The 984,558-nt window shown below is 38.9% G+C and overlaps 1 protein-coding gene and 1 non-coding gene across 9 annotated transcripts; both read left to right on the forward strand.

Annotated features, from left to right (window-relative positions):
- The first annotated feature begins 79,618 nt into the window (after positions 1-79,618).
- Positions 79,619-966,714, forward strand: ARHGAP24 (Rho GTPase activating protein 24). Of its 8 annotated transcripts, none has more exons than XM_060417388.1 (10): positions 79,619-79,669; positions 492,366-492,565; positions 663,257-663,344; positions 898,739-898,861; positions 920,751-920,958; positions 948,753-948,885; positions 949,932-950,005; positions 952,482-952,603; positions 957,526-958,603; positions 965,968-966,714. In XM_060417388.1, the coding sequence occupies exons 2-10, from the start codon at positions 492,386-492,388 to the stop codon at positions 966,209-966,211; spliced, it is 2,250 nt and encodes a 749-aa protein (XP_060273371.1). In that variant the 5' UTR covers positions 79,619-79,669; positions 492,366-492,385; the 3' UTR covers positions 966,212-966,714. The 8 variants fall into 8 exon arrangements, with proteins under 8 accessions (XP_060273371.1, XP_004010016.1, XP_012035684.1 ...); XM_004009967.6 differs by lacking the exon at positions 79,619-79,669 and adding an exon at positions 390,034-390,436; XM_012180294.5 differs by lacking the exons at positions 79,619-79,669; positions 492,366-492,565; positions 663,257-663,344 and adding an exon at positions 743,907-804,282.
- On the forward strand, positions 867,839-867,910 carry TRNAC-ACA (transfer RNA cysteine (anticodon ACA)). Its single transcript has one exon. It is a non-coding gene; the product is annotated as a tRNA-Cys (tRNA).
- Positions 966,715-984,558: the final 17,844 nt, after the last annotated feature.

Here is a 984,558-nt window from a genome sequence, read left to right on the forward strand (position 1 = left end):
CCATACATGACCACAGGAAAAACCATAGCCTTGGCTAGATGGACCGTAGTTGGCAAAGTAATGTCTCTGCTTTTGAATATACTATCTAGGTTGGTCATAACTTTTCTTCCAAGGAGTAAGCGTCTTTTAATTTCATGGTTGCAGTCACCATCTGCAGTGATTTTGGAGCCCCTCAAAATAAAGTCTGACACTGTTTCCACTGTTTCTCCATCTATTTCCCATGAAGTGATGGGACCAGATGCCATGATCTTTGTTTTCTGAATGTTGAGCTTTAAGCCAACTTTTTCACTCTCCTGTTTCACTTTCGTCAAGAGGCTTTTTAGCTCCTCTTCACTTTCTGCCATAAGGGTGGTGTCATCTGCATATCTGAGGTTATTGATATTTCTCCTGGCAATCTTGATTCCAGCTTGTGTTTCTTCCAGTCCAGCGTTTCTCATGATGTACTCTGCATAGAAGTTAAATAAGCAGGGTGACAATATAAAGCCTTGACGTACTCCTTTTCCTATTTGGAACCAGTCTGTTGTTCCATGTCCTGTTCTAACTGTTGCTTCTTGACCTGCATACAGATTTCTCAAGAGGCAGCTCAGGTGGTCTGATATTCCCATCTCTTTCAGAATTTTCTACAGTTTATTGTGATCCACAGAGTCAAAGGCTTTGGCATAGTCAATAAAGCAGAAATAGATGTTTTTCTGGAACTCTCTTGCTTTTCCATGATCCAGCGGATGTTGGCAATTTGATCTCTGGTTCCTCTGCCTTTTCTAAAACCAGCTTGAACATCAGGGAGTTCACGGTTCACGTATTGCTGAAGCCTGGCTTGGAGAATTTTGAGCATTACTTTACAAGCATGTGAGATGAGTGCAATTGTGTGGTAGTTTGAGCATTCTTTTGCATTGCCTTTCTTTGGAATTGGAACGAAAACTGACCTTTTCCAGTCCTGTGGCCACTGCTGAGTTTTCCAAATTTGCTGGCATATTGAGTACAGCATTTTCACAGCATCATCTTTCAGGATCTGAAATAGCTCAACTGGAATTCCATCACCTCCACTATCTTTGTTTGTAGTGACGCTTTCTAAGGCCCACTTGACTTCACATTCCAAGATGTCTGGCTCTAGATTAGTGATCACATCATCATGATTATCTGGGTCGTGAAGATCTTTTTTGTACAGTTCTTCCGTGTATTCTTGCCGCCTCTTCTAATATCTTCTGCTTCTGTTAGGTCCATACCATTTCTGTCCTTTATCGAGCCCATCTTTGCATGAAATGTTTCCTTGGTATCTCTAATTTTCTTGAAGAGATCTCTAGTCTTTTCCATTCTAGGTCACAAACTCCCATAATTGGGATTTTGGGCATATTTTTTCTTTGAAGGATGTGGCCTAAAAATAGGAGTGAGATAGACTCCCAAAGAAATACTGAACAGCTTCTCTTCCTATATTTTACATGGTATCCCTGTGCACTGTTACCACATCTCTTAGCATCTTTATGTTGATACCTTGCAAATATTGTAATTCAAGTGAGCTTTTCCTGTAAAGCCATTGGAAAATTAAATGGAGCTAGAGTTACTGGTCTACATGGTCCTTATGAGGAAAGCTCAAGGCACAGTGTCCAAGGCGAATGCCACATTCATGCCTGGTTTGTAAAGTATTTCTGGATTCCCTGGTGACTCAGATGGTAAAGAATCTGCCTGCCATGCAGAAAACCTGTGTTCAGTCCCTGAAGAAGGACATGGCAACCCCCCACAGTATTCTTGTCTTGAAAATCCCATGGACAGATGAGCTTTGTGGGTTACAGTCAATGGGGTTCCAAAGAGTTGAACACGACTAAACAACTAACACTTGTCATTTTTTACCCCGAACTGTCAAATGAATGAAATAACTGAGTAGGTATGTATTACTCAAATCCAGGTATACTTGGAGAACTTCTTTCCTGTATCATCAGGAAGCCCACCTAAGGCAGGTGTGAACTAGGGTCTGACCCTGAAGCTGAGGAAAGGCTGGGAGGAACTAGATGGGGCTTCAGGGCCCTTTTCAAGAGGCTGGTTTTCAGTTTTGACCTGAGTGCTAGGGACAGACTAGCAAAGCATGTAGATTCACTGGGAAGAGCATAGGATGGTGGCAAGGAGGAGTCCAATATGGAAGGGACAGTACAGGTGGGGATGGAAACTGGGTAAGCAGTGACTTGGAGTCTGCACCCAGGGCTTATTTTTGCATAACAAGTACCAGGTGTGGTTGAAAGTAAAACTTTGCTATAAACCCAAAATATTGTGAATGCTCAAAGGCAGGCTTTTGTGTACCTCTGTTCCTACCAGTTGCATTTGCATTTTCCTCTTTGTAAGGACTGAATCACAAATAAAACAACTAGGTTGAATTAACTAATTCTGTCTTCCCAACTGTACAGGCATCTTCCCGATTATACAAGTCTATAATCCTAGGAGTATTCAAGAATATAATGAATAAGTAAAGGCAGAGATTTTGTCTATTTTCCCGCCATTAATTCATTAACCTAGAATAAATGGCACCGTGCACAAAATAAATATGTGTTGAATTTGAAAGAATGTTGTACATGGAAAAAATAAAATGTGGGCTATTTCTTTTACTCTCTCAGAATGAAAGAATATTAAAAAACATTTTTTAAAAAATCTGACATGAAAGGGGGATGCTAACAATTTGACTTGAAACTTGGAGAGTTTATCACTGTTATAAGAAAATTGTGATAGAAACAGGTCAATTACTGATGTTACTTTTCGAACAGGTTTGCCTTCAATTTACTTGAATAGTTCTTGGACTTACCTTAGAGAATAAAGGATAGATTCATGTTTTTATTTTAATATTTAATTTTAGTTAGCTGTAATTCTAAAAATATCAAGACTTTATCTGGTACCATTCTGTGGAAGACTTTTAACAGATGATGGCATGAGGTGAGAGGTTCTCTTAAAATCATTTCAGTAGGAAACCAAGAATTTCAAGTTGTCTTTTTCAGAGTTGGAATCATTATTCTTGCTGTTGTCAAGTTGTAAGACCGAATTATATCACTAGGTGGCATAAGTTGCAAGTTGAAAGGCCATAGTGTTACCAGATATGAACTGTAATAGCTGATACATTTACTTGCCCTCTAGTTCATTTTTGTATGTCGGTATACTCCCTGGGTCAGGAAGATCCCCTGAAGGAAGTCATGGCAACCCATTCCAATATTCTTGCCTGGAGAACCCCATGGACAGAGGAGTCTAGCATGCTATATAATCCATAGGGTGACAGAGAGTTGAACATAACTGAAGCGACTTAGCACACACATATGTTAATCTTGGAAACTCTCACCAAGGAGAATATAAATTTTGTTTGGATGTTTACTTAAATACATATAATATAAAAAAACAGGCAGCAAGCTCTTAGTTTAAAAACAATTAAAGAAAAAGAGAGCTATAGTTTTTATTAATTGAAGCCATTCACTTTTGAGTTAAAAACATGAGGGGGCATCACGGGGTAAGTAAAGTCATCCCCAGGCAAAACTGCAGGGTGGCGGATTAATCCCTCTCTCTGTATCCTGTAGGCACCAAAATAGATAGCTCTCTATTTTCCCCACTTGCTCTTGGAAAGTCCCTTCTCCCAGCTGCTGCTTTTTCTGTTTCCCCAGCTGCTCTGTGGTCACCACCGTGGACACTGAGCAAACTCTCTTTACTTCTGCATTCGTCAGAACATGCCGGTTCGGTGTTTCACCCTCCTGCAGTCAGAGCTTTGCGTTCTTTCCTTGTATTGGCTAATTCAGAACAAGCCAGTGCCCATGTATGGATGGGGATCAGGATTTAATGGGAGCACTAGCTCAGCTTTGTTTCATTCTCCTCTCTCAGATAAAGTGTGTTTGCATAGAGGTTCGAATGATCAGGATTCGAACAGGAAACAGAAGGCCTACTCAGTGGGGTAAGTGAAGAGAATGTCAATCAGTGGTAGGAACCCACCCTGGGACTATTGACAGTGATGCCACCATCACTATTCCGTTTGCCATGGAGTAGGGCCTCTCACAGGGAGCTTCAGACTTAAATAAAAGAAGGCAGTTACTATAAACTCGAGGCTCCAAACTGCTGCTGCTGGTGTGTATCGGGGATGACCAGGATTAAATATTCTGGTTTTCCTTTCCTTTCTTATTCTGGCTTCCTGGAGTTGCTTCTCACTGAGGAGCCTGTGAATGCGGTGCATAGAGATCAACATCCCAAGCTGCAGAATGGGGCAGAGGAATTGGAACATAAATGTGGAGGGGCAAATGAAAGCATCCAGCACAGGGAACTTCTGAAATCAGCATTTCTTTTTCTAGGTAGAGCCTCCACGTTGGGAATTTCAACTAACCAGCTTGTTGGCAAATGGGGTCTTAATGTATTACTCAAGTTCCAATAATATACTATTATCATTATTATTATTTTTGGTCTTGAACTATACTTGATGGATATCACATAGCTAGTATCTATTTATTCATGATTGTCTTTGTACATCAACAAATAAGTAGGTAATTTATCAGGATATTTTATTCCCAAAGGAGATCTCTTTGGATGTGTTCTCCTCCACCATCATTAGTAGTTCTAGTATATCAAAGAACGTAATGCTGTATACTCCCATCTTCTAAATAGTCTTGAGAATGCAAATATAAGCACAAAGCATGTGTTTTATACCACAAAGATTTTACAATTCCAGTTTTTATATAATATACCCCAAACCTTTTATTTTTTTAAAAATATATTTATTTATTTGCTGTGTTCGATCTTAGGTGTGGTTCCTGGGCTCCAGAACACAAGGGCTCAGCAGTTGTGGCACGTGGGCTTTGTTGCCCTGCAGCACGTGGGATCTTAATTCCCTGAAAGTTAAAGTGTTAGTCGCTCAGCAGTGTCCGACTCTTTGTGACCCCATAGACTATAACCCACCAGGCTCCTCTGTCCATGGGATTCTCCAGGCAAGAATATTGGAGTGGGTTTCCATTTCCTTCTCCAGGGGATCTTCCCAACCCAGGGATTAAACCTGGGTTTCCTGCACTGCAGGCAAATTCTTTACCTTCTGAGCCACCACCTGAGTCCCCAGCATTGGAAGACAGATTCTTAAACACTGGACCACCAGGGAATCCCCCCAAGACTTTTAAAGTAAGAAAACTTCAGACCTGAACGCATTATATATATATGCATATGTGTGTGTGTGTTACTTCCTCAGTCATGTCCAACTCTTTGTGACTCCTCGGACTGTAACTTGCCAGGCTCTTCTGTCCATGAAATTCTCCAGGCAAGAGTACTGGAGTGGGTAGCCATGCCCTCCTCCGGGGGATCTTCCTGATCCAAGGATCAAAGCTAGGTTTCTTGCATTGCAGGCAGAGTGTTTGCCTTCTGAGCCATGAGGGAAGCCCGTGTGTGTGTGTGTGTGTGTGTGTGTGTGTGTGTGTGTGTGTGTGTGTGTGTGTGTGTAAGTATGCTCATGCTCTTCAGTTGTGTCCGACTCTCTGCGACCCCATGGACCACGGCCCACCAGGCTTCTCTGTCCATAGGATTCTCCAGGCAAGAATACTGGAGTGGGTTGCCATTTCCTTCTCCCATGTATATGTGTGTGTGTGTGTATATATATATAGACTTCCCTGGTGGCTCAGAAGTTAAAGTGTCTGCCTGGAATGCAGGAGACCAGGGTTCGATCCCTGGGTTGGGAAGATCCCCTGGAGAAGGAAATGGCAACCCACTCCAGTACTCTTGCCTGGAGAATCCCATGGAGGGAGGAGCCTGGTAGGCTACAGTCCATGGGGTTGCAAAGAGTCGGACCCGACTGAGCGACTTCACTTTCACTTTCATATATATATATATACACGTATGCTCAGTTGCTCAATCATGTCTGACTCTTTATGACTCCATGGACTATACTTCACCAGGATCTTCTGTCCATGGAATTTTCCAGGCAAGAATACTGGACCAGGTTGCCATTTCCTACTCCAGAGAATCTTCCTAACCCAGTGATCTAATCCGAGTCTCCTTCACTGACAGGAGGATTCTTTACTGCTGAGCCACTTGGGAAGCCCTGTATATATATATATATCTATATGAGAGAGAGAGAGAGAGAGAGAGAGAGAGAGGGAGAGAGAGGGAGAGAGAGAATTTCTACTGTGCTAACTCAAGCTTGCTCAGGTGACTGGGTTGTGGTTTGAGCCCCTTGATGAACTGACTATTTTTTCTCTCCATGCAAAATAGTCCTGGCACTTTTACAGTGAGGAAATATCGCAGGCCATGACAGAGATTGAAACAGGGACGAATTTGCCTTGGACATCACTCAAGATTGATTTGGGAGATTCCGCGAAGGATTGAGCCCAAGCGCAGTTCGATATTCTGCATATAATATATTGTTCCACTCTGCCGGGTTTTAAATAAAAATAATTAAAATACAAAATGGATTTTCTTGCTCTTTTTTTTTTCCCTGGCCCAGACTGTTTTTCTGTGAGAAAAGATTAGCATGCCCCCAGAGAATCTGGTAGCAAAGATTTAGAAATGCTTCACCACTCCAGACTGCTTACTAATTTATGGAGAGGAAACTTTGCAAGTAATTAGCATTTTGGTCACCCTCTGACTTGGACCCTTAGATTCTCGTGGTATTAATACTTACTACCAGGTTGCCAAGCATCTGAGGTAAAACTAGGCCTTCCTTGGCACTCTTATTTTTTACTCTAAACATTCTCCAGGCAAATTTACGTACGTCTATTGCCCCAGCTACCAAATATACACAAATAATCCTCAGTTAAAAGGTTCTCCTGAAATTCAGACACAACTGCTTCATAACCTACTTTTCTAATCTCCTTTTCGGATAATGCCACTACAATCTATCTGTGAATAATCCTGCATGCCACCTCCTTCCTTCCTTCTCAGTAAGTCACTGATTTCTGTTGGAAACATGGTCTTCTCTCAACTCTTTACCACTTCCCGTGGATCAGATCATCATTTTCCCACATGGGTCCTGTGCTCTGGTCACTCTGAATTATTCTGTCCATAGACCCTCATGCTTTTGTGCTGGCCTCCCAATCTCTTCATTTTATCTACTCTCACTAATTAGTTCAGTGTCTCTGTGATAAGTGTTGGTTCCTCAGTGATATGAAGCCATGACTGAAATAGCTTCTTTCTCTTGGTTCTTATGATACTCTGTGTATACAATTTCCAATATGTTATAGCAGTTACAGTTGCACAATACTTGTTCATTTCTATATGCATCTTCTCAAAATCCTGAACCTCTTTGAGAGTTAACACTTGGTCTTAATATCTAAGTATCTCTAATAATCATAATCAGTGCTAAATAAATGTGAATTACTAAATAAATGATTTTATGTGGCATAAGAGCATCCTCTTGTCATGTGAATGAAAGACTATAGTCTGTTGGTGAGGTCAAATGGCCTCACCTAACATAGAGGAGACTGGAAAATATAGTCCAACTATTGTGCCACATTTGTGAGTAACTGGCTTGTCTGCCATAGGAACTGTGTTTTTGGGAAGACATATATTTGGAAATATTAGATGCTCCTTTAAAATAAAAGAAACATCATTATGTAGTGAATCCTGATTATTATTATTATTATTAGTCTTAATTTTGTCTTTGTCTGATACTAATATAGCCTTACTAGACTTCCTTTGAGTGATTTTTATCTGGAGCATGCTCATTATTGTTAAAAAACTATCTTCATATTGGTCATATTTATGTGTCTTGTAAACAGCAACTAACTGAACACTTTTTATAAATCTAACATGACAATCTTTGTTGTCAAACTTAAATATTTAAATTTGAATTTCATGCCTAATGTAATTTATGACATGTGTGCTAAGTTGCTTCCGTTGTGTCGACTCTTTGAGACCCTATGGACTGTAGCCTGCCAGGCCGCTCTGTCCATGGGATTCTCTGGGCAAGAATACTGGAGTGGGTTGCCATTTCTTCCTGCAGGGTTTCTTCTTGACCCAGGGATTGAACCCGTGTCTCTTAGCTCTTCATTGGCAGACAGGTTCTTTACCAGTAGCAACACCTGGGAAGTCCAATTTATGACATATTTGGATTTAATTCCTCCATGTTACTTTATTGTCTTTATTTGTCTTTATATGATTCTTTTCTCTTTTGCTACCTTCTTTTGAATAAATAAAGATTTAAAAAATCCATTTTCTTTCAATCAAATTATGTGCATCATTACTTCCCTAACTGATGCTTAACTGTTTTTCAAAATGACTTTACCAATTATGTTCTCACCAGCAGTGCATGAGAATTTTCTTTTCTTTACACTCTCACCAGCACTTGGTATTGGTTAGCTTCTATTATTTTTGGTCATCTGAGAGGTATGCAATGGTATTTCAAGGTGTCTTAATGTGCATTTATCTGATTGCTAGTGAAGCTGATTTGGAGAAGGCAATGGCAACCTACTCCAGTACTCTTGCCTGGAAAATCCCATGGATGGAGGAGCTTGGTAGGCTATAGTCCATGAGGTCACAAAGAGTCGGACATGACTGATGTGACTTAGCAGCAGCAGCAGTGAGGCTGATTATCTTTTCATATATTTAGCGGCCATTAAGATGCTTTTTTTTTTTCCTTCTAAAGAAAAAGTGCTTTTGTCTTTAGCCCTTTTTTTTCTATTGGGTAGTTTGCTTCCTTCACATAGATTAGTAGCAGTTCTTACGTCTTCTTTATGCTAGTCCTTTGGGGCTTCCCTGGTGCCTCAGACAATAAAGAACCTGCCTGCAGTGCAGGAGACCTAGGTTTGATCACTGGATTAAGATCCCCTGGAGAAGGGAATGGCACCCCACTCCTGTATTCTCGCCTGGAAAATTCCATGAACAGAGGAGCCTGGTGGGGTACAGTCTATGGGTCAGAAAAAGTTGGACGCGACTGAGTCACTAACACTTTTGTCAATTATGCATGTTACAATCGTCTTTTCCACTTTTTTGCTCATTTCCTTCTCTCTCTATGGTGTCTTTTAATGAGTTTTTAGTTATAATGTTGTTAAACGTATCCTTTTTCTTATAGTTAGTATTTTTTGTATCTTAAGATGTCTTTCCCTTCCCTGAAATCTTGAGGATATTTTCCTATATTATCTTCTGAAAGTTTTATAGTTTGTTTTTCTCAAAGATCCTAACTTATTTTGAAGTGACCTTGGTCTGTGGCAGGAGGCAGAGCTTTTTAAAATAAAGATACCCAGTTACCTTAGACGATTTATTTATAATAATACCTTTGTCATAAAAAGGAAACACCCATTTCCCTCAATTTGTAATAACCTCTGCCCTGACTTGTAATAATGCCTCTGTCATTTGTATTTTTGTGCTAATTTCTGGATACGCTTTTCTACTCCATTGATAATCTATCTGTCTCTACAGCATTAACAGTTGTATTTATCTAGCTGTATAATAAAAGTTGCTTTCTTGTGGCAAATTTATTTCAAAATCCATCCAATGTAGCTTAACACATAAGGCTCTAAGTTCCAGGGGTCAGCATGTATCCTCAGGGCAGAAGTCATTTGGGTACCAATTTATCACACTGTATTTCTGTTTACTTTTTAGATTCTTGGCTATGTATTAAAAGAATCAGTAGTGCAAGTCATATCATATTGGTGCTTTGTCTGGGAAGACCTCCCAGGGTGTCTTCTCCAGGTTGCCAGAGGCCAAAACCTCTCATTTGGCAAGGAGAAACAATCTTTAATGAGCATTTCCAAATTTTAAGAGGAGAAATTGCTGTGAAATTTCTGTGTGAGTATGAACAGGGAGAGGAGGATGGAGAAGTTTAATTTTGTGACTTATCCGTGTTGTCATTCAGTCAGTTATTCTCAGGTCTTAATAGTCTCCGTGAATTAAAATATTACATTTAGAATGAGATATTTTCATAAAGATACTTAGTAGTCTTAGTAGTTTACCAAGACTTTTTTTCTATAACAAATACTGAGTAAATTCTTCTTGGCTGACAGTAGTATTTCAGAAAACAACTTAAAAAACATTTATGTAATCTTTGCCATGTACCAAACACTATTCTAAATGGCTTATGAATATTAGCTCACTTGATAACTCGTACAACTTGGTAAAGTACATAGTGTTACACCAAATGGATGTACTAAGATATGAAGTAATTAACTGGGTTGCCTAATTCTAACAGCTCATAAATGGTGGAGCAGGAATTTGAATCCAGACAGCCTGGCTCCAGAGTTAGCACTTTGACCCACAATACTATGCATAACTCATCTCATGTTCCTATGGAGTTTGTTGCCTCTCACAGGTGAAAGTGAAAAGCGAAAGCCTAGTTGCTCAGTCATGTCCGATTCTTTGCGACCCCATGGACTCCAGCCTACTACGCTCCTCCGTCCACAAGCGATAGAAGTCTTAATGATAAAAAGATGATAGTAAACTCTGAAAAGAGAATAACAAATCATCTAAAGTTATTTCACTATCTATATTTGACATGATTTACAAAAATTTGGCAGTGAGATGTCATGTGTAAGCTTGAGGTGGAGATAGCATACCCACATTATAATTTATTCATCAACATTTTTGAGTACCAATTGTATGGCAAGGATTTTGCTACATGCTGAGGTTAAATATATGAATAAGATATGCCCATCCTCTTTCAATTCTCACTTCTAGAGTCTAGCCGAAATTTCTCCAGAATGGCAGAAATGAGTTCCAGTGAACAGAGATACAACTCTGTAGGAACTTTCTTAGATAAGTATAGCTGGGGGGTGGGATGTGTAAGAAATAAAAGGTAAATGATATAAAACAAGAAATAAAAAGAAGCAAGCAGGAAGATGGATAGTTATGATCACTGGAAGACTTGTTCCTGTTTTACCTGTACTAGTGGCTTATTTCTATGTCTCTGGGATAGGGCCCAAGGAATTTTTTTACCTCTTCTTTGAACATTGTAGATAAGATATGTATATGATAGGTAACTTTGAGCATGGTGGTTTTCTTCCTGTTTAGCGAGGAAGGAAAAAGAAAGATGAGAAATCTCAGAATTCACTAATTGTCATTTTTCCTGGAACGTGAAACAGGGAAAGCAAAATTGCAAAATGTTATAAGGTAATAAGGCAAAAGATTATCTGCAGTGTGAATTGGAGAAGGAAATGGCAACCCACTCCAGTGTTCTTGCCTGGAGAACCCCAGGGACGGGGGAGCCTGTGGGGTTGCACAGAGTCAAACACGACTGAAGCGACTTAGCAGCAGCAGCAGCAGTGTGAATGTGGCTGCTAAAACTTCTCAGTCCAGTTGAGTAATCAGTGTATAGGTGACTTTGAACAATTAGTGCTTGGGGGCTTTTCACTACCTAATTCTCAGAACTGTAAAAATAAAAGTAATACCAAAATGAAGTCAATTAAAGTATCAAAAGCTAAAGTTGATAACTAAGTACAGCTTCTCTGAGTTAAGTTTTTGTTTAGTTGTAAATTTTGTATTTTTGTACTGTTTTGTGAATAGTTTCATGTCATGTAAATACTTCCAGAAAGATCTACATAATTTGCTCATTATATAGAATTGGCTCTACCAGTCCATAATTGGTAATATGGTATTATGGTTAATAATTAGTTTCTTGGGTTCCTCTTCTAAAGGGGGGATAGCTTTATGCTATTTTTTCTGCCCTTTCCTTTCTCTTGGCTCCCTTTCCCTCTGGGACAAATATCACTTAGAAACCATTTAGGAGGTATTCTTGTGAGATAAAAACATTCATGCAAGTTGATTTAATTAGAATATAATTACATTATTCATTTTCATACTAAATAAAATGTGTTTATCACTGCATTTGTTATATCTCATATTAGAAACCACATAGAAAACTAGTAGAAAAATGAAGAAAAGAATTAAACCAAAGCTTTCAAAGAAATGTATATGAAAATAGTTCTTAAAGGGGATATTAGTAACAACATTTATAGGTGAGACGAAACAAAAAGAGATCAGTAGCATCTTTTTTTTTTTTTTTTGACTAATAGCATCTTAGTGATCAGGACAGTGGATGGAACTCAGGTACGCATCATTATAAAAGCCCTTCAAAGGGTCAGGAACTTATCCCACTTGGAGCTTCATTCTAACCTTATATGACAGGTATGGTAACGAAGCATCAGCAAAGACAAACACAATGATAAAAGATCTTTAGGTCAGAGCTCCTTGTGGAGACTAAAAAAATGAGGTCAGTGCTCATTCTTGAGAAGCAAATGAAAGGTGAATATGACTAATGCAGATAAAGTTTTGAGCATAAAAAGAGTATATAAAAGGAAACTCTTCAAGGATATAGTAGTTCAAAAGCAGGAGGGCATGAAATAGAACAAAGAAGGGACTGACGTTTAAAGAATATTGTTAAGAGAGTGTAGTTCAGGTGTGGAAATCATGGCCAAAGCACCCTTTTCCATTTAGGGAGAAGGAATTTTTTAGATAATTAGGTAAAATCATGGAACAAATTGGAGGGTGTTACAAGTATTACCCGGATGGTCTTTCATGAAGAATTTTTATTTTATGTCTTAGAGCTTATCTTATAGTTTGCTCAGAGGTAAAAGATCACATCCATGGGGCAATTGATAGTATGTTATATGCTACATTTAATTAGCTGCACACAATCAGTTATTGTATATATGAAATTCTATTTTGAAGGTTTTATTTACAAGCACATTTATATTCTAGTGTTAAAGAAAACCTGCCAGTGGTGAAAGCTGTATTTTACTAATAGTAGAATGAATAGGAAGACATTCACAGAGGCTACTCAGATAGATCTGGGAGGAGACCAAGGTCAGTGTATTCCATTTCAGTAATACTGCATCCCAGATGGCTCAGTGGGAAAGAATCTGCCTGCCAATGCAGGAGCCGCAGGAGGTGTGAGTTTGATCCTTGAGTTGGGAAGATCCTCTGCAGGAGGAAATGGCGACCCACTTCAGTATTCTTGCCAGGAAAATCCCTTGCTACAGTTCATAGGGTCACAAAGAGTTGGACACAACTGAGCACACACATATGTACCTGAAACTTGTATTTCCCTGAGTTAATCCAGCTTAAGGGTACAAACCTACTTAAGTTCATTACAGTAAAATATGCTTTCTTTTGATATTTTACTATTTACTTTTTCATTATTTCCATTGCCCCTCATATTTTGTCTATACATTTTTGGGCATCAACAGAGAATGTCTCCTGTGATCTCAGTTATTTCTTTTTATCAGTAAGTGGTGCTGCTTATGTAAAGGTATTTTGCTAGCTGCTTCCCGCGTCCATGGCCTCATGCTCGGCACTGTCACTGGGCACCACCACCAGGTCCCGCTGCTGTCGTGGTGGCAGGGTGTCTCTCTTCCATGTTGGGTTTGTTTAGTCATGTAGATATCAGACCAGTGCTTAGAGGTTTTGGTGAAGATCATGCATGAACGTAAACATGACTGGGACTGAGTCAGTGGGTCACGACAACGGCTTATAGTATACACTTTGCTTTCTCTGTCTGTGACTAAGGTTTTCTCTGTCTGTGACCAAGTCCTTTATGTTCTTTGAATATGTTCTTTCTCAAGAGGCTTGCTTCTCAGTCCTGAATGTAAGTGGGTTTCTGTATATCCCTCCTTCACTCATTTCCCCAACTGTCAGAATGTTTAGTAATGCCTGAAGTCTGAAAATGAACCAGTCAGTTAAGAGCTGGGTGATGGGATTGAGCGAGGAATCTTAAAAACACCACATACATACACAGATACAAAATGATAAGGAGGAAAAGAGATGAGAAGTAGAAGGAGAAGCAGGAAAGGACAAAAAAGAAAAAAAAATAGGAAAGTGAAGATTAAAGGCAAACAATAAACCAGTTTCGTGCTCGATTTTCCTTGCTTGTTCTGCACTTAGTCTTTCATTTATAATCTGACTCTAATGTTTCTTAGTTTAATATGCAGCATTTTTCTTCTATTGGTATCAACATCTGTTGTTTCTTGTCAGATAGATCCCAACAAAATCTTCACATTTTAGACTTTAGATAGTAGATGCAATTTCATGGTTCAAACAAAATTCAGTTTTCAGCAGTGGCTACCTTACCATCTAGCTTGATTCTCTTTTTATTTCTGAGAGAATGCTAGAAGTACACTCCTTTGGTTACTGAAGAGAAAGAAATTCTCTTTACAGCTATTTCCAATTTTCATTACCCACTGCTTTCTACAATAATATTTTGGTTGGTGGCTAGCTGCATCTTTTTCACTTTGGTGTAAAATCATTTTTCCTTGGAAGTAAGTTGCCATTTCAACCCAGTTGAGCACATGTTTCAGTGACATCAATAGAGCTGTGAGCCACCAAACACTGGCAGGGCATGACGTGTGAACTTGGATTCTTTTAATTTCTGGAAGGTAGGGCTGCACAATTTCACAGGCAAGGTGGCACAAGCCTCAAACTGATATAAGCAATTTCTAAGGCCAGTATATCTTTCTGTTCTCAAAGAGTAGGAGCAGGTCACATTGATTGGCTGGTGACCTCAGCTGCAGAGTCAACACTGACAGCAAACGGAAAAATTAGGAAGGCAATGTTTAGTTTCTGTGGCATTAATAAAACTTACTGAAGTATTTGGGCTTCTTTGGTGGTTCCAACCATAAGAAAATCTGCCTCCAATGCAGAAGACCTGTGTTCAGTCCCTGGGTTGGGAAGATCCTCTGGAGAAGATAATAACTACCTACTCCAATAGTCTTGGTTCAGTTTTAAAATTGAGATAATTATAATTCACATATAGTTATAGTAAATGATACAGAGTGATCTCTTGCACACTTGTCTAGTTTCCCCGGTGGTTTTAGAAAAGGCAGAGGAACCAGAGATCAAATTGCCAACATCCGCTGGATCGTGGAAAAAACAAGAGAGTTCCAGAAAAACATCTATTTCTGCTTTATTGACTATGCCAAAGCCTTTGACTCTGTGGATCACAATAAACTGTGGAAAATTCTGAAAGAGATGGGAATACCAGACCACCTAACCTGCCTCTTGAGAAATCTGTATGCAGGTCAGGAAGCAACAGTTAGAACAGGACATGGAACAACAGACTGGTTCCAAATAGGAAAAGGAGTACGTCAAGGCTGTATATTGTCACCGTGCTTATTTAACTTCTATGCAGAGTACATAATGAGAAACGCTGGACTGGAAGAAACACAAGCTGGAATCAAGATTGCCGGGAGAAATATCAATAACCTCAGATATGCAGATGACACCACCCTTATGGCAGAAAGTGAAGAGAAGCTAAAAAGCCGCTTGATGAAAGTGAAAGAGGAGAGTGAAAAAGTTGGCTTAAAGCTCAACATTCAGAAAACTAAGATCATGGCATCCGGTCCCATCACTTCATGGGAAATAGATGGGGAAACAGTGGAAACAGTGTCAGACTTTATTTTTTGGGGCTCCAAAATCACTGCAGATGGCCACTTCAGCCATGAAATTAAAAGATGCTTACTCCTTGGAAGGAAAGTTATGACCAACCTAGATAGTATATTCAAAAGCAGAGACATTACTTTGCTGACTAAGGTCTGTCTATTCAAGGCTATGGTTTTTCCTGTGGTCATGTATGGATGTGAGAGTTGGACTGTGAAGAAGGCTGAGCGCTGAAGAATGGATGCTTTTGAAGTGTGGTGTTGGAGAAGACTCTTGAAGGTCCCTTGGACTGCAAGGAGATCCAACCAGTCCATTCTGAAGGAGATCAACCCTGGGATTTCTTTGGAAGGAATGATGCTGAAGCTGAAGCTCCAATACTTTGGCTACCTCATGCGAAGAGTTGACTCATTGGAAAAGACTCTGATGCTGGGAGGGATTGGGGGCAGGAGGAGAAGGGGACGACCAAGGATGAGATGGCTGGATGGCATCACAGACTTGTTGGGTGTGAGTCTGAGTGAACTCTGGGAGTTGGTGATGGACAAGGAGGCCTGGTGTGCTGTGATTCATGGGGTCGCAAAGAGTCGGACACGATTGAGCGACTGAACTGAACTGAACTGAACACCTATAGTGTAATGGCAACCAAGGCATTGACATGGATATGAGTTGAAAATCTTAGATTTCCCCAGTGTTATGTTCACACAGAGACATGCCCTTGTATTGAGTGAATGTGTATGTATTAAGTTCTATACAGTTTTATCACCTCGTAGGTCCATGTATCCACCACCACAGTCTAGGTACTGAGTAGGTCCAACACCAGAGAGATCCCTCGTGTTGTCCTTTTAAAACACATCCACCTCCCTCCTGCCCCCACAGCCTTCTTTGTTGTTGTTGTTTAGTTGCTAAGTTGTGTCAGACTCTTGTGACTCCATAGATTGTAGTCTACCAGGTTTCTCTGTCCATGGGATTTCCCAGGCAATACTGACATGGGTTGCCATTTCCTGCTTTAAATGGGGAGTCTTCCTGACCAAAGAAACAAACCCTTATCTCCTGCATTGCAGGCAGATCCTTTACTGCTAAGCCACTGGGAAAGCCCGCAGCCTTCTTAAACAACCACTAATATGTTCCTTATCTCTATGTTTTGCAATTTATATAATGTTATACAAATGGAATAATAAACTAGGTAGCCTTTTAAAAAATAGACTTTTCTATTTTTTAAAATTTTTATCCGAGTATAGTTGCTTTACTCTGTGGTTAGTTTCTGCTGTACAGCAAAGTGAGTCAGCTGTACATATACATATTAATATATTTCCTTTTTAATGGTTGGAAGACCTAAGCACACATTTCTCCAAAGAAGACATACAGAAGACCAAGAAGCACATGAAAAGTGCTCAACATCACTAATTATTAGAGAAATGCAGATCAGAAAACTACAGGGAGGTAGCACCTGACATTGGTCAGAATGGCTATCATCGAAAAATCTGCAAATAATTAACACTGGAGAGAGTATGGAGAAAAGGAAGATCTTTTCCACTGCTGGTGGGGATGTAAACTGATACAGCCATTATGGAGAACAGTATAGACTTTATTTTTTATAACAGTTTGAGGTTCATAGCAAAATGGAATAGAAAATACTGAAAGTTTCCATATACCCCCTGCCCCAATATATGCATAGCTTCCCCCATCACCAGTGTCTCCCACCAAAGTGGCACATATCAATACATTACAATTGATGAACTTATGCTAACAGATAATTATCAGCCAAAGTCCATAGTTTATAAGTCCATAGTTTTTATATTTTACATAGCATTTACTTTTGGTAGTATGGATTCTATGAATTTGGAAAAATGTATAATGACATATGTCTACCATTAGAGTATCACATAAAATAGTTTCACTGTCCTAAAAATCCTCTGTGTTCTGGCTCTGCATCCCCTCCTTTTCTCCAATTCCTGCAACCATGGATCTTTTATTTTATTTTTATTTTTTATCTCATTATTGATTTATTTGGATGCATTAAAAATTTTTATTGAGGTCTAGTAGACTTATTAGTTTCAGCTGTACAACAATGATTTAAAATTTTTTAGTGTCGCCACAGTTGTGGCTTTTCCAGTATATTGTATAGTTGGAATCATACATATCACAGTTGGATTTAGCACTTGGATTTTTTCACACTGTATAATTCTCTGGAGATGCATCCATGTTGTTTCATGTATGCACAGTTTCTTTCTTTTTTTTTTTTTAATTGCTGGCAATATCCCACAACTTATTTAACCATTTATTTGCTGAAAGACATCTGAGCTGATGTCATTTCTGGCTGTTATAAATAAAGCTGCTTCATGTTTTTATGTACAGGTTTTCATGTGACTGTAAATGTTCCTTTCTCTGGGATAAAGGCCAAGGAGTGTAATTGTTGGATTGTATGATATTTGAGTGCTTAATTTTTAAAAAATTAAACCTTTTATTTTGTATTGGAGTTGACTGATTAACAACGTTCTGATAGTTTCAGGTGAATAGCAAAGGGGTTCAGTCATACATATGCATGTATCCATTCTCCCCTAAGCTTCCCAGGTGGCTCAGTGGGTAAAGAATCCACCTGCAGTATTGGAGATGCAGTAAATGCAGGTTTGATTTCTGGGGCTGGAAGATCCCCTGGAGGAGGAAATGGCAGCCCACTCCAGTATTCTTGCCTGGAGAATCCCAAGGACAGAGGAGCCTGGCGGGCTACAGTCCATAGGGTTGCCAAGAGTCAGACACGACTCAAGTGGCTGAGTTTGCATGCATGCACACATTCTCCCCTAAACTCCTCTCCTATTCAGGCTGCCACGTAACATTGAGCAGAGTTCCCTGTGCAACACAGTAGGTCCTCTTTGGTTACCTATTTTAAATATAGCAGAATGTACCTGTTCATCCCAAACTCCCTAACCAGTTTTATAAGAAGATGCTAAATTGTTATCCAGGATGACTGAATGATTGTAATCCCACAAACTATGTATGAATGATCCAGCTTCTAGCCTTTGGTGTCACTTTTTAAATTTTTAGCCATTGTGATAGATGTGCAGTGAAATTACCTGGTAGTTTTTTTTTTTCTGTATTTTTTTTCATTTTAAAATGGAAATATATTCGACTTAGTTAGTTTTAGGTATACAGCAAAGTGATGGCAAAAAGAATCTGAATAAGAGTATGTATATATATTCTTTAGCCATTATAGGCCATTGGTTAATATAAGGTATTGAATATAGTTCCCTGTGTTATACAGTAGGTCCTTGTCGTGTAACTATTTTATATATAGTAGTGTGTATCTGTTAATCCCAAATTCCTAATTTAGTTTTAATTTGCATTTCCCTAATGGCTGATGATATTGAAAAAATTTGCCTCAGTTCAGTTCAGTCACTCAGTCGTGTCCGACTCTTTGTGACCCCATGAATTGCAGCACTCCAGGCCTCCCTGTCCATCACCAACTCCCGGAGTTGACTCAAACTCACGTCCATCATGTCAGTGATGCCATCCAGCCATCTCATCCTCTACTGTCCCCTTCAATCCCTCCAAGCATCAGAGTCTTTTCCAATGAGTCAACTCTTCGCATGAGGTGGCCCAAGTACTGGAGTTTCAGCTTTAGCATCATTCCTTCCAAAGAACACTCAGGACTGATCTTCTTTAGAGTGGACTGATTGGATCTCCTTGCAGTCCAAGGGACTCTCAAGAGTCTTCTCCAACACCACGGTTCAAAAGCATCAATTCTTTGGTGCTCATCTTTCTTCACAATCCAACTGTCACATCCATACATGACCACAGGAAAAACCATAGCCTTGACTAGATGGACCTTTGTTGGCAAAGTAATGTCTCTGCTTTTGAATATGCTATCTAGGTTGGTCATAACTTTCCTTCCAAGGAGTAAGCATCTTCTAATTTTATGGCTGCCATCACCATCTGCAGTGATTTAGGAGCCCCCCAAAATAACACTGTTTCCACTGTTTCCCCAGCAATTTGCCATGAAGTGATGGGACCGGATGCCATGATGTTAGTTTTCTGAATGTTGAGCTTTAAGCCAACTTTTTCACTCTCCTCTTTCTATTTGCCATTTATTTATTTTCTTCTCATGGGCTTTCATAGAGCAAAATTTAAACTTTGGTGAGGTCCAGTTTATCAGGTTTTCTAAGGACTTGTGCTTTTGGTACCAATTCTAAGATCTTCGACTACCTCTAGATTCCAAATAATTTCTGTGTATTTTTTTCCTAAAAGCTTTACAGCTTCAGGTGTTATATTTAAATCTGTAATCTCCTCTCAGTTAATATTTGTATACTATTATTTACTTTGAATTAAGTTTTGTATAAGTTAAAATGTTTAAACAAAGGTTTACTTTTCGTTGTCAAGGGATGTCAAATTATTGCACAGTCATCTGTTACAAAGGCTATCCACTGAGTTGCTTTTGTAATTTTGTCAAAAATCAGTTAAGCATATTTATGTGGGCCCGTTTTTGGGTCCTCTATTTTGTTTTATTGGTCTATGTGTTTATTACTGAAAAAGTCTCTTTTCGTGATCTAATTTGATGAGTGAGTGTGCTTTAAATGAGTTCACAATGACTTATTTTTAAGATCAATAGTTTACGGTCAAAAACATTTTTCATGTTTTTAAAAATTAAACTGGTAAATCCAAAAAGCTGAGAAAATGAAAATAACTAAATTTATTGGGAGTGTATTATTTGCCAGGAACTACTCTAAGTAATTTTTTCTTGTATTATTTAAGTTGCTCAACAGCTCTAAGCTGTAGGTACTATCCTTATTTTATAGATGATGATACTGAAGCACAGAAGAGATAAAGGTTATATAACTCTCCAGTCACAATATGCCCTGTGATTCTGGAGATAGGACTGTTATTCACAGGGCTTGACAAGTTCTTACAGAGGGTACATATTTATACCTTGTAGGATCCCTGGTGATATTTCTCATGAAATCTATCTTTTAATGCTGTTATGAAAGTTTGCACTTATATTTTGCTGACAAGCTGACTTACCATAAGAATTAGGATGTAGTTTAAAAACAAAATGTTTTTAAACATTTTTGTTTAAATATTTTGTTTAAATAATGTTTTTTTAACCTAATAATTTTCTGAAAGATATCTTTGAATTATGTTTAGAGACTTAATTTCCCCTTGCTACTTGATGAACTTTAGTTTGATAATATCCACCCATTTTTATACAAATTATAATCAGAAGCCATAGAAAAAAAGCTTATTATCTCTGGGACTCTACACAGCATATTGACCTATTGGGGTTACTCCATGGTTTTATTTGAATTACACCTTGGATACACAGGGCTTCCCTGGTGGCTCAGACATTAAAGCATCTGCCTACAATGCGAGAGACCCGGGTTCAATTCCTGGGTCAGGAAGATCCCCTGGAGCGGGAAATAACAATCTACTCCAGCACTCTTGCCTGGAAAATCCCATGGACGGAGAAGCTTGATAGGCTACAGTCCATGGGATCGCAAAGAGTCGGACATGACTGAGCAACTTCACTTTCACTTGGATACATAGAAATTGTTACATTAATTTTTTTGAAAGGTTCAGTTCAGTTCAGTCGCTCAGTCGTGTCCGACTCTTTGCGATCCCATGAATAGCAGCACGCCAGGCCTCCCTGTCCATCACCAACTCCCGAGTTCACTTAGACTCACGTTCATTGAGTCAGTGATGCCATCCAGCCATCTCATCTTCTGTTGTACCCTTCTCCTCCTGCCCCCAATCCCTCCCAGCATCAGAGTCTTTTCCAATGAGTCAGCTCTTCGCATGACGTGGCCAACGTACTGGAGCTTCAGCTTTAGCATCATTCCTTCTAAAGAAATCCCAGGGCTGATCTTCAGAATGGATCGGTTGGATCTCCTTGCAGTCCAAGGGACTCACTCTCAAGAGTCTTCTCCAACACCACAAAGGTTAGACTTTTTAAATAATGAAAAGAAAAGTGACTTTTCATTGAGCGGATGTTTAGTAAAAATTTTATGAAACTCTTTAAATGAATTCAATGAGTTGAATTGTCAATATTATTGTCAAAATTATTGTATTGTAAATATTGTTGTTGTTCAGTAGCTAAGTTGTTTCCGACTCTTTGTGATCCCATAGACTGCAGCACACCAGGCTTCCCAGTCCTTCACTATCTCCTGGAGTTTGCTCAAACTCATGTCCATTGAGTCAGTGTCTAACCATCCATAACCCCCTTCCCCTCCTACCTTCAATCTTTCCCAGCACCAAGGACACCAAAGTATTGGAGCTTCAGCTTCAGCATCAGTCCTTCCAATGAATATTCAGGGCTGATTTCCTTTAGGATTGATTGGTTTGATTTCCTTGAAGTCCAAAGGACTTTCAAGAAAATATTGTTATTTTCTTAAAAAATAACTCTTTTAATTATTCTTTCTTATTGTTATCAAAATATTTTCTTTTACTTTCATGGTGATGCTGACATAAGACATTTTTCTATTATTTTATACTAGGGATTGTGGCAGACCAATTAATGACCCCAGCGATATCCATTTCTTAATCCCTGGAGCCTGCTATCTTATATGGCAAAAGGGACTCTGCAGTTGTGATTCTGTTAAGCATTTGGAGATGGGAAGATTATCCAGGTTATCCTGGCTTATGTCAGAAGGCCCTAATGTAATCACAAGAGAGCTCATAAAGAGAACGTGGAGAGGGACATCCCTGGTGGCTCAGTGGTTGAGAATCGGTGGCCTATGCAGGGGTGACAGGTTTGATGCCTCTGGGAAGATCCCATATGCTATGGAGCAGCTAAACTCGTGCACCTAAACTATTGAGTTCATGCTCTAGGGCCCACAAGCTGCGACTGCTGAGCCATGCTCTGTAACAAGAGAAGCCACTGCAATGAGAAACCCACACACTGCAACTAGAGAAAAGCCCACAAGCAGCAATGAAGACCCTATGCAGCCATAACTAAACAAACAACAAAAAAGGACTGTGGAGAGGGCTTTGTGAAGAAGTAAGTGTAATGATGGAAGCAAGAGACTGAGGTGATTCAAGGAAAGAGTCATGAGTCAAGGAGTTCAGATGGCCTCTAGGAACTAGGAAAAACACAAGAAAATGGATTCTCTCCAGAGTCTCCAGAGGAAATGAGCCTTTCCAACCCCTTGACTTTATTCTATTTATTTATTTTTGAGGTTTTACTATTCTTTTTTAAATTAATTAATTAATTTTATTGGAGGCTAATTACTTTACAATATTGTAGTGTTTTTTTTTTTTTCATACATTGACATGAATCAGCCATGGGTATACATGTGTCCCCCATCCTGAACCCCACTTCCACCTCCCTCCCCTTACCATCCCTCAGGGTCATCCCAGCTCTGAGCACCTTGTCTCATGCATCAAACCTGGACTGGCGATCTATTTCACATATGATAATATACATGTTTCAATGCTATTTTCTCAAATCATCCCACTCTCACCTTCTGTGGGTGGGATGTCCAAAAGTCCAAAAGTCTGTTGTTTACATCTCTGTCTCTTTTGCTGTCTTGCATATAGGGTTATCATTACCATCTTTCTAAATTCCATATATATGTGTTAATACACTGTATTGGTGTTTTTCTTTCTGGCTAACTTCACTCTATATAATAGATTCCAGTTTCATCCACCTCATTAGAACTGATGCAAATGTATTCTTTTTAGTGGCTGAGTAATACTCTATTGTGTACATGTACCACAGCTTTCTTATCCATTCATCTGCTGATGGACATCTAGTTGCTTCCATGTCCTGGCTATTATAAACAGTGCTGTGATGAACAATGGGGTACATGTGTCTCTTTCAATTCTGGTTTCCTTGGTGTATATGCCCAGCAGTGGAATTTCTGGGTTGTAAGGCAATGGCACCCCACTCCAGTACTCTTGCCTGGCAAATCCAGGAGGAGCCTGGTAGGCTGCAGTCCATGGGGTTGCTAGGAGTTGGACATGACTGAAGTGACTTAGCAGCAGCAGCAGCAGCATGGCAGTTCTATTTCCAGTTTTTTAAGGAATCTCCATAGTGTTCTCCATATGTGAACAGAATCTCCACTGTTCTCCATAGTGGCTGTACTAGTTTGCATTCCCACCAACAGTGTAAGGGGGTTCCCTTTTCTCCACACCCTCTTCAGCATTTATTGCTTGTAGACTTTTGGATAGTAGCCATTCTGACTGGCATGAAATGGTACCTCATTGTGGTTTTGATTTGCATTTCTCTGATAATGAGTGATGTTGAGCATCTTTTCATGTTTGTTAGGCATCTGTATATCCTCTTTGGAGATATGTCTGTTTAGTTCTTTGGCCCTTTTTTGATTGGGTCATTTATTTTTCTGGAATTGAGCTGCAGGAGTTGCTTGTATATTTTTGAGATTAGTTGTTTGTCAGTTGCTTCATTTGCTATTGTTTTCTCCCATTCAGAAGGCTGTCTTTTCACCTTGCTTATAGTTTCCTTTGTTGTGCAAAAGCTTTTAAGTTTAATTAGGTCCCATTTGTTTATTTTTGCTTTTATTTCCATTACTCTGGGAGGTGGGTCATAAAGGATCCTCCTGTGATTTATATCAGAGAGGGTTTTGCCTATGTTTTCCTCTAGGAGTTTTGTATTTTTTGGTCTTACATTTAGATCTTTAATCCATTTTGAGTTTATTTTTGTGTATGGTGTTAGAAAGTGTTCTATTTTCATTCTTTTACAAGTGGTTGACCAGTTTTCCCAGCACCACCTGTTAAAGAGATTGTCTTTTCTTCATTGTACATTCTTGCCTTCTTTGTTAAAGATAAGGTGTCCATAGTGAAGTTTCTTAGTCTTGTCTGACTTTTTGCAACCCAATGGACTGTAGCCTACCAGGCTCCCCCTGTCCATGGGATTCTCCAGGCAAGAATACTAGAGTGGGTTGCCATTTCCTTCTCCAGGAGATCTTTCCAACCTAGGGATCGAACCCTGGTCTCCTGCATTGCAGGCAGACGCTTTACCATCTGAGCCTCTGGGGATTTATCTCTGGGGTTTCTATTTTGTTCCATTGATCTATATTTCTGTCTTTGTGCCAGTACCATACTCTCTTGATGACTGTAGCTTTGTAGTATAGTCTGGAGTCAGTCAGGTTGATTCCTCCAGTACCATTCTTCTTTCTCAAGATTGCTTTGGCTATTTGAGGTTTTTTGTATTTCCATAGAAACTGTGAAATATTTGTTCTAGTTCTCTGAAAAAACACCATTGATAGCTTGATAGGGATCTCATTCAATCTATAGATTGCTTTGAAAAGTATACTAATTTTCACTATATTGATTCTTCCTATCCATGAACATGGTATATTTCTCCATCTACTGGTATTATCTTTGATTTCTTTCATCAGTGTTTTATAGTTTTCTATATATAGGTCTTTTGTTTCTTTAGATAGATTTATTCCTAAGTATTTTATTCTTTTCATTGCAATGGTGAATGGAATTGTTTCCTTAATTTCTCTTTCTGTTTTCTCATTGTTAGTGTATAGGAATGCAAGGGATTTCTGTGTGTTAATTTTATATCCTGCAACTTTACTATATTCATTGATTAGCTCTAGTAATTTTCTGGTGATGTCTTTGGGTTTTCTATGTAGAGGATCATGTCACCTGCAAACAGTGAGAGTTTTACTTCTTCTTTTCCAATCTGGATTCCTTTTATTTCTTTTTCTTCTCTGATTGCTGTGGCTAAAACTTCCAAAACTATGTTGAATAGTAGTGGTGAGAGTGGGCACCCTTGTCTTGTTCCTGACTTTAGGAGAAATGCTTTCACTTTTTTCACCATTGAGGATTATGTTTGCTGTGGGTTATCATAAATGGCTTTTATTATATTGAGGTATGTTCCTTCTATTACTGCTTTCTGGAGGGTTTTTATAAAAAATGGGTTGAATTTTGTCAAGGCTTTCTCTGCATCTATTGAGATAATCAAATGGTTTTTATCTTTCAATTTGTTAATATGGTGTATCACATTGATTGATTTGCAAATATTGAAGAATCCTTGCCTCCCTGGGATAAAGCCCACTTCCAACTCATTGATTTTAGCTATGTGAAACTGATTTCATAATTCTGGACTCTAACACCATAAGAGAATAAATTATGTTGTTTCACTTTGATCACCTAGCAGACAACTACGTAAATTAGGTCCATCAGAAAAGTACATAAATGAATGTATACAGTTACCTGATGCCTCCCTTGTTCCTGAAGGGTCTGCCACCTAGCCCCTGTGATCAATGTTGCCCATGGGGAATCTGAAAACCACCAGTTCAGAGGAGATGTGGAGCCTCAGACTGTTCTCTGCCTTTCAAACACTTAGTCTGAAGATGGAGACATGATAACATCAGTGGTCCACTTACTGCTAGTAAAGACATTCTTGCCTGTGCCTCAGTCATATATTTTTGTATTTTATTTTTTGTTGTGTTGTGGGCCTCCAGCAGACCTGGATCTGACCTGCCACCTAAGACTTCTAAGGGTTAAAGAATAATATTTAATATAAAATCCATTTTACAGTCACATTTTAAAAAACAATTGAATAGGAAGCCCAGAGATAAATCCACACACATATGGACACCTTATCTTTGACAAAGTAGGCAAGAATATACAATGGAGTAAAGACAATCTCTTTAACAAGTGGTGCTGGGAAAACTGGTCAACCACTTGTAAAAGAATGAAACTAGATCACTTTCTAACACCGCACACAAAAATAAACTCAAAATGGATTAAAGATCTAAATGTAAGACCAGAAACTATAAAACTCCTAGAGGAGAATATAGGCAAAACACTCTCCGACATAAATCACAGCAGGATCCTCTATGATCCACCTCCCAGAATTCTGGAAATAAAAGCAAAAATAAACAAATGGGACCTAATTAAAATTAAAAGCTTCTGCACAACAAAGGAAAATATAAGCAAGGTGAAAAGACAGCCTTCTGAATGGGAGAAAATAATAGCAAATGAAGCAACTGACAAACAACTAATCTCAAAAATATACAAGCAACTCCTGCAGCTCAATTCCAGAAAAATAAATGACCCAATCAAAAAATGGGCCAAAGAACTAAATAGACATTTCTCCAAAGAAGACTTACGGATGGCTAACAAACACATGAAAAGATGCTCAACATCACTCATTATTAGAGAAATGCAAATCAAAACCACAATGAGGTACCACTTCACACCAGTCAGAATGTCTGCGATCCAAAAATCTGCAAGCAATAAATGCTGAAGAGGGTGTGGAGAAAAGGGAACCCTCCTACACTGTTGGTGGGAATGCAAACTAGTATAGCCACTTTGGAGAACAGTGTGGAGATTCCTTAAAAAATTGCAAATAGAACTACCTTATGACCCAGCAATCCCACTTCTGGGCATACACACCGAGGAAACCAGAATTGAAAGAGACATGTGTACCCCAATGTTCATCGCAGCACTGTATAATAGCCAGGACATGGAAACAACCTAGATGTCCATCAGCAGATGAATGGCTAAGAAAGCTGTGGTACATATACACAATGGAGTATTACTCAGCTGTTAAAAAGAATACATTTGAATCAGTTCTGATGAGATGGATGAAACTGGAGCTGATTATACAGAGTGAAGTAAGCCAGAAAGAAATACACCAATACAGTATACTAACACATATATGTTGAATTTAGAAAGATGGCAATGACGACCCTGTATGCAAGACAGCAAAAAAGACACAGATGTGTATAACGGACTTTTGAACTCAGAGGGAGAGGGAGAGGGTGGGATGATTTGGGAAAATGGCATTGTAACATGTATACTATCATGTAAGAATCGAATCACCAGTCTATGTCCGAAGCAGGATACAGCATGCTTGGGGCTGGTGCACGGTGATGACCCAGAGAGATATGGGGAGGGAGGTGGGAGGGGGGTTCATGTTTGGAAACTCATGTACACCCGTGGTGGATTCATGTCAATGTATGGCAAAACCAATACAGTATTGTAAAGTAAAATAAAGTAAAAATAAAAATAAAAAAAACACATTAAAAATGAAAACAAAAACAAAAACAACTGAGTTCATTTGGTTGTAGCTTTCCTACTTTATTTACCCATGAGGGGACGGGGATCCACTCACTTTTGAACTTGTCTGGAGTTCTTTTCAGGTCAAAAAGGAAAGTTGAAAACCCTCTGTTATGGGTTGAGAGGGAGAAGAAGACAGAGCAAGGAGTACAAGAATGTCTTGCTTCTTCTTTTCCAGGGTGTCCACGGGGAAACTAAGTCCCTTCTCACATTCTGCTTGGTACCAAACTACCATGATACCGTTACAATAGATTAGACTTGGGCCTGAGGATGGAAGGTACTCAGTGTAGTACTAAGAGAGCAGCCTGACATTATCAGGCTTCCTATGGAGGATAAGGAAGTCTACTTAGAAGAGCCCCATGGTTGAGGCCAAGAGGATGCAGTGTGGGGCCTAGAGATGCTTTAGAAAAACAGTGGTATTTTATCAGATACCAGTGCAGCAGACCTAGGATATCAGGTGAAATAAAGGACATTTTTTAAGGAGGTGAGGAAGATTTGAAAAGCAGAAACAAGAGTATATCAGATATCCCTTATCTTGGTGCCGCAATAATAAGAAAGGTCCCCAAGATTTAGATCAAGCAGAAAAGGGAGGAGCTACACAAGCGGTCCTTGAGAACACACCCTGAAGACTAATCAGAAAGAGCTTGCAGCATTCTTAAAGACTGAGAAAACATCAATGGTCAAATGAAGGTTTTCGTTTTGTTTTGCTACTGAATAGGAAGGAGGATCGAAAAAGAATAAAGTCAGTTATAAAATAAATTTACATTAATTTCTTTTTGCACAATTGAGTGGGAGGTTGCATATTTTGACCTTTATCACCCAAGGTTAGTCCTGTAATTTGTGTTTTTAAATCCACTTTATCTGCTCCAGGACTGTATACTTTACTCTCTGCCTTCTCTCTTTCCTCTCTGTACTTCTTAGTTATCTCAAGATTAGTCATCATTGACTTCATACTTGTTAAACCTAATATTCTTTCTATAGTCCTTTTATATATGATTTCTGTGTTGGTCCCAGGACTAACTGTCCCCAGATTGCTTCTCATTCATATCCTGATCTGTGTTGTAAGCTGGGTCTGAACCTTCTCTGTGGTCTGTGTTTCCTGGTCTCCCATATGACTTACTTATGACTGGGCTGAGACAAAGGGAGGAAAGGGCTGAAGACTATATGGGAACTTTTATGCTAATCCCAATATATGAATCATCTCTGGGTCTGATTGTGTTTTTTATTTCTTGGTTTTCAGACACATTTTATTGTTTTTTCCAAAGGTCTATACATTGGATGTTTGCATTATGTTACAATGAAATGTCCACTGTCATCCTTAGCACCAACCTAAAACATGTTTCTTAATGACTGCATAGCACTTCACTTATAGAGAACAGACTTTAAATGTTGATTGAGTAAGACATGGAAGCAAACTAAACATCTATCAACAGATAAATGGATAAAGAAGATGTGGGCTACATACACAATAGAATATTACTCAGCCATAAGAAAGAATCTGCCTTCAATGTGGGAGACCTGGGTTCAATCCCAGGGTTGGGAAGATCCCATGGAGGGGAGAATGGCTACCCACTCTAGTATCCTTGCCTGGAGAATTCCATGGACAGAGGAGCCTGGCAGGCTACAGTCCATGCAGACTTAACTGAGCAACTATTACTATCACTATAAAAAAGAATGAAATAATGCCATTTGTAGCGACCTAGATGGGCCACATCTCTAGATGGGCCTAGAGACAATCATAGTAAGTGAAAGGTCAGAAAGAGAAAGACAGACATCATGTGATATCATTTATATGTAGGATATGTACACAAATGAATCTATTTATGAAACAGAAACAAATTCATAGACAGAGAAAACAAACTTACAGTTACTGAAGGGGAAAGAAGGTGGGGGAGGGATAAATTGAGAGTTTGGGATTAGCAGATACAAACTATATATAAAATAAACAACATGGTCCTACTGTATAACACAGGGAACTATATTCAACATCCTGTAATAAACTATAATGGAAAAGAATATGAAAAAGAATATGTATATATGTGTATAACTGAATCATTTTGCTGTACACCAGGAACTAACACATTATAAATCAACTGTACTTCTATAAAAAAATGTTGATTGGCTAAATGAATAGACAGAAATATGGGATGAGGTAATAGAGACACTGTCTTCTGCAGGAATGATTAAAATCAGCTTTTTGCCAAGATTCTGACACCCTGTTGAGAGTCACTCTCTGTGTTACTTATAGAAGAGTGTTATATACCCAGGTGTATTCATGTAGAAAAATTGTGAGAAGCATTGCACTGTGAAAAAGAGAGCTTCCTGTACAGATCTGACTCTTGACTCACTGGAAGGAGTAACAGGACTAGACTGAAAAGTAAACTCATCCCCAAATAGTACAATTGTGGAGATAGTTTCTCAAAATTTTCCTTCTAAGTATCCATCAGGGCAGAGGAGTGTAAACATATACATCTGGACCTGAACTGGACATAACAGTGATATGGTTCAGGAAGCTAATCTACCCTACACTGAGAGTTTATTTTTAGAATGAATTTAAAAGCAGATACTCTGCTTGTGTACTTGTTTTTCCAGGAAGGTCTTTTGCTTTGAATCATGTTGTTGTTCTCAACGTGTGGCCTGAGTTTTACTCTGAGACTGTCTATCCATAGCTGCACTGTTCCCCAGCAGCTGCTCTACCGTTTTCCTGGTTCTTCCTTGAAAAGGACAGGACTAGAGTATAGGTGGACAATTTGCTGACAGCAAATCTTCCTCTAAGAGAACATTTTGACAGAGAAAGAGAGCTTGAGGCCATCCGCTAAGTTCAGTTCAGTCTCTCAGTCATGACAAACTCTTTGCAACCCTGTGGACTGCAGCATGCCAGGCCTCCCTGTCCATTACCAACTCCCACAGTTTACTCAAACTCATGTCCATTGAGTCGGTGATGCCATCCAACCATTTCATCCTCTGTCATCCCCTTCTTCTCCTGCCTTCAATCTTTCCCAGCATCAGGGTCTTTTCAAATGAGTCACTTCTTCACATCAGGTGGCCAAAGTATTGTAGTTTCAGCTTCATCATCAGTCTTTCCAATGAATAGTCAGGATTGATTTCCTTTAGATTTGACTGGTTTGATCTCCCTGCAGTCCAACGGACTCTCAAGAGTCTTCTCCAACACTACAGTTCAAAAGCATCAATTCTTTGGTGCTCAGCTTTCTTTATGGTCCAACTCTCACTTCCATACATGACTACTGGAAATACCATAACTTTGACTAGACAGACCTTTATTGGCAAAGTAATGTCTCTGCTTTTTAATATGCTGTCTAGGTTGGTCATAACTCTTCTTCCAAGGAGGAAGCGTCTTTTAATTTCATGGCTGCAGTCACCATCTGCACTGATTTTGGAGCCCAAGAAAATAAAGTCTCTCACTGTTTCCATTGTTTCTCCATCTTTTAGGATTTGAAATAGCTCAGTTGGAATTCCATCACCTCTGCTAGCTCTGGTTGTAGTAATGCTTCCTAAGGCTCACTTGACTTTGCACTCCAGAATGTCTGTCTCTAAGTGAGTGATCACGCAATCATGGTTCCCTGGGTCATTAAGATCTCTTTTGCATATTTCTTCTGTGTATTCTTGCCATCTCTTCTTAATATCATCTGGTTCTGTTAGGTCCATACCATTTCTGTCCTTTATTGTCCCCACCTTGGCATAAAATGTTCCCTCGGTAACTGATATTCTTGAGGAGCTCTCTAGTCTTTCCCATTCTATTGTTTTCCTCTATTTCTTTGCCCTGATCATGGAGGAAGGCTTTCTTATCTCTGCTTGCTATTCTTTGGAATTCTGCATTCAGCTGGGTATATCTTTCCTTTTCTCCTTTGTCTTTAGCTTCTCTTCTTTTCTCAGCTATTTGTAAGGCCTCCTCAGACAACCATTTTGCCTTTTTTTGCATTCCTTTTTCTTGGGGATGGTCTTGATCACTGTCTCCTGTACAAAATCACAAACCTCTTCCCATAGTTCTTCAAGCACTTTATCAGATCTAATCCCTTGAATCTATTTGTCGCTTCTATTGTATTATCATAAGAGATTTGATTTAGGTCATACTTTAATGGTCTAGTGGTTTTCCCTACTTTCTTCAGTTTAAGTTTGAATTTTGCAATGAGTTCATGATCTGAGCCACAGTCAGCTCCTGGTCTTGTTTTTGCTAACTGTGTAGAGCTTCTCCCTCTAAAGCTGCAAAGAATATAATCAATCTGATTTTGGTATTGACCATCTGGTGATGTCCATGTTTAGAGTCATCTCTTGTGTTGTTGAGATGTTACAAGCATCTCAGGTGCTTGTAATTAGGGACAGGAGAGAAGAGTTTGTATCTGGATGGGGGAGGTCATTCTAAGATTAGCATGGATTCTCATGGATTTTCTTCTTAGTCTCATCCTGATGTCTTATAATTTGGGATGATACTGCTTTTGATTAATATGAGTCAGGCTTCCATCATGGCTCAGCGGTAAAGAATCCACCTGCAGTGCAGGAGCCGCAGGAGACATGGGTTTGATCTCTGGGTTGAGAAGATCCCCCAGAGGAAGAAATGACAACCCACTCCAGTATACTTGCCTAGAGAATCCCATGGACAGACAGACAGACTGACTCTACAGTCCATAGGGTCACAAAGAGTCAGACCCAACTGAAGTGACTTAGCAGCAGCAGCAGCAGCAGCAATATGTCACAGCTTTCCCCTTCAACATTCTAAATGTCTCCATCATCCTGTTATGATACTGCCAGAAAGAGAAAATAGGATCTTGCTAGGTAACCTGTGTGTCCCACCCTCAAATAGCAATTGGAAATCAAATTGCAGCTTCACCATCTGCTGTGATGCTGTTACAGTGGTCCCAGAGGACAACAAAATGTCACGTATATGTTCCTTTTATTAAGGCTGATATTACTTGCTGTGCACATCAACTTTGCTCTTACCAGCTATGTACAATCTCGTTTAGGAGAGAAGTGCTGAGATGGGGGAAATAGAAGCATGGAATACACTGTAAATCTGATATGCAAATTTTATCACAGTTGCATTATTTGCTAAAGTTCATTTTGAGGCACTCTGGGATGTGATTAATTTTAAGGGCAATATAGGATGTTGTCTACTGAATTTAGAGGCCCTGTGGGATAAATGAACTTGCCTGTTTTCTTATTACCAAGGGAATTTTTAATGTAAAATGGAAGCATAACAGTTAGGGTAGAACATTATAGTGTCTTATTTTTACAGGGGCATAAACTATACTTAGAGATGAGCTTATAGCATTAATGGGCCTCCTGCAGCATAGGTCAAGCTAATAAAATAAAAAGACGTTAAGTTTTGTCTATTTGTACTTTTCAGTGCATTACAAGAGTGCCTTGTACATTTTGGGTAGAAGATTCTCTTTTTTATTTCTTTCTTTCTGTATATCTATCTTTTCAAACTCTTCTAGATTTCCCCAGCAATAACTTACTATTTCTTTATCAAAATTTATACTCCATAATCTGCAACAATTATTTGGCAATTGGTCTTATGTTATTTTAAAATCAGTATTTAGATTATATATTATTGCACAGCTAGTATCTTTTCTTACTAACTGGATTATAAGCTTTCAGAGAGCAGGGACTATGGTTTCCTTTTGTATTACCCAAGGCTTCCCTGGTGGCAGACCCAGGTTCAATCCTTGGGTCGGGAAGATCCCCTGGAGAAGCAAATGGCTACTCACTCCAGTATTGTTGCCTGGAGAATTCCATGGATGGAGGATCCTGGAGGGTTACAGTCCATGGGGCTGCAGAGTTTGACATGACTTCCACACTTTTACTAGTGTTGTGCTCAATAAATATTTGATTGAGTTTCAATTTTAGACATAGCTCACTTTATTGCACTTTTACTTTCTTGCACTTCACAGATAGTGCATTTTTTCCAAATTGAAGGTTTGCGCCAACCTTGCATCGAGCAAGTCTATCAGTGCCATTTTTCCAATAGCATTTGTTCACTTCACATCTCTGTGCACCTTTTGGTAACTCTTGCAATATTTCAGACCCTCCACCAGCAGAGATTATGGCTTGGTGAAGGCTCAGGTAATGATTAATATTTCTTAGCAATAAGCCATTTTAAAATTGCTTTTTAAAGACTTGCACATTTAATAATGTACTTTTATATGCACTCAAAACCCAAGGCATTCATGTGGCTCATTTTATTGCAATATTTGCTTTATTGTGATAATCTGGAGCTGAACCCTTAATAGAGAAGGGGCATGTATATGGCACATTTTTAAAAACCAATACAACAAAATGGAGTTTCAAAATATAAAATTACTTAGGAGCCAGGGGTATGTTGTCAGATTATTTTCTTGTTCACGGATAACTACCCATGCCAATTCATTTCTTGAATATTGCTGAGAACTTAGCTTTTAAGTGCTTTTGTGTATGGTGGCAGAGAGCATGGGTAAATTTGTTTTTTAGTTCATGAAATTATTTTATATTTACTCTGGACACACAGGAAGACATATTTCCCAGTGACGCCTTGAACCTAAGCACTGTGTCACTGAGCTCTTCTAATGGAAAGTGAAAGTGAAGTTGCTCAGTCATGTCCGACTCTTTGCGACCCCATGGACTGTAGCCTACAAGGCTTCTCTGTCCATGGGATTTTCCAGGCAAGAGTATTGGAGTGGGTTGCCATTTCCTTCTCCAGGGGATCTTCCCGACCCAGGGATTGAACCTGGGTCTTCCACACTGCAGGCAGATGCTTTGCCCTCTGAGCCACCAGGGAAATGATATACCACTTCCAGGCCTGGAGGCAGATGATTCCCTGTGCAGTCTTCTCTGATTTCCTCCCCTAACTAGATAGTGGGAAAGGGAGGCTTTTGATATGGTGGAACACACAATAGCCATGTCCTGAGTCCTGAGCTGACTGCTTAAAGAAGCAGCCCAAGAGATCTTATGGCCAGGAACTTTAGCTCTGGATTTTGTAAGAGTGAGAACATTGTATTATTGTATAAAGCTGATGAGACATTGGGGTTGTCTGTCACAAGTTAATGTTGGATAATACATGTAGAAAAATCAGTGATAGGCATTGAAAGGTTAAGAGCTAGAACTAAAGGAAAGCAAATGAAAGGAGAAAGGAAGGGAGATTGGAACCAAAAAAAGTGGTCTTCAGTTGGGCTCCATGGGAAGGATGATCAGAAATAAAATGTTACTGGAGGTGTTAATGGCAGTGGGAATTTTAAGAATGAAGGTGCCAAGTATTTTGTAAAATAATTTTTTGGAATGTTAATTGGAGGATAATTGCTTTACAATATTGTGTTGATTTCTGCCATGTGTCAACATGAATCAGCCATAAGTATCTATCTACCTCCTCCCTCTTGAACCTCCCTCCCACCCCACCCCCTACCCCATCCCTTTAGATTGTCACAGGGCTCCAGGTTGAGCCCCATGCATCATATAGCAAATTCCCATTGGCTATCTGTTTTACAGATGGTAATATATATGTTTCAATGCTACTTTCTCAGTTTGTCCCCCTCTCCTTCCCCTGCTGTGTCCACAAGTCTTTTCTCTATGTCAGTGTCTCTATTGCTGCTCTGCAAATAGGTTCATCAGTACCATTTTTCTAGAGTCCATAAATATGCATTAATATATGATATTTGTTTTTATCTTCCTGACTTACTTCACACTGTATATAAGCTCTAGGTTCATCCACCTCTGTATAACTGACTCAAATTTATTCCTTTAAATGGGAAGTGCCAAATATTTCATTAAACTTTTTATTTTATAATGTAATACTTGATCCATATAAAAGACTATATGTTGCTATTTAGGCACTAAGTTGAATCTGACTCTTTTGCAACCCCATGGACCATAGCCCACCAAGTTCTTCTGTCCATGGGATTTCCCAGGCAAGAATACTGTAGTGGGCTGCCATTTCTCTCTTCAGGGGATATTGCTGACCTAGGGTTTGAATTCAAGAGTCTACTGAATTGGCAGGTGGATTCTCTACCTCTGAGCTGCCAGGCAAGCCCAAAAGAATATATAGTTTAATTTTTGAAGTGTAATAATAAAATGAGGCCTGTGGACCTATCACTCAGTCTAAGAATAAAAACAATATCATTGTTGAAGCTGCATCTGTATGGGTAACATGAAGGAAAAAAGCGAGTCTCAGGAGATTGTATACTAAATGATAACATTTTTTTTTATAAAGTTCAAAAAGTTGTAGCAAAATAATCAGATATTTAGGGATACATACATGTCTAGCTTTTCAGTTGGCATGCTATGGTATTTTGCCCTAAATCTTCAGCAAAACCTTTTTTGAATTTTGTTGGTACATTGGAGGATAAGTTGTGAAATTTAACAAGGGAAGAGTGATACATAAACATTGGACTGTGGCCTTACTTCTCAAAGTGTGTTCTGTGGACCTGCAGCTTTGGTATAACTTTGGATCTTGTAAGAAATGCAGAATTTTAGCACCAAGGAGGATACTGAATCAGAATCTTCATTTTAACCAGCTCCTAGGTGATTAATGCACACATAGTCATATATTGAGAGCTCATATTTGAGAAGCTCTGGACTCCAACATACTCTTCAGAATCATTTTTTCTCTTCTCCTGAACTGGCTCCATATATGCTCCATAGATGGTACTCATCAGATAGTTCCACGTGGGGACAAAACAACAGGGTAGGAGGAACTCTTGTCTTTGGAGCACCTACCTAGAAATACAGATAAATTTATAGTTAGCCCTCTTTTCTTGGGGCTTCCCTGGTAGCTCAGAATCCCCCTGCCAATGGAGGAGCCACAAGAGACGTGGGTTTTATCCTTGGGTGGGGAAGATCCCCTGGAGGAGGGCATGGCAACCCACTCCAGTATTCTTGCCTGGAGAATCCCATGGACAGAAGAGCCTGGCCAGCTATAGTCCATGGGGTTGCAAAGAGGTGGACATGAAGGAAGCAACTCAGCATGCAGGCATCCTTCCATTCTCATCCCCCACTCGCTGATTCTCTGTTATAATCAGGTTTATGGTAGCAGGAGTTACCAACTGAAATAAGCCCCTAACTCACTATAATTGCCGTTTAGCCACATGTCAATGGCATGCCTACTTCCAGGGAAATGGCAGTTGGAGTACCTGTTATTGGTTATACTCCTGCTGAATAAAATCATGTGTCAGACCTGGGGTTGGGGTGAAGGAGGGGTTGGAATGAAGCAGTAATGTGGTCCCTTCTCAAGGAGCACCTCTGCCTATTTGAGATGCTGTGTGTATTTCTCACACTAACGAATGGCCTTCCTGGCTGCTAATGCATGCCAGAAAGCATGAATTTGATCCAAGTTTTACCATGTGCCAGTGGATCCTGTTGGGAAAAGGGCTAAAAGATGAGATAAGACCTTTCTTTAACTAGATTTCAAAAAAGGACCGTCTCTTTAGTTCTGTAAAATGAGTTGACATGTGGTATTAGATTTACGGCTCCTATCTGTCATGGGCTTTTCTGGGAAGAATAATGAATGCTAAACTTTATTAGGAATATAACTCAATCTTAATATCACCAATGTGTTGGTAGATCAGAAGGAATGTAATTGTTTTATCAGAATGACTTTGGTTTGTGAAAGTATAATTAATGGAAGGGATAGCTTATGCTATCAGAATTTCCCATTTACATTTTAAAAATCTAACAATGAAATATAGTAAAAATAAATCATACTTCAGAAGGTAAAAAGAGATTGAAGAATAAATGAGGCAGTTTCTCATTAAGCATGATAGATAGCATATATACATTCACTACCATCTGCACTGAAAACTTTGTAGAGATCAAAAAAAAAAGTTGTAAGTCACGAGGACAAAAGGACTAGGAGAAAGGAGAAGTACAGCATATTAATAGTTTGGAAGGGGAAAGCAGATTGTTCGGGTTATCTATAGCTGAACAACTAACTATTTTAAAAGTTAATGGATTAAAACAACTATCTTACCCTTCACAATTTTTACACTGGAATATCATTGCTTTACAATTGTGTTAGTTTCTGCTGTACAACTGAGTGAGTCGGCTATATGTATACATATATCCCCTCGCTCGGGTCTCCCTCCCACCCCACATTCCACCCCCACAGTTTTTTACAGTCAAAAATTTGGGCACAGTTCAGTGGAGTGATTCTTCCATTTTATATAGCATGACTGTGATCCCTCCGGGGTACTTATCTGGCAGGAGGGCTAATCTGGCAGAGGACAGAGGATGAGGTGGTTGGATGGCATCATCAACACGATGGACATGAATGTGGGCAAACTCCAGGAGACAGTGAAGGACAGGGAAGCCTGGTGTGCTGCAGTCCATGGGGTGTCAAAGATTTGGACACAACTTAGCAAATGAACAACAACAGGACCAATCTGGACCATCCAAAATAATTTACTCTTGCACCTTAGCAGAGGCAGCTGGGATTTTGGGCTCAGCTGGATCTTTCCCTTACGTGCATGTTACCTCTCCTGCAGATGGTTGACTTGTTTACCTGGCATCTCAGGACACCTACAATGAGTTTCCAAGAGAGAGGACATGGAGGTGTCACTGTGTTAAGGCCTGTAGCTGACAACTGGCATATTTTCAATTTCTGCCATATTTTTTCTCTTTTAAAATATTAATTTATTTTAATTGGAGGATAATTACTTTACAACATTGTGATATTTTTTGCCATGCATCAACATGAATCAGCCACAGATATACATGTGTCCCCCCATGATGAACCCCCTTCCCACCTGCCTCCCCACCCTATCCTTCTGGGTTGTTCCAAAGCACTGCATTTCTGCCATATTTTGTTAGTCCAAGTAGTAGCTTCAGTATACCAGTGAGGCAAAAATTTATGACCTTTGTTAATCTATTACCTAGACATATGAATAATAACAAACTTAGAAGATAGGAATTTGAAACCCATGCTAGCAGTGAAGGAAACACAGAGGTTAACTGAGCCTGCCACATAACTCTACAAAGGCTTAGGAGTTTCAGCTACTTCTGAAAAGAGGGAGAGGGTACAAGAAGGGCTGAAAATAGAAGGATTGGTTAAAAGCCCATACAAAAAGAGACCTCCTGATCTTCTTCCACACTGAGCCCTTCACCATGCTGATAGAAGGCTAGAGGTTTAATTTCTGGAGACGTTGAACCAAACAGACTCTGGACGTGGGCACAACTCAAAGCAGGGCAAGCGTTCAGAGAAATACACCAAACTAAAACCTAAATGTTGTGCCATGACCTTCCCTTCCTCTCATTACCTAAGTCAGCGCTAATGATACTGCCAGACTCTTAGTTGAACTGGCAGTTCTTCAACTAAAATTTACCAGTCCAAGAGAAAATGTCTGCCAACAGATGTTGACAGTTGCAGGCCCGGTGAAATGGCAACGTGAGATCCGCATCACTCATGCAGCCAACAGGTCCCGTCTAAGTCAAGAGTGTCTACTCAGCTTTCAGTTTCTCACTCTTAAAATGAGATGAGCAGGCAATCAAAGACAGAAACATTCAAGGCAGCTTCTTAAAATGCAAAGGCCAAACCAAAGAAGTAGAAATAGTGTAAATAAAATTATAAAAATGGAAAATAAGAAAGCTGCAGTTAATATCCCTAAATAGATGGGAAAATATCTTCCATACATGAAACAAACAACAACCAAAAAATTGAGTAGACAAACTAGAATTCTTAGAAATAAAACCTATGAAATTTAAAAATTCAATAGACTGCTAGAAAAGTATATTTTATTTTAAAATTTTAGAACCTTTATCTTTTTAAAATTGGAGCATAGTTGCTTTACAATGTTGTATTAGTTTCCACTGCACAAAAAAGTGAATCAGCTGTATGTACACACATATCCCTCCCCTTTTGAGATTCCCTCCCATTCGCCACCTCTCTAGGTCATCACAGGGAATGAAGCTGGATCATTTGTAGTCATACGGATGAACCTAGAGTCTGTCATACAGAGTGAAGTAAGTCAGAGAAAAACAGACATTGTATATTAACACATATATAGAGAATCTAGAAAAATGGTACTGATTAATCTATTTTCAGATCAGGAATATAGATGCAGACATAAAGAATGGACTTGTGGACATGGGGTGGGGAGAAGGAGAGGGTGGGATGAACTGAGAGAGTTGCCTGGACATACATGGACTACCTTGTGGAAAATAGATAGCTAGTAGGAAGGTATATTTGAGGACATTTTTTGAGTAAAACAAAAAGGTGGGAAATAGTTGAGAGAGTATAAGAAAATGAAAAAGTAGGCTCAAGAGGTCCCATGTCCAGATAATAGGATAAACAGGGAGAACAGAGAGGACAGAAGAGAATAAACAATTGGGGAGATACAAAAAATATATCTGAAGGATATAAATTACCAGTTTGTTTAGGGACCCAGGGAGACCTCAGAACAAAGGGTGAGGCGAGGATCCACACTATGGTACATCAACATGAAATTTCAGAAAACTTGGACCAAAGAGAGACTCCTAAAATTTTCCATGGAAAAAAATGTTGTTCAGTCACAAAGTCAAGCCTGACTCTTTGCGATCCCATGGACTGCAGCACACTGGGTTTCCCTGTCCTTCACTAGCTCCTGGAGTTTGCTTGAACTCATGCCTACTGAGTCTGTGATGCCATCCAACCATTGCATCCTCTGTCATCCCCTTCTCTTCCTGCCCTCAATCTTTCCCAGCATCAGGGTCTTTTCCACTGAGTAGGCTCTTCACATCAGGTGGCCAAAGCATTGGAGCTTCAGCTTCAACATCAGTCCTTCCACTGGATATTCAGGCTTGATTTCCTTTAGGATTGACTGACTTGATCTCCTTGCTGTCCAAGGCACTCTCAAGAATCTTCTCCAGCAGCTCAACTCTAAAGCATCAATTCACTGGCACTTAGCCTTCTTGATGGTCCAACTATCACATCACATGACTACTGGAAACACCATAGCTTTGACTAGATGGACCTTTGTTGGCAAAGTGATGTCTCTGCTTTAGAATATGTTGTCTTAAGTTTGCCATAGCTTTTCTTCCAAGGAGCAAGTGGCTTTTAATTTTGTGGCTGCAGTCACCATGTGCAGGGATTTTGGAACCCAAGAAAATAAAGTCTGTCACTGTTCCCACTGTTTGTCTATTTAATTGCCCTGAAGTAATGGGACTGGATGTCATGATCTTAGTTTTTTGAACACTGAGTTTTAAGCCAGCTTTTTCACTCTCATCAAGAGGCTCTTTAATTCTTTGTTGCTTTCTCCCATTAGCGTGGTATCATCTGCATATCTGAGACTGTTGATATTTCTTCCAGCAATCATGATTCCAGCCTGTGATTCCTCCATCCTTGCATTTCGTATGATGTACTCTGCATATAAGTTAAATAAGCAAGGTACCAATATACAGCCTTGATGTACTCCTTTCCCAATTTTGAACCAGTCCATTGTTTCATGTCCAGTTCAAACTGTTGCTTCTTGACTTGCAATGGAAACAAAAATGGCTAGGATTCAAAATTGCACATATCATCTCATGAACAACACTTGATGCTAGAAAATAATGGAGTGACATATTAAAAATTCTGATTGAAATGATTTCCAGCCTGTAATTCTGTACTCACCTAGGCTATCAATCAAAAGGGCAGAAAAAAGGCATAATACTTTTAGTTGGTTGAAATGTGATAGAATGTATTCAGGATCTCCAAAAGTTGAAAGTGGTCATTTCTCTTTATGCATTTGTTTTCAATTAGACTTTACAATTCCCAAGGCATAGGATTTTAATTTTTAATTTGTCCTATATAACATCTGCATAAGGTAGGCATTTATGAATAGTGTTAATGGATGCATGGACTCTGCCCTACTTTAAATCATAATCATTTGAAGTGCTGAATGCTGAATAAATAGCATTGCTTTGAAATGCATAAAAGTAACTTATTTTCTTAGTTGTTATTTCCTATTATCATATCTAGAATTTATTCTCAGATTTTTTTTAATAACATGTCTCTATTTAGGAAAAATAAGATCTTTTGTCTTTTTATTCTCACTTGGTCCAATTGTTTTAAGGATTTTGTTATTTGAATGTTTAGGAGGAGGAGTAGAATGTGAGGCTCATATTTGTTATAACAAAATAATTTCAGACCATTTATGATGATCTTGACCTGATAACATTGAGTTTCAATAAATTAAAGACAATGTATGAAATTTTCCTAGTGTAATTACTACTCAGACCAGTAAAATATGGTGCTTAATTACTCTCAGCATTACTGTTGGTATATATTGGCATCTATGCCAATAGGAATATATATAACTAATAGCAATAGGAGCTGGTAATGAATAAAGGAATAAACTGATTCATTTGTACAGTGGAGAAAGATGGCTCTTGTTCCTGGGAAATGGCTCAAAGAGAACTTAGGGATCTGTAGGAGGGTCTGGAAAGCAGAAAAGACATTTGCTAGGATTGTCCATCATAGCAGAGATCAAGAGGGACAGGAAAGGAAAAGTAGACTTGGATCAGATGTAGAAATATTTGGGGTTTTGAGAGACTACAGACTTCAGAATGGTAGGAAGGAAAAACTGACCTCAGGTGTCTGAGCAAAATCAAAGAAAATAGGAAACCACTCACTAACCAATGCTTACCCATCTGTTTTTATTCTGCATATAGGTAACTGTGTGTGCTTTCTTCTTTTTGTAGTAAAGTTATTTATTTTTTCTTATGTGCTTTTAATAAGCCTTGCTTATGAATGTGAGATATATGCTCCCCATTGTGGTAATTACAGGGTATGTGGCGCAAGAATTTTATAGCACCACCAAGAGTCCAAAAGAGAGCCTTCTGTGACCTCACACATGCTAATTAACACACAGCCATATGATGGAGGGGTTTTATTACTTACACTCCCAAGGCAGTCCCAAAGCTGATTGTTACCTCTGTGCATTCACCTCTGAGCTGATCTTTGACGCCTGCTGTGGTGTGTTGGGACCTGTCCAAGTACAAAGACTGGAGCATGTGGGACCATGAAGAATGAATGCCTTTGTGGTAGAGATGCCAATCATCCTTCCCCTCCACACACCCTTTCCTTAGGGAGTCTGCCTTCCTCTAATCCCTGGAAGGGGGCAGCCTTATGTACTGCAGTATGACTTCATCCTCCGTGCTGTGGCTGACTGTAACATCGATGGACCCCTGACCCAGGCTAAGCCTGGAATTTGGATTTGGGATGCAGAGCTTGATTCAAATAAACAGTGGTAGGCATCGGACCCAGGAGATCATGTAAGCTTGAGACTCATGGCCTTGCTGGCCACATGCAGTCATGGAGAGGGGGGAGCAGAGGAAAGAAGGAGAGGCTGAGCTAATGCGTATCTGACTGCTGCCTCACGGCATATGTGATAGTCACTGGCTTTCAAGTCCAATTCTTATTGTTGCCGCTGCTGCTGCTGCTAAGTCGCTTTAGTCGTGTCCGATTCTGTGTGACCCCATGGACGGCAGCCCACCAGGCTCCACTGTCCCTGGGATTCTCCAGGCAAGAACACTGGAGTGGGTTGCCATTTCCTTCTCCAGTGCATGAAAGTGAAAAGTGAAAGTGAAGTCGCTCAGTCGTGTCTGACTCTTAGTCATCCCATGGACTGCAGCCTACCAGACTCCTCCATCTATGGGATTTTCCAGGCAAGAGTACTGGAGTGGGATGCCATTGCCTTCTCTTATTCTTATTGTTAGGTAGTTAAAATAGGAAAAAGGAGTCCAGAATGATGGTGGCTAAAAGACAAGGAAGGGAAAAGCCTGGAAGGGAAAAGCAAGGAAGGTCTGAGGACTGGAGTGAGAACCTCAGGTAAAACAAACAGCTCTCCTGGCTAGCCCAATTTACTAGGGCAGGCCCAGGGTGAGGAGAAAAAAAATATAAAAAGAGGAGCCAAAATTGGGCCGGGGGCCTCTCTTCTCTTTGGGGTCTTTTGGGTCGGCCCGCCCTCACACCTCGAGGATGTATTCTCCTTTGCTTTCTAAATAAAACTGAGCTGTAACACGGAGCTGTTAACACTGGTCCATCTGAGGGCTGTAACTCTGGTCCGTCTGTCTCTTCAAGTTTTTGTTGTAATGAGAGAACTGAGGAAATCACAAACTCCCCAACATTATTCATAGGAATCCTGACTGACTTAGATCCTTTGAGGATGTCATCTTAAACTCTCCACTCCCCATAGCTTGAGTAGGATCTGCCGTTTTAACAGTCAATTCACATTCACTATTCCATTCAATTTTTCTATCCCAGCAACAAGGCTGACTAACCTGATGACTAGTTAAGCTAAAATATTGGCATGGCCAAAAAATTTATTTGAGTTCTAAGCTCTTATGGAAAAACTTGAATAACATTCTGAACAGCCCAATATATTTGGAGAATGCCCAGCTGATTGAAATCACAGTTTCATGATTACTTGGATTTTGTCTGTCTCCTTTAGAAGATTGTGAACTTCCTGAATTTTTAAAGAAGGAATCTACCCTGATTTGTTTCATATAATAGCGGGACAATTACTTTTTGAAATTGGCTATTGCCTGAGCTGTAGTAAACTCAGCTTATGAGAAACATGCTTGACAATGCTCTAAGAGAACAAGATTCCTAGAACTAACTTTTGACATGTCCTCAAGAAGTTCCCTTTATAGTTTATTTATAGGAATATCTAGGGGGGTGTGTGTGTGTTACAACCAGAGCATCCTTGGCCCAAACTATTGACTGTATTAAGGATATCAGGTCCTTTGTCACTTAGAGAAGAATTAGTTTTAGGGTAATCAAACTGCCTCTCAACAACAGGAGAGAGGAGGTGAGCCTGGCAGTGTGTGGGTAGAAGCCTTTGGTCATTATGATTCCCAAATAGCCATTCTAATTCCAAACGGTGTGTAGGGCAGATGGTGGGCTTTTCCAGCTTAAGTATATCTGGATGAGCATGTATCACCTTAAATATAATTATTTGGCAATTGATGACTAAAATCATTTAGAAAATAAGCTGTCTTTAGAGCTAGTTTTCACATTTCCAAAGCTTTAAAACATTGCCTAGACAATAACACAAATGTAATATCATTTAATTAGGCTGTCCGTTTGACTTTCCCAAAAGACTTTTTTCTGGCTTTTCCTGTAACATGTTATAATAACATTACCATAATGGAATTTAATTATTTATTTTCCACATGCATTACTCTGATAATTGGAAAAAGTCAGAAAATTCAGCTATTGAAAATGAGTGACCTTTACATCTGGAAAACAAATTCATTTGACATAAATATAGGAGTTTTCATCATGTCACTTTAAACACATAGAATTAATGGTTAATTTTTTTATGAAAGGAAATTGTTTACTTAAAATATGCATGCCATATTTTCTTTCCATCACTCATTTTATTTTTTTGCCTCCTCCTACCCAAAGTTAATACATTTTTTGATACTTATTTTTGCATTTGAGATTTTAAAGATCCTAGATATCAGGCCCATGGATGGAGGAGCCTGGTAGGCTGCAGTCCATGGCGTCACTAAGAGTTGGACATGACTGAGCGACTTCACTTTGACTTTTCACTTTCATGCATTGGAGAAGGAAATGGCAACCCAATCCAGTGTTCTTGCCTAGAGAATCCCATGGATGGGGGAGCCCGGTGGGCTGCCGTCTATGGGGTCGCACAGAGTCGGACATGACTGAAGTGACTTAGCAGCAGCAGCAGATATAAGCAATATAAGTAATCAATGTTCAGGAAATTAGCAACAAATGGGTCATAATTGATACATGATTTATTCACCTTCCAGCTCAGATTCCTCCAAGATTTACTATTCAAGAACAGCCTAGGGCTTTCAGTTCAGTTCAGTTCAGTTGCTCAGTCTAATCCAACTCTTTGCCACCCCATGAATTGCAGCACACCAGGACTCCCTGTCCATCACCAACTCCTGGAGTTGATTCAAACTCACGTCCATCAAGTCAGTGATGCCATCCAGCCATCTCATCCTCTGTCATCCCCTTCTCCTCCTGCCCCCAATCCCTCCCAGCATCAAAGTCTTTTCCAATGAGTCACCTCTTCGCATGAGGTGGCCAAAGTACTGGAGTTTCAGCTTTAGCATCATCCTTCCAAAGAACACCCTGGACTGATCTCCTTTAGAATGGACTTGTTGGATCTCCTTGCAGTCCAAGGGGCTCTCAAGAGTCTTCTCCAACACCACAGTTCAAACGCATCAATTCTTCGGCGCTCAGCCTTCTTCACAGTCCAACTTTCACATCTATACATGACCGCTGGAAAAACCATAGCCTTGACTGGATGGACCTTTGTTGGCAAAGTAATGTCTCTGCTTTTGAATATGCTATCTAGGTTGGTCATAACTTTCCTTCCAAGGAGTAAGTGTCTTTTAATTTCATGGCTGCAATCACCATCTGCAGTGATTTTGGAGCCCCCCAAAATAAAGTCTGACACCGTTTCCAGTGTTTCCCCATTTATTTCCCATGGAGTGGTGGGATCAGATGCCATGATCTTCATTTTCTGAATGTTGAGCTTTAAGCCAACTTTTTCACTCTCCTCTTTCATTTTCATCAAGAGGCTTTTTAGTTCCTCTTTGATCAATGCAAAGAAATAGATCTCTTCAAGAAAATTAGAGATACCAAGGGAATATTTCATGCAAAGATGGGCTTGATAAAGGACAGAAATGGTGTGGACCTAAAAGAAGCAGAAGATATTAAGAAGAGGTGGCAAGAATACACAGAAGAACTGTACAAAAAAGATCTTCAAAACCAAGATAATCACGATGGTGTGATCACTCACCTAGAGTCAAACATACTGGAATGTGAAGTCAAGTGGGCCTTAGAAAGCATCACTACAAACAAAGCTAGTGGAGGTGATGGAATTGTTGAGCTATTTCAAATCCTAAAAGATGATGCTGTGAAAGTGCTGCACTCAATATGCCAGCAAATTTGGAAAACTCAGCAGTGGCCACAGGATTGGAAAAGGTCAGTTTACATTCCAATCCCAAAGAAAGGCAATGCCAAAGAATTTTCAAAGTACCACACAACTGCACTCATCTCACACACTAGTAAAGTGATGCTCAAAATTCTCCAAGCCAGGCTTCAGCAATATGTGAACCATGAACTTCCAGATGTTCAAGCTGGTTTTAGAAAAGGCAGAGGAACCAGAGATCAAATTGCCAACATCTGCTGGATCATTGAAAAAGCAAGAGAGTTCCAGAAAAACATCTATTTCTGCTTTATCAGCTATGCCAAAGCCTTTGATTGTGTGGATCACAATAAACTGTGGAAAATTCTGAAAGAGATGGGAATAACAGACCACCTGACCTGCCTCTTGAGAAACCTATATGCAGGTCAGGAAGCACCAGTTAGAACTGGACATGGAACAACAGACTGGTTCCAAATAGGAAAAAGAGTACGTAAAGGCTGTATATTGTCACCCTGCTTATTTAACTTATATACAGAGTACATCGTGAGAAACGCTGGGCTGGAAGAAGCACAGGCTGGAATCAAGATTGCCGGGAGAAATATCAATAACCTCAGATATGCAGATGACACCACCCTTATGGCAGAAAGTGAAGAGGAACTGAAAAGCCTCTTGAATAAAGGGCTTTAGGAGGTCTCATTCTCTTCTTTTTTTCCTTTAAATTGCGAATTACATCGATTTGTGCATTTAGAAAGCACTAGGAGATCCAACCAGTCCATTCTGAAGGAGAGCAGCCTTGGGATTTCTTTGGAAGGAATGATGCTGAAGCTGAAACTCCAGTACTTTGGCCACCTCATGTGAAGAGTTGACTCACTGGAAAAGACTCTGATGCTGGGAGGGATTGGGGGCAGGAGGAGAAGGGACAACCGAGGATGAGATGGCTGGATGGCATCACTGACTCGATGGATGTGAGTCTGAGTGAAGTCCGGGAGTTGGTGATGGACAGGGAGGCCTGGCGTGCTGCGATTCATGGGGTCACAAAGAGTTGGACACGACTGAGAGACTGAACTCAACTGAACTGAACTTAACTGAACTGAGTGTCCTAGGCTGAGCGACTTCCCTTTCACTTTTCACTTTCATGGATTGCAGAAGGACATGGCAACCCACTCCAGTGTTCTTGCCTGCAGAATCCCAGGGACGGGGGAGCCTGGTGGGTTGCTCTCTATGGAGTCGCACAGAGTTGGACACGACTGAAGTGACTTAGCAGCAGCAGCAGCAGCAGCAGTGTCTTAGAACTCATTCCTTGGTATTTCCTTACTTCTATTTCAGCCCCTAGGTTATTGCCTTGTTTGGTTTTCAGTTTTTGGCCCTTTTGAAGAAAGAAAGACAGCGTTTATCTGTAAACGGACAGCCAGGCCTGAAGACATTAGTACGATCTCTCCAGCTGTGGGCAGGAACCGCTGCATGCTCCCAGAAACCAGCGTCTAAGTGTCAAGACCAGTTCCAACAAGCCTTACTTCCTTGCTTACCTTAGAGTTTTACCATTAAACCACAAGACCTCCCAAATTACCCATCATTTCAAAACGATTCTCCTCTTCTTCCTCAGGACACACCCTGGTCTGATGGCATCTCCTGCCTCTCCCAGTCCATCCAAACCCTCCCCCTCTTCTCTCAGGAGCCCAGGGTCTATTATCTGGAAACTGCTCAACATCCTCCAGCCCTAGTCTCATTGTCCCCATCATAGTCTTGTTCAAGTGACATCAGCTTGCACTAATATTACTTTCTCTGCATCACTCCATGGGCAATTGCATTTTCTCTTATTCAGTGTGAACTTTAGGGCCTGGAGGTAAGAAGGCAACCTCTTTTTTCTCTTCACTGCCTACAAACCTTTCTTTCTTTCTCATTTCTTTTTTAGCTCCTGACTTCAGTGTACCATGACTCTCCTTCTAGCTTTTCCTCTCACTCTTGGATGAACATAACCACGTTCACTCCTTTCTCTCCTCCACTTCTCTTACTGCTCTGTTCAGTTGATTTTGACTTTCTTAGTTCCAAGATCTCTCCTTCCTCTCCACCTTCCTGACCCATATATATGTACAGTTATATCCTCCCTGGGTACCACTACGGACTGCACCTCCACCAGCATCCCATCCCCTCTGTCTTTTCTTCCCAGCCTCCTGACTCCCCACTCCTGTACCTCCACTTGATAATTCAAACTCTTAAAGACTTATTAACTGACCCTCCATGTTTTTGTTATTCATAACCCCTTAATCTCCTCCCTCTCCCTTTAACCCAACTTAAATTCCATATTTTGATACCATAACCATGCCCTTGCTAACATTTAAATTCTTTTGACTTTCTAACCCCTTGCAATTGTATGCACCTGACCAAACTTTAGCCCTCCTTAAGCCCAGTTATTTGTGTATCCTGGCTCTATAAACCAGAGCAGCTGAACAGTGTTGGATAACGTCACACTACAATGCTGGTCAGCTTAGCTTCAGAGTTATGACCCCAGATTTCAAAAGCACTGAACGCTGCAGAAACTCCCATTTTCCTTCTGGTAAATTCCCCTTCATCCTCTTTAGATGACTATCTGATACCTTCTCTTCCCCTTGCCAAACTCGACATACTGCTTATTCTTTCTTACTCTCAATTGATGACAAGGCCTTATCTTTCCTAGAGAAAATAAATGCGGTCAACAAGAACTACCGAATTTTTCTACTACTTGCCTGTCTTTATAGACACATATACTACCTTCCTCCTCTATTGCTTGTGACTTGTATTTTTGATCAGTTTGCTTTCTCAAATTGTTCTTAGGTTTGTCACTGCTGGAGAAGGCGATGGCACCCTACTCCAGTACTTTTGCCTGGAAAATTCTATGGATGGAGGAGCCTGGTAGGGTGCAGTCCATGGGGTCACGAAGAGTCAGACACAGCTGAGCGACTTCACTTTCACTTTTCACTTTCATGCACTGGAGAAGGAAATGGCAACCCACTCCAGTGTTCTTGCCTGGAGAATCCCAGGGACGGGGGAGCCTGGTGGGCTGCCGTCCATGGGGTCGCACAGAGTCGGACACGACTGAGGCAACTTAGCTGCAGCTTAGCTTGTCACTGCCATTTCTTTAGCACATCTCTAATGTTAGAGTAATGTTACAGTGCCCCAGCGTTTTTCAGCTTTCTTATCTTCTCTGGCTACATGTTCTCAGGAGAGTCTGTTTGGTCTCATGGCTTTAAATAATATCTGAGTGCTCCCAAATTTTCAGCTCCACCCTGAACTCTGCCCTGAAAATCAAGAAAAGGAAAAAAGACACAGATGTGTATAACGGACTTTTGGACTCAGAGGGAGAGGAAGAGGGTGGGATGATTTGGGAGAATGGCATTCTAACATGTATACTATCATGTAAGAATTGAATCGCCAGTCTATGTCTGACGCAGGGTGCAGCATGCTTGGGGCTGGTGCATGGGGATGACCCAGAGAGATGTTGTGGGGAGGGAGGTGGGAGGGGGGGTTCATGTTTGGGAATGCATGTAACAATTAAAGATTTTAAAATTTAAAAAATATAAAACTAAAAAAAAAAAGTGCATCTGTTTACTTGATGCTTACTCAACATTTTTACTTGGGTATCTTTTAGGCTTCTTTAACCTAACCCAGGTGGCTCAGTGGTTAAGAATCTGCCTGCTAGTCCAGGAGCCACAGGAGACACTGATTTGATCCCTGGGTTGGGAAGACCCCCTGGAGAAGGAACTGGCAACCCACTTCAGTATTCTTGCCAGGATAATCCCGTGGACAGCAGGAGCCTGGTGTGCTACAGTCCACAGGGATGCAAACGGTCAGAGGCTACTGAGAGACTGAGCATGCCTGAACCTAACACGACCAAGACAGAAGTGTTCATTTTCTTGGGGGGAAAAAACTATCCTCTCGCAATCATTACACATGTTAGGAAATGGTACCATCATCCACCCAGTGATCATTCAGACCCAAACCATGGAATTTATTTTTAAATCTTCTCTTCCCCTCTCTGGCCACATTGAACCCATCTGCAAGTCCAGTTGCCCATGTTTCCGAGTTATATCCTGAATCTGACCACATCTCATCATTTTAGGTGTTACCAATCGAGATCAGATTGTCACTATGCACACTGAAAAGGTCCCAAAGTATTGTAATTAATTTTCTATGGTTACCATTTGCTTCCCCACATTAGAATGTAAACTCTTCAAGGGCAGGGACTTTATCTTACCCTCTGTTGAGTCCCCAGCACCAGTACCTGGTGCACAGTAGGATGTCAATAGATATTTTCTTCTGATTAATATTGCAGCCTATGAAATTTTTCAGTCATTATTAAACTACCTGTGATTTATTAAAAATGTCTATTCTGAAAATCTTACAGATCAAATTGTCAAGTTGCTGCTTCCAGTTTTAAAAAGCTAATCAATCATTTTGGTTCTTAGCTCTCAGCTAGAAACTATTCAAATGGCACGACTATAAAGAGTTCATTTATAGGCTGAAGGCTATCTGCACGTTCACATGTAGATTTTGCCTGCTTGGTCTCCAAAGTGGTTGTAAAAATGGGAGACAGTCCAAATGTCTGTCAACAGAATAGTGGTAAATACATTGTCATAGTATTTACAAAGAAAGTCAGTATTATAAAAATAAAGAAATATATACATTTGTATGTATATTAAATATACATACACACAAATATTTAATTATCTCTGTGCACAGACAAGCTTCTGTTTTACATCAACAGGGTCATATTATTAGATGCAGTTCTTTTCCTTTCTTACTTTTCATTTGCCTTTCTCTTCTCTACTTGTTCTTTACCCTCCACCACATGGTTTTCTGAATCCCAGAATAATAATCTGCTGTGTTGTCTTCAGCATGCTATTATCATTATTAAAGCATATGCTGCATATGTGTTATACTTATTCAAAAACATAATTACAGAGGAACACTTTATTATGGATTGTTTTACAAAATGGCATCACATTATGTTTAGTCAAGTGCATTTTACTATATAAAAAATACTTTTAGTAATTTGTCTCAAATCCTTCCTCTACAAATTGTACAGGGATTCTTGCCTATTCTTGCCATAAAAAATTTAAGAACCCATTAAAATACTCCTGTGACAACAGTGCCACAAAAATGAGAAGAGAGGGCTGAAGAATTGTATCACACTTCCAAATAGCCTTTGATCAGTAGTTCAGCAAAGAACCCAAAGTTTAGTAATGCGATTAGTATTGACTTTCAGACCAATTACAGGGACAGAAAGCCTTAAGATATTTGTAAGTCTGAGGGCCTCTGCAATATTGTCAGAGTGGTAAGAGCTCTGGCTTGGGAGCCAAACCCATTTTCACTTACATTCTGCCGTTGTCATGCTGGCTCAGTGAGTGAAGTCGCTCAGTCGTGTCCGACTCTTTGTGACCCCATGGACTGTAGCCTATCAGGTTCCTCCGTCCATGGGATTTTCCAGGCAAGAGTGCTGGAGTGGATTGCCATTTCCTCTCCAGGGGATCTTCCCGACCCAGGAATTGAACCCGGGTCTCCCACATTGCAGGCAGACGCTTTACCATCTGAGCCACCAGGAAAGCCCTTTGGCAATTCATTTAACCTCTCAGGGAAACCTATTTTCTGGATAAAAAACAATTGGGGTTCAAGTTAGTTATCAGGATGATGCTCTAACTTAGAAAAAATTTAAGATATTATATTCTGTGACCTGCCAACTAGAAGTAGTATTTGTCATACCAACACCATAAATTATTGTTTTGGGTCCTAGGAGTTTATAGTTCTTAGATTTATAGTGTGATTTACAAAAGCTAATTGTCATTGTTTTTGTTTTCTCATATATCAGTTGAAGGATAAATTAGGCATATTTGAGTGACGGTTCATCTCTGCACTGTCCAGTGTGGCAGCTCCTAACCACATGGGGCTATACAGTACTTGAAATGTGACTAGTCCAAACTGATAGGGGCTGTCAGTATAAATACACACAGCATTTCATGACAGAATTAAAACAGATAAAATGTCATTAATTTTAAATATTGATTATAAGTCTAAATGATACTTTCTCGGTATGTAAAGTTAAATAAAATATTAACGTTAATATCACCTTTTAAAACTAAAGATTTTATATGTATCAAGAGCCACTCAGCTGAAGGTATGACCTTAGTGGTATTTTTGTACCAGCAAAGCATGCTGCTGACCTTCAGCTGACACCGGCCGGGATTTGAGAGCACACAGTATTCCCCATCCACCAAGGGCTCCTGTAAGGTCATATTCAGCAAAAGGTCAAGTCTTTCCATGTCAAGTGAATTATTGAACACGCGTGGTACTAAAGGGCTAGCAGGCTGAAAATACTCTGCTGGTTTTCTTAATTAGTTGTGGTGGTTTATGTTTCTTAAAGCAGATAGTTTATATCATGGAAATTCAGGATGGCTCACACACTCTGTCTTGTTCTTTCTTTGATCATCCTGGCCAGTCGTCAGCTGTAATTCCTGTCTGATTTCATGTTCCTGCTTTCACGTCTTTAGCTAAGTCTTTCTTGTAATGACCTTTTCTTAAATCCTGCTCTAGCTGTGTCTCCCCAAGCCCACCTCCTCACTGAATGTGCCATGTCCCGTCCCTGCTGGCTGGTCTGATTTTAACTCTTAAGTTGAGTCCAAATGTTAATAGCCTTTATTACCACAGAAACTGAGCTCTGATAAGTATCTTGTCTTTTATTTATTAATTTTTACTTACCTAGTATTAGACTTTACAGTTACTATACCATACTATTCCAAAAAGATATGACATACCTTTTACTATATAAAGTTATGTTTGGTATAGTTACTATACCAAAAGGATAGGACACTGAAAGATGAACTCCCTAGGTCAGCAGATGCCCAATATGCTACTGAAGAAGAACAGAGAAATAACTCCAGAAAGAATGAAGAGACAGAGTGAAAGCAAATACAGCGCCCAGTTGTGGATGTGACTGGTGATGGAAGTAAAGTCCTATGCTGTAAAGAGCAACATTGCATAGGAACCTGGAATGTTAGGTCCACATAACAAGGTAAATTGGAAGTGGTCAAACAGGAGATTGCAAGAGTGAACATCGACATTTTAGGAATCAGTGAATTAAAATGGGCTGGAATAGGTGAATTTAATTCAGATGACCCTCATACTTACTACTGTGGGCAAGAATTCCATAGAGGAAATGGTCTAGGCTTCATAGTCAACAAAAGTATTGAAAATGCAGTACTTGGGTGCAATCTTAAAAATGACAGAATGATCTCTGTTCATTTCCAAGGCAAAGCATTCAGTATCACAGTAATCCAAGTCTATGTCCCAACAACAAATGCCAAAGAAGCTGAAGTGGAATGGGTCTATGAAGACCTATTAGACCTTCTAGAACTAACACCAAAAAAGATGTCCTTTTCATCATAGGGGACTGGATTGCAAAGGTAGGAAGTCAAGAGATACAAGGCAAGCTTGCCCTTGGAGCATAAAATGAAGCAGGGCAAAGGCTAACAGAATTTTGCCAAGAGAATGCACTGCTCACAGCAAACACCTTCTTCCAACAACACAAGAGATGACTTTACAAATGGACATCACCAGATGGTCAGTATACTAATCATATTGATTATTATCTTTGCAACCAAAGGTGGAGAATCTCTATACAGTCAGCGAAAACAAGACAGGGAGCTGACTGTGACTCAGATCACGAACTGCTCATTGCCAAATTCAGACTTAAATTGAAGAAAGTAGGGGCAACCACTAAACCATTCAGGTATGACCTAAATCAAATCCCCTATGAATACACAGTGGAACTGACAAATAGATTCAAGGGATTAGATCTGATAGACAGAGTTTCTGAAGAACTATGGACAGAGGTTCGTGACATTGTACAGGAGGCAGTGATCAAAACCATCTCCAGGAGAAAGAAATGCAAAAATGCAAATTGGTTGTCTGAGGACGCCTTACAAATAGCTGGGAAAAGAAGAGAAGCAAAAGGCAAAAGAGGAAAGAAAAGATATATCCCTCTGAATGCAGAGTTCCAAAGAAGAGCAAAGAGAGATAAGAAAGCCTTCCTCAGTGATCAGTGCAAAGAAATAGAGGAGAACAATAGAATGGAAAGACTAGAGATCTCTTCAAGAAAATTAGAGATACCAAGGGAACATTTCATGCAAAGATGGGCACAATATAAGACAGAAATAGTATGGACCTAACAGAAGCAGAAGATATTAAGAAGAGGTGGCAAGAATACACAGAAAAGCTATCCAAAAAAGATCCTCATGACCCAGATAACCATGATGGTGTGATCGCTCACCTAGATATCCTGGAATGCGAATTCAAGTGGGTCTTAGGAAGCATCATTACACACAAAGCTAGTGGAGGTGGTGGAATCCCAGTTGAGCTATTTCAAATCCTAAAAGATGATGCTGTGAAATTGCTGCACTCAATATGCCAGCAAATTTGGAAGACTCAGCAGTGGCCACAGGATTGGAAAAGGTCAGTTTTCATTCCAATCCCAAAGAAAGGCAATGCCAAAGAATGTTCAAACTACTGCACAATTGCACTCATCTCCCACTCTAGCAAAGTAATGCTAAAAATCCTCCAAGCCAAGCTTTAACAGTACGTAAACCACGAATTTCCAGATGTTCAAGCTGGATTTAGAAAAGGCAGAGGAACCAGAGATCAAATTGCCAGCATCCGTTGGATCACAGAAAAAGCAAGGCGTTCTAGAAAAACATCTACTTCTGCCTTATTGATTATGCAGAAGCCTTTCACTGCGTGGATCACAACAAACTGTGGAAAATTCTTCAAAAGATGGGAATATGAGACCACCTTACATGCCTCCTGAGAAATCTGTATGCAGGTAAAGAAGCAATAGTGAGAACGGGACATGGAACGACGGACTGGTTCCAAACTGGGAAAGGATTATATCAAGGCTGTATATTATCATGCTGCTTGTTTAACTTGTATGCAGAGTATATTGTGCGAAATGCAAGACAGGATAAAGCACAAGCTGGAATCAAGACTTCTGGGAGAAATATCAGTAACCTCAGATATGCAGGTAACACCACCCTTGCTGCAGAAAGTGAAGAATTAAAGAGCCTCTTGATGAAAGTGAAAGAGGAGAGCGACAAAATTGGCTTAAAACTCAACAACAAAAAAATGAAGATCATGGCATCTGGTCTTATCATTTCATGGCAAGTAGATGGGGAAACAATGGAAACAGTGAGAGACTTTTTTTTTTTTTTTTTTTTTGCTCTGAAATCACTGCAGACGGTTACTGAAGCCATGAAATTAAAAGATGCTTGCTGCTTGGAAGGAAAGCTATGACCAACCTACAAAGTGTATTAAAAAACAGAGGTCTGTCTAGTCAAAGCTATGGTTTTTAGAGTAATGTATGGATGTGAGAGTTGGACTCTTTTAAAGAAAGCTTGAGTGCTGAAGAATTGATGCTTTTGAACTGTGGTTTTGGAGAAGACTCTTGAAAGTCCCTTGGACTGCAAGGAGATCAAACCAGTCTATCCTAAAAGAAATCAGCCCTGAATATTCATTGGAAGAACTGATGCTACAGCTGAAACTCCAGTACTTTGGCCACCTGATCCAAAGGACTGACTCATTGGAAAAGACCTTGATGCTGGGAAAGATTGAAGGCACGAGGAGAAGGGGATGACAGAGGATGAAATGGCTGGATGGCATCACCAACTTGATGGACATGAGTTTGAGCAAGCTCTGGGAGTTGGTGATAGACAGGGAACCCTGGAGTGCTGCAGTCCATGGAATTGCAAAGAAGTGGACATGACTGAGCCACTGAACTGAACTGAGTTGTTCTTACTTCTGGAGCGACTTTAATAAATGTTCTGCTTATCATCAGAATGCGACTCTTAGAGTTGCTGTCTTTTAATTCCCTTCTCTTAATGAGAAATTGGAAAAGGGCATGGCAATCCACTCCAGTATTCTTGCCTGGAGAAGCCCATGGTCAGAGGAGCCTGGCAGCCTATAGTCCACGCGATCGCAAAGAGTCAGACACAACTGAACAACTAACATGCATACTAATGGGAAAACAATGCTGTAGGTTTTTGATTTTGGAAACATTCACAAAGGTCTTAGGATGGTGACTGTCATGCTACCACTGAGTATAGTATAGTAAAAGTGAACATAAATCTCCTATGACAACCGAGGCACAATTTACATTTCAGAGCCCTTTTATGAGTTCCATAAAATTACAAAGGCTGCTGCATATTTCCTCCAATGCTGCACTGAGATTCTGTGAAGGAATTTCTCGAGGCCTGCAGTTTGAAGCAATTTGAAGAGCTTTTTCTTAAATTCTTTACATATTTTTATAAGACTAAAGAGAATACTAATTTCACCATATGTGACATACTTGAACAATACTGAGAACTGTAGAATTTCTCACGTATAACCTTGATGATACTTGGCACCCAAGGTTTCCAGTTATTACAACTGTTAGACCAATGCTCTGTAAATATATGTGTAATTTGGAATCTTCTCTATCTGTATTTGTATATTTTTCTTTCAAGTTTCTTTCTTTCCTTTTTTTTTTTTTTTTTTTTTTTTAGTTTGTGATGCTTTTTTCCCCCAGGCTGACCCTCATTTTGTATCATTTGGTCTAGCCAGAGTCTGCACTCATATATTGATTGTCGTAATTGCTTCTTTAGCTCTTTCATCTTACTTCTGAAATAGATATGCTCATCATTCTTATTTGTCAGCTTTATTTACTTGCCTGTACTGGGTCTTGGCGGTAGCCTCCGGGATCTTCCTTGCATATGCTGGATCTTCATAATGGTGCACGGTGTCTCTAGGTGTGGCTTGCAGGCCCCAGAGCTGGCGGGCTTCAGTAGTTGCAGCACTCATGTTTTCAGTTCCTCCATAGCATGTGGGATCTTCATTCCCTGAGCAGGGATCAAACCCACGTCCCCTGCATCGCAAGGCAGAATCTTAACCAGTGGGCCACTAAGGAAGTCCCTACGCTCATCACTTTTGCTGCAGTGACTAGTACTCTTAGATGGCCTGTAGCCTACCAGGCTGCTTGGTCCATGGGATTTTCCAGGCAAGAATACTGGAGTAGGTTACCAGTTCCTTCTCCAGGAGATCTTCCCGACCAAGGGATTGAATCTGGATTTCCCCCATTTTAGGCAGATGCTTTACCGTCTGAGCCAGACTGGGAAGGAAGGGAAACTAGTTCTAGGCATGCTTATTCCTTAATAATATGAAATGTCAGGGAAAAGTACCCTCCTGAAGCTTGAAGTATCCTTATTGACATCATCAGATTGGGGATTAAAGACAAAGATGCCACTCATCAATGTTATTGTCTGACTTTTACAGTCTAGTTGACATGAGAAGAATGTCTGGGATTTCAGTTCACTTCTTCGCCTTGACCTCTGGCAAAAACTTCAGAGGAGGCGAGAGTGAGTTAGCAACTATATTTTTAGTTATTATCCAAGAGTTAATATCTGTGCCACCTGGCCCATGTAAAAAAGAATGCAGTTCCCCCAATTTTGCTCCAAGTACCAGTAAGGTCAATGCATTTTAATGCATGTATGCTACTCATTGAATCATGGCTCACTCATATGTCAGAAATAAGCTGATGCTTTTCAGAGGTGGTACCACAGAGTACAGAAAGTCCAGCCATTCAAATCAATCTTTGTTGGTATGGTTTTTAACATTTACCTTGTACTTCAGTTTTTTCATGTTTAAGATGGGAAAATATTCTCCTTCTAAGTTTGTTGTGCTGAGTGGGATGCTAAACGTAAAGTTTCTAGTGTAGTATTTGGGACAGATGAGTTTTTTACTAAGTCGTATTACTATTGGCTTGATGTTGTGGTCTGTTATAATTATCATACATCATTATCACCTCCATCAGCACTCTTGTCTGGGAAAGCACTGTCCATCTTTGCCATTCTTCCCCAAGGGAAAACCTAACACAATGGCAAAACCCCAAGTAGTTTATAACGGATCCGCAAAATGCTTTAGGCTCAGCTGTGTGACCATCCTGTAACATGGACTGAGAAGGTTAATAGAAGTTGATGTCTTCGCTAGAATTGTCTCTCATATTATTTATCCCAAACACTTTCTCATCTAGAAGCTAGCAGAAGGTATTCATCACACACACCCACCTTTTCTTGGTCTGTCATTTAAAGTTGAACTCGTGCCCCCAAGAAGGTCTCTTGCTACAGACAGTGTTTAGAAACTGTCCTGAATAACTGGCTCCAATCCTGAAGAAAAAAAACAAAAACAACTTTATAGTTCAGAAAAAATGGTCTAAACCATACATCTGCATGTCTTAAATGATAAGCTGATAGTCTGTTGGGTGGTCATGCAAACATTTGAGGAGATTTATTATTATTAAGTTAACTATGTTCTCTTTGAATACTGAAACTTTTCCAAACTATTCAACACTAGAAGATTAGATTGGGGTGATGGGTATTTGGAGAAAGATGTAATGTACTATTTTCATCACATCACATTCAGGGCTGCCTACTATCAACATAACTTATTTCTGTTGATGGGGAACTTGATTGCATGTCTAAGGTAGGATTTGTCAGGTTTATCCCTTGTAAACTGCTCTTTCCTCATCTCCCCCTTCCATGTGGTACTATTCAAAGAAGGTTACCATGTGCAGCCGACACTTAAGAGGTGGAAAGTTAGACTCTACTGCCTCGAGGACAGAGTATCAATATATATTATTTGGAATTTTTCTGCGTGGGAGATTTATCTAATTTCCCACATTAATTTGTTTATTCAGTTGTTTATTCATACTGGTATTGGTGTGTATTATAGTGAATTTTTACATTATTGGGAAGTAGAAGACCCAGAATAAAGCACGAAGGAAGAAATTAAGAAATACCTTGTCTTGCTGCAAGTTTATTTTCATTTTAAATACTCATGAGCAGAAGTTCGAACTATTCTCTTTTCCTTTACTAGTCAGGGTGATGTGTATAGGTGATTTCCACAATTTTACAAAAATAAAAATATATGTAAGGAGTTAGAGTTTGTGTTGTAAAATAAAATATGTTTGTGTCTGAGAACTCATCTCCTTAGACATTCACCGTCATAAAATATTGTGAGCAAAAGACACCAAAATATAGAAAAATATAGTTTGTATCAGAATCTTAGCAAAGACATTAAGTTTGTTCATCACTAGGTACAGTAGATAATTCAAAGCAAGGGAAATTTGCTAAATTCTCATGAAACAAAAATCTAGCAATGGCTTCATAATTTTTCTTTATAGCTAAATCTCTTCTTAGAGGGGGAACTTACAGTTCTCATTGCATATTTTCTATCTCAAATAGGGGACTTATGCTTCTGATTCCATGATGATGACTAAGAAGGATTGTATCTGTTTTCAAACCTGTTTTTACTGGTTAAACTTATGTTTTTAAATTCTATGCTTTAATTAAGTATTATAACAATCTGGTAGGGTGTGCGTGTTTCATCGTGTCTGACTCTTCCCAACCCTAGGACTGTAGCCCTCCAGGCTCCTCTGTCCATGGAATTTCCTAGGCAAGAACACCGGAGTGGACTGCCATTTCCTTCTCCAGGGGTCTTCCTGACCCAGGGAACAAACTCACATCTCTTGCTTCTTCTGCATTGGCAGATGGATTCTTTACCACTGTACTACCAGAGAAGTTTCATAAAAATGTACCTGAGTGTATTAAAACAGTAGTGGTTCCTAGGAAAGCTGAACTTAATATTGTGGAAAGACTTGCTAAATTCAATTTGCTGAATTGGGTAAAAGATTGAACTGGGTAAAAGATTGAGAGGAAAACTGTAAAAAGAATTTATAATTCATGAACTGCAAAAAAATTATGCATTCAGATTACTTAAAAAGTACTTACTTTCTACTCTGTTTAAAAAAAAAGCGCAAACTGAAAATCATAGATGTCATATTATATATAAGGTGACTACATATTTTGTATTGCCTGAAACTGCTTGCTTTATGATTGGTGATCCAGTGTCCTATTTATTTAGCACTTCTACCAAAACTAAGTACTAACAGTAATATTTGCATCTAAGCCTGGAGTGGGTTAGACCTCTATTTTGTGTTGGAAGCTTCTGCCATGGCCTTTTTACTGATGTGTGAGTTGCGTATGCAATAAACAGAGATGACTTGTTGGACAAGTTTTATCTTATATAAATATTGACTGAAGAAAGGCACCCTGAAGGAAGGTAAAAAAGCAATACTCTGAAAATACTGTGTTGAAACATTTACAGATTTCTAAGTGAAGAATTACTGTCTGTAGGGAGTAACAATATTTTTTAATTTAAAAAACATACCTACACAGAAAAGTTCATTGAATGTATCAATATTTTAAACTTTATCAACTATAAAATGCAGTTTTGAAGATGATTGTAAGCAATTTTGTGAGATAAAAAACAAAATAAAACAAATAAGCCAGTAAAAGCATATTAGAAATATTACATTAGTTAGAAAAATACCAGTGACCAATATTAAACAGATACGGCTAAGAAACCGCTTGAAGCATGTGAATGCAAACCAAGACAGTTTAGTTGTTCTGTTTATTGTTTTAAAACATTAGACAATTACATTGAAAATTTTTAAACGTTTGCTTTAATATTTGTACACACATTACTTTTTAGCAAGAAATAAAATTTTAAAAAGCTACTTTTCAAAGTCTGTCAATATGTAAATATTTCAAAAAATCATGCAACTTTAATTACTTTAGTGACCTCTTTCACTTTCAAAAGTCCTAATCTGAATGATAAATGACATGGTTACCCATAATATCGATGTGAACTCCAGTAAGTGATTCCATAATCGAAAAAGTCCTTTGGTCCTCATTTTGTAGATTGCAGAAAAATCATACAATTTTATTTTGAAACAAATATATGTTTAACATATCTATGCATCCTTTTTTTTTTTTTTGCTTGTAATTATCTGTTTCATTGATTAATGGACTCGGTTGGAATCAGTTTCAGTGTGAAGAACAAAACCAGTTAGAAACTGGGTAGAAATTAATCTCAGTATAAAAAATGGTATGTAGTAAGGCTAGGATTTGACTTAAAATCTGTGCTGTTATTCACAAATCTGCATGGTGTATAGCAGTTATAATGCATTCCTCTGTAGTAACTGTACAGCATATTATCAGACATGCAAAATGAGTCTTCTATGGGGACATACACAATTCTGTTTGAACTTCTTTTATTTAAAAAATAGCCTCAATTCTCTTGGATAAGTTAGATACATGGTCTACTTATATAGTCAAAGAAGACTCTCGAGAGTCCCTTTGACTGTAAGGAGATCCAACCAGTCCATCCTAAAGGAAATCAGTCCTGAATATTCATTGGAAGGAAGGATGATGAAGCTGAAACTCCAATACTTTGGCCACCTCGTGCAAAGAACTGACTCATTTGAAAAGACCCTGATGCTGGGAAAGGTTGAAGGTAGGAGGAGAAGGAGACGACAGAGAATGAGATGGTTGGATGGCATCACCAACTCAATGGACATGAGTTTGAGTAAATTCTGGGAGTTGAAGATGGACAGGGAGGCCTGGAGTGCTGTGGTTCATAGGGTCGCAAAGAGTGAGATGTAACTGAGCGACTGAATTGAACTGAACTGAACTTCTAAAGTGTTAATCTGAATAAATTTTATCAAATAACCTAATATATGAAAAGTAATCCATGAATTATAGTGGAATTGTTGTTCAGTCACTAAGTCATGGTCAACTCTTTGAGACTCCATGGACTGTAGCATGCCAGACTCCTCTGTCCTCCACAATCTCCCAGAGTTTATCCAAATTTATTCCCATTCAGTTGGTGATGCTATCTAACCATCTCATCCTCTGCTGCCCCCTTCTCCTTTTGCCTTCCATCTTTCCCAGCATCAGGGTCTTTTTCCTGTGAGACTGGCTCTTCACATCAGCTTTGGCTCTATCTCTTCATTCTTTCTGAAGTTATTTCTCCACCAATCTCCAGTAGCATATTGGGCACTTACTGACCTGGGGAGTTAATCTTTCAGCGTCCTATCTTTTTGCCTTTTCATACTGTTCATGTGGTTCTCAAGGCAAGAATGCTGAAGTGGTTTGCCATTCCCTTCTCCAGTGGACCACGTTTTGTTAGAACTCTCCACCATGACCCATCCATCTTGGGTGGCCCTACACAGCATGGGTCATAATTTCACTGAGTTAGACAAGGCTGTGGTCCATGTGATCAATTTGGTTAGTTTTCTGTGATTGTGGTTTTCATTCTGTCTGCCTTCTGATGGATAAGGATAAGCTTATGGAAGCTTCTTAGTGGGAGAGATTGACAGAGGCTGACTGAGGGGAAAACTGGGTCTTGTTCTGATGGGCAGTGCCATGCTCAGTAGATCTTTAACCCAATTTTCTGTTGATGGGTGGAGCTGTGTTCCCTCCCTGTTGTTTGACCTGAGGCCCAACTATGGTGGAGGTAATGAAGATAATGGTGACCTCCTTCAAAAGGTCCCATGCACACACTGCTGCACTCAGTGCCCCCAGCCCTGCAGCAGGCCACCACCAACCCATTCCTCTGCTGGAGACTCACGGGCAAGTCTGGGTCAGTCTCTTATGGGTCACTGCTCCTTCCTCCTGGGTCCTGGTGTGCACAAGGTTTTGTTTGTGCCCTCCAAGAGTCTGTTTCCCCAGTTCTGTGTAAGTTCTGGTGGCTCTATGGTGGGGATCATGGTGACCTCCTTCAGGAGGGCTTATGTCATACCCAGGTTGGCTGCATCCAGGGCCCCTGCCCCTGTGGCAGGCCACTGCTGGCCCGTACCTCTGCAGGAGACACTAAAACACAGTTCTGGCTCAGTCTCTGTGCGGGGGTCTCTAGGTCCTGCTATGCACAAGGTTTGTTTGAGCCCTCCGAGTATCTCTGGTGGGTATGGGGTTTGATTCTAAACATGATTTTGCCCCTCCTACCATCTTTATGGGGCTTCTCCTTTGCCCTTGGATGTGGTGTATCTTTTTATGGTAGGATCCAACATTCCCCTGTCGACGGTTGTTCAGCAGTCAGTTGTAATTTTGGAGTTCTAGCAGGAGAAGATGAGCACATGTCCTTCTATTCCACCATCTTAAAACCTGAACAACACTCAGTTGTGGATGTGACTTGTGATGGAAGTAAAGTCCCATGTTGTAAAGAGCAATATTGCATAGGAACCTGGAATGTTAGGTCCACAAATCAAGGTAAATTGGAAGTGGTCAAACAGGAGATGGCAAGAGTGTATATTGACATTTTATGAATCGGTGAACTAAAGTAGACTGGAATGAGTGAATTTAATTCAGAAGGCCATTGTATCTACTACTGTGGGCAAGAATCCCATAGAAGAAATGGAGTAGCCCTCATAGTCAACAAGAGAGTTCAAAATGCAGTATTTGGATGCAGTCTCAAAAATGACAGAATGATCTCTGTTCATTTCCAAGGCAAAGCATTCAATATCACAGTAATCCAAGTCTATGACCCAACCAGTAATGCTGAAGAAGCTGAAGTTGAATGAGCCTATGAAGACCTACAAGACCTTCTAGAACTAACACCCCGCCCCCCCCCCCCCCCCCAGCCCAATGTCCTTTTCTTTACACTGCTGCTAAGTCACTTTAGTCATGTCCGACTCTGTGTGACCCCATAGACGGCAGCCCACCAGGCTCTGCCATCCCTGGGATTCTCCAAGCAAGAATACTGGAGTGGGTTGCCATTTTCTTCTCCAACAGAAAGAAAGTGAAATCGCTCAGGGTCTGACTTTTTGTGACTCCATGGAGGATAGCCCACCAGATTCCTCCTCCTTGGAATTTTCCAGGCACGGGATAGTGAAGGGGTTGCCATTTCCTTCTCCAGGGGATCCTCCCTACCCATGGATTGAACCCAGCTCTCCTGCACTGCGGGCAGACTCTTTACTGTCTGAGCCACCAGGGCTTTTTATAGGGGACTGGAATGCAAAAGTAAGAAGTCAAGAGATACGTGGAGTAACAGGCAAATTTGGTCTTGGAATACAAAATGAAGCAGGGCAAAAGCTAACAGTATTGCCAAGAAAATGCACTGGTCATAGCAAACACCCTCTTCCAACAACAAAAGAGAAGGCTCTACACATGGACATCACCAGATGGTCAATACTGAAATCAGATTGATTGTATTCTTTGTAGCCAAAGTTGGAGAAGCACTATATAGTCAGCAAAAACAAAACTGGGAGCTGACTGTGGCTCAGATCATGAACTCTTTATTGCTAAATTCAGACTTAAATGGAAGAAAGTAGGGAAAACCTCCAGACTATTCAAGTATAACCTAAATCATATCCCTTATGATTATGTGGTCGAAGTGACAAATAGACTCAGGGGATTAGATCTGATGGACAGAGTGCCTGAAGAACTATGGACAGAGGTTTGTGATATTGTACAGAAGGCAGTTATGAAGATCATCCCCAAGAAAAAGAAATGCAAAAAGGCAAAATGGTTATCTAAGGAGGCCTTAAAAATAGCTGGGAAAAGAAGAGAAGCAAAAGGCAAAGGAGAAAAGGAAAGATGAATGCAGAGTTCCAAAAGAATAGCAAGGAGAGATAAGAAAGCCTTCCTTAGTGATCAGTGCAAAGAAAGAGAAGAAAACAATAGAATGGGAAAGACTAGAGATCTCTTCAAGAAGATTAGAGATACCAAAGGAACATTTCGTACAAAGATGGGCACAACAAAGGACAGAAACACAGAAACAGAAGATATTAAGAAGAGGTGGTAAGAATACACAGAAGAACTATACAAAAAAGATCTTCATGACCCAGATAACCATGTTGGTATGATCACTTACCTAGAGCCAGACATCCTGGAATGAAAAATCAAGTGGGCCTTAGGAAACATCATTATGAACAAAGTTAGTGGAGGTGATGGAACTTCAGTTGTGCTATTTCAAATCCTAAAAGATGATGCTGTGAAAGTGCTGCACTCTAAATTTGCTGCCAGCAAATTTAGAAAACTCAACAGTGGCCACAGGACTGGCAAAGGTCCATTTTCATTCCAATCCCAAAGAAAGGCAATGCCAAAGAATGTTCAAACTACTGCACAATTGTACTCATTTCATATGCTAGTAAAGTAATGCTCAAAATTCTCCAAGCCAGGCTTCAACAATATGTGAACCATGAACTTCCAGGTGTTCAAGCTGGATTTAGAAAAGGCAGAGGAACCAGAGATCAAATTACCAACATCTGTTGGATCATCAAAAAAGCAACAGAGTTCCAGAAAAACATCTATTTCTGCTTTATTGACTATGCCAAAGCCTTTGACTGTGTGGATCACAGCAAACTGTGGAAAATTCTTCAAGAGATGGGGATACCAAACTACCTGATCTGCCTCTTGAGAAATCTGTATGCAGGTCAGGAAGCAACAGTTAGAACTGGACATGGAACAACAGACTGGTTCCAAATTGGGAAAGGAGTATGTCAAAGCTGTATATTGTCACTCTGCTTATTTAACTTATATGCAGAATACATCATGTGAAATGCCAGTCTGGATGAAGCAAAAGCTGGAATCAAGATTGCCGGGAGAAATATCAATAACCTCATATATGCAGATGACACCACTCATGTCTGAAAGTGAAGAAGAACTAAAGAACCTCTTGATGAAAGTGAAAGGGGAGAGTGAAAAGTTGGCTTAAAGCTCAACATTCAGAAAACGAAGATCATGGCTTCTGGTTCAGTCACTCATGGAAAATAGATGGGGAAACAATGGAAACAGTGTGAGACTTAATTGTTTTTTTTTGTGTGTGTGTGTGTGTGGGGGGGGGGGGGGGGAGGGGGGGCTCCAAAGTCACTGCAGATGCTGAGTGCAGCCATGAAATAAAAGACGGTTGGTCCTTGGAAGGAAAGCTATGTTCAACCTAGACAGCATATTAAAAAACAGAGAGATTACTTGGCCAGCAAAATTCTGCCTTGTCAAAGCCGTGGTTTTTCCAGTAGTCATGTGTGGATGTGAGAGTTGGACTGTAAGGAAAGCTGAACGTTGAAGAATTGATGCTTTTTAACTGTGGTGTTGGAGAAGACTCTTGTTGGAGAAGACTCTTGGACTGCAAGGAGATCCAACCAGTCTATCAGAAAGGAAATCATTCCTGAATATTCATTGGGAGGACTGATGCTGAAGCTGAAGCTCCAATACTTTGGCCACCTGATGTGAAGAACTGACTAACTAGAAAAGACTCTGATGCTGGGAAAGATTAAGGTGGGAATAGAAGGGACTGACAGAGGATGAGGTGATTTGATGGCATCCCTGACTCAACGGACATGAGTTTGAGTAAGCTCCCGGAGTTGGTGATGGACAGGGAAGCCTGGCATGCTGCAGTTTATGAGGTTGCAAAGAGTCTGACACAACTGAGCGACTGAACTAACTTCACATCAGGTGGTCAGAGTATTAGAGCTTCAGTTCCAGCGTCACTCCTTCCAGTGACTATTCAGAGTTGATCTCGTTTAGGATTGACTGGTTTGATCTCTTTGCTGTCCAAGGGACTCTCAAGACCTTTTTTCAGCATCAGTTCTTCAAAAAAGCATCAATTCTTCTGTGCTCAGGCTTCTTTATGGTCCAACTCTGATATTCACATATGACTAATGAAAAAATCCTTTTTTGACGATATGGACTTTGTCGACAAGGTGATGTCTCTGCTTTTTAATACACTGTCATAGCTTTTCTTCCAAGGAACAAGTGTCTTTCAATTTCATGGCTGCAGTCACTATCTGCAGTGCTTTTGGAACCTAAGGAAATAAAATCTGTCACTGCTTCCACTTTCCCCTTTTTATTTGCCGTACAGTTTTGAGACCAGTTGCCATGGTCTTAACTATTTGAATGCTGAGATTTAAGCCAGCTTTTCCACTCTCTTCTTTCACTCTCATGAAGAGGCTCTTTATTTCCTCTTCACTTTCTGCCATTAGAGTGTTATCATCTGAATATCTGAGTTGTTGATTGAGTTGTATGATTCCTGTCTTTAAGTATCTTAGATTACAATAAGCTTAATGATAATTATTGTCATTTAGGCCTATGACATAATTTTATTTTGTAAGTAGAAAATGTTTCAAGAAGCATCTAGGTCTATGGGCCCATATTCCCCTGGGAAGCTAAGCGTCAATTACATAAAAAATTTAAAAATTCCGATAGTGTTATATCCTTTTTTACATTTAAAATAAAATCCCATGAGTCTGTTCTCTATGTCTATGTCTCCATAGCTGCCCGGCAAATAGGTTCATCAGTACTGTCTTTCTGGATTCCATATATATGCGTTAGTATATAACACAGAGAACAGACATACAGGCATGGGGATGGGGGGAGGAGAGAGGGTGGAAAGAATGGAGAGAGTAACATGGAATCATATTGTTGTTGTTCAGTCACCCAGTTGTTTCTGACTCTTCGTGACCTCATGGACTGCAGCATCCCAGGCCTCCTTTTCCCTCACCATCTCCCGGAGTTCATGTTCATCGCATCTGTGATACCATCCAGCCATCTCATCCTCTGATGCCCTCTTCTCCTTCTACCCTCAGTCTTTCCCAGCATCAGGGTCTTTTCTAGTGAGTCGTGTGTTTGCATCAGGTGACAAAATATTGGAGCTTCAGCTTCAGCATCAGTCCTTCCAGCGAGTATACAGGGTTGATTTCCTTTAAGACTGACTGATTTGATCTCCTTGCAATCCAAGGGATACCGCTCTACTGGAAACATATACACTACCATATATAAGATAGATAGCCAATGGGGATTTGCTGTATGGCTCAGGAACATCAAACTGGGGCTCTATAAGAATCTCGAGGGGTTGGATGGGATAGGAGATGAGAGGGAGATTTAGGAGGGAGCAGACTTATGCATACCTATGGCTGATTCATGATGTATAGCAGCAACCAACATAATGTTGTAAAGCAATTATCCTGCAATTAAAAATAAATAAATTAAAAAATCCCAGTCCAAGTTTATTTAGTAAAGATGCTATCCTAATTAGCAGCCTGTCTGGAAGAAAACAAAAATCTTCTCTCCACAATATGTATTAAATTCCAGATGGAACAAAATTAAAAAAAATATTAAAGAAAATAGGAAACATGGCAGAAATAAGATAGAAAACTTAAGAGCATAAAGAGAAGAAAGGCAATGTAATTCATCATATAAAAATAAATATAACAATATAACAAAGGACACAAAATGATAGTGTGAAAAGAGCAGGATGGAAATCACAGATCAAGGGTTATAGCCAAAATATAAAAAGATTCCTATAAATTGTTACATATGCAAGTGCTCTTCTGCACTATACAACTAACCTGTGCAGATTCCTGGAAAGTTTTCAAGTCTGTGTTTAATTAGTTCAGTTTGTGGAGGGGGTGTCTGTCTCTCATACAGAGCAGGTTAGCTTCCTGTCTAGGCAAAATGCCAGGTAGGCTGGTACATTTTTTACAACATAATGAACAACTTACCTCTATTTTCTCTGATACCTAAAGCATATATTTTTGAACCTTAGCCAAAATTACAGTCTAGATGCCACACAAATGCAGTTAGAGAAAACATTTTATGCTGACCAGAAAGCTGCTTTGAATCCAGTTCTTTTAGGACATCTGCTGTTTGAGAAAGAGTTCATTCCATTCTCTGGTGGAATTGTCAGGGAATAGCCTTCCTAGGCTACAGTATCTCATCCGCGTATTCTCTTATGCCTTTCTCTGTCTTTATTGAGTGGGTTATAATTGAAACCTGCATGTGAGCATCATTTCTGTGCCATTTATAAAGCTGTAATTGATTAAATGACACATTTGTACCATGTCAGCCAGACTCTCTATTATAGAAAGGAAATGAATTAATTCCTATTCCTATTTATTTCCAGAAATAAGGTTGTTTTTGCTGGTGACTTTGTTTTTCTTTAAAAAAATTATTCTCACCAGGAAACTTTTTAATCAAACACAGTACCCCAATCTGGAAATAAATTTCTCTCAGAAATCCTGTAGCAGCTAATCCCATTTATCTTTTTACATGGTCCATCTTTTGGGCTTTGAATTTTTTTAAACTTGAACTCTCAAGTTTTACAATGTTTTTAATTTATAAAGTCATGCAAGTAATTTTCGGAGCAGAAAGCACACATCCCTCATCTTATATGCAACAAAACTGATGCTCAGAAATGATAATTGGCAGGTCTATTGTGCTAAAGTGAACCAGGACCAGAGACCTAGTCCTTTGACTATGAGTATAGAACTCAGCCCAGGTTGCTTTCTAACTTTCTGGCCAAGCTTTCATGAGCTATTATTCCAGAAGCAGGCCAATTGGAGACTAAGGTTTGACAGCAAATCTCAATTTCTAAGTATGTCTTAAAAGGCATTTTTAATTTTTAAAAAGTAGTTCCTAATGTGTTTTGATGTTTTTTTAAAGGTATATAATAAGGACAAATAGAAGTACATTTAGATTTCTAATTGTATTTTTATGATTTTGACTTTGAAAAACCCAAATGTAATATGTGCTTATAAATTATAATATATAGGATGTCACATAACATTTCTCTTAAGGTAACTCCAGAATCCTATTTTGTCAAGTGTTCCTAAAAAACAGAAACACTCGATATATAACCAGTGGAATATGTTTTAGGTTTTTCCTCTGTAACCTCTTCAGCTTCATCTCCATTTGATTCTCAGACTAAGAGTTCTTAAACATGGCAGGTGTTCTCCAGATTTTCACTGTTCTCTATTGAAACCAACCAGTTTTCCATGATTTCCTTTTTAATGGTACTGTGTGTATTGATATAACCACTGATATCTGGGTTACTAGTCTCCCAAAGGCTGTTTGCAGCTGTAGACAGCATTAGGCTGTAGACAGCCTTCAAATATTTGCCAAATCAAAAAAGTATTTCCGTCTGAAGATTGCACCAAAGGAAGCTCTGCTTATCCATAGCTGCCAAATTGGCTGACCACTTCTCCCCAGTACTTCCTACTGCAGCTGAAGCATCTGAACAGGTGCACTATCGCCTTTCCCTAAAGAAAAAAAAAAAAAAGACTTTTCAACGAACATACATCACCAGTTATGCTAAAATAAACATTCTTGAAAATACAAAGGCCAACTTATTGAGGTATATCTTTTTCTTTGTCTTGATCCCTTTGAAACTACTGGAAACTATATGTGGAAGAAGTGAATGAGAGCCCTCGTGAAACACTGCCAAGTTCATAGTGATTCATCATAACCCCCACCGACAACTGTTTCCAGAGCTTCCCGCAAGCCTGAATGGCACTGGGTGGTTGCTATGGATACAGTGTTTTAGTTTCATACTGCGGTTCAGAGTTATGGGTGACAGCAGGTCACAGGTTTGTGGCAGGAATAGGGGCTACCTTTCCATTGCCAACCTCAGCTCAAGTGGCAGGTTTTCAGCTGTGAGACGCATGAGCAAAGTGACATAAAGTCTTGCCTTTTTATTCCCTTTTTTTTTCCCCAAGAGGTAGAAGGTGTCTGTGCTTCTGCTCAATATTTCAAAAAGGTCATTTAGGTGAGAGGATGTGTAGTTAATAGATCTGAGAAAAAAAGTGAAAGTGAAAGTCACTCAGTTGTGTCCGACTCTTTGCGACCCCATGGACTATAGAGTCCATGGAATTCTCCAGGCCGGAACACTGGAGTGGGTAGCCTTTCTCTTCTCCAGGGATGTTCCCAATGCAGAAATTAAACCCTGGTCTCCTGCGTTGCAGGAAGATTTTTTTATCAGCTGAGCCACAAGGGAAGCCCCCCAAAAAGAGAAAAAAAGGTGACCGCCAAAAATCAATAGGGATAAAGATTGGTAGGCAAGGTTTAGAAGTAGGCAAATAGCGGGAGGAAAAAAAAGTGTAAGCAGTCCTGACTCTAGGTTGAATTTTTAAAAATTAATTTTTATGGAATATAGTTGCTTTACAATGTTGGGTTAGTTTCTGCTGTACAGCAAAGTGATGTGTCATCATATGCATATATCCCCTCTCTTTGGGACTTTCTTCCCATTCAGGTCACCATAGCACATTAACTAGAGTTCCCCATGCTATATGGTTATGTTCTCATTAGTTATCTATTTTATTCTCAGTATCAGTAGTGTCTGGGGCTTCCCTGGTGGCTCACTGGTAAAGAATCCGCCTGCCAGTGTAGGAGACACAGAAGATGTGGGTTCAATCTGTGGGACGGGAATATCCCTTGAAGAAGGAAATGGCAACCCACTCCGGTATTCTTGCATGGGAAATCCCATGGACACAGGAGCCTGGTGGACTACAGTCCATGGGGTCACAAAAGACTTAGTGACCAGACAATAACAATAGTCAATAGCGTGTATATGTCAATCCCAATTGCCCAATTCATTCCACCCCACCTTTCCCCCTTGGTATCTATACATTTGTTCTCTGTGTCTGTGTCTCTATTTCTGCTTTGCAAATAGGATAATTTATACCTTTTTCTAGATTTACATATGTGCATTAATATACAGTATTTGTTTTTCTCTTTCTGACTTACTCTGCTCTGTACCACACTCATCCATCCACGTCTCTACAAATGACTCGGTTTTGTTTAAAGGCTGAATAAATGCCATTGCATATATGTGGGAAGCCTGTACCAGAAATTTATCCATTCCTCTGTTGATAGATATTTATATTGCTCACAGGTCCGAGCTATTGTAAGTAGTGGGCAGATTGAATTTAAGGGTCTCAGAGGTGAACAGTGTTTAGGCAGGTTAGGTAGGTTTAGGCACTGATCTTCCAAATGTGACAATGTGGCCGAAGGCACAGATTCCTCCACACAGATATTCCAAATATTCTTGCCAAAGGGAGACCAGTATGATAGCTAAGAGGTAGTGGTATATGTAAGATGGAGGATCAATGTGAGACTTAATGAATGAAAAGGAAGAAGGATTTCATGAGGACCAGAGTCAGCCAGTGTATCTGAGATAAGAGGAACTTTAATAGTGGTATAAAAACATTACTCCAGGAAGAAATCTGTTGTGTTCTTCCAGTCATGCTGTGCATGAGCTTAAGTCTGGATTTCTAGGGATGGGGACATAGCTGGTTATTGCGGTGCTACACCTCACTCTTCACAATGCCTTGAAAATTCATTTTATGTTACTGAGATACCAAGTTCTCTAAAAACTTTATTAGGTAATCTCTTTTTACCATTCATTGTGGAAAACTTAAAAACAGAAGAGAGAATAGTACAAAGAACCATCAACCACCTTCAACAATTATCAGCATATGGCCAATTTTATTTCAACTGTAATCTTTATATTTTCTGACCTGCCCCCTCCCCATGGAGTATGTTGAAGTAAACCTCAACATAATAGCCTATTATTTTATTGGCTAAAATTTGGTGTGTATTGTAAAAAATAAGAACCACTCATAACATCACATCCCTCAGAATTAACAACCATTTCCTAATATCACTAAATATCCATTCAGTATCCAAATTTCTCTGATTATCTTATACATTTCTGTTTGTAGTTGGTTATTATTTAATCAGGTCCCATACAAAGTCCACATTGAGAGCACATATAAAACATATAAAGAACACATTAAGACTCTTTAATAACAATTCTTCCAACCTGTTTACTTCTTTTCCCCTTGCCATTTACTCGTTGAAGAAAGCAGGTCGCTTGTGTTTAGAATTTCCTACATCCTGGTTTTAGCTGGCAGCATTCCAGTATGTTACTTATCATGTACTTCTCACCCCTTGGCTTTTCTGTGAAAGAATGAGTGGGTCTAGAAGCTTGATCAGGTTCACATTTGTTTCTGTAGCAAGAACATTTCATTACTGGTACTACGTATTTCTTATTGAATCACAGCAGAAAATTCATAATGTCTGATTCTTTCTTGTTGTGATAAGATTGATCGGTGGTTTCAGATGACCTCTGATCTACCATTTTAAATTCCCAAATAACCTTTCATCTAATTGTTTCAGTAGTTGTTAGATGGTTATAGATTCGTTGTTTTATTAGGGTTGCGAAAGGGTTATACCCTCATCCTATCATCCCATCTGTGTTTATGTTACCTAGAATTTATCCACAACAACATTCTAAAATATAGAAAACCATTCGTATGGGTAAGGCAGCTATTTGACTTTTTATCTTCTTTCTGTTTTCCTTTATTTGTTGGTTTAGTCATTTAGTTGTGTCCAACTCTTTGTGATTCCATGGCCTATAGTCCACCAGTCTCCTCTGTCCATGGGATTTCGCAGGCAAGAATACTGGAGGGGGTTGCCAGTTCATTTTGTTTATCTTGTTACAATTTTGAGGAAATTATTAAGCCCTCATCCTAATATATCATAAGATATACACACAAATCAGAGAAGTGACATAATACAATGGGAAAACAAGGGGTCTAGACACATGAGGACCAAGGACCCTCATCTTGCCATCGAATGGTGTGTTGTGGTCGGTTTGTATGTGTGACATTTCTGATACATGCAGTTCCTCTCTTGGCTAAAGAAACATCTTTAATTATGAAGTTCATGTTTCTACAGAGAAATTTAGCTCTTTTATTCCCATCATTTCTGGCATTATCAGACCTCTGTCTGCTGCTTTTATTGATACATGCATTCTTAGTTCTGATAAATATGTTTGTAATTCCTCTTGCTGCTCATTCTATTATCTGTCATCTTCTATTGTTTATTACAGAAAAATCCACTGAACATCTGGCTCCATTTTATAGAAATACATTTCCTGTTTTGTGTCCTTTATCTCACCCTTCAACTCAGCCAATCTAGTGATACCTCCTTTCACTGAGTCATCAAGTATTTATATCTGAAAGAATACTTTGTGTATTTACCTACTCTCTTTTTTTCATTTTGATTCTGCTGTTACTAATTATGAGAATGGGAAGCTCATCCCTCTAGACTGTTTCCTCTTTAGTAAAATTGAGATCAATAAACTCAACTCTAGTGGTGTTCTGAAGATGAACAAAGATAATTTATGAGAAATCATCAATCAAAGGAACATTTTTATTGACAAATTCTGATCTGATGAGTATTTAGTGAACTTTTTACAGTAAACACTGTGCTAAGTTCTAAGAATATGCCAACTAAATTAGATATGGGCTTTGCTCTGACAGAAATCCAGTCTAATGGTGAATACCAGTGGTCAAAATATAATTGCATTTATTACATAGATTTTCTGCAAAAGATTGCTGAATTTGACTATTTTGTCTATCTGTTGGGCTTCCCTTGTAGCTCAGTAGGTAAAAAATCAGCATGTAACCCAGGAGACCTGGGTTTGATTCCTGGGTTGGGAAGATCCCCTGGAGAAGGAAATGGCAACCCACTCCAGTATTCTTGCCTGGAGATTCTATTGGTGATTTATGTTTTTTATGTCTTCCCACTTATTAGAAGTTGATGTTTAGTTTCACTGCTATTTTCATTATGCAGATGTCATCTTGAGAGTTTTATTTTCTGGATTCCAAAAGTTAATATAATACAGTGTCTTCCTGTAGAACTTCCTAAGTATTAAATATATAAGTATTATGCAGTGAAGCAGGAAATTTCCATTGTATTCACATATATTCAATGAGACTAAAATAGGCAAAGTTATTTCAGAGAAGATAGAAATTGCTCAACCAATTTGTTTTTATAAGGCCACAGAAATGAGTTAATCAGAATTAGGCAATGCCTCTTCTGTGTTTGACTGGCCATTATTGTCTGAAAATTGAATCAAATATTTGAGATGAAAGATTTGGATTGATATGTCTGATTTCATATACTGATGATTGACCATATTTTTAAAAAATAATTTCCTTAAAAATATAGGTAGGACTATGAGATAAGGAAATGAATAGAGAATGTACTTGTAAGAACTGAACAATGACTTCCTGTTTGTGCCTTTATAAGCAGAGTTGTACAGTACTTCTCTCACTATCCCCACCCTTACCCCTATTTCCATTTTAAAAAGTTTATTAATTGACAGATGGCTTAGACTTGGTTGTTTTGTGCACTCAGTAACATATTCTTCTTGTTAACAGGAGTTATTCTATAATCTATAGTTTAAAATGTCTAAATGTGTGTGTGTATATATATATGTTCTTGTGTGTTTAAGACATTCATTGAGATGATTCAGAAATCTAATTGCTGTTCTTGTGAGCTAGTTGGATTCAAGTCATATCTTTTCCTTGAATTCTTAGCTTTATTACGTTTGTTGGTGGTGATCAAGGAGAGTATATAATCTCATTGATATTTTGCTTCTTTAACTCTTCTTTCATGATTTGGCAACAATCCCTGGTAGCTCAGTCTGTAAAGAATCTGCCTGCAATGCAGGAAACCCTGGTTCAATTCCTGGGTCAGGAAGATCAGCTGGAGAAGGGATAGGCTACCCACTCCAATATTCTTGAGCTTCCCTGGTGGCTCAGCTGGTAAAGAATCTGCCTGCAGTGCGGGAGACCTGGGTTTGATCCCTGGGTTAGGATGATCCCCTAGAGAAGGAAAAGGCTACCCATTCCAGTGTTTTGGCCTGGAGAATTCCATGGACTATGTCGGAAAGAGTCGGACATGACTGAGTGACTTTCACCTTTTCACTTTATCATAACTTTGTCATGATACTCTCTTAATATTTAGCTTCCAGGAGTGAGGTAGCCAAATATATTATTTCTCTCAATTATTTTTTCCCTTTCTGTTTGAGGGCTATACTTCTTGACCCCACCGATATCGGATTTGGTCAATTGACTCGCTGAGCCAATGGAATGCAAGTGGAGGTAACACTTAAGAGCCATCGTGTAGTTCTCCCATATAGGCATACCTCAGTTTATTGTGCTTCTTACAAACTGAAGATTGTGGCAACCCTGTGTTGAACAAGGATTTCAGCACTATTTTTCTAACAGCATTTGCTCATTTGGTATCTTTCTGTTACATTTTGGTAATTCTTGAAATATTTCAAACTTTTTCATTGTTATTACATTTCTTTTGGTGATCTGTGATCCATGATCTTTGGTGTTACTGCTATCACTCACTGAAGTCTCAGATGATGGTTAGCAGTTTTCAGTAATAAAGCATTTTTGTTTTATTTATTTTTAGTAATAAAGCATTTTAAAATTAAAGTATGTACACTGGGTTTTAGACAAAATGCTATTTCACACTTGATAGGCTGTGTGATAGCATAAACATAACTTTTATACACACTAAGAAACCAAAAAATTTGTGTGACTCGCTTTATTGCAATATTTGCTTGATCATGGTAGTCTGGAAATGAATCCAGAATGTCTCCAAGGCCTTTCTGTATTCTTTTTCTTCTGCTATGACATCAGAATAAGGGTTGCTCCCTTAGCCTGGGTCCCAGGATGAAGAAGGCATTCATCAGGAACCAAGGCAGACACAGACAAAATGATGTTATTATTACAAAAAGCTCAGATTTTCAGCATCATTTGTTACTGCAGTACCTAACTAAACTGGTTATTACAAAGGAACTTAATAGTTTCATTACTATTAAGAAGCAGAGGATAAACTGTTAGTGCAGAATTAAGGACTAATATGTTTCAGAATTTGAGTTATGGGTTTGACTCAGGTTTGAATTAATTAGTTGTGAATACTTGGCTTAGCTATTAAACTATTCAAACTTCAGCTTTTTCCACCTGTAAGATGGAATCAACTCACATAAACTTACAGCTTTGCTGTGAAGATTAAATAACTGCATTAAGGCAATGCTTACTGCTGTACTAACAATCAAATGCAAAACTGCATAATGACTCAGAGTGTGGAGAAGTTTGTTTCTAACTCACTAAAACTGCAAAATGCATGATCCTGATGGTCAGATATATTTTCTCCAAGTAATGATTCAGGAATGTTTGTTCCATTTTGTGGCTCTGCTGTCGGCAATACATGGTTTCCAAGGTTGCCTGGGGACTGTCTCCATTCCCATCATCCAGAAAGGGCAAAGGACCATGGAGGATCTCAAGAGGGAGGTTTTCATGGGCCAGGTGTGGAGGTGTTACACATTGTTTCTGCTCATTTTCTAATTGTTAGAACCCAGCTGCGTGGTTGAATCCAAGCACAATGTAGGCTGGAAATGTATTCTTAAAAAGAATAAATAAGTTTGATGAACTGTTAGCAGTCTCTGCCACAGTGATATATGAGAAGGGAAAGGCTTCCTACAAGGGACTTGCCTGATGGTCCATTGGTTAAGACTCCATGCAGGGAACACCGGTTCAATCCCTGGTCCAGGAAGATTCCACATGCCCCAGGGCAATAAAGCCTGTGTGCCATAACTACTGAGTCTTCACGCTCTAGAGCCCATGTTCTGCCACAAAAGAAGCCATTGCAATGAGAAGGCCACATGTCACAACTAGAGTAGCCCCCACTCACAGCAACTTGAGAAAACCTGCATGTAACAAGGAAGATTCAGTGCAGCCAAAAATAAACAGACTACCTGTGAGAATCTCAGTTCAGTTCAGTTCAGTCGCTCAGCCGTGTCCGACTCTTTGCAACCCCATGAATCACAGCATGCCAGGCCTCCCTGTCCATCACCAACTCCCGGAGTTCACTCAGACTCATGTCCATCGAGTCAGTGATGCCATCCAGCCATCTCATCCTCTATCGTCCCCTTCTCCTCCTGCCTTCAATCCTTCCCAGCATCACAGTCTTTTCCAATGAGTCAACTCTTCACATGAGGTCGCCAAAGTCCTGGAGTTTCAGCTTTAGCATCATTCCTTCCAAAGAAATCCCAGGGCTGATCTCCTTCAGAATGGACTGGTTGGATCTCCTTGCAGTCCAAGGGACTCTCAAGAGTCTTCTCCAACACCACAGTTCAAAAGCATCAATTCTTCAGTGCTCAGCCTTCTTCACAGTCCACCTCTCACGTCCATACATGACCACAGGAAAAATCATAGCCTTGACTAGACGGACCTTAGTCGGCAAAGTAATGTCTCTGCTTTTGAATATGCTATCTAGGTTGGTCATAACTTTTCTTCCAAGGAGTAAGCGTCTTTTAATTTCATGGGTGCAGTCACCATCTGCAGTGATTCTGGAGCCCCCCAAAAATAAAGTCTGACACTGTTTCCACTGTTTCCCCATCTATTTGCCATGAAATGATGGGACCAGATGCCATGATCTTCGTTTTCTGAATGTTGAGCTTTAAGCCAACATTTTCACTCTCCTCTGTCACTTTCATTAAGAGGCTTTTTAGTTTCTCTTCACTTTCTGCCATAAGGGTAGTGTCCTATGCATAGCTGAGGTTATTGATATTTCTCCCGGCAATCTTGATTCCAGCTTGTGCTTCTTCCAGCCCAGCATTTCTCATGATGTACTCTGCATATAAGTTAAGTAAGCAGGGTGACAATATACAGCCTTGACACACTCCTTTTCCTATTTGGAACCAGTCTGTTGTTCCATGTCCTGTGAGAATCTAATAGATGCTTAATAAACATTTTTTACAGTTTGCTTTCTCTAGGTTTCTTCAAGTCTTATGTAAATATCAAGAACGTTTTATCTACTGGGGATCAAATGCATGGCTTTAAGATGGAATATATAAGTCCTGCAGCCATGAAAAAATGATTAGTTCAGGAGTCTTTCTTGCCTGATAATTCTTGGTATTCATAGAGCAGCTTGCTTAGTGAAAATATCTTGGTTCATTACCTGTCAGAACTAGAGGGAAAACTAGAGGCATTCAATAAAAATGTTTGTTGGATGCCTAATTGAGCAGATATACCTCTTTTGATTTAATGAACTATCAGGACTGAACAAGTGTTGTGCCCTTTTGTAAAGCATATGGTAAAATGTGAGAATTAAACTGATTCTCTAGAAATTTGCCATCCAAGAACTGGTACTTGATTTTTATTTACTGTGGAAAATGGCTGTATTTCTAACATAAAATTAACAGACTTTACATAAATTTTCAGTTTTTTTATTATGTTGTTGAATAATTTCTTTGGGTTTTACTCTTTCATGATTCCAGATACATGTGAAAGCTACTGGTAATTTCTGCTTGTCAAAATCAGGTTTGTAAGAATATTTGCAAACACATAAAGATAGGTTTGAACTTTGTTTTTTTTTTTTACTTTTTCTTAGGTACTTGACTTTGGGCAACTTACATTACATATGTGGGCCTCAGTATTTTTGTCCATCACACAGGATGAGGATAAACCAAGGTTATGTATTTATAGTGAATTTTAAATGAGATAATACATGCAAAACAATGGTTTTTTTGGGCATTATTTACTGTATTCCAGAATGCATTTTCCAATATAGTAAAGTGCATTTTTATTAATATTAACAGCAATGATAATATTACTATTATCAAATTATAATAAAGTATTACCAGGAAAGGTATATTTTTTTCAGAGGTGCACTATATATATGAAATAGGAATGATGTTTAAACATATTTTCCTTTAAAAGCCACATTCCTAGGGAAAACATGGAATGAGTTTCGCATATGTATCCTATAAGGCTCTTAGCAAGCTTTTGTTCTCACCTGTTTTGACATTGCATAATTGGATAGTAAACAATTATGTCACACGCTTGGCATGTACTTAATAATTCTGAAAAGCCACTAGAGGGTGCTACTTTGTTAGGAAAATAAAAGCACCTCCCAACAGTAGCATTCAGTCTGCAGCGGCGACGTCCGATGTTAGGGGCCAGAACTGAGCTCTCTGCTGTGAGTATCCGGATAGAATTTATTCATTTATCATTTATATCGGAAGTAAATGGCAATAGTGTAGGCAAGCCACAAAAGTTGATACAAATAAAATCCTAGTCTTTTCTTTCAGTGAAGATTTATACCAATTCTGTTATGCAAAAGCTGTATTTCTTACCAAACAAAATTCTGAGGCTATATGAGTTTCTTATGAGAGATAAGCTGGCTTTACTATGTGTGCTGTGTTTTGACAAGATATCTGTTGCTCTAAGTTTGGCATAATGATTTTCTTCCATCTTTGATACCTTTTATTATAAGGATGGGTGAAAATGAAGAGCCTGCATTATTTTTGCCTTCTGAAAAATCACATTTCAGTGATCCAAAGATCACAGGTGTGTTCAAGTGGGTGAGCTGCAGATAAACTAAGTATGTGACCTTCATTTTCGTTTCTCTGGGTTTAAAGTGAATGTTGTGCTGGTGAGAGGTTGCATGAAGCGTCAGCCTCAATTATGAATAACAGTCTTTAGTCTATAGTTCATAATCAGTGGCAAGAGCATCTTTGTGAAGCCAATTATCTAAGGATAAAACACAGTCAGTCTGGGCTTAGTCAAAAGATTTCTGCAGATTAACTCTTGTCTTTTCAGCCAACCATGAGGTAATGACAGAGATGGAGGAAGATTGTCAGTAGTTGGACAAGAGGAAGAAATGAATGGGGAAATCTAAAAGAATCCTAATTCTCCAATAGAAATGAACTATGCAAAAACTGGGTGTTCTTAGGGTGTACATTTTGGATCCCTGATAGAAGAGTCAGTTTCTTGAGGATTGTTTTTTCCCACTCCATATAACTTCTGAAGTACTAGTTGGGGAAAAGTTTTTATGTTAGTAAAAGGAACAGCTAAGAAGTTTCAGACTAAACTATCTGGAAGAGTCTAGCTCCTCAAGTCTTCTGAGCTCTTCAGAGCCAAAGTAACTCATTACAAGTCTGGATTGGACTTGATGATTATACAAAATATAGTCAGTTTACTGGCTCATGGTAGGTGTGTGTGTCTTTGTGTGTGTGTGTGTGTTCCCCATAGAGTCACATACACTTGATCACAACTTTTAAGAGGTCATGTCAGTCAAGAGCTTAGTGTTACCCTACCCTAATTTTTAATGTTAATCCAGCTTCTTTAGCTTGTTTATCTTTTGGAATAGCTTTAGTGAGTTAGGTAGTTATTGGTAGTGGGATTGAGGACGAATCAGAGGCTTGAATTATTATTCACTGTTGAGATGTTTTGAATTCCATCTTCCAATCTTTTGCAGAGAATTTGAGACTGGCAACATTTGGGTAGCACTAGAATATGAAAATAAATTTTTTAACCAGTTTTTCATAAATGTAGATCATGTTTATCTTTTTTGTAAATTCGTTTGAGAAAAGTAAAGAAATGAATGGGGTTATCTCATTGTCCATGTTAGGGAAGTAAGGAAACTCTAATTCACCCTTCTCTGGTCAGAAAGGGCTGAGTTTTTACTGAGAAAAATACCTCTAACTTAGCAGCTGTGTAAAAGCGGGGATTACAGAAAATAATATTTTATTAGAAGGAAGATGAGGGTTTTAAGCTCTCTGCTTCTGATGTGCCATTCTTAGCTGTGGCAAATGGGTTTACCTTAAACCATGAACATCACTAAGCTTTAGTTTATTTATTTATTTTTTAATGAAAAAGATTTTTACAAGAAGTAATTCAAGAGAATTGCTGGGAGTGACATAAAAAAGTGCCCTCCAGACTCTAAAGGCCAAATAGAAGTGTTGTCATGGTCTGTAACAATATGGTCAAATTGAGCCTTACTAGGTGAATTGAACACTAGGGAAGCCTGGCGTGCTGCAGTCCATGGGGATGCAAAGAGTTGGACATGGCTGAGCAACTGAACTGAAGAAAATACCCTGTTTGTTTTCCCATCCCTTGATTTTCTATAGCATTCCAATTTCTCATTCTATACATTGCTGTCTTGCAAATAACCATATTGAACGTTTCAGCCTGACAGCAGATGCTAAAGGTGTGATGACGAGGGAAGTAAAAGAAAGTAGTTTATCTTCTTGTGTAATACACGGTGTCACTGCCAATAGCTGTGCTTTTGCTCTTGATTTTATCATGTGAAATATGACCCTATTCCTGCTTTAAGGCACATTATACTCTTGCCCTCTTAAGCTTAGGTGCTCAAATAATTCCAAGAAATCCCCTTTACTGACTTAAAACCTGAATGGATATGAAATTTAAAATATTGTACTTGGAATTTTGCTCAATTTTCTCATTTGGAAACTGGAGGGGACAAGTTTTCTCAGTAGCTTTCTTTGGTATCGCTTCATGGTTCTCAAATCCTAAATCAAGGCTTTTCTGTATTACCTCACTGGACTGAATTTTGTGTGGGAGTCCTCTTCTCTCACTTTGTATGTGCTTAAACCTTGTTAAGTAAAAAGTAAGTTAGTCTTGATTTTCCTGCTTGAGTTAATAATATACACACACCTATATGTATGGGGTAAGACAGATGGAGATCAGATGAATAAAAATATTCCCTTTGTCCTTTATGACTGATAAAACTAATATTAGAGACTGTGACTTGGGGAAGTGATGATAATCTTAATACCAAACTCCGAGCTCAGGCAGAGGCAGTCAGTTGGGAAGATCCTGGGTGGAAGTTGGCCCTTGTTCCACTTAAAGACAGGTGGAGTATACCTGTATACCGTCTCAGATTAACTGTCTCCCTCCAGGATGTAGGCAATAGGGATCGAACTGCATCTTTCTAGTTCCTTTCTCAAAATCATCAGTCAGCTCACTGACTTTCTGGGATGAGAAACTTTGGAAATGCCTCATTACAGAAACCCAAGGGGAGGAAAGAATGTCCCAAGACCACTACCACTCAAAATATTCTCCAGGAGTGTGTGTGTGTGTGTGTGTGTGTGTGTGTGTGTGTGTGTGTGTGTGTGTGTGTGTGTGTGTGTGTGTGTGTGTGTGTGTGTGTGTGTGTGTGTGTGTGTTAATTTCATGGAGCTTAACCAGTAAGGCTATGAAAAGAAAGATGGCTGCTATTGTCTTAGTTGAGAAACTCTGTAGTCTATCAAGACATCCTGCCCCCACTGCCACGAGGCTGTTGTCTTACTACTGACCTCTGACTTGTTGAGGACCTGCCTGGGAAACCAGTGAGAGAGAGAGAGAGAGACCCTATTCCCTCAGAAGTGTCCAGAAGGACAGTCTGTGCTGCAGCTAAAAACTCTCTTCTTTTTATTCCCAACTCAAACTACTATCTAGCTACATGGTCCAAGTTTTTTAGAAGTTTTGCAATAATATCAAATGACCGAATGGAGCTATTCCAATAATAACACACCAAAAAACTAGATGTCCTAAATATAAATCTCTGCCCACTACTAAATTCCTCAACAAAAATTAAAGTACAAATATAAACTCCCTTGAATTTTACTGGTCAAATGAATTAGAGCTCAGAATCATATTATGTGGCCTTTGTGATTTTAGAGAATTAGTGAAAATAATTGTCCTTGCCAATATCTCATTCTGTCTAGCCTCGACAGAGATGTCTTACTGGCTGGAGAGAGTAAGTTTCCTTCAACAGCTGCAGCCTGATTTGTTTCTCATGGGATGGGTGTAACTTCTTTACAACTTCAGAAATAACATTAATTTATTGCCAAGTTTTTGATGTACCTAATTTTTTCAGAAAAGGGGGTCACAAGATTATTATGGCACTGACCCCATTCTCACCAAATTTAGAAAAAAAAATAACAATCCTTAGCTCCTAGAATAGTTTTTCCAGAGAAAATTGTGTCCCCCAAACTCAATTTTTAGTGATATTAAAGATTCTAGAAGAGATTCATTGAGTTCTGAGAATAGCATGCACAGTCTTGATTTTGGTCTGACTAGGATGCCAGATTTTCAGAATCGATGATTTGAAAACTTGAATTCAACTGGGAGAAATCACCTATAAATATATTACCTTTGGCCCTAGAGAATTACCAGGTCTTGAGGGAAAATGTATTTATGAACACAATCTCTTTTCCAAGAAAGGGATGCTTGAGATGTGCTGAGCAAGTTTAGGACTTTGCTGGGCTCTTTCCATTATTATTTGGCATACTCTTGAGCCTTTTTTTGTGTGTGTGTGGGGTGCATTCTGATGGTGATTTAGTGTGGATTCTGTTTACTAATATGTCCACCACTCTCTTTTTCCATGGTGGTTGATTCTACTGCTCTGGCTATGAAGTTGCTAGAAATGAAATGAAATCTAGAGAAAATGTCTCCTCTTTATCCTTCCTCCAGCTGGAGAAACATATTCAGCAGATCCTAAACTCACACTGCCATTGATATTTTTTAAAGCTTGTAGCCTTAAAAGTGTTCAGTTATAAAAGGTATCTCCCTATGTTCTTCAAGAAAATGCTATTGGATACAAAAATTTTCAACTCGAACCTCACCTATGTGCAATCCAAAAGTGCTCATAGAATTTAGGTATGTGATTAAAGACAATGCCTATATAAAAAGTTGTTGTTGTAGTCGTTGTGTTTGACTCTTTTGTGACCTCATGGACTGTAGCCCTCCAGGCTCCTCTGCCTATGGAATTCCCCAGGCAAGAATAGTGGAATGGGTTGCCATTTCCTTCTCCAGGGGATCATCCTGACCCAGGGATCGAGCCTGCGTCTCCTGCATTGGCAGGCAGATTCTTTAGCATGGAACCAACAGCGTTCCACTGATATGGTTGAGAAACATAGTAACATAAACAAAAATTGTTTCACCTGTTGTCCACAACGAAAGATAGTTCAAAGTCATGCTATAGCAGTCAGCTTCTGAAGGTCTTTGTGGCCCACACGGCATGATTTAAGGTGTGGAAAGCCCTGCTTGTGTAAAAACAGCCTCTCACTCCATAAAACACAGTCACACATCTGTGGACAAGCCATGGTAAGCTGCAGTCCTCCACCAAATGTAAAACTGCATAGTGATCTATTCCTTTAAAATACAAGACCTAAAGCTGCCACCAAGCCTGCACTGATTATAAGCACACCACACAACTGTGAAAGACAGTTGCCTGGTGCAATGTAAAGCCCCCCCAAACCACCAAGAGTCACCCACAGACAGAGCCTGACTTCACCCAGTGCCTCGTGGCTCGATATTGTTTTCACTTGCCAGATTCCACGCCATGTCTATTTCTCAATATTCCTGGCTCAAGGCACCATATCCTAACACTCGCTTGACCTGAACTTCTAGATCCTGGGTAGAGGCAGAATCTGCTGTGTAAAACAGGGGACTTGGAATAACAGAACCGAATGCCTACACTCTGTAGTTAGCTCCATCATAGGGGAGGGAGAGGCCGAAGGAGCTGGGCTAGTCATGTCCAGTTCTTCTCTGAAATTCACCAGTTGGGTAACTTACCCCATCTTTGTGCACAAAAACCTTGTGATATTTAGGACATTTAGGATGTTTCTTCTCATGGAAAACAGGAGTCGAGAGGCTCTTTCTCCCTTAACAGAACTTGATTGGCTCTCCCCGCTATGGCCTCCCTTGATAGCTTGTTCTTGAAACTAGTTCTACCCTCTAGAATGCAAAACCAAAACCAAACTAACACAAAAGACTTACGTCTTCTAAGTAATTGAGGAGCTCAACAGTTGAGTGGCTCATCTGATGCATCATCAATTTCAATTCTGCTGCAGGTTTCCCCAGGTGCTTTACATATGTTAGCTGGAACTGATCTCTTCAAACACTTGATGTAACATATTTCTGGAAATGCTTGGTGAAATCTTGTTTTCCATAAGTGGGTTGGGTAGATTTCAAATAACACAGATGAGAAAGAAAAATGGAATGAATAGGAAAAGGATTTAAAGTGTGCAACTGATACAGGGAGAGATAATTACACTAGGTTAAATGAGGTAATAGTTTTGTGAAAGCACTTGGCAAACCTGTAACACCATATGAAGGCAAAATTGTAGCTTTTACGTTCTTTGCAAATGGATTGCAATTTGAAGTCCACAGTCCCTATGATAAGAGTTTTGGGAGGAACTCTGAAATCGAGTTTTGAACTTTCTCTTAGAAAAATGCCTTGAAATGATCTCTGTAAGCCTTAGAGTCTACGGTCATGGTCACCCACTTAATGAATGGCCAAATGGAACCAGAAGACCATATGGTTCTCTTAATGACTGGTGCAAGGGCTGGTGTGTGCCAAGATGGGTGTGAAATGCATGGCTGACAGGGCATGAGATGCTGACAGATAAAAACTTGACCATAAAAAAATGTTAGTAATGTCGACTCTAAATATGAAGAAAAAAAGAAAAATATGAAGGAAAAGAGATATGTATATTTTAGAATCTAGCAAATTAATTCCCTCTTTGCTTTCTTATTTTATAATGTCAGAACATGATTTGACCAGTCATGGCTTCTTTAAAAAAGAGCAAACCAATATTAGAAAGACCCCAATCTATGTTCTACTTTCCTATAAGTTTAGTGTATATAAAGGTTTTATCCTGGGGACTAATTAACAACTTGTTATTGTGCATTTTACTTAAATGATTAGTTCAAAGATGTATTATGTCTTAATGAAATACCTCCTTTCAATGAAAAAAAAAACAAAACCTTATGGATCTTAACAACATACGGTAAGTTCTGCTATAATCCGTGTTTTGAAAATGTGAAATTGTTCCGACACAGTTGATGTTTTAGGAAACTTTGAGCACAACATAGATTTTGTCTGTGCTTCTGAACAGTTTTGTTTGTAAGAAAATACAGGTGGATGTGATGAACTGCAGTCAGCTGAATCCAGGTGCATAGGAATTCACACAACACACATGCTTGCATCTCAAGTTCTACCAGGTGTGTATTATAAGCCACACTCACTCACATCTGATGTTAGAACTTTCAGATCCATTTCAGGCAACCCTCCTTCCATCATTTTACAGTGACTCACAGGCGCAACTCTTCTGTAATCTTCATATGTCTTTTTCAAGGTAAAGTGCCATGTTTATAAAATTGTGCTACCATTTTTATTAGGTTTCAATCTTTAAAAACATTTGTCACTGATGAGGTTTCTGAGAGTTGTGTTCCAGGACTCATTTTCTCACGAGCCCCGTGGCTTTTATTGTGTGATTTTGCAAAGCAAGGTAATTTTAAAGAGTGTATATGTCATGTTCCAGCAGAACTGACTGCATTTTAAATACAGTTTTTCACTTTTATTTGTATTTTGTAGAAACAAGTAATACTGTCTCTGTTTTTCTTCTTCCATCCCCCTAACTTTGCTGATAGTGCTGTTGGCTTATTGCAAGATTCCTTCATAGTGTCTGTTGGCTAGCTTCTAGGGGAAGCAGATTTGTGTTCATTTCGACTGTGAACAATGTTGTGAAGAGATATACCTTTGAAACCAGGCAGAAACCTGTAGGAATCTGACTTTAGGCTCAGAGATATTGACAACATATATTCTTGTATTTTATTATGCTCTGATTTTGAGACACACTTTGGCAATCAACAAGTTCCATGTTTAATAAATGTGTATGCTGCTGCTAAGTGGCTTGAGTCGTGTCCGACTCTGTGCGACCCCATAGACAGCAGCCCACCAGGCTCCCCCGTCCCTGGGATTCTCCAGGCAAGAACACTGGAGTGGGTTGCCATTTCCTTCTCCAGTGCGTGAAAGTGAAGTCGCTCAGTCGTGTTTGACTCTTAGCGACCCCATGGACTGCAGCCTACCAGGCTCCTCCGTCCATGGGATTTTCCAGGCAAGAGTACTGGAGTGGGGTGCCATTGCCTTCTCCAAATAAATGTGTATAAAAATATGCATAAGGAAAAACTTTTGGAGGGTTTTATTTTTATTTTGTGCATCTGTCTCAGGCTACGTGAATACTGTCACATAAATGGTATATGCATCTATTCTACTCTGATATTTATTGTTTGTATTCAGAACCCCCCTTTTCTCTTCCTTTTCAAATATTATTGAAGTATAATTGACAAGTAAAATTGTAAGATATATTAATAAAGCATCAGTTCAATTCAGTTGCTCAGTCGTGTCTGACTCTTTAGGACCGCTGACGCAGCACGCCAGGCCTCCCTGTCCATCACCAACTCCTGGAGTTTATTCAAACTCATGTCCAATGAGTCGGCGATGCCATCCAACCACCTCATGCTCTGTTGTTCCATTCTCCTCCTGCCCTCAATCTTTCCCAGCATCAGGGTCTTTTCAAATGAGTCAACTCTTCACATAAGGTGGCCAAAGCATTGGAGTTTCAGCCTCAATATCAGTCCTTCCAATGAACATTCAGGACTGATTTCCTTTAGGATGGACTGGCTGGATCTCCTTGCAGTCCAAGGGACTCTCAAGAGTCTTCTCCAACACCACAGTTTAAAAGCATTAATTCTTCTGTGCTCAGCTTTCTTCAGAGTCCAACTCTCACATCCATACATGACCACTGGGAAAACCATAGCCTTGACTAGACAGACCTTTGTTGGCAAAGTAATGTCCCTGCTTTTTAATGTGCTGTCTAGGTTGGTCATAACTTTCCTTCCAAGGAGCAAACGTCTTTTAATTTCATGGCTGCAATTACCATCTGCAGTGATTTTGGAGCCCCCCCAAAATAAAGTCAGCCACTGCTTCCACTGTTTTCCCATCTATTTGCCACTAAGTGACGAGGCTGGATGACATGATCTTAGTTTTCCGAATGTTGAGCTTTAAGTCAACTTTTTCACTCTCTTCTTTCACTCTCCCAAAAGGCTCTTTAATTCTTCTTCACTTTCTGCCATAAGCATGGTGTCATCTGCATATCTGAAGTTATTGATATTTCCATCCTGGCAATCTTGATTCCAGCTTGTGCTTCTTCCAGCCCAGCATTTCTCATGATGTACTCTGTGTTTAAGTTAAATAAGCAGGGTGACAATATACAGCCTTGACGTACTCCTTTTCCTATTTGGAACCAGTCTGTTGTTCCATGTCCAGGTCTAACTGTTGTTACACGACCTGCATACATGTTTCTCAAGAGGCAGGTCAGTTCGTATGGTGTTCCCATCTCTTTCAGAATTTTCCACAGTTTATTGTGATCCACACAGTCAAAGGCTTTGGCATAGTCAATAAAGCAGAAATAGATGTGTTTTTTTCCTGAAACTCTCTTGCTTTTTCAATGATCCAGCAGATGTTGGCAATTCGATCTCCTTTTTCTCTGCCTTTTCTAAAGCCAGCTTGAACATCTGGAAGTACACGGTTCACATATTGCTGAAGCCTGGCTTGGAGAATTTTGAACATTACTTTACTAGTGTGTGAGATGAGCACAAATATGCAGTAGTTTGAGCATTCTTTGGCATTGCCTTTCTTTGGGATTGGAATGAAAACTGACCTTTTCCAGTCCTGTGGCCACTGGTGAGTTTTCCAAATTTGCTGGCATATTGAGTGCAGCACTTTCACAGCATCATCTTTTTTTTTTTTTTTTTTTAGTTTTTTATTTTTTAAATTTTAAAATCTTTAATTCTTACATGCATTCCCAAACATGAACCCCTCTCCCACCTCCCTCCCCATAACATCTTTCTGGGTCATCCCCATGCACCAGCCCCAAGCATGCTGCATCCTGCATCAGACATAGACTGGCGATTCAATTCACATGATAGTATACATGTTAGAATGTCATTCTCCCAAATCATCCCACCCTCTCCCTCTCCCTCTGAGTCCAAAAGTCCGTTATACACATCTGTGTCTCTTTCCCTGTCTTGCATACAGGGTCGTCATTGCCATCTTTCTAAATTCCATATATATGTGTTAGTATACTGTATTGGTGTTTTTCTTTCTGGCTTACTTCACTTTGTATAATCGGCTCCAGTTTCATCCATCTCATCAGAACTGATTCAAATGAATTCTTTTTAACGGCTGAGTAATACTCCATTGTGTATATGTACCACAGCTTGCTTATCCATTCATCTGCTGATGGACATCTAGGTTGTTTCCATGTCCTGGCTATTATAAACAGTGCTGCGATGAACATTGGGGTACATGTGTCTCTTTCAATTCTGGTTTCCTCGGTGTGTATGCCCAGAAGTGGGATTGCTGGGTCATAAGGTAGTTCTATTTGCAATTTTTTAAGGAATCTCCACACTGTTTTCCATAGTGGCTGTACTAGTTTGCATTCCCACCAACAGTGTAGGAGGGTTCCCTTTTCTCCACACCCTCTCCAGCATTTATTGCTTGCAGATTTTTGGATCGCAGCCATTCTGACTGGTGTGAAGTGGTACCTCATTGTGGTTTTGATTTACAGCATCATCTTTTAGAATTTGAAATAGCTCAACTGGAATTCCATCACACCCACTAGCTTTGTTTTTAGTGATGCTTCCTAGGGTCCACTTGACTTCACATTTCAGGATGTCTGGTTCTACATAAAGCATACCTCATGATAATTTGATATATGTATATATTATAAAGGGATTCCAAGTGGCTCAGTGGTAAAGAATCCACCTGCCAGTACAGGAGACATAGGAGATGCAGGTTCCATCCCTGGGTCAGGAACGTCCCCTGGAGGAAAGAAATGGCAAGCTACTTCAGTATTCTTTCCCAGAGAATCCCACAGATAGAAGAGCCTGGCAAGTTACAGTTCACGGAGTCACAAAGAGTCAGACATGAGTGAATGACTTAGCACATATGCATACGTTATAAAAGGTTTCCTCCCATGTAGTTAATTAACATCTCTATCTCATCACACATTTACCCTTTTTTAAGAAACTCCTTTGCTTTTCTATAATCCCTCTCCCATTCATCATGTCCTATACCCCACACACAGTCATAGTGCATAAAACATAAGTTATAGACCAAAAGTTCAATGATGTGAAGGAAATGTGTGTGTCCATAAAAGCTGAAAAGAAATATTAATATTCATTAAGTTCCTTCTGTGTTCCAGGAAGTTGGCTACCTTGTTCACTGATAATGTATTTCATTCATTGATGCTGATGTTTTCTTCTCTACTGTCTGTCTTTAGCACTCAATCTGGTTTGAGGCATTTTGATCTAACACAGTAGTCGAGGGGTTGGAGTTGCAGTCTTGAAAGCCAACTAGCCTGGTTGTCTCTAGATTCTTAAAATAAAAGTGGAACGTTAAAATGTATCTCTCTCTCTCTCTCTCTCTCTCTCTCTCTCTCTCTCTCTATATATATATATATATATATATATATATATATATATATATATATACACACATACACACATATATATATCATTCAAACTTCACAGAATCCCTTATAGTTTTCACTCTCCATTTTAACAGATGAAGAAACTAAAGCTCATGGAAGGTTATTAGCTGTCCTAGTATCACGTGGTGTTAGAGTCATAAGTCCATCTGTGTCCTCTGATAAGTGAACACAAAGATGAAATTCGATTTGTAAGAGATTTATTGAGGGAAATGCCTGTGGAAGACAGGGAGCAGAAGAGTCTTCAGACAATGATGCAGGTCTGACACCCAGGAAAGGAGAGGAAAGGAAGCAATAGTCACAGACTGAATGGAATTCCGGGGAAGTCTCAGCCAGGGCAGTGCCTCAGGGAATCCCTGGACAAAAGATGCCCAGTAGAGGTGTCCTGCACTGGGGAGAAATGCCAGGTTCTAGTTCTCCTGCCCTCAGTCTTGGATTGGGAGCAGCCCAAGGGAAGCATGGACTCTCTGAGCCCTGAATTGGACCCAAAGGTGTAGACAGCAGGGTGCTGCCAGTCAACTGTGATCCCATGAGCAGATTCTACTAAAAGGAGATTTGAGCAGCACACCTCTATGGCCACCCAGGTCATAACTCAAGCTGAGATCTGCCTGAGTACAAAGTTCTTCCCCACAAGGATAATAATGGCTCAGGGGCAGGGGTCGTTTCCCACCAATCCAAATGACATCCTCTAGCTTTTATAAGATGGTAATGATGATTTCTTAAAGAAAATAGATCAAAATATTATTTTATTGTGAAATTTGTGAAATTTATTTGTGAAAAAGAAGGAAAGTGAAAATCAAAGAAGAAAAGGAAAGTTATACCCATTTGATTGCAGAGTTCCAAAGAATAGTGAGGAGAGAAGAGAAAGCCTTCCTCAGTGATCAATGCAAAGAAATAGAGGAAAATAACAGAATGGGAAAGACTAGAGATCTCTTCAAGAAAATTAGAGATACCAAGGGAATATTTCATGCAAAGATGGGCACAATAAAGGACAGAAATGGTAGGGACCTAACCGAAGCAGAAGATATTAAGAAGAGGTGGCAAGAATACACAGAAGAACTGTACAAAAAATATCCTCCTGACCTAGATAATCATGATGGTGTGATCACTCATCTAGAGCCAGATATCCTGGAATGTGAAGTCAAGTGGGCCTTAGGAGGTATCACTACGAACAAAGCTAGTGGAAGTGATGGAATTCCAGTTGAGCTATTTCAAATCCTGAAAGATGATGCTGTGAAAGTGCTGCACTCAACATGCCAGCAAATTTGGAAAACTCAGCAGTGGCTATAGGACTGGAAAAGGTCAGTTTTCATTCCAATCCCAAAGAAAGGCAATGCTAAAGAATGCTCAAACTACTGCACAATTGCACTCATCTCACACACTAGTAATGTAATGCTCGAAATTCTCCAAGCCAGGCTTCAGCAATAGGTGAACCATGAACTTCCAGATGTTCAAGCTGGTTTTAGAAGAGGCAGAGGAACCAGAGATCAAATTGCCAACATCTGATGGATCATCAAAAAAGCAAGAGAGTTCCAGAAAACCATCTATTTCTGCTTTATTGACTATGCCAAAGCCTTTGACTGTGTGGATCACAATAAACTGTGGAAAATTCTGAAAGAGATGGGAATACCATACGAACTGACCTCTTGAGAAACATGTATGTAGGTCAGGAAGCAACAGTTAGAACTGGACATGGAACAACAGACTGGTTCCAAATAGGAAAAGGAGTATGTCAAGGCTGTATATTGTCACCCTGCTTATTTAACTTCTATGCAGAGTACATCATGAGAAATACTGGCTGGAGGAAGCATAAACTGGAATCAAGATTGCTGGGAGAAATATCAATAACCTCAGATATGCAGATGACACCACCCTTATGGCAGAAAGTGAAGAAGAACTAAAGAGCCTCTTGATGAAAGTGAAAGAGGAGAGTTAAAAAGTTGGCTTAGAGCTCAACATTCAGAAAACGAAGATCATGGCATCTGGTCCCATCACTTCATGGCTAATAGATGGGGTAACAGTGGAAACAGTGGCTGACTTTATTTTTCTGGGCTCCAAAATCACTGCAGATGGTGATTGCAGCCATGTAATTAAAAGACGCTTAGTCCTTGGAAGGAAAGTTATGACCAACCTAGACAGCATATTCAAAAGCAGAGACATTACTTTGCTAACAAAGGTCTGTCTAGTCAAGGCTATGGTTTTTCCAGTGGTCATGTATGGATTTTTAGAGCTGGACTATGAAGAAGGCTGAGTGCCGAAGAATTGATGCTTTTGAACTGTGGTGTTGGAGAAGACTCTTGAGAGTCCCTTGGACTGCAAGGAGATCCAACCAGTCCATCCTAAAGGAGATCAGTCCTGAATGTTCATTGGAAGGACTGATGCTGAAGCTGAAACTCCAAAACTTTGGCCACCTGGTGCAAAGAGCTGACTAATTGGAAAACATTGAGGAGGAGAAGGGGATGACAGAGGATGAGACGGTTGGATGGCATCACCGACTCAATGGACGTGAGTTTGGGTGAACTCCAGGAGTGGTTGATGAACAGGGAGGCCTCAAGTGCTGTGGTTCATGTGGTCGCAAAGAGTCAGACACGACTGAGCAACTGAACTGAACTGAATGATGATTTCTTAAGGAAAATAGATCAAAATATAATTTTAAATTAATTCAAATTGAAGAAAAAGCAAAATGTGTTCTGATTCTGTTTTTGATTGACTTTACCTTTAAATAAAATGTTATTAAAATAAAAAATAATATCCTCACTCACCTCCAAATAATATAACCTAAGTAAAATTTGTGGGTTTGATGTGCAGACACAGCTTCAGTATATGTTTCTAAGTCTCCTAGCTTTCAGCAGCTTGCTTCACCCAAGACCTTCCTAAAACTTTGCAGCTGCCACTCAAGAGCCAAGAACAAGGAAGCAATTTTCTAGAGCAAATGTTCTAATGTTGGTAGCATATTAGAATCAGGGTGAAGGGATAGTTAACACGTCCTATGGCAGTTCTCCACCTCCAGCCAATTAAATCAGAATCTCAGGGTGGAGTCTAGCCATCAATGTTTATCAAAGGTTTGCAGATGATTTCAATGTGTATTCAGGGTTGAGAGTTACTGTTATAAAGGATATTTGCTTGAACTAAAAGAAAATATATGTCTTTGAACATTCTTCTAAATATGCAATCTCTCTTCCATTTCCACTCATATCTACCTCAGAGAGTTACCCAATTAGTTCAAGAATGTCCCTAGAGGCCACTAAGCTTAAATTCTTTTTTTGGTTTCTGTGACAGTAATCCTATACAAAATTTTCCTATCAATGCAAATATAAATGCAATTTTTTTTTATTTTTTTTTAAAATTTATTTATTTTTTTTAATTTTAAAATCTTTAATTCTTACATACGTTCCCAAACATTTTAAATTGCATTCACATTTCTGTTTTCACTGTACTTTAACTTGAGCACATCTGTATATTTTTATACAGTCATGATACAAATCATAGTAAGAAGGAATCCTGTTTTCCTGGCTATAGTCAGCAGTGTGGCTTTCAGAAGTGCCCAGAATTCTAACAAATGCTGGAAGTAGTGGTAAATAGGAGACTTTCTGTCTTTACATGGCAAAGCGTATTGCCACATTTTCTCAAAATTTGAAAGAAAAACAGGAAGAGAGTTAAGAGTATAGACTGAATGGAGAGTTCAGATTAGGTGTGTTTTATTTATTATATTTTTTTCTCTTAAATGAATATCAGTGAAAGCAATATATCTGTTGTAAAACTCTGGCAAAAGACAATGTACACAGATGAAAATAATACATTTAATATTAATATTAGGTATTTGTTCAGAAATCTAAGTTGGTCAATATATTTGCCTCCAGTGAGCTCTACTTGTTAGATTAGGATGAATTGATCAAGGTGCAGTGTTGGTACCTAACTTCCATTGTGGTATTGATTTTTCTCTATTATCAAGAAGAATCAAAATCCCCACCAGTATATCTACCCACCTGAAGATGGAGTGCTGGAAGCTACCAGAAACAGGCAATAAGGGGATGCATGGTCTGTAGAAAAAGGTAAAAACTAATAAAACTAACTGAAATTTAATTTTTAAAATATCATCATGCATTGGCAATTCTAAAATGATGTCAGTGATGAAAATACTCCTCCCTAAAAAAATACATTTTCTTGGTCTAAGTTCTAAATTTTGACTCATTACTTTTTAAAAACTTACTTTAACATAAATGTTGTATTCTGCCTCTTCATTGTAGTCTCCATGGAATATTCCCATTTATGTAATTGACCCCTGACATGTGAGGTCAGTTACATGCCATGTTTCCAGAGCTTGTTTGTAAAGGTTTGGTTTCCCTCTAGCTTGCTTAGGGCATAACTTGTCTCTAACCTCTGTCACAATGTATAGTCCTGTTTAACCTTAAATAATGGGTTAAAAAGAACAACAGTGGCACAGAAAGTGTAAAGATGAACCAGAACCTGAGTTACTTCAATTTTGTCTTTCTTTGTGATTATTTGGCGCTTTCATTTGTGTTTACACGGTGAAATAATGTAGACTGAGAGACGTAATTTTTTGGTAAGTGCAAATTTTAGTTCTTACATGAAATATTTTACTGAATTCAAGTAATGTCTTTAAAATTGGAATTTACTCTTCTTTTTATATTTTAATTGCTTTAAAACTAAAGGTCTACCGGGGAATAAAACATCATGACAGTATGATTTAGTAGGTTTAGACATCTTGGTATTATTAAACTTTACTTTAAAAACTGGCATGATTACATATATACAAAATTTAATAAAAGGAAAAAGTCACTGTCTTCATATCTTTTCTGGCTATTACTCATTCTATGGCATGATTTTTATTGAAAATAATTCTGTTGTATAGAGCAGGATAGTAGTGAGAAATGCTTTGCTCTCAGGGCCAAATAATCCAGGGATGCCACTGCTCAGCTGCTTTTACAAAGAGCTTAAAGTCATTTAACAGACCTTGTATTTTTTCATTCATTGTGTCAGTTTTCCCCTTTTCTCCTTTCCTACCTCCTCCTTTGCCTTCTCCTATCATCTAGGAAATGTCTCCTAGAAAAGTAGAAGGAAGTCATTAATTAAAGTTACAGTTCTGGTTTTCCTGTGTTGTCGAAGAAGCTTAATGTAGTCCTGTCGCAGACCTGGTCAAAGATTAGCTGAGAAAGCCTGAAGAAATCAATGAGATTGATTTGTCCAGCCCTAAGGGAAGTGTGACGACTATTCTGTTGAGAAAGGTAATCTAATTTGGGCCATCCAAAGGAAACTGGTCAGATTAAATGGTCACTATACAATCGAGTTCCATTCAGCAGAAATGTTCACACATTTAATTGTTGTTTAATGGGTAAGCAAAGCTGACAACTTCTCTTTGAGGTGTAATTGGAAGGTGAAAGGAAAAAATGGCTCTCATAGCTCTAAATAGATTTAGACTATAAAATTTTGGAATTTGAAGAAGTGTGAGATTGGAAGAATCACTGCCCCTGTACTCCTGCTTCCAATGAGAATGACATCAAAGTACTCTTGAGGAATAAAGGCAGTGTCTATCAATGAGAAAATGTGGAGCTGGTGTTTGTCTCTACACTAAATAACTGCATGAACAGGTTGAATTACATACAATCTAGGTGAAAATGGAGAGACTAAGTAACAGGATCTATTTAAGCCACCCTTTTGGATTAGCTTTAACGGTGTCTTTGAGATTGATTAGAGCTAGAAATGTGCTAAAAATAAGTATCCTGTTTTCTTTGGTGTTTGTCAACAAGAAATAATTCTTGAAATCATATTGAACTTTTACAAAAATAAACTAGAGGAAAGTATCTTCAACTGAAACGTATGACTTGAGGACTCAAATACCTATGGCACATTCCTGTATCAGTAATAGGATTAGTATCACTTTGATGACCATAGATGTTTTAATTTCTTGAATTTTATTTATTTTAGCTATTCTTCAAACATATAAAAAGTTAAGAGAGTAGTATAGCAAACACCCAGGTACTTAATACTCAATTTTACACAAGTGTAATATTTTGCCATTTTCCTCTCAGAACTCTTTGGAAGAAATAAAAATGATGGTTACAGATGCATCTCTGTTCACTTCTTCTTGATATACTTTCCTCTCCTTCTTTCCCTAGGAGTAAACACTAGCCTGGATTTTGTGATTATCAGTGTCATATGTGATGGAGGTCACTGCTTCCAAATAGAAGCTCAGTAGAAAGTGGCTTTAGCTCCGTTCACTGCTTTGCATCTCAAGTCCATAGAGATGACATCAGATGCCTGTTAGGCATTTCAGACAGTTCAGATCCTCTCATCCTAACTTGTCTCTGGCAGCTGTGGTGACTCATTTTAGCCACACATACTGCTGCCCTGAACAATTATCTTTGGAGAAGACAAAAATCTTCACGTGTGTATAAGTAAATAGCGCTTGCTGTCTACACTCTTACCTCCTACCCCCTGCTCCTCATTGATAACAGGCAGGTGATGCTGTGGTCCAAGCATGTACCACCCAGAAGTGTGTGTGTGAGAGGGGGTGGATGGGAAAGAGGTAAACACTTATGTAGTTAAGCCTTGACCAATGGGAGATGGTAGCCTGCAAATAAATTCTTCCTTTCTTCCATGGATTGGGAAGTTGTTTATATAGCCTCTCAGAAGACAGTTTTATGAGATGGTCTATCAGTCATGCTTAATACCTTGAACTGGTTTTTTCTTCTTCCATGACTCATTCATCTTTCCCTTAACTTTTACTCCATAGGTCTGTACTATCTAATAAAGTAGTTAGCCTTTTCCCAAGGCTATGCATTCTTGGGAGGCCAGGGCCAAACAGAGATGCTTATCTTATTCCATTTCTGTCTCTTTGGCTTTATCTGTCTATATTTTATCCACCATTGCTATGTGTTTGGAGCAGAGGTAGTATATCTTACTGTTGAATCTTGACTAGAAGTCATCAATTCTATCTTTGCAGTTTTTCTGTTTTCCTTTTTTTAATCAAAGTATTACAATATTATATTAGTTTCAGATATATAACATAGAGATTAAATATTTTTTATATATTACAAAATGATCATCACTATAATTCTAGTTACCATCTGTTATCCTCCAAAGTTATTACAATATTATTGACTATATTCCCTATACTGTACATTGTATCCCTGTGACTTATCACTGGAAGATTATATTCCCTAATCCCTCATACTTATTTCATGCATACCCCTACTCTCTGGCAGCCTCCAGTTTGTTCACTATATCTATGATTCTGTTTCTGCATTTTTTAAAAAAATAATTTTATTTATTTTATTTTTTATTTATTTATGGCTGTGTTAGGTCTTCGTCACTTTGCATGGACTATCTCTAGTTGTGGTGAGTGGGGGCTACTCTTTGTTGCAGTGCTTGCATTTCTCATTGAGGTGGCTTCTCTCGCTGAGGAGCACAGGCTCAACAGTTGTGGTGCATGAGGAATCTTCCTGGACCAAGGGTCGAACTCGTGTCCTCTGCGTTGGCAGATGTATTCTTATCCACTGTGCCACCAGGGAAGTCCTTGTTTCTGGGTGTTTTCTTTTTTGTTTGATCATTTGTTCTTTTCTCTTACATTCCACATATAAGTGAAATCATAGAGCATTTGTCTTTCTCTAAATTACTCACTTATAATACCCTCTAACTCCATCCATGTTGTTGCAGATGGCGAGATTTTCTTCCTTTTTATCTGAGCAATGTATCATAGTGTATATATCCCACCTCTTTATCTACTCATCTATCATTGAATGCTTAGAATGCTTCTGAATCTTGACTGTTGTAAATAATGCTGTGATGAACATAGGGGTGCATGTATTTTTTTGTTAGTTTCCCGGGAGTATAATTTCAGGATCATAGAGTTCTATTTTTAATTTTTTGAGGAACCTCCATACTGTTTTCCATAGTGGCTGTGCCAATTTACTTTCCCACCAACAGTGCGTGAGGGTTTGATTTTATCTATACCCTGATCAACACTTGTTTCTTTTTTGTTGTTGTTAACAGTTATTCTGACAGGCGTGAGGTGATATCTCATTCTGGTTTTGATTTGTGTTTCCTTGATGATTGTGACCATCTTTTCATGTGTCCTTTGGCCATCTGTATTTTCTTTGTAAAAATACCTATTGAGTTTCTCTATAATTTTTTAAATGTTTGTTTTTTTAATGGTGAGTTGTATAAGTTCTTTGTATGTTTTGGATAGTAACTCCTTGTCACATATGCCATTTGTAAATATCTTCTTTCATTCAGTCAGTGGGCTTTTCATTTTGTTGATCATTTCCTTAACTGGAGAAAAACTTTTTAGTGTGATGTACTCCCATTTGTTCATTTTTGCTTTTGTTGCTCTTGCCTGAAGAGCTGGATTAAAAAAAAAAATTGTTAGACTGATGTCAAAGAGTGTACTACAAAAAAAAAGTGTACTGCCTATATTTTTTCTAGTTTTATAGTTTCAGAGCTCATATTTGTCATTAATCTATTTTGAGTTCATTTTTGCATATTATGTGAGAAATAGCCCAGTCTGATTCTTTTTCAAGCAGCTGTCCTGTTTTTCCAACATCATTGACTAAAGAGGCTCTCTCTTCCCCATTGTATATTTTTGCCTCCTTTGTCATTGACTAACTGATTGTGTATGTAAGTGTGGGTTTTTCTTCTGGGTTCCCTATTCTGTTCCATGGATACATGTGTTTTTGTGCCTGCACCGTGCTCTTTAGATTACTATCACTTCACAGTATAGTTGGAAATCAAGTAACATAATCGCACCAGCTTTGTTCTTCTTTCTCAAGTTTGCTTTGACGGTTTGGGCTTTTTTGTATTTCCATAAAAATTTTAGGATTTGTTCTAGTTCTGTGTAGAATGTCATGGGTATTTTGACAGAGATTGCATTGACTCTGAAGATTGTCTTGTGTAGTTTGGTCATTTTAACAGTATTAAATCTTCTAATCCATGAATATGGACTATCATTCCACTTATGTATGTTTTCTTCAATTTTTATTTATTTAAAATTGTAGTACAATTGATTTACAGTGTTGTGCCAATTTCTGCTGTCTGTGTTGTCTTCGATGGGTAGGTTTGTCCCTAGGTGTTTCTATTCTTTTTGATATAATTATAAATTGAATTGTTTTCTTAGTTTCTCTCCCTGCTATTTCATTGTTAGTGTATAGAAATGTAACAGAGCACTAACAATGAACTAACAGGAAGAGAAATTAAGAAAATAATTCAAGTTACAATTACATCAAAAGGAAAATCTGTATATTAACTTTGTATTCTGAAGCTACTAATTTCACTTATTCTAAGAGCTTTTGGTGGCATCTATAAGGTGCTTTTGGTGGCGTCTATATATAATACCATGTCATCTGCAAACAATGACTGTTTTATTTTTTCCTTTCCAATTTCAATTCCTTTTCTTTCTCTTTACAGTTTGATTATTGTGATTAGGACTTCTAACACTATGTTGAATAAAAGTGGCAAGAGTGAGCATCCTTGTCTTGTTCCTGATCTTAGAAGAAAAGTTTTTAGCTTTTCACAGTTGAGTATAATGTTGGCTGTAGGTTTGTCATATATGGCCTTTATTATGTTGAAGTATGTTCTCTCTACACTCACTTGGTTGAATTTGTTGTTGTTGTTATCATAAATGGATGTTGAATTTCGTTAAATGCTTTTTCTACATGTGTTGAAACAATCATATGATTTTTATCATTCAGTTTATTAATGTAGGGAATTCCCTGGTGTTCCAGTAGTTGGGACTTGGTGCTTTCACTGCTGGGGCTCTGGGTTCAATTTGTGGTTGGGGAACTAAGATCCCACAAGCCATGTGATGTCAAAAATAATTTATTAATGTGCTGTATTACAATGATTGGTTTGTGGTTAGGACTGTGGATGTTGAACTATTCATGCATCCCTGGAATAAATCCCATGGTGTATAATATTTTTAATGTATTATTGAATTTGGCTTGCTAATATGTTAAGGATTTTTTCATCTTTGTTCATCAGTGATATTGGCCTGTAATATTATCTTTTTTGTGGTGTCTTTGTCAGGTTTTGGTATCAGAGTGATGGTGGCCTCATAGAGTGAGTTTGGGAGTGCTCCTCCTGTAATTTTTTGAAAGAGCTCAAGGAGAATAGTTGTTAACTCTTCTCTAAATGATAGTCCTGGATTTTTGTTTGCTGGGAAGATTTTTAATCACCGTTTTAATTTTGTTACTTGTGATTGGTCTGTTCATATTTTCTATTTCTTCCTGCTTTGGAAGCTTGTATCTTTCTAAGAATTTGTCCATTTCTTCCAGGTTATCCATTTTGTTGGCATATACTTGTTTGCAGTGGTCTCTTATAATGCTTTGTATTTCTGCAGTGCCAATTATAACTTCTTTTTCATTTCTAAGTTTATTGATGAGTCCTCTCCCTTGCCCCATATTTCCCCAGGAGCTGCTCCAAGATCAGTAAGTGGGTCTGGCCCAGGATCCTTTCAGACTACGGCCTCTTTGCTGGGTCCTGGAGCATGTGAGATTTAGAATGTGACCTTCAAGAGTGAAGCCTCTATTTTCCACAGTCCTTGTGTTCTCCAGAATAGCCCTGGTGGACTTCAATGCCAGATTATTCTGAAGGCTCATCTTCCCAGGACAGGACCCCCAGGCTACCCTTCTTTGTGGTTCAGTTTTTGAATTTTTAATTGTGGAAAATATTTTCTGTTAGTCTTTGCTCACTCTCATCAATAGATGCTCTGTAAATGGGTATAATTTTTGATGGAGGAGATGAACTTAGGTCTTCTTACTCCATCATCTTTGCCACACTTCCCTTTGCAGTTTTTCATGCTGAAAGACATCAGTATTGCTTTTATATTCACCAAGAAATCTTTCGCATTAGTTATTCATTCATTTCCTGTTACATATAAAGCAATATCCCTAGGATGGGAAGATCCCTGGGAGAAGGGCATGGCAACCCACTCCGGTATTCTTGCCTGGAAAATTCCATGGACAGAGGAGCTTCGTAGAGTACAGTCCATGGGATCGCAAGGAGTCAGACACGCCTGAGCAACTAACATTTTCACTTTCACTTTTCTCTAAAATGTTATTTTCAAGGGTTTCAGTTCTTGCTCAGCATTTATAGATACTTATGTTGAATTTTTAAAAAATATATATCTTTCAACCAAGACTATGAACTTGAGGGCAGGAATTATAGCTCTTTCATCTGAGTGAAGAGCCCAGTGGTTGGCCGAGTTGATTTTCAATTAGTGGTAGTGAAATGGACCTACTGTTTGGTATGTACATAAATAAACAGGCATAAACATTTTAGATACATAATTGCTTTTCTCTTGATTTCTCACCTAAATATAGAGAACTATCAGTAGTTTGTTTGCTGTTCACTGTTGTGATGGCATGTGTGATTCTTGCTACTATGTGCAACTAGTTGAGCAAATGTACTCACTGATGTAATAGTTTACCTGGTAAAGGGAATATTCTGCAAGTAGCATACTCCAGGTGTAGCTAGCTCATAATGAAGATTCTATAATATCATGAGACAAGTGTCTCATTAGCAATAAAATCTGTTAATGTCACTGTTACTAATGAATGATTAAATAGCATCCTTCATTAGAATAGGAAGAACAAGAGTGATATAATCAACATCATGGATGGGAGTGTTGGTGAATGTTTGGATGTTGAGGGTGAATTAAAGCTATATTTGAAAATGATTCCAAAGTTTAGAATTTCAATAGTATGTTAGAATGGCTAGGTCGTTTTATGAGTAAGAAAAGTAGGAAGAAAGAAAAATGTTTAAGAAAATAGATGAACTTGGGTTTTAACAGATTTTAATATTAAGGAATATTAAATACTAAGTCTATTATTTATTGTTGAGCTTCCCTGATGGCTCAGTGGTAAAGAATCTGCCTGCCAATATAGGACACATGGGTTTGATCCCTGGGTAGGGAAGATCCCCTAGAGAAGGAAATGCCAACTCAGTATTCTTGCCTGGGAAATCCGATGGAAAGAGGAGCCTGGTGCGTTACAGACCTTGTGGTCGCAAAAGAGTTGGACATGACTTAGAGACTAAACCACAACAATAATTATATTTCTTTATCAAGAAATGTTCATTATTTCAAGAGTTAATATAGTCTGTTTGTATCAATTGCCTTTTATTATCACATATTGTTGTAAGCTCTGAGCACAGAAATGATACTATCAGGCACCCCCTTAAAGAACTGTTTGTCAACAGATTATCAAGTGACTCAAATGCAGGTGGAATAACAATTCTACCAGGTGAAATAATATGAATTTAAAATTCACATTATGAATTGGAAATGTTGGTACAAAATTAAAGAGACGAAATTTAATGAAAGTAATTCTGTGTGGAAAAAAAATCTTGGTGTGTCTTACTAGTATGAAATGGCTATGTTCCAAAATTGAATATATTCTTAAGGTATATCAATACAAATGTACAATAAAATGAGGAATATAGTACATGCTTGTAAAATGAAAGGTTCATAAATGAAAATCAACTGTAAATTTTTCAGATCACATTCAGGGTATTGTGTTCAATTCCAGGTGCTACATTTTAAGGACTAGTCAACCAGATGAGCTTAATTCTGTCATGTGAAAAAGCATTAAAGGACCTAATCAGAATTAGGAGGAAAATGGCTTTGCAGTGTTTGGTCTGTCTGCTGAATGTCAATGTAAAAACTGAGGCTATTTATGTAGCAATACTAGGGAGGAAGATTTGATGCATTATAAAATGTAATGGTCTAATACCTGGAGTTATCTAGAATGGATGACAGCTGTTCACACCATAGCTGGATGAAGGAGAAATAGTAGAAGCCACTTTTGTTAACAGGAAATAGACTTTCATTATTTTTGCATGAGGTTTATAGCTGTCATTAGCGGGCTAGCAGCCAATTGTCTATTCTAAATATAAAGAGAAAGAAAAAGAGGGTTCAATATAAAAAAAAATTATTGAAGTATAGTTCATTTACAATGTTCTGTTAGCTTCAGGTATGCAGCAAGGTGAATCTATTATGCATATACATATATCCACTCTTCTTAGGATTCTTTTCCCATATAGGCCATTATAAAGTATTGAGCAGAGTTCCCTGTACTATACAGTAGGTCCTTATTAGTTATCTATCCTATATATAGTAGTGTATTTATGTCAATCCCAATTTCCCAATTTATCCCTCCTCCCTTTTGCGGTTGTGGTTCAGCTACTAAGGCATGTCCAACTCTTTGCTACCCCATGAACTGCAGCATGCCAGGCTTCCTTATCCTTCACTATCTCTCGGAGTTTGCACAAACTCATGTCCCTTGAGTTGGTGATGCCAGTCAACCATCTAATCCTCTGTTACCCACTTCTCCTCTTGTCCTCAGTCTTTCCCAGCATCAAGGTCTTTTCCAATGAGCTGGCTCCTCTTCACATCAGGTGCCCACAGTATTGGAGCTTCAGCTTCAGCCTCAGTCCTTCCAGTAAATATTCAGTGTTGATTTCCTTTAGGATTGACTGGTTTGATCTCCTCCTCTTTAACCCTGCAGAACTATAAGTATATTTTCTACATCTGTAACTCTGTTTCTGTTTTGTAGATAAGTTCATTTGTACCCCTTTTCTTTAGATTCCACATGTAAGCAATATCATATGATTTTTTCCCTCTGTCTAACTTGCTTCACGAGGTCCATCCATGTCGCTGTGAATGGCATTATTTTGTTCTTTTTATGGCTGAGTAATATTCCATTGTATATAAGTACTACATCTTATTTATGCATTCCTCTGTTGATGGTTCCATGTTCAGTTAGTTAGTTCCATGTTCTATGGAAGATAGAATATAAAAATGATGCAATCTGAATGACGGGAAATAGACCAGACAGACCAAGCAAACCACCAAGAAGCTAATCATAGGTATCTGTTTGACTATAACAAATGTTTGACTATAACAAAACTTAAAACATTTATATACTTAGTATCCCCAAAGGAAACTAGAAAGAGGATGGAGTTGAAAGAATACGCAAAGAAATAATAGCTAAAACTTTCCAAATTTGGCAAGAGACATAAACCTACGGACTCCAAAACTGAGTGAATCTTCAAAAGGATAAAAAAATTGAAGACCCATTATAAACTTCTGAAAATCAAGGCAACGAGAAATCTTCAAAGTATCTAAAGCTATCTATCTATATAGGAAAAAAAAGCAAGTAAGCAAAAATGATAGTTCATTTTTCATCACAAACCATGGAGGCCAAATGAGTAAGGCATACTATTTTTCTGGCTGTGGGAAAAAAAAGAAATTTCAACCCAGAATTTTATACCCAGCAAAAAAAAATTCCCCTGAATGAAGAGGAAATCAATATATTTTCAAATGATGGGAAAGAGAATTTGTCACCTGCAGACTTACCTTAATAGAATGGTTAAGGAAGTTCTCTAAAGAGAAAAGGAACAATAAAAGAAGGAGATATGAAAGATTATAAGGGAATAAAGAACATGATAAGTGAGAATATTGCTAAGTAAAATAGCCTTTCCTTCTCCTTTTGGGTTTGCTAAATTTTATGATTGAAGCAAAGCTGTAATACATCTGATGTTGTTTTAAATGTATATAGAGGAAATATTTAAAGTAATTATAGTATAAAAATGGAAAAGAAAGGAATGTAAAGGTAGAAAAGGTCTCTATACTTGAAATGATAAAATGACACCACCAATAGACTGTGAAAAGTTGTGCATAATAACATAATATGTAGAGAAACCAGTATAAAAGCTATATTAAAAGATACATTAAAATCACTATGAATAAATCAGAATAGAATTCTAAAAAAAAGTTGAAATAATGTTTCTGTTCAACAGAAATCTATGAAAAAACATGAAAAATATGAATGTCAACAAAAAATGTAGAGCCAATCCCTAAGATATCATTAATTATATTAAATGTTAAGAGGCTAAATGCTATGGTTTTTCAGTAGTCATTTATGGATGTGAGTGTTGGACTATAAAGAGACTGAGCATTGAAGAACTGATGCTTTTAAATTGTGGTGCTGGAGAAGACTCTTGAGAGTCCCTTGGTTGCAAGGAGATCAAACCAGTCAATCCTGAAAAAAATAAACCCTGAATATTCATTGGAAGGATTGATGCTGAAGCTCCAATACTTTAGTCACCTGATGCAAAGAGCCAACACATTGGTAAAGCCCCTGATGCTAGGAAAGAGTGAAGGCAAAAGGAGAAGGGAGTAGCAGAGGATGAGATGGTTAGATAACATCATCAACTCAGTGGATATGAATTAGCACAAACTCCAGGAGATGGTAAAAGACAGGGGAGCCTGGCGTGCTGCAGTCCATGGGGTTGCAAAGAGTTGGAGAAGACGTACTGACTGTACCACAATAACAGCATGCTATCATGTCAATGTATGGCAAAAACCACTATAATATTGTAAAGTAATTAGCCTCCAATTAAAATAAATAAATTAATTTAAAAAATAAAAGAGGTTGGTAGAATGGGTTAACAAATGGCAAAACTGTCAATATGGAACTGTCAATAAGGAACTCACTCCAAATGTGTGGTAGGAAAGTGAAGGTGTTAGTCACTCAGTTGTGTCTGACTCCTTGCAACTCTAAGAACTCGGGCCCACCAGGCTCCTCTGTCCTTGGAATTCTCCAGGCAAGAATACTGGAGTGTGTAGCCATTCCCTTCCCCAGGGGATCTCCCATATAATACAGGAAGGTTGAGAGTAAGGGGCTGGGAGATTTTCTAGTGACCCAGTGGTAAAGAAGCTACCTGCCAATACAGGAGGCACAGGTTCGATCCCTGATCTAGGAAAATCCCACATGCCTCGGAGCAACAAAGCCTATGGGCCACAGCTATAGAGCCTGTACTCTAGAGCTGGAGAAACATAACTACTGAGCCCACATACTGCAACTTCTGAAGCCCGAGCACACAGAGCCCCTGCTCTCCAACCAGAGAAGACATCACAAGAAGTCTATGCTTTGCAACTATAGAGTAGCTCCCGCTCGCCACAACCATAGAAAGCCCACACAGCAACAAAGACCCAGCACAGCCAAAAATAAATACATATAATTATTTAAAAAAAAAGATACAAAAAGATACATCATGGAAACATCAAAGTAAAGTAGGAATGAGTGCATTAATATAAGTCAAAATAGACTTGGGAGAAGGCGGATTATTAGAAACAGAGTCAATCCATGAAAAAACCCAACAATGTTAACTATGCATGTACCAAACAGTAGAGCTGCATATTAGATGGAGAAAAAGCTGATAGAACTGAAAGGAGAAATAGATAACCTCACTATTGTAGCATGATTCAGTTGGTAAAGAATCTGTCTGCAATGAAACAGATTTCCCGCAGTGCAGGAGATCTGGGTTCTATCCCTGGGTTGGAAAGATCCCCTGGAGAAGGAAATGGCAACCCACCCTAGTATTCTTGCCTGGAGAATCCCATGGACAGAGGAGCCTGGCAGGCTACAGTCCATAGGGTTGTAAGAGTCAAACGTGACTTAGCAACAAAACCACCACCACCACCATTGTAGCTGGGGATTCAAGACACGTCTTTTAATAATTGATAGATAAGACAGAAAGTCAGCAAAGGTATAGAAGAGCTCAGTAACACCATCGCCTAACAAGATCTAACTAACATTTATAGAATATTTCATTCAACAACAGAAGATACACATTCTCTTCAACTGCTTACGGAACAGTGAATTTAAAACACCTGAAATCATGCAGAATTTGCTTTCTAACTACAATGGAGCCAAACTAGAAATCAGTAACAGAGAGATAAGAGGAAAATCTCTAAACACTTGGAAACTATATATTACACTTCTAAATAATGCATAGGTCACAGAAGAAGTCTCAAGGGAGATTCTTTGTCAAAAATTGTGGGGCACAAAAATTGTACTTTAGCTAAAGTAGTGCTAACAAGAGAAATTTATAGTAGTAAATGCATATGTTCAGTTCAGTTCAGTCACTCAGTCATGTCTGACTCTTTGCGACCCCATGGACTGCAGCACACCAGGCTTCCCTGTCCATCATCAACTCCCAGAGCTTGCTCAAACTCATGTTCATTGAGTCGGTGATGCCATCCAACCATCTCATCCTCTGTTGTCCCCTTCTCCTCCTGCCTTCAATCTTTCCCGGCATTGGGGTCTTTTCCAGTAAGTCAGTTCTTCGCATCAAGTGGCCAAAGTTTTGGAGTTTAGCTTCAGCATCAGTCCTTCCAATGAATATTCAGGACTGATCTCCTGTAGGATGGACTGGTTGGATCTCCTTGTAGTCCAAGAGACTCTCAAGAGTCTTCTCCACAGTTCAAAAGCATCAATTCTTCAGTGCTCAGCTTTCTTTATGATCCAACCCTCACATCCATGCATGACTATTGGAATAACTATACCTTTGACTAGGTGAACCTTTGTTCACAAAGTAATATCTCTGCTTTTTAATATGCTGTCTAGGTTGGTCATAGCTTTTCTTCCAAGGAGCAAGCACCTTTTAATTTCATGGCTGCAGTCACCATGCATACGTTAGACAAAGTGAAAATTCTTAAATTGATAATTTAAGATGTTTTCTCAAGAACCTAGAAAAGAGCACAAAATAAACCAAAAGCAAGCAGAAAAAAAAAGAGCAGAAATCATTGAAGGAACAGAAATTGTTTAGTTATAGACACCTAAATGCAGTAGCAACATGCAGTATTATTAAAATGGCAGTGTGTTCTCCATGGAATTTCTTTTGTACCTTTGTCAGAAATCAATTGGGTGTATTTATGTGTGTCTATTTTTAGATCTCTGTTCTTTGACTATTAGTCCTCTTCTGGTTGTTTGTTAATACTCATTACCCTGGAATTAAATTAACCTCTTGTAGATACTAATGGTTATAAATAGAAAAGACTGTAAAGGAAAATATATACCTTTGGAAAAAATAGGTGATTCATTTTCTAGATACTGTTTTTGTCCCCCTTCTATGTCTTGTGTAGGATTCCTATAGATATAGGACACCTTTTTCTCCTTGTTTAATACAGAATGGTAATTCTATAATAAGCTTTGAAGGTTGGTCATATGGCTGTTAGATATCAAACAGCTGATCACTCTTTCTAGAGAGGACTCTGATGGGTGAGAATAGTTAATCCTCATGACCCATAAATCAAGTGACCTCTAGAGAGAAGGAGCAGAGAAGGCAATGGCACCCCACTCCAGTACTCTTGCCTGGGAAATCCCATGGACTTTGGAGAAGGAAATGGCAACCCATTCCAGTGTTCTTGCCTGGAGAATCCCAGGGACGGGGGAGCCTGGTGGGCTGCCGTCTATGGGGTCGCATAGAGTCGGACACAACTGAAGCGACTTAGTAGTAGTAGTAGTAGTAGTAGTAGTAGTAGTAGTGGAGAGAAGGAGAAGCACTTCAGATATTTCACCCTCCATCTGAAGCCAGGAGGCCTGAAGTTTCCCTGGCACACTTAACTCTCATCATCTTTTGTGGGATCGCCATCTGAACTGTGCTCAGTGAATGTACAAGAATAGAATTCTATTTATGAAAGCATTCTGAAGCCTTTCCTTCAGTTCAGTCTTCATTTCTTTATCTATTTTAAAAAAATTGTTTTATTTTTATTTATTTTTGACTGTGCTGGGTCTTCCTTGCTGTGTGGGGTTTTCCTAGTTGCTGAGAGCAGGTGCTGCTCTCTAGTTGCAGTGCACAGGCTTCTCATTGTGGTGGGTTCTCTTGTTACAACTTGCAGGGCCCAAGAGCACAGGCTCAGTAGTTGGGTGCCTGGGCTTGGTTGCCCCATGGCATATGGAATATTCCCAGATCAGCACTCAAACCCATGCACTGGCAGGCAAATTCTTTACCGCTGAGCTACCAGAGAAGCCCAGATCTTCTTTATCTCTTTCCCAAAGAATGCTTACTTTCTCTTCCAGGGACTTCAAAAGGTCAATATTTTTTGAAACCAGATTTTTTTGAAAAAATTATTTTCTAATACATATTTTTTAATGGTGTAAGCCTATTGCCATTCTGTAAACAGGCAAGATGGAAAACATGTTTGGACTGGACTGATAGATGACATAAAAGTTTCTTATGATTCATTTTTATCTTTGGTATCTAACCAATTAAATTACCTTTAAGCCAAGGAATTTCACTGCTTGCCTTTCAGTGTTTGCTAGTGCCTTATAGATCATGGTTGTTAGTGATGCCTTTGCTGTTTTCCCTTGGGGCAAATGCCCATACAAGAAACAGGAGTCATGTGGATTTTCTCTCCCTTATTCTTTCTAGACAGACAGATAGAGGACACTGTCATTTGTTCCTAGGTTCCTTTTACTCATCTTCTTGACAAGGGGATAAATGTGGCAGTTATTGTGTTTAAAGAGAAATCTAATATAATCTGTTTTATGTTCTTTAATAAAAAGGAATTCATTTGGGATAAAGACAAAGTCTTAAAAAGTAGCAAAACATCCCCTTTCATAGTTTATCATTAATTCATCCTCTCAGTCTTTCTTTGTAAGCTTAGAAGCCTTTACTTCTTAGTCTTATCCATCTCTGATAAGACTTGCATAAGTCTTATCCAAGATTGGGATTACTTGTTTCAACCATTGCAGTTAGAAAAGACCACACAAATAGCCACAGCTTCTGAGTGCTGACAGACTAGTGAAGAAATCAAATGGTATTGATTTTATGTCCCCAGGGTGCATAATCACAGACAGCTTCTCTTATTTTAAATTTCTTGGCCAGTGTTGTAAATATAAACTATTGGCTAAAGGACAGTCCAGCTGAAAGTGTGCAGATAACTGTACACAAATTTGCTACCAGTGTCGGAAAAAGAACTGAAAATGCATATATAATAGTTATATGGGAATGTAATGTCGCATCTCATAAAACACATGATTATCTTGTATGTTCCCCAAATCAATGCTTAGCTTTATTTCCCCCAAAGTCGCATTGTAGGGAGAGAGATGTGTCTTTGGATAGTGTGTATTTATTCTACTAAATTAACAATAGTATAAGATCATTTATAGACCTTATAGTATAAGGTCATTTTTAATAACACAAGTGGAAAAATGGAATAAAGATGAAGTTAATGTTACTCAGTCATAAGAAAGAATGAAATAATGCATTTGCAGCCACATGGATGGATCTAGAGATTACCACACAAGTGAAGTTAGAGAAAGGCAAATATCATATGATATCACTTATATCTAAAAGTGAAATCTAAAAAATGATACAAATGAACTTATTTAAAAAATAGAAACAGACTCACAGACATAGAAAACAAACTTATGGTTACCAATGGGGAAGTGAAAAAGGGATAGATTGGGAATATAGGATTAACAGATGCACACTACCATATATAAAATAGATGAACAACAAAGATTTACTGTATAGCACGGGGAACTATATTCAGTGTCTTATACAATAATGGAAAAGAATAAAAGGAATATAGATATCTGCAATATATATGCACAATGGAATCACTTCACTGTATGCTTGATACTAACACAACATTGTAAACCAACTATACTTCAATTTAAAAAAAGATGAAGTTAATTTGGTTTTCAATTTCTTATATTAACATGGCTATTTTTCTGCTCAGGTTTTGGAGTTGACTGAAGGGTGCTTGGGTTTTTAAAAATGCAATATGAGTGAATCAACATAATGATTAATTTTGTACTTAAATATAAAGCCGTTAACGGAAACGCACATACATTTGTATTGCTTGCTTACCTTGAGTTAAAACCAGTGCTTATTGGTGGTGGAAAGAGGGAGTTGTGTGTTAGAGCTGTCCTCCCTTGAGAGCTATGTGTGGGAGAGCAGAAACTTATTTTTAAAGCTTTCATCTTGGTTCTGTCTTAATGTGCTATCTCTTGGTCACATGGACGTTTGATTTCCTGGTGTGCCCAAGCTCTGGGTGGTTTCAGTTCTTGCACCCACACTCTCATCATCAAAAGCTACCTGTCCCATGATGCCCTGTTTTAACTGATTGCTTTCCTCAGTATCCAAAGTAGTGGCTAATCAGTTCAGTTCAGTTCAGTCGCTCAGTCGTGTCCAACTCTCTGAGACCCCATGAATCGCAGCACACCAGGCCTCCCTGTCCATCACCAACTCCCAGAGTTCACTCAGACTCACGTCCATCGAGTCAGTGACGCCATCCAGCCATCTCATCCTCTGTCGTCCCCTTCTCCTCCTGCCCCCAGTCCCTCCCAGCATCAGAGTCTTTTCCAATGAGTCAACTCTTTGCATGAGGTGGCCAAAGTACTGGAGTTTCAGCTTTAACATCATTCCTTTCAAAGAAATCCCAGGGCTGATCTCCTTTAGAATGGACTGGTTGGATCTCCTTGCAGTCCAAGGGACTCTCAAGAGTCTTCTCCAACACCACAGTTCAAAAGCATCAATTCTTCGGTGCTCAGCCTTCTTCACAGTCCAACTCTCACATCCATACATGACCACTGGAAAAACCATAGCCTTGACTAGATGGACCTTTGTTGGCAAAGTAATGTCTCTGCTTTTGAATATGCTATCTAGGTTGGTCATAACTTTTCTTCCAAGGAGTAAGCGTCTTTTAATTTCATGGCTGCAGTCACCATCTGCAGTGATTTTGGAGCCCCCCAAAATAAAGTCTGCCACTGTTTCCACTGTTTCCCCATCTATTTCCCATGAAGTGATGGGACTGGATGCCATGATCTTCGTTTTCTGAATGTTGAGCTTTAGGCCAACTTTTTCACTCTCCTCTTTCACTTTCATCAAGAGGCTTTTGAGTTCCTCTTCACTTTCTGCCATAAGGGTGATGTCATCTGCATATCTGAGGTTATTGATATTTCTCCCGGCAATCTTGATTCCAGCTTGTGTTTCTTCCAGTCCAGCGTTTCTCAGTGATCAAAGTGGGTGTGTACACATGCCTTCCTATGCTTCCTTTATATTTTATATATTTTACAAGTCACCTTGGGGAAGAAAACTTAAGCCCCAGGAGTAATGGCAACATAGGAATTTCAGGCATTGTGGAAAATATGCAGGTTGGTTTTGGCTTTCTTGACATCATGCTCTGTGAATAGCTGCCTACATTTTCATAGGGTTCAATCTATACCTTATAGATGAACATGTTATGTTATATTAGGTTTTTACTGCAACAATTAAGGTCATAATTCTGAAATTAAAAAATAATGAAAAGTGTTAAATTGATGACGTTTTCACTTAATTCTTTTTTTTTTAGTTGTAATGTAAGTGTGGTAAATATATCACAAGTAGAAATGCATGTAAGATAGATTATATTTCACAATTAGAACCTCAGTTTTGTGGAATATTCATTAGTACACTGAAAATTTTTAAATAATTGAAATCATTTAAATATTTGGAATAGGTCAGCTAATATTTGTACATGTTTTTGAACATTCATTTATTTATAAATTCTGTTTTTTTTAATTTTTTTTATTTTTTTTTGCTCTTTTTTTTAATTTTTTTTTTATTTTTAGTTTTTTATTTTTTAAATTTTAAAATCTTTAATTCTTACATGCATTCCCAAACATAAATTCTGGAACATTCCTTGAACTCCTATTGTGTTGCAAGTTCAGAGTTAGTCTAGGGAACATGGACATTTTCATGAAGAGAAAAAACCAGATCACTTGGGATTGATGAGTGATAACTGGATTATAAAATCTTATGTAACTTACTTGTTATTGAAATGAAAAAGTGGGAAAAAACAGGCACCCACACACAAACAACAAAAAAGAAGCATCAGCAAAAATTTAATTCAGAGTGTATAGTCATCAGCTCTCCAAATTCCAAATCCCAAGCCTGTCCTCTTTCAGATAACCCACCTCTGCCACATCGCTTTCTCATTTGCAAGGTCACCTTACATACCTTTTTGAACAAGACTTTCTCAGTGTGTTTAACCTATTTCTCACCAACTCTGCAAGGCAGATGTCGAATTTGCATTTAGCCACACTCTGGAAAGCAATTTTTTTTTTTTGGTCTCAAGACAATGGTTTCATTTTAATAGTGAAACAGAATGAAGAACCTCTTAATTACAATGAAGTGATCATGCATGCTCTGTCATTAAAGTCATGTTCATCTCTTTTGTGACCCCATGGTCTGTGGCCCACCAGTCTCCTCTGCCCATGGCATTTCCTAGGCAAGAATACTTGAGTGGGTTGCCATTTCCTACTCCAACAATGATGGATAACCCTGTTTTAGTTTTAATTATTTCCCCTTTTGAAGTAGATGTCATAATTTCAACATGCAGCATTGTGAAGGATTTCAGCTTACTGGGTGCCTGCAACCGCAGCATATACATTTCCTACTTTCCGTACAATGTTGTATAAAACGTAAATCTCCAAGGAATGCCAAGCTTTTGATGAGCCAAATTTGTTTTCTTCTCTGTCTAATTAAAAATCAAAGCCCATGAAAATACAGATATCCAGACAAATATGTTATCTAATTTAGAATAAAATTAGGCTAAGAAATAGAAAAATATTGCTGTGTCTACAAAATTTTTACCACCTTTCAACATTTACTAACAATATATTTAAAAAATTTGTTTTCCTGTGGTATTAATGATGATCCTTTATGTATAGTCAGTTTTGAACTTTCAAAGGTATGAATAGAGCTATGTTCCAGGGCAAACTGTTTTAGTTCTGCTCACATAGTATTAATAGTGGTCTATAGTCATTTTTGAAGTGAAAGTGTTAGTCACTCAGTCGTGTCCAACTCTCTGTGACCTCATGTTCTATGTGTTGTTGGTTACTGTAAGGCTTTAGTCATAAATTGGTGTCCCTTGGACAGCAGATCGTTTTATCTTGACAACCCAGTGCTTTCATTTTTTTTCGGTTGTTGTTCAGTTTGTATGGGCTTCCCTGTTGGCTCAGATGCTAATGCTTTTAGGTAAACAAGCACTTTTCAATTTTGCTGTAAACCCCAGAAAACCTTTTTATGTGTAGCCTATTCATTTTAAATGCCTATATTTAGCTGGCATTTAATGGCATTTAAGTGTGTCACGTTGGCTGTGTATGTGCTCTCAAGAGAGATGAGGGGTAAAAATTGAAAGTGGCAAAAACAACAGGTAAATGTTGCATGTAAATATAGCATATAGGATGAATTATTTCACAGCAGAAATAGAATAAGCAGTGTTCATCTATTTTTGAGAAAAGTGCTCAGTGGGCCTCTGCAATTGATAATAGGAATACTGATAGACAAAACTGAAAATCTTTGAGAAGCTAGAGGATCAAAGTTCAATGTTTACTAGCTTAATGTACATTCAGAAGATGTCTAGGAGTTTGCTGGAAGAACTAAAATTCAAGCATGGTGAAAATGAGGTTGATGAGATTATTGCTGCAAGCTATGGCTGGTTCCAGAGGTTCCAGTCTTATTTGAATCTGCACAACATCAAAGTGAAGAGAGAGGCTGCAACTGCTGATAATGTGATTTTTTAAGAAGGAGGAGAATTCTTCATCCAATGAAGATGAAATTGTTCTATATTTGGGAAAAGATGCAGTTAGAATATATATAGTGAGGTGGCTAGTAGTATGCAGGATTTTAAAACTGAAGGACCAATGCAAACTGCCATTAGGAGAATGCATCCTGACATTACAAACTTAAGCCTCCTTTTCTTCAAGCAACTTTTCTGATTAAGAATATTTCATAGTTCACAGTCTTATCTGGTGGCTCAGTTGGTAAATAACCCACCTGCAATGCAGGAGACATGGGTTTGATCCCTGGGTTGGGAAGATCTCCTGGAGAAGGAATTGGGTATTTCCTTCTTCAGGAATTCTTGAGAAGGAAAAAAACAAAAACAAAAAACACTCCAGTATTCTTGCCTGGAGAATTTCATGGACAGAGAAGCCTGGTGGGGTACAGTTCATGGGATCGCAGAGTCAGACAGGACTGAGGGACTGACACTTTTACTTTCATAGTTCACAGTGTTCAAGAACAGAGGGATGGAGGGATAGAAGATTTGATAGTTTTGACTATACAGACCTCTGTTGGCAAAGTAATGTCTCTGCTTTTTAATACACTCTTTGTATTTGTCATTGGTATAGTTTGAGTGTCATCACATATGAAAGCCAAAATGAACATCTATGACTTACATCTTAAGAATGATTCAGTTGTGTTTTTGGTATAGGTTAAAATTTATTTTTTACTTTTAAGTTGTGATTCAATATAAATAACATGAAGTTTACCATTTTAACAATGTCTGAGTGTACAATTCTGTGGCATTAAGTAGGATACATTCACATAGTTATGCAACAGTTGCCACCATCCATTTCCAGACTTTTACATCTTTCCCAAATGAAACTCAGTTATAGACTAATTCCCTATTCCTGCCTCCCCTCAGTCCCTGGCAACCACCATGTTACTTTCTGTCTTTATGAATTTGTCTATTCTCGGTACCTTACAACTGGAATCACATATTTGTTCTTTTATGACTGGCTTATTTAATTTAGCTTAATGGACTCAAGGGTCATCTATATTATAGCATATGTCAGAATTTTCTTCCTTTTTAAGCCTGATTAATATTTAATTGTATGTATATATATCACATTTTGTTTATTAATCTTTCTGTGAACTCTAGCATTGTTTCCATATTTTGGCTATTGTGAATAATTCTGCAGTGAACATAGGTGTACAAATATCTATTTCAGTCTCTCCTTTCAGTTCTTTTGGTATAGACCCAAGAGTGAATTGCTGAATCATATGATAATTCTATTTTCAATTTTTTGAGGAAAAACCATATAATTTTTCATAATGGCTGTACCACTTTATATTCCTATTATAAATGCAAGTTTCCAATTTCTGCATATCCTTGCCAACAGCTGCTTCTTATTCTTTCTTTTTTGAGAATTGCTATCCAAATTGGTATGATATCTTATTTTCATTTTAATTTGCCTTTCCCTACTAATTAGTGATGTTAAGCTGATTTTTATTTTTTCATGTATTTATTGTCCATTTGCGTATCTTCCTTGGAAAAACATTCAGGTCCTTTGCATATTTTTGAATTGTCTGTCTTTTATTGTTGAATTTTAGAAATTCTTTGTATATTCTGGATACTAATCCCTTATCAGATAACTGATTTTCAGCTGTTTTCTCCATTTCTGTGGGCTGCCAGTTCATTGCGTAGATAATGCCTTTGGTGCACAAAAGTTTACAATTTTGATGTAGTCAATTTGTCTATTTTTTGTTTTGTTGCTTATGCCTTTAGTGTCATCTGTAAAAAAGTATTATTATATCTAATGCTATGAAGATTTCTCCCTTGATTTGATCATTTTATTTCTTACTTTTAGATCTTTGATTCATTCGGGGTTAATCTTTGTATAGGGTGTAATGTCAGCATTCACCTTCATTTCTTTTATCTTTTCATGTGGATATCTACCTTTTCCAACAATATCTACAGAATAATTTTCATTTTTAATGGAAAATCCTGATTTTTATCATGCTGTTTGATCTACAGTTAATCTTTGCTCATGTTCATCACCTTTATTTATTAGTTTAAAGTGAAAAGAGCTTAGTGCATTTACTGCAGGAATGTCTGGATAAATGCACACACAGATACACAGACACGTGCACATCAATAAATTATAAACTACATGAGTTCTGTGTGCATGAGACCCCACTAGACTGCTTGGGAAAATTATAGCAAACTATACAGGCATCACTGAATTTTAGAGAAAGAGTTTTACAACATTTTGAAGAAAATTAAAGATGAGATTTTTGCCATATGGTTTAATTTCTACTGTGTGTTTTTGTGATTACCAGTGAAAAAGATTACTTAATCACAACATACTTCAGATTTTTAAGAACAATGGTGGTGAAACATGTAATAGCTTACGTCTAACCACTGCCAACTCTGATGCACACATTTTATGATTAATATATAATTTATTTGAAGTAAATTCATGACAATTGTAACTTTGATAGTTTTTCTTTAATAATTTCACATATGTGTGCATGTATGCTGTCGCTTCAGTCATGTCTGACTCTGTGCGACCCTATGGACTGTAGCCCACCAGTCTCCTCTGTCCATGGGATTCTCCAGGCAAGAATACTGGAGTGGGTTGCCATGCCCTCCTCCTGGGGATCTTCCCAACCCAGGGATCGAACCCGTGTCTCTTTTTGTCTCCTGCATTGGCAGGTGGGTTTTTTGATACTAGTGCCAATATTCCTGATTAAAATTTTTATTTTTAAAGTAAATTTATAATTAGTTATAAGTAAATATTTTGATAGATTAAGTATTCTGTAAGTACAAATGTAAACTTCTAGCAAGAAACTTCAGGTCAAATCTCATCAGATTTACTACTGTTGTTTTGATTTCCCGTGGAAGGTGAAATTTCTAGACAATCATTCATTAATAAAATAAAGTTTTTTTATTTGTGAGGCTTTTTATCAGTAAGTACAGCTCAACATTCAGAAAACTAAGATCATGGCATCTGGTCCCATCATTTCATGGCAAATAGATGGGGAAACAGTGGAAACAGTGGCTGACTTTATTTTTCTGGGCTCCAAAATCACTGCAGATGGTGATTGCAGCCATGAAATTAAAAGACGCTTATTCCTTGGAAGGAAAGTATGACCAACCTAGATAGCATATTAAAAGCAGAGACATTACTTTGCTGACTAAGGTCAGTCTAGTCAAGGCTATGGTTTTTCCAGTGGTCATGTATGGATGTGAGAGTTGGACTGTGAAGAAGGCTGAGCGCCGAAGAATTGATGCTTTTGAACTGTGGTGTTGGAGAAGACTCTTGAGAGTCCCTTGAACAGCAAGGAGATCCAACCAGTCCATTCTGAAGGAGATCAGTCCTGGGTGTTCACTGGATGGACTGATGTTGAAGCTGAAACTGTAATACTTTGGCCACCTGATGTGAAGAGCTGACTCATTGGAAAAGACCCTGATGCTGGGAGGGATTGGGGGCAGGAGGAGAAGGGGACGATGGAGGATGAGATGGTTGGATGGCATCACCAACTCAATGGACGTGGATTTGGGTGGACTCTGGGAGTTGATGATGGACAGAGAAGCCTGCTGTGCTGCAATTCATGGGGTTGCAAAGAGTCGGACACTGTTGAGAGACTGAACTGAACTGATATTTAAAACATTTAAATAATGTAGTAGAAAAATACCAGAGTAATATCATAGGAGAATTCCTCTTTTGAATTTACAAAATTATAAATAATTTATTTCTCTTTCAAGAGAGATGGACTATGAATTTTGAATGTAAATGGCTGAAAAAGCTTATAAATGAAGAAAGTGATACTTATTAACCTCTATCTGGAGTCAGATTTTAGCAAAAATAGAACAAGCCTACACAATTTCACAGGCTGGGTTTCATATTTTGTATCGTATCCTTCCCACTTACATGACATATAAAATGAGTTTTGAATAATAAAATATCAGGAAGAGTATCAGTCAATCAAGAGAATTAAGCCATTCAAATATAACATTTACCTTGAATTAAACCATTCAAATATAATATTTAACATTTGTGTTGGAAAGTCAAACCAAATTATGTGTTTTGGAAAATAAGTGAATGAAAATATTTTGAAGATTTTTCACTAGTATCTGCCTGGAGCCAGTAGCTTCCCTTTATTTTCAGATAATTACTATGATACTTCATTCAAATATTAAATTGTTGACTATTTCTAGAAGAATGAAATATTCAGTTGCTTTTAATAGGAATAGCACTTCATATTTGCCAAGTTTCAGCCACATTTCTTTATTATTTCTCAATACATTAAACATATCTACTTAGTGTATGGTTATTTTGGTTGTTCCTACAAAGGCTTGTTGGATTATAACAGTTTGTAATAAAAATTTTAAGCTCACAAATAAATGCAAAAATGAAACTCCTCATTTATAAGCTGGACTTCCCTGATGGCTCTGCAGGTAAAGAATCCACCTGCAAGCCAGGAGACACAGGAGAAATGGGTTTGATCCCTGGGTTGGGAGGATCCCCTGGAGGAGGAAAGGGCAAACCACTCCTGTATTCTTGCCTGAAACATCGCATGGACAGAGGAGCCTGGCTGGCTATGGTCCAAAGAGTTACAAAGAGTCAGACATGACTGAGCAACTAAGCACAGCACACCACAGCACAGACTATGTCTAGCACAGCAGTTAATTTGTGAAGCATCTATATGCCAGACACTCTAATTCTTTGGTATATAATGGTGAGAAACTTGGAACTTTGAGATGAAGACAAGAAAGCAGGCATTAAAATATAAATAATATAAATATAAAATCACATCCATGCCAATATATGTATTGGATAGCAAAGAAAAAATTTTTGCTGTAAGAAATTAAGGTCGGAGTTTGTAAGGAAAATTTATAGGATTACACATCTGTCTTTGATTAAATGAATTCTGCTCAATAGCTGTATTTGGCTACCTGTAAAGTGATCAGAGCAAGGACATTTATTTTATAATGTGGTAGAAGGTTTTTGTAGTTTTTTAGGATACTGGTTTTACTTAGTTTATTTAATAGTTTTCCTTTTGTGCCTTTCAGGAATATAAAGAAAATTAAAATGGAGTATTGAAAACTTCATATACCTTCTAGTAATTACATAGCCAATCTAGGTTCACAATTTAAAAGAAGAAAAGAACAGAAGAATAAGTTAAGGATCAGTTTATTTTGTTTTCTGTAAAATAGGTAAAGTTTATTATAGGTTAACTCCAAGATTCCATATGCAAAGGTAAGCTGGATAACCTAACACCCAAAACAAGCATATAACAAAAAATTTTATAATCCTAGAAAATAATTACTTGAAATAGAAGAAATGTTTTAATTTTTAAAATTCAGAGCAATGAAAGAATAAACCAGTGTTTTAGGATTTTAGGATCTTATAACTGAGGTAATGAGATAGAAATCTGAATTATAAATTTAAAGATTATCAAATCTGATTTAGATGTTATAAAATTTCTAGTTGTGCTATAGAAAAACAGTGTGATCTTGCTTTCTCTCAGTTGAGTCATTTATAAAATAAAAATCATACGTGCTATGGCTGCTAAGAAATGAAAATAAATAGTCCAGTCAATTCTTGATCTCAGTAAAGTAAAGGTGTTAGTCATTCAGTTGTGCTCGACTCTTTGAGATCCACGGACTGTAGCCCACCAGTCTGATCTGTTCGTAGGATTCTCCAGGCCAGAGTACGGGAGTGGCTTGCCATTGCCTTATCCAGGGGATCTTCCACACCCAGGGATTGAATCTTCATGTCTCATGCGCCTGCATTGGCAGGCAGATTCTTTACCACTAGTGCCACCTGGAAAACCCTCATTTTCACTTAATCTGTACTTAGTATCTTCTAACTATTTTCCCATTTGTTATTGACTATATTAAAGTGAAAGTGAAAGTGTTAGTCGCTCAGGCATGTCAGACTCTTTGAGACCCTATGGACTGTAGCCCACCAGGCTCCTCTGTCCAAGAAGTTCTCCAGGCAAGAATACTGGAGTGGGTATCCATTCCCTTCTCCAGGAGATCATCCTGACCCAGGGATCAAACCCAGTTTCCCACAAAGAAGGCAGATTTTTTACTGTCTGAGCCACCAGGGATTAAGATGGTCATTAATAAAGAGAAACAATATCTAAAATATTTTTTCTCATTTTATCTTTATCTATTTTTGTGTAGGTTATCAAAAAGCATAAAATTTGAGGCTGTTGGCAGGTTAGGGCTGTTACTTGGGGCCATACAATGGTTGATGTCAGAGGGAACTAACCCAGGTTAGTTGGAGAACTCAGGTTAGATGTTACTTCCATCTCCTACAGATGAACTCTTCTTCCTGGCTTACTGGTTTGGAAATTTATACATTCAGCTTATTGTATTTCTGTGATTATTATTACTTTATAACATTTACATGAAACAAATGAAAACTGTGTCAAGAGCTCTACCCTCTTCCAAGAAATATAAAGAAATTACTTTTTAACTCTAAACTTTCATCTTTCAACATCAGGGCTATTGCTGTTGTGAATTTTAGTTCCATCTTGTTCTCTGACATCCTACAATCAGTGATAATTATTATTATTTTAATAACCAGTATTTATTTAAGTTTGCAATTTAAGAAATTGCATCAGGTTAAGCAATATCTTTTTGGTTATTTAGTTTTGATTCTTGCATCTGAAATTTTCCTTCTTGGCTCAGTATATATTGTGAGTGAGTGAAGTCGCTCAGTTGTGTCCGACTCTTTGTGACCCCAGGGACTGTAGCCTACCGGGCTCCTCTGTCCATGGGATTTTCCAGGCAAAAATAGTGAAGTGGGTTGCCATTTCCTTCTCCAGGAGATCTTCCCAACCCAGGGATTGAACCTGAGTCTCCTGCATTGTAGGCAGATGCTTTACCATCTGAGCCACTGGGGAAGTCCCAGTATATATTAATCCTATTTAAAAATCCAATTTTACTGTTCTACTATTTTATTTTATATAGAAGTATGCCTATCTAATTTTATATCTGTAATTACTTATTGTCTTTATGCTCCCTGTCTCCACAAGTGTAGAGCCTGTATCATAGGCTAAGCATACATTGTGTGTGTGTGCTTAGCCATGTCCAACTCTTTTGCAACCCCATGGATTGTACTCTGCCAGGCCCCTCTGTCTGTGGGGTTTTCCAGGCAAGAATAATGGAGTGGGTTGCAAGGGGATCTTCCTGACCCAGGGATCAAACCTGTGTCTCTTTCACCTCTTACATTGACAGGCAAATTCTTTAACATGAGAACTTATGATTCTATATTCTGATGATTGAAGAAATTTCATGCAAATTAACTTCTGGCTTCATACATTTCAAACCTTGATTTATTCCATAGCACATGTTCACATCATTGGGTCACCTCTGGCCCTCCACCTTTGTGTCATGATACTAGGTGAGTTGGCACAGTGAATGATGGGGGAAGCCTGGAAGCCATCCCTGCACTGGGTAGCTGGCAATCACTCATACACAGATCAAAACGCCTTTGACCATTCCAGTGCCTCACAGTATCAGGGGAAATTAGACTGGAAAGAGACAGTGGCCTTAACTAATTGTGTCTTTTTCTCTTGAAAATTTTACAAAACATAGAAGAAAGATGTGTACAAGTCCTTGAAACTTAGCTTCATTCTGTTCAAGATAAGCATGCTGCTGAAAGCAAAGCTGCCCGAATTGAAGTGGGCATGCGTGGGATTGGGGGCTGGAGCCAGACCCAGTGCACTGCACTAATTCTACCTTTCTCGTTGCTACATAGACCCAAAGGCATTTTGACCACATTATGTTGATGTATGGCAAAACAAATACAATACTGTAAAGTAATTAGCCTACAATTAAAATAAATACATAAAAAAAAACTGCCTGTACCATCTTACTTTCCAATGTCAGTTCCTTAAATATGTGGCTTAAGAACCAGACTTGCAGTAAGAAACATGAATTTTTCAAACACAGGGAGAAAGCACAGTTTCTTTCAGCAGAGAAGTTATTTCTTGTTGTTAAGACTGGTCCTGTCATTTACTATCAAAAGGATAATTCAAATCTCTACTCCTGATCTCGTAGAAAATAGTCAGACTTTCAAGATTGTATCAAAACAAAGCAGCAAAGACCTTCTTTTGAAAAGGAAATGATGGAGCAGAGTGTTGCTGTGAAGGCAGCGAGGGGTGGTGCAATCAGGCTGTGATTATAGGTGTATTACCTGTCAGCCGAGCCATCAAACCAGCAGTAGTGATTAGGTTGCACAATATAAATTCCTACCCATATGAATACAGTTTGGTAAGTAGTACATGAAAGTTTCCAGCCATAACCAAGTCATATTATTCAAGAAGAGATGATTTCAAGACTCTCCATGCATGCTATAGGCCCCTTAACATGGAAAATGTTTTCAGATTCAGTGATATTTGGCTTCCTGCTGAGCCCTCTCAGGCACACAGACAAAGATTTCAGAATGCAGCTATCATCCAAGTATGAAGATTCTTTTATAACCAAACTGTGGCAGGTGGTATACAGTTTAATCCTTGAAAAGATAATCCCTACTTTTTTTAGAATAAAATGGAAACTTTAGTCTGATATTTGTGAAGGTTTGTTAGAGATGATGACAGAATAAAGCACAAACATACAGTTAATTTTCCACAGTTTATTGTGATCCACACAGTCAAAGGCTTTGGCATAGTCAATAAAGCAGAAATAGATGTTTTTCTGGAACTCTCTTGGTTTTTCCATGATCCAGTGGTTGGCAATTTGATCTCTTGTTCCTCTGCCTTTTCTAAAAGCAGCTTGAACATCTGGAAGTTCATGGTTCATGTATTGCTGAAGCCTGGCTTGGAGAATTTTGAGCATTACTTTGCTAACATGTGAGATGAGTGCAATTGTGTAGTAGTTTGAGCATTCTTTGGCATTGCCTTTCTTTGGGATTGGAACGAAAACTGCTCTTTTCCAGTCCTGTGGCCACTGCTGAGTTTTCCAAATTTGCTGGCATATTGAGTATAGCACTTTCACAACATCATCTTCCAGGATTTGAAACAGCTCAACTGGAATTCCATCACCTCCAGTAGCTTTGTTTGTAGTGATGCTTTCTAAGGCCCACTTGACTTCACATTCCAGGATGTCTGGCTCTAGGTGAGTGATCATACCTTCGTGATTATCTTGGTCATGAAGATCTTTTTTGTATAGTTCTGTATATTCTTGCCACCTCTTAATATCTTCTGCTTCTGTTAGGTCCATACCATTTCTGTCCTTTATCGAGCCCATCTTTGCATGAAATGTTCCTTTGGTATCTCTAATGGACAGGGAGGCCTAGCGTGCTGCAATTCATGGGGTCACAAAGAGTCAGACACGACTGAGCGACTGGACTGAACTGACTGATACAGTTAATTTATAGAGTGCCGAGTAGTGAACTTTATTTCTGGTGCCAAAATGCAGGAATCCAATGAAGCATCTTCCAGGAACTTGAAAATGTAGATTGTCTTCTGAGAGTTAGACTAATCAATCCAAATGCAAGAGATGTGCTTATCTGTAAGAACAAATATGCGGTCAAATTTGTGGCAAGTATGTGTTTTAGTTGGCCAACAACTAAAATACCAACAAAAGTGAACTGGACAGAGTCATTTATGGGAGAAAGTAGGGGAATGAGATTGCAGTTGGGGAGAAGAAACCTCATCTATGATTTCATGCTCAGTTTGGAGAACATGTGACAGTGATAGGCCTTGGAGACCCTAACATAGGACAGTCAGAAGAGCCAGTGTTGACAGTGCCCATCTAAGCACTATTCAGTGGTGAGAATGGCTTGACCAAGTAGATATGGGTCTCTCAAGATGAACTCCATGAGAGCAGGAACTCTGCACTAACATATTGAATGAAGTTGTGAAGAAATAATGGTGGCAAGTCTGCCCTTTCATTGAGTGCTATATCTTATCAACTTGTGCCGATTGTTTTGAATCTATGCAAATTTATGGTAATTTGCATTCTTCTGTAGCTTGTTTATAGGGAAAAAGCTTCTGACATGGTCAAATTGTCATTCTAGTCTCTGAGAGCTTAGTTAATGTGGTCTGCCCCTGAGAACCTTTGTTACTCTCATTTGCATTCACAAATTCAGTGATCTGGCCTGCATAGTTTGTGCCAGGAATGAACTTATGATGGATAAACAACCATTTTGGGAGTCTTTTTGAGTGGTTGTTGGTCTTCCTAGTTGTCGGTCCATTTCCCTGATACTGCCTGAAAATGTACAATACTTTCTATTAATATTAGCTTTTTGAAGACCTTTGTGATTTTTAAAGATGTAGGGTTTATTATTACAAGAAATATTTTCATTTTGTGTCCATCAGACCTAAAGCATTTCCTGTTGTTGTTGTTTAATTGCTAAATCATGCCTGACTCTTCGCGACCCCATGAGACTGTAGCCCCGCAGGCTCCTCTGTCCAGGAGATTTTGCACATAAGACTCCTGGAGTTGCCACTTCCTTCTCCAGGGAATCTTACCGATCTAGGGAGTGAATCTGTGGCTCCTGCCATGTCTTCTGCACTGCAGGCAGATTCTTTACCACTGAGCCACCTGAGAAGCTGAAGCATTTCCTAAGTAGAATCAATTATACTATTGCAGCAGAACCATGCCAAGGTGGTTTGAAGCTAGTTTCTACAACAGAAATAGCTTAAGGATTAAAAAAGTTGTAGATCCTATTTGTTATTCCTCTGTTTATTAAAAAAAAAAGCCATGTTTCCTCATTATTTTAAGAATGTGATACAAATATCAACAAGCCAAGAAAAAATAAATGGACTAGCAAGATGTCCACGCCTGGAAAGTATCACTGTTAGAAGGAAACCCTGGCTTCTGATCATGATTGCACCATCAAAGTATAAAGATTTTATTTATTTATTATTTTGGCTGTGCTGGGTCCTCGTTGCACCGTGTGGGCTTTCTCTAGTTGTGGAGATTGGCCTTCCCATGTGGTGTGGAGCAAGGACTTTAGAGTGCAAGGGCTCAGGAGTTGCAGCCTGTGGGCTGAGTTTTGTAATGAGAGAATATGCAAGGTAACACACTATCTTGGTGAACATCAGAGGTTATTATTGTGTCATTGCTCAAGTGTAAAAACATTGGTAAGATTGCCGTCATGATTTTACTTTTTTGCACAGCAAATTAAATAAATAATGGCTGAGATGATTAATTGCCTCATAGAAATTCAGTATTGGGTATTATTTTTATTTTCAGTAGATTGTGAAGGCTGCTTTTCTAGTTTACTCTTCAGTTCATGTTCAGTTACATAGATTCTTATGCTGTCGTTTTTAATGTAGTTACAAATTGACTTGAGTTTTGACCATGTTTGAATCCATTCAAATAATTCAGAACAAAGATACCGCTTAGCAGTTTGGATTAGAAAAAGTGAATATAGTTGAACTCTGGGATACATGAAGAATCTCCAAAAAAGAAACAAATGAAATTAAAGGCATTTAATAAATATTTTTCATTTTGGAGTTTAGCATGACTCATTTTCTTTCAAGTAGGAAGAATAAATGTGCTAAATTTTTAAAGTTAGATGGAATAACAGACTGGTTCCAAATAGGAAAAGGAGTATGTCAAGGCTGTATATTGTCACCTTGCTTATTTAATTTATATGTAGAGTACATCATGAGAAATGCTGGGCTGGAAGAAGCACAAGCTGGAATCAAGATTTCTGGGAGAAATATTAATAACCTCAGATATGCAGATGACACCACCCTTATGGCAGAAAGTGAAGAGGAACTCAAAAGCCTCTTGCTGAAAGTGAAAGTGGAGGGTGCAAAAGTTGGCTTAAAGCTCAACATTCAGAAAATGAAGATGATGGCATCTGGTCCCATCACCTCATGGGAAATAGATGGGGAAACAGTGGAAACAGTGTCAGACTTTATTTTTTTGGGGGCTCCAAAATCCCTGCAGATGGTGACTGCAGCCATGAAATTAAAAGATGCTTACTCCTTGGAAGAAAAGTTATGACCAACCTAGATAGCATATTGAAAAGCAGAGACATTACTTTGCCAACAAAGGTTCATCTAGTCAAAGCTATGGTTTTTCCAGTAGTCATGTATGGATGTGAGTTGGACTGTGAAGAAAGCTGAGTGCCGAAGAATTGATGCTTTTGAACTGTGGTGTTGGAGAAGACTCTTGAGAGTCCCTTGGACTGCAAGGATATCCAACCAGTCAATCCTAAAGGAAATAATTCCTGAATATTCATTGGAAGGACTGATGCTGAAGCTGAATCTCCAATACTATGGCTACCTCATGTGAAGAGTTAACTCCTTGGAAAAGACTCTGATGTTGAGAGGGATTGGGGGCAGGAGGAGAAGGTGATGACAGAGGATGAGATGGCTGGATGGTATCACCGACTCAATGGACATGAATTTGGGTGAACTCTGGGAGTTGGTGATGGACAGGGAGGCCTGGCGTGCTGCGATTCATGGGGTTGCAAAGAGTTGGATACTACTGAGAGACTTAACTGAACTAATCAGTTAATATTTTTAGTTTTTAAAAGAAAATGTGAGTTTACTTTCATTGAAATGCACATTGTAAGTTCAATGAATTTGGTAAATGTGCACTCCACTGTAGTCACACTTTTATCAAGAAAGTGAAAATGAAAGTCACTCAGGTGTGTCTGACTCTTTGTGACCCCATGGGAATAGTCCATGGACTTCTCCAGGCCAGAATACTGGACTGGGTAGCCTTTCCCTTCTCCAGGGAATCTTCCCAACCTAGGAATCAAACCCCAGGTCTCCCACACTGCAGGCAGATTCTTTACCAGCTGAGCCACCAAGGAAGCCCGAGAATATTGGCGTGGTTAGCCTATCCCTTCTCCAGCAGATCTTCGTGATCCAAGAATTGAACCGGGGTGTCCTACATTGCAAGCAGATTCTTTACTAACTGAGCTATCAGGGAAGCCCTTCTGTGAAGCACGCAGAACTTTCATACATTGCCTGTGGACATATAAAATGGATAATGATCTAACATAGAGTGGGAATATATTTAACTTTACTAGAAATTGCTAAACAGTTTTCCAAGATTATTGTCCACTTTATACTTATATGTCCACAGGCAATGTATGAAAGTTCTGGGTGTTTCACATCTGGGCAACATTTGGCACTGTCAGTCCGTAATTTTTCCCCCCATTCTAGTGAGTGAATGGGGATGTCTTATGGTGCTTCTAATTTTCATTTCCCTATAATTAACACTGCTGCATATGCTCATATGTCTATTGTCAATTAATATAACTTATTTTTAAAATTTTCATTTAATTTTTAAAATTTTTATTGGAATATAATTGTTTTATAATTGTGTTAGTTTCTGCTGTATAATGAAATGAATCAGCTAAATGTGTACATATATCTCCTACCCCTTGAGCCTCTCTCCCACCCCTCATGACACACCTCTCTAGGTCATCACGCAGCAGTGAGCTGAGCTCCCTATGCTATACAGCAGCTTCCCACTAACTACCTACTTTACACATGATAGTGTTTGTATATGAATGTTACTCTCTCAGTTCATTCCATCCTCCTCTTCCCCTCCCTCCATGTCCACTCTCCATTCTCTATGTCTGCATCTCTAATCCTGCCCTGCAAATAGATTAATCTGTACCATTTTTCTAGACTCTGTATATGTGTTAATGTATGATATTTGTTTTTCTCTTTCTGACTTGCTTCATTCTATATGACACTCTCTAGGTCCAGCCATGTCTCTGCAAATGGCATGTTATTTCCTTTTTGTGACTGAGTAATAGGCTATGGTTTTTCCTGTGGTCATGTATGGATGTGAGAGTTGGACTGTGAAGAAGGCTGAGAACTGAAGAATTGATGCTTTTGAACTGTGGTGTTGGAGAAGACTCTTGAGAGTCCCTTGGACTGCAAGGAGATCCAACCAGTCCATTCTGAAGGAGATCAACCCTGGGATTTCTTTGGAAGGAATGATGCTAAAGCTGAAACTCCAGTACTCTGGCCACCTCATGGGAAGAGTTGAGTCACTGGAAAAGACTCTGATGCTGGGAGGGATTGGGGACAGGAGGAGAAGGGGACGACAGGGGATGAGATGGCTGGATGGCATCACTGACTTGATGGAGGCAAGTCTGAGTGAACTCCGGGGGTTGGTGATGGACAGGAAGGCCTGGCATGCTGCGATTCATGGGGTCGCAAAGAGCTGGATACGACTGAGCGACTGAACTGAACTGAATATTCCATTGTGTGTGTGTGTGTGTGTGTGTGTATATATATATATATATATATATATATATATATATATATATATATGCGCCACATTTTCTTTATTTCTCTGTTAATGTACATTTAGGTTGCTTCCATGTCCTGGATATTGTAAATGGTACTGCAATGAGCATTGGGATCCATGTATCTTTTGGAATTATGCTTTTCTCTAGTTATTTGTCCAGGAGTGGGATCACTGGGTCATATGGTAACTCTGTTTTAAGGAACCTCCATAGTCTTCTCCTAAGAGGCTGGATCAGTTTACATTCCCACCATCAGTGTAAGAGAGTTCCCTTTTCTCCACACCTCTCTAGCGTTTATTATTTGTAGACTTTTTGTTGATGGCCATTCTGACCACTGTGAGGTAATAGTTCCCTATAGTTTTGACTTGCATTTCCCTAATAAGTAGTGGTGGTGAGCATTTTTTCATGTGCCTCCTGGCCATCTGTACATCTTCTTTAGAGAAATGTCTATTTAGGTCTTCTGCCCATTTTTTGATTTTTTTTTTTTTTTTTTTTTTAGTATTAAGCTGTATGCACTATTTGTATGTCTTGGAGATTGATTCCTTGTGGTTATTCTCCCACTATGAGGGTTGGTTTTTCAACTTATTTATGGTTTCCTTTGCTGTACAAAAGGTTTGAAGTTTAATTAAGTCTTGTTTGCTTATTTTTGCTTTTATTTTCATTACTTTAGGAGGTGGGTCAAAAAAGATCTTGCAATTTATGCCAAAGAGTATTTTGCCTATGTTTTCCTCTAAGAGTTTTATAGTGTCTAGCCCACATTTAGATCTGTAATACATTTTGAGTTTACTCACACATCTTTCTTTCATGAGAATTTCCTCTTTGGCATTTAGTTATTCCATGTGTTTTAGTGTCTATTCCCAAGTTCTAGCTGATGTAATTTCTCCTATAGTACATATCTTGACAAGTGATTCCTCCAAAATGTTATGAGTACTATACACCGATCATTAATTCTGGGGCAAGATTCCATCTCCTGAACAGAGTTATCACTTATGGCCTTGCCAGTTTTGCTTCTTTTTTCTTATTTTGTCCATCTGGCAGCATACTCCCAAGCTTTTACAATTCATGAATCACTGAAAATATTCACACCCATTTGTCTATGAATCACGAGGAATCTTTGCCAGATTTCTCAACATTTAAAGGATATTTTCTTATTTTATGTGCTCTTGTTTTAACAGGGACAGTTGGCACAGATGCTTCTTTATACTGTAATTTCAAAAATGGATGCCAGGTTGAAAATGGTTTCCATGTTTAAATCATTTACACATGTAGCCTCTTGTTCTAAAAACTCACAAATTAAGACCTCTTTGGGGGCTGCTTTAAATAAGCATGGGTGTCAAATTTGAACAACGTGAAATTCTCTAGGTGAGATGTTAGACTGAATAAAAAATTATTCCAGTTCTGTAGTAAGATTAGAAACGTTCATTCTCTTCGGTAAATTATAATTTCCAAGAATTTCTACCTTGTTTCAAGTAATGATAAAGGCATAGATGCTATCACTCACTAGCTATGTGATTTCAACAATATATTAGTAGCTTTATGCATGTTTCCTCATTTATAAATATTTGTATCTGTTAGATAATCTCTTCACCATTTTAAGGAAGTCTTCACATGGGATTTGTTTCTTGGAAAATATTTTTGTTAATTAGAAGTAGTATAGAAATATTTGCATAAAAGATGAATATATGGAAGGAAGAATTTAATATATAATTTTTTGGACATGGATATACCCAACCATAATCATCTCACCTTGTTTTTTTTGTGGGGGAGGTGAAAATATCATTATTATCTTAAGTATAAGAAGATAGTGTATAACTTAACAGAGAATAATACCATATTACTATAAAATGCTAAAAATGAGTGAATAATTCATGTATGGGCAAATACAAAAATTGAAGTTTGATTAAAAAACAGGTAAATATTCAGTTTCCTTAGTGATCAAAGAAATGCCAAGTATTGTTTTAGAAAATGGACATTCTTTTTTTTAAATTTAATTGAAGAAAGAATAGCTCAAAACTTGTGATTTATTTCAGCAGTTCTGATATAAGAAAATGGACATTCTTATGCACGGGTACAACTGCAATTATATTATTTCTAGAAGTGAATTTGGCATCATGTCTCAAATCCTTAATATATTTCTAATGCACTGGTGAACCTACAGTTTCTTTCTAGAAATTTATTCTATATAACCAGAAAAACCCCTACACATATGTATATTACATGCATTTACGAATTGAATGTTGTCATTAACAGAAGGAAATCAAAATAATATAAATTCCCATCAATATATTTCTTCTGTCACCAAGAAAACTTCCTTCCTTGGTTTTTCCATTTTAGTCAGGGAAATTACTCAGATAAAAAAACTATTCTTGTTTCTTCTTCTACTCTCACTTTCCATACAGGGTCAGTCTCAAGTCCACTTCTTGATACCCCGTAAAATAGCAAAGGGGCATAATTTATAAGCTCATTTTAAATAATGTATGACTTCACGTTAACAGAATCGGAAGAATAAAAAGGAGTACATACATCTGTGCATGTACATTGTCTCAGAGAGAAGAAATACAGACCAGAGAGCCTGGATATAATTTCTTTTTAGATGCTTGACTGGTGTAAATATTTCTCTCTTCAGGGCTTCACTCTTTTTTAATACTAAATTTGGATTTTGGGTGATAGCCTTATTCCTTGAGAGTAGCTTAGGAGAGACTTTTTTATAAGGCACAAAAACAAGGAAGATGAAGCTCTTTCTAATACAGTTATTTACTGTCTGAAACAGAATAAGTGAGAGTGAAAAGTGAAAGTCCCTCAGTCGTGTATGACTCTTTGTGACCCCATGGACTACATAGTCCATGGAATTCTCCAGGCCAGAATGCTGGATTCAGTAGCCTTTCCCTTCTCCAGGAGATCTTCCCAACCCAGAGATTGAACCCAGGTCTCCTGTATTCAAGGCAGATTCTTTACCAGCTAATCACCTCTCATAAATAACTTTCTTGTTATTTTTTTATTATCCTTGGATTTAAATACATTTTGACCTAAATCAAATCCCTTATGATTATACAGTGGAAGTGAGAAATAGATTTAATGGACTAGATCTGATAGACAGAGTGCCTGATGAACTATGGACAGAGGTACAGGAGACAGGGATCAAGACCATCCCCAAGAAAAAGAAATGCAAAAAGCAAATGGCTGTCTGAGGAAGCCTTACAAATAGCTGTGAAAAGAAGAGAAGCAAAAAAGCAAAGGAGAAAAGGAAAGAAATATCCATTTGAATGCAGAGTTCCAAAAGAATAGCAAGGAGAGATAAAAAAAGCCTTTGTCAGCGATCAATGCAAAGAAATAGAGGAAAATAATAGAATGGGAAAGACTAGAGATCTCTTCAAGAAAATTAGAGATACCAAGGGAACATTTCATGCAAAAATGGGCTCAATAAAGGACATAAATGGTATGGACCTAACAGAAGCAGAGGCTATTAAGAAGAAGTGGCAAGAACACACAGAGGAACTATACAAAAACAGTCTTCATGACCCAGATAATCATGATGGTGTGATCACTCACCTAGAGCCAGACATCCTGGAATGTGAAGTCAAGTGGGCCTTAGGACGCATCGCTACAAACAAAGCTAATGGAGGTAATGGAATTCTAGTTGAGCTATTTCAAATCCTAAAAGATGACACTGTGAAAGTGCTGTACTCAATATGCCAGCAAATCTGGAAAACTCAGCAGTGGCCACAGGACTGGAAAAGGTCAGTTTTCATTCCTGTCCCAAAGAAAGACATTGCCAAAGAATGCTCAAGCTACCGCACAATTGCACTCATCTCATACACTAGTAAAGTAATGCTCAAAATTCTGCAAGCCAGGCTTCAGCAATACAAGAACCATGAACTTCCAGATGTTCAAGTTGGCTTTAGAAAAGGCAGAGGAACCAGAGATCAAATTGCCAACATCCATTGGATCATCAAAAAAGCAAGAGAGTTTTAGGAAAACATCTCTTTCTGCTTTCTTGACTATGCCAAAGCCCTTGACTGTGTGGATCACAATAAACTGTGGAAAATTCTGAAAGAGATGGGAATACCAGACCACCTGACTGCCTCTTGAGAAATCTGTATGCAGGTCAGGAAGCAACAGTTAGAACTGGACATGGAACAACAGACTGGTTCCAAATAGGAAAAGGAGTATGTCAAGGCTGTATATTGTCACTTTGCTTATTTAACTTATATGCAAAGTACATCATGAGAAATGCTGGGCTGGATGAATCACAAGCTGAAATCAAGATTGCTGGGAGAAATATCAATAACCTCAGATATGCAGATGACACCACCCTTATGGCAGAAAGTGAAGAGGAACTAAAAAGTCTCTTGATGAAAGTGAAAGAGGAGAGTGAAAAAGTTGGCTTAAAGCTCAACATTCAGAAAACGAAGATCATGGCATCTGGTCCCATCATTTCATGGCAAATAGATGGGGAAATAGTGGAAACAGTGACTGACTTTATTTTCTTGGGTTCCAAAATGACTGCAGATGGTGATTGTAGCCATGAAATTAAGACACTTAGTCCTTGGAAGTAAAGTTATGACCAACCTAGATAACATATTAAAAAGCAGAGACATTACTTTGTCAACAAAGGTCCGTCTAGTCAAGGCTATTGACTTTGTCTAGTCCAGGCTATTGGAGAAGGCGATGGCACCCCACTCCAGTACTCTTGCCTGGAAAATCACATGGACAGAGGAGCCTGGTAGGTTGCAGTCCATGAGGTCGCGAAAAGTCAGATACGACTGAGCAACTTCACTTTCAGTTTTCACTTCCATGCATTGGAGAAGGAAATGGCAACCCACTCCAGTGTTCTTGCCTGGAGAATCCCAGGGACAGGGGAGCCTGGTGGGCTGCCGTCTATGGGGTCACACAGAGTCGGACACGATTGAAGCGACTTAGCAGCAGCAGCAGCAGTCAAGGCTATTGTTTTTCCAGTAGTCATGTATGGATGTGAGAGTTGGACTATAAAGAAATATGAGTGCCAAAGAAATGATGCTTTTGGACTGTGGTATTGGAGAAGACTCTTGAGAGTCCCTTGGACTGCAAGGAGATCCAACCAGTCCATTCTAAAGGAGATCAATCCTGGGTGTTCATTGGAAGGACTGATGCTGAAGCTGAAACTCCAATATCTTGGCCACCTCATGCGAAGAGCTGAGTCATTTGAAAAGACCCTGATGCTGGGAAAGATTGAGGGCAGGAGGAGAAGGGGACAACAGAGGTTGAGATGGTTGGATGGCATCATCAACTCAATGGACATGAGTTTGAGTAGACTCTGGGAGTTGGTGATGGACAGGGAGGCCTAGTATGCTGCAGTCCATGGGGTCGCAAAGAGTCAGATACGACTGAGGGACTGAATTGAACTGAGCTATCATATATAACCTGTTCTTTAACAGAAACTGTCTTTGATAGCAACATGTGACTTTTTACTTTCTACTGATAAATGCTGTATTGATAAAAGCTCATTCTAGATGTTTAGGGATTTTTTTAAATAAAATTTTTAATTCATGTGAAATAGCACATACTAGCAGCAATTATCTACATTTTTAAAATTGGAAAGATGTCATCCAAGGTGGTTAAGTGAGTGGCCTGGGTAAATTTACTTAGCAAGAGTATCAACACATGAAAAATGAAAGCAGATATACTGAGTATTTTTCAATAATAAATGTTACTTATCCAACTGATTTTCCTCTAGCTTTAAATTTTAATTCAGCTTCCATAAAAAGAGGCTGCAAGCAAAACAGTGTGCTGTCTAAATGTAGTTGTCATTGTGGCCTCACAAGTGTGAGTAGCTCCGTTAGTAGCTCCCTGCCTTGCAGGGAACTTTAGGTAAAAAGCATTAAAACTTGGATTGTCAACAAATGCTTAATTCTAGCTGAGTCTGGTAGCCAATTTAGAAATTGATTATCTCAAGCAATTAGATTTGCATATCTGAACTCTGCATCTTTTTATTTTTTAAAATGTACTTTATTTTTTTTCTTTCTTTTTAGATACATGTAATAGACCTTCCACTGTCTTTCTCATTATTCCATTTCCATGGGTTAATCTGGGTTCCCATTGAACGTGTAGTTTGGCAATGTGAAAAAGCATTCGTTATAAGGTGCAGGATATAGCCAAAAGGAGTCCTTTGCATTTTTATTGTTAGTTAAATTCATGAAAACTTCTCAAGGGAAAGGGGATAAAATATTTCTGCTCATGGTCAGTATCATATTCTGATACTTATATTCTTTGCTTTTTTTTTTAAGTTAATGCTTTGTATGTTAATGTGCTATATATAGAAGTCAAAAAGAATCAGATTGAATTTGGAGAAGTAACACTGCTTTCTTTGTACCATTCTCTGGTAAAAGCATTCCAGAAATTATTATAGGCTATAATTTCAGATGTACACATGATTTTAAAAAACTGCTTTCCCATAAAAGTTTTATTTGATTTATAATGTGATTCTACCCAGATTCAATCAGAGGTTTTCTTCCCTGTCTTCAGCATTCAGATTTCTCACCACACTAGTGACAGTAACATTTCTTCTGTAGAGTTCTTGAATGGACCAAATTAAATGAATGTGTGTTAATCATCTGGAACAGAATACATGCTCAATACTTTAAAGAAGAGAGAGAGAGGCCCATTTATTACCATGCCTTTCCCCCGACCTTGAACCAGTTCTCCGTTTATCACAAAGTATCTTTTGTACCACAAATAGACACTGAATTAAACTCTCAAAGTAATCTTCATTAAGTAATGCTGTGAAAGACTTCTAAATAATCCAAATAAACTATAGATTATTTTCTTTTTCACATGCTTATTTATTCACTTGTTTGCTTATTTCTTCTCCCTCCCTTCCTTACTTCCTTCTCTCTTTCCTACCAGGAATAATGGCAGATTAGTTGGGCATGAGTATTCTCTAAAATCTTGTAGCCTTCCCTAGTTAGTAGGTCACTGTTGCTTAAATGTGCACTTATGTCTTCTCTGTAGCAGACTTCATCAACTTTCCATGTCGGAAATAGAGACTTGTTTTGTTTTAAGGGGAGGGTAAAAGACTCTGATGCTGGGAGGGATTGGGGGCAGGAGGAAAAGGGGACGACAGAGGATGAGATGGCTGGATAGCATCACTGACTCGATGGGCGTGAGTCTGAGTGGACTCCGGGAGTTGGTGATGGACAGGGAGGCCTGGCGTGCTGCGATTCATGGGGTCGCAAAGAGTCAGACACGACTGAGCGACTGAACTAAACTGAACTGAAGGCAAAATGTACAGAATCTACTGTATTGCACTGAACTTACTGTATTATATATTGATTTCATAACCCAGAGGAGAGAGAAGTTAGGTTCTTTATTGCTTTCCTTTAGAGTTTTGTGTATTCTGAGTTTGTCTGCTCTGAAAAGCCTGCTCTGAGCTAATTTCCACTAGTTTGCTAAGTAGCAAGCGCAGTCTCCCAATTTGTGTTGCAGCGGTTCCGCAACATGTGAGTCTCTGGTTTCTGTGACAGCTCATTTTGTTCCCATACCTTTAATATCCTCATCTGTCCTCTCGGCTGTTGACCTGTCTCCTGATTTCAGAGGTCCCGGGCAAATCTCTGTTCCTTCCTAGGACTTTTCTACCCATTCAAGGCTTGGCAGTCTACCTTTGCTCTGAACTTCTATGGCACTGGGGACTGTGTCACTTCTTTGTCATATGTCATTTGCTACCTCACGTTGCTAATGTATAGTTTGAATGTATCATGTTTCACACCAACTCTGTTCCTCTGCCAGGATTTCTATCATGGTGAGTGATTGAACTCTACCCAAGCAGGTGTTCAAGCACAAACTGGCCATCATCTGTGACTCTCCCATCTCTCTCCTCAACAATAAATATGAAGTCCTGTGCCATCTCAATATCTCTGTCCCCTGTCACTTCTTGACAGCTTTCCCTAGCTCTAGGTCTGATCACCTCTTTCCTAGATTACTGCTACAACTTTCCATAACTGGTCAAACTCCAGCACCGTTCACACTGAATCCATTCTCCCTCATGCAGCCAGGTATTTGCTAAATGCAAGTAGGACCTTTTCACTTTCCTGCTAAAAACTTTTCAGGTGTTCTGAAATATTTTCAAAATAATGTCCAAATTTCCTAGCATACCATATGAAACATTTTATTAGGTTGGTGCAAAAGTTGTTAAGGTTTTGCATTGTTGAACTTTGTGGTTTAACAATGGAATATATTCTTAAATAAATGTTTCTATGTTGTACGTCATTTTAATGTATATGTTACTCATATGTTTTCTCACTTTATTTATTTATTTTGCTAATGACTTATTACTTGCTGTTTGCATGAGTGCTAAGTTGCTTCAGTTGTATTTGACTCTTTGTGACCCTATGGACTTCGGCCTCCTAAGCTCTTCTGTCCATGGGCTTCTCCAGGCAAGAATACTGGAGTGGGTTGCCATGCCCTCCTCCAGGGGATCTTCCCCACCCAGGGATCGAACCCATGTCTGTTCTATCTCTTGCATTGATTGGCAGGTGGTTTATTAGTGCCACCTGGGAAGCCTTTACTTGCTGTTCATTTTGTATTTATTTGAAACTAGGAAAATGATGTTAGACAAAAAGCAAATTTGAGCAATTTTCTTATTTACATTCAAACTGGGTCGTAAAACAATGGAGGAAGATAACTTGCAACATTAACAATGAGTTTGGCTCAGGAACTGCTAATGAATGTCCAGTACAGTGGTGGTTCAAGAAGTTTTGCAAAGCAGATGAGAACCTTGAAGATGAGGAGCACAGCAGCCAGCCATCAAAAGGTGATAGCAATCAATTGAGCAGATCATTGAATCTGATCTTATTACAACTACATGCAAAATTGCCAAAGAACTCAGTGTTGACCAGTCTATGTTTATTCAGCATTTGAAGCAAATTGGAATAATGAAAAAGCTCAATTAGTGGGTGCCTCTTGAGCTGACCAAAAAATTAAAAAAAGTCATTTAAAAATGTGGTCTTCTTTTATTCTACACAATAAGAAGCAAATCATTTCTTGATTAGATTGTGATGTGTGATGAGAAGTGGATTTGTTACAACAGCCAACAACAACCAGCTCAGTGGTTAGACTGAGAAGAAGCTCCAAAACACTTCCCAAAGCCAAACTTGCACCAAACAAACCAAAAAAAAAAAAAAAAAAAAAAAAAAAAAAAGGTCATGATCACTGTTTGGTGGTCTGCTGCCTGTGCAATCCACTCCAGCTTTCTGAATCCTGGTGAAACCATCAGATCTGAGAAGTATGTTCATTAAACCGATGAGATGCATTGAAAATTGCAAGGCCTGCACCCGGCAGTGTTCAACAGAAAGAGCCCAATTCTCCTCTATGACAATGCCCAACCATGTGTTACACAACCAATGCTTCAAAAGCTGTATGAATTGGGCTACGAGGTTTTGGCTCATCTGCTATATTCACCTGACCTTTCTCCAATGACTACTATTTCTTAAGCATTTTGACAACTTTTTGCAGCAAAACTGCTTTTCAAGAGTTCGTTGAATCTTGAATCATGTATTTTTATGCTACAGGAATAAACATTTCTCAAAATATGTTGATTGTAATTGTTCCTATTTTGATTAATAAAGATGTGTTTAAGCCCAGTTATGATTTAAAACTTATGGTTCAAACCCACAATTATGTTTGCACCAACCTAATATGATCTAATCCCTACATAGCTATCCAGCTTTGAATCTGGAGCTCTTTCCACTATCCACACAAAGCTCCTTGCATATGAGGTGAACACAGATATTGCCTATATTGATGAATGTAGAATGGGACTTTTCCTTTTTGTCTTTGGATTTCTGCTAAAGCCTCAAAGTGAAGGACAGTAGGCGATTCATATGTACAACTTCTAAAGAGAGCTACTAAATATTTCTGTAGAACTGCCTAAAACATAATTATTTTCCATTACCCACATCCAACCTGTACAAAAGAAAATTGGAAATTCAATAGACAATTTGTTGGAAAGTAGGAGAGTTACTAGTGGTAGATGGCATCATGGAAATCAGATTACATCTTCTTCCCCAAAACACATGTGGTGTCATTGGAAATATCATTTACAGGGACTGGAGTTGTGCGAAAGAGGGGAACTCATATCTCTCAGTGAATGTTTACTATATTGTGTGTTGTTTGCTTGGGCTCTGGTAGGTATTGGAGCAGAGAGTCAAGAGATCATAGCACATCTAGGAATAAGCCTGTCAGTATCTGTGTTGCATAAGGAAGGTCTGTTTTTCTTGTAATGAGGACCAGACACTTGATAGTATTAGACAGACAGAGTGCCAGTTCCTATAAATACTGGAGAGTTTTTCTACTGATCTCTCTCTGATCTCTGTATACAGCACCACCAAGGGGGTGGGTGGGTGGTGGTGATGTAGTCACTAAGTTGTGTCTGACTCTTGTGACCCCATGATCTGTAGCCCACCAGCCTCCTTTGTCCATGGAATTTTCCAGGCAAGAATACTGGAGTGGGTTGCCATTTACTTCTCCAGGGGATATTCTGACCCAGGGATCCAACTCGGGTCTTCTGCATTACAGGTGGTTTCCTGCATTTCAGGCAGATTCTTTACCGATTGAGCCAAGCTTTATGAAGATGACAAGATTTGTTGAGAATGACTGAACCAGTGTTCTTAAATTCTTAGCTGTATACATTTATGTTATGTATAAGTTATGATGCTACTGAATTCTACGCTAAGTATTTCTCACTGACTATATATATATCTCCAAGTTAACATATATATATATACAATAAAAAATATATATCCAATAAATATATATCCAAGTTAACATCTTTTTTTTCTGATCTGTGCTCTTCTTTTCCTCAAGTATTTCCAATGGTGTTCACTTCTCGCATTACCGTCATACAGGTTCTGTGCTGGGATTGTTATGCTATGGTTCAGAATTAGGTGTAGCTCAATAGTGCAAGCATGTGAACTAAGTTGCTTCTTGACATCCAATTCTTAGTGACACTATGAACTGCAGCCCGCCAGGCTCCTAGGTCCACAGGATTCTTCAGGCATGAATACTGCAGTGGGTTGCCATGCACTCCTCCAGGGGATCTTCTGGACCCAGGGATCGAACTCACATCTCTTATGTCTCCTGCATTGGCATCCAGCTTCTTTACTACTAGTGCCACCTGGGAAGCCCATAGCTCAATAGTATAGAACACCTAAAGTAACAGTTACTTAAATGACATAGTTGTTCATATTTTAACATCAAAGGAATCCAGAGGTATATAGCATAGAGTGGAATTGGTGTCCCCATAGCCTCTAGGGACTCAGGCTTTTTTTCCCCTCCCCCCTTCAATTTCTGCTTCTCTGTGTGTCTAGCATGTGCTTCCAACTTCAAGGTCAACTCATAGTCTTAAGGTTTTTGATGCACCAGTCATGGTGTCCATTGGAAAGAAGAACATAGGAAAAAAGGGATAATGGCAGGAAATTTCCTTTCAGAGGAGGCAGCTACGTTTACTCAGCCTTTCCAGGAGTCCCACTCAACACTTCCATTTACGTCTATTTCCCTGGCGTAGTCACAAGACAACTTTGCTCTAATACAGGCAAGGAAAAGCTGTCTTTTAGCTAAAACCGGGGTTCTGTTCTTTACAAAGTGGGACTTGGTGGCGACTGGAGAATGCGGTCTCTGCCATGGCCATGTTCTAGTATCAGGCTTACTGTTTGCTTCTTTGTCCCTGACTTTACTCCGTGTCCCCTCAAATATAAAATCTTTACTGATCGATTTCCACAAAATGCCACATTTCTCTCCAATCTGCTCGGAAAGGTCTTGGCTGACTGCTTTGTTTGCAGGGGAGTAGCTTAGTTTGGCCGGCCTGGCCCTGCGGCTCTCTTGCTGTCAAGACCCTGTCCTGCATCTGTGTTCTTCTTGGAGAGCAAGGACAAACAGCAGGACTTTATTTTGCTTCCTTTCCATTCCAGTCATCTCTTTCTCGTCAGGATCTAAGCTGAAAATCACACCTTGGCTTTGCAGTATTTTAATACTTTCTGTGGCCAAAGGGAGCTTCCTGGTGGCTCAGACGGTAAAGAATCTGTCCATAATGCAGGAGACCTAGGTTCGATCCCTGGGTCAGAAAGATCCCCTGGAGATGGGAATGGCTACCCACTCTAGCATTCTTGCCTGGAGAGTCCCATGGATAGAGGAGCCTGGTGGGCTATAGTCCATGGGGTGGCAAAGAGTCAGATATAACTGAGCAACTACCGCTTTCACATAGCCAAAGGATGAGTGAGTAGGGAGTCTTACTGTGACCTGAAATGGCAGCAAACTTGCTCAGTGGTGTCAGGTACCCTTCTTAGCTGCTTCCAATTCCTAGGTAGGCACTAGATGTGTCAGAAGGGGACAAGCAGGGAAGGAAGAGGTGGCCCACCTTGGAGTGGACAAAGAAACCTGGCTTAATGTGTCACAGACATTTTTCACGAGTATTTTCCTTGAGTGGAGAGTGGTTTGCAAGGTCTAGGAATTTTGCCAGGTGTGACACATACATTCCATTCTTTCTTTCAACAGTTTGTTCACCAGCTCTGTATGGAAGAATAAGGTTTCCAAGTACTGTTTTAGGCACTGGAGAGAGAAGTGAGGCAGGTATGGATGAGGCCTGAAGGAGCTTACAGTCTAATGGGGGAGCTAGATTTGTGAGTCAGCTGCAGGCATATGTTGAAGATATTTCAAGTTTGGTTCCAGACCTCTTCAGTGAACAGCAAGATCAAACCAGTCTATCCTAAAGGAAATCAACCATGAATATTCACTGGAAGGACTGATGCTGAAGCTGAAACTCCAATACTTTGGCCACCTGATGCAAAGAGCCAACTCATTGGAAAAGACCCTGATGCTGGGAAGACTCAGGGCAGAAGGAGAAGGGGGTGACAGAGGATGAGATAGTTGGATGGTATCACTGACTCAATGGACATGAGTTTGAACAAACTCTGGGAGAGAGTGGAAGACAGGGGAACCTGGCGTGCTGTAGTCCATGAGATCACAAAGAGTTTGATATGACTTAGTGACTGGGCAACAACAATTGCAGTAAGGTGAGCCACACAAAGATTTCAGTTTCCCAGTGCCTATAAAAGTTATGTTCATACTATATTGTAGTCTATCAAATGTGAAATAGTAGTATGTCTAAAAAGCAATGGACATACCTTAATTTAAAAAATGCTTTATTACTAAGACATGCTAGCCATCTTCTGAGCCTTCAACAAATCATAATCCTTTGCTGATGAAAGTTCTCACCTCAATGTTTGTGCTGCTAACTGATCAGGGTGGTGGTTGCTGATGTGTAGGCTACATGTGTGTGTACTCAATCACTCAGTCGTGTCTGATTCTTTGATACCCCATGGACTGTAGCCCACCAGTCTCCTCTGTCCACAGGATTTCCCAGGCAAAGGAGTCGTTTGCCATTTCCTCCTTCAGGGGATCTTCCCGACCCAGGGATCAAACCCTCATCTCTTGCATCTCCTGCATTGGCAGGCAGATTCTTTACCCCTGAGCCTCATGGGAAGCCCACAGGTTGGGATGGCTGTGGAAATTTCTTCAAATAAGGCAGCAATAAAGTTGGCTGCATTGATTGACTCTTCTGTCATAAATGATTTCTCTGTAGCACACAGTGCTGTTTGATAGCAATGTACCCACAGTAGATCTTCTTTCAGAATTGGAGTCTATCCTCTCAAACCCCAACACTGCTTAACCAACTAAGTTTATATAATAGTGTAATTCCTTGTTGTAATTTTAACAATGTTCACAGCATCTTCCCCAGAAGTAGATTTCATCTCAAGAAACCACTTTCTTTGCTCATCCGTAAGAGGAAACTTCTCATCCACGAGTCTTATAATGATATTGCAGCAATTCAGTCCCATCTTCAGGCTTTACTTCTAATTCTAGTTCTCTTGCTATTTATACCACATCTTCATTTACCTCCTTCACTGAAATCTTGAATGCCTCAGAGTCATCCATGAGGGTTGGAATCAGCCTTTTCCATATTCCTGCTAATCTTGTATTTTGACCTCTTGCTATGAATTATGAATGTTCTTATTGGCACTAGAATGGTGGATCTTTTCCAAAAGATTTTTAGTTTACTTTGCCCAGAACCATCAAAGGAATGCTCATTTATGGCAGCTATAACCTAATGAAATATGTTTCTCAGATTATAAAACTTGAAAGTGGAAATTATTCCTTGATTCATGGGGTGCAAAATGGTTGTTGTTAGGAGACATGAAAACAACATTAATCTCATTGTACATCTCTATTGGAGCTCTTGGTTGACCAGGTACATTGTCAGTAAGCAGTAGTATTTTGAAAAGAATCTTGCTTTCTGAATAGTAGGTCTCCACAGTGGGTTTAAAATATTTAATAAACCATGTTGTAAACAAACTCTCTGCCATCAAGGCTTTGTTGTTCCCTTTATAAAGCACAGGTATATTCAGCATAATTCTTAAGGGCCATAGGATTTTCAGAATTGTAAATGAGCTTTGGCCTCAACTGAAAATCACCAGTTACTTTAGGCGCTACCAAGACAGTCAACCTGTTCTTTGAAACTTGAAGCCAGGCATTGACTTCTCTTCTATCACTATGAAACTCTTTATTTATTTATTTATTTTAGTTTATTTTACTTTACAATACTGTATTGGTTTTGCCATACATCAACATGAATCCGCCACGGGTGTACACGTGTTCCCAATCCTGAACCCCCTCCCACCTCCCTCCCCATACCAAACCACTATGAAACTCTTAAATGGCATCTTTCTCCAATAGGAAGCTGTTATGTATGTGTTGAAAGTCTGTTATTTAGTGTAACCAGGCAGCATGATCTTAGCTGTATCTTCTGGATAATTTGCTGCAGCTTCTACATCTTGCACTTTTATGTTGTGGGGGTTCTTTTCTTAAACCTCATAAACCAGTCTCAGCTACCTTCAAACTTTTCTTCTGCACCTTCCCTCTCAGCCTTCCTAGAATTGGTTAGAGTTAGGGCTTTGTTCTGGAGTAGGCTTGGGCTTAACAGGCATGTTGAGGTTGGTTTGATCTTCTAACCAGTAAAACTTTCTTCCTATCAGCAATAAGGCGGTTTAACTTTCTTATTGTTAGTGTGTTTACTGGAGTAGCATTTTTAATTTCTTTCAAGATCATGTCCTTTGAAGTCACAGTTTGGCTAACTGGTTGGTGCAAGAGATCTAGCTTTTGGTTGAACTTGGCTTTGGACATGCTTTTTCTCACTAAGGTTAATAATTTTTAGCTTTTGATTTAAAGTGAGACACATGAATCTTCCTTTGAATTGAATACTTAGAAGCCATTGTAGGGTTATTATTTGGTCTGATTTCAGTATTGTTGAAATAGAAAGGCTTGAGGAGAGGAAGAGAAATAAGGGAATAGCCAATCAATTGAGCAGTCAGGACACATACAGTATTTATTGATTAAGCTATCCATCTTATATGGGCAGGATTCATGGTTCCCAAAACAATGATAATAGTCACATCAAAGATCACTGATCACAGATCATCATAATGAACATGATAATAATGAAACAGCTTGAAATACTGTGAGAATTACCAAAATGTGACACAGAGACAGGAAGTGAACACATGCTCTTGGAAAAATGATGCTGATAGACTTGGTTGATGCAGGGTTGACAGAAACATTCAATTTGTGGGAAAAAATGTAATAGCTGCAAATCTCAATAAAGTGACGAGCATTAAACAAGGTGTGCTTGTATTATAGTCCTACGGGATGAAGACTGTATGAGAGGCATGCCCCATGAGAACACGAATCATATGGGAGCAAGAGGAATTCTGGAAGGGTTTCAGAAGTATGCTGCCTTTGAGTTGAGTTCTGAAAGAGGAAGTAGGAATTAGCTTGAAAACAGAAATGAAAAAGGCATTTGAATGGGGGAAAGTCTGAACAGTATATACATTTAAAGCATTTTACATCTATAGATGTGGAATAAGGGGAAGAAGTATATGAAGGAGTGTTAGTAGGTAAGTGGGGCTTCCCTGGTAGCTCAGATGGTAAAGCATCTGCCTACAGTGCGGGAGACCCAAGTTCGATCCCTGGGTCAGGAAGATCCGCTGGAGAAGGAAATGGCAACCCACTCCAGTACTCTTGCCTGGAAAATCCCATGGACTGAGGAGCCTGGTAGGCTACACTCCATGGGATCGCAGAGAGTCAGAAATGACTGAGCGACTTCACTTCACTTCACTTAGTAGGTAGGTGCCTGGTCATGAAGAGCTTTGTGTGTAAGCGAAGAAATTTTTACTCTAAGGTGAAAATTATGGGGACATACAAAAGGAATTTTAAGCAGAGGAGAGAAATGATATTTATATATTAGCAACATCATTCTGGCAGCAGTCATGGGGAGCAGAGGAAGTAGGCCAGACTGAGGGAAGCCCATGTAACTGTGACTCTACTGCGATATCCAGGGGAAAGGAGATGAGGCCTTTAAGGAGTAGAAAGGAAAGGACAGATTAAAGAGCCATTAGACTGATGTCTCTAGTGTATCTTATACACCCCTGGATGAATGTGTGAGTTGGTGATGCTAGTCCACAAGAAAGGAAATGCAGAAAAAAGAACACGTTTTAGGGGAGAGATGGTGTTTTATATTAAATTAAATATATGTCTTTGAAGCCAGTAGAGGGTTCTGAGCTAAAGATATGGATTTGGGAGTCATCAGTATATATGTGGATACTGAAGCTTTGGTGTCAGTGAGGAAACAAGACTTCTGGGAAATCCTGATGTTTCTGAGGCTTGTGGGAGATGATTTTATGTAAAATATTGAAAAAAATAGCTTAGTATGTCATGTTGTGCCTTTACATTATCTTTGTGCTCTTATTTCATAAATGGCAAGTTTGCAGTAGAGTTTTGAGAGAAAGAGTTGGGGGAAGAGGAGGCAGGGTGGAAGGAAGAAAGGTTGGGTGTAGACTGGTATCTTTAGAATAGAACAGTTTGTGAAGCTACAGCACCAAAGAGAGGACAAGATATCACACTTGATCCTTTTCCTGTAAGCCTTGGGATCCAATCTGATTTACTTTAGGAACATCCAATGGTATTTCATGTTATCTCTATTGTATGGTTGGGGATGGATGGTGTGTGTGCTCAGTCATGTCCAACTCTGCAACCCCATGGACTGTAGCCTCCCAGGCTCCTTTGTCTATGGGATTCTCCAGGCAGAAATACTGGAGTGGGTTGCCATGCCATCCTCCAGGGGATCTACCTGACCAGGAATTCAACCTGCATCTCAGATGGGGAAACAGTGGAAACTGTGACAAACTTTATTTTCTTGGTCTCCAAAATCACTGCAGATGGTGACTGCATCATGAAATTAAAAGACACTTGCTCCTTGGAAGAAAAGCTATGACAAACCTAGATAGCATATTAAAAAGCAGAGACATTACTTTGCCAACAAAGGTCCATCTAGTCAAAATTATGATTTTTCCAATAGTCTGAATGGATGTGAGAGTTGGACCATAAAGAAAGCTGAGCACCCAAGAACTGATGCTTTTGAACTGTAGTGTTGGAGAAGACTCTTGAGAGTCCCTTGAACAGCAATATCAAACCAGTCAATTGTAAAGGAAATCAGTCAATCAGTGAGTTCAGTTGCTCAGTCATGTCTGACTCTTTGCAACTCCATGAACTGCAGCAGGCCAGGCTTCCTTGTCCATCACCAACTCCTGGAGCTTGCTCAAACTCATGTCCATGGAGTCAGTGATGCCGTCCAACCATCTCATCCTCTGTCGTCCCCTTCTCCTCCCACCTTCAATCTTTCCCAGCATCAGGGTCTTTTCCAATGAGTCAGTTCTTCATATCAGGTGGCCAAAGTATTGTAGTTTCAGCGTCAGCATCAGTCCTTCCAATGAATATTCAGGAGATCCCAATCCCAAAGAAAGGCAATGTCTTTCTTACAGGGAGTTGGTAATGGGCAGGGAAGCCTAGGGTGCTACAGTCATATAGAGCTGGACATGACTGAGTGACTGAACTGAACTGAGATGGATTCTTTACCACTGAGCCACCAGGGAAGCCTGGGCATAATCGAGAACCCTTAGAAATACTATGTAGATGTAGCTATTGACTTTACTTGGTGGGGTTTATTTTTGGTTCTTAACATTTATAAATAAACTTGTAAAACCTTCCAGCTCTTCCTCTTAACAAACTTGTGAGAAGGAAGGATGAGCCATGCTCTGCTAAGATGGGTAGTTTTAATAAGAAGAAATAGCAAAGGTTTAAAAAAGCTAATTAAAGTAACACTCGTGTCTTTGGACAAGACAATTGAGAGAAGACATGCAGAAGGTGGAAATGGTTCAGTGAAAACGAAGGCTCGAGGCTCGAAATTGGAAAGTGGCATTTACTCTTACTTCTGAATTTAATCCCATCAGACAGTCTCCTGGGCAAAACTGTCCAATAAGCTGTCAGCAGCCAACTTCACACATTCTTTCACTGGCTTAGGCTTGCTTTCTTGTTTATGAGCAGCAGATGGAATGCTCAGTTAATGGTAAAGCTATTAATACAATCATGGGGGGTAAAAAGCTGTCCAAAGACTAAAGAAGTCCCTTGAGCTCTAATAAGGAAGCAATGATGGATGTCCAGGCATCACACACATCTCACAATTTTTTGGAACAAGATTTATTGATTAAAATTCATGGAGATAGGAATATTATCAGGAGTGGGTACCCCGGCTCCGCTTGCACTTTGGGGAAACCAGTGGATCTGGCGCATCAGATATCAGACTCCAGGACAGGGAGCCTGTTTGTGAGTTTATAAACTGTCTGCTTGGGGAAAACTAGCCCTGCCCTGGCATAATTAGAGGCACAGAAAGGACTAGCTACTATATATTTGGTGTCTGGCCCTGTTTTTTTAATATTGACTCCAGACTGGGAGAGCATCCACCTTTTCCTAGACCTCATCAAGCACTGAGGCTCCAATTTGGTGGTGGCAGCTCTGTGCTTTGGTGGCCCCTGGGCCCAATCCACTTGCCCAGTATACAGTGGTGATTGCCTTTAGCACCTGTCTCAGATATTTTTCACTGCTCTGAAACTTCCTCTCTGAATGGCCAGCCTGTGCCTATGAGTCTTGAACAAATTAACCCTTCCATCTTATGTATCCTTCTGTAATCTCTGTAAGTATTCAAACACAACTGTACAGGAGGGGTCAAGAGGAAAGAAATTTGGAGCGTCACCGTCCCTTCTATGTGGTACTGAGAGTCACAGTGGGACTGCCTTACAACATAAGAGAGACTTGATTTTCAAAGAAATTTCGTGCTTGTTTTAAAAATGCTTCTTTAATGAAGTGTTTGTATTTTTCACTTTGTAGCACTCAAGAGCCCTAGTTCTTAGCAATCCATTTGCTAAACAATTTAAAGTGTATATAACTAACATTTGATGGATGCTTCTTACCTGTGAGGCATATAATAGGGGCACGGTTATTATGTTTATGTCACAGATAAGAAAATGGAGCAAGAAATTAACTAACTAACCCAAGGTAACAGCCAATAAATGGTCAAGTTGGGATTCAAGACCAAGTAGCTGTATCTGGATTCAAAGCTTGCTAAAATAATGGCTTGCGAAATTGCAAAGCCTCATGCTTCAGCTTATGCAGATTTTTAGGGGTCTTATATTGCAGTGGCTTTTTACTTCCTCTTGATTCCTAGAATGTGTTATCTCAAATTGACCCACACATGAAATTTGCATCTCTTTGACTTTTACCCACAATCACTCACAGAAAACTGATTAGTAAACAGAATTTATGGGGGATTTCATGGAGGAGTCAGAAAAGGATTTATATTACTGTGACACAGATAGCTTTAATTTTCAGCATAGGTGTTGCCACTGCAAAACATTTACTCTTGACCTTGCCACCTTGAAGAAGCTCTGCTTATCCCAGCCTCTCTTGTGATATTACCCTCTTCTTTCATCTCTTAGCTTCTCTCCTTTCTGCAACTCCCTTTCAAGAGTAAGCAAGCAAGCAAAACAACTAACCAGAGAGAAAGCAAATTTCTCTTTCTTTTTCTAAATTTTAAACAAAGCAACTCTCCTTTTCCTCTGATACTTTTGTGTCAGCTGAATAATTGATGCTTTTGAACTGTGGTGTTGGAGAAGAATCTTGAGAGTCAAAGAGATCCAACCAGTCCATCCTAGAGGGAATCAGTCTTGAATATTCATTGGAAGGACTGATGCTGAATCTGAAACTCCAATACTTTGGCTACCTGATGCAAAGAGCTGACTTATTTGAAAAGACCCCAATGCTGGGAAAGATTGAAGGTGGGAGGAAAAGGGGAAGACAGAAGATGAGATTGTGGGATGGCATCACTGATTCAATGGACATGAGTTTGAGTAGACTCTGGGAGTTGATGATGGACAGGGAGCCTGGTGTGCTGTGGTCCATGGGGTCACAGAGTCAGACATGACTGAGCCATTGAACTGAACTGAAATAAAAGCCCTCAATATCTTACCTTTTAACTCAAGTAATTATGGATCTATGCTCCTCCCTTCATTCCTCCCCCTAAAAGCATTCACATTCTAAGATGACTACAAACTATCTTTTTTCAAAAAAGTAATCAGTTTTTTGCAAAAAGTAAGCAGAGGCTACTCTTTTTTGTGTGTGTGTGTGTGTGTGTGTGATGCATGGGCTTCTTATTGTGGTGGCTTCTCTTGTTGCAGAGCACAGATTCTATATTCACTGACTTCAGCAGTATGGCCCATGGACCATGTGAGATCTTCCTGGGCCAGGGATCAAACCTGTGTCCCCTGGAGGGAAACAGGTGAGAGGGAAGGAGATTTCATATTTTGAGGGACTTACTTTTCCTATAGACTTCTGAAATAAAAGATATTAATACAATTTCTTCTTAAAGATGTTTGTCCCCATTCACCACATTTAAACTCCCTATCGCTACAAGTTTTTCTTTTCTTTAACTCAAATAATGGCCTCAAAAGATCAAAGAGCAAAGATAAATGGCAAGGGAGGAGACGCTGGGGTAAAGGAGCAGTGGTAAATGCTCTCCTTGCTTCCTTGGTGGCTCAGTGGTAAAGAATCTTCTTGCCAGTGCAGGAGATGCAAGAGATGAGGGTTTGATCTCTGGATCAGGAAGATGCCTTGGAGAAGGAAATGGCAACTCATTCCAGTATTATCGCCTGGAAAATTAAGAGCCTGGTGGGCTACAGTCCATGGTGGGTCTCAAAGAGTCGGACATGACTGAACACACACGCTTGCAAACATATGGTACAATGTTTTCTGTCAGTTCAGTTCAGTCACTCCGTCGTGTCTGACTGTTTGCAACCCCTTGGACAGCATCACACCAGGCTTCCCTGTCCATCACCAACTCCTGACACTTGCTCAAACTCATCTCCATCGAGTCAGTGATGCCATCCAACCATTTCATCCTCTGTCTTCCCCTTCTCCTCCCACCTTCAATCTTTCCCAGCATCAGAGTCTTTTCCAATGAGTCAGTTCTTTGCATCAGGTGGCCAAAGTATTGGAACTTCAGCTTCAGCATCTATCCTTCAATGAATATTCAGGACTGCTTTCCTTTAGGATAGACTGGTTGGATCTCCTTGCAGTCCAAGGGACTCCCAAAAGTCTCCTCCAACACCACAGTTCAAAAGCATCAATTCTTCAGCACTCAGCTTTCTTTATAGTCCAAATCTTACATCCATATATGACTACTGGAAAAAACATAGCCTTGACTAGATGGACCTTTGTTGGCAAAGCAATGTCTCTGCTTTTGAATATGCTGTCTAGGTTGGACATAGCTTTTCTTCCAAGGAGCAAGAAACTTTTAATTTCATGACTGCAGTCACCATTTGTAGTGATTTTGGAGCCCCCCAAAATAAAGCCAACCACTGTTTCCCCATCTATTTGCCATGAAGTGATGGGACCAGATGCCATGATCTTAGTATTCTGAATGTTGAGCTTTAAGCCAACTTTTTCACTCTCCTCTTTCACTTTCATCAAGAGGCTATTTAGTTCCTCTTCACTTTCTGCCATAAGGGTGGTGTCATCTGCATATCTGAGGTTATTGGTATTTCTCCTTGCAATCTTGATTCCAGCTTGTTTCATCCAGCCAAGCATTTCACATGATGTACTCTGCATATAAGTTAAATAAGCAGGGCGACAATATGCAGCTTTGATGTACTCCTTTCCCAATTTGGAACCAGTCTGTTGATCCATGTCCAGTTCTACTGCTGCTTTTTGACCTGCATACAGATTTCTCAAGAGGCAGATCAAGTGGTTGGTATTCCCATCTCCTGAAGAATTTTCCACAGTTTGTTGTGATCCACACAGTCAAAGGCTTTGGTGTAGTCAATGAAGCAGAAGTAGATGTTTTTCTGGAATGCTCTTGCTTTTTCTATGATCCAACAGATGTTGGCAATTTGATTTCTGGTTTTCTACTCTTTCTAAATCCAGCTTGAACATCTGGAAGTTCATGGTTCACGTACTGTTAAAGCCTGGCTTGGAGAATTTTGAGCATTACTTTGCTAGAATGTGAGATAAGTGCAATTGTGTGGTAGTTTGAACATTCTTTGGCATTGCCTTTCTTTGGGATTAGAGTGAAAACTGACCTTTTCCAGTCCTGTGGCCACTGCTGAGTTCTCCAAATTTGCTGGAATTTTGAGTGTAGCACTTTCACAGCATCATCTTTCAGGATTTGAAATAGCTCTACTGGAATTTCATTACCTCCACTAGCTTTGTTCGTAGTGATGCTTCCTAAGGCCCACTTGACTTCACATTGCAGGATGTCTGGCTCTAGATGAGTGATCACACCATCGTGGTTATCTGGGTCATGAAGATCTTTTTTGTATAGTTCTTCTGTGTGTTCTTGCCACTTCTTAATATCTTCTGCTTCAGTTAGGTCCATACCATTTATGTCCTTTATTGATCCCATCTTTGCCAAGAAAAGTTCCCTTGGTGTGTCTAATTTTCTTGAAGAGAGCTCTAGTCTTGCCCATTCTATTGTTTTCCTCTGTTTCTTTTCACTGATCACTGCAGAAGGCTTTCTAATCTCCTTGCTATTTTTTTTGGAACTCTGCATTCCAATGGGTGCATATTTCCATTTCTCCTTTGCCTTTTGCTTCTCTTTTCTCAGCTATTTGTAAGGCCTCTTCAGACAACCATTTTGCCTTTTTGCACTCTGTTTCTTGGGGATGGTCTTGATCACTGCCTCCTGTACAATATCACAAACCTCCGTCCAGTTTAATGTTTTCTATAGGGTTAGAAAATAGTTTTCTGAAACCTTACATGAGAGTAGAGGAGAAAGAATAACCAAATTAATCTGGAAGTCATAGATTACTAGTTTTTTTCTGTTTTTTTTTTTTAATGTGATTTTTTTACGTCCTAGAAAGAGTAGTTCAGATTATTATTTTATAAAAGGACATTCATTTATAGGCTTGTAGGCTTCCTTTCTTATTAATGATAGGACCATGATCCAAGGCTTTTACTGTCTATAGATAAATTGGGCAGTAACCATAAAATTAGCCATGTTCATCCTTTAGATTCAATTTGCTTGTCAGTTTATAAATGGATTATATTTGGTTTGATTGGGTCTGGCATTGTTTTTCTTTTAGAGTTAATTTTAAGTGAATATTCTAAACATCTTTCTGAGTACCCTATACTAGACTCTGTTATTAATCATAATTATGTAATAGGGAATTTGTAGTTCATCAAATGTTTTAAGTAGTTGTTGCCATATATAAAACATAGATTACTGATTTTCCAAGAGATATAGTAAGTTCTTTTAAACCTATGTTATACTTAAATATAAAAGTTAAGTATAACTTCTGTGAAAACAAACTGGGTGCTTACTATGTTGTATTTTAGATTCTTAAATGAATGTACAGTGTAATAGATGTGACTCTTGCCTGCAGGCCACTCGTAACCTGAGGGAAACATAAAGTTCATCTCATTTACATGTACACTGGTGCATGAAGATGCTCTGAGAGCACTGAGGACTAAGGGATTCATTTGGCTTGAATGGTTTTGAGGGGTGATGACCATAACTTGCAATGTGAGTAGTGTGTCTTTGGCAGAGAGAAAAAACAGGCATGGTGCATAGAATGGTTCAGTATACTGGTGAGAAATGTTAAGGGGAATATGTATAGGAAACAGCAAGTAGTCTAATGTAGCTGGGGTATAGTTGTGCTGGGGTTGGTGGTGGGAAGTGAGGCCAGGAAGGTAGACCAATGCCCAGTGGCAAGGTAAGGAGACTTTAAAGACAATGCTAAGCCACTGGCACTTTATTGAGCAAGCCAGTGCTTCACCTATATAGGTGTATGTAGGTGTTCGGTAGAGTTTAAAAATTTCCCTCAAAAGACTATAAACAAACATGTTTTAAAAATCCTGCATGTATCCTTCTCTCAGGCATTCATAGTACATGATAACAAATTAAAGGTTCAGGAAAATCCTGCAGTAAAGACTTATTTTACCTTGTTTAATATAGTGTTTCCCAAACTTACTTAACCATGAAAAGTTTGCTTCTGAAATCTTTATTAGTATGTTGAAGGATACCTATGCTTCATGGAACACACTTTAGCCTTTGTTGATAGCAGTGCATTAGAATAAAAAGTGTTTAAGCCAGACAGTGGCATGATCAAGTCTATATTTTAGGAAGGAATAAAATATAACCTTGCTTTGATTCAGATTATTCTTATATTTCAAGATATTATAGCTATTGTTATCTATAATTATCAACATTTCAGATATGTTCCGAAGTATGGCTTAATAAATCTTACCAGTTAATAGTATGAAGGGCAATAGAACCCAATGACTCAATACATAGGACTTCTCTGGAGGAATTCATCCTATTCACGACAAAATTAAATGCCTGGCTATCACTCCAAACTGGTATATAAAAGTGGCTGGCAATCAGATTCTCTGACACATTCATTAACCAAAGACAAGGGAATAGCAGAATTTGCTTGAAGAAATGCAAATAGATCCCATTGTCCTTAAGAGAGAAGGCAACACAGAATAAGGAGGATGTTTTGGTACTTTTAAAACAAAGGTTCCTTTTCTGTGCAGGAAAATGTCTTTTTCCACTGAATGATATTGAGGTTTCTATTTTGCTTAAATCTTACTTTAGTAGTATATGTGCTTTAATTCTGTCAACATAAGGACAGTTTTTAAAGTTTCACTTGAGACATATAAATCTGTTTTTTAAAATGACCTTTTACAAAAAGGCAGATCAGTATATCATGATGTCCTGCATTCTAACAATCACTGGTTTTAAAAATGAAATTGGGGCAGTGCTACTGAGCAGTCCTCTATTATAGTAAGCCTTATTAAGAGGAATTGTATGTAACATTAGTGAAAAACTATTACCAAAAACATAAAAACTACATATAACAAAATCCCGAAATAACATGTTTATGAGGTGATCATGTCTTTAATCTTTACTTGCAGCACTAACATTTTGAGCAATCCAGTGTGTCTTTGTCATGTTTTTCTGGGAAGCCTCTTTTCCCTGCTGTCTTCATCCTGGCTTATTCCTCTTCTTTAGATCTTCAAGAGGAGATTATCAACTTCGCTTAGGTAAGGATATTCATGAGCTGAGTCATCAAAGATAAGTAGGAATGTAACAGTGGTATAAAATGGGAGGGTATGAAACCTCCTGTGGTTGGAGTGTAACGTGTATGTATGTTAATGCAGGTAACTGACTTAAAGATTGAACCATAAAGGTAAACAGGCTTTAGGGAGGACTTTGTGGACAATTCTGCTGTGTATGTCATGGGCAAATAGTCTGGGGAAAATGATTTGAATTTTAGAAAGTGTGGAAGAGCAATGACAGGGGAGAGTGGGGCAAGCAGTGGTAATTGTTAGTATGCTATGGTAATGGTATGAAGAGGAAATTATAGGGAACTATGTTAGGACAATAAAAATGGAGTGTGCTGACAGATGAAATAGATACAGTTGACCCTTGAACAACATGGGTTTGAACTATATGAATCCACTTATGCATTTTTTTCCCCAATAGTAAATGCTAGAATACTAGAGGATCCATGGTTGAATTAGTGGGTGTGGAACTGCAGATATGAAGGAACTGAGAATAGGGAGGCCTACTATTACTTATAGTGATAAGTTGTACTCAGATTTCTCAACTGCATGGAGAATCAGTACTCCCGTTACTCATCAGTACTCGCTTTACTCCTTTACTCAAATAGTTTAAGGGTCAACTGTACAAGTAATTTCACTGAGATAAGTTAATAGGGTGAATATGATGTTAGTGGGAGAAAATGGAGGACAAAAGAGATTATTACCTAGTGTTTTTTCTATTTCTGGTCATTCCTATACTTTGATGAGTAACTGGATTATAGTGTAATCATTCAAAGTAAGAAATGCAGATGGTTTATTGAATTTTAGGGAAAGGGTTTTCAATCAGGATATGTTCAATGTGAGTTTAAGGTGCTGTGAAGAGTTGAGATAGGTTAGTGATTTTCAAAACATGGTCCGTTGATGCCTGGAGTCTTTAAGACACTTTCATAAGAGTCATGAGGTAAAAATGCATTCAGTCATTTCAGTCACTCAGTCATGTCCGACTCTTTGCAACCCCATGAATCGCAGCATGCCAGGCATCCCTGTCCATCACCAACTCCCGGAGTTCACTCAAACTCGTGTCCATCGAGTTGGTGATGACATCCAGCCATCTCATCCTCTGTGGTCCCCTTCTCCTCCTGACCCCAATCCCTCCCAGCATCAGAGTCTTTTCCAAAGAGTCAACTCTTTGCATGAGGTGGCCAAAGTATTGGAGTTTCAGTTTCAGCATCAGTCCTTCCAATGAACACCCAGGACTGATTTCCTTTAGAATGGACTGGTTGGATCTCCTTGCAGTCCAAGGGACTCTCAAGATTCTTCTCCAATACCACAGTTCAAAAGCACTAGTTCTTTGGTGCTCAGCTTTCTTCACAGTCCAAGTCTCACCTCCATACATGACTACTGGAAAACCATAGCCTTGACTAGATGGGACGTTTGTTGGCAAAGTAATGTCTCTGCTTTTGAATATGCTATCTAGGTTGGTCATAACTTTCCTTCCAAGGAGTAAGCAACTTTTAATTTCATGGCTGCAGTCACCATCTGCAGGGATTTTGGAGCCCCCCAAAATAAAGTCTGACACTGTTTCTACTGTTTCCCCATCTATTTCCCATGAAGTGATGGGACTGGATGCCATGATCTTCGTATTTTGAATGTTGAGCTTTAGGCCAACTGTTTCACCCTCCTCTTCCACTTTCATCAAGAAGCTTTTGAGTTCCTCTTCACTTTCTGCCATAAGGGTGGTGTCATCTGCATATCTGAGGTGATTGATATTTCTCCCGGCAATCTTGATTCCAACTTGTGCTTCTTCCAGCCCAGCATTTCTCATGATGTTCTCTGCATAGAAGTTAAATAAGCAGGATGACAACATACAGCCTTGACGTACTCCTTTTCCTATTTGGAACCAGTCTGTTTTTCCATGTCCAGTTCTAACTGTTGCTTCCTGACCTGCATATAGGTTTCTCAAGAAGCAGGTCAGGTGATCTGGTATTCCCATCTCTTTCAGAATTTTCCACAGTTTATTGTGATCCATACAGTCAAAGGGTTTGGTATAGTCAATAAATCAGAAATAGATATTTTTCTGAAACTCTTGCTTTTTCGATGATCCAGCGGATGTTGGCAATTTGATTTCTGGTTCCTCTGCATTTTCTAAAACCAGCTTGAACATCTGGAAGTTCGTGGTTCACATATTGCTGAAACCTGGCTTGGAGAATTTTGAGCATAACTTTGCTAACGTGTAAGATGAGTGCAATTGTGTGGTAGTTTGAGCATTCTTTGGCAATGCCTTTCTTTGGGATTGGAATGAAAACTGACCTTTTCCAGTCCTGTGGCCACTGCTGAGTTTTCCAGATTTGCTGGCATATTGAGTGCAGCACTTTCACAGCATCATCTTTCAGGATTTGAAATAGCTCAACTGGAATTCCATCACCTCCGCTAGTTTTGTTCCTAGTGATGCTTTCTGAGGCCCACTTCACTTCACATTCCAGGATGTCTGGCTCTAGATGAGTGATCACACCATCATGATTATCTGGGTCATGAAGATCTTTTTTGTACAGTTCTTCTGTGTATTCTTGCCACCTCTTCTTAATATCTTCTGCTTCTGGTAGGTCCATACCATTTCTGTCCTTTATTGAGCCCACCTTTGCATGAAATATTCCCTTGGTATCTCTAATTTTCTTGAAGAGATCTCTAGTCTTTCCCATTCTGTTGTTTTCCTCTATTTCTTTGCACTGATCACTGAGGAAGGCTTTCTCATCTCTCCTTGCTATTCTTTGGAACTCTGAATTCAGATGCTTGTATCTTTCCTTTTCTCCTTTGCTTTACTAAAAATCCATTAGTATTTTATAATAAATACTAAGACATTATTTCTTTTTAAAAAGTATGTTGACATTTACGTTGATAATGAAAAGCAGTTTGGGTTAAATAGCTGCTGATACAGCATTAATTACTAAGTGCTTACTAAGGCAGGTTATAGTCCTGTTGTCATCATAGTCTTTACTGAGAAGCACTTGCAGCTTAAACAGTCCCCAGATTCATTTAAGAATGTCCTTGATGAAACCCTAAAAATTATTAATTTTATTTAATTTTTACCCTTTCATGTATATCTTTTTATATTACATTTAGCAAAACGAGAAAATAACACACATTGACTTACAAAGCTTGTCTGGGGGTGAATCACTTGTGTTTGAGTTGTGAGCTGAACTAGCCACTTTTTTCAAAAGAAATATCAATTTTGCTTAAAAATAATACTGACAGAAAACTATAATTATTCAGAGTAGATTCTTTGGAGTCTTTAAATATGAATGAAATGAGCTGTCACTTCAAGAAAAATATCTGGTGGTATTTGTTGCTAACGATAAAATTTGAGCTTTCAAGCAAAAATGATAATTTTGGAAAACTGATATTTATTACTGTGACTTGATGGCTTCCAAATACTTACAGATTTTTTCCATTGAAATTGGTAGTAACATTAAACACATGTTTCAAAAAATACTGTGTGATAAAACATGCCAGCATTTGGAAGATCTGTATAATTAAGTGAGCCAATATTTTAAAATGACCAATTTCCAATTTTACAAAAATTTTCAAGAAAGATCAATACATTTTCAGTTTCAGTGATTATTAGCTCTATCAAGTCTACTGATGAGCCTTTCAGTGGAATTATCTATTTCTGATATTGTGTTTTTTAATATAATAAATTCAAATGTTTCTATTTGTTTTTTTCATTTAGTTTTCATTTCTTTGCTAAAGTTCATATATTCATGCATGCTGTTACCTTTTCACTATGTGTTTTAGCATCTTAATTTCATTTAAGTAGGCCAATGTTGAGTCTGTGTTCCAGTAAACTAAGTGAACTGGTAGAAACACTTCTAGCTACTCAAGCTAAAATGCTGACTCCAGCGTTATTTGTTTAGGATGCTCTTATCAGTATATTTGTTTCCCTGAAATGCTGACATGTTTCAGCACTTGATTCCAAGCAGAGACTTAATATGTGCAGCGACTTTTGCTACTGCATTCCATGAACTGTCATTGCTCCAGTTTTTACGGATGATGAGGTTATTATTACTTCCTTTATATCTAATCAGCCTAGACATTTGATTCCAATTCCTATTTTCTTGAAGTTCTATTTTCTGGTATCAAATGTAAAGCCACTCTCCATGGCCCAGATGTGAAGGGTTTTAGGATAAAGAACCTGAGGATCCTAATACTATTGTAACAGCCACAGAGTAAGGGTCAGGGAAGCTGCAGTTGACCATCTTAACATGAAGCACAGATAGAATACATCTCAAGGGTTTACTTGGGGACCTGTATGTGAGTGACTGCACGTGGCTAAACCTGCTTTTGCAGAATAATGACCTCTTCTTCCTCCAGGTTTCAGTGAATGACAAGGTCTAACTAGGAAGCAGAAGGAAAAGGATTTTGGAAAGCTTATCTCTCTTCAGTCAAATAAAATTTTAAAAGAAGGAAATGGTAATACTGCTGTTGTTGCTGCTGCTAAGTCGCTTCAGTCGTGTCTGACGCTGTGCGACCCCAGAGACGGCAGCCCACCAGGCTCCCCTGTCCCTGTAATACTGAGTTGACCATAATTCAGCACGGACATGAAATGTTGGATCATACTGTGAAGTCTAGTAAGATTCAGAGGCTGAGAAGATGCACTGGAGTCAACAGTATGGGTCTGAAACCAAGCCAAAAGACTTGGGGAAATGTTACGGCCTAAAGACATGGGTGTGTGTTGAAGTTCAAGGCAGGCAAAAGGCAAAATGAGTCATTATTAGCCATGCAGGACTTCCATGGCAAATATTCCAGAGCTATTGTTCCATTCTTGGCTCGATGACCTGCTCTAAACACTCTGTGTTCAAGGCCTTCTTTTGTTTTTTCAAATGTTAAGCCTGATGTTCCTTTTGCCTAGAATGCTTCACCCTCATCCTAGCCTATGACAGTTGCCATTTTTCTTTTAGATCTTGAATCAGAAGCTTTTCTTTCAGAGAGACAGTCTCATGTTATAACTAAAGTGTTTCTCAGATTATTCCCTCAGGACTTCTAGCACAATAGCAATAACAATCACTTTATTTATTAGTAAATTGTTACTTTAAATGAGTTTGCCATTAAATCTAATACAAATTAGCAAAACAGCCTTCAGGGAGAAATTTATCAGTGGTTAGCAGCTCAATGGGCTTCCCAGCTGGTGCTAGTGATAAAGAATCCACCTACTGTTGCAGGAGACATAAGAGAAATGGATCTGATCCCTGGGTCAGGAAGATGCCCTGGGGGAGGAAATGGCAACCTACTCCAGTGTTCTTGCCTGGACAATTCCATGGACAGAGGAGCCTGAGGGCCACGGTCCATGGTACACGACTAAGCACACAGACACACAGACAGACAGACACACACACAGACACACACACACAGACACACAGACACACACACACACAGACACACAGACACACAGACACACAGACACACACACACACACACACACACACAACAGGTCAGCAGGGGAACTGTTTGAATCACTTGACTTTCAAGGCTCCAGCAAATCATAGCATTTTGGTAGCAACTACTCTGGTTATAAATCACAGAAAGCCATATGGAGTAACAGTTTCTTCCCTTCATCCATATGTATGTATTTTTGGTGTGTTCTTAGTTTGGAATTTCAGATAACTGCCATAAAGCCTGGTACATTTGGATATGTCAATGACCATGTGGTCAAAGTTCTTAAGCTGTTAATTTGTTCGTTAGCTCATCTCACAAATATGTTATGTGTATCTAATAGCTCTCCAAAATCCCAAGCTCCCAAGCTCCCAAGCCACTTTGGTATTGAATTTTCATGGCAAATAGATAGTGGTTGCCATCCTCCTTTGATGCCCCTTTCCACTAGGCTACATTGACTATGATCATAGCTATGGGCTTCCCTGGTGGTTCAGACTGTAAAGAATTTGCCTGCAATGCAGGAGACCCAGGTTCTATCCCTAGGTCAAGAAGATCCCCTGGAGAAGGGAATGGCTACCCACTCCATTATTCTTGCTTGGGAAATCCCATGGACAGAGGAGCCTGGTGGGCTAACATGGGGTTGCAAAGAGTCAGACACAGCTGTGAGATTAACATGATAAAATAGTTCATTTTATTTACTTTCCATTTGATGGAAGTAAGCACAAATAAAACCACAGAGGGAAACTGTTAACCTGTAGATTTATTTAAGGAACAATTCCTTATTTGTCAGTATATATTATACTGCCTAGGTTGGTGGGAATTTGGTTTTTAATCTTAGTGGTGGGGACAGAATTTCCATATATGTTACATAGTAAGAATTTCAGTATGTGTGTTTCTTTCCAGAGACAATACATGGTAGAACTGAATCCATGGGATAAAAATTCTCCTTCTGTAAAGACTAAGTTCCACTTTTCCTTATTAATTGGCACTCTATGTTTATTTGCAGAAGCATCTGTTGTTTGTGTGTCTAAACACACAGTACAGTATTATTTGGTAATGCAGGTCTTGTGTAGCTATTCTTTTTCCTTTATTTTCCTGTGCTTTCATTCTTAATTCCTTTATCTAATAATTCACCAAGCCCTGTCCTTTCTCCCTCTGCCAAATCTCCCAGACAAATCTTTCATATTTATATCTCCGCAATATCACTTCAAGCTTGATGATCTTTTTCCTGGATGGTTGTGACAAATTTTAGACTCTTCTTTGATTTGTTTCTTTCTTTGATTTTGTTTCTGAGCTCTGGCCTTACTAGGTACATAACCTGGGGGAAGTTACCAAGTCTCTCTGAGGTTCAGTCTGTGCTTTTGGAAATCAGCTCAATCATATAAACTCCCAAATATAATCTCTGCAGAAGCCAATCAGACTCCTCATTTTCCCCTAAATAACCCCTGTGTTCACTTGCTGCCATTTTTCTCCCTGTCTGCAGAAATTTAGCTCAGGGCTTAAAGCCAAGCTCATGTGTCTCCCGAGCCCCCAGCCTTCACTGATCCTAACAGTTGGCAGTAATTCCTTCTTTCCCTGTATTCTGACAGCTTTATCTTTTCCCTAACCTTTCCCCATCCTTGGAGAAGGAAATGGCAAACCACTCTAGTACTCTTGTCTGGAAAATTCCACAGATGGATAAGCCTGGTAGGCCACAGTCCATGGGATCTCAAAGAGTCGGACATGACGGAACAACTTCACTGGTTCCCCATCCTAGTTATTCTGGATGTCCCCTAGGTTGTCTGCAGTCATTTTTCTCTTCCTCCAAATTAGCGGGTAACAGAGGAACACTTTTAGAGTCATCATCCTGAAGTTGAAATAGAAACAGACCACCCTTTGCTGACGGGTGGAGGAGCATGCACTTCCAAGATGTAATTCTGTGAAGACTGCCTATAGAACCCTGGATAGCACTTACCTTATTGTTTAGAGCTTTCCTGGTCTACATCGAATTTTATCTTTTGCTCCCTTCGTGCCCTGTCTACTATTCTTTCAGCAGCTCCTTAGATTCTTTCTGGTCTCACTTTAATTGAGGCTATCTTTCCCCCCTGGGAATAGAATGGGAATATAAAGGTCTATTCCCATTTAGATCAAACTACTGGGTGGTGATTGCAGCCATGAAATTAAAAGACACTTACTCCTTGGAAGGAACATTATGACCAACCTAGACAGCATATTAAGAAGCAGAGATACTACTTTGCCAACAAAGGTCCATCTAGTCAAGGCTATGGTTTTTCCAGTGGTCATGTATGGATGTGAGAGTTGGACTGTGAAGAAAGCTGAGCACTGAAGAACTAATGCTTTTGAACTGTGGTGCTGGAGAAGACTCTTGAGAGGCCCTTGGACTGCAAGGAGATCCAACCAGTCCATCCTAAAGGAGATCAGTCCTGGGTGTTCATTGGAAGGACTGATGCTGAAGCTGAAACTCCAGTACTCTGGCCACCTCATGGGAAGAGTTGACTCATTGGAAAAGACCCTGATGCTGGGAGGGATTGGGGTCAAGAGGAGAAGGGAACAACAGAGGATGAGATGGCTGGATGGCATCAGTGACTCAATGGACATGAGTTTGAGTAAACTCTGGGAGTTGGTGATGGACAGGGAGGCCTGGCATGCTGTGATTCATGGGGTCGCAAAGAGTCAGACATGACTGAGCGACTGAACTGAACTGAACTGAGTCAGTAGTTAGTAATAGCAAGTGCTTTCTATTATGGGACTTCTACTTGACTTTATCAGTTAGAATTTCTATCTAAGGGAGTAATACACATAACCCCTAGCATTTAGTTGAATCTTTAATACTGTTAGTTGTTTTTTCTTGCCCTTGGACTACCTAATTATGTCCCAGAGGTTTACCTTTCCTCTCCTTCAATTAAATACTCCTAAATAGAACTAGGCTTTCCCTTTCTGCAGGCTCCGTCTATTCTTTAATCCCATTATTCTCATTCAAGTAGGAATTCTATGCCAAAGGTTTGAGAATAAGCAATCTTTATACATTTCACTTTTCATGTACCTGGTATTTATCATAATCCGTCCTTATTTATGGAGAGTAACAGGGACTTTTTTGGCCTTTCCTGGTGGCTCAGATGGTAAAGAATCTGCTTGCCATGCAGGAGACTGAGGTTTGAGCTCTGTGTTGGGAAGATCCCTGGAAGGGAATGCAACCCACTCGAGTATTCTTGCTTGGAGAATTCCATGGACAGAGGAGCCTGCTGGTCTGCAGTCCATGGAGTCACAAAGACTTGGACTTGACTGAGCAACTAACACTAATGAATTTTTAAAATAACTTTTATTTATTATAAACTCTTTGAAGATAGGGACAATATATTAAACACCTTTATATTTCCAAAGTATCCTCCTTAGTGCTTTTCAAATAGTAGGTGTTGAATAAATGTCTAATGACTGAAGAGAAATGATTATGATTATGATGTCATGGCAAATAGGGGAAAAGGTGGGAGCAGTGACAGATTTCCACTTCTTGGGCTCTAAAATCACTGCAGAAGGTGACTGCAGCCATGAAATTAGAAGATGATTGCTTCTTGGCAAGAAAGCTATGATAAACCTAGATGGTGTGTTAAAAAGCAAAGACATCACTTTGCTGAAAAATGTCCTATACTCAAGGCTATGTTCTTACCAGTAGTCATGTTACAGATGTGAGAGCTGGACCATAAAGAAGACAGAGTGCTGAAGAACTGTTGCTTTCAAGCTGTGTTGCTGGAGAAGACTCTTGAGAGTCCCTTGGACAGCAAGGAGATCAAACCAGTCAATCCTAAAGGAAATCAACCTTGACTACTCATTGGAAGGACTGATGCTGAAGCTGAAGCTTCAATACTTTGGCCACAGTTTGTGAAGGACTGACTCATTGGAAAAGATCCTGATGCTGGGAAAGATTGAAGGCAAGAGGAGAAGAGGGCAACCGAGGATGAGATGCTTGGATGGCATCACCAATTCAATGGACATGAACTTGGGCAAACTCTGGGAGATGGGATAGAGAAGCCTGGCATGCTGCAGTCCATGGGATTTCAAAGAGTCAGACATGACTTACTGACCCAACAACAACAATTTTGCATAACTTGGAACTGTTTTATTTGTTACTCTCTTTTTTCATTTACTTTTTTTCAAGTTAATAAATATTTGGTTTTGACCCAGAGGCTTTCAATATAAATACACAGACTTTGAGGGCTGAGAGAAATGGCTCATTTTTCAAGCACCAGATAGGAAAAATCCATACTTGGGATATAATTTTATTTCTACTTCTTATATGCTAACACTAATGTAGATTGTGTCCCAGCGGTCATGAAAAGCAGATTGAGGGTTATAATACAGTGATATTAGGGAAATGTCAGGTGACTTCTGAAGTCATCTTCAAAGGAATCCCTGGGCAGGTCCACACATATTGCAGATAATGCTTGTCCTTGCTGCTCTTGCAGTCACGATATAACTGCTCCTTTTAGTAATACTGAGTAGTTCTCTAGAGAGATGGGCAGTGTTAATTTGTCAGGTTTCATAAGAAAAATGCTTGAAACTCATGTCAATTTTAGCTAGCTTTGTAGCTCAGTGGTGATATCTACAGTAACAGGTAAATTAGGTGGAATGGAGAGAAGATTATAGCCAAGAAGTGATCACAACACTAATGAAAACTAATAAGGGACTAAACAACTTAGTGTGTTCTTATTAAAAGAACTTTGCTTCATGAATTTTAATTTATATCCTTAGAGAAATCTTTGAAGACAGTACACCCATAAAGCAAAACTAGCTTTTATGGAAAATGATCATTAGAGACTAGCAGATGTTCTTGGAAATTAAAAATATGATTAACAAAATAAAATCCATAGAATATCTTAAAAGTGAAATGAGTGAAAAATTTCAGAAAGCAAAAACAGAAAACTAGATAGCAGATTAAAGGGACAAGAAATTATTACTCTAAAAACTCTAATATGAATCTTAAAAAAGACTAATAAAAAGAGGAAACATGAGAACATATCTTGGATCTGAAGAAAGACATGTGTCTTCAGTTTGAAAGTGTCTACTGAAGTCAGTCAGATTGAATATATTTTAAGAAACAGAGGCATATTTCTGTGAAACTTAACAACAAGTATAAGTAAAAATTTCTTATTGCAGAAAGTAAAAAAAAATGCGTGTAAAGTAATAATCAGATTCTTTCTCTTTAAGTCTCTTAACAGATTTTCTCTTTAACAGCTACTGTACTAAGAGTTTTGTTGAAATGTGATTTTGCACATAGAATTCCATTCTACACTCTGAAAGGATTCAGATACTCTTACTACCACTAAAGTTTTCTCAGGAGTGGTAAAGGAGGAACTACTTGAGTGTTTTTCCAGGAGCAGGAAGTTAAAAAAAAAACCAAAACGAAACAGGAAAAAGGAAGAGTATGTGCCAGGGAACAAAAGAACTACTCAAGAGAGTAATAAAAAGAAATCCCAGGATAATAGATGTACAGCAGCTATAGAAAACAGTCAGTCTAAATTAGAAGAAGAGGTCAGAAGGCTCTTTTAAGATTATCTTTTAGAAGAATAGGATACAATTTGTTCCATGGATAGTATGATTAAAAACTGAAAGTTCTTAATAATATTGCAAAAGAGAGGAAGAGCAAATTGAAATTAAAACAAAGGAAATAAATATACAAGAAAGTCATAGCCCAAATGTAATACAAATGAAAATTGTGAGTGATTTTGAGTACTTGAAGGAGTAACAAGAAAGAGAATTCATTTGATCTTGATGTGTCTAATATTCTAATAACAGCTGGGGTTTAGTGCATTTTCCTTTTCTATAGGTCTATTCAACTGAAGGGGCTTTTTAATAGTAGTTGCATAATTATGTAGTAAATACTGTTTCTTAGGTTCTAAATGTACAATAAAGCACTGAATTTTAATTATTCTTATAGAATGGGATGTATAAAGGTTATAAACCTTGACAATATGCATGTGATGATGAAGCTGACAGATGTTAGAAGATGAAGAGAGAGAATTAGTGGAATAGTGCTTTAAAAATGTTAAGAAATAGTACCTAAGGTTAAAGATCAAGAAAAAACTCTAAGTTTATAATTTTACAGGGCTAATCAGAGGAAAAACTGAAAATAAAACCAATACACCTAAATCATGAGGACTATGGGGAAGATGAGGGAAAAGAAGACTGATATATGGGAACTAGTTCTTCAGTATAGTTCGGTTGCTCAGTTATGTCTGACTCTGCAACCGCATGGACTACAGCATGCCAGGCCTCCCTGTCCATCACCAACTCCCGGAGTTTACTCAAACTCATGTCCACTGAGTCGGTGATGCTATCCAACCATCTCATCCTCTGTTGTCCCCTTCTGCTCCTGCCTTCAATCTTTGCCAGCATCAGGGTCTTTTCAGATGAGTCAGTTCTTCGTACCAGGTGGCCAAAGTATTGGAGTCTCAGCTTCAACATCAGTCCTTCCAATGAATATTCAGGACTGATTTCCTTTAGGATAGACTGATTGGATCTCCTTGCAGTCCAAGGGACTCTCAAGAGTCTTCTCCAACACCACAGTTCAAAAATATTAATTCTTTGGCACTCAGCTTTCTTTATAGTCCAACTCTCACATCCATACATGACTACTGGAAAAACAATAGCGTTGACTAGACAGAATTTTTTTGGCAAAGTAAAACATCTCTGCTTTTGAATATGCTGTCTAGGTTGGTCATAACTTTTCTTCCAAGGAGTAAGCATCTTTTGATTTCATGGCTGCAGTCACCATCTGCAATGATTTTGGAGTCCCCCCAAATAAAATCTTCCACTGTTTCCCCATCTATTTGCCATGAACTGATGGGACTAAATGCCATGATCTTAGCTTTTTGAATGTTGAGCTTTAAGCCAACTTTTTCACTCTCCTCTTTCATCAAGAGGCTCTTTAGTTCTTCTTTGCTTTCTGGCATAAGGGTGGTATCATCTGCATATCTGAGGTTATTGACATTTCTCCTGGAAATCTTCATTCTAGCTTGTGCTTCCTCCAGTCCAGGGTTTCACATGATGTACTCTGCATATAAGTTAAATAAACAGGGTGACAATATATAGCCTTGATGTACTCCCTTCCTGATTTAGAACCAGTCTGTTGTTCCATGTCCAGTTCTAACTGTTGCTTCCTGACCTGCATATATGTTTGTCAAGAGGCAGGTCAGGTGGTCTGGTATTCCCATCTCTTTCAGAATTTTCCACACAGTCAAAGGCTTTGGCATAGTCAATAAAGCAGAAATAGATGTTTTTCTGGAGCTCTCTTGCTTTTTCTATGATTGAGCGGATGTTGGCAATTTGATCTCTGGTTCCTCTGCCTTTTCTAAAGCCAGCTTGAGCATCTGAAATTTCACGGTTCATGTACTGCTGAAGCCTGGCTTGGAGGATTTTGAGTATTACTTTGCTAGCATGTGAGATGAGTGCAATTGTGCAGTAGTTTGAATATTCTTTGGCAATGCCTTTCTTTGGGATTGGAATGAAAACTGACCTTTTCCAGTCCTGCGGCCACTGCTGAGTTTTCCAAATTTGCTGGCATATTGAGTGCAGCACTTTCACAGCAACATCTTTCAGGATTTGAAATAGCTTAACTGGAATTCCATCACCTCCACTAGCTTTGTTCATAGTGATGCTTTCTAACGCCCACTTGACTTCACATTCCAGGATATCTGGCTCTAGGTGAGTGATCTTACCACTGTGATTATCTGGATCATGAACATGTTTTTTGTACAGTACTTTTGTGTATTCTTGCCACCTCTTCTTAATATCTTCTGCTTCTGTTAGGTCCAGACCATTTCTGTCCTTTATCGAGCCCATCTTTGCATGAAATATTCCCTTGGTGCCTCTAATTTTCTTGAAGAGATCTCTAGTCTTTGTCATTCTGTTGTGTTCCTCTTTTTCTTTACATTGATCACTGAGGAAGGCTTTCTTATCTCTCCTTGCTATTCTTTGGAACTCTTCATTCAAATGCTTGCATCTTTCCTTTTCTCTTTTGCTTTTTGCTTCTCTTCTTTTCACAGGTATTTGTAAGGCCTCCTCAGACAGCCGTTTTGCCTTTTTTTTTTTTTTGCATTTCTTTTTCTTGGGGATGGTCTTGATCCCTGTCTCCTGTACAGTGTCACAAACCTCCATCCATAGATCATCAGTCAGTCTGTCTATCAGATCCAACTCCTTGAATCTATTTCTCACTTCCACTGTATAGTTGAAAGGGATTGGATTTAGGTCATACCTCAGTGGTCTAGTGGTTTTCCCTACCTTCTAGAGGCAATTGGTATCACAGCTAAACTGTAGAGAAAGTACATTGATAGAGCTGATATTAATAATTCCAGTGTGATGGTTAATTTTATGTGTCAACTTGACTAGCCATGGAGTGCTCAGATATTTGGCCAAACATTCTAGGTGTTTATGTGAGATGTTTAGGTGTTTAGGGATGATATTAGCAAAGTAAAGAGATTGCCCTCTCTAATGTGGGTGGGCCTCATCCTATCAGTTGAAAGCCTGAATAGAACAAAATTGCTGATCCTTCTCTGTATAAAAGAAAATTCCTTCTGCTTGAAATAAGACTTTGGCTTTTTCTTCTTCTTCTTTTTTTTTTTTTTTTTGCCTTTGCACTCAAACTGAGACATCAGCTGATCCTGGGTCTTGTGGCTGCCAGCCTTTAAACTGAAAACAAACTATCACTCGTTGACTCATCTTGTAGATCTGGGGACTTCTCAGTATCCATAATTACATGGATATTCCTTATCATAACAGGAATTCCTTAATATTCCTTATCATAAAGGAATCTGTCTCTCTATCCATCAAGTTTATTGGTCATGTTTGTCTTGGGAATCAATCAATTTAAGAAGAAATAGAGATATTTGCATATCTTTTATGCAATACTAAGGTATACTTAGGGACTACCACCATAAGGTCTACAACCCAGAAAGAGAACTTCTATAGGATAGGACTTGAAGAAAGGGATTTAAATATGGAGACTAGATTTGTATGCCATTATAATTTTACTTTCTCTTGTGAATGCATTACCTTATAAAAATAGAGAAAATCTCTTTTGAATCTTATTGCTGAAATTTTTGAAATATTGTTTTCAACATTTTAATGAAAACATCACATAGACAGCCAGTCATAAGATGTCAAAGAATATACTGCCTGTATTTTCTTCTATGAGTTTGTGGTTTCATGTATTACATTTAAGTCTTTAATCAGTTTTGTGTTTTTGTAAAGGTGTAAAAAGTAGTATATTTTCATCTTTTTTGTGTAAGTTGTCCAGTTTTCCCAGTATCATTTGTTGAAGAAGTGTATATTCTTTCCTCTTTTCCTATAGGTTAGTTGACCATATAAATATGAGTTTATTTCTGGGCTCCCTATTCTGTTTTATTGATCTACATAGATGTGTCTTTTATTGTGTTGGTACCATACTCTTTGGGTTACTGTAGCTTTGTAGCATGGTTTAATATGATGTCTATCTCCAGCTTTTTCCTTCTTTCTTAAGATTGCTTTGGCTATTCATGGCCTTTTGTGGTTCCATACAAATTTTAAGAGTATTTGTTCTAGTTCTGTGAAAAACGCCATGGGTATTTTGATATGGATTTCATTGAAGCTTAGATTGCTTTGGATGGTATAGCCATTTTAACCTTTGTGCACTGTTGGTGGGAATGTAAATGGTGCAGTTACAATGGAAAACAGTGTGAAGGTTTCTTAAAAAATTAAAAATTGAAGTACTATACCACCCAGCAATTCCACTTCTAGGCATTTATCCAAAGGAATAGAAAACACTAATTAGAAAAGATATTCACTCTGCTGTTTACTGTAGATTATTTACAATAGCCAAGATAAGGAGCATTATTTACAATAGCAAAGATAAGGAAGAAATCTGTGTCCATTGCTGCATAAATGGATAAAGAAAATGTGGTCTACAATTCAATATGTATATTGAATATATATAATTCAAGAGAATTGAACCTGAGGAAATACAGATTTCAGGTTGTTTTTGCTATATCACTAAGTGCTATACATCACATTTAGCATAGTAATATGGTTCGTAGGTGATTTCCCTGGTGGGTCAGAGGTTAAAGCATCTGCCTGGAATGCAGGAGACCCGGGTTTGATTCCTGGGTTGAGAAGATCCCCTGGAGAAGGAAATGGCAACCCACTCCAGTACTCTTGCCTGGAGAATCCCATGGAGGGAGGAACCTGGTAGGCTACAGTCCATGGGGTTGCAAAGAGTCGGACATGACTGAGTGACTTCACACTTTACACGTGGTCATGTATGCCCAGAGTCTTCAGTTGGGTCCAGCTCTTTGCAACCCCATGAACTGTAGCCTGCCAGGCTCCTCTGTCCATGGAATTCTCCAGGCAAGAATACTGGAGTGGGTTGCCATGCTCTCCTCCAAGAGATCGTTCCAACCCAAGAAATGAGCCCTTGACTCCTGCTTCTCCTTCATTACAGATGGATTCTTTACTCACTGAGCCACCTGGGAAGCCCCCAGTAATATGGCAGATTTGAATAAAAAAGCCAATATGAAACTGTTAGAAAAATATGGGTTAGCAATATACCAGTAAGTATTAGAATAGGATGCATGAGTGGAAACTGAAATGCTATAAAAATGTGCAGTGAGCTGTTAATATGTGTATTTCTGATGTGGTACTTCTGTATTCAAGTCCAGAATAATTGTTGTCCTAGAGGTCATGGAAAAACTAGGAAAACTAGCTCCCTTGTGAATCTGGAAATCCTTAAATAATGTATTCCTAGTACTACCTGAGTAAGTCATAATATCTACTGGAGACATGGGTCTGCAAGTAATCTGGGGACCTCTTAGCCATTTTAGGCACCCAGGAAGCACATAATGGATTTCCATAAGAAGAAATATCCTCAGGAAAATCCCAGTGTCATGCCCACCTTAGGAACTTGAATTTGTAAGGAATATATGTGATCAGATCCTCTAATGAGCCTGATCAAGAAACCTACTCAGAAAGAGTTAATTGTTCATTCTCCCTAATTAAATGGGCAGTTCTGTAATTAGGTGTTTTTTTTTTTTTTTAATACATTGCTTCTCCTATTAAGCCACATTATATCCAAGTGCTATAAAGCAATGACTACGTGGGGCTGGGGAGGTTTTGACAATTGCTATCACTGTGAAGAGATATCTGTTAGGAACATTTCACCTTAGATCCCAAGATTTAGGGTTGAAAACTTGCCAAGCTTCATGTGAATGGGATTTATTAAGATCTTGTCTTGTACCCTTGATTCTGCCTGTCCTGTGCTAGCATTGCTTCATCTTAAAGCTCTTACATAGATGTCTAGTTTTCTTGCATCCAACCACCATTCCATTAGCCGTGATCTCAGGGAGTCAGGTATTAGAAGTTGTGTTTAAACCATTTTTGAGGATGGTACTGACTTCCCTGTAGCAAGAGGCCATGAGATTTGGGGTGAAAAGATCATTGTAAATATAAATAATAATATCTGACTTTTACTATACAAGTATAGCATTGGGTAGCCTTCCTGGACATGGTCACCAATTATGTACGCCATATGTTACTGTTCATGGTATTAATTCCTCACATCAATCACTTTACTCCCAAATTTCTCCTTACAATGTTTTCCACTCCTGTAGTTAAATTTGTGTGCCCTTTCTTATTTTATGGGACAAGGTGAAATTGAATATGGAAAAGAAGGCTGTTTGGGTAGGCAAGCATGGCAACATTGATTTTCCTTCATGGTGATATATCTGTTGTAGGTAGAGTGGTTACATGATCTAATCAAAATTCAAACTGAATGCCCGATCTTTTGAGAATTCAAGAACTATTGTAAAGAAAAATACTGCTTGGAAACTATCACTATTTCAGTTCCCTATTGTGTTCATAAGTTGGAAAATATATTTAAGAAATAGAGTAAATAAGTGTGAAATTTGCCAGGTGAATCCTATTTGAACAGCCATATTTTTTTTCTTTGGTACTAGAATGGTTCTCTCGGAGAAGGCAATGGCAAGCCATTCCAATACTCTTGCCTGGAAAATCCCATGGACGGAGGAGTCTGGTAGGCTGCAGTCCATGGGGTCACTAAGAGTCGGACACAACTGAGCGACTTCACTTTCACTTTTCACTTTCATGCATTGGAGAAGGAAATGGCAACCCACTCCAGTGTTCTTGCCTGGAGAATTCCAGGGACAGGGGAGCCTGGTGGGCTGCCATCTATGGGGTCACACAGAGTCGGACACGACTGAAGCAACTTAGCAGCAGCAGCAGCAGAATGGTTCTCTAGCACCCCCTTTCCAGCCCCTCTCATTTCCAAATTAACCATGGCATCTCATCTAGACATAGGACAGCTTTGACTCTTATCCCCAAAGTAGGAGCCCAATTTCTTTGATACACTTGGCATTTTTCTTATCAATATTTCTCTTCTTCCATCTTTTAACCCTTTTTTCTTTTTTATCCATCCATCATGTGCTCAGTAATGTCCAGCTCTTTCTGACCTCATGGACAGTAACTCACCAGTCTCCTCTGTCCATGGGATTTCCCAGGCAAGAATACTGGAGTGGGTTGCCATACCCTCCTTCAGGGGATCTTCCTGACCCAGGGATTGAACCCATGTCTCCTACATTACAGGTGGATTCTTTACTGCCTGAATCATCAGGGAAGCCCCAGTCTTGTTTCATTAATGGTGCAAATATCCAGGGGATATAGCTCAGGAATAGAGCATTTCAGTGCATGATGCAGGTGTCTAGGCCTGAGACCAAAAATATCTAAATGACATAATCAACCAACTCCTATTAATCAAGCAACTACTAGATGTCTATTAGTGTCTATCCCTAAAGCATTGATTTCCATGCTTGAGTCTTGGGTCTATGTGTGTATGCTAAGTCACCCCAGTCGTGTCCTACTCTTTGTGACCCTATGAACTGTAGCCCTCCAGGCTCTTCTCCAAGGGATTCTCCAGGCAAGAATACTGGAGTGGGTTGCCATTTCCTCCTTCAGGGGATCCTCTGGACCCAGAGATCAATCCCATGTCTCTTTTCCTCTCCCGCATTGGCAGGCAGGTTCTTTACTACTTGTGCCACCTTGGAAGGTTGGCCAAGAGCCAAGGAAGCCCCTTGGGTCTATCAGTTCAGTTCAGTCGCTCAGTTGTGTCTGACTCTTTGTGACCCCCATGAATCACAGCACGCCAGGCCTCCCTGTCCATCACCAACTCCTGGAGTTTACCCAAACTCATGTCCATCGAGCTGGTGATGCCATCCAACCATCTCATCCTGTCGTCCCCTTCTCCTCCTGCCCCCAAACCCTCCCAGCATCAGGGTTTTTTCCAATGAGTCAACTCTTTGCATGAGGTGGCCAAAGTATTGGAGTTTCAGTTTCAGTATCGGTCCTTCCGATGAACACCCAGGACTGATCCCCTTTAGAATGGACTGGTTGGATCTTCTTGCAGTGCAAGAGACTGTCAAGAGTCTTCTCCAATACCACAGTTCAAAAGCATCAATTCTTCGGCGCTCAGCTTTCTTCACAGTCCAACTCTCACATCCATACATGACCACAGGAAAAACCATAGCCTTGACTAGATGGACCTTTGTTGGCATAGTAATGTCTGCTTTTCAATATGCTATCTAGGTTGGTCATAGCTTTCCTTCCAAGGAGTAAGCGTCTTTTAATTTCATGGCTGCAATCACCATCTGCAGTGATTTTGGAGCCCCCCAAATTAAGTCTGACACTGTTTCCACTGTTTCTCCATCTATTTCCCATGAAGTGATGGGACCGGATGCCATGATCTTAGTTTTCTGCATATTGAGCTTTAAGTCAACTTTTTCACTCTCCTCTTTCACTTTCATCAAGAGGCTTTTTAGTTCTTCACTTTCTGCCATAAGGGTGGTGTCATCTGCATATCTGAGGTTGTTATTTCTCCTGGCAATTTTGATTCCAGCTTGTGCTTCTAAGTAACCCTAAAAATAACATTGTGCACAGAATAGCTTTTTATACCTCAAAATGTTTATTTGAAGCAGCACAGTTTCCTATGATAAGATTGTACAGGCTAACTAAAGCATAATTTATTTTCAGCTAGAGATAAATATATTAATTCTAGGGGCAACACAAATGATCTCATATAAATCACAAGTCCAAATTGTATGAATTTGGGGCATATCTTATTGCATATTTCATTGATTAGGCCATGTATAATACAATAAAAAAGGGAAAATGCATTAATCATTACTTAGCATAAATTTGCTTATATGTTATGGAGACTATTCCAAGGCCATTGGACACTGAAAAGCAGTGTTCTAGAGAGCTTTTATGTGTCTTAGCTTCCCAGATACAAGGGTACATACAGCCTTTGAACATGGGCTATTCTGTGGGCAGTGGTTTCCTCCCTGATTCTGTCCTCAAACGCTTATGGGCAGATGGTTTTCCAAACAGTATTTCTCAAAGACCACAATTCCATATTAAAAATGTAGATGGATCTAAGAAAATGGCATAATGATGATGTGATTTATTATTTTTAAGAAAATTCATGCTTTCATAGAAGTCTGCTTCAGATGAAGCATAATTGTGGTTCATTAGACACTGAGGAAACTATTGTCACGGGGTAATGGATGGGCTACTCTGCTCCCATGTTATTTTTAGAGCATGAACAGAGATACAAAATATAAAAGAATAACTTCTGTTCAGGGAACTTTTGCACTTTTATATAGTCTTACACTTTTACTATGACATTTCTGCTATGCTTTCTTTTCATTTACTAAGATTTCTGCTATGCTTTTCTTTTCATTCTTTTCTGCATATTAATATAAAATAAACATTTTGGAAAACTGAAGTTCTTTGTACAATGTAAAACACTGTGGTAAGAATGCCAAAGCTGAAGCTTCTTATATGTCTGTTTCTTTTCATTAGTGTTCTTTGAAGCAGTGGTCATCTTTCTAAATTTAACTCTAAGCTTAAAATGAGGAAATATTGCTTAGAAAGAAAGTAATAATGGAAACAAAAGGCCTGCCTCAATATATAACAACTGTAACTCCTAAGCACATGATCACAATCTATACATCAGCTAACTTGAAATTTCAAAGTGTCATCTCTTCTGTGTGAAACTAAAATTATTGGTTGTCTTATGTTCTTGTTTATAAGCTTTTTATTTTGGGATAGTTCTATATTTACAGAGAATTACAAAAGTACAACAGAGAGTTCCAATATACCCTTCACCTAGCCTCCTCTAATGTCAATATTTTACATAACTATGGTACATTTGTCAAAACTAAGAGATTAACATTGTTATATTACTATAACTAAACTCAAGAGTTTATTTGGATGTCCCAGCTTTTCCACTAATGTCCTTTTTCTTTTCCAGGATCCATTCAAGGATACCACATTGTACTTACTCATTATGTTTCCTCAGCCTTCTTTAATCTGGAACAGTTTGTTTTTCATAATCCTGAACCTCTAATGGAATTTATTATGTGCTATATTTAGTTGGCTTATAAGCTTTTTATTTACCATATATTCAAAACAGATTTTTTTTTGTTTTTGATTTTCAAACCTTTCTTTCTCTCTATAGATCCAAATGCCTTTGTACTCATTTAGATCAATATATTTGTTTATATGTTTTATTGTATTGTTTGGGTATATTCATTATTTCATTCTCAGCCATGCTCATCCTCCCCCCATCCCCATAATGTTTAATAATTTGCACCCTATAAAATAGTCGGAGGCTGTCTTCTGTTTACAGTTGTGGACCAAAAGAATTTCTCTTCAGAGAGAAAAGCAGCTGTATCCTGGAAAAAAAAAAAAAGGGACAGTTATTAAAGTCTACCCCAGAAAATAGTGAACAATAGTGAATACTGTAAGTGTGACAATAAATTTCCATTCCAATGAAAAGTTGATGTAAATCAGTTTGAAATTGTCCAGAGATCTCAGATATTGCCTGACTCCCTTCGAATAGCATAAAGGGCACATGTGGTGATATTTATGCACAGAGCTATGGTATTTTCATAAATGCTCTCAGTAGGCTCCTCTGTATTTTGGCTTGTATTTGGCATATTGTAAACCAGTTATTGCAGACCACATGTGACATGCAAGATGGGGAAACTGAGCCTGTGGTTCTCTTTCTTTCATGAAGTTGGCTTTATTGAACCTTTAAAGATATCTAAGGTTTTAAGACCATCGTCATTACTATTTCTCAAACTACAGTTAGTTTTTTTTTTTTTTGAGAAACTACACAAAAAAAGTTATGTGACTTTTTTCATGTAGTTTAACAGCAAGGAATTAGTTTCTTTCTCCCACCCCACCCTATTGCAGATGGACAATATTATTATTAGCATTAAACCAGTCATTGATTTGGAAACACTCCATTGATGATAATATGACATTTTCCTCAGAAAAAGGCACCATTGATTTCCTTAATGAGAACAAGAACAGATAAAGTCCTGGGTCAGAACCAATCAATAGGACATTTTTTGTTCATATGTGGTCCAAAGCAAGAGTCAGTTGAACTTGGCAATACTTTAGCAATAATTGAATAATAAGAATATAATGCCAGACAGTATTTTATAAGATGCAAAATATTTTATCTTAATAATTGTTCTCTGATGAGTACATCTAAACGTTTTACACAAACAAATTGATACAAAGAAAACTAGGAAATCATGTCTTCAAAAACATTGTATTTCAGGACCCTTTTGTTTTCAATTCAATGAACACACATATCCAACGACTTTGATTCCTCCTTGAAGCAATTTCCTTTTAGGAGGTATATTCACTCTCCATTGTGCCATTCAGTTCAGTTCAGTTGCTCAGTCATGTCTTACTCTTTGTGACCAAATGGACTACAGTAAGCCAGTCTTCCCTGTCCATCACCAACTCCTGGAGCTTGCTCAAAGTCATGTCCATTGAGTCGGTGATGCCATCGAACCATTTCATCCTCTGTCGTCCTCTTCTCCTCCTGCCCCCAATCCCTCCCAGCATCAGGGTCTTTTCCAATGAGTCAACTCTTAGCATGAGGTGGCCAAAGTATTGGGGTTTCAGCATTAGCATCAGTCCTTCCAATGAACACCCAGGACTGATTTCCTTTAGGATTGACTGGTTGGTTCTAATGGCAGTACAAGTGGTGCTCAAGAGTCTTCTTCAACACCACAGTTCAGTACATCAGTTCTTCGCCATTCAGGTTTCTTTATACTCCAACTCTCACATCCATACATGACTACTGCAAAAACTGTAGCCTTGGCTACATGGACCTTTGTTGGCAATATAACATCTCTGCTTTTTAATATGCTGTTTAGGTTGGTCATAACTTTCCTGGCAAGGAGTAAGCATCTTTTAATTTCATGGCTGAAGTCACCATCTGTAGTGATTTTAGAGCCCCCCCAAATAAAGTCTGACACTGCTTCCACTGTTTCCCCATCTATTTGCCATGGAGTGATGAGACCGGATGCCATGATCTTTGTTTTCTGAATGTTGAGCTTTAAGCCACCTTTTTCACTCTCCTCTTTTACTTTCTTCAAGAAGCTCTTTAGTTCTTCACTTTCTGCCATAAGGGTGGTGTCATCTGCATGTCTGAGGTTATTGATATTTCTCCCAGCAATCTTGATTCCAGCTTGTGCTTTTTCCAGCCCAGCGTTTCTCATGATGTACTCTGCATAGAAGTTAATAAGCAGGGTGACAATATACAGCCTTGACATATTCCTTTTCCTATTTGGAACCGGTTGTTCCATGTCAAGCTCTAACTGTTGCTTCCTGACTTGCATATATGTCAGGGATGTTTAACATTCCCTGTTTCTCACAAGTCCTTTGTTTCTTTTTAAGTGCAACAGCACGCTGCTCCCAGGAATTGGGGTCATTGTATGAGACAGACTTGACTCTCCTTTAGTAAACATTCCCTTTATGACAAACTGCTTAGTCTTGAACCCCTTTCTTGAGATATGGATTGTCTCCTGACCTTGTGACCATCATTATCCCTTGTTCCCTTGGTAACGGTTACTGTACGTTTGGTTTTCTGATCTTTATCATTGACGAAAGAAACCTCTTGTACTACAGCCTATATATACTCACAGAAAAATCATTAAACACCTTTGCTCCATCAGAGCTTAGGTCCCGGTGTTTTCCTTTCTCTCTCTCTCTCTCTCTCTCTCTCTCTCTCTCTCTCCTCCCCTCCCCTCGGCTGATTCCTTGGAGTGCAGAGACCCATCTTGCTCACTCTCCTGCCTGGGCTTGCTCACTCAGCCTCTTTTTCTCTTTCACGTTCTTATCGTCACCTCTGGATGGCCAGGTCCCGGTCCATTAAAGGACCCCAACACATACAGATTTCTTTTTTTATTTTATTATTATTATTATTTTTGTTTTTTTAATTTTAAAATCTTTAATTCTTACATGTGTTCTCAAACATGAACCCCCCTCCCACCTCCCTCCCCATAACATCTCTGTGGGTCATCCCCATGCACCAGCCCCAAGCATGCTGTATCCTGCGTCAGACATAGACTGGTGATTCAATTCTTACATGATAGTATACATGATAGAATGCCATTCTCCCAAATCATCCCACCCTCTCCCTCTCCCTCTGAGTCCAAAAGTCCGTTATACACAGCTGTGTCTTTTTTCCTGTCTTGCATACAGGGTCGTCATTGCCATCTTTCTAAATTCCATATATATGTGTTAGTGTACTGTATTGGTGTTTTTCTTTCTGGCTTACTTCACTCTGTATAATCGGCTCCAGTTTCATCCATCTCATCAGAACTGATTCAAATGAATTCTTTTTAATGGCTGAGTAATACTCCATTGTGTATATGTACCACAGCTTTCTTATCCATTCATCTGCTGATGGACATCTAGGTTGCTTCCATGTCCTGGCTATTATAAACAGTGCTGTGATGAACATTGGGGTACATGTGTCTCTTTCCATTCTGGTTTCCTTGGTGTGTATGCCCAGAAGTGGGATTGCTGGGTCATAAGGTAGTTCTATTTGCAATTTTTAAAGGAATCTCCACACTGTTCTCCATAGTGGCTGTACTAGTTTGCATTCCCACCAACAGTGTAGGAGGGTTCCCTTTTCTCCACACCCTCTCCAGCATTTATTGCTTGCAGATTTTTGGATCGCAGCCATTCTGACTGGTGTGAAGTGGTACCTCATTGTGGTTTTGATTTGCATTTCTCTGATAATGAGTGATGTTGAGCATCTTTTCATGTGTTTGTTAGCCATCGTATGTCTTCTTTGGAGAAATGCCTATTTAGTTCTTTGGCCCATTTTTTGATTGGGTCGTTTATTTTTCTGGAATTGAGCTGCATAAGTTGCTTGTATATTTTTGAGATTAGTTGTTTGTCAGTTGCTTCATTTGCTATTATTTTCTCCCATTCAGAAGGCTGTCTTTTCACCTTGCTTATATTTTCCTTTGTTGTGTAGAAGCTTTTAATTTTCATTAGATCCCATTTGTTTATTTTTGCTTTTATTTCCAGAATTCTGGGAGGTGGATCATAGAGGATCCTGCTGTGATTTATGTCAGAGAGTGTTTTGCCTATGTTCTCCTCTAGGAGTTTTATAGTTTCTGGACTGAACCAGGAAGAAATAGAAAATCTTAACAGACCCATCACAAGCATGGAAATTGAAACTGTAATCAGAAATCTTCCAGCAAACAAAAGCCCAGGTCCAGAAGGCTTCACAGCTGAATTCTACCAAAAATTTCGAAAAGAGCTAACACCTATCCTACTCAAACTCTTCCAGAAAATTGCAGAGGAAGGTAAACTTCCAAACTCATTCTATGAGGCCACCATTACCCTAATACCAAAACCTGACAAAGACACCACAAAAAAAGAAAACTACAGGCCAATATCACTGATGAACGTAGACGCAAAAATCCTCAACAAAATTCTAGCAATCAGAATCCAACAACACATTAAAAAGATCATATGCCATGACCAAGTGGGCTTTATCCCAGGGATGCAAGGATTCTTCAATATCCGCAAATCAATCAATGTAATTCACCACATTAACAAATTGAAAAATAAAAACCATATGATTATCTCAATAGATGCAGAGAAGGCCTTTGACAAAATTCAACATCCATTTATGATAAAAACTCTCCAGAAAGCAGGAATAGAAGGAACATACCTCAACATAATAAAAGCTATCTATGACAAACCCACAGCAAACATTATCCTCAATGGTGAAAAATTGAAAGCATTTCCCCTAAAGTCAGGAACAAGACAAGGGTGCCCACTTTCACTGCTACTATTCAACATAGTTCTGGAAGTTTTGGCCACAGCAATCAGAGCAGAAAAAGAAATAAAAGGAATCCAAATTGGAAAAGAAGAAGTAAAACTCTCACTGTTTGCAGATGACATGATCCTCTATATGGAAAACCCTAAAGACTCCACCAGAAAATTACTAGAGCTCATCAATGAATATAGTAAAGTTGCAGGATATAAAATCAACACACAGAAATCCCTTGCATTCCTACACACTAATAATGAGAAAGTAGAAAAAGAAATTAAGGAAACAATTCCATTCACCATTGCAACGAAAAGAATAAAATACTTAGGAATATATCTACCCAAAGAAACTAAAGACCTATATATAGAAAACTATAAAACACTGATGGAAGAAATCAAAGAGGACACTAATAGATGGAGAAATATACCATGTTCATGGATCGGAAGAATCAATATAGTGAAAATGAGTATACTACCCAAAGCAATTTACAAATTCAATGCAATCCCTATCAAGCTACCAGTGGTATTTTTCACAGAACTAGAACAAATAATTTCAAGATTTGTATGGAAATACAAAAAACCTTGAATTGCCAAAGCAATCTTGAGAAACAAGAATGGAACTGGAGGAATCAACTTGCCTGACTTCAGGCTCTACTACAAAGCCACAGTCATCAAAACAGTATGGTACTGGCACAAAGACAGACATATAGATCAATGGAACAAAATAGAAAGCCCAGAGATAAATCCACACACATATGGACACCTTATCTTTGACAAAGGAGGCAAGAATATACAATGGAGTAAAGACAATCTCTTTAACAAGTGGTGCTGGGAAAACTGGTCAACCACTTGTAAAAGAATGAAACTAGATCACTTTCTAACACCGCACACAAAAATAAACTCAAAATGGATTAAAGATCTAAATGTAAGACCAGAAACTACAGATTTCTCAAGAGGCAGGTCAGGTGGTCTGGTATTCCCATCTCTTTCAGAATTTTCCACAGTTTATTGTGATCCACACAGTCAAAGGCTTTGGCATAGTCAATAAAGCAGAAATAGATGTTTTTCTGGAACTCACTTGTTTTTTCGATGATCCAGCGGATGTTGGCAATTTGGTCTCTGGTTCCTCTGCCTTTTCTGAAACCAGCTTGAACATCTGGAAGTTAATGGTTCATGTATTGTTGAATCCTAATTTGGAGAATTCTGGGCATTGCTTTACTAGCATTTGAGATGAGTGCAATTGTGCAGTAGTTTGAGTGCTCTTTGGCATTGCCTTTCTTAAGGATTGGATTGAAAACTGACCTTTTCTAGTCCTATGGCTATTTCTGAGTTTTCCAAATTTGCTGACATTTTGAGTGCAGCACTTTTACAGAATCATCTTCTAGGATTTGAAATAGCTCAATTGGAATTCCATAACCTCCTCTAGTTTTGTTCGTACTGATGCTTTCTAAGGCCCACTTGACTTCACATTCCAGGATGTCTGGCTCTAAGTGAGTGATCACACCATCATGATTATATGGGTCATGAAAATCTTTTTTGTACAGTTCTTCTTTGTATTCTTGCCACCTCTTCTTACTATCTTCTGCTTCTGGTAGGTGCATACCATTTCTGTCCTTTATTGAACCCATCTTTGCGTGCAATGTTCCCTTGGTATCTCTAATTTTCTTGAAGAGATTTTAGTCTTTCCCATACTATTGTTTTTCTCTATTTCTTTGCACTGATCACTGAGGAAGGCTTTCTTATCTCCTTGCTATTCTTTGGAACTTTGCATTCAAATTGGTCTATCTTTCCTTTTTGCCTCTTTTCTTTTCACAGCTGTTTGTAAGGCCTCCTCAGACAGCCATTTTGCCTTTTTTGCATTTCTTTATCTTGGGGATGGTCTCGATCCCTGTCTCCTGAACAATGTCCCAAATCTCTGTCCATAGTTCATCAGGTACTCTATCATATCTAATACCTAAATCCATTTCTCACTTCTAAGGTATAATCATAAGGGACTTGATTTAGGTCATACCTGAATGATCTGGTGGTTTTCCCTACTTTCTTCAATTTAAGTCTGAATTTGGCAGTGAGGGAGTTCATGATCTGAGACAGTCAGCTCCTAGTCTTGTTTTTGCAGACTGTATAGAGCTTCTCCATCTTTGGCTGCAAAGAATATAATCAATCTGATTTTGGTGTTGACCATCTGGAGATGTCCGTGTGTAGAGTCTTCTCTTATGTTTCTGAAAGAGGGTGTTTGCTATGAGCAGTGCATTCTCTTGGCAGAAGTCTCTAGTCTTTGCCTGGTTCATTCTGTACTCAGAGGCCAAATTTGCCTGTTACTGTAGGTGTTTCTTGACTTCCTACTTTTGCATTCCAGTCCCCTATAATTAAAAGGACATCCTTTTGGGGTGGTAATTCTAGAAGGTCTTGTAGGTCATCATAGAACCATTCAACTTCAACTTCTTCAGCATTACTGGTCAGGGCATAGGCTTGGATTACTCTGATATTGAATGGTTTACCTTGGAAAGGAAGAGATCATTCTGTCATTTTTGAGACTGCATCCAAGTACTGCATTTTGGACTCTCTTGTTGACTATGATGGATACTCCATTTTTTCTAAGGGATTCTTGCCTGCAGTAGTAGATATAATGGTCATCTGAGTTAAATTCACTCATTCCATTCCATTTTAGTTGCTAATTCCTAAAATGTCGATGTTCATGCTTGCCATCTCCTGTTTGATCACTTCCAGCTTGCCTTGATTCACTGACGTAACATTCCAGGTTCCTAAGCAATATTGCTCTTTACAGCATCCAACCTTGCTTCCCTCACCAGTCACATCCACACCTGGGTGTTGTTTTTACTTTGGCTCTCTCTTTTCATTCTTTCTGGAGTTATTTCTCCACTGATCTCTGGTAGCTTATTGGGCACCTACCAACCAGGGGAGTTCATCTCTCAGTGTCCTATCTTTTTGCCTTTTCATACTGTTCATGGGGTTCTCAAGGCAAGAATATTGAAGTGGTTTGCCATTCCCTTCTCTAGTGGACCACATTTTGTCAGAACTCTCCACCATGACCCATCTTCTTGGATGGCCCTACACAGCATGGCTCATAGTTTTATTGAGTTAGACAAGGCTGTGGTCCATGTGATTAGATTGGGTAGTTTTCTGTGGTTGTGGTTTGCAGTCTGTCTGCACCCTTATGGAGAAGGAGAAGAGACTTATGGAAGCTTCCTGATGGGAGAGACTGACTGAGGGGCAAACTGAAAGTCTGTACTTCAACATAAAAGCCCTATTATTGTCACATTTTTGGTTATTACCTAGGAGCTCACAAGGAAAGACTAAGACTGAAGTCATGTATGAGAATGGAGGCTTCAGGGGATATAGATGAGAGGAAACTAGGAATTGAGAAAAGGTAGGAATTGATTTTTCACATTTGCAGAGTGTTTGCTAGTTTACTACCTGTACAAGATACACATTAAGATAAAACTAAAAGACCAAGAATTTTATCAGAAATGACTGTGTGAGAGAAAGTGGAACAGGGAGTTTCAAAAGCCTGGTGTAGCCATTAGATTAGATGCAAATCTGATCCTGGAGGCAAAAGGATAAAAGGTTGGGAAGAAATGCCTTAAATTGTCATGCATCCTAATAAAGGTTTTACAAGGCTGTTTGAGAATCACCATCAGTGTCAACAATATGAAACTGGATATTTCTCATAAGAGGGATTCTGCCTCATTATACTATGCCTACTATGCTCAGTAAGAGCTTGTGGGAGAGCATGGCCTTGGTACCTGTGTGGCAATGGATTTTAGAGGACAGCAACTAAGATTCTTAGTTAATTGCTGTCTCTGTAGTTGGAGGACTAAGAAGTACATCGTTATGACCACCTCAGTGTGTTTCATCAAAGTGACCTGACGCTCACTCTCAAACCATAAAACTGACTCTGACTTAAATTAGTTTTAGACTCTGGGAATGGAATTGATTCTCTAAGGAGGAATGAAATAATCTACCATGGGAAGGGGAGAATGAATGTGGAGGTTAGAAACAAGTTTGAGTTTGACAGCTACATAGGACTGTCAAGAGTTTCTTAGTTTTAGTTTTTCTGTGTATATAGGCAGTTCCTATGTTAAGTGATTTTGCAGCTCATTATCCAGTATTATTTAAGAAGATGAAAAAGATCCCTTCCTGTTTCCTTTTTTAAAAACTTTCGCTTCAATTACCAAGGTATTCTGTACAACACCTTGTATGTGTACACCTCATTTTATGTATTCCCATAAGATGTACATTTCAGGCTTACATTTTCCTATAAAAGCAGACTCAGAATTTCACAATATACAGTGAGGGGAGAACACTATTCTTTATACTGGACTCGTCACAAAGGCTTCATGATCAAAGTATAACTTAGTTGTATTAGTAAATTCTAACAAATCATTCAGATGGCTATTATAACAACACATTTATGCAAGTTACTTCAGTTCAGTCACTCAGTCGTGTCCGACTCTTTGCAACCCCATGAATCACAGCATGCCAGGCCTCCCTGTACATCACCAACTCCCGGAGTTCACCCAAACTCACGACCATCGAGTCAGTGATGCCATCCAGCCATCTCATCCTCTGTCATCCCCTTCTCCTCCTGCTTCCAATCCCTCTCAGCATCAGAGTCCTTTTCAATGAGTCAACTTTTCGCATGAGGTGGCCAAAGTTCTGGAGTTTCAGCTTTAGCATCATTCCTTCCAAAGAAATCCCAGGGCTGATCTCCTTCAGAATGGACTGGTTGGATCTCCTTGCAGTCCAAGGGACTCTCAAGACTCTTCTCCAACACTACAGTACAAACGCATCAATTCTTCAGCGCTCAGCTTTCTTCACAGTCCAACTCTCACATCCATACATGACCACTGGAAAAATCATAGCCTTGACTAGATGGACCTTAGTTGGCAAAGTAATGTCTCTGCTTTTCAATATGCTATCTAGGTTGGTCATAACTTTCCTTCCAAGGAGTAAGTGTCTTTTAATTTCATGCCTGCCATCACCATCTGCAGTGATTTTGGAGCCTCAAAAATAAAGTCTGACACTGTTTCCACTCTTTCCCCATCTATTTCCCATGAAGTGATGGGACTGGATGCCGTGGTTTTAGTTTTCTGAATGTTGAGCTTTAAGCCAACTTTTTCGCTCTCCTCTTTCACTTTCATCAAGAGGCTTTTAGTTCCTCTTCACTTTCTGCCATAGGGTGGTGTCGTCTGCATATCTGAGGTTATTGATATTTCTCCCGGCAATCTTGATTCTAGCTTGTGCTTCTTCTAGCCCAGTGTTTCTCATGATGTACTCTGCATATAAGTTAAATAAGCAGAGTGACAATATACAGCCTTACCGTGCTCCTTTTCCCATTTGGAACCAGTCTATTGTTCCATGTCCAGTTCTAACTATTGCTTCCTGACCTGCATACAGGTTTCTCAAGAGGCAGGTTAGGTGGTCTGGTATTCCCATCTCTCTCAGGATTTTCCACAGTTTATTGTGATCCACACAGTCAGAGACTTTGGCATAGTCAAGAAAGCAGAAATAGATGTTTTTCTGGAACTCTCTTGTTTTTTCGATGATCCAGGAGATGTTGGCAATTTGATCTCTGGTTCCTCTGCCTTTCCTAAACCAGGCTGAACATCAGGGAGTTCATGGTTCACGTATTGCTGAAGCCTGGCTTGGAGAATTTTGAGCATTACTTTACTGGCGTGTGAGATGAGTGCAATTGTGCAGCAGTTTGAGTGCTCTTTGGCATTGCCTTTCTTTGGGATTGGAATGAAAACTGACCTTTTCCAGTCCTGTGACCACTGCTGGGTTTTCCAGATTTGCTGGCATATTGAGTGTAGCACTTTCACAGCATCATCTTTCAGGATTTGAAATAGCTCAACTGGAATCCCATCGCCTCCACTAGCTTTGTTCGTAGTGATGCTTTCTAAGGCCCAGTTGACTTCACATTCCAGGATGTCTGGCTCTACGTGAGTGATCACACCATCATGATTATCTTGATCATGAAGATCTTTTTTGTACAGTTCTTCTGTGTATTCTTGCCACCTCTTCGTAATATCTTCTGCTTCTGCTAGGTCCATACTGTTTCTGTCCTTTATCAAGCCCATCTTTGCATGAAATGTTCCCTTGGTATCTCTAATTTTCTTGAAGCGATCTCTAGTCTTTCCCATTCTGTTGTTTTCCTCTATTTCTTGCATTGATCTCTGAAGAAGGCTTTCTTATCTCTTCTGGCTATTCTTTGGAACGCTACATTCAGATGCTTATATCTTTCCTTTTCTACTTTACTTTTCACTTCTTTTCTTTTCACAGCTATTTGTAAGGCCTCCTCAGACAGCCATTTTGCTTTTTTGCATTTCTTTTCCATGGGGATGGTCTTGATCCCCATCTCCTGTACAATGTCACGAACCTTCGTCCATAGTTCATCAGGCACTCTATCTATCAGATCTAGTCCCTTAAATCTATTTCTTACTTCTGTATAGTCTTAAGGGATTTGATTTAGGTCATACCTGAATGGTCTAGTGGTTTTCCCTACTTTCTTCAGCTGAAGTCTGAATTTGGCAATAAGGAATTCCTGATCTGTGCCACAGTCAGATCAGTCTGAGCAAGTTACTTAAATATTAATAAATAAATCTACAATATCATAAGAGAAGGTTCTAATAAATTGTACTTTAAAGGTTATCACCTTTTTTTTTGCTCCATCTCCTTTTATCATCTTAGGGGAAGAATAACAGGAAAAAGCAGTTTCTTAAACACAAGGAATAGCCAAACTGGCATAGTAATATCTGAAATTGCCTTGAGTAATACTGAAAGCAAATGAACTTCTACTGATTTTTTATTTATTGACTCCAATACTGTATGTGAAAATCCTTAAACTGATGAAGACTTGTAAGAACATGAGGTTAGGAAATATGTCATTCTTGTGATAATGTTCCCACTGACACTCATATTGTTCAGTTAATTTTTTTATTTAATGAATTTTCCTATTTGAAACTTTCTCTCTGGTCCTTTTCAATTGGTATAGTTTATTCTCTCTCTCTCTCTCTCTCTCTCTCTCTCTCTCTCTCTCTTTCTCTCTGTGTTTAAGCTAAAATAAGTCAGATTCAATTAGGCAGTAATGAAGTTTTAAAAGTTACCAGCCTCATTTTTAAAATGCTTAGGATCAGGTTTTCTTGGTGATGTAGCTGTTGCTGAGGGAGCAAGAAAGAAGAGTTGCTGGCAAAAGGTGTGAAAACCAGGGTTGGTAAGTTTTAGTTGACACAGACTCCTTACTGACGTTATTCCCTAAGCTTCCATCTAAGGTATAGGCCATCTGTTCATGCTTTTCTCTTTTCTCAAGTCAGAGTTATAAGGAATAAGAATGATAAGAGATAGCACCAGAGCAGAGAATACTAAATGATTATTAGTGAGTAAAGATCTAGCCTGCCATCCTCATCTACTTGATCCTCCCATCGAGGTGTACCAGAGATAATATTCTGTTTCTTTGTTTTTGTTTCCAGTATATTTGTAGGACGAAGGATCAAAAGAAAAATAGCATATTGATGATTTACATGTTTAATGGTCGTTGAGAGTTCTATCAATCACAAAGTTAGTGCTTTCTGACTTAGAATTCATTAGATGTAGGGTTTTCAGCTTCTCCTTCTCTTCAGAGAGCTTAGCAACCACCCACATTCTTTTTGACTTTGCCTTTACTAAAGACAACATCTGTGGTAGCACAAACCTTTCCTGTGTTGGCCTTCCTTCCCAAACTGAAAATAAAATAAGGTTTTAGGGTATATTCCATTCCAAATAATTAGTGTTCCTTTCACTTAAGTGAAGGATGTGCATTCTTAAGGCCTTGCGAAATGAACAGCACTCAGTTCACTAGAGTATGCTCAATTCACTGAAATTCCCCAGAGATTATTGCAGTTATAAATACAGTGAATCACAACTGTCAGCATACATATACATTGTGAACTGGTTGCTCTTCTCAGTGAGGAGTAGAGTCTATTTCTATACACTTTAAGTTCAGGCTGGCTTTGTAACTTGCTTTGATTAATTAACTTGCTTCGAGTGTGGCGCAAGTGACTGTGCAAATTCTTGAGCTTCCTGTAGCTTGTATTCATACTTGTTAGAATCATCCTTTAAAGAAGTGAGACCAGCCTCTAGAAAATAAGAAGTCAAATGAAGGAGAATTAAAGCTTCCCAAAAGATAGACAGCACTATGTGCCTCACATGAATGAGGCTGCCTTGGGCTCTCCAGCCCCAGTTGAGCCATCAGATGACTGCAGCTATATGAGAGATCGCAAATGAGACTGCAAGAATGGCTCACTTTGACAACCTACATAATTGTGAGAAGTACATAATAAAGCATTATTATTTTAAAGTGCCAAGCTTTAGGGTGGTTTTGATAACTAAATGATCCAGTATAGAGAACAATCAAGGAATATGGCTCTCACTGCCATAGTTTAAGATTAAAACAAAACACAGACGGCTGCTCCATAGTTATAAGATTTCTTTGTTTCATGTTTCCTCAAATGTATGTAATTTTGAATTCTGTTCAATGATACACTTATTTTGATCCAGAAATAAATAAAAGAAATGGATGTTCAAGAAATATATGTTTTATTTACCCTGTGGCAACATAACCCCAGGCATACCTCTTTATCTCAGTTTGAACAATACAGTGTTTCTAACATATATCTATTGTGATGTAAAATATTGGAAAAGAAGATATCCATCCCTTGTAGTTTAGCCTAAGTATTATTTCTCTCATCATTTATGTGTAAAGCTCTCCCTCAGTTTCTTCTTTGTATCCTAATTATTATCTCGTTATTGTCAGTGTTCATAAGAGACCTCAGTGACAGCCTCCAGACCTGTTTTGGTCTGTTCTCTACAAACCTAAGGCTTTTTTTTTTTGGCTGAAAAAATATGTGACCTGTTCATTTCTGTTGTTATTACAAGAAATTAGTTGTTGCCTGGCAACCAGTTAGCTTGTAAGCTTCCTAAAGCAGGAGGGGTTGCTAGGTATTAAAGATTGCTTTACAATTTTTTTTTTTTCAGAAAAGGTTAGACTTATCCAAACATATTCTAGGTTTGGAAGTTACCCTGGAAGCATCAGAGAAACAAAGAGAAAGCCAGGGGATGACCTGATCTTACAATAAGCAAGTGGCCCCAATTCTGCTATCACATTATTAAAATGCACCCATGAGTCAGTCAGTCAGTTCAGTCGCTCAGTTGTGTCTGACTTTTTGTGACCCCATGAATTGCAGCACGCCAGGCCTCCCTGTCCATCACCAACTCCCGGAGTTCAATCAGACTCATGTCCATTGAGTCAGTGATGCCATCCAGCCATCTCATCCTCTGTCGTCCCCTTCTCCTCCTGCCCCCAATCCCTCCCAGCATGAGTCTTTTCCAATGAGTCAGCTCTTCTCATGAGATGGCCAAAGTACTGGAGTTTCAGCTTTAGCATCATTCCTTCCAAAGAAATCCCAGGGCTGATCTCCTTCAGGATGGACTGGTTGGATCTCCTTGCATTCCAAGGGACTCTCAAGAGTCTTCTCCAGCACCACAGTTCTGGTTGGTAAATAGCCACTGCTCTGATTCAGATGGGTGTTCCCATCCCCAGTCTACTCACTTCTTCTGAAGTAAAGTCTACCCTCTGCTTCCAAAGAGTTAGGGTCTGGAACCATAAGACTCTCCTTCAGAACTCTTGCTTCAGCCATTCTTATTAAACATTTTTAATACCACCCTGGAAATGACCATATTATATAGTTCAGTATGATTTTTATTTGAGTAATTGGAAAACAGATAAAGGAAAGTACGAAATAGTAAGAAGAGCATGAGACTCTCAATAAAGGGTCAGGTTATATCATGACTTTACCCCACTCCAGTACTCTTGCCTGGAAAATCCATGGATGGAGGAGCCTGGTGGGCTGTAGTCCATGGGGTCGCTAAGAGTCAGACACGACTGAGTGACTTCCCTTTCACTTTTTACTTTCATGCATTGGAGAAGGAAATGGCAACCAACTCCAGTGTTCTTGCCTGGAGAATCTCAGGGACGGGGGAGCCTGGTGGGTTGCCATCTATGGGGTCGCACAGAGTCGGACATGACTGAAGTGACTTAGCAGTAGCAGTTGAACTAACCAACCAAATAACTGCAATCTGCTCTATCATGTTCACTATCATGCTCTATCTGGATCATGAAGGAGTTGATCTATATGATCCCTAAAGCCATGATCAGTACAAATATTTTTATGAGTCTTGGTAACAATCACTATATTTCAAGCTGAATTACATCTTAATTTAGAAAGCATGTAGTATTTAACTAAAATAAAGCTCAAATTGCAATGCCAGTGTGGCATAAAAGACAAGAAAATAACCAGAAGGATTCTGCTAGTAGAGATTAATTATAACCCTTTGAGAGAAAATCAGGAAGCTTCACAGGCAGTAGAATAAAGAGAAAGAAATGAGTGTTTGTTATTGTATATTGGTTTTATTTTTAGGCATATGGCTCTGAAGTGAATTTATAATTGAATTTATTATAAAGCTAATTGTAAAATGACAGGCTTTATTATAAGAGTTTAATCTAGTAATAGTAAATAACTTTTCCAGAAGAGTGAGATGATGCATTTAATAGCTACTGCATCCTGACAAAATATTTGGAAATAAAACTGTGTCTTGCTTATTATGAATATTTCATTTAGAGAATATCTTTTGATTCATCTACATAAAATAATAGTGATAACTAAATGGAGTTTTATTTAAAAATGTTTGAGGCTGGATGTCAGCAAAATGGCAGGCTAGGAAACTCCAAGTCCTTGTTCCTCCTTGGAAACATCAGTAAACAACTAGAAATCAGAGAACTAACTTAATAGGAGTGCAAAAAGCAAGGTCACACAAGGAGTGCACAGAAGCCAAGTGAATGCTCCATTAAGAAAACCACTCAATGAAATGGTAGGAAGTTTCATGGCATTTTTACTGAAACCTATCTCACCACATCCCATGGTAGGGTTTTGTTGGTTTTGTTCTTGAGGAGGTGACAGCTGAGTTCCCAGTTCCCTGCTTCATTGATTCAGCCATGACCAAATATCATAGACTGGGAGGCTTAAATAACAGAAGTTTATTTTCTCTCAAGTTTATTGGAGGTTAGGAGTGTGAGATCAGAGTGCCAGCATGGTCAGGATCTGGTCAGGACTCCTTTCTTGGTTTGCAGACAGCCGCTTTCTGTCTGTGTCCTCAGATGGAAGACAGAGAGGGAGCAAGTTCTCTGGTGTCTCTTCTTAGAAGGGCATTAAGTTGGCTTAAAGCTCAACATTCAGAAAACGAAGATGATGGCATCTGGTTCCATCATTTCATGGGAAACAGATGGGGAAACAGTGTCAGACTTTATTTTGGGGCTCCAAAATCACTGCAGATGGTGACTGCAGCCATAAAATTAAAAGATGCTCACTCCGTGGAAGAAAAGTTATGACCAACCTAGATAGCATATTGAAAAGCAGAGACACTACTTTGCCAACTAAGGTCTGTCTAGTCAAGGCTATGGTTTTTCCAGTGGTCATGTATGGATGTGAGAGTTGGACTGTGAAGAAAGCTGAGCGCTGAAGAATTGATGCTTTTGAACTGTGGTGTTGGAGAAGACTCTTGAGAGTCCCTTGGACTGCAAGGAGTTCCAACCAGTCCATTCTGAAGGAGATCAGCCCTGGGATTTCCTTGGAGGGGATGATGCTGAAGCTGAAACTCCAGAACTTTGGCCACCTCATGCGAAGAGTTGACTCATTGGAAAAGACTCTGATGCTGGGAGGAATTGGGCGCAGGAGGAGAAGAGGACGACAGAGGATGAGATGGCTGGATGGCATCACTGACTCAATGGACGTGAGTCTGAGTGAACTCTGGGATTTGGTGATGGACAGGGAGGCCTGGCATGCTGTGATTCATGGGGTCGCAAAGAGTTGGACATGACTGAGTGACAGAACTGAACTGAACTGAACCCTATTATGAGGGCCCCATCTCTAATTACCTCCCAAAGTTCCACATTCAAATGCTATCACTTTAGTGGTTCCGTTTTTGCCAACTAAATTTGGGAAGAATGCAAACATTCAGTCTATAACACTGCCTTGAACTAGAGGGAGTAAAGCATAACTTATTTGCAACCTTCTAACTTGTCTGGGGACTGACTGAAGGATTGGTCTCTGTCTCTCCTAATTTGGAAAATAGCAGTGAGTACCGCTAGTGAAAGATGCAAAGAGACTATAGATCTGCAGTCTCCAAGGACTAGAGATTAGAGATAGGGACATGAATAGACTGGCCCTGAAGAGAAGCTGGAATGAGACTCTCTTGGAAATTCAGTTCAGTTCAGTTCAGTCCCTCAGTTGCGTCCGACTCTTTGCGACCCCATGAATCGCAGCATGCCAGGCCTCCCTGTCCATCACCAACTCCTGGAGTTCACTCAGACTTGCGTCCATTGAGTCAGTGATGCCATCCAGCCATCTCATCCTCTGTCGTCCTCTTCTCCTCCTGTGCCTAATCCCTCCCAGCATCAGGGTCTTTTCCAATGAGTCAACTCTTCCCATGAGGTGGCCAAAGTTCTGGAGTTTCAGCTTTAGCATCATTCCTTCCAAAGAAATCCCAGGGCTGATCTCCTTCAGAATGGACTGGTTGGATCTTCTTGCAGTCCAAGGGCCTCTCAAGAGTCTTCTCCAACACCACAGTTCAAAAGCATAAATTCTTTGGCGCTCAGCCTTCTTCACAGTCCAACTCTCACATCCATACATGACCACTGGAAAACCATAGCCTTGACTAGACGGACCTTAGTTGGCAAAATAATGTCTCTGCTTTTCAATATGCTATATAGGTTGGTCATAACTTTTCTTCCAAGGAGTGAGCGTCTTTTAATTTCATGGATGCAGTCACCATCTGCAGGGATTTTGGAGCCCCCCCAAATAAAGTCTGACACTGTTTCCACTGTTTCCCCATATATTTCTCATGAAGTGATAGTACCGGATGCCATGGTCTTTGTTTTCTGAATGTTGAGCTTTAAGCCAACTTTTTCATTCTCCTCTTTCACTTTCATCAAGAGGCTTTTGAGTTCCTCTTCACTTTCTGCCATAAGGGTGGTGTCATCGGCATATCTGAAGTTATTGATATTTCTCCCAGCAATCTTGATTCCAGCTTGTGTTCTTCCAGTCCAGCGTTTTTCATGATATACTCTGCATATAAGTTAAATAAGCAGGGTGACAATATATAGCCTTGACATACTCCTTTTCCTATTTGGAACCAGTCTGTTGTTCCATGTCCAGTTCTAACTGTTGCTTCCTGACCTGCATACAGATTTCTTAAGAGGCAGGTCAGGTGATCTGGTATTCCCATCTCTTTCAGAATTTTCCACAGTTGATTGTGATCCACACAGTCAGAGACTTTGGCATAGTCAATAAAGCAGAAATAGATGTTTTTCTGGAACTCTCTTGCTTTTTCCATGATCCAGCAGATGTTGGCAATTTGATGTCTTGTTCCTCTGCCTTTTCTAAAACCAGATTGAACATATGGAAGTTCATGGTTCACGTATTGCTGAATCCTGGCTTGGAGAATTTTCAGCATGACTTTACTAGCATGTGAGATGAGTGCAGTTGTGCGGTAGTTTGAGCATTCTTTGGCATTGCCTTTCCTTGGGATTGGAATGAGAAGTTTTCCAAATTTGCTGGCATATGTAGTGTAGCACTTTCACAGCATCATCTTCTAGGATTTGAAATAGCTCAACTGGAATTCCATCACCTCTACTAGCTTTGTTCGTAGTGATGCTTTCTAAGGCCCACTTGACTTCACATTCCAGGATGTCTGGCTCTAGATGAGTGATCACACCATCGTGATTATCTGGGTCATGAAGATCTTTTTTTGTACAGTTCTTCTGTGTATTCTTGCCACCTCTTCTTAATATCTTCTGCTTCTGGTAGGTCCATACCATTTCTGTCCTTTATTGAGCCCATCTTTGCACAAAATATTCCCTTGGTATTTCTAATTTTCTTGATGAGATCTCTAGTTTTTCCCATTCTGTTGTTTTCCTCTATTTCTTTACATTGATCACTGAAGAAGGCTTTCTTATCTCTTCTTGCTATTCTTTGGAACTCTTCATTCAGATGCGTATATCTTTCCTTTTCTCCTTTGCATTCCGCTTCTCTTCTTTTCACAGCTATTTGTAAGGCTTCCCCTGACAGCCATTTTGCTTTTTTGCATTTCTTTTCCATGGGGATGGTCTTGATCACTGTCTCCTGTACAATGTCATGAACGTCCGTCCATTGTTCATCAGGCACTCTATCTATCAGATCTAGGCCCTTAAATCTATTTCTCACTTCCACTGTATAATCATAAGGGATTAGACCATTCAGGTATGACCTAAATCAAATCCCTTATGATTATACAGTGGAAGTGAGAAGTAGATTTGAGGGCCTCTTGGAAATTAGGACATTCAAAAGCATCTGGGAACACAGGGGACTTGAGATACCACATATAGGCTCAGGTAAGATGCAAACTTGGGAAAGACCTGAGCTAATTCCAAGGTTTAAGTCCTACCTGAATGGGTGCCCTGAAACAGAGCCAATTTGCAAAGGCTGAAAATGGTACATGTTTTTTTTTTTTTCAAATGCCCACTTTTCAACAGCAACAACAACAACAAAATCACATGGCATAGAAAGAAACAGTAAGATCTGATCCATTAAAATGAAACAAAAGCAATTGACAAAAACCATCCCGGAGAAAGACATATTAATATTTACTAGAACAAATAGCTAAAGTAAAATATGGATAAAGAAGTAAACAAAATCAGGAAAATGATATATGCAGAAAATAGGAAAATCAACAGAGATAGAAGTTATCAAAAGGAACCAAACAGACATTGTGGAGCTGAAAAATAGTATAAATGAATTTAATTATTCATTACAGAGGTACAAAAATAAATTTGAGTAGGTGGAAGAAAGAATTAGCTAACTTGAAAACAGAGCAATTGAAATTATTGAGTCTGAAGAACAAAGAAAAGAGATTGAAGAAAAGTAAACAGAGTCTAAGGGATTTCCGAGAGAAATCCCTCAGAATCAAGGAAAAGAGACAAAAGGATGGAGAAGCTATTTGAAAAGAAGTGGCTGAAAATTTCCCAAATTTGTGGAAACACATGAATGTACAAATCCAAAAATTTTAATGAACACAAAGTAGGACAACTTAAAGAGACCCACGCTGAGACACATTATAATAAAATTGTCAAAAGCCAAGGACAAAGAGAATGCTGTCAACAGAAAGAAAAAATCAACTTGTCACTTATAAAACATTCTCAATAAAATTATCAACAATTCTTAGCAAAAGTTTTGAAGGACAGAAAACAGTGGGATATACTAACAGTGCTGAAAGAAAATAATTTCAACCAAGAATTCTATGTCTGGCAAAACTATCCTTCAAAAAATGAGAAAATTAAGATAGTCCCAGATAAACAAAAGCTGAGGGCAATTTATTATCACTAGATCTGCCTTATCAGAAGTGCTGAAGATACCATTCAGTATCTCATAGTCATATAAAATATAAAGATTTCCAATAAGAGTTAACTGTATGCATAAACAAAAAACCCCAATGTTATTATAATTTTGGCTTATAATTTCACTTTTTATTTTCTACAGAATTTAAAATACAAATGCATTAAATAAATTATTAATCTTGGTTAATGAGTACACAGTGTATGAGGGTGCAATTCCTGCATCAGTAATCTAAAGTTGAGGTGGAGCTATGTTATGAACAGAGCAGACCTGGCATCCATTCAGATTAGATTGCTATAACTTTAAGATTTTATTGATTTGTGTAACCCTCAATGGAACAACTAAGAAAATATCAAAGCAATATACATGAAAAGAACTGAGAATCAGATTTTCACCTCTGTGAAATACCTAAAATAGTCAAATCCATAGAGACAGACGTAGAACAGTGGCTACCAGTGGTGGAAAAGGGGGTTATATTATTATTTATTAAGTATGGGATTTCAGTTTGAGATTATGAAAAAGTCCTGGAGATAGATAGTGGTGATGCTTGTATACCAAACTGAATGTAGTTAATACCACTGAATTTCACAATTAAATATGGCTAAAAGGCTAAATTTTGTTATATGTGTTTTACCATAATTAAAAAACTAGACAAAAGTCATAAAATGAGTAATCTACAAATGAGAGCCATTATTTTTGGAACATTTATTATGAATGCCAGTGGCTTCATACTTTTCATAGTACATTTTTATGCTTCAGTTCAGTTCAATCACTCAGTCATGTCAGACTCTTTGCGACCCATGAATCGCAGCACGCCAGGCCTCCCTGTCCATCACCAACTCTCATCTGGTAAATGTTTTATCATAAGGAAAAAGATCAGTAAATCAAGCCTCAAAAACTTAGCAACTTTCACTTTCAAGGGAACATTTCATGCAAAGATGGGCACAATTAAGGACAGAAATGGTATGGACCTAACAGAAGCAGAAGATATTAAAGAGGTGGCAAGAATACACAGAAGAACTATATAAAAGAGATCCTAATGACCCAGATAACCACGATGGTGTGATCACTCACCTAGAGCCAGACACCCTGGAGTGCTGTGAAGTAAGGTGGGCCTTAGGAAGCATCACTATGAACAAAGCTAGTGGAGGTGATGGTATTCCAGTTGAGTTATCAAATCCTAAAAGATGATACTGTGAAAGTGCTGCACTTAATATGCCAGCAAATTTGGAAAACTCAGCAGTGGTCACAGGACTGGAAAAGGTCAGTTTTCATTCCAGTCCCAAAGAAGGGCAATGCCAAAGAATGTTCAGACTTCCACACAATTGCACTCATATCACACGCTAGCAAAATAATGCTCAAAATTCTGCAAGCTAGGCTTCAACAGTAAATGAACTGAGAACTTCAAGATATTAAAATTGGATTTAGAAAGGGCAGAGGAACCAGAAATCAGATTGCCAATATCCGTTGGATCATAGAAAAAGCAAGAGAATTCCAGAAAAACATCTGCTTCTATTTCATTGACTATGCTAAAGCTTTTGACTCTTTGGATTACAACAAACTGTGAGAAATCCTTCAAGAGATGGGAATACCAGACCACCTCATTAACCTCCTGAGGAATCTATATGCAGGTTAAGAAACAACAGTTAGAACCAGATATAGAACAACGGACTAATTCCAAATCAGGAAAGGACTATGTCTGTCAAGGCTGTATATTGTCACCCTACTTATTTAACTTATATGCAGAGTACTTCATGAGAAACACTGGGCTGGAAGAAGCACAAGCTGGAATCAAGATTGCCAGGAGAAATATCAATAACCTTAGACATGCAAATGACACCACCCTAATGGCAGAAAGCAAAGAGGAACTAAGGAGCCTCTTGATGAAATTGAAAGTATAGAGTGAAAAAGTTGGCTTAAAATTCAGCATTCAAAAAACAAAGATCATGGCATCTGGTCCCATCACTTCTTTAGAAATAGATGGGGAAATAATGGAAACAGTGAGATACTTTATTTTCTTGGGCTCCAAAATCACTGCAGATGGTGACTGCAGCCATGAATTTAAAAGATGTTTACTCCTTGGAAGAAAACTATGACAATCCTAGACAGCATATTAAAGAGCAGAGACATTACTTTGCCAACAAATGTCCATCTGGTCAAAGCTATAGGTTTTCCAGTAGTCATGTATGGATGTGAGAGTTGGACCATAAAGAAAGCTGAACGCCAAAGAACTGATGCTTTTGAACTGTACTGTTGGGACTCTTGAGAATCCCTTGGACAGCAAGGAGATTCAATCCTAAAGGAAATCAACCCTGAATATTTATTGGAAGGACTGATGCTGAAGCTGAAGCTCTGATACTTTGCCCACCTGATGTAAAGAACTGACTCAATGGAAAAGACTGTGATGCTGGAAAAGTTGAAAGAAGGAGGAGAAGGGGACGATGGAGGATGAGATGGTTGGATTGCATCATGACTCAATGTACATGAGTTTGAGCATGCTTCAGAAATTGATGATGGACAGGGAAGCCTGGTGTGCTGCAGTTCATGGGTTCGCTGTGAGCTGGACATGACTGAGTGACTGAACTGAACTGAACCAAAGTGAACTTTTCATTGGTCTTATTAAAAACCCACTCCTCCTTTAACTTCACTGAATAAAGAAAGAAATTAAAGGGGAGTGTGTTTAGGAAATTCATGGTAAACTATGAATTTAATATGTGGTTGGAATATATTTAGAAACAAATCACAGCATGTGACTAATAATTCTAAATATTTGCATATGAAATAATTACTATTGTGAAATATTCAATTTATTTCCAGAAATCAAAAGAATTTATTAATATAACTGGCTTTACTCAAGACCACTCTAATTCATAATCTAATTTTTGCTTAAATGGGAATTAGCCTCTTGACTGATGTGGTGGGGCTCCTTACCCACGTAAGTGTTATTTTTCCTGTGTGCACTAGATTGTACCTCCTAGCTTCTTTTGTGATTGGAAGTAATCATGTGAAGAGTTATAGGCAATAGATTGTACGAAGTAGAAAATATTATGGTCTGGCCTCTAAAATCCTCCTATTGGTATATCCCATCTATTGTTTTCTTGTAGCTGTCAAAATAGAGATGATGTCCAAAGTGACCTTGGAAACCACCAAGGTGGCAGAACCTCTGTTACCATGCATCTGTGAATGACTGTAGAATAGTATTTTCCTACTCACTCATTCACCCATCCAGTACTGTCTCTGGATCATGAAATACACTTCCATTGTGCTTGAATATTGTAAATTTGTGGTCTTATTTGCATAGAACTTAGTCTATTCCAACTAACATAGTTAAAATAATAATACCAATAAGAATTACCGGTATTCTACACGTTATTGTTAATACCTATTATTGTTAATTATTGTTACCAATAATTGTTAATTAATTGTTAATTAATGTTTTATCCTATGTTGTTCTTAAAGCAAAATTATAATGAGTATTGATGGAGAAAATAAGGTTATAGGCTCTTTTGAAGGATATGTCAGTTAGGATGAAAATGATAAAAGACAAAAGTATAAAATCCATGAGGTTTAATTTTTATTTACATCTAATTTAACCACTGGGATGTTGTCTTAGTTTGGTGAAATTATTCTAGACTGGGTGGCTTAAACAGCAAACATATTTCTCACAGATCTGGAGACTGGGAAATCGAAGATCAAGGCAGCAGCAGATCTGGCGAGGACACTTTTCCTGGTTTGTAGATGGCCTTCTCCTCACGTGGAGAGCAGAAAGAGGAAGCAAGCTCTCCTGAGTTTATTCTTAAAAAAGGCACTAATCCCATCATCTGAGCTCGACCCTCATGACCTAATTACCTCCCATAGGCCTCATCTTCAAATACCATCACACTGAGGATTAAAGTTTCGACATAAATTTTGGGGAGACGCAAACATTCAATCCATAGCAGATGTCAATTCACAGATGGGGTGGTCTTTTTATTTAGTTAGTTATGTTGCTTTAGTTCTTAGCAGAATGCCTTGTATGTGGTGAAGTTGCTCAGTCCGGTCAAACTCTTTGCAACCCCAGAGACTGTAGCCTACCAGGCTCCTCCCTCCATGGGATTCTCCAGGCAAGAGTACTGGAGTGGGTTGCCATTTCTTTCTCCAGGGGATCTTCCCGACCCAGGGATTGAACCCTGGTCTCCTGCATTCCAGGCAGACACTTTAACCTCTGAGCCGGTAGGCTTTAATAAATATTTGAATGAATAAATGAACAAACAAATGAACTCTTCATAGGACCTTGGGATAGAATTCTTAGCTTTTTGATACCTTAGGTCCTCTTATTTGAAAAGTTTCTAATCACTTCAAACTATGGTGATTACAGTGAGACAATATTATTTAACCATGTTCTACAAAGCATTTTGTTTAGAGCTAAAAACCTTCTAAAGAAACCAGTTTTAAAATAGTCTAGAAGGTGCATGTAATTGTGTTCATACTTCTAAATTATAGTACTGTCTATTTGTCATTGTAGATCTTTGTAAATCATTATTTGATAAAATAGAATACTCTTTCCTTACAACATCTTTGTTATACGCTAGAATACTTCTTCTTGGAGAGGTTACTGTTAATTTTATTTTCTTTATAATGACATTTGATATCTTTGCCTCCTTAATATTTTATAATCAGGTAGTTTAAGGCTATGTAAATCCATATGCTTTGCATAAAAATTATAAATCAAGATTGATGAACCATGAAATGTCTAGTTTTGCACAATGTTTATGAATAATAAAGGGAAACTGACTCACTTGTGTACATTCAGCTTGCAAAACATCTGCCAAAATGTCACACAAGGTGTACTTCTGAATAGATATTAGGTTTCCTAGTTCCACTGAATTCTCTTATTGAAAGCTTTCATAGGATGTGAACAGATGCTTAATTTGCTAATCTATTACAAAAAAAAAAAACCCCACTAGGATTATGAGGTATTGAGTTTGCCTCTATTGTTTTTGAAAAGATCAATGAGAAATAGTAGAAGCAAAAACTTACTATTTTGTGAAATTCTGAAGAGTTACATACTTATTCTTTTAAATTAGGCAATGCCAATTGATGTATTTTTGGAATCTTTTTGGAGAATATTCTTGTGCTTCTTACCATTTGTCCAGTTCCCTTGTGGTTTATATTTCAATAGGCTCTTCATTTCTAAGTAGTATTCTGGCAGCTGCTTGGTTCTTGTTAATGAATTTATTTGGATGCATATTCTTTCTTCAGTTAACACACTCAGAGCTTTCTCTTTGTGAAGTAAATCTTCTAATTTTATTTGCTTCTCTTGGTTGTTAGATGTTGCTGATACAGCTTCCTGAAATATGCGGCCTGACAATTTTGGATTAATAAAGATCGAATTGCATGTGGTGACATTTTCAGTCATCTTACAAGCAGCTCATATTTACAGTTTTAAGCTGGTAAGGGAATAGTCTATCAGATTCCAAAGAAATTGTGCTTCATTTTAAGGCTTTCTTACTAATATCAACAAGAAAGATTTTCAAATAGTTCTTTGGTATTGCATCCTGAAGCCAGCACTTTATTTTTGTAGAGTCTTAGAGGTGTCTGAATAGATGGCTTTTTCTTTGTGTCTGGACTTAGTTAACTTCTACTCATCCTTTAAGAATCTGTTTGCAAGGCAGGAGACCTGGGTTCAAGCCCTGGGTTGGGAAGATATTCTGGAGAAGGAAATGTCAACCCACTCCAGTATTCTTACCAGGAGAATTTCATGGACAGAGGATCCTGGCAGGTACAGCCCCAGTTCAGGTCAGTTCAGTTCAGTCAGTCAGTCGTGTCCAACTCTTTGTGACCCCATGAATCGCAGCACGCCAGGCCTCCCTGTCCAACACCAACTCCCTGCGTTCACTCATATTCATGTCCATTGAGTCAGTGATGCCATCCAGCCATCTCATCCTCAGTCATTCCCTTCTCCTCCTGCCGCCAATCGCCCCCAGCATCAAAGTCTTTTCCAATGAGTCAACTCTTCGCATGAGGTGGCCAAAGTACTGGAGTTTCAGCTTCAGCATCATTCCTTCCAAAGAAATCCCAGGGCTGATCTCCTTCAGAATGGACTGGTTGGATCTCCTTGCAGTCCAAGAGACTCTCAAGAGTCTTCTCCAACACCACAGTTCAAAAGCATCAATTCTTCAGTGCTCAGCCTTCTTCACAGTCCAACTCTCACATCCATACATGACTACTGGAAAAACCATAGCCTTGACTAGACGGACCTTAGTTGGCAAAGTAATGTCTCTGCTTTTGAATATACTATCTAGGTTGGTCATAACTTTTCTTCCAAGGAGGAAGTATCTTTTAATTTCATGGCTGCAGTCACCATCTGCAAGTGATTTTGGAGCCCCCCAAAATAAAGTCTGACACTGTTTCCCCATCTATTTGCCATGAAGTGATGGGACCAGATGCCATGATCTTCATTTTCTGAATGTTGAGCTTTAAGCCAACTTTTTCACTCTCCTCTTTCACTTTCATCAAGAGGCTTTTTAGCTCCTCTTCACTTTCTGCCATAAGGGTGGTATCATCTGCATATCTGAGGTGATTGATATTTCTCCCAGTCTATGGGGTTGCAAAGAGTTGGACACGACTGGTAACTAACTCTCACATATTTGCCCTTTGGGTTGCAGTTCAGGTACTATCTTGTCTGTAAAGACTTCTCCAAGCCTATGCTGAGGGCCAGAAGTCCCTCTTACACCACTCTCTAGTGTTTGCCTCATCGCAGCATGTTACCCACCACAGTTACCTCTTTCTATGTCTAATAGGTCCGGTCACTAGAAACTAGATTCTTGAGTGACAGTGATATGTCTTTCTCATCTAGGGACTCCAAAGCTTGATACCTGGCAAGCATTTAATAAAAGTTTACTGAATAAAGAATAGTGTGATTACAATTGTTTGGTATCTATGCCTCTTTTGTGTATAATATGTATAAATTATGTTTCTGATTATTGAGTGTTTTAGTAGAGTTGATTGGAAAAAAACTTTTTGAAAGAGTTTCTCAGGTTGCTGGTTAATCACTTTGGGCCTTTTTTCACCAACATACTAAAATCTTTGGGTGAGGAGGTTCCCCTTCTCAGGCTAACTCTGTAAAATTATTCCTGTTGTGTCTCAGTTTACTCAAATGGCTTTGAAGGGTCTCCTGGGTTTTAGAAGTTTTATAGTATGGAAGTGATAACTTATAACCTGAAAGGTGTTTTAAACATACGAAATCACACTGTATACCTTTTATGGAACTAGTATTCCTCAGGAAATGGTATATATGTTATAAGGTTGATGTCCTGAAATTGTTTCCAATAATACAATGTATAAGACTCAAGTTACTGAATGAAAGCATTATTTTAATATATGTTTGTGACAGTAATGACCCATTAAACTTAACTCATTTGATAAGATTAAACCATTAGCTGAAAGGAAAATTTTAATTCTTTCATTAAAAATAATACTGGCTGATCTGGTCTGCTGCTTATAATACTGAACAGTGAGATAAGAACATTAGTTGAATATTTATCATACCAAGCATCTTGGTACATACAGAGGTGGTGTGTTGTGGTGAAGAATCCACCTTCCAGTACAAGAGATGAAAGAGTGAGACACAACTGAGCACAGACACACACACACACACACACACACACACACACACCCACACACCCCCCCCCCCCACACACACCAATCATCTTACATGTTCTTGTTGTTGTTTAATTGCTAAGTCGTGTCTGTCTCTTTTGCAACTCAGTGGACTGTAGCCCACGAGGGTCCTATGTCCATGGGATTTTCCAGGTGAAAATACCGCAATGGGTTGTCATTTTCCTTCTCCAGGGGATCTTCCTGACCCAAGAATCAAACCTGAGTCATTTATGTCTCCTGCATTGGCAGGTGGATTCTTTACCACTGGGCCACTTGGGAAGTGCACACCTATGTATATCATCTAATTTAAACCTTACGATAGAACTATGATGCATGATTTACTGTCTCCATTTTATAATTGAGAAAATTGAGCATGATAGAGGTAAATTTCGTGTTGAGATTTGCAGAGTTAGTCAGTAATACAGTGTGACTTTGAAACCAAATATGCTTCAGAATAATTGGCAATAGATTTGATACAATAGTTGCTCTTGGAATTTTAGACACTGACCAATTTAATTTGTATACTAAAATTCCTTTTGATAGTCTTATAAAGCAAAATAATATATCATTGTTAAAAGAGTTCACAGGCGCCATAAGGGAGATTATAACCTTATTATGTATAACAAGAGTTTGTGCAGCTTTGTAAAGAATAATTTAACATATTTCTTTTGTGTTCTTAAATTTCTTTTTTCTCTATTAGTTTTTTTTTTTTAAGAAAATGACTCACTTAAGCACAGATACTGCTTCTCTTGTTGGTGCTTGCACATGGATAAACTGACATCTCTAATTAGGTTTTCTTGAATATAAACAGGGTTTTTTTTTTTTTTTTTTGCCAGTAGAGTTTATCATGAGATAAAATACAAAGAACATTTATACCATTCTTCACTGGATACATGTGAAAAATTGAAAGTAAGAAGTATCTGATCTGATAATGAGTGACTGCTAACAGTTTGGAAGGCTTCTAATAGGATACAAAGTTACTAAATGATAGGGAAAGATATCTTTTAATGAAACACCTGAGTATGGATAACAGTGCACATTTTCTTTCTTTATGGAAAGCAGTTAACAGTAATGCTGTATATAATGAATATTTCCAAAGATGCTAAGGGAATGTAAATTAGCTACAACTACATAAATGGGTAAAGATAGCCCTCAAGTTATAGATGAAAAATGATCTGCTGGATTAACCCATCTTTCCACAGCTATTAGAGCCAGGAGGAGGAGTCACTCTAAGCATTAACAATTTATATCTCATCCCGTTTGCAAATCACAAGGTTACCAGTCACCATCCCCCAATTATCTCTACAAGTGGTGCACCAATTTGATATTCAAATAGGATTTATAGAGCAGTAGTAAATAAAAAAAAAACAAAAATAAAAATCTAAATAAGGACTCTTCATTGGAAGAGGGGAGCCTTAGTACTAAACCCTTTCTTCAGGCCTGATCTAGCAACAGTAATCCCAGTGGCAGAGTTGTACTTCATTTAAAATTTTTAATTATTTTTCTTTTGAAAATGTAAATTGTTCACATGATAGTTTCCAAGCATATAAAAGTCATGCTAAAAAGTAAACCTTTCTTCCATTCTCTTGTTTCTATTACCCAGAGGCAACACCATTACAGGTTTGAGTCTCTTCTCAGATTATACATTTATTTTAAATAAGGGAGTGTTTCTGAGTGCTCTGTAATGTATATTTCCCCATGGAGCATATTAAATGCACTATCCCACACCTTTAGAGTATACGTGGAATAAAAAATTAAATTTGCCTAGCTATTCTGTCATCATATGCTTAATATGATATGTAAATTGTTGGCATGTCTGCCCTTTGTGGCCTCAGCTACCTGAGAACTTCCATACCAGCAGTGGAATGAATGACAGATCAGATCCAGCAGTGTGTGTTTAATTAACTTTCAGTGAGCTAACATGAGAAAAAGAATAAATCTTTGTTCTTAATAAAGCCTCAATTTGCTTATCCCAGCATTATAGTACCTTTCTGGCAGCTAGGTGATTTAGAAAGAAAATTCTGTCATGTATGTGGAAAGATTGACGGCTCTATCTCATGAACTGATTACAGAATTTTCATAAGACTAGAGAAGCAGAGACTCTTGAAGGGCACAAAAATACCTTGTGGGCACCAGGATCCAGGGGAAAGGAGTAGTGACCCCACAAGAGACTGAGCCAGACTTTCCTGTGTGTGCTTAGGAGTCTCTGATGGAGGTGTGGATTGAGAGTGGCCTGCTTCAGAATCGGGGCACTGCCAACAGCAATCCTGGGAGGCACAGCATGCTGGCATACGTTCTTTTGGGAAAGGTCACCATTATGTCATTACTCCTACCATAGTTTGGCCTCAGGCCAAACTAGAGAGAGGGAGCACAGCTCCACCCATCAGCAGAAAATTGGATGAAAGATTTACTGAGTATGGCCCTGCCCACCAGAGCAAGACCCAGTTTCCCCCCCAACCCCCCAGCCAGTCCCTCCACAATCCTCTTATCCTCATCCATCAGAAGGCAGAGAGAATAAAAGCCAAAATCACAGAAAAATAACCAAAATGATCACATGGATCCCAGCTTTGTGTAACTCAGTGAGACTATGAGCCATGCCATCTAGGACCATCCAAGATGGACAGGTCATGGTGGAAAGTTCTGACAAAACGTGGTCCACTGGAGAAGAGAATGGCAAACCACTTCAGCATTCTTACCTTGAGAACCCCATGAACAGTATGAAAAGGCAAAAAGATATGACACTAAAAGATGAACTCCCAAGTTGGTATGATCCATTATGCTACTGGAGAAGAACATAGAATTAGCTCCAGAAGGAATGAAGAGGCTGAGCCAAATCAGAAACAGTGCCCAGTTGTGGATGTGTATGGTGGTAAAAGTAAAATCTGATGCTGTAAAGAACAATATTGCATAGGAACCTGGAATGTTAGGTCCATGAGTCAAGGTAAATTAGAAATGGTCAACAGGAGATGGCAAGAGTGAACATCAACATTTTAGGAATCAGTGAACTAAAATGGACCTGAATGGGCATATTTAATTCAGATGACCATTATATCTACTATTGTGGGCAAGAATCCCTCAAAAATGGAGTAGTCCTCATAGTCAACAAAAGAGTCCAAAATGCAGTATTCAGCACAAGCTCAAAAATGACAGAATGATCTCTGTTCATTTCCCAGGTAAACCATTCACTATCACAGTAATCCTAGTCTATGTCTCAACCACTGATATTGAAGAAGGTGAAGTTGAATGGATCTATGAAGACCTACAAGACATTCTAGACATAAACCAAAAAAGATGTCTTTTTCATTACAGCGGACTGGAATGCAAAAGTAGAAATTCAGGAGACACCTGGAGTAATAGGCAAGTTTGGCCTTAGTGTACAAAATGAAGTAGGGCAAAGGCTAACAAGAGTTTTGCCATGACAGTGCACTGGTCATAACAAGCGTCTTGTTCCAACAACACAAGAGATGACTCTACACATGGACATTACCAGATGGTCAATACCTAAATCAAATTGATTATATTCTTTGCAGCCAAAGATGGAGAAGCTCTATACAAGAAAAAACAAGACCAGGAGCTGACTGTGGCTCAGATCATGAACTCCTTTGCCAAATCTAATTGGCAAATTCAGACTTAAACTGAAGAAAGTAAGGAAAACCACTAGACCATTCAGGTATGACCTAAATCAAATCCCTTACAATTATACAGTGAAAATGACAAATAGATTTAAGGGATTAGGTCTGATAGAGAGAGCGCCCGAAGAACTATGGATGGAGGTTTGTGACATTGTACAGGAGGCAGTGATCAAGACCATCCCCAAAAAGAAGAAATGCAAAAAGGCCAAACGGTTGTCTGAGGAGATCTTACAAATAGTTGAGAAAAGAAGAGAAGCAAAAGGCAAAGCAGAAAAGGAAAGGTATACACATTTGAATGCAGAGTTCCAAATAATAGCAAGGAGAGATAAGAAAGCCTTTTGGACTTCCCTGGTGGCTCAGAGGTTAAAGTGTCTGCCTGGAATGCAGGAGACCAGGGTTCGGTCCCTGGGTCAGGAAGATCCCCTGGAGAAGGAAATGGCAACCCACTCCACCACTCTTGCCTGGAGAATCCCATGGAGAGAGGAGCCTGGTAGGCTACAGTCCATGGGGTTGCAAAGAGTCGGACCCGACTGAGCGACTTCACTTTCACTTTTCTCAATGATCAGTGCAAGGAAATAGAGGAAAACAATAGAATGGGAAAGAATAGAGATCTCTTCAAGAAAATTAGAGATACCAAGGGAACATTCCTTGCAAAGATGGCCACAATAAAGGACAGAAACAGTATGAACCTAATAGAAACAGAAGATATTAAGAATAGATGGCAAGAATACTCAGAAGAAATATGCAAAAAGATCTTAATGACTTGGATAACCACAATGGTGTGATCACTCACCTAGAGCCAAACATCCTGGAGTGTGAAGTCAGGTGGACCTTAGGAAGCATCACTACAAATAAGGCTAGTAGAGGTGATGGAATTCCAAACGACCTATTTTAAATCTTAAGATGATGCTGTTAAAGTGCTGCACTCAATATGCCAGCACATTTGGAAAACTCAGCATGGCTACAGGACAGGAAAAGGTCAATTTTCATTCCAGTCCCAAAGAAGGGCAATGCCAAAGAATGTTCAAACTACTGAACAATTATATTCATTTCACATGCTAGCAAGGTCATGCTCAAAATCCTTCAAGCTAGGCTTCAATAGTACATGAACCAAAAAATTCCAGATGTACAAGCTAGATTTAGAAAAGGCAGCAGTACCAGAGATCAAATTACCAACATCTGTTGGATCACAGAAAAAGCAAAGGGAATTTCACAAAAACATCTGCTTCATTTACTATGCTAAAGCCTTTGACTGTGTGGATTACAACTAACTGTGGAAAATTCTCAAAGAGATGGGAATACCAGACCACCTTACCTGCCTCCTGAGAAATCAGTATATAGGTCAAGAAGCAACAGTTAGAATGGGACATGAGACAATAGACTGGTTCCAAGTTGGGAAAGGAGTCTGTCAAGGCTGTATATTGTCACCCTGCTTATTTAACTTATATGCAGAGTATATCATGTGAAATTCTGGGCTGGATGAAGTTTAAGCTGAAATCAAGATTGCCAGGAGAAATATCAATAACCTCAGATATTCAGATGGCACCACCCTAATGGCAGAAAGAGAAGAAGAAGCAAAGAACCTCTTGATGAAGATGAAGGAGGAGAGTGAAAGAGCTGGCCTAAAACTCAACATTCAAAATACTAAGATCATGGCATCCATAACAAAGATTATGGCATCTGGTCCCATTACTTCATGGAAAATGCAGAGAAAATGAAAACAGTGACAGGCTTTATTTTCTTGGGCTCCAAAATCACTGCAGGCAGTGACTGTAGCCATGAAATTAAAAGACGCTTGCTTCTTGGAAGAAAACCTATGGCAAACCGCAATTCAGTTCAGTTCATTTCAGTCACTCATTTGTGTCTGACTCTTTGTGACCACATGAACTGCAGCACACCAGGCTTCCCTGTCCATCACCAATTCCTGGAGCTTGCTGAAACCCATGTCCATTGAGTCAGTGATGCCATCCAACCATCTCATCCTCTGTTGTCACCTTCTCCTCCCACCTTCAATCTTTCCCACCATCAGGGTCTTTTCCAATGAGTCAGTTATTCGTATCAGGTGACCAAAGTATTGGAGTTTCAGCTTCAGCATCAGTTCTTCCAATGAATATTTAGGACTGATCTCCTTTAGGGTTGACTCGTTGGATCTCCTTGCTTTCCAAGGGACTCTCAAGAGTGTTCTCCAACACCACAGTTCAAAAGCATCAATTCTTCGCCATTCAGCTTTCTTTATAGTTCAACTCTCACATCCATACATGACTACTGGAAAAACCATAGCTTTGACTAGATGGACCTTTGTTGGCAAAGTAATGTTTCTGCTTTTTTTAAAAAAATTATTTTTACTTTATTTTACTTTACAATACTGTATGGGTTTTGCCATCCATTGACATGAATCCACCACGGGTGTATACAAGCTCCCAATCCTGAATCCGCCTCCCACCTCCCACCTCTCTGGATCATCCCCATGCACCAGCCCCAAGCACCCTGTATCCTGTATCAAACATAGACTGGCACTTCGTTTCTTACATGATAGTATACATATTTCAATGCCATTCTCCCAAATCACCCCACACTCTCCTTCTCCCTCAGAGTCCAAAAGTCCATTCTATACATCTGTGTCTCTTTCGCTGTCTCGCATACAGGGTCATCATTACCATCTTTCTGAATTCCATATATATGCGTCAGTATACTGTATTGCTATTTTTCTTTCTGGCTTACTTCACTCTGTATAATCGGTTCCAGTTTCATCCATCTCATTAGAACTGATTCAAATGTATTCTTTTTAATGGCTGAGTAATACTCCATTGTGTATATGTACCACAGCTTTCTTATCCATTCATCTGCTGATGGACATCTAGGTTGTTTCCATGTCCTGGCTATTATAAACAGTGCTGTGATGAACATTGGGATACATGTATCTCTTTAAATTCTGGTTTCCTTGGTGTGTATGCCCAGCGGTGGGATTGCTGGGTCATAAGGCAGTTCTGTTTGCAATTTTTAAGGAATCTCCACACTGTTTTCCCTAGTGGCTGTACTAGTTTGCATTCCCACCAACAGTGTAAGAGGGTTCCCTTTTCTCCACACCGTCTCCAGCATTTATTGTTTGTAGACTTTTGGATCACAGCCATTCTGACTGGTGTGAAGTGATACCTCATAGTGGTCTTGATTTGCATTTCTCTGATAATGAGTGATGTTGAGCATCTTTTCATGTGTTTGTTAGCCATCCGTATGTCTTCTTTGGAGAAATGCCTATTTAGTTCATTGGCCCATTTTTTGACTGGGTCATTTATTTTTCTGGAGTTGAGCTGCATAAGTTGCTTGTATATTTTTGAGATTAGTTGTTTGTCAGTTGCTTCATTTGCTATTATTTTCTCCCATTCAGAAGGCTGTCTTTTCACCTTACTTATAGTTTCCTTTGTTGTGCAGAAGCTTTTAATTTTAATTAGGTCCCATTTGTTTATTTTTGCTTTTATCTCCAGTATTCTGGGAGGTGGATCATAGAGGATCCTGCTGTGACTTATGTCTGAGAGTGTTTTGCCTATGTTCTCCTCTAGGAGTTTTATAGTTTCTGGTCTTATGTTTAGATCTGTAATCCATTTTGAGTTTATTTTTGTGTGTGGTGTTAGAAAGTGATCTAGTTTCATTCTTTTACAAGTGGTTGACCAGTTTTCCCAGCACCACTTGTTAAATAGATTGTCTTTACCCATTGTATATTCTTGCCTTCTTTGTCGAAGATAAGGTGTCCATAGGTGTGTGGATTTATCTCTGGGCTTTCTATTTTGTTCCATTGATCTATATGTCTGTCTTTGTGCCAGTACCATACTCTCTTAATGACTGTGGCTTTGTAGTAGAGCCTGAAGTCAGGCAAGTTGATTCCTCCAGCTCCATTCTTCTTTCTCAAGATTGCTTTGGCTATTCGAGGTTTTTTGTATTTCCATACAAATCTTGAAATTATTTGTTCTAGTTCTGTGAAAAATGTGGCTGATAGCTTGATAGGGATTGCATTGAATCTGTAGATTGCTTTGGGTAGTATACTCATTTTCACTATATTGATTCTTCCAATCCCTGAACATGGTATATTTCTCCATCTATTAGTGTCCTCTTTGATTTCTTTCATCAGTGTTTTATAGTTTTCTATATATAGGTCTTTAGTTTCTTTAGGTAGGTATATTCCTAAGTATTTTATTCTTTTCATTGCAATGGTGAATGGAATTGTTTCCTTAATTTCTTTTTCTACTTTCTCATTATTAGTGTGTAGGAATGCAAGGGATTTCTGTGTGTTGATTTTATATCCTGCAACTTTACTATATTCATTGATGAGCTCTAGTAATTTTCTGGTGGAGTCTTTAGGGTTTTCCATATAGAGGATCATGTCATCTGCAAACAGTGAGAGTTTTACTTCTTCTTTTCCAATTTGGATTCCTTTTATTTCTTTTTCTGCTCTGATTGCTGTGGCCAAAACTTCCAGAACTATGTTGAATAGTAGCGGTGAAAGTGGGCACCCTTGTCTTGTTCCTGACTTTAGGGGAAATGCTTTCAATTTTTCACCATTGAGGATAATGTTTGCTGTGGGTTTGTCATAGATAGCTTTTATTATGTTGAGGTATGTTCCTTCTATTCCTGTTTTCTGGAGAGTTTTTATCATAAATGGATGTTGAATTTTGTCAAAGGCCTTCTCTGCATCTATTGAGATATCATATGGCTTTTATTTTTCAACTTGTTAATGTGGTGAATTACGTTGATTGATTTGCGGATATTGAAGAGTCCTTGCATCCCTGGGATAAAGCCCACTTGGTCATGGTGTATGATCTTTTTAATGTGTTGTTGGATTCTGATTGCTAGAATTTTGTTGAGGATTTTTGCATCTATGTTCATCAGTGGTATTGGCCTGTAGTTTTCTTTTTTTGTGGCATCTTTGTCAGGTTTTGGTATTAGGGTGATGGTGGCCTCATAGAATCAGTTTGGAAGTTTACCTTCCTCTGCAATTTCCTGGAAGAGTTTCAGTAGGATAGGTGTTAGCTCTTCTTGAAATTTTTGGTAGAATTAAGCTGTGAAGCTGTCTGGACCTGCGCTTTTGTTTGCTGGAAGATTTCTGATTACAGTTTCAATTTCCATGCTTGTGATGGGTCTGTTAAGATTTTCCATTTCTTCCTGGTTCAGTTTTGGGAAGTTGTACTTTTCTAAGAATTTGTCCATTTCTTCCACGTTGTCCATTTTATTGGCATATAATGGCTGATAGTAGTCTCTTATGATCCTTTGTATTTCTGTGTTGTCTGTTGTGATCTCTCCATTTTCATTTCTAATTTTATTGATTTGATTTTTCTCTCTTTGTTTCTTGATGAGTCTAGCTAATGGTTTGTCAATTTTATTTATCCTTTCAAAGAACCAGCTTTTGGCTTTGTTGATTTTTGCTAAGGTCTCTTTTGTTTCTTTTGCATTTATTTCTGCCCTAATTTTTAAGATTTCTTTCCTTCTACTAACTCTGGGGTTCTCCATTTCTTCCTTTTCTAGTTGCTTTAGGTGTAGAGTTGGGTTATTTATTTGACTTTTTTCTTGTTTCTTGAGGTATGCCTGTATTGCTATGAACTTTCCTCTAAGCACTGCTTTTATAGTGTCCCACAGGTTTTGGGTCATTGTGTTTTCATTTTCATTCATTTCTATGCATAATTTGATTTCTTTTTTGATTTATTCTGTGATTTGTTGGTTATTCAGAAGCGCATTGTTCAGCCTCCATATGTTGGGATTTTTAATAGTTTTTCTCCTGTAATTGAGATCTAATCTTAATGCATTATGGTCAGAAAAGATGCTTGGAATGATTTTGATATTTTTGAATTTATCAAGGTTAGATTTATGGCCCAGGATGTGATCTATCCTGGAAAAGGTTCCGTGAGCACTTGAGAATGTCTCTGCTTTTTAATATTCTGTCTAGGTTGGTCATAGCTTTTCTTCCAAGGAAAAGGTGTCTTTTAATTTCAAAATCACTCATCATCTGCAGTGATTTTGGAGTCCCTCAAAATAGTAATATCTCATTAAAAAATTTTATTTTTCTAATGAGAGTTGATGTTGAACATCCTTTTATGTACTTGTTTGCCATTTGTAATTCTTCCTTTGATGAAACGTCTGTTCAATCAGTCATTTTAATTAATTAATTCAGGGTTTTTTTATTGCTACGTTTTGAGAGGTCTTTAGGCTTCCCTGGTGGCTCAGACAGTAAAGTGTCTGCCTGCAATGCGAGAGACCCAGGTTTGATCCCTGGGTGGGGAAGATGCCCTGGAGAAGGAAATGGCAACCCACGCCAGTACTCTTGCCTAGAAAATTCCATGGACAGGGGAGCTTTGTAGGCTACAGTCCATGGGGTCGGCAAGGAGTTGGACATGACTGAGTGACTTCACTTCACTTCTAGATATTCCAGATACAAATCTTTAATGTGATCTGTGATTAGAAAATATTTTCTCTGGGAAAATATTATCTCATTCTGTAATTTTGTTTCCATTTTGTTTATAATGTATTCTGCAGAGCAAACATTCTTAATTTTGATTAAGTGCAATTTATCAATTTAAAGAAGTGTTATGGATTGTGATATGCATGCCATATCTTAGAACTCTGCCTAGTTCAAGGTTACAAATATTATCTCTAGAAGTTTTATGATTTTAGGATTTAAGTTTAGTTCCATAATGTATTTTAACTAATTTTTATACATGGATTGAAGTATTGAGCAAAGTTTACTACTTTGCCCCCAGTACTGCCCAGTCTTGGTTACTGTGGCTCTATAACAGTTATTGAAACCCCAAATCTAAGCCAAGAAAAATTGTTTTAGCTACCTTAGATCTTATTTGCATGAGAACATTAGAACCAATGTCTGAATCTCTATAAAGGTATGCTATAATTTTGTTGGAATTACATTGAGACTATAAATCAATCTGGGGGAACTGACATATTTCATTCCACGCACATAGTAAATTCCCCCATTTGCTTAGGTCTCAGTCTTTTCTCATTGTCCCTGCACAGGTCTTTTATGTCATCTGACAGATTTATCCCTAAGGATTCTTTATTTTTAGTGTTACTGTAAATGGCATTAAAAGTTCAATATTGATTATCCTTTGCTAGTATATAGAAATATAATTTGTATTTGTATATTTCTTATATCCTTCAGCCTTACTAGTAGCTTTCTTTTACATTCCATAGCATTTTCTACACAGTCATTATATAGTCTGCAAATATAGTTTACTTCTTCCATTTATAAACTGTAAACCATTTATTTATTTTTCTTGTTTCCTAAACAAGCTTAGAACCTCTAATGTGAATTTCATTTGAAATGCTGAGAATAGTGATGCTTGCCTGTTCCTGGTCTGAGAGAAAATGTGTTCATTTTATCTAACTTTTTTCAGCTGTAATGATATTTTCATTTTAGTTTGGCGATATTTTAAACAAGTCATTCCACCATCTTCTGACTTGCTATGGAGCTAACCTACAGTCATTTCTATCTTTGTTTTTCTGTACCTATTTCATCTTTTTTCTCTGGCTGCTTTTAAGATTTTTCTTTCTCACTGTTTTAAGCAATTTGATTTTGATGTGCCTCACTAGTAATTTTCTTTATTTTGTGTGTTTGGGATTAAAAGAGCTCCTTGGATTTATAGGCGTTTCATTTTCATTAAATTTGGATATATTTGAGTCATTAGTTCGTTGAGTATTTTTCTTACCCCATCCTTCCTCTTCAAAGACTCTCGTTACAATTACATGTATATACTCCATCAGTTGTCTTACAGCTCACTGACTTTCTTTCTTCTACCCTGGGGAACTTTTATTCTACTTTGATGGTAGGAAATTTAGTTTTAACTCATTGATTTTTTTTCTTTGCCCTAATTCCCCTTATAAGGGGGAATTTGAAACTTTTGAAACTTAAAAAAAACATGTTTTTTATGGTAATCAATAGTTCTTGAAGTTTGTATGCTACATCAGATTATTACATAAATAGAGAGGAGAGTCAGAATTATTTCTGTGAATTTGTTTTCAGCCTCTTTTTCTCTCTGATTCTCTTTTTCATAGTTTTCTATTGTTATGTCTTCAAGTTCACTAACCTTTTATTCTGTAATGTCAAATTCATTGTCCCATACTAGTGTTTTTTTTTAATCTGTGTTTTCATTACCCTACATAATCAAACTAGAAACTTGATTTGTATATTTTTAATATCTCCCATGCCACTGCATTTTACAGATGAGGAAATGGAGACACAGAGTAGATAAGAAATTTACCCAAGATTTGAGCAATTAAGAAGCGGATACCAGGATACAAATCAAGGATACAAACTGACTTTTAATCAGTACTGGTATCCTTATTTTAAATGGCGAATCTCTAACTCATACTAATTTTTTCTAAAGCATTTAGACAAGTGCTTGGTGGATAAAAGGATATTTTAAAATGCTCATGGTTGTTATCAGTGTGGTAAACTATTGACAAGCCACAACAGTTCTTCATGATAGAAAACTCACATTACGATTCTTCTTAAAAACCCTCCTGATCCTTTATCATCAACACAGGCTTTTCCATCCCCTTTGTTTTTCCTTCTATAGTAGAATTTTCTAACTGTATGTGTCCTTGAATAATGAGTGGAAGGTAGGTTGGATGGTGGGCCAAGTAAAGTTTTAAGGTACAGATACCCTGCTTGATGGGCAGTGGGTGAAATGCTGCTGACAACCATCAAAGAAGTTTACCAGATACCAGTAAGAATACATATTATGACCTCTTGTACCATGGATAAGGACTGGGCAGTTTTCAAGGGCTTCTTTGGCTCCATGAGGTTTCTAGAGTTGTTGCACACAGTGACACAACCCCAGATAGTGCCGTTCTCATCAGTATCTACATGAGTAGTAACACCCTAGAACAGTGGAATTTACAACCATGAGAAGCAGCTGCCCTTTGGGGTTACCAGGTAGGTTACAGAATGATGGTTTAAATTGGAACTCAGTTGAGGGCAGGGTGGCCTCTGCCTACTAATTTTTCTCACTGCAGCAGGACCTCTTAAGGTCTGGCTATACTATCTTAAATGCTACCAAAATATCACCTCTTATAACCCCTTCCTCCCTTCCTGTTTGCTTAATTTCTCCTCTTTCTACACTGGGGAACTTTTATTCTATCTTGAGGGAAGGAAGTTTAGTTCTAACTCATCATTTTTTTCTTTTCCGTAAGTCTCCTTAGAGAGTAGATTTTGAAACTTAAAATAAATACTTATATTTCCTTTGGTGAACAGTCTTTTTTGAGGGTGTATGCTACAACATCATTATACAAATAAAGAGAATCAGAAATAATGAAAAGGGGAGAAAAGCATCAGTTTTTATTTCAAATATATCTGTCTCCCCAGCTAGACCGTGAATGCCTCAAGGATAAGGAGCGTGTTTTTAAAAACAAAGGGAAAAATAAAAAAATTAAAAAAAATAAAAACAAAGGGAAAAAGATTTGAGTGCATATAGGTTTACTCAAGATAAATTGTCAGTTCTCTCCATTTCTCATTACTTGTTACTATACTAGAGGAAAGTCTATTCTGTTCATGCATCCTGCACAATTTTATCCCTGAAAATTGTGTACTGGACTAATAATTCACTTCTGTGCTACAGAGGTAATTTATTTTATAAGGCTAATATTTGTTTCCTTAATTTTAGGAACTGGTATATTAATTTTTCCCCTTTAACCCTGATTATAACATATAACTATTTATATTGAATCTCATTGTGTAAGCCTCTTAGAATCATATCTCTGCATGCTGTTAAGTTGGCAACCTGTCTCATTTTGTGGTTGTTCAGTCACTCAGTCATGTCCAACTCTTTGCCACCCCTTGGACTGCAGCATGCCAGGCTTCCCTGTCCTTCACCATTCCCAGGGCTTGCTCAAACTTATTTCCATTGAGTCAGTGATGCCGTCCAACCATCTTGTCCTCTGTTGTCCCTTTCTCCTGCCTTCAATCTTTCCCAGCACCAGCATCAGTAAATATATCTCACTGTTTACTGTTAAATACCAGGATCATCACACTTTTTCTTGTGTTTAAAATATCTGTTCCATATTTTCAGATGTGTATAGGCAATTATATTTAAAACACTATTGGAGATTTAATGAATTGGTAGACATTTTATGTTGTATATTTGGACTTACAATTCATAGCTAAAATGTAGTTTAAAGTAAATAATGTACAAATTAGAATATGTAAAAATTATAATTAGTAGCCTCATCTGCTGTGTATAGACACAAAGCAACATTAAAAAAAATCTCATTTGAGCTTATTAATTTCAGTAGTAAGAACTGTGGATTCACATTCTGAAGAATCACTTAGTAATGTCAATTGAATACGTTCATTTTGTGGTTTTGAGAAAATGTGTAACTTCTGTTACTGAACCAAAAATAAACAGGGTGATAGTGTACAGCCTTGAACTACTCCTTTCCCAACTGAGTGCCAGAATAATTAATGCCTTTAAGTTGTACTGCCAGAGAAAACTCTTGAGAGTCCCTTGGACAGCATGGAGATCAAATCAGTCAATTCTAAAGGGAATCAATCCTGAATATTCATTGGGAGCACTGATTCTGAAGCTCCAATACTTTGGACACCTTATGTGAAGAACTGATTCATTGGAAAAGACCCCTATGCTGAGAAAGATTGGGGGCAAGAGGAGAAGGGTATGACAGAGGATGAGATGGTTAGGTGGCATCACTGACTCCATGGACGTGAGTTTCAGCAGACTCCTGGAAATGGTGAAAGACAGAGAAGCCTGGTGTACTGTAGTCCATGGGGTCTCAAAGAGTCAGACATAACTTAGCGACTGAACAACAACAACTAATAAACTTGGGTCCACTTGCACGAAGTAAAACCAATCTATTGACACAGGGTTGTGGTGAAGGAAAGTGTAGTGTTTTTCACAGGGCCAAGCAAGGAGTCAGGGACCGCTAGTGCTTAAAAAGACCAAAGTTCCCAGTGAGTTTCAACAAAGCATTTTTAAAGGCCAGGTGAGGTAGGACATCCCAGGGTATGTGATCAGCTTGTGTACAGTTCTCGGATTGGTTAATTGTGAGATAGCAGGGTGGTGTCACAGGGTTTAACATTATCAATCCTTAACCAGTAGGTCTGGGGGCTAAGCATTCATGGTCATCAAGTAGTTAATTTCTTCCATTTGCTGAGGGTTCTGGCATCTGTGGCTCAGATGGTAAAAGCATCTGTCTACAATGCAGGAGACCTGGGTTCGATCCCTGGGTTGGGAAGATCCTCTGGAGAAGGAAATGGCAACCCACTCCAGTACTCTTTCCTGGAAAATCCCATGGATGGAGGAATGTGGTAGGCTACAGTCCATGGGGTCTCAAACAGTTGGACAAGACTGAGCAACTTCACTTCACTTCTTAACTGGCATCCATAAAGTAACTCAGAAAATGTGCATCAAATACTATTATCAAGTTGTTCAGAGAGGAGCTGCTGCTGCTAAGTTGCTTCAGTCGTGTCTGACTCTGTACGACCCCATAGATGGCAGCCCACCAGGCTACCCCATTCCTGGGAGTCTCCAGGCAAGAACACTGGAGTGGGTTGCCATTTCCTTCTCCAGTGCATGAAAGTGAAAAGTCAAAGTGAAGTCGCTCAGTTGTGTCCGATCTTAGCGACCCCATGGACTGCAGCTACTGCAGAGGAAATGGGGGAGGGATCTGGGCCAGGAAGACCCCATAGGATCCTGCTGCTTTAACTCCTAAGATACCTGTTTTCTTGCCTTTATGGTTGGGGCATTGGATTGGATCAATTGTGGGCTCACTATTTTGCATGAATATTAATACAGGAAAATTATCCTTTGAAACAAAATAGAAATTTTATTAGTTATGTTTATTTTTTTTTTAATCAGAAAATACAATAGTTGTCTCTCAGTCATGTCTAACTCTTTGCAACTCTATGGACTGTAGCCCACCAGGCTCCTCTATCCATGGAATTCTCCAGTCAAGAATAATTGTGTGGATAGCCATTTCCCTTCTTCAGGGGATCTTCCTGACTCAGGGACTGAACCCAGGTCTCCTGCATGGCAGGCAGATTCTTTACAGTCTGAGCCACCAGGGAAACCAGCTGTCACTATATGTAAAATTTATTCTTTCTCCGTGAATAAAGAGTTTCCTTTTTGAATTAAATTTTAGAAAATACAATAAAGCATGATCATGATGGAATGTTGAGACTAAATTAGAATTTGTTTTTGAAACTGGTGTGTTTTGCCTCCTTTCTAGTCTTCTAAACAAGTTAACTGAAATCACATAGCTGCTCTCAATATTGTATTCTTCAAAAGATTTTCCCAGTGCAAATGGGAAAAATCAGTGATGTTTTTAATCTTAAAAACATTATTCCCCAGGCCTTTTATGTTGGAACAGATGATTTTCATCAGCCACTTTTCTCCTCTTGGTAGTGGCCATAGATGTATCTTGTGTTTTATTTAGAAAACAGCCTGTTACACACACATTGCCACCTGCTGTTTCTTTCCTCCTATATACCACACCAAACAGATCATTTCTTACACTGCTTGCCCAGCAATTTCAACCAAGTTGTTTTTTCCTAATAACCAGACCTAAGGAGTAGAGCTGCAGAACATTGACCAGCAAAGATTTCTAAGGGTTGGAAAACAGTAAGTAGAATTTGGCGCTTTCAGGCCTCCTTCCTGAACCACACCAAAGAGTGAGAAGGGACAAATGCAGTTTGTAGATCCCAGAAGCACATTAATGCACTTTATCATCTCTAGGATTCCTTCCAGCTTGAAATATCTTATTTCATTATGAAATACTGGTGGCAGGGTTTTTACTGTTGTTGTCTTTTTTTATATGTAGGCCCTTTATTTTCACCAAAATCTTGTGAGATAAATGTCTATGGGAATCACTTTACCATGAAATTCACTCTCATTGGTTACCACCTTAATGGTTCTCTCTGTTTTTTGAGATTGGAAAATATTATTTTAGTGCTTCCAAGAAGTCTATTACTGGTTGGCAAGACTAACTAGTCCCAGAAATAGAATGTCAAACCAGACTTCCAGCCCTAATTGAATTTAGAGACCTCAGTTCAGTTCAGTTCAGTTGCTCAGTCATGTCTGACTCTTTGCGACCCCATGAATCGCAGCACTCCAGGCCTCCCTGTCCATCACCAACTCCCGGAGTTCACTCAGACTCACGTCCATCGAGTCCGTGATGCCATCCAGCCATCTCATCCTGGGGCATCCCCTTCTCCTCCTGTCCCCAATCCCTCCCAGCATCAGAGTCTTTTCCAATGAGTCAACTCTTCACTGGAGCTTCAGCTTTAGCATCATTCCTTCCAAAGAAATCCCAGGGTTGATCTCCTTCAGAATGGACTGGTTGAATCTCCTTGCAGTCCAAGAGACTCTCAAGAGTCTTCTCCAACACCACAGTTCAAAAGCATCAATTCTTCAGCGCTCAGCCTTCTTCACAGTCCAACTCTCACATCCATACATGACCACAGGAAAAACCATAGCCTTGACTAGGCGGACCTTAGTTGGCAAAGTAATGTCTCTGCTTTTCAATATGCTGTCTAGGTTCGTCATAACTTTCCTTCCAAGGAGGAAGCGTCTTTTAATTTCATGGCTGCAGTCACCATCTGCAGTGATTTTGGAGCCCCCCAAAATAAAGTCTGACACTGTTTCCACTGTTTCCCCATCTATTTCCCATAAAGTGATGGGACCGGAAGCCATGATCTTCGTTTTCTGAATGTTGAGCTTCAAGCCAACTTTTTCACTCTCCTCTTTCACTTTCATCAAGAGGCTTTTGAGTTCCTCTTCACTTTCTGCCATAAGGGTGGTGTCATCTGCATATCTGAGGTTATTGATATTTCTCCCGGCAATCTTGATTCCAGCTTGTGTTTCTTCCAGTCCAGCATTTCTCATGATGTACTCTGCATATAAGTTAAACAAGCAGGGTGACAATATACAGCCTTGACGTATTCCTTTCCTATTTGGAACCAGTCTGTTGTTCCATATCCAGTTCTAACTGTTGCTTCCTGACCTGCATACAGATTTCTCAAGAGGCAGGTTAGGTGGTCTGGTATTCCCATCTCTTTCAGAATTTTCCACAGTTTATTGTGATCCACACAGTCAAAGGCTTTGGCATAGTCAATAAAGCAGAAATAGATGTTTTTCTGGAACTCTCTTGCTTTTTCCATGATCCAGCAGATGTTGGCAATTTGATCTCTGGTTCCTCTGCCTTTTCTAAAACCAGCTTGAACATCAGGAAGTTCACGGTTCATGTATTGCTGAAGTCTGGCTTGGAGAATTTTGAACATTACTTTACTACCTAAGTTGACCTAAAAAGGATGTAACTTCCTTAGAACTTAGACCTACATTTATACATTTTTTCATATAGAAAAGTTTTAAAAAGACAAGTACACAGATTTCATAACTATAATATAACTACAAGCAAAACTTCTCTGGTAGTAACTATTGGTTCAAACAATAATAGTATTTTTATGACAATGGACAGTCTTACACAGATGTAGCAATATTTGGAGGTACAGGTCACTAACATCTAGTTCAAAGTATTGTTAAATATCTGAGAAATATCTGAGAATAAGCTAAGAATTATTTATTGGTAGTAAATTAAGTTCACATTTTCAGTATGCATCACCATGTCATCCTGTATGAGCCTGATGTGCTACAGAAATGTTGTACACAGGTATACCTCATTTTATTGCACTTTGCTTACTGCAAGTCACAAATATTGCATTTTTTATATATTAATGGTTTGTGGCAACCCTGCATTAAGCAAGTCGATAGGTGTCATTCTTCTAATAGCATTTGCTCACTTCATGTCTGAGTCACATTTTTTGGTAATGCTTTCAATATTTCAATAATTATTATATTTGTAATGATGATTTCTGGTCACCATGATAATCTTTGATGTTACTACTACAATTTGCTGAAGACTCAGAAGATGGTTAGCATTTTTAACCAATAAAGTATTTTTGAATTAAGATTTTTACTTTTTTCTTTAGACATAACTCTCAGTTCAATTCAGTCACTCAGCTGTGTCCGACTCTTTGCAACCCCATGACTAAAGCACGCCAGGCTTCCCTGTCCATCACCAACTCCCGAAGCTTGCTCAAACTCATGTCCTTCAAGTCAGTGATGCCATCCAACCATCTCATCCTCTAATGTCCCCTTTTCCTCCTGCCTTCGATCTTTCCCAGCATCAGGATCTTTTCCAGTGAGTCATTTCTTCACATCAGGTGGCCAAAGTATTGCCATTTAATAGACTATATAATGTGGGCTTCCCAGGTAGTTCAGCTGGTAAAGACTTGCCTACAATTCAGGATAGCTGGTTTGATTCCTGAGTTGGGAAGTTCCCCTTGGAGAAGGGATAAGCTACCCATTCCAGTATTCTTGGGATTCACCGATGGCTCAGATGGTAAAGAAAAAAAAAAAAAATCCACCTGCAAAGCAGGAGACCTGGTTTCAATCCCTAGGTTGGGAAGATCCCCTGGAGGAGGGCATAGCAACCCACTCCAGTATTCTTACCTGGAGAATCCCCATGGACAGAGGAGCCTGGTGGGCCCATACTCCCCACATCTCATTTCACTTCTCTCTTAGGCACATAGGTAGCCTATTCTTGCTACTCTCTCTGGCACCTGGGAAGCATGGTCACATGACTGAATTCTGACCAATGGAATGTGGACAAAAAATACAATATGGCACAAACAGGCCGTATACATAAAATTCTATCTTTCTTTCTTTCCCCATTAAAACGGCCCTTGAAGGAGGATTCAGTATATGATTTCAAGGCTACAGGAAATATTTGAGAGACTAGACTGAGAAAACCAACTGATTCCCGAATGGGAATAGGAGGGTGAAGCCCTAGAGCCCCTTGGCCATTTTTATTAGGACTATGAAGTGAATAAAAATTAATTTTTATAATATTGAGTCAAAAAGATTTTGAAACTTTTTTAAAAACAATAATTAGCTTACCTTGAGCAATACAGCTCATTAGTAGATTTACAATTCTTCCTAAATATTATACCTACCGTTTAGAAATCAACTGTGAGTTTTGAAGTCCACGGTCAGGCAAAAGTGGCAAATGTTTTGACCTCCTTAGACAATTATGGATTTGACTGTGGAAAGTTTGAAGGGTAAACCTTAGCACAATTTTGAAGTTATGTATAAGTTCAGTGAAAAACAGAGCCCAAATTCACTAGTGATTTTTGTCTCAGTCAAAAGAGAGTATGGATGCCATATATTTGAAATCACTGGGTGGGACAATGAAGCCTTTTGAAGGCACAGATAATGGAGAATAAGCTCAGGTGCAGTCTAAGTTACTTTTCTTATAATAATGACATAATTTAAAACTACAACTGTATAGTTATAGAGTTACCTCTAAATCCTAGCATGAAAGTGAAAGTCGCTCAGTAGTGTCCAACTCTTTGTGACCTCCATGAACTATACAGTCTATAGAATTCTCCAGACAAGGATACCCAAGTGGGTAGCTGTTTCTTTCTCCAGGGGATGCTCCCAACCCAGGGATCAAACCCAGGTCTCGTGCACTGCAGGCAGATTCTTTACCAGCGGAACCACCAGGGAAGCCCAAGAATACTGGAGTGGGTAGCCTATCCTTTCTCCAGCAGATCTTCCTGACCCAGGAATCGAATTGGAGTCTCCTGCATTGCAGGTGGGCTCTTTATCAGCTGAGCTATCAGGGAAGCCTGGAAATCCTAGCATATTGCCTAGATCTTAAAGGCTATTTGGTAAGCTTTTGTTGAATGAATAAGCAAAAAACCAAATAAAAATTAAAGGTACCTGCCTATCAAGAGAAAATTCTTTTGATATAAGTTGCAAAGAAAGATACACACATTCACATGTGTGTGTCAACTTTCTCATGTGCCATCTTGTTAGACTGAGCTGCATGGGGATGGAGGCCTTCGTCTGTTCTGGTCACAGCTGTACTCCAACCCCTGGAAGAGTACCCAGTGTATTGTGGGTGCATGCTCAGTCACTCAGTTGTGTCCCACTCTTTGTGACCCTATGGACTGTAGCCTGCTAGGCTTTTCTGTCTGTAGGATTTCCCAGGCAAGAATACTGGAGTGGGTTGCCATTTCCTTTATCCAGGGGATCTTCCTGATCCAGGGATCGAACCCACATCTCCTGAGTTTCCTACATTGGCAGGTGGATTCTTTACCACTGAGCCACCTGGAAAGCACCTGATACATTGGAGATGTTCAATTCAATATTTGTTGACCTGATCGAAGGTAGTTTATTTTAATCTTATTCTGCTTCTGTATTGTTTTGTAGCAGAAAAAGCCTTCCCCTTCTGTGCTTATAGCTGACTGTACTTCTGTATTTAACACTCCAGCTCTTGGAGACAGTCTCAGTTTTATTAACTATTTACCCATTTCAGAGTAAGGTGTTATTCTTAACATGGAATGAGCTCTACAATCATATTACAGAGGCTACCACTCACACTTCTTAATATCTGAAGTATTCAGTTCTGTAAGCAGAAAAATGAAGTATTTGGGTAATAACATTATCAAAATACATCACTAACTCTTCCTAGAAATTCATGTGTGTGAATTCAATAAAGAAATGTGCAAAAAATGCAAACACACAAGCTGCCAGTGAAGGGCTTGGTTGCCTTTTCCTATTATTTCATAGTTCCTTAAGCATTCTAAATGCACATTAATCATTTTTTCCACCCTGAGAAGAGTAATGAAGTTTCAGTGCTAATGTCCCATGTGGGGCTGGTTTCATGAGCATGCAGTGTGTCTTACCCCTGGTTAGTGAATTCTTAACAAATTTCGTACAAAAGACTTTATATTCTTCAATTTTCACTACACCCACAAATTATGTACTGGACCTGATTGTGTGGCAACTTCTAAAACACACCTTATAGGTATCAGAACATTCCTGGCACAGACCAGGTGCCCGATAAAAAATTGCTTTTTGTGTGAATATATTAGCAAATTACAGAGAAGGCAATGGCAACCCACTCCAGTACTCTTGCTTGGCAAATCCCATGGACGGAGGAGCCTGGTAGGCTGCAGTCCATGGGGTTGCAAAGAGTTTGGACAGGAATGAGCAACTTCACTTTCATTTTTCACTTTCATGCATTGGAGAAGGAAATGGCAACGCACTCCAGTGTTCTTGCCTGGAGACTCCCAGGGATGGGGAAGCCTGGTGGGCTGCCATCTATGGGGTCACACAGTCAGACACGACTGATGTGACTTAGCAGCAGCAGCATTAGCGAATTAAAAGATTTAGATAGCATATCATAAAAATACAAATATCTGTATTTAATGCTTAAGCAGAAGAGGTTCTTTTTGAAAGAAATAATTTTATTTCTTTCTTTTTGGCTGTGCTGGGCCTTCCTTACTGCACAGGCCTTTTCTAATTGTGGCAAGTGGGGCCTAATTTCTAGTTGTGGTGCACTGGCTTCTCATTGTGCTGTCTTCCCTACTTGCAAATTATGGGCTCTAGAGTACAGGCTCAGTAGTTGTGGCTCACAGGCTTAGTTGCTCCAAATCATGTGGGATCTTTCGGATCAAGGATTGAACCTGCGTTCCCTGTATCTCCTGCATTGGCAGGCGCATGCTTTACCACTGAGCCACCAGAGAAGCCTCGCAGAAGATGTTCTTATTCAAACTAGAAAATGGAGGCAGAAAGAGGAAAAAAAAAAAAAGGGCAAGTAGTTTCTTTTCCCTTCAAATCCTTGAGAATTAAAAGCTGAACATAAATTCCCAGCCTATGAAGCCAAGTAAAATAAAATAAATCATTACTTGGAAGAGTAACTTACTATCTTTTAATTTTTGGTATCGTTTATGGAGCATTTGCTGCAATATATTCAGAAAGATTCAAGGGTTTATTGGCTAATCCATGGAAAGCCATTTTCTGCTATCAAATTTAGATTTCAGTGTGTATTATTTCTCTTCTGTTATGATACTATGAATAGTAGTACTTTATTGGTATTTTTATAGACCCATTTTCTCCATGAAGCTCAATGTTTGAAAAATTTCATCTTCTAACCTGCCCAGTATTTGGCAACATATTGGCAGAAAATAAACCTGAAACTCGGGAGGTTGACGGATCAATAAAGAGAATGAAAAGAAACCTCAAGGTTTTCAGTCTAACTCCAGAAATTTAGATTCAGCCTGTAGATGCGCTGTTTTCAACACAATCCCATACATTATTTTATGCAAATTATAGTTCATACCAAATAGGTGAAGCCTTGGCAGACTCATCATCAAGGGCTTCGCACAGCCACTGAGTAGAGCACTGACCTAAATATCATGGATTTGCTTAGCTTGGGTTGTGGTCTGTTTGACACTTATTCAGCCACAGGGAGACTGATAGCTCTGCAATTCTGATTTTGCTGCTACTACTATTGAGGTGACTTAGGTAATGGATTTGGTCACATTTCAAACCTATTATTTCTGTCTGGTATAGAAGCGGCTGCTAAGTCACTTCAGTCATGTCCGACTCTGTGCAACCCCATAGACGGCCTCCTACCAGGCTCCTCTGTCCCTGGGATTCTCCAGGCAAGAACGCTGGAGTGGATATAGAAGCACATTTCTGCAAAAGCACGCTTGCATGCATATGTGCCTAGGTGCTCAGTCATGTCTGATTCTTTGCAACACTATCGACTGTAGCCTGCCAGGCTCCTTTGTCCATGGGATTCTCTGGGCAAACATACTGGTGTGGGGTGCCCTAAATTTAGGTTTTATGTATTTAATTTCTCAGAAATTCAATTAAGGCTGAGAAAGATGCATCTGGTTACTTTTGTTAGATGCTTATTGATAAATTGTATTCTCACTAGAGAAATATAATTTCTTCTGGAAGAAATAAAAGATCTCTTCAAACTCTGACTTCACTAACCTTCCAAAAAATTCTCAGTCCATTCTACTGGCAGACATTATGCTTTCAGAAAGTAGCACTTTCAGATTAAATTGAAATATTGGTATGCTGGCTGACACTCGCTACTAATTTCACTTTTAATGGGAAAATTTAACTAAAATGGGATATTGATTTGATTTTTGAACTGTATTTCCTTGGAAGAGGTTTGTTTCATTTATTACAAATTAGAAGTTATTTGTCTGGCTTCTCCACCTATAAATTTCCTTTCTGATGTTTTAGAAGAATTAATCAAACAAGAATGCTAAATTTCAAGTTTGTGATATACTTTAATAGATCATCCCCATGGAAAAGAAATGCTAAAAAGCAAGCTGGTTGTCTGAGGAGGTCTTATAAATAGCTGGGAAAAGCAGAGAAGTGAAAAGCAAAGGAAAAAAGGAAAGATATACCCATTTGAATGTAGAGTTCCAAAGAATAGCAAGAAGAGATAAGAAAGCCTTCTTCAGTGATCAGTGCAAAGAAATAGAGGAAAGCAACAGAATGGGAAAGACTAGAGATCTCCTCAAGAAAATTAGAGATACCAAGGGAACATTTCATGCACAGATGGGCTTGATAAAGGACAGAAATGGTATGGACCTACCAGAAGCAGAAGATATTAAGAAGAGGTGGCAAGAATACACAGAACTGTACAAAAAAGATCTTCATGACCCAGATAATCACAATGGTATGATCACTCACCTAAAGCCAGACATCCTGGAATATGAAGTCATGTGGGCCTTAGAAAGCATCACTACAAACAAAGCTAGTGGAGGTGATGAAATTCTAGTTGAGATGTTTCAAATCCTGAAAGATGATGCTGTGAAAGTGCTGCACCCAATATGCCAGCAAATCTGGAAAGCTCAGCAGTGGCCACAGGACTGGAAAAGGTCAGTTTTCATTCCAATCCCAAAGAAAGGCAATGCCAAAGAATGCTCAAACTACTGCACAATTGCACTCATCTTACATGCTAGTAAAGTGATTCTCAGAATTCTCCAAATCAGACTTCAGCAATATGTGAACCGTGAACTTCCATATGTTCAATCTGGTTTTAGAAAAGGCAGAGGAACCAGAGATCAAATTGCCAACATCTGCTGGATCATGGAAAAAGCAAGAGAGTTCCAGAAAACATCTATTTCTGCTTTATTGACTATGCCAAAGACTTTGACTGTGTGAATCACAATAAACTGTGGAAAATTCTGAAAGAGATGGGAATACAGACCACCTGACCTGCCTCTTGAGAAACCTATATGCAGGTCAGGAAGCAACAGTTAGAACTGGACATGGAACAACAGACTGGTTCCAAATAGGAAAAGGGGTATGCCAAGGCTATATATTGTCACCCTGCTTATTTAACTTATATGCAGAGTACATCATGAGAAATGCTGGACTGGAAGAAACACAAGCTGGAATCGAGATTGCTGGGAGAAATATCAATAACCTCAGATATGCAGATGACACCACCCTTATGGCAGAAAGTGAAGAGGAACTCAAAAGCCTCTTGATGAAAGTGAAAGAGGAGAGTGAAAAAGTTGGCTTAAAGCTCAACATTCAGAAAATGAAGATCATGGCATCCAGTCCCATCACTTCATGGGAAATAGATGCGGAAAGAGTGGAAACAGTGTCAGACTTTATTTTTTGGGGCTCCAAAATCACTGCAGATGGTGACTGCAGCCATGAAATTAAAAGACGCTTCCTCCTTGGAAGGAAAGTTATGACCAACCTAGATAGCATATTAAAAAGCAGAGACATTACTTTGCCAACAAAGATCTGTCTAGTCAAGGCTATGATTTTTCCAGTGGTCATGTATGGACTGTGAAGAAAGCTGAGCGCTGAAGAATTGATGCTTTTGAACTGTGGTGTTGGAGAAGACTCTTGAGAAGACCCTTGGACTGCAAGGAGATCCAACCAGTCTACCCCAAAGGAGATCAGTCCTGGGTGTTCTTTGGAAGGACTGATGCTGAAGCTGAAACTCCAGTACTTTGGTCACCTCTTGCGAAGAGTTGACTCATTAGAAAGACCCTGATGCTGGGAGGGATTGGGGGCAGGAGGAGAAGGTGAAACAGAGGATGAGATAGCTGGATGGCATCACTGACTCAATGGACGCGAGTCTGAGTGAACTCCAGGAGTTGGTGATGGACAGGGAGGCCTGGCATGCTGAGAATCATGGGGTCACAGAGAGTCAGACACGACTGAGCGACTGAACTGAACTGAACTTAATAGAACCATTAAACATGTCTTTTACTTGAGATTTTTACTACCATAAAAAATTAAAAACTGTCATGTATCTAATTTAAATTTAATGCAATTAAATTTTTAATATTTGAAAATACGTGCATGCAGTTTCCTCTTATTCTTCCCTTATTTGTTTATTATCATTTATCTTAATGCTCAATATTATTTCAAAATGTGAAAAATACAAAAAATGAATTATTCTTACTTGATCTATGTTTATTGCTTTGTAAATATATTATTAATGGCATTATTCATTTCTAAGAACTAATAAGAGTCAATGTTTGTCACTAATCCTGTATTGAAAATAAAACCTAAAAAACTGTGGAACTAAGAATCAGAAAAGAGAGCAATATGGTATTAGATTTTTGGAGAATGCTCGCCATGGACTGAACCTTCAGGCACTGATTATATCGTGATTCAGTGGCATCCCTTTTTATAGAAACAAAGAATAATAATATGTGACAACTATTATTAAGCAAGGTAGGCCAACATGAAGCTTCCCAGATGGCATTAGTTTTAAAGAATCTGCCTGTCAGTGCAGGAGATATGGGAGATGAGGGTCGGAATCCCTAGGTTGGGAAGATCACCTAAAGGGGGGCATTGCAACCCACCCCGTACTCTTGCCTGGAGAATCCCACGGACAGAGGAGCCTCACTGGCTTAGGTTGCAGACTTGCAGAGTCAGACACAACTGAGCAACTAAGCATGCACAAGACCAACATAACTCTTACCTTTCCCCTGCTGCTGCTGCTGCTGCTGCTGCTGCTGCTGCTGAGTTGCTTCAGTCATGTCCGACTCTGTGCGACCCCATAGACAGCTGCTCCCCAGGCTCCCCAGTCTCTGTCACTGGGATTCTCCAGGCAAGAACACTGGAGTGGGTTGCCAATTCCTTCTCCAATGCATGAAAGTGAAAAGTGAAAGTCAAGTCTCTTAGTCTTGTCTGACTCTTACAACCCCATGGACTGCAGCCTACCAGGCTCCTCCGTCCATGGGATTTTCCAGGCCAGAGTACTGGAGTGCGGTACCATTGCTTTCTCCAAAATATATATTAAGGGATAAGAAATAACAAGTAAATCCTTTTATGAGACTCCTTTTTTTGGAAACTCCTCTTTTAATAATCCCACTGGCTTACCCTTTTGATAAGTATGTTTCTCTAATTTTTTTTAGGGAGAGAGTAGGTTCTTTGCAAAACAATTCAAAACAAGAATGTAATGTTATTCTTCTATGGATCAAATTCTAGTGGGATTTTATCATGGTGAAGTAAATGTAAATCATTTTTAACAAGGCCCCTGAATCATATGCCAGGGAAAATAAAAAGATTCAACATATTCTTTTGTTCCCAAGCAGGAAATGTTGGTTAAAAATTCTCCAGAATAGCTTAGCTACAGTCAGGAAACCCCCTTTCTGTCATCTATCCTTAATTACCAAGCTAGATACTTCAGTTTCAGGTCCCAGAACCATTTGCATCACTGATGTTTCCCATGTTTGGATGGAAAGTTCAAATGAGTGTGTAAATGTGATAACTCAAAATTGTTTGAATGCTGCATTCCATAGGAAAGTCAGCATATGCAAAACACTTTACCAGTTGTGTCTCTTGATTATCCTGAAATTTCCATTTCATTATTATTTTACAAATTGGAGTAGGGACTCTTCCCTTCCCTACCAAGCTCAGTGGATACACATGAATGTTGAGGATCCAGGGTGGTGAAGGGGTTTGTGGAGCCAAAGGCTGAGTGACTGAGGCTATGGAGAGGTAAATGGTTTTAAGACCAAAGTATGTAACCCATATCACAGCACTCATCAGTGATACTTGGTAAAGTGTAATGCTTCAGGGACCGTTTATTCAATGCCTAAATGAGCTTTATTGAGGGCACTGGGGAAACATTCAGTAGACGATACCCTTCTAGGTGGCTCAGCAGTAAAGAATCTGCCTACCAGTGCCTGCCAATGCACTGGTTGTTAGACTGGGGTTCGATCCCTGGGCTGGGAAGAGTCCCTGGAGAAGGAAATGGCAACCCACTACAGTATTCTTGCCCAGGAAATCCCATGTGAACAGTCAGTGCATCAGAAAAGATCCTGATGGTGGGAAAATTGAAGGCAGAAGGAGAAGAGAGTGACAGAAGATGGGATGTTTGGGTGACATCACCAATTGAATGGACATGAACTTGGGCAAACTCCAGGAGATAGTGAGAGACAGGGAGGCCTAGTGTGCTGCAGGTCCACATAGGGTTACAAAGCGTCACATACGACTCAGTGACTGAACATCACCACCAGGTGGCTCAGTGGTAAAGAATCCACCTGCCAACGCAGGAGATGTGGCTTTGATCCCTGGGTTGGAAAGATGCCCTGGAGAAGGAAATGGCAATCCCCTTTAGTACTCTTGCCTGGGAAATCCCATGGACAGAGGAGCCTGGTGGGCTACAGTCCATGGTGTCCCAAAAGAGCTGGATATGACTTAGTGACTGAAAACAACAACAAGAACCCTTATTTCCATCGGGATTCTGAAAAGGTTGAGGAGGGGAAAAGGTGCAAAGGGGCATAATTTCTCTCTCTCTCTCCTTTTTTTTTTTTTTTTCCGTGATAGTGGCTAAGTTGAGCATGTGACTTTAGTTTTGGTAGTCAAATAAGTTCATTAATTCTGAAGTTTTAATGATCAGATTCCTTTGCCCAATCAAAGGATCAGTTCAAAGACACAGAGACTCAGAAGAGGAGCAGGTCATGTTTCCCACGAGCAGCTACCTGCCTGGAGTCTGGGGGAAGAGGGATGATGCTCACCGTTGCAAACTCCAGTGTGTTTTCCCTGAATTTATCAAACATATCCATCTCCATCTCCTCAGGGGTGGATTTAATCAAAGGTGGAGAGAGGCCACGCTTATTCCTTGTGCAAAGGAACAATCTGTCCTCAATGAAAACTCACGCCATGGAAATTAGATCATGTAATGACTAAAAGTACAAAAATGCAACAAGCAGCTCTTACCATCCTGAATATGTCAAGTAGAGGCATCATTTGTGGCAGACGCGTCACAAAGGAAAGTGCTTCTCAATTCCTGCAGCATGAGGGAAAGACTGGGAATTTGGGATTAGCCAATGCTAACTATTACATATAGAATGAATAAATGACGAAGTCCTACTGTAGAACACAGGGAACTCTTTCAATATCCTGTGATAAACCATGATGGAAAAGAATAAAGATGCCTATGGGGGAGACATTTTTTCTCTTCTAAAATTCATTTATAAAAAAAGGAGAAAACAAACCTTCTATGACATGACAGGGTTTGATGTTACAGGACAGGCATTTGGTCTTTATTAAAGAATTTTAAGAATAGAGTTAGAAAAACTGATTTGACTTTTAGAAAGATCATTCTGAATGGCATACACCATAGCTATTGAATAGGAATGAGGTTTGAGGAAAAGAACAGATGTGAAGAACAGGAAGGTCATTGTGGAGGGTCACCCCAATCTTAGAATTCTGAGGGTCTCAAGCAAGAAAATTGCTTAAAGATTAAGAAAATTATGCTTATTTGGGCATCTACAATGCAACTAAAAGATAACAGCACTCATCAAAATACTTGTTGTGAGTTTTTAACCTCTGTGCTGAATCTTTTTTTGTAAGTGTGGATTAATGTCAGAGTGTGACTATTTCTACGGACGCTTCAGTTCCCTGAATAAAAAAGTAGCTAAAGAAAGAAAAATGATCCAGTGTACTTCAGAGTACTGTGTAAGTGACTGACTAGGAAGGATTGATGCAGCAAATATTTGTAATCCTCACTTTTGATAGGTATAGAGAGTAGACACATGAATTTCCCATGTTGCCTTTCACGTGATGTGCTTCTTAGAGTGCTGTTCTCTGTATAGGGCCCTCAGTTTACCTATTGCCTGCAGTCATGACACCTGTCAGCAGACACTGATGGACACATTAAATATGTACAAATTGTTTATTTTTCCTCAAGAAAGCATTTCAAGTTAACTGTATTTGTTAACACACAATTGCTGTTTTCATATTTTGTTGCAGATTCAAGCAGTGTAGAAAAGTATAGGGTAGAAAGTAAAGTTAAAAAGAACATTTTCAAATTTCACAACCCAGAAATAACCAAATACGAATGCATCATTTCAAACATCTTTCAACCCATATGTGGGGAGAGAGGTTTTTTAAAGGTAATTTTAGAAGAATAATGGAGAACAGTTGACTGTGCACACCAGGTTGCTGCAGTCATGGTTGACTCTTTGGACCCAACGGGCCATAGCCTGTCAGGTTCCTCTGTTGATAGAATTCTCCAGGCAAAAATTCTGGAGTGGGTTGCCGTGCCTTTCTCCAGGGGATCATTCCAATCCAGGGACTGAACCCGCGTTTCTTACGTCTCCTGCATTGGCAGGTGAGTTCTTTACCACTAGCACCAACTGGGAAGTCCAACAGTAGACTACTTTCAATTTTTAAGCTTTAATTTTAACTACATTTAACAAAAGTACAATCCTCTGAAATAAAAAGGCTTGGCCAAATCATCTGAAGGAAAGATTTAGATAAATGTTTCTCTACCACAAGTAAGATTGATTGGGTCTTTTAAAATCTCCCTAAAACTAAAGAAATAAAGGTTAAAGCGTTCATTTCTGTCTTTGTTTATTTATATTTAACTACATGTTTCCATTTTAGACAGCACAGTAAAAAGTGAAGAAATTAAGCGTCAAGTTCATGCTTTATCCTGCTTCCTTGCTTGGTTTACATGCACCTTGCCTTTTTTCCCCACTAAGTCCCTGATGATTTGTTTTTTAATCTTTGTAATTGTGTGCCTTTCTCTAAACATATCTTGATATTGCTCATTTTGCATAAAATATTTTTGTCAGATTTCCCAAGGACTCATCCTAATTTTGATAACTATCTGCTTTTTTCCCCTGGTACATGAAGAGCCATTTCAATCTTCAGTTTTAATTTTTACCTCAATAACATTTTCCTCAATGATATATTTGAATATTTCCCCCGTTCCACTTGTTCTGTTTTCTGCATTATGAACACTAGGTATGTATCAGGGAACTTTATTTCTTTTCCTATCTATCATATTCTTGATAATTTCTATTTTATATTTGTGATTTTCTTTTATGCTTAGTTCTTTGTCCCTAGTTTTCTTCCTCTATTTTTTGAGCACCATCAGCTCAATTTTTCATCTTAAAATAGATCTTATGCTTTATTTTAAAGTTACTTCTAAGTTACTTTAAAGTCATTTTTAAAATAATTGAATAACTTGCCTAAACTCTTCATCTCTGTATGGATTTTTCATCTCTCTTCTCAATCATTTTTGTAGTGTTTGTATATAGCTCCTAGAATAATTCATTTCTGTTTATTACTTATTTTTGATGAAACCAGTTAATTTTTGAAAAAACGAGGAAGAAAGATATAGAGGAAAAGTACACTGAAGAGACACATGCATTTAGAAGTGATACTTTTGCTCTACTGTTCTTTGACCAAAAGGGGAATTTGGTTGTTTCCCTGACTGTGTGTGTGAACCATGGTTCATTGATCTATTTTCTATTTCCTTGGTTTCACCTACAATCCAGTGTTGTCCACATAATAGATCCTCAAATAGTTTATGAAATAAACACTTTTTGAAACTGATAAAGCCAAAAATTAGATTTCACCTACATTGCTCTGAACCATTAATTTCAGACGGACACACACAGTCACACAACAGTTGTGTCATGGCTCACGGAAGGCTGGAAGAAACAGTGGCAGGTGGGGGAGACATCAACATGTTTTCTAATTGTTGTACTGTTTTTAGATACATATTTATCCAATTTGCTGCCTAGAAGCTTTTCCTCCATTCAGTTTAGGAAAAATCCTTTCACACTGGCTGAAAAGACTGTAACTTGGACGCCTATTCCCGCTTTCCAGGGCTCTGTTTCTGCGTCTTGTGTAATGTGGAGTTAATGAAGTCGTACATCTGAGACCAGCAGTGCCTAGCAACCACATTGCTCTTTAATTCCCAGAGAGCCTAACATTCTCAGGGCTGGCAAGACAAACTAATAATGGTCTGCTTTAGATTCAGTGTTACCAAGACCATCAGGAGCTTGATTGACATCTTGAAGGAGGTGAGAGGAAGCCAAAGATCCCAAGAGGTAAAGCCTGGGATTGTCTTTCACTGCTCCGGGAGGAAAATTTCTCCTCCAGAATGGTCGAGTTACCCCGGAGTGTCATGACAATCAAAACTTGTTTTAAATAAAAGATGTTTGAGGAGATCATATTCTTCAGTTTCAGTGTTTTTTCTCTCATTTCCACAATCACTAATTAACTTTGGGGAAAATGTCATTAGAGAAGCAGCATTGCTTCAAGATAAAAAGCCCAGAGAGTGACTTCTCCAGGAAATAGTTACTGACAACTTTATAAGGAAGTAAAGTTTGTTTCTGTTTCCTGCCAATAAAAACAAGATTTGCCAACGGTGAAAAATTTTTTTACCAATACCAGAATGTATAAAGTAGAAAAGAGCACTTATGTATTATCTCACTCTTTAGAAATACTTTATCATTTTGATATGTTTCTGCTCAGCCCTTTTCTGTGTGCCTATGCCTTTGTACATTGAGATTATACCCTCTGTACCATACTGAATTCAGTTGATTTTCCCCCAAACATTATATCAGAAACTTCTTTCTACATTATAGGAAAGGAAAGATAATTTTTAATCACTGAGTAATAGTCTGAGTAAATGGAGTTATAAATGTATTTGATTTCCCTATTGTTGGATATTTATGTTACTCCTAGTTTTTAAAAATTACTGTAAATAACATTGCAAGTAAAAAAAAAAAAAGGACATAAACATTTGCCTGCATTTTCTACTTTTTCCCTGAGTCAGATTTCAGACTAATTTGTTCAAAGAGTATAAATATTTTAGGCCTTTTGGGCAAATATTTATTATTCAGGCTTGGCACACATTTATTTCCTCTTTCTAACTTGCCCTTGTGATTTAGCATTCGTTATTAGAAAGATTTGTGTATCCATAAAATGTCATTAGACTCCCATATATTAGGCCATTCCTTAGTACTATTTAGAGATATGAGTGTGCCTGTGCCTAAGTGTGTGTGCATGTGTGCCTCTAATGACTGAACTAGTGTTTGTGGAAGTGTTTTTCATGAAGCATTTCATAAAGCATGTTCTGTGAGATGTTAAAGCAGGTGGTGAGGGGCAAAATTGGTTTATGCTCAAATCATGTATGAGCACTGTTCTCAATGCTATTTATATTTTTTCTACCAAACTATGGACATCAGTGAATTACATGAAATGGAATCAGTCAGATTCTCTGGTTTACTATCAGCAGACTCCTGTGCCATGGGGTTGGCAATTCTTGTTTCCAATATGGAATCTTTTTCAGGATCTATTGAAATTCAGATGGCAAGCAATAGTTCTGAAACTCTGCCTCATCTGAGATAGAGATATGAGATGGAGAGAAATGGGTGTAAAGGCTACTGTAACCCTTTCACGTCACAAGGGAATGTGGGCTCACTGAGATGAACTGGATCCAGCCTCAAGGGCCTGGGGCTTCTTGATGAGATACAGAGACTCTCTGTGTTTTCTTCATATTCTTTTTTCACATATTAACTGGGAAAGAACCATAGCTCTACCTAAGGTAAAAATAGATGTTAATCAGTGGTTTCATAACCGTGTTTTCCCACATAGTAGTAGGGATTTTCATCCTATGCAGTTAGGAGAGAAGATCAAGGGTGCCGTCTGTTAACAAGAGAATTTTTGTCATTTAGTAATACTTTTACCTCTTTTTGGTTCTTTAGAATGGTGCTGCTGCTGCTAAGTTGCATCAGTCGTGTCCGACTCTGTGCGACCCCATAGATGGCAGCCCACCAGGCTCCTCTGTCCCTGGGAGTCTCCAGGCAAGAATACTGGAGTTGTGAAAGTGAAAAGTGAAAGTGAAGTCGCTTTAGTCTTGTCTGACTCTTCGCGATCTCATGGACTGCAGCCTACCAGGCTTCTCCGTCCATGGGATTCTCCAGGCAAGAGTACTGGAGTGGGGTGCCATTGGAATGGTGCAGTTGTACATATTTTGATGTGAGCATATATAGGTCTCTATTACTGTTGTTGTTGTTCAGTTGCTAAGTCATGTCTGACTCTTTGCGACTCCGTGGACTATAGCATGTCAGGCCTCCCTGTCTCTCACTATCTGCTGAAGTTTGTCCAAGTTCATGTCCATTGAGTCAGTGATGTATCCTCTAATATAGATCAGTGGTTAGAAAGGGTGACTGTTGGCAGCTATGATATTTATTTTCTCAAGGGACCAGTTGAGGCATTGTTCTTGACTATTTACAAAAATTTTACATTCATGGTGGACTGCCAAGAAATCAAGGGCACAATTACTTACTGAGAGCACCTGTTGAATACTTGTGACACATATTGTTTTATACTTCCTCAAAGGAAAAGATGACTATTCATTAAATAATGTAAAATTATACCCATTATAAAAAACATTGTAAAATTAATCAGATCTTTGTTTTAACCAGCGATCCATCTTTCTGATTTAATATATACTTGCATTGCTATAAAACCTGAAAAAAAATTTTTGCATTGCCAAATTAATTTCTAAGAAGTTCAAGCATCAAGGAGGTTGAGCAAGGAGGTTAATAGATATGTCATAAGAAGGGGAACTAAACTGCAGTAGAGATGACGGAAAGTCCTCAGAGAAAAATACAGGAAAGGAAATTTACTTAATATTTTAGAAGGTTATTCTCTTCCCAGGATTGAGATTAATTTCCCTTTAATTTCACTCTTGATCCATCTCTACTCTTCAGCTCTACATTTTTGTCGTTGTTTAGTCACTAAGTTGTATCTTGACTCTTTTGCAATCCCATTGCCTATAGTATGCCAGGCCCCTCTGTCCATGGGATTTCTCAAGCAAGAATAATGGAGTGAGTTGCCATTTCCTTCTCCAGGGGGTATTCCTGACCCAGGGATCAAACCCACATCTCTGGCATTGCAGGAGGATTCTTTACCACTGAGCCACCTGAGAAGCCTTCGGAACTACACAGAACTGGTTTAATTCACTTCCTAGTAATAGCCCTTCATCAATTAGAACAGCCATCATTATTTCCAAGAGTGTCTAGTGTTGTCCATCCACATTTGAATTCACATATTTCCTCCAATATTTATACATACATATAAAATTTGTCTTGAGGGTTTGTATTTATGTGCATTTCAGCACTGTGTGTTATTTGCCAAATGATATCATTTTTAGGTAATTATTCTTCTCTTTTCTCTTTTGACCCTTCTCAGTAATTAGGAGGACATAGATGTATACTCATTCTCACCCACGGCTGAGAGCGAGAGTGTAGTTATAGGGTCTGGAATAGAAATTCTCCTAAAGGCCCTTCTTCTCTGATGGCTCCTAGAAACCAAACTGTTAACCTCCTCCTCAATCCTGAGAGGCATCTTGACTCATGAGATCCTCTTTTGATATTTGAAGACTGGCAGGACCCAACACCATTATCAGCTCTGTTGGCAGATCCTTCTACCTACGTGGGCAATTCAGTTCCTGGAGGCTCAGGCAATAATTATCGATTGTTTCAAGAAAGCCCAGCCCTGTCAAATACAGGTCAGATCTCCTCTTCTCTACCCACTGCTTGCATTTTGTTGTACTAAAGCCATTTACAATTTTTAGACCTCTCTGGATTTCATAAAACTGCAGCTGGTGCTCATCTTTAAAACAGGTGGTTTTTGAAGGAAATTTTAGCTCCTAACCACTTTTTGAAGTTAAATAATACATGTAAGGCATGAGGTTTTGTTGAATAATTTATATAGTAATATTCAAAAGGAGGATCTCATTTGCATAAGAAGTAGAGGTCAGCAATAGCTCAAACACCTATGAATTGAAATGGAACTTAGAGAATCAGATGAGATCAGGGATGTTCAGGGTGGTATGGCTGTAGACCATACTGGGCTTCCCTTGTGGCTCAACTGGTAAAGAATCCACCTGCAGTGTAGGAGACCTGGGTTCAATCCCTGGGTTGGCAAGATCTCTTAGAGAAGGGAAAGGCTACCCACTCCAGTATTCTGACCTGGAGAATTTCATGGACTGAATGAGTCAGACGTGACTGAGCAACTTTCAGTTTCACTTTAGAGAATCAAGCTGTTTGGGAAAATTTTATGTGATTGCAATTATCAGTGTAATCTTATGTTACTCTATGTACAAAATATTGAGAAGGCTGAATGTGTAAAAAAAGACTCTTATGTAAGGATGTAACAACTTTGTAAAATCAGTGGAAACTTCTTAAATCTGGGGGGAAACATGCTGTAAAGTCTGAGGCATGAGGAAAAACTACTGGAGATATTGCATACTTAGCATTTTATACATAGAACATTGCCTTTTAATTATGTTGACCCTTTCTCCAAGGTACATGCCCTTTGAGGAATTTCTCATGGTAGTAATTATCTAAGCCTCTTTATCACTACTTTGCAAGTAAGGACTTTTTTTTTCTTTCTCAGAAGGTCTTAAAACCCTTAGTTTTAAAATTAAGCATATTTTATCAGCCTTGAAAAACACGAGGAGAGGGGGTAGAGGAAGAAATGACTGGGAGTTTGGAGTTAGCAGATGTAAACTATTATATGTAGGATGGATAAACAACAAGGTCCTGCTGTATAGCGCAGGGAACTACATTCAGTCTCCTGTGATAAACCATAATAGAAAAGTATATAAAAAAATGAAACATATATGTGTATAACTGAATTACTGTTCTGTCCAGGACAGATTGGCACAACATTATAAATCAACTCTACATCAATAAATTTTTTTTAATTAAAGTAAAACAAAACAAGCAAAAAACATCCCATAACACTAAAGAGGAATGAGTGAGGTGAGAGAGGAAAAACAAACAAAAAGGAAACACACCAAAAACTTCACTTATAGCAAAAACAGAAAAACATGAAAGACCAGTAAAGTTAAATCCTTTAGACTTTTTTGTGTTTCTACTCTTCACAGTGACTATACAAGGAATAGAGTATGTAATAATTAAGAAACAAAGTAATAAGAATTAATAGACTATAGTTCTGGCTCTGAAAAAATTTTTTCTAATGCAGTTGATGAGGCTAGCACAAAAACTTAAGAGTGTCTTGCGATAGCTTCTGTAATAAAGTTACTTAACAGGGACCTGGAGAACCACAGAGAACCAAGTTACGCTTTCCCGGAGGCAGTATTTGAGCTTAGCCTTGCAGAATGACACATACCAAGGACAGATACAAAAAGGGAATATTATGTACAAAGGATAGAGATGCAGAGCACACTGGATTTTTGTGAATGAGGGTTGGCTCAGTTTTTAGGGAAAGCGGAGGTTAGTTGGGTAATGAGATACGTGGACGGTAAAGTAGGATGAGTTTCCCTGTTGGCTCGGTGATAAAGAACCCGCCTGCCAAAGCAGGAGATGCTGGTTTGATTCCTGGTTTTGGAAGACCCCCCTGGAGAAGGAAATGGCAACCCACTCCAATATTCCTGCCTGGGAAATCCCAAGGACAGAGGAGCCTGGCAGGCTACAGTCCATGGGGTCACAAAGAGTTGGAAACAACTTGATGATTAACAAAAATGACATAAAATTAGGATGGAGTTAGAATATAAATGGTCATGTACTTCCATAGCAAAAATTATCCTAGAGGCAGTGGGAAGGCCATAGAAGTATCTTATCATGTAATAATTTATGAAAAAGAAAATTCAAATTGTAGAGAATTAACTGAAATTTTTCCCATGATACCTCTCAGATACTGAAGGTAGCCATGCTTGTTTCAGAAAAATATTTTTCATATTTAAACTGTCAAAGAGAAAGATAGGGTACTTTTTGCAGGCTATGTTTGAAAAGATCATTTTACTCATGTCTTCAACTGTGTGGATCACAATAAACTGGAAAATTCTGAAAGAGATGGGAATCCCAGACCACCTGATCTGCCTCTTGAGAAACCTATATGCAGATCAGGTAGTAATTGCTGGGGTCCAGCCCCAGTGGATCCAGGGTAATTCGAAGCGGGGACAGCATGGCGAGGAAAAACTTATTTATTTAAAAATATAAGATTAGATTAGGAAAAAATAGTATAGTAGGAAAATTTAGTGGAGAAAAAGAGGCTGAGTAACTTGGTTTACGTGGAAAACCAATAAAGTTCCAAGACAAGGAACTTGCAACATCTATGTTAGGCCACCGGTGTCCTCTTGAATAGCAGGGGGTGCCCCGCCTTGGGCTCCCTCTTGCGTGGATCTTAAAAGCTGGGGCAAGTAAGGAGACATGGTGAGCCTCCACGCCCCAGATGGGAATTCAGCCAGAAAATAAAGACATGGGGGAAACCAGTCCAGTGACTGGCCCCTCCTCTACTGTCCAGAAAGGCCTTTTATACCTTTCTTTGTACATAGAGATCAATGGATAATATAAAATTATGCAGCATCAGCAGCCCTGACTCTTATCAAAACCAGGCTTTCTTTCTGCATACCTAGTTGTATACACAAGTCTTAGGTGATTTACATCATCTTCTGGCCAGAAGGCCAATTAACATTTTATGGCCCTTTTCTGATAAGGATTTGTCAACCAGAAGACTTATTTGTGTTGTTCTTCCCAAAGTCTGGTGCCACTCTCAGAAAGCACTAAATAAAGTTACATTCTTACATAGCAAAGATATAACAATTTATAACAATGAAAAGAAATACAGTGATTTATAACAAAAGAAAAGTAACTCAAAAGTCTAGTGTAGCTAACATCAAAACTACTATATTCGTATTTTTGCATCCCATTTACATTGATTAATATCCTCCCAGGTGCCTAAAAGATAAAGGATATGGAGGCCTGGTGCCAATCATTGACTCAACAGTGAAACTCATCACCAATATAATTTTTAGCTCTTTAGAAAAGGCTCTGTATCTTTGAGATGCTTTAAGCTTTGTGCCTCTCGTGGTTGGGGGGCTGTAAGCAATTCACAAGTTGTAAAAATTCCGGGGGAACCTGTCAGGCAAGTTAGAGAGCTATCAAAGGGGGTTTGAGCTGAAACATTCCTTTCATATCCAGGAGACTATTAACTGGAGCCCTAAGTTAATTCCCATTAGAGGCAGAAGAGTGGAAAGCACAGTACAATAAGGCAGGCAGACTCTGGTTTTGGAGGGTAGATGCAGCAGCAGCAGCAGCTCAGGCAGAAGACCCCTTGAGACCTGATTCACCTTGCCCATCAGGTCTCTCTGCATGACCTTGTCATGGGTGGGATCTCCTGTGCTGGCTCCCGGCAAGCAACAGTTAGAACTGGACATGGAACAGCAGACTGGTTCCAAATAGGAAAAGGTGTACGCTAAGGCTGTATATTGTCACCCTGCTAATTTAACTTTTACGCAGAGTATATCATGAGAAACGCGAGGCTGGAAGAAGCACAAGCTGGAATCAAGATTTCCAGGAGAAATATCAATAACCTCAGACATGCAGATGACATCACCCTTATGACAGAAAGTGAAGAGGAACTAAAGAGCCTCTTCATGAAAGTGAAAGAAGAGAGTGAAAAAGTTGGCTTAGAGCTCAACATTCAGAAAATGAAGATCATGGCATCTGGTCCCATCACTTCATGGGAAATAGATGGGGAAACAGTGGAAACAGTTTCAGACTTTATTTTTCTGGGCTCCAAAATCACTGCAGATGGTAATTGCAGCCATGAAATTAAAAGACGTTTACTCCTTGGAAGGAAAGTTATGACCAACCTAGACAGCATATTAAAAAGCAGAGACATTACTTTGCCAACAAAGGTCCATCTAGTCGAGGCTTATGGTTTTTCCAGTGTTCATGTATGGATGTGAGAGTTGGACTGTGAAGAAGGCTGAGCACTAAAGAATTGATGCTTTTGAACTGTGGTGTTGGAGAAGACTCTTGAGAGTCCCTTGGACTGCAAGGAGATCCAACCAGTCCATTCTAAAGGAGATCACTCCTGGGTGTTCACTGGAAGGACTGATGCTGAAGGTGAAACTCTAATATTTTGGCCACCTCATGCAAAGAGTTGACTCATTGAAAAAGACTCCGATGCTGGGAGGGATTGGGGGCAGGAGAAGAAGAGGACAACAGAGGATAAGATGGCTGGATGGCATCACCGACTCGATGGACATGAGTTTGAGTGAACTCTGGGAGTTGGTGATGGACAGGGAGGCCTGGTGTGCTGCGATTCATGGGGTCGCAAAGAGTCAGACATGACTGAGTAACTGAACTGAACACATGTGTAAATACAGTTTTTTAAATTTTAAAAAATTTTAAAATAAATTTATTTTAATTGGAGGTTAATTACTTTACAATACTGTATTGATTTTGCCATACATCAACATGAATCCACCACAGGTATACACGTGTTCCCCATCCTGAACCCGTCTCCCTCCTCCCTCCCCATACCATCCCTCTGGGTCATCTCAGTGCACCAGCTCGAAGCATCCAGTATCATGCATTGAACCTGTACTGGCGACTCATTTCATATATGATATTATACATGTTTCAATGCCATTCTCCCAGCAATGTTGATAGCTTCTAATTAAATATGTTAATTTAATAAGTTCAAATATATTCAAGGGGATTTTTAAAATTTTAACTTTAAAACATTTGCTTTTTTTATTCTGGAAGAAGAAATTATTGTTTGCCAAATCTCTTAGATCTCTAATACAAGAAAGATAATTTGTCTCCTTCCTACTGACTATTGTACTAACAGCTTGACACTGCTACTTGCATTTCTTGGTTTTAGTAATGCACAGTCAATAAGAATCCTACAAACTTCTTTGCCAAGATGAAGTTATAAATTTTTATTCATTTCGGGAGTAAGTAGTTAGGGAGTTACAGTTATGTTTTTATCCTGTCTCCATTTTCCAGAGTTTTACTTACAGCAAACACTAAGTAAAAAGTGGCAAATTCATTGTTGCATCATTTATTGTATCCTAAGTAATTCTCCATAGCTATGCAATAGAGCTCATAGCTAATTGCAGGTCTTTTACTGATCTGCTTATGGCTCTCATTTGATAGTGCTAATGTCATCATTTTAAGGCAGTTGCAAAACAGTCTAGAAGCTGGTGATCCTATTAGAAGATATCACCTGAATAGAGTTCACAGGGCAATGATTTAAAGGAATAGTAGTGTTATGTGTAGATTTCTATTAATTATAGACTAGCAGGGTATCATATTCAAGGTTGAGCAAATATCTAATGATTTGAATGTACAATATGACTCAGAAAAAGCACAAAAAAGGTAGTGGATTACTTTTTCCCTTTGATTTTTTTAAAATCAACTTTTTAAAGATATAATTTATATACACAATAAAATCCACTAATTTTAAGTTCATGATTAGATGAGTGAGAAATGCATACTTTTGTGCGTCCACCACCAAAATCAGCCTAGAGAACATTTACATCACCTCATTCTTTCATGAACATTTTCAGTTATATTTCTGCTTTCAGCTCTAGTCAACCACTATAACTAATCGCTATAGATTAAATTTACCTTTTGTAGAATTCTCTTTAAATGGGACCATAGAGTCCACTCTCTTTTGTGTCCAGCTTCTTTTTCTTGGCCTATTTTTGAGAATCATCCATTTGTGAATCAATAGCTTCTTCCTGTTTATTGTTGGGTGGTATTTAGTTTTATGGCTGTACTGAAATTTGTTAACCTATACACTAATTCATATTGATGCATATTTGGGTTACTTCAAGTTTACCTTTGCAAATAAACCTCCTATATTATATGCCTATATAATTCTTTGCGTGGACACAAGGTTTTATTTGTCTTGAGTAAATACCTGGTGTTTAATCTTATAAAAAAAGTTTATTATTTTCTAAAGTAATTGTATAACTGTACCATTTTATGCTTCCAGAAATGTGTGAAAGTTCCAGCTGCTTCACCTCCTTCACAATATTTAAAATTACCAATAGTTTAAATTTCAGTTATTCTAATAAGTAGTGATATGTTATTGTGTTTTTAAATCTGCATTTCTCTGAAGGCAAATAATTTTGAACATATTTTCAAACGTTTACTGGTCATTTATATTTGCCTGCTTTTCCATTAGGTAGGCAGAAATCTAGTGCCCTACTTTTGTTGTTTAAACCAATTGAGTGAAGCACAATGTCTGATCCAGCCCTCTCTGGATGAAGTAAGTGAAACACAGCATGAATAAAGCGCTGGGTAGTTTTTTCTAGCTGAGGAGCAATATGTGCCTTCTTATTTGAAAGAGGCCATCAATAGGCATCCATTCATCAGTTGGACAGTCACTGAATCCAAAGCCAGTTTGGTCAAATGACAAGGCTTAGAAACATGACTGAGATCCCTTAAGAACTGGCTATATATTTACTTAAAGATACAGACATTTAAAAAAATGATAAAAGAGTTTTGACTCATATATATATTTAAAATCTAGTTAGATTTATTTAGGACTTCCATGTTGGCTCAGAGGTAAAGAATTTGCCCACAATGTAGGAGACCTGGGTTCGATCCCTGGGTCAGGAAGATCCCCTGGAGAAGGAAACAGCAACCCACTCCAGTACTCTTGCCTGGGAAACCCCATAGACAGAGGAGCCTGGTGGGCAGTTCATGGAGTTGCAAAGAGTCAGATGTGACTGAGTGCCAAACACTTTAGATTTATTTGAACATCATTAGTTTGCACCTTCATAAATTCCTGTTGTTCAGTTGCTAAGTCATGTCTGACTCTGTAATCCCATGGACTTCAGCATACCAGGCTTCCCTGTCCTTTGCCATCTCCTGGAGTTTGTTCAAACTCAATTCCATTGAGTTGCTGATGCTATCCAACCATCTCATCTTCTGTTACCGTATTCTCCTGTCCTCAATCTTTCCCATCATTAGGGTCTTTTCCAATGAATTTGCTCTTTGCGTCAGGTGGCCAAAGTATTGGAGCTTCAGCTTCAGCATCAGTATCAGTCCTTCCAATGAGTACTCAGGTTTGATTTCCTTTAGGATTGACTAGTATTATCTCCTTGCTGTCCAAGAGACTTTCAGGAGTCTTCTACAGCACCACAGTTTGAGAACATCAAATCTTCAGTGCTCAGCCTTCTTTATGATCCAGATTTCACAGCCTCATGACTATTGGAAAAACCATAGCTTTGACTATATGGACCTCTGTAGGCAAAATTATGTCTCTGCTTTTTAATATGCTGTCTAGATTTGTCATAGCTTTCCTTCCAAGGAGGAAGTGTCTTTTAATTTTGTGGCTGCAGGCACCATCCCCAGTGATTCTGGAGCCCAAGGAAAGAAATCTGCCACTGTTTCCACTTTTTCCCCATGTATTTGCCATTAACTGATGCCATGATCTTAGTTTTTTGAATGCTGAGTTTTAAGCCAACTGTTCCACTCTCCTCTTTCATCCTCATTAAGAGGCTCTTGACTTTCTGCCTCTTCACCTTCATAAATAGTACATGAATAAAGACCCAGGAAAACTCCTAATCTGGTTGGATTTATGAAATACAATTTTATATAATTTTAACAGTAGGCCTCAGTTAGGAGTGGGGAGAAGAACTGAGATCGTATGCTCTGAAAGTGGAACACTGCCACATTATTTTGTGGGCTCAGAATATTAACATCTCAATTGATTCAATGAAGTATTATAAAAAATGAAACTGATGATTAACATCATGAAGGCATATATATTTTTCAATCATGATTTTGAATTATGGTGAAATTTATACTACTTATTCATACCAGATTGTCTATTCCCTTTTGTGACTAGTAATAAGCAGTTATAGAATGATAGCCTAACGTTAGAGTTTAGCACTTAACCATAAACTACTGAAATGAACTGGACTTTCAGGAAGTCAGACAGTTGACTTCAGCCTCTGATAACAGAGTATGCTACTGCTGCTAAGTCGCTTCAGTCGTGTCCGACTCTGTGCAACCCCATAGACAGCAGCCCACCAGGTTCCCCCGTCCCTGGTATTCTCCAGGCAAGAACACTGGAGTGCGTTGCCATTTCCTTCTCCAATGCATGAAAGTAAAGAGTGAAAGTGAAGTCACTCAGTCGTGTCTGACTCTTAGCGACCCCATGGACTGCAGCCTACCAGGCTCCTCCATCCATGGGATTTTCCAGGCAAAAGTACCGGAGTGGGGTGCCATTGCCTTCTCCGGATAACAGAGTACACCAGCCACTAGTTATTTTATGTATTACTGACATTGAGGTAAAATGAGAATGTAGTTTGAAAATGACTACTGTGCTTTTTTCTTTTACCTTTTTGAATATAAGACTTTTGCCCTAGTTCCCCAGGGGTAGACATTGCCCAGAACTATTTTAGGAACGGATGGTGTAGAATACAAGGAGAAAGATTTAGTTGATATTCACCTTTTTGATATGCAAAATAAAAATCATACCACATGTTAGCCTTTCAGATCTTGCCGTAGCCTTGAAAATGAGTTTTCCAAATTCTTTATTCCCTGCTTTAGCAAATTAAGTTTCAAGGACTCTCTTCACAGTTTTCTCCAACAGTGTAAAGAATACACTCTATCCTTCTATGACAGGTCTTCTTGATAGGAGGAAGATATGATATAAGGGAAACAGGAGAAATCTCTTTCCCATTAAGATTGGCCCAGGTATTTGTATAAGAAGGTTGGAAAGAAAAGAAGATGCTAAAGCATTTAGCTGTGTATGTCTCAGTTTCTTTCTGGGGCTTTGGTTGTAGTTAACTTGGGGCATCGCTAAGATTAGGGAGCTTAAGAAAATTAGGGCTCTTGAACTAGTACTTATCTGGGTCTCCAGAATGAGGCTACACACATTAAAGCTGGGGAACACTATTGATCAGATGGATACTTTAAAGTTTAAAAATTCTGGGCTAAGAATCAGGACCATTTCAGGAGGCAAGGCGATCCCAACAGCACCAGGTAGAGTGAAGCACTCTGCCTGGGGCCAGGTGAATGAGGAGCTTTAGACTCAGGAGGTGCAGCCATCAAAGACTCAAAACATACTGAATAACAAATGACTGATGCTGTGTATGAGAGCTTCTAGAGTCAAAACACTGAATCATGAATTATTAACTCTAAACTGCAGCGAAAGAGGCAGGTAGTACTCTTGCCTGGGGAATCCCTTGGACAGAGGAGCCTGGTGGGGTACAGTCCATGGGATCACAGAGTCGGATATGACTGAGCGACTCACACACACACACACACACACACACACACACACACAGAGGGCTCATAATGTTAAGGTGGATGAAGGCCATCATAGCCCTTTAGGACAGTGCACAGCAGGGAGCACACATCTGAGAATTAGCATGTCATCATTTCTATCTATGCTTTGGAGGCAGGGGGGCCCATAATGCCCTCAAGGACATCTGTGTTCTACATTCTACCCTTCTTTCTCTACCTATGAAGATTCCTTAGGAAGTTTGAAGGAAGAGGAGAATATTAGAGGCACTGAGAAATATTATCCAGAGAAAATGAACCAAATACGATTTAATCCCTAATCTATTGCTTTAACCCGAAGAATTGATGCTTTTGAACTGTGGTGTTGGAGAAGACTCTTGAGAATCCCTTGGACTGCAAGGAGATCCAGCCAGTCCATTCTGAAGGAGATCAGCCCTGGGATTTCTTTGGAGGGAATGATGCTGAAGCTGAAACTCCAGTACTTTGGCCACGTCATGCGAAGAGTTGACTCATTGGAAAATACTCTGATGCTGGGAGGGATTGGGGGCAGGAGGAGAAGGGAATGACCGAGGATGAGATGGCTGGATGGCATCACTGACTCAATGGACATGAGTTTGGGTGAACTCCAGGAGTTGGTGATGGACAGGGAGGCCTGGCGTGCTGCAGTTCATGGGATTGCAAAGAGTCGGACACAACTGAGCAACTGAACTGAACTGAGAGGATCAAGCCAGGGTCAACTAAAGGGGCTCCCCAGGTGGCTCAGTGGTAAAAGAATCCACCTGCAAATGCAGGAGACTCAAGAGATGCAGGTTTGATCCCTGGGTCAGGAAGATCCCCTGGGGTAGGAAATGGCAACCCCTTCCAGTATTCTTGCCTGGAAAATCCCATATATAGATGAGACTGGTGGGCTACAATCCATGGGATCACAAAGAGTTAGATTTGACTGAGGATAAACGTGCATGCAGAGGGTCAACTACAGGGATTCTTTGTGGATAGGAATTTGTTGGAACAAGATTAAAAGTCTTCATTTCCTCTGCATGTTTAACCTGAACTAAAAAAATCACTTTAATTAGTGGTTTGTAATTTTGATGTAAATTTAAACAAATTATTTTCATTTATATGAGTTATTTTCATTGAACATGGAACTCTAAAATGTACAAAGTTCTATTAAAGTACTCTGACAGGTTCAGCACACATACACATAAGTACTATCATTTTCTGCCCCTCCTCTAACTTCTGTTTTCATAATTCCACAATCATACCCACCACAGAATCACCAATTAATAAAAAAAATTGAATTTTTTGCTGAGACAGGAAGCAGATTGTACAATGTGCAAGCAGGTTGTTCAGTGTGGCACTCTAGGCAGCAATACTAATTGCTCAAAATTGGCAGGAAAGAAGAAATGTATTTTGCAGCTCTGTACAATGAGGAACCCAAAGGTCTTTGAGATATCATCTCCACCTTCAGATGAATAATCAAGAACATAAATCATGTGTAGAAGTTGACTAGTAAACCAGGTAGCATGTGATGTAGGATGTATTAGTGTGGAATAAAGGAATGATCTAGAATTTCACACAAGGAAGAAAAAACTGGAGTCTGGGAACATCAAAGCAAAGTTCATCAGAAATGTAGTCCATCAAGTACACTATAAAAGCAATTTGGAGAAGACACAGGAGGGAATTCACTGATATTGTGAGTGGCCCTCAGATTCCTAAGTAAACTGGAATAAGCCAAGTATGCATTTTATAAAGCATGTATGAGTTTGGGTTCAAAACCTCGCTCTACCACTTACCGACTGCGTAAACTTGGATGAGTGACCTTGACTCTTTGAATCCATTTCCTCATATATAAGGTGGACAATAATGACCAAACACTAGCATTTTTTCCCTTGAAATCCTTTGTTGTTTATTGCTTATTTATTTCATCAAGCTTTTTTAAAAAATTTAATTACTCATTGTAGTTGGAGGACAATCACTTCACAACACTGTGGTGTCCCCTGCCACACATTGACACCAATCAGCCACAGGTACACATTCACCCTCCATCCTGAACCCCCCTCCCAACTCTCCACACACAACTCCCTCCCCTCTGCCCCCCAGCCCATTGGGTTGTCCCAGAACACCGACTTTGAGTGTTCTGCTTCAACAGAACTTGCACTGCTGCTGCTGCTGCTGCTAAGTTGCTTCAGTCGTGTCCAAGTCTGTGCGACCCCATAGACGGCAGCCCACGAGGCTCCCCTGTCCCTGGGATTCTCCAGGGACTGGTCATTTATTTTACAAATGGTAGTATACATGTTTCAATGCTATTCTCTCGTATCATCCCACCCTCACCTTCTCCCACACAGTCCAAACGTCTGCTCTATACATCTGTGTCTCTTTTGCTACCTTGCATATAGGATTGTTGTTACAGTCTTTCTAACTTCCATCTATATGCATTAATATACTGTATTGGTGTTTCTCTTTCTGACTTACTTCACTCTGTATAATAGGCTCCAGTTTCATCTACCTCTTTAGAAGTGACTCAAATGTGTTCTTTTTTATATCTGAGTAATATTTCATTGTGTATAGGTACCACAACTTCCTTATCCATTTGTCTGCTGATGGACATCTAGGTTGTTTCCATGTCCTGGCTATTGTAAACAGTGCTGCAATGAACATTGGGGTATATGTGACTTTTTCAATTCTGGTCTCCTGGGTGTATATGCTCAGCAGTGGGACTGTTGGGTCTTATGGCAGTTGTATTTCCATTTTTTTTTAAAGGAATCTCTATGCTCTTCTCCATAGTGGCATCCCACTAGTTTGCATCCCACTAACAGTGTAAGAGGGTTTCTTTTTCTCCACACCCTCTCCAGCATTTGTTTGTAGACTTTTTGATGGCGGCCATTCTGACTGCTGTGAGTTGATACCTCACTGTGGTTTTGATTTGCATTTCTCTGATAATGAATGATGTTGAGCATCTTTTCATGTGTTTATTAGACATCTATATGTCTCCTTTGGAGAAATGTCTGTTTAGTTCTTTGGCCCACTTTTTGATTTTTTTTTTTTCTGGTATTGAGCTGCACGAGCTGCTTGTATATTTTGGAGATTAATTCTTTGTCAGCTGCTTCATTTGCTATTATTTTCTCCTATTCTGAAGGCTGCCTTTTCATCTTGTTTAGCATTTTTAAATGTGTTTTTTATTGTGATAAAAGTCATGTAATATGAAATATGCTATTTTAACCACAATTATCTCTACAGCTCAGTGGCACTAAGTACATTCACATTGTTATATAACTCTCACCATCATCCATCTCCCAAAATTTTCACCTTCCTAAACTGAAACTCTGTCCCCATTAAACATGAACTCCCCATTCCCTCCCCCTTCCCCAAACCCCACCCCTTGACATCTACCAATGTACTTTCTGACTCTATGAATTTGACTAATCTAGGTACCTCGTATAAGTGGAATCAAACAGTATTTTTCTGCACCCAATATATATTGGATTTCATTTTTAGGGTTAATTTAATACATCAAACAGATTATACCTTCTCTTTTTCCCCCCTGTACTATACAGTAGCACAATCAATTCTCATTAGTTATCTATTTTTATACATAACAGTGTATATATGTCAATCCCAATGTCCCAACTCATCCCACCCCGCTTTCCCCACTTGGCATCCATGTGTTTGTGTCTATTTCTGCATCTCTCAAATACTAGTATTTTTGAGGATTAAATGAAGTAACTTAGAAGGCACTGAGTTCAGTATCTGGTACATAGCTCAGCAACGTAATTTAACTCTATTTCCTTCCTGTTCATCATTGCCTTTCATCTACTTTGACTCAAAAGGTTGTTCTTATGGATGATTTTGTTCCACATAGAGTCTTTCTATTTCATTTTTTCTTCGTATGAAGGGGAGTGAAGTGAAAGTCGCTCAGTCATGTCTGACTCTTTGTGATCCCACAGACTATACAGTCCATGAAATTCTCCAGGCCCAAATACTGGAGTGGGTAGCCTTTCCCTTCTCCAGGGGATCTCCCCAACCCAGGGATTGAACCCAGGTCTCCCACATTGCATGTAGATTCTTTACCAGCTGAGCCACAAGCTGTATGACACCCTTCCAATTCCTATTATGTTAAAAAAATCAGAAAGGGCCATTAAAATAAATGTTCCCTAAAGGAACTGCAAAATCGAAGTTTTAAACTGCTGCAGATTTTAAAAACTTCGCTTTTCACAAGCTCTACCTTAAACCCCAAATATGGTTTGCCTTCTCTTGAGAAGAATAGTTAAAATGGTTGCATGAGACTCTGTGTTAAGAACATTACATTTGCTCATCATATTTGAATATGGTTATTATAGTTTGTCTACTATTTTCAGTTCAAAATGGACCGTGTAGCACATATGGGGTCTAGATACATGGTCATTTAGCCACACAGCTCTTATTTCACTGTCAGGGCAGAGAAACCAGAGCATAGCTATTCCAGTGTTTGCTTCCTGTCTTTCTAGACCTCAGGCTAAAGTAGAACAGTTATGTACCTGTAGCATTACTAAACATTCAGAGATCTGATTATTATTAATTAGGTGATATAATTCTACATAATCAAATTTTCTGCTGGAAATAAGAGTCCACCTGCATTCTGAATGCCTGTATCCTTAAATGGTAAAACATGATTCCTATGTGTTTTGCAGAATGGTCACAGAATTCAGTGACTTGCCAAGAAATGTAACTCTCATTTTATAGCTAAGGTGTTGTGTACAGATTGGGCTGGAGATTGACAGGGACAGAACATCTTGCTCAATATCTATCTATCTATTTATCTCCCTGTCTCTTTCTGTGTCTCTAATTACTACCCAGGATATGGGACCTAAATGAAATGAGATAGCTACACAGAGCAAAAATGAGGGCAATATTTTTAGTAAGATTTTTCTCCTGACTCTAGATTCTTTATGCTTCTGACATTCTTGGATTTTGGGGATCCTGCTAGGGTTGGGAAAGAGGCTGAATTCTTACTAACTCCCTGCTCTTTTCTACTGAAGTTTACATCTCGTTATTGACAGACGTAATCTACATGCTTCTGTATAAAGGATTGTTTGTTGTTGTTCAATCACTAAGCTGTGTCTGACTCTGCAATGCCATGGACTGCAGCATACCAGGTTTCCCTGTCCTTCACCATCTCCCAGAGTATGCTCAAACTCCTGTCCATTGAGTCTGTGATGCTATCAAACCATCTTATCCTTTGTTGCATCCTTCTCTTGCTCCCAGTGTTTCACAGCATCAGAGTCTTTTCCAGTGAGGCTCTTCACATTAGGTGTCCAAAGTGATTGGAGCTTCAGCTTCAGCATCAGTCTTCCCAATAAATAATCAGGACTGATTTCCTTTAGGATTGACTGGTTCAATATCCTTGCTGTCCAAGGGACTCTCAAGAGTCTTCTCTAGCACCACAATTCAAAAGCATCAATTCTTTGGTGCTCAGTCATCTTTATGGTCCAACTCTCACATCCATATATGACTACTGAAAAAAATGTAGCTTTGACTATATGGACCTTAGCAAAATGATGTCTCTGCTTTTTAATAACTGCCTAGGTTTTTCATAGCTTTTGTAAAGATTGTTTATTTTTTATTAAAAAATTTTCTGTGGTGGCCACACTTTATTTATTACTTTTTATTGGGGCATAGTTGCTTTACAATGTTGTTTCTTCTCTACAGCAAAGGGAATCAGCAAAGCGAATCATCTATCCCCTCTTTTTAAGGGTTCTTTCCCATTTAGATCACCACAGAGCACTGAGTAGAGTTTCCTGAGCTATAGAGTAGGTCTTTTATTACTTATCTATTTTATTTTATTATTTATATCTATTATATATCTATCTACATATATTTGTGTGTGTATGTGTATGTATATATGTATATATGTATATATGTATATATGTATATATGTGTATATATATATATATATATATATATATATATATATATATATATTTGGGCTTCCTTGGTGGATTAGTCAGTCAAGAATCTACCTGCAATACAGGAGACTGGGGTTTGATCCTTGGGTTGGGAAGATCCTCTTCGAGAAGGAAATGACACCCACTCAAGTATTCTTGCCTGAAAATTCCATGGACACCAGAGCCTGGCTGGCAGGCTACAGTCCATAGGGTTGTAAAGAGTCAGACATGACTGAATGACTACCATATATATGTCTATCCCAACCTCCCAATTCATCCTACCCTCCCCTTTCTCCCCCTGGCGTCCATATGTTTGTTCTCTACATCTGCGTCTAGGGGATTGTTTAAATACACCAGGTTCTTCTGGTTCACGAAACGGCTTCAGAACTCGCAACTAGAGATGGAAAAGAGAGTCAGTGCCTGAATGTCTCTTAAAAATATCTCTGCAAGTGGCTTCCACATGGCCCAGAATATCTGCCTTCCCAAACCATGTGAGACATTTTCCTTGTTTATCAATGGCTGGGGCTTCCTAGGAATGGTAGGATGAGGGACACCTACTGAGAGAATGGTACAAGTTATGAATACCACTAAGAATTTGCAGTTTGTCAATTGATTAATGTTAGTCATTTTTTGAGAGCAAAGGCTCAGAAACGCCTTTTGGTCTCCGGGCTCATGTGCAGTTGTTGGAATTTTTCCTCTTGGTATCAGTAAGACCAAGGCCTTATTTCTGGAGTAACATCACAGGCTCAGGATGGTTATTTGTTCAGCCATTTAGTCATGTCTGACTCTTTGTGACCCCCATGGACTAGCACACCAGGCTTCCCTGTCCTTCACCATCTCCTGGAGTTTGCTCAAACTCATGTCCATCAAGTCAGTGATGCCATTCAACCATCTCATCCTCTGTCATCCCCTTCTTCTCCTGCCCCCAATCTTTCCCAGAATCAGGGTCTTTTCCAATGAGTTGGCTTTTTTGCATCAGGTGGCCAAAGTATTGGGGTTTCAGCTTCAGCATCAGTCCTTCCAGTGAATATTCAGGGTTGATTTCCTTGAGGATTGGCTGGTTTGATCCCCTTGCAGTCCAAGGGACTCTCAAGAGTCTTCTCCAGCACCACAGTTCAAAAGCATCAATTCTCTGACCCTTCTTTATGATCCAACTCTCACATCCATACATGACTACTGGAAAGAGTTTTAGCATTATTCCATGAACCATTGTCTCCCAAGTGCTGGTCCAAAGACAATGCCAGTCAGTAACAAGGGTTCCAGTGTTCCAAAGTGAAGTGGAAAAAATGTTGGTTTATGGGGGAAAACTTTAGGGGTCAATGAAATCTGAAAGTCAGGAAATTATTGTCCCATTTTATAATAGGACAAATGAATAAAAAGATTAAAAAGAAGCCAACAGCATTTTAACTCATCTACTACAGTAGCTGAAGAAAGCAATTAAGGCAAATTCTAAAATCAGCAGCTACTTAGTTCTTTTCTTAGCACAGAGTAAGCAAGTAAAATATTCTATTAAGTATTGGAATGTCAAATATTGACCAGTCACATTGATCACTGTCAGGTAGAAGAAAAGATGGAAGGTAAGTTAGATCATATTTTATACTTTGTTTATGTAAAAATAAAGATAAGTGACCATGTGCTCTTGCTCAATTCCTTCAGTCCTTTCCGACTCTTTGCGACCCTGTGGACTGTAGCCCGCCAGGCTCCTCTGTCCATGGGATTCTCCAGGCAAGAGTACTGGAGTGGATTGCCATACCCTTCCACAAGGGATCTTCACCACACAGGAATTGAACCCAGGTCTCCTGAGTCTTCTGCATCGCAGGCAGATTCTTTACTGCTGAGCCACCGGGCAAGTCCTAAGAGACTATAGCTAACTCTATTTAGAGAAATTGAGAAACTTACCTAGAGGAAGTGAACTCTGGGGATGGATTTACAATGGTAGTTGTTTTTTTTTTCAACTTTGATACTTTTATATATTGTAATATAATTCCCAGTGTAGCAATATTTGTCACATTATATAATGATAGTACAATATGATTTCCTATATTCATTGTACTGCACGTTAGATCTCTATGGCTTATTTACTACTTGCTACAAGCATGTACCCTTAATATCGTCAGTCTTACCCCCACTGCCCATCTGTGGAAACCACCATTTTGCTTTGGTTTTTACACATTTAACTTTTTTAGGTTCCACATGTAAGTGACATTATCCAGTACTTGTCTTTTGTCTGACTCATCTCACTTAGTGTAATATGCTCAAGGTCCATCACAGTATCACAAATGGGAAGACATATTCCTTTCTCCTGACTGAATAGTATTCTACAGAGTATATGTATCACATCTTTTTTGTCCATTCACCTGTTGAAGTGCATTTCGTTTGTTTTCATTTCTTGGTTACTGTGAATAAAACTACCATCAACATGGAAGTGTACATATCTCATTGAATCCAATTTTCATTTGCTTTGAGTATACACCCAGAACTGGAATTGCTGGATTGTATGATAGATCTATGTTTAACTTTTGGAGGAAACTATATTTTTTTTCCATAGTGCTTGGACCAATTTACATTCCCATCAACAACATATAAAAGTTCCGTATTTACCACATCTTCATCAGTACTTGTTGTCTCTTGTCTTGAGGATAGTCGTTCTAACATGTGTGAGTTGATTTCTTATTGTGGTTTTATTTTGCATTTCACTAATAGTTAAAATTGAGTATCTTTCCATGTATCTGTTCGCCACTTTGATGTCTTTTTTGGAGAAGTGTCTATTTAATTCTTATGCCCATTTAAAAAATTGACTTGCTTGTTTTTTGTTGTTGATTTGACTGAATTCTTTATATTTTGGATATCAATCACTTACCAATATATGGTGTGCAAAATTTTACCATTATGATCATTTTGCTAATTGTTTCTTTTGCTTTTTAAGTTTTTGAGTTTGGTATAATCTCATCTGTTGATTTGTTTTTCTTTCATTTTTTCTGTTTTTGGTGTCGTGCACATAAAATTATTGCTGAGATGGATATGAATGAGCTTAGTCCTCTTTAATTTTTTTCTAGGAGTTACATAGTTTCAGGTTTTATGTTTAAATCTTTGATCCATTTTAAGTTAAATTTTGTGAGTGGTATGAAATCAGAATCCAATTTAATTGTTCTGCATGTGTTTCTCCAGTTTTCTCAGCATCATGAGCTGAGACTGTCTTTTCCCAGTGAAATGTTCTTGGCTCCCTTGTTGAAGATTAGTTGACTATATATGGAAGAGTTTAATTCTGGGCTCTTTAGAGTATTCTTAGAGGTCAGTTTTTATCTTTCAATATTTTGAATATGTCATTTTATTCTCTCCTGGCCTATAGAATTTTTGCTGAGAAATCTCTGATAACCTAATGGGGTTATCTTCTCAATTTACTATTTTTTTCCCCTGACTGCTTTTAAAATTCTTTCTTTATTACTTACTTTTGACAGTTTTAATATAATATGTCTTGGGGAAGGTCTTTTTGCATTAATAGGGTGTTCTAGTATCTTCATGGACTTGTATATCCAGTTGCCTCCACAGGTTTCAAAATTCTCAGTTATTACTTCTTTTTTAAAATTATTTTTTATTTTTAAATGGAGGATAACTACTGTACCATGTTGTACTGGTATCCACTGTACGACAATATGAATCAATGATGTGACCTGCTTTATTTCTAATGCATTCTTCATTTCATCTTGTGAGTTCTTCAGCAGCAGAATTTCTATTTGGTTCTTTATTGGGATTTCAAATTCTATAGTAAAGTACTCCTTCTGTTCATTAATTTCATCCCTGAGAGTATTGCATTGCCTTCCCAAGTTTTCTCATAGCTCTTTTAATTTCTTCATAATAGTAATTGCTAGAAAATTGTCATTTTTTTGTATGATAGCTTTATTATTGTGATTTTTCATGGTGTTTAATGAAAAGTACTTCTACCATCACATTTGAAATAGTAAATACTTATTTAGACAAGGTTTTATTGAATACAATTTTAGTAATTCATAGACGGCAGCGCACCAGGCTCCCCCGTCCCTGGGATTCTCCAGGCAAGAACACTGGAGTGGGTTGCCATTTCCTTCTCCAATGCATGAAAGTGAAAAGTGAAAGTGAAGTCGCTCAATCATGTCTGACTCTCAGCGACCCCATGGACTACAGCCTACCCGGCTCCTCCGTCCATGGAATTTTCCAGGCAAGAGTACTGGAGTGGGGTGCCATTGCTTTCTCCGAGTAATTCAATAGGTTGGTAGTTAGGAGCCTTTTGTTTTCCAGAAGGTGGCGCTACAGCACACATTTTTGGTTTCTCTTAGGTGCTAACTTTGAGAAGCTGAACATTAAGAAACAAAAATAAGGGTGGCAGCGGAGTGGGGGGAGGGGTACGGGGAGGTGTGTACTTAGCACTTAGGGCTTTGGATGTACCCATGGCCTGATAGTTCAGTTCAGTTCAGTTCATTTCAGTCGCTCAGTTGTGTCCGACTCTTTGCGACCTCATGAATCGCAGCACGCCAGGCCTCCCTGTCCATCACCAACTCCCGGAATTCACTCAGACTCACGTGCATCGAGTCAGTGATGCCATCCAGCCATCTCATCCTGGGCCGTCCCCTTCTCCTCCTGCCCCCAATCCCTCCCAGCATCAGGGTCTTTTCCAATGAGTCAACTCTTCACATGAGGTGGCCAACGTATTCAAGTTTCAGCTTCAGCATCAGTCCTTCCAATGAACACCCAGGACTGATCTCCTTTAGAATGGACTGGTTGGATCTCCTTGCAGTCCAAGGGACTCTCAAGAGTCTTCTCCAACACCACAGTTCAAAAGCATCAATTCTTCAGCACTCAGCTTTCTTCACAGTCCAACTCTCACATCCATATATGACCACTGGAAAAACCATAGCCTTGACTAGATGGACCTTAGTCGGCAAAGTAATGTCTCTGCTTTTGAATATGCTATCTAGGTTGGTCATAACTTTCCTTCCAAGGAGTAAGCGTCTTTTAATTTCATGGCTGCAGTCACCATCTGCAGTGACTTTGGAGCCCAAAAAATAAAGTCTGACACTGTTTCCACTGTTTCTCCATCTATTTGCCATGAAGTGATGGGACCAGATGCCATGATCTTCGTTTTCTGAATGTTGAGCTTTAAGCCAACTTTTTCACTCTCCTCTTTCAGTTTCATCAAGAGGCTTTTTAGTTCCTCTTCACTTTCTGCCATAAGGGTGGAGTCATCTGCATATCTGAGGTTATTGATATTTCTCCTGGCAATCTTGATTCCAGCTTGTGCTTCTTCCAGCCCAGCGTTTCTCATGATGTACTCTGCATTTAAGTTAAATAAGCAGGGTGACAATATACAGCCTTGATGTACTCCTTTTCCTGTTTGGAACCAGTCTGTTGTTCCATGTCCAGTTCTAACTGTTGCTTCCTGACCTGCATATAGGTTTCTCAAGAGGCAGGTCAGGTGGTCTGGTATTCCCATCTCTTTCAGAATTTTCCACAGTTTATTGTGATCCACAGAGTCAAAAGCTTTGGCATACTCAATAAAGCAGAAATAGATGTTCTTCTGGAACTTTTGTTTTTTCGATGATCCAACGGATGTTGGCAATTTGATCTCTGGTTCCTCTGCCTTTCCTAAACCAGCTTGAACATCTGGAATTTCACAGTTCATGTCTTGCTGAAGCCTGGCTTGGAGAATTTTGAGCATTACTTTTCTAGTGTGTGAGATGAGTGCAATTGTGCGGTACTTTGAGCATTCTTTGGCGTTGCGTTTCTGTATTGGAGTATAGTTGATTTAAAACATTGTGTTCGTTTCAGGTGTACAGTAAAGTGAATCAGTTACACATATTACACATATACATATATCCACTTTTTTTTAGATTCCTTTCCCATATAGATCATTACAGAGTACTGAGTAGAGCTTCCTGTGCTATATAGTAGGTTCTTATTAGTTATCTATTTTATGTATAGTAGTGTGTATATGTCAAACCCAGTCTCTTAATTTATCCCTCCCTACCCTTTTCCCTGAAGAAGGCAATGGCACCCCACTCCAGTACTCTTGCCTGGAAAAATCCCATGGACAGAGGAGCCTGGTAGGCTGCAGCCCATGGGGTCACTAAGAGTCAGACACTACTGAGCGACTTCACTTTCACTTTGGTGCATTGGAGAAGGAAATGGCAACCCACTCCAGTGTTCTTGCCTGGAGAATCCCAGGGACAGGGGAGCCTGGTGGGAGGCCGTCTATGGGGTCGCACAGAGTTGGACATGACTGAAGTGACTTAGCAGCAGCAGCAGCCCTTTTCCCAGCAACCATAAATTTGTTTTATACACCTGTGACTCAATTTCTGTTTTGTAAATAAGTTCATTTGCAACCTTTGTTTTAGATTCCTCATATAAGTAATATCATATGATATTTGTCTTTATCTGACTTCACTCAGTGTGACAATGTCTAGGAAAGGACCTAATTTGAAAAGAGGAAAATAGCAGACTGAAAGATACAGAACTTCTGGACTGCATAAATGAGTTTGGCATATGTATTCCTCCACTAGTATTTCATCATCGCTGCCACCACCATTATCATCATCAACAGCACATCATTTCCATAACCAAGTGGAAAATGTTCTCCCAAAGTAAACACTGTATTATTGACTAAAGAGTACTTTCATCTTCCTATGTATACTGTTTCACCAAATTTTCTTTTACATAGAAATTTGTTACTTGGCATTGGATGACAAGGAATATTCAACTCTGTATTTAATTTTTCTAAAGTTAATTTCTGAATGTATCAAATTTCTAAATTTTATTTTCAAATTTTCACTAAAATTCAATAAATTCATTAAAACCAAAATACCTGGTATTAAAGTACCCTGCTTCTCATTTATTCAAAAAATCTCTATTTAGTTGAAGAGTTGTCTTTTTTGTTGTTGTTGTTAGTTTATCATATTGGCCCCCAGAACAAAGTGCCTTATGTTCCAAAAGTTTTTTTCCCCCTTGATTTTGGGATAGACACCTTATTAATATGTAATTATTCTTTTTTTTTTGGATTGATCAGTAATCTTTGATAGATGTTATAGCAAAATTTGGGCTTTCCAGGTGGCTCAGTGGTAAAGAATCCATCTGCCAGTGCAGAAGATACAGAAGACGTGGGTTCAATCCCTGGATCTGGAAGTGCCCCTGGAGAAGGAAATGGCAACCCATTCCAGTATTCTTGCCTGGGAAATCCCATGGACAAAGGAACGTGGTAGACTGTGACCCAGAGAGTCACATAGAGTCAGACACAACTGCACAAGCACACACACACACACACACACACACACACACACACACAGAGGGGAAAAAACCCCAAGTTTTATTTGTTCATGTTATACAAGGTTTATTTTATTATTAGAAAAAAAGTAATTCAGTACTGTCTCCATCACAGTGCTTGCATTGGTCCCAGCCGATTGACAGCAGGGCTCTCAGCTAGAAATGCTTAAGGCACTGTTCCCACCAGGCTCTATCGACATTATCACACTGGGGCCAGTGTTGTGGCTGAGTCAGGGCTTGTGTTTCTAATAATTATGACCTCGGGGCACACTTCAGCAAAAAACCATCAGGGAACTTGGAAGAACAACATTAAATATTCATATCCTGGAAGGTATGGGGCATACTGGAAAGCCATGCAATATGGTCACAGGTATATAAGAGAAAGGACTTCATGCTTTGCTCTCATCAGGGTCTGAGTTGGATGTCTAGGGTTTTGCAGGGTCATTCCTTATTGGCTTTTGAACTGTGGTGTTGGAGAAGACTTTTGAGAGTCCCTTGAACTGCAAGGAGATCCAACCAGTCCATCCCAAAGGAAATCAGTCCTGAATATTCATTGGAAGGACTGATGCTGAAGCTGAAACTCCAATACTTTGGCCACCTGATGCAAAGAACTGACTCTTTGGAAAAGACCCAGATGCTGGGAAAGACTGAAGGCGGGAGGAGGAGATGACAGAGGATGAGATGGTTGGATGGCATCACCGACTCGATGGAACTGAGTTTGAGTAAACTCCGGGAGTTGGTGATGGACAGGGAGGCCTGGCGTGCTGCAGTCCATGGGGTCACAAAGAGTCGGACACGACTGAATGAACTGAGCTGAACTCCTTATTGGCTATTTGGTGCTGGAGAGTGAAGGTAGGGCCACTCAAACAGTCAATTATCTAGGTTGCCCAGGGTTTCTGAAAGGGCAACTTGGTGGGTGTGGGTAGCCTAGTTCTTTACCCACTTAATTTGCTAGTAGCTGCGTCTTATAACTGGCAATGTGTTTATTCATATGTGAGTCTTTTGAATTGAATGCCTTGGCAATCAACAGTTTAATGTCAGGCATTCACAATGTCAGGCACTCACAACTTTCTGCCTGAATAACAAAGCATTTTAATCATAGGCCTGTAACTACTTCTTCCTCATCCTACCCTCCTCCATTCAGGGCAAACCTCTCAACCCAACTGGAAGAGAAAAACAACTTTCAGCAGCTTTATAGCTACAATGAACTGAAATGGCTAACTCTACTTCAAAAGATGAACATTTATTTCACTTTTATTAGTAGTATCAGGGTCAAGAGACAGAAGTTTTAACTCCACTCAAGATGAGACTAAAAATTTGTTTGATTTTATGCCATTTAATTGGTATGTCTTGTCCCACAATGTAGTTATCATTTAAGTCTTCATTTGAATCTATAGTGTCTCTCCTCTCATCTCCTCTGATGACACTTTAAATCAAGTTAATTCTTCTAAATTTAATGATTGTACAAACAAAGCAAAACAAATCTCCTGATTCATTTCAGAGGTGATTAATCATCCTGCGAAAAAGTTGTACTTTCTCTCATGCTGTAGTTGTCTGAGAGAAATGCCCAGTCAAGGGTATATTTCTCAGTCCTTTTATGTCTAAGCAGGTCCATAACATTGGTTCTTGCCAATGGAATATGAGGGGGAATGAAATCTGCCAAATTCTTCTTTAGGCAGTTTTCTGTAGATGAGCACAGTCAGGTATTCCCCATATTGGAAGCCAGGTTATAAAGATGGCAGAGCCACGAGACACAGTGAGTCTGAATTCTTGAGTCAGCACTTGAAAGAAAAAAACTGACCAGGAATACACAATTGGCATTTTAAATGAAAGAGAAGTCAACTTCTATTGTATTTGAACATTATAACTTTTTTTAACCTTTTTATTTTATATTGGAGTACTGATTTCCTGGAGGAGGGCTTGGCAACCTACTCCAGTATTCTTGCCTGGAGAATCCCATGAATAGAAGAGCCTGGTGGGCTACAGTCCAAAGGGTTGCAGAGTTGGACACAACCGAAGTGACTGAACACGCACACACGCACACATTGCTGATTAACAATGTTGTGACAGTTTCAGGTGGACAGCAAAGGAACTCAGCTGTATGTATACACGTATCCATTCTCCCCCAGACTCCCCTCCCATCCAGGCTGCTGCATAACATTGAGCAGAGTTCCTTGTGCTACAGAGTAGGTCCTTGTCAGCTATCCATTTTATATATAGCAGTGTATACATGTCCATCCCAATTAGGTATCTGTTGTGAAATGATATGCCACAATGAATTGGGTTAACATCAGTCACCACTGATCTCTAGTTCTTCATCCCAAAGTTCATGTGTATACAATTTTCATCTTAAAATCCTTTTAAGATTGGACATTTTAACTTTTAATTTTATCTGTAGTTAGCACCTAAATGTAGAATATACTTCAGCTTCAATATCTGATTTAACACCCTGTTACTTATTTAGTCATCAAGTATTTACAGAGATGTTACTACACACATACGTACATATACATACACATATAATACTTACAGAGAACTCAGTGTCAGGCACTCCGGATACTTGAAAAAAGAAGACAGATACTTTTTGGCCTTAACTACAGTGAGGCAAAAAATCCTCCTCATGGTAGATTTGTCTTTTCATTCTTTTGATTTATGAATAGCAATCTTTTTCAATGCTCTGTTCTCTTATTCTCTGTAATCAACGCATACATGCATGCTAAGTTGCTTCAGCTGTGTCTGACTCTTTCCAACCCTATGGAATGTAGCCTGCCAGGCTACTCTGTCCATAGGAGTCTCAAGGCAAGAATACTAGAGCAGGTTTCCATGCCCTCCTCCAGGGGATCTTGCTGACCCAAGAATCAAATCCTTGTCTCTTACATCTCCTACATTGGCAGGTGGGTTCTTTACCACTAACGCCACCTGGGAAATCCCCATAATCAATACTTTTACTCAGTTATCACCTCTATGAATAACTTCTTAATCCAAATTTCTCTGATCATGGCCACCTAACTATATTCTAGTTTTTCTTTTCAATTATTTATAGGAAATTTTCACTTGTCCACCATAATTTTAAACTCAACTGCTACTGCTACTGCTAAGTCACTTCAGTTGTGTCCGACTCTGTGCGACCCCATAGAAGGCAGCCCACCAGGCTCCCCCATCCCTGGGATTCTCCAGGCAAGAACACTGGAGTGGGTTGCCATTTCCTTCTCCAATGCATGAAAGTGAAAAGTGAAAGTGAAGTCGCTCAGTCGTGTCCAACTTCGCAACCCCATGGACTGCAGCCTACCAGGCTCCTCCATCCATGGGATTTTCCAGGCAAGAGTACTGGAGTGGGTTGCCGTTGCCTTCTCCGTTAAACTCAACTAAGAGGCAATATAAAATTATGGTTAAATAGCATAACAAAATGGAGCTTAAATTATGATTAAAGTCAAATTTTCTATAATAAGTCAACTATTAATTGAACAACTACCAAACTAATTCTAATCATTAGCTTATATTGTTTCTATCAAAAATTTTTTTTTCTAGAAGGAAATGCAAAGTGCATGCCAACTGAGTTTTATTCAAATTGAGTTTGTTTCTGTGTCTCTTTCATATACACAACAATGAACTGTATGCCCCGATTAGAGTTGTAGCAATAAAAATTTGAAGGTTTTAGCCTTCACTTTTTATTCTGACATAAAACATATTCAAGCACCTCTTCATGAGGGAAAACTTTGTAGAAGTGTTTGTCAACTTCAGCCTCTTCCAAATTCTTGATAGAATGAGGGCAACAAGGCAAGGGTCTAAACTTGAAAACACTTGTGACTTAGTTTATTGGAGGAGCTGATGACCTAGTTATCAAGATTTCATTTTGATTGTGTAAAAAGCGAAGACTGGACATATTGGAGCCCAATGGTTGCTGCCTCTGTGACCCTACACTGAAACCCCTAAGTGATTAGATCACAAGAGCTGCCCTTAATCTGTCTAACAGTGTGATGAGCCTATCGACAGAAAAGAGTCAACTCACTCAAGCTTTGGGGGCTATTCTAGTTGGGGATCAATGAGGAGAGAGACTTTTAGACATAGCAATGAAGCATCACTGAACCTCTGGCTCTGTCCCAGGGAATCAGTGACAGATTCCTAGAGGCACATTCCCAGTGGAATAGTGAGGCACATTCAAGAGTCAAATGAAAGGGGTGTATCATGATAGGTGTGTTAGAAAGGGAACACAAGGCTTCTAGGCTTAAGGTTTTATATATTTCATTCACACTCACATCCTTCCACAACTGTTCTTTAGAGAATAGCAAAGGAGAAACTCAACAATATGACAGGATTGTACTACAGCAATGTGACAGGAAGAGCTTGTGTGGATCAAAAGGTCAGTAGCAAATTGAGAAGTAGGGGTTATGTTTGGGAAGGCTTAAAAAAATGGATGCCTGAATCTGTCTTCCGAGAAAATTCCCAGTGCCTTCATAATGTCTTTCACCCTCCCTTCCCCTTCCCTCTTCACCTCCTCCCTTTCTTCCTTCTTTCTTTCCTCCTTTTCTCCCTGCCTTCCTTCCTTCTTCCCTTCTTCCTTCCTCTCTTCGTCTCTTTTTAAAATGCCATTTATTGAATATATATGTGCTAGATATAATGCTGCTGCTGCTGCTGCTGCTGCTAAGTCGCGTCAGTCGTGTCCGACTCTGTGCGACCCCATAGACGGAAGCCCACCAGGCTCCTCTGTCCCTGGGATTCTCCAGGCAAGAACACTGGAGTGGGTTGCCATTTCCTTCCCCAATGCATGAAAGTGAAAAGTGAAAGTGAAGTCGCTCAGTCGTGTCCGACTCTTAGTGACCCCATGGACTGTAGCCTACCAGGCTCCTCCACCCATGAGATTTCCCAGGCAAGAGTACTGGAGTGGGGTGCCATTGCCTTCTCCGAGACACAATGCTAGGTATTAGCAATACAAAATCATTTCCTTTAAGGGTTTCACGTTCTCTTGTGGACGTCAGCAATGTAAAATCCTCAGTTATAGAACAGTAGGGAAATGCTGTGATAACTGTATTAAAAGTCTGCATGCAAACCTAGAGGCAAATAACCTATCATGGCTGAAGAAGTCAAGCAAAATTTCTCAAAGGTGAGGGGACTGCACTGACTCCTAAGGCTGGGAAGACTAGATGGAGAATAATGTGCAAGGGCAATCCTGATAGAGACTTCAGATCAATTTAATAATGACTGGAGTTGGACAACACAAACAACAGAGTTGGAATGTGTGAGTAAACAAAAGTCTGTGCTTGGCATCCAGGCAGCAACAAACGTTGATTCATCATAGAATTATGGCCTCACTAGTGCTTAATGACATGGACATGGAATAGGGAAGCTGAATATTTAGATTTGTCTAGAGCTGAGCTTTTGCAAGGGAAACAGCACTGGAAGGAGGATGGGTTATAGAGAAACTGCAATCTGGGAGCCCTGGATGAGGAGGGAGAAATTTGCAGACTGGTTGTGTTTCTGGCACCAATGCAGAGACCGCTGTTTTATTTATATTTTCAGAGCCTTTGACTGGGCCTTCCCAGGTGTCACAGTGTTAAAAGAATCTGCCTGCTAGTGCAGGAGATACAAGAGACATGGATTCGATTCCTGGGTCCAGAAGATCCCCTGCAGAAGGAAATGGCAGCCCCCTCCAATATTTTTGCCTGGGAAATCCCATGAACAGAGGAGCCTGGTGGGCTACAGTCCATGGGTTCTCAAAGAGCTGCACATGACTGAGCACACAATTTTTGAGTCTTTGATAAGACCCCTAAGCTCCTCCTGTCTGTTTTCTTCCATTTAGTAAATACCATTGTCTCTGGATACATAAGTAAATAAGCTAAGAGGTAGAAGAATATGCAAATTCTTTATTTATATATTTCTTAAAATTTTTGGAAATGTGTCAAGATTTTTTTGAAATTAGATATTAGAAATAATATCTGTATGGAAAATGCCAGCCTGGAAGGGGACAGAGGGAGAGGCAGGGAGAGTAAAATCCTGAGAATTGTAAAGCTGGCTGGTTGTTCAGTTCAGTTCAGTCACTCAGTCATGTCTGACTCTTTGTGACCCCATGGACTGCAGCACGCCAGGCTTCCCTGTCCATCACCAGCTCCTGGAGCTTACTCAAACTCAATTCCATCGAGTTGGTGATGCCATCCAACCATCTCATCCTCTGTCATCTCCTTCTCCTTCCGCCTTCAGTCTTTCCCAGCATCAGGGTCTTTTCCAATGAGTCAGTTCTTCATATTAGGTGGCCAAAGTATTGGCGTTTCAGCTTCAGCATCAGTCCTTCCAGTGAATATTCAGGACTGATTCCCTTTAGGATTGATTGGTTGGATCTCCTTGCCATCCAAGGGACTCTCAAGAGTCTTCACCAACATCACAGTTCAAAAGCATCAATTCTTCTGTGCTCAGCTTTCTTTATAGTCCCACTCTCACATCCATACAAGGAATCGAACAGGGGTGTTCTGCACGGCATGCAGATTCCTTACCAACTGAGCTATGTGTTACCCTTAACTATTATACCAGTCTTATGATTGTTTTGAAAGGTAGTCCTGCTTATTTCCAAATTCTTATCTCGTATTTAATTCACAGTGCTTATTGGTCCATGCACAGGCAGACTTCTAGTTTTAGCATGTTGGAATAGTGAGACCTTTTCACACTCTGTCCTTATTCTGTGTGTGATCCTTAGTGTAAGAGCACACAGAAGATAGAGAATATTTCCTAGAAGATGGTCTGGTGAGTTGGCTGTCAGTGATGGTAAGGTTCTCTCTCATGTCTGTCTTTTAGACATTGCATCTCTGTCTAACAATATATGTTAATTCTTCAAGTAGTTCAAGGTGGGTAGTTCACGCCTTATAATTCTCTTCAGTGTATAATAACCCACATTCATTTATGTGCCTTGACCCAATCAGTTCATTACATAGCCTCTTACTGCAGGAGTCCCAGTGCCTAGCTTGTGACCCATATAAGGGTTATGTCTGAACTTGACTTCTCCAGGAGACCATTGAATCCATGGCATGATTCATGGCCAACTGGAGGTAGTGTTGACATCTTCCTAGATTCCTCATTTTTCTCTCTCTTTGCTCATCCTTTGACCATGTCCCAGTAGAACCACTAACTCAAATGGTGCCTTTAAATGAATTGTAAAAAAAAAAAAAAATTGAATTAGGAAAAAAAATCCAACTGAATTGGAAAAAAATTTTTCCATCTAAATTGGAAAAAATACAACTATGTTTCTCTTTCTTTGAGAGATGTATCTCTGTGCCAGACCAAATGTCACAGCTTGACTTTGGACTGTAACTTGTGTTTCAGTTCTTGTTTGCTACCTCAGCTAGGTGTTCTTGTGTGGGGCGCAGGCTTGATGCTCACACATGGCAGTCCTGAGATTTGCTGTTCATCTCCCAAGCCCTGTGGCTCAGCACTCTCAAGATACAAGCTGATTTCTCTCACCAGCAAGGTCACTATAGGTGAAGGCTGTTAGTGAGCTTCCCAGGTGGTGCAGTGGTAAAAAATCCACCTGCCAATGCCGGAGACACAGGTTCAATCCTGGGTTGGGAAGATCCCCTAGAGGAGGAAATGGCAACTGGCTCCAGTATTCTTGCCTGGAAAATTCCACAGACAGAGGAGCCTTGGTGGCCCATAGTCCATGGTGTTGCAAAGAGTTGGACACACAAGCACATTAGTGTACCGACCACCTTATAGTAAGTGACATTGAATTCCTTGCTTCTGACATGAGGGGAAAAGGGTGGAGGAAAGATTGTTGCTCCCAAAACCCTGCGTTATGCTGAAAGCAATCTCTTGCAGGCCCTCTCTTATAGCTCTGAATGGTAAAACTCTCCAAATCAGTTATTTCCCTTGGCTACTGAGAGCAGGGGAGTCACATGACTTCTTTGAAGTCATCTTTAGGCCAGTGGTTCTCAAGTTGGGAAATTTTGCCCCTCAGGGAATATTTGGTTATGTCTAGAAACATTTTCAATGGATGTGAGTCTGAGTGAACTCCGGGAGTTGGTGATGGACAGGGAAGCCTGGCGTGCTGCAATTCATGGGGTCACAAAGAGTCGGACATGACTGTGCGACTGAACTGAACTGAGAAACATTTTTGGTGTCACAACTGGAAAGGAGATGTTACTCCTGTCTAGTGGGTACAGGGCACGTGTGCTTAGTCGCTCGGTCGTGTCTGACTCTTTGCAACCTCATGGATTGGGGTCCACCAGGCTCCTCTGTCCGTGGAGATTCTCTAGGCAAGAATACTGGAGTGGGTCACCATGCCCTCCTCCAGGGAATCTTCCTAACCCAGGGATGGGATTGAGCCCAGGTCTCCCACATTGCAGGCAGAGTCTTTACCATCTGAGCCACCAGGGAAGCCCAGGTAGAGGACATGGATGTTTCTAAACATCCTCCAGTGTTCAGAACAGTCCTTCTTCTGCCCCACAACAAAGAATGTGTGTGTTCAACTCTTTTGCAACCCCTGGACTATAGCCCCCCCAGACTCCTCTGTCCATGGAATTCTCCAGGCAAGAAAAATAGAGTGGTTGCCATTTCCTTCTCCAGGGGATCTTCCTAACCCAGGGATTAAACCTGCATCTCCTACATTGGCAGGCTGATTCTTTACCACTGAACAACCTGGGAAGCCCAAGACAAAGAATAAATCCTGTCCAAAATAGAATTAGTGTTGAGGTTGACAGATCCTGTCCTGGAACACTCCTGAGCATCTTGTCTACTCACTAAGCCAAAGGTAGAGAAATGACTATACCCCAATTTCTCACATCCAGGGACCAGGAGAACTAAGTTCTTATGTTTGATTTTTTTACTTAACTTCGACTCTGGACAAATCTTTGCTTCAATATCCTCTGTCAAATATGATGAAAGTATCCGTTGTACTGTCTTTGTAAGGTGGTGATGAGAATGAAATAATAGAAATGAATGGTCTTTGAAAAAAATTTCAAAAAGCCACAAAACTCATTATTTCTGCCAAGTTCAGAGAGTTCTAGACACAAAAGCATTCTGGCTGACTATGGAGTGGAATTACTCCCTGCTTTATCCCTTTGCTTAACTGTAACATCAAGCAGCTGAGTTTAGAAATATGTCACTTGTTTAAATATAGGCTAGGTTATCTAGATGAGAGAATTTGCTTGACGTTATTGTCTTTGGTGTTAATCTTCTCTTACACTCGATTAGTTCCCTTGTCATCACTTCTTTTTTCGGCCCAGGTTGCATAAGATCTACATCTGTGAAGAAATTAAAGTTGGGCTGGTTTGTAATTAGTAGTATCACCAAAACACCTAAATTTTGGCATCACCTAAAATTTATTCTCAGAGTCTGAACTAAGTCTGTGTTATTTTGAACATGACATAAATGAAATAAACACAGTGACTTTGGGCATGCACAATCATTAACAGATACTAATGCATTAAATGGGATGAAATGTTACAGAGAACCTATGCACCTATGAAAATGCTTCTGTTGTTAGATCCTTACCAAAGCAATGCTAAAGGTAACATGAAAGGGACTTAATGTAATCTTATTATCAATAGTTGGCCATTTACCAAAACAGCTTGGTACCTTCTTAGAGTGAATCTCTCGTCAGCAATCCAGTTGCAAAGCTTCGTTTTCAGAGTTAAGAGGGATAAACTGGAAAATGCTGTGAAGATTCTGCATTGAAATATAAAATGTTACAGGCTGAGAAGAGCAGAATGGATAAAAGGCTTTTAGTTTGCTCCCTTTGAAGCACTGTTTAAAAGGGGCATGCTTGTTTAGATCGGGTCAGAGTGATATAAGCTACGTTGTAGAAGCAACATATTAGTCCTGAGGAAAGAGGTAGCACAGGTGAAAGAATGCATCCCAAATTCTTTTTGATGAGTCCACGATCACACAGAAGTGACACAGCTGGCTTCTCTGTGTTTATCTGGAATTCTGGAAAGGAATCGCAAGCATGAGTCGTGACTCTTTTCCTTCTTTAAGATTGTGATACTAGCTACGGTTATGCTTGAATCCATGATTCCTTTAAACTCTTAGTACTCTACCATTTGATCATTTTTGTACTAAGCTCTCTAAATCGTGCGTTGCTACTCTCAGGAGCTGCTTGTGGTAAAGAACCCGCCTGCCAATGCCGGTTAGACATTGGACATGCCAGTTCGATCCGTGGGTCTGGAAGGTCCCCAGGGAAGGGAATGGCACTCCACTCCAGTATTCTTGCCTGCAGAATCCCATGGACAGAGGAGCCTGGTGGGCTACACAGAGCATAGGTTTGCACCAAGTCTAACATGACTGAAGAGACTTTGCATTAGCACTCTCACATTTGCTGAGTTCTGAGGTGGCCCTAGTGGTAAAGAATCCACCTGCAATGCAGGAGACTCAAGTTCGATCCCTGGGTTGGGAAGATCCCCTGGAGAAGAGAATGGCAACCCACAGTATTCTTGCCTGGAGAATCCCATGGACAGAGGAGCCTGGCAGGCTATGATCAATAGAGTTTCAAAGAGTCAGACATGACTGAAGTGTTTTGGCTAGCATATACTCATGTTGCATGGAGAAACAAAGAGCATGTGATGCTTTAAGTGCTCTTCTTGATTTTGCCAGGGAAGAAGACTCAACATTGCAGGGCATATCTGGGGTACAGATGAGTATGTAAGGAATGGGTATTGGATAGAGATTAATGTATTTTCATAGAAAATAAACATGGTTACCAAAGGGGAAAAGGTGGAAGTGGGATAATTTAGGAGTTGGGATTAACAGGTACATACTCCTATGTATAAAATAGATAAACAACAAGGCCCTATTATATAGCACAGGGAACTATATTCAGTATCTTACAATAGCCTATAATGGAAAAGAATCTGAAGAAAATATATATCCGAATCATTTTGCTGCTGTATACCTGAAACTCAAACTGCATTGTAAATCAGTAATGTGGGTGCTTAGTTGCTCAGTTGTGTTAAACTCTTTGCAACCCAATAGACTGGGGACTGCCAGGCCCCTCTGTCCATGCGGATTCTCTAGGCAAGAATACTGGAATGGGTTGCCATGCCCTCCTTCAGGGGATCTTCCTAACCTAGGGATTGGGTCGACCCCAGGTCTCCCACATTGCAGGCAGAGTCTTTACCATCTGAGCCACCAGGGAAGCCCAAGAATACTGGAGTGGGTAGCCTCTCCCTTTTCGAGGGCTGGGTAGCCTATTCCTTCTCCAGGGGAACTTCCTAACCCTGGAATTGAACTGGGGTCTCCTGCATTGCAGGCAGATTCTTTACCAGCTGAGCTACCTGCGAAGCCCCAAATCAATAATTCTTCAATAAAAAATTAAAAAATAAAGAGTACCATTTGAGGTATATGTACAGAAAAGGTAAATGTCTTTTGAGTTCTTTCCCCACAAACGTTTATGAATCCGCTTTTTTTTTTTTGCCATTTCTTTTTAGTAAACACATTTTACACTCCTTCAGAGTACCGTAGGTTGGGCAGATGAGAAGCGGTAAACTGCTTGCCAGTTTGTAAATTGTGACTTCAGCTCATCTCCTTCTGGGTACACAGAATACAGATATCATGAATCAAAGTGAAGATATCCTAAATAGGAACATAATCAATCAAGCAGTTGCTAAGTTGGCTTTATGAGAGTGGTGTAGTTCTAAAAAAAGATATAACAAAGCATTTGCAAACAATGGCCAGAATTTAAATTGCTACTGAATCCAGGTTGACAGATAGTAGTACTGATGAAACATAAGGGCTTTGGCTTATCACAGCCATTCTCAGGACAGTATGGCATGTTACTGCCTTGTTCGGGACCATGCCAGGCCGGCCCCTTTCTGGTGCTCAGTGAGCGTTAAATAATACCAATACTGACAAGTACTTCTTATTTTTCACCCGGGAACATTTATAATTCTCTGCTTCGTGTACTTTCTAATTCTTCATGCTCAATGATGGGAATGAAAATTAATTACGCTGGGAATGTGAATGTCGCCTTGACAAATCATTCCTATTCTGTTAAATAATGTTTTCATTGGTGAGCCTAGGAGGTCCCTGGACTCTGTTTTCTCGTCCTCGTCCTCTATTCATTCCTCCTTCCTCTGCCCTAAGATCTTTTTAGAAATGCCAAAACTCAACAAGAGTAACAGCCTTTTAATTGAGGTCTGGGATTTAGATGTGAGTTAGTTTAAAACCTTCCTAAATGTGGCATTTAAGTCTACTTGAAATTCCCAATTCTATTCTCCTGTAGCTCAGCCAAAGATGTCATTTTGATTTCTGAGCTGCACATTCCTAGGGGTATGGGTCTCATTTGTCTGAAAAAGAGAGATGTAAGCTCATTTGAAGTTTCAGTTGACTTATTGTTCTGTTTTGACCTTTGCTACTAATAGTTGGCAGAGAATAAAACCAGACATGTCAATCATTGCCTAGATTTTATAAACTATTGACTGTTTCTTGAAGGATTGTGATGCTTATTTTATTGGCCTGTTGTATCATAGGAGGAGATTTATAGAGTGCCAAAACACAACAACTGTGGCTGGCTAGCATCATTCAGACCTGCTGGTAATAAAGTCATTACAATTAATAACTACCAATTAAATATAAATGACCAGAATCACACCAGGGAAAGGAACAAAAGCATCTTAATCCCTACATCTCTTATGGCCTCATCATATTTCATGCTCTGTGAAGAGTTGAAATAACTAACTTGCCTGATTTTTCTTAAACTGAACACTTTCTCTTAACAACTTTGTTCAAATTTTATAACTTCTAAAGGAAGACTCTACAAGTCACCACTCACGTGTTCTGCTATCCAGGAAACTTATCCCTTCTCTGTTTCACTCACCCCGGCTTTGTATATTTTTAGCTCTGCTACACACAACCATTCTCTTTACCACAATTCCTACTATAATTATCAGTGATTTCCAATACTCTGGCCTCTCATTTTTTTTCAGCTTCTTTCCTCCAACCATTTTGTCTTACATCCTGCCTCAGACATTCCACTGTCTATGCTCTAAACCAGCAGTTCTCAAAGTGTGGTCCAATGTACCCTGAGGTGCCCAGACACTTTCTAGGGGCCCAAGGTACAAGGAGGGAGAAGGGAGGGAGGAGGGAGGGGGTTCAGGATGGGGAACAGTGTATATCTGTGGCGGATTCATGTTGATGTATGGCAAAACCAATACAATATTGTAAAGTAATTAACCTCCAATGAAAATAAATAAAATTTAAAAAAGAACTATTTTCATAATATTGCTAAAATGTTACTCTCTCTCTCATTCTCTCATGAATATAGTATATTTTCCAGAGGCTGCATGACCTATAATGTAAAAATAAGTTAAATGTAGAAGCAGATTCAAGAATCCAGCTGTCTGCTATTTGGGGCGATATTAGAGAGATTTGCATAAATGTAAAACAATGCCACTCTTTGCATATTTTGTTTTGGAAAACAGTTATTTTTTTAATAAAAAATAGACAGGTTAACATTAAATGGGTTTATTACATTTTAATGGAATTAAATATTTTAATAATTCCTGTTAATACAATGAATATTAACTGATATAAACTCTACAAAATGCTTTTGCCATCAATAATTTTCAAGAGTGTAAAAGGGTCCAGAAATCAAAAAGTTGAGAAGTACTGTGTGAAACTGTCTAGGAAGTTGAAACCCTCATTCTATATTGTTGGTTTTTGTTGTTTCGTAATGTCTAACTTATCGTGAACTGATGCTTTTGGAAAATTTTAAAACTGTTAAAAAGTACGTAGATGCAAAGAATGCAAAGCCACAGTTAAATGTCGTGCAGAGGCACCACGACACTGTCAAGCTGTCAAGGTTTCTACTTTTTATTCCCAGTTTCTGCAATTATCTTATTGTGGACCCATATGAGGCTCACAGATTTTGATATCGCTTTGAGGGGCTCTGCTCTAGATCTTGTCACCAGAAACAGCCATTCTTGCATAGAGGGAGCATCCATGCTCTGGCCACAGCCTCTTATTTCACTTCACTCTCTCCAGTAACTCAACTCCAAAAATCCTTTGACTCCCAACCAAGACTTTCAGTCTGTTTCCCCTAATACCTTTTCACTCTTCCTTAGTGCCCTCAACTCCTTATTTCTTACTTCAATGTCATGCTTAATTATGATAAGTACTTCTTTGTAACATTTAAAATCTCTTGCTAATTTCTTCTTTATACAGTTTAATGATTCACAATCCTGCTTAAATCAGCTCTACACACATGCCATGCCTGCCTCCATGCAGATGAATGTGGTTGGGAATAAACCCATAGCCATGCCAAGAAGCCTTACTGTACCTTCATGATGGTACCTTTAAGTGGGCCCTTAATTTTGCTCATGGCAGCCAGCTTTGCCTAGTTGTGCTATAACACCAAACAATTTCAAAGTCTCAGTATGGAATGCAATAAACGTTTGTTTCTGACTTAAATGTGTGCTGTGGGTCACCTTTGACTCCTTACTCAGGGAACTGGGCTAATTTGGAACTGCTTCTTCCTGGGGGTGGGGGGATTGCTGCACTTATGACAGAAGAGATTTTAGAAGCATATGATTTTCTTAAAGCTTCTCTTCTAAAGTGGTGCATTCCACTTTTACTTCCATTTCATTGGTCAAAGGGAGTCATCTGGCTAAGCGTAATAGCAATGGGGTGAGAATTATCATCATCCTGCAGGCCCTCTTTAGCTTCCCTGGTGGCTCAGATGGTAAAGAATCTGTCTGCAATGTGGGAGTCATGTGTTCGATCCCTGTGTGGGGAAGATCCCCTGGAGAAGGAAATGTCCATCCACTCCAGTATTCTTGCATGGAGAAGACCATGGACAGAGGAGCCTGGTGGGCTATACAGTCCATAGGATCACAATGAGTCAGACACTACTGAGTGACTAACAATGTGATTGAATATTGCATTGTTTGAAAACTTTTGGCTTACAGATTTTCATACAGAGATTTGAAGATCTGGTTCCTTTTATTTGAATATTTGTTTTTAACTTCTTTCACAGGTTAGAGATATCTCACCAAGATAACCAGATGCAAATGGAAGGAATATGGTGTTAGCTATACTTACTAAACCATGGCTTTCATTTTCATCCCAGATGCTGATCATGCTAATGTTTTTTATTAAAGTCTCTGGCTAGTAAATTCCCTGATATTCATTATTAAGTTTTCTTTCAAATTACTTGGAGGATGATGCAGTTTGTATATTTAGTGTATGAGTCCACTGCCATATTTCGTTTGAAAGATTTATAAATGGGTTAAAAAATTCTGATTACATGTTTTGTAAAAATAAACTTTAGAATATTTTGAGTTACAGAAATGATGCAGAGTACATTGAGTTCTCATGTAGCATAGCCCTGGTTTCCTAACTGTTATCATCTTACACTAGCAGGTACATTAGTCACAACTAATGAACCAGTGTTAATATATTACTATTAACTATAGTCCAAACTTTTTCTGATTTCCTTTGTCTTTACCTAATGTCCTTTTTCTACTTCAGAATAGGATGTGACTCCTCAGGCTCTCCAGACTGTGACAGTTAACTTTCCTTGTTTTCTCAGACCGTCTTCATTTTTGATGACTTTGGCAGATTGGAGGAATACTAGTCAGTTATTTGACAGAATGGTCCCAATTTTAAAAGTGTTCAGATAAAAGTTTTTCTCGATGGTACAAATCATATTTCTTTGTAGCAAATGCACATAAGTGTAGAAATATTTAAGAACAGTCATTTTAACAATTCTCTTTTCACCACTCTTAAAAAACATCTTTTTAGTTTTCATTATTGAAGCTTCACTTTTAAGTGGAATGGACAGGTTATGTACAGTTCTCACTATTTTTTGAAATTTTCTGTTAGAGGTTATACTACCAAGGGCTTCATGTTCCATGGACCAGGTCAGCACGTTTAAACACTTTTTTAAAAATTGATTTTTATTGGCGTTATAGTTGCTTTACAATGTTGTGTTTCTATGTTCAGCAAAGTGAAACCGCCATACATGTATATGTATCCTCTCCCTTCTGGATTTCCTGTCCGTTCATGGCATTAAGTAGAGCTCCCTGTGGTATACAGTATGTTCTTATTAGTTATCTGTTTTATGCATAATAACAAGAGTGCATGGGCTTCCCTGGTGGCGCAGTTTGAAGAATCTGCCTGCCAAGCAGGAGATGCAAGTTTGATTCCTGGTCTGGGAAGATCCCCTGAAGGAAGAAATGGTAACCCACTCCTGTATTCTTGTCTGGGAAATCCCATGGACAGAGGAACCTGGCAGGCTGCAGTTCATGGGGTCACAAAAGAGTTGGACATGACTTAACAACTAAACAACAATCAATAGTGTATATTTGTAAATCACAAATTCCCAGTTCCTCCCACCCCTTCCTTCCCACCTTGGTTTCCATCCATTTGTTCTCTACATCTGTGTCTGTTTCTGCTCTGCAGAAATGCAAATCAAAGTAACAGTGAGGTATCATCTCGCATTGGTCAAATGGCCATCATCAAAAAAACCGAATCTACAAACAGTAGATGCTGCAGAGAGTATGAAGAAAAGGCAAGCTTCACGCACTGTTGATGGGAGTGTAAATGGATACAGCCACTGCGGAGAACAGTATGGAAGTTCCTTGGTGGTGGTGGTGGTTTACTCACTAAATGGTGTCTGACTCTTGTGACCCTATGGACTGTAGCCCACCAGGCTCCTCTGTCCATGGGATTTCCCAGGCAAGAGTACTGGAGGGGATTGCTATTTCCTTCTCCAATGGTAGTTCCTTAATAGACTAAAAATAGAACACATGTCTTCTTTTAACAGAAAAATGTACTGCTCATCTTTAGTTCAACGACTTTTCAAAGGTTTTGATGCAAGATAGCGAGCACAGTGCAAGAGCTTCACACGACTTAGTGACCAAACCACCACAGCAACAAATACACGTCTGGGCTGTGCAGCAGCTTCTCTTGCGTATTCCCCACCTCATTACACTGAGATTTTACATGAACTCTATTGTATTTTCAAGGTCTTTTAAAAAATGAATTGCATCCCTGACTTCCTGAAGTACTCTGTGTACTTCTATCATTTATTTTGCTGCTGTAGTTTGCTTATGAAGGATGATGTGAATGGATTCAAAACATGGCCCCATTCCAGTGACTTCTCCTTATAATCTTCTCTTTAGTCTTTAGCCAAAATAATTGCTCCATTAATGTTTTAATGTAAATATTGTCGGGAAAAAAAACATCATTTTTTAAAAATTAAAGAGCTCACTGCCAACAGTATGTCTTTTATGATACATCTTCAATATCATCGTGTGCAAAAAGTTAGTTTTAATATATCTTATTTTTGAAACAGAATCTAGCAAGCAGAATGAATTATATTAGAAATATTGATATTTCTAATTGATAAATATCAATATTTTCCTCCAGCTTTAGGGAAAACATATCGTCATGTGCAGATTATCATTCCACTTCTTGTTTCTTCCAGTCTTCAGTTGCATGTTTCTATGAAAAATGAAAGTATTAGACACTCTGTTGTGTCTGACTTTTTGCCACCCCATGGACTGTAGCCTGCCAGCCTCCTCTGTCCATAGAATTCTCCAGGCAAGAGTACTGGAGTGGGTAGCCATTCCCTCTCCAGGGAATATTCCTGGTCCTGGTATCAAACACAGGTCTCCTGAACTGCAGGCAGATTCTTTACTATCTGAGTCACCAACATGTTCTATACATCTTCCAAAATGATTTACTCATAAAAAGGCTTATTAGGTATACTAGCAGGTACATTAGTTTCCATTTTGTGTGGTGTGTGTGTGTGTGTATATTCTGCTAATTTTTACCCAGAAAACGAACAAAGATTTTATGTGGCTTTAAAACTTTTTTCTCATCGTGAAAAACTTCCAAAGATGATTTTATGTCTATTGTGTGACTGAGTAATGTTGTAAAATTAAGATGATTTTTTAAACATGACTGAAAAAATTGTGGAGTTTTGTCTCTATGTTGAGTGTTTAATTTTAAAATGAATTACTAATTGTGATGATATCATACCAAAATTAAAGTCTCAAAGATTTATTGTTGATGTTAGCAGATGTCAATCCATTAACTTCCTGGTGATGTTAACAATTTTGGTCTACTTTGGTTGTGTTAGGTAAGGTTATGTTACTGTAGTTTTTTGTGGCTGATAAAGAACTCATACATAGGATGGAAGAGGTATCTTTCTGTATTCTTGATTTTTTTCAATGGGGTTATATAATTCTTATGTTTAATCTGTTGGGTTTTTTTAAGCTGAAGAAGTTTGATCCACTTGTCACTTTGTGAAGATTAACTTGTTTAAAGCTAGATGTGATATATATATCCACCTAGACATGCAAATGAAAGGTACTTTTTTACTTTGAAAGCAAGGTAACACTTTGGGGTCATAGAGTGGTTTCAGTGGTGGCCCTCCAAAATGTATGTCCATCTAGAACTTCAGAATAGCGTATTTGTAGAAGTTACTGAAATAAGGATCTAGAGGTGAGATCCTTTTGGGCTAGGGTTAGTTGCTAGTCATGTCCGACTCTGCGACCCCATGAACTGCGACCCACCAGGCTCCTCTGTCCAAGGGATTCTCCAGGCAAGAACACTGGAGTGGGTAGCCATTCTCTTCTCTGAGGGAATCTTCCCAATCCAGGGATTGAAACTGGGTCTCCTGCACTACAGGCAGATTTTTTTTACCATCTGAGCCACCACTCTTCAAAACATTACTAACTGGATATTATAGTCTATGTATATAACTTTACCAGCTGAGCCACAAGGGAAGCTAAAGTTTTTCTATTCTTTAGACCCTCTATGTGCAGTTCTTGGGTTGGAGAATGTCAGTATTCTTGTCTCTGGATGCTTTATGTTTAAAAATTCCTACTTTGAGCAGCTTTTTTTTTTTTTCATTTTTTAATTAAATTTTTAATTTTGTTTTGCAGTGTAGCTGATTAACAATATTGTCATAGTTTCAGGTGGACAGCACAGGGACTCAGCCACACACATATATATATATATCCATTCTCCCTCAAGCTCCCTTCCCATCCAGGCTGCCAAATAATATTGAGCAGATTTCCCTGTGCTATACAGTAGGTCCTTATCTGTTTTAAATATAGTAGTGTTACCTGTCCATCCAAAACTAGCTGACTATCCCTTCTCCCCATCCTTCCCTCCAGCAACCATAAGTTCATTCTCTGAGCCGGTGAGTCTGTTTTTGTTTTGTGAGTAAGTTCGTGTGTATCATGTCTTTTTAGATTTCACATATAAGGGATGCCATGCAAAATTTCTGCTGCTCAGTCTGACTTACTCAGTATGACAATCTCTAGGTCCATCCATGTTGTTGCAAACATCATTATTTCTTTCTTTTGATGGCTAATATTCCATCGTATATGTGTACCACGTCTTCTTTATCCATTCCTAAAGTGGACATTTAGGTTGCTCCCATGTCTTGGCTATTGTAAATAGTGTGGAGCAGATGTGTTTTAAAGGAGTCCTCTCATTGTACCTTGATGATTAGGCTTTACAGTTAACTAAAAATGTAGCTCATTTCATAAAATCATTAAATTTGCTTTCTGTTATTCATCATGGTAGTAAGATTGTGTGAAATTTATTAATTTTTGAATGCTGCCAGTTAGGTTGATGAGTATTTGGTTGATGAACAAAGAAATGTGGTCCCTATGAGAAATACTCTACCTTTCTAGAGATCATCACTCCAATCTGCCCTTTTTCCCTATGCGACTTTATCAACTCTTTGCTAATAGAATTTGCTTTACTTTTCAATTTTAACACTGATAACCTGCAGAGTTTCTTTTTACTCTAGATAAACTACTAAGACAATTTACAAATATTTTGTAGCGATATGTTTTCCTTTCACTGAATAAAAAAACCTGCGCTCAGTACAGTCTCACAGAGACTGAAAGAACCCTTCATTGGGTCTTTATAATATATTATGTGCCAAGGACTCAGTGGGGAGAAATGAATGGGCTGGTGCTTTGGTGCTGTCAGGAGGAAAAGCATATTAATCAATGCCTCCATGAATAACAACTTGCTAATATCATAGTATCATGCCTTAAAATAAACCATCCCACAGGCAGTGTGTCTCAAAACAAGCCTCTGTCCTTAACATGATCTTGCTGGCTAAAATTTGTCTTCAAAGGCACTGACAATTCAGTGCCAAAGGGAGTCTTTTTTTTTCCCACTCAGGAGTTTAAAAAAAATAACTAAAAGACCAAAGAAAAAAATCCCTTCTAAGGTTAGTTACTTATATGTAACAGGACTAGATTTAAAAGTTCAGGAACAGGTTTATTGGGTCTTTTAGATCATATGAAATATTCTTTGGTATATTTCAGGTATCAAATTCTGTCAGCCCAGACTCAGAGCAATCATCATACATGTATTGAGATCCACAAAAATTAATACTTTATTCAGTTTCTTGAAAAATGATAAGATGACAAAAAACAAACAGACATGTCTCAAATCCATACTGCTTATATTTGTGGTAGAAGCTGAACAATTTTATAGAAGCTGTAATATAGGAGAAATTATTATAGTTCATATTTTATCCCTTAGTAGGTAACTTTCATTCAGTTAATAGTTATCTACTAAGATCCTACTAGAGCTGGATTCTGTATGTGACACTCAGGACATGACAATCAACAAGAATAAATCCTGCTGCCAGAAATTCACAAGGTAGATAAATGAAGTCATAATTATGTGACAACTGTTATTGACAGAGAAAACAAATCTGTCAATACCAAGGAGCAAAGAGGAAGAACTGGAAGATTGGGACTGATGAGAACTGATGGGAACATACTGCACTGTGTTGACCTAAATGGGAAGGAAATCCAAAAGGCAGGGGATATATGCATATGTGTAGCTGGTTCACTTTGCTATGTGGTAGAAGCTAACACAACATTGTAAAGCAAGTATATGCCAATAAAATTAATTTAAAAATGACAGCTGCTATTAAAGAAGGGGGCTTCCCTTGTAGCTCAGTTGGTAAAGAATCCACCTACAATGCAGAAGACCTGGTTCAACTCCTGGGTTGGGAAGATACCCTGGAGAAGGAAATGGCAACCCTCTCCAGTATTCCTTCCTGGAGAAGCCCATGGACTGTAGCCTGCCAGGCTCCTCTCTCATGGGGTCACAAGAGTTGGACGTGACTTAGTGACTAAAGCAGCATTGAAGGATGTATGGAGAAACACTTTGGAATGGAAGCAAATCCCACTTTGTTGAAGACAGGTAATGCAGGCAAAGGTCAAGGAATGAGGCTAGAGCAAGCAATATCTGGTCGAAGTTTTAAATAGAAAAACTTGAGTCTGGAAAGGGGAAAAGAAGAGAAGTTCAGTGGGATGACATGAGCAGAGATGGGGAAGGATGTCTTTTGTCATGTGCAGGGAGCTGCATGCATTGGGTAAACTGCATGTGTAAGTGAGTAAGGTAGGGGAGGTGAGAAAAAGCACGCAGAGTTTGCATGCACCTGGCATAAAGTTCAATTTCAACCACAGGCAATGGGTATACATCCAGGGTTTTAAGCTGGGTGGTATCTTGATCAGTGCAGCCTAGAAAATCAACTACATAGTAGGACAGTCATGTCTGATGTAGAGAGCCTAAAGCTTTTGTTTTGGCTTGCTATGTCATTTTAAAATAATAATACTGTGAGATTGTGCTCAGCTTGCATTGGAAAGAAACTACTGTTTCTCTATTATGGATTGAATTGTGCTCCTCTCAAAATTTATGTGTTGAAGCCCTAACCCAGATACCTCAGAATGTGACTGTGTATATCTTTAAAGAGACAAGTTAAAATGAGAGCCATTCTGGTGGGTCCTAAACCAATCTGAATGGTGTCCCAAGAAGATGAGGAGATGAGAACATATGAGAGATGCCAGGGATGCAGCGGAATCCCACGTGAGCACACAGAGAGAAGGCGGCCATCTGCAAACCAAGGAGAGGGGTCTCAGGGGAAGCCAGCTTTGCTGACACCTTGATCTTGGACCTTTGGTTTCCGAAACTGTGAGAGTAAATTTCTGTTGTTTAATCCACCCTGTCTGTGGTATATTGTCATGGAAGCCTTATCAGCCTAAAACAGATGTCCAATATGGGAGAGTGGAGAAGGGCCTATGACCTTGATTCACCAGGAAAAGAATTATGTAGGGGGGGTCCCTTGTGCCAGTTGTGGGAGAAGAACTCTTGCCTTTTCCCTTCTGTCCTTATTTTCTTGTATATCATTCAGGTACCAATCAAGAATTCAACCAGACTAATATTCTGTTCTGTGTAGAGGGAAGGTAAGAGTGGAGGTAGTACCCACTGTGGTTCAAAGCAAGGGTTTTTGAATGAGGAGGACTTGTGTCTAAATCTCAACTATACCATTTTGAACGAGTTATGTAATCAGTCTTGTGAACTGATTTAAACCAATTTGATTACTTGCAATTCTTTGGTAAATGTTAATATCCTCCATATTGCCAATTAACAAAAGCTCTGTTAAGTTTTTTTCAAAGATAGATGAAAAAATTAGAGTGTCAGTCTGTAGATTGTGGCTTTCAACTAGTCTTGCAATGTGCTAAGTAACCCTGCAATGTTTGCCCAATTAGGTACTTCCGATGTTTACTAATCACTGTAGGGAATAAAATAAAACTATATATCAAAGCTATATATATATATATGTATATATATGTATGTATATATCACATTGTCCAATCTAAAGAATTTTAAGATAAATGAGAGATAATATAAAACTCCCTAAGTTGACTTGCCCTACTGTAAATTTCTTATTTCTTACTGGATTAATTTCACTAACACCACATGCATAATTCAAAGATTAAATCATGTCTGTAATGCATAGAGCTCCATTTCTGGCATATAGTTGGAACTTAAAAGTAGTTGGTTATTTTGCCTTCAAAATAACATGAATTAAGTGGTTTTATGAAGAAAATAGCCTCCATTCTGTTGCTAAAGCAATAACTAGGAAATCTGACCTAAAGAATTTACTGATTGGTAGCAAGTACTATTTTACTGTACAGATCATATTAGTCAATGGATTGCTCTGGTCTTGAATAAATTTTTAAATCAAATATTTGTTAAGCTTCTGTTCTTTTGAAATCCAGAAAAACAATTTTTCTTTTAACCTTTACTCATTTCTGCTAAGAAGTATAAATTTATACGCAAATAACGATGAGTGAATACTTCTATAGATTCAGTTTGAATTGTGAACAGTTTACACAGTAAGTTTGCCACCTTCGTGTAAGAAAGGTGAGAGTTATTGAAAGAACATTTGAGGTTTGATATAGTCTTGTGTCCACTGAACCAGGAGAGCACAGAGCAGCCTATTAAAGTCTATTTTGTTACTGAGGGCATATATAACTTAGGATATTATTTAAACTTCTGAAGATACTTTTTTTGATTTGTTCAATTGTCTCTTTTCCCTTCAAATAATTTCTTGATGTCTTCATGTACAACTGTAAATATTGGGAGAAAAAAATTCAGTGTCATAGCTTTCAGAAAAGCTGTGTCTACTATAAAATATCAACTGTTCAATGTAAACTGAGGAAGTCAGGCAAAAATGTGACCCTTTGGGCTGTGTGATAATCTGCCCCATATTTGGAAACATTCTAAATGGGGTAAGTTGAAAGAAGGGAACTGATGTTATTACAACTCAATTTATAAACAATGATTGATCGTTCTCATTTCCAAAACTGTAATTTAAGCAGGAAAACATGTTGCCTTAGCCATTGCAATATCCTTCAGAAATAAGAACAGCTGTTTTGCCAGCAGTGTGGATTCCTTTTTCTATAATGTAAGTAGCATTAGAAAGAAAAGTTTTTTTTTTTTTTCTGATTTCAAAAGGACCAGCTGCTCTGATGTTTTGGGAATATTCCCATATGTTCTGAACGGGAAAAACTAAGTGAAGCCAAGCCAAAGACTTTTGACTTCATAGAAGAGACAAAGCTTTTTAAGACTTTCTCAACCAGAAAGTTTATAATTAGAGTATTAATTTCCTGGAGGGAATTTTTGCTTCTTTGTGTAACTTAAAGGACAATATTTTTTTAAAAATCCCATCTCTCATAAGATTTTGTTTGGTACCCAAAATTAATAGTCCAGTGAGCCCAAAATAGACCCTAATGTTTGGGTGAAAAGTTAACTCAAGAGCAACTAGCAATGTATTAAATCATGAATTAGTACTCAAAGTCAGAGTCTTGCAACCCATTAGAGAAATATGTGTATCTGCTTTACAAATGACTAATATCATATTTGTGTTTAAGCTGACTGACACTGCTTTGAAGACATCTGTTTTATGAATACTAACATTTAGACTCCATAAAGAAGAACAAACAGATACTCCTCTCCCGAGGAGTCCCTTGCTGAGACACTTAATGGGCTACAACTTGTGAATCAGCTAGAAGAGCTTGGCTTAAAAACCAACCACCATCCCTCACATCTATAGCACTGGTCTTTCATTAACCTGTAGAGTCTCTATAGCTTATTTGTGGCAAGAGAGAAATTGCAATCCCTTGGTCCAGATAATTTCCATGAAGGAGGCTGGAAAGTGGATCCATGTGGGTAGATGTGAGCCAGGATTTTCTGATTAGGTTGGGCCTGGAGGTGACCCCTCCACCTGGAAATTTTACACTATCTTGGATCTAATAAATGTGTCTGTTCCTTTAAGTTTGATAAGTGGATAACCTGAACTAGTTGTTTGTGTTAAACAAGGAAATTTGGCACAGAAAAAAAAAAAAAAAAAAGAAATTGCATTTCTTTATTAAGTTGGTGGGAATGAAGGGCTTCTGGTTTCCAGTTCCAAGGCTCATATTTGTTCTCTAAGCCACCATTTTTAGCCCATGCTATTGTATTTCTGCAGTCCTTTTATCTTCTTCAGACTGTTGACCTACAAGACAATTTGTCATATGTTAATTTCTATCATTTATGTTGTAAAAACAGTAGGTATATTAATCATACTTTTTGTAAAAATATATACATTCTTTTTCTCTCAGGAACTTCGTTCACTATCACTTGACTCTGATTATTTGAGAATCAATATCCAAGTGTAAAGAATTTGTCTGTTTATGCAGTCAAGCACATCACTTAAATCTGACTTAACTTGGGTAAACTGACATCTATTAATTATGTTCTGGACAATATAGTGTAGTGATTAATGATGCTAATTAAAAAATAACATCCACTGACATTTAGAGAACGCTAACAAGTTCCACTTGCTGATCTATTCTATCATTCTATGTTTTCAATAATCTTTTATAGCAAGTATTTTTAAAAGATGGTTTTTTTTGTGTGTGGATCAAGAAACTTAAGCTCAGATACATTAAGTATCTTTCTTAAGGTCATCTAGCTTAGAAGAAGGAAACTAGGATTGCAATCCTACGTTGCTAACTCTAGATCCAAAACATGTGCTATTTTCATTACATCATGCTGCTTTCTTGACTAGACTCTCCTGAGGCACCATGAGGAGGCATGAGCCATTAAAAAAAAATTTAATTGGAGTATAGTTGCTTTACAATATTGTTTTAGTTTTACTGATTAATGGACATGAGTTTGAGCAGATTTCGGGAGACAGTGAAGGACAAGGAAGCCTGGTGTGCTGCAGTTCATGGAGTTGCAAAGAACTGGGCACCGCTTAGAGACTGAATGAGAACACAGTTGCTGCGTTGTGCTGGTTTCTACTGTATAGCAAAGTGAAGCAGTTATATGTATACACGCAGCCCCTTTTTAAAAGATTTCTTCTCCTTTAGGTTGCCGCAGAGGCCTGAGTTGAGTTCCCTGAGCTGTATATATATATATAGTAAGTTCTTATCAGCTACCTATTTTATACATAGTAGTTTATGTATGTCAGTACCAATCTCCCAAATTACCCCATCTTCTCTTTCATACCCTGATATCCATGTTTGTTCTTAACATTTGTATCTCTATTTCTGCTTTACAAAACGTTCATCTGTACCATTTTTCTAGATTCCACATGTAAGTGATATTAGATGATATTTGTTTTTCTGACTTACTTCTCTCTGTATGACATTCTCTAGGTCTATCCACATCTCTGCAAATGTCACCGAAAGAAACCATAAACAAAATGAAAAGGCAAGGCGTGAGCCATTTTGATTTCATAGATAGCTAATGTCTCCAGTACATTGGGCTTACTTTTCTTCATTTTATACCCATTCATTTTTAATCTTCCTCCCTTTTACCACAGGTATCCAGTTCTCTCATGCTGCTCTAGACCTCCCATGTGTAAAGTTATTAGACTATTTTTCTTGGAGATGGAAACATTTATGGCAGTTTTATAAAAACATAGTCAGCAGGCGATACTTACTACAAATGAATGAGTCACGAATTACAGCATTTCCACTTTTGGTTCAGGTTTTAGGAGAACTGGGGACTTGCCTAAAACACTCTGTTGTCTTTTGGTTAATTTCCCACATACAAGGTTGACTGTGGAGGGATGTGTATATCTGGAAAGTTAAAGCTGGGCCGGTCCCCTTCCTTCCCACACCCTCACAACCCACTACCCCCAAGTCGGGATGCTCAGTTCCACTGTGGTTCAAGATCCACTAAGCCCTGTGCTTGTGAATACTTCCTTCATAGTTCAGAACATTGGTTTTTGTGGCTAGTGCTTCTAAAACGATGATGTGAGCTAGAAAAGCAAGAATGGTAGCAGATGAAGAATTAAGTCTTCTGGATCCGATGAGATCGTTCTTTGCATGAGTATGACTTGTGGCTTGTGTTTCCTATTATGATTTTTCACACTAAGGGAATTTGCTGACATATGCCACATCTAAGTAAGGAATTTACTTACGGAATTTAGCATCAGTTGTGGATGTGACAGGTGATGGAAGTAACATCTGATGCTGTAAAGAGCAATATTGCATGGGAACCTGGAATGTTAGGTCCACAAATCAAGGCAAATTGGAAGGGGTCAAACAGGAGATGGCAAGAGTAAACAAAGACATTTTAGGAATCAGTGAACTAAACTGGGCTGGAATGAACAAATTTAACTCAGATGACTGTTATATCTACTACTGTGGGTGAGAATACCATAGAAGAAATGGAGTAGCCCTCATAGTCAACAAAAGTCTGAAATGCAGTACTCGGATACAACCTTTTATACAGAGTGAAGTAAGCCAGAAAGAAAAACACCAGTACAGTATACTAACACATATATATGGAATTTAGAAAGATGGCAATGACGACCCTGTATGCAAGACAGGAAAAAAGACACAGCTGTGTATAACGGACTTTTGGACTCAGAGGGAGAGGGAGAGGGTGGGATGATTTGGGAGAATGGCATTCTTTCATGTATTTAGAATATTAAAATTTAAAAAAAAAATGAGAGTGATCTCGTTCATTTCCAAGGCAAACCATTCAATAGCACAGTAATCCAAGTCTATGCCCTGACCAGTAATGCTGAAGAAGCTGAAGTTGAATGGTTCTAGGAAGACCTACAAGACTTCCTAGAACTAACACCCAAAAAGGATGTCCTTTCGTTATAGGGGACAGGAATGCAAAAGTAGGAAGTCAAGAGATACCTGGAATAAGAGGCAGATTTGGCCTTGGAGTACAGATGAAACAGGGCAAAGTATCATAGAGTTTTGCCAGGAGAACACACTGGTCATAGCAAATACCCTCTTGCAACAACACAAGAGAACACCCTACACATGGATATCACCAGTTGGTCACTACTGAAATCAGATTGATTATACTATTTGAAGCCAAAGATGGAGAAGCTCTATACAGTCAGCAAAAACAAGACAAGGAGCTGACCGTGGTTCAGTTCATGAACTCCTTATTACCAAATTCAGACTTAAAGAAAGTAGGGAAAACCACTAGACCATTTAGGTATGACCTAAGTCAAATTCCTTATGATTATACAGTGGAAATGAGAAATAGATCCAAGGGATTAGATCTGATAGAGTGCATGATGAACTATGGACTATGAACCATGGAGGTTCATGACATTGTACAGGAGGCAGTGATCAAGAACATCCCCAAGAAAAAGAAATGCAAAATGGTAAAATGGTTGTCTGAGGAGACCTTACAAATAGCTGAGAAAAGAAAGGAAGCTAAAGGTAGAGGAGAAAAGGAAAGATATACCCATTTGAATGCAGAGTTCCAAAGAATAGCAAGGAGAGATAAGAAAGCCTTCCTCAGTGATCAATGCAAAGAAATAGAGGAAAACAATAGAATGGGAAAGACCAGAGATCTCTTCAAGAAAATTAGAGATGCCAAGGGAACATTTCATGTAAAGATGGGCACAATAAAGAACAAAAATGGTATGGACCTACCAGAAGCAGAAGATATTAAGAAGAGGTGGCAAGAATACACAGAAGAATTATACAGAAAAGATCTTCATGACCCATATAACTGCAATGGTATGATCTCTCACCTAGGGCTAGACATCTTGGAATTCAAAGTCAAGTGGGCCTTAGGAAGCATCACTATGAACAAAGCTAGTGGAGGTGAAGAAATTCCAGTTGAGCTAGTTCAAATCCTGAAAGATGATGCTGCAAAAGTGCTGCACTCAGTATGCAAGCAAATTTGGAAAACTCAGCAGAGGCCACAGGACTGGAAAAGGTCAGTTTTCATTCCAATCCTAAAGAAAGGCAATGCCAAAAAATGTTCAAACTACCACACAATGGCACTCATCTCACACGCTAGCAAAGTAATGCTCAAAGTTCTGCAAGCCAGGCTTCAACAGTACATGATCCGTGAACTTCCAGATGTTCAAGATGGATTCAGAAGAGGCAGAGGAACAAGAGATCAAATTGCCAACATCTGCTGGATCATCGAAAAAGCAAGAGAGTTCCAGAAAAACATCTACTTCTGCTTTATTGACTATGCCAAAGCCTTTGACTGTGTGGATCACAATAAACTGTGTAAAATTCTTAAAGAGATGGGAATACCAGACCACCTGACCTGCCTCCTGAAAAATCTGCATTCAGGTCAATAAAAAACAGTTAGAATCAGACATGGAACCACAGACAGGTTCCAGTTTGGCAAAGGAGTACGTTAAGGCTGTATATTGTCACCCTGCTTATTTAACTTATATGCAGAGTATATCATGTGAAACGGTGGGCTGGATGAAGCCCAAGCTGGAATCAAGATTGCTGGGAGAAATATCAATAACCTCAGATATGCAGATGACACCACCCTTATGGCAGAATGTGAAGAACTAAAGAGCCTCTTGATGAAAGTGAAAGAGGAGAGTGAAAAAGTTGGCTTAAAACTCAACATTCAGAAAACCAAGATCATGGCATCTGATGCCATCATTTCATGGCAAATAGATGGGGAAACAATGGAAATAGTGAGAGACTTTATTTTTTTTTGGCTCCAAAATCACAGTAGATGGTGACTGTAGCCATGAAATTAAAAAACACTTGCTTCTTTCAAGAAAAGTTATGACCGACCTAGACAGCATATTGAAAAGCAGAGACATTACTTTACCAATAAAGGTCCGTCTAGTCAAGGCTATGGTTTTTCCAGTGGTCATGTATGGATCTGAGAGGTGGACTATAAAGAAAGCTGAGTGCCGAAGAATTGATTCTTTTGAACTGTGGCGTGGAGAAAACTCTTGAGAATCCCTTGGACTGCAAGGAGCTTCAACCATTCACTAAAGGATATCAGATCTGAATATTCATTGGGAGCACTGATGCTGAAGCTGAAACTCCAGTACTTTGGCCACCTGATGCAAAGAACTGACTCATTCAAAAGACCCTGATGCTGGGAAAGATTGAAGTCAGGAGGATCAGGGGATGACAGAGGATGAGATGGCTGGATGGCATCACTGATGGCACGGACAGGAGTTTGAGTAGGCTCCGCGAGTTGGTGATGGACAGGGAGGCCTGGCGTCCTGCAGTCCATGGGGTCGCAAATAATTGGACATGACTGAGCAGCTGCACTGAACTGAAGTGTATGGGAAGATGCACGTCTCTGGGCTCATTGATTCATCCCTTTCATATGCATCTCTCGTGTCTGGGGCCAATCCTGTTTTCTTATTCACCTTGCTTCTTGCATTCCCCCAGCTCCTCAGCAGTCAACATGGGGGTGGGGGGCAGCATCTGCTGCATCTGTTTTGTGAGCTCTCATTCACATTTGGAGGCCAGAAATTGCTGATGGCTGTGACATTTCTTGTTTATTGATATGGCAGGAGATATTTTCATTTCACAGATTGAGCCCAGGCCTCCTGCATTGTAGGCAGGTTCTTCACCACCTGAACCACCAGGGAAGCCCAGTTTTCTTCTACAGTTTCTATTTATTGGTATTGTTTCTCCTTCCCAATACTCATGCTATGCTATCGCCTTGCATTTATGACCAAAACCAACAGAGGAAAATGTCCAGTCTGTTAGTTCCGTAGTCAGTTTGGATCCATTTTACAGCTGACCTGATCATTTGTATCCACATTGATCAAAAACAAGTTCCAAAAATCCCTACTAGAAAATTCTTTCCCTCAGAACCAAGGCTTGAGGGAGAAAAGTAAAACCTGACTGCCTGACTAGGGGGAAAGCCACAGTAGGATAGTCAGGATCTGAGGCCTCAGAGCCCCACTGTAGTTCTAGAACAAACACTTGAGTCAAAAGAGTTAGCTGAGCATTGGCAAGTTTGGCAGCTATAACTAATCGAGGGAACTGGATTAGAAGAAAAACGTCGTAAGGACTGGCTTCCCAGTTCTCTCTGCTTGGCCTTGACCCTATGCCCACTTCCCTTCCTTTGTGGCCGTTCTTGGCGCTGCATTACCCAGAACCCCTTGCTAACTGGCTCTCACTGGGAGGCACCAGTAGTGACTGAAGGTTGGAGGGGAGGGAAAGTAGGGGATTTCTTTTCCATGCCCTTGTTGGGCCATGTATCTGGCAGTGACTCAGACCTTCCATAAGCGCAGCTCCAGGACCTTTTAAGAACCCTTCCTCCACAGCTCCAGTTTTCACTGAATTCTGGGGTTTCAGAACTAGGTGGTAGTGGCTTCCCACTGCTGTTAGTCTTCAGGTGCCTCAAAACCTCACAGTGATTATCTTAACTTGTGCCCACTGCTTTGTGAGTTGAACTTCATTCATTTTGCTTATGGATTCTCCAGTGGCTCAGCAGTAAAGACTCCGCCTGCAATGCAGGAGATGTGGGTTCAATCCCTGGGTCAGGAAGATCTCCTGGAGAAAGAAATGGCAACCCACAGTATTTTTGCCTGGGAAATCCCATGGACAGAGGAGACTGGTCGGCTACAGTCTAAGGGATCCCCAAAGAGTCTGACAGGACTTAGTGACTAAATAAGTCTCTTAATTATTTTGAGTCCATTTCTATTTCCTACTGATTCTCTGACTGATAGAACTAGAAAAGAAAGATGGGACCCTAGTTTCAAAGGATCCAAGAAAATAGCCAACACCCATTAAGCCATTGAGCTTCCCAGGGGTCTTGTCCTGTAAGGCAGGAGACAGAGGAGACACAGGTTTGATTCCTCAATTGGCAAGAACCCCTGGAGGAGGGCATGGCAATCCACTCCAGTATTCTTACCTGGAGAATCCCTTGGAAAGAGGATCCTGGCGGGCTACCGTCGCAGTCAGACATGACTGAAGTGACTGAGCATGCTTACCCATGTTAAGCCATTAGTGTGTGTTTGTTTAAACCTCACAGCAAAACTAGGAGGTAGAAACTATTACTAGCTTCATTAGGCAAAGAAACTGGAGCACAGAAATCTGGCAATTGCAGGGAGCATAGACTTAAACCCAAGCAACTGGACTCTAAGGCCCTCACCAGTCACACCACACATTACAAGTCTCATGGCCAAGGTCAGACAGTGCCATGCTCCACTGTGGGGTGGAGGCTTAGTCAGAATAATCAGAGGAAGAGACATGGGACCGCTGAGGAGGAATAAGGCAATAGTGAGATGATAACAACTGGTGTTCAGGATTAGTGTGGGATCAAGAGCAAGCTGTTTTGCTGCTGAATTACTGGTGCTTTAATCTAGGACTAACATCTAGGACTGGTCCTACATCAGAGGCCTGGATTGAATCCAGTTTTTGAGGTTAAGACTCTCTAGCCATGGGAGGGATGAAGGACCACATGGCCAAGAAGTCAAGAGGAGGGCTATTGCCATATCTAAGTTGAAAGCTATACATTTACTTGTCCTTTGTAAATAGACATATCCATGTAAGAATGATAAAATACACTACTGAATGAAGACAGCAACTAGTGCCATTCAAAACCAACTGGAGTGTCAAAATACTTCAAAAAACTGTTATATGTTAGTAAAATGAACTGAACTGTGTCAAACAGAAGGAACAAAATAAAACTAGCATTTTTCAGCTGAGCAGTCATCTGACTTTCAGCTTTCTGGCACCATTAAGTTTCCAAAACAACAAGGAACATGAAAATAAGCAAAAAGGCTAATAATCCAAAGCAATGAAAATAGCTCATAACACATTTCAGAACATTTAATGGCAAAAGGAAAAGCATTATATCTGCGACAAATGATTACACTAAAACTCAGTTCCCATTGACACCAAAGCCCAGAAGACCTGGAGAAGTAACACAGTAAACAGTGAAGAGATTGATGAAAGCGTATTTGGAAATATCCATACATTAGTTTGTCTCAGAAAGTCAACTGGCTAATCTCTTTGCAAGCGCAATATGGCCAGAAGAGAGAAGGAAACAATGACTAGTCATGAGGAACCGTGATAAGAAGTGACAGGCAGTATCAGAAATCGTCATGAGGGAGGAGGCAGAGGAAATATCAGTTGAATCCAGCAGCCAGAGATTACTTACTGTGCTGGCGAGCAGTGCTCAGCCTCTAGTGACACCATCACCCAACTTTCCATTCAGGTGGTCCACCCAGCACACAACAGCAGCCTTGGTCACTTGACAGCTTCAGTTCCCAGTAGAGCCTCAGCTTCGCCACCTCCGTTATTACTCTCCAACAGTCCTATCTGGACTCTATCCTTGTAGTTCTGGCCACTCCTCTGGGGGGTGGGTGAAACAAAATGTATGGAATACTGCTCATACATTTTCTCCTCTTAGTGATTCTGAGTGAACATTTGTTTACACACCAAGGATGTGTGAGATGCTAAAATAAGAATGTGGCTTAATTTTGCTAAATCCAGCCTGTCAAACTCATTGAACATCGAAACATTTTAATTTCTGGTTCAGAAAACAACCTTTGGGAAACGCCGGTCTAGTCACTCCAAACCAGACATAGGTGTATTCTGGAGTCACCTGTACCAATCAGAATTAGGTAATCTAAGGGGAGTTTAACAAAGGGACTATTTGCAAAGGTGTGGGATCAACTTAGGTAAAGGAACAAAGGAGACTCAGGAACCTGGGTAGTGACATTTGAGAGGCATTGCTGCTCCCCGGGTGCTGAAACTGCAGAGACAGTGGAAAGGCAAGAGGGGGCCTCTGGGAGAAAGATGCAGCCAACCTGAGGCACAAATCCCTGACCTTCCTTTCTTCCCTTCCTTTGCATTTGCTGTTGCCTGTTCTGTATGCCAGGGGCCGCCTCACTGTACCCTGGAGGGCAAGATAACTCCCCGGACAATCTGTGCAGGCCAGTCGCCCAGGATGGGGAAGGGGAGCAGGGATGGCTGGGAGGAGCAAAGAGAAGACACTCGATATCACCTCCCCCACCTTCAAGTCAAAACTTCCTAAGTTAACAGGCAAATAGTCTGTGAAGTCTGTGTAATAAAGAGACTCTCAAAGAGATCCCTCCAGAATGTAAAGAACAGAAATGTTTGGATGGATCAATGCAGTGTTGCTCTTCCCTGCCATGTAACACAGCTCTGTATTACCATATAATACAGTAAGGATGGCTTCTGGTAGATTTAAAAATAATTTTTTTAATTGGAGGATAATTGCTTTACAATGTATTGATTTCTGCTGAACGACAACATGAATCAGCTATAAGTATACATATAACCGCTCCTTCTAAAACCTCCCTCCCACTCTCCCATCTCACCCCACTAGGTCATCACCAAGCCTTTTGAATGAAATTAAGCTGTTGACTACTGTGGTTCATGCATACAGCAGAATTAGTCTCAATTCTGTTTCATGCAAGTATAGATTTTCTTTTTTTGGATATACTCCCCATTGGTTTTCAAAGCCAAGTGTTTTGAATGCTTGTCTCTCCCTTGTAGAATTTAAAGGTTGAGGTGCCTGGCCTGGAGTTCGAATCTCTTGCTCCTCAGGGAAAACATCCTTTCTGCAACTTTGTAACCCCTTCCAACTGTGGGCTGCCGACACTGAAAGTGTTAGTGGCTCAGTCTTTGCCACCCCAAGGACTGTAGCCCGACAGGCTCCTCTGTCCATGGGATTCTCCAGGCAAGAATACTGGAGTGGATAGCCATTACCTTCTGCAGCGGATCTTCCAGGGAGTGCTTTTTTATTTTTTTGAAGAGACTGTTTCTCTGCCTCTCTACCCATCCTAATGCTGCCTTTGTAAACTTTGCTGTGGAGGTTTTGTTCATCCAGTTTTCAGATCCCTTTCCAAGGGAGTTTATTTCATAAGTGTTTGCAGATTTATTGTGTCCATGGGAGGAGGTAAGATCAGGATCTTCCTAGATACCGTCTTGAACCCTCCCCCAATAGTTCTTCATTTAAATGAAACACAACAGTGAATTGAGGGTGATGAGTTGTCTACAAGTGGTATTTTTATTGATAATGTTTATACTGGATACTGTCAGTAATAAAGAAGAGGGTAAAGAAGTGTCAGTTTGCATCTGAGTTCTTGGAACCAGTGAATTCTCCATAGAGCAATCCAGCCAGTGGCTGAAGAGACAAACACTTGCTAAAACAATAAATTTTTAGAATTGCATCTAATAAATTGTTTATTTGAATTGATGCTTTTGGACTGTGTTGTTGGAGAAGACTCTTGAGAGTCCCTTGGACTGCAAGCAGATCTAGCCAGTCAATCCTAAAGGAAATCAGTCCTGAATATTCATTGGAAGGACTGATACTGAGCTGAAGCTCCAATACTTTGGCCACCTGATGTGAAGAACTAACTCATTAGAAAAGACCCTCATGCTGGCAAAGATTGAAGGGAGGTACAAAAGGGGACGACAGAGGATGAGAAGGTTGGATGGCACCACCAACTTGATAGACATCAGTTTGAGCAAGCTCCAGGAGCTGGTGATGGACAGGGAAGCCTGGAGTGGTGCACACAGTCCATGGGGTCGCAAAGAATTGGACACGACTGAGCAACTGAACTGAACTGAAAACAGTAAATAGAGCTGACTCACTGGAAAAGACCCTGATGCTGGGAACTACTGAAGGCAAAAGGAGAAGAGGGAGACAGAGGATGAGTGGTTAGATAGCATCAATGACTCGATGCACGTGAATCTGAGCAAACTGCGGGAGTTAGTGAATGACAGCAGCCTGGCCTGCTGCTGTTCTTAGCGTTGCAAAGACATGATTTAGCAACTGAGCAATGACAGCAATAAACACAGAGGTTTTAATTTTGTGGTGGAGGTTCAAAGAAGAGAACTTGTTATTTTTTTTCTAATCCAGAGACTTTATTAGTTTGATTTCTTGATGAACACAACAGTTATTTGGAGAAGTGATTTTTATTTTTTTAAATGTAACAACTGAGTGTGTTTTATAATATCTTGCCTATATCTCTATCTATAAAGTGGATGTTATCCACGAGCTCTTTGTTACCCCCAAAATTACTGCCTTATTTAGGCTTATTTTAATAGACATTGCCCAATTTCCCACTTTCTTTTTCTGACTGTTTTCTATAAGTAAATTCTACTATCTTTACTTTTTTTTTTTTAATAACATGTGGTCTTCAACAAACTCATAGGCACATTTTTGAATCTGAACTACAAAAATCAACAAATGCTGAAGTTATTTGTCCAAAATGGATTCTCCCCCTTCACATACACTGTTCATATCAATCATCTATTGTCTTTTCTATGTTCCTGGGTATAGCAAATAATTCTTTCAAGAACACTCACTCACATGATATTGTGTGAGAATGAAGCATTTATGGGATTTCATAGAGCTTCCACAGAAAGAGCAAAGTAATATTCTGGAAGTTGTCATTTTAATTTGTTTAATTTTGTATAATTTGCCTTCTCAGCCAGATGTTAGATTCTCAAAGAACTAAGTGGTGCCTTTTCAGCCCTGTTTTTATCCAATGCAGTGTTTAATGCTACGCCCAAATGCCTGAGGCAGTGCCGGATCTAATCTATTCTCACTGAATGAAGGACTAAGTCTGGAGTTGATATTCAACAAAATCTGAGAAATTCGTTTTGCAGTTCACAAACTAAACGTGTTTCAAGTTAATCAATGACATTTTGCTTATTTTAAAAAAGCGCCTAGGAAAGCTTATTGAGATCATTATTTTCACTTTTGTTAAGTTTAGAGAAAATTCTGATTCTCATTGAATTCTCTATAAACAACTATGCTTTTTACACTTAGAGGAATTTAAGTCAGATAGATCAGAAGATGCTAATGAGCACATAAAGCCTAATGGGTGAATTTCTACTCCCTTCCCATACTTTGGACTTCCCTTGTGGCTCAGATGGTAAAGTGTCTGCCTTCAATGCGGGAGACCCGGGTTCAATCCCTGGGTCAGTAAGATATTCTGGAGAAGGAAATGGCAACCCACTCCAGTATTCTTGCCTGGAAAGTGGGGTTGCAAAGAGTTGGACACGACTGAACGACTTCACTTTTACGTTCATTTTCCCAAACTTTGCATGGTGTAGCATACCATGTAAGTGATGCATAAATATCACCTAACTGGTAGGATACCCCATTGTTATCATTCTTATTGATCCTGTAATTATGTATAATGTTTCTTTGTAATTATTCTGCCTACAAAGATGACCGTAAATGTTCAATGCTCTTGTCTTAGAAATGGCTTTAGTGATTTCCGTTTAGGGTTGTTTAAAATGAAGTTATTTCCTTGTGTATCCAGTGCAAACACTTATACCCATCACCCTTTCGTGATAATGTTCTGAAGAAATGAAGTGAAGTTGTTCAGTCGTGTCCAACTCTTTGTGACCCCACGGACTGTAGCCTACCAGGCTCCTCAGTCCATGGAATTTTTCAGGGAAGAGTACTGGAGTGGGTTGCTGTTTCCTTCTCCAAGGGATCTTTCTGACCCAGGGATCGAACCCAGTCTCCAGCATGGCAGGCAGATGCTTTACCATTGGAGCCACCACAGAAGCCCAATGTCCCTAGAGCAATCTAATTCAAATTTTACTAGAAGTTTACCCTGTGTACCAGACTTTTCCAAGCTTGCCAAGTTCTTCCCAAAGATACCCAATACTCTTCATAGGAACTTTTTGTTTCCACTAAAATTAGCACTGCTTATTGATGGTGCTGCTGCTGGTGGCTTTCTATGGCTTGTCTGTAGACACGGATATACACCATCCATGCCATTGATTTGTCGTTGCTGTTGTTCAGTCAGCAACAAAGAGTCGTGTCCAACTCTTTGCGGACTGCAGCATGCCAGTCTTCCCTGTTCTTATATCTCCAGGAGTTTGCTCAAACTCATGTCCATTGAGTCGGTGACGCCATCCAATCATCTCATTCTCTGTCACCCCCTTTTCCTCCTGCCCTTGGTCTTTCCCAGCATCAGAGTCTTTTCTAATGAGTTGGCTCTTCCCATCAAGTGTCCAAATTATTGGAGCTTCAGCTTCAGCATCAGCCCTTCCAATGAATATTAAGGGTTGATTTCCTTTAGGATTAACTGGTTTGATCTCCTGCAGTCCAAGGGACTCTCAAGAGTCTTTGCTAGCACCACAATTTGAAAGCATCAGTTCTTTGATGCTCAGCCTTCTTGATCCAGGATTTTATAAACAAAATCCTTGCTTCTGTTGTCAAGGCCAGGAATCTGTTATCACTGGTGTTCTCTGAACTGGAGGTATACATCCACTGCTTTGTTTTCTGGGCGGTGTGGTAACCCTCCCCTCCACTGAGCAGCACCCACTGCCAGTGAGGGCAGCCAGGCTGATGACTTGGGTCACCAGTGTTCTCATCCATCCTAGGGTCAGTTCCTCTACTTAGAGTGGACATGGGGATGGTATCCTTCCTCCAAAATGTAATTGATTACAGGGATTCCTTAGCAAGGACCTCAAGATGTTAAGAGTTTGTGAAATTCTTCCTTTAATTAGCAAAATTAGCCCCTTTCTCTTTAGGGTGTATACAAACCAACCCAGAATCTAGGTGGGAAGAGGTTCTAGTATTAGTTGTGTAGAAGGATCTATGCTTTTCAGGTGGCTCAGTGGTAAAGAATCCACCTGCCAATGCAGAAGATGCCAGAGATGTGCGTTCAGTCTCTGGGTTGGGAAGATACCCTGGGAGAGGAAATGGCAACCCACTCCAGCAGTCTTGAAGGGAAAATCCTATGGACATAGGAACCTGGCACGTCATAAAGTGTCAGACAGGACTGAGCGACTGAGCTTGCACACACACACACACGCACACATGGGACCACACCTCTCCTCTGACCCTCAAACTCTGTGCAAATTCTCCTCGGCCTTTTCATATCTTTTCTTTGAGATTAGTTCTCTCTCAGTGCTTCCCTGATAGCTCAGTTGTTCAGTTCCTGGATTGGGAAGGTCTGCCGGAGAAGGGATAGGCTACCCACTCCAGTATTCTTGGGCTTCCCTGGTGGCTCAGCTGGTAAAGAATCTGCCTGCAATGCAGGAGACCTGGGTTCAATCCCTGGGTTGGAAAGATCCCCTGGAGAAGGGAAGGGCTACCCACTCCAGTATTCTGGCCTGGAGAATTCCGTTGACTTTATAGTGCATGGGGTCACAAAGAGTCGGACATGACTGAGCGACTTTCACTTTCAATTCTCTCTCAAACCCCTACACACCCCACTTGAAATTTGACTTCTGTTTGCCTAGTTCTCAGTTTTCTAGACACATTTATCTACAATGTCAGGAGTTCCTCAGCATTTGTGTAAATCAACTGATGCATCTAGGTGTGGGTTTGAGGAGAAATATGATGCAAAGGGATTATATAAGTCAAAAATTCCAACTCTGCTGGAATGGCCTTTATATGTGAAATAGTGAGCATTTATTGACTTTGATTCTTTAAATCTGTGTGTGGACAGATGTAATTGAAAAGATTCCTCATGTGATCCTGATACAACTTTATGTGAAGACAGAGAGGGTAGAAATGAAGAGGTGTGAGTATTGAGGCAGGGGGCCGGGTGCATTATAAATCTCAAGTTATAACGTAATGTGCCTAACTTAATTACTCTTGGGCATGGATTAAAATCAGCACAACAGAATTCTTAGAATGGGTGTGAGAGATTTGAGGAATAAGAGCCTGGGAAACCTTTGCTTATAGTTTCTTCAGGGTTTTAGTTTATCCTAATTTTATTATGCTCTCTCCTCCGGCTCCTCCAAACATCGTGATTTAATTATATACCCGTCAGCTTTCTGAGCTCATGTCTCAGGTGGGCTTTTATATTTTTCTCATTCTGTAAGAGTGGTTAGTGTGATGATTTTTTAACCTCTTACATTGTTTTTTTTTCCCTGATATTTTAGAGAATATAGCTGTAGCTATATGTGTAGTCCAGTGTTACCTTGGCTATGTGGTCAGTAGAAAATGCCAAAATCAGCTCACAAGAGAAGAAGAGGCCACGGGAGATGGGGCAGTGACCTTCTGGAAACGTACATATTCTTCAGAATATGCTGATAAGGAACACATTTGGTGCTTGACGCTGTGGTAAAGCAGGAGCAAATCTGGATTAGTTAGCATCATGTGGTGACTTTCAAGGTCAATAGCAAGTCAGGTGAAATTACAGAATTAGAGCACTTTGGAACTAGAAGAGGTTTTAAATCAGTGGGTTTCTGGCTATGTTAATGAAAACCTGCAATAAAGAATTCATTTTACATCACGACTAAGTATCTATATATGAATGTCTGAAACAAGTTTCACACAGATACACGTACAAAAAAATAAGAATAGTTGCATTTACTGCAGGGAAGCACTTATTCTCTATTCTATTGTTAAAAAAAGTAAAAGTTGCTCTTTGTGACCCCATGGTCTGTACTGTCCATGGAACTATCCAGTCCAGAATATTAGTCTTGACTCACTGAATTAATTTTATTTTTATTTATTTATTTTTAATTTAAATTTGTTTATTTTAATTGGAGGCTAGTTACGTTGCAATATTGTATTAGTTTTGCCATACATCAACATGAATCCACCATGGGTGTACATGTGTTCCCCATCCTGAACCTCCCTCCCACCTCCCTCCTCATACCATCCCTCTGGGTCATCCCAGTGCACCAGGCCCAAGCTTGAATTAATTTTATATTCCATATGATATTGTAAAATATTATTATAGATCATCTTGAATAGCCTTTCATCTTATGGAAGAAATTAGTCCTAGAAATTAAGTGAATTTTTCATACTCTATGGATAGGGGTCCTTGGTAGTCAGTGGTAAAGAATCCGCCTGCCACTGCAGAAGATATAGATTCAGACCTTGGGTTGGGAAAATCCCCTGGAGAAGGAAATGGTAACTCCATTCCAGTATTCTTGTCTGGGAAATCTCATGGACAGAGGAGTGTGGTTGGCTAAAGTTCGTGGGGTTGCAGAAGAATCAGACTTAGTGACTGTGCTGTGCTAAGTCGCCTAAGTTGTGTCCAACTCTTTGTGACCCTATGGACTGTAGCCCACCAGGCTCCTCTGTCCATGGGATTCTTCTGGCAAGAATACTGGACTGGGTTGCCATGCCCTCTTCCAGGGGATCTTCCCAATGCAGGGATCGAACCTGTGTCTATTAAGTTCTCCTGTATTGGCAAGCAGGCTCATTAACCTTAGTGCCACCTGGGAAGCCCAGACTTAGTGACTAAAAACAACAAATGGACAGGTCAGCCCAGAACCCAGATATTTTTCTTTTGCTGGTTGTGATCTGTTCTCAATACTGGTATATAATTATTAATGTAGGGCATTAATTTTATATGCAAATAAAATTATTTGCATAATTTAAAATGCAATAATAATAATATATGCAAAATCACTCACTTTTAGTATGCTTGTAAAGAAGGAACAGGCAGAGGCTCCCTAAGAGGAATGAACTTGGGAGCTACTCTTAGCTAGAATTTTGGCTTTTTTGTTCATCACTGTAGTTGGACTTTCTTGATTCTACAGTGAGTAGAATCGCTGCCCTGCATGGCCTTAAGAAGAATTAGCTAGAGGATATCTTTTATATGAGTAGCAAAAGGCCTTCCCTTTGGAAAGAGGCTTTGAACATTCTTGACTCCTACCTGGTCTCTTGTTAGGAGTTCAGTTCAGTTCAGTTCAGTTCAGTCGCTCAGTCATGCCTGATTCTTTGTGACCTGATGGACTGCAGCACACCAAGCTTCCCTGTCCATCACCAACTCTCAGAGCTTGCTCAATCTCATGTCCATCAAGTTGGTGATGCCATCTGACCATCTCATCCTCTGTCATCCTCTTCTTTTCCTGCCTTCAGTCTTACTCAGCATCAGGGTCTTTTCCAGTGAGTCATTTCTTTGCATCAGGTGGCTATAGTGTTGGAGTTTCAGCTTCAGCATCAGTCCTTCCAATGAATATTCAGGACTGATTTCCTTTAGGATAGACTGGTTTGATTTCCTGCAGTCCAAGGGATTCTCAAGAGTCTTACCCAACACCACAGTTCAAATTCTTCGGTGTTCTGCTTTCTTTATGGTCCAACTCTCACATCCATACATGACTACTGGAAAAACCATAGCTTTGACTAGACGGACCTTTTTTGGCATAGTAATGTCTATGCTATCTAGGTTGGTCATAGCTTTCCTTCCAAGGAGCAAACATCTTTTAATTTCATGGCTGCAGTCACTATCTGCTGTGATTTTGGAGCCCAAGAAAACAAAGTCTCTCATTGTTTCCATTGTTTCTCCATCTATTTGCCATGCAGTTATGGGACCAGATGCCATGATCTTAGTTATTTGAATGTTGAGTTTTAAGCCATCTTTTTCACTTTCTTCTTTCACTTTCCTCAAGAGACTCTTCAGTTCTTCACTTTCTGCCATAAGGGTGGTATCATCTGCATATCTGAGATTATTGATATTTCTCCTGGCAATCTTGATTCCAGCCTGTGCTTCATCCAGCCCAGCATTTTGCATGACGTACTCTGCATATAAGTTAAATAAGCAGAGTGGCAATATACAGCCTTGACGTACTTCTTTCCCAACTTGGAATTAGTCTATTGTTCCATTTCTGGTTTTAACTATTGTTCCATGTCTGGTTCTAACTGTTGTTGTTAGGAGTTAGTGCCCATCAGACAACCTCACCTCTTTAAGTGCTGCCCTGACACTCTCTCTGTCCTCATTGGCTTGACTTTGTGACTAGCATGTGGTTCATATTTTGAATTGCTTTCCCATTAGGTGGTATTGAGTTGTAATGAACTTATGTGCTTCCATTTCAACCCAGTGGCACACAGTACAAAACCTGTGACTGACCAAGTATTCTGCAAGGGGTTGTCATCATACCATTAGTATCAGGTACTTGGTGTGTTTGTTGGAAATGCAGAATTCTGAACACCACCTTGGATCAACCAACCTGGACTCTCAGAGATGAGCCTGAGAATCCATATCTTTGACAAGCTTTTCTTTTGTGCACACTGGCTGATATTGTGAGATCCATGTGGGCAGGTGTAATTTCTGTTTTGCACACCATTCCATCTTTAGTAAGTGGCACTATAGACACTTAAAAATGATTTGTTAACTGAATAGCCTACCTCAGACTTCATTATCTCCAGTATCTGAGGTGTATGACTCACCAACACTTCAGGAAAGCTTAGTGAGCTAGCACTTAGGTTCTAGAGCCTGGAACAACCACTTACCAGTTGTTTAACCTTGAACTAGCTGCTTAACTTAGCTTAAAAGTCCTTATCTGATGAAACAGATGACAACACTCACCTACCTGGAATTTGCTATGAGGATTAACTCAGTTAATACATTAAAGTGCTTAGAACACCCAGACAGATAATAAGAGGCCCTGAAATATAAGCCATGTAATTGTTAGAATGTGTTATTTATTTTGTTGGGCATTATCTGTTCTAGTCCTTTAACCACCCTGTCAGATTGTTTTCACAGATGAGGAAACTAAGCGACGTTTTAGTGGCTTGGCCAAATTACAGAGTTGTGTAAATGTGAACCTAGATTCAAACCCAGGTGTACTGTGAAGCAGCTCAGACTCTCTTCTCAACAGTGAGGCTCTTTGCTCCCCTTCCCACTAGGTCTTATGACGCCTCCTCTGTATGGAGACAATTGTGCTGTTTCCTGCACATTAACAAAATGTTTTCAAGACTTGTTTTACACAGTCAAGTTGGCCAGCCCCAGTCATTTACAAGTTACTTTCTGATCATCACTGCTGTAGTATGCAAGGAAAAATGGAAATAATTCATACTTCTAATCCTGATTTTCTCAGTTTAGGCAGTATTAACATATGGAGCTATATAGTTCTTTTTTATGGGGACCATCCAGCCCATTGAAGAATGTTTAACAGCATCCTTGCCCTTTACCTACTAGATTGCCACTCTGTTTAACAACCAAAATGTCTGCAGATATTGCCAAATGTCTTCTGAGAATCAAAATCTTGCCTCATTGAAATCCTGCTTCAATTTGCTATACCTCTTTCTGTCTCCCTCTTTTCAATCACCTCCATCTAATTTCCTCCTATTGGTTAGCCTCTCAGCTAGCTTTCCACTTAACCCTAACACAGACAGAAGCAGGGATCCCTTTCAAAATATGTTCTTTCCTGGTACCTGAAATTCCATCATTAGAAGTTAAAGGATAGCTTTGAACAAACTTAAAGCATGAAAATCTCTGGGAAAAAAGTTGTGCCATTGATAATTGAAAATTTTAATGATTTGGTTTTAATAAATATTTTTTGTGGCAAATAAGTGATGGCATAAATACAGAACATGATTATTTAAGTATTTTTCTCAACAGCACTTAATACATGCATTATATATAGTATATGCTTAATAAATATTTGCTGAATTAACGAGTGGATAGATGAATGCATGAATAGATTAATGAATGAATAGGGGAAGTGGAAACTCCAAGCATAGACTGTTTTTCTAATAAATATGAGAGATAATACTGTTATAAGTGGTTTCACCTTTTTTATACAAAAGAGGAAATCTGGATATGTTCAAATAAGTTGAAAAAAAATGGGAGCTGCCAGAGAGAGGAAGATATTATAGAAGATAATGAACTACTTATTGGAAGGAATCAGGTCTCAGAGGACTGTGATTAAATTCCCAGTTGCAAGAGTTATCTTTGCAAAGGGATTTTTGAGGTGACCTTTTCCTTTTCTGAATAAAAATTATCCATGGGCGAAAGCAAAATCTTTTGAAAGTAAATGAAAATTCTAGCAGAAGTGTAGTGCATAAATTTCTTCACTTTATTTATGTTCTTTAGTCTTGTGATGTCTTGAGTTAAATTGATTCATTTTCTCGCATGTGCCACCTGAAATTAAGGATTATTCAGCGTCAGCCATCAGCACCTGCTATCTGTCTTAGGTTTTTACCCGACACTGTTTTCACAGGTTCTATTTCTAAATTACAGCTTTCCTTTTAGAAAGACACAGCCCTGCAGAAGGGGATGCTGTGCTGTGTAAAAAAACAAAAGCTGGCTTGCGAATTGATATTTCAGTTTTCAGTTCTGTGCATGACAATAAAACCTCCATGGAAAGGCTCCCAGTTTCTGTGTTAGATGAGGACATGTTCCTTTGCCAAAACATTAGCTCTTTGTTGGTTGCTGAAATTGGGAAAATTTTGAAAGCAATTTATGCATTTGTGTGAGACCATCTACATTTAATCTGTTTGACAAGGATACATTACAAATGACTTGTTTAATAGATCCACTATGTGAGATGAAATGCAAATGAGGGCATGATGATTGCAGGGGTAAGCCCTCTGTTCTTTGCCAGTAGAAGAGATGGGGGCTAAGCAGAGTTTGAGTATACTGGCTGGGCCATTTCAGGATCAGATTAATAATACTAATGGCAGAAAGGGTAATCCTCTGTTATTATAGATTATAATTTATAAGGCACTGCTAGCATTCAAGTGTAGCTTGAGAGTGAGTAAGAATGTCAGAAAAGAGTTCCACTGCTTTCTTGTAGCTGAAGGGTTCAGACTCCAAGTGCTTCAGCAGATGAGCTCCTTGTGGCAGAGGGTGAACTGAATTGGAAACAGCTGCAGTGGCTTTGCCCACATCCTTATGGGGACACCTCCAGAGTGCCAGCTCCCAAGTCTACTGCCTGGATTCCAAAAATCCAGGGTACCTCTAATTGCTAACTGATCTGCCTTGCATGACTAATTGCTTGAGTGCATGCTCAGTCGTGTCAGACTCTTTGTGACCCCATGGACTGTAGCCTGCCAGCCTTCTTGTCCCTGGGATTTTCCAGGCAAGAATACTGGAGAGGGTTTGCCATCATGGTACCTAATTAGTGGAAGTTCTGTGAGGATGGAATGAGGAAATCCATGTAAAGAGGCAGCATAGTGCCTCAGAATAGACCCTCCGTGAATGTAAGCCATCATTGTTCTTGCTTTTAATCATCAGAATTAGAAAACATGAAAGTGCAACCCACATAATGGAGGGAAACTCAGGAAATATTTTTAGTTATAATTTTAGAATATCTGCCCTCATCAATCTCTGAGATTAAAGAAATGACCAAGTAAGCAAGTTGGCAAGCAAGCAAACAAAGGCAGCAGCAGAAACAACAGTTATTTTAAGAGCTTAAAGGCTAGACAGACCACAGTCCATCCAGCTGGGAGCTCAGAGCTCTAATAGTGGAGGGCTCTGTGCACTGTAGGATACCCGTGGCTCGAGGTTTATCAGGATGTTTGCTTTACCATTTTCACACCACGATTTTATTCCCTGTAGTCAGAGTACCATGGGAGGGGGTGGTCGTGGCACCTAGGAAAGAGCCTGGACAGTGTCTCTATTCTTGCCCTGTCCATTATTGATTTGTTGTTAAGTTATTAAGTTGTGTCTGATTCTTAGTGATCCAATGGACTGTAGCATGCCGGGCTTCCCTGTCCTTCATTGTCTCCCAGAGTTTGTTCAAATTCATGTCATTTGAGTCAGTGATGCTATCAAACCAGCTCATCCTCTGCTGCCCCTTCTCCTTTTGCCCTCAGTCTTTCCCAGCATCAGGGTCTTTTCCAGTGAGTCGGCTTTTTGCATCAGATGGCAAAGTATTGGAGCTTCAGCTTCAGCATCAGTCCTTACAGTGAATATTCAGCATTGATTTCCTTTAGGATTGATTGGTTTGATCTTGCTGTTCAGGGGACTCTCAAGAGTCTTCTTCAACACCACAATTCGAAAGCATCAATTCTTTGATGTTCAGCCTTCTTTATGGTTCAACTCTCACATCCATACATGACTTACTGGAAAAATCATAGCTTTGATTATACAGACCTTTGTCAGCAAAGTGTTGTCTCTGCTTTTTAATACACTCTTTAGGTTTGTCAGAGCTTTTCTTTCAAGGAACAAGCATCTTCATGATTCAAGTGTACAAACTGCAAGCTCCTTAATTTCTAGACTCTTAAATAGCTTCTGGTATTTTTTACTTTGTATTTTTTATTTTTTTCTAATATATTCTGATAATACATCAATTTTTGTTAATCTCTTGATGAAAGGTCTCCTTCTTTCAAATAATATGGTTCTAGAATTGGTCAAGGTGTGAACGCTACAGTGGAAAATGACTCCATCTATAAATGGGCCAAGGTTGCTTTCACATTAGTAAACCACCAACCTAGGCAACTAGTTAAGCAAAGAATATCTACCAGAGAAGATCACAAGTGAATGGACAGTGTCCTGATGTCTTCTACTTCTTCACAAAGGACTATGCAAATTTCAGTGATCGCTTCTGCTTAAGCTAGTGGGAGATGATCATTTTGAAGGAGCTCAGAGTATAGTTCAAAATCTAGGCAGGGTACAGCACTGTAACAGTACTGGAAGGCTTGATCTTTCTGTCTAAGCCTTAGATTCCTTGCCATGCCATTAATTCTACATCTGAGACCTCTTTCTTACTGATCACTGATCAAAGCTAATTTAATGGTGACCTCACACACTGTGCTAATGTGTTCAGTTGCTCAGTTGTGTCTGACTCTTTGCAGCCCCATGGACTATAGGCTGTGTCCCCTGCATTAACAGGCAGATTCTTTACCGCTAGCACTACCTGGGAATCTGCCTGTCAATGCAGGAGACACAAGAGACACAGGTTCAATCCCTGGATCAGGAAGATCCCTTGGAGGAGGAAATGGCAGCCTCTCCAGTATTCTTGCCTGGAAAATTCCATGGGCAGAGTAGCCTGGTGGGCCACAGTCCACAGGGCTGCAAAGAATCGTACATCACTGAGCTCACACACATCATCTAAGAACTAAAACAACATATGGTAATGGCCCTCAGAGATAGTGTTGTGAATTTCTGTTATGTTGCACTGGCCAGTTGGGATATTTTAACTGCCCTGCTGACACAGATGCTTACTTTATTAACTTAAGAAAAACTCTTAACAAAAGCCAAAGGAATCATTTTATGTTATAGTTCAATCACCTAAAAGAAAAGAATGCAGACATTTTGCCTTTGATGACTCACATACCTTGCTACAAAGAGAATTGACCAGGAGGTACAAATCCATATTTATAGAAGTCACATATTGCTACACGCCCCTGGAAACTGGAGCAACAACACAAGAAATCCACCATTGATCTTCAGGACTCTTGAAGATTCTGTAGCTACAACCACTGACAAACTGTTCTGATGGTTTGAATTATTCACAGCCCTTGAAGTACCTCCCCATAGAGTGGGAGGGGTGTACACCCGCACCCCACTGACTTTAGGTTTGGTGACATGACGTTTTGGCTGGCGAAATGTTAGCAGATGTTACATAAACTGAAGTTCCAAATGCGTTTGCATGGTTAGGTGTGGTTTCTTGTCCTTCTGCCATCTAGATGGTCTGGGAAACCACTGGTCCCAGTAGGAGAGCCATGTGGAGCAGATGTGAAACTGAACTTGACCAGCAGCTTGAAGCAGATGCATCCTGGCCCATCTGATGACCAACAAGAGAGAAATAAATGTCTGCTGTTGTTAGCCATTGAGAATTTTGGAGAGTTATGATTTAGATAGCATTTTCGTAGCTGGCTAATATATCTAGATCATCATTTTCCATTTTGAACTAATTTTTCTATGAAGTTGGTAAATAGCAATGCACATATCTAAATATATGTGGTGAGGTTACTTCTATAAGATTTCAATAAAGTTTTTTGGGGGGTAGGGTTTGCGTTTCATTTGGAAGTATCCCTGTATTGAGATGAGTTTCAGAGAAAAAAAGCAAGAACGCTTATTTGAATGATTATTTGTTCTCACTCTCACAACAATTTTAAAATGGTATTTTCAGTCTCAGGGTAGTGCCTGACATATTGATTTGGAAATACAGACTAAGATCTGTTACTTTAGATACCTGAGCACTAAGAATGCAGAACCTGCCTGCCAAGACAGGAGACAAAGCAGACATGGGTTTGATCTCAGGGTCAGGAATATCCCCTAGAGCAGGGCATCGCAACCCGTTCCAGTATTCTTGCCTGGGAAATCCCATGGACAGAGGAGCCTGGCGGGCTACGGTCCATGGCGTTGCACAGAGTCGGACATGGCTGAGTGACTTCCCACGCACGAGAATGCAGAAATGTGCAGTAACGTTTTAAATTCTTTTTCAGGATGTAGAAAAGGACAATTTGAACTATATAATGCGATTTGTCATTTTAGAATAGCTTGCTGCTTCTATGCTGTGTCTTTATCTCTCCAGTAGACATTGCTAGTCTTTTAATTAAAAACATTGTCACTTCCTGCCTCTGACCGGCTTGGGTCAAGGCAGTTCCTGAGACAGCTCTGGCAATATAGGCCCTATGGTTGCAACCTCTCACGTCTACCAGCAGGTGGGGCTATAGAGTTAGTCATGTCCCAGCAAGGTCAATCAGCCGGCATTTGCTATGAAATGACTGCTTTCCCGCAACCTCCATTCAGCTGACTCAACTCAGTCGTCCAATGATCGAGCTGTTTGAGTGACTGAGCCTTCTGGTTTCCATGTGGGGTTTGACTATCTACGGTGACACTGGTCAGCTTGGTTGAAACTCTTATCCTTGCTGGCTTTTCAAATCCTCTTCTGCCCCAGGAACTGGACACTTCTCCATACCTACAGATAGACATAGTCTACTTTGTATATCTAGCATCATGAATAGGATCCCACCCACCTGACTGTTAGCATCGTCCCATGATTGTGACTCTGCCAATGCTGAGGTTCTCTACATTTTAGACTGGGCCTCTTCTTTGTGGAAGATGGGTCTCTTGGTCACACTTTAGATGTCAAATGCTGGATTACTGATTGATGCAGTTGGATGTTAGTCCTTCACCAGGCTTGGTTATCTCTAGTATTTACCCCTAGTCTGTTGCCTCTAGGTTGTGGCTTCATTCTCTCATTCACCAGTCTATATTGCTGATGTTTCTGTTGATGTGTGTTTATAAAATATTGACTTTTGTTTCCTTATTCTACTTTTAAACAAAAAAACAAAATCCCCTATGTATTACTTTGGTATGGCTGCTGCTACTGCTGCTAAGTCGCTTTAATCATGTCCGACTCTGTGTGACCCCATAGACAGCAGCCCACTAGGCTCCTCTGTCTCTGGGATTCTCCAGGCAAGAAAACTGGAGTGGATTGCCATTTCCTTCTCCAATGCATGAAAGTGAAAAGTGAAAGTGAAGTCGTTCAGTCGAGCCCGACTCTTAGCAACCCCATGGACTGTAGCCTACCAGGCTCCTCCAACCATGGGATTTTCCAGGCAAAAGTACTGGAGTGGGGTGCCAGTACCATAACAAAATAACACAAATGGAGTGACTTAAACGGAAGAGACTTATTTTCTCACAGTGCTGCAGGCTGGAAGTTTGAGATCACGTGACGGCATGGTTGATTTCTTCCGAGGCCTCTCTTCTTGGTTTGCAGATCTCCACCTTCTTGCTGCATCCTCACACCTTTGTCCCTCTGTTTGTGTTGTCTGTGTCCTTATTTCCCATCCTTATAAGTTCATTCATAGTCATAGTAGAGTAGGGCCTACTCTATTGACTCCTTCTTAAACTTAATTGCCTCTTCAAAGGTACTATACCCGAACGGTCATACTCTGAGGTATAGGGGGTAAGGCTTCAACGTAGGGATTGTGAGACAATACAATTTTCAGCTCACACATTTTTATTTCCCAAATAAAAATAATTTTTGTTTTTTGGTATTTGATTAAATCAGATTTGTTTTGAAGTATTTTGTTTCAGGGCTTCCCAAGTAATGTCATGGTAAAGAACCTCCCTGACAATGCAGGATACGCAAGAGGTGCAGGTTTGATCCTTGGGTTGGGAAGATCCCCTGGAGTAGGAAATGGTGACTGACTGTAGTATTCTTGCCTGGGAAATCCCACGGACAGAGGAGCTTGGAGGATTACAGTCAATGGCATCACAAAGAGTCAGACACCACTGAGTGTACATTGCCCACATTTTGTTTCAACTTCAAATCGTGGTCCTGTGGCATGTAGTTATTTTTATTTTTTAATATGAATTTATTTATTTTAATTGGAGGTTAATTACTTTACAATCATGCAGTTATTTTTAAAGTTAATTTTTATTGGAATATAGTTGCTCTACTATGCTGTGTTAGTTTCGACTGAACAGCAAAATAAATCAGTTATACATATACATATATCCCCTCTTTTTTGGATTTTCTTCTCATTTAAGCCACCACATAGCCATGAGCAGAGTTCCCTGAACGAACAGCAGGTTCTCATTAGTTATATATTTTATACATATACATGTATGCATGTATACATGGTCGCAAAGAGTCAGACACAATTGAGCAACTAATGGTTTTGCCTTTGGTGTATATATGTCAGTCCCAATTTCCAAATTCATCGCCCTCTTCCCCAGTTGGTGTCCATATATTTGTTCTCTACGTCGGTAGTTTTATTTTTAATTCTTCAAGATACTGACAAGAAGATGGAAATCATTTGAATGTCCAATGATGGATGTAGTCTCCTGTTCACTTATTTTGATGAATTTCCAGAATTGTTATAACTGGATTATCATTGCATAGCAAAGTTACTGAGGAAGCAGTTATTTAAATTAGGTGTGATATTTATCATTAGGTAATTCAGAAATGGATGGAGAGGGAAGAATGTGGTGATAAAAGAGGTGTGACTGGACATAGAGTCTCTTAGCAACAGGATTACTTAAGAAGGAATCAATCGAAGCTTTGCCACTGTCTTCACCCTGACTCATCTCTGCATTGTGAATCTGAGTCTCCAGGCTGTGAATTCTCCCCCTTGATCTCCTGTCTCCTTACATATAAACTCATTCTGTCTACATCTATTCCTCCACACTGACTGAAATTTCACTCTTTCACACCCTGTTTTATGCCTTGCTTTGTTATCTCTTTTCCGAATTCTCAGACTCTCCCTTCCAGAGCAGCTTCTCATTTATTTGTTTACATGACATAGGTTTGCTTGCATATCAATTTTGCTACACGAAAGTCCACCCCGAATGCAGTAACTTAGCACCATTTATTCAGCACGTGAGCCTGTAGGTGGGTTTGACTGAGCAGTTCTCTGGTCTCAGATGGGCTCCCTGCCCGTTGATGGGCTCTGGACATGACATTCTCATCCCTTTGCTTCAGCTCATTATTGTCTGGTGTCTTGGCTCCACCCTTCCCCAATTCCACAGAAGCTGATCCTACTGAGAACAAAACGACCAACTTAATTGATAAAACCAAGGGAGGGTTTTAGGTCTAGTCCTACTTGACTGTCCTTCAGCCTTGGTACTAATGATAGCCTCTATATTTGCGAAATAACTTTTCCTCCGTTGGCTTCCAAGAGTTCTTAATTTCTTCAGTTTTAATTGTTTTAATGTCCTCTCAGTTACTCTACTTTTCTCAGTCCTTAAGTACTAGTTCTTCCCAGGGCTCCACACTTCAAACTTGTCTCACTCTAGCTTCAATACTTTGGCCACCTGATTAGAAGAGCTGACTCACTAGAAAAGACCCTGATGCTAGGGAAAGACTGAAGGCAAAAGGAGAAGGGGGTGGCAGATGATGAGATGGTTACATAGTATCACTGACTCAATGGACATGAATCTGAGCAAACTCTGGGAGATAGTGAATGGCAGGGAAGCCTGACTGCTTCAGTCCTTGGGGTTGCAAAGAGTCAGACATGACTGAGTGTTGGATAACAACACTCTCTTTAAAGAGTTGTGTTCACTCCCATGGCGTGAGTCACCAGCCTTACTGTCTGAAGCAGACTGAGTGATAGTTGAAGGCATAGATCCATTATGAGAACTGGTAAAAAAAAAATATGCCTTACCTAAGACAGTTTACAGATCCATAATTTAAGGGGGAGGCAAGGCAGATAAGCTAAAGGGGTCACCAGTGAAAGAGGAAGATGAAAATAAGGCCTTGAACATGTGAAAATAGGCTCTGAGATCAGAGAGGTAGGGATAACTATAGAGCAAGGAAACAGACAAACAGAGAAGCGGGATGGGTAGAGGCTGTAAAATGTGTGTGAATGACAAGGACAGACATTATTCCATATGGCTCATATGGAAAACGTGTTCTATATTGCAGGGGGGGATCAGTTTTATTTAAAAAGCCAGAGATGTAGTGATTAAAAATATATTTACTATATTAACGGGCTAAACTCTAGGCACTGGGGATTTTTCCTCAATAAAGGAGGAGGAAAGGATGTGTTATAAAGTTTAGATTTGGGGTGGGTAGTGGGAACAGACCATAAACAATTAACATAGTAAAAAAATGGAAATACCTTAAAAAGTGATACTTAACTATGGAACAAAGCAGTATGAAAAAATAGCAAATGGAATCAAGAGTGCAGGAGGATGTTAAAGTTTAAAGGGTGATTGAAATTGGCTTATTAGGAAGAAAACATTTTAACAAAGAACCAGGTGAGCCTCATGGAGAACCATGTGGATATCTTGCAGGGGTGTTCTCCAGACATAGGGAAGAGTCCGTCCAGATGTCTTAGGTCTAAGGTTTTCAGTGGCTGGAACATAAAACTGAGTCCAGAGTACCTACAAGTATTACAGAAAACATCTGAAGTGCCCATATATCCCCGAAAAGGCAAGGTAAGCTGGCCATGGGCTGGTGGTCCAGGAGAGAGCAGGAGGTTGAAAATAAGAGGCCGCAGAGGCATATGCCTACCAATTAGAGGTCCTTCTGGTGCCAGTGGTGCAGATTCAGAGGGGACAGTCTTACAGCCATGGCTGTAGGTGAGGATAACTAAGCCTCATTGTGGTCCAATGAAAGCAAAGGTCAGCATCCAGTTTTCTTCCGAGGATGACATGTAAGCCTTTTAATAATTTAAATGATCTTAAGAAACCAGTCCATTCTGACAGAGATCAGCCCTGGGATTTCTTGGAAGGAATGATGCTTAAGCTGAAACTCCAGTACTTTGGCCACCTCATGCAAAGAGTTGACTCATTGGAAAAGACTGTGATGCTGGGAGGGATTGAGAGCAGGAGGAGAAGGGGATGACTGAGGATGAGATGGCTGGATGGCATCATGGACTCGATCGATGTGAGACTGAGTGAACTCCGGGAGATGGTGATGGACAGCGAGGCCTGGCGTGCTGCAGTTCATGGAGTTGCAAATAGTTGGACACGACTGAGTGACTGAACTGAAATCTTTCTATATGAATTTACTTTTTTTGTTTGTTTTGTTTTCTGGTTCTTAATTTTTTTAAATATAATTTTATACCTGTGGCAGATTCATGTCGATGTATGGCAAAACCAATACAATATTGTAAAGTAATTAACCTCCAATTACAGGATGCTTGGGGCTGGTGCACAGGGATGATCCAGAGAGATGATATGGGGTGGGGGGTGGGAGTTGGGAGGGGGTCTCAGGATTGGGAACTCATGTACACCCATGGCTGATTCATGCCAATGTATGGCAAAACCAATACAGTATTGTAAAGCAAAATAAAGTTAAAATAAAAATAAAATAATAATAATATAAAAAAAAAAAGAAACAAGGGAATAACAGGGAAACTCCGAATTTAGTGAGTATTTGCCCCCAGGAGACTAAATTCTAAATTAAAAGGAAATGGAGTTCTCTCAAATTGGGAACATTATGTTTGTTTGCTTTTTCAATTTTTAAACAAAACTGTAACTTGAAAGCCAATTTAAATTGAGTTATATGCTTAGACATATGAGAAATATTATACTTGCTATGCGAATGGTTTATAGATGCAGAAGAAAGAAACCAAGAGTTAATTAAAAATGCTATTTCAATATTTGATCATTGAAGGTTACACACCAGCTTGTTGACAGTATATTTGACTTTGCATCTGCTATTTATCAAATATTTATTGTGTTCCTCCCACATATAATTACTTTGCCTCAAATTACAAGCAAATTATGAAGCTTTGTAAGACTCTAATCCTATTCTAAGGTGACTGACAATGTATAATAAAAAAATATAAACATAAAATTTTTGTTATTGGAAATGTATTGTGGTACTTGAAAATGTGCTTCCAGAGGGGCAGAGATAGATTAGAAGGTGAAAATTGTTTTTTTGAGCAATTTACAGAAAAATTGAGTGAAAGTACAGAGTTCCCATAAATCTGTTCATCTAACTCAATTTCCGCCATTATTAACATCTTACATTAGCCCTGCATCTTTGTTACAATTGATGAGCCAGTGTTGTTATATGATAATGAACTATAGAGTCTCTTAAGGTTCACTTTATATTTTACACATTCTATGGGCTTTGACCTATGTATAATGTCAAGTACCCACCATTACACCATCATAGAGCAGTTTCCTTGATCTAAGGGTCTCCTGCGCTCTGCTTATTCATTCCTCCTTCCCCCTTGCCCTGGCAAACACTGATCTTTCTACTGACTCCATAATTTTGCCTTTTCTACAATGCCATATACTTGGAATCATATAATTTGTAGCCTCTTCAAATTGGCTCTTTTCTCTCAATAATATACATATAAAGTTCCTCCAAGTCTTTCTGTGGTTTGACAGTTCATTTATTTTTATTGCTGAACAATATTCTATTGTATGGATGTACCACAGTTTGTTTATCCATTCTCCTATCAACGGCCATCTTCATTGCTTTCACAATTATTTTTTTTTAAACTTAGTCTTTCTTCTCTTCTAAGATTGAATCTTCATATTTTTAACTTAAATTTGATCCTTCTGTGTTTTAAATGGAAAAACAGTAATATAATGTTGTGTTAGAACTTGTGTGGGGGGAGGAGAGGGAGGCTTAAGAGGAAGGTGAATATATATATATATATATATATGTGTGTGTGTGTGTGTGTGTGTGTGTGTGTGAAATAACTGATTTGCCATATTGTATGGCAGAAACCAACACAGCATTGTAAAACAATTATCCTCCAATTAAAAAAAAGAACCTGTTAAATTATAAGTGACAGAAAGCAAAATTGAGTCAATTTAAGCAAATAGTTTAATTTACTCTAAGGGTACAGTGAAAATACATGGAGCTCAAAGACAGGAAGAAGAAAGAAACTTGGGAACAAGTGAAACTTGTCTGAGGACATCTCATCTTGATTGTGAAAGCAGATTTTATGTGTGTGTGTGTATCAATTTATACTGACACACTCCTTCTCTCCACATAACAAAGTCTTTCCAGATATGTTTTTAACAATGTATAGCTCTAGCCAATGGGAAGAAACTAGTCTGATTTTCACTTTTGATATCAAACTTAGACTTCTATGAAGACCCGCATTGGTCCTGCTCTGGTGCCCTCTTCTAGACTTACCAATCATGCCTTTGAAGCAGGATCAAAAGAAGACCACTGTTTATGCAATGACCATGTAGAAGGATTAATTGAAATGGGATTGATGGTATATAGTACATGATCAGAAGAAAACAGTGCATCTCAAGCAACTATAAAGTTAAAAGCAGAATCCATGTTTTAAAAACAACTGTGCTTAAACTATAGAAAATATCTTTGAATATAGAAGAAACACACAAAAATAGCAAAACATTTTAGTGGTTATGTTTTATTTCTACTCTTCCAGATTTTAAAAAATTATTTTGCTGTTTTCATCATGAAGAGATATATTAAAATTAAATCCACATCTAGGTATTAAAATAGTATTTATCACAGAAAATAACTTTACTCAGTGTGTTTTTGAGATCATTAATTCAGAGTACATCTTTGTGTTTTCTTTAGCTTGCTCCTGGGAACAGAAGAGTAAGAAAGACTTGACTATTCTTGAATATTGAATATATTACTCCCTTCATTGTCAATAAATACCCACCATGGTTTTCTGGCACTTAGTTTATGAACTTGTCATTACAGTCATTTTGCAGTGACTGAAACACATGGAGTTAACTTATAGTGCATCTTAAATTATTAGTAGCATTCACTAGCTGATTAATTTAGCCAGAAGTATCAATGACAGTAAATATGCTGTGGCTTTATGTTTCAATATTGAAGGGTAGAAACCTTAGACAGGCTGAAATGATGTTACAGCAGCCATTCCTTGTCTATTTACCATTATCCATCTATTCATTCAATCAGTGTTACAGAGTGTTAAGTATGAGTTGTCTGTGAATCTTTTACTAGTTTGAACTCCTTAAGGACTGACCCCTGTTTTCCATCGAATGCCTTTGAATCCTCAGTATATGATACTACACTTACATTAGAATACGGTCACAGTAAACATGTGTTGATTTAAACTGAATTGGATTGCCTGGTGCTGGCAAATTAGAGCAATTAAAAGGTCCCTTGCTTATGAACCTCTGCCCAGTGGGGTAGTAATTATCGATGGAAAGTAAACAAGACATGAAGGAAATGCGCTCCCTTTAATTGAGTACTGTTTTTTGCTAAGTACTTTTCACATACAGGATCTGTAGACCTGACAACAACTCTGTGTGTGTGTGTGTGTGTGTGTGTGTGTGTGTGTGTGTGTGTGTTGGGGAGATCAGGAGAGGGTACTATATGCTGAAATTAAGACAGAGTGTGTTAAATATCTTGTCCAGTGATACCTGCTAATAAGTGTCATAACAGATTCAAAGCCACACTTTGTGTTTAAATTCATTACTGGCTCACATGCTGAGCGTGGTTAGCCTGTTTATGTTTTCATTTTGAAACAGCTCCTTTTCCTTTGTATATGATCAGAAAAAATAATGCTATTGATTTTCAATAATGTGCTTGATTTGTTTTTCCACTGGGATTATGGAACTCATTAAAATGTTCATGCTGTCTCATTTGTGACCAACAGCAGACATTTCAGTTTAAGGACCAGCATTTCCTTAATTAGCAACCTCTTCCTCTGTAGGGGTGGGGCCAGTGACCTTGGCATCAGTAAAGCCAGGCTTTAGTCAACTGACTTCTCATACACTATAAACTCATGATTTCCTACAGCATCTCTTTGATTTGTGTAGCCATCAGCGTCCAGATTTTAGTATTCCTTCCTACTAATAATCTGACTCTCAAAACTCGTATACCAAAAATCACATTCAATATTCTTAAATATTGTGCTTAATATTTTTGCTTAATATTTTTACACATATGTTACTTTCAAAGCATATCTAGTTAGCAATGCAATAACATGTTTAGGAATGTATCTTGCAGTTGAGAAGGACTTCCTTACAGAAAAAGAGCTTTGGATCAATTCATTCTTACAGGCAGCGAGAACCTGAGGCATCCATGACCAGACTACACAGGATCTTTATCAGTCTTCTCTGTCAAAATACTCTTTACCACTCAGAGATGTGAGCATTAACAGGACCTGCTATTGAGTAATCATCCCCTTTGTTCCCTGCAATCACCAGCATTCACCACTACACTATTTAGCAATGACAGATTTTTCTTAATAGAGAAGCATGAAGGTACATTTGTCCCCAAACTATTGCTCAAAGTGGGTTGAAAAACAAGAACTCCAATGAGGTGGTATGAGGAAAGAGAAAAATAGGTGTTCTTAGGGTTCAGCTTCTTGGGAAAATAAACGTCTTTAGACATCAAACAGTATCTCTTAAGCAGCATGGACAGAAAGCACTACTGCTTTTGCTAAATAAAAAGCCCTGCTTCTTGAATTCAGTATATAATTCACGATCTTATGACATTAAGAATAGTCTTCATTCTTAGTAAATAAAGTTTTCTCTGCATCTTAACGTTTTTATTTATCTGTTTCTGGCTGTGCTGGGTCTTTGTTGCTGCACAGGCTTTCTCTAGTTGCAGTGAGAGGGAGCTACCCTCTAGCTGTGGTGCTCAGATTGTCCTCACAGTGGCTTCTCCTGTTGCGGAGAGCAGGCTCAGCAGGTACGGTGCACTGGCTTAGTTGCCCCATGGCACGTGGAATCTTATCAGACCAGGAATAGAATTTGTGTCCCCTCTATTCGCAGGGAAATTCTTAACCACTGGAGGAAGTCTTCCCCACCAGGGAAGTCCCTGCAACTTAATTTTCATTTGCTTTTGCTAACGATTTTGAAGTGTATCCTTAACTTAACAGAGACTTTGCAATCCTAATGTAATCATCAGATTGTAAAAATTCAAGTGCTAGGGTGAGTTGAAAAAAATTCAGACTTGAGGTTTTTATTATTAGTATGCCTGTATTAATGTTTGAATATTTAATATTTTAAATATTTTATTTAAAAGTTTAAATATTTTCTAAGAGAGAACAGAAAAAATCATGAAGGTTTTTTTGAACCCAAATCAATGGAAAAATTAAAGGAATAGTATTCTAAAAATAGGAATGAACTGAGGAAGTTTCATAAAAGGAAACAATAGTCCACTAAAGACTCAGTTTCCTTTACAACCATGTTTATATTATTCCTGTCTTTAAAATGAAAAGTAAATATGTGAAAGGTTAGGAAAGGCTAAAAATATATATCCCATATGTGCAAACAACTGATTTTCATTTTAAGGAAATCATTCTTGAATATATCTTCATATGACTTGCATTTATAAGAAGGAATCCATTTTTGATCATTTTGGGGGATTTTTAAACATTGCAATCTTTATCTCATCTCTTTCTTCTGTTAACGTCTTCTCTGTGCCTTTGATCATGGCCCTCTACTCTGATCTTCCATCATAACTGTCCTTCAGTCCTCATTTCTACCTAAGGGTCCCTGGCACCAGGGTTGAGATAGTCTACAGGCCAGATAGAAACTTTTCTTAGGATATCAACTTAATAAAAAGCATTTCCTTAGACAGCAGGATGTTGCCACCTGAGGATGGCAAGATATTAACTGCTCAGTAAATACTCGACTAGGGCTTCCTTTGTAACTCAGTAAGAATCTGCCTGCAATGCAGGAGACCCGGGTTCAATCCCTAGGTTGGGAAGATCCCCCTGGAGAAGGAAACATTATGTGTCAGACCCTATTGGATTTGTGAAGTGATCAACTAGATAGAAATAGTCTCTATCAGGGGAGAGTCAAGTAAAAAAATCCCCAAACAAAAACCAAAACAGTTTGCAAAATACTACATTAAAAAAAGAAAATACAGGTTATTTCAACATAATTTCAGTGTTAGAGCTACTGAGCCTACAGGCATTATAGTAGCTAAGATTCATACTCAGAACATCACAAAGAATGACTTAGAAAACATACCAAATAAAATACAATTATCCTGTATTTTATTTACAGGAGATGTGCGCTGACTGAAACAATGAACTATGCTTCTCATTCTAGCTGAACACCAGAATCATCCATGAAACTTTAAAACAAAGCAGATGTCCAGCAGTTCTGAGTAGGGTAAGGCCTGAGTGATACTAATTTTTAAAAGATCTGCAGGTCACTCTGACCAGAGCATTCTGCAAGTGAGAACACCTGAGAACATGATCAGCAAGTGCAGAATGATTAAATGGGTGAAGAGGCACCTTGGGATTATAAATTCTTCATGTGCATGGACTATGTCTTGTTTTTGTATGCTAGCCTCCAAAGTGTATTGTAATGAGTGAATAAATGGATGAATGAATTATGAAAAAAGCTCAAATTGTGATTTAAAAAAATGGGACTTACGTGATAGATTGTAAAACAAACTAACGAAAGGGATTTCCATCTATTTGTTCACTAGGTGCATCTGCAGGAGCAACAAAAGAATCTGACACCCAGAGTCTGCAATAATAAAATTAGTTGACTAAACCCAGCAAATAGCAGGAGGGGGTTGGATTAGTGGGGTGATCTCAGAAGAAGCGTGTATCAGTATCTTACTGCAGCTGTAAAAACTACCACAAACCTAATGGCTTGATTTAAACTATACAAACGTATTATGTGACACCTTGATTGTTCTGAAATATGTAAATTGGGTCTTAGCTAAAATCAAAGTGTCATGAGGCTGCAACTCTTCTGGAGACCTCAGAGGAGAATCTCTTTCCTCCTCCTTTTCTAGCTTGCAGGCAACTCCATTCCTGGCTCACAACTCTTTTGTACCATCTTCACAGATGCTGAGTCCTTCTCATATTGCCATCTCTAGGGTTCTGTCTTCCATAGTCCTAGCTTCCTTTTCCACTTTTGCAGACTCTTGTGATTGCAGTGGAAACATCAAGATAATCCAGGATAATATTCTTATTTTAAACCAGCTGATTAACAACCTTAATCTATCTGCAGCCATAATTCTCTTTTGCTGTGTAACCTGTTTACTGGTTTTGGGGGTTAGGCTGTAGACATCTTTGAAGCACCATTATTCTGTCTGTCACAGTTTTCTCTGAGTACTGGTGCTGTGGGAGATTTGAAAGAAGTCAGGCATGTAAGATATATGTGTGTATGTTTGTGTGCATGTAAGCTGCTAGGGCAAAATGGTTGTCTGAGGAGGCCTTACAGATAGCTGAGAAAAGAAGAAAAGCTAAAGGCAAAGGAGAAAAGGAAAGATATACCCATGTGAATGCAGAGTTCCAAAGAATAGCAAGGAGAGATAAGAAAGCCTTCCTCAGTGATCAGTGCAGAGAAACAGACAAAAACAATAGAATGGGAAAGACTAGAGATCTCTTCAAGAAAATTAAAGATGACAGAGGAACATTTTGTATAAATTGGGCACAATAAATGACAGAAATAGTATGGACCTAACAGAAGCAGAAGATATTAAGAAGTGGCAAGAATGCAAAGAACAACTATACAAAAAAGATCTTCATGACCCAGATAACCACGATGGTGTGATCACACACCTAGAGCCAGATATCCTGGAATGCGAGGTCAAGCGGTCCTTAAGAAGCATCACTATGAATAAAGCTAGTGGGGTGATGGAATCCCGGTTGAGCTAATTCAAATCCTAAAAGATGATGTTACTAAAGTGCTGCACTAAATGTGCCAGCAAATTTGGAAAACTCAGCAGTGGCCACAGGACTGCAAAAGGTCAGTTTTCATTCCAATGTAAAAGAAAGGCAATGCCAAAGAATGCTCAAACTACCACACAATTGCACTCATCTCACTTGCTAGCAAAGTAATGCTCAAAATTCTCCGAGCCAGGTTTCAACAGTACATGAACTCTGAACTTACAGATGTTTAAGCTGGATTTAGAAAAGGGAGAGGAACCAGAGATATAATTGCCAACATCCGTTGGATCATTGAAAAAGCAAGTGATCTCCAGAAAAACATTTGCTTTATTGACTATGCCAAAGTCTTTGACTGTGTGGATCACAACAAACTGTGGAAAATTCTTCAAGAGTTGGGAATACCAGACCACCTGACCTGACTCCTGAGAAATCTGTATGCAGATCAAGAAGCAACAGTTAGAACTGGACATGGAACAATGGAAAGTTTCCAAACTGGCAAAGGAATACGTCAAGTCTGTATGTTGTCACCCTGCTTATTTAACTTTTATGCAGAGTATATCATGTGAAATGCTGGGCTGGATAAAGCACAAACTGGAATCAAGATGCTGGGAGAAATATCAATGAGCTCAGATGTGCAGATTATACCACTCTTATGACAGAAACCAAAGAAGAACTAAAGAGCCTCTTGAAGAAAGAGAAGGAGGAGTGTGAAAAATTTGGCTTCAAACTCCGCATTTAGAAAGCTAAGATCCTGGCCTCTGGTCCCATCACTTCATGGCAAATAGATGGGAAAACAATGAGAGACTTTATTTTCTTGGGCTCTGAAATCACTGCAGATGGTGACTGCAGCCATGAAATTAAAATACGCTTTCTCCTTAGAGGAAAAGCTATGACCAACCTAGACAGCATATTTAAAAGCAGAGACATTGCTTTGCTGACAAATGTCCAATCTAGTCAAAGCCATGGTGTTTCCAATAGTCATGTATGGATGTGAGTATTGGACCATAATGAAAGCTGAGCACCAAAGAATTGATGTTTTTTAACTGTGGTGTTGGAGAAAACTCTTGAGAGTCCCTTGGACTACAAACAGATCCAACCAGTCAATCCTAAAGGAAATCAGTTCTGAATATTCATTGGAAGGACTGATGCTGAAGGTGAAACTCCAATACTTTGGCCACTTGATGCAAAGAATTGACTCATTTGAAAAGACCCTGATGTTGGAAAAGATTGAAGGCAGGAGGAGAAGGGGATAACAGAGGATGAGATGGTTGGATGGCATCTCTGACTTGATGGACATGAGTTTGAGCAAGCTCTGTGTGTTGGTGATGGACAGGGGAACCTGGTGTGCTGCAGTCCATGGCTTCACAAAGAGTTAAGACTGAGTGACTGAACTGAACCGACTGAACTGAAGCTGTTAGGGAGGAAGTGGTTGGAGAGATTGGAGACAGCAGTTGGAGACAAAAAAAGAGAGACTTTTCATATAATCTGTGATAAAGAGTTAAAAATTTATTCTGGGTACACTTTATTTATTTTTTTTTGGGGGGGTTTTAAAAATTGTTTTATTTGGGAAAAGTGCGTCTTACAAAAGGGCAGCTGCAAAATACAGATAAGATAATGTTAAATTGTTAGAAGAATTCCTTGATCTGAAATTTTAGCTTTGCGTTTTGTTGCTCTTTCCTGAAAATAACTTGGAGGTGCCCCGGATGTGTCCATCTACTGCTCTGATGCCTCGGATATCACTCGTTCTTTTCACTTAAAAAAAAGATGAAAACAGTAATTGTTGCAGAGGTCTCTGTATTCTGGGTACGCTTTAAAAGCTGGCTTCCCAAGTGGCACAGTGGTAAAGAATCCACTTGTCAATTCAGGAGATGCAATAGATGCAGGTTAGATCCCTGGTTCAGGAAGATTCCCTAGAGTAGGAAATGGCTACCTACTCCAGTATTCTTGCTTGGAGAATTCCATGGAAAGAGGACTCTGGTGGGCTACAGTCCACTGGGGTCACAGAGTCAGACATGACTGAACACACACATACACTTAAAAGCTATTGGTTTTAAGGAAAAAAAAATCTTAGTTATATTTTAAGTAAGTCATTTCTAGGAGGAGGAGAAAAGGGAAGGATACATCCATAAAAAAGTGTATATATATTTAACTTCAGGATCCCTTGGTGGCTCAGACAGTGAAGAGTCTGCCTGCAGTGTGAGAGACCTGGGTTTGATCCCTGTGTTGGGAAGATCCCCTGGAGAAGGAAATGGCAACCCACTCCAGTATTCTTGCCTGGAGAATCCCATGGAAGGAGGAGCCTAGGAGGCTACATACAGTCCATGGAGTCGCAAAGTTGGACACAACTGAGTGACATCACTTTCCTTTCTTTTTCAGGAACTGAGAAGTGTGATGGCTGGATTTAGGAGGCAGGACAGCTGGGCTGTCTTGGGGGCTGAGGTCATGGACCTGGGGGCTGAGGAATCTGCTTGGGGTGGTCTGGGGCCCATCACCCTTGGTCAGTTGTAGTCTTGGTCAAGATAGAAGGCTTGGAGGGAGATGGGCAGTGGGGAGGATTGAAGGGGCCTGAGCAGGGGGCAGTTGTTTACTCTGTGAACATGTAAGTCTTTTCTAGTTTTTAGATGAAGCAAGGGTGTCTTGATAGTAAGATCTGTCTCTATGTCTGATTTTGGCTTTTAAATTCTAAAGAGTATAAATGAGGAATCAAGTCACGTAAGTGGAAAAGATTCCAAGATCTGAGAAGCTGATAAACTTGTGGCCATGTAATCGTGGCCAAATGTGGAGGTGCATAATTTTTGGAGTCTCTTACTCAAAAGTTTTATGGACTGGGAGAGTTTAGATAAGAAAGTGGGCCTAGAAAATTCTATTTTAAGGACTTTTTTTTTTTTTTTGGTAACACTTAAAGGAGGAAGCACATTTTGTTATGCTTTGTTAATATCCACACAAAACTCTGGCCCCATGAAAAAGGTATGGAGAAAAATCTTTGTTTCCTTATGCTAGGGAGCAATCTTGGAGGGCTAGGAGAAATAACTGTGGTGTGTTTTGAGATGCCCAGTGCAGCCCAGGCCCGTGGGGGTGTTCATTCAATGCTGGAGCTCTGGATGGCATCTGTGTTTGTTTTATAACTTCCCATCATCATCATCATCTTCATCCTGTATGATTTATTACAGCGCCTGCTGGTAAAGCAGTTTATCAGTGAAGCAGTACATATGGCGCTCTGTGCTGTGCTGTGATATTCAGGGATTACTGTGGAGACTGAAGCAAACTGATGCTGCCAGTACCTTCTGCTATAAAGATATCTGAACCTGCTCACTGTGCCAAGCGTGGCCTAGAACAGGTGACTTGGCAGACGCCCAGCCAAAAGCAGATGTTCATTTGGATGCTAATTAAAATTTATAAACCACCTATCTTTTTTTTTTTTGGTTACACACTTTGATAAGTTATATCTTTATCTTCCAAGTTATTAAATAACTTAATAACTGATTAAAATTTATTAAGCTGATTAAAACTTATTTTAAAAGAATTTAATAACTGATCAAAACTTATTTTAAAAGAATTTATTGTTTTAGAGTGAATTAAGTCATAAAGAAAAACAAATGTCATGTACTAACACATATATATGGGGTCTAGAAAAATGGTACAGATGAACCTATGTGCAGGACAGGAATAGAGACAGAAACATAGAGAACACACACACACACACACACACACACACACACACACAGAGTGCTGTGCCTAGCCGCTCATTGCTCAGTCGTGTGTTCGACTCTGAGAGCCCATGGATCGTAGCCCGCCACGCTCCTCTGTCCATGAGGATTCTCCAGGCAAGAATACTGGAGTGGGTTGCCATGCCCCTCTCCAGGTCTCCCACATTGCAGGTGGATTCTTCACCATCTGAGCCACCAGGGAAACCCAAAAATACTGGAGCGGGTAGCCTATCCCTTCTCCAGGGGATCTTCCTGACCCGGGAATCAAACTGGGGTTTCCTGCCTTGCAGGCAGATTCTTTACCAGCTGAGCTATCAGGGAAGCCCATATATACACTGCCATGTGTAAAATAGATAGCGAGTGAAGCTGCTGTATAGCACAGGGAACTCAGGACAGCGCTCTGTGATGACCTGGAGGGGTGGGAGGGAGGTCCAAGAGGAAGGGGATACATATATGCAGACAGTTGATTCACTTCGTTGTACAGCAGAAACTAACACAACATTGTAAAGCAATTATATTCTATTCTGTTTTAAAGCCAGAAAAAAAGGGTTTCCTGTTTTAAAAGGAACGTATTGTTTTGTATGTGCTAAAAAAGTGAGCCAAGTATAAGGAAATCTTCTATAGCGAGATATTTAGCATGAGATTACCAAAAATGAACAACACTCCATGCCTGAGCATTTCAGATATTTGGTGTTGAGAAGGTCAAATGATATGCCAGCTCAGGAACCTGTAGCTCTATCCACTCTCATAGGTCTGGGTCTTGAAGTCACTGGGAGGACTCTGCTCTCTGCGACAGTGGAATTACAGGGTTCAATTTCCCATTCAGCATTCTTGGAGGAAGCCCATCGGTGCATAGAGAAATATCAAGACTGTCAGGAGAGAGAGAGAGAAAAAACCACTGGCAACAGCAGGCATACAGCAGAGTGAGTAGAATTGCTTTGGGAGTAACGGCAGAGTGTTTCTGTAGCATAGTTTGGATCTGCAGATGGCGGAGAGAACTCCTGGAACCACTGGAGTCTCTCTGCACCGCCTCGTCCCTGAGAAATGTGAGCAGGCAAGCAGAGATGGAAGGTCTTTGGCTCAGCTCACAAGGGTCTGGGATTGGCAACAAATGAGCATGTATTTTCCTTTCTGCTCTCCTTGATCCATGTTCCTTTCTTTCAATATTTTCCTGCAATGCTTATTTTTAAAGTAAAGAGGAAGTGACCATCTCCTTAGTGCTGGAAGGCAAAGATGGAAAGAAGTTGCTCACTGTGGATGAAAATAATGAACTTCTTTGGGATTTTCATACAGTGAAGGAAACAGAGAAATAAGAGAAGGCTGGTGGTGACTGCCAGAGAGAAAATCCTGCTTAGAGAGATCTATGGGGGAGTAAAGACCTAATAATGATCATTTTAGTTATTGGGCCAACTGTGAATTTTAGCTCAAGTAATAACCTGAGAATTCTCTCTGCCCAATCTAGCTCCAAGGCATCCTACAGAATTCTTTCATTTATTAAATCGACAAAGATTTGAGTCTCAGGCACTGGGTTTTAGTGTTGTGTGTAAAATGAACAAAGGATATGGGGGCCCCAGCACTCGGAGTCAGCACTTCATAACCCAGCCTCAAGAAACAACTTCGCTCAGAACTGTTTTCTAGGCAGAAGAGTTTCATCCTGTCAAATTTGGAACTATATGGATTTTACTGACCAAGTCAGTAATCATTCATTGAATCAAAATTATTTTTAGTGGCAGAAGTACCCTTCATCCAAAGCCATCTCCCAAAAGATGTTAAATGAGCATCTATAATTATAGAGTGAACTTCACAAGCTTGTAGACCATGACATAAAATGTGCATAAGAGTACTATGTATATATTGTTGTATTTTCATTTCAGAGAGTTGTTTTTATTTTAAATTTATGGTTGGAAACATTTCATTTTGAGAATACACTTTTTTTTTCCGTAAAGAGAAATCTCTTTGCTAGTATTTTATTGATTATTAAAAAATAATAATTGCTTTAAAACATATAAGAATGCATTAAAGAATAAAAAATGATAAATGAGAATATCAGCAAGGTTTAAATGATAAAAATATATATGTTACCTAAAATTCTATTGATATGATGAGTATACAAGTTTTATGTATATCCATTCATTCAATAACTCTGAGCATTTACTATACTAGGTAGTGGGAGTCACAGAAAGATATGATCCTTGCCCTCAAAAACCTTACACGCTAGTTGGAGTCAGATCCAACTACAAGGAAACAATTATAATGTAATATGATGCATGTCATGATAGAGGTTTTATGACCTTCAAATAAAGGGTTTATATTTTGGCTGAAAAAGTAAAGGAAGGCTTCACAGAACATTTTAGGCACTAGGAAAGGATAGATATTTGCTTGCTGAATAATTAGGGGATGAACCATTGAGGCAGAAGTCACAGATTTTAGAAAGAGTATGACATGTGGGAAATTAAGAATGTCATACTAAATAAAGAGCAGAGTCCTCTTAGGTAGAGCGGTGGCTGATGAGTCTGGTTAGACAGGTTGGGGCTGAGATTACAGAACTTTATGTGATATACTAGTTTTTATTTAATCCTGAAGAAAGAAGTTAAGCAGAATAATAAAATCCAATTTTCAAATAAAAATATGCTCTTCTTGTTGGCAGAGAGAATGAACAGGAAGGGTATGGGAAGTGTGAATTAGTCTTCTATTGCTGCCATAAGAGTTTACTACAAAGTCTGTGGTTTAAAATGATGCAAATGTATTGCTTACAGTTCTGAAGGTCAGAAGCCCTAAAATTAAAATGCTGGGAGGACCACTTGCCCTCTGTAGGCTTCATGGGCAAATTGGCTCCTTTGTCTTTATCAGCTTCTAGAGGCTGCCTGCATTCCTTGACTCATGGCCCCTTCCTCCATCTTTGTTCAAAGCCAGTGTAGTATCTTTGTAGTATCTTCAAACCTCAATCTTTCTCTCTCTCTCTGTCACACACACACACACACACACACACACACACACACACACACACACACTTCCCTCTTTAAAGGACTCTTGTGAGCACACTGAGTCCACTTGGATACTCTAGGATAATCTCCCCATTTCAATATTCTTCATTTAATTATGCCTGCAAAGTCCATTTTGCCATGAAAGGTAACACATGCATAGTTTCCTGAGATTTAGGCACAGACATCTTTTTTTTATTATAATTATTACTTATTATTTTATTGAGGGTGATTGCTTTACAGAATTTTGTTGTTTTCTGTCAAATCTCAACATGAATCAGCCATAGGTATACATATATCCCCTCCCTTTTGAACCTCCCTCCCATCTCCATCCTGACCCCTCTACGTTGCTACAAAGCCCCTGTCTGAGTTTCCTGAGCTATATAACAAATAGCTGTTGGCTATCTATTTTACATATGGCAATGTAAGATTCCATGCTACTCTTTCCATACATCTCACACTCTCCTCCCCTCTCCCCATGTCCATAAGTCTATTCTTTTTTTTCTTAAATTATTTTATTTTCTATTTCTAAAAATATAAATTTATTTATTTTAATTGGAGGTTAATTACTTTACAATATTGCATTGGTTTTGCCATACATCAACATGAATCCGCCACAGGTAAACACGTGTTCCCCATCCTGAATCCCCTCCCTCCTCCCTCCCCATACCATCCCTCTAGGTTGTCCCAGTGCACACGCCCCAAGCATCCAGTATCATGCATCGAATCTGGACTGGCGATCCATTTCATATATGATATACATGTTTCAATGCCATTCTCCCAAATCATCCCACCCTCTCCCTCTCCCACAGAGTCCAAAAGACTGTTCTATACATCTATGTCTCTTTTGCTGTCTCACATACAGGGTTATCGTTACCATCTTTCTAAATTCCATATATATGCGTTGGTATACTGTATTGGTGTTTTTCTTTCTGGCTTACTTCACTCTGTATAATAGGCTCCAGTTTCATCTACCTCATTAGAACTGATTCAAATGTATTCTTTTTAATGGCTGAGTAATACTCCATTGTGTATATGGACCACAGCTTTCTTATCCATTCATCTGCTGATGGACATCTAGGTTGCTTCCATGTCCTGGCTATTGTAAATGGTGCTCTGATGAACATTGGGGTATACGTGTCTCTTTCAATTCTGGTTTCCTTGGTGTATATGCCCAGCAGTGGGACTGCTAGGTCATAAGGCAGTTCTATTTCCAGTTTTTTTAAGGAATCTCCACACTGTTCTCCATAGTGGCTATACTAGTTTCCTTCCCACCAGTGTAAGAGGGTTCCCTTTTCTCCACACCCTCTCTAGCATTTATCGCTTGTAGACTTTTTGATCGCAGCCATTCTGACTGGTGTGAAATGGTGCCTCATTGTGGTTTTGATTTGCATTTCTCTGATAATAAGTGATGTTGAGCATCTTTTCATGTGTTTGTTAGCCATCTGTATGTCTTCTTTGGAGAAATGTCTATTTAGTTCTTTGACCCATGTTTTGATTGGGTGATTTATTTTTCTGGAATTGAGCTGCAGGAGTTGCTTATATATTTTTGAGATTAGTTGTTTGTCAGTTGCTTCATTTGCTAGTATTTTCTCCCATTCAGAAGGCTGTCTTTTCACCTTGCTTATAGTTTCCTTTATTGTGCAGAAGCTTTTAGGTGAGGCTTCCCTGGTAGCTCAGATGGTAAAGTGTCTACCTACAATGCAGGAGACCTGAGTTCGATCCCTGGCTTGGGAAGTTTAATTAGGTCCCATTTGTTTATTTTTGCTTTTATTTCCAATATTCTGGGAGGTGGGTCATAGAGGATCCTTCTATGATTTATGCCAGACAGTGTTTTGCCTATGTTCTCCTCTAGGAGTTTTATAGTTTCTGACCTTACGTTTAGATCTTTAATCCATTTTGAGTTTATTTTTGTGTATGGTGTTAGGAAGTGTTCTAGTTTCTTTATGTCTGTTTTTTCATTTAGTTCAGTACAGTTGATCAGTCATGTCCGACTCTTTGCGACCCCATGAACGGCAGCATGCCAGCCCTCCCTGTCCATCACCAACTCCTGGAGTCCAACCAAACCCATGTCCATTGAGTCGGTGATGCCATCCAACCATCTTATCCTCTGTCATCCTCTTCTCATCCTGCCCTCAGTCTTACGCAGCACAGGGTCTTTTCAAATGAGTCAGCTCTTCAAGTCAGGTGGCCTAAGTATTGGAGTTTCACCTTCAACATCGGTACCTCCAATGAACTACCAGGACTGATCTTTAGGATGGACTGGTTGGATCTCCTTGCAGTCCAAGGGACTCTCAAGAGTCTTCTCCAACACCACAATTCAAAAGCATCAATTTTTCAGTGCTCAGCTTTCTTTATAGTCCAACTCACATCCGTACATGACCACTGGAAAAACCATAAGCCTTGACTACATGGACCTTTGTTGAAAAAGTAATGTCTCTGCTTTTTAATATGCTGTCTGTGTTGGTCATAACTTTCCTTCCAAGGAGTAAGCATCTTAATTTCATGGCTGCAATCACCATCTGCAGTGATTCTGGAGCCCAGAAAAATAAAGTCAGCCACTGTTTCCCCATCTATTTGCTATGAAGTGATGAGACCAGATGCCATGATCTTAGTTTTCTGAATGTTGAGCTTTAAGCCAACATTTTCACTCTCCTCTTTCACTTTCATCAAGAGGCTCCTTAGTTCTTCTTCACTTTCTGCCATAGGGTGGTGTCATCTGCATATCTGAGGTTATTGATATTTCTCCTGGCAATCTTGATTCCAGTTTGTGCTTCTCATGATGTACTCTGCATATAAGTTAAATAAGCAGGGTGACAATATACAGCCTTGACGTGCTCCTTTTCCTATTTAGAAACAGTCTGTTATTCCACGTCCAGTTCTAACTGTTGCTTCTTGACCTGCATACATATTTCTCAAGAGGCAGATCAGGTGGTCTGGTATCCCCATCTCTTTCAGAATTTTCCACAGCTTATTGTGCTCCACAGAGTCAAAGGCTTTGGCATAGTCAATAAAGCAGAAATAGATGTTTTCTGCAACTCTCTTGTTTTTTCGATGATCCAGCAGATATTGGCAATTTGATCTCTGGTTCCTCTGCCTTTTCCAAAACCAACTTGAACATCTGGAAGTTCACGGTTCATGTATTGCTGAAGCCTGGCTTGGAGAATTTTGAGCATTACTTTACTAGCGTGTGAGATGAGTGCAATTGTGCAGTAGTCTGAGCACTCTTTGACATTGCCTTTCTTTGGGATTGGAATGAAAACTGACCTTTTCCAGTCCTGTGGCCACTGCTGAGTTTTCCAAATTTGCTGGCATATTGAGTGCAGCACTTTCACAGCATCATCTTTCAGGATTTGAAATAGTTCAACTGGAATTCCATCACCTCCACTAGCTTTGTTCATAGTGATGCTTTCTAAGGCCCACTTGACTTCACATTCCAGGATGTCTGGCAGTAGGTGAGTGATCACACCATCATGATTATCTGGGTCATGAAGATCTTTTTGTACAGTTCTTCTGTGTATTCTTGCCACCTCTTCTTAATATCTTCTGTTTCAGTTAGGTCCCTACTATTTCTGTCCTTTATTGAGCCCATCTTTGCATGAAATGTTCCCTTGGTATCTCTAATTTTCTTGAAGAGATCTCTAGTCTTTCCCATTCTGTTCTTTTCCTCTATTTCTTTGCATTGATTGCTGAGGAAGGCTTTCTTATCTCTCCTTGCTATTCTTTGAAACTGCATTCAAATGGGTACACCTTTCCTTTTCTCCTTTGCTTTTCACTTCCCTTATTTCCACAGCTATTTGTAAGATCTCCTCAGACAGCCATTTTGCTTTTTTGCATTTCTTTTTCTTGGGGATGGTCTTAATTCCTGTCTCCTGTACAATGTCATAAACCTCCATCCATAGTTCATCAGGCACTCTGTTTATCAGATCTAGTCCCTTAAATCTATTTCTCACTTCCATTGTATAGTCATAGGGATTTGATTTAGGTCATATATGAATGGTCTAATGGTTTTCTCTACTCTCTTCAATTTCAGTCTGAATTTGGCAATAAGGAGTTCATGGTCTGAGCCACAGTCAGCTCCTGATCTTGTTTTTGCTGACTGTATAGAGCTTCTCCATCTTTGGCTGCAAAGAATATAATCAATCTGATTTCAGTGTCGACCATCTGCTGATGTCCATGTATAGAGTCTTGTGTTGTTGGAAGAGGATGTTTGCTATGACCAGTGCGTTCTCTTGGCAGAACTTTATTAGCCTTTGCCCTGCTTCATTCTGTACTCCAAGGCCAAATCTGCCTGTTACTCCAGGTGTTTCTTGACTTCCTACTTTTGCATTCCAGTCCCTATAATGAAAAGGACATCTTTTTTAGGTGTTAGTCCTAGAAGGTCTTGTAGGTCTTCATAGAACTGTTCAACTTCAGCTTTTTCAGCGTTACTGGTTGGGGCATAGACTTGGATTACCATGATATTGAATGTTTTGCCTTGGAAATGAACAGAGATCATTCTGTCATTTTTGAGATTACATCCAAGTACTGCATTTCTGACTCTTTTGTTGACCATGATGGCTACTCCATTTCTTCTAAGGGATTCCTGCCCACAGTAGTAGATATAATGGTCATCTGACTTAAATTCACCCATTCCAGTCCATCTTAGTTCACTGATTCCTAGAAGGTCGATGTTCAGTCTTGTCATCTCCTGTTTGACCACTTCTAATTTGCCTTGAGTTTTTCCATTGCTGCCTGGTGAATAAGTTCTTCTGTACCATTCTTCTGGATTCCATATATATGTGTTCCAGTTCTAGTTGCCAGTTCAGTTGCTCAGTCGTGTCCGACTCTTTGCGACCCCATGAATCGCAGCACGCCAGGCCTCCCTGTCCATCACCATCTCCCGGAGTTCACTCAGACTCACGTCCATCAAGTCCGTGATGCCATCCAGCCATCTCATCCTCTGTCGTCCCCTTCTCCTCCTGCCCCCAATTCCTCCCAGCATCAGAGTCTTTTCCAATGAGTCAACTCTTCTCATGAGGTGGCCAAAGTACTGGAGTTTCAGCTTCAGCATCATTTCTTCCAATATATGTGTTAGAATATGATATTTATCTTTCTCTTTATGACTCATTTCACTCTGTATAATAGGTTCATGCACCTCAGCAGAACTGACTCAAATGAGTTCCTTTTTATCTGAGTAATATTCCCTTGTGCTTATGTACTACAACTTCTTTATCCATTCATCTGTCAATGGACATCTAGGTGGCTTCCATGTTCTAGCTATTGGAAATAATGCTGCAGTGAACAATTGAATACATGTGTCCTTTTCGACTCTTGTTTCCTCAGGGTAAATGCCTAGCAGTGGGATTGCTGGGTCACAGGGTGGTTTTATTTTTATTTTTTTTATTTATTTTTTATTTATTTATTTTTTTTTAATTTTAAAATCTTTAATTCTTACATGCATTCCCAAACATGAACCCCCCTCCCACCTCCCTCCCCACAACAACTTTCTGGGTCATCCCCATGCACCAGCCCCAAGCATGCTGCATCCTGCGTCAGACATAGACTGGCGATTCAATTCACATGATAGTATACATGTTAGAATGTCTAGTTTTTTTTAAAGGAATCTCCATACCGTCTTTCATAGTGGCTATATCAATTTACATTCCCACCAACAGTGCAAGAGTGTTTCTTTCTCTCCTCACCCTCTCCAGCATTTATTGTTTGTAAACTTTTTGATGATGGCTATTCTGTCTGGTGTGATGTGATATCTCATTGTAGTTTTGATTTGCATTTCTCTAGTAATGAGCGATGTTGAGTATCTTTTCATGTGTTTGTTAGCCATCTGTATGTCTTCTTTGGAGAAATGTATGTTTAGGTCTTTTCCCCACTTTTTGATTGGGCTCTTTGTTTTTCTTGCATTGAGTTGTATATGCTCTTTGTATATTTTGGAAATTAATCCTTTGTCTCTTGTTTCATTTGCTATTATTTTTCCTGTCTTTTCACCTTGCTTATAGTTTCCTTTGCTGTGCAAAACTTTTAAGTTTAATCGTGTCCCACTTGTTTACTTTTGTTTTTATTTCCGTTACTCTAGGAGGTGGGACATAGAGGATCTTGCTTTGATTTATGTCATTGAGTTTTCTGCCTATGTTTTCCTCTAAGAGTTTTATAGTTTCTGATCTTACATTTGGGTCTTTAATCCATTTTGAGTTTATCTTTGTGTATGGTATTAGGAAGTGTTCTTTTTTTTTTTTTTTTTTAAGCTTATCAAAAACAAAATTTTATTTTTATTTTTATTTTTTTTTTTAAATTTTAGTTTTTTATTTTTTAAATTTTAAAATCTTTAATTCTTATATGCATTCCCAAACATGAACCCCCCTCCCACCTCCCTCCCCATAACAACTTTCTGGGTCATCCCCATGCACCAGCCCCAAGCATGCTGCATCCTGCGTCAGACATAGACTGGCGATTCAATTCACATGATAGTATACATGTTAGAATGTCATTCTCCCAAATCATCCCACCCTCTCCCTCTCCCTCTGAGTCCAAAAGTCCATTATACACATCTGTGTCTCTTTCCCTGTCTTGCATACAGGGTCGTCATTGCCATCTTCCTAAATTCCATATATATGTGTTAGTATACTGTATTGGTGTTTTTCTTTCTGGCTTACTTCACTCTGTATAATCGGCTCCAGTTTCATCCATCTCATCAGAACTGATTCAAATGAATTCTTTTTAACGGCTGAGTAATACTCCATTGTGTATATGTACCACAGCTTTCTTATCCATTCATCTGCTGATGGACATCTAGGTTGTTTCCATGTCCTGGCTATTATAAACAGTGCTGCAATGAACATTGGGGTACATGTGTCTCTTTCAATTCTGGTTTCCTCGGTGTGTATGCCCAGAAGTGGGATTGCTGGGTCATAAGGTAGTTCTATTTGCAATTTTTTAAGGAATCTCCACACCGTTCTCCATAGTGGCTGTACTAGTTTGCATTCCCACCAACAGTGTAGGAGGGTTCCCTTTCTCCACACCCTCTCCAGCATTTATTGCTTGCAGATTTTTGGATCGCAGCCATTCAAGAAAATTGAAATCATTCCAAGCATCTTTTCTGACCATAATGCATTAAGATTAGATCTCAATTACAGGAGAAAAACTATTAAAAATTCCAACATATGGAGGTTGAACAACACACTTCTGAATAACCAACAAATCACAGAAGAAATCAAAAAAGAAATCAAAATATGCATAGAAACTAATGAAAATGAAAACACAACAACCCAAAACCTGTGGGACACTATAAAAGCAGTGCTAAGAGGAAAGTTCATAGCAATACAGGCATACCTCAAGAAACAAGAAAAAAGTCAAATAAATAACCTAACTCTACAACTAAAGCAACTAGAAAAGGAAGAGTTGGAGAACCCCAGAGTTAGTAGAAGGAAAGAAATCTTAAAAATTAGGGCAGAAATAAATGCAAAAGAAACAAAAGAGACCATAGCAAAAATCAACAAAGCCAAAAGCTGGTTCTTTGAAAGGATAAATAAAATTAAAAAAAAAAAGGAAGTGTTCTAATTTCATTCTTATATGTGGCTGTCCAGTTTTCCCAGGACCATTTATTGAAGAGTCTGTCTTTGCCCCATTGTATATTCTTGCCTCCTTTGTCAAAAATAAGGTAACCATAGGTGCATGGGTTTATTCCTGGGCTCTCTATCTTGTTACATTGGTCTATATTTCTGTTTTTGTGCCAGTACCAGACTGTCTTGATGACTGCAGCTTTGTCGTATAATCTGAAGTCAGGAAGATTGATTCCTCCAGCTCCATCCTTCTTTTGTAAGACTGATTTGGCTATTCAGGGCATGGATATCTTTAAGGGGACTTATTGTCTACCATAGAGTGGGAGGAGAAGTAAAGACGCGTGTCAACAAAAGTGCTTGTGGCAGCTTATTTATCAGCTCCAAACTGAAGACACTTTAAGTGTCCTGCCAGGCTTCTCTGTCCATGGGATTCTCCAGGCAAGGATACTGGAGTGGGTTGCCATTTCCTCCCCCAGGGTATCTTCCTAACCCAGGGATTGAACCTACATCTCTTATGTCTCCTGTATTGGCAGGTGGGTTCTTAACCACTAGCACCACTTGCGAAGTCCAAGTGTCCATCACTAGGAGGTTGGATAAAGAATCTGTGGTGTGTTCATAATGGAACACAGCCTACCAATAGAAAGGAATAAATTTATAATTCTAGTAGAGCATGAATGAACTTCAAAACAGTCTGTTAAATGAAGAAAATTAGACAGAGAGAAATAAGAGCATATGATTTAGTTTGTTTGAAGCTAATCTATGGTGAGGAAAATGAGAACAGTAGCTGCCTCATGAATGAGGCCAAGGATGACATTATCTGGAAATGGATATGAAAATTCTACAAGGGATGATGGGACTGTCCTATATCTTGATTGAGGTGGAGATTACTCAGTTTGCTTACTAATAGACTAAAACTCACCAAACTGTACACTTAGAACCTAAATATTATAGTATTTATGAATTATGCATTAAACTAAGATTTAAATATATTAAAAATATAGTAGTAGCAGTGGGACTAAAAATGCAAAAGACCAAGAGCTATTTTGAAACTAAAATTGACTATAATTTGTAAGCCACTGAATGCCAGTGGAAGAAGAAAGAGAAAATGACAAGTAGGTGTGAAAATAAATTTCCTAGTAGCGTTAAGAAACCAAATCAACCAACGTGGTTGTTAGATGCAGATTTTAGTTGTGTCAAGGCTGTGAAAATAAGACACAAATGTTTGTTCTCTACATCTACATCTCTGTTCTTGCCCTGGAATTAGGTTCATCTGTACCATTTTTCTAGATTCCACGTGTGTGAGTTAATATATGATACTGGTTTTTCTCTTTCTGACTTACTTCACTCTGTATGATAGGCTCTTGGTCCACCCATATTTTGATGAATTGAGAGGGTAGCACTGACATATATATATAAAACCATGGGTAATATAGATAGTGGGAAGCTGCTGTATAGCACAGGGAGGTCAGCTGGGTGCTTTGTGATGACCTGGAGGAGTGGAATGGGGTGTGGGGTGGGAGGACAGTCCAAGAGGGAGGGGATATATGTATACATGTGGCTGATTGACTTTGGTGTACAGCAGAAACTAACAGAACACTGTAAAGCAAGTATATTCTAGTAAAAAAATAGGACAAAGCTTTAACTGACAGAAAATAGTAAAAATGAAAAGCATTTAAGATTTATTTCTTATTCTTCTCTCTGCATTTTAATTCAAAGGGCTAAATGTTAGTTATTAACCTCAGATGGGAATAGTGATTGAGTTGGATCTCTGGTGTGAACAAGAGGACTGATGGGATTGAAGCTTATTTGCTAAATGGAAATATATATATATAATTAAAACCGACTCTGCTGTATTCCTGGACCAGTTTGTGAGGCAAATAAATTCAGCAATTAGTGTTGTTTACTCTGCATTGAACAGAAGATATTTCTTAATGTTTCAAAGCTTTTGCCTGCTGTGAACATTAGCATGGTCATCAATACACTTGAACTGATTTAAAGAATAGTTAAATTTAGTTAAGCTGCAAACTGCTTTTAAAAGCTGTTATACTCAGTACCACCATTTTGAAAATAAAGGGGTTGCTATAGAGAATCTGAATAATTATTTTTGGAGTTTATTTAATACGAACAGACAGGATCTGAATCACTGCTGTGATAATCCCACTGGTTATATAGCTCCAGGGTTTTTCCCTGTACTCTCTCCTCTCCTCTCCTCTCCCCCAACCTTTTCCTTCCCCTTTCTCTTTTCTAAGCCCCTTTTCTCTCTTACTGACTTTATAGATAATATCCAGTTCTACATACTACCTATATGCTGATAACTCTCAAATTTGTACATATTTGTACATACATTTGTCCACCCCCCTCAACCAAATCCCAGATTTATATCTCATATTATCCAGTGCTAAGTAGCTTCAGTTGTGTCCCACTCTTTGTGACCTATGGACTGTATAGCCCACCAGGCTCCTCTGCTCATGGCATTCTCTAGGCAAGAATACTGGAGTGAGTTGCCATGCCCTTCTCCAGGGGATCTTCCTGACCCAGGGATTGAACCGACATCTCTTACATCTCCTGCATTGGCCGGTGGGTTCTTTACCACTAGAGCCACCTGGGAAGCCCCATATTATCCCTGGCTGAAGCAATTCAGAGGTTTGCAGCCTCAAAGAAACTCTGACTGCATCTGTTGTCTATGGAGTTCATGTTAGTCTACAGATTTCAGTCTGGAAATGGTTTGAACCTCTGATTATATATGATATGATCCTATTTCTCTCTACCTTTTCAAACCTTTCCAAGATTTTCCTTGGGAAGCTACAGTAAAATTAAAAAAAAAAAAAAGATTGTACTTCTCTCCTGACCAACTCTGCCTGAAGACCCTGATTTCTTAGCTGACTGTATTTAATCATCAGTATTACTACTAGCTTTTTATTTGTGACCTTGGTAGTTTACTATTTTAATTAATGAATTTTTATGTGTATCTGTGCCCTGAGGCAACTTAAAGCAAAGGGCATAGTTTCTGAGCCTTTGCAAATAAATTCATAAACACAAAAGCCATTTTCAGCCAGGCTAATAAAAACACATCGACGTTAATTAACTCTGATCCATAGTTCAGGCGAACACTCTCTTCATATCGACCCGGTGAAGTCTCTGGTGAAACATTTTAAACTAAGAGCCAAGCAAAGTTTTACACACTTTTGTTGGAAGCTGATGTTTCGTTCAGGTTTATAAGAAAGCTGAGAAGAGAAAATGGATTTAAATGGAAGGAGTGAAAGTCACGCCTTGTCCATCTGGAAAGTTCTTTTGGCGCTTCTACAAAGAACCATGATTCGTGCTTTCACAAAACCACTCATGAAAGAAAGAGTCATAGCTTCTACAAATTTCCCGTTATAAACTCGAGAAATACCCCATTTTTGGTGTCAGCTTGAGAGCAAATGGTTTTGAGAAATCAAAAAGGAAAATTCTTTATGCCATTAATTTGAACTTTCACTGAAGAATCTGGCTGGAATGGATGAAATGTGAGAGGTTCTTTTTTCTTCCCATTTTACTAAAACCTAAGTAAAATGACAGGTTTTAGGAAGACAGCTAAGTTGCCTGGAGATTAAAATTTATTGTCTCAAATATAGTGTCACATGACCTAGAGGCATTATTAAATCCTGAGGATAAATCAAAGACCAAGAAGGTAAAAGCTGCCACTCAAGAATAAACTCTTCTTTGAACTTGCAGAGAATTTCTCTTGTTGGTCATCTGTCATTTACTTGGTGTGGTACTCGAGCACACTTCTTCATTTCTCTCAAGCTTCTCACTTGTGAAGTGAAATTAACAATAGCACCTTTCTTATGGAGTTGTTGGGAAGATTAAATGAGATAAAATCTGTAAAATACTTGGAAACAAGTCTGACATATGGTGTCAGATAAATAACTTCACCTTTGTGCCTTATTTCAGAACTTAAAGTTCCTTTAAAAATGTTTATTGCTTGAAGATATCAGCTTAGATTTTAATGTTGTTATTCTATCAGTCAGGATTTTTGTGTTAGTAAATGGTAGAAGACCCAATTCAAACTCGCTAAAACACAAAAAGGAAGTGTATTAGCTGATAGCTGAAAAATCCAGGGATAACCTTGGTCCTGGCTTGATCTTGTAGTTCTAAAGATGCAGACAGAATGGAGTTTTTCTTGGAAGTTTCTCTTGTGCTGTGTAGGCTTTCTTCTCAGCTCCCTGGGGGTTCAAGGCCCTTATTTCTTGTCTCAAAGTTTGTGGCAACACAGTAGATGCACGATCACTGTTGCTGCCCTAACCTCTTTCTTTTTCACTCTGTAAACCCTCTCTCTTCTCCTCGAGTCTAAATCCTCTTAATGGCATTTCTCTCAGCTCCTTCTACTCTAGAGATCACTTTAGATTCTCTCTCTTTTTATTTTTTTCCTGTTGGCTTCCAGCCTGTCTTTCTAAGAAGGCTGCTAGGCTCTTCATGGCTTCATCAGCTCTTGCAGCCCAGCTTAAGGGTCCTGCCCCCAACAGCTGGCCCGCAGTCCCTTCTTTTCAGGAATGTAATGTATATGTCAACAGGTTTAAGACAGTAACCATCTAATCCTCGTAAGTTCCAATTTTCATCTGTTAAAGCATTTTAAATACGTAAAACCAACATGTTCTTTAATTTTATACTACAAATTCTTATTTTAAAAAAAAAAAGTTCTCCAGGGGAAGTTTGAAAAACAAAGCAAAAAGAAAGATAAATCAGAGAGTACAAAGACGAAAATGCCTACAGTCCTACTGTACTGGAAAAGGGAAGTGCTACCCATTCCAGTACTCTTGCCTGGAGAATTTCATGGATAGAGAAGCCTGGCCAGCTACAGTCCATGGGATTGCAAAGAGTTGGGCATGAGTGAATGACTAACACAGTCCTCCTCCCTAGAGAACTGCTGTTGCCTTCTTGATTTGGTTGCTTCTTTTCTTCTTCTTTCCTGCCGAACCTCCTTCCTTCCTTTCTTGTTCCCCTACGTCTCTGTCTTGCTATTTGTGCTTGTATATGTATCTAAATGATCCTATAAAGTTCTCCTTATACACTCTGGCTATTTGCTTTCAGTTTTCTCTTCTGGATCACCCAAAATGTCTTTCTGACTCTAGATATTAGTGTTCTCATAAATCAGTCATCAGACATCTTCATCTATAGTCACTTCCAAAGTTATTTCATCTAGTCCTATGGCTTTAAATCCCACCTATATGGTGATGACTTTAGCTTAATTCACCTTGAATTTCAGTCACATATATTCGAGTACTACTTGGCATTTCTGATTAGATGTCAAAAAGGCATGCCAAAAGGGAGCTGATTTTTGTTATGTCCTGATTTGCTCTAATAGCTTAGTTGGTAAAGAATCCACCTGCAGTGCAGGAGACCCCAGTTTGATTCCTGGGTAGGGAAGATCGCTAGAGAAGAAATAGGCTATCCACTCCAGTATTCTTGGGCTTCCCTGGTGGTTCTGCTGGTAAATAATCTTTCTGCAATGTGGAAGACCTGGGTTTGACCCCTGGGTTAGGGAGATCCCCTGGAGAAGGAAAAGACTACCCACTCCAGTGTTCTGGCCTAGAAAATTCCATGAACTGTATAGTCCATGGGGTCACAAAGAGTCAGACATGACTGAGTGACTTTCACTTTCCATTTTGCTCTAATTGCCTCTTTTCCATCACAGCAAATGGCAGCTCTATCCTTCAGTTACTCAGGTCCAATAAATAAATAAACTTCTTTGGTGTCATCCTCTCTGCTATTTCTTTTGTACTATGCATCTAAACCATCAGCAAGTTTTGTTTTCTCTATCTTCAAAAAGCTTCCAGAAGTCTAACTCCTTTTCACTGCTGACTGCTACTACCCTAATCACAGGTTTGTTGCTGTTGTTGTCTTTAGTCACTAAGTCATAGATTATTGCTTGTGTGATTATCACAGGCTCTCTGCTTATACACTTGTCCTTCCATGGTGGTCTCAGTGATTCTTGTAAAATGTTATCGATCCTTTAAACAGTCACAACTCTCCTTGAAACTCCTCAGAGCTTCTCACTTAAACAGAATAAACCCCCCAGTTTTTATTATCACCCCAAACCCCTGCTCTGATAAAACCTGCCTCCCCAACCCAAACCTCTCTGACTTCATCTACTATTTTCTAATTCCTTTAGTCTATTCTAGCAAGAAACTCTGCCTATTGATTTCAGTGGTCTCTGAGACAGCAGCTAAATTTTGCACTTGGACACCCTCCTGAGAGTACATCACGGGCCATTTCCTATGCCCATGTTGTTATTGTTGTTCAGTCGATAAGTCGTTTCCACCTCCCATGGACTGCATGCAGCATGCCAGCCTCCTCTGTCCTCCACTCTCTCCCAGAGTTTGCTCAGATTCATATCCGTTGAGTTGGTGATGCTATCTAACCACCTCAACCTCTGCCACCCTCTTCTCCTTTTGCCTTCAATCTTTCCCAGCATCAGGGTCTTTTCTAATGAGTCAGCCCTTCACATCAGGTGGCCAAAATATTAGAGCTTCAGCTTTGGCGTCAGTCTTTCCAATGAATATTTAGGGTTGATTTCCTTTAGCATTGGCTGGTTTGACTTCCTTGCAGTCCAAGAGATTCTCAAGAATCTTCTCCAGCACCACAATCTGTAAGCATCAATTCTTTGGTGCTTTCAAAAAATTTCAAAGAACTCAGCTTTCTTTATGGTCCAACTCACATCTGTACATGGCTACTGGAAAAACCATAGCTTTGACTATATGGACCTTTGTTGGCAAAGTGGTGTCTCTGCTTTTTAATATGCTGTCTAAATTTGTCATAGCCTTCCTTCCAAGCATCTAGTGTCTTTTAATTTCATGGTTGCAGTCACCATCTGCAGTGATTTTGGAGCCCGTTCCAATAAGTTGTGCTCAACCCCACAGATGCCCAGGCTCTGCCTCCTGGTGCCAGTTTCCTGAAGATTTCTGTCTTCCCTCTTATCTTTCTTACTTTTGTTGGGTTGTATTACCTGCCTCTCCAAAGAAAAACTATTCCTTGGTCCCATTTGGTTATTTTTTTACCCCAGAGTAATTTCTGCCTACTTGGTCCTTTAATATTTCTCCCTTCACTCCGTTTAGAAAACATACTATTATCGTTGTACTTTCAGGCAGTCTGTTTGTAAAAATAGTTATTATACAATTATAGTCATAAAAAAGCAAAATCGTGTTTCTATTACTCTGATCCCCGCATTCTGAAGAAACTCTGCATTGTCTGGAATTCCTTCCAGATTAGCCTAAGGGAAATTTAGGATGGTCAGAGTTGGGAGTCTAGAATCAATGCCTTTCCTTTTCCTCTTCTCTGACACATTATGATAATGCCCACTTACTACTAGTGCCCCAAAGTGGCAGGTATAACACTGATGCTAGCTGAAGGCATTATTGTTCTTCTGGAGCTGCCAATACCCAAAGCCAAGGAAGCCAACATTTCTACCCCCATTCCCTGATGTTTAATATCAAGGACACTGGAGGTGTTGCCATCACAGCCAAAATTCTCACTATTCACTGTTGCTGTTACAGCTTTCAATGTCCTGGTGGCTTTACGGACTCTGCTTTGTTTTTGCAACTCAGTCCTATTAATCCTGAGTGTTAAGTGACCATTTCTGTGATAGACACCATGCACACATTCACACATGCATCATGCGTGCATTCATTTATTCCAACAGGGGCCCACCAGGCACCGAACACTACATAAGCCCTGGGAACACATCAGTGAGCAAAGCAGATGAAGCCCTTGCCCTCGTGGAGCTTACCTTCTAGCAGCCAAGGTAGACAGCAATGCAAACAAGTTACTGTTAATGCTTGTTGTAATTTCAGGTGATCGTGCTGTGAAGAAAAGAAAACAAAGGTGGGAGACAAGTACACAGGAATCCTAAAACTATTTTCAGCCTTTTCTTGACTCTCAAACCAATATATACATCAAACTCTATGTGTACATGTGTGTATGCTAAGTTGCTGCATGTCCGACTCTTTGCAGCCCCATGGTTGCATGTACTGTAGCCCGCCAGGCTCCTCTGTCCATGGGATTCTCCAGGCAAGCATTGAATGAGCTGCCATGCCCTTCTCCAGGGGATATTCTGGACCCAGGGACTGAACCTGCATCTTTTATGTCTCCCACATTGGCTGGTTCTTTATCACTAGCTCCACCTGGGAAGCCCATCAAACCCTATAGGATCAATTAAAGAAGCTTCTTATGCAGTTGCAATCAGTGAAGGCATTAGACCCTGACAAGATATAGTCTTGTAGAAACCAAAAGGCTTAGAAGTTGCCTCAGACCAACATTTGAGAAGTCGTGGGAAACATGCAATCGTATTTTCTAAGATAGTCTTTACTGAATCCAAGTGACAGAAGGACCAAAAATAGGTTAGAGTACAGGTGAAGTTGTTTAAGTCTCCCCACTGTCTTTCATATAAAAGTGAAAATGACTTTGGATGAAACAGCTTGGACAGAGCTCGAAGCAGAGTTGTTTATCTGGATTTAGGAGCTCAGCTGTGAGGGCTTTTAAAGGCCTTGGGCTATGAGAGGGAACGTGGCAGTGACTAAACTCGGCAGCCTAGTATGGAGAGAGAGGGCACTTTGGTCTTCACTGGGGAGCCAAGTCCAGCCTGGAAGGTGAACTCAGTAGACTCTGCAGGATTCTGCATTAGTCTCTTTCATCTCCTATGGCTGAGATTTAGACATGCTGCCCAGCTGAGACCTAATGGGATGGACATAAGACCTGAGACAAATCCGTCAATAACCAAACAACTGATTCTGAGGTGCTTTCTACCATCACGTCTTTGGAAGAACAGAAGGTGAAGCCAGAAAAACACTTCGAGTTGAGGTTTTCTTTTCTTTGTATTTTTTACTCTTTATGTTTATGCACTGTTAATATGAAATTATTCTGCAGGGGGAACTACTTCTGTAACAATTAATATTTACTTTCTAAAACTGTAAGAATTCATAAACTCAGCATTGTCAGGCCAGACCCACTCATTGTAACAAATGGGAGATTCCGTTCTCAATGGTCATAATTTGGCAACAGCCAAAAAAAAAAAAAAAAAAAGAAGAAGTTTGATCTTGCATATAGAAAAGGGAGTTAAACGTATACAGTCTTGAAAATAGTTACATCAGATTTTTTGACATCTTAAAGAAGAATTTAAAGCTAAGCCCCAACACTTTGCCATCTGATGAGAAGAGCCAGTTCATGGGAAAAGACCCTGATGCTGGGAAAGATTGAAGGCAGGAGGAGAAGGCAGTGGTAGACGATGAGGTAGTTGGATGGTATCGTTGACCCAATGGACATGAGTTTGAGTAAACTCTGGGAGATAGTGAAGGACAGAGAAGCCTAGCATGCTGCAGTCCATGGGGTCACAAAGAGTTGGACATGACTTAGCGACTAAGGAACAAAACCAAAAAGAAGAATTTTACAAATTAATTGATTTGACTCTTCCATGAAAGAATTTTTAAGATAATATAGTGATATTAATTCTCTACCAGAAAGGAATAGTTTAAAAAGGGTACTAGAAGCCACTAACGTTTTTTTTTTTTTCTTTAACAAGTAAGATTATGTTAGCTCATAGAGAGGCAGGATTGTGTGGTGGTTACTGGCACAGACTGGTGCTGGATTTCATGGTCTGAAACCTCACCCATTTCTTACCAACCGTGGGACCAGGGATAAGCTTCTTAATCTCTGTGTGCTTCATTTTTCCAAATGCAAAACAGAGATAATAAGTACCTACCTAATAATGTTCTTATACATTAAAAGAATTATCAGACAAAATGTACCTAGGAAATTGTTAAATAAATAATACCACTGTGATTATTAATCATTACATTAGCTTTATTACTCATATTGTACATAAAAGTGACTCTTCTCCTGAAACCACAGGACTCAATAACATAAAGAAAATAAACTTAGGGACAAACAGAAGGAAATCTTGTATATCAAGAACACTAATGAGGCGACTTCCCTGGTGGTCCTGTGGTTAAGACTTTGATTTACAGTGGATGGGATGTGGGTTTGATCCCTGATCAGGGACCTAAGATCCCACCTGCCTCCTGGCAAAAATCCAAAAAACAAACAGAAGCAATATTGTAACAAATTCAACAAAGACTTTGAAAATAGTCTACATTTGAAAAAAAAAGGTGTTAATGAATAAGAAGGATGTAGAGGGATAATTCCCTAAATCTCTTGCTTTATTAAATATAAGGCTTTATCTTAAAGGGTTCAAAAGATAATTCGGTGAGAAAATGATGTTATAGGACTCCTTGGGAAAGACTTAATTTGTCCCCAGTTTTCTCTTTGAGATGCAAGTCAATGACAGTTCTATTTTGTACCTACTAAATTAAGTTTGTGAAGAAATGCTTTCTTGTATTGGCATCGAATGGCTTCTTCCAGTACTCCTAAATCTTTATAACTGAACAGAATCCTAAGGTCTGTTAGTTAATATTACTTCGAAGAGATCCATTTTCTATTCCACATTTCTGGTTCTAAATGTGGCTATATAGTCTGTCTAAAGACACTCCTAATTCAGATTCGGAGAGAAATCGCTAAAAATTATAGAGTGAGCACCTACTGTCATTGAGTTCCTTGCATGCACTTTGCAGAAACGTATTTAATTCCTACAACGGCATTGAGATACCTACTGTTATTCTTGGAATATTGGGAACCTACATAGCTTGCCCAACCTCACCAAAATAGAAGATAATGTCTGTTATTTTGAGTGAATGGGCTTGTTATTATAAATACAGTGCAACTTCAAGGACGGTTATTCAAAGAGCATAGATTTCTTGATTCAAAAACTTTCATTTCATTACTTAGTAACTGTTTATTTGGCAAGCCATTAACATTTTTGATCTTTGCTTTTTACTGTATTAAATGAGGCAAAGACCAGCTGCCTACTTCAAAGAATTGTTATGAGGATTAAGTGAGATGATGAGTAGAAAACCCTTCAGAATCAGACAGCTCTGGTTTCAAATCCCTGCTTTAACACTTAGGAACTTGGCCAACTTATCTCAACTCTTTTTGTCTAACTGTTCTGATCAGCAAAACTGGGTGAATTGTGCCTGCGTTTTAGGGAACAGTTTCTGAGGTATAATAATGTGTATAATGAACCTAACCCAAGCAGTAGAACTTCATAGATGGTTGTGGTTAATATATATTTTATAACTTAAAACATTTTATACGTGTAATTCTAGGGGATTTAATGTATTCATAACTCTGTAATTATTGAAAATGTAAATTTGAAAATGTGGGACATTTTTTAACACATGTCAAAAATAAAAAAAATGAAATTCTCCCTATATTTTGTGCATAAAAAACTAGAAGACTTTTTAAAAGAGTCTAAACACTAAAATACATAATTTGCATACAAGACCCACTTTACTTAAGTCTTGCAAATGGAAAGGTTGTGTGACCTATTGCCAGGATGAGTTACCATATTTGATAAAGTCTAGTTTGTAATTGAAAATAGAAAGTGTAAACAGAAATACAAATCAGGCTGGTATTAGATTTGTGACAATGTTGAAAATTGGCCTTCCCTGGTGGCTCAGGTAGTATAGAATCTGTCTCAGTGCAGGAGATCTGGGGTCTATCCCTGGGTTGGGAAGATCCCCTGGAGAAGGAAATGGCAACCCTCTCTAGTACTCTTGCCTGGAGAATCCCATGGACAGAGGAGCCTGATGGGCTACAGTCCAGGGGGTCGCAGAGCTAGACACGACTGAGCAACTAACACGTTCACTTCCACTTTCACTTTTTTCCTTCATAAATTAATTCTCTCCATTTTCCTTATCAACAAGAGTTTTTCCTGGGTACACAGCTGCCCACCTAGAACTGCCAACTCCCCCTCCTTGCATTAATAGCTTGGCATATGACGATGTCCCTACCAGTGGTACACAAGCAGAAGTGAGTGCCACTTTCAGTCTTGTCCTTAAAGCGCTTCGCTTGCACTTTTTCTGACTCTCTCCCCCTTCCCTCGCAGCATGGTGACCACCAAACCATATTTGCAAGATTCATTTTAAGATAGCAAGGTCACTTCTTCATTCTGGAAAGCATTCTGGAATGGAGCTGCCCTATGTTCCTGGACTGTTTCACGGAAGGGACTTAATGTCTCCCTTATTTAAGCCATGAAGCGGGGGTCTGTAGCTTCAACTTTGCCATAACTAGTACATAGTTAAAGTCAGAACATTGGTGACTAGGCTTTCTCTTGTTCTTGGTCTTTCTCTGAGAGGCATGAGTCCTATCTAAGTGAAATTTACCAAGTAGATCAATTATTATTTTTTTTATTGGAGTATAGTTATTCTACAATGCTGTGTTACTATCTGCCATATAGCAAAGTGAATCAACCATGCATAACATGTATATACCCCTTTTCCTTGGATTTCCTTCCTATGTAGGTCACCACAGAGCATTGGGTAGGGTTCCTTATGCTGTATAGTAGGTTTTCAGTAGTTATTTATTTTATACCTAGTATCAATAGTGTATATATGTCAATCTCAATCTCCCAATTCATCTCACTGCTCCATTCCCGTTTGGTATCCACACATTTGTTCACTACATCTGTTTCTCTATCAAAGCATAAGCAATTACACTGGAAAAAAGCATTAATATTACATTTAACAAAGGTGAAATAAAGATTTTTATTGAATTATTTGACAGCCTAAATTTTCTTCCTCAAAACATGAGGATCCAAAACTTGCTATCAACAATAAGCTGTAGTTCCAAAGCACGTAACAGTTCCATTATTGAAAATATTATCTTTATCTTATCTCAGTTAGTCCAAGGTGGATTTTAATAGCATTATTCTGGTAATTTCAGCCTTGTATCAGCTGGGAAGAACTTACAGTCAGTGATTAATATGCAAGTAATTTGAGAAGTTGCTTCCTTAAATGTTTTACAGCCTTGGACCTTCTGTTTCTTTCTCTCTTAAAATGTTTATTTATTTGGCTGCACTGGGTCTTAATTGCAGCACTGGCATTTTCCATCTTTTTGTGGCATGTGGGATCTTTAGTTGCAGCCTGTGGGTCTGGTTCCCTGACCAGGGATCCAACCAGGGCCCCCTGCATTTGGAACCCAGAGTCTTAGCCACTGGACCACTAGGGAAGTCCTGAACCTTTTCTCTTTATAAAAGATTATGGCAATTTCTGCTTCCAGCAGAAAAAAAAGTATTTGCTCAATAAATGTTTTGAGAAAGAGTTATTGAATAAATGATGTAGAAATGTTATCAACGCAATGGATGATTGTTAAATATTCAGTGAGTATCAATGAGAAGAGAAAATTCCTAGTTTCTATGCTAAAAAATAAAAGATACTTTCTATTTTGCAGCTGTTTCCCAAAATGCTTTAAGACACCTGCTTTGCAGTTTGCAACATTAGTTAAGAGTAACTTCTGGGGAAGGTATATAATGAAAAAGATAGTACATAGTCAATTAACATAAATTAATGATCACAAATAATGATTTAAATAATGGGGGCTGGAATCAGTTGTGTGCTTTCTTAGTGGTGATGGAAGGCACTCAAACAGTGATATCAAGAGAAAGGGAATATGCTTTGCACACAGGATCGTCTATATTATGTACAAAAGAGATAACTAATGAGAACATGCTGTATAGCACAGAGAATGGTACTTAAAGCACTGTGGTGACTTGAATGGGAAAAAAATCCAAAGGGAGGGTATTTATGAACACGTATGGCTGATTCATTTTTCTGCACAGTAGAAACTAGCACAACATTGTAAAGCAACCATCTCCAATGAGAAAGGAAATATGAAGTATCAAGTCCTTACATGTAATTTTTAAAAATTAAAGAGCCCGTCTTCCTCTTCATCACAGAGGCAGCACCTTTGAAGGAAACAAACCTCTAACTTGATCACTTTTTCAGAATGCAGATCACAGTATGACCCAACCCAGCCTCAGATGGTCAGCCGAATCCTAAGTTCCGTGGCCTCATCTCAGGGTATATGCTCAGAATTTGCAGATTTTCTGGAGGCTGGGAGCAGGCAATATCTGAGCCTACCAGAAGGCTTCCTTCCATCTTTGTAGCTCCAGCAGTTCAAATTAAGAGTTCAAAGCATCATACATCAAAGCAAAGACTCCTAGAATGCTGTGGTTTTCAGGGCAAAATGAACACCATGGTTATATTTTTAGGGGTGATTTTTCATCCCAACTCTCAAGATTGAGTTGGAAAGTTTTTCAGTGTAATTAGTTTCCTTTACAATCCTGAGGAATCTGAGGACTCCACAGGCTTTATCAGACTGCCACAGCACAAAATGTCTAAGAAACCCTGATCCAGAGTTTTGGGACTGGTAGGTTTTGGCTGGGGCCCAATGCTCCATTCAATTAGGCTTGAGACAAGAGCTGAATTCTACTTCTAGCAGGGAACCAGCCCTGTAAGAGTCAAATAGGACCTTGGAGTTCAGTAGTTTCTCAGGTCCTCAGGTCCTTAATTTAACATGCTTTCAATCCCTGTCTCCCTGACAACACGCACATTCACTGTAGAACACTCAACTCCCACAAGCAGCTTTAAAAAACCTTGTTGTACACGTTGAATTTCTCACCATTATAAGTGGTTGATATTATGTTCGAAAAACTAAGTTTTGTATAAATACAGATTCAACACTATTTTATAGGGAAAATGGTCAAATGTCTAATTGATGGATCTACCAGTGAGATAGCTGTGTGTCACTGTCTTCATGATTTGTGTTGATAGGGGCACATTTTAGGCAAAAGAAACTTAACTACTGTGTTTTACAAGCACTTGGGGAACATTAAAACTTTGTTTATGCTTTGTTGAACAGTTTCTGTCGTTTATAAATCCACTGATGTTTGAAAATTTTAATTTATACATATTTAAATGGTTTATTCATCTAAAATTTGTTTGTGAAAATCTATTCAGAGTCAAGGCTGTTTATATATTTTTTTCATATCCTTTGCCTTCCAGTAAGATGCAGTCTTATTTCACGTTCTTTCAGTTCAGTTGCTCAGTTGTGTCTGACTCTTTGCAACTCCATGGACACCAGGCTTCCTTGTCCATCACCAACTCCTGGAGCTTACGTAAACTCATGTCCATCGAAGCAGTGATACCATCCACCATCTCATCCTCTGTCATCCCCTTCTCCTCCCGCCTTCAATCATTCCCAATGTCAGGGTTTTTTCAAATGAGTCAGTTCTTTGTATCAGGTGGCCAAAGTATTGGAGTTTCAGCTTCAGCAACAGTTCTTCCAGTGAATATTCAGGGCTGATTTCCTTTATGATGGACTGGTAGCACTTCTTTGCTGTCCAAGGGACTCTTAAGAGTCTTCTCCAACACTACAGTTCAAAAGCATCAATTCTTCAGTGCTCAGCTTTCTTCACAGTCCAACTCTCACATCCATACATGACTACTGGAAAAACCAAAGCTTTGACTAGACAGAGGTTTGTTGGCAAAGTAATGTCTCTGTTTTTAATATGCTTTCTAGGTTGGTCATAACTTTTCTCCCGAGGAGCAAGCGTCTTTTAATTTCCCGGCTGCAGTTACCATCTGTAGTGATTTTGGAGCCCGCAAAAATAGTCTGTCACTGTTTCCACTGTTTTCCCATCTATTTGACATGAAGTGATGGGGCCAGATGTCATGATCTTAGTTTTCTGAATGTTGAGGTTTAAGCCAACTTTTTCACTCTCCTCTTTCACTTTTATCAAGAGGTTCATTAGTTTTTCTTCCCTTTCTGCCATGTTATATCATCTGCATATCTGAGGTTATTGATATTTCTCCTGGCAATCTTGATTCCAGCTTGTGCTTCATCCAGACCAGCATTTCTCATGATGTACTCTGCATATAAGTTAAATAAGCAGGGTGACAATATACAGCATTGACGTATTCCTTTCCCGATTTGGAACCAGTCGGTTGTTCCATGTCCAGTTCTAAATGTTGGTTCTTGACCTGCATACGTCACATTCTTTAATTTCAGTTAAAATTCAGAATTTCCAGTGAAGTGGAATCACTAGAAGGAAGTCCTATGGGGCTGAGGAAACCTAGGTTCAAATGGGGCTTCCCTGATAGCTCAGTTGGTAAAAAAATCCAACTACAATACAGGAGACCATAGTTTCATCTCTGGGTTGGGAAGACTCCCTGGACAAGGGAAAGGCTACCTACTATAGTATTCTGGCCTGGAGATAGGACTCTAGAACTGACCAGCTGTGTGCTTGAGAGATTTGGCCATATTACTTAATTCGATATTTCTCAACCTGACTACAAGTTAGAAACACTCAGAAGCTTTAAAATATGATTACCCAGGTCTCCATAAAATATTGCTATCCCAGATTTGAGTTTAAATAATTTTTCATGAATTCTAGACCTCCATATTCTTATTGTCTTTTAAAAAATTGTATATCTATAGTTTATATATAATACTGTGTTAGTTTCAGGTGTATACCTTCAGATTATTTTTCTTTATAGGTACAACATAAGGTATACAGTTCCACGTGCTATATAGGAAACCTTTGCTGTCCATCTATTCTATATATAGTGGTGTGTATCTGTTAATCCATCACTTCTAATCTGTCCCTCTCTCTCCCCGTCCCCATTTGAGAGCCATAAGTTTGTTTTCCATGTCTGTGAGTCTATTTCTGTTTTATAAATAAATTTATTTGAATTCTTTTTTAGATTTCACATATAAGTGATATCATATGATATTTATCTTTCTCTGTCTGACTTCACTTGTATAATACTTTCTATCATATAGGTCCATCCATGCTGCTGCAAATGACAACATTTCATTCTTTTTTAGGGCTGAGTAATATCCCCTTATATGCATATATAATGGAATCTTCTTTATTCATGCATCTGTTGATGGCCATTTGGAATGCTTCCCTGGTGGCTCAGATGGTAGAGCATCTGTCTGCAATGCAGGAGACCCGGGTTCTATCCCTGGGTTGAGAAGATCTCCTGGAGAAGGAAATGGCAACCCACTCCAGTACTCTTGCCTGGAGAATCCCACAGATGGAGGAGCCTGGTAGGCTACAGTCCATAGTGTCGCAAAGAGTCGGACACGACTGAGTGACTTCATTTCACTTCACTTCACATTTTTTGAAAGCTCCCTTTGTTGATTCTAGTGAGCTGTCAGAGTTAATAGATTATTTGGGTTTCAGTATGATTGAAAAGAAAAGTACTAAACTTTTTTATATCCTGGGATTATTGTGAAAATCAATAGAAATAACATATTTTATCATTTAAAACATAAAATACTATAAAATTAATGATGATTAGGCACAATGACAGAGGATTTCTGTATCCCTTGATCAGCATTGCCTGTGTTTCAGGGTCAGTGTATAAAGTAAGAAAAGCCACTTCAAAATATCCAAAGAGCAAAGGTTTCTTGTTATCATTATTACTGTTTTGTTCCTTCACTTACTTGTAAATTCATGGCTTATTCATGATTTCTCATAGAACAAATGATGAAAATAAGTTTATAATTTGCTTGACTAAGCATTCAATGTAAGAAATATTATTTTTATTATTTTTGGAATGTGTACATATCAGAAGTGATTTTAATGTTATTATAGGGTTGACATTTTGCTCACCATGTAAACATTTTCATAATGAATGACTTGGATTTCTTAAGAAATTTGATAATCTTGCTCGACTCATGCATCCTTGTCTTTTTTGTTTTTTGCTGATATTAGAGCAGGAAGAATATGCCCTATAGGTTACTGGCTACATAGGATCATTTGAGGAGCTGCCTTGGGTCAGAGCCTGTGTTAGGGTTTTGGAAACACATGATTCTTGAGCAAGTGCACCCAGGAGAAAGGGAGTGCAGGAAGTCAGCTTGGACAAAAGAAGAGGCTAAGCAATAATGTGTTCTCAGGAGAACTCTAGCTTCAGTCTGCTCCATAGGGAGCTTGGGAACATCCATAGCACTGCAGAGAGCATTCATAGGCCCACCTGGAGAACGGGGACAATGTTGTCAGCCCAGTGATATTCAGATTTTTTAAAAATTTTGGTTTGTGCTGGTTCTGTGTTGCTCTGCGTAGGCTTTCTCTAGTTGTGGCAAGCAGGGGTGAGTTGCGGTGGCTTCTCTTGTTGCAGGGCACAAGCTCTAGGGCACGAGGGCTTCAGTAGTTGTGGCAGACAGGCTCAGTAGTTGCAGCTTGTGGGTTCTAGAACACAGGCAGATGGTCAGATTTTGAGTGAAGACAATTCTCTGGAGAACAGAGGCAGCTGTGCACCATTGCAGTCAGACTCACTACAGCTGGAATGTGTATATTGGCTGATAAATGAGACCTGGAAAGAATACCCACAGCATTCTGTTCCCTGATCCAAATATTGTCTACCCGTCTGCCATTTCATGTTAAGAGTTTCATTACCTTGGGTATTTAAGAGTCTTTGGTAAGATGAAAATATCCATTGTATTGGTTATTGATACCTTAGCTGTCAAGGGCAAAGAGACAGTTATTTATTGAGTACCTACCAGATGATGATCAATGTCAACATCATTCACAAATATTTTCTTACATAATTCAAGGGATACTTTAGTGGGAAATGTTTAATGGTCTAAGATCAAAATATACCTAAGAAAGATATTTGAGGACGAGGAGTAATTTCAAGGGAGATAAGACTAAACTCTTTGAGGATATGTACTAAATGTTAATATCTTTGTGTATTTCCAGTGCAACATAAAAGCTATTCAGACAATCTATACTAAATGCATCAATAGAAAAATAGTACTAGGGTTGCAGGATTTTGTCTGCTCACAATTTTTCCAAGAGTTAGAGGAAAAAAGGAACCCAAAAAGAGAGGGATTAGATTCAGACTTAACAAAACACAGAAACCTATATTAAAAATGGCACTGGAACTGCAAAAGGACAGAATTTCTCTTCCATGATTTTTTTTTTTTAAACTGAAAGTCTACTGCTATTCTGAGATATTTATCCTGATTGATGGCTGATTTAATGCAATACCCTACAAGTCACCAATGGTGTCAATATTCTATAGATTCTCCTGTAAACCATGGTTAGAGCTTTGCTGACTTGATAATCACAGTGGAAAACATTTGTTCATTTCCTTACAATCTTCCAGGCAGAGCGCCCATCAGATTTTCATCAGCTTTGCAAACACATTCTTCTGGCATGGAACATGATTTCATTAAATTGTGCTGGAACTTTCTTCCGGGGTTACACGAAACAAACTGCAGGTGTGAAATTTTTTTTTTCCACTTCCCTACACTGCACTGTCATCTTTATAAACTCCAGTCTGCTGTCTAATCAAAGGAAGCTTCAGAAAATCCACTTTTTGCTGTCATCAACAAGTCCCTTTACCAACAAAAATAGGCTAATTTGTACCCTAGGAGTATTGATTTTTGATCATTTTTTATCCTCAAACCTCAGTACCAGAAAGATCACAAATCTGCAAAAGTAAACAGCCAAGTATTCACTTCCTCATTTTTTGCAGCTGTCTAAAAGCCATGATCTTCTCCTGTGGGTATGCTCAACCATTTGAAGTTTACAGTATTTTCCATTCAAACATTAATACATAAACAAGTGTTTTATCTTTAAAATATTTTAAAATGACAAATGTTTCAGCCTTTGTTAAATACCAGTTATAAGGAGAAACATACTTTATTTCTCAAATTGTCAAAGGTTAAAATTATTGATATTAACTGATATTTTGGAAAATTCAGGTAAAAAAGCTTTGAGTTTTTTTGTCATTATTGAAATCATCATGATCCCTTGAAGGTTTGTTTTTTCACTTATTCAATTATTTTTATTAGATAACTTCATTTAAAATAAAATGTAAATGAGAACACTTAGGAAGAACAAGGTCTCTGACTTCAAGAGACTTGCAATTAACAATCTAAGATAAACAAACAAAAACTTCTAATACAAGGAAGACATTGGCAAGTATTCATGTATCATTGAATTTAATTGCATAGTTATTCTATCTACAGGCAAATTTATGGTTGAGATGCCATCAGAAACCTGAGTACAGCATAAGTTAGTGTTTTATAAAAAGTAGTAAAATGGTAACCAGTTAAAGGTATTTTGGGTTCAGAAATACAGATATCAACAGGCTGACCTTCATCTTGGAGAAGGCAATGGCACCCCACTCCAGTACTCTTGCCTGGAAAATCCCATGGATGGAGGAGCCTGGTAGGCTGCAGTCCATGGGGTCGCCAAAAGACCTTCATCTAGGAACAAAGTACTAGGTAGGCTAAAATGCTCGTTCAGATTTTTCTGTTAGATGCTATGAAAAACTCGAAAGAACTTTTGGTCCAACGCAATACTATGGTAAGACATAGGTTCCTTGGGATTCCTCTTTTATGGGTAATGGATTTGCACCAATCTATCTATAGTCTCTCCATAGTCACTGTAGTGCTCACCTGAAGGAGCCAGAACTGCTTGGAGAGCCCAGGTCAGAGAACAGATAAAGCTATTTGGTATTAAACTCAAGATTTAACTCAGTTTGGGCTTCCCTGGTGGCTCAACGCACCTGCCAATGCAGGAGATGCAGGTTTGATCCCTGGGTTGGGAAGATTCTCTGGATCCACTTTAGTATTCTTGCCTGGGGAATCCCATGGATGGAGGAGCCTGGAAGGCTACAGTCCATTGTGGTCACAAAGAGCTGGACACATCATAGTGACTAAAGAAGAACAGCAATTGCCTCAGTCTAGTACTCTCACTCCCTAGTTCTCTATCTCTTCCCTTCTCTGACCCATGTGAATGAGGGATTCTACATGCCAATGTATTTAATGTATATGCAGAGTACATCATGAGAAATGCTGGGCTGGAGGAAGCACAAGCTGGAATCAAGATTGCTGGGAGAAATATCAGTAACCTCAGATATGGAAATGACAACACCCTAATGGCAGAAAGTGAAAAAGAAATAAAGAGCCTCTTGATGAACGTGAAAGAGGAGAGTGAAAAAGTTGGCTTAAAACTCAACATTCAGAAAACTAAGATCATGGCATCCGGTCCCATCACTTTATGGCAAATAGATGGGGAAACTGGAAACAGTGGCTGACTTTATTTTTCTGGATGCCAAAATAACTGCAGATGGTGATTGCAGCCATGAAATTAAAAGATGCTTACTCCTTGGAAGGAAGGTTATGACCAATCTAGACAACATATTAAAAAGCAGAGACATTACTTTGTCAACAAAGGTCTGTCTGGTCAAGGCTATGGTTTTTCCAGTGGTCACGTATGGATGTGAGAATTGGACTGTGAAAAAAGCTGAGGCCAAAGAATTGATGCTTTTGAACTGTGGTGTTGGAGAAGCCTCTTGAGAGTCCCTTGAACTGCAAGGAGATCCAACCAGTCCATTCTAAAGGCGATCAGTCCTGGGTGTTCTTTGGAAGGACTGATGCTAAAGTTGAAATTCCAATACTTTGGCCACCTCATGCGAAGAGCTAACTCATTTGAAAAGACCCTGATGCTGGGAAAGATTGAAGGCATGAGGAGAAGGGGATGACAGAGAATAAGATGGTTGGATGGCATCACCGACTCAATGGACATGGGTTTGGGTAAACTCCGGGAGTTGGTGATGGACAGGGAGGCCTGGCGTGCTGCGGTTCATGGGGTCGCAAAGAGTTGGACACTACTGAGCAACTGAACTGAACTGAACTGAATATCCCAAAGATGAAATATCCAGGTGAAAAAAGTCCGGACAGAGCAGCTATAACTCCAGGGCACAATTTAACTCCACCTCTTCTCATGAAAGAAGCATAACCCAATGGAATAGAAGACTGGAAATCACAACAGGATGGATACACCTGAATCCACTGTATTACTTACTATTCATGATTCTTTTGAAAATATTGTCCTTTTAACTATTAGAAGCACCACATCACCAGTGATATGCATGGCAATGCATCACTGCACTGCAGATGTTTAAGCTACTCACTCCACAGACCACTCACAGAAGTAGTCCAGTTTCCTGCTGATTGCTCCACACACAGCCATGAGGGAAGCTTGTTAGCAGCAGGAGCATAACTAGGGAGGGGCTAGAAGACCTGGTTCTACATGTAAACCTAGCAGTGTCTTTCCAAGTTAGGGCTGGATTGCTGTTGTTCAGTCGCTAAGTTGTGACCGACTCTTTGTGACCCTATGAGCTGCAGCACGTTGGGCTCCCCTGTCCTTCACTCTTGCCCAGCTACTACTACTACTAAGTCACTTCAGTCGTGTCTGACTCTGTGCGACCCCATAGATGGCAGCCCACCAGGCTCTGCTGTCCCTGGGATTCTCCAGGCAAGAACACTTGAGTGGGTTGCCATTTCCTTCTCCAATGCATGAAAGTGAAAAGTGAAAGTGAAGTCACTCAGTCGTGTCAGACTCTTCGAGACCCCATGGACTGCAGCCACCTGGCTCTTCCATCCATGGGATTTTCCAGGCAAGAGTACTGGAGTAGGGTGCCATTGCTTTCTCCGATTCTCACCTGGAGTTTGGTCAAATTCATGTCTATTGAGTTGTTGATGCCATATCATGTCTATTGAGTTGTTGATGCCATCTAACCATTTTATCCTCTGCTGTCCCCTTCTCCTCCTTCCTTCAACCTTTCTCAGCATCAGGGTCTTTTCCAGTGAGTTGACTCTTTGCATCAGGTGGCCAGAGTATTGGAGCTTCAGCTTCAGTATCAGTGCTGCTAATGAATATTCAGGGTTGATTTCCTTTAGGATTGACTGGTTTGCTCTCCTTGGATTAGATAATTTCTAAAGTCTCCAAACAGAAACTTCAAATCACAGAGGTTTATTTTTCCAATAATCAAGTAATTAGTCCATGGAGATCAGTTAATAAAATACTCCTGTAGACCTGGAGAGGTAAGGTCAGTGGGAATGCACGTAGTGTTAGTGATAAAGATATCAGACACTCGGCCAGGATTATCTCTATTCTTTTCAATAACTGAGAACAGTAAGTAATAATCTCTTTTACAGGTGAGAAAACAGATTTCAAATGGTTAAATGACTTGACTAAAGTATCACATCAAGTTATCCACAAACACTTCTGTGAACCCTTCTGTTGAAACTAGGTATTTTCAAGTATATCACAGGTTTGGGAAAGAACTAAAGTACACATTCCTCCTCTTTTGGGCTTTTAAGACTCTATAAGCACCCTAAATATCCAACAATAGGATCCTGTAGGTACATTTAATACCAGGAAGTGTTGGGAAGTAGATTTTGGGTGAGTTCCTTTTTTTTCTCTTTTTCCCTACAAGAGTTTCTAAATTTTCTACAATGAATAACCATGACCTTGTTGCTTAGACATGTTGGGCCTCAGGTTGTTCATCTGCAAAATGGGAATAATCATGATACTTATCTCAGGATTTGTTGTGAAGGTCATATGACAAAATCTTGTAAAATGCTCAGTCTAATGCTTGGCCCATTGTATGCACTAAATAAATGTCAGTCACTGAGTATAAAAGAAAATTTTGTTTTAAGGTGAGTTTTCTTTTCTCTTAAATTGGTATCTAATATATAATTTATTTTAAAAGTCAATTAAGCTAAAGCTAACCTTTAAATTCTTGGCGAGATCACCGTCATCCTGGAATATAATTGTAGTCGCTGGGAGGTACAGCCCAAAGCTGGACTATCGCCTATTTATATTGAGGCCAAATCTTCAGGTAGTAATGTACTTGATGCTATATAATTAAAACATAAAAGTTACTGAAAGCCAAGTGCAGCAGAAGCTCCAGCTGGAGACTAAACTGTGTTGTTTACTCCAGGATTTGGTTTATGTCTCAGCATGTCCAAGAGCCTAGTAAAGGCTATTCTCATGTATCTATTTGCCTGAGGAACTGAGGATTCTTGGGGGGCAAAAATCTAGGGGAACAAAGTGCAGACACTCAGTTTGAATAAAAAACAACTGGCAGGTTTACAGGAGAAAGCTGATCTTAAGGTGTGTTTATTACACTTTGGACAAGTAAGTGGAATGTCCAGAAGGAATGGTCAGAGCTAGCTTTAGAGGAGGACAGGGAGTCATCTATAGAAATTTAACAAGGATCTAAGGAGACTTCCTGGAGTGAGACTGTTCATGGATCGATGAATATACAGGCCTGTTGGTTAGATCTATTTTAGATGAGAAAATCTGCTTTCTTGTTAGGTAAATTCCCAAACCAGCTAATGTGGCCTCTGGGGTCAAGGCGATTTCATTAGAATCCCAGAGAATGCTAAATCAGCAACTCCTTTCCCTCACTAATCTACCTTAAAAAAAAAAAGTGCTGCGCAAAACCCTCTGCTCGTGTGTTCATTTTTCTCAGTGTCTTTTCAGGATGAGCCCTGATAAATAGTTGAATGACTACGCTTTGGTCTGTGGCTGCAGAGAAATGAGCAAAGGACCTGGGAGTTCTGAAACACGAATCAGATGACATTCTTATAACTTAATGATCTTGAGTTCTCTGACATTCTTTTATATGTAAACAGTATCATATTAAAATTTTGTCATGCCTGAAATGCTTATTCCTTTAAGGAAAATTGCTCCAGGTTGCAATTTTTCTCCTTCTCAAATCTATGGCTATTTCTCTAGATGGCTGTTTTTATGTCATCATCCATCATGATAAAAACTGGCCTAAACTGGAGCTTGACTGTTTACTCTTGGATTAGTGTTTCTGGTGGTGACACACCCTTTCCATTGAGTAAAATTCTCAGATGCAGTGGACTAGGGGCTGTGACTATCAGCATTTAGTAAAGAGACATGACATGTAACAACCACAGTGCTATCTCAGTCAATCATGAGGGTTTTCCCGGTCTCAGTAGGAACAGATTGTGGCCATCACAGGGGTGTGTATCTTGGTTTTATAGAGAATTGCACAGGTCCAGGTGTGTGATCTTGTGATGTTCAGAAGAGAGATCCCAGTCTTCTCCTATACATTCCTGGAAGCACCTAATACCTTGTACAGCTGTACTCTGCCTCATTTCTATTCCTAAAGAGAGGAGATGGACTAATAGCTGTATAGACAGAAAATTGTTTTCAGAAGGAGTTGAGAACAGAGCTGTAAAACCATAATATCTTCCAGACCAACTTTTTGTCATTCAGGCAATCAAAACAGACAATCAGTGTTACATTCAGACAGAGGGCTTTTCTCCCCTTTTCCACTTCCCCTTTGAAGCTTGACTTCTTTTTAATAATATCTCTTTATACTTGCCTTCTCAAGCAAAAGCCCCAACTTAGTATTTTTGAAAATGAATTCTATAAATTGTCTTGACTCAAAATTTCCTATCAGCTTTTCCCCTTACTTTTTTTGATGTTTTTAGAGTCTCAGTTCACATTTTCTTCTCAAATCTCCTCCATCTTCAGATTCTCCTATCTAAAATATCTTTGTTAATACTTGATACCTACATCTCTCCAGTGGTACACTGGGTTTCCAGGTCCCTCCAATGGTGGAACTTTCCTTCTACTTCCTTGCCACCCTCACCATTTGCATCTATTTTAAAATTCCTTGGCTTTGTTTCCATTTTCCTTGTCAAGTAAAGTTCCTTTGACTATGCAAGTTCCAAGTCTTTGCTGACTTTTTGGAGAAAATAGGCACTTGCCACTCAGATCGAACCTGCGTCATTCATGTATGTATTGGTATTCTTCATTCACTGAACCGGTCTCAGTTTATTCATCTTGATTTTAATTTCTCTGCTGGCATTTTTCTTGGGCAGTTTTTTCCTCACTGTTGGAAAGTTTTAAGCCCTAGGCTTCTAGATAGGGGCAAACTCTCATTCTCAAGAAGAATCTTTTCTAGTATTTTCGGGTCATGGTAACATGCAAGGGCAGCTAGTTCTGTGACAGAGCTTTGTTTCTGCTGAGAACTACATAACTGCCCACATCAACTGTTTTTATCAGATAAGTACAGCCAGTCCTGCTCCCTTCCCCTGAGAAAAAAGAACCAGCTGGACTCCAAGAAATAACTTACCACTGTGATTAAGCCAAAGAGTCCTCAGACACTCGTCTTCATCTTTTTCATTCTTTAAATGGCTTTTGTTTTCTACTTGCTAAACTTGCAGCATATTTTTCAGGCTTATATTAAAGCTGTCTTTTTATTTTCCTCTTCATTGATACTCTTAAATTTGTCTTGTGAACTGTTTTTAGGATGTTTACATATATTCTGTGACAGATAAAGAGCTATTTGACCCGAGACTTCCGCAGAAACAATTATGCAGGATTCTTCCACAGTGCTTTAGTGTTAGACCAGGGCTCACGTGGGTTTTTGTTACAGACTGTGTCTGAGATGTTTTACTCAAAATTTGCAGTGCATTAAGAAGTAACACTGAAAGGAGCTCCAACGAGTCCATCCTAAAGGAAATCAGTTCTGAATATTCATTGGAAGGACTGATACTGAAGCTGAAACTCCAATACTTTGGCCACCTGATGCAAAGAACTGACTCATTTGAAAAGACCCTAGTGCTGGGAAAGATTGAAGGCGGGAGGAGAAGGGGATGACAGAGGATGAGAGGTTGGATGACATCACCAACTCAACGGACATGAGTTTGAGTTAAATCCGGGAATTGGCGATGTACAGGGAGGCCTGGCGAGCTGTAGTCCATGGGTTGGCAAAGAGTCGGAGACGACTGAGCGACTGAACTGAACTGACTGAAGTAAGACACTATTGAAACTACATATAAAATAGTTAACTAGTGAGAACCTACTGTAAAGCACAGGACACTCTACTTAAAGTACTCTGGTGACCTGAATGGGAAAGAAATCTAAAAAGGAGGGGATATATGTACATGTATGGATGATTCATTTTGCTGCACAGTAAAACTAGCACAAAGTTGTAAAACAGCTATTTGTTGTTGCTATTCATTCGCTAAGTCATGTCTGACTCTTTTCTACCCTGTGGACTCTAGCACGCCAGGCTTTCCTGTCCTCCACTATCTCCAGGAGTTTGCTCAGATTCATGTCCATTGAGATGGTGATACTATCCAACCATCTTATCCTCTGCCACCCTCTTCTCCTGCCCTCAATCTTTCCCAAAATCAGGGTCTTTTCCAATGAGTCAGCTCTTCACATCAGGTGGCCAAACTACTGGAGCTCTAGCAACAGTCTTTCCAATGAATATTCAAGGTTGATTTCCTTTGATTGATTGATTTGATCTCCTTGCAGTCCAAGGGACTCTCCAGAGTCTTCTCCAGTACCACAGTTGCAAAGCATAAATTCTTTGGTGCTCAGCCTTCTTTACGGTCCAACTCTCACATCTGTACATGACTGCTGAAAAAATCATAACTTTGACAAGCAAATATAGTACAATAAAAATTGGTTTTTAAAGAGAACTAATTTTATAAAGACATTGCTTATCAGAAATAAAATCATGTCACTGAAAAATTTTAGAACTAAAAGCAAGCTGAGTATTTTATCTCAGTAATTTTAGGATGAAGAAATCAAGGGGGAGAGAGGAAGACTGTTCCTACTCACAAATAGCAAGCAGGGCATAGCAGAGCATTTAATTCCTCCTTGAGATTTAGTGACATTCATTCAGTATCCAGATTCTTAACATCAGATCACGCTCCAAACACTTGGGCCTTATCTCTCTCCTACCCCTTGCCTATTTTATCCACTATGAGGAAAGTTTTCTGACTTCTTAGAGGAAATTTCTGGATTTTTTATGTGTATGTTTGTAACGTCACAAACACAAATTATAATCTGGTGCAGTGATACTGTTTATTCATTGTATATGTTTTAATTGTTTAGTTACAGCAATAAAACAGGGCCCAGAGCTATTGCTTCTTTTTTTGTCTTCCTTGATTACCTTTTCTCAAACTTTCCTGAATCCATTTATTCCCCCTTCATTCTGCTTTGATTGAAACTTCTAGCCTGCCTCTTCCTTCCTTCTTTCATTCTTTTCTTTCTTTCTTTCCACTTTTCTTTCTCTCTTTATTCCTTTCACTGTGTTGGCAAGTGGGATCTTCCCTGTGGCTCACAGACTCTCTAACTGTGGTTCACTGACTCAGTAGTTGCAGTTCCTGGGCTTAGTTACTCTGCAGCATGTGGGATCTTAGATTCCAGACCAAGGGTCAGGCCCACATGCTCTGTATTGAAAGGTGGATTCTTAACCACTGACCCACCAGGGAAGTCCCCTAGCCTGCCATTTCTAACCTCCTGTATGTCGAGAATACTCAGGTCAATGCTGCATGTTACATAATATTTGCCAACCTCTTAATGAGTGATAAGGGACATAATACAGTCTTTCACGCTGGAGTAACCCCTTTTCTGTTTGCTTTTGAAATCTGGGTGATGGATCTTGTGGTCTCCAAGGAAGTGGAGAAGAAGGCATTTCTCTCACGCAAACCTACTGAGACAGCATGAGTGTTTACCCGTAGCATTTGGTTGCAGTGAGTCTCATATGGATGTATTTTGAACAAACCCCCCAAATGCTAAAATTCCACTCTTTCCGACAGACTTTGATTTTTAATTCTGGATAGCTTTTTATGTTCTTTGATTTTCTGATGCCAATAAACTGCCATTTTGAAAGGAATAAGCAGGGTACACTGGTTTGAGAGCCATAGTGTAAGGTGTGTTCAGCAGCTGATGCCCTTGATCTAAGAAATGAGAGAAGCACTTTTTAGGAATGCTGGTTTCCCAGGCTTTCCCTTTGGTGAGCAGGTAAATGGAAATATTGGAGGATGGTTGACAGAACAGGAACGCCACTGGGCAGATCTTTCTTTGTGAGTATGAAGCACTCTTCTTTCTAAATGTCAGAGTTCTCCAAACAGATCAAATGCTTTCAATGATCTTTCTCACATACTGACTTCTCACTATATACAGGGTTGGCCAGAGAGTTCGTTTGGGTCCAAAACATCTTACAAAAAAACCCAAACCAATTTTTTAGCCAACCCAATACATACACACATTTCCAGACTGGGATCGTAAAGAGAGGTCAAAAGGAGGAAGGTGTGAATGGCAGTGAATACAGGTGTGACTGATGACTAGTACCAGAAATTCCCAAAGTTCAAAATAGCAACTGTGCAGTCTTACTATTTGTTCTTATTAACAGGAGTGAGTGGGAATAAACGACAGTAATCCTAAGTCAATTTCAGAGTCAGAACCATTCTGGCTCTGTGAATTCTAACCATCACAGAGAATTGATTCTAGGAAACAGCTCTATTCCCTCTGATTTCTGTATATCACTGTGTTCCAAAATTCCACTCCTCTGTTTACCCCAATACTGAAACAATTTCAAACTAGGGTTTTTAATTGTTTTGATATTAGCTTTTCTAAAAGAGGATAATTTTTAAAAAGTATTGTTTCTTCCTCATATGGAAATTCTTATGTTGTTAACTGACACTGACTTTTTTGAAGTTTAGGCTTACCTAAAATTGCTCTTTTGATTAATTTCATGTGGTTGTTCTTGTCTGTTTAGTCTCTAATGTATTAGATCTTATATATCTGCTATGGATTATTTTAAAATATGTTATCAACTGTGTGATCTTTTATCATTCTACTTTGTGCATTATGTTTTGTAGTCTCATAGATTTTATTTTAGAATGAGTGTGACCTTATCGAGGTTTTTTATGCAGGTTTTTTTTTCGCTTATTCATTTGCATTCCTTGTTCAGAGTAATTCAAAGAGGATAAGAGAAAGAGAGAAGAGCAACAGTAGTGTGTGCTTCTTGAAATAAAGGAAGGATATTTGAACAGAAATTGACATGTAAGAGGAAGTAGACAAAGTGAAAGTAAATAACTATGATTTGAACTGTAATATGGTATATATTGTTCATAATAATAAACATTGTAGTTAAAATTTTTAAGTCTTTAAAGACATACCATGCATTTCAAATAATGATCTCTTAAGGCACTCAGGCTAGTTGAATCCCTAGTCATAGAATAAACTAATAACAGAATTTCCCTTAGGATATCATTTGGGGAAAAAAGGACTTAAGACTTTCAAGAGATTAGGGTTCTATGTTTCTGACAAGGAATCCAAAAGACCTGTATGCTCTGCACACTTGTCCCCCAGGCTGGGCTCACTGACAGTAACATTGTTCTTAGAAGTAAGAACTGGGGCAAGAGGGTAGGGTCAGGAGGCAAATGAAAGTTTTTTCTATCATTAGCTACAAAAGTTATTAGGAAACTGTCAAAATCAAACCTGGGGCTTGTTATTATTGTTCTGTCGCTAAGTTGTGTCTGACTCTTTGCGACCCTACAGACTACAGCACACCAGGCTCCCCTGTCCTTTGTTATCTCTCAGAGTTTGCTCATACACGTCCATTGAGTCAGTGATGCTATTAAAATCTGTACGTCTCATCCTCTGTCATCCCCTTCTCCTTCTGCCCTCAATCTTTCCCAGCATCAGGGTCTTTTCCAATGAGTCAGTTCTTCACATCAGGTGGCCAAAGTATTGGAGTTTCAGCTTCAGCATCAGTCCTTCCAACGAATATTCAGGATTCATTTTCTTTATTTTTTATTTTTTTTGGATTGATCTCCTTGCAGAGATCAAGCTAACCTGGGGCTGGTCTCTGGGAAACCATGACCACTTTGCAGGAGCGCTCAGTTGTGTCTGACTCTTTGTGACGCCATGGACTGTAGGCCATCAGGCTCCTCTGTCCTTGGGATTTTCCAGGCAAGAATACTGGAGTGGGTTGCCATTTCCTCATCCAGGAGATCTTCCTGACCCCGGCATGGAACCCATGTTTCCTGTATCTCCTGCACTACAGGTGGATTCTTTACTGCTGAGCCACCAGGGAACCCCATCTTTAGAAAGTAGGAAAATGTCTAGATTGTTTCAAAGCATATTAGTCTGCAACAACTTTGTATTCATAGTTAAGATCTCACAAAAAGAATGACTTCCTTTAGCTGCATTGGTGTTGTTTACTCCCTGTTTGCTTTTTGTTTCTCTACTTAGAGCTCTGATTTTGCCAAATTCCCAGCAGCCTGACATGCTCCAGTGTGATCTCATGTTGGCCCTGGTGCTCCTGTGTGGTTCTGAGCTGTTGGTGCACCCTCCTCTGACTTGCCCTCCATCTGACTTCTTGCTCCAGCACTCCTGAACTTGGAAGCTGTGCTATTCACATGGCCTCCCTTCCTAAGAGAAATGGAACCATATTAATTCCCTGGAAAAAAATAGGTAATCAACTCTGATCCTCCCTTCCTGATTTCTTCCCTCCTAAGGGTCACCAGCTAAACTCATTGATTTACCTGCATTTCTGCGCTGCTATTTTTTTTTTTTTTTGGTCATATTATCCACTATAGCATGCATTCACCTTTTAAAATAATTATTTTTAATTGGAGAATAATTGCTTTACAATGTTGTGTTAATTTCTGCTGTACAGAAATGTGAATTAGCTATGTGTATACAGGTATCCTCTCCCTCTTGAACCTCCGTCCCCACCCCTATAGGTCATCACAGAGCATTGAGCTGAGCTCCCTGTATACACAGCAGCTTCTCACTAGCTGTCTGTGTTACATACGGCACTCTCCCAATTCACCCCACCCTCCCCTTCCCCTGCTCATCCACAAGCCTGTCCTCTGTGGCTGCATCTCTATTCCTGCAACCCAGATGCCCACCGACAGATAAATGGATAAAGAAGGTGCAGCACATATACACAAGGTAGTATTACTCAGCTATGAAAAAGAATGAAACTGGCTCTTTGTCGTGATGTGGATGAACCTAGAGTCTGTCATACAGAGTGAAGTAAATCAGAAGGAGAAAAAGAGATATCATATATTAACACATATATACAGAATCTAGAAAAATGGTACTGATGAGCTTATTTGCATGCATTAACTTTTAAGGGCCCATATATTTCATGGAAGGTTGAAAGAATTATATGCCCCTCTCTACCACTCTCAGGCATTAGTACACTCATGCATGACATCAGTCACCCATGACTTTACAGTAGAGAGCCAACCGTGTGCTCATAATTGTGTGTACTCAAAATTGTGTGCGCTCATAATTGTGTGTAGTCATAATTTTGATAGCCAGGTAGAGGCCTCAGAACAAATGTGTCAATGCCGTTGTCGTTAAGGAGCTATTTTAGTCTTGTTGAGACAAAAGTTAAGTTTGTGTGAATGGACTGGCCCTTTTGTCCAAAACACACACTCCTCCACTCCAGCACAGGGGTAGAGAAAAGCTCCCAGCACGAGAAGCTCTGAGAGAGGGAACTAAAATCAATCAGACCCTGACGCTTTCTCAGTTGGCGTTGTTGTCTTCCTGCGTATGGCCACTTCTGCCACTTTATTCTGTGTCACACCCCCACTTTCTCCAGGCCAGTCATACAACAAAAATCCCTTCTCACATAAACCACAACAAATCCTGGAGAAGACCCTAATGCTGGGAAAGATCAAAGGCAGGAGGAGAAGGGGATGACACAGGATGAGATGGTTGGATGGCATCACCAATCTGAAGGACGTGAGTTTGAGCAAGCTCTGGAAGTTGGTGATGGACAGGGAAGCCTGGTGTGCTGCAGTCCATCGGGTCACAAAGAGTCAGACACTGCTGAGCAACTGAGCTGAACAACAGATCCTGCTATCTTGTTCGGTGGTTTGTCTGCAATGGTGCTGTCTGTGATAGGAGGAGAAGGCAGAGTGTCGCAGAGCAAGTGCAGGACAAGGGTCTTGTTAGTCATGAATAACACATTATTGTTCAAAGCTAGTTCTTCCCTTTGCTCTTTTGGCTCCAGCAGGAAAGTAAAGTTTTCCAATTCTAAGGATGCTATCAAAAGGGGAAAAAAATATATCTGAGCTAACCTTCCATATCTTAGAGCTGGGTTGACCACAGACCCTTCTTTAGGCTGAAACATGTGTGAAGCATGCCCCCCGCAACTAGTTTGTTTCCCTCTCACCTGCTCCCTGCCTTTTGGCCTTGTGGTCATTGGAGATGATCTTCTTTTCCGGTACTGGGAATCTAGCAATGTGAACAACATTCTCCTTTGAAGAACAGACACCGACAGATAAAATCAAGCCTTTGCTTATTTTAAGCCTCTCCAGCATGTACCATACACAATGGGAACTCACTTCAAACTTCTCCTTAGAACCTCTTGCCTACTGCACAACTGATTTATAGGTGTGCTAAGTCACTACAGTCATGTCCAACTCTTTGCCACCCTATGGACTGTAGCCTGCCAGGCTCCTCTGTCCATGGGGTTGTTCAGACAAGACTACTGGAATGGGTAGGGGATCTTACCCAGGGGATCTTCCCAACCCAAGGATTGAATCTGTGTCTCTTATGTCTCCTACATTGGCAGGTGGGTTCTTTACCACTACAGGCACTGGGATGCCTGATTTACAGGCAGTTCAGTTCAATTGCTCAGTCGTGTCCGACTCTTTGCGACCCCTTGAATTGCAGCACGCCAGGCCTCCCTGTCCATCACCATCTCCCGGAGTTCACTCAAACTCACATCCATCGAGTCGGTGATGCCATCCAGCCATCTCATCCTCTGTCGTCCCCTTCTCCTCCTGCCCACAATCCCTCTCAGCATCAGAGTCTTTTCCAATGAGTCAACTCTTCGCATGAGGTGGCCAGAGTACTGGAGTTCCAGCTTTAGCATCATTCCTTCCAAAGAACACCCAGGGCTGATCTCCTTTAGAATGGACTGGTTGGATCTCCTTGCAGTCCAAGGGTCTTCAAGGGTCTTCTCCAACACCACAGTTCGGAAGCATCAATTCTTCAGCACTCAGCCTTCTTCACAGTCCAACTCTCACATCCATACATGACCACTGGAAAAACCATAGCCTTGACTAAACGGACCTTTGTTGGCAAAGTAATGTCTCTGCTTTTCAATATGCTATCTAGGTTGGTCCTAACTTTTCTTCCAAGGAGTAAGCAGTAGTGAGTACTAAATAATACTTTCTGGGTTATGTTTTCAGTCCTGTCTCTCCAAATAAATTTTTTAAAAAATGAAGGTTTGCAGACGGCTCTAGAATTAACCACAAAACTATGCAATATGCAGTGTGAACATCTATTTATTGAAGCTTTCATATGCAGGTGATGATGGTGGAATATTGTGACAGGTAGTCTAGCCCTCACTGACAACGTTTTATTGACTATTTCGAGCTCAGTAAATACTAAATTGTCTTCCCTTATACTCTGCATAACTATTGTCTTCATTGTATGCTCTCAAGGGCCCCATCTCCAGTGACTATTTCCAGACTTACATGGAGAATTTCAGGGTGAAGGGGAGAGGGCCAACTGTCTCTTTCTCAAAGCATCTCCATGTCAAGGGCTGGGCATCTATTCTGCCTGCTAGTTTCTGCCTCCTGCAATGCCACGTGAATTCTTTCCTTTCCTGGCTTGTTGACTTCATGTATTTAACTGCCCAGTCCACTCATAAGGATCTCCTGAGTGCTTATTGTTTGTATGGACTTTGAACTTCTTACATCCTCTGGCCTTGGATGTTTGCTTACTTGAATTTGGACTCACCTGCTGCCTACTTTTTTCGTTCACAGTTCACATGGAGACTGCTTCCTGGTCGCAAAGCCCTAATCCTTGATCTGCTGCCACTCATAAATATAGAGAGCAAGTTTGCTTTCAGGCAATTAAATGTCAGAATTGTCTGCCTGTGATGACTGTATCCTCTTCAAGAGGATCGTTGTAACCCTGGTCTTTCCTTGTGGGTATGGCTGCCTGCTGCAGTTTTCTCTATGGCATTTCATCACGTGGATTTCCGTCTTTCCTGTATCTGTTTCATAATCTTGAAGAGTGCTGGATTTGGGTATGAGAAGACATTACCATCTAAGATCTCACTACCTTTTTGGCCTTAAGGTTTAAGCATATGTGCTTTTTTTTTTTTACAGCTTTTAATTTTGTATTGGAGTATAGCCGATTAATATCGCTGTGATAGTTTCAGGTGGACAGTAAAGAGACTCAGCTCCATATATATATATATATCCATTTTCCCCTAAACTTTCTCCCATCTAGCTTCCACACAACATTGAGCAGAATTCCCTGTGCTGTAAGAATTCACTACTGATTTGATCATTGTTGGTAACAAGAAATAGGATTTAAGGGGTTTCATTTAAAACTGGAAACAAAGAATAGTATGACTGATATGCATGACATCCAAGCCCCAATTTTGTGATATTAACAGCTGTTTCTAAATCAGGTTTGGGGAAATTGGAATAAGACAAGAACTAAAAGAAATAATGCTAGCAATTAGGTAGATTTAGTTTCTCAACCCAGAAGGTTTTGCTTATTCCCTAAGTAACTTAAGACATGTCACTTACATCTCTCAATTTCATACCTTTGGTTAAACAATCAAGTGAGACAATATACACAGAATGTCTACCAAGATTGTTAGACTGAAATGTTTCCTTCATAATAATAAATGTTAGTAACCCGCATCCTCTCTCCGTTCTTTACATGGCTGCTGCTCTGTAAACAACTTTGACCATGTTGATTTCTTGCTTATACCCTTCAGTATCCTAGAACGAAGTAAAAACTCTTAGAATGAAAACAAAACTTAGCATAATCACACTATCTGATTTTATCCGTGAAGGTAACCAAACATAATGTTGCGTCAGTTTGGGAGGGCACTCCCTCGTAGCACTCCTCTTCAATTTTCCAGGACACTTTTACCTTTTAGTGTGGCCCTTGTTGCCTATTGACAAGTCTAGGGTTGAAAGGAGATTGCCTATCTGGAAAGTAATATAAGACAACACAGGAACTAAGCAAACTCTTGTACAGATGGTCAGTTTTTCTGTTGGAAGGATAGGGGCTGATGGGCTATCTAAGGGAGAGATTAGCGCAGCTTCTCTGCATGCACAGTATCCTTTGTTTACCCGGGTGGATGCTGGACCTTCTATGGCTCACTTCCCCACACAACTCCTGGATGGAAGCAGTGGACGTGATCACTTAGGTGCATGCTTGGAGGTCTCAGAGCATGTCTTTGCCCAAGTCTCTGTGTTGCTCTACGTCTCCTTCCTTTGTCTCTCACCCTCTTAACACATCTCCTTCATCTGCTCTATTTCTCCACATCGAGAACTTCTTTCTAGACTAGAGTGAAGGGTGAAAGTCACACAATCATGTCTGACTCTTTGCAACTCCGTGGACTATATATTCCCTGGAACACTCCAGGCCAGAACACTGGAGTGGTTAGCCTTTCCCTTCTCCAGGGGATCTTCCCAACCCAGGGATCAAACCCAGGTCTCCTGCACTGTAGGCTAATTCTTTACTAGCTGAGCCGCCAGGGAAGAAGCTGTCTCTAAATCACAAGGTATTCTCACCAAGTCTATTGCCTATTCATAAAACTCAGGGAGTTGGTGATGGACAGGGAGGCCTGGTGTGCTATGGTCCATGGGGTTGCAAAGAGTCGGACACGACTGAGCAAGTGAACTGAACTGAACCAGTTCTATGCCAGTTGAAGCCTATGGCCTGGCTTAAGGCATAGACTTTTTTTTTTTTTTTTTAAGTATAGTTGCTTTACAATGTTGTATTAGTTTCTGCTGTACAGCAAAGTGAATCACCCACACCTATACATATATCCCCTCTTCCTTAGATTTCCTTCCCATTTAATCTATACTTATCTCTCTCTCTCTCTCTCTCTCTCTATATATATATATATATATATATATATATATATATATATATATATATATATATTTGTGTGTGTGTGTTTCTGCTGTTTTTTTTATCATTTTCCCTGTGCTGCCCTTTGCCTGAAACAAGTGAACTGATAGATTGAAGGCACAGGGGAAAAGAGAATCCTAGAAATAAAAATGCATTGATTAGTATTTCAAAGGTAGTATCTCATCATATAAATACAATCCCATCTAACAGAAATGCTCTAAGACCTATCCACCATGTGAAAAATTGTTATATGAAAAGGTACCATAAGTTCAATCAAAGTTGTTAGGGATATATTACCCGCTGCTGTAAGAGGGCTCCAGGGTAGCTTGCTTCCAGTCATCCTAGCCTTCTGGCTACTAAGTATTTGAGCTGAGGGCTCTTCCAGCTGTGAGCTGGCCAGAGGAGAAGCAACCCGGAGCCAAGTCAGTGTCACCCAGGATCCTGTTGCATTTTGGGCTTGCTTCCTACCTTGTTTTCCTGCTCTCTGTTGATCTTTGCTTTTTCTTTGTAACCGCAAATAGCCTTTCCTTTCAGCCAGGATTTCTCTTCTTCCCTGTGGACTGGGACACAGCAAAGTCTCTGCGACTTTGGTCTTTATCCTTTGTCTCTGAAATTAGTGGATAAGCTTGTGTTTTTGTTTTTAGCAAAAATGGAAGACTGGCTGGGAAAAATCACCTTTTCAGGTCTAGTTCTGGCCCTCTCACTCTTACTCTCAGGGAAGAACCTGTGCTCTATTTCTGCATCAGTCAGACCCACCTCTGAAGTTATTGGGTTGGGACTGTGGCCACAGCCATTGCTCACATTAGGTTTTAGGTATACAACAGGCTGAATTAAAACTCATCTTCATTTAAGAGTGAAGACAGAATCAGTTTTCATAGGGAAACCATCCTAGACATTCCATCCAGAAGTCAGAGTGGGCATTCTATTGTGAAAGTGGGAAGTCTCTGAGAGAGGCTCAAGAAGGAGAGGAGGAGACAGGACTGCCATCTTGTTTCCCCTTTGTCTTCAGCAATCCTTTGCCTGGCTCTGTAAACTTGCTCTAGGTTATTTTGGTTGTGTATAAAACAGAGATAAGTGATAGAGAAAAGATCAACAAAAAAGGAAAGTAAAGGAATTCCAAGGATAGGATGGGAAATTCCAAATTAGCAATTTGGCTAGACAGCTAATTGGAAAGCTGGATAACATCATGGTGGTTTTTTTTTTTTTTTTTTTTCAGACTAGATATGTGTTACTTGACTCAACTTGTCAGCTTTCCAGAGAACATCTTCCTGACTTTTTTGTCTGAAATCTTCGTCTTTCCTAGTGTTTACCACAAATGTTCATATTGAATGGAGAGGCCATCTTGATTCTGTAATGTCACATCTGTGGGAGTCATGAGGGTCAAGGTCAGGAGCACTTGGGGATGAGCACTGGGGATGAGTGCTCATTCATGAGGGTTTGCTGTGGGTAAAGATGGCAGAGATTCGATGGAAGATGACCAAGTCTGACTCGTAGGAATACTAAGACATCTTATTTGTTAACTATGTCAGGCACTGTGCTTTTTGGTTCACATGCAATAATTCATTTTATATCCATGTTTTGTGTTCTGTGAAGTACCATCACGACACTAATGACTCCCAGCTGAAGAACACACACCTATGGGATGAATGGGCAGAGGGACAGGAGCTGATATTTCATCAGTAGATCTCTGGTGAGAAGAATGCCATTTAATAAGGACCAAACAAGACTTGTATCTGTTACTAGAGCATTATATGTATGTGTGTGTGTGTGTGTGTGTGTGTGTGTGTGTGTGTATGGCGGCAGGAGGTCAAATATAGTGGTTATATATAGTGGCAGGAGGTCAGCCAGCCAGTGAGGAAAAGACTTTATGAAGAAACTGATGCCATAATTAACAAAAAATAAGAATCTTCAGGGAAAATCCATGGTTGTTATAGAATAAGTGGGTTGGCTTCCTGTTAGGAATTTCTAGGAAGTCACTTAACTTAATGGATGGCATTTTTGCAGTATCTTTTTCTAGCCTCTTGGCTCCACCCTTTACAATTCCATTGAGTAAAGCACCTGTGAAGATTTGTGTAGTTTTCCCAATCTCATCAGTTCAGTTCAGTCACTCAGTCATGTCTGACTCTTTGCAACCCCATAGACTGCACTATGCCAGGCTTCCCTGTCCATCACCAATTCCCAGAGCTTACTCAAACTCATGTCCATTGAGTCAGTGATGCCATCCAACCATCTCATCCTCTGTCGTCCCCTCCTTCTGCCTTCAATCTTTCCCAGCATCAGGGTCTTTTCAAATGAGTCAGTTCTTTGTATCAGGTGGCCAAAATATTGGAGTTTCAGCCTCAGCATCAGTCCTTCCAATGAATATTCAGGACTGATGTCCTTTAGGATTGACTGGTTTGATCTCTTTGCAGTCCAAGGACCTCTCAAGAGTCTTCTCCAACACCACAGTTCAAAAGCATCAATTCTTCGGCACTCAGCTTTCTTTATAGTCCACCTCCCACATCCATACACGACTCCTGGAAAAACCATAGCTTTGACTACATGGACCTTTGTCAGCAAAGTAATATGTCTGCTTTTAAATATGCTGTCTAGGTTGGTCATAACTTTCCTTCCAAGGAGCAAGTGTCTTTTAATTTCATGGCTGCAGTCACCATCTGCAGTGATTTTGGAGCCCCCCAAAATAAAGTCTGTCACTGTTTCCACTGTTTCCCCACCTATTTGCCATGAAGTGATGGGACCAGATACCATGATCTTCGTTTTCTGAATGTTGAGTTTTAAGCCAACTTTTTCACTCTCCTCTTTCACTTTCACCAAGAGGCTCTTTAGTTCTTCACTTTCTGCCATAACGGTGTGTCATCTGCATATCTGAAGTTACTGATATTTCTCCTGGCAATCTTGATTCCAGCTTGTGCTTCTTCCAGCCCAGCATTTCTCATGATATACTCTGTATATAAGTTAAACAAGAAGGGTGACACTCTCATAGAATCATATTATTAATATTAGTCTAGGTGAAGCTCTAATACTTTGGCCACCTAATGTGAAGAGTCTACTCATTGGAAAAGACCACCTGATGCTGAGAAAGATTGATGGCAAAAGGAGAAGGGGGTGGCAGAGGATGAGATGGTTAGATAGCGTGACTAACTCAATGGACATGAATTTGAGCAAACTCCAGGATACAGTAAAGGATAAGGGAGCCAGGCATGCTGCAGTCCATGGGACTGCAGGGTCAGACATGACCTAACGACTAAACACACACACACAGGTGGCATTGTATATTGAACTATGAGACTTGAACACTTTCATTTTTAAACAATGAAAAATACTTCCATTATCTCCAAAATACCTCGAATGCATGACAGGTCCATGATATACTTTAAAATGTTTGAAGTTTTTTACTTACACGACACAAACATCAATATATGCACTGTTCATGTCAGAGCCCTTTTGTCCTGCAATATAAAGCTAGTGGAGGCCAGGCAGGAGAGCAGTTGAAATCTTCTTGGAACATAAATATATTGAAGGTTGCTAATGAAAGACTAATTGATGATAACAGGAAGCAGTCGATTTTAATAATGTAATTTGTTCAGTATCACTACAGCAATTTAAAACAGAGAGAAAAGGGTTTAAATCTCTAAATTCTGTGCTGAAAGACCCAAGGTTAAGATGAGATTGTAGCATAGCTTGTTTATTAGCATAGTTAAAAATAATGATCAAGTTAATTAAAACTGAATTATAGTGGAACCATCTCAATAGACTCATGACAGCCATTTTAATGAGTTCCATTAAAGGTAGCAATAATAATTAAGTTATTTTGAAACCAGCTCAATAATTTTCATAAGAAATCTATTATGCACATTTCTTTCACGTCCCTGTTTGTAAAACTGTAGTAGCAGGAAATTTAGACTGTGGACTCTAAATATGCTCTGCAATGAATTGTGTTATGAATTAATGCTGTGTGTGGTATTTGAGAAGAGTAGTTACCATCCATGTGTGTTATCTCTCTCTGCACAATTCTTCCAAAGAACAATGGTGACACTAAGAAAGAGGGAACATTCTAAGGTGAGAGTCCCCAGTCTTTTTCCAACAACTGAGGACTCTATAAACATGAAAATATTTAAAAGTCTCCTTACGTATAAGTGGTTGTATTTTTAGAATCCTATTGATTAATAAAAGGCATCATGACACAAAGTGTTATGGTTTCAGCAGCAATTTGCATTTTGTTAGTCACAGTTCAGTTCAGTTCAGTCGCTCAGTTGTGTCCGACTCTTCTATATAAATAGAGGAAGTATTAGTGAGACTTTGTTTGAGCCTATGATATTTTAGTTCTCAGACAAAGCTGCTATATTTTTGTCCTTCCCTTTCTTTCTCTCCCCCAGGATAAGGCCTTTGGTATTGGAAATCTGGAGTGAAATGAGATAGGCTCCCATGTTTCTGCAATTTCTTGGGATGTCAATCTGAACAGGAGGTTAGGAAAAAGGAGACTGGGTTACTGTGTAGATATCAACACATCTGTCATCTGCCTTCTCTTTCTATAAGAATGTTTTGCCTTTAACTTATCACAAAGTTCTATTTGTGTGTGTGTGTGTGTTTCTATTTGGAAGAAAATATAATTATACTAAATCAAGAATGAAGCTGGATACCTACTCTTCATCCCTAATCTATGAATATTGAGACTTTATGTCATGAATACTTAAAAAGCCATTTATACAGGTAAATAAATCTCAACTTTATTATGTTTAAGAATGATATTAGTAAACATCACTCAGTGTAGGTAATTTATAATCTTATTTCAGGCTTTTAAGTAAATACTTCACTTTTTAAATTAAAGCTTCATGACTGCTCAAAACCCACACAGATTACTGATAAATATCTATAGATAGACTTATTAAAGTTCATTAGTTGTTTTATATATTTATTATTATTTATTTCTTGTGATTATTATTATTAACCACATAAATTTGTCATGCTGTCCTAGGTTATCACAAAGCTCTGTGTTCTTGGACTATTAGCTTGCATTGAGCATAGTGGCTTCTCCCTGGAAATGGCTATTTTCAAGGGGTATTTCTGCAGCTATTAAATATAAATGCAATCATAAGGTCATTAATCTTACCTCAATAAAGTGCAAATGCAAAATTTCTGTTATTAATATATCTATCTACAGTTATTATACAAAATTATATAGTCTTTCAGAAATACAAATAGTAATTACAAAGTCAACATGGGTCAAGTAATACCTTATGTGCATTCAGTTCAGTTCAGATCAGTCATTCGGTCATGTCCAACTCTTGGCAACTCAATGGTCTGCAGCTTGCCAGGCTTCCCTGTTCATCACCAACTCCCAGAGCTTGCTCAAACTCATGTCCATCGATTTGGTGATGCCATCTGACCATCTCATCCTCTGTTGTCCCCTTCTCCTCCTGCCTTCAATCTTTCCCAACATCAGGGTCTTTTCCAGTGAGTCAGTTCTTTGCATCAGGTGGTCAAAGTGTTGGAGTTTCAGCTTCAACATCATTCTTTCCAGTGAATATTCAGGACTTATTTCCTTTAGGATGGACTGGTTGGATCTCCTTGCAGTCCAAGGGACTCTCAAGAGTCTTCTCCAACACCACAGTTCAAAAGCATCAGTTCTTCGGCACTCAGCTTTCTTCACAGTCCAACTCTCACATCCATACATGACTACTGGAAACACCATAGCTTTGACTAGACGGACCTTTGTTGGCAAAGTAATGTCTCTGTTTTTTAATATGCTGTCTAGGTTGGTCATAGCTTTTCTTCCAAGGAGCAAGCATCTTTTAATTTCATGGCTGCAGTCACCATCTGCAGTGAATTTGGAGCCCAAGAAAATAAAGTCTCTCTCTATTTCCATCATTTCTCCATCTATTTGCCATGAAGTGATAGGACTGGATGCCATGATCTAAGTTTTCTGAATGTTGAGCTTTAAGCCAACTTTTTCAATCTCCTCTTTCACTTTCATCAAGATGCTCTTTAGTTAGTTCTTCTTCACTCTCTGCCACAAGGGTAGTGTCATCTGCACATCTGAGGTTATTGATATTTCTCCCAGGAATCTTGATGAGAAACATAGATGTACGCATCAGAAGGCAGCAGAAAGAGTTCCTTATGTGCTAAGAGTACTGAATTTTTGGCCTACTGGACTTTATGTTTAGATGATTTTCCTTGCAAAATAACTTCTGAATATGACAACCTATTGAAAGGAGCTGTGTGCAGAAAAGCCTACATTTAGACAAACATTTTAGTTCTAAAGTTAAGTTTTTCATTAAAAATGAAAGATCAACATTGCTATAATCTTCCTTTCATTGAAATACCATAAATCCTTAGTCTCAAAAATTTTAAATTAATATAATCTTTGTGTGAAAAATATATGATTATTTTAGATAACCATTTGATTCTATTCTTAAAACCCAATGAAGCACATCATGAGAAATTAATAAGTCATTTTACACATGGCAGGTAGCTTAAACTTAAATGTTTGCTTTATAATATTAATTTTATAACAGGCCTAATGAAATAGATATTTTAACAATGATCCTCTAAAAGAAAAGCAGACACAGGAGAAAAAGGGCAACTTTTGAATTACTTTTAACCTACAGATTACATTTATCTAAATCTTGTCAAGTCTGGGTTAAGTAAGTATGGGAAATTTCAAGCCAAATGTAGTGTGTGTGTGTATGTGTGCTTAGTCATGTCAGACCTTTACAACCCCAAGGACTGTAGCCCATCAGGTTCCCCTGTCCATGGGATTTCCCAGGCAAGAATACTGGAGGGGGTTGCCAGAATTTGATAAGCGATTGAAGCTAATGGTTAAGATAAAAGGAATTTGTTGTTACTTTATGCTTTCCTCATGGAATGTTCAACTCAGGAACTATTTTAATGTTTGTAAACTGATTTTCAAGCATTTGATATTATCACTAAATTTCTGTTATTTGTTTATAAATAGTGAGTGCTTTTTCTATTATTGTCTATTCATGCACAGTGTAATGCATGTTAAGAAAAACCCACCTGGTAAGTACCTGGACAGTTTTCACATTAAATACATTCATTGTCTTCTGGTCTATACAGTAATGCATTGAGAATTTAGAGAACAAATGAGAAAAAATATAAAGTACGTCAAGACGTCTTCATATACCAGTTAAAGTGAAGGCTAGCGTCTGTCTAAAATAATGGTGTAATTTTATCATATGAAAGAATAAGCCTTTTGTTTGCCTCTGAAGATGATGCCAGCAACTTTCTGAGGCTTGATCTGAACCAAGAATAAATGTATTGTAGCATCATTTCTGCCTGAACTTCAAGGAAAAGGAAACATTTACTTTAAACTTTTAGGTTCACTCCTTCTCAGTGATTGTATATGAATTTCATGAAGGCACAGATAAGGCCTGAATTGACTTTGCATTCTGCCCAGGTCTCACATTTGGGAAGAGTTTAATGCTTTCAAATAGATGGGGAAACAATGGAAACAGTGAGAAACTTCATTTGTTTGGGCTCCAAAATCACTGTAGTTGGTGATTGCAGCCATGAAATTAAAAGACACTTGCTCCTTGAAAGAAAAGCTATGACCAACATAGACAGCATATTAAAAAGCAGAGACATTACTTTGTGACAAAGGTCTGTCCAGTCAAAGCTATGGTTTTTCCAGTAGTCAAGTATGGATGTGAGAGTTGGTCTATAAAGAAAGCTGAATGCTGAAGAATTGCTGCTTTTGAACTGTGGTGTTGGAGAAAACTCTTGAGAGTCCCTTAGACTGCATGATTAAACCAGTCAATCCTAAAGGAAATCAGTCCTGAATATTCATTGGAAGGACTGATGCTGAAGTTGAAACTCCAATACTTTGGCCACCTGATGCAAAGAGCTGACTTATTGGAAAAGACCCTGATGCTAGGAAAGATTGAAGGCAGGAGGAGAAGGGGATGACAGAGGATGAGATGGTTGGATGGCATCACCGACTCAATGGACATGAGTTTGAGCAAGCTATGGGAGTTGGTGATGGACAAGGAATCCTGGAGTGCTGCAGTCCATGGGATTGCAAAGATTCAGACATGACTGAGGAACCCAACTCTTAATGCTTTCAACCATATAAAGAAAGCACCCATGTACATAGCAACTGTTAATATCTACATTTTTGAATTTCTCATTCTCCCAATATTATTTTTCTTCATAAAATTTCCAATATTGGGCTTAACTACACTGAATTTCTAATTCCTTGTGTTAGAATTTGAGTATCCACAACATTTAAAAGGACTTAGGCAGGAACATGGGTAAACATTTACATTGATAGTGAATGTTTACATGACTGTAGTCTAAGCTTTAGACTTCAGCTCTGAGTCTCTACCCAGAAGGATCAGTGGAAACCGCCATCCCCCTGGGCCACTCACCTACCCCTCACAGGGTCTGGAGGTCCTCTCTTTGGGAGTTATTGATATTTCTCAGCTGTAGATCTCAGTTCTGCCGTCCACTCTCTTTCCTGGTGGCTGAGTCTGCTCCAGTGTTGGACCTCGAAGGCTCAGCTGGGTCTGATCTTGTAGTTGCTGCTGATGCTTTCACAGATGCTGAGCACCTTCTCCAACCCAGATAGGAGAGGATTTCTCTAAGTGAATCTTAAAATTATTTTACTGGGCTCCCCAAAGGTTGGTCTCATTTTCTGACTTTTGTTTAATTTTTTTTGAAAACCTCTTTCTTTAAGAATTTGGAATCACTTTCCCCAAGTTCAAGAGAATGGCTCATCTGATGTCCCATCTAGAAGCATCTTTCTTCCTTGAAAATGCATTGTTGAAGTCTTGGTCCTCTGTTTCTATCTCATTGGACATTTTCCCAACAAGAGCCATATAGAAGCCTCTTTCACTGGTCTGTCCATTCTTGAGTAAAACATACCAGACAGAGTGTCTTCCATTGAAGTCATCTAAGACAGACAGACTGCTCAGCATTTAGAAACTTCACCACCTCGTCTCCTCAGCCTCAACCCTTACCCTTTCAGCTCATTCCTTACTCCCAGCCCAACCTCTCCACTTTTGCAAAGCAAGCCTGCAAAAAGCTTGCTTGCTAGCATTTCTAAACTTTGAAAGAAATTGAGAAATTTGAGAACAGAAAAGGAGAGGATAATAATTTTTCAGTCCTATTTGGTTTTATTGTTTTTTTTGTGTGTGTGTGTGTGTGATTTGGTTTTTGTTTTGTTTTGTCTGCTTAATAGCCCACATCTTTAACTGCCCTTTGGTTACTACTATGGAATATTACTTTGAAAATCTTTCAGAAATTGCATTATTTTTGTTGATTTCCCAAGGAAGTTTATGTTTGGTAATTTTTCAAATATTGAAGAGCTAGTTATCTCCATCTCTGTTCTTTATGTAATCGACATCTATATTTTCTGTCTTAAACAGACTTCTAATGTCAAATTTTTCTCAGTTATACTGCAAGATCTTAAAACCAATAGTCATTTCTTAGGAAGTAATTTTCAAGTTTGTGAATTATCTAAATTGCCTGCTGTTTTTCCTGATATCTCTGCCTGTTTTGTGGCCAATTCACTGTTCATTAACACCTTCAGCAAATGATGAGCCAAGAGAGAAAGAGGGAGAAGAGTTATTTTTGTCATTTTTTTTGGAAATGTGAATAAAAGGTTTGGTAGGAAAGGACACTAAAATTAATACCTAAAGTAGGACTTAAAATTGGTCTGCAAGAGAATGATAGTTTTCCCTTCTCATAGAAGAATGTAATGATACAATTATTGTCAAGCACTTGACCAGTATAAGTGATGTGTGAAAGGGGAATTATGCTGTCTTTTGTATAGGGAGATGCTGCTGCTAACACCTGAATGAAAAGAATCCACAATTTGTACTCAAATGGCCTGAATTCAGGTCTTATCTTCACCCTTCATTAGCTTATATGATCCTGAACAAGGTGTATACAGTGTTTCTCTCTGATCTTTCTTGTGTAAAGAGTAAGCAATAACAGATTTTTCATAGGGCTGCTGCAATGAAAAGATATCACATATAGAAAGACACTTCAAAAACTCTAAGGAATACTCCTATCACTTTACAATTATAATCATTATTATTACTGTCATCATTAGTAATGTGTTTGAATGAATTATTTTGATTCATTGACACTTTCTTATTTAGTTTTCAAGCAGGACGGTTTAAAAAATTGATGATTATGTCTCCACTCTGTAATGAGAAAACATTTTATTTTATTAAACCTCACTAGTTTTAAGTTACTTAATGTCGACCTCCAAGTCTCTAGTTAACAGCCCAAACAAGATAAATAATATTTACTCAAGAATGGGATCAATTGTGCCTAATATCCAAAACCATTAATAGTCTTAACAGCTCAACTTTGAATCTAGACTGTATATTTCCCATCACTGGGACAAGAATCCATAATGAGGTAAATGTTTTTCTTTTTTTTTTTTTTTAATTTCAAATTATCTGAAACTAGATAAAGCAGGCAATTCTGAGGAAGGAAAAATGGAAAAGTAGGCAAAAAGTACACCCATTATTGAAAGAGCTTGGAATATGATGAAAATAGGATGAAATGAGGGCATTCTGAACAAATGATAAGGCTTAGAATATATGACACTGGAATTAAACACATGTAAAGAACTAACTTATCACTTACTTTCTATCTGCTTAAAAATGGAAACCACTTATAAGTCACACATAATTTAGGTAGCCTACAAGTAAATAATTTTTAGGAGCAGATGGTTTTATTTCAATGGCAGTGTTTAATTTTTGAATGGACACAAACTTAATGAGACGATTCCAACATGAGAATGAGCCTGAAATCTACAAAAAGGTTTGTATCTTGAGTCTAAGCCCATCTTGGTATTACTCAGATGGAATTATATTTTGAAATATTTTAAGTTTCATTTTAGTTTTTAACATTAAGAGCTGAGCCTGCGAGTGGAAAGCCTCATGTCTGGGGGAACGTTTCGCTCTGTGGGTGTGCACATGCATGTCTGTGTATATGGTGGGTGTGTTGGGGGGGGCGTGCATGCATATTTGTACTCAGGAAGAGAAAGAAGAGCTGGAATGTGAAGGACAGGAACATAAAGACTAGAGAAATTTTGAGTCAACAAGGTCAAAGAAATCCTAGACAGGGAGAAATTTAGAAATGGCCACTGAAAAAATGTGAAAGCATAAAGCAGGGAATTTTTCTGGGAGCTCACTGGAGGGAGTCCGCATATCTTGGAGGGGAGAGTTTGGTTCTTTAACATAATCCAGTAAATTCCACAGTCTGGCTCTAAACAGAATAAAAGAAAACCATTTTAATTGGAAACTGAGGTTTCCATTTGCAGCCCATGCAAAGACAATCTTGTTTTGGTTGATAATGTGAAGCAAACCATTATTTCACACACACACACACACACACACACACACACACGTGCATGCACACAGAGGTGAATAAACATTTAGATATACTCAAAATGTTAATAATACTTTTTCTCTGTATGGTGAGATCATGGCAATTTTTGATTTCTTCTTTTATGCTTTTTTGCAGCTCCCCAATTTCCTGAGTTGAACATATATTAATTTTGTAATTAGACAAAAAAACACTATTTTGAAAATGAATGTAATCATGGATTATTTTTGTGTGTGTGTGTGTGTATACCATCTAACTTGAAGACCTAGGGCTTTCCTAGTGGCTCAGATGGTAAAGAATCTGCCTGCAATGTGGGAGACCTAGGTTTGTTCCCTGGGTCAGGAAGATTCCCTGGAGAAGAGAATGGCTACCCACTCCAGTATTCTTGCCTGAAGAATGCTGTGGACAGAGGAGCCTGGCAGGGTAGAGTTCATGGGGTCGCAAAGAGTTGGATATGACTCAGTGACTAACACATAGGGGACAATGGAGTATGATACTGGCTGGAACTAAAAATAAATCCATTAGATAAAAGTTTATAATAATGGTTGATACTCTAGTCCATTCAGGATCTACATAGGTGTATTGCATGCTTGTTGCTTCAATTTGAAGGCCCTTGACTGAGAGCAGACCCGTGATGAAATTACAGGGGCAGGAAGGACTCCACCACCACAGGTGCCTGTCTGTGTTTTGCACTTTCTCTCCTTACTCATGGGGATTTGGCTGGATTTTTTGGCCCCAACATTTTAATAGTAGTAGCCCTACACCTTTTCCTAGATCATGTGATCCAAAGTATTAGGATGAGGGTGGGCACAAAACTCCCTTAATCTTTCCATATTTTATTTAGCTAAGACACCCCCTTCTCCTCCTGCCACCTTACTTTTCTCTCATTTGTGGGTTAATTGGGACTAGAAGACATCTCTCATGCAGATTCTAGCAATTTTAGAGAAATAAATTTGCAAACAGGAGACTTGAAAGGTTCTAACCAGGGTTGGATGCCAAAGTGATAGATACAGACTCAAAAAAACTGGATTTCACACTCCCCCCGACCCGCCAAAAAAAAAAAAAAATTCCCCTAGGAAATAAAAAGACAACCTGAACACTGAAGGTTTGAAACAGACTTGCACTATAGCACAGCCTTCTATCTTGATTCTGCAACCATATCTTGGCATATTCCAGTACCCACACAAATTCTGCATTGTTGGTGACAACCCGAAGGAAATGTTAGGATTTTGGCAATTCTTGACTATTCAGTTTTGTTACTGTGTTTTTTGCCCTCTTAGGAATTTATGTTTTCCCCAAAGAAAACATAATTAAATAGCCCCAGTATCTACTATTAATGGACAGTGGGTAACATGACAATACATTACTCTATGTGAAGATCTTCAAAGAATCTGGCAAGGAATCTTGTGGAAAACCTTACAATTTTTAGATTAGTAAAGTGCAATTAAAACACATTTTTAATCCATACTTGTTTTATAGTACTATTGGCCCCACATACTTGAAATATTAAAGTGATTGTACTAATTCTTGCTAAGGTTTCTCTAATTAAATTCTAAAGTAAGTGACAAGACAGAAATAGTGTCTGGGGGCTTTGTCTATGGATATTTTTCTGTCCTCAAGTCTGGCAATACTGATATCCAAACAACTTGATCAAGTATAATAAGGCCATTATCTGCTTTCTCTCCTCTTCCTCTCTCTCCTCCTCCACATACTTCTCCTCCTCTGTCTCCTTCTATTTCTTTTCTAGATTCCTGAACTCTCTCCGGTCTTAAAAGTATCATACATCCCCCTGTAAATCTCCTTGTAAAGCTTCTCAAACCTTGCATACCTTTTATACTCCTTCTGAGGATATGACTTAGAATCCTGGAAACTTAGCTTTTACCTTTGAAGCATTTGTGGGGTTTGTAGAGTTGGTCTGAAAAAGAAATGCCTTTAACTCTGAATTGAGTAGACTGGCAAAATCCAGCTTAAAGTGAAACCCAGGGCAAGTTCTCACCAGAGACCTTGGAAACTGAATGACAGACACCACACCCCCTGGAGTCTGTATCTATCACATTGGCATCCTCCCCTGGTCAGAACCTTTGAAGTCTCCTCTTTTTCAAATTTATTTCCCCTTTAAAGTTGCTAGAATCTGCATGAGAGATGTCTCCTAGTCCTAATTAATCCACAAATGAGAGAAAAGTAAGATGGCAGGAGGAGAAGGGGGTGACCGAGGATGAGATGGTTGGATGGCATCACCGACTCAATGGACATGAGTCTGAGTGAACTCCAGGAGATGGTGAAGGACAGGGAAGCCTGGCATGCTGCAGTCCCTGGGGTCGCAAAGAATCGGACACGACTGAGCAACTGAACAACAACAACAACATACTTAAGTCCTGTGGACAATCAAGCATTTTCTAGTTCAATTTATATGATTGGTGACAAAGATCTTTGCTAAATCCCTAAGGAGCTTCTAGAAAACAAATACAATGGCACTTTTCTTTCTGCAGAGAAATGATAGGGGAAGACAGGGTTTTGGTAGATATACCTTCCCTGCTGCTTAATCCTCAAGTGACAGTCTTCCCATTTTTCAGTTGTACTGTCTAGCTTAAGATAATCGCATACATCATACACATCAATGAAATGATGTCAGGTGGAAGGGAGAATACCAGACCACCTGACCTGCCTCCTGAGAAATCTGTGTGCAGGTCGAGAAGCAACAGTTAGAACTGGACATGGAACAACAGACTGGTTCCAACTGCCAAAGGAGTACGTCAAGGCTGTATATAGTTACCCTGATTATTTAACTTATATGCAGAGTATATCATGCAAAATGCCAGACTGGATGAACCACAAGCTGGAATCAAGATTTCTGGGAGAAATATCAATAACCTCAGATGTGCAGATGATACCACCCTTATGGCAGAAAGCAAAGAGGAACTGAAGAGCCTTTTGATGAAAGTGGAAGAGGAGAGTGAAAACACTTGCTTAAAATTCAACATTCAAAAAACTAAGATCATGGCATCCGTTCTCATCACTTCATGGCAAATAGATGGTGGAAACAGAGACTTTCTTTTCTTGGGCTCCAAAATCACTGCAAATAGTGACTACAGAGATGAAATTAAAAGACACTTGCTCCTTGGAAAAAAAGCTATGACCAACCTAGACAACATATTAAAACTAGAGACATTACTTTGCCAACAAAAGTCCATCTAGTCAAAACCAAAAGCCATGGTTTTTCCAGTAGTCATGTATGGATGTGAGATTTGGGCCATAAAGAAAGCTGAGCACTGAAGAATTGATGCTTTTGAACTGTGGTGTTGGAGAAAACTCTTGAGAGTCCCTTGGACTGCAAGGAGATCCAACAAGTCCATCCTAAAGGAGATCACGAAGAACTGACTGTTTAGAAAAGACTTTGATGCTGGGAAAGATTGAAGGCAGGAGGAGAAGGGGACAATGGAGAATGAGACAGTTGGATGGCATCACTGACTCAATGGACATGGGACTTGGTGATGGACAGGAAAGTCTGGTGTGCTGCAGTCCATGGCTTCGCAAAGCATTGGACGCGACTGAATGACTTAACTGAACTGGAAGGGATGGAGACGGAGGTCAGGAGATGTGAAAGCAAAGATCTTAGATGTGAGGGTGAGTCATAGAGGCATGTCTTAACCGTTTGGATTAGGGAATATCCGGTAATCATGTTGAGTTCAATTTTGTATTGTCTTGATTCTAAGTTGCTTGTGGTACTAGTTATATCCTGAATTAGGTTACCAACATGATAGCTTCCTTGTCTTTTCTAAATGTCAGAATCTTGAATCATTGACACATCATCCTGAGGCTCTTGGGACCCTCAAGTGTTTGCAGATTTCATTTTGGTTAATTTCACTATTTTCCAGCTTTCATCTAAAACCGCCCATTGGCACGTACCTGCCAGGCTGCAAGGTAGAATATGTAAAGCCATGAAGGTCATTTAGTCCTACCAATTAGAAAATAAGTTACACTGCTTCTGGGTAGGAATTCAACACACACTTTTAAAAAGAAATACCCAAAGAATTTTTTCCCTGCCAAGCTTAATTAGATGGTTGAGAATTCTTCCACCAGAAAATCAATTTTCTAGTGGGACATCAAGCCAGGATGAGACAGATCACCAGAAAGAAAGACTACAAGAAACCAGAAAAAGAGAGATAAAAGAAAAAAAAAAAGAAACACATGTGTCCACACAGACTTTTATTTTTGGTGTTTCTAAATTTAAATGTGTGCTTTTCCGTATCACTGGAGATCCATAGTGATGGTTTTTAAATACTTCAAAGCATATATATATATATATATATATATATATATATATATATATATATATTTGAATAGTTGAGTTGGCATTCCAGGTAATCAGTACTATAATATCTAATATCTAGATCTGAAATTCTTTTTCCTTTGGTGGTGGGAGGAGAGGGGGCTGCATCAGCAAAATATTTACTACTCCATCCTCTTTCTTTTATACTGCGTAATTTTGAGAGCTCTTAAACCATGATAAGGAAGTAATTATGCTTTGAATTTCTCTAAAGATCTAACTAGAGAGTATTCATCTAAATAAACATTTCTAGGAATACAGGTTTAATGACCCAGGTAATTCTGATTGGAGAAATAAGATTTTATACAGAGAGCTGACAGAAGCAAGTAAAACCTTGTGAGGTTTGGCCAAAGACATGCTGAGCTTCTAGGGGGCAAAGGGATATGTATTCGGCATCCCTTCTCCGCACGCACAGCCCCAGATTCACACCAACGTGTATCTGTGATATGAAAGAAATAAACGGGTCAAGTCAGCCTCGGGGGTACCGAAGCAGGGCTCTGTCTGGCTGTCGAGGGTCCGGGGACCGCCCCCTCACCCCCCACCCAGTGTCACCCAGGCTCTAAGATAACTCAGCAGAGAGGCGCTGGGCGAGGACTGGGCTCCTCTTGCCTCCCCCGTCGTGCGGCTCGAATCTTCTGAAGCTGCCAGTTGCCAAATGAAATCTGAAACCCCGGGCTGCGTCTGAGGGTTGGCCCCGCTCAGTTGTTCCAGCCTCTTGTACTGTATATTTACACATTCACACACAATCACTCTTTCTAACTTCTGGGACTCTTCTGTGCGCAACTGCTAGGATCTCTCAAGTGCATGTGGCAACTCAGCCCAGCTCCGGGTGGAAACCGGCGGCGGGGCTTCGGAGGGTATCGAAGGCCGGGGGAGCTGTCAAGACTGCGGCGGGGACCGGAGCGGATTGAGGCGCGGGCGGCTGGGGGGAACCACCCCCAACTTTCCACCCCAGCCGCAGCTGCTTCTGCCGCCGCGCATTTCCTCCGAAACCGCGGCTGCGGAGCTACCCAGTGCATGGGGCGCAATACTTCCCCTTGTTGTGGGAAGTAAGGAGACTGCCCTCCGCGCTTTATTATTTATTTTTTCCTGCTCGTCCTGGGGGTCTTTTTCTTCGGAGCAGTCGCCTTCCCTCTTCTGTCGTGCGCTCCGAGCAGGGTAAGCGACCTGGTTTGGGGCGTGGGGGGGAGTGATGTGCTCCGGGGTGACCTCGGGGGGCTGGGACCTGGCCTCGCCTGCGCCCCGGGGGGCTGCGGGCACAGCTGCGGGAGACGCGGGTGGGGGCTGCACGGGGCGAGGAGGGACCGCAGGAATCCCGTGCTGGTGCAGTGTGTGTGTGTGTGTGTGTGTGTGTGTGCGCGCGCGCGCGTACGCGTGCATGTAGATGATGGGGAACAATGCTCCTTTATTATTATTTTTAAAAGGAAGAAAACAGAGCAAGCTGATAGTACGCATTTCTAGGCTTAAAAATAGAAGGAAGGAATATAGACTCCTCACTATCTATCTGCCCCTCTATCTGCCCCCTTCGCTGCTCGTTTCTATTAGTGTCTTATATCAGGAGAGTTTTCTAGATAATAATTATTCAAAGGTATATTTTAATAGTAAATACTGTAATTGGAAACAAAGCCTTTGGGAATATTTGTTGAGTTTTCAGTCACCCAAAATAATTTCTTTAGATTTTTTAAAAGGAAACTTTTCGAGGAAGTATCTGACCGCTTTTGAGGATAGAGATATGTAATATGTTATCATTAAAAAAAAGAATACTACAGACTGCGTTTCTTGTACAAGTCCTCAAATATAAGGGTAGATAATATTACTCTGGATTCCTTAGAGTGATAGGTTTTCAATACCAGCTAGTAATAGGGAACCCAGACTGCCTTGTACTCTATGCATATATTAATTCATTTAAAATATCATTTCCAATATATTTCTGTTTCCATCATAGCTTACTATTTTTTTTTTTGGTAAATCTAGAAGGACATTATTATCTCATCTCTTTCTAAAATGAGGAAGTAAATAAATCATGTGTATTTGAAGTATAAAAGTTGCAAAGTGTCTGCTTATCCATAAGTAAAACAGTATGTGTTGCTATGTCTATTAAGTCGAACAAATTAATTGAAACCCAGGGATATTTACAGTAGAGTTAAGAGCTTTACTCAATTACTGAGAAGAAGATGGACAGATTAAATATAAACAATCTGTCTCCTGCTTCTAATTAGACCTCAAAACCAACCATTAAGGGCAAGAATGGGTGTTGGTATTAGGCTGGGCATCATAAAATATAAAACACACACAGTTAATATATTAGAAAAAGAACACAAATATAAAGATCACATTAGACTTATTAAGACCTCACTCTCCCTTTTAAATTTCTAAATACTTCCTCTTCTCTGGGGATATTTCAACCTCTAAGAAAGCCCAATAATACAATTCCCCTTTTTGTCTTCTCTGGGTGCCTGACCTTCAGGTAGCAAGCGGAGAAATCTGTTCTCTTTAGAGCCATTACTGAGTTGTCAGAGAATTTCCCTTAGACATCTTGGAGGACGGATGTACTGACAAAACCTTAAGATAAATAAAATCCTCTTACCCTTCAGAGAGGATGTCTTCTTGGTAGAAGACCTTTAAGTGGGAGTAAGGGGAAAACTGAACTTGTTCAGATCTGGACTTTAGTTTGAGGTTTGTGTAAGGAATACACAGCTAGAGTGATTAAAAGAAGGAGACTCTGTGGTCCTTTCTATGTGGGAAAGCCTGCTGAAACTCAGTCTTGTCCTTGGCTTTCAACTGTGTTGTTTGGTTTTATTACTTAATCACAGGGGCTTGGGTTTGAGAGGAGGATGGTTTCTCAGTTATGTTCTTGTGGGCTGTATATACAGTGAATTTGAACAATTTTGAACATACAGATTTGATAATAAGCGGGGGTGAGAACTGTGTTCTCAAGAAAAAACAAAGTCAGCGCAGAACAAATAGTGATGCACCCTTTTAGACAAGAGTGTAAACTTCAGTGTAAAAGTAGAAAGTGTTCTGGACTGTAATTCCCAGTGAAATTCTTTCAGGTTTTGCTCAGGAGAGCAGTGGTCAAAACTCAGAGAGTTCTTATGGTCAAGGTCTCATTGATTATGTGATCTTGGATTCTTCAGGGTGAAGGGAGAGGGTTAGGGAGGTGGGGGCGGGGTGGGGCAGGAAGGGCTAGGAATGTGCAGCAGGTGGTAATGAGTGGCTTGAGTCTGTTTATTTTGCTGTCTTGGCCAAAGCCTAGTTTGTTGTTTACCAACAGTGTTCTGAATAGCTTGGCTGTGACCTACTGGCCCACTGAAGTGTGTTTTCTTTCTGGTTCTGTTAGTGTCCTGATTAGTTTCTCAGGGCTGAAAGTACATAGTGCTGCTGCAAGGTCCTGGTGATACATCTGGTTCTTGTTCTTCATGTTTGCAGTGCTGTAGGACCCTCTTTGTTACCTGTGGTTGTTCTCCTGTGGTTTCTTTTATGGCCAGTGTTGAAGGGTTCTTTTCCCACGAGTTAAGCTTCTGCAATGCTGTTTCCTTCTTTCTGCCATGTTTCAGTTTTTTGGTAAAGCTGAATGCCTTGGAAAAATAAAATGGAAGAGGTGGGTGGAGGCCCAGCTTGGAGCCCGGTAAGGAGAGCATGTATGCAAGCAAAGTCACTTCAGGCATGGCAGACTCTTTGCGACCCCATGGACCATAGCCCCCCAGGCTCCTCTGTCCATGGGATTCTTCAGGCAAGAATTTTAGAGTAGGTTGCCATGCCCTTCTGCAGGGCATCTTCCAGACCCAGGTATCGATCCCTAGTGTCTACATCTCCTGCATTGGCAGGAGGGTTCTTTACCACTACTGCCACCTGGGAAACCCCTAAGTAGGGAGGGACAGCCACCCAGTTGGTCACATATAAGTGTGGAGAAGCTTGATAATAACAAGAACCTGAGGCAGCCATTCTATCCTGATCACCTTTTACTGAGGAAAAAGCAGAAGAGATTTAAAATAAAAAAGATGCCTGTTTACACTTAAATTTGTGATTAAATGATTAATATTTCTCCTGGATGGAGAAAGGTATTTAAAATTAAAGTCATAAATAGGCCACTTAGCCATGAAGTTAATGTTCTTCATGGGAAGAGTTGGGCTTTCAAATTGAGTCTGGAATGGTAACCCATCTGTCTTTGCTATATAAACTCAAACTTTACAAGATTATGATGGTTTCAGCACTAAATAAAAGCCCATTTGGAAGTGGAGGGATTATTGTGATGAAGTCAATGTTCAGTTTTCAGAGGATACTGTGCACATGTGTGTTTTAAGCAGTATCTCCATTCTACTGTGGCATTGCCACAATTAATCTTTACAAAGTACAGATCTAATTGTGTAAGCCCCGTGTTCTAAAACCTGTGATAGACCCCAGAGACCTATAACAGCAACTCTAAATGCCTTAGTACAGGGACTAAAAGCTCTTCAAAGCCCTTGATTTTTAGCTGTGTCTGCCTACACCAAAGACCCTCACTCTTTATACTTCTTATTTCTTGCTTCTGGATTTCATTCTCCTGAAATATCTTCTGCCTGGAAAGCCCCTGTTGATTATCAGTGGTCCACTTCAAGTGGACCTTCCTTTGGAAGACTTGCCCAATTCCATGCAGGAAGAGTTAATCATGTCATCTTATCTGCTTCTGTAATGTCTTAAACATACCATGAATGATTATTTTAATAATGTTAATGTACCCTTCCCCAGCCAGCTACAGTGAGTTCCTTAATAGGTGTATTGGTGGTGGTGGGAATACCTGTATCTAGCTCCCAGAACAGAGTATGAATCATATAGACATCTATTAATGTTTCCTTAGTAAGTGAGCAAGCAAAGACATGAATGAAGAAAGCAGTGGTAGACTCCAACTTATGCAGGTAGCTATTTCCCCAAAGTTCATTTGAAAAAATGTCTATTTGGACTCAGAGTTCATTTTCTAAAGGTAATAATGCTACCAAATATAGTTCACTTTCCAGACTGGCTTACACAAGCCTATTTTATTTCTGTAATAGATGAAATATTGTGTTTTTACTATTCTAAAGTAAAAGCAAAACAAAAAATCTAGAGTGGAACCAATTTTTTTTTCCTCTTTGAAATTACAAAATACTCTTGAGTTTAAAGAGAGTAGAAACTGTTAGAATAAATAAACATCTCCCACAATTATTTTTTATATTATACTGTAAAATCTCTAATCTGCTGTATCCCAGTGGGAGGTCCTAGATTTAGCTGTGAGGACTAATAATGGAGTTGAATTGGAGATCCTGTTGCCTGTGGACTGGGTAATAATCTTAATTAATAAAACAAAATAGAAGTACTAATTTGGGCTATTTAATAATTATCTTGAATGCTAGTGCTTGAGGGAATCAAATTTAATTAAAGTAGAATGTGAAGGTGGATGGAGAGGAGGAAATTCAGAAAGGCACCTTCCTTCCTTTTGCTGATTTTTAAAATTATATTGGTTTTATTTCTATCTCCTTTGATCATTTATGCTCAAAGTTCCTTCCTGAAAAAAATTTGTCTACAATTATTTATACTGCCTAACATGTAGAAGGGGGGAGGTATATGTGCTTTGAGCCAAAATACAAATGGTTTTATCTTCAGAACTGTGATACTTTTGTCACTTGTATACTTGCCGTTTAACATGTGGATAATTTTTCAATAAAGAATGCATAATACTTGTGTTTCAGGCACTATCCAGGGACCATATATAGTTCATGTTGCTCTTTATATAGTATCTCTGAGGAGACTGGACAAGCAACCATTGATATTTAAAAGTAATAGTCTACTCAGCTTTCTAAATCTTCCATGCTCTCTATTTTTATCAAATTGAAAATTTACCCTTCCTAATCATGTTGCAACTCCTTTTTATTACGTTGTCTTCATTCACTGTGGTTTAATATAATACTTTTTACTTTTTGCAGGGAGTCAGTTGAAAAGAGATGGGCTCCATGGAAAATATCTTGGTGCTTTTTGTTATGTACTTCAATATCCCTTATGTAAAGATCTCTACAAATCCATCTTTGCTTTTACTGCTTTAGAAAATGTGTCTCTTCTGATTAGCTAGTGTTGCTTCTTTTCTTAGAAGAACAGAGGCTAAAAATCACCATGTTTATCATTTTAGTTTGTCATCCAAGAACTCAGCATTAAATTTCATGCACAATTATACCTTAGTTGAGGTTTTCTAATAATGTGGTTCACATCCTTTTAGCCTACTTTAATGATCTTAAAATACCCATAACTTTTAAAAGTTAGCTTAAATGCATTATGGAAATAGGCTGAATTTCCTCCATTTTACTTTTTTTAGTATGTTGTTGTTTAGTTGGCTAAGTTGTGTCTGACTCTTTTGAGGCCCCATAGACTGTAGCCCCTCAGGCCCCTCTCTCCATGGGGTTTTCCAGGCAAGAATACTGCAATGGGTTGCCATCTACTACTCCAGGGGATCTTCCCAACCCAGGGATGAATCCTGCATCTCCTATGTCCCCTGCATTGGCAGGCAAATTCTTGACCACTGTGCAACCTGGGAAGCACAACTTTTTTTTAGACATGTAGTTAAATATGTATAAAATTTTATTTTGTAGCTTCAGTTTAGTATTTCAGAGCCAATAGTTTTTCCAGATTATTTTTTATAGTTTCTTGAATCATTCTAAGTACTGTTTTTATACTCCCTGATAGATAAAATGGCCTTGCCTGAAATACGATATTTCTTGAAGACCTTAGAAAGAAAATCATGTCTGAGTAATTTTGAAAGCAAATACTTCAGAGCAAACATGTGAGTTCTTTTCAATATGCATATTGTGATTGTATAGAAGAGTGCCCTCAGGAATATCTCTGAGAAGCATATTTCTTTTTCTTACAAGTAAGATCTATCAATAGATTGAAGTAAAAGTCATAATTAAGATCTGTAATTAGGGCTGTATTCTGCCCATCAAATTGAGTTTTCAGTTAAAGAAAGTAGTTTCTCAAATTTCCCATGGAGGCGAAATAACTCTCATTCTGTCTTGAGTTTTTCTGCCTCTTTAAGTCACACAGACTCGTAATAATAATCACGCTAACTAATCAAGTACCTGCTAAGTACCAAGCACTCCATGGGAGTTTTATTTATTTTTTCAATATACTACTTCGAATTCTAGGAATAGTTAGAAATAATTAGTAATTCTAGAAGTAAGCTATGTTATATCTAATTCAGATATGTTATTTCCACTCTGTGAGTATGTTTAGGTTCAAACAGGTAAAACTTACTCAAGCTATTATTGTTAATACGAGGTAATAGAGTTGAGAAAACCAGATCTATCTGAATCCAAATACCCTGTCATTTTTCTAATATGTCACCTTCTCAGTGCTTTTCTATTAATTTTAGAATGATAATCTGTGTTTCAATGTGCTTGACATATAGTGCAGACCCTGGTCCCAATATGGTCTCAAAGAACTGGCCTTGAAGTTCTCCATAGATCTTTTAGATGACAGTGTTATGCTGATGGGTTGGGGCCCGTGGGATGGATTGCCACTATCAAGGTTCACTCATAGTAATTGGCTTGACCAGATTTTATCTTCTGGTGAGAGGTGAACAGCAAAGATATGGTCCGTGTAACTCCAATGATTTATTTGTTGTTCAGTCACTCAGTCGTGTCCAACTCTTTGTGACCCCATGGACTGCAGCACGCCAGCCTTCCCTGTCCTTCACCATCTCCCAGAGCTTTCTTCAAACTCATGTCCACTGAGTCGGTGATGCCATCCAACCATCTCATCCTCTGTTGTCCCCTTCTCCTACTGCCTTCAATCTTTCCCAGCATCAGCGTCTTTTCCAGTGAGTCAGCTCTTCACATCAGGTGGCCAAAATATTGGAGTTTCAGCTTCAGCATCAGTCCTTCCAATGAATATTCAGGACTGATTTCCTTTAGGATGGAGTGATTTGATCTCCTTGCAGTCCAAGGCACTCTCAAGAGTCTTCTCCAACACCACAGTTCAGAAGCATCAATTCTTTGGCATTCAGCCTTCTTTATGGTCCAGCTGTCACATCCATGCATGACTACTGGAAAAACCATGTAGGATAAAACCAGTGATTTATCCTTATTGCTTAATTCCCAGACTTTTGCCCTTAGGGCAAGAGATTTATATGTGAAATAATACCAGGAAACTCAGGTAAGGGGAGGTCTTCTTTTTTTTCAGGTGAAACTTCTCATATATCTACTTTTAATACTAGTTCATCAAATTATATTAAAGATGTGATTTTAAAGGTGCAGGCCTTCTATAGTATTTTCATGAACAGTGTACTCTATTATAGTAAACCAAGCTTATATCCACCGTTAAGTATATCCCTGGAATACTGTGAGAAACAGATGGAGGTAGTGGAGAGAGAAGAGGTAGGTGGTCCTAGGGTTGAGGACTAGGGACTCAACTTGAAAAAGCTGAAATAATATATATTTTCAAGAACCTCCATATTGTTCTCCATAGTGGCTTTACAAATTTACATTCCCACCAAGAGTGTACTAGGGTTCCCTTTTCTCCACATACTCACCAACATTTATTATTATTATTATTTTGATGACAGTCATTTTGACCAGTGTGGGGTAATGTCTTATTATGGTTTTGGTTTGTGTTTCCCTGAGGATTAGTTACATTCAGTGAACACTTTTTCATGTGCTTGTTAACCATCTGAATGTTTTCTTTGGAGAAATGTTTCTCTGGGCCTTCTGTCCATTTTAAAATCATTTTTTATATGGAGTTGTACAAGCTCTTTGGGCTTCCCAGGAGGTGCTGTGGTAAAGAACCTGCCTGAACTGCAGGAGATGCAAGAGATATGGGTTCGATCCCTAAGTCAGGGAGATCCTCTGCAGAAAGAAAAGGCAACCCACTCCAGTATTCTTGCCTGGAAAGTCTCATGGACAGAGAGGAGCCTGTGGGTAGCAGTCCATGGGGTCACAAAGAGTCAGTCAGGACTGAGCACCAGCATGAGACACAGGGTGATTTCTTTATATACCTGGGTACACATCTGAAGTAGGCAAGAACATGAATACGAAAAGATAGATTATGCACCCAACGTTCATAGCAGCATTACTTACAATAGTCAAGGTATGGAAGGAACCTGTGTCGCATTCTTGTCGCTCAGTCATCTTTGACTCTTTGTGGCCCCATGGAATTTTCCAGGCAAGAGTAACGGAGTGGGGTGCCATTTTCTACTCCAGGGAATCTTCCAAACCCAGGGAATGGACTGCATCTCTTTGAGTCTCCTGCATTGGGAGGTGGATTCTTTACCACTAGCATGACCTGGGAAGTTCATGGAAGGAACCTAGGTATCCATCAACAGATGAATGGATAAAGAGATGGGGCGTTTATACACAATGGAATATTATACAGCCATTAGTAAAGAATGAATTTTTTGTCATTTACAACAAAATGGATAGACCTGGAGAGTATTATGCTTATTGAAGTAAGACAAATACCATATGTTTTCAGTTATATATGGAATCTAAACAAGTAAAACAAATGAAGAAATATAACAAAACAGAAATAGATTCACAGATAGAGAACAAGCTAGTGGTTACCACTGGGGGAGTGGGAGTGAGGCCAGATAGGGGAAAAGGATTAAGAGGTACAGCCTACTAGGTATAAAATAAATAAGATACAATGATATAATATACAGCATGGTGAATATAGACAGTATTTTATAATATGTTTAAATGGAGTATAATCTGTAAAAGTAGAATTCACTATGTTATAAAACTGAAACTTTCTATCATAAATAGACTATATTTTGATGAAAACCAAGATCAGAAAAAGCTGAAATACAGAAAGAAGGGATTATTTCTTTGGGTGTAGCAATTGAGAAGGGGAGAAAGGTTGAGTTCTTGGTGACAGTATTCACTGGACACACTGAAATGAAATGGACTGCAGGGAAAGTAATTTCAAAGCTAGTCTTTCTCAAGATAGGAGTGTTTATCCCAGAAACTGTTGGAGGGCATGTCACTCCTGTTTTTAATGATATAGAGAAAAAAATTCTCCAACTCCCTTGAGGTGTCATTTTTGATTGTTCTATTGTGCAGGGAATATCTGGTTTTAAAATTTCTTCCGTGAAGAAACTTCTAGGAGGAAAAGATGACCTAGGGGAGCCAAAGGAGCTTGATGTTATCTTGTTGCACCTAATTGCATAAAAGCAGGATTTAGCCACAGGAGTACTGCCTTTAGAATTCCTTTTTGGTTTTTGTATCCCATTGTGGTTTATTGCCTGGAGAATCCCAGGGATGGGGGAGCCTCGTGGGCTGCCATCTGTGGGGTCGCACAAAGTTGGACACGACTGAAGTGACTTAGCAGCAGCAGCAGCAGCAGTGGTTTATTACAGGGCTTCCCAGGTGGCACCAGTGGTTAAGAACCCACCTGCCAACACGGGAGACATAAGAGACATAGGTTTGATCCCTGGGTTAGGAAATCCTGTGGAAGGTTGCATGGCAACCCACTCCAGTTTTCTTGCCTCAAGAATCCCATGGACAGAGGAGCCTGGTGGGCTATAGTCCATAGGGTCGCAAAGATTCAGACACGACTGAAGTGACTTAGCAGGCACACACGCATGCACACGGTTTATTACTGTGAAATGGTCAAGTGCAATGCCGGCAATGTTATACAAAGGCAATTATGGGTATCCAGAAGGACTAGCCTTCTCACGTTCACGATTTATTGATTAGAGATTTCATACTTTGGTAACAACTTATACTTTCATCATGGAGTAACTTTTCTGTGTTTGTAGGGTTAGGTTTGAGTTGACAGGTTCTGTGGGGGAGCCTTGGACACTGATGCCTAGAAACAGGTGGGGGTTGTGAAGAATTATCTGGGGAAGGAGCTCTGAGGACTCCCTCTCAACAGAGGGAGCTGCTGGAGGAGGATGGATGGGAGAAAGGGAGAAGCAAGGTCACAGGATGATAAGTGTCAGAAATCAAAGACTCAGGAGAAAAGGCAAATCCAGAGACAGTGCTGGAAACTAAAATTCGAGGGCAGGGAGGCAGCATATGATGTGACAAAGAAGAATGAATCTCTGTGTTTAATAATAGATAGCAATTATTAAAGCCTTACTATGTGCTAGTTATGCCAAGCTCTTGCATGGGTTATCACCTTTAATCTTCAAGCTCCCACGTGAATAGGAGCTATTATTTTCTTTTATAGGTGGGAAAACTGGAACTGGGAACTTCTTTGGTGGTCCTGTGGTTAAGACTTCACCTTCTAGTGCAGAGGTTGTGAGTTTCATCCCTGGTCAGGGATGCCATATGTCTCATGGTCAAAAAATCAAAACAGAAAACAGTATTGCAACAAATTCAGGAGAGGCTTTAAAAATGGTCCTCATAAAAAAAAAAAATCAGACATTAAAAAACAAAAACAAAAACTGAAACTTGGGAAGTCTTTGTAATTTACCAAAGTCATACAGCCACTAAGTGGTAGATGTGGGACTCAAAACTAAAGTATCTTACTGTGAGATATTATACCATACTTTATCACTATGTTCTGGAATTACACAAAGCCCTATAACCTTGGGCAAGTTGTGTTAACCTCTGTGAACCACAGATTCCCTCTCTGTGAAATGGGCATTTACTAATATCTACTCCATAGTGTTGTTATAGGCTTTTAATTTATGAAGTGAGCTTGAGCATTGCCTGTAAGATACTGGAAGTGTATCTAGCATTTGGTAAATGTCAATACATGTCAACAGTTATTATTATTAAATTTCATGATGAACATGGGATTCTAGAGCAGTATTTTTCAAAATATAGATCTTGATGCATCAGTGGTTCATGACCACTTTTCAATGAAAAGGGATAGAACAGGATGGAATGGAATGGAAAAATCAGGGTTCATTATATATAGTAAAAGTAAGAATTCACACATTTTAATATTCAGTTTTTAAAATGTGGGTGTAAGTATCTCACACTCTGGGTAAAAATGAAAAATGTACTTATTATTATTAATAACTGTCAAGATAAAGTATTTTAAAAATCCTTTAAAGTAGCAGTTCAGAGCAGTTCAGAGTGTGATCTCAAGACCAAAAGCATCAGTTTCACCTGGGATCTTGTTAGAAATGCAATTACTGAGACCTACCTGAACCCAGCCATATGAGTTTTAACAAGAACCTCAGATGATTAAAGACTATTACCTATTCAAAAGTGGTGCTGGGAAATCATGATAAAATTAGGTAAGGATATATCTAAATTACTTAAGAGCAGTTAGAAGAACATATTGTTTTATATTGACTGTAGCTGTTAATTCTCTATAAAATGCTTTTCTGTGTCTGGTGACTTTAGTTTTGTGTAGTCTTTTCTCCTATTTTTTTCTATGCTGTCCTCTCATGGTTCAGGTGGCTGAGTCCCACAGAAGTCACTTCTTTTGTATATAGAAGGACATTGAGTAGTTAGATCTGTACTTTCTTCTCGAACTACAAGATAAAAGCTTAATATTCTTTGGGAGTAGCCCAGAGCCCTGAATATCTAAGCTGTACTCAATTTGAAACATTTTAATGATAATAGTCCAGATGCCTGAACAGCTGTGAAACTGGGAATTGAATTAAGAACTCATAAAAAACTGCATTCAGTATTTTACTGAGATATTTATTTTGAAAAGTACACGCAGGCAGAGACTGGCAATCTAGTTAATGCAGTACTAATACTGATGACAAACAGCAACAACAAAAATCTATTCTGGTAAAAATGGAAGTCATATAAATTTTTATAAAGAGATGTTTTTCCTAATAATGAAAACAATGAATGTGTTTAAGGTATTTATTGACTGTATGTCATTACTTTGAAGAGAGAGCAGGTAATATTGAATTGACTAGTTTTTGTTCATTATTTTTGTGTTTACTGTCGTGTTTGATTTTCGGTTGGAAGGTCAAGGTGAAAGTGTTAGTTGGTCAGTTGTGTCTGACTCTTTCTGACCCCATGAGCTGTAACCTACCAGGCTCCTCTGTCCATGGAATTTCTTAGGCAAGAACACTGGAGTGGGTAGCCATTCCCTTCTCTGGGGATCTTCCTGGCCCAGGAATTGAACCCCAGTCTCCTGTACTGGCAAGTGGATTCTTTATATCCTGAGCCACCAGGGAAGCCCTTCGGTTGGGGGGTGTATTTACTTTAAGACGTGGAAGAATTATGTTTGAAAATACAGCATTCAGGTTCACTAGAAAAGGTTTGAGGATTTTCTTTTCCATTTCTTTAAATGAGCATTTCCTTGGATTTTTTAAAAACTACTTTTTTTTTTTACATTTTTATTTTATTTTTATTTTTTGCTTTGTGTTATCTTCTCTTTTTTTTCTAATTTTATTTTATTTTTTTACTTTACAATACTGTATTGGTTTTGAGATACATCAGCATGAATCTGCCATGGGTGTACATAAGTTCCCACTACTTTTTAATAAATATATATTAACTTTTCTATTTTTATTTTATCTTACATTGTTATTGGAGAATACAACAATATTGTGTTATATTCTACTGTACAGAAAAGTGAATCAGCTATATGTATGCATGATGCCCTCTTTCTTGGATTTCTCTCCCATTCAGGTCCCCACAGAGCACTGAGTGGAGTTCCCTGCACTGCACAGTAGGCTCATTAGTTATCTACTTTATACATAGTATCAGTAGTGTACATGTGTTAATCCCACTCTCCCAATTCACCCACCTCTTCCACCCTCGGTATTCACACTTTTGTAGTGTGTGAAAATGTTTGTAGGAGAGAATTGTCAGAAAGAATCAGTTTCAGGGGTAAGAAAGTCTACCTCTGGCTCACTGCAGGTAAGATTTTATATTGAAACCATACCTATGGCTGATTCATGTTGATGTGTGGCAGAAACCATCCTCCAATTAAAAATAAAATAAAATAAAATAAAAACAATGGCTTGAGAGATGTTTCAAAAGATCCTTCTTTGCTTTGTAATCTATGATTAGGGAAGATTGAATGGGAAGGGGCTAGAATGAGGTGGCTCTGGTCCTACTTCTGGTATTAATTAGCATCTGTGAACTCAGGCAAATCATTTCCTTTTTCTGGACTTTAGTCTCCTTATCTGTAAAATAAAGGTGTCAGAGTAAATGCTTTCTAAGATTGTTCCAGCTTTGAAAAAGCCTCTGTGGCTAAATGGTAGTATGCTTCTTTGAAACAATTTTGATAAGAGTATAGCTGTGTGTGTTATTTCCAGGGCTCTGAAAATCGGATGTTGCCTTTATGTAGGAGTGAGGATCTGGAATTCTCTAGATTACATGATAAAGTTTAGCCTGACCTTTCCTTGTGCCAGTGAGCTAGTTTTTACCATGGGTGGCACTACTTAGTAGGAGGCTTTTGAGAATGTATGAGAGTATGTTTGGTTATAACAATGACTGGGTGAAGCTACTGGTAGTCGTTGCCCAGGGGTCAAGAATGCTATATGTCTTACAGCGTGACAGTCCCTCACTGCAAAGAATATTCTTTCCTGAAATGCCAAAAACATCCACTGCAAAACCCCAGCAAATAAAGTGAAAAGATTGAGCTGTAACTCCATATTTTATAAAGTCAACTGGGAAATTGTAATGAAGTTGTTGTATACTTTCTGCTATAACACAAATGCAAACCCTGGCTATTGTTAGATGACAACCGGTGTTTATGATGCATGGCAGAGAACAGCCTTCAGTTCGAAGCTCTATATATTGACAATGCAATAGGAAAAGCAGCAACATCTCAGTTCTGTTAGTACAGAGTGCAAATATAACTTGAAGACACACTAGGAATAGTTTCTTTGAGTGTGAAGTTCAGTTCAGTTCAGTCATTCAGTCGTGTCTGACTCTTTGCGACCCCATGAATTGCAGCACGCCAGGCCTCCCTGTCCATCACCAGCTCCTGGAGTTCACTCAGACTCACGTCCAACGAGTCGGTGATGCCATCCAGCCATCTCATCCTCTGTTGTCCCCTTTTCTCTTGCCCCCAATCCCTCCCAGCACCAGTCTTTTCCAATAAGTCAACTCTTTGCATGAGGTGGCCAAAGTACTGGAGTTTCAGCTTTAGCATCATTCCTTCCAAAGAACACCCACATCCAGGGCTGATCTCCTTCAGAATGGACTGGTTGGATCTCCTTGCAGTCCAAGGGACTCTCAAGAGTCTTCTCCAACACCACAGTTCAAAAGCATCAATTCTTCAGCGCTCAGCTTTCTTCACAGTCCAACTCTCACATCCACACAAGACCACTGGAAAAACCATAGCCTTGACTAGACGGACCTTTGTTGGCAAAGTAATGTCTCTGCTTTTCAATATGCTATCTAGGTTGGTCATAACTTTTCTTCCAAGGAGTAAGCGTCTTTTAATTTCATGGCTGCAGTCACCATCTGCAGTGATTTTGGAGCCCCCAAAATAAAGTCTGACACTGTTTCCACTGTTTCCCCATCTGTTTCCCATGAAGTGATGGGACCAGATGCCATAATCTTCGTTTTCTGAATGTTGAGCTTTAAGCCAACTTTTTCACTCTCCTCTTTCACTTTCATCAAGAGGCTTTTTAGTTCCTCTTCACTTTCTGCCATAAGGGTGGTGTCATCTGCATATCTGAGGTTATTAGTATTTCTCCTGGCAATCTTGATTCCAGTTTGTGCTTCTTCCAGCTGAGTGTTTCCCATGATATATACTCTGCATATAAATTAAATAAGCAGGGTGACAATATACAGCCTTGACATACTCCTTTTCCTATTTGGAACCAGTCTGTTGTTCCATGTCCAGTTCTAACCATTGCTTCCTGACCTGCATATAGGTTTCTCTTCTGCCAAATCACTTGCAGAAGTTTCCATTCAATGCAACTGGACATTTCTTGGGTTCAAATAGTGCCAGGATGAAGGATCAATACATAGTGCCAGGATCAATATGTAGATTTGATTCTCTGTGATAAGAAATACTACTTGCTTAATAGTTTTGCACATGATGGTGAGTGACATGAACTCTTCCTTCTCTGGCCTCCTCTGCCCTTGTGTTGCCCTCGTAGATTCTGGGTCAGGTTAAGGATAGAGCCCACTCAGCAAAGTGACTCCCCTGGGGCCACCCCAAAGATTCTGGTAACATTTTCAAATTTGACATGAACTTTGCTTTGGAATCATTTAAGTCACAGGATCATTTTCTTTCCTTTTTTTCCCTCTCTTCCATCTTTCTTTTTGTGTTTGTGGACTCCTTGCTCTGTTAATGTGTGGCTCAGTGATAATGAATCCACCTGTCAATGCAGGAGATTCAGGAAATGCAGGTTCCATCCCTGGGTCCCTTAGGTCCCCTGCAGGAGGAAATGGCATCACACTCTAGTATTCTTGCCTGGAAAATTTCATGGACAGAGGAGCCTGGTGGGCTACAGTCACTGAGGTCACAAAGAGTCAGACACATCTGAGCACACACACATGTACGGATAAAATTGTTGCCTAGTGAATAAAAGTCAACAATATTTTCCAGGAGTGAAAAGGAACCCCTGCTTCTGCTTTATTTGGTGAATTTGGGCCTCAATAACTCAGCAGGAGAAGAGGCAAACAGAAGTGAAATTGAAATATGTAACTTTTTTTCCTGTAAATTTGGTAAAATTTTAGATTTCAGGAGAGGGTTGAAACTACAGAATTTAAAATATGTATATATATCTATATATCTATATATCTATATATATATATTGGGGAGTCTTTCATGTTAATTATCTATGCTTGGCCTCTACAGTTAATAAATTATAAATTACATGCTGCATTCTCTTTAGAATGAATTCATTGTACATCAAAATAAAAGCACATTTAGAAAAATAGCTATAACCACCTTATCTCAGTCTTTTAATATGGAAAATGAGTTCAAAGTGATCTAGGTCAGTGATCCCCAACGTTTTTGGCACCAGGGACTGATTTCATGGAAGACAGTTTTTCTATGGACCGGAGGTGATGGAGGGGGACGGATTGGTTTGGGGATGATTCAAGCACATTACATTTGTTGTGTGCCATCTTTTAGTTTGAATTTTTATTTTTTTAAATTATGAAAGTATAAAAACACATTTACAGGAGACTTGGAAAATACAGAACAAGTTTACATATAGTTCTACTATGTATTACAATTTTTTTAAAAAATAGACAAATTAAGATTTTTAGTTGGAGTTTCAATAGCAAACTCTCAAAAGTTAATATAATGGGTATGCAGAGAAGTAGAAGGGTATAGCAGACCTGAAAAGCATGGTGAACCAATTCAACATAATTAAGATTTATACGATTTTCACACAACAGTCGGTTACAGATTCTATTCAAGTTCCTGTAGACTGTAAACCAGGTGACTCTGGAATGTAACGCTGCTGCTGATGTGACAGGAGGTACTGGTCTGCAGCCCGGAGGTTGGGGACCCCTGATCTAGGTGTTTTGTCCCAGAATACTGAGTCAAGAGAGGCAGACCAGGCTCTTGATTTTTAGTGATTTATGTTTCTACCCCACTACCCCATTTCTCAGAGGCTCTTCTCACCTCTGAGTTCCTGGAGATAATCAAACTCACATGCTAGCCTGTGGCATCACGGCATATAATGAATTACCTCCTTTGCTCTTCAACTACAAGGGTCCTTGGTAAGTACCATTTGGCAAAACTGTCACTCATGATTTTCTGTGTTCTATCCATTAGATAAGGACTTGTGAAAGTTGCTCAGTCGTATTTGACTCTGCAATCCCATGGACTACACAGTTCAAGGGGTTGGGTAGCCTTTCCTTTCTCCAGGGTACCTCCCCAACCCATGGATCGAACCCAGGTCTCCCACATTACAGGCGGATTCTTTACCAGCTCAGCCATGAGGGAAGCCCAAGATGAGGACTCATGACTGAGAAAGGAGCAAGTGAATCTGTAATGTTTTAAAAGGCATTTTTACTGAGCCCAGAGTAACCCTAAAGGCAGCCGAAAAATATAGTATATTAAATTCAAGGTGTGATACTTTCTGTTTTGGGTTACATGTTTAACCTAATTCCTTGTAATAATATTTAAATCTAAGTGTTAGTTGCTCAGTTGTGTCTGACTCTTTGTGACCCCATGGACTGTAGCCCCCCAGGCTCCTCTGTCCATGGAATTCTCCAGGCAAGAATACTGGAGTGGGTTGTCATTCCCTTCTCCAGGGAATCTTCCCCACCCAGGGATCAAATCCAAGTCTCCCACATTGCAGGCAGATTCTTTACTATCTGAGCCACCAGGGAAGCCCAATAATAAGATTTTGAATCCATTCATATGAATGTTCTCAATACACTGTAGATTTTCATTCAATTTAGTCTTCAAACCACAATATAATTGTATAATGGTTCTGTTATGTTTTCCATATTCTTGAAAAGGAAGCATATAAATAAGCCTGATGGTATATCAACAGCTAAGAGATTTCATGAAGAAAACAAAAACAGAAATTAAAAAGAAGAAAACAGCAGGTGTTCTTTAAGCACTGCCTCGACCAGTCAAATAATCATTGAAGGAGAGTGCAAGAATGGAGAAGGGAGAAAAAGAGGCTTTAGCTCATAGTAACTGCTGTGTAACGCTGAGAATCAGGGAGAGTTTTCTTCTGTGCACTGCTTTTATTATCTCTCTGTTTGCAGTCCCGTCCACTACTGTTTAATTTGTGGAGCATTCCAGGGAGTAGCCTTAGCTTCCCTGAGATGAGCCTGGGACTAGGGCTTGAAGACTTTGTGGGAATCCTGTCTGAGACACGGGAGGACCAGTAGTGCAAGTTGGGTGTGGGGCACATGGCTCAGCTGGTTGAGCTGGACTTCTCATCGGGGAGCAAGGTGAGACCTTTGTGCTACTGAGCTGTGGGACGCAGAGCCTGCAGCTCTGGGCACCTTTTCAGGCAGCTTTGAAAAGTGTGGGATGCTATCTTAGAAAACCAGGGTTATTTCTGTATCACAAAAGAGACAATACTGAATGCTTAGACTTCCTTCAGATGTTTGCAATCAGCTCAATGGTGTCACATTGGGACTCTGCTTCTAATAATACTTTCAAGCAAGAATAGGATCCTAATGGCTTATGAGGGTTAGTCCTTATTTGTTTAGCAAATCACACTCTGACCAAATGCCTGATGATAATAATAGTGGGCTGATGTTATTGCTGTTGTCTGTTTGTTTGATATAATAAAGATATTCTTAATGTCTTAGAAAGAGCCATTAAGACAATAAAATTATATTGAACTGCTTTATAGAAATGCCAAGCAACTTGTGTATGATATCATTTATATGCTGTATTATTAACGTGAAAGGCTGAAATAATCCAGGGAGAGTAATTGACGTGTAAAGGTCATATTAGCATGAGCCTGGACAAAGTGGGGATGGAGGGGAGTTGTAAAGAGGGGAAGAGAGAGAGAGAGGTAGGTAGGGAGGAGAGAATTGGTAAATATATGTATGATATTAAGTGGAAAGTGCTGGACTCGCTGGCGATCTCTCCTAGGAGCGTAGGATGCGTTGAGTTACAGCTAGTGTTGCTGTTTGTCAATACTGTCAGGGAACAGATCCTGGGACTGCTTAAAAGAGATTTGAAATTGATTCCTAATACCATGGGGAGTCATAAATTGTAGCAAGTAACTAGGGCTGTATTTACAGACTTGGGGGCAGACAGCAAAGCCCTCTGCTTAACTTATTTCCAAAGGACCAGGGTTAAAATTTCTATCTCAAATCTGAGCTTTGATTTGAAACAAAGGTATTAACTGCTTTTTTCTAGAGTTGGTAGTTCCTCTACCTTGCAATTTCCTGTTATTCCATTGTGAAGTTTCCAGAGAATTCTCTCTAGAATTAGTTCACACAGGAACCAGTCTACCTGCCTGCTTTCTGAGACACTGAATTTGGCGCTGTAATTGATTTTAGTCAGAGAGGGGGAAGCACCTTTAATTTTTGACTGCTCAGAATTGTAGCAAACAATTTAGCCATAAAATGTCTGTTTGGCAGCTCAACTCCTATTAGACAAATGCATTTACCTCTGGAGTTTTTGTTTTTTTCCCCCAAAGTTTCAGTACTTTATTTTATTTATTTATGTTTATTTATTTTAATTGGAGGTTAATTACTTTACAATATACAAGGGTAACACTTGTGGTAACAAGTTGCCAGTAACTAGTATTTGATAGTTTGTTTGAACTTTTTTTTAAACAGGCACAATACCATAAAACCTTCATTATTGTAAAACTGAGTAATGAATTTTTCCCCATAGAGACTATCTCATATAATTTTGACAGATTTTTTAATCTTTGTATTTTTTTATCCAACACAAGTGTGTCTATCTGCAGACTCCAGTATATATTTTTTATTAATAAGTTTTTTAGTTTGATGCATTTCTGATATTCAAGCATGACTGACTTTTTTTCACCTGGTAATAATCATAGTATATAAATGAGTGGTACTTCAAGAGTTAGTATAAAACTTGGTATTCTGGGTTGATCAATTATCCTATTATTCTCTTTATTGTCTTCAAAGTTATGACTAAATCAGGCATGATATTAAATGTCTTGCAACTTATCACACAAATTAATGCTTTCTTAGGCTAGTTTTAAATTGATGACTTTTTTCATTATTGATGATTGTTTTTGGATTGTAATTGTTTATTTTTAAGTTCATTATAGCTAGTATGGTACATTTCTTCCATTTCAAGCGATCCCTTAAGAAAGCAATGGTTTTGTTCCCTTTCATTTCTCCTGCTAATTTTTATGTCTGACTTGAAATATCAGACTCAGACATTATAACTACAAAAGTAGGTAATGGAAATTTGTTCTTCTACTACTAATTACCGCTTACTGTTCTGTGGCTTTTTCGCTGTTCTGTGTTAAGTCAGAGAGGCCCCATTTTCAGCTCAAGTGTTACCTAGAAATCGCCAGACCTCCTGGGGTCTGTTCACACCCACATGACTGGAAACCAGACTGAAGAGAACACTGATGCTGGGCAAGGGTCCAGAGAAGTGGTCAGAGAGGATTACGTACTTACTGGGGTCTTGGAGCCACTGTTTGTCGTCTAGACTTTTGCCATGAATCTACCCCTGCTGCTTGATTCAAGGAGGGCACTAGCTAGAGTACACTGTTGACCAGCACACCCCAGATTTTGTTCTGTGATGACTGCTTCACTGATTTTGGGTGTCTGTAATGCCACTTCAGAAGAATTAACCTTGAGTTCCCTTAGACTTGGGCTTCCGTTGTGGCTCAGCTGGTAAAGAATCTTCTTGCAATGCAGGAGACTTGAGTTTGATCCCTGGGTTGGGAAGATCCTCTGGAGAAGGGAAAGGCTACCCACTCCAGTATCCTGGTCTGGAGAATTCCATGTACTGTATAGTCCATCACAAAGAGTCAGACACGATTGAGTGACTTTCACTTCACTTCCTTTAACCTTCAGTTCTCTTAGAAACAGAGAGAACTGTTCTCTTAGCAACAGTTTCTGTTCTCTTAGCAGCAGTTTCTGCTGCTTCATGTTCTGAATTCTGATGAATTTGAAACTGTACTGAGCAGGTGACAGCTGTGAGTCAACCACTGCCTCAACACTCTGGTCACTTCCATTCCAGTTCAGAGTGACAACTCCTCTTTGAAGTTTAAGGTTTCTATCCTTTCTCTAACCACTTTTTTTCTTTCTTTACTCTTTCTTTCACTTTGATTCCCTTTGTTTCTTTGCTTTATCTCTTTGTTATCCTAGAACTTTGTCATATCAGTGTCCTATTTTCTTCCCATATTGCTTCTCATTGTTATTGTCCATGGTGTTTATCTGGCCTCCTTTCTTCTTCAGTTACACATTTTCAGGACGCAGTGCATTGATCATTATTTTTGTCCCCTTGAATGAATCCACACTGAAGGTATTCCATTTTGCCCCAAATTGCTTGAACACACTATCATATGCCTACTGTTGTCAGCTCCTTCCTTCTGTTCCCACACCCAGAAAGCTTTCATGGAAGTGTAAAACCAGGTAAGCAGCTGATGTAGCAAATATTACATTGGTTCTTGGTTCAAAATACTTTGGATTTGAGAGTCAGTTCAGTTCAATTCAGTTGCTCAGTCGTGTCTGACTGTTTGCGACCCCATGGATTGCAGCATGCCAGGCCTCCCTGTCCATCACCATCTCCCAGAGTTCACTCAAACTCATGTCCATTGAGTCAGTGATGCCATCCAGCCATCTCATCCTCTGTCATCCCCTTCTCCTCCTGCCCCCAATCCCTCCCAGCACCAGAGTCTTTTCCAATGAATCAACTCTTCGCATGAGGTGGCCAAAGTACTGGAGTTTCAGCTTTAGCATCATTCCTTCCAAAGAACACTCAGGACTGATCTCCTTTAGAATGGACTGGTTGGATCTCCTTGCAGTCCAAGAGACTCTCAAGAGTCTTCTCCAACACCACAGTTCAAAAGCATCAATTCTTCGGTGCTCAGCTTTCTTCACAGTCCAATTCTCGCATCCATACATGACCCCTGGAAAACCATAGCCTTGACAAGACGGACCTTTGTTGGCCCATCAGCAGATGAATGGATAAGAAAGCTGTGGTACATATACACAATGGAGTATTACTCAGCCGTTAAAAAGAATTCATTTGAATCAGTTCTGATGAGATGGATGAAACTGGAGCCGATTATACAGAGTGAAGTAAGCCAGAAAGAAAAACACCAATACAGTATACTAACACATATATATGGAATTTAGGAAGATGGCAATGACGACCCTGTATGCAAGACAGGGAAAGAGACACAGATGTGTATAACGGACTTTTTGGACTCAGAGGGAGAGGGAGAGGGTGGGATGATTTGGGAGAATGCCATTCTAACATGTATACTATCATGTGAATTAAATCGCCAGTCTATGTCTGACGCAGGATGCAGCATGCTTGGGGCTGGTGCATGGGGATGACCCAGAAAGATGTTATGGGGAGGGAGGTGGGAGGGGGTTCATGTTTGGGAATGCATGTAAGAATTAAAGATTTTAAAATTTAAAAAATAAAAACTAAAAAAAAAAAAAAAAAGCAAAGGAATGTCTCTGCTTTTCAATATGTTATCTAGGTTGGTCATAACTTTTCTTCCAAGGAGTAAGTGTCTTTTAATTTCATGGCTGCAGTCACCATCTGCAGTGATTTTGGAACCCAGAAAAATAAAGTCTAACACTGTTTCCACTGTTTCCTCATCTATTTGACATGAAGTGATGGGACGAGATGCCGTGATCTTAGTTTTCTGAATGTTGAGTTTTAAGCCAACTTTTTCACTCTCCTCTTTCACTTTCATCAAGAGTCTCTTTAGTTCTTCTTTGCTTTCTGCCATAAGGGTGGTGTCATCTGCATATCTGAGGTTATTGATATTTCTCCCAGTAATCTTGATTCCAGCTTGTGCTTCTTCCAGCCCAGCATTTCTCATGATGCGCATAGAAGTTAAATAAGCAGCATGACAATATACAGCCTTGACATACTCCTTTTCCTATTTAGAACCAGTCTGTTGTTCCATGTCCAGTTCTAACTGTTGCCTCCTGACTTGCATATTAGCTGTGGCAAGTCACTTCAAATATTTAGTAAAACAGGGATGATAGTCAAATGAAATGATGTAGTTGACAGCACTTAACAGTACAAAAATGAATTATTGTTACTGAGAATTACTAATGAAGAGGGTCACCATTCGATATCATAGGACATTTTCAGATTTATATATATATATATTTTTTAAATTTTTATTTTGATATAGTTTCAGAAAAATAAAATTTTACAAACAGAATGCAATAAATGGTTATAAATCCTGTTTCTAGATATTAATATCTTAAAAATATCAAAACCAGGAAATTAACTTTGACATGATATTATTAGCTAACATATACCTATATATATATATAATATATATATATACACATATATATACACACACCAGTATATTGCGCTACCAGTGTTCCTTTCCTGGACCAGGATGCAACCGAAATCACACATATATTTAATTGTCATGTCTATTAATATTAGTCTCCCCCAAACTGAGAGAGTTCCTCAGTCCTCTTTGTCCTACATGATCTTGACACTTTTGAAGAGTAGCAACCATTATTTTTGGAGCCTCTCAGTTTTGGTTTTCTGATGTTTTCTCATGATTAAATTCAGATTAGGCATTTTGGGGAAAATACCATTGAATAAATGAGGCTATGATGTCAGTATGTCTAATTATTCATGATGTTAACTTTGATTTCTCAGTTGAGGTCTGCCAGGTTTTTCGATTGTTAAGTTGCTAGTTTCCTTTTTGTAATTAGTAAGCATCTTGTGGGGAGGTACCTTGAGACTATGTAAATGACTAGTTTTTCATCATACTTTCAATCACAAAATTTAGCATTCAATGGTAATTTCATATTGAAACAATTGTCACTGTGGTATTTTCCAAATGGTAATTTTTTTTAATCTTCTACATTTGTTAAGTAAAATTCTGTTATAAAGAATTTTCCCTGTTCCTTATTCATTTATTTATTTATATCCACATGGACTTGTGGATATTTGTTTCAGTCTGTGAGTTATAATCCATTATGTGCTCAGCTGCTTCAGTCGTATCTGACTCTTTGTGACCCTGTGAATAGTAGCCCACCAGGCTTCTCTGCCCATGGGATTCTCCAGGCAAGAATACTGGAGTGGGTTGCCATGCCCTCCTCCAGGGGATCTTCCTGACCCAGGGTAGGAACCTGCACCTCTTAAGTCTCCTGCATTAGCAGATGGGTTCTTTACTACCAATGCCACCTGGGAAGCCCCATAACCCATTATAAGTAGTGTTTATTTTATTGCTTAAATTGTCCAGGATTTGGTCATTTGGCTAATCTTCAAACTGTATCTTTTCTTCATATCATAAGCAGTTTTAGAATCCTTCTTACTATCTGGTACCACGAGTTTCTCCACGTTTATCTTATACTTTTTTCTGATCCAGCCACTGGAGCCCAGATTTCTTTTGTTGAAAAATGGTATTTAGAAACCAAGATCTAAGTATTAGATGTGCTAATTGACAAGATAATGATCTAATTTCTCCTACGATATATTCACTAATTTCCTCATTCCATCAATACACATGCAATACTTTCAAAATTGCTAATTCATATCTCTGTGAAAAAGAAATTTGCTAACTAAAGTACAATGCTTGTGACTTATGTTTTTGTATTAAAAATTATATTTTTCTTTAGTCTTATAGAGTAAAAGCACAACAGCATACAAGGAAAACTATAGAGATATTGTTTTGATTTGAATATTTTAATACTTAACCAAGTAACCTACAAACCAATGTGTTGTTTTCTTTAATAAACTAATTTCCAACATGCTTTGTTACCAACATACAAAGGAAGTCTCATATTTCTGTTTCCAGGCATTGTGGAATTTGGATAAACATGCTGCTTACAATTAGGAAAATGTAAAAGCCCATGGAAACGGCATGCCATTATATTGGAGGTTTTTAATTAATTTTTAAAGCTTTTGCTATACTTTGTTTAGAAACTAGTATAAAAAATAGTTTATTTATAGTATTGTTTCAAGTCTCTTTAACTCTCATTTTCATTGTTTAGTTGCTGCTGCTGCTGCTGCTAAGTCGCTTCAGTCGTTTCTGACTCTGTGCGACCCCAGAGATGGCAACCCACTAGGCTCCCCCATCCCTGGGATTCTGCAGGCAAGAATCCTGGAGTGGGTTGCCATTTCCTTCTCCAGTGCATGATAGTGAAAAGTGAAAGTGAAGTCGCTCAGTCCTGTCCAACTTTTAGCGACCCCATGGACTGCAGCCCACCAGGCTCCTCCGTCCATGGATTTTCCAGGCACGAGCACTGGAGTGGGGTGCCATTGCCTTCTCCGTGTTTAGTCGCTATGTCTTTCCAACTGTTTTGTGACCCCATGCACTGTAGCCCCCCAGGCTCCTCTGTCCATAGGGTTTCCCAGATAAGAATACTGGAGTGGGTTGCCATTTTCTTCTCTAGGGGATCTTCCCAGCCCAGAGATTGAACCCATGTCTGCTACACTGGCAGGTGGATTCTTTATGACTGAGCCACCAGAGGAGCCTCGCAATAAAGAGCAGAAATAGGTATTTCTGCCTTAAAATGAGTCAAGAGTAGATATTAGGTAAGGGTGAAACAAAAGAGTAATTGATATAATATTACTATACATTTTTGCTATCTTAATATCTTTAATATTGATTTATCTCTCACATATGAAATAAAGTAACAGAAAACAGCCTGTCTTATTGAGTACATTAAGACAAAATTTCATGAAAAGTCTCAAGATAAGCAGTGATCTAAACCTAGATACTCCATTCTGACAAGCAATTTTGTTTTTTGGAAAGACGAGACCTGCAAACTACAGTCTCTTTTTCTGCTTTGTCTCTGGGGTCAGTGAAAAGGAAAGTCAGCTGAAAGGGGTTGGAAGATGGATAGGAAATGCTACAAAGAGGAGATAGCCCAAACCAGAAAGTGAAGAGGGCAGAAAGAGGGCAGAAAGTAGAGAGGAAATAAAAAGCCTCTCGATGAAAGAGGAGAGTGAAAAAGTTGGCTTAAAGCTCAACATTCAGAAAACTAAGATCATGGCATCTGTTCCCATCACTTCATGGCAATTAGATGGGGAAACAGTGTCAGACTTTATTTTTTTGGGCTCCAAAATCACTGCAGATGATGAGTGCAGCCATGAAATTAAAAGACACTTACTCCTTGGAAAGTTATGACCAACCTAGATAGTATATTGAAAAGGAGAGAGATTACTTTGCCAACAAAGGTCCATCTAGTCAAGGCTATGGTTTTTCCAGTGGTTATGTATGAATGTGAGAGTTGGACTGTGAAGATAGCTGAGCACCTAAAATTGATGCTTTTAAACTGTGGTGTTGGATAAGACTCTTGTGAGTCCCTTGGACTGCAAGGAGATCAATCCTGGGTATTCATTGGAAGAACTGATGTTGAGGCTGAAACTCTGATACTTTGGCCACCTCATGTGAAGAGTTGACTCATTGGAAAAGACTCTGGTGCTGGGAGGGATTGGGAGCAGGTGGAGAAGGGGATGAAAGAGGATGAGATGGCTGGATGGCATTACTGACTCGATGTACATGAGTTTGAGTGAACTCTGGGAGTTGGTGATGGACAGGGAGGCCTGGTGTGCTGTGATTCATGGGGTCGCAAAGAATTGGACATGACTGACTGAACTGAACTGAGCCCAAACCAAATAACTTAGATACAGAAAATGGTTATTGTTATTAATCAGGAATTAACATATATGAGGGCAAGTTGATTTCTTTTAGGATGCCTGTCTTTAATAATGTGTCAGAATTTAGTGCTCTATAACATAGTAGATGTTGCAAGCATTTCTGATGCCTAGATCGAGGTATGATACTGAGCCAGTGCTTGAATTTCTTTTCTTAGCTGTGATTTATGAATGTCCAGATTATGTCTCTTGGATAGAGAAAGAAAATTTCAGTCTTTCAATGCTCCTCTTTATTGTGTGTATATTTGCAGCTCATTTTGATTATATAGCTTCCAGACTCTCGAGAATGAATGAAGCAGTTAGGCTACTGTTATTCTTGATGTGAGATTTCTATCTTTATCTTAAATAGCACAGTGAACTCTTTCTTTTAATGACTGCATTTCCCATCATTAGCAGTTACAAAATTCTGTTTTCTTTCATACAAATGCCAACCTTTTGGTAAATGCTTGGCTTATGAAGGGTATGTGTTTAGAGTTTCTGAGAACCATGAAAAGGAAGATACCATTGGTGTTTATTTACTGAGGTTTAATAAGAGCGTCTTTGGCCACCTGATGTGAAGAACTGACTTATTTGAAAAGACCCTGATGCTGGGAAAGGTTGAAGGTGGGAAGGGAAGGGGATGAGATGGTTGAATGACATCACCAACTCAATGGACATGAGTTTGAGTAAGCTCTAGGAGTTGGTGATGGACAGGGAAGCCTGGCGTGCTTTGGTCCATGGGGTCATAAAGAATTGGACGCAACTGAGCGACTGGACTGAACTGAACTGAATAAGAGTCATTGATATGCTATTGTCATACTTTGTAGAGATCTAGGAAATCTTTCGGTTGCATGTGCCTTTCTGGTTTAGCAGTTATAAAACAGTAATAGCTTGAGAGTATCACCATGTGGCTGGGCCAACAGCAGCACAAACTGGCTCATTACAGTCACTGTTGATTTAAGTCAGGGAATCCTTGGTATGGTGGGAATGTTTATTTGTTTACTTTTTATAGCCTAAAGAACTCCTTCCTTGAAGAAGTCTATTTCTCCTCTGACTTGAGAAGATTGTGATCTTTTGCATGATTTACTGATCATCTTTTGACCACAAATATATGTCATGTCATTTTGAACAGGTTTGAATCACAAGGGTAAAGTTCAACAGCCTATTCATAAAAATGGACATGCAGCAATGTGAAGACAAACATACATGAGCTCCAGGGTATCTTCAGTTGTAGTGTTAGAAAAGCACAGCCTTTTGTTAAATTTTTAACATTTAACAGGTGTTCCATGGCTCGTAATTGGTGCCACATTTTAAAGAGAGTTTTGCAGATTTCTCCAGGTGGCGCAGTGGTAAAGAAGCCACCTGCCAAGGCAGGAGACTTGAGTTGGCCAGTTCGATCTCTGGGTCAGAAAGAGCCCCTAGAGAAGGAAATGGCAACCCACTCCAGTATCTTGCCTGGAAAATTCCATGGACAGTGAGCCTGGGGCTTCCACAGGGTTGCAAAGAGTAAGACAGAAATGAGCGCGCATGCATGCCCACGCACACACACGCACACACACTCACACACACACACATACAACTGTAAATATTAGTGTCCCTATTTTGGTTAGAAGTTGAAAACTTTGGGGAAATTGCTATTTCCCAAATGTTTTTGGTGAAAGCTTATCCTTCCTGAGAAAAACCTCCTAAAGAAAATATTTGAAGGATGAGTATGGATTTTATGAGTTGACAAAGCAGGAAGGAATATTCTGAAGTTTACAGGTGTACAAGGAAGAAAAGAAGTCATTTTAGGCAGAGAGAAACCCAAGTACAAAGAAACAATATTGTGGTGAGACTACTAGGAGGTGTTTGGTAAATGTCCAGGAGTTTAGGATAAATTTGGAAACTGCTGATAAAGAGGAAAAAATGAAGTCAAGAATTATGAAAGGGTTACAATGAATAGACTTCGTGACTAATTGACGGAAGGAGGTTAGTAAGAAGGGGGTTGGAAATACCCAAACCAACTGAGCGTAAGTCACAGATATTAGTGACTATCTCACTTTGCCCCATTCATTTCTGAATAGCTCAATTAGGGTATTAAATCATGTGCTTTTTAAAGTTTTTGTGAAACCTAAAAGTATGGTTCCATGTCTCAACTCTTTCAATCATATGTACAACCTTGGAAAAATAACTTCTACTTGTTTGAAATTCTGGAAAATAATACTTCTCAGAGATTTTATAGAGACTAATTGGAGGAGAGAAGTCACTTAGTAATGACCATAAATACAAAATGTATTGTTATCCTTTGCTCATTGCTAGTAATCGTCAACATTAAAAACGTATGTTTGCAAAATCAGTTTGTCTACCCTAAATTAAAAAAGGTAACACTGCGTCCTTAATTTTTCACTTGCACTGTTGTAGCAATCTCCAGACAACACCACAGTTTTGCCATGGACTTGGGTTTCCCCAGCATTTGGTTCCCTTTATCTTTTAAATTTCTAATCTAAATGAACCAAGAGACAGTTATGGTTGAGTTCTTTTTCTCTGAAGTTAATTAATGAAAAGTGTGCGGTCCTTTCATCGAAGTAAAATAAATGCACAAGCCGTGAGGCAGGCTGATAGTTTGTTTTCTTTGCTTTGGTGACAGGAACAAGAAGATTTTGGTGAGGAAATAAAATCCTTGTTGCAAAGAATCAGTGTTAATGTGTCAAAGGTGACTAACATCTTGAATCTCATCCAGACACCTACTCCAGGGGAACTAAGGACACAGGATAATAAAGGGCATCCTTGATACCTGGTTTGGCTCACAGTACCAAATTTTGATGTGACTTGCACCCTAGTGAGCTTGGGCAGGCCTCATGCAAGTTCTGTAGAATCAGCCTTGCTTCTTAACCCAATACTAGATAGAAAGCACCTCAAAGGACTTGTGTTATTATTTTTCCTATGATTCGTTTACTAGGTTATTGTAAAAATTTTCTGTTTTACTAATAAGAAAAGGAAAAGAGCCCTAGGACAGAATGATTCTGTGGCTCATTCTGTGGGCAATTCAGTTCACTCACTCAGTCATGTCCAGCTCTTTGCAACCCCATGGACTGCAGTACATCAGGCTTCCCTGTCCATCTCCAACTCCCGGAGCATACTCAAACTCAGGTCCATTGAGTTGGTGATGCCATCCAACCATCTTATCCTCTGTCGTCCCCTTCCCCTCCCACCTTCAATCTTTCCCAGCATCAGTTTTTTCAAATGAGTCAGAGCAGAGCCTCTTGTTAAACCCCCCATGCCCAAAGTGGGAAAATCCACAGGCCTGATATGCTATCATGAGTACAAGAAAGCAAAGAGAGGAAAAAGTGTAGTTCTCCTCTAAGACCTAGAGAAGAATTAGAATCTTTGGAAAAAGGCTCTGAAATCTACATTCTAACAAATCCCTTAAGTGAGTTTTCTGTACACCAAAGTTGAAGTATATTTACTAAAATGTCCATCTCCTACTCTGGCCCATCAGTGAAAAACAAAAATGCAGCCATGTATAACTAATAAGCACTTATTCACATTTCTAAGAACATGAAAGCTATCTCTGAGAGAGCAAAGAACAAATCACTAAGAACTCATTCTTTTCAAATATTGCATTACATTTTCTTTTATTTGCTTCAGGCAACTTAGAATTTCACTAGATTAACTAGTGCCATTCAGGAGATCAGAGAAGAAACCTTGCTGTTAAGTGCCTCACACTTATTCACAGCTTATTTTTATTCATAATCAGCCTATTATCATTTGTTTAGCTGTTCTTAGTTCAGTGTTATTATTTACTTATTAGATCTTGCTCAGAATGACTTCTTTTTTTTGTGTGTGTGATTTTATTTTATTTTTTATTTTTTTTGAAATTTTTTTTCCTTTTATTTATTTATTTTTTTTTAAATTTTAAAATCTTTAATTCTTACATGCATTCCCAAACATGAACCCCCCTCCCACCTCCCCTCCCCATAACATCTTTCTGGGTCATCCCCATGCACCAGCCCCAAGCATGCTGCATCCTGCGTCAGACATAGACTGGCGATTCAATTCACATGATAGTATACATGTTAGAATGGCATTCTCCCAAATCATCCCACCCTCTCCCTCTCCCTCTGAGTCCAAAAGTCCGTTATACACATCTGTGTTAGTTCTGTTGTTTTAGAGTTAGAATACATGCCAACAGTGATATTTGAAAGAATATATCAACATATATTTCGGTAAGTAAAGCATCATTAAGATATCTAAATTGACTAGATTTAAAAGAATGTAAAGATAGGTTGGAGATGTAAGTAAAGTTCAGTGTATCTATTAGACTTTTAAGCCTATAGTTTTATAATCTAGCTTATATTTGAATTTAAAATTAATAAAATGCTGTGTTTTAGAATTATTCAGAAGATAGCAGATACTCTCATTGACATGTACTCACACGACTTTGAGTGGGAGGGAAGTATCTGGAAGACTAGAAAGCCTTTACCGCTCCTTCACTTCCTCTTTTCTTCTTGCCTATAGTGATGACTCACGTCTACATATTTGAAACCATGAAAAATTAAGGAGAATTCTCGAGGGGTCCAACTAAAATGAAAGTTGCTCAGTCACATCCAACTCTTTGTGACCCCATGGACTATCCCTCCAGTCCATGGAATTCTCCAGGCCTGAATACTGGCATGGGTAGCCGTTTCCTTCTCCAAGAGATCTTCCCAACCCAGGGATCAAACCCAGGTCTCCCACATTGCAGGTGCATTCCTTACCAGTTGAGCCACAAAAAAAGCCAAAGAATACTGGAGTCGGTGGCCTATCCCTTCTCCAGTGGATCTTCCCTGGGTCTCCTGCATTGCAGGCAGATTCTTTTCCAGTCCTAGTTAGTTCCCACCCAGGACTGACCCTTTCATTCATTATATTAGCTCCTATGATTATCTCCCACTATCATATCTTAAAGGAGGATCTCATTCAATAACAAAGAACAAACTGAAATAAGACAAAGAAACGTGGCTTAAATGTTACTGCTGAAAAAGAAATACGGATAGAAATAGAGCTGTCTGTACTATTCAATATGGTAGCTACAGCTCTTGAACGTATATAATCAGTCTAGTATGACTGAGGAACTGAGCTTTTAACTTGTATCTAATTTTATTTAATTTTTATTAACTGATGTTTAAATTTAAAAAGCTTAAGTATTTTTGAATCACTGGAAAAAATAAGTGTTTTGGGGAATAACTTGGTCCTGGGAGTCTGTTTTTTAAATTGTAAGTTTTATAAAATTGTAGTTTTATAAAACCTAATACCAATAAAATATTTCAGATAACAAATTAGCCTCCAACTTGAGATTGCTATAAGTATAAAATACACAGTGGATTTCTAAGACTTAGTAAAAAGAATATAAAATATATTTTAAAAATATTGGTTGTATGTTGAAATGATACATTTCTGGATATGCTGCTAAGTCACTTCAGTTGTGTCCGACTCTGTGCGACCCCACAGATGGCAGCCCACCAGGCTCCCCCATCCCTGGGATTCTCCAGGCAAGAACATTGGAGTGGGTTGCCATTTCCTTCTCCAATGCATGAAAGTGAAAAGTGAAAGTGAAGTCGCTCAGTCGTGGCCGACCCTCAGCGACCCCATGGACTGCAGCCTTCCAGGCTCCTCCGTCCATGGGATTTTCCAGGCAAGAGTACTGGAGTGGGGTGCCATTGCCTTCTCCGGATATTTTTTATATATATATTGGGTTAAAATACATTATTAGAATTAATTTTACCTGTTCCCCTTTACTTTTTTAATGTAGAGAATAGAAAATTTTATATGTGGCTTCCATTATATTTCTGTGAGGCAAACCTGATGCAGATATTTATGACAATCCCCGAAGTCCATGTTCCAGTGTTCCATGGCGTTTATATTGAGCCCATACTCTAACAGGGACTAAATCTGTCTTATTGGGTTATGACAATAAATGATTTTATGACTTTTGGAAGTAATCTGACCACTTTGTGACTCAGAAACAATGAGAAATATTTAGAGTGAGGCCTGAATAAATGTTTACCAAAATTTTTTCTTATTCCAGATTTCCTTGCCACAACTTTCAAAGAGATTTATCTTAGTCAAAATTAGCTAAGCAAAATATATTCTTCCAAATATATCACATGTTGCACAAATCAAACAATAAATATTTATGAATTATCATATCAGACTTACAGTGCCCCTGGTCTTAGTAAAATACAAAAGCTCAAAAGCCTTTTCTTCTCCTGTGGGGAATTTAGAAACCTGAGAAGCTAAGAAGCATATTTTTAAAATTTGGTAATATAAAAAACATATATCATTATTCAGTCACTCAGTCATGTCTGACTCTTTGTGACTCCATGGACTGCAGCATGCCAGGCCTCTCTGTCCATCACCAACTCCTGGACTTTACTCAAACTCATGTCCATTCAGTGGTGATGCCATTCAACCATCTCATCCTCTGTCGTCTCCTTCTTCTCCTGCCCTCAATCTTTCCTAGCATCAGGGTCTTTTCTAATGAGTTGGTTCTTTGCATCAGGTGGCCAAAGTATTGGAGTTTGATCTTCAGCATCAGTCCTTCCAATGAAGATTCAGGGTTGACTTCCTTTAGGATGGACTGGTTGAGTCTCCTTGAAGTCCAAGGAACTCTCAAGAGGCTTCTCCACATTTTGAAAGCATCAACATATATAATAAAGGACTAAATTTGGTAGATTCTAATTGTTTGGGAATGTGGGAGGAAACCAAGCAAATGTGAACTGAGGTTACATAATGCTGTACAGTGAGGGTGAGACTTGAGCTTGGGTGGTCAGATTTGCATGGTCTGGGGGGTAGAGCCCCTGAAGATCTGAATGTTCACATATTGGGCTTACTTTAGGGTCACTAGGGGCTCATCAGATGGCACCCGGGGTAAGAATCCACAAGTCAGTGCAGGAGACACAAGAGATGCAAGTTCCATCCCTGGATTGAGAAGATGCCCTGGAGCAGGAAATAGCAACCCACTCCAATATTCCTGCCTGGAAAATGCGAGAACAGAGAAGCCTGCCCATGGGGTCACAAAGAATCAGACATGACAGAGCACGCACAAGAAACCCCGGGAGTAAGAGGCAAATTTGGCCTTGGAGTACAGAATGAAGCAGGGCAAAGGTTAAGAGAGTTTTGCCAAGAGAATGCACTGGTCATAGCAAACAACCTCCCAAAAACACAAGAGATGACTCTACACATGGACATCATCAGGTGGTCAATACCGAGATCAGATTGATTATATGCTTTGCAGCCAAAAATGGAGAAGCCCTATACAGTCAGCAAAAACAAGACTGGGAGCAGATTGTGGCTCAGATCATGAATTTTTTATTGCCAAATTCAGACTTAAATTGAAGAAAGTAGGGAAAATCACTAGACAATTCAGGTATGACCTAAATCAAGTCCCTTATGATTATACAGTGGAAGTGAAAAATAGATCCAAGGGATTAGATCTGATAGACAGATTGGCTGAAGAACTGTGGACAGAGGTTCATGACATTATACAGGAGATAGGGATCAAGACCATCCCCAAGAAAAAGAAATGCAAAAAGGCTAAATGGTTGTCTGAGGAGGCTTTACAAATAGCTGAGAAAAGAAGAGAGGCTAAAGGTAAAGGAGAAAAGGAAAGATACATCCATCTGAGTGCAGAATTCCAAAGAATAGCAAGGAGAGATAAGAAAGCCTTCCTCAGTGATCAATGCAAAGAAATAGAGGAAAACAATAGAATGGGAAAGACTAGAGATCTCTTCAAGAAAATTAGAGATACCGAGGGAACATTTCATGCAAACATAGGCACAATAAAGGACAGAAATGTTATGGACCTAACAGAAGCAGAAGATATTAAAAAGAGGTGGCAAGAATACACAGAACAACTATACAAAAATGATCTTCATGACCCAGATAATCACAATGGTGTGATCACTCACGTAGAGCCAGACATCTTGGAATATGAAGTCAAGTGGGCCTTAGGAAGCATCACTACAAACAAAGCTGGGGGAGATGATGGGATTCCAGTTGAGCTATTTCAAATCCTAAAAGATGATGCTGTGAAAGTGCTGCACTGAATATGCCAGCCAATTTGGAAAACTCAGCAGTGGCCACAGGACTGGAAAATGTCAGTTTTCATTCCATCCCAAAGAAAGTCAATGCTAAGCAATGTTAAAACTACTGCACAATTGCAGTCATCTCACACGCCAGCAAAGTAATTCTCAAAATAATCCAAGCCAGGCTTCAATAGTTCGTGAACTATAAACTTCCATATATTCAAATTGAATTTAGAAAAGCCAGAGGAACCAGAGATCAAATTGCCAACATCCATCGGATCATTGAAAAAGCAAGAGAGTTCCAGAAAAATATCTACTCCTGCTTTATTGACTATGCCAAAGCCTTTGACTGTGTGGATAATAACAAGTTGTGGAAAATTCTGAAAGAGATGGGAATACCAGACCACCTGACCTGCCTCCTGAGATATCTGTATGCAGGTCAAGAAGCAACAGTTAGAACTGGACATGGAACAACAGACTGATTCCAAATTGGGTAAGGAGTATGTCAAGGCTGTATATTGTCACCCTGCTTATTTAACTTATATGCAAGGTACATCATGAGAAATGCTGGACTGAATGAAGCACAAGCTGGAATCAAGATTGCTGGGAGAAATATCAATAACCTCAGATATGCAGCTGACACCACATTTATGGCAGAAAACAAAGAACTAAAGAGCCTCTGGATAAAAGTGAAAGAGGAGAGTGAAAACGAAAACTAATATCATGCATATGGTTTCATCGCTTCATGGCAAACAAAAGGGCAAACAGTGGAAAAAGTGACAGAGTTTATTTTCTTGGGCCCCAAGATCACTGCAGATGGTGACTGCAGCCATGAAATTAAAAGACACTTGTGCCTTAGAAGAAAAGTTATGACCAACCTAGACAGCATATTAAAAAGCAAAGACATTACTTTGCCAACAAAGGTCTGTCTAGTCTAAGTTATGGTTTTTCCAGTAGTCACATGTGGATGTGAGAGTTGGATTGTGAAGAAAGCTCAGTGCCAAAGAGTTGATGCTTTTGAACTGTGGTGTTGGAGAAGACATTTAAGAGTCCCTTGGACTGCAAGGAGATCCAACCAGTTCATCCTAAAGGAAATCAGCCCTGAATATTCATTGGAAGGACTGATGCTGGAGCTGAAACTTCAATACTTTGGCCAGCTGATGAGGAGAGCTGATTCATTTCAAAAGACCCTGATGCTGGGAAAGATTAAAGGCACGAGGAGAAGGGGACGGCAGAGGATGAGATGGTTGGATGGCATCACCAACTCAATGGACATGAGTTTGAGTAAACTCCAGGAGTTGGTGATGGACAGGGAAGCCTGGCATCCTGCAGTCCATGGGGTCACAAAGAGACACAACTGAGCAACTGAACTGAACTGACCTGAGCATGCACATGCAGGCACACTTTGGGTCTCTGATCAGTTTTCTGGAACTTACCTGCCTCTTTACTCACTAAGATGTGAACTCCTTGAGGACAGAGATTCTATTTATCTCACCTTCCCCAACCTAAAGACTTCAGTGCACATAGCTGGTGTTCGGTTATATTTATGACTGATATATCAATATTTGAATGAATAGATGAGAGCATCCTCCTAAGAAGAAAGAAAATAAGCAAAGAAATAGTGATGGGTATGAGCATTATGAGATTTGGGTAGCAACACAATTTTATAGTTCCATATTCTGATCTAAAGATATATAAATGGTTCCTGTTTCCCAAGGTTGTTAGAAGTGTTCACATAGTAAGTGAATGGACTAGATAAACCATGATGAACTATAAAAATCCAAGATTTCACTTTATTCAGCTTTAGAGAGTTTCTTTTTTAAAATTTTTAACTGGAGGATAATTGCTTTATAATATTGAGTTGGTTTCTGCCATACAGTGATGCAAATTAGCCATATATATATATATACATACATATATATATATATATATATATATATATATATATATATATACACACACACACACATTCCATGGGGTTGCAAAGAGTCAGACATGACTGAGCGACTGAGCACACATACAAATATCCCTCCCTCTTGAGCTTCCCTACCACCCCTCCCCTATTGCACCCCTCTTGGTCTTTGGGCCAGGTTCTTATTCATCTTTGAACTTATTGCATAGAAATATTCAATAAGTAATTACTTAATAAATGAGTCAAAGAATGAATGGGAGGTCCCTATCCTTGCCACTGTGTGTATATCTATTTTCCATCTACCTGAAATTTCAGATAACCGCTCTAATTAGAAGAATCTTTCAATTCTGATTAAACTTTGAGAAGAAGTTTGAAGTCTTTACTGATGAAGAAAACTGATTTGTGCAAATCCATGAACCTTTTAATATTTTCACATCTCTTCTGTCTTTTCAGCATTACTAATTTTTTTTTGCTATTGCTAAGTAGCTGACATTGATGCAGATTTTTGAGGTTTCCGGATATATGCCCTGAAGATTGAGTTTTTCCACTGTAGAGAAAGCATATCTCAGTAAAATATACTTTCACATGGCTCATACAGGTTCTCTAATGTGAAACAGTTGGGGAAAACAAACAAATGAAAAATATTTTCTGGAATTCTGAATCAAATATACCCAAAGGAAATAATTTGGAAGTGACAAGGATAAGGTCATTATTAAGGAAATGGTGCATTAAAAATGCTAGCTTTAAAAATAGGCAGTGCTATCCTCAGAGAAATATATGTAGAACTCGGTGGTTTATTTCTAAGGTTATAGGGCTGATCTTCCATTCATACATTATGGCCTTCAAGGAGTGTTTCTGTGGGATGTACACTTTCAGTATCTTGTAATTTTGTCAATTTTACCTCAGTGAAGCTGGGGGAAAGAAAGAATGTTTCTCTCACTGATTCCTAAGTATCTGACCTAAGGCTAAATGACTTAGAAAAATTTTGTCACTGCCAGCCACAAGAGAAACGCAATACAGATCCTAAAGATAAAACTCCAGCACTCTCTCCAAGCTCTGATAATGTGTCCAGGTTAATATTCTTTCCTTCCGTTCCCACTGTGGTGACTCTTCCCTAGGCCCTCACCATTTGATTACCTGGGTTATTGCTATTGTTTTGCAACAGTTTAGCCTATTTATCTTTGGCCTTTGCTACAGTTAAGTCCATCTTTGATACCATGCCAGTTCAGTCTTCATGTCTCTCTTCTGTCCACGAATTGGTCTCCTCTTGATGGGACTTTCCAGTTCGAATTGACCCAGGCAACCTTATTTCTCTGTCTGTTCTTCGCCATCGACTGTTTTTTCTTTCATCCTCTCGCATTCCACTGCTCCTTTCCCTGCCTGGAGTTCCCTTCTCTCTCCTTGTCTGACTCTCGTCAGGACTGGCTTCTGTCCTTTCCTTCTATGAAAGCTCCCTCCAGTCTGTTCCAGCACTGAAAGATCACTCCATTGTCTTCAGTTTTAGAGAACTCTGGCTACAGTTGATTTTCTTCATTTGTAAAATTTGACTGATGCTGAAACTAAAGTTTCAGTACTTTGGCCACCTGATGAGAAGAGCTGACTCACTGGAAAAGACCCTGATGCTGGGAAAGATTGAGGGCAGGAGGAGAAGGGGATGACAGAGGATGAGATGGCTGGATGGCATCACCAACTCGATGGACATGAGTTTGAGCAAACTCCAGGAGATGGTGAAGGACAGGGAAACCTGGCTTGCTGCTGTCCATGGGGTCGCAAAGAGTCGGACATGACTGAGTGACTGAACAACAACAAATAAAATATGACTTTCTGGTATTATCTTTCACGTATACGTCCTCACTGGAAAAATCTTAATTGCGTTTTAAAAAACTGCAAGAAAAAGGGATGTCTAGATTATAAAAAAAATCACACACACATTTAAAAACATGCAGTGTGTTACAGAGGATGACAAAATTATCAATGTATTAAATAGAGAAATATGCTTTAGCACAGAAAGTTGAAGCAGTACCTGCAGAACACTTTTGCTTTGAGGAACTCTTTCTTTATCCCTGTATTTTGAAAGACTCATCTCCTCTAACCTGGTAGCATGTTTATTCTTAAAGCATAATAAAAACCTGGTTTGGAACCTGCAGCTGTAATTCTGATGACCTCCTTTTTCTTGATATTTTTCCAGGTCTGATTATATTAAAAGGTGAGGTTTTTGTTTTTTGTTTTTTGTTTTTTTCACTTTGAACTCTGAGGATTTTCATGAAATTTTAAATGATGTAGATAGTAAATATATTAATTATTATGTATTTTTATAAATCAAATATAACCCATTAAAATGCTGCTTTTGTATTATGAGCTGCTATAATTGTATCTTTTACTGGCGCAGTTTTTTTGGTAAAGCCCCCTCCCTAATAAATACATTCTAAGAGCACAAAGATAGAATGGTGACAAGCTGTGGCTCCATATTTATGGAGCCTTAATCTTGACTATCCAGAAATATTTTTCAAAGATCAAACCACAACACACTGGCTCTTGGCATTAGAAAACTTGGGCTTTGATGGTGATCAAATATTGCATGTGACACGGCGGCTCTTAAAAGGGCGTCTTCAAAATGAAGTGATAGGAATGCACACTGCTCTTTTGTTTCCGAGAAAAGACCTTGTCAAGGTATTGAAAAAACGACACTTTATAAGAATATTTTCCTCCTGTGGGTTTCTGACTGGATACTTATCATTATGAAAAAGTGCCATGGAATGTGTGTGTTTCTTTCAGTTTCAGCTGGCTCTAGGACCCTGAAGACAATGTCTTCCTTGAGTATCAGTGGACAAAGAGGAGAGTTCAAAGCTTCAGGGGCATCCAGTGCACGTTCTGTCCTCCATTCTCCTTCTGGACCTCCCCTTCTCTCTCTCTTTCTCCCAGGCTCCTTTTTAGGTTCCTGCCTCATGCCTCCTTTCCTATCTTCAGGCTCATTTTCCCTCCTCTGCCTAGCTATTATGTCCATCTCATTCTCTGTCACATCCATGACACTGTAGATTCACTATATCTTTCCTCTCTCTCCTTTGAGTCTCTATTCTACCATCTCTTTTTCTTTTGTAAGGAAAACCCATGTCTTTTCTCCAGAAAAGTATTGGCTGTGTAGAATCCATGTATTGTATAAACTTGTCTTGTTTGCCTGACTGTCTGTATTTTTTCTTTTCTAGATGAGTTCTTAGAGTGTGGTAATTCAAATAAAAGCCTAATATCCCCCCACAAAAGACAAAGAATCCTTTTTGAAGATGAGAATTGCTTCAGGATAGATGTTGGCTATTCCAATAAGTTAAAAGAGTAGAGTGAAGCTATTTTATAAAATATTTAAAAATAAGTTACTAAAAGCTATGTTTACCAAAGCTGATGGAGAGAATGGGGATTCTGATTAAAAGAAAGACCTGTCTATGTAGATTTTAATGCAGCTATAATTTAATAAAATTGAAAAAATTTATCTATTTTACATGTAACTCAATGTTTTTTTTTTTTAAATCATCCTGCAAAGACTTCAAGCTGATATGATAATGAACCTTGGCACTCTGAAGGCTTTAGAGTTACAACTACAAACTCAAAATATACTATATATAATAATAGATATCAAAATTAGTTTTAAAAAAATATTGGAATAGACTGAAGTGACTTAGCAGCAGCAGCAGTAGCAGCAGCATAGTTGATTTACAATGTTGCATTAATTTTAGGTGTACAACAAAGTCAATCAGTTGTACATATACGTATATCCATTTTTTTCATATTCTTTTCCCATATGGGTTACTACATAATATTGAGTAGAGTTCCCTGTGCTATACAGTAGGTTCTTACTAGTTATCCATTTTATGTGTAGTATAATAGTGTGTATATGTTAATCCCATCTCCGAATTTATCACTTCCCCCTGTATTTCCCCTTTGGTAACCATGAGTTTGATTTCATAAAGAATTTGTGTTTCCTATGCACAATGGAATATTGGTCAACCATATGAGAAAGGAATAAAATAATGCTGTGTGCAGCAGCATGGATACACCTAGAGGTTATCGTAAGGCTTCCCCAGTGGCTCAGCGAGTGAAGAATCTGCCTTCAGTGCAGGAGAAACAGAAGATTCCGGCTTGATCCCTGGGTTGGGAAGATCTCCTGGAGAAGGAAATGGCAACCCACTCCAGTATTCTTGCCTGGAAAATCCCATGGACAGCGGAGCATGGTGGTCTATAGTCCAGTGGGTCACAGAGTCAGACATAAACTGAGCAACTAAGCACACAAGAGGTTATCATACTAAGTAAGTCAGAGAAAGACAAATATCATATGATATCACTTATATGTAGAATCTAATAAAATGATACAGATGAACTTATTTACAAAACAGAAGCAGATTCACGGATCATATTAGGTGTTTAAGTCTGTTGTAACAAAGTACCATAGACTGGGTAGTTTAAAACAACAGAAATTTATTCGCTCATAATTCTGGAAGCTAGGAGTCTGGAATGAAGGTGTTAGCACAGCCATGCCCTCTCTGAAATCTGTAGCAGAATCCTCCTTTGCCATATCCCAGCTACTGGTGGCTTCCCTGCAGTATTGGTGTCCCTTGGGTTGTAGCTGCATCACTTTAATCTCTTCCTTTATTGACACATGTGTTCTCTCTGTGTCTCCATATAGTCATGGCCATCTTCTTATAAAGACACCATCATGTTGGATCGAGAACCACAATACTGCAGTATGACTTCATCGTAATTCATTATAGCAGCAGCAACCATATTTCCAAATAAAGTCATGTTCTGAGGTAGTGGGGGTTAGGACTTTGATATGTCTTTTTGAGAGGGAAGCACAATTTAATTTATATCAGGTCTGGGTTTTCATCTCATTATTCCATCAATTAATCGTGTGAACTTTGGCAAATTACTTAGCTTCACTGAGCCTCAACTGTAACATGTAGGTGATTACATGTTGTTCCTACCTCATAGTGCTGTATTGTATGAAATAAATGAGATAATGCTAAGCAAAATGTCTGGCACATGGTAAGTTTAAGTAAATATTAGCTATACTTGTGGTTATTATTTAGCTTATGTTTATTGCTGTTGTTGTGAGAGACATCCTAACTTAGTACCTGATACATTTGCTTATTGAGTGTTAAATTTGTTACTTTGGGTCAGTATAATTAAATTGCAGTCACTCGGGGTCATTATAATTAGTGTACTGTTGATGATGAAAATGCTTTAAAAATAGTCATCTATGGAGTGGTTGAGGTTGCTATATTTTACTAAAGGTTTGCCAACTGGAGCTAAGGAGTTAATTTACCAAATCTTTTGGGATTGTTTACAAATGTAGAGGATCCCTAGATAACTTAGCAATGTGGATCATAACTGATGAAAGGAACTGAATTTTAAGAACCTGAGTCAGATTTCTCTGTAACTTGTTGCAAAACAGTTTTTGTTTTCAAGATGAAGCTTATTTGATTTACATGTAACAAATACAGAACTAAGAATACTGGCTATTGTATGATAACAATGAACCACTCTTGGATAAAGAATTAAGAGAGACTGAAAGAGGTTGAATTACTCCTCATGGTCCAAAAGACTTTCAAATAAATTAGAGGCTAACTAAAAGTAGTACTCCATCAATTGTTCACACTCCAGAAGACACTGTCCCTAGAAAGGTTTTGAGCATGCTCTCCAAGATAGGTGCGTGAGCTATCTTGATGAATGTTTGGCCATGGGTTGTGTTTCCCGCCTCTTATTTTGAACTTGTCTCTGCTTTATGGATCTTGGGTACTTCTTCTGTGTCTCTACTGCTGTATACACAAAGAAGGATAATAGCTATTAGACCTTCCCTGTTCACTAGGACATCTCAGTCAAGAGGTGACTTGCCATCTTGAGAAATCACCATCTACAGGGAATTTGCTGTCTAACTCCAAATGAGAACTAGAAAAGAGGTTTATTTGGAACTGTCACTGAGAAGTTGCCAACAAACCTCCAGTGGACTACTTGAATAAAAGGGAAACAGGAATTCTTGAGCAAAATCAGCCCCTGGAAGAAATGTGAATCTTTTCCCTCTTTCCTCCATGTTTGATCACATGGGGATTCCTACTTCTGGGACTACCAATATACCCTTTCCTGTCTGCTAACCATAATTTGTATCCCACTTACAAAAACAGTAAGTTTTGGAAGTCATAGCACACCACATTTAAAAAGAAACATTAACTTTTGTTCAATTTTCAATTCTGTCCAGTCTCTTTTTCTTTCTTTTTTTAAAAAATAACTTGATTGTTCACGTGTGTTGATCTCTTAGTCATGAGTCTTTGTCTACTACAGATAGAAAACCAGTGTGAAATAGTTTTAATGTGAAGAGGAATTTATTCCTCATATAAGCAACTGTAGGGAGGGTTAGTGTGTAGCTCACTTTAGGGCTAACCTAAGCTCGGGGTTGACAAATGTCAGGGTTCTCTCCATTTACCTTCTTTCTCTGTGTGGTGATGGCTTATTTCACTGAGGCTATGTTCTCCTTCAGTGAGGGAACCTTCTGCAGGAAGACCTTGTTCAAATCACTACAGCCTGATAATAAGAAAAGAAACAAATTCTCTTCTCCTAGTACAATATTGATCAGTCTCCTCAATAGGCTCTGGTTAACTCAGCTCAATAGAATCTATGTACTTTTTAGCCAGTGGAGTGGGACTCATAGTCAGCGACACTAGGGGTAATTTCTCAAAGGAATAGCTGGTATTTGACTCCTAGAATATGTAATAAATGTCCACTGTATCTGATACTATGAAATATTTTCTTATCTACTGCTTGATTTTATTTCCCCATGATTTTTTCCTATTGTGATAGATTTTTTTTCTCCACTCTTCAGATTGCCTGATTCTGGTTTGTCTGTAATTTTGGTGTTTATCTTAGAGGTTTGATCTAAGTCGCAGTTACAGTGTCTTACTTGCTCTACCTGGAGAACTGTCATGACAGGCTCCTAAAGTGTGTATGTTGACTTCATCTCAATGTTTTCTCTTATTAAAAATCTGATGTCCATCAGCAGATGAATGGATAAGAAAGCTGTGGTACATATACACAATGGAGTATTACTCAGCCATTAAAAAGAACTCATTTGAATCAGTTCTGATGAGATGGATGAAACTGGAGCCAATTATACAGAGTGAAGTAAGCCAGAAAGAAAAACACCAATACAGTATACTAACACATATATATGGAATTTAGAAAGATGGCAATGACGACCCTGTATGCAAGACAGGAAAAAAGACACAGATGTGTATAACGGACTTTTGGACTCAGAGGGAGAGGGAGAGGGTGGGATGATTTGGGAGAATGGGAATTCTAACATGTATACTATCATGTAAGAATTGAATCGCCAGTCCATGTCTGACGTAGGGTGCAGCATGCTTGGGGCTGGTGCATGGGGATGACCCAGAGAGATGTTGTGGGGAGGGAGGTGGGAGGGGGTTCATGTTTGGGAACGCATGTAAGAATTAAAGATTTTAAAATTAAAAAAATTAAAAAAAAATCTGCATTCCTCTTCTCTGTCTCTGGAAATTAGCTTCTCATCAGTCTTATTGAAAGTCTTTGTGAAATGGTTTATTTTAATGTCATTCCTGCAGACTTTATTCTATAATGACTCAAATTCTTCCCTGTCAACATAATTCTGTACACATAGTGTATGCTTTTCCCTTTTTTGTGTATTTGTTCCTTGATGTATTGATCACCTTTTACACATTCAGTAACTAACCATATCTCCAACACTTCTACAATAGATCATCCATTTATTTCTTAGTAAGCTTAAGAATGAGATGCATGTTTGGATTGCCTTTTGTAGCAACATACTAAGTATCATCTACAATTTTATCTTTGCTTATGCAAGTGACTCAGTTATTACATAAGTAGATTTATATTGTCTAAAATTCTCACATCAGTAACACTTTATGAATATGAATGTGCAAAATAAATTATGGAGTTAGATGGTTCACAAAGGTACTATTATATTATTTTCATATTCATAGAGGCTAATTTATAGAGGGTGACTTCAATAGACTGTTCTGCAGATATATCTATTCACATAACTGAACTCTCTTATTTTTTTCTACATCATGTCACATCGTCTCTCTGTGCTAGGAGGAGCATCCTCATTCAGGTAGTTTGACTTTTTACTTCTCTTTCAAATGCCTTCTCATATCCTTTTCCACAGGAGGATTTAACTGTGGCATAAAGCCACTTGCAGGCTACTGCAGGAGAAATTGCCATCCAGAGATAGGAAAGCGAGAAAAAAGGAGACAGCACAAAGCAATCACATTGGGAATGAAGATGAATTAAAGTTACAAATACAAAAGAGACTTTAAAGTTCATAGAAGAGTTGCATGACCATAGTGTAACAATCAGTTTAGCATTTTAGATGATATGGGTAATTTTCTAGCAAAACATAGGTTATTAACCTAGCCTGGAAAAAATGAAAATTATGATTAATCAGTAACCATGAAGGAAATTTAATTAATAGTAAAATATATTGTCTCCCCCATCTCCAAATGATGCCAAACCCTGGTGTTTGTTTATACTACTACTACTACTAAGTCACTTCAGTCGTGTCCGACTCTGTGCGACCCCACAGACGGCAGCCCACCAGGCTCTGCTGTCCCTGGGATTCTCCAGGCAAGAACACTGGAGTGGGTTGCCATTTCCTTCTCCTTGAAAGTGAAAAGGGAAAGTGAAGTCGCTCAGTCGTGTCTGACCCTCAGTGACCCCATGGACTGCAGCCTTCCAGGCTCCTCCGTCCATGGGATTTTCCAGGCAAGAGTACTGGAGTGGGGTGCCATTGCCTTCTCCCCTGGTGTTTATAGGCATAGTTAAAAAAAAAAACAAGTAAAAGCAGAAAATCCCTCTTTCAGGCAAATAAGATCAGAGGCTCAAAATAAGATATTTAACCAAACAAGCTTATGCAGCTAGTTTTAGAGGTTTATTTTTAGGGTAAAATTTAAGAAGTATTAACAGTATTGCTTGGTCAAAGGGTGAATGCAGTGTAATTTTTAAAAGATGTTGCCGTATTCCTATCCATACAGTTATAAAATGTTGCGCTCGTACATCAATAACTAACAATGTCTGTTTCTGCTTGGCTTCGCCAATGGAGTGTGCTGTCTGTCAAACAGCACTTTTGTCTATCTGATATGCATAATTATAATTTGAATTTCTCTTATTTGGGAAATCCCATCTTTCCTTGTTTTCGTAAGCCAGGAAATTTATATATCATATTTGGATAAACTTTGTATTTTTGTATTTTTTTCTACTGGGATTTTGTTTTTGTCATTCCTTAATTTCCAAGAGCTTTCATGGATTTAGTCTTTGTGATACACACTGTAAATATTTTCTCTGTCATTAGTCTTTTGACTTTGCTTTTTAAAAAAATCATGCAGAGGATTTCTTCCCTTAATTTTATATTATTTAATTTGTCAAACTTTGATTTGATCTGGACTTTAAGTAAAACCTAAACTTTCTCTATACCTATGCCTTCTTCTAGTACTTGTATGATTTTGATTTTTTTTTTGTTGTTCTTTTTATTTAGTTTTGTTTTATTTTGACATTTATGTATCTATTGCTCTTGGAGATTACCTTGGTATATGGTGTGAGGTAAAATCTACTTTTATGGGTTTTTTTTTTTAATATATAGTTATCCAGGTTCCCAAACCCCAGTATTTTAAAAAATCCATTCTTTACATCTGTGTCTCTTTTGCTGTCTCACATACGGAGAGGGAGAGGGTGGGATGATTTGGGAGAATGGCACTGAAACATGTATAATATCATATAAGAAACAAATCGCCAGTCTAGGTTGGATGCAGGATACAGGATGCTTGGGGCTGGTGCACTGGGATGATCCAGAGGGATGGTATGGGGAGGGAGGTGGGAGGGGGGTTCAGGATTGGGAACACGTGTACACCCGTGGCAGATTCATGTTGATGTATGGCAAAACCAATACAATATTGTAAAGTAAAATAAACAGTGCTGCGATGAACATTGAGGTACATGTGTCTCTTTCAATTCTGGTTTCCTCAGTGTATATGCCCAGCAGTGGGATTGCTGGGTCATAAGGCAGTTCTGTTTGCAGGTTTTTAAGGAATCTCCACACTGTTCTCCATAGTGGCTATACTAGTTTGCATTCCCACCAACAGTGTAAGAGGGTTCCCTTTTCTCCACACCCTCTCCAGCATTTATTGCTTGTAGACTTTTGGATCGCAGCCATTGTGACTAGCATGAAATGGTACCTCATTGTGGTTTTGATTTGCATTTCTCTGATAATGAGTGATATTGAGCATCTTTTCATGTGTTTGTTAGCCATCCGTATGTCTTCTTTGGAGAAATGTCAGGGTTGGGAACTCATGTACACCTGTGGTGGATTCATGTCAATGTATGGCAAAACCAATACAGTATTGTAAAGTAAAAAAAATAAAAATAAATAAATAATTTTAAAAATAAAAAAAAACCATTCTTTTCTCCAGTAATTTGAGATGACGCTTTTATCATGTAACACATTTCCATGCTACTTGGGTCTGTTTCTGAATTTTCTGTTCTGCTCTGTTAGTCTTGTGTCTATACATGAGCCAGTACCTCACTCTTTTAAACCTAGAAGCTTCACAGTCTATTTCAGCCTGTATTTTTTAGCAGGTTTAGGTCATTCATCACCACCTAACTACATTTGACTTAATAAAACAGATTTCCTTCTCCTATTCCTTATTTTTGGACAACTAGGATTTTTCCTTCAGTTTTAGCAGCAAATGTATCGTTATCATGTTATCTTTGCCTATATTGTTGTTGTTCAGTCTCTCAGTCATTTCCAACTCTTTGTGACTCCATGGACTGCAGCACTCCAGGCTTCTCTGTCCATCACCCCCTCCCAGAGCTTGCTCAAACTCACATCCATTGAGTTAGTGATGCCGTCCAACCATCTCATCCTCTTTCACCCTCTTCTCCTCCTGCCCTCAGTCCTTCCCAGCATCAAGGTCTTTTCCAATGAGTAGTCTCTTGCTCATACAGCTTTTTCAAATGTTATACAGTTGTGGCCATTATAGTTTTCCTTGTGCAGATGGCAAAATTGCTTTCTAAAAATAGAATAACCATAGACAGTTGTCACAATATTTAGAATTTTAAAATTTAAAGTCATTACTTTATAGATAAAAGGCTAATTTGCATTTCTTAGATTGTTAAAATCCTCAAGGAAATCAGTCCTGAATATTCATTGAAAGGACTGATGCTGAAGCTGAAATTCCAACACTTCGGCCACCTGATGTGAACTGACTCCTTGGAAAAGACCCTGATGCTGGAAAAGATTGAAGGCAGGAGAAGGAGGGGACGACAAAAGATAAGATGGTTGGATGGCATCACTGACTTGATAGACATGAGTCTGAGCAAGCTCCAGGAGCTGGTGATAGACAGGGAAGCCTGGTGTGCTGCAGTCCACAGGGTCACAGTGAGTCGGACACGACTGAGCGGCTGAACTGAACTAAACTGAGAATGTTAAAAAGGTTGAACATTTTCCTATATGTTCATTCACTAGTTATCATTTCTCTTTTGTGACTTACTTTCCATCTTGGTTTTATTTCAGTGTTCTCTTATTGATTTATATGAATTTGCATGTAAAGGTATTACTCTTCATCAATCATACTGCAATGCTCGTCCAGTTTATTAAATTTTTAATAGTATTTGTGTTTTATCAGGTTGATATCTTAAACTTTAGGTTGAAAAGCTGTGTATTATTATTTGTTTTGTATTATCTCATTGTTTAGTCGCTCAGTCGTGTCCAACTCTTTGAAACCTCATGGACTGTGGCTCACCAGGCTCCTCTGTCCATGGGATTTCCAGGCAAACACACTGGAGTGGGTTGCCATTTCCTTCTCCATTATTATTCAATTAGTCAGTTCTAAAATTATTTCTTACTCATAGGGCTGATATGTCTTTATAATTTTAAATGAATACATTAAATTTATCCAAAATAAAGGAATAGTCTTAACTTCCTCAGTGACATTCTTCCCTGTTTTGAAGCAGTAAATTAGAAGGCAGAAGCAATATTAAAGGTGAGAAATTTGACAGCTTTAAAAAGTCACATTTGATGAAAGGACAAAAGGCTTTCTAAAAATATTACACAGAAATCCTCAACATAGTAACAGTCTAAGTCGATTGAAGGTAGAACAAAGAAATGTTAAAGTGCCCTTAACTGATGTTCATAAAAGTGATATACAGTTATGAAAATATCAAATGATTTACAGGATATCATGGATAAAAGCAAAGAAATAAATATTTTTAGAAATATTTCTGATTCAAATAATTTTTAAAAGGTCTTTAGGCATAATATTCATAGCCAACCAGGTAAATTGGCTATGAAGAATAACTTGTTCCCAGGGGTACCAATTAGATGACATTTTATAAAAATTTGTCACCTGTTTTATATGGCTTCCTAGATTCTAAACACATGGAAAGTAATGATCTTGGTTTATTCCTCAATCCCCTTTAATGCCATGTGTTAATAGGCACTGAATGCCAGCTGAGTGCCATTTTTCTGTATACTTATTTTTAAACCCACCCTCGCTTTCCCAGGGAGGAAATGAAGGCTTGGGGAGGTTATGCTCGTTTCCAAGGTTGATTTTGAACCCAGTATTGTCTGGTTCTCTCCACGTGGCTAATTATTTTCTCATGATGTCTGGCACTGTGTCATGCCTAGATTTGATTCACTGTTTCCCAAGTAAATCAGAAAATTATTTCAATTATCAATTATTAATAATGAAAAGTTGGGAGTGAGGGCGACATGGTTTACAACTTTGTTGGAGAAACAGGACATACATATGACAAAAGACCTTAAGAAGATTTTAAAGTCCATTTTAGTTGCCTTTCTCAGAGCAACTGAGTCAGCCTGGAAGCCTTTTCAAGGCAGCAATTAGATTGTTCTGGGCTCTGAATGTTCTTGTCTTTGAAGGAATACCACTCTCATAAGCTGACTCTAGGATCAAGGCATTTTATAGTCATGTGTTAGATAGGTTTTCATCCTTCCTTCCACTGAATTCTTTACTGGGACTGGCAGTCTCTTAGTCTTGTTGATTAAAGAGAGAAATGAAGAAATGGAAGAATGCTTTTTGTCTGTCTTCAAAGCCCTCCCTGTCTATGGTTTGCTGTCAGATGTTCTCCTACATCATTTTCTACATTCCATCTTGCAAAAATGTTTTTGTGGAGGTGATTTTTTTTAAGTCACTTTTACACTTTTCATATCCATCAACTGTTGTCTTCTTTAGAAACATGCTTACCTAGTAAGATGAAGCCATTGGCACACTCCTCCTTTATACTCAATGACTTATTGCTTCAAAAAAATCTTTGGCCTTCTTTCTCACCATTAAACCAGCCAAACAAGACAAACAGTATGTAAAAAAGGGGTTTAATACCTACATTGAATGTAGGAAAACAGGTAAGATTTATGCAGTTTTGTGATACAAAGGGTGAAAAGACTGTCAAGGACTTTTCAAATGATCCATAAATCTGAGAACCCAGGTGAAGGAGGAGAGATGGGGATAAATCAGTAGAGACATTGATGAATTCCTTAGATTGCAATAGCATTTTCTCAGGGAACACAGAAAATGTCAAAACTGAGCTACCGTTATCTGTCTCTTTTGATTTCCTTTAATATAGGAGATCCTTAACAAAGAGGATGAGCGTAAAGAATGTTCCCTCTGAGAATGCCAGTTCTATCACAAGCCTGCAATAATGCTTAATTATTGCATTAATAAAACCACAGTGAATTCTCAATCAGTGGTAACTATTTGCAAATATAAACATATTCCGCATCCCATCTTCTAATTTACACTAAAATACCTCTGACTTTTCTCTTATATACAAGGTATTGAACTAAGAATCTGCCTGCAATGCAGGAGACCCAGGTTTGATTCTTGGATCAGAAAGATCTCCTGGAGAAGGGAATGGATACCCACTCCAGTATTCTTGCCTGGAAAATTCCATGGACAGAGAAGCCTGGCAAGCTACAGTCTGTGGGGTGGCAAAGAATTGGACATGACTGAGTGACTAACACTTTCACTTTCAGGTCACTTTTATCTTATAAACATTTATTATAGTTGATTTACAATGTTGTATTAATTTCTGCTGTAAAGCAAAGTGAATCAGTTATATGTATACATATATCCACTCTTTTTTAGTTTCTTTTCCCATATAGGATGTTACGGATTATTGAGTAGAGTTCCCTGTACTATACAGTAGGTCTTTACTAGTAATCTATTTTATATATAGTAGTTTATATGTGTTAATCCTAATCTCCCAATTTATCCCTCCCCTCTTCCCAAGTCATGCAGTGCTCAGTTTTACCAGTGTTGATTCAGAGGGTAATCAGTTGAACATGTGAAATGCTTGGTGCAGGAAATCTTGAGGATAGAGGCATGGTTATCATTGATTGGACTTGAATGGGCAAATTTTGGCAAAAAGGAATATTAGACAAAATTAATGATTTGACCAATGACGTTGGCAAGAAGGTATGGCGTACTTAGAAAATACTTGGGTAGATGACAGTTACTCAAGTAGAGAGTATGTTGGAGTAGTGGGGAAAAGATTATAACACCTTAAGGTAAATATTGTTTCATATTTTCTTTAAACTTCTCAGAAGATTCTACAAGGGTTAGTGTTAGTCACAGTCCTGTCCAACTCTTTGAGACCCCATGGACCATAGCCTGCTAGGCTCCTCTGTCCAAGGGATTCTCCAGGCAAGAATACTGAAGTGGGTAGCCATTCCCTTTTCCAGGAGAATCTCCGCAAGCCAGGGATTGAACCCAGGTCTCCTATACTGCAGGCAGAGTCTTTACTGTCTGAGCTGTCAGACTCTATAAAACAAACATCAGACATGTCAATGATTTAGAGAATGAGGGTTTAATAATTTGATAGCTTTAGCCTTTGACTGACATCCTGGATCTTTTTTCTTTTTTTGTTTGTGTTTTGGTTTAAGTCATAAACTCAGCTAATAAAACTCCAAAATATCACATACTTAGATTGCTATAAATTGTTTTAGTTCACAACATGCTCTCTGTAATATTGTATAATTATAAGTGTTGGTGTGGCATTAGTAGTAGTAGAAGTAGTATCGGCAGCTGCTGCTACTGCTAAGTCGCTTCAGTCGTGTCCGACTCTGTGCGACCCCATAGACGGCAGCCCACCAGGCTCCGCCGTCCCCAGGATTCTCCAGGCAAGAACACTGGAGTGGGGTGCCATTTCCTTCTCAAAGTATCAGCAGCAGCAGAACTGAAGTCCGTGGTGATGGTTGATACAGGCGACATGTTGTTATCCACTACTGTCTGTCTCTCCCTTCACGCCTTCCTCACCATTTATTCACATTCTCATTTACTCAAGTACCTTTCTAAATATTTTATGAGGATTATTTGTAAACAACACAAAAACTTAACTGAGTAGATGGTCCTATCCCAGCTTTGTAGGTGTAGAGACTCCTGCTCAAAGAGTTTAGGTAATACAGCCAAGGTCTTACAGCCAGGATTTGAGCTCAGACCCCTGGCTCCAAAATTCCTGCATGTCGTAGTACACTGTGCTGTCCTGGGATCCTGTTTTAGTATTCCACAGGATACAGAGTAAGGGGATTGTACAGTCACATGAGTTTCTTTTTCCTTTGAGGTCAGCCTAAGAGGTATGTGGAACTAGAGTCTCTTACCCTGTCTTGACTTGCCTTTCCTCCTGCTTATTATTCAAATAATTGGCTGCTTTTATATCCTTGTCTGATGTGTGTATGTAAATAGACTGCTGGTCACATGACCACATGCCAGATGGACTGGTCATTTGGCCCTTTGGCGGCTGACACACATCCAGGTGGCTCTGCCAGTCTTTCACGTGGTGGAATGGTATCCGGTGTATTCGGATAATGTTAGCTATTCAGTACTGGGAACAAAGGCCCATACATAGATGGAGACCAAGTTCTTTTCTCAGACAGTAAGGAAAGCCTCTACTATTTAAGGATGCTTATTATATGTCTAACATTTTCCCATGTGTCATCTAATTTCACCATTAACTCTAAGATGAAAATAATGTATTAAGTCACATTTTCTTTTCAGGATAGCTAGAATAAAGTACTGTGTGTGACTCCTAGATACCCCATTTTAAAAAATAACTAACAATTATAGCTTGTGAATATATATGCCCCAGAGCACCTCCTCATTGCCGTCTGTTGCTATGGTCTCAAAGAACTCAAACCAATTTTAGACGTGACTTAATTAAAGTCTGATTAGAGTAGTAGTACTTCTTAAACAAATATAAATGTTTGTTATTTGTGCTATTGACAGCCTCGTTAACATGAATGAGATGTTTCCTCATGATACTAAACTTCATTTATTCTTTTTTTTAATCTTAATTCATAAAGCAGTTATAGCCAAGACTACCAGTTGAGTCACGAATTGCTCTGTAGCTGTTGCATGAAGGTGTTGAAGGTCTTTCCAGATCATATGCATTATTGGAGTTCAGAGATCCATGCTTTGCCCTGATTATGTAGCTGCTTGGGTTCTCAATAAATACTATTTGGGGGATGTACTGAGTTTATGTATGTAATGTTTCTCTCCTTGTGATACAATATAGTAACACACTGAAGATTGGGAATAAAGCGCAATATCTCAAAATACTCATTAATTTGACCACTGTCACAGTACTGTTCATCCTTAGAATTTCTGTGTGGGCTGTGGATGCTCTTGGTATGAGTTGTCTTTGATGTAGTGACATTTTCAAACCAAGCCAAAATTGAATTGTTATTTCCTATCTAGTCTAAAAGATTGTCTCTATCTTTTAAAATTCCAAAGTTACTTTATAAAGACAAAATACAAAACAACTCAGAAACACTTTTCTTCTTACCTTAAGGGTAAATCATGGGAAAATGTCATAATTATGAAAATTTTGCACTTAGTCAGCCAAAGGTAATTGTGTAATTTGGAACAATCTGAAGGCATAAAGTTGAAAATGTTATTTTAGGGATTTTTTTAGCATGTTTAAAAGAGTGTATTAAATTTCTAAGTGGAATTATCACTCAGAATATGTAAATATAGGTAGCAACTGTGGTCACTTAGCTTATAAATGAATAAATGCCTTATAAATGAGTTGGAAGGAAGAAAGGTTATTTTCCTCTTCTGTGGAAGAAAGTTTCTTGGTTAAACAAGATGAGATAGAGTATTTAAAGAATTTGATTCTTTTGACTTTCCTACTTCAGAATTATAATTTTATAGGAAACAAGCATACTAATAAATGCATATTGTGGACCCTAAAACCTATTCGTGACATGACTATACTGTGATGGGATTAATTATTATATAGATGATTGGTCTTTTGTGTATAGAGGTGGGGATGAACAACCCAATATAGTTACAATATAGTAACCAATATTGCTTACAATATTCTTGGTTTATATTTGTACATCTAGCTAGTCTTTTGGAGATTGGATAATCACAGGCTCATTTAAAGATACAATACTCTCTATATATGTAGTACAGATTGGCTAAATATGGTTTGTCTATTACAGAATTACCTGGGGAATTTTGATACAGAATCCTGACACTTCCCTCCCTCCCTCATTTTGGATTAGAATCTTGGGTTAAAAACTACATTTTTACTACTTTTTTGAGTGATCTTAAACATTTGATATTTAATATCCATATTTTGGGCATAACTGTTCTTTGATATGTAAGATTATTCTGTGAGATATAACCATTTAATGGTTAAGATTTTAATACACTGTATAATATTGTAACATTTAATGAATAGGAGTGTAATTTAGTTAGTTTCTATTGCAGATCTTTAGAGTTAATCATAGCAGTATCTTTATCACATATTGAACATATGAACAAGAAATGCTGTTTCATGGCCATTCAGGATCTTCAACTGTCACAAAAACCTGGCATGGTGGTTGATATTATTCCCACTTTTCAGGTAAGAGACAGGCGAGAGAGCTTAAGGACAAGGCCTTACTTTTAGTAAGGGATGGCACTGGGAATTCAACCCAAGTGTGGCTTAGTCCAAAGACTATACTGGAATCACTGTGGCAGGTTCCTTGTTAATGAATTTGTAGCAATGCACAGGGGCACCTCAGGTTCACATGCCACCTTCATATGAAGCAGAAAAAAGTCTCTTCATCCTTTGGAAGGGAGGGTGCAGCTCATGCTACAGTACCCAAGCTTAACCTGAGGTAGATTGCCCCTCTCCACCAGACACCTGTGTGCAATGAGCTGCTTTTAGTGAGATAGTTCTGAGACTCTGTATTTTAGGCTTAATATCTTATAAACACACAAAGACATGTTAGCAGACTTAAAATCTTAGAAATGTGACGGGTGAAGAGAAGGGAAAGCAAGGAGATGGCTTATTGATTGTCCAACTCAGTCAATTTACTTTGATTTCCTCCGGGATTCCTATGAAATGCTGTGTCTTTACATTCCTGTGTTGTGATGGAGGCCATCTATATGAGATCTGAACCTTCTAATATAGTTTGATTTGATTTCATTTACATCTATACTGTATCCACTATTTTATTAATATCCAAATTACTACATTTTTAATACCAAGCTGTAGTAGTGTTTGTAAACTATTCAAGATCTAATTGGACTTTTTCCTATAGTTGTATTTTTGTTAGTAGTTTTACATGCCCATGTATTATTAGCATTAAAAAATATAGTTAAAGCTTTGGGCTCATGTTACACATTTATGTCATATTCATACTTTTAGCTTACTTTTTAGATCTAACTCTATTTGATTCAAGCTTTATTCTCTGCACTAAGATGCATCTCAGAAAAATCAGGAAATGTTTTAACTTTTCCATTAAAAAAATCAGCTTCCACAATTCTGATAAATGTTCTGAAAAAAAAAAAAAACCCAGCCAGCATGAAAAGCCATTAATTTTTTAGATAAAAACCATGGTTAAGTCTTCAGAGCATACTGTAGCTTTTTGAGCCAAGGATTATCTATAAATGTGTGCTAAGTTGCTTCAGTTGTGTCTGACTCTCTGCAACCCTCTGGACTGTAGCCCACCAGGCTCCTCTATCCATGGGTTTCTCCAGACAAGAATACCAGAGTGTGTTTCCATGCTCTCCTCATTCTATAAATAAGCCATACTAATTATTATGCTCCTACTGTGTCACGTCCTGTCCTAGGTTCTTTGCATGTTTTTAGCTCATTAAATTTAATCACTGAAGTCAGTCTTTTAGAGTTTGCTTTCCAGGGGAATAGGTGATATACTGTTGCTGCTTCAGGGCAGACTTTTAACCTTTCTTGGTAAGAAGCACCCCAGTAGATATTTTACTATTAGTGCATTGGCCTCATCTACACAAGGATCCACAGCCTAGGATTCCTAGAGGGCTATGGTGGGTATTCTCTGGGTTCCTGTTGTTTTTAGAGAGACAACGTTTTATTTTACTCTTCCTTTATGGTAGAAAAATAGAATCAGGTCTTTTGCAGGAATGTTTATACCCCTCCAGGAGTGCCTTTTCTCTGAGGCGTATGGTAAAGAATCCACCTGCCAATGCAGGAGATGCAAAAGACCCGGGTTCAATCCCTGGGTGGGGAAGATCCCCTGGAGAAGGAAATGACAACCCACTCCAGTATTCTTGCTGGGAAAATTCCATGGACAGAGGAAACTGACTGGCTACAGTCCATGGGGCGCAGAGACTCGGACATGACTGAGCACACACACAATGCACAATAGGCTTTTAAACACTTGGTTCTGTTTCCTTCCTTTGCAATGGTGATTATGGACCTAATGAATTCAGAGTTTGTTTTGATGAATTTGTATTGATGAACACTAACTTGAACTGAATGGAGAATGAACTATGTTTTAAAGGGTTTTTTCACACCTCAACATAGCTTTATTGAAACCAGATTATGGGAGGGGAAACCTTGATGATATTAAGTGTTAGATACCAATGATATGGGGCTTCTCAGGTGGCACTAGTGGTAAGAACCCACCTGCCAAGGCAGAAGACACCAGAGACAAGGGTTTGATCCCTGGGTCAGGAATATCCTCCAGAGGAGGGCGTGGCAACCCACTCCGGTTTTCTTACGTGGAGAATCCCGTGGACAGAGGAGCCTGGAGGGCTACAGTCCATAGGAATCACAAGGATTCGGACATGACTCAAGCAACTTAGCACTCAGCATACTGCTGCTGCTAAGTCGCTTCAGTTGTGTCCGACTCTGTGCGACCCCATAGACGGCAGCCTACCAGGCTCCCCCGTCCCTGGGATTCTCCAGGCAAGAACACTGGAGTGGGTTGCCATTTCCTTCTCCAATGCATGAAAGTGAAAAGTGAAAGTGAAGTCGCTCAGTCGTGTCTGACCCTCAGCGACCCCATGGACTGCAGCCTTCCAGGCTCCTTCGTCCATGGGATTTTCCAGGCAAGAGTGCTGGAGTGGGGTGCCATTGCCTTCTCCTACACCAGTGCTATTAGCCCTACTTTGAAGCTGCTACTGAGGACCAGAAGTTCTACCTGTTGAAGAGAGAAGAACAAGTCATAGGACATTTTTTCCTGATTGTAACTGTTTAACAAACTCACTTTTATCTGTTCTCTTTCTTAGGATTCTATTGGAGATTGCTTTAGATAGCTACTGAAATTTTGAGTGCAAATGCCACTTTAATCACTCCTGTTAAATAACTGTCAGTAATAAATTTATGAGTCCCTTATTTAGAAAATATACATGAGGGAATGTATCCTCCCATCATCTTTAAAGATAAATAGCTCTCAGCTTATTTATTTAGACATACACTTATGGAACAATTCTATTATTTTGTGCTGATGTTTAACTTTTAGGATTATTACACATCATTTGTACATTTATTTTGTAACTTATTTCTGAGGGGTTCAGGCAGTGATTTTATTCTTCAGTCTTATTTAAAATTCGCTCACTGCTTCTCCTGTTGTGGGTCAGCACATTTTCTTCTCTCAGGAGATGCGGGACAGATCGATGGAGTGTGTATAGCCCTCAGAGTGCTAGAGAAAGGTGTGATAGAAATGGTAAGTTACATGATGGTACAGAAAGCTGAAGTGGGAAGAGTTTCAGGGGACATTGCTGTCTTTCCTGAGGCTGTCACTTATTAATAATTCATTATAGTTTAGAATTCAAAGTAATTTTGCATTTCTTACATTCAGTCTAGCTCCAGCATGTTTTCACTACCTCCTCCTAGGCTTCACTTGTGATTTCTATTCAATTAGCAGACCCATTTGGGACATTCATTATGTGTCAAATGTTGCACAAGTGTATGGAGTATTATGATAAGCAGGGCATATTTCCTATTTGGGAAGGTGAAAGCTACATATTATTCATTTAAAAAAGCAAAATTAAAAGTTTTAAAAATAAACTATTTATTAAATTTATTTTTGTTGGAGTGTAGTTTCTTTGCAATGTGGTGTGTGTTCCTGCTGTACAGCAAAGTGAATCAGCTATACATATACATAAATCCCTTCCTTTTTGGATTCCTTTCCCGTTTAGTCACCACAGAGCACTGAGTAGGGTTCCCTGTGCTCCACAGTAGCTTCTCCTTAGCTATCTGTTTTATGCATAGTAGTCTATCTATGTGGAGTAGGAAACGGCAGGCCCACTCCAGTATTCTTGCCTGGAGAATCCTAGGGACAGAGGAGGCTGGTGGACTACAGTCCATGGGGTCCCAAGGAGTTGGACACAGCAGAGCAAGAGCAGCAGCAGTGTGTATATGTCAATCCCCATCTCCCAATCCATTCCAGCCTCCCTTCCCCCTTGGTGTCCATAATTTGTCCTGTATGTCTGTGTCTCTATTGCAGTTTTGCAAATAAATCACTTAAACCATTTTTCTAGATTCCATATATATGCATCAATGTACAATATTTGCTTTTTCTCTTTCCAGCTTACTTCCCTTTCTATTGTGCACTACAGGTCCTTCCATGTCTCTGAAATTAACTGCTGAGCCATGGGGTTTCCATAAAAATGTTACAGAAGTTTAGATATGGTAAGGCCATTTCTAGCTTGAAGAAGCCCCTCTTCTTCTGAATATCTCCCATTGCCAAACTCATCCACTCAGGGATCCTTGTTTTGCATGTGGAAAATTTTGCCTGAGTGTGTTGAACTGTTCCACTCATCTCTTCTTTCATAATTTAGTTTTCTTCTTGTTCAAGGCAGAGGAACTTAATGCTTTTTAGATACCCTCATTCTTATGCTGCTTCCCAAGCATGACTCTGAAAGCAAAAATACTCTCTCAAAAACCTGCTACTTTTTTTTTTTCTTCTTTTGAATGACTGTTGAAATTTTACCTTGTGTGCCAAATCTTTTGATTTGACCAGAACAGTGGATATGGAATTTTTTCTGCTGTTCAGCATTGATAACAAACACCCAGTTTATTTCGGTGATTTCCTGAGACATATTCAATACGTTTGTTTAGTACCTTTTGTGTGGCAGAAACATAAATGTATCTGGAATGAATTTATCAAACGGATAAAGGATACAGGTGTATGAACAATGCAGTACAGTATGACATAGTATTGCGATAGCAGTGTCTGTGTGAGATGTATTACGAACACAAGAACAGACGACCTAGCTCTGGAAGGACTGAAGAATAGGACTCCCCAGCGAGAAAAGAGAGAGAAAGTCACTAAAAGAAGGAACCAGTCCATACAAAGGCGTAGAAGTGAGAAAGGGGATGGAAATTTGGGTCAGATTGTGGTATACCCTGTGTTCCGTATCATGACAGCTGGGTTTAAAAAAGATGTTACGTGTAAAGTGATTAAATGCAGGACTTTATACACAGAAGGCAAGAAAAAAATATTAGCTGTCTGTGCTAAAATACTTTCTTATTTATAATCATAATAATCCAGTAAGAAATCAGGTGTCCCTGGAGACTTTTAAGCAGCAAAATTAATTAGTAAGTATGCTACAGAAAAATGCTTTAGAATAGGGATTGGAAGGAGAAAGATTTAGAGGTAGAAGATCAGTTGACAATCGTAACAATAATATAGGTAAAGTGTAATTAGTTACTAATGACGTGGGTTTGAGACTTAACCTCTCTGTATCCGTTTCCTCATCTGTAAATATCAGGATTATAATAACATCTAATTCATAGGATTTTCAAGAGGATTAAATGAATTAACATTTTCAAAGCTCTTATAAGAGTGCCTTGTTAGTGCTATGTGTTTGTTAAACAAAATTCAAACAGATGAATATTGCTTGTATGTCTTTTGCATATTCATGAGTCCTAGATTATTGTAATTAGAGATGAATTGTGTCTATGTTTATGTCATTTACTCTGCACAGACAGCAATAAAGAGCTGTTCTTTTCAGTTGATTTCAGCTATCATAATATTCAATTGATACTTGTCTATTTAATACCATTAAAGGTAAAGACAAGTGTTGGTCTTCTGAGTCAAATACATAATAACACCTTCACTGCTCTTCAGGTGGTTATTGTCAATGACAGCAAATCCCTTTGTACATATAATAGTCATTGTAGTATATCTGGGGCACACATCTTTTAAAGGTTATGTGCACATAACTATAAAAGGATTTTGTTGTTGTCATCAAGTATCCTATTGGAACTCAAATTTATTTCCAAGGAAAGTTCATGAACTACAGTGTTCTAGATGAACCAGTCATATATCAAATCATAGATTTTTGCAAGTACATTGTGATGCGTAATTTTATGGCATGCAATTCCTATGTTTGATTAAATAGAGCACCTGCTTATAATTGAATTTTATCATCAATTTTTATTTAATTTTGGACTATGAAAAGACATGCTTGACTTGGTCTAGTCTTCTGATTTTAAGTGTAAGATTATTGCTGCTTGAGAACAAAATATTAGTAGAGCCTGTCAGAGGACTTACTCAAGTTCAGTTGGTCTGAAACCTTTTGGATCACTCTTTTTTTTTTTTTTTGGCTTTTCATCACCATTTAAATATTTTATATCAAGGTTTCTTGTGGCTTCCCAGGTGGCTGCTACTGCTACTGCTGCTAAGTCCCTTCAGTTGTGTCCAACTCTGTGCGACCCCAGAGACGGCAGCCCACCAGGCTCCGCCGTCTCTGGGATTCTCCAGGCAAGAACACTGGAGTGGGTTGCCATTTCCTTCTCCAGTGCAGGAAAGTGAAAAGTGAAAGGGAAGCTGCTCAGTCGTGGAGCTAATGGTAAAGAACCACCTGCTAATGCAGGAGACTCAAGAGATGTGGTGGGTTTGATACATGGGTCGGGAGGATCCCTTGAAGTAGGAAATGGCACTGTCTCCAGTATTCTTGTCTGGAGAATGTTATGGAGAGATGAGCCTGGGGCTACAGTCCATGGGGTCGCAAAGAGTTGGACACAACTCAGCACACATACATATCAAGGTTTCTCAACCTCAGAATTATTGACATTCTTGGTCAGATAATTTTTTGTTGTGCGAGTTCTCCTGTATATTGTGAAATGTTTACCAGCATCCTGACTTCTACCCCTCTAGGTCCAGGGGAATCACTTTCCTCCAATTTTAACAAGCAAACATACCTCCCAATGTTGCAGTGTCTTCAGTGGTGTTGGGGTAGGGATCAGCTGAGAATAACTGTTCTAAAGGATGCTTTTCATTGTTCTTTTTAGTCACTAACTCATGTCCGACTTTTTGCATCCCCATGGACTGCAGTACACCAGGCTTCCCTGTCCTTTCCTGTCTCCCGGAGTTTACTCAAATTCATGTTCATTGAGTCATTGATGCTACCTAACCATTTCATCTTCTGCAACCCCCCTTTCCTTTTGCCTTCAGTCTTTTTGAGAATCAGGGTCTTTTCCAGTGAGTCAGCTCTTCTCATTAGGTGGCCCAAGTATTGGAGCTTCAGCTTCAGTGTCAGTCCTTCCAGTGAATATTCAGGGTTGATTTCCTTTAAGATTGACTAGTTTGATCTCTTTACAGTTCAGGGGACTCCTGAGAGTCTTCTCCAGCACCACAACCTGAAAGCTTCAACTCTGTGGTGCTCAGCTTCTTTTTTTTAAATTTTACAATATTGTAATTGTTTTGCCATGCATCAACATGAATCCACCACGGGTGTACACATGTTCCTCATCCTGAACCCCCCTCCCACCTTCTTCCCCGTACCATCCCTCTGGGCCATCCCAGTGCACCAGCCCCAAGCATCCTGGTGCTCAGCTTCTTTATGGTCCAGCTCTCCCATACATACATGATTACTGGAAAAACCATAGCTTTAACAGTGTGGACCTTTGTGGGTGAAGTGAATGCCTTTGCTGTTTGAATGATAACAAACACTAAAAGGATGCAGTTTTCCTGAACCCCATATCTGGAATATCAAGTTGCTCAGGGTTCATCTCAATAATTTCAGGTTTTTAAATAACCTTCAATGCAGCAAATTTATCTCTGGGGTTTTCCCAAATATGTTACCAGTATTTTATTCCAAATTATTTTACTAGATTACTGTTTTAGGTATCCTGCTTATGAAGTTTATACCAGGCAAAACCTGATATGCTATCTGGTTGACTATAAAGCTAATTTCTTAATTTCTGTATTTGGCCATATGAATGTTGTACTATTAAAAAAAAACTTTGCAACTTTTTTTTTGCTTCTTTTGAGAATTGGTTAATTTAAATCTATTCATACGAAATTAACAATGCCAAGAACTAAAGTTCAATTAAGTTTTTTGAATATTTGAATATATAAAATGAAAAAATGGGCCTCATTCTCATGTATATCTATTGTAAAAGAATTGCTATTCAATTCCCTTACAAAAGGGATCTGCTTTTTAATTAAAAAAAAAAAAAAGAAAAATAAGTAAGGGCCATGTACTCCTCCAGGCCTACTTAACAGGTGAACATTTCTGAATTATTTTTCGTTATAATCAAAAGGGAGGGAGAGGGGTTAAGGATGGGGAACACGTGTATACCTGTGGCGGATTCATGTTGATGTATGGCAAAACCAATACAATATTGTAAAGTAATTAACCTCCAATTAAAATAAATAAATTTATATTTTTTAAAAAATGGAGGGATCTAGTGGGTAGAAAAATCATGAAAGATGATTAAATATGAAGCCAATGAAGTTCTAACAAATGTATACTTCATTTTCCAAATGCATGAGAGTCATGATAAGCTGTTTGTTCATCTTCACAGTATATGTTTTATCATGAGAACTTCTCTTATGTAAGTATTTGCTCTGAATTGTTTCACTGTGACACTTTCATAAAAATATTTTCTTTACTAGTCCTTGTTACTTTGCAAATCTCCAAGAACACAATGCATCATGTCTCCATATTGTACATTTTAATTGTCCTCATTTTCTGGACCAGGGTTCTTGCAATGCATTTCTAGATTGTGATTTTCCAATAAGTGCTCAAATAATACTTTATTGAGAAATATAACACTGGCATATTTAATACTGGCTTTACTAATTTCACCTCTCCAAATAGATTGTAAACTGTTTATAATTAGAAATTACCTCTGACATTCTTTGACATTCTCTAGTATAAGAATAGAGGCAGAATTCACTCAGCTAATGTGGATTCTCTTCCTGAATGATACTATTTTGTGTATATATTAATAGTTATTCAAGAATCCTTAGGAAACTGGTACTAAAGGTTGAGACAGAGTTGGCACTTAGTAGGTTTTGTCCAAAGAACTAATTAATGAGTAAATGAATATTGGGCCTTAGGTTTTTTATTTGCATAAGTACGAGGATTATTTTCCATAATCAAGATAATATGGGGTTTTAAGACTAGCTTTTATACAGTTTGGTTTTAAGAATAGCATTCATGCAGTGTGGTAGAAAATTCTATAATTTTCTAGCAACCCAAATTACAAAGACCAGCTGATTGGCTTCCCTTTCTGGATAAAATTCTGTCTTTCTTAGGGTATATATGTTAAGCATTAATCGATAGGACCTTGTATACCAACTCTTTGACTAAGGCCCATGAGTTCAGCAGCTGGCCTGATCTAGAGGTTAAAAAATACAGGACCAAGAGAAGATAAAAATGAAGATTTCAATGAAAGAAATACATACCAAATTCTGGGAGATGACATTATTGTTGGCAAAATACATTGATGGCATTTTTTTAAGTTTTAATTGTATATTGGAATATAGTTGATTAACAAGGTTGTGATAGTTCCAGGTAATTGATGATATGTTTTGTTCACTGCTCTGTCTGCAATCCTTAGAACACTGTCTGGAGCATAGGAAACCATCAGTAAGTACTTGTTTAGTGAATGAGTACATTAGTGGTACCAAAGAACATGCGTTATCCAAGCATAGGACTTTGACGAACATGTATGGATGTGTTAGATGGGTGAGGAATGTATTACCACATACTTCAAAAATGACTTTTCAGGTCTATCTAATTTGCAGCTTCTCTAAACCACTTTGATTTTAGGCTGATCACTGTAAGAAAAGAGAAGCATCTCAATACATAATATTTTAATACTGACCTTGCAACTTATATTTTATCAAATCCTTCATATAGGTATTTCAACTCTCTTTTCTTTAAATATAAGATAATCATTATGCTGAGTATATTTGCTTTTTCATTAAATATTCATATTTGTGGTTTGTTTCTATTCTCACAGCAGTCCTATAAAATGAGCTTTTATTTCTTCTACTTAAAAGTGAAGCTTTAAAACTGATTTGTACATACTACCTTCATCCTTAAGCTTCTTATTTCAAAAAATCTGTCTACTTTCTGTATCATGGTGATCAGGAACCAGTTCCTTTGGCTCTCTTTGCTGTTGTTCAGTGGCTCAGTTCCTTTGCCTCTCCTTGTTGTTCAGTGGCTCAGGCGTGTCCGACTCTTTGCAACCCCATGGACTACAGCATGCCAGGCTTCCCTGTCCTTCACTGTCTTCCAGAGTTTGCTCAGTCATATCCATTGAGTCGGTGATGCTATCTAACCATCTCCTCCTCTGTTTCCCCCCTTCTCTTTTTGCCTTCAATCTTTCCCAGTATCAGGATCTTTTCTAGTAAATCTGCTTTTTGCACCAGGTGGCCAAAGTATTGGAGCTTCAGCTTCAGCATCAGTCCTTCCAATGAATATTCAGGGATTGATTTCCTTTAGGACTGATTGGTTTGACCTCCTTGCAGCCCAAGTGACTCTCAAGAGTCTTCTCCGGCATCACCATCTATTAACTTTAGAGTGCTGAGTCTTTCAAGGCTCTTTAGGATATACAGTAGTATTGCAAAGCACAAATGTTTATCAAGTTATAGTAGCAACCTAGCCACATGAAGTGATAATGGAGATGATGAATGTCATGGTTTTCATGAATCAATATTAAGGTCATAATGTGAAATGAATTGGGATTTAAAAATTTAGAAGTACAGTAAGTCCCTTACTGATGAACGAGTTCTGTTCTGAAAGTGTGTTCATAAGTTCAATTTGTTTGTAAGCCCAACAAAGTTAGCCTAGGTATCCAACTAACACAGTTGGCTATATGGTACTGTACCATAATAGGTTTATAATAATTTTCACACAAATAATATATAAAAAACAAGCACAAAGAATAGAGAACATTTTAATCTTACAGAACAGGACCTTGAAAAGTACAGTAGCATAGTACAACAGCTGGCATATAGGGGCTGGCAGTGCGTGAACAGACCGGGAAAGTTACTGACTGGAGGAGGGAGAGGAGATGGGAGGTGGCAGAACTGAAGGCCTGGCAGCAATAGGAGATGGAAGGCCAGCTGCAATTTCCTCATGCTTGATGTTGATGGTACAGGCTCTGGTTCCTTGCTAGACTCAGTTCTATCTACCCTCTTGAAGAAACGGTCCAGTGATGTCTGGGTCATAGCTCATCTCTTCTCTTCATAGATTTCATGGTAGCATTGCATAGCATTCTGGGAACAGCTGCTGCGACCTTCGTGTATTGTTCAACATTCAGGTCCCATGCCTCAAAAACTAACAGTGCCTCCTCAGATAAAGAAAATCCCCTTGCCCTTTCCTGCATTATGAATCTTTGGTCTTCGGTTACTTCTTCCTCTTGTCTCTCTTTGTCCTTTCTCTGGGCCTGCTGTTCCATCTGGTCTTCAGCAGTAAGCTCTTTGTGTTACACAGCACAGCTTGTACTGTACACAAATGCACAACTGCTTGTAGATGATACATGTGCGTCATAATGTACATCAGACATGTGAGCTAACATACATGATCAAGTATGTGAATCCACATTTGCCTCTTTCAGAGTTCTCAACTTTAAGGTTCATTTGTAGGGGACTTACTGTATGTAGTAGGACATTTCATTGACTTTCATTTTGTCTTTTTGTGAGTGATAGTATTTCACTTAGGTCCTCGTGGGAAAATAAAGTTCACCCTAGATGGATGAAATGAAGAGATTTTAAGGAATTAATTCATTAGTCATGTCCAACTCCATTGACTATAGTCCCAGGCTCCTCTGTCCATGGAATTCTCCAGGTGAGAATACTGGAGTGGATATACATTCCCTTCTCCAGGGGATCTTCCCAACCCAGGGATTTAACCTGGGTCGTTTGCATTTCAGGCAGATTCTTTATTGTCTGAGCCATGAGGGAAGCCCAAATTCCTTATCAGGACAGGGAAAAACTGAACAATCCTCCAGGAATGAGGGCTGTAGATGACAAATGGAAACACTGTGGATTGAGGATTGGATAAATAAGTTTTGAAACATTATCTCTATCTATAATCATGACTGTCTATGTAATTTTCTTTTAATAGAAAGTATATGGTTCAATTGGAGAATATATTTGGGATTATAAAAACATCCTTTATCTACAATTTGACCCTGCAGAATTTGGTCTGTGAAAGACTGAAAATATTTAATACCAAATGTTGTATTGTCATTGAAAAGAGAAACTACAAATACTGTGAACATTTGAATATCAGTTAGCATCTAACAATGGTTACTCCTAATGGCATATGATTTTCTATGAATGTTCTGCTATTTCCTGGTCTTGCTGTATGAAAAAAACAAAACAAAACAAAAGTGTGCTATGACCACTGTAATCCTGTCACTGCTAGGAAGCCTCAACAAATCCTTAGTGTATAACGCTATTTTTATATTTTTCACTGTCAGTGATGGAAAACTTCTGAGTTCCTGAGTCCGTTCTAGTCACCGATCAGTGGCAGCTCTCAATAGACAAAAGCCAGTTCTGTCAACAAAAGCATTGACTTGGGAGAGGAAACCTCTGCTATGAGCGTGGGGTGACACCTAAAACAAAGTCACCTTCAAGGTCATGGTTTTGTATTTAGCTTTCGAAATATGAGAGGTTATAAAAGTCTAAAAAATGTTGTAACCATCTGAGATAAAATATATAGCAGGAGTGTTTAGTAGAGAGTTAGAAATAGTAGCTGCTAGTCATGTTTGTGAGTGGGCTTATAGTATTAGTTCTCAAATGAGATGTTTCCTATTGATCAAAAAACTTCCATATTAACTCTCTTCTTGAGGGAGAGAGGTTAATTAACTTCCATATTAACCCTGTTCTTTTGCTGTGACTGTTTTAACTGTTAGTTTCGTCCTACTTTTCAAGCTAGGTAAGTATACTTTATTGAAATACACTCAGTGCTTTTCCTACATCTTCCTTTCAATTATTTTTATTTTTGACCTTAAATTTACGTTGTTCTGGCAGTAAAGTTGCATTGTATTTTTTTTATGGGATATGCATTTAGCAATTAAAGTCTGAATGAAAATATTCTCTAAAATGAACTCTCTCCTGTTCTACACCTTTGAGAATGTGGTTTTCAGTGCCTAATCAGCTTTACAGGAAAAAGTGTTTTGCATGATTTACAGCATAGAAAAAAGGGTATCCTGTTTTACAGGTAGGGGTAGAATGTACCTTTGGATCTAGGGTGCTATTTACAGAATCTGAAATATACCTTTCAACCTCTGTCTCAGTTGTCAAATGCCAAACATAAAGATGCACTCCTTAGGAGATTTTGTGTTTTTGTGGATATGGTTATTATGTGATTATAAATATTGCAACTATAAAATCAGTGTACACTCAAATACAATGAAACCCTACTAAATGTGCTAGAACACATTACAGTGAGTTAAAGTCGCTCAGTCGTGTTCTACTCTTTGCAACCCCACAGTCCATGGAATTCTCCAGGCCAGAATACTGGAGTGGGTAGTCTTTCCCTTCTCCAGAGAACACACTATGATAATCACTAATTTAAAACTCTGAGAAAGATTTTAACTAAATAACTAGCTTATGTTAAGTTATTCTCTTCCCAAGACACAGAGGACTCACAGGAACATTATAACCTTAGCTGAGATACTTTTACCTATATATTACTCAGCTTGGCCCAGGGTGTGCATGAGAGCTCAGTGATTAGGGAATGAGAAATCTGCAAGTCCTGGAGATGGGAATAAGTGAGTGGAATGAGCTGAGGCAAACAGAACTAGGGTGGGGATGCCTGTGAAGCACTAACTCTAGAATGAAGCTTACAACTGATGTGTGTCTGTATACCAGGTGGCCCAGTGGTAACTCTAGAATGAAGCTTACAACTGATGTGTGTCTGTGTATGCCAGGTGGCCCAGTGGTAAGGAATCTGCCTGCCAATACAGAAGGTGCAGGAGATGCAGTTTCAACCCCTGGGTTGGGAAGATCCCCTGGAGTAGAAAATGGCAACCCACTCCAGTATTCTTGCCTGGGAAATCCCATGGACAGAGGAGCCTGGCAGACTACAGTCCAAGGGGTTGCAAAGAGCTGGACACCAGTGAGAGACTAAACACACAGCACATGTCTTATATATAAAAATTACACATAGAAATGAAAAGCATTACCAGTAAGGAAAGGTAAATTTGTGGCAACTTGAAAAAGACACAAGAGAAAGGGTGACAAGCAAGGGTTTTTGGGTGCCATCTCTTCATTTGGCTCTGGATACAACCAGTTTGGGGGCTTCCTGGTGGCTCAGATGGTAAAAAATCTGCCTGCAATGTGGGAGACTGGGGTTCGATCCCTGAGTCAGGAAGATCCCCTGGAGAAGGGCATGGCAACCCACTCCAATATTCTTGCCTGGAGAATCCCATGGACAGAGGAGCCCGACAGGCTACAGTCCATAGGGTCGCACAGAGATGGACATGACTGAAGCGCTTTAGCTTGCGTGCACAGCCTGTTTTATGCAAATCACACAATAATCGGCAAGTTTGGTGTTTGTAAATAACTTCCTTGAGTTATGAATAATTAATACCATTCTCTTAGTTATTCATAGTTGGTTATTGTTGGTAACTGCCTGAAGTTTGCAGAGCTAGGAAGTAGCTGGGCTGGGCTTTTCATCTAGATCTGTCTGTTGGACCACTAAGGTCTACTGTCTTGCCACATCCTCTAACATAAGGATGTAGTTGAGATAGCAAAAGCAGCCAGTTTGGTGACACATTGGCCTGGTTACAGGTAGAGTATGTTGGTCTGTTTACTGAGAGAGAAGGTAGTTGGAGAAGATTAAAGTGGATGGAAACATATGAGGGTTAGAAGAAGGATGGTAAAATTAGTGACTTCTGAAAACCCCTGAATCAGTTCAATGAAATGGAGAGCGTAATAGCTAGTCCCCATATTATGCTAATACTTAGTTATGCAAAAGGTTAATTGTATACTACAAAGCCTCCAGTTGCCAATCAGATGTATGTGACATCAAAACATAATTGTAAAATGCCTCAAATTTAGCTGATAGTTTTTTCATTGATGTTAGAGGCACAAACCTGTATTATGTGTGTAGCTTCATTTGTCCTACTTTTTAATAGGTGGTAAATAAATTGCACCTTTCTGTTAAAGGGAAAGAAGTTAAAAGTAAAAGACTGAAAGAAAAATGGCCATTATATCCAGAACTAGTCCTCGCTATTGTAAAACAAACACAAAATATCCTACTTATGTATGAAGAACATGCATCCAGGTCAATAAATTTAACACTACTAATTGAAATGAGGGAGTCAGCTATATGGTAAATACGTGACAATATCAGTTCAGTTCAGTCACTCAGTCTTGTCCGACTCTTTGTGACCCCATGAATCACAGCAGGCTAGGCCTCCCTGTCCATTACCAAGTCCCGGAGTTCACTCAGACTCATGTCCATTGAGTGGGTGATGCCACCCAGCCATCTCATCCGATGTTGTTCCCTTCTCCTCCTGCCCCCAATCCCTCCCAGCATCAGAGTCTTTTCCAATGAGTCAACTCTTCGCATGAGGTGGCCAAAGAACTGGAGCATCATTCCTTCCAAAGAAATCCCAGGGCTGATCTCCTTCAAAATGGACCGGTTGGATCTCCTTGCCATCCAAGGGACTCTCAAGAGTCTTCTCCAACATCACAGTTCAAAAGCATCAATTCTTCGGCGCTTAGCCTTCTTCACAGTCCAACTCTCACATCCATACATTACCACTGGAAAAACCATAGCCTTGACTAGACGGACCTTAGTCGGCAAAGTAATGTCTTTGCTTTTGAATATGCTATCTATGTTGGTCATAACTTTCCTTCCAAAGAGTAAGTGTCTTTTAATTTCATGGCTGCAGTCACCATCTGCACTGATTTTGGAGCCCCCCAAAATAAAGTCTGACACTGTTTCCACTGTTTCCCCATCTATTTCCCATGAAGTGATGGGACCAGATGCCATGATCTTCGTTTTCTGAATATGGAGCTTTAGCCAATTTTTTCACTCTCCACTTTCACTTTCATCAAGAGGCTTTTGAGTTCCTCTTCACTTTCTGCCATAAGGGTGGTGTCATCTGTATATCTGAGGTTACTGATATTTCTCCCGGCAATCTTGATTCCAGCTTGTGTTTCTTCCAGTCCAGCGTTTCTCATGATGTACCATGCATATAAGTATTATATATTTCAAATAAGCAGGGTGACAATATACAGCCTTGACACGCTCCTTTTCCTATTTGGAACCAGTCTGTTGTTCCATGTCCAGTTCTAACTGTTGCTTCCTGACCTGCATACAGATTTCTCAAGAGGCAGGTCAGGTGGTCTGTATTCCCATCTCTCTCAGAATTTTCCACAGTTTATTGTGATCCATACAGTCAAAGGCTTTGGCATAGTCAATAAAGCAGAAATAGATGTTTTTCTAGAACTCTCTTGCCTTTTCGATGATCCAGTAGATGTTGGCAATCTCTGGTTCCTCTGCCTGTTCTAAAACCAGCTTGAACATCTGGAAGTTCACGGTTCATGTATTGTTGAAGCCTGGTTTGGAGAATTTTGAGCATTACTTTACTAGCATGTGAGATGAGTGCAATTGTTCGGTAGTTTGAGCATTCTTTGGCATTGCCTTTCTTTGGGATTGGAATGAAAACTGACCTTTTCCAGTCCTGTGGCCACTGCTGAGTTTTCCAAATTTGCTGGCATATTGAGTGCAGCAGTTTCACAGCATCATCTTTCAGGATTTGAAATAGCTCAACTGGAATTCCATCACTTCCACTAGCTTTGTTTGTAATGATGCTTTCTAAGGCCCACTTGACTTCACATTCCAGGATGTCTGGCTCTAGGTGAGTGATCACACCATCGTGATTATCCAGGTCATGAAGATCATTTTTGTACAGTTCTTCTGTGTATTCTTGCCACCTCTTCTTAATATTTTCTGCTTCTGTTAGGTGCATAACATTTCTGTCCTTTATCAAGCCCATCTTTGCATGAAATGTTCCCTTGGTATCTCTAATTTTCTTAAAGAGCTCTCTAGTCTTTCCCATTCTGTTCTTTTCCTCTATGTCTTTGCATTGATTGCTGAAGAAGGCTTTCTTATCTCTTCTTGCTGTTCTTTGGAACTCTGCATTCAGATGCTTATATCTTTCCTTTTCTCCTTTGTTTTTCGCTTCTCTTCTTTTCACAGCTATTTGTGAGGCCTCCCCAGACAGCCATTTTGCTTTTTTGCATTTCTTTTCCATGGGGATGGTCTTGATCCCTGTCTCCTGTACAATGTCACGAACCTCATTCCGTAGTTCATCAGGCACTCTATCTATCAGATCTAGGCCCTTAAATCTATTTCTCACTTCCACTGTATAATCATAAGGGATTTGATTTAGGTCATTCCTAAACGGTCTAGTGGTTTTCCCTACTTTCTTCAATTTAAGTATGATTTTGGCAATAAGGGGTTCTTGATCTTAGCCACAGTCAGCTCCTGGTCTTGTTTTTGCTGACTGTATAGAGCTTCTCCATCTTTGGCTGCAAAGAATATAATCAAACAGTTAAACTCTGTAGTCACCTCCAATCTCTAAACTCAATACTGTGTCTTCAGTTTCCCATCTACTGAGCCTTGATGCTTCTTTCTCAGTACATCATTCATTCTTACAGGTTTTTTTTTTCTCTTCCACTTCCTTCACCCTATCCTAAACACTGATGGTTCAGACATTTCCTTAGCCATCTCTTCCATACATTCTCCGTTGCTCACCTCTGAAGTGTTGAAAACACAAAGGGCTCTATTTTCAGTATTCCTAGTTGGTGATCGTTTGTGTATCTTGATGTTAATTGTGACAAAAAATATCGTGACATAGGTTACATCTCTACTGTTCAGTGTTCACCTGTGTTTCATTCATTCAACAAATTCAAGAGTATTTATTGACTGTCTCATGTGCTAGGCACAGTATCCGTTGAAGTGATGTAATTATGACCCTGCTGCTGCTGACTTGGTATTCTCAGAGAACATAGGGTCTACTCAGATGAATAAATATTAATGAGGGAGCCTCACAGACAAATACAGAATTATATTTGTGGCAACTGCCACAGAAGAGAGGCATATGGTCTTCAGTTCAGTTGAGTTCAGTCGCTCAGTCGTGTCCGACTCTTTGCGACCCCATGAATAGTGGCATGCCAGGCCTCCCTGTCCATCACCAACTCCTGGAGTTCACTCAGACTCATGTCCATCGCTTCCGTGATGCCATCCAGCCATCTCATCCTCGGTCATCCCCTTCTCCTCCTGCCCCCAATCCCTTAGCATAAGATCCCTTAACAGAAGATCCTGCCCCCAATCCCTTAACATAAGATCCCTTACATAAGATCCCTATAATATATCCCTAGTGTAGGGCATGAAGATATATCATATAATATGCCACATTATATTTTTGTTTAGCATTCTCAACATAAGAATCAGACCATGCACACATATCGAATATGGATAGAAATATATTACTGGACCTTTTTTCTTTAGATTTAAGTACATATCACTGATATAATTACTAATTACTCCAAGAGCCTCCTCATTGGAAAAGATCCTGATGCTGGGAAAGATTGAGGGCAGGAGGAGAAGGGGGAGACAAAGGATGATGGTTGGATGGCATCACTGACTCAGTGGGCATGAGTTCGAGCAAACTCTGGGAGACAGTGAAGGATAGGGAAGCCTGGCATGCTGCAGTTCATGGGGTCACAAAGAGTCAGACATGAATGAGTGACTGAACAATAACATATCACTGAAAATACACTGTACAGTGATTAAAATGTACTCATATCTTGAACGGTCCCTTATATTTTGTTTTCAACTCTGTTCCAAATACTTTTTTATTACACATTGTTCAAAATATCTATCTAATCATAGTAGATTACTAATTTGGTGCTTTCACTGGTAAACAGAAGGTATGGGGCCTTTGGATCACAAAGGAGATTTAATGTTCAGATGCCAAAAGTTTTAGGTATTTTACCAAATAAATAAGTGGTCAGTCTATGACAAGCAATATTTCTTTATAATAAAAGACTTTGGGTACATCTTGTGAACTTATATTAACTACAGATTTTGAAGAAAGATGAGGAAGAGTGATGAAGAATCCCTTTTCATAAAACTGTCAATGTTAAATAACCATTAATTTATTAACTTGGCTGATGTGATTTGAAAAATAGTGCCTTTTTGTAACAAAAATATATACTTTAAAAATACATGAATATTTATGTTTTCAGTAAAAAAAAATATATGTATCTTATGAACATTTTAAGTTGAGGTAATTTTATACAGTGGTTTATCAAAAATCAATATTCAAAGCCACAAAAATTTACTGCATTCCTACTATAAAAGGTATTAGAGGTCATGACTACAAGCACATTTTTGGGAGAAAGCCTCAATTTCTTTCCCAGTTTATTCAAAGAAAAATTAATCCAGAGAAGGAAAATTATCCTTACTACCTTAGATACTCTGTATAACTACTGTTGTGTTTTTTTTAAATACTCTATTATTTGCATTTCAATCAATCAATTAGCACCTACTGAGTACCCACTTCATGTTCAATTCTGGGCTGTGCATGAGGAAATTATAAAACACAACCCTTGACTTTGAGAAGTTTTCCCCATCTGGTTGGTAAGATAAAGATCAGCCTAAGATACAATTAAAGGAAAAGACATCAACTACTAATGCAAGGTCCCACTCTTATGCCCAGCTATGCATACTTTAATATTCTTTCTTTTTCTCTTTTGACTATTGGCTCTAGGCCAGGGCAGACGGGGTCTATTTTGAGCAATGAAAACATAAAACTTTAGTGTGAAAGAATGTGAGGAAAAAACAATTCAACTGTAAAAACCCATATAGAGCCAAGAGATTCCCATAGGGAAAAAAGAATATTCTTCCTGCTAAATTTTGAAAGTATTCTCTAGGGTAAGCTGAGTCTTGATATTTAGAAAAAGTTTTGCTTATTTAAGCTTTAAAACTTCTTTTGTCTATGTTTACCTGTAAGTTCAGTTCAGTTAAGTTCTGTCGCTCAGTCATGTCCGACTCTGCGACCCCATGAATTGCAGCACACCAGGCCTCACTGTCCATCACCAACTCCTGAAGTTCACACAGACTCACGTCCATCGAGTCAGTGATGCCATCCAGCCATCTCATCCTCTGTCGTCCCCTTCTCCTCCTGCCCCCAATCCCTCCCAGCATCAGGGTCTTTTCCAATGAGTCAACTCTTTGCATGAGGTAGCCAAAGTACTGGAGTTTCAGCTTTAGCATCATTCCTTCCAAAGAACACCCAGGGCTGATCTCCTTCAGAATGGACTGGTTGGATCTCTTTGCAGTCCAAGGGACTCTCAAGAGTCTTCTCCAACACCACAGTTCAAAACCATCAATTCTTCGGCACTCAGACTTCTTCACAGTCCAACTCTTGCATCCATACATGACCAATGGAAAACCATAGCCTTGACTAGATGGACCTTTGTTGGCAAAGTAATGTCTCTGCTTTTGAATATGCTATCTAGGTTGGTCATAACTTTTCTTCTAAGGAGTGAGTGTCTTAATTTCATGGCTGCAGTCATCATCTGCAGTGATTTTGGAGCCCCCCAAAATAAAGTCTGACACTGTTTCCCTTGTTTTCCCATCTATTTGCCATGAAGTGATGGGACCAGATGCCATGATCTTTGTTTTCTGAATGTTGAGCTTTAAGCCAACTTTTTCACTCTCCACTTTCACTTTCATCAAGAGGCTTTTTAGCTCCTCTTCACTTTCTACCATAAGGGTGGTGTCACCTGCATATCTGAGGTTATTGATCTTTCTCCCAGCAATCTTGATTGCAGCTTGTGCTTCTTCCAGCCCAGCATTTCTGATGATGTACTCTACATATAAGTTAAATAAGCAGGGTGACAATATGCAGCCTTGATGTACGTCTTTCCCGATTTGGAGCCAGTCTGTTGTTCCATGTCCAGTTCTAACTGTTGCTTCCTAACCTGCATATAGGTTTCTCAAGCGGCAGGTCAGGTGGTCTGGTATTCCCATCTCTCTCAGAATTTTCCACAGTTTATTGTGATCCACACAGTCAAATGCTTTGGCATAGTCAATAAAGCAGAAATAGATGTTTTTCTAGAACTCTCTTGCTTTTTCCATGATCCAGCGAATGTTGGCAATTTGATCTCTGGTTCCTCTGCCTTTTCTAAAACCAGCTTGAACATCTGGAAGTTCACGGTTCACGTATTGCTGAAGCCTGGCTTGGAGAATTTTGAACATTACATTACTAGCGTGTAAGATGAGTGCAATTATGCAGTAGTTTGAGCATTCTTTGGCATTGCCTTTCTTTGGGATTGGAATGAAAACTGACCTTTTCCAGTCCTGTGGCCACTGCTGAGTTTTCCAAATGTGCTGGCATATTGACTGCAGCACTTTCACAGCATCATCTTTCAGGATTTGAAATAGCTCAACTGGAATTCCATCACTTCCACTAGCTTTGTTTGTAATGATGCTTTCTAAGGCCCACTTGACTTCACATTCCAGGATGTCTGGCTCTAGATTAGTGATCACACCATCGTGATGATCTTGGTCATGAAGATCTTTTCTGTACAGTTCTTCTGTGTATTCCTGCCACCTCTTCTTAATATCTTCTGCTTCTGTTAGGTCCAGACCATTTCTGTCCTTTATCAAGCCCATCTTTGCATGAAATGTTCCCTTGATATCTCTAATTTTCTTGAAGAGCTCTCTAGTATTTCCCATTCTGTTGTTTTCCTCTAGTTCTTTGCATTGATCACTGAGGGAGGCTTTCTTGTAGGCATCTACAATTGTGGAAAACTTTCTTCAGGATTGTGACTAACTCTTAGCATCACATAGTATGCTTAACTACAATATTTAGTCAGAAAACATGATAAAATGTAAGAGTAAGACTTTTTTTTTAACTTGCAGTTATTATATACTAAGGTAACAAACCATTTTACAACTTTACTTAGATCTACTGTCTTAACGTTTTCAAAGGATACTTTAATGTGGGTTAGGGGAATTATTTAATGCAAATTAGTATATTCTTTGAAAAAATAGTCATCATCTATAAAATAAATTATAAGATTACACTACAGTATATATTTTTAAAAAGTTTTGAATATTCTGTTGTATATGGAATACTGAAGCTGTAACTTTTTTTTTTTTTTTAGATTTTGGTAGCCTAAATTACTACTTAATAAATAACAGATATTTTATTTCAATATAATTGGTTAAATGAAAGGAAAATAATAAACAGTTGCTGTGACTTTCGAATTTCAAACATTTTTCTGTCTTCGTTCTGAAGATTGATTTGAAAAGTATTGTGTTTTTAAATGAGTTAGTCAACTGGGTCTATAATATGGAAACAACCTAATTATGATTAGCAAAAATTTTCCTAACAGAAACTGTCACATTATTAAAACCAACCTGCATCAACATGTTCGTATTTAAAAATTTTATTTTAAAAAATGCAAATTTGATTTGATTTGATGAGCATAAAATGTTCATTGATATTCACATGTATTAGTATTTATAAATAGACACAATCAAATAGTTTCTAAAAATTTAATATGATGAAATTTCAAATGAATGTAGGCAAAGTAGTATACACCAAAGCCCATTTTAAGCATTATTGGTAATTAAAAAAATTAATTTAGTACAACCAGCCTTTATGAGAACTTACTAAGAATATTCAGTTGGCTAATTTCATCTCAGTAATCACATTGTTATTGTTGTTATTTACTTGCTAAGTCATGTGTGACTCTTTTGCAACCCCGTGGACTGTAGTCCTCCAGGCTCCTCTGTCCATGGGATTTCCCAGGTAAGAATACTGGAGTGGTTTGCCATTTCCTTCTCCAGGGGATCTTCTTGACCTAGCAACTGAACTGGCTTCTCTTGCATTGACAGACGGATTCTTTACCACTGAGCCACCTGGGAAGCCCCTTCTGGAAATAGAGCAAAATGTGTTATGGTGCAGTGCAATAGAGATAATGTGTCTCCCTGTGGCAAAATCAAGTGGCTTAACTGTCCACTAAAATAGATGCAGGCTCCTAAATCTCCCAGGTTCATCTCCTGTAATACAACCCACTGTTTGGGCAGATGTTGTACTCTAGGTATTCCTATCGCCGTTGGTAACAAAGTCCTTTGTCTGTGACCCGAGAGTCTGTGTCTTCTGCCAGCCTGCCTGAAACTTATAAGCTGACACATTGAGTAACATCTCAGATCCTTCGCAGTTCTCGACACTAGGATTCATTCTTTTGTGTCTGGTTTCTTTGTTGTTGTTCACTAAGTTGTGTCTAACGTTTTGTGACCCTATGGACTGCAGAACCCCAGGCTTCCCTGTCCTTCACCATCTATCAGAGCTTGCTCAAACTCACGTCAGTTGAGTCAGTGATGCCATCCAGCCATCTCATTCTCTGTTCTCCTCTTCTCCTTCTGCCCTCAATATTTTGTAGCATCAGGGTCTTTTCTGATGAGTGAGCTCTTCGCATCAGGTGGCCGAAGTATTGGAGCTTCTTCTTCAGCATCAGTCCTTCCAATGAATATCCAGGGTTGATGTCCTTTTGGACTGACTGGTTTAATCTCCTTGGTGTCAATGGGACTCTTAAAGAGTCTTCTCCAGCATCACAGTTCAAAAGTTTCAATTCTTTGGTGGGGTTTCCTGTGTAGCTAAAATGATGAAGAATCTGCCTGCAATTCAGGAGACTTGGGTTCTATCCCTGGGTTGGGAAGATCCCCTGGAGAAGGGCATGGTAACCCACTCCAGTATTTTTGCTTGGGGAATTCCATGGAGAGAGGACCCTAGCAGGCTATAGTCCATGGAGTCGCCAAGAGTCAGACATGACTGAGAGACTTTTACTTTCAGCCTTCTGTATGGTCCAGCTCTCACATCCATACACGAGTACTGGAAAAAACATAGCTTTGAGAATACAGACCTTTGTTAGCAAAGTAATGGCTCTGCTTTTTAATACTCTAAGTTTGTCATAGCTGTTTTCTCAAGGACCAAGTGTCTTTTAATTTTGTGTTTGCAGTCACCATCCACAGTGATTTTGGAGCCCAAGAAATTAAAACCTTTCACTGTTTCTTTAGCTTAATGTTTTTTAGAATTACCCATGTTGTTTTACAAGTTAATAATTAGTATTTTTTCATTGCTGAGTTGTACTAATTGCATGATTATATCAAATTTGCTCATCTGTCCATTTGTTGATGTACATTTGGATTGGTAGTCTAGAAAGTCAAAGTCCACACCTTTTCTAAACAGTCATTATATGTAATCCAATAGAGATATTTATAAAATGCTGTTATAACACAGAAGAAGCAGTGATTAATTATGCAAAAGGAAATCTTACACGTGGGTTGACACTTGAGCTGGACCTTGAAGAATGAGTCTCTAATCTTGAGAGTATAGAAACCTGACCTATTGTCCTTTTAGGAAAAAAAAAAATACTAGAGCTCTACTCAAGTGTCTCATCATGGCATTTTATATGTAACAGTGAATAAGAATTTTCTTTTTTATTTCAAAAAGTTGTATGCTTCATTTGAAAGTGAGGGAAGTGACCCTGTTGTTTCTAAGTGTTGTCCAGGCTTTACTTAACTCTTCATTCAGGTCATCAGCCTGAGCAGTTACTCATGGCCCTACAAAGTTTTCAGGGGTTATTGGGGCACTAGCCACCCTGCCATATTAATCAATGATAATTTAACATGGGTTATGTATGTTTTCCCAGTGTTATGTGCGGAAAAGGCAATGGCACCCCACTCCAGTACTCTTGCCTGGAAAATCCCATGGACAGAGGAGCCTGGTAGTCCATGGGGTCGCTGAGTCAGACATGACAGTGACTTCCCTGTCACTTTTCACTTCCATGCATTGGAGAAGGAAATGGCAACCCACTCTAGTGTTGCCTGAAGAATCCCAGGAACGGCGGAGCCTTGTAGGCTGCCATCTATGGGGTCACACAGAGTCGGACACGACTGATGCGACTTAGCAGCAGCAATGTTATGTGAAGAAAAAGTAAGAGCATCTTTAGGACATGTTCCTATTTTTATTGATTTACAACCTACAATCCCAATAAGTGTACTTGTTTGGCAACTGGAGCTTCAAAGCAAGTTTTCCTGAATCTAGTCTTTCATACAAGCAGAAAGCTGACCTGCATTCTCTCCAATGTAGAACCCCCCAAGCAGCTGCTACCAGCCCATGTTCCAGACTCCACCCTCTCAGTACTCTTGCCAGACAAGTCCTGATTCAGAGGACTGTTGATGACAGTATTTGTAGGTCTATATATTCTGACTGACCATAATTCTTAGGTCTTTGCCTTGATTCTTTGATTAAAATTATTTCCCTTAGAAACACATGTTTGGAGCTCAATGTATATCTTATATGAAGGAGCCCTTTGAAAAAAATTCTTGGTATAATTTCATAATGAAAGAGATAGAGTAGCATATGTGAAATAATTAGTAACTAATTAATTAGTAATCAAGAAGTGTATAGAGTGGTTGAAGGTAAAATCTGGAACCAAACTGCCTGGTTTGAATTGTTGCTCTACTATACTACCTTTGTCAGCTTGCATGAGTTCCTTGATTGCTTTATACTTTCTGTAATATGAAGATAATAACAATGGTATCTATTTTTCAAGGTTATTGTGAGACTTACATAAACCAACAAGTGTGATAAATTTATGATATCACCTGGTGCATAGTAAGAATTATGTGTTTGCTGTTGTTGTGTTGATGAAGAAGAAAGATTATTTTAGTTGTAGTAAGTTCCAAGAAGGAGGAGGTAAGAATAAGCACTGTGTGTTTGTGTTAAGTGGAGTCACAGATTTGGATAACTGTTTCATAGAGTGCTTATTGAGGGGCAATGAACAGTAAATTGGAAAGGTAAAACATGTTAGATTATGATACTTTGAAAATGAGGTTAAATTTAAACATAATGTGCCATACAGTTGGAAGCAATTGAAGGTTCTGGACTACATAAAATACATGTTTAAGAATGACCAGTCTGACAGTAGCACTGAGAGAAAGTCCTTAGAAGCATCAAATTAGGCTAGGGTTTAGAATGAAGTCATATAGACATGAGGCAAAGGGGTGGTAGTGAGGGTAGAGCTCAGCTAGTTAGAATAAAGAGAATGAGGAAGCTGGGAAAAAAGGATCTTCTAGTTGTGGGAACAAAAAGAATACTATGTTAACTGTTAGTTTAGCTGGGCAAGGGCTTCCCAGCTAGTGATAAAGAACCCACCTGCCAATGCAGGAGACATGAGACTTGGGTTGGATCCCTGGGGTGGGAAGATTCCCCTGGAGGAGGGCACAGCAACCCACTCCAGTATTCTTGCCTGGAGAATCCCATGGATAGCACTGCCTGGTGGGCTACAGTCCATGTGGTCAGAAAGAGTTGGATACAACTGAGTGGCTAACACTTTCACTTTTCACTTCTTTAGCTGGGCAGGAGAAAATGATACTGAATCTGGATTATTTAGTAATCTGTTAATGATAAAACTGACATTTATACTATTACAAGATTCTGAATGGCTTCTTAATCTCAAAGCAAGACTGACTTGTGTTTATTATAGTTTTGATGATAAGTATTAATATTATTTTTCTAATTAATTGGAAGTTGACCATCTGTCCTTGTTTTAAAAGATATTGCTGCTAAGTCACTTCAGTTGTGTCTGACTCTGTGTGACCCCATAGACTGCCACCCACCAGGCTCCCCCATCCCTGGGATTCTCCAGGCAAGAACACTGGAGTGGGTTGCCATTTCTTTCTCTAATGCGTGAAAGCTAAAGTGAAAGTGAAGATATTACTAGATATAAAAGATAAATATATATAAAATATAAATATATAAAAGATATTACTAGACTGCATATTTAATTAACCCAAGGGTTACATTTCATAACCATGTTGGAAGGCAGAATTTTTCTGCAGCCCTTAAAGCATGTTTCATTTTTCTTCTTTCTCTGATTGTAATTGAAGTTGTGCTAATACTTGAATTTTTATAAGTGACTCTTCATGTAATGTCTCCTTTTTATGTTTAAATTCTGAAATCCTAAAGCAGCTCAATGAAAAGTCAATACTGTTAGACTATTTCCTCAATAGTCTTGTTAATTTTATCTGATACATTTTTAAGACAGTGGTAAACTATGATGGGGTTTTCCTGACTCAGACAGTAAAGAATCTGCCTGCAATGCAGGAAACCTGGGTTTGATCCCTGGGTCAGAAGGATCCCCTGGAGAAGGGAATGGCAACCCACTCCAGTGTTCTTGCCTGGAGAATTCCATGGACAGAGGAGCCGGCAGGCTACAGTCCATGGTGTTGCAAAGAGTTGGACACGACTAAACGAATAACATACACAGGCACCAGCTATGATGTAATAAATATTTAAGTGCTCACTCTTTGTTCTGTTATTGCTGTGTTTGTCCCTTCGGTTTTGAGGAAAGCTAGTAAGTATACACTGTGGTCTGTATAAAGTAATAGTGTTAGTAGGAAGCACTGTAGTTCGTTGGGAAAAATAAAAGGAAAAGAGAACAGCCTTAGGATCCAGAGTAAAATAATATCTGCTCAGATACTTGCTGAGCTTCCCTGGTGGCTCAGTTGGTAAAGAATCTAGACCCAGGGTTTGACCCCTGGGTCAGGGAGATTCCCTGGAGAAGGGGATGGCTACCCACTCCAGTATTCTTGTCTGGAGAATTCCATGGAGAGAGGAGTCTGGTGGGCTACAGTCCATGGGTCACAAAATGTTGGACACGGCTGAACGACTTTCATTTTCTGTCTCAGATTTGCTAGGTTTATGGCTGAAGCAAGTCACCTTGGCCGTTTGGATCCTATATATTGTATGAACATCAGCTCTATATTTTAAGGGATTATATGGAATTATATAGACTATAAAGAACCTATGGAAAGGACTTCTCTGGTGGTCCAGTGGTTAAGACTTTACCTTCCAATGTGGAGAGTGCAGGTTCAATTCCTGGCCAGGGAACTAAGACTGCAAATGCCACACAGCCAAAAAAACAAAACATAAAGCAGAAGCCCCACTGTAAAATTTTTAATAAAGACTTTAAAATGGTCCATATTAAAAACATAAGAAAAGTATGAATTTCAGATTATATGGAATTTATGAGAGGCCTTTATATATATTAGTAATTATTAGTATTTTTTGCAAGGTTATGGGTCAGACATGTTAAATCGTTATGGGTTCCAGTTCTTACAGTTGTCACTGCCTGGCTTTTCTGGCTCTCAGTTCATTCCATTGCCATATAAATAAATGTACCCTTGCTTGAGTTATTCAACTTTGCATTTTCCCCTACCCTAGATCTCATGAAAGGTGAATTTGGGATTTGCATGAATAATTTTCCAGCATTTAGGGGAGCCTTACTGAGCTAAGCAGGTGACTACAGATATTGGCACCTGGAGTGAGGCAGCAGATGTTAGTCAAGCTATGATAAAATTATCAGGACTTAAGTTTGTACTTTTCCAACTGAAATGACACAGCGCTCTGTAGTTTCTTTTTTATAAAGCAAAACGTCACTTGTCCTTTCCACTGCTGATTTTCTCATGAAGGACCAAGCACACAGGCTTCATTTTTGTTCCCCTGGGTTAAGAGTGTGCTGAACAGGGCAGGGCATCTTTATTTCCGGCCCTCTGCAAAGAACAGACAACCTGTAACTTCTCAGGTTTTCAATTGACTGCCTTCAATCTGCTAAAGGGGAAAGAGCGACAAATCAATGTGGCAAGTTCACATGGAAGTGTCTGCCAAGTATTAGAATTTTAACTCAAAATGAAATATCTGTGCATAAATATCAAGGTAAAAATATAATACTGATAAATCTGAAAAATAAGTCTTCATCTATATAGACATTTATGTATATAATTGAAGAACATAATTTGTGTATATATATTATACATACATATATGTGTATTTATTCTTATGACAAAGCTTTATGACTCAGATCAGTTTTTCTCATGGAATTTTAAAAATATATGTAGTATTCTATGCTAGAGTTTATTTTTATGAAATATTTTATGTAAAACTTATTTTTATGTAATATTTCAGCCCATATGTAATCACAGCCCAACTGTGATTAAGACTCAATCGATAGCCACACTGCCTAGGTTTGATTGCATGGCTGTTTTCAAAGAGCCACTCGTTAGCAGTAGAATTCTAGGTACTTTTTAGTACTTTAGGCTCCCTATCCGTAAAGTAGAAATAATAATCATGCTTCATAGAACTGTTGTGAGGATGAAATAAGTGTATACATACATATACATATACGTGTACACATATTACTTAGAATAGTCAGCATATAGTAAATGCTATATATTGTTTGGGCTTCCCCGGTGACTCAAGCTGGTAAAGAATTCACCTGCAATGTGGAAGACCTGGGGTCAATCCCTGGTTTGGTAAGATCCCCTGAAGAAGGGAAAGGCTACCCACTCCAGTATTCTGGCCTGGAGAATTCCATGGACAGTATAGTCCATGGGGTCGCAAAGAGTCAGACGCAACTGAGTGACTTTCACTTTGGCTCCATATATTGTTTCATAAACAAGTAAAATCACATTTCTATAAAAAAGCAGAGAAAATATCATGTATATTTCAGTGGTAGTTGTTTTTATAGTCTTCTAAATTAAGATATGCCATTTTCAAAAAATCAAATGATACAATGATAAAATGTATAGCAATTCAATATAGAGGGCCAGTAATAGAACAAGAGTTCTACTCTATTTACTGTCTTTTTTCATTTAGAAGTCTTAGAGGTAAATGAACTAGAACAGTTTTCCTACTAATCCTTTTACCTTTAGAAGTACAATGCTGTCAAAAGACCATTTCTAAGACTCACAACATTGTATTAATAGAATTAGCAGAAATCTTAGATACTGAATAGTTCACTCAATGTCTTTATTTGGGGGCTTAGAGGACTGAGGCTGAGAAAATTGAATGCCTTTCTCAAGGTCAGATAGCTATGTAATTTCAAAGACATGCTTACTAAGTTCTAGTGTAGTGCCTTTTCAACTACAGTAGCATACTTGAAACTTACTCATGGTGATCCAGTGAAGAACAAAATCTGCTCCTCTTTTGAGTCAGCACTCAGTAAGGCATATGGGTTGTATAACTTTTTGTTTTGATGTACTTTCACATTTACCAAAAAGTTATAAGCATAGTACTAGGAATTCCTAACACCCTTAACCCCAAGTCACCAATTGTTTACATTCTGTTTCATTTATCATTCTTTCTGTATGTGTGTGTGTGTGTGTATGTGTGTGTATATGTGTGTGTATGTATACGCACACATATATAGTGTGTGTGTTTATGATTATTTCTGAATTGTTTGAAAATAAATTGAAGACATCTTATGCCTTTTAAAATACTTGATTTATATTTCCTAAAAGCAAGTCACAAAACTGCATTAATAACATAATTATCAATGATCAAAATGAGAACATTTAAATTGGATAAAATAATATCTAATCCACAGTTTATATTTAATTTTTTATCAATTTTTCCTAATAATGTGCTCTCTCTCCGTATTTTGTTTTGACTCAGAATTCAAGCCAGGCTCAAGCACTGTGTTGAGTTATCATGTCTCATTAGAACAGCAGAGATCGTGCATAAATTTCAAGTGTGCAGTTCATGAGTTTAGACAGATGTCTATACCCATGTAACTCATATCCCATAAAGATATGTCATTTCTATCACCTTAGAAAGTCTCCGTGCCCCTTCAAATCCCCTTCAGAGTAGTCATTTTTCTGATTTCTATCACCATAGACTGGCTTGGCCTGTTCTAGAGCTTTATATAAATGGAATCATGAAGTGTATATTCCTGTATCTGGTTTCACTTACTCATTATAATAACCATGAAATTCATCTATGTTGTTATGTATATGTGCAGTTTTTCTTGTGGGTATTTCACCGCATGCTTTCTTTAGCTACTCACTTGTTGATGAGCATCAGGTTATTTCTAATTGAGGTTAACATACATAAAACAGTTATAAGCATTTTTGTACAAACAGTTTTGTGAGCATATGGATTTCAGTTCTCTTGGTTAAGCTTTAGTGATCAGAATTGGTAAATTGTAGATAAAATTATGTTTAACTTTATAAGAAATTGCCAAACTTTCTATCAAAGTGGTTGTTTTATTTATGCTCTTACCAGCAATGTCTGAAAATTCTGGTTTTTCAGAGATATGGCTCCATATCCTGACCAACATTTGGTGTCATCAGCTGTCTTCAAATGTAGCCATTCAAATGTTTATGTAATAATATTTCATTTGATTTTAGTACACATTTCTTTGATAACTGATGGTTATGGGAATTTTCTGTAAGAATATTGGAGATCTGTATATCTTCTTTATAAAGGATTTATTTATTTTCATTTTCTAATTTTTTTGGTCTGTTTGTTAGTGAGTTGTAGAAATCCTTATGTATTATGGATGTATGTCTTTCAGCAGATATATTTTTGTAAACATTTTCAAACAATATCTGGCTTGTCTATTCTTTTTATAAATGATGTCTTCTGATGAGAAGAAGGTTTTACTTTTAATAATTTCTAAATTATACATTTTTATGGTTGTTATTTTTATATGCTTTCTAAAAAAAATTCAATCCCAGGTTGTGAATTTATTCTCCTATGTTTTCTTCTAGAAGTGTTAGCTTTTAAATTTAGGCCTAATATTCATTTTGAATTAAGTTTTGTATATAATACAAGGCAGGGAAAGCTCTTTGTTGTAAGTCTAGATTTTTATTACTTTGAAGAAAGGTTTCCCATATGTATTATCATTAAATGTTTTTTGGATATAAGAAAAACTTTTTGGGATGCTGTGCTGTGCTTAGTTGGGCTTCCCTGGTGGTTCACTTGGTAAAGAATGTTTTTTGTATATTAAGAAAAACTTTTTGGCATAGAAGTGATTAAAACCAATTCAAGCTAGAGTTCAGTTCAGTTCAGTCACTCAGTTGTTTCCGACTCTTTGCGACCCCGTGGACTTCAGCACTCCAGGCTTCCCTGTCCATCAAGATAGAGTAGGTAAATGGGAATTTATCTGCTCACTTTGCTGGGAAGGCTAAGACATATCTTATAGGATTAAAGGAAGGTACACAAGGGCCAAGACTTCAGGAGCTGCATTAGGATGGGTATTCCAGGGCTCTCTCTAGGCTTTTCTCACATCTGCTTATCTCTGCATCATTTCATTGTGAAGACCACTGTCTTCTAAGGCCAGGGGAGATAAATGATTTTAGCCTCATTCATCCCAGATGCTCATGCTTTCAGGGTCACTAAAGTTGTTCTAAAGAAGAACTTGACTTGGCAGTGCTTTAGTCACACACTCCCTTCCTGGGGTGGTCACTGTTGCTAGGGAGCTCCGGACCTAGGCATAGTCAAGTCTAGGCCAGCATGTGGCCGTGGGATGGTGCTGCCATCTGAGACAACATGGAATGAGGGACAGAGGGCTCCCCAAGGACAGGCTTCTGGACATTCCAAATATCATATGACCCACCAAGATTCCTACTTTAAAAAATGGTTTTTTGCAATGTATAAAATGAAAATTAAGTTTAAAAAATGGGTTTTTAAATGTTTTTGAACTGTGGTGTTGGAGAAGACTCTTGAGAGTCCCTTGGACTGCAAGGAGATCCAACCAGTCCATTCTGAAGGAGATCAGTCCTGGGATTTCTTTGGAATGAATGATGCTCAAGCTGAAACTCCAGTACTTTGGCCACCTCATGAGAAGAGTTGACTCATTGGAAAAGACTCTGATGCTGGGAGGGATTGGAGGCAGGAGGAGAAGGGGACGACTGAGGATGAGATGGCTGGATGGCATCACAGACTTGATGGACTTGAGTCTGAGTGAACTCTGGGAGTTGGTGATGAACAGGGAGGCCTGGCATGCTGCGATTCATGGGGTCTCAAAGAGTTGGGCATGACTGAGCAACTGAACTGAACTGATTCATTTATCTTTCATGAAACCCAAATATATTCAGGTGCAGTAAAGCTAGATTTCTGTTCTACTCATCTAAAACTGAAGTGTGAATTAATTAGATACTTTGAAGAACTCAAATGTGTTCAAATCATATGAGACTAATGGTACCTCCTGGAAGAGTAAAGTTTAATACATCAAGGTCCATCATGGTGTGAATGATGCTGAACAAAGTGGAAGAGCAGTCAGATATTTTCATTCTGACATCTCCCCAATTTCCTCAGATTAAAATGAAAAAGTTGGATTGTTAATACCTCAATAAAATAAACTACTGGGAGAGAAACTGTGGTTCAGTGATTAGGGCAAGATTTATACACTTAGAGTGCCCAGTATTTTTCCAGAACTTTAATTGTGTCATATTTATTGAATTTTGGTATCAAGTTTTACAGTATTAGTTCATAGAGTTTATGAAGTTACCACTATTAAATACTTTTGCTTAAATATTTTAAAATATTATACTTGGTTTTAAGTTTTACATGATATCAAAAATAATAATAATTGTTTTCAGGAGCATTGCTTTTCTGAATTATGATTATAAGAAAGACAATAAAAGTTATTATGTTTCTATAGAAAACATCCCTTTATGTGTATTTGAAGTAATATTACAGATGTTCAATTTGACATATTTGATGTACTATAGTAGAGTATATATGTATTTTTTTCTGCTGTGATTTCTCTTTATATATTACAAATACCATCATGTTGATTAATAAGAAATTTTAAGGAGAAAAGTATATGGCATCTGATGAAAACCTACTTAAACAAATCATTGGTCTATACCTTGAAATCATATATAAAGATGTTTTATTAGTCATTTTTAAAAATAATGAAAAAGCTGTGAGAATAGATGGAAAAATCTCTTACAAAATGTTTTCCAATCAATCTAGGAATAATATAGAAATGATAATTTAATCTGGTAAGTCACAACATATTTGCATATTTACTGTAATTATTTTAGCTTCTTTTTTAAACAAATCCACTTTATTTTCTTTTGTTTGAGAAAGTAGTGTATGCTAAGTGTCTGTGAATTTTTGATCCAACAAATTTAATTTTGTGTAAAAATGTAACTCAATGTGTTTATCTGTTTAATATTTACTCTGCAGTCTTTTTATGCAAAAATAGAAAAGTGAAAGAAAAAAAAAAAATCTCTAGATTGATGTTCAGTCCACAGGATTCAGTTCAGTTCAGTCGCTCAGTCATGTCCAACTCTTTGCAACCCCATGAATCACAGCACGCCAGGCCTCCCTGTCCTTCACCATCTCCCGGAGTTCACTCAGACTCATGTCCATTGAGTCAGCGATGCCATCCAGCCATCTCATCCTCTGTCGTCCCCTTCTCCTCCTAACCCCAATCCCTCCCAGCATCAGAGTCTTTTCCAATGAGTCAACTCTTCTCATGAGGTGGCCAAAGTACTGGAGTTTCAGCTTTAGCACCATTCCTTCCAAGGAAATCCCAGGATTGATCTCCTTCAGAATGTACTGGTTGGATCTCCTTGCAGTCCAAGGGACTCTCAAGAGTCTTCTCCAACACCACACTTCAAAAGCATCAATTCTTCAGTGCTCAGCCTTCTTCACAGTCCAACTCTCACATCCATACATGACCACGGGAAAAACCATAGCCTTGACTAGACTGATCTTAGTCAGCAAAGTAATGTCTCTGCTTTCGAATGTGCTATTTAGGTTGGTCATAACTTTTCTTACAAGGAGTAAGCGTCTTTTAATTTCATGGCTGCAATCACCATCTGCAGTGATTTGGAGCCCAAAAAATTGAAGTCTGACACTGTTTCCACTGTTTCCCCTTCTATTTCCCATGAAGCGATGGAACCGGATGCCATGATCTTCATTTTCTGAATGTTGAGCTTTCAGCCAACTTTTTCACTCTCCTCTTTCACTTTCATCAAGAGGCTTTTTAGTTCCTCTTCACTTTCTGCCATAAGGGTGGTGTCATCTGCATATCTGAGGTTATTGATATTTCTCCTGACAATCTTGATTCCAGCTTGTGTTTCTTCCAGTCCAGCATTTCTCATGATGTACTCTGCATAGAAGTTAAATAAGCAGGGTGACAATATACAGCCTTGACGTACTCCTTTTCCTATTTGGAACCAATCTGTTGTTCCACATCCAGTTCTAACTGTTGCTTCCTGACCTGCATACAGATTTCTCAAGAGGCAGGTCAGGTGGTCTGTATTCCCATCTCTCTCAGAATTTTCCACAGTTTATTGTGATCCACACAGTCAAAGGCTTTGGCATAGTCAATAAAGCAGAAATAGATGTTTTTCTGGAACTCTCTTTCTTTTCCATGATCCAGCGGATGTTGGCAATTTGTTCTCTGGTTCCTTTGCCTCTTCTAAAACCAGCTTAAACATCTGGAAGTTCATGGTTCATGTAGTGCTGAAGCCTGACTTGGAAAATTTTGAGCATTACTTTACTGGCATGTGAGATGAGTGTAATTGTGCAGTAGTTTGAGCATTCTTTTGCATTGCCTTTCTTTGGGATTGGAATGAAAACTGACCTTTTCCAGTCCTGTGGCCACTGCTGAGTTTTCCAAATGTGCTGGCATATTGAGTGCAGCACTTTCACAGCATCATCTTTCAGGATTTGAAACAGCTCAACTGGAATTCCATCACCTCCACTAGCTTTGTTTGTAGTGATGCTTTCTAAGGCCCACTTGACTTCACATTCCAGGATGTCTGGCTCTAGATTAGAGATCACACCATCATGATTATCTAGGTCATGAACATCTTTTCTGTACAGTTCTTCTGTGTATTCTTGCCGCCTCTTCTTAATATCTTCTGCTTCTGTTAGGTCCATACAATTTCTGTCCTTTATCAAGCCCATCTTTGCATGAAATGTTCCCTTGATATCTCTAATTTTCTTAAAGAGCTCTCCAGTCTTTCCCATTCTGTTCTTTCCCTCTATTTCTTTGCAATGATCACTGAAGAAGGCTTTCTTATCTCTTCTTACTATTCTTTGGAACTCTGCATTCAGATGCTAATATCTTTCCTTTTCTCCCTTGTTTTTTGCTTCTCTTCTTTTCAGCTATTTGTAAGGCTTCCCCAGACAGCCATTTTACTTTTTGCATTTCTTTTCCATGGTGATGGTCTTGATCCCTGTCTCCTGTACAGTATCACGAACCTCAGTCCATAGTTCATCAGGCACTCTATCAGATCTAGGCCCTTAAATCTATTTCTCACTTCCACTGTATAATCATAAGGGATTTGATTTAGGTCATACCTGAATGGTCTAGCGGTTTTCCCTACTTTCTTCAATTTGAGTCTGAATTTGGTAATAAGGAGTTCATGATCTTAGCCATAGTCAGCTCCTGGTCTTGTTTTTGTTGGCTGTATAGAGCTTCTCCATCTTTGGCTGCAAAGAATATAGTCAATCTGATATCGGTGTCGACCATCTGGTGATGTCCATGTGTAGAGTCTAATCTTATGTTGTTGGAAGAGGGTGTTTGCTGTGACCATTGCATTTTCTTGGCAAAACTATTAGTCTTTGCCCTGCTTCATTCTGCATTCCAAGGCCAAATTTGCCTGTTACTCCAGGTGTTTCTTGACTTCCTACCTTTGCATTCCAGTCCCCTATAATGAAAAGGACATCTTTTTTGGGTGTTAGTTCTAAAAGGTCTTGTAGGTCTTCATAGAACCGTTCAACTTCAGTTTCTCCAGCATTACTGGTTGGGGTATAGACTTGGATAACTGTGATATTGAATGGTTTGCCTCGGAGGCGAACAGAGATCCTTCTGTCTTTTTTGAGATTGCATCCAAGTACTGCATTTCGGACTCTTTTGTTGACCATGATGGCTACTCCATTTCTTCTGAGGGATTCCTGGCCGCAGTAGTAGATATAATGGTCATCTGAGTTAAATTCACCCATTCCAGTCCATTTTAGTTCGCTGATTCCTAGTATGTCGACATTCACTCTTGCCATCTCTTGTTTGACCACTTCCAATTTGCCTTGATTCATGGACCTGACATTCCAGGTTCCTTTGCAATATTGCTCTTTACAGCATCAGACCTTGCTTCTATCACCAGTCACATCCACAGCTGGGTATTGTTTTTGCTTTGGCTCCATCCCTTCATTCTTTCTAGAGTTATTTCTCCACTGATCTCCAGTAGCATATTGGGCACCTACTGACCTGGGGAGTTCCTCTTTCAGTATCCTATCATTTTGCCTTTTCATACTGTTCATGGAGTTCTCAAGGCAAGAATACTGAAGTGGTTTGCCATTCCCTTCTCCAGTGGACCACATTCTGTCAGATCTCTCCACCATGACCCTCCTGTCTTGGGTTGCCCTGTGGGCATGGCTTGGTTTCATTGAGTTAGACAAGGCTGTGGTCCTAGTGTGATTAGATTGACTAGTTTTCTGTGAGAATGGTTTCAGTGTGTCTGCCCTCTGATGCCCTCTTACGACACCTGCCATCTTACTTGGGTTTCTCTTACCTTGGGCATGGGTTATCTCTTCAGGGCTGCTCCAGCAAAGCACAGCCGCTACTCCTTACCTTGGATGAGGGGTATCTCCTTACTGCCACCCTTCCTGACCTTCAACGTTACTTGACCAAAAAAAAAAAAAAATGAAATGGTTCTTACTGGAAATCATTAAGCACCTCAAGGCTTGCATTTGAAGGAAAAACATTGAGAGTTCATTGTAGACAATGACTATATCAGCCAAAGTTGGCTACTTGTATAATATTTTCTTTGAAGTGTGATTAAATTAAAAGCTGGCCCCTCATAGAGAGCCTTGATATGATAATGCAGTCGACAGCATGTCTGATTTTCCCGGGTTGACTTCATTAAAGAAGTCTGATATCAGAAGTATTTTTTAGACAGGCTTTTCTCTAAGTATAAAAATGTGGCCATCAGGAGACAGAGATGGAGGAACTCTGCCCAGAGGTTATTTCCCTGTTGTGAGAGGAAGACGCAGCTGGGGCATTCTCCTGGCCTTAGCCTGTCTTTCTCAGCATCCCATTTGCTTCAGCTTTGCTCTCTTCCCTCTGCCCACTGTGTATGAAAGCTCACCTCTCTTGCAGCCATTGTTCCCCCATCCTCTAGATTCATAATCCCATTGCTTTTTAGATTTAGAGGGAAAGTTTCTTTTCTTTGTTCCCTGAGACTGTTTTTCAAAATAAAGTTTTACTGATGAAAACTAAACTAGGAGTAAGAGCGGGGAAGGACACACACAGTCCTAAAAATTGAGATGTTTATAAAATTTGCTTTCTGATCCTTTATTTAAGAGTCTTGTCAAAGATGGAGTTAGTTAATGTAAAACAAAGGACATTCAACTCCTGTTTTCTGTTCCCTGCTTAGATCTGATTGCTTTGTTTTTGTGGCCATATGATGCAATACTACTTGCCGTATTAGAACTCTCATCTCAGAGAGCTCTAAGTTTTTTCCATTAAAAGAAGTTGACTTCCTTGCTTGTTTCTGCAGCATGTTTACTAAAATTGGAATGCTACATGGCCCCTGCAAATTTGTGAGGTGTTTAGTATTTTTATGTAATGTATAGCATGATGATGAGAGCTGATAATACTGTATTACATATTTGAAAAAGTATCTGCCTACAATGTGGGAGACCCAGGTTCAATCCCTGGGTCGGGAAGATCCTTTGGAGAAGGAAATGGCAACTCACTCCAGTACTCTTGCCTGGAAAATCCCCTGGTGGGCTGCAGTCCATGGGGTCACAAAGAGTCGGACATGACTGAGTGACTTGACTTTATCACAAGAAAAATACATTTGTAACTATATATTAAGGTTGATGTTAACTTGGTTTCTTACAGTGATCATTTTGCAGTCTTTACAAATATTGATTTTGTACAACAGAGACTAATATGTTCTATCAATTAGACCTCAATTAAAAGAGAAAAAGTAAGTTGATTTTCTTATCTTTTCTCATTTCAAATGACATTCTCTCTTGGGGGACACCTGAGTTTCTATTTTCTGTTGGAGGGATATTATCAGTTCTTGGTTTATTTATAGAATCAAAGTAACAAAGAGTCTCTCTCTTCTTTTTTTTTTTTTTGAAATGTTTCATATGTATAATTACATTTATTGCATATATAATGGCACATACTATATATAAATATATATAAATATATATATAATTGTATATATGGATTTACATGTCCACATTTAATGTGATTGATTGGTTGTGACTGTCTAGAGTGCTGAATTGAGAAAGCATCTGGAAGTGCATCTAGGTTCCTCAGGAAGAGAATTGTGACTAATTAATAATGTCTTTCATGAGCTGTAGCAATATAGTTGCCATGTATCATCTTCCTTTTCTCTTGGTTCTATCAGTGGTAAAGCATTTGTTTTAATTTGATTTTTGTTTCTACTCAGCCTTGGGAATTCCAGTGGGTCTCTATTTTTTTTTTTTTCCCCTTCTAATTCCTTGGGGACTGATGTGTCAGTAGGAACACATCTAAATATATATTAGAATATTTTTCTCCCAATTGAATGAAAACCTCCTTAAGAGGTAGTGGATTCTCTACAAAGTATGCCATTAAACATACAATAAACACAAAGTAAATATTTAAACTTTTTTTTCAAGTGAATATGGAAACATTGAAGCTTAAAATATAAAACATAGATTGACATTCTGATCCACACCAACAGGCACATAATTTTCTATTTTTGTCTGTTATCTGTTGTTTTGGACAATTTAATTTCAAATGAATCAAGGAGCAGGATATTTAGTGTTTCTTCGGGAAAATAACTGCACATTTACAAAATTATTACTGCCAAATTTTCCCCTGGTGTGCTCTTCTGGTGACCATTTTAAACTTTATATTCATGACTGTTGTACATTATTCAATTCCTCTGCTTTCTTCACACTTAGACTCTTCAGTTTTAAGATGAAATATTTCTTTATTTTTAACTTGAGTTATACTTACGGGTAATATCCAGTGAGAAAAAAAAATGGGAGTTCCCTTTGCTCAACAATTTCTGAAGTTTGGTTTAGCTTTAAGCCACTAAAATCTTAGGTGAGGGAATTTGGACTGGAGCCCTTTCATTGGTGTGGAAGTGTTAGTAGCTCAGTTGTGTCCAACTCTTTGTGACCCCATGGACTACAGCCCTCTAGGCTCGTCTGTCAATGGGATTCTCCAAGCAAGAATACTAGAGTGGGTTGCTCTTCTTTTCTCCAGGGGATCTTCTAACCCAGGGATTGAACCCAGGTCTTCCACATTGTAGGCAGATCCTTTACTGTCTGAGCCATCAGGGAAGCCCCTTGATTGACATATATAATAGTATCAAAAAGTTTAGGATTTTTGCACTGTACTCTGGGGAACCTTGAGGGCTCTGAGGTCCATTCAGTTAGGCCCCAAAAACTGACTGATGGATTTATTTCTTTATTTCTTCATTCACTTACATTTATTCAACAAACCTTTGAGTATTTAGCATATTCTAATTAGTATTTAGAGGAGTGTGGTGGGGAAAGGTTTCAGGGAGCCCATATCTTCCATGAGTTATGCTGTAGGGGACTGAACAGTAATAAGCATATGGCCGCATGTGATAAAGGCTCAGTCCAGAGTGACATGGAAGCTCGTGGAAGGGAAAAATCAGACTGGGACAGCAGTAGCTCTAGGAGAGCCTTTCTAGAGGAGCTGAGGGATGGAGAGAAGTTAAGTGAAAACAACCATGTATGAAACCCAAGGTCTTTTCAAGAGATTTTTAGAAAAAATTCAATTACTTCCTGAAAAGCAGATTTGTTCCTCCTGGAATTTATCTCGAATCTAAAACAATCTCCATTAGATCCACTGTAATATGGGACTTAGAGTGCTGATTGCCTTGTAGGTATCACAGTTTGATTTAGTTTTCTGGTGGAGTGGTAGAGGGTGAGGGGCAGAAAGTGAACTGTTTTTCATTCATGAGTTTTCTTTAGTTAGCAGTTACTTAGGCTACTAAGATTTAATTCTTTAAATTGATTTTTGCACATTCTTTGTAAATGTAATGATCTCAGTTCGTTTCCAAGGCAAACCATTCAACATCACAGTAATCCAAGTCTATGCCCCAACTGTTAATACTGAAGAAGCTTCAGTTGAACAGTTCTATGAAGACCCACTAGACCTTCTAGAACTAAGCACATACACACAAAAAAGAAGTCCTTTTCATCATACACACACAAAAAAGAAGTCCTTTTCATCATAGAGGATTGGACTACAAAAGTAATGTACATATGCACTGTAAATAGCATGTGTAGATGTGTGTATTCATATGAGTGTATTTGTAGGCATGCACATGTATATACATGTGTATGCACACGTGTGAGCACATGCATATATGCGTGTATGTGAGTATATACACATCATATGTTTATTCTGTGTGTTTTTGTTGTGTGAACCATTACCTATAGGAAGGTTATATGTTAGCATTTAGGCATGTTGTTGTTTAATCCCTAAGTCATGTCCAACTCTTTGTGATAACATGGACTCAGCCTGCCAGGCTTCCTCTGCCCATGGAATTTTCCAGGCAAGAATACCGGAGTGCATTGCCATTTCCAGGGGATCTTCCCAACCTAGGGATCGAACCCATATCTCCTGCATTGGCAGGCATGTTCTTTACCACTGAATCACCGAGGAAGTCCAGCATTTAGGCATACAGCTCAATAAAATGTACTACCGCTTGACAAACCAGCATGTTAGCAACAGCTACAAGACTTTTTTTTTTTTAAATAAGAAAGGTTAGAACTCAGATAAATATTGGTCCTCTGTAGTTATACTTCATGTAGAGTGCAATCACATTCATTTTACAAAGGTGTTAGGTTGTCACACAAATGGTGACAATTGGATATGAACAAAAGAACTCTCAAAAGTCACACAAATCACTCACAAATTGCAGTACTTGGCCAACTTTGCCAGTTTTATATCTGTTTGTTTGTTTGTTTGTTTCTCATAGCAATGGAACAGATCCCTATTTTTTTGAACAACAGTGGGGAGTTTGTGTTGAGCAGCCATGTGGTATGAAATTTATGTACGCAGAGGCTCTGGGAGCACGTGTGCACTGTGACACACTCTCCCCACCAGAGCTCAGGGAGCTGACACTTGCTGTGAAAATGCACCTCCTGTCTGTCCCACACACGTGGGAGCGCATGTTCTCTCTTTTCCTCTAGCTTCCTTCTCTTCTGCTATTCTCTTGTGTTTCCTGAACTAGTCTTGTAGGTAAATTCAAACACATTGCAACTCTGTATCATATGGCATTCTATTTATAAATATCTTTGTTTATGTGTGCATTCATATATATATATATATATATATATATTCTTTGTTGAAACAAAGTTACAAATATAAATACCTATGTGTGTGGCTATTGGCATCTAGAAAATTCTGTTAAGAGCATGAAATTCATCTCTGATTGCTTCATATAACATTTTCATGTGTTCCTAGTCCATCTGATTGCAAAAAGAACCATACAGGTAGATACACAAACCAGTTTCCACTGCTGGAAAATAATTTAAAGCTGTGATCCCATCATATGAGGGGATTTTTTTTAAGCCCCAGCATGGTACAGTAGCTATCATTAAGGTTGTAAAGATACAAGTTAACTTAATTATGTTTTTTGTTTTAGTTTAGGGTAACCATTTATTTATATTATTGTTATGTTACTTTGCTAAACACTGAGGTCATTGGTCCTACCGGAAATCTCATGGACTACCCAGCTGCCATAGCCTGACCACAAGAAAAATACTTTCCCAGTGCAGATTCATTTAAACATTCTCTCAGAATCCGAGTGAGTGAACCATATGTTCCTTCATGCAAAACCAGAATTGATTACATGTATTTCCTGCCAAGGAAAAGGAAGTTTTGAATTTCTTTAGTAAGGGCAATTTCAGGTTCACTTCAGTTTGATGATTTTGACATTGTGTTTAAGTACAATTTTCATACTAATGGAAGTCTCCTGTGTCCAAGGTGGCGGGGGGCGGGGAAATTAAGTTCTTAAAGTAGACCATATTCTTTAAGGCATTAAATGCAAATTTACAACTTTCTGAAATACTCTTTGTAGGAATTCTATTGTGATTGTTACATGGCTTCACTCCTTGACTGGACAGTTGTTTACTGAATAGCAAGTAAGCACTGGATATATTGCAGTGAGAAGAAGGAAGTGCTTGAATTGATGAAGTTTATGGGATCCTGAAGGGGTGATCAGCAGTAAACAGCTAAAGAAACAGCAATTTAGAGAAGTGTCAGGAAGACAGAAGACAGAGTTCAGGGAGAGACAATAACAAAGAGCAAGTGTTAGTCTTCCAGTCATGCCCAACTCTGCAACCCCCATGGACTCTATCCCACCAGGCTCCTCTGTCCATGGGATTCTCCAGGCAAGAACACTGGAGTGGGGAGCCATTCCCTTTTCCAGGGGCTCTTCCCAACCCAGGGATCAGATCCAGGCCTCTTGCATTGCAGGCAGATTCCTTATCCTCTGAGCCACCTGAGAAGCAGAGAATAACAAGAAGGAAGATGATTCGCTAGGTGATTAGTAGTGACAGTTGGAGGAAGTAGGTTTCAGGCTGAGACTTAAAGGATGAGAAGAGATGGACCATGTAAAGTTAAGAGAATGAGGCAGAGCAGCCTAGGTGGAGATCAGCAATCATTAAAACTCAAGGCATTAAAGGAGCTTCTGTGTTTTCAGAACTGAAAGTAAGCTGGTGTTACTATACTGTTCAGAGCTTTAAAATGTGTATGTTATGGGGGGAAGTGTGAAGGAGGTAGAATGAGATTAGATTACGTTGGTAAACACGTGCCAGATGATTCAGAACCTTCTATACCATGTTTAAGACTCCAGATTTTAAAATAAGTACAGTAGGAACAAATCAAAATTTTCCATGTAGAGAATCATTGTCTGATTTAATTTTTCAGAGCTCACTTTGGCTATTTTGTGGGGAAGGAAATGTGTGAGCATGTGCCTATGTGCTCATGTTTGTGGTTAAAAATGGGAGCAATGAGCCTGGTTGCTGGGCTATTAGAATCATCTAATCAAAGACAGTGGTGGCTTGGGTTATAGAATGGAGATGGAGATGGAATTAACTGGATAGATTTGAAATATCTTTTGGATGTATAACTTTCTGAATTTACAGATACATTTGATGTTCAGGGTGAAGAGGAATCAGGAATCTAAAATGATCACTTTTTTTTTTTTTTTCCTATCTGGGCATATCATGGTAGCCTTTACTAAGATCAGGTTTTGAGCAAGATCAGGTTTCAGAAGGAGATCATATTCACTCTTAGATATCTAGCACCAAGCCTATTGCAAAATTTATTAATTCATCAAACATTGATTAAGCTTCACCATATGTCAGATGTTATACTAAGTATTGAGGATATCTGGTGTCCTTATGCTTATGGAATTACAGAGATGGTAGATTTCAGAGTGCAAGGAGGGGCCATAGCTGGAAATCATCCAGTTCAACATCCTTATTTTAAAGATGAAGGGTAGAATTTGAAGCTTTTGATTTTTGCAGAAATATCAAGACTCCTCTATAAAAATGACGGTTATCTTAGTAAAACTTAACTTCATTCAATCAGAATAACTGTGGTATTATTTTCCCTTAGGGATATGATACAGTCTGTTTTCATTTCTGTTTAATGGTTGTTACAATTAGTACCATTGAAATACTTTCTGATGCAATCTGAAGTCATGAAAATTTGGGCACTGTAGCCAGGGGTTCAGTGAGAGATGCTATCATTGGTTTGACTAGGCTTATAAACAACATATGCAAGAAGAAGAATAAACCACATTCAAATGTGCACACATTTTTTACTAAGGATTAATAGGAGACAAATGTGGAATTGGGCACTTCTATTTTTTATATTATTGATGGTAGGTTGCTAATTATCTTGAAGCATTTCAGAGGAGATTTTTCAAATTAAACAGAAAGTATTAACATGAAAAAGAAATAAAGGGCTGGAAAGAAAAAAAAAACTTGTTGTGCAATGAATTCTAGATTTTTATGTGTGCATGTGGGTGTGTGTGTTGAAATATTTGTTTTAAGGACTTATTCAATTTGTACGTTATGATATTTGGTTAAAGAATTAATAGGTGATGATGAAATAGCAAGCTGTGTAGATGTGAACAGTTTAAATGCCAGGAAATGAAAAAAGATTATTTAGGGTGGTCTAAATATGCATTGCCATTGTTCAGTAACTAAGTCGTGTTCAACTCTTTGTGACCCTGTGGACTGCAGCATGCCAGGCTTCCCCTGCCTTTCACTATCTCCTGAAGTTGGCTCAGATTCATGTGCATTGAGTCAGTGATGCTATCTAATCATCTCATCCTCTGCCACCCTCTTCTCTTTTTGCCTTCAGTCTTTTCCAGCATCAGAGTCTTTTCCAGTGAGTCAGCTCTTCAGATCAGGTGGCTTAAGTATTGGAGCTTCAGCATCAGTCCTTCCAATGAATACTCAGGGTTGATTTCATTTAGGATTGGTTGGCTTGGTCTCCTTGCAGTCCAAGGAACCCTCAAGAGTCTTCTTCAGCACCACAATTTGAAAACATCCATTCTTAGGCACTCAGCCTTCTTTATGGTTCAACTCTGACATTAGTACATGACTACTGGAAAAACCAGAGCTTTGACTATACAAACCTTTGCTGGCAAAGTGATATTTCTGCTTTTTAACATGCTGCATATGTCTGTCGTAGCTTTCCTTCCAAGGAGCTTACTTATTATCTATATTAAGTTACAACATTCATTGTTCATTTAGAGTGAGGTTTACTTGGCTATTTACACTAAGTCAAATACTATGAAAGAAAAGGGGTGAAAGATCCTGCCCTAAGGGCAGAACGAACTGGAAGTATCAGGCATGATCCAGGCTGCTCACACAACATGCACACACATGATGGGAGACTGTTTCTTGCTGGGAGTGGTGATTGCCAAGGGAAAGCCCTATGGAGCAAAGGAAGTTTCAAGATGTTTTGTAGAGATGAGAGCCTGTTCATCCAGAAGGTGTTTCAGGATACGAAAGGGAAAAGTGGGTACTAAATGAAACAGATGGCAGTCAATGACCTATATGAGGCTTAAAAGTAGTTTGAGGAGATGAAGATAGAAAGCAAGGCTGGAACTAGATTGGAATACATATGGAAGAGGCAGAACTCCTTAGAGGATGGTGGAAATGATCAAAATAAGAAGTATTTAGAATGAGAGCTCTTCTTCAGCCCCTGTAACTGGAATGGCAGGACTGAATTCACAGATATAATTATATATTAATATATGTATATTATGTATATGATTGATCATTGTAATTATAATTAATAAACATTAGTATGATGTTATGTATTACACATATTTTATATAATATAATATATATATGGAGTCTAGATAAATGGTACTGATGAACCTATTTGCAAGGCAAAAATAGAGATGCACATGTAGAAATTGAACAAAGACACAGGGAGCGGGGAAGGGGAGGGTGGGCCAAACTGGGAGAATAGCATTGACATACATACGCTACTATGTTTAAAACAGATAGCTGTTGGGAAGCTGCTGTATAGCACAAGGAACTTCGCTCTGTGATGACTTAGAGGGGTTGGATGAAGGCAGGGGGTAAGAGAGAGGCTCAAGAGGGAGGGGATATATGCATGTTGAGTGTTAGTTATTCAGTTGTGTCTGACTCTTTGTGACCCCATGGACTATAAACTGCACCAGGCTCCTCTGTCCATGGGATTCTCCAGGCAAGAATCCTGAAGTGGATTGCCATTCCCTTCTCCCGGGGATCCTCCCTACCCAGGGATTGAATCCAGGTCTCCTGCATTGCAGGTGGATTCTCTATTGTCTGAGCCCGCCAGGGAAGCATGCACAAAGCTGATTCATGTTGTTGTACGGAAGAAACTAACACAACATTGCAAACCAATTGTACTCCAACTAAAAAGAAACAAATAAAATGGGAAGAAAAAGGAAAGAAACCAGGACAGGGCAGGTGTTGAGGCCTGGCCACTACTGGGCAGGGAAGACAGAATGTACAAGAGATGAGTAGCAGCCGGCACCCCAGGGGCAGGTGCTGTTCCATGAGCACATGCGGGGAGACTTGGTCAGTGACTAGATCCTGCCTTGGCATCAGCAGTTTCAGGTCCTCCTCCTGGGGCCAGCATGAGCAGCATATACCTCCAGGTCATCACAGAGATGCTGGAAATATTTGTCCGGGCATTTCCCCCACCATGTCCATAGCCTTCTCCTCCATGCGTGTCTTAGCATAGAAGCTAAAGTGTTTCTCATAGTGCTTCAGTTATAGAGGTCCAGTGATGGAAGGGTTGATCCTTGTACCTTCAAGGAAAAAATGTAGATGGTTGAAGGCTGACAATTGAAACTTCGTGGAGTATACTAGACTTGTATATATACAAATTAATTGAAAAATTCATGGTGAAAATAAAGACTAGGCAGAAAGACAACTTGTTTTCTGGAATCAAGCTGAAAAAGTAGAAGCTTTGGCATGCATATGCCAGCACAGAATTATTCTATGTTTTAATAATTAATCTGTATCCTTATATCCTCAAGAAAGACACAAGAGTCAGAGTGCAGTTTTCACTTCATGAAAAATGCTTAGGAATAAACATTAGCAAAAGCCTGCAGGAAGCCTTTGGGATAAGAAAATGTCTTGTTCTTAACTACTTTTCCCTGGCTCTTCCAGAAAACCAACTTCTTACTGTGGCAGCTTAGCATCTCATCTCACCTGTAGATTAATATTGGCTCTAAGATAAACTCATATGCTTGACATGTACAGTGTGTGTGGCCTTGTGTTCCTTCCCGCATAACCTTGAAATTTTCTTCATCATGCAGTTGACTGGAACATACCGCCACTCCAGAAGTCTGAAGGAGACTCATTGGCCAAGCCGGGCTATTTTTCATTTGTTTGCATTTTTCCTCAACTTTTTCAGCTGTACTAATTCTTGACCAGCCAAAGAAACTCTCAAGGGGATGCTCTGGGAGAGGGAGGCAGAGACAGCTTGAGAAATTCTCACATATGTAAAACAAATGCCTTCTATTGAGGTTTTTAAAATAGTGCCTCTAAACTTTAACATGTGTCAGACTAAGTTTGCTCAAATACTCACAGGCTTGCACTAGCAGGCTCCAATCAGTGCACACCAGACATGGAGGCCCATTATCACGAGAGTCCTGGCTTTTTTTTTTTTTTAGGTGGTTTTTAGTTTGTCTTCAAATATTGCCTCTTGTGACCGTGGTGTAGTGGTGAGCATAGCTGCCTCCTCCAACTTCTTAACACATCACATCTAGAACTTTCCTATTCTTTAATTCTACGGAAAAAAGAGATATTATCACATAGTTGACTAGCTCATTTAGGAAAGACACGAGGAACTCTGTCCAAGTTTCCTCCAGGAATATTGTTGTCACATTTGTGGTTTGCTTCTAGAAATTTGGAATGTGAGTTGATATATATTTTTCACTACTCCTCCAGCTTTTTTTTTTTTTTTTTTAAGGGACAGGTAATTTAAGAGCGGGTTGGCTATATCAGAGCACCTTATTTTTGTTGTTTTTTGTTTGCTACATAGGAAAGTCCACCAGCTTCATAATGGAGGAGACCAATGACTCCATGGAGAACTCCCCGCAAGGCCCAGGGAGGAACAATGCTGTGAAGTGTGGGTGGCTGAGGAAGCAAGGAGGCTTTGTCAAGACCTGGCATACCCGTTGGTTTGTGCTCAAGGGTGATCAGCTCTATTACTTCAAAGACGAAGATGAAACCAAGCCCTTGGTAAGTAGGAGAAAATAAAAAGCACTGTAGTGCTTAGTAGCCTAAGAAGTGGTGAGATTTGCTAGAAACTGTTGGAGACCGATGTCATCTCCATCTCCCTGGTCTCCTTCAGTTCACTGGCAGCTTTCACACTTCTACTCATGCTTTACTTTGGTTCAGGAGGATAAACTTGCTAATCAAGGCCCAGAGGCAAATTATACTTGTTGAATATTAATTTTGACTCTAACTAAGCTGGACCAAAATATCTGAGTTTCAGAGATCTCATAAATAAATTAATAAGAATATCTTGGAGAGGTACTCAAAAAAATAAAAAGAATATTTCATATTGATATCATGACAGTTATAGGGGGTTTCCATACTTGTTACTGATTTCATCATAGCGAACCAGTAGGGAACATGGGGGTTATCGTATGAAAATATTAATGGACCTCTGTTAGAAGATGTATCTGTTGTAGCCAAAGCACCTTTCCTTTTCTCAGAAGCAAGTTGAAAGATTTGAAGGAAAACTGTAAGTGCAACTTTAATTTATGAGACACTGTCAGTATCTGTTCTCTGGGGGCTTCTCTCTGCTTTAACTCATATAAAATATGGATGTAGTGCTAAATCCAACCAGCATACACAATATAATCCCCCAGGAATAGTTTCTGTGTTTCTTTGTGGTTTCTTAGTGGTCTTTTAGTTGCTTGTTTACTTCTCATTTCCTCAGCCACAGATCTCTGGGTTGCAATTAGAGACGAAAAATTCTCCATCCTTCCCTGTAGCTACAACAAGCTTTCTTAGTTGTGATCTTTGCTTATCAATTGATAAAAGAAGATGGGAATGGAGGCATTCCCTCTGTGTTTTTCCTTCATCTACATCTATAAAATACATAAGTAAGAGAAAAAAATGTTTTAGAGTAGTTTACATAAACATCCCTAACGGTATATTCTTGGAGCTATTTTCCTTGTATTAAAATTTGAGAACTTAATTAGGAAGTTGGATCAAGGCTCTGTTTTAGTATTTTAAATTCCTCAGATATAATTTAACAAACTTCTCATTAGTCTAACTGAATTATTAATACATAAAAGTAGCAGTGAAATTACATTCTCCACTCATTTTTTGAAATTTTCTTTTTTTAGCATACCTTTACCAAGGCCAAGCATTTGACTAAGAATCAGTATATATATGTTATGAAATGCTTAAAATAATCCTGCGAGGTAGGATTAGCCTCGTGTATGAAGAAATCAATGCTTAGGTATAAAGCATATTATCCAGAGTTAGACAGCAGTGCCATGTTTGCCTCTAGTTAAGTCCAAGTTCATATGCTCTCATTCAAAGATCTCATAAATAAATTAATAAGAATATCCCGTATTTATGTCATGACTGCTATAAGGCATTTCCATAAGGACAGGGAAGTCTGGCATGCTGCAGTCCATTGGGTCACAAAGAGTTGGACATGACTGAGCAACTGAACAACAGCAATGACATTCCTTTCATAATGGCCAAACAGTGGGGAATGTGGGAGTTATTATTACAAGTGAAGAAACTGTGGCTGAGATAAGCACCATCATATAGAGATCAGAGGCAAAGGAGTCTTTTGTTTGTTATCTTATATGCTAGCGTTCTTTTCTCATTGAACCTTTTTTTATACTATGTAATACAGTAAGGTATTATCTTGAACATAAAATTATTTTTACCAAACTCAGGTTAATGTGAAAAAAAGTAGAACATGGGGCATTCATTATGGAAACTTTGATATGGAGGACCATGTTGAATACAGGAGAAGGATGAGTAACATTCAATATTTTATCCTATGGACTTTTGTTCTGGAGTATTTTGGATGGGCTGGGTCGTTAACCAGAATGAGTACAAATTAAATAATTAATTAGGTCTCATCTAGAATCTAAACAAAGCATTAGGGGAGCAAACGGAGGTTTTAGGAGCCAAGGGACTGGAGAACTGGAAGCAGACTAAACAATCGTTCTGACTCTTGGGTGAGTTCAACATACCTTCTAGTAATGAAGATTGGCTACAATAGGTCAAGATTGAGCTCAATGTTTCTAAAGTTTGAGAATTTGCAGATGTCAGAGGATATGTACATGAACCCCGTAAACTGTTCAAAGAGGATATTATCAAATTGCCTTGGTTATTGTCCTCTGTGGGGTTTCTCAGAAGATCGACAGAGTCACAGTATTCTGTGCAATGTAGTTATTTTGATAAAAAGTTGGAAATTTAAATAAGAAATGCAAAAACTTCTGATCAATTCAAATGAAATTGCCTCAAAGTGAAAATTAATTTAATTCATAGTATTTCTAAGATGAGGAGTATTTTGCTATTAGTATGTTACTAGTATTTGTAGACATAATATGTGAAACTAACAAAATAGAGTTTTATTGATAAGAAAATGCTATACAAATGAAACATAGGTTACCATTATTCCTCCATAAAAAGTTTTCATATTTTTCTTCCTAATTATTATTTGTTAAAGATTTGCTGTTAATAAAGTATGATAATTTGGGATGAATAACTTTGAATTATTCATTTTCGGACAATCTTTCATGTAAGCACCAGGAATTTTGACATTGTACTTTGAAATTTTAATATTTTGCACTGATGTTTAGACATGTACACACAGAATCAGATGAAAACAGCAATGTCTATGTCAGAGGACAGTTTGTAATTTGAAAGGACTGTGTATTTGTCCATGAATGGATTAATTCCTTACTTTAAAGTGAAAATTTTAAATCAGAAATAGATGCCTGCCTGACACATTGTAAGTGCAAGGCACATTTTTGGATGAGTTGGTGAGTCAATAAATGATATCTATAGCCAAGCAGGGTTGGGCCAGGACCAGGTGCTGTACCATGGACTATCCTCAGCTTCATATATCAAAATCATAACCTCTTTTTCAAACAATGAGGTTTAAATCACATTTTAAAAATCCTTACTGACATATCATAGAGAAACTCTAAAAAAATTCAATAAGTAGCAATTGAAAACCTTGGGAAAATGTTAAAACAGGGAAAAAATGTCATAAAACTCCTCACTTTATAGATAAAGGATGCATGTGTGTTTGTGTGTGTGTATATGTGTGTGTGAGACAGAGAGAGAGAGAGTGTATGTATCAGCCAAGAGATATTATTGGTGAGTAGCAAATAACAAACTGAAAATCAAATTTCCCTGCTCCTGATCCAATGTTCCTTCAACTTAGACTTTTGCCTGCTCACAAAGCCTCAGCTTTTCTTTAGATTTGTTTTCAGTGAGAAGGACTATTTTCAATATGGGCACCTCCAAGCCTAAGAATGCCCTTGGCCTTTGTATTTTTTTTTTGCTGAGGGCTATTTCAATAATACTGGAGGAAACATCACTAATGAAATGAAAAAATTTACTCTTCTGAGCATTCCTAACCAGCTGAAAAATTTCAATAAACTTAATCTGAATTGGTTTTCCTCTTTCTTAATAGTATTTCTAAAATGAAAGTACTAAAATCCTTGAAGTATGTGTCCCTCCTATCCTAGAAAAAGCCTCTCAGTTTATTTTATTATTATTTTTTTATTGTCCACTGGTTTATTTTTCCAAATGAGCAATAGGCTATTTACAAATAAGCAGATCTCCAATGATGTATATTAAAATGACAAAACTATTACTGTTTGAAATCTAAGTGAAAAAAAAATTTATTAAGGCACATTTGTTCTGTGAGTCTAAAACAAACTTTCTGGTGTAATGACAGATTCATTTCACTTTTGTCCCCAAAACACATGAGCACCAGGATTATCAAAGAACACTCAATATTTAGTAAAACAGCAAGGAATGTAAAAATTGAGGAGAGGGAAGAGTTTTCAAAAAGAAATCTTTGGAGATCAGTTTACTGCAAATAAAATATACTAAACACTCCTTATACACATAAATACTAATAACTAACAGAAACTTGGGAAATGGTAGAGCTCTAAACAATGGATATTAAATAAATTAAAGGTATTTCAGATACAAAGGATAGAACAAAACAGTAATTAAAAATGAGACACCCATCTCCGTCAACGTAACACAGATAGGATGAAGTGAACAAAATCGGATACATTTTCCCCCAATGCTTTCATTAGGGTTAGGTTTCGTTTATTTTGTTTAACCTTGCATACATTACATTTATGGCAATAATTCTTCTTTGCCATTCTAAATATTAATATTTTATCTTTTAAAAAGAAGGGTCTGGAGAGGAGAAAGTGTCAGACTCTTCTTGAAATCTAATGCCAGGTCCATCAGGCCACACTAATTGCAATAACAGCCATCTATCTTACTATGCTTTCCTGCTCCCCTTGTTTTGAAAAATGAGACAAGTTTTGGGGAAACAATCACTTTTGGATTATTTTAGTGAAACTTTCTCTGAGTTTCTCAAGTCAATAAAGAGAGTCAAGCTCCATCATTATCCTTCTTATTAAAAACTACACATCTGTTGGGGGAAACATGTAAATAGAATTACAATTGTGACAGTATATTCATAGGTTTTCAACATATTCGGTGTTATGGATTGAATTGTGGCCCCCTCCATAATTTACATAAAGTCCTAGCCACATGGAGGATTAAGACTTAAATGTAAATGGTGGCAGGTGGAGGGGCGGGCACAACTCAATCCATAACACCTAATATGTTGAAAACCTATGTTAATGAATATACCTTTCTCAGTTAAATTTTTCTTCCATCTGTATAGTCAATTTTCATGTCTACTAGAACCTAGTATATCTGATTTCATTATAGACTTAATCACTTAACATTGATGTACCGTGTTCTTATTCAGGTTGCACCTTGCTTCCTAAATATTGCACAATCTGGGCAAGTCTGGGAACTTGGAAAGTCTCTAAACTGACCCTTGTATTTTCTTCTTGAGCAAAAGGCAAAAGCCCGTCTAGGTTCTCCTTTCTCTGGGGACAGTACCTTTTTGTAAATGAGACTTTCTAGCCTGTAGCCAGGGTTCCCCTGGAGTTCTACCTCAAAGTGTAAGTGTTTTATATTTAAAATACATCAAGCTAAAATCTTTAGTATCCTATAGTTTTAAGATGAAACTTTAGTTCATCTTGGCCCAGACTCACTCCAGAAACTCCAGTGTTTGCAATTATCATGGAAACAGATTTTATTTAGAACAGATTTAAAAAATAAAGTTGATTTTGTTGTTTCTGAAAAAAACCAACAGAGTAGTGACATATGTAGCCAATGTTTGAACATACACCAATGTATCCATAATTTCTGTTACTCATAGTCCACTGTTGTAAGCATTTTATAATTCTGTATTTTAACAATATTTGTTTAATACTTTTAAAAGTCCTATTTATACATAGAAAAAAGTTTAAAATTATACTGTACATAAGAATTTATTTAAAAAGAAATCTTTCATCTACCTTGGGTACCCCTAGGAGTTCTGGCTAGCTATGAAAAATGTTTTAAAACATATTTTAAACTAAGCTTGTGACAATATCTGTATGGCTATTTTTCATTAATAATCATGACAAATGACTGTGGCCTTATAGATATTATAACAGAGAAGATGAAGCTGAATCTTAGATAAAATGTGATTATTATAATTATCTTAAAAATAAAGCAGTTATATAGATTTTGTTAAATGAATCTAGTGATAAATTCCTAGTGCTTTTTGGGAACAATTTGCTTTACTTCTATCCTGAAGTATATTATTACTTGAACAACTGCTGAGTCTCAAGTTGGGCCATATTAGTGAATATCTCTGATATACCTTGGGTACTAGAACTTGACATACCCTGGAAAGCATTGCTTTTAGAAGCCAACCTGGGACTTTTGATAAAACGACTGAAATACAAACAGGCAGTAACTCAATTAATCTAGTCTAGACTCCTCTGTCCATGAAATCGTCCAGGCAAGATCTTCCTGACCCAGGGATTGAACCCACATTTGTTATGTTTCCTACATTGTCAAGTGGGTTTTTGTTTTGTTTTGTTTTTGTTTTTACCACCTGAGCTACCAGGGAAGCCCAGCTGACTTCCAGTGTGGCATCTAAATCTCTTGGCATCTTAAAAGACACATAAGAAGGATTTGTGTGTCATCATAAATTTTTAGGAACTCTTTCCTCTTTCCTAGAAATCATGTCACGGTGGTATTATTAATAGTGAATGTTTTATTCTGCTATTGGTTGAATAATTTTTTATTGCTTATAGAAGTCATCTAGGCATGGCATTTTATTTCAGTGTGGTTAAAAACATAGGCTTTTGAGTCACTTTATTTGGGTTGAATCTTGATTTGTCTACCAAATAACTATGATATATTAGACTGAATAAGCTGGTTTAAACTTCAATTCACTAATCTGTACAATGGGAAAAGATTAGTACCTACCTATAACATTATTCGGAGAAGGCAATGGCAACCCACTCCAGTACTCTTGCCTGGGAAATCCCATGGACGGAGGAGCCTGGTAGGCTGCAGTCCATGGGGTCGCGAAGAGTTGGACAGGACTGAGCAACTTCACTTTCACTTTTCACTTTCATGCACTGGAGAAGGAAATGGCAACCCACTCCAGTATGCTTGCCTGGAAAATCCCAGGGACGAGGGAGCCTGGTGGGCTGCCGTCTATGGGGTCTCACAGAGTCGAACACGACTGATGTGACTTAGCAGCATAACATTGTTAAGAGGTTTATGTGAGATAATTTATGTAAAGAATTTTAAAAAGCAGTAGCATACAGTAAATATAAAATAAATGTTTGCTATTTTTATAACATTAGTTTGAAAAAAAAGAATTTATTTCTTGAGATGGTCATATTCATCATTCTTTCACTTGGTTTTTTTCGACATATATTTATAGATTTCTAATGTTCCTGCAGTTATTATGCTAGACTCCAGAACAAAGGATGATATAACTGTTACTATCAAAAGATAGACCTCCCCAAACAAACAAACAGACAAGGATTTAAAATGAAATTTCTTTCTTTCTCAGGTGAAAGTCCAAAGTGATTCTCCGTAAGTGAGGAGGTCTGCTTCAGATAACTGTTTAGAAACTGAAGCTTCTGGTGATTTTGCAGTTTTAACTTTTGGCTTTGAAATTTATCATAGGATCATTTTCTTTCCAGTAATCTAGGAAGAGTATAGAATAGACTACTGCATAGAAGGATTAGAGAGACTATTCAGTGTGGAAGTGCCTCTTATCACTTCTCTTCATATTCTAGTAGTTGGGACTGAGTTACATGATCACGCCTAACAGCACAGGAGGCTGGGCATGTACCTGCTTTATCCTGGGTCAGAGGAGAACATGGGTATGGAAAAAGAGCTAGCTGTCACTGCCACAGATGATCAATTAAAATATTAAATTAAAATATATCCATAAAGATGGTATTCAGTTCCAGTGGCTGTTATAGTCAATATAATGAGTATTTAAATAAAGAAAGTATAGAGAATACTTAGGAAGCAACAGAAAGGGGGCATCTATAATGACTTCAAGGTTCAGGGAGAGTTTTTCTAAAGAAGATATATTTAACTTCAGAAATAAAAGAGAACATAACATTATTATAAGCGGTTTGGGTGATATATGTGGCAGAATTAAAGTGTAGGTCATGACCCTTTGGTAGATCGTTGACGATTTGATAACCATAATAATAGTTAAGTATTTCAACACCTTAGAAAGGAGACAAGCAGGGATAAGAGATGAATTTGGAGACATAAACACAGACAAGTCTGTTACAAGTCCAGTAAGCAGTGCTAGAGATTGTTTATTTTATTCTGAGATCTTACAATTTCCCCTTGCTTTTATGTGCATATTTTTCTTGGTTTATTGGATTTAGAGCCAAACAGTGAAAACAGGGCTTATTTTATGTGCATCTCACTGTTAAGGAATCCAAAATGTTCACCTATCCAAAAGGGCCTCCTGCAACAGTTTTGCAATTCTGTCTGTTTGTATTGTTTATTATTTTGTGTAGTGCAATAATTTGCCGAAAAATTATTGAAAAGCAACTATGCCACAAACACTTGGCCTTCTATCATCCGTTATTCAGAGAAGGCAATGGCAACCCACTCCAGTACTCTTGCCTGGAAATCCCATGGGCAGAGGAGCCTGGTAGGCTACAGTCCATGGCGTAATGAAGAGTTGGTCACGACTCAGTGACTTCCTTTTCACTTTTCACTTTCATGCATTGGAGAAAGAAATGGCAACCCACTCTAGTGTTCTTGCCTGGAGAATCCCAGGGATGGGGGAGCCTGGTGGGCTGCTGGCTATGGGGTTGCACAGAGTCGGACACGACTGAAGCGACTTAGCAGCAGCAGCAGCAGCAGCAGCATCTGTTATTACCTAACCATGAATCCCATCAGGTCACTTTTGACTATAAGAGGAAGAGCGGAGAAAATCTGTTGCTGCTGGAAAGGATACTTGGGATGAAAGAGCAGCAAAGGATGTCTTGGATGAAGGGAAATTGATGGATGGGCATGGTGGGCAGAGGGATAAGTGTGAGAGAAAATTTCATCCTCATACTGTCCTCTAGAATTGACTTTGTCCAGTGTAGGCATTTCTCTGGAAAGTGGTTGAGCCCAGTTGTTTTGTGTATAGTTTCTTGGATCAGACTGCCTGTGTTCAGCCTAGATTATATCACTAGTGGTGGGCCTGTGGTAAGTTACTTGTTGTCTACTTGGATAAGTTACACATCTGTAAGCTATGAGTAATAATAATACCTATCTCATAAGCAGTTGTTAGCATACATGAAATGATGTTTCTAGAATACTTATACAGTACCTGGCCACATATTAATCTCTCAATCTGTGTGTGTGTGTGTAATCAATCGCTCAGTCGTGTCCATCTCTGTGACCCCATGGACTGTAGGCCACCAAACTCCTCTGTCCATGGAATTTTCTAGGCAAGAATTCTGGAGCGGATTGCCATTTCCTACTCCAGAGGATCCTCCTGACCCAGGGTCAAACCCATGTCTCCTATGTTTCCTGCACTGGCAGATGGATTCTTTACCACCGTGCGACCAACTGTTGCTTCTGCCACCACTGCCACAGTCAACATTATCATCGCCATCATTTGCATCATCTTTTACCATCAGAATACTCTGACACAGCAGTAGCCATCATCTGCATCATCTTTTACCATCAGAATACTCTGACACAGCAGTAGCCATCATTTGCATCATCTTTTACCATCAGAATACTCTGACACAGCAGTTTAGAAATCAATATCTATAATAAACACCTTATTTATTGTATAACAAAATGGAAATGGTAGATGATCAGCCCTTGTAAGTAATGCTAACATCGGAGCAGAAGATAACTTGTTTTCCCTTGTGATCTATGCTGCCAATACATTGAATTTAAATGGATTCTCAAAAAAAAAAGCTCATGCTAAATTCTGTAGTATGTCTTTTCTCTTTGTTTAAATTACTTCTGAGGCCCCTTCAGAGCTTACCAAATGATTTTGATGACAGCTGAGGAGGCTTAAAGTATTCTCTTTGCAAAACTGGACCAACCCAGAGGGAGGCAGCTCTAACTTTCTCATCTCACTCACAGCACTTATTCTGAAGAACAATTTGGAGAGATAACTACTGGAGTTGAATCCCTTGAGTTCTGCTTCTAACATTTACTTATTGATTGAAGGCTTTTGTGTTTGTGATGGAATTTAATAAGTATAACCATCAACATAAACTTAGGTTTATTTCCATCACTCTAACTAGTGGAGAAGAGAATTTGGGGGAAAAATTAATAGTTGGAAACATAATTTGAATGTTTATATTTTTAGTGTTTAGAGTAATATATTTTATTTTATTTATTTATTTTTTAATTTTTATTTTTACTTTATTTTACTTTACAATACTGTATTGGTTTTGCCATACATTGACATGAATCCACCACGGGTGTACATGCGTTCCCAAACATGAACCCCCCTCCCACCTCCCTCCCTATAACATCTCTAGAGTAATGTATTTTAAAGGGTTACTCCCCACCCCCCACCCCCGGGTATATAAAGTGTTTCATAGCTATTTGCTATTTATTTTCTTTCAGATTTCTATTGAGCACTCAATCTTTCTGTCCCTTCTTCTTTAGATTTATTCTGCATAAATTCAGATGGTCTCTATTTTCCAATGTTATTTCCATATGTTTATTTATTCAGTGACTGTCAATTGTAAATTATGATTTATGAAACATTTTGTATCAATTTTTGTGTAAAAGGAAGCAGTCCTGGTTGCTTGAATTATTATTCTTGCCTTCTGAATTTTGGTTTTCCTTAGCATAATATTCTCAAGGTTAATCTATGTTGTATCTGTATTAGTACTTCATTTCCTTATATGGCCTAATAATAGTCCATTGTAATGATATACCACATTTTATCTATATCCATTCTTCAGTTGACAAACATCTGGGTTGTTTCCCACTCTGGGGCATTTAAGAGTAACACTGCTGTGAGCATGTACAAGGTTTTGTGTAGTCATACATTTTCATTTCTCTTGCTTATATACATAATAGTGGGTTTGATGGGATATATAGTAACTCTGTGTTTAACCTTTTGAGGAAATACTACCATTTCTTAATCATTAAATTCCAACCTAATTTAAAACTCAGGCCTCATGCTTGATTTAAATCTCATTTATGTTCCTCTAAGAATCAGCCTGCCAATGCAGGAGAGGGGGGATTTTTCCCTGGGTTAGGAAGATCTCCTGGAGAAAGAAATGGCTACCCACTCCAGTATTCTTGCCTAGGAAATCCCATGGACAGAGGAGCCCCTGGGGTCACAAAAGAGTCAGACGTCACTTAGCAACTAAACAGTAACAACACACCATACCTCCGTGCTTGCCAGCCTTGATGGCTTACCTCATACAGAGAGGAAGCTCAGGGACACTTTTCCTCCCCTCTCTCCAGCACTGGGGGTGTGTGTGTGTGTCTACACATGTGTGAGGACCATGAATTGGGTACCTTTTTCTTCTCTTTGACATTTCTGGACTGGCAGGGAGGAAGAATAAAAAAGGACAAATTCATCTCTTCCTAAGAGCCTACGACTATAAGGAGACTACAGGTCCGTCTTGGTTATTCTTGTTTCTCTGGCTAACTTGTGGCTGTTTATGACCATCTCAACTACCCAGGATGTTGGACATGGGGCTGCATCTTGTTCTCTTTTTTTTACCCTTTAGCTTTCACAGGCAGTACACCCACAGCTTCTTGCTCCTAAGAGCTCATTACCAGGCCACCTGCCTTCCCTGCTTAAACTTGAGCTCCTAAAAGGCATGATCATCCTGACCAATAAGTTCAGGGATTTCTATAAGATGTTATGGAAAAACACAAGCCACCTTTTTGGCTCCCCAGTATATTTTAACTGTGCTAAATTATTTCTTTCAAACTCTGTTCCTGTTTGTATCATAGTCATAGAAGACCTTGATGGAATCTATTCAGTGCATCAGCAAAACCCTCAGCTCAGCTTTGTGAACCTGTTCCGTTCAGTTCAGTCAATCAGTCGTGTCTGACTCTTTGCAAACCCATGGACTGCAGCACTCCAGGCCTCCCTGTCCATCACCAACTCCTGGAGCTTGCTCAAACTCATGTCCATTGAGTCGGTGATGCCATCCAACCATTTCATCCTCTGTCGTCTCCTTCTCCTTCCGCCTTCAATCTTTTCCAGCATCAGGGTTTTTTTCAAATGACTCAGTTCTTTGCATCAGGTGGCCAAAGTGTTGGAATTTGAGCTTCAGCATCAGTCCTTCCAATGAACCTGTATTCATACTTAAATTTATTTTAAGTATGGGGTCACACATACCTAACTAAGTTTCATCCCTCATTGAAATTAAAAAAAAAAAGATAGTTAAGATAAGAAGATGCACATCTTCTATTTGGCCTACCTTGTGGTCAGTTTTGAGAAACTGTCAAGTGGATGACTAGAATAAAGAACTGAATCTGTAGATGTGAGCTCACTGACCCAGATACGGGTTGATATGCAATAGTCCTGACCTTACTTGCCACGGACACTGATTATTTGAATAAACCAACATAAATTGCCAACATCCATTGGATCATCAAAAAAGCAAGGGAATTCCAGAAAAACATCTGTTTCTGCTTTATTGACTATGCCAAAGCCTTTGACTATGTGCATCACAATAAACTGTGGAAAATTCTGAAAGAGATGGGACTACCAGACCACCTGACTTGCCTCTTGAGAAACCTATATGCAGGTCAGGAAGCAACAGTAAGAAATGGACATGAACAACAGACTGGTTCCAAATAGGAAAAGGAGTACGTCAAGGCTGTATATTGTCACTCTGCTTATTTAACTTATATGCAGAGTACATCATGAGAAATGCTGGGCTGGAAGAAGCACAAGCTGGAATCAAGATTGCCGGGAGAGATATCAATAACCTCAGATATGTAGATGACATACCCTTATGGCAGAAAGTGAAGAACTAAACAACCTCTTCATGAAAGTGAAAGAGGAGAGTGAAAAAGTTGGCTTAAAACTCAACATTCAGAAAACTAAGATCATGGCATCTGGACCCATCACTTCATGGCAAATAGATGGGGAAGCAGTGGAGCCAGTGGCTGACTTTATTTTTGGGGGCTCCAAGATCACTGCAGTTGGTGATTGCAGCCATGAAATTAAAAGACACTAACTCCTTGGAAGGAAAGTTATGACCAATCTAGATAGCATATTAAAAAGCAAAGACATTACTTTGCTGACAAAGGTCCATCTAGTCAAGGCTATGGTTTTTCCAGTAGTCATGTATGGATGTGAAAGTTGGACTATAAAGAAAGCTGAGCACCGAAGAATACATGCTTCTGAACTGTGGTGTTGCAGAAGACTCTTGAGAGTCCCTTGGACTGAAAGGAGACCTAACCAGTCCATTCTAAAGGAGATCAGTCCTGGGTGTTCATGGAAGGACTGATGCTGAAGCTGAAACTCCAGTACTTTGGCCACCTGATGTGAGGAGCTGACTTGTTTGAAAAGACCCTGATGCTGGGAAAGATTGAGGGCAGGAGAAGAAGGGGACGACAGAGGATAAGATGGTTGGATGGCATCACCCACTCAATGGACATGGGTTTGGGTGGACTCCGGGAGTTGGTGATGGACAGGGAGGCCTGGCATGCTGCGGTTCATGGGGTCGCAAAGAGTTGGACACGGCAGAGTGACTGAACTGAACTGAACCTAACCGTAACTTGACTGTGTTACTTAGCACTGAAACATCAGCTGTAAGACTCTAATACATTTTCAGACAGTTTTGCAGTGCCAAAATTCCTGTTTCTATTTTTGAACCTTTCTTCCTAGTTTTATTTTTTTTAGTGACTAGACTTAAGACTTACATTTTCCTTTAGATTTTAATGAGAAAGTTGACATCCTGTAAATTTCTGTGTTTTACAAAACACATAGTGCTGCAGGAGCCAAAGGTTCCTCCGTGTTATGGACTTAATTCCTCCATTTAGGAAGCATATCATCCTGACAGTTTTCTCAGGACTTCCTCTGTTAAATGAGCAGATGAAGCTAATGGCTTCAGAGCTGCTCTTTGATTCTAGGTTTCTAGAAGTTTTCTTAGTCCCACAAATGCAGCTGCTTTCTAAAAATTAAACTTTCATAATTCTGCCACTGAACTAACCCTTTTATTTTTTTCAAAATCTTTACATTTGCCTACTAAATATTCATGGAATAGCCACAGATATTTTAGAATTGGGGCACTTTACCTTTTAGCATACTGGGGAAAAATGAGCAGTCCATTTTCCAATTAGGCAAAGATTTCACAAATGTTCCAAGTGTTCTTTGTTAGTTTGCATCTTGAATATTTAAACAAAAATCTTCACTGAAGGCAGTTTTAGTCATTATCGCAGGTATAACATAATTCCACATCTAAAATACTCAGTTTTCAAAATTTCCTCTTTGAGATATCATCATTTCATATGCAATTGTGATAAAAATACAATGTTTATTTAAAACATTTTTCTCTTTTTAACTCTTTAAAAATGATTGAGCATGTTTTAAAGATATAAACAGTTATTTTGCTCCCTCCGAAGCCTTTTCCTTCCAAAATTATGAGATGCAAAACTCATAAAATAGAAAACTTGGCTGGGTTTTCAAATATGCATAAATCATTCATCAGATTGTTGTTTACTGTTTAAGATTCTATCAATGAATTCCTTTTTCAAAGCAGAGACTGTGACATTCTTTGTGTCCTTGTCCAAAACACTTACAGAGGGGAGGTAAATTAAATAACAGGTATTCATTTATAAATCTTGTAACACATCATAATATTACTGGGTAAGGAGACTCAAATACATATCTGTCAAAATACATAATATGAACTGAAAGTTGCAATATACTGTAATTGACATTATGAATCACATAATTTGATTTGATCATAGAAATAATTATTGGCAGAAGCAATATTTGTTGCCTTTCCAGGTTTACACATCTCTGATCAGTTATTTTAATAGAAATTACATTTTTATTTCTGACCTGTTCTCCCCTCTTATGATTGGGAAATAGGAATATGCTATCTCAAGTAGTTCAGTAATAAAGAATCTGCCTGCCAATGCAGGAGACGTGGTAGGTTCCATCCTTGCGTCAGGATGGGAATGACAACCCACTTCAGTATTCTTGCCTGAAAAGTCACACGGATAGAAGAGCCTGGTGGGCTTCAGTTCAGGAAATCACAAAGTGTATGATATGACTGAGCACAATGCTATCCTTGAGGGCTTGTATTTGGTAGCGTTCCATATAATTGATATTTTTCTAGCTTTTGATGTCTCTCTGAAAATCTCAGATTTTCTCTTATGAATTATATTAGCAATTTTGCTAAATGCTCAGGAACTAATATAGTAATTAGCTTTTTATTTTAAAGTGGAACAAAGTCAAGCCCCAATTCCTCGATTTCAAATATTTTATTAAAGAGGCAATTAAAAATAATTTCAGGTAATAAAAATTGAAGATATTTTTAACAGATAATCTGACTCTACTGTAGCTTTCCAGGAAGATGAAAGGAGGCAATTTTTTTTTTTGTGAATGGTTATGTGTTGTGTCTTTGTTCATTATCCTATTTATATTATTATCTCATTAATTCTCATAGTACTATTATACTCTATACAGTTTTTTTCTGTGTAAGACTGAGCTTCATAAGGGTTAAAATAATCTATGTTCCAAAGATAATAAGTGGCAGAACTGGGCAGAACAGTGAAATAAATAATAAAAGAAGGTCAGAAAGGAAAAAAAAATTGTTCTTAGGAGGCAAGTGGGATCTAAACTAGAGTTGAGATGTTTTTGAGTAGGTTTATTTATCAAATAAAGGAGAAAAAAAAAGAAATGGAAAAATAGGAATGTAGCTTGCATGGAATCCTGATGAAGAACCCATCATTTTAAATAATGACAATTTAGAGGCATCCTTGAGTTCTAGGAATTAGGTTAATAACTTAATTTCTGCTGAGATGTCTTAACAATAGGAGATGTTAGCTTCTGTAGATGATACCTTGCAGCTTAGGACGTGTCCTCAGAGTGTGCAGCCAAGATGGGATAAAGACCCTGCTAAAACCCACCTGCCTACATTCAGTACTCAGGTTTTACAGTCATTCATGAAAGGAACCTCTGTTAGCTGTGTAGGCATTTCCAGGTGGTCCCTACTTCTAGTTATTTCATATTATCCTGCTCAGATCCATTAACACCACCTGACATAAACCTGCGTTTTATTTCTGGCTGTCTTTACAAACTCATACAATGAAGGGAATTCATGGACAACAAACAGATGTGATGTATTCTGTTTCTGACGCAAGACAAACGTGATACCAAGCAGTGGCTGATGACTGTTCACTAAATTACTCTCTGTAAAATGGAAATGGCTAATCAGGAAATGTACCACGGACTGTTTTCTTAGGCATGAGACAGGGAACTGGGGATAACATGTACTAGCCTGTCAAAACCATTGCCCATTGAGGGCATTTTCACTGGTCATCGTGTTAGTGGTGGTTCCCACTAATGGGTTAAAAAGAATAATCTGGAGCATTTGCAGACATTATTCCTCATCCCCCTTTCACTCCCCATCCCCTCTTCCCAACCATGAGAATCCCTGGAATCAAACACTGAAAAAGCAGAATGGAGAACGAGAAAACAGCAAGACAGAGGTGCAGAGACAAAAAAAGAAACTCAGAGAAATTCAGGGAGTCATAAACTGTTTCTCCAGTGAGGGATGAGGATCAGGTCTTTTATATATTGGGCCAAGAACAAACTAGATGCAAAAGATAAAGAGATAATTGGCTCTTTTTCCTTCTAGATATTCCCCATGCTAGAGCATTTAGTACCTAATTCATGTTGCCAGTGATAATTTAAAAAATAACATCATCTAGTAGATCACATTAGTGTTGATAATTTATAATGACAATTGGTTATACTAAGGGAGACAACCTTGTAACATGTAATAGTAACATAGTAAAGAGCTATGAAGGGAATGAATAGATACATGCTGCTGCTGCTGCTAAGTCACTTCAGTCGTGTCCGACTCCGTGTGACCCCATAGACGGAAGCCCACCAGGCTCCCCCGTCCCTGGGATTCTCCAGGCAAGAACACACAGACAGATAATAATGATGCTGAAATGTGTTGGGAGGACTCCGAGGAGCTCTGATTCTTTATGTCTCAGAGTGTGCACAGAGGAGCATATCCTAGGAGTCATTAACTTACTGAACTCGTTGGACAAGATGTGGGTCTCGAGCTATCATTGTTTTATTGTTTGGTGGCATGTCATGTCTCAGTCTTCTGCTGCCTGGATTTGTTGCTTGGCTTTGTGGTTAAGCAAACCTGCTTTCTTGAGTGATCCTTAACTTACAGTGGTCTCCCATACATTTTTTCTTTATAATGACTACAGTCTCTTGAGGGATTAACTATTTAACCACCTACTTCATCTCTTTACTCTGTCCCTATCATAAACTTGAGTTCAACATGAATATCTAACTCTTCAAAGTATATGGTTATAAAAAAATCATTATGGAAGAGTACACATTTTTCAAGTGATGACACTCTTACCTGAGATTGTTTTAAATTCGCAATGGGGATTAAATCTGGTTGTTTTTTTTTTTTTTTGGTCTAAGTTTGCAAAAACATTAGCCCTATATTTTATTGTCCATGAAAGTTTCTAACTAATGCTTGAGAGGGAGTTATAAAGGCAGTGATAGCTGAAGTCTTTGTATCATGAATACTTAGTCTTTCTTTCTGACCCATAAAGTTTTCTTTTAATAGTGAGCTGATTTAAAATGGAAAAACATGAGAAGTTGTCTCTTCTCTGAAGTCCATCAGGTGATATTCTTAGAGGTAAATCACCTGCAAAATAAAGCTTGCAGGTGAAGACAACTTTGTAAACAAAATTGCACTGGGCATATGATGGATAGAGGTTCTGTAAACTCTACCACACCCTTTTAGCTTCTGTGGGCATTTGCGTTGGCATGAATTTGATAACAAATGGGATTGGGGTCTAGCAAGGATCAGAGAACCTGAATTTAATCTTAACTCTGCTTACTAAAAACCTAAACAATTAATCTGGAGACTCATTTGCTCATCTTAAAAGGAAACAAATCAAAAAACAGAAGATTGCACTAGAGGATGTCTAATATATTTTTAGCTTGAAATTTTAATAACTGTTGAAATGCATCTTTTATTAATGTTCCAAAATTCTTTTACCCAATCCAAAAAGAAGCCAGAGGACAGAACATTATAGCACTAGTAAACATGACTAGGGAGAAGGCAATGGCACCCCACTCCAGTACTCTTGCCTGGAAAATCCCATGGGTGGAGGAGCCTGGTAGGCTGCAGTCCATGGGGTCGCTAAGAGTCAGACACAACTGAGCGACTTCACTTTCTCTTTTCACCTTCATGCATTGGAGAAGGAAATGGCAACCCACTCCAGTATTCTTGCCTGGAGAATCCCAGGGACGGGGGAGCCTGGTGGGCTGCCGTCTATGGGGTCGCACAGAGTCGGACACGACTGAAGTGACTTAGCAGCAGCAGCAGCAGCAGCAGCAGCAGCAGCAAACATGACTAGGGAAAATACATTTTTATTTTTTATGTTTAATTTTGGAGCAAGCTCTTTTTATCATATAATTATGATAATGACCAATTTGGAGGCATGTCTGAAAACTTGCCAGATAATGAATCTGGTTCTTATTAACAACTTCTACACCTCAGGCTAAGCCATTAGTGACAGATGTATACACCTTTCATTTTCTTTGGTTCTCAATATCAAGCTATTCTCATTTCTGATCCTCTTTTGAGCCTTATAATTCCTCTTTGAATGTAGCTAGAGCCATATCTTTGTATTGAGTTGGTTAGAGTGGAGACCTGCTGTGCTTCAGAGAAGTCAGCTTGACAGATCTTCTTTGTTAAATGTATCACAAAGAAACCTTATCTTTTACAACAAAAGTAAAGGATATTGTGTGAATTTTGAGAGAAATTTTACATTTTGTGGTTTTGGTGCCTTTCTTAGTTTGAGATATCTTACCGTCGAAATACTTTGATAGAAATACATAGTACATACTAATCCAGTATGCTACAGAATGCTTTTAAAGTAGATTCAAGAGTTTAAAATAGAATGTAGATTTTAATTTTTCAGATGTTTTCCTTTTAATTATAAATCTAGAAGTTAAATATTTTTCAAAGCCATTTTGTAAATTTCCATACCATGCCATATTTATGTACCAGTGATTCATCTGTGGCTCAGAGGGTAAAGCATCTGCCTGCAATGCGGGAGACTCGGGTTCAATCCCTAGGTCGGGAAGATTCCCCTGGAGAAGGGAATGGCACCCCACTCAAGTATCCTTGCCTGGACAATCCCATGGACAGAGAAGCCTGGTAGGCTACAGTCCATGGGGTCGCAAAGAGTCAGACACGACTGAGCGACTTCACTTTCACTTTACTATAGTATATTTTTTGCATGTTCAGTTTGATTATCTCCTTTTCAAGAAGGAAGAAGTCCCTCTGAAAGCAATGCTTAATATGTGAGTGCTAGAGAATGGTTAGCCCAGAGATGCTAATATTTAGAACATAACTATTTAATGTAGATGAGATTTTAATTCATTTGGAATGGGAAAGCTTCCTTCTTTCCTCCCTTTCTTTCTTGTTCCTTTCTTCTTTCTCTCACTTCCTCCTTGTCTTCTGTCTTCAATTAAAATAAACCCTCATGGAGTGCCTGCCATCTGGCATATTTGCCCTCCCCAATAATATAGTAGATCAAGTTTTACTCCCTACAGCCTTTATCAAAATTATCAGTGCACACAAAAGTAGACCTAAGGGTATATGTAAAATTTAACATTAACACCCTCACTTTTTTCAGTACATTTGCCACAGTTCTTAAAATATGTATAGGAAAAAGTTAAAGAGGAGTGAAATATAAATAAAAATCCTTGGTCTTAGTTTTCACATTTGTAAAATGAAAGGGTTAACGAAAGTAGGTTATACTGCCCTTCCCTTGTAGCACCACTAACCTGTAGTATTTGCAGTTATAACTGATTTGATAGCACTTTAGGGGGACTATCAGAGGGCTCAACTTGAGTGTTGCTATGCTCCTGTGTCAATAAGCTAGGAGGTGTGTCACAAGCCATTAATTAAACTATTAAAGCTTGAGAAAATTTCACTTTTTCAAATATTTCAGTGCATTCAACATAGTCTCTGTACTACTGGTATTCTGACACTCTCCATGAAAAGAGAAAAGGGTAGAACTGCAGATAAGCCTCTGAGAGTTGACTTTAAGTATAACTTTGTTAAAGGATTGGTGTGAGCACTAAATAATAGTTGTGAGCTGCTACCTATAAGGTATTTAGCATGGTATATGGCATGTAGGAAATACTTAGTGTATGTTAGTGAATGGTATTTCTAGACCATGAACAACCAATATCCACAAAGACAAGCATACATTATTATTAGCTTTACTACCTATTACTTACATCATAGCAGAAGCAAAAATAAGTTTGAAAACCTCTGGCCTAACATACAGTCTAATGTACAATGATCTTAGGCTTGGTTTGTCAGAAGTGGGTCCTTTTCTCTTCTATCTTCAAGTCAGACTTGTCCACTCCATCCCAACACTCCTTTCTCACTAGGCTGGTAAATGCATTGAAATCTTTCTTAATATAGCATTCCAGGCAGCCACAAAAAGTCATTCAGGGTTTTCAAGATAGATGAAATCTATCTACCAGCCTTGCCTTAGATTGAATGGCTATTGAATTGGCCCTCTAATCCGTATGCAAAGAAAGGAATCTTATTTTCTGTCTCAGGGTACTTACTAAAGTAACTTCCATCTCTTCTGAATACAAGCATAAGAATGTCAAGAACTCATTAGAATTCATCATTATCATCAATACTCATGGTCAGTCTTGTCCAGCTCTTTGGACAAGAGCTACTCTTATGGACTGCAGCCTGCCACACTTCTCTGTCCATGGGATTTTCCAGGCGAGAATACTGGAGTGGGTTGCCACTTCCTCCTCCAGGGGAATCTTCCTAACCCAGGGATTGAACCCGCATCTCCTGTGTCTCCTGCATTGAAAGCAGATTCTTTATCACTCGAGCCATTGGGGGAAGCCAGTAGTGGCTTATTCTCTCTAAAATATATGGCAAGCAAGTATTTTGTGACCCCACAAAATCATTTTCCAATCCGTTCACCAATGTCAATTAGTTAACAAAACGAAATGAAAACATTACTTAAAATTTACTTAACTGCATACAGGTACAAAAAAGAGACTAAGTGGAACAATCCATTCTTTGATTCATTCATATGAAAGGTAATCATGTAGTCAATGTGGAAAAGTGAGTTTAGGGACTTCCCTGATGGTCCAGTGGTTAAGACTTCACCTTGTATGGCTCAGATGGTAAAGTGTCTGTCTATAATGCGGGAGACCCGGGTTTGTTCCCTAGGTTGGGAAGATCCCCAGGAGAAGGAAATGGCAATCCACTCCAGTACTATTGTCTGGAAAATTTCATGGACAGAGGAGCCTGGTAGGCTACAGTCCATGGGGTCGCAAAGAGTCAGACACGACTGAGCGATTTCACTTTCACTTTTGTAATGCAGGGGATATGGGTTTGATCCCTGGTTGGTGAGCTAAGACCCCACATATCTCACAGCCAAAAAAAAAAAAAAAAAAGCTAAAGCAGAGGTAATAAAAAATTCAATAAAGACTTTAAAAATGGTCCACATCAAATAAAAATCTTTAAAAAAAGAAAAAGAAGAGACTCAGCCGACAAACACTGCAATCCTATATACTTTCCTTTTTTTTTTTTTTATACAACAGCCTCTTTCTGCTTTTGTTCTCTTCTGTTGACCCCAATCTGCCAAATATGTCCATGCTCGCTACAACCAACTCCACCTCCTTTTTCACTCAGACTTGGGCATTATTTGTCCAAGGGACATTAATGAACCTGAAAGAAAGGGGGCATTGCAGAACCTGAAAACTTTCCTCTACTCCAATAAATGGTACAAACTGAACTATTAACCCAAACACAACAAGGGAATAACCCCTTTCTCAGGTTTATGGAGCACATCAGGAAATGGGAAGCTCCTTTCCTTTCAGATATCCAATATATGAAGATTTCACTAGAAATAAATCTCTCTCTGGCAACCATAGACACATTGTTTATTTTGCTTAGTGCATTTTGTACCTAGAAAGTGATAGCATAAAGCACCTAACAGTAAACAAATTAGATGGTATTTATAGTTACCTAGTAGGTGTAGGCAAAATCTCAAAGTTCCTTTTGAAGAAAGAACTAAACCAGACTTACTTAGGTTGAGATTCATGGTTTAATTTTCTCACTGAATTTCAGTGTTTAGCATTTGCTTATAAATGCAAATAACCCTGCTAAATTAGAAAATTGGTACCTTCTTTTCCTGTGTGGTTTATGTAAAAAGACTTTGGGGAACATAATGAAAAGCTGCTGTTAAATCAATGGTTAGGTGGAGTCGTACAAATGAGGGCTATGAAAGAAGTGTAAAACAAAAGGGGAAAACGAAAACAAGCCTCACAAAATGGTTTCAGAGATTGAAATAACTGAAAAAGTAACATTACAAAGACAAGTGTAGCTTGTGAATAATATGATTTTATACAGTGTATTCATTTTCCAAGAGGTCCAGTAATGTAAAGTGTAGGCATCACAGTGTGTTTGGCCATACTAGAATAATTAATACAATGTTAAGGACTTCCCTGGTAGCTCAGATGGTAAAAGCATCTGCCTACAATGAGAGAGACCCGGGTTCAATCCCTGGGTCAGGAAGATCCCCTGGAGAAGGAAATGGCAACCCATTCCAGTACTGTTGCCTGGAAAATCCCATGGATGGAGGAGCCTGGTGGGCTGCAGTCCATGGGGTCACAAAGAGTCGGACACAACTGAGCGACTTCACTTACACTTTGACTTTGACTTAAGGTTGACTTTAGTAATGTGTGCATGCGTTCTCAGTTCTGCCCAACTCTTTGCGACCCTATTGACTGTAGCCTGCCAGGCTCCTCTGTCCCTGGGATTCTCCAGGCAAGAATACTGGAGAGGTTGTCATGCCCTCCGCCAGGGGAGCTTCCTGACCCAGGCATCAAACCCATGTCTCCTGCGTCTCCTGCACTGGCAGGTGGGTTCTTTACCACTGAGCACCTGGGAAGCCTGACTTAGTAATGATGATCTGACAAATAGAAGAAAGATGCCTTGCTCTCATTTACTATTAAGAACTGTGTCCCAGTCTCCAACTCCTTTCTGAATGCCAGTGCCTAGCCAGTATATAACTACTTCCAGTAGGAAACTGATGACACTGTCTTTTTAGTTAAAAATCAATATTATTTTGGAGGATTCTGGGAAGATAGTGAATAGGAAGCATCAGAAATTTGTCTCCCCACCTAGATAGCAATTGTGCTGGCAGAATGTCTAATCTAACTATTTTGAAACTCTGAAGCTTGTAATTCTAGGGGAAGGTATGGCCAGTATAAATGACCATGAGTATAATCTTGATCAGTTGTAGCTCCTAGCAGAGTAGCAGCTACCCATCACCCACCCCCAGGCACATGGCAGGAAGTTGTGCATATGTTGCAGAAGCAACTTGTATAAAATTTATTAAAGCCAGGGTGTGCAAAAAAAGACCCTGTTCTCCAAATTTGGGGCATGTTCTCTGATCACTGATTGCTTCTTCTGATCACAGAAGTTCAAAGAAGCAGGCATCCATTGTTTTTTCATCTCCCACAATTGCTGCAGGTCTCTCAGCTGAAGTGATTTCCAGGGTATTTAAAGGGCCTGTATCCTTTTGTTCCCACTCCTTACCCTTAGCTTCTCTTATTCCTTTTTGGAAGGCAGATGTTAAAAACTAGAATATTGAAACGTAACTGCATTTAGGAAGAAAATGAGAAAATGAGGACCCATGCCAAGGGAAAATCACAGGCTCAGGAAAGATTTGAGAAGACCTTCAGTTTACAACTCAGGGTGATTCTTGGCACAGAGACAGCCTACAACAATAAAACAAACAAACAGACAATAAACAAAAACAGCAAGTTCTGGGGAAAGAGGAGGATTTGATTTCCAGAGTTACTACATGATCACATTCAAATGTCCAGTTTGCAACAACAACAATAAATCCACAAGACATTTAAAGAAACAGGAAAGTATGGACCATTTAAGGAAAAAATAAATCAAGAGAATCTATCTCTGAAAAAGAACAAATGACACATCTACTAGAAAAAGGCAGTTTAAAACAACTGTCTTAAAGATGTGCAGAGAACTAAGGGAAGATGTGGAGAAACTAAAGAAAATGATATAGGAACAAAATGGAAATATCGATAAAGAGATAGTTCAATTCAGTCACTCAGTCATGTCCGACGTTTTGTGACCCCATGGATGGAGCACGCCAGTCTTCCCTGTCCTTCACTGTCTTCCAGAGCTTGTTCAAACTCATGTCCATTGAGCTGGTGATGCCATCCAACCATCTCATCCTCTGTCACCCCCTTCTCATCCTGCCTTCAATCTTTCCCAGCATCAGGGTCTTTTCCAATGAGTCAGTTCTTCCCATCAGGTGGCCAAAGTGTTGGAGTTTCACCTTCAGCATCAGTCCTTCCAATGAATATTGAGGACTGATTTCCTTTAGGATTGAGTGGTTGGATCTCCTTGCAGTCCAAGGGAGTCTCAACAGTTTCTCCAATACCACAGTTCAAAAGCATTGATTCTTCAGTGTTCAGCTTTCTTTGTGGTCCAACTGTCACATCCATACATGACTACTGGAAAAACCATAGCTTTAACTAGACAGACCTTAGTCAGCAAAGTAATGTCTCTGCATTTTAATATGTTGTCTAGGTTGGAGAAGGCAATGGCACCCCACTCCAGTACTCTTGCCTGGAAAATCCCATAGACGGAGGAGCCTGGTGGGCTGCAGTCCATGGGGTCGCTAAGAGTCGGACACAACTGAGCGATTTCACTTTCACTTTTCACTTTTCACTTTCATGCATTGGAGAAGGAAATGGCAACCCACTCCAGTGTTCTTGCCTGGAGAATCCCAGGTATGGGGGAGCCTAGTGCGGTGCCATCTATGGGGTCGCACAGAGTCGGACATGACTGAAGTGACTTAGCAGCAGCAGGTTGGTCATAGCTTTTCTTCCAAGGATCAGACATTTTTTAATTTCATGGCTATAGTCACCATCTACAGTGATTTTGGAGTCCCCCACAAAAGAAAGTCTGTCACTGTTACCACTGTTTCCCCATCTATTTGCCATGAAGGGATGGGACCAGATGCCACGATCTTCGTTTTCTGAATGTTGAGCTTTAAGCCATCTTTTCACTCTCCTCTTTCACTTTCATCAAGAGGCTTTTTAGTTCTTCTTCACTCTCTGCCATAAGGGTGGTGTCATCTGCATATCTGAGGTTATTAATATTTCTCCTGGCAATCTTGATTCCAGCTTGTGCTTCATCCAGCCTGGCATTTTGCATGATGTACTCTGCATATATAAGTTAAATAAGGAGGATGACATTATACAGTCTTTACATACTCCTTTCCCGATTTGGAACCAGTCTGTTTTTCCATGTCTAGTTCTAACTGTTGCTTCTTGACCTGCATACAGATTTCTCAGGAGGCAGGTCAGGTGGTCTTTCAGAATTTTCCACAGTTTGTTGTGATCCACACAGTCAAATGCTTTGGCATAGTCAATAAAGCAGAAGTAGATGTTTTTCTGGAACTCTCTTGCTTTTTCCATGATCCAAAGGATGTTGGCAATTTAATCTCTGGTTCTTCTGCCTTTTCTAAATCCAGTTTTAACATCTGGAATTTCATGGTTCATGTACTGTTGAAGCCTCGCTTGGAGAATTTTAAGCATTACTTTGCTAGCATGTGATAGAAAACCTGAAAAGAAGCCAACAAGAAAATTTGGAACTAAAATAATAAAATGAATTAAAAATCCAGAGTCATTCAAAGGCAGATTTGAGCAAATAGAAGAAATAATCAGTGAGCTTAAATATAAGAATGGAAATTACTGAGCCTGAAGAACAAAGGAAAATCATTACAAAAATGTGAACAGAGCTTAAGGGATCTGTGCCATATCAAATAGACCAACATAAGCATTGGGGAAATCCTGGAAGGAGAGGAGAGAAAGAGGCAGAGGGAATATTTGAAGAAATAATGGCTGAAACCTTACTAACTTTCATGAAAGATGTGAATGTAAACACCAAAGAAACTCAGTGATGAAGTAAAAACCCAAAGAGAACCATGCCAAGACACATTATAATCAAACAATCAAAAGTCAAAAACAAAAAGAATTTTCAAAACAGCAAGACATAAGTAACTTGTCCCACACAAGAGATTCACAATAAGGTTATCAACAGATTTCTTATCAGAAACTGTAGAGGCCAGAGGCATTGGGCCAAAATATTCAGTGCTAAAAGAGAAAAAAAAAAAAAAAAAAAAAAAAACCTCTTCAGGAATTTTGTATCCAGCAAAACTAGCCTTCAGAACACAGGGAGGAAGTAAGGTGTTCCCTGAAAGAAGAAAGCTGAGGGAGTTCGTTATCACTAGATCTGCCCTCCAAGAAATGGTCAAGGGAATCCTGCAAGATGCAGTGATAGGGCAAGAGGCAGTCACTTGAAGTTGCCTAAGGATATAAAGATCTCAATAAAGGAGAAGGGTGCCACTGATATACATCTCATCACATCCTTTATCTTGACATTTTTCTTTTGCTAATTACAAAATGACTGCTTCCTGATGCTCTTATTCTTCAGATAATTGTTGCTATCAATGTATGTTATATTCTCCTCTTTAATTTTTATTTAATTTCCTCTTTTCATCATGTATCACATATTATTTCATAACAGTTCTATGAGAAATCAAATAAAGAAAGATACTATGAAATATTTCATTAACAGAACATTTCAGATTTAAATTCAGTGCTCAAAGTATCTCAATTTTTTGTTAATAGTACTGGATGACAGCCTAACTCAGTTAGTTGGATTACATTATTGGATGTTTGTCAATTGTTTACAAATGAATTATAAAATGTATGATTTTTTTTTAAAGGAGAATGATTAATGCACTGGAAATGACTCACTGGTTTGAAATCACTGGTAGTTCAATGAAGGCATTGCTGAAATGTTTAACAAAATGACCAAATTTAATATATTTTATCACATTAAGTTTCTATAAATATGTATGCATACATAATTTTACTTAATTAATATAGATGGAATCTTCATTCTGCCATTGCCAGACATCTGTCTTCACCTAGCAACCCTCTCTATGTTCATTCTTCAACCCTTGGGAGTATGTTGTTGGCTTTTTCAGTGCAACATTTTTTTTTGACATTTTTCTGAGCCTCTTTTCTTTTTCATTTTCTCCCCAAAGAAAAATGTCCCATGTTAACAACCTAGTAATTTTCCCTCTATATTTTTCATATGCATATAATTATAGGAACTATACATATACATGAATATTCATAGTTACCATTACTTGCAAAATAGGAGGATATGCTCTTTTAAAAGCATTATGTCATACATGCCAACTTTTCTCCATCCTGCTTTTCTCACTCAGCAATACCTAGGATGATAGTTTCTCCAAAGGAACTGGTAAACTTTATTTTTGGTTTCTTATTTACCGATATATACTCAGATGTGAGTCTGACTGAACTCCGAGAGATGGTGATGAACAGGGAGGCCTGGCGTGCTGCGATTCATGGGGTTGCAAAGAGTCAGACACGACTGAGTGACTGAACTGAACTGATTTACTGATATAATAATAAACACCTATATATGCAAAAAAATATCATTTTGCACATGAAAACTTACTTTTTTTCTACCTAACCAGAATCACAATTGGTGGTTAAAATCTTTTGGTATAGATAGAATGGGATATGACAAGCAGAAACCAAATAATTCCTGGAAAAGTACTTTCACTTTCTATGAAGAAAACTGTGATAAATATTTATGAGTCCAGTTTTATCCTAAGGATTCTACTGGTTATGTGCCTGCAGTCTTTTGTGCTTTGGGGTATGGAGCCAAAATTGTGCCAGCATTGAAAGTTAATATTGAGTAGAGTGGGCAGGCAGAATGATCAGGAGTCAAGGTCCTGAGACTTGTAATAAAGTTGTAATAACAACTTCAGAGTGAGCATTTTCCAGTTTTTCTTTATCTTCCATAGAAAATATTACTTTCCTAGTGATGTTCAGATAAAAGTTGGATGAGTTAAGAGAAGAGAAGGGAGATGGAACCTTTTCAGTGACTCAAGGAATTCTCTTCTGGTTTAACTGGACATGCTTGTGGTTAAGAGGAGGACAGGTAAAATCCTGCATTACTTTCTTTCTGTAATCTTACTTGTCTCTCAGTTTTAAGACCAGCTTTTCTAAAATAAAAAAGGCCACATTCAAGGGGATGAAATTGGGAATATTCTACTGAAATACAAATGGAATAGAATTTATACATAAAACAGTTCAACATAATATCCGTCATTTGCCCTAGGTGTTCAAAGTTCAGTTCAGTTCAATTCAGTTGCTCAGTTGTGTCTGAGTCTTTTTGACCCCATGGACTGCAGCACACCAGGCTTTCCTGTCCATCACCAACTCTTAGAACTTGCTCAAACTCATGTCTATCAAGTCAGTGAAGTCATCTAACCATCTTATCCTCTCTCTTCCCCTTCTCCTCCTGCCTTCAATCTTTCCCAGCATAAGGGTCTTTTCAAATTAGTTGTTTTTTGCATCAGGTGGCCAAAGTATTGGAGTTTCAGCTTCAGCATCAGTCCTTCCAATGAATATTCAGGATTGATTTCCTTTAGGATTGATTCGTTGGATCTCCTTGCAGTAAACAGGAGTCTCAAGAGTCTTCTCCAACACCACAGTTCAAAAGTATCAATTCTTCAGTGTTCAGCTTTCTTTATGGTCCATCTCTCACATCCATGCATGACTACTGGAAAAACCATAACTTTGGCTAGACGGACGTTTGTTGGCAAAATAATGTCTCTGCTTTTTAATATGCTGTCTAGGTTGGTCATAACTTTTCTTCCAAAGAGCAAGTGTCTCTTAATTTCATGGCTGCAGTCATCATCTGCAGTGATTTTGGAGCCCAAGAAATAAGATCTCGCATTGTTTCCATTGTTTCCCCATCTATTTGCCAGGAAGTGATGGGACTGGATGCCATGATCTTTGTTTTTTGAAGGTTGAATTTTAAGCCATCTTTTTCACTCTCCCCTTTCACTTTCATCAAGAGGCTCTTTAGTTCTTCTTCGCTTTCTGCTATAAGGGTGGTGTCATCTGCATATCTGAGGTTACTGATATTTCTCCTGGCAATCTTGATTCCATCTGGTGCTTTATCCAGCCTGGAATTTCACATGATGTACTCTGCATATATAAGATGAATAAGCAGGGTGACAATATACAGCCTTGACGTACTCCTTTCCCATTTTGAAACCAGTCTCTTTTCATATCTGGTTCTAGCTGTTGCTTCTTGACCTACATACAGATTTCTCAGGTGTTCTAAGAAACAAAAAAGATAAAAGTTGTATGGCTTTAATGGCTAGAATTTTTCTTTACTATAATGAGGAGCAAGGAGTTCAACTTCAAGTTTACCATTAGTGTTTTTAATGGTAGTGTTTTTTTAGTTGTTTTACCATTAGTAGCATTCAAAATATCCATTGCTTACCTCCACTTTAACTAGAGATAACATAATATTCTTAAGTCCAAGTATCATTTGAAATAAAATAAAATTTTAAAAATATATAAAGTAATCATTTGTCAAAGAAAAGATGTTCATGTTAAAGGAACAATGACTAGCAGATTTATACAAAGCACTCAGTCTGTCATTAAAAAATAGCTTTTTTTAAAGCAAGGTTTTCACTTTTCATTGTAACCATTAATATTTAAATATACATTTTATGTAGATACTACTTTCATGAATGGGGCTTCTTAAGTGGTTCAGTGGTAAAGAATCCACCCAACAGTGCAGGAGACACAGGAGATGTGGGTTTAATCCCTGGGTCTGGAAGATTCCCTGGAGAAGAGAATGGCAACCCACTCCAGTATTCTTGCCTGGAGAATCCCATGGACAGAGAAGCCGGGTGGGCTTCACTCCATACAGTCACAAGAGTTGGAGATGACTAAGTGACTGAGCATGCACTTTCATGAATAAATTACATGTTTGAAATAATGTTTAGAAGATGTTTTTTTACCTGATCTTAATGTGGAAGGCATTATTGGTATAAACTGGTAATTTAAAATAATATAGATTTTTTTCCTTTTCTTCATTTGAAGGGAAGTGGACAAATTATTTTTTCAATTAAATACTCAACAACTTTCATTGTGCATAAAACCTCACAACTCAATACTTACATTTTTGATATGTGAGTTCCTTGCTTTAAATATAGTTATTAATTAGGCTATGTACTTTATGAAGAAAGCTATAAAGTCTTATTTATGTGTTCCCATTGCCTAGCACATAGTTCAGTCAGTTCAGTTCAGTTACTCAGTCATGTCTGACTCTTTGCGACCCCATGGACTGCAGCACACCAAGCTTCCCTGTCCATCACCAGCTCAGGGAGCTTGCTCAAACTCATGTCCATTGAGTCGGTGATGCCATCTGACCATCTCATCCTCTATCATCTCCTTCTCCTCCTGCCTTCAATCTTTCCCAGCATTAGGGTCTTGTCCAATGAGTCAGTTCTTTGCATCAAGTGTCTGAAGTATTGGAGCTTCAGCTTTTGAACCATGGTGGTGAAGACTCTTGAGAATCCCCAGTCAATCCTAAAGGAAATCAGTCGTAAATATTCATTGGAAGGACTGATGCTGATGCTGAAGCACATAGTTAGCACTTAAATAATGTTAGTTGAGAGTAATATGAGCTAAATAAAGGGGAAATTACTCTAGAAAACCAAGTTTCTGGAGAAAATCAAGTCCTTATTGGAGGAGAGAAAAGTGGTTCCTAGCAGGGCAAGTGGAGAAGGCAATGGCACCCCACTCCAGTACTCTTGCCTGGAAAATCCCAAGGACGGAGGAGCCTGGTAGGCTCCTGTCCATGGGGTCGCTAAGAGTTGGGCACGACTGAACGATTTCACTTTTGCTTTTCACTTTCATGCATTGGAGAAGGAAATCGCAACCCACTCTAGTGTTCTTGCCTAGAGAATCCCAGGGACCGGGGAGCCTGGTGGGATGCCGTCTATGGGGTCGCACAGAGTCGGACAAGACTGAAGCGACTTAGCAGCAGCAGCAGGGAGGGTAGGAATTGCTTAAAGGGGTAAGGAGTAGAAAAACATATGACCTATTCCTCAACTTTATGTATGCATTGATTCTTTACCTCTAGTCATATGACTCCCACAAAGATCTTGCAAGTAAGTTTGTATAAAATCTCTTTAAAAATGTAAACTTTATGCTCCTTTGGCCAGTGCCTGCGTCTTTCTCAATGTAGACACTGATATGTGGGAAGGCCTTAAATAGATGTGTGCTTAATGAGATATTTATATATGTATATATATACATGGATGTGGACATTTTATTAAAACTGTTATTATAAATACCTCGATAATTTCCATCTGGAAAGGCTGCCTCCTTAACAGATTAATAAATAGAGTCTTAATAAATAAAACTTGACTTTCATAATATTCTCAATTGTTGTTGTTTAGTGTCTGAGTCATGTCCAACTCTTTGCAACCCCGTGGACTGTAGCACCGTTCCTCTGTCCTCCATTATCTCCTGGAGTTTGCTGAAATTCATGTCCATTGAGTCAGTGATGCTATCTATCAGTTGAGCCTGTAGTAAATTGGTTATAATATGAAATTAAGCAAACAAATTTCCCAATTAAAATATCGGTGAATATATCTGAAGACTTGTGAATTCATAATTATAATGGATGATAGCATGTGACAACTGAGATGACACTTGGGAGATAATCAAGCGTGCCTTTCATCCTTCATTTTAACTTGGAGGATGACTTCAAGCTTATCCTGAGGGATAGATATGTTAAAGTTTAATATGTCACAAGAATCCTTATTCTTTATGTAGCACATTCAGTTCAGTTCAGTTCAGTCGCTCAGTCGTGTCCGACTCTCTGCGACCCCATGAATCACAGCACACCAGGCCTCCCTGTCCATCACCATCTCCCAGAGTTCACTCACACTCACGTCCATCGAGTCTGTGATGCCATCCAGCCATCTCATCCTCGGTCGTCCCCTTCTCCTCCTGCCCCCAATCCCTCCCAGCATCAGAGTCTTTTCCAATGAGTCAACTCTTCGCATGAGGTGGCCAAAGTACTGGAGTTTCAGCTTTAGCATCAGTCCTTCCAAAGAAATCCCAGGGCTGATCTCCTTCAGAATGGACTGGTTGGATCTCCTTGCAGTTCAAGGGACCCTCAAGAGTCTTCTCCAACACCACAGTTCAAAAGCATCAGTTCTTCGGTGCTCAGCTTTCTTCACAGTCCAACTCTCACATCCATACATGACCGCAGGAAAAACCATAGCCTTGACTAGACGGACCTTAGTCGGCAAAGTAATGTCTCTGCTTTTGAATGTACTATCTACGTTGGTCATAACTTTCCTTCCAAGGAGTAAGCGTCTTTTAATTTCATGGCTGCAGTCACCAACTGCAGTGATTTTGGAGCCCATTATAAAGCAAAAATTAGAAACTTTATGACTTCTCAGAAGATCAATTTGATATCAATTCATCTTAGTAGTTTTGAAATTTATTTATTTTCTTTTTTAAATGAGGTAAAAATTTAGCTGTGTTCTGTCTGATTAATAAGTGAATACAAAATCCAGACCTACTGAGAGTCTGAATTCACTAGGCACTAACATGGAGCTATTCTCACATTCTACAGCTATATCCAATTCTAACTATTCATATTTAGGCATATCACGATTATGGTAGCTAATTGTCATTCTTCCTAAAAGCCACCCTTCAGTTCATTTATAAGGAAACTGAGGCTGAGAAGGGTAAATGTCCTCAACAGAGGCTTGTATTATCTGGACATGCCTATAGCTCCAGGATCTCCTGTCCTCTCTCCCTTCATGACTGCCTCAGTTGCAGTGCCTTCTTTTCTTTGTCTATAACATACCCAGCTCTTTTTTCTAGTCAGTGCCTTAGCACCTGCCATTCCCCTCTACCACTGTAGACCTCTCTAAAGAGGAAATCTGCTCCCATCTCCCAATTCTCTATTTCAGCACACTGGTTTCTTTTTTCTATATACAGCACTTATTGTGATTTATAACTATATATTCTTTGTTGTGACATATTTATTGTTTGTATTCCCAAATAAAACATTGGTTCCATAAAGCTGAAACCATGCCACCTTATCCTCAATTTTAGTCCCAGTATATAACAGGTTGTTGAATATAATGTAAGTGTTAAATATATATTAACTGAATGAACAAATAAACAATGTCAAATTAATTCATTTTGTTTGAAAAGTATTATCTTTGCAGACTACAATTTATATAACATCTGTAATTACTAGAAGTATGGTGCTGATTTAAGGTCATAATATAACATGCAACATATAAATAGTAGAGTCATTTCCACTTACACTTGAGTTTTACATGCAGGACTCATGGTAGATGTAATACAAAACTAAAATTTAATGCATCCAATTGAATAGTAATTCACATGTATCTCTTAGGGGAAAGTATTTTCAGAAGAGCAAGAAAGAAACTAGGCAAATAGAACTTTCTGTACGTCAAGTGAGGAGAGAGGAAGTGAGGTGTTCATCTATCAGAGAAAAAGATCTAGAAGGCACAGCAAATTCAGATGTGTATTTTGTCAGGTAGCACTAGTGGTAAAGAACTGACCTGCCAATGCAGGAGGCATAAGAGAATTGGGTTCAATCCCTGGATTGGGAAGATGCCTTGGAGCATGGTAACCCACTCCAGTATTCTTGCCTGGAGAACCCCATGAACAGAGGAGCCTGGCAGGCTGTAGTCCATGGGGTTGCAGAGTCAGACCTGACTGAGCATCTGAGCATATTATTAAACTTCTCTTACAGTGGCTTAGAGAGATCACTTATCTTCCTTTGGAAGGCTGAAACTCCAAAGCAAATTTTAGATCAGATATGGAAAAGTATTTTCATAGTTCAGGAACTTCTGAGCTGAGCTACTCAGTTGAAGAATTTGTGCTGCTTCTCCTTTCTGATGTGGTTTCCATCAATACGCTTTTCATGCAATATGCATGTAATATTGGAGAAGGAAATGGCACCCCACTCCAGGATTCTTGCCTGGAGAAAGCCAGGGATGGAGGAGCCTGGTGGGCTGCCATCTATGGGATAGCATGCATGCATTGGAGAAGGAAATGGCAACCCACTCCAGGATTCTTGCCTGGAGAATCCCAGGGACAGAGGAGTCTGGTGGGCTGCCGTCTATGGGGTCGCACAGAGTAGGACACGACTGAAGCGACTTAGCAGGAGCAGCAGCAGCATGTAATATTCTATAATTATTCAACTCTGTTAACAGCTCCCACATAAACTTTAAAAAAAAATTCCTGGGGCAATATATTAAAATTCATGCATGCCTTGAGAAGCCTTTTTAGGTTTGCATTCTGGTCATCTCTTACAAAAGAATGTAAGAAATAAATGCTCAAATAAGACTTTTTTCCTAAGTGATGGATAAAATTTGAATATGCTCTTAGGGTGGTTTTTACAGCACAAAAGATTATATTCATTTTGTCCAAACACTTCAGTAATGTTATGACATGTTATTATTTTATTCATTTTTTAAGAATGTTATGAATTTTTAGCACTGTATGAGCCCCTTTTGTTCCTTTCCTTTGTACCATTCACCACAGTCTTTACTTTTCAGTTTATTGTTTTGTAATCTATTTCTCAACTAAGATGTCACTGCTGTGGAAGTGAAATTGTATTCTGTTCTATTTAAGGCTCTATCTTTAGGAATTCATGTATAATAGTTCTTGGCATACAACAGGTGCTCAATAAATATTTGTTAGGTAAATGAATGGCTGAATGAACACTCAGAAATAAACTCTATTATTTCTATTGTATCAAAACTCATTTGAGAGATAACTTTTTGTCCAGTGTTACATGTATTGGTAGCAACCTCTTTATTTGAATGTTTCCTTTAACTCAAAAGTAGGGTTTTTCAACATCAACTCTATTGACATTAGAGGCTGACCAAATTTTGGCCACCTCACGTGAAGAGTTGACTCATTGGAAAAGACTCTGATTCTGGGAGGGATTGGGGGCAGGAGGAGAAGGGGACGACAGAGGATGAGATGGCTGGATGGCATCACTGACTCGATGGATGTGAGTTTCAGTGAACTCCGGGAGTTGGTGATGGACAGGGAGGCCTGGCGTGCTGCGATTCATGGGGTCGCAAAGAGTTGGACACAACTGAGTGACTGAACTGAACTGAACTGACTGAATTCCTTGTGTGTATGTCTTGTGAATTATAGGATGTTTGGCAGCATCGCTGTCCTCTATCCACTAGATGCCAATAACATGCCCTCTCCAAGTTGTAACAATTCAGAATGCCTGAAGACATTGCCAAATGTCCCCAGTTGAGAACCAATAAAAAGTTCTTTGTACAGTATACAAATGCCAGTGGTGGAACTGCTTAGGTTCTGAAGTATTGAATGCCGAATTTTGGTATTTCTGTGTGGAACGTTTTATTTTGAAATTTTATAGAATAATTTATGAAGAAAGTAAAAAGAAATGGATATAATCTTCTCCTTTGGTCCATGTAGAAAAACTACTTCAAGGAGTCAGATTCTTTAAAACTGTTAATTCATAGAGATCAACAAAGAACACACAGTTCTTAAGAGTTCTTTTTGTTGTTGTTGTTATTTATTTATTTATTTACTTTACAATATTGTATTGGTTTTGCCATACATCAACATGTATCCACCACAGGTATACACGTGTTCCCCATCCTGAACCCCTCTCCCACCTCCCTCCCTGTACCATCCCTCTGGGTCATCCCAGTGCACCAGCCCCAACCTGGTATCATGCATCATGCATCGAACCTGGACTGGCGATTCATTTCATATATGACATTATACATGTTTCAGTGCCATTCTCCCAACTCATCCCACCCTCTCCCTCTCCCACAGAGTCCAAAAGCCTGTTTTATACATCTGTGTCTCTTTTGCTGTCTCACATACAGGGTTATCATTACCATCTTTCTATTTTTTTAATTAAATTTTTATTTTTACTTTATTTTACTTTACAATACTGTATTGGTTTTGCCATACATTGACATGAATCCATATATATGCATTAGTATACTATATTGGTGTTTTTCTTTCTGGCTTATTTCACTCTGTATAATAGGCTCCAGTTTCATCCACTTCATTAGAACTGATTCAAATGAATTCTTTTCCATGGCTGAGTAATATTCCATTGTGTATATGTACCACAGCTTTCTTATCCATTCATCTGCTGATGGACATCTAGGTTGCTTCCATGTCCTGGCTATTATAAACAGTGCTGCGATGAACATTGGGGTACACGTGTCTCTTTCAATTCTGGTTTCCTCGGTGTGTATGCCCAGCAGTGGGATTGCTGGGTCATTAGGCAGTTCTATTTCCAGTTTTTAAGGAATCTCCACACTGTTCTCCATAGTGGCTGTACTAGTTTGCATTCCCACCAACAGTGTAAGAGGGTTCCCTTTTCTCCACACCCTCTCCAGCATTTATTGCTTGTAGACTTTTCAATAACAGCCATTCTGACTAGAGCGAAATGGTACCTCATTGTGGTTTTGATTTGCATTTCTCTAATAATGAGTGATGTTGAGCATCTTTTCATGTTTGTTAGCCATCTGTATGTCTTCTTTGGAGAAATGTCTGTTTAGTTCTTTGGCCCATTTTTTGATTGGGTTGTTTATTTTTCTGGAATTGAGCTGCAGGAGTTGCTTGTATATTTTTGAGATTAGTTGTTTGTCAGTTGCTTCACTTGCTATTATTTTCTCCCATTCTGAAGGCTGTCTTTTCACCTTGCTTATATTTTGGAAAACCAGCCATTATCAGATGTGCCTTTCATAAATGTTTTCTCCCAGTCTATGGCTTGTCCTCTTGTTTTCTTGACATTCTTTCATGGAGCAGAAGTTTTACATTTTAATGAGGTCCAACTTATCAATCATTTATTTTCTTTTATGGATCGTTTTTTGGTGGTGTTTATATTTTAAAATATCATACCCAAAGCCATCTAGGTTTTCTCCAATGATCTTCTGTTTTATAGTTTTTTGTTTTAATTATGTCTATTATCCACTTGGAATTAATTTTGTGAAGGATATTAAGGTCTGTTCTAGGTTCTCTCTCTCTTTCATTTTGGTGTCTGGTTATTCCAAAGCCATTTGTTGGAGAGACTCTCTTTTGTCAACGATCAGTTGAGTGTATTTCTGATATGTGGGTCTACTTCTGGACTCTGTGCTCCACTCCACTGAACTCTTTGTCTGTTCTTCTGTCAACCTCACACTGTCTCCATTCCTGTTGCTTTTTTGTAAGTCTTAAAGGTGGGTGGTGCCAGTTCTTGACTTTGTTCTTTTGTTTCAATAATGTGTTGGCTATTCTGGTTCTTTTGCCTCTCACATAAACTTTAGAATCTGTTTGTAGATACTTGAAAAATAACTTGCTGGGATTCTGAATGGGATAGTATTGAGTGCATAAATCCACTTGGGAAGCAGGGCTTTATTGAATATGGCAAGACAGCCAGACTTTTTCTGTGTGATAGAGCATTCAGTGAGAGGTCTGCATTATTATCCCCAGAATTGTATCTTTTTTTAATTTCTCAAACCTAAGCTATGATACAGATAAAACTCTGCATTGTGCATTAGTATACTGTATTGGTGTTTTTCTTTCTGGCTTATTTCATTCTGTATAATTGGCTCCAGTTTCATCCACATCATTAGAACTGATTCAAATGTATTCTTTGTAATGGCTGAGTAATACTCCATTGTGTATATGTACCACAGCTTTCTTATCCATTAAACTTCAAAAAAAAAATAAAAATAAAAATGTATAAGAAAACAAACAAAAAACTCTGCATTGAACATTGAAAAGGAAGCAGTATTGAAAAAAATATCATATCTCACAGAATTTGCAAGGCAAAATATATATTTAAAGCAAATGAGCATATAGTTTATAATGAGGCTCTGCTTTTTTGAAGAAACACAAAACATTTAAGGGAAGGATTGGGTGTTAGTAGAAACTTCTTGAGAGCCACAGAGTGATTTTAATCATCCTTCATGAAACGTTTTGTTTTATAAAAACAAGTTTGCTAATGTGATAAGGCAAGAAAGCATAATCCTATTTTAGAAGGAAGCAGTAGAAATGTCAGGGTACTCAAAGAATCCATTTTATCACAAAAATTTAGTGATATTACTACCTTCCTCCCTGCTTGTCACTATGCCATCTTTTAAGCGCGTGTATTTCACATGTTAGAGGCTTCCTAGGTGGTGCACTGGTAAAGATTCCGCCTACCAATGCTGGAGACGCAAGAGACACAGGTTCAATCCTTGGGTCTGGAAGATCTCCTGGGGTAGGAAATGACAGTCCACTCCAGTATTCTTGCCTGGAGAATCCCATGGACAGAGGATCGTGGCAGGGTGCTATCTAAGGGGTTGCAAAGAGTTGGAAGTAGCTGAGTGTGTGCACACACACATTTCAAATATTATATAGAGTTGGACACAACTGAGAGACTTCACTTTGACTTTTCACTTTCGTGCATTGGAGAAGGAAATGGCAACCCACTCCGGTGTTCTTGCCTGGATAATCCCAGGGACAGAGGACCCTGGTGGGCTTCTGTCTATGGGGTCGCACAGAGTTGGACACAACTGACGCGACTTAGCAGCAGCAGCAGCAGAAAGAAAGATTATTCACTGTGGCAGATGCCACAGTTCAGTTCAGTCATTTAGTCGTGTCCGACTCTTTGCGACCCCAGGAATCGCAGCATACATGAATATTCAAAATAATTTAATAATAGGATTCCAAACTAAGAGATTATGAATGGAAGCAAATAAAGCAGTGGTGCACAAACAAGTCCAAAATTATGTAATAGACTGTCTTATATTAAATTCTCACTGGAGGTTTTAATTCAACTGATTTGGAGAATCAAACAGTGGCCTCTCCTTTCCTGCCATAGCAAGTTCTGAATGTTTTTCTCTGGGCTTTCCATTCTGAAATCCTCAGTCCTTGGTAAAAGGGACTTTCATCTCAGGTCCAACATTATTACATTTCAGAGCAAAATCTTACAGTGTATATTTTGTGATGACCCAGAGAAAATTATCTTTGATTAATCATTACCGCTTCTCTGCATTAGCTTCCCTGTTTTAATGTCACCTGTGTTAGGGATTATTTTATATTTCAAGTTCATAAAAACCTACTTTCAGTGACATTTATGAGCAAAGATGCTGCTTTCTTCAATGCACCAGCCCATTTATCTTGTTACACCTCATGGCACTGTGAGGAAATAAACTGCTTAATCATTGTAGGCAAACTAATGTTTTTCACTTTCAGAAGAAACTAAAGTTAAAATTTTAGTTAATTAACATGGCTTTTTGTTCTCTATTAATTTGGGGTATAAGAAAATGCACATTAAGTTGTCTTCAGTATGGTCATTCATTTGAATATTTAAGACCATGATTAGGTGTATTCATTTGAATATTTAAGACCATGCATTTGGAAATGCATCTGTGCAGGGACAATTCTTCCTTTGGGCTCTTGTCCGCTGCTGACAGTTGCAGCTCACATGCTTCTCATTTATCATCCTTGGCACCTTCCACCATCCAATAGCTTATTAACTTTGGCCTTTAATAATATTTTAAGGGATTTCCTTGGTGGTCCAGTGGTCAAGATTTTGCCTTCCAATGCAGGTTGGGGCGGTGGTGGTGGTGTGGGTTTGATCTCTGATTGGGGAATTAAGATCTCACATGCCTCATGCCAAATGACTGAAACAAAACAGAAGCAATTTTGTAACAAATTTAATAAAATTTTTTAAAAATAGTTCACATCAAAATTTTTAATTAAAAATATTTTAGTTATAAAAATGTTCCTTATGTGTTTCAAAGGACCCTTATATAGTTAGATAGTTAGCTTACTGATGGATGATGAACTAGACGCTCTGAATCAATTAAGCATCCATATAAGTTCTACTTTCAAAGTCAGAGCTTTCATTTGGACAACAGCATCTCTCATTATCACTCAAGTTGCTGCCTGGCAATACTCTGACCAAAAAGGAGCCTCATTAGCCCCTCTCGTATTTTTAGAATTGTTTAAAAGGTGGTACAGTTCAGTTCAGTTCAGTCACTCAGTCATGTCCGACTCATTGCAACCTCGTGAATCACAGCACGCCAGGCCTCCCTGTCCATCACCAATTCCTGGAGTTCATTCAAACTCATGTCCATCAAGTTGATGATGCCACCAAGCCATCTCATCCTCTGTCGTCCCCTTCTCCTCCTGCCCCCAATCCCTCCCAGCATCAGAGTCTTTTCCAATGAGTCAACTCTTCGCATGAGGTGACCAAAGTATTGGAGTTGCAGCTTCAGTATCAGTCCTTCCAAAGAAATCCCAGGGCTGATCTCCTTCAGAATGGACTGGTTGGATCTCCTTGCAGTCCAAGGGACTCTCAAGAGTCTTCTCCAACACCACAGTTCAAAAGCATCAATTCTTCAATGCTCAGCTTTCTTCACAGTCCAACTTTCACATCCATACATGACCACTGGAAAAACCATAGCCTTGAGTAGACGGACCTTTGTGGGCAAAGTAATGTCTCTGCTTTTGAATATGCTATCTAGGTTGGTCATAACTTTTCTTCCAAGGAGTAAGCGTCTTTTAATTTCATGGCTGCAGTCACCACCTGCACTGATTTTTGAGCCCAGAAAAATAAAGTCTGACACTATTTCCACTGTTTCCTCATCTATTTCTCATAAAGTGATGGGACCAGATGCCATGATCTTAGTTTTCTGATCTTAGTTTTCATGTTGAGCTTTAAGCCAACTTTTTCACTCTCCTCTTTCACTTTCATCAAGAGAATTTTTAGTTTCTCTTCACTTTCTGCCATACACATCTTTGCAAATGCTTGTAAGACAACTCAGTAAATATCATGTCTGCAGTCAGAATCCAGCCTACAGAACAAGATGTTGCCTTAGACTGTTGCCCAGATGATGTCAAAACTGGGCTGGAACTTGAGACTTCCTGTTTTCCAGTAACAGGCTTAGATGACTCATTAGGCTTGAATAAAGATGCTTTGAACTGGGGTGACTACAGAGATGTTCTTCTCTGCATGTTGAAATGAGAAGCACTTCCTTGGCTGGTTGCTTATCTTGCCTGCTGTAAAAATCCCCAGCTGTCCAATGATGGAAAGAAAGCTAAGCCTATATCTTTTGAAAAAAAAAAAAAAAAAAGATCTGTGAGACGAATCAAAAGAATTACCCATGGTTAATAAATATATGTCTCATCATTCAATAGGCTTGAAGTAATATGATTGGAATTAACCTTTATAACCAAAAATAAGGGACTTGAGAAAAATTTTATTCATATGTTGGAACACCAAGAAGCCATTAAGATATTTTTATAGATGAATAACTAATAAAAAGCAGAAAATGTTCATATTTTTAGTTAAAAATATATGTTTCATCCTACTTTTTAAAATTTTTAATTATTTTTAGATATAATACTATGGTCATTCATAATATACACCAAGAACCAAAGCTGAAAGTACATGAAAGTGTTAAGTTTTGTGTTTGATGGAATGTGGGTGATTTTTCTTTTATTCTGCTTTATGTCTAGATTTACATATTTTATGTAATGAATAAATAATATTTTTGTCATAAAATAAAATTATAGAAAATGAGCAATTTAATTTGTCTATGAAATTCTTAATCATAAGATGTTGACAAAACTTTACGGAAATATATTGCTAAGAGAGTTTAATCTAATATAGCCTACCCAGAGGGAAGGTCCACAACACTCTTCAAAACATAAAATGTCATGGGTGTATACGTGGTCCCAATCCTGAACCCCCCTCCCACCTCCCTCCCCATACCATCCCTCTGGGTCATGGCGGTTTCATGTTGAAGTATGGCAAAACCAATACAATATTGTAAAGTAAAATAAATAAATAAATAAATAATAATTTTAAAAAATAAAATAAAGATGGAATGGAATAAAAAACATAAAATGTCTACAGTTTGAGGAAACTATACATGAGAAAATCAAGGTTTAAACATGAAATGAAAAAAATGAATGTGCTTTCTACATTGAGAGATTCCACAAAAAGGGATGTATTCTAAAAAATAATCATAAACGTTTACAAATATTCATTTATATGATATTTTCATGGTCTTTGTTTATAATAGTAAATGATTAGGATCAAATATGGGAATGGTTAAACAAATTCTATTGCATTCATAGAAAAAGTCATTTAAACTCATGTTTTAAGAATAGCCAATGAAATGGGAAATGCTTATGATTCATGTTTAAAGTTTTAAAAAGCAGGTAGAGAAATAGTATGTACACTAGAATCTCAGCTATTTACAACACACAATATGCGTACATGCATATGGTAGATATGAAAATATATGCAGAGGCATATTATAATTATTTTTATGAACAGTAAAAGTACAGATTTATGTTTTCTTCCATGTGTTCTGTGCATTTCTAAATTTCTACAAAGAGCATGCAGTAAGTTCAACACCAAAAAGATACATTTCACCCTGAGGAGATTAGTGGGGAGAATAGGCTTGAGGGTGTGTGGAGTAACCAAAGTGTTGATGAGGATTGCAATGGATTCCTTGAAGAATTATAGTTTATGTTTAGTAACTGACCTGTTTTGCTTATTCTCCTTGAAATCTCAGGAACTGTCTACTTCTCCCTTTCTCCCAGTAGAGTTCTTTCAAAGACTTTCAGGAATGTGGAAAGTCATACCATTTATGTGGTGAAGTGAAAAGTGAAAGTGTTAGTCCCTCAGTTGTGTCTGACTCTTTGCAACCCCATGAACTGTAGCCTCCCAGGCTCCTGTGTCCATGAGATTTTCCAGGTAAGAATACTGGAGTGGGTTGCCATTTCCTTCTCCAGGGGATTTTCCCAACCTAGGGATCAATCCCAGGTCGCCTGCATTGCAGGCATATTCTTTACCGTCTGAGCCACCAGGGAAGCCCATTTATGTGGTGTAGTATATTAAGATTTTTTCAGATTCAGATGCAACAAAATTTATTGAGTATCTACTGCGTGTGCCAAACACCTTGGGAAATTACTTTTTCAGATATCAGGCCTCAAAGGGACTTTTAAGATTTTTACAGAAAGCACAATAGATACAGATTTGCAAGGTTGAAAGTTTAACTCTAGAGATTACCACCAATTAGCTGTATAAATTGAGCAAGTTGTATTCTTCTGAGACATTATGCTCATTTGTTTACTCATTTATTTACTCATTCAACAGATATTGACTACATCTGACTGGTGCTTTTCCAAGTTACAGGGTAGACAAGTGAACAAAACAAAGCTTTGCATTCTACTAGATTGAAACTGACAATATACAAATACATAATATTCCAGACAGAGTTAAACGTTTTGGTAAAAACTTGAACTAGCAAGGGGAGAGGAAAAGCTGGAGGGTTAGGTGGGAAATGATTGTTGTTTTATAAGGAATCGCCAAAGAAAGACAGATAAGGCGTTATTTGAAAATATCTTAAAGAATATGAGAGATACTAATAACAAATGCTTTACTTCCTTCAGTGGGCTGTTAGACCTATGCAAGCAGGCTTTGCAGTGTAGAAGGATATCTTCAATATCATGCAGCTAGAGTTCTATGAAGTCCTTTTGTAAGAGAGGGCATGAGTTCACTCCATCCACTTCAGGGCATTCTCCCTTTGGAGCTGGAATAGATCATATAAATAAATGGAATGAGAAAAATAGAATCTCTCTCAGGGCCAGAATTGTCAGATGATTTCCATTCTGCTTCAGCAGAACTAACAAAATATAGATTACAGCATTCCCTATTAAGAGCTTTGCACTCTGCATTAAATCCATTTAAGTTCATTTTATTTTAAGCACAAAGATTCTCCAAATAAGTTAAAATTGGCAAAAAAAAAAAAAAGGCACCACACAGTCTAAGTTCACTGGTGTCAATCAAGTCATTCAGTATCACTAAGAAATTCACAGCTCAGCTGTCTCTTCACTCCTTCCCTAATATCTTTGCTAATTTCAATCCATTTTAATCTCTCCTAGACTTTTCTCTGTGGATGTGTCTATTTCAACATATAACATAGCCACTTTGGGATGAATTTTAAATCATAAGGAAGGAAAAGGAAAGTGTCTTTGGCTGGTCACACAGTAACTCGGATACTTCCTCATTCAGTCCAGGTGTTGGAGCAGAGGCCACCCTGCACCAGGTTTCTCAGGGCTGAGTCCCTGGGTCTCCTGCTTTTCCTCAGGTGTTGATGGGGCTCACGTGAGATGGAATACGAGCGTACAGGAGGCCTGGTGCTGGCTGCAGACCAGCTCAAAGCTCTGGGGGCTGCTGGTGAGGCAGGTGTGTCTCTGACCGTCTGTGGGTCTGCAGTTATACAAAGGAAGCTGTAAAAAGTGTCAGTGGGAAACTAAGAATGAAATGAAATTTTCCAAACTCTACTTAGAGATGCCTTCTATACAGGATCCCTTTTTGTCTTTAACCGATTCTATTGCAGGAAGTGTCTTGTTCTATTATATGCTCAAAAAAGTGTGAATTGAATTTAAGAAGGCACAAAAAAAGGAAGGGAGAGACAACACAGAGGAGGAAGGAAAGGAGACTTGAAATATGTAACACTTTCAGACATAACACATATTAATTCTCCAGCGGATATTCCTGACCCAGGAGTAAACTGGGGTCTTCTGCATTGAAGGTGGATTCTTTACCAACTGAGCTATCAGGGAAGCCCTAACACACTTAAGACATATTAATATAAAAATCTTAAACAGATGTTGATTACTTAATGATTCCCTGTTTTTGTCAGTAGAGGCAACAAGAAATGAGTGCTATAGTTAGGACAAATAGTCATGTATAAAAGGCTGACCACTCCTTGCTTTATGCCCTGCACTAATGTCATATATAACCTAGTCTCTAGGAGACCTTTTGTGTTCATAATTTACATATAAACATGTATGCAATGGTATTCATCTCTGTAAGCCATATGGTCAATATAGCATCTGGTTGACAGTACTGAATAAATATTCTTTCCCATGAGTTTGTTAATATAATCAAACCTGAGGATTTTCTTTGGAGAGGCAGCACAGTGCTGAGATGAATTCTGGAGTCAGACTGCATAGTTTGAACCAGGCTCTTCTACTTACTATCTGTAGGACGTTTGTTACTTGAACTTTCTGTCACTCAGATTTTCCATCTGTAAACTGATAATAATAATATTGCCTCTGGCAAAGCTTATGATGATGATAAAATAAATTGTGTGTATAAAATGCTTACAAAAGTGCTAAAGTAATAGTAAGTGCTAGAATAATCAGCTCAGTTCAGTTGCTCAGTCATGTCCGACTTTGTGACCCCATGGACTGCAGCATGCCAGGCTTCCCTGTCCATCACCAACTCCTGGAGCTTGCTCAAACTCATGTCCATCAAGCTGATGATGCCATCCAATCATCTCATTCTCTGACATCCCCTTCTCCTCCTCCCTTCAATCTGTCCCAGCATCACGGTCTTTTTCAATGAGTCAGTTCTTTGCATCAGGTGGCCAAAGTATTAGAGTTTCAGCTTCAGCATCAGTCCTTCCAATGAATATTCAGGACTGATTTCATTTAGGATGGACTGGCTTGATCTCCTTGCAGTCCAAGGGTCTCTCAAGAATCTTCTCCAACACCACAGTTCAAAAGCATCAGTTCTTCAGTGTTCAGCTTTCTTTATAGTCCAACTCTCACATCCATACATGACCACTGGAAAAACCATAGGTTTGACTAGATGGGCCTTTGTTGGCTAGAATAATGCATGCTATTATTTAATTAGGAATTAAATCCATACTGTGAAATGAAACTCTATACAATCATCTATTTTGTTAAGTGAGTGGGTGGAGGTCCTCAGTCATGTCCCACTCTCTGCAACCCCATGGACTAGAGCCCAACAGGCTCCTCTGTCCATGGAATTCTCCAGGCAGGAATACTGGAGTGAGTTGACATTTCCTGCTCCTAAGGGTAAGCTGAATAATATTAATAGTATATACTGGGTGCTTCTATCAACTGAATTTTCTTGTCATTAAGAAATTGATGAACATCATTAGCCAGCAGGCATTATTTCTGTTCTCATCTAGGACACTTTATGGTGTCCTAGTCCAGCTGATCCCATTCGATGTGCCCCACACTCTTCTGAGATACAAGTGCTAACTTTGTTGCAAGACTAACTTTTTGTCCCTGCTTCTGCAAATGCTCCAGGTTCCCTGTCAGTCCAGTGTTTATCCCTTTCTCTCAGTGGCACCCCACTGCAGTACTCTTGCCTGGAAAACCCCATGGACAGAGGAGCCTGGTTGGTTGCAGTCCACGGGGTCGCTAAGAGTCAGGCATGACTTGAGCGACTTCACTTTTACTTTTCACTTTCATGCATTGGAGAAGGAAATGGCAACCCACTCCAGTATTCTTGCCTGGAGAATCCCAGGGATGAGGGAGCCTGGTGGGCTGCCATCTATGGGGTCGCACAGAGTCGGACACAACTGAAGCGACTTAGCAGCAGCAGCAGCATGGCAAGTTTATTCTCCTTTGACATGTTCTGCAAACTGCATGCCCTTACATTTTTAAACCAATCTGGGAATGCTTTCATTTGTTTTCTATCACGGGTGTTTATTTTACCATGCCTTCTCTGTTGTTTTTATTACAACAGTGAGGAGGGCAACCCAATGCATTCCTGTTTTGCGGGGTGGGGAAGTTTTGGTTAGATTGTGAATTGTAGAAGAGATTCTTTATACTTAGCACTATGGAGGTTTTAAATGTCATCAAACTGCACTGTACCTGGAGGAACTTATGTTTATCCACTTGGCAGTGGATAGTTTTAGACTACCTGGTGATTGGGGCATAGGGCAATTTAATGATTATTGTTTATCCAAGTGAGCACCCTGGGAGTGTGGATCAAATCTGAATCAATTCTTCACTCCCCAGGTCTAGTAGAGGGTTTGTACTGGTAAATTGAATTGAAGGAGTGACATAGAATGCTATGCTCTCAGGCATGTTTTCCTTAGAGAGCACTCATGGGTTATGGAGCCAAACTGATTCATTTTAATGGGTTTGGCTCAGTATCATCAACAGAAATCGATCAGATGCAAAGGCTCTGAGACAGGTGAAGGTGCATTGGAGTGTATCAGAAATAAGTCTGTCAAGTTGGTTTCCGGTCCCTGAGGGTCTATGTCAGGGAAAACGGTCCCTGACATGCCCGTTTCTCATGTTCAGTGATTGTGGCTATCGTGGTGAGCAGGGTTGCCAGTTTCAAAGGTCTTATGTGTTAGAAGCTCCCAAGGTTTCATTCACATTTATTAAGAATCTTCTACTGTCTCTTTCACTGTTTCTCTATGACTCTTTAGAGTCACATCTCAAATATGGTGGCTCTTATTATTTTCTCTTAGAGAGTTAGACTGCATAATGGGTGAAAGCATGAACTTTGACATAGGTTGACCTGGAATTGTCTAGGCTCTTGGGGTGGTGTTCTATGGATATGAAAGAAATTGAGAAAGACTGCCTTTTAACATTAGTATATTCATCTAAAAACTGTGGTCAGAGTAGAACAGAGGATGCTCATTATTAAAGAAAACTGGAAATAGAAAAGAAGTGAATCCATTTAAACAGAGCACCTATTTGCATCATAAGTAATAAAGTTTTACTAGGATTTGTCTTGAAAATACAGTCATGCAAATAATTGTATTTCATCTAATATAAACAAGTTATAATTGCCAGTATGTGCTATGGTTATGGGGTAAACTGGGAAGAATGTTTGCATGGGGACTAATCTTACAGATTAGTTATAAGTGAAAATTTTGTATTATCAAAGCCTTTGCTGTTCAGTATGACCTCATAAATATAGGGACCTGGACAATAAATTTTCAGATAAAAAGGACTCGCCTAATGTTATTATGTGAGTAAACTAATGGGCGAGAAACACATTTGTCACTCTGTTAGAGAAGTGAAAATCTGTGTGTAATAATAAACATGCATCTCCATTGGATACCAAGACAATTATCCACCTAAGGAAAAAGATGGTTTTCAAGTGTCTGTGTTTTTAGGGCTTTACAAATTGTGTTTAGCTCTTCCTCTTTGAAAAACTGTTGTTTCTGGAAACATTTGGATTTATTCATTAGAACTGCAAGAATCAGTAACTCATTACCTGAGCTGTCATTGGTGGTCCCACTTTCTTTTCCTCTTTCCATGACCTGATCCTATCTTTTCACAATGTTCTTTACTAACAAAAGCAGTTCAGACACATGGGTCTCTCTCAGATAATGCAGAGTACAGTTGGAAATTATGATTATTCTCTGAGTAGTTTACAGAAGTCTAATGAAAATCTGTACTACCTACTTGTTGAACCTTGGTGGGGTATGCAGGAAAAATGTGAGCATAGCAACTGGCTTATTTTCCAACTCTCATCTGACTTTATGAGGTAGGCACACCATTTCTTTCTTCATCCAGGTATTTAATTATAATCCCCTAACTTGACCTGTACTTTTCTCCAGGTTAGTATCAGTGGGTTTCTCCATAGTTAGTACCAGTGGGTTTGTTGTGATTGAGTCCATGCACTGGCAAGGAACCCTTAAAAAATAACTGATGCAAATAATTAAGGTTTTATTTCCTCTTTGATGGCTAGCCAGGCATGTACATGTATAAATTGGATTCTTTCTCATTAAATTCATATATATACACACACATGCATGATGCAAGAGGTGATATGCCAATTTCTAGACCTTCTTCTCAGGGGTCAAAATTGTATTTTAAGACTAAAATGATCCAAGTAGCAAAATGTGTGTTTTAGTATTTAAATATCATATTATTTTCATCTCTGAAGAACTGGCCTAAAGCTGTATACTCAAAGGAGTAATTTCTATTTCTTTTCCATTTAGTATTATTTTTAGCTTTAATTTAAAAAAGAAACTGATTTAAGAGTTAATTGTGTATGCACCACATACACTTAACAGAATTAACATTTTGCCATAGTTTTTCAGGTAATGTTTTTGTAAAGAAACAAAATGTTGTAAACTTAAGGAAAGCCCTATCTTTCCCCCTCAACTTTATATTAGACTTAACTACTCCTGAAGTTGGTATGTTTAGTGTTCATGCATGCTTTTGTACATTTTTATATACGTGGATATTTATAAACAATATACACTCAGCGAATGTTTTAAAAGTTTAATAAATCTCATCATAATCTTTAACTGCTTTTTGTAGTTTGCTTTTATCACTCAGCATTATATTTAAAAATTTATCCATATCAATATTTACTATCTAGTTCATTAATTAGAACTGCTCTATAATATTTCACTGCATGAAACCAGTCATGTTATGAGAGATCTTAAATTTATTGAATGCCTCCAAGTGTCAGGCACTGTGATATATACACACACACACACACACACACACACACACACACACACACACACACACACATATATATATATAGGTTTAATCTGGGGGCAAAAATGATAAGGTTAAAATATATATATGGTATATGATTTTTACCCCCAGATTAAACTGTAATATGATGATGTTTTACTAACTGATAAAGTTAGAAATGAGAAACTTTCATTTTTCTGCCCAGCAAAACCTAACATTTCTGAGCTCACTATACGTCTTCTCAGTTCTGTTTGCAAACCAGTCAGCTATTCGCTGAACTTATTTCTTGTAGCACCTTGGCAAATACATCTACTAGAAGCCTGCTCATGCTTCTAATAACCCAGGTGAAAACCTGCTTTCCTAAGTTCACAAGTTTCTTAGGTTTTTTTTTCCATCTCCAAGGTAACACAGGCAACAGTTGTACCAAATATTTTACCACTACATGAAATGATTCCCTGTTTTTCTGGCCTCCTGTAATAGTTTATTATCATTCCCCACTTGGTCTGAAAGTCAATGCTATGCATATTGGATTTTGGCACAGTAGTACCTTAATTCTAGGTACCAATTTCTTTATCATTTATCTTTTGCCATAATAATACCTAAAAAACCTTTTGATACTCAGTGTCATAAAAAACATCAATTGTTTTTGGTTTCACATTAGATTTTCACAGTTGTAGACAGGTTGATCTAGGTTGAGCTTAGCTGAGTTGAATTATAAGCTGCAGATTGAATCCAGATCTGCTCCACATGGCTTTTCTCTTCCTTGGCCCATGGACTACTTGTAGCTTGAATTTTTCTTGGTAATCACAGAGGCTCAAGAGGGAAAACTCAGTAATACAAGCGTACCTCAAGCCTCTGTTTGTATCGTGTCCACTAACATCCTGTTGGTTAAAGTCTAAGGTCAACAGGGCAGGGAAGAGTATTGAGAGCTTCACGGCAAAGAATGTGCAGAGAGAAGAGAAAAGAAATAAGAAAAATAATGCAATTTTTAATGTAAGAATTAGACACACACAGCTATAGAATCAGTTTAACTTCACCCCTGTTTAGTAAGAATCAGAGGAGATAAGCATCATTATACATTTGGGGCAAAAAGAAAATCAAGATAGAAAAGACAAACAGATCAAGATTGTAGTTAGAATAAGAAGTGTGAATTTTCATTTTCATATGTATTTAAGCATGCCACTCTTCTTTAAAACTTAATGGAAAAATATGTAATCAGATTATATTGATGAAACCTAGGTGAAACAGTAGATAAAGAAATCTGTCCTATCTGTTCACAAAAAGTCTTCAGGAAGGAAACAGAAAAAATCTTCAGCCCCTACATGTCTTCTTTGATAGGAAAGGCAATGATTAGTGCTCTGTTGTAAACAGGAAAGCACAAGGCATGCTTGTGGAAATGAAGCACTGAGTATTTACAGACAACTAATCAGGAGAAATATCAATAACCTCAGACACACAGATGACACCACACTTATGGCAGAAAGTGAAGAACTAAAGAGCTTCTTGATGAAAGTGAAAGAGGAGAGTGAAAAAGATGGGTTAAAACTCAGCAATATGGAAATAGCATGTCTATATAGGAACGTTGATATATTTACAGGATATTATGATTCCATATATGTTGTTTAGATGTTAGAAATAGCTATTTTAGAGTCTAAAAGTTTATTTCACTAGATAAATTCTCAGAAAACAGATTCCCTATTGTAGTAATATAAATTTAATTTCTCCATTCTTTTACTTTTCCTCCAGAAATCTCTTCTGTTATCCTCTTTGTTAACTTTAACAAATTGTATGCCTGAAATTTAGACTCTATAAACTTATTTTGATAAAGTGAAAACAAACAAACCAAAAAAACCACAAAAACTCAACATTCAGAAAACGAAGATCATGGCATCTGGTCCCATCACTTCATGGGAAATAGATGGGGAAACAGTGAAAACAGTGTCAGACTTTATTTTTTGGACTCCAAAATCACTGCATATGGTGACTGCAGCCATGAAATTAAAAGACACTTACTCCTTGGAAGGAAAGTTATGACGAACCTAGATAGCATATTCAAAAGCAGAGACATTACTTTGCCAACAAAGGTCCGTCTAGTCAAGGCTGTGGTTTTTCCAGTGGTCATTGTTGCACACCGGCTCTTCAGTGCAGTGCACAGGCTTAATTGCTCCATGACATGTGGGATCTTAACCCCCAACCAGGGATGGAACCTATGTCCCTGCATTGGATAGCATTTCTCAACCACTAGACCAACAGTGAGCCCCAGTCTTCTTATATAAGGCTATTTGTCCTCTTTGTAAACATTTTCAACATCTTCATTGAGATATAATTCATCTAAGGTGTACTGTTTAGTGGCTTTTAGTATTCAGTCATGCAGCTATCTGTATAACTTCAGAACATTTTCACCGTGCCTCAAAGAACTCCCTACTTCAAACTCCATACCCAGAGTAGTCAAGCCCAGTCTAATGCCCAGTTGTTGCCTAGGTGGGTCTTCTGAAAGTGGGAGCACATTATGGATTCTTTACCACTGAGCCACCTGGGAATCCCAAAGAGCCACATAGGCACTTATTAATAGATGGCCCTCCTTCCTCACCACAGCATTGTTTTTATTGGATTGTAATTAGACTTGATGTCACATGCCTACACCTAGAAGTATCATAAGATAAGGGCCTGTGAAAACTTTCCTATCATATTATAGTGTTATTCTCAAAATCATCCACAAAAGAAACTGAGTCTTAATAGATTTGCCTGTTCTGAGCATTCCATGTAAATGGAATATGCAATATGTTCTTTTTTGCAACTAGCTTCTTTCATTTAGCATAATGTTCTCTTTTTTTTTACTTTATTTTACGTTACAATACTGTATTGGTTTTGCCATACATTGATATGAATCCACCACGGGTGTACATGTGTTCCCAAACATGAACCCCCCTCCCACCTCCCTCCCCATAACATCTCTCTGGGTCATCCCCGTGTACCAGCCCCAAGCACGCTGTATCCTACATCAGACATAGACTGGTGATTCGTTTCTTACATTGATAGTATACATGTTTCAATGACATTCTCCCAAATCATCCCACCCTCTCCCTCTACCTCTGAGTCCAAAAGTCCACTCTACACATCTGTGTCTCTTTTGCTGTCTCACATACAGGGTCATCATTGCCATCTTTCTAAATTCCATATATATGTGTTAGTATACTGTGTTGGTATCTTTCTTTCTGGCTTACTTCACTCTGTATAATCGGCTCCAGTTTCATCCATCTCATTAGAACTGATTCAAATGAATTCTTTTTCATGGCTGAGTAATATTCCATTGTGTATATTTACCACAGCTTTCTTATCCATTCATCTGCTGATGGACATCTAGGTTGTTTCCATGTCCTGGCTATTATAAACAGTGCTGCGATGAACATTGGGGTACATGTGTCTCTTTCAATTCTGGTTTCCTTGGTGTGTATGTCCAGCAGTGGGATTGCTGGGTCATAAGGCAGTTCTATTTGCAATTTTTAAGGAATCTCCACACTGTTCTCCATAGTGGCTGTACTAGTTTGCATTCCCACCAACAGTGTAGGAGGGTTCCCTTTTCTCCACACCCTCTCCAGCATTTATTGCCTGCAGACTTTTGGATCGCAGACATTCTGACTGGTGTGAAGTGGTACCTCATTGTGGTTTTGATTTGCATTTCTCTAATAATGAGTGATGTTGAGCATCTTTTCATGTGTTTGTTAGCCATCCGTATGTCTTCTTTGGAGAAATGTCTATTTAAATCTTTGGCCCATTTTTTGATTGGGTCATTTATTTTTCTGGAATTGAGCTGCAGAAGTTGCTTGTATATTTTTGAGATAATGTTCTTTTTTTTTGACATAACACTGAAGTGGGTTTCAACTAACATTATTTAAATGCTAACTATGTGCTTCAGCTTCAACATCAGTCCTTCCAGTGAATAGTCAGGACTGATTTCCTTTAGGATTGACTGGTTGGATCTCCTTGAAGTCCAAGGGACTCTCAAGAGTCTTCTCCAACACCACAGTTCAAAAGTATCAATTCTTCGGCGCTCAGCTTTCTTCAAAGTCCAAATCTCATATCCATACGTGACCACTGGAAAAACCATCACCTTGACTAGACAGACCTTTGTTGGCAAAGTAATGTCTCTGCTTTTTAATATGCTGTCTAGGTTGGTCATAGTTTTTCTTCCAAGGAGCAAGCTTCTTTTAATTTCATGGCTGCAGTCACAATCTGCAGTGATTTTGGAGCCCCCCAAAATAAAGTCTATCACTGTTTCCATTGTTTCCCCATCTATTTGCCATGATGGTATGGGGAGAGAGGAGGGAGGGGGGTTTAGGATGGGGAACACATTTATACCTGTGGCAGATTCATGTTGATGTATGGCAAAACCAATACAATATTGTAAAGTAATTAACCTCCAATTAAAATAAATAAACTTATATTAAAAAATTAAAAGCAGAGACATTACTTTACCAACAAAGCTCTGTCTAGTCAAAGCTATGGTTTTTCCAGTAGTTATGTATGAATTTGAGTGTTGGACTCTATAGAAAGATGACTGCCAAATAATTTATGCTTTTAAACTGTGGTGTTGGAGAAGACTCTTGAGAGTCCCTTGGACTGCAAGGAGATCCAACCAGTCCATCCTAAAGGAAATCAGTCCTGACTACTCACTGGAAAGACTGATGCTGAAGCTGAAACCCCAATACTTCGGCATTTGATGTGAAGAACTAACTCATTGGAAAAGACCCTGATGCTGGGAAAGATTGAAGGCAGGAGGAGGAGGAGAAGACAGATGATGAGACAGTTGGATGGCATCACCAACGTGATGGACATGATGAGTTTGAATAGGTTGCGGGAGTTGGTGATGGCCAGGGAAACCTGGCATGCTGTAGTCCATTGGGTCGCAAAGAATCAGACACAACTGAGTGACTGAATTGAACTGAATCAGTGGGATCTGATAGGATTACCTAAGTACAGTTGACCTTTTTATGAGGCAGGGGTTAGCAGTGCCAAGCACCAGCCCCCCAAATTCAAAAACTTGCATATAATTTAGAATAAGTCCTCCATGTCTGTGGTTCTGTAACTACAGATTCAGCCAACCACAGATTGTGCAATACTATGTTGTTTACCATTTGAAAAAATCTCTAAGTGGACTCAAGCAATTCAAAGATGCTGTTCAGAGGTCAACTGTATACCAAGAGGTCAACTGCACTTATTCTGGTGAAGGGGGCATATCAGAATACCTGCAGATCTTTAAGGTTGATTTCTTTTTGTTGTTGTGGTTACTATTGAAATTTTATTTTTTAAAATGATTTTACTGGAGTATAGTTGTTTTACAAAATGTATTAGTTTCTGCTGCACAGCAAAGTGAATCAGTTACATGTAATGATTTTGTGTGCTGAAGAGCTGATGGTATGAATCCTATGTAAACTAGTAGACTACCAAATAGATGCCTGTATACTTTTCTTTCCCTTGGGGGAAAAAAATGAAATTCAAACTTAGCTGAGTTTGTTATTACCTGACATGTGAAGCAGCTGAGTATACTTTATTCAGTCAAATATAGCTTGTACTGATGGTACTGATTAAATTGATGTCCCTATTTGTGAAAATTCAGTGGTGCTAGTGGTAAAGAACCTGCCTGCCAATGCAAGAGACCTAAGAGATGCGGGTTCCATCCTGGGTCGTGACAAGCCCCTGGAGGAGGGCATGGAAACCCACTCCAGTGTTCTTGTCTGGGAAACCCTATGGACAGAGGAGCCTGGAGGGCTACAGTCCATAGGGTAGCAAAGAGTTGGACATACCTGAAGCAAGTTAGCACATCACATCATCAGACTTAAAATGGATGCATTTTACTGCATGTAAACTTGATCTCAATGATGATGAAAATGAACAGTGTATTGTTTCAATTCAGTTCAGTCGCTCAGTTATGTCCGACTCTCTGCTACCCCATCAAACGCAGCATGCCAGGCCTCCCTGTCCATCACCATCTCCCGGAGTTCACTCAAACTCGCGTCCATCGAGTCAGTGATGCTATCCAGCCATCTCATCCTATGTCGCCCCCTTCTCCTCCTGCCCCAATCCCTCCCAGCACCAGAGTCTTTTCCAATGAGTAAACTCTTTGCATGAGGTGGCCAAAGTACTGGAGTTTCAGCTTTAGCATCATTCCTTCCAAAAGAACACCCAGGGCTGATCTCCTTCAGAATGGACTGGTTAGATCTTGCAGTCCAAGGGACTCTCAAGAGTCTTCTCCAACACCACAGTTCAAAAGCATCAATTCTTCGGCGCTCAGCTTTCTTCACAGTTCAACTTTCACAACCATACATGACCACAGGAAAAACCATAGCCTGGACTAGACGGACGGTTTAGGTGCACATAAAAAGAACACCGTCTTATGGACTTAGAAAGCAAACTTATGGTTAACAAAGGGGAAGCGGGGAGGGATAAATTAGGAGTTTGTTATTGACATATATACACTACCATATGTAAAAATAATCAACAAGGACCTACTCTGTAGCACAGGAAACTCTACTCAGTACTCTATAATAACCTATATGGGAAAAGAATCTAAAAAAGAATACATATATATATATATATATATATATATATATGTGCATGTCTATCTAAGCCACTTTGCTGTACACCTGAAAATAACACAATGCTGTTTATCAACTAAACTCTAATATAAAAAAAAATGTTATATCAAAAAAAAGAACATTATGCTAAATGAAAGAAGCTAGTTGCAAAAAAAGCACATATTGTATATTCCATTTACATGGAATGCTCAGAACAGGCAAATCTATAAAGACTCAGTTTCTTTTGTGGATGATTTTGAGAATAACACTGTAATATGATAGAAAACATCCTTAGGATAAGTGACAAGTTAGTTTTCACAGGCCTTTATCTTATGATACTTCTAGGTGTAGGCATGTGACATCAAGTCAAATTACAATCCAATAAAAACAATGCTGTGGTGAGGAAGGAGGGCCATCTATTAATAAGCGTCTATGTGGCTCTTTGGGATTCCCAGGTGGCTCAGTGGTAAAGAATCCATAATGTGCTCCCACTTTCAGAAGACCCACCTAGGCAACAACTGGGCATTAGACTGGACTTGACTACTCTGGGTATGGAGTCTGAAGTAGGGAGTTCCTTTGAAGCACGGTGAAAATGTTCTGAAGTTATACAGATAGCTGCATGACTGAATACTAAAAACCACTAAACAGTACACCTTAGATGAATTATATCTCAATGAAGATGTTGAAAATGTTTAACAAGAGGACAAATAGCCTTATATAAGAAGACTGGGGCTCACTGTTGGTCTAGTGGTTGAGAGACGCTATCCAATGCAGGGACATGGGTTCCATCCCTGGTCGGGGGGTTAAGATCTCACATGTCATGGAGCAATTAAGCCTGTGCACTGCATTGAAGAGCCGGTGTGTAACAACTAAGACCAAACACAGCCCCCACCCCCCAAAAAAAGCAGACAAATAACCATTGACAAGCTACTATAGAGGACTTTTCAGGATAAGTAGTGCTCCAAAGTCCAGACATCTTTATCATGTTCCCTAAATCTTGACTCGATGTTGACCAGAATTATGCTGATCTACCCTAGGAGGTTGCTTTGTACTGCTTCCAGCAGAGTTCTCATTTTCTTAGGATGATCCATTCTGGGCCAGCCAGGAGCCAGAACGCAGGTGGACTGATCCTGAGCCTAGGCACCAACCATAGAGCAAATTATACATTGCTGTCTACTATATAACGTCCAAGGGTGAAGTTTCCATGACTTTAAAGTACATAAATGTCACAGTAACTCCTTTTCATGACATCATATATTAGGATATTAATCCTGTATAACCTTATCATTATTAAAATTTTCTCATAGATCCTGTGATTAAACTAAACCATCAAAGAGTCAGATGCCTATGTGCGTGCTCCGTCACTCAGTCGTGTCTGACTCTTCTGTGACCACATGGACTGTAGCCCATCAGGCCCCTCTGTCCATGGGATTTCCCAGGCAAGAATACTGGAGGGGGTTGTCATTTCCTTCTCCAGGGATACTCCCAACCCAGAGAACAACTGTCAGTTTTTGAGAACATTGATCTCTCGGTTCAGGCTGCTTACACAGAATTTAGGGCATGCAATTACAATGTATATACTAATCTCCTTCCATACTACATTTCGTTTTCCTTCCACCTCAGTTTATTGCTTTATTTTACTTGTAATTATTTTATTTTGTGCTATATTTTTATCTGTAAAGCATGTCTCAGTTTAAACCCTTCTTAAAACAAAGATAAAAATTAATTTTATGACTGGTGATTGGAAAAAATAATAGTCACTGAGAGATTAATTTGCTTGATCTTCAGTACTTTAATATGCAGCTCACCTGAGCAGGAGTAAATGAAGCTTACCAGGATACTGTTTTACAAGGGTTGCTGCAAGTGTGGTCTGCATGCCCAGGGTGCCAGATTCTTTTCTCCAGTTGTCAGATAACTTCAGACATGAATCATGCTCACATCCATCTTTAAAATTGCTACATGTTATTTTTGATAACAAAAAAAGTTAATTAAGAATAAGCCCATGGTGTAGGATTAATTATATTAATTATGTTGTGAAAATTTTAAGCAAATATAAACTTGTAGAGAGCAGACCAGTGACTGCACAGCTTCTGTATTAATTGCTCATTAATAATTAACATGGGGATCCCTCTTACAAGGAACTAGTGAAACACTTAGTTGAAAGGACCTACTTTATTAGTTAAATAGAGTTTTAACTCATGTGACCATGATAAAAATGCTGTGGTCATTCAGAGTCTTGCATGCATTATTTCTCTAGGAAAAAAATAATTTTTAGAGTGCCTATCCCAAAACAGCGTCTTCAGTTGGTTATGGACAAAATTTCGTGTATTTGTGTTTCTCTGATGCTGGAAGGATGTGTATTTGAATTATGTGCCTTAAAGCCAATCTGACTCAAGGAGAACTCAGAGTTTTAATAACCACAAACTGCTACCTTTAAAGGAAGAGAAACTTTTATGCCTTTTCTGCATCATTGAGTTCTTCATCTCATTTTCCAGCCTGAAAACCAAAGGCGCAAAACTATATTAATCCAGCAGCTGAGGGGCATATTTAAAATAAAATATTTGAAGCTATTTTAGTAAGAGCCTTCCTGAAATTTCCAAGTAGTTAATATTGCGATTAGAATAGCTGACAGGCAGTTATGGAAATCCTAGTCTATATGAATTTGTGAATTCTAGCTTTATTGAGATTTCTTATTTTTATAATGTCTGACCTTTGAAAAATCATTAATTTTAACAGTTTGTGATGATTTCTTATGATGACTCTTATTTATAATATTTTAGATATTTCTAATGTTTGAGGGCTCTAATCATCCATTCAGGTTCTCTTGTTGGTCATGACTTTGTGTAAATTATAGTTTATAAAAATAGATGTTATAGAAGATATCAGGTTACTTTTTTATATTTTTGTTCTTTATGCCCAGTTTTACAAATGCTTTCTTTTTTGCTTATTTGTTATTTTTACTCCCTTTTATAAATAGTCTTTTTCTCTAAACTCCAGATTATGAGATGCAAATATTTGCATATATACCTGATGCAAAGAGTTGACTCATTAGAAAAGACTCTGATGCTGGGAGGGATTGGGGGCAGGAGGAGAAGGGGATGACAGAGGATGAGATGGCTTGATGGCATCACCAACTCGATGGACATGAGTTTGGGTGAACTCCGAGAGTTGGTGATGGTCAGGGAGGCCTGGTGTGCTGCAATTCACGGGGTCACAAAGAGTCGGACACGACTGAGTGACTGAACTGAACTGAACATACCAATGAGTGGTAGAAAAGCATAACAATTTTTCATGCATCTAATATCTGTTAAATATACCATGTTTATATATATATATATAAATTATATAACTGTATGTTAAATATATCTAAATGTTGAATGTATCCATATATCCACAATAGGGATCTTTGCTGTATTTGTGCAGTCATATCCAACTCTTTGAGACTTCATAGAATGTAGCCCTCCAGGCTTCTCTGTCCTTGGGATTTCCTAGGCAAGAATACTGGAGTGGGTTGCCATTTCCTCTCCAGGGGATCTTTTGCACCCAGGGATCAAACCCACATCTCCTATTTCTCCTGCATTGGCAGGAAGATTCTTTACCATTGAGTAGATATTTGCAAATGGTCACTTATGGGAATTTCACCAACTTACATCCCTGCTAGCAAGGTATTACAAGTATCTTTTTATTCAGACCTTCTCTAACATTATGTGTTGTCAAACTTTTTATTTTTGGCAATCTGATTGCTGAAAAAAAATTTAAGGTATTTCTTTACATTTGACAGTGCTTGTTCTAATCACTAAAAACACATACACGGCACGTATATGTGTGTATGTGTATTTATATATACATGTCTTGGTCTTGCATCATGCTCAGTTGTGTCCAACTCTTTGTGACCCTGTGAAATGTAGCCCACCAGGCTCCTCTGTCCGTGGGATTTTCTAGGTGAGAGAACTGGAGTGGGTTGCCATTTCCTTCTTCAGGGGATCTTCCCAACCCAGGGATCAAACCTGTGTTTCTTTCATTGCAGGTGGATTCTTTACTTGCTGAGTCATCAGGGAAGCCCATATATGCAAGTGTGTGCATATATATATGTGCGTGTGTGTCTCTGTGTGTCCTGTGTATGTATCTGCACATGTTTATATGAGAGAGAGATATTGGTGGAATTTATAGACATGGAATTTTTAGTCTTTTTAAAATAATGGATTCTGGGTGTTGCATCATACTTAGGAAGTTCTTCCACACTCTGAGATTATTAAAATAAATTTCCCTTGATTACTTCTAGTACTTTTGTGTTTATTCTTTCACTTTAATTTCACTGATTCATATGTCATTTATTTTAGTGTAAGGTGTGATATAGCAAAGTACTGCTCAAAATTCTCCAAGCCAGGCTTCAGCAATACATGAACCGTGAACTTCCTGATGTTCAAGCTGGTTTTAGAAAAGGCAGAAGAACCAGAGATCAAATTGCCAACATCCACTGGATCATGGAAAAAGCAAGAGAGTTCCAGAAAAACATCTATTTCTGCTTTATTGACTATGCCAAAGCCTTTGACTGTGTGGATCACAATAAACTGTGGAAAATTCTGAAAGAGATGGGAATACTAAACCACCTGACCTGCCTCTTGAGAAACCTATATGCAGGTCAGGAAGCAACAGTTAAAACTGGACATGGAACAACAGACTGGTTCCAAATAGGAAAAGGAGTATGTCAAGGCTGTATATTGTCACCCTGCTTATTTAACTTCTATGCAGAGTACATCATGAGAAACACTGGACTGGAAGAAACCCAAGCTGGAATCAAGATTGCCAGGAGAAATATCAATAACCTCAGATATGCAGATGACACCACCCTTATGGCAGAAAGTGAAGAGGAACTCAAAAGCCTCTTGATGAAAGTGAAAGAGGATGATGAAGAAGTTGGCTTAAAGCTCAACATTCAGAAAACAAAGATCATGGCATCTGGTTCCATCACTTCATGGCAAATAGATGGGAAAACAGTGGAATCAGTGTCAGATTTTATTTTGGGGGGGGGCTCCAAAATCACTGTAGATGGTGACTGCAGCCATGAAATTAAAAGACGCTTACTCCTTGGAAGGAAAGTTATGACCAACCAAGATAGCATATTCAAAAGCAGAGGCATTACTTTGTCAACAAAGGTTCATCTAGTCAAGGCTATGGTTTTTCCAGTGGTCATGTATGGATGTGAGAGTTGGACTATGAAGAAGGCTGAATGCCAAAGAATTGATGCTTTTGAACTGTGGTGTTGGAGAAGACTCTTGAGTCCTTTGGGCTGCAAGGAGATCCAACCAGTCCGTTCTAAAGGAGATCAGTTCTGGGTGTTCATTGAAGGAATGATGTTAAAGCTGAAACTTCAGTACATGGCCATCTCACATGAAGAGCTGACTCATTGGAAAAGGCTTTGATGCTGGGAGGGATTGGGGGCAGGAGGAGAAGGGGATAACAGAGGATGAGATGGTTGGATGGCATCACTGCCTCGATGGACATGTGTTTGAGTGAACTCCAGGAGTTGGTGATGGACAGGGAGGCCTGGCGTGCTGCAATTCATGTGGTCGCAAAGAGTCGAACACGACTGAGTGACTGAACTGAACTGAAGTTTTGATATATTAAAAAGCAGAGATATTACTTTGCCAACAAAGGTCCATCTAGTCAAGGCTATGGTTTTTCCAGTGGTCATGTATGGATGTGAGATTTGGACTGTGAAGAAGGTTGAGAGCCAAAGAATTGATGCTTTTGAACTGTGGTGTTGGAGAAGACTCTTGAGAGTCCCTTGGACTGCAAGGAGATCCAACCAGTCCATCCTAAAGGAGGTCAGTCCTGGGTATTCATTGGAAGGACTGAAGCTGAGCCTGAAACTCCAATACTTTGGCCACCTCATGTGAAGAGTTGACTCATTGGAAAAGACCCTGATGCTGAGAGGGATTGGGAACAGGAGGAGAAGGGGACAACAGAGGATGAGATGGTTGGATGGCATCACCAACTCAATCCACATGAGTTTGGGTCCACTCCAGGATTTGGAGGTGACAGGGAGGCGTGGCGTGCTGTGGTTCATGGGGTCGCAAAGAGTCGGGCACGACTGAGCAACTGAACTGAACTGAACTGAACTGTGATATATAGATCCTAGCTACTTTGCATGTTGCTATTTATTCATAAAATATAAAATAATGTTGTCTAATTGAGGAAATAAATCTTATGGCTCTTTTTATTATGAAGAAGTTAAAATTCTCTATCAACTTGGTGAAAATTGACATCTTTATAATTTAAAAATTCCCATCAAGGTATGATATGTTTCTTTGGTATGTCCAAGTAAGGTTTCAGAGTTTTATTCAGATAGATTTCCCACATTTCAGGTTAAAATTCAAGTATTTCTTATTTTTGCTACAACTTAATACCCAAGTCTTTTATTAAATGATTACTGGTGATTATTTATTTATATAGATACCATTAATCCTTTTAATTAATTTTGAACCCAGCTGCCTTTATATACTCTGTTCCCCTTATGCACAAATTTTCAGAATTGCTTTCCTTGGATATTACATGTACTCTTCATATCTGATCATAATTTTACCTTCCCAATATAACCAGCCCTAGCCAGTAAGTCTCAAAGGCTTAAACAAATAAAGCTTTATTTTAGGATACAGTTGGATACAGTATAATGGAGTGGGGTGGCTCTACCCCAGGAATAACTCAGAGATGTAAGTTTCTTCTGTCTTCTATTACCCTGAGTCAGGAAGATCCTCTGGAGGAGGAAATGGCAACCCACTCCAGTATTCTTGCCTGGGGAATCCCATGGATAGAAGAGTCTGGCAGGCTACAGTCCATAGATTTGAGAAGAGTTGGACATGACTGAGAGACTAAAGATGCATTTTCTATTTCCATCATCTTAGGGCAAAGATTGTCAAAATATTTTTCTGTACAGGGCCAGACCATGAATATTTTATGATTTACTGACCATACAGTCTCTCTCACAACGGCTCAGCCGTGGCTTGAAAGCGGTCATCGACGATACATAAATGAGTAAGTATGACCGCAATAAAACCTAATTTACAACACCAGGTGGTGGGCCAGCGTTGGCCCTTGAGCAGGTTTACCAACCGAGCCCTGTTCTTGGGTTTCAGATTTCTACATAGGATTCTTAGTATCCAGCTGGCACATGTGGGAAGAGAGAACCTGGATCACCTGGAATGCTTTTATTAGACAGACTTGGAATTAGTACACCTCACTTCTGCTTTTTTCTTACTTGTAGAATTCATATATGGCCTTGCCTGTTGGGAAATTTAGTTTCTATATGTATCCAATGTTCCCTGGTGGCTCAGATGGTAAAGAATCTGTCTGTAATGCAGGAAACCAGGGTTCAATCCCTGGGTTGGGAAGATATCCTGGAGAAGAGACAGCTACCCACTCCAGTGTTCTTGCCTGGAGGATTCCATGGGCAGAGGAGCCTGGTGGGCTACAGTCCATGGGGTCTCAAAGAGTTGGGCACGACTGAGCAACTAACATTTTCAAACTAAAAAAAAAAAAAGTAGACACAGTGATCATATAGCTGGTTTCTACTATGCTTCTGCTTGACAACCTTTAGCAGAACAATTTATTTATTTTGTATAACTGTATTGACTGTCATCACTAAAAGATATGAAACAATAGTGGTAATACTGAAGATCCTCTACTTGTCCCTGAAATTAATGACCTGCTAGAATTTGTCATTACTTCTGAGGGTTAGTTTTAGGACTAAGAATGACATATTTTATCATGTTCAGGAAAAATTTATATTCTTTGTATTTGTACTACTCCACAACAAATATATAATCCTATTATTTATGAAAGGGTCTATTTTGGTAAGGTCCGTGAGCTAAGATGGGCTTCCCTGGTGGCTCCATGGTAAAGAACCCAGTTGCCAAGGTAGGAAATGTGGGTTCGATCCCTGGGTCAGGAAGATCTCTTGGGATGGAAATGGCAAACCACTCCAGTATTCTTGTCTGGGAAATCCCGTGGACAGAAAAGCCTGGTAGGCTACAGTCCATGAGGTCACAAAAGAGTTAGACACGACTTAGCAACTTAACAAAAACAACAATGAGCTAAAAATAGTAAAGCTCCCAGAGCTTTCTCAAACTTATGTCCATTGAGTAGGTGATACCATCCAACCATCTCATCCTCTGTCACATCCTTCTCCTGCCTTGAATCTTTCCCAGCATCAGGGTCTTTTGTAGTGAGTCAGTTCTTCATATCAGGTGGCCAAATTACTGGAGGTTCAGCTTCAGCATCAGTCCTTCCAATGAACATTCAGGACTGATTTCCTTTATGATTGACTGGTTCAATCTCCCTGCAGTCCAAGGGACTCTCAAGAGTGCTCCCACAGTTCAAAGCATTAATTCCTCGGCACTCAGCTTTCTTTATAGCTTTACATATATATTAAAGGGTTGTATAAATAAACACTGAATATGCAACAGTGATTGTGTGTGGTCCACAAAGGCTAAAAATGTGTGTTCTCTGACTCTTTAGAGAAAAAAACCTATTGACTCTTGCTCTATAACAGTGCTACTCAAAGCAGAGTCTACAAACCAGCATAATTAGCAATACCTGGAATTTCAGTACTATTAACATTTCTGGACAGTTTTACAACAGTGACCTATGCATCCTTACTGGTACTGAAAAACAGAAAAAAGGATATTCAGCAGCATCTCTACCTACCAGATACCATTAGTACCCACTCATACAGTCACTACAATTAAAAAAATGTCTCCAAACTTGTAAATTGAGTGGTTGAAATTTCCTGCATTTTTGGATATTTAATAAATTGCATTATCTAGAATATCAAACACTACATCTATGTTTTAAAATGTATTTTCATAAAATTTGAGCTACATAATTTCTTATGAATCTGTTTTTTAAACTTTATTTAGCTAATGGTTTATTATTTTATTACTATTTCTAATAATTTATAATATTGTTACATTTTTCTTATTTTAATTCCTCAGTTGGCCTTCCCTGATCTTTTGTTCTACTCTTTTTCAAAGTTCTTTATGTGTTAACATTTTATTTCATTTTGCCAGATTAATATGAATGTTTAAAGTTGAGATATTCTTCTAGGCTCCATTTAGTTCTCTTCCTTAAGTTTTGCCAGCTAGTTATTTTAGTCTATTATTTTTATCCATGTGTTAAAATTTTAGCTTTGATTTCATTGTTGACTCATGTTTTTGAAGACAAAGTTAGTTTAATTTTTAAAAATTGTCGATTTCTTAGCTCTTTTTTCTTATTCTTGTTAATTCCTAATTTTATTAAGTGATTATCAGAAGATATTTATGCTTATTCTACTCTTTTGGAATATATTGAAAATTTTCATTCAAGTGATTTAGTTTTTAAGCTTAGTTTTTTCTAGTTCATCTCTTACATTCAACAGATAATCAGGTTTCACTGCATTTTTCCAATTTGTTAGGTTCTTTTATAAAAAATAGTTGAGTTTATTCCATTTACAATATATTGTTATGATTAATATGATAATTATCTCATGTTCTTTTACAATACAGTATGCTTTTACTTTGTATATTTTTTTTTCAGTATTTGGTTTTTGGGACTTCTGTTTCCTTTGATTTGCATGTGTTTCTTCTGATAATATAGGAAAAAATTACTTTTACATAAGGAGGTATGTCTCAGTTCAGTTCAGTTCAGTTCAGTCGCTCAGTCGTGTCTGACTTTTTGCGACCCCATGAATCGCAGCACGCCAGGCCTCCCTGTCCATCACCAACTCCCAGAGTTCACTCAGACTCACATCCATTGAGTCCGTGATGCCATCCAGCCATCTCATCCTCGGTCGTCCCCTTCTCCTCCTGCCCCCAATCCCTCCCACCACCAGAGTCTTTTCCAATGAGTCAGCTCTTCACATGAGGTGGCCAAAGTACTGGAGCTTCAGCTTTAGCATCATTCCTTCCAAAGAAATCCCAGGGCTGATCTCCTTCAGAATGGACTGTTTGGATCTCCTTGCAGTCCAAGGGACTCTCAAGAGTCTTCTCCAACACCACAGTTCAAAAATATCAATTCTTTGGCGCTCAGCCTTCTTCACAGTCCAACTCTCGGAGGTATGTCTAAACTTAGCCAATTTATATAAAATTCTTAATTCTCCATATTTGGCACAAATATCTGTTTACTCCCTAGAAAGAACAATGATTATATTGTCATATTTCTGCCGTTAGCTTTTTTTCTTCACACCCAGTTTGACAATGTTGTATGTCTTAATGCAGACCTATATGCTATGAAGTAAACGGAAACTTCTCCAAGTTACCAGTTTTAAGTAATAGTTTTTCAGCTAGGTATAAGAGAAAAAGTAACTCGAAAGTACATTATAAAATTTCCAATCTTTTCTCTTTCTTCTCCTGCCCATTTTGTTAGATTATCACACCATCAGGATGTATAACGTATATAGAAGTTCTATAACCCTGCTCCCCATATGTTTTAGTTAAATAGATTCAATGTTCACATCATCTCATTTTGCTATAGTTTTTCCCATTCTTTCATCTTTGGCAAAAATTATTTATTACACAAGTCACTTCTTCAAGATGAGGTCATAGCAATATGAGTTTGGCTTTGCTTGTTGAAAAATATGAGTGGAAAATTATTAGATCAAATTTTATGTCTTTGAGGACTTTGTCACCTTTTTATTTTTTACTTTTTTTTTTAAGTTGAATATTGTGGTGGCGAAAACTGAGATCAGACCAAGTTTAAACTGCTTAAAAGTGATTTAATCATGCCTGGCCACCCAAAGAATTTTTTCATTGGCTAATAAATGCAGTAATGTACCTGGGATACATCTCATTGTGAAATGGTCCTACTATAGGGTGTATCTTCTGTATCCTTAGATCTGATTATTCCTTAGTTTGGAAAGTGTCCTTGTGATTTATACTTTAATATTTTGCATGTTCCTTCATCTGATTTCCATATCTATCATTTTATTAAACTCATTTAGCTCTTTTAAAATTTTTTCTTTCATGTTTTCTGGCACACCTGTGTCTTATAATTTAGTCTGCTCTAATATTGTCTTATCTTTTCCTTATTTCTCAGATATTTGTATTTTTTCCCACTACTTTCCTGAAATTTATCAGCCTTTATCAGATTCATCTGTTTTTGTTTTCTCAGTATGTATTCTCTGGCCTCTCATATAGTCATGTGCCCATATAAATATTTGGCTTATATTCCTATTTAAAACAATGAGGAAACACATATATTGGGAGACAATTGGCAGTTTCTGCCGCAAGTAAAGGTTGACCTTCCATAGAGAATTTTTTCTTGTTCTAAGCTATGTGTCACATAACTGGGGAGGAGGAAACATGTATTGCCTGAAGAACTACCATTCTTTTATTCGTAAGAGAAGAAATCTGTTTGAGTCAGGACATATTTTCTTGCATTTTCCTTGTGTAAGTCCTCAGAACTCCATCTCACTAGATTTTACATAACAAAACCTAAGGTAGGCTATACATGTTATTAAAGAAAATAGGAAATGAAACATTTTTGTGGTCTCACTGTGTTTTATGCCTTTTATATCACATGTATACAGTGATAATTTAAAATTCCATTTTCTGTTAATAGGTAGATAGTTCAGCTGCCAAATCTGCTTTAATTAATAGCAAATTCATGTCTAATAGCAGTGTCCAAAGACATGCTTGCCTCTCCAAGCTCCACTGAGCTTTGCAATTAAATTACCCTGGGCTGCATGTTTCTTCATGGCATGAGGGTATCATTTGCAGATTTCTAAACGTTTTAGAGTGTCAGGAGTTAAAATTAGGTTTTATTTTCCCTGGCGAGATAACAGATGCTCTAGGACACTAATTACCCTAGGAACAGTATCATTTACTTAGAATATATTAGGCTCATTAAAAAATTTTCCTTTTGGATTTGTTCCAATGGATAGCATTTTTTTTTCTTTTATATGTATGTTTGGCCCAAAGGAAAAATAATAATGAGCAAACGGTTGTCTAACACCTACTGTTTTCAGCTCCTAGTGAAACCTGCCTATTAAAATGCTTGGTATATGTCTACATATAGTGTTACCACATTGCCCATATGGAAACCTTGGCACCTCTCTTATGAACAGTTCATCTGAATGGCTGTCTGTGTTTTCCTTTGCTTTTCTCACTGTCTGGCATTTCTTTGGCTGTCGAAGTCTCTTTTCCTCGTGATGTGTATTTTTTTGGTTATCTGTCAATCTTATTATAAATTACACGCATGGGAAAGGCATATGTTTTTTAATGATAGCTTACCCTTCGTTGGATTATATAAGAATGCTTAGAAAGTTACCCACTATAAATGATTTTGACAAATGAGCATGTAGTCTAGTCTTTCCTTGTGCTCAGTTGCTCAGTCGTGTCGGACTCTTTGGGACTCCATGGACTGTAGCCTACCAGGCTCCTCTGTTCATAGAATTTTCCAGGCAAGAATACTGGAGTGGGTAGAAGTATTTACTCAGTATTTTCTATGAGCATAGAACTATGTTACCATGGTTTAAACTAGGCAATTTCTTATACCTCTATGCATCTGCAGAGTCCTAAGAATTTAGTGTAAATTGCTCTTTAGAGTGACCTCTAAATTTATTTTGCCTTATGTAAAATAGCACAGTTTCTTGCCAAGAAGTTCTTCTAGCAGAGTGATATTTACAACCATTGCCTATCTTACGTCTTTACCTTATGCATCAAGATTTAGGAAAGTAGAGAGAGATTTTAGATTAAGACTTTAGTTTTTATTCCCTTTTAATGAACAGTTGTAAATCAATAAGTCCTAAGATACACTTTTAGAATAGGTGTGATTGTTGTGTACTTCCTAAAATATTTTAGGAGCCCGTTTCTTTCTCTCTGAAGCTAAACTCTGCATTTTAGATTGGCTTGGTAAGCAGATGCTTCTGGTTCTGCTGCTGGCAATCAACATGATTTTCTTTTCCCCAGTAAATGTTGCTTTGGTATTTGTCATAGGTTAGGTCCTTAATTGTTTTTCCAGCTACATTTTGCAGAAACACTCCTTCCTCTGAAGATAATGATTACTGTTTTATTTAAATAACTTGACATGACACTTGAATGTAATTGCATGCTAAGTTGCTTCAGTCATGTCCGACGCTGTGCGACCCCATGGACAGCAGCCCACTAGGCTCCTCTGTCCACAGGATTCTCCAGGCAAGAATACTAGAATGGCTTGCCATTTCCTTTTTATGCAACTGGTATTTTGCATGTTGTAATTATCTGCCCTATTTAACTAAGGGAATAAAAAATTTTTTTCACAAATGATTTGGCCATCTTTTAATCAGTGAGTTAATATTATATATTGATGTATTTAATAAGCAATGAAAAAATTAAAAGATACCTTGTCTCAGTATGAGCAGTTTTGTTTCAAGAATTTATGAGTTCAGTATTCTAAATATTCTCAAGAGTTAGTCCAAAAAATTTGTCCTGCCTCAAATTATCACTAATACTTGATTTCTCTATTTTTAATTTCTGGCTGGAGGCAAATTGAGATCATGATAATGGTCAAATGTAGGATTTATCTGGTTCAGTTTTTTCTTACTGTTCAGGGACTTTAAATGCATCTTTAAATGTATCTCGAGACTAGTGTCTGTTATCAGATGACGTCTACTGTGTGCTCACTGAGTTATTCCCTTTGGCTTCCAAATCAGTCATTGGTTTCTTCCCCTCACATTTATCATTGCTTCATCTTCTACACCTAATTTTTACAGACGTCCACAGAAGGCCCTTCTGTTCATACTTGCTTAAGCATCAGTACCACTGTCAATGCCCAGTGGTGGCAGGCTTGACCTGTGTCCCTAGGATTCTCCCATCCTCAGTGAAACTTCCAATGCTAATACCTGCAAGTTTTATTTTTTTTCTTGATTATCTTTGTCCCATATCTCAGGTTTGAGTGCATTGGGCCAAAATACCTTTTCAGTGACAGACCCTTCAGATTCTCATAATTATTACAACTCTATGGCTCTTGTCTACTTTCCTTGAAGAAGAAAATCTCTCCTCCTATGATTCAAATAAATATAATCCACTCCTCATTCATCCTTAAAGTCTAATCATAGTTCAGACTCACTGGCAAAGAAACTGAAGTGAGTCAAGGTTTCAGTCTAAAGATCTTTCACATAAACTTTCTGGTCGCTCAATTCAGGTCAGTTCAGTTGCTCAGTCATGTCTGACTCTTTGCAACCCCGTGGACTACATGCAGCACACCAGGTTTCCCTGTCCATCACCAACTCTCAGAGCTTGCTCAAACTCATGTCCATAGCATTGGTGATGCAATCTAACCATCTCATTCTCTGATGTCCCCTTCTCCTCCTGCCTTCAATCTTTCCCAGCATCAGGGTCTTTTCAGATGAGTCAGTTCTTCGCATCAGGTGGCCAAAGTATTGGAGCTTCAGCTTCAGCATCAGTCCTTCCAATGAATATCAGGACTGTTTTCCTTTAGGATGGACTGGTTTGATCTCCTTGCAGTCCATGGGACTCTCAAGATCTTCTCCAACACCACAGTTCAAAAGCATCAGTTGTTTGGCATTCAGCTTTCTTTATGATCCAACTCTCACATATGTCATGACCACTGGAAAAACCATAGCTTTGACTATATGGACCTTTGTTAGCAGAGTAATGTTTCTGCTTTTTAAGATGCTGTCTAGATTGGTCATAGCTTTTCTTCCAAGAAGCAAACATCTTTTAATTTCATGGCTGCAGTCACCACCTGCAGTGCTTTTTGGAGCCCAAGAAAATAAAGTCTGTCACCATTCCATTGTTTTGCATCTATTTGCCATGAAATAATGGGACCAGATGCCATGATCTTCGTTTTTTTGAATGTTGAGTTTCAAGTCAGATTTTTCACTCTCCTCTCTCTTTCATCAAGAGGCTTTTAAATTTCTCTTCACTTTCTGCCATAAGGGTGGTGTCATCTGTATATCTGAGGTTATTGATATTTCTCCTGGCAATCTTGATTCCGGCTTGTGCTTCATCCAGCCTGGCATTTCTCATGATGTACTCTGCATATAAGTTAAATAAGCAGGGTGACAACATACAGCCTTGATGTACTCCTTTCCCAATTTGAAACCAGTCTGTTGTTCCATGTCCAGTTCTAACTGTTTCTTCTTGACCTGCATACAGATTTCTCAGGAGGCAGGTAAGGTGGTCTAGTATTCCCATCTGTTGAAGAATTTTCCACAGTTTATTGTGATCCACACAATCAAAGGCGTTGGCATTGTCAATAAAGCAGAAGTTCATGTTTTTCTGGCACTCTCTTGTTTTTCTATGAAACACGTTCTTGTTTTTCTTTTTTCTTTTTACTTTAACTGATGTAGTTGCTAGATGATGTTAAGTATTTGGTTTATGTATGTCTATTACACAGCACTGATCTATATCAAAGAGATAGTCGAGGTTGTTCTTTAAAATAGGAGCAGGTATTAACACAGAAGACTGTTGCCCAGAACTAGGACTGTGATGTGCATTCCTATGAGGCTCTATCCAAAATCTACACTCCCTTTGCCACAGCTCCTGAGCAGAAGCTTCTTCTATACCACACACCACCCCAGTCACAGGATACTCTTTATCCTTAGTAACCAGTACCACGCAGGCCAGGAATGTGACATAGCTTTGTAATAACCTGTCTTATCTTCTTCTCACCGATCAGCACGATCCTGCACGTTCAAAACTCTGGCTTAGCCCTGATTTAAGAAGAACTATAGCAATGATTTAGTGAGAGAAATAATTTTATACTAGTCTTCTGGTATTTTATTTTAGAACCAAATACCACATTTAATGATGTTTAGTAGGCTTCCACATGTAATAAGATACACCTTCTGCTGAGTAAGATTCTGCTTGACTTAGTGGTTTTAATTCAGCTGTTCCAACGAATTTAGAGAAGAGCCTGGTGCAATTTAATAGTCTTCTCTCTTAACACCGTTTGGCAACACTTAAAAAACTGAAAGGATGCATTCATCAACTGGCATGTGATTTCTTCAGACCCTCTAATAGTTACAAAAAGAGAAATTCCATAGTGATACCAATTTGTCTTCATCCTGAACAAGTCAGTCCATGACTGTCAACTTAATACAAAATGTGGTTTTCCTTTTTCTTCTCCTCTAATATTAACATAGATTTTCATTTTCTGTGTGTGTGTGCACACGCGCGTGTGCTCACATGAGCCTGTATACATGCACTCCCACAATGTGTGGGGCACCTTGTCAAACTGGATCAGTGATAATAAGAAATCTCCTGAAGCTTTTTTTTAAAACTTAAATTACAGTTTGCATTTAATTACTGGAGTATGCGCTGCCCTGGTGGCTCAGCGGTGAAGAATCTGCCTGCAATGCAGGGACCATAGGAGATGCCGGTTCGATTCCTGGGTAGAGAAGATCCCCTGGAGGAAGGCATGGCAACCCACTCCAGTATTCTTGCCTGGAGAATCCCATGGACAAGAGAAGCCTGGTGGGCTATAGTGCTGCTATTGCTGCTGCTAAGCTGCTTCGGTCATGTCTGACTCTGTGCGACCCCATAGACGGCAGCCCGCCAGGCTCCCCCATCCCTGGGATTCTCCAGGCAAGAATACTGGAGTGGGTTGCCATTTCCTTCTCCAATGAATGAAAGTGAAAAGTGAAAGTGAAGTCGCTCAGTCGTGTCCGACTCTTAGCGACCCCATGGACTGCAGCCCACCAGGCTCCTCCATCCATGGGATTTTCCAGACAAGAGTACTGGAGTGGGGTGCCATTGCCTTCTCCGGGGCTATAGTGCATAGGGTTGCAAAGAGTCAGACATGACTGAAGCGACTTAGCACATAACATTGGCATAAATATAGTCAAGATTTGATTGTCTAATACAGACAGAGAGCTATAGAGTTGTATAGACCAATTGAGGGATTATTAAAATATAATGTTATTTATATTGATTGAATTATAGAAGCAGTGTTTACTTCTATAGTTGGATGTGGGGTCAGTCAAGATTGTAGCACTCAAGCATATAGACGTCACTGCAAACTCAGAAGAAATTTCATAACTTCTTAGTTTACCATTCATGCTCTTGGGGAATCTTCCTATCCTTTTGCAGATGGAGTGTAAAGGATGAGCCATTTTAACTTTATATTCTGTATTAGTTTTCTGGGGCTGCTGTAACAAAGTACCACAGATTGTTCAGCTTAAACTATAGAAATTAATTTTCTTACTGTTCTGAAGCCTAGAAGTATGAGATCAAAGTGCTAGCAGGGTTATTTCCTTCTGAAGCATGTGAGGGGGGATCTATTTCGTGCCTCTCTCTGGCTTATTGATGGCCATCTTTTCCTTCTCTTCACATGCTCTTCCCTCTGTATGTGTCTGTGTCCAAAAGTCCTCTTCTTATAAGGATACCAGTCGTACTGGGTTAGTATGACCTTGTTTTAATGCAAGACTCCTTTTGAAGATCCTATCTTCAAATGCAGTAAAATTCTGAGGTATCGAGTTTTAGGACTACAACATGAATTTTTTTTGTGGGGTGGTGACACAATTCAACGCCTCTTCCTTCTTCATTTAAGAGAGAAGTATCATTGCCATCAAACAAAGTGACAGGGCAGACAGTCTTTCAGAGTAATAGTGCTTGTGTGCACACTGACACACTTCTCCAAAGTCTATCTGAAATCTCCCTATTTTTCTGATTGATCCCCCAGTCCTCAAAGAGTACTCCTTCCTCTAAACAGCTTCAGAAGTTTTGGTCTTAACCAGACTTTTGTTTGTCCAGCTATATAGTTAAGTTACAGTAAAGATAAAATTTTGTCTTATATATATATATTTTTCATTCCTTGAACAGGAAAAAGTACTTGAATACTTGATATTGATCAGAAACTATCAAACCTGAAATCTATCAAGATAAACAACTATGACCTCTTCCTCCATAAGCCCCCAAATTGATAAGGAGAAATGACAAAGAAATTAATAATGAGAATGACTAGAATAAAATATTTAATACTAGAATCCAGCTTTTTTTTTCTGACTTCTACCTATTGCCATTCCACTAATGGTCAAAGTGACCTGTATTTCAATGATGCTAAGTCCAGTGGTCAGTTTTTATTCCTTCTCTTACTAGAGCTTTGAACAGAATTTGCACAATTGATTAATTTTCTTCGCTTGATATTCAGGTCACACAGCCTCTTTATTTCTCACTGTTTACTTCTTTATCACTTTTTACATCTCTACTACTATCTCCATGGTCTGAGCCACTGTTATTTCATAGCTAATTTACTCCCAAATCCTTTGGCTTGTCTTCCTGTTTCTATTTTTGTCTCACTGCAGTTCATTTTCAATGTAACTGCCAGAGTGATCCTTCTTAGGTGTCACTCCTTTGCTTAGAACCCAGCATTATTCCCCACGGTGCTTAGAACAAAGGCCAGGGCACAGGTAATGGTGCCTTGGCGTTCACCATCTGGTGACCCTTCACCATCTGGTGTCTTGGTATCTCTCTGACTGAATCTTCTACTTCTCTCTTCGTTGACCACTCCCCTTAATGTTGGATCAAAACCCCAGTGACAGTCTCATTTGTGGCCTTTGCAGGATCTCTTCCCATGTCTTCAAATGCCTTTCTTCCAAACAGTTCCATGGTTAACTCTTCATTAAGTCTTTATTCAAATGACACTTTCTCTAGGAGGCTTATCTGGATTACACTAATTAGAATTGCAAACTACCTTCCCTTCTACACTTCAAATAAGACCAAACCTGCTTCTTTGTTATTGTTATTCTTCAGTCACTAAGGTATGTCTGACTCTGTGACTCCATGGACTGCAGCATGCCAGGCTTCCCTGTCCCTCACCATCTCCTAGAGTTTGCCCAACTTCATGTCCATTGAGTCAATGATGACATCCAACCATCTCATCCTCTGTCGACCCCTTCTCCTCCTACCTTCAGTCTTTCCCAGAATCAGGGTGTTTTCCAATGAGTCAGCTGTTCTCATCAGGTGGCCAAAGTATTGGAGCTTCAGTTCCAGCTTCAGTCTTGCCAATGAATATCCAGGGTTGATTTCCTTTAGGATTGACTGGTTTGATCTCCTTGCTGTCCAAGGGACTCTGAAGAGTCTTCTGTTTTTCTTCTGCTTTCACTCTTTTATTTATTTATTATTGTTGTCCATAGTCTTTATGTTAATGTCTAATATACTATAAAATGTGTGTTTATTATGCTTATTCTTTATTGTCTTTTTTCTGCACAGGAGTGTGAGTTTATGAGAGCAGAAATTTTTCTTTTATTCTTTGAAAGAGTGTCTAGTGATAGTAGGCTCTTGCTAAATATTTGTTGATAGAATGAACAAATGAATAAAGTAACAAATGTGAACTGGCATTATCATTTGTAGTACATGCATGCTAAGTCAATTCAGTCATGTCCAACTCTGTGTGACTCTATGGACTACAGGCTGCCAGGTTTCTCTGTCCATGGGATTCTCCAGGCATGAATACTGGAATGGGTTGTCATACCCTCCTCCAGGGAATCTTCCCAGTGCAAGAATCAGACCTGTGTCTCTTGCATCTCCTGCACTGACAGGTGGATTCTTTACTACTGTGCCACCTGGGAAGCGCAGATTGGAAGTTAGTCTAAGTAAAAGATGAAAGCTATTCACTTCACTTTTGGTACAGTTCATAGGAGAAAGCTGTCTATCTGCAAAGTATTTACAATCATATAACAAGGGCTCTGCAGCCACAACAGCTCAATATCTTACCAAGTTACGTTAAGAGCAATGACTTAAACTGTGCTGTCTGAGTTTCTTCATATATAAAATAGTAAAACTCAGAGTACTTAGGAATAGAAATAAGTTATTGTGAATATTAAATGAGTAAATAGCTTAGAATAGGACTTGGCATATAGGAATTGCTTGATAATCATCAGATGTTAGTATAATTATTACTGTGGGAAGGTAGCCTTATTTAATTGAAAGATATCAGTTAAGAGATCTAAGTTTGACTTCATCAGTAACCATTTGCATAGGACAAGCAAGACTGTATTTGAAAACAAAAAATAGTACCAGATTGCATCTAAGACCTATTCTAGTTCTAACAGCCTGTAATTCTCTGATGATAATGGAATAGTTCCTTAGAGCCATTTATCAAATAAGTAACTTATTTCTGTAGGAAATTTACTCTCTAGATAAATTAGAGATGACTCAACCATTAGAATTTATTATCTTAATTTTTGTTTGCTATTAAAATAACTTTTGGCCTTACAAAGGTACCACAAGACTTCAAAAATGCTAGTTAATGAAGATGACACATGCATGAGGCATTTCACAGATAAACAATATAAGCTTTTGAATGATGTAGATAAGCACCTACTCTCATTCTTTTGTAGTTAACTTTTCCTTGAGGGAATATTGCAGGCCTATGTGTAGCATTCATTGTACTGTATATGACAATTATATATGGATTTTGCAAGATGTGGCAAAATCTCATTAAATTGTCAGAGTTTCGTTTGATAAATAGGAACTCATGAGCCACCAAACTAGATGATGGCAAGAGGAATGAGAAACTCATTTCTTACAGTTTTTGTAAAGATCAGGTCTTAAAATGATGGTCCTGAAAATGATCTGTTACTTTAAAAAAATTACCAGTAGAAGTAAAAGTAACCTAGATAATAAAATTATATTTAAGCAGTTTTCTCTTGGATAAATTCTAGCTACGGTCCATGGACATCTGCTTATTTTTATACTGTAGAGTTTGTTTTTCTTGTAGCTCAAGATTAAAATTCCAGGTAGTTTAATAATAAAGAGTAAGTCTATCATTGAAAACAAATGCCTTCATCAAAATTTCCACATAACAAAATTATTTTCATGCTCTGGTCATTGGCACATTTAATTTAAACATTATTTCATAAGATAAACTTGCAGAATAAACAGGACAGAGTCGTGGTGGTTTTAGTAATGGAATTTGGTCCTTGAACACTTTCTTTAGGTTCTGTTTTGTTAAAAGTCTTGATTGCATGCAATATTAATATCATTGCTCTGTGGTTAAGAACGAAAGAGTCTGTATGATAATCAAGAGGAACACTGAAGTGCAGATTTGGTTATAAAGGAGCTATATATAGATAGAAGAATATGAAGATTTACCTTAATACTAGAAAATGCTTTCTGAGTATGAAAGTAGTCTTTGTATAAAGTAGACTGTCTTGAAAAAAAGCAAGTGTCTTTGCTGTTGGCACTGGTAAATGGACATCAAAACTCTGTGCTTTCTTGTGGTAAATGTCTTGGCTTAGTATATTTCATTTTAACTCTGAATAAAAGCACATATTGAGGAAAACATGTTGACTCTCAGTAAATATTTCTCAAAGAAGCTTTTTTTATGGCAGAATTTTGAAGCTCACAAGAAGAAACTGACAATCTCACTAAGAGCATTTTGAAGAATCTATATGAGACAGATTTTAAATGACTTTGAAATGATCAGCCTAGTTCTATGAAGATTTCAGAATATATCATGAAGCTGTATTACTGAGGAATGTGTTAATGTTTGGTTGTCCATATATTAAACCATAGATGTGAGTTGTATCTCACTGCACACATATTTTCAAAGGTTTTATTTAAATGTAACACTCATTAAGGTGTGGAAAAAAGATAAGCCACAGATTTGTACCCCTTGTTCAGTTTTCCCCTCTTTTTATAAAATTTATTTATTTTTAATTGAGGGATACTTGCTTTAAAATGTTGTGTTAATTTATGCCATATATCTTTTGATTATATGAATTTGGAATAAGTCTGTTATTAGAATAAGTCCATTATTTCTTATACTATTTCAAATTAAAGCTATATTTCTTTTTATTTCAAAATTCATTTTTCAAAGATGCATCATTTTAGGATTAAACAATTATAAACTCATAGACCTTCATTGTATAAACCATGTGCAGATGTCACTAATTGACCAATTTATAATTTTAAATATCATGAACTTTTTAAAAATTTTATTTTATTTATTTGTCTTCTATGTATGCTTGTTAGTTGCTGCAAAAAATATATGGTAAACAAGTAGACAGTGATCTGGTCATATTGCTATGCATTTTAGAGTCTAGTTGGGGAAATGAGGTTGTTTGCTATTGGATTCCAGTTCAAGCAACTTCATTCAGATCTATGTAGCAAGCACAGATGAAAAAAAAATTGAACCTGGGAGTTATCTGGTTGTCCAGTGGTTCACACTCACTACTTTCCATGTGGGAGTGCGGGTTTGATCCCTGCTTAGGCAACTAATACCCCACATGCTGTGTGACATGGCCAAAAAATAAAAATAAATAAAATAAGAATAAGAATAATAAAATAATGTTTAAAAATCCAATAGCTTATAAAACAAAGCAAAACAAACAAAAAAACATTGAACCTGCCATATAAATATTCTTAGCTTAGTAGAATTAAAATGTCATACATTAAAATCTCATAAGTTAAGCAACTAGGTTGAGAGTATAAAGGTGAGAGAAATGAATTCTAAATGAAACTGAGGAATTGGGAAGAAATTACATGATACAGGATTAGAGCTAGATGTCTACATTTGAAAGCCACTTCTCTAATAAGTGAAGTGGGGGCAAGGTGGGAGGAGACAGGCAATCTGGTTAGGTCCACGGCCCCCAGGTTGGGTAGACAGTGCAAGAAACAACTGTGAAATTTGATTTAATACTATAATTTACATTTTATGAAGTATATTTTGCATAATCTCTACTGAGTTACTGGGACACTCATGAAACGCGGTACAACCAAATCACAGCAAAACAGCACACTGGGCACTGACTTTGGCACTTAATACTCACATTAGGCTATAGTGACCCACCTCCATATTCACCGTGTGTGTGGCTCAGTCGTGTTCGACTCTGCAATCCTATGGACTGTAGCCAGCCAGGCTCTTCTGTCCGTGGAATTTCCAAGCAAGAATACTGGAGTGAGTTGCCATTTCCTCCTCCAGGGGATCTTCCCAACCCAGGGATCGAACCCACATCTCTTGCATCTCCTGCACTGGCAGGTGGATTCTTTACCACTAGAGCCACCTGGGAAGCCCAGTTCACAAATAGTAATTGTACAAGTGGAGGGCTCAAACAACTTGGGGTTGAGGTCCAATCCTAGTTAACCTGTCACAAGAGACTGACTTTGAACAGGTTATTTAAACACTTGTCACTTCATTATTTCCACATATAAAATTAATGGGAAAGAATACTTACCTCAAAGAATAAATCCAGTATTGGTTGTAAAGATGCGTTTTAATGACATGATCCTCTACATGGAAAACCCTAAAGACTCCACCAGAAAATTACTAGAGATCATCAATGAATATAGTAAAGTTGCAGGATATAAAATCAACACACAGAAATCCCTTGCATTCCTATACACGAATAATGAGAAAGTAGAAAAAGAAATTAAGGAAACAATTCCATTTACCATTGCAATGAAAAGAATAAAATACTTAGGAATATATCTACCTAAAGAAACTAAAGACCTATATATAGAAAACTATAAAACACTGATGAAAGAAATCAAAGAGGACACTAATAGATGGAGAAATATACCATGTTCATGGATTGGAAGAATCAATATAGTGAAAATGAGTATACTACCCAAAGCAATTTACAAATTCAATGCAATCCCTGTCAAGCTACCAGCCACATTTTTCACAGAAATAGAACAAATAATTTCAAGATTTGCATGGAAATACAAAAAGCCTCGAATAGCCAAAGCAATCTTGAGAAAGAAGAATGGAACGGGAGGAATCAACTTGCCTGACTTCAGGCTCTACTACAAAGCCACAGTCATCAAGACAGTATGGTACTGGCACAAAGACAGACATATAGATCAATGGAACAAAATAGAAAGCCCAGAGATAAATCCACACACATATGGACACCTTATCTTTGACAAAGGAGGCAAGAATATACAATGGAGTAAAGACAATCTCTTTAACAAGTGGTGCTGGGAAAACTGGTCAACCACTTGTAAAAGAATGAAACTAGATCACTTTCTAACACCGTACACAAAAATAAACTCAAAATGGATTAAAGATCTAAATGTAAGATCAGAAACTATAAAACTCCTAGAGGAGAATATAGGCAAAACACTCTCAGAAATAAATCACAGCAGGATCCTCTATGATCCACCTCCCAGAATTCTGGAAATAAAAGCAAAAATAAACAAATGGGATCTAATTAAAATTAAAAGCTTCTGCACAACAAAGGAAACTATAAGCAAGGTGAAAAGACAGCCTTCTGAATGGGAGAAAATAATAGCAAATGAAGCAACTGACAAACAACTAATCTCAAAAATATACAAGCAACTTCTGCAGCTCAACTCCAGAAAATAAACGACCCAATCAAAAAATGGGCCAAAGAACTAAATAGACATTTCTCCAAAGAAGACATACGGATGGCTAACAAACACATGAAAAGATGCTCAACATCACTCATTATTAGAGAAATGCAAATCAAAACCACAATGAGGTACCACTTCACACCAGTCAGAATGTCTGCGATCCAAAAATCTGCAAGCAATAAATGCTGGAGAGGGTGTGGAGAAAAGGGAACCCTCCTACACTGTTGGTGGGAATGCAAACTAGTACAGCCACTATGGAGAACAGTGTGGAGATTCCTTAAAAAATTGCAAATAGAACTCCCTTATGACCCAGCAATCCCACTTCTGGGCATACACACCGAGGAAACCAGAATTGAAAGAGACACATGTACCCCAATGTTCATCGCAGCACTGTTTATAATAGCCAGGACATGGAAACAACCTAGATGTCCATCAGCAGATGAATGGATAAGAAAGCTGTGGTACATATACACAATGGAGTATTACTCAGCCATTAAAAAGAATTCATTTGAATCAGTTCTGATGAGATGGATGAAACTGGAGCCAATTATACAGAGTGAAGTAAGCCAGAAAGAAAAACACCAATACAGTATACTAACACATATATATGGAATTTAGGAAGATGGCAATGACGACCCTGTATGCAAGTCGGGAAAAAAGACACAGATGTGTATAACGGACTTTTGGTCTCAGAGGGAGAGGGAGAGGGTGGGATGATTTGGGAGAATGGGAATTCTAACATGTATACTATCATGTAAGACTTGAATCGCCAGTCCACGTCTGACGTAGGGTGCAGCATGCTTGGGGCTGGTGCATGGGGATGACCCAGAGAGATGTTGTGGGGAGGGAGGTGGGAGGGGGGGTTGTGTTTGGGAACGCATGTAAGAATTAAAGATTTTAAAATTAAAAAAATAAATAAATAAAAAATAAAAAATAAAAATAAAAAAATAAAATAAAAAATAAAAAAATTAAAAAAAAATAATTGTAATGACTTTATAAAAATTGATAATAAAGATGTTGCCTTTATTGGCGGTGGTTGGTACAATGATGATACACTGAATATTCAGATGTCAGTAATCTTTGCTCAAATGTCATCTCAGTCAACTGGATGGGACAAAGCTTTTAGAAATTGTAGTCCTCTTCCTGCAACTAAACCCCATTCATTTCTGCTTTATTTTTGTCCATGGAACTTGTCACCATCTGTTATGCCATTCATTTTACTTATTTATTTAATATGTTTTCCACAACTAGAATGTAAGCTGTGTGAGTGGGGAATGTAATTCTACTTTGTTCACTGCTGTATCACTAACGCATAGAAAAGTGACCATCATTGTTTGAATATATATATATATATATATATATATATATATATATATATATATATTGGATAGAATGAATGCCCAGATGCTGCTAGGGAGGTCAGCTAATGTAGTCAGCTATATATGCTTCACACTGACTTGTTAATACCTATCCAAGGCAATATGTAAGCATTTACAGATTTTCTTCAGAAACCTCATTATCCTGAATATTCGTTGGAAGGTCTGATGCTGAAGCTGAACTCTAATACTATGGCCACCTGAAGCGAAGAACTAACTCTTTGAAAAAGACCCTGATGCTGGGAAAGATTGAAGGCAGGAGGAGAAGGAGACAACAGAGGATGAGAAGGTTGAATGGCATCACCAACTCGATGGGCATGAGTTTGAGCAAGCTCCGGGAGTTGGTGATGGACAGGGAAGCCTGGTGTGCTGCAGTCCATGGGGTCACAAAGAGTCAGACATGACTGAGCGACTGAACTGAACTGAACTGATTCTAAACAAAGTCCTGATCCCATGCCATGTAGATTAAGGATAGGTAACTTTTTGTCAGTTGTGTCTCACAGAGGTCCCCGAAAAGCCTTGAACAAGGTACCTTTCTCTCTGACACTCTGACATTTTATTGTAATAGTGCATGCTATTCTCAGGTAATCAGTTATAGTTTAAATTTAGTTTCATAAATTTTGTACTGAGCTTTTAGATACATGGTCACAGTATTTGCTTAAAACTAACTTGGGAACAAATGAAAAGATGCACACAGGTAAACTGAATTGTGCTGTGTGTTCTTTGAGAGTGAAAATGATAAGAATATCTAAATATGTGTTTTACACTGGGGTTTTGCGAATAGATACATTAGATTCACAATCAATGACAGAATGGATGCCTTTAAATCAATCAAGGCCAAAAATGTAACATTGCCATTTACTACCATAAATCCTAAAACCAAGTATGTTATGGAAGTGAAAACTGTTATTGTATCCTCTAAAATTTTAACAAGAAGGATATAGCTCGTTATTTATGAACTAGAAAAATAATTATGTCTCAGCTTATGAAATTCATGCCAGTTTGATATATTTTAACTATTTTAAAAATTATTTTTTTATTTCTGGAAATTGTAGTCACCCTTGCCTCCTAGAACTTAATTATTGTGTCTGTGGGGGAGCTTTCCAGTATCTGCCACTCGATTTCCTTCTATAAAGCCTGTTGTTGTTTTTTTTAAACAGTACACCCAATTGCAATGTTCTAAAGTAGAACGTATTAAAATTTTGTGTATTTAAAAAATCGCCAGTAGAAATTATCCTTCCTAAAAAGAATTCACAGCCATGTCACATATGTGCATTCAGAACTCTGTATTATGAAAAATATTATATCTATATTCTGTTTCTGAAACTAAGGTGCTAACAATGGCTACAAATGAACTAGATAATGGGCAAATATCTTGGAAGGAACTTTCAGTGTGGTGGGCTTCAACTCCATGGTATTAACTAAACATCCAAGCATGACAAGAGCTCTGCGTTTTATGAGACCAACCCAACTCCTTAGTCATGGAGTGGCTTCAGTTTAGTAGACAGTTTCCTTAATCTTGGCTGACTCATTTAGCATATTAACCAGGTATTGTGTTTTAAAATTCACGATCGCATGTAGTAGCCATAATAATCCTTTGGGTAAATATGTTAGAGCTAAGGAAATAGTTTCAGAGGTGTTCAATTTTTAGATGAAATTCTCACAGCTATTAATCGCACAACCTGAATTCAAACCTAGGCATTCTGATTCTAGGTCTAGGGCTTATTGTACTAGATACATGTCCCTTCCTTAATGATGGGGTATTCTTTAATATAATGTAAAATATTCTTTTGTTATTGGTATCCAGCTTGCTTTAATACATGGTTAAGAAATCAATGACTCTTATGGCGGTCTGTCATAAACATTCCTGATCCACAGAACTTGAGAGTTAGTCTCAAATTTTGATATATTCTAATTGTGGAACAAGACTAGTCCAACAAAACCAGGACAACTTTTCTGACAGTCTATTCACCTTTCCTCCTCGGTCATTCATTGGATAAGAAATAAAGTATATGTGGACTGTCTTTCAGCATCATGTAATATCTTGCATATATTCAGTAGCTTCAACAAAGAAAATGCTTTCTTTGTATTTCTTTGATATTCTTTACCCTTTATAGTGCCTTAAATGTCAGGCATTGTTTTCCTCTTTTTATATGTGAGTAAATTGAGTCAAAGATATTAAAGCAGACACTGAAAGTCATGTGGCTAGCAATGAAGGAAAAAAGGACAAAAATACCCAGACTTTCTGGCTCCAAATCATATAGTCTTTCCACTACATTACCTCCCATGTTTCTTACTTACACAATCGGAGACGTTATACTCAGCTATACAGTATAAATAAAAGAAGTGTATGGTCTTTCCATAATGCTATGCAGCAGTGATTTGAGGTAAAATAATCCACATTTTTCTTTGAAAGTTTGTACCATGAGAGAAATTGTTACCCTTGAAGCAAAAGAGAGAGGATTTTAGAAATGAACCATTTAGCAGAGTAATCAATACAATTTAGCGGTTATTTAGTGTCCCCAAAGAAGCTAGGGCACACTTGGGCAATGCCTTTGAAAAATCAGTTCAAAAATTTCCATGTAAAATCATCTAAAAGACGAGAATTACCTCAAAGAAATGATCGATTATTTCATTCTGTTGTTCTTTCGGTATTGAGTGTGTATTTAGCATGTCGCTAGCAGCAGATTCCTTGAGTGTGAGACACACCTTCATCACTAGCTGAATAAAAACTTCATCAACAATCTGTAAACTTCCAGCTTTCTCATCTGTGCCGCGTGGATAGTAAGAGTGCCCATCTTACTAGGTTGTTGTGCCCAGTCTTCACATCACTCAATGGATTAATATACATCAATTACTTAGAGCAGTTGCCTGGCTCTGGTAGTAAACTTTATATAAACACTGTTGTTGATTGGTTTGTAAACTGTGTCTGACTCTTTGCAACTCCATGAACTGTGGCCTGCTGGGCTCCTCTGTCCATGGGATTTCCCAGGCAAGAGTGCTAGAGTGGGTTGCCATTTTCTTCTCCAGGGGATTTTCCTGACCCAAGAATTGAACCTGTGTCTCCTGCATTGGCAAACATTCTTTACCGCTGATACACCAAAGAAGCCCATGTAAGCACTAGCTATGATATGTTATTGTAACAGAATAATTCATAATTATTAATGCTCTCTACAGTGAATTATGGAAAAGTATAATTACAATAAGGTTAAGGAATTCCATCCTGTGTCAGAGAAGACTGCATGAAAGAGGTTGGGTTCCAGTTGAGAAGATGAATACTTTGAAAGGGTTAATCCTTAAGGAGGCCTTTTCTTCTAGTAATACATATCCCAGGTCAAGATCCTTAGTCAAGTGGAAATTGAGCATTAACTATTAGCTGTGAAGTTAAGAATTCCCTCAGTTCAGTTCAGTTCATTCGCTCAGTCGTGTCCAACTCCTTGAGACCCCATGAATTGCAGCACGCCAGGCCTCCCTGTCCATCACCAGCTCCCGGAGTTCACTCAGACTCACGTCCATTTAGTCAGCGATGCCATCCAGCCATCTCATCCTCAGTCGTCCCCTTCTCCTCCTGCCCCCAATCCCTCCCAGCATCAGAGTCTTTTCCAATGAGTCAGCTCTTCGCATGAGGTGGCCAAAGTACTGGAGTTTCAGCTTTAGTATCATTCCTTCCAAAGAACACCCAGGACTGATCTTTAGAATAGATTGGTTGGATCTCCTTGCAGTCCAAGGGACTCTCAAGAGTCTTCTCCAACACCACAGTTCAAAAGCATCAATTCTTTAGCGCTCAGCTTTCTTCACAGTTCAACTCTCACATCCATACCTGACCACTGGAAAAACCATTGCCTTGACTAGACGGACCTTTGTTGGCAAAGTAATGTCTCTGCTATTCAACATGCTATTTAGGTTAGTCATAACTTTCCTTCCAAGGAGTAAGTGTCTTTTAATTTCAAGGCTGCAATCACCATCTGTAGTGACTTGGGAGCCCCCCAAAATAAAGTCTGACACTGTTTCCACTGTTTTCCCATCTATTTGCTGTGAAGTGTTGGGACCAGATGCCATGATCTTCATTTTCTGAATGTTGAGCTTTAAGCCAACTTTTTCACTCTCCTCTTTCACTTTCATCAAGAGGCTTTTAAGTTCCTCTTCACTTTCTGCCATAAGGGTGGTGTCATCTGCGTATCTGAGGTTATTGATATTTCTCCCGACAATCTTGATTCCAGCTTGTGCTTCTTCCAGCCCAGCATTTCTCATGATGTACTCTGCATAGAAGTTAAATAAGCAGGGTGACAATATACAGCATTCACGTACTCCTTTTCCTATTTGGAACCAGTCTGTTGTTCCATGTCCAGTTCCAACTGTTGCTTCCTCACCTGCATATAGGTTTCTCAAGAGGCAGGTCTGGTGGTCTGGTATTCCCATCTCTTTCAGAATTTTCCACAGTTTATTGTGATCCACACAAAGGCTTTGGCGTAGTCAATGGAGCAGAAATAAATGGTTTTCTGGAACTCTCTTGCTTTTTCCATGATCCAGCAGATGTTGGCAATTTGATCTCTGGTTCCTCTGCCTTTTCTAAAACCAGCTTGAACATCTGGAAGTTCACAGTTCACATATTGCTGAAGCCTGGCTTGGAGAATTTTGAGCATTACTTTACTAGCGTGTGAGACGAGTGCAACTGTGCAGTAGTTTGAGCATTCTTTGGCATTGCCTTTCCTTGGGATTGGAATGAAAATTGGACTTTTCCAGTCCTGTGGCCACTGCTGAGTTTTCCAGATTTGCTGGCATATTGAGTGCAGCATGTTCACAACATCATCTTTCAGGATTTGAAACAGCTCAACTGGAATTCCATCACTTCCACTAGCTTTGTTCATAGTGATGCTTTCTAAGGCCCACTTGACTTCACATTCTAGGATGTCTAAGGGAAAGCTTAGGGTATAGTATATAAGAGTTTTTTCCCCCCTCAGTAACCATACTCTTATTTGAACTGTTGTTTGACCATGAGGAGTGACAGTTATAAAACTTTGCTGATCCTGTTTGAACTTTATCCTGGGAGAATTGTCATTGAAACTGTATGTTGTTGTTCCTTTTCAGTCGATTAGTCAGATCCAACTCTTTGTGGCCCCATGGACTGCAGCATGCCAGGCTTCCCTGTCCTTCACTATCTCCCAGAGTTTGCTCAAACTCATGTCCTTCGAGTTGGTGATACCATCCAGCCACCTCATCCTCTGTCGTGCCCTTTTCCTCTTGCCCTCAACCTTTCCCAGCAGCAGCATCTTTTCCAATAAATTGCCTGTTCACATCACATGGCCAGAGTATTGAAGCTTCAGCTTCAGCATCAGGCCTTCCAATGAATATTCAGGATTGATTTCCTTTAGGATTGACTGATTTGATCTCTTGCTGTCCAGGGACTCTAAAAAGTCTTCTCCAGTACCACAGTTCAAAAACATCAATTCTTCAGTGGTCAGCCTTCTTTATGGTGCAACTCTTATATCTGTATGTGATCACTGGATAGGTATTTCCAAAATGGACACTGGATCACAGAGAAAGCAAGCCTTTTTTAGAGCTGTATGAGAATCTTGCACTGGGTTTTGCTTTCTCTCAGTGACAGATGAAGCTGATGCCCCCAACAGACTGGGTTAGAGCAATAGAAAGGGGTAGAAGCAGATGGGTACTCCCCTCCCTGTCATGAACCTAGAGAGAAAAATGAGTGAGGAAACCCTCTTTTATCCACAGATTCATAGGCAACATACAAGCTAAATTATATTCTAGGACAGTGCAAATGCAAATACTGTTCCATTGTGTCAATCCCATGCAGCATGCCTACAAAGAAGGAATAGTAATTCTGCACTCTCAGGGAGGACATGTGGCATTGCACTCTTCTGAATGCTTTATAGGGGCTTCCTTTGTGGTTCCGTGGTTTAGGACTCTGTGCTTCCACTCCTGGGGATGTGGGTTCAGTCCCTGGTTGGGGAACTAAAATCCCAGTAGTCACACAGTGTGGCCAAAAAAGAAATTTTTTAATGTTTTATAATTCTAATTTTTAGTTCTGATGCAGACATATTATGAAAGGAACTGCTTTTGAAACTTATTAATGCCTTCCAGGAAAAAAAAAAAGTTTACTTTGTTCAGAACTTGTAATTTTGAGCCATTCATCATCCTCTGAGCAAGGGCTGGTCAGGAGATCCTCACTGGTGTTGGTCACAGTGTGAAGAATTTTCTGTGGAGGATCTGAGCCTCCTCCTCTGAGTTAATCAGAATCACCCTAGGAGAACCATTAAGAGACATTCATCAGTCCAGGGGTGAAAACATGGATGGATTTGTGAAGGTTTAGCGGCAGAAATGACAGGGCTTGCTGGTGGTTTGAATTGGACATGAGATGCATGGGCCACAGAGGAATCTGGAAAACTGAATTGATGCTTTTGAACTGTAGTGCTGGAGAATACTCTTGAGAGTCCCTTGGACAGCAAGGAGATCCAATCAGTCCATCCTAAAGGAAATCAGTCCTGAATATTCATTGGAAGGATTGATGCTGAAGCTGAAGCTCCAGTGTTTGGCCATCTGATGCAAAGAACTGACTCATTGGAAAAGACCCTGATGCTGGAAAAGATTGAGGGCAGGGGAGGAAGGGAACAACAAAAAATGAGATGGGTAGATGGCATCACCGACTCAATGGACATGAGTCTGAGTAAACTGCGGGAGCTGATGATGGACAGACAGGGGGGCCTGGCATGCTTCAGTCCATCGGGTCGCAGAGTCACACACAACGACACAATGAACTGAACTGAATAGTTTTAACAGCAGACTGGTTCCAAATAGGAAAAGGAGTATGTCAAGGCTGTATATTGTCCCCCTGCTTATTTAACTTATATGCATGAGTACATTATGAGAAATGCTGGGCTGGAAGAAGCACAAGCTGGAATCAAGATTGCCGGGAGAGATATCAATAACCTCAGATATGCATGACACCACCCTTATGGCAGAAAGTGAAGAGGAACTTAAAAGCCTCTTGATGAAAGTGAAAGAGGAGAGTGAAAAAGTTGGCTTAAAGCTCAACATTCAGAAAACAAAGATTATGGCATCTGGTCCCATCACTTCATGAGAAATAGATGGGGAAACAGTGGAAACAGTGTCAGACTTTATTTTGGGGGGCTCCCAAATCACTACAGATGGTGATTGCAGCTATGAAATTAAAAGACACTTACTCCTTGGAAGGAAAGTTATGACCAACCTAGATAGCATATTCAAAAGCAGACATTACTTTGCCAACAAAGGTCCGTCTAGTCAAGGCTATGGTTTTTCCAGTGGTAATGTATGGATGTAAGAGTTGGACTGTGAAGAAAGCTGAGCGCCAAATAATGGATGCTTTTGAACTGTGGTGTTGGAGAAGACTCGAGAGTCCCTTGGACTGCAAGGAGATCCAACCAGTCCATTCTAAAGATCAGTCCTGGGTGTTCTTTGGAAGGAATGATGCTAAAGCTGAAACTCCAGTACTTTGGCCACCTCATGCGAAGAGTTGACTTATTGGAAAAGACTCTGATGCTGAGAGGGATTAGGGGCAGGAGGAAAAGGGGGCAACAGAGGATGGGATGGCTGGGTGGCATCATGGACTGGCTGGACGTGAGTCTGAGTGAACTCCAGGAGTTGGTGATGGACAGGGAGGCCTGGTGTGCTGCAGTTCATGGGGTTGCAAAGAGTCAGACACAACTGAGCAACTGAACTGAACTGAACTGAAATCTAGTAGACATGTAGTTGAATTTTTTCTGTTTTCACTGAAGAATAGCTCATAAGTGTTCTTCTATTATTATGCATCTCTATATAATTTAATAATTTTGATGAATGCCTGCATATATATTTCCTCAAGGTCAGCTTTTTAATTATATTAACCATCTTCCATTATTAGTTATTTCATTAAGATTAATGAAAAATATCATTGACTAAACTAGATCTGATTTTTAAAAGGATGTTTTTGATCTTTCAGAATTAGACATAATTATTAACAAGTGGACTTAGAGATATGAAAATTGTTCAGAAACCTCGGATAGTTAACAATTTAATGTCTTCCTCAGAAAATTCATTTCTTGGTACAGTTTATAGTCTGAGAATTTTAAAATGCTGGTGAAACTACATCATTTTGCTTGCTCATTTCAATAGGTGTTTTTCAGTGTTAAAGCAAAACACGACTATGCTTCATGATATATTACAATGAAAAATTAATGATACATGTTCATATTAGAGATTCAGAGTTTTTCTACATTTACTTCTTATTTCATATTGAGATAAGAAGTCCTTCTGTGATTTCAGCTTGGTTAATCAAAAGGGATAGAATACTCTATATAAGGAAATAGAGTTACTAATTAGTAATACCTGTCCTATTTTATTGTCCCACAATAATCCTTTACTGATTCACTCTATGATAAAGGATATAATTCAGAACATAAAATTCTATGTATTGAAGAAATCCTTGAGAAGTTGATCCATATTACAAGTTAGGTTTTCAAGGACATCATTGTTAGCATTCCCGTTAATACTAGCATGTGCGTTTCTTGTGCCTAGAATTCTTATCAAGGCAATTTTTTTAAAGCATAGCAAAAGTTCTCATTAGTGTTTAATGATGGTGAAAATGAAGAAGGAAAATTTTCAAACTTTGTAGTAAAACTTCCTGAGTCATTCTAGCACCAATTCTTGTAGATATGAGGCACAATTCACCTTTCCAACAATCAGTAATGTATCACAAATAAAAAAGAAGATATACTGCTGTTAGAAGGATATAAAAACTATAGATTTTAGGAAAGTCAATGGAGGTGGTGTGTTCGGTGCCCTTCCATTACATATGCAATTGTTCTGCAGTTGATCTGTCTTGATTGGTTGGTAGAGTAATTTTGAAAGAACTCATGTATATATATGATGATTGTAACCAATGATTTTCTTTATTTTTTGAGTTGGACATAGGTTTGTTTTCCTTGTTACTATTTGTTTTTGTGTTGGTTTTCCTTGAATTTTAATTTTGCCTCAAGATGTTACGAGCTCTTGAGATGTATTATAAACTTATGATAGTTTTAAATGCTTTTTCCCCCTAAAATGATATTCAAAATGATGAACCTGTGACTTAAAGGCAAGACTAAGTTATGTCCAGAAGTCAAGGGAGAGGCTGGTAAAATTTCCAACCCCAAAGGAATAATATGCAATGAAACATTACTGTGTTTAAATATGTGACCTTTGATTACACAGAACCAGATTAAACAGGAACACATTACTGTTGTAGACAGAAAAGTCATTTTATGCTGCGTATGAATAATTACAGAGTCACTGGAGGATTTTCTATACGAATTATATAGTTAGGCAAAGGGGTCTTGAGAAATCTGTGTAATATATGGTAGAAAAACTTAGAAAATCTAAACAAGATGAAATCCACTTGTGTAGATGTAGGCACTTTAGATTTGTGCTTTCCAATACAGTAACTATCAGCCACATGTGTTTATTTAAACATAAGTTAATTTAAAATAAGAACTCAGTTCTCCAGTTGTACTATCGACATTTTGAATGCTCAGTAGTCATGTCTGCCTAACAACTACCATATTGGACAACATGGATTATAGAATATTTTCATCATGGCAGAACATTCTGTTGGACATTGCTGCTCTAGGTGCAACTTATACATGTTCCCTCATTTTTATTTTATTATTAATAAAGATTATAATGAGATGTGGGCTTCTTAAGTGGCCCAGTGGTAAAGAATCTGCATGCCAGTGCAGGAAATGCGAGAGTTACAAGTTTGATCCCTGAGTCAGGAAGATCCCTTGGAGTAGGAAATAACTCCCTCCAGTTTTTTGCCTGGAAAATCTCATGGACAGAGGAGTCTTGTGGGGTATAGTCCATGGGGTCACAAGGAGTCAGACTTGACTGAGCAACTTAGTGCATAATTAGAAATAGAAGTAGCATTTTGGTACCAGAGTATATATCAGAAAATGTTCATTTTAATATATATATTTTCGATGATTAAAGCAATCTTACAATATCAGTCTTATTCTACACACGAGGAAACTATCACGATGATAGTTAGTCGTTATAATGAGATAGGACTCAAATCCAGGCCTCTCATGCGGTGTCGTTGTTTAGTAGCTAACTTGTGTCTGGTTTTTGTGACCCAATGGACAGCCAGGCTCATTTGTTCATGGGATTTCCCAGGCAAGAATACTAGAGTGGATTGCCGTTACCTTCTCCAGGGGATCCTCCTGACCCAGGGATCAAAGCCATGTCTCCTGCATTGTAAAAGGATTCTTTACCACTGAGCCACCAAGGAAGGCCCTCATTTTGTATGCCATGATCTTTGTATGCATATACTTTTAGTGTAAATGAATTCATGAATAAAAATAAATTCATTCATCTGCATTTTGCAAATGAAAACTCTGAGGCTCTTTATGTAGCTTATGGAAATCTATATTCTACAGAACAAGAGCAGGATTGGGATGAACTTGGTCATAGATTCAAATCTAGCTATTGACACTTTAAAAAATATATTTTGTCAGATTTATGACAATTGTCATGAATTGACAATGTCATGACATGTCATGCATGGCAATGTTATATAAATTGTTAGTCATGACAGTTGATATAACATTACATAAACACATGTATGTGTACATGTGTACTTTGTATATTAGCTTAGAATTAGTAACTTAAGACCAGAAGGCAAAGTTTTGAATATAAGAAAAATTTGCCTATATTATAATTCATACAGAGTTGATAATAAATTGAATATATAGGAAAATACCTGTAGATTTATAAGGTGCTCTGTTTTAATTTTCCTTCTCTCATTTACTTGCTCAAAAGGATTTATTGCTCAATTAAAAATGGTTATTTTAAAAATATTTCTTGTATTTTAGATACTTTTCATTAATAGAATATAACCTTTTTGGTGAATGTTTTTAAGCCTAAATGGAGATGTGAATGTTCTTTGCTAGAACACAGTATTCTGTCTAGGTTTACTTGTGGTTCGATTGTGAGAACTGTCTATGTTCAAAGGTGGTAGGGTGAAAATAGCCTCACAATTAGGTAACTGTTTTCCATGAATACTCTTGTGGACTTTTTACCAGGTTTATTACACAGTTGTATTATTTCAGTATTGTTATTGAGTAACGTCCTTTAGAGACATACTCCTGCAAAATGACTTTCATATCAAGTGAGCTGAATAGAAAATTTTAATTCATATTCATTTTAATAACTTATTCAGTCTAATAACTGCCAGAGGAAATTTTTATGCATAACTATTGATCATAGATATCGAAGCTTTAAAATGAAGTTTCATTAGACGGTGCCTTGAAAGAATAAGTGTACTGTACACTTGAAGAAAATATTCGAAATTTTTATCAGAATAAAATAAAACAATTTCACTCAGTAGCTGATGAGAAGTCTCCTTTTACTGGGTTGTTTCCCAATAGAAGAAATATGCTATTTCCTTGACTGCTGGATAAATTCAAATTGCACACTGCAGTTTTATTTATTTATTTATTTTTCTTTTTTATGCGCCCCCTCCCCCCTGCTGTTTTAGAATTTGCCTACAGCTATTGCATCTTGCACGGACACTTATAATCCTATATTCTCAGCTCAAAATATGTTTGTGAATTATTTACTATTACTAAGAAAAGATGGTAATCATAAACATAAGACCACTTAATATTCTTATTCTTCAGAGGCAATTCTGAAATGTGTTTCAAAGTACTGTCTAAGACGAGAACGAGAAACAATCTGTGCAACCACTGAATTTGAAATTATAGTTAAAAATTTAATGACACTATAAGAAAGTGAGGATTTTTCCTTTAGCCTAAAATGTTTAAGCATAAAAATACTGTATCATGTATAACAGCAGAAAGATGTACAGTATTTTAGAATCAATTAGTTTATCTCATATGAATGATTTACTAATCTTAATTTTAAGTAATCAGCTTTTTAAAAATGCAGGCATCATAATCATGGCCTGTGGCCATGTTTAAACACAGCTGTCATGTGAGTTTCACAGAAGTGGCCTAATAGTGCTAGTATTGACTAAACCTTGCTCCTTTCATAGTTCATTTAGACTTATTCTTGACCAGAATATAGGTTGATGAAAAAGTTTACAACAATATATGTTCAGTTCAGTTCAGTCCCTCAGTCATGTCTGACTGTTTGTGACCCCATGGACTGCAGCATGCCAGGCCAACCTGTCCATCACCAACACCCAGAATTTACCCAAACTCATCTCCATCAAGTCAGTGATGCCATCCAACCATTTCATCTTCTGTCATCCCCTTCTCCTCCTGCCTTCAATCTTTCCCCTCAGGGTCTTTTCAAATGAATCAGTTCTTCGCAACATGTGGCCAAAGTATTGGAGTTTCAGCTTCAACATCAGTCCTTCCAATGAACACCCAGGGCTGATCTTAAGGATGGACTGGTTGGATCTCCTTGCAGTCCAAGGGACTCTCAACAGTCTTCTCCAACACCACAGTTCAAAAGCATCAATTCTTCAGTGCTCAACTTTCTTTATAGTCCAACTCTCACATCCGTGCATGACTACTGGAAAAACCATAGCCTTGACTAGACAGACCTTTGTTGGCAAAATAATGTCTCTGCTTTTGAATATGCTATCTAGGTTGGTCATAACTTTTCCTCCTAGGAGTAAGCATCTTTTAATTTCATGGCTGCACTCACCATCTGCAGTGATTTTGGAGCCCCCAGAATAAAGTCTGTCAAAGCTATTTAGCAAGAAGTTACAGGACCAGATGCCATGATCTTCATTTTCTGAATGTTGAGCTTTAAGCCAAACTTTTCACTCTCCTCTTTCACTTTCATAAAGAGTCTCTTTAGTTCTTCTTCACTTTCTGCCATAAGGGTGGTGTCATCTGCATATCTGAGGTTATTGATATTTCTCCTGGCAACCTTGATTCCAGTTTGTGCTTCTTCCAGCCCAGCGTTTCTCATGATGTACTCTGCATAGAAGTTAAATAAGCAGGGTGACAATATACAGCCTTCACGTACTCCTTTTCCTATTTGGAACCAGTCTGTTGTTCCATGTCCAGTTCTAACTGTTGCTTTCTGACCTGCATACAGACTTCTCAAGAGGCAGGTCAGGCAGTCTGGTAGTCCCTTCTCTTTCAGAATTTTCCAATTTGTTGTGATCCACACAGTCGAAGGTTTTGGCATAGTCAATAAAGCAGAAATAGATGTTTTTCTGGAACTCTCTTGCTTTTTCCATGATCCAGCAGATGTTGGCAATTTGATCTCTGGTTCTTCTGCCTTTTCTAAAACCAGCTTGAACATCTGGAAGTTCAGACTGGCTTGGAGAATTTTGAGCATTACTTTACTAGTGTGTGAGATGAGTGCAATTGTGTGGTAGTTTGAGCATTCTTTGTCATTGCCTTCCTCTGGGATTGGAATGAAATCTGACCTTTTCCAGTCCTGTGGCCTCTGCTCAGTTTTCCAAATTTGCTGACATATTGAGTGCAGCAATTTAAGAGCATCATCTTTTAGGATTTGAGATAGCTTAACTGGAATTCTATCACCTCCACTAGCTTTGTTCGTAATGATGCTTTCTAAGGCCCACTTGACTTCACATTGCAGGATTTCTGCTCTAAGTGAGTAATCACACCATCGTGATTATCTGGCTCATGAAGCTCTTTTTTGTACAGTTCTTCTATGTATTCTCGCCACCTCTTCTTAATATCTTCTACTTCTTTTAGGTCCATACCATTTCTGTCCTTTACTGAGCCCATCTTTGCATGAAATATTCCCTTGGTATCTCTAATTTTCTTAGAATAGTGTAAAATAAGGTCAAAATAAGGATGTAAGTAATACAGATCTCACATTTCAATGATATTTTGAAACACTTTTCTATTGAATAAAACAAAAAAAGAATTTTTGTCTTGTTTTTATTTTATCCTCATTTTTTTGATGTAAGTATTGCTGGATTTTGTTTCCTCCTTAACGTTCTGATTTTTGGAGAGTGGGGGAGGATATGGCTAAATTTCTCCATCTTTCCAAGCCTCAATTTATGTAAGCTGTATAATTGGAAAAATAATTTCTTGGAACCTACTCATGATTGGGTTTTAATGAAGTGCTGTCAGGCACACTAAAACCTTTGGAGAAAAGGTAATGCATTCTGAATGGCCTACTTTTGTTCTTCCTTTAGAGTTCCGTAAAGTGTAAGACGGAATTCTGCAAGGAAAGGAGAAATACCTTCTTCTCTTTTAACCCTTCCTTCTCAGAACTTGTGTACTGAAATTAGCAATGAATCTTTAATATCTAGCCAGTGATGAAAGTTTCCACTGGTATCTAAAAAATCTGGGGCACTTCACTGGTGATCCAGTGGTTAGGACCTCACCTTCTAATGCAGGGGACACAGGTTCGATCCCTGGTTGAGGAACTAAGACCCCACATGCCAAATGCAGCCAAAAGTTAAAATAAAAAAATAAATAAAATTGGGTCTTAAAAAATAAACTGAAATAATGTAATCTGGGAGGTAAAGCAGTCAAAACAGGAATCTTTAAAACACTTCATGCTTGCCTGCTCTCCCACAGGGATGGGGTATTAGAGAAATTAATGACTTTATCCTCTAGGCACTTACACAAGGAAAAAATATTCTCATTTGATTGGCAAAGTACAAATACTTCAGGGGTAGCTAATGACTACAAAATGCAAGTTTTACCAATGGCACAGCTCTAATTATTCTTCATTTATAATCACATTCTCACTGACCAATTTGTCAAGAATTTCTTTTTGCCCCTGACAATAGAAGGAACATTTTTTTTCCCTTTACACTGCTCTTGTATAAATGTCTATAAAGTATATTTTAAATAATAAAAAAAAATCAAGCTCCCAATATTGGGACTCTTGGATCTACTATCCCCTTTTTATCAGTAAACAAAGCAAGATTATTAAATTTGAAGGAATATGTAATTGATCATTCTGTGGAATTCCTTATCTGAGACTCTGAGACAAAGTTCAGTACTCATTGGTTTTCTTGCCATGAAAACCAATGAAAAGAACTACTATTATCAACCTGCTGTTTGCTGGACCAAATAGAAATATTTTGATAAACATTATTTGAACCCCAAGTTATTGCAATGAAATGGTACTGTGTACAGAATTGACCATATAATAAGCACTCAAAAAATACTTGCTTTGCATTGGTTTTCTGAATTTTTAAGTATTCCATTACATGAGACTAAATTTGATTCTGAATTTGGTTCAGCATCATAACATTTACGTTCATTTTCCCAGGACCATCTTCATAGCAATGTTGGCATGTTCTCACACAGATTAGTCGCAAATGTGGGCCATGGGAATCTTTGAAGCCATTTGTTTCCTCTATGGTTGGCCAAGTCTTAGAGCTCCTTTTAACTGGCCCTGTGAGTATGATGTTGGCAAAGACACATGGGAAAGGCAGGCTCACCCCGCCAGGGAGGTAAGCAGAGAAATTCAAGCCGTTCAGCCTCTCATATGTGATACTCACAAAAGAAAATTAAGAGTAAAAGCAATCAAAAGTAAATACAGGCCCTCATAAACAAACCACCTGAAAAATTAAGCTGTTCCCGTGTGTTTTCAACATTCAAGCAATTGAGGATATTTTCTGAGTGGTTATTTTGATTTATAAAAAGAATTAACAGAGAATGGTCCCAAGGTAGACAGTAGCATTGCTATGAGCTGAGGTCATCCAGACAAAGCAAGGGAAAAAACTTCCTAGTTGAAAATGGAGTTGAGTTTCTTTCTTTCTTTCTTTTTTTTTTATTGAAGTATAATCAATTTACAATGTTGTATTAGTTTCAAGTGTATTGGAAAATTATTCAGTTATACATATATATTTATATGTGTATGTGTGTGTATACATATATATATTCTTTTTCAGATTATTTTGCATTATAGGCTATTACAAGATATTGAGTAAATTTTCTTTCACTGTAAGATGAATTATTTGGTAAAATCAAGCTTTATACTTTTATGCATAGTTGAGATTTAAAAATTGATATAGGTTGAATGAAGCACTGAAGAAATTTGTGGCTCTAGGTTGTGTTAAAAAATATTATGATTCAATTTGACTAAATCAGTTTTGCTAAAGATTTGTTTAGTTTTAACTAATAAGCATAAGAAAATCTAAAAATATTTCCTTGAAGTTCTATAAGCATCAAGGGCAAAAATTTGTATCACCTTGCTCTTCAAATTCAAGGGCACCATAAGAAAAGTTGTTCTGAAACTTCAGAATAGTTTCAAAAATGTGAAACTATCACAAATAAAATATTTACATTTTCATTCTCTAAACTGAATAACCAAATATAAATAAATGGTTTGAAAATCCTAAAAAGTCCCTTTGAGAGTATCTAGTAGTAATCCTTCAGAGACCATTCATTCCATTCATTTTGATTCAGAGCCTTTTAATAATGTGCCAGGAACTATTTTTGGCCCTGAAGATAAATTAGTAAAATTAAAAAAAATTTTTTTAAGTAGAAAATGTTATCATCGTAGAACATACAACCTAGTGAGAAGAACCAGATAATGAACAATATTAATAAATGTATGATACAGTAAGCTGGTAAGTACTTTGGAGAAAAACAGCAAGGAAAGGGACAGAGAGTTGGGGTAGAGAGAAGTGCCCTTTCAAATCTAGTTGTCAGGGATGGCTTCACTGAGCAGGGAGGGTGACATTTAAGCAAAGACTTGAGGGAATAAGCCTGCCAGACAGAGGATTCAGCGGGTACCCAGAGCAGCATCCTGCCTGAAATGTGCTAGAAAGAGCAAAGAGGCCAGTGTGATTGGAGCAGAATGAGATAACATCAGAAAAGCCATTTTAAGAACTTTGGCTTTACTTTTTGTAAGAGGGAAATTATTGGAAGATTTCATGTAGAGAAGTTTATAATAGTTTAATAGTATCTGCCTGACTGGTGTGTTGGGAATAAAAGTGGCCAAGGGTGGAAGCAAAGAGATAGGCTAGGAGGCCTTTGGAGTCATCTAGGATTTGGATGATGACAGCTTGGATCAAGGCAGAAGCAGTGGAGGTGTGAGGAGTCCTTGTATTTTCAGCATGTTTTGAAGCAGAGCCAATAGGATTTGCTAGGAGATTTATATGGGGTGTGAGTGACACCATGTCAATCATGACGCTCAGGCAGTGGTTTTCAGCTGGGGATAGAACACTGGGCAATGTCTGGTCACATGTTGGGTATCCTAGCTGGAGAAGATGCTATGTGCCAAGCAGACAGAGGCCAGAGATACTACTAAACATCCCATGATGCACAGAACAGCTCTCTCCAAAGGAGAACGTTCCAGCCCCAAGTGTCAATGATGTTGACATTGAGAAATGAAACTTCGGACTTAAGTTTTTGGCCGGAACAACTGAATGGATGGAGTTGCCAGTAACAGAACGAGGAGGCTGCTAATGGAGTGGTTTGGGGAAGTCAAACCAGGAATTCTGCCTCTTAGATTTTCAAAAGGCTGATTTCAAACATTACAATGTCATAAAATAAAAATGAAGAAGTTTATCTGATTTTAAATGGTTTTTTTTTTAAATTAAATTCCTATAGAATAGCGGTAGTATCTCAAACTATGCCTGTGTTTGAGACAAGGAGGGACATAAGTTCGAGTATTTCAGACGTATAGAGTGGCCATGTTAATTGTCTCCCTGCCAATTCTATTACATTATTTGAAACGATATGCCAGATATAATATATTACATATTAGACATGTTGCAGAATTCTGTCTCATTTTGATAAACATTTTTATAGCTAAAGTACACCAAGGTTATTAATATGTTTCCTAATATGTTATAGTTCGTTTATCCTCTTACTCATTCTGATTTTTATGAAAAGGAAATCTTCATGACAGAAGGACTTTATAAAAAGAGAGATTATATAGGGATCTTTGCTATTTACATTTTTTCCCTTGTTTTGGATCCCTAGTACCACTCAGTTCTCTAAACAGCATTTCTGATAGCTTAGAAGATATTCTTTTGAGGCCATCCCTCAAAATAATTGGTTTCTTTTCACCTGTTAGTTCTTCAAAATAGCTTCCTTTTTCCTTAAAGTTCAGAATGCTTGGCAGCTGCACAAGCAGCTACAAGGGCAGCCTGACTTGTTGCTAGGGGAAATTGGCCTTATTACTTCTCAGTCAACCTTGGTGGGTTATGTGGAAAAAATGAAATCTGCTTAGCCTAAGATTTTAAAGGCTTTTAACTTTGTAGTAGATTACCTAAAATTTAATGTTATAATTAACTTAGTTGTGACTCCCTGTCTCACTCTCTCCTTATGTGCATTATTTTTCTCTAGAGAAGGAAGTCAATCAGTAAATACCTTAGACCTACCCACCAGCCACAAAGCAGGGAAAATGTAGATGCTAGTGATTGAATTAACTCTCACACTTTAGTTAGTGTTGCTCAATATTTCTCATTTTTTTTGTTTCCAAAATGTCAATTGTTCTTTTCAAATAATCTGTTAAAGTAGCTTTAAAATGCACCTTCCATGTAAATATAACAAAGCAGCCAGATCATTCATTCACAACTACTGGTTTTATAACTCAGATGTCCAGGATGGCAAGGAATGAAATGGTCAGAAACACAGCAAGGGGAGGGGGCTTGGCTGAATTAATTTAAAAGAGAATCTGTACCTGGGGATTCTTTAGAAAGCTATTGTTAGGCAAAATTTTCTCTGTTATTTTTAGAGTTTCAATTTCTAGTCCATTTGGTATTTTGAGAGTTTCAATTCATCTTCAGTTCAGTTCAGTTCAGTCACTCAGTCGTGTCCAACTCTTTGCAACCCCATGAATAGCAGCACGCCAGGCCTCCCGGTCCATCACCAATTCCCAGAGTTCACTCAGACTCACGTCCATAGAGTCGGTGATGCCATCCAGCCATCTCATGCTCTGTCATCCCCTTCTCCTCCTGCCCCCAATCCCTCCCAGCATCAGAGTCTTTTCCAATGAGTCAACTCTTCACATGAGGTGGCCTAAGTGCTGGAGTTTCAATTCATCTTATACCACCTTTATTAAGACTTCAGAAATAGAAAGTCATAGACAAATACCTTGATGCATGTGGCTTCCATTTTCTTACTAACATACTTAAATCCAGACATTTGATCAGGAGTATTACAAGGATGACTGATACATGTTACAAACCTAGAAAAGTCATTAGGAACACTGCATGGATCTTGCTGTAAATACATTTTGTAGCAAAATTGATGTGTAGGGGCATCTTCCTGAAATTAAATGTAATGAATAGGTAGTGTCAGAAGTATAAAATACAGATTGTGACTGGTTCATAATTGGCAAGGAAGAAAAGTAGTACAGTTAACTACAATTAAGTAATTGAGGAGTGAATCTTTCTAAAGTACCAGGGAAGGAGCAGGGCAACTCCATTTCCAAACTATCCTGGTTTAACTTTTTCTTTGGTGGTCAAAAGGAAATAGCCTACAGGCTTGATCTATTATAGCTTGCTAATCAGATCATCACAGGTCTTTCTTTACTTTCTCTAATCTTGTAAGCTTTCAGAAACTACAAGTTACACAAAAAGCTCAATTTAATTTATCACATGTGTAGGTCCTGTTTAATGTTGTCATTCATTCTATGCTCTTCTCCTAAGACCCATAAATTATATTACTGAATTCTATACGAGTAAGTTAATATTTGTGTTTTTCTGTATTCAGTGTCCTAAAGAATCAAATGTTACCATGAAAGATGAAAAGCAATTGACCAGAAAGGTAGAAGAGAATTTCTTAAATCTCTTATTGGTTTGTTGTCTGATTCTCTTGGGGTTTACAGTTTTTTAGCTACTGCTTTTTTCCCCCACATCTATTTCAAGAAACAAAGAATAGGGAAACACCTAAATTGAAGTTAAAGAGTTTGGTAGCATCTAGAAGCATTTGTAGAAAGCATTTGTACTAAATAAACAAATACAAAGGCTTCCTTAAGTGGTTGAGTGAAATATTCTAAAGATCTGTTAAGTGTGAAAATTGTAGGCATCTGAAGGCTTATTTAGATGCTAGTTAATAGCTGTGAAAAGAAGAGAGGCGAAAAACAAAGGAGAAAAGGAAAGATATAAGCATCTGAATGCAGAGTTCCACAGAATAGCAAGAAGAGATAAGAAAACCTTCTTCAGCGATCACTGCAAAGAAATAGAGGAAAAGAACAGAATGGGAAAGACTAGAGATCTCTTCAAGAAGATTAGAGATACCAAGGGAACATTTCGTACAAAGATGGGCTTGATAAAGGACAGAAATGGTCTGGACCTAACAGAAGCAGAAGATATTAAGAAGAGGTGGCAAGAATACACAGAAGAACTGTACAAAAAAGATCTTTACAACCCAGATAATCATGATGGTATGAACACTAATCTAGAGCCAGGCATCCCTCAATGTGAAGTCAAGTGGGCCTTAGAAAGCATCACTATGAACAAAGCTAGTGGAGGTGATGGAATTCCAGTTGAGCTATTTCAAATCCTGAAAGATGATGCTGTGAAAGTGCTGCACTCAATATGCCAGCAAATCTGGAAAACTCAGCAGTGGCCACAGGACTGGAAAAGGTCTGTTTTCATTCCAATTCCAAAGAAAGGCAATGCCAAAGAATGTTCAAACTACCGCACAATTACACTCATCTCACACGCTAGTAAAGTAATGCTCAAAATTCTCCAGGCCAGGCTTCAGCAATACATGAACCTTGAACTTCCATATGTTCAAGCTGGTTTTAGAAAAGGCAAAGGAACCAGAGATCAAATTGCCAACATCCGCTGAATCATGGAAAAAGCAAGAGAGTTCCAGAAAAACATTATTTCTGCTTTATTGACTACGCCAAAGCCTTTGACTGTGTGGATCACAATAAACTGTGGAAAATTCTGAAAGAGATGGGACTACCAGACCACCTGGCCTGCCTTTTAAAAAAACCTGTATGCAGGTGAGGAAGCAGCAGTTAGAACTGGACATGGAACAACAGACTGGTTCCAAATAGGAAAAGGAGTACGTGAATGCTGTATATTGTCACCCTGCTTATTTAACTTCTATGCAGAGTACATCATGAGGAGCACTGAACTGAAAGAAACACAAGCTGGAATCAAGATTGTTGGGAGAAATATCAAGAACCTCAGATATGCAGATGACAGCACCCTTATGGCAGAAAGTGAAGAGGAACTCAAAAGCCTCTTGATGAAAGTGAAAGAGGAGAGTGAAAAAGTTGGCCTAAAGCTCAGCATTCAGAAAACAAAGATCATGGCATCTGGTCCCATCACTCCATGGGAAATAGATGGGGAAACAGTGGAAACAGTGCAGACTTTATTTTGGGGGGCTCCAAAATCACTGCAGATGGTGACTGCAGCCATGAAATTAAAAGATGCTTACTCCTTGGAAGAAAAGTTATGACCAACCTAGATAGTATATTCAAAAGCAGAGACATTACTTTGCCGACTAAGGTCTGTCTAGTCAAGGCTATGGTTTTTCCTGTGGTCATGTATGGATGTGAGAGTTGGACTGTGAAGAAGGCTGAGGGCCGAAGAATTGATGCTTTTGAACTGTGGTGTTGGAGAAGACTCTTGAGAGTCCCTTGGACTGCCAGGAGGTCCAACCAGTCCATTCTGAAGGAGATCAGCCCTGGGATTTCTTTGGAAGGAATGATGCTGAAGCTGAAACTCCACTACTTTGGCCACCTCATGTGAAAGGTTGACTCATTGGAAAAGACTCTGATGCTGGGAGGGATTGGGGGCAGGAGGAGGGGACGACAGAGGATGAGATGGCTGGATGGCATCACTGACTTGATGGACGTGAGTCTGAGTGAACTCTGGGAGTTGGTGATGGACAGGGAGCCCTGGTGTGCTGCGATTCATGGGTCGCAAAGAGTCGGACACAACTGAGCGACTGAACTGAACTGAACTGACACAATATCTTGAGGTGCCTTCTTTATAGTACTCTTGATTTTTTGTAATTTTTTTTTAGTTTCTAAATCATGTCCTACTCTTTTGTGACCCTGCGGGCTGTAGCCTCCAGACTCCTCTGTCCATGTGATTTCCCAGGCAAGTATACAGAAGTGGGTTGCCATTTCCTTCTTCAGGGGATCTTCCCAACCCAGGAATTGAACCCACATCTCCTGCATTGACAGGCAGATTCATTACCACTGAGCCATCAGGGAAGCCCCAGTACTCTTGATAGACTGATAAAAAAAAAAAATCACAGGATTCAGAGTATAATGAGTGTCTTACTAAAGTGCTTGGCCCATTTTCTCTTCAGTGTTTTGATTGGCATACCCTAATCCTTTGGTCATAGACTTTCAGCAGATTTGTAGTTTGTAATTTCTCTGTCATCAAGTTAAAGACCATTACAACAAAACAGAAATAGTGTTCAGTTTTATTCCATTTATTCATCTATGCTACAGCTGGTAACTGAGAACCTACTATGTGCAGGCAGGGAGGAAGCCACAGGGGCCTCTAGGAAAACAGGGGAAGCTCTGATGGAGAAAATGGTGGAGCTGATGGAGAAAACGAAAGAGCAGGAAAGTTGATAGACAATTATAGTGCACTTGTAAAGTGCTAACTAAATACAGACAAGTACAGGTTAGAATAGCAACACCTAGAAGCGATTAAAGGCTTTTTCCTAGAAGAAATAACCTCTAATCTGAGATCAAAAGATGAATGAGAGTTAACTAGAATGAGAAAAGAAGAGATTGTCCTTGCAAAGAGCATGGGATTTTGCATATCGTGTTTTGTCTGCATTTCAGAAATAAGAGCCTCAGGAAATAATACTTACGCTGCGAAGTCCGTCAGTCGTGTCCAACTCTGTGCAGGCCCATAGACGGGAGCCCACCAGGCTCCGCCGTCCCGGGGATTCTCCAGGCAAGAACACTGGAGTGGGTTGCCATTTCCTTCTCCAGTGCATGAAAGTGAAAAGTTAAAGTGAAGTTGCTCAGCCATGTCTGACTCTTCGCAACCCCATGGACTATAGCCCACCAGGCTCCTCCGTCCATGGGATTTTCCAGGCAAGAGTACTGGAGTGGGGTGCCATTGCCTTCTCCAGCACTTATAGATATAGGGAAAACAGGGCTTCCAAGATGGCGCTAGTGGTAAAGAACCCACCTGCCAATGCAGGAGACAATAATAGACGTGGGTTTGATCCCTGGATTGCGAAGATCCCCTGGAGTAGGAAATGGCAACCCACTTTAGTATTCTTGACTGGAGAATCCCATGGATGGAAGAGCCTGGTGGCCTACAGTCCATGGGGCCACAAAGAGGTGGACATGACTGAGTACATGCGCATGCATAGCGAAAACAGTCCTTCATGATGGGCCTTGGGATCCAATCCACAGTAAAGAACTGGAAGTTGACCCAGAGAACAACATAGGGTTTTAAGCTTGTAAACTCAAGTGTTGGATATTCACCGCAGAAGGATTGCTATGCCTCTGGTTTTGGAGAAGAGAAGGGAGAAGGGAAGACCAAAGTTAAGACCATCAGTTAGGAGTCTGAAAAAACAAGGAGAGAGATGTCATGGTCTGAGCCAAGGTACACTCTTGGATTGGATGCATCTAAATTTTACATTGTGTTAGAATTTCTAGCATTGCCATTTGTATCATGCCTTTCCTGGGGTTTTCTTAGCAGCCATTTCATCAACAAGTGACAGGATTTGCTCTGGAAAGCTTGGTGATTGCAGCTTCTAACTCAGTGACCATGTTCCCAGTTCACTGTTGAGTGCAAAAAGTTGAAGAATGTTGAGCCTTCAAAATCCGCCTGTTATACTGACACCCAGGGAGAAGTGCCTCAAAATTCAACTTTCACTTCCAAAGCAAATTGCCTAGAGAAACAGCATGTTATTTAATTGAGGAAGTCTGACCCTAATCTGATGTTTCACCTAATTCAGATGTTAAGGCCATACTGTCAACATATTGTGGCAACACATATAATGAAAAATTCATAATGTATTATTTGGAAAATAGGTATGATAGCAGGTAAAGAGGCCCATCTTAATCTCTCCAGGACAGTCACACTTTACATTTTGCTGTAAATGAGAAGAGGAAGTTAGAAAAAGAAGTGAGGGATAATGTTTGATAGCAGGAAGTACCATTCAAAATAACCACCAATAAAAAAATATATATGTAAATATATGTGTGTTTGTATATATACATATATACTTGGGCTTCCCAGGTGGCTCAGTGGGTAAAGAATCCACCTGCAATTTAGGAGATGCAGGAAATGTGGGTTTGATCCCTGGGTTCGGAAGTTCCCCTAGAGAAGGGCATGGCAGCCCACTCTAATATTCTTGCCTGCGGAATCCCATGGACAGAGGAGCCTGGCAGGCTACAGTCCATAGGGTCTCAAAGAGTCATACATGACTAAAGCAACTTAGCATGCATGCAAATACCTAAGTACTACATATAATGTTTTAATTTGCATATTTTAATATACACATGTGTACAGTTGACATAACTTGTTAGAATTGCAACTTGCCCATGGTGTGTGGAATTATGAAATCTCAACAAGTGCTATTTAGCCAATTCAAATAAAACTACTCCAAAATCAATGACACTACTATATATATATATATATATATATATATATATATATATATATATATTTGACACTGAATATATATATATATTTGTTTGAAAGTACAGGGTCAATGCAGTCTATCTTTTAATATGTGGCTCAGCTGGTAAAGAATCTGCCTGCAATGAGGGAGACCTGGGTTCAATCCCTAGGTTGTGAAGATTTCCTGGAGAAGGGAAAGGCTACCCACTCCAGTATTCTGGCCTGGAGAATTCCATGGATCATATAGTCCATGGGGTCATAAAGAGTCGGACACGACTGAGCAACTTTCACTTCACTTCTTAGATACAGATCTATCTATCTATCTATCTATGATATAGATATGTATATATATATATATATATATTATATATCTATAGATATAAATATATGTTAATATAGATAGATCTATATATATTGAAAAGTAAACTGCATTGACACTGTACTTTCAAACATGCAGAAGATAAATAGGTTTCTATGAGATATATCAGACATTGCACTCTAATCATATATATTTTAGTGGACTGAACTTTCCACAGAAGATAGTGGTAGAAAAATCTTTTAATGCATCTACTCCTGCACACAAAATTGTAACAAAAAACACAATCAAATATGTAGATCTTTTCAGTAATTCAGGAAAAACAAACACAGGATTTTGGCAAGCTAAGTTCTTCACTTGTATAGGAAAGTATGTCAACACCCTATAGTGGAGCTGCAGAACAGATCTCCAGAGCACTGACTCTTGGAAGGGAGCCAGGAAAAGTAGAAGGAGGAAAGAAGGAATGTGAAGCTGTGAAAAGTAATTTTTGTCTGAGTTGGGATGAGATGACTGCAAACCTGATTCTATCCCAAGAATAATTTCTCTTACTTGAATATTACATAACTCAGCCACTTTTTTTTTTAATCCAATAAGCTCTTAAGCTTGTTTGGATGAATAAAGAAGCTGAACATAGACCACGGTACCCAGATTTTCCAGCAGAGGAAGAGAGAAGATTGGAAGGTGGGGGACATTCTCTGAGGTTGCCTACTTAGTGTCCTCCCAACCTTTACAGGAAGGTAGGGTGATTCTATATGACATTTACTTGACATAAATTGTGAGAATTGCAACTTGCCCATGGTGTTTGGAATTGTGAAACCTTAATAAGTGCTGTGTTAGCCAACTCAAATAAAACCACTCCCAAATCACCAGTATGGCAAACAGATGGGAAAGTGCCAGGGAATATTAAATTAATACCTTCTCAGTCTCCTATATAATTTATATCCTGAACCCAGTCAACTAAACAGATGAAAACTTGAATTCACTTCCTCATCCTCCTCTCTTCCACCTCATGTCTCCCTTCTTGGAGAATGGTGTCACCAAGGCATAAAGAAGAGAGCAAATGTCATTTTAGGTCATCAATTCCTACTGATCTGATTCCCATCATTTCTTTCAGATGCACTTGCCTTGCTGCCTGCCACATTCTAACACAGCATTCTTGCCTGAAAGTTTGCATTTCCTCTCAAACGATTCTTTGCCTTGTATGTCTTTTTATCACTTGCAAAATTTCCACCACATTCCCCACAGAGAGACTTACCAACCCTCAAGCACAATGGCTTTCCCATGCCTACAGTCCTTTTAGTGATTCCTAAAACCTAGACCAGGGACATGCAGCATGATTTGTGAATGGTTAAGAAAATGTACATGACCCCAATGTTCATTGCAGCACTGTTTATAATAGCCAGGACGTGGAAACAACCTAGATGTCCATCAGCAGATGAATGGATAAGAAAGCTGTGGTACATACACACAATGGAGTATTACTCAGCCATTAAAAAGAATTCATTTGAATCAGTTCTAATGAAGTGGATGAAACTGGAGCCTATTATACAGAGTGAAGTAAGCCAGAAAGAAAAACACCAATACAGTATACTAACGCATATATATGGAATTTAGAAAGATGGTAATGATAACCCTATATGTGAGACAGCAAAAGAGACACAGATGTATAGAATAGGCTTTCGCACTCTGTGAGAGAGGGAGAGGGTGGGATGAGTTGGGAGAATGGCATTGAAACATGTATAATATCATATATGAAATGAATCACCAGTCCAGGTTCAATGCATGATACTGGATGCTTGGGGCTGGTGCACTGGGACTACCCAGAGGGATGGTATGGGGAGGGGAGGTGGGAGGGGGGTTCAGGATGGAGAACACATGTATACCTGTGGTGGATTCATGTTGATATATGGCAAAACCAATACAATATTGTAAAATAATTAACCTCCAATTAAAATAAATAAATTTATATTTAAAAAAAAGAAAAGGTACATGAAAGGCTTCACTCAAGACCTATAAAAATGGAATCGCTTGAGTCAGGGCATGTGTTTGGAATAGAATCTCTAGGATATACCCAGTTAAGAACAACTGTCCCACAAAATACAATCTAAAGTTCTTTGCATGGCATACAGAACCCTTCATTATCTGTCCCCTGACTCATTCTCAGATTTCACTTAATATTTTTGCTTCATCAATACTGAACTCCCTTTAGTTTGGGGAATATGCTTTTTCTTTTCTACCTCAGTGCCTTTGCACTGACATTCCCTCTGACTAAGCCTAGAGAATCCCAGGGATGGGGGAGCCTTGTGGGCTGCCATCTATGGGGTTGCACAGAGTCGGACACGACTGAAGTGACTTAGCAGCAGCAGCAGACCTCCCTTTCCTTGAATTGTTCTATCTGTCTAGCTGTGTCTTCTCTAAACCTTTCTGTCCTTCCCAGCAAGAATTAAATATTCAGTTTTCTTTATATTCCCTCTGTGTTTTGTTCATGCATGCTGAGTAGCCTCAGTCATTTCTAACTCTTTGCAACCCTATGGACTAAAGCCTGCCAGGCTTCTCTGTGCATGAGATTCTCTAGGCAAGAATACTGGAATGGGTTGCCATTCCTTCCTCTAGGGGATCTTCTTGACCCAGGAATTGAACCCACCTCTCATATGTCACCTGCATTTACAGGTGGGTTCTTTACCACTAATACCAGCTGGGAAGCCCATTTTGTCCACAGGCCCACTATAAAACTTATTATATTTGCTTTCATCTTTCCTTCCAAGAAATTCAAAAAAATTTGCATTTCCATATTCCAAACACTTGGCTTCAAGTGGGTAGTAAAATAAGTATTTGTCAAATGAAAATGTGAATAATCTAATAAATATAAGAATGAATAGAAAAGACCCCACAAAGCTTGTTCATGAGGAAGCTGGGACCTATATATTGGAATGACCAAAAATTACATTTGAGTTTTTCTGTAACATCATGTGGGAAAAACCCAAATGAGCATTTTGACCAACCCAATATAAACAGAGGTTGTGCTCTAGCCTTTCGTGTTGGATCTGTGAGTACAGGCATCTATTTCTGTTAAGAAGACATTTCTTTTTCTTCTGGAAACCACTGTTTCCATGCTCCAGTACATTTATGTGTTTGAAAACAGATATTGTGCTTAGTCGCTCAGTTGTGTCCGACTCTTTGCAACCCCATGGATTGTAGTCCGCCAGGCTCCTCTGTTCATGGAATTCTCCAGGCAAGAATGCTGGAGTGGGTTGCCATGCTCTTCTCCAGGGGATCTTCCCCACTCAGGGATTGAACCTGGGTCTCCCACATTGCAGGCAGATTCTTTACCATCTGAGCCACCAGGGAAGCTGTTTGAAAGCAGAGCTCTCTGTAAAAGTTTTCTTATTTTGACTTCTGAGGTTGGAAAATTATCACTGATGACTCAAGTTGCCTGTAAAAATGAATACCTGCTGAAGCCTCTACTAAATGGCAGAATATGTTGTATATATCAGTGAGCAAATGCAGGGAAATCTCTAAGCTTTTTCTTAGAGAATTCTCAAAAGACCCGAGGTCTGAGGTCAGTGCTTTTCCCCCATTTATGGAGCAGAGTTATCAATTTTTAACTTACTCCTTCCTTTTGGGAGCCAAGCTTTTTAGTGAAACTTTTAACCTGTGAAAAGATGAATGGGTTTAATATGAACACAGCACAGTTTTCCATTCCTAATGAGGAAGCAGGCTCAGGAAAGTTGTGCACATCAGGAGCCCTTCTGTCACCATTCTGATGTGTTTTATGCGTATAAATGAATCATAAACCATGCAGATTGAATTTCTCTTAAACTTACTTAGCCTTGTGCGTAAAGACAAAAGCACTGGGAGAGAATTTGAGTGGAGTAGAAATGAAGTAGGGAGAGAAGTCCAGTTAAGACATGTGGTGGCAAGATGAGAGTTGTCGATTTCCGGCTACAAACCTCCCTTGCTTGTACATATCCTTTTATCCTTTTAGTCCAGCCTCCCTTTAAAAGTGGAAGTCTAGGTGGTGTAGTGGTAAAGAATCCACCTGGCAATGTAGGAGAATAGGGTTTGATCTCTGGGTTGGGAAGATCCCCATGGAGAAGGAAATGCCACCCCACTCAAGTATTCTTGCTTGGGAAATCCCATGGACAGAAGGAGTCTGGTGGGTTACAGTCCATGGGGTCACAAAGAGTCAGACACAACTGAGCTTGAACACAGGGGAATGGTTGCCTTTTAGAAGTGCACGAATGGTTTCTCAACTCTCTGGGACCTCATAACTTTGTTCCAGTCGTGGCACAGGATAGGCGGAGAAGGCAATGCAGAGGCTTCAAGTGGGAGAGACTGTACTTGAGTATCTTCTCCCAACCTACCCCAGCCAGCCCATCCTCAGTTGGAGATGCAGAGACTGGTCTTAGCAGTTAGTTAGGTAGACTTTTGTTCATCATCAGCTTCATTATTGCTCTGTATCAGCAGCAGAGCTGGCTAATCAGTCAGTTCTGAGTTCTGGTGCCAAGAAAAAAGAGAGGTAGGCTTCTGGTTCCAGCTGGGCTCCAGTGGTCAGGAAGAAGCTGGCTGTGTGGATCTCTCCATGGCAAGGAAACATGTGCTGCTGAGTCTCAGTCAGGATGGGGATTCAGGGAAAACTTTATTTAAAGACATTTGAAAGTGGAAATGTAAAATACTAAATTCTAGTATTCAGAGGTCAGCTGTCTCTGTATAATTAACTATCTCCCCCACTGAATACTTTTTTTTTCATGTCTGATAATTTGATGTTCTGTAACCATAATGGTATAATAGCATGCTATCTTGAATAATACATTGAATCTGTGTCATCTTTTCTCTAAGAGCACTGGAGTTTTGTTTTGTTTTGGTAGGCATTCAGTTCTGTACTCAGAGGAGTGTGAGTTTCACCTTCGCTAAGCTTTCCAGTGGCTGTGGGCATGTTTTTGATAGAGGAAGCTTGTAGAAGAGATTTTCCTTCAGTAAGACAAAGATGAGCCTTGACAGGAAACACGCTCAGTCTGTAGCAATTGTGTTGACCTCTGCCCTTCTTTTTGCTTAAATTCTCCCTCCCCTTCAGTTCAGTTCAGTTCAATTGCTCAGTCGTGTCTGACTCTTTGCAACCCTATGGACTGAAACACGCCAGGCTTCCCTGTCCATCCCCAACTCCCAGAGCTTGCTCAAACTCATGTCCACGGAGTCGGTGATGCCATCCAACCATCTCAGCCTCTGTTGTCCCCTTCTCCTCCTGCCTTCAACCTTTCCCAGCATCAGGGTCTCAGTGTCCTAGATTTGAAGATTCCATGCTATACACCTTTGTGTACATTTGTACCTTGTTTGGGACAGTTCCTCATCCCAGTTTATAATGATACAAAAAGTCCTCAAGGCATTCCCACTCACCTATATGCAGGCTCCTTTTAAGGGATAGACATAATTGATTGTGTAATTCTTAAAACTTGGTACTGTTTCATATTCTTTTCACAGCTGAATTTTTTTAGGAAGATGTATTTATTTTTATACCATTTATATATATATGTATGTACATATGTAGATATATTTGACTGGAAAAAGTTAATATTTGAAAAGTATTCAAGGCAAAGGTCAACAAAAACATCAAATAATTAGAATGGCAACTCATAAAAGAAAACCTTAATAACAATGAAATATGAAAAGGTGATCCATCTCAATGAGTAAAGGCTCAGAAGCAGGCAAATGAAAATATAGTACTCCATACACATGAGATTGATTAAATTAAGACAGACTCTATCAAATGAGGGTGCTGGAATAAGATAACTCTCCTGGATTATTGGTGAGATATAAATTGACAAAGCTGTGAAATGTAATACTACATAGCAGTTCTACCACCAGCCTTATTCTAAAGAGCTCCTGGACATATGCTCATGGAGAGAAATACTTGAGTATTGATTCAGTTCTGTTTGTAATTAAGAATACTCAGAAACATCCATTAATAAGACTTACATCCATTAATAAGACTAAGGATAAATAAATTGAAGGGTATTAAGTCAGTGCACTGTACTGGAGTTAAAATGAATGAGTTTTAAATAAGTGCCAAACTGCTGTCATTTATATAAAATAAAAAACAGTTGATAATGTTGTGTATCATTTATGAACGTGCAAGTATATGGTATAAACTCATATATGAGAGTAATCATATAAATTATGAAAACTGTTATCTCTAATGGGGGAGGTGAAGAAGTTACTTTAAAAGTATTCCCTAGGTGGCCTTACTTATATCACAGCTGAATTTTAATTAGTTCTTATGACTTTATTTCAATTACTTCATGGTATGGCAAATGAAACTTCTCAGGGTTTCTCTCTCAGGACTTTCCTTCATGGCTTCTCTTCTAAGAAACCAATTTTTAGAATGTGAGTGAAAGAGAAAGAAAAATAGGAAGAAGACTCCAGTTTAGAATGGGGAGAGCTGATCGAGTTCTTAGAGAATGTTTTAGTACAACCGTTTCACTTTACAAGCAGGATCATCTCAGCACTGCATTGTGTTACTCTAAAGCTGATGGCTAAACTTGGTCTCATGCCCTTAGTCACCTAAAGTCAGAGACTTTTCCCTTGTAACTTCAGAAGCCATATTTTTAGAACCCTCAACTCTGGTTCCTGATCTGGCCATGCTCTTTTTAAAAATAATATATGTGAATTTATTATTTAAAGAAAAAAAACAGACTTATCAAGGCTGACAAAGTCCCATTTTGTTGCCTAGCTTATATTCCATGAAAATAATAATATCACAAGAAATCTGCATTGATTGAAAATCAGAAAAAATTAGTTGATGTTCATATACAGACTCCCATAATGTCTTCTTATCCCAGCGTGGCCTCCAAGCTTACTGGACAAGTTAGTGGTATCTGAACTAACAGCCTACAGATTGAGACAGTGGTTCTCAGTGTTTGGCATTCATCAGCTGGAATGCGGATTCAGTTGGTCTGGGATGAAGCCCCATAATTTGCATTTCTAAGACTATTCCCAGATGCTATTGTTGTTGCAAGACCAGTGACCTGCTCTAAGAACCACTGCTCTAGGGGAAATAGCAGGGTTTATTTCTGTTATCACTAGACTAATTAAAAGGGATTAAGCAGGCAAATTCAACTAGTCTTGCTGAACTACCCATCTCAATATTAAATTAAGATTATTTATCATCTACTGTCAAAAGTATACTCATCTTTTCAAGACTGTTATATTAATTGTGGCATTTTATCACTTATCCCAAAATAATTAAAAAATCTCTTTAATATGTGGTTATAACAATAATACTATATCTCTCTTTATAGTTTCCTAAATAAGTGCATATATGCCTCATCTAAGTCAACATTCCTTTAAAAGTTTCCAGAGCAGCAACCTCGGTTCGTATCCGAGTCACGGCACCAAATAAATAAATAAATAAATAAATAAATAATAAAATAAAAGTTTCCAGAGCAATGCTCTTTTGCATATTTTATAGATTAGAAAGCTGATTCTAGTCTGAGAGTATTATATGACTTGAAATCACAAAGCTAGTAAGTGCAGAGACAGCAGGGATTAGAGTTTAGTATTTCTCAGAGTAATCTTACATTCTTCTGACAGCCTAATAGTGAAATCCTATGGGCTAACGGCACCCTTCATTGTCATAAAAGACATGTAAGCCTGCATAATATTGCCTATGCAGGATATATGCAGACTAACCCTGTACACCTTGAACTAATTGTTCACATTTTAGGACTCTTGAATTGACCTGAAGGATCTGCCTTGAGGTAGGCTTTTTCTTAGTGTTTGAGAGTTCCTAATAGATGATGGGGATGAAAATATAAACCAAAAATGGCCACAAGTAAATATACATCTAGCCAATTAGAGTTGGACAGACCTATTCACAGGTGCTAAGAGAGAAGCTGCAACAATGTGAAATCAGAGAATTAAGGCTGAAAAATCTTCATAGAGGTTATTCTTGAGAAGTGTTTTGAAAAGAAGATACATGATGTGGTTTGCAATAGAGAGGAGAGCACTTTTAGTGAGAAAAAAAAAGGAAGTAAAGACTGGTAAGCCTTCTTGGCAGGAGTGAAGATGGAAAGATACAATTTTGTGTTAGAAGCCAGTTGAAAAACTACGATGCATGCGTCCCTGAGATGCTCAGCTAAAACAGCAGAGAATATATCCAGGGTTTCCCAACAGGAACCTGCTATTTAGCTCAGGGAATTCTACTCAATGTTATGTGGCAGCCTGGATGGAAGGGGAGTATTGGGGAGAATGGATATATGTATATGTATGGCTGAGTTCCTTTGCTTTCCACCTGAGACTGTCACAGTACTGTTAATTGGCTGTACTCCAATACAGAGCTTCCCCAGTGGCTCAGCAGTAAAGATTCTGCCTGCAAAGCAGGAGATGCAGGAAATGTGGGTTCAATCTCTGGGTCAGGAAAATCCCCTGGAGGGGAGCATGGCAACCCACTCCAGTATTCTTGCCAGGAGAATCCTACAGACAAAAGAGCCTGGTAGGCTGCAGTCCATGGAGTCACAAAGAGTTGGACATGCTGAAGCAACTGAGCACACACAGAATCCAATACAAAATAAAAAGCTCAAAAAAAAAAAAAAATCAGAGTTTCCTTAATGGAAGAACAAATGGAAGCTGTGTTGTCCCCCTTACTAGTCCTCTCTGAATGTTCTCTATGGGAATGTGTGTTTATAAAGAGATTGGGCACGTATCCTGCAACTGTGAGAAGTGAGATTAGTACATCAAGATGACAAGAAATTAGCTGGCAGCATGTTGCATTGGTCAGTCTGTGAAATTTCAGACATTGCATGGTCAAAAGAATCTGGAAAGTTCTGTGAGAGTGGATTGAGGGGATTCATTTCTGGATATCCTAGCAGAAAATTTCCTGTAGGGTTTTTGTTTTTGTTTTTCCATTTATATAACATTCTTTAATTTTTATTTTTACTTTATTTTACTTTACAATACTGTGTTGGTTTTGCCATACATTGACATGAATCCACCACGGGTGTACATGAGTTCCCAAACATGAACCCCCCTCCCACCTCTCACCCCATATCAACTCTCTGGATCTTCCCTGTGCACCAGCCCCAAGCATCCTGTATCCTGCATCAAACATAGACTGGCGATTCGTTTCTTACATGATAGTATACATATTTCAATGCCATTCTCCCAAATCATCCCACCCTCTTCCTCTCCCTCAGAGTCCGAAAGTCTGCTCTACACATCTGTGTCTCTTTTGCTGTCTCGCATACAGGGTCATCATTACCATCTTTCTAAATTCCATATATATGTGTTAGTATACTGTATTGGTGTTTTTCTTTCTGGCTTACTTCATGAAACCAACCTTCTGCAAATGGCAGATGCCACTAGTAGAAACTATCACATCCTGGAAAAGTGATCACAGTGAGGCTAGGGGGTTATTGCCGTTATTTAAGGAGTCATCACTCTGCTCACAAAGGTCCATCTAGTCAAATCTATGGTTTTTCCAGTAGTCATGTATGGATGTGAGAGCTGGACCATAAAGAAGGCTAAGCACCAAAGAATTGATAACTTTCGAACTGTGGTGCTGGAGCAGACTTTTGAGAGTTCCTTGGATTGCAAGGAGATTAAACCAGGCAATCCTAAAGGAAATCAACCCTGAGCATTCATTGAAAGGACTGATGCTAAAGCTGAGGCTCCAATATTTTGGCCACCTGATGCAAAGAGCCGACTCACTGGAAAAGAACGTGATGCTGAGAAAGGTTGAAGGCAGGAGAAGGGGGATGCAGAGGATGAGATGGTTAGATGGCATCACTGACTCAATGGACATGAATATGAACAAACTCCAGGAGAGAGTGAAGGGCAGGGAAGCCTGGCATGCTACAGTCCATGTGATTGCAAAGAGTCGGACACTACTTAGCAACTGAATAACAACATTAAGGACTCAACAGTGACTCTGAAGTGTGTGCTTTGCTTTGCTTGACATTATGCTGAGCTTCAACAGGCTTATGGAACAACTCATTTGATGAAACAGAGCTGCCTCCATGTTTGAACTTGCCCCTAATATTTACATGTTCCTTTCTACCTGCAGTCATTACACAGCATCCTTAGAGCCAATGCTCTTCACACGGAATTATGTTTGCTTTGAAATGCATATCAGATGCCTACTCTGAACCTTGGCATATGGGGTGATACCTGCAGATAGTTCGCATTTTGTGGCCCTGTCTCCTGCTGTTAGGTAAAAACTGTCTGGAAGGTTGCAAAACTAAAATGGAAAAGTAATGAAAAGAGTTTCCTAAGTTACAAATAATTGATGATGATTGTAAAATCGATGGTAAGTTTCATTGCATAATTTGATTGATATGGCAGTTATCATAGCAGCCTTGAACAGAATGCTCTTGTGAACGTGATCGTTTATCTCATGGAGTCTGTTTTTGCATAAATATTTGAAAATGAAAGGCATAATAAATCTGTCCAGAGCATGCACACAGTGGGCTGCCAAACCTGCCACCTGTTTAAGGTTTTAATGAGCCATTCTGCATTCAACCAAAAGCCACAGCAAATTAGCTCTGACATTTTTCTCTGCTGCTGCCTTTCATATTCCAGGCACTCTGAGAGATCATCTTGCAAGATTCTCTAAATGGATATCACTGAGTTTTTCATTAGAATTCAGCAACGAGTGTTAAGCCAGCTCCCCCAGATTTGTGTTTACATCTGCATGTCAAGTGGGACTTGGTGTTGGGGGGCTAGGGGCAGAGTTAAAGAGTGGTGGGTGAGTGGTCAGAATTTCAGGGAAATGGAAAAAGAGCACTGGGCAACAAGCCAAGAAACCTTAGTGCTTGGTTTTCCTGCTGTTACCTGGTGGCCTTTCAGCTCCTCTGGATCCACTGTTGGAAAGGACAGTGTGTGTCATAGGTCTGGAGTGGAGAAGAGTGAGGGGCAGTATTATGGGAATGAACAAACAGTGTATTCTGGAGGGGCCAAGTTCCCCTCGTTCACCTGTGAAAGTCTTACCGAAGCAAACAGAGCAGTATTGTCTCGTTCCCTAAATGTGCGCACATGCGTGCGTGTGTGCTAAATTGCTTCAGTCATGTCCGACTTTTTGTGGCCCTGTGGACTGTAGCCTGCCAGGCTCCTCTGTCCATAGAGGCCTCTGAGCAGGAATCCTGAAGTGGGTTGCAAGCCTTTCTCCAGGGGATCTTCCCCACCCAGGGATTGGACCCTCATCTCCTACGTTGCAGGCAGATAGACTCTACCGCTGAGCCACCGGGGAAGCCCTCCCTAAATGTACTGCTCTTTAGTTCAGTCAGATGAAGTAGTTATTTTGAAGTATAATAGCCTGTTAAGGAAAGGATTCCTGTATTTCCTATCCCTGGGTCCTTAAATGACACAGGTACCAGCACCCAGAAAAAGGGCGGAGTTGGAAAGAAGCAAACAGAGCTTCTGCCTCCTGGAGACTCAAAGAAAGGAGGCTCAGCCACACAGCGAGGAGGGACCCTTCCTGGGGCAGAGCAGAGCATTCATGCTGCAGGGAAATGGTGATTTTGTGCAGGCATTTTACACCGTGCAGTGTGCTCCTGAGCAGCTTGGATAACCTGTGAATTCTGAGCTTTGATTAAATAAAGGGCATTAGCAAAAGACGCACGTGTGGGTCATTGCTTTCCCTTCTGCTCCAGTCTTTTCTCTTTATCCTCCTCACAACATCTTAATGAGCTTTTAATCCTCCATTTTTATGTTAGCATGTTTATACACAGAGATCTAGTTTGTACTCCTGACCTTGGCAGGCAGTCCATGTTTTATATGCACCTTTGGGAGGCAGAGGGGGTTCAGGTTTGCCACTCAACCTAGTTAGGCGCACAGCTTATACCTCCCTGCTGTCCCTCAGGGTGACAGCCTGGGAACAATGGGCTTAATTAGCCAATTTCACATTCAGAATGTATTTTTTATCTAGCCTTTTGACCTGGCAAGTCATTAAAGATGCAACCATTCCTGCTGCTCTTCTTGATGGTGAAGTGAGTTTTTAACCATGAACTGTTGTGTGTCCTCTGATAACATTTCAAGGGTAAAATCATGTGTAATATCATATAAGAAACGAATCGCCAGTCTAGGTTCGATGCAAGATACAGGATGCTTGGGGCTGGTGCACTGGAATAACCGAGAGGGATGGTATGGGAGGGAAGTGGGAAGGGAGTTCAGGAGTGGGAACTTATGTACACCCGTGGCAGATTCATGTTGATGTATGGCAAAACCAATACAGTATTGTAAAGTAAAAAAAAAAAAAAAGAAAGAAAGAAAAAATAATAAAAACAAACTTTTTATTAAAAATAATCCCTTTGATCTTCTCATTGCTTTTAATAATGATCCCTCAAAAGGAATAAAGCCCAGGTTTGCTAGTTAACAAGTGATGCCATGGGCACACATAGTCTGTTTAAGTCAGGGAGACACGTTTCATCAACTGTCAGGAAAACAAACTTGAACCAACTATGTGTTGGTATTATGTATTATTTTTCAATTTTGTAGGCTATTTTTTGCTAAACTATTTTGAAGGGGTTATTTTCATGTGAAAATCAGTATCAGAGTTCAGCATAATCAGCAAGAGATTTGGGTCCAGTGCCCAAATTTGTTTTTATTTATAATGCTCTCAGAAAGAATTTAGAAGAGACATTTAATAAGAGGCACAAAACATTAAAACGAGAGCCAAATAATAAAGGTAGGTGGAGGAGTACAATTAATACCAGAAAGCTGAGTCTTATTTAGACTATAATTTTAGATACTCAGAGTTGCAAAGGACTGTGAAATTGGGTAGTATCAATCTCTCAGACTACAAACTCAGTGTTGAATAAAATGTAACTATAATTGATATGTGGGTATGTATGTGTATGCTCAGTTGTGCCTGACTCTTTGTGACTCCATGGACTGTAGCCCACCAGGCTCCTCTATCCATGGGATTTGCTAGGCAAGACTACTGGAGTGGGTTGCCATTTCCTTCTCTAGGGGATCTTCCTGACCCAGGGATTGAACCTGTATCTCTCCTGTCTCCTGCATTAGCAGGCAGATTCTTTACCACTAGCGCCACCTGGGAAACCATATACTTCACGCTAGTCTGAATTTTAAATTTCTATTCTGAATTATAGTCAAAGCATGATTCACACAATTCTTAGCTATTTTCGCATTTACAGTCAGTCGAAACAGGATTTCATTTCTCCTTGTGTCCAGAAAAAGCCCTAGGTTCTAGAAAGCACTGGGTTGGTTAAAAAGTCCAGTCAGGTTTTCTGTAACATCTAACGAAAAATCCAAACAAACTTTTGGCCAACCCAATACATGTCATCAGAGCATCTAAAGAGGTGTTGGCATCCACTGCAATGGAAATCATTCCTTCAGAGAAGTCAGCTCTACATATTTGATTCTGGACATGAGTTTGAGCAAACTCCAGGAGACAGTGAAGGACAGGGAAACCTGGCGTGCTGCAGTCCATAGGGACAGAGTTGGACCCAACCTAGCGGCTGAACAACAATAACGCTTGTATCTGCTGTGATAATGTCCTGTGTCTTCCTGTCGCTGGTCCTCAGTTCATAAATTTTCTTTCTTCCTCACCCGCATATTGGACCCTCTTCATTCTCAGCTAACTCCAGTGCCTTCCTTGAAGATGCAGGAAGATTAAACTCTTCCTCCTTGCTCCCTGAATCCACACTCTGCACACACTGCCCCATGAAATGAGATGCGATGAGAAAGTATATCACCTGTTTTCCAGACAAATTGACCTTGAGGTCAGCTCAAGGATGTCAGGACACAGGGTCCTTTCTATGAGAGTCTGACTGGTATCTCTCTCTCTCTTGTTTCTCCTTCAGTTTTTTTTCTCCCATTACAGGTCCAAGTTCGTATTCTTTTTAACCTAGTGGAAATAAGGAGTAGATACAAGGAAATATATTGGTTCTGCCTAATTGAGACTTTCTGTCATGTTCTTGACCTGAAGCTTTGAAACATTGCTGTTTATCTGAAGTTCTTTCTCTCTGACTCTACTCCCCTCCAAGGAGATGAAAGAGTCCTTCTAGTGGCCCAAATGAGGGCGCTCAGGAAAAGCGTATCATCAATGCACACTGATCATCCAGGCACAGTGATCTTGGTCTCCAACACTATGAATCTGGTTGACATGAGCATCACCAGATGGCTGTCTGGCCTCTGTGTAAGCAGGCTCATTGATGAGAAACTACTGACAACCCACAGTTTCCCTTTCTGTCTGTGAACAACCCTCATTAATGTTTAAAATTTTTCTTTTTTTCATTACTGAAATATATTTCCCTGTGGATGTTCTTTTTTTCCCTCCATGCCTATCCATGGCTCAGCGTCTAATTAGCTGAAACACAGTTTAGAAAGATTTTTTAAAAGCCCTACCTACTACCCAATGCATAATTAACATTTCATCAAATACCCTAGTACTGAAGTAAATACAGATTTGGAATTTTATTACTAAATCGAAACCAATTAATACTGAGAGCTAAAATGCACCACAGTAGCTTCATGTATCTTCTCTCTTTCAACTTTTGATGGTCCTACACTGAGATCTGGGGATAAGGGTTGTGGCTTCTTCATCCCAACAATAGCATCGTACTCCAGAATCGTACTCCTAGTATGTACTTGTGCAGTACTTGAAATTTGAGAGATAAGTGTTGTTTTGACATATTTCAGAGTAAGTTGATATTCAGAGGGGTTAAGTAATCAACCTAGAGTCATGCAGTGAAGTGGCAGAGGTGAAAGAAAATTGAAGTATCCTGAAGTCCTATGCATGGATAACTGTCTCCTCATTGTTTGGATAGATATAACACTGTATATATCATGAGTTAGGAAGTATAACTCTACTTTGAGTTTCACAAGCTCCCCAAAGCTTTAAAGTCCCCTCTAAAGAGCCTCTAATGATGCTGGGAGGGATTAGGGGCAGGAGGAAAAGGGGACGACAGAGAATGAGATGGCTGGATGGCATCACCGACTCAATGGACGTGAGTTTGAGTGAACTCTGGGAGTTGGTGATGGACAGGGAAGCCTGGTGTGCTGTGACTCATGGAGTCGCAAACAGTCAGACACGACTGAGCAACTGAACTGAACTGAACTGAACTGACTAATGAGCCTGAAAAAAATCTCAGTGATGAGTCTTTCTGTTTATATTTCTCTAAGACTTTCCTAAAGATAAAGGGAAAAATACTATAGAGAGGAATCTTAGAGCTTGTCTTGTTGCAAGGTTGGTCCTGACATCCAGGAGTGTGTCTTGCATGAATACACCAGAGCTTTTATTTAAGAATTACCATAGAATTTTCTGTCACCTCATTTTAAGGCTTGAAACTAAAACGGTGTCCTAATTCTTCCCACATCTTGTTTTCTGAGAATCTTTCTTTTTTTTAGACAATGAGATTTAACAAGAATATATGTATTGTGCTCTAAGAAGTCAGTTACCCTAGCTGACTCCAGCCTGAACAGCTTGACGATCCTATGACTCAAGTCTAATTTGAGGTTCCCGATGAACAGAGATTTCTGGTTTTGTTTCAGATGCCAGTAATTTTTTTCCATGTTCCTTCCTTCAAGCAGCACCACAAACCTAACCACATAATGAAACAGCATTTGATACAATTAAACATGATGTAAGCTCAAGAAAGCTCTTGCTAACTCACATGACATTCAGCTGTCCACTTCCTCCTAGGATTTTTTCCTGTTTGGACCGTTGGAGCCAGACATGGCTGGTCAGTGAGAGATAACAGCTTCATTGAGTTCTCTGAATAAATCTGGAAATCACAGGCTCACCCCAGAGAGTGCCCGCTTTTCCTGGGAAGGAGGCCAAAGCAGTATATGTATGAAACTTAAATGTAATAATTCAGAAAAATTAGTGTGTTCAGATCCCATATGCAACATAACAACAGGTAACAGCTTTTCATGATTGTCATGGAGGAAATGGAACTGGCCAAGTTGGGAAGAAGTTATAGATCAACCTTATTAGTATGTATTTATTAGTCATGCCTTCATTTCCTATTAATGGTATTTTCAATTCAATAACAAAAAGCTTTCTTGTAGAAGAGCAAGATAAATGAAATATTGTAGCTTAAGATTTATTGAGCACTTACTATGTGTTGGCTGTCGTTCAAAAGAATGTATATGGAGTATATTTTTTAATTCTTAAAATACCTGTAGAATGTAGGTAGCACTGTGATTCTCCTTTTATAGATGAAAACTAGGGCAAACTTAAATGGCTTAGGGTCAGAAACTACTATGGAGCCTAATTCACATCAGTCTGTCTGACTCAAGTTTGGGCTCTTAACCACAGTGTTTCACTCTGCCCTGAAAGAGGGTCTGTTTCAGGAAGCATCACCACAATGAATAAGGCAGTGTCCTCTAAGTGCCCATAGCAGTGGTCTACTGTCACAATGTTAAAATGTAAAAATGTACAGAAATGTAACAGCCACAGATAGACAATATCCCTGATTACTTACATTGTGTGGCTTTACAGTTAATTCAACAGAGTGCTGTAATTTGAAAATACATGCTCATTTATCATAACCAGAAAGCCCTAGTTTCTTGCTTGTATGGGAGGAACAGTGGTTTGCGTTGCCTCAGACTTAACACATTCTTACAAAGCAAAGGCAATAAGGCTTCATCTTGTGAACCCTAGAGAATAAGCGGAGGGAAATTGCAGGCAGCTATTTTGATTTTTCACCTCTACTGGACTTCTCACACGGCCACCATGTAAACCAAATTGCATTGTTTTGGGAACCAGCAAGTAGACAGTAGGGGTACTGTGGAAATGCACAATCATCAGTTTAGCCTCCAGGAACAGAACTCAAGAAGTTACCTTCAAGGATTGCAGAAGCTCAGGGCTCGGGTTGAATGGTTGAGAGGAAAATATTCCTGCCACTTTATCTGGTTCTTTGAACCTTGCTTGCATAGCACATTTACCTCCTCTTGGGTCTTCCCCAGTGGCTCAGTGGTAACGAATGCACCTGCAGTGCAGGAGATGGAGGTTCGATACCTGGATCAGGAAGATCGCTAGAGGAGGGCAGGGAAACCCACTCCAGCGTTCTTGCCTGGAGAATTCCACGGACAGAGGAGGCTGGAGGGCTACAGTCCATAGGGTCACGTAAGTCGGACATGACTAAAGTGACTGAGCACACACACATGCAATAATAGACCTTCAGAAGCAGGCACTATGAAATCTACGTTGATTACCTTAACAGTATTGGGCTTGGGTGAAGGGGACAGAATAGAGAGAAGCTTTTCCTTCAAGAACCACTCCTTCAAGAAGTAGCATTGCTTATATTTCTGACCAACATAGCCAATGGATCTCATGCTTATCTAATAGTTAAACACTCTAAAGATATGTAATATGTATTAATTTTGCTCATGAATGTCCCATTGCCAGAAAGATCTCTCTCCCTTCTCTGCCTGCTCTGTTCCAAGAAATGAGGGAAATTATAGGCCTCTCTACCTATGCTGGTCCATAGGTTTGGGTTCAGAACGTTGATGAACCAAACCCTCCACCCTTCACTTTCCCTGACTTCGTTACCAATTCTCACCTTCCTCAATTCTGGGTGTGTTTGTGTGTGAACAAACTGAGAGACCGAGACAGAGATTGAGATAAACAGGAAACAATGAGTCTTGATTAAAAAAAAAAATGGCAGTTCCTTTAACTCGAGATATGCAAAGGAGAATGACAGGGGTTGGAACCTGTCCATTAGAAACTTCCCATCTGTCACCACGTGCTTGCATAAATTCTCCCACACATTGCAATGATGTGGAATTGTGAAATTCTATCCTTGTCTGTGATGATTAAAAAAAAACAAACTGCTTTTAAAAACCTCATTTTATAGACAGGTCTATGCAAAGACCTGAGCCATAATCTTCTAATTGTTGGATTGATCATTTAATTTTTAACTCATCTACTCATCCAAAAAATATTTGAGCTAATTATTAGAGCTGTTTTTTAAATTAAAACATGACCACTGTGATAATAGGTGCCTTGGATTATTATAAAGTATTTTGAAGTTGTCACACTTTGTAATATTCAAACATATTACCTTTTTATTTTTTAATTAATTTTTAATTGGAGGATAATTACTTTACAATATCGTGATGGTTTTTGCCATACATCAACATGAATTAGCCATGGGTGCACATGTGTCCCCCCATCCTCAACCCGCCCGCCTTCCCTCCCCACCCATCCCTCTGGGTTGTCCCAGAGCACTGGCTTTGAGTGCCCGGCTTCATGAATCCAACCTGCACTGGTCATTTATTTTACATATGGTAACATACATGTTTCAATGCTGTTCTCTCAAATCATCCCACCCTTGCCTTCTCCCACAGAGTCCAAAAGTCTTTTCTTTGTATCTGTGTCTCTTTTGCTGCCTTGCATATAGGATCGTCATTACCATCTTTCTAAATTCCATATATGTGCATTAATATACAGTATTGTTGTTTCTCTTTCTGACTTACTTCAATTTGTGTAATAAGCTCCAGTTTCATCCACCTCATTAGAATTGACTCAAATGTGTTCCTTTTTATAGCTCAGTAATATTCCATTGTATATATGTACCACAACTTCCTTATCCATTTGTCTGCCGATGGACATCTAGGTTGCTTCCACGTCCTAGCCATTGTAAACAGTGTCTCTTTCAGTTCTGGTTTCCTCCACGTGTATGCCCAGCAGCAGGATTGCTGGGTCATATGGCAGTTTTATTTCCAGTTTTTTAAGGTTTTTTTTTTTCCAGTTTTATCTCCACACTGTTCTCATAGTGGCTGTACCAGGTTGCATTCCCACCAACAGTGTAAGAGGGTTCCCTTCCCTCCACAACCTCTCCAACATTTATTGTTTGTAGACTTTTTGATGGTGGCCATTCTGACCAGCATGAGATGATACCTCACTGAGGTTTTGATTTGCATTTCTCTAATAAGGAGTGATGTTAAGCATCTTTTCATGTGTTTATTAGCCATATGTATATCTTCTTTGGAGAAATGTCTGTCTAGTTCTTTGACCCGCTTTTTGATTGGGTTGTTCATTTTTCTGGTATTGAGCTGCCTGAGCTGCTTGTATATTATAGAGATTAATTCTTTGTCAGTTGTTTCATTTGCTATTATTTTCTCCCATTCTAAAGGTTGCCTTTTCACCTTGATTATAGTTTCCTTCATTGTGCAAAAGCCTTTAAGTTTAATCAGGTCCCATTTGTTTATTTTTGTTTTTATTTCCCTTTCTCTGGGAGGTGGGTCATAGAGGATCTTGCTGTGATTTATGTCAGAGAGTGTTCTGCCTATGTTTTCCTCTAAGAGTTTTATAGTTTCTGGTCTTATATTTAGATCTTTAATCCATTTTGAGATTTTTGTGTGTGTATGGTGTTAGAAAATGTTCTAGTTTCAAACATAGGAAATATACACAATTTAGAAAAGCTTTTTATTGTGATAAAAATGCATAAGATGAGATCTACTCTCAACAAATTTTGAACTGTTCAGTACAGTTATTAACTCTTTGCACAGTGTTATGCAGCACAAAGTTATCTCTAGAATTTTCTCATCTGGTATAACTGAAACACTACAGCTGGTAAATAGCAGCTCCCCAACCCCCGCTCTTCCTGCCCCTGGCAACCACCATTTTACTTTCCGCTTCTAAGACTTTGACTACTTTGTTGCTGGTGTTTAGTTGCTAAGTCATGTTCAACTCTCTTTTGACCCCGTGGACTTCAGCCTACCAGGCTTCTCTTTCCATGGGATTTCCCAGGCAAGAATACTTGAGTGGGTTTCTATTTTCTTCTCCAGGAACTCTTCCTGACCCAGGGATCAAATCCATGTCTCCTGCATTTACAGGTTGTTTTTTTGTTTGTTTGTTTGTTTTTACCACTGAGCCACCTGGGAAGCCCTTAATTACTTTAAATACCTCATGTAAGTGGAATCATGCAGTATTTGTCTTTCTGTGATTGACTTATGTCCATTAGCATAATGGCCTCCAGGTTCATGCGTGTTGAAGCGTATATCAAGATTTCCAAGGCTGGATAATAATCCATTGTACATATCTATCACATTTTCTTTACCCATTTAGCCATTGATGGACACTTAGGTTATTTCCACCTCTTAGCTATTGTAAATAATGAGTACGAGCATCTCTTTGATATACTGTTTTCAGTTGTTTTGGATAAATACACAGAATTGGAGTTATTGGATCATACAGTGTTTTTAATTTTTGAGAAATCTTTGAACTCTTTTCCACAGTGACTGTACCATTTTCCATTTTACCAACAGTGCAACTGCACAAGGACTCCAAGTTTTCCACTGCTTCAATGCTTGTTTTCTTTTTTTTTTTTAATAAGAGTTATTCTAACAACTGTAAGGTGATAGCTCATGTGGTTCTGATTGGCATTTCCCTGATGATTAGTGATAAAACATTATGTTTTAATTTTAAAAAATTATAATCACATCCAGAGAACAAATCCCATATCTATATATCTGTATTCTCCAAAGTCATTCATTCTTTGACATAAGAAACGCTCTGTGTGCTCCTGGAAATGGCCTTCTAGACTGCTTCCTGTGCTGCAGAAGGTTGACGATAGTAGGTCTCAAATTTTATTTTGTGCTGTAGCACATCCTTGTCCATCCAAGCTGCTGTGCTGTGCTGTGCTGTGCCTAGTCGCTCAGTTATGTCTGCCCCTTTGCAACCCCGTGGACTGTAGCCCACCAGGCTCCTCTGTCCCTGGGGAATTCTCCAGGCAAGAATACTAGAGTGGGCTGCCATGCCCTCCTCCAGGGGATCTTCCCAGCCCGGGATTGAACCCTGGCCTCTGCATTGCAGGCAGATTCTCTACCATCTGAGCTACCAGGGAAGCCCCCCAAGCTGCTATAATTTCTTCTAAAATGTTGTAGCCCTTCAGTGTGAGTGCGGGCCGAGTCGCTTCAGTCATTTTCAACTCTTTGTGACCCATTGGACTGCATGGGCCTTCAGTGTGTCATGTTATAGTACATTTAATTAGACAAAAGCTACACCACATTTTTTTTCCTGAACTAGGCCTTTCTATATCTTGGATGGAGAGTCAGAGTGCTGGTGAATAATGCCCTAAGCTTCTTAGAAGAGTTTTTGTTTATTAGTGGTCTACAGGTGAAGCCTTCTGATATTTAGAGGCTGTTTTAACTACAAAAAAAAAAAAAGGGTCTGAGTGTCACATCCCTGAGATTTTCAGAGGCTCTACTGCAGACCCTTAGAAGCGATCTGAGGTCTCAGCAAGGGGTGTTACAGCCATACTGTTGAAATGATTACCACCTGACTGGTGGTGTTCTGGATTTGCTGTTTGCTCTTATGTTGTGCTCTTAGGTTGCCTAGAGCATTATAAAAACAGTTTGATGAGTAAGTTTTGTCTTCTTTATATATTTTCTCTAAAGGCCTTTTTATAGTATGTTTATTTTGTTTTGTTTAGTTTCTCTTTTTCTAGTTAGACATTGTCATATGTAGATAAAAGAAAGCAGTTGGCACTTTCAACATTCTGCCTGAATATCTTAGTGAAATTGACCAGTTCATTATGTATATATATTTTTATACCTTATTGATGGTAGAGTGTTGCCAAACACTCTGCCACTGCATACCTATCGTTATCTTTTCTCCAGCTTCTAATTGCCTCACTGTCTTTCATGTCCCCAACCCCTAACAGAAGTCTCTCTGAAGCGCTTCTGGCTTCAGCCAAAGGCCATACTACATGTTGTAGGTTTTTGTTAACAATAGCCAGTGAATTCTCCATACCATGTTATGCTTCTATCATGTACCACTGCAAACTATCCCAAAATTCAGAGGCTTAGGATAATAATCATTTGACTATATCTTATGGTTTCCTGGATTGAAAATTTGGACAGTTTGACTGAACAATTCTTTTACCCTGGTTGACAGCAACCAAAGGCACTGGTGGTATTCATTAGTGGATGGGCTGGTCTAAAGGGTTCGAGACAGATTCATGTACATGTCTGGCACTAGGTTCAGACAGCTGGGCTCAATCACAGCTGTTGATTGACACACCTATATGTGAGCTCTCTAGCAGAGGTACCTCTAAATACCTGGTAGGTTTTTGTAGAGAATAAGGACTCCCAGTGTATGTCCCAGTAGGCAGTGTTCTCACAAATTCAAAGCAGTCATAGAGTCCACCTATATTTGAGGGAAAGACCGAACATTTCATCACTTGATGGGAAGAGTGCCGTAAAAGTTGTACCCATATTTACGACTCCAGATGATAGTATAAGAAATAATGAGTCAGTAGGAATAAAGGAAATGGAGCAAATATTTGCTAGAGAAAAAGTCACTATTAATTTATAATCTAAAAATGTATTAAATTCATGGCATGAAGCTAATATGCTCCATTATCAAACCTCTTTAAGGTAACAAATCTGTATAAGCTTAGGAACTTTACTTATATTTTTCCAGAGTGAGTCATGACAAAGAAGTGTTCACCAAGAAAACTGAGCCCCTGGTGATGGCTTATATTGATGAGACTTTTAATGAAAGCTTCCAAGTTAACTTTTAGGGAGGTATGTAGTATTGGAAAGGTTACTCAGAATATCTTGCAACACTACTGACAGGCTAGAGAGCTGTGTGTGTGTGCGTGTGTGTGTGTGTGTGTGTGTGTGTGTGTGTGTGTGACAGAGAGAGAGAGAGAGAGTATGTGTCTGTGTGTGTGAGCTGCCCTCATGCTTCTCTTTGTGAAGAATCCTCTTCAGACATTAAATGCATCCTTAAGCCTGATTGCTTATTGAAAAAGAGTGCCTATCTTTGAAATCCAAATGTACTTGCAAAATTTGAACACACTTCTATTGTCTAATATCTTAAATTATAAGGTTACACCCAGTTGCAAGAGAAAGAAGCACTTTGAAAGAAGAGGATAAATTTTTAACAAAGTTATTGTATCAGTCAATTAGTTTTCTCTGCTTCAGACATTTGGCCACCAAACATCAGCATTACAAATATTTTCAGAAGATATTTTACCAGAAAGTAGGTGAAAGAACCCTTGCCACTAACTTTTTGCATCCTTACCAAGTGTTCTTTTGTGTCAATGTAGAGATGGGACCAGAGGAAATGACCATACATTTATCAACTTCTAGAATGATTTTCCAAATTCTAACTATATAGATTATAGATGGATATATAGATAGGTTGATCATTTTAATTAAGATTTCTGTTTAGGGAGAAATCAATAGGAAGAAGTTTTGAAAATTTGCAAAGTTACTGAGTTTGGAAAATAGATGATTGGTGCCCTCAGTTTAATTCAGTTCAGTTCAGTCGCTCAGTCGTGTCCGACTCTTTGCGACCCCATGAATCGCAGCACACCAGGCCTCCCTGTCCTACTTGGTTTGTTTCTTTATACATAGCTTTCGTTTTTCTTTCAGTTCTGGGAAATTATGAGATTGCTGACGCAGTAGAGAATCTTTGGCTGTTAATGCAAGAGGGACTGAGAGATCTACTTAGACATCCCCTATTCCTCCCTTGAAAGAACAGGGGACCTGGAGTCAGGGTATCAGGAGCACAAGTCAGAACCCAGTGATTATGCCAAACATAAGTTGCAGTGAAATAGGAGCTCTATCCATCTTTTTCACCAATGGTGTGCCTGGTGGCTGGAGCAGTACAACTGCTTTTTGAATGCAAGTTTTCCTTTTCTGATGGAAGATTATAGCACTACTAATGAATTAAAAGATGCTTGCTCTTTGGAAGAAAAGCTATGACAAACATAGCATATTGAAAAGCAGAGACATCACTTTGCCAACAAAGGGCCATTATAGTCAAAGCTATGGATTTTCTAGTAGTCCTGTATGAATGTGAGAATTGGACCATAAAGAAGACTGAGCACCAAAAAACTGATGCTTTCAAACTGTGGAGCTGGAGAAGACTCTTGAGAGTCCCCTGGACTTCAAGGAGAGCAAATTGGTCAATACTGAAGGAAATCAACCCTAAATATTTATTGGAAGGACTGATGTTGAAGCTGAAGCTCCAATACTCTGTCCACCTGATGCGAAGAGCCAGCTCATTGGAAAAGACCCTGATGCTGGGAAAGAAGGCAAAAGGAGAAGGCAGTGGTAGAGAATAAGACAGTTAGATAGCATCACTGACTCAATGGACATGAGTTTGAGCAAACTCATTGAGATAGTGAAGGACAGGGAAGCCTGAAGTACTGTTGTCCATGGCATCACAGAATCAGATACTACTTAGCAACTGAACAACAACAACTTAATAACTATGCTTTTTTTTTTTTCCAGTTTACTTTAGCTTTTAGCCTCAGTTCAGTTCAGTGCAGTTCAGTCACTCAGTCGTGTCCGATTCTTTGCGACCCCACGGACTGCAGCACACCAGGCCGCCCTGTCCATCACCAACTACTGGAGTTTACTCAAACTCATGTCCACTGAGTTGGTGATGCCATCCAACCATGTCATCCTCTGTTGTCCACTTCTCCTCCTGCCTTCAATCTTTCCCAGCATCAGGGTCTTTTCCAATGGGTCAGTCCTTTGCATCAGGTGGCCAAAGTTTTGGACTTTCAGCTTCAGCATCAGTCCTTCCAGTGAATATTCAGAACTGTTTTCCTTTAGGATGGACTGGGTGGAGCTCCTTGCAGTCCAAGGGACTCTCAAGAGTCTTCTTTAACACCACAGTTCAAAAGCATCAATTCTTCACCACAGTAGTCAGTTTTCTTTATAGTCCAACCCTCATGTCCATACATGGCTACTGGAAAAACCATAGCTTTGACTAGATGGACCTTTGTTGGGAAAGTAATGTCTCTGCTTTTTAATATGCTTTCTAGGTTGGTCATAGCTTTTATTTCAAGGAGCAAGCATCTTTTAATTTCATGGCTGCAGTCACCATCTGCAGTGATTTTGGAGCCCCCAAAATAGTCTGTCACTGTTTCCATTGGTTCCCCATCTATTTCCCATGAAGTGATGGGACCAGATGCCATGATCTTCGTTTTCTGAATGTTGAGCTTTAAGCCAACTTTTTCACTCTCCTCTTTCACTTTCATCAAGAGGCTGTTTAGTTCTTCTTCACTTTCTGCCATAAGTGTGGTGTCATCTGCATATCTGAGGTTATTGATATTTCTCCCAGCAATCTGGATTCCAGCTTGTGCTTCCTCCAGCCCAGCGTTTCTCATGATGTACTTTACATATAAGTTAAATAAGCAGGGTGACAATATACAGCCTTGATGTACTCCTTTTCCTATTTGGAACCAGTTTGTTGTTCCATGTTCACTTCTAACTGTTGCTTCCTGACCTGCATATAGGTTTCTCAAGAGGCAGGTCAGGTGGTTGGCCTACAAAGAAAGAATATATTAGACCACTGTATGTAAATATTAGAGAATTTTCTTTCTTAATTATATAGATGTATCTTCATCTCAATGTAGTTATTCAGTTATGAGTCTTTCCATAAATAAATCTCCTCAAGGAATGAAGTAGCCCCATACATCATGCACTGAGTTTTCTGGTTTTATAGAAGTTATTAAGGATAAGTAACTAAATACAAAGTCATGTTTAGTTCAGTTAGGAAAACAATTGATGTGAAGGTGAAATGATACCCTTAGGACCCCAAGATCTATTTTAAGCATTTTTATTTGGGGTTTTAGAAGGATCCAAACCCCAAGATGTCATCTCCACTGTAAACCTTTAATATATGTATTTTTTCACTTATTTTGTACTTCCCACAGTGAAAAGCAAAGTAAAACACGATTTTGATTCCATATGTATCCATCTCTCCAAAAATAAATGAAATGATGCTGATACAGGACTATGCTATTTCTCTGTCCCCCTCAAAAGACCTTGGCTCATATCTCCTAGGGCATGGGGGACAACATAGTGAAGACAGGGTTTTCGTTCACCTAGGATGTTTGTCCATAACGTGGGCATGGGGAAAGAGTTTAGCTACTTCTGCTTCATTTATCCATTTGAAAGAGCTTAAAAATAAAACTGAAACATACCTTCTTAGTGTCATCAGAATGCCCAATCATCCCCATAGATGAAAAAGAAGGGAATTCTTGTCTAAAGTGCCCCTTTTTAAACTGGCAGCCTTCTATTTTGAACTAAAGCCCCATTGCTATCGCAAGTGTGATTGTTAATGAAGGATTTGTGGTCTCTTTGATTATCACTGACTCTGAAATATTGACATTAATATGTTAAAATTCTGAAGCTGAGTAAATCACACCTAAGTCATTTGATGGTCTATAACAGCAGGAAGTCAAATGAATTAGAGATGACTGTTTTCAAATTAACTGATGTTAGTTAATATTCATTAGAGTCAATCCAGTTAATTTCTTCTTAGTCAGTTTTATTTGAAAGAGACCAAATTAATTGATAAAATGTATTCCACACTGTTTGCCTGTCCCAACCTCCCGTCTCTGACACATATGTTGCTCAAAAGCATTTACAGTTCCATGGAGTAAATATACTGATCGAGTATAACTTGAATTTATCTTCCTGAAGGAAATATGTTGACACAGTTACAAATAGTGTAAGTCAATCAGAGGTATGGGCAGTTTCCTTTTCATTTCTATTTAGTCATGTACAGATAAAAGATGATGAAGATGAGGTAGCATTTTAGAGAAAGACTAACATTGCCAGAGCTTAGGGTGATTTTAATTTTTCTGAACATATGAATTAAGTTGAGAGTGATGGGTCTTATTTGGGACCCAACAGTTTTGTTTGTTTGTTTGTTTTGTTTTTTTAATTGAACCTGAGTGCTATGGATTAACAGCTCCCCCCCCCCCTCCCCTCCCCCCCCTCCCCCCGCCGCCCCGTTCCATCATCAGTTTTTACTAAGATCTAGTCGCTAAGAGTCGGACATGACTGAGTGGCTTCACTTTCACTTTTCACTTTCATGCATTGGAGAAGGAAATGGCAACCCACTCCAGTGTTCTTGCCTGCCTGGAGAATCCCAGGGACAGGGAAGCCTGGTGGGCTGCCATCTATGGGATCACACAGAGTTGGACATGACTAAAGTGACTTAGCAGCAGCAGCAGAATTCAGATTGATAACTTAGCAAGGAAATAATAGGAAGAAAAACATTTACACCATATTTTTACCAATTAAATAAGAAAAAGGCAGGAGTATATTCAAGAAATACCAACCCTGCCTAGAACCCAATAAGGCTGAATGATTTATCTGAATTATTTCAGATTCATGATTTGTTTCCTTTCCATTGCTAATCTTTCTGACTTCACTTTTAATGCCTGTAGTGGTTTTGTTTTCCTTTAAGTTAGGTATCCTTTTATATGCTTTAAAGCCTGCATTAAATGGCAGCTTATTTTGTTGAAAAGGATTCACTGACATCACATGTGCAAGTACTTTATTTCTGAAGCAAATTCTTTCAACTGAACTCAGAACTGGATTGTGCTCATTGTAAATAAACGTGCCCAGCCGATCATCCTCATGGTTAAGGCAGGAGAGGGGCTGCTCTGTCAGCCAGGCAGAAGCAGGAGTTGTCTGACTCCGTTGTTGACTTATATAAAAGGACACCATGCAGAAATGATGACTCAAACAGAGCACTTACCAAGTTGTTGAGGACCTTCTCTTCCTGCCAGTGGAAAAAGAAGCAGTGAGAGGATTGGGTAATGACAGAAGAATTTTTCCTAGTTGGATGTATTTGGAGTGCAGTTCAGATGTAGGCTAGGATGATAATATCAATGGATAATGCTTGTGCTACAGTTGGAAGCATAAGAAATACTCCCTTTGAGCCACAGAAGATCATTGGGAGATAAATCAAGATCAGCTAGTGAGGAAAGGATCTTATAGTTTTATGTTGTTTTCCAACTTGATTAATCAACCACCATGCATTTGTCATGCTAACAAAGTTTTATTAATTATTATACACAGTGAACTACTTTGTCCTTAGCATTGGGATATGCTCCAAAGCAGTTTTAAACAATAATGTCCGCTGCTTCTATACTCAAGGAGCTTAAATGTCTAGTTGTGTAGGGACTTCCCTGGTGGTCCAGTGGTTAAGACTTTGCCTTCCAATGCAGAGAGTGAAGATTCAATCCCTGGTCTGGGAACTAAGAGCCCACATAACTCAGGGACAAAATAAAACAAAACATAAAAGAGAAGCAATATTGTAACAAGTTCAGTAAATAATTTAAAAGTGGTCAACATAAAAAACAACCTAGTTGTCTGCAATAAAAAAAAAAAAAAGACAGGCATAAAACCAGTGACCATTACTTGGACAACATAACACACTGCTATGACAATAAGCTCAATTGTGCAATAGGTTCCTCTGTCTATGGGATTCTCCAGGTAATAATACTGGAGAGTGTTGCCATTTCCTGCTACAGGGGATCTCCCTGACCCAGGGATTGCACCTGTGTCTCCTGCAGTGGCAGGCAGATTCTTTACCACCAACCCACCTGGGAAACTCATTGTATAATAGACAGCAGATAAGATAATATACATATGTTCCTATGTTCTAAAAGAGAGACTAACAAATTAGGTAAAATGGGAATCAATGGGGCTTAGTATCTGAGGAAAGGAATGGTGAAGAAGATTGAGTCTGAGCTTTAAGATGGGTCAAATGTTGAAAATAGAAAATGAGAGGAAGTGCATCCCAGGTTGAGTGAAGAGCACGAGTAACACACAGAAGGTGAAAATAGGTGGCGGGGGGTGGAGAAGGTGGAGGCAAGCTGAAAAAGGACGGGTGCCCTGACCAGAGGTGATAGTAGATGCTGGAGAGAAATTAAAATCAAAATCGACAGAGCCCTGAGCACTTCCCTGGCAGCCCAGTAGTTAAGAATTTCTTTTCCATTACAGGAGGTTGTGGGTTCAATCCCTGGTCAGGGAGCTAAGATTCCATGTGCCTCATGTTGAAAAAAAGAAAAGAAATACAGAAATAATGTTATAACAGATCAATAAAGACTTTAAAAATAGTCCTAAAAAAAATCTTAAAAAAAACATTGGAAGAGCCCAAGTTGAAAAGCTACAAAACTTGATAAAAATGTTGAGTCCTTTACAAAAATTTTCTTTTAGTTTTTATTTAATTTCTTACAATCTCATTTCTGATTAATGTTTTGTTTTTTTTGTTCATGAGGCATGTGGAATCTTAGCTCCCCATCGAGGGATCAAACCCAGACCCACTGTATTGAAAGGCTAAATTTTAACCACCTGAACTCCAAGGAAATCCCTGTTTTATTTTTAATGTTTACATATTAATGTAACATTTAATATTTACATATAATGTAATGTCACATTATAGTGTTATTTGGGGCTTCCCAGGAGGCTCAGCTGGGAAAGAACCCATCTGCCAATGCAGGAGATGCAAAAGGCCAGGGTTCAATCCCTGGGTTGGGAAGATCCCCTGGAGAAGGGCGTGGCAACCCACTCCAGTATTGTCTGGAGAATTCCAAGGACAGAGGAGCCTGGCAGTCAGTCTACAGTCCATGTGGTTGCAAAGAGAGGGATACAATTGAAGTGACTTAGCACGTGCATAGAGTGTCATTTATAAAGCATGATTAAGCAAGTGGTATGTTTGATGGGAATGTGAGTGTGGAACAGAAAAGCGGGAGGGGCAGCCAGCCAGCAGTATCTATATAACCAAGCTCTCACTAAAATTTCCTAATGGTTCTGCCCATTGTGACAGTTTGAAATAAAACTCAGTGAGTTCAGGCGTACAGATGTTTCAAAACCTTTGTCAGTCTGAAACTAGGACTCTTAACAGGAAATGTTTGTGTTTAATCATTTGATGAACTGATGGATGTGTAGAGGGTTAATAAGGTTTCTCTGCCCATAGCTGCCGGAGGAGGTTGGAAGGGTGGCTGGCAGACCGTGTAGGAGGCTATTACAGGGGCATAGCTATAGAAAATGAAAAAGTAAGCAGATTCCAGAAATTTTTCTGAGAGAGAATTAGCAAGATTTCATGGGATTAATTGAATGTTAAATGTCTCAACACGTGTGAGGTGCTAGAAACTGTGTTGGAACATGACACTTCTGTTAATATCCTTCGTGGTGTCATCAGTTCAAAGTTTCCACATTTAGCACTGTGGAGTTGCCTAAGTCTGCTGGGGCTGCCATCAGATTAGTTAACAAAAACCATCAATTAGGTGACTTAAACAACAGACATTTCTTCTCTCACAGCTCTGGAGGCTGGAAGTCTGAGATCAGGGCGCCGCCACTAATTCCATCAGACCAGGGCCCAACCCTCATGTATTAATTATCCCTCAAAGGTGGTGGTGGTGGTTTGTCTGACTCTTGGCAACTGTAGTACAGGGTTTCCCAGGTGGTGCTAGTGGTAAAGACCCATCTGCCAATGCAGGAGATGAAAGAGATGCTTGTTCAATCCCCGGTTCGGGAAGATCCCCTGGAGAAGGGCATGACACACTCCAGTGTTCTTGCCTGGAGAATCCCATGGACAGAGGAACCTTATGGGCCACAGTCCATAGGGTCGCAAAGAGTCAGACATAACCAGAGCAACTTAGCATGCACGCATGGAGTGTAGCACAACAGGCTCCTCTGTCCTCCACTGTCTCCTGGAGTTTGCTCAGATTCATGTCTGTTGAGTCAGCAGTGCTATCTAATTGTCTCATCCTCTGCCACCTCCTTCCCCTTTTGCCTTTAATCTTTCCCAGCATCGAGGTCTTTTCCAATGGCTTGGCTCTTCGCATCAGGTGCCAAAGTATCGGAACTTTAGCATTCAGTATCTGTCCTTCCAGTGAATATTAAGGATTGCTTTCCTTTAGGATTGACTGGTTTGATCTCCTTTGTCTAATAACCACTAGCTACTTTTTTGTCAGATTTGTTGCATCTTTAAAAAAAATTGTACTTTCTGCATGACTGCATCCTACTGTAAAATAAATAACATCAATAAATCAAGAATTTAAAACAACTGTCATTAAAGGAAATGTCTGTCCTTGTAGTTCCTATCTTATCTGGTCAGATTTGGGTTGACAGCAATTTTCTCTTTTTAAAATTGAGAATTTCTTGGGTGGTCCTGACAGATGTTCAGGAAACTTGTAAACCCTCGTATTAGCACAAACTATAGTGTGGCGACATCAAGATCCATATAAAGTCATGTACTCACAGATGTGTACTATATGTATGTGTATACTATAATGAGGGCTCCAGCTGACTGGAAACATGTGGCGAGTGGATTTAATAAAATTCTTTTCTGAAAGTTGATCATTCAAACCATCTGTACTGTGGTAAGATCACACTTCCTTCGTGTCTCGTCTGAGAGAACAAAATAACCAGAGGTTTGGACCTAGTTCCTCAGTCAAAAGAAGGCCATTCAAAACCCCGTCAGTCCCATGGTGCATATTTCTCCTTCTGAAAGGTTATTTCATCTCTACTAAACTCCAGTTGGCCTGTGAATGTATGTCTCTTTCTCTTTTATTTCCTCCCTCTCTTTCTGGCTATACTATACCTGTGTATAAAATGTACATACCCATGTGTAATAAAGCTTCCCCCTTTAGGACTTTTATAGATGAGGATAAAGATAAGATGAACCTTGAAGAGGAAGTTAAAAAGGGAAGTATACTTTAATATTTTGGTGAAAAGACAGAATGAAATAGAGAAGTGAAACAAGTTTTTAACATGGACTTCCCTTTTTATGGCTAAGAGAAACAAATGTGCATTATATTTGCACAAATGTAGTTTTCATAAAATTAGAATTATGCATATATTAAAATGATTATTACAGGTTGCTTTCTAGCACAATATTAAACAGATGTCAACCTTATTAATAATTTATTAATATCTGTTTTAATGATATATATTTCTTCAATTATTTTAACTGAAATAACTTCAATATTCATTTATATATTAGTGTTTTATAGATTTTAAATTATTATAGGAAAAGATACATTTTTAAGACACAATAAAAATAATTAATCCTTTTTAATTTTGTAATATTTTTCTTACCCAAATTGTCAATGAGTTATTCAGTGTAATACTAAAAGCAAAAAGACAAATGTTTACTGTTTATTTTGTTTGCCTCAGGGGGCTTGTGAGTTTCGATGTACTCTAATTGAGATTGTTTTCAGAGTCCATAACCAGGTTGTAATGATAAGTTTCATGTTTAATTCACAGCATTACTTGTATAGTTTTGAACAATTAAACTTGACTTTCATTATTGTGAAAATGTAGATGATGCTTACTTTGATGTGACTTTGCTCTGTGTATTTGTGTATTGAAGTTCAAGTACCTTCAGTCCCCCACCCACCCAGCTTCATTAACAGCCTGTGAATAAGCATAAGTCAAATATTAACTTCATATAGGTGATCCTTGAAGGCTACAGTCTAGGTCTGAAAAGTGTTAAGATGTACTCAGTGTGATGATGAAGAAGACCTTTGCTCTGCCTAAGACCAGTTTGGTTGTGAGTAGAGAGAAATGTGGGTCAGAAACTGCCAGTAAGAGAATCACAGGGACCCATGTGAAAGGAAAGATCACATGTGGGGGAAAAAAGAGAAGTCTTCACATTGACAGGATGAGGGGGGAAAATGAATAAAACAAATAAAGATCCTATCAAGATAATGACTGAGGCAATCAGGTCATTGTTGACAAAAATGTAGGCAATTTAATCTTTTGTTTACATTAAAAACAGATCCTCTCATGGCTTATTCTATTTGACTAATTCAAATGAAAAGTTGCCTGGTCACCAAGAGCCTTTGCTATATAGGGAATTCATTCACATGCTTACTTACTTATTTATTTATTTACTCATTCTACAAATATTTTTGAGTACTTACCATTTCAAAGATACTATAATTTCTCTGCGTGGAGTGTGATATTGTGGAAAGGCTTGCAAAAAATACATCATGCCATTAACTCCTGTCTTTGAGCCTGTTACTAACATGAGGATAAAGAGTAAAAGAGGAATTGGGCATTCTTGCTAGGAGAACTGCACAGGACTATTGCATGGGGCATAGGATCAATCAGTCTGCCTGGAGTAGTGTGTGGAGAGGATGCCGCAGGATGAGGAGTCCAGGGTCAGTGAGGTGAGACTGTAGGTGGGCCTGAACACCTAGATAAATATTGTCAACTTAAAAAAGTGCACTAAGTGAGAGTTTTGAGTTAAGTTTTATTTGGGGAAAAAATGAGGACTATACCTTGGGAGACAACACCTCAGATAACTCATGAGAAACTGCTGCAAAAGGGTAGTGGGGGAGAAAGTGAGTGTATATGTGATTTTGGTGAAGGGGGAGTACATGCAATCAAGCACATATTTCTTACAGATTTGTGCTAGTCATGAGGAGTAGTCTTCACCGCGTAGGATTCAGTTCAGTCGCTCTGTCGTGTCCGACTCTTTGCAACCCCATGGACTACAAGCATACCAGGCTTCCTATCCATCACCAACTCCTGGAGCCCACACAAACTCATATCCATTGAGTTGGTGATGCCATCCAACCATTTCATCCTCTGTCGTCCCCTTTTCCTCCTGCCCTCAATCTTTCCCAGCATCAGGGTCTTTTCCAGTGAGTCAGTTCTTCACATCAGGTGGCCAAAGTACTGGAGCTTCAGCTTCAGCTTCAGTCCTTCCAATGAATATTCAGGACTGATTTCCATTAGGATTGACTGGCTTGATCTCCCTGCAGGCCAAGGGACTCTAAAGAGTCTTCTCCAACACCACAGTTCAAAAGCATCAATTTTTCGGTGCTCAGCTTTTTTTATGGTCCAGCTCTCACATTCATACATGACTACTGGAAAAACCATAGCTTTGACTAGATTCTTTTGTCAGTAAAGTAATGTCTCTGCTTTTTATTATGCTGTCTAGGTTGGTCATAGCTTTTCTTCCAAGGAGGAAGCTTTTAATTTCATAGCTACAGTCATCATCTGCAGTGATTTTTGGAGCCCAAGAAAAGAAAGTCTCTCACTGTTTCCATTGTTTCCCCATCTACTTGCCATGAAGTGATGGGACTAGGTTCTTTGATCTTCATTTATTGAATGTTGAGTTTTAAGCCAGCTGTTTCACTCTCCTCTTTTACCTTCATCAAGAGACTCGTTACTTCCTCTTGGCTTCCTGCCATAAGGGTGCATATGTGAGGTTATTGATATTTCTCCCTGCAATCTTGATTCCTGCTTGTGCTTCATCCAGTCCAGCATTTCGCATGATTTACTCTGCATAAAGTTAAATAAGCAGGGGGACAATATACAGCATTGACGTACTCCTTTCCCAATTTAGAACCAATCTATTGTTCCATGTTTGGTTCTATCTGTTGCTTCTTGACTGGCATACAGATTTCTCAGGAGACAGATAAGGCAGTCTGGTATTCCCATGTCTTGGAGAATTTTCCAAAGTTTGTTGTGATCCACACAGTCAAAGGCTTTAATGTAGTCAGTGAAGCAGAGTACATGTTCTTCTGAAATTCTCTTGCTTTTTCTATGATTAATGCTTTTCAGGATATGAGAGGCGGAGAAGGCAATTGCAACCTACTCCAGTACTCTTGCCTGGAAAATCCCATGGGTGGAGGAGCCTGGTAGGCTGCAATCCATGGGTTTGCTAAGAGTCGGACACGACTGAGCGACTTCGCTTTCACTTTTCACTTTTATGCATTGGAGAAGGAAATGGCAACCCACTCCAGTGTTCTTGCCTGGAGAATCCCAGGGACAAGGGGAGCCTGGTGAGCTGCCATCTATGGGGTCGCACAGAATCCAACACGACTGAAGTGACTTAGCAGCAGCAGCAGCAGCAGCAGATGTGAGGGGAGATAAGAATTGGACTCATAAAATTGGCTCCTGAAAATATCCAGCTATCTGAAGACTAGTTCTGCCAGTTTTTTGCAGAGCATAGAGTAGCTCGTTTTTGCTCTCCATGCTGTACTTCTTTCACTGGGGTGTGGAAAATCAGCAGCTGCAGCAGCACATGATTCAGTCCTTGTAGAGGTAGATGGCAAGTGTCAATTTGTAGTTGAAAGGATAAAGTACTGTTTTGGGTTGACTGGCTGGCAGCACTGTGAATCCCTCCAACCCCTTAGAGCATCCGTGACACTGGTTTATTATATCACAACACAAAATTTCTCTCCTGCCCCTTCACAGTTTTTCCTTCCCTTACCCTCGGTCCCTGGTTAACATATATATTTTTTTCTTTTCTGTTCCTATAGTTTTATCTATTCTAAGTATAAATGCAATCTATGGCATATAGCCATTGATCCATGTTTCATTCATTAAATATAATACATTGGGAATTCAACTATGCTGTTCTGTGTTTTCAGTAGCTTCTCTTTTTGTATTATTATTGCTGAGAAAAAGTTGGCTTAAAGCTCAACATTCAGAAAACGAAGATCATGGCATCTGGTCCCATCACTTCATGGCAGATAGATGGGAAAACAGTGGAAACAGTGTCAGACTTTATTTTGGGGGGTGGGGGCTCCAAAATCACTGCAGATGGTGATTGCAGCCATGAAATTAAAAGACACTTACTCCTTGGAAGGAAAATTATGACCAACCTAGATAGCATATTCAAAAGCAGAGACATTACTTTGCTGACTAAGGTCTGTCTAGTCAAGGCTATTGTTTTTCCACTGGTCATGTATGGATGTGAGAGTTGGACTGTGAAGAAAGCTGAGCACTGAAGAACTGATGCTTTTGAACTGTGGTGTTGGAGAAGACTCTTGAGAGTCCCTTGGACTGCAAGGAGATCCAACCAGTCCATTGTAAAGGAGATCAATTCTGGTTGTTCTTTGGAAGGACTGATGCTGAAGCTGAAACTCCAGTACTTTGGCAACCTCATGTGAAGAGTTGACTCATTGGAAAAGACTCTGATGCTGGGAGGGGTTGGGGGCAGGAAGAGAAGGGGACGATAGAGGATGAGATGGCTGGATGGCATCACCGACTTGATGGACATGAGCTTGAGTGAGCTCCGGGAGTTGGTGATGGACAGGGAGGCCTGGCGTGCTGCAATTCATGGGGTCACAAAGAGTCGTACACGACTGAGTGACTGAACTGAACTGAAAAGCAACTGAGCATGCACACAATTGCAGCTAACAATTTTGAGCAGTTTCTTGTTGCTGTATTAAATCCTCCTGATCAATCATGAGATGATAGTATGACAACTACATCCTCAACTATAGTGAGTCAGGGACCACCTGTATACCACTCATGCCTGCTTCGCTGCTCAGTCATGTCTGACTCTTTGTAATCACATGGACTCTTGCCTGCCAGTCTCCTCTGTCCACTCGATTTCCCAGGCAAGAATACTGGAGTGGGTTGCCATTCCCTTTTCCAGGGGATCTCCCCAACCCAGGGATTAAACCCACGTCTCCTGCATTGCAAGCAGATTTTTTACTGTCTGAGCCACCGAGGAAGCCCATTCCAGTATTCTTGCCTGGAGAATCCCATGGACAGAGGAGCCTGGTGGGCTATAGTCCCTGGGGTCCCAAAAGAGTCAGACATGACTAAGTGACTAACACTTTCAGTCACACACACATTTAGGATAAATCATTACTCTAATGCATGTAAAATTAGTAGTTGTGTGTATAAAGAAGTTCACGTGAAAAGTGATCATATACTCTCTGGAAGCAATAATGTCATCAGAACACCTGAAGTATTAGCAAAATTTTAAACACTTTTGAATGAATTGCATTGTCTAGGTAGAGAAGGTTATTAGTTTATAGTCCTGTGCTTTTAAAAATTAGCATTTTTTTTTTTCTACTTACCATGTGAAGGCATTGTGGTAGGCTGCTAACAGTTCTGTAAGTCAACTGCTGGTTTTATGGATAGAAAAGAGGCACAGATAGAGTCAGGAACTTGCCCTAGATTTTTCTAACAAGGCACAGAGCTTACATGTAAGCATAAACAGTGACTCCAGAAAGTATGCTCTCAGCTCCTAGTCAGTGGCTCTTCATCTGAAGCACTGGGTTCAGGGCACCGTGCTCGAACAGTTAATGACCAACAAGCTGGGATACAAAACAGTTTGTGTGGATGATGAGGTGATTTGACATTAATTTTTCTGAATGAATGAACAAAATATAAGACTTAGTGTGGACATAAGTCATTAAAGACATCGAGGATCAAAGGACATTATCAATCAAATATTTGGCAGCGGCAGAGATTCTCGAGTGTCCGGTTGTAGTTGGCTATGAAGCAAATCTTGGGAAGGACCAGAGGCTACCATTATGGAAAGAACTTCCTTGTGGGATAGTAAGTGCCTTTTCATTGGAGTGTTCATGGAAAATGGATGAAGACAGAATCAAGGTATTTTTTAGGAGAATGAACTGAATAACTTTCCAACTCTAAGATTATATGATATGTAGATATAAAATTAGTTTATAGGGCAGATTACCTCTCTGATTCCCATTAGAAAAATTATTTCCCTGATAGATTCCAAATCTGTCAAATTCTACATGTGTTGAATCACTAGGTATATTTTAAAGACAATTTAACAAAATGTATTTTCTTGACTATTAAATAGAAATATTTGAACATACTGTGAAATTTACCAGTTAACAATAAACGCTAATGTAAAATTTCACCTTGCTTACTAAAATTCACCTGTTATAGTGAAGAACTCTAGTATAGAGTCTACTTTTAATTCAGTATTTCTCTGTAATTAACAATCATTAATCTTTAAAAGTTGAGATATTAGGAGTATCTTTTTTTGTTTGTTTTTTAAAAATTCAAATTTCTTGCTTAATACCATTGTTATACATCCATACAAGGAAATATTTTTACCAGAATATATGGTTAAGGAAAATGCAGAAATATAAATGATTTTGGGGAACTTTTTTTCTTTTCCTTACAAGAGACATCTGGAATCCTTCTTATGCTTCCTGAATTAGCATTTTATTTTGACTATCTAGGAGGTAACTGTAATCTCTTTAACTTTTATTTTCACTCTGTCTAGAAAAATATTTCCAATAAGGTTTCTAATACATCAGTGGTTATAATAATCATAAAATATAACTGGATTTAAATTCAGATTTTAGACCCTCAGAAAGTACTGGATGAACATATAGGTAATCACAAACAGTGATCCCCTACAGATTTTTATTTTGTATTAAAAATAGAAATAGTTGAAAAATAGTTTCTGCCCTTTGAACATATGTAAAGGACACAGGCTGTATTTACTTAAAAGAAAGAAAGAAAGAAAATCTAAAGATCCTTAGTAAAGTTGGACTGTTTTTGGTCTTATCCAGAAACTAGGTCAGCAGGACCTGTGGTACAAGAATGAAAATTGATTAACTCAACCTGGAATGAAAAGGAGACCAGCATGACTGTTGCACACTGAGTTCTGCCTATCTGATTTAACTTAAATTAATTGTTAATTTTATAATTATTTTTAGGGAAAAAAAGGAAATAGTCATTTTTTTCCCCTAATCCCCACCTGCTTGTTGTTAATAGTTGGCTTAATGGTCCAAGTGAGCTGAGAAATTATTGTTTAGGACTGAGACTAATTCCAAGTCACAGGCTTGCTGGTTTTCATTTCCTAATTTGCCAAATTAAAACTCCTGGGAAAATGAACCTGAAAACTCACAGATGTATCAAGCAGTATCTTTCTCAGGCCTCATTTAGTCTTCAATATATGTTATTTTGAGTAACATTATCTGTGTATATGTGTGAGCACTTTCCAATATGTGTTTTTTCTATTACACTATACATGTAAATAATAATAGAAAACATTTATTGAGCTAAAACTCTCTTCTGTACCCACTGAATCACCCAATTAGACTTAGATGAAAAGCCATCTTAATAAGATGACTAACCATGTATCAGGTGCTATGCTAAACTCTTTATATGCATAATTTTAGTTAAACCTATAAACAAACCTCTATAGAAAGCTCCTTTTTAGATCCATTTTCCTAGTGAGGAATCAAATACAAATATTTATAATAATTTTCTCTAGTTATATCTCTTTCTGGAAATTAAGGCTTATATAACCAACTTCCTACTTCTCATTTTCCTGTATGTATAGTGTGCATTTCAAACTGAATACTGCCTAAGCTGAACTCTTGATTTCTCCCCAAATCCTATTTCTCCCCTCTTTTATCTTCTCCATGTGAAACCATCCAGTGCTCCAATGGTTGTTTCTTCTCTTCCCATAAGCCCCACACCCAACACATGACCAACTGCTGTTTAGCTCTAAGACATAATCAAAATACCATCAATTTTCTTCTTCTTAATGGGTACTGGTCTTCACTATCTTGATAGTCTGGGTGTCTCCTTCATTCTTATCCCTTTGTGATCCCTTTTCTAGCCAATAGCCAGTGTATTCTTTTGAAAATACAAATCAGATGTTGTTGGTTAGTTGCTAAGTCATGTCTCATTTGCAACCCCATGAACTGTAACCCATCAGGCTCCTCTGTCCATGGGATTTCCCAGGCAAGAATACAGGAGAGTGGGTTGCCATTTCATTCTCCAGTGGAAGCTTCCTGACCCAGGGATTGAACCTGTAACTTCTCCATTGGCAGGCAGATTCTTTACCCCTGAGCCATGAGGGAAACCCTAAAGCAGATGATCAGTTCAGTTCAGTTCAGTCGCTCAGTCATATCTGACTCTTTGCAACCCCATGGACTGTAGCACACCAGGCTTCCCTGTCCATCACCAACTCCCAGAGCTTGCTCAAGCTCATGTCCATTGAGTCAGTGATGCCATCCAACCATCTCATCCTCTCTTACCTGCTTCTCTTCCTGTCTCCCATCTTTCCCAGCATCAGAGTCTTTTCCAATGAGTCAGTTCTTCACATCAGGTGGCCAAAGTATCGGAGTTTCAGCTTGAGCATCAGTCCTTCCAATGAATATTCAGGACTGATTTCCTTTAGGATGGACTGGTTCAATCTCCTTGCAGTCCAAGGGACTGTCAAGAGTCTTCTCCAACACCACAGTTAAAAAAGTATCAGTTCTTCAGTGCTCAGCTTTCTTTGTAGTCCAACTCTCACATCCATACACGATTACTGGAAAAACCATAGCTTTGACTAGATAGAACTTTGTTGGGAAAGTAATGTCTCTGCTTTTTAATATGCTGTCTAGGTTGGTCATAGCTTTTCTTTCAAGGAGCAAATGTCTTTTAATTTCATGGCTGCAGTCACCATCTGCAGTGATTTTGGATACTACGTTCAAAATCCTTCAGTGGCATCTCACTGCACTCACAATAAAAATCCAAACACTCCACCTTAGCTTATAAAGTAGAACCTGATCACCCCTGCCTTCCTTTCAGACATTGCTGCTCTCTCCTTCATCTTCACTTGGATGGCCATTTCTTGGGATTCAGATCTCAGCTACAATGTCATCTGATCAGAAAAATCTTCTCTGAACAATCTTTCCAAAGTAGCCACACACAGGCACTTTCACATAGAACATCCTTTTTTAATTAACTTCACAGTACTTTACATCATCCATAATTCCCTTGTGATTCAAAATTATTTGTGTATAGGTGAATTTATGCGTTTCTTCCTTCATTAAAAGGTGAGCTTCCTGAGAAGAGGGACATCATCTACTCCATTGGTCCTTCCGTCGCTCAGTTGTGTCTGACTCTTTGTGACCCCATGGACCACAGCACGCCAGGCGTCCCTGTCCATCACCATCTCCCAAAGCCATACCTACTCCATATATGCTATATTTTCAGCATGCAGAGCATCCTCTGATGAAAGAAATGCAGTAACAATTCATGTTGTGTTATGAGAGTATCATTATCTTGATATCTGGTCATTCTCCCTACTTGTGTTTTGTTACAGTGCTTTCTTTGTGTAGGAAAATTGATGCCTCTTAAAACACTTATCAAGAAAACAACCTCAACAGTTTCTCCTTAATGTGTTTTAGAAATGAAAAGACTGTGTTATATTAATTTTAGCTGTTGCAAATTAAACTAGATTTTAATTGGATGACTACATTGTCTCCAGTCAGTGTGACAGAGGCATGGTGAAAATGAATACTTAAGAGTTGAAGCACATTGCCTCTTAATTATAGAAGCCAAGTCAGTATTTTTAAGATAGAGAAACAAATCAATGCCATTTGAGTAGCATGGGGCAGGAGCCAGGAACAAACAAATAGTGTAATATTGTGTGAGAACAACTGTTAAATCAATGGAACTTCTGAGATAAAAAGATATCAGACTATTGAGTCCAAAACTTTAGTCACAGACTTTTTCCCCTGAGATTATTTTACTAAACAAGAAGAGTATTTGTTTGCCAAGGAAGGACAGAATTAATCAAAATAAAATAAAATAAATATTCACATACATCATCAAAGAAACTTGGATATGAAAATTTTTTCTTAGAAAATTACCCCTAGGCTCATACTTCCTGAAGTTTCTAAATTCCAAGTTGTCTTAGCTCATCTAGAATGACACATATAGAAGCCATCAACTTCATCTTTAACACTGAGTGAATTAACTCAAACGTAAAAATTTTTATATCCAAAAAAATGTAGTATTCTTGCAATGTAGAAAATTCTGGAAAAAATGTATAAAGAATACTTAAAATTTTAGCCATAGAAGGTGTTAGTATTTTTCTGCAACTTTTTTCTCTGCATGTTATTTTCATTAGCAATTTAATTTCTGAGTAGATAAAAACATTCAAATAATTTCACAATCAAAACTGTATTAAATGTTTACATTGAAAAGTCTTACACCCTGTTTACTCTTATTTTCCCCTCCATAAACACACTCTTGCTGTAAAAAAAAATGTATATGTTTTTTATTTTGGGTCTGTTCTGTGTGGCATATGGGATCTTATTTCCCTGACCAGGAATCAGACCTGTGCCCCCTGCATTGGAAGCATGGAGTCTTAACCACTGGACCTCCAAGGAAGTCCCTAGATAACTACTTTTTGTAACTGAAGTATAGCTTATTTACAATATTATATTAGTTTCAAGTATATAGCATGGCAATTCAATATTTTTATGGATTATGATCCATTTTTCTACTCAATGGTTTGTTCCTCTTAGTCCCCTAGCCCCAGCCTGTCCCTCTCCTCTGCCATCTCTTCACTGGTAATCACTAGTTTTTTTTATACCTGTGAGTCTGTTTCTGTTTTGTTGTGTTCTTCTTACATTTTCTGGATTCCACCTGTAAGTGATAACATACAGTACTTGTCTTTTTCTGGCTCTTTTATTTCAGTAAATATAATATTCTCCAGGTCCATGCATATTGTTGCAAATGGCGAAATTTTACTCTTTTCTATGGCTGAGTAGTTCTCCATTGTGTGTGTGTGTGTGTGTGTGTGTGTGTGTGTGTGTGTGTATGTACCCATGATTTTTTTATGTGAATAAGGGCAAATACAAATCTATATTCTTGTCATTGTTTCTTCCTTATTTAAAATATTCATTACATTTTTAAGTGCTGCATTAAAAAGATACAGTTACTCAGAATTATCAAGTTTGAATAAGTTCTTGCAAAATATCCCTACTGTAATTTGTGGTACTGTGTCATGCCCTAAAGTGATTTTTCTTAAGCTAATAGACAACTTATTATGGCACATTGGCAGGATTTCTATTTAGAGAATACTGAAGTGTGTTGCCATGCCCTCCTCCAGGGGATTTTCCCAATCCAGGGATCAAACACAGGTCTCCCACATTGCAGGTGGATTCTTTACTATTTGAGCCACCAGGGAAGCCCAATACACCACCATTACATTCTGTTAATAAATTATTAGGTGTGACTGAATTTTTTTGCAGTAATTTAAAAATCTCGAATTTCTAAATCTGAATGAAACATTTTAAAATAAATGAATGCTTATTTCTAAATCAAGTTACCCTTTATGTTGATAATATATCCCATAGAGAACTACTAATATATGTATTCTAGTATGTATTCTTTAATAGATAAGGCTTATTTTATTTTTATGGCCACATAATATTCCATTACACAGATATTTCATTGTTTATTTAGCCAATTTTTCATTGATGGACACTTGATTTGTTTCTAATCCTGTTATTACACGTAATGCTGTTTGGAAAGCAAAGGACTATGCACACAAGCTATTTCTTGTGTGTGTGGGTGTGATAAATAGTACCAACGTGCCCTTTGTATAAATGTTACCATTTTGCCACCAGTGAATGAGAGTAATGTTTTCCTTAGCAACAGAATATGTTGTTAAGCATCTTTAATTTTGCAAAAGCATATTACCTTTACAGAAGTAAATATTACACTGTACTTCCAAATTCAGGACCATATTTTAAGGATTACATAGAATATGGTTAATTGTAGGTCAAAGAAGTAGAGGCATGCCAAGAAAAATAGGTGTACAGTAAGCCAAAGGTGATTTATTTTTTTCCTAAAGTTCAGAATGTCAGAAGCAGCTGTGTGCTTAAGTCCTGCATTGACTTTTTCCTGCTGATGACTTTTTTCCTCTCGGTTAAAGTTTTCAGTTTTGAGATTCAAATATATGGAAAGTTCTTATGTGTGCATGTGTCCTCAGTCATGTCTGGCCCTTTGTGACCACATGGACTGTAGCCTGCCAGGCTCCTCTGTCCATGGAATTATCTAGACAAGAATACTGGAGTGGGTTGCCATTTCCTACTCCAGGGGATCTTCCTGACCCAGGGATTGAACCACATCTCTCAAGTCTCCGGCATAATCAGGCAATTCTTTACCACTAGCACCACCTGGGAAGCCCAGAAAGTTCTCATACCAACTCTAAACTAATTTCACTCTGTTGTCAAAAAATTAGCAAGAACACTTTTTCCACATTCCTTAATACAGCACTTATTTTGGTATTATGGATTTAGCTATTATATAGTTTCTTCCAAGGTTAAACCTAGGTCTTTTCTACTTTGTTTTTAAACATACAAAGAATTGATTAGTTAAAGGGTTAAATAGAAGTTTTAATTATTAACAACTTTCTGATCCATTGATAATGGCTTATTGGACCCCTCTCTTTAGGGTTCCAGATTTTCCCATAATAAGCATTATATAGTTATGTCTGTTTTGCTCTTTATATTTCTCTTTCACAGTGAAACACAAACTTTAAAATCAGTTCTTTCCTTTTTCTTCCCCTGCTATAGGCTTTATCTCAAACCCCTGGCATTTACCACGCCTTGAGCAGCTTACATTTCTTTTTCTAATTGAGAAATAATAAAGGTTGCAAAATAGCATATACAGTTGGACATGAAATAAAAGGTCAAAGTCCCAGTAACTAACTGAGAAGGGTTAGCAGCTGAACTTGGTCATTTCCAAATAAGAAGTCTTAATCTTGCCACAGATATTCTGCCCTGGGATCCCAAGAATGTGAAGCCACACCAGTGTCATCATTTCCTCCTACTGAGAGTTGAGGGTTGGATGAGGAAGGATTTTCTTTAGCCACCACCTATTTGAGTGCCTTGCACACTGTGAATTCTCCCCCTAAACCAGAGCTCATTAAAATTTAGGCACCACTTACTAGCACTTGAGAATTAGCAGAGGACTCCTTTCAAAATGCCAGATATTTATAAGCTCCACCCCACTGGGCTTCCCAGGTGGCGCTAGTGGTAAAGAACCCGCCTGCCAGTGCAGCAGACATAAGGGATGCAGGTTCAATCCCTGGGTCAGGAAGATCCCCAGGGGGAGGGCATGGCAACCCACTCCAGTATTTTTGCCGAGAGAATCCCGTGTATGGAGGAGCCTGGTGGCCTACAGTCCCTGGGGTTGCGAAGAATCAGACAGGACTGAAGCAACTTAGCACATTCACAGGGGTCCTCAGAAAGTTTGTTTCAATTTCTTTATCCATATTTTTTTCCTTTGACTGACATAGCAAATCACCACAGGCTTAGTGGCTTAAAGCAACAGAGGTTTATCCTCCCACAGTTTTGGAGTCCAGAAGTCGAAACTCAAGATGTTGGCAAGGCCAAACTCCCTTCAGAGGCTCTAGGACTAAATTCCTCCAGCTTATGATGCTGGTAGTGGTGGTTTGGTTGCTAAATCGTGTCCGACTCTTTGCCAGCCCATGGACTATATAGCCCACCATGCTCCTCTGTCCATGGAATTTTCCAGGCAAGAATACTGGAGTGGGTTGTCATTTCCTTCTTCAGGGGATCTTCCCGACCCAGGGATCGAACCCAGTCTCCTGCATTGCAGGAAGATTCTTTGCCACTGAGCCACCATCGAAGCATTTCTTGGTTCCAATCTTTGTCTCCCTTTTCTCATCACCTTCTCCTATGTGGGTGCACTGAATCTCTCTCTGTCGGTTCGTATAAAAACACTTCTGACTGAATTTAAGGTCCACACATGTGATTCAGGACAATTCTGTCTCTTAAGATCCTTAACTTAATCATATCTACAAATGTCTTTTTCCTAACAGGATAATATTCCCAGGTGCCAGGAATTAGGACCTGATATCTTTGGATGGCCAATATTCAGAGTATTTGACTATATTTTGATTGGTAAAAGAACTACTTCCATAGTCCTTATTTCAAGGCAGAAGCCTAACTTTGAGACTCCAAAATGCTCCTATTCAACCCTACCTTGTACTGTCACTTTTTTGCTTTAAAATATATATGTGTATATTTTTTTCTTAGTATACAGTAATATGTGCTCATCATTTTAATTTTTAAAAAAGGTAAAAATAACTTAGTAAAATAAAAATGATCTATGACCTGACTATCTGAAGATAGCTCATATTATCATTCCATTTTTATAAACATTTTGGCATACACATAGTACAAAGTAAATATGTGTTTGATGAATAAACAAGTAAGTGAATGGCCTTGTCAATCATACTACAGCTTTCTATCATAAAAAGAAAACTGGTTAAGGAAGTGGAGTTTGGGTTTATAGAAGGTCAAACTGCAACTCTGCACTTCACCACCTGCTCACCTCAGTTTATTTATGCTTTGGCCTTCCTTCTATGAAATGGACCATGGTAATTGTACCTCCACATACAGTGTTTTATAAGATTAAAATGTGCAGCTGTGTATACAGTAAATCTCAGTGGATGGTTAGCTGTAAAGATGCAAGATGGAAAAAGAAGATTCACTCTGAAGGGAAGAATTTGGAGTAGAAACTTTGGGGGGATAGATTTTGTGTCAATAGCTGGATTTTTTTCTTGCAATTGCAGTCTTTCTAGGGGCTTCCCAGCTGGCGCGTTGGTAAAAATCCACCTGCCAAGGCAGGAGACACGAGAGATGGGTTCGATCCCCTAAAGAAGGCAATGGCAACCCACTCCAGTATTCTTGCCTGGAAAACTCCATGGACAGAGGAGCCTGGTGGGCTACAGTCCATAGGGCTGCAAAGAGTCAGACAGGACTGAGCACATCGCAGCAGCACAATCTTTTGAAAATGGCGTGGGGCACCTGAAGAAATGTTAGATGTTGTGGGAAAATTCTACATGCCTGTGATTATCACAAAGGGATTCATCTATTAGATAAGTATGAGAAAAATGACTAGGAATTTTGAGAGTGTAATTGTAGAATTTTAGATTTAAAATAATGACGTCTTCCTTTTTCCACATTTCCAATCTGTTTTCCCCTCTGTAGCCAAGGAATTTCTCCGATTTCCAATGAATTAAAAACATGTAGACAGATGCAGGCATGCTCAGTCGCTTCAGTCATGTCCCACTCTTTCCGACTCTATGGACTGTAGCCCACAGGTCTCCTCTGTGCATGGGATTCTTCAGGCAAGAATATTGGAGTGGGCTATCATGCCCTCCTCCAGGGGATTTTCCCAGCCCAGGGATAGAACCCAAGTCTCCTGCATCTCCTGCACGGAAGGCAGATTCTCTACCACTGAGCCACCAGGGAAGCCCATGTGGAGAGATATGAGTGACCTAAAGGGAGCCTGAAGTATAATGGCGGTGTTTCCAGGGAGAATGTTCATTTAGAAGGATGCTATCAGGGAAGAAATTAATGGACTTCCTCTGTTCACATGGGGCAGGGATCCTTGTGTCTGAAAAAAAAAAAAAGATTTAAAAGCTTTTATTTAAAAACTACATATATTTGTTTATTTCCTTTCCCTGGGTCTTAGTTGGGGCATTCAGACAACAATCATTATGACAACAATAGTTAGTTCAGTCGCTCAGTCGTGTCCGACTCTTTGCGACCCCATGAATCGCAGCACACCAGGCATCCCTGTCCATCACCAACTTCCAGAGTTCACTCAGACTCACGTCCATCGAGTCTGTGATGCCATCCAGCCATCTCATCCTCGGTCGTCCCCTTCTCCTCCTGCCCCCAGTCCCTTCCAGCATCAGAGTCTTTTCCAATGAGTCAACTCTTCACATGAGGTGGCCAAAGTACTGGAGTTTCAGCTTTAGCATCATTCCTTCCAAAGAACACCCAGGGCTGATCTCCTTCAGAATGGACTGGTTGGATCTCCTTGCAGTCCAAGGGACTCTCAAGAGTCTTCTCCAATACCACAGTTCAAAAGCATCAATTCTTCGGTGCTCAGCCTTCTTCACAGTCCAACTCTCACATCCATACATGACCACAGGAAAAACCATAGCCTTGACTAGACGGACCTTAGTCGGCAAAGTAATGTCTTTGCTTTTGAATATGTTATCTAGGTTGGTCATAACTTTTCTTCCAAGGAATACGCCTCTTTTAATTTCATGGCTGCAGTCACTATCTGCAGTGACTTGGGAGCCCCCAAAAATAAAGTCTGATACTGTTTCCACTGTTTCCCCATCTATTTCCCATGAAGTGATGGGGCCAGATGCCATGATCTCAGTTTTCTGAATGTTGAGCTTTAAGCCAACTTTTTCACTCTCATCTTTCACTTTCATCAAGAGGCTTTTGAGTTCCTCTTCACTTTCTGCCATAAGGGTGGTGTCATCTACATATCTGAGGTTATTGATATTTCTCCTGGCAATCTTGATTCCAGCTTGTGTTTCTTCCAGTCCAGCGTTTCTCATGATGTACTCTGCATAGAAGTTAAATAAGCAGGGTGACAATATACAGCCTTGACATACTCCTTTTCCTATTTGGAACCACTCTGTTGTTCCATGTCCAGTTCTAACTGTTGCTTCCTGACCTGCATGTAGGTTTCTCAAGAGGCAGGTCAGGTGGTCTGGTATTCCCATCTCTTTCAGAATTTTCCACAGTTTATTGTGATCCACACAGTCAAAGGCTTTGGCATAGTCAATAGAGCAGAAATAGATGTTTTTCTGGAACTCTCTTGCTTTTTCCATGATCCAGCAGATGCTGGCAATTTGATCTCTGGTTCCTCTGCCTTTTCTAAAACCAGCTTGAACATCAGGGAGTTCACGGTTCATGTATTGCTGAAGCCTGGCCTGGAAAATTTTGAGCATTACTTTACCAGCATGTGAGATGAGTACAATTGTGCGGTAGTTTGAGCATTCTTTGGCATTGCCTTTCTTTGGGATTGGAATGAAAACTGACCTTTTCCAGTCCTGTGGCCACTGCTGAGTTTTCCCAATTTGCTGGCATATGGAGTGCAGCACTTTCACAGCATCATTTTCAGGATTTGAAATAGCTCAACTGGAACAGCTCACCTCCACTAACTTTGCTCATAGTGGTGTTTTCTAAGGCCCACTTGACTTCACATTCCAAGGTGTCTGGCTCTAGATTAGTGATCTCATCATCATGATTATCTGGGTCGTGAAGCTCTTTTTTGTACAGTTCTTCTGTGTATTCTTGCCACCTCTTCAGGTCCAGACCATTTCTGTCCTTTATCGAGCCCATCTTTGCATAAAATGTTCCCTTAGTATCTCTAATTTTCTTGAAGAGATCTCTGGTCTTTCCCATCTGTTCTTTTCCTCTATTTCTTTGCACTGATTGCTGAAGAAGGCTTTCTTATCTCTCCTTGCTAGTCTTTGGAACTCTGCATTCACATGCTTATATCTTTCCTTTTCTCCTTTGCTTTTCGCCTCTCTTCTTTTCACAGCTATTTGTAAGACCTCCACAGACAGCCATTTTTCTTTTTTGCATTTCTTATGACAACAATAATAGCAGCTAATATTTATAAAGTTTATTGTATGTCATATTCTAATGCCTTCAAATGCACATACACACACACATATATGTGCATCTATATTTAACTGTGTCTTAGTTGTGGCATTCGGTATCTTTAGTTGTGGCATTTGGGATCTAATTTCCTGACCAGAGATTGAACCCAGGCCCCCTGTATTGGAAGCACAGAGTTTTAACCATTCGACCACTTGAGAAGTCCTTAAAAACTTTTAAATAAAAATATGGGGAGGGAGGTGGGAGGGGGGTTCAGGATTGGGAACACGTGTACATCCATGGTGGATTCATGTTGATGTATGGCAAAACCAATACAATATTGTAAAGTAATTAGCCTCCAAATAAAATAAATAAATTTAAATTTTAAAAATAAAAAAAATCACATTAAAACACTGCACAGTTTTTTGCTATCACAATTAATGCTCTTGGTAGACTTCTAGGATTTGAACATATGTAATAATGTTTTGTAAATGCTGTGCTAAAATTAAAGTGAACCCAGAATGACAGTGCTTCTCAAGTGCTAAATATGCAGTTTAGAATATAAAGCATCAAGGTGAGAATTCTGTATAGAGAATTTCTTTCCATAAATCCATAATCATAAAATGGCCTCATGCTATTGTGCCTATCATTGTTAATTTATTTATTATTTTTTTTAATTTATTTCTTTTTATTTTATTTTTTTTTTATTTTAAAATCTTTAATTCTTACATGCATTCCCAAACATGAACCCCCCTCCCACCTCCCTCCCCATAACATCTTTCTGGGTCATCCCCATGCACCAGCCCCAAGCATGCTGCATCCTGCGTCAGACATAGACTGGCGATTCAATTCACATGATAGTATACATGTTAGAATGGCATTCTCCCAAATCATCCCACCCTCTCCCTCTCCCTCTGAGTCCAAAAGTCCGTTATACACATCTGTGTCTCTTTCCCTGTCTTGCATACAGGGTCGTCATTGCCATCTTCCTAAATTCCATATATATGTGTTAGTATACTGTATTGGTGTTTTTCTTTCTGGCTTACTTCACTCTGTATAATCGGCTCCAGTTTCATCCATCTCAACAGAACTGATTCAAATGAATTCTTTTTAACGGCTGAGTAATACTCCATTGTGTATATATACCACAGCTTTCTTATCCATTCATCTGCTGATGGACATCTAGGTTGTTTCCATGTCCTGGCTATTATAAACAGTGCTGCGATGAACATTAGGGTACGTGTGTCTCTTTCAATTCTGGTTTCCTCGGTGTGTGGAACAAGACAAGGGTGTCCACTTTCACCGCTACTATTCAACATAGTTCTGGAAGTTTTGGCCACAGCAATCAGAGCAGAAAAAGAAATAAAAGGAATCCAAATTGGAAAAGAAGAAGTCAAACTCTCACTGTTTGCAGATGACATGATCCTCTACATGGAAAACCCTAAAGACTCCACCAGAAAATTACTAGAGCTCATCAATGAATATAGTAAAGTTTCAGGATATAAAATCAACACACAGAAATCCCTTGCATTCCTATACAATAATAATGAGAAAGTAGAAAAAGAAATTAAGGAAACAATTCCATTCACCATTACAACGAAAATAATAAAATACTTAGGAATATATCTTCCTAAAGAAACTAAAGACCTATATATAGAAAACTATAAAACACTGATGAAAGAAATCAAAGAGGACACTAATAGATGGAGAAATATACCATGTTCATGGATTGGAAGAATCAATATAGTGAAAATGAGTATACTACCCAAAGCAATTTACAAATTCAATGCAATCCCTATCAAGCTACCAGCCACATTTTTCACAGAACTAGAACAAATAATTTCAAGATTTGTATGGAAATACAAAAAACCTCGAATAGCCAAAGCAATCTTGAGAAAGAAGAATGGAACTGGAGGAATCAACTTGCCTGACTTCAGGCTCTACTACAAAGCCACAGTCATCAAGACAGTATGGTACTGGCACAAAGACAGACATATAGATCAATGGAACAAAATAGAAAGCCCAGAGATAAATCCACACACATATGGACACCTTATCTTTGACAAAGGAGGCAAGAATATACAATGGAGTAAAGACAATCTCTTTAACAAGTGGTGCTGGGAAAACTGGTCAACCACTTGTAAAAGAATGAAACTAGATCACTTTCTAACACCGCACACAAAAATAAACTCAAAATGGATTAAAGATCTAAATGTAAGATCAGAAACTATAAAACTCCTAGAGGAGAACATAGGCAAAACACTCTCAGACATAAATCACAGCAGGATCCTCTATGATCCACCTCCCAGAATTCTGGAAATAAAAGCAAAAATAAACAAATGGGATCTAATTAAAATTAAAAGCTTCTGCACAACAAAGGAAAATATAAGCAAGGTGAAAAGACAACCTTCTGAATGGGAGAAAATAATAGCAAATGAAGCAACTGACAAACAACTAATCTCAAAAATATACAAGCAACTTCTGCAGCTCAACTCCAGAAAAATAAACGACCCAATCAAAAAATGGGCCAAAGAACTAAATAGACATTTCTCCAAAGAAGACATACGGATGGCTAACAAACACATGAAAAGATGCTCAACATCACTCATTATTAGAGAAATGCAAATCAAAACCACAATGAGGTACCACTTCACACCAGTCAGAATGTCTGCGATCCAAAAATCTGCAAGCAATAAATGCTGGAGAGGGTGTGGAGAAAAGGGAACCCTCCTACACTGTTGGTGGGAATGCAAACTAGTACAGCCACTATGGAGAACAGTGTGGAGATTCCTTAAAAAATTGCAAATAGAACTACATTGTTAATTTAAGTAATGGTTTGGAAACATTACATGTCTTACTTGCTTTGATGAGTTTTGTTAGCTAAGAAAAAATAGTACATTCTACAGAGTGTATAGTGTTTTTAACATTATGCTATTTTTTCATTTTTTTTAATCTGGAAAAATCTTTATGTTTTACATATAAATTTATTTAATTTTAATTGGAGGCTAATTACTTTTCAATACTGTATTGGTTTTGCCATATGTTGACGTGAATCCGCCATGGGTGTACATGTGTTCCCCATCCTGAACCCCCCACTCACTTCTCTCCCCATACCATCCCTCTGGGTCATCCCAGTGCACCAGCCCCGAGCACCCTGTATCATGCATCAAACCTGGAGAATGGCATTGAAACATGTGTATTTTTTCTATTAGATAATTCATAGCAATGCTTGAGTCAGTGTTCCCCAAACAGTTTGCACATTGGAATTACTTAGGTAGATCCTAAATTTGAACCAACTGGAAAATCTCTCCATCTCTTATCTCCCTGGCAGCACCCAGAAAGCAGTGTAACTAATTTCAGAGACGAAGGAGAAACTTGATAATTATTGATAAAAATTCTTCAAACTGCTCTAAGTAAAAGTGACTGATTAGAGCTAAGAACATAAATTGGGTTAATAATTAATGCAAATAAGTATTTGGAATCTACTCTGCCAGCCTCTTCCCTTGGTGCCTCCTGGGCTTTATTTGCCTCATGTATAAAATGGGAGATACTTATGACAGAGTCACTAGGCAGATTAATGATATAAGTAGCATACACATTTGCTGAGCAAAGTAATAGATGGTTAAGAAACATTATCAATCATAAATATCAACATCTTTTCTGTTGTGCTGTTTGTCCTATAATTGCCAATTGGAGGTTGTTGGTTTTACTCTAGTCTTACAGACATGATAGTAAAAGACTGACTTCAAATTTTCTAATTAGTTCACTTCCCTGTTCATTCAACTAGATGATACTAGTAGATGCATTTTGAACCTTTATTATAATCATCTCATTATTGGAGGGTTAGCAAAATATGGGCCCAAAATATCTTTGAGGCTTCTGGGATATAAGAAAGACTTTAAAAAAAATATTAAAAGCAGCTAAAAATACTGTGTACCAGGCATTTTTCTACAAACCACACATGTTAGTTCACAGTTATGAAGAAGGTTCTATTTTTATCCCACTTTAAGGATGAAGAACATGAGGAATAGAGAGGATAAGTGTCTTGCCTGAAATCACTTGGCTGATGTGTGGGGATCTGAAACGAGGCAGCTTGACTCCAGAATAGATTTACTTAACCACTGACTTCATTGCCATCGGTAGATTGGGATATGGTTGGAGCACTTGTGGATACAATTTATGTCTTTTATAAGCATACAGTATGGGAAGCCTGGTGTGCTGCAGTCCGCAGGGTTGCAAAGAGTCAGACACAACTGAGTGAGTGAACTGAACTGAGTATCCTATTTCCTTTTTGTGACAGGGGCTTGTCTGTAATTGTTTTTCTGTTTTTTATTTTTTATTTTTTATTTTCTGTCTTTCCTGAGTGATTCTCAGATCCAGGAGTATAAAGACATTATAGGACTTTCTGGCATTCCATTTTTTTGTGCTTAAGACAGGGCCTAGCACATGCTATGTCTTATTTAATAACTGTTGAATGAATTAATGAAGTTACTTGCTACAAAGAAGCAAATTATACCAATCTACTCTACTCAAACCTTCTCTATTATACTCTAATAAAAATTGTTGAGTAATATTTATTTCACCTTGATATCACTTTCTTTTTTTTTTTAACTTGGAGGATAATTACTTTACAATGTTGTGATGGTCTCTGCCATACATCAATTCAAATAAGTCATATTCACATATATATCTCCTCCTTCTGGAGCCTTCCTCCCTTGATATCATTTTCAAACTTCTGACTGGTCACATTAAAAATTCATATATATTGTCAAGCTGAGACTTCACCTTGTTTCTTGTGATGCTCATGATCATTGTTCATACTGGGGAAAAAAGAGAATTTGCTATAGTACTTATGAAACTAACAAAGATAAAGCACATGCCTATATTTTTTCCAGTCCAAATCCCAGAGAATAAGAAATACCATGTTTATTTTCAACAGCATCTAGCCTTACATCTTGTGGTTTGGGCTCAGTGATCTGATATTTGGAGAAGGAAATGGCAACCTACTCCAGTATTCTTGCCTGGAAAAATCACATCGGCAGAGGAGCCTGGTGGGCTACAGTCCATGGGATTTCAAAGATCAGAAGGAGCACTTGTCAGCGGATCTGATATTAACTAGAGATGAGCTGCTTTTCTAATAGCAGTTTTAGCTGATAGCAAAATACTAGTGTGGTTCTGAATTATGTTTCTTTTGCCAACTCTTAGCTGTCAAATATACATATATATATATATATATATATATAAAACATATTATCCCATTTGAAAGTTAAAGATTCCTTATAAAGGGATAGTCCCTAGAGGGGAGAAAACTAAGTATAATTCCATTCTGAATATGCTGATTATTGCCATATGTAGTGAACTCCTGTCAAAAAGATTACATTCCCTTTTTTGTTCTTGAGCCTCTTCTCTCTGATCATCCAAAATTTGCAATGAGGCATGTTGAACACCATGGTTTAGGTTAATATACTCTTTCTTAAAAAAAAAAATCCAGAATATTTGTACCCTGGTTATTTTCTCAAGATCCCCGGCAAAAAGTTGATAGCTCTGCTTCAAAAGGTGTAATTGAAGGGTGTGTGATAAAGAAATCATTTATAAAGTTTTGGGAAGGCTAAAGGAAACCAACTGATAGTGAAAAAGCCCTGGAGCTAAAAACAGGGAGGAACCCATTACCTCTCTAGTCTTCCCTGGTTAGCTCAGTAGGTAAAGAATCCACCTGCAATGCAGGAGACCCAGCTTCAACCTCCGGGTTGGAAAGATCCCCTGGAGAAGGAAATGGCAACCCATTCTTGGCTGGGAAATCCCATGGACAGAGGAACCAGGTGGGCTACAGCCCATGGGGTCCCAAGAGTCAGACACAACTTAGTGACTAAACCACCATGTGTTCACTGGAAACGCCAGAGAACCTGCAGGGTTAGAACTTGTGGACTAAGGTAATCAGTACAACAGGCGTCAAACACTGCCTAACATGGAGTGACATAGATCAATGGTTATCTTGATTTGACTCTGGTGGCCTTCTGACTACCTGCTATGGCCTCTCAAACCCAGCCTGAAGTCAGACATCAAGAGAGCCTGGTTTATGCAATTTATAGAGGTTAGTCTCCTGGGATACAGAACAGACTGATGGATAGATCTGGAGGGCAAATAGAGAATACCCAACATAGCTTCTAAAAGAAAATGAAAGAGTATCACATAACTTGGGCTCAAGAGCATGGGCTTCATGGAGCTGGACTCTTCCTAACTCCTCGTTTCTAACAAGAGGTAACACCTTTCTTTAAAATATACAGAAGAGAAAAACTGAAGTCATCTTTGACTCTTCCTTCTTCATCCCCTGAGTTAAAATTATAACCAGCTTCTTTCATATTTCTTCATAATCAGTTCAGTTCAGTTTAGTCACTCAGTCGTGTCTGACTCTTTGCAACCCCATGAATCACAGCACGCCAGGCCTCCCTGTCCATCACCATCTCCCGGAGTTCACTCAGATTCACGTCCATTGAGTCAGTGATGCCATCCAGCCATCTCATCCTCTGTAGTCCCCTTCTCCTCCTGCCTCCAATCCCTCCCAGCATCAGAGTCTTTTCCAATGAGTCAACTCTTCACATGAGGTGGCCAAAGTACTGGAGTTTCAGCTTTAGCATCATTCCTTCCAAAGGAATCCCAGGTCTGATCTCCTTCAGAATGGACTGGTTGGATCTCCTTGCAGTCCAAGGGACTCTCAAGAGTCTTCTCCAACACCACAGTTCAAAAGCATCAATTCTTCGGCGCTCAGCCTTCTTCACAGTCCAACTCTCACATCCATACATGACCACAGGAAAAACCATAGCCTTGACTAGACGGACCTTAGTCAGCAAAGTAATGTCCCTGCTTTTGAATATGCTATCTAGGTTGGTCATAACTTTTCTTCCAAGGAGTAAGCATCTTTTAATTTCATGGCTGCAGTCACTATCTGCAGTGATTTGGGAGCCCCAAAAAATAAAGTCTGATACTGTTTCCACTGTTTCCCCATCTATTTCCCATGAAGTGATGGGACCGGATGCCATGATCTTCGTTTTCTGAATGTTGAGCTTTAAGCCAACTTTTTCACTCTCCTCTTTCACTTTCATCATGAGGCTCTTTAGTTCTTCTTCACTTTCTGCCATAAGGGTGGTGTCATCTGCATATCTGAAGTTATTGACATTTCTCCCAGCAATCTTGATTCCAGCTTGTGTTTCTTCCAGTCCAGCATTTCTCATAATGTACTCTGCATATAAGTTAAATAAGCAGGGTGACATAGATCTCCAATAATTCATCTCTAATGCAGATTTCTACTGCTAACACATTTATAGCTTGACTTTGCCATTTTATGTCAAATTAATTGCTTCATGGTATCCCACTCCAGTACTCTTGCCTGGAAAATCCCATGGACAGAGGAGCCTGGAAAGCTGTAGTCCATGGGGTTGCTGAGGGTTGTACATGACTGAGCGACTTCACTTTCACTTTTTACTTTCATGCATTGGAGAAGGAAATGGCAACCCACTCCAGTGTTCTTGCCTGGAGAATCCCAGGAATGGGGAAGCCTGGTGGGCTGCTGTCTATGGGGTCGCACGGAGTCAGACACAACTGAAGTGATTCAGCAGCAACTACTTAGCAGCAAACTACTAAGAGGCTGGTATTTTTTAAATCTCCTGTGCTATGCTCAAGAACCTTCTGTGGGTCTCAGCTGTCATGGACGTAAACTGCAACATCCTCTGCTAAGGCTTATATTTCCTACAGCATGTCCTCCACGTCACTAACAATCCTTCAGTCAGTCAGTTCAGTCGCTCAGTCATGTTCTACTTTTTGCGACCCCATGAACTGTAGCACGCCAGGCCTCTCTTAAACGTTGGCTTAAAACTCAGTGTTCTAAAAACGAAGATCGTGGCATCCAGTCCCATCACTTCATGGCAAATAGATGGGGAAAAAATGAAAACAGAAACAGATTTTCTTTTCTTGGGCTCCAAATCACTGCCGATGGTGACTACAGCCATAAAATTAAAAGATGCTTGCCCCTTGGATGAAAAGCTATGACCAACCTCAATTCAGTTCAGTCGCTCAGTTGGGTCCAACTCTTTGCAACCCCAGGCACGCCAGGCCTCCCTGTCCATCGACAACTTCCGGAGTCCACCCAAACCCATGTCCATCGAGTCAGTGATGCCATCCAACCTCTTCCTCTCTCATTCCCTTCTCCTCCTGCCCTCAATCTTTCCCAGCATCAGGGTCTTTTCAAATAAGTCAGCTCTTCACATCAGGCTCTTCCCATAGCCTTGACCAATCTAGATAGCATATTAAAAAACAGAGACATTACTTTGCTGACAAAGTCCATCTAAGGTCAAATCTATGGTTTTTCCAGTAATCATGTATGGATGTGAGAGTTGGACTATAAATAAAGCTGAACACCAAAGAACTGATGCTTTCGAACTGTGATGTTGGAGAAGACTCTTGCGAATCCTTTGGACTGTAAGGAAATCCAACCAGTCCATCCTAAAGGAAATAAGTCCTAAATATTCATTGGAAGGACTGATGCTGAAGCTGAAACTCCAATACTTTGACACCTCTTGCAAAGAACTGGCTCATTGGAGAAGACTTTGATGCCGGGAAAGATTGAAGGCAGGAGGAGAAGGGGACAAGAGAGGATGAGATGGTTGGATGGCATCACTGACTCAATGGACATGAGTTTGAGTAAGCTCAGGGAGTTGGTGATGAACAGGGAAGTCTAGTGTGCTGCAGTCCATGGGGTTGCTAAGAGTTGGACATGACTGAGAGACTGAACTAAACTGAGCTGAACTGATCCCTTGCTCATTCAATCTTAAAGCCTTAATTTCTTAAAAAAAAAAGAAAAAATTCTTTCCTATTATCTTTCCTAACTAATCAGATTGCTCTTATGGCACTCTCTTCTTAAACTTTTATTATGTTTCTTTTTGTTTTTCAACATACTTTTGCACTTACTAGTTCTGAAGTTATATACTGTGTTAATCTTCTATTGAAAGTAGAGTTTATTTATTTCACATATCTGACATCACCTGAGATAGTTCTAGAAATAGTATCTGACTTCTGGTTGTATCTCAATACATTGTGTTTTAATAATATGTGCTCTGCTGCGCTGTGCTTAGTCGCTCAGTCGTATCTGACTCTTTGTGATCCTGTGATTTATAGCCTGCCAGGCTCCTCTGTCCATGAGATTCTCCAGGCAAGAATACTGGAGTCGGTAGCCATGCCCTCCTCCAGGGGATCCTCCCAACCCAGGGATCAAACCCAGGTCTCCCACATTGCAGGCAAGTTCTTTGCCATCTGAGCCACCAGCACTTGAATTATATATACTTACTAGTTGTTCATTTGGTTAGCTAGTTTAGAGCAACTCTGGAAGAATTAAGCAATCCCACATGAACAGTGCATATGTTTGAGTACGATTAATAATTTCTCTATTTGTCCTAAAGAACAAGTTAAGGAAAAGGTCAGAGATTTAGCTTCATGGATGTTCACGAAAATGTTATATATAACACCAAAAATTAGACTTATAAGAATAGAGGATGTGAAAGTATGTATATTTGAGTAAGTACTATACTGTACTAGTTTTTAAAAATGATGTAGATTATTAAATTAGCATAATAACAACATATGACCTAAGTTTTGAAGTACACGATAAATATTTTGACTGTTTTTTTAAATACGGTGTATTTAATACACATATATATTTATATACAAATACAAATGGAGAGATGTGTATTGTTTTAATATTGGTTGTCTATGGTGATGGATAAATTATAGATTTTTTTGTGTTTGGTTATGTGCATTTTCTGACTATATACTTTACAAAATATTTAGAAGGTAACTATCACAGCTAATACCTTTCCCTTAGTTATAGATTTTAACTGCTTGGTTTCTATACAAAGTGATCAAATTAGGCATTTTAATTAAAGGACTTTATTTTACTTATTGAATGACTTAATGAAGTAACTACAGTAAATGTTTGTCAATTACAGTATACCCTGTCCTAAACATTGCCTACTGGTAAATAAACTATAATTTTTACATCATAATTTCACATAATTTTGTTTGGAAAACTGTCAAAATATAAAACTTGTATAATATCAGATTTGAACATGAAGTTGAAAATTTCAGCCAGAAGTAGTTATTTCTCATCTACGAAAGAGACAACGAAGGACAGCATAACTCTATCTTTTAATTACCAAGCAAGGTGGATTGGGATTTCATGGAGGGAGGGGAATAATTTATGCAGAGGAGTGGCTTGAGTGTAACATATAAGGCACACATACAGTTTAAGATTCTGTATAGAACCTGAAGACATAGAATTAAATGAGTCGTATATACATGCATATACATGCATATTCAGTCAGAAATGAATGCTGTATCTATGTTGAAAGTTAGATAGTATATTCTAAAGTTGGGCTAAATCACACATTTAATTATTTCACAAAATCATTTCAGTAAGTAAAATCCACTAGTAATCGAAACAACTGATTTTAGTACTCTATATAAACCTCTCTATAATGATCCTAATTACCATGAATATTTCAAAGTCTTAAATTAAGAAAAAAAAATTAGAAAGTAAAACGGAATCCATAGGCAAAGGAACATTAGTTGTGATGAGAACTAAGACATTTTACTTCCTGGAGGAGATAAACAAAGGCACTGCCTCCAATACCTCACTTTGTAAAGTACAGGCAGGGAGGGACCCTTCTAACCTCTAATTCCCTGGGTTTTAGTTAGACAGTGCTATCCATTATCACTCTAAGCTCAGATGGAGGGACCAATAAGATGACTATAATTTTCTGTGCTAAGCAAGGTAGAATGAAAGTTGTGTAAAGTATTTGAGCTAAATATTGCTTCAAGCTGGGAAAGTGGACAATATAATATGGTGGACAAGAGTATAGGCTTTTGAATCCCAGTGTGCTTTATTTGGATTACTAGTTTTATTGCACTAACAGTACTCATTGACTCAACCATACTCTTTTTTAAAGCGTTAACCTTTTGCCATGCGAAGTGCTAGGCTTTGCCGGTAGCTTAAGGTACAAAACATACATTGTTGGGACTTCCCTGGTGGTCCAGTGGTTAAAACTCCACAATGCCAGTGTAGGGAGTATGGGTTTGATCCCTGGTTGGGGAGCCAAGATCCCACATACCTTGAGGATAAAAATAAATATAAGATAAAAATAAGTCAATAAATAAAAAATTTAAAAAGCATACTATATTTTCTCTTTTAGAGTTTAATGATGAAGATAGACATTAATCAAATAATTTTACAAATAACATAATTACATACAGTGGTAAATTAGTCTAAGGAACATTCAGGAAATTACGCAAGTATAGTTTATATGTAGTCAGTCTGAAAGATGGGTATAAAACAACAAAGAGAGAATGGAGTCCTAAGGCAAGTGAGAACATGGTGTCATTTATAGAACGGCAGTTGGCTGGATTATAGAAAGTACTAAAAGCGTAAGTGTGGGAAAATTAGTTTGGAGGGGCAGATGGAGCCAGGCCACCCAGAGCTTGGTTGTTATTTTCATTCAACCCCTGAGTCCTGTCCAGCTCTTTGCGACCTCATGGACTATAGAACTGCAGGCTTCTCGGTCCTCCACTCTCTCCCGGACTTGCTCAAATTCATGTCCATTGGGTCAATGATGCTATCTAACCATCTCATCCTATGCTGCCCCCTTCTCCTTTTGTCTTCAATGTTTCTAGCATCAGGGGCTTTTCCAACCCATGTCTCTTGTGTCTTCTGTATTGACTGGCAGATTCTTTACCACTGTACCAGCCTGGAAGCCCACCCAGAGCTTTATTTTAAGACAAAGGAAAGCCTTAGGACACTTTTAAGCAAGAAAGTTGCAAGCTCAAATTTATGTTTCTAAAGATCACTCTGACCATGTTAAGAAGAAAAAAAAATAATTAAAAGATGTTTGAGTAGTGTGAGAAATTCAGTGAAGGGGTATTTGACACATTCCAGATAAGAGATACAGTCTCTTGGACTAGGGCGTGGTGGTAGTAGAGACACCATAGAGACAATGACTCCTCTGTTTCTGGCTTTTGCAACTGATTGGAAGGTGGTGCTAAGTTGTTGTTCAGTCACTAAGTCATGCCCTATTCTTTGCAACCCCTGGGCTGCAGCATGCCAGTTTCCATTGTCCTTCACTATCTCCTAGAGTTTGCTCAAAGACATGTCCATTGAGTCCATGATGCCATTCAACTGTGTCATCCTCCGCTGCCCCTTTCTCCTTTTGCCTTCAGTCTTTCCCAGTCCTTCCAATTAATATTCAGCGTTGATTTCCTTTAGGATTGACCGGTTTAATCTCCTTGAAGTCCAAGGGACTCTCAAGAGTCTTCTCCAGCACCACAGTTCATAAGCATCAATTCATCAGTGCTCAGCCTTCTTTATGGTCCAGCTCTCACATCCGTACATGACTACAGGAAAAACCATAGCTTTGTCTATACAGACCTTTTAGGGAATATATAAACAGGACCTGAATTAACTGCATTTGAATTTTGCTAAGTTTAGTTGGAGATGCATTTTAAATATCCAAATGGAAATGTCAAATAAGCTCTTGGATACAAAAGTCTAGAGGTCAGATAGTCCTTGATAGAAATATTAACTTGATATTCTTTGGATTCTAGTTGGTTATTTAAGTCATAGGCATGGATGAGATAGCTTAGAGAAAGAGTGTATAAAGTCAGAGGAGAAGGAAGCATTGGATAAATCTCTGGAAAACGCTAACATTTAAAATCCAGTTATAACCAGCAAAAGAGACTCAGTCAACAGAAAAATAAAAGGAAAACCTGGAGAAACTAAGACAGCAAGGAAAGAAAGACATCAGGAAAGAGTAGTTGATAGTGCCGAATGCTCTTGAGGAGTCAAGTTCACGGATAGTACACGTACCTGGACATCAGAAGGGTGACAGCCCCACAGCACGAGGGAATCGTGCCGCAGACCTGGCAGCTCAAAAAGTAGCTGATGAAGATTTCATCACCCCTGTGTTGGCGATCGGACTTCCACCTCCAGGTATGGAAACTCTGCCCCCAACCCCTGAGTATTCATCCACAGACCATGCTTGGATCCAAAAACACACCAACCTTCAAAAAGGTGAAGATGGATGGTACCGAGACTCAGACGGCTACTTGATACTCCCTGCTCAGTTGGGACGGCAACTATGTGAGCATTTACACTTGTCTACTCATCTGAAAAAAAAAAAGACTCTGATGCTCTTTCAAACTGCGCACCTGCGATTTCCCCGGCACCAGACAACTGTAAAGAACATAGTGCATGCTTGTAAGGCGTGTCAACAGATGAGGCCAGGAAAAGGACAACATGCAGGACTGAGGTATTGGGGAAAAGGACCAGGGCAACACTGGGAAATAGATTTCACCGAGGTCGACGGTATCGGGCCTTGGGTGCATTGCAACCATGTACGCCCAGCTGCTTCAGCAGAGCAGGAAGACGCTAAGAAAAAATGGAAAGCATCTCTGCACCCATCCAACCCCCTGAGGCTAAAGCTTCGAAGGCGCCAACAGGACCAGGACAACTCGGCTGGGCCCTCTTGTGGATGACCCGGTTACTCTGCTCCGGAGTTGCCAGCGTGAACCCGCATCAACCCGTCAAAATCACCTGGAAGCTGCAAAATGGACTAACACGAGAGGTGCTGAACTCCACCACCGCAATACATCCACCAAACGCATGGTGGCCAGACTTGTACTTTGACCTTAAGCCGATGGTAAATGTGCCTTGGGCTAGGGGTTATCTCCGAGAACAAGGGTTCTGGGCGTGCCCAGGCGCACCCAGACATGACTGAAAGACCTGTTGGGGGGGGGGCACAAGACTCATTGTAAAACTTGGGATTGTGTTACTTCTAATGATGGACCTCGGCGCTTGCAAGTAGGAAATCGAGATTTACTTAATTTTTCATTCACCAAGCCCCTCCCTAGGGTCCTCAGAGATCCAACTTTTAGCTGTGAAAGTTGCAATTATGCACAAGTCGGAATAAGGTTCAATCCAGAAAAAAGCAAACAGGAGGGGATTAGATCTGCTCTTTCTGCAACAAGGGGGACTCTGTGCTGCCCTAGGAGAAGAGTGCTGTTTCTATGCGGATCATACAGGAATAGTTAGAGAATCTATGGCCAAAGTGAGAAAAGGACTAGCCCAGCGTAAATGAGAACATGAGGCTCAGCAGGGATGGTCTGAATCCTGGTTTCAACAATCCCCTTGGCTGACTACCGTAATCTCCACCTTGCTAGGACCCCTGCTAGTACTTTTACTAATGCTTACCTTCAGCCCATGTATTATCAATAGACTTGCAGCCTTTGTAAAGGAACGCATAAATACCGTACAGCTGTTTGTGCTTTGACAACAATATCAAACTGTGTCTCAGGACCGAGAGGAAGATTCCTCTATATGATCTAAGGACAGGGGGGAATGTTAGGGACCAAACGACGGTCTCTAGGACCTGAGTCATGTTTACCAGAAAGAGACAGGATATGCGCTCATCCTGCCTGGCCAATCATGTAATGCCAGCTACTCCTGTAACTGAGACAAAGGACTGCCTGTATATAAGCCGCCATACTCCTTTGTTCGGGGCTCTTGTTGGATTCCCTTGTGTGGGATGAGACTTGGGCCCTAGCGCGCTAGAGATAAACTCCCTTCTTGCCCTCGCAAAAAAAAAAAAAGAAAATTTACCAAGCTGCAGTGGATCCATATGAATAAATGGATTCAGTGTAGACAGTTCATTGCTAGGCAAGGGGAAAAAAAGTGAAATGAGAACTGGAGGGGAAGATGGAGTCAAAAAAGTAGTTTAAAAAATATTTCTCAGAACTGACAGAAATGATCCACTAAAGAAAAGAAAATTTAATAGAAAAGAGAGAAGATAATGAAGAGAAGGCTATGGGAGCATTGGCTATGTTATTGAATGCTTCTGCGTTGGTTTCTGCAGCTATAAAATGGGGATATACAATACCCACCTTATAAGATTTTTCTAACAAATAATATTATGCTGGTTGAAAGCTCAGTAAAAGGTTTTGGCACACAGAATACATTTACTAAATTGATGCTTAAAAGAGCACCACAGCTTTCTTATCCATTCATCTTCCAATGGACATCTAGGTTGCTTTCACGTCCTGGCTATTCATAAACAGTGCTGCAATGAACATTGGGGTACATGTGTCTCTTTTAGTTCTGGTTTCCTCAGTGTGTATGCCCAGCAGTGGGATTGCTGGGTCATATGGCAGTTCTATTTCCAGTTTTTAAGGAATCTCCACTGTGGTACATACACACAATGGAATATTACTTAGCTATTAAAAAGAATGCATTTGAATCAGTCCTAATGAGGTGGATGAAACTGGAGCATATTATACAGAGTGAAGTAAGTCAGGAAGAAAAACACTAATATAGTATAATAACACATGTATATGGAATTTAGAAAGATGATAACAATAACCCTATATGCGAGACAGCAAAAGAGATACGGATGTAAAGAACAGACTTTGGGACTCTGTGGGAGAAGGCAAGGGTGGGATCATTTGAGAGAATAGCACTGAAACATATGTATTATCATATGTGAAATAGATCACCAGTCCAGGTTCAATGCATGAGACAGGGCGCTCAGGGCTGGTGCATTGGGATGACCCTGAGGGATGGGATGGGGGGGGGGGGGGTTCAGGATGGGGGACGCATGTACATCCATGGCTGATTCATATGAATGTATGGCAAAAACCACTACAGTATTGTAATTAGCCTCCTATTAAAATAAATAAATTATTTTACAAAAAAAAAAAAAGTACTCAGCACCTCACACAGTGTTTTATATCTATGAGGTGCTCAACAAATATTTGTTAAATGTTGAATGTATATGATGCTGTTATGTGATTTTTGATTAGCTGGGAATATAAATGAGTCAGATGCATATCACTAAATACTGGGTTACAGACACACCTTGGATGTTCACTGATGATGATATTTGCCATCTGATGATGTTGATATTTAGGACATTTGTGTTCACAGGGTACAATTTTCCTGCCTGGAAATAAAGTGCTTGAACATCCCTGCAATGAAGAGAGCCCAGGGAAGTTTCTTTTTGAAGTAGTTCCAGGTAAGATACTTTTCTGCTTTGATTCAAGAATTGCTGTTCCATGTTGGTAAAGACAGGTCAGACAGCCTTTATTCTTCTCAAGTCATGGCTATGAACATTCATTTGAAGAGGCAAGTGTCAAATTTGGTTGGTATTCACACAGAGACTAATGAGTCCAGGTTTGTACACTGATGCAAATGAACACACCTACACACATGCATTTACCCACATGACTACTGCATTCCCATTTGTCCATGAGACTCCAGAGTGGACCAGAAGTCATGACACAGCCTTCGTATGGGGACTACTGGGGACAAAGGTGATTCTGCAGTCCTCTTGCAGTATAAGATTTGACCAGGTGCTCCAGGTAGAATGCCTTGCCCAGCTGATTCACCGTCAGGTTCCCTCACAAAATTTCATCTTTAAGGAGCCTCGGCTATTAAACCAAAACAGAACAAAAGCCATCCTTCAATGACTAACAAAGGATCAGTCACATCAGTTTTGCTCACAACCAACCACTTCCACATGTTTGGCTTAGAGCATTTGAGGACATCTCTGTCAAGTGATCAGATCCTGGAGTTCCATGTCTTCAGTCTTCAACATCTGTTCACTTTTTTTTTTTTTTTCTTTTAGTCATTTGCATCCACCCCTCTCAGAATACCTCATCTGCACTTAAGTCTTTGAGTCACCCAGCAACACTTTCTTCAAGGTCATGACCTACTTCCTTGGTCAGTTCCTTACCACTTCTTTAACTCTTGCTGTAAGAAAAAGGGAGTTAGGAATGTGGTTTTTATATCTTTGATTCTGACTGACCCAGCTGATGTGATATTAACATGGATTTCATCACAGCTTAGGGTGAGTGTGAATTTATTTGTGTGACTAATATGTAATGCCTATCAATAATGCTGGTGCAGAGGCAGGCAGTAAAACATTTTCCCCAGATTTGTAAATGCTGGGAATCTGAAATGCAAAAGCATATTTTCCTCCCTCAGTGAAAACAGCTGTAGCTCTGAGTTCATCTGGCTCACAGTGGAATCCATGACTAAATGTTAATTAATGCAGCTCAAGTGCAGAAAGGTTAGTCAGATGCATTGTGTTATTTGTTTCCCCCCAGGGAAAACATATTGTAAGAAACCTGAATCTTGTTTGCTCTATTAAAATCTTGTTATACTTACTTCTTAGTGGAATACCCTATATGGAACCAAATTCCAGATGTTGCAAAGTCTTTGAAGTATCAGTAGAGGAAATTTCACTGTTTATTCTCAAACATTAGGCCTGTTAGCATTGAAATTGGCATGGTATTAAACTGGCAGCTTTGATTCTTCATCTCCGATAATACTAAAGGTCTACTTTCTCATGCAGTCTCCCATTTGTGTAGAGATTACACTTTCTGGTGAAGATGTTCTCACATACACTGTTCTAGAAAGAGCTGTGTCTTCAAACCCAGAAAGTCACAAAACTCCTTTCCAAGGTTGCAATTCTAGGGTATGTGTTTCACGCGCAACACGTAAGACAGAATGGCTTTTGATGAGCAAAGCTTAAGGAGTCTAAGACTGTGTGGTGTGGAATCTGAAAGCTGTCATTTCAAAAAAGAATTCTTTTTCAGGGAAGTTCAGGGTGGCTGCAGTAGTTATGGAAATAAACATACTATGCCCATAGCTCATTTGAAAAGATGCTTCTTGAATAATTAATGCAATATGTAGTAGCTTCTAAATTAGGTTTAATAATTCTGAATCATCTTTGGCAGTAACAAGAGACTTGTGCCAAATGCTTCTTTAAAGAAAGAGTTGAAAAAATACTATGGCTGCATTGGGAATCCAGTGTTTGTGTCTTAGTCCTGGTCATCAGAACTTTTGGGTATGTCCCTACATTAGGATGGAATTTCCAGGTGAATGCTTCTGTACATGTGTTGGAATGGAGGGATCAGTATCACATGATTTTAACCAGTTTTTGCAAAAATCAAGATTGCTTAAAAATAGCAGGGCATTTGATTTATCTTTGTAAGTTAGAATGACAAGATACTATTTTCTAATTATTTCAATTGTGTGACAGTTTGATGTTGGGAATCTGGAAAGCTGCAAGAGTGTTTTCATTTGTCAGAAAATGCAGGAGACAGGAAGGAGTGGAGAAATGTGATCAATGTCTTATATAGAATCTTCTGCAGGACTGCCTGTCTGCAGATCCTCATAACACATATTTATTCTACACTGGCTTTCTCTGTGGAATTCTCTTGATCACCACTTCTGAAAATTCATCCTGCAAATGACGCTTACATATCCAGCACAATTCTGTCTTTATGGACAAATGTCTTAAGCCCAACTACCCAAGTTACAGTCAATGAATAGGATTAAATTCTTTAATCATACCTGCTTATAATGATTTTCAGTAAAAATGGCAAATATCTCCAGAAGGCTCTGCCAAATATTCTAGCACTATATACATACACACACATTTGTGTATGAATGTGTGTGTAAAATGGTGAGTACACACACACATATATACACATATATATCTATACATATAAAATAAAACATGCATATTTATATTATTTATATATCATTAGCACCTATAAAGTTATACCTTTATAATTTATCGATATATATTATGTAGGTCAGAGTTTTGCTTTGTTTCATTTTTGTTTTTGCATTAGTCTGAAGTGTCCTGTGGAATTAAATAATAATCGTGTGCAACCTTGAGAGAAAAAACAAGTTTTTTCAACAGAATTAAGAGTTTCCGGTCTTTGTATAGTATTTAATTACATTTGTTTGGTATTGCATTTCTATGCAGATTTTAGACTTCTATAAAAAATCTATGTGAACAGATACTACACTTGATCTTAGCCAAAAGGCCGAGCCAATTATACAGAGTGAAGTAAGCCAGAAAGAAAAACACCGATACAGTATACTAACACATATATGTGGAATTTAGAAAGATGGTAATGATAACCCTATATGCGAGACAGCAAAAGAGACACAGATGTATAGAACAGACTTTTGGACTCTGTGGGAGAGGGAGAGGGTGGGATGATTTGGGAGAATGGCATTGAAACATGTATACCATCATGTAAGAAATGAATTGCCAGTCTAGGTTCGATACAGGATACAGGATGCTTGGGGCTGGTGCACTGGAATGACCCAGAGAGATGATATGGGGAGGGAAGTGAGAGGGAGGTTCAGAATTGGGAACTCATGTACACCCTTGGTGGACTCATGTCAGTGTATGGCAAAACCAATACAGTATTGTAAAGTTAAAAAAAAAGAAAAAGAAAAGCAGAAAAAAAAATCTATGTGAAAAAAAAAACTACCATAATTTAAGGTTAATTTCTTATAGACTACTATCCCATGAAATGAATTGTCTCTCTGAATTATGTCATGATTTATAGCATTTTGCTCCAATTGCTTCCTATTTATCTGCTTGCTACTCAAAAAGGAGACGTTAGCCAAATTGGCAAATTTGAAGACTTTGCTGTCAGACATGCCAAATTGTAGGCTGGAGAGAACTTTTGTAGCCAAGTGCTAAGCTTTGGGGAAATGTGGTTGAGCAAGGAATGTTGGCAGACTGTCGTGTATAGTACTTGAAGAAAGAAAACGCAGTTGGTTTCGTTGCTTCTCCAAATGTGCTCTGTGCATGTTTCCCTTGTGATGTTCAAACAAAATAAATAGAGTAATTGATGGAATGATGATGTCTCTGCTTAGAAGAATATTCTGCCAGAGGACGAAAAAGGAGTAGTAATTCAGAGCCAGGTAAAAAGAGACGAGGAAGTAGGTACTTTATCTAGTTAAAGAACCACGGCTTTCTTCTCATTACTGTATCCCTAACACCTGGAAGTGTAACACACGGTGCCAAGTACTTACTGAAGTGTATATATTTACTAGGTTTATAGGGGAAACGAAGTGTATGTATTTACCAGATTTACGGAGGAAACTCAAGCATATGAAATAGGTTTATCGTTGGCAGTAACTACTTGCCTTGGCTGTGTGGAAGGCTTTCTTCCTGCTGTGTGGGATCCTTGCACCTCCTGATGCAGCAAAGACCTCTTTGGGGCTCTAGTGCCTGAAGTGGAGGGAAGCTCCTCAGATCCTGTTTCTTACTCCTCTGCCTTCCTCTCTGGTAATGATACCAAGAGAAAGATGGAAGACCATAGAGATCTTCCTCCAGAGAAGCTACCCCTGTGGTATCGCCTCTTAACACTGACTGCCTATTACTTGCATGCTAAGTTGCTTCAGTCATTTCTGACTCTGCAACCCTATGCGCTGTAGCCCACCAGGCTCCTCTGTCCATGAGATTCTCCAGGCAAGAATACTGGAGTGGGTTGCCATTTCCTTCTCCTGGGGATCTTCCTGACTCGGGGATGGAAACTGCTTTCCTTAGGTCTCCTGCATTGGCAGGCGGGTTCTTTACCACTAGCGTTACCTGGGAAACCCTAAAGGCTGTTGCATCCCGCTTCAAAAGCTGCCTCTCTCGTCTGATGCGTTTGTAGATTACGTAATGTCCCCAGAACTGGAAAGGCATGTCATGTGGTAGGAGCCTCTGCCTTGAGCATGGTCCTGGTGGCATAGCAACAAAATGGCTTAAAGGCCAGCTGCTTTCTTTGAGCTTATTCAGTGACCCAGAAACTCATGTATCCTGATCTGCTAAGAAAGGGTAATGAAAACTGTTTCCCTCAGTACTGCCATCTCGCCCCATTCCTCATGAAGCATGAGCTTCATGCCCAGCAGTTCAGCGGTTTTATGCCTCATGAGAGGCATAAACTTGGGGAAGGGCTGGGTGACAGTTCTAGCTTCAAAACTAATGACCTACTCACTTGTGCTTCCCTGACTTGTTCTGATGGTTGAGAGAAATTCTTTCCTTTCTCCTCAAAAAAAAAAAAAAAATCCTGTTTGTCTTGAACACTGTTATATCCAAGTGGCACGTTCTCCTTTCTAGTCTTTCTCTGGTAACAGTCAGGGGCAGGGAGATGGCATTTGGGTTCCTTCTCTGAAATGCATTTTCTCCTACAGGGAAGTGGCCAGCCATAACTTCCACTGATTTTTGTTTTAAGTAAGATTTTAGCACTTTTCAGATTTAGATTTTAGCAATTTCAGGATAATGGAAAGATAACTTTTTGTCTGTCTATAATCTTACATTGAATTCCAAATAAATGCACAGATGAAGAGTTATGTTGGGACATTTACTGAGGGTTCTCTCTGGAGATACTCCATCTCCAAGGCAGTAAGGGAGGCAGGGTCAGGCAGAAGAAGCAGCTGGCCTGCTGCACCATGACATCTGAAGTCTCAGCTGATGCTGTGGGGAGCTCTGGAGCTTGGACACTTCTTAGAGTTGCTCTAACCTTAACCTGAGTTTCCAAGCCTTTGTTTCCTGACATCAGCTAATAAAGTCAATCACTGCGAGCAGATGAGACAAATAAACCCAGGTGAAGCAGTTCTGCATTACAATGGAGAAAAGTTTCTATGAGGGTCTCTGTGAGCCACAACAGCCAATATAACAACCTCTAGAATCTAGACAAAGCATCACACAATCCATGACAGTATCTATATAGCTTTACTTGTATCCAGCTTTCTGTATCCCAGACGATGTTACAGGCTTTTATATTTTGGTTTGTTTTGCCCTTCTTTTTTTATTGCACACTTTTTAAATGTATCAATTAACCCTCACTACATTATTGTTTAATCCTCAGCTCTATTATTATATCCATTTCCAGATCAAGAAACAGGAACAGAGAAGTAGTTTGATCAAGGTCAAATAACTAACACTAGCTAGTATATGTATGTGTGTGTGTGTGCGTGTGTGTGTATATATATATATATATAATTTATTACTGACTTTATGTATATACATATATATTCTGGCTTAACATATAAGATAGACTATTTAGAGGCTGGAGCCTAGTTTTTGAAATAATGAACTTGTGAACTCTTTTTAGTAGTCAGTGAAGTGGATAGACTTGTATCTCTTAGCTTAAGGATGAGAATTTGGGCACTTGAAGTAAGAATAGGTTTTTTCATTTACAGGCAACTATTTATATGTGTAAGCCTATCAGAAAAGTGTTTTTGTTGTGGTTTTTCAGTCGCTAAGTCATATCCGACTCTTTGTGACCCGATGAACTGCAGCACACCAGGCTTCCCTGTCCTTCACTATCTCCATGAGTTTGTTCAAACTTAAGTCCATTGAGTCAGTGATGCTATCCAACCATCTCATCCTCTATCGCCCCCTTTTCCTCTTGCCCTCAGTCTTTCCCAGCATCAGCGTCTTTTCCAATGAGTTGACTCTTTGCATCAGGTAGCCAAAGTTTTGGAGCTTCAGCTTCAGCATCAAACATTCCAGTGAACATTCAGGGTTGATGTCCTTTACGACTGACTGGCTTGATCTTCTTGCTGTCCAAGTGACTCTCAAGAGCCTTCTCCAGCACCACAGTTCGAAAGCATCCATTCTTCGGTGCTCAGCCTTCGTTATGATCCAGCTCTCATAGCCATACATGATACTGGAAAGACCATAGCTTTAACTATACAGACCTTTGTTGGGAAAGTGATGTCTCTGCTTTTTAATACACTGTCTAGGTTGGTCATAGCTTTTCTTCCAAGGAGCATCTTGGGTAAAGATGTTGACTTAAAGTTAGAAGGCCACAATTCTACTCTCATGAAAAAGAGGGAAGGAAACCACACGTCTGCAATGCCCTTTCATGTATATGAATAACTGTATCAAAGGAAAAATCTGAACCTGTAAATTTTTTCCTTCAGAAAATTGTTGTGCACTGGGATTCAATACCATTCCTGACAGAACTCAGACTGCTGAAATTGTTCTCACTTCTTCACTAGACCCCTCCACACCCTGGCCAACGTATCATTCATGGTCTAGCCACTGATAAGCAGACCCTAATACTGTTCCTTTATTGGGAATCAGTCCAGTGACCTGCACAGTGTTGTCCAAGCAGAAACTCATTACAAGTTTTAAGGGCAATTACCAATATTGCAGATTTCCAAAGCCCAATCTCAGCCCAGTGCTCCAAATCAATAATGACTAAAACTTGGAGGTTTCATCTCTTCGTCCTTCCCACAGAAAGAAAAAAGAAGAGGTGAACACAGGAGAAAGTGGGGGTGAAGGTGAAGAGGCAACTATGGGAACAAAGAAAAAAAGAGAAAATTGGAAGGGTAATTTGAAGTGATTTTTATCTGCCTGGGAATGAAATTAATCCTTCAACAAAGGAGAAGGTGTCATTTAATCTCACCTTTAGCCAGGAATATATTAATTATTAAATATCCTTAGATAATTACATACTACTTATGTAAATTTTAAGGAAAAATATTTCCATTTTAACTCTTTTCCAGAAGGATTTTCAGGGGCTAACTGAAAAGTTAGAAAATACAGATGCCTAGAGAGTCCAATAAATGAATTATGAATCTTCTTGCTAAAAAAAAAACAAAACAAAAAAACCCAAAAACGTGTTTACCTACCACAGTTGCAAACACTTTAGGGGGCTTCAGAGAGTCCCTGAAACCCAATGTGGATTCCAGCTTTAGAGCTGTACCTTGAATTTAGGGACCTGAGATGTTATTGATCTTTATCTCTGTCTCTATATTTAGGTATTTGTCTCTATGTTCCTATTCATCATCTATTTCATCTAGACATGTATTCCATAAACATGACATTTTTTTTCCTATTATTTGTAACTATGTAGGGTACAAAGGTGTCGTAGTATCAGTTTTTCAGTTTTACCACCCTGATTCACTTGTGAGTTTTTCCCGCCCTGGTTCTATGATTGTATAGCTCTAACAGACCTATTTTATATATTTACCAAAAAAAAAAAAAAAACCTTTCTAGATAGAATATTTCATGGCTCTGGAGGCTATAAAATTTTTAATTCACCAAAACTTGAACTATTTAGGTCGTCAGTGCAGCTCTGCTGTATAGCTGTGCTATGGTCATCTGAGAAATAGATAATTCTGAGAGATATCCATGGGTGTCTCTGAGAAAGAAAAAAGTGTAGCCATTTTTTTTGAGTTTTTGAGATAATTATGTGACATCAGTGAGGAAAGGTTTTTATCCATATCTGTTTTGCAGCTCCTTCTAAGGGTGATCAAATAATGCTATTGGATAAATTAATTTGCCATCATTCTAAATGTAAACCAGTATTTTGCATCTGCTTTATATGAAAATGTGGAGATACTTTAATAGTATTTTAGTATAGAAATTGGTTATTTTCTTGATTACTGGTTAAATATGCTGCTAAGGCATTTAATTTACAATACTCCCTTTATTTTTTCCCTTTTGTGTTAGTACTGTAAGTTGAAATCCATGTAATTAAATTTGTTACCCAAAGGCAAATATGACAATCTCTTTTTTTGTCTGCCTAAGTCTGTAGGCAGCCCTGAAGCTTGTATTTTTTTTCCCCTTTGCTTGGTTAATGTGTGCAAATAATTTTAAGAATGTGAGTAGGAACTGTTTATGGTATGAAAACATATTTCTATATACACAAGTAGTTCTGAACATGACTTAAATAAATGCATTGAAAATCAGCATGCTTTAACTACTGTCTATTCTTCTATTAAAAAAATGTATTTGAGATGTTTGCTTCTAAAATTCCCTTCCTACTTAGAATGCTTTAAAATATACATTTAAAAGAGGTCATTAAAATATCACAAGGGGCAGTTTTAAATGTTTGTAATTTCTTGAAATTCCAGCTACTCCCCTGTCAACCAAAAGACATTTGGAGCACTTTATAAACCGATCTTAAGATCCACTTATGAGAAGTGTCCATATGAGGAGGATTGTCTGACAGTGTTTGTAGATGTGTTGACCTACTCACGTTTAATTCTGTCATTCATTTTATATCCTACTTCAAGGGTCAAAAAACGTTTCCAGAAAGAACAAGAAAACAAGTATTTTAGGCTTTGCTGGCCATAAAGTTTCTGTTACAACCATTCAACTCTGCCACTGTAGCATAAACAAATGGTATGGCTGTGTTCCAACAAAACTTTATTGGGCTTCCCTGGTGGTCCAATGGTTAAGCATTTGCCTTGCAATGCAAAGGACACCTGTTCAGTCCCTGGTCCAGGAAGATTTCCCCATGCTATGAGGCAACTGAGCCTACTTACCTAAAGCATGTGCTCCACAAACCCCTTGATGAGAAGGCCTGGCCCGGCAACTAGAGAGTAGCCCCCTGCTCACCAAAACTAGAGAAAGTCTTTGCACAGCAGAATGAATACCGAAATTTGGATTTTATATAATTTTCAAATATCAAATGTCATCTTCTTTGGGTTTTTGTTCTCTAATCAGTTAAAAATGTAGACAGTGAGCCAGATTTGGCCCATGGGCCATAACTAGCCAACTCTTGTGCTAGATTAAAAACAGCAAACCTATGAAAAGGAGCAGGAAGATACTGTTATAAATCACTAATCCCCACTGGTGCCACCAGAGCCAAAATTAGAACTCTGAGACAGCCTGCCTTCCCAGGCCATGGCATTAGCCACTGCTTCAACATTATGATCCGGGAGCTTTTTGCCAATATGTGTATTTAGAAGCTCCGTCTTGGAATAATGTCTTTTTTCTCCTCCCACCAATCATGATGAATCCAAAACGTTTTAGTGACCAAACTGACATTCTCACTTTAAATTCTGCCTTAGGTCCTTCAGAAATCTACAATCTGATCAGAGCTGAAATCTGTGATGTGCTTTTGAAGCAATGAATACCATTAATAGGAGACTGGGGAGAAAGCAATGGCACCCCACTCTAGTACTCCTGCCTAGAAAATCCCATGGATGGAGGAACCTGGTAGGCTGCAGTCCATGGGGTTGCTAAGAGTTGGACACGACTGAGTGACTTCCCTTTCACTTTTCACTTTCATGCATTGGAGAAGGAAATGGCAACCCACTCGTGTTCTTGCCTGGAGAGTCCCAGGGCTGGGGGAGCCTGGTGGGCTGCCGTCTATGGGGTCACACAGAGTCGGACACGGCTGAAATAACTTAGCAGCGGCAGCATGAAAAACATTCCCCATACTTTGTTCAGTCCACACACGTTTGGGATGATATTCATTAGCATTCTGAGATGGAAGCATCCCTTGAAAGATGAAATAAACTTGATGTTTTTCCTAAACTCTCTTCTTCCCAATGTACATTAGCATATTAAAGCTCTCAGTGTGTGTGCTGTGCTTAGTCGCTCAGTTGTGTCCAACTCTGAGACCGATGGCCTGTAGCCCATCAGGCTCCTTTGTCCTTGGGGATTCTCTAGGCAAGAATACTGGAATGGGTAGCCTATCCCTTCTCCAGAGGGTCTTCCCTACCAAGGAATTGAACCAATGTTTCCTGAACTGCACACAGATTCTTTACCAACTGAGTTATCAGGGAAGCCCTTGTCAATCCTGGAAGAAATCAATCCTTCGTATTTGTTAGAATGACTGATGCTGAAACAGAAGCTCCAATACTTTTGTTACCTGATGTGAAGAGACAACTCATTGTCAAGGACCCTGATGCTGGGAAAGATTGAAGGCAGGAGGACAGCAGAGGATGAAATGGTTGGATGGCATCATTGACTCAACAGACATGGATTTGAACAAGCTCCAGGGGATGGTAAAGGACAGGAAAGCCTGGCATACTGCAGTCCATAGGGCTGCAAAGGGTTTGGTCATATTTTAGGTCTCTGAACACGGGTCTCCTAATCTTGATGAGCCTCTCTGGTTTGTTTAATCTTGCCTTAGGTGGTTTCTTGGCTGTCCCTCCCTTGATTAGCCAGGGTTTGTTTGATTGTTTTAATTTACCCTTTTGGAATTCAAGGAAGGCTGTGGAGGCTAGAATCTTGCCTATAGGAAATGAAGGACAAAAAAGACCTCTGTGCCTAGAAGCCCCACAGGGCCTTGTTTGTTCTCATCCCTGCTGCTGCTAAGTTACTTCAATCATGTCCGACTCTGTGTGACCCCATAGACGGCAGCCCACCAGGCTCTCCCATCCCTGGGATTCTCCAGGCAAGAACACTGGAGTGGGTTGCCATTTCCTTCTCCAAGGCATGAAAGTGAAAAGTGAAAGGGAAGTCGCTCAGTCATGTCTGACTCTTAGCGACCCCATGGACTGCAGCCCACCAGGCTCTTCCGTCCATGGGATTTTCCAGGCAAGAGTACTGGAGTGGGTTGCCATTATCCCTACCTCTCATTTATAAGCATATCTCTACTACTATCCCACCAGTTTCCCTTTAACGTCAGTGTGAGAAACACTCCCATAATTTTTAGAGCTCATGTTTACTGAATTATGAATCAGTCCCTGTACTCACGTATGTCAGGTTTTAAATACAACAGTTTAATATAAATACAACTGTGATAGATATCATCCCCTCCACTGGTCAACAGTGGTACAAATTCACGTTCCTAATAAATGCTAGAACTGGGCTTCATACTCATCTGAGCCCACAAAACCACCACATGCCTGAGCTTTCTTGTACTAATGAGAATATGAATAGATTTATTTTAGGGCCTCCCAGGTGGTTCAGTGGTAAAGAACCTGTCTGCCAATGCAGGAGCTACAAAAATACATGGATTTGATCCCTGGGTCAGAAAAATCCCCTGGAGAAGAAAATGGCAACCCCTTCCACTCTCCTTGCCTGGGAAACCCCAAGGAGCCTGGCAGGCTGCAGTCCATCGGGTCACAAAAAGTTGGACACGACCGAGCAACTGAACACACACACATACTAGCTCCCACAGAGCCAGATATCCCAGAATTAGGAAAAATAAGGACAACAAATGAAGAAATGAGGTTAGGGATTTCAGCGTTAGTATAATCTGCATTTCCTTCTCTCCATGTGACCCATGTTTCTTGTGTTATCTGTAGTCTCTTCCTTCTCCATCAGATGTGATACTTTTAAAAAATATAACTATTGTGAATTTTTTTAAGTGGAGTATAATTACTTTACAATGTTGCTTTAGTTTCTGCCTTACAACAAAGTGAATGACCTGTATGTAAACATATACCCGCCCCCTCTTGGACCTCCCCAGCCTCATCTCATCGCTCTAGGCCATCACAGAGCATTGAGCTGAGCTCCCTGGATTAGGCAGCAGCTTCCCACTTGCTATCTATTTTACACATAATGGTATATATATGTCAATGCTACCATCCCAATTTGCCCCACCCTCCCCTTCTCCTCCATATGTCCAGTCTCTATGTCTGAGTCTCTATTTTGGCCCTGAGACATAGGTTCATCTGTACCATTTTTCTAGATTTCATATATATGCATTAAAAAAACAAACAATATTTGTTTTCTTCTTTATGACTTACTTCACTTGTAGTATATGCTCAATGTATGTTCGCTGAATTATTGAATAGACTAGACCTCAGTTTTATCATTCAGAGAATGATTTCATTGGATTTCATTGGGTTAGCTAAAATGAAAAGAGCCTTGCAGCTCTGAGGTATTTAATTTCATCACCTTTCTTTGTCTCTATGCCTTAGGAGACTGGAGCTTGAAGAAGTTCATTAACTCCACTGACTCTCTGCTCTTTGAAAGCAATCTGCCTTGCCTCTCCCTTCAGTCCTTCATAACTACTCAACACCAATTGTGTCATTTAGCACTTCAATGATAGAAGCTGTTGATGAACAAGTTATCTGCTGGGATAAATGTGATCCCTTCCCCTTCGTTGTTCTCTGTGACCTATTTTTGATTATGTCCTTGCAGGCTGTTTGTGTTCACCTGTCGTTTTTTATCCAATAATCATAAAGGCCTTTGCAATCTAATCAAGCTCAGAAAACAGACAGTACAGGGCTAAAGGAACATCAGTGGCTGTTGCTAGGAAAAGAGGATTCGTCCTCTTTTTCTGCGGTAGGGCTTCCTTGAGCTGTGTCATAGAGGAGTGTGTCTGAATGAGGCAATTGTCAGTGAGGAGAACAACTGTAGGTTAGAAGTGATGCAGGACTGAGAAAGAAATATCTCACAGAAAATGCAGCATATCAGGATGAGCGTGCTGCACAGCAGCTGCTGATAATTAGGGTGGGAAATAAGCTGGCAGCAAGGATGGAATCAGCATGTCTCCACGTCCTGTGCCAACTCTCACGGAACCATGGTAGCCTTTTTCATTTTTCTTCTTTTTTTCATTCTGATTTTCAGTATAAAACTGAGCTGAACTGGTCTTGAATGTTTCCAGAAGTTAAACCTCAAGGACCATCTGCATCCTAGGGCCCGGGTGGCATCCTGACTTTAAAAAGATTGTTATCTTTGTCTATTGATTTGTGGGTCCCTTGGCCCTGTCTGTTTTTCAAACGCCTCCTTTCTTGAGAACTGTCCGTCTTCACAGCCCCATGACCTGAGGCCTAGAAAGGCCCAGGTGGAAGTCTGGAGAGATCCTGATTCAGCAGAAATGTGTAGTCCTACCTGCTAAAATCCCTCCACCCTAAATAAGAAAACTAGTAACTTGAAGTACAGCCAACTAGGAGTTATAAAACCGCTATTTATTCCAGGGGATTTGCAAAATACTTTGGTAACTACAAAGCTCTTTGCTTTAGATATATGAGAGTAGAATAAACCTAGGACCTAGGAGAAGAGATGCGTAGGGGGAGAAGACAAGGTGAGCAAAGAAAGCTGTGAAGGCCTCCCTGGAGGCCAGGGTAGGAAGAGAAGGTATCGGACCTCCCTGTCAGACAGCCGTGCATGCATGCTTGTGCCTGCTAAGTTGCTTAGTCGTGCATGACTCTTTGCGACTCCATGGACTGTAGCCCACCAGGCTCCTCTGTCCATGGGATTCTCCAGGCAAGGATACTGGAGTGGGGTGCCATATCCTCCACCAGGGGATCTTCCTGACCCAGGGATCAGACCTGCATCTCCTGTGTCTCCTGCATTGCAGGCAGATTCTTTACCACTGATCCACCTGGGAAGCCCAGCAGTAGTTTTAAACTACATGTTTGTGTATCTGTGACAAGAAATACGGAGGACTAGAGAGTGCTTATTATTCTGCTTAGGGCTGCCATTACAAAGGACCACAGACTGGGAGGCTTAAACAGCAGAAATTTATTTTCTCACAGTCTGGAGGCTAAAAGTCCAAGATCAAGGTGTCAGTAAGACTGATTTCTTCTGAGACCTCTCTGTTTGCCTTGTAGATGGCTGCCTTTTCCCTGTCTTCACACACTTCCCTCCGTGTATGTCTGTGTCCTAATATTTCTTTCTGTAAGGACACCAGTAATATTGGATTGGGATTCCCTGGTGGCTCAGATGGTAAGGAATCTGTCTGCAATTCAGGAGACTGAGGTTCGATCCCTGGGTTGGGAAGATCCCCTGGAGTACATGGCAGTCCACTCCAGCACTCTGCTTGGAGAATTCCATGGACAGAGGAGCCTCGTGGGCTATAGCCCATGAGGTCACAAAGAGTCTAACAGGACTAAGCAACTAAGCACAGCAAAATACTGGATTAGAGCCTCCCCTAATGATCTAATTTTAACTTAAACACCTCTTTAAAACCCTCTTTCCAAATAGAGTCAGATTCTGAGGTGCTAGAGGTTAGATCTCCAACGTCTGTAGTTTGGAAGAGCACAACTCACATCATGACAGAGTAAAAAAGGTGAGATATTACTGTTCTTCCACAGGCCTCTCTTTTTATGGGGCAAACTCTTTCTCACATTTACTATTTGAGCCATATTCTTCAAGGAAATAAGCACAAATTCAAACCTTGCTGTTTGTACACCAGGTCACAATTCAGAATTCCATTCATCTCTTTCATAAAGGTTGGAAAACCTGAGTGATTTACCAGCCAAAGTATTAACAAAACTACGTGTGAAATAGAAGTGGAGGCTGCCCAAAGAAAGAGCTGATATTTTATATCTAGCTAGTCTTTCCTGCAAATTGTCCTTGGATTTAAACTTCTTAATTTTGTTCCATGGCTTGTTTTTGTTGTTGTCCTTTGCTTTTATCACTTTGCCTAAACGAAATCGACCAGGCATGTAGCCCTGTGTCATTGTTAGTAGTCAGTGTCTTTGGGCTTTTTTTTAAAAGTCCAGGCTCAATTTTATTTGGGAGCAAACTCCTTTCCAAAAGTGGTACACGAATGCATTACGTACTACTGTGATGTGTCTAGTCAGGGGAGAAAGCCAAAGAAACCCTTGATCGATCTCATCTGGTTGCTCAAGCCTTCTGCAGTGAGTTACTAACTTGTCACTCAGGGTGTAGAGCAGCAAACAATATCAAGGCAGGCAATTAAGGCTTCTGGAAAATGATTAGTGCAGGGGCATGCCACGAGGTAGGGTTCACTTCTCCAGCACCAATCGAACTGTCTTTCTCATGACTCACTACTTCTGATGTGTCACTGGCTTACAGGAATCACAGGGGAGATGATGCCAGATCTGTGCTTCAGGGCTCTTTGGCTCGAATGCAGGGGCTCTGATCTGTCATAATGGGTTCTTTGATTGAAAGACAGCTCATTCCCATATGGCTATAACTGGTACAAATCAAATCTCATTTGAAGAGATGATTTATTTTATATGTTTCTTTGTATAGCCTCTCCCTCCCACAGAGAACCTTATTGCCAACTTAATTTTATGGAAATTACCTCAATTTCCTGATACCAAATATACAAAACTGCTTACATCTGCCATTTGATCTTCTTCCCCTCTGTTACAACAAGCACTGGTCTCTTTTCCTCCCTAAATCCAATCTAGCATCTGTCATTGAATTCCACCCACTCTCACCTTTTCAGGAGCCTCTCTTAATCTACTGATTGTACTGTTTGCATCTTGTTATGTAACTTTGTCTTCTAAATTGAATTAGTCCCATGGGCTCACAGGGGTAGCCTGGGAACTGGCATTTTTATTTTAATAAGCCAGTTAATCATGTGCATACTAAAGTTTTAAAAATAGGAGCATATAATCATGTTATTAGTCCTCTGATTAAAAAAAAAAAAAAACAAAAAACCTCTTGGCCACACTCCTCCCACTACATCATATATTTCGTTTCTTTTTGCAATAAAACTGCTCTGTATTCTTTACTACACTCTCTCCAGTTCCTCTCTTTGGCCCAATCCATTTGTCCCCCAACCCACTTCACTTGACTTTTTCTTATTATTGTCATTAACAGGGCCCTAATTTTCTTAAATGCAACAATTACGTTTCAGGTCTCATAATAAAAATTGCTGATTAGACCGCTTGACATAATCAATCACCACCTCTTTCTTGACACACATTCTTCGCTTGGCTTCAGGGACACACTTTCCTGGTTTTCTTCCTACTTCACTGCCCTTGTCTTCTCAGTCACCACTGCTTGTTCTTCCTTGTCTGCGTAACCTTTTCATGGAAGAGGGACCTTGGGCTCTGTGTCTGTTCATCTATGTCTCAGAGATCTCTAGTTTTCTCCTAGCTCACTCAGAGGAGAGCTAGGAGACTCCACTCTTCCTGTCATTCTGTTTTATCCCATACAGTGTAGCCAGAGTGATATTTTAAAATAAAGTTTATTCTTTAGAGAAGTTTTAGATTTATTAAAAACAAAAATTGTGCAGAAAGTACAGAGGTCCCTTATACAGAGTGATGATTTTGATATTCAAATCCAATCAAGTTATCTCTTACTTAATAACCATATCACAGCCCATCAGTTCAGTTCAGTTCAGTCATTCAGTCATGTCTGACTCTTTGGGACCCCATGGACTACAGCACTCCAGGCCTCCCTGTCCATCACCAATTCCTGGAGTTTACTCAAACTCATGTGCATTGAGTCGGTGATATCATCCAACCATCTCATCCTCTGCCGTCCCCTTCCCCTCCTGCCTTCAATCTTTCCCAGCATCAGGGTCTTTTCCAGTGAGTCAGTTCTTCCAATCAGGTGGCCAAAATATTGGAGTTTCAGCTTCAATATCAGTCCTTCCAATGAACATTCAAGACTGATCTCCTTTAGGATGGGCTGGTTGGATCTCCTTGCAGTCCAGGGGACTCTCAAGAGTCGTCTCCAACACCACAGTTCAAAAGCATTAATTAGGCCTCCACACAGACCATCCAGTGTATTTCGTCTCTTTCTTGCCCTCTGGCCTCTAACCACATTGGTTTTCTTCCACTTTCTCAAATGTGTCATGCTTCACTCTAGCCGCAGAGAGTTTCTATGCTGTTCTATTTTTAAAAAATTAGCCTTCCCATCATTCCAAGATTCCTGAGCTAACTCCTACTCATTTCTCAGATAGTTAATCAGTTATCTTCTTCAGCTATCCCTGAGCTTGATTCTCCATCCCAGTCTTTCTTAACTCATGACTGAAGACCCATGACCCATTTTTCTTACATAAATAATATGAGTGATTTATTAACACAGAAAATGTCAGTTTTGTGAGAGCTATATCTTTGGGGGTTTTGCTCATTAAAATGTAAGTGTCCTCACAAAAATGTAAATTGCATGAAACTAGATCTCTGTATTTTGGCTTATTATCTTATCTCTAGCACATAGCAAACTACCCAACATGTCGTGGCCATTCAACAAATATTTGTGGAAGAAAAGAAGGGAGAGAGGGAGAGAGGAACTCAGAAGAAAGGGTGAAAAAGAAGAGGGAAGGGAGATATAGGAAGTCAGTATAATCTAGAAATGGGAAGGTTCTGGGATTGATAATCAGGAGCCTTGAGTATAACACTAATTCTGCTACTCATTTCATACTCAAGGTTTGGTTAGTTCAACAAACATTAGTAAGAATCAATTATGAGGCAGATGTTATGTAGCAAGTTCTTATTCTCAAGCAGTCATGGTTTGTCATCCCAGAAAACATCCCTTTAGTGATGGAGTTCCACTGAACCCTCTGGAAAACACTGATTAAACCCATTTGTGAAGCAGTCCAGAATTCACAGAACTAATAGGTGGGTGAAATGAGACTTCTACTCTATGTCTTAGACAAGTTCTCTAATTGCTGTGCATCCATTTCCTCATCAGTGAAATAGACATTGCACCATGGACTTACCAGATGAGACTGTGGATGGCAGTGTCTGCAAATTGTGGTCACCCAGTGAGCATCATTTGGTCCCATTAATCTTTCCATCATATGCATGTCTGACTTGTCCTCAGCCCTCTTCTCTTTAGAGGCACCTCCTTATTTCTAATGTGTTGTAATCCAGTGATAAGTCTTAATAACACCATCCTCTATCAAAGTCTCCTCTAGTTGATATGATGTGTAAAACTCAAATTGTGCAAAAGAAGTCAGTGAAAAAAGAATGGGATGATCTGTGTGCCTGTATGAACAGTGGATTTCTTTTATGTAGTCATGTTCCATTCCCTCTCAAAATGCTGAAAATCTAGATCTGTCATAAATGACTCTTGTCTTTGGTCAATATGACCTAACAACCAACTGTTAAACCCACCCATTCTGTTCCCGCTTTGCTGTTAATCCGTGGACCCCAGTGGATTTAACTGCTGCTTCTTTTGAGATGAATGTCTCCTTCACTTCCTGGGAGATAGCAGTGCCTATTCATTAGTTTCCTGGAGCACAAAGCCTCAAGGGCTTAAATGATACTACTGATGGTACTCCTAGTGATGGGACTGACCGTGCATGGGAAGTGCATTATATTATATGCCCAGCTTATTGGTAACTGACTGAATTATGCAGAAAGGCCAGGCATCATGACTTAGTATATTAACAGTGGCTGAAAACACCATCTGATTCAAAGTGCAGTATTAGCATCTCCTTGCTCTTCAAACTAATTGGAGATCTCATTTTTAAATATTTAAATTTGAAGCTTTTACATGTTCTCACTTTCACAGCATTTGCAAAGTCATATTCACCTTTAGGTTGTCTTTTTAAACATATGAAAAAGCATATCATCTTGACAACTACCACCAATGTAAAATAAATTATACTGAAAGGGTCAGAGCAAAGAGTCCACAGGAAAAGGAAAGAAGATGGCTCTCACAGAGCAGCAGCTTGGCGTGCTTTACATAAGACTCGAGCCCTGTGTGAATAAACCACCACCTTGGGCTCAAGTTCCAGAAAACACCATCTTTGAAGCAATCAACAATCAGAGTCCCACCTTTCCAGCAAATCTTGAATCTTTAGGATTTCTTGGGCAACTTAATATCAAAGATTACTTCTAAATGAGACCTAAGATTCACCTAATAACATCAGATCTTATCTTTCAGTTCAGTTCAGTCGCTCAGTTGTGTCCGACTCTTTGGGACCCCATGAACTGCAGCACACCAGGCCTCCCTGTCCATCACCAACTCCTAGAGTTTACTCAAACTCATGTCCATGAGTCAGTGATGCATCTAACCATTTTATCCTCTGTCATCCCCTTCTCCTCCTGCCTTCAATCTTTCCCAACATCAGGGTCTTTTCCAGTGAGTCAGCTCTTCACATCAGGTGGCCAAAATATTGGCGTTTCAGCTTAAACATCAGTCCTTCCAATGAACACTCAGGACTGATTTCCTTTAGGATGGACTGGTTGGATCTCCTTCCAGTCCAAGGGACTCTCAAGAGTCTTCTCCAACACCACTGCAAAAAAATAATAATACTAATCAAATGGGGGAATATAGTTTCTTTTAGAATCTCAAGATTTAAAATAAATGTCTTCTTATAATATGCATCATAGATGTTACTTTTGAAAGGATTGTTTGAAGTAAAAATGTGTTCCAAATTAGAGTTAAGACTTTTCCATTAAAAAATAATAACAATGAAGAAGTAGTTTCTTGGCATTTCTCAATATTGGTCACATACATTAGATAGAAACTATCTCCCATAACAGAAATGGTAAAGACCAACCTCTTTAGTGAGGGACAAGTAACTGTTTACTTAGACGTGGTTAGAACAGCAATAGGAAGACTAGAATGTTTTTCCCATTTTTGATAAATCTGGAGTCTGGGTCAGAGAAGATCCCTTGTTTTTTAGGGATCTACAAGTTTGTTCACTCATGTAAACTCCAGACAGTTAAAGTGTTCTTCTAATGAAGGGATAGGTGAGTGTGGCTTTTTTATGTATTCCCAAGATTATAGATTTAAATGTATTAAAAGATTATATTCACTAGTTTTTGTGTGCTTTTCTATTATGTTTTCCATCCTTTTATTCTAAACATGAATTGTCTTTAAAAGAAATTAGAGTCTGAAATTAAGACAAAAACAATATTGTAAAGAATGTTTTAAGGGAAATGAAATTCAATGAGTCCCTTTCTCTTATTTTATAGAAGCTGTAAGGAACCTCAAAGACTGTTGTGTTCATTTCATGGTGAGGATTATGGTTTTCTGAGAGGTTATTGTGAACAACAACCTTGTATAAATGCCCATATTCCCAGTTAAGTAGTCTTTCTGCTCTTCCATATCTGTTGATTAAATTGGCATTAAAGTTTCTTGATTTCTTAAATTTAAGTAGCAAGAGTACTTCTAGTCTGCTTGATTCAGGTAGTACAGAGATGACAGTTTAGTAATCATCATAATAGCTACTGTTTGATGTACTTTAAGTGCTAAGTATAGTATTAGGTTCTCTTTATACATTATTTTATTTAATTTTTGCCATCATTATGAGTTAAATATTGTTTTCTCATGTGGTGATGTTACATTCAGAAGGTTTCCAAGATCGCAGAACTAAATTTGTGGTACAGAGTTCAGATCCAAGTTGATTTACCTAGGATGAGAAATAGAAAATGATCAGAGAAATTAAAATTTTTCCTCTAGTAAAAATGCTGAGTTTTCTCATTAGATCTCTAGAACACGGTAGCTGTAGTTAACTCTCAGTATATCTTATTGATGAAAATTTATGTTATTTTCATCCATCATGTGATTAGGAAACAGCTTCCATATTTGACAACAATGTCTCCTGCACACCCCCACCCCCACCCTGGCTAATTTACCATTCAATGTCTGGGTTAGGTTTTAAAAGGATGCTTCCTCTAAACAGCAAGATTTGAGTTTGTCTTAAACCCTGGGTCAGGAAGATCCCTTGGAGAAGGAAATGGCAACCCACTCCAGTATTCTTGACTGGGAAATCCCATGGACAGAGGAACCTGTTGGGCTACAGTCCATGGAGTTGCAAAAAGTCAGACAGGACTTAACCACCAACCATTGTTCTCAATTGTTATACATCTTCTGTAAGGGTGGGGGCCTCAATCCTGCATGCTTGTTGAGGGAGAGACACCAAAGTAACTATATCTATGTCCCAAGGCAGATGGAGAATTAGGAAGCCTTCTGCCCCCTATCCTGCCCTGTGTACATTTGTGGACAGAGTGTTGTCCAGTGTCAAAATGGAGGCAGGATATGGAGTGATAGGAAAACTTTTTGATCTTCTCAGTAGTTTGTTAAGGGTATATGCATAAGTGTATTAAAAATAAGATTGTAAATACTTTCATGGAAATCTAATTTAAGAAATGGACAAAGTCATGAAAATGCCATATGGAAAGAGAGAAGATTTATCCAACAGTTTATCCAACAGTGTGACATGATGTTGAACCATCTTGTTATGCCAACTGTTTGTCATCTGTAAAATTTCAGTGCATTGGGCAGTGTTTCTTGAATATTTACCTTCAATTCAGTCACTCGGTCATGTCCTACTTTTTGTAACCCCATGAACTGCAGCACGCCAGGCTTCCCTGTCCATCACCAGCTCCCGGAGCTTGCTCAAACTCATGCCCATCGAGTCGGTGATGCCATCCAACCATCTCATCCCTTGCAGTCCCCTTGTTCTCCTGCCTTCAATCTTTCCCAGCATCAGGGTCTTTTCCAAGGAGTCAGTTCTTCACATCAGATGGCCAAAGTATTAGAGTTTCAGTTTCAGCATCAGTCCTTCCAATAAATATTCAGGACTGATTTCCTTTAGGATTGACTGGTTGATCTCCTTGCAGTCCAAGTAAGCAAATCAATGTAAACTGGCAAAATTTGAGGGCTTGTTTAAAGGCAATATATTATTTGATAACTTGTCTATGGGAAAGTGAAGTGAGTGTTAGTCACTCAATCGTGTCTGACTCTTTGCAACCACATGGACTGTAGCCTGCCTGGCTCCTCTGTCTGTGGGATTTTTCCCGGCAAGAATACTGGAGTGGGTTGCCATTCCTTTCTCCAGGGGATCTTCCCGACCCACGAAGTCAACATGGGTCTCCTGCAGTGCAGGTGGATTCTTTACCTTCTGAGCCATCTAGGTAAACATGTTAATTAACTTGTAGTTTTGTAACTATTCTATCAGAAAGAATGCTCTTAACAATTTGATTCAGATAGAATTCCTATACCAAACAGTTCATCCCTTTAAAGTATACAATTCAATAGTTTTTATTATATTCATGGAGAGGTTCAGTCATCACCATAATCAAATTTAGAACATGTTCATTACCCCAAGAAAGAAACCTCATACTCATTGCCTCATTTCTACTTCACCCAAGCTTCAAACATCAGGCCACCATTAATCTACTTTCTAGCCATACAGATTTGCCTATTCTGGACATTTCATACGAATGGAGCTATACAATATGTGATCTTCATAACTTATTTCTTTCACTTAACACGTGTTCAAGGTTTATCCATGTTGTAGCATGAAGTCCTTTTCACTGATTAATAATATTTCATTATATTGGCATACCATACTTGTATTTATTATTTAATCTGTTGATGGATATTTTGCTTTTCTTCTACATTTTGGCTATTTTGAATCTCCATGTACAAGTCTTTTGTGGACATATATTTTCAGTTCTTTTGAGTATATACCTAGGAGTGGAATTGCTAAGTCACATTGTAACTCCATGTTTAACATTTTGAGGGATTGCCAAACTGTTTCCCAAAGTGACTGCATTGTTTTTACATTCCTATCATTTTGTATCCTATCAAAGATGACTTTGCCTAAATCAAGGTCATGAAGTGTTATTCCTCAAGATTTTATTATAGTTTACTCTTACATTTACGTCTATGATTCATTTTGAGTTCAGGTTTTGTGTATGGTGTAAGGAAACGGTCTAGCTTTTTTTTTTTTTTGCACATGTATACCTTGTTTTTCTATCACCATGTGTTGAAAGGGGCATTTTCCCTGTAGGACTGTCTTGGCACTATTTTTGATTCATTAAGTTATGAGATTTTCTCCCTCTGGTTGATTCAGCTGCAGATAACACGAGACCAGGCATGTTTTTTAAAGAGTCTCATTCTTTCATTTTCAATCATTCTCTTGTCTGCTGCCTGCCATCTACTTTAGCCCCAGGGAAGATGCTCGAGTTCTTATGTGGGATCACCATAGATTGCCTTGTGATGTTATTAAAACCTTGAAAAGAAAAGGAGCATTTAGAGACTGTGCCTCATCTGGCTTGCTCTGTTGACGGCTTCTCTTCATGTGACCACCAGCCCTTTTCTATCTTCAGGCTAGAGGAACTGCCTGGGTTCCCCACGTGGCTCCCCTCTCACGTGCCTCCTTCCCTCCTGCCATCCCACAGCCCTGGGTCTGGATAATTGGAATCTGCCTGGACTTCTCCTCTGGTGTCCATCTCCAGGTTGCCAATATGCATTTCATTGAATGAAAAACTCTGGACTTTCAGATCACTCAGGACATGATCCTTAAATCTTATGTCTTCCTCATCCTTGAGGTCCCAACCATCAGAGATGCTGACTATACTTCTAACATTTATCTCCACTTTGTCCTCTTTCCTTCATCACCTCCTTCTCATTCCTGTCTGGCCATATCATCTCTCTCCTAGACTTCTGAACTCTATTTTCCTCCCAGATTCCAGAAGGATCATTTTAACATAAGTTGAACCAAGTCCCCAGCTGTGTGAAGGCTTCAACAGCTTCCCATGGCACTTAGCATGTCATCTAGACTCCTGGTCATGGCCCTGCAGGATCAGCCCCCACCTCTTGCTCACCATGCTCCAGCCGTACCAGCTTGCCTTAGAGTTCATGAGAAATCTCAGGCTTTTCAAATATAAAGCCTTTCTGCATGTTAGGCTTCCCTGGTAGCTCAGCTGGTAAAGAATCCACCTGCAATGCAAGAGACCCCAGTTCAATTCCTGGGTTGGGAAGATCCCCTGGAGAAGGGATAGGCTACCCACTCCAGTGTTCCTGGGCTTCCCTGGTGGCTCAGCTGGTAAAGAATCCACCTGCAATGTGGGAGACCTGGGTTCAGTCCCTGGGTTGGGATGATCCCCTGGAGAAAGGAACTGCTACTCACTCCAGTATTCTGGTCTGGAGAATTCCATGGAATGTATGGTCCATGGGGTTGCAAAGAGTAGGACACAACTGAGTGACTTTCACTTCGTTTCACTTTAAGCATGTTGAACTCCCTCTTTGTAATGCTCTTGCCCCAGGTTTTTGTTTGCCTTGTTTGTTTCTGGGTATTTCTCATCATTCAAGTCTCAATTTAAATGTCTTCTCAAAGGAGATTCCTAGTGAAGGTAACTACCTCCAACCTAATATTCTCTTTTTTTTATATTGAAGTGTAGTTGATGTATAATATGATCTGTTCCAGGTCATAATATAGTGAGTCATAAGATGACACTCCATTTATAGTTATTAGAAAATATCAACTGTGTTCCCCAGGCTGTATTAAATACAGTACATCCTTGTAGGCTATTTTATACCTAATAGTTTCTACTTCTTAATTCATTACCCCTATCCTGCCTCTCCTCCCTCTCTCTGTTGTAACCACCAGTTTGTTCTCTGTATCTGTGAGTCTGCTTCTTTTTCGTTATATTCTCTAGTTTGTTCTATTTTTTAGATTCTACATTTAAATGACAGTGGGACTTCCAAGGTGGCTCTAGTGGTAAAGAACCTGCCTGCCAATACAGGAGACACAGGAGACTCAGATTCAGTCCTTGGGTCTGGAAGATCCCCTAGAGTAGAGCATGGCAACCCACTCCAGTATGCTTGCCTGGAGAATCCCATGGACGGAGGAGCCTGGCAGACTACAGTCCATAAGGTTGCAAAGAGTCAGACACGACTGAAATGACTTTAGCACACACACATAAGTGACGTCATACAGTATTTGTCTTCCTGTGTCTGACTTATTTCACTTAGCATAATGATCTCCAAGTCCATCCATGTTGCTGTGAATGGTAAAATTTTGTTTTTTTTGTCATACATTAAAAAAAAAAAATTTGGCTAAGTAGTATTCCATTGTGTGTGTGTGTATGTGTGTGTATGTGTGTGTGTGCATATACCATATCGTTTTTATCCAGTCATCTGTTGGTGGGCACTTTGCTTGCTTCTGTACCTTGATACTTGTAAATAATGCTGCTGTGAATAGTAGGGCACATGTATGTTTTCAAATTCATGTTTTTGATTTTTGTTTTTGTTTTTATTGGGCTGTAGGGGATGGGATGGGGAATACCTCTGTAAGTTACGCCCCACTAGGAAGACGTCCATTCTAACTTTCCTGGAATCACTTTTGGAGCTTTTTCTTTTTCTTGGAGCCACTGCTCTTGCTGACAACAGCCTCTTCAGGTCCACTGCTGAGTGGCTCCTCCTTGGAAGACAATTTCTGCTTTTTCCTGGGGACCCTCTTGTTTTCTGACTCACCAGGGTCAATAACTGGTTTCTCTTTGGGAAAGATTTTTTTCCTCTTGGGAAGACTTCCAGTGCCAACTGTCTCTTCAAGATCACTACTAACTAGCTCTTCCTTGAAATGAGGTGGATGAAACTGGAGCCTATTATACAGAGTGAAGTAAGCCAGAAAAAAGAACACCAATACAGTATACTCATGCATATATATGGAATTTAGAAAGATGGTAACGATAACCCTGTATGCGAGACAGCAAAAGAGACACAGATGTATAGAACAGTCTTTTGGACTCTGTGGGAAAGGGCGAGGGTGGGATGATTTGGGAGAATGGCATTGAAACATGTATAATATCATATAAAAAACAAATTGCCAGTCCAGGTTTGATGCAGGATACAGGATGCTTGGGGCTGGTGCACTGGGATGACCCAGAGAGATGGTATGGGGAGGAAGGAGGGAGGGAGATTCAGGATGGGGAACACGTGTATACCTGTGGCGGATTCATGTTGATGTATGGCAAAACCAATACAATATTGTAAAGTAATTAGCCTCCAATTAAAATAAATAAATTTAAATTTAAAAAAAAGAAAAATGATTTCTTTTTCTTGGGTTTGGAAAAAGAGATAGATGGGTCTTCCATTCCATTCTCCTGAAGAGCCTCCTGGGGCTTTTGCTTTTTCTTCATTTTGGATCTTTCACTGGTCTCCTCTGTCCCCTCCGGGACACTACTATTTTCTGAAGAAGCCAGGGCAACTGCAGCCAGCCTTTTCTTTTCCTTCTTCAAGTGTTTCTTCTCCTGTTTCTTGAGCATGTTAGTAATCTTGGCACCTGCTTCCTCTGCCTAAACCTTTGCCTCCTTCATGACATCCAGATTCTTTCGGGGGAATCTCTCCAGTCTCATAGAAGGACAGCCACTCCTCAACTTGTTCTCAAAGCTTCTCCCCAAAGACACTGGTGGGCACCTCAGAGAAGCAATCGATTCATGAGGCAGTACTGCATTTGTTTGCCAGGTATCGGGAGATGCGACCTCTGTTCTTGGCAGCTGCTTGGCCACTGAAGGTAGAGTGGAAAATGAGTCTGTATTTTGGGGTGTTACCCCTTGTCTTCAAGGCTCTGGAAACTTGGTCCCTTCGCTGGGCCCAGGGAATATATACCTAGGAGTGGAATTACTAGGTCATGTGGTGATTCTATTTTTAGAAACACCATGCGGTTTTCCAGAGTGGCTACACCATTTACATCCCCCCAACAGTGGGAGCGCTCCTTTTCTCCACACCCACATCAGCATTTGTTACTTGTGTTCTTTTTGATGATAGCTGTTCTGACAGGTGTGAGATGATATCTAATTGTGGTTCTGATTTGCATTTCCCCAGGGATTAGAGATATTGAACATCTTTTCATGGGCCTGCTATTCTTCTGCTTTTCCTCTTTGGAAAAATGTCTATTCAGTTCTGCCCATTTTTCAATTGAGCTGTATGCTTTGTTTTAGTTCCATGTTGAGTTGTATGAGCTATTAATACATGTCAGTATTAATCCCTTATTGGTTGTATCATTTGCAAATATTTTCTCCGATAATAGTATTTGTTACTAGTCATCTTGTTCATATCTGTCACAAGGCTTTGCATTCTGAATTTAATGACATTTAATTTTTAATGTTTTATTCATCATTGTATTCTGTGTGCTCAGGTCATAGTTGGCAGACCTGAACAATCAATCAAATACAAGGACAGTCTCTCATCATTCTCTTTCTTCCCTCTTCTTGCTCCTGGTTCCTTCATATCCAGTGAGTGAAAGGAGATGTCATTCTTTGCATATTTTAGGCGATGGCTTAGCTTATCACCAGCCAAGCACGCACCTTACCCACCGTGTCCTCTGCTCAGGGATATTTTCAAATTTAATGCCTGTTGTAGCTGTTCCTCACTAACCCCACACTCTCTTAAACCATAGATCCCTGGGGCACAAAAAAACAAGAGTAAAACACTAGCTTCTCTGAGCATTTATTCCATTCATTACATTTGAATTCCTTTTTAATTTAACCATACTGTAAAGTAGCTGCTATTTTTATTATCATTTTACAAAGAAGAGGACGCTCAAGGTAAAGTCCCTTGTCCAAGGTCTGCAGGTAAAGTGGCAGAGCCAGGGTCTCTTTCATGCAACCATTTTGTGCTTCTTTCAGAAACAGCCTAGGAGACTAAATGCTAACAGGTTTTTTTTCCCCCTTCAGCATCAGACAGGTGGATGTGTACATCCCTCTAGGCAAGAGAGGAAAGGCACTGTAGAAAAAACACTGGATCAAGAGGGATGATGGTACCTGAATGGCCTTTGTTATCAGGGAGAAAAATGGAGACTACTTGGAAATGTCAATGGTGATATCTTATTAAATGACTCAAGTACAGGAAAAGAATTTTTTAAGACAGAAAGGGGTTTTGTTTTCATTTTCAGGAATATCTCTGAATGCAGTAATCTGAGAGTGGTGTCATTAAATGTGTGAAGCTTCTTGCTGTCTGTTATTTATTGTTTCAGATTCAGTTTGATCCAATTGAACCTGCGCATGGTTTGGAGATAGATAGGGAAGCCCAATGCCTGGTGAATGGTTGCAAGGACTGTGGCCAGGTTCTGCCTCCCCTTACCTGGGTGTGGACTGTTTTCCTCCCTTGGAACTGGAAGAAGGGCAGTGATAATAAAACTGACTGAAAATTGAGAGGGAAACTAGATTTGTCAGTGACATTTCGGTGCATGGTTTTACGAACTCTCAGCTCTGTTCCATGAGTGTGGGAGAGGCAAGAAATGTCCCCAGGAGGTAACTTCTTTTGCAGGCCTTGGTGCTTTGCCTTCATGTTTTATGTGACAGCAGACACCACTCCACCAGCTAAAACGATTTGCTCTTTAAAAACTCTTGTTTCCACTGAAAGGATTATGGAAAACAGGACAGTGTTTTCAAAGTCTATGTTCTGTTTGCCAAAGTGGGGGAGGGAATGGAAAAGTTGGGTGGAGTGAACAAGCCAATTGCCATGTGACTCTTAGATGGGGAAGACGCCATCTGCCACCAGTTGGCAGGATTTGGTCACCAGGGCACAGAGTGGGCGATTGTCCTTGGCTTTGGAGGCAGAAGCTGGCAGCTGACCCAACAGTCTGCTTTCTCCTAGAGAGATAGACAGTCATTGACCTGAGATAGTGATGGTGTCTCTCTCATATCCTACAACACAGAAATGGAGAAAATGAGGGAAGGCACAAGACAGTGGAGGGAGGAAAGTAGAAAAAAAGAATACTGATTAACTCTGCACATCTGTTCAGCTGAGATCGAGACTGACTTTGCTCACCGAATGGGGTAGGAAACCTGCATTTCTGAATCAGTAAATAACAGAATTACCAAAGTGCTAAAAGAATGGGAGGAAAGGTTGGCTTCCCCAGTGGCTCAGCAGTAAAGAATCCGCCTGCCAATACAGAAGACTCAGGTTTGATCCCTGGTCAGAAAGATCCCCTGAAAGAGGAAATGGCAACCCACTCCAGTATTCTTGTCTGGGAAATCTCATGGACAGAGGACCCTGGTGTGCTGCAGTCCATGGGGTCACAAAGAGTTGGATACGACTTAACAACTAAACAAAACAAGGAGAAAAGATGAGAATGATAAGTGTGTGTGAAGACATGCAGATATCTATGTGTAGCTATAGATAGATATAGATATAAATGCAAGTTGAAATAATTCATTGATTAAATGCAAGTTGAAATAATTCCTGCTCTATACCAGGCAAAGAAATATGATGTAAATTTCACAATGATTATCATGAAGGTAGGTTCTTTGATTGAGTCTAGTTTATAGATGTAGAAACTGAGGTTTGTGATAAATTTTAGTTTTTGGTTTGTATAACTCCAAAGCATGTGCTGTATCTGATGTTTGTATATTCTTCACTGTTAATGGTTTCAAGTTTCATTTTTTATTTTTAAAATATCACTAGCTAGCTTATACTTCTCTTAGGGGGCCAAAACATTGTCCTAACTTTGTTATATCCCAATGCCATCTTGCACATAGTTAATAAGCAATGAATATAGATATTTTATGGTAAAGTGCGTCTGAAATTTCACATGGAGTCCCTAATTTTGTTAAAATGATGTAAACCTCATAGCTTACATGAGACCCAGGTACTGAAGTCTTAGATAATCACAGCATATTTGAAATTTCCATGCATTATCAGGACCCTTGGAGCACAGCTAAAGCAAGAAAATCTGGATCTCTGAGCAGTCATGAATGATTTTGAAATTCAGATTCTCCAGGAAGAAATTGAAAATAAAGGAAGACCATGTTGTTAGATTACTGTATATGGTTACTTGGCTGGAAAAGAGGGGGAAAAAAATCAGAACTTATATGGAAGCTAGAATACATCACTGTCATTATGATATTTAGGAACCTGTAAAATATTTGTGACCTTGGAGGAGAAATAGGGAAAAAGACTAAGGGAAGTCAGTCAAGTGTTTGAAAGAGTGAAAGAAACCAAAGACACAGAGAATAGAAGCGTTGGTGCTTCCCTGAAGGGACAGTTCCCAGTCTTTCTTCCTGTTTCCTCTGAGACCTCCCCCCGCCCCCAGGCCAGCTGAGACTCACTACAAGTTAGCAGGAGAGAGCAGTCACTGTAATTCTGCCTCTTGCTTTCCCACTCAAGGAAGCACCCCCAAACTCAAGTGAAAGTAACGTTAAATAACTTTAATCATAAATAAGCAAATCAGTAGATTTGCCAACGTCATTATTTTAGTCATTAGCTACTCCTAAATTACAAAACGTAGCTCATAATAGAGCAGCATCCACTGAAGCTGAAAACTACTTGAGTATGTAACTTCTCGGGGCTTTCCAAATCTCAAATCCTATGATTTACTGATGGTTTCACTGAGAGCTACTAAATTGTTGTTCAGTCGGTGATTTTCATTTGCAGGATTTTTTTCTTTAAAGCATTTCTTTTAAGGAATCCATCTGTCTGTGAATAAATCTTTTTTCCAGTGGTTCTGCTGTTTGTTTTGATTACCGTACGTGCATTCAGTGTTTTCCAAATATTCCTAGGGAAAAAAAATGGAAGCCACTTCCCATTTGAAAAATGCTTTTCATTGTGTAAGACCCCAGAGCCCTTCACTAGTAACACAATAATTCAAACGTGTTTGGCATTAAGCTTACACCCTGGAGAGGCAGGGGACCTGGTTTCTGTTCCCTGGAATGATTATTTGCTTGATTTCAAACCCCATGGCCCCTGAATCTATGAATTTTTAGAATTCTGTTTTAAATCTCAGTTGCATCCTTACGCTGTATGTGTGAGAAAGATATGAGGCCTGAGTTGCTGAAATTTCCTACATGAGCATGAAAATGAGTCCTCTGAGTAAGAATGTAATGAGAATATACCTTTGGCATCTGGCTATTAAAGGCTACTCCACATGTTAAGAAGAGAAAGATAGGGTGAGAGGGAGAGAGAGTACTTGGGACTGAGATTGCCAAGGTTTCTAGTAAACACTACCATCCCCACAACATAGTTAGAGACACACCAGGCAGTTGCTTGTAGCATTGGCATTTCTGGGGCTTCGCAGGTGGCGCTACTGGTAAAGAGCCTGCCTGTCAATGCAGGAGGTGTTAGAGACGCAGGTTCAATCCCTGGATCAGGAAGATCCCCTGGACGAGGGAATGGCAACCCACTCCAATATTCTTGCCTGGAAAAATTCTAAGAACAGAGGAAGCTGGCTGGCTACAGGCCGTGGGGTCACCAAGAGTCAGAAGTGACTGCGTTACACAGGTAGTTATGACATTCCTGACTGACAGAACTCCAGAGCAACTTGTAACACAAGGGCTGCTTGTGTTGAATCATCTTTCGTATTAGTTCAGGGATATTTTCCATTATGTAGTGCTGCTTTGATTTGAATGGTTCTTGAGTGATTTAAAAATATATCTGTCCCCATAAATATCCTTCAATAAGCCCATATTTCAGAGAATTCTTAATAGGTACTGAGGGAATAGTCAGAGGGAATTAGCCAGGTGGTACAGAGGATCGTATACAAGGCTCCATCCACAGCCAGACAAGTCGAAATATGCCCTCCATATTCAGAAACCTCCTAGATCTTAATCTAGTCTCAATACTCTCTATTATTCATTCTAAACAATGTTTAAATATGGATGTGAGGTTAAAGCAAGATGCTTTTATCTTCAAAGAGGTCGTTATTGTCAGATATGTGTGAATTGGTGCCAGGAAAAGGTGAAAAGAGGAAAATCTTATAAATTCAACAAGTATCTATCATGTATCTACTTGCACACTAAACAGTATCAGTTTAGTTCAGTCACTAAGTCGTGTTCGACTCTTTGCGACCCCATGAATCGCAGCACGCCAGGCCTTCCTGTCCATCACCAACTCCCGGAGTTCCCTCAGACTCATGTCCATCGAGTCCGTGATGCCATCCAGCCATCTCATCCTCTGTCGTCCCCTTTTCCTCCTACCCCCAATCCCTCCCAGCATCAGAGTCTTTTCCAATGAGTCAACTCTTCGCATGAGGTGGCCAAAGTACTGGACTTTCAGCTTTAGCATCATTCCTTCCAAAGAACACCCAGGGCTGATCTCCTTCAGAATGGACTGGTTGGATCTCCTTGCAGTCCAAGGGACTCTCAAGGGTCTTCTCCAACACCACAGTTCAAAAGCATCAATTCTTTGGCACTCAGCCTTCTTCACAGTCCAACTCTCACATCCATACATGACCAGTGGAAAAACCATAGCCTTGACTAGACGGACCTTTGTTGGCAAAGTAATGCCCCTGCTTTTCAATATGCTATCTAGGTTGGTCATAACTTTTCTTCCAACGAGTAAGCGTCTTTTAATTTCATGGCTGCGACTGCGGCCACTAAGTCATGACAGATACATTTTTTTTCTTCTGATATTTCTTATATTTCACATCATCTGCAGTGATTTTGGAGCCCCCCGAAATAAAGTCTGACACTGTTTGCACTGTTTCCCCATCTATTTCCCATGAAGGGATGGGACCAGATGCCATGATCTTCGTTTTCTGAATGTTGTGCTTGAAGCCAACTTTTTCACTCTCCTCTTTCACTTTCATCAAGAGGCTTTTTAGCTCCTCTTCACTTTCTGCCACAAGGGTAGTGTCATCTGCATATGTGAGGTTATTGGTATTTCTCCCAGCAATCTTGATTCCAGCTTGTGCTTCTTCCAGTCCAGCGTTTCTCATGATGTACTCTGCATATAAGTTAAATAAGAGGGGTGACAATATACAGCCTTGACGTACTCCTTTTCCTATTTGTGTGGAAGACATTAAAAAATGGATAAAATAGTTGATGACATAAACTCAAGACATATTTAATCTGATTGACTGAGTGCATGTGTGCTAAGTCACTTCAGCTGTGTCTGACTCTTGGTGACCCAATGGACCATAGCTTGCCATTCTTCTCTGTCCATGAGATTCTCCAGGGAAGAATATTGGAGTGGGTTGCCATTTCCTCCTCCAGGGGATCTTCCCAACCTGGGGATCGAACCCTTGTCTCTTATGTCTCCTGTATTGGCCGACAGATTCTTTACCTTCACCTGGGAAGCCAGAGTACCAAAAAAAAAAAAAAAATATATGTATTACATGTAAGGAAGTTCTCTGTGCAGAAGAAAGTACTGGAGGAGTTCATTGAAGGGAGAATTCCCATCAGTTGGAGTAGATGGGAGGCTAGAATTTGTATGTTTTCAAATTCAACATGTTTTTCCAGCTCCTCTTCCAGTAAATCTCACAATAACCAGTCCCAGAACCACTAAACCACTAAGTCATGACAGATACATTTTTTTCTTCTGATATTTCTTATATTTGTTATTTTTTCCTCAATATAATTTCAAGTTTTTAAGCATTTGTTTCATACCCTGACCTTTAAAATAAAGTGTGAATTACTTGGGGCAGGGGCTATATTTTTTATCTCTGTGTATATCCCTTAGCAACGTGCCTGGATAGGAGAGACACTCCACTTGCTCGCATGGCTGGCCCTTATTTGTGTGTGACCAAACCACAGCTTCCCAGATGGCACTAGTGGTAAAGAATCTGCCTGCCAATGCAGGAGACACAAGACATGGGTTCCATCCCTGGGTCAGAAAGATCCCCTGGGGTGGGAAATGGCAACCTGCTCCAGTATTCTTGCCTGAAAAATTCTGTGGACAGAGGAGCCCAACAGGCTACAGTCCATGGGGTTGAAAAGAGTCAGATACGACTGAGGGTGCACGTGCACACACACACACGCACATACACACACACCTATACACACAAACCATGGCTTGGATCCCATTGCCAGTCAGTACCAATATATACTGAGAATAGCTGTTTCTCTCTGTCATGTAAAGTCATTATGAGCAGCATTAGAAAAAACTTTTTTTTCCCTCACTCTTAGGTAAATGCCTGAAACAACATGAGCAAAGCTTTCTTTAAACATAAGCTCTTTCATTTTTTGCTTTTATGTCAGTTTGGGTTTTGGTTACATTTTTAAAATGTAACTGTTAAAATACTTCCAAAATATAAAAGGTCTAAGTAAGTAAGTAAAGTCCCTCAGTCGTGTCCAACTCTGTGCGACCCCGTGGACTGTAGCCTACCAGGCTCCTCTGTCTGTGGGATTTTCCCGGCAAGAGTACTAAAAAAAAAAAAAAATTCTTGTTTGAGAGGTAACCTTGGAAGATATGATTTGAACTTCTACTGTGCAAAAAGAAGCCCCAAGCATGAAACAAGCAAAAGGAGAAAACCAACTACAACATGACGTTAAAACAGTCAAAAAGTGATCATCTCTCTTTTATATTTAGAACCCAAAACGATATAATTTTTAATGTTTTAAAAATATAATCATTAGGACAGAACAGTCAATAAAAATTGTGTTGTAAATAAGTTGAGAGAATTTTGGTGTGGGTACAAGGGTAGACTTTTCATGTTTTAAAATTTTGTGAGTGGTTTTCAAATAAAAGTAAAAAGCTATGTACTGTTAAAAAAAAAAAAAGCCGATTAGACTCTTAACCTAGCACACCTATTTTTGTCGGTGCCTGGGTGGTTAGGCTCGGTAGTAATAGGTTCTTAATCATTATGTGCAAAACACACAGCAATACTGCCCTCTGCAGTCCCTCCGTGAGACAGCCATTTGTCTTCAAGTGTGTGCATGGCTAGAATGAACCTTGAACTTAACTTACATGGATGACTTCATGTGTGTTTAGCTCTGATGTCAGTCTTAACAGTAAGCAACCTGGGCCATCCCCCTACCTCTGTGCATGATGAACACGTATAGAAGTCAAATCCTCTAAAACACCTGCATGATCTGTGTTGTTTATTAAAATGTACACTATCCACAGTTCTTAAAAGATTTTCACTCATTGATAAGGTTGGCAATACACACCCTCTTTTCTCACACACATAATATATCATACCAGAATTAAGAAAGTAGTCTGATATACCAGAAAGACAGGGAGCTATATAAAACCCAGGAACAGTGTTTAAGAATAAAAATAATGATGCTGCCTTATAGTCATTTTTTTTTTGTAACAGAGGAAAGTTAGTAGATTAAACTCAGTTGTCCTCAATAATTAAAACTAAAAAGTAGAAAGAATATATAATTCAAACTAGCTTGTGACAAAAACTTTGGTGTTTAAATGAGATGTGGATATATTTTTAATTATAGATGCAAATGAGAGACTACAAGAAACTAACAGTTACATGATGTAATATATAAAAGCTTTGCAAAAAGACATGAAAATAAAAATGTCTGAAGGAAGAACTATGTTTTATTCCCCAAATAATGATGTGGAAAGGTAGTATTTCCTGGTGCATAATTGGAAAATCAGAATGAGTTAAAATCTCAGTGTTCTTACACACTGTATAAACTCCATGTCTCTTCGTTCTCCTGCATGGAAAGATGGGTTCTTAGGCACTAGCGCCACCAGGGAAACCCAAGTGCTACGGTTTTCAAGAAAAATAAAACAAGGAATTGTGATATGGAGTGACTGGGAAGTCTCTTTAACTGGACAATGAGATCAGAGATTCCTAAACTGTAGCAGCTATGGTTCTAGAACCAGGACAGAGGATTCTAGCAGGAAGGTCAGAGATTCCAGAGGCTGAGAGGGTCAAGATGATCTTGTCACCTTGTCCCAACAGATCCACTTAATCCTTAAATGGCTCTTGCTCGCCCTCTATCGAGAGCACAGGGAATTAACTTGGCTCCTTCCTCAGTTGCTCACCCCTGTCCAACTCTGTGATCCCATGCACTGTAGCCCGCCAGGCTCCTCTGTTCATGAACTTCTCCAGGCGGTTGCCACGCCCTTCTCCAGGAGATCTTCCCAACCAAGGGATCGAGCCCAGGTCTCCCATATTGCAGGCAGATTCTTTACCATCTGAGCCGCCAGGGAAGACTCCTTCCTATCTCCTCCCTGTTTCTTCCACTCAGAGATTTCCCCCTTCCCCATTCTACTGCAGGGCCGAAATCCAAGACAGCTCTCCTCCCTTCTACACAGTTCTGGTTGTGGTTTTCAAAATATGTTTTCTTTGCCTTTTTATAATCATTCGTAATGCACCACATGAACTTATGTTTTTTGTGAATTACACATTTCAAATCATCAGTCTCCCTGCCTATATTTATATGCATGAATGTGTATGCAAATAATAGATGTATGTGTTTATTTGTAAATAAGATAATTTAGCCATTCACTTGTGAATTTACTGGAGATAGTGTTCATTCTTGTTCTGTATATTTTTTAAACTTAGAATTAATTTTAGATATCTTTTTCTATCAGAACACATTAGTAGCTGCATAGTATTGCATTGTACAGATGCAAAATAAATAAAATTTTTATCCAGATTTTAATAGATATTTAGGCTGCTACAGTATTTACTATTGCAAACAAAACTGTAACCTCATAAATATATCTTGGCATTTTTTAAAATTGAAGTATAGTTGACTTATAATGTTGTATTAGTTTCTGGTATACAGCAAAACCATTCAGTTATATATATATATATGTGTGTATATTTTTTTTTCATATTACTTTCCATTATAGGTCAATAAAAGCTATTGAATAGAGTTCCCTGTGTTATACAATAGGACTGTGTTATTTATTTTTTATATAGTGGTTTGTATTAATCTCTGCTAATACCAAATTTCTAATTTATCTCTCCCACACTCCCATTTTCCTCTTTGGTAACCATAAATTTGTTCTCTCTGTCTGTGAGTCTGTTTCTGCTTTGTCATTAAGTTCGTTTGTATCATACTTTAGATTCCACATCTAAGTGATGTCATGATATTTGTATTTCTCTGACTTAATTTACTTACCATGATAAGCTCCAGGTCCATCCATGTTGCTACAAATGGCATTATTTCATTCTTTTTTATGATTGAGTAATATGTATATTTGTACCACATCTTCTTTATCCACGGACACTTAACACTTTTTTATTAATGAACATTTAGGTCTTTGTTTCTAGATTTAGGCTATTGTGTATAATGCCACTATGAACACTGGAGTCCATGTATCTTTTAGAATTAGAGTTTTCATCTTGTCCAGATTTATGCGCAAGAGTGAGATTGCTGGATCCTATGGCAACTCTCTTTGGGCTCCCCTGATAGCTCAGCAGGTTAAGAATGCACCTGCAGAGCAAGAGACCCCAGTTCGACTCCTGAGTCAGGAATCCCCTGGAGAAGGGAACAGCTGCCCTCTCCAGTATTCATGGGCTTCCCTGGTGGCTCAGCTGGTAAAGAATCCACCTGCAATGCTGGAGACCCCGATTCAATCCCTGGGCTGCAAAGATCCCCTGGAGAAGGGAAAGGCTACCCAGTGCAGTATTCTGGTCTGGAGAATTCCATGGACTGTATAGTCCATGGGGTCGCAAAGAGCCCAACACAACTGAGCGACTTTCACTTTCATGCAATTCTCTTTGGTTTTCAAAGGAATTTCCTTACTGTTCTCCATAGTGGCTTCATCAATTTACATTTCCACCAACAGTGTAGGAAGGGTCCTTTTTTCCCACACCCTCTCCAGCATTTATTATTTGCAGACATTTTGATGACGGCCATCCTGACTGGTGTGAAGTAATACCTCACTGTACTTTTGATTTGCATTTTTCTGAGGATTAGCAATGTTGAGCATCTTTTCATGTATGTCTTGGCAAATGTTATATGATATCACTTATATGTGAAATCTAAAGTATAATGCAAGTGAACTTATTTACAAAGCAGAAACAGACTCACAGACATAAAGAAACAAACTTATGGTTACCAAAGGGGAAGGAGGTATAAATTAGGAGTATGGAATTAACAGATACAAACTACCATACATAATATAGGAAAGCAGTAAGAATTACTGTACAGCACAGGGAAATATATTCAATATCTTATAATAATCTATAAGAAAAAATAATCTGAAAAACATTTATTTATATATATATATATATATTTACACACCCACATATACCTGAATCACTGCTGTACCCTGAAATTAGCACCGTATTGCAAATCAACTGTACTTCAAATATATATATATATATACACACACAAACACACATATATATCTTGGCATACTAGCTGTCTCAAATGCTGTGTATATATTACATTTATATATTAGGTTAACCAAATAAATTCTGGAGTCTGTAAGTAAAAAATGGTCAAATATTGGCAATTTTATCTGGATTGACCTAATGGTAAATTTCCTCTCAAGGCTTTTGGCCCAGCTTTGTTTATTTTTAATTTCTAGCAGCTGTCAAAACAGAGAGGAATTGTCTTGGATGCTATGCTCTGTTAGATCAAGTGAGAAAACTATATGGATTGTTATCATTACAAAATCATAGTTTCCTGTTAACTAGACCCACATTTCCATTCAGGAATGTTCCCAGGTGACTGCCTTCCTGTTCCCTCTAGTGCCAGAGACAGAGTCATTTATTGAGGGAATTAGGTAGCTGTATAGAGAATTAGGTAGCTGAAAAGAGAAATTATGGACCAGGCTGGCTCTAGAATGAAATTTGGTAAATTGTTAACCTTTCTAGCTTGATTCCAGTAATACATACCGATATACATGCCTTAAAAATAAATGACATAATTCTTACTGCAAGCACTGCTCAACACAATATTTGACTCTAAGTTCTTAAGCAAGGATTTATTTACTCATAAACCACATCTTTCTTCCTCCTTTCCTTGCCCCATCTCTCCTTCCCTTTGAATCTCCAGACTACAAGGCGATGTAGAAGAGAGCGCCTCTCCAGACCACCGAGTGCAGTTTACTGGGGAGATCAGTGGATAAACACAGCTTTCCCAGCATTGCTTTCCACCCCTTGCAAAATGCTCTGTGCCCACCAGGAAGCATCACTGCCCCATTTCACAGGCTTCTCTCAGTGTAAATCACTGCAGAGCCACCCTCAGCTTCAACTCTGGGAAGTACAGATTTCTGCCTCAGACTCATTGGTGTCTGCTGAACCACCTTTGTGTTTATTCTCTTTGTTAACTCAAGAAACCCAGATACAGCTCCAGACTCTGGCTGGGCTCTCATTCAGAGCTGATCACTTGGCATTAAATATCAGGGCCTATTGCTCCATTACAGATGAGCAAAGAGAGACCCCGTGCTTACAGTTTGGTGTTGTGGAGGGACTTGCATGGGAGTTGGAAAGGGACAGCCTGAGTTTCAAATCTGACACTGGCACTCAGTATCTTCATTCTGTGAGCAAACTGCTCTGTTTCTGAGCATCAGTTTTCTGTAAAATGGGTAAATGGGTTAAAGACTCCCATTAAAATAGCTGGGTTGTGTTTCATATGTATTACTTGAAAAAATATATGCAAAGTCCCTGACACCTTGCATGCCACAAGGAAGCCTTGATATTTAAATATTCAATAAATGTTCACCCTGATTTATGATTCTCTATACTTATCTGTGACTAGAGATACTGCCTCTAATCACTGTCAGAATTTCAGCACCATAGAGGTTCTGTCTTGCCAGGAATAAAGCAGTGTACATTTTGGCAGCATTGATTAAAATAGTCTTTTCATAAATAGGACTCAACTTTTTTTTTAGTTGCCCGGTTAATGTTTAATTTGGGAAAAGTTTTCAATGGGTGTAAGAGGATGAGCAGATAAGGTTTCTTCTGACACCTCCTTGTCACTGGTGTAGAAGAAGAGAAAGAATGTGTCTTTTTGAAACGATGGCTAAACTGATCACAAAGCCCCTTACAGAATGAAGACCACCGATTTGAGTTACATGGAGATGTTCCAGTGGTGGGATAATGTTCTGATAATTGCAAGGTTGCTTTTTTATCTTCTGTTTTTCTTATTCTGTCTTCTTGGCATAGTGGACTTGGTGACATTGGAAAATCACCAATTTCCATAGGGCTTAACCCTAGAAAGGGGAAGAGCCTCCAGTATGTACTTAGAGTTCTCGGATAGTAAGGTAGTCATTTTGTGAGACTTTTATTTCAAAGTCTCATGAGCACATGCAGCAGTGGCTAATAAACCTTTCCCTTGATGCCAGAGTATCACTCCAGCCTTTGAATCTGCACATGCTTCAGAATAGTGTTTATAGCTGACATTTCAATAGAGCAGTTTGTGGACCCCCACATGAGCCTTCGTGCACCAGCTGATGGCTTCCTCAAATACTTCTCTGTTAAATTGGTTTTTAAAAGAGGTATGTTTCCTTCCTTCTCTGGCTTATTTTCAGATCAACAATTATTTTTCTGAACAAGCCACAGATTTCCTGGAAATATGCTTATTTATCATTATCTTTCTTACTAAGCATTAACTTTCACTTTAACTTTCAGATTATAACTTCCATTGACAGTAAACAGCAGATTTTTCTCATGTATTATCTTTATTAGAGTAACTTCAGTGATATTTAGGTTCTCATCTTATTCCCTGGAAAAGATCAGATTGGAATTATCCTCCAAGGAGATATATGGTAGGCAACACAACTTTAAAGTTACCACTTAAAAGTTTGTGAATTTATGGAGAATTTAATACGGCATAGTCAGGTAGGGGCTTCCCAGATGGCACTAAATAAGAGACTCAGGTTCAAATAGAGTACGCACTGAACTTTAAGTTCTTGTGAGCAAGTGATGTGTAGGCTTGCCTCTTGAAAATTTTTAAAAATAAGGATGAGCAATTGGTAAGAGACTTTAATGTTTGCCAAGTAATGAAATCAATCAGAATATAGGGGAAAGGGCACTACGCTTAGAAGTGTATTTAGTCCTGATTGAGACTTTGTGAATCGTGCAACACTGAATGACCCACTTACATTTTTGGTTCCTCTGTTCACGAGTCTGTAAAGCTGGGGTGATTATTGCTGTCCTATATACGTCATATGGTTGTTACAAGAATCAGATTAGAAGATGCGTGAAGGAGATGTCTTTCTTTGGTTTGGATTTCCTCTAGTTTAAGTTCTGTAAGCTTTTTGTGAACAAAGACTGTATCTTGGGGTCATGAGCTCTACATTAAGTCCTGGACAAATGAATGAAGGGAGGTGATTCTCCCATTGTGATTTTCCATGAGGTTGTTTATTTTGCATTTTTTCCAGAATGATAACATGTAACTTTTTTCTTTCTTTTTTTTTTTTTTTTTGCTTATCATCTTGATCTACTTATGGGGACAGTTCTCCCTTCATGTGAATTACCTTGCTTACGTGCTATGAGCCTTTAAACTCAGTGGGTGGAAGTTTCTTGAGGAGAAGTCCAACTTCAGGGTGTTGTACTTCTATGTGTATCTGGTGTCAGAGATCAGAATGCAGACACGTCAAAGTTTGTATGGTACTGAGTGTTACAACACGTGAAAAAATAATAATACCAACACATTGGTTTCATACCCCTGAATTCTTCACTGATTGAATAGTATGTTTTCTTATTTAATTATATTGGAAAGTAAACATATTCTTTCATGGATCAGCGCTGCTTCAGCTACTGACCTGTGGGGAAAAACATTGCCCTGAGAAGCTTCTATTATTTTCTATCAATTATGACTGGTTACACTGAGTTGAGCATTGTTCACGGCCCCTTCTAGCAAAAGATAAAATGCAAAGACATCAGTAATGCTGGAGATTGCAACAGCCAACCGACTATACAATATATCCATACCCATCAAATTGGTTTTTAATAATTAATACATGTACTTATTAAACTACAAGTCTGTACACCTACAAAATGATTGCAAGGACTTCAGCTATTCTAGGCTTCCTAGGTGGCTCAGGGGTAAAGAATTTGCCTGCCAGTGCAGGAGATGCAGGAGACATGGGTTCAATCCCTGGGTCGAGAATAGCTCCAGGAGGAGGAATGGCAACCCACTCCAGTATTCTTGACTGAAAATTCCCATGGACAGAGGGGCCTGGCGGGATATTCAAAGTCGGACATGACTGAGCACACAAGCAGGTATTTGAGTTATTCTATACATTTAATAAAATTAAGCATTTTTGGGGAATGAACATTATGACCTATACCTAACTCACCTTCTAAAAATTAGAACCTTCACATTTTATATCTGATTTCAAAGGTTGAAATTCCAATCTCAAGACTTTTCCATTATAATATAATTGTATGGTATTGTTAATGAATATTCCCTTATTTTTATTGGGAAAGAACTTACTGAGCCTAGTTCCTCATTTCCAAGAATGATAAGAATCAGAGGGAAGGGTCTTGAACAAATATTCTGAGGTACTGAATAGGCTCTTGTCTTACTTTTCTTTTTTCAACGACTGGAAACTTTTCAATGACTTACAATAACTTGGCGTAAAGGAAGTCTTCATACTGTTATAGAGAAAAAGTCTCATAAATCACACAAGACAGTGCCAGCCCCTTTGCCAGGGGCTTGCTACGTGTGTGCTTAGTCGCTCAGTCGTGGCCATCTCTTTGTGACCCCATGTACTGTAGTCCGCCAGGCTCTTCTGTCCGTGGACATTCTCCAGGCAGCAGTGCTGGAGTGCGTCTCCATTCCCTCCTCCAGGAGATCTTCCCAACCCAGAGACTGAACCCAGATCCCCTGCAGTGTAGGCTGATTCTTTACTGTCTGAGCCACCAGGACAGGGGCTTGCTATAGAAGGTATTTCCTTTTCCTCAGTTGGCTGTATTTTATTGACCTCCAGGATTCAAAACCTGTTTACTAAATGGTAGTATAATTCCTAAGCCCCCTGATGACTGTGGGGTTTGAATTAGGACTAGAATATGAGGGATCCCCCAGTGGCTGCACTGGCTCTAATTCTATAGCAATGATGCAGGAATAAATTCATTTCAGGGTATTACTGGGCCCCTGAGTAATCTTAACTATGTTCCAAAGTTATTTTTGTATGCTTTCTTGTTTGTCTTCTGACCAGAGCAGCACAGTTGTCTGAAGGTTCCTGGCATCAACCTCTTCTCTGAGATCAGATGGTCTTTCTGAGCCTGGAATGAATCAGTTAGAGCATTTTTGGGTCAGACTACCTCCCTCTTTCTCCCAGTTCTCCTACTTTCTTCCTGATTGGAACCCAAGGGGACTATACCAGACACTCACTAGAGGGCGGCAGGGGGTCAGTGGAACCAGTTATTTAGGAATTTGCTAGAGTGCATCATGTGCTTTGAAAAAAAAAAAAAAAGTCTAATAGTTTTTAAGTTTATTTACTGCTGTGCTTTGCTTAGTCATTCAGTTGTGTCTGACTCTGAGACCCCATGGAAGGCAGCCCGCCAGGCTCCTCTGTCCATGGGGATTCTCCAGGCAACTATACTGGAGTGGGTTGCCATGCCCTCCTCCAAGGGATCTTCCCAACCCAGCAATAGAACCCAGGTCTCCTGCCCTGCAGGCGGATTCTTTACCAGCTGAGCCACCAGGGAAGCTACTTTCATTATAAAAGGCAATGGCATCAATAATTTATTCATGTGAGTGTGTTTGTTTCACAAAAACTTGAATAAAAGTAAACGATAACCTTGTTTTTTTTTTTTTAATTACAGTTGATTTACAATGTTGTGTTAATTTCTGCTGTACAGCAAAGTGATTCAGTTTCATTATGATTTATCGAAGGATCTTGAATATAGTTCTCTGGGCTATACAGTAGGACCTTGTTTATCCATTTCATATGTAACTGTTTACATCTGTGAACTCCAGCCTTGAACTCACTCCATCCCTCCCCTTTGCCTCTCCTCCTTGGCAACCACAAGTCTTTTCTCTAGGTCCTGAAGTCTGTTTCTGTTTTGTTGAAAGGTTCATTTGTGTCCTATTTAGATTCCACACAAAAGTGATATCATGTGGTATTTATCTTTCTCTTCCTGGCTTCCTTCACTTAGTACAATAATCTCTAGTTGTATCCATGTTGCTGCAGATGGCATTATTTCCTTCTTTTTATGGCTGAGTGGTATTCAATTGTATGTATGTGACATGTCTTCTTTATCTGTTCATCTGTGGATGGACGTTCAGGTTGTTTCCATGTCTCGCCTATTGTGAACAGTGCTTCTATGAACACAGGGGTGCATGTATCTTTTTCAATTAGCGTTTTGTCTGGATACATGCCCAGGAGTGGAATCGCTTTATTATATGGTAGCTCTATTTTTAGTTTTCTGAGGAACCTCCATGCTGTTTTCCATAGTGGCTGCACCAGCTTGCATTCTAACCAACAATGTAGGAAGGTTTGCTTTTCTCCACATCCTCTCCAGCATTTGTTATTTGTAGAGATGTTAATGATGGCTGTTCTAACTGGTGTGAGATGTACCTCATTGTAATTTTGATTTGCATTTCCTTAGTAATTAGAGATGTTGAGCATCTTATCATGTGCCTATTGGCCACGTAGATCTCTCCTTTAGAGACACGTCTATTTAGGTCTTCTGCTCATTTCTTCAATTCAATTGTTTGCTGTTCTGTTGTTGAGTTGTATGAACTGTTTGTGTAACTTGGAAATTAAGACCTTGTTGGTCGTATCATTTGCAAATGTTTTCTTCCATTCTGTAGGTTGTTTTTTTCATTTTGTTTATGGTTTCCTTTGCTAGGCAAAAGCTTATCATTTTAATTAGGTTCCATTTGGTTCTTTCTGCTTTTGTTTCTATCATAAGCCGGATATTTTAATGCAAGAAATCTGTCAGTTCCGAGGCATTCATCAGCTACACTTAACTTGAAACAGTTGTATACCTGTGGGGGTATGGATCCCCAAAGGACTGCTCTCTGTGTCCATGCTAAGAGTCAAGCCACAGTTTGAGAGTGAAGGAGCAGGCCTGGAGTCCAGGAGTGAGAAGTGATGGACAATGAATGGACCTCTCCACAGAGCGGGGGCAATAGGAGACAAAGGATGGCAGGGGAAGGGATATCCCTCTCCATTCAGTAATGAGCCAAGGGTCCTGGCTTCATCTAGGTGGTATGTGTGCAAGGACAGCCACTCACACTATTTTCCAATGCAGCATCCTAAGGGAATTTGAGAAAGCGGTGTGAGCATCTCGTTTTGCAGTTTTATGCTGTGAGAGAGGATCCCAGTTCCTCAGTGCACGTGGCACATTAATGGGAGGGAAGGGGAACAACTAATTTTGTGGATGGTGACAAGGATGAGGGGAAACAAAAGAGAGAAAGATTTGAGCCATTGTGCACCACGCAGTAAGCGTGAAACACAGGAACCCCAGTCTCTGGATGGAAACACATAACGCTGTCAAGGAACATGATGCGTGAGTCACCCCAGGACCCTTCTAAGCAAAAGAGAGGATTAAGGTACAGGAAGTTCTATAATTTCACTAGTGAGACTTCAACATAAAAATAATTTTCATTACCATTTCATTGTTATTATGAATTAATTACTTTCAATATCCTCTTATTACTACTGTACTCCTTCCATTTTATCTCATAGGATGGCATGAACTGTACAACTAAGTTCTCAATTTATAGAAATAATGGCACTTTCATCTCCAAATTTCACTCTCAGATGTTCACTTAGCATAAATATTGGTTGCCCAAGAAGTTCATTTGGGTTTTTCTATAATATCTTACTGAAAACTAGAATGAACTTTTTGGCCAACTTAATATAACCTACTAGTGTAAAATTTTGCTTATAATTTGAATATCACTGGGAAAATTTAAATCCCAATCTCTGTTTTTCTCTATGTGTCAACTGGGGACTCTCTGTATTAGAACTGATTCCGATATACTAACAATTTTAAGTAGGATAATTTAATAAGAACTATAGGAGAAAGATATAACCAAATGTTAAGGTAACATAAAAAGCAGAGAAATTACTTTCGGTGCCAGAAGACTCAGGGAAGATTTAATGGGGAAATGGCATTTGAACACAGTCTCAAAACATAATTAAGATTCTTTACAGGGAAAATAGTGGGAATAACATTCTAGCAAAAGTAACAGAATAATTAATTGATATCTGCTTGGCTAATGAAGTGAAAAAAACGTGTTAGTCATTCAGTCAAGTCCAGCTCTTTGCAACCCATGGACTGTAGCCCACCAGGCTCCTCTGTCCATGGGATTTTCCAGGCAAGAGTACTAGAGTGGGTTGCCATTCCCTTCTCCAGGGAATCTTCCAAACCCAGGGATCAAACCCAGGTGTCCTGCATGGCAGGCAGATCCTTTACCATTTCAGTCACCAGGGAAGCCCTGGCTGGTAAAGAGAGGCTGATGATTGAAATGCTGGCACAGAGGTTGAACCCAGCTCATAAAAGGCTTTCCGCAGAGTACTAAGAAGTTTGAAATGTATGCTGCGGTCACTTCAGCAGGTGTCCGCACAGAGCTACGTAATCAGAATGGCACTCGCGGACAGCTTCTCTTTCTGTAGGCCTGGGGCAAAGACTGAAAGCAAAGACATGTTAGGAAGTAGAAGAAAGTGACCGGGTTTGAAGACATGAGTCTGTGAAGTAGGGCTAGAGCTGTGGGAATGGAAGGAAGGAGTGAATAGAACAGATCTTAAGGAGGGAAGCGATTGGCTGTTTACCTTTTATTTTTTTAAATGTGCTTCATCAGCTCTTGGAATGAGGAAGGGGCTTTTTAAATTTTCTTCATGTTTTATTTTATGTTTGGTTGTGCTGGGCCTTTGTTGCTGCGCATGGGCTTTCTCTAGTTGCAGCGCGGGGACTGGTCTCCATTTGTGGTGCGTGGGCCTCTCACTGCGGTGGCTGCTCATGTGGAGAGCTGGGCTCTAGGCATGCGGGCTTCAGTAGCAGCAGCTTGCTGGCTCAGTAGTTGCAGCACACAGGCTGAGTCGTTCCATAGCATGTGAAGTCTTTCCAGTCCAGGGATTGAAGCCGTCTCCTGCATTGCCAGGTGAATTCTTATCCACTGGACCACCAAGGAAGTCCAAGGAAGGGGCTTTGTCTTCAAAAATGTTGTATGTTGTAATTGTGCATCAGTTAGGGTGTGGCCAAAGACAATCCACCTCTATTTTTGAGATTCAGCAGTTGATTTAGAGAAGCAAAGAGGTAAAGACAAGGGGAAAATGTGTTTTGATACCTGAGTGCTGGAGTCCAACTCCAGCAGCCAGGGACTCAGCCTGAAAAGGTGAATGGTGTCGTCGATGAGACAGCCTCTCATTTTTCTATGGACTGCCTGTTTATCCCAAGTTTAACATTCTCTTTTATACTTTTACAAAAACATTAGGTCAGAGGTTTGACATTTTCAGATCCCCCTCTCCCAGATTTATTATCTCCATAAATCCCTGTTGCTCTTCAAACAGAGTTCCTGCTTCAGTGATTGTCTCGGAATCAGCCTTATCATCTAGTATCTGCCTCTTCTAATGTGTCCTGTAGTTAACTTGTGATTACAATGTAACTCATGCTACAGTCCTCAGTTTACTACTTATCTTCCTAAATCCTGTTTGCCCCTAACATCCTGAGCTCACTATCTCTTAAAAAGGTTTCTAGCTATAGTGTCTCTAAAAATTCCTAACTTCTATAAGCTATAGTAAAATATGATAACTTTACAACATTGCTTAAATCTTTAACTTCTAACTGTTTTAATAATTTCTAAGCCCTAAATTCAGTAAACTCCTTTGCCATCAACATTCTCCTCACAAATAGGCTTTAGATATCAATCCCTCCCATGGCCTCAAGCTACAGCCTAGGTGCTCATCCTGGGACACTCTTTTGTAAAAGCCCTTGAACAAATCTCAATGATTAACTTTATGAATTATTTTCTGAGCAATGCTGCAGAAGGCTTTGTGCCTTCTCATGCTCTCTCAAGAACAATAAGCACCTTAATATTCCTTTTCAGTCAACTCAGCCGAGGAGAGGAAAAGACAAGTCAGGATTACAAGGTCTAACTCCTTCATCCTGGGATCCATGCCTGTGGAATGAGAAGGAGCTGGGGACCGTGCCTCCATTTTGTCAGTAATGCCTAATGCGGCTCCCGACGCCTGAGCATTCCAAACTGTTGCAGGTAGATAGGGCTTCATTTAGCCAAATGAAGATAAACTTTTCTTTCTTATTCTTTCTGGTTCAGGTTTGCTGAATTACATCCTACCATGTTTAATGCTATTTACTTGTTTGAGTAAATGTTGGCAAGATTATTTCAATAAGGGGACATCTGATTTTAACCCCAAATGATGATAAACAACATTTAAACTTTGGGATAGGTGAAGTCAAGGCAAATGTATGTGGCTCAGGATTGCATTATTTTAATATTTATTAATACTGCTAGAATAGTATTCAGCAGTTATAATGAGCTCATTAACTTGAAATTGCTTTTATAGTAATACTTCATATTTAATCAATGCTTCAATTCTATGAAATGTCATTCCTTTGTATTGCAATGGAGTCTTTTACAGGCAAATCTAGGAAACTTAAAATTTCCTATTTGAACTTCAGCTGTAGCTTAGAGTTTCCCATATGGCAATAGAAGTGACATTTTCTTTCTGCTATTTGAATAATCTGCTTCCAAACAGGAAAAACAGGGAACAGGACCAAAAGCGCCCATGACACTTACCTTTGGAGCAAGAATGGAAGCCGATTCAATCACTGCCATATGATTTTGTTTGGACTATAATTGTTAGTGTAATGAGATGCAGGAAGAAGAGAAGGCCCTGGAGCCAAGAAGGGCAGAATTTGGAAGAGTTCAAGGCCTGTCACATTAGTGATTCTTACCCATTGTACTCAGAAGAGATCTGACTTGCCCCAAGTAGCTCACAAATTGAACAGTCCAGCTGTATCTTATGTACATTTTCTGCTTTCCAGTTTTGACAGATGTGAATTTGTTGTGTTCCAATTGCTCTCTAAAATACATTTCTTAGCTCCCTGCCTCCACCTATTTTCAGCTATGGATCAGTGTTGCTAACAGCTTATCAATAATTTAAGGCAAAAATTTGGAAAACAACAGTAATGGGATCTCTGTAGGCATTACAGTGTCAATAGGAAAAATGAAGACATGATAATGAGGAAAACATTAGTCTGATTATTTTAGGAGGGTTACAATTACGCTTTCCTGGTGGTGCTGAAGCTGCAATTATCTGCCTTAGCAGTGCTTTGGATCACAACAGCATGGAGATTGCTGGAGTTCTTTGTAATTTGATTCTCTCTTGTTATTCTGTGCTTTATCAAACTTAAAGAGATGAATATGCATGCATGGCCTAATCCCTCAGTCATGTTCTATTCTTTGTGATGCTATGGACTGTGTCCCACCAGGCTCCTCTGTCCATGGAATTCTCCTGGCAAGAATACTGGAGTGGGTTGCCACATCCTTCTCCAGGAGATCTTCCTGACCCAGAGATCAAATCCCTGAGTCTCCTGCTTTGACAGGTAGATTCTTTACCACTGAGCCAACTGGTATACCCAAACCTTATCAGTGCAGCCAAAATAGTTCTAGAGATTTTTTTTCTCCAAGCCTGGGGATGACTCCTCTTTAGTCTCAGCATCTGTTGGTACCTCTGAGCAGCTGACAAGGTTCTCACCAGAACTCCCCAACGATCACGTGTATCCCACCCTAAAAGAGCCACACTGGGAACACATGGGTCTTTATTGGTCATTTATTTATATGAGTGAATTCTCATGTTATTTCCTCTAAGCCGGAAGTTGTGATCCAAAGAAGGTGAATGGTAGAACTGAGAGAAAGAGTTAAAGGGAGACCAGTGGAAATTATATTTGGAAATTATATTCCAAATTATATTTGGAAGCCTGAGTAGATTTTTTAATGTCTTTTTTTATTGTGGTAAAAGTCACGTAATATAAAACATGCTATTTCAACCATATTTAACTATACAGTTCAGTGCTTCTAAGTATATTCACATTGCTGTGGAAGTCTCACCATCATCCATCTTCCAAATTTTTTGCCTTCCTAAATTGAAACCCTGTCCTTAATAAACACTACCTCCCCATCCCCCCTCCTCACCCCCAACCCTCCAGTCCATGGCACCTACCAATGTAGAAAGAGGATATTTTGAAAGGAAGAGAAAATAAAGTCTTGATGCATGGGTCCAGTGAAGAATGAATATGGTATGAGAAAGGGCTGGAGTTTCGGATGAAGCAAAAATATGCCTACAATACATTCTCTCTGTGGGATGGAATGATGTTAAAAGTTTCAGAAGCAAACACACCAGGGAGCAGGCAGCAGAGATGATATCTTTCTCCTTTAGCATCACTGAGGACTTAACCTTATGGATGTTGACTCTTCCTTTCTCAAGGAGAGCTTAACTCTCAGTGAACCAACAAATGGATTGAAGGTGTTTTGGGAGATTAAAGACCGAGTCCATAGTAACGGCTGTATTATGATCAACAGTGCTATTTTGTTTCTTCCCCAAAGTCCCTGTTTATGTCTCGCAGCCTTTATATTGTCTTTCTGAGAACAGAGCCAGTTGGCCGGGGGCCACAGTAAAATTTTCATTGCTGGTGAGTATAAATACATCCCATCGGTGGATGCATCTTTCAGCATTCTGCTTAAACTCAGCTTTCCATTTGAAATGTTATACGGTTTGGGGTGAATTAGGGAACAGTATTTAAGAAAAAATGAACTGCTCAAAAGAGTGTCCAAACACTATGCTATGGTATAGAACAATTATCAGTATCATGAAGAAATGTGATTGTTTTTATATAAAAACTATATGCATACGCAATTGGGCTCCTCTCGTGGCTCAGTGGTAAAGAGTCTGCCTGCCAGTTCAGGAGATGTAGGAGACGAGGGTTTGATCCCTGTGTCATGAAAAATCCTCTGGAGAAGGAAATGGTAACCTACTCCAGTGCTCTTGCCTGGGAAATCCCATAGACAGTAGTCTGGCAGGCTATACTCCAAGGGGCCACAAAAGAGGCACAGCTTAGGGACTAGACAACATCAACAACATAGCATGCAATCACACTTAAGCCTAATATTTGATTCTGAGCATTTGTCTCATATCCAGAAAATCATATGGTGCATTTTCCAAGAGAATGAAAAGGGAAGAAGGTTGTAAGAAGATGGATCCCAAAAGAAAAACAAATATCATTTATTAACACATTTATTTGGAGTCTAGAAAAGTGGTACTGATGGATTTCTTGGCAGGGCGGGAACAGAGATGCAGACATAGAGAACAGCCTTGTGGACACAGCAGGGGAAGGAGACATTAGGGTGAATTGAGAAAGTCATGTTGACGTATATACACTAGCATGTATGAAATAGCTGGTGGGGAGTTGCTGAATAGCGCAGGGAGCTCAGCTCAGTGCTGTGTGTGCGGGGTGGGATGGAGGTGAGCAGGACGGAGGCTCAAGAGGGAGAGGATATATGTACATGTATAACTGACTGATGTTATGGCACAGCAGAAACTAACACGACATTGTATAGCAATTATCCTCCAGTTAAAAAATGAAAATAATAATAATATTCAAATAATATTAATAAACATTCAAAAATAATCATAGGCATTCGAAAAGCTAAGATCATGGCAATCAGTCCCATCACTTCATGGCAAATAGATGGGGAAACAATGGAAACAATGAGAGACTTTATTTTGCGGGGCTCTAAAATCACTGCAGATGATGACAGCAGCCATGGAATTTAAAAAATGCTCCTTGGAAGAAAAGCTATGACCAACCTAGACAACATATTAAAAAGCAGAGACGTTACTTTGCCAACAAAGGTCTGTCTAGTCAAAGCTATGGTTTTTGCCGTAGTCACGTATGGATGTGAGAGTTGTACTATAAAGAAAGCTGAGCACCAAAGAATCGATGCTTTCGAACTGTGGTGTTGGAGAAGACTCTTGAGAGTCCCTTGGACTGCAAGGATATGAAACCAGTGAATCCTAAAGGAAATCAGTCCTGAATATTTATTGGAAGGACTGATGTTGAAGCTGAAACTCCAATACTTTGTCTACCTGATATTAAGAACTGACTTATTTGAAAAGACCCTGATGCTGGGAAAGACTGAAGGCAGGAGGAGAAGGGGACAAAAGAGAATGAGATGGTTGGATGGCATCACCAACTCGATGGTCATGACTTTGAGCAACCTCCAGGAGTTGCTGATGGACATATAGGGAAGCCTGGTGTGCTGCACCCCATCGGGTCTCAAAGAGTCAGATAAGACTGACTGGACTGAACTGAACTGAACAGTAATAAAATAAGATGGATCCAAGAGAGAAAACATGATAACCTACTGCCAGCCTTCCACTTTTCTAACCTTCTCTGTACCAAATCTAATTAACGTAAATGAACAAGTAGTATAATTCATAAAACTATGGTTTCTTTAAAGATCGCAATGCTAATTACTTTGCATATTTTATCTGAATCATTCCTTTAGACAATTCCAGGAGATAGATTATTATCTCCCTTGTACAAATTATGAAAGTGAAGGACCCAAAATTTTGAAAGGCTAATGCCCAAGGTCATGTAGCCCATAGTGGAATGATCTAGGACTGGTCCAGGTCTGTCTAACCCATGCTTTAGCATTTAGAGTCTGCTGCCTTTCCTTATAGCCACAAGCTCCTCATTAATTTTCTGTTACACTTATGTGAAGAATTCTACTCTGCCTAAAACAAAACATTTACTCTGTATCATTGGTTTAATTAGCAGAACTGTGAAGAATCGATGAGTTCAGAAATGCTTTCTTTTAAAGAAAGGAAAACCAAGATGGCATGTTATAAAACTTGGAGTTTCTATGACTTTTTAAGTGCATGTTTAAAATTTCATGACATAATAGCTTGTCTTCTTTCAAATGACTGATTTTCCCTTTAATATCGAAAATAAAATAATTCTAAGTATAAATGTGGCATCCTGCAAACTAAGATCATGGCAATTGGTCCCAATATATCCACTGCCACATTCTGGTATTTTATAATTGCAGGAACTTAGTACTGGTGATGGCACCCCACTCCAGTACTCTTGCCTGGAAAATCCCATGGATGGAGGAGCCTGGTGGGCTGCAGTCCATGGGGTCCCGAAGAGTCGGACACGACTGAGCGAATGAGCGACTTCACTTTTCACTTTCATGCACTGGAGAAGGAAATGGCAACCCACTCCAGTGTTCTTGCCTGGAGAATCCCAGGGACGGGGGAACCTGGTGGGCTGCCGTCTATGGGGTCGCACAGAGTCAGACACGACTGAAGTGACTTAGCAGTAGCAGTAGCAGCAGCAGTGCTTCAAGTGGAATGATTTGGAAGTTATTTTGTTCTGAAAAAGCAGGCAGTATACAGCACTCCGCTGTGATAAATCACTGACATGCTGCTATGGTCACCAGACCATTATTTTCTTATATTAAGAAAAACACTGAGTGTAGCCAACCAGAATTATAGCCCGTGTCATATTATTTGCGAGAACTATTAACTAAGGTGCCTAGGGCACTTGCATAAGCAGCTGTTTCTTGTATTTTCCAGGTGATAAAACCTGTTAGTTTGGCAATTTACAGAAAATCTATTAGATCCATCTCAGTGCCACTGGAATAAGTGATGCCCCTTGGGTAGGGTACACCTACCAACAACCTAAGGTGGAGGGCAGGAACCAAGAAAGAGGCCTGGGTCAGTATTTAACCATGAGCTAGTTGGGGAGAAAGGGGAGGAACCCAGAGGCTTCAGTGTTACAGAGGGAGGAGTATAGGATGAATTAGTCATTTATTCTCGGTGCTGTTCATTGATTTCTTAATTCAAAGGGAGAGCATGTCTTAAATAGTTCTCTTTTACCCTCCTGAATTATTACAGTCTCCAAACTTTCAGAAGTCTATGACATACTTAAACTCCCCTCTAAGCTATATGCAGGTCAGGAAACAACAGAACAGGACATGGAACGACAGACTGGTTCCAAATAGGAAAAGGAGTACGTCAAGGCTGTATATTGTCACCCTGCTTATTTAACTTATATGCATCATGAGCTGGAAGAAGCACAAGCTGGAATCAAGATTGCCGGGAGAAATATCAGTAACCTCAGATATGCAGATTATACCACCCTTATGGCAAAAAGTGAAGAGGAACTAAAAAGCCTTTTGATGAAAGTGAAAGAGGAGAGTGAAAAAGTTGGTTTAAAGCTCAACATTCAGAAAACTGAGACCATGGCATCTGGTCCCATCACTTCATGACAAATAGATGGGCAAAGAGTGGAAACAGTGTCAGACTTTGTTTTTTGGGGCTCCAAAATCACTGCTTATGGTGATTACAGCCATGAAATTAAAAGACGCTTACTCCTTGGAAGGAAAGTTTTGACCAACTAGATAGAATATTAAAAAGCAGAGATATTACTTTGCCAATAAAGGTCCATCTAGTCAAGGCTATGGTTTTTCCAGTGTTCATGTATCAGTTCAGTTCAGTTCATTTCAGTTCAATTGCTCAGTCATGTCCGACTCTTTGTGACCCCATGAATCGCAGCATGCCAGGCCTCCCTGTCCATCACCAGCTCCCGGAGTTCACTCAGATTCACGTCCATTGAGTCCGTGATGCCATCCAGCCATCTCATCCTCGGTCATCGCCTTCTCCTCCTGCCCCCAATCCCTCCCAGCACCAGAGTCTTTTCCAATGAGTCAACTCTTCGCATCAGGTGGCCAAAGTACTGAAGCTTCAGCTTTAGCATCATTCCTTCCAAAGAAATCCCAGGGTTGATCTCCTTCAGAATGGACTGGTTGGATCTCCTTGCAGTCCAAGGGACTCTCAAGAGTCTTCTCCAACACCGCAGTTCAAAAGCATCAATTCTTCGGCTCTCTGCCTTCTTCACAGTCCAACTCTCACATCCATACATGACCACAGGAAAAACCATAGCCTTGACTAGATGGACCTTAGTCAGAAAAGTAATGTCTCTGCTTTTGAATATACTATCTAGGTTGGTCATAACTTTTCCTCTAAGGAGTAAGCGTCTTTTAATTTCATGGCTGCAGTCACCATCTGCAGTGATTTTGGAACCCCCCAAAATAAAGTCTGCCACTGTTTCCACTGTTTCCCCATCTATTTTCCATGAAGTGATGGGACCAGATGCCATGATCTTTGTTTTCTGAATGTTGAGCTTTAAGCCAACTTTTTCACTCTCCTCTTTCACTTTCATCAAGAAGCTTTTTAGTTCCTCTTCACTTTCTGCCATAAGGGTGGTGTCATCTGCATATCTGAGGTGATTGATATTTTCTCCCAGCAATCTTGATTCCAGCTTGTGTTTCTTCCAGTCCAGCATTTCTCATGATGTACTCTGCATAGAAGTTAAATAAGCAGGGTGAGGGTGACAATATACAGCCTTGATGCACTCCTTTTCCTATTTGGAACCAGTCTGTTGTTCCATGTCCAGTTCTAACTGTTGCTTTGTGTATGGATGTGAGAATTGGACTGTGAAGAAAGCTGAACACTGAAGAATTAATGCTTTTGCTGTGGTGCTGGAGTAGACTCTTCCGAGTCCCTTGGACTTCAAAGAGATCCAACAAATCCATCCTAAGGGAGATCAGTCCTGGGTGTTCATTGGAAGGACTGATGCTGAAGCTGAAGCTCCAATACTTTGGCCACCTCCTGCAAAGAGTTGACTCATTGGAAAAGACCCTGATGCTGGGAGGGATTGGGGATAGGAGGAGAAGGGGATGACAGAGGATGAGATGGCTGGATAGCATCACCGACTTGATGGACATGAGTCTGAGTGAACTCCAGCCGTTGGTGATGAACAGGGAGGCCTGGCATGCTGTGATTCATGGGGTCGCAGAGAGTCAGACATGACTGAGTGAGCGACTGAACTGTACTCAACTGAATCTATCATAAGCACGCTTTCTTACCAGGATTGAGAAAGCATCTTCTATATAAAATGCCTTTATACAGAATGCAAAAGAAAATAAACAGGATTAATATTTACATTAATATTGCATGGTTAACACTGCATATAAACACCAGAAGTCAGCATTTTATTTTTTCCATATTAAAATGTATATCACACTTCATTTATAAAAAATGTTCATTTTCTGTCTCTCCTAATAAATGTGAAGATCTGCGTTGAAACAGACCAACAGATTTTGTAAAAGCATAGAACTGAGCATCACATGTCATGCGGAATGTTGTGCAGTTTACAGCACTGACAGTTTCTTGAAAATTTTATTGACAGCTTTTTAGTTTTATTCTCATGCCAAAAATTCTAAGCAAATTTTCTTTTCTCCAGCTTTCCTTTAATTTGTACTTCCTCTTGCTTTATTTTGGAGCATTATCATAGAGAGATATTATGAAGAAATCCACTTTTCTATTTACTATGAAGTGAAAACTTTACAAGACAACATTATATGATTGTCCTCCCCTGCCATAATCAATACATTAAAAAGGAGGAGATTCCACGCAAGGAAACTTAAACAATCAATGAAATGCATTCCCAAGCAACAATCATGTGAGGGAGGCACTGCAATTTGATTAGTGACCTTTTCATTCCATGTAGAGATAACCTTCATTGATATCATTAATGAGATGAAATCCTGCTTTGATGCTGCGCTTTTAAGCACAGAGCTTGGTATTGATTGAGAAGCAAGATCTGAGATTTTGTTAGTGTCGAGCTGTTTACAGAGACAAGAGGTACATTCCTCTCACTTCTTTTCTCCAGTCTCTGAAGTAACTGTGTGTTTTTTTTTTTTACCAGCAGCTAACAAAGAGGAGAAACCAAGGACATTTTCTTATGTCTGGTCTTTTGCTATCTACACAGAAAGCTACTTAAGTGAAAGAGCAGTGTCTGGCTGTTGAGAAGGATAGAGGCATTAGTGTGATATAAGTGCAACCCTCTTCTGTTGTATTATTTTCAAAGATATCTCATGATATTTATCCTCGTTAAAACTTTTCTTTCTTTTTCCTTAGGCTAAGATCCTTTATTTTTATTTTGCATTGGAGTATAATTGCTTTACAATGCTGTGTTAGTTTCTGCTGTGCAGCTAAATGAATCAGCTATATGTATGCCTATACAGCCTTCCTATTGAATCTCCCTCCCACACCAACCCCTACATCACCCCTCTTGTTGTTGTTGTTCAGTCGCTCAGTCATGTCTGACTCTTTCTCTTTGCAACCCCACGGACTGCAGCACGCCAGGCTTCCCTGTCCATCACCAACTTCCAGAGCTTGCTCAACCTCATGCCCATTGCGTCGGTGATGCCATCCAACCACCTCGTCCTCTGTTGTCCCCTTCTCCTCCTGCCTTCAGTCTTTCCCAGCATCAGGCAAAGCATCCCATCCTTCTAAGTCACCACAGAACGCTGAGCTGAGCTCCTGAGCTCTACAGCAGCTTCCCATTTTTCAATTCAGGAAACCTACAGTACTCCTACATGTGTTTACATTTAAACAATCCAGGTACACTTAATTGTTGTCCTGTAAAAGGCATCATCATGGGGGAAGATCTGGAGATTTTTGTCTTTGGCACAAATGCCTGACTATCTTTGAAAGGTTTCATCTGCATCTGCTTCCATATCATAAAAATAGAATATTTGTTTGACCATTTAATGAATGACTGATTAGGAATCAAGCATTAAGTTTTAATTCCTGAGCTAATGTTTAAATGAAAGTCCACTCTTAAGTTGAATGCACAATACATTCTTGATGAAGAGAAGTTTAGGAAAAACTTGCTATGGCTTAAAATGTGCTTTTTAACTTAATTTGGTGATACTGATGTGAGAATAATTCTGTTTATGGTTTATGAGTTTGATTGTGTAGTGAGTACAATATTAGAATATGCTTGTGAACGGAATTATGAAGTTTGATTGATTTGTTGACTAACTTCAGAGCACCTAAGTGCAATGTATGGATTCAGGATGAATAATTAATATTTAGCAAGTAAATGCTAGAAAAAAAATGAATCAAGAGTGTTTTTTTAAGGTATGGATGTACAAAGATTTTTGAGGAAGGAATAGAAAAATTCTTAAGGGTAAGAAAATTTTCATATTCTCTTAGGTCTCCAAATACAATCGTGGTTTAAATAAAGAGCTGTGGGCATCTGCTGTTTCTTTTTTTAAATTATTACTAGCAAGCTTCTTATATATTAAAAACATGCAATTGAGTTTAAAAATTACTGTGTGTTTGTAGTTTCACAGGGGCAAAACCTAGCAAAATAACTATGAAAGATCATGGAAATAGGCAGTAAGAAGAGATTTGAAAATTGAAAATTTAATTCTAGGTGTCAAGAGAGAAACCAGTTTTTCAAATATTAAGTACATTTTTTGAAAATCAGTGGCCACCGTCATTGAAAACGTGAAATATCATGGACAGCATAGTCCTTTAGTGATGAAACGTCAAGAACAGAGAAGAGATAGTTTTACACTCAAGAGCACAGGGTTGTTTTTAGTCTTGGGGTAACTTTTATTTCTGTCAGTATAAGCTTGTTTTTTTTCCCACCCTTAATGACTTACGGATTACAGTTTGTGCAAACAATAAACACATTGATTTGCTGTACTTTACTGTTGAGTCAGATGTCTTGTTCTTTGCAACCTATTTTCAGCCTAAAATAATATCAACAATGGAAATGCAGAATCAAAATACTTAAAGCCCTGACGGGAGAATCCATCTAAATAATGCCCCCATTTCTTAATTTTGAATATTGTGATTCATCCATCCTTTTATATATAAAAGAAGGAAATGGAGAAGGAGCTCGGAGCTGGGAATTGGAAAAGTCAATAGAGATAAAGAAAGACAAGAAAGGAGTGAATAATAAAATTATTAGAAGAAGGTTTTGGAATTGATTGCACTTGTTCAAATGTCTGGGAGCTTCCCAGGTATCACTAGTGATAAAGAACCTGCCTGCCAATGCAAGAGGCATAAGAGATTTGGGTTCAATTCCTGGGTCAGGATGATCCCCTGGAGGAGGGCCTGGCAACCCACTCCAGTATTCTTGCCTGGAGAATCCCCCTGGACAGAGGAGCCTGGCGGGCTACAGAGTCCACAGGGTTGCAAAAAGCTGGACACAACTGAAGTGACTTAGCATGCATGTAAATGTCAGGAGTGCAGGTTAACACTGAAAGAACCCCTTGCTCCTTGGCCCCTACAGTATCTCTTGGTCATTTAAACAGAATCATACCTTTTAAATCAGTAGTGTGCAGATCCTTGCCCCTCAAAGTATAACCCTCTGACCAGCAGCATCAACTGGGATGTGTAAGAAAATCAGATTCTCAGGTTTCCACCTTCTCCCTAGGGCAAGAATCAGAATCTGTATTTTCAGGCGGATCTGCAGGTGATCGTATGTTGCTAAGATTGAGAAGAACAGCCATGGCTGGCCCAGCATCTACTGGCAGAGTGTGCACTTGTCCCTTTGTAACCAGAGACCACAAACAGAGAAACACAGCATGTGAAAAACAGAAGAAAAATCTCCCAGGATGAAAGTATAAATCATAGAAAACATAAAATTCTCCACTTATGCCAAGTGCTTCCCGCTAGACTAAGACTTCCGGTGTCCCTAAGGTCATTCATTAGCTCTAACTTGAAAAAAACAAACTGTGTGGGATTTGCTTGTCTTTTTCAGCTTCTCAACATCAAACGAAAAACTTTCTCATAACTTTCATGTTTAATAAATAATCTTAAATGGTGTGTTTATCCTTGCCAGCTCAAGTCTTCAGGTAATAATATTTTAATGTTTTGGCTTTCAATAAATTTTTTTCTCTAGGTTGTACTACTTCCAACTCTCTATTTCCATGCAGATGTGTGCATGCATGCTAAGTTGCTTCAGTCGTGTCCAACTCTGGGCGACCCTGTGGACTATAAACCACCAGGCTCCTCTGCCCATGGGATTCTCCAGGCAAGAATATTGGAGTGGGTTTCCATGCCCACCCCCAGGGGATCTTCCCAACCCAGGGATCGAACCCATGTCTATTGTGTCTCCTGCATTGGCAGGCAGTTCTTTATTACTAGAGCCACCTGGGAAGCCCCTTCCATGTTCAGTTCAGTTCAATTCAGTCGCTCAGTCGTGTCCGACTCTTTGAGACCCCATGAATCGCAGCACGCCAGGCCTCCCTGTCCATCACCAACTCCCGGAGTTTACTCAGACTCATGCCCATCAAGTTAGTGATGCCATCCAGCCATCTCATCCTCAGTCATCCCCTTCTCCTTCTGCCCCCAATCCCTTCCAGTATCAGAGTCTTTTCCAATGAGTCAACTCTTTGCATGAGGTGGCCAAAGTACTGGAGTTTCAGCTTTAGCATCATTCCTTCCAAAGGAATCCCAGGGCTGATCTCCTTCAGAATGGACTGGTTGGATCTCCTTGCAGTCCAAGGGACTCTCAAGAGTCTTCTCCAACACCACAGTTCAAAAGCATCAATTCTTTGGCGTTCAGCCTTCTTCACAGTCCAACTCTCACATCCATACATGACCAGAGGAAAAACCATAACCTTGACTAGATGGACCTTAGTCGGCAAAGTAATGTCTCTGCTTTTGAATATAGGTGCTTTATTATCTTTCGAATTTTCATATGTGTGTTGGTAATGTATGTGTTAAGTGACCAGGTTATATAAACACACGTGGTACATAAGCACATTCATATGAATGCTTCATCCTCTTCATTACGTGATGTAAGAATATACAGTTTCTGTCATTCCTATGGAGGAGAAAAGTGAAAGTGAAAGTCGCTCAGTCGTGTCCGACTCTTTGTGACCCCACGGACTCTACAGTTCATGGAATTCTCCAGGCCAGGATACTGGAGTGGGTAGCCTTTCCCTTCTCCAGGGGATCTTCCCAACTCAGGGATCAAACCGAGGTCTCCCAAATTGCAGGAGGATTCTTTACCAGCTGAGCCACAAGGGGAAACCCAAGAAGACTGGAGTGGATAACCTATCCCTTCTCCAGCAGATCTTCCCAACCCAGGAATCAAACCGGGGTCTCCGGCATTGCAGGTGGATTCTTTACCAACTGAGCTATCAGGGAAGCCCATGGATGAGGAAGAAGGTTTATTTGCATAGGTTGAAAGCCCTGGAGACTTAGAGCATCTCAACAACTAAACCAACTGGAGTACCTAAGAGGGAGGAAGAAAAGGGGCATCTGCTTTTCAGCCAGTCAACTGCAAGGCAGGGCAAGTTATTAAAGAAGAAAGAAAACATATTTTCAAATTTTAGTATTATGGTTTAGCCATGGCAATTGTAACATTTCTAGCTGTTGTTAACAAATGTCAGATATGCTTGGGGAGAGAAAGAGAGGCTCTTCCCAAACTATGACATGCTTGGTAGGAATTAAATTTCTTTATCCTTGTTTTTGTTTGGCAAATGATTCTCTGATGTGTGAACCGGAGAATACAGTCCATGTTTGTATATATAAGGCTGCAGTGCTTACATTATCAACTTTTGTTTATAACTAGGCCCTTGGAAGTACTGTTGAGGAAAGGAATTGGTCTAAATTTGAAAATCTTAAGACATTTCTGTGGGTACAATCAAAGAAACATACCGACTCCTAAAGAAATGTCCGGACATCTTTGCTTTGAAGGAAAGATAAACAGTGTTCTTACAAGGTAGGAAGAGTGTCAAAGAGATTCATGCTCACAGGCTCAGAGAAAAGAGATTGTTTAGATGTGCAGGCTTTGTTAACCATGAGCAAAGTGAAATGAGTTGGCATGACAACCTGCAAACATGCTCTAGCAAAATAGTAACAGTAAAAAAGTAAATAATTAAAAACAAAGGAAGGAAGATGAAAACAAATGAAACTAGCCTGTCAAATATAGATTGAAAAAATTACCTAAGATAAGATAAAAATGGGGTAGAAATCTGAAGTCCTCCATGAGTACTCAATGTTATGCATTATGAAAGAAAATACATTATCTAAAGAAAAACCATGAATTCCATAGATGTGAACTCAATGATAAAACAACAGAAAAAAAATGCTCAGAGCTGAGGAGGCAAACTGAGAACTTTAACAAGACTCTTATAAATCTAACAGATAAATTGGAATCAAGAAAGACAGAATTACAGATGAGATCACTGGCATGAAGGAAATGCTTGAAATAATTGTGGCAAAAGCAGAGGGAAGATACAGAAATTAGAATAATTAGCAAAAAGATGATAGAAGGAAAAATGGGTATCTCTGAAGGGTGAAAACCAATGAATAGAAAGGAAAACATTTTAAAACATATTGAAAGAAGAAAAGAATAAGAGTATCTGGGTCTGCAGATTGAATGAGTGGGTCCATCAGGTTGACATAAAACAGGATATCCAAACATAACCTGTTATCTAGCATAAAGGGAAAAAGAAGAATTCTACTGTCATCCAGATGTTAAAATAAAATCAAGTGGCATAGAAAGGGAAAAACAAACAATACAGGCTTACCTCTGACGTCTTCATAGAAATTGTGAGTGCCAGGAGATACTGGAGGATAATAAGTGATACCAATGAAAATATATCCACCAAGCTGCTGTAGGAGTATATTCTCAATGATATAATACCTATCTGCCTTCCTGGAAAAAAAATTACTCAAATGTGGGTTTTGTGAAACCAAAATCAAAACTCAAGAATGGGAATGTATGATAAAATTCTCACAGTGACACTGAATTAATTTAACTCTAGGACTAGGGCTTCCCAAGTGGGAAGGGCTAGGGCTCAGTGGTAGAGAATCTGCTGCTAAGCAGGAGACATGTGTTTGATCTCTGGGTCGGGAAGATCCCCCTGGAGAAGAAAATGGCAACCCACTCCAGTATTCTTGCCTGGCAAAACCTGTGGACAGAGGAGCCTGGTGGGGTACAGTCTATGGGGTTGCAAAGATTTGGACATGACTGAGCAACTGAACACACACATGCACACACACACATGCACACACACACGCACACACACACACAGTTATAGAACAGAAGGTAGATATTGCATCATTCTTACTATTTTTGAGATATTTATATGTACTTAAAAATGTAGAAAAAGATGGGAAAGGCGATGGAAGTGTAAGTAATAATTGCCCATAATTTTAAACCTGTGAGTCCAATTATGTTGTGAGAAATTGAAATATATGATTAAATAAAATATATACTCTGTGTGTGTGCATAGATACTATATCTTTAATTTTTTCCCCTAGCTATGTCTGGCAAGATGGTAAAAACAATGGTATGAGTGTTTGGCTTTTTTTTTTTTCAAGAGTTTTTCTTGATATGGACCATTTTTAAAATCTTTATTGAACTTTTACAATTTTGTTTCTGTTTTACATTTTGGTTTTTTTTTGGCCACAAGGCATGTGGGATCTTAGTTCCCTGGCTATGAATTGAACTTGCACTCCCTGCATTGGAAGATGAAGTCTTAACCATTGGTCCACTAGGGAAGTCCCATGGCATATGGTTTCTAAATGCTGTTTTCCATTAAGACAAATCAAGGAGAGAAGACTCATTTGAGTCTCGGGCAGGGAACATATAGCTAACCCTGAAACATTTTGTCCCAGAAATAAGAACATGCTCAAAGAATTCTAGTGCCATAAAAAAGGACAGAGGATCTCGGCTGAAAGGGCTCCTACTGGCCACATTTGAAATAATTTTGATATTAAAATATATAATAAATAATTGAATAAAATAAAAATCCATGAGTTTATTTTAATATAACAAGTAAATACATACATACATAGATGGGATGGGAAAGCTCTCTTTTACAATAAAATGACAGCTAATAATTATAGAAATAATCAATGGGTGCTAAAAACTGCTGGGTAAGAGTATGATAAGAAAACGGATCAAATTTCATCAATTTCAGTGCAACCTGATGTCATGTGATTCTTTTTTCTTTTTTTTCGGAGTATAGTTGTTTTAGAATGTTTTCATTTCTATTGTACAGCAAAGTGAATCAGCTATATGTATGCATGTATCTCTTCTTTGCTGAATTTTCTTCCTATTATGTGCCTCTTGCTATAACACGTTGAAAACATCACTTCCCTGACATTTCTGCCAAGAATGTATAACCTGAGTCTAATACTGAGGAAATGTGAGGCAAATCCAAGCTGGGAGACAGTCTATAAAATAATTTGCTGTACCCTTAAAAATTTTAAGATGTATAAAGACAAAGATTGAAGATGTGTTCCAAATTAAAGGAATCTAAGGCAATGGCAACCCACTCCAGTACTCTTGCCTGGAAAATCCCACGGATGGAGGAGCCTGGTAGGCTGCAGTCCATGGGGTTGCGAAGAATCTACTGATTAAGATTAGAAAGAAAAATAAAATTGTTTTCTCAGTAAGCTGAAACTGCCAGTAATTATCTTACCAGTTCAATAATCACTGGCTAAACTGGCCCGTGGGACTACTTTTTCACCCTAGAACTATGGGGGATACTCATTGACATTTGTGTTCTCAAATAAGAATGCTGGGATTAATAGATTCAACAATGTGTTGATTAAAATGAAGGAAATTGCAGGGGACAATTTTTTATGAAGATGGATCTAATTCAAGTATGGTTTTTTATTGCTTAGTGGTCATATAGTGATAAAAATTACAGTGTTCATATTTGAAATAGACAAATCCTCACACAAAAGCAATGCTTAAGAAGTATTCAAATAAGCAATTCTTGAACACTCGATAAAACAGAGGAATCGGTAGTAGGGAAGTCAATTCACATGAGATTGTTTAATGGCAGCTTCTTCCACATTGGTGAGGTTAGGGTCCGTGGTGTGATTCATTCAAATCGGTAAATGTTTGTTAGGTACTCATTTTGTTAAGCTTCTTGACTGCCAGTAAAATGTAATTGCATTTATTTTTTGTAGCCACCTGAGAAGTTGTGTAAGTCCAAGTTATTAAGAATGGAGGAGAGAAATTGATGATGATTAAAGAAGACATATGTGTAATTATGTTTGCTTGCTTGTCTCTAAAGGTAAACACATAATTTCAAAAATTGAGGCAAATAAGGAAAGTGTTTACCTTTTGAAAACCAGATTTGTAGATATACATATGTATTTATGTGTACAAAAATACATGTATGTGAGCAGATGTAGATAGTTGTATGGACGAATGAATAGACCATCTGGGTGGATGTACTACAACTTTTGATCCTTAATAATAGAATTTGTGAGGGTTAAGATGGCAGAAACATTAAATTTTACATTATATTCATCTTCATTATTTTTTGTTCAGTTCGGTTGCTTAGTCATGTCCAACTCTTTGGGACCCCATGGACGGCAGCCTTCCAGGCTTTCCTGTCCATCACCAACTCCCGTAGCTTATTCAAACTCATGTCCATCTAGTTGGTGATGCCATCCAACAATCTCATCCTCTGTCATCCCCTTTTCCTCCTGCTTTCAATCTTTCCCAGCATCAGGGTCCTCTCCAACGAGTCAGTTCTTATCAGATGGACAAAGTATTGGAGATTCAGCTTCAGCATCAGTCAATGAATATTCAGGACTGATTTCCTTTAGGATTGACTGGTTTGATCTCCTTGCAGTCCAAGGGACTTTTAAGAGTTTTCTCCAACACCACAGTTCAAAAGCATCAATTCTTTGATGCTCAGCTTTCTTTATAGTCCAACTCTCACATCCATACATGACTAATGAAAAAACCATAGCTTTGACTATACAGACTTTTGTTGGCAAAGTAATGTTTCTGCTTTTTTATATGTTGTCTAGGTTTTTCATAGCTTTTCTTCCAAGGAGCAAGTGTCTTTTCATTTGCTGCCTATAGTCACCATCTGCAGTGATTTTGGAGCCCCCCAAAACTGTAGTGATTTTGGAGCCCCCCCAAAATTAAAGTCTCTCACTGTTTCTATCTATTTGCCATGAAGGGATGGGACTGGATGCCATGATCTTCGTTTTCTGAATGTTGAGTTTTAAGCAGCTTTTTAACTCTCCTCTTTCACTTTCATCAAGAGGCTCTTTAGTTGCTCTTCACATTCTCCTATAAGGGTGGTGTCATCTGCATATGGTGAGCTTATTGATATTTCTCCTGTCAATCTTGATTCCATCTTATACTTCATCCAGCCTGGAATTTTGCATGATATACTCTGCGTATAAGTTAAATAAGCAGGGTGACAGTATACAGCCTTTGCGTACCCTTTTCCCAATTTTGAACCAGTCCATTGTTCCATGTCTTGTTCTAACTGTTGTTTCTTGACCTGCGTACAGATTTCTCAGGAGGCAGGCTAGGTGGTCTGGTATTCCCATCTGTTGAAAAATTCTCCACAGTGTGTCATGATCCACACAGTCAAAGGCTTTAGCATAGTCAATGAAGCAGAAGTAGATATTTATCTGGAATTTTCTTGCTTTTTCCATGATCCAGTGGATGTTGGCAATTTGATCTCTGGTTCTTCTGCCTTTTCTAAATACAGCTTGAACATCTGGAAGTTCTGAGTTCACATACTATTAAAGCCTCACTTGGAGAATTTTGAGCATTACTTTGCTAGTGTGTGATTGAGTGCGATTGTGCAGTAGTTTGAACATTCTTTGGCATTCCCGTTCTTTGGGATTAGAATGAAAACTGGCCTTTTCCAGTCCTGTGGCCACTAATGAGTTTTCCAAATTTGCTGGCATATTGAGTGCAGCACTTTAACAGCATCATCTTTTAGGATCTGAAATAGCTCAACTGGAATTCCATAACCTCCTCTAGCTTTGTTGGTAGTGATTCTTCCTAAGCCACATTTGACTTCGCACTCCAGGATGTCTGGCTCTCAGTGAGTGATCACGCCATTGTGGCTATCTGGGTCATTAAGATCTTTTTTGTATAGTTCTTCTGTGTATTCTTGCCACCTCTTCTTAATATCTTCTGCTTCTGTTAGGTCCGTACTGTTTCTTTCCTTTATTGAGCCCATCTTTGTATAAAATAGTCCCTTGGTATCTCTAATTTTCTTGAAGAGATCTCTAGTCTTTCCCATTCTGTTCTTTTCCTCTATTTCTTTGCATTGATCATTAATAATCATTGATACATAAGGAAATATATTATTTATGCATTGAAAGGAATCAAAATAATATGGGGGGAAAGTCTGACTTCCTTGTATTTGTTGGCCTTGACTCTTGAGGTCCAGTGTCAAAGAATTGATGGGCACTTTGTTTTCATAATTTTCTGAACCGTGCTCATATATCTAGGAACTTGTCAAGGACTACAGCGCAGGGAGGAGCCTTCTCTATTTATTTCCAACACTCTGTCTTGTAAATGTGGATTCATTCTTTCCTTGTTAAAAATGACAGTGTCAGGAAGCAACTCTACACTTCTGAGAAAAATCTGTTTTTCTGTATAAATTCAGTGGTTTCGGGAGCCCAAAGAAGCATAATATTTTAAAAATATTAAGCACTGGGTGGTTCAGCATTTTGTATCTGATGACTTTTCCCATAAGAAAATCCTAATAGTCCTCCTATTATACCCTAAAAAATAAAATGTTTCCCCACTGTCTATGTTTTTATTCTGGAAAATCTTTTAAAAAATCATAATTGTGGTTACCAGCGCAGTTGTTTCTTCAATAACTGGCTGTTTTAGTATTTTTATGATGCAACAGATCTTTAGCCCTCATAGATGAATAAACCTTAAACAAATATAAAACATATGGGAGATAATTATCTCAGAGGATAGTCCAGCTTCACATCTGAAGTAACCCCTGATGTATTCTAACTAAACCCTCTCATTTTTTAAACAGGAGAAAACTAAGCCCCAGTGAAGTCAATTGTTTTGTCCAAGGTTGGAAACCTAATTAATTGTGGCTGATATCTCCTGTCTGTGCCTGAGAATGTTTCTTCCTGTGCTATGCTCATCCTTCCTTTTGTCCAGCTTAGTAAGGAACTTTGCCATATAAGAAAGGATATTTTCATCTAAGGGAAAAAAAAACACCTAAAAGTGGGACAGGAGAGTGGATTGAAATTCTACTCAATTTGGTGTTATTGACTGTTATGGTTAATGCATTGAAAGATAAGGCCTGTGCTTATTTTGAAACAATCAAAATAGCTCAGGGCACCCATCTAGACTATCTTTATATTTTAGAGCCAAAATGTATATGTGAATACATTACTTTTTATGGGATACCAGATACTGGTCTCTTAGATGGTTAAGAATCCACCTGCAATACAGGAGACCTGGGTTTGATCCCTGGATTGGGAAGATCCCCTGGAGAAGGGAAGGCTACCTACAAAAGTATCCTTGCCTAGAGCATTCCATGGAGAGAGGAGCCTGGTGGGTTACAATCCATGGGGTTTCAAAGTTGTACACAACTGAGCAACTAACACTACTATTACTAGACACAGTATACTTGCTGTATATTACTGTCTTAAAATGAAGTCTCATTTCTTATTGTTCCACATCATTTTAAATAAAATAAACTATGGAACTAAAAGGATTATTACATCCCAAATGGTTCAGTTGACCTGACCCTTGTATATGTATTTGAATACCTTGTCCAAGTTGTATAAAAATTCTTTTTTTTTTTTTTCAATCTTGACTCACTTTAAGAGCCAGTTACTTTAAAACCAATGACCTCATTTTTGATAATATCATCATCTGAAAGACAGGTTTAATGCAAACCTCTAGGTAGGATGGTGTATATCCTGGTTTTTCTATAAGAGTCCTAGTTTTTATCTGCTATCCCACTGTGATTAATCAGTGCCTCTTTTTAATCTAAAAGAGTCAAGTTTTGGAAAGTGAACTCTATGGTTACCCTACCTGTGGTAGCTGCAAAATATGCTAGAGAAGGAATTCCCTTCTCCAACTCTAAGGCAAATCTCAGCTTTTTTTTTCCTGTTTGAGCTGTCTGCCCCTTTCTGTTTTCAGTGTCTCAAGAGTTTTGCCTCTTCGCTTCCTAGACTCATTGAAGCTGATTTGTCTTTCAAACTGCATTCTACTCAAAACTCAGTATTTGACTTGATTGAACTAGGATATCTGCCAAGTTGACTTTCATTTTGGTTTCAACTGGCTATCCTTCTATAGAGTGGGAATAAATCTTTCAGGCTTAAAATGATTAGATTATCAAGAGGAATTTGATGAAGGGTTTGTGCTTTTGCAGGGAGCAAAACATACAGTTTCATAGACACAATGCAAATACAATTGTTTGTGTGTTTATTCACTCACCGACTTCCTAAAGCTCTTTGGACTGTAGCCCCCAAGGTATGCTGTCCATAGCATTTTTCAGACAAGAATACTGGAGTGGGTTGCCATTTCATTCTCTAAGGGATATTCCTGAACCAGGGGTTGAACCCATGTCTCCTCTATTGCAGGCGGGTTCTTTACCCTAGTGAGCTATTGGGGAAGCCCATTGTTTGTGTTGAATTTCAAATCTAAACATGCTTATATCTGAAAAATCTAAACAGTCTGCCTAAGTAAGGAATCTTTTAAGATCCTGCCAAATTATATTCCAGTTTCTTCAATCCTAGTCACCACAGTTCAAAAAGGTGTCCAAAATCTATGATCTCCTAAACGGGATGGACAATTCAGTGTAAAAAATATGATATTGTAGCCATGAGAACATGAGTTCAAATTCTGCTATCACTCTTTTAAGTTTGCTGCCTCGGCTTCTTAATCAGCAAATGGATAGAATTTATGGAAAATGTTTTTTTATATAATAAGGATTTACATTTTCATGCACATCTAACACTGTATACATTTTTCTGTAATGATTTTATGGACATTTTGGAAGTAAGTTTGTCTGTCCTATATCTTCCTACCTATGCAACAATTTCAATATCTTTTGAGATCATCTCTGTCTTTCCGTCCCTCCAGACCATCACAATGTCTTACATTGGTATAGTAGCGTCCTCTTAAGTCGTCCTTTAGACCACTTGTTCCTAAATTCTTTTTCTACTTAGCAGTCTAAAGCCAAAATAGCCAATGTTTAAAATCCTTTAGTAGCTGCCCATAGCCTTCAGGAGAAAGCCTAGGTTCTTGACTCTGGCTGTGGCCTGTATTTCTTTCTGCATGTTTTACCCATTACTCTATGTCATTCATTCTACCTTCCAGCTCTGCAGAACTGCTTGAAGTGGCCCAAGTCTGTCCTCATCTCCTGCCTGAAATGGTAGTCCTTTTCCTTTCCTGCTGCACTCAAAGTGTTTCTTGGTTGCACCTCCTCATGGAAGCCTTCTTTGGTCACGTGCCCTCTTACAGTGCCATGTGTATACATGTTCAGTCGCTCAGTCATGTGCAACTCTTTGAGACTCCATGGACTGTAGCCCACCAGGTTCCTCTCCCTATGGGATTTTCCAGCCACGATACTGCAGTGGGTTTCCATTTCCTTCTCCAGGGGATCTTCCTAACCCAGGGGTCAAATCAGCGTCTCCTATATCCCTGCAGGATACAGGGTCCTGTATATCCTGCAGGTGGATTATTTTTTAACTACTGAGCTATCAGGGAAGCCCTCCATTGTGTTCTCCTATAATTCAGTGTTGATTTCCCCAATAGTCAGTAGACTTCTTTCACCTCCAAGATCCCCTATGTTGGATTTTGTATTTTTCTTTTTACTCAAACATTGCACATTATAGTGAAGTGATGTGAAGTCGCTCAGTCGTGTCCGACTCTTTGCGACCCCATGGACTGTAGCATGTCAGATTCCTCTGGGTCCATGGGATTTTCCAGGCAAGATTACTGGAGTGGATTGCCATTTCCTTCTCCAGGGGATCTTCCTGACTCAGGAGTCGAACCCTGCATTGCAGGCAGATGCTTTACCATCTGAGCCACCAGGGATTTTGTATTTTTCTTTTTACTCAAACATTGCACATTATATGAACTTAATAAATACAGGCTTCAATAAACTGAAGAGAATAAAAAGGTAAAGAAAGGAAGGGAGACCATATGTCCCTAGGGAATTTTGTATTCTAGATACAGAAATATTATCATCCCATGATATAACAAGGGATTATTATAGAGACCTCATCAGTTCAGTTCAGTTACTCAGTTGTGTCCAACTTTGTGACCTCATGGACTGCAGCATGCTAGGCTTCCCTGTCCATCACCAATGCCCGGAGCTTGCTCAAACTCATATCCAATGAGTCGGTGATACCATCCCACCATCTCATCCTCTGTCATCCCCTTCTCCTCCCTCTTTCAATCTTTCACAGCATTAGCATCTTTTCCAATGAGTCAGTTGCCTGGAGAATCCCAGGGATAGGGGAGCCTGGTGGGCTGCCGTCTATGGGGTCGCACAGAGTTGGACACAACTGAAACGACTTAGCAGCAGCAGCAGTTTTTCGCATCAGGTAGACAAAGTATTGGAGCTTCAGCTTTAGCATCAGTCCTTCCAATGAATGTTCAGGACTGATTTCCTTTAGGGTGGACTGTTTGCATCTCCTTGCAGTCCAAGGGACTCTCAAGAGTCTTCTCCAACACCACAGTTCAAAAGTATCAATTCTTTGACGCTCACATTTCTTTATGGTCCAACACTCACATTCATACGTGACTACAGGAAAAACCATGGCTTTGACTAGAAGGACCTTTGTCAGAAAAGGACTGTCTCTGCTTTTTAATATGCTGTCTAGGTTTGTCATGGCTTTTCTTCCAAGGAGCAAGTGTCTTTTAATTTCGTGGCTGGAATCACCATTTGCAGTGTTTTGGAGCCCAAGAAAATAAAGTCTGTCACTGTTTGCATTGTTTCCCCATCTATTTGCCATGAAGTGATGGGACCAGATGTCAAGATCTTAGTTTTCTGAATGTTGAGTTTTAAGCCAGCTTTTTCAGTCTCCTCTTTCACTTTCATCAAGAGGCTGTTTATTTCTTCTTCACTTTCTGCTGTAAGAGTGGTGTCTGAGTATCTGAGGTCATTGATGTTTCTCCTGGCAATCTTGATTCCAGCTTGTGCTTCATCCAGTCCAGCATTTCGCATAATGTACTCTGCATGTAAGTTAAATAAGCAGGGTGACAATACACAGCCTTGAGGTACTCCTTTCCCAATTTGTAACCAGTCCATTGTTCCATGTCCAGTTCTAACTGTTGTTTCTTGACCTGCATACAGATTTCTCAGGAGGCAGGTAAGATGGTCTGGTATTCCCATCTGTTGGAGAATTTTCTACAGTTTGTTGTGATCCACACAGTCAAAGGCTTTGGCATTGTCAATAAAGCAGAAGTACATTTTTTTTTTAATACTCTTACTTTTTCTATGATCCAACTGATGTTGGCCATTTGATCTCTGGTTCCTCTGCCTTTTCTAAAACCAGCTTGAACATTTGGAAGTTCTTGGTTCTAATACTGTTGAAGCCTGGCTTGGAGGATTTTGAGCACTACTTTGCTAACATGTGAGATGAATGCAATTTTGCAGTAGTTTGAACATTCTTTGGCATTCCCTTTTTTGGGGATTGGAATTAAAACTGACCTTTTCCAGTCCTGTGGCCACTGCTGAGTTTTCCAAATTTGCTGGCGTACTGAGTACAGTACTTTCATCATCTTTTAGGATTTGAAATAATTGAGCTGGAATTCCATCACCTCCACTAGCTTTGTTCATAGTGATGTTTCCTAAGGCAGACTTGACTTCAGACTCCAGGATGAGAGACCTCATGACTTAGCCCAAAACCTTGTCCATAGAAAGCAATAAAAAAAACATTTGCAGCCTTGATCTATTAACTAAATAAGTGGCATCTATGTATTTAGATTAATATTTAATCTTAGTACATAAGAAAAGGGCATTTTTTTTTCCCAACAGTTATTTTATATGATGCTATTTTCCATTTAGCGGCAACAATGTTTTGGCAAGGGATTTTCTCTACATCATTGTGTCCTAGGGGACAACTGCTGTGTGTGTGTGCTTGGGAAAAGTCATTTTCTTCCTAACAAAGACTCCCCCTGTGTTTGCCCACCATCACATTAGCATGTTTCTTTTTTAAAGAAATTTTTTGATGTGGACCATTTTCTAAAATTTGTTATTGAATCTGTTACAATATTACTTCTTATTTATTTATTTAACTTCTTTTTTATGTTTTTTTGGGGGCGGAGCCATGAGGCATGTGGGATCTAAGTCCCCAGTCAGGAACTGTACCCACACCCCGTACATTGTACATTGGAAGGCAGAGTCTTAACCACTGGACCATCAGGGAAGTTTCCCTTTCAGTACCTTTCTGATGTGACTGGACCCAGCGTGTGTTGAGCCAGTCTCATCGTCCCACAGTGCATCTGAGCCCCAGGACCCAGAGGCTGACTCACTAGAACAGGTAATTAGGAAGCAGTAGGACAGGAGACGGAGGCAATCCAATTTACAGCTCACTGGAGAGCTCTGAATCCGTGTGGAGGAGGGCTGAGGTGGTGGATGAGATTATCTGTGAGCTCACCTCTCTAAAATTACTTAGTCTTCCCCCTTTTCATTTAGAAAACATATGTTGTGAATGCAAAGATTTAGCTTCTTCTCCTGAAGAGTTGGCAGCTGAGAGCAGTTTCTCGAAACCACCTGGAAAGGATAGAATTTGTTGTCCGATATATCTGCTGTTTAAATAAAGGCAGTTACTGTAGAGTTTAGGAAACAAAGGAAATATCCGGAAGCTCTCAGGACCTTCTAGCAAATATAATCCCATACCTAGTTTGGTGCATGTATCCATAAAGGATATTCTGGCAAGTCAAAGGTATACTCTGGCCTTTGTGTTAGGAAAATTTAAGGGCTTAGAGTCCCCTTGTGTAGGTACAGTTACATACCTAGAGTCCAACAGGGGCTCTTTATTTCTGAGATGCCTAGCTGCTGAGCCATGAAGAGATTTTCAGGGTTCCATCAGTTGTAAAGGTGGGTTAGTCTTTGCCCTCATGCTTGTGGACTTAGGTTAGATGCTTGTTGTTGATCAAAGACTTATTTTAGAGTTGACACTGTTCTGAACACTGGGAATGATGAGGTTTAAAAGAGCCTAAATCTTATCTTTCTGATCTTATTTGTAACTTCTGCCCAAGGTAAGAGAAACCCAAGTAAGATGGTAGGTGTTGCAAGAGGGCATCAGAGGGCAGACACACTGAAACCATACTCACAGAAAACTAGTCAATCTAATCACACTAGGACCACAGCCTTGTCTAACTCAATGAAACTAAGCCATGCCCGTGGGGCAGCCCAAGATGGGCAGGTCATGGTGGAGAGGTCTGACAGAATGTGGTCCACTGGAGAAGGGAATGGCAAACCACTTCAGTATTCTTGCCTTGAGAACCCCATGAACAGTAGGAAAAGGCAAAATGATAGGATACTGAAAGAGGAACTCCCCAGGTCAGTAGGTGCCCAATATGCTACTGGAGATCAGTGGAGAAATAACTCCAGAAAGAATGAAGGGATGGAGCCAAAGCAAAAACAATACCTGGCTGTGGATGTGACTGGTGATAGAAGCAAAGTGTGATGCTGTAAAGAGCAATATTGCATACGAACCTGGAATGTCAGGTCCATGAATCAAGGCAAATTGGAAATGGTCAAACAGGAGATGGCAAGAGTGAACATCGACATTCTAGGAATCAGCGAACTAAAATGGACTGGAATGGGTGAATTTAACTCAGATGACCATTATATCTACTACTGCGGCCAGGAATCCCTCAGAAGAAATGGAGTAGCCATCATGGTCAACAAAAGAGGCCAAAATGCAGTACTTGGATGCAATCTCAAAAACGACAGAATGATCTCTGTTCATCTCCAAGGCAAACTGTTCAATATTACTGTAATCCAAGTCTATGCCCCAACCAGTAATGCTGAAGAAGCTGAAGTTGAACGGTTCTATGAAGACCTACAAGACCTTTCAGAACTAACACCCAAAAAAGATGTCCTTTTCATCATAGGGGACTGGAATGCAAAAGTAGGAAGTCAAGAAACACCTGGAATAACAGGCAAATTTGGCCTTGGAATGCAGAATGAAGCAGGGCAAAGACTAATAGAGTTTTGCCAAGAAAATGCACTGGTCATAGCAAACACCCTCTTCCAACAACACAAGAGAAGACTCTACACATGGACATCACCAGATGGTCAACACCAAAATCAGACTGATTATATTCTTTGTAGCCAAAGATGGAGAAGCTGTACACAGTCAACAAAAACAAGACCAGGAGCTGACTGTGACTCAGATCATGAACTCCTTATTACCAAATTCAGAATTAAACTGAAGAAAGTAGGGAAAACTGCTAGACCATTCAGGTATGACCAAATTCAAATCCCTTATCATTATACAGTGGAAGTGAGAAATAGATTTAAGGGCCTAGATCTGATAGATAGAGTGCCTGATGAACTATGGATGGAGGTTCGTGACATCATACAGGAGACAGGGATCAAGAACATCCCCATGGAAAAGAAATGAAAAAAAAGCAAAATGGCTGTCTGGGGAGGCCTTACAAATAGCTGTGAAAAGAAGAGAAGCGAAAAGCAAAGGAGAAAAGAAAAGATATAAGTGTCTAAATGCAGAGTTCTGAAGAATAGCAAGGAGAGATAAGAAAGCCTTCTTCAGTGATCAATGCCAAGAAATAGAGGAAAACAATTGAATGGGAAAGACTAGAGATCTTTTCAAGAAAATTAGAGATACCAAAGGAACATTTCATGCAAAGGTGGGCTCAATAAAGGACAGAAATTGTATGGACCTAACAGAAGCAGAAGATATTAAGAAGAGGTGGCAAGAATACACAGAAGAACTGTACAAAAAAGATCTTCACGACCTGGATAATCACGATGGTGTGATCACTCACCTAGAGCCAGACATCCTGGAGTGTGAAGTCAAGTGGGCCTTAGAAAGCATCACTACAAACAAAGCTAGTGGAGATGATGGAATTCCAGTAGAGCTATTTCAAATCCTAAAAGATGATGCTGTGAAAGTGCTGCACTCAATATGCCAGCAAATTTGGAAAACTCAGCAGTGGCCACAGGATTGGAAAAGTCCAATTTTCATTCCAATCCCAAAGAAAGGCAATGCCAAAGAATGCTCAAACTACCGCACAATTGCACTCATCTCACATGCTAGTAAAGTAATGCTCAAAATTCTCCAAGCCAGGCTTCAGCAATATGTGAACCATGAACTTCCAGATGTTCAAGCTGATTTTAGAAAAGGCAGAGGAACCAGAGATCAAATTGCCAACATCTGTTTGATTATCAAAAAAGCAAGACAGCGCCAGAAAAACATCTATTTCTGCTTTATTGACTATGCCAAAGCCTTTAACTGTGTGGATCACAATAAACTGGAACATTCTGAAAGAGATGGGAATACCAGACCACCTAACCTGCCTCTTGGGAAACCTATATGCAGGTCAGGAAGCAGCAGTTAGAATTGGACATAGAACAACAGACTGGTTCCAAATAGGAAAAGGAGTACATCAAGGCTGTATATTGTCACCCTCACCCTGCTTATTTAATTTATATGCAGAGTACATCATGAGAAACGCTGGACTGGAAGAAACACAAGCTGGAATCAAGATTGCTGGGAGAAATATCAATAACCTCAGATATGCAGATGACACCACCCTTGTGGCAGAAAGTGAAGAGGAACTCAAAAGCCTCTTGATGAAAGTGAACGAAGAGAGTGAAAAAGTTGGCTTAAAGCTCAACATTCAGAAAACGAAGATCATGGCATCCGGTCCCATCACTTCATGGAAAATAGATGGGGAAACAGTGGAAACAGTGGCAGACTTTATTTTTTGGGGCTCCAAAATCACTGCAGATGGTGACTGTAGCCATGAAATTAAAAGATGCTTACTCCTTGGAAGAAAAGTTATGACCAACCTAGATAGTATATTCAAAAGCAGAGACATTACTTTGCCGACTAAGGTCCATCTAGTCAAGGCTATGGTTTTTCCTGTGGTCATGTATGGATGTGAGATTTGGACTGTGAAGAAGGCTGAGCGCCGAAGAATTGATGCTTTTGAACTGTGGTGTTGGAGAAGACTCTTGAGAGTCCCTTGGACTGCAAGGAGATCCAACCAATCCTTCCTAAAGGAGACCAGCCCTGGGATTTCTTTGGAAGGAATGATGCTAAAGCTGAAACCCCAGTACTTTGGCCACCTCATGTGAAGAGTTGACTCATTGGAAAAGACTCTGATGCTGGGAGGGATTGCGGGCAGGAGGAGAAGGGGACGACAGAGGATAAGATGGCTGGATGGCATCACCGACTCAATGGACATGAGTTTGAGTGAACTCCGGGAGTTGGTGATGGACAGGGAGGCCTGGCGTGCTGCTATTCATGGGGTCGCAAAGAGTCGAACACGACTGAGCAACTGAACTGAACTGAACTGATACATTTCTGATAATATTTTATAATTAAGTTTATAAAACTTATTCTATTTGTTTTAAATCAAACCATAATTGCTTCACAATATATTGTTTGTTTCTTCCAAACAGCAACTTGAATCAGTCATACATGTGTATATATATACACATAGCATCAGTCATACATGTATATATATATATATATATATATATATATACACACGTAACTATATATATATGTGTATATATATCCCCTCCCTTCTTCCCACCCATCTAGGTCATCACAGAGCACCAGACTCTGCTCCCTGCATTATATAGCAGCTTATTCTAGAAGAAATACAGTGAACATATTTAAACTAATTAAATGAATGAATAACTAAAAAAGAACCAAAGATAATTTTGGATAGTGGTAAGTGCTATGAAGAAAAACCAAAGTAGAGAAACGAGGTAGAGAAAGTGTGTGTATGTGGTCGGGAGGATGGTTAACCAGAGTGGTCAGGATATTCTTTTTCTGGAGAGGAAACATTTATAATGAGCTCTGAATGCTGAGAAGAGAATAGTTCTGTGAAGATATGTGGGAGCCACTTTCTAGACAAATGGAACAGAATTTAGGAAAGTAGGAAAGATAAATGGGGACAAAACGATGAAGAGCCTAGGAGGCTGTGGCTAGGCACTTGGATTTATACCGAGGGCCTTTGATTTTGGCCATACTGAAATCATTGTAGGGATGAAGCAGAGAATGAAGGGAAATTTTTGGACAGTGTGAACCAGGGGATAATGGGAAACCATTGTAGGGATGAAGTGAGGTATAATGGCAAATAATTGAACAGTGTGAACCAGAGGATAATGGGAAACTGAAAGGAATGAAGGAGAGAGATGATGGGAACCCGTTGGATGATATAAAGCAGGAGATGATGGAAACCAACAGAGGAGATGAAGAGGGGAACGGTGACTCTGGCTGCTGTGAGGAGACTGGACTGTGAACAGAGAAGGCAACAGAGCAAGCAGGAGCTTGAACTAGTTTAAGAGAGTTGATGATGCTTGAAATTTTTATGTGCATCAGTCTCCTGGGACAGTTAAAAATGTCCACCTATGAAAACTCTTCCCAAACACAAAATAATCTAACAGCTGTTCACGTGATCACTTCCCTTCCCTGCTATTACAAAACTGCTCTCTGGGATTCTTTAGTACAAACCTTACTGTAAACCTGAAAATTGAGAGGAGGAGACAGAGTTCGAGAATTCTGACGGCCTTGCCTGTGTTAATACAATCTGCCCTGGAGTTCACCTCTGCTCTAAGTGCTACTCCCATCAGTGGAATTCAACTCCATAGATTCCATCTTCATAACACAGTAATTCTTCCCCTCTAAACTTACCTAGGGATTCTGAAATTCAGAGCATGCCCAGAGTAGGGCAACCTGGAGTATGTCCAAGGGACCTAAATATAAAGAGATAGGATTTTTTAAAATGATTGTATACCACTGTGTTATTTTAGATGGTGCTAAATTTCACATATTGACAGCAATTGCTTCCCTCTCAATGGGGAGAAAGGAACAGGGTTATGAATTACAAAGTAAGTTTGAGGGCCAATTTCCTGTTGCTTGCACTGGTCACCAAAATTGCCGGTTCTTTCTTTGCTTACCCTATTTTGAGAGACTTTGGTTCCTGAAATCAGTACCTATAATCTATTGTCTATGACTCAACCCACTTCTGTTCTAAATAACCTGCTGATACGTGACTTCTCTCTACACCTTTTTTTTCCCCTGAGTCTACTCAACAGCCCTGAATCACCCTGACGTCAGTCATTCCATCTGAATCTCTGTGTCCCCTCACAGCCTACTTCCTTTTTAAGGTTTTACTCACACTTCCTTCCTGCCCCTTTAACATCCAAAAGGCCAAATGTTCAAATAAAGAGTAAAAGCTTAAGAAGTAAAGGAAAAATATGGAAAAATTTTAGTAAACCCAAGGAATACACGTGTGTGTCAAACTCTTGTTATATTTGACATAGTAGTGTCAGGTATAAATGTAGATTAGATGTTAATGTCTGTGGGGTTTTCATTTTCTTAGAGCTCAATCAAGCAAGATTAATTAAGAACAAAGGGAAAATAGTATCTACCATTGTGTCAAGAAGCACAGAGTATATTTTACAAGATCTCTCTCTCAACATTTACATGTTCTGAATATCAACTGTTTATTTGTCAAGGTTGGAAGATTTATACGGTATGTGTTAATTACTCAACACTTTGGAAAATGTTTTTAAAAATCTAATCCAATTTTCATTTGAAAAAGTATACTTTCACAAGTATTTGTTCACAATTACATTGCTTTCTGCCAAAGACCAGGACAAGCATAGATAAATGGAATCTTAAAAGTGGACAAGAAATATCAAAATGAAACAGTGAATTTCTGAGATAAGGAATGAGTAAAAGTTTGAAAATGGTCTTTAATGATGTCAGAATTTAGTTAATTGTGTCTTTGAGTCATAGCATGTAAAGTTGATTTGACATTAATTTTAAGAAGTCACATCAAATAGAAAGATCAGTAGTGACCAGAGCAATTTTAGCCTCGCCACTTCATATTTTGGCTTATCTGACCCTAGAATGGATGTTTTTGAGAGTGAACGACTCAATGGGTAGAATGTAAGTAAATGTTGGGCACATGGTTGATGTGTGGGAATGAAGAAAAACATACGTTATAGAAAATTGGCCTTACTTCCCATCTAAACCCTTTGATTTTATTTGAAAATTATGCACTTCTCTGAAAAAGCTATTGCTTGTTGGTTATTATATTCCACAAGGGAAGGATGAGGTAGGTTTATAAATATTCAATTAATATTTGTTTAGTAAGTGAATGAATTATTTCAAAAGGAAACTTTTTTAAAAAGTTATAATAAAGAAATCATCCCTTCAGTTCAAGAAAAATAATTTCTCATATATAAGTAGGAAAAGTGATGTCACAGTACCAAATAAAAATTATTGTGATGTTTATCTTATATTTAACAAAATATATGAAAAGTCATAGTCAAGAATAGCAGACTTCCCTGGTGGTCCAGTGGTTAAGAATTCATCTTCCAATGTAGAGTGGGTTGGTTTGATCCCAGGTGGGGGAGGTAAGATCCCACATGCCTCATGGCCAAAAATATAAAAAAGGAAGCAGTATTGTAACAAATTCAATAAAGACTAAAAATGGTCCCCATAAAAAAGATCTTTTACAAAAGTGATTTAAAAATAAACTTGTATATATGGTGAAATTTTTTTTGACAATTTAGAAGCAGAGATTTTTGGTAATGATAATGTGCTTCTGATTCAAGAGCCAAGTAACAACTACTTAACTCTAACAGCTGTCACAGCTCCGTCCTTTCCAGGAGTCCTCTGTAAGGACTAAGGGATCTTCAGACCCCCTGAAAAATGGCGAGTCCTGAGACATAAAAAATATTCTGGAAAATCAGCAGAGGAAAATATTATTTCCTAAATATAGAAGAAATTAGACATTAGAGACAGAGATGTTCAGTATTAAGGACTGTGAAGTGGAGGGAAATGTTTTTTTTTGTGTGTGAGAACAGGTGGTTCTGACATTGTATTACTTCTCCCTGCCAGCTCATGCGGGTATTCTATAAGGATGCAGAGGTAAAAGGTAAACAATTTCCCCTAGGGTACAATAGTGTAATAGAAAAAGCCTTGAACTGGGAGTTGTGAAATCCAATAACTGTTCTTAGCTGACACATATGAGCTTCGTGAGTGACTTTGCACAAATCATATTTTCTCTAGGCATCACTTACATCATTTACAAAGTGAAGGCATTGGGCTAAATTATATTTAAGATCCTGATGTGCTTTCTCTGGTTCTCATTTTTATCCCCCCCCCCCTTTTTTTTTGGTCTATTTCTAAATGCTCAAATACTACATTATTTAAGGTATATTTCCTGGCAGGGTTGTTTTTTTTTTTTTTTTTTTTTCTTCCCTCTCTGTCTCTTTCTTCAATATATGGGATAGGAGGATACTGACTAAGTCTGAGGGGAAGGAGGAAGAAGATTTGCTACAGGAAGGATTTCTATCCCCCTCTACAAGAAAACTTAATACAGCTACCACCGCTTTGAAAGGAATGGTTTATGTCCCAACAGCACTTTCCAGACAAGCTCTGTACTTTTTTGCCAACAACTTTAAACTGAAGTCAGTAGACAGTTAAACAAGAGTCGACACTGGAAACAGCTGTGAGTAGACCAGACCAGTTGCTTATAAGGTACTGTTTTTTAACTCATAGAAATCTCCTTCAAGGTTCATTTCTTTCAGCCACAAGTATTCTGTGATCATCTGACCCTTTTCTCCCACTCTGCCTCTATTCTGAGAGAAAACACACTCTTAAAATATCTTAGCTCTTGAGCGGTTCAGCATTGTTTTGTGGCTGTGGTTGGTTGAAGCTGCTAAGATCTTGTTTTGCTTTTAGGAAACTAATAATTGTTGTTATTTTATATTGAATCTTAGTTTAGTTTTGTCCTTTGTTGAGTCTTGTCATGGATGGCTTTTACGTTTTATTGTTCAGGTTGAATAAAGCAGGATATGCTTTAATATTATAGAATGTACAGAATGCTCTTGACTTGGGGAAGAGGGGCAGAGATTGGTTAATCCATTGTCAGCTTGAACTGCAGAACCTATAGAGTCAATCAGATAAGGGAACCAGCATAGGGCAAGCCCAGACCCTTTAACTGTCTGGGTCAAGTCTCCCTGACCTCATCACAGCTTGGTGTATCTGACCTGGAAAACATGAGTTTTTAAACTGGAGTTTTATCTTTAGTTTGTTTCTATACTTGTTCATTTTAACCCTTCCTTCCCTTTACCCCCATTTAGTTTTACAAATTCTGGGAAACTTTCTTTTTTTTTTTTTTTTAATTTTTGGATGAAGTTTATAATCAAGTTCATCCACCTTAAAGGGACAGCATTTCCAAGGGTGATGTTTGCTATAAGAGTTCAAATCACTGAGCTCTGAAGGGGTTTTCAGAGCAGAAGAGCCCACCTGGCAGTGGAGCGGACAGGTAAGACCCCATGGACCACTGTCATCTGAGATGTCCCTCTTGCCCCAGAGGCCTGGTTAACTAATACTATATATAGTATTTGCTGCTGGTCAGTAAACAAGTAACAGAGAACTAAGGAGTTTTCTATCTATGGACTTTCCAGAAAGGAGAGCTTAGAAGTTTGCTACTGAGAACTCCAAAAGTTTAGAGAGAAGTTAGCCATTTTTTGGAGAGTTATCTTTCTGAAATCTACTATAATACTATGTATGTGCTCAGTTGTATCCAAATCTTTGCAGCCCCATGGACTGTAGCCCGCCAGGCTCCTCTGTTCATGGGATTTCGCAGGCAAGAATACTGGATTGGGTTGCCATTTCCTCCTCCAAGGGATCTTCCCAACCCAGAGATAGAACCCAAGTCTCCTGCATTGGCAAGCGGATTCTCTACCACTGAGCCACCTGGGAAGCCTTAAATATTTTACTCTCTCTCTGGAGAGGACTAAATTCAAAGTTTTGTGAGTTTCTCAGTATTGTCGTCATGAATACACATCATAGACTTATTCTATAACATAATAATACTTGCGGGGTCTATTCTGTGATGTGTAAGGCCATCCTTTTTACGTCATAAGGTCACATAATTACTGTGCTTTAAAAAATTGTATTATTTTTATGGAACTTTTTTTCTTGTGTTCATCATCCATATGGAACCGTGATTTCTCTACCTGCTTGTGTGGACAGTTTGTATTCCTCTAATAACTCTCTTCAGCTTCAACCATCTCTTTGTAATGATCATGTCATTTGTGCTGTGCACAAGAAAACCAGAAAATAAACCAGTTTATTAAAAAAAATATGGAAGGAATGAGAGGCTATAACTTTATCCAAAGACCCAAGAGAATCTTTTATGAGCAAAGTGCAGAGCCAAAGTGCACAGACATAGTGATATCTATTTTAGGTGCTTAGGAGGCTTTTGGTTTGTGTCCAAACTCTTAGTTGTGTTCTGTAGAAGTTGCCATGGAAGTGGCTCTGGGATAACTACCTCATTCCTGCATCAGATACAGAAAGTGCTGTTTGTTTTCCTTTTTACACAATTACCGGAGGCATGTGTCAAGGAATCAGTGACTAACCAATTTCAAGGGGGCTATAATATTAATTAGTATTAATCAAATACTGGGCTTCCCAGGTGCACAGTGGTAAAGAATCTGCCTGCCATGCAGGAGATAAGGAGATGAGAGTTTGATCCCTGGATTGGGAATATCCCCTGGAGAAGGAAATGGAAACCCACTCCAACATTCTAACCTGGAGAATTCCATGGACAGAGGAGCCTGGCAGGTTATAGTCCATCCACAGGGTCACAATGAGTTGGACACAGCTGAGCGTGCATGCGTGGACAAGTACTAAGTACACTATTTTAGCCTCATTCACACATATACTGTTCACAGGCATGTGTGTCTGAGAAATAGCATACTGCTTGGTAGAAAAGAGAGAAAAGGAAAAATGATCATTGTCATCTTCTGTGTGCTGATGAAACTTTAGGGAAAAAAAGAGGAAATTAAAGCTAACTGTCTCCATTATATCTTGGTTTTTAAAAACTGCATCTTTCTCTTACTTACAGCTTTTTCTAAGCTGAAAATGCCATAAAACATTGAATTTAGTAGCTGAATATATGTTTTCTTATCTTCCCACATTTTTTATGTAGTGCATTTCAGAGCAAAATGGATCACTGGTTTCTCAATGATCTTGATCATTAATTCTGTTTGACACAAAAAAAGAAATTAAAACTGGATATGTTAGACAATACATGAAGCTATAAATTGAGTCCAGGGTAGTTCTACATTCCAGCTTTAATAAGAATCCACTGCTAATTCCTTGATCATAGAGCTTTATAAAGAATTATGGTGTGAGGTCTTTTGTATTGAAGGCCCTTTTCAAACTGAAACTATTAAAAAAAAAAAAAAAAAAGGTTCACCTAGTCGCTGCGGAAATTGGTCCTAGGTGTAAAAGCATTTTGTGATATATATGACAAACTCTTTCTGTTTGAAACAGTGAACTAGGGACTATCTTTTGTTTGCAACAGTGGATTTAGGGTCTGCATAAATGTAGAAACATTATCTAAAAAGTGCAAATTTTGCTTATTTTTGCCCCCCACTTTCAGTTAAATGGGATGAGTTATTTTCAAATGGAAAGGATACTATGTAAATTCAGTACAAGTTTTCGCTACTTGACTATTTGAGGTTAATTAAAATTTAATTTTCACATTCATACCTAATTAGAAAATTTGACACACGAGGTACATTTTACGTGAGAACTATATTACCACAACACCTAAACTTTATTTATTTATTTATTTTTTAATTTTTATTTTTACTTTATTTTACTTTACAATACTGCATTGGTTTTGCCATACATTGACATGAACACCTAAACTTTAAATCACTGAAAACTCAGTGTCATTAGAAAGGCACACTTGAGAAGGCTTCTATTTAGAAAATGACTTTTAAAATTAGTAAAGAAAGGAAGATTTGAAATAAATTAACATGTGACAGTGTTCACTGATAATATCTATGTGTCTGCCTGCATGCCCAGTTGTATCCGACTCTTTGCAACGTTCTAGACTGTAGCCCACCAGGATCCTCTGTCCATGGGATTCTCCAGGCAGCAATAATGGAGTGGGTTGCCATTTCCTGCTCCAGGGGATCTTCCTGACCCAGGAATTGAACCTGCATCTCCTGAGTCTCCAACACTGGCAGGTAGATTCTTTACCACTGTGCCACCTGGGAAGTCCACAGTGCCTTATCAGTATCCTTTTTTTTTTTTTTTCTTGCACAACCTTGTGAGAATTCTCCAGAAGTCTTCAGAAGCTAGCCCCTGTTGAACTAGAATTCAGTGGGCAAGATGTATACTTTCCAAGAGGCTGTCAAGCTTAATGCTGTAGGATGTGAACTAGAGAGAGAAGCTACTGATATTTCTTCAGTTGGTGAACAGAGAAATAATTGATTTGTTCTGATAAAAATCTACATTTAGCTTATTTTCAATTGTAGCCTCTCAGGAAAGAAAAGATGCTCAAACCACTGAACTATATCCTTATATACTGGCCTTTTTTGATGAACTAAATCAATACTTCTAGACAGTTGAAGAGGTGATGTGGTTAAAGTCCGAGATTCTTTTGGTACATTTTAGTGCAATAAGTGGCTTCCCAGGTGGCTCAGCAGGTAAAGAACCTGCCTGCAATGCAGGAGACACCATTGACATGGGTTCAATCCCTGGATTGCGAAGATCCCCTGGAGAAGGAAATGGCAATCCACTCCAGTATTCTTGCCTGGGAAATCTCATGGACAGAGGAGCCTGGCGGGCTACATTCCATGGGGTTGAAAAGAGTCAGATACAACTGAGCAGCAGCAGATCTAAGTGTTTGTTAAGTGAATATAACTTAAAAGGTTGTTAACAAATACATGATCCAAAAAACATATATGTTTTACTTCATATTTTATTATCAAAGTGTTTGTTATTTAGTTCACTGCTGGAGCATGCTAAAACATGAAAATTTCATTTTATAATGCCATTTAACAAATTATGAAATTGCTGTTAGCAATGAGTAATTTGGAACTGTAAATTGCTATGAAGAAAGAGCATCAGGTGCCTATTGTCAATAATAATTTGAAAAGTAGAGTTGGAGGACATGGAGGTATCAGCCATTTTCCAATACCCCTTTTTGGTTTGTTGATTTCGCTGAAAGCATTGTGGAACTGATAATGCATTTGCTACAAGAAGATGCTGCTAGCATTTGCTGTATTAATAGTTGAGAAGGGTGGGTGGAAACAGAAGAATAAATAAAAATGGCTGAGTCTAAGACAATTTTAAAAGCCAAATATTATTTTGGTAAGCTTTAAACAAATAAAGATTAGACGTTATGAAGATCTAGGTAAAATACTGACATCTTTCCAAATTAACAGGGCTTCCCTGGTGGCTCAGATGGTAAAGCGTCTGTCTGCAATGCAGGAGACCCGGGTTCGATCCCTGGGTTGGGAAGATCCCCTGGAGAAGGAAATGGCAAACCACTCCAGTATTCTTGCCTGGAAAATCCCACGGAAGGCAGAGCCAGACGAGACTGAGCGACTTCACTTCACTTCCAAATTAACAAGAAAATAATAATTCTGAGGGGCAGTTTTCATTTGTCTGTATCTTCTATCTCCAACCAACTTGCTTTTGAATATGTTTAATATCAAGCATATCTTCTGTAGTCCTTCTCCAGAGCACAGGGCTAGTCCATCAGGAAAGTTAGTACCCAGTGGTCCTCCTCCTACATTTTAGGTAGAGTTGAGTACAATGGAAATGAAAGTGACCTTCCTGTAAACCTCAAGTGTAAAATACCTTTCCTAACTCACAAGGGAGTTGACTATTACGAGGATTATAAAGAGAATGATAATATAAAGGGAAAATAAATTGTCTCGAATTTCACTCTCTTAGTAGAGTAATTCCTATTGTTAGATTTCCTCCTGTATCTGTGTTCATAATATGGTACCAATATTCTGTCTCACCTTATTTTTACAAAATTGGCTTCACACTGCAAATTTGGATTCCACCTTTTTCATGTAACATTTTATTGGCAACTTTTTCTATATCTTCAGAACACCTTGGAAAACAAATAATTGACAAGGGTATAATCCTCTGTTCTATGGCTATACCATACATAATAAAATACACCCCCCCACACACACAGTGTTAGGGACCTGCATTGTTTCAGCATGTTCTGTGATAAATAAAATAAGAATAAGCGTTGATTTACATATGTCTTTTCTGTTCATTTGGTTCTTTTAGAGCTGTGATGACTTAGCAATGAGCAAGTCTAAATCCTTCATTTTACAGAGTAGGGGAACTAAGTCCGGAAATATTACTCATTTAGCATCCAGGCTTCTGGCTTTCAGTCTAATTTCTATCTTCATCCAGAAGAAGTAATGACTGGATGATAAATTTATTCAGGGGCAAGAGGTGAAAGCATAATTTCCTTCTGTCTGAGTAAGAGGTCAACCATGTACCCTATTCTCTGAAAATCCTCAGGGAACGGAAGCGTTCTCATACTAAAGAAAGAACTCAAAATTCCATGCCAGAAGTCTTTATTACACAAGGGGTGATAAACATATAACAGCTATGGGAACATTTTTAAATAGCTCTCGTTTCGTTAATGAGTATTTGCTGAAGCATTTCCTGGGCCACTGCTGTTTATGGAACTTTTAAACAAAATATTTATGAAGATGAAACCAGGCCTTGCCTCATAAATTATGTCCTTTTACCTGTTCTTTGCTTTTCCTCAGGGCACAACCGATGTTCAGGCCTCTGTTACACTGAACAAACACACACTCAGCTTTCTCAACCAAGTTTTCTCTTTTTGGTGCCAAGAAAAATTTGTATTTTCTGCCTTTGCTTCCTCGCCTCCCTCTGAATCTATCAGTTCAGTTCAGTTGCTCAGTCGTGTCTGACTCTTTATGACCCCATGAACCGCAGCATGCCAGGCCTCCTTGTCCATCACCAACTCCCAGAGTTCACCCAAACCCATGTCCATTGAGTCGATAATGCCATCCAGCCATCTCATCCTCTGTCATCCCCTTCTCCTCCTGCCCTCAATCTTTCTCAGCATCAGGGTCTTTTCAAATGAGTCAGATCTTCACATCAGGTGGCCAAATTATTGGAGTTTCTGAGTCTATATAACTCTTTGCAATTGGACATTTATTTCTATCACTATACTGAGAATCTCTCAGAGGTTGCTAATGATGGCTGACTTAATGGTTAAATCCAACAGCTTCTTATCTTTGCACCTACCTCCCCCTTGCTGCCATTTATACTATTTACCTTTGTGTTCTCTTCTTGAAATACTTCTTCCCTGGTGTATTAGGGATCTGATACTGGCCTGTACTTCCCTCCCTTTTTTCTTCATTGTCTTCAGAGGTGTCCTGTCTTCTTGCCACTTCCTGGTTCTGTGTTTGTTTTATTGTTTGATTTCCCCCTATTATACTTCCTTCCTCAGAGGACTGCATCCAGTCTCATGGCTTCATCTTAAAGCCCAGTCTAGAGATCAGGTCAGCAAGATCTGTTCCAACTCACACTTTGTACAAGTTGTTTTAAAGGCCCCCTTCCTCTGGATTCACAATGCTTTGTCTTGGCAGGGAACTGGGCTGTATTTTAGTCCCAAATTGACTATACATAGTATCAAAAAAGGTATTTTCATGTTGGAAAGGTATATTTTGTATGTAGACTCAGTCATTTTTAATGAGTTGGGGACAAAGCTGGGAATTCCTACTTCTGTTTCTTTCCCATACTAGACTCTGAGGTTTGCTATTATAACCCACTACTCCCATTCCTGTGCCAGTGCCTGTCTATACGACATCTTCACTCCTGGCCAGTGACAGATGGGCCTATAGGCATGTTGGCTAATATAAGCAAAATGGCCATAATATTCCCTCTTACTGTGAGCTATCTAGGATGAGGGTTGGTAAACTACAGTCCATAGGCCAAATCTGGCCCTCTGCCTGTTTTCATAAAGTTTTCTTGGAACACAGCCATGCCATTTCACCTATATATTATTTCTTAAGTAGTTGCCCCGCTGGTCAGAGCCCCCTATACAACACCTGTCTCAGATATTCTAGTGTTTCGAACTCAATGTCTTTCCTCCACTCAAAGGAGTCCTTCATCTTTATCTTCTTCCTCACCTCCTATACAGCCAGGTGGTGGTGATTACAGTATTCAAAAATACGCATTCTCAGCATTTTCTTTTCATTGTTCTCACAGCCACCATCTTCTTTGGAATTTAATTATTATTCCAATCTGCACCACTGGCAATTTAAAGGACATACCTCTATATAGTCTTTCCTGCAACTAATTTTTCAGTGAGTTCTTAGTAGAAGATTAAGAGCAAAGGCTATGGAGTTGAATTTCAGGATTTGAGGCCCCAGCTCTGGTACACTTTACATGTACTATCCTATGCAAGCTACTTAATATTTCTAAGCTTTCATTTTCTCACATAAAATAAGAGTTCCGATAATGAATAACATGTATGTGTTCTAGCTAGTGCTCTATACACTTCCCATACATTCCTTCCTTCATTTCCTATTCAAAGGAGCAAATTTTATTAGGTTTATATTGAACATTCTTAAAAGGTGAAATCCAATTAATCTTAAAGAGACTGGCTTGTTTATTCTCCGTGAGTTCATTTGGCTTAATGAAGAAACCTGCACTAAAGTTGCAAAAGAAAGACACTGATGCTAAGAAAGATTGAGGCCAAGAGGAGAAGGGGACAACAGAGGATGAGATGGTCTAATGGCACCACCAATTCAACGGGCATGAGTGTGAGCAGACTCTGGGAGATGGTGAAGGACAGGGAAGCCTAGGCCATGGTGTCGCAAAGAGTCAGACACAACTGAGTGACCGAACAACAGCCCAGCACTGAAGTCAAACCCAAATAACACCAATGACCTTAGTCTAATTGCCAGTGGTGATGAGTGTGTCATTTCGTTTTGAGACAAAGGCGTTCTGGCCTCACTTTTTCCTTTTAAGAAAGGAGAACAAGAAAAGTTAAACAATTATTTTCCCCTTTTTGACAACTATATACTACATGGTGCAAATAAATGCTTTTATATTGCTATGTGGTTTTCTTGATTCTCTACAACTCAACCTTGTAGTCACAAAGCAAACAAGTGGAATAACCGGAAGTCTACCCAGGATTTTTGATAATAAATTTCCTGCCTTGTCTGCATCAGTTCAGTTCAGTTCAGTCGCTCAGTCTAACTCTTTGTGACCCCATGGACTGCAGCACACCAGGCCTCCCTGTCCATCACCAACTCCCAGAGCCTACTCAAACCCACATCCATCACATCGGTGATGCCATCCAACCATCTCATCTTTTTCACTCTCCTCTTTCACTTTCATCTAGAGGCTGTTTAGTTCTTCTTCACTTTCTGCCATGAGGGTGGTGTCATCTGCGTACCTGAGGTTATTGATATTTCTCCCAGCAATCTTGATTTCAGCTTGTGCTTCATCCAGCCTGGCATTTCGCATGATGTATTCTGCATAAAAGTTAAATAAGCAGGGTGCCAATATACAGCCTTGATGTACTTCTTTCCTGATTTGGAACCAGTCTGTTGTTCCATGTCCGGTTCTAACTGTTGCTTCTTGTCCTGCATACAGATTTCTCAGGAGACTGGTCAGGTGATCTGGTATTCCCATCTCTTTCAGAATTTTCCACAGTTTGTTGTGATCCACACAGTCAAAGGCTTTGGTGTAGTCAATAAAGCAAAAGTAGATGTTTTTCTGGAACTCTCTTGCTTTTTTGATGATCCAGCAGATGCTGGCAATTTTATCTCTGGTTCCTTTGCCTTTTCTAAATCTAGCTTACTGCTTATCTTTCTTTGAATTTAAGAATCCATGTAGGGACATAGTCAAATTTAGGCAGAAATACTCCTCAGTAATGGTTAAGGGTTTTCAGGTGTCTTCGAGGAATATTATTTCACTATAATTTTAACCTAGAGCAATGGAGTAATGTGGGTTTTCCAAATTGATACATGCCTGTCTCTTTGGGTAGACACACTGACCATTTGCCCTTGTGTCAAATATTAAACGTTTTTTAAAAGCTATGCTAATGTCTCCTTTAGGGCTTTCCCCTAGAGACTGTGAAATTATTTCTGTCAGAGGACTTGGGCTCTTTCTTAACATCAAAGGGTTCTTTGGTTTATTTCATTTCCTTAATCAGCTCATTAATTACTTCTAAATGGAAGTTGCACAAATAATACAATAAGGAAGCTGGATGGGATCTTAAAGATCTTGTCATTGAGCCCGCACACATTTCAAATGCCCAAAACAGTTCAAAGTAGGCTAAGTGACTTTTCCATGATCATAAAGCAAGTCCACAACATGTTTCTTCCAGAAGAACATCTACCTTGCATTTATACTGGCAACTTCTTGAACTATTGATTGAAACAAATAGTCTCAAACTCACAAAGAATAAGCCTGACTCTTCTCTCCCCTTTTCTCTCTTTCTGAGTCAGCAGGAATTGTTAGCATCCAGTATGTATATTAAGATCCATCTCTTTTTCATTCATAGGAGCTGCTTTTTGGTAGAGAAAGCCTTCCATATGCTTGACTTTCAACTTCTTCAACTCCTGAAATGAGAATGAGTCATATATGTATAGCAAAGAAAATAATGAAATTTTTGTGAATTATCTGCAAAGTGCAACTCCCAAAGCTCCACAGTCCTCTCTGAAGTCAGGCTCTATGCCAGAGATAAACTCATACATTTCAGAATGTATGAACTTTATGTTATACAGTTTTGAAATATGGCAAACCAGCAGGTAGAATGGATTGGGAGACTGGGGTTGACATATATACGCTGTTGATGCGATGTGTAAAATAGATAACTAATGAGAGACTACTTTATATAGCACAGGGGACTCCACTCAGTGTTCTATAGTGACCTAAAAGGGAAGAAAATCCAAAAAGTGGGGATATATGTATACGTTTACGTTTGACTGATTCACTTTGCTGTACAGAAGAAACTGACATGACATTGTAAAGCAACTATACTCCAATAATTTTTTTTTAAAGTAACTGGAGCAAAAATTTATGAAAAACCAATCTCTTACGAACACACACAGAGATTGGGAGAAAAGACTCAAGATGATCGACTTGATGAGAATGATTGTTTCCCTCCCTCCCCGCAGGTTTGTCTCCATCTCTGACACTTTCTCATATATGCACCTGGCATTAGCATCTCTGCAGCCTCCCCTCTGCATTATATTCTACACAAGGTGGGGTCTTTCAGCCTAGAAAGACAGTTGGTCAGTCTTGTCTTTCCAGAAATCAGTACCTCCCTCTTCTGAGATTTTCTCCCTTACCCCATCCCTGCACTTCAACTCCACAGCCCTCTTCATTGACTTCCATTGCTTTGCATTTTAACTTCTTATTTGCTAGATTACTTTCCTAGCTCCACTGAATCATAAGCTCCCGGAGGCTTTTGTTTTACAGATTGTCTGGCCAGTGTGCAGCACATTGCCTGATGCACAGATGCCGAATTTAGGGGCTTGGTATTGCTCTAGTCTTCTTGTTACCAAGGAACATAAATCTTGTGTAAGGTTTTCCCATACAATGGTATGGAAAGGCTGGGCCAGCCTGTCCCTCTAGACATCTGGTCTGTCCATTGGAAAATAAAAAGACATAGGCAAAACACCATGAGATTGCTTCTTTTTCCCTCTGGGTATATTATTCCAGGTTTTTCCTCTAAATATATTTTATTCCACATTTACTCAGATTTTATGATAAAGTTGATGACCATTTTTGCCACTCAGGTTAGGGTCAAGGATAGTTTCATTAAACTTTTGAAATTTTAGCTTCTTCACCTTTTGTCAGAGTTTTAGCAATCCCTATATATGATGGAAGCTTAGACTTAGTGTTAACATTCAAGAAATATTTTGAGATATTCATTCATGGTCTGTTCTCTTGTACTTGCTCAAATCTCATTTGTTTTATGACAAATATTGCCTCAGGAAAGGCCTAATTCAGACAGAAGTGTTTAGATATCTTTGTTAGTGACAGCTTTTGAGTTTCAAAAGGTAACTTCTTAAATCCTCAGGATCAAAATAATGACACAAAAATAAATAAATAAAGCAGATCTTTTATCCCGTCCCCAAGAGCAGATAATGATTCCCATGGTAGTGGGACCAAAGGAAAAAATTAAAGGAAAGCAGAGGGACGTCAGAGGCTTGGAAGATGTGGGTTCACCCACATGGAGATGCTCCATGCTCTGGCATCCTCTCTCTCACTCCCTGAACCAGGTACCTTGGAGACAGACCTGAAAACCTGGATCATATTGGGGAAATGTAAGAGAGGGCTTCCCAGGTTGCACTAGTGATAAAGAATGCACCTTCCAATGCAGGAGACATAAGAGACACCTGTTCAATCCCTGGGTTGGGAAGATCCCCTGGAGAAGGAAATGGCAACCTACTCCAGTATTCTTGCCTGGGAAATCGCATTGACAGAAGGAGCCTGGCAAGCTATAGTCCACGGGGTCGCAAAAGAGTTAGACTGAACGGGAGCAGTGGAATCTATAAATTACTTCCTATATGAAGTGCATGGAAGTATAAAACTGGAACCAGTGTTAGTGCTATTCTGCCTGGTGCCAGGTCATTAGACATGAGTATTTAGGCAGACATGTCCAAAACATTCTCCCAGCTGATCCTTATGCTGTAAATGCAGCCAGGAGGCCAAGAGAAGGAGCAGCATGATGTCAGGAGTCAGGACAAAGAGGACATAGTCCCAGGGTGTGTGGACTGACCTCCAGCCACAGACAAGAAAGAGGAAATCAGCATCTCAGAGCAGCCTGTGTGGGCAGTGCACGGTGACCGTGGACCACGTCCCCACTCTCCCTCGTCCCAGACATGGAACCCTAAATGTCCACGGCATCATATGGCTCCTAGGAAAGGGGGGATCCTAGATTAACCACTTGACAGTAACAAAGAATAAAGAAGTTTTACGTCGTGCACTGGATTTTATAGAACTCCCATTCCTTCCTTCAACAGAAATCATTTTTTACTGGTGTGAAGTGGTACCTCATTGTGGTTTTGATTTGCATTTCTCTAATAATGAGTGATGTTGACAGTATACTAACACATATATATGGAATTTAGGAAGATGGCAATGACGACCCTGTATGCAAGAGAGGGAAAGAGACACAGATGTGTATAACGGACTTTTGGACTCTGAGGGAGAGGGAGAGGGTGGGATGATTTGGGAGAATGACATTCTAACATGTATACTATCATGTGAATTGAATCGCCAGTCTATGTCTGACGCAGGATGCAGCATGCTTGGGGCTGGTGCATGGGGATGACCCAGAAAGATGTTATGGGGAGGGAGGTGGGAGGGGGGTTCATGTTTGGGAATGCATGTAAGAATTAAAGATTTTAAAATTTAAAAAATAAAAAACTAAAAAAAAAAAAAAGACAAAAAAATAAAAAATAAAAATAAAATAAAATAAAAAAAAAAAAGAAATCATTTTTTAAACCAATTGCTCTTTCTCGTCTATGTTACTATAAAAAATACGAGTGTGGAAATATTGTTTGTTATCATTTTAAAAGTCTAAACTGTACTTGTTTTTCTGTGAAGTGGGAGGGAGATCAAGGTTGGAAAGACAAAGTATAGGATGTGACCTTTGTAGGTCGTGAGCTCTGCGTAGAGGTGAGAGGATTAGGGAATGAAAAGAACAATCTTATAGGAGAATCTCTACATGAGACAGCTTCATAGAGCTTCATATTTTAGTTTCCATCTCATTCAGATTCTGATCTCTAAGGACTGGAAACATCTGTTATCTTTCTGTTCCTTATTGGTGTTCTCTTAAGGGCCACAGAGCAAATGGTGAAATTTTAGTAAAGTGCTCAGGATTGTTGCCTGTCAAAAAGTGCCTTATAAACTGAGTCCATACTGGTAATGAGTGATCCTTATCCAAGTTCTTAAAACACAGCTAAGCTGCAAAAAAAAAAAAAAAAAATCTGCTCCAAGTCTGTGGGCTCCATAGAGAAAGGAAAAAAACGATACTGACTGGCTTTCTGAGTAGTTTACGGTTTACTCAAAGAGTAAAGGCTGAATCTGTACTTGCCAAGAAGTTCCTTGTAAAGATCTAAGTCCTGAGGAGTTCTTTTTTCCTTTTAATTGGAGGATAATTGCTTTACAATATTGTGTTGGTTTCTCCTATACAGCAACATGAATCAGCTATAAGTATGTATATACACCCTCCCTCTTGAGCCTCCCTGAGGAGTTCGTAATGCAACTTACTGATGGGAGAATTTTCTAACTCATATCTGTTTAGGTCTTCACTGGTCTTCTGGGACATCTATGGGATTTCTTAGCCAAAATTCGATAACTGCCTATGTATGGCCCAGCTTCTTACTTTCATTGTGCAGACAGAAGAGTGGTGTGCAGAAGTAGACTTGTGTGCATGGGTGGGGCAAGAGATTAACCCTCCATGCACAGTCAAATGCAGGCTGTGAACAATAATCTTTTCTGAAAGGCCAGACACTGCATCCGCCAGGTTAAGCAGCATTGGGGTATAATTTGGAGAAGCAGTCAGCATCAGGGCTACCAGAATATGGCAAATGAGGTCCGGTCAGTCACAGAGAATCAGATGGCAGGCAATCAAAGAGGGATGCCAAACAGGTCAAGCAGCCTTGTGTTTTCAGGGAAATCAGTCAGCAGATTGACTGGAGTTCATAAAGAGGACTCTTCTTAAGAGTAAAATGTAAAGTAGGAATGCAGGCTCCTTAAGCACCTGGGGACTAGACTTAGGAACTGAGACACCAAAAATTAGTAAGAACTCATGTTACAATGGGAGATCTCAAATCTTTGGGGCAGGGCTAGCCATGAGTCACATGGTAGTAGAGAGAAGCATATGACCAGTGTTAGTGATCAGAGAAAACCAGATATTCTGTAGGGCTTTGTCTATTCTAAGGCTCCCCTGGTGGCTTAGTGGTAAAGAATCTGCCTGCCAACGCAGGCGATGCAAGTTCGATCCCTGGGTCAGGAAGATCCCCTGGAGAAGGAAACAGCAACCCCCTCCAGTATTCTTATCTGGGAAATCCCATGGACAGAGGAGCCTGGCAGGCACCAGTCCATGGGGTTACAAAGAGTCAGACAGGACTTCGGGACTAAACAACAACAACAACGCCTATTCTGGGCTTCTGATGTTTGTGATTGACTACCAGAAAGTTATAGGGGATGGGGAAGTTACTGCAGCTACTTCAATGCATTCCCTATAGAGGCTGTTCCTGGAGATTATGATTACCCACCTTCCTTAGGTACAATGTCAAGGATTCTTCTAAATCCCCTTGGGACGTCCTGTTAAAGTGGCATCAGCCTGATACTTTCTCTTCCAAGATTACTACATCTTGCTTTAAGATCTAAATAAGGATGTTTTCTTGTCTGAGTTCCTGGCCTGTCCTCCAATGCCCTGATGTTTAAACTCTTTTTTCTCTTGTTTTCTCTCAGGAACTCTCGGAGTATAACATTTCCTTTAGCAGGTGTGAAAATCACCTGAAGAACCTACAAAGCAGATTTCTGAGCCTTTGTCCAGAGTGTCTGATTCAGTTAGTCTAGCTCAAGGCCCTGAAACAGGTATTTTAACAAAAACTCCAGGTGATAATGATGCAGGTGGTCCATGGGTCACACTTGAAAAGCACTGCTTTAAGTCATCTAAATACCTTAGGGATTTTGGCAATTTATTGGCTCTATTACAGCTCTCAGACTATCTCTTGCTCCCCATATAACAGCACAAACCATTCCTTATCACACCATATGTCTTGATTTTGGATTAAGAACATGGTCCCCATAATATTATCCTGGGCCAAAACATTGAGAGTTTTAGGATACAATTCAAAATTCAAGATAAATTATGTTTTGGCTGTCTTTAGTTTTGTTGTTATCTACAATTGAAGGGGCAATTAATTTTTATTGAAATGTAGATCTATTCTGGGATATGAAGATGGTTTCAATTTATACCTGAAATACGAGATAGTATCTCTGTGCTCTCCTCTCTTTCTAGTTTATTAGAGAACCGTTTTTTAACTCAAAGCATAAAGACAGATGGAGACTCTTGGTATAAATTAAAAAGGAGTTTTGGGATATTTTCAGTGTCTCTTTCAGAATTGGAAGCTGGGCAGCAAGCACTCATCACATATGGAAAGATTTACATTGCCTGAGTGGGCTCAAGTTTGATGTAGCATAAATGGTATTTTCAAGAGTTCCAGTTCCCCAGATTTTCCATGGCTACAGTATATGGTCTTCTCTCTGCTGAGAAATATGCTAGTCTAGGGAGTAATGAATAAGCATTCTTCCAGGCACTGTACTCATAGCCTTTTGTTTTAGGCCAAGTTTAGTGTGACTGTTTCACATATGATTTCGTATTTCGTGAGTTGGATTGGAAAAAATGAAAACTTGGTCTAAAAATAAATATATCAGGCATTTAACCACTAATCAGTAAACATTTGTCATAACTGGGGTCTGTAAGATCTATGTAGCAGGCTCATGCCACGTATTGCCAGGCCAGGCTGGTCAAAAGTCTTCTGCGTTTACCTTTTCTAACCCAACAAAGAAGTAAGGAATCACAGAAAAGAAGGAACTCCATGAAACTGTGTATACAGCAAGTTGTCCCAAAATTTAAAAAAGCAGATACAACTGGAAATAAATGTCCTTATTTTGAGAATGTGTGCAGTCTTACTTTTTTTTTTTTTTTTTTTAATAGTAGCCTTACCAATTTCTCAGTGCTTTAAATTCTGCTGCTGCTGGGAACTTCCCTGTTGGACCAGTGGTTAAGGCTTCGCCTTCCAGTGCAAGGAGTGCAGGGTTCGATCCCTAATCAGGGATTTGAAATCCCACATGCCTCGAGGCCAAAACACCAAACTATGAAACAGAAGCAATACTGTAACAAATTCAATAAAGTCTTTAAAAATGGTCCACATTTTAAAAAAAAAAACACTTTAAAAAATAAATAAATTCTGCTGTTGTAGCATGTTCAGGTAGACCTTGAATACATTTTTGAGGGTAAATATAGATACTAATACTACAAAATATTGCTACCTTCCAAAAAATGGTTAGGATTTGAGAGATGACCTCAGAAAAGAGATTACATGTATGAAAATGCAGAGTCACGAATTGTGTTCTCCAAATATTTTCAGCTCTCTGCTCTTGGGTCACATAAAAGAGTTATATTTCCCATTTCTGAAGTGAGCCATGGGCCATGTAACTTTCCTTAGCCAATGAAAGATGGACAGAAGTGATGCGTCTTACTTCCGGGTGGAAGTTTTAGGCGCCAGTGTCCAGAATACTGCGTGATCTTCCTGATGCTGTAGGAACATAGGGGTGCTTATCAGGGTCTTTGAATGAGTATGATGAGCTGCAGCTCCTGCTGACCCACAATGGACAATAGTATAAATCAGACATAAGTTTTCCTGTAGAACTGGTTGTTAGTGGAGCATCATTTAGCCTATCCTGACTAGTAAAGCTATAAACATGGAGATAAAACAACAACAAAAAATGCTTCGAATATTTTAATAGAAAATGAGGGTTTCACAAGTAAAGATGTAAAGATAGAGGTTGTCAATAACGTACATGTGTGTGTTGTATATTCCTTAAAGGAGTATGATGGAAAGAAAGAAGCATGCTTATTTAATTTTGGAGCAGAGCTGAATGTCAAAGAACTAAAAATAATAGTAAAAATTTGTGTTCATTTATATATACATTAATGGGAAGTAATGTACAATAAAACTCTTAACAGTGATAACATTTGAAAATTAAAAACCAAAGTGAATGCGATAAAGATACTATTTTTCGTTCAACAATTTAAATTTTTATTTGAGCTTGAAACAAATTTATATTTAAAAATACAAATATGGAAAAATTTGCTGTCATTCCCCATTAAAAATCTAAAGTTTTAGCAATTTTTAAAACTGTATTTTATTTATTTTTTTTATTATTATTATTTTTAACTTTACAATATCGTATTGGTTTTGCCATACATCAACATGAATCTGCCACGGTTGTACATATGTTCCCAGTCCTGACCCCCCCCCCCATACCATCCCTCTGGGTCATCCCAGTGTACCAGCCCCAAGCATCCTGTATCCTGCAGATAAAATATGGTGATCAGCATTAAGAGAATTAAGAATATGTTGATGCTGAAAAAGAACCCAAAATCAAGGATTTGGAAGGAAATGGAGTATTATATTTTACCTATATAAAAGCCAAAGTGCACATGGTCTACTCAATAGCATAGATTGCTTTGAAGAAACTTGCCCATTAATTTTTAATTCCAGTAAACTTTAAGTATGTTAGAGTATGTTCTACTTGTTGACTCATTGCATTATCTCTTAAAAATTTTCTGATTTTTTGCAGTTGTCCCCAAAGTTAATCTGAACACTCACAATTTTTTTTAACCCTGAAACTAGTCTGTGCCCCCTCATATTTTTTTTTAATCTTTTTAAAATCCCCTCTTCCTGCTTCAGACTTCCCTGGTAGTTCAGTCAGTAAAGAATCCACATGCAATGCGGGAGACCTGGGTTTGATCCCTGAGCTGGGAGGATCCCCTGGAGAAGGATATGGCAATCCACTGCCGTATTCTTGCCTGGAAAATCCCATGGACAGAGGAGCCGGTGAGCTACTGTCTGTGGGGGTCACAATCAGCTTGACACACAACTGAGCAACTCAGCACACACAGCACAGTGTAACAATTTATGGATAATGTTCCAAAATGCTAATCGCTCAAAAAACATTTCCAGTATGTCTTTCTTCCCAACAGTATCCCTGTTTGACTTTATTTTCTTAGGAAATATCTGATCTCAAAGAGCTCCTATGTTTCCTGTTTCAGAAATGCAGAATCATCAAGTTGATTTATGATAGTACAGTTTAAAGCTCTGTCAGACTTCATTGTCATGCACCATTGAAGTACATGAACAAATTGCTCCCATCAACTAATATTTGGATTTAACTCACTGTCATTGTTTAATTAGGCTCAAAACTGTCACTGTAGGCAGAGAACTCACTGTTTTTCTGTACTTAGGAAATTCTAGTTGAAATGGAAGAATATTTTTCCTGGCCCCATAAATTAGAGACAGTAAGATAAATAGAGAGTTGACAGATATAAAAGAAGCAAAGTTAGCTCCCAGTTATATAACACTAATAAATTTTTAAAGAATGAAATTTTGTCCTAGCTGGAGGTCATTAAGTGTTGCGGCATACAACCGCACTAGCCCCTACGTCTGTGGACATTATGTAGTACAGAATACGTGAGCTTTAACTTTGTCTAGATAATAAGTTTGATGAACTTTGTTGAGTATGAAATATCTCTAAAATGTATACTTCAAGAAACTGCCAGCAATAACTCTTTTTTTTTTTTTTTACTTTATTTTACTTTACAATACTATATAGGTTTTGCCATACATTGACATGAATCCAGCATGGGTGTATATGCGTTCCCAAACATGAACCCCCCTCCCACCTCCCTCCCCATAACATCTCTCTGGGCCATCACCATGCAGCAATAACTCTTAAGTTCTCATTTACAATAAATTTCTGTGGTGAGGAGTCCTTAAAAACACAAAGTTAAGCAAGTTATATGTCTCCTTAAGTGGGTGAATACTTAGAGATATCTGCTTTGATTTGGGGACATGATTTTTTAAAAATACAGGAACTGGGTGGATACATAGCTTGCCAGGATAGCCCAGATAAATGAAAATGAGGTGAGTAGAAATTTTAAACCTATTTCCCACAGAATAATCCAAAGATAGGCTAGTCCTTCGTCTTTTAGTTCTGTTTATGGTACCTGGTAAACTTTTCCATCACATTCTGTTTTTAAACAAGTCTTCAAAGCTTTAAATTTATGACCCTCAGTTTGTATATACTCTTTTTTTAAATCTTAGATAAAATATGTGATGGAATGAGATTAAGCTATTTCCTGTCACAGTAAAGTAGAGTGCTCTTGTGTATTCTTCGAAAAGAAGAGATTAATAGTCCCTAAGAAAATCCTTTTCACTATTAATCCACTGTCCACAGCACAGTAGGTGTTGCCCAACACACACACACACACACACACACACACACATACACACACACACACACACAAGCAGTATCTTTTTTTTTTTTTTTCAAATTTATGACTCATTTTCAGCATGTATCCTACAAGAAAAAGAATAGCAAAGTGATGGGGGTATAAATAAGATTTTTGAAGGAAATTTACTGAGGTTTCACTTGAGAAGAAAATGTTTTGATTTATTTAGCATTATGAGGTAATGATTAGGAAGAGTTAGTGTATAACTCTTGTCACTTTCTTTAGGAAACTATATTCCTCATGTTGAGGGGGAAAGGCATGTTTAATAGTTTAAGGAGACAATCTAAATGAATATCATAGAGAGGGGATTAAGTCATACATTCTTGAATTTTGAGGAAAAATACACTTTTACCTTTAGTTTTAATGGAATGTCAGTTTTCTATGACCATTTCTGTGGCTTTTAGGTCATTTGAGTCTACTGAAGTGTGAGACTTTCATAATGCAATTTACATCTGTCAAGAGGGTATCTAAATTCTATTGACATAATGAAGTGGCAGAGTGAAAAAGAGATACCATATGCCGCTGAAGATTATTCGGCAGATGTTTTCGGTGCCCTTTTTGTAACATTAGTTATGAAGTCAGTGGGATAGTTAATAAAATACAAGCGGAGAAAAAATAATACCTAAATATTATCATAGTATATGATGCTTTTAAAATATGCTATCTTCAAAGTATTATTGCATATTCTTTTACTTAAACATTATCTTGAGCATCTCAGAAAATTTCAATTATGTGATCTTTCAGATGAGTAATACTGAGCCTGTAATGACGTTCGCCCCTCTGTTTCATCTCACCAGTGGCTTCATCTGATGTGTTCTGCAACTGATAAAAATCTACCCTCATGCACCTACTGGGTTTTTCTCCTCAAAGGACAGCCTGAGAGGTATTAGGAATGAAAGGGAGAAACATTACTTAATTAGCTCAAGGGCATTTTCATGAGTAGTTGTCAACATCCAGGGTCAAGGAAGCTCTATCAAGTATAGAGAAAATGTCACCTCTCACTATCATATTTCCCTCATTACACATTACACTTTTTCACATTTTAATATTTTGAAATTGGCATGTGTCTGAGAATTGACATATACTTTGATATAGAAATTCACACAAAGTACACACAAAGGAGTCAACCTTACCCAGATGTTTAAAAATATATATATATGGTAATAACCTAATGATTTGTCCTTCCTCATTCTCTGTCTCGGCTCTATTTTCTGTTCTCTTCCTCTTTCTCCCACTGAAAGGCAATATGGTTTATTAGAGAGACCATGGGCTGTGGATTCCAACAAATTAGGGTTTGAACTAGAGTCTGCTAGAGTGGACTATTTTAGCTTTCAGTTTTTTTTTTTTTCTCCACAGAATAATGATGCCATTTGCACAAGACTATTGTGAAGTCTAATGAAACAGCTCATGTAAAGTTTATAGTAAAAAAAAAAAATGTGTGTGTAGTAAATAATAATTGGGTCCCTCTTCCCGTGTTTGGGGTGCCCACTAGGGCACCTTTGGAACTCCTTGTTTTATTTTCCCACCTTCCCTCATATAACCCTCATTTTGTTATTGTTAGAGTATGTGGGCTTCAAAGGAAAAACAGACAGGACACTAACAGAAACAAAAAGATTATTCTTCTGTGTATAGTGCTATGAGGCCAAGTTAATATATTCTCAACTCAATGAAAAAGAAAACGACTTCAAATTCGTTTGTTTCTAAGTAATAAAAGCCAAGTTTTAGTATCCAGAACTTCACTTTAAATATCAATTTAGCCTTTTCTTGAAAACATCAAAAGGAATTTGTAAGCTAAGAATGCATGACTTCTTTCTGAATATCTATACAATTTCAAACATATTAATGTTAGAACTCAATCAGGCCACTTGTTAAAAATACCACATTAGTCAAGAAAATATCAAATCTGTGTAATATTTCAACCCCTGCTGCTGCTGCTGCTAAGTCACTTCAGTTGTGTCCGACTCTGTGCGACCCCATAGATGGCAGCCTGCCAGGCTCCCCCGTCCCTGGGATTCTCCAGGCAAGAACACTGGAGTGGGTTGCCATTTCCTTCTCCAATGCATGAAAGTGAAAAGTGAAAGTGAAGTCATTCAGTCGTTTCCGACTCTGTGCAAACCCATGGACTTCGGCCTACCAGGCTCCTCCATCCATGGGATTTCCCAGGCAAGAGTACTGGAGTGGGATGCCATTGCCTTACCCTACCCTAAACTCTAGTGACAAGACCTCTAATCCAAATAATTTAGAATCTCTTGGACCTTTATACAGCTTTGAAAGAGATGATAGGCTGAGAAAGGGTAGTTAAGTGTCATTAACTCTTGGTCATATAAGGGTCTTTATCTCATTTAAAGCAATTAAAGGAACACAGTTTGGGCTGAGACCCTTAAAATCTGGCAACCCCTCCTTCCCACATATTATTGACAGTAGACACTGGAAGCTTGTTAACCAAAGTTTGACATTGTACTTGTTTGTGTTTTAGTCAATTTTTCTTTAAGTTTTGAAATATTTTTTGATCTGACTCTAGTGGCAGATCCTATCTAGAATATTTCTGTTTGTCATATCTTAGTTCATTGGAAATTTGTAGATAGGCAACAATCATTAAATATTCTTATCCAAATCATTACAGCATTTCCTACTTTTTGGCAGTCAGAATCTGAAACAGGCTATTTATTTGTGTGCTATTTTCTTACTCAGAAAGTATCGTTTAAGATCCATCCAGGTTTTGTTATTTTAGCATTCACTGTAATTTGACTACACAGTTTAAATCTATTCCAAAAAAGAAGAGATGTTTTCAATGAATGAGGTATGGTGGAAAAAACTTGTGAAGAATCAACTTCTGTATACACATAAAATAATTTAAAAGCACAAAACTAAAAGTAAAAATAATTTATAATATTTCTTCACTTAAGGACACTCAGCTTACTGTATCTATCTCACTCAGTTTTCATTCAGATGAACACATGTTCATCTTGGATGGTTGTTGGACGTGCATAAGTGCATTAACTACTTAATGTTTACTTAGTTACATTAATTCACCACCAGAGAGTGTTCAGTGTCAATTTCTTGAGAAATGGTTTCCCTTTTGCATGCAACAAGGCATATAACATAAATCTGATCCCTTCTACTAATGTCTAGAATCAAAGATGTGAAGTTTACTCATAAGTTTAAAAAAAAAAATTAAAGCATATTCCAAAGTATCACTATAATACCATTCCTGTGTAGATTAGAAGTTTTCTAGAATTGGAATCTGTGTTAATTAAGTCTGACTATTCTTGTCTGCTTTTTAAAAAATATGTGTATGGAACTTTCTAAGACCATTTTCTCTGTAGTATTCTTTTTATTAATTTTATGGACCTTATTTGTATTAGCACTTTTCCAGTTTCAGTTGTAACTACAGCCAACATCCACAAAAAATGGAATTTATTAGATCACAAAATTGAGAAATCCAAGGGTAGCTCAGCCTTCAGGCATGGTATATCCATTTGGATCCAATCAGGAAAGAGAAACCACATAGTAATTTGAACAGGGGAAGTTTAGTATAAAGAATTATTAACTGTAATAGAGGATTAGTGTATAAGTAATTGGCTAGTACATGGAAGAGGGCATGGCAACTCACTCCAGTATTCTTGCCTGGAGAACCCCCATGGACAGAGGAGCCTGGCGGGTTACAGCCCATAGCGTTCCAAAGAGTCGGACATGACTGAAGTGCCTTAGCACGCACAGACATAGGAAGTAGGAGAATGGCTAGAGAGGTTGCTCAGCCATGTCCAACTGTAGCCTACCAGGCTCCTCCATCCATGGAATTTTCCAGGCAAGAGTACTGGAGTGGGTTGCCATTTCCTGCTCCAGGAAGATCTTCCCAACCCAGGGACTGAACCCAGGTCTCCTGCTTTGCAGGCAGATGCTTTACCATCTGAGCCACCAGGGAAGCCTTCTTTTCTATAGTTTTTTTGTTTTTTGTTTTTTTCCTATTTTGTCATATGTCGGCAACCTCTTTACATCTAGAAAAATGGCTAATGATAAGTAAAATAATTCCAAAGGATATACATATTTCAGATATAAAGAGCAGCCATGACTCCTAGAGGTGTGATTGATTGCCCAATGAAATTCCCACCCCTCCCACCCTTCTGAAATCCAGAAACCTTTGGACAGGGTACGACCTTAGCTCACTAAATGGCCAAGTATCACTGTGGTACGGCACTGGCAGAACTTTCTCAAAGTCTTTCCTTTGGAACATGGCTGAAATGTGCTGTCCAGGGTGTCAGAAAACTCACAGAGAGTTGTCTCACTGGAGATGCTCGTGACCAAAGGGCCTGAGGAGGTGTGGGGGAAACTGCTGGCCACTGACTATTAGGGCCAGGATGCACTGCAGATGCTTGATGCCAAAGAAGCTGCCAGAGCTGCCGTTGCTGGGCACTGAGAGGGCCTCTGCACACTGGAAGGGCTGGAAGCTGGAGAACCTGTAGAGCCGCCAGACAGGAACCAGGAAGCAACGCCTACTTTCTTCTGCAGTGTCTCTCATACGCTCTCTACTGGCCCAGTTTTAACACGGTGCCAACTGGCAAAGGAAGCATTTTTAGATAGAACCTAACAACCTTCACAGGGCTTCCCAGGAGACACAAGCGGTAAAGCATCTACCTGACAATTCAGGAGCCGCAGGAGATGCCAGTTTGATCCCTGGGGTCGGGAAGGGTCCAGGTTTGATCCTTGAGTTGGGAAGATCCCCTGGAGGAGGAAATGACAACCCACTCCAGTATCCTTGCCTGGGCTCACACAAAGTTGAACTGAGCACATATGCGCGTACCATTTTCACAGAGCAGGGGAGAAGGATGGATTCAGAGTAAATGTAGTGAGATTGCAAATGAAATCTCAAATGATGTCAACATCTCAAAAATGTTGCTTATTTTCTGATTCTCTGTATTTCTTTCCTTTGGGTGGCTTCTTCCTAGGCTGACTGCATCCATATTGTGGCAGGATGAATTCAAGAACTTAGCAGTCAAAAAGCTTTTCTGCTCGGCAGTTGTAATAAAACTCCTGTTATGGAGTACTGGCGTACTGTTAATTCAGATTTGTCTGACTTTCAGCTCAGTTCAGTTCAGTCACTCAGTCGTCTCTGAGTCTTCGCGACCCCATGAATCGCAGCACACCAGGCCTCTCTGTCCATCACCAAATCCCAGAGTTCACTCAGACTCACGTCCATCAAGTCAGTGATGCCATCCAGCCATCTCATCCTCTGTCGTCCCCTTCTCCTCCTGCCCCCAATCCCTCTCAACATCAGAGTCTTTTCCAATGAGTCAACTCTTTACATGAGGTGGCCAAAGTACTGGAGTTTCAGCTTTAGCATCATTCCTTCCAAAGAAATCCCAGGGCTGATCTCCTTCAGAATGGACTGGTTGGATCTCCTTGCAGTCCAAGGGACTCTCAAGAGTCTTCTCCAACACCACAGTTCAAAAGCATCAACTCTTCGGCACTCAGCTTTCTTCACAGTCCAACTCTCACATCCACACATGACCACAGGAAAAACCATAGCCTTGACTAGACGGACCTTTGTTGGCAAAATAATGTCTCTGCTTTTGAATATGCTATCTAGGTTGGTCATAACTTTTCTTCCAAGGAGTAAGCATCTTTTAATTTCATGGCTGCAGTCACCATCTGCAGTGATCTGTCTGATGTTAGCCATCTTCAAATCAGTGTGGCTGCTGTGTTTGTGTGCGTGTGCGTGTGCGTGTGCATGCATGCATGCATGCATGTGTTCCCTGGCATTATGTTTTTCTTTTCCTTTTTTTGATCGTGTAGATTCCTCATCTCAGTGTGTGAACTGTCTCTAGGTACAGAGCGCAGGCGCTACAGTGAGCGGACTCAGTAGTTGTGACCCATGGTCTTGGTTGCCCCAAGGCATGTGGAATGTTAGTTCCCCAACCAGGAATCAAACCCATGTCCCCCGCATTGAAACATGTATTCTTAACAACTGGACCACCAGGGAATTCCCATGGCATTATGTTTCTGCTTCCTTACCCTTACCTTCATTGGATTGACATCACCAGACTATGAGGAGGGTTGCACTGGATAGGCCAAAACACTTTTGGATGAATAGGAGCACGGGCTAAGCAGTGAAACTTCAGAATTTCTTTAATACCTTAAAGATATTCCTTATGCCCCTTTGAGCTTATTCACTGTCTTACATAATTTTTTTTACAAGATTTTAGATCTTGAATACAATTTAGACCATCTAGCTTAATCAAATCCATTGAGTTTATACTAAAAGGAAAAACTACAAAGGAAAAATGCTAGTGTCTGAATTAAGTTTTGAACTTGGGATTTTTGTTAAAACAGAATGAAATAAATGTACAAAATATAACTTGTTTTCAAAGATAAGAGGATGGATATACTTATCAAAACATTTTTTTCCACAATAGCAGTATATATGCAACATCTAATATAATTCAGCAAAAGGGGAAACAAACTATTACTATAAACAAAAATTTGGGTGGATTTTAAAGGCATTGTGCTGGAAAAAAAAAAAAACAAACCATATCTCAAAAGACTGCCTACAGTGTGATTCAATTTTCTAAGTCATTCTTGAAATGTATTACAAAATTGTATTGATGGAGAACTAAGCTGCGATTGCGGGAGTTGAAGTTTGGGAGGCTGTGACTTTAAAAGTGTACCATGAGAGTTTCTTTAGGGTGATGAGACAGCGCTGCATCCCGATTAGAACTAACTATGCTATGGGCTTCCTTGATGGCTCATGGTAAAGAAGCCACCTTGCCAATACAGGAGATGCAGGAGACTTGAGTTCGATCCTTGGATCAGGAAGATCCCCTGGAGAAGGAAATGGCAGCTTACTCCAGTATTCTTGCCTGGAGAATCCCATGGACAGAGGAGTCTGGTGGGCTACAGTCCATGAGGTCACAGAGTTGGACATGACTGAGTGCCTAAAGGTCAACAAACTATACTATAATCCCCAACCCCCATTGAATGCATGTAAAAGTTAGCAAAGCACCAATAAGATATGCTTTTTTATTAATGGTATTGTACAAATGTTACTTTTCTGGTTTTGATCACAATTCTATGATTTTCAAATATGTTTATCTTTAGAGGAATCGGGGTAGAGGGTACATAGGAAATCTGTGTGATTTTTTTTTTTGGCAACTTTGTATACAAGAGTAAAATTATTTAAAATTATGATTTAAAGTAATATTGGCAGTAAAGTGAGGCTGGATTTCTGATAATGAACCAGGGAATCAAAAATCAGTTCCCTTTCAATTTTTGATTTCTTCACGGTAAGCAAAATTAAGTATTAATATACATTAAGTATATCTATCCTGTTGGGATATATATAAGAAATAAAAAGGAAATAGGTACTCATGCTATTTATTCCCAAAATCAGATATTTTAATAATATCAGGGGAAAATGCAACAAAAACGATATCAAAACATATAAATGAGGAAAAAGAGAAGTTAGAATGAACCCTAAGTACTAGATCAGGATTGTGCTAGTGACTGATGGCTGAGTTCCTACCAGCTCTTGGCTCTTGTAGGAGCATAGATTTGCTCAGATTGAGCCAAGCAGAAGATGGATCCCAGGCTGAAGTAGGCTCCAAATGTTAAAATAAAAACATCCCAAACCACTGTAGTACAAAGGTAGGAATCAGAAGAAGGAGAGGGAAAAAGAGGAGGAGAAAGAGGAAGAGGAGAAAAAAAAAACTATATATATATATATATATATATATATATATATATATATATATATATATAAATGCCCAAGCATAAGCTGTTCTTGCTTTTAGAATTAGCTATTGGAATATAAATTTCATTTATTTTATGAAGCAATATCAAAAGGCTGGAACTTTTTGACGCAGAGCAACTGAACCAGGCTATATGGAAAAAGTGCTCATAATCTTATAGTCTTCTTATTTTCCTTCAATGTTAGAAATCAGGAAGAATTTTAAAGGTTGCCTTATATTATGCAAGAAAACTAGAGCACAGGTAGATTATAACCTAGATATTCACAAGGGGAATATATCCAGTTGACTTAATATTTCCAGTTAAAATTTTTCAGTAAGAGAAAAAGGCAATTCACATTAAGAAATTATTTAAACACAGTATCTTTTTTTCTCTTTTTTTTTTTAACACAGTATCTTTTTTTCTTTATTAAATTTATAAACAACCCATAACTTCTGAAGGACATACAGCTTTAAGATGAATACAGTGAAAGATAGATGATGTAGGGATGGTTGTGTCTCAGTCATTCACGGTGAGTCATTTTCAACTATGTGCATTTTTATAGGTTTCCACGTTTTTCTTTCTGTTTTGTTCTTCAAGGACAGCAATTTTAAAATGCATACAAGTAACAATTAGTTGGGTGATAAATTTCTAAACTTGTATTTTACTGTTTCCTCATATATTCCTACTATAATGACTTCCTGATTAGTGAGAGTCTGTGCCCAGGAAATAGTTTTATTTTGGTCGTTTATATTTTGAGTTTGGTCTACTTTTACTTTAAGTAAAAAGTCTGGGAAAAGTTACCAAGTCTAGCTTTAATTAACTAAACATTATATTAAATTTTCTATGTAGTTAATTTTAAAATATGACTTCTCTCTCTCGTGAAAGATGAGTTTTTATGCTATAGGAATTTTGTTTCCAGGTAAAAATTGAAATATATTTACAGTTTCTTCCTTCATATGAAGCATATGAAATGATGGTATCTCGTGATATATTCTAAATGAAATAGGAGTAACCAGAGTATCTTTGGGACTGTTATATTTCCCTATACTGTATAAATCCTTTGAATATTGTTGAAGTGTTCCCTGCGGAATAAACCTTGTGCTTGCATAGGCAGAAACTAGAAATGAGCCAGCTATCTCAAGGAGACATTCCTTACCATAGCAATACATTAGTCAGATTCTGTGAGCTCATTATTAGTGTATTCTTGTATCATAGATTATTGACATTATCCAAGCTCAAGAGAATGATAGAGAAGACCAGAACCCCAGCCCCGATTTTACTTGAGCTGGATTCCTCTCATCAGTAAAATCATTGTCTATGCTCCATGCAGTTAAGATATATAGGAAGTCTAGATGACAATGAAAGGTGAGCCTGGAATCTGAAGAATGGACATTCTTTTTTTTTTTTTTTTTTTTTGTGTGTGTGTGTGTGTTAATTTTAATGATAAAAGGGCACAGGAGTAAAAACCTGATATTTCACTTATATTGCATAACAAGCTAACCAAACTGGACATGGAGGATAAATTATAAAACAAATCATTTTACTTATTATTTCTATGACTTTTCTTTCAATTAGACTTCTGTCTTTTCAAATAGGACTGAGGTATAGTACACTGGCAAAAATAAAAAGAAGCAAACAAGAGTAGTGCCAAAGTAACAGATACCCAAAACCAAATGCCTTGTCAGAAACGTCATATAGTAACCATTTATCAGATTAGAGCAGCAGGAGAAAGTTACTTTTAAATCATAATCATTTTAGTGGTATTTGTCAACCTCACCATGGTACTTTGCAACATCATTCTTCATTTATAAAGTAGTAAAATTCATGTCAGAAAGGAAGGGGGGAATGGAGGAAGTCAGTTAGTTCATTCCAATAAATTACCTCTCCAGTTCTTATAAACATGCCCATCAGCACAAAATTGAGAAATAATACCTAAGACTAGAAGAGACTTGGTTTAAGTTATGAAGCAAAATAAAGTGAAAAATACAGAAAAGTAGAACCAATGGGGTTGAAAAGGCCCCTCACTGAAAATCTGTATTAAAAAAAATAAAATTAATAAAAATAAAAATAGAAACAAAACTCTACTATGGACATTCTATGTAACAAGTCTAATAATCAGACTGAGCCATTCACAATAGGGATAAACTTGGTGGTAGATTGAAATAACTGAAATCCATTAACTAGGACCCTTTTGTAGACAATGTTTGGATGAGAACTGATAGTATTAGCTTCATGTCTTCCAAGGATTTCCACCAGTAGTTATACATACCTAAACAAATAACTTAACTTCTCAGGACCTCCTAATACTTTTTCTTAAAGGTTGTTGTAAAGACCAGTTAAGATAACATTTATATGTATTGAATGTTTTTGTTTAGTTGCTGATTTGTGCCCAACTCTTTTGTGATCCCATGGACTGCAGCCAGCCAGGCTTCTCTGTCCATGGGATTTCCCAGGCAAGGATACTGGAGTGGGTTACCATCTCCTTCTCCAGGAGATCTTCTGACCCAGGGATTGAACCTGAGTCTCCTGCATTGGTAGGTGGATTCTTTACTACTGAACCACCAGGGAAGCCTATGTTTTGAAAGAGGAGAGTTAAAAAGTTGGCTTAAAGCTCAACATTCAGAAAATGAAGATCATGGCATCTGGTCCTATCACTTCATGGCAAATAGATGGGGAAACAGTGGAAACAGCGTCAGCCTTTATTTTGGGGGGCTCCAAAATCACTGCAGATGGTGACTGCAGCCATGAAATTAAAAGACGCTTACTCTTGGGAAAGAAAGTTATAACCAACCTAGATAGCATATTCAAAAGCAGAGACATTACTTTGCTGACTAAGGTCCATCTAGTCAAGGCTATGGTTTTTCCAGTAGTCATGTATGGATGTGAGAGTTGGACTATGAAGAAAGCAGAGCACTGAAGAATTGATGCTTTTGAACTGTGGTGTTGGAGAAGGCTCTTGAGAGTCCCGTGGACTGTAAGGAGATCCAACCAGTCCATCCTGAAGGAGATCAGTCCTGGGTGTTCATTGGAAGGAATGATGCTAAAGCTGAAACTCCAGTACTTTGGCTACCTCATGCGAAGAGTTGACTCATTGGAAAAGACTCTGATGCTGGGAGGGATTGAGGGCAGGAGAAGAAGGGGATGACAGAGGATGAGATGGCTGGATGGCATCACCGACACAGTGGACATGGGTTTGGGCGGATTCCGGGAGTTAGTGATGGACAGGGAAACCTGGCATGCTGCAATTCATGGGGTCGCAAAGAGTCGGACATGACTGAGTGACTGAACTGAACTGAACTGAAAGATTTTCAAATAAGATAATTTCCTCTTAGTCCACTCCCTATATGTTTTAAAGCTAGAAAGAGTTTTGAGCTAAGGAATGGCTTTTCGTATGCTCAACTCCAAGCAATAGGAAACTTAAAAGAGTTCAGCTTAAGACTTGAATGTGGAAATGTCCAGAGAAATAGTCAAACATTATGATTATTGACTTGTCAATGGTAAATAAAGAATAATAATACTTAATTTTAAATAGAAAAAAATCAAGACAATTAGATTTAAAGTAGTTAATGTTCAGTTTGAAAAATATTTTTTTTTAATGGAAAGTCAAGATAGTTTTAATAGGAAACACATTGAAATGAAAAGGGCAGGGGTCTGAATTGGATTAACTTGCTTTGGAGTTCCCAGATCTTTAGCAAAGTTCGTGGAAGTTATTTTAGCACTTATGCATTTCTGCTTCTGCATTTGCAAAACAATAATTAGGAAAAATACTGGGTTAAGATAAAAACAAGTTATATGTTAAGATGAATAAATTGTCTGATGCACAGTGCGAACATGCAGTTCTTAGCCCTATACTTTGTAAACTCAGAATACTAAGATGAAACATCTAGGTCTGGCTCTGTGCTTGAGTGAAGCTTACATGGGAGTCCATGGTTGCCAATGGTCACCTTCTCTACTGGCCGAGCTTTCCATGAGCAGAGTTTTCTAAATACTAGACAATGCTAGAACTGTGGGAAAGTGTGCTTAATGGCTAATAACATTTTCCTAACTAAAATAGAGCTTATCTATTGTCTATGACAGATGGATGATGGATCTCCTCCCCATTGTTGGGGTAAAAGGGAGGAAAGGTAGGAAATCTTCACTAGATCAGAGAACTAGGCTAATACTTTCAGACCTGCACTTTGGAACAATTTGTGTACCTTTTTTATGATGCTCATTTTGCCTTTTTCCTTTTACATTTTTAATCTTTGTGTTTGCATATATTTCCTTTTGTTTCATGGACTTGAAGTTTAATTTGCCCCCAAAACTTTTTAAAAGTTGAGATTTTTCTGTTTCTCAAATGTATAGCCACAATATCCCTCTGCCATTTGCTCAGGCTGGTTATTTGAAAGGCAGTTCTTGCCTCTTTTCTGGGAGATTCACTGTGACCTCTACTGTGGGGCCATGTAAAGTAACTTTGAAAACAGTGGGCCATGACTCTTTGCATAATTTTATTGAAGAGGCTCCTACTACTTTCACACATTTTCATTTATAATAAATGTAAATGCTCTATTCCCAATCCCAGGAAGAAATAGCTTACAGAAAACTCAAACAAACTTTTTGGCCAACCCAATATTTTTATTAATAGGTAAATTATTTAAATAGGATGTTATGGAATGGGACTATATGTACTGTTAGAGTTAATGAATTTTTTAAAAGTTTTGTGGAGTTTATTATGATGTGCTATATAATAAAAAAAAAAAGAAAAGCTTGATATGGAAGCCACTTGAGTCCTGGTTTTTGTTCAGCCCCAATAACTTTGACAAATGATTCCATGTTTCTTCAAGGCAGCTCTTTCTCATCTTCACAATAGGTCTTATATAACATCTTTCCTGTACATTCATCAATAATTTTACTAACTATATACTGAAATATGCAAAATTTAGATATAAAATTCTATATAAAGCAAAAATTTAATGAATCACAAAAAAACACATTATAATTTAACATAAAGAAGATAACTTGTTTTTTTCTTTAAAAGAACTAGGTAATACTACCAAACAGTATATAAGTGATTTTGGTTTATTTAAAACACACACACTTACACACACATGCCTGTGCACTTGGATTAGGCAGCTCAGAAATGCAAATCAAATTACTAGGCCAGATAAAGATTTTTTTCATCATTATCTATTACGTCATAAATGATCTCTTTCTGAGAGACCAGAATTAATTAATTTTTTAAAAGATGTGGCATCTTGTACAGGGCTTTATATTTTTTATTTTATTTTCTCTTATTGTAATGACGCTGTGTTTTCTAACCCTTTCTTGTGTTTTCCTATTGAAAGCATTCACTATATTCAGTGCTCTGAAAATCGTCAAAGGACAAACAATATTCCAAACTCCCCTTCTGCAATTTTGAGTTCAAAGAACCATAGAGCTTTAGAGGAGAGACAAGTTACCTGCCGTAGCTTTGGCTGATTTTTGTGTTAATCACTGGCTTCTCCTTATTCCCTTTTCCTTTAATCTCTGGTTATAATAGGCTGCCATTATAGTTGCAGACATAGGCTGACAAAACAAGAACAAAGATAAGAGATAAAAGTTTATTTGAGCTGCAAATTTATAGCAAGTGTGCACGCAAGTTGATTAGGGAGCCTGCAGTGAAACTTGTAGGCAGAGTCTCATAAAAATATATCATCTTGATACTTTTGCATTTGAAACTGTCTGCCGAAATGCCTTCGTTACTGATCATTCCTTGCAAAGTGAATGACTTTGACCAAGGATCTGGCTGTTCTTCCCCTTTCCACCATTACCCCTTGCCCTTGCTCTGTTTTCAAAGCAGTAAAGACAAAGGTGAAATTTGACTCCTGCAAGTCTGGGTGTGGGTGAAGTGGAATGGTCCTTCAGAACAGTCAGGATGATTATCCAGCCACTTTGACAAATTTGCTGACATCTGTTCCAGAGTCATTTTTGCTGCACAAATCTGCCATTAACAAACAGTAAGGACTTTAATTAACTGAGCATACCAAGAAGTGAAGCTCTGATAAAATGACACCATCTGGAATAGAGAGATGTGAAATTCTCTCCTCTGCTGTGTTGATTAGGGATTATATTGAAATTTGTCTTGATCACAGACGATTCCCCTGCTGTGTAGGGTTAATAGTGAAGGCTTTATGATTTGAGATACTTCGCTCAGGTGTGCCACTGCATTAAAATGTAAATTTCCCGAGTTTGAGATTTTTTTCCTTTGGCCTTTTGTTAATGCCCCATTAGTGCTCATTAACTTTGCATGCTCCACGTAGAGTCACATTGATCAGTTTTGAGCTTCAAGAAGAGGTCAGCCACAACGTAGCAGTGTCAAACCCTTGACAGCTGTCCTCAACAAACCTATCTGGAAATTTAGTCAGGATAATCTTCCTAGAAAAATTCACTTGTGCAGATAATCACAGACTTTTGGATCCAATTTCAGGCAAGGCATCATAGACTCTTTGAAGACCACGTGTACTTGCCCAGTCACTTCAGTCGTGTCCGACTCTTTGTGACCCTGTGAACCGTAGCCCACCAGGCTCCTCTGTCCATGGGATTCTCCAGGCAAGAATACTGGAGTGGGTTGCCGTGCCCTCTTCCAGGGGATCTTCTTGATCCAGGAATTGAACCCCTGTCTCCTGAGGGTCCTGCATCACAGGCAGATTCGTTACTCACTGAGCCACCTGGGAAATTCATGCTAAATCCATAAATCCCAGATTAAATATGGGTTCATCAGATACACTGTTACTATCTTTTGTACATGTAGCATTGCCTCTGTTTCATACCAGCAGCCTACCCCATTTAACTGCTTTATTTGACTAGATTTTTAAGAACCTGTTTGACTTGGTTCTTCAGCTTCCCTGGTAGCTCAGTTGGTGAAGAACCTGCCTGCAATGCAGAAAACCCAGGTTTGATCCCTGGGTTGGGAAGACCCCCTGGAAAAGGGAATGGCAACCCACTCCAGTATTCTGGCCTGGAAAATTCCATGCGTAGAGGAGTCTGGCAGGCTACAATTCATGGGATTGCAAAGAGTTGGACATGACTGAGTGATTTAACACACTAACACTTTAACACTTCAGCAAACAGGAACTCTGGATTTAGAAACATAACTTGTTCCAATATGGTTCAGTTTAATGGCTCCCAATTAAGTAAGTTTCCCTACAGACTGGAAAGAGTGATAGATTAAACCAGTTGCACGTTATCCATCTTGGTTACCTCGGATCTAAGGTGAGGAGTCCAGGAGAAGCCTGAAGTGTAGATTCAGAGATAAGGTGCATCTAGGGGACTCTGTCACATTCTTCTTAGCAAGGAAGCAATGCTTTCTGCCAGTAAAGCTAAAGTTCATTGCAGCTTAGAGTGTGTGACAGGGTCCTTATTGAAAACATTTTGCATTCGGCAGTAGTGTTAGAAAATCATGACATGCATAGTCTAAAATTATGCACTCTATTTCTCATTTCTTTCGAGAGAAGGCTTTAGGAAACAATCTAACATGCCTGAGACAGATGACATTATCTATTGTGTAACAGTTGTTCCCTATGGATGTAACTTTTGTTTTTTTCTAGGGGATGGTTTAGGAATTCAAGAGAAGGTTGCTACATAACCCCTTGCTATCTCTTAAGACAGACACAAAAATGGGAATTAAGAAATAGAGATTTTTCACCAGTTCCCTCTTTAAATGATAATTATGTTCATAAATTTACTTTGATAATCTCTCGTTGAGTCTTCATTAGTGGCTCAGGTGGTAAAGAATCTGCCTGCAATGAAGGAGACCCAGGGTCAATCCCTGGGTTGGGAAGATCCCCTGGAGAAGAAGATGACAATTCACTCCAGTATTCTTGCCTGGAGAGTTCTATGCGCAGAGGAGCCTGGCGGCCTATAGTCCATGGAGTAGCAAAGAGTTAGACACAACTGAGTGACTAACACACACACACACACACACACACGCACACACACACACACACACACACACGATCTCTAGTTCTAATTTTCCATTTGTAAAATGGGGATACAATGGAACTCAAAAATTAGATAATTAAGAGAAAGCTCATGACAGTCTCAAAATAGGTAGCTTTTGCTACATATAGCTTTTTGCCAATTCTAATTATCTTTGCATCAATCTGAATAAAGCATTTTTCAGGTGGCAGAGAAAAACATTTGTGATACACTGTTTAACTTGACAGAAGGTCTATATTTGCCTGTTCTAGAAGGCAATGGCACCCCACTCCAGTACTCTTGCCCGGAAAATCCCATTGGCGGAGGAGCCTGGTAGGCTGCAGTCCATGGGGTCACTAGGAGTCAGACATGACTGAGCGACTTCACTTTCACTTTTCACTTTCATGCATTGGAGAAGGAAATGGCAACCCACTCCAGTGTTCTTGCCTGGAGAATCCCAGGGATGGGGAAGCCTGGTGGGCTGCCGTCTATGGGATCGCACAGAGTCGGACACGACTGAAGTGACTTAGCAGAACAGCTATATTTACAGTTTTACCCAAATCAGAGAGGCCTGGTGTCAGAAAGATATTTCCAAGTAATAACCAGTATCTTCAAGCCAGAAAGCCTTTTGTATTTTGTAAGATTGTACAAATATTTGTCACAGTATAATTTTTATCCCACAACTGACTCAGTGCCTAACAGTTCATTGTTTCTCTCATGATCTTAAACTAAACTCTGAAATGATAGTGAAGAAATATAAATTCAACCTTAGCCATTATTTTTCCTCTTCATCTCATCTTTCCCACCTCCAAACAGGGGCTGTGTTAAAATTTCAGAGAAAGGATTTTCAGAAAGCTAACAACTATATCAGGCTGAAATGATCAATGCCCAAGCCACACAATGTCCTGATGATGGATGATTCTGTTGCTTCTGTGCCAAGGTCACTGGTGGCTTTGTCCAACCTTGGAGCCAGAGCTTTGCTAAGTCACCATTCTCCTCTGGTCCGCTTATCTCCATGGGGTATTTCAAACCCCGCTATTCCAATGGCTTTTTCTTACTCTGAGGTCAGCACATGGGTCCCTATCCCTCTAATCTAGGTTGCTTCAGTTGTGTCTGACTCTTTGCAACCCTTTGGACTGTAGCCCACCAGGCTCCTCTGTCCATGGGATTCTCCAGGCAAGAGTACTGGAGTGGGTTGCCGTTTCCTTCTCCAGGGGATCTTCCCGACTCAGGGACTGAACCCATGTCTCTTATATCTCCTTCTTTGACAGGGGGTTTCTTTACCACTACCGCCACCTGGGAAGCCCCTAAGTCCTTCTCTTAATCTCTGTCTCTCTTCACATCACCCCTTCCTTCCCTCCCAACCCCGTCCCAGCACCCCTGGAAGATTTTCAATTTTCCCCTCTGTGGACGTTTATAAACACAATGCTGATCTGTCTTTCTTGGGAGCCGAAGGACTTTTTCCTAACTAATACCTATTTTTATTTAGTTGTTGATAGTTTTATATAGTTGTTTGTTTCTTCTTATAATGAAAGAGACTGGACGTGCCAGCATTTTTGTATTTTTCCTCCAATCCCCAAACTATGCTGTTTATTTCCACGTGATCTTTTTGTAATTTTATTTATTTTCTTTTGGCACCACTGGGTCTTCCTTGCTGCACTGGCTTTTGCCTAGTTGCAGTGAGCGGGGGCTACTCTAGTTGCCCTGCACAGGCTTCTCATTGTGGTGCCTTCTCTTGTTGTGAAGCACAGGCTCTAAGGCACGTGGGCTTTAGTAGTGGTGGTGTGTGGACTCTAGAGCATGGGCTCAAAAGTTGTGGTGTACTGGCTTAGTTGCTCCACAGTGTGTGGGATCATCCCAGACCAGGGCTTGAACTCATGTCTCCTCCATTGACAGGTAGATTCTTTACCACTGAACCACCAGGGAAGCCCCTCAATATGATCTTTCCGGTAAAATTGTGTAGCAGGCATCAATATAAGGCAGAATTCCCACTGTTAGGCCCTAGGGGTGACTGGGTGTTTTTGCACCCTGCCATTCCAAGACTGTATCTAGGCAGGTGATGAGATTCATCCCAGAGTGGTAGTGCTTTTCTCTAGGTCAGCTTCCGTTCAGCTGTTTAAACCCCTCTTCCCCATCAACGTTTTTTGGTTTAATGTAAACCCGTCAGTTACACTTTCTTGTCTCTGATGCTACTTCAGTTGCCTCAGATGAAAGTATTTTGAGTTTTTTTTTTTTTCTTCAGGTAAAAAAGAAGTATGTTATTAGTAGCCAGCTTTCCTTAGCCTTCCCCAGAGAGGGGTGGTCTGAAACTAGATGTCCAGACGTTCGAAGGTATTAACTCCACTCCATCTTCCCTCTGCCTCTGTTCATATTTTATTTTCTGAAAATTATCAGAGAGAAGGAAGCTCAAGAGAAATCCTCTAGAGAACGCGAACTTTTAAGTCTAGAATGAAAGAAAGTTGGCCCTCACAAAGCAGCTCTTCTTAAGTCTTGTTTGAGATTTTTGAATGATACTTTCCATCCCTGTTCTGTCATTCAAATGTCCATATGGTAGTAATCATCTGCATTAATTATGAGAGAAAAAGATCCAAAAGGGAAAACAGTGAGTAAAGTGGAAAAAAAAAAAAAAGGAGAAGTTTTGTATGATGAGGGAAGATAGGTGATTTGGAAGATTAATCTGTGGACATAGAACAAGCTCTTGTTACACATGAAGTAAAGGCTGTGCTTTCCTGGAAGTCATAGAGAAGATCATTGCAGAATCATTCGTACGACGCCTCCCACCTACAGCAAAAGTGAGTATCTTTCATAAGCCTTGGATAGAAAGTCATTACTGATACCTTGTTGAAGTTTTGGGAAATACCAGCCCCAGGGTTAATTGGTTTAGGACAGAAGGGCATTCCATTAATATCTTTACAAGCAAGATAGAAAACAGTTTCTTCAGTCATTACTGTGAACATTTCTTGACATATTTAGCCACCATTGACAACATCATTAATAATTTGGTATATCTCAATTAGGTATTGAAAGGAGTTTTAATGAATAACAACAAGCCAGTCCACATAACCAAACCATCACACACCTCAAGGGTAAATATTGTACAGTCAACAAAACTGATCATTTAAAAGCATTTTATAGGCAACATATTCCAAAATGAGAAGAAACAGCTAAAAGGAGCATTTTATATCTGTTTAATGAACCACTTAAAGATTTATCATTTTTTTAATAAGAGGAATATATTAACAGTTGAGATTTTTTGTTTACTAAAGGATAGATAATAGAAAAAAGTTATGGAAAATGTATTCTTAACTCAAAGATAATGAACAAAAGGCTATATTTTAAAAGAATATTAATGCCCAAAAGACAATTATGAAAGAGATAATTATACAAAATATCATTCTGCAGTGTATGTACAGCAAATAAAAGTACAGAGTGAGGTAATTTTTAAATATTTTTTCATCTCTGTAACCTATCCCCGTACATCGTGTTCAGAGAAAATAAGAGCCAAGGAGTTTTGTTTGCTTGCTCAGATAATAGCTGAAATTGGAGGGAGGTAATTTGACACGATAGAGCCTACACAGGGGACACCTCCTCAGTGTGTGTCATGGAAGAATCGTAGCAGAATGGAGGGAAGTAGCCTTGGGGACAGGCAGTCATGTGGTCAAGTCTTGGCTTTACCCCTTATTTTCTGCTTGTTATTGTTGTTATTCAGTCTCTAAGTCACGTCCCACTCTTTCCGACCCTATGGACTGCAGCATGCTAGGATTCCTTGTCCTTCACCATCCCCCTGAGTTTGCTCAGATTCATGTCCATTGAGTTGATGATACTATCTAACCATCTCATCCTCTGCCACCCTCTTCTCTTTTTGCCTTCAGTCTTTCCCAGCCTCAGAATTTTTTCCAATGAGTGAGCTCTTCATATCAGGTGGTGAAAGTATTAGAGCTTCAGCTTTAGCATCAGTCCTTCCATTGAATATTCAGGTTGATTTCCTTTAGGATTGACTAGTTTCATCTCCTTGCACTCCAAGAGACTCTCAAGAGTCTTCTCCAGTTCAACTCTTGGCTTTATACCTTACTTTCTGCTTATAAGTTTTAACCTCAAAAAAAAGTACTTCCATTTTAATAGAGTTGAGAATAAATATGTAAAATTAAGAGAAGAAGTAATCATATATGGCTAGTTATATAGAGATTCATATCGAAGTATTAATTGCAAAGCCAGTAAATGAGTTATTCATATGATTCATCAAATAAATATCCCAGATAAGATACAGAGTTACCTTATTCCATTCAAGGGTTAGTCATTTCCAAAACATTCCCTTGATGGCTCAGCAATAAAGAATCTGCCTGCAGTGCAGGAGCTGAAGGAGACTCAGTTTCAATCCCTGGGTTGGGAAGATCCCCTGGAAAAAGAAATGGCAACCCACTCTATTATTCTTGCCTGGAGAATTCCATGGACAGAAGAACCTGTGGGCTGAAGTCCGTGGGGTCAAAAAGAGTCGGACACGACTAAGGTGATTTAGCACATGAATATATAGTTCCATATATTCAATGGAACTGAATATACTTATACATGTAAAAGTTTATTTAACATTCTCTAGCACTCCCCTCCCCTGTTTCAGGCATAGAATCTACTTCAGGACTTTCAGTACATAGTTCTAACATTCTTTTTTGTGTAAATTTTCTGGCCCACAAAATAGTCTGATGAGGCAAGCTTAGAAGATAAATGAAGATTTTAGTGAAATGACATGATGGGGTTTTCCAAACCTGAGGACTGATAAGACATAGAACAGGATCAGCAAAATGAGGTGAGGCGAGACAGATGGTAAGGAACTGATGTGCCCAGCTATGAGATTTCTTTCTGTAGTCAACCTCTGGCATGGAAATATCAACTGGAGTCCCCCAAAGTTATATTTGAAAATAGTGTGGTCTTCAGAGTCAAATCCGAATTCATCATCTGCTACATATGTGTGTAATCTGGGGCAAGCAAGCTATTTATGTTTTTGAGACTCAATTTCCTCATCTGTAACATGAGGATTATATCATGAAATGAGCATCTACCTTTCAGGGCTGTTGGGAGAATAATAAAAATGTACATGCTGCTGCTAAGTCGCTTCAGTCATGTCCGACTCTGTGCAACCCCGTAGACGGCAGCCCACCAGGCTCCCCCATCCCTGGGATTCTCCAAGCAAGAACACTGGGGTGGGTTGCCATTTCCTTCTCCAATGCGTGAAAGTGAAAAGTGAAAAATAATCAACACTCAATAAATGGCAGACATTATGACTGCACTTATTCTAAAAGTGTCAGCCTTGCCTTTTATATAACTAAATTACCAATTTTGTTAGATAATATCTCCTTCGTCTTTATTTTTCAGCACAAAATAGCTTTTTGACTTTGAGCAATGCCCTTAACCTTTGTATGATTCAGTTTCTTCACACGTGAAATAACAGGGGTAATATCTTGAGGAATGCTTGAGTCCTCCAAGGTCATGGTGCTAATAGCCTGCTATCCATTTTCTTTTTGCTTATAATTAAAGCAAGAGGCATATGCATCAATATGCTGCAAAATGCATAATCCAACACAGCACTGGCGTCAGCAGCATGGACTGTAGGGTAACATGGCCTGCGTTACTTCTCACGGTTCCCCTGCTTAATGTAGCTGAATGTTCTGGGCAGGTCAGGCAGCTGTTTTATGCCTCATTTTTTCTTTTCCATTTTATAGATTTTCTTTGCACAACTTAATTTTCTAATGATATAGAGAAAATCATTTGTCCTCAAATCTCTATTACCTCGTCTATCCTACTGGTGCTCTGCTTTCCAAATGTGATAAATAGTTTAATGAAAGTGTTACATTGTTTTACCACAAGCTGGCTAAACACCAGCACTTCATTCTCTCACCCCAGTCAGACAAAAATGTTCTAGAATGTCATGTCTCTTTTAGTTATAGAGCTATGAAACTGTAACAAATAATCCACTAGTAATTTGAGAAACTGTCATACAGAAATGTGTGTTATTATAATTATTAACACAGAAGAGGAAGTATGAAGGTAATATATTTATTAATCAATACCTCCTCAGTATTTACTTGGTGGGTTTTCCTATTCATGAGTGCATTTTCATGATATATAGTATCAGTGTAAACATTTCCATATTCATAAAAGGTTTGGAACCGTTCTAATGTTAAGGGTCTGTTATAATGAGCAAGAAAAAAATATTGTTCAAGCCATACTTTAAAAGTAACAGTAAGGAGGAATTTGGTGCTTCACATGGTGAAAGAATCTGCCTACAGTACAGGAGACTCAGGCTCAGTCCCTGGGTTGGGAAGAACCCTTGGGGAAGAGAATGGCAACCCACTCCAGTATTCTTGCCTAGAGAATTCCATGGACAGCGAAGCCTGGCAGGCTACAGTCCATGGGACTGCAAACAGTCAGATACTGCTGAGCGCCTAACACTTTCACTTTACAAATTTGAACTACAGGGCCACTGGCATTTTCTCTAATTATGAGATCCTTTGATATGTATGTATTTCTTGGAAAGTGATTGGTAATTAAAAATGGTAACACTTGAAATGATGTCTAGAGTTGTAACTAGTGTGGATCAAAAAGGCATAGTATTAAGATATTAAATTGCAAATGCTATAAAATTTATTTTCATTTTTATTTTTACTTTACTTTACAATACTGTATTGGTTTTGCCATATATGGACATGAATCCACCACATGAGTACATGAGTTCCCGAACATGAATGCAAATGCTATAAAATATTTTAATAAAAATTTTTAAATTATGTAAATTGGAAAGCTTCCCTTTCCTTTAGCATATGTTACTACATTATTCCTCATCCTAGAGGAGAGTTTACCCAGATGTGAGATCTGGCTGCTGGTTTATATGGTTGATGCATATACTTGTTGTTGTTCAGTCGCTAAGTCATCTCCAGCTCTTTATGACCCCATGAACTGCAGCACACCAGGCTCCTCTGTCTTCTATTATCTCCCAGATATTGCTCAAACTCATGTCCATTGAATTGGTGATGGTATCTAACTGTCTCATCCTCTGTTGGCCCCTTCTCCTTTTGCATTCAATCTTTCCCAGCACCAGGGTTGGGCTTGTGTGAAGAACTGACTCATTGGAAAAGACCCTAATGCTGTAAAGACTGATGGCAGGAGGAGAAGGGGACAACAAAGGATAAGCTGGTTGGATGGCATCACTCACTCAATGGACATGAGTTTGAACAAGATCCGATAATTGGTGATGGACAGGGAAACCTGGCATGCTGAAGTCCATGGGGTCCTGAAGAGTCAGACATGACTAAGTGAACTGAACTGGACTCTTCACATCAGGTGGCCAAAGTATTGGAGCTTCAACTTCAGCATCAGTTCTTCCAATGAATATTCAGGGTTGATTTCCTTTAGGACTGACTTCACCTCCTTTCAGTCCAAGAGACCCTCAAGAGTCTTCTCCAATACCACAGATCAAAAGCATCAGTTTTTTAGCACTCAGCTTTCTTTATGGTCCAACTTTCACATCCATACATGACTACTGGAAATAGCTTTGACTATAAGGAACTTTGTCAGCAAAGTGATGTCCCTGCTTTTTAATATGCTGTCTAGGTTTGTTATAGCTTTCTTTCCAAGAAGCAAGTATCTTAATTTCATGGCTGCAGTAACCATCTCACTGATTTTGGAGGCCAAGAAAATAAAATCTGTCATTATTTCCACTTTTCCCCTTCTATTTGCCATGAAGGAATGTGAGCAGATGCCATGGTCTTAGTTTTTTGAATGCTGAGTTTTAGGCCAGTTTTTTCACCCTCCTCTTTCACCCTCATCAAGAGGCTGTTTAGTTCCTCTTCAATTTCTGCCACTAGAATAGTATCACTTCTATGTCTGAGGTTGTTACATTTCCCCAGTAATCTTGACTCCAGCTTGTGATTCATCCAGACCAGCATTTCACATGAGGTATTGTGCATAGAAGTTAAATAAACAGTGTGACAATATGCAGCCTTGATATACTCCTTTTCCAGTTAGGAACCAGTCAGTTGTTCCATGTCTGATTCTAACTGTTCCTGCTTAACCTGCATACAGGTTTCTTAGGAGGCAGATAAGGCGGTCTGGTATTCTGTCTCTTTAAGAAATTCCCACAGTTTGTTGTGATCCACAGAGTCAAAAGCTTTAGGGTTGTCCGTGAAGCAAAAGTAGATTGTTTTCTGGAGTTCCTTTGCTTTCTCTGTGATCCAATGAATGTTGGCAGTTTAATTTCTGGTTCTTCTATCTTTTCTAAATCCAGTTTGTACATCTAGAATTTCTCCGTTCACATACTGTTAAAGCATAACTTGAAGGATTTTGTGCATTACCTTGTTCAGTTCAGTTCAGTCCCTCAGTTGTGTCTGACCCTTTGTGACCCCATGGACTGCAGCACGCCAGGCTTCCCTATCCATCACCAAACATCACCATCATCATCCCAGAGTTTACCCAAACTCATGTCCATTGAGTCGGCAATGTCATCCAATCATCTCATCCTCTATCATCCCCTTCTCCTCCCACCTTCAGTCTTTTCCAGCATCAGGGTCTTTTCAAATGAGTCAGTTCTTCGCATGAGGTAGCCAAAGTATTGGAGTTTCAGCTTCAGCATCAGTCCTTCCAATGAATATTCAGGACTGATTTCCTTTAGGATGAACTGGTTGGATCTCCTTGCAGTCCGAGGGACTCTCAAGAATCTTCTCCAACACCACAGTTCAAAAGTATCAATTTGTCGGTGCTCAGCTTTCATTATAGTCCAACTTTCATATCCATACATGACTACTGGAAAAACCATAGCCTTGACTAGATGGACCTTAGTCAGCAAAGTAATGTCTCTGCTTTTTAATATGCTGTCTAGGTTGGTCATAACTTTTCTTCCAAGGAGTTAAGTGTCTTTTAATTTCATGGCTGCAGTCACCATCCGCAGAGATTTTGGAGCCCCCCCAAAATAAAGTCTGTCACTGTTTCCACTGTTTCCCCAGCTATTTGCCCATCTGATGGGACCAGATACCATGATCTTAGTTTTCTGAATATTGAGCTCTAAGCCAACTTTTTCACTCTCCTCTTTCACTTTCATCAGGAGGCTATTTAGTTCTTCTTCACTTTCTGCCATAAGGGTGGTATGAGGTTATTGATATCTGAGGTTATTAGTATTTCTCCCAGCAATCTTCATTCCAGCTTGTGCTTCATCCAGCCCAGCATTTCTCATGATGTACTCTGCATATAAGTTAAATAATCAGGGTGACAATATACAGCTTTGACGTACTCCTTTCCCAATTTGGAACCAGTCTCTTGTTCCATGTCCAGTTCTAACTGTTGCTTCCTGACCTGCATACAGATTTCTCAACAGGCAGGTCAGGTGATCTGGTATGCCTATCTCTTGAAGAATTTTCCATAGTTTGTTGTGATCCACACAGTCAAAGGCTTTGGCATAGTGAATAAAGCAGAAATAGATGTTTTTCTGGCGATCTCTTGCTTTTTTGATAATCGAACGGATCTTGGCAATTTGATCTCTGGTTCCTCTGCCTTTTCTAAAACCAGCTTGAACATCTGGAAGTACAGGGTTCACATACTGCTGAAATGTGGCTTGGAGATTTTTGAGCATTACTTGGCTAGTGTTTGAGATGAGTGCAATTGTGCAGTAGTTTGAGCATTCTTTGGCATTGCCTTTCTTTGGGATTGGAATGAAAACTGACCTTTTCCAGTCCTGTGGCCACTGCTGAGTTTTCCAAATTTGCTGGCATATTGAGTGCAGCACTTTCACAGCATCATCTTTTAGGATTTGAAATAGCTCAACTGGAATTTCATCACCTCCACTAAATTTGTCTGTAGTGATGCTTCCTAAGGCCCACTTGAATTCACATTCCAGGATGTCTGGCTCTAGGTGAGTGATCATACCATCGTGATTATCCGGATGGTGAAGATATTTTTGGATAGTTCTTCTGTGTATTCTTGCCTCTTCGTCTTAATGTCTTCAGCTTCTGTTAGGTCCAGACCATTTCTGTCCTTTGGTGTCTCTGATTTTCTTCCCTTGCTGTCTCTAATTTTCTTGAAGAGATCTCTAGTCTTTCCCATTCTATTGTTTTCCTCCATTTATTTGCACTGATCACTAATGTCTGGTTCTAGGTGAATGACCACATCATCGTGATTATCTGTGTCATTAAGACCTTTTTTGTTTAGTTCTTCTGTGTATTCTTGCCACCTCTTCTTCTTCATATCTTCTGCTTCCATTAGGTCCTTACTGCTTCTGTCCTTTATTGTGCCCATCATTACATGAAATTTTCTCCTGATATCTCCAAGGAGATGCAGGAGACACACGTTCGATCTCTGGGTTGGCAAGATCCTCTGGAGGAAGAAATGGCAGCCCACTTCAGTATTCTCACCTGGAAAATCTCATGGGCAGAGGATCATGTTGAGCCGCAGGCCAGGGGATCTCAGCGAGTAAGGCACGACTGAGCAAACGTACATGCACTTTTGCAATAAGAAGCTTATGATCTTAGCCACAGTCAGCTGCAGGTCTTGTTTTTACTGACCATACACAGACACATCTTTGACTGCAAAGACATAGTCAGTCTGATTTCCCTATTGACCATCTGGTGATGTCCATGCTTGAAGCATAGAGAGTCCTAGTCAGAAACCTGAAATTCCCAGTCCACACTGGCTTCACAGGCAAGGATGTTACCCTATTATCAACCATCTCCACTACTTCTTATAGTCATGCTACTTAATCTATAGCACAAAATCTCTAGGTTGCCTTTAGCCTAAAATTTATTTTTTCTTGTTACACTACTTAAATATTTATCACTTTATCCCATTGATAATTATAGTAAACGTAGAAATTTTTAATGATGAAGATTTAGCCACAACTAAGAGCAAGTATTTACTGATTAAGGAGAAAATCTTCACATCTTTTCTTATCACATGAATAAGTTCAAAATCTTTAGGAAGAGCTAGAGACAAATCAATTCATGCATTAATGCAAAATTGATTTTAGCATTTTTTTCAAATATTTTCATATCGCTTTCTGTCTAGAGAAATAACAGCTGGTGACATAATTAGTATTTTCTTTTATAATAATTGTATTTTTAATAATAAGGATCAGAGCTTCAAGTGAGAATTTCTCACCTTTTCAAAAAATCATTTTCATATTTCTTCATAACATGATTATTGGATAGTAATAGCTATATAAAGTAAACCTGGCTGTTCTATCAGATGTCGGTTCAGGGGAGTTTTAAGTTTGAAAGCAGTAGCTTGAACTTAAGATTATTTTCTATGACATCTATTAAGTTACAAAAAAGTAATTCACACTTTCTTCAGAATCTAGATAAAACTAACAGAAAATTTGGAACTTGAAACTGATTTTTTCCCCCAGCCAAAAATATCTTCGTTTACCTTAAGAAAACTATCCCCAGCCCTAACAATAAAACCCATGATCTTTAAGATGTCAGAGAGCCTCACATGGAGACATGTAACTGCCATTCCCTTCCCCTGACTTCCTGTAGTGTTTTTTCCCTTCAGGAGATTTGTTTCTAGTAGCTATTTGCAATCATGCCATGATGACTTCATAGAGCCTTTTGCTTTCATAATTTATCAGTACAGCCAGTCCAGTTACAGCCAATAAAACACCTGATGCCAGGCTCGATTCTCACAAGGATCCCAGAGAAAATAAAGGAAAATAACAAGCAATTATTTCCCTGGTGGCTCAGACAGTAAAGAATCCTGCTGCAATGCGGAAGGCCTGGGTTTGATTCCTGGGTTGGGAAGATCCCTGGAGGAGGGCATGGCAACCCACTCCAGTATTCTTCTCAGGAGAATCCCCATGGCAAAGGAGCCTGGCGTGCTACAGTCCATCGGGCCACAGAGAGTTGAACACGACTGAGCAACTAAGCACACACACATGGTTTTATGCCATGAATCACCTATTCTCCAGGGAGACTGGCTTCAGTTCCAGCATGGGCCGTTTTCTGTCTCAAAGTTCTGTCTCATGTCTCAAAGCTCTATCTTATGACCCAAAGCTCTATCTTATGACCTATCAGTCAAAAACTGACTTGCTAGGCATTTTCCATGTTCCTCTCAACTTAGACCTTAGTCAAAATGCCAGAAAAATCTTCTTCTACTCTTTGAGAGCTGCCTTCTTGCTTTATTTTCTTTTTAGTACAACTACTTCATATCAGGATGAATTAATAGCCATGGTCGGTCTTCACTGCAAAGTCCATGACAGAATAGTAATCACCTCGGTATACCTCGAACTTCCCTGGTGGCTCAGATGGTAAAGAATCTGCCTGCAATGCAGGAGACCTGGGTTCGATCCCTGGGTCAGGGAGATCCTCTGGAGAAGGAAATGGATACACACTCCACTAATCTTGCCTGGAGAATTCCATGGACAGAGGAGCCTGGTGGGTTTGCAAAGAGTTGGACATGACTGAGCGACTGACACTTTCACTTTGGTACACCTCAGTGAGTCTAACATTCACATAGGAGGAGAGGACAGGAGCAACAGGGAATGAGTCTGTTTAGATATCTCCATAAACCGCCTCTTTTTGACCATCTGGAGCAGTGGATCTGTAACAATAGGGAAAAAAGACCTAACTACTTGAGTAAAAATCATGAAACAAAACTTTGTAGTAAAGTAGGAGTAACAACCAAATGAAGAATCCCATGCTGTTTCCTATGCCAGAGTCAAAGGCTCAGTATTTATGGGACTTTGAGCAAGAGACTTTTTATTTGAAGGTGTCAGTGTCCTCAGCTGTAAAATTCCTACAGTCTTTTTCATATCTATGATTCATGGTCAATTCCTTAAAGTGAAAGTTACCTAAATAGTAAAGCAGATCTTGCTTGATAGGTATCCATTATATCCTTAAGAGAGAAGTAGGTAGATGGAAGTTAGAAGTCATCATAGAATGTAGGTGTGAAAATTTATTGAATCATTTATTTGATAAATAATAAGTAATAATTTAGAGGTTTCGCACATAATTCATTTTATTGGAATTAAGAGTTTCACATGTTATCATGTGACTAAAGCCAAGTATAAATAGTACAGTGAAAATAATCCTTTTAATGTAGAGACTTTTCTGAGATATTTAATACAAAATCATGGCCCTTAACCCAGATTCTGGTTCTAGGTTGAGATCTGTCCCAGTTGGCTAGTTTCTTTGTTTAAATTCTTAGCATGATTTGTGTTTGATATTCCCATTATCTTGGCTATTAAAATCCAAGTGATTTTAAAATCCTTCCTTGATTCAGACCTAAGAAAGTGTAGAATTATTGACCACTGGCTGGGTGATATCGATATTATGACAGAGTGCTATTGATCTCCTAAGCTACATTTTCCTTATCTGTAAAAGGGAAATGATTATATGCATTAAGTCTTTACTCTTAATTAGTTTCTTTTTTCTCAGAAAAAAGATGAAGCAGGCAAAGCACAAACGTCTGGTGTCACGTGGGCTCTTTTCACGTTCTTGTTCGTTTTAGCCTAATTTCATGCTTGTGCTTAGTTGCTCAGTCGTGGTGTCTGACTCTTCGCAAACACCAGGCTCCTCTGTCCATGGGGTTTTTTTTCCAGGCAAGAATACTGGAGTGGGTTGCCATTTCCTTCTCTAGGAGTTAGCCTAACTGGGTTGCTATGTAAATCAGAAAAAGAATCATTCAGTTCCACCACAAAGGTGATTGGTTTTATCATCAAAAGAGCCTTAATTAGATGTCAGCAGATCCCTTTTTTCTTTCTAATATTATGACCTTAGCATTGACAACTTTGTGAGAAAGTGAAAACTAGTTTTAGGTAACTTATAACTTTTCATTAGAGAGAAATAGGTCTCCTGTTCTAGGTTTCTTCCCTATGCTGAGCCCTCTTCCTCCTCCGTGAAATCCTTCTTTTGGTTGTTTTCTTCTCTCCAGCTGGTTAACATTTATTGATCCCCTGTTGAGGGAGAGGTGTTTATTACCTCCACTATTGCCTGCGCGTACTTGTTTATCCTCGTCTTCCCCTCCTTTTCAAAATGTCACAATAGCCTCGTCACAACAGATTGTTTGTTGCTATAAAGATTCCTTTTTTGTTGTTGTTTTAATGGGAGATGTCATGGGACATGTGAAGGGTAGTAGTTATCAGAAGAAATATTTTGACAACCGCCGTTTAGCCAGTTTGAAAAGCTTCATGGAAATGCTTGTGACTTCAGTTTGTCTGCATCATCTGTTGATCTTTTGCTTTATAAATGACTGTTGGTATGAACTGAAAGGTTTGTAATAGACCTTTATATTGTGTTATTATTTATAGTTGCCTAGCAGTAAAAGCCATGGAGCTCATTTTAAAATCAACAAAAATCCAAAACCAAATTCATAAAATTAAGTACAGATTAACATCTGATAGGAACTCCTTAGATTCTCAGTTTACATGACATCTCAGCATCCATTGTCTGATTGGAGTGTCGTTAGACAGGTAAGGAAATTGAGACCTGGAGAGGGAAAGTGATGTGCCCAGGTTTGCAGTCAACAAGTAGCAGAGTTCCCCTGCCTCCTATTCCAGTTCTCTTTCTACCAGACAAGGACGCCTGTCCATTTGCTGCTAATTCTTGGTGGTTCTAAGATTCTTCTTATTTCTCTAGTTTCCCTTGTCAAAATTTGCAATGGTGGAGACAAGAAAAGTGAATAAGAAAAAGATGTCAGTGCAAAATTAATCCTCCTATTTTATATACTTCTAATGTGTTTTATTGTAGGCTAATAGGATGAAACTCCTGCCTCATATTTAAGTATAATTCCTTAAAAATGCTCTATTGATATAGTTGGATAAGTTCAATTTAATAAAGCAAATTTATATATGACTAACAAATTTGTTTTCACTATTATAATGTACTCTATTGTTTCTAGATTAAATAATATGGAGATTATGTGAACATATTGAATGAATATCAAGATACAGTTTTAAAGCAACTATTAAAATGTAAAATGTGAATAAATTTAAATATGCCTCTTACTGTGAATAAGTGATTGATGAATTGCAACCTGGAAACAATGGCTGTTCTCGTCCATCATTAATTTTAATGATATTTTTCATATTGCAAGATGTGCTTTGAGACCTTCAAAGGATCCACACATGGAATTTATCAAATAAAAACAGCAGTGGTTTCTTTGGGTGACATAGATGTATGGTAACCAGAATGTATAAGAAGTCACTTAGAACTTATCCTCATGTATAAATGAAACAGGGGATCAGCGCCAGCTTGTACCTAATGTTTTATTGGGATAAATGTCTGTCCTTGTTCTATGGATAAAAATAAGCCTGGTTACAAAATTTGTACAAACAACTTGAACCATCAGAACACAAAAAATTGATAGACAAAGTATCCAAAATAACTTATAACAAATACTTATAAATGTGCTCATTCACTCACATTCTGTCCCCAAAAGAGGTACTTTAAAATTAATATATGCTAATTTTTTGCCATCAGAATAAAGCTCCCAATTAGATTAGCCTTTTTAACATAGCAATCCTTTTTCCTAGAAATTCATTCTAAGGCTTTGTAAAAAGAAATCTACAGAAAAACAGAAATATTCCTAGTAGTGGGTAGTACAATTTACTAAAAAAGAAAATCCTGAAAACTTTATGCCTCCAAATAGAGTAACATATAAATAACCTGTGTTATACCATGCAAAATAATATTATTCAGACATTGAAAACAGCAAATGAAATAATAATTTTATTTATATATTTTACAAGTTTTGCTTTTTTTTTGCTTTTTTTGCTTTTTTTGCTTTTTTTTTTTTTGCAGTATCTCATTTGATGATTCTTGATACAAGGAAAATGCTTATAAAATATTCAAAGTGAAATAGTATTTAAAAATTTATCAGTGAACTATGACAATAACCACATAAAATGCTACATATGGATAAAGATTGGAATGTGTGTGTATGTATTATGTAGATAGATAGAGATAGACACAGACATATAGTATATAGTTGAGGGAGCTATATATATATATATAATTTTCTTTAATATTAAGATATTTAACTTAACACAAACTTGTTCTAAATTTTAAACAGAAGATGAAATGTGATTATTCCTCTTGAATAGATTAAACTAAAAAATATTGTCTTTTTTCTTGATAGAATGGAATCAAATAGAATCCACAGAACACATCTTTTACTATAATTTCTATATGAATGAATAAATCATATTTCTCAAATTTTTAGCCAACCAAGATGAAATTTATTCCATAAATATATAATTTAAGTGTATTCAAACTTTATTTAGCTTCCAAAAATAACCCTGGAGTTCTAATAGTATCCCAACTATAGAGTAGGAATAATCCAAACACACACGTTTGTTTAGTCACAGTCCAAACAAAGATATAAATCAGTAGAAGAATTTACTGTTTTTCTTAAAGTCTGTTGGAGATTGTTGTTTTGAGAACATCACACCTTTATGTTTTTGATCTTCTAGCTCAGTAATATCTGAAAAGCATAGTGTTCTCTCAGTTTAATTGTGTTGACTTTTTGTTTAAAGAGCAAAACCCATCCCCTTCCTGCTTACCTAATGAACCTGCTTCTCCTTATGAGCATGTTAGAAAAATTTTATTCAATTTAAAAAGGAAAACATATGTCTATGACTTAACTATTGACAATTAAGATGCTCAATATGCATGGATTCGTCTTTCTATTTCTCCAGTTCCTCAAATATTATTTAGGCAGACAAACCCACAAACAAAACAGTAGTAGGTGAATGCATTTTAACCTGAGTCCAAATACTCCTGACTGGCCTTAAGACCTTTATGCTCAACACAGCTGGTCCCAAGAAACGCATAAATTGAGGACCTGAGTCTGCTATTTAATTAACTGGCTGATGTTTATTTATTTTCTTGTAACTCCTGTGTTCTCTACCAGCTGGTTCCTAGTTAGGTCAGAAGATATATAGAACACAAACAAAAGTGCAAGTAAGGCCCAAGTGACTTCAGCAATGCAGTCTCTCCCCTAGGCACCCTGCTTGCGCTGCCGACAAGTGCTCAGTTGTGTCCGACTCTTTGCAGCTCCATGAACTGTAGTCCACCAGGCTCCTCTGTCCATGGGATTTTTTCCAGGCAAGAAAACTGGAGTGAGTTGAGGCACCCTGCTTACTCCCAAATAAATTTATATTGACTTTATAGAAGAGAGCTCTATAAAATATGCACTAAAGCAAGCTCTTTTTTTTTTTAGAAGACAGTAGATTTTCTTGATTGTATATACTGTGAGTTCATCATTCCCCTTTTAGGAATAAGTAGGGGTTAAGACATTACTTTGCAAACAAAGGTCTGTATAGTCAAAGTTATGGTTTTTCCAATGGTCATGTATGGGTGTGAGAGTTAGACCATAAAAAATGCTGAGTGCTGAAGGATGCTTTTGAACTGTGGTATTGAAAGACTCTTAAGGGTCCCCTGGACTGCAGGGAGATCACACCAGTCAATCCTAAAGGAAATCAATCCTGAATATTCTCTTTGGAAGGACTGATGCTGAAGCTGAAACTCCACTAATTTGTGAAGAACTGATTCATTGGAAAAGCCCCTGATGCTAGGAAAGACTGAAGTTAGGAGGAGAAGGGGACAGAGGGTAAGATGATTGGATGGCATCATAGACTCAATGGACATGAATTTGAGCAAGCTTTGGGAGATGGTAAAGGACAAGGAAGCCTGGCATTCTGCAGTCCATGGGGTTACAAAGAGTCAGACATGACTGAGCAACTGAACAACCAAAGAGTTCCCTGGTGGTTCAGATGGTAAAGAATCCACCTGCATTGCAGGAGACCTGGGTTCGATCCTTGGTTGGGAAGATCCCCTGGAGGGCATGGCAACCCACTCCAGTATTCTTTCCCCATGGACAGAGGAGCCTGGCAGGTACAATCCATGGGGTTGCAAAGAGTCGGACATGACTCAGTGACTAAGCACAGCACAGTGATTCCAAAACTCTGATCATGTATTCACGAGTCCTTAGATATGCATCATGTTCTTTCTCTCTGTATGTACACACAGACACACTTAATACAGTTGGTAAGAGAAATGATAAAGACAGATGTAAAGACTAAATGTTTCCACTTGCAGAGATTATAAACATGGGTGAGTTAGTTTGAAATTTTTTTTCAAAAATGATTCCCAAATATTATGATCTAGAGTTATTGGGGTTTTTTTCCTTCTTTTTTCCATCTTCCTTTCTTTTCTTTCTTTTTACTACATGGTAGTAATGATTGTTGCAGAATATTTAGAAAATAGAAAAAGATCAAAAATAAAACTGTTGCCGTTGTCTCACTGCTGTTAATGTTGCTGTTTAGTAGGAAAAGTCATGTCCAACTCTTTTGTGACTCCATGGACTGTAGCCCACTGGGTTCCTCTGTCCATGGGATTCTCTGGGCAAGAATACTGGAGTTAGTTGCCATTTCATTATCCAGGGGATCTTCCTGACCCAGGGCTCGAACCCAAATCTCCTGCATTGGCAGATGGATTCTTTACCACTGAGCCACCTTGGAAGCCCCTCCATGTATAGAGGAACCTGGTGAGCTAGAGTCCATGGGTCCCAAAGAGTTGGACATGACTGAGTGACTGACACTTTTACTTTCAAGGGACATTGACACTGATGTTTTGAAGGTTTTTCCCTCAAGGACCTACTTTGTAGAAAACAGAAGTACCCAGGTCCCAGAGGGTCCCAGGCTTCCAAAAGGAGCCCTTATTGAAGGATATTGGTGGAACAGCATCTGAGGTTATAATCACCTAGCCCAGGTTGCCAGGTGACTGAAAGCTTTTCCTCAGACCACCTGACTATAATGGCCTGTCACACTGTACATGGGTGACAATTATATTGCAAGACTATATTTTTATGAAAATTTCAAATATGTCCAATGCACCTGATTGCACATTTTAAAGCAACTTTAAATACCCAGAAATTCCTTTCCCTGGGTTCACAGAATGATAACCTTCAGAATTTTTTCTCTCCTAATTTATACTCCTAAGTATTTTTTTTCTAAAGCCACTTGAACATATTTAGGAAAACTTTCAGTAAAATCAGGCAGGACAGTGATTATTTACAGCATAGAGAGATATGAACAGAAACATCTTTTTGCCTCCAGGGGAAAAATGTCTTCAATACAAAATAAAATTATGTTTCAAGATACAGTAAATTTGTACTGTTCAGGAAGTGTTCAGTTTCCTGATTTTGACTGTATATACATTAGGAGACCTGACATATGTATCTTTAAGCATCCACATAAAATGATTGACAATCTAAAAGCTTACACATTTCAGATTACTTTAAATTTTTCCCTAAATGACCTTCAATGTTTTAATAATATTTGCTCTCCATCACTAATAATAGTTATTATCATGTGGTATTGTTTCTAAGGCCCAAGAAAAGGAATTAAATCGAAGGGAGTGGCAGGGGAAAATGTGTTAGAAAAATCATTTTTCTCATTAGATTACAAACTAGAAGCAACCGAATTCTACTCATTTAGGAACCCAGTTCCACCCTAAATGGAAAGATTCTAAGGATTGCAGGCCAGACCTCCTTTCATATCTGTGTGAAGTTAAACACTGCCAGTGGGATACATCAGGAAGGTATCATCATTGGGAAAGGAAGCAAGAACCAAGCAGAAAACCAAACCATCTTATTTGCCCTTTTACCCATTGCAAATAGTGGCCGATGCTTCCAAACACTTTCTTTATTTACTTAAACTGTAATACAAGTTTCTTTTCAGTTGTTGTTGTTGTTAGTCAGTTGCTGAGTCATGTTCGACCCTTTTGACCCCATGGACTGCAGCATTCCAGTCTTCCCTGTCCTTCACTATCTCCTGGAGTTTGCTCACACTCGTGGCTATTGAGTCAGTGATGCCATCCAAACATCTCATCCCTTTTTATCCCCTTCTCCTCCTGCCTTCAATCTTTCCCAGTAGCAGAGTCTTTTCTAATGAGTTGGCTCTTTGCCTCAGGTGGCCAAAGTGTTGAAGCTTCAGAATCAGCATCCGTCCTTCCAAAGAATGTTCAAGATTGATTTCCTTTATGACTGACTGGTTTGATCTTTCAGACCAAGGGACTTTCAAGAGTCTTCCCCAGCACCACATTTTGAAAGCATCAATTCTTTGGAGCTCAGCCTTTTTTATGGTATTACATTATTTGAAATCAGGATCTTGAAATGAAGTTTCTGAGACAAAGAAAGAGAGAATGCAATGTGCTCAGGAAAACATTAGCTGAAGTGTTTGAAAAACCAAATACTTTAATGGGACAGCATAACAATTGGCAGAAAATGCCAGAAATTTGTTTCCTTTTACATTATTTTTGATTTGAGAGAGAATTGAAAACTTTGCCAGTCTAGTTTTATTTTGGTAAAAGATCACCGCAGTAGTTTCTAAATTAAAATAATAATACTAATAATTCTGACGTGGTTGTGTTTTTAGCCTTTCTTCAAGAATAAAATGAGTTTGGGAATAAGAGAAAGCAGCTGCTTTACTTTGCTGCATGCTGGTTTTGTTGGTGAAAATCTGCCTGCAAGGCAGGAGACCTGGGTTCAGTCCCTGGGGCAGGGAGCTACCCTGGAGAAGAAAATGGCAACTCAGTCCAGGATTCTTGCCAGGGAAATCCTATGGACAAAGGAGCCTGGCAGGCTACAGTCCATGGGTCGCAAGAATCAGACATGACTTTAGCGACTCAACCACCACCACCATATATGTCATCATAGGCTTCCCTATAGAGTAACTTTTTTTACTTGCTCTTTAGTTAAATATGGTGCCATAGAACAAGAGGGTTGCAGTAAGTGTCACAATGTGTATTCTGAGCAAAAAATAGCAATGGAATGAAGGCCAAATAGCTGAAGGCCTTTTACCTTCTTTTATGTGGGCTGATTGGCTATTCAGGATTATGTTAGTGCTTTTGTTTTTTTTATTCAGAATTTAACTTGAAAAAATATTAAAGTCCCTGTTTTTATTCCTTTTCTCTGCTATTTATTTTGACTGATTACTAGTTTAATCAGTGGCCCAGTTATATTTATCTCTTTAAAGAAAATATCTGCAACACACTGATTCTAGCTCCAAGATTTTGAAATTTAGTTTTCTTTTTAAGGCTAAATTTGGCAAGGATAAAGAGGCTGGTTTTATGAAGTGATGTTGGATGGTGCAGTTTGCAGATGAGAGTATTAAAAGCAGAGGCAAAGTATCATCAGCCAGTGGCATTCTCAGAAAAGATTGTAAAAATATGGGAAAGGGAGATTGAAGGCAGGAACAGTTACCCTATGTGAAGGATTTGGTGTGAATTGCCCTGCTGGCTTGCAGATATAATTTCAAGGTTTCTCTTTCAGCTGGCAGTGCCACTTAAAATGAGGAGAGCAGAAATACATACCATGCAGGGCTGCATTTCAGGCTCTGCTTCTAGCATTCCAATAAAACTAGTAGAAAGAACCTGGTGTTTTATTAACAGCCTCAGACTCAGGGAACTGAAAATTGTGACTCTGATACAGTACTCCAAACTGTAGTTGAAAAAAAATGCCTTGTCTGCTATATTTAAGGGTAAGAGACTGCCTTGCTCCCTAGTGGGCATTTCTAAGGATCTTGTAATTTAAGCAAACTAAAATAAAACAATACTAAAAAACAGAGCGGTAGTCTACGATATAGAAGCACCTCTAAACTCACAGCTTCAGAATATACTGTGTAGCATATGGATGTGTGCTCAGTTGCTCAGTCCTGTCTGACTCTGCAACCCCATAGACTGTAGCCCACCAGGCTCCTCTGTCCATGGAATTCTCCAGGTAAGAATACTGGAGTGGGTTGCCATTTCCTTCTTCAGAGGATCCTCCCAACCCAGGGATCAAACCCATACCTGCGTTGGCAGGCAGATTCTTTACCACTGCAGCTGGGAACTCTACTTAATGCACTGTGGCGACCTAAACGGGAAGGAGGTCCAAATGGGAGAGCATGTGTGTATATGTATGGCTGACCCATTTTGCTGTGCAGTAGAAACTAATACAACATTGTAAAGCTACTGTACACCAACAAAAATTAATTTAAAATAAATACATATTCTGTTCCTTTCTGTAAAAAAAAAAATAAACATTCATCTTCAGCTTGAAGACAAGCCAGATCCATTAAAAAAAAGAATTATAGGCACATATTAGCAAAAACTATTATTTTTTGTCTGTATCCTACATCAACTTCCTTAAAAAAAAAAAAAAAAAAAAAAAAAAACACCTTTTCTAAACATTTCTGTGCTCTTTGTAAAAGCTAACTTGCCTGGCAGATACTCTCAAGGTTTTGTGCTAATTGCATTCTTGTCTTCTCTACTCCGTCTATTTATAAAGCACATTTTATTTCTGTTCTTCTTTTGAGAAAGTTATAAATCAACAGATTTCCTCCAAGTTCAAGGCCAGGCAGACCATGATTGTAGTTCAAGACCCACCACTCACCAGTAACAGGGTGCAGGCAAATTATTCTCATTGATAAAATGGGATAGAATGGCATCATCCACTCAATGGACATGAGTTTAAGCTAACTCTGGGAGATGGTGAAGGACAGGGAAGCCTGGCATGCTGCAATCCATGGGGTCATGAAGAGTCAGACCCAACTGATCGACTGAACAACAGCAATACAGTGGGGAGGGAGATGGGAGGGGGGTTCAGGATTGGGAACTCATGTACACCCGCGGCGGATTCATGTTGATGTATGGCAAAACCAATACAATATTGTAAAGTAATTAGCCTCCAATTAAAATAAATAAATTTAAATTTAAAAAAATACAGTGAGAATAACACCAATTACCTCATAGCATCTATGAGGATTAACTGAGATAACATTTGTGAAGCCCCCAGCCCTGTGTGTCTCAGGAGACAGATGTTCATAGGTTAACTCCTTTCCTGTTTCCCATTGGTCTCCTTCCTTTACCCTCCCTCAACCTAATTTCCAAATAATGCATGAATAATGCATGAATGGCCTGATGCATTTGTTACTGAATTAACTCAGCGGTGAACTTGGCATTCTCTCCCCAAACTTTCCCCTTCATTAATCCTCCTGGGCAACATCCTTAAACACAGTCTTACTCCTAGACACCAGAAACCGTGAAACCAGTCATGCACGAGAGCGTTTTCTACCAGGCTTTCAGCTGGTCTCATTTGTCCTCAAAAACCAGACAGATCTTATGTTGTCCACAGTGGGCTGACTCTGGCCACGTGGTCACTGCCGTCAAGATCCGCCACCAGGAGGACAGCAGTTCAATAAAATCTTGAACTCTATTTATAGCCTACTTGAAACAAACACTCTCCCATGAAGTCTGAGGAGTCCTCCTTGAGTACACAGAAAGTAACTCACTAGTCCCAGTACCAAACTAGGGCAACAGAAGAGTGGAAAATGCAGTAAGTACTTTTTTTTTTTTTTCCTAGCCCTCTGCAGTTTATAAAGATTTGCTTCTATGTGCTATCTCATTTCATCCTCATATTGACCCAGCAGGGAGCCAAAGCAGACGTTGGCAGTAAATCCCCATTTTATAGATTATAAACCCAATGTTTAGGAGGTTGGATGAGTTGCTCATATTACATGGTTGGAAAAGGGAGGGAGAGGAAAGTGGTTGAAGAGTAAGAGTGATTTCCTGTTAATGCGATCAATCTAATCTTCAGTGAATAATGGTTTACCTGTAAGAATAAAAAAGAAAACAAAGAGAAATAATGTTTTATAATGTTTTGGCAAGCTTAAAAACTGTTTCTTCTCCACTTCAGATAGGAAAATCAAAATAAGATAAATAAAAGCCTGCTGCATAGGGCAGAGAGCTCAGCTCAGTCGGTGTTCTCTGATGATCTAGATGGGTGGGATGGGGTGGAATGCGAGGGGGCCACAAGTGAGGGGATATATATATATATATATATATATATATATATATACACACACACATACATATACGTGCTTCATTTGGTTATACAACACTATAAGGCAACTGTACCCCAATTTTAAAAACACCTAGACAGACTTTATAGGAAAACGTTTATAAACATGTTTGTATCTGCCTAGAACATCTACATGCAGAATGATTATATTTTAGGCCAGAAACACCTTTCTGAAATCTCTCCAAATTAAAATGTGCATCAGTCAAGACTAATCTTGAAAAAGATGGCAAGAATTTTTATGAGAAGTTTTAGTTAATTTTCCCAGTCATCTCTGAAATAGATGTATCTTTATTGTCTTTTTAATATGGGGGATTTACATAATTCAAATATGGGTCCCCAGAGCAAGACTTCATTAATGTGAATTAGTTTGTGGAGCAGAAATGATTTTATTCTGAAAAGAATTATTCTATTTTGATTTTGGCAAGTACTTTAATTTTCTAAGATCTTTCCTTAAGCTGTGTTACCACAAAGAGTCGGACATGACTTAGTGACTGGGCAACAACCACACTAAAAGGGTATACAAAAAACTTTCTGGCATGAAAATGGATGTCTGATCTAGTAGAATAGCTACACTGAAGTCCGTGTGTGTGTGTGTGTGTGTGTGTGCAAATGTGTGTGTGTGTGTGTATGACACACACAGATAAAGAGAGGGAAGGGGGGAGAGAAAGAGAGAGAGATTACTCAAGAGTGCCTCTGGCTTAGCAGATTGGCACTGAGCCATTTGGGGCTTCTCAGATTTACTGCTTCTCTGACTATTGTTGCAGCTCTGATTTATGGAGTTCAAAATCTCTTGAAAAGCAAGGTGTCTTAAGTTTACAGTATTTCCTTGATGGTCGCCCCCTTTCCCGTGTTCATTCCTTTTGCCCCCCGTTCACCTTGCAATGACCTTGCACGACTCAGCATTTTTACCTGAGCTCAGTACCCGGGGAGCCTGCTAGTGCTGGGGCAAGGGCAGCGGTTGGTTTCCATTCCTGCGTGATGGAGTCATGGGAGAAACTGTCGGAAAGCAACAGAGAGTAGCACCCGAGCGGCAGCAGGGCTGAACTGTTTAAGCGGCTCAGGACGGAGCAGCTGGCTCCCTCTCCCAGCCTGCAAGCGCAGCCTGCATTTGTCACTGACCACTCAAGTGTGTGTTTGTGCAAGGTGAGAGCTGGGTGCTTTCTCATTACTTTGGAGACAACTTTCCAGGTATTGCTGTCGATTGTGTTTGCTCATTTGGGGAGGTTTCTGTCGCTGCAAATTCAGGACCTAGACTGTCTGTGGTTTTATTTATTGTTTTCTGTCGTGATCCATTTGCTGCACGGTGTCCAAATTATGGCAACAGATTGGACCAACTGCTGTTCTTAGCCTGCGATGTGAACAGTTTGGTGCCGTTTGCTTGGATTCTTTCATTGATCGCTGCTGCCAAATGATAGAGCTGTTCATAGACGGGATTCCAGCGCTGATTTGAAAGCGTGTGAGAACTGCTTCCGATAGAAATCCTGATTGCTGTGTTTTGGAGTACTTGCTGGGGTGTATTCTTTGCTCATATTTTAGTAGGTGAAACTTTGGAGAAAGCAGAGTGCCTTAGGGTCTGATCTGGTGATAAAAGTAACATGGGAGTTTTCTGTGTTTTTGCTTGTGGAAATGAAAACTTATGCTTGGCCAATGGTGTGTGTGTGGTGGGGGGAGGGTATAATTTTTAAAAAAGAAACTGAGAATCAAAAGAAAAACAAATCTTGCTTAGCTATATTTTGAGGTACTTTATTAATTTAATGAGCTCCCAAAGCTTTTGTTAGCAGCATATTTAAAATTTCGGAAGTTTGCATTTTGTGTGCACGAGGACAATACAACTGCAGTGTGTGTTTGTGAAGGCATGTGGGGACATGGAGTATGTGCTTACTAGGAATAAAACAGGAATCCAAAATGTACCCTTGGCTAAGCTGACAGGCCTTAATGCTGCACCAGTTTTTGTGTTAGCTGCCTAACGGACTTATGCAAAATGTAAAGGAGATACAGTGTATTATTATATCTAAATAAATATATAGGAGATTTGTATTAGTAAAACACATGCTCTAAAAGAGAAAGCTCTTGGGAATTGGGTAGTGAAAATAGGACGAGCAAAAGTTTGAAAAGCTATCAAATTTTATAGGGAGAGGAAAACAATATGTTAAAATGAGGAGTAAGTGCACTGGGATATGAGAAGTACTTCAACTGCTCAAATTTAGAAGTCTAATGAAAGAACAATAGCATATTTAAGGAAATACAGAGTGTGCAGAAATGAAGCCCAGAGCAAAATTTCTTCATAAGACATGGTTTCAGCCTACCTGTGGAATATACTTATTTGTCTTAATCAAGTTGAATTCTGTTGCCTAGATTGATAAAATTAAAATTTGTTTAAAAATATAGATTTAAAATTTTTATTTAAAATTTATTTTCATTTAGGTAGATTTGGAAAGCTAATAAAGTAACATAAGATGTATTAAAATGCAGTAAACATTGAAATTGTTCAAAACACTTAACAGGCAATATACAATATGAAAAATTTTTGTCCCACTTTTGAATTATGTCAGACACTGATCTTCTAAACTAGAACGTCAGCTGTCGCTACATACACTTGAACTGCTGAGCCCCATGGATCCACTCTTCACAGTTTCTTGCTTTTAGGCTTCGTTACTGTGGAATGGTGAGCAGAAAATGCTTGAATCTAACATTGTCTTGCTTTCTATGCGTTTAGGACAGAAATATTTTCATATGATAGATATGAAATCTGAGGTGTACAAAGAATTCATGATTAGCTTAGAATCTGTACTATTAATACCTTGACTTTTCAGCTGCCTCCATCTAAAATCTGACTGCTCCTTTAAAAGGGTGTAACATAGCATTATCACCAGGACTGAAAAGAAGTAGTGGAGGACCTCTTATCATTGTTTTATAAACACGAGAGTATCCGTGTCTCTATGATGGTGGTGGTTGTGGTTTAGTTGCTAAGTCCTGCCTGACTCATGCGACCCCATAGACTATAGCCTGCTAGGCTCCTCTGTCCCTGGGATTTCCCAGGCAACTAGAGTGGGTAGCCATTTCCTTTTTCAGGGGATCTTCCCAATACAGGGATTGAACCTGTGTCTCCTGTGTCTCCTGCTTTGGAGACAGATTCTTTGCCGCTGAGCCACCAGAGAAGTCCTGTCTCTGTGATGAGCGCAGTCTCATATGTTTGAATGTGGTGTGTCCATCTGTACCCGTGGTCACTTTCCACCTTAGAAAATTTGTCATCTCTTTGATGAACCACAATCAGTGTAAGCAGCCAAGAAATGCCTTAAGTAGTGTCCACATTTACTCTTTAGATAACTAGCTTACCATAGCATACAAAGAGGGTTAAAAAGATTTAGAGATTATAGGTACTGACCTCAAAGCACATGCTAGTCTGTGCAAACACATTTATGTCTATGCAATTAAGTACTCCTAGTTAAAGGAAAAGATTAGGCTTTATTTATGTGTTTGATGATTATCTCTATTTTTTCTTTTAAAGCTTAATTTTCTTAACACATTATATTCTTTCTTCCTTTCTTCTTTTAGCTTTATACCTGATTCTAGACTTTAAACTTGGTAAATCCTTAATTTACTGAACCTTCTTTCTTTTGACCTACACTCAATCTCTTCTTCTTGGGTAAGAAAGCAATTTATGATTTACCTCCTGGAGGAAGACCCACCTCCCTGAGATCAAGAGACAAATGTTCCCTCTCTGAGCAGAAAGTGTGAAGATCACTGGGAAATAATGGATTGATAAATGGCTCCCAGGCAGGCAATGACCATGTCTATCTCACTTAGTGTTTCTGCTATTCATGCTCTTAGCCATCTAGTCTGCTACTGGGCTTTGAAACCTTTATCAAGAAATGTTTGCACGTAGCAACATAGTTACCCTGTCATGAAGACTCTTGGTAAATTGAAATTAAATATGATTTGTAGTATATGGGATTCGTTTAAAGTAGTATCGGTTGTCTTTTTTACCTTAAAGCAAAATCGCTCAGTTGTATCCGACCCTTTGTGACCACATGGACTGTACCCTACCAGGCTTCTCCATTTATGGGATTTTCCAGGCAAGAGTACTGGGGTGGGTTGCCATTGCCTTCTCCAGGGGATCTCCCTGACCCGGGGAACGAACCCAGGTCTCCCGCATTGCAGTCAGACGCTTTACCATCTGAGCCACCAGCTTAGCATTAAGGAATTAAGTTCTATTTTGCCTATTAATTCCTCATGAAGTACTGTACATTCAGGTGAAGCCATGAGCATTCACACAACTTTTAATTATTATTTCAAGATTCCCTAAAGTAGGCCCAGATTGTTTCCGGACAAGAAAATGGAAGGCAGGGTGTATGATCTGTTTTTCTGGTAGATGTCCCCCTGAGGCTATAGAGTGCCCAGATAATCTCTGGACTGCTTAGTGGACCCCTGGGCTGCAAGAACCTGGCAGCTGCTGAAGGAGCAGGTGGCTGCAGGTAGTTCTCACTGGAGACCGTGATGAAAAACATTTCTACAGGTCTTCTCAAGAGGTCTGCCTCATCTGTCTTGAATCCAGTGTGTCTTCTAAGTAAACAGGATGGGCAGAGTCTGGTTGCTAGCAGGTGGGCCCAGATTGTGACAGACCTCCACACAAAACGCATCGCCATATTTTTTACACATTTTTACAACCAGTATAAGTCCTGTTTTTACAACTCTTAAATTATTTCTACTAGCACATGCTTAAGTTGCTTTAGTCATGTCTGACTCTTTTCAGCCCCATGGACTGTAGCCCACCAGGCTCCTCCATCCATGGGATTCTCCAGGAAAGAATACTGGAGTGGGTTGCCATGCCCTCCTTCAAGGGATCGTCCCAACTCAGGGATTGAACCCAAGTCTCTGACGTCTCCTGCATTGGCAGGGGGATTCTTTACCACTAGGGCCAACTGGGAAGCCCCATTGGGCAGGCTTCAAACCTGACCCCAATGTTTAACCAGACCCTCCAATAGCTACCCTCTACCACACAAAACAAGTAATTTTTAAGAAATGCTAACAGCTAATTAAGCTCCTTACATTTTAATAGCCAAACAATTTTCATCCATATGTAATTTGAATAATACTTCAAGAGAATAAAATTACAATTTCCAGATATCTCTAAAGTCCAAGAAACCATCACCAAAAAATTATTGCAGAGTTTCCTGTTACAAACATTTTGGATCGTAAGGGAATGTTCAAGAATTCTATTCCAACACTCCAAAGTCAATACAAAGTGACTCTTAGATGTTCTTTTGTGATGGAGTATTTTCAAGATCAGCCTGCTTAGAAATATATTTTATGATAAAGTGTAAAACACACTAGAGCCTATCCCTTCTCTCACTCCTGTTCTCCTGTAGTGTGGAGTTTGCACATTGAATAACTCTTATCAGAACACATCAGTGTATTAAGAGGAATTTTTTGTAGCCATAAGGAAGTATCTCCTTTCCTTTATAAGTTAATATAAGAACTCAACTTTAAAATATAGGCTTTGGAGACTTCCCTGGGAGCCCAGTGGTTAAGATTCTGTTTCCAATGTATGGGGCAAGTTTTTAATCCCTGGTCGGGAAACGAAGATCCCACATGCCATGTGGCATGGTCAAAAATTTAAAAACAAAACTAAGTAAAGATTTCAGAAATTAAAGAAATAATTAAAATGTTGGGTTTATTATTATTTAGATATAGAGTGAGAACAACAGATCAGGAGATGATTGCTATTGCAAAGACAGTGTGGTACTCAGTTTCAGAAGGCTGGACACATTGTGTCTTGAAGGGCCACACAGGGAAGCCCCAGGGTTGGTCAGAAGGCAGAGAGAGAGAAAGAGGAAAGCGTGGGCAAGAGCCTTTACTGTGCTTTCCTTGGGGAAGAACACATACTGTGGCCACCTGATGTGAACAGCTGACTCATTTGAAAAGACCCTGATGCTGGGAAAGATTGAGGGCAGGAGGAGAAGGGGACAGAGGATGAGATGGTTAGATGGCATCACTGACTCAATGGATATGAGTTTGGGTAAACTCCGGGGAGTTGGTGACGGACAGGGAGGCCTGGCGTGCTTCGGTTCATGGGGTCACAAAGAGTTGGACACAACTGAGCAACTGAATTAAACTGGGGAAGAACAGACAAAGTAGGGTAAGCAGGCTTAGGCTTGGATCGTTGGGATAATTTCAGCAGTCTTTGGGGTATCGAGAGTCTCTAGTTGTCTACGTACCTGGTCCTGAGATGCCTAGGGCAAATGGATATTAGCCCAGAGTATGAGTGCCTTGTGAGAGTCAGATAAAGGACCTGATTGGGGTCAGGGCTCAGAACTGATTTATTTGCATTAAAAGGCATGCTCTGGGTTAGTCTTTCCTATCTTTAGGAATTGGCTTGCCCTGTCACGAAGAGTCTGACACAGCTGAACGACTTCACTTTCATTTTTCACATTCATGCGTTGGAGAAGGAAATGGCAACCCACTCCAGTGTTCTTGCCTGGAGAATCCCAGGGACGGCGGAGCCTGATGGGCTGCCATCTCTGGGGTCGCACAGAGTCAGACACGACTGAAGCGACTTAGCAGCAGCAGCAGCAGAAAGGGCAGCTTGTTTATGGTCAACAAAGCCCAGATGCCAAAACATTTGAAATACAGAAAATTTAGGTCCCCACAGAGCACTGAGTAGGTGCCCTGTGCTATACAGTAGGTTCTCATTATTTGTCTATTTTATGCAGAGCAGAGTATATGTATCAATCCCGATCTCCCAATTCATTCCATCTCCCATTTCCCCACTTGGTGTTCATACATTTGTGCTCTATGTCTGTGTCTCTATTTCTACTCTGCAAAAGGTGGGCTGCCATCTATGGGGTCGCACAGAGTTGGACACAACTGAAGCGACTTAGCAGCAGCAGCAGCATACCATTTTTCTAGATTCCAGAAAGGAAATCCAAAAGAGAGGGCATATATGTATACATATAGCTGATTGACTTTGCTGAAACTAGCACAACATTGTAAAGCTACTATACTCCAGTAAAAAAGAAAAAAATTAAGAAATACTGAAAATTAAAAGGCATTGCTAATACACACTAACACACCCAAACAGAAATATATTGATTACTTAGTATCATTTTGCCAAATTTGGTATTCACCTGGTTGGTCCACTATGGAGAACAATCTCTTGACATGAAATGTACCTCTTCATCAATTCCACGACCTCTGCCAGTAAACTCCAGAAAGGTTTTGGTTCAGTTGGTTTTGTTTTTTAAATTCAATACTTTAAAACAACACAAAGGTCAAAAATGGCTAAATCCTCTTTATTGAAAAACTAGGCACATTTTACTTGTCCTACACAGCTGTATGTTATTCGAGTTGGAGTCTAACAATAAATGCTTCCACATTAGAGTTGTGTTAAAATCCTTAAATAGGCTGTAATTATTAAAGAAAGTTTAACTTTATGCACTCACCGTTCACCTTTGGTTGGAACCAACTCCTGGCACACACAAGTTAATAAATAATTGCTTAATGGATAAATAAATGATTCAGTCACCTGAGCTCATTGGCAGAATTTTCTTCAGATTCCCTAAGAGCCTTCTGCATTGTTTCCAGTATGATTTTCATAATAAGGAAATTAAGGAAAGAAGAGCAAATGATGTTGATTATTCTGCTCAAACAAAAGATGAGTCTCTTGTCACTTAAAAATATCCACGACAAGCTGCCAGTATAAAGAAACATAAAATGTGGCAAGGGACATATATAAATTGCGTAACAATTCTGTTTCAGCTGAACTGGCAAAACTGTCATTCATAATGCCCTACTCCTTGAGTCAGCAGTAATGCACAGAGGGATCAAGAACATTTAGCAGATGAATAGGATAGCTAATTTATCAAATTAGGAGAGACCAACCTGTGCTAGAAATAACCTGTAATCGAGGAAGACGATGCCTTAGAAATGTGGCATTTTACCTCGTAATATTTCTGTTTCGTCGTTTTTAGACATGAAGGAAAGGAGACAGTATACATGTGGTGTTTCAGTGGAAAGAGAATTTTCTTCCTCTCCCTATGTAGGTTCTCCATTCCAGTTGCTGGAATTTCCCATGGGAATTTATTGTGTGATAAACATGGAACTTCGAAACGGTGGGGGAAGAATAACTGAGTTGACAACAGGTATTGGTACCACTGGCTTCCCAGTGGCACAGTGATAAAGAACCCTCCTGCCAAATGCAGGAGGTGCAGGAGACTTGGTTCCAATCCCTGGGTTGGGAAGATCCCCTGCAGCAGGAAATGGCAATCCACTCCAGTACTCTTGCCTGGGAAATCTCACAGACAGAGGCGCTTCGCAAGCTACAGTCCAGGGGGTCGCAAAGAGCAACTGAGCACAATTGGGTACAACAAGATAGCCATCTGAGGGTGAAAAGGGCTTATCTTTTACCCCAAAGTAAATTCTAGATGAGTCAAAGATTTAGATGTAAAATATGAAAATACATGCACACTCGAAGAAGGCTTTGGTGTACTGATTTGCACAGAGAAGATGCTACAGTGACCGAATCACTAAGCAGCCAAGAACAGGAGTAGAAGTGACAGCCTGCTGCTCGAGAGGCGCCTGGGCTTGGTGGCAATTGCAACGGTTATAGCAGAGGGGAGGTGTTCTAAGTGTTCCTTCTCCACACACCTTCCCCATCATTCTCCGTGTCTTTCAGACACCAAAGATCCTGAGATGAAGGGAGGCAAAGAAAGGGATACGTGTAAGTCACTAATTTCTTGTTTTCATTCCAAAGCAGATGCTCTGTGTTTTATCCTGGGACCAGACCAGTATCGGGAAAAAATGAGACTGATTTCTGCTCTGAGCTCTCCTGATTCCCAAATCTGACACGTGACTGAGGTCTCAAAGTGGCTTCACTGTCTCTGGGATCGGCAGGTTTCTCATCTGTGATTTCCATGGGGTGACAAGGGAACGAAACATTGTCAGCTGTGCCCCGGCCCTTCTGAGCTGTTGTCAGACTAGACTGAACCAACTCCAAAAGCTCTCAAGGGGAGTGTGCTTGGTAAGAGCACAAGAGCTTCAGTTGGAAAGCTTTTCTTTTAGGGTCTGTGGCTTCTTTCTTCTTTGTCACTTCCTTTTCCTCTTGTTCCTTTCTCGATCCTGAATTCCTCCCCTCCTCTGACCTCCCATAGCCGCACACCATCCTCTGACCTGGATGAAAGAAACACTTATGTCATTCACGCTAGGTTTCTCAGACTGGCAGGCTGTTTGGAGCAGTGTGCAGTGTTCCTAGCAACAGATTAAGGCACATTCACAGCACTTCAAAAGCTTCAGACACTGAAAAATCACAGAGGACTACCTAGTTATATTTGGAACTTCTGCTCTGTGGTTTTTGTATTAGCTAAGAAACCCAGGGAAGTTTTTAAACTTTTTTTTTTTTATTTTTAATAGAAACTTGGAAAGTATAACCGCTTTTCTAAAACAGTCGTGATGAATTTAGCCAAGGCGCTGAGGATGACGGTCAAGCGCGTATGCTGAGATTTAAAAGTAGGGCATATAAAGTTCACTAGCAGTCACAAGAAGGTGATTTTAATTATCAGGAATATTTTATATTCATTAAGAACACAGGCATTAGGGGCTGTTAGACCTGTTTTGAAATCCATGAACAAGTTGTTTTACTGTGGGAAAGTTGTTTAACCTTTTAAGCTTCAGTTTGTAACATCTCTGACATTAGCATACATTACAAATTTTAAGGTTAAAATGATAAAATATGTATGTAGACTTGTTTTTTGGTGGGAAAAATCATTAAAAAACTAATCAATATACATGTGAAAGGAGATATTTTAGCAAATATAATTGCCACAGTTTTGTGGAGGAGTGTTTTTTTTTTTTTTCAGATCAGACAAAAGCTCAAAGTTGGGAAAAGTTATCAGGGAGAAGAGGAAAATAAATAATGAGAAATAAAAGATGGTAAATCTGACTATACTGGAAGGAAGATCTGATTATTATTATATGTAACCTTCTTCCATGAGTCTTAACACCATGTCTTAGAGCAAGTGCTTATTTGTGTTTGAAGAAAGAAATAAAAAAGGAGGAAATGAGACCATAACCGTAATAGTGGAGAGAGCTGGATAGTTGTAAAAAGAATGCTTAAAAACATCTTCAAGATATCCTGTCTGAAATACAGTGTTAGGTTTGTCTATAATGCTAAAACAACAGCAGCAATCCAGAATAGATATGTTAGTTACACAGTATGTTCTTTATTACAGCCCATAAGTGAAGGGGGTGAGAAACCAGCATTCTTTGAACATGCAAAGGAATGACACACCTGTTAAATCAGAGACAAAGAAACCTGTGAAGTCAGCATGGTTTCTGGTAGAAGTCAAGAGGTGAACCCAGAGCACAAACTGTAAAAGACCATTAATCTTAAAGAAATGTCCAAATGGGTGGAGGACCTCAACATAGAGAAGCTACAGGCGTTTGGTGAGGGGCAAAGATTTATTATCTCTTGCTTTGCTTTATTTAGTTTCCCCAGGCCTTGCCCATTAAATGCCAATAACTCCCTCCATTTCTTGTGAAAACTCAAACGCTCCTACACTTTTCCATACATCCCTTCAGGGAGTGGTACTACCCCCAGTTGGGAACCACAGAGAGCTTAAAAAATGAGATGAACTATATTCAGACATGGCTAAGTACCAAAATCAAGAACTCCCCACCCTTGACTTTCACAGACGTTGGAAGCTTGTGTTTTACTGTTTTAAAGTGAATGCAAAGATCTTGAGTAATTTGTCACTTTGCTGAGGAATGTATGTGAATCATGTTTGGAGTGAGACTGATTTGTCCAGACCCATCATTTAGCTACTGAGTAAGATCAGTTTACCCCATTCTTTCCTACTCTTTTCACATAAAAATCTATATGGATTGTCTTTCCACTTGTATTCACTGCAAACTTAGTAACTTTCATAGTGTGATTTAAAAACAAAAATAGAACAGCTTTGGTTCATTGCAGAAAAGTGGCTTCAAAAAGAAAAGCCCTTTGTAGGGTATGAAGCACAATGTGAAGAGGTAGAAACAACTGGGAATTCATAGACAAGGGCAATTTTGAATAAATGATGGAGTGCAAATTTGGCAGTATCAATGATCTAAGTAAAAAGAAGTCCACCAGATGTGCTAAATAGCAAGAGCAACAACGACAACAACAAAATGATGTATAAAACCATTTCAGTGCCTTTATAATTTATTTTAGGTCTATGCATATAGGATTATTAAAGGGCCACTCCAAGTTTCATTTTCTGAAGGAAATTATTCTCTATAGAAGCATTTGAGAATTTAGGGATTCACAAAAGTCTGAGGCTATGTCCTTTGAGTGTTAGGTGGTGGTAGCGGTCAAGAACCCGCTTGCTGATGCAGGAGACGAAAGAGATGCAGGTTTGATCCCTCAGTCGGGAAGATCCCCTGGAGAAGTGCATGGCAATCCACTCTAGTTTTTTTTGCCTGGAGAATCACATGGAAGCCTGGGAAGCCTGGCAGATCACAGTCCATGGGGTCGCAGAGTCGGACATGACTGTAGCAACTTAGCAGGCACACACACACAAGGAGAACTAACCCAGACAGTAGATTTAACCTGTTCCATGATTAATGCCTGCAACAACTCTAGGGCCAATCCAAGCTTTTGTCTTGGGCAGACCTGAGAAACGTGGCCTACCCCTCTGTGTTACCTTATCTGTGTGTGGAGTGTCGCCCTCCCATTCTTGACGTTGTACTAAGTTTAGTGGTGTGCTGAAATGGTTCATAAGTGTCACAGAGGAGAAAGGTGTCAGGGAAAAGCTGTTAATACTAATCTGTACTACTTTCCTAAGGCTGCCATAACAAAATTCCACAAACTGGGTGGCTTAAACAACAGAAATGTACCGTCTCATACTTCAGGAGGCCGGAAGTCTAAAGTCAAGCTGCTGGCAGGTCAGTGCTCTTTCTGAAGGCTACTGGGAATGGATCGGTTCCAGGCCTCTCTCTTTGGCTTGTAGGTAGCCATCTTATCCTTGTGTCTTTACATCATCTTCCTTCTGCGAGTCTCTGTGTCTGGGTCCAAAGTTCCCCTCTTTGTAAGGACACCAGTCATATTAGATGAGGGCCTACTCTACTGACTTAATTATCTTTGTAGAGACCCTTTCTATTTCCAAATAAGTTTACAATGTGAGATACCAGGGGTTAGAACTTCATCATATCTTTCTTTGGCGGGGTAGACACAATTCAGCTCATAACATTGGCTTGAGTGAGGTGATGACAAGGGACGTCCCCACTGGTTCAGTGGCTGAAACTCTGTGTTTCCAAAGAAAGGGCCCCGGGTTCTATCACTGTTCAGGGAACTGAACCCATATGCTGCAACTGCCATGACTAAAAGGTTCCACGTGCCACAACTCAGACCTGGTGCAGCCAAATAAATAAATAAATAATTCAAAAAGAAAACCAGGGAGAATTCAGAGAATAGGACCAGCTGTTTTATTATGTCAGTGCTGTCCAAAGTGTGGTCAATGGATTGGCAGCATCAGTATCACCTCTGAGCTGGTTAGGAATACAGAACCTTCAGCCTCATCTAAGGGTCCACTGAAACAAACTCTGCGTCTTTACCTAAAACCTCATGTTTTATTTATACAGTAAAGATTGAGAGGAGCTATTCTAGCTCATAGAATAGAAGCACAACCTGCAAATGCCAAGGAGGAGAAGAAAAAAGAATAATGTTTATATGCAGAAGCCCCATTAATATGTGTACTCAGCAAGTATAGGCCATTATTCCAGCACAGCTATGGCAATTAATTTTTAAGGGGATGTTTATCTCTGGGGATATCTTTAGAAGTTAAACTTCAATTATCATTAATTTACTTCATTGTAGCTTATCCCTTAGGAGTAAACTCAGATCACTATATACAGAGAGTGCTCATGTTTTCTCCTACATTTCCTTTGCTTGTATACGTTGCTTTTTTTTTTCTGCCAACCTGGTCTATAGTTTAAGTTGACTCAGCTAGCTGAGTTATACAACTTAATGCTAAAATAAGGTCCATTGAGGGAAAAACAAAATCTGCTAGTACTGGGGGAAAAGTATTTGGGTCTGTGATCTTTCAGGCACATTTCCTTTTCATCCATACACCAAAAAAAATGCTTTCCATACCTCACCTCTTCGTCACTCATTCCACACCCCCTCCATTTACCTGCTGTCTCTGTGCACCTGTTGTCTTCATCATCCACATGAGGATGATGTCTGCTCTTCCTCTCCTTGCATCTGCCTCTGGCTGAACTGAGTTCCTTGTTTTTATTTTTTTGCTGATGTTCTGGTCTAAACGCAGTTCTAATGAAAAAACATAGGTCAGTTGCCACAACCCGAGTATTGTCAATGGCATTCTCATGAACAACTAATTGCCTTACATGGCAGCTAATAAATGCACGTGCATGCTCAGTCATGTCCGATTCTTTGTGAGTCCATGGCCTGTAGCCTGCCAGACTCTTCTGTCGATGCGATTCTCCAGGCAAGAACACTGGAGTGGGTTGCCATTTCCTGCTCCAGGGGAATCTTCCTGACCCAGGGATTGAATCTGTATCTCCATCTCCTGTGTCTCCTGCATTGACAGGTGGATTCTTTACCACTTTGCCACCTGGGAAGCAATACATGTTTGACGTATACTTAATTCCAGAGGGAAGGGGAAACACACAAGGGCAATGAAATATTAGCTACACCCACAGCTTTGGGAAATTGTAATGAAACAGAATGAACTCAACAGAAATAATCACACAAATTATCTCTAAACATGAAAAACAGCAATTTGTAAACTGGTATTACTTAACATGGTTCTTGCTTCCAAGTACCTTTCTCAGAGAGGAAAGTGTCTATATTGATTAAAATTTGAATATCAGAGGATAGATATTTTCTAGTGGTTCACACCTTTTATCAATATTTTCTCAAATTTGAATCCCTGATAACAGTTCACACAGAATTTCTTTATCACTACAGATAAAGCACTAAATATACATATCTCTGATTGTAATTCTAACATTTTTTGAGAATAAAATAATTTTGAGATAAAATAATTCCAATCTGTTGACCAAAGCAGATGCAAAATAAATACTAATTTACCTGAAATTAACTTAAAAGGTATAAAGTACCTTTCTTAAGAAACCTGTATCTGGCTGGGGGGAAAAAAATAAGAAAAAGCAAAAATGAAAACACATGACAGAATAAACAGAAGTAAACTTTGATTAAAAAAAAATTACTTAGGAAAACTAACGTTAAATTCAAAAGTGCTCAAGGGACATGGGGAATCATTTTAAATTGAATCTAGAATGACAGTTCAATAGAATATTTTCATTCAATAGGGCCTATTTCTGTATGATCAGTACAGTATGCATTTTCAAAATTTAGTGACTCATGATGAAAAACACTCTCATGAAACTGTGGCTATAAGAAGTATAAGTAAGTGATGTGTCCATCAACTCATTTGAATGTCTACATATTTTCATCTTTTTTAGCAGATAATCTGTGATCAAAGACCAAATAAAAGAGGAAACTTCTACCACAATTGGTTTTTCGAGTAACTGAACAAAGAGAGACAAAGTACACTGCAGTCTCTTTCTTTCGTTGTTGTTTAGTCACTAAGCCATGTCCAACCCTTTGCAAGCCCCTAGACTGTAGCCTGCCAGGCTCCTCTGTCTGTGGGATTTTTCCAGGCAAGAATACTGTAGTAGGTTGCCATTTCCTAGTCCAGGGGATATTCCCAACTTAGGGATCGAACCCATGTCTCCTACATTGGCATGAAGATTCTTCACCCTCTGAGTCACCAGGGAAGCCCATATTGGAGTCCCCTGCAGCTTGTAAATCCTTACTCTCAAAATGGGTTCGGTTGAGTCTCTATTAATACAGCTTCTAGGAGACAGGGAGGATCCTTGGCAGTTTTTTTTTTTTTTTTTTTTTAAATAGTGTGAAAGGATTCACTGAACATCAAATAGGATGGAGCCACATAACAGGGCACAATTCTTTGTTTGCATTGGCCACACTGATAGTTTCCCTCAGTTTCTTGTCATATTTTGTCTTCTTACTGGGAAGGCTTTCAGACGATATTGTCAGACTAGAAATCTTGCATTCATTTATCCTAATTCAAGTTCATATTTCAGGGCTAGTGATTGAAAACTGTATAAATTCTGTGAATAGGAACTTTCTTTTCAACTTCTAAAATGCTTTTCAGATGTGAAAGGGGATAGAGATCTTGTGTTTCTCTTCTTTTTCCTAGTGAATTCAGTCACTCTAACATATATCTTTTTGTTTCATGTTGCTTCCTATTCTTGAGGGAGAGTGCATAATGGAGCTTTCTATTGTAATTAATGTCAGGCCAGGTTTAAGCAACTGAGATTTAGTTAATATGAATGAGAGATAATTTTAAATATTCAAAAGGTATAATTTTAAGCTCTGTTAAAACACACACACATGGAATTTAGGAAGATGGCAATGACGACCCTGTATGCAAGACAGGAAAAAAGACACAGATGTGTATAACGGACTTTTGGACTCAGAGGGAGAGGGAGAGGGTGGGATGATTTGGGAGAATGGGAATTCTAACATGTATACTATCATGTAAGAATTGAATCGCCAGTCCATGTCTGACGTAGGGTGCAGCATGCTTGGGGCTGGTGCATGGGGATGACCCAGAGAGATGTTGTGGGGAGGGAGGTGGGAGGGGGGGGTCATGTTTGGGAACGCATGTAAGAATTAAAGATTTTAAAATTAAAAAAATAAATAAATTAAAAAAAAAAGAATTGGACAGTCAAAAAAAAAACACACACACACACATGGTTTTCAACATTGGTATATATTTATTAAAATATGTAGTTTTCAAAATGTGTACCTGCTTGCTTTTCAGTGCAAATTTTGATGTATCCAAATTAGGTTGTTTACTTAAAATAGGAAGTATGGGCAGATTTTGAAACTCCAAAATCAACTACTGATAACTCCTATTTTAAACAAATGCAGTACATTAGTTTCCTATTTCTACCAGATGGGTGAAAGTAGAAGATGTTATTATAAAAGTACAATCCTTTCATATAATTTCATTTTTTTTTTTTGAGGACAAGTATTCAAAGAGGAAGCAGTGATGGAAGAATTCTCTTTTTAGATTATTTGAACACCAATAATTTGGGGCTTGTGTGTCATTGAGATGATATAAATACTTACACTAAATTTTTATTTACCCAAATACAACCCTATGAAGTGGTCATAGGGTCATTTCCATCTCACAGCAAAGGAGGAAACAACTGAGTGTTAAAGGGATGGAATTACTTCCCAACTATCAAATAGCCGAGTCGGGTCCAAACTCAATTAGCCTCAAGTCAAAAGAGGCCAGGAGCTCTTAAGTTGTTGCTTAATCAACCCTCCTCAATTCAACTTTATAGCCTGCCAAGGAGCACCCTGCTGGTGCCCAGGACTGTTTAACACTGCTGAATGAAATGTGCTCCCGGAATGTTGCCTTTTGTGCGGGTGTGCTAGGGTGAGGTCAGAGGAAGAAATTCTTACCCCCATTTATCCAGTGTTGGCTTTATGCACATTGCTATACAATATAAAATCTGCTTTATGTATATTAGACTTTTGTGTCCAGTTTCATTTGAAGAATTCTAGTAAAAACAAAAATTGAGACTTTCCTGGTGGTACAGCAATTAGGACTTCATGCTTTCACTGGAGCAGGCACAAGTTTGATCCCTAGTCAGGGAACTAAGTTCCACCAACTAGGCATCAGGGCCCCCAAACCCCAAAAAAAACAACAAACAAAGGAAAACAAATGAATAAACAAAACTATTCCTATAGTAAGATAGATAAAATTGATGATAACAGTAATAAAATATAATACATGTATGGGACTTATGTAAACCAGAAACTATTCCCAGTAATTCTTGTGGTTATGCAATAAGCTCTATTATTCTCATTTCATAGGTAAGGAAATTGAAGAGGTTAAGTAACAACTTAGCCATGGTCTTGGCTAGTTAAGAGTGCATTTGAAGTCAGAACCCAGCCAGCATGGTTCACAAATCTGGGCTCTTAAACACTATGTTATGCAGCCTCTGGGTTGTAAATGATAATAATAACATTAAAATGTTAACAAAATAGTAAATAATTAATAGAGTTCCCACTGTGTACCAGGCACTAGTCTAAGCACTTACACACAAGCCAGCTTATGCTACCCTTTCCCCATAGGTAGCAGAGACCCAAAAGAGGAGGAATGTGCCTCTGAAACCACTGAATATTTTTGTGGTTGCTGTTCAGTCATTCAGTTGTGTCCGACTCTTTGCGACCCCGTGGACTGGAGCATGCCAGGCTTCCCCATCCTTCTCTATCTCCCAGAGGTTGCTCAAACTCATGTCCATTGAGTCAGTGATACCATCCAACCATCTCATCCTCTGTTGACCACTTCTAAACCATGTTGCCTATTAAACATGCACTCTACTTGAGTGGTATGAAAGGAGATGCAAGGACTTCTGTGGTGGTCCAGTGGCTAAGACTCCATGCTCCCAATGTAGGGAGTCTGGGTTCAAACCCTGATCAGGGAACTAGATTGTACCACAAGTTAAAAAAAAAAATCCCACACACCACAATAAAGATCGAAAACCCTGCATGCTACAACTAAGACCTGGCACAGCCAACTAAATATTTAAAATTTTAAAAAAAAGAGAAGATGCATATGTATCGCTCAAGAGGAAATTCCAGAGTTTTTCTTTTTAAATAAGTGCATAATTGCCATCATTCTGGTATTCGGTGGTGTGTTCTATACCCTGACCTCTGTGCAGTGGAAAGCAGATGGGAGTTTAAAGCCTGTGTTCACTCCATGGGAGCATCAAGCTCTCTCATTTTCACTTCCATGAATTTAGAGCATAGCTTCTGTGATCAGGATGTATCAGTTCAAATCCCAACTCTGTCCCTTTTACCCAGGTGATGCTGGGCAAGGTATTGAACCTGTGTTTCCCAGTACCTGCATCCACAGATTGGAAGGCTTAACAGGAGATACATTAGAGGGCTGGGATGGGGACAAAACAGTATAAAACATTTTTGTTGGTGTTATTACAAGACAATAAACGAAGTCCTCCAGGTCTGTGAAATGTACGAAACATAATGAAACGGCCACTTTACCTCAATTGGGTCCCGTAAAATGAGGGACAGTAAAGAAAAAACAAGTCAATTATTCCATGGTCATGAACTCAACCCATGAGGAGTACTGGCAACACACGTTATATACACATCAGCTGTGGCAAAAATAAGTCAACATTGTTTGTAAAGGCCTGTGATGTCTGGGTTACCAGCTGTCTGGAAAAAGGAGAACACAGCTTCCTTTTTTGTTTAATGTGGCCTGCCAGCCAGCTGGCATTAGGGGAAGAGGAAGGGAGCTCATGTTGTTTGAGCGACTCTCTGTGCCAAGTGTATTGTGTAACTTGTCTCGTTTGGTTCTCCCAGCTCATTGGTAGGGTGGTATCAATGCCCCTGATGTACACACGGAAGATAGACTTAGGGAGGTCAGATAAGCCAGCCAAAAGCCCACCAGGAGCAAATGGTATTCTGACTTCAAAGTCAGTCAGGCCATGCCATTGACTGCTTTTTTTTTTTTTTTTTTAATTGAAGCATAGTCAATTTACAGTGTTGGGTTAGTTTCTGGTATACAGCCAAGTGCATACATATATATTATTTTTCATGTTCTTTTCCATTATGGTTTCCACAGTTGTTGAATATAGTTCCCCACAGTAAGCTAAATAGTAGGACCTTGTTGTTTATCTATTTTAGAAGTAGCAGTTTGTATCTGCTAATCCTAATTGCCTAATTTATCACTCCTTTCTCTTTCTCCTTTGGTGATTATGTTTGTTTTCTATGACCATTGACTGCTCTTGATAATGCCAAGTAGATTCATCGTTGACCAGTTGGAGTTAGCAGTAAAAATAAAAAACTTCACATGAGGAAATACCACATTCACATTAAGATATTTGAAAACTGTATAATCAACAAATATTCATTTATAAATGGCCTCCAGTTTTTTTCCCTTCCAAAATTTACTCAAAAGCTTCTTGCATATTTCAGTTCAATTTTTTTCTCTCTCTTTGTAATTTTTCATATTTTTTCCTTATTACTAGGGTAAAAATGGAAAAATGTGGAAGGGATGAAAATTATGTATTAAATTAATAAGTTTTAAATGTGTGAAAAAAAATAAAATGCATAGGGTATGAAGTATACTATACTTTTTTCTTGTAATTATCCATAAGAGATGAGCTCATGGGCAGAGTAATAAATTTGTCATTATTATTGAGTCAAATATACAAGTTACCATTAGAATTTTTATGATTGCCTTTACGTTTTTAAAATATTAGATTGATGGTACAGTAAGATTTTCTATTAGGTTAATACTGCCATTAAAATGCTAGATTAGTTAGATAGCTCTTTTGTTTTCTCTGTCTCATAACATAAAATAGATTAACAGAATCAAAACTGCACCATTTGTCAGGAAACCTGCATTCTAGTTCTATGTTATATTTTTTTCTGAGATTTACAGGTAAGGAAAAGTTAAACAGCTAGTAAGTGGCAAAGCTCATATCCATATTCAAGATGCAAGTAACAGAAGATCCAAAGGAGACCCATGATAAGAAACATAGATTCATAAATTTAGACTTGAAGTCTTTTAACTCATCCATTGTAGATTAGAAGGCAGATTCATAGAAACCACCATGAATATGTGGTTTCTATAAATAATGTACAGTTTCTTAGCTAAGCTAATAGGATAATCATATTTAAACCAAAATATACCAATATTCCTTAAACATTCATTCCAACTGATAGGATAAATCTGAATTTAGAGATTGGTGCATAATAAAAATATAAGAAATAATGATTCTCTATATCCAATATTATAATTTAACATAATTTCTGACAAATATAAATTTGTATATATTCATGGAGAGGCAGTTTATGGAAAGTTTGTTCATTAAAAGCTAAACCTTTCTCACGAGTCATTTTTCATGTGATTTTTGTTAGTTCTCAGGAAAAATTTTTAACATGCTTTGTTCTGTAGAATTAATAGTACAATACTGAGCATGACATGGAAGATATTATAGTGTCATTAGACTGAAAGAATATGCAACTGTAACTAGAGTAAAATTCAGTTGTTTGCAGGATAAATATTTTTCCACATTGTTTTGCATTCCTACAATGGACATAGATGTGTCTGTGAGTGTACACACGTACACATGAGTGTGCAAATGTGTGTATACAACTGTCGTGCAAGTTGTGTCTGAGCAGGATGGAACAAGGGATGTGTAGACAGGTAATGAATTTTAAAGAAAGGATGAAACATTCTGTTTTATTAGATTACATGTATATTGAACTTCGCATGTTAAGATTAAAAAAAACTATGACCAACAGAGATTAGTTCAGGTCAGCTCAGTTCAGTCGCTCAGTCGTGTCCAACTCTCTGTGACCCTATGAATCGCAGCACACCAGGCCTCCCTGTCCATCACCATCTCCCGGAGTTCACTCAGACTCACGTCCATCGAGTCCGTGATGCCATCCAGCCATCTCATCCTTGATCATCCCCTTCTCCTCCTGCCCCCAATCCCTCCCAGCATCAGAGTCTTTTCCAATAAGTCAACTCTTTGCATGAGGTGGCCAAAGTACTGGAGCTTCAGCTTTAACATCATTCCTTCCAAAGAAATCCCAGGGCTGATCTCCTTCAGAATGGACTGGCTGGATCTCCTTGCAGTCCAAGGAACCCTCAAGAGTCTTCTCCAACACCACAGTCCAAACACATCAATTCTTCGGCACTCAGCCTTCTTCACAATCCAACTCTCACATCCATACATGACCACAGGAAAAACCATAGCCTTGACTAGACGGACCTTAGTCAGCAGAGTAATGTCTCTACTTTTGAATATACTATCTAGGTTGGTCATAACTTTTCTTCCAAGGAGTAAGCGTCTTTTAATTTCATGGCTGCAGTCACCATCTGCAGTGATTTTGGAGCCCCCAAAAATAAAGTCTGACACTGTTTCTACTGTTTTCCCATCTATTTCCCATGAAGTGATGGGACCAGATGCCATGATCTTCGTTTTCTGAATGTTGAGCTTTAAGTCAACTTTTTCACTCTCCTCTTTCACTTTCATCAAGAGGCTTTTTAGCTCCTCCTGCTAAAGTCACATGGGTAGTAAGTGGAAAAATCCCATTCTTACTTGTGTGTCTCCCTCTAAAACTACAGAAACATTAATGTATGCAGTCATGTAATGCATTACTGTATATCTGTGTACATATTTTGGAATTTAATACAGTTTTTGCATTTGCTTCCTTAGGATTTTTTCCCTCTCTTATTATTCCCTCTCCTTTCAATATGTTTTACTTAGAACGTACAAGACATTGCCGTATTTCTCATCAGCATCTATTACATTTAGGGAAAACCTTCTAAGTTTAATAAATAATAAATGATGAATTATGAATTGGGAGCTTCCACTTATGTCAATAGGATTAAGGAAAATTAAGTTAAAAAAAAAACAGTTTCCATTAGTGGGTATTGAGAAGGTTAGACTAGGACTCACTTTTTCTTAATAGCAAAGATTTCAAAGTCGTTAGAAAGGTTTATTTAGCTACTAAGAAGATTTACTGGTAATTATTCTTTTTAAAGTAAAAAGAAGATCTTTTTTTAACATTTCTGGTTATTACTGCTTTTCTATGGAATGTTAGGCATTGGTAGAAGGCAAAACAAACAAAGCTGTCCTCTTGTAGCAGCTTGTCTTCACTCTCTGCTCTGCTCCCAGTGAAGTAAGAGATTGGAGAACTCAGCATTTCACAATCAAGTCAGGATTTTTGATCAACGGTGCTTTTTATTGAGATAGTACTTTAATATCTTAATTCTGCTTCTCTGGTAAAATGAGTATGTAGACATACATCATAGATCATTTACTATCCATCATTAGGATTAGGCAAGTGCTTTTTTGAAGTCAGCACTTTTACATTTCCTATTGGAATAACTATAAAACAATCAGTTAATTCTCACCTAATAGTAATAGGGTAATTCTCACACCTCACAATGTGGTTATTAACCAACTTTCACTCTGCCCTGTTACCTTGATAAAAAATAATTTGTCTGAATTCCAACACTGTTTTAATCACCATGAGAAGGGTCTCAGAAAAACTGATTTCTGGCCTTTCAGTTAAGAAAAGCAATAAAGAAACAAGTTCACAAAGTTTGATATCTAAAATATAGTTATGTAGAAAGTTATGCTTCAGTCAGAGGACCACCTTTAGCACTATTTGATTATGCATATTTCAGGGTAAGATGTCATAGCGAGATTTACAATAGTTTTGCCACCATTTCATAGCTCAGTTCTTGCAAAGCCTAGAATATAATTTAGCCAAAATAAATCCAAATTCATACATTCTTTCAAAAGATCTTAGATGCCAGCTGGCTCTAGAAATAAAAGGGGGAATTTTGAGGGCACATCCATTTATGAACTCTGTTGGGAATTTCTAAACATCATATTTCTGCTAAAACTTTCTGGAGTACATGCAAAAAATTCGTCCAGTACGTTTTTCAGTTCAGTTCAGTTCACTTCAGTTGCTCAGTCATGTCCGACTCTTTGTGACCCCATGAATAGCAGCACGCCAGGCCTCCCTGTCCATCACCAACTCCCGGAGTTCACTCAGACTCACGTCCATCGAGTCAGTGATGCCATCCAGCCATCTCATCCTTGGTCGTCCCCTTCTCCTCCTGCCCCCAATCCCTCCCAGCATCAGAGTCTTTTCCAATAAGTCAACTCTTTGCATGAGGTGGCCAAAGTACTGGAGCCTCAGCTTTAGCATCATTCCTTCCAAAGAAATCCCAGGGCTGATCTCCTTCAGAATGGACTGGTTGGATCTCCTTGCAGTCCAAGGAACCCTCAAGAGTCTTCTCCAACACCACAGTCCAAACACATCAATTCTTCGGGGCTCAGCCTTCTTCACAATCCAACTCTCGCATCCATACATGACCACAGGAAAAACCATAGCCTTGACTAGATGGACCTTAGTCAGCAGATAATGTCTCTGCTTTTGAATATGCTATCTAGGTTGGTCATAACTTTTCTTCCAAGGAGTAAGCGTCTTTTAATTTCATGGCTGCAGTCACCATCTGCAGTGATTTTAGAGCCCCAAAAAATAAAGTCTGACACTGTTTCCACTGTTTCCCCATCTATTTCCCATGAAGTGATGGGACCAGATGCCATGAACTTCGTTTTTTGAATGTTGAGCTTTAGGCCAACTTTTTCACTCTCCACTTTCACTTTCATCAAGAAGCTTTTAGTTCCTCTTCACTTTCTGCCATAAGGGTGGTGTCATCTGCATATCTGAGGTTATTGATATTTCTCCTGGCAATCTTGATTCCAGCTTGTGTTTCTTCCAGTCCAGCGTTTCTCATGATGTACTCTGCATAGAAGTTAAATGAGCAGGGTGACAATATACAGCCTTGACATACTCCTTTTCCTATTTGGAACCAGTCTGTTGTTCCATGTCCAGTTCTAACTGTTGCTTCCTGACCTGCATACAGATTTCTCAGGAGGCAGGTCAGGTGGTCTGGTATTCCCATCTCTCTCAGAATTTTCCACAGTTGATTGTGATCCACACAGTCAAAGGCTTTGGCCTAGTCAATAAAGCAGAAATAGATGTTTCTCTGGAACTCTCTTGCTTTTTCGATTATCCAGTGGATGTTGGCAATTTGATCTCTGGTTCCTCTGCCTTTTCTAAAACCAGCTTGAACATCAGGAAGTTCACGGTTCACGTATTTATAACATTATAATACTTCAATGTCTATCAACTCTTCACTTGGTCTGCAATAAACTTATAATAAGAAAATTTTAAATATCACCTGAGCATTTTGAACCCCCAGAAAATTTGCCTTTTTTTTTTCATTCATTCAACAAATACTTGTTAATGTGAATTATGTGATAAGTACTATTCTGAATACTGGGAATATAGCAGTGAGTCAAACTGACAGGCTCTTTGTCCTTGATAATCTTACATTTTTAGATACCTGAAGATATATAATAATATGGCATTATGTATGGATAGTGCTTAGTAAAATAAATGTAAAGCTTGCCAGGCAATACAGGCTATAAGAAAGATAGAGCAGAGTAATTAGAGAAAGAGACCAAAGAGTGAGTGGAGCAGGGCACTATTTTATGTAGGATTTTCAAGACACACCTCTAGGTAGTGAATTGTGAGCCAAAGCCAAAGGGAGGTTGCTGTGTAACAAGCTGTCCAAACAGAGGAAACCACAGATGGATAGGTTCAGATGTGGGAGCGTACTTGGCTTGTTGGAGGAACTGCTAGGAGACCTGCTTAGGGAGCAGATGAGATCAGATTCAGACATGCATAAAGTCCTCAATGGCTAAGTAAATGACGATCTGATCTTCACAACATTAAGGTTCAGAATGTGGTGATATTTGGTGGGTCAACACTGTCAAGGACCCAATCATCAATCCTCAGGTTGCCGATTAGCAGTGTAATGTATCTCAGTGTTGCAGAAGACTTAGGCTTGTTTTTCAAATGAAAACATCTCACAATAAGTGAATCTGGGTATGCTATACCTGATTTGTTGTTGTATAGTTGCCAAGTCATGCCCAACTCTTGGACTGTAGTTTGCCAGGCTCCTCTGTCCATGGGATTTCCCAGGCAAGAATACTGGAGTGAGTTGCTATTTCCTTCTCCAGGGGCTCTTCCTGACTCAAGGATCAAACCCACATCTCCTGCATTGGCAGGCAGACTCTTTACCACTCAGTCACCTGGGAAGCTCATGTTATACCTGAATACATGGTAAATGGCAGAGCTGGTAGCCTCTGTGTTTATTTTTCTCCCAGTTCACCACACTGTCTCTGCATGGGATAAATCTACTATGTTCATTTCTGTACCTCAAAGCAGAAACAAGTGAGCTGACCAATGAAATGTCTCCCATTTGTCAATTTGTTAATATGAGATATAAAATATCCAAACTGTATATTTACATATGGAAAGATAGTGCATAAAATGATGACTGCCGCAGAAATCTTGTCCACATGAACTGAAATCACAGAGGCAATACAGAATGGTCCTCATTTTCAACACACTTGACAAATGGCATTTTGAATTTACAGAACTGAAAAACTAGGAAATTGATTTCACTATTTAGACTCAATGCCTTTTTAGATATTGGTGCTGGTGTATTGTTAGCTGGTGAAAATTCAACAACATCAACAATGATGAGAAGGAAAGTACTAAGACTAACATGTTGGTCAGCTTTGTCTTGGGGAAGTTATTTCTTCCCTTTTCCCAACTTTCCCACTTTACTTATAATTTGAAGGTGTTCTAAAACGTTATGTCTACATCTTTAAGGTGTCTTATGGAAAGTTCCAAATTTCCATGAATCCATCTCCTTATTGCTCTTTTTACTTCTCTCTTTTCCTTTAGCCTGGAAAGCTCCAAAGCCTCACAATTCAGTGACCATGTTTCTCCCACTAGGTCTAAAGTGAAACCAGGGGTTATGCTGAGCTAGTGAGTGAGCTCAGAAATCTCATATGCCCTTGGTCCCTGGAGTTCTGCCACTTGAAATGGTATTTTCAGGGATGACTTCACAATATAGGAAATAGATCCTTAGCCATGCGTGTCATTAGTTCCAACACCTAACGGGCAGCATTTCCAAAAGAAAAACAACACTTGGTACCTTTAAAGTCCTGGGGTTGCCTTAAGAACAAGAGGCTATTTACTAGACCTTATACTTTTCAAAGTCCTAGCTTCCTGTTAACTTTGTTTTGTTCCTATAGCAGAATGTCAGGTAGCCAGGGGCAATCTACTTTGTATGAAGCCTACCACCATCACTCCTGAGGATTGCAGCTAAGATCGAATACTGGTGGAGCTCTTTCCATTTTGAAAAACAATTTTTTTGTGGTTTATCTCATGTAGTATTCACACTAGCCCTGTGAGTTTGTTTGTATTAGATTACCAGTCCAGTGCAGCCAAACATTATTTGCGTGTATGTCTGTGTATAAGAACGTGAGAGACACTAAGTCAAAGAGAAACTAAGTTTTTCAGACTCTAAATCTACTCTCTCTTCTCTACACCACAGAAATCTAAATCTGAAGTGGAATAAAACACGACTGGGTTACACAGAGAAAAGGCTCTGTGAAATCAAACCTAGACATTCTAATCCTACATTTGAGTGAGAGGGCTCAGACAGGACCACCAAGTCTAGGCTTAGTTAGACAGTCTGATAGCCTACATGAAGGCTGAGACTCCCATGATGTTTCCATTCTATCTGGAAAAGCAGGATATTGAGAAGTCCTTCATTGCCTCAGACTGGCTTTGGAGTTGCCCTCTATAAGTGATGTGCTATTTTCCATATAGAATCAATTTTTAATACCATTGGTCAAGTTTGGGGCTCTTATAAATAAAGCCTCTATGAACATCATACACAAATCTTTTTTGGACATGAGTTTAGATTTCTCTTGAGGGAAACCTGGGAGAAGAATGGCTGAGTAATTTGCAAAATGCATTTTAAACTGTATGAGAAATTGACCAACTCTTTTCCAAATGATTTGTACCATTTTATATTCTCACTACTATATATGATAGTTTCACTTGCTTCACATCTTGGCTACTGTTTGGTAATGTCAGTAATTTTTTCTTTTTTAATTTTGGTTACTCTAGTAGGTAGAACTTAGTGGAATTTCATTGTGGTTTTAATTTGATTTTCTCATGACTAATGACATTGGTATCTCTTTATATACTTTTTGGCCTTTTATATATTTTCTTTGGTTTACTGTTCACATATTTTGCTAGTTTATTTTAAGGGGTTTGTTATCTTCTTATTAATGTGTAGTAAGAATTCCTTATATATTATGGATAGAAGGTTTTTGTCAGATAAATGTATGTATCATGAATATTTTCTATCAGCACAGAGCTTGCCTTTTTGTTTTACTTAGGTATGTCTTTCTAAGAACAAAACTTTAATTTTGATGAAGACAATTTCAAATATTTCTCCTGTATTAGATCAGATGAAAATTTACTGAAATGAAAATATAGGTGTTATTTACTAGAAAAGCCTTATGTACAGAATGATTTCATTTTGGTTTAAAAAATATCTTTATGTAGATAGCCCAGTGATAAAGATCTGTGTTTTAATTTTTAAAAGATAAGGATGTTTTAATTTTTTTAGTCCTCCTTATCAGCACTTACTTTTTACAAAGCACGTGTCATGCTATTGTAATAATAAAAGTATTTTTTAAAGAAATTATGTAAAATAAGAAGTGAAAGTAGTTTTCTTATTCTTTCCTTCCAAACTCACTCTTAATACTAAGCTGTCTTAACATTTTAATACATTTTTTCTATCACTACTTTTATGTATATTCTTAATATTTAAAAACTATGATATATTGTTCTTCATTTGGTAACTCATTTTTTAAAAAATTTGACATATCATGCACATCTCATAGATTTTTATCCATCAAACAATATTTATTATTTCCCTTCTGCTGGATACATAGACTGTTCCCATTTTTGTTGTGTTGTTATAAGCAGTGGCTCAATTAGCATTCTGGAATGAACACGTTTAAGAAATCAACATTCAGCAAGTATTTATTGAGCATTTGTGCCAAGCTCTGTTCTAGACATTGAGTGTACAGTAGTAAGCAAAGCAAACTTTTTGCTGTTGAGGAATTTACTAGTACAGGGTAATAAAAAAAAAAACTATTAGCAGGAACAAACTTCCTTGCTATTTCAAAGACTATGGGGAAAGCAGAACAAAGGTGATTTCATAAATATTTATTTTCATTTCACAAACCGCAAGGAAAAAGAAGCTTGTCATGAATATAAATTGAATGCATAATGTAGCAATAAGGTTACTAGAATAAAAGTATCAGAATAGAATATTCTTTGGAAACATTGGGTGTATGCATATACTCCATTTCCCACTGTTTGTTTATTTAGGAATAAGAAAAGCATGGGTTACAAAGTTAATCATCATGATCAGTTATTATGTATATGTTACTATATATATATATATATATATATATATATACACACACACACACATATATTTTTTAATTTCCTGTGTGTGTGTTCAGTCACTCAGTCATGTCCGGCTCTTTGTGACCCCGTGGACTGTAGCCCACCAGTCTCCTCTGTGCATGGAATTTTCCAGGCAAGAATACTGGAGTAGGTTGCCATCTCCTACTCCTGGAATCCATTTACTCTCCCTCATAATGCTTCACTTCCTATTCAGAAGTTATCTCTGTGAAGTTTTAATGGTAGGAAAAAATCTAGGCTTACACCTTATCTGAAAGAAGCAGAAGACACTGGATCCTTATTGCCTCAGTCCAGTAGAGGCAGAGAATAACACATGGATTTATTTTGACCAATTCGGTGCTTTCTCTCAGTTGTAAGCTACACAGGATAGAAAGAAATGGTTGGAAAGTTCACATCTGAACAGTAATTGCAAAAGACACCGTAACTGCTAAGTTACTGTGGTAGGCTGAGTTCTATGCCTCTGGACCCTGCTTTTTATTTTATTTAATTACTTTTCTAGCCCTCTGACACTCTGAAGCCTGACCCTTAGCCTCTCATTGATTCTGAGCTCATAACTTTGATAATTATGCTTTTGATTAAATTAGTCATTTAAAAAATCTCTTTTGCTTTCAATTTAGATCTTTAAGTGGATCAGATGATGCTTTTAACTTTTTCTTCAGTACCTACCACAAAATAGGCACTTCCCTGGTGGCTCAGTGGGTAAAGCGTCTGCCTGCCATGTTGGAGACCAGGTTCAATCCCCAGGTCGGGAAGTCTTGCCTGGAAAATTCCATGGACAGAAGAGCCTGGTAAGCTACAGTCCATGGGATTGCAAAGAGTCACACATGACTGAGCAACTTCACTTCTCACCACAGAATAAGTTCTTCCATACCACAAGAGTGGTGAGAAATGGAGAATAATTAGAACAGACACATAGATGCATGCTCCTCTTGGATAAGATACTCATTCATGCAATTGCAAGAAATAATACTGTTGTACAAAGCACTGGACTAAGCTTTGGGGAGCTAAGGAGACAACTCTAACGTTTATGAAACAAGAGCAAGGCAACAGGGGTACGTTAGTCAGTCTGCAGATATCTGAACTCACATTAGATGAGTAATATCTCCTTCTTTCACACATTAGTGCAGGTCTGTGTGGTCATTAAAGCTTAGACCTCTTACCATTGGAAAAAAGTGAGGGGTGGAGATCTGATATCTACCTCATGGCACATGTGCACGTGCATGCACACACACACACATGCACACACACAATGCCCTTGTCTTTATGCCTTAAGTGAGAACAGCTTGGGTTTTGTGCGCTAACACAATCAGTTCCTCCACCATGAGCTATGAAGGACTGGACATTCCTTCAGACATCCCTTAAGAATTATTTCATGGACGTTTGACATCAAAACCTTAAAGAGATTTACTTAAAGAATGTTCACTTATGGAGCAAAGACAGAAAATGGTGATAGAATGATAAATCATCTTGGCAGATAAAAATGAAAGTACTCAGTAAGTACAGGCATGTTTTAGTAATTACAAATCAATTGTTTAAATTCATGATAAACTTTGCACCCTAACTGCTGAAATATTCTCTCTCTTTATAACTAGGAATTATAGTTCCATGTGGGTTTTTTTTTTTTTTTTTCCTTTTCAGATGTTTTAGGAAAGATTTAGTTCTTAGTCCCTCCACAGACCCATGCTAATAGGTAGGATTATGGTGACAAGTGATGTTTCCAGGCCAGGGGTAAGATGTCTGGACTTTCCAGTAAGTGGGTTCATATACATATGTGTGTGGACTATTTTTACTGACAGATTCTCCCAGCATGCTCTACCCTGGAGTTCTAGCTTTCAATTTCATTTAAGGGCCTACGCGTACTAATGAGGCCAATTTTGTAGCAGATGGGAAGAGGGGGCAACAGACGATAACTGTCCTTTTGAACTTTCCTGGTTATCTTTTAATCTCTTTACCCCCATATCAAAGTGGCAGACCCAAGTTTAAGAGCTTGCAGTTTTAAAAAAGTGAAGCATTCTCCCTAGAGGGAGAGTATCCTTTCCCCCAATATTATAATAACAGGGCAGAGCTTTCTGATAAGCATAGTACCCTTAAGCATCCTTTATATTTAATGATGGTATCGGAGAGATATTGACCTGAGTGAACAATAAATTATAAAAACACCCAGAAGCTCTCGTCAGATAAATCAGAACAATTGATTTTCCTTTTAAACATGAGCTTGCTATGGGAAGTATTTTAATATGGCAGAAACAGGGCCAAGAAGCTGAGATTTAGAATGAATGAGGCATGGAAGATGAATTATAGGACTAAGTGCTATTTATGGAGAATATAAAAAGCAAGTGTGTAGAGAGGTGGGAACAAGCAGGGTGACCTGTTGAAATATGGTGTTCTGTGAGAGCACGTTGACATATGATCCAAAGAAAACATGGCCAACGCCTTGAAAGAATTGCGATTTATAGAGATGGTCTCTCCAAAGACCAGATATTGGGTACACATGATATTTTTGTGACATCTCTTCATTATGGTTTAATATTCAACTTGTCAGCCCCCCTTAGGCAGGGACAACTCTTCAGCCATTTATTGCAGGATCCATTATGATAGAATCACCAACGTAGTATTCTGAACTATCTGGAGGCTTTTATTCCATGTGTCTCTGCAAAACCCAAGACGGGCTTAGAATAGATGACTTCACTTGGAGTGAAGCACCAATTATAGCAGGAAAGTAGGCATTAAACATAACTGGAGTTCCTGAGGACAGGGCAGCCATAAAATGATGAATGATTAGGAGTAGATTTAATATTGTACTCTAGGCACAATACAAAATACTTTGTCAATCACCAGTGGAATGAAGGTGGGCATTACGGAAGGCAATTGCTGGCATCCATTTTATCTTTTCATTTGTTATTAAAATGAATCATGAGAGTCACTCTCCCTACTCATCACATTTTGTGAGCAGGTTGCTTATTAATATTATTAAATCTTTCCTGGCTGGTTTGAATAAAATGCTTTGGAAGGAATGCATTATGTTTAATTTTGTTTTGCTCAGACCCATTTGTCAGTATTTAACATCTATTTTATGCCTCTATCATTTTCTAGATGCCTTTTAAAAATATATATTATTCTGCATGCACACACGTGATCTCAAATACAGCTCTCTCCCACTTCACTAGATTAAGTGATTTCCTTTTGTAGATGGTAAAACCAGGACACAAAAAGGGAAAGAATTGCCCAAGGCCAGATACTGTTCTAACAACATAACAAAAATAAGAATGTCAAAGTTAAACACAAAGCGGACTGTTAATCTGTCTTGGCATTCAGCTAGCTCTTGCTGGTGACAGTATTTTTCCCCTTGTTTATTTGGTGTACTTTTGCAAAATTTACATAGCGGTGATCCCCCTTCCCATAAAATAAAAAGCCTTATATGAAGTAGGATAAGAAAAGATTAAATGCTGTGAGGCCTGCAAAGCATGTGCTGTTACACATGTTTCTTTGCTGAAAGTATAGATTTTGCAGATATTCATCAAACCCTTCAGCATTCCTTATATCTGTGCTGGAAATTGTATGGCCCAGTGATTACCAGTTTTGTCCTGATGTCTCCCACTATGGCTTTGTAGATCAGAGTCAGCCATTCCAGCATGAAGCAAGACATACGTAATACACACTACTTAGGCACGTGGCCAAAGTATAGTGGTTAGTTAAGGAAGGAAAAAAGGCTGAATGGTATTTACCAAATTATTTCCTCTATTTCCCCTCCCCTCTTGATGTCTTGGGCACCAAATATTTTTTAATGTTACTTTATCCTTCTCTTGCTTTCTGTTTATGGGCCCATGATCTTAGCACAAACACTTATCCATTCACACCACAGTTAATTAAATGGTGTCCTGAGAGACCATCACATCAGCCTAATGCTTTCCGTACCTCCCCAAATCGTACACAAATAGTCACTGTTTTCATAATACCCTTCACTCACCCTTTTGGCTCAGATGGTAAAGAATCTGCTTGCAATGCAGGAGACCTGGGTTCGATTCCTGGTCTGGGTCAGGAAGATACCCTGGAGAAAGGAATGGCAACCCACTCCAGTATTCTTACCTGGAGAATTCTATGGACAGAGGAGCCTGGTGGGCTACAGTCCTCGGGGTCACAAAAAAGTCAGACTTGATTGAGCAACTAACACTTTCACTTTCACTGACACAACACCTCCCACTCTGCATCTCTACTCAGTTACCCTGGATGTCTGCCTGAGCTGTGTGCTAAGTTGCTTCAGTTGTGTCTGTCTCTTTGCAACCCCATGGACTGTAGCCTGCCAGGCTCCTCTGTGTATGGGATCCCCCAGGCAAGAATACTGGAGTGGGTTGCTATGCCTTCCTCCAGCGGGTCTTCCCAACCCAGGGATCAAACCCACGTCTCTTAGTCTCCTGTATTGGCAGGGAGGTTCTTTACCACTAGAGCCACCTGGGAAGCTCAGATGGCTCCTTAAAATTAGGCCAAAAAAAAAAAAAAAAAGTCATAAACTTGGAGTTTAGAAGCTCTCTTAATCTGACTTCTACTTATTTCTCCAACATTTTTTCTTCTAGTGCATTCCTACAAGAAATCTCTACTGCAGCTAAACTTTTTATTGTTCCACAATTAGATCAACCCATGCTTCTAAGTACCTTGAATGGGATCTTCTTTTTCTAATTCTCCAAGGCTGACTGTTCCTTCAAGTCCCAACTGGAGTCTCAGCTCTTCCACCAGGGCTAGCCTCTTCTGAATTCCTGCCCTGGCCCTCTCCCTTGATGCAAGGACTCACATAACTAACTCATGGTTATTATGATCTAAAAGTTAAACTGTCCAAAATGCCACTGTATATACACTCCCCTGCCACCACCAGTCCCTTTTCCATCCTTTCCTAGCTCAGTAAGTGGCAACATAATTCATCTAATACTGGGTAGGGTCCCATTTTCCTCATGTCTCACATCCAGTTCATTTGCAGTCTTATCAGTTGTGCTCCCAAGGTATGTTTCACATCTTTGGACTTATCTTTATGTTTCTTGCTATCACTCTAGCACAAGCCACGATCACTTGAACTACTGCAAGGGTCTCCGAAAATATCTCTTTTCCACTCAAACACATTCTCCACAAAATAGCCATTAAAGCAAACAAATACTGTTTGGTCCCTGCTTAAAACAAAGATCCCAGGGCCCAACAGAGATCCCCGCTGAGAACAGATCCTGTCGCTTCCCTGCTTGGAATGGTCCACACGCTTCACCATGACCTGTAGACAGCATGACGAGGTACATCACTAACCTTCTTTTGGGCCACTCTCTCCAGATGTATGTTCTAGCCATCTTGGCTTCCAGTGACTACTACATACACCACGAGGATTTTTTTTCTTTTTTAATTTAGGCTTCTAACTTAAATCCATCTCTCCTCTCCAGCAGCCTGTTTCTCTTAACTGACTGGCTGCTCATTCAAGTCTCAGCTTAAACTTGAGAGGCCTTTATTAACCACCCCTAAATAGTGTAGGCTGCCACCCCAGTATCTTCTATAACCAAACTATATTTTTTCTTTCACAGCATTTACTGCAATCTCTATTATTTAGACATTTATATATTTACTTTATATTATCAGTTCAGTTCAGTCACTTAGTCATATCTGACTCTTTGCAACTCCATGGACTGCAGCACACCAGACCTCCCTGTCCATCACCAACTCCCAGAGCTTGCTGAAACTCGTGTCCATCGAGTCAATGATGCCATCCAACCATCTCATCCTCTGTCATCCCCTTTTCCTCCCACCTTCAATCTTTCCCAACATCAAGGTCTTTTCACATGAGTCAGCTCTTCACATCAGGTGGCCAAAGTACTGAAGTTTCAGCTTCAGCATCAGTCCTTCCAATGAATATCTGATTTCCTTTAGGACTGACTAGTTTGATCTCCTTGCAGTCCAAGAGACTCTCAAGAGTCTTTTCTAACACCACAGTTCAAAAGCATCAATTCTTTGGTGCTCAGCTTTCTTTATAGTCCAACTTTATAGAACTTTTTTTTTTTTTTTAAATCATCTCTCACTAACACTATAATGTAAGGTCAGTGAAGTCAAGGATTAGGTCTACTCATTTATCTTTGTGTTTCTAGCCCCACTGTTTTAGGTGACAATAGATGCTGTGAACATAGTTAAATGAACGAACACTACTTTGGGGGCACAGGATATTTTCCACTCCTTAATACTATTACTTATCACTGTTGCAGAGTTTTTTCTTATAACATTTGCTTCCCTAATGTCTATAAAAGTATCCTACATATACTTGGACTTCAGTAAAATTTTTATTGTTAATGTTTTTTAAATAGGAACTTTGAAATGTCAGATTAAGTGTACGGGGTGTGGTGGTGGAGTACATTTGCGAGGTAACAGCTCATTGCTCCTTGAATACAAATCTGAATGGTTTTAGGGACCTCTTAGTATGACTTTTAGTAGAGCCCTGCCAAAAAAAACAATATAGTCGTATAAGAGGCTTGAATAGCCATGTAAAATTTGGCACAGATTTATCTTAAATTCAGTATGTCCTAAGAAAAACAAAGTTATTCTCCTCTGGCATGTCAAAGACATCTGTACGAAAACTTTGAGTCCAAACTTAGATGGACAGGTAATTTTCTGAAAAGGAAAAAAATTAGTTTGTATGGTGTTTTTTTTTTTTTTGGACTAACAGACCCCAAATATCAACTTGGGTAGGAAGCAGGGAATGTAAACGATAGCATGAGAAAGAAAGAAGAATCCTTCAGAGGTGAGATCATGAGCCAGGCCCACTGGCAATGAATGAGAGCAGTAAGAAATGCGCAGAAATGCGCAGCATTTAGGCAGGGTAAACTTTTTTGATTTTTCTTTTCATGTGTTTTAGAGAAATAGAAGAGCTCTGAAGTTTTTTACTAAAATGTCTTTGAAGTAAACCATTTATAATAACATCTTGAGAATGTACATACATTTGAAATGACTAAACTCTGTCACCCTGAAAAAATAAATTTCATATGCTACACCCATCTCCCTCTTTCATGTGGTATCATGGCCCTGATTTCCCATCTAACACGCATTAGGAGGCAAGTCAGATTTCTTGAGATATATAGGTGGAGAAATGACTTGATAAAATTTGCTAAATCCTCTTAGAGAACAATTTTCCTTCTAGGCTTTCCTGTTAGGATGAGTTTCAGAATTCTTATTTATTTCTTCACAGTGCTATTCAACTTCATTTTATAAGCAAAAAGCTTTTTAAGCTAATTCTTGATTTTCTAGGTCAATAATTATTGTGACCAAATTAAATCCTAAGATTATTGAGGTGAAATCACTTATTCACTTTAAATAAATCACCAATGCTGATCAGGGAGTGTATTATATTTTATTTATGTTTTCCAGAACTGATTATGTAATTTACTGTAGAAATAAGTCTGGAATATTGAAATCAAAATAAACAAAGAAAAAGGATTATTCATTTCAATTAGCATAACATATTCAAAAAGACTTCCAATTGGATTCTTCTGTCAAAGGCATCTATAGTACATTCAAAAGATTATTGGTTTTTTGAATTTTAAAAGTTAGCTTAAATATTTATTACTTGTCTTTATTAAGAAACTATTCCTTGTACATTTGTATATGTTTTGGATAATTCACACTGAAAAACAAAACAATGAAAAGAAAATCAACAAAAATCAGTTAAAATGAGCAGAGAAGTGGTTACTGGAAACATCTTTGACAATGTGATTCACTCTATGCTGATCTTAGGCAATATTAATTTGATAACTGTTTGAATATATGTTAGGTATTGGAATAGAGATAGAGAAAGTAACTGAGGTAAAGCAATGTTATTAAATCACTTGTCTAAGAATTTTCAACCACTCAGTAATGGAACTAGAGCCTCAGTTCTTCTGGGATAACTTCTCATGATTCAGAATCTCTTCACTGAGCAGTAAGTGTTGCCTGGAGAATCGTGTGTGTGTGTGTGTGTGTGTGTGTGTGCGCGCGCGCGGCACAGGAGACACAAGAAATATGGGCAGAGTCCCATGGACAGAGTCCTGGCTTATAAGACATTGCTTTGGTTCACCTTGTCAACCAGCAAAGGCTCTACTTGAGCCTTGGCCATGGTTTCTATGATTTTTCTATGGATTTGTTTTTTCCACTTGAACAAACTCACCTTTGATCCGTCCACATTTAGAAAGATTCAATGCAAAATTCTTTCCTGCTGTTTTTCAAGTTTATTTTCAAGAGAATAAATACTTGGCATATTTAAATGAATGTCAATCCTATGTTGTTTCTATGCTTAAACCAATGGTTAGAGAGATGTCAGCATTCGCTGAACTCTTGTGATCCCCTCTCCCACCACTGTCCCAACCCCCTTCCTGCTCTCCACTCCAGTAGGCAGAACTAGGAGGACCACTCCCTCTCTCCCTTGTCCTATGCCTTGTGGTTGGAGTTGGCTCACAGAGGACCTAACCAGGGCATCGGGTGATGGGGGGAGAATAACCGTGTCTGTTGGCCTGACTCCTTCACTGTGGGTGGTGGGCTGGGTGGGTCGTGTCTGGCTGGCTGTACCCTGGGGGAGGGTATGACTCTACTGTGCCCAGCCTGCAGAAGTGCCTTGTGGTTTCCCTATTGCCTACCTATGTCTTTAGTAGTGGTCTTTTCATTAATCCCTCCACCAATTATCCTAATCAGTATGGGCTGTTTCCTGCTTGTATCCTGATAGACACAGTGTGTAAGTGGTTCTTACACTCTGTGTCAATCTCAGTCAGAAAAAATGGCATATCTTTAAATCTGGATTCTACTGCATGCTTCATGGATGTTTGGACAAATTACTTAACCTTTATTTTTTAAATATATAAGGAGGACTAAAACAAAGGACTACATGAAATAATTTATGTTTACATAAAGCACCTGGCCCGTACCAGTCATTTTCTTTCTTTCTTTCTTTTTTTTTTAACGTAATGCTGACAGAAGAGTTCTATTTTCTTCTAAAATGTCATGGTTATTTATACCCTATGCTCCATCTTTAACACATCTAAGTATAATTTGGGCCTCATTGTCATGGATTCTACTGAATTTACAACTGATGTCAGACTTAAAAGAACATCAGACCTATGTTCATTAGCCAAATAGCTAATGTAGAAAATATTTGGCTTTCCAGCAGTCCAGAGATTGGAGGATGCTGACAGAACTGTAGTTGATGAGGGAATAAGCAATAATAAACATATGATTTCTTTCTTTTTATTTTTTTCTGAGGTATCCTCTTTTCCTCAAAATAGCACAGATCATTTAGCTTACCCAATAAATTACTGTGCTTTTTTTTTTTTGAGAGAGAAAAATATGGAAACACAGTAGTGCCTGGAAGTTACAGCTCCCCCTGTTTTTAGAATCCTATTTTTATATTCAATTCTCAATCCTAGTGCTATTATTATCAGGCAGTAGTGATCTAGGTGATCTAAAATTTCTGTATTTAAATTCTTAGGAGTTTATATATGGATAGTGGATATTATGATATATGACAACCAAGATAACCTTGTCCAGGGGTCATTGTCAACCAAAAGTGTACACTCACTGAGCACGAGCATAGAAATGGTGATTAGAATTCAGATGGTAGGACGACGTTTTCTTTCTGTTGTGATTTTGTTTTAATCTTGCTCACCATATAATTGGAAATCTTGAACTGTAGGGCATTCACACTTACCCCATTGACGATGGTGAAAAAAGAATATAGTGGCCACTTAGGAATATTGTGAAAAAAGGATGGATGTTAAGGGAGAAGAAAAGGGAGTAAATTATAGGGAAAGGGTATGATCTGGAAAAACAGTCACTTTTAAATTTGAGAAAATTAATGAAATACTCTATGGAATATTTTTTTTAATGTCAGTCATACACCAAGCACCCAGATCTTGGTTTCTAATACTATTATCCAACAAAGAATCAGGTCTCCTGGAAAAAAACTGTCTGATTCTAGGTCTGGGGCAGGAAATATACAAGATGAACCTGCAGCATTCTGTAGGGCCAGAGCTAAAGATGTATTGTGGAAAAACAAAAACATAGTTACGGGGATATGTCAAAGGAACAAAATAACCACCTGGAAGAGCTCCCAATAGATAAAACTGGAAAAATGTAAAAATAAATAAATAAGTAAATAAATAAGTATTGGATTGTAACCCAAAGTACAAAATAAGTGAGTTATTACATAGTACAACATTGCTGCCTATTACAGATACATGACTGAATTCCAGTCTGTACAGAAACTCAACAGGTTGAGGATTGGGAGTGGTTGTTGATACACCCTGTTGTCCATATCTGTCGTTCCAAGAAGATCCTACTTCTCTTCCGTTTCTATCATTCCTTACAGGGAACTCTGGTGTTTCACTTACATTAGTTCTAATTCCTAGTTGTTTTTATGAGATGATGCTTTTAGCTGCATTTGCCTGATGTCTTCTATTATCATCTAGCTCTAAGATACTATAGTCCTGTTCTGGGGAAGAAAACAAAAAAAAAGCAAAATGCAAAATTGAGAAATTTTCAGCTCACCAGTTATTCTCCAATCAGATGTCAAATAAAATAAAGGAGCATATTTTATTACACCAACTTGTGGGAAAGGAAAAGCTTTTTTTTCCCCATGCATTTCTGTAATCAATTTGTTTTTCTTTTGTAGATTAAGAGAAGCCTCTTGGTAAAGGAGCTGATTATACTGAATTTTTGGGAACTGTTTTCTGAAACTGAAGTTGAGGCGTATATCAGAGAAATAGGAGAATTTTTATTAAGGATTAAGGGAGAATATTTGAAATTAGAATTATTCAGAAGAGAGAAGTCAGCTCATGGTACATATGACATAAGAGTGCAAAGCTTGGGCTAGGCATCCGCTCTGCCTGGGTTTGAACCCCTGCTCTGCCAGGACTGTGGCTTCGTGCCTTTGATTAGTATCTCAGTACTTTTGCACCTTAATTTCATCATATGAAAAATAGGAATGATAGTAATAGTAGCTAGCTGAGATGCTGTGTGGATTAATGAATTAATGCATGTGGAGCCTTTACAACAGTGCCTAACACTTAATACATGTTAGCTGTTATTATGATCATTATTAGTAGCGTCACAGTTACAGGGGAGCAATATAAGAGGCTTCGTAATTTATATTATCATATACTGTGCATAACTTACCTTTATTCCTTTTTCCCCAGCTGTAAGCATTGCCAATCATGTCTAGAAATGCAAGTCTACATCCTACCTGTATTGTTAAGACTTTCAGATGTATATGTCTATATTTTATTTCAAAGATGAAATTTAAGCCATAGAAGTCTTTCATTAGGCATGCCTATAAAGCAAATTGACTTCAGTTGTTAATTCTGCTTTTCAGGAAGAAATATAAATCCAGTGTACTCTGCTGAGCTTTCCTCACTCGTCAGTGAAGACTCTCATTTGTCTGTCTGTGTGTGGTAGCTTATTATCCAGATTGCCCCAACACTTATGGGTTAACTTCTTCAGAAGTCAAGTCCACTAATTATTAGAGACTTTCTCTTTCCATGAACTCACATATTTATGGGTGATATGAACAGAGGGTTCTTGGCAACTGTGGTGTTTTGTACATTGGGACAGATGTCTCTAAGGGTTTTACTTTGTGCTCTGGGCACACTTAAAGTCCACTCCCATTGTATAACAACGTTTAATTATCTAGCAAAGGTTTTGAAGCCCTTTCCTTTGATAGTAAATATTTACAAAGGAAACATTTTTTTCATACATATCACAGAGATTAGAGGAGGTAAGGAAAGAATAAAACCTGCTTTGTTTTAAAGATGGCATGTTCTCTATTTTATTGTTTACTGTTTCACAAATCTACTTCGTTTCTTTGCACTGAATAGTACCTGCTAAATGGTACAACTGTATTTCTACTTGCTCACCATGGTAATGTTGAAACAAGGGGAGGAATTATTAAGTAGACTGGCTAGACTTTTATTCTTATTTATTCTCTTTTTTGAATAAATACCTCTTAAATAATTCCTAGTTGGAAGAAAGCTGTTGACTTTCTTGTCTATTCCAAAGGAAGTATATAAAATGTATAATATATTTTAAAAGTATAAAAATGTCTCCATAAATATTTCAGATTACTCTATAATGATTGAGGGATCTAAAACTTAGACCATGTGGGAGTCGTGTTTAAGAGAAAGAGTACAAAATTATGAATAAGAAATCAACTATGATTTCAGAATGAAAAAGAATTCACAACAAATTCCAAATTTATGACAGCAGCCGAATACCCACAAGAATCACAAATCCAGAAAAATAACAGGATTGTTACGTATAGAATGCCTAAAACACCTTCTGCCCTACCTTAATTGACAGAGTACTCTCTGAATACCTTTTGACAACTATGTTGTAATATCACTTTCAACAGAAAGAGTGAAAAGATAATTCAGCCTTTCCTCAAACCACATGCATATATTCCACTAAAGTGAAAAAAAGCGAAAGTTGCTCAGTTGTGTCTGACTCAGGAATAGTGGAGTGAGTCCCTTCTCCAGGGGATCTTCCCAACCCAGGAATCAAACCCCAGTCTCCTGCATTGCAGGAAGATTCTTTACCAGCTGAGCTACCAGGGAACCTGAGCTAGATGTATCCTCAGTACGTCTTCTTATCTGGATACAAAAAATGCTGGGGGCCATTCCAGTGTTAACAGACCCAAGGGAGGTACGATGGTTGGAAACAGGGGGTTTACTAGACTATGGCTAAAGCATCTTAATTTTGAGAATTTTACAAAAATACATGACCATGTGAGCAGCTTGACATAACCCCTGCAGGACCTTGGATGAGGGCTGTGCACTCGAGGAGCCTGGAAGCTTAAGCTTCATTTGTTCCAAAATTAATTCTCCTCTGCTTGAGGGACAAAGGAGTGAGAGCAAACTGACCCTTCCTTTCACCATCAAAGAGCGGCATTGTATTATCCATGTGTTTTATTCTCCTGAAGACTCTTAATTATTGGATGACATTATTATGCTAAGATGCGGGTAAAAAAGAAATTGTTTTCATCAAAAAATAATGATTACAGCCACTAGCTTTAAAAGTTTATTTGCTCTTTAAGCTAGATATTTAACCAAAGTCTAGTGTGCATCATACTAAGTCTAAATTGCCAGTGTACTTATAGGAAGAACTGCAAAAATATACATGAATTATTTATTCACATACTTCAAACAGGCTGAATGAGTGTTTGTTTATGTCTAATAGGCTGGGTTTGATTATAGGCTGGCGACCTTGAACTTATGAAATTTTTTATCTTTCACAAGAACATTTGAATTTCCTGTCTTATATTTCACATTAGGAGACAGAATCAATCAACACATTAATATATTATAGAAATCAGTCTAAGTCTTAAACCATATCTTATACAAACAAAAACAAATCCATTGGAATTGAACTATAAAGAAACGGTAAGTTTTAATGGCCGATTATTCTTCCCTGATTATAAAGTTCATTCTGCACTTTACAGAACTCTGAAGCTCGTATCCATGTTACTTATGCCTAAAAAGATTTATGATGGTAACTTCAATCTGGTGGCTCAGACCATAAAGAATCTGCTAGCAATGCAGGAGACCTGGGTTCAATCCCTGGGTCGGAAAGATCCCCTGGAGAAGGGAATGGCTACCCACTCCAATATTCTTGCCCAGGGAATCCCATGGACAGAAGAACCTGACATGCTACAGTTCATGGGGTCCCAAAGAGTCAGACACAACTGAGCCACTAAGCAAGCAATTAACAGAGGCCCTACCCCTTATAGGCAACATAAGGAAGATGATAGTATAGCTCCCAGGTCAGATCCTATTGCAGATTCTGATTCAGCAATTTACTAGCTATATCTGTTTTGGGGGAACAAATTAACTTCTCATCTTCAGCTTCTGCTCTATAAATGGGAATAGGTGAGCTGTAAGAACAACTTAGAGTAATAAAGTACTTGACTCTCCTTCTAACACAGAGGTGACTTTGATAAATATTAATTCTCTTATCCATTTTCTTGCTTTTCACCCTATTTCCTTTCCAAGTGAAGCCACACCTTTTTTCATAAATCATTTTATTCATTCAGCAAATGCTTGTAATCATACCAAAGGAAAATGAAAGTGTTAATTGTGCGGTTGTATCTCACTCTTTGTGACCCCCATGGACTGGAGCCTGCCAGGCTCCTCAGTCCATGGAATTCTCCAGGTGAGAATACTGGAGTAGTTAACGATTTCCTTCTCCAAGGGATCTTCCCAACCCAGGTGGAACCTGGACCAAATCCGGGTCTCCTGCATTGTAGATGGATTGTTGACTTTCTGAGCCACCAGAGAAGCCCTGAACACCAAGGTGTTTGCCAAATGCAGAGGGTTTTTAAAGCTGAATAAGACATGGTGCCCTGTCCCAGGAGTGGGGACAGCAAAAACTAACCAGAATGTAATGTGATAAACATTGCCACAGGGTGTTCAGAATGTTCAGAATGAGAGATCCCTTTCTTGTCTGCTGCATGACCGAGTTCTGTCTTGCTTTTATTTCCAAGCATTCATTTCATGCGGCATCATTTCATGCATTTCTATTTCAGTATATCCATCCGTCTTGGGTTTCTGTTACCTCACCCGTTCGTTGAGAGTTCCTCACTTTCATTCTCCACATTGAAGCTGATGTCTGCTTTTATTCACTTTTTTCCATGGAGGGTAATAAAAAAAATTGGAGTTGTACCCACAAAACATTTTCACCTGTGCTCCCTCAATTTAAAAAATATAGAATAAATAGACTCTGCATTCCAATGTAAATAAGGTATTTATTTGCTTGCATATTATACATTTTTTTATTAATGTATTTTTAAAACATGTAGAAAAAAATTTAAGATTGGATGATTAAATTAGGCATTCTCCTATTAAGCTCCCTATGAGTTCATAAAAATTCCGTCTTGCAAAATTACTTAATAAAAACATTAAGGCTTGAGTTTTCCCATAGAATTAAGAAGAGATCACTTGAAACCTAGAGCAATTTGAAAATAGAGCACAAACGAAAGTGAGAAATGTCTGCATATAAACATTAACGCTGTTAAATTTGCATAGAAACTGGCCCAAACCTCACTGTCAGACAGTCAAGCCTTTGCAGACTTGAATCTTGGACTTGACTTCTTCCTTTGAGATGTGGGTATGGAAGTAAACTTGCTTTAATAGACACCATTTTCATCAAAGTGAAAAATCTCACCCCAAGTGTGGTCTTTCTCATTAATCCACCATTTAAGTGAGAGTATGTGTCTTACGCAGTTTATACAACTACACTTGCACCTTAACCTATTAGAGAGATGAGAAGTTCTTAAAATTCCTAAATGAGCCACTATTGGAAGAAGGCCCCTCTGTAGATCTTCAGCTCCATTATTAAGGTTTTCAAATATCGCTGAAGCTTTATCTTTGATTATGATAAAGATTGCACCTGATTTCTTCAAAACATTAACATTCTAATAAAAAGCCACATATGACCCTAAACTACTATTACATCCTACTGGAATTATTCCTCTATGTACAATCACACATGACGATGATCATGTCAAAGAAACACAGAGCTGAAGAGATCGTGTTTTAAAAATAACTTCATTTATGACTAATACAAAATATCTTAACTTAAATGAACGATACCTTTAATATATGGTCTCTCTCTTAATCTTTATAGAAGTTATTATTTTGCTGACTATTATAACTGAAATAAATTGTCCCACAAGGGCAGAATATACATTCTGGGCAATCAGCATACGCCCAAGGCAAAGTCTGTCAACCAAAATAGCAGATATAGTTATGTTTCAAATAATCTTATATTTTCACCACTTTTGGACTGCTTTTCTTCACACCAGTTATATTGTTTCATCCTGTGATTTACCTGATGGAATTAACTTGTGCTTGAATTACCAGCATTGTCTTTGATTCTTGGTTTCTTGGAAGGAATATTTGTAAGCCATCTGTTCATTTCATGAGGACTAGTTTCTTAAAATGGAGGCTCTGATCCATTACTTCACTGAAGCACATGCCTGTAAAGTACAATATATTTAGTATCCTCAAAGCTCAAATACAATTGTGAGATCTCTACTTTCACTTCCTTGTGAAACCCCTCCTCTTCCCTCAAGAATCTTCATCTTCAGTAAGCAAAACTGATTGTCTGACCTCTGCACTCTGTGAAAGTCTCAGGTTCAATTGCATGTAAAACACCTATAACATTGGATCTCTTTCTTTTCATCTATGAAAATAAGATCAGATCAAGTTGTAATATTTCCTTCCAGCACCCAGTGGATTATCATACTCAAGCCCTCTGACCATCAGCTCTGAATGTGATAGAATTCAATATAACCTCACTGGTGCTTCACCTCCTGTAAAGACTCCCAATTGGTGCCCTTGTTTTACAATTGCATGACAACTTTGTGTTATAAGGTTTTTTTGGCACTACCTAAGATAATATTTGTGTGCTTATTTGGTTAAAAATATTATTCATGGTATGAATTAAAGACTGTTCTGTGCTATGCTCAGTTGCTACAGTTGTGTCCAACACTTTGCAACCCTACGGACTATGGCCCACCAGGCTCCTCTATCCATGGGATTCTCCAGGCAAGAACACTGTCATGGGTTGCCATGCCCTCCTCCAGGGGGATCTTCCCAATCCAGGGATCAAACTGACATCTCCTGTATTGCAGATAGAATCTTTACCCACTAAGCCCCCTGGGAAGCCCGATGAATTAAAGACTAATAAGGCAGATTTGGGGCTTCCCAGGTGGAGCTAGTGGTAAAGAACCCACCTACCAATGAAGAAGACCCAAGCAATGCAAGTTCAGTCCTGAGTTGGAAAGATGCCCTAGAGGAGGGCATGACAACCCACTCCAGAATTCCTGCCTGGACAGAGCAGGCAGGTCCCATGAACAGAGGAGCCTGGTGGGCTGCAGTCCATAAGGTCACAAACAGTTCAACGTGACAAGTGACTTAGCACAGCACAGCACAAGGCAGATTTTGGAGAAGGAAATGGCAACCCACTCTAGTATTCTTGCCTAGAAAATTCCGTGGACAGAGGAGCATGGCAGGCTACAGTCCCTGGGGTCGCAAAAGAGTCAGACACAACTTAACAACTAAACAATGGCAGATTTTATTCCAGGGGGCCATTTCATTAGATATGGGGACCACTTCACTGGGGTTTTGCAGTGGAGGAGAGAAATTGAACTCAGCTCTGAATATAACAAGGAAAAGTGGAAATTTATAGCCAAGGAAGAAGGTGAGGGGTCAGTGAATAGAAAATTACTAAGAGGAAACATCAAGGGCAAGGGGAAATTCTGGCTAAACCAACCTAACAGGACTCTTGCTAAAGGAAGGCCAGGGTGATCAGACATCATGTGGGGTTACTAGGGCATGAGGAACCCCATCAGATACCAAGGTTGGGGATTCTAGCTAAACCGACTTAGCAAGATTCTTGCTAAAATTGGTTAATGCAAAGACAAACAGAAATTCAAGAGTCAAGATATAGTTGAAAAGAGAGTTCAGAGGAGCCTGAATAGGTTTGATCAAAAAGAGATTCTTGGATAGTTTGCAGTCAATCTAATTCTACCTTTCTTCATCAGACTTTTCCTTTTATCTATTAAAAAGGTAACAGACTAAGGCTAACATGAGTTTGAAATTGATGTGCTTTCTTAACTATGACATTATTATTAAATTCAGTTTTCATGTAAATCTTCAGTTATAAATATCATTTCTGTATAAGAGCTCTATCTTTCTATATTTATCTATCATCTCTCTTTTTGTTTCCTTGAGACTGTTACAAAATATGGTAGCTAATTTAAAATGTTTTAAGTATTTGAAGCCTGTTAGATTTCTGTTTTTCGGTCAGCTAGATTTCTGTTGTTGTTTTGTATGTTTCATTCCTATTGTATATTTATTATTTAATGCAGGGTGGTATAGAAAAAGCAAAAATGAGTAATGAATATAGATATCTGTTTTGAAATAAAAGTATAAGAACATAAGGGTGCATTTCATCCTAGATAAAATTATGAAATTAAGTAGGGGCAAACTATTCAGAATGTTTTTATGTTTGATAAAGACTTAATTAGGTATTTCATAAATTGTTTAAGAAAACTTATTAAATGTGCCCAAACAATATGGAGTTTAATACATTTATGTTTACTAGTAAAAGAAAAATTTTGTTCATGATTATGAGAATAAAATAATATGTAGAAAATACAGTTACAGGAATTGATAGTTAATTAAATATTAAATTAATGCATACCTCAGAGTTTTATAGTCTTTATTTGATGTTAAAATGGTTAGGAAATAACCCTATTTTGTAGCTAATAAAAATAGAATTCATAAAAGAGAAAATATCTTTGTAATATCTAGCTAAATTATCCTGTTATCTATCAAGTCCATTATTTCAGTTAATTGCAAGTACTCAAAAAAGCTTTATTTTATCCCTTTAATTTTCAAGCAGGCACATATATAGACAGATATGTGTATATGTGTGTTTTGGATGCTGTAAATTATTCTAAAAGACCAACTTGCATCATTTTTAGTAGAAAGTGAATACAGTGTGCAATGAGATAATTCCTTGATAAAGATTTCAGGAAGACTATGTGTTCAGGTATTTTAAAAAGATAGGAACAACCATAGTATAGCCCACATTTATGTATACTCTATAAGAGATAGTTAATTTTCTAAAGTTACAATTAATATTAATTGCTAATGTTTCCATCATCTCTTAAGACAGGAGAAAAATTCTACATTAAGACCCCTATTAATAAACAACAGTAATTAGTGTTCATTAATAGATGAAAATTAAGCCAGACCCAGGTGATATTTCCAGTCAATTTTGAAGCAGCATTTAATTATATATACATTTTTTAGATCCTATGTTCATGTCTTTTATCTCTTATCTTGGAATAAAATAAGAAAATCTTGTCATTTTTGATCTTGTGTAATCCATTTGTTTCATTATAAAAGGGCGTAGTATTTGTTATCACAGAGAATCTTACTATCTTGAAGCTCCTCCAGTTATATCCCTTAAGAGATTAATAAAAAAGCAATGTTAAGTTTCCCCCCCTTATCTCTGATATAACATTTCTCTTACATTATGTCCATTTTCTCTACAACATTGAATTTTTCTCTTTGGCCAAGCTTTATAAGATATCAGCTTTATGAAAGCATTGAAGAAACTGTAAAAACATGGTATGAAAAATTGGCATGGCACTCAATCTCCAGTAAGCAATTCAGCCGAGTCCAATACCAAATGTTTCAGTGCTTGTGGAAATACTACAGAGGCTAGCTGCTGAATAAAGACGTATGGAATTTTTATCTCTAAAATATTAAGAAATACAAGACCTGTATATATTTTATTCGGAGAAGGCAATAGCACTCCACTCCAGTACTCTTGCCTGGAAAATCCCATGGACGGAGGAGACTGGTGGGCTGCAGTCCATGGGGTCGCTGAGTCGGACATGACTGAGCGACTTCACTTTGACTTTTGACTTTCATGCATTGGAGAAGGAAATGGCAACCCACTCCAGTGTTCTTTCCTGGAGAATCCCAGGGATGGCGGAGCCTGGTGGGCTGCCATCTCTGGGGGTTCACAGAGTCGGACACGACTGAAGCAACTTAGCAGCAGCAGCAGCATATATTTTATTGAAGCATAGTAACTATGTCTGGTAATGAGGATACTATTTTATTTGACTTTTTTGCATAAAATAGCAACATTATGATCTTGTTCTATGAATTTTCTCTAAGACAACATAATCAGTAAAATTGTGTTCCATGCACATATCAATTGTATTAGGTTAATTCTGAAAATTACTCTTTGGGAATTTTTTTTTTTTTGCATTACAGTGAGATACAATTTATTTCTGTCCAACACATTGCCTATCTTTATGTGTCTTGAAGATTTTTCTATGATCACCATTTAGCTGTTATATATTTATATAAATGCAACAAATGATAGTGACCAAGAAAAATGTACATTTACAGATCAGTTAGGGAAATAATCATTTGGTTCCAATAGCATTAATAAAATATAAATAGTTCAATAATCCTTTTGGTTTGCTTTTATCCTCTTAAAGATGTTACTGTCATTCCTTAGATTAAATTATGTTTTCCATCTCGTGAAACTATGAGCTCTTGAAAATAAACATGTTTTTAAAATATGAATACTAATTACAATTATAATAATTAAAAAATAGCATAAAATAGTATTTGTGCTAAGAATAGTAACCATAATAGCAAAGAGAATAATAAAATTAAATGATTTGGGGAGGCAACATTTGTATGTTTTATTTATTTTGTAATGTTAACCTTGCCATGCTTTTTGTTCATTAAAATAAACTCTGCTTGTGCAGAGTTTTTTACATGGTTTATGTTAATCTCTGGGGTAAGTTTTCTTTCATCTCAAGTCTCGGTTAGACCACAGTGAGACTGTTGAATTGTCTATTTGGTCAGAATTGTCTATTTTTATCAAACCATGCAAATCAGTGATGCTTGTACCTTCAACTCGATGAGCATATATTGAACTACCTGGGGAAACAAGCTGGCAGTTCTGTGTCCTGAACACCCTGAGCAGCTCTGTAGCTCCAGACTCCATTTCTCTGCTAGAAGCTCCGCTGTATAACACAGTATGTGATAAGCTGGTGTAAAGCTTTATTTCTCCTTTCACTGTATGTACCAGTTTCTGGTAGTTTCTTTCTTTTTTTTTTTTCTGAAAAAGTGAAAAAAGTGTTGGTTGCTCAGTCATTCCGACTCTCTGTGACCCCATGGACTGTGTAGTTTGCCAGGCTCCCCTGTCTATGGAATTCTCTAGGCAAGAATACTGGAATAGTGTTTCCTTTCCCTTCTCCAGGGGGATCTTCCAGACCCAGGGATTGACCCTGGGTCTCCTGCATTACATGAATCCTTTACCATCTGAGCCTCTTAAATATATATGTGTGTGTGTGTGTGTGTGTGTGTGTGTGTGTGTGTGTGTGTGTGTGTGTGTGTGTGTGTGTGTGTATAAAGACTTTATTTTTTAGAGTAGTTTTAGATTTACAAAAAAATGAAGATAAATGTAGAGTCCCATTTGCCCTTCCCTCTGCACACATGCCTAACCTACCTCATTACCAACATTGCTCACCAAAACAGTACATTTTTAACGAGCAGGGACCTATGTTGACAAGATAGTTTCTTTGTAATTGTCTGTGACCATGAGCAATACATTCTGGTAAGTTAAAATCTCCCCTATTTAACTGATTTTCTGAGGAGTTTGATTCTGTGAAAATCAGAGCTGGCTGGTGGCAAGATAGCACACAACACTTACTTAAACATGGTGGTCTTTCCCAACAGTGACCACCTGCCTCCAAACACACATTAATGTCCGAATGGGGGAATAAATTCTGCTGAATATAATCAGCATCATAAATACTTTGATGACTTTTCAGTCAGAGAAAACATAAAAGACTGTAGACTTGGATGAGCACACAAGGCTACATGTTTTAAGGCCTGTAGTAAATTGTTGCAAAATTTAGTGCTCACTCTGTTCCCCTTAAACATAATTCAGAATAGTTTATTTTGGCAATTTTAGGTCAGCTTTTAGGCCCAAATCAAGAGAATTATGCACTTATTATTATGTAAAAGCTTTGTCCTTCAAAATATATCTTCTGAGTAGTATATAAGGATTAGTGTTAGTCACTCAGTCATGCCCTACTCTTTGCAACCCCATGGACTGCAGCCTACCAGGCTCCTCAGTCCATGGGATTCTCCAGGCAAGAATACTGGAGTGGATTGCCAATTCCTTCTCCGGGGGATGTTCCCGACCTAGGGATCAAACCCAGGTCTCCTGCACTGGAGGCAGATTCTTTACCAAATGAGTTACGAGGGAAACCCCAGTGATCTAAATGATACGTAAATAAAAATTTACTTTGTTGATTTTCTAAAGACATACAAAAGCTTGATGAAATCTTGAAATGATGATTCCTAGTGCACAGTTTCTAATGAGGTCTAAATTCTCTTGGAAGTTTTCCTTGGGTCTTGAAGTCACCATTGGATACTTTGAATAAGGAAAAACTGTAAGTTTGAACTTGGCTTCCCAGGTGGCTCAGTGGTAAAGAATCCTCCTGCCAATGCAGAAGATACAGGAGATGCAGTCTCGATCCTTGGATCAGAAAGATCTCCTGGAGGAGGAAATGGCAACCTACTCCAGTATCCTTGCCTGGGAAATCCCATGGATTTCTTGCCTGGGAAATCCCAAGGAAAGCCTTGCAGGATATAGTCCATGGGGTTGTAAAAGAGTAGGACATGAAACAACAAATGCTTAATCAGTGGTCTTTTTCTCCCAATTTTTATCCATGATGCTATGTTCATCTTTAGACCCTCCTGATAATTAAGATGACAGCATTAGAAGTTAGTCTATCCAACTCCATCTCTGCTACTAACTATTTGCACAACATTGGCCAGTTCATTAAGCCCTTCTATTCCTTAATTAATTCCTTATAGATCAGATTAAGGAATTCCTTCTAGAATTCCTTAATTCCTGATCTATAAAGTGAAAAATATGAATATAATGATCTTTGTGGTTCTTCTGAATTCTATTGTTTAATTCTATATGTTGAAATATTTGAGTGCAATGAACAAAGATGGGAATGATAGAATATTTAAATAAGGTTCATTTTTTTAAATTAAGTTTATGAATTTTTTTCCCTAATAAAATGTGCAGGTACTTCCCTGGCAGTTCAGTGGTTAAGACTTCCTCTTCCAAAGTAACGAGTAAGATTCAATCCCTGGTCAGGGAGCCAAGATCCCACATGCCTCGGGGCCAAAAAACCAAAACTAAAAACAGAAGCAATATTGTAACAAATTCAATAAAGACTTTAAATGTGGTCTACATTTAAAAAAATCTTTTGAAAATAAATAAAATGTGCAAAACAGTTTGAACAAGTGCCAGGCACTTTGTGAAATATAACAGCAAAAGATAAGTAAGACACTGTTCTTATCTACATGAGGGCTCCAGTGTAATGCCTGACAGTTTCTAAGAGCCAAAAACACATTGGGTGAGTGAGAACAGATCTGGGACCCAACATAATTCTTACAATTGGAGCCACATAAGGCAGGTCCAACTGACCGCCAGCTTAGTGAGTCAATCACGATGTACTGTCTACATGGCCAAGGGATCCAGGAAGCATTCTGCAAAGATTTTCTGAGGATGGAGGAGGTTTCTAATAGATGCTGATTAGAATGTAGCAACAGAGAATGTAAAGGGAAAATGCAGGTGTCAAATGGCAGGCCAGAATCAGCATATGATTGTCCAAACCCCAGTGATTGGAATGAGGTCCTGGGGTATAACTAGAGTCTCCAATGAGAGTTAAACAAGAACCAAAGCAAGATTTGCCCAGAGCAGACTGAAGACCAGAGTCTTGGGCAAGACACAACTCAGCAATCCACAGCACAGAATGCCCTGTCCTGCAGCTGCCATCTTGGAGATGGAGTAGGACCTTGCTGGACTGACCCAGATTGGTGAGGAAAGACATTAAGAATATCTAAATACTTCCTTTCTGGGTTTGAATGGTCTGTATCAAGCTAATCAGCAGGAACAGATCTAGGGAACAAACAGATACAAAGGTAGAGCTGTGAGGAAGACTGTCACTTGTCCCCTTTTCTAAGCTTATCATTAAGAAGGAGGGCTCAGAGAAGAGCCCTCTGCATACAAAGAGCCTTTGTCTGCATACAAAGACGAATTTGGCAAAGATTCTTGGAAATTTGCAAGAGAAACTTCAATATGGCTAAAAGGTTTATAAGCAAGGTTTGAAGAGATGAGAATTTTGATAGATTTGTGTGGTTTTTCACCTAAGTTGACTATTGAAATCACCTGAATTGGCTTGTAAATATGGCATGGTTCCTCTCCTTTCTCAGTGATTCTAATATGCAACTGAGGTTGAAGAAATGCTCTTGGGAGACTGTTCCAACCAGAGGGAATGCCACTAGCAAAGACCCAAAGGAAAGAACAGAGTTTATTTGGGGGCCAGAGTCATCCAGCCTTGCTAGTGCAGGCGCTGGGAGAACTTGCTGGCGTGATACATTGAGGGAGAGGAAAATAATACATCATTACACGAAGAGTCGGACATGACTGAGCGACTGAACTGAACTGAACTGACGCAAACAAAGAGACATGACATGACAAAACCTTGAATAATTAGCTAAGCTAGGAGAAATGAAGGAATCAAGATAGGACAAGTTCTGGGAGCCAAGTCTGATGAGAGTTTCTGGAGAAATATGGCTGCCTAGTGAAAACCCAAACACACAGATAGAAGTCAGGAAAATATAAGACACTGAGAAGGCATTCAATCTCTTTTTCCTGCATTTTGGTCTTACATGATTATTTGTTGTTGTTTCAGTCACTAAGCCGTGTCCAACTCTTTTGCGACCCTATGGACTGTAGCCTGCCAGGCTCTTCTGTCCATGGAGTTTTCCAGGCCAAGATCCTGGAGTGGTTTGCCATTTTCTTCTCCAGGGAATCTTCTTGGCCCAGAGATCAAACCTGTATCTCCTGCTTGGCAGGTGGATTGTTTACCACTGAGCCACCGTGATTACGAAATACACTAAAACTATTTGTTCTAGTTTTATTGTGTGTTGAGCTATAGTTTTTCATGTACATTTAATGAAAAAACACCCTACGTCTCAAATTCTTTATTTACAAAATAGAGATTTAAAAAACAAAACTTGTTCACTTAAAACTCCTGAGGTTGTTTTGAGGACAAGTATGCAAAACCTTTATTTACAGCATCTTTTCTCATAAAAAAGCAAAAAGTGGTTAAATCTTGGGCAAAAACCTGTAGGTTAAGTTGTAATCAATAATACATGACTTAGTATTCATTTTATTAAAACTCTCAACTTACCTAATCATTACTTAGGGAATTGGCAATTCCAATTTATTTTCTATACCCTATTTTTCAAAGACATTTTGCTCAAGCTTTCTCAGGCAAATCCCTTTAAGTACTATCTGATCTTAGAAGATTTCAGTTCATTCAAATAAGAAGATGCTGAAAAGTTAATGAGGGAAAAACTTTGTGTCTGTTTTGGCTTTAAAGACCAGGGGGACAGTAAGCCACTTCAAAGCCTGTCTTTTAATCTTCTCATTGTTGAGCTCTTTGTTGTGAGGGGACAAGGGGGTGTGATTTTTATCCCTGTAATCAGTTTCTGTCAAGACAAGCTTTCTAAACATTTGTTAAGGGGGAGTTACGGAACTATTATGTGTGGTCACTGGTCTCTCACCCTTAGTTGATAAAAGGAGGGATGAGTGTCAAGTCAGCAAGCCTCTAGTCTGAGTTAGTTTTCTTCTGGAGGGTCTAGAAATGAACCCGCTATCCGCAAGCACACTTCTAGTGAGGGAAGACTGAATTTGAAACTGTCAAGTTGTGGCATGTTTGACTTCGTTCTAGAAAATATGGAAGGTAAAAATCATTGATTTTTTTTTTCCTTTTCAGAAATATTTAGAAGCTTCAATAAAGAAATGTTGAGGATGGAGGTTGGGGTTTGAGGGCAGAAAGACATTATTGTGTCAACTAAAATAGTTATATTAAAGATTTATTATTTCAGTTTATTTTCTGCTGTCTTCATATGTAAATGGTGTGTATAAATATAATCTCTAACATTTGCTACTTTGTATGTGTGAATATGGTGAAAATGGGTTCGGAAATTTTTTAATTGTATAGGTTCTTTATGTCTGTCAAGAAATTCAAATAGACTTCAAGAATGGCCTGAAGTCACCAGATAGAAGCAAACAGGGGAATAAATGAGACTTGAGAATATTTTTCTTATTTAAGGCAAATAGCCTTTTTTTTTTTTTTTTGTATTTATTCACTATTAGCCAATAAATTTTAAGACGACATTTTAGGATTTAGTGTCTTTGCAGTACGTATTAGGTTCATTGTGATTCCTTTCGCAGAGTTTACTGTTTGTGTATGTGGCTTCAATTATAGTGTCTTAAATGCAGTATAACTCCCGTAGGCTTTTAGTTTTGTAATTTACATGGATAGCCTAATTTAGGTTTATATTTCCTCTGGTAACTTAATGTCTATGTGTAGATTTTTAAGTATACGTTTTTATTTATACTCCTTTTTAATTGTGGTCTTCAAGTAAAGACCATTTTTACAAATGCTGAATTCATAGTACGTTTTCTTTATAAACCTGTAAGTAACTAATAAGTCCAGTTTGAGGGTGGTATTAACTTTCTCAGAGAATGTAATAATGCATTTTTAGAATTTTCAAGGACATTTTGGAAGGTTATTCAATGTCTCTGAAATATAGGAATTTCGAATATATCAAAAGCACTGTTTGATCCTGCACTGTATAGTTTAAATTATAAAATAAGAGGCAATGCAATAAGTGTTTAATACCTATTAATTTCTTTTTGAGCTTTCTCTAATAAAGTAAGAAGACAGTAGTTCTTCTTGGGTCTTCCATATGCTTCCAAACATTTGATAATCTCTCATTCGTGAAACCATATGGAAAACTAAAACAACAGGTTGTTATGGTTAGTACAGGGGTCATTTCTCTTAACATCTGGGCTCCTTAACTGTCTAAAGCTAGAATTAGAGAGGGTAAATTATGTTGGTTGATATTTCATCTAATGTCTTGTATGCCTCAGAGAGCAAAATCCTGGATAATTAATGCACTGCCTAGAATGAGAAGCCCTCACTTAAAGCTATGCATCTCATTCTTTATTTAAAAATTGGCATATAATGTGTTTTTAAAAATCACTACCCCTGAATACAATTAAACAGATTTCATGTATTTGTGATCTTTTGCTTCTAAGGCCCTTGTTTGAAATTTTTGGCATGTTTCAGTGATCTGGATTTAAGAAAATTCTATTTTTACTGTTTACTTGTGATGTTCATAGCTTCAGATCTATTTTATATTGCATTAATTATTCTGAGCAGCAATTTTTACAGCAGTCAAAAACTTTATTAAGTCCGTCTTTTAAACTTTATTAGGTAATTATTTCAAGTGGATGAATATCCTGCCCAATTCATCCAGAAAATGTCAGAGATGTAATTAAACAAAAAGTAAATTCTATTTGGGCATAGAGTTGTATTGTAACAGGAGCTTAGTTTCCCATTCCTGGCTGAGAAAGTGTTTACATTAATAGTCACCTGCAAGGTGGTAAGAGAGGCAGAATTCTCATATTTATTCAATGTGTCAGCTCTTTGTGCTAACTGCAGGTAAACTGCAAATTTATGTCTTCCTACTTAGCAAAATTGTAATTAACATTAGCATTTCTTGATAAAATAAATACTTAGGGAGAAATCTCAAAGGAATCATGTTTCCTTTTTAGTATAAAACCTCATGAAATTAGAATGAAAGAAAAATGCCTTTTATTCTGTTGTTTGCTAGGCTTAGTCACACAGTATAATATTGGGTTGGCCACAAATTTCATTCAGGTTTTTCATAACAGCTGATGAAAAGCCTGAAGAACTTTTTGGCCAACCCAATAGTATACACAGTGGTTCTGCAGGGGATATGTCAGAGAACTTTGATAACCACACGTCTTCCTTCAGTGACTGTTTAGCTGCTTGTGTACTGGTGTTTACAGAGCAAAATGGATGGAAAGTCAAGAGAAAACACTCAGTATCTGGTTAAGGTAATGCACATTCAATCTCCCAGAGTTTACACAGCAATTGAAATGGCCTCTTCTATAAATAATGCCATGCTTCCTGGTATTTCTATCATTTACAGCTTCTAGTAGCAAGAGCAACCCCAGCACAATATTTCTTAATCCTCCCAATGCCTTATGCATGTATAAATCATCTGCGCCCTGGCAGAATCTTGTCTTGACCCTCCAAGACTTTTACTGCCATTTCATTCATTTTTTATTGCCTCTTCTTTCTTCTTCTTCTTTTTTATTTCCTAAATCCACGAGCTGAAAAGAGGGTTATAGTTTTCATTTTCTTGTGAATGATGTATATATAGTTTCTTCCCCAGCATGCTGTCAGGGTTGCAGGAAAGAAAAGCTTCTCTGTTATGAAGAGCCAACTGAAGCAAATGAATCATTAGAATGATGAAAGGTCTGCTGGGGACAATCAGTGTCTTTCCTCTTAGCTGTCAGTTAACAATGACACCTAATCCTTAGCATTTACTGAGTGTAAAATAAAGGTCCTTAACCATTTTACTACCCATACTTTTAACCTGAAAATTTCCCTTCCCCCAACTTTCTTTTTTTTGTTGTAGCTTTTTAAACTTTGGCTTTTTTTTTTTTAATTAGATGAAACTAACATTTAAGATTAGTTGGAACTAAATTCATTTTCCCCTACTCTGTCATATGTTGTATTCTTGTTTTTTTTTTTAAATTATTTGGAAATCTATAAAACTTGGAAATACAATAAATTACCAATTTTCTTATTTTGGTCTTTTTCTCTCTTTTAATTGGTGGGAAATTGCTGTACAATGTTGCATTGTTTTCTGCCGTACAACAATGTGAATCAGATATATATATATATATATCCCTTCCCTATTGAGCCTTCCGCCTCCTTCCTCATTCCGTTCCTCTAGGGCATCGCAGAGCATGCCCCAACTTTCTGCTCACTCTTCTCTTTCTTTCCCTCTTCCCTTTATTTTCCTGTTTTGTTTCTGGTTTTGGTCCTTAAACACATCCTTACCATGTTCTTATCATGGTAGAAATTTTGCTTTGATAGGGACTCAAGATTCAAAGATGACTACATCATTTTTGCAATGAAAGGACTTACAGCCTAGAGGGAGGCATACAGGTGCAAGCAATGAATTATAATATTCTGTGAATATGATCAGTGATAGAAGCATGAACAAACATAGACATGAAAGAAGCATCAATGAAATCTGGTTAGGACGACAAGGGTAACTTCACTGAAAGTGAAATTTTCTAGTGAGGGTCTTAAAGCTCTAATAGAAATTTTGCAAATAAATGAGTCAGGAGGAAATACATTAATAAAAACATATTCGGTAATAGCAGCTAGAATTTAAAAAAGAAAACAGGGTGAAAAGAGTGAAGTTGTGATTGAAAAGAGGACTAGAACTATTTCTGAAGTCAGATTGGATTTTTTTTTCTTTCATTTTTATTGGAGCATAGTTGTTTTACAGTGTTGTGTTAGTTCCTATGGTGCAGCAAAGTGAATTAGTTATTCATATACCTATATCCCCTCTTTTTTCGACTTCCTTCCCATTTAGTGACCACAGAGCACTGAGTCGAGTTCCCTAAAGTCAGAGTGTTAAGAGCTTTGTGTACCTCTAACACTGGAGACCTTATTACCTAATGATGGATTTTTAATCTGAAGAATCATCAAATGAAATCTATCACCGCAGCACACAAAATCCATTAGGACAGGAACTTTACAGAGTTGGCAAGCATCAGTAAGTACACAGTTAGCAAATGTCTGTCCTAAAGATTGCAGACGGTCAGTGTCACAGTGGAATTGCTAATGGGAGATATCAGAGATGGGACGTGGTGAGGAGACCGTGTAGTGATCTAGGTGAGAGAGGATGACAGCCTGAGCTAGGGAAACAGGTGTTGCTTTGATGAGAACTGTGAACTGGAGAGGTGAAATGACTTTGGACATAATATTGACGAGGCTCAGGGCTTCCCTGGTGGCTCAGTGATAAAGAATCGACCTGCCAATGCAGGGGAGGCGGGTTCCATCCCTGGATCAGGAAGATCCCCTGGAGAAGGAAATGAGCACCCCCTCCAGTATTCTTGCCTGGGAAATCCCATGGACAGAGGAGCCTGGCAGGCTACAGTCCGTGGGGTCACAAAGAGTTGGACATAGCAACTGAGCAACAATATTAACAGGGCTCAGTGACTGATAAAAGTCTAGAACATCAGTGGGGAGATTGAAGCATTCTGCAATAGGACTAAAGTAACTTCCAAATAAGATAAGAAAGGCAAGAGAAAATGCAGATTTGGGGGTGAAATGGATGACTCTTATTTGGTGGTGGTTTAGTCGCTAAGTTGTGTCCAACTCTTGCGATGTCATGGACTATAGCCCTCCAGGCTTCTCTGTCCATGGGATTTTCCAGGCAAGAATACTGGAGTGGGTTGCCATTTCCTTCTACAGATTCTTATTTGGGGATACTTTATGTTTGCATTCAGTAGAGTACATTTCTCATCTACTTAAGAGATGGAGAAGTAAAATTAGGAACCATCACCCCAGTGTTAATAACCAAGCTGGCAGAAGCAAATGAGATTCCTCAGGAAAAGCCTCACACCAGCAGGTCACTATTTATAGGGAAGATAATGAAAGTTATCTGACAGGAGAGGAGGAGGAGACACAACCAAAAAAAAAAAGAAAGCAGTTCCAGGGAAAGTGTAGGTTGTCTACTCTCTCCTCTTCTCCTCCTCTATGAATAACATTCTTCTCTTGGTTTTTGAAGATACAACAGGCTTGTCTGTTACTGAAAGTAGGGGTCTTCCTGCTTAGCTCTCTGAAGCCAGTAGAGGCAACATTGATGGAAAGTTTATTTCCAAGGCCAGCAACCCTGGGGAGATAGGGAGAGTGGACTCCTGTCCAAAAGTCAACCCCCACCCCCGACACACACACACACTGACAATCAGTGAGCATGAGCTTTTATAGATGGAAGGAGGGGGCTAAGTGTAGAAACAGCGCAGTCAGTTCTGATAGTCATGCGGTGAAATTGGTCACATGATGGTCTGACCAGCATCATCTTGATTGTTTTAAGTACAGCTGATCTTCAGTTCCAGGGTCAGTTTGTTCCCATTTCTCTGAGATCAGCTCTCAGAATTGTGGCAGCTTATGTTAGGACTAGTCTGATCATGGTGTAGTTAACTTCTCCCACCTGGCGGGAGTGTTGGTATCTATAAAACAGCGAAAAGGAAATGCGGCAGGATACTATCTATAGCCCTTGGAGAGAAGCTGAAGGTCCTCGACTATGCTTAATGACCTAAACTATTATTATTCAGTCTTGTTGGTCTGTTTTTCTTTGTTTCTGCATTTTCTCACTTCTCGGATTAAACTTATTTCTTGGCCAAAGTTTTTCCACAGACAAAAGGCAGACTGAGGAGACGGAGGGCAAGGACCCTAGGTCCTGCTGTGTTTCACATCCACAGCATTCAGCATGAAACATGACTGATGGTGGAAATTTTGCTCATCTTCTTCTGTCAACTCTAGGCCAAGTTGAATCACTTAGGACTTTAATGACAGTAGGTGACCAAACCCCACATTATTCTTGAAAATATTTAACAGGCAGGAGACAAAACAGAGAATTGGTAAAGGGATGAAAATGAAGGACATAATTTACTTATTTATTGTTGCCAACTTCTGTGGTTTGCCAGGGAGAAGGTTACACTAGTGAGTTTAGAACCAGAACTGTCGAAGCCTGTGGAAATTTTTCTGGACTATGACCAGTTTCTCACGTTAAAGGCAGTCATCCCTAAATTCCCCTGAGCTCCAGGCAACAAAACACTCATGAAGAATCACATATAAGTAACCATGGAATCCATCCCATGCTCTCTGAGCATCTGGATTTTCCATTTTGTATTTGTTTTCCTGAGAAAACTCTTTGCAGGGGAGATTTTTTCTTTTTTGGTTTTTATTTTTTGTAACTACTGATGTGGTATGTTCTGCATCAATGTTTTATGACATAATTCATATTTCTAAATCCTAATTCCTTAAAATGTATCCAGTCTGACTTCGGTGTGTGCCATCTTTGAAGTCAGCATTGAAGATGGCAATGACAACCCTGTATGCAAGACAGGAAAAAAGACACAGATGTGTATAACGGACTTTTGGACTCAGAGGGAGAGGGAGAGGGTGGGATGATTTGGGAGAATGGCATTCTAACATGTATACTATCATGTAAGAATTGAATCGCCAGTCTATGTCTGACGCAGGGTGCAGCATGCTTGGGGCTGGTGCATGGGGATGACCCAGAGAGATGTTGTGGGGAGGGAGGTGGGAGGGGGGTTCATGTTTGGGAACGCATGTAAGAATTAAAGATTTTAAAATTTAAAAAATTTAAAAAAAAGAAAATAATAATATAAATATATAATAAATATGGAGTTCTTATTTTGAAATAAATAAATAAATAAACACAAACGGTGTAACGTACGAATGAAGAGTATTATATGGAAATGTTGCTTGACAGACTTATGGGAGGTAAATGATCAACAAAATAACTTTCAAAAGCTAAGTGCTAGATCGTTCTTATTTCTTTGTATTTTGATAGTCTTTCTAGCCTACCTGCCTGATAACATGAAAATTTAATACTGGTTCCCACAACCTTTCTAAAAGATTTATAGGCCATTTCTCTCTTCCAATGATTGTATATAGATCTCACAGTCTATAGTGATCGATTACCTTAATTCCACAGTAGAGTGTACTTCAATGTAACATTAATGGCTTCTGTGACTAAATTCATAAGAATAATTACCTTATTGAAACAAAAATGCAGGAACAAAAGAGCTCCCACTCCTAAGGAAGTATGTGCCTCTTGATATCAGGTGTAGCTAAATAAATAAAATATTTGATATGATATTTAAACCAAATTTATCTGTATTAATGAAGTGGTAGAAATATAACAGGAATATTTTCTGTAATTTATTTTGTTAACATTGGGCTTCCCAGGTGGCTCAGGGGAGCCACTTGCCAGGCAGGAGATGTAGGTTCGATCCCTGGCTTGGGAAGATTCCCCTGGAGAAGAAAATGGCAACCCACTCCAGTATTCTTGCCTGGGAAATCCCATGGACAGAGAAGCCTGGCAGGCTACTGCCCAAGGGGTCACAAAGAGTTGGACACGGCTGAGTGACTAAGGACAAGCACCTTCTGCAACCTCATGCCGGAAATTCTCGCCTCCTGAAGTTTCCCCAATAATGTTGTTATAGAATTTCTGTGTAGAAGTGGCTCATATCTAGAATGTGTTTAGAAGTGGGTACCAGATTCCTCTTCTTAAAGTTTCACTTCCAGAGCAAGCAGTGTGTTTCTTTGCTTGTTTGAGGGTCATAGAGATTAAGTCCCTTTATTCCAGTGCCTTTTGCCCCTTCACTTTCTCTGTCTTCTCCTGATGCTCAGAGGCCCTGACAGTGTTCCATGTTTGCTCTCTCAACCATCCTTCCAGACCCCAGTGTTGCAATTGTCTGCTTCTGCTCTGGGTATCTCTTTTGAATGTCACTTAATTGCAATGTTCTTTCTCATTTCTCTATTGAAATACAGAATTGTCGGCAGCACTGCTCAAGACGTAATATCCTTTGCAGGACCTATCACGCCCCAATGTTAGAGTGAAGACTTTGTTCCCCATGAGCTCAGGATGCACTTTGAACTCTCAAAACCTTTCATGCAGTTTGGTTTTAACATCTCTTGTAGACTTTATTCAAACCCTCTGCCTTAGATGTACTATATGAACCAAACTGAGGAAGATATGATTAAAAGGAAACGGGTGCTATATCACCTGATCGTTTCTCCTCTTTAGCAGTTATCCACTCCTGTGGGACACATGGATGTCTCAATCTTTTTTCCCCACAGGTTGAGTTCTTTCTTGGAAGGATGCAGAGTCATATGCCAAATCAATCCCTGTTCTACCATACTCTCAGTTTGAATGCTAGTGTGAGCACAGATCAATTTTCAGGCAGAAGCACCACCCACTTCAAATCAATATTCATTCAAAAGACATGTGTGAGGGAAACCACTCTAAATACTGCATGTGATCAGATTTTTTTTCTTATTTAGTTGTGCGTTATATGCGTTATTTAAGGAATACGTACACCAGCTTTTCTTCACTAACATTGATCATAGTGGTAAATGTGACCCCAAGATATTATTAGGTTCAATTATCTGTTTAAACTCTAGTGTTAAGGAATGATGGATTATTGTTCTTATTTCTAATATTAAAAAAAGAAGTAACTGACTTTATGGCAACAAACGCGGTAATTTAGGTAAAGAACCCACCTGCTAATGCAGGAGACATAAGAGATCCCTGGGTCAGGAAGCTCCCCTGGAGGAGAGCATGGCAACCCACTCCAGTATTCTTGCCTGGAGTGGAGGAGCCTGACGAGCTACAGTCCATGGAATCACAAAGAGTCGGACACGACTGCAGTGACTTAGCACACACGCAGACATCTAAAGATATGGAGAGAAAAATTTCACAGGGACTCAAAAGGGTGATTAACCAATGGCAATGACAAAGCTACAGCAATTTAGTAATGAGTCTGATGTTCTTTATGCGAGGGGAATCAACCCATGGATTGGGAGAGCATAGCGCCTCACAATGGTGGATTCCTGGTGGATACCTGGTGGTATTCCTGAGGGTCATGGCAGGAACCTGTTTTAGGAGCTGGAGAAACTGTCATGCTGGAGCAGGACACGATTAGCTAGGAGGTCAAGGGTTTCCTTATAAGGCTGGCAGGTCCCATTTTCTAGAGTAAGCTGATTTGGAGGGTTGTGATTGGTGTTAGATTTCTATGACAGTGAGGCATTTCTGTAAGTGCGTGCTGAGTTCATTCTGATTTGTGACCTGGGCCAGGCTGCTGGAAGCCCTGCATTTTGGGGTCTGGATACACAAATTAATGTTATCACCAGTATTAACATGAAACCAACAGTTTCCCACTTTTCTCTCCCCATAACTCTCATCTTACTGCTTTTCTTATTCCTTTACTTTCCTCTCCATCCATTCTTATATTTTTTATTTCTCATTTATCTTTTTCATTCTTTATGATACTTTCTCATCATCTACTCTTCTTCCTATGGTTTTCCAGTTTTCTTCTTTTCTTTTTTCAACTTGAAGAGTGGTTAAATTGAGAGGAAGAGCAAGACAAGTGAGGAAGGAAAAGGAACACTCAGCAGTGGGGTGTGTGTGCGTGTGTGTGCGTGCACACATGCACACACGTGTATCCACTCTTAGTTGACTCAGGGGTTCAGATGGACGAGGCATAAGAAATGTTTCCTATATAGCAATTTACTGCTCATTTTTTTTGGTTAGATGTTTTGTTTGTCCTTTAGGGGAACTTTTTCATGGGAGGGATTGGGATTTGGTTTGGTTTGTTCATTTTGGTTTTAGGAAAGATCTCTAAATGAAATTGAGCCTCAAAATATTAAACTGTTACTATCTTTCTTGAAATGCCTTTTTAAAAACTATTGTTCTTCTTCTGAGGCCAATGATTATACTCTTGTTTGAGGAACTATCAATAGAAAAATGTCATCTCCATCTTACACATGAAGAAAATGGGCCCAAGGAGTTTCAGCAAGTGGCACATGACTACATGAATGCTGGGTCCAGAACTCTCGATAAAACTTCAACATGATTTTCTTGAATTACCAATAGTATTGTATTCCAAGACACTTTGCACAGAGCACTATCAGCTTCGTGCCTAAACGTGGGTGCATATACCCTCTCAGGTATGCATTTGTACCCACATGGTTACACCCTGTTCCTTGATTATAGAACAAGATGACTGCCTCAGGCTAGAGTTCATGAGATGTCCTTTCTGAGTAGTTTAGTCTAGGATACATGTAATATTAAAAAGTGCATTTACAAAGAAAATTATCAGGATGTGAACGTGAATAAAGACTGGTGCATTTTCAAAAAAATCAAGCCAGGATAGTTGATCAACTGGCAGAATTAGGATCTCAGTGGTTCACCACATTTCTTAAGAAAATACAAACAGCTAGCAAGATGTAAAAGAGTTAATCAAATCAGTCTTACTGGGATTTAATATGTGTCTAAGATTTTTAGTGGCTTAAAGAAAAACTGATGGATCCTGTATTAAAAAATATAATCAGATAACTTTTCTGGAAATTCTTAAAGCAGCAGCTTGTTAGTAAAATGTCTAAAGTTAAAACTACTCTTTTCTCTGTTTTGGGGAAATCTCTGTTTTGTGAAGAAAAAAAAAATCTTTAGAGGGAATAAGAATTTCTCTACTACATAGATTGCTTGAAATTTACTTATAGAATGTAAATAAGAAAAGAACAAGACTATATTGGTAACTAAAATAACATTGTACCTCCTTTGCTCTGGGGACAAGGTCAGTTAATCAGTAATTGGATTGGCCGTGTTACAGGCACTGTTCAGGAGGACCTTTCAGTTCCTATCTTCACTTCATCTGCACACTTTCAGAGGTCACTGTTTCTTTTCTTTACTTTTTGTATGACGACTTCCATTATGCAGAGGTAGAATCAACAAGGAAAAGGAAGATGGAGAAATTATTCTTTAAAGGTGAAAAGGTAGCAAGATAGTAGCCAGTGATAAAGACATAAGGCTGAGATTGTGTGGGGAAAATAATTTAAGTTCTGGAAACAAAATCTACTTTGAGATATCATCTGGTCAGCTTCCAAGAAAAATTAAATTTAAACCAAACAGTAAATTAAGTCTAATTTCAATACTCTTCAAAATTCCAAAACACTTTTGAACTTCAGATCGCCATCAGTAATATATAATACTATTTAAAGTAGTCCGTATCCATTAAGATAATATTTTTAAAATGTGACAAGCCTCACATGATAAAGATATTCACAGAATAATGAAGATTATAAAATTATCAATGGAGCAATGTCTACTAAGTTCTGCAACATTAAAATGGGCTAACATGATAAAGAAACCAGAAGAACAAAAAGAAGGTGTGCTCTAAAGTGCTTATGCGTCCGGCCTGTGGTGCAAAACAAAATTACAGAAATTTTTGAACAAAAAAACATAGTCTAGCTGTTTCTAACAGCTGTTTGACAATGTCCACCTGCTAATCTATATATTTACATGTTCTCAATATCACATGAGTGCTTCCCTGGTGGCTTAGAGGGTAAAGTGTCTGCCTACAATGCAGGAGACCCGGGTTCAATCCCTGGGTAGGGAAGATCCCCTGGAGAAGGGAATGGTAACCCACTCCAGTACTCTTGCCTGGAAAATCCCATGGACTGAGAAGCCTGGTAGGCTACAGTCCATGGGGTCGCAAAGAGTTGGACATGACTGAGCGACTTCACTTTCAATATCACATGGGGCTTCCCTGGTGGGAAAGAATCAGACAGTAAAGAATCTACCTGCAATGCAGGAGACCCGATTCGATCCCTGGGTCAGGAAGATCCCTGGAGGAGGAAATGGCAACCCACTCCAGTATTCTTGCCTAGAGAATTCCATGGACAGAGGAGCCTGGTGGGCTAAAGTAGGCCATGGGGTCACAAAGAGTTGGACACGACTGAGTGACTAACACACACAATATCAGATGCATCCTTCCTTTCCATCGGCATATTTTCTTCTCTTAACTGTTCAGGATAGATGGGCTAATCATTTTGACTGAGTCTGAGAAGGAATAGAGTATGCAGCAAATGCAATTAATATTCATTTATATGCAAAGCTAAGTAATATGAGGAATTTAAAGTTGTCTTATCCTGCAGATCACTTTTAATACCAAAACTTTCTTCATACAGAAGAAAGAGTGATCCTGGCACCACAGGGTCACGAGATTCTGCTGGGGTCCCAGAAATGCTAAGCCCGGGCTTCCAGACCTGATGCCTTTCCATTGAACAAAATCAGTCTTCCAAATTCCACTCATGCTTGAACTCTACACTGCTGATTTTCTCTTGCAATAGGAGAAAAGGACAGCTTCCTTTAAAAAGAAGAGAGGGTATCTGTAAGATAAATTTGTAGAGTATCATGGCCATACAGTTGAAACTCTCTTTACCACTATGTTTGGAGTAGGAGATGTTCAGTTAATTAATCCACTGAAAATGTTGGCTAAAGTAGGGAACTGTGAAACAGGACATACACGATTTCGTATCAATTCAAAACATTTAAGTTTATATGCAGTTCCCAATTTTGATGTGAGACTGGGCTCTTTGAATAGGAACATAATGACTGGTTTTCTTCTTGTCTTTTTATCACTTGCAAAATTTAGCACTTGCCATTTTCATATTCAGTTTCTTTACAAAGTAATATAAGCTCAGAATCTTCCTAGATTTCTATGATTTGTTTTTAAAGTCAGGTCAATATATTGAGGTGTGATTTTTTTTTTAAGAAAAAACCAATTATTACTTTGGTCTTGCTCAGTTCAGTTCAGTTCAGTTGCTCAGTCGTGTCCGACTCTTTGCGACCCCATGAATCGCAGCACGCCAGGCCTCCCTGTCCATCACCAACTCCCGGAGTTCACTCAGACTCACGTCCATCACATCTAACTTAATAATGACTTTATGTCAGTCTTATACAACAAATCCTTAAACTCATTTTCATAGGACCACCTCTCTTTGTTTTTGGCCTCCATGTTTGATCGCTTCATGTTACATATACTACACAGTAATATTTATGAAACACTACATCAGACCATTTTTCTATAAGTATTGGAATGAAGTAAATTTTTTAGGTCAAATAAATTTATGAAATGCTATAGCAAGTTATGCAAGTTTCCTGGCCGAATAACTTTTTCCTGGCATTTGCAACAAGTCTGACTTGCAAGAAACACAATTTACCCAGCTGATGGAAGCAGAATTAGACAGATCTATAAGAAGAAAGCCAGCCACAAAACTTATTCAAGTCCTGTGAGGAAAAATGAATCTGTTTTATAGAGGGAAATGGAGAACATTGGTTACCTAAGACACCAAGGGAAGCTAGTGAAGAAACTCTCTTATACATTATTTATTATGCCAAGCTTATGAAAATTGTGCATCCTATATAGGTATTTCTTTATATATATATAAATATAAAGTTGTCCTCATCCATAAACTGCAGAATAAATACTCTAAAAACACTCTCTTCTGTATGGCATACAACTGTCCTCAGGGTTCTATCTGCCATGTCTCTTTTCTTTCTCCTTTATTTTTTTTCTAACCACATTTGGCAAAAAAAAAAAAAAATTTCACCTATGAATACATTTTTAATTTTCAAGGTTAAGCCTTCAGGCCTTAGAAATGTTGTTTATCTTCTGGGGCGTACTCAAAGGAAAGATGTTGCTAATCTAGAGAAAACAGAGTCAATTTTGCTCCCTGTAGGAAGAAGAGTGTTCTTACATCATTCTAAACTTCTGCAACATCATGTTTTGTTGATACAAAATCATGATAACTTAAACAGTCATCTCCTATCAAATTATCTAAGGACAATTTTGGTGGTGTTATTCAAGCAAGGGTATTTTATGGTCAGACTGTTTTAGGTAAGACTATTTTGTGCCAGCTGAGCATAGTGAACATAAGTACTTTTCCCAGTAACAAGTGACTCTTGGATGTCAAAAAGGTACTCAATGTTTCTGAACTTCAGTTATCTCATCTGTATAATAGACATTATAAAACCTTTATTGCAGAATTATTGGGAGAATTAAATACAGTAAAATGTGTAAAAATGCCAAACACAGTGCGTGGCAGCCATATAGTTGGTGTACAATAAATATGACTTTTCCCTTTTGATTACACTCACCATGTGACCTCTCAGTGCCGACAGTGACCTTCATTCTTAAAGGCAAAGTTAACCTTTTACTATTTATACCTATCTTAATATGTTATGGGCTTCTCTGGTGGCTCAGCTGGTAAAGAATCCGCCTCCAATGCAAGAGACCCTGGTTCGATCCCTGAGTTGGGAAGATCCCCTGAAGAAGGGAATGACTACACACTCCAGTTTTCTGGCCTGGAGAATTCCATGGACTGTATAGTCCATTGTGTCACAAAGAATCAGACACAGCTGAGCAGCTCTCACTTTCATGGCAGCTTTAACATATGAAGTACAGTCACCTTGTTTTTCTCTTGGTTGAAGAAATCTTTCCAAGACCGATTACTTAACTTCTTCTAGGTTAGTCATATTTTCTTATTTGTTTTGGGTTCTAGAAATATGTCAGAAAAAATAAGAAAAATAAATGATTTACCAACCTGAGTTGCCCATCATCAAAGGCAATTATTTATGTTATGGAGATCTCTCTTCAATTTAACTTCATTCCTTCATATTGAAAGAGGAGAAATAGAAAGTTGTAATGGTTTGTTTCTTGTCAGGATCCATTATGGGAAATCATAGAGCAAAAAATAACTGAAAAGAACCTTGAAACTGTAAGAAATCTTTCTTACATTTCGATTACCTGTCACCTAGTAGACTAGATGGAACAGACTCAGCAGACCATTTGATGGGTGAACAGATTTTTACCTGCTGTTTTAGAATCCTAGGCAGAAGACATTATATTATAGGATCAATAATGTTTGCTAGGTGATAGTTTGCCTCCTTGAAAAGCACGTTTTATTTACTCAGCAAGTAACTTGAAAACTTTCATGGGAAAGTAATTAAGCCAAATAATACAGTAGTTGCATTAGCAACTTTATTGTACTCCTGCTCCTTCAAGAATCTCAGTTAGCAGTCAAGAAGTTATTTGTTTGCCAAACAGAAACTAAATATTTATTGTAGACTTACTGATCATAAGAGATGGTTCATTCTGTTGGCAATCTCTCTGTGTGTGTCTGTGTAGTCGCTTCAGTCGTGTCTGACTCTTTGCAACCCCATGGACTGTAGCCCACCAGGCTCCTCTGTCCATGGGATTCTCCAGGCAACAATACTCTTTGTTTATCAAACTATATATGGCATTTGGGTTATGTTGACTGCATCATACTCTTCAGGGTATATTTAATGTGTAACACTTCCATTGTGGTAGAGACTCTTGAAGATTTTAAAGTCTCTATTAACCCAGGCAGCACACAGAGTTAACAAATGAAGCCTACTGGTCCATCTAATTTAGAGATTATGATATTTTCTTTCCCAGGAAGTTTGGTTTCCAAATGATCACATTGAGGGGATCTAGTGTCTTTGTACTTGTACATTCCAATGTAGGTTGATACAACATCACAGTTCTCTGTCTCAAATAACCTTTCAGCTTTTAACTGGCCACTCGTTTTTAAGGTTGGCTGAGAGCAGAAAATAAAACATCCATGGTCTGGTAATCATGGTCTGGTAATCATAGGTTGCCCTTGTTTGTAACATGTTCCCCTTCGCTTGAGTCACAGATCTGCTTTAAAAAGCAGATCAATCCTGTCTGGAACAAAATATTAATCAGATGTGACCAGAGTTTTGAAATTTGATGAAAACATAAAACTTTCTAGTTGAAACTGACCCGCACTTTGGTGAAAGATTTAATTGTTCTGTCCCACATCTCAGTTTTTGTTGTTGTTGGGTTTTTTTTTGTCTCTAGTAAACAGGGTATTTTCATGTATGATTTAAAAATAATCAACTGAGGATGTAACTGAGAGTGCATTGAAAAATATTTCTCTTTTGAATTTATTGAAAATATCAAAAACACTATGTTTAACTTTTTCTTAAATGAGAAACTTTGTATACTTCTAGATTGCATGTAAGAGAGGAGAGCAAGGTCAAAGAATTTTTCTAATTAACTGAATATTTTGATCTTTGGTCAAAAGCATCTAAAATCTAAAATTCTTCTGATATATGCTGGACCTATGGCAATGCTAAAAGCACTGATATATATACTATGTTTGATTTTACTGAAGCTAGGCTATTACAACTTAAAAATGAGCTTTTAGTTTTAGTTCTTATTAAAAATCTTATAGTTGGTTCACCTCAGGATTCTTGTGCTGGATAGCCATAATATTTTGGTGTTCTCCTTCCAGAATATAGTTCAATACGTATAAAAATTTTACTAAGTTAACTCTATAGAGAGATATATTTGAAAACTTCCACTATTTGTAATGAGAAGTACAACCTCAAGACTTAAAACTGCTGACAGTTTGAAGTATTCCTGAAAAGCTAAAACCAAACCAAACCAAAGCAAACAAACAAAAACATAGGGTTTTTAAAACATCAAAATTACTCTAGGAGCTTTTTTAAAAATACAAATTTGTGGCCATATCCTCAAATATCAAGATGTGAGGTATCATCTGCATATCACCTTTTCTTGGCATTTTTGTAAAACATTTTTAAATATTGAGGTTCTGGGAGATCCTGCAGAAGTTAACTCTATTTACCTTAGTGTAACCTGTAGTTTCTCAGGTGGATTTGATCCTGGATAATTTTTTTTTTTTCTGTCAATGGCACTTTATATTTTAAATCAACTAAGGCATAGTTGATTTACAATGTTGTGTTAGTTTTAGGTGTACAGCATAGTGATTCAGCTATAAAATATATATATACACACCTACATACTTTTTCAGGTCCTTTTCCCTTATTGGTTCTTACAAAATATTGAGTATAAAACTAGACTGTGAAATCTATTTTCTCCAGAATGTCCTTTGAGAAATGCTGCTGAATAAAATTGGACAAGATCCAAATTGTTGTTTACATCAGTACTGCTTTCTAATGCCATATGATTATAACATATTTGAGAATGTGCCACATTCAAAGCTATTGAAAACATTTTACCTCCATTTAGACCTATGAATGGAATGTTTCTATTGCCTGAATGGTGTCTAAAAATTAAATACTGAAGAGTCACATTACTTTTGTGTGAAATGGAGTATATCCTGCCATATCAATAAACAATGATTCACAGCCCTCAGGGATTCCAGCCCTCCAAATATGAATTTCTGAGCCCAGGAAGAATAGTGCCTGCTATGTGGCAGCCAGTGAGCTGCCACAGTGAGCTGCTGCCACAGTGAGCTGCTGCCACTCCCTACGGTGAGGGAGGAACTAAGGATGTGAAAAATCAAATCTCAGGATGCTGGCCCCAGACAGCTGAGATGCACGTGAAAGGAATGATTTCAGTGATTTCTGGTTGAACATTAGATTGTTGCATCTTGCATACATAGAAAAGCACTAAATTTCTTAATTTGAGATATCTGGTTTCCTTAATTAACAATTATCCTTTTTTGATTAATTGATTTTAATCAGAGGATAACTACTTTACGATATTGTGGTGGTTTTTGCCATACAGCGACATGAATTGACCACGGGCACACCTGTGTGCCCCCATCCTGAACCCACCCACCCACTTCCCTCCCCACCCCATCCCTCTGGCTTGTCCCAGAGCACCAGCTTACATCATAATGTTTTGATGTTCAGGCTATCTACTCCTTGTTGCAAACTTCAGTATAAGCTAACCCCTCCCCACTGCCTCCTCAAAACAGTTCTCTCTGGGTTATTTCAGATGGTGTCTCCCAGGCTTGAAGTTCTAAAAATTCCCACTAAATAAAGCATAACTCAACTTTTAGGTTGTGACTCTTTTTTTAAGTCAACATTTGTATGATTTATTTTCTGACTGCATGAAATAATCGGGAAGAAAGCAAATAAGTACATATGAGTGTTTTGTTTCAGTGGCTTAAGTGCCTGTTCCCTGAATAGAATAATGGTTCTGTGGAGCTAAACTACTGAAAGTGCTCTTGTCACCATATTATTAGATATCTGCTGAATTGAAGTTTAGAAACAAAAACACTTTGTTGGTGAGTGCTCCTTTTCATATCACAAGGCTTTACAAATAGACTGGTAAAAACACAAATTACAAGTGCTTATTTATTGCCTTTAGTGGGGTGATTTGAGTGAATATCATTGAAATATATACATTGCCATATGTAAAACAGATGGCCAGATGAGAGTTTGATGCGTGAATCAGGGCATCCAAAGCCAGTGCTCTGTGACCACAGAGAGGGATAGGGTGGAGAGAGGATTCAGGATGGGAGACACATGTATGCTTATGGCCAATTCATGTTGATGAATGGCAAAAATCATCATAATATTGTAAAGTAATTATCTTCTAATTAAAATGAATAATTTTAAAAATTATTGCCTTTAATTAGAGAATAGAATCTAAAATTATGGTCAGAGGTTGGGGACAGAGAATTTGTCAAAATTAGTTACTTGAGTTTTTAATTTATTGTAATCTGGGCTGGAAGAAGCACAATCTGGAATCAAGATTGCCGGGAGAAATATCAATAACCTTAGATATGCAGATGACACCACCCTTATGGCAGAAAGTGAAGAGGAACTAAAAAGCCTCTTGATGAAAGTGAAAGAGGAGAGTGAAAAAGTTGGCTTAAAGCTCAACATTCAGAAAACGAAGATCATGGCATCTGGTCCCATCACTTCATGGGAAATAGATGGGGAAACGGTGGAAACAGTGGCAGACTTTATTTTGGGGGGCTCCAAAATCATGGCAAATGGTGATTGCAGCCATGAAATTAAAATATACTTACTCCTTGGAAGAAAAGTTATGACCAAACTAGATAACATGCTGAAAAGCAGAGACATTACTTTGCCAACAAAGGTCCGTCTAGTCAAGGCTATGGTTTTTCCTGTGGTCATGTATGGATGTGAGAGTTGGATTGTGAAGAAGGCTGAGTGCCGAATAATTGATGCTTTGGAACTGTGGTGTTGGAGAAGACTCTTGAGAGTCCATTGGACTGCAAGGAGATACAACCAGTCCATTCTGAAGGAGATCAACCCTGGGATTTCTTTGGAAGGAATGATGCTAAAGCTGAAGCTCCAGTACTTTGGCCACCTCATGGGAAGAGTTGACTCATTGGAAAAGACTCTGATGTTGGGAGGGATTGGGTGCAGGAGGAGAACAGGACGACAGAGGATGAGATGGCTGGATGGCATCATGGACTTGATGGACATGAGTCTGAGTGAACTCCGGGAGTTGGTGATGGACAGGGAGGCCTGGCTTGCTGTGATTCATGGGGTCGCAAAGAGTCGGACACGACTGAGTGACTGAACTAAACTGAATATGTTCAGAAGAAGTTTGAATTATATTTGTATTTTTCTTCCACTGGTGAAAAATATTAGAGACATTTTGGGTTTGAGGTAGACATACGGTCACAATTCTAAGAAAGGAAGCATTTCCATAACATTGGAAAATGTTATCATTAGTTTTACCTCTAGAAAAAGGGAGAAAAAAGGGTGATTTGTTAATCAGTGTCTTTTCACTTCACATGGGCCAGTCACTAAGCTAGGCACACTGAGTAGAAGAAATTTTATTCAAATCCTCTTATATTTACAGACAACATCATCTGTTGCTTAGAGTTTCTTTAAAAAAAATTGTGATAATGGTGTGTGTGTGAGATAATGGACTTGGGTATTATATCTGTATTCACACTGTTTACCTCCTTTCTCTATTATTCCTTTATCTGCTCTGCCCTGTTTTGTTCCAGTTCTCTCTTCCACTGTATTAAACAACTCTGTGCTTTTTATACAGTAAATCTGATATAAAATATTAAGAAAGTAAGTGAAGAGTCCTGAGATGTGTTCTGTGCGAAGAGATGCTTCCCTTTGCCTTTGGTTTGCACTGAGCATCAATCTTCCTTGGATCATAAGCTCATCATTGTACCTTATCCTAAATACATATAAAGAATCTTCTGCTTAAAATTATAATGCTAGCAGGATTGTCAGAAAGCAGTCAATTTTCCCCTTACATTTAGTGAAGCAAAAATAAAACTTCGTATGTCTGATTTCAAGTTTGTAGATGACCTAAAATTGTATCCATGGGTTACTTTACACATTCAGTTCACCTTGGTTGGTTTCATGATGCTGTCACCTGGGTGCCAATTAGTACACTGGACATCTGCCAAGAAGGAGCTGAAATAAGGCCATCGGCTCATTTCATCTTGACACCAAGGTTACTGCTAAACTGTATTTAACCTGGTGCTAGAAGCCAAAGACATTGTTTAGCCCAGGAACTGTATTGTATGCAGGAGTTTACAATAAAGAGAGACTATGCTGGAATTGTCTTGCTTTTTCAGTCTTCTTACAGAAGAAAGATAGTGAAAACCTATCACAAACATTTCAGAATTATGGTAACTGCTACCAGCACACAAGGTACATATTATAGATTTTTCCAGCATACTAAAGCTTATCATTTACATAAGTGTTAGTCACTCAGCCATGTCTGACTCTTTGCAACCCCATGAATGGTAGCCCACCAGGCTCTTCTGTCCATGGAATTCTCCAGACAAGAATACTGGAGTGGATGGCCATTCCTTTTTTCCAGGGTTCTTCCTGACCCAGGAACTGAACCTCCGTCTCCTGTGTCTCCTGCATTGCAGACAGGTTCTTTACCATCTGAGCCAGTTGGGAAGCCCATCATTTTTATAACAAAGCTGATTATATCTCTCTCTGCTGTTTCTCAGAGTCAAATAAAGGGTTTATCATCTGGAAGGCAGGGAGTATGCTCCGTTAGCAGAAATGGGAGTTTAGAAATAAGGTAATAGTTGGGATTGATAACATTCAAACTAATTGGGCTAGGATCAATAATATTGATATTGGAACCTAAGGCAGAAGGAAAAATCAGTAATAGTGATGGTGTCTTTATTTTGATATTTCATTCATGATGGGTTTTTAAAATATTAATTTGTTTCTATTAAGTGTTTTATGTTGATTACTATGTACTTTGATGCTCCTTAAATTTTGTACCATTTTAATTTTTGCTGTACAAACTAACATAAGCAGAAAACTGAAAAAATTTATGGAAAATTGTAGGAAAAACATCACCATACTGACCCCATATTTCATATAACTAAACAATAGATCCCAAAGTTTCGTCATTGCTAGCATTTGGAATTTTTTAGTGCATAATATTGGACAGTAAAGTTCTCAACATCATTGGAAGATGATGATAATAGACTGATTCACTGCCAAAATTTCATGAGGGGCAGGATAAAAGAAATGTGGCTGAGTTATATGAAATTTATGTTTTCTATATTTAAATAGGGATCCTAGTCAAGGAAGAGTCTCTCACCTACCAGTTTCTGCTATTCTTGATAAATCAGAAAGATATTATTATTATTTCTATTTTGACTGAAGGAGAAAGTTAAAATCTTGGCAGGAAGGTACATATGGGTGAAAAAAGAGACTGAATATGCAAGGAACTAACTGATTATTAAATCTTCTGATTACTAAATCTAAATCAAATTGTAGATGCAAAATGAAAATTAAATATGATTTGCATGATATTTTGCTTGCTCAGACATCTTTCAGTGGAGTAATGATTCAGTCTTGACCGAACTCTGAACCTCTGAACTGGGTTTTCATTTTACCACATTTCTTCTCTGCAGTTGTTAATATATTCCTAGTGTTAATATGTTCTCGGGTTCTAAGAAAAAGTACTAGCCCCGCTGTGGCCAAGTTAGCATTTGGAATTCCCATGTCAACTCAAACATGGATAGCCAAACAAATCTGTTTATTTTATTTAAAATTATGCATATATTTAAATGTTCAATATATTTTACCCACCTGAATCCCTTTATGAAACCTAAGTACATCTGTCCAGATGAATTAAATGAAAAGAAATATTATCTTCATAGTTATCAAAGATCTTGCACTTCTATACACTCGTTGAAATTGATTCCCTGAATGATTTTAATATGATATATTTTCTCTTCATTATAAGCTTATGTGCAAATGAATTCCTGCCTGATACAAGGTTACCAGCAAAAGTGTCTTTGTGTGAGCCAGCATATATATGAGTGTATGTATGCATTTGTATACGTGTAATCATTGTATTTGCCCACAATGCCCCTGCTTTTATTGGGAACAGAAAGTGGAGAGTCATATACTTTTTTAATTTCTCCTATTCGAAGGCATACTACTTCCGAACAATTGTGACAATCATCTTTGTGTCAATGGCCTTAAGTAATTTGGTGCTTGCCATGTCATGTCCTGTTGCTGATGATGAACTTATCCAAAAAGGGATGCTTAGCTGCTTCTCGTCTATCTCAGGAACCTTCCAATCATGGAGTAGTTATTTGCAAATAGCGAGCCTGGAAAAAGATGGCAGCATTGGTTTTGGCCAATAGGCAGCCATGGCAGGAGACAGACTGGAGGTGAGATAGAAGTGTGAGATCAGAGTATTTATCTTCCTGACTCCTTAGCTCTGGGGTTGCATTGAGTTAGCTCTTTATTTTGGCCTAATCCAGTGGGAAAACTATAAGGATGGGAACCTAGTTCTATTATCCATGCAAGTTAGTCTCTCTGGGCAGAAGTCTGGATGGAAAAGTGCAGAGTGTATCTGAAGGGACTCATAGACAGTATCTGGCACATCATCTCTTAATGGAGCCTGCCCTGATACTTGAAAATTTTTACCACCAAGAGTAATATTTTCTTTAAAAATTAATAGTAAACACAGACTTTTAATTCAGTTAAGTCAAATGTGGAGTGGGTTGCCATTTCCTTCTCCAGTAGATACATTCGGAGTGCTGTGGAAGTCAGGGAGGGAGGAATCAACTTTATTTGGAAAGGCAGCAGGGTTTCTCCTTTGGGTAAGATCTTTCATTGTTCTAATGAAGAAAGAGGAAGGCGATACTATACAGAGAGGACAAGGTGATTTCTGAAAGAGCATAGCATGATTCTGAAGAAATCAAGAATAATAGGAAAAGAAAATTGGCTTTTGGAGCTAAACTGAAAGCAGTTCAAACCCCAGCTCTATTTATTAGCAGCTGGCAAATGAACAAAACCTCTCTGATGCCCATTTTTTATCATCTGTAAAAGAGACATAGTAATTCTTACCTCACAGGTTACTTTTATTGATTAAATGAGACAATGTATGAAAAGTACCAATAGTTATATTTAATTGTTAGAAGTACTCCCTTTAGACACAGAGACTGCTGCTGCTACTGCTGCTAAGTCGCTTCAGTCGTGTCTGACTCTGCACGAGCCCATAGATGGCAGCCCACCAGGCTCCCCCGTCCAAATTCTTATTCTAGATTACAAAATAATAACCTGTTATTAGGCTGAGGAACTATAGATAAAAAGGCAAACAAACCAATAAGCAACAAGAATTTACCATAGAGTACAGGGAATTATTTTCGGTATCTTGTAATAATCTGTAATGGAAAAGAAGATGAAGCTGTACATCTGAAAATAACCACAATATTGTACTTCAACTAGTTAAAAATTTTTTAAAGGGCAAACAAACAAATCATCAACAAAATAACTTTGTAACTTGGATTCACATGGTAACTTCGGCTTGGGTGGTGGATCACTTACAATAGTCGGTAAGTTATTCCACCATTGCTCGTGTATGGTTGTTCTCTGCTGGCCTCTATTGATAATTTGGGTACTGAATAATTTCCCCATTTTTTCTCATTTCTTCCTTTTAAATATGTTGTAAACCGTAAAGAAGTCTTCCTGGTGGGTTTCAATATACTCTAGGTCAAGCTTGTATGCGTATTGTGCACACACGAATGTGTGCTAGGTTGCTTCTGTTGTGTCCAAGTCTTTGTGACCCTATGGACTGTAGCCTGCCAGGCTCCTTTGTCCATGGGGTTTTTCAGGCAGGAAAACTGTCACCATGCCCTCCTCCAGGGGATCTGACCGACCCAGGGATTGAACCCATGTCTCATAAGTCTCCTGCCTTGGCAGACAGGTTCTTTACCACTAGCACCAACTGGGAAGCCCCTACATGCATATTAAAGAGTAATAAATGATAATGTTCAGTGAATGGGGTCATGTAAGTCTCTAATCTTCTATTACATTATTCAAGAAAATCTTTCAACAACTCTCATAGCTAGTTCTCACTTACTTTCTTCACATCTTCTGAAAAGGGTCAGATTTTTCCATTATCTAGAATATGGAATTTGCTAACTTTGAAGTGTTTATGAACTCTGCTGCTGCTGCTAAGTCACTTCAGTCGTGTCTGACTCTGTGCAACCCCATAGACGGCAGTCCACCGGGCTCCCCCGTCCCTGGGATTTTCCAGGCAAGAACACTGGAGTGGGTTGCCATTTCCTTCTCCAATGCAGGAAAGTGAAAAGTGAAAGTGAAGTCTCTCAGTCGTGTCTGACTCTTCGTGACCCTATGGACTGCAGCCTACCAGGCTCCTCCATCCATGGGATTCTCCAGGCAAGAGTACTAGAGTGGCATGCCATTGCCTTCTAACACTGAAGAGAAACTCAGTGACCTTGGTTTAGTCTTGCTTTCAACTATGAAACTTTCTTCTTCAGTAAATAACTGGCTTTATATCCCTTTTCTTTTTCTGTCTTGATGTATATGTATAAAAAGATGTGTATCTGTCCATTCATTTTATTATCTTGCTCTGATACCCCACCTACCACACAAAAGATCAGGATATATAGCATATATCTATTACCTCTTTGGTGACTTTCATACATTATATTTGAAAAAATATTATTTTCTCATTTTTCTTTCTTTCTTTCTTTTTTTGGAACCTTCCCTCTAGTTTAACAATATACCCATCAATCTGCCAATCTGTATTCAGAGTTGAGCCAGATTTAGGTTGGTAATTATATATGAATTAGACTACATGCCCCCAAACAGCAACTGGTTTACTGACTTCAAATGCTACTGCAGACACCCGAGGGTATTCATTAAACGTTAATTAATAATGGTATGCTGAGTTGAATTGACTTGTGGATTCTGGCTCACTGCTCTTCAATTTAAAATTATGAGATGCATAGCATCAATCTATCAGCAGGCAGGATCAATTTTAATTTATTGCATGTGTCTAGAAAATTGTAGAGCTTTAAGAATTCAAAGAAGTGGATATTGTATTAGATATGAAAGATAATATATAACAAAAAAATGAATGCATTGTGAAAGATCTGAGAGTTTATTCTAGGGGCTTTTCCTTGCCTTTGTTCCTCTTTAAATTCTCATTTGGACTCAGTTATCCAAAATTCATGCAAAAGTGAGGTGGTACTTTTTCTTTTTTTTACTTTTTAACATATTTGTAGATTAGTGAATAATTATGAGAACTTGGAACATTCTGTGGTTGTCCTAAGTGAACATTTTACTTCTCTTTGCTAAGGATGGTCACTGTTTTTTAAGGTTTTGGAAGTAGTTACAGATTATTTTGAGAAGTAGGAAGGAATTCTTGAAATATTCTAAGTTATTTTGGCTTTATGATGGTTCTTTCAAGATGGTTCTCATTTGTTATAAGTGGTATATGACTCCATATTTATGTTTCAGCCTGCAAATGTTTATGGGAGCCATAGTTTTAAAGGAGACTTTCAGATTTTCATTTTTTTGCTAACTTAATGATATTGAAAACTATAAAACTGACTTTTTAAGAAGCCCAAGAAAACCTTTCTATAATAATTCTGATATAATTAGCCAGATTCAATCTAATTTGGAGTAAACAGAAAGTTTACTATTTTAGTAATATAGATTTGATGTGTTTCTAAGCTTTAAAATTAGTGCCCATGCAAGACTTAAAAAAAAAATCATTTAAGAGGGGTGCTGGGCTTCCCTGGTGGCTCAGCGAGTAAAGAAACCACCTGCAGTGCAGGACCCAGGTTCAGTTCCTGGGTCGGGAAGATCCCCTGGAGAAGGGAATGGAGACTCACTACAGTATTCTTGCCTGGAGAGTTTCAGGGACAGAAGAGCCTGGCAGACTACAGTTCATGAAGTCACAAAGAGTCACACAAGACTCAGCGACTAACACTTTTACTTTTTCTTAGGCAAACATTCCTCAATACTGTGGTGGTACACTTTAGTTTCTAAGTCATGTCCGATTCTTGCAACCCCATGGACTGTAGCCCACCAAGGCTTCTCTGTACATGCGATTCTCCCAAGAATACTGGAGTGGGTTGCCATTTCCTTCTCCAGGGGATCTTCCCAACCCAGGGATTGAACCTGGGTGTCCTGCATTGCAGGCAAATTCTTTATCATGTGAGCTACAAGGCAAGAATAATTGTATTTAAATTAGTATTCCATTAATTAAAGATGTAGAACCCTAGAGTTTTCTGAGCCTTCAGTTGTAGTTCCAGTTTTTCCTATTTTACATGTAAATCTAGTATATTATGTTATGATTAAAAATAACTTTTATATGTTTTTGCTTAAAGCTCAATAAACACGAATTTGACAAATTAGATTTCTGCTGCTCTTCATGGGGTTACAAGGAGTCAGACACAACTGAGCAACTGAACTGAACTAAAATACACATTGTCAAAGAGTCAGGACATGACTGAGAGACTGAACAACAATAACAAAAGATACTACTTGAAATCCCTGTATCATTTTAAATTGTACAATAAATTTAATTCTCATTAGTAATTAATACTTCTGTCACCTCCCAAAGCAGTCATAGAGATCTACCAAAATCTTTCCAAGTAGATAATGAATACTGCCAACCTATTATATTTAAGCATTTGGATTCCATAAATATTTTCCTTTCAAAAATTCTGAAGTTAGTTAAATTCTGCCAGCACATACTCTTGCTGTGCTGCTAAGGGGCTTCAGTAGTGTCTGACTCTGTATGACCCCAGAGACGGCAGCCCACCAGGCTCCCCTATCCCTGGGATTCTTAGATTCTGCCAGCACATACTTTACTTGGCTTTAAATCGTCTCTTCACCAACTGATTTACTTTGAAGTGATCCTACACCTTCCTTTAATAATAAAAATTCCTACCTGACTTATTAATCCTGACTGTAATGATCATTGTATTGATTATATTGAAAACTGATACGCTGACCTATCATAGGGCTTCTCTGATAGCTTAGTTGGTAAAGTATCTGCCTGCAATGCAGGAGACCCCGGTTAAATTCCTGGGTTGGGAAGATCCACTGAAGAAGGGATAGGCTACTCACTCCAGTATTCTTGGGCTTCCCTTGTGGCTCAGCTGGTAAAGACTCTGCCCGCAATGTGGGAGACCTGGGTTTGATCCCTGAGTTGGGAAGATCCCCTGGAGAAGGGAAAGGCTACCCACTCCAGTATTTTGGCCTGGAGAATTCCATGGACTATACAGTCCATGGGGTCGGAAAGAGTCAGACATGACTGAGCAACTTTCACTTTCAACGTATCGTAAGTAGTGAACATTTTTAATTCTAGAGAATATGAAAGGAAATTCAACTTTTTGCAATGTGTAAAACTGAATTACTATGAAGCCTTGCCTGCAAGGAGTTAAATTTTAAAGACTAGATCAAATGATCTATAATCAACCTGAGTGCAGTTATAAGTATATTCATATGTGTTTCTTTTGAAAGAAATCATCCTAAAATGTGTTCATGTCACCAATATGAAAACTAAAAATGAAATTCTGTGTTGCATAGCCCTTCTGAGTGTTAACCATTCTAAATTTGGATTAAGAAGCAGATATGGAAGAGTATTCCTTATAGAAACTCCTATGTCTGTAGTCAGTTTGGGAGCAATAGCGTCTTTCTGTCCCTACTCCTTCTGTAAGTAAAGTAAATGTTGCTCAGTCATGTCCAACTCTTTGCGACCCCATGGACTGTAGCCTACCAGGTTCCTCCATCCATGGGATTTCCAGGCAAGAATACTGGAGTGGGTTGCCATATCCTTCTCCAGGAGATTTTCCCAACCCAGGGATCCAACCCAGGGTTCCTACATTGTAGGCAGATGCTTTACCATCTGAGCCACCGGGGAAGTCTTCTGTAGGATCATGGAATTATTTTAATTAGAATGGGACTATTAGGTGACACCCCTGACCCCAGACACTGTGTGAACATACAGAATCTTTTCACCATTCATTGTGGAAACTGCTTAAACTTAAGGAAACCACATAATTAATGTGTAATATATTTATGGCTCAGTGGTAAAGAATCTGCCTCCAGTGCAGGGGATGTGGGCTTGGTTCCTGGGTCAGGAAGATCCCCTGGAGAAGGAAATGTCAACCTACTCCAGGATTCTTGCCTGGAGAATCCCATGGATAGAGGAGTCTGGTGGACTCCAGTCCATCGGGTCACAAAGTGTTGAACACGACTGAGCAACTAAGCAACAACAAAAATCTTTATATCAAGTGAATTAGGAAATTATTCCCAGGTATCCTTGCCAGTGGAAGTGAAAATAGTTTCAGAATACAAATGATCTTGTCTGTTTAGGCTTTTGACACATTATACAAATGTGCGGTCTTTGAAGTAGTGTCTTTACCTGAAAGCCTAGGTTCAAATTCCAGATCCTTAAGACAAATTTTTTATCTTACCCTCCCAAGCATATATACATGAAAACTCATGAAAACAGAAAATTCATAAACTGTGGGAAATAAAACACAATGTACAGTTGAGCTCTTCTGATCACAAAGTTAATGTTAGCTGCTTAAGAGAACAACATTGAAACCTAAATCAAAGAGTTATTTTTAATTTTACACTAAAACCATGATTACTCGTTGTCATTTGTTGAATGAAATAATTTAATTTTGAGTTATGCATCACTGCATTTTAAGATATCAATTCTTTTGTTTGTATCAAAACACATTTTATGTAATTGCTGCTATGTAAAGTCGGGCAATTAGCATCTGTGGCGATTAAAACTAATAGAGTATGAAGAATATTATCCCAATTAAGTTGCCAGAAATTTCCTATTGAGCAAATAAGCTGAAAATTGTGTTCCAATAAAGATAGTAAAATTTGACTTTAAAAAATGACTTTTCCACATAAACTTAGTCCCTCCTTATGCTGCTCTCAGGCAGAAACGTGAGTAAAACAGCTCCTCTGTCACTTCTTTTCTTTCAGTGGTTCTCTCCTAGATGTTTTATATATATTGAAATTAATACACTTTGGGGGAAACGCAGTATATCAATTCTCAAACCTTATTAAAGATTCATAAAGAGTGAGAAATTTTTATTTTCATTTTTTTACTGGAGTGTAGTTGCTTTACAATGTTGTGTTCATTTGCAGTGTACAATGACGTGAATCAGATATTTGTGGACACATATCCCTTCCCTCTTGGACCACCTTCCCACCACCGCCCACCCCCATCCCACCCTCCAGGTCAGCACAGAGCCCCGCGCTGAGCTCCCTGCGCTCTAAGCCGCTTCCCACTAGTTAGCTATTTCGCACATGGTAGTGTATATATGTCAGTCCCAATCCCCAACTCATCCCTCCTCCTCCCACCTCCGTGTCTACACCTCTGTTCTCTGCATCTGCATCTCTATCCCTGCCCTGCAATTAGGTTCATCTGTACCATTTTTCTAGATTCCATGTATGTGCATTAATATATCATTTTTCTCCTTCTGACTTATTTCACTCTATACAGCCACTATGGAGAAGAGTATGGACATTCCCTAGGAAGCTAAAAAATAGAACTATCATATGACCCAGCAATCCCACTACTGGGCATACACTCTGAGAAAACCATAATTCAGAAGGACACATGCACCCCAGTGTTCATTGCAGCACTGTTTACAATAGCCAGGACATGAAAGCAACCAAATGTCCATGGACAGATGAGTGGATAAAGACAGTGTGGTACATAATACACAACAGAGTGTTATTCAGCCATTAAAAGGAATGAAATTGGGATTTGTAGAGACGTGGATGGACCTAGAGTTTGTCATAGAGATGATGAGAAATTTTGAACACAGCTTTAAAGAAATACAGATAAGTCTTTAAACCTCTTCTCTGTTACGTCATCAATTTTCCCTCTCCAGTGAATAATTCCAGTAAGAATATAATACTCTGAAATATTTCTCCTTTTAAATCCCTTTAATCCTCACAACTCTCCTGCTCACCCATCACCACCCCTATTTCTCTGCTCCTCTATACATTAAAATGCCTAGAAGACTTGTTTACGTTGGCCATTTCTGTTTTCTCTCTCCCATAGTGTTAGTCCCTCAGTCATGTCCGAATCTTTGTGACTCTGATGGACTGTAGCCCACCAGGCTCCTCCGTCTATGGAATTCTCCAGGCAAGAATACTGGAATTTATTGCCATTTCCTTCTCCAGAAGGTCTTCCTGACTCAAGGATCAAACCCATGTCTCTTGTGTCTCCTGCACGGACAGGCAGATTCTTTACCACTGCACCACCTGGACTTTCTTTTTCAAATTCTTTTCCCATTTAGGTTATTTCAGAATACTGAGCACAGTTCCCTGTGCTGCCATACAGGGGGTCCTTGTTGGTTTCCTCATTTTTATTTATTTATTTATGAACATACCACTGGATTATGGGATCTTATTTCCCTGATCAAAGACTCAACCCAGCTTCTTGGCAATGAAAGCCCAGAGTCCTGACCACTGGACAACCAGAGAATTCTCTGGTTATCAATTTCAAATACAGCACTTTGTACATGTCAATTTCTCCCATGATCTGATGAACACATTCCAATGATGATTTTATTTTTGTTGGCCTAGTTGATCTTTCAAGGTCACCAATAAGCTCCATGCTGTCTAATCTGTGACCCCTGCTTCCCCTAATTTAGTGGTCTATACTTAACTCCTCATCTTCTTGAATGCCCTCAACAACATTTGACTCACCTGATCACTTTCTTTACTCAACCTCTCTTGTTTCTCTTCCCATCATCTCAATCTGATTCTCTAAAAGTTGGAGCTCACTTGAACTTTTTTGCTCTAGTCTAGGTACAGTATTCCCTGGGGACCTCATTCAGTTCTATGTCTTTTTTTTTAAATTAATTTATTTATTTATTAATTTTAAAATCTTTAATTCTTACATGCGTTCCCAAACATGACCCCCCCTCCCACCTCCCTCCCCACAACATCTCTCTGGGTCATCCCCATGCACCAGCCCCAAGCATATTGATGACTTCCAAATCTGTATTTTCAGTCCAGATCTTTCCCATGAACTCCAGCCTTTGTTTTGTCCCCTGCTATATCCTCAGAAGAGTGACACAGTACAGGGGCTCAATCAGTATTAATTGAATAAATGAATGAATGGTCTGTTTCATTTCTCAGGGTAGTTGTAGAAACCAAGTAAAATCGGGAGATAAAGGTAATTTACCTTGAAATTGTCATAATATTATTCATCCTGCATTTTTGCACTGTTCAAAAAATGATAATATCAGTAGGATATGAGAGGATTTGGGTTGGGGGGTGGTGCTTACCCAATGGCTCAGCGGTAAAGACTCTGCCTGCAATGCAGGAGATACAGAGATGTGAGTTGAATCCCTGGGTCAGGAAGATCCCCTGGAGGAGGAAATGGTCACCCACTCCAGTATTCTTACCTGGAGAATCCCACGGACAGAGGAGACTGGGGAGCAACAGTCCATGGGGTCACAAAAGAGTCAGACACAACTGAGTGACTAAACAACAAGATGAGAGGATTTTTATAATTTTTTCAAGGTTTGAATCTAGATTTTCAAAAAGGGTATGTCTCCCCAGATTCAATGTTCTGTTTCATTCTTCAGACTCTGAGAACCAAGGAAAGAGGTATAATGAATCTGTATTCAAGTGAAAAAATAAAGGCTCTAATGTTTACTCTGATAAAAGCATAGTATCTATAATGCATGAGGCCCACAAATTTGATAGACTCAGTAATTCCAACTTGAATGACAGGTCCTTGCAAAACTAGTTGCAGAGTGTTAATCATTTACAATGCAAATAAGCAATTAGATAAGTTATGTGATTCATAGCTTTAAAGCTTAACACTTTTTGGCTTACTGGCTGTCAGTGAAAGAATAAGACGTGGATGCAAGCTAATACAATGAATGCAGTTGAAACGCATCAATTCTAAAATTATACGTTCTGCCTGTTATAACAAATTCTCTTGCCTGTCAGTCACTAAGTCATGTCTGGCTCTTTGCAATCCCATGGAGTGCAGCACTCCAGGCTCCCCTGTCCTCCACTATCACCTGGAGTTTGCTCAAACTCATGTCCATTGAGTTGGTGATGCTATCTAACCTTCTCATCCTCTGCTGCCTCCTTCCTCTTTTGCTTTCCATCTTTCCCAGCATCAGGGTCTTTTCCAATGAGTCGGCTTTTTCGCATTAGGTGGCCAAAGTATTGGATCTTCAGCTTCAGTATCAGTCCTTCCAATGAATATTCATGGTTGATTTCTTTAAACTTTATGGTGCATCAAAATCTTCTGGCAAGCACCTTAAAACACAGGTTACTGGGTCCCACCACTGTTTTTCATTCAGCTGGGCTTGGGACCAAGTATTTGCATGTCTAACAAGTTCTCAGTTGTTTCCTATTATTCTCTTGGACAGATACGAGTTTCATTACACTTTGAGAAATGCTGCAATAAAAAGTTTATTGTTATGTTCATATAGAATATAAAATTCAATATAACTCCAAAACATTTCTCCAAAATTTCTCAATATTCCCCAATATTAAAGTCATCAATTATACTGTTAAGGGACCTCCCTATTGAAGAACGCTTTTCATTTTAGATTCATTCAAGGCAAAACCTCTCTGCCTTGCTTTTTAAACCGTGAATGGCATTTCATTTGCTACGACTTGTAGATTATTGCATCAGGACTTGCTTTCATTTGTAGCTCCCATCTGTATCACCACTGTCAGAGTAACTCTGATCCGAATACACATGTCATTTATTCTAGGTGCATTGCCTGCCTTCTATGTCAATCAGATAAGATTTTTAATTCACTGATCTCCCAAAGTAAGCCAAGCTAAATTAAAAGGCAAATGTCTACATATTTTGGTTCTTCCAAAGAAATGTTCTACTTTAATTTCTCAGAAGTTTTCATCACCAGAATTTAATTAGATACTGTGAAGAAAGTGACTAGATCCTGAATCTTTGACACAAGTGAGTCAAAATATATTGTTGGATTTAAATTGAGCTTCTATTGGCTGCTCAATGCAATCTGGAAAATAGCTACCCAAAATGTAAAAAAATTGTATCACTTTTTATAGTTAATGTACTCAGCACAAATAGTAGGTTTTTGAAAGAATGAGTCCAAGCCATGTGGAGAATTAGAGGAAATAAGAATTATGTCTATTTAAGTTTTTAAAATTTTAATTAATCATTTGAAAGTAAATATATCACAATTGTACTTTTAAAACATGACCAATATGAAAATTAACATTTCCCTAAAAGATAAATCGATGGTTACTTTCTTATAAAAGGACTTTCCTTAAGTATAGTCCAGTACTCTTAATGGAGTGGGTTGCCATTTATTTCCCCATGGACTGAAGCATGCCAGGCTTCTCTGTCCTTCACCATCTCCTGGAGTCTGCTCAAACTCATGTCCACTGAGTCGGTGATGCCATCCAGCCATCTCATCCTCTGTCATCCCCTTCTTTTCCTGCCTTCAGTCTTTCCCTCATCAGGGTCTTTTCCAATGAGTCAGTTCTTCACATCAGGTGGCCAAAGTATTGGAGCTTCAGCTTCAGCATCAGTCCTTCCAATAAATATTCAGGGTTGATTTCCTTTAGGATTGACTGATTTGATCTCTTTGCTGTCCAAGGGACTCTCAAGAGTCTTCTCCAACACCATAGTTCGAAGGCATCATTTCTTCGGTGCTCCACCTTTTTTATTGTCCAGCTCTTACATCCATACATGACTACTGGAAACACCATAGCTTTGACATAGCTTTAGTCAGAATATATGTATACTTTTCAAAAGTAATCTACTTTCCTGCATTTTAAAGGATTCAAATTATAAATATTTAATTAATTTATCAAAAAACTTTGTTTGAATTTTACATGGCAGTGGGGCTTCCCAGGTAGTGCAGTTGGTAAAGAATCTGCCGGCCAGTGCAAGAGACATAAGAGATGCAGGTTCAAATCCTGGATCAGGGAAGATCCCCTGGAGAACCACTCCAGTATTCTTGCTGGGAAATTCCATGGATAGAGGAGTCTAGCAGGCTACAGTCCACAGGGTTACAAAGAGTCAAACATGACTAAGCAGGCGTGCAATGATACATGGCAGTCATAACAGCAGGGTATTCTACGTCCCAAACACTATAACAACATATTTTATGGTATTACTTATCTGATTAATTCACAATAATGCTAAGAAGCAGGTACTCATCACCCTCAGTTAAAGCTGAGGGATCTCATAGCTAGTCAGTAATTTGAACTTGAATCCGGCTTCTCTGTCTTAACTCTTAACCACTTTTCAGTACTTCTTCATAAGCACATATCTGTCTTTGCAGTTTGATCCAGGCATCACTTTTGCTCTGATAGTCACATATTTGGACATTTCTTAGAGTGAAGCCTGTAGAAAGGTAATCAGAAATCATTTGTATGGTATAGAATTTTTAGGTCAATACTTTCTATATCTGTAGCTGGATAACCGTGATGGTGTGATCACTCACCTAGAGCCAAACATCCTGGACTGTGAAGTCAAGTATGCCTTAGGAAACATTACTACAAACAAAGCTAGCAGGTGATGGAATTCCAGGCTAGTTATATAAAATCCTAAAAGATGATGCTATTAAAGTGTTGTATTCAATATGTCAGCAAATTTAGAAAACCCAGCAGTGGCCACAGTGGCAAAGTTCAGTTTTCATTCCAGTCCCAAAGAAGAGCAATGTCACAGAATTTCAAACTACTGGACAATTGCACTCATTTTACATGCAAGTAAGGTTATGCTCAAAATCTTTCAAACTTGGCTTCAACAGTACATGAATCAAGAACTCCCAGGTGTACACTTTGGATTTATAAAAGGCAGAGGAACCAGAGATCAAATTGCAACATCCGTTGGATCATAGAGAAAGCAAAGGAATTTCAGGAAAATATCTACTTCTGCTTCATTGACTATGCTAAAGCCTTTGACTGTGTCTCCACACAACAAACTGTGGAAAATTCTTAGAGATGGGAATACCAGACCAACTTACCTGCCTCCTGAGAAACCTGCATGAAGGTCAAGAAGCAATAGTTACAACCAGACATGGAACAACAAACTGGTTCCAAATTGGGAAAGGAGTATGTCAAGGCTGTATATTGTCACCCTGCTTATTTAATTTATATGCAGAGTACATCATACAAAATGCCAGGCTGGATGAATCACAAACTGGAATCAAGATTGCAGGGAGAGATATCAATAACCTCAGATATATAGATGACACCACCCTACTGACAGAAAGCAAAAAGGAACTAAAGAGCCTCTTGATGAAGGTGAAAGAGGAGAGTGAAATAGCTGGGTTAAAACTCGACATTTAAAAAGAAAACAAAACTAGGACCATGGCATCTGGTCCCATCACCTCACGGCAAATAGGGAAAAAGTGTCAGTGATGACAGATTTTATTTTCTTGGGCTCCAAAGTCACTGCAGGTAGTGATTGCAGCCATGAAATTAAAGATGCTTACTCGGAAGGAAAACTGTGACAAACCTAGACAGCATATTAAAAAGCAGAGACATCACCTTACTGACAAAGGTCCATCTAGTCAAAGCTATGGTTTTTCCAGTAGTCATGTATGGATGTGAGAGTTGGACCATAAAGAAGGCTGAGGGCTGAAGAATTGATGCTTTAGAAATGTGCTGAAGACAGACACTTGAGAGTCCCTTGGACAGCAAGGATATCAAACCAGTCAATCCTGAAAAAAATAAACCCTGACTATTCACTGGGAGGACTGATGCTGAAGCTGAAGCTCCAATACTTTGGCCACCTGATGCAAAGAGCCAACTCACTGGAAAAGACCTTAATGCTGGGAAAGATAGACGGCAAAAAGGAAAAGGGGATGACAGAGGATGAGATGGTTAGATATCATCACAGACTCAATGAACATGAATTTGAGCAAATTCCAGGAGATAGTGAAGGACAGGGAGGCCTGGTGTGCTGCAGTCTGTGGGGTTGCACAAAGTTGGACATGACTTTGTGACTGAACAACAACAACTAGCCAAATATAGACAGACTCTCGAAATAAATCATTTTTAAATATTATTAGAAAAATTTAGGAATGTACCATAAATAATAAATACCAATCATAGTTGGTTAATAAATGTGCATTTACAGCTGTTTTTGGCTTACACATAATGGAGCTATAAGTGATAGGATGATTCCTTCTTCCAAAGAGAATATGATCTAGTAAGGAGTATAAGAAGTATGTAAAACAGTATTATAAAGTAGTCATGAAATTGAAATGTCACATTAATTTTATTATAATAGAAGACATTTAGTAATGTGTTTGCTGTGTCCTGGCAGCAGACTACAAACAGAGTGATGGTACAGCCTTTCGCCTTTGAGTAATTCTCATTTTCTTGTTTAAGAGTATTAACATTTTGAAGATCTCATTAAAGATTAATGTAAAGTTTCTGTTGACAAAATGCATTGAAATTTTACCACTCTGATATTTTTGAAATTAACCTTGGAGGAAAAAATACTTGTAAAAATTATGATTAGTAAAACATACCAAAACTCTTAATTTTCAGAGAACAATGTCTCTATAATACACATGAAAAAATAAAAATGATATTGAATGTGAGTCCAATTTGTTCTCTGGCCTTATTTTGTAAATTACATGCTATTTTATTATTCTTTTGTTGTTGTTTATTGAGATGATTGTATCCATAGAAACCTACAATTTGTTGCTTGTAGTTCACAGGACACTGGTTGTTTTCCAAATGTCATTCTCTATAAAAGGGAAGAAATGTCTTTCTATTTCAGTAACTTTCCACTGATGTGCTTCATAATTTACTTTTTATCTTGCAATTTATCATTAGAGTTCTACTACTACTGAAGACTCAGACTGAGTGTTGAAGAAAATAATGCTTAAAAAATTAAGACCTTGGAGTCATATGTGTAAAAATTAATAACCCTACTTGAAACACTTAAAATATTTTCTGTAAGCTCTAATTAAATTGGTAGTACACTAGGTCTCAGTCTGAACTGATCTGTAATTGGGAATGAGGAAACATTTTGCCCTTGAAATTATTAACAGTATCAGAGGTGTTCACTAAAATGTCCTCAGGTCTGTACCATGAACTCTGCTTGGAAACTGAACCCAAATGTTTCCCTTGAGCAAGTTGTTTTAAAGTTTAAACACAAAGAAGTAGTTCACTGTGTATCTTTAAAAGTTTGTTTACTTGAGCTGATACACATAAAATATTTCACTTCTGATCATTTTGCTTTTCAAGTTCATAATTTTAACAATTTACAGTTAATTCTCCAAGGGAAAATAACCTACTTTGGTGACTGCTTTTGGGAATTTCCACACAATAAATTCAGTGAAATATTTCTTTAAATATAGTCTTTAAGAAAGGTAGCAGTCTATTTTACTGAGAAAGTCCTAGTTACATGATGCAGCCTATACTTTGAGCAATGTTGATCTGCTGTCCCAAATCCTCTCTTGGGAATATACTCAGGGATGTATTTGGGGAAATAAGGAAAGAGATTACAGGTAAATAACCTACTGAGAATTCTGAAAATTCAAAATTGAACAATTTTAAGCAGCACTAAATGAAGTTAGTCATAATTACCTTCCAGCTCACCTGGAATTTTTGCTGATTAATTCATGAGCATACAATTCTTATCATTTCTTCTTTGCAATAATTTCTTTCTGATGATAAAATAATACATGGTAGAACATCTGAAGTAATGTATGTATTATAAAATAACACATGGCTGAACATCTAGAAAATACAGAGAAGTACTATATTTTCTGTATTACAGTACAGAAGAGAGAGCAAAATTTTTCCAATCCTAGCATTCACAGATAATCATCATTAAAATTATTGTGTATTTCAATCTAGTATCTTATTTATCTGGCTTTCTATCTATATGAAAATAGAGATATCATATGTGTATATATATAATTTGTACATTCTCTTGTGTATTAAAAGTTCGTATTAATAAATATTCTTCAAAATCTTATTTTAGTGATTTCATCAAAAGGAATATTACCCATATTCCTATCAACAGTGAGCATATATATCTCAGTATACCATTCCCAATATTTCTCTTAACCTCTTCACAGAGGTTTTCATCAAAAGTATTATCTTTTAAATTATTATTTTGTCATTATAAGAGGGGCTGAAGTTTCCATGTAGTAAATATTTGTATTTATTTATTGAATAACTGTACATCTACTTTGGGCTTCCCTCATGGCTCAGGGGTAAAGAATCCACCTGTAATACAAGAGGCATAGGAAATGTGGGTTCTCTCTCTGGGTAGGGAAGATCCATTGGAGGAGGAATTGGCAGCCCACTCCAGTATTCTTGCCTGGAAAAAATCCCAGAGGAGTCTGGTGGGCTACAGTCCATGGGGTCACAAAGAGTTGCACGTGACTGAGCAGCTAACACACACACACACTTGAATTTTACATTAAGCATTTTCTTAATCTATTAAGTTCATTAGGCTTATCTTAATCTACTTTTTAATTTTTGCAAAAGTTAATCATGCCAATTATTTTATTTTGGAGAATTTATTTTATTTGGGGGAAGGGAAAAACTTCATATTAAATGCAAATATTCAGAAGATCCCAATGAAATGTACACATACTTTCAATTACATATAAACTACTTGGTTAATTTAAAATCAAATGCTTGAACTGTTAACACTAGCACCAAAGCATTGCTACCAACCCAAGTTAATATCTAAAAAGTAGTTTTAAAAAATAAAAATAGCACTGTATAAATATTTATGTTCAAGCAGAGTTTATGAATGGAAAATGTACACTGGTTATATTATAATATATATCCATATATATACACATATACATGGGTTGAAGATGATTATAATACTATCACTCTGGTGATAGGTACATCTTAAGGCTGCGTTTTAAAATTTCACCTTTTGAAGAATTTTAGGTTAAATAATGGAACATTAAGAGTGAAACTTGATCCAAATCCTTGAAAGTCAACATTGAGCTCATTCATTTATCAAATCATACACTAATTGTCTTTGAGTCCCTGCAATTGCAAGGCACCGTACCAGAACTGTGTACTCTCAGAACACAATACTCTCAGAATTGAAGGATCATGAATTAGGAACAGATGGCTTCTCCAGTTAGAAATCACATACCTTAGTTCATATCTATATAAATGTCTCCAATTGTTTTAATCACATTCTTAGCAATGAGTCTTATTTCCACTGAGACCCATAGAGAAAAGTCTTTCTAAATCTTCTTCCCCCTCTTCTGCTAATTCAACTGAAGAATCAAGATCTATATCCATGGGTGAAATTCACAGGGAGGATTTTACATCTGTGATTGACAGTCAACATGAGATTCAGGGTCAGACACACAGTATCATTGGCAGAGATAGAGAATCAAATGAAAAGTCAGGCGATAATGGCCAGTAGTGCTTATCATTCTCTTATTTCCCTGTTTTCAGGCAGAAACACACTCCAGTGGCTTTTGCTCACTCTCATTACTAGGACTTTCTCCGCCAGGGTTGGGAGTGACACAGCAGGATATTGCTGTCTGAATTGCTAAGCATCCTCCAGGCAAAGACAATAATTAAAATATTTTTTATTTCAAAATGGTAATGTTTTTTATAAGTGGATCAGATACAGAATAAAGTTCTAGTACTATGCCATGCCAAATGAAGCATCTTTTTCTTTTGTCATTTAGTTCTTTCCGCTACTTATGTCATACAGTCATGCATATGCATATTAATGTGCAGTAAACTTTCCTGCCGGGAAGATCCCCTGGAGAAGGGCTTGACAACCCACTCCAGTATTCTTGCTTGGAGAAGCCCATGGACAGAGGAGCCTGGCGGGCTACAGTCCATGGGGTCACAAAGAGTCAGGCACGACTGAAGTGGCTTAGCGAATTTTCCTACGTATACAATTTTAATGTGCATTGTTATGTGTCAAAGAAAGACAGCCTTCTAAAAATAAGCCCCTGTATGTGTGTTATTGACTAATTGTTCCTAAGCCCTTAGTAGCATACTCGACTTGTATATCTCTGAGGACGAATTAGATGTACTATGTCCTTTCTGCGTTTGTAGATACAGGAGGCAGTTAAATGAGAATGAATGAATATTTTCAGAATTTCTCTTTCAGCCTAACAGTACTAGTATTTTAACTTTGTTTCATTTGATTTTCACAAAAAAATTTATTAGAGACTATTATTTCTAAAGCATGACTAAAAATACTGAGTTTCCAGAAGTTATGTGATTTCCCAGAAGATACACTGCTAATAGAAAATATAACTGCGGTTTCAGAAGTTTTCTCTGATATCCTGAACCTATACTTTTTCAGATACAAGTAACTTATAGTGAGGATTGACCTAGGATAGACCAAGAAGTATAAGAGGGTCATTGTTTCCCTAATAGTGAGCTGTTCTCTTCAAAGTGAAAAGGCTCCTCTTGTTTACTCAAGAGATTTAAAAACTTTAGGAAACATTGGATGTTGTCCCTCACCCCCCCACACACACCCCCTAATTCAATTGTATTGAAATGTAAAACACCAATGCTGGCATTTCTACTGATTGGCTTAAAGTTATTTCATTTCTCTAACCTCTCACCTATTCTGTTAACTTGCATCATGCTAGAAACATCATATTTCTCAACCTAGGACATTTGTGTAAAATTCAGAGAACACAAACTAAAGTTCTAGTTTTCAGAGCTTCGCATATGAGGCTGGATGTGCAGGAACAGGGAGTGATGGGATTTGTAAATTGGAGCCTCAAGCTCCTCATAAAGAAGCTGTTTTTGAGCTCCTTCAGTTGCAAGGTGTGATAGCCAGCTCTCAGGACTAAAGGGCTGTGAATTAAAACAGTTGGTATCTGCTCTGATCACTTATAAACAAATGACAACGTCTTAAACAAATATAACACTGGGTATGAATTCATCCAAACCAAGGCTACACCTTTCCAGCACTTCGTGAAAATTAAATTGTGCATAGATAGTTTGAGCACCTTAGAAATCGAATAATACTGACGTATTATCAGAATTCAGAATTAAGTATTTAGTGATCCAATTTCTTAATTATTCCTTCTGTGAACAATGCTAGTCATGAGAAAAGAGAGTGAAGCAGTTCAGTCTCAGATACTTGTTTTCAGAAATACTCCTTTAAGCATAAAAATGTTTCAGAGACCACTAGCATTTCAAGATTGATTTCAAAGATTATACAGGTTTCAAAGTGTATGTGTTGTCTTTCCGAGAGGGGGAGGAGGAAATAAGAGAAACCAACAAACAGTTATGTACTGATGTGAGAACTAGTCCATAAAGAAGGCTGAGAGCCAAAGAATTGATGCTTTGGAACTGTGGTTTGGAGAAGACTCTTGAGGGTCCCTTGGACTGCAAGGAGATCCAACCAGTCAATCCTAAAGGAAAGCAACCATGAGCAGTCATTGGAAGGACTGATGCTGAAGCTTAAGCTATTCTTTGGCCACCTCATGCGAAGAGCCAACTCACTGGAAAAACCCTGGGAAAGATTGAAGGCAAAAAGAGAAGGGGGCGAAGAGGATGAGATGGTTGAAGGGCATCACCAACTCAGAGGACAGGAGTTTGAGCAAACTCCGGGAGATATTGAAGGACAGGAAAGCCTGACATGCTGCAGTTCATGGGATTGCAAAGAGTCAGACACAACTTAGCACCTGAACAACAACAAGCAAGCAGTTAACTGCTGAGGTTTCCTAAAGCTCACTCTTAGGTGGGAGGGCCATTTGGGATGTCGATTTGGCCATTGTGACTGGCTACGCTTCTGTCTTCTTTTGTTTGTCTCCCTGAAAGTGTGATCAGAAGAGGCTCCCCTTTCCAGGAGAGAAAAATAGAGGCAAAACCTCTGGGTCAGATTTTCACTTGTGGCTCTTTCCCTCTCTTGGGACTCTTGTTCTCAGCCATGATGTCCTGGTGGCCTCCCTGTGTGTGCCGAGCAAAGGCAGACCATTCAGTTCTTGCTTGGAATGAAAGCTCAGGCTCTGTGGACCACTTCTCCATCTTTCATTTTGCTTTTGCTATTTTTCCTTATTCAGCAGTGCAGTGTGAATAGACTGGATTATGAGTTAATGCAGGCCTATGGGCTGTTGCTAGGACAAAAAGCTAGGCTTTGTTTGGGGAACGACATTTGTTTGCTGGCTTTCTCTTGGAAACATAAGAGCCTTTCCCTTTTAAGCAGATTCTTTTTTTTTCCCCATGCTGAAACCATGGTAAATATTTTCAATTCATTGGGTAGAACCTAGTGCTAGCTGCATTAGGTACAGTTTATGTTTCAGGGATTCATCGGAGGCAGCTGATGAGGAAACTTTGGCTGAATACACACTCATGTGTAACTGTTCCTGTCTTTTTACAGGAGGCGATCGAGATCGAATGACAGCCAATCATGAGAGCTATCTCCTTATGGCGAGCACCCAGAATGATATGGAAGACTGGGTCAAGTCCATCCGCCGAGTCATCTGGGGACCATTTGGAGGAGGTGAGTATATTTTAAAATCATGGAAAAACAGGAAGGTTGGCCAAACCTGTTCATCCTTTCCCCAAGCCAGTGTCACTATCAACTCCTATTTTCATATGAATGAATGTTAAAGTAAGTAGTAAACTACTTATTTATTTTTAGACACGTTTCTACGTAACTTCTAGATGCTTGCGTATGTACTGAGTAGCTTCAATGGTGTCCAAGTCTTTTGTGACCCCATGGACTGTAGTCCACCAGGTTCCTCTGTCCATGGGATTCTCTGGGCAAGAATATTGGAGTGGGGTGCCCTTTCCTACTCCAGGGGATCATCCCAACCCAGGGATCGAACCCACATCTCTTATGTCTTCTGCATTGGAAGGCAGGCTCTCGACCACCAGCACCACCTGGGAATTTGGATCAAATATCATTAGTAACCAAATTTCTTTCATGAATACTTTGAATTATAAAGAGATATATTTTTCTTTTATTTTAGATTGTTCCTTTTTATATTGTACTAACAATATATATGACCCTGATACCATAAATGTGGATTAGTTAATAGCATGTAGATACAGGACAAAAACCATTTTGACTGTTAGTTTTGGATGAGATTTCAGCCCCCAGATGCTCGGTGGTATCAAATAGAAGTGGCAAAGCATTGAATGAGAATCTGCTAATTAACAGAGTTAAAAAAAAAAAATCTTTGAAATCAGGAAAGCATTTGTGGATTGGATAATGTGTGGGTTTTTTTAATCTTATTTATGCAGTATAAAGAATACATATTTGAAGAATAAGGTATATGGTGCTATGAACAGAGCTAAAAGAAGGAAGGATAAAAGATGTGATTTTTTTCTGTCAAGTATTATAAAATAAAATGATAGAAACAGAAAAACATATTTCAAGAGAAAATTCAGTAAATGGAACCAAAGAAGTAAGGACCCCAAAATATTCATCTATAACTAACATGTATTTCTAAGACAGTAAAACCTAATTATTTTATGTTGATGTAGTTAAAATAGATGGCATAAATCAAATGCATATTTAATAAAGCAACTGCAACTTTTGTATTTATTTTATATTCTCTTTTGTGTATTGTCAGCACCCTGAATTCATATGTGAAATGTTTTTCCCTTAACATATCAGATGCTTCTTAATGACTGACCTCATTATATTTTAAAATAACTTCAAAAATTTAGTTTAAAAAGTTGAAAAGTTAGGTTAAAGTTAAAATAGTGAAGATTCATGGAAGATGTGTTGAGATTTTATAAAAGCGATGGTACATGTCTGAAAATTGTTGGTCCTTTAGCATGATGTGGGAAAAGGAGAGGCTGACCATTCATCCCAGTTTGCCTGGTAACAGTGTGGTTTACAACTGTTGTCTCAGGCTAATTATTGATAGTGCTATCTCTCGCTCGCATGGTGTTCTAGTTTGGATGGCAATTTGTATGGTCACTCTATTCATATACTAAAATGGCTAATAAGTGACTTCGAAATGTTTGAAGAGGCTGGTGGGCTAAGACTCCATCCTGGTGCCTTAGCAGAGAGGTCTTCATGATTATTCATGAGAGATACATGTGCTGTTGCCTTCAGGGTCAAGGATTTATGGGGAATACTAAGGATATGCATTTTCAAAGTTTGTTTTGTTTCTAAAGACATTCCTCTCCCCTCCATTATCAGATTTCTGGGGCTCCTGAGTTCAGGAGGATTCTTAATATGTATAGAAAATGGTACTTTTGTTGGGGGATTATTTCCATCAAGTGTGTTACTTTCTCCCTTTCCTCCTCTTCCAATCTGTCCTTTTCTTAAGGAAAACGAATGAGATCCAGTTTACTTCACCAAATCAGTGGCTACAACAAGTCCTGTCAGCACAAGGGTATCACAAATGCTCTTGGTTCTTAAGTATTAATCTTCAAATTTATGAACCTGGAACTCTAGTAGTTGATTGGTTTACATCTTTATCCTATGGGATATGCTCCAGAAATTTTGCAAATGCTTGATTCAAATTTACTTTTTTAAAGATCTATTTTAACATAGAGCACTTAGAATAGAAACAATAGTCTGAAGAATAAATCTTCTCTTACCCTCTTTGTTTAATTGAAAAGTGTTAAGAGATTGCACACCAAGCTCTTACTCATTCAATTTGCAAGAAATCTTTTGTGACTCATCTTAAAGTCAGAATTTTCTAAAGTTATTACAGCATGTAGAACCAAACTCCTGATAGAAGGTTACAACTGTTACCAAAAATCTTGTTTCAAGTGTTTGTATTAATATGGCTCCTCTATACTTACTGATTTATTTTTAAAGAAATGTTATAAATTTGGACAATAAACAATAAATTTATGTGACTGAGAATTCCTTTATCATATATATATATATATATATATATATATATATATATATATATGGGTTCTACTTAGTACTTCCTTGAAAATAAGTTGAGTTTTTCACTGATTAAGAATATTTTAAAATCACTCCATTAGTTCAACCTCACATTTTGTAGATTAGGTCATTAAGACCCAGAGAGAAAGAATGACTTTCAAGTGTCATATCATGAGTAATATAGGTAGGAAGAAACCTTGTGTTTTCTGACTAGGGAGCTTCCTGCTTTATTGCACATTAGTGTGATCTGTTACTTTTACTGTGGGACCGTGTGCTAAGTCTCTTCAATCACGTCCGACTCTTTGTGACCGTGTGGACTATAGCCCACCAGGTGCCTCTGTCCATGGAATTCTCTAGGCAAGAATACCAGAGTGGGTTGCCATGCCCTCCTCCAGGGGGTCTTCCCAACCCAGGAATCAAACCAGCGTCTCTTATGTCTCCTGCATTGGCAAGCATGTTCTTTGCCACTAGCACCACCTGGGAAGTCCACAATTACAAGTCCCTGTTTTATTATAGTGTATTATTCAGTACATAAAAACAAGAGTGTTTAAAAGTGTGATAAGTAGAATGAGTATAGTTAAGTCCTTCAAAAAATCTGAATTAATGCCATCAAGTAAGTGAAAAGACATCCCATAGAATGGGAGGAAGTATTTCCAGATCATAAATCTGATTTTGCACTTGTATCTAGAATATATATATAACTCTTACAACTCAAAACTAAAGACAAATCAAAATTTTGACTCAATTACAATTAATTCAAAATTGGGCAAAGAATCTGAATAAACATTTCTGCAAGGAAAATATCCAAATATCCAAATAAGCACATGAAAAGATGCACAGCGTTATTAGTCGTCAAGGAAACGAAAATCAAAAGCACAATGAGATATTGTTTCATACACAGTAGGATTGCTGGAATCAGTAAGTTCAATAATAACAAGTATTGGTGAGGATGTGGAGGAATTGAAACCTCCCTATTTTCCTGTAAAATGTAGCTGTTTTGGAAAAGTTGGGCAGTTTCTTAAATGATTAAACATAGAGTTACCATATGGCCCAACATTTGTAATCTTAGGTATATACCCAAAAGAAATGAAAATGTATGTCCACACGGAAAATTGTACATCAGTATTGGTATACTCAGTCATTCAGTTGTGTCCGATTCTTACTAGGCTCCTCTGTCCGTGGGATTTTCTAGGCAAGAATTCTAGAGTGGGTTGCCATTTCCTACTCCAGGAGATCTTCCTGACCCAGGGATCAAACCTAAATCTCCTGTGTCTCAGGCATTGGCAGGCAGATTTTTTACCATTGTGCCACCTGGGAAGCTTGTACATCAATATTTATAGCAGCATTATTCCTAAATGCCAAAAAGTGGAAATGCACTAATGGATAAACAGAAAGTGGTATGTTCATACAGTGGATTAGTCAACCATAGAAAAAATGAGGTGCAATTGAACCTTGAAAACGTGCTAGGTGGAAGAAGCGAGTCAGAAGGAACTGTATGTGTATGTGTGTGCATGCTCAGTTGCTTTAGTCATGTCCAACTCTTTGCAACACTATGGACCACAGCCCAGCAGGCTTCTCTGTCCATGAAATTTTCCAGACAAGAATACTAGAGTGGGTTGCCATGCCTTTTTCCAGGGGATCTTTTCAACATGGGTATCAAACCTATATCTCTTGCATCTCCTGGATTACAGGCCAAATCTTTACTGCTGAACTATAGTCCTATTTATATGAAAGTACAGGACAGAGAAATCTATAGAGACAGAAAGTAGATTACTAATTGCTTAGGGCTGGGATGGGGGAACTGCAGTTATAGACAACGAAATGTCTTCTTTGCAATAAATACATTGAAGATGTATCCAAAGGTACTACATAGATTATGATAAATCAGGGTGAAAAGTCACCTTTCAAAGTCTTTATGGATGCCATTTAATCAATGACAGCAACAATCTTTGAGCAGTGGGAAGGAGATTGGAAGCCAACAGGTATTTATTTGGGATTAATAATCTTGGATTCTATGACGAAAATAGGAAAGGGAAATGTATTCTCCAATGAAAAGCAATTATGACAATTCAATGTCTATAACTGCAGTTTGACAGCCTGTGTTTTTAAACAGTTACAGTTTTTCATGAGGCACTGGAGCTTACCTTGTTCAGGTTGTTTTTACATGTAAAATATTTCTTCTTTATGGTTTTTATATTGGACTTTTAATTAAAATATAGACAACACCTGAGGAAGTTGCCTTGCTTTTCAATATTTAGAAATTAAAAACTAAGTGAAAATCATAAAATATAGGACTTTGGTGTTTCTTCCTGTGAAATACAACAAACTTATGATGAATACTGAGATGAAGGAAAGGAACCAGTGGAAATGCAAAAAGGAGACATCCTCTCTTAACAACCAAACCTGATAACCTAGTTCAATATTGAATCTAGATACCTCCACTTTCTGTTACCTGATTAGCTTCCCCTTATAAACAGTTGCTTCCATATTCATATTGCTCACTGAGAAGTACATGGTATCTGCTTAAAAGTCAAATCTAGAAGTTGGGATGTCAAAACATATATTTAACTTTGGAAAACTTTAGGGTTTTGTTTCTGTCTTGGTTTGTTTTTGTCTTTTTTCTCTGGGTTCCTTTTTCACAGTTTTTGAGGCAATGTATATTGAGGTACTCAGCCTGGGATCCGGGGAGAGTGAGAATTCCATTAGCTGTTCATTAGACCTGAATGCAGAGCCTAATTTTAGCTACTAACTAAAACGGGTTCTTCCTGTATATTTCTGTCTCCTTAGGAAAAGCCTTGAGTCAGAGATGTATCAAGGCAGTAAAAATACTGAATGTAATCCTCATGATGAATAACTAGCGTGTGGGCAAGCAGGGGTTAATTAAGAAGCTCTGTGGTCCTGCCTCTGACACAGACCACTGCGTGGTTTCCCGTAAGTGGTGTTACTCCCACCTCTAGATTCCATACTTGTGAAATAACACTTCAGAAAAATGTTTCAACTAAGATTCAGTCCAACTCCAAAGTCCTGTGATTACATGCGTTCCCTCCATACCAAGGCTCAGAGGAGGGATGCTTTCAGGCACCAAGGTGCCTTCCTCCAGCACTGCCACTGTCTTGGTGGACAGAGTTCTATACATCACGGTTCCTTATTTTCCTAGCATCCTGCTGTGATGGAGAAAACAAAAACAATGTTTGAACCATGGGACAGAAATAATAATGATTTCCAACAGAAGTTTTCCTGTCTAGGCATGCTCATCAGAGTAATGATAATGAAGTTTCTCAAGGGAGGACCTTTGTGTAGTATTCCTCACAGCTTTTTCAACACTCTTGCTGAAAGGCTCAGAAGGCACCCAGAGGCCTGAGGGGTCATTTGGGGTTAAAGCACTAGCATTCCAAATCTGCTCATGGAACAGCCAGGTGGATGAATGATTAACCTAGCCAGTCAATTGTTCAGTGACTAGGACCAAGGGGGTTGGTAGACGTGGGGGCTGGGGTGCTGTGGGTGCCTGCAAGAGCTGGGGAAAATATAAAAACAGGATCAATTTTCAAACCACAGGCAGAGAAATAAATATATAAATGTATAAACACACATAAGAACACATTTTAGTTAGAAATAAATATATATATGTAAAGGAGTTAACTTGTTTTGTGGTTATACTAGCAGATTCCTTGTTGCTACGTTTTGAATATTTTTCTGTTTCACACACGTGTATACAAACACACACATAGTTTTTGCTTTCTTGAAGATTTATTTATTACTTTTTTTGACGTGGGCCATTTTTAAAGTCTTCACTGGCTTTGTTATCATATTGCTTCCGTTATTTATGCTCTGTGGTTTTTTTTGGCCACAAGGCATGTGGGATCCTAGTTCACTGCCCAGGGATGGGGCCCAAACCCCCTGGGTTGAAAGGTGAGTCTCAACCACTGTACCACCAGGGAAGTCCCTACACCTGTAGGTTTTAATGATACGCACATTGAGATCAGCACTCACAAATAGATTCAGTGGCAAAGTACCTGGAAAAAAAAAATATTGTGTAGGAACGGAATAAATGCAGAAAGGAAGGGTCAAAAAGTTGACCCCCCGTGGGGATGGTTTGGGGCTGAGGCAGCCAGCTGTAAAGGTATGTAGAGGAACAGAGCCGCCAGGGGAGGCAGCGGCAAAGTCAGAGGGAGAAGCCAGGGGTTCACACGCCGCGTGGCCTCCCCTCCTGCCCCTCCCAGTGTTGTGACTGCACCTGCTGCCTGTGACCGCGGGCACTGTAGGCAGCGGCAGCCACGGCGCGGTCACGGCGGCGGCTGCAGCCCTGCCAGCTCCCGCCCAGCTCTCACTGAGAAAGGGGGACCAGGAGCGGGACGAGGGGAAGCAGCTGCCTCCAACAGGGATCCTCCGAGGAGCCTTCCTGGAATTGGGCACTCGACTGTTCTGACGTGGCAGTTCCCTGGAGAGCTCCGGGAGTTTAAAAACAGAAGGGAGAAGCCCGCCGAGAGCATCAAAGGCGGAGGGGTGCTGTAAAAGGACCAAGGGAGTTCTTTGAAAAGAATCTCTCATGCATCGAAATGCCTTCTGGAGAAGGTGCCATTATCAGCCTCCCCTTTTGCTCAGATGAAAGGAGCCGGCAAGGACCGTCCTGAAGTATATCCCTCAGGGGCCTTGTGGTCATTGTTCCTCTCGCCCCCTGCTCATGGCTATTTGCTGACCTTTCCAGAGAAATCTCAGTACCCCCCCCCCGCCCAATTCCAGCTGAGAAGCCAGTTCTCAATTAAAAAATTTAAAAAAAAAAATTAAACAATCCTGCTGTCTGAATGGAAGGTGCAGCTTGCTTGCTGTGGTTCTTTTTGCCGTGACATTTTGGAATGTCTGCAGAAACTTTAAAAAGAAACAGCCTCCAGAACTCTCGGGATTAGGCAAGAGAAAAGGAAATTATTATTATTATTTTGGGGGGCCAAAAAAGAAGGAAATGAGAGGGGGTAACTTATCCCCCATTCAAGACCTGGCTGATCAAAATCTTCAAGTTCTAGGAAACCGCACTTCAAACCTAACAAACATGAGGTGGAGTGGCTTTGGGGTCCTGAGGTCGCCCAGAGGCAGGTTTTAAAGGAAGCCTGAACCGGGTTCAGAACTTTGGGCCTGTATGATGCCTGAAGACCGAAATACTGGGGAGCACCCCTCGGGTGCCTTGGCGTCTACTTCTTTCATTCCTAAAACTACATACCGAAGAATCAAACGGTGTTTTAGTTTTCGGAAAGGTAGGTGGATAATATGTTCATGTCCTTAAAAAAAAAAAGGTACAGATATTTTCTGATGCTTTAAGGTCAGTTTATGCTCAGATAAAATGAGAGTTTGGAAACCAAGGGTTTAAAACTGCGCTAGAGTGGTTTATAGGTGGTTTTGCTTGTCTGCACTGATTTCTGGAGGCGCCTATTGATTTGTTTGTTACTGTCTGTGAATGGCCCGGGTGGGCGGGGCTTAAAGAACGGTGGTCCTATGGGATCACCTTGGCAGCCGAGAACAAGCAAGCTGGCCCTACCATGCTGAGGGGAGGGCGCAAGGCTGCCTTGGGCTGTTCCCAGACCCACACCCAGCAGCCCTCTTGTTCCCCCTTGAAATGAGTCCCTGTCAAGTCCCTGTCCTGTGCTCCCATCAGATCATTTTGATTCTGTCTGCCTGCCCTTGCCTCACCTTCCCTTATGAGAAAATTTTAGTAATCACTATCTGTTGTGACTCTTTTTCAGGAGGCTTTCAATCATATTGATTAACACTGATTAGAAATAGGGGTCACCTTGACTTTCCAAATATATCAGAAGGTGGCATTGGGAGAGGGCAAAGATATGAACGATCAGAAACAGGAGTGGGAAAATATAAGCTTATGATCAGGAAAAGAAACTGTTTCCGAAATGACTTGTGTAGGGGGAGTTAGAGGGTACAAAATATATATAAAGAATATTTCTAGAAAATGTTTATGTATCAAAATATTTTAAAATTTCCTTTGACTTAAAAATGGGAGTAATTAAATCAAATTATTATTTAACTTGGAACTAGGTTATTATAATTTTAAAGTCATGTACGCTGTTAATAACTTAATCAGGAGCTGATTTGAGTAACATCTAATGTTGTTCCTTCTCCCCTTCTTTCTTTGATTTGCCCATTGATTAACATTCTCTATCTAGTAATTAACACAAAATAGAAGAAAAAAGCTGTATTTAAAGCAGGATATAGTGGTAACTTTTAAAAACTAAACCTCGTTCCTTCTGAATCTTTTCCTTTGAGCAGTTAGTATCTGGTTGTAATCATTATCATATATTATAAGCAAGGAATTGGGTGTTAATGTATATTGCTCTCTCATCCACAAAGACAATCAAAGAGATCTTGTGGTTACTGTAAGATTGCATCATTGATAGAGAAATTGACAATGAAACTGAAAAAAGCTAGGAATTCATTGCTTCAAGGACATCCCCTCTTCTGGTCCCTCCACCCATCAGCAACTAAATTGGGTTTATCCAAACAAGGAGAGAAGGTCTAATTTCCAGGTTATCGCTGCTCATTTGTAACATGGAATGTTCTGGGGAGCAATTACTTTATCTTTGAAACACAAAGTTTTTCTTTTATGTTTTGCACTTTCTGTCTTGTCATGAGCTATAGCACTTTTCCAAGAATCCTGGCTAGCCCTGCTATTCATTATGCCCCCTTCCCTCTCTCCTGAAACATCAGCAAGGGAAGGCAATGCTGCAAAAAAAAAAAAAAAAGGGCAGGCTAGCAAAGGGCAGCCACAGAGTGGGAATGGCGTCCATTTATCATTTCCCGTGGGCTATTTTTAAATGATTGTCCTTGCCTCTGCGAAGTCTTAGTAATCTGAGGAATGTTCAGCATTTGAGTCAAGGATTAACAGATTTTTAATTGACAAAGCTGCATTCTGGTCACTGTCAGAGGAGAGGTACCGGAAGCGTTCAGCTGTTTTTTAAGTTCCCTCTCCCCTTCTGCTGAGCCCTGCATACCAGCCTCTCCCAGGTCACTGCTCAGCCTGATAGGCAGTGAGGCTTTGGGGGGAAAAGTGCCAGGCTGTGGCTGTGAGACTGTTTCTGTGCTGCACTAGCCAGGCCCTTCAGCAGCAGCGTCCAGCAGAGAGTTAGATCTTTATTCAAGGTTCTGCACTGAAAAGAATGAACTTTTCTTTCAATCCCAGGTTCCCAGGCCACGCTACCTTAAGAAAAGAGTGTCATTTTGTTCTTTGTGTCATCCCCTGGGTGCTCTGGGAGTTCTAGAAGTGAATGGGGGTTTCTGAGTTCCTCTCTCAAGCCTCTTAGAAAGCATCCCCTGAAATCCTTTCAGGAATCATGGGAACGCATCCAGAAGTGAAAAATGGTGACATGTCTGCTTTTCCTGATCCATATTTTAAACATATTCTCTCTGTTGTCCTGGCTAGGCTGACAGAATGGAAAGGCTTTCAGAATGCAGAGGGGAGTTGGACTGAAGTTTCCAGAGGTCTGGGGGGATTGCAGCTTCTGTACTGAGCCAGTGGAACTCACTGCTCAGCCATCCTTTCTCTTTCAGACCTCTTCTGTCCTTTACTGTTCTTTCCATCTCTGTTTCTTTCTTTAGGTTCTAATAAGGGTCTCCCAGGTGGTACAGTGGTAAAGAATCTGCCTGCCAACGCAGAAGACATGGGTTCCATTCCTGGGTCAGGAAGATCCTCTGGAGGAGGATATGGCAACCCACTCCAGTATTCTTGCCTGGAAAATCCTCATGGACAGAGGAGCCTGGTGGGGAAAATGCACAGGGTCACATAGAGTTGGACACAACTGAGCGACTGAGCACACGTGCACGCACACACACACACACACACACACACACGGTTCTCAGAACTTACTTTCCCAGTGGTTTTAAAAATCAAGGAAATGTGAACCATCTATTGGGCAGGAAGCTGGGGAGAGTGGTGCTTTGCTGGATTTATGTTCTGCTGAGATAAACGTGAGAACGTATTTTTTGTTATTTGAAACTTTTATTTTTTTGCCTCCATAAGACTAATATTGAATATACAGAGCATAACTGATCTTTTGATTCCCTGGGGGTGCGTAACATTTTGGGTCCTGATGTCAGTGAAATTTCTAGTTAGAAAGGGCTGGCTGGTTTACGATTGTTGTGATCACAGGACATACTAAAGTACAATTTTAAGCCCTAACTTTATCCTGTCTATTTCTCGAGTTGCTCTCTTCTTGGAAATAAGTCATCATTAATTCCCCAGTTGTTCCCCCGACACATACCATAGCCATTTAGTTATTGCTGTTTAGTATCTAAACCATGCCCAGTTCTTTGCAACTCCATGGAGTGTAGCCCACCAAGCTTCTCTGTCAATGAAATTTCCCAGGGAGGAATACTGGAGTGGATTGCCATTTCCATCTCCAATAACTATTTAGTGGTCATGCCATATTGCTTCTGTGGGCTTCCCAGGTCGCACTAGTGGTAAAGAATCCATCTGCCAATGTAGGAGATGAATGAGATCCCTGGATTGGGAAGACCTCCTGGAGAAGGAGATGGTAACCCACTCCAGCATTCTTACCTGGAAAATTCCATGGACAGAGGCACCTGGAGGGCTGCAGTTTGTGGGGTCACAAAGAGTTGGACACAACTTAGCAACTTAACAGCAATATATTGCTTTTTCCTTCTTTATATACTTTCAGCTTCATTTGTGTTTCCATCACCTTGGTTGTTTGTGCCTTTGTTGTTTCAAGCACACAACTGACTTTTTAAATTTTTATTTATTTTTCTTTGCAGGATAACTACTTTACAATGTTGTGTTGGTTTTAGCATTGTCCTCTGATTCATCAACATGAATCAGCCATATGTATTTATATATATCCCCTCCTCTTGAACCTCCCTCCAACCTCCCACCCCATCCAACCCTGCTAGGATTCACAGAGCTCCCTGGGTCATGTAGCAAATTCCCACTGGCTGTCTGTCTTACATATTGTGGTGTATGTTTCAATGCTTCTGTCTCAGTTCATTTCACACTCTCCGTATCCCGTTGTGCCCACAAGTCTGTTCTCTATGTCTGCGTCTCTACTCCTGCCTTACAAATAGGTTCATCAATACCATTTTTCTAGATTCCATATATATGCATTAATATATGATATTTTTCTCTTTCCGACTTACTTCACTGGTATAACAGACTCTAGTTTCATCCAGCTCACTAGAACTGACTCTGATTCTTCCTTTTGATGGCTGAATAATATTTCATTGTATTAATATATGTGCACCACATCTTCTTTATGCCCATTCATCTATTAATGGTCATCTAGGTTGCTTCCACGTATTGGCTATTGTAAATTGTTGTTGTTCAGTTGCTAAGTTGTGTCTGACTCTGCCACCCCGTGGACTACAGCACGCCAGGCTTCCCTGTCTTTCACCATCTCCCAGAGTTTGCTCAAACTCATGTTCCTTGAGTCAGTGATGCCATCCAACTGTCTCATCCTCTGTCGTCCCCTTCTCCTCTTGCCCTCAAACTTTCCCAGCATCAGGGTCTTTTCCAATGAGTCCACTTTTCACATCAGGTGGCCAAAGTGTTGTAACTTCAACTTCAGCACAAGTCCTTCCGATGAATATTCAGTATTATTTCCTTTAGGATTGACTGGTTTGGTCTTGCAGTCCAAGCAACTCTCAAGCGTCTTCTCCAGCACCACAATTTGAAAGCATCAGTTATTCAGTTCTCAGTCTTCTTTATGGCTCAACTCTCACATCCATACCTGACTGACTACTGGAAATATCATAGCTTTGGCTAGATGGATCTTTGTTAGCAAAGTGACGTCTCTGCTTTTTAATATGCTGTCTAGGTTTGTCATAGCTTTTCTTCCAAGGAACAAGCATCTTAGAAGCACAAAACTGATTTTAACCTTAAAAGTGGCTCTTCAAGACAGCATCCATCCTCACCTCTTTTTACCCTCAATATTGTTCAGATGTTTCATACAGTTAATTTGCTAAGGGTCATCCAACTGATATGCCTGAAACAGTACTGTTAAGCAGTGTTCCACAGCTCAGAAATGTTTTATGAGCTCCTGTTGCTCCCAGGAGGTTGTCCTGACTATTTCATGTAATTATCAAGGCCTTCTAAGCAATTGCAGCTGTTCCCACTTCCCCAGACAGGCCCCACTTTCCTCCCTGAACCTCTCTCTTGCTGCTTTGCTTCTGTCCGTTGTTCCTCCTCTGCAGTGTGTCCACACTTTCTTCAAGTCATTGTTGGCTCTCACTTCATCAGGCTGTCTCTGTTCACCTCTTGTATTCTTTACTCTGTAGTCCTTATATCTACTATTTTAAATTTATTTATTTTTGATTGCACTGAATCTTTGTTGCTGCAGTTTCTCCAGTTGTAGGGAGTGGAGGCTGCTCTCTACTTGTGGTGCATGGCCTTCTGACTGTTGTGGCCTCTCTTGTTTCAAACCAGAGGCTTTAGGGCTCAGGCTTCAGTAGTTGCGGCATGTGGGCTTAGTAGTAGCAGCTTCCTGGCTCTAGAGCACAGGCTCAATAGTTGGGGCACACGGGCTTTGTTGCTCAGTAGCATGTGGAATCTTCCCGGACCAGGGATCGAACTCATATCTCCAGCATTGGTAGGTGGATTCTTATCTACTGTACCACCAGGGAAGTCCTCCCTTATATATCTTGCATGCTGCCATCAGGCCACTTTATCTTCATATCTATCTTCAAGTGCTGTTAAACACATTTGTGATAAGATATATATATATGTGTGTGTGTGTATACATATATATGTGTATGTGTGTGTTGACATATATATTATGTATGTATTTGTTTATTTCTTCTGAAAGTTAAAAACAGCGATAGGCCTTTTCAATCCACGATTTAAGATTTATTTATTTATGGTGATGTATAGTATTATAACCTACTAGTTCATAGGCAATAACAGAATAGAAGATCTTTATAGTAATAATGAATACAACCAATAATTTTTTAAGTTAGTTGTATATTTTGGAAGTTATAATCACATTTTGGAAATTGATTTGTCGAACAGAATGCTGCTATTTAAATCTATATAATTTTAAATGGTGCTGTAAATATTAATAGCTCATCAATTCACACATCACAGTTTTACAGAATCACCTACCAAGTGATTCTGGGGGTGAGAAAGCAAACAAAACAGGCTGCCTGGAATCTATGAGCTCACACCCTCCTTGAGGATAAGGAAGCATAAATAAAAGTAATTGTTTAATCTGTAAAAAGCACTATAACAAATTATGTGTGAATTCTGAGGAGCTTATGAATAAGAAGACTCACTATGGGTTCATCTGGAAAGGCGGTGATTCGTATGAACCACGTGAAACCAGATTTGATCTTTGGAAGTTATGGAAAGACATTTTCTACTACATGATCCTAAGAGAGTAGTCAGTGTTCCTATGGGGGTGGGGGGGGGGGAATGTATGTCTGAATTGAATTAATATAATCCAGTAGAAAAGGAAGACTTTTACAATCATATAGGCCTGTGTTTAGATCCCAGATCTACTGCTTTCTGTATGTATGACTTTAGGTAACCTTGCATCTCTGAGTCTGTTTATAGAAGGGAGATGCCCTTGAGAATGTCTGTGAGTGTCAAATAAGAAAATGCATGTAAATTCTGTGGCTTGGTACCTGGATGTAAATGATGAGTTTAATTATTCTGCTGGTCTAAGACCAATGCTACCAGGTCACTATTTTCACATTATTACACTTTCTTAATTATTTCAAGACTTTATTTTTCTCCCTTCTTCCCCATTCTGACAAGGAGAGTCAAGCTTTTACCAAATTCATTGGTGGTTATATAGATTCTGAGCTTCTTGAATTCAAAGGTTTCTTTTCATGTAAGGTTTGTTGGCTACTTGGAAACTGCTGGTGAGAGACCAAAGTAAGCCTTGGCTGACTTTGCTTCTTAGTTCTGTGCTATGTCTTTTATTTTGATTTGTCCATTTACCATGGGCATATGTTCATTTTTAATTGAAAAGTACTACAATCCTGGTCACGCCAAGTCTTATTCTGCTAGCAGGGTTGCAGTAAGCACAAATATAAGTAAAAGCAAATTCTCTATATGACTTGGTGGTAATCTATGGAATGGGAGGGTCAGAGAACTCTGAAAAATAGTTGATAGTAGAAAATTTATGTAATGACCAAGAAATTCGCTAACTTGTACCTTTTTCATCAACAAAGACTTTTTTTGTTTTCAAGTTTTTGTAGAAATCAGTACCACAACCTGTGAAGTCTTGATAAGTTTCATTTTACCTTGGAGTTATTCATTTATTTCCTTTAATTGAGGGGGTGGATATTTTGTTTTAATGCCTACATTAATTCCACAGATGTTTAATGGAACACTCAATCCTTATCCACTTTGGTATTGAGTTCCAGAGAACAAGAGAGTGTGCCTAAGTCCATTCAAGCTGCTATAACAAAATGCCACAGCCTGGGTGGCTTCTAAACAACAGAAATTTATTTCTTATGGTTCTGAAGGTTGAAAGATTGAGATAAAGCCAGCATGACTGGGTTCCAATGAGAGCCCTCTTCTGGATTGCAGACTGTCTACTTGTTACATTCTCAAGGAGTAGAAAGAAAAAGCTCTCTGGGGTCCTTTTTATAAAGGTGTTTGGGTTGGCCAAGTAGATCATTCAAGTCTTTCATAACATCTTATGTCAAAACTCAAGCTAACTTTTTGGCCAACCCAATGCTGATCCCACTCATGAGAACTTTTCACTCATGACCTAGGGTGAAAGGTGAAAGGGTTAGTAACTCAGTCATGTCTGACTCTTTGTGACCCCATGGACTGTAGCTCACCAGGCTCCTCTGTCCATGGAATTCTCCAGGCAAGAATACTGGAGTGGGTTGTCATTCCCTTCTCCAGGGGATCGTCCCGATCCAGGGATTGAACCTGGGTCTCCTGCATTGCAGGCAGATTCTTTACCATCTGAGCCACCAAGGGGAAGTGATACTCATGACCTAATCATCTCTCAAAGGCCCTGCCTCCAAAAGTCGTTCCCATAGGAATTAGATTTTCAACGTAGAAATTTGAAAGGGACACAAACATTCATACCAGGACACGATGATAGAATGAACTGTGAGCCTTGGAGTCCTTCATATCTGTCACAAATCCCAGTTCAGTCCTTGTGTCTGCAGAACCTTAAGAAATTTACTCAAATTTCTTTCAGTTTATAAAATAAATAATAGTATAAACTGTATAAGCATCATTTTTAATAGTAATAAATGTAGACTATTGTCTTCTTATAATAATTGTGAAAGTATAATCCTTTTTTATTTTTTAAACAATCCTTTTTTGACTGGTAGGGAACTAGTCCAATGTGGATAAGGATCTAAATAAATAATTAGAAAGTGATATGTTAAGAAATCAAAGAAAGAAACATAACAAGTTTGTGACTGGGATGGGTATGAGGGAATGTTTATAAGGACTTAACACAGGAGATTATATGAGTTGACTTTTTCAGGATAAGTTTTTCTAGGCTGACTCTTGACAATAAGACTTATGTTGTAGTAAGACACCCAAAGATATAATAAGTCATAACACATATAAGAAACAATAAATAGTTCAATATAGTTACTGAGTAGGTTGTTTTTGAGGGAGCAGCAGTAATGAGGGTGAATATGGCCCAGCACCCAGCATGGAAAGGGTACTACCTAAACGCCTATTGATTGGATTGTTGATGAAGCGGTAGAGACTGTATTTCATGAAAGGGCTTCCAGGTGGCTCAGTGGTAAAGAATCCACCTGCCAACGCAGGAGATGCAGGTTCCATCCCTGGGTCAGAAAGATCCCCTGGAAGATGAAATGGCAACCTGCTCCAGTATTCTTGCCTGAAAAATCCCATTAACAGAGGATCCTGTTGAGCCACAGCCCATGGGTTTATACAGAGTTGGAGTCGACTGAGCACACACACATTTCATGAAAAGGAGCTTGGCTAGCCAGTGGGTACCATTGGAAGAAATTAAACAAAAAAAGTGGTGTGATCTGATTTAAATATTATGACGATCACTATGGCAACACTTGCCTGACTTGGGAACTTGGCTCTATAAAAGTCAGTTAAGAAGTCTTGAGGATCTAATGGCAATGAGTTTGGAAGGGACTGATGTGGCCATTAAATGAGGGTTGTGAAGGAAGGTGCAATCTAGGTCCATTCTCAGATGGCCCTTCAAATGTTTGGGGGGGGGGGTCACTGGTTCTGAGAACCAAAATCAGGATTATAGGAAGTATGACAGGTTTTGAAGAAAAAGAATTCACAGTTTTAAAATTTTTGAGTTTGCCAATGTTTTGAGATACTCATGTTTAGGGGTCTAATAGACACTTGGAAATCCAGTGCAAGAGGGGCCCAGACTGAGATACAAATCTGGGAACAATTGTTACACTGTGAGATTGAGTGTAATCCAACAAAGAAATTGTGTAAAATGAGGTGAAAACTAAGCTGTGGACAGAATCCAGAGGACCAGCAAACTTATAAGAAAGGTGTAGTAGATTGCATAGTCAAGAAGTAGACTGAAAAGAATGTTCTGGAAGGCAAGAATTACATAAGATGTGAGAAGTAGCAGTAAGAAGAGTGAGATTGATGGTTTTAAAGGGAGTGAACCATAAAGTACTGCAAAAAATAAATCTGCCAATGATTTTGCAACTAGGTAGTTATTGGTAATTATTCTGAAAGCTCTTTTAGTGAAATGACGGTGTCAGACGCCATATGGTAACAGATCAGCAAGAAGGCAGGAAGTGATGAAATGGAGCCAGTGTTATACTTAGTTCAGAATCAAGGAACAAACTGAATAATTACAAAGCATGAGGAGTCCAGAGATGTTTGGCTTTGTATTTTATTTACTTATTTATGCAATAAGTAGAATTTGAATATACTTTTCTGATCACATTCAGTAATGCCACAGGCTGCCTCTAGCTATGAAGTATATAATTTACATGTAAAGGAAGAACCTCACAAATCCTGAAGCTATTTAGATTTTCTTCATATTTTTTTTTTCCTCTCTGTGTCTCCCTCCAGCTGAAACAGCCTCCCAAAGATATAATAAAATCACCTGTGTGATTTACTTTCTCAGTGGAAAGTCACGTCCTGAATGATGCTTTATGACACCATCAATGTACTTCAGGGGAAAATACGTGTAACGTGCTGTTGTCACCCAGAAATTCCAAGGATGCTTTTGTTAGGGAATGTGAAACCTCTCTGAGAATTTACAGGGGCATATCTGGAACTGCTGGCAAGACTCACACTACAGGGAATATTCTTGTTAATAATCTACTAATCAGTGTGTCCTCTTCTTCATGCTAGTAGTTGGGGATAGCTCACGACCTTTGTGCTTTTTTGCTGTTGTTAATTTTAAAATTTGAAGTTTAAGTGTTGAAGTTCTAGCTAAAGCAGCTTCTTTTATTGGAGTATAACTACTTTACAATGCTGTGTTAGTTTCTGCTGTAAATGAAGTGAATCAGCCGTATGTATACATTTATCCCCTCCCTCTTGAGCTTTCCTCCCACCCTACCCCCAGTCTCACCTCTCTAAGTCTCCACAGAGTACAGAGCTGAGCCCCCTTTGCTATAGAGCCGGTTCCCGCTGCTGCTACTGCTAAGTCGCTTCAGTCGTGTCTGACTCTGTGCGACCCCATAGATGGCAGCCCACCAGGCTCCGCCGTCCCTGGGATTCTCCAGGCAAGAACACTGGAGTGGGGTGCCATTTCCTTCTCTAGTGCATGAAAGTGAAAAGTGAAAGTGAAGTCGCTCAGTCGTGTCCGACTCTTAGCGACCCCATGGACTGCAGCCCACCAGGCTCCTCCATCCACGGGATTTTCCAGGCAAGAGTACTGGAGTGGGGTGCCGTCACCTTCTCCGAGGGTCCCACTAGCTGTCTATTTTAGATATGGTTGTGTATATATGTCAGTCCCAATCTGTCCATTCATTGCTCCTTCCCTTTCCCTCTCTACCTGTGCCCTTAGCTCCATGCTCTATTTCTGCAACTCCAGTTTTCCCCTGTACTTCCTTGGTGGTTCAGATGGTAAAGAATCCACCTGCAATGAGGGAGACTTGAGTTCCATCCCTGGGTTGGGCAGATCCCCTGGAGAAGGGCATGGCAACCTACTCCAGTATTCTGGCCTGGAGAATCTCCATGGACAAATGGCCTGGCAGGCTACAGTCCATGGCTCGCAAAGAGTCGTACATGAGTGAGTGACTAAGCACACAATTTCTCCCTGGCTTCCACACCAAAAACAAAAAATTCTTATACAGAAGTTGATTCACCGTCTACCTTTGTAAGTCAGAGACCTTTGGAACATTCTATTTCCAATGCTACAGACTGGGGGGTATACAACTAATCGTTACCTAATGCTTTGCAAGACCAGATAAACAGCAGAAAATTACTGTTTTTATTCTAAGCATGTGTACATATTGTCTACATTCTAAAACTCTTGTACATATTCTGTTGCTAAATAGGTATAGCTCTTTATATTAAGGAAATCATATTGTTGGCCAGGATGCTGAATTTTTCCTTCTCCTTTCTTCCACCTTTCCCCTAGATTTTCATTTTCTCAACAGAAATCTCCTCCCCCACCCTTAATATGATGACAGGTATTGAGGCCAGAAAACTAGTAAAAGGCAGGTTACTTCCTCTATTGTTGATCAGTCACTAAGTCGTGTCCAACTCTTTGTGACCCCATGGACTACAACACTCCAGGCTTCCCTGTTCTTCACCGTCTCCCAAAGTTTGTTCAAATTCATATCCATTGATTCAGTGATGCCATCCAACCATCTCATCCTCTGCCCTCCTTCTCCTCCTACCCTCAATCTTTTCAAGCATCTGGGTCTTTTCCTGATGAGTTGGCTCTTCCTCTGTAACTCAGTTTTTATCCATTATGCCCACACAGTCCCTCTGAAATGCAACAGCCTTGATCAAATCCTGGTTCTACCTTTTACCTTGTGACATTCAGCAAGTTACTTAATTGTTCTGTGCTTAGCCTCCTCCTTAGTAAATGGTGGTGCCTACCTCCTAGGATGCTGTGAGTTTTAAGTAACAGAAGTGTAGATAAACTGCTTGTACCCATGCCTGGCATATATAAATACAGCCTAGCTATTACCATATTTCAGAGCACAGAAAAGATATGCTGTTTTCTTCACTTTTAGAATTTATTAATATTTTAAATTACTAGAAAATTAGAACACATGATAATTGAGTTAAATAAAGAGGAAGAGGACAAGTATTCAGAGACAAGCAAAGATTTGTAGGGCTAAGTCTAGGTAAGGATTTCCATTCTGTGACTTGGTTCTGTGTAACTGCTGCTGCTGCTGCGAAGTCGCTTCAGTCGTGTCCGACTCTGTGCGACCCCATAGACGGCAGCCCATCAGGCTCCGCATCCCTGGGATTCTCCAGGCAAGAACACTGGAGTGGGTTGCCATTTCCTTCTCCAATGCATGAAAGTGAAAAGTGAAAGTGAAGTCGCTCAGTCGTGTCCAACTCTTCGTGACCCCATGGACTGCATCCTTCCAGGCTCCTTCATCCATGGGATTTTCCAGGCAAGAGTACTGGAGTGGGGTGCCATTGTCTTCTCCGGCTGTGTAACTAACCTTATGTATTTAATCTCTCTCAGTTTCATCAGGTATGATATAGCTACCATGTATATTTATTATGGAAATAAGAGAATACATGTCAACAACTTAGTGCATGTTAGGTACTTAATGCATGAGCTCTTGGCTTTTAGTTTGTTGCTCTACTTAAGAAAATCCTTATCATACAGGCAAGCCTATGTGTAACAGGGGGAGAAAAAGAAAACCAGAAAACCCATCTAAAGTAAAACTTACTGTATCCTTTATCACCTCCCTGAGTTTTGGGGGAATAAAGGAATCCTGATCAGAAAAGCATGCTTGACTGTTTTTCATTACTGTGTAAAGCTAAATCTTGGAAGTTTGGTTCTCATTTGTAGCACACATTGAGGTTGAACTGGAACATCTTTAATAGATTTTCTGCTGGATTTAGGGAGATACCTTATGTGTTAATAATGTGTCAGTCCAAAAAAAAAAAGTGAAAAATCAGATAGAGAAGATTTATTCCCTAATGTTAACATTATTTTTTTTTTAATTTAATTTATAAGTGCCTCTGAAACGCTATCTCCTTAATTTGGGATAGAATCCAAACATTCCAAGCAAGAAAGCTTGAAAGAGCTCCATAGAGAAAGAGTCAGTGTTCTTCATTCATAATCAATTTTTAAGCTTTGTTATTAAAATACTAAAAGAGTTTCAAATCATTATCACCACTTCATAAAGTATCAGATGCTGCTTCAAGTAACAGAAAACCCAGAGATCAGGGATTCCAAGTTTAACATACCATTATCGAGAAACTTCTTGTTGTAAAGTCTACAAACTCAGCTAATTTCCAATTGTTTTATATGCACTTAAATATTAATATCAGATCATTCAACCCTTTTTCCTAAAAGGAATCTGTTAGTGCTAAACTTGATACCAGGTGGAGAATAGTTTCATTTGTTGTGTTTTTCTTTCTGCCTAGGCTAAGAATATTCTCTTTGGTAGCAAGTGTTTATTGCATGGAATGTGATGGTTTTACTTTACTGAATCCATACATAAATTATTTTACCGATAGAGAAGTAAAGCATATGTTCTTATTGTTAAATCCTGAACTTAACGGTTTTGAAATAATTCCCCAAACATTCCAGAGTCTTACATAGTTTCAACATGCACAACTAATTTTTCTTCCCCTTTTATGAAACTCATTAGGCCATTAAAACCTTTCAGTAATATTCATCCCATCTGGGAACATTGGAATCATATTTGCTTTGGCTCCTTTTCTTCCTCTGTTCTCATTGGTTGGTTATTTTTCCAAGTTCCAACTCATATTAGTATATTTTTGAGGCATTGTTTCTTAATCAGTGGGGTACCAAGGATTAAGAGTGGGGATATTCAGCCCCAAATGCACGCACAAAGAAATGCATCATTTGTAAGTATTTAAAAATAATGAATAAAACGGGTCAAAATGGTTTTGATTTTTATTACCCCCATGTGCTGCTAATTCTAGACAATATGTAATCAGATACTCATTCCTGTTAGGAAAAACCACCATGACCCTGTCTCCTCACTTTTGGAACACAGAGCTTCATAATTCAATTTTTTTTTCTTTCCAGTAAATTAATAGTTTAAGATTTTAAAGAGCAGACACTGTCTGAAATATTTTATATGGGAGAAAATTCTGTGCGTCTCTTTTCATGGTTTATCACCTTGATTATAATCATGGCATCATCACTTGAATGAAAACAAAAGGTGGCCTTTTATTTAAAAAAAGAAAAAGAAAACAAAAGTGAAGAGAGGGGAATTCTCTTGTGGTCCAGCAGTTAGAACAAAGGAGTAGTAGCAGTTGTTGGTCAGTTGCTGAGTCATGTCCAGCTCTTTGCCACCCTATAGACTGCAGAGAGCTAGGTCTCCCTGTCCTTCACTATCTCCCAGAGGCAGCTTAAACTTATGTAGTAGGAACAGATGAATTTCTCGAATTCATTGTGATCCTTTATTTCTCCAGGCATTTTTGGACAGAAATTGGAAGATACTGTTCGCTATGAGAAGAGATATGGGAACCGCCTGGCTCCAATGTTGGTGGAGCAGTGTGTGGACTTCATCCGACAAAGGGGGCTGAAGGAAGAGGGTCTCTTTCGACTCCCAGGCCAGGCTAACCTCGTGAAGGAACTGCAGGATGCTTTTGACTGTGGAGAGAAGCCGTCATTTGACAGGTAGATTTCAAGATTTTACTAATCATCCTTCACTGAGACACTAACTAATCTGAAAGGTTGCTGTGAGCTGAAATGGTGTAACTTGAATTGATATCCTCACAGTTTAGAAGATGAATTATATGGCCTCGCAAAGATGGATATGTGGTATTAGGTGTCTTTCTCTGCTACGCTTTTCCCCCCTTAAAACATTATTATTTATTCTTTTCCTTTGATCTCAAATCAAATATTAAACTTTCACATTGGAAAAGTGAGTTTTTAAAATAGCAGTCTTCTCTTGTTTGAGGTTTCTTTGAATTCTTTCAGATAAAGAATATTTAAAGTGTTGATCAACAGCTTGGGATATTGACAATGTAATTAAAAGCATTGTGTCTTAAATATATAGCCCCACCCTAATCTAGAATAGATTTGCAAGGAAGCAAGGAAAAGTATATAGCTTGGTACAATTTAGAAAACAATGAAAGTTATAGCGAAGAATGCATAAAACACCCATAACTCCACTAATTGAGTTGAACACTGAAAATATTTTGTTAATTACCTCTTCATTTTTTTTAATTCAACAGAAACAAGTTTTTCTTTTCATATCAATAGTTGAGAAATGCCCTTATGCCAACATATTCTAATTTAACATCTGATCATTGGCAAACTCTGTAAGCATAATTTTTAATAATTGTTTCGCTCTGCAGCTATGTCACATATAACTACTTCAGTAATGTTGAACATTTATATTGTGACTTTTCTCACTATTAGAGGTAATCGTGTAGTATACTTCCTCTTTGAAAGTATAGAATTATCACATGGATAGACACAGGTCTATAGAACAAATAGACCAAAAGACTCTTGAATACTTGATACAAGGTAAGGGAAGCATCATTGAGAGTATGGGTTTTTGCTAATAATAATAATAAATCATGTTAACTCATTTGATATCCTTTTACTGGTCACATTAACAAAATCCTGAACAATAATACTACTCAGTGATTGCAAGGTGTGCTGAGGTATGCACCCTCATCATTAGAGTAGAGATCATTGTAATCTTTCTAAATAAATTTGGTAATATATTTCAAGACCCCTTAAAGCCTAATCCTAGAAAAAAAAAAATTTGTGAAAAAACTGAAGTGCAGAGTTGTTTCTTACAATTTCTATAATACCGAAGAATGAACACCAATCTATTATCTCTAGCTGTAGCGTGATGACTATAATAAAATGTCGATTAGTTATTGAAATGTTTAGAAAATGCTAATTATATAATGATAAATGGAAAAATAAGACAGGTAAATTAATTTTACAAAAAGTATCACAGTTTATAAAGATTCATAAATCCTCCCTGATGGAAAATTAAATGGAGAGGTAAGGAAATGAATTCAAAACTAAGGTCAGAGAATACATTTCAAAAATGCAGATATACTTTTGGTGGGGGAGCCTCATGTCTTAGTCTATACTTTGAAAAAAACCAAAGTTGAGTGGTTCCATAGTTCAGGCCTGTTTAGAATATATAAACAATGGTTCATCTAGAAGAAATGTAAAGTTTTGTGCTAAAATTAGAAAAAAGTTAATCAGTGGGATTCTCATATAAAATAACACATTATGAGAAAACAATATTCTGTACAATGAACTTCATGTGACATTGATAAATTTCAATGACCTTTTTCTTTGTATTTATGTAATGATCTCAGTACATGCAGATGACCTTAATAGTAAAGTGTATTTATTAAAAATTCTCCTAAGTATCTGAAGTTTGTTTCTGATAACAGATCTTTGCTAAATGTGAGAATAAGGGTCTATTTTATGTCTTAGGGTACTTGTAAGAAGAGATGTGCCCTGTAAGCAATTATTTCCTGATAACTATAGGTTAACAATAAACTTTATATAAAATATGATCCCAATTGCAAAAAATGCATTTTTTCATAAAATGCATCAATGCACTGAGACTAAAGAAAATATAAAAAAGATAAACATTAATTTTGTGTAATGATGAGGAATGTACTCCTCTTTTTTATACTATAAATTCAGTAAACCTTAACTTTTATAATCAGAAATTTAATCTGAAAGGTCTTTCAGTTAATTTCATGCTGCACAAAAATGTCCTTATCTTCTAATTTCTGAAGTGTATCTACAGAAACCGCCTGTTCCCTGGAAAATATGTAGAAGAGACTTATAGAGAATATTTCAGCATAAGGCATGATATGATGATGTTACTAGCCTGCTTTGAGAAAAAGGAGTGTCATTCATTTGCTCAATTAGATTTCTACCCTGGTATATGAACTGACCCCAAAATTTTGTGGCATCAGCAAGAACAACCAATCACTTGTTCGTAAATCAGCAATTCAGGCAGGACTTGATGAAGATGTGCTCATTTCTCCAACATGTGGTGTTGGTTAATATAGATCAGTTCAGTCTGAAGGATGAAAGAAGGCATCACTCACATGTCTGGAGCATTATCTGAGATGACTAAGCTAGCTGGGCTTCCAAGGTGGCGCCAGTGGTTAACAACCCTCCTGCCAACACAGCAGACGTAAGAGACATGGGTTCAGTCCCTGGGTAGGGAAGATCCCCTGGAGGAGGTCATGGCAACCCACTCCAATATTCTTGCCCAGAGAATCCTATGGACAGAGGAGCTGGGAAGGCTACAGTCCATGGGGTCTCAAAGAGCCAGAAACGACTGAAGCAACTTAGTGTACACAGAAGATTGCTGGAGGCTGCATGGTCCTGTCTCTCTCTTTGAAGTCTCACATCCAGTAGAGCATCTCTTCATGCAACTTTTATCTCTATCAGATTAATCAGACTCAATGATATATGGCTCAGGCTTCTAAGAGAGCGAATATGGAAGCTTATAAGCATTGGTCAAAGCAAGTCACGAAACAGGGGCAGCCTAGATTTCAGGGAAGGGAAATAAACTCCAGAGTGGACAGAAGGGGCACACATGTTCAGGAAAGGAAGAATTTGTGGGATGTTATTTTAAGAGAAAATCACTATAGCTTTAAAATCTAGAAATAAAGTGGAGTAAGTTCCCCAACTTGGTTCTTTACAAGACTGCTTTGTATATTCTAGAACATTAGCATATCTCTAAAAAATTTAGTGTAAGTTTGTCAATTAAAAAAAATGCCTATAACATCTTTCTGGGTCATCCCCATGCTATGTTATGGGGAGGGAGGTGGGAGGGGGGTTCATGTTTGGGAATGCATGTAAGAATTAAAGATTTTAAAATTTAAAAAATAAAAATAAAAAAAAGAAATAAATTTAAAAAAAATAAAAAAAATGCCTATATGATTTTGATAGATATTTTATTACTCTAGAAATCAATTAGGAGAAAAATGACAGTGTAAAAATATGAAATCTTCTAATCCTTGAACATAGCCCATCTCAATGTATCATTAGGACTTTTCATATTTCAGCAGTAGTTTGTAATTTTCACTGTAAGATTTTGCTCTATTTTGTTACATTCATCCTTAATGCTCTGATATATACCATTGCTTTTTATGTTTAATTTTCTAATTTCTTCTGCTAGATTATATAAATATGATTTTTATAGAGAGATTTTTTCCTATGAACTTGACAAATTTATTTATAAATGCTAGAGGATTTTTTTTTTTTTTAGATCTTAGGATTTTCTCTATACATGACCTTATTGACTGTAGATAATGAGAGTTTTATTTATTCTTTTTTGACATGCTTTGTATTCCTTTTTCTTGACTTTTTGTCCTTGCTAAAAATTATTCTACTAGAATGGTGAGTGAACATGTTTCTTATATACAGAGAGAAGTTGTTAGTTTTTTGCTATTGTTCATGATGGTAGCTATATGTTCTGTGTAGCTGCCCTTTATCATGTTTGAAAATGCTCTTTTATTTCTGGTTTGCTAACAGTTTTAATAATGACTGACAACTGAATTTTATCAAGTCCACTTTTCCCATATTTACTGTAGAAATTATATGATTCTTCTGTTTAATTATGTTAATGAGGTAGATTTCAAATGTTAAGCCATCTTTGCACTCCTAGAATAAACCACGTTGGGTTGTGATGTATTACTCTTAATATTTTGCTGTATCTGACTTGGAAACAACTTGCTGAGGATTTTTGAACCCATCTGCATCATGGTTGCTGACTCAGCAGTTTCTTTTCTTGTAATGCATTTGACTACTTCTGTTATCAAAGAAATTCTGGTCTCAAAAGTAGCTGGAAAGTATTCCTTCAACCTCTATTTTCAGAAAAAAAGTAGATGTAGGTTGTATTATTTCCTCCATGTATCTTGGGTAATATTTACCAATGACGTCCTTGGAGATGAGGTGAAAGAGGTTGATCCTGAACAATGCAGTAGGTTATAATAAGAAATGTCATTTTTATTCTAAGTGAAATGGAAATCCATTGAAAGACACTTAACAAACTAATGGAAAGATTTTATTTACATGTTAGAAAGAAAAACATCACTCTGTGAGAGAAAACTAATATTTTCTACTAATCTACCCACAGAGCACTTCTGGCACCACGTGTGGGTTTTCCACAACAAGCAAATTCTCCAGTTCTTGATGGACACCCACTGACCGTCCTATGAGTTAATCAGTTCCGACAATAACTACCCAGAGTTAGCTCAGACCCCACAGGTTAAGGGCTCGTTTCCACAAGACTGCCTCACCACCTCCCACCCGCTTCAGGCATCGATCATGAGTCCCACCAGGTTATCACCTGTACTTCTGACAAACCAGCCATAAATCTGAGAGTCCTCAAGTTCAATCATTTGCTAGAAGAGCTCCCAGAATTCAGGAAAACAGTCCATTTACTAGATTACTTGTTTGTGATAAAAGGATACAGTTCAGGAACACAGATGAAAGAGAGGCGTAGGGCAGGGATGGCAGAGGGGCTTGGAACAGTCACACCCTCCCCACTTATACCACCTTCCTCGCACTTGGACATGTTCACTAACCTAGAAGTTTTCTGAACCCCTTCAGTGAGGAAATTTTTATGAAGACTTCGTTACATAGGGATTTCAGTCCTAGGTGGCACAGTGGTAGAGAATCTACCTACCAATGCAGGAGACTCAAGAGACATGGGTTCAATCCCTGGGTTGGGAAGATGCACTGGAGAAGGAAATAGCAACCCACTCCAGTATTCTTGCCATAGGCATGATTGATTAATCACTGGGCCTAAGGTTCCAACCCTCTATTCACCTGATTGGTTTCTCTGGCAACCACCCTTCACCCACTCCACCCTTCATCCTCCTTAAGAACTTTCTCAAGGATCCCTTAAGTAAGTTCAGACACAGTTGAAAGAGCTTGGTAGGAATAACAAAGAATTTTTCCTTTCTCTTTCCTCATTCCAGAACTATTTTAGGAACCGGGGATAAAAAGAAAATAACAAAAGATGCTTCTATATTCTTATAATTTAGGAAATTACAAGGGTTTTAGGAGCTCTGATCAGGAGCTAGGGATGAAAATCAAAAGAGATCATGTTATCACACTCTAGCAATCTGAATATGCTTGTTTTGATAAGTAAATTGTTAAGCTTGTGTCCCTCAGTCATAGGGAGGCAGATATGCAAATTGCTACTGATTAAAAAAAAAAAAAAAAGAATTCCCAGATACATGGACCATGAAATAAAATGAGTAACATGTTTATAACCAAGTGTAATTGTAAACTATATTCTTTGGGAATAAATAATCCATCATTTACCAAGGAGAGTGAATTACTATTGGAAATGTGTTCAAGTACAGTATTCAGCCCATCAGATTTTTTAGTGAACTGGCTGAGTTTAAAATTTCATGTGATCAAGTCCTAGTTCAGGTTTCAGTTTAGGGGGATGTGAAGGCAAACTTCTTGGGAACATTTACTAGTTCAAGTTATTCTCACCAGTGTTCATCATCAAAGTGATCTAAAAAAGAATATGTTTAAAAATATAGATCTTGCACAATGTTTTGACTAGATATTAGTATATAAAGCAAAGTACAGAAATTTTCCTTTGTGAAATATATTAAAGAATAAGAATGAATAAATAGTATCCCCTGTTTATTCTAACAAAGCTTATATCTCGCTAAAGAGTCGACCGGATTTAGCTTTCATCTTTATCTTTATTAAAATCTGGAAAGAAAATCTCACAGGAATTCTTCAAAGACCATCTCTAATTTTAATATTAAGGCCTAATAGTACTATGCTGCTAAGTCACTTCAGTCGTGTCTGACTCTGTGTGACCCCATAGACGGCAGCCCACCAGGCTCCTCCGTCCCTGGGATTCTCCAGGCAAGAACACTGGAGTAGGTTGCCATTTCCTTCTCCAATGCATGAAAGTGAAAAGTGAAAGGGAAGTTGCTCAGTCATGTACGACTCTTCACGACCCCATGGACTGCAGCCTACCAGGCTCCTCTGTCCATGGGATTTTCCAGGCAAGAGTACTGGAGTGGGGTGCCATCACCTTATAGCTCTAATATTAAGCTCAAAAATTTGAGTTTTAAAGTAAGCTTTTTAAATAACATTTTACACTTATAAAAGTATAGTGCTATTAAAATTTAATATAAACATTATTAAAATCACATTTTAAATTATAACATTTTGTATACAATATAGAAGCATATAAGAAAGAAAGATAAATATTTTAAAACAAAACAACCCAGAGAGATCTTGTTTTATATATATATATAAGTTGATATGTACAGAATAAAAATAAAGATATATCTAAATGCAGATATATATATATATACACACACACACACACACACACACACACACACACACACAAATACTGGAATCACACAGTTTTTGCATTTTGCCTTTTCATGCTAACACTGTATCATAAAAAACTTTCCGTGTCACTAAGTAATTTTCATAAACACGATTTCAGGGATAACATAATAATTCATAGCCCATGGGGTCGCAAAGAGTTGGGCACGACTGCGCGGCCGAGCTGAACTGATAGCAATTCCTCCTACCATCATGTGGGCTTGTCTCATTCTCCTTTGTTGTTGTGTTCAGTGTTTTGCCTACATCAGTTGTACACTGCTGAGCATCTATGTTCATAAATCAGGCTGTGCTTTTGAAGCTGTGGATCCATTTGGAAGTTAATATTTCATATTTGAATGAAAGGAAATATCTTGTGTTACAGGAGAAAAAAAGAGATGGTTTGAGAAAGAGAAACTTAGAACATAGACTGCTTGAATTTAGAAATTGCAAGTGCACGTGCCAGCTTTTATGAGACCAGGCGCTTTCTGCTCTTCTTTAATGGTATCAAATGCTTTTTCCCCAGTTCTGAGGTCCAGGTTTGAGACCTTATGTATGAATGACTTGTTCCTACATTTAAATGAGGTATTTCCACAGACTCCTTGACCAAAGGGAATTCTGTGAGAAAGGACACTTTCACTGACCTGAAAGAATTTGTATTTAATCAGTTTATGTCAACTGTAAAAAACAACGGATGTTGGAGTTCCTAACCATTCTTTTCTTAATTATTTCTGTTTCAAAGTGAAACAAATCAAAATATAACATTTTATGTTAAACTTCCCCACATTGAAGGGACAAAAATGAAATGCAGAATGTGTGAAACCAGATTAGGAGCCAAGTGTTATTTTGTTTCCAAAGCTCTCCAGATGGTATCAGCTGTTAAAGAAGATGCAGTTTGGAAGAGCTGGGAAGGTAGGGTCAAAAATGGCCATGTGGGTGTCACATTGTAGCATTAATTGCTCAGCAACAAAATAACTACACACTTACAACACCACCTTCAAGAGCTAAGACAGAAGGCTGGAGAAGCCTGTGATTTTACACACTCTGTCCAAGAATCCCATAAGACAGCTGCTGTCCGAGGTACCCCAACTGCCCTCCCCCATATACTGAGCTCATTCTGCCTTCATCCCTCCTCCTCTTCTGTTTCATTTTTCATTTGTGTTCGTGACTGATTCAGGATCACTAAACAAACTTCAAGTCTACAGATGTAAATGAAAATAAATAAATAAATAACCAAAAGTTTAGGAGACAGAAAAACCAGACACATTTTAATTTTACCCTCTGGGTAGCCATATAATTTTGAGCCTTACTGACCTGAGTTATAAAAAGTGACCTTGAAAAGGATACACTACAGATTCTCAAACATTATTTTGGAAAAGAATGACCCAGAGAGAGATCTCGAGGTCCAGATGCCCAGACCCCAGTGGCTCTCATTCTGATTTAAAAGGATTGAGGATACCTAGGAATCTGCATTTCAGGCAAATCCTCAGATAATCTTTATATACATTCTTATACACATGATGTTCTAACCACGACTTGGGACATGGTAGACAGACAGTGGGCTGCAGAAGTGTGGGTTGGAGGAAAATTGTTTCTTTATAGTGAGGTGCCTCAGTTTTCTAATATAGGAGATGGAGGCAAATATTAACATCAAGCACTATGGGGAGCAGTATATTAGTTCTGATTCGGCTAAACAGGTCTTACTTACACTGTCGTGAAAGATAAATTACTTTCTGGGGAATACATTTTATGTGTAAAATAAAATATTTCCTATCTGCTAAAATGGGTCTGAAATTTTACAACATCCTAAAAAGTACATCCCTATGCTTTTGCTTTGATGTCAAGAAAACTCTTGAGAGTCCCTTGAACAGCAAGGAGCTCAAACCAGTCAATCCTAAAAGAAATCAACCCTGAATATTCATTGAAAGGACTGATGCTGAAGCTGAATCTCCAATACTTTGGCCACGTGATGGGAAGAGACAACTCACTGGCAAAGATTTTGATCCTGGGAAAGATCTTGAGGGCAGGAGAAGGGGACGACAGAGGATGAGATGGTTGGATGGCATCACCAACTTGATGGACATGAGTCTGAGCAAACTCCAGGAGATAGTGAAAGACAGGGAAGCCTGGTGTGCTGCAGTCCATGATGTGACAAAGAGTAAGATGTAATTTAGCAACTGAACAACAGTATTTCGATCCATGTGAAAACTCAAGCACTGTGGAGTTGGATGACATACTACAGACATAGAGCATTTGTATCATAGTGTAAATCAAAGATCTTGCCGAGCCTGATTGTGGAAAGTGAAGAAAGAAAATAGTAGCTTGAGGGCATAAGAACAGGTAGAGTTGGAAAAGCAAAGAACAGACTCAGGAGTTCACCTAAAGCAAGCCCTGAACTTATAGATGGCAAATTAGCTACTTATTTTCAGCAACTGAGTGATTTTCCCAAGTCCAGAAGGAAGTCAGTCCTCCAAAGTTCTGGGCATCTATTTAGCTATGGTAGCTCCTAACACTTCTACATTTTGATGCAGTTCTTATATATTATAGTGGCTTGACAAGACTGATAACCATTGTTTTAGAGTACTTTTCAAATGTCTGTTGAATGACATAGGACTATCCTGACTTTGACCATATTCTTATAACACCTGTGTTTGATTTTCTGATATTTTTCCTTAAATTTTTTCCACTGTTTTTATTTTTGATCAATTTCATTGTAAAAGGAACTTGATATTTTTCCCCCTAAAAAGCAGCATCACTTGCCATAAATACAAGGTTAATATAGTACAAATGCAATGGCCACAAAGCATATTATTAATTGCTATCTGAATATAGCTGCTTTGGGAAAACTCTGACCCTTGGAACCTCTGTTTATTTGATGAAAGTGAAGATTGGCAGGTGCCAGAAGCACTTGAGAACTTCTCATCCCCAACTGGTACTTCCTACTTGATATAATAATCAGGAATAGCAAATCAAAAATGGACTATGTCCTGTCCATGTGGCACTTGATTTGGAAGTGCCTCTTGATGAGGGTGAAAAGGGAGAGTGAAAAAGCTGGCTTAAAACTCAACATTCAAAAAACTATGACCATGGCCTCTGGTCCCTTCATTTCATGGCAAATAGATGGGGGAAGAGTGGAAACAGTGAAAAATTTTATTTTCTTGGGCTCCAAAATCATTATGGATAATGACCTCAGCCGTGAAATTAAAAGATGCTTGCTCCTTGAAAGAAAAGACAAACCTAAACAGAATATTAAAAAGCAAAGACATCACATTGCCAACAAAGGTCTATATAGTCATAGCTATGATTTTTCCCATCGTCATGTACGGATGTGAGAACTGGACCATGAAAAAGGCCGAGTACCAAAGAACCAATGTTTTTGAATGTGGTGCTAGAGAAGACTCTTGAGAGTCCCTTGGGATTGCCAGGAGATCAAACCAGTCCATCCTAAAGGAAGTCAACCCTGAATATTTATTGGAAGGACTGATGCTGAAGCTGAAGCTCCAATACTTAGGCCATCTGATGTGAAGATCCCGGGCATTGGAAAAAACCCTGATGCTGAGAAAGACTGAAGGTAGGAGGAGAAGGGGGTGACAGAGGATGAGATGGTTGGATGGCATCACGGATTTAATGGACAGGAGTTTGCGCAAACTCTAGGAGATAATGAAGAACAGGAAAGCGTGGTGTGTTTCAGTCCATGGTGTTGCAGAGTCTGAGATGACTTAGTGACTGGACAACAACCATACTTTGGGAAATACAGTCCACTCTTTGCCAGTACAGACAGGCCTACTTCCTTGAATGTTTGGCTTCATATCTAATTTGAACCATGGGTGTAACTTGCAAGAGTCTCATGAAACCCTCTTGTAAACATACCAAGGTCTGAAAAATTAATGAGCTTCAGGGAAAATATTTCATATGTGGAAAATACTTGCTCAAATGAATACTTACTAAATACTTTATGTAAGACAGATTGTTAGCTGGAAATCTGTCATGTTCCATTATGCTTATTCTCTTGGTAATATATTTTTAAAGTACATCTGAAGTGGGGGACCTGAATTTCTCTTTCCTTTCAGTTTAATTTTGAATAAATTTAAGCTCATTTCCACTAACCTGATTGAGTGATGGAAAAAAAAAATAGCCAATTAACCAAGAACTTTCCCAGGATGTGGCATATCTGTCAGTTGGCATCTGTGTACTTATTTGTAAGAAACAGTGGTGGAATAAGAGTTCAGACTTTGATGAGAAGCAGGCACCATTTACTTCACATGTTAACAATATGAGACTAGTTACTTAACTTCTCCAAATTCCTAGTGTCCTTGTATGTAAAATGGAAATAATCCCTAAGAACCCCCTCAATTGTATTCATGCACTTAAAAATAAATGAAAGTGGAACAAAACCATTGTGGAACAAAACCAAAACGAAAGTGGAATAAATGGTACAATGTGAAGAAGGCACTTAGCTTATTTATTGTCATTTGAGTATCATGACATTGATGATGATGGTTTCAACATTTTGGGCTTCCCAGGTGGCATGAGTGGTAAAGAACCCTCCTGCCAATGCAGGAGACATAAGAGACACAGTTTTGATCTCTGGGTCAAGAAGATCCCCTGGAGGAGGGCATGGCGATCCACTCCAGTATTCTTGCCTGCAGAATTCCATAGACAGAGGAGCCTAGTGGGCTGTGGTCCATGGGGTCGCGAAGAGTTGGACACAACTGAAGTGGCTTAGCATCATAGCATGCATGCGTGACAAGGAAAAGTAATATGCCTGAACACATAGATACAGAAATTGTGCTTAACTGTGAATTCTTCAGTGTTTTAATACAGAATATCTTCTTTTCAGCTTTGAAATCTCTATAGCGATTCCTACTGAAACAGATAAGATACCTATAAGGTCTTATATTCTGAAAATATGTTTTTGTGTGTCTTGTAAGTCAGATTGCAAATATTCTTGCAGGAGTTTGGTGAAAGTACATCCCTTAAAGGTATACATTTTGCGAAATAAACATATTGAGTTACATTTTACATATCATACAATTTGCCCATTTCAAGGCAGTGATTTTTAACAGATTTCGCACGTTATAACAGATTTCCCACGTTATGCAGCTGTTACCATGTATCAGTTTTAGAACATTCTCATCACTCAAATAGCATCTCTTGTACCCTTTATTGTTATTCCTAGCAGCCCTTCCTCCCCAGCAGTCACTAATGTACTTTCTGTCTCTATAGATTTTCCTTTTTTTTGGACATTTGTATAGATAGAATTATTCAATATATGGTCTCTTGCATCCAGCTTTTTTCACTTGAGCATAATGCTTTTGAACTTCAGCCATATTTCAGCAAATATCAGTAGTTTGTTGCTTTGCATTCATGAATAGAACTTCAGTTTGTGGATATACTACAGTTTGTTTATTCATTTATCGGTTGGTAGATATTTCAGTTGCTTCTGCTTTTTTGGCTTTTAGAAAAAATATTGTGAATATGCATTTTGCATGGACATGTTTTCATTTCTCTTTGGTGCACACCTACAAGTGAAATTGCTAGGCTTTATCTGTATTGACCATTTGGGTAATTGCCAAACTGTTTTCCAAAATGGCTGTAACATTTTCTATTTCTACTCGCAATGTAGGAGTGTTTCATTTTTTTATCCTAGACATTCTAGTGAATGTGGAATGGTATCTCATTGTTGTAGTTTGCATTTCCTTGATGACACTGATTCTGTGTATCATTTTATATGTGTATGAGCCATTCTTAAATACATCTTAGAAGGCATATGGTTTTTTATTTTCTGATTATCTTGATAATTTATTATAAGGAAATGGTTGAAAAATTGCTAAAGAATCAAAATTGTATTATAGGAATTAAGGTAAACATCTGTGAACTATTGAAAGCCTACATATACACACTCATGAGGATCTCACTGTTGATATTCACTTAAAAATCTATATTTGTAAAGCAAAACTCTGCATGTGTAACTAAAACATGAGCTCAAAGAAAGTAGAGAATTTTAAGACTCTTGATCATCTTTTTTCCCCTAACATCTACAACAGTGTCTGACACAATGTAGACATTCAATAAATCTGTGTCCTTCACTATCTCCTGGAGTTTGTTCAAACTCTTGTCCATTAAGTTGATGATGCCATCCAAATATTTCATCCTCTGTCACCTTCTTCTCCTCCTGCCCTAGCCTAGGTACCCAACTAACACAAATACTGTACTATAGTGTAATAAGTTTATAATACTTTTAACACAAATAATACTTTAAAAACACACACACAAAAATAAAACATTTTTAATCTTATGGTACAGTACCTTGACAAATTCAGTAGTACACCATAACAGCTGGCCTACAGGGACTGATGTTGAGTGAACAGGCAAGAAGAGTTACTGACTGGGGGAGGGAGAAGGGGGTGGGAGATGGTAGAGCTGAAGGATTGTCAGCAATAGGAAATGGAGGACAAGCTGTGATTTCTGTCATGCCTGACATTGGGCTTCCAAAGTGGCTCAGTGGTAAAGAATCTGCCTGGCAATGCAAGAGATGTGTGTTTGATCCCTGGGTTGGGAAGATCCCCCGGAGGAGGAAGTGGCAACCGTCTCCAATATTTTTGCCTGGAGAATTCTTGGACAGCAGAGCCTGGCAGGTTACAGTCCATGAGGTCACAAAGAGTTGAACACTACTTATCAGGCACACACTGACATGGATGGAATATGTGTTTGCATCTTTGAAAGTTCACAACTCAAAGAGCTATAATATAGGGGATTTACTGTATATGTGGTAGTAAAGTATCCTTTCCAACAAAGAGCTGAACAACATTTTAGTGTGATATCTGCAATAAGTATATAATTGGATTCTTTTAAAACTTTTTCTTCTTTCCCTCAATATATATGTGTGTGATCAGTCATATCTGACTCTTTGCAACCCCATGGACTGTAATGTTGGCCTCTGCTCTCCATGGAATTTTCCAGGCAAAAATATTGGTGTGGGTTGCCATTTCCTCCTCCAAGGGATCTTCCTGATCCAGGGATCAAACCTGCATCTCCTGCCTTGGCAGGTAAATTCTTTACCAGTGAGCCACCTGGGAAGCCCCAGCTGGGATGGTATCATTTAGCTCACATGTGGAGAATGCTTTTGTGTTGTAATAAAAGACCACTGAAGTGTCCAAAGGAGGGACAAGTTTTGAGTGGATTTGAACACTTTCAGTGTTGATTTTGTAGAGTCACATGGATATACCAGAAAATCCATTTAAATTCCTTTTAAGACTATGAATTATAGATTCAGCAATGTAAAACTAAACCTTTATCCATCTCCTTTGTAAATCTTTACAAAGTTTTTTCCCTACATTATTGACTTTATTAGAAGAAAATAAGTATTCTGGAAAAGAATGTTTGCCTCCTCTATTGTTTATCCTAGAGTCAGATAATCAAAATCTTCCAAAATTTTGATTTTCCTGGTGGTTCAATGGTTAACTAACCTTCTGTGCTTCCAGTGATGGAACACAGTTGGAAACTGAGATCCCACATGCCTTGCCCCTCAGCACCCCCTCCTCCAAAAATTCCCAAACTTATAATGGTTACAAAAATAAATGAGCAGCATGCCAAAGAGTCAGTGTTGAAGACACATTAATAAGAAAAAAAGTTATAGTAAGGAAACTTTGGTTGCTATTTAGTTTTCAATAACTAGAAAAATTATGTGTGATACTTAGTTCTGTTTTTTTTTAATTTAAAAATGAAAATATTAAATTATGTACATGGATTTTAAATGCTGTTGGGGGAATTTTAAAAGATATTTTTAGCATATGCCCATCAGCATCAGAACATCAATAATGCTTCTCTGGAACATTCTTGGTTGCATAATCTGAAATCTCTCAGAAAAAAAAAAAAGATTAATTGTTGAATGTATTATGATGATGACATTTGCTTTGTTTCTCCTGAAATTCCATCTGTGGAGTTTAGTAAAGGGAAAAATATGTAGGCAGACAACATAAAATTGTAAAGTAACTAAATACAGCTGTAACTTCTCTGTCTTAGCTAAACCACGTTCATTAACTGTTTGCCAGGATTTCAAAGACCACATGAAACTGAAATTACAACTCATAATGTTTCAAGTGCTGGGTACAATTGAAGCCAGCAGGAGCTATGTGACAGTCTCAGGTACATACAGTTACTAATGTCAAGATATGAACGCTGGTAGAGTTGTATAAACCCTGTATGAAAGAATACTTCATGTCTGTACGCGAGGAGTCAAATGTTAGGAAAGATGGCATACCTCATTTTAAACAAAAAATGTGAAAGATCATCATTCACATCTCACTAGATAATTACATAATCATAGTGTACTTTAGTTCAGTTCAGTTCAATCGCTCAGTCAGTCATGTCCGACTCTTTGCGACCTCATGGACTGCAGCATGCCAGGCCTCCCTGTCCATCACCAACTCCCAGAATTTACTCAAGCTCATGTCCATTGAGTCAGTGATGCCATCCAACCATCTCATCCTCTGTCATCCCATTCTCCTCCCGCCTTCAATCTTTCTGAGCATCCCGGTCTTTTCAAATGAGTCAGCTCTTCACATCAGGTGGCCAAAGTATTGGAGTTTCAGCTTCAACATCAGTCCTTCCAATGAACACCCAGGACTGATCTCCTGTAGGACGGACTGGTTGGATCTCCTTGCAGTCCAAGGGACTCTCAAGAGACTTATCCAGCACCACAGTTCAAAAGCATCAATTCTTCGGTGCTCAGCTTTCTTTATAGTCCCAACTCTCACATCCATACATGACCACTGGAAAAACCATAGCCTTAAGTAGACAGACCTTTGCTGGCAAAGTAATGTCTCTGCTTTTTAATATGCTGTCTAGGTTGGTCTTAACTTCCCTTCCAAGGAGTAAGCATCTTTTAATTTCATGGCTGCAGTCACCATCTGAAGTGATTGTGGAGCCCCCAAAAATAAAATCTGACAATGTTTCTACTGTTTCTCCATCTATTTGCCATGAAATGATGGGACCGGATGCCATGATCTTAGTTTTCTGAATATTGAACTTTAAGCCAACTTTTTCTCTCTCCTCTTTCAGTTTCATCAAGAGGCTCTTTAGTTCCTCTTCACTTTCTGCCATAAGGGTGGTGTCATCTGCATATCTGAGGTTATTGATATTTCTCCCAGCAATCTTGATTCCAGCTTGTTCTTCCAGCCCAGCATTTCTCAATGTACTCTGCTTATAAGTTAAATAAGCAGGGTGACAATATACAGCCTTGACGTACTCCTTTTCCTATTTGAAACCAGTCTGTTGTTCCATGTCCAGTTCTAACTGTTGCTTCCTCACCTGCATACAGGTTTCTCAAGAGGCAGGTCAGGTGATCTGGTATTCCCATCTCTTTCAGAATTTTCCACACTTTATTATGATCCACACAGTCAAAGGCTTTGGCGTAGTCAGTAAAGCAGAAATAGATGCTTTTCTGGAACTCTCTTGCTTTTTCAATGATCCAGCGAATGTTGGCAATTTGATCTCTGGTTCCTCTGCCTTTTCTAAAACCAGCTTGAATATCTGGAAGTTCGCAGTTCATGTATTGTTGAAGCCTGGCTTGGAAAATTTCAAGCATTAGTTTAGTAGTGTATGAAATTAGTGCCATTGTGTGGTAGTTTGAGCATTCTTTGCCTTTGTTAGGTAATGGAATGAAAACTGATCTTTTCCAGTCCTGTGGCCACTTCTGAGTTTTCCAAATTTGCTGGCATATTGAGTACAGCACTTTCACACATCATCTTTCAGGATTTGAAATAGCTCAACTGGAATTCCATCACCTCCACTAGCTTTGTTCATAGTGATGCTTCCTAAGGCACACTTTACTTCAATTTCCAGGATGCCTGGTTCTAGGTGAGTGGGCCATTAAGATCTCTTTTGTATAGTTCTACTGTGTACTCTTACCACGTCTTCTTAATATCTTCTGCTTCTGTTAGGTCCATACCATTTCTGTCCTTTATTGAGCCTATCTTTGCATGAAATGTTCCCTTGGTATCTCTAATTTTCTTGACGAGATCTCTAGTCTTTCCCATTCTGTTCTTTTCCTCTATTCTTTGCACTGATCGCTGAGGAAGACTTTCTTATCTCTCCTTGCTGTTCTTTGGAACTCTGCATTCAAATGGGTATATCTTTCCTTTTCTCCCCTGCTTTTCACTTCTCTTCTTTTCACAGCTATTTGTAAGGCCTCCTCAGTCAGCTGTTTTGCTTTTTTTGCATTTCATTTTCTTTGGGATGGTCTTGCTTAGCAAATATATATTATTCTTTCCAGTTTTTTTTTTTTTCTTTCCTGAGCCATTCCTGGGGTAAATGTGAAGTGAACAAGAAGTATCTTAGTCCACTTCTCTCAAACTGTAGTCACATAATCCAATGAATAATAAATGCAATCTGTTAAATATAATTTTAAAATATCTGTCGATGAATTTTCTTGTGTCACTTACTATGAGTGGTTTCTTTATATCCACCTGAAAATACGTCATCTGAATTGATAATAATTTTCTAATTTTTTAAATCATTCATGCATTTCCTGGCATATATTTCACACTTCATGAATTTAGGAAATCATATTTCACAGAACAGCCAGAGAAGGTATTAACGTGTGGATATTACTCCATCGTGACTCCCAGCCTATATTAGAAATGCCTATGTTTATTAAAAATCATAGCAAACTAGCTACTTCTTCCATTGGCAACAATAGATACTCTGTGCAATGTCAAAGGGTAGAGCTTTCTCCTGAGACAATTCTGAATAAATATAATAAAATTTTTCTGGCACTGAGAGAAAACAAAATCCAACATGCAAGTCAATCAGGGAGAGTCTTGATTCGTTTTATTCATACCATAAAACTAATTGGATACATCGTCAAAAACTCTATGAATAACACCTTACACTAACACAATGTTATATGTCAAGTATATCTCAGTAAAAATAAAGTAAACAAATATGTTTCAGTTACAAAATTAATCAACATGGATATTAAAATGAATTAATATGGCCCTGGTGACTTGGGATTCAAGGTTCAATGTTATATCCAAATTTAACTTAGAAGTAACATTCAGACACACATAGTGCATCCTTTTAATATTGTGTGTGTGTGTGTGTGTGTGTGTGCGTGTGTGCTCAATCGTGCCTAATTCCTTGCAACTCAGAGTTAAGTATAACAAATAATTTTTCTAGTTATTGAAAACTAACCACCAAAGTTTCCTTAATATAACTTTGTTTTCTGATTAATGTCTTCAACACCGACTGGTTTTACATGTTGCTTATTTGCATTTGTAGTACCTTAATGTGTATTAGTATGTATATATATATGTATATATATATATATAGAGAGAGAGAGTATATATATATATATATATATATATATATATATATATAGAGAGAGAGAGAGAGAGAGAGAGTATATATAGTATGTAAATACACAGGCAGAATCTCTGTGGTTTGCAGACTATCTCTAATCATATCATTGGTGACCTTCAAATAATTCTTTAGGTTTATGCTTATTCTAAGGAATTATATACATTATAAATATGAATAGAGTCTTAGTTTAATAAAATCTTTGTGACTCTTTGACCTCAGATTTATTTTCTATGGGAAAAATTTATGGGAAATTTTTTTTCATAGCATATGACAAGTTTGTATGGTATTAATGTCATTTGTGAGGCTTCCCAGGTGGCACAGTGGTAACGAATCCACCCGCCAGTGCATGAGATGCAACAGACATGCATTTGATATCTGGTTCAGGAAGATTCTCTGGAGAAGAAAATGGCAACCCCCTCCAGTATTCTTGCTTGGAAAATTCCATGGACAGAAGAGTCTGGTGACCCACAGTCTGCGGGATCACAAAAAGTTGGACGTGATTGAGCACACACATGCACACACACACACACATACACAATGTTATTTATAGTAAAACGATCCACCATGAGTGTTTGAGTGTTACTTCCAAGTTAACTTTGGACATAACATTGGACCTTGGATCCCAAGTCATAAGGACCATATTAACTCATTTTACTATATGTTGATTAATTTGTAACTGAAAAAACTTTTTAAAATTTATTTTTATTGAGATGTAATTGACATAAAACATTGTGTAAGTTTAAGGCATGCAGTGTTTGTTCAATATGACATAGATGTACGTGTGTGTGTGTGTGTGTGTGTGTGTGTATGTGTGCGCTAAGTTGCTTCAATAGTGTCCAACTCTGCAATCCCATAGACTGTAGCCTGCCAGGTCCCTCTGTCCATGGGGTTCTCCAGGCAAGAATACTGGAGTGGGTTGCTGTGTCCTCCTCCAGTGGATCTTCCTGACCGGGGGACTGAACCCTTGTCTCACGTGTCTCCTGTATTGGCAGGCGGCCTTTACCCTTAGTGCCACCTGGGGAGCCCACAACATATATGTCACTGCATGATTGCTGTTGTAGTGTTCCCTAGCACCTCACTGGGTCAGCTCAGTGCAGTCACTCAGTCGTGCCCAACTCTTTGCGACCCCGTGAACCACAGCACGCCAGGCCTCCCTGTCCATCACCAACTCCCGGAGTTTACCCAAACCCATGTTCATTGAGTCGGTGATGCCATCCAACCATCTCATCCTCTGTCACCCCCTTCTCCTCCTGCCTTCAATCTTTCCCAGCATCAGGGTCTTTTCAAATGAGTCAGCTCTTCACATCAGGTGGCCAAAGTATTGGAGTTTCAGCTTCAACATCAGTCCTTCCAATGAACACCCAGGACTGATCTCCTTCGGAATGGACTGGTTGGATCTCCTTGCAGTTCAAGGGACTCTCAAGAGTCTTCTCCAACACCACAGTTCAAAAGCATCAATTCTTCGGCACTCAGCTCTCTTCACAGTCCAACTCTCACATCCATACATGACCACTGGAAAAACCATAGCCTTGACTAGACTGACCTTTGTTGGTAAAGTAATGTCTCTGCTTTTTAATACGCTGTCTAGGTTGGTCATAGCTTTCCCTCCAAGAAGTAAGTGTCTTTTAATTTCATGGCTGCAGTCACCATCTGAAGTGATTGTGGAGCCCCCAAAATAAAGTCTGCCACTGTTTCCACTGTCTCTCCATCTATTTGCCATGGGACCAGATGCCATGATCTTAGTTTTCTGAATATTGAGCTTTAAGCCAACTTTTTCTGTCTCCTCACTTTCATGAAGAGGCAGTTTAGTTCCTCTTCACTTTCTGCCATAAGGGTGATGTCATCTGCATATCTGAGATTATTGATATTTCTCCCAGCAATCTTGATTCCAGCTTGTGCTTCTTCCAGTCGGACACAGCTGAGACACTGAGCAGGCATGCATGCATGCAGGCTGCCTTAATAGAACACCATACACTGGGTGATTTAAGCAACAAAAATTTATTTTCTCACAGCTCTGGAGGCTGAAAGTCTAAGACCAGGATACCAGCATGAGTGGACTCTGGTAAAGACTTTCTTTTTGGCTTTTAGATGGCCACATTCTCACCTTGTACTCACCTGGCCTTTCCTCTTGCATGTGCACAAGAGCAAGTGGAGTAGGAAGCAAGCTTACCTGTGTCTTTTATTATAAAGACCCCAATCCCATCAAACCAGAGTCCCACCCTCATGACTTCGTCTAATCCTAATTACCTCCCAGAGGTCCCATCTCGAAACATCATCACATTGGAAGCTGAGATTTCAACAAATGAATCTGGGGGAAACAGGTGTTCAGTCCATAGCAAGGGTCATCATATAGTTCTCTGCCATTACCGCTGTTAAGCCTGGAGGCTTCTTGGAGACAAGCACTAATTCAGTGTGGTCCAGACGGATAAAACTGTCTTTTGGTGTTGTATGTAATTCAGCAGTGACTCTTACATAACTACAGTGAGGCGAGACAGTCTAACCAGATTCAGATTTTACTGCCAAAAAGTGTACTGGTATCTGGTTATGACAGATACATTAAAAAAAAAAGAAAGAAAGAAAGAAAAGCTAGAACAGAACCAGACTTTTCTTGTAAATGTTTAGTTTGGAACTGCCTACTGACTTTGGACTCACTTTTCTATGTCTTGGTGAATTTGGCGCACAGAACAGCGTGTAGTTTTAGACAGTTTATTGGCAGGCTTCATCTTGGTAATGCTCCTGAGCTTTTCAGTCTCATATACATTCTCCCTGCGATTTGATGGTTATTACATTATTTTTTATTAATTCCAAGCAGATCTTAGGTCATCTCACTGTATGTGTTGCAAAGAACTTTGCAATAACTTTAATAAATTTACTGTTTGGTACACTGGAAATTCACTTTAGTCACTGAAATCAACGGATTATGGTGTGTTCTGTACATAGTATCCACAGTGAAAAATTCCCACTTCTGATTTTGAGGCTTAAAAATTTTAAGGTTTTAATCCTTATGGTATTATACTTGTAATCACTGTGGCATTCTCCTCATCTGTATGCGTGAGTCTGTTTATCAGGGAAGGTGGAAGTGGGGTTAGAGGATGAGCAAGAGGAATTGATGTCAGATTCCTTTATCACGGATTAGTCAGAGGCCTATATTGTACATAGATTATAAATAAGCAACTTCTGGAAAGTATAAAAAACTTCTTACAACCACACACCTGGCAGGGACTTTCCACCTGGAATATACAGAAAAAGTTTAAGTCAAACAAATGAAGCATGGTATGGAAATATGTTGATGGTGATGAAAGTGAAAAGTGGAAGTCGCTCAGTCGTGTCTGATTCTTTGTGACCCCATGGATTATACAGTCCATGGAATTCTCCAGGCTAGAATACTGGAGTGGGTGGCCTTTCCCTTCTCCAGGGGATCTTCCCAATGCAGAGATTGAATCCAGGTCTCCCTCATTGAGGGCAGATTCTTTACCAGCTGAGCCACCAGGGAAGCCCAAGAATAAGAGAGTGGGTAGCCTATCCCTTCTCCAGCAGATCTTCCCAACCCAGGAATCGAACCAGGATCTCCTGCATTGCAGCTGGATTCTTTACCAACTAAGCTATCAGGGAAGCTGATGGTGATGGGTTAGCAACATAAGCCCAAGGGGGACAAAAAAAATCTATGTTGTTCATGTCTGTTATACCTAGGATGGGTGAAAGGCAGTAGACACTGTAGGTGTTCAAGAACTATTTGGTGAGTGAATGATAGAACAATCTCAAAATGACCAAAGGAAGACCCTGCAAGAATGTAAAATTCGGTCATTTATACAAAGTTGCGTGGAAATCAGGCTTGATTTTAAAAAACATCACAGAATCAAGAATTAAAGTCCAAGTCCACTCTAAGGCGAAACAAACTCCATCTGTTGAGCAATTAAGGGACATATACCACAGAGCATCTTCTGGCCTGGCAGCTCTTTCACTCGGGATCCCTGGGCCTGCCATGGTCTTTTTGCTTTCACTGGATATGACATGCACAATTTTTAACTTAATTTCTGAAAACAGATTTTACCACCAGGTGAGTGAAAGAGACCTGAGGTCTGGGTAATGAATTTGCATTAGCACATAGTTTTGAATTTCTACCAAGAGTGTGATTTTAAACCACGTAAACCCCATCTTGGGACTTCCCTAGTGGTCCAGTTAAAAAAATGAACCTGCCGATGTGGAAGATGTGGGTTCGATCCCTGGTGGAAGAAGATCCCACATGCTGCAGAGCAACTAAGCCCATGTGCTACAGTTACTGAAGCCCAAACTCCAAAGCCCAAACTCTAAAGCAACAAGAAAAGCCTCCACAGTGAGAAGCCTGAGTGCTGCAACTAGAGAGTAGCCCCTGGTCGCCACAACTAGAGAAAGTTCACGTGTAGCAGTGAGACCCAGGGCAGCCAAAAATAAATAAAATATTTTTTGAAAAGAGCTTCTTTAAAAAAGAAAAAAGACAAAACCCCTCATATCTCAGTGATTAGCCCCAATTTGCTTTCTGTGCAGTTTCCTGTTTGTTTCCCCAAGTGGAGTTTAAAGAGACTCACTGAACTACTCTGAGGACCTGAGACAGGGACAGATGTGTATAAGTGTGTGCTACTGCTATTGTTACTATTATTGTTACTACTACTACTATTATTAACCAGTTTAGGGATTTTAACTCCCCATTGTATATTGACTCTTGTTCTAATACAGTCAGTTCACTTGGTTGTAGAACATATTTCTCTAAGGCAAAGAGCGTATCGCATGAGATACTTTGAGCAATTAACGCATACCATGGATGTGTACTTAACTGACTGTACATATTAAAGCAAATATTAATTAGGCAAAATAGTGGGTTTTCAGTAAGAGATACAGGGCTGTAGAGTTAGATGCGGGAGGTAGCTATTTTTTAGAATGGATATACAAAGAGATCTTTCAGAGAAAACATCAGATTTCCCCTTGCAGTGAGTAGTCTACTGGCAATTAGGGAGGATGGACTGGGATCCTCTTGAGGTGAACCGGAACTGACAAACATGTTCCAGTCTTCCTGAAACAATTGTTTTCTTCCATTCAGTGGGAAAGTGAAAGTCGTTCAGTCATGTCCAACTCTTGGAGACTCCATGGACTATAGTCAATCGAATTCTCCAGGCCAGAATACTGGAGTGGGTAGCCTTTCCCTTCTCCAGGGGATCATCCCAACCCAGGGATCGAACCCAGGTCTCCCGCATGGCAGGCGGATTCTTTACCAGCTGAGCCACAAGGGAAGTTCAGTGGGAAAAGGACAAAGCTAAAAATGAGAGCACAAGGCAAAGGAAGTCTCTGTTTCTACAAAATAACCTAAATTTAGCAAAGCATCTCAAAAAGTCATAAATTTTTAAGTTGTTGCCTTTAAGCAAAAAAAAAATGTAATAGCCTTTACTAACTGAAATAAAAAATAACATATTTGTCATTTTTTTCTTACCATTTTTATATAACCAGCAGAGTATAGGTATATACTTATAACGCTGGAGACTAATTAATGTATCACTTTAGGGAAGGAATAAAATAGTTATCCCGGTTCACATCTCTTATCTTGATTCATAGCTCAGATATTTCTATTCCTGGAGCATTCCTGCAGCTTTGGTGCTAAGAAAATTGCTAGTGGGTGAAGAATGATCCTGCACTCTCATCCCTCACAGTTTTCACAGCATTGCCATTAGTCTAACTTTGCTTTTGCGCCACCTACTGTTCAAAGGTCCTCACTACTACAGCTCAACTTCTTTAGAAGCGAAATAATACAGGAACTAACAGGTCAGCTGGGCTTCCCAGGTGGCTCAGTAGCAAAGAATCCACCTGCCAGAGGAGCAGATAGAGAAAAACGGATTCAGTCCCTGGGTGGGGAAGATCCCCTGGAGAAGGAAGTGGCCACCCTCTCTAGTATTCTTCCCTGGAAAGACCCATGGACAGAGGAACCTGACAGGCTACAGTCCATGGGAGCGCAAAAGTCAGACACAGTTTGGCAACTAAACAATGACAACAGGCAAGCTGCCTTAAAAACAGTGTGCCTGGGGACAGGCAATGAAATGAATAGTTCATCATGGAAACACAAACAGATTTCTTCAATATGTATTTCTTATTTATCATTATTGTCTCATTGATTTATTGCATTTAATTCACATTTTATATATTCTATTTATATGAGCCTATAAATTATACTTGACATACTCCATATATTGAAATTACACACGTGTGCTCAGTGGCTCAGGTGTGTCCACCTCTTTCCCACCTCATAGACTGTAGGCCCCCAGGCTCCTCTGTTCATGGAATTACCCAGGCAAGTATATTGGAGTGGGTTGCCGTTTCCTTCTCCAGGGGATCTTCTGTACCCAGGGATCAAATCCAAGTCTCCTTCACTAGCAGATGGATTCTTTACCATTGAGCTACCTGGAAAGCCCCATTGAAGTTATATTCATTTTATATCATTTCTCTAAGGATCTAGAAGGATCCTTAACTTTGAAGGCAACACAACCCAACAACCTAGTCACAGATTGGATTGGATTAGAGTGGACTAGGTATGAATGGAATCAAAAAATGGAAGTGCTTCATTGCAATAATAGATGGCACTGTGTATCCTGCAGGTTGTGGTGCTGTTATTGCTCATGACTGTGCTTTCAAGGGGCTGGTGCTTTACTGCATATCTAGAGAAACACAGAGGGGCTATGGACTGTATGAAACCGAATAACTTACCAGAAAAGAAAAAAAAAAAACCACTAGTATCTTTTATTTTGCTTTACCATTAAGATTATTTTATGTCTATCTTTTCAAAAAATATTTTGGAAAGTATTTTTAGGAATACATGAACTTGAACACAGTATTTAAGATGTCCCAGAAACATGATTTTTATTTTCTTTACTAGCCTTTAAGATGGTTTCTATATTGTCTATTAGAAACATAATAGAAAAAAATTCATTTCTGTAATTGTAAAAAGAATAAAGTTGGTTAAAGATAGGTCCTATGAGAACACCCCCCATGTAAAATGGTTGACAGTATATCCTACCAGCCCCAACCGGCTCTGATGTTAAAATGGAAAACCTCAGCCCTTGCCCTGTGTAATTCTGAGGTAGATGAAGTCCCATGGTCTTTGAAGATGCTCCCTTCTGCTCAGACTTCATCCTCTGACCTCTGTTCTCCCTTAGCGTGTTGTTAGTTTCCCACTTTGGGCTCTGTTTACCTGCCTTGCTTTAATCAGAATGGCTTCTTTTATTCTTCATTCTCAGTTCATTCTTACACTCCTTCACATCTTAGCCTAAGCATCACTTCCTCAGAGAAGCCCTTCAACTCCTGAATTAGTCATTTTTTGCTATTAGATGGCACCCAATACTTTTCCGTATTATCATTCACACACTTGCAGTTAGATACTTGTGTTATTGACTTTATATTTCTGGGCTCCAAAATCACTGCAGATGGTGATTGCAGCCATGAAATTAAGATGCTTACTCCTTGGAAGGAAAGTTATGACCAACCTAGACAGCATATTAAAAAGCAGACACATCACTTTGTCAACAAAGGTCTGTATAGTCAAGGCTATGGTTTTTCCAGTGGTCATGTATGGCTGTGAGAGTTGGACTATAAAGAAAGCTGAGCACCAAAGAATTGATGTTTTTGAACTGTGGTGTTGGAGAAGACTCTTGAGAGTCCCTTGGACCGCAAGGAGATCCAACCAGTCCATCCTAAAGATCAGTCCTGGGTGTTCATTGGAAGGACTGATGTTGAAGCTTAAACTCTAATACTTTGGCCACCTGATGTGAAGAGCTGACTCATTTGAAAAGACCATGATGCTCAGAAAGATTGAAGGTGGGAGGAGAAGGGGATGACAGAGGATGAGATGGTTGGATGGCATCACCAACTCAATGCACATGGGTTTGGGTAAACTCTGGGAGTTGGTGATGGACTGGGAGGCCTGGTGTGCTGCGGTTCATGGGGTCACAAAGAGCCGGACACAACTGAGCAACTGAACTGACTGACTGGCTTGTTTTATTAGGGCTTTCCAGGTGGTACTAGCAGGAAAGAACCCACCTGCAATGCAGGAGACAAAAGAGACACGGGTTTGATCCCTGGGTAGGGAAGGTCCCCTGGAGGAGGGCATGGCAACCCCCTCTAGTATTCTTGCCTAGAGAATCCCGTGGACAGAGGAGCCCAGCGGGCTACGATCCTTTGGGTTGTGAAGAGTTGGACACAACTGAAGGGACTTAGCCTGCATCACCTGTGTTCTCTACTTTCCGTCTCCTGCCCCCACCAGATTATAAATTATGAGCAGGCTAGAATATTCCTTAGGGTCCTAGCCATTGTGTTTTCTGTAATTTCCACTATAGAATAGATGCGGGGGAAATAGTTGAGGAAATCAGACTGAGAGTCCAAAATTGAGAACTGAGATGCCCATTGTTTCTGTCCCTGTGGAACTGCGAAGTCAACTCTGCTTCTATGTCACCCTTGGGGCAAGAGAATAGCCACGGAGGCAGGAAGTCCCAGTGCCTGGATCCCAGCTTCTGAAAGACCTTTCAGCGACTCATCACTTCCCGAAGCAGTCAGGGAGTGGAGTGTTTGTTCCCACAGCTTACAGAATCCCTGGTCTTGCTCACCACCGCTCTTCCCACTTCCTGGGAATCAATTGACCTTTCACCCTCCCCCTGACCACCACCTCTCCTTCCCATGCTCCTTCTCCCCACCAGCCCCCAAGAAACAAAGGAAAAGGAAACCAAAAAAATCCCCAAAACAAACAACTGCCTCTTCCTATCTCTGCTGTCAGCCATCTTCATGGATTAACAGGGGATACAGAGAACAAAATACAAATTAATATTTCACCAGATTATCCTGTTACTCTTGTATTCAGCAGAAAATAAAAATAAATTTTGCACATTACACAAAGGACACGTTGAGTTTTCAGTGCTTATTTTTGTAGCACCTCCCTTTGCTTTCTAAAAGACTCCAAGGATTCCCAGCTATCTTAGATTATTAGACAAGCAATCATGCTGAGAACCATCTTTAAAATGAGCTTTTCTTAAAAATTTAGAACATGCCATACTAAACTTCATGTGTCTGTAACCAATTACCAATGTATTTTAGAGAATAAGAAATGAATTTAGGATCCAGAGATAATTAATTTTGTATTAATTAATATACACATAGGGCTTTCCCAGTGGCTCAGGGGTAAAGAATCTGCCTGCAATACAGGAGATGTAGAGACAGCTTTGATCTCTGGGTCAGGAAGATCCCCTGGAGTAGGAAATGGAAACCCATGCTAGTATTCTTGCCTGGAAAATTCCATGGACAGAGGAGCCTGGTGGGACAGGGATCGCAAAGAGTTGGAGACAACTGATCACATACATATGGAGATTGGGCATTTGGGGTATGCTGCATTATGTTTTATTTAAAATCTGGCACATATATTCTCATTGTTTTATGAAAGTGACATTCTTGTTTAACATCAGATACACCCAAAAGATGAGTGTTTACACTTTTTAATATTTTCAAATCCCACTGAGGATTCCAAGTCCTTCTAAGTCCCTCTCTTCCCCACCTGTGGTAGCATCTAATAGGCATTACCTAAGTATGTGCCTCTTGAAAGCTGGATTGACTAATTTAATTGCCAACAGAATACAAAAGTCTGACTCTTAGATGTATATTTGATGAAACATTAATCAAATGGTGTAAAGTTCACTCCATAAAAAATCTTCATACTTCTATCCCCACAGCAACACGGATGTACACACAGTGGCATCACTTCTTAAACTGTATCTCCGAGAACTCCCAGAACCGGTTATTCCTTATGCCAAGTATGAAGACTTCTTGTCTTGTGCCAAACTGCTCAGCAAAGAAGAAGAAGCTGTAAGTTGATGCAGCGATTTCTTAAAATGCTATTATTTGGGGGTTTTGTAAGTGTTCCTTATCTTTAACCTGTAAATTTTCCTTTGCCCTGTGTTTGGATTGTTTTCCACTATGCTAAATATTGACATTACACACAGTTAGATTATTATACTTGTTAGATTTTTACACAGTTAGATTTTTACACTTGGGCTTCCCTAGTAGCTCAGCTGGTAAAGAATCTGCCTGCAGCGCAGGAGACCAGGGTTCGATCTCTGGGTTGGGAAGATACCCTGCAGAAGGCAAAGGCTACCCACTCCAGAATTCTGGCCTGGACAATTCCATGGACTATATAGTCCATAGGGTCGCAAAGAGTTGGATACAACTGAGTAACCTTCACTTTCACTAACACAGGTCCCATTTACAATCCTCTCTCTCATCAAAAAGGAAAGTAGAGCTGAACAAATGAAATCAGCACTCCTTGCCACATTGCCCCCTAAATGCTAAAAATTGGAAGGACTCTCACTATATTAAGGCTACTAAGTTTAAGTTTTGTGGTTTGCTAAGTGAAGTCGTTCAGTCATGTCCGACTCTTTGCGACCCCAGGGACTGTAGCCTACCAGGCTCCTCCCTCCATGGGATTCTCCAGGCAAGAGTACTGGGTTACCATTTCCTTCTCCAGGGATCTTCCCAACCCAGGGATCAAGCCTGGGTCTCCTGCATTCCAGGCAGACACTTTAACCTCTGAGCCACCAACGAAGCCCCAAATAACCTAACTATAAATAAGTCTATTTTTCCTTTTCAGTCAGTTGTGAACAAATGTTAAAAATGTTAAATCTGTTTCTCCACAAATAGTACTCACAGAGATATTTGAAATGCTTTCACATCTTTTGAAAATATTTCTGAAATGCTCTCTGTGATAGTGGCAAGTTTTTAAGACAGGATCCATCACTGTTAATAGGTGAAACTAACAAGAACAAAACAAAACAAAAAACAGCATGCCCATTTCCCATGTACTTTCATTCCAAGGTCAACACTTAGATAACATGAATTCTCTTCTTTATGCTCAGGGTGTTAAAGAATTAGCGAAGCAAGTGAAGAGTTTGCCAGTGGTCAATTACAACCTTCTCAAGTATATTTGCAGGTAAGAATTGTCCTAAAGACAAAATGGAATTTAAAAAGACTGTATTTATACTGACAATAGTTCATTTTGACAATGAATAAAAATTAGTTGGGTTTCCCTGGTGGCTTACTGGTAAAGAATCCGCCTGCCAACTCAGGAGATGCAGGAGACGCAGGTTCAATCCCTGGGTTAGGAAGATTCCCCTGGAGGAGGAAATGGCAACCCACTTCAGTATTCTTTCCCAGATAAGCCCATGACCAGAGGAGCTTGACAGGCTGCAGTTCATGGGGTCACAAAGAGTTGGACATGACTTAGTGACTAAAATAACAAAACAACAAAAATCACTTAACTGCTCTGAGCTCCAGTGTCGGCCTCTGTAAAATTAAGAGGTTTGACAAGGTGATCTCAAAGGTTTCTCTGAGCACTAAAATTGCTTGACTTTGTAATCTGTTGTTTCTCAAGTCTCTCTGACCTCTACATATTAAAGATATGTTGCTTTGAACTTCCATCAAAGTTGTTTGTAGGAGCCTGCATGAGAATCATTTGTCTAAGAGTCCAGATTCTACCTCTGACTACTTACATGTTTTTATGCAACTTTCTTCTCCTCTTTGAGACTAAGCATCCTAATAGATAAAAGGGTAATGAAAGCACACATTTCACATGATTGTTTTAAACATTAAGCATATTACACTATTGATACTATGTATAGATAAATAATGAGAACCTACTGTGTAACACAGGGAACTGTATTCAGTCCTCTGTGGTGACCTAAATGGGCAGGAAATCCAAAACAGAGGGCATATATATGTATATGTATAGCTGATTCACTTTGCTATACAGCAGAAACTATTACAATATTGTAAAGCAACTATACTCCAATAAATTTTTAAAAATTTTATATGCATATATATTTATACACATGATGAATGTTAATATATATTATTTTTTCCCATTTCTCTCAAGACTCACTGAAGAAAACATTGTAACTCAGTTTTGCTAGAACACTAATTGTGCCTCGAAATATTCTCTGTCAATGACCATGTTTAAGGCCAGGGATGGCATGTCCCATGTCTGTGCTGCTACTTCAGAAATCAAATATATATGATTGAAACACATTGAATTTATTTTTAAAATGTTATTGGAGTATAGTTGAAATACTTGAAGCATATTAAATTTAAATAAAGAGATTAATGATTAATAAGGCTTCCCAGGTGGCACAGTGGTAAAAGATGTGCCAGACAACAGGAAGCGCAAGATCAGGAAGATCCCCTGGAGAAGGCGATGGCATCCCACTCCAGTATTCTTGCCTAGAAAAGTCCATGGACAGAGAAACCTGACAGGCTACAGTCCATGGGGTCTCAAAGAGTTGGACACGCCTGAGTGAGCGCACAACACTACTAATTTCATCTATTTCAAATAATCAATGGTAGTTTGACTTTTTGCCCTTTGATTTTGCTGTAATTTAGGATGTATAAGAGTCGTGAACATGTGGAAATGGGCACCTTTTTAAGAAACTCATGAGATAGTAGTCAACAGCCCAGACTCTAGGGTAAGATCACCAGGGTTCAGGTCTCAGTTCTGCCACTTATTAACTCTGTGTCCTTGGAGAAGTTTCTTAACCTCTCTGGTGTCTCATGTGTCTCATCAGTAAAATGGAGATAATAATAGTATTTAGCTCACACAGAGATGCTATGAGAATTTAATGTTAGCACAATGACTGGCACAGAATGAAATACATTATTTTAAATAACACACAAAGGAAGTTTCCTAAAAATACTTTTCTTGCTTCTTTTTTGTCTCATTGGTATAATCAATAAGCCATGAATTAATAGAAGCTCTTGTAGTAATGAAGAGGGGATGGGAAATGAACAAAAGCTGAAAGATTGCAGAAACAATCTCTGCTACTAAAATCATTCCGGGAAAGGGCTATTTCATGGCTCTTATTCTTTAGCACCTAACAAGTTAAAACAATTTGTGTTTGCAATTTCTCATATCAATAGAACCGAGGTTTTAATTTAAATCATGTTTGATGTCACTTTTTAATAGACTATAAATTTGAGGCTCACAAATTGACCCACAAGGGGGATTGATTCCTCTTCTCAGAAACAAGAGATTGTACCAGACAAGCTTATTTTTATAGTTCTCCAATTAAATATGTATATAAATTGGATATTTACTTAGAGATAAGAAAGAAATTCATATTCTTGAATCTCAAATCCACATTAGCATTATCCAAACACACTCGTTCCTGTGACTGACAGGGGAAGCCAAGCCAGGCCAGAGCAGATATTTTATATGATCCCTTATGATTCTGATCCTTAAAAATTTGCAATATATATTCTTCACATCTGGCAGAGAATGTTTGAATTTCTAAGTGACTGTGTGTCCATTATCGTCTTTGAACAGACTCCGGTTTGTAAATTTCCCGATAACCCATTTTTTTTCCACTGACAAATCTGACCCCATTGTGTTTTGTTCTTACTCTTTTACTCAACAGGTTCTTGGATGAAGTGCAGTCCTATTCAGGAATTAACAAAATGAGTGTGCAGAACTTGGCCACTGTCTTTGGCCCTAACATCCTGCGTCCCAAAGTGGAAGATCCCTTGACCATTATGGAGGGTAAGTGAATTACTATCATATATCGTCATCAGAAGAACAGTCAGTTGTCTCTTGATTGTCCTGAACCTATTCTCCTGTGAGGAAACAAAAGAAATAAGTGAATCCATGGTAATTTCACTTATGGACTGAAGTTCTTCAAATGTAAAATCTCATGTTTGAGAGCCAGGCATTTTTTGAGGAGTTTACTAAACATAAGTTACTAAACATTTCCTCCATATTTTCATGAGAAAAATTAACAGAACGTTCATAAGTCATCTGTAAAATATCACACAAGAACTGGAAAAGTCTACTTCACTTTCTGAGTTTGATGCAATTTTCTGAAACCTCAAATAGTTATGCTTCTAAGTTAATATATTTTTATTAGTTCTGGTTTTATTGGACTGACTTCAAGAGGCAGAAAACATGGGCCTCTAAGATAATGCTGCTTATTTACTTTGGGTTGAAACATGAAGAATTTCTTGTTTTCTATATTATAAGATACCTCAAATTATTTATCACAATGAAAAGTTACTTCTATTTATTTTCAGCAGGTTTCCCTGCTAGAGTACCATTTCTTCTTGTGGGCATTAGTAGTAGCACTGATGTGCAGGTCTTGGCGAGCTTTGAGAGTAAGATTAGAGGATGGGAAACTCAAGTAAGCAGCAAAAAAGATAAAACTAGACACAGATATTATTCTGAGATCTGAAGAGGATATCCCTTAAGTCTTTACCTAAGAATTGATTTATGCTTGTAGGAGGGGACTCCGTGCTACTTTATGGGGAAGAGTGCCAGAAATCAGTTGTCTGAGGCTTTCCTGGGCCTCACACCAAGCCTGAAATAACTATTTCCCACAACCAGAATAGAAAATCCTGACATCGAGACATTGCATAGAGTCCTCAAGAGGGTCTTACCTTGGTGATAATGTTAAAAGTGATGGACCAAGCTCTACAAAGCTTTTAAAAGAAATCCTAATGATTCAATAGAGGATTGAGGAAGAAAAGAAGGAGGAATAATTGGAGCACAAAAGATTTTCAGGGCTATGAAACTATTCCATGTGATAATGTAATAGTGGATATATGACACTGTGCATGTGTCAAAACCCAGATCACACACAGAGTGATTTTAATATAAACTATGCATACATGCGTGCTAAGTTCCTTCAGTTGTATCTGACTCTTTGCAACCCTATGGACTGCAGCCTGCCAGGCTCCTCTGTCCATGTGATTCTCCAGACAAGAATACTGGAGTGGGTTGCCATGCCTTCCTCCAGGGGATCTTCCTGACCCAGGGATCAAACCTGCATCTTGTACAGCTCCTGCATTGTAGGAAGGTTCTTTACTGCTAAGCCACCAGGGAAGCCTGATATAAACTATAGACCTTAGTTAATAATAATAATATATCAATATTGGTTCATCAATGGAAACTAAAACTGGGCTTTCCTCAGATGGCAAAGGATTTGCCTGCAATGCAAGAGACCCGGGTTCAACCCCTGGGTCAGGAAGATCCCCTGGAGAAGGGAATGGCTACCCACTCCAGCGTTTTTGCCTGGAGAATTCCATGGTGGGCTCCAGTCCATGGAGTCACAAAGAGTCAGGCATGACTGAGTGACTAAGGCACACTCAGCAATGAAAAGGATGAACTACTGATACATGAATAACAATGTGGGAAGATGACAAAAGCATTATGCTAAGTGATGAAAGACCTGACTCTATAATTGTGTTTATATGAAATTCTAGAAAAGAAGAAAAGTATAGTGACAGAAAGCAGATCAGTGGTTGCCATGGGTAGGCGATTGGCTACAAAAGGACACAAGGGGATTATCTATAAAATGGTTAGATAGTGTTTCCAGGACTGTCGTTTGTCAAAATTGATCATATGCCTCACAGATATCTTGTACATGTACTGAAGGATACATGTGCAAAGTAATTCATTGCAAAAAATACACATTGAAACTACATTTTAGAATGCTGTGTGTGTGTGTGTGTTTATTTGTTTAGTCATTCAGTCGTGTCCAGCTCTTTGCGACCGCATAGACTGTAGACGGCCAGGCTTCTCTACCCATGGGACTCTCCAGGCAAGAATGCTGGAGTTGGTTGCCATGCCCTTCTCCAAGGGATCTTCCCAACCCAGGGATTGGACCCAGGTCTCCCGCATATATATTAAAGTACCTAGGTACCTTTGAAGGAAAACTGAATTCTTATCCATTTCTTATGAAGACACAAGTGCTTGTAGTATGGTATTTAAATTCAACCTGTATAAATTTACATGAGCCTGGGGGAATTGTTGAAACATATAGTCCAGGGGGACTCCCAAATCTGCATGGATCCTTCAGATTGGCCTGGTGATCACAACCACTCTGAACTCATATAATTTTATACATCACCTCTCCGAACCTCGATTTTCTCATTTGAAAAACATGAAGTCTTATCTCAGAGCCTTGCATGCATGCTAAGTCACTCATGTCTGACTCTTTGAAAGCCTATAGACTGCAGCCTGCCAGGCTCCTCTGTCCATGGGATTCTCCAGGCAAGAATACTGGAGTGGGTTGCCATGCCCTCCTCCAGGGGATCTTCCTGACCCACGGATCAAACCCATGCCTCTTATGTCTCCTGCAGTGGGAGCAGGTTCTTTACCACTAGTGCCACCTGAAGCCATCTCAAAGCCTTATGAGAATATTAACTTAGAAGATGTTTAAGTGAAACATTTCCACCTAACACAGTTTCTCAAACTCTAACACACACAGGAACCACCTAGGGATATTGCTGACATGCAAATTATGATTCAGAAGGTCTGTGTGCAGCCCACTAGGCAATACCAAGGCTACTATTCTGTTATCACTGTTGTCTTATCATCTGGGGCCTGGTTGCTGCTGCTGCTGCTGCTAAGTCACTTCCATCGTGTCTGACTCTGTGAGACCCCATAGACGGCAGCCTACCAGGCTCCCCTGTCCCTGGGATTCTCCAGGCAAGAACACTGGAGTGGGTTGCCATTTCCTTCTCCAATGCATGACAGTGGAAAGTGAAAGTAAAGTCGCTCAGTCATGTCCGATCTTAGCGACCCCATGGACTGCAGCCCACCAGGCACCTCGGTCCATGGGATTTTCCAGGCAGGAGTACTGGGGTGGGGTGCCATTGCCTTCTCCAGGGGGCTGGTTAGAAACATAAAATCTCATGCCCTACTCAACATCTACATTTTAACAAAATCTCCAGATAATTTTTATGAACACTTACGTTTGAGCAGCACTAGCCAGCATCAGACCTGACACATTGCTGATTCCTGATCTAAATATGTTAGAAGTTTTGAATCATGACAGAAATGTGCAGGATATAACACATTTCTTCCTATTCAGAATTTGAGTTAGGCCAGTAAGTCTCCCATTCTTTACCAAGGGGCCCCGTGTGCTTGTTGGGCCAGACTTTTGACACTCAGCCAGGCAGTTTACAACTTTGCTTTAGCATTCTGGTCCTGCTTGTGCAGAGCTCCAGGATCAACTGGAAATGAGACCTTGGGGTCTCCTCAGTTCTTTCCCGAGTATGCACACAGCCCTAGGTATACACAGAACCCTATACATACATGTACATAATCTTCTGAATCTTCAAGTATATAGCAGAGCTTTCAACACCTCCTATGGAAATCTCTTCAGATTTTCCTTCTAAGCTTTTTGTTTAGCCTGTTGTTTTGTCTTCAACAGTTATCCACTTGCTTCAGGCAAACATGCTTTTAAATGAAAAAGCCCCTAATTGTTTTTGACAAATGCCCCTGAGAAATGTCACTCATTCTAGTCAACTCCTTAGTCAGACAAAATGAAGACAAGCCTCTTGAGTGGGGTCTTCCAGGGAACCACCAAACAAGTCAAATTACAATTCTTTGGGAAGGGGGCTTTGAAGGAGTTCCAAACCAGCTTTTTCCATTCCAGTGGCTGCTTCACTTCTGGTTCCCACTAAGACTGAGGGTTGTTGGTTTTCAAGGCTACTGCAAGAAGGAGGATGGGAATAGGGTGAGTTAAAACACTACAGAGCTTGCTGCTCTTTACCAAGAGTCAACAATTTTAAAAAAAATTAACACTCTCCAGATTACAGCAAGCCTTTCATTAATTTCCAAATTTCTAATATATTGACTGGGAACATTTTTGTCAGTTACTTTTATGGAAGAGAGGATTCTCGTACATCTTTATTACACCATTTTGGCTAATGTCACTTAAAATGCCCTGAAACTTTTGAATGCTGAGCAAGAGTTTTATGGAGTTTCATTTACTTGCTATATTATGAAGACAGACCACATATCCACTAGAGATTGTAGAAGGTTCCGCTTCAAGGTGCCATTAAACTATCTTGATATTTTGAGGCAGTTAGATGAGAGATCACAGTGACTTCTTTAGAAAGATTTTTCATAATTAAATGTCAAACTTACAAGAAATGGTGTGTGCCAATTAACAGCCTGTTCTTTGGAACTAGTTAATTCTGGTTTTAAGCTCTTCTTGTTCTCCTTCATAGCTTGGGACATTGGTCAAGTTACTTAACCTTTATTAGATAGTGATAATAACAGTATCTATTCATAAATTTTTTAAAAATCCGACTAAACTAACAAAAGTAAAGTGCTTAATACAGTTCATGTTAAATGTTCAAGAAGTTTTTAGCTGCAATTGCTATTGTCTTCCTAACCTGGAGAAGGAAATGGCAACACACTCCAGTATTGTTGCTTGGAAAATCCGGGGACAGAGGAGACTGGTGGACTACATTCCATGGGGTCACAAAAGAGTGGACACTACTTAGTCACCAAACAACAACAATAATTGCTATTGTCATCATTAAAAACATAGTTTGGCACTGCTAATAATAATGCCGAATGTGCACCTAAATACGGCTCTTTAAAAGTCACTTTCAAAATAGGAGATAAATCAAAACTGTTTTGCTCATACTCCTTTGCTTTCTTCGCAATTCCAGGCACTGTGGTGGTCCAACAGCTGATGTCAGTGATGATTGGCAAACATGATCGCCTCTTCCCCAAAGATGCAGAGCTGCAAAGCAAGCCCCAGGATGGCGTGAGCAACAACAACAATGACCTTCAGAAGAAAGCTGTCATGGGGCAGCTACAGAACAAGGAGAACAATAATACCAAGGACAGTCCCGTAAGGCGGTGCTCTTGGGACAAGCCTGAGTCTCCCCAAAGAAGCAGCATGGATAATGGATCCCCCACAGCTCTGCCAGGCAGCAAAACCAATAGCCCCAGGAACAGCATCCACAAGCTGGATGTCTCTAGAAGCCCCCCTCTCATGGTCAAAAAGAATCCTGCCTTCAACAAGGGCAGTGGGATTGTCACCAATGGGTCCTTCAGCAGCAGTAATGCTGAAGCACTCGAGAAAGCCCAGACCACCCCCAATGGGAGCTTACAGACCAGAAGGACCTCTTCCCTGAAGGGGTCTGGTACCAAAATGGGCACCCACAGTGTGCAGAATGGAACCGTGCGCATGGGCATCTTGAACTCTGATACCCTGGGGAACCCCGGGAATGGCCGCAGCATGAGCTGGCTGCCCAATGGCTACGTGACCCTGAGGGATAATAAGCAGAAAGAGCAAGCAGGAGAGTCGGGCCAGCACAACAGGCTCTCCACCTATGATAACGTCCACCAGCAGTTCTCGGCGATGAGCCTCGACGACAAGCAGAGCGTCGACAGCGCCACCTGGTCCACTTCCTCCTGTGAGATCTCCCTGCCTGAGAACTCCACCTCCTGCCGCTCCTCCACCACCACCTGCCCGGAGCAAGACTTTTACGGTGGGAACTTTGAGGACCCCGTTTTGGATGGGCCCCCGCAGGACGACCTCTCCCACCCCACGGACTATGAAAACAAAAGCGACCGGAGGAGTGTGGGCGGCCGCAGTAGTCGGGCCACCAGCAGCAGCGACAACAGTGAGACCTTCGTTAGCAACAACACCAGCAACCACAGCGCCCTGCACAGCTTAGTGTCCAGCCTGAAACAGGAAATGACCAAACAGAAGATAGAGTATGAGTCCAGGATAAAGAGGTGAGGAAAACCTGGAGCCCCTAGTGGCCAGAGAGGGTGCGACAGCCTCCTGTGAGACAGGCTCGCCCAGGTTAAATCCTCTAACTCCAGTCAGAGACCCGGGTTCAGGTCCTACCTTCGCCATTTGTAAGCAGTGAGACTCAGGGAAAGTTCACTTCATCTCTGTGAGTCTCAGCTTCCCAATGTGAAAATTTTAAAATTCTAGTAGTAATCTACCTCAAGGTGAAAATTGCTCAGATGTGACCAACTCTTCATTCATGGGGATTCTCCAGGCAAGAATACTGGAGTGGGTTGCCATTTACATCTTCAGGGGATCTTCCCAACCCAGGGATCCAACCCGGGTCTCCTGCGTTGCAGGCATATTCTTTACCAACCTCAAAATCATGTTAAGAAATCATTACACATTGTCCTCAGGACAGAGCAGATGCTCAGTAATTCTACCTCTTGTTATTAGTAAAAGCATGGATTTAGGTTCAAAAGCTAGGGAGAGGAGTGGTAAGGGATGTCTGGTGAATAAGGAGTCTGTTATCACAGGAAGAGGATGAAATGAGAGCAAAGAAAAGTTGGAAAATAAACAGATCTCTGTTCATTATTTCCATGTTTGAATGCTTAGGGTGAATGCTTGTATGCTCTCTCCCAGGCTCAGACCAGGCCACAAGGATTCAGCAGTGAGTAAAGAAGATGAAAATTCAGCCCTTGTGAAACAGGCTTACAGTCCCCTGGAAGAGATAGATAAATAAGTAAACTGATCCTATGCTAAGTAGAAGATTAAAGCAGGGAAGAGGGGTGAGAAGTGTTGCTGAGGGTAATTCTAAGTGTAGGGAGGCAATGATGCAGATATCCAGCAGAAGTGGAAATGCCCTGAGGTGGGATGGACAAGGAGCTCAGAGAGGTACCATAGAACCTTCAAGATCATCTTAATCTTTGGCTTTTACTCTGAGATTGGAATCCAGGGAAGTTGGTGAGAAAAGTGATAGCATGAAGTATATTCATATAGACAGGAAACTTGTAACCTGAATGGGAAGCAAAAAAATATGATTTATAAGGAAACCATTGTGCTGAAACCTAAGTGATACCAGTTGACATCTTCTCGTAAAATATCCAAGAGAAGAGTTGGCTTAGCAACTTCAAGGAGGAAACCTGGGAAAGATAAGGGGCATTGGCCGAGCATACTGCCTTGACAATGCCCCTGACTATCAGATGCTCCTAGGTCTTGAGGGGTAGCTATACAGAAAATGGAGCCGCTGCCCCACAAGTACAGCCTTGTGCTGGAAACCTGAATATCAACACACTCCACAGTTTCACCAGGGTTACAGGAATTACAAAACTGATTGTTTTTCTGTTCACCTTTCAGTGTAGTATAGGGGAAGGACGTGCACTCTTAAGAGCAGGTCTGAGGCTCATTTCAGCCTGAAGTAGCCCCTCTAGGGGCCTCAGCCCCAGTCCCAGGCTGTGCCTTGGTTGGTAGACCCCTTCGTGTTCTAAGATCCTCATGGTACGTGAATGTCTTTGTCCTGTTCAACAGCTTCCATGACCCTAAACCACACATGGTTGTTTTCTTTATATATAAAGTTGACCTTCATGTATTTTAATGTTTCCCATCCATTTATCAATTATCAAGCCATAGATACATATTTTTAAGAGCTATGGAAAAATAAATAAAAATACATGTTAGATTGAAAAATTACTTTATTGGAAACAGAAGCTTGGTTCAAATTTTTCTAAATAATGCCAAGTGACAGGAGACTTAAATAAGAAGAAAAAATAGAGTTATCATCTTATAAGGCTACTCTTCTTTCTGAGTGTAGTTTATGGAACCAATGGCTACCAAATCTCTGAATTTCTGCCAATGCATGATGGTAAATTAGCACTTAGCAGTGGAAAGCAAGAGATGACGCTTGAAACTTACATTAAGATAGAACATACATTATTCTGAACAGCTGCAAATGTACACATTCATTTATGAGAACATTGGTGTTACATTTATGTTCTGAGTCTGTGGTGCATTTCAGAGACTTTGATGAAATAAAAGAATGTTTCAACAGAATATCATCTCATTGGCCTCTTTCACTGGCATTTTTACCGACTTGACAAGCAAAGAAAGAGGTCCATGATAAAACAGGATAGAGGATCTGCCATATGACCAAGCCAGGAAGTATAAGAAGTAATTGTTCTAATTATTGATCATTACTGTTTAAAGTTATATATTTCTCTTTCAATTCCTTTTTAACTCTACAAGTATTGAGACTAGATAGATAGATATGTGTGTACATATATACATACATCCCTAGATAGATAGACAGCTAGATCATGGAGAAATAAATAGATATTACTTTATTTATCAATCATTGATATATATGATTTTTAGTTTTTAAACATATGAGTTTAATGCTCTTCCCTCCCTCAAATTAGTTTCTACCTTTATCATACTGTGGTCAGATCAATTCATTTATAGATATCAGTCATTTGGTCTGGTAAGAAGTATTATCTTATTATTGGTTTGAGATTATATATATAACCAATAGATCAAATCTGTTAATCAAGCTGTTCAAATATTTTGCATTTCTCCTAAATTTTATTTGCTATATCTATAATTTCTAACAAAGGTTTCTTAAAATTTCCTAATTCTTGTGGTTTATCTATTTATAATTTTGTTATATTTTGTATTGAGTAACTTGGGGCTATAGAACTAGATGAATACAAGTTCAGAATTGTTTATATCCCCCTAATGAATTGATCCTTTTATCATAAAATAATAGTAATAGTACTTTTTGCCCAAAATATTTTTCTGATGTTAATATTCCTATATAATTTCTATTTTGATTAATAACTCCTTGCTATATATTTTCCATTGTTTCAAGTTTTGTGTATCATTATTTGAAGACATATTTTTTTCAATCCTGGAGTACATTTATCCATCTCCTCTTTTGTTTATTTCATCTCCCTCATTTGCTGAATTTTCTCTCTATAACCCTTACTAAAGTAGGTTGGACCTTCTTAGTCCATTCTCCCTCTCCATCGTTGTTAATTTCTCTTTCTTATATTAAATTTTCACCTTTTTTCATTCCATGAGGCATTTGGGTAGTTTTTCTCAAAGCTGTGTTCTCATTTATTTATTTCCTCTTCTGACTCAATTCTGTCACTTCACTGAGCTCATGAGTAGAGTTTTTGTAGTCTCTTTGCCATAAAGACTATTGATGTTCCAGACTCTTGGTTGAGTCACTTTCAGCCTTCTGTCTCTCTTATACTGGAGATCTCTTCTTCCCCATGTGAAAAGTAAAAACCTAGTTGCAGCTTCTAGGGCTTCTGTCTGAGACAGATACCCCTCATGTGCTTTCACTTGCTGTTCTAAACTTGTTTCTTCCTTGGTTCTGATACCTGAAGATGCTCTTTTTATTTTTTTTAACTTTGTATTTTAAAAATATTTTTCTAACATATTTTTCCAACATTAGTCTGTGCTTGCAATGGGAGGGGTTTCTTCTATTTTCAACTCAGCCATTAGATTCCAGGAAGTTTCATACAGGTGCCTGATACGTACAAATGCATTAGTATATTTTTAAAGGATAGTCTTCCTTGATGTTAAAGGTTGAGTTTCTTCCAACTTTTTCTTTTTCTAAAACAAATAACTTTACAAAGCATATAAAGAGAATATATTGGGAAATAGTTCTAGGTGAGAACCAGCACACTACCAGGTTTTTATGTAAAACACATGATCATGTGATCAAAATGGCCTTATAAACTAATTAAAAATCTTAGTTGCTTACAAAGGGAGAGCAGATTCATCTTTAAATGTTCTTATGATTATCTGGATGAAATAACATATGGGACTCATTATTTCAGAGCAGAAAAATAATTGAGATTTTAATTTGAAAATTATTAGATTAATCAGATTTTTGAGTGCAAAGTGTGCATTAGCCTCTCACATTTCAGTAGCATGGCAAATTCAAGCATACACTTGAAACTTCCACTCATAACAGGAGAAATTAAGATGCCAGCTATTACTAAGACATATCATCTAATAAAGAAGTGCTTAATGTTCCTTCTTGAACAACAGAAATAATAAGTTGTGTTTTGGAACTTAGTGATTATGGAGAAAACTTTATTTTTTAGGAAATTATCTAAAATAATATAGCCATCTAAAAAAGATACAGCTATCAATGTATAAAATATAGCTATTAATATATAGAATACAGCAAGTGTGCTACATGCTGCTGCTGCAGCTGCATAGTCACTTCAGTTCAGTTTCAGTTCAGTCGCTCAGTCGTGTCCAACTCTTTGCGACCCCATGAATCGCAGCATGCCAGGCTTCCCTGTCCATCACCAACTCCCAGAGTTCACTCAGATTCACATCCGAGTCAGTGATGCCATCCAGCCATCTTATCCTCTGTCATCCCCTTCTCCTCCTGCCCCCAATTCCTCCTAGCATCAGAGTCTTTTCCAATGAGTCAACTCTTCGCATGAAGTGGCCAAAGTACTGGAGCCTCAGCTTTAGCATCATTCCTTCCAAAAGAAATCCCAGGGCTGATCTCCTTCAGAATGGACTGGTTGGGTCTCCTTGCAGTCCAAGGAACTCTCAAGAGTCTTCTCCAACACCACAGTTCAAAAGCATCAATTCTTCAGCGCTCAGCCTTCTTCACAATCCAACTCTCACATCCATACATAACCACAGGAAAAACTATAGCCTTGACTAGATGGACCTTTGTTGGCAAAGTAATGTCTCTGCTTTTGAATATGCTATCTAGGTTGGTCATAACTTTTCTTCCAAGGAGGAAGCGTCTTTTAATTTCATGGCTGCAGTCACCATCTGCAGTGATTTTGGAGCCCCCCAAAATAAAGTCTGACACTGTTTCCACTGTTTCCCCATCTATTTCCCATGAAGTGATGGGACTGGATGCCATGATCTTCGTTTTCTGAATGTTGAGCTTTAAGCCAACTTTTTCGCTCTCCACTTTCACTTTCATCAAGAGGTTTTTAGTTCCTCTTCACTTTCTGCCATAAGGGTGGTGTCATCTGCATATCTGAGGTTATTGATATTTCTCCCGGCAATCTTGATTCCAGCTTGTGTTTCCTCCAGTCCAGCATTTTTCATGATGTACTCTGCATATAATTTAAATAAGCAGGGTGACAATATACAGCCTTGACATACTCCTTTTCCTATTTGGAACCAGTCTGTTGTTCCATGTCCAGTTGCTTCCTGACCTGCATACAGGTTTGTCAAGAGGCAGGTCAGGTGATCTGGTATTCCCATCTCTTTCAGAATTTTCCACAGTTGATTGTGATCCACACAGTCAAAGGCTTTGGCATAGTCAATAAAGCAGAAATAAGTGTTTTTCTGGAACTCTCTTGCTTTTTCCATGATCCAGCGGATGTTGGCAATTTGATCTCTGGTTCTTCTGCCTTTATTAAAACCAGCTTGAACATCTGGAAGTTCACCGTTCACGTATTGCTGAAGCCTGGCTTGGAGAATTTTGAGCATGACTTTACTAGCATGTGAGATGAGTGCAATTGTGCGGTAGTTGGAGCATTCTTTGGCATTGCCTTTCTTTGGGATTGGAATGAAAACTGACCTTTTCCAGTCCTGTGGACAGTGCTGAGTTTTCCAAATTTGCTGGCATATTGAGTGCAGCACTTTCACGGCATCATCTTTCAGGATTTGAAATAGCTCAACTGGAATGCCATCACCTCCACTAGCTTTGTTCGTAGTGATGCTTTCTAAGGCCCACTTGACTTCACATTCCAGGATGTCTGGCTCTAGATGAGTGATCACACCATCATGATTATCCGGGTCATGAAGATCTTTTTTTGTACAGTTCTTCTGTGTATTCTTGCCACCTCTTCTTAATATCTTCTGCTTCTGTTAGGTCCAGACCATTTCTGTCCTTTATCAAGCCCATCTTTGCATGAAATGTTCCCTTGGTATCTCTAATTTTCTTGACGAGATCTCTAGCCTTTCCCATTCCGTTCTTTTCCTCTATTTCTTTGCATTGATCGCTGAAGAGGCTTACTTATCTCTTCCTGCTATTCTTTGGAACTCTGCACTTCAGTCATTTCCAATTCTTGTGCAACCCTATGGACTGTAGCCCACCAGGCTCCTCTGTCCATGGAATTCTCCAGGCAAGAATACTGGAGTGGGTTACCATGCCCTCCTCCAGGGGATCTTCCCAACCCAGGGATTGAACCTGGGTCTCCTGCATTGCAGGCATATTCTTTATCTCTGAGCCACCAGGGAAGCCCCAGTCCCTTGTATAGGAACCTTGCAGTCGTAAACTTTCAAAGATGCAGATGTGCATTCCATTAATGTCAGGTGTGAGTAAAATTGCAGCTTGCCCTCTGTCTCCTATTGCTGGTGATCCTTCAGTTCTACCTTCTTCTACCTCCTCTCTCTCCTCCAGTCAATAATTCTTCTTGCCTGTTTACTTGATACCAGACCCTGCATGCCAGCTGTTGTACTGTATTATTGTATTTTTCAAGGTGCTATACTGTAGGATTAAAAATGTTTTCTTTTTTCTATTTTGAATGTCTTATTTCTGTGAAAAGTATGATAAACTGATTATAGTACAGTACTATATAGTCAGTTGTGTTAGTTGGAAACCTCAGCTAACTTTGTTTCTTGGACTTACAAGCAAATTGGATTTGCAAATGTGCTCTTGGAACAGAACTCATTTGTATGTAGGGAACTTACTGTATAGTGATCTTAAGATATGTTAACTTGGAAGACAGAATTGTAGCTAACAGGCTATTTAAGTGGACTCTAAATGTCAGGTGAATTACTTATTCAACACATGTAAGTTCTGCTTCTCTTGTTAATGTAAGGTGGCTACTTTTAGAACCACTTTTATAAGAGGGATGCCGTGTGGACTTACACTCTCTCTAGCAATGACATTTTCACTGTCACTCTTTTTCCTTTGGTAGAAAGCAAATTTGATGGCCCTCTTTTCTTTACAACTTTATCAGACTTTCCCCTTTCTTTTAGTGAAGACAAATTTACATTTAATGACTCAGGAAGCTTTGTAGTTTGGGCTGCCTCCTGCTTCTGCCAAATTCTGTGCTGCACGATGACCCTGGTCTCTGGCTTCTTTGTGCTGAAATTCACTCATTCACTATCAAATGACAACGAAGTACTTCCAAGAGAGGTCTTGGGGTCTGGCAGAAATGATAGTGAATCATGTTACAAAATAGTAAGAAAAAGAAAAATATATATGTATATATGTATTAATCAGTGGACCTTGATTCACTGATTTGAAAGGGCTCGTTCCAGTTTCTGAAGCATTGCAGAAATAGAGTTTAGGAAATATTTTTTTTAACTTTTTTGCATTTCAAAAAAAAAATTACTTTATCTCTTATTCCTTCTCCACCCTGTACAGCTTAGAACAGCGAAACTTGACTTTGGAAACAGAAATGATGAGCCTCCACGATGAACTGGATCAAGAAAGGAAAAAGTTCACAATGATAGAAATCAAAATGCGAAATGCTGAACGGGCAAAAGAAGATGCAGAGAAAAGAAATGACATGCTTCAGAAAGAGATGGAGCAGTTTTTTTCCACGTTTGGGGAGCTGACAGTGGAACCCAGGAGAACCGAGAGAGGAAACACGATATGGATCCAGTGAGGGGCGCTCTCTCCCGCTGTCTCAAGCGGCCCTGGGAAGGACGCTGGGGATTCTGGTGGGAAGATTATATGGGACCAGGTGGCTGGTCACCTGGCTGTACAGAGTTCTAGCTGGGGAAGGCATATCATTTATAGACATTACCTACCCATATCTTCAATGTGTACCAAAGTTGTATCATGTCCCATAATGCTACTGTTAAGTGTTAAAACTGGATATGTGTATATAGAGTAGTTTTTAAAAAGTAAACTAAAAACAAGAAGCATATCTCAAGAATTATTTTATTGCCAGTCTTGTATTTAAAATGTTGAATCAGTATGTCATTGCAATTTAGCTTGCTTTCAAGCTTCACCCCTTGCACTTAACATAAGCTACTTTTGGCATTGTGTTATCATCAGCTTATTTTATAGATCAATATTTTTATTTCCCCTTTTGCTGAGGAAACGAAGATAAGCAGATATATAAATATATAAAAATATATATGAGATGAGTTATTAAAATCAAAAGAATACTTTGTGGCTGTGCTGTTTGTGCCAATAGAACTTTCTGTGACCAAAAAGAGAAATATAAATAATTTTATAAAATACGATGGAATCCCCAGGAAACTTTGAATCACTCTATGAATTCTGCCCTTGACACTGCTCAGTTTTCTTGGTGAGATGGTTTGACACAGGAAATTTTAGATTAAGTAAAAAGGTCTCCTTCTTAAGTCCCCTGGTCTGTCTTGCCCATGCCATAGACGCATGTCTCCTGTGCAGGATGCACTTTAGAGGGGGGAAAATCATTAAAAAAAAAAAAAAAGAAGAAGAAAGCATTTAAGTAGTCATGGCTTGAATTACTCTTTCTGCTGGATGGTTATGAGAGAAAATTCTTTCTGCCATTGGGAAATTGAGAAACAATGTTTGCTAATTATGGTGTCCACGTTGAGCACCCGTCCTCTACTCCACCCCCATCCCTACCAACCTCGCCCTACCCTGAACTGCTCTCTGGAAATGCAAACAGTGAAATAGTATTACCGTATCTCTCTCAGTTAAACTGCTGGAGTATGTGCCTTATATTCTTCTTTTGCTCAGGCTGACTGTTCTGTTACCATCTAGGATCCTTTCTGAACGAGAGCTGGCAAAGGTAGTTTGAAGCCAGAGGGAGGTGATGGAGGGAAAAGGGACCAGGAGAAGGAGGAGACAATTTGGAAGAAACTATCCAGCTTCTAATTTGTTTTTTTTACAATATTGTCCTTCCCTATTAAAACATAGTTATTCACAATAATTTTAAAATGTGAATCTTTAAAAGTCCGATGGTGATAAATTTGTGAGCGTCACTCATGATAACATTCCAGACTCTCTAGGACTCTCTGGAGCTGGAGATTGGAGAGAACAATTCTTCACAATTAAATAAGACAATGATTTTGAGAAGCAAAGTGAATAAATCTTTCTCAGACTAGAAGAGAAAGTCACAAAAGGCATAATTAGAAATAAATACTACTTGAGTTTATGGGATTTGCGTTGTTTGGAGGTTTTCTGCGTGTATTTATTTTCGAGAGGACAGTAACCTTTACAACCTCTGTTCTTGTCACTGTGCTGCCTTTGTTTATGAACTTACACTGAGCAAGCTTATGTGGTCCTTTGGTATTAACCACTGTCTCTAAAGCAATAGTTCCTTTATCTTTAGTTCCCTTTTCTCTCTCTCTTCAATTCTGTAGCAAGATACTCCTACCTGGATATCCTATAGAAAATTCAACTGCAATATGTGCAAAAATGATCTCTTATCTTTTCCCAAGTCCCTGCCTTAGTTAACAAAAACCACAGACTCATAGGAAGCTGTATGTTACAACAGTAAAAATCAAAGATTATGCAAACTGCCCATGTTCAAATTTTTTCCAATTGTCCAGCTGTTACTAAATCTTTTGTGCATCTCTTTTTTTCATCTGTAGAATGGCTGGGCATAATAAAAACACTGCTCTTGTAGACTTATGTGGTTTCAGCAAGGTAGCTTATATCAGGTAGTATACAAGAAGGACTCCATCACTGTTAACTGGAATTTATCTGTACTATACCCTCTTCTTCATGTTAACATTCACTCATCAAGTACTGTCTAGTCCACCCATCCTCACCTTTTTCATCTGCTTGCTTTGATCAATTCTGCCCATCTCTTGATGAAATCGTCTCACCCAGCCCCTTGTGTTTTGGTATTTCATTTTCAGACTGCTTTTTCTAAGTCATCCTTCTGACCATTGTAGCCTTGTTAATAACATTCAAATGCCCCTCACACAGTGACTCTAACCTGCAGTTTCAGTCTCAGATCCTGCCACTTCCCCGCATACCTGCAATGCTATCTCATGCCTCTGAAACGTTCCACCTTCTTTATCTTTAAGATATATTTTTTTAATATGGACCGTTTTTAAAGTCTTTATTGAGTTTTTACAATATTGTTTCTGTTTTTGTTTTGTTTTTTGGGTCATAAGGCAGATCTTAGATTTCTCATCAGGGATCAAACCTGCACCCCCTGCATTGAAAGGAAAATCTTAACACTGGACCACCCGCAAAGTCCCTCCACGTTTTATCATTGTGTGCATCTTGACTGCCTTCCTTCTATCTGGCACACACCAACCATGTATTTTTTTTGTTTTTGTTTTTTGCCAAATCAAATGTCAGTTCAGTTCAGTTCGTGTGACCCCATGGACTGCAGCATGCCAGGCCTCCCTGTCCATCATCAGCTCCCGGAGTTTACTCAAACTCATGTCCATCGAGTTGATGATGCCATCCAAGATCTTATCCTCTGTCGTCTCCTTCTCCTCCTGCCTTCAATCTTTCCCAGTATCAAGGTCTTTTCAAATGAGTCAGTTCTTCCCATCAGGTGGCCAAAGTATTGGAGTTTCAGTTTCAGCATCCATCCTTCTAATGAATATTCAGGACTGATTTCCTTTAGGATGGACTGGTTGCATCTCCTTCCAGTCCAAGTGGCTCTGAAGAGTCTTCTTCAACACCACATTTCAAAAGCATCAATTCTTTGGCACTCAGCTCTCTTTATTGTTCAACTCACACATCCATACATGACTACTGGAAAAACCATAGCCTTGACTAGATGAACCTTTGTTGCCAAAAGTAATGTCTCTGCTTTTTAATATGCTGTCTAGGTTGGTCATAACTTTTCTTCCAAGGAGTAAGCGTCTTTTAATTTCATGGCTGCAATCGCCATCTGCAGTGATTTGGGAGCCCCAAAAAATAAAGTCAGCCACTGTTTCCACTGTTTCCCCTTCTATTTGCCATGAACTGATGGGACCAGATGCCATGATCTTCATTTTCTGAATGCTGAGCTTTAAGCCAACTTTTTCACTCTCCTCTTTCACTTTCATCAAGAGTCTCTTTAGTTCTTTGCTTTCTGTCATAAGGGTGGTGTCATCTGCATATCTGAGGTTATTGCTATTTCTCTGGCAATCTTGATTCCAGGCTGTGCTTCATCCAGCCCAGCATTTCTCATCAAATGTCAGCTCCCCTTTAAAGCTTCCTAAGATCTCAATGGAAGGTTAGTTGTGCTTTGTGCTCCCAGTCTATATATATATATCTCTTTTACCCTTTTCCATGTTTGATTGTTTTCTTCACCAAGTTAAAAAGCAGTTTAGGAAGCAGCAAAGTGGAATGGTAATTGCAGGAAGCTGAGAACCATACAGAAGTAAGCATCTTAACAGTTAGAACAGGACATGGAACAATGGACTGGTTGGAAATTGGGAAAGGAGTACGTCAAGGCTGTATATTTTCACCCTTCTTATTTAACTTATATGCAGAGTACATGCAGGCTGGATGAAGCACAGGCTGAAATCCAGATTGCCAGAGAAATATCACTACCCTCAAATATGCAGATGACACCAACTTTATGGCAAAAAGCAAAGAGAAACGAAAGAGCCTCTTGATGCAGGTAAAAGAGGAAAATGAAAAAGCTGGCTTAAAACTTGGCATTCAGAAAACTAAGATCATGGCATCCAGTCCCATCACTTCATGGCAAATAGATGGGGAAACAATGGAGACAGTGGGCTGTTTTCTTGGGCTCCAAAATCACTGCATATGGTGACTGCAGCCATGAAATTAAAACATGCTTGCTCCTTGGAAGAAAAGTTATGACCAACCTAGACAGCATGTTAAAAAGCAGAGACATTACTTTGTCCACATAGTCAAATCTTTGTCCATCTAGTCAAAGCTATGGTCTTCCCAGTTGTCACATATGGATGTGAGAGTTGGACCATAAAGAGAGCTAAGCACCATAGAATTGATGCTTTTGAACTGTGGTGTTGGAGCAGAGTCTTGTGAGTCCCTTGGACTACAAGGAAATTAAACCATTCCATACTAAAGGAAATCAGTCCTGGATATTCATTGTAGGGACTGATGCTGAAGCTGAAGCTCCAATATTTTGGCCATCTGATTCAAAGAACTGACTCATTGGGAAAGCTCCTATGCTGGGAAAGATTGAAGGTGGGAGGAGAAGGGGATGCTAGAGGATGAGATGGTTGGATGGCATCACTGGCTCGATGGACAAGAGTTTGAGCAAGCTCCGGGAGTTGGTGATGAACAAGGAAGCCTGGCGAGCTCCAGTCCATGGGGTCGCAAAGAGGCAGACATGACTAAGCAGCTGAACTGAACTGGACTGAATATACCTTAGGCAAGATGCAAAATAATGATAAGTTATTTAACCTTTGAGCCTTAGTTTTTTCATCTGTAAAGTGAAGATGATAACTCTCTTACTTTGAGGTGATGTGCCCTGGGCCTATCCAGGTGCCTGCCATGTAACTTGATTGATACCTCTATTGATAAATGGAGTTTCTTAAGGCACCAGAAAGATATCTTATTGATTTTAAGTGCCTCCTCCTCCATCATCACTGGCCTTCCCAGGTGAAGCAATGGTAAAGAATTCTGCCTGCCAATGCAGAAGAAGCAAGAGATGCAGATCTCATCCCTGGGTTGGAAAGATCCCCTAGAGCAGGAAATGGCAAACCGCTCCGGTATTCTTGCCTGGAAAATTTCATGTACAGAGGAGCCTGGTGGGTTACAGTCCATGGGGTCACAAAGAGTTAGACAAGACTGAGCACACACACTCTTCACCATTATTATGCCACAGACTATCAGCATGGAGAGTTAGCAGTAAATTTTGTCTTTGCTTTATGAGGGATGCTGTTATTAATTTTAATTATAAATCTCAAGGATGACAATCTTTAGTCAATGCATGCTGTGAGCAATTTCCATCTGGATTTCTATTGGTTTTTATATTAATTCAGCTGAAAGCCTAGAAAAATATCAATGCAAATTGACATAAGAATAAATTGGAAATATACAGGAAGTGTTGAGGATTCATTTGCTGCATTCTGTATACATTTCTTTAAAACTGTTTAGACAACTGTGATGATTTTTACATTACGGGCTCAGGAAAAAAGACTTGCTTCCAAGTGAGTCTATAGTACTGGTTTGACTTATCAAACTATATGGCTGTGTATCCTTTAATGAACATTTAAAATAGAAATGCCCCTGCCATCAAGCTAACTAAAGTGTAGATTTCATATGTAAATTTATCATGAAGTGACTAAAAACTCCAAGTGGAATTTAAATAATGTCATTCCAATTTATTCACACGCTGAGGATTCCTTTTACAAAGTTAGATCAATGCTAGGTAAGAGTTTAAATCTCTTTTTAAAGATATAGTTAATATGATATAATATTATAAAATTAATTCATATAATTAGTAGCACCATAATTTTAATGATATAATTATCTCTCATTGGAAATGCAGGAGCGGATTAAAGATTGGGGTTGTTGTTTAGTTGATTTCCTTTAGAACTGTTTGGTTTGATCTACTTGCAGTCTTAGGAACTCTCAAAGAGTCTTTTCCAGCACCACAGTTTGAAAGCATTGATTCTTCGGTGCTCAGCCTAGACTGGGGTTGTTGTTTAGTTGTTAAGTCGTTTCCAACCCCGTGAACTGTAGCCCACCAGGCTCCTCTGTTCATGGGATTCTCCAGGCAAGAATACTGGAGTGAGTTGCCGTTTCCTTCTCTAGGGCACCTCATGGACCCAGGGATCAAACCCATGCCTCCTGCATTGGCAGGTGGATTCCTTACTGCTGAGCCACCAAGGAAGCCCCAGGGAGCCAACCACAAACCCCAGTGTTCCTTACATTGCAGATTTGTGCCCTCTTGGTGTAGCACCCTAGAAGAGAAAATGCATGAACTTTTGCATTCAGAGACCTGGATCATAATCCCAGCTTTGCAGCTTAGTAGTTATGTCAAGTTTGCAAGCCTGTTCATTTTTATGTAAAACTGGGATAATAATACTGTCTTTTCCTTATTAGATTTTTTTGAGGCATGAATAAGTGATTAGCACAGTATTTGGCATATATTGTGTTCTATAAATGGTAGCTATTGGCCCCCGAATTACTCCTGTTAAAAGAATGCTTCTGGAGCTCATAGCCAGATTCTGGCCTTGGGAAACTGACCAGCAATGAAACACTAGTATGCACAGCAGCAGAGGGTGTAATTGCGACCCTGTCTCAAGGACTCTAATTTTACCTTTTCTCAGATGACCTGCTGAGATTGATGACAAGAAAGAGGCATGCCGAAAGCATCCTTTCTATTTGCAATTAATACAATTACATTCATGATCTGGGAATAAAATCTAAAGAACCACCTCTAACTAACTGTCCACCAATTTTGTCTGTGTGGACACAGAAGAAGACAAGGGGCATTAAAGGTATAGGTAAAATACGGTGAAAGTACCTAAGGATGTGGGCCAGTGAACATGCCTACAGTCATATCAGCATCACCTTTAGTGAATATTCGTTGAAGGATTCCACATTCTAGACTAGCAGGAGGCTAAGTTTGCTCAGATTCACATGAATCATTCACAGATTCATTCACATGAATCTGAGAAAATCCGAGGAGATATTGAAGGACAGGAATGCCTGGTGTGTTGCAGTTCACAGCGTTGCAGAGTCAGATGCAACTTAGTGACTGAACAACAACATGTCCCTTGAGTCAGTGATGGCTATCTAACCATCTCATCTTCTGCCACCCCCTTCTCCTTTTACCTTCAATCTTTTCCAGCATCAGAGTTTTTTCCAATGAATCGGCTGTTTGCATTAGGTGGCCAAAGTATCAGAGCTTCAGCAACAGCTCTTCTAAATGACTATTCAGGGTTGATTTCCTTTAGGACTGATTAGTTTGATCTACTTGCAGTCCCAGGAACTCTCAAGAGTCTTTTCCAGCACCACAGTTCAAAAGCATCATTTCTTCGGTGCTCAGCCTAATTTACAATAATTTCCGCATGAGATGTATTGCAGATGTTAAAAGATCACAGAGGTGAGGCTGGGCAAGGCACTGCAGAGCCATGGCTATGACATGAGCCATAAAGGATAGGTTGGAGGTAATCAACAGGGGGCAGCTTGGAGCCAGGACCTCCCTGGAGCACACGTGGAACAGCATGTACGAAGGTGCTTGTGCTACAGACTCTAGGGAGGGGGCCTTTTCAAATACACAAGATGACCTATCCAGCCTGTGCCGTCGAGGTGGCCTTCTACCTAACAACCTTCTTGCACCCTGTGAGACTTGAAAACACACTTAGGTCCCAGGCGGCTTCTAACCTTTTATTCAAAGGAAGCAGCCAGGGTGTGAAGTGTTTTGTGTTGTTTGAATTCACAAACCACAGGGAAAGAGTGCTGGATTGCTGGCTCCTGGAGGTCTCTTTCATTATTCTCTTTATAGTCTTCTTAATGGGACCAGTGGGAAATGAGCCAAGTGTTAGCACTGCCCAGCTGAAGGGCCTCTTGTTGCCAAGTGACTTGGATAATGAACAGTTTCCCAGGCAGCCTGACTTTACTGAACCTACTTTAGAGCTTTGAGCAGAAAGTTTAGCCAATGAAAAGTGTGTTAACATCCCATTTATGGCTCAGGTCCAGGGCTGAATGACACTCTTTATTTATGGACTGTGTGTACCTGCTGTCATCATAGCCCCTTGAGGCTCAAGCCCAGGTGAGACCAGCCCACACGGGTAGAAGTCCTTTTGTTTTATCTTAGGGGTCCCTTTCTTAAGTGGAGAGTACAGGTAACAGGATAACACTGAATTGTCTGAGTGAAGAGTCAAGTTGGACTATTTGCTTGGAGCAAAGCTATCTCTTGGCTCTGAGGGGAGCCCTTGAGGAATCTGTGAAAACACCAAGTCCATCCTAGCCCTTTCCTCCCAACATACACGTTCCCTGCCTCCACAAGAGTCATTAGAATTGGCTAATGACTCTTAGCCAATTAGAACAGGCTAATTGAATAGAACAGGCTAATAGACGTGAAGAACACTTCACCCTCTGTTGTTGTTGCCATTTAGCTGCCCAGTCATGTCTGACTCTTTTGTGACCCTATGGACTATAGCCTGCCAGGTTCCTCTGCCCATGGGATTTCCCAGGCAAGAATTCTTGGAGTGGGTTGCCATTTCCTTTTCAGGGGATCTTCCTGACCCAGGGATCGACCCATAACTTCTTCATTGGCAGGTGGATGCTGCTGGGCCACCTGGGAAGCCCTCACCCTCTGTTACTTTTCATCAAAGTAGCTAATGGCCCATGTCGCTCGTCTCTGCCTGTGAGCTCATCCCCGTCTTGCTCAGCACATTCCCACATTTGCTTCAAACTCTGATCCCTCCCCCATCCCCCAACCTTTCCATTACACCTTCTAGATCTGCCAGCGTCCCCTCTACATCTTTCCTGAAGCAGCTATGTCCTAAAGACATGGCTGTCCTGCAGCCCTCTCCAGGATGGCCTATTTTTCCTTCCCACAAGACAATTCAACACAAATGATAATTCCCACAATTATCATTAGCCTGACGGAGAGGAAGGTCTCTCTTTGCTTTTTATTGCTCCTTTTGGAGCGTTGATCCTCTCACCTCCCTAAGAACCTTCTTGGAAGTACATGTCACAGGAAAGAGTATTTTTAGCATCCAATCAGCTGTTTGTCCTCACCTCTGGCCAAACAGCTCCTCAACCTATTCGGTCCTGAAAAATCTTACTCTCCTCTGCCCAAACATCAGCCACCTATGCCCAAGGTTGACCTCACACCATGGCGTTACAAAAAGTTGTTGCTCTTCTTGGGTCACTAAGTCGTGTCCGATACAGTGACCCCATGAACTGCAGAATGCCAGGCTTCCTTGTCCTTCACTATCTCCCAAAGTTTGATCAAGTCCACTGACTCAGTGATGTTATCTAACCATCTCATCCTCTGTCATCCCCTTCTCCTCCTGCCCTCAGTCTTTCCCAGCATCGGAGTCTTTTCTAATGGGTCGGCTTTTGCATCAGATGTTCAAATTATTGGAGTTTCAGCTTCAGCATCAGTCCTTCCAGTGACTATTCAGAGATGATTCCTTTAGGATTGACTGGTTTGATCTCCTTGCAGTCCAAGGGACTCTCAAGCCTAGCATTTCATATGATGTCCTCTGCATACAAATTAAACAAGTGAGGTGATAATATACAGCCTAAAAATAACTGCACCATCACCAAAATGTCACCAAGCATCCAATCTCTGATTATCACCTCTTCTCTTTCTAGATCACTCCTTTTTGCACCATCACTCCAACAACTCTTGAACACTCCCAAAGTATCTCAGAGCCATGGACTTGCCTAAGTTTTCCCAAATTATTATCCCCTCATGCCATCCCTCATGGCATCACTTCCCTCCTTGACCAACTTAGCTTCTGTGGCTGTCCATCATATTTATTCCTTGGATTAGGAAATGGCAACCCATCCCAGTATTCCTGCCTGGGAAATTCCATGGACCAAGGAACCTGGTGGTTTACAGCTCGTGGGGTGCCAAAGAGTCAGACATAACTGAGTACGTGCTCACACACTCTACTCTCAAATCCCTTCACCTTCTCTTCCACCACTCCACTCACCTGGGAAGCAAAGAAAAGAACTCAACTGTGGCTAAATCCAATTTCTGCTTCCTCCTAACCTTCATCTAAAAAACTAAACGTGGCTGAAGCGCAAAGACCACTGACTGACTTGTCTACCTTATATAAAAATGTCTCATTTCCCTCTCATTGTTGTCCAATAACTTATTTTTGTAAATTTTAAGATCTATTTCACACTTCATAAGCCCCATGAGCTCTTTCTATCCTCATATTCAGCTGATAATCTTACTTATATAAACTTACTTACCGATGGCCTCTTTTTACTGAGGGGAAAAAAAAATCCACAAAGCACATGAGATTTTAGCTCCCCAACCAGGGATCAAACCCATACTCCCTGCATTGGAAGGTGAAGTTTTTACCTCTGGACGACTAGGGAAGTCCGTTTTAATGTTTCATCGTCATATCTACCAGACAAACTACGCCTGCACTGTACACCTATCTTAGCTCTTGTTCCCAAAACCGTGCTGCCTGCTCCACCCAGGCCAACGATTCCTCTTTGAGAGCACACCTCTCCTATTCCAGAATATCGCTCCTTCAAACAGATATTCTTTCTCTCTTGCATTAGATGTTTTGCTCTTAACTATTAAGCCCATCCATACATACTTATATTTTGGTAACTTTTTAAAAAATCCTTTCATCTTATCTATATATACATATGTCTAATTTCAACATCATTCTTCTGCTTCACTCTTCAGAAAAAAAAAAAAAAAACAACTTGAATTTTCTGACCTCATTTCTAACTGCTGGCTTCCCATGTTCTCTTGAACTCGGTGGAATCATGCTATCTCGCTCAAAATTGCAGAGAAACTACCGTAGTCAAGGTCAGCCATGGCCTTCATAAAATCAAGTCCAATTGTCTGTCTTCCGTCTCCATCTTAGCTGTTCAGTGACATTGTCTGTGGTGTCCACTCCCTCATTTTTGAAACACTTTGTTTGGCTTCCAGGACAGCACGTGTTCCTGGTTTTCCCTCTGCTTTACTAGACATTCTTTAGAACACCCTCCTCTTCCTGACCTCTGTATGTTGGAACAAGAGAAACATTCATCTTTGGACTCTTCTTCACCTACCCTCAACCTCTTAAGTCTCTTATAATCTCCTTGTTTCAATCAACACTTATGACTCTCAAATTTATGTTTCCGTTCAACTTCTTTCCTACCTCCAACCTCGTAGAAACTCCAGCTACTTCATAGGAGTATCTAATGAACTGACATTTCCAACAAGAAATATGAATTTCTTCACAAATATGTTCCTAGCCCATTGTTCTCAGTCAACTGCACCATCATTTACCTTGCAGCTTAGATTTCTTAAAAATACAATCATTCCTTCATCTCTTTCTTCCGTATCACATTTCAATCCATCAACAGATCTTGTCAACTCTGCCTTCACAACGTATTAATTAGACTCTGACTCCTGCTCCTTCTCAGCACCAGCTCTTCTTAGCCCAAGTTCCATCATGCTTTTCTGGACTCCTGATACACCTTACAATGGATTCTTTGTTTCCATTCTTGTCTTTTTTCTTAACCTCCTCTCTCTATTCAGCAGCAAGGGAGGTACTTTTTAAAAAGAAAAACTATGGCATTTCCATGCTCAACTCTATCCATCATCTTCCCATGATAGATCAAATCCCAGGATCTTGTCATGCTCTTACTCTTTCTACCTCTTCAGTTTCATTTATTATCACACTTGTCTTGTCCATTCTGCTTTATTCACAAGAGGTAGTGTGTGCTCGGTTTTGTCTGACACTTTGAGATCCCCTAGACTGCAGCCCACCGGGCTCCCCTGTCCGTGGAATTTTCCTGCCAAGAATACTGGAGTGGGCTGCCATTTCCTCCTCCTAGGGATCTTCCCAATCCAGGGATCAAACCCACATCTCCCCAGTCTCCTGAACTGGCCAGGCAGATTCTTTACCACTGAGTAGTCACTGGGGAAGCCTTTTACTCACAAGACTCATTCTTTATATATACAAACAAACTCTTGCTCCAAGGCCTCTGAACTTGCTTGTCCCTCAGATACTAATATAACTCATTCCCTCACTTTATTCAGGTCTCCGCTCAAATATCACCTCTTCTGAGAACCTTGCCCTGATCACCTCATCTAAATGATACGCCTTATCATGCCTTATCCTTTTAACTACTTTGTCTGTTCTCTTAGTGCTATACAGGACCTTGAGCATCCCTCATTGCTCAGTTGGTAAAGAATCTGCCTGCAATGCAGGAAACCCCGGTTCGATTCCTGGGTCAGGAAGATCCGCTGGAGAAGGGATAGGATACCCACTCCAGTATTCTTGGGCTTCCCTTATGGCTCAGCCGGTAAAGAATCCATCAGCATTGAGGGAAACCTGGGTTCCATCCCTGGGCTGGGAAGATCCCCTGGAGAAGGGAAAGGCTACCCACTCCAGTATTCTGGCCTGGAGAATTCCATGGACTATATAGTCTGTGGGGTCACAAAGAGTCAGACATGACTGAATGACTTTCACTTTCACTTTTTCAGTGTGCATAGAACAATCATGAGAAGACTGAAGTACTTAATCAATATCTGTGGCATGGGTCAGTGAGTGAATGTTCAGAGTTCAATGTCAAGTTTCTGGTTCACATATTCAGTGATGTTCTGAGTTGGAGTTTCTAACAGAAAATAACAAATGACTAAAGTCTACCGTATTTTAGGGCTCCAACAACCATCACAGACTGAACAAATTTCAAAGATTTGGCTTCCTATGAGAACATCAGTGCAGAGAGACTCCAGTATCTGCTGTGATGTTATTTACTAACTTGGATATTTTGAAATATGAGCCTCAAGCTCAGCATTCAGGCCCAATAGCTCTCAAAAGAAACATGTATCAAAATGAATTTTATATTATGTAGAAAAAAGCATCCATGCTATTTTTGTTGTGGTTTTTTAGCCTCTGAACCTCTTACCTATTTTTCCCTGAGGATACAAACATCACAAGTCATTGGTAAGGTGTCAAAATGCCATCACATTTCTCCTTTTTTCTGAAGACTGAAATTTGTTTGTTGTTGTTTAGTTGCTAAGTCTTGTCCAACTTTTTGGCACCCCATGGACTGTGCCCAGGCTCCTCTGTGCATGGGTTTTCCCAGGCAAGAATACTAGAGTGGGTTGACATTTCCTTCTCCAGGAGATCTTCCCAACCCAGGGATCCAACCCACATCTGCATTGGCAGGCAGAATTCTTTACTGCTGAGTCACCAGGGAAGCCCTTCATTAATTGTAATTATGTACAATTAGACAAAATGATAACATCTAAAGAAGCAGATTCTGTGTTTCATTTGCTTTAAGAGAATAATAAAAATGGAATCATTCAAATCATGCCACTAATTTGAACACATTATTATTTACAAAGAAAGTAACAGATGAGTTAAAGATATTTTGCTTCAACCACTCTTTTTTTAAACTGTTAAGCTTTATTCACTCTGAAGTTGTGAGGATAAGAACTATGTTGTATTCATCTCCTACCAAGGACACATAGAGAGATGTTCAACAAATGGCTTTGGAGTGAATGAATGTGCCACTTATGAATGTAACTCAGAATTTAAATTAGAAATTTAGAGCAATTTTCTGAGAGCTTGATTTGCACCAAATCCAAGTTTGCAAAATACTAACATTAAGAAATAAGCAATTGCTTTTTTTTTTTTTTTTTTTTTTTTTTTTTTTTAAATATAAATTTATCTATTTTAATTGAAGGTTAATTACTTTATAATATTGTATTGGTTTTGCCATATATAAACATGAATCTGCCACAGGTATACACATGTTCCCCATCCTGAACCCCCTCCCTCCTCCCTCCCCATACCAAATCATTCATTGAAAACATACAGATGTGATCAAGATATAATTCCTAGATGATCTGGATAAGGGGGTGATTTATCACTCTAAGTTATTGCTGTTCAGTTGCTAAATCACCACTGACTCTTTGTGACCCCATGGACTACAGCAAGCCAGGCTTCCCTGTCCCTCACCATCTCCTGGAGTTTGCCCAAGTTCATGTTCATTGAGTCAAACATGCCATCCAGCAATCTCATCCTCTGATCCCTCTTCTCCTTCTGCCTTCAATGTTTCCCAGCATCAGTCTTTTCCAATGAGTAAACTGTTTGCATCAGGTGGCCAAAATATTGGAGCTTCAGCTTCAGCATCAGTCTTTCCAGAGAATATTCAGGGTTGATTTCCTTTAAGATTGACTAGTTTGATCTTCTTGTTTTCCAAGGGACTATCAATAGTATTCTCCAGTACCACAGTTCAAAAGCATCTATTCTTCAGTTTAGTTCAGTTCAGTCATGCAGTCGTGTCTGACTCTTTGCAGCCCTATGAACTACAGCACGCAAGGCCTCCCTGTCAATCACCAACTCCCGGAGTTCACCCAAACTAAATTGTGTTAACTCAGAAGAATAGGTATGTTTATCTTCCAGATTTTCTTTGTAATGGTTAGCTGGTTAAATAAAACATTGTATTTACAGAAATAAAAGGCCATTCCTCAATTTTTCAGATGTTTCCAGCTTGACATGGGTTTGCTGACCTTATCAAGACATAAAATCATAAATTCACTGAGGAGTAAGGTTAACTACCACATAGACACACACACACACACAGACAACAACTTTGACCTCTCTCTTGAGTAATGAGATTAGAAGAAACTAATCTCAAATGAAAGTAGAGCTTTCTACATGGTCACATATGTATTACACACTCATTACCCAAGGTGAGAAAGTAGGTCACTCCTCATTTCTCATTTATTCCCTGGCACAATCAGACTGCACAATGAAATCATGTGATATGCTTCAGAGCTACTGTCAGGACATAAAACCCAAGACAATGAGCAGCACGACAATAGTTAGCAACAGGCAAACTCCAACAGTCTGGGTTTGGATTTGGTTTTATGTTACTAGAAGCAGATTTGCTCTGTTTTTTAATAGTTCATAAGAAACAGAAATCACAATGTATTGACTTCATATCCACCTACAAAGAGTTCAAAAAAGCCAAAGTTCTCCCCCCATTCATCCTCTTGTTTCACCAACATCTTGAAAATAAAAAAGGAAAAAAAAACACACACACAAAATGAAAAAGAGAAAGGACATAAATGATTTAAATCATTTCAGTCCTTATTAAACATCACTGAAGTGCATTTGATCTATCAGGCTGACTTTCAATTCTCACCATTAAGACCTTGCAAAGAAACTGGATGTGCATAGTTTTGCTTCCCGGGGTTGATCTAGAACTATAAAGGTGAGATGTGTATGAATGTGTGTGTGTGTTTTAAGTTCATTTCATAAACACAGACACAGGACAATTCTCATCATTTGTAATGGTCTTTGGAGTCCAATCATGCAGAGTAACAGGCAGGTGTAAGTTAGGTCTTGTTGCAAGATATACATGGCAAGGTGAACAGTTCAGTGCTAACTAGGGGTGGGAGATTTCTGTCCATTAGGATATACTGGCCATTGGTCCCACATAATCAAAAGTTAGATGTACAGGAGTTCATATACAGAGATCTTCCATTTCAGCTTGTTGACCAAGGAAATGAGTCAAAGTGAGCCATTTCAGACAGCCAAAAAACTGTCCAAGTGCTAAAAGAGATAAAATCTTATATTTTAATCACATGGAAAATAATTAGTGTAACTATGTACATTATAAGTTGATTGTTGTTCTTAGAGAAAGAGTTTCCATTCTGGGTTCAATAACCTCTGTGGAAAATACGCACGTTGTGCATTGTGAGCAGGGTAGGGTGGAGATTTCTCTTCAGACCCAAAGTGGTTGGAATCAAAGATTCCTCAGTCTATTTAATCCCTTTCTCTGAGCTATACAAGATAAATTCTCTTCAGCTAACCTGGTTGATAGCATTCATCACAGAGCATGATGCTTCTAAGATTTAGATTATTGTATGTTGAGAATTACACAGAAATAGATTTGGAATAATTTAGATTTTGCAATGACTATTTAAAATTTTAAAGTCCATTTTGCTCATTCTGCCCCCCACCCCTTCCCTGGCAAGTCATAAAAGGATTTATCTAATCTCACCTATTCTACTTATTCTATTTGTCAAGGCCTGTTTTCTGATTTACCAGTCAGCTGCTATCAGTATCCTTAGGTGATAGTTTTCTGATAATGATAACAGACTGAGAAAAAACAATACAGCTCCCTGGCCTTCAATTAAATAGTTTACTCCAAGTGGAGGTAACAGACCAGGCCCTGGTCCACCTATGGGGTACATTCTCTCAAAGCTCAGTTATCAGATTCTTGAAGATGCAAGATTATTATCAGTTTTTATTCCACAAGAAGAAATTTGGTTATTAGGCCAGTGTATCTCTTTTGGACACATTGGCCAACAGAATATATATAGAAATATCAAAGTGGTGGTGGTGGTTTTGCCAAGCTGTCTCAAAAATCTAGTTTCTCCTGCACATGGGCATGTAGCTATCCCTCCTGTAAAATACTACAAAACATTTCTTGAAGGATCACTATGAAACTACTTGCCCTTTAAGGAAGGTCAGGCCAACTTCGCATTCTGAAAGGAACCCCAACCATAGGCAGGAATCTCACTTTTCCTAAGAGTGACCTGACACCCCCCTACCTGAAAAGCAGGAGACGCCTTTTGAAGGAATGGGTGACTGCACCAGAAATAATTGTTTTTTCAAGAAAAGAAGATTCGGTGCAGAACATAGTATATTCTGTGGATCTAGTAACAACATAATCACCTCCTGAAGTGACTCGAATAAAATGGACCCAAGATTGTGAAGGGTGGGGACTTATGCAATGATGGTTCTTTCTGTTGGCCTATCACCTGTTGCTTTGATAATCTAGGAAAATTAATTGTAGAAGCTGTCAAGAAGCTAACCCTTAGCTTGCTTTGTAATACATGATATCTCAGTATAAAGGTTGTTCCATTTTTCCTTGACTGGAGGGAGTTCTGGCTAAAGGTAACCCGTTTCCAAGAGACAACAAGAGAGGCCAGACTAGTCGAGTTTAGAGAAGTAAGTAAGTAGCAATTGGACGTAGCAAGTAACGGTGGGGGACTTTAGGTAGTTCTTGCCTGGTTTCATCTGAGTGGAAAAAAAAAATCACTTCCACATACATGAGGGTCTAACTGTCGAGTGGTTTGAAGACGCTGGCTGGAGATTTCCTTTTGTCTCCTGGTGTTGTTTTGTGGCTGATGAAATTCTCCCTGGGATTCACTCTCTTTCAACAGCTTCGTGCTCTCTGCACTTAATCTCATGTGGTTAAAGGGCCAGGAGGGGAGACGCCGCAGGTATAGCAAGAAAAGAGCACAGAGAAAGGAGATAAATAAAGAAAAAGGAAAGCAGAGAAGAGAAACTTTAAAGGGGGAGGGGGACTAAGAGGGAGGGTTGAGAGAGTGTGACACAAAGAAAATTGAGAGAACTCATGCGAATGTGGAAGCATTTTCCCAATCAGATTGTCTGCAATATTAACCAAAAGCAAGGGCAGCAAGATAGAGACACTGGGCCACTTCTATTCCAGGGGACAAACTGCACAGTCTAATAATTTTTCTCTCCATTTTGAGCAAATGACCTCTTGTCATGAAATCTATGGTGCGAAGCAATCCCTGGTAAATGGCAGCATTGCTCCCGTGGCAATGGTGGGAGTTGATTCTATTGCTTAGGAAGAGATACGGCTTCCTTATCGTTGTGTTTAAGGCAGTTTTCAGAGCACTGGCATTCCTGTCTGCTCTGTTTTCAGAGGGATTCCATTTGCCCGTCATCTCACATTCAACCAACCATCCTGTGTGTTTCGCTTCTTCTTCAGCTGAAATACTACCACATTGGTGAGCACCAAAATGGTCAGAGTGCAAACAGTTGTGATGGATACTTCACTAGAGTGAATAAGAGGAGAAGGGTCGACCTGGTCCTGTTATTGCTGAGAAGTTATCCTGGTATCGCCTTGTATGGAACCAGGATGTTTCACAGTGCCTCCTTCAAGTGCCTGGGAAAGCACTTTCATTTATTTTTGAGCTAAGTTCAGGAGATTTTGCTAAACATTGACATCAATGCTTCATGGCTTTTAAGACACTCTATTGCTAAAGCTATTTAGCAGCAGTAACTTATGGGCAGAGTTATTGCTGTCACGTCAACTTGTGGTACAAAACTCAGATGATCAGCCCTTCTTGAATTGGTGAAATTTATGAAAAAATAAACATGAGACATTGGCCACTTTAAGGAGTCGGGGAAACCCCTGAGGAATGTCTGTGGATGTTTTCAAATGCTAACCTGAGGATCGCCCTGGGCTTTGGGTATTTTTTTTAAGTAATTTTTTTTTTTAAATTCCAGAAGAGGGAAGTAATATTTCTTCTCAAAATAAAACCTTGACAAGGTATAAACACGGAAAATAGCACAGTCATGGAAAACACAACCCACAATCTAAAAATAGCCTAGGCAAACTCATTTTTTGTTAGGGATACCATGTAGA

This window comes from Ovis aries, chromosome 6 (assembly GCF_016772045.2).
Source record: "Ovis aries strain OAR_USU_Benz2616 breed Rambouillet chromosome 6, ARS-UI_Ramb_v3.0, whole genome shotgun sequence".
Taxonomy (NCBI): Eukaryota; Metazoa; Chordata; class Mammalia; order Artiodactyla; family Bovidae; genus Ovis; species Ovis aries.

Bases quoted from the DNA above. Each gene is read 5' to 3' on its own strand.
- ARHGAP24 (XM_060417388.1), top strand. From the start codon at position 492,386: ATGGAGGAGACCAATGACTCCATGGAGAACTCCCCGCAAGGCCCAGGG. The intron at 663,345-898,738 runs GTAAGATACTTT...GTCTTTTTACAG, and splicing joins TCTTTTTGAAGTAGTTCCAG to GAGGCGATCGAGATCGAATG. The intron at 898,862-920,750 runs GTGAGTATATTT...TTATTTCTCCAG, and splicing joins CTGGGGACCATTTGGAGGAG to GCATTTTTGGACAGAAATTG.